General features: G+C 43.1%; 58 protein-coding genes and 3 long non-coding RNA genes across 158 annotated transcripts; 29 read left to right on the top strand and 32 right to left on the bottom strand.

The window, feature by feature from the left end:
- Positions 1-2,114: 2,114 nt before the first annotated feature.
- LOC124306851 (NADH dehydrogenase [ubiquinone] 1 beta subcomplex subunit 9) lies at positions 2,115-3,059 on the bottom strand. The gene is made up of 2 exons (XM_046767944.1): positions 2,830-3,059; positions 2,115-2,556 (listed from the first exon to the last, which is right to left on the bottom strand). Exons 1-2 carry the CDS (start codon positions 2,940-2,942, stop codon positions 2,229-2,231), a joined length of 441 nt encoding a protein of 146 aa, XP_046623900.1. The 5' UTR covers positions 2,943-3,059; the 3' UTR covers positions 2,115-2,228.
- A 1,853-nt stretch (positions 3,060-4,912) lies between these two features.
- On the top strand, positions 4,913-6,660 carry LOC124306839 (uncharacterized). 2 transcript variants are annotated; one of them, XM_046767930.1, is made up of 4 exons: positions 4,913-5,065; positions 5,331-5,548; positions 5,618-5,753; positions 5,849-6,660. In XM_046767930.1, exons 2-4 carry the CDS (start codon positions 5,374-5,376, stop codon positions 6,645-6,647), a joined length of 1,110 nt encoding a protein of 369 aa, XP_046623886.1. In that variant the 5' UTR covers positions 4,913-5,065; positions 5,331-5,373; the 3' UTR covers positions 6,648-6,660. The 2 variants fall into 2 exon arrangements, with proteins under 2 accessions (XP_046623886.1, XP_046623887.1); XM_046767931.1 differs by lacking the exon at positions 4,913-5,065 and adding an exon at positions 5,079-5,266.
- Positions 6,661-8,449: 1,789 nt separating this feature from the next.
- LOC124306836 (protein saal1) lies at positions 8,450-11,396 on the bottom strand. Of its 6 annotated transcripts, none has more exons than XM_046767923.1 (7): positions 10,762-11,396; positions 10,138-10,343; positions 9,867-10,022; positions 9,505-9,778; positions 9,121-9,425; positions 8,967-9,033; positions 8,450-8,886 (listed from the first exon to the last, which is right to left on the bottom strand). In XM_046767923.1, exons 1-7 carry the CDS (start codon positions 10,862-10,864, stop codon positions 8,639-8,641), a joined length of 1,359 nt encoding a protein of 452 aa, XP_046623879.1. In that variant the 5' UTR covers positions 10,865-11,396; the 3' UTR covers positions 8,450-8,638. The 6 variants fall into 6 exon arrangements, with proteins under 6 accessions (XP_046623879.1, XP_046623882.1, XP_046623877.1 ...); XM_046767926.1 differs by adding an exon at positions 10,415-10,653 and having other exon boundaries at positions 8,967-9,425; positions 10,762-10,793; XM_046767921.1 differs by having other exon boundaries at positions 8,967-9,425; positions 10,762-11,385.
- Positions 11,397-11,873: 477 nt separating this feature from the next.
- On the bottom strand, positions 11,874-18,421 carry LOC124306827 (putative helicase MOV-10). Of its 6 annotated transcripts, XM_046767885.1 has the most exons (13): positions 17,767-17,853; positions 17,320-17,591; positions 16,966-17,139; positions 16,423-16,869; positions 16,143-16,304; positions 15,850-16,006; positions 15,490-15,626; positions 15,278-15,400; positions 14,756-14,967; positions 14,358-14,643; positions 13,960-14,254; positions 13,457-13,817; positions 11,874-13,354 (listed from the first exon to the last, which is right to left on the bottom strand). In XM_046767885.1, exons 3-13 carry the CDS (start codon positions 16,989-16,991, stop codon positions 13,059-13,061), a joined length of 2,502 nt encoding a protein of 833 aa, XP_046623841.1. In that variant the 5' UTR covers positions 16,992-17,139; positions 17,320-17,591; positions 17,767-17,853; the 3' UTR covers positions 11,874-13,058. The 6 variants fall into 6 exon arrangements, with proteins under 6 accessions (XP_046623841.1, XP_046623846.1, XP_046623845.1 ...); XM_046767890.1 differs by lacking the exons at positions 17,320-17,591; positions 17,767-17,853 and adding an exon at positions 17,874-18,421; XM_046767889.1 differs by lacking the exon at positions 17,320-17,591 and having other exon boundaries at positions 17,793-17,870.
- A 34-nt stretch (positions 18,422-18,455) lies between these two features.
- Positions 18,456-19,771, top strand: LOC124306846 (growth arrest and DNA damage-inducible proteins-interacting protein 1). The gene is made up of 2 exons (XM_046767940.1): positions 18,456-19,219; positions 19,320-19,771. Exons 1-2 carry the CDS (start codon positions 18,744-18,746, stop codon positions 19,660-19,662), a joined length of 819 nt encoding a protein of 272 aa, XP_046623896.1. The 5' UTR covers positions 18,456-18,743; the 3' UTR covers positions 19,663-19,771.
- A 14-nt stretch (positions 19,772-19,785) lies between these two features.
- Positions 19,786-25,326, bottom strand: LOC124306833 (uncharacterized). Its single transcript, XM_046767912.1, has 5 exons — positions 24,320-25,326; positions 23,417-23,753; positions 20,969-21,220; positions 20,580-20,842; positions 19,786-20,450 (listed from the first exon to the last, which is right to left on the bottom strand). The coding sequence occupies exons 1-5, from the start codon at positions 24,981-24,983 to the stop codon at positions 20,245-20,247; spliced, it is 1,722 nt and encodes a 573-aa protein (XP_046623868.1). The 5' UTR covers positions 24,984-25,326; the 3' UTR covers positions 19,786-20,244.
- Positions 25,327-25,819: 493 nt separating this feature from the next.
- Positions 25,820-27,783, top strand: LOC124306847 (protein ILRUN). The gene is made up of 3 exons (XM_046767941.1): positions 25,820-26,408; positions 26,661-27,010; positions 27,126-27,783. Exons 1-3 carry the CDS (start codon positions 26,251-26,253, stop codon positions 27,230-27,232), a joined length of 615 nt encoding a protein of 204 aa, XP_046623897.1. The 5' UTR covers positions 25,820-26,250; the 3' UTR covers positions 27,233-27,783.
- LOC124306843 (thymidylate synthase) lies at positions 27,733-29,759 on the bottom strand. The gene is made up of 4 exons (XM_046767937.1): positions 29,240-29,759; positions 28,904-29,167; positions 28,368-28,630; positions 27,733-28,285 (listed from the first exon to the last, which is right to left on the bottom strand). Exons 1-4 carry the CDS (start codon positions 29,505-29,507, stop codon positions 28,076-28,078), a joined length of 1,005 nt encoding a protein of 334 aa, XP_046623893.1. The 5' UTR covers positions 29,508-29,759; the 3' UTR covers positions 27,733-28,075.
- Positions 29,760-29,987: 228 nt separating this feature from the next.
- Positions 29,988-32,492, bottom strand: LOC124306838 (transmembrane protein 184C). The gene is made up of 6 exons (XM_046767929.1): positions 31,977-32,492; positions 31,807-31,843; positions 31,430-31,707; positions 30,965-31,171; positions 30,663-30,878; positions 29,988-30,578 (listed from the first exon to the last, which is right to left on the bottom strand). Exons 1-6 carry the CDS (start codon positions 32,222-32,224, stop codon positions 30,269-30,271), a joined length of 1,296 nt encoding a protein of 431 aa, XP_046623885.1. The 5' UTR covers positions 32,225-32,492; the 3' UTR covers positions 29,988-30,268.
- LOC124306832 (zinc finger and SCAN domain-containing protein 2-like) lies at positions 31,472-37,786 on the top strand. 5 transcript variants are annotated; one of them, XR_006908693.1, is made up of 9 exons: positions 33,188-33,348; positions 33,701-33,965; positions 34,078-34,596; positions 34,669-34,825; positions 34,919-35,134; positions 35,261-35,409; positions 35,738-36,422; positions 36,622-36,827; positions 37,231-37,786. XR_006908693.1 is itself a non-coding variant. In XM_046767909.1 (8 exons), exons 2-7 carry the CDS (start codon positions 33,714-33,716, stop codon positions 36,407-36,409), a joined length of 1,965 nt encoding a protein of 654 aa, XP_046623865.1. In that variant the 5' UTR covers positions 31,472-31,602; positions 33,701-33,713; the 3' UTR covers positions 36,410-36,422; positions 36,622-37,786. The 5 variants fall into 5 exon arrangements, 4 of the variants coding, with proteins under 4 accessions (XP_046623865.1, XP_046623866.1, XP_046623867.1 ...); XM_046767909.1 differs by lacking the exon at positions 33,188-33,348 and adding an exon at positions 31,472-31,602 and having other exon boundaries at positions 36,622-37,786; XM_046767910.1 differs by lacking the exon at positions 33,188-33,348 and adding an exon at positions 32,839-32,969 and having other exon boundaries at positions 36,622-37,786.
- On the bottom strand, positions 37,290-41,547 carry LOC124306829 (Bardet-Biedl syndrome 7 protein homolog). 4 transcript variants are annotated; one of them, XM_046767894.1, is made up of 14 exons: positions 41,392-41,495; positions 41,102-41,270; positions 40,820-41,018; positions 40,576-40,744; positions 40,415-40,491; positions 40,058-40,313; positions 39,709-39,974; positions 39,430-39,619; positions 39,146-39,226; positions 38,912-39,055; positions 38,706-38,827; positions 38,515-38,624; positions 38,146-38,422; positions 37,290-37,965 (listed from the first exon to the last, which is right to left on the bottom strand). In XM_046767894.1, exons 2-14 carry the CDS (start codon positions 41,244-41,246, stop codon positions 37,833-37,835), a joined length of 2,169 nt encoding a protein of 722 aa, XP_046623850.1. In that variant the 5' UTR covers positions 41,247-41,270; positions 41,392-41,495; the 3' UTR covers positions 37,290-37,832. The 4 variants fall into 4 exon arrangements, with proteins under 4 accessions (XP_046623850.1, XP_046623848.1, XP_046623851.1 ...); XM_046767892.1 differs by having other exon boundaries at positions 41,102-41,547; XM_046767895.1 differs by lacking the exon at positions 38,912-39,055 and having other exon boundaries at positions 41,102-41,547.
- A 3-nt stretch (positions 41,548-41,550) lies between these two features.
- On the top strand, positions 41,551-42,665 carry LOC124306848 (anaphase-promoting complex subunit 10). The gene is made up of 3 exons (XM_046767942.1): positions 41,551-41,792; positions 41,900-42,152; positions 42,237-42,665. Exons 1-3 carry the CDS (start codon positions 41,768-41,770, stop codon positions 42,526-42,528), a joined length of 570 nt encoding a protein of 189 aa, XP_046623898.1. The 5' UTR covers positions 41,551-41,767; the 3' UTR covers positions 42,529-42,665.
- A 228-nt stretch (positions 42,666-42,893) lies between these two features.
- On the top strand, positions 42,894-55,002 carry LOC124306826 (uncharacterized). Of its 4 annotated transcripts, XR_006908692.1 has the most exons (18): positions 42,894-43,038; positions 43,174-43,308; positions 44,934-45,085; positions 45,177-46,127; positions 46,202-46,613; positions 46,728-47,176; positions 47,257-47,414; positions 47,495-47,748; positions 47,838-48,086; positions 48,160-48,333; positions 48,394-48,554; positions 48,652-48,904; positions 48,999-49,245; positions 49,356-49,729; positions 49,831-50,142; positions 50,292-50,561; positions 54,391-54,518; positions 54,768-55,002. XR_006908692.1 is itself a non-coding variant. In XM_046767884.1 (17 exons), exons 1-17 carry the CDS (start codon positions 42,906-42,908, stop codon positions 54,399-54,401), a joined length of 4,695 nt encoding a protein of 1,564 aa, XP_046623840.1. In that variant the 5' UTR covers positions 42,894-42,905; the 3' UTR covers positions 54,402-54,557. The 4 variants fall into 4 exon arrangements, 3 of the variants coding, with proteins under 3 accessions (XP_046623840.1, XP_046623839.1, XP_046623838.1); XM_046767884.1 differs by lacking the exon at positions 54,768-55,002 and having other exon boundaries at positions 54,391-54,557; XM_046767883.1 differs by lacking the exons at positions 54,391-54,518; positions 54,768-55,002 and having other exon boundaries at positions 45,177-46,133; positions 46,214-46,613; positions 50,292-50,855.
- Positions 43,391-44,839, bottom strand: LOC124306845 (RWD domain-containing protein 2B). Its single transcript, XM_046767939.1, has 4 exons — positions 44,641-44,839; positions 44,316-44,522; positions 43,773-44,210; positions 43,391-43,680 (listed from the first exon to the last, which is right to left on the bottom strand). The coding sequence occupies exons 1-4, from the start codon at positions 44,713-44,715 to the stop codon at positions 43,453-43,455; spliced, it is 948 nt and encodes a 315-aa protein (XP_046623895.1). The 5' UTR covers positions 44,716-44,839; the 3' UTR covers positions 43,391-43,452.
- A 142-nt stretch (positions 55,003-55,144) lies between the features above and the next one.
- LOC124306830 (liprin-beta-1) lies at positions 55,145-64,070 on the bottom strand. Of its 10 annotated transcripts, none has more exons than XM_046767901.1 (13): positions 63,948-64,070; positions 62,607-62,747; positions 61,984-62,138; positions 59,234-59,352; positions 58,744-59,104; positions 58,270-58,431; positions 57,949-58,077; positions 57,695-57,869; positions 56,982-57,277; positions 56,716-56,892; positions 56,263-56,634; positions 55,786-55,996; positions 55,145-55,539 (listed from the first exon to the last, which is right to left on the bottom strand). In XM_046767901.1, exons 2-12 carry the CDS (start codon positions 62,731-62,733, stop codon positions 55,838-55,840), a joined length of 2,232 nt encoding a protein of 743 aa, XP_046623857.1. In that variant the 5' UTR covers positions 62,734-62,747; positions 63,948-64,070; the 3' UTR covers positions 55,145-55,539; positions 55,786-55,837. The 10 variants fall into 10 exon arrangements, with proteins under 10 accessions (XP_046623857.1, XP_046623855.1, XP_046623858.1 ...); XM_046767899.1 differs by having other exon boundaries at positions 63,852-64,029; XM_046767902.1 differs by lacking the exon at positions 63,948-64,070 and adding an exon at positions 63,340-63,482.
- A 247-nt stretch (positions 64,071-64,317) lies between these two features.
- Positions 64,318-69,763, top strand: LOC124306834 (zinc finger protein ehn-3). 8 transcript variants are annotated; one of them, XM_046767918.1, is made up of 6 exons: positions 64,318-64,610; positions 65,109-65,325; positions 65,463-65,694; positions 65,810-66,078; positions 66,163-66,498; positions 66,612-69,763. In XM_046767918.1, the coding sequence occupies exons 2-6, from the start codon at positions 65,150-65,152 to the stop codon at positions 67,048-67,050; spliced, it is 1,452 nt and encodes a 483-aa protein (XP_046623874.1). In that variant the 5' UTR covers positions 64,318-64,610; positions 65,109-65,149; the 3' UTR covers positions 67,051-69,763. The 8 variants fall into 8 exon arrangements, with proteins under 8 accessions (XP_046623874.1, XP_046623871.1, XP_046623869.1 ...); XM_046767915.1 differs by having other exon boundaries at positions 65,003-65,325; XM_046767913.1 differs by having other exon boundaries at positions 64,318-64,614; positions 65,003-65,325.
- A 759-nt stretch (positions 69,764-70,522) lies between these two features.
- LOC124306841 (tumor necrosis factor receptor superfamily member wengen) lies at positions 70,523-78,004 on the bottom strand. Of its 3 annotated transcripts, none has more exons than XM_046767932.1 (6): positions 77,263-78,003; positions 76,166-76,290; positions 74,638-75,123; positions 74,201-74,390; positions 71,948-72,076; positions 70,523-71,373 (listed from the first exon to the last, which is right to left on the bottom strand). In XM_046767932.1, exons 2-6 carry the CDS (start codon positions 76,205-76,207, stop codon positions 71,159-71,161), a joined length of 1,062 nt encoding a protein of 353 aa, XP_046623888.1. In that variant the 5' UTR covers positions 76,208-76,290; positions 77,263-78,003; the 3' UTR covers positions 70,523-71,158. The 3 variants fall into 3 exon arrangements, with proteins under 3 accessions (XP_046623888.1, XP_046623889.1, XP_046623890.1); XM_046767934.1 differs by having other exon boundaries at positions 71,362-71,498; positions 77,263-78,004; XM_046767933.1 differs by lacking the exon at positions 76,166-76,290 and having other exon boundaries at positions 77,263-78,002.
- Positions 78,005-80,499: 2,495 nt separating this feature from the next.
- LOC124306844 (transmembrane protein 41B) lies at positions 80,500-83,445 on the top strand. The gene is made up of 5 exons (XM_046767938.1): positions 80,500-81,011; positions 81,392-81,518; positions 81,586-81,714; positions 81,905-82,103; positions 82,225-83,445. The coding sequence occupies exons 1-5, from the start codon at positions 80,828-80,830 to the stop codon at positions 82,531-82,533; spliced, it is 948 nt and encodes a 315-aa protein (XP_046623894.1). The 5' UTR covers positions 80,500-80,827; the 3' UTR covers positions 82,534-83,445.
- LOC124306842 (uncharacterized) lies at positions 83,430-85,536 on the bottom strand. Of its 2 annotated transcripts, none has more exons than XR_006908694.1 (5): positions 84,673-85,536; positions 84,320-84,581; positions 84,023-84,250; positions 83,813-83,942; positions 83,430-83,708 (listed from the first exon to the last, which is right to left on the bottom strand). XR_006908694.1 is itself a non-coding variant. In XM_046767936.1 (5 exons), exons 1-5 carry the CDS (start codon positions 85,007-85,009, stop codon positions 83,617-83,619), a joined length of 1,029 nt encoding a protein of 342 aa, XP_046623892.1. In that variant the 5' UTR covers positions 85,010-85,533; the 3' UTR covers positions 83,430-83,616. The 2 variants fall into 2 exon arrangements, 1 of the variants encoding a protein (XP_046623892.1); XM_046767936.1 differs by having other exon boundaries at positions 84,043-84,250; positions 84,673-85,533.
- A 13,455-nt stretch (positions 85,537-98,991) lies between these two features.
- LOC124306973 (polyprenol reductase) lies at positions 98,992-101,514 on the top strand. 5 transcript variants are annotated; one of them, XM_046768206.1, is made up of 6 exons: positions 99,008-99,359; positions 99,782-100,085; positions 100,230-100,378; positions 100,512-100,700; positions 100,782-101,077; positions 101,160-101,514. In XM_046768206.1, the coding sequence occupies exons 2-6, from the start codon at positions 99,904-99,906 to the stop codon at positions 101,250-101,252; spliced, it is 909 nt and encodes a 302-aa protein (XP_046624162.1). In that variant the 5' UTR covers positions 99,008-99,359; positions 99,782-99,903; the 3' UTR covers positions 101,253-101,514. The 5 variants fall into 5 exon arrangements, with proteins under 5 accessions (XP_046624158.1, XP_046624159.1, XP_046624161.1 ...); XM_046768205.1 differs by having other exon boundaries at positions 98,999-99,359; positions 100,782-101,514; XM_046768204.1 differs by having other exon boundaries at positions 99,000-99,359; positions 100,512-101,077.
- LOC124306974 (tumor suppressor candidate 3) lies at positions 100,459-103,779 on the bottom strand. The gene is made up of 8 exons (XM_046768207.1): positions 103,615-103,779; positions 103,074-103,252; positions 102,868-102,985; positions 102,668-102,808; positions 102,432-102,572; positions 102,187-102,337; positions 101,931-102,096; positions 100,459-101,849 (listed from the first exon to the last, which is right to left on the bottom strand). Exons 1-8 carry the CDS (start codon positions 103,696-103,698, stop codon positions 101,834-101,836), a joined length of 996 nt encoding a protein of 331 aa, XP_046624163.1. The 5' UTR covers positions 103,699-103,779; the 3' UTR covers positions 100,459-101,833.
- A 555-nt stretch (positions 103,780-104,334) lies between these two features.
- Positions 104,335-109,383, top strand: LOC124307146 (hyaluronan mediated motility receptor-like). Its single transcript, XM_046768572.1, has 13 exons — positions 104,335-104,585; positions 104,978-105,156; positions 105,246-105,518; positions 105,593-106,069; positions 106,192-106,374; positions 106,470-106,685; positions 106,783-106,916; positions 107,008-107,380; positions 107,526-107,735; positions 107,830-107,895; positions 107,983-108,077; positions 108,200-108,374; positions 108,581-109,383. The coding sequence occupies exons 1-13, from the start codon at positions 104,540-104,542 to the stop codon at positions 108,746-108,748; spliced, it is 2,595 nt and encodes an 864-aa protein (XP_046624528.1). The 5' UTR covers positions 104,335-104,539; the 3' UTR covers positions 108,749-109,383.
- Positions 109,384-115,970: 6,587 nt separating this feature from the next.
- On the bottom strand, positions 115,971-125,548 carry LOC124306782 (uncharacterized). The gene is made up of 3 exons (XR_006908683.1): positions 125,508-125,548; positions 116,076-118,625; positions 115,971-115,985 (listed from the first exon to the last, which is right to left on the bottom strand). It is a non-coding gene; the product is annotated as an uncharacterized LOC124306782 (long non-coding RNA).
- Positions 116,693-141,365, bottom strand: LOC124306781 (protein sprouty homolog 2). 2 transcript variants are annotated; one of them, XM_046767778.1, is made up of 2 exons: positions 137,926-141,365; positions 116,693-123,104 (listed from the first exon to the last, which is right to left on the bottom strand). In XM_046767778.1, exon 2 carries the CDS (start codon positions 122,680-122,682, stop codon positions 121,258-121,260), a length of 1,425 nt encoding a protein of 474 aa, XP_046623734.1. In that variant the 5' UTR covers positions 122,683-123,104; positions 137,926-141,365; the 3' UTR covers positions 116,693-121,257. The 2 variants fall into 2 exon arrangements, with proteins under 2 accessions (XP_046623734.1, XP_046623735.1); XM_046767779.1 differs by lacking the exon at positions 137,926-141,365 and adding an exon at positions 124,976-125,193.
- An 8,055-nt stretch (positions 141,366-149,420) lies between these two features.
- On the bottom strand, positions 149,421-204,572 carry LOC124307539 (eukaryotic translation initiation factor 5B). The gene is made up of 18 exons (XM_046769313.1): positions 204,357-204,572; positions 203,667-203,929; positions 203,404-203,586; positions 203,029-203,312; positions 202,753-202,951; positions 202,290-202,628; positions 202,002-202,208; positions 201,470-201,906; positions 201,141-201,358; positions 200,808-201,010; positions 200,410-200,675; positions 200,239-200,320; positions 199,970-200,151; positions 180,432-180,508; positions 180,090-180,297; positions 179,862-179,957; positions 162,409-162,570; positions 149,421-153,340 (listed from the first exon to the last, which is right to left on the bottom strand). The coding sequence occupies exons 1-18, from the start codon at positions 204,401-204,403 to the stop codon at positions 153,233-153,235; spliced, it is 3,561 nt and encodes a 1,186-aa protein (XP_046625269.1). The 5' UTR covers positions 204,404-204,572; the 3' UTR covers positions 149,421-153,232.
- Positions 196,401-200,721, top strand: LOC124307551 (uncharacterized). The gene is made up of 2 exons (XR_006908835.1): positions 196,401-197,280; positions 200,431-200,721. It is a non-coding gene; the product is annotated as an uncharacterized LOC124307551 (long non-coding RNA).
- Positions 204,573-204,728: 156 nt separating the features above from the next.
- LOC124307545 (uncharacterized) lies at positions 204,729-208,212 on the bottom strand. The gene is made up of 12 exons (XM_046769332.1): positions 208,104-208,212; positions 207,602-207,904; positions 207,398-207,486; positions 207,149-207,308; positions 206,945-207,069; positions 206,578-206,788; positions 206,346-206,505; positions 206,142-206,287; positions 205,897-206,059; positions 205,600-205,811; positions 205,328-205,443; positions 204,729-205,190 (listed from the first exon to the last, which is right to left on the bottom strand). The coding sequence occupies exons 1-12, from the start codon at positions 208,210-208,212 to the stop codon at positions 205,071-205,073; spliced, it is 1,914 nt and encodes a 637-aa protein (XP_046625288.1). The 3' UTR covers positions 204,729-205,070.
- Positions 208,001-213,061, bottom strand: LOC124307544 (uncharacterized). Its single transcript, XM_046769330.1, has 12 exons — positions 212,104-213,061; positions 211,579-211,884; positions 211,190-211,378; positions 210,986-211,096; positions 210,774-210,886; positions 210,466-210,610; positions 210,283-210,374; positions 209,957-210,191; positions 209,391-209,717; positions 209,083-209,242; positions 208,599-208,738; positions 208,001-208,501 (listed from the first exon to the last, which is right to left on the bottom strand). The coding sequence occupies exons 1-12, from the start codon at positions 212,144-212,146 to the stop codon at positions 208,437-208,439; spliced, it is 1,926 nt and encodes a 641-aa protein (XP_046625286.1). The 5' UTR covers positions 212,147-213,061; the 3' UTR covers positions 208,001-208,436.
- A 124-nt stretch (positions 213,062-213,185) lies between these two features.
- Positions 213,186-215,050, bottom strand: LOC124307549 (TIP41-like protein). Its single transcript, XM_046769341.1, has 6 exons — positions 214,901-215,050; positions 214,457-214,637; positions 214,100-214,279; positions 213,800-214,022; positions 213,561-213,719; positions 213,186-213,472 (listed from the first exon to the last, which is right to left on the bottom strand). Exons 2-6 carry the CDS (start codon positions 214,633-214,635, stop codon positions 213,272-213,274), a joined length of 942 nt encoding a protein of 313 aa, XP_046625297.1. The 5' UTR covers positions 214,636-214,637; positions 214,901-215,050; the 3' UTR covers positions 213,186-213,271.
- Positions 215,051-215,487: 437 nt separating this feature from the next.
- LOC124307548 (TWiK family of potassium channels protein 7) lies at positions 215,488-221,578 on the top strand. Its single transcript, XM_046769339.1, has 6 exons — positions 215,488-216,371; positions 219,041-219,172; positions 219,275-219,479; positions 219,948-220,160; positions 220,233-220,382; positions 221,047-221,578. Exons 1-6 carry the CDS (start codon positions 216,105-216,107, stop codon positions 221,460-221,462), a joined length of 1,383 nt encoding a protein of 460 aa, XP_046625295.1. The 5' UTR covers positions 215,488-216,104; the 3' UTR covers positions 221,463-221,578.
- Positions 218,366-233,505, bottom strand: LOC124307547 (uncharacterized). Of its 4 annotated transcripts, none has more exons than XM_046769337.1 (10): positions 233,247-233,505; positions 232,714-232,937; positions 232,429-232,620; positions 232,102-232,332; positions 231,868-232,043; positions 231,664-231,789; positions 231,486-231,597; positions 231,209-231,364; positions 230,886-231,101; positions 218,366-218,384 (listed from the first exon to the last, which is right to left on the bottom strand). In XM_046769337.1, the coding sequence occupies exons 1-9, from the start codon at positions 233,489-233,491 to the stop codon at positions 230,923-230,925; spliced, it is 1,641 nt and encodes a 546-aa protein (XP_046625293.1). In that variant the 5' UTR covers positions 233,492-233,505; the 3' UTR covers positions 218,366-218,384; positions 230,886-230,922. The 4 variants fall into 4 exon arrangements, with proteins under 4 accessions (XP_046625293.1, XP_046625292.1, XP_046625290.1 ...); XM_046769336.1 differs by lacking the exon at positions 218,366-218,384 and adding an exon at positions 223,595-223,672; XM_046769334.1 differs by lacking the exon at positions 218,366-218,384 and adding an exon at positions 223,875-224,012.
- Positions 224,783-230,376, top strand: LOC124307541 (uncharacterized). Of its 4 annotated transcripts, none has more exons than XM_046769317.1 (6): positions 224,783-225,477; positions 226,083-226,331; positions 226,510-226,662; positions 226,740-227,864; positions 228,018-229,222; positions 229,862-230,376. In XM_046769317.1, the coding sequence occupies exons 1-6, from the start codon at positions 225,346-225,348 to the stop codon at positions 229,881-229,883; spliced, it is 2,886 nt and encodes a 961-aa protein (XP_046625273.1). In that variant the 5' UTR covers positions 224,783-225,345; the 3' UTR covers positions 229,884-230,376. The 4 variants fall into 4 exon arrangements, with proteins under 4 accessions (XP_046625273.1, XP_046625271.1, XP_046625272.1 ...); XM_046769318.1 differs by having other exon boundaries at positions 224,785-225,477; positions 226,740-227,645; XM_046769315.1 differs by having other exon boundaries at positions 226,740-229,222.
- A 95-nt stretch (positions 233,506-233,600) lies between the features above and the next one.
- On the bottom strand, positions 233,601-236,357 carry LOC124307546 (cytochrome P450 4g15). The gene is made up of 8 exons (XM_046769333.1): positions 236,217-236,357; positions 235,889-236,136; positions 235,588-235,785; positions 235,111-235,363; positions 234,817-235,030; positions 234,562-234,753; positions 234,250-234,487; positions 233,601-234,156 (listed from the first exon to the last, which is right to left on the bottom strand). The coding sequence occupies exons 2-8, from the start codon at positions 236,115-236,117 to the stop codon at positions 233,795-233,797; spliced, it is 1,686 nt and encodes a 561-aa protein (XP_046625289.1). The 5' UTR covers positions 236,118-236,136; positions 236,217-236,357; the 3' UTR covers positions 233,601-233,794.
- Positions 236,358-239,953: 3,596 nt separating this feature from the next.
- Positions 239,954-255,168, top strand: LOC124307543 (glutamine-dependent NAD(+) synthetase). Of its 5 annotated transcripts, none has more exons than XM_046769328.1 (14): positions 239,954-240,171; positions 240,346-240,425; positions 248,343-248,531; positions 248,606-248,861; positions 248,947-249,139; positions 249,202-249,442; positions 249,540-249,776; positions 249,847-249,962; positions 250,059-250,363; positions 250,472-250,680; positions 250,790-251,015; positions 251,104-251,280; positions 251,665-251,703; positions 253,429-253,531. In XM_046769328.1, the coding sequence occupies exons 2-13, from the start codon at positions 240,346-240,348 to the stop codon at positions 251,695-251,697; spliced, it is 2,262 nt and encodes a 753-aa protein (XP_046625284.1). In that variant the 5' UTR covers positions 239,954-240,171; the 3' UTR covers positions 251,698-251,703; positions 253,429-253,531. The 5 variants fall into 5 exon arrangements, with proteins under 5 accessions (XP_046625284.1, XP_046625281.1, XP_046625282.1 ...); XM_046769325.1 differs by lacking the exon at positions 251,665-251,703 and adding an exon at positions 253,728-255,168 and having other exon boundaries at positions 239,960-240,171; XM_046769327.1 differs by lacking the exons at positions 239,954-240,171; positions 240,346-240,425; positions 251,665-251,703 and adding exons at positions 244,028-244,300; positions 244,406-244,462; positions 253,728-255,168.
- On the bottom strand, positions 240,764-246,683 carry LOC124307540 (cytosolic carboxypeptidase 2). Its single transcript, XM_046769314.1, has 16 exons — positions 246,455-246,683; positions 245,230-245,420; positions 245,013-245,165; positions 244,630-244,913; positions 244,388-244,534; positions 244,216-244,324; positions 243,820-244,065; positions 243,570-243,739; positions 243,290-243,452; positions 242,984-243,211; positions 242,648-242,739; positions 242,344-242,557; positions 242,143-242,263; positions 241,886-242,078; positions 241,589-241,795; positions 240,764-241,516 (listed from the first exon to the last, which is right to left on the bottom strand). The coding sequence occupies exons 1-16, from the start codon at positions 246,522-246,524 to the stop codon at positions 240,982-240,984; spliced, it is 3,123 nt and encodes a 1,040-aa protein (XP_046625270.1). The 5' UTR covers positions 246,525-246,683; the 3' UTR covers positions 240,764-240,981.
- Positions 255,169-255,457: 289 nt separating the features above from the next.
- Positions 255,458-320,464, bottom strand: LOC124307542 (transcriptional regulator ovo-like). 5 transcript variants are annotated; one of them, XM_046769319.1, is made up of 9 exons: positions 320,342-320,464; positions 319,559-319,693; positions 259,191-260,126; positions 258,526-259,072; positions 258,164-258,447; positions 257,823-258,070; positions 256,965-257,102; positions 256,575-256,874; positions 255,458-256,375 (listed from the first exon to the last, which is right to left on the bottom strand). In XM_046769319.1, the coding sequence occupies exons 1-9, from the start codon at positions 320,397-320,399 to the stop codon at positions 256,205-256,207; spliced, it is 2,817 nt and encodes a 938-aa protein (XP_046625275.1). In that variant the 5' UTR covers positions 320,400-320,464; the 3' UTR covers positions 255,458-256,204. The 5 variants fall into 5 exon arrangements, with proteins under 5 accessions (XP_046625275.1, XP_046625280.1, XP_046625276.1 ...); XM_046769324.1 differs by having other exon boundaries at positions 257,916-258,070; XM_046769320.1 differs by having other exon boundaries at positions 258,164-258,426.
- A 122-nt stretch (positions 320,465-320,586) lies between these two features.
- Positions 320,587-322,346, top strand: LOC124307550 (uncharacterized). 2 transcript variants are annotated; one of them, XM_046769343.1, is made up of 3 exons: positions 320,587-320,717; positions 321,218-321,368; positions 321,467-322,346. In XM_046769343.1, the coding sequence occupies exons 1-3, from the start codon at positions 320,700-320,702 to the stop codon at positions 322,096-322,098; spliced, it is 801 nt and encodes a 266-aa protein (XP_046625299.1). In that variant the 5' UTR covers positions 320,587-320,699; the 3' UTR covers positions 322,099-322,346. The 2 variants fall into 2 exon arrangements, with proteins under 2 accessions (XP_046625299.1, XP_046625298.1); XM_046769342.1 differs by having other exon boundaries at positions 320,593-320,717; positions 321,490-322,346.
- Positions 322,347-327,834: 5,488 nt separating this feature from the next.
- Positions 327,835-350,973, top strand: LOC124308256 (tyrosine-protein phosphatase 10D). 7 transcript variants are annotated; one of them, XM_046770818.1, is made up of 20 exons: positions 327,835-328,465; positions 338,573-338,819; positions 339,017-339,292; positions 339,641-339,847; positions 339,930-340,280; positions 340,353-340,522; positions 340,646-341,009; positions 341,103-341,372; positions 341,464-341,784; positions 342,219-342,497; positions 342,775-343,196; positions 343,359-343,736; positions 344,383-344,575; positions 344,663-344,677; positions 344,777-344,945; positions 345,014-345,266; positions 345,348-345,605; positions 345,680-346,064; positions 346,518-346,610; positions 346,951-350,973. In XM_046770818.1, the coding sequence occupies exons 1-19, from the start codon at positions 328,406-328,408 to the stop codon at positions 346,577-346,579; spliced, it is 4,680 nt and encodes a 1,559-aa protein (XP_046626774.1). In that variant the 5' UTR covers positions 327,835-328,405; the 3' UTR covers positions 346,580-346,610; positions 346,951-350,973. The 7 variants fall into 7 exon arrangements, with proteins under 7 accessions (XP_046626774.1, XP_046626773.1, XP_046626776.1 ...); XM_046770817.1 differs by having other exon boundaries at positions 340,353-340,528; XM_046770820.1 differs by lacking the exon at positions 344,663-344,677.
- Positions 350,974-361,093: 10,120 nt separating this feature from the next.
- Positions 361,094-403,414, top strand: LOC124308257 (cholecystokinin receptor type A-like). 2 transcript variants are annotated; one of them, XM_046770826.1, is made up of 11 exons: positions 361,094-361,454; positions 371,930-372,612; positions 390,886-391,000; positions 396,365-396,562; positions 397,431-397,607; positions 398,598-398,851; positions 399,142-399,372; positions 399,492-399,730; positions 400,023-400,165; positions 401,741-402,280; positions 402,969-403,414. In XM_046770826.1, the coding sequence occupies exons 2-10, from the start codon at positions 372,289-372,291 to the stop codon at positions 401,770-401,772; spliced, it is 1,713 nt and encodes a 570-aa protein (XP_046626782.1). In that variant the 5' UTR covers positions 361,094-361,454; positions 371,930-372,288; the 3' UTR covers positions 401,773-402,280; positions 402,969-403,414. The 2 variants fall into 2 exon arrangements, with proteins under 2 accessions (XP_046626782.1, XP_046626781.1); XM_046770825.1 differs by having other exon boundaries at positions 401,738-402,280.
- A 127-nt stretch (positions 403,415-403,541) lies between these two features.
- On the bottom strand, positions 403,542-426,711 carry LOC124308259 (cholecystokinin receptor-like). Of its 4 annotated transcripts, none has more exons than XM_046770829.1 (5): positions 426,663-426,711; positions 423,895-424,592; positions 409,426-409,623; positions 405,896-406,069; positions 403,542-404,646 (listed from the first exon to the last, which is right to left on the bottom strand). In XM_046770829.1, exons 2-5 carry the CDS (start codon positions 424,193-424,195, stop codon positions 404,126-404,128), a joined length of 1,194 nt encoding a protein of 397 aa, XP_046626785.1. In that variant the 5' UTR covers positions 424,196-424,592; positions 426,663-426,711; the 3' UTR covers positions 403,542-404,125. The 4 variants fall into 4 exon arrangements, with proteins under 4 accessions (XP_046626785.1, XP_046626787.1, XP_046626784.1 ...); XM_046770831.1 differs by having other exon boundaries at positions 423,895-424,412; positions 426,663-426,708; XM_046770828.1 differs by having other exon boundaries at positions 426,652-426,702.
- Positions 426,712-427,016: 305 nt separating this feature from the next.
- Positions 427,017-557,784, top strand: LOC124308260 (achaete-scute complex protein T8-like). 3 transcript variants are annotated; one of them, XM_046770833.1, is made up of 6 exons: positions 427,017-427,083; positions 427,178-427,285; positions 435,287-435,432; positions 549,719-550,257; positions 550,591-551,017; positions 556,647-557,784. In XM_046770833.1, exons 4-5 carry the CDS (start codon positions 549,746-549,748, stop codon positions 550,979-550,981), a joined length of 903 nt encoding a protein of 300 aa, XP_046626789.1. In that variant the 5' UTR covers positions 427,017-427,083; positions 427,178-427,285; positions 435,287-435,432; positions 549,719-549,745; the 3' UTR covers positions 550,982-551,017; positions 556,647-557,784. The 3 variants fall into 3 exon arrangements, 2 of the variants coding, with proteins under 2 accessions (XP_046626789.1, XP_046626788.1); XR_006908951.1 differs by lacking the exons at positions 427,017-427,083; positions 427,178-427,285; positions 435,287-435,432 and adding an exon at positions 556,189-556,341 and having other exon boundaries at positions 548,821-550,257; XM_046770832.1 differs by lacking the exons at positions 427,017-427,083; positions 427,178-427,285; positions 435,287-435,432 and having other exon boundaries at positions 548,821-550,257.
- Positions 441,569-449,918, bottom strand: LOC124308258 (protein yellow-like). Its single transcript, XM_046770827.1, has 6 exons — positions 449,759-449,918; positions 447,603-447,870; positions 443,681-443,810; positions 443,389-443,551; positions 442,448-442,996; positions 441,569-442,375 (listed from the first exon to the last, which is right to left on the bottom strand). The coding sequence occupies exons 2-6, from the start codon at positions 447,868-447,870 to the stop codon at positions 442,193-442,195; spliced, it is 1,293 nt and encodes a 430-aa protein (XP_046626783.1). The 5' UTR covers positions 449,759-449,918; the 3' UTR covers positions 441,569-442,192.
- On the top strand, positions 515,492-519,631 carry LOC124308262 (achaete-scute complex protein T3-like). The gene is made up of 4 exons (XM_046770834.1): positions 515,492-515,549; positions 517,045-517,604; positions 517,704-518,002; positions 519,531-519,631. Exons 2-3 carry the CDS (start codon positions 517,114-517,116, stop codon positions 517,954-517,956), a joined length of 744 nt encoding a protein of 247 aa, XP_046626790.1. The 5' UTR covers positions 515,492-515,549; positions 517,045-517,113; the 3' UTR covers positions 517,957-518,002; positions 519,531-519,631.
- A 1,527-nt stretch (positions 557,785-559,311) lies between the features above and the next one.
- Positions 559,312-562,038, top strand: LOC124308116 (cytochrome P450 4g15-like). The gene is made up of 9 exons (XM_046770493.1): positions 559,312-559,585; positions 559,705-559,915; positions 559,988-560,284; positions 560,372-560,679; positions 560,769-560,878; positions 560,947-561,015; positions 561,148-561,316; positions 561,400-561,574; positions 561,647-562,038. Exons 1-9 carry the CDS (start codon positions 559,483-559,485, stop codon positions 561,849-561,851), a joined length of 1,647 nt encoding a protein of 548 aa, XP_046626449.1. The 5' UTR covers positions 559,312-559,482; the 3' UTR covers positions 561,852-562,038.
- A 713-nt stretch (positions 562,039-562,751) lies between these two features.
- On the bottom strand, positions 562,752-563,445 carry LOC124308120 (cytochrome c-1-like). Its single transcript, XM_046770500.1, has 2 exons — positions 563,156-563,445; positions 562,752-562,962 (listed from the first exon to the last, which is right to left on the bottom strand). The coding sequence occupies exons 1-2, from the start codon at positions 563,280-563,282 to the stop codon at positions 562,778-562,780; spliced, it is 312 nt and encodes a 103-aa protein (XP_046626456.1). The 5' UTR covers positions 563,283-563,445; the 3' UTR covers positions 562,752-562,777.
- A 146-nt stretch (positions 563,446-563,591) lies between these two features.
- LOC124308115 (monocarboxylate transporter 9) lies at positions 563,592-567,288 on the bottom strand. The gene is made up of 9 exons (XM_046770492.1): positions 566,774-567,288; positions 566,351-566,477; positions 565,454-565,668; positions 565,277-565,367; positions 564,881-565,182; positions 564,561-564,787; positions 564,199-564,491; positions 563,945-564,136; positions 563,592-563,862 (listed from the first exon to the last, which is right to left on the bottom strand). Exons 1-9 carry the CDS (start codon positions 566,930-566,932, stop codon positions 563,711-563,713), a joined length of 1,758 nt encoding a protein of 585 aa, XP_046626448.1. The 5' UTR covers positions 566,933-567,288; the 3' UTR covers positions 563,592-563,710.
- On the top strand, positions 566,882-573,495 carry LOC124308118 (monocarboxylate transporter 1-like). 3 transcript variants are annotated; one of them, XM_046770495.1, is made up of 11 exons: positions 566,882-566,952; positions 569,043-569,209; positions 570,374-570,500; positions 570,580-570,723; positions 570,821-570,948; positions 571,201-571,338; positions 571,488-571,650; positions 571,715-571,930; positions 572,018-572,173; positions 572,246-572,437; positions 572,525-573,494. In XM_046770495.1, exons 3-11 carry the CDS (start codon positions 570,422-570,424, stop codon positions 572,692-572,694), a joined length of 1,386 nt encoding a protein of 461 aa, XP_046626451.1. In that variant the 5' UTR covers positions 566,882-566,952; positions 569,043-569,209; positions 570,374-570,421; the 3' UTR covers positions 572,695-573,494. The 3 variants fall into 3 exon arrangements, with proteins under 3 accessions (XP_046626451.1, XP_046626450.1, XP_046626452.1); XM_046770494.1 differs by lacking the exons at positions 566,882-566,952; positions 569,043-569,209 and adding an exon at positions 569,899-570,088; XM_046770496.1 differs by lacking the exons at positions 566,882-566,952; positions 569,043-569,209 and adding an exon at positions 570,217-570,300 and having other exon boundaries at positions 572,525-573,495.
- Positions 573,496-574,573: 1,078 nt separating this feature from the next.
- Positions 574,574-588,592, top strand: LOC124307258 (uncharacterized). The gene is made up of 19 exons (XM_046768775.1): positions 574,574-574,716; positions 574,879-574,970; positions 575,111-575,381; positions 576,104-576,351; positions 576,419-576,746; positions 576,837-577,064; positions 577,281-577,475; positions 578,123-578,285; positions 578,667-578,715; positions 582,633-582,755; positions 582,830-582,956; positions 584,728-584,871; positions 585,030-585,157; positions 586,276-586,419; positions 586,500-586,711; positions 586,817-586,957; positions 587,030-587,300; positions 587,385-587,712; positions 587,794-588,592. The coding sequence occupies exons 1-19, from the start codon at positions 574,656-574,658 to the stop codon at positions 588,150-588,152; spliced, it is 3,612 nt and encodes a 1,203-aa protein (XP_046624731.1). The 5' UTR covers positions 574,574-574,655; the 3' UTR covers positions 588,153-588,592.
- A 1,775-nt stretch (positions 588,593-590,367) lies between these two features.
- Positions 590,368-596,362, top strand: LOC124308114 (uncharacterized). 4 transcript variants are annotated; one of them, XR_006908924.1, is made up of 13 exons: positions 590,368-591,132; positions 591,251-591,477; positions 591,557-591,720; positions 591,861-592,005; positions 592,349-592,522; positions 592,602-592,706; positions 592,794-592,959; positions 593,020-593,366; positions 593,462-593,653; positions 593,799-594,034; positions 594,146-594,567; positions 596,006-596,128; positions 596,213-596,362. XR_006908924.1 is itself a non-coding variant. In XM_046770491.1 (10 exons), the coding sequence occupies exons 1-10, from the start codon at positions 591,019-591,021 to the stop codon at positions 593,960-593,962; spliced, it is 1,842 nt and encodes a 613-aa protein (XP_046626447.1). In that variant the 5' UTR covers positions 590,368-591,018; the 3' UTR covers positions 593,963-594,138. The 4 variants fall into 4 exon arrangements, 1 of the variants encoding a protein (XP_046626447.1); XR_006908923.1 differs by having other exon boundaries at positions 591,207-591,477; positions 592,605-592,706; XR_006908922.1 differs by having other exon boundaries at positions 591,207-591,477.
- LOC124308113 (uncharacterized) lies at positions 595,005-603,531 on the bottom strand. 2 transcript variants are annotated; one of them, XM_046770490.1, is made up of 7 exons: positions 602,221-603,531; positions 597,096-598,781; positions 596,769-596,987; positions 596,357-596,656; positions 596,058-596,279; positions 595,375-595,797; positions 595,005-595,268 (listed from the first exon to the last, which is right to left on the bottom strand). In XM_046770490.1, the coding sequence occupies exons 1-7, from the start codon at positions 602,233-602,235 to the stop codon at positions 595,248-595,250; spliced, it is 2,886 nt and encodes a 961-aa protein (XP_046626446.1). In that variant the 5' UTR covers positions 602,236-603,531; the 3' UTR covers positions 595,005-595,247. The 2 variants fall into 2 exon arrangements, with proteins under 2 accessions (XP_046626446.1, XP_046626445.1); XM_046770489.1 differs by having other exon boundaries at positions 596,769-598,781; positions 602,221-602,270; positions 602,482-603,531.
- Positions 603,532-604,173: 642 nt separating this feature from the next.
- LOC124308119 (uncharacterized protein PB18E9.04c-like) lies at positions 604,174-605,758 on the top strand. Of its 2 annotated transcripts, XM_046770499.1 has the most exons (3): positions 604,174-604,625; positions 604,713-605,282; positions 605,319-605,758. In XM_046770499.1, exons 1-3 carry the CDS (start codon positions 604,599-604,601, stop codon positions 605,541-605,543), a joined length of 822 nt encoding a protein of 273 aa, XP_046626455.1. In that variant the 5' UTR covers positions 604,174-604,598; the 3' UTR covers positions 605,544-605,758. The 2 variants fall into 2 exon arrangements, with proteins under 2 accessions (XP_046626455.1, XP_046626453.1); XM_046770497.1 differs by having other exon boundaries at positions 604,179-604,625; positions 604,713-605,758.
- Positions 605,759-605,782: 24 nt separating this feature from the next.
- LOC124307256 (platelet binding protein GspB-like) lies at positions 605,783-614,671 on the bottom strand. Its single transcript, XM_046768774.1, has 5 exons — positions 614,077-614,671; positions 612,563-612,628; positions 611,807-611,960; positions 608,247-611,680; positions 605,783-608,036 (listed from the first exon to the last, which is right to left on the bottom strand). The coding sequence occupies exons 1-5, from the start codon at positions 614,125-614,127 to the stop codon at positions 605,883-605,885; spliced, it is 5,859 nt and encodes a 1,952-aa protein (XP_046624730.1). The 5' UTR covers positions 614,128-614,671; the 3' UTR covers positions 605,783-605,882.
- Positions 614,672-617,210: 2,539 nt separating this feature from the next.
- Positions 617,211-623,341, top strand: LOC124308112 (uncharacterized). Of its 4 annotated transcripts, none has more exons than XR_006908921.1 (8): positions 617,211-618,380; positions 618,617-618,746; positions 619,595-619,789; positions 620,015-620,243; positions 620,340-620,932; positions 621,038-621,214; positions 621,332-622,540; positions 623,214-623,341. XR_006908921.1 is itself a non-coding variant. In XM_046770487.1 (7 exons), the coding sequence occupies exons 1-7, from the start codon at positions 618,333-618,335 to the stop codon at positions 621,436-621,438; spliced, it is 1,485 nt and encodes a 494-aa protein (XP_046626443.1). In that variant the 5' UTR covers positions 617,213-618,332; the 3' UTR covers positions 621,439-622,672. The 4 variants fall into 4 exon arrangements, 1 of the variants encoding a protein (XP_046626443.1); XR_006908919.1 differs by having other exon boundaries at positions 617,213-618,380; positions 620,009-620,243; XR_006908920.1 differs by lacking the exon at positions 623,214-623,341 and adding an exon at positions 622,739-622,753 and having other exon boundaries at positions 617,213-618,380; positions 620,009-620,243.
- Positions 623,342-633,020: 9,679 nt separating this feature from the next.
- Positions 633,021-634,871, bottom strand: LOC124307139 (elongator complex protein 4). Of its 2 annotated transcripts, none has more exons than XM_046768564.1 (5): positions 634,497-634,871; positions 634,387-634,448; positions 633,708-634,321; positions 633,375-633,587; positions 633,021-633,294 (listed from the first exon to the last, which is right to left on the bottom strand). In XM_046768564.1, the coding sequence occupies exons 1-5, from the start codon at positions 634,538-634,540 to the stop codon at positions 633,181-633,183; spliced, it is 1,047 nt and encodes a 348-aa protein (XP_046624520.1). In that variant the 5' UTR covers positions 634,541-634,871; the 3' UTR covers positions 633,021-633,180. The 2 variants fall into 2 exon arrangements, with proteins under 2 accessions (XP_046624520.1, XP_046624519.1); XM_046768563.1 differs by having other exon boundaries at positions 634,387-634,422; positions 634,490-634,870.
- Positions 634,872-635,279: 408 nt separating this feature from the next.
- Positions 635,280-640,812, top strand: LOC124306705 (uncharacterized). Of its 2 annotated transcripts, XM_046767611.1 has the most exons (5): positions 635,280-635,498; positions 635,618-635,764; positions 635,942-636,019; positions 636,429-636,786; positions 636,994-640,812. In XM_046767611.1, the coding sequence occupies exons 1-5, from the start codon at positions 635,361-635,363 to the stop codon at positions 639,372-639,374; spliced, it is 3,102 nt and encodes a 1,033-aa protein (XP_046623567.1). In that variant the 5' UTR covers positions 635,280-635,360; the 3' UTR covers positions 639,375-640,812. The 2 variants fall into 2 exon arrangements, with proteins under 2 accessions (XP_046623567.1, XP_046623566.1); XM_046767610.1 differs by having other exon boundaries at positions 636,429-640,812.
- Positions 640,813-643,598: 2,786 nt separating this feature from the next.
- LOC124306706 (protein kinase C and casein kinase substrate in neurons protein 1) lies at positions 643,599-696,132 on the bottom strand. Of its 7 annotated transcripts, XM_046767614.1 has the most exons (12): positions 665,231-665,434; positions 664,922-665,059; positions 648,847-649,238; positions 648,384-648,572; positions 647,795-647,815; positions 647,073-647,084; positions 646,273-646,499; positions 646,042-646,162; positions 645,444-645,554; positions 644,618-644,787; positions 644,118-644,278; positions 643,599-644,032 (listed from the first exon to the last, which is right to left on the bottom strand). In XM_046767614.1, exons 3-12 carry the CDS (start codon positions 649,207-649,209, stop codon positions 643,920-643,922), a joined length of 1,488 nt encoding a protein of 495 aa, XP_046623570.1. In that variant the 5' UTR covers positions 649,210-649,238; positions 664,922-665,059; positions 665,231-665,434; the 3' UTR covers positions 643,599-643,919. The 7 variants fall into 7 exon arrangements, with proteins under 7 accessions (XP_046623570.1, XP_046623569.1, XP_046623568.1 ...); XM_046767613.1 differs by lacking the exons at positions 664,922-665,059; positions 665,231-665,434 and adding an exon at positions 695,809-696,132; XM_046767612.1 differs by having other exon boundaries at positions 664,922-665,434.
- A 408-nt stretch (positions 696,133-696,540) lies between these two features.
- Positions 696,541-698,470, bottom strand: LOC124306898 (uncharacterized). The gene is made up of 3 exons (XR_006908709.1): positions 698,398-698,470; positions 697,726-697,852; positions 696,541-697,446 (listed from the first exon to the last, which is right to left on the bottom strand). It is a non-coding gene; the product is annotated as an uncharacterized LOC124306898 (long non-coding RNA).
- Positions 698,471-698,646: 176 nt separating this feature from the next.
- On the top strand, positions 698,647-703,065 carry LOC124307280 (uncharacterized). The gene is made up of 9 exons (XM_046768801.1): positions 698,647-698,739; positions 698,846-699,098; positions 699,383-699,511; positions 699,671-700,299; positions 701,079-701,317; positions 701,436-701,577; positions 701,801-701,963; positions 702,057-702,533; positions 702,678-703,065. The coding sequence occupies exons 2-9, from the start codon at positions 699,088-699,090 to the stop codon at positions 702,871-702,873; spliced, it is 1,986 nt and encodes a 661-aa protein (XP_046624757.1). The 5' UTR covers positions 698,647-698,739; positions 698,846-699,087; the 3' UTR covers positions 702,874-703,065.
- A 954-nt stretch (positions 703,066-704,019) lies between these two features.
- On the top strand, positions 704,020-709,972 carry LOC124306765 (RING finger protein 121). 2 transcript variants are annotated; one of them, XM_046767743.1, is made up of 7 exons: positions 704,020-704,181; positions 704,480-704,514; positions 704,821-704,962; positions 705,064-705,218; positions 705,559-705,787; positions 705,970-706,205; positions 706,306-709,972. In XM_046767743.1, exons 1-7 carry the CDS (start codon positions 704,152-704,154, stop codon positions 706,424-706,426), a joined length of 948 nt encoding a protein of 315 aa, XP_046623699.1. In that variant the 5' UTR covers positions 704,020-704,151; the 3' UTR covers positions 706,427-709,972. The 2 variants fall into 2 exon arrangements, with proteins under 2 accessions (XP_046623699.1, XP_046623700.1); XM_046767744.1 differs by lacking the exon at positions 704,020-704,181 and adding an exon at positions 704,191-704,307.
- Positions 709,973-711,784: 1,812 nt separating this feature from the next.
- On the bottom strand, positions 711,785-1,054,587 carry LOC124306763 (teneurin-m). Of its 7 annotated transcripts, none has more exons than XM_046767737.1 (16): positions 1,053,634-1,054,587; positions 938,217-938,298; positions 877,516-877,815; positions 730,376-730,558; positions 727,837-727,921; positions 726,664-726,827; positions 726,435-726,572; positions 722,783-723,072; positions 722,027-722,651; positions 721,617-721,952; positions 721,289-721,496; positions 720,712-720,738; positions 719,464-719,680; positions 718,537-719,372; positions 716,139-718,447; positions 711,785-716,010 (listed from the first exon to the last, which is right to left on the bottom strand). In XM_046767737.1, exons 2-16 carry the CDS (start codon positions 938,230-938,232, stop codon positions 713,789-713,791), a joined length of 7,956 nt encoding a protein of 2,651 aa, XP_046623693.1. In that variant the 5' UTR covers positions 938,233-938,298; positions 1,053,634-1,054,587; the 3' UTR covers positions 711,785-713,788. The 7 variants fall into 7 exon arrangements, with proteins under 7 accessions (XP_046623693.1, XP_046623695.1, XP_046623696.1 ...); XM_046767739.1 differs by lacking the exon at positions 1,053,634-1,054,587 and adding an exon at positions 1,002,762-1,002,807; XM_046767740.1 differs by lacking the exon at positions 1,053,634-1,054,587 and adding an exon at positions 994,624-995,810.
- Positions 963,716-965,534, top strand: LOC124307255 (sialin-like). The gene is made up of 6 exons (XM_046768773.1): positions 963,716-963,719; positions 963,791-964,076; positions 964,132-964,723; positions 964,787-964,919; positions 965,024-965,265; positions 965,355-965,534. The coding sequence occupies exons 1-6, from the start codon at positions 963,716-963,718 to the stop codon at positions 965,532-965,534; spliced, it is 1,437 nt and encodes a 478-aa protein (XP_046624729.1).
- Positions 1,054,588-1,065,075: the final 10,488 nt, after the last annotated feature.

The raw sequence follows: 1,065,075 nt of genomic DNA, 5'->3' as shown, positions 1-1,065,075 counted from the left end.
GATTATGACCACGTTGATGGCAGCTCTGTTATAATCATCCTAACATACATACCTAATATTATTTACAATTCAAATTAAATGTAAAGTCTAGAAATACGATTGAAACTTTCGCATTGCTGTGCAAATAATCACATTTCATCCTCGTTGAGCAATGGTTTCTATTACATTTACGAATAGATATAAATGATGTGTACTTCTTGTTTAACTCGCCTTCCTTAGGGCTGAACATTACCACCGAGTAAGTGAAAGAAATAATTTCATAGATCTTGCAAGAATTGACTCGATTATTAAATTTATGCGTATAATTTTTTTTCTAGTACTTGCTTCCGATCTATTATTAGATCATAGAATTCAATTGACCCAATGTATGTGAATGTAAGCGATACCACTTGTTATTGGTTCTCATTTGAAGATAATTTTTTTTTCAACGAGGAGCTAAATGATGCGCAAGAAACAGGATATTTTATGCATACATGTACAAAAAAAAAGAACTGAGTAACGAATTTGAATATTATTTACCTTCTGCCGCGATTTACAGCAAACAAAGTTTGTATCATACTTCTTGAAATACTTAACTGCGTCACCAACTTCTTTGGTTTTATCTAACGAATCTATGTAATCAGCTATTCTATGTCCAGGCTACAAAATTTTATATACATGAAATTCTTATTCCCTGTAGCTTGTATTGCATTTAAATAATTTATTTAGTAATGGCAAGCTCTCGTTGACGGAAAAATCTAACTCGCGGTTATGAGATTAAAATGAAAAATATAAACGTATACATACTTGTAAATAATATCTGTATTTCACTAACGACGTTACACAACAACCACTGTGTACATTTTTGGAAGTTGTAGATTCCAACGTCTAAGAAAACTGAAGTAAGGTTTCTGTATTATAGTATATATGACAAGACGTAGAAGTTGCAAGGAAAAAATTTTGTAATTATTTAAATGGAACGAAGTTAAAAAGGCTGGGTCAGTATTACAAAACAGCCGATTAAGAATACCTAAGTACATAAAAGTATAATAGTGGACCCTGTGCAAGCCTCGATCTTGTATTTTATAAATATATACGAATCAAGTTTATTAGCTGAACGTTTAGGAGGGTGAAAATCTTGCAAGAGGCTTTTTATTTTTATTATTTGTAATTACTTAGTTTAAATGTTTCAACGTTTGGTACGATCATGAGAAGATAAATAAAGAACTGTGTAAAGGAATTAAACCGGCGATGTAATAAATGAATTGAATAATTAATTAAATACTGACGCGATCAAGTAATCAGTAGACAAAGAACAAACATACGCATTGCATCATCATTCCAGCAGTGTATGTTCCTTTGTATCAATCACAAGTGGTTATAACTTCCGCTATTCAAACTCAGTTCGATAAATCCTCTTTGAATATTTTAATGAAGCTGAAACCATAGTTAATAACCAAACTTGCTGTTATTATTAAAATAACGGAATCAATTCTCGTAATCAAAATTTGATTAAACCTTACTGAATATGTTAGTTATAACAACAAGTTGAGTGTTTTATAGCTGCTAGTATTACCTTCATAGTATCTCGGAATATTGAAGGTTCCTACTGTGCATACATTGCTATTTGAAAGTACCTTTACGAATGAAATCGAACTCACTGAGAACGATTCACTTTCTGTAACGTGTATTCAAGATTTAATGAAAATCAATTTCTATATTTACAAAATCTACTAATACTAGTAAAACCCAACTGAAAGCACCGTACAGTGCTCACATTATCACTGAAGGATAAATGGTAAATGTAGCATTTCACATACTGTCAATATAATGTTTGCAATTAATGTTAAATGTAACAATTCTTCATCAAAAAGCTACAAACTCAGGTTTGCCTGTCATTCTTGACATTGAAAAAATATTTGATATATCTGATCGAGATACAGAATCAAATTATTCTGTAAGTTTCAGTACTCAACGGCATGCCAAAAGCTTAGAGAATTGATGAAGCTATAAATGAGCCATAAAACGTCAAGTTCCTCTGTTTATCTCTGATAAAATTAAACTTCAACGTATACTCAAGACGATTTTAAACATCGTCAAATACATCAAAGGAAAAATGACAACAAGGAAAAGCGTGAGTAATAAGAATTGTATTCATTTAACCATATTCGATACATGATATTTTCATATTTTACAATCAACTATCTTCAATCTATGATTCATGCTGACAAGTAATTGTCATGAAATTTTTAGTGGCCTGAAGATGAATTCTCTTTCACATCTGGATATTGCTTGTTGTACCATTCGATGTATTCTTTCTTACGCTGTTCTCTGCGAGCAAAGTAGTGAGGGTACCTGGCTTTCTCAGATGGGTGCCAGTAATCAACAATCCAATCAGGTAACACAACTTCTCTTTCATATGCTACACCTCCTGGAGAGTTAGCAAATTTCCTCGGAAGGTAATGTTGATTAAGAAATAATTCTTTCTCGCCATCGATAACCAGTTGTTTTGCAATTCTTAGATCCTTTATGTCTTTGTTCTTCTCAAAACGTTGCCTCAGCAAAATTGCGTTATATCTGACAGAAGAACAATGAATAAGGAGTTATTTTGAAGGCTGTTGTTCAGTTGTGACTTGGAAACGGGGCAAAATTATCAATGCATTAGCAACCGCTTCCAATTTAAAGGAACTAGAGCAAATTAAAACAATGTTCAGGATTGCAAAGGCTCCCACTTGGTCGAACCTTGGTTCGTTAATAATTAATCATACAACTATGCGGTGCAATTTTATTAGTACAACAATCAAGCTCTGTCGGTGAATGTCAGAAATTTGATCGAAGGATGAATTTTACCGATAAACATGTCTTATCCAAATCCAACTTTCCAGAGTGCGAAGGGCGTTTTTATACAGACTGGCGACACGGCGAGGGTGGGAAACCAAGTTGAGTGGTACCTTCACCGACATGGTCGAGTGTGTTGAGCCAAAAACTTTAATAAATAAAGTTATGTACGTAAATTACGGTTATGTAAAGGCTCGTGGTTCGTCTGCTGCGAGGACGAACAACACGACACGAACCCAAAAACAACAACACGAGAAACCGAACTTACGCTAGTTGTATCGAACACCGCTGCGGCGCTCGAGTCGTAAACGTAAGCGACGCCTTCAATTATTTGCAGTTATCTTCAGACTGTTGACAAGTTAGAACGTGATTCTTCCGAATTCCGACGCGCTCGGCAATTGTGTAGTGTTGCGTCGTTACGTGTGTTGTGATTAATTCGATATATCTATAAATATTTCTATGATCAGCAAACTAAACCGTTATAAATAAAAATAATTATCACTCAAGCACGAGAAGTCAGGTATTATTGATAAGTTCAGTACGTTACGCTAAATATTCAATTAATTACTTTCGTAATCCAATCGTCGCTAATCATTTGTTTCGTTCATGTTTGAAGTGATTTAGCGATTGTTTTAGTGTATTTCGGTTTTCTCGGCATTGATACTATTGTGAAGATTACGTTTGAAAATATCGTACTATTTGTGACCTAATCTTTCGTGTTTGCGATTTAAAATAACAGTCGTAAAATGATTACTCATTTCATAATGTTTAAAATTACAATAAATCATATGTGGATATCGAATCTCTCTATCGAAATAATGTACAAACTTTACCGTCTGTTTAGTTTGTGCATCAACGTTTATTAGTTTCACGCGGACAAACAAAGGACATCATTTTTCTTCAAGTGATTTTACTTAATGGATGCCCTTGGTCAATTTCGACGTTGCGTATATATCTCCAAATATTGAAGCCCACATAACTCAAACGTGAAAAATAACTTAACAGCCCCATTCTATATGCAATTCTGAACAACAACACTCGATTACATTTTTCTTCATTTCTGCGTCAAATAAAAACGTGTTGGCGTAATTTTGTTCAGAATTGCGTATAGAATGGGGCTGTGAAACCCCTTTTCACAGTTGAGACACGTGGCATTCGATATTTGGAGATATATACTCCAACGTCGAAGTTGACAAGAGGCCCCGCCTGTGTTAAAGCCTGTGTTAAGTGTTGAGTTACACGTGAATCGTGCCATGGAGATAAGCTGACATAGCTGCTTGCATCCCAAGGAAAAGCGGACTCACATCATGCAGAATTCAAGCGACTGGTGAGTTTATTGTAAGCAATTTATTGTGCGACCTTCTACCGATTGACGAAATTTATTTGCACTGGTGGGTGTTGTAGATACAACTACTCAGTGCAGTTTTCTCCGAAAGAAATTCTGTAAATCTCTAATGGCTAATATTCAAAACACTAATTGGTAATATATCTGACGGTCATCATGATACGTGTTACGCTTTTTCTTCGAAAATCATATGCCCTTTGTATATCTATTTCACTTTCTGCATATCAATCGTGCAACAATTAGAGATCTAATTTATCATGCCCGATGTTCTGAACATCAAAAATGCGATTTAAGCGAAGGATACTTTATTTTTTACTGCAGTATGCATAAATAATTCTAAAGTTGCGAAATAGTTGTTAATTTTCAACGTTCAATTACGTTAACATTTTGACCTTTAACGTCATCTACTTTGACCGCGTGGACTTGATACTTCACATTTTCCGAAACATCTGGTCTCGCTCTCGAACTTGCACCTTCGTGACAATCATTCTGGACAAAAGTGTATTTTTCAGCAGCACGCCACTAGCACGACGCTGATCCGTCAACTTTTCATGTTGGTTTTCTGACGTATACGTTGGACATTATGTTCAGTGCTTGAACAGAAAACTTTTTCGGTACTCCCCAAGCATATTTTGAATTCAAAATTATGTTTTTCAATATGAAATGGCTAAATTATGATTAAAAAATTAGGCTCCCTTGATATTTATTAAACAGCGCGATCTCTCGCAGCTTTTAGTGTCTATATATATATGGTCGCTGCTTCCGGTAAGCGACAGAAAGAAGCACACGCAATGGCGACTGTAGTTTGAGACCACGATTGTCGTCGTTGTCGTTATCATTCGTTACCAGTCGTTGGGTTGACGAGCCCTCATTTCTAGCGACTTGCGATTTTCGCAGATTCAGGTGACTATTTCAAATTTTACTTCCAAACGTTATTTTGCTCCAATGTATTTTTCTTTGAAACGTCAAACGACATATCAACATTTTATATTATGATTCGTTCAGTTATCACATTTCACAGTACTTTAAATGACACAAAGTAACATAACATATTAAAACAGTTTCTACTGAGTTTAAATTAAACAAAATGATTTGTTTTTCAAAGTGGGTGTTTAGCAATAACCTGTAGTTACATCCAGTTGATATTTATATTTTTATTATTTCCCAGACGAATTGAAAAAAATTAAAAGGAGAATTAACACAACGTACAAATGTTGACCATGCCCTCAATGCCCCCAGATGCTCACAAAATATCCCTCAAAATAATTGAGGCAATACAACAACATCCAGTTCTATATATTTCTGAAGTCAAAGGTGGCGCAATTAAGTTACAAGAATTTAGACAGAAAGTTTGGAAACGAATAGCGCTGGAGCTAGGCCTGGATCGTAAGATTGATTTAATCATCGAGACATGCTCTTTATTACATTTATTTCACATCCTGGTTGAAATTTTAGCTGGTTGGGTTCGACTTCGTTGGAAAAATTTGAGGGATACCTATTGCCGCATATTAAAGTACAAAAACAAGACTGAAAAAGGAATCAGACGGAAGAAATGGGTATTTGAGGATCATTTAAGTTTCCTCAAGTTTCCGTAAGATAATATAACTTATTTTTTTCATTCGCAGTTTTATTATTATTCAAATTTCATTTAAAATTTGGTCAATGAATTTTTTCCTATTCTGGTAGTTATGAATCAGATTATCAGCCACAATGTGTTGAACTTTCTGAGGAGTACATACAGGATATAAATGCTGGGGATAATAATACAGAAGGACTTTTGGAGCAATTAGAAGATAGAACTGATGACGATTTCACGGAATATTTAGAAGTCCTAGAAGAAACGACTGCAGATCCTATATTAGATGAGAGCGAGGATCAAAAGATTGAAGTGCTTGAAGATAGTAATTCGTTCGAACAAATTGCAAATAATAACGAAATGCAGCAAGTTATTGTGACCACCCCCATTCACCAGATAGAGTCGAAGTTTAGGAAAATAAGGCCGAAGAGAGCTAAGTACGAACACCAACCTACGATGGATATATCTAATACCTATAGTATTCTAAAGAATTCTAACCAAAATACTGGAAATTTAATCATACCATCGACGAGTGCTAATGGTACGACTACTGGACCTATTTTTTTGAGGAGCTCAACAGTGCTACCATCTCCTGTTAGTCCGACCAAAAATGCTAATGACGTGAAATTGACAGAGCCTAATATTGATCAGGTTTATTTAGCCCCAGAGGGTAAGAGTAGCATTGAACTTTTCTTTGATAGTATGGCAGAGACTGTGAAAAAATTACCTGCCAAAGCTCAAGCTGATATAAAAATGGAAATTTGTAAGCTTGTTACCGAAGCTGAAGTAAAGTACTCGGGACAAACTTCGACACAAAATACCCAACAATTCATAGCTCCACCCGGTATGATTCCAAAATTGGTGCTTATACCTTGTAGTATGATTGATAATGCAAATAATAAAGGTTAATATACAAATATAATTGACAAATTTCAAGTTTTCCTCATGAGAAGATCTGGCAACATGGTGACCACTAGTCAGTGAAAACTGGGAAGTCAGAAAATTTACAAAACAGCTAGGGAATTGAGGGAATTTTGCGGCAGTCTGAAACGTAAAAGAATAAATCTTCCCCCATGGAGAAACAAAAGTCAAAAATTTGTTTTCTGCAATTGTTTGTTTCCATGATGACTAAATAATCACAAATGTGTTTCTGAATACTGATTCATTCGAAAATTTATTCTATAACTACTATAATCGGCAATATTGATTTGAATTTTAGTCAGAGAAAACTTGCAATTTTGTCAGGGAAAGTTGCAGCAATTTTTTCGACTATTTTTAGTGGCCACTATGGATGATCTGAAGAGGGTATTTTGCGCAAATGATATTTCAAATGACATAGAGTAAACGTTGATCTCTTCAAATGAAAACTGTTCCTGAAAGAATGGAGTGCTAAAATGTGCATAACATAACTTTCATGAAATTATATGTGCGACTGTACTTTCGATTATTTATTTTACTTATTTATTTTTTATTTACTTGACGGGACAAGCCTGACATACAAAGAAAACAATCTCGAAATAACCATGAAGCTGCAACGGTACGTTATTCGTGTCTGAGTATACACTTGGAAGACACTTTTACAATTGCGATTTTGTAGAAATTATGTTACAATGTCAAAATCCACTAGGGCGCCCCCTTAAGCAAAATTCCAGATACGCCATAATGTCTCAATTTCGTAATTAACAGATTTATATTAACCAGACCAAAAGCCTTTGCCAAGTCAGTATGCATAGAATCTATAATTCTATTTGCGATATTATTAACAAAAGAATCAACATGAACAACCAGATTCGTCAAAGTTGATCAACGGCCTGTGAAACCATGTTGTTCTGAAATAATACATTTCCTCAAATGGGTGTATACTATCAGGCTTGGTTAGTGAAATATTAGCAATACAATCATTATAATCAAAATTTAATACAGTTTCACTCAGATCATCGTCATTATACACACTGCCAAACTTTAATGCGAACAGTTTAGCTATACTTTGTCCATTTTCGGGGATTTCACAATCATGATGCATTATTACCGGAATCGAACCTTTTCCGTTTATCAAACTAACATATTTATACAATTTCTTACAGTCGGCAGTCGATGCTGCTTCGGTTTCACTAACAAGGCTAGATTCATCTCTCTGGGAGAGAATTTTATACAAAGCTTTCAACTTCCTGAATAAGCCATGATAATAATCAGATTTATAAAACTTATAAAATTTACACATTTTCTGTTTCTCCTTTATATTACGAATCACCTCTTTGGAGAACTATTTTGGGAAAGTACTATTCCCAACCATAATCTTAGGAACATGTTTACTAATAACATCAGTGATAATACTGTTGGTGTTCTTAACTAGATCATCAATACTATTTGTTTCAACAGAGAAATTTGGCAAATTTTCTTTCGACAACTCCAATGATATAACATTATAATCAGCCCACTTAGTCATAATACAATTCCCTGAATCTCTGACCTTCCTCGTGCTTTCTGGAAACCTTGATTTCAAGGATCAAGTGGAAGTAATCTCAGTCGAATATAGCATGATTTTATACCTGACATTCAGCATTTACGATATTTGTAAATATTATATCTCAAGATATTTCTTGAAACATTTATACTCTCTTAATTATGAATTGATTATGAAATTTATATTTTTGTACTTTGTATTTGCACATAATACTATTTTCGCAAGGCGTAATTAGATATTCAGCATCTTCGGACACGAATCTTTTATTAAAGACAAGTAATATTCTATTGATAATAGGATTTCGATCTTCTATGGTTCATCATTTCATAAATTAATATTCTATGCAATTGTTTAAAATACAATGCACACGGTATCGATAAACAAAAATTTTTGCTATATTATTTTGTACACATTAATATAACTGATCATTTTTCAACTAATTTAGAGATTCACTCGCTATTATTAGTTTCTCCATTGTATCAGTACTCGTTCGTGGGTGCGATATGGTTGTATCCATAATGTATTTAACGATACTATCTTCACACATTTGTAGAACGTCTTGCAGGTGTTCCACTTCGGACATAGCTAATATTTTAAACCAATATTTCTCCAAATACACGGAAAGTTCTCTCTCATTGTTTTCACTTTTGTCGCTGTCTGTTTCTGAATCAGGTGATTGGTTTCCTGCAAAAAAAAAAAATTATAAACAAACAACATAATCAAAGATAATTCTCTAAACCCATGAAAATTATTTTATAACTCACCTGATTTCAGGTAAAACAGGATTGTCACTATGATAAATATGAATTCGGGCCCCACGGGTAATTTGTGCTGTTGGAAACTTAGAATCAATTTCACACAGTCGCGTATACACACGGCTGATAATTCATCCAAAGGTAATAAATTGTGAGACTTTACATAAGGCTGTAGTATCCTGAGTAGTATATCGAGGACACCAACAAAATGATTACTGTATTGCTCTTCACCCAAAATAAGGTAATTGTCTTCTAATAAATTGTCCAGAATGGTGAGCCAATTTTCAATAACTTTGAGCTCTGATCTCGTGTGATTTCCATCTTGCTTGGGTATCAATTGCTTGAATGATTCTATCAGAGCTGGAAGTAGTTCGTCGACACCCATAAGAGATTCTAATAAGTCTTCATCTGACAAGTCCGTGGTTGAAATTGCTTGTATCAGATCTATAGCAGCTGTTAGTAAATCATCTGTAAAATATAGCACAGTTGATATTACAATTATGAAGGAATTGATTGACTGTAGAAAGCCATTGGCCATTAAATTTACCATTGGTTGAACTGTTCAGGATAAAAACTAAAGATGATCCAAGTACTTCGTAATTCTTGAAGTATTCCAACCATGGTGAAATCACATCCCTCCTTTCCTGTAGTTGAATATCCCATACAGCAACTCGCAACAGTCTTAAGAGTTGAATTAGCGTTTCCGGATCATCAGTTGATAATAAATTAAAAAGCAAAGAAACTAATTCCTGTCTTTCTGCTACAGTTTGTATCAGGTTCGACTGGCAACACATATTTCCAAGAATCCCCATAAGAATTTCCTGTAAATAGAAAGAAAGTAAATCATTGTCATCAGGTGATATATAAAAAGAATAGCTAGCACTAGATGATATTAAAATATAAACAAACCGTCAATCTGGGCTCACTGCTAACATTGAATGATACTTCAACAATTTTTAAGAAATCACATTTTTCTAGAAATATCGTCACATCTTTTTCCGTGGTCATGTCCCATAAGAGGCAAAGCTCGGATTCCAATGTATCTGTCCATCCTGTTTCGCATACCTGGAGAAACAATTACAGTAGCAGTCGAGAGAATACTTACAATTTGACTTGTTTGTTAGGAATTGACTTTGACAAATTATAAGGTAAGAGATGTTGGATTGAGTAAAGTTTTTACATTTGAAAGTGATATCAAGACATTTATTGTCCATTTGGCACTATACGTGGTGTCACCAATTGTATCTCCTCTCAGTGTTTCCATCTCAGATTCACTTATATCACTTGCATCCATCAGAACTGCCCTTCGACACACTGGACAATCCTCTTCACTATAACTACTACTACTACAAATACCATCATCCACATCATCCATAGCGCTCTTGTCTGTAAATTAATCAATGGTAAAGAAATAGCTTATGCAGAAAGTCAAATCAAAATAAGATACACAGACTCACTAGTGGTTGTCAACTTCTCAATTTATCAGATTATATTTCGTGCGAAAAGTAAGGCTATAAAATACTGAATTTTATTATATTCTAACCTATTATAAAGGGGTTGCAGACACGTTTGTAGTTTTCGTTGTTTTATTTAGTTATCAATTGGAAAATAAATTACTTTACAATTGGTATTAGTCTTTAATAGAATCTGCAGTTTGTCACTCTACTAATAGTTCCATGTTATAAATGAGCCGTCACTGCAAAGCGGATTATAAAAGAGGATTATGACTGATTCGCAGTAATCTCTATCTAATCCCACTGATCTCTGTAGTCAGTATCTAGTGCTCTTTGAGTTAAATACATACTGGAATAATAATACTGGACATGACTGGAACGCTCACTGCACGGCTCGGGCTTCGTGCATAAAAAACAATACAGAATCAAGCATGTGTGGTCGTATATGTACATAGAGTAACGTTTTAGTATATATGATTTCCTGGGCCCAAAGTTCTTATTATCGCCATAGGTAGCGCTATTAGGGGTTTAAGCTTTCCTGTTACGTCTACTGGCGGCGCTGCGAGCGTGTATGTACGTATAGAGATTTGCATAGCACTGATAAGTGTGTGTTAAGTTTGCACGAAGCGAGTACGGCTGGATTTCCGGAGAGAGAGAAGTATCCTTGGAGGTCTCGGAGGTGAAGTGCTGTCTCTCTTGCACCGGTACAGTCTTTCAAAAAACTTGTACACCGGCGTTCATTACCCCTTTCGCACGTGTTTTCTTTTGCAAATCAGTGATATTATTTTTTGCTCTCGACTGACCCACGCACGCGGAATAGCTAGTGGAAAGAGACAGTACTTCACCTCCAAGCTATCCCCGCCCCTCGCCAGAATCTCCACTACCCAGTTGCCGCTGCACTATTGTGTTATATTCCAATGGTGTACACCGTGTATACCGCCGCCGTGCGAAACCATACTTATACGTGCGAAACTAGCATTGATGGGATGGCAACTTTGAATTTAATCGAGAAAATCGACTTTTCGTTGAAAATCATGTAAAAATAATCGATTATTCAGAATTGATCTACTCGCTTCAAGTCGATCGGGATCGACTTTTAAGTGATGTTTTTTCGACTTTTTTATTTTCATCTGATGATAGGTAGCAAAGAAATTCTTTCTCTTGGCACCTATACTAAAATACCAATCAAAACGCTGTCTTTCAAAATATTATTCCGTTGTACTGGTTATACTGTTAGTCAATAGTTGATAACCATGGTGTATGATTTATATCGCCTGTATAAAATATATTAAATCGATAATTCAGTCTATGCGATAATTATTAAAATTTTTCCACAAGTTGACTTTCATCAAAAGGTCGACTTTCAGAGATGATTAATCGATTTCGAATGTTGAAACATTCAAAATCAATCGAAAAGTGTTTGTTTTCTATCCAACAAAATCACTCGTAATTATTTTTTTGTAACATTCTCTTATTTAACCAGTACAAAAGATGTCGTTATAAGTTTAACGACATAAAAAAGTAATGCCATGAACTGGGCAATAATTTTTACATTACAAAGTCATACATCATATAAAAAATAACTTGTATACACAAAGCAGTTGCGAAATGTTGCTCAACTCTTTGACGTGAATGTTGGAGGGTTTCCTTGAACGTGATTAAAATCGTCTTATCATTAGGTACGAATATTCGCGATTTTAACATAACACACAAATTTTGCGTAAAATTTTTTTCAAACCATAATATGCCAAATAGGCTATATAAGACTAAGGTACCACAGAATGCTAGCCTAAATTTTAAAAAATCTGTATCTCTATCGCTATCTCTTTTCCTCAATAACGAATACTTCAAATAATGTGTATAGGAGCTTATCATCGTACATGATGAATGTTACACAGCAGATTGTAGGAAACAATAATAATGGCGAGTATAAAGTCAATAATAATATTAAGTGTAATTAGTTGGGTAATATTCACATGTATTTCCCTAGCCACTTTGATGAAACATGCGGAGAAGTTCTAAATTTACGAAAATCATAAAATTTCGTGATTTTCCAAGATTTAGTTTTTATGATCCTTGACTGCGTCATGATATACTGTTTAGCAGTAAGCATCTAGAAATTGAATATTGTGTATGTTTACGGATAATACACACGGTGAAATCTATTATTGAATCAAAGAGATCACATTCTTTTAAATAGAATCAATCGTACAATCATTCGTATCTTTCTTAAACTTTCTTACAATTAGTAATTATATATTATAAACGTAATTTCATTTACGTAAAAAATTTGTGCTTTTGGACCAGGTTCGTTTACCACTACAACCTATTCGCCAAACATAGGAAAATGCGTTCGTTTTAACATCACTGTTGTATACTTCGCACCATAAATAATATACGCAAACCTCCAAGATTTTCGCTCACGGGTAAAACGTATTATTCAAAATGATTAGAAAATCTACAGTGAAATAACTAATTTTTGTAATTTCTTGGTGAAGATTTAACAGATTTAAAAAATGTTATCATACGACGTCACCGTACATGAATACTCAACCAAAGAAACACCAAACGTGACTTCATGAGAACCATCGTGGTTAAGACAGTATAATGTATCACATTTCAAATCCTAATCGTTTACAATTATACATCAAACGTCCGATAACCGTATCTTCTCTAATCCCAGTGACACATCATTAAGATCATATTCATTGCTAGAAGTTGTAGATTCACTCGAATCATCGAGATCAAAACTAGTATCGAGAATATCTTTTATAGATCTAATATGTAATACTTCGTCCGCTGGTGATGGATCAGAAATTGAAGATAAGCTGCCACTTTTGCTTGGCGGTATATGTCCATCGGTACTTGAAAAATTGCTGGCTGTGTCCTGTAATTCTGAATCCGTTGTTGAACTACTGTTTGACGTGCTGGTTACACCAGAATCTGAAGAGAGAAAAATTAAAAATGATTAAAAAAATTCCATTCATCGCTATGTTTTAAAAAGATTCAGATGTAATTCTTTGACGACTCATAAATGATATTTACCAGACGTGAACTGAGGAGAAGAGGCAAGGTCTTTGTTGACTCTTGGCATTCTTGCCCTCCTTCTTGGGATAAGATTCTCTGAGAATTGGCAGTTTTCAAATTTATGGATGACTGAAGTGTCTATGTCTGGGAATTGGAAATCTTGATCACTAACTGGCTGTGGAACATATTTTTTGGCAATGAGTTTCTTTTTCTCTCCGTTCGTAAGTTTTTGTTTAGGATAAAAACGTGCACCAGTGTATGCATTATTATCTCTGCAATATTTTATTAACTTATCCCAGTAGGGGTCGACCTGTAAGATACGTTGATTTCCTACTGTAATCAGTAGAGATTTTGCTCTTGTAATAGCTACGTTGAATCTCTGTGAAAAAAGACACGTCATTAAGGCACACTTATTTTAAAAGTTTAAAATTAGGTAAGTGTTAAAGGTTAATTATGAATCGTGATCGGATTCTAAAAAAAAATGAGGGTGTTAATGCAAGTTTTTATTACACATAGCATACCTTGGGATTTGATAGAAAGCCTAGATGTTCCCTTCCGTTGTGTTTAACCATGAGCGATCTCACTGTAGACATAATAATGACGTCCCTTTCTTGGCCTTGAAAGATTTCTACAGTTCCTACAGATATTTCGTCCCAATTTCTTTTTTCTAACTCTTGATGTATTTTATTTCTTTGAAGTTTATATGGCGTAATAATGCCAATATCTTTTTGTTCTAATTTGCGATTTCCAAGTTTAGTGCCAATCAAATTCTCGAGGTACACCATTATTACATTGACCTCTGCCATGTTGTATATGCTGTAAATTTAATTGTTCCTTGGTTAAATACTGTTAGACAATTTGAAAAACACACACATGAGTAGATTCAAAATTCTTGCTTAAGTAATTAATTTCAACTCACCTTGGTGAGTTGGAATTTCTACATTCCTGCCCATTTACAGCATGAAAAATAAGGGGAAAAGATTTGTTTATCAATTTTTTGAAACCCAGTGCTCTATTTATATCTGCACTTATTCCACACTGCTGAAGCTCGTCATCATAGAACAGGATGTTGGGTACGTGCAGTATAAATTTATTGCTTCTGAAGTTTCGCACAAGTTTTGTGATGTATTTTGGGTTATACTTTCCAGACTGATCTTTTTTGTATGGTGAGCATTGCTTCATTAGCCGTTCCAACATTGATTTTGCTTAAAGAGAAAATAAATGTTTTAATATGAAATTGAAAGATGTTGGAACCACTGCGAATCATTATGAATATGCCGTTATTACGAGTAGACTGGATTTAATTAGTTGATTTACCTAATGTTTCTGGTGTTCTCATAGCAATGCTTGGTCCCAGCTGCATTGGATCACCAGCAATAACTAGTTGACCTTGAAGGCGTCCTTTATGGGAAGAATCGGCACTGCTCATGAGACCTAATGGAATTAACGTTTCAGGTTCGGTTGCCTGACCCCCCTCGTCTATAAACACGTAAGCGAAATGGTTTTCCCACAATTTCAACGCGAGTAATCTGCAAATTCAATTAAATAAATACATTTTAAAACGGGCCATAATTACCAAACTCATCAACTATAAATTAACTATAAATCTCTGGAAACATCTATCACTCCAAAATCATAATGAGGTTAAAGTTAGTACCGTTAATGTAATGAAATACTGAACAGAAAAACAAAAATATCAGGCAACTTTAGAACGATCTGAGGATGTTGAATCTAAAAAATATGGGTACGTTTGCCATTGTTACAATTTACCATTTATTGTTATATTAACATTGTGAACTTCATCCTCATAAACTACAATGAGAGTAAATTAACACATACCTAGCGCATGACATGAGAGTAACCACTACAATACGCCTCAACATGAGGAGTTCCTTTGGCAAAAATATCTTTTCCCCATCGACAAAGTTAGAGCACGGTTGGATTTCTTCGTCCACGTCATCCCTGTTAATTATCCATAATATAAAATACCTTCGTTTGTAGTGACTTGCTGTAGAGGTAAATTAGTTGCCTACTTGAGAGAAAGGACCTACCAGTTTCGTGACGACCCATACATGCGATAAACGTCTTGTTCAGGAATGTTTTTCAATAACCTTTTTAAAATTTCATCTGCAGCTGCGTTCGATGGTGTGCAAATCAGAATATGATTCGAAGGGTTGAGTTTCCATATCTGTTCAATTTGACATCAAATATAGGTATATTAAGTAATGATTGCCTTTTTTTGTCGTACATTAAACCTCAAATAGCTAAAGTAGCTGAATTTTGTTTCCTCGTGTAATGTTACATTAAAAATACAAATTTTAATCTCATGACTCATAATGGAAACAAATAATATCAGAAGCTTGTTCGTTTCAAAATATTACTTTCAATTTATTCTTAAACGAAATATTTACTTGAGAAATAGCTTCAACAAGGGTCGCTGTTTTTCCAGTTCCAGGAGGGCCGAATAAAATGTAAGGGGCTGGATGGGCCGTTCTAGCGATAATGTTACGAATCGCTTGTTTCTGTTCGACATTAGTGGCAATATTTTTATCAAACCAAGTAAGTTCTCTGAAAATTTCAAATATGAGCACAAATACTGAATTATACAAAGCTCAGTCTTAAATCTGAAGTATTATATTCTGTTAAATACTGATCAACCCTTTGATGAATTTTTATTTTCCTATTACTGTCCATAGAAACTTACTTGGATAAGTTGTTATAGCAGGTTCTGATTTCTGGAAACAAAGCAGGCACTAGCTGATTTATTTCAACTAATTCAATGGCATAGTGACTACACTGTAAAGTTCTCCTTGGTAACAAGAATTTGATATCATACAGGTTTTCTTCATTAAATTTCTTGGAAAATCTATAATGCAATTAGACAATCAGTTTCAATATCTCATAAATCATTATATCGGATAATGGAGTATATAACTCAGCATGCTGATCAATTGCTCACAAGTGGAAATAGAGGCCTTACTTACTTGGCCGGCGCTACGATTTTCACGTATTTCTCACCGATGAAAGATATAGACGAAATCCAACAATTACTGTCGTCTGTTTTACGCAATAGAACTTCGTCATATAACTGCAATGACGGTCGGTCTTCGCCTAGTCCTGGCACGTAAATTTGAAATTCTTCTCCACTGAGGCATTTTTTTATTTTTTGATCTTTCAAATCATACATTTTCATTTCAAGCTCTCTATTATATTCTTCCATGTACAACAGCAGTTTCAGGTGATTGATGTAAGAATAGGATTGAATATCCCTCTCGCTGATCACTTTTTTTATCATTTCCAAATAAACTTCCTGTTTATCATTAATTTCAGTAAAGTGTTTCATCCCGTTCTCAAAAACTTTTCGCAAATCCTTCGGTATCCTATAAGGTTTCAGCTTCAATTCTGGAGCCATACCAACTACCGTCAGGCCGCTGAAATAATATATTTGATAATATTAATTTCATAATTTTCACCCTGTTGTACGAAATACAAAATAAATTCAGAGAAAGAGTTATGGTTCTACATACGATTTTTTTGGTCCTCGTGGTGACATTCTTATTTCTTACGAATTCTTGCTGTTGCAAAATTAATCAGAATTGATCCGTCGTTTTGGTCCAAGCCTTTGGTGGATAAAAATTTTTAACTGTCACAGTCGGTCAGCAATATTCCTCCAAGCTTAAAATAATGTGGCTTGGGTTTACCTGACATTAATAAAATAGTATTACTAAGAAAGTTATAAGAAAGAGCTTGAGGAAAAAAATGTTTACAGGTTAAATTTAGCATAAATTAATTATTTAATTATAATATAAATATGCCTATACTGAAAAGATTTAGATTCAAAGTTTATCTATAAAATGTTAATTTTATTCGCAGTTAAATACCTTTATGAAAAAGAGTTACAAGAACTTGACAACATACGACGCTTGAAGTGAAATCTTATTTGTAACAGTTGAAACTGTCAATTGGCTATCTCTTTTGAGATGAAGAGGAAGGCCTAAGGATGGATTTCATTGGCCAAATATGACATGACAATCGAGTCGATGCAAATAAATGAATAAAAATTCATGTAGTAAAATGACGGTAAAAACGGAGGATTCCCAACCTGATGCAACCTTATGCAGGCGAACACCTCAAGTTTCTAGTCAGACTGCAACTGTCGGAAATTCATGGAAAATTATAGGAATTGTCCCGACTAGTACTTCGTGTGGACACATAGAACAAACTTAATTCGGAAATTGGGTCATTCAAAATAACTTGAAAATTTTCGAATGTTTCCTTCCAACTAAACACACTTTAACGTTGTGAAAAAAATTCTAATTTCTCATCACCTGGCAAATTTCGCTTACGTAGCTACCTTTTTTATCCTCCTTCATATATATATATATAGAATTATATATATATATATATGGCCCGGTACGCGCCGAATGTGAATTACCTATTTTCTTGGCATTTCTATTGGCAAACAACTAGATACAAAGATACTGTGGCAGCATTTTTGCAAGGTCCCTAGATTAGACAGGTCAAGACACGCGTGGGCAAAAAAATTATTGAGAATGCGTCAAAAGTTTCGTATGACAATGGATGCTTTCTATTGAGAGCACAATATCACACGGTGTAAACATTTCTGGTCTATTCGTTTGCCCGGATTTGCCGATTACAATAGAAATTTGTACACCGTGTCACGCTGTGCTCTAAATGGAAAGCACCCGGTGTAGTTCTGATTCCTGACCTGTCACAATGATTAACCTCAAAATATATACGTGCTTCTATTTATTTGGTGAACGTTAGGACACTAAGGGCGCAACTCGTTAATGTTTAACCTCAAAAAATTGGTTGATGCGGTAATGTAAGTTTGATATTTTTTGGGCGAACGCGCATAGAAAGTTTTGCCCACGTTGTAGTGAGAAAAACTGGAACGCGCGTGTCTTGACCTGGATAATCTAGGGCACCTTGCATTTTTGCTGCTCGTGAAAATGCAAACTTCGCAGGCCTCGTGGGGACATCTATGTCTCAGTCAGTAGCAGAACAGCATTTTCTCGTCGGCCATCGTCTACGGAATCATAGAAGATTAAAACTTGTTGTTTTCGATAATAAATCAATAGTTATTATCAAACTAGACAGCATTATAAATATCTATAGAAAAATTAAATATCTCAATCTCCATGATATGGAAATAACGGTAAACTGATAATCAACACTTGCCATTGAAGATCTGTTTGTGTCATAACCTGCTTTTTTGAGGTTAAAACTTAGGTTAGAATTCGTTCAAAACTTACGAAGTCGCCGTGTCTTAAGGCTGTGAAAAATGAACGTGATGTTATCTCGTAACGGGTGCGTCGCTTCACTGCTACCAAGAATATTTTCAAGAAGATTCGCTGCAACAAATGCCGACGAAGTGTCTAACAAAGATGATCTCGATATTGAAACACTGAACGAGCAATTCGACTTACCCGAAGGCACCCAAGGTTTAACCGAGGAAGAAATTGAGCAAAAGAGAAACAAGTCCAGGCTTAATGCTCCTCACAGAAACATTTTGTTTGACAAATGTCCTCAATATGATCCAATACAGTCTTTTCATACCTCAGTTAAATATAAGCAAAGAATAGTTGGAAGGTACGGTATAGAGGCTAGCAACGTACCTATTGGAATTGCCTGGCCGACGAAGGAAGAAGTTGCAGATAGGAAGGAATATGAATCAGTCTTATACCCAGAAACAATTTATGAAATGTGGGATAAGATCGCCAAGAAGAATGTTGAGTTGGCAGAAAGTATCAGAGCCAGGTAATGCATTCAGATTATGAATCCAATCGATAAGGAAAATTTTGTGTCTGAAAACCACATGTTGTTATCAGGATTACCATTTTTTATTTTCTTAATATAGGGATGAAGCTGTAGCTCAAAATGTAATGAAACTAGATAAATGGACTGCAGACTTAAATGCCAAGATAGCTAAGAAAGAAGCGGAGATAGCGGCAGCCAGGGAGAGAAAAGAACGTCTGATAGAAGAAGTCAGACGTCATTTTGGCTACAAAATCCATCCCAATGATGAGAGATTTAAGGAGATGCTTGCTCAGAAAGACAAAGAGGATAGAAAACAGAAGAAGTTGGCTAAAAAACAAGCCAAAGAACAGCAGTTGATGGCCAAGCTTGCTAAAAAAAATAAAGAGGAGAAAACAAAAGGAGATAAAAGACAAGATAATGAAGTTAATGAAGATGCTGAGTGATTCCCGAAGTGTTGTACAGAAATAAATGAAAGGCAATACGTAGACTGACAAGAAATGCGGTAACAGGAGCTTGTATTTAATAAATTTGATGCATCTGTGAAATTGTAAATGTTATATTTTCTTTGCTAATACAAAAACATTACACACAGTTTTTTGTAGGGACTAGGAGAAACCATCATAGTAATATTTAATAATAAATTATGTTTCAAGACACCTCCAGGCACTGTACGTCGCATTGGTTTGGCTATGAATGAGAGTGGACATAAGCTGATTAACATACTTTACAAATCAGCCACGGTACTGAATATTTAAATAAATAATAGACTGGTGTATGCGCCAGAGGTGAAGTAAAGTGAATTGAGGGTACTTAGACGATCAGCTCTTGTTGTTTAAAATGCACGTCGTGTTTTGATTGTCCGCTATGTCTGTGCAGGCAGTTAAGTCCTTGAGTCCAGAATTTAGGATTACCGAGAGACCCCCTTGTTTCAAGGATAAACCAGTATCAAAATTATCCACCATTTGAACGTCCTGGATCCATGATTCCTCCAGAAGAATTACACGGATTTTTCCCTTCTCTGTATGTCAGGCTGATTGCAGCTGCGACGGGGATGTCAATTCATAAAACTGGAAGCTCAGTTCTTCACCAAAAAGATTCTCTGGCATAATGGTTTCCGATTCCACCATATTCAGCCCTAGAGTCGTCGGATTTAGGTCCGTTACCAGATAACCCTCACCAATTAGTCCACACTCTTCTGCCACTACTTCTTTGGATACTGGGTTTAGAAAGTCTGAGGAAAGGCAATATTTGAGATATAAAGAGGAAGGAATTTGTGCTTATTTTCTACAGGCCCATATTCTTGGAATATCTTTTGCCTAACTCTACTTGGTATGTTTAAGAGATTTTTTATTCCATTTACCAGTTTCTTTGAGGTGATAGTGTTGCTCCGATTGACTATTCTGCTGATTTTGTTGGATAGTATTGTGGTCGCCGTTATTCGGTATAACCATAGGCACAAGGTATTGCACCTCAACTTCTCTTTTTATCCCGCTAAGTATTTGCTCAGCGCAATGCTCCAGAGTGACAGTATTAATTATTTCGTTATTCTCTTCGGGTTGCTGAATGCTTGCTGTTGCAGCCGCGATTTCGTCCATTGTAACAACCTGATTGATCAGCTGAGACCTGCAATCGTATTTTAAACATATACAAGAAATAAAAATTCTCGCTTAAATGATAAAAAAAAATGTCGAAATCTTCCGGCCATTTTCTTTAGTTTATTTTTTACACGAAATTACGTTCAACACTTACCGTAAATTATTGCTGTTTTTTCGATAACTATTGTCTTGCCCGTTTTTCGCTACAAATTGCCGCGTCAAAGTACTGCCTCCCATCGGCGTAATTTGTCGAGGTCTTGTCTCTCCTCGATTAGCTATTGCCCAGAGGTGGCCGGCTCCGTGAGGTGCTTTCGACCCCTTACGAAAATGAGGATTTATCGATAAATTGTGCCGTACAGAGTTCTTCCAGCGATCATCGTTGCTTTTGTAGTAAGGGAAATGTTCTCTGGAACAAGCAAAAAAAAGATCAAGTAATTAGAAACGAAAATCAACACATGTAATACACAAAATCTGTTGCAGAAAATTATAATATTTCGAATAGGAATCGTATTGCAATGGAGAAAGAACAAGACATCGGATCCAGGATAAATCAGCTACCGAGTTCATCGAACCTTTCAAGGATTCTTTCACAAGTTCCTTTCTTCGGGATTTTTTAGGGGCGTCAAACCACGCAGCAAGGTCTCTGGAGGCGACAGGCACACGCTAGCACCCCCTTCGGTCGCCGGTCTCTGGTCCCCACTTTAATCGTTTGGAAAATCACCCTTGTACCGCGCGTAGCCGATTCTGAATGTAATTTCCTTTACCTGCCCTACACCTGCTTGCTCTCGTACCGGGACGTCACGGTCGGTTACGCGTTCGGCAATTACTAATATGGATATGTGCTGTGGGCCGTCTTCTTGTCGCGTGTCGATGCACGTGCGTTTCACGCGGGCGAATCTTATACATGACGCCAATGGTCACGTTTTTCTTTCAACCTTTGTGATGTGCGATGATCAAAATAAAGTTTTGAAAGAATTCCTCGACTCGATTGATTCTTGGTATACATATGGATGTTTTATACGTATGTATATTTTTTGTTCTTTAGTTGCACATACGCACTACCTCACTGATGTTGTTCAGGCATGTGTAACTATGTATATGTGTATAGATGTCACAGGCTCATCTACCGTTGGTTTGTAGTTTATCCTGTCGTGTATACTCATTGCGGCAATATATTTGAAAACGGTAATCAATTATCGAGGGCAGGTGATCCAAGCCATCTGTCGCATACAAGATAGAGAAATAATCGTTCGAAAGGCTGATAAACTCGATTTTTAAACGTTATCAGCTACCCCGAGCACCTCCTGTCATGTACCTACAACTTTCTGGCTTTCGTTATATTGCCAATCGAGATGACAATCTATCCCGTAACCTCGAGCCTTGTTACTTCTGCAGCATCCGCGATCGCCTGCTAACTCAAACAAATTCTGTAATCCGAAATCTTGACGATTTTCCATAAAAAGTAATCGAAACGGTTCATCGGTGTCCGTTTATTGGGTTCCCAATATTACACCTTGTATTAAGATTAAACATGTATGCACATTCGCGTCGTTTGAAAAAGCTATATTTATTTATTCGTGCTTATATCGTGTTTCGCAAATCTTTGACATAGTCAGTATGAAATTAAATTCCTAATCGAAATCTGGAATTAAGAAGCCAAAATTTTTAACAGGGTGGCTTCTTCAATTCCATCCACTGGCAAACGAAGCCGAGATCTTGCGCAGTGTAATTTGAGATTGTTACTTAAAAATTTGAATTCATCGTTGATCCTACACACTCCTCTTTATATGTGTGCGTTTAAAAATCCAACTCTGCAACACCGTGTAAGGCATCGCGCAGGAAAATGCGCAAATCATAACTTTCGAAAGCTCAAGACGGATCGAACAAATCCAAGCTCGAGGAAGGGGATGAGAAGGGGACCAGGGTGGGATTTACTTGTACCAGGTGGTACCAAGCCTTCGGGTTAAAGGGGTGCACATTGGTGGTAGTAGGATGTACCGGTACCAAGTAGTACCATCCTCGACTAACCGAGCTGATTCTTGCCCCTTGATCGCGTAACTGCACCGTGCCAGCGAACGAATCGTTTTTTTGTAGAAGATAGCTAGCTATGCGACATTTAGTGTAAAATGGAAACGACACGCGCAGTGATAAAATAAAAAATAAAAAATTCACGCGGTAATGCTTTGAGTGTAAAGCGGAGAAAATATTATCGCGTTATAATATAACACATGACGTATTATACAATATATAATTCGTCCAAGTCTTTGCATCTTCCAAATATATTAATTAAACAGCATGGATGCGAAATGAAAATTACAGTACTGATCTTGTTATTTCCTCTCACGCCAGGTTTTTTTTTTCACAGATGTCTCGTAATCTGTGATTTACAACAACAGCATTAAAGCGTGATTATAGATTTTTAAGATATGATAATATGTATCATCATTTGGAGGATATTACCAGTTTTTCGTTCTCGTTTTATCCGATACAATGCTGCGCACATTACATAGTAGCGCTCGAATCGAGTATCAACATAAAACACAAATTAGTAGATACTGGTAGTAGTAATAACAACAACAACAACAATATATGTTACACTTACGAAATCCATTGATAGATCGCAGAGACGGTTAGTTCTCCCCGTTCTTGTAATGCGTGCTCTATCAGCTCGGTGTAAGTAAAAGGCGGTTTCTTTGGACCACCATAACGACCAGCTCCCAAATTTCGAGCCTCATTTACCGCGTTGTAATTGTTGGGCAACGATGAGTTTGTTTCATTTTGTATATGTCCGTGCAAATTTCCGGGCCCGGAGGAAAGCCCGGCGTGAGTGTAGGGTCTCCTGATCTCGTGCACGAAGCTAGACACCGACCCGGACGACGAGGACGACGATCCGGTGCTCATCTTGTTCGTCATGAATCTATTGCTGACGTTCGACACACCTGCACGCGATTTTGCAAAGAGTATAGAATTTTTCACGTCAGTTTTTGATCGAAACTACTGCAACGTTAATGTTTATTATCGTTTGATACATTTCGTTCGTGGCTGATCGGTACATGTGCGTATTAAATATCTCTTAACGGTGATTATCAAAGCAGCGATATATGTTATGCACTTGTTCGCGCACGAATTAATTCTCAAATGAATAGACTGTAATAAGCTTTGAAGTTCTTCAGTTTTAATGCAAAATGCTTCGTCGTTTCCCTCGATCTTTTCTGATAAAGCGCTGGATCACACCGTGGTCTCGATTAACTATATGTCGCTGCGGTGTGTGTAACATTTAACTTTTGCAATATCTTAACAAACGAATTCAATGAAAAATATTTTCTTCGATGTGTTTCACTCATGAGAAGCCAAACATTCCACACTTTGAGTGACCGTAGATGGAGGACAAAGATTGTAAGCGAACGATTGTTTACAATAACGTATACAAATGTTAAGAAAAAAATAAAAATAAAATAAATGAAAACAGAAAATAGGTCGAGATATCACTTTGTTGAAAAATTACCATTTTGATTGTCTCGCGAGCCAAGAACCGAAAATTTTTCTTCCGGTGCCTCGATCAGTGAGTCGAGTTTAAAATCCAGCAACCAGGATAAATTTCCATTTTCCTGATCCTCTGCAGGCTGCGTGTTCTGGGGTATGAATACTTCGGGTGTCTGATTAACGTTGTTCGCATTTGATACGTTCGCCGTGTTCCAGTAATTAGGCATCGTCCCGTAATTATCCTGCAGTGATTGGATGTCGGAGAGAACGGTCGAATTTATAACGTTTGAATGGTGGCTGGACAAACTTGTCAAGTTTGTGCTCATACTCGACTCATCCCAGTTACCGTCGACCACCAAAACCTCGAGCCTCGCCATCGAACCGGAGCTAGAAATGTCTTCGGATGACATTGGTGAGATCCCTGCATTCGGCACGTATGTTACGGACGGGGATACCGATTTTTCGCTTGAAATTGTCGACGAAGAACCGCCGTAAATACCGTGGACGCCGTTCGAAGACAACTCGGTTAAATGATAACGTTTGTTATCGCTTTGGCAGCTGTCGTCGCAAAAATGATCCATGCCCAAATCGTCGAATACCTTTCTTTTCGCCCTCACACCCGATGATTCGGTTGTGTCTCGATTGGGCATCGCGCCGCTCGTTCCCGACGACGGCCCAATCATCATAAGGATTTTCCAACGCTTTCTTATTAACCTTGATCAATTATCCGTACAACCGAATTATAATTAGCTTATACTTTAAGGAATATTTATAGTTACGTATTTATATATATCTGTATATCGGACGCGGAGCACTGTATCAAGTTTTAACTTCAACTAGTGACAATAATTGTTACGAGGATGCCATTTCGTTTCTTCAATTATACCCGGATCTTATTTGTATCGATTTTTTTTTCCTGCTCACCGTTCATTAACGGTACTCGACAAAGATTTTACAGTCTACTAATTGAAAACACGTAAGCGTTTCTTCTTTTCTCGGCACCATCGACGCGCTTTAATATCATCCGCATGCACCCTGGACTTCTTACTCGACTGTCGATTGTTTCGTATTTCTTCTCTTGCGCGGCGCGTACTTGCGGATCATGCGCAAGGTGCGTAGACGAACCGAGCGCGCCTACGTCACATCGTCTGCAACTCGTTGTGCATTACGCATGCTATAGCAGAAATCTGCATCATCAACAGTCTGCCCTTCAATCGGTAAGGAAGTACCACAAGCGGGCATTTATTCCTCGAAATTGAAATTTAATAGAAATCTTTATTTTGATTGAGGTATAATTATTCTACATTAGTCGCCGCCGTTAATTTGACGGTGTCACATATATTCGAGTCAATTTTAATGGGGCATTGCATTGCAGGCAGAAGTCGTTCTTAAAAGGCACCACAGGCTCAATTGCCATCTGAAGATCACGTCTCAATGATTGGAAAAATATGTATAATATATTTCTGACTTTTTTCCTTGTGCTCACCTAAATGATTAGTTCGGTACGCTTCTCTCATGCGCGATAACAACTTGACCTTTGACTGTCTAATGAGCGACCCTGGTCTCTGATAAAAAAAAAAGAAAAAAAGAAGCTACATGCTCACGTTCGAAAACTATTGGAAGCAGATATTTGCCGCGGAGCAAAAAATTTTTTCTAATAATTTTTTTCGTTTTGAAAGCTCGTTTGTAAACGTTGCGAGGGGTCGTCTGACCAACCTTCGGCTCGACCGCGAAGTAGGTAAAGCAAACAGGCATAGAGGACAGGACAGGACAGCAGGACAGGACTAGTTAGGATAAGACGGTAAACGAAACGAACGTCACAGTCACGTCGCGCGAAGGATGACATTAAAAATTTATACCCTCGGTATTGTCAAACTAAAATAACACGAGTGCATCATTTTGAATTGCGTAACACTGTTGATGGATCAATCGAGTAAATAAAAGGAGAGAAATATGGATGTGGACAACGAATTCGATCAAAATTTGCTACAACAGTTCAGCTGTTTGGGTACGACGGACAAAGATGACCTGGTGAAACAGCTTCAAAGGTTATTGGCTGGTAGCCACCTCAACGAGGCAACGGCAGCTTTTTTCTTGGATATGAATAATTGGTAAAAATCTTCCTCAGAACCTCTACCGTCGTATGGAAAAATATATGAGAGGAGTAATCGCAGAAACTTGGCGAAACCACGACGCTAGAGAAACCTAACCTCATTATTTCGATGGCCGTATTTTGTAATGCTCCATTAGTCTTTAACTTATCACTTATGAGATAAAGATTCCTCCCATCTTATACAGCTTGTAAACATTGTTTTAGTTATGGGGTAAAATTACTTTTTTAACTGTATTTCATTCTGCAACAGGAATCTTCAGGCAGCAATATGTAGCTACTTTGATTTTGAATCCCCATTCAAACTACCTTCAATGGGTTTGATATGTGATTCTACCATTGGCGAGGGTGAATCGGTCCCCCCTAATACAAAGTTTCGCAAATCTTGGCAAGTGCAAAATACAGGAACTGAAGCTTGGCCTGAAGGAGTTTATCTACAGCATACAGGCGGAGTAAAAATGGGAGATTCCAGCCCTATAGCTGTTCCTTGCGTAGCACCAAAGACTATTCTCGAGCTGAGCGTGGAATTAGTGAGTCCGGCAGAACCTGGGGTTTACCAAAGTAAATGGAGAATGGCAACATCAACGGGCTCTTACTTTGGTGGTAGGATTCAATGTTGAATGAAAAATTTGATATCTTGTCAACAGCATAAGAACACTTCACATTGTTTTGGGACAAATGATCTCCTTTGGTGAATTTCCTTGAACGTTTGTTTCAGACGTAATCTGGGTCATAATAACTGTGTGTGAAGGAGGCACATTGGCAGTCACTCAACAGTTACACCAATTAAGTACTTCGCAGGCCAATGACGTCCAAATGTGCTAGCCTTTGTTCTCTTGTCTGCAATGCCTGAATTGTTGATAAGAAACGAAAATGTCCAGAAATATTGTCTGTTGAATTTGCTACTATGGCTATGGAATTTTTATTATGGTTTATCACACATTCGTTGTCAAGTTTTGACCTCATTTAAACTGCGATCAGTTAGTCTCCAAACTTGTAATTCCATCTCAAGGTATCAATTTTATTTTGACACAGGGGATTGTCGCATGCTAATTTTCACAGGCGTGATCAACCTGTGTTGCTAAATTCCTGTCTAATAATGTAAGCGCTAATCAAACTCACACTCTTGATTCCTGTTTAATGAAACCTGTAATTTTTAAAACTTGAGATTCTTTATACTTACAGTATGTTTGCATGTGCTTCGGTTTTTTAAAGGTATATCTCTTCTTCACGATAATTCAAAGTAATTGTATAATATAATTATGAAATGAGATTTGTATACTTGAGTGATTTTCACTAAGTCTTAATACATATTAAGAAATGAGTTTATGAAATATATAATTTTTATTAGGAAATAAAGTATACATGAAAAAATATATTGTAGCACGTGATTCTATGGGTACTTCGGTAATACTTTTTGAACAATTTGAAAAGGAATAATGACGGAAATAAAATATTGACGATCAACTAGCAGCCCAATTACTGTATTAAACAATACACATCATTTCATACAAGATATGTCATTGATACATTATGCAATAGAAAGAACGTATAGAAAAATACTGATTCTCCTCTGAATAACATTAACGATTTTAGGTCCATTAGGTATTCATTTGGTTATTACCGAACTTTTTAGACCCTAGGAACGAAATTAGTATACCAGTTCTTTTACAAAGCCATATCCATGGCTATTTTTGGGTGAGGATCGTACCCGATTAGTTCAAAATCCTCTGCCTTGAACGCATCAATATCATCAACCTTTCGGATAATATTCAGCTTGGGAAACGGTCTTGGTGTCCGTTGAATCTGTCGTTCTAGGGCATTAATATGATTCAGGTAAACGTGGCAGTCACCAATTGTATGTACAAACTCACCAGGCTGTGAAAGTGAAGATTACATGAAAATTTTGCATTACCACCATAATACAGTTGTAACGCAAAGAAATCAAACCGCGACAGACCTTCAATCCTGTGACATGGGCCAACATATAAGTGAGTAGAGAATAACTGGCAATGTTAAAGGGAATACCCAGACCCATATCCCCGCTCCGCTGGTACAATAAACACGATAATTCGCCATTAGACACGTACAACTGAACCAGACAATGGCAAGGTGGTAAAGCCATTATTGGGATATCCACTGGATTCCAGGCACACATTATGATTCGCCTGTCATCTGGTGAATGTTTCAATTTTTCCACAACATCTTTCAGTTGATCAATTCCTAAAACAGTTGAAATATTATTTTCAATTAAAGAATTGACAAACTACTTGAATGTTTCAATAGATAAATTTCAATTTCTAAATTTCTGATCAATTCTGCCGACAGTTTGGAAAAATAATTTAGCTGAAGTAGACTTTTGAAGATGATGCGGTTTTCTAAACTACAGCCTTTAACCTAGTGAAGTCCACCATCATTAATTTTCCTACAAATTATATAAAATTATAGATTGCGGGTTCTACCGTAAGAAAAATATATAATGTCACGAGTTCATACCTTTTCCTGTATAATCTGTATGCATATCTTTGTATTTAGCACCAAAATGTCTCCACTGAAAGCCGTAGACTGGCCCAAGATCGCCTTCTTCTCTATCAGTAAAACCGCAGGTGTCTAAGAATGATCGAGAACTGTTGGCGTCCCAAATTTTGACACCTCTACTCGAGAGATCTCTGGCATCCGTTGATCCTCTAATGAACCATAGAAGTTCTTCGACAACGCCACGCCAGAAGACACATTTTGTAGTCAAGAGTGGAAAAACACCTGCAATACATCAATTAGGAATGATCTTTGTGCAATAATAATACAGTAATATTTGTGATGCGCAGCTCTTACCATCTCTAAGACTAAACCGCATTTGGGGTCCGAAAATAGACAAAGTTCCAACCCCAGTGCGATCACCCCTTTTCGTGTCACTTCGGAGAATTCGTCGCACCAAATCAAGGTATTCATATTCTTCGTGCCTTTCTGAAGTTTCAGTTGGTGAGCAAGATTTTGAGGTTTCTTCTGCAGCAACATGTTTTTCAACACTGCCGTTGGTTTCGCGTGTCGGCAAACGAAAAGGGTTACCGTTTGGCCTCAATATTTCAGAGGTTTTATACATTGTTTCACCGTTCGTTCAAGCGAATTTCCAGAGATTCATTAGCATCAATTACGGATTATACATTCTACTACCAACCGTATTGTCGAATAACTCTACTGTGGCCATTTGGCGCCAATAAATAGCAAAATACACCTCAGAAACTCTGAAACGAACGGAAGTCGTAGAAAACCTCAGTCATTGTTACTATTTTGCGCATGAAATTATTCAAGTACAGTTTAACAAAGTGTAACTAAAGTCCGGATAATTAGTAAGATCAATTTTAAAGAAAAGTTCAATAGTATCAATGTACTATACTACTATTCCGTATTGCTTGGGATGTGCACGGGTTCCTTGAGGCGGGATTTATGAAATTTTGATGTGGGCAAAGTACAAAAATCAGTAGATTTCAAGCGGAGTAAATTGTGCCAGTATTTGTGAAATCATAATTTACTAAAAGCTGATACCTCAAAATTTTAACGGGAAACAATTTTTTAATATAAATATTTACATCATCATGTTTATTCATATTTACAAAATCATTTTGAATGAATTGTTATCCTGCTTGAAATATTTCTCTTACACTCTACTTTCTTCACCTGAGGTAACGAGAGTTCTGAGCCACATATATTGCTATTTTGATAGAGTCACTATATATAATATCTTATTAAAATATATATCATTGCGGATATCAAAATTCTGCTAATTCTTAACAGATTTTAAACAATTCCAACATTTTCAAGTTTTTAGATTCATATATCTGATCTTCGTTGTTACATTTTCATTTACGTATTGATAGCACGATTATTGTTCATTGGAACTTCAGGGCTTAAGTCAACGAAGCCGGGAATAAAATCCTGGGAGTTATCATTACTTGTACCAGCTTCGTTCGTGTTATATCCCACGAATGAAGATGCTGGTGCACTTTGAGCTGATGGGATTTGTACCTGGGGTAATAGAGATGTGCGCTCATTTGCACTGCCCCAGGTTTGTTGATAGGAACTGCGCCCGCGAATCCTACGGCTCAAAGATGATCCTACGACTCCCAAATGCTCCTTAATGTCATTATGAACATCTGAAACGTCCCACATTGCTCTGAAAATGTTAAATAGTTTGAATTAATACGATTCACCCCTATGTCTGATCTATTTAACGAGTTTCACAATTTTTATCATTTACCTAAACGCATCCCACCATACTTGGCTCTGTGCTAAATTAACAAACGGTTTGTAGCTGAAACTATAGTGATGAGCTACAGCAGCCAGAAACATTTCTATACAAATTAGAAAGTCCTGCAACTTTGACGAAATATTTCTTATATCGTCTGTGTTGTCTGTGTTGAAAATACTCGATATTACATCGAAATATACTAGGAAGGCTACAATCACACCTTGACTGAAACAAACGAAAAGTTATACACATATATGCATTACTTGAATAATACTGCATAATTGAAAATATCACTATTATAAAAAACTTACAAGAATGAGAAAAATACGACAGCTTTAATGCAGAGGAATTTCCCAATTGGTTTCATTGGCCTCAGTGCCTCTGAATTCGCTCGATAAAACAATACTAAACAGTACATTGCTATGAATTGTGATAAATTGTTGAATGCAATCATGTACGGAAAGGCAACATTTGCTCTGAATTCACCTTCGCCATAGACTCCGTTCAACTCGCAAATACTGCAATTCATAAAAAATTTCAAGCTCAATGAATGGCAATTATTTTTAAAATACCAACTTGTATATCATTAAGAAATTTTGATTTTAAACTAGGAATTGAGAGATGTTGTCCCTTGGCTCAAACCAGTGCTTAAACACATTTTATCTATTCCTTACGGGGTAAAAAATACTGCATTAATTTCATGCTAAAAATATTCTATTTCTGCTGATTTATTGCCCTTTTTGTAAATGAGAACAAAAAATGACTGTTGAACTAACAATGAAATCAATGTTGTTATAGGTCGAACAGCAGTGTACTGAAGAATGCCATGTTTGCACATGTGAACAAACTCTTTTCCCATTTGCCAATCTGGTAAACAACAGAGAGGAAACATGTGGTGAACCTGTGGCGCCAGCTCCAGTCTTTGCTCCAAGTGATGATCAGCGTTAAGGTAAGCAAGTAGATACATCATGAAGTTGTAAATCACATATGCTTCATAGCATTCTCGCAAACTGTCCATGTATATACTTTCATCAGGAAAAATAAGGCCAAGCCACTGTAAATGATAGAATAATATGTATTCTTTATTGATTATTTTACATCTATTCCTAGAACAAATAGTGAATTATACATTGATAGAACCGAAATAACTTACAGCATTAACCGCATATATTGGAACCATCCACAAGATTCTACAAAAACAATTAATAAGTAGAATATAAAATACCAGTTGCACATTGATAAAAGTAATAAAAGTTACTAAATTTAATAAGCTTTATGATTGAATCTCGTATCAGATAATTATATATTCTGAAATTATTATACCTGATAATATATTTTTGCAGCTTTGGTTGGGTATAGTGTATCATGTGCTGTATAATTTCGTAAAATGAAATTGGTAGGGCCAGCAGGACAAACGCACCCCCGGCCAAGGCGCCTTGATCTTGTTTTCTAAATCCATTGTTGATAGAGTTTGTCAATAATATTGGTATCAATATTATAATGACTAGTCCATAGAGACACGTCAATAATGGAAGAATCCACACCCGCCAACGTTGGCAAATTGACGCCATCGCTTATTGAAGCATTCCTGCTGATCTCCACATACTTATTTACTCAGGAATATTTAGTTTTTGTTGTGTCATTTACAATTGGTAATAAGTATAGGTATGTATTACGTATAATCGAAATAGATTCATTTCACTAAAATGTTGCATTAGGAAAATGGTAAGTATTATTAATAATTGATTTATTATGCCCGTTGCTCAGTGTCAAATTAAGCAAGGGCGTTTGTTATTAATTATTGAAAGATTATCTGCGTTTAATTGCTACATACTGATTATGCAGCTTACAATTAAACGATTGTTCATTAATAGCTTATTTGATTATGTATTTTTATCATTTGAGGAAATTTTATACGAGATTTCAGAGTTCACGCTGGAAGAATTATTAACGAAGTTATTCACATAACAGATGCAACAATAATAAAGGATTTTCCTCCCTCAAGTGTGACTGTGAGTCAGCTGATACTTGACAGGCGATCGTTGGTGATAGTCTCAATAATATGATGAGCTGCTGAGCTGGACGTGGTATTTGCGTCACTTAAATTTCCTGATAAATTCTATCATAGGCATGATTGTGAAAATAATTTAACATTGCAAATTGATCATTTATACCTAAACAATTTCCGATAAATATGATAAAGTGACAGACGGATGTATGATTCATTGACATTTCACGCGATATTTAGTTTCTGGGGAACAAGTTGGGGAACTTTGGTACTTACAGCGGTGCCAACATATCATTATTATTCTTTATGTACGTATCTTGTACATTACAATACATACCTAGAACAATGAACCGAAACTATAATATTGAGAACTCGCATAAGTTGTGAAAAATATTTAATCTGAATTCTATTCCACGTCACGTGCAAAGATCTCAATGCATTTTTTAATTAACGAGTCTGAATATACTGTAATAACTTATGTGGTTCAATTAACAGTGGTAAATTTTCTTTGTGAATCGCCTGCGCGTTAGTGACTTCCGGTGTAATGGCGTCAAGAAGTAAGCACTGTTGTCACATTTTGATCTACAGTGTTTCAATATTTCACCTTTGTTTATATCAGTCGAGTTAACGCATTAACAAGTTTATAACCAACAAAAGAATTATAAGATAAACCGAGGAAGGTGATAGGTGGGAATATTTAATCCATTTCTTTGTCTAATAACGAAAAGAAAATTTTTGCCAAGTTGTGGGTGCAGTGACCTTGAGCCTTCTGTCATCGCATGACGCCTAACTTGACGCGGGAAATTCAAATATATTTAATTAAAAATGATCAGAAGCTGGTGCATCGGAGTGTCTCGCGAGCTGGAAACTTGCAGGACTAACAATAAACTAGATTACATAGCGAAATTACTCGCCAGTGCATGAAAAGAAACAAAGAAATTCTCTCTTACTTAGGGCTATAAAAATATTGGGCCGCCTAGAAGTTGCAGAGAGATCTGAGTTCTTCTGAACAAATATGCAACACGAATATTATTTGCAGCATCATCACTACCATGGAGGTCGCGACTGATGAAGAGGCTCAAGCAGTGCTGTTAGAAGAAATGGAGGGTGCACAGTATATAACCATACAGCCAGCAGATGCGGAATCTCTCTCCAAAGGAGTTCCTTTAATTACTTTAAACGGAGAGTTAATTCCAGAAAGAATGGTTGTAGAGATGATGAACGTCGGTGTTGGCTCAGAATATTCTACCGCAACTCAGTACTATGAAACGGAAGATGATCTTTTATCACACGAACTGACAGAGGTAAAAGGTTTTTTAAATTGTGATTTGTAAAGTGTCCAGGATCCTGAGAAATCACGAATCCTTGAAACTTGATACAATTACAGCTTAAAGTTACGTAATATCCAATTTCCAGGAGGACCGTAGATTAGCTGCAGCATTAGTTGCTGTTCAGTTGCAGCAGCAACAAAAACAACAACAATTGCATAACCAGCAGCACGAAGATCCCACCTTACCCGATGTTGGTCATTTAGATTCACTTTCGCCTGTTAATGCTTATATGCAGACAATACCTGACCCAGATCCACCGCCAGTATATCCGACAATGCATTCAATGAAACGGATTTCTCAATCTCAAAATGTAAAACAGGAGTTTATCAACATAAAAAGCGAATATGAGATTGATGTTTCTGCAGAGAGCAGTGAGGACGCAGCGCCTACTTCTGGACCAAAAAGATCTTTGCCTCATAAAAAAAGAATCCCTAAAAAACTGAAGCAGCAATCTAAACGGACTTCCGTCAGAAGAGATAATGCTAAGTTAAACCAGGATATTGTTTCTCAACAACCAGCTAATGAACCTCTGATGCATGCGTTTAGATGTGAATTGTGCGGCTGTTCGATCGGAGGACAATTGAAATTCTTTGAACACTTGAAGGTTGGATTGTAAACAGATTTTTATTCCTTTGGCAAAGGGACCTTTCCATTCAATATCTATCTTTCATTGCAGGCACACTATGAACCGGTAAAAGTAGAATCTAGAATAGCACAAACCACAAATACGAGCATTACGATATCTGTGTCAGACTCCGTTCAAGGGATTGATACTACTGTAATAGAAGAGTTTAGTGAACCTGAAGATCTTATGGAAGGCATACGAGGCGTCGGTGAGTTGCATCTAGAAAGTTCATATCCAGTAAACATTCTTTTTGCACATTAATAAGTAAACATTGATACCAGTATCTTTGTTTTACTCACAGTTGAGGAAACAGGAGCTCATATTGATGAAGAAGCTGATGGTTCGCTAAACGATGTTAATGGGGGGCCAACTTTGTGGGCAATTTCGGATGTACCTGATCACGGGGCGCAGGAACAGGTGGAAACCACTACAATTAATGAAAACGATTTACTAGATAGAGAAGAGATCGAAGTGCCACAAACTAAAAAGAAGAAATCACAAAAACATAGAAGATCAAGTAGGTATCTTGCTTATAAGATATTAGTTACAAGCATCCATTATGTAAATCTTCAGATATAGAAAGAAATTTCTATACAGAAGCTTGAGTTATGCAATGACGTAATCTACTTTTATTACTATACTGGTACAGTTGACGAACTTGCCTGCCCACAATGCGGTCGATCATTCAACCACAAGAATAGTCTGGTTTACCATATGCGATCTCATAGTGGAGAAAGGCCACATCAGTGTGACGTTTGTGGAAAAAGTTTCTTTGCCGCCAGTGCATTAAAGGTATATCATTATATTGGATAAGATTGATCCGACATTCAAGACCAACAACTACTACACCACTACGAGTAGTGGCAATGCACATACCGAACGTTTATTTTGGACATACTTTCTTATGCAACTACCTGAACTTTATTGTAGATTAATATTGTTTTAGGAAATCGCCACCATATGTAGCGGTGTAGTGCACTTTGACACTTGGCGTATTGTACAGTGTCCATAATATAAAATTTTGTCTAACCTTTACACTTTACATTTTTTTAAAGTTTGTAAACAATTAATTGTTTTTGCTTTCTTTTAAAATGACTTACAACTTTTTTAAATTTTGTAGGTACACAAACGATTACATAGTGGCGATAAACCGTACAAGTGCGACGATTGTGGACGTCACTTTCGTCAATGGGGTGACTTGAAATATCATTCGACTAGTATACACTCTGAACAAAAACAATTCCAGTGTGAATATTGTGGGAAAGACTTTGCACGAAAATATTCTCTTATTGTCCACAGACGTATTCATACTGGTGAAAAAAACTATCGATGCGAATATTGTAATAAGACTTTTAGAGCAAGCAGTTACCTGCAAAATCATAGACGAATTCATACAGGCGAGAAACCCCACCCATGTACAGTTTGTGGAAAACCCTTCAGGGTAAGAAGCGATATGAAAAGGCATCTGAACACGCATTCACGCGGAAGATTTGATAGGCCTGTAAATCGTACAACCATGACTAAAAATTTGACGGATGATGAAAATAAAGCATCACAAGTCCGAACGATTCAGAATAGTTTGGTTGAGGACTTAAAGCTGGAAGTTGAAGGTAATGGAGTTGAACTTGTTTCACCAGAAGACAATCCTGAGAGTATTCTACCACATGAAGGTGGGCATAACATGGATTATTCTGCTGCACGTACAGCAGATGGTGGAACAGATAGAGATCCTTTGGAAGCAGATGTGCGATCTACAGATACATTGTACACATGGCCTTGTTATCATCTGTAGCCTATTATTTGCTGTGAGTTAGATTACGAATTTGAATCATCTGTTTTCAGATATCCTCCATTAAAGTAATTGAATCAAGCAGGTTCATTGATTTCAATATGAATAACGCGATGTGTACCTAACTGGTTGAATCAGTTAGTTATTGCTGAGATGATTGATACAAGTCTCTTGAATTAATAAAACCAATTTTATATTTAACCTTTGTGTTACAGATCGAATTATTTCATGTAACTGTGGCTGATTATTGATGTACAGTGTTACGTGCAATCATAAGTCAGTGTAAACACTGTTTCAAGGAGGACATTTTATCGACAGATCTCGTACATTAATTGACTTTTCTGATGAAAAAATCAAACAAATTTTTTGAATGATCTCATTCAAAGTGGCTACTTGATAGTATATAATATTGGTATCAATGGTATGTATGTGAATTATGTATTTACTTTACCAACATTTGATATTTCATACTACAGTGCTTAATCAATATCACTGAGCACTGTTGCCATTAGTACAATTAATTATTACGTAATTAGTCAAATGAAATACATATACACTTGCATCTATCACACAAGAATCACATTGCGAAATACAACTGCGTAAGCATACATCAACTATTTTGATATAATTTCAAACGAAGAACTGAATAACTAAAAGGAGACAGTAAAAGTTTAATATGTTCAGTATAAAGTATTTGTTATTTTGGAAGTTATGGAAGAGGATAAATTAGTTTAGATTTCGATACTTTTTATATGGTAGAATATTGCGATATTATGTATAAAAACAATTGGTTATTCATAAATATTTCTTTATTGCTACAATAGGTGAACTGGCATCAATTAAATTCCAAAAACTATTAATGAATTATTTTTTCTGCCAATTCAAATTACTCTTATTATATTTACTATTTAAGGCGATCGAGGCTGTTGATCATTCTTGCATGTTGCATGAATAAATAATTAAATAAATGAACGAATTGAGGCTGCTACCGTGATTCATTAGAGTTGTGGAAAGTATGAAACCTATTTTGTTTCGATAAATTAGAATTAGTGGTGACAGGTCAGGGCAACATTCTCCAAAAACACAAGACTACAATCATTGAAATTTATATATACAGTGAACTTAGTTTTTTTCTTAATATATTTTCAGACTAGTGGCATAATTTATAAACAAATACTAATGAACGCAGGTTAACACAAACGTTGAGATATAATTGGAAATTCTGTATTTGAAAAGCCTATACACACAAACATATACTGCGTCATAAGTCTAGTTATGTATAGAATTATAATCCTAAAATTCTATATCATGTTTTCAAACTTAAACTAATTAGTTGTTTATGTGGAAATTCAATGTTGAAAAATATATTTTTTACACAGACACATGTACACTAATCTTAATCTGTCTCTTCATTTTATTTGGAGTCTTAGTTTTGTTGCAATTGTGGAACAGGTGTTTCAGCAGCACTATTGTTTCCGTTAAAAATTTGTAACAGTAGTGTAAGATCCCTCGATTCTAATGCTGGTCTTAGTTTCTCTGTTGCTGTTTTGCTCGTAACTCTACAACATTATGTATGTGAAATATACCTGTATGTGTACAAAAAAATCTAAAAATAAGGTGTAGATGGACAATCAGCTTATGAAAAAATTACTGATAAAATTAAAAAATATTTCATCAGTTTACTAAACAAAAGCTAAAATTTTAATGTATATTACTCAGTGTAAGTAAAGTTTCTTTACATTTGACCACCTCTGGCTCGCTCCCAATCAACGTACAAATCGGTAATCGTTCCATACAACCTCTGCAGCATATCGGGATCTTTTACAAGCTCAGCTCTGAGATTTGATTCATTTTCGAGTAATTTTTGATACTTTGAACAAAGTTGCTCCGGATTAGTATTTAGTTCCCACTCTTGTAATGCATCGAGAATTTTAACTTTTTCCTTTATGGCTCGCGCTGCCTCAATTCGAGGTAGGACTAAATCCAAAACCCTGGAAATACTTCCATTGGCGATATCTATCGATGTTTACAGCCAATGTATACATCACAGAATGAATGATTAAGTTTTAAAATATTTGTTTTAAATATTTTTAATGGCTATAACTTACTACAGAAAACGTCCAACCGTATTTTTCTTTTGGTAGCTTCTCCAGTTAATATATCTCGCAGAATAATAATACTTGATATATTTTCGCTCAGAAATATTGCATTACCTTTTCTGAAAGTAAACTGTATTAATAAAAAATAGGAATAATGATAAATTTTGAAAAGCTTTCAAATACATTAATCAAGAACTTGCTTGTAATTGCATTTCAACATAGTTCCGACAAAGGTTGACGTAAATATTAAAGTGCCTTCGCCATCTTCCAAATGGGGTCTTTCAGGTACGTCAGGAAGGGCCAACGAAAGCCAGGCATGAATCTGTAATGTTAATCATAATATGTACACTTATCTAATAATACTGGTCCTTCTAACTGCAGTGTATTGCAAATATTGCTAATGTACCTCAGCAGCAGTGAAAGAACCACGCAAATTCAGTTCATTAAACGGACCACCCAATAATACGGTATTTTCATCTTTGTGAATTCTTGAATGGAAAGATAACGCATGGATTGGAATTTGGATTCGCCGACAGCATTTTGGTTGTACCTTTAGTAATCAAGCTATACATCAATATTTAAAAGCAGAATCATTGATTCAACCCTATATGAGGTCGATCAGAGAATAAAAACGAAATACCTGCGATGTTACATAGATCTGCAAGCATCCAGGCTGTCCTTCAATTGTCCTCAATCTCAAATCGAGACGATTGGTGTTGATCTAAACCATGATACAATTGTGCGTATGAATTTGCATCGTGTATTCTATCTGTAGTAATTGTAACAGTGTTATTTATTTTTAGAAATGTTTGATTTTTTGGTAAAACCCAAGCATTTAACGCCATTCTTTTATTTCAATTAATATGTATTAACTGTCAGAATTGATTACAGGGACTTTTACCGTGTATCAGTCCAAGGCTTTACCTGGCATCTATAGGTAGCGAGAACATAGTTTCCCGATTTATGATCACATGCTGATAAACTAGCAACGGCACTGTTACTCTCAACATCAAGTAAATCCACAGGAGTATCAGATTGAAGTAGTATGTTATCAATGGACGTTTCTAATTCAATGGATAAAGTGTAGGACGCATTTTCCTTATTGATAAGCATCCTGTGTGTATAAGAAGAAAATCGAGCACAGTTAGTTTCTTTGAACTCAATTAATAATTCTAAATAGCTTTGTAATCATTTTATTGTCACCTATGATTAACGTTCAGTATCGGTGGAGCTAAAGCATCGGTTCCCACATCAAAAGACTCCTTTTGTTGGTTTTTTTTTTGTTCTAATTGGTCGATTTCTATTTTCAGTTTTGTCATCAGTCCGATATCCTGGTCCACCTCTAACAAACCTGGTGGCTTTGTCGTCAGACCGAATATTCGCCCAGAATATGTGGTCGCTAAAACTTCTGGATAACCCACAGCTCCAACTATACCTCCTACTACCGTACTGACACTTTCGCCACAATTCTATAATATTATAAAGAACAAATTGCATTGTGTCGTTGTGTGTGTAATACTTCAATTGTTTTACAAGCCGTTTTACAACTTACATGCCGAAATCTTAATACAGGTGTGGTATCATCCTCTTCAGGAAATGCAAATACTTCTATAACTCCATTCTGTCTACCGACAAGAATGTCTACACCATCCTGCAATTCATAAGTGTCTAGAGATGTGATTTCTGCTCCATTATTGCTAAGCAGCCAGGTTACTCTCAGAGTTTTATCCCTTTGAAGTGTGAGTAAACCTACTCTACCATCTGTTGTACCTACTAAAATACGATCTTTTGATTCAACGTCAGCTTCTCTAAAATAAGATTGTATCCATGTCAGTCTTTCATTGATGACAGTTGATGGTTATGTATTTTATTGGTCATTAGAGGGAAAAAAGTGAAAAATAATTAATACCTGTAAGGCATCAAAATCGTTGGAATTGTGGTTAATCTAAGCAACGTTGGTGTCCTGCCGCTGTGGAGAACTCGTACCTAATCCAAAATACACATAACAAATTGAAATGTATATTAAAATTACAAAATTGTATTCGATTCAATGAAATGCATCAAATTTACAGCACAATCTCCGCAGGCAAGAACAGCAACAACAGCGGAACCTTCGCCTGGTAACAGTAGAACATCCATTACTCTCTCTCCAACCAAGTACGCGTCTGCATCCCTACAATCGTGATATCGGTGGTACAAATCCTTAGCACATGCTGATAGATCTGGTCCCAGAACGCACCTGGCAATAGAAAAAACTAGTCTAAACAATTATCCAGTGTCATTATTATAGAAAAACTTATCTTTGTGCACTTACATTGCAGAAATGGGTTCTAGCAAGTTTGTATCAAATTCTAAAAAGACTTTTCCTCTTCTCGTGTATCCCTTGACTGAATTGCCAACGGCAACAAATATTTTATCTTTCTGAGTCCCGAGTACGCCCCCCAACGAAATTCCATTAACTTTTGGCCCCGGTAGGGATTTAAATATAATTTGCAGCTCATCTTTTTTCACCCCTTTCATTGTATACAAGTGAATAGATATTTTAATACTAGTTGAGATAAGAATCAGTTACTAATGCTATTTTATCCAGTCTCACCACAGATGTGTAGAATGCCATCATGATCACCTACGACAAATCTCTGAGTTTGTTGTTTCGGATCTGGTGTAGGCAACAATCTTGTCGTTCCACGAGAAGTGGAACCCACCGCCATATAGTCAATCCTCGTCAAAGACAACGTCATTATTGTTAGTAAAAGTTTCTCTCCCTTGAAAATATATATTAAAGTCCTGATAAAGCTCTGTATGATATAGAGCGTTGCATTTGCTGTGTCCAGCACATGTGGAATAATCAATTTCACCATAGCAACAATTCAAATCATGACTCACAACACCGTTGACTGCAGATTTCAACAGTTATATCAGTGAGTTGAAAGCACAAACTTGAATTCGAAGTAATTAACTCGATCCAACACCCGCTGACGTCACGTCCGTACAAGAGAATTAATGCGACTTTGGTATGTCCGGTTCTTCAAAATTTTATTAGGCGGATTTATTTGAATATCTAACGACGTGGTGGTGTTGGCAAGTTTATTTTGAGTGCTGTACTAGTTTGTACATCATTTTATGAAAATGAGCAGAGGCCAATAAATCGGCCGACAAAAGATACAACGTATCATACAATATCGCCTTTTGATCCTACGATCGAGTAGACAAAATAATCAACTTTTAAAGTTATGCTTGATAACCTCAAATTTCTTTACTCATGAGCAACAAAACAAGCGGCGGAGGTTGGTTGGCGTTTTATTTACTAACGATGTAATACTAGTAGTAGAGTCCTTTAAACTCCCACATGAATAATATATATTCGACTTAGTTCCATAATAATGTATTTTAGGTGACTTGGATCCGGTCCAAGAAGAACTTGCTGGTCGGGTTCGTGAAGTCGGTAATCAGGCAATATGGAGTTTATCTTCTTGCAAACCAGGGTTTGGTGTGGATCAGCTACGAGACGATATAACAGAGACGTATTGGCAGTCAGATGGCCAATTACCTCATTTGGTCAATATTCAATTTAGGAGAAAAACAACCATCAGAGATATATGCATATACACGGATTATAAACTCGATGAGAGCTACACACCGAGCAGGTGAAAAAAAAAGTTGACTGCAAAAAATTATTCCATCAGCATATCAAATTTTGCAAAAACATTCCATGGAATAAACTTTTCCAGAATAAGCGTGAGAGCAGGAACCAACTTCAACGATCTTCAAGAAGTAGAAGTAATGGACCTCAACGAGCCCAGTGGCTGGGTGGTCATTCCAATTAAAGATATTAATGACAGACCTATAAGAACGTTTATGATTCAAATCGCAGTGATAACGAATCATCAAAATGGTCGAGATACACATATGAGACAAATCAAGGTGCACAGTCCAGCACAAGATATACTTGGACCTCCAGCTCCTCATATACCGGGTCAGTTTTCTACAAATGAGTTTCAGCGATACGCAACGATCAGATGAATTACTCATTTATTTATTAAGATCTGTTTATAAATAATCATGAAATATATGAATACTATTTTATATACCTATATGTCATATTTATTTATCTTGCTGAAGAAAGTGTTTCATACTGTAACAGGCTGACTGGAGATGCAGCCATGTAAACCTTTGTGTACATGGATTGTTTTCATTGATAGATTATGAATGTCCATACATATGTAGTATCATTCACTAGTTAATCCCATAGTTAATACCTTACAACAGTCAGAAGAAATATAAGCTTGGTAGAGACTCCTGACACGTAAACAATGTCTATTCTGAAGAACCATGAACAAATTCTTTGAGGATTTATATTTGGCTGGCAAATATCAGTACGTTGCCACAGATGATAGAAGATGCCTAAATATTGGATTCTATTCGCGATTGTTATATGCATTATAAAGTCATCAAGTGCATTTGAAATCAAAGGACTTCAGAATGACCTTCTGCTAGTGGAAAATTTCTTTCAAAAGCTAACTAATGACCATGGTGAGTGATAGATGTATGTGTAATATTAAAGTAAATTTTAATTAAACATTAGCCAGTTTTTAAAAGATTATTATACTTTCTACACAGCCTTCATTAATCCAAAAGTTCTCTAATTCATACTGAAATGATTTTTAGGATCAATACTACCTGGTCAAGATTTAACTAAGGCTTTCGATGCAAAAATAGCCAAGTTTCTTCAGATGACGCAGAGACCGTTAGGCTGGCGCCACAGGAGACATCTTGATGGCCATGTGGCACGTTTAAACAATGGTGAGAAAATAATCCCGTAATAAGAAAAGTATACAGCAATGAATCAAGAAAGCCCAATATCACAGTTTTTTAGAAAATAAATTGATGATATATTTTCATCCATTGTATAAAATGTACAATAATTAGGTAAACGTAACAAATGTACTATATAGGACGTTTTCCGTCAACTCCAAAATATTCTTTAAATGCATATTGGACATTATGCTCAGTAAGATATTTATAAAGTTCGCCCATGTCATTGTGTCGATCTGAGCTTGGAAATGATATTTCTTGAAAGGTTGAAAACTTCCTGTGAATATTTAAATTACTGTTTTCCACAGGATCGTCTTCCTTAAATTTAACTAAAATTTTTTGCCAGTTCATCGCCTTTATCTGTGAATAAGTTAAATGAAAATAATTAATCATACAAGAGGTTAATGACTTCAAATACGTAAATTGAGCTAAGAATACATTGATCAACTCACTCTTTGCCACCAATCTTCACACTCTTCCGAAGCTCCTTCTATACATACTATTCCAGGCTTCCCAGCCAAGCAAAAGCCCGAAAGATTATTTTCTTTCGCTATTTCAATAATTTCTCGACGTTTAAGTTTACTATAAATATGATGAGAGTATATCCAGTATCTAGAAAAACTCAAAACGATTTTCTTGCTCAGTTTAACAGGTGACTTTTGGCTCGTTTTACTGTTGGATGATTTTAAATATTTTTCTAAATTTTCCTGTACCCACGAGATCAACATATATATAGAGGGTAACCCCTCTTCTTGTGCATTGGAAAAGTTTATTAAAGAGGTATTAAAATTAAACTGTTGGATACGATCAAATAACTCGCTTCTAACGTAAACTTCTGGCTTTGTCATTGGGTAATCGTTGGGCAGTGTGACGTACAGTTGGCATTTACCCTGAAATAAGTCAACAAGTATTTAATTCTAAATATGTTTTGCAGTTGAATTTCAAACGTAATGAAAATACTGAAAATATTGTTTAACGAAAAGTGAAAGACTTACCTTAAGATGCAAAATAGTAACAATATATTCCAGGGGGTGTGGAACATCAGAATGTATATCCAGTATAAAATTGTTTATGTCAGCTAAAATTCCATGGTCAATAACTGTCAATTCGTCCGGATAAATAGCTTGCAAAGCTTCCAATTCTGCTATTTGTGCCTGATAATTTTCTACTCTCTTATCATTGACCGACATCCTCTCAAAATTCTAAAATGTGTTTCCAGTTTTATCTTATTTATTCAAAATTTTATCAATCAAAAGTATATTTTTTACACTTTATACAATGTAGCGGTTCAGATTTATGTTATTTTAAAGGTTATCTAACCTGATTTTTATCACTGTTGGTAAATAAATTGATTTTTTCATATACTACGCATACAGTGGCGTTGTTGGGCGACATGGAGTTTCTACTGATTCTATGACAGTTAAACAACCAGTTGCTCCTATGGTCATATTGCGGTTGTCACTCATAATATCAGTTCCAGTAATTACATATCTTTAAATCAACGTATTCATATTTGATTTGTATAGAGTCTTGCAGCCAATGAGATTTTTGCCTATTCTCTATTGGTTGCTGATCCTCCATGGCGGGACTCTTAAATAATTTGTTTCCAACAGGGATTGGAGTGTTGAAAGGATTTTCTGGTATCTTTGAAGACCCATTTCCAAATTCATTGGCCATATCAATCTTTGCTTATTATAACGGTAACGAACTACAATGGTTTACAGTTACTCTTGACGCTTCATTAATATCCCTATATCGGTACAATGTGAGTTATTATCTAAATTATAATTAATTGGTAATTAAGAGTGGTTATTACTTCTTGGATTGTAATATCATTCTATCATTTAATCATCTAGGGAAACCAATTTGAAAAAGCTTGTTACTATTTGCTTACCGGCGGATCTCATCTAATTGCGGACTGTTCGGAGTTTGGCTGCGTATTTGTAATAGGCAAGATTGATGGTAGTGTGACGATCTTACGTTTACAACGTGAAGTTCATAAATACATTCTACATCCTGTCCAAGATCTCGAAGGGCTGGGAGATGTTCGATTATCAATTTGGCATGGAATGAATCAAATGTTTCTTGGCATAGCTTCGAATGCCAATGTATCAATATACCAGTGGCTAGGCGAGCATTTTGATTCAATTCAAGTTTTAAATTATGGTACTGGAAAACTAACACCATTTAAGATTGGAGGATCAATGTATTTAACCATAACTGGAACTCAGACTACTACAGTATTGAAATTTATCTTACAATCAAACGTGTTTGTTTTGACACAACGACTACCACCGGCAAATGATGCTGAAAGTTTTTACATGGAAAAAGGGCATCAGAGAGAACACTACTTAGCTCTGTCAAATCAGGACTCTACCATCATGTATAAATTCGTTCACGACCACTTTGTGCCTTTTCAAAATATTGAAAATGCTGATTGGATATCATCTATCACAACCAAAGAAACAGTTGTATTATTAGCATTAAAGAGGGGCTTGCTGAAAATTTATCAGTATAATGGTTGGAAATTCGTTGAGCTTGGCATAACAATGGCAGAAATTGATCAAATTTATCCTACATATTTGGATGGTGAGGTCATATTAATTGTAAAACATAAAAATGCTATGTGGAGCTTCAAGAAATTAATTTGGGTTCAGCAAAGTACGTGGGAAATTCTCAGAGATAAAACGAAGCTATGGTGTCTTGAAATTATAGAGAAAGCAAAAACACAGCCACCAGTGCGACCAAAATTTAATGGAGCTGTTAAAATCCAACACGGACACATTGGAAAACTTCAGGCAAAAAAGGTAAAAATATTGTCGTTTTGCCAAATCTGTACTTAATTCCTATAATGTAGTAACCGTGCCATTCAAATTGACAGGTAAAGGGCAGGGGTATGGAACAGTTGATAAATTTGTCAAATCAGTTTACAGAACTACGATCTGGTTTGTTAGCTAAAAAACAGTTATTTTCTCAATTCGTGCTAAAAAAAAACCCCAAGATCAACACACTGTATGCCTCTAAAGTCCATGGACAATGCACATTAGGGTGTAGGATAAATCGTCTGAGTACTGCCGTAAAAAGTGAGCTACTGAAAAACTTAGCAAAACCAAATGTCATTGATCAAGTTTTGGTATTTGAGAACGTAAAAGCCCAGTTAACTGGTACCTTGCCATGTCCAAAGTCTGCAGTTCTTCTGAAAAGTGTTACGGTCAGTAACCGGATAAATGGAATAACATTTGCATCCCTCCAAAATGATTTATTGAAAGTATCTGGAGATCAAGAAGTTACAGGTGAGTTATTAGACCTGCAAAGAGGCAACACAATATGTATAATCCCAACTGTTCTGTAGGTACAGATTTCATAAAATGCATTAGTACTACATTTAATCATCTGGACTGTTTTAGGACATCACATTTATAACAGTCTTTCTGTGTCCAACGTATTGGTTCCTCTCGGTATAGCAACGCAATTGACTCACCAGGAAATAAATGCAATTTCAATAAAAGCTAACAATCTATATTTGGTGCAAGGTGGAATTTTATTGCCCCTTAATGGTCCTCCTGTCACGATAAATGACACAAAAACAGTGTCCAAAGTAAAAGTAACTGGCCCTGTTCACTTGAGAGGTAAATTAAATGGCGATGGAGTGAAAGATTTGAAACCAGTAACTTGGATAGAAAAACCTTTGATACTTCGGGGTAATTATTCCCTACGAAAGGTCACTGTAACAAATCAGGCAAAAGCTTCTGATCTGTTACTGGACAGGAAGAGATCTTTGACTCAGATCAGGAGTGAAGCTTTACGCCTTGATGAAAGTGTGCCAGTTCACTTGAAATTGTCAAAACTTAGAACGGTTAGTTTTGAGGAATATTTTTGTTTATCGTATAGTTGTTTAATTTCATTAATCCATATATTTTATATGTACTTTTGCAGACTTGGACAAAGATTACTGCGGATATAACTGCTGATTGGGTTACAGCTCTAAGTGACAAATCAATTACTAACCATGTAAAAAATATCACTGGCACTAAACGCAGTCCAAATGATGTTATTATTACAAGTTTATCTTACGATGCTTTGCCTCTTCCAAAGTATGTGCAAAGGTTGCTAATCAGTGATGTAATTACATGTAAATAAGTTTTATTTAAATATTTGAATTGCTCTTCTTTAGGTTTCAGAGCTCTTTTTGTGCCTTAGAGGCGACAATCGCAAACATTGAAACATGGTCTGTAGAAGTTGATGAGGCTTCAGCTAAGACTTTGAAAGCTGTACAAATGTTTGGTGCTTCCACATTAAGTTCAACTATAATGGATACAGCTACAATAACAACGGCCAACAAATTAAATCTAGCATCGAAAATTTTCTCAGGAACTGTTGAAGTTCACCAAGCATTGCTTGATGATATTGCTGGGATTGATTTTCAAAGTGAGTAAATTCATTACAATTATAAACTAGTATAAATGAGAATACGAAAAAATTAGTAGTACATTCAAAATCAACCTTTTATCTTTTAGGGCTGTGGGTTGCCATGAATGCTTGGCGTAATCCGGGTACTATTAATGGTGTCGTAAATGCATCAAATTTAGATATCAAACATCTGCTGGCTGCCAAAGGATTCGTACCACCTTCCATAACCAATGCGAAAAATTTCATTTCGAAAGGAAACATATATTTTGAAACCTTGAATCAGGAAAATATTTCTGCTTTGGCACAGAATATTGTTAAGTTGGATGAAACTGCGTCTCTAACTAACATTGCATTTGGTATGTAGCTTCCTATTCTTGTTCTTTTTATTGGAATAAATCTATCTTCTTCAAAAATGCAAAATTCTTTCAGCTGGTGGATTGGTAGCACGTACGTTCAAGACTTTGGTAGCTCCCATTGATCTTTCAGGAACTCGTAACATGGGCACAAAAATAATTGCAGGAAGCCTGAAATCTGCCAATTTAATATTACCCTATTCCTTCACTTATTCATCTAGCAACACACCTACCAATTTAATTGTAAAAGGTAAGTAAATATAGTAATTTCCAAGTTGCGGAACAGAGTACCAACAATTCTTGTTTGCAGGTTCAATCACGTTTGCAGTTGAACCAAAAATTCAAAGTATCAACGGTCTCACCTTGCAAAAGCTTTTCGATAATATTTGGTTCATCAATAAGCCCTGCATTCTCTCCAATGCACTATTTGATCTTAGGCATGCCGTATTCAAAGGACCTGTACAAATATTAGTTAGTACTTATATTTCTGTAAACTTGTAGTGTTTAGAAATTGCACTGATTTTTATGTACATATTGTACTCATCAGAATTACAATCTATTCTATTAGGGATGGCTGAATACACAAAATTATGGACCCTGGAATCAAATCTCGAAGTGGTTGCTTAGTCGAACCAGATCGCAGGAAATATATGAAAATGTTTATTTAAAAAAAGCAAAAATTCCGAATATTATATGTACAAAAGGTTTGTCACTCTTGGCATCCGCATCTTTTTTAGCTGAACTAGTCGAACACTCGTTAAAAAGAGACAGTAGTCAAACTGTCTCAAATGCTATGCACTTCCAAACATTAATAGTGTTAGGTAAGTGAATCTAAAACTTTTTTACTGAAATTTTCAGTTTGATTTCGCTAGCAAGCTCTTCTTGCTGTAATCTTATAACTGAAAATCATTTCAGATGATTTAAACACTCAAAGTAAAATTAATGGGAAAGATTTGTCTATTGACATTGTACGTTTCGACGTCAAAGAAAACATAATTACTGGGAAGAAAACTGTGTTGTCATTGCATGCTGAAAACTTTAATGGTGGTTTCAATTTTGGTAGCTGGCAGACAAATACCTTGAGTGTATTAAATAATGGAAAACCAATCATCGTTAGGGGATTGAAAACCTTTGCAAATATTACGCTACTGAAGCCTTTGCAGTATGTATTTTATTCTAATGGATACCATGGATCTTTTATTTGTAGACTTAGAAAGTACATTTAATATTCGTCGTGAAAATTAATTACCTCAATTTAACGTATCTCAACAGAGTGGATGGAATGGTGAATGGGTGCGCAATGAAGAAGTATCTTCTGAAGTCAATATCCCAGCAAGTAGGTGGGACAAAAAAAATTCATGGGACCATAATTACGTCAAAAATTGTCATTGATGGTCAAGTAAATGACATCGATCTGTCATCTCTGGTGAAGCATCAGTTGAAGAAGAATAAACAAGTTCAAATAATAAAGTCTCAGATCATAATGAGGGGTGATGTCACGATAATGGGAGATGCTGCAGTAAATAGACTGTTCCATGGGGTGGAACTTAAAAACTTGGATCGACTTACTTTGGATTTAGAATTAGTCAGTGCCAGAATGGTGGAACTTAGTTACGTCGCAAAACAAATTCATATATCATTGTCACGTAAGTTAGATTATTTTATTTTTTAGCAAACAAAACTTTTCACAACAAAGGTTTCAAAACTGATCTGTACTAATTTTTATTTTTTTTACATTTTAAAATAGGACGAGCTTGGTATTGTGATAAATTAGAACTGATTAAAGTAAACTCTACGGCTTTGACCTCAGGCTCATCCATATTTCATGCGGTACTTTTTGAAGGTCTAGGAAACTGTTTGTTCAAAATTGGCGTACTAACATGTGATGGAGAAACAGTTCAACTTCTTACCTTCCCTCCGAACTCCAGCAGAGTATTATTCAGCCAAGTTTTTCAATTGGAGGGAATTCCACTAGTTGTTGTTGCAACCTCAGATCCTAATGGCGGTGTATGGATCTATACTTACGAGCATGTGGAGAAGAAATTTCGTCAAGTTGCCGGTTTGTGTTTCACAGTTTGCATCCTTCAGAAAAATATCCGCTGAATTAACTAACTTTTCGGACAGCCTGAATATCTGCAAACTATCGAGCCTTACTAGAATTCGCTACTTAACTGTTAAAGAAATTAATTTAGCAAACGACATTTTCAGGTTTCAACCTACCTGGGGCTACGCAAGCATCTGCTATTGTGTCATCTGGCTCACTCTGGCTCGCTGTGCAGTTGACTTGGGATACGATAATACTACGATATGATACGTGGGGTCAATTCGAAGAATATACCCTACCTGGTTCAGAGTTTCTTCTAATGGAAGTGGCTCCAACAGGAGAGCCCTTAATATTCCAATCCGATGGTGTTTGGAAATTAGGAGGACTCTCAGGGCCACGTCAATTGATTGCCACTCAATTAAACGGAAAGATTGGTACGTATAGAGATGATAACGATTACTATGTGCAGGTGATTAGAAATAGCAATGCAAGGTTGCTGAAAACACGTTACGTTGGTAACTGAATTATTCCTCAACGAATCGTAAGTTGAATTTATTTATAATATATTGTTATTGTTTATTTATTGAAAGTGTGTAATTTAGTAATTATATAAAATGGTATAGCAGGTGAACATTGTAACTTCTTGCGAAATTAATTACCTTAATTAATAAGCTTCAATAATGCAAAAGCTTTGATCGAGTGATGATCAAAATTTAGTAGGCATTTTGTTAAATTCTTATTTGTTGATGAAAAAATAAACAGATTGTTACCCGTATCGTTTTCACTCGACAAATTCAAGAGTAAACTCTTATCTACTTACTAACTTTTCTGTGAAAATTAAATCAAAATGTGAAACACAGAGTGATACAATTTCGATCAACAGTCAGATTACCAATAACTGTAAAATAATCTTTACTCACGGACAATATTTACATTTCATTACGATTTTTTTGATGTTAATTGCATTCATTACTTCTTGGTCTCAAACTACAAATCAGAGTTAATTGCATGGTTCGATATTCACTTTATGAATGCTCAGGATTGCTCTTGCAACTAGAAAATGAAGGACCGTAAATTCGTAACTGCTAAAAATTGCAATAACGGATAGTTTTCTTACGTTCGTAAAATTACACCAGGTACCTAGACTCAATAAAATTCTGCAACTAATTCCCTTACGGTTCAATCACGGTTTGGGCGCGTCCGATAAACGTTCTCTGTGATCCTGTTAAGGACGACCAAATCGATTCGTTTAAAGATATGGTGTCAGTACTTGAAATTGGGTCATGTTTTAATATTCTCGAATAGTGCATTGCATTACCGTTAAAAAATAACACAATGCTAAGATAGAAAAATGCTCTACCAACGAAACAAATCAAACATATGAGAGCAAGTGATGAGATTTTACAATTAGGAAATGTACCTTAATCGCGTCTTTGATGACGGTCACATCTTCATTTCCGCGTCCATGGTCTTCATCGGCATCAGTCTTACTCCTGCTATCAGGTTTCGTAGACTTCTGGAAAAAACATGGGAAAAAATTGTTAATCAATGATTAAAATTATTCCGTTAAGTACAATCGTGGTCACTTGCCAAATTTCTATTTATTTTCTCCTCGTTCCTTTTCCTTTCCTCAATCGCAGAGTTGAGGGCGGTTTGCTCGGCAGGTGTAAGGACCATTAATCGAGGATCCATGAGTATCCAATCGCTATGCAATACCTGGTCCATTTTCCATCTCTTATTCAAGTCGGGTTCAAGCAGATTGGTAACGACCCTCTTAACGTTGTCGCTCAAAATTTCTACCACTTTACCCCGAAATTTCCACCTCCTGTTAGTCTGTTGTTCGTACAATCTCTTTATGTTAGTATCATCAAAAGGCATGGCTTTGTTGAGTAATATGTAAAGTATCACCCCCAGGGACCAAATATCCGCTATTTTTGGATTGTAAGGTGATCCTCTCAGGATTTCCGGCGCGGCGTAAGATAATGAGCCGCAGTAAGTATCGCTCAGGACGCGTTTGCCTCGGCCGTCGACTACATATCTTGCAAAACCAAAGTCCGCTAATTTTACGTTGTAATTAGACGTGATCAGCACGTTTTCACACTTCATATCACGATGTGCTATTTCCATTTCGTGTAGGTACTGGAGTCCTGAAATTCGGTAATGGTAGGCAAAGTGGACAATTTTGAATACGAGACCCGACCATACCACTCGATGATGTTCGAAATATTCATTATGAGTGTATTTAAATTTTTTTTTTTTTTATTTTATTTTTATTCTTTTACCAAGAGCGAGTTGTCTGAGCCAAACTCGCGCCTGACTTTCCGCGACCACTCCGTTTTTCAATATAAAATCAAGGAGGTCTCCATTCTCGGCAAATCGCATGAATATAAAGTATTTCGACCGCCTTTGAAATATGCTGTGCACGTGAACTACGTGAGGATGATTTAATTTCACTAAAATATCTAATTCTCGGGGCAAAAATTTTTTGACAAAGTCCTTGGGCGCTTTGGCGGTATCCACGATCTTACACGCCAGTGTATTCGCTCTGTCAGGGTCGTTATCTGGCTTGTACTCGGCGAGATACACCTGTGCAATTACAAATCGTGTTTACCGTTATACCTGGCATGTATACATAATGTATCGCAGAAGTTTGCCGAACTTTGATATCGGCGAGGAAATTAGTTTACCGATAAGTCGATACGCTGTCCGAAAACAGCTTATACGCAGTGAATGTATTATACCTTGGCATACGAGCCCTCCCCGAGTTTTTTTATCAATCTGTATCCCCTTGCGGCTAAAGTTGCCTCTTCGGACGCTGTCTGGTTCAGAGCTGGCTGCGACATGAGACCTGGCAAACCAGCGGGGGCATCCTAGCTGCTCTGCTACCATAATTCACAATGAATTTGTTTGTCATTCCTTTCTGCCTTTTGCAGGTCGAATGGAATCTGCATTTATTTATACCGCTAACTGCAAGAAATCATCTTATAATAATAAACCCATAGAATTTAATTTTTTTTTCTGTCTTCATCGGTAGTTTGTTTAATTTATATAATTAACTCCGGATTGATTATATTTTTCGATTTTCTTACGAACGGGAATACCGTTGCTCTTGTCTTTTTTGAATAACCTCCCGCGGATAATACACCGCGGTGTCAAATTAATTATCCGTTGAAGATTGCCGCACTTGCTTTAATTATCTCGTTTTCTTACTTTTTCCCACCTCCGAATTAGCGAAAATGATTTACTGGGAACACAAAAATCGCGCGACTACGTAACCATGTCTTTTCAAATTGCTAAATTCTATAGTTTTTCAAATGGTCGATGACAAGAAATTAGCCATGGCTATCTACGTTGTGTCTGTAGCGTTCCTTGAAAGCAAGACATTTTAATATTGGAATCGTATCAATAATGCCTACGCGAAATCAATTCTCCAATGGATTTGGAACTTGTTTTTAGAAATCATACTGTGAATATATTTTCCGGAAACGCCACAAGCTTTTTGAATGGCTAATATGTTTAATAACGATGGTAATTTGCCAGACATATTAATTCGCTATCGTGATGTTGCTAATGCGTTCAATCGAAATTTTACTTCACGTGTTTGCACGTTATCCTGGTTTCCGAAGGTTTAAACAACCTAATTTTATCGTTATCTCAACGTTCAGAATTGTCCGATCGATTGAGTAATGGTGAGAGTTCGAGGCGCGAAACACTATTATCTATCGTATAAAACGAACAACCAGACGGTTATTCGCCGCGATCCTCGTCAGCGCGGAGAATGGGTTCCACGCTGGTTAATAAAACGATTTCCTCGAGTAAACGAAATTTCAATTCTGAACCGAAGAGCTGTTTACCAAAATTGATCAACGCGGAAATCGATCGAAATTGCAAATCCGAGACCAATGTTTCTACGTCGCAAAATCGTCCTTTGGATTCTACAACGCTCCTATTTCCACTCTGCGAGGAAAATTTTTTACTGGAAACGGTTGGTATTCAAATATCTTGCAAATTCATATTCTTTCATAATGTCATTGCTTTCTTGTTCTTTATTCTCAGATTAACAAAATCATAAAAAAACGTTGGCGGATCATCGGCCATACAACGAGATATGGTTGGTTAGCTGCAGCTGGCTCTTACAAGCCCGCTCTTTCTCCCGAGGATGCGAAGATATTATTAGCGCTCAGCAATCAGGTTTAGAATTAGGCTCTGAGACTTTTATAATAACTAACGGAACATGCACTACAATATATTATTTTGTTTCAGATTGGGGTTGAGAATTGTACCGAAGCAATCGAGAGAATTAAAAATTTGTCGGAAAATCTTCATCCCAGAGATGTGCCGGCAGCTGCTATCGCTATCTTGACCGAAACTCACACCGCCATGATTTTAAGGTATGTCCTAAAGTAGAACTGGTCTATTGTACATGGGGTATATTGTGGTATTTTTTATCCTTTGATGGGTAAGTTAAAATAAATTATAGTTTGAGAATTTACAAATGACGAAGTGTTGCTTCATACCTGGGTACCGGCAACACGGAAAGCAGATGCTTGAGTGGCGTACACCGTCAAAACATAAAATCAATCATCAGGATCGAAAACGAGGAAGGTTTTACTCATAAATACATGCATGAATTATTACAGACAGCGAAGACGGTTAAAATCTTACGCCAAGCTAGTACAGGACCGATTCCCGACGATTTTTACTATTTCCGATGTGTGTACAATACAGCGGGTTGATTTGAATCAATCGATGTAGCGCTTCGTAAGTTTCAATCAAATCTTCGTTTAATTTTTACTTCTTATATTCATTTGCAATCTTTTTATTCTTATAAAATACAGATTACTGCCATGTTTTTGTATAATCGTACGTGTATAATATCTTAGTATTAAAAATACAGGCTTCATAATTAACAATACGTACTGCTGATTATTAAATGGGAAAACTTACTAAGGTACTTAATCAATAACTAGTCATTATTCTATTCTCTTTTTTTTTTACCTTTTACGATTGCGAGAAAATCATTTTCGATTGTCACACTCACTGATTCATTGTGAAATTTACAATCTGATTAATAGCTCAAAAGTTCCAGATGAAAATTCATAAAAAAAAGCATGTGTGTACGGCTAAGAATACTCATTTTATGGAATTTAATGTATGCATACAGTACAAGAAGAAGTACACTTGAAAGTAAAATTTCATTATCAATTGATTTCATTAGAAAGCAGTCAGTAAAATAGCTAGTTGTTGCTTGATTATTGGTAACATGTTAATAATCTGCTACAGTAAAAATATTTGTTTAATTTACAATTTTATTTGGCAGTATTTCAAATGATTAACATACAGACAGACTCATTCCCTCTCTCAATGTCTATATGCAACCAATTACTCGTTTGTGTTCCGTAATTTCTCTACCTGAAATATTCAAAGATAAATTAAATCACACACAATATTGAACTAGTTAATTTATCGCAAGCAAAACGACGATTCATATTAAAATGCCACGTATAAGATTATTATGAAATACATGTACGTTAAATATAGCATCAAGATAAAATGGGACGCACAATGGAATATTATTGTTCGCACAGTTCGTTAAATTTTGCGTATCATATGAACGGATGATTGGTTACGTGTATGCATTAGTAGAGTTAGACTTACGAGTGTTCTTTGATTTTTTTTTAGTTTCTTGCTCGAGTAAATCTGTGATTGGTTAGAGAATGGGTGAGCTCAGATTAGGACTGCCAGGGCTTGAAGAAGGCGAACACGGTGTACCTGGTGGTGAAGGTTCCAGAGGACAAACTAGGTTCCCATAATCCACTTCATTTTTACTTTTCTTTCGCTTCAACGTGAACTGGGATTTCTTTGGTACCTTAATCATTAATTAAGAAAGTAAGTTACGAATTGAAATAATCGCTTGCTTATAGTATTCGTGAATGTAGAGTCCCAATTTCTCGTTTTGCATAAAATATAATGAAGAGAAAGGGAAAAATATAAATAATGAAAAATTCAATGAATAATCAGATACAAAAACGTTTTACTAATTTGTTTAATCATTTTTCATTGTTTCCTTCAGAAATCAGTCCAATTGAGGTAAACAATTTATAAAATGATTATTAATATGGTTGAACTACTTACTTTTAATCTGGCAGTCAGAGTGAGGGGCACGAATCCTAAGGTACTCTCAATCTCCCGTTTGTGCTGGACGACCTCTCTTCCTAAAAGTTGGTTGAAGTGAGTTGTCAGATGCCGGCGGAGTAGCGTCTTTCCTGGAGGAATGCTGAGCAAAGTAGCTAGTAATTCAGAGGTAAAACGACCCTCGTGAACCATCAATCCGCCGTGAACGCCGGAGCCGCGCATGTTCGGCGCATATTCGGCAAGGTCTACGACTCTTAGCCATTCCATGACACGGTGATTCGTCCATAACGTGACGTTCCTACCGTCAGCCCCATTTCCGTTAATAGACCTTCTCTCCAAGCTGTCAAAATTGAAATTCAGCTCCCTAAGGACCTGAAAATCCAAAGATTGATCGGTCTCCTTCGTTCCGTTAAAAAGTAAAAATAAAATGAAAAAAAAAACGAATCCTGATACCTGAATTCCTCGGCGTAAGCTAGCAGCACATAACTGGGCGTTTACTCCTAAATTTAGCAAGTCTTCTGTGGTTAATCGATGCAAAACTCTACCATCTATTTTAGCGTTTTGAAAAGCTTCTTTGTACTGCGGTAATCCAATATCGTCTAACCATCGAAGAACTGCTGCACTGTCCATCTGTAAGTCATAAATTATTCGTGTTTATTGTTTTTTATTTTAGTATGTTGTGGCAAGGAAAGGGATTGTTAATTTTCGTATCTCTTTACCTGTTCAGCTCCGAAAAATCCAACGGAATTCGGTCGTTCAGATTCGATAGCATACAACAATTTTTTTCGATGCAGCGTGTTCTTTATGTCAAGCTCTTTCTCAATTTGATTCTGTTGCATTTCCAATAGCTTTGCTCCTGTAGCACCCCAGCGTCGCAATTCAGCTGCATAACATTCGAGGCCTAGGCGTGATAGCCAATCCCCAACTTCCTCCATCGTAAGATCGGCTAATGGTTTTGGTGGAATATATTCAGGTTGCGGTGCAGCCTCGCCGATTACTGTCTTCTCCTCCTCAGCTATGAAAAATCGTTTGAAAATTCAAATTACAAGCATTACATTTGATGGATATTTCTCACCGCCGTGCGTGTGTTAATTTTATGCTAATTTGTGATTTTTGTAAAAGACTAAGAAGAAAAAGCACTCTGAAAAATATTCAATCAGATATTAGGAGTTCAGAATTGAGGAGAGAGAGTTTAAAATTTCAATAATTATACGCAAGCACAAGAACGTCAATTATTTCGAAAAATAGCTTTAGCTGTTACTGAGCTAACACGTTTCAATCGCATTGTTATTTCCTTGATTAAATACGCACTTGATTTGCAATCTCCTCCAAAAATCGCGTGATTAGTCAAGTTTTTAAATTTAAGCTCTTATCATAATAGCAGCATGCAACACTGCAGGCATACTTATATTCTGATTGAATTGATTAAAACCTAGAATCGGGGCTGACAGACATCTAGCAGAGATTCCCTTAACAGTCAAGGGGACAGACTGTGCGCCATAGTTTGAATTTGCGACGACCTTACCAAATGCGACTCCCTTCTTTGATGACGTTGGCGGCCGAGGTAAGCTGCTGTACTGTCCTGCATGGCGACTGAATCTCTCACCCTAAAACATAACATAAAAGGATTGTATCATTTCTCACATTTATTGATTGGAAGTATCAACAATACAATGATTAACGTACGTTTGACATGGGATTACTGCGTAAACTTCGATTCTCATGTTCTAGACTGGCCTGTTTTAGCTTCAATTCGGACATAGAACTTAGCAGCTCCAGTTTCTGAGTTTCTAACGTGCTCCTCGAGATAACTTCCTTGAATAAAATAAAGTACCGTGCATTAGAAATTATTCAAGCTTGCAAAATTCGCGCGATTTTATTCATCTGCAGATTGTCAATCACGAGTACAGTGTAAGATATGATATTGCGAGGACAATAGATAAAATTTTACTGCCGGGTAATTTCGCTGCGCCGAACGCGATAAGCTGTAGCTTTGTTTATTGTTACCCGTTGAAGAGCCTCTTCCATCTGTCTCAGAGATTCTTTTTTCTCCTGCAATATGCTTTCCAGTTCGTGTATTTTGTTTGACTGAGCATCGACCTGTTCAGAGAGCACAGATACCTCCATGTGTAACGCGCCGCGTTCGTTCTCCAGTTTTCTCAAACGCTCCTAGAAATCATAGTCGGTCATGTAAATCTGGAATTTGTAGGCGAAAGATAATTTTATAGTGAAACAAAAATCGATCATCTGCATTAGGAAGGGTCGATGCAACGTGTAAATAAACATTTGTTATAAATTCTTGGTTTTCCAACGAATGGAACTAAAGTAACAACAGCAAACCTCCCTACACCCCTGTTAATAAGAACATCCAACGCGTGATTATTCGTTTTACGATTTTATTTAAATTTAAGAAACAATTTTTCATTGCATCTCAAATTAATCACAACAAAGACTGACGTCCAACTCTACAATTATTTGTACCTCAGTGTTATTGTTATAGCCGTTCATATACGGATTGCTCGCGTATTGAAATTGTTGATGAGAACAATAAAGTCTCTCCCTATCGCAGCATATCAGATCGTTATGCGACCTGGCTCTTTGGTCTCTTTCGTTTCTGTTCCTGAGCCGACGTCTTCTTCGGTCCAAGGACCCGGCGCACCGGCCCGAATTTACCGGCAATGAGGTCATGCTCGAGGATTTACCGTCGGAACGAATCCCAGATGAATCTTTGGCCATTGATGGACCCGGACTGGGAGGAAGACAGCAACGAGGGACCGGAGGAGCGATGTACCGCATCGGTGACGGTTCTTTCGATGATCGGTAAACGAACTCGTTTCCGGCGCTAATTGTACAAGTTTTTTTGTTGCACATTATTCGCACTCAGCCAATAATACATCAAAATTATTGTTCGTAAAAATTTATTCCCGTCAAATGCAAAGTCGAGTAAGAAAATTCAACAAAGATTAACCACCTTGGGCAAGATGTAGCGTAGAAAGGCGGTAGAGATGATAGATGCGCCGCGTTGACGGCACAGGAATTGCTCATGTTTCCTTGAAAAGCAATCGCTCTCGTGTATCCCATCAGGCAGTTCTGCGATAGTTTCATAAAAATAAAAAACAAATACGAGAAATCATGAAACTTTGGTAATTTCTTTATCTTCTGTCTTCTTTGTAAGAACACCGCAATGCGTTTTTTCTCCCAGACTGTCAGTTTTGCGGAAGGAATCGAAATATTCGTTAAGAAGCGACATGCTTTATTCTTTAAATTCAAATTAACGACGCGATTTTTTAAGTTATTTTTATACCTGGCAAAGGCAACTCTGTGACCTGCAATCGTTGCGTAAATCTAACGGTGGTCCAGGCAGTTCGATTGCAACGTTACGTGAATAAACTTCGGGATATTCGTCGCCGGGTTCCGACGTGGAAGATGTCGCCGAAGAGTCGTAAACGTCCGACGTCGTCTCCTTGGACGCGTTCCGTTTCATTGTCGATGTTGTGTCCGATGAATCGGATTGTGAATCTGCATTATAAATTAATCGTATCGTTCTTCTTAATCATCTTCAGTTCGCTGCAGACGCATAATGATGATCACTTACCATCCCTTCCCTTGCCCCGCACAAGCTTAACGACTCATGGGGACATATCCTATCGGGTGTGACGGGTATTGGTAGTGATTATTATTATTATTATTATTATTATCATTAATATTCTGTATCGTATTTCTACTTTCCGTACTATATAATCGATGTACTTCGCGAGAAAAAGGTAAAGCTCGGGGAAAAGAAAGTTACAGGAAAGAAATGCCCGAGTTATGTACCTAATGTAATTTGAATGAATCCGGAAAAATGAGAATACAGAACGATTATAAATCGTGTAGTTAATAATCATTGTGACCAATAGTGAGATGGTTCCCATTTGAAGAGACGGTCTTCAATATTATAGACGTAAATACGTACGTTAGTATACGTAGGTTAATATGCTACAGTTAGGTGTGTATATATACCTATACTAACGTATGTACATACATTCACATCTGTATACTCTTTAAATAGGTATTTATTTAGTCTCGTATTTATAGGAGTGATGCCCCTTGTCCTCTCAAATCGAGAAGGTCTAGGCTCTCGGCATCTATAAGTACATATGGTAGAAGCCTTGGGAAAACCACATCATCCCGTCATCATCACTATCTGGACGAGCCGCGTCAGTCTGTCCGTCCATTTTCCATTGTTGATGGAGTTTATTTCGGGTCGCGTTATGTGTTTTCCTTTTTTCTGTTCTGTTCTTTTCCTCGAACGCGGTGAGAGTTTAAAAAAGCAAAATTTTAATTGCACATCGGTCACTTTCAACTGTTGAGCTACTCGGAAGCTGAACTTTTTTTCTACCTCTATCCTCGCGATATACCGGATTAGAACACTAAATTATAATGAAAAAACTCCCGATTTCACGTTGATACCTTTCGGATAGCTTCTGTCTTCCTCCTCGGTGATCGGATCCAAATCTTGACGTTCTCCTCCTCCCATGAGCCCACCACCCCAAGAATCTTCCATAACGGAGGCGAAAAACTTACGGTCAATATACAATCTGTTTTTACCGTATTTACCACACAGATATCGTCGATCAGTTCATTAAATTTCCAATTCCGATGATATCGACCCCCGAATCAAAGTCGAATGAATTACTAAAACCCAATACGGTATCACATCGATCATATTCTTCAACATCTACCGCGTGTCAATGTTAAAGTTGGATGAAAATATGCGAGAAAATAATTTCGCACCACTTTTTTCAGTGTTTTCCTTCTCGTCTTGGGATTATTGAGTCTCTCTTTTATCTCCACCGTCGCTCGCGATGATTAAGTTTTAGCCTTCGATCGCGAAACCGGAAGTTTCCGGGTAGATCACGATCAGAATCGGGAGAAACGAAGGAAACAAGGTCAAAGCGCGCGCGGACAGCGAAATTAAGTTAGTTTAATAAATGAAACCGTATTCTCCAGTTATTTCTCGAGAAATTTTCGAAACCGACGAGACTCCCTTCGGACAGACTCCGTCTCGTAAACTAAAATTAACCCGTCCAAATCTTGAAGACGCCGTATTTATAAATAGAGACTGGTACTGTTCTTCCCTCGTCTACGGGGACGAGGCATGCTGCACGTCGCACGCGTGCGCGCAATGGACGCGTGCATCTTATACGAATATCGCCACTTCACTCGCAATTTTTCATTTCATTATTTTTTCAATATTTTCAATAGTTCAACGCGTGATATACTTACCTTTTTCATTAATTCTTGCGCGGCAAGCATCAGCCATGTTATTGTTGCTGTGACTATGAAATAGTAGCGATACTTAAATCGTTCGCATATCATTTTCGCACAATTGCAGCGCGCAAATATTCCGCCGGCGTTCAATTTTACGGGAATATTCTGTCCGGCTATGTGGATGCACGGATACGTGCCGTGATTTCAAATCGAATGGACGTGCTCCGCGATCGAACCGGCTTACGTGCCTTCCGGAAGTACGGCGAAACCGGAAATGAGCGATTCGATTCGTTGGAATTAGAAGTTTTCATTTATTGTTCTTCCTTGTCCTTATTCCATACGGAAAACAAACTTTTCTTTCTTTCTTTTCAACTTCCCTTCGTAATGCAGCGTATATTTTGAGTTTCAATTTACACAACTATTAAGGATCTATACTTGAATATTGTTTTATGCGAATCTTGTACTCACTGGTTGTAGCCAGTGCAATAACACTTCAACAGTCTCCAAATTGGGGGGTTGTGGGAGAGATGGAGCATTTTGGATTGCAGACACAAGGTTCTTTGTGGCTTCTTTCACCGAATCCTTCCATTCAGAGTTACTGTCAGATCCCTCTGCGCAAGCTCCTACATGAAACACAGAACGTAACGTCAATCGAATAGAAAATCCACTGACAATTTCATAGTTGATACAAGTGAATTTATTTTTGAAGACTTTCTTTTTACTAACGCATGATACTTATTTCTTGTTTAAACTTACAATAATTGGTTTATGAGATACTTTACAAAATGTCAATTCATTTCAAATTCCTCCACCCGAAGGACAGAAAGAGGCTTACTTATGATCTCGCACAGACAAGTCTTTCGATAGAAAAAACAATGAAATATAAAATTCGTGGACAGCATTTTATTTTGATTCTTTTTGTTAAACCAAAGTTGTTCAGGGTTCTACAAAGACTGATAGGTATCACTGAATTTTTCGTAGTGAAAGTAATGGCTGTTTTTTAGCATAATCCAAGCTACAAAAAAAGACAGATAATTTCTCAATTGACATAAAACATTCCAGATAATCATTAGAAGAGTTGAGATATCCACCTGATATGATACCGTCCATTTGTAACAGAGCTGCTTCAAGCATCTTACTAGCTTCAGTAGTTTTTACCAAAAATGAAGTCTCACTCGCCTCTGACCCAGCTGCACTGCTTTCCTCACCCTTTCCCATCACTCACCTATATTCTGCAAGCAAAAACGAATGAAGTGATGAAAAAAGAAACTGCGAAATTTATCAAATTATTATAATAACTATATCATTTACATTCGCTGTTTTTTCGTTTATTTCGTTTTGTATTTTTTCAATAACCTGAACAATTATTGCAGTGAAGTGGATAAATGAAAAGGTATGTATGTCACATAACACACATATACCTTAATTGAGTAAATAATAAATCGGGCATTTTTGCACTTCATTTGCGAATTAATGAGGACGCAGGGAAAGATGCATTTGGGTGCTTCTTACCGTCCCACTCCATCACACGTAAATCGGCAGATAAACGATTTACTCGGCTATATTAAATTGATTTTCAACCAATGACTTTGTTATGAAGTGCGGTAGCAGGTGTGTATGTATATCATCGATTCAAAGAGCGTAAAAATAAGTGAAATAATTGTTGTACAAGGAGAGAATCAACAGGTTCTACGCGGAACAACGCCCAACAGCGTGAACACATCCACCGACAGTTCCTCTATTTTTATCTATCACACGTATTCTCGTTCATCTCGCGTATCTCCCATGCTGCTTGCTTCTCCCTTCACCGCGATTCGAACTAACCTCTCTCATCAATGTCAAAATCGTCAAAATGTGGCGTAGGGGAGTATCGTATTTTCTCTCTCTTTAAATTCACCTTTTTTACGCAATGCCTAATTGAGCTTGTAGTCGTCGGTGAAGAGCAAATTTTTGATAGCATTAATTACGCAACTTTACGTATCAGACGTCCGAACCAAGTTTACGCGATAGAATATAGTAAGGTTAGCTAATTTAAAACACTTGAAAAGTGTGTATGATTTGAATCAAGATTCAGTCCTGTCGGCTACTTTGCAAATATAATTAATCGTTTTCAATCGTGCGAAAATGAATATTGAATACTTTCAATTTCGTTAAGTTATTTTTCTACTGCTATTACTCGTAAAGTAGTGTCACGCTTTCATAATTACGAGCGATTATCATATCTCGCCGCAATCGTATTTCACAGTACACATAGTATGTATCGGGGAACACGCGTCATTTTGAAGTACGCAATTTTCGATAGTAAAAATTGCTTTAAAAAATTATCTACACTTTACCTCAACCTTCAGTTTCATTTATGATTTTCGTTTACCACCATGCACTCGAAAATAACTGTATTGTATTCATTACATGCAGTAACAAAAGTGTCATACCGATTTCGCACGCGTGTTTATATAGGTTACTACCGCCTGTTTGAAATTTCTATCATTTAAATAAACTTTCTATGTTAATTTTGATTATTTCTAGGTTAGGAACGTTTTTCGCTTTTTTCCAGTCTCACTGTCGAATCAATTTCCTTGATTATAAAATGGTCTGCTATTTGTGAAAAAGAAATGCAACGGATAACGTGCGTCAAATGTTGTATATAAAATGTGACGTTTGACAGATCGTCAAGCTGCACTTGCTACCAACTTAGAAAAAAATAAATAAAATAGGTTAGGTTTCACATTTTTATCCGATTCGTTTAATCCGCTATCAAAAATTTATTCTGCTGGTACAATATTGAATAGGTAAATAAGTATCGTTGATGGTGGGAATATAATCTTGATCCATTCGTGGAATGACGTTTTCCCGTTATACAGAACTCAGTATCACGTTTTCGTGGACATGAATTAAAGTGTAAGAAGTAGGTAAACTTGCGAAGCGAAGGTGGTAGCATGAGAAAACGGATATCTGGCACTTCCGTTACATTTTATTTGTGTGTCGTCGTGAAAAGTAAAAAAGTAAAAATAAAGATATGCGAGCATTATTGCCTAAAATATAGAGCGGACGAGGGATATTTATTACTGGAAAAGTGAACTAGGCGGTCCTGGAATGTAAGTAAGTATTTTACGGCGTGTATTCTCAAATTCTGGTGGCTTTTTAATGTTAAAACCGCAAAATCCTACGTCACTACGTGACGGATTCGATCAAAACTGGGACAAAGTGCAGTGCACTCTGGCACTGCGTTAACCACCAGGTGTTTCTATGCCGTAATCGTCTCAGGATTGGGTAATACCTGCCACTACACCTTGCCGAGATATTTTTGCATTACCAGATCGATAAATAATTGAAATTTATATTTTCAACCATCATCTCGGTTTAAATAAAAAGGTCGAATGAAACGGCAGGTAAAGTTTGCGAAATAATTCCGGTTTAAAGTATATATCATTCAATGGGAATCCGTCAAACAGCTAATATTATTCGAAAGTCTCATTGCCTTCCTCAGGATACTTTAATTGGGACCATTGTGGAAGGCAGCAAATAAATATCAGTTCTCAAAATTGAATCGTCAACAGCAACCCAGTACGTTCTGTCTTATTCCATTGACTCAGGCTTACGCAAAGGCCTCAGGATAGTACCACCGGGAAGTACGATGTCAGATGGGATCGGGAGTGGTGGTGGGGAAAACGAGGTAGACTCTCGTTCCTCTTCGCGAATCGAGGTCGGAGAGTCGTCAAATCATAGGGAAGACGAAAGCTTAGATCCAGACAATGAAGGAGCCCTTAACACAAACTACGACAGTGGAGATGGAGCGGTTCCAATATTTCGGTGAGGTACATTAAATACAAAGTAAACACAGAATCATCTGACCAAACTTTTCTCCTTTTCCATTTTTGATACCAATTTGCAAGTGTATCTCGCCTCTACTTTGGATCATGAAAAGTTATTGTTAATTTTATTTTCAGGTGCGACCGCTGTGATAACTACGAAACAATAAATAAAACTGCATTTTGTGCGCATCAGGACCAGTGCATGTTAAGTGGTGAGGCAGGAGAAAGTGCGGAAGGTATCGAGGGAAATGAGAATGACGGGGATGGAGAAGAAGGACACTCAGGCCACAGAACGCATCGTAAGCTCTTTGAGTGCGATGTTTGCAACATGAAATTTTCCAATGGTGCTAACATGAGACGGCACAAGGTATTTTGAGGCTTGTTTTTTTTCAGTTCTTTGAGCGGATATTTTGATTAACACATAAAATCTTTTTTTTTTTGCAATAAGCATCAACTTAAACACTTTTTAATTGTTTTTCCAGATGAGACACACTGGGGTGAAACCTTACGAGTGTCGAGTGTGCCAAAAGAGATTCTTTCGGAAAGATCACCTTGCTGAACATTTCACAACGCATTCTAAAACACTGCCCTACCACTGTCCAATATGCAACAGAGGCTTTCAACGACAAATTGCGATGCGAGCCCACTTTCAAAACGAACATGTAGGCCAGCATGACATGGTGAAATCCTGTCCACTTTGCAGTTACCGAGCTGCTACGATGAAGTGTCTTAGGCTACATTTTTTCAATAGGTACAGACTGCAATCATACATACTTCTGCTCAAGCAGACATCACGAGAAAGAATAGTCGTGATAATTATTGTAATTGTTTTCAGACATGGAATCGACCTCGATAATCCTGGACCAAACAGCTCCACATCTCTAATGAATAGTTGTACACCCGGAGAGGCTATACCTTCTGCACCTTTATCCGACAGCGGAGATAGTACAGGAAATAGATCAGCAGACAACGCAACGCCACCAATGCATTTTCTTACTCCTCATGTGGAAATATCCATCCCTTATCAAGAACACACGTCGAATCAACGCAACCCAAGTCCTGCCCCATTGAATGGGGATAGTCCGAACAGTCCGCAGAGTGCGGACAGTAACAGTAATGCTCCAAGCAGTAGCCATCATCAGATTACAGTCAACAGCAGCGCTGTGCACAGGTTAAAACATCGTGATATTATTCCATATGAATGTTCATTTCAGTACAATATTTTTCAAATGATTAAAATATTGCGAGTATTTACAAAACAATGACACACTGTTTATTCCTCAGGAGTGTCGGTGGCTGCGAAGATTCTATTACTCCATCGATTTCTTTGATTCCTATCAAGCAAGAGCCAAACAGTAATGGAACAGAAGATTCAGGGGCGACTTCGAGTAATCTTCCTTTGCCATCTTTAATAAAAGTCTCTCCGTTAAAGTCATTGCTCAGGGATGATCTTCGTAGAAAATTATCATCCAATACAAGTGTGAGCAATTCAAGTGGTAACTTACATTCACGAGGTGAGCCACCTACATCAACAAGGCCAGATCCGCGAAGCAGTGGATTGCAATGTACGCATTGTAGAATAACATTTCCTGACCAAACGTTATATTTTCTCCACAAGGGTTGCCATAGCGATAGTAATCCATGGAAGTGTAACATATGTGGAGAACAATGTTGCAATTTGTACCAATTCAATTCGCATTTGCTGAGCAAAAGCCACCAGTAAAGTGAAAAAACAAACAAACGTTAGCAGCAGGAATGTGACGTTAATATTAAAGATTAATTCGCCCACAACGTTAGTGTATATGTTGTGGCCCATTTACCAAGTCAAGTACGTTGGTGAAATGGAAGCGTAATGATAGCGATCTATGTTTTTCATTTACCAAGTTGGAAGTCTTTTTGGTAAAGTAAACGAAAGAGTAAACGACGTTAATTAATCGCGATATCTACATCTAGAAATGCATATATACTCGAGTATAGTGGGAGGTAGGACGGTAGATATGTGAAAAAATACTTTGGACACAATCGAAACAGAAGTTTGTTGCAATAATTTATTACTATTGAACTTGTACGATAAAGTACATAAAAATATAGATATACTTATATAATATTGACGTGTGTGTGATATAAAGAGGCTTTGAAGGCATAGTACAAAATATTTGTATCGCTATCAGAAAGGCAATTCACTGGGACCATCTGTAACTTCTCTGTACTCGAGTGACGTTATTAGCTTGACTGTACATAAAAGAGATATATAAATTCTGTTTTTGGAGCATAATTAGGAGCTTAACTCATTTCGAATTAAGTCAGAATCACTGCGTTCATTTGATCATTGCTCTGATAGAAGTTACCTATTTAGGTTTTATCAGCGTTTTACAAACCAAATAGTTAAGTGGAACGTCCCGCATATATTCCGGCTCTTCTTCTCACTGTACTCTAAGACAAGTTCCCATATTTATGAAAAATATCATATCCGGACACGTTCGTGCCTTCGAAAGAATTAAAAAATTCAGTCCGTTGTGCTGTCACCAAGTGAACTATCCGTCCATAGGGCTTAAAAAAAATATAAATAAATATATATGTATATATATATCTATATATATATATTCCAAGCTCTATTCATAGATTTAACGTAGTTAGGTAATCACTTCAGTAGATTGGACTTAATTTTAAATACCTAATTTCTAATTCAAACAAAGTATTCGTCTGCAAGACAATTTCTCAACAATTACAGGTAACTCGTACATGATTATTTCGTAACTTGACAAGCTGAAAATTATTTAACATAAGTCCAACAAAACTTCATATCACTGTATCACAGCATTGAAGAACTTTCGATTGTTCTGAAAGATAATGTCTAATCTATTCGAAAAAAGGTAGCTAAAATACCATAAATAATTATATTTGACCTTAGTAAGTATTTAGAATGTAGTATTTCGCTCTTATCGCGCTGTTAAAGTGTTTAAAACGGACGATATATTCTACAAGTTCTATTACTTGGTAACTCCATTACTATTGGGCATCAATTGTACTAAACAACTATTACGAGTACTTTGCAATAACCCGGGTTGTTTAGAAAAAAAAATTTACAATGTATAACTAATTCAAATCGGGGTTTATCATTTACAAAAATCTTCTCGGGTTTTCTCTATTTCCTAAGTTCTTGTGTAATATTGTGTAATTTTTTTTTGGAGATTGTAGCTTTTACGTCCGTGGATTATATGATTTTTCGCTCTATACACTGTAGCAATTAGATGCTGGACGTTACGCGGAACACCACCAGGCCATTTCTAGGCCTACAGATTTTTATTTGTTGTTACATTTTTAAAAATATCCTACCAGAGTTCGTAATGATTTAGTTGATCGCAAGTCACTCCTCAGATTTAGGTCGGTGGAAAAATCCGAAACGAACAAATTAATAGTTAAAATGCGTAATGTCGTTGCTGCGTTTTTCTTAAATGGCTGAAATCCACGTACCAGTAAAACTGGCATTAAAAGTGATGTACAGGGCACAAGCCACAGAGCGCATACTACGCTATATTAGTGGCAAAATTCGTGACGTTTCATAAATTTCTTACAAAATCGTTGAACACATTTGAGAGATCGGGCAATATACAAAAATAATAACTAAAACTGCTAGTAATAAGTTCAAATTGAATTACAAATGATTTAACGTTGGCGGATTTTGCTACTGTTTGTATAAATATTTTTAATATAAATATTTGTACAGATGGAGAATAGAAAATTCTTGAAGAAAAAAATCGAAGGATAGAGAGTAAAGTTTAAATAGTATACATATATAATATGTATACATGTATTTAATTATACCACACTGCTGTAAATGGTTGTAGTTATGTAATAACTATTCTGTATATCGAGTTATATTTAATATGATTATTATTTATTAGTAAATAAGTAACTTATTGCCTTGCATTCCACAAACAGAACACGTATGCTAAACTAAAATTTAAGTGCGCACGTTAATGGTGCTGTTGTAAAATACGAGGTGGGTTAAATTTGTGAAACAAAATAACTTATTCTATTTCGAAACATTGAACAGTTCAACTTTATTTTGTCTCACTCAATGATAATCTATTACATTTACATTTGTTTTCTCTTATCTCTCTTAAGTCGCAATATTACGCCTTTTTACCAAAGCATCATTGACATAACAATAATAATGTCAGGCACTTATGCATTCGTTATAATTTTGTGAACGTTGAACAAAGGGTGCCTAAAATCTTAGTTTAAATGAATTACCGAATTATAATTGAATATTTGTCCACAGCAACTTAGTAATGAAAAGTGCCTATTGAAAAAAATGTTGTGTAGTGAATTATTAGAAGAAATGTTGACTTAAAAAAAATCCAATTACTCAATTTCTGCATACTAAAGTCTATCTTTGTACGCAAAAAAAAAAAATGATTTCGTTCATCAATTCGAACATTCGATTAAAATTTAAACGTACCTGATTCCAGCAGTCAAAGATAATACATTCGAACAATGGCGTGTGTTGTGATAGCAGTTTGAGATATTAAAATACAACGGAGTTAGATAAAAAATCTGTGACTGCAAAATGCCTTATTCTGTGATGGAGAAGTTTTAATGAACGGCGTGAGATGATAAAATTCTGTAATGAAGACTAGAGAAATTTTTTTTTACCGTGACTCGGCTTTTGGATCCCCTGGTCACCGTAATGATAATAGGTAATATGCGTATAATAGACACCACAAAAATATGATGGATGCATTTTCATGTAATTTAAAGATTATTATTGGCATATATTGCCACTTATTTATACATACATACGTTATAAAAAAAAAAAAATAAATAAATTATATTTGATGTAAGGATGAAGTAACAATCTGTTGATGTTACTACGGTGTAATGGGTACAAGATAAATACATAAGTGATTATGTATATAATATATATACATAGATGAATATTTAAGAAATATACACACATGTAGATATATCTAGATACGAATTTATTTTATTATTTGAAAAAAATGTTGACTTTCTGAAATTTCACGGATAAACCTATACAACGAGTAATCACATGTACCAGACGTAATATTTTTAACATGAATCCTTGGCATGTGATCAAAATATCTTGTTCCGTAAAAATAGATGGATACTATAATATGCTGTAAAAAAAACAAAAAAAGGAAATCCAGCCAAAAAATCAAATTCGTAAATTGTTTTGTAATTTTAGTTATACGATTTTATTTATCATTGATACAGAGCGTTTATATTACAATATTTATTAAAACTATCAAATAAATAGTGAGTTTCATGAGTATAGGTACTCTAATCAGCGAGAGACGCTTACTGCTCTAGATATTCCCATCTTAAAGCGCGTCGTCGACGACGCAACTCCGTGTATATAATATTAAATACATATTACTAATTATCGTTAGTACGACAATCGTCAAATATTTTCAAAGCGAATCTTTTTCGGATTTGCTTGTACGCGGTACTTGTACAACTAAGATGATATTTAAAAAAAAAAGGGGGATATAAAATTGTATCTGACGAAACGCAGCCCGCGGGTTCACATTCTTCCTGCACCATTGCAGCGTGCATTAATTATAAATATCGCAATTCATTTCCTCGAGACTGTTTATAAACATTGAAGGGGACCCGCAGTGTCTGTAAATTGTGAATTGAATATGTAACTTGGAAACACTTATACATGTGCTCATGTAAACGATTAAAGCTATCTCCCATATCGCCGTACATAAACTAAGCCGTGTATTTATGTATCTGCAATCATGTGTGATCCTTATATCTTATATACCAATATCTTGAAGACGTCACGCTTATAATAGGTATTAGGAGCGATTCGCCTTATGGCTTAGAATACTTTCGATGTTGCGGTGTATCTGAGCAATTTGCGCTCTTCTGGTCCTCGGTGTTGACGCAGGCCTTCTCGGTTCTCGCCCCCCGGGTCCTCCGGGTGCTTCCTCGATGTAGAGGTTTCCTCGACCTCCCCCGTCCTCCACGTGTTCGTGCCATCCAGCGACGACTGGCGTTTCCCGCTTCCGGTCTGAAACCCCGCGTATAATACCGCAATCAATGCCGACGGTTTTTATTATACCTCCCGTGATTGCCGGCCCCTCTTTGTCACCCCATCGCGCACGTAACGTACGCCCGATTGAAAATATTATACACCTGAATGACAAACAATCGGCACGAACCTTAAGCCGCTTGTTAGGTGTTGAGTGAGTGTAGCTGTTTATTGGTGTATACAGCATTGGCATATTCATTGATTACATTCATTCATAATAATTTCTTATTAAATATATGTTATTATATGTAACTTAGTAAGCGGTTGACCATGACATTTTTTAATTTCATCAAAGATTTTATCTATGTAAGTACGACACCTGAAAATCTTCCAAAAAATTTACAAATTACTTCAATTACTCGTCTTTGCCCTATGAGTTTTTAAACCCATCTGGAAAATACCCAAATCAACTTTTGCGAACCAAGAAAAATAGAAACACTCCGTTTTCGATCATGGTCAACCGTTTACCGACTTTGCGCGGAAAGACCCGTACATATACTGCATATGTGCGATATATGTACACAAATACGTGCTGCTGGCAACAGATTCTCACCAAGTAATTTTTCCAGGTATTGACACCTCGTCTCAGGATCGCCGGGATTCATCGGTGCTCCTGCGGTTAATTCGGCCAGCTCGGCTTTTACCATCAGGTTCAATCTCGCTGAGATTTCCTCCAGACCGGCTGCGAAGGTAATAAATTAACAATAAATTGTATCAATTTTTTCGCCCATCGTATGTATACCTATAAATTGGGTTTTCAAATGTTGCGCTGATAAACTTGCGGGTTTATATCTGCCGCACCGTAATACGAGAAATACAACCGAGTTAGCTACAGTTACAAGACTTTCAGCATGAAAAGTAGGAAAAATCGAGATGACCAAATATCAAAATCTGAAATAATCGCAATCAGAGTGGACGGGTCTAATTCCTGAGGCGTTTTACAGTGTCTCAAGTTTCCAAACCGTTATACGCCCCAGCATTGGATTATATATGATGCAGTATAACGAAGCCTAGCGGGCAGAGTCGGTCGAATAGAGAGTCAGGTCGCGTATCCTTCAGGTAAATGGACTAAACTCTCTACAGCCAACGACCACCAGGCGTCGATTGGTCCCACCGCGTTTGTCGAGAGCCTAATAAACGTCGGGACGATCGTGTTCCAAAACGCGGGTGGCCGGTCGTAAGTTAAAATCGCTTTATTTTATCGTCTTTTTATTTTTCCGTTTGCCGCGGGTACGCTGAAACGAGGTACACGCAAAGATTTACAACGCTGTTTCATCCTCGAATAGGTTATACGTAATAACTTTGTACGAACCGGGTTAGTCTTTTCCTCGAATGCTTTTTTCAATCCTCTTATTGGAATCGCTCGGGGGCTTCGGAACAATCAGATAAGAACGAAATATATTACAGCGCGCCGCTCGCGATCCTCGCCATGCACCTTTTCTTCTTTTCCCTTCAATCGAACCAGCTGCATGGAGATATTTGCTAAAGATACCTCTGCAGCTTGATCCTGTGGGACCTCGAGGCCCCGTACCTAAAATCCCGAGAAGACCAATTCTTCGTATCATACAATCCGCATTACCGTAATTTGTGTATGCTGTGATGCGCGATCGCTTCATAGCGGTTGTACATTTTAACTACGCATGCGTACCGCGTTCGGCACGTGACAAGTGAATTAACAAGCGATTCTTACGCCCGTTACGATGTTATACATATTTTCTTTCAATTTTCTTTCAAATATTTCTATAACATACGTATAACATGCAAGCACCTACGGACGGTAAGACACGCCACATCTATGTTATTAACGATTCGATGTGGAATCTAGACTGACTTATTGTTAAAGACGAAACGATTGTCCATGGCCACATTTATCGCAGTGCAGACACACGGCGTTCGAAAACGATTCAATTCTATGTAGGTATCCCCACCTCCTCTAGAGGAGCATTTAAGCCCCACGGTTAACGCATCGGTTATAAATATTTAACGTGCCGGTTTCTCCGTTTGTTTCACACCTCGAATATACGTATAGGTATGTATGCGGTTATGTAGGTGCTCCGTAAATTGCACATACTGTATAGCGTCTCAATAAACTTCCGGTCTTTCGGCATTAACGGGTGTATAACTATTATGATTTGTAATTCTTTTTTATTTTATTGTTTTCCTGGTAGCATTATCGCTGTACGAAAGTGTTTCTCGTGAAGGAGAATGAAACTGAGTTAAGTCTCTTGTCATGATTTTTCTAATCTTTGTTGATTTTTCGGCTCTGCTGTACAGCGCGGCCGACGTTACAGAGAAATATACCGCTGTTTTAAATTCATTATTCATCTACGGTGTGGGCTACGTGAACGTAGCACGAGCCGTAGAGACCCGTGGTGTGTAAAAAGGGTTGCATGTATGCACGCATACGCGTACGGGAGATATAAATTTTTATACGACATTACGCCGTGCGGCGTAGTGTTTTATACCTAAAACCTGTAACTATACTGCAGTACCCCGCGTTATTATAGTATTGATAGTAGTGTAAGATAGGCTACGTCACATCCGGGCGCGGTAGGTCGAGCCAAGGTGAGGCGAATCCGTGAGCAGCTCTCTAATGAAAAACCCTTCTTGCATTTTAACTAAGCGGCGTTCAAATCGTCCACTACCCGTTGAAGATTTCATCGGCGAGATTAAATAATGCTCTACCATAACACCCACGGGAATTTAACCTGCGCGCGAAAAAGGCTTCAATTCCATACTGCAAACTCAAAACTGATGGAATTTTCTTTTCAGACCCCATGATTATTCGATCCAGACCTTGACTTACTTGGCTCGAAGTTTCTCTTCATGCGTCGCCACTGCCTCGCGTATACGAGGGCCGAGCAACCGGCGACCAAGAAGAAAATCACGCAGGCACAAACGGCGAGGACCAAAGCGCCCGTCTGCCAGTCCCATGGGATATCGGCCTGGTCTCTCACCGTTCTCCTCTCTTGGGGGGAATAAATCCTACGCTCGGGCTTCATGGCAGAAAAAGGACGATTCGTTAATCACCGAATCACATGATATTTTTTAAGCAGTTTGCAGGTGGGTTTAAAATTATTATGTTAACTTTTACGACTACGTATCCAGCGTCGGATCTCAACTTGTCATTCCACCAGATTATATCTTTCTAAACTGTTGTGATAAGATCATCCCCCTCCACCTTTTAGCTATAGCAGACGCTTGTATTGACATGAACGGAATGGTTTCAGAAATTTTTCTCACCTCTTCGTCCCGGGGATCGAAGCCTTCGTTCTCCTTGTCATCTCCGAGCCTCGCGTCTCCGTCGACGTTTACCTCGTCGTCGACGTTACCGCGAGGCGAGCGAAAGGGCGTCGGCGACCTGCGTCCGGAGTCGTCTTGTCCCGCAGCGACGTCGGGGAAGGTCCATATCATCTTTGATGTCGCTGCGGCAACGGTCCTCGGCTGGCTGGTCTCCTGGCCCTTTCTCGTTGCCAGCCAGGACCAGTCTAGCTGCAGTGCCGAGAGGGGGCCGCAGACAGTGTCCTGATGGACGGCGCATGGCCTGAGAGTAAATTCCGTGGCGCACTTGGTGCAAGGTAAACAACGCCCGCTCTTCGGCTCCCAGAAGCCCAACCCCGGCTGGCAAATCGGCTCCCCGGATATCTCCGTTTTCAGGGCTCCAGGAAACGAGCCAAAAAGCGCCAGGGTCACTGCAAGCAACCCGCTCGCACCACCCCCCAGCATCACCTGCTCAGTCCCGAAAATCAAGAAGAACAGGGTTACGATCGGAAAGGAAAGGCCGCCGCTCTGCGCACTTCCCCATGGCTAAGGCTGTACCGATATATAAGTAGGTATGTGTGAAATCATACACAATAGTCACCCACCCAGATAATGGAATTTTCCTGGTTTGTCGTTGGTGGTCGATCGCGCGATTGACCGGTTTATCTAGTCCTGTATCTGATCAATCACTTAGTTACATTTGGAACGATGTGCAGGTTTCGGTTTATGAATAATACCCGTATTATACCTGCATTTGTATTATCGCATTCCGAATGAAAAGGTATTCATACGTTTTGTTTAGCTCGAGTAGTTTTTTACCACGACAAAAATGAATTATTCAATCGATTCATAGAAATTTACCTTACAATATAACGGGCGGGCCTTTGTTCGTCGAAAAGAATTCTTTTTCTTTTTTTATCAGTGCGGCCTGTGGGTGTATATGTATAAACAATTGAAACAGGTAACTCCAAATCTCTGATTGCCAGCTTTGATCGGTGATCAAAAAGAATTTTCCTGATAAGATCGATAGTCAGGAATACGCGCAGTAGCGATGCGTTCTTTTCTTTTGTTTCTCTCGTGAACAAAAAATCTTTGGCATCCGGACAATTATATTACAAACTTGTACATTGTACTATGGTTATACCCGGCTCAGCTAATCGTAAGCTTCGCTTCTCCGCTCCGTCCTTCGAGGACCGATTTCATCGCGGATGTAGCCGTAATTACGCCGTATCCGAACCGGAAACGGAGCCAGTCGGAGCTCTTATTCGTTCGAGTAGGCACGAAGGATGCCTCGGTATATTATAGGGTACTCGTGATCTTTACCGCTGGGTCTAATTTACCTTTTATCAGAGTCGAGCATTAAAAAATTTGAATTATTATACATCACGCGATACGGCCTGTGATTATTACGGTACAATTCCGTGTAGGCATACGCTTGCATCGGTTATTTCGAAATCATCGTATCGCGATTCTTGTGGTAAATTGATTACAGCTGAATTATATTGTGTACCTGCGGTTTGTAATGATGTAGCGCGATGTCAGCTCGAGCCATATATGGCTGGTCAGTTTCTCTTCAGTTACTTAAAATTGCGCTGGCACATCGTGTCATACTTCGGAGGGCGCGGGCACCCATACCTAATCGAAAAGCGATTTGTTTCATTTATTATTCACAATCAGAATGCAACGTTATAATTTATTCTCCTTACGGTCGATTCGCTCTTTACCTGCGCCCATGAACGTGAAAAACCGCCCTCGTATCTACCGGCTTACGATATTTATACGTGCATAAATACATGTGGGTGTATATCGGCCTACGGACGTTCAACGTGTATTTGAAAATTTCAACATCGTTTCGGGAATACAGCTCGATTCTTAACACAACGCGTAAAATTATAATAATAATTGAGAGTAAATCAGCTGAGGCGTCGTTCTTCCCGGCTGCGGCATTATAACGATTCCACCACCGGCGACTCGACGCTCGCGTTTTTATTATTTTTGATTACCTCAATTACGGCTTGGGTCATCATCCACGCACCGCGCGACATGGGCATATACACGCCTTAGATGTATTTATACGTCTCTTCACAAGCGCCACGAAAAACGTAAAAAAAGCTATATTAAAGAAGGGACTTGGAAAAAAAAAATTCTTTCCCCCTCCCCCTCCGGTGAGAATTTCAATTGTTTATTTCCAACGTTTTATTATCTCACGATATATAACGAGCATCCTACGCGAGATGTTCGTCCCTACCACATTTTAACAGGCTTATATTGGTGTATACATTATAAATATTACCTATACAGTACCTATATACCTATCTATAACCCGGGAATGTGCGGCGGTCTGATTTTTTCTTAACGGTTAACAGACGCGTATCAATACATCTATACACATTGCACCTCGATTATATACATATACATATATAGACCTGCTATATAACATATTTTTATAGCATATAATCTATATCGTCCGCTGTATGAACATTATAGGTATATTACATGTATTACAAGGAAATGTAGGTGTGCAGTATCGGTCCGTCGAAATTATAGATCACATGCATAGGCGTGTATGCCTATGTGTGTGGATAGATATATACATGCCATACGTACGCTGTTTTCGGTGGTGCGCGGTCTGTCATGATGTAACTTGGCTTGCCGAATATTCCAAAGCGGTCCTTGAATCGCAGTTTCGCGTCTCCACCCGCACTCCGTGTTGCAATTGTATAGCGTTACAAGTACGATCGGATTGTATTTAACAGGTTTAACGACAGTCTATCGCCTGGCGTTTAAGTTGCAACAAGTTGAATTGAAAAGCTTTTCTAAATACGCAAGCACGCACGCACGCACTCGCGGCTTACGGAGCACTGCAGAAACGGCCGCGCACCTTAGTTACAATGATACATTTTAATATAACGCAGGATGCGGATACGTCGCAATGATTTATTAGAGGTAAGTATTTGCCCGCGCATCAGTCCCGCGATCAATCACGTTTAAATTATTTTATATTTTCAGAGCGTACAGCATTATACCCTGCGAAATTATTCGCCATGTATCCCGGGCGAATACAGAAGAGATTCGAAGAGGCTGCAGAGGCCGACTGGAAAGAAACAAGGAGAAATAGTCCGCGATGAACTGGAGAGAGGTGAGAGGGTGATGGAGAGGGAAAGGGAGCACGGGCAGTCGTTCAAACAAGAGCCTCCCTCTCGCACTGCGATATAACTCTGGAGTCAAGTCGACTGGCTCGGGACTGACTTGACTCTCACGACTCACGGCGATCCTCTGGCACCGCGGCTGCAGCAACGCGACTAGTTTGACGGGTTCAACCAATTTCCGTTCACGACTAAATGCGCCAGCTCAGGCTGCGACGAAAGAACCTTCGCCTCGAGAGCCGAGAGAGACGGGAAGAGCATCGAGAGAGAGAGAGAGAGAGACAGAGAGAGAAATGAATAGAAAGAGTGCCAGGGGGAAAAACGGCGAGAGGCAGGAGGGCGCGGATAGATCTTCCTCAGCTTGAAAATTCGGAAACGTTTTGGAAACATTTATCTTACAAGAAGACCAAGAGCTTGGCCCGGAAAACTTATTGCCGTTTAATTATTCCTGCCGATAGATCATGCGAGTGCATAGAAATTGTCGCAATCGTCGCAATCTTGACACCGCGCGTTATGCTCATCGCCTCTCTTCGACTCTGTCAATCTTTTGACTCGTAGTATACTATTTCTTATCTTTCCTGCATTGATTACAACTGTTTGTACAGCACACGATGCTCTTCTACGGGAGATAGATACGAGCGAGGATACGCGAGACTACCTCGAGAAGGTCCAAGGACAACCCTTGCTTTATAGAATCGTAAATTTTCTCAGTCTCAGGTACGAACGAAAACGAATCGATCGATTTCGAACTGTCAGGAATTCATTTTGAACAGAGATCATTCTCCTTTTTATCATGTGAATTTCTTCAATTTGCTACTCCGCATTCCTTACAGCTAATACAACTTCTCGAATTGAAATCACGAATATTTTTACCGGCAGTAATGAAATGTTCATTTGTTTTTTATTTTTATTTCGTATTATATCTAAGAATATGCATATAAATTAAGTGAAACTACGCAAGTATACAGTTCCATTTGTAAATCTTTAGAGATCGCAGTATCCTTAACAACTCAGCGATATCTCTGATGATGTGTCCGTTGTAATATCCTTGTAAGATGTAATTTCACTCCATAAACGGTATATTCAAGTAGTCGTATAAGAACAACATTTTCGATCCGAAACGTCGCATTCGGGGTTTTCTCTTTCTTGCCGCCCCCGCCTAGTGCGTTCTCATGACCCCTTCGTCATCCAAGACCGTCTTCCAGGCGGCAGGATATCCCTATAACTATTCTGAGACTTGGGTCCGCACACGCCGCGCACGTAAACCGCAGCATCTGGATTTCCTCCGTCATTGAGTCTCTCAGATGTTTTCAACTGCTGTACGGTAACTATTCGTTCCGGTCAGGTTTTCCTTCGACGATCTTTGCGCCTTCCTGGAGCGAGAGGGACTTTCTTTCCCCTAATTTGCAAGGGCGGAGGATGCGAAGAGACGAATAAAATAGCGGTCCATACCCCATCCCCTATGGTTCAGTCTGCACGAGTTTGTAAATCTTCGGTCCTTGACTGCTGCTTTTGGGATATGCTTCCCACGCGGTGAGGGATAGACTGCCGAGATTTTCGGCATTGGAACGCGGTGCTGGGCTGGATGGGAAGCAGGAGCGGCAAGTGAGCCAGCAGCGAAGGCGCGCCACGCGGGCCGACGCGCGCGATGCTGGAAGAAAAGGAAGTACCGAAATAGACCAAATATTCTTCATAATTCCGATAAAAAAAACCCACCGAACGCCCGAAATATATCGCGGGCGGAAGCTGCTCCACTCCACTCCGCCGCTCCACTTCACTTCACTTCGCTTCGCTTCGCTACACTCCGACAACGAATTTGTACCCATACTGTAAACATGCAAGGCTTTTCCGCTTTCACGTACAACTCACGTTTGTGTATCCGTATCAACTTTGGATAATTTCCAATTTTTTTTTTTTTTATCTAGATAGTAAAAACTCTCCTTACTGTTCGCTACAGCAATCGAAACATGCAATCAATGATTTTTCCACTTTTCTCCAGTCCAAATTTACTATATTAAACTTTTTATCCACTCGTTTGCAGGAATAACGAAGCGAGATTGTAAAAGGTTTTTATATATTCAGAATCAAGTATGCTGCGAGTAAACTTGCGAAGGTATCGATGAAGACTTGATCTTTCGCAAGGATTTTGAATTTCAACAATTTGCTTTCAATGGGAAATGGATCGTTGTTTTGTGAGATTCGTTGCGAAATCTTTAAAAATATTCATATAAATAGAATGTGTTAATCCGTTTCCCTTGATTAAATACATTATGTATAGTACTTCCAATTTTCCAACAGTGAAATATACAGATACACATACCTACAACACGATGATCTACAACGTTGATTGTAGTTGTTAAAAATCATAGAGTTACATTGTACATATCTATAAGATATAATAATCTATAAACAGGGGACAAAGTTGAACTGCCCCTTTAATTACAAGAGATGTCAATTTAATTACTCCTCGTTGCACAGCTGCGAGAAAACAATTGGACGTTACAGATAAAGAAGTTGAACTAAAGTAGTAGCGAGTTGAAAACGAGTGTTTCGAACGGCTTTCACCATATCCCTTCGTTAAGGTCTGAACGCATGTGTATACTGATTAGAATTAATCCAGACAATTAGCCAAGTAATTGGTCAAGCCCTTATACGTCAATTCGCTGTAACCTTTAATCTGAAATTGTTATTCAGACACGGCGAATTGAACCGTATCATTCAAATAGGAAAGTCTTTCGTAATCAGTATGTATAAGCGCGTGTGCTTTTTTTGACCCAATATTATACATCTTATATCTACGATAACGATGTAATCTGAGGTCATGTGGGTATGTAAATAATTAAGCTGTGAATCAAATTCTCTCTTCCGAAAAAACCATTCGGTATCCGTTTATTTGACGCGACTTGCGTAATATCAGTTGATCAAAAGTTAACACTGATCTGTTATTTGCGGATTGCATTGTATCGCGGAGCTGTGAAAGTCAGATTGATTTTATAAAATTCGTAGACCTCACGTGCGGTTATTCAATGTCAACAATGGTTAGCCCGCGAAATGACGGTGGCTCCGTTGTCACGGTGCGGACGACGGGACTAACAACTTACATAGTCATCGAGATAGCAGAGGAATTCCTCGCAAGGAAGTTTGATTTTGAAAACTTCGTCTCGACGGACTTAAAACACACAATGAGTGCGAAAGTCAAAGCAAAGACAGGTGAGTTGCATAAATTAATTGTCCCAGTATCCAGATTTTTAGGTTTTTCATTAACCGTTTCAAAAATTATGATAATATTGATCTAACCTAAAAGTACTTTTCACGCAACAGCTTAATGTAACTGTACAGAGTCTCGACGAGATCTCCAAATTATTTTTAAATTTGGAAAAATTTTGTAACGACCGGTTATACACTGCATATTTTACTTCTTTTCAAATACTTGTGACTCGAACGTGACTCTGGATAAACATAACCTAGATTCCATTCCGAAGCGTATTTGATAACGAAGGTATCTTTATGCCTTGGTGACTGCACAAAGGGGCTGCACGTATCAGGATGACTTTCTATAGTTGAACTTTTTCGGTTGTACTTTGTTTCAGTACCACCAAACGAATTATTAAACAGTGAGACATCGACACAACAGGCAATATTCACTGTTGGGTTAATCTTCTGTGCTTCATTGATAGCACTCTTCTACGTGTACGCCAGCTTTCCAGAGTTGGCAGAGTAAGTATAAATCAAGTCATTCGTAATTCTGTTTTGTCAAGACTTATGATAATTTTGATTATCTTAGGGATGAAAAAAAGGATATGAAACTTCCGTTTGACATCGAGGATGCCAAGAGCCTTGGTAAACTGTTGGACAGATACAAGGATCGATACTATTTCCAGGTTTTGGCGGGTCTTTTCATCACCTACATATTGTATCCTTATAATATATTTCCTATATTGAAATTGTTTCATACTTTCATTTTAACTTCTTCAAAAGATTATTCAAAGCTTGGGCTCATGTTGGTTACTATCAGTAGAATATCACCTACAATGCAGCTTTTCACCTCCACACAAATATCAATGTTTTCCTTACATTCTTTTTTTTTTCACTTTTGCTGACAGCCTACAGACATTTGCTATTCCTGGATCAATATTTCTTTCAATTTTATCTGGATTCTTGTTTCCATTTCCATTGGCGCTGGTACTTGTATGCACCTGCAGTGCAATCGGTGCAACGTTGTGCTACCTTCTTTCATCTATACTAGGAAGGAAATTATTGTACAAATACTTTCCTGATAAGGCAAATGAATGGGCTGTAACAGTGAGTATCAGCAATTATGATACCATTTTCATAGAGTTTGAGTTATTTTTTACTAATATATATATAGGCGTTAGACCAACAACTTGGACTTAGTTTGAAACGAAATAACTCTCGATTCCAGGTCACCAAACACAAACACAATCTACTAAGCTACATGTTATTCCTTCGAATGACACCACTGCTACCAAATTGGTTTATAAACTTGGCAAGTCCAGTTATTGGAGTTCCAATGATACCATTTACGATAGGAACTTTTTTTGGCGTTGCTCCGCCATCGTTTGTTGCAATACAAGCAGGTCAGACTTTGCACAAGCTAACTTCATCAAGGGATGCCTTTTCCTGGACTAGTATCATAGTACTTTGTTTATTTGCTGTCTTGTCTTTGGTGCCAGTTGTACTGAAGCAAAGATTTAGACAAAAGTTTGACTGATTTAAATAATATAGTTATATGTGTTTTCAAGTACATTCCTTTCAATATACTGTACTGCGGTTTTTCTCAAGAAAATTTTTTCACCGCTGTTTGGATAAAGGTATAATTGTTGATCACCATCAGTAGTTTTTTTTATAGACAATTTATAATTTACTGCCAAATTTTCAGTGCAAACCCTACTTGAACGTATGGATTAATGTTGTATTTGCTACTCTGAATCGTAAATTCTGTATATTGGATTAGTTTGTCTCCTATCAACTACATTTTTAAGCAAATGCCTGTTTGTTACCCATTTAAAGAATCTAGTTACCGTGTTGAACTGTACATCGTATTCGGTTATTATTTATCGAATATGCAGGTTCAATTTAGAAGAAATTATAAATTATTTATTATTTATATATATTTTTAAGTTAAAAGAATAGGTACAATAATTACTGACTGAGTCAGCAATACAACCTTCAATGGTGTGTCCTGTATGACGGAAATGACCGGAATCTTGGTAGTAAATTTTTACCAAATGTATGATAAAATTCGCAAATAATTACGTAGTATAATTAAATCGACGTCCTTATTTATTTTTACCAGATTCCATAGTCATTACCAATTTTGTTTAGAATGAATATCCCTTCATTATCGCCACGTGAATTCTTCTTTTTATTGTTAGTACATAGTTTGTGTTTGTCTTTTCCAAGAGATTGATCTTATCTTCAAGGTCATTTTTATCGTGGTAGAAGTTTCACAAGAGAAATTAGGTAACAGTAGTTGATTAACCGCTACGTTTTACCCTTCATTTATCTTGTTCTTGTTGTAAATACATACATCATGAGTATGATGAACGAGCGTGTATGTGGTGATAGGATAATGTATTGTTCGTATTTGTTAATAAAAATCACATGAAAATTGTAAACCATATATTGACCAAATTTGCAATATACAACCATTCTTGCATAAAAATCCATTCTTAGTATCTGAATAAATTTCACATCATTTTTCATCAGTACGTAACGAGTTTTCCTCATCTTGTGAAAATTATTTTCAGCGTGAATATGAATTTTCATAATAAAAAAAAAAGAAAGGTAAAATTCAGCAAAATGACGTGAGATAGCTTATGGAAATCGAAGTAGAGTTTACTGCAGGGAGACTGACTGGGCGCCAGTACCACCAATTGTACCATACTGCAACAAAAATAATATAAATCAATGCTTTGTGATATATTTCCGCTAACTGGTAAACATTTCATTCATGTTCTAGTTCAGTATTGAATGAAAAATCATTTTACATGTTTGTCTAGCTGTTAATAATACTGTCGATGATCTGCATTCTTGCTGACATTCAGGACTTGGTACTAGCTTTATCAATCGTTCACCGCTCCCACATCTTAGTACCACGTTGCTGCACTCTGAATTAGGCTATAATAAAAGGTTAAACATGCTGTGATTGGGTTTTTATGGCAAGCAAATATCGGTAACCGATAGGTTAATTGAAATACCGTAAACTCAATGTAATTACTAAAATATAAGCCGGAGATTTTGGCTCGTCAATCATAACAAATTTCTCTGTACTCTGGCCCCACCAATCTGGCGTTATAGCTGGTTTGGGAAAGAGTTTTCTCAAAAGTCGTCCAGGCTTCATGCGGTTTATCCTCCAGGTAATGTGAGTAGTTTTGAACGGTGTGGGATACAAATCCAGTCGGTTTGTTGCAACATCGTTAATGACTCTGAGAATGAAAGGCAATCAAGATAGTCAATAATTTTTTCATGCTGATTAAATATCTTTGTTCTTCTACCTGTAAGAATTGTTGTTAGAAGTAATTCTCCCTGAATCTTCGTCGAAAACTTTTTTGTACGCAGTATACATATCCACTAGGTCTATGAAAGTTACTTGTCTCATAGATTTGGATCTTGTGAATGGTAGCGCAACATTCAATGACCAAGAAATATTCCGACCACTCAAGTCTGGAATCGAATGAACTGAATTGCAAGGCTGACAATCCATATCAGCGACCTGAAAATATGGATTTTCCAGCAGGCACCATTCATCATACCATTCTAAAATAGCAGAAAAAGGAAACATTAGACAGTTGAAAGAGTGAGGAAAGAGACATAATAGAGAATATTAACTATAGTGTTTTACATTTACCAGTTATTGAGGGGTATATATCTAATATTGGGACAGCCAATTGGCGGAAAAACTTCATTCCCGGGTAAATAAAATTCTGTGAATTTCTCATCAGCAGGTTCATCGTAGGGGGATGATTGTAGGATATGATGCCACATAATACGGAGAGAAGCGTAATAAGTAATGTATATTTGAAAACAGCACTTGACGAGGTGGAGCGTTTTTCATTACCACTTATCTTTAATAGTTGAAAACATTCTTCAAAAACTTTGTTTACTTCCGATTCGGGAATATTTTTTTCGAATGCGTAACGCTTTATTTCGCAAACGTGACGCTCGTAATCATTTAGATTCACCATGGCTACTTATATTTGAAACAATTTGACAGCAGGCGAGTTACAAACATTATATGAAATTCTTTCGTTCCGAGAGGAGATTCACTGCACTAACTTCGCAAACTAAACGGCATGAATGACTACGCTACTATCGTATAATACGGAAAGTTAACCAAATTTACCAAGTGATGACTCTGATGACTACTGATCCTAACCTAATCAATAATGAGGCCACAAAACAATGATGGAAACTGTTTGACTACCGGAGTATGGAAGTTTCGACCGTATGCCGACTGTACAACTGCTTTTGTACCCAGCAATGATACTCTTAGTAAGAACACTGGTCAATACGGATTTTGGCCGTCATTTAATTGAATTATAGATTTTTTGTATCTTACATTCATATTGTAATATATCATTATACGACACAGTATATATTTGATACTATTATTGACGGTTATCACGTGAAAGTAGTATAACTACTACATATCACTAAAAAACTAACAATTGCTATGTGATGCGATCTATGTACCCTTACATTTGTATAAATTTTACACAAGTAATTTTGATCGAGATGAAATGGATGCTCCGTATATGAGAGAGTATTTAACGAAGTGTAGTGATTTAAAGACCTAATAAGGTGATAGGGAGAGAAAGAACGGAGCTTCTTGAAACTTTAAGTGTATATTAACACACATTTGAAAGGTACGAGCAAAATTTTTGATAATCCAACTGTCGCAGAACGGCAGCGTTATTACTTGACCCTTTAACTGAAGAATATATCTTTATTCAACGGCTGACTATCGAAGGGGCTAGCCGCTTGAGTCTGGAATCGGCAGGAAGGATAAAGTGCGTATATCTTGTACGAAATGTGAAAAGTAAAATCATTACACATCATATCATATCATCAGACATCATACATCATACATCACATCATACATCATCATACATAGTATTAAAGTTCGAAACCAAAGTTTGGATGTTCGGATGTTCAGAAAGTGACGTCACTAAAAATTTTTTTTCTCTTGACGTCATCAATCTATATAGACGAAAATCAGCTAGCCGAATTCCTCAGTCTGGAAACAACCGCGCAGTAGAGCGGACGGATGAGAGTCGCGCTCCGCAAATTTCGAGTACCGGGTTCTCAACCTCTTGGAGCCTGCGCTCCGGGTCTGCTTCTTGGTGCAACTCGATTTCAGGGACAAGCGCTCCGTAGTTTCTGCGCTCCGGGTTCACTACCTGGTGAAACTTAAATTCCAGGACAAGCGCTTCGTGGTTCCTGCGCTCCAGGTCCGCTACCTGGTGAAACTAGACTTCCAGGACAAGTACTCCGTTGTTTCTGCACTCCAGGTCCACTACCAGCGGGAACTCGACTTTAGGGACAAGCGCTTCACAGTATCTGCTCTCTAGATTCACTACCTGGTGAAGCTTGACTTCCAGGACAAGCGCTCCGTGGTTCCTGTTTCATGTTTACAGTTAATTATTTCAATTCATTTTTCGCGCAAGCACAAATTCAGTAACTATAAATGCGCTAATGAAATTTAGTATACATATTATCAATTAATTAATTAATCAATTATATTGATCCTCACATAATATTTTTGATGTGTTCTGATACTTAAAATATTTATTACTATTCCAGGTATAATCCGAGGTGGTTAGCGGTGGTTGTTCGAGGTGGTTGGCGGTGGTTGGAAGTGGTCGGAGGTGCACGAGGAGGAGGACGAGGAAGACGAGGAGAACACGGTGGACGCGAAGGACAAGGATTTGTGCTCGGTCAGTAAAACATTTTTATAATATTTGATAGCAATTGTAACTATATTTCACCTGAAATATTACAAACTTGTCACGTTTACAATAAATTATTTCAATTCATTTTTCGCGCAAGCACATGTTCAGTGGCTTCAAATGCGCTAATAAAATTGATTATATTATTAATTAATTAATTAATTATATGAATCCTTACGTAATGTTTTTGATGTGTTCTTATACTGAAAATATTTATTGCTATTCCAGGTACAACCCGAGGTGGTTATCGGTGGTTGTTCGAGGTGGTTGGCGGTGGTTGGAAGTGGTCGGAGGTGCACGAGGAGGAGGACGAGGAAGACGAGGAGAACACGGTGGACGCGAAGGACAAGGATTTGTGCTCGGTCAGTAAAACATTTTTATAATATTTGATAGCAATTGTAACTATATTTCACCTGAAATATTACAAACTTGTCACGTTTACAATAAATTATTTCAATTCATTTTTCGCGCAAGCACATGTTCAGTGGCTTCAAATGCGCTAATAAAATTGATTATATTATTAATTAATTAATTAATTATATGAATCCTTACGTAATGTTTTTGATGTGTTCTTATACTGAAAATATTTATTGCTATTCCAGGTACAACCCGAGGTGGTTATCGGTGGTTGTTCGAGGTGGTTGGCGGTGGTTGGAAGTGGTCGGAGGTGCACGAGGAGGAGGACGAGGAAGACGAGGAGAACACGGTGGACGCGAAGGACAAGGATTTGTGCTCGGTCAGTAAAACATTTTTATAATATTTGATAGCAATTGTAACTATATTTCACCTGAAATATTACAAACTTGTCACGTTTACAATAAATTATTTCAATTCATTTTTCGCGCAAGCACATGTTCAGTGGCTTCAAATGCGCTAATAAAATTGATTATATTATTAATTAATTAATTAATTATATGAATCCTTACGTAATGTTTTTGATGTGTTCTTATACTGAAAATATTTATTGCTATTCCAGGTACAACCCGAGGTGGTTATCGGTGGTTGTTCGAGGTGGTTGGTGATTGTTGGAGGTGGTCGGAGGTGGACGAGGAGGAGGACGAACTGAACTGAGTCTCAAAGCCCTGTTGACATAAAAGCAGCCATTCGATAGAAATTATAGTTTACAGTTTACACAGCCCATTGCATGATATTTCATTATAAATACATATGTTTCAATGTATTTAGGAATAATTTATCAAATATACAAAGGTCATGTGCAAATAATAAATGAATTGATTCGACCGCAGTTTGATGTATTCATTGGAGCTTTAACAATATTTTTAAGCTTTGTTACTTCTTTTATTTTATTATGGATAATCAAAAACATTTCCGACTATTCGTGCTGTGGAAGCACGGGGATTAAGCCAAATGTAGCAAAAGATTAGAAACAGTGTATGTAGAGTACGGGTATTTTTCTAATAATGCAAATAGAATAGAATACCACGCCTTGCGAATTAGCTTTCCAGACAGAGATGAATGATGAATTTTAAGGACTGCATTATCGTTGTCGAATACTCTATGCCTCATGGGAAAAGAAAATCTGTAACGATAAAATTATGCACCGGATCATCGTCGACTTTAACTTTTGAAATGTCCTACCATTTTCGAACACCTCCTACCTCCCCCTGCCACCTCCCTCCATCAATGGCCACTTTCGACCATCCCCTATCACCTTCTGCCAGCGCCGACCACCTCCTACCATTACCGAACACCTCCAACCATCCTATTTACCTATATTACTAGATTAGCTATGATATGAAAAGAGAAGAATTATTCATTTCGAAATCGGATTTTATTCGACGCGCGCTCGATGTATTCCATAACATTAGTATTCATAATTATTCCAACAACTTTTTATTTGCTCTCTCGATCTTGAATTTTCATAGGCATAGAATCGAAACGTTGTTTTAGCTGGTCGCAAGTAAAGTATCTGCGTTGGGTAGAGGAGCAGAATTGTTTTTCGAAAAGTATTCGGATGGAAAAAAATTCAGAGTAACTGTAATACATCACGGATGCGCTAATTTTGAACGAGATGAAATGGATGCTTCGTATATGAGACGGTATTTAACGCTGCGTAGTGGTTTAAAGACCTAGAAAGGTGTTAGGGAGAGAAAGAACGACGCTTTTTAACACTTCGAGTGTATTTCAACACACATTTGAAAGATACGAGCGAAATTTTTCATCATCCAACTGTCGCAGAACGGCAGCGTTATTAGCCGACCCGTTCACTGAAGAATATATCTTCAGTCAACAGCTGACCATCGAAGGGCTTGGCCGCTTGAGTCTGGAATCGGCAGGAGAGATAAAGTGTGTATTTCTTGTATGAAATGTGAAAGCTAAAATCATTATACATCATATCATATCATCATACCTCATACATCATACATCATACATCATACATCATACATCGTACATCATACATCGTACATCATACATCATCATACATAGTATCAAAGTTCGAAACCATAGTTCGGATGTCGGACGTTCAGAAAGTGACGTCACCAATTCAAAATCAGCTAGCCGAATTCCTCAGTCTGGTAACAACCGCGCAGTAGAGCGGACGGATTAGAGTCGCGCTCCGCAAATTTCGAGTCTCGGGTTCTCAACCTCCCGGATCCCGCGCTTCGGGTCCGCTACGTATTTCGAGTACCGGGTTCTCAACCTCCCGGATCCCGCGCTTCGGGTCCGCTACGCGGTGAAACTCGACTTCCAGGATAAGCGCTCCGTGGTTCCTGGTTCACGTTTACAATAAATTACTTCAATTCGTTTTTCGCGCAACCCCAAATTCGGTAGCTGTCAGTCCGCTAATAAAATTTCTCGACTTCCAGGATAAGCGCTCCGTGGTTCCTGGTTCACGTTTACAATAAATTATTTCAATTCGTTTTTCGCGCAACCCCAAATTCGGTACCTGTCAGTCCGCTAATAAAATTTCTCGACTTCCAGGATAAGCGCTCCGTGGTTCCTGGTTCACGTTTACAATAAATTATTTCAATTCGTTTTTCGCGCAAGCCTAAATTCGGTAGCTGTCAGTCCGCTAATAAAATTTCTCGACTTCCAGGATAAGCGCTCCGTGGTTCCTGGTTCACGTTTACAATAAATTATTTCAATTCGTTTTTCGCGCAAGCCTAAATTCGGTAGCTGTCAGTCCGCTAATAAAATTTCTCGACTTCCAGGATAAGCGCTCCGTGGTTCCTGGTTCACGTTTACAATAAATTATTTCAATTCGTTTTTCGCGCAACCCCAAATTCGGTAGCTGTCAGTCCGCTAATAAAATTTCTCGACTTCCAGGATAAGCGCTCCGTGGTTCCTGGTTCACGTTTACAATAAATTATTTCAATTCGTTTTTCGCGCAACCCCAAATTCGGTACCTGTCAGTCCGCTAATAAAATTTCTCGACTTCCAGGATAAGCGCTCCGTGGTTCCTGGTTCACGTTTACAATAAATTATTTCAATTCGTTTTTCGCGCAAGCCTAAATTCGGTAGCTGTCAGTCCGCTAATAAAATTTCTCGACTTCCAGGATAAGCGCTCCGTGGTTCCTGGTTCACGTTTACAATAAATCATTTCAATTCGTTTTTCGCGCAAGCCTAAATTCAGTAGCTGTCAGTCCGCTAATAAAATTTCTCGACTTCCAGGATAAGCGCTCCGTGGTTCCTGGTTCACGTTTACAATAAATTATTTCAATTCGTTTTTCGCGCAACCCCAAATTCGGTAGCTGTCAGTCCGCTAATAAAATTTCTCGACTTCCAGGATAAGCGCTCCGTGGTTCCTGGTTCACGTTTACAATAAATTATTTCGATTCGTTTTTCGCGCAACCCCAAATTCGGTACCTGTCAGTCCGCTAATAAAATTTCTCGACTTCCAGGATAAGCGCTCCGTGGTTCCTGGTTCACGTTTACAATAAATTATTTCAATTCGTTTTTCGCGCAAGCCTAAATTCGGTAGCTGTCAGTCCGCTAATAAAATTTCTCGACTTCCAGGATAAGCGCTCCGTGGTTCCTGGTTCACGTTTACAATAAATTATTTCAATTCGTTTTTCGCGCAACCCCAAATTCGGTACCTGTCAGTCCGCTAATAAAATTTCTCGACTTCCAGGATAAGCGCTCCGTGGTTCCTGGTTCACGTTTACAATAAATTATTTCAATTCGTTTTTCGCGCAACCCCAAATTCGGTACCTGTCAGTCCGCTAATAAAATTTCTCGACTTCCAGGATAAGCGCTCCGTGGTTCCTGGTTCACGTTTACAATAAATTATTTCAATTCGTTTTTCGCGCAAGCCTAAATTCGGTAGCTGTCAGTCCGCTAATAAAATTTCTCGACTTCCAGGATAAGCGCTCCTTGGTTCCTGGTTCACGTTTACAATAAATTATTTCAATTCGTTTTTCGCGCAACCCCAAATTCGGTACCTGTCAGTCCGCTAATAAAATTTCTATAACTTTATAATCTTCTCATAATCTTTCTGGTAGATTATATCGATGAAAAAATTATATCAAACCTTACACATTATTTTTGATTTGTTCTTATACTGAAAATATTTATTACTATTCAAGGTATAACCTGAGGTGGTTGAAGGTGGTCGGAGGTGGACGAGGATTTGTGCTGGGTGAGTAAAACACTTTTATAATATTTGATGGCAATTGTAATTATATTTCATCTGAAATATTACAAACTTGTCACGTTTACAATAAATTATTTCAATTCATTTTTCGTGCAAGCACATATTCAGTAGCTATGAATAATCTGATACAATTTATTATATTATTAATTAATTAATTATTATTCTTATAATATTTGATGGCAATTGTAATTATATTTCATCTGAAATATTACAAACTTGTCACGTTTACAATAAATTATTTCAATTCATTTTTCGTGCAAGCACATATTCAGTAGCTATAAATAATCTTATACAATTTATTACATTATTCATTAATTGATTAATTACATTAATCCTTACACAATATTTTTGATGTGTTCCTATACTAAAAATATTCATCACTATTTCAGGTATTACCCGAGGTGGTCGGAGGCGGACGAGGAGGAGGACGAGCTGGACAAGGAGGAGGACCAAGTGGACGAGGAGGAGGCGGGGTGGGTCGTGGGAGAGGACCTCTCCTCTCCTCAGAGGAGAGGAGGGGGAGGGGTGGGTCGTGGGAGAGGACCTCTCCTCTCCTCAGAGGAGAGGAGGGGGAGGGGTGGGTCGTGGGAGAGGACCTCTCCTCTCCTCAGAGAAGAGGAGGGGGAGGGGCAGGGAAGGGGGAGAGGTGGGCGGGGAGGGGGAAGGGGAGGGGAAGGGAAGGGGAAGGGGGAGGGGGAGGGAAGGGGGCGGGGGAGGGGGAGGGGCGGGCGGGCGGGAGGGCGGGAGGGCGGGAGGGAGGGAGGGAGGGAGGGAGGGCGGGCGGGAGGGAGGGAGGGAGGGCGGGCGGGCGGGCGTGTAGGGGGGCGGTACTGCTCTATTAACTCTGACGAACTCGCATCGACATCCGTCCTCCACTCTCTCCCTCCCTCCCGCCCTCCCGCCCTCCCTCCCTCCCGCCCTCCCTCCCTCCCTCCCTCCCGCCCTCCCGCCCCTCCCCCTCCCCCTCCCCCTTCCCTCCCCCTCCCCCTCCCCCTCCCCCTTCCCTCCCCCTCCCCTTCCCCCTCCCCGCCCACCTCTCCCCCTTCCCTGCCCCTCCCCCTCCTCTCCTCTGAGGAGAGGAGAAGTCCTCTCCCACAACCCACCCCTCCCCCTCCTCTCCTCTGAGGAGAGGAGAGGTCCTCTCCCACGACCCACCCCTCCCCCTCCTCTCCTCTGAGGAGAGGAGAGGTCCTCTCCCACGACCCACCCCGCCTCCTCCTCGTCCACTTGGTCCTCCTCCTTGTCCAGCTCGTCCTCCTCCTCGTCCGCCTCCGACCACCTCGGGTAATACCTGGAATAGTAATGAATATTTTTAGTATAGGAACACATCAAAAATATTGTGTAAGGATTAATGTAATTAATCAATTAATTAATAATGTAATAAATTGTATAAGATTATTCATAGCTACTGAATATGTGCTTGCACGAAAAATGAATTGAAATAATTTATTGTAAACGTGACAAGTTTGTAATATTTCAGATGAAATATAATTACAATTGCCATCAAATATTATAAGAATAATAATTAATTAATTAATAATATAATAAATTGTATCAGATTATTCATAGCTACTGAATATGTGCTTGCACGAAAAATGAATTGAAATAATTTATTGTAAACGTGACAAGTTTGTAATATTTCAGATGAAATATAATTACAATTGCCATCAAATATTATAAAAGTGTTTTACTCACCCAGCACAAATCCTCGTCTACCTCCGACCACCTTCAACCACCTCAGGTTATACCTTGAATAGTAATAAATATTTTCAGTATAAGAACAAATCAAAAATAATGTGTAAGGTTTGATATAATTTTTTCATCGATATAATCTACCAGAAAGATTATGAGAAGATTATAAAGTTATAGAAATTTTATTAGCGGACTGACAGCTACCGAATTTGGGGTTGCGCGAAAAACGAATTGAAATAATTTATTGTAAACATGAATCAGGAACCACGGAGCGCTTATCCTGGAAGTCGAGAAATTTTATTAGCGGACTGACAGCTACCGAATTTGGGCTTGCGCGAAAAACGAATTGAAATAATTTATTGTAAACGTGAATCAGGAACCACGGAGCGCTTATCCTGGAAGTCGAGAAATTTTAATAGCGGACTGACAGCTACCGAATTTGGGGTTGCGCGAAAAACGAATTGAAATAATTTATTGTAAACATGAACCAGGAACTACGGAGCGCTTATCCTGGAAGTCGAGAAATTTTATTAGCGGACTGACAGCTACTGAATTTAGGCTTGCGCGAAAAACGAATTGAAATAATTTATTGTAAACGTGAACCAGGAACCACGGAGCGCTTATCCTGGAAGTCGAGAAATTTTATTAGCGGACTGACAGGTACCGAATTTGGGGTTGCGCGAAAAACGAATTGAAATAATTTATTGTAAACGTGAACCAGGAACCACGGAGCGCTTATCCTGGAAGTCGAGAAATTTTATTAGCGGACTGACAGGTACCGAATTTGGGGTTGCGCGAAAAACGAATTGAAATAATTTATTGTAAACGTGAACCAGGAACCACGGAGCGCTTATCCCGGAAGTCGAGAAATTTTATTAGCGGACTGACAGGTACCGAATTTGGGGTTGCGCGAAAAACGAATTGAAATAATTTATTGTAAACGTGAACCAGGAACCACGGAGCGCTTATCCTGGAAGTCGAGAAATTTTATTAGCGGACTGACAGGTACCGAATTTGGGGTTGCGCGAAAAACGAATTGAAATAATTTATTGTAAACGTGAACCAGGAACCACGGAGCGCTTATCCTGGAAGTCGAGAAATTTTATTAGCGGACTGACAGCTACCGAATTTAGGCTTGCGCGAAAAACGAATTGAAATAATGTATTGTAAACGTGAACCAGGAACCATGGAGCGCTTATCCTGGAAGTCGAGAAATTTTATTAGCGGACTGACAGGTACCGAATTTGGGGTTGCGCGAAAAACGAATTGAAATAATTTATTGTAAACGTGAACCAGGAACCACGGAGCGCTTATCCTGGAAGTCGAGAAATTTTATTAGCGGACTGACAGGTACCGAATTTGGGGTTGCGCGAAAAACGAATTGAAATAATTTATTGTAAACGTGAACCAGGAACCACGGAGCGCTTATCCTGGAAGTCGAGAAATTTTATTAGCGGACTGACAGCTACCGAATTTGGGGTTGCGCGAAAAACGAATTGAAGTAATTTATTGTAAACGTGAACCAGGAACCACGGAGCGCTTATCCTGGAAGTCGAGAAATTTTATTAGCGGACTGACAGGTACCGAATTTGGGGTTGCGCGAAAAACGAATCGAAATAATTTATTGTAAACGTGAACCAGGAACCACGGAGCGCTTATCCTGGAAGTCGAGAAATTTTATTAGCGGACTGACAGGTACCGAATTTGGGGTTGCGCGAAAAACGAATTGAAATAATTTATTGTAAACGTGAACCAGGAACCACGGAGCGCTTATCCTGGAAGTCGAGAAATTTTATTAGCGGACTGACAGCTACTGAATTTAGGCTTGCGCGAAAAACGAATTGAAATAATTTATTGTAAACGTGAACCAGGAACCACGGAGCGCTTATCCTGGAAGTCGAGAAATTTTATTAGCGGACTGACAGCTACCGAATTTAGGCTTGCGCGAAAAACGAATTGAAATAATTTATTGTAAACGTGAACCAGGAACCACGGAGCGCTTATCCTGGAAGTCGAGAAATTTTATTAGCGGACTGACAGCTACCGAATTTGGGGTTGCGCGAAAAACGAATTGAAGTAATTTATTGTAAACGTGAACCAGGAACCACGGAGCGCTTATCCTGGAAGTCGAGTTTCACCGCGTAGCGGACCCGAAGCGCGGGATCCGGGAGGTTGAGAACCCGGTACTCGAAATACGTAGCGGACCCGAAGCGCGGGATCCGGGAGGTTGAGAACCCGAGACTCGAAATTTGCGGAGCGCGACTCTAATCCGTCCGCTCTACTGCGCGGTTGTTACCAGACTGAGGAATTCGGCTAGCTGATTTTGAATTGGTGACGTCACTTTCTGAACGTCCGACATCCGAACTATGGTTTCGAACTTTGATACTATGTATGATGATGTATGATGTACGATGTATGATGTACGATGTATGATGTATGATGTATGATGTATGATGTATGAGGTATGATGATATGATATGATGTATAATGATTTTAGCTTTCACATTTCATACAAGAAATACACACTTTATCTCTCCTGCCGATTCCAGACTCAAGCGGCCAAGCCCTTCGATGGTCAGCTGTTGACTGAAGATATATTCTTCAGTGAACGGGTCGGCTAATAACGCTGCCGTTCTGCGACAGTTGGATGATGAAAAATTTCGCTCGTATCTTTCAAATGTGTGTTGAAATACACTCGAAGTGTTAAAAAGCGTCGTTCTTTCTCTCCCTAACACCTTTCTAGGTCTTTAAACCACTACGCAGCGTTAAATACCGTCTCATATACGAAGCATCCATTTCATCTCGTTCAAAATTAGCGCATCCGTGATGTATTACAGTTACTCTGAATTTTTTTCCATCCGAATACTTTTCGAAAAACAATTCTGCTCCTCTACCCAACGCAGATACTTTACTTGCGACCAGCTAAAACAACGTTTCGATTCTATGCCTATGAAAATTCAAGATCGAGAGAGCAAATAAAAAGTTGTTGGAATAATTATGAATACTAATGTTATGGAATACATCGAGCGCGCGTCGAATAAAATCCGATTTCGAAATGAATAATTCTTCTCTTTTCATATCATAGCTAATCTAGTAATATAGGTAAATAGGATGGTTGGAGGTGTTCGGTAATGGTAGGAGGTGGTCGGCGCTGGCAGAAGGTGATAGGGGATGGTCGAAAGTGGCCATTGATGGAGGGAGGTGGCAGGGGGAGGTAGGAGGTGTTCGAAAATGGTAGGACATTTCAAAAGTTAAAGTCGACGATGATCCGGTGCATAATTTTATCGTTACAGATTTTCTTTTCCCATGAGGCATAGAGTATTCGACAACGATAATGCAGTCCTTAAAATTCATCATTCATCTCTGTCTGGAAAGCTAATTCGCAAGGCGTGGTATTCTATTCTATTTGCATTATTAGAAAAATACCCGTACTCTACATACACTGTTTCTAATCTTTTGCTACATTTGGCTTAATCCCCGTGCTTCCACAGCACGAATAGTCGGAAATGTTTTTGATTATCCATAATAAAATAAAAGAAGTAACAAAGCTTAAAAATATTGTTAAAGCTCCAATGAATACATCAAACTGCGGTCGAATCAATTCATTTATTATTTGCACATGACCTTTGTATATTTGATAAATTATTCCTAAATACATTGAAACATATGTATTTATAATGAAATATCATGCAATGGGCTGTGTAAACTGTAAACTATAATTTCTATCGAATGGCTGCTTTTATGTCAACAGGGCTTTGAGACTCAGTTCAGTTCGTCCTCCTCCTCGTCCACCTCCGACCACCTCCAACAATCACCAACCACCTCGAACAACCACCGATAACCACCTCGGGTTGTACCTGGAATAGCAATAAATATTTTCAGTATAAGAACACATCAAAAACATTACGTAAGGATTCATATAATTAATTAATTAATTAATAATATAATCAATTTTATTAGCGCATTTGAAGCCACTGAACATGTGCTTGCGCGAAAAATGAATTGAAATAATTTATTGTAAACGTGACAAGTTTGTAATATTTCAGGTGAAATATAGTTACAATTGCTATCAAATATTATAAAAATGTTTTACTGACCGAGCACAAATCCTTGTCCTTCGCGTCCACCGTGTTCTCCTCGTCTTCCTCGTCCTCCTCCTCGTGCACCTCCGACCACTTCCAACCACCGCCAACCACCTCGAACAACCACCGATAACCACCTCGGGTTGTACCTGGAATAGCAATAAATATTTTCAGTATAAGAACACATCAAAAACATTACGTAAGGATTCATATAATTAATTAATTAATTAATAATATAATCAATTTTATTAGCGCATTTGAAGCCACTGAACATGTGCTTGCGCGAAAAATGAATTGAAATAATTTATTGTAAACGTGACAAGTTTGTAATATTTCAGGTGAAATATAGTTACAATTGCTATCAAATATTATAAAAATGTTTTACTGACCGAGCACAAATCCTTGTCCTTCGCGTCCACCGTGTTCTCCTCGTCTTCCTCGTCCTCCTCCTCGTGCACCTCCGACCACTTCCAACCACCGCCAACCACCTCGAACAACCACCGATAACCACCTCGGGTTGTACCTGGAATAGCAATAAATATTTTCAGTATAAGAACACATCAAAAACATTACGTAAGGATTCATATAATTAATTAATTAATTAATAATATAATCAATTTTATTAGCGCATTTGAAGCCACTGAACATGTGCTTGCGCGAAAAATGAATTGAAATAATTTATTGTAAACGTGACAAGTTTGTAATATTTCAGGTGAAATATAGTTACAATTGCTATCAAATATTATAAAAATGTTTTACTGACCGAGCACAAATCCTTGTCCTTCGCGTCCACCGTGTTCTCCTCGTCTTCCTCGTCCTCCTCCTCGTGCACCTCCGACCACTTCCAACCACCGCCAACCACCTCGAACAACCACCGATAACCACCTCGGGTTGTACCTGGAATAGCAATAAATATTTTCAGTATAAGAACACATCAAAAACATTACGTAAGGATTCATATAATCACAGGTGTTGTTTTTTGGCTGTAACTTTCGATGCGTTGATCGCAGCGAATTGGAACTGCGCCCAATCGATTTCTCCCGCAAAATTACGTCGGAATAATGCCACAATTAATTTGTTTCAGCACTTTTCAAAATCGCGAAAATTTTCCTCAAAAATGCAAAGGGGTTAGCCTTACTTTTTCTTCATTTTTCGACCGAAAATTTCTGGTCTCAGATCAGATTCGTACGACCGTTTTCTGACTAACTGGACCCCCCGGAACTCAGAAAACGGAGCAAAAGGAGCGTGGGATCAACAGGAAAGAAGTTACGTACGAAAAAGCACCTGCTGAAATAATGTTGAAAACACAGGTTCCCGTTTTTTGGCTGTAACTTTTGACGCGTTGATCGCAGCGTATTGGAACTGCGCCCATTCGATTTCTCTCGCAAAATTACGTCGGAATACTGCCACAATTAATTTATTCCGGCACTTTTCAAAATCACGGAAATTCACGCCGAAAATGCAAACGGGTTAGCCTTACTTTTTTTGGGGTCTTTAATTGGGTTTTCTGGGCAAAGAAGGGAATCAGAACATTGACGTACCAACAGCCCAGAAATTACGATGAATAAGCGTAAAAATACCAAGTTCGCTTGCCGTAAGCTATAATTCGTATGTTGTAGCGACTGGAAACTGAGTGGAGTTATGTTCCAACACATCCGTCGAAGAATGCCTCAGCTCACATAGTTGTTATCGTATTATGTCAGAGGCATATTTATGGATAACATCTCTCAAATATATTTCAAACTTATCTATTCTACAGTTTTCAATATTTCTGCTAGACTTCAAAATATCTACATTCTTTGTGAAATAAAAATATTAAAAAGTGCAGATGAGATTATGGGACAATTTTGCACGACTCGTACACTATATAAATAACATATCATATTTTCCTACGACAGGAAAGCAATAGTTTTCTCAGACGCCTAGTAACATTTTCTACATAATGAAGCGTCGTAATTATCTACTGGGGCATGCAATACATTCCATTATCGTGTGTCAGCGTTTTGCTGACCATCCCCCTGACATTGTTGTTACCGACACGTAGACACAAATGATAAGTATAAGCTGATATGTATACATATATATTTCAAGTAGCACACGGGTCGAAACGCAGTCGACTATCAGTCAAACATTCCAGCCCAGTACAAAATCCCCTGAATTTGAAAAACTTAATCGGAACTGGAACGTCCTCAAAATGGTAAGTTTGTGTTTGCCTCTAGCTGTGTACAAATGTGTTGTATCCGACTGACATTGTGATGTCTATGCATGCAAGCTAAATATCGAAAGAGTACTGCAACGATACTGAAAGATTTCGCACACTCGTTGCTACAATCTCTCTGATCTGCCCTGAAATATACCTGCACTGAATGCAGGCAATTTATTTGACGGCAAAGTAAATACGCGTGTGTGCGCCCTACGATACCTAACCTCAAGCCGGGTATGAGGCCCCCTCAATTTGTTAATATTGTTCCAGTTTAACAATTAGTGGGTGATATACACATGTTTGCAGATACTTTAGCACGTTCAAAAACTATTATAATGCATCTAACACAGTGTGTACATCGATATTGTCTAATGCCGTAGTAATGCGAAACCTGCATCGAAAGTTATTTTCTCCAGCACAGAGTACCGTTAATTTGAACGATTTCATTCGGGTCAACGCTACGACTTTCTAAAACGCTAGAGAATTCAGGAAGACAGGTAGTATCGGCGAGACGATAAAGAGACGTGTACAGTGCACAATGGAGGTGAATCTAGTGCGAGCTATATTCATATTTAATTCAATAACAGTAACTATATTGGGACTGCTAGACGCATTTGCAGAGACTTACCTTCCTATAGCAATTACAAGCACATATCGGTATGGAAGGTATGCTGCAGAAGGAAAGGCAGCACTGATTCCACCAATAGAAGTTCCGAAAAGGTATGAGAAAAAAAGTTATAGTACTGTATACAAATTTTCCGGGTCCTAACTCGGAATTTGAGGAAACTATACTAAATCTATGAAGCTGCCATGTTTTTGAGATGACTAAAAACGATCGCTAATTATCCTGTATCAAATTTTCAGATGGTTCAAACATTTCTATGAATTTGCTGCACCTCTATCAACCTACACCTTGTTAATTACATTAAGATTTTATCTTGGAGTTGGAAATGTACCAGTAAACATACTTCAAATCCTCGATATTCTAATTGGGGTGAATCGGCAATCACTAGGTAAATTTTCTTCTATTTTGATACGTGACATGAATTCCGTGTTACTCTTGCGATGAGTAACATAGAAAAACACTATGATCAATTTTTGCAGTACCCTTTTCTTAGTGGTACCTAATCAAGCTCTTATTTTCAGTATCCCCGGAGCACACTACACTGGCTCTAGTGCTCGTAACAATTCACTGTTGGAAACGTTTCTACGAAACACATTATGTCAGTATTTTCAGTAATGTAAAAATAAATCTATCGCATTACATCGTGGGTTTTGTTCATTATGTGGGAACTATATCGTGTCTGATAGGAGAGTCAAATGGATTTTTTAAAGGTATTTTACTAATTCTCCAAAACCAGAAACTTGGGAATTATTTTGAATTACTCATTAATATGACACAAATTTTTTGTCCAGGATCCAGACCTATTGTGAATTGGAACGGGTTGACATATATAGATTATAGTTGCTCTATTATATTCTTGTGGGCAACTTATAAACAGCTTATTTGCAACAAAATTCTATCGAATTTACGCAAAAATAAAAAAGGCGAAACTGTCACTTTGCAACACAAAATTCCGAAAGGTGATCTTTTCGAATACATCTCGTCTCCGCTACAATTGTCTGAAATTCTTGTGTACTTGATGCTGACAATTATACTAAGAAACAGCCAAACATTCTATTACATATTCTTGTGGGTGCTTTTGAACCAGGTAAGAATTCATCGAACTCTTCAGAACCAAGTGTTTGTTTTCTCTTTCAAGCTTACGTTACAAACAAAATTGTTATTTTTAGGTAGCAACTGGTCTACTTGGTCATTGGTGGTACGTCGAGTCATTTAAGGAATATCCAAAACAGAGAAGAGCTTTGATACCGTGGATATTGTAATTGTACAACATTCACTATTGATTAACACTACGGTATTTTTTTGAAAATTATAAATTGTATTTTGATATTAAAATTTTTAAATATTACTAAAAGTACCTGTTGGTTTGAACGGTGTGATGTTATCTTGAGCTGTGATATAAGTGTATGATGCAAATATAGCAGCAGAGCACTCAATCCATAAAAGCAAAGAAGTCTTAAAATATTTCAACTACGTTCAACTTTCTGGAAACAGTGAATAATCTAACTATGTTATTGTAAACGCTGTTTCTAAAAAAAACTGAAAACGATTTCCATTATTTTCACCTTATGCAAAGAATTAGAACTTTCACTCCTATCACACAAATGGTAATTATGTGGACAAATTAGACCTGGAATGCTGTTTTGGACATAGTGAATATAATATGTTAGTGTAAATGGACATTTAACTTAGATCTTTCCATCTCTACAATAAATTTCAAACCGTCGCATTTGCAGAGAATTGTATTGTAAATAATTTATTCCATCGATTGACGATAATAAATTATCGCTAAATGTTGGTCTTGAAGGAGTTATGTATTTCTTCTGTGTTACATCTGAGTTTCTTATTTGAAGAGAAGACTGTAAAATGCAACAAACAAATGTTATTATTTTGTAATGAAATGCCAAATAGTTTAAAATTATATTAAAAAATTTATATACCTATACGGATATCCTTGAGCCTTATTTCTAAATATAGAGAGAATTAAGCTGAAGAAAACTGCTACGAGCCCTAATCCAATAACAGCGAAAATTCTTCGTTTTCTGACATCTCCTTTCCGAGCCGCAGCTTCGGTCATCATAATCATTCCCAGTACCACAGCACCATCTAAATTACTATGCTAAGAAAACTATACATTTGGAAACCATTCAACATAAATGTACAAAAATCACATTTGCATTTACACTAGAAGGATACTCAGGACCATGACTATGTAAGTTTCAAGAATAAATTGACCCTGGGACGACCCGTGGATATAAGCAACAGCACCGTTTTGCGATTTGTGGATGAATGGGGGTCCTCTGATATGGTTCCACATCTGTCCAGAGACCATTGCAAACGTGAAGAACTGAAATCGTCCAAATAATAATACAAGATGAGACGATTTCCAGATAAGCGATGTGAAGTTGAGTTCAATATTTCATTGAATTTGAGGACCGCACCAAAGCATTGAGGCCCCAAATCGTCTTGTTGTATATGAAATCCAAGTTATTTCGTCTGAGGTACAAGAAACCACCGATCAATACTAGTAGCATCACCACAGCCACCGTACCAGAATAATTTGGCGGTCTGAATACCCTGATCTGTAGAAAACATGATAGTAAGTAAAATTAAGGTAGTACCTAAGGAGATATTAAAGCCATGTATTTAATTTAACTTAAAATATATTTAAAATTACCTGAATATCAGTGCGCTCAGAAATCCATTTGGCAATAGCTTCAGCGGCAAATCCGACTCTTTGAATGTCCATAGTGTCAGTAGATTTTGGTTTCCCTTTAGGTGGGAAGTGTATGTATACAGGTGCTGTATTCAACCTTAACTGTAACAAATAAGGCAAGCATTTACATATCTGCAGAATGTCTGATAAGATCTGTTTACCATTTGGAAAACATCAGCACCCTCATCAAAGTCTACAACTGCAAAGAACAACTTGTTTGAATACGACTGGGAATATCGGAACGAGTTTGCCACTATGGTGAATTCATCACTTGCGTGTCTGAAATTAAAATAATAATATTGTTACTGCAATAGATGGTAGTTGGTGCACATATGCTCAGATATATATAACTGTTTGAATAACTTGCCTGCAAATTTGACATTGCCTCTGTGGTGCCATGGCTGTAAACATAACAATAACTGAATAATTCCTTGGTGTAGTCTTGACAAATTCTTTGAATTTTCCCCCATTGAATCGGAGCACTGGTCTCTTCATAGCCATTTCACTCAGCTGTTGAACCCGTTCTCCGAGAGAAGGACCCTGGTTCTAGAAATAATCAAACTCTGTATTAACAGTGATCAATGGATCGAAAAGTACAAAGATTAAATTTAGTCGTTAAACTATAGTAATTGAATAATTACAAACACACATATAAATTTCTTGCTTTCCGGTCGGATAATACAGTCGTAGAATTGAGGTTATGTTGTTGCAATTATAGTGAACATTATTAAAAAAAAATGTATTTGTAAGTATAGAAAGTCGATAATGGAATAGAAGATGACTGAAAAAAGTTACAAATATTTTGTACTTTAATGTAACAACCGTAGAAGGCGAACTGCGCTGATACGTCCGCCGGAAAATATACTCAAGAATAATATTTGTAGTACGCCTGCTAGAATAATACTTACGCCTTTAGTCCTGTACTGACCACTGACATGATTTAAATATAAAATGGTGACACTCAAAAGGGTTAAATAAAATCCACACCGCATAGTGAAACGTTTTTAACGAAAATACCCAACAGCTTCAACCTTTCATGACACGTCTACGGTCGACACTCAACAATCAGCTATAAGCAGACGAAACGAACGAACCTGACACATGATTGGCCCAATGACGAAAAACGTGTCAACCCCCAATGGGAGATCCATAAAGGTCCAGGATTAAGTATTTGTTAATAGATAATGGCAAAGAAATGAATTGAAAAAAAAAATGGGGAGTAAAAAAATGGTGTCAATTACATCCAACTGGTAAGAAATAAGTCATATCGCCATGGAACATTGTATATTCCGATGTTCGAAATACAAGTGGACAAAATTCAGAAATCTGGACAAGACTAGCCTGCACCTCGCGCTCCAATCAAACGGTCAATTGAATAAAACAAAATGGTATTTCAGGGTGTACGAATGGTTCGTTAAAAAATATAAAATGACGTAGCATTTGTTTTCTACCATAATAAAGCGGAGGGTTTATAATTATTCTTTGAAAAGACAGAATTCAATTGAACGAAATTTGCACTACGTACGCCCCTGCCCTCCGTTAAACACCTTTTTCGTGATTGGACGATCCAGCGCCGCTGCAGCAAAAGCCATCCTACAATTGGTCATCTATTGTATTGCGTAACCGTTCCTTTCAAGCATTTGAATAGTTTCCATCCTCCACCGTTGCACCACGCAACGTAGCCAGAAAATCTGTACAAACGACGTTAGGAATTTTCCCTCGCAAAAGTTCGTTGTATTCAATACGCAACGGTTGCGTTACGGCAATCTTGGGGGTACAAAATCTGCCACAACATCGCATTTTTAAGATTTTGTTAATCGTAGAAGCTTAGGCATGTCCTTCCCAAGAGCAAGAATACAACGTTTCAACGAATTTTCTAGTGAGTAGTGTTTTACACCGAAATACAAAATTCTTTTCCCTCATACCGAGACTGTGAGACATTTCATGAATTCACAATAGATTATGTCGCGCACGAGTACCGTTTACGTATAAATATTCATTCAGCAGTTGCAGATTTCAGTAGATAAACATCGCAGGTTTTGATTAGCAATTTTCGATGGTCGTATCTACCAATCAGCTACATTGTTTCGTTGGGTTGTGATGTGCATAGTACGCAATCGCAGTTACAGTTTCTAAACTGGCATTTCGACGAGCGTCTTTTTGATTTTTTCTAGTTCTTACATGCTAACCTGTCAAAGATTTCTGTTGTCTTTATTCCATTTAGTCAACTGTAAGCTAATGGCCGAATTGATCTCTTCTAATTTATAACAGATGACGTACCACCTCCAGGTTCTTACGACCCAAAGATTAAAAACAAAATTAAGGGATTAGTAATTGAGAAAACAGATAGATTCCTTGACAGCAAAAGTATATCGAGTAGCTGTGCCGATTGCAACACATCGACATCAAGCAAGTCTGCTAGTCTCACAAGCTCCTCTGCATTCAAAGTAGTAAGTTCATTGTGATAGATAATGATTGAATTGTCATGAATATGGTGGTGTTCTAATTGTAACAAATTATTTTTCAACGAATTTCTTAGCCCCAATTACCAAAGAAGAAAACCACGACAAAGTCTGTACTCACTTCACCATCTGTAAAAACTAATAAAAAATGCGACTCCAAATACGACCCAACCAAGGAATTGGCCGACTTGAAGGTCGAATGCATCAACAAAGACAGAACTATACAGGAGTACGAGAAACAGATGGAAGAAATGAAGGACGACATTCAAAGGCTCGAAAAGCAATTGATGGAACTCAAAGATAAACAAATAGAAATCGAGGCTCGGCATAAAAAGGATCTAGATGAAATGGTATAAATCAATTATGACTTTGCCAGTTGATCGGTGGTAGTACAACACTTAGTTCACTGATAATTTCTTTTCAGACACAAGACCGTCATCTGGCAGACATAGAGATGAAGACTAAAATGCAAAAAGTTCATGAAGATTTTCAGATGGAGATAAGCAAGATGAAAGATGAAGAGTGCAAGCTTAAAACCGAATTGATAAATCTAGCAGAGATTCGAAATGATCTTGAATCCAAACTGCAGCAACGTCAACATTTGGTTATTCAGTTACAATCACAATTATCAATGCTTGAATGTGAACTAGATGAATGTAAAGCTGAAAATGAAAATCTAGCTGCAGAGTCTGTTAAATGGGACACAACCCTTACCGCTAACCATGAGACTGAAATAAAAATTTTGAGAGAAGACTTTCAACGAGAGAAGGATGACTTACTGAATCAGTATCAGAGTGAAAGACGTGAAATAGTACAATTGCAGGATAACCTGCATTTTGAAACTACTTCTAAGAAATGTTCAGAAGAGAAATTGGCAAAACTACAGTGTTTGTATTCAGATGTGAGTATTGTGAAGTCCATCGGACTGTTTCCATATTCACGATTGATGTCCACCACGAATGTTGAAGTATTAGTATAGTGATTCACTTCATTTATTATTCCATTAAAAATAATAATCCACAGGTTAAAAGTCGCTTAGAAGAGGCCGAAGGCGAACTTCAAGAGATCAAAGATCATCACTCACAGGTTCTAAAGAATCATTCACAGGAAATTGAAACCTTGATGCATCGTCATGCAGAAGAAATTGCTCGGCTTATACAGAGATCGGAGGAATTTAAGGAGGAATGTGCAACGGAACGTGAACAGGTATTTGCACATATCTATTAGCTCGACACATGAATAACAATACCAAACATAACCCAAATTATTAATACCTGTGATTCTTGATTTTCTTCTTTAAGGGTAGAGTAATTGAGGAAAAGGCAATGAGCAAAATACAGGAAGCAAAAAACTCAGTTGATGAAGAGGTGCGGAAAGCTGTTGAAAAGTATGCTGGATCTTTGTTATTGATGGAATCCAAACTGCAAACTGCACAAGAAAATTTGGCGCAAAAGGAAACTGAAGCTATGGAGCTATCGATTCAAGTTGAGGAACTCAAAAATTCTTCTGCCACAAAGGTGAAATTTTAGTTGCTAATTTCCCTTTGGTAAATCTGAGTTTCTTCTGCTTCATATCAGGAAAATAATATTACGCTATCTGATTCCTATTGTTCAGGAGAGTTCCAATCAAAGTTTACAGTCCGAACTTGACCGGACAGAAGCTGAATTAGCTGAAAAGAGAGAAGAAGTAAAAGTTTTGAAAGACCAACTTCGTAATGAAGCAGCTGAGATGGTTACACGACGAAGACGGTTAAGATTTTATCAGATGAGAAAAAAAACCGTGTACCAAATATGAGTGGTAAAAATGTTCTAATATTATAATAACTTTTACACTTTCCAGGCTGGACCTCGTCATGGCAGAAAATCAATTGACTGTTTCTGCTATCAGCGAAAGATTGGCCAAGAGTGATACTGAGGTCGAGCGTCTGCAGAGTGAATTAGAATGGGAGAGAATCCGACTGCGGGAACATAAAGATTTACTAAATACTATGCGCACCAATTCTACCCATGCATACGATCAATTGTTAAACTTACTCCAACAGTTGGATGGAAAGAAAGAGGACATAGATCAGTTGGTTGTCAACAACGTAATAAAGTTTGACACAATGAAATCCTTATTTGACGCTAAGATAAAAGAATTGAACGACGTTGCGGCTGCTGAAATTACAAGACTCGAAGCTGAGTGTGATAAGGCGAATGGCTATAACAGAGAGGTATGTCTAAACAAATGTTTACTTGAAAGGAAATCAGATAAACCTCACATTGAAAATGGCTGAAATAACTAATTCAAAATAACTTAAATTGGTATTTGGTATTGAAAAATGTTTGATTTGAATGCATCATCTCGCATTTCTGCAGCTGAAGCAGCAACTGACAGAAATGACTGGAAAACTGGGTGAAGCTCGAGACATGTTACTTAGAGTTGAAGAGCAGTATGATCGCCAAAGCATTGAGTTAGCGCAGCTGGAACTGACCTGTCATAAGCTGGATAAATTGTACAAGGAGACGAATAAAAAGTATGAAGAAAGTACAGCACAGTTGATGGAGCAGCAAGTTGTCATCGACAAGGTAAGAGCCTGATTTAATCATCAGTAGGCAAATTTAGTCTACTTTTTACGTTACCTATCGTCTATATTTTACAAATGGATTACCAATGTTTCAGGCAAAGAGCTACATCGCCGAATTTACCGACAAACTCGACATGATGCAAGAAAGGAGAAGTTGCAAGGTACATAATCCTCATTTCAGTAAAATTTATCACTCTGTTATTGAAGGTATTTTGTGAAATTATCAATTGTTATACTTCGTGTTCTAGGAACACTCCGTAAAAATAGAAAAGGATAAAGACAAGGTAGATAAGGTCGAAGCTGAACCAAAATCGGAGCTTGGAACGGAGTTCAAATCGGCGGCGTAAGTTGACAGTACTATATCTGGAATACTTAAATACATCTATTAATAATGTTACAAATTGGAAATTTTGAATTCCGTTCACCGCAAAATTTGTACCCGTTGACGTATCGATTGTTTTACAGCGACCTTTCAAAGTTCCTCAAAGATCGGGAGCTGCTCGAATCTAACTTGCGAAAAATCGAGGCAGAGTACAAGGACCTTGCAGACAAATATGCCGCAGTTATTGGTCACAATAATCATAAGCAAAAAATTCAACATATGATACAAATGAAGAAAGAAAAACTGCAATTAAAGGAGGTTAGTATATTATTCGCAGTGTTACTTTTCGTTGTATCGTACGTTTTATTCCGTCATCTGGATCTATCGTAATCAATAATGACCATTGTTACTCGGTCTTGTTTGGCACGTTTAATCGTTCAAGGAAAGGTGAAGAAGACTTGATATGGCACGACCTCGGCCTTGTTATTCAGGCTAAACTAATTTGTCGCTAAATTTTGTCTTAGGACGTAGAAGCAGCGAAGAGAATAATAGCGCAGCAACAGCGTACAATCGAGAAGCTGCGCTCCGAGGAGCGTAACCGGCAGCTTTTAAAAGAGAAAGAAAATCTGCCATCCTCCGTCGTGGCATCCCCACACAAGCCGACGACACCATTAAAGGACAGAAATATTTGAATTCTAATTTTCTGCATCTTAAAACGGTGGATCTCCCTTAATTTGTTGTGTTCAATATTAATTCTAGTATAATCCCACCATTCCGATCAGTATCGTTATCGTTATTACCATTATATTATTTATTCATGCACAAAATTCGTTATGAGTCGCTTGCTTCAACAAAGCAAAGGAACGAACGAAAATTCCCCCTTTGCCTTACTTTTTATTTGCGGTGCTCGGCAGGTAACTGTGCGTTAAAAATAAGAGGACCGTTTTCTTTCTGTACGATCTTGAATCCAGTGGCTTAAAAAATCGTACGAATAGCAACGAAAAGAAAAATGATAGTTTTAATTGCAATTTTTTCTTTTTGGAACTCCTGACGTTCGTTTCTTTGTTTGATTTCATCGTCAACCTTAGTTTTAAATACAGATGATATTTTTTTGGTTTCGCACGACTGAAGTGTACGCAGTACTCACTTTTAACTGTGTTTTTATAAATCCTACATGTATCTTTTTTATTTATGTTTTTAATGCCAAACCGACATATTATGCTTCTGTATGGCCTGTTGTAAGCGCATGTTCGTAACTCCCCTTGCGTACACAGATATTGTTTTTCCCATCAACCGATGTAATTTAATAAAGTGTAAGCGTATTTTATTAAAATTTTTCAAAATTCTGATTTAAAACCTCCCTAGTCCCTGAAAGTCCGTCAACGCCCAAGAATAAATCCAACCATTGGGTATATCGCGATTTTGATGTCCGTTTTTTGAAAAAGAAGTGTCTCTGTGATATTAATTTCAGGAAGGGTGAAGACCTAATTAGCATCCCCCGCGTTTCGCGTCAGAGTTTGTATACCTTCGGCGTTCGACAGCCGCATGGACCGGAAGTAATTTTAGCCGGGCGGAAGCCACCCCGAAATGGTAACATCCGGCGTGTATCAAAACAGCTTATATCTATACTCTCGCTGTAACGTTGATTCGGAATTAGCGGACGGTCCATCTATTTTCGGTACCTACGGCGAGTACAGAACCCGGTTTCTCGTCCAAACATCAATACATCACCGTTAGATTATAATCGATCGTTGATAAACTGCGCTAAACTTCAACATCCCAATTTGGACTCTGAGGAATATTCTTCGACGCGAATTGGCGATTGCGTCGGTGCATAAACGCTGTACGCAAGCACTTGCTCCCCGCCGATATACAACACGTTGCGTGTACAGGGGGAATTGCTTTCACCCGCGCGCATTGATCGTTGCAACGTCGTCGAGACATAAGGGGGAACGCTCGCAGCAGCAGCAGCAGCAGCAGCAGCTTCATAAACTCCTCCAATCTCCGTTCTCGTTCGTGCAACGGCGTGTTATACGCGTGTATACACGCGCGCTGCACGCATACATCATCGTCGATACTATAGGCGGGTAGATTGGTAGCTGGCGAGAGGCGCGTCAATGGCGCGCTTTGTGTAACGTTACGCCGTGCGGGAGGGGGAGGGCGGAGGGAGACGACCTCCTCGGCGGCCTCCCGTACGCCTATGCATGTACGCGACATACACACGTCGGGTACCTCCGTATGCACGTGCATATGCTCGTTCGCACATAGGCAGACAGACGTAGCCGAGATCAAGGTGCGCCCACGCGGCTAGGTCACCAGCCGCCCGTTCGAGACGCGAGAGTCGAATGCCCCGCGGGAATTCGCAAGAATCGGAACCGTTCGTTTCACGAGTAACGTACATATCGTACATCGCTATGCCTGCATGTAGATTATACCTAGCCCAAGGTCATGCCCGGGTCACAAGCTCGCGCATCACGAATCGCGTGGTTAATTAGTTCTGAGTAGATTCATAGCTCGGAGTCCCGGAGCGCGGACGATGTGAACGGTCCTTAAAGGCGGTGGACGTGCGTATGAAAGAGTTACGGCGAGGAGTCGGCGAAGTCTTCTTTCATTCGTACTCGTCTATTCTTGTGTGCGTCTTTCTCAGAGAGAGAGAGAGAGAGAGAGAGAGGGGGGGGGGGGGGGAGTACTTCCGGCCTGGGCTATCGCGCTAGGGTCGTCAAAATACATTACGCATCTCGCATGCGACGTGTGTAGTATGTATGCATCACCGAGAGGCAAGAGCAGGACGTAATGCTCTATATCGCAATGCGTCTACTGTGCGTAAAGATTTTTACTCAACAGCGTCGAGTTGTGAAAAATTTTACGGTAGAAAAATAATGATCGTCTATACGGTTGTACAAAATATGCGGTATCTGTAATATAATGTGGCACGTATATTTTGTTCAGTTTCTGCTGGTATTACACGATTTGCGAATAAGTTGCAGGTTCACTTTTATCTGTTACATACCTCAATACGCACGATATTTATATTAAATTTCTTCGACATTTCAAATTCGAAACGATCGATCAAGAATTGCAATTTATAAGAGATTGATTACAGCCACCGTTTATCGCGATATACGCTACATCTTCGATACTGAATTACATCCCGCATCGATCGTCACGTGCACCGCACGTTAGTGTTTATAAAAGCAACACAGCAATATATTATACGCGAGTTACGCAGGGACATACGAAAGCGCAGCTGGCAGGGCGAAGCTTGTGTCGCTTGTATCCATAATATAAATTACATTGCGTACGCCGATTACGTTGGACGTATATCGTACACGTACAGCGAAGGTGTGTTTTAAATGCAGAGAGAAAGACCCGTCAGTCCTCTCGATGCTGCACAAGCGGCACGGCCCAGCGAGGTGAGGGAGAGAAAGAGATAAAGATACATATACTTATACGTACGTATAGAGATAAAGAGAGAGAGAGAAAGAGAGATCCCTTCCTGCCCTCGACGCAACGCCGCGTGCACCTATAACCAACCTACCAACCACCAACCTCTGCGGAGTTTGTTGCACCTGAGCATTGTTCTCCACAGCGCGTGTCCTTGGCAAGGTCACGCGTCGTACACGCACCGCGTTGCCGTGACGCGAGTCGCGGGTCGCGCGTTCCGCGGTGGCGTTCGTCGTTCCTTCTTTCCTTCACACGCTCGTCGAATACCTCTCTCCCTCCTCCGGTAATCCTCCGTCACTGGTGCATAGTCTCGCCCACGCGTTCCTCGGCTTTACGTTATACCTACAAAAAAGAGAGAGAGAGGGAGAGAGAGAGGCGCGGTCGAAGATCCAACGACCTCAATATAACGCCTGCAATTGAGAGTTTCTATTCTCTAGTTTCCCCCCGCGTAGCGTTTCTACGGTACATTGTACACGCAGTTGCACTCTTCTCTGCACGCAGGTACTCCGCGTCGCGTCTCATTTCACTTACGACTCCTATTATTCGTTTATACTTCGTTCCTTCGTTAGTTTATTTCCGTACGAGGCGGCAAGCAGTGAGTGAGAAGATTGCGTTAAACCGACCAGGTGTGCACGTGGGGAGATCCGCGCGCCCACGCGATCCGTCCCACACAAACGGTGCCCAGCGTCCAACGCCCAGCCACGCGTCGCGACGTCCGTCCCCCTCGGTCCGGTGCAGCCGTCCGATCTTTGCCCGGTTCGCGTATTTCACGAAGGTGATATATATAAGGTGCGGGCTGCCTACCTACCCACCCACCCACCTTCCTACCTGCGGACGTGTCTCCTCGTCTGTGCGAGAAGGTGCATTTCTCGACCACTGCATCCACGCGACGCACAGCGTACTTTGAGTGGGTGTACACAAACGTGTCGCAGTCGCAGAGGTGCACCGTACGCACCGTAGTCGTGTAATAATAATATACGGAGTCTATACGAAAGAACCGACGACTGCGGAGTAGGAGGATGAGGAGGCGGAGAGGGAGAAGGAGAGCAGAGGGGAAGGAAGTCGAAGGAAGGAAGGGAAGGACGCTCGCCCTCGGGGACTCGCGGCATACTACGTACGTAGGTGCAATGCCCTCCCGCGTCCGCTCCCATCGTCCTCTTCACAAACCCGACGGCGTACCGTATAACACACCGTGCACAGCCCACAGCCCTCCGATACCTGGAAGCTAACGAAACTCTTCTCGCGATCGCGGTGCACACTCCTGGAATAAACCGACTATCGACGACGCCTCATCCTCCCCCGTGTAACTATCGTCTCGTTACCGATAGCCCTGACAGTCAACTTCGGACCCACGCAAGACGCACGGGTGCGTAAAAACTGCCGCGACTCCGGCCGGTCGTAGAAGATACTTCCCTCGCCCCCCCAACCCCCCGCCGCCCACGCCATTAACGAGCGCGAAAAGGAAAACTTTAATCGTATCGTTATTACACTCGTAATTTTGTTCAACGGCAATAAACGTACATGTATGTGTATACCTGCACACTGAAACGCGACAATATGCTTTTTGCATCGTATAAGCTTTGTGCACAAAAGTTTGGCTAACGAAGAGTTTATCCCCGACGTTTAAAGAGTTTCAGATAGTTGTATCGTAAAAAAAAAAAAAAAAAAACAAGTAGACAACTCGCTTCGATGTGACAACTTTGTGGGTATCTCGTTCGCTCGGTTTCGTGTCCGTACATGTATACGATTTACGCGAAGCTGGGATTGGTCAAGATCGCAATCTTACGTTCGAAAGAAAATGAATATGCTTGTCTCTGGTTCGTTTCTACATCATTTCCGACATTCCATCGAATCGAACTACACAGCTATTCGAAAATCTTCGACTCGTACGTCTTGCAACTGTTTCCATAAGCCAAACCGGTCCCGATTTGCCTAATTCAGAAGAGAGCCCGAATCAGATTCAAGGTCTGGTCGTTCGTCATCTCGTGTTCTCCCTTCTTCCTATTATCGTACAAGTAAAATGCGTTTTCTCGGTTCCGCGCTGATGTTTTCGTGCCGTTGACAACGAGTAACTGCTTCCGGTTCGTTCGACCGGCAAAGACCGGAAACGCCCCCGCCTTGCATCGCCAAGTCCTTGTCCGATGGCTGCGCCGTACGTGCTGCGCGGTCCTCGTAGTTCGTATCTGCCGGTCTCGTCGGTTTCGAAACGTGCCAAGAGTCTCGAGGAGGCCCGAGCCCGAGTCGTAGGCAGGGAGAAAAGACAGCGGCGCGATACACCGATTATCGGCGAAGACCTTTTTACAGCGGGCACGCAATAATCGCGAAAGCCAAGAATGTTTTTCAACGCGTCAAGTAACCCGGAACGATCATCGGCGAGCGGCAAAGCTCGGAGAGAAGATAGCGAATCCCAATGACCGGCACGCAATCAGTCTTGATCGGCTTCTTCGTACATTTCGCAGACTCGTATTTCCCAGAATCGGTGCGATACAGCTCGTACCGCATGGTCCAATAATCAATCACGTATGAAGAAACAGGTGTATGGATTTCATCGAATTTCGTTACCATTTATTGATACACCCACCTTTTTACTCTCTGAAAAACCTGAGAGGTACTTTTACTTTGCCTCTTCGCCCGAATCTCAACGCGAGATGCAGGACCGTCATCGGGAAGTGGAAGACGCGGGAATTCGTTGGCTCTTGGCTCTTAGGTAGGTACGTCAGCCCGGGTCGTAGGTCCCGCGGGCGTAGGGAAGCAGGTAGGACTAAACGAGGGCCGCGACTCGGCGTGTGACATCGCACCGACATCTTCGAATAGCCCTCTCCGGCGCGTTGGCGCGGTTAAACGCCAGTTTTATAGTGGTTTTGATACAAGTCTCGATAACGGTACGATACCCGGCACCGGCAAGGCCATCCGTCCTCCGTCCCGCGGTGGAGGAGAGTCGCGTCGAGCGGATAGGAGGATCACAGGGTAGGGGATAAGAGGGGGAGCGCCGCCCGGGGGAGACTACTTCCGGTCACGTGACGCCGCACGGCCGCGCTTATTTTTCTTTCTTCTTATTCTTAGCCCGTCCGTAGCATCCGCTACTTAATAACCCGGCTGTTCCTGGCCTCCCGGAACGGATGAGAGAGGGGTAGGAGGGGGGGGGGGGGGGGGGGATACAGATACAGAGAGAGAGAGAGAGAGAGAGAGAAGGAAAAAGAGGGAAAGAGGAGAGATACTGGCAGGGAGGGAGGTGGAGGAACCTGCGACGTATGTACGTTACTTACGAACGTAATTCAACGGGGTCTGGCGAGCATGAAAGAACGTGGATGGTCTTTGAGAGAAAATGTAAGATACCAGCTTCCAGACACAGAGGCATCTCAAAGTTGTGACAATATATACATACATATATACATATTTTCGTCAGAGTTTGCAACAAGTCCGCGGGAACTGTGGCAGGTATACGACATGTTAGGATAACCAGATTGCAATATTCGTTGATCCGCAGAAGCCTGCGTCGAGTAGTGGTTGCAGTTCGTTTTCATCAGGTATGTCATGAAACCCAGCTACCCACCTCGTGCCAGTGGGAAGTCGTTTACCCACACTCGCATCCGCGCACACATCGGACACACACAACGCTCAGCCTCTGCAAGATCATGGATATGCCGTGTATGCCTGTGCGCGTTGCGTGCGTGAATTATAGTGCCTACTGCTTGGCTCTATAGGTTTGCAGCTCGTTCTATAAAAGGGAAGCTGTGGCCTTACAGCCGGATGCGGCCCGCTTGCTCGCCTAACTGGCGTTTCCGGTGGTCCTGTACCATACACTCCTCCTCCTCCTCCTCCTCCTCTTCATCCTCCTCCTCCTCCTCCTCATCATCCTCCTCCCCCCTTCTTCTCCGGCTCCAGCCCTCTCATGCATAGCGCTATCTCGGCCCTAAGCCCTCCGTCCGTGTCGTTTTCCACGTCACATCCGCTCTCATGCGGCGAGCGACGATATACACGGGGAGGAGGAGGGTCCAGGTCGTGCGGCGTGTTCCCTTCTTCTGCATCCATCGCCTCTTCCTGCAAACCGTCGCGCACGTTATACGCCGGGACTCGTTGCAGGGCTTTTTCGTTCGGCTGATATTATTATACGTGGAGGCATACGTGATATACATATATATATATATATATATATATATACATACATAGCGGTAATAATATATAACTTAAAACTGTGCATAATATGCAAACCAGTTTATAACTTGGTATAATATTACATAATTGTCAGTTGCTGGTCGCTAAGCTAGTCCTATTTATTTTTCAATTTATTTTTTATGTTTACTTGGAATATATTACACCTTATACACCAGTAGAGTATATTATTTAGTTTCTTATAACTTACCGTTACATAGATGATAATTCCACCGATATCTTGCAACTGCAGCGATAGAATACTCGACGAAATTGCTGCATGATCCATATAGGTATATGCATATCTCACTGGCCAATCCCACGCAGCAATGCCTTGCAGAAAATCTCCGTTATTATAATCGTATCGTGAATAATAATAATTCACGTATTGCGTATATCATTTATATACCTATATGTACTCACTCGCTGAATTTTCCGATTATTATTTTGGATAGCTCTGCACAGACAACTCAGGAGCGCTTTTCTTTAGCATTGCAGGTGCGTGTGTAGGTTGCGACTCCTTCGGCAGAACAGGATGTATGTAGAATAAAGGATGATGGAATATTTTGAAAAAGAAGTATCAAAAACAGTTTAATGTTTTATGGTTTATGTTGGTCTCATGTTATTCATATTAGTAGTAATAATAATAATAATAATAATAATAATAATAATAATAATAATAATTAATAGTAATAATTAATAATAGTTACAATTATAATTATAATAATAACGATTACAGTAATAATAATTATATCAATGACAATAGCGATAATAACTATATTAATAATAATAATAATAATAATAGCAGTAATGGTAGTAGGAGTAGTAGAGTGGTAATAGTAGTAGTGGTAGTAGCAGTACAGCGATAATAATAGATATCAATAATAATAATTACAATTTTCAATTTTTCAAATACCGTAATGCCTACCTAGGTGTATTTACAAGAGACATTTACAGAGCGTGTACAGGTAAGTCTTTACGTGAAGTATGAAGGTGTTCTTTTTTTCTTTTTATTTTATTTTTTCCTTTTTTTTTTTTGAGTTTCTGCCTATTCAAAAATAGTAAATACACGACGCTTTTTCGCAAGGCGATACACGAGGAAGATATACATATACATATACATACACATATGTGCAGTAATAATGTCTCACTGGCGTGCGCGTGAGACGTATCGACAAAAAAAAAAAAAAAATCGATTCTTTTTACAAGTCAACGAGGTACAGAGAAACAACGCATATAATGTTCAATGATCGAGATTTTATAGTTTAATAATAATAATAATAAGAATAATAATAAGAATAACAACAACAATAAGCGAAGTGAAAGAGAGAAGAGCAAATCGCATGCACGCTATTCGGCACAGGCGAGTCCCTCTTCTAGTTTCGTTAATTCTCCACTGCGATTACGTATGTCATATCATATTATGCATGTGTTATTTACTGTCCATTTATTGACCAGCATTCGAAAACGATGTCTTGTTGTTATCTGTGCAAGGAGCCAAGGCGAGGGAGAGACTAAGACGGTTAGGGAATAGAATTTTATGACTAAAGGGGGAAATAAAAATGTCCGATTAATCTTCAAAAAATCGTAAAGGTAGACGGAAGATTTGTTTGAAAATTTAATGAGAGTCAGGCAAAGGTGCAGTAACGATGTATTCTCGGGATAAGAAAAATAAAAAAGAAACGACCTAGAAATATCGAACCTTTATAAATTTGTTTCATTCATTGGATACTATCTACCAATATATATATATATATATATATATATATATATATGACGACCTATGTATTTCCAGTATTATTTACTTCTAGGAGTATACATCAATCGACTTGACCTGCGCGTGGAGTATGATTTCACTTTCGGTTCATTGTAAGAACACCGTTGTTTCTTCAGCATTGTTATCATTATTACCATTGCTGTACAAGTTTTTTCAAATTATCCATTCGTTTTACAATTAATAATGTCGAATTTGAGTATGTGTAGTACTTCGATTAAATTTCAAACAGGTATCGTGAAAAGAGTGCCTCGTGACTTTGCGTGATTACAATTGCACGTGAAAGTGAAATTTTACAAAAAATTCACATGTATGTACGTATACTTTCGTTTCTTGCACACAACACACATTGTAGATCTAAACTATAAGATGAAAATAATCTAAATCCTTTCCAATTCTCTACAATATCGATACGATATCTGTATACGTGATCAACGACAAGTATACATGGCGAAAGTATATTTTGCTTTCGTTTTTTTCTTTTCTTTTTACCGTTGGCAAAATTTTCTCAAATTTAAATTAGGAACCACTCTTCGTCTTCCATCTCTCCCGATGCGTAGACAGTACCGTAATACACGTCAGATAATTGAAATGGATTTTCGACACTTGCACCTACGTCTACTACTACTATAATATATATTTATGTATATTCGCGAAACGTTTTAGCGTGTGAAATGTTCGTTGCATATACAATTATACATGTAAATATGATAAAAGGAAAAAAGAACACCAACTGTATTCGTTCCTTTCGCGTTCCCGAAACTTTCGCGAGACTAGATAATACTGGAAAAAAATTATTAAAATAAAAAACGCCATCTCTCTCTCTCTCTCTTTCTCTCTCTCCGTCTCTATTTTTTTTTTTTCTTTCGTTCTATCTTTGTTTTTTCTTTCTTTACGAACAGTTTTTCCCATTCTTTCATTGGATTGGGTCCTTCTGCACTTGCAATCCTCCAAAAACAATGCAAAATTCATTTGACAACGATAGGATGAAAAAAAAAAAGAAACATACTTTTACAAACGCACTGCAATATCGAATATTTAAATCAGAACAATACCCGTGTATCTCGTTCCTTGTATTATTCTCAAGACTAGGATACATTACGTGTATATTTTATAACAACCGTAAATGTGATATCGTCGTCCTTTTCGTGCGGTCGTATCACCATTATTATAACTATCATCATCATCATCATCATCATCTTTATCGATCAACAATGAGTTCGAACAAAAATGCACCTTAATCCAGCATTTGAAATCTGATCATAGACATGAATTCGGGAAGAGGGGGGGCTGCACGGCGTACGGATCCGAGGACAACGCCGTCGACGAAGAAGTTAGATAATCGGTTAAACTTTCCAGTTCCATATTTACCGGCGTCGCAGATACGTCATTGCAACGAGAATACATTAGGAAACGCCGAAAAAAGATAACGAGAAAAACAAAAACATAAAGCAAAAAGATACCACAATCATAATAATCAGATTTGAATAATTGATGGCTGATTTTTCAAACTTCTCTCGAGACGTAATTTAAAATTTTATCTACACCTGTAGGGTATTTTTTTCAAATTTTAAAATCGCAGAAATGAAACGAGGAAAGCTTGATCACGTCGCAGCTCTCCAGCCATTTTTTATCGGTTTCGTCGCTGCGAGTGTATACGTATACAGAATGGAATATACTTTTTCTTCTTCATCTTTCCAATTCAATTCATCGATTTGTTTGTCACTTAATTTCAAAGTGTTGTTTCCTTTTCACGCTACTCTCAGTTTCTTCTATTTACTCGTTTGGTTATTTATATTTGCTTCCATCGCTCCGCTATATATATATTATATATATATATTTTTTTTTAATTTTTATCTTCACACGTTTTTTTTATGCCAACGTTTTCGGGTTTTCATTTAGTTTCCTTTCTAATCTCTCTCTTGCGCTCTCCCTACCTCTCAAACTTCCTATTATACATACTACATACTATACTTTTACGCTTGCTCTATATATATACGCCCACAAATAAATTAAACGTAAAAAAAGGTTTTTTTTTTTGTTGCTTTATACACATGTAATATACAATATATTTTAGTTTTCTTTTACTATATAATAATAGTGATAATAATAATAATAATAATAATAATAATAGTAATAACAGTAATAATAGTAGTAGTAGTAGTTAATGACAATAGTAATAATAATAGTAATGACAGTAATAGTAATAATAATATTTATACATATATTTGTGACACGTACACCTACGCATAACCGTGCGCCGAAATTGTAATTACAACGTTAGCTCAACGTTTTATACTACGTACGATGTGAGAAATACGTAAACAGGAAGGATTTGTACGCGCGAGAATTAAGGTGAGAGTCAAAATGGTAAAAAATTTCGATTTTTGGCGCAAAAAATAAAAATCTTTAAAAAAAAAGAAAAAGAAGAATTTAAAAGTTCAAATTCAATCGTATAATGATAGATAGCTTATTGAACTTTGGACAGAAAATCGTTACAGATTACTTATCGCACATAATTACAGGTATAACTAAATACCTATAGTATATACGTATAGCTAAGGAAATTGAATTTTTTACACGGTGTAAATTATTCACACCTATAATATATCTATAGGTATAATGCGGACGATGTACCTTAGTTCGGCGCCCGGCTTATGTGCATGTATTCTGTAATCGTATTATAACATATAGACACACGTGTGCGTGTAGGTTAAAATCTGTATGTATTTTGTGTACACCGTCATGAATTTTATATACGTACAAGTATATGCACATGCATGCGTACATACATACACACACACACACATATATATATACCATGCAGTCATATATACATATATATATTATATGTCTGCATGGTATATTAAAAGAGAATAATAAATAAACACGAAGCTATCCGAAATTACAAGTTTATACATAGGATCGACTCGTTCCGTGCCCTGGATGCAGGACACTCTCGTCTTTTATTATTATTATTATTATTATTATTACTATTATTATATTTGTTGTTGTTATTATTATTATTTCTTCGTTCTTAACTTTAGATTTCTTAACTTTTTTATCAAATTTTCACCTTAAATGCAACTGTTGTACTAAACGCAACCAATACACTTGTTTACTACACTTCTACTGATTTGAATCAGTTCTCATTCTTTGTTGTTTTTTTTTTTCATTCTTCTCTATCATTTACTTCTCTTTGCTTTTATCCAGTTTCGATTTTTCATATCGTTATGCCACCACGAATCTCTCTCTCTCTCTCTCTCTCTTTCTCTCTCCCTACACACATATACCGAAAACCACCTCGCACACAGCTTATTTCTTTATTTTATAATAATTGTATATATCATATTAGTCTCTCTCTCTCACGCCCTTCATTGAACATAGAGAATGTTTAACATTTCATTTCTCCAAACCACCCATCCAAACGAGTCTCATCCTCTCCCTCTCTGCGCGTTGGATAACGTGCCGTATGACTGTGTGTACGAAGGATGGGAGTGTGTATTTGTATACACAAAATGAGGAAAAAACCGGCGCGTGTCCGTCCGTGCAGTAAGTTATATGCAACGGTGAGTTTTGTGTAACACACAACGATTTACAATTAATACAGTAATATATATATATATATATATATATATTGACCTGTGATACATAATATATAATATAACATAATATAGTATAATATAATATGTACATGACGAATCGTTCGTGAAACGGAGGGGAATGGGCGCACAGCTCCGAGCGTCCAAGTCGGTTCGATCGGCATCGGCGTATACCTGCGATATCGTGTCTCTGCAACAACGCGTAAAAACACACTCGCCGCCGTGTCTCTCATAGCTCGGGTGTGACAGGATCGAGTAATCTTTTTTCGGGATCCCTCGAGTCCCTTAAATTCGAAGGTGCCAAATGCCTGGCGGCGGCCGCGGCGTTCGCGGCGGCGTTCGCGGCAGCGACGGCTGCGGCCGACGGATCGCATCTGCATCCGTGAGACGCGTGACGCGCGTAACAAGCCTCGCAAACGGCCACGCAGCCCTTCAACGGCCAGTAGCACAACAGACAAGGTAAAGCGAGGGCCAAGGCACCGAGGCAAGTCCATCGCGCCAATCGGCTAGATCCGTTGCACGAGCAAGGTTCGTCGGCGCAGCTTCCGGCGCCCTCGCCCTCGTTTTCAACGCCGCTACCGGCGTCGCCGCAGTGATAAAACAAACCCTTAACGCAACAGAGACACGAGGCGTAGTCCAGTGCCGTTTCGGCGGAGCAAAAACAAGCGTTGTCGCACAGCCAACGGCTCGGCAACGGCGGTGGTTCCCTGCAGGATTCGCAACGACACCTGCCGCAGTATTCGCACATTATCGACAGTCCCTCGTCCAGAGGTATCATCGCGCCTCCGTTTCCACCCCCGCTTCCGCCGCCTCCTAGGCCTCCACCTCCAGCCCCGAAGCCTATGCCCCCCGGAAACAAGGAGGACCTCTGTTGCTGTAGTATTTGCTGCTGCTGCTGAAGCTGTATCTGCTGAGACAAAGCGCCCGGCGGGTTCGTCGGTTCCTTGGTGAACGATACCGGCTGCTTCGTTACGGCCGTCGAAGAATTCTTCTTCCCGGGCGACGATGACGCCGGCGTTACCGGTATCGTCGCCGCGTTCCGACCGTGCTGATGATGATGATGGTGCAGGTGATGATGATGATGCAGGTGATGGTGAAGGTGACGCTTCGTCCTCCTCTCCGATTTCAGGCATGACTTTTGGCTGCTCACGACGTTGCCCGTCGGCCTGAACGGCGTCTCTACGTACTCGTTCACCGCCCTTTCCCCGTCGGGCCTCGGCACCGTCAGCGTAACCTCGCTCGCAACCTGCACGGGACTCCTCGATGTCGGCGTCGGCGTCGGCGTCGCGTTCCTGTTCTGCAGGTTAAGCGAATCCTGATCGGAGACTGGCGGTATCCTGACAGCGTCGTGAATCGGCGCAGGCGGAGGCGCGGGTGCCCGTGAGCTCGTCCTTAAAGTCCCTATCGCGGTGAGCGACGAGGGCGGCGACGAGGAAGACAGCGGAGTGAGCGGCGCGGTTAGGGGCGCCTGATGGAGGGACTGATGACCCGCGGGGCCCGTCGCCGTTTCGGGCAATCTGGGGGGAGGGAGGGGCCGGTTGTGATCGTGGCCGTGGACCCTGGCCAGGGCGGAAGCGGATATCGCCGGGGAGGGTGCGGGGGCGACGGAGGAGGAGAATGACGACGACGAGGATGAGGAGGGCGGCCGTGACATCGGGACGACGCCGCCTCTCAGTTCGAGGCGATCTGACCACCTGCAGATATCCGGTTGTACGACGATATCCGACGTCGGCGGGTGGTGCCTGTAACTGTTTCGCGTCGCTGTTGGTGCCGGCGATGAAGATGCGGATTGCCGTCCGATCGCTCTTGGACTCCTTCCCGGTGATCCAGACGCCCCGCCGTTTCTACTCCATTGCAAATCGCTCGACGTGCCGCGATTTTCAAACACCGATGCCGGGGCTGATCCGGGATTGTAACGCAGTACCGGGTTTCCGGCGATGCTCGTCGTCTCGTCGCCGCTGCAGCTCGTTCGCACTGCTCGTCCTGCCCCAGAACCGACTCGTTGCTGCGGCCCCCCCCTCGGCGAGGCTCCGAAGCGGCCGCTTCCCGTCCTCGCGACGCGCCCTTCATCCCCACCTGAAACATCACAATAGACTTCCTGTCAGACTCGGGACTTTCTGGGGTTCTGTGTCGTCGGCGTCGGTTTATTTCCAGCCGATGACGCGCGGTTACGTACACGGGGATTGTTACAAATTACAAATCTAATAACGATCATTCGGTCCCCAACTTCGTTCGCTTGGATTTTTAGAGAAGAACAAACGGTTCGATAGCAATTTACAAAATTTTCATCAGTGTCGCAGAACTCGAGGTAAAATACGTTTTGATTTTTTTCTTTCTTTTTTTTTTTTACTTTTAAATAAATATCAACACCGTCTTTCAAGTTTCCTAGAATATCAATCCAATTCCCCCGGTTTCTCTAACAAGCCAGCTGAAAATCCAGTTTCGATAGAGAAATATTTATACGCGAAACGATAGGTATAATACAAGTCCGTTAGTCATACGATTGGCAAACACCTCGAACGTTATGTTACGTATATAATGCTCCTATATACAATCTTTTTTTCGCTCGAGTATTATACACACATAGGCGTGTGTGTGCGCGTGCGGCAAGACGTTTGGCTCTAGACCAACGGTATGAAAGGATATATAGTATGCAAGTATCCCAGTGGGGCGGAATAGAGGTCGAAGGAATGTTGGGTATATCAACGGGTGATTGCCACAGGTCAAAGCTTCCAACCGCGACACAACTGTCCTCTGCAAAGACGAAAAAAAAAAAAACACCATCTATTTTTCATTCTTCTTCGTCTTGAAAGAGATGAAAATTAAACATTCAACGAATTGGACAAATTATTTTTCCCATTTTTTTGCATATGTTAGACGTGCCAACCAATTGACATTATGCTGCTGCTGCTGCTTCTGCTACTACTACAATAAAAAAAAAAAAGATGAAAACAAAAAACCTTGTGGAAAATATAGAGCGATGGGAAAAACAAATTGTTAAGATTGTGAAAGAAAGGTTTGACATATTTTAGAGGAAATAAAAGTCTTTCATATTATAAACCGTAGTGTGTGATTCGTTATCGTATGGGTCTAATAGTCAGTTCTTGCGTAAAAACTATTATTCGGTTGTAGAATATTCCATAGGAATTTTATTGCCAGCTGAATATTAGCGCATCATAGGTCGACGATGCACACACCGTAACTTTTCTACACGTGTCTATACATCGTCAGATACCACGGAATCGTTGCCAGGGTGATAATCGAGAAAATAACTCTCTCGACTAACTCGGGGAGCGGGAATTACGGTCAAAGCCTTAAAGCGTAAAACGTGCGTTTGACACGTCGTAGAGTATATTTACATACGTATATATTTTTCTACAGTAGTTACGATAAATAATTGTCTTGGCTATCGCTTCATTGAATTCACGATTTTTCATTCGCTCACTCACTCACTTCCTTTCCTTTCCTTTCCTTTTCTCTCCTCTCCCCTCGACTCGTTTAATTGTAAGATCGGCTATAAAATTCTCGAATCATTCAACCTTGACGATCGCGTACTTCCGGTGACTAACTAAGAATGACTATAAAAGAATTGGAAAAAAAGAAGAAGAATAAGAAGCAGAAGACCGAAACGAACCGAAACGAAACGAAACGAACTTGAAGGAATTCGCCGTCGGTTTCCACTATTTAAATTGGATGAAAGTACGGTACATCGAATATCCTCAGAGAAACTCGATGCAACATTAACAGTATAACAACAACGGCGTTTAAATATTTTTACAAACGTCGATAAACAAACTGACACGAAATCAGAGCACATTGTCCGATTTTCCACCTGAAACGGTGAAATTCTTACGAGCTCGATTGTGCAACCGAACGTACGAAAAAACATAATTACCTTAATTTTAATTAATTAACAAAGTAAATCATGCATGTATACGATAAATTACCTCGTGACGAGGGGATGCCGACAGTGTAGTACAGATATAAGTGTGTCCTCGCGTCTACGGGGTTAAATATAATGAAACGAAGGGGTGTAAGGGCCGGTTTCTCGTTTTATCGCAGCGCGTAGACGACGACGATACGCGAATCAGCCACGTATATGAATAGGATCAAGGCCCTCCGGGTTTCGCGTTGCGACAGCGATCCGTGCGATACGCGCGAACCGAGCGCCGGCCGCTGACTGAACGGCCGAGCAGCGGCGGGGATCGGCGGGGCGGAGGGGCGGGGCTGCAACCTCCCACCATCTGACGGTCGTCGTCGGTACTATGACTGCGCCTCGAAGCTTTTTATGAATGGATGGAAGCTATCATTGAAGTTTCGAGTTGAATGAAAACATTACCACTGTCCCACCGCTGCTGCTGCTGCTGTTTCTCCTGCTGCCGATGATGGTGCTGCCGCTACCGTCACTACCATCATCATTTTAATCATCATCATAGTCGTCATTACGGTCATCATCATCATCATCACCATCATCATCACCATCATCATCATCATCATCATCATCATCATAATCATCATCATCATAATCATCATCATCATAATCATCGTGACGATGACGACCGCGAACCGCGGCTTATATTCTTTCGAGAGAAAGTTTCTCCCCTTCGAGTCGCACGATATCTCACGTACCTATGCGTACGTACAAGTACGTATACCGTATTACACTGACATGTGTTGTCTGGTCGTCGTATTTAAGCGAGAGGATCAAATCGCGTTACATCCAGCGCGAGTGGAGAGTTTGAATCGTCATCGAGTGCAAAGAATGCAGAGATCGCGGCGGTGTGGTGGACGAATTTAGTAAAACTTTGAAGAATTAATACACGATACACGATCTGTAAATTTGATATTGTAAGTATTCGACGATGAATCCTCGAATAATCATTAATTCGCAAAACTTGTTATTGCCCGAAAACGTTAGATACCTACTTTTCTGTACTTTTCTGACAATTGATAATTAAACTTCAAATGAAATATCGAAATTCTAAATATCCCTAATACAGCCAACGTCGAATCGACGAGCCTTGCGTACGACGTGTATCACAGGTATGTACGCATGTATATACCTGGCAACAGGTACCCGTCCTAAAGGAATAAAGTATATTCCTGCTGGATCCGGTTACCGCGTGCGGTACAACGAGCAACGACAATACGGCTATAATACCGACAGCAAAGTCCTGGAGGGACGGGGCCGAAGAGGGCAGGAGGTAATGTCCTCCCCGTAAGCCATGGGTCACTTTAGAAATATTTTCTCCTCTGTATCTCGAGGCATGCCTGCAGCGGCTTTGCCGAGAAAACTATATCACTGAAAGAATTTTACGATTTTCTCTCCAATGCAACCCGAAGAAGCGAATGCCGAATATTTTTCAAGAATATAACTATAGGCAAAAAAAATTCTTTCACCATTACTTGCCGTAAATAAATAATAAATTAAATTCTGCATGCGGAAAATTACTAAAAATATATAGACAAATTGTTGGAGGATTATTATCGATCTTTACAAAACGTATAATACGACGGAAAAAAACGGGTTATCCGTACATGCCATACATGTGTGTGTAAATATTATAAACGAGTTTCCACACAGGTATTACGTATATTAATATAAGCGTAAATTCGAGATCATCGACGATTTACCATCAGGGAGATTCGAGATGATATACGAAAAATACTGACACGTGCGGTTTACTGCAGTGTGCACGGGCCTCTGCATCAGATTACAGAGAAGAACCTGCCTGACCACGCGTCCGATATACCGGGTGTCTGCAAAGTCTGAATCATACAACACGATTATCGATATTATTTTGTTTCATTTTTTACTACCGCCTTAAACTCTCGTTGTAGACAAAACAAGAGAGACGAAAAAAAAAACAACAAAAAAACAGAAATACTTCAATTTCAAAGCCGATCGCGGTATAAAACTGCGCACTCTGCTACAGCAAACATCGTCATCGTCAACAGCAGCAGCAGCAGCATACCTTTACCTGTGTATAGAACCATCTTCACGAACGACGAGGAGAAAGAGAAAGAGAAGCAGCAGAGAGAGCATTTGTATTCCAAGAAGTGCTTCTCGCACGGCACCGAATAAATGTGACTCGTCACGTTGCCCCATTGTGATGAGGTCTTTATATACGTTCCTTCGAGGGTGAAGACCTCTTCTTCGCGGGCCTCCGGGGGTTGTGCCGTCGAGGAGGAGTAGTAAGGTTCGATAACTGTGTGGGACCATGCGCACGTAAAGTATATCTTTCGACTTTTCGTTGGGGCCCGATGCCCAAGCGTGCGTCGTCTGCCGGCGACGACGAGCCCTCGGCGCGCCTGGGTCAATGTTTTCAGGTCCGCACCGTGTAGCAAGGCCCCAAGGAAGGTCACCCAGCGGGCCTCCCGACGACCCCCCCCCCCCCCCCAGCCCGCCACCACTCCCGTCATCCTCACCGCCATTCCGAGGACCAGCTTGCGTTGTACGCGCCGTAGGTATACTTCTTGGTAAAGGTTAGCATGTTTTTACGGTATATTGCAGATATTTTATTTTTATTTTATTTTTTTTTTATTTATTTTTCCTTCACATTATATATATATACATATACATATATACGAATACATTATACGTACGCGAAGCGAATAATCGGGAAATTTTTTCAATCACCGATAATGTTTATACGTATATATATATATATATATATTTTTTGTTTGTAATAAACGATGCGTAGTATGTGAATAATACAGTGTCACAAACGTTTACCCTATATTGCATTATTTACACACACATCATGGGTTGATAAATGAAGTGAGTGAAAATTTTCTGCATAAATACGGTGTATCCGCAGCTCCGTGCAATTGTAATTACGAATAGCGAATCACTCGAGCCGAACTGATTATTCAGCCGCGTTACAAGGCTGTCGGTGTACGTTATATACATCTACATACGTAGTACATGTACGCATACCTTATTTTTTCCTACATACACCGGTTTCAGTTTAGCGCGCACCACGCCAAGTTTCATTCATTACGAACGGAGGAAGTTTACACGTCACATAGTTTACTACATATACCTGCTACAATACATCCAAAGAAAGTCAAGGAAAACTGTAAAATACTGTACACCAGATTTTTATTCCGCATACTTAATTCTTTCTTGTTTCCTATACAGACTGCGAGATGTAGCATTCGTGCGCGTAGGAATATAAGATCGCTGTGGTTTTCCGCAATGCTGGATCGTTTCGGGATATCGAATGAGAGGCGAGGCGAAAAAAAATTTCAACGAAATTAGAAATAAAAAATCTCGTGGTTTCTCAAATACGATTGGAGGAGTGCAGGTTATAAAAGCTGAAGACGGATATCTGTATATGTATAGTAAAATATAAGTAAAAAAGAGTGACGGAAATCGAAACCCGAAACTTGAACGGAGATCGAGTCAACCTGTATCCTGTACTCGGCTTATATAGCCACTGGTTTGAGGACGCCCTACAGTGTTTGCTGGTAGATTTCGACACGCGATTGTACATAAAAAGCAACACCGGATATAGCCTAATATATACGTAGTAGTGCCGAATCAATATCCGAGAACCCTTATACATTACGTTATACAAAGAAATTGAGTACATAATACATGTAAAATGAGTTTCTTGAAACACGTATAAATTTAAAATGATACCAATTTCGTCAAACTTAAAACTGCTCTCCAGAATTATTCTACAATTTCGTTATAACGCATCTTACGTGCAAAAAATTGAAATTATTTCCGCAATGAAGATCCGAACGTTTTATTTGTTATCGATTCTTATTCGGAATCACGTATAATCGTATACGTCCTTCCACAATTAGATACCATTTCCTCCGTACAACAACAACAACAGAGATCCTTTAAGAACGATGAAATCGACAAATGTTATTGAGAATTAAAAACGAACAGAAAAAAAAAACAACACAGCTGAAACCGAACGTGGGCACAAAAAGCATTTTCTTTTGCGATGAAAAGTATTCGTGAAACATCGCGAAATAACAAAACTTCTCTTGCCGGCGTAACGTTATACGAGCGATTTCCGTCGTCTCTCCGTCAACTTCGTCTCCCTTCCCTCCTTTATGTTCCGTCATTCGTTCTTTCGTTCTTTTGTCTATTCCATATTCATTCTAAAGCTATTTATTCATACGTACGTACGAATACACACACGCAAAAGTATAGTAGGCGCAGGCAAGCAGGCAAGCAGACAGGAGTCACAGCCGGCTGTGACTCCGCATATATCCTCGCTCTTTATCTCTCCATGTGCCCATCTCCCCCTCCCCCCCCCCCCCCCTCGACGTCTCTCTTTCTTTCCCAGGCGTACATCGTTCATTCACCATTATCTATCCCCCCCCTCCCCCTCTCGCGCTCCCACTCGCTCTCTCTCTCTCTCTCTCTCTCTCTGTTCGCTCACGTCACTGCGCTCGCGCTCTACCGTATACGCACGTTCATTCATCCCATCTCTTTCGCACACGGCGTTGTTCCTTCTGGTTCTGCTGCTGTTGCCGTAAGTAGGCTGGCTTCGTATGGACACCGTCGATCGAACCGAAAACCGAACAAACTCACGCACGCATGTGCGTGCGTGTACGTTATACGTTTATACACACACACACACATTATACGTTGGTTCGGTAAGGCCACGATGTGCATCCGGCAGCCGTGCAGCACCCAGTGTTTAATCGCCGGCTGTTCGGCTCGTGCACTCGCACACCTCGCGATCAGTCTCGATTTTCACGTTACACGCCGTGTATTAACCGCATCCTGGAGATTATTCATGAAAAACGAAACGAGGAAAAAAACCAAACTTGCTACATACTTCCGAAATTACCGTGCACAGGTAGATACTCGGTAAAGCAGGTACTTACAGGTACATCAATTTATCAAGGGATTAGAAAACTTGTGACAATTATAAAATTATACGTGTAAAAACTCGTTTGAAACAAACATGTCGTTGGACCAAAAATAAAAAAAAATAAAAAAAAAACAGAAATATAAAGCGCACGTTCGGCTAATAATGATATCCTGCATAGATTCTTCGATATCTTACGAAAATTTATACAGGGTCGAACGATTGTAATCAACTTCTTCTTCCCGACTATATTTGACAATAGAAAATTGAATACAACGATAAGCCTAATCGCAGAGAATACTTGCCAGGCAAAGTATTATGAATTTCAGTCAACGTCAGGTGATCGTAGACAGCTCAGTACGGGATAATCGCTTAGCAGATGATTTGGCCGCGGGCATAAAAACATCGATTTAGGATAACCCCTGGAAGAAATAGCGTATTCCTCAAAGTCACGATTGACAGTAAACAAAAAGTACCTGTCATTCTGTCGTAAAGTCGGTAGCGCCGTTCGGGGGCGAGAAAAGGAAGAAGAGGAAGAAGAAAAAGACGAAGTGGAAAACGGATAAGAAAAATTGCTCCAACGCCGGGCATCCTGCACCCATAATATCGTTGTACACACCCCGGGGATACGGTCCGTTGCGAAAACGTTAACCAGTCTTAATTCGTTACGATGTAAACAACTCGGCGATGCCTCGACGAAAATCGTGCCAAAGTGCGCCCCGTTCGACGAACGGGACCCGAAACGTCGTCGACGCGCTTCTATTTTCGGCCCTCGTCTGTATAAACGCGAACGAACGCTCGCCGCCTCCGACCGAGCTTGATATCATCTCCCAACTCCTGCGGATCGTCGTCGTATGCAAGTTTAATATAAGTACCCAGGAGATATAACCGTGGGGCGTATGACGTGACGAGAGGAAGCCGAGGGAGAAAAGAGGAGATTCGCGAATGCTTTACACCGGCGAATAATGTAACGTAATAACGCCGTTTATCAAACCCGACAATACGTTTCATCTATGTTTACCGCAAATTTCGTCTGTTTTCTTCTTCTTCTTCTTCGTCTTCTTTTTTCCCTATCAACGGTACTATTTATACAGAATTTCGAGAGCGAGAAATTTGCGGATACGTGATTCCTGCGGTATATTTTTAAACACGCGCTTCGTTGTTTGGGACGAGAAATTTAACTGAATATACTTGACACAAAACGATTATTTGAAAACAGTGAAGCAATGTACCGATAGACGGGTCACGACGTCGAATTTTCAGAGACAAAAATATATAGATTAGTTTAACAGAATTGAAAAAAAACAACAAACAAACTCGTAACTCAAAATCGTTAAAATATACATAAAAATTTATACATACTTATAGATATATTTTGTTCTTCTTACACTTCTACATTTCTTCTAATGTTGTGTATCGCGAATTTCTAAATTAAAAAATTCATTCCACTTCTTCATACTCGCTTCTATTTCCACAATATTTCATCTCCGCCATTTTTCACACCTCGCCGCCTGCTCTTGGTAAAATCTCGCGAGTTTCTCGATCGTTCAAAAATTCATATTGCATAGGATTATATCTAGGTATGAAATACATGCGTTTAGGATCTGTGACGTTACTACGGCAAGTTAGCCAGCTAGCGATGAGTTGGAGGAGGAGGAGGAGGAGGAGGATCGCGAGCATATTACACACATCGAAGTGCTATCTTTAAAACATCTGGTAGGGATTCGCTGCGTGGGGCGGCCTTCATTACGGGCGCAAAAACTTCGCAACTCTACCAAACTCTCCGTCCTTCTCTCCAGCCTCTAAAATAACATCCGCCCTATTCCCCTCTGCTCGTCACAGCAATCGCGCTTTCGTACTCTCACTCTCACTCTCTTGCTCTCTTCAGATCTTACATTCCCCTCGACGTTACATCCTCAGATGCGGATGCGCGTTCTTCACTCACCGCAATTGCGACGATCCTCTCTTTACGTCTTTCGCTCTTCTACCGATTCCTTCCAAGTACTAACGATACTTGTATAATTATCACCCCCACAATGGACGTTGCAATGTGAAGAAAACCGGTCCTATTTCAGGCCTTCAGAATCGATGCCACACGATTATTTTACAACATAGATACCTAACAATATACAAGAGGCGAACGCGTGTTAACATTGATTTTCCCGACATCAAATTAAATAAAAGGTTTTCATCGAGCGGTTGTATATATTATATGCGGCACATAATGAACAATTTGTATGAAACGCGTCATCTAAATCGTTATCAATTCAGTAAGGAAGTAAAATAATCAATGTATAAATAAATGTCGTAACATGACAAAATGTTTCGTTTGAGAGAGAGAGAGAGAGAGAGAGAGAGAGAGAGAGAGAGGAAGAAGGAAGTTTGACGTTTGGAGAGAAGAAAGCGAGTTCGTATATACATATAACAGGGATGCGGGGAGAAATTTTGAAGAGAGCTATGCGAACGGGACAAAAACCTGGAGGCACCGGATATCCTCCAGACGTTGCCCACGCTGCCCACATCATCGCCCACGCACGCGCATTTCAACCGTCCTTGGTCTTCCGATCCATGCCGCATTGTCAGAGAGATACATATACATATATTTACACACACCTACGAATGAATTGGAGGAATTTAGGTGTGAGAGCCTGACGCCTGCACGCGGTGTTCGATAATGCAAGATATAATCGAGGGGATGGATTATTGAGTTCAAAATCCGGATGTTAATAAGTCGGCTGAGAAATTTCATTTTTCGATAAATAACGTCGTGATCGAACAGTACTTGGGAAAAAAAAAAAAAAATAAGAAATGAAAAACAATATCATATTGAATAATAATCAAAAGCAATACCTACAAACGTAGGTACATACATAACGCGTTTCATCGATTGTGAAAATTATCAAAACCATTTGCTAAGCAAGTTTATCACTTTTGTATACATATAGGTATAATATTTCGTTAGTGTATATTTTTGCAGCAAACACTACTTCAAGTACTACGGAACATCGCTTCGCAATTTTCTGCTTGTATAATTATATGATGTTAAAATATGATATCCGGGATCTAACGTTGTTTACACGTACCTATACCTACGCCACACAATAAACCGTGTTGTCTGACGTCTGTATAAACGGAGTAAAAATGTAATTTCTTCGCAGATTTACGTACATTCGGAATTTTTTCAAATTATCCGTTAAAACAGACGCAAACGCGTATATCCGCAATAACCCGCAAACGCGGCACAAAAATGAGGCCTTATTATACAAGAATATAATGTATTATGCATACAGGTATGCATATACAAGGATAAAGTGATTTTATACGTTCCCGTTATTGAAATTACCGGGTTTCACGCAGCACGGCAGCGAAACGGCGCCATACATACAACATCTATATAGGTCCATACTACACAACAGCTCGGGACTCGCGCGTTTAGCCGGTTTATCAATGAACGCCACGTATGACATCACGTGCGTACGACGAACGCGACCGACCGAACGAACGAACGAACGAACGAACGAACCTACACCGGAAACTCTAAGCATGTACTACGTACGTAAATACATACACACATGCGTACAAACATACGTATATTAGGCCTATGTACGCATAGGAATAATATTTATTTACACAGGGTATGAACTAAACGCACACAAGCAGATCCAGCGAATTAATCTGCGTGCTTGCGTTGGATAAGTTGTTATTTATAGCGGATACGTGAAACCTAAAGAGACGTGTAATACATACGCGAGATTGAGGTTTGCGAAGTTAGTGTTGACGATGCAACTTCATGAAAAATTGTTATTTCACAACAAAGTGCAGAAATTATCCCAGTGCCTGTGCTCATATTTTGCAAACATGCAACAGCTTCCAAGTCATTCGAAAGTTGCAAAATAGGAGTGTTATTTCCTCGCAATGTGTTTTTTGTTTACTTATTTATTTTTTTAAATATTCTCCAGACGATTATATTAGACAGATAAACAAGTTAAGTTTCACGAGGGCAAAGAGATTGCGTTATACATAACAGATTGACAATTTATTAAATAATGATAAACAGAAAGGCTAACAATGTACGTGCACAGCGATAAGACATCTCGATAAACGATGAGAAACTTTTCACCGCCATGAATAATTCCGCCCCATATTGTCCCGTAAAAAAATGATGAAACAGTATATATAATACGAGCTCCGTGAGCAACAATTCGTACGACATAGCGATCGTGTACGTATAGCTGAAGCATCTCGACGTCGAACAGACATCCCGGATATGGGTTACATACGAACGTTCTTAATTGAACGAAATAAAAGAATAACAACAAATCAGAGAATACGTTATAAAGCGAACGTCTGAGGTTTCCTGATCGACACACAGCACCGGAAAACCGCTGTGTAATTATACGTGTGGTATTCAAACGTGATATTAGACGTTATACGTATACATGTAATAAATGACCAGCAGAGAAACGACATCCGTATAACAAATTAAACTACCATATACCTACATTTATGCTGTTTCATAAATCGTCCGAACTAGTGGACGGAAAACAAAAATTACTTCAATGAAGACCGGTAATCGAACGGATAAAACAGCGATAAGAAAGTAGCAGAAAAAAAAATATCCAAATTTTTTGTCGATTTTTTTTTAAAATTTTTTTCCTTTTGGGGCAAAACTTTATTTAAATTTACGTGTATATATATATATATATATATAATAATCAACATCGGTCTTAATTGTACATATATTCAAATCTTCTATTTCCTGATCGTATTATACAGCTCTACACGCCATGTTTGAACGCGATAATGCATGTGTATATACATACACGTGTATTATATATATAGGTGTAGAAAAATGACAACGCGTGATGTTACAAGACATTATAAGCTCGGGTCGCCGTCCTAGAGTCCTCATCGTATCCTCGTACATGCCGCATGCATGCTGCAGTCAATGTATATATGTTGGGTATCTATATATATATGTATATATATGTATATATATATATATGTATATGTATGTATATACACAGGCAAGTCGACAAGATCGTTGGCTGACGGGAGGAGATGGAATGTGGACACCATATGGCGCGAAGCCTTTGCCCACCCACATGATGCTGCAGTAGAGAGCCGTCGTCGTCGGTCGTCGGTCGTCGCACGAACACAACCTCGCCAAACGCAACGCGTCCACCACACGACCGACGTATCCCTACACACGTTATATACCACTGTACCAAGAAAGTATGCAGCAATCCATGCATCGGCATTCGCTGCAAGATCGAAGCGCAGCATCCGGCGCACCCGATTCCTTGCGGTGTATTATAGTAGCAGGAATTTAACGATTCTGTATGCGTTTAATTATTTACTCCCCCTCGTATGTAAACGGTAGTGCGAGGCCAATTTTCGCAAGTCTGACGGATAATTACTGCAGATCGATACATTGGATATTACGTACGATTTCGTCGATGATTAAATTCACATTCCGCACACGTATAACGTGCAAGAGCACGATGCATGATTTTCGAGGATAGCGCGAGTGCGAGAAAAAAGACGCAAGCCCGTACGCGGCGGCTCGACTCTGCTGCTGGCTCGATCGAAAGAGCACGAAACGCGTACTTCACAAACACAGACGCACACTAACGGAGTAGTATCTTCTTTTCGTGAGATAAACTAGACGACGAGGACGTAGGCTAGCTATTGCTGACCGGATGTGACGTGCACGCGTGTAACGCGGCGCCCGGCGGCGGAGGCTCTCTCTGATATACACGGCGGGCGTTCGGACGAGGAGGAGAGGAGCTGACGATGATCTGGCTGTACGCACACCGAGGCCAACCAGCCAGCCAAGGCATCGAGCGAGCAGCAAAATACGAAGAGAGAATTAAAGAAGTCAAGATAAACCGCGAGAGTTGCGAGAGCGGTCGATGTTGCGTACAAGACTGTCGATTCTGCAGCAACAGCAACAGCAGCAAGGGAAATAGGAGGGCTTCGTTGGGTAGTTCCAGAATTCGCGTTCGTACAAGATCATAATCATTCACGGTCTCAGTAAAGAGGTTCTCTTTCGCATTACGCGGACGCTTAAAATGCGTATAAAACAAAGAAGTTTGCTGCGGTGTACGAGAAATAAATTTGTCACTTACGAAAGTGGAAGGAAGTAAATAAAAGTACAAAAACTATCGTCGATTACGAAAATAACACAAATTACAAACAGTCACGAGTTTATAATTATTACGTACAACGATAACACGACACAGCTGTGTCAAATAAAATTTCAAACATGTAAATTCGTCGTAGTAGTACAAATCCTGCGTTGCGTATCACGTTATAACATAATATAATTATATCTTACGTCTGATCGTGTGACGTTTGTAGTCAACGAGCACGCACCGCGGTACAAATATAATTACCAACAATTTCTTCTTTTATCAACACAATAAAAGTCAGTCAGTCATTCGTCCATTCGTTCACAGCGATCCGGTAAGTCGTGTAAATCGGTGTTAAAATCGCGGACATCTATCTTTGCGTATGGCGTGCAATGCTCAGAAAATCGAGGCAAGGCAGCTCATACAGGCTACCGTTCCCTCCGAGGTGTAGAGCATTCGTACCACCAACCCGTAACATTCAAGCAAGCAGCAGGGACACGTGTGTACCTGGCATATCCGCGCATGTGCCGTCGGCAAACTTGCGAGTTTGTTTCATGAATGGCTCCCCTGCACCTCGATTACTTTTGCTGCGGAGAACTCGCGCGTTACGCGACGAGATGCGACGATGTCGCCTGCCTGCCTACCTTCTTCCTACCTTCCTTCCTTCCTTCCACCTGTCTACACATTATATTATAACACCCGTGCCACATATCACCCGTTGTACAATCGTACAACATGCGTGCAATCAGCAGCCACGCTGTGTATCAATTGAAAAGAGACAGTGTGCTTGCCGCCGACGAGGTTTTGCATACATATATATATATATATATATATATATATATATATATATATATATATGTATGTATGTGCATACACGCGCACGCACACACGTTGCACGCATCTGCGCGCTTATAAATGTTCGATGAAACGATTACATTCATTCCAGACCCCGTTCCCGCATACTCACTGAGGCATGTCGCGTATAATACCGGCGTGTAATATTATCATTATCGTTATACGCTTGTTGTGTGGAAGAAGACTTTCTCGCAAAACTTTCTAGCCGCGACGGTTCGTTCATTCACCGTTCCTTCATTCCGGGGGTTTCTTCTCGGACAACGATTTACGATTAGTTATTCACCTCGAGAGCGGCGCAAGGTGGGGGGGTGGGGGGCTCTTTACCTTCACCGTAAAGGCTATAATACGCGTTTATACGTATGGAGAGACAAACGAACGGGCACCGTAACCTCGAACGTACATAGATAGAGCCAGGTTGTAGAGAATCGCCTGTACCGCATACCACTGGCGTTGCGGTAACGGGGTCGGTATCAACCTTCGTCGAGAGCCTAGTAACGTAAACGTAGAGACCTAGACTCTCACGTCGTGTGCCGCGCGATATTATCGTAGCGTACGGATAGGCGTAGAACAAGAGTTTAGCCCGCGTGTGTAAGGTAACGATAAAATGGAAAAACAGAAGCAGCGTTACGTTACGTACAAGGAACATAGCCAGCCGGAATGAATGAAAACGCGAATGCGAATAACGGTCACGCTGCCAAGCAACAGTTGTCGCAGGAATTTTCCTGTACAAATTCAAAAGACGTTATTTTTGTTACGCGACGGTGTTTATCGGGTCAGTTTTAACCATCCATTTTTCCAATTAATAAAAGTTCCTAGGAGCATACGATTAATCGATAATATTAAAAGGGCGATTAGATTTTTGCCGCAACGTACAACCATTCGCGCTACACGAGTCGAACGATCCAGTCGCAGTGTACAAGGATACGCAGACTTAGAATCACATATATTGCGTAATCGATGTTAGGAAGACGTTGAGGTGTTTGCCAACAACGAAACGAGCAATGATTTCTGCTCTTGTTCGTGACATGAAAAACAACAAATAAAAAAAGAAACATGATTACTAACCGTTTCGACTGGGGGGTCGCGGCGGCGCTGGATACTTGGGCGGTGTCAGCTGGTGCAGAAATTGGTTATTGGGGGCCGACGAGGTCTTCCTGTGTTGTTGAATGAGCAAGGGTTGCTCGCTCGAGGAATGACTCGAACTGCAGGAACCGGAACTGGACGTCGAACTGGAGCTGGAAGAGCGCGCGTTACCGGTTGCTAGACTATTTCCCGCCAAACTGAGGCTCCTTAGGGTCGCGGCACTTAGGTTGTTGGGGGGCCAGGGGGGGCGCCGCGGGGGCAGCGCCGGGGGCGGGGGGCAGTCCAAGGTATCCACACTTCTACACTTTTAATCCACCGACCGCACCGAATTACCTTCCCTCTTCTCTTCCACTTTTTACCGCGCACTTTGTCGCCTTTTTTTCCTCCCTCTTTAGCTCCTCTTTTTTTTTTCTTCTTCTTCTCAACTCTCCCTTGTACGACGCGTGCAACACACAGGCTACAGTACGAGCCCCTTGTATCATATACAGAAACAAAACACACTCTTGTTTTACACGCGTCAGTCGCTGCTGTTATGATTCAGCTGCGGATTTGTTCCGTAACGTCGTTGGAAGTAAAAGAATTGTAAAAAAAAGAAGGAAAAAAAAAAAACCAATAAAAATCGATTATACAACTTCTGCTCGAAGCACTTGGTCGCTTCTCATACCGCACCTTCCGGTAATTCCGTATTCCGTAACGAAAACGATCTTCGATACAACCGTCTCCGTCACTCGCGTAATAAGATCAATTTTTTCAATCCCACAATAAGGATCGTCGGATCAAGAGAAATAACACTTGAATCAACTTCACTTGTACCGCCTCACCGCGTCACGTGTAGAAAAAAAAAAAATTATAATAATCGAATACATCTGCAACAATAAAATCACGCGTTTTTTCGCGAAAAATAACTCGGATGGGTCTCGTCGTAGTTCAAGATTGTCGATATTCGCGTATAGAAAAGTCACACAGAGCGTACACGTAGACACGGCCGATTGTCCGAAGTAGGTATCGACGAGAGTCGCCTCGAGGTCTCCTCGACTCTCCGTAACGACGATGAAACGCGACGTTAAACTTCCTCCGAACTATCCGTCGAGGGTGTTTCCGCGTCCGGTTTCGCGCCCTCGTCCCCCGTAGTAGTTTCGTCGTCGCTCGATTCGTCGCGTAAGCCGCGCCGCCGGCAGTCAACAGGCCGCTTCATTCACCGCTTATTTTAACACGACGCCGTCCCCACAAGTAACAGAAATAACCGGGCGTACATACGCGTCGTCGGTCCTCGTCGCTTCTCTTTCCCACACCACCGTATATATTCGTGTCACGCGCGCACATTTACACACGCCAAAAACTTCTCTCGGCAGCTCGGCTCGACTCGACTCGACTCTGGGCTCGTTCCCCCAAGTGCGTAGAGAGAGAACCGAACCGACCGACCGGCACCACCACCAGCGCACTGCCAACTGCCACCGCCACCGTCACCACTACCACACGTACACTGCCACTACCTTTGCGATATCGAGGGATGGGGGGGGGGAAGGGCGACCAGTCGGACGAAGGAGGAGCGGAGAAGAGGGGAGTCACAGGGGTCGACGAAGGTTCCGCGAACCTTTTTGTTATTATTCTTCGGTACTCGACGCGTTTTTTTTATTTTTTTATTTTTTGTTTTTCCCTTCTCGATATTTATACCATATTTTCAGTTATTAGTTATTTTATTCTTTTGCTTATTTTTCTTTTTGTTTTTTTTTTTTTTTTGTTTCACTTCCAAAGATGGGAACAGCTATACTCGCTCTCCGGCTCTTAAACTTTTCACGCACCGTTGGCTGAGGAGACGTCTCGATGGCAGTGACCTTTTTCTTTCCCGTAGCGAATGCGAGAATAAATTCTTCTCGTACATTTACTACTACTACTACTACTATCTTCTACTGCTGCTGCTGCTGCTTCTTCTTCCCCTATTGCCTGTTTTATCACTCCTCCCTGTCTCTCTCTCTTTCTTTCTCGATTGACCCGTGTTGTTATTATACACCGTGTATGACGTTTTATAACTGGGTATACGATTTAACCACCTTATTTCAACTCTCTTGCATTGTTCGAATGTACAGGAGAGCGAGAGAGACGTTAGACGACGTAGTTTTTCACGTCTACATGTGTCCGAACGAACGTGTTATATTAATGTTGCAATAGTTTAAATAATCAACCGAGCAATATTAAGCACACACGGTTACCGCACACGGGATCCTCACGACGAATCCAACACTCGCGCATTTGTACGAGATAGAGAGATTCGTTACAATAAACTCGACGACGATCCCTTTCGTTCGGCGTCGTATCGTTACAACACATGCGTTTATCTCTTGTATTAACAAACGTATCCGTTGTCCGCTGTTTCTTCTCTTCGACACGGATCCGTAAGTAAGGTGGTCGGTCGACAGACGATAGAAAATATCGTTGCGAGATGGAAAGAAAATAAAATATAAACGCAGGATTGTCAGAGGTGAACAGTTTCCTACGACGAGTTTTCTACAAAGGGCACGTGTCCCGTTCACGTCCGTGAATCAGTTGCGTACGTATCTGGAAATAAGCTACCAACAATAAGTTTGCCCGAGAAAAGAAGCATAACAACGAGGAGAGGAGGAGGACGTTGCGGCGAGCCAACGAACGGGAACGACGACGGTACGTATCGCTTGATAATTTCAGCTGGCCTCGGCGGCCATGTCGGTGTAACCGAGGCGTGGATCTCGTGGCGGCTGCTCGGTGCTGCTGCTGCTGCTTCGGGACACTCACTTCACTGCTAGTTGGTAGTGCACACTCTGCTCTGCTTTGCCCCGGCTCTTTCTCTCCTATCTCCGTCTCTCTCCGTATCCACAGCGCGTCCAACACGCTCTCTTTCTCTCTTCTTTCCTTCCTCTTCTCTCCCTCTCTCTCAATTCTTCTTACGCCGCATACGCGCAACAGCTTATTCCCCGTTTATTCAGCAAACGTTCTCGGTGATCGGCGATCGGGAAGAGGGAGGGGAGGTGGAGGGGCCCACTGGTTTCCGGACACGTGATTGACGCACTATTGTTATTATCGGATAACCACGGAGCAGTAGTAGCGAGAGGGAGCGAAGAAAAATACAAGACAACTCCGCCACTCTACTCCGGACGACTGAACGAACACACTCTTTATGTTAGATATATTACAATATCTTTCCCCGAAACCCGATACACCGCGATTCACAATGACCGTTCACACCGGGCTTGCATAGGCGGTATATTATTATCGCTCTAAAAACTGCAGCAGGACTTCCGTTTTTTTTTTCTCTTCCCCTCTTTTCTCCTAACATCACACTAGGCGGCGCGCCAACGTCACACACTCGCGACGGTTCCCTGTTCGTTTCTGAAGCCGGGTTCTTCGAGTCGCCGCGACCCCGTCGCTCGCTCGCTTGTTTCTCTGTCTCGGCGGCGAGAGGGGAAGCGGAGAGTGGGGCAAGAAGTTGCGCCAACGGCGGAGGGCGGGCGGGGGGGCGGCACGCAGCGCGCATGCGCTTCGACGCCCCGCGCCTCGAACGGGGAACGCGGCGACGACGAGGCGCGTTTGTGCTGGTTGGGTACCGTGATACTTCATTCATGCTCGTGTTGCGCCTTTACGGGGCGTCTCGCGGCTTCGGAGGCGTTCGGTAACCTCCGTAAAAGTTCGTGGGTGTCCCCTTTTCCCCTCTCCGCCGCGCCGCTTCGACCGGCCGCGAAAGACTCGGCTTTCTCTCTCTCTCTCCGTCTCTCTCTTTCCTCCTTTTACACGCTCGTCGGAAATGGGCATCGGCGTACTCGCCCGTCCTTTTCCCTCGCATGGCTCTCCCATCGTCTGCGCGTAGACTTCTAGCCTCGTGTTGTTGGCTCATTCGTATCCTACCGCCTCGGTCACGTTTGTGCAACTATACCTGTGCGCTACAGGCGTGTAGGTATAGGTCCTTCTACTTCACCATCTACACGCAAGATACTTACGCGGAGTCGCCTCATCGTCAGCGCCTCTCTATATCTCTTCTTCTGTCCCACTCGCTCACTCGCTGCTCCAAGAGATGGAGAGAGAGAGAGAGAGAGAATATACGAAAGGAAGCACAGCGAGGCGAGGCGAGTAGAGTTGAGTCAAGAAGAGGCGAACCGTCCTCACTGCGCTCTGAGACTGCCAAACAACCGGAGGTCTATTCGATAATGATGGTACTGGGCATGATATTAACAATAAAGAGACAATCCACAATACGCAAATAATGCTATCTTTCATTATTTCGCACGCCTCCCTTCCCCTTCCACCTTGTTCTGAAATTCATTGAGAGCTGTATTCCGCTCTTGCAACATTACGAGGCCGGAGACTTCCCAGGTCAATGTTTTATTACAGTCGCAATGCCAAGAACCTGTGAAGCCAATGATTAGATGTTGTTACGTACGTACTTGCAGCGACGTTCAAGTACAACAGCACTGCACAGCGTGAGAAATTAGTGTCATAAAAATAAAAAGAAAAAGAAGGAAAAAAAGAACCCAACAGGGAATTAAGGAAGGAGAAGATAAACCAGAGAGTTATTTTCGTCATTGTTTCTTTGACGAAGCTTCGTGCATGATTACAGCGCGCGTTGATTCTAGTTTAAATATGTGGCGCGCTTGCGCGTAACGGGATATATGTTATAATGCATCTATTTAAAGAATGAACTAATAAGGTTGACTGAGGCGACACTTAGGACTATACTTAGCATAAAACGACAGCTTCCGCGTGGGAAGTAGTTCAAGGCTCGAGTCTCTCTCATTTCCCTTCCCTTTTTCGTTAACAATTCAACTTCCTTCGCATGTGTGCGGTAAAAATTCGCGGATTTATGTTACACGCGAGATGTAAATATTTCGGGGAACGATCATGATTCCGCTGATGTTATACTCTGATTCCTTGTTCCTCGTGAATTCAATACGTGAACGCACGGTTTCCGTTTACGAATCAAAAATCGAACAGAATTATACCATAAAACGTGAATTATACATACACCAAGATCGCGCGGTCCGATTCGTCGCATCGCATATCCAAGAAACGGACAACAGCGTGCAAGTAATAAACTCCCAGCATCATTCGGGCGCGATGGCGTGTTATGTATTATACGTACATACATATATACATACATGTGTTCCTGTAAATGTAAGTTAATTAATCAATTAACCCTGTAATGACTATAAGAGGGAAGAAGTGCGCCGAGAACTCCGACGATCTAGGTCCAAGGAAGCCGCATGGCTATCAACGGCATTCCACACACTACATGCCTGTACAGTAAAACGAAATATACATGTATAAACCGTGTACGTAAAGCCAAGAGTACACCGTTTCAGCTTCGGTATTATACATCCACTCAATACACACGTCATGCACGCCGGCACGTACAAGAAAACATTTGTATATCCTGCAGGTAAAAGTGCCTATTTATTAATCACAACCTCGGTAACGACCCTGGATCACGCACGCGAGTTCGAACGGCCGATGACCAGCAGCTTGCAGCAGCGGCATCGTTGCGGGCTATTCGATGTATCTGACCATAAATTATCCCGGATTTTCGTCAACCTTCTCAAGGTCATCCGGTAGCTCCTTCCCAGATCTCAAAGTCGACGCTACGCCGAAAGGTACGGCGTGCGTATGGGTGTAGGTATGTATAAGGAAGTCGGTAAGCGTCGGAGTTCCGCCGAATCTTGGAACAGAATCGGAGTCCCTAATTTCAGAACGGAAGTGCCGAAAACGCCTGGTCGGCATTGTCAGCTGACACGAGTTGGGTTTGCTCTGTCAAAGGAGGTTCGGAGGGTTGGTTGTCTCGACGAGCTGCCGCCCGACGGGAAGTATTTCCGTTCCGGATATCCTCCCCAGACCCGATTATTGGTTCGCACGTGTGCGGTACAAACTAAATATGCGACTAGGCGTAAAAATCTCAGCTCACCCTGGGGAAGGGGAAGTTTGTCGGTTATACGTACAGGTACACTGAGAGAAATTTTGAGTTCCGGTTACCGCTCAGTCCTTGACTATTTTCATTTTTTACCACAATCGAAAAATATTGTTCTAGGTAGAAAATGAAAATTAGTTTTATAGCTGTTACCGATCTGTCTCATTGCGATCACTGTTGCTATATTTTCTCGTAACTGTTGCGAAAATTTAATGCTCGTGCAACGATAAATTGACGTTAAAGCCTTGACTAAAAAAGTAGAGTAAACCTCACAAACTGATTTTGCGTCGCAATTACCAAAAAATGGTTAGGCGTACGTCGTTTTTCGTAATTCCAACAATATTCAAACAGTTCTTTCAACGATACCTGTTTTACTGAATTTTTCTAGTTACTATGCCAAATAAAAATTTTCTCAGTGTATAAAGCACGTACCTCCGTAGGCATACACACTGCAGGATAAACTTACAGGTAGGAAATACTGACCGGTTTCACCGTGGTGGTCTTCCTCCCGTACACATACTCCTGAACACGATTGTAACATATCCTTAATATAGTTACGAATGTGTAATTTTACTCGCGGTCCTTTACCATCGACGGATCGCATAGTTTTTAACTCACAATCAGCCTTGAGACATCGAGCGCTAGACGAAACTCGATTACCTACATCTACTTTTTCCTCTCATTCTTAAGGCCCAGATTCATTCATGATGTTAAAACTGTTATACGGTAAGCTGTTGCTGTACGACTGACGGCGATCGTTCTTCGTTACGTTAGATGTATCTCAAATCGGAATATTATTTTATTAAAATCTCGGTCACGCGCGCGCGACGATTCAAGGCTGAGTAACAATTTTATCGCGAGCAACGATTTCAAATTGAAATATTACGTCGAAATGGATTGTATCGAGAAGGCGCTGCTGCGACTTGTGTACGTAATACAATATCTGCGGTAGGTACATATTTGCGCAACGATAGCACAACTTCCGTCGTTCACTCGAACATACAGGGTATACTTATTACAACTTATATACGTATATATATGGGATATTCCGCGTCAAATTTGCAACCCATTTACCTCACGCCCTTCGATTTTTATAATTTTTTAGTACGATGCGGCAGCCGAACCCACAAGGGTCCTCGCAATTATTTTCAGATTTTTTCAGACAACAGTGAAATTTAAAAAAAATTTCAACAACCAATTCCCAAACGCCATTTTTTGAAATCTGAAATAATTCACACTGGTTTTATTATTTAAAATATCATTTTTAAGCGTGACAGGTTAGTGGAATCTCGATACTTACCAATACTATTTTTCGTCTCGGAATTGTTTTTGCTTTGTTATTTCTTACATGCTTCGATCTAAATAGATTGCAGTATCATATTATTTTCATGATTTCGCGATCTATGTAAATCGGGGATAGAAAGAAAAAAGAATACCAAACTCCGACACGGAAAAACTAGAAACTTCAAAAAAAAAAAAAAAAAAACAAAAAAAAAAACAGTAAATATTGAGATCCTATTATCGTGTAGTGCTTAAAAATCAGATTTCAAATCATAGAACGCGTGTCAATTTTTTGATATTTAAAAAAATGACGTTATCGGAATTAATTTTTACGTTTTTTTTCAGTTTCAGCGGTTAAAAAAAATCTAAAAAAAATTCCGATACTCTCACGGGCCAGTTACAACATCATACTAAAAAATGATGAAAATCGAAGGGGGGTACATGGGTTGCAAATTTCACGTGGCATGCCCCCTATACATCCATTGCAGTGTATCCGAACTGTATTTGGTTACTCGACATACTCCGAAATCTATGGCGGGATTCAGACGTTCCAGAAGAGTATAAACGAACGACACATCACAGTCCGGATATCCGTGGATATTTCTCGGTATAAATTATCTACGCTAAGCAAACACGTATATCCATACGTATACCTAGGTGTGTACCTATAGTATCGCATTGTCGTTGGACTTTGCGCAAACGAGTGAGGTCCAGGGGACGATGTACCCAATACTACGCACGTATAAAACGTACGTATTCACGTAACGTGGTATCAAGTATATTCCAAAAGAGACTGCGGTAGGCGCACATGATACACGTATACGCGTGACGATACGTTTTGTACACCTATGCCAGTGAAAACCCGACTCGAACGACATGCGACAATGCTGTAGAGACTAATTAGGCACCTGGCACCGAGGCATGCGTATTATATCTGTACACATCCGTACCATTCACAATTCCAGTATATTACGGGACTACGTAAGTGGCAACACACGACACCGTGCGTGTACCTGGCGACGCGACAGGGTAGGAGGAAAATTCTACGTTATTCGAACCATGCCGTCATACTTGGTACACCTATAATTATACCTTAAACTAATCGTCAGTTTCGAGAATCGATTTTCACACCATAACCTGTCGGCGTTTTACGAATAATAGTCCGCAGGTATTTTCTCATCCGGAATACCAATCGTCTAATGAATTCGTAAAATTGTATTTGTACACCCACTATACCCAGCGAATTCCTAGCGATACACGAGTATACACGTATGCTCGTTCGTATTCTAAATGTCACCCTCGACTACAGCGATACGGTCCGCGGTATATAATATCAACCTTTGTACATATATGTAAGCCGATATCACTTCACCGGAAGTAAGTCACGGAGTGGGTATCATACGTATAAAGCGTTGTCCGCGTTACACACGCACGCTCTGCACTGGTCAGCAAATATGTATGTAGGTACGTTACAGGAATAGGTAAATGTGCATATATATCGGTCAAAAGATCTCGTTGAATCGAGATCTTAGTCTCGGGCAGTGGAATTGTCGAACACTCATGCATGCATCGTGCGTATATGCGCGCGTGTGTGTGTGTGTGTGTATGTATATGTATACGGGCGTGTACGTTCTCAGAGAGGGAAATGGATGGATGGAAGGCAGGAGAGCGAATTAATAGCGACACATGGCAAGAGGGAAACGGAGAAGGAGGAGGTGGAGGTGTCTCTGAATTAAAGAGAAGCACGAATGTGTATAAAGAGAGGCGGTAGAGGTAATCAGCGTATCTCTTGCGGTACGTAACGCCGTTACATTCGCGCAGCTGCCGCAAAGGTGGGCTGCAGGGTACGAGGTATAAGGTATAAGGTATACGCGATATAAGTGAGCGTCCGGTTTCTAACCAGGCCCGAAGCACGGCAGACACCGGACGACGAAGAATATATCTAAGAATCGCGACGGGCGTCTACATCTACCCAGATGTAGTAAGTAAGACCGATGATGAGTGAAGAGAGAAACTCGCGAATCGCACGTGAATGAATATGCGGATCGTAGACGCGTTCCGGTACTCGGAAGATCACCCTGACAGGAAAGTCTTCGACCAGGCTCGTGCTGGAAATATTTTGAATTGCGAACGGAAGGAGCTGTCAAAGTTCCCGGTTTCAGGACTCTTCGGTACGCGCGTTAGTTTTTTCAAATCTGTCTTGAATTGTGGATCGACGAACGATTTAACTCGCGTAAATCTCATCCGGATATTCGGGCGTCTTGATCGTGTTCGAGGTTCGTTCTAATCTCTCGCTAGAAAGCGAGGCCTTCTCGTTCGTTATTACCGTTATACAAGGACAAGTTCGTTATGTGCGAGTGGTATTGGTAAACAGATTACGCGCGGTTGGTTATTACGTAAGTGTCGAGCTGCTGTTGGAATCGGTCAAGACACGCGGCGGCAAGCGGCGTTTTATTGTCCATTGAACAGAGAACCATAAGGAGATCCGTGCCTTGCAAATTTCATTCATGCCAAACTATCGTAATATACATCGCGGAACCTATCTGTGTACGAATGCATGCATGTATGTAAGAAAGAACCGTGCCCCCTTCAAGAACGTCGCGTCTTCCACGATCCCATATACAATACTCCTACATATGTATCGTAAACGTACACACGCGTGCGCAAACACAGACGTACGCTCGTTTGCCAAAGTCACGCGATACGCGTTTAGATGTTCAACTCGCGCAATATGATAATCTCTCTGGGCATATGTGTGAATATAACTACAAGTAAGCCCGGGGTTTGAGCAGGGATTATTGTACAGAGGCGGGTAAATATCCCCCCCCCCCTGCCGACAATAAAGAGTCCGATATTATATCCGATATACATATGTATGAACGTATACATGTACATTAGAGTGGTTAACAAAAAAAGAAAAAAATGTAATGTATTTTTTTTTCAATACGGATTTCCTTATAAAACTGTGGTTTATAACGAAATAAAAATCACCTGTGAATTTGAGCTCGATCGGATTTAGTGATTTAGAGGTCCGACTTTCGAGTTTTTATTTTTATTTTTTATTTTTTTGTGAACCACTCTAATGTACATACTGTGTATACGGTGAGATTCGGGAAGGTATAAGAGGTTCGATGCTTCCATCGGTAAAACTGAGAGAGAAAAAAAAAAAAAATGCTATAATCCCATTTACGTTCACCGATTCAGTCCTGCGGATATATTCCAAATTTTCATGTCCAGGTGATTGAACCGTGCCCACACCGTCGATTATATTATACAAGTAAGTTTGTTGTATACCGCACAGCGTACATCCGACGGAGGGATCGAGACTCCGGATATCACTGAAATCGACGGTATATTATGTATGTACGTACAAGTGACGCGACGAAAATAAATAAGTAGGTATAAGTAAAATTTTCACATTTGTCGAATTGGTTTTGCTGTCGAAATGCTGTGATTTTTTTCCCTTTTTCTTTTCAATTTTTTAACGTAAAATCGTAAGTCAATAGCTTGGACTTTGGAAACTTTTCCTCCTGAGAGTCGCCCTATTATTATTATAGACAGGTGCGGTCAAAGTAAAAGCGGTCGTCGTAACGTAAAGACCACGCATGGATACTAGAATAATAATAAATGTTCAAAAATTACAGGCAAATGAATTTTCGAATTAAGGATGTATTTTATAATATCGAGTAAGACCGCGACAGTTATTAATTCTTCGTTTGTATAACTTAACGCTAAAGAGAAAAAAAAACTAATGGAAGTGTAACAAAAAATGTATAAATTTTCACAAATATCGAGAAAAAATTAATCACACTTCTCGCTCGATGCGTGCGCGAAAATTTTCGAAAATTCTTAACTAAACAGCGTACGTTAATATTGACTGTCGTTACTTTTTTTTTTTTTTCATATTTCCTCAGATTTATTTTATGCCTACATATATATTACGTAAAAGATTAAAAATATTTAAGGTTCGATTATTATCTTGGCAAATTTTTTTTTTTTTTTCCTAAATTCTTATCCTTTTTTTATTTCGTTTCTAAGTTTTCGTTTCCTCGTAGTCCTCCCCCCCAGTCATTTTCCTCTTTCTAACTTTTGATTTTACCATTCCGTATACGCAATTTTATACATGTATAAAGAGCTTATATATTTATATAAAACATACACTCGCGTACGCGTACGCACATGTACGTGTATATAATATGTACAGATGCGAAAGTGACATAATTTTCTACGTCACGCACGTGCATACACATACACAAACGTAAACGCATAGTAAATATAATATAGGATATATTCGCTCGGCACGAGTCGCGGAGCAGATGTGAGAGGGGCTGACGCACAACCCTCTACCTTTAGCTAGATTTACATAACGTAATAATCTTACGTAGTTATTGTAGGTATGGATATATACATGCGTGTCGAGTTGCATAATATGTATGTACCTACGTATATTATAATACGATTATTATAATAGTTATACAATTCTACAGTGATTTTTGCGATTCTTAATTTTGTGAATTCATAATTACTCAGCAAACTCGAGGCGACGATTATAATTATACCTGACCCGCATCTCGAGCTGTACAATATAATTTTGTTTCATATATTCATTATTATTCGCTTGTTATCGTCATTTATCCTATTACCATTATCATTATCATCATTGTTATTACTATCATTATTTATTCCTAAGAAACGTCTACGTTCAACATAGCCAGCTTTCTCTCCGACCTGACAATCCACTTCCTTATACTTCCAGTACACCTATAATCCGTCGAACCTCACATATGCTTATCATATATGTATATGTATACATATAATAAGAGTTCGTTCGAAGGACCCGCGGCTTTGTCGTGCATAAATTTTATTTGCGGTATTCGTAATATTTTGTTTATTCGCAATAGAAAAAGAAAAAAGAAAAGAAAAAACCTCGTCACGTATTTCGTATTCGACAGAGAAAAACAAATTTTCTTTTCATCCCGCATCCCGTGGCTGTGAGATGCGGTATGTACTCAATTTATAAACACAATATACGCGACCGAGGTAAACTAGTTACGCAATACTTACGTTACATTTTACAGAAGACGAGAACGAAAAGCCAATGAAACGTTTCGGGGATAAACCAGTGCTTGAATTCTCGATTGATCAAAAGATTTCTTCGCTTGTTTTAACGATAAATAGAAAGAATGAAGCAAGAGAAAAACAAAAAAAAATTCAAAATTAAATACTACACAGATAAATTATAGGCGAGAAAATATCATTGTATGTGTATGATGTATGTATACCATTTCCTGTTTGGCATCGGCAGTTTAGATAAAATTTAGCTGACGATGTGTGTACGTGTGAAGTTTTAATTTGCGTGCAGAGATTGTTGGCGAAGAAGAGGAGAGAAAAAAAAAAGAAAAGAAAATTAATAATAATAATAGTGATAAAAAAATTTAAAAAGAAAACAAATTAATTTCGCAATGTGTTCGTTTATGCTTCGTTTACATGCACACGCGCACGTCATTCTTTCTTTTATTTTTTCTCTCTATTTTTTGTTTTATTCTTTGTGTACACAATAAATGTTGTACTGTATTATTTTATACTTAATGTAATCGTATTTTGAACATCCGGCCGCGTGTACCGCAACACACGAATTATCCAATTATAACCACCGCGGATTTAAAGCTGATGAATTAATCAGATAAAAATAAGTGGCTAGAGAGTAATAAAATTTGAAAGATTTAAATAAAATTAAATAAAGTCGCAAAACAATTGACGGAAAAAAAACATGTAAAATTAAAAAAAAAAAAAAAAAACAGTTACAATCTGAGTTACATGTATCAACAAGCAAATAAGAATACGTTTTTTCATCTTGGTCTATACACGTAGCGAACGAGTTACTTAAAACCGTTTCCCAATGTAATTGTGCGTGAGTTTCTTCGTTTTCATTATTTCATGCGTATTCTGTATTCGTATATTACACGATGTGTCACAAGTATCATACGGCCTAAATTTGGGATTTTAAATATCATACCCGTGACGGTGTAACCCCACAAACAATTAGCTTGTACAACTATTACCGATTAAAAAATATTAAAATCTAGACTAATTATAATATAATCGATCGATTTAATTGATTTACAATATACATATACATTATAAATATGTGTATAGACTGATATAATATACGATTTTGCGTATGCAAAAGTGATGCGGATATTTTATTTTATCGTATTTTTTTCTCTCTTTTTCTAAGATCTGACACATGTAGTAAAACCGACATCGGAACACGGTAGAACTTCCGTTTATCCGAAGTAACATGGAGAGAGGATTTCCCGGATAATGCGGAACCTCGGTTAATCGAAGGCTTGGCTAAGCGAGGTTATATTGTATAAAAATTTTAATCCGGTAATCAGAAAGAAACTATATCCCGCATTTGTTACACCATCGAGTGTGTGTATGGGCGTGAATAAAATACATGCAGGGTTTAAAGCGTTTAAAGCGATACGGAGCAATAGCGCTAAAACTATTGTTGATGTTTAAAATAGTTTGAGAGAAAAGTTGCATTGTTCGAGAAGGTCGTCGTACGGGACTATCGTAATTTTTTTCGGCCAAGGCGCCAAAGCTACGTCACGAGGTCAACGTTCCACTTTTTTAAATCAAACCGTGCATTTTATTTATTTCAAATAATTGTTTTGTTTTTTGTCCGTGACAAAATTATTGACGTAGAGACGAGTTCATTGATCTATAATACAAGGTCATTTTGTTCACGAAAAGTACGAAGGGTACGGAAATAGTCGAAAAATCAAGACAAGTCACGAGTGATGTTTTTGGCGAAAAGTTGACAGGACGAGCCGGCCCTGCGGCTTGTCCACCTCGTTCGCCAGATTTGACATCACTGGATTTCTTTTTACGGGACTTTGTGAAGAAATATTTCGATTGACCCAACGAAAACGTATGTAAATCGTTTAAAAGTGACTATTTTCAGACTTTGCCCGATTAGAAATAACCTTGTATCATAGACCAATGAACTCGTCGTTACGTCGGTAACGATGTCATTAGAACAAAGAATAAACGGCTAGATTTGAAAAAGTGGAGCTGAACTTGAAGTGGTTTTGTCTCCTAGATCGAAAAAATAACGATTATCCTGCACGACGTTCCTCTCGAACAATACAACTTACTTTCAAAACTTTTTTCTTTTTCTTTCTTTCCGATATCACCAATAGTTGGGAGTGCCATTGCTCTGTAAAACTTTAAATGTCCCACCCTCTACGTACCTACGTGAGTATACATGACATATACCTGGATGTTAGTGTAGCTACGTGTACACAGTATACGGGCGATGACGACGATGATGACGACGATGTCGGTTCTGCTAAAGCTGGTGGTGGTGGTGGTGGTGCTGCAGGCTTCCCGGAAGTGAAAAATTAGTCGACAACTGTATCCGGTTGATTTACGACTCCATCATCGTATACACAAGTTTCGTGTATACCTATATATACGTGGATAAACGTGTATGCAGGGATCATGTTATACGTAGGTATAATAGGTGTACATTATCGTAGGTAGCACAGCGCACGAATACACATACCTATACGCATAGGACATAGACGTAACGATCACGCCAAGTTTTACACACGTGTCATATTTTTTTGTCAACATTTTCCATGTCCGCGTTATTCTCAGTTCGTAAAACACACAAAATGTCGCCGATATAATTGTAAATATAAGAATTTCACCTGCCGCGGGTCGGTATAAATACTGAACGATTATTCGCAAATCTAACGTCTCTCCCTCTCTCTATTTCTTAACACACATGTGTTTTCCCCTACTTTTATAGGTAGACGTACACGTGTATGTAACACCTCGGGGTTATATGTCGGGTGCAGATACCGCGTATTGGGTATATTTGTCACGCGTAACGTTATTATCGTTGTTGTTGCTGTTACTTTTATCGTTATTATTATTATTATTATTATTATTATTATTATTATTATTATTATTATTTACTAGCTTCTCCTTCTCTCGTTGCCATCCGCGCATTGTCATACCGTCATCTTTGCCGGCTCGTGGTAAGTGTGTATAAAACTCGTTTATCGACTAGAGAATTTGGAAGAGTTTCTTTAATTCTACCATCAACTGCCAATCCGTTTTGTGCAAATCGTCCCTGAAGTAATCCTTGCACGCGTCGATACTCTGTCTGCTTATCTGTAACAGAAATGTGAGGAGAAAATTAAATTCAATATTTTTCCCGTATAAGAATGCTTGATCCTTGTAAGTAAAAGAGAAGGGAGTAATAATCATGTAGAACTGTAATTCAACGACGGGAGAAAAATATACTCCTTCATTTTCCGGCGGCCCTCGTGTACACTGTATACATACATTAGCCGCTGCAGCTCTGCACAGGGCGGAAGTTGAGTCGACTGGATTTATAAAGAGAAGAATCGTACAGCCCGAGAGGCGAATAAAATTGACTGCCATGGAGCGATGAGAGGGGCAGAGGGGAAGAGAAAGACAAAGAGAGCGTGAGAGGCTGGGGACAAAAGCAAGAAAAAATGGTGGGAGAAATTCTGATACATGTATAGAAATGAAGGATAAACCGTTCGTGGATTAGATACAATATATAGCATGAGGATAAATTTGAGAAAAATGAGTCTTGAATGACGATTACTTGTGAAGATAAAGCATATTAAACGTTACGACAATATATATATATATATATATATATATATATATATATATATATATATATATATATATATATATATTTACATACATATTTTTTCCTTGTTCTCTGAGGGAAATTTTTGCAAGCAGTATAGATTTCTACATCGATTTTTTCATTCGTAAATCAAACGACTGTTTATCATCGTTCTATCAGATACGTAACGCGGTTAATAAATGCCAATTTGCGATAAGAGTTTGAATCGCGTTTGCCATAGCAATTATTATACGTATAATATTCATGTGTAAATTTAGAAATACATATACAATATACATATATGTACATAAAGAAAAGATAAGACAAAATGTGAAGTGCAGTTTTTCCTCAACGTTTATTTAAATTGGCTGTACATTAGGAGGCGTAAACCGATTCAATGTATGCGTGGTTAAACTCAAGCTCACGAAGCGGGAGGCGACAAAATGACGTACGTGATAAAGGAAAACTGAATATAGAATAGAAATGTGTGCAAGGTGAGAATAAGATATTTATTGGTGAAAGGATCGGCTTTGTCGGGCCGCCTCGAGTCGCGTAGGTATTACGATACCTCCTATTATAATAATAATAAAGGGGGGAGGGGGGGCTGATTTCGATAAGTGAAAGATAAGAAAAAGAAGGGAGGGAGAAAAAAGGAAGCCCGACCAGCCTCATGAATGAATGCATCGAGGTAGATCCGAAAGAGCTGCATGGCGGTAGGAACGCGTGTCCCGTAAGCCGTGAAGGAAGAATTTCCGTGAATACCGGAAGTGCCCATGGATGCGCCGGAAGACAGAGTCTCTAGGCAAAAAAGGAAGAAGGAGATAGATAGGGTGGACGGTGGAGACCGCAGGTGGTCACCGGACGTCGAATCTTCTTCCTTCCTCCGCTCGGCGAGTCCTTGCATACCAAATGCGTTTAACGCACAAAACGCAGCCCTGCCTCAAACACCCAACTGCAGGGACAAAGACCGTTCATGGATGAAGAATCCCTGAAGTTTGAAATCGAATTTCGTTCTATAGATATCCTCGTTCGTTCTCGTGTAAAAAAAAATATTCGACCGTTGACGGGTTTGATCCGGGCGACGAGGAACCTCGAAGAAGCAGGAAATGGTAAGAAGTAGAAAAAAACTGGGTTACACGTGTCACGTGACGTCCTCGGCTCGTCGCTATGGGAACCAGTGACGTCATCTCTGCCCCAATGACCCAATTCTTTCGAGGGTTGATTCCGAGTCCCGAGTTGTAGGAGTTGAATTTTGAAATCTCACAAGGAGATTGTCGGACCCGAAACTCCGTCAAACTCCTAGGATCGTTTCCTTGGTATAAAATATGTAACCTGTGATATCCACACAGTTCCATGTTTTCACGGAGGATAAAATTGATAATATCGTGAATTTGATGGGTGGAATTGCCGTGAAAAATTAAACCTGTTTTGTATTTTTCCCTTGAATATCAATTTTCGAGATCTCAGTTGAAGTTTCAATGACTAGAATCTTATAGATTCAATTGTAAAAAAGAGGACGTATCATTACCTCGGATCTGTGGTAAAAGGGATAGAACTACGGTAGATAGAACAATAGATCAGAAGTCGGCGTTGTATTTTGAAACCAAGAAACATCTTTAAACGTTAAGCAAAATCCACGAACCGGAGAGGTCCGATACTCTCGTCGTCGGGTGAAACACGTATACCGGAAGTGACTCTGTACCTGCACCGTCGGTAAAACGGCGCATTAAAGTCAAGAAATCATAAGATCTAGTTGGCTGATCGATGATAAATGTAGCGTATCAGAGGATACGCGATACGACGCAAGTTCGGCAACCGGATTTCGGAGAGTAAAGAGAAAAAAGCCCGAGATCAAACCGAGGCGTGTTTCCTGTCCGCAGATGGTGCCGGTTTACGCTATGCAGCTATTACACGCTCGCCTCATTCACCGTCGTATATACACACATACATATACACGTATGTATGAAATATATGCCTACAGCCGGACCGGCGTCAAGCGAGGTGGACGATTATTACGTGACATATCGTACGCAACGTTTCTCTCTTTTCATTCGCTCCAAATTGTACGTACCTACATACGCGCGCAAGCGGGAACAAACGAACGGACGAATGAATGAATGAATGAGCGAATGAATGAATGAATAAACGAATGAATTGCCCTCGCAATAATGTATTTTTCCACGCCGATGTACGTTATTCGGGTTGCACACAGACGCACAACAGTCCCGCTTTTATAGATCCGGACTACGACAGGCATGAGCAAAGGTACAGATTACACGCACACCGATAACGGGAGCTTGCTGTAGCGAAGTTTGGTTCGGCTCGAGTATTTTCATTGAGGGCAACGCTGACCTGATTCTGTCGGTTCCGGGGCGTTGCCAGGGGGATGAATGACGTCAGACGTGTCCCCGTTTCTCGACTGTATGGGTGTGTCTGTTTACGGGTGCCTGCAACATCCCCCTAGAACCTCCGGACCAGGAGCATCGAACTCCGGGAATCCCGGAGGCTTGCCGTACGAACGGGGATATTATAAGATGACACGTTTTTCCCCCATCAAATTGGGCCAAGAAAATATTAGATCGTAGATGTTGCGCTTTTCAGGTCGGGAAATCAGATAAAGGGGCGAAAATATCTAGGTTGGAAGTTTTCTGTACTTGATGAGAAAAAGGACGAATCATTACCTGCGTATCTGTGTACTGAACAAATTTGGTAAAATCGTTTTTGTTCCCTCAGCGTACTTTAAAATGCAAGAACCACCAAATTGTGAAATATATATATATATACGTATAAATAAAAGAAATCGTTTAAGTACTAGAATTCCACAAAATTTACATTAGGTAGGTATCTAAAGCCCCTTATTTTCGCATATTTCGAACTATCCAAAAAACGTAATAAAAATTAAAACTATATCCTCAAGTATCGCTGAAACAAAAAATAACAGATGTTGAACTAATAGCCGTTAATTTCGAAAAACTTCCCTGACCTCTACGTACAGAAAAATATTTCCGCAACTTTCGAAACTTTACGAGTTTACGATAATTTCGAGTAGGTTCTACCGAATTTCTGAATATTTTTCACTAAAGCCCACCCGTTAGATATTCGTTCGTGTCGTCATCCCCCATCTTGACCCAGTTAGTTGGGAGAAAAGCTCGTGAATGAAACGGAGCTTTCGTTTATAACGCACGTACGTATAGGTATAGAAGAGTAAAATCATCGTCGTCGTCGTCGATATCAACATCACCATCATAATAATCATAATAATCATAATAATCATCATCATCAGCAGCAGCAACCGCCTCGCGAAACTGGGTTACGAGCTGACGGTGCTCGTATCCATCCCCGGGTATCGAGGCAGCTTCCGAATTAATACCTACACGTCACAGGGCCAAAGTTTGCCGCTCGCGAACGATCCGACCGCAGACTTTTTGGAGGCCGTCGCGGGGTCGTCGGGGGGGGGGAGGTTTCGGGGTTTCACTCCGGCGTTCGATCTCTCGTCAATGAGGAGAGGAAAACCCGGGGAGGGCGAGGCGCCCGACTGACTGTTCGTCTGTCCGATGAATGAACGACCGAACGAGTAAACGAAATCGGAGACTGCTGGTCCGTTTCGCGGTGCCTGAGAGCGGCATATATATATATTTTTTTTTTCGTTCTTCAACAAGATTGCAGAACTTTTATACACACACGTAACGTTTCTAGGAAAAATCATCACCCCGTGTGACGCAACGTTTATTTTTATACCCATCTCGAGACCGTCGTCATGAACATGAATTCCGTCACTGCCGGTCGGTTATTGCGGTTCGGAATGACGGTTAGATCATCGCGATTTTGCTTACGGGGTAGGTGGTACGTACGCGGATCGAACGAATCATAAATAAAGCGTATAACAATCACGCTGGATGATTAATTCGTCGCGTTGAGAGGGATGGCTGGATCTTGTACGAGCACGGCTAATCGCTATCGCGACTAATTAGCAATTGTAGTTTGATTGCGATAAACGCGACATGCCGTGGAAAGAAACCGATCGAAAAAGGAAGGAAGCTGACGCTGCGTGGGCGCGACATTGTTTATTATGCAAACAAGCCCCGTGGTCGCGTGTTTTACTTGAATATACTTACCGCCGCTGAAACCCGGGGCTTCTAAGCACGAGACGCGTTCGAGGCCCGTGTTCAGGGCGCGGTGTCCGCACCCTGGGTGCCTAGATTACCAGGGGCGGGTCCCATTACGCGAATTGACCGACCTCGCCCCGTTCTAGCGGGGAAACGCCTTGAAACGGAAAACGCGATAACGTCCCGTGTGAGTTTTTTCGTTTCATGCCCGTTACTCGCTTGTCAATTTGCAAATTGACCCGCCAAGATAAAATTATAGAGAAGACCGTGAAACATCGCTGTACAATTAAAGATATGCGAGAGTGACGGGAATGGGTGAAAACTTATGCCCGTAACGATGCCGTGCAACAAATGCTGATGCGGCATTACTGTTGTTATTTGGGTAAATTTCATTCAAAAAATTTTCAAACACTTCGTGGAGTTTCTTAGTCGTGGAAATGGGGCCTCTTGGTGCCATTCTTCGTGCGAAATAAAGACCATTTTTTCATATTTTACAATATGAGAAAGAGCTTTTTCTGCGATCCCTAAACAGTACCCTGATATTTTTTTAAAGATCGTTGGACCTCATTTTGCAAGCAAAATATCACTTCTAGGGTGAATTTCACCTTGTACGACTGTTACATGCGATTCTGCCGGAGCGTTATACCGACTAGAATTAAGCAACGTTTAAACAACTATAACGCGAATATTATTATGTTATTATATTATTGTAGAGAATTCGAATTGGGCTGAATTGGCTCAGGCACCTTTAGCCGAGACTGTCGTAGGTGAACGGTAGCATCTGATTATACATACACCGTTCGAACCGATCGTTATAAATATCATTGCGATATGCGGTAGACGCGTGAATGCGTATACGCGCATGTAACAAGTGTGCGTGATGCATACACGTGCATATAAGTTATCGATTGCAGAACTATCGGATCGGAGAGACGAGGTCGTCCGGCGGTTTCGATAACCGAGTAAAACGCGAGTATATTACATCTATGATAACATTTCCTAGGCACCTCTCACCGTATCTATGCAACAACAATAATACACGCCTTTTTACCCTCGTCAAATCTGCGCGAACACCCACACGAAAATACTTACGTGTATATATATATATATATATGTATATGTGTGTATATATATAAAAACACAAGCTGCATCTATATATGTATACGTCTAGTTTTCTGCTTCATACTATAAATACTTATAATGTTACATGTGAGTGTTGCAGCGATATTAACCCTTTGAGTCATAGTAGTAAGTATTCATAACAACTATTTTATATCCATTTTTTATATGTTTAGAGAACTTTGAAAACATATTTCTTTGCGGTGTATTGATATTTGTGATGATATACTGATAGGTTTTCAATGCTCTAGAGTAATGGTTGCGACGTAATGTAAATTATTACTGTTAGAAAACTTACCTCTCTACACATGCACACGTTTTAAATAAATTACAAGTTTTTGAGGTCGCTGATCTCAATCTCAAAACCGGTTTTCAAAATTCAAGACGCTGGATTCGATATTACAAATGAAAATTTCGAATTCGATCTAATTCGGAGACAAAAAAAACTCTGTCCTGGAGTTTTTGGGACCGGTGATTGCGAATCTGAAGTCAGATTTTGAAAATTCAGTACGGCGACTCTAATCAGCGAGCCTGAAAATCCCTGCATAGAGTTGTTTGACCGTATTCGACGAAATTTGAAGTCTACGTTCACCGTATTACATCCAGCATCTTGAATTTTCGAAATCTGATATAATATTCGTAACGAGCGACCTTAAAAACCATAAAATACTATCCTGTTATAAAAGTTGGACTCGACACACGAAAGAGTGAACGAAGGGCGCTTTCACCAAAGGATAAAATGGAGGAAGAATTTCGGATTGATTCGCAAAGATAAGGCCCCGCTGCACCTGCACCTTACACCTATACCCATCCATCCAATCGCCCGCATAACCACGTGCTCATAGACACGAAGACCCGCATCCCGTCTAGCCGTCCCCGGAAACCGCAGTCTCCTGCAGCTTCCGTAGCGATCGTTATCTCGTCTAGGGACGAATCGAGGGTCGAGAAAGAAAGAAAGCAAAAGAAAAAAAAAAAAAAATAAGCAGGGAGAAGAATGTAAAAAAAAAATGATGCGTGTAGTTGAAAATTTCAACGTAGACAATCCGTCGCTGTAGTTAGTTAGCCGCACGTTCTCTCGGGACATAACCAAGACGAAGAATAAAAAGACGTTGTTGTGACAATTGCAGCAAGGGTTATACAGGCAGGTACGTGCGGCTGTTTCACAATCGTATAAGAGGAGTGAAAATGATCCGAACGTGTCGGTTGCACCGGTATCGAAACTCGAGACTTGCACTCAGGTATAACACGCGTCTCGTCGGTAGTATAAAGAGAGAAAATTGGAGAGACACGGCGCTGCGGCGTGGGCCCCGTGAACCGTTTTCATTAATAAAATACGCTCTCGCCTACCCAGCGACAGCGGCCTTTATACGTTGCGTTTGCCCACCATTTAACCACCCACAGGGATCCCCTACCTACGCTGAAAATGCCAAGGTAGAAAAGACGACGATGCTGCGGAGGCAAAAGACGTTGTCCGTATTACACGCTGTTGCGTACACACACGCGCGCGTATACACGCACACCTATGCATACTCTCTGCGTCGCATACGTCGTTTGTGCGTCGACGTTGCAGCAAAGCGAAAGGATCGAGATAACGAGTCGCACAGTTTCCTATCCGACAACGAGCCGAGTTCTTTCTTTCATCGGTATAGATCGGTTGTGATATTGATGCCTAGATACAGGCGATACATCGCGTATACGTACGATTGGAATAGGTGAAATTTACGCTAAGCTATTCGACGAAGACGACGACGCGTAAAATGTTACAAGAGAAAAGGTCGCGCGCCAAGGTTCCGTACACCATCACTAATTCTCCTCGCGTTCCCGGTTTCCCACGTCTTTCAAATGTCCAAATACCTGTCCGCCTCCGTGCGTTAAAGTAAGAAAAAGAAAAAAAGAAAAAGCATATATATAAAAAAATATGTCAAGTACCTATCGCGCTTTTTAGGCAATTTCGAATCACGCAAACGGATAAATAAAAAAAGGAAATTGATAATTTGTTTTTTTTTTTAATTTTCGCTCCCTAGTTTTTGGTGAAATTCATTTCTCTTTCCTTAACGGACTGATATTACACAGTAAACTCGACTTATAACGTACGAATTTGCGGAATTCGTTGCACAAAGACATGTTCTCTCTCTCTCTCTCTCTCTCTCTCCCTCTCTTAATACGTGGTTACATATATTCCGCACCAGCAATTACGGTTGAAAAATAATCCGTCGTGAATTTACGTCTATACGTATAACGTTCCGCGTTATGTATATATATACCGTGCACGGTGAAACGACCGGAACCGGCAGTCCCGATGTGGAGCATTAAGAGACGAACATAAATTAGTCGCACACACGGAGTCGTGCGTGTGCGTGTATGCAGCAGTTACACAGCCATAACGGTGCGAACACGAAGGGAACGCGTTTCAGGAGTGGTTCAGAGCTGCCGCCGCCGCCGCCGCCGCCGCCGCCATTGACTCCGTTCATTGACGAATTTCAATGAATGAGCCCCGAGCGCATGGGCCGCTCCCCCCTTCTTCCTCCCTTAACCTCTTTTCCCCCGACACCCACGCTCGGCTGAACTCGGTTACGCTCGGCTAGTTCCGTGGAGGGGTTCCCGCGCCTCGGGGAGGAGGATCGGTTGCCCAGCTCCCACGGCGACGTGCCTGCCTCCGACTTCGTTGATGTGGACGTCGATTCGAGGCGACGATGCGCGCAAAATGCAGGTAAAAATCGTGAGGGAGGGTTCGAGGGTGGAGGGACTCGGTCGACGAGTCGAGAGTCGTTATAAATTTCGTATTCGACGAATGAGTGGGGCAACAGGGTGCTCCTTGTTTAGTCTGTGGTGACGATTTTTTACGAGCCACCCCCGAAGTCAACTTTAAATAATTCAAAAGCGATTCCTTTATTTTTTCAGACTTTTGTTTCAACTCTAACCTGTGCCTGATTTCCCCGTTTGAAATACGAGTGTTTCGGACACGTTCTCGGCATATATTTTATTGTAAGAGCAATAATATATACATGATTTTTTTTTTTTATCCATTTATAAAAAGTTCAATTTGCCTATATATTGCCTGGTACAATGATGTGAATTTTTTTTCTCGGACAGTAGCACTGATGTCCACTAAAATCTCGCAATGATAAATTTTTCTCGACCATTATTACTCTTGTACAGTAAAATATATACTGAGAATGTGTCCGAAACACGGGAATTTTAAATGTAGAAATCCTCACTATCACAGGCACGGGTTAGGGTTAAGATAAAAGTCTGAAAACATTTAGAAGTACTTTTTTTTTTTTCTTTTTTTCTTTCAAACAATTTAAAGGGCACGCAGGCTTGTTTTTGATTATTCTATGTTCTATTACCTTACTGACGAGGAAATCCTTCTCGTCGAAGTGTCGGCCAAACATCTTCGGCGCTTCGCCGGGAACCGGTTCAATTTTCACACAAACTTCTTGCCCCTTTCTCGCCGTTTCAACGGACTTGTGATTGTACTCGATACTGGTGACAATCCCGAGCTCGACGAACTGGAACAAACCAGAAAACGTTGTCACGCTTTTTAAACAATTGCAGAGATTTACGACCATGTCGTTAGGTGTTACATGTTTAATAAGGTTATGTATGCGATAGAAGTGAATTCGCTAAATTTCTATATTTCTTAAACAGACACACACGCACATATACTCGTACGCATACTCCCGCAGAGAGAAAATGCCGAAAGTAAATTGTCGCCACGTGTAGCCGCCGGTATCCTTCAAAGGACGCAGGACACCCAAGGGCGGAAAAAATTGTCCCAAACGGTGTTGGGCACGTGGCTCCGATATCCTTACAGTGCGTACCGAAAAGCACCGCAATTAGCCACGAGGGCGTAATGGCGCAATTGCCTGGCGCATAATTGATACTACACGTTATGCCAATGGTACAGGCACTCGATACCACATGCACGCGCGTATGTGTGCATCTATGTATAGAAGAGCCGAGTGTCTCGACCGGATCTTGCGCGCATGTATGCATGTACATATACATATATGTATACTATATATACACACAACGAGAGAATATCCTCGCTTATACAGGCTTTTCTTTACGCGATGAAAAATATTTCCCACGACGTTGGTACGCGGACACGGACGCTGATGCCAGATGTCGTCAACGTGATCGACGCTGCGTACAACGAGGAACCTGCAGCTGGTCGAAGACCGATCCAATTCCATCCCAAGTACCACTCACATCGCGCGGTACGACAATTTGGCAAGTGTAAAGAAATTGGAGATAAACCGAGAGAAATTTGTTAGTTTCGGTTACCGCTCAGTCCTTGACTATTCTCATTTTAAAATGAAAATTAGTTTTATAGATCTTGCCGGAAAGTCTAGTATCCGTAGAGTTAAGAGGCAAATTGGCACGCGACCGAGGGTGTGCGGCTAGACGCATATCAGACGCTCGCGCACCTTCGGTGCACGTAGCTACGTGTAACGCGTATGATCCGTGCGACGTTAAAGACTCGATCGAGTGCCGGTGCAGGTTCGCGGGGGCAAAGCCTACGTACCGGCGAGCCGATCCCACGTGGCCCACGCCCCTCGTTTCACCTGGTCGTACGTTGCGATACCTACGCGTTTCCCGAGTAACACGACATCGCCTTACCACCCACCGTATAAGCTGCATCTTATCCGCGGTAAGCGCTTTCCTTTCCTTTCCTTCCCCGAAAAGTTCTCCGCATTATATCCAAACTGCGACGTTGCAACGATATAATAATATAGCCGCGGAGAGTCGGGGCTACGCATCGCGTAACGCACCGTTCGTTGGATGTTCGCGCTATTTCATCCAACGTCAAGCTACTCTCGAAGGGCGGGGAACGACGACGAGAGAAGAAGAGAAGGAGAGACACGGACCGAGAATCGGATACGTAGTCTCTACGACAACCGTTCGTCCAAGTCCTTCTCGTCACGGGGGGTCCGAGAGCCGGGGGCGTGGGTTGTAAATTTGTTTTGTCACACCGGGGGTAGGTGTAAGGTGGAGTGTGTACACAGCCGCGTGATAAAGGTGCCAAGCTACCCGAGTAGTTGGTTATACGAGGCAATGTCTGGACGGACTGGGGTTATTGGTACGTTCCGAGGCCCTCCCGAGTCAAGTGTATTTATTATCCACCTACCCAGAGGTGTAACTAACAATAAGCTAGAGGATCGATCGATCGATAGCCTCTCGTTTCGTCGATAACTCCTCACCGCAGCGTCGCTGGTAGAGAATATACGCGATTACAGATACTACGATATACGATAACGAATAAATAAAAAATAAATTTGATAAATTGCAACGTTTTTTTTTGTTTTTTTCTTTATTTTTTGCTTTTTTTTCTCAAACAACAAACACACAAAGGCACTGCGGTCCCCTGCCTACGCGTCCGGACCCACGGTAGGAGGGATATGACCATTTTGGGCCGAGGGCGGCCCAGGCAGCCCGGGCACCCGTTAACTTTGGTTAAATTCGTCGTGTATCCGCGGCTGCACCTGTATATGGCGATACGTGGAGCGACCGCCCGGCCCCCGAGTGAGAACGGCGGGGGAGTAAGAGAGGACCCGGGGGACTCTCTTCTCTCTGGACCGCCGGGAGACGACCCTCTTCAGACGGACGACCGTCGGCGCATCGCGTGGGTTTAGGAGTCGGGCAGAACACGGACAACATCCGGTCGGCCATTGTCCATTCGGACGATAATCGAGGCTTAGTTATAGTCACTGCCCACGGAGATCGGTCCCCGAGTGAAGGAACGAGCCGAACGGGTGTAACGTGATTTTAAATTAGCTGCTCCTTCTTCTTCTTCTTCTTCTTCTACTACGGCTTCTTATTTTTCTCATTTTGCCTCAGCCTCCGGTCCGCCGGTGCAGTTGAATCGAATGCGCATCCCGTCAATCGAAGAAAGGATTATATACCCACCCGGAGGTGTATACGTGTGTATGTGGATACAAAAATACGTACGTACATAGGTATATAAACACATAACGTGTGTGTATACCTTGCACCTATGGATTACGGACCGGCTATACCTGTCCTTCTCTTGCATCTGTAGTTATAGGTGGGTATACAGGTACCTACTCGAGTAGATGGTACCGTACATTCGGACGAAGAATAAATACCTACCTGTCTCTACCTACACGTTCCCGCGATTGCGAAGCAGGAAATTGAATATTATTGTTTATATAGTTGAAAAAAGGAAGAAAAAACAAAAAAAAAAAAATTAAAAATTATTATTTACATATTAAAGATCAGGCGTGCGGAGACGAAAAAATGTTCGCGGCAATTTCTTCTTTTCTTTTTTCCACTTAAGAAATTTCGTGAAAGTATAAACGTTGTCGGGTACGAATAGTTTCCGTTTTGCGGTTTCACGATTTTCTGGGAATAAACTATTGCCAAGTCATATTGTAACTCGAATTGATATTGAAAATATCGTAACTGTAATATTACACACACACACATATATATATATATATATATATATATATATATATATATCGTCAGTTTTCAATCAATGTACATACCCGAATAATCGTATAATACGTTTAAAACTGTTGATTAATGTGTTACTGTAGTTATAAAATGAAACTTTTTCAGTATAGTTCTGATTTTCACATAGTATATGTAATGTATTCACCTTGTACGAATGTAAAACAAATAAAATAAAAAAATATCGCATTAAGACATTTAATTACCAAATAAATTCGTCGGCATACAAGCAATATATATATATACGTATAGATATGTATGAATACATACACATCTACCTGCATATAAATCGTCTCAAACTCATAAACGTTATTTTTGTCCGCGTATAATATATGCGTGGGATTTTAATGAAACCGGTTTTTTTTCCTAACTCTTTTCTTTGAAATTGTTTTAAATTCACAGCCGCAGACATATGTTACAAAATCCGCAGATACCGGCGATATACCCGCAGCTATTAATTATCGCAGTGTTAATCAACGAATCGTTAAATTTCCATATCGTACATAACTGCACGAGTATGTGATAATAAAATAATGAATCAAACCTATAACCACTGCGCTTAACGATTCGGGTAATAAAAATTGGAAGAAAAAAAGAGAGAGAGAAAAAAAAAACAACCTAAAACCAAAAAGAAATAAAGAGGAACGTGACGATTTTCGCCCTCGAGTCGCGGATTTAACGTCGTTCGGAGCTTTCGTCGAAGTCGAAATCGAGTCCGAGGATGCCGGGAATAGAAAAAATGCGGACAATCTTAAATCTTGCAGGTACGCGTCACACGACGTAAGTAGGTATCAGGATCGCAAACCCTTCCGTCAAAGGGCCGAAAACGTCAAGCAATCGACGGTTTTTCACTTTGAAAAACGGCCAAGTGACCGAGGAACTCACGTTCACGTGGTATCTGCGACTTGTTAATTCCCCCCCAAGATCACTTATTATATTTCGGGATAGACTCGCTCGGCGTGGATTACGGGGATAAATGCTCGAGGAGTAACGTCGACGTCGACGTCGACGAGCCTTTTCGAGAACCCACGTGCACGCAGCAACGTCGGGCCTTTAGGAAGAAATAAATTGAGGCGGACAGGCCGGATCGCCGTGCGACCCACGCGTCTTTTTCCAAGATATCTACAAGCGTACAAGAACACGCCTTCCACCTTCCTTATACCTTATACCTTATACCTTATACCCTATACCTCGTTCCTCCACCTTGCCCTTACCAAAGAACAAAAAATCGAACTTGGAAGCGCGGCACGTCGCGATCGTACATCTTTGCCTGGGCACAACTGCAGGTAGAAGTTATCTATTATATATACCGCTCGCGCGTTTATATGCAGGCATACAGATGTAATGGATGGTATTATGCAGGGTATGAAGAGCTCACCCTTCGATCTGTGAGACCGAGGCTTGAATTTCTCTGCCTCATCTCTCTGGTAATAAAATTCTATTCTATTCTATTCTATTCGCTCTCCCTCTCTCCCTCTCTCTCTCTCTCAAGCTGTAATTTTCTTTTAGATCCTCGCGACAACCTGCCATTGACGATAACGAGGTTCTACTGGATGCCGGAATGCTTTGTTCAATTACTTTTCATCCCATCATTGTCGCACGAATAACAGTGTCGAATTGATCCCCTCGCATAGATTTTGTCAAATTAAACACCGTATTCACGTTAAGAATTGAGCTACTGATCCGATTCGTAGCGCACGAAAAATTATTGGCATATCGATTCTTTGAACGACAACGACATGTAGGTACCGAAAAATTCTTCGAGATGTAAATTCGGGAAAATGTAATTTTTAGAACGTACAAGAAAAAGTAAAGAAAATGAAAAAAAAAAAAAAATTTCAAAGGTGATATAGATTATTTTTATACATGGTAAGGTAGATTACTTTGAAATAAAAAATTGTTATTCATAAACGGTGATCAATTTATTAATCCTAGCCCCAAAAAAAAAAGAAATCCAAACAAACCGTGCCTACCGAGTATCATGCTCCAATTTAAACTCTTAAGGAATAACAATCATGGAGATGGAGAAAAAATGTTGAATGAGAAAAATGATGTGTTTATAAAAACAGAGACAGACATAGAAAACGTTAATAATTGTTAAGACTATCATTATCTATAAAATCCCAGCATTCGAATATCAGACGTACCGCGTGTGATCCACGAACAAGTGACTCGAACGACAGGCTAAGCGTGAAATAAAATAGGAAAACGGAATGGACGCAGAGAAAGAATGTATGTAAAATGTATATATATATATACTGTACACGTGTTACAGAGAAACAGAAAGAGAGCGAGAAAATGATAGAAGGGAATTGTAATCTCTGCCCGCGAGTCGGCCACGGACAAGAAATCCGGTCAACCGTGTTCCGGAATCCTAAGGAATTTCAAACGAATACACTATGAATAATATACATATATATATATATATACATACATACATAATCCAAGGAAAAAGTATAGGTATTCCGGGGTAATGGTGGTCGACACGAATGCACGTATAGGATGATAAATATGAGAAAGGAAGTGTGATTATTGTGTGCGTGTCTACAGTAACAAATAAGATCGTGCATTGCAGGTAATTTTGAAATTAATAAATAATACCTTGTCGAATTTTCAACACGGTAATTCCGCGTGAAGCCTCTCGCGTTAAGAGATGGGAAATCCATCCCGAATAACATTATTATTTACCCGTAGAACCGTATTTAACGGTTAGGTAGGATACGGATGTCGTACCTTCGCTGGTATATCTCACTCTCCCCATCCGCCACGATGATTACGCTCACACACACACGCATGGATGTCTGTATTGTGTATGCAGCATATACGACCAATATAAAAATAATATGTCTATATCAATATATGTAGAAATTGTATCCTGCGTGTGTCTGTTACAGCTATATAACCGTGTCGTCAGAGGTGTGAAATATTATACTTTATACGACCGAGCATCGTATAATATTTCTGTATGATCCTGCTACTGACTTACATATGTGTATATACACATTTACATATATATATATATATATATATATATATATATATATATATATATATATATATTCGATGAGACGGGATGAGAGAAAAGAAAAGGAATACATTACCGAGAAATTGCAAACCCATCCATCCGATTGCTCAAACGTTTGCAAATTCCCGCGATATTTGTTGTTTTTTAATCAATATTATGCCAGGCGGGAACGCTGGTATTTCAAGAATTACTTGAACGTTAAACAACGTAGTAACGATTTTTTCGAAAAAAACAAAAAAAAAAAAAAAAAAAGGAAAGAAAGAAAATAACATGCTCACTGTTTATTCATCGATATCAAAAAAATTCCACGTTAAAGTACGTATACCCTAATCTCTTTTCGATTGTTTGCTCGGAAAAACGAAACCGTTTACCGGATCCGTGTATAAATATAAAACAAAATACATATATGAAAAAATATTTTGACCCAAGGAATGGAATTCGATAGAAGAAACGAAAATCGAAAAACGAAACCAATATAACAGGTTCAAAGAAATTCTAAACGAAAATAAACTCGGTGAATGCAGATTCTCTTAACGCCGTAACGGATCGAAAGATCCAAGAACGAAACCACAACGTCGTACAGACCATATGCGTAATATGTTTGTATAGATATATGTATGTATGTATATATATACACATCCACCCAAGTAATATTTACCTGCAGTATCTCGAGTAATAATACAAGAGATATAGAGCCGCGTATTAGGATTAGGAGTAGCCAACCGCGTTTATAACCCGCAAGTTGATAAATTATCTGTACTCTGCTTGGACGTTGGTTGATTTAAAGGTTGGTCCGTCCGTTCCTTCGGTCAAGTGATACGTAAAATAATCTTCGATCGTTAGTTAGGTACGAAGCGTCGCGCGTCTCTCGCGTGGAATCTCTTCTACGAAATCGCATCATCTTGTCGACCGAATACCAATATATATATATATATATATATATATATATACATATATATTATAAACTAACCTTCGATCACTCGCTCACCGTCCAACATCAGCTGGTCGGCATATCAGCTGCACCGCGATACTCGTACAAGGTATACAAATATAAAAAAAGTTAAAGATGTACGGACGAGACTGTCTTCCGTCATCCACGGGGGATAGAAACGAGACGAGTTTGTGTGGGTGGTTCGAGTTCCCGGTTAGGTACAAGGATTGTACCTGTAATACACGATCGTACGCAGACTGCCGGTTGCAGGAGAATTCGGTCACGTATGCATAAATGCGATATACACGCGTGATTGGTAGGGTTAAAATAAAACGTACGCGCCAAGTAACATCTCCGAATCGCGTCTCGTGCGATAACTTTATAGAAAAATATTTTTATCACGAATGATCATCTGTGAGGATAACGAATTGTCAGCGAGGTGAAGAAAGAAGAGAACCGGACAGGGCTTCGTTGCAGGGTTATAAAATGTTGACCAAAAAGTGGATAAGTAAGGAAAAAGGAACGCAAGTAAAAGAAAGAAAGAAAGAAAGGATACATATCGGAGTATATACGCACGTGCGCGCGCACACACACACACACACACACATTGATGCAGGTATACGCGATAAGCAATTATAATCGCATTAGAGACGTCTGGGTTGTTTCCACCGGACAATAATTATTTCGATGCATGCTTTTCAAATTCCTATTCGAAAGTTTGGGCCATTTTGAATACCGCGGGATCCGTAGTCGTCTTCTCCGCACGTTATTCACCTTTGTGTTTCTAACTAAACTCGTGTACCTACGTATCGATCAAATCGGTCAAACACAACCCGCGAATTAGGCATTACTTCGATACGATCGGATTGATACTTATCGTCTGTATATTTCCCGAAAATGTAGACCGGCGAAGATCCATCGGTCTATTCGATTGGAATAACGCGTGATCGATGAGAGAGGGACAGAGAGAGATAGAGAGAGAGAGAGAAAGAGAACAAAGATACGATAATACGAGAATATAAAAATCTTTCGATACACCGTCGTGAACGGTAAATTCCAAAGGAATACACGGTATTCGCGTGCGTGTACACCTATCCACCATATAACCCAAGGCATAAACGTATATCCGTATCGCACCCGAGAAGCTATAAACTATAAAGGATTCTAATTCGGTTCGCCGAACGAAAATAGACTTCCGGTTTCCGTCTTGCACGGCGGCTCGGCGGTCTGCTCCTTGGCGATGGGGGCAGCGTAGCATACAAGTAAGAACGAGGCATGCAGGCTACGGCTATGAAACGTTGCGCGCACGCGAGTGTGAGTGCGTAACGTAAGGCGAGTTACACCGAACGAGAATCGAGTAGAATAATGTTTCCCCCTTCCCTCGACTCTAGAAATAACATAATTATACGGTAAAAGTAAATATTCAAAAAAGAGTAGTAAAAGAAAAAAAAAAAAAAAAAAAAAAGAAGAAGCGACTGCGTTCGTTTATAATTTGTAACTAAACTGCGTGTAAATAATTTCACATCACGAATATCGAACAGCCGATTCGTGATGAGGAAAAATTGAAAATTCACGAATTGAATTGTCGATCGGAAAAATTGGTGATAAATATATCGTCGCTGAAATTCTCCTACCCAGAACATCCCTGCGTAACGGCATATAACAGGTGTGTGTGTGTACATACGTCGAGGAAGGGTATCGATCGCGTTACTATATAACACATGGACACACCGTGCGTATATAAATATACATATACCACACACGCACGCACGTATGTATATATCAAGGAGTCCTATATATAGGGTGGACGGAGAGGCAGGGAGCGCTTCCTTCCGGTCCGTCGTAGCGGTGCGTCAGCCGAGAAGGCGATGTTGGAGGAAGGCGGAAAACGAGGGGCGAGGAAGGGGGATACGTCTTCCGGCGGAAGTTGGCCCACGCGCCCGTCATCGGACGCCGGGTGGGTCGTCGATTCTCCTCGACGCGATAGATATTGCGTACGTAGACTCGACGAGGAAGGTACGAAATGGGATTATATCCAGCTCCGCCTCTCTCGGAGAGTCAAAAAGCTGCAATTTTTTGTCCACATCATGCCTTGTACATCTTTCGGAACCGTCGCCAGTTTGAAAATCAATTCGAAACACGCGGTTTGGATTGTAAACAAATAATTGGGAAACGGCGGGGAGGGGGAAGGAATGTTTAAAAAAAAAAAAAAAAGGATCTTATTATTTCCGGCAATGGAAATAGAAAATGACTTTGGTAACTCGGTGTTATTTCAATTTCCTCAGATTCATTTCCACGTTATATATTCATTATACAAAGAGCACAGCGATGACGTTTTGCATTACCGTTCGCCACAAACACACGCGCACAAATACGTATCGTATCATTGGTTGCAAATCATCCCGTAGATTAAATTTTTTTCTCTCTCTCTCCATTCTTCTTTTCACTTCTCTTCTCACCCCTCTCCGTTCCTTATCTACTCACGAAATCATCGTAGACTTGCGAATACGATTCACCCTTGTCAATCAAGTAAATCAATGAGACATACTTTTCAGCCATGAACACGAAACCATAATGTCGTCGAGATTTCTCCACTTTCTTGTCCGCATACGCGCGTAACGTATCAATGTCCCCCCCCCCCCCCCCCCCCCCCCCTCCCAAATGAGATGAAAAATTTCCTATCCATCACCCGCGCGTATCGACTGGAATCATCCATATATTATAATACTACTGAATTACTATCGCATCGAATAGGTGACTTTTCGATGCCACGTGGTTCATCTCTCGTTGCGGGACACGGACGCGGCGTTCATGCGTGCACGCATATTTTTCCACACACACACGCGCACGCACACTCACACATAACATCATTATCTGTTCGCGTAGTCGTACGCCTACACCTGAGCCGTAGGAGCGACGGATCCCTTATCTCGTTGGGGTGACAAAAACGGTAGCTGCAATGGCGGCAGGACGCGTTGTACGCGCGTATAATATATGGCTGCATCGGCGTCGGTGGAATTCCGGTGGAAAATTTTTCGTTTTATAACCAGAACGTGTCGTGTTTGATCGATGGAAATCCGACGGTGTCTCGGCGCGTATACGTGTGTATGTATAATTGGGGTGGTTGAATTTGTCAACATTTATTTTTTTTCTTCTTTTTTAAACAGATGCTTGAAAAATGTGTGACAAATATTGAAAAAACAGAGGAAAAAAAAAAATAAATAAATTGTCGTAAAACCTGTCGTCACTAACAATAATCGAAATACAATAAATAAATAATTGAAAATCAGTATCATTCATTCAGTATCATATATCAGTATATATATATATATATATATATATATAAGTCTGTGAGATGTACGCATAAAAGTGAACAAAAAATATTTCAATAATTCGTAACGATCTCTAAATATTTTTCTACCTCCTCCAGGTTTTACGGCAGTGTTTTTTTTTTCTCTTTCAATATTTGTCACAAATATTTCTAGCACGACCTTAGAAAGAAAGAAAGAAAGAAGGAAAAAAAAAGGTTCGAGAATGAATCATCCTAATGTACATACACGCGTAGAATAATGATATACGTTTCTAGCAGAAAAGAGAATCTGTCTCGATGTTCGTCTCGTTTCCTCTCTGTGCAGGTTTTCTCTCCTCTCCTCTCCTCTCCTCTCCTCTCTTCGCTTTCCCCCAACATCCTGTTTCCCGACCAATGTTATCCGGTTTTATCGCTCGTCCGCTTACTCACGCCTCCGTCCGTAATATTCTCGTCCAACATGCGCGCGTTTTATCGCACCGCACTGCGCTTGCGTTTTTCTTAAAGTGCGGAGAAACAGGAAAAGAGAGAAAAAGAGAGGAAGAGGCATGACGGCAAATTTATAAATCTCGCGATTATGTACGCAAGGAATCGATGATGAAAATATGAAAGAAAACAACTGACCATATATTTTTCCTATACATATTATATAACGTACAAATTGATCTTGTAGATTTAAATGAATTCCTAAACTGATATTTTAAAAAGAAATATTATTTTTCCTTTGGCCAGAGGCATCCGAGACGCGAGGAAAGCGCTCTTGGACTCGTTCGCTTTCCCATTTCCTCGAAACCCACCGCAAGACTGACTAATTCGCTCAATTCCGGAAAACGGAAATTCAACCATACGGTTTCCCGCAACCGATTATAAGGAGAACACGTCACATCCTACACGAGTAGGTACAACACGACTGCGTAATACAAAAGATATGGACTCAGATTGCGAATTGCTTTGGATTGGCCATGCGCGCGGATGTGTGCGTGCGTGTCGCTACCGACGAGTCGAGAATCGAATGTCCGTTTCCGGTGTCAACCGCGACGCGTGAGTCACGAGTCGAAGACTGCAGCGATGCGGAAACATGGAAGAATATGTTCGCAATAAGAAAAATGAGAAGAGAGTGAAAAACAAAAAAAAAACAGATAAACAGAAATTGCCGAATCATCGTGCTCGCGGAATTTACTCGCGTGCATATACTGGCGGATAATTTCGCTTCGCCTTACTCAGCGCGTTATGCCATGTGCATCATACCTGCAGAGAGAGAAAGAGAGAGAGAGAGAGAGATAAACTCTTTGGAAACTCGAGATAGTATTAGGTGCTGCAATGGCGAACCGACTTCTCGAATCGCGGGTCGAAGCGCGTGAAGACAATGAGAAGCTATCGCACCGCGCCTCTGCCGATAACCACATTATACGTACATCCGGTCTTCGATGTTTCATTATCATTTTTCAATTCCTCGTACAGATATAGAGGCGGGTCGTACTTAGGTACTGTATGTATGTAAAGTACGTACGTCCGTACTTACAAACTCACGGTGATAATGTGATTGTCGCTGTTTTTTTTTTTTAGTTTTTCCCCCATTCAGTTATAGACGCACAGCCAAAGTGTACCTGAACAGGGACTTACCGTTCTATGCAACGTGGTGTTACACTACGATTGAACAAATATAACAATAACAGACAATCCCTGAGGAATTGTAAATTCATCGACACATGCAGTTATGGCCCAGAAAGACAAAGCGGAAAAGAATATTTCAACCCGAAGTGTAGTTTGAATATTGACGATAATTTTTTAGGTACATTAGATCGACGCGCATTAGACACGTGTTCGAAACCTTGTTTCGTTGTAGTTGAAAACAAAAATAAAGAAAGAAAAAAAAAAATTGTTTCACCCATCTAATAAATATAAATATCCGCCAGGGTTTACGCAAGTTCAAGTGGGGCGTGAAATATTATATTTAAAATAAAACAAGTCCTATAGATAATTTATTCGCTTCGTGAATGCTATTGCAGTCTATATGTACGTATAAGGTACCTCTCGATATATGGGATATCGAATACAGCGACATTCAACCCAAGATGCCAAAGTGTACCGTCTTCTCATTTATAGCGTATAATATAATATCGTTGCACGGATTAACGATGCAGTAACACGGAGTCGAGAGTAAGGAGGCAAGAAGAAGAATACGAAAAAGAAGAAGAAGAAGAAGAAGATTAAGAAGAAGAGGGGATAAAAGAAAAAAAAAAAAAAAAGAAAGAAATAACCTCAGGGATAAAGCACATCGCGAAACTATCCTATGATACGCATGCACGTGCCTTTATCAGGATCGCTCAAGTGTGCATATAATACAAGACACGTTACAGGCGTGTGTATAATACATATGCATATACACACGTATGAATATACATATATAAACGGACGACACGCATCGGCAGCAGACAGGCTTTAAATCATTTTTTACCGTCCAAGAGTAACGCGAAGGGATCCCACTTCCTCCCCCTCCCTCCCTCCCTCAATTATTTATCTCTATCAAGAAGAGTGTAGATGGTTACCGAGAAATCGGTTCGCCCGAACGGAGGGTGGAGGGCAAAACTGATAGGACAGGATGGACGGGCGCGTATAACGTACCGTACTGTATTCCGAGTGATTGGTAGACTCGTATACAGCGACAGTCTCTCGCTGTGATTTGTATCGAGTGTAGAGAAAGAGAGAGAGAGAGAGAGAGAGAGAGAGAGAGAGACAGAGAGAGAGAGAGAGAGAGAGAGCACGACCGCACAACTAACTCCACTCGGTTGATACCCATATCCGTAGCCCATACCATCCCACCGCGATATATGTAAAACGAACTACGGAGCCACACATCTGGCAGCATGGTGGTTATATCTTTCTCGAAGTCAGTCAGCTCCGTGCTTTCGGAGGCCAGGTCTCTTCGCTCTACGCTCAACTCTTATGTACTCTTATCTTTTTCGTTTCACCTCACTCTCCCGATTAAAAAAAAAAAAAAAAAAAACTTTTATACATATATATCTTTCTCGAGGATACATTGCAAGGAATTTGATCAGTGCGAGTATAATCTGCAGGGGGAATTTTTTTTGTTTCGCCCACCCTCCCCCCCCCCCCCCTCTTTTTTTTCTTTCGTCACGGGATATACAGGTAACACCTCGCTAGGAATTTGAAATTGTACCTACTGTCCGGTATTTGCTTTTTTTAATTATTAAAAAGGTGTATAAACAAATAAATAAATACATACATACATAGATGTATATGTAATAATATATTGTATTGTATATGTAATATATATTTATATATATATAAAACTCTCGGTAAGTGAAAACGTTCGGTCTCGTGGAGCGTCGAGTAACGTGGTAAACAGATAACGTGTTGTTGAACTTGTCTTCGATAAGGTTTGAACGTTTCTAGAAAAAAAAAAAAAAAAGAAGAAGAAAAAATAACAAGAAAAACCTGGGGGAGAGAAAATAGAATTGTACGTTAAAGAAGGAGAAAAAAAAAGATAGAAAAATAGAGAAGAAAATCCACACACCTCCCTTTTCTTACACGTACACGTGCTTTTCAACTCGCGTCTCGGACACTGCGTCCATTACAATGCGGTACAGTTTCGTTGCCGTGGCCTATATTCACAGATTTCAATGAATCACCGGTGTAAAATTCTTGACATTTTATTGTTCGTAATTTAATGTCAATAGACAAAAAAAAACAAATAAATCCTTAATCTTTGAACGGAAGATGGATATATTTCATGATACGATGAAAATGTCGAATTTGTGAACTTAACCGTCACCCGTTCACGTTTCCAGAAAATATTTCCAATTTCTTTCTTTTTTTTTCTTTTTTTTTTTCCTCCATTGCATCATGATATTTTATTATTTAGGATTTTAGCTCTCTTCAAACAGTCAATTCGACAGGAAGGAATGTTGAAGTGTCAGCAGGAGAAACGTCACCGCGGTAAAGAAAGATAATAATAATAAAAAAAGTAAATAAATAAATAAATAAAAAAAAAAAAAAAAATAAAGAACGCATATAGAATTCGCGCTTTCTTCCGTACAAAAACCTACGTGAGAAATTGTATTGTTACATGTGGGAAAATGATGTGGCCGAGAATCACGTGGCAAAGTACGTATCGAGTTTCGCTAGATTTGCACGAACTTTTATAACGCGTCAAGTTGATGGTATAAGGTGCAGGTAATTCGAGCAATACGAACGGCGAACACGACGAGACGACGAGGGCGAGAGGGGTGGATCGGTGTCGACGGAAGCATTCTTCAGTAAAACTCAAAGAGCGAGCCAACCGCCTCCGGCATGCAACGGGGCGGAAGTGACGCAGGGTTAAAATTCGTACGATTAAGGCAAGATCACGTATAGCCGTCAGAGACGCTCCGGCAAGATTTCCAAGAGAGTCGACCAGGGTCGAGACGGACGAGAATTCCCCCGAAGGATAAATAAAACGACGGACGTGCCGTCGTAGTTTCGTTCCTTATTTTTTTTCTTTTTTCTTATTTGCATTCTCATTCTTCGTTTTTCTCTCTTCTCTTTCATTTGCACTCGTTCGGGAAGAGTAGAAGAAAAAGAAAAAGAAATAGAAGAATAAGAACCACCACCAGGGACATCGAGTAAGAAAAGGGATTCGCGGTTGGACCACCGTCCGTTTCAAACCCCCCCTCCTTTAACCCCCCGGAATTAACTCCTTCGTTCCCTTCGGCCTTATTCCCGACCTGAGGCAACACTTCGTGACCGGTAACATCCGGTCCGGATGATCCCCTGACGGGGTTCCGTTCACGTTTATGTTTTCTTCCCTCTTCCGAAACCCGTGTCACATGTACACTTCTCTTTCCTCTTTTCGTTTTCTACCCCTCCTCGGCCCCGTTTTTTTTTTCTTTCTTCTTTTTCTACTACTTCTTCTTCTTCTTCTTCCTTTCGCCCAACATCTTCTCTTCGCGCGGTTGTAATACCGTTCTACGTTTCCGATCTCCATTCAGCCGATTCGTTGCGACAAGGACAACGAGACCGGTATTTAAAAATCATGCTGCTCAAATCTCTTCCAAATTATACCTCAAGTACGTACGATTTATAGGCCTCGCCCTAGTTGGACCCGGTTCGTTCCAGTTGCAGTCGAGTTCTTCTCAATTTAGATCTCGGTACGTTCCAGTTTACGTAATTCATCGCGTACTCCGGTCTCATGCCTCTGTATTAACCGCGTACTACTCACGTATGGATATCTCTGACAATTGTAATTCGCTGCGTCAGCGTTCGCATTAAAATTCAACGCGATTCAAGATTTTCTCGTACGGTTTGGGGAGGGGAAAAAAGGCCGCTGCACCGCGACAGCATATTTCTTTCCCAATTCAAGTGTATGAAAAAATGCGTGAGTTGCCTGCACACTTGACACAAGTGTTCGACCGAATAAGAAGGAGGCGGAAGAGGAGGAGGTGGCGGGGAATTTTATGATACAGCAAGGATGGTGCCGCCGTTGCAGTAAGCAAACTCCGATGGAAACACGATATCGTCACGTAAAAGGTAGGCACTAATAACGTACACTGCCAACTCAAGTGGCCCGGATATGCCACCAGCCTATTATACGAAACCCACCTCGTACCTGATCCGAACCTCGCATCAAAGTTCAAAGGAACGTGAGTGAAGGTGTGTATAGAGTGGATTGGAACCGTGTACGAGATCATCCGCCATCACACGCGTGCACAAACGCAGCTAAAGAAGGAAAGAGAGAGAAAGAGAGAGATACTTGTGAGATACGCGAAGAGAAAGGTATGTACCTACGGCTCGTTCGAACGGTCAGAGTCAGGGAGAGAGTGGAAGGAGGAGGAAATTACGAATAGACGCTCTCCGCCATTCATAAATTAATCGCGAACTGGTTATTGACGCCCGTGACTATGTACAGGTACTAAGGAGTTTCCCGTGTTAAGCAGACTCCGAAGATGAGGGGAAAAAGAATTGATAGTAACAATAACGATGACGATGATGAAAAGAAACAACAAGAATGACGAGAGTCAAGCTGTAACGAAGAAACTCTCTCATTACAGTATCCGTTGTAGAAACATTTTTCACTTCGACCTCGTCGTTCGATTCTCTTGTTTAAAAAGCAATGTAACATAAACAGATACAGACTGTACGCGTAATGTGCGCTATTCAACCCACCCACGCGTTAAACGCCTTAGTTTAAATCCAATTCCGTTATCTTAATCCTCCTCTCCCACGTTCGTCGTTGACAGTTTATCATCGGGTACAGGAGTTTTCTACCCTCTCCCACCTTCGTTCCTCGTTTCAAACTATTTATATCTAGAACCTCGTTATCACCTTCTGGCATATGTGAGATTTACGTAAGAACCTACACCTTACAGGCGGGATGCTTTAGGGATTAATTCAACATCAAGCCAAATAATTTACCTCGCAGATCCGAGAGTCGTCTCGAGTCCAAAGCGTTTTGTTATCCGTTACGTCTCTGGTACGGCGTATATTTACAATTAACCTACGCATCCTGTATAATATCATTATACCTGTACAGGTAGTAGGTATAATGGCAAGAGTCGTAACGTATCGAGAGCGCCTCGAGTGTAATCTTCAAGTTTCCTGCTCGTCCGAAGGTATACAAAGCGTGGGACGAAGGTGGAGGAGGTTGCAGAGGCTCGCCTGCATGCCGTACCTACTACAACGCCTATGTACGATCCACCTATGCCGTCTCTAGAGAGGCTGGTAGGTAGTTGGGTAGGTAGATTTCAGTGCAGGTAGGCAGAGACACGTTGCACGTGGGGTTATATCGCGCATGGATACCTACGCCATCCGCTCTAAATGGCACGCGGCTTTTCGCCTAATAGTTTCTCGTTCATCCCGCGGTCATTTTCACCGCCGGCTTCATAAGGTAGCGGTTAGAAAATAACGACGACGACGATAACAACAATAATTAGATCACCGGATACTCTCCTTAACTTCCTCCGCAGTCCTCGAGAGTCGCTTTTTTCTTCCACGCGTATAACAATGCGGGGAGCGTAGAATTTTGATGAAAAAAAATTAACACCAATCGTTGACGACTCACCTCTTTGCTGGGCACGCAGATCGGCGTTCCTTCCTTGACGATACCGGCCTCCACCATAACGCCAACGACGATAGGATCTCTCGAGTTGAAAATAAACTGTGAACAACGACGTATTCGATTGAGATTTTTCATTCGTCTCAACCCGTAACTTTGACGGTTTTATCACTTTTTTTCATTTTTTGTCAAAGTCACGATCGGTAAATCGAGGATACAATGGAGGATGCGAACCTGCGGAAGAACACGCAGTTTACAGGGAAATACGGCGATGTGCTTGTTCTCGTCTCGTTTCCGTTGTTTCAGTTCCTCCCTATAGGCGGTGAACTTGTCGAAGAGATGATAGATTATGTCAGCCTGGAATATCTTGACCCCGACCGAATCGGCCAATTCCTGCGCGTCCTTTTCTATCTTCACGTCGAATGCCAGAATTGTTGCGTATCTGTAAACGTGTAACGTGCATGATCACGTGGTAGAAATAGTTTGTATGATAATCGAATGAAGATGTGTAAAAGGAAAGAAAAAAAGGAGAGATAAATGAATAAAATGGTAAAATGGTAAAATATAATCACTCACTGGCTATCGTGCTCCAGCATAATCGATGCCTTCATGATGTCCTTTTTGACCACTGGACCTATCCTTATCCCGGCGTACTGTAAAATTAGAAAATATCGTTCGATCGGTTATTTCGATCCTTGATTACACGCAAGTTTGTCAAAAAAATAACAGTGGACATAAACGCAGTTAAAATCGGTTTTCCGGTTCAAAAACTACAAACACGATTCACAGGGCGTCAAGTGTTTGCGATTTGGATCAGACTTGAGAAGCGTAGTAAAAAAATAAGAATAAAGGAGGAAAAGAAGCCTATAAATTCCTAAAGATTGTATAACAACTGCGGAATACTCCGAACTGTTTAAGTCAGTCGTTGAAAGATTGATGAAAACGATGACGTGATCGGCAGTGGTAGGTAAATGTGTGTAACACGTACGCATGAAATATGCGAAGAATTTGTTTCCCAAGAATTTCGGAGGGTGTCTGATTATAATACATAACCATATTAGTGACGTCTTGAGATGATTATATTAAACGGTATGACCTGCGTGGAGAAAATTTCGGCGAATTGAATGAACGCGTGTATGAATCGCGATAAATTCTTCTTCGAACGAAGTTGAGTGAAAAATAAAAAAAAAAAATAAAATAAGAATAAAAATAGTCTTAGAAATACCGGAATGCAAAAAAAGCTAGATATAAATATAGATAAGTGTATATACGAGGATAAATATCTGGTTTGTATCATTTCATTTTCCCCTCCATTGCAGCCCGGTTAGATATCACACCGCAGACTGTCGAATGATAAAATTAATTTAGGCCGTTAGGTACGTGAATACGTATAGAAACAGTAAAACAGGTATAACGTAAAACGATAAATAACATATTGTGAAAGGGGGGAAGAAGAGGTTGCCGGTTAGTGTGCGTAAAACTTGGGCTAGTCTCTTCTACTCGCGACGAGATCCCCGAGTCGACGCGAAGAAGGCGTCTCGTAACTCGTAAACCGGCCACAAGGTTCGGGGGAAAGAAGTTGAAGAAGAAGAAGAAGACGAAGAAGAAGAAGGAGGAGAAGAAGAAGAAGAATAAGACGAAGAAGAAGAAGAAGAAGAAGAAGAAGATCGAAAGAATGTGGGCTGTCCTGCTCTTGCTCCGGTGCTCCGCAGCAGGAGATGATGGTCGTCGTCATGGTCGCGGGTCATCACCGGATCATAACCAGGATTTTACCTCTTGCGCATTGTTACTCTACACGTATGTACGTATGCAACGAAATGTCGAGCATCCTTCTCCCCGCCCCTCTCTCTCTAGGGTTAAACTTGCTACGTATCTACTTTGCCCGAAAGTGTTTTAGGGCATAAAATATACGATCTATCTATCTGTCTATCTTTCTAAATGGGTAATTTTAGGCTGGATAAGTGTCTCGTTAGGTTTAGTTTACTTTTTAGCTTTGACTTACTGTAAGTAGTTACTTGAGTTTATATACTCTCGCCCGCATATATGTACTATTGTAGATTTTTTTTTTTTTTTTATACGGTGCTTTTAGAAGACCCAGAGCACGAAATAAACGCTTCTCTATCAATCTATCTCGTTTTATTCTAATCAGTTCAATTTAATCTCACTCCGATTTGCTTTAATTTTAAGTAAAAATAACCTAAGCAACCGTAGTCTATCGATTTGAATTAAATTGACATGTAATTCTATGTACTTACGTAATTTCTAAGTATTTCCTAGACTCTTAGTGTTCTTTTTAAATTCTACGTACCCATCTTTATACCCAATGTTCGCATACCATGCCTCTTACTCGATACATAATGTATGTATCTTCATTTGACCCACAGTATTCCTAGGATATAAATAAAGTTTAACCAATCAATCTCTCTCTCTCTCTCTCTCTCTGCGTCTGCATCTTTATCTTCTTTTATTTCGGCCACTTCCCTTTTCACCTGATTATCTAGAAATTTGCACTAACGATTACATTACTTAGTTCTTTACTTAGTTCTCTTTATTATTGCTCGTAGTTTTGTCTATTTTACGTCTTATTCTGTAAGCACTATTGCAATCTATTACATTTTCCCTTGATCACCACAGCGCGTTAAGCTTGTATCCTATTGCAGTGATCACTTTGTTACTTTCACGTACTGTATGTCCTATGTTATCATTCTCGAGATGTATTTGTATTACATTGTATTATTTTGCCTATTCTCTTCTGACCCCCAAGCATAGCTAGGACGTAATAAACTTATCTATCTATCTATCTCTCGATCCCGATTTTCAATTTAATATCGTACTGCGTTTGGCAGAGATGAAAAGAAGGAGGGTTGGTGAGCCATTGAACAACGAAACGATGCGCCATGGATATAATGTGTATACGCACATGAATATAATCTGAGTATCAAGGAGCCGGGTTAAATATGCAGGTACCAACATAAAAAGACGTCAATGTATGTGCAACGAATCTATGGGCGTAGGTTGATATTACACCGTGTACATACTGTATAGCTGTGCAAGTGCTGACCAAACATTTGACGCTGCATTGCAAGCATCGTCATCCTCATCGTCGTCGTCATCGTCATCGTAATCGTAAAAATTCAGAGTAAGAGTGGAATATATCAGGTGTAAGGATCATTGTAGGTGTAACTAGAATCGTACCAAGTCGGACAAAGATACGAAGTAGGTATTGAGCCTTTTTTTTTTCTTCTTGTTTTTGGAAATATACAGAGTGCAAGCACAATAAAGGGAAAGGGACGGATAGTCGAGGTGTCGGTGTGCGGGATGAAACGTATAACTTGACTCCTGCCTATTCATTTTTCCTCCGTATATGTTACGACATGTGTGTGCATATACGTATAACTGTAACGAAAATGAAAAAGCAAAGCATGAAACATTCTTCGGCGATGGCTTATAATGTTTCACGACGCGTTATATACGCGACCGCTATATCCAGCCTGCTGCTTACGTCACGCGCCTCGGTATGTGGGTGAAATTCCAGGGCCGTATAGGTGTGTCGGGGATCATTTCGAATACGCTATTGTCGTTTGTAACAACTCGTCTCTGTAACACAATGTGTCGAATGTCTCGCAAAGAAGAATTATAAATAACTAGCGAGCCGGCTGATCAGCGAGGAACGTTTGATTCGCGATACCGTCCATCATTTTCGCAAATTCCATTTACTTGTTACTGCATTATATAAACTTGACGAGCAACCAACATGCAGTGTACAATGAAAATGTCGAACGGATCCCCGTAACGGCGAATAGATTGTACCTGAATGTGGTAAGGTTTGCCTAATTGCGAACAAGCGAGAAGAATTTGAAAGAACGAGAAGGCGAAGACTAGCCGAGCAAGGAAATCGTTGAAACGGTGTGCAGCGTGTGGTATAAATAAGAAAAGGCAGAAAGAAGAGAGACTGCGGGGAGGAAAAGAGGGAAAAGGAAAGGAAAGGAAACGGAACGGAACGGAAAATTCAAAGGCGTGGCATGACCGAGAAGGCACATGGCAAACAGGAGACGGAAGTGGGACCGGAAATGGTTCGAGCCCCGCTGCGAAGCGTACGAGTACTACGCGCGCATAATAAGAACAGTTTGTAAGGATCTCGAAAAACAAGACGAAGTGGAGAATCGCAAGAAGGGTAAGGAAAACAATAAGAATTGAAAAAATACGCAGGCAATAAGTAAAATTGCAATCTGTTTGACAATTGAAACACGCATCGCAAACAGGCGACAAAAAGATCCTGTTGAGGAAAAGTTAATTTCCGTCCATAATTACCAATAAATTGCAGAAAAAAAGCAAGTTTTGTTTTACACATCAATGATGCCAGTAAACTTATCCCTGTAATTCGATAAGCACTTATCGTCGAAAAAATTTCTCGGCCATGAAATTTTCCGGACGTCATTGCTAAGAATTGCGTGTATAATTACGTTGACTGTGGAATTTTGGTAATGCCTGGAATGGTGGTAAAAAAGAGTGAAATTTTACTCGGTGGGTAAAGAGTGACCGTACAGCATCGCCTTAAATCAGAAATTATTCTCATTTCGCGTTAAAGAATATCGAACAGAGTAAGAATTATCCTGCATACCGATAATTTTGTCATGCCAAGATTGAGACGACGGGTGATTTATATGGAAGACACGGCGTCGGCCGGAAGGCGGGTCCCGGCTGCTGTTGGCAATTCTTCGTGTCAAAGAACGTCCGAAGAATAATATTGAAAGAAATCGTCTTGGCCCATTTCGCGGTTTTTCACCCGGATCTAAACGAGATTTGTTGCACCCTGCAGTTCGGGCTGCAGCACAAAAGCCTGATTCCGTAGTTTACCCCGAACACCGGAAGTCGTGCCGAAGCCCAACAGGCACTGTATTCGCATCCCTCCATTCATCCCTCCGGGGGTTTGCAACCGACAGAAGTGAGTCCCGACCGGATCTTATTTCCGGTCCGTTGTACGTGCAGCTTATACATACATACATACATACATACATACATACATACATACATACATGCTTACCCTGGAATTATACGCAGGTATATGAATGTAGTTTTAGAAGATTAGCCTCCCTAAATTGGAGACTCAGCTGTATAACACACCTTGGGGGGGAGGGGAGGGATGGCAATCTGTACGTATAAAAGCCTCCCCTAATTCCGGCGTTGAAATTGAAAATTTTCAAGCAAATTTATATCCCTCATGAAATTAGGCAGCCGCCTATCTTCCCACGCAGTTAATGGACGCCCTATTAAGGTCTCTTTATACAGTTTTGTTTCCATTTTCGGTATTTCCTGCGTTTCTTTTCTTTTCTTTTCCTACGTTTTTTCGTTCATCTCGTTATATTATTCACGTAGATAAATATGCCGGGTATCCAATGTTTGTACGGTGTCTTCACAAGACTTTACATTATACGTATACCATACCTGTACGTGTATACGTGCGTACGAGCCGTTGCCGAGTTGTATTAAAATGTTAAAAAGCTATTAATTGTCGTGGGCACGACTACTATTGGCATTACCTATTACGCGTAACGACGCTGCATCAGAGGTGTGCCTGATCACATATTTGTTTCCACGAATGTAGAATGAAATAGTCTGCGAGAAGTTGCGGAGGTTGGATAAACTCGGCGTTTCTGACTTTGGTTAAATTGTGTAACAACCTTAATCGCCCGACGGATAAAATTATTAAGTAAACTCGTTACGCGTAATAAGGAGGGAAATCAAAGGCAAGTATAAAAGTTACAAAATCGTGGAAAATTGACATTTTGCAAAGGAATCGAAGGTTGCGACAACTCGAGGCGTACAAAGCGTATACCGTTCATTACCATCGCAACCTGTACAAACGCACGTATACGACGACGGGGATGACACGTTGTACATATTTATAAGCTCTATAGTACGTCGTACAGCCTTATAGATGGATACCTGCAGCAGGTATCGACGATGAAAATTCGTATTCAGGTCGTGTCGGTATATAATAAACGGCGACGTGTCCGTTTTCTAATCGATTTAAATTCGCGGCGTGTTTGTATAGCTTATAGCTCCATTCGTCAATAAGAATGAATTTAAACGGCGGACGGAAGTCGGGCGCATACCGTTCCGCAATTACAACACCTTATCAATTGTAATTAGAATTATTGTAAGTTCGTTTGCAGGTCTTGCCTCATCTGTCGTCAATTGCCTCGCCTCGCAGGATTATCGTCTAGAATTTTTAGTACCCGTGATACATGCGACGCTACGTATATACGTGTACGTAGAAACGTAACGCGTACGGCATTCGAATTACAACGTACGAAAGCACCAAAAACACTCGGGGAACCTTTACGAATCGTGCGTCATCGAAATGTGGGTGGTTTAAATTGTAAATACCTGCGAGTGGACGAAAAAATAAAAAAAAAATAACTATAGAATATGGAAAGAAATAAGAATGAAATGAACAAATCAACAACAACATTCCGGTATCGTCGATGCGTAGCTGCAATTTAACCGCGGGTATACGCCGCACGAATAATAATACTTGATACCGTGCAGTACCGGAAGAGAGAAGGACGTGGAGCGTCGCTTAGCGCAGCGTTTCTCTCCTATTCTCTTCTTTTCTCTTCCCCTGGCACTCCGCACGATCTTGCCTGGCGGATGTTGGCAAGTAGCTAAGCTGCAAACGCAGGAGAAATATACCTACGCGCGTTTCAGGGCATCACGCGGAGCGGCAAAGAGCAGGATCTTTCCTATTAGGACGGTTCCTTTTTCCAATCTGTGTAACCGTACCGTGGCGGTGCGGTAATTGCGCGGTCTTTCTCGGTAAGGAAGTGGCTAGCCGACCGCAGAACCAGCCGAAGCCGAAGCTGCTCTGCGTCGCCTGCGACTCTGCTGTATACGTGCGTGCATGCAAAATGCTACAAAACTTGCAGAAAGGCATTTAATCGATCCACGGCACGGCTGCGCACTGGATATGGCGAAATAAATGGGAATCGTCAACGCGCACGATCATACCGGTAGAATTAACCCCCTTCAACGGCCAAGTCTCTTTCCCGTTGAAAACAAAATATCGTTTTGTCTTAATTTAAGAAAATTTACCATTTTTAGCAACAGAATTTTTCAAATCAAATTATTCGGTGGTAAATACTTTCTTCGGAGTGCGTTGCTATTTGTCGAATCTATTTCAAAATTTTTAAATTGTAATCGAGGAAGATATTTTCAAAAATAGCCGTTTAGTCGTTGTAGCAAATACGCTACAACACGGCGGTCAAAGGGTTGAGAGGAGTGTAAGAGGGCGAAGGAATTTGGAAAGAGAAGATGAAAGGATGCAGCGATTCACTCGGCATCGCCGCATACTTTTACCACGACTCATCGTCCGTACCTCCGTTCTAGTAAAATACTGTAATAGTCACGGTCCATTGATGGCGGAGAAACGGAGACGAGCCTCGTCCGTGTAATAAATACAGTCAGAAAACACAACCGGATGCAGATTCGAGATGCTGGTTTCCTTTCCTCCCACCGCGGATCACTGCGCATGTGTCTGTTATGCTATGTGAATTTTTACTTTACCACGATTCGGAGAATTCTTTATTTTTTCTTTTTCAAAAGAACAACCGTTCTTCCGTTTCCTCTTTACGTACGTTGTAATGGACTAAAATTCTTTCGCCGCATGCGGGAAGGAACTTAATAACAGAGTGGATCCCGATCACCTCGTCACATCTTCGGAAGAAGATAAAACAAAGACAAAAGAAAAGAAAAGAAAAAAAAAAAAAATAAGTATAATAAGAACAACGAAATGAAAAACGCTTGTTTCGAAGAGTCAAAGAGATTCAGAGTCAGAGATTTTCACATCGCAGGGTTATATCACTGCGTAGAGATCAGTTTGTGAATACGAGACACTACGTGGTATAATATACAGGGTGGGCCAAACAAAAACGGAACTTGATTTGAAACGTGAATAAAATCCGAACGCGTTGGCCGATTTTCGAAAACTTAATTTTGCTTGAAACAAGAAGATTGAATCTTTCGTGTCGCGTTTGAAAATTTGAAAAATCTTTATTCACCGCTGAGATACACGCTCTTGGAAAAATGTGTTTTGAAAAAGTCACTGGGAGACTAAAATAAAAAATCAATATTAAAGTACGTTCAACGTAATTTCGATCCTTAGAATCATGATTCGAGGACTAAGTTATCTTAGTTCAATTCGTTCGCCAGAAAGAAGGTTTAAGTTAATAACTATTTTAAAAATTTTACAATGATATTGAAGGAACTAAGATTTCGAAATATAAGATTAGTTTCTTTTTTTTTGGCCCACACCGTACAAGTCGAATGTTCCTCAAGACAGACTTTCCACATACTTGGTCGAAGTGCAGGAAGAATTACGCACTACAAGCAATATGACAACGTATCAGACAAACACAATGACGCCCAAAGAGTGGAACGAATACCTGCATCCACATATCCACAGCAACAACGAAAGTGGGCAAAAAGAGGAAGATACGCGTATAAGGAACTTACACAACGTCACTTAGCGTGTACATGATATCTCATCTTCCGTCTGCACGAATGAGGAAGACTAACTGTGGAAACGAACTCCTTCCTTGCCTTCCTTGTCTGTGCCTTTATACGTTGTCTTGTACACCGTGTATGTATTGTACCTAAGTTCGTATCCCGTGCAAGAATACCAGCAATGAGAACGATGCCCAGTTTCGACACGTTATGCATGGGAAAGGAAGTGCGAGCTACTCGGCGCGCGTCTCTTCTTCTTATCCCGCATCCGGATCGTGATAAATAAAAAAAGAAGATAGAAAAAACACCGTCACGAATAAAAATTCGTTTCAAAACACACACACTTGAATATTGTTTCACCGTAAAAAAAATTGACGCAATGATTGCGTATTTCGTGATTAGTTACTATTATGGAGAGATTACGTGACAGATAAATTTTACTTTGATTATGTGATTTTTTTGGTGATTTCTCGAGGTTACACAGAGATTCCTGTAATCCCAAATGATTTCTCACAACTATCAAAGATCACCTTGATGATTATTAATGCAGAATTTTATTCTAATATCACGAATTTCAGTGTGATTTCGGAGATTATGAAATCATTTCGAAGGATATTCACAACTAAAGCGCACCGGTGAAACACCCCCTCGCGATGATGCAAAATAAATCGATAATTCTGTAGAAAAAGTCAATTTAATCGGTATTTTGATCTTCTTAAAAAGGGGACTTCGAATCCGACGCGTCATTCAATGATTCCAATTCGTTGATCATTGACTTCGATTGATTTCCGAGGGTTCCGTGCGATTTTCATTGATATCCGTATGGGATAGAATAACAATAGATCTCAAAAAAATCCCCGAATAACTTGATGTCAAAAAATTTCGCGATTGCAGCGAAACTTTTAAAGATTCCAATAATTTCCAGCCATATTACCACACGATCAGTTCACCGCAATCGTGCGGTGATTCAAGTTTTTTCAAGCGATTAGCAATAATTTCATTAATCCCTATAGATGCCTCGTTGTATTTAAAAAAAAAAACTTCGTTCAGTCAAGTTACCTTGATTTACAATTCGTACCGTACAATTTCATTTCCGAGCGTTAAATTTACACGACTTCTTTCAGTGACTTATCCCCGCGGGTAGAGCTGACTCAAAAACGAGATACGATTGCGTGTGCTTCAAATTTTCTCGTTCAACAATGAGTCAAAAGTGAAGTCGATCTAGATGTCAAGAAAAAAAAAAGAAAGAAAGAAAGAGAAAAGCGGCTTACAATAATTCCTGTAGCCGGTCTGCCAGGTTGGCACGTGCATCTGCCGTCTTTTCACAGACACACATGTGTACGTAAATATGTGGATTTACCTGCGGGCACGAGATACATATTCACGCACACACACACACACACGATATTCTTACATAGGTACGCAAGTTTATCCATGTGCATGTATATATACACAGAGAGACACCTACGTACCTATATCACGGTATATATCCTGGGCGCAGAGTGAACGGGCAGACATTCTTCGTCGGAATCATCACCTGGCCCTCCGGGTAGTAAATGGGTTCAGCGTCGCAGAGATAATTTGCCTTGGCAGAGGGAGGAGAGGAGGCAGCTGCCAGGTCGATCGGGTGCCGAATGAATGAACCTAACCGAGGAGAGAAGGACGCGAAAGAGCGAGCGAGTCGGATGCCGTGAATCAATGAACAGACAGAAGCGAACGCTGCTGCGGTTATATTCCGATTTTGCCAATCCTTTGTTTCCTGATTTTTCGACAATTTTTACTCGTCAAGAGATAATGTTACTATGTACGTACGTGAAGTAATTACGCGCACATTTTTTTTTTGGCACCATTCAAATATTTATACGTATGAGAATTATTGCAGATTTTTATATCACGACGCGTAAGACATGTTGATTTTCAGAAATCATAAGTAATGCAAATTTATAAATATTGTAGTATATTAAAAAAATTGAGACTCTAAAATTGCATACATCATATTATTCTGCCGGACTTGATTTGCTGAAAAATGGCAATTCTTCCGTTTCTGTGAACTCGCATAAATTTTTGAAAGTCTCGCCTTACGCACATGCTGCAGTAAGTTTTTCTTCAAAATTTCCTCATACATATCGTTTGAATGCCTTTATTTCCTTCTCGTTCTCCCGATTGCGACTCGAGAAAGAGAGAGAGGGAAATCCTTGCGGCTTGGGATACGAAGATACAAGTCATGTCTCATACATGCATGCACGAATGAATGAAAATCGCTGATTGGCATACAGCTATTTCGGTACACCTGCTGCATTCTGGAGTTTATACAACAAGTTCGAAAGGAATCCTGCCCCGCGGAGTTGTGAAAGCGAATGGACGAGAAGCGAGGTGAATAATATGAAGAAAACACCGAAAATTAATAAAGCCTACCGGCTATAATCTACCGGATATCCGCAAACGATTTCCAAATCTTTCGAAATAAATGACATTTAACGAAGTTTTCGAGAATTGTTTTAGTAGTTATAAATATCTCACGCTGAGAAAAGACTTTGTTCACTGTTAACGAATATTTCGATATAACGAAATAAATTTTTCGTTATTATCATCAAATTCTAGTTGAGCCAAATAATGATCGATAGAAATTTGTTTGTAGTTGGAAGGAAATAAAATAATAAAAAAAAAAAAACACAACAAACAAATCAAATTTCACTGAACTAAAATTTTGATAATAATAACGAAACCATTACTTCGCTATATCCAAATGTACTTTTATTAACGGTGAATAAAACGCTTCTCTCGGTGTATCCTACGGTGAAAATTCCATAGCGGAAACTAATCGGCTCTCACGCTATTCGCCTCCCAAGATTCCAGAATTTAGGAACGAAAGAATCGGAGGCGTTGTGAATGGAAGGAGCCGCGCACAATGCAGGGAAGTTCGTGCGTACCGGTGACTTCCGGTAGCCGAAACGATCAATCGATAATCCTGAAGCCGCCGCAGGGTTCAATAATACCTGTGTCCTGGTATAATCTCGAATTTTATCTTTCCTTTCCTTTTTTCTCTTCTCATCGCAGTACAACTAGATTGCAATCGTTGCAAAATCTTTGTGAATCATACGTGCGAGTAAGATATAATTATTATCATCATACGGTCTTTAATACCGCTAGTACAGTATATAATCATCGAAAAATAATTGTTACGAAAATTTCACCACGCATTGCCATATGTATATATATATATATCACACATCACGTTCTAAAAGCTTGTACCTGCAATTTAACGCGATCAATTAATTGCGAGAAAAAGAAGGAAAGAAAAAAAAACACCCGCAGCGTATATTACAACTATAATAACGATAACAACAACAATAATAATAGTAACGCGGCGTTTCGAATCCGCAGTATAATGTATATTAATTGCATGGCTGTGCAGTTACGCTGCGGAGATCGAGAAGATGATAATTATTGTAGGTATTATACATGTACCGCGTTGTAATCTGCCGTTCAATTGTTCGAGCGGTTAATTATTAATTAGTAATTAGTGCCTGTTCACGTTACGTTTTCAATTAGAAACCGCATATATATGTACATCGCACGACGATAGCCGTTGTAAGTAAATTTTACAACGCACGCGTGATTTTATCGTGGAAAGATTTCGATCGTACATATTCACACGTATGTAGGTAGATTTTATGTCAGGGTGGATTTCGGGATGATTTCGTACGTAGCTGCGTAGCGAGCGGAGGAGTCGTGCATATGTGTAGCTTTGTTCGCCGGTCCTTGTCGGACGTTAAAAGTATCACGGAGTGTTTTAAGCCCGTCTACCGCATGCGGCATGCATATTACGGGCTTACGCCATACTCGTGAATGCGTAAGTCCGAAGCCGCGGTCGCCGGGAGAATGTCACCTTGTCACGAATCGTGATACAGAAGAAGAATATTACACGAAGAGGACAACGAGTACGAGGCTTTTTATTACAGAGGTACGTTAATATAATATGATAAAAAGTTAAAAATACTCGAACGTCGAGTAGGTAACTGCGTTGATATTATGTACCATTGTAAAGTCTGAAGAGAGACGAAAAATTCAAGCCTAGATATTTTGCCCGGAGTAAATTTCCCTTTCGATGATATTATTTTCTTCTCTGCGCTGGAAATGTGAATTGAGCAATCTTTTCTATCGCACCGTGCGTACAACGAATATTTTAATACAAATATAAAGCGATACGATATCGGTGGGAATGTTAATCGCATGAGGCTGTTGCGACATCCGACTGTAAAATGTGCTTTTCGGTGCACAAGATATTCAAGATATACGCGTACACATGTATAAAATTGACCGACGTACGGTTTATAATCATTTGAGTCATAATTCTAAGTATTCTTACCGCCCATTTTACACGCATTCTTCTGTGTATTTAAAGAATTTTGAAAACATATTCCTTAGCGGTCCTTTTCTATTTCTGACAGCATAATAGTAATTATTGCGATATAATGTAAATTATTATTGTTATAGGAACAAATTGATTGAAAAAAATCGCGAAAATTGAAGGAATAATTAATAGCCAATAAAATTAACCCTCTACACATATACACACGTTTTACATAAATTACAAGTTTTTGGGGTCGCTGATTACGAATACCATCTTGTTATAAAAGTCGACTCGGCACAATAATGTGCGACTAAAAGGGTTAAGTGTGTACGTATACGGGGTAAGAAACAAGAGAGGATAAGATGCGGAAATGAGGGAAAGAGAAAAGAAGGAAGAATGACACTCGAGACGGACTCAGTCCAACCGTCTGGTTTCCGGATCGTGATATCCGAGCACTAGTTTTTTTGCCCCGCTTTCGTACGGCCGCATTTCTGTTTCCGTTATAACATACTGCAAATATATCTATATATTGTATACATAAATGTATATGGCCTTTAAGCCGCCGCTTACACACGTTGTAAAAGTTGATAACAAAAGTACGCGGGTAACAAATATTAACAAAGTTAGCACAGGTGTATTTAATCTAATTGTAATAATTTTCGCAAGCGATGCGTATTGAAGACGATAAAAAATTAACGTATTTAAAAGTGTACGTATTAAAAAAGAAAGAATTTCACTTTGAAAGTTGCAGTAACGTCATATCCATAATTACGTTTATACGTGTGTTATACAGACTAAATACAGGTACCTGTACAGGTAAATAGCATTCCTTTGCACAAATCGGCTGCTAATTTATACCCAAAGAATTGAGATGGGGGAAAATCATAGATCGCGATAAAACTTGAATTGAGCAAAAGGTTAATTAATAAAAAAAAAAAAAAAAAGTTACAACCGCGCAACTCAGATATACCGACTGTATATACGATCGTATACGTATGCCTAAACACGAGCGTAATATACAGGTTTTAAAATTCTTGCGAAAGTAGTTCCGAACTCTTCGATGCACACTGTTTTACCATACATACGAGAATATATGCGAGGTAAAGCCGCGATGCAGATGCGTGGTGTGCGTATAAATTTCACGTGTATATTGAAAATTTATATAAACACTCGTGTTCGTATGTACCGTAGGATAAGAATAACAACAATAATTCGCGATTGTGTCAAGGCGAGCGGCCTCCGCGTTCCATACACGCACGTATCGACACGCATATATAATTTGTATACACACGTAAGTACGCACGTGTATATACGCATCGCACACATACCTACACGTGAAATTATTGTATAACACCGCGTATTGATAGGAAATATTATCTACGTATGCACGTACATGTGTATACCTGCGTACATATTTGCATACAATTTGCGCAAAGGCATTCCAATGATATCGCGATCCCTCCCCAAGGCCTCCTTATAACGCTATCCACGCCGTATCACCTCGACGCGAATCCACACACTCACACATCTTTACGTTGAGGTAAGTCGATTTAGGAACGACGACGACGCCGGCGCTCCACCCCCCCTTCCCCGCCCCTCACCACCTTCGGAATACCTCGGTAGCTATTCTTTTTACACATTGCGCGCACACACATTCCTAATGTAAATTCCGAATTCGCCATTGTGTGTATCTGGGCGTTATGAATTATACAACGACTTGACATTTTTTTTTCTCGTATAATCAAACCTGATCAATCGTTGAACGGTTCGTGTGTTTTTTTTTTTTTCAATTCTTTTTTCGCGCATTTGCGTTTTCTTATTACATTTGTATTACAGCCAAGCCTCTCCCCTCGTCTTCTCGCTAGCAATATCATTCCCTCCCTTTCCCGATCTCGGCTAGCGCCATCCTCTTTTTCACCACGTTTGAAAGGCGTTTAACCCCCCCCCCCCCCCCACACCTGTATACGATATACACCTACGAATGTATACGACACATGTACCGCATATACAGCCGTTTTTGCCTCCTACTCACCGTTCACCGCTATGATATTACACTTGCATATACCACGTGCGCATGTATTTACGTTTGCCAACCCGCCTATGTACGTGCATACATACATATATCAGGCACACCGCATACGTGTAAGATTATATGTATATGGGCGTATATGTTCGCAGGTATATAGACCGTATCCGAGGATCGACTAACACGTGCGGTAGTCGCCATTCAGGAATATCTTCCTCGTTTATAATACGGGTGCACGCGGTGTACGAGAGAGAGAGAGAGAGAGAGAGAGGTTGGTGGGGGACGACTTTCGTTCGTTCATTCGTTTATATTCATTCATGTGTTAAAACAACTCAACAACTCGGTCCCGTGATCGGAGCAAACTGGAGGACGAAACAAGGGAGGGGGTAGACGGATGAGAGGGAGGGGGAATCATGAGAATGGAATTGAAATTGCTTCGAGATATAATTTCGACCCCGTATTATACGTAATATAGGTATTATATACGTGCGTATGTGCACGTATACTGGCGGCGGATCTAACATTAAATATTATCGCTTCGAGTGTTATCACCTTATCAATATAGTCCGTGTCTATATATAGTTACGCATTACACACGCATGCGTATACTGTGCATATAAATATTGTATAGGGAGGGAGGGAGGAGCGCGTGCGTTACCCGTTTTCACACGTGTCCCAAATATCACACGAGGGGCCAACCTTTGCATCTCTTTCGATTCGTTTGCGCAACATATACGCATATACAGGTATACAGGTGTACGTATGTATGTATAACACGCGTTATATGCTGCACAGGGCAAATTGAAATCACCGTTTTTGCCCACGTTTCATTTGACAACGTCGAATTTGATCATCGATTTTTCTCTCTCTCTCTCTCTTTGTTTCCTTTTGAATCTTCCCACCCGCGAATGTTTCGAAACAAGCAGAGACGGTTAATCGTAACAGGTATCCATACGAGTATGAATTGAGAAACGTAGTCGTTAAATTGGATGTTTGAAAGTTTCCAATACTCGCGAATGCTGATTGTTTAAAACATATTTCAACTTAAATACGAGTTATCATTATCGCGAGTTTTCGCATATACGCTGTACACATAATTATAGATATGTTACGGGTGAATAATCGTCGCAAGTTAATTATACGCATGCGATATCTCTTATGTACAACTAATAATATCAAGAGGAAGCAATTGGCGTCGTACAAGCGCGTGTCCGCCGGTGTAAGCAGTTTATACTACGTGACGAATGGCACGCGGTAAGTAATACTTGTATTATTTCATCCAACCGGCATCAACCTCGGAGTCTGATTGTAAGTTGCATTCAGCCAGCGAACGAAGTCGATAATTCGCATAGTAATAAAGATGAACGCGACGACAAAACCTGTACGCGTGCTTGTTATTATTATCATCACATGCACATGCGCACGCATGCATATACTTAGTTTATCCACCTACGACAAACACATGTTCGTTAATATAATTAAGCGTATGCACATGCACGTAGGTACATTTTTCTCTGAGGCACGATTCATCGTCAGCTGGCTAGCGCGTATTAATGTTGAACGCGACATGGGAAGCAATGCCATGATGGTGGGGACTGGAGACGAAGAAGGAAAAAAGTAAAAGAGAAAAAAATTCAAGATCAATCAAACGTATGCTGCCGATCGTGTTCATTGCCATTATATCTTACATTATACGTACAATATATGTACATGTATTTACGCATCGTTTAGGAATTGTGTGTTTATTGACGAGTTGCGATAGATAATAACTTGAAAACCGGAAACGATAATTGCGCTCGCTGAGGAGCGACGGAAGAGCGTGTGAGAAGAGAAGAGAAGAAAAAAAAATAAATAAATTAAAAAATACAAAGCTAACGCGAAAAAGAAAAAGATTAAAAAAAAAAAAAAACACTGAGCAGTCATAATACACGTATCGGTATTATATGTATACGTGTGATATGGTATACGCATGTGCATACATACATATAAATAGATACACGCAAGCACGCTCGCGTAGCGCGCAAGCACGGCGTATGCAAGGTCTATGGTCCAACGACAGTTTGTATGCCGCAACAAACAAGACGAGAAACATACAATTTTATATAAACAAAATAAACACATATAGTTGCGTATCGCCGAGCAAAAGTCGGCAAGTAAAATTCAAACGTATGCGTGTACGTGCGTATGTGTACCTATTAAAAATTTCGGTATATAAAAATGTCTCCCGTCTTATTTTTCGAAAAATGTCGTGTATCGTCACAAAGCGTGTACGAATATTGATGCGAAAATTTGTTTAGTGTCAGGAAATAATGAGAGATAAATTACTACACAACGTTGGCGAAGTGGAACGACATAATATGTCGTTGAATCGCGTGACGTCCTAGTGCTGACGAACGTCACGTTGTTTCACGTTGACACGTCCGAAACCGGATGCGGAAGCGGAACCGGAACCGGAAGTGCGTATAGGTATATCGTACGTTTACGCGCGTATGACATATACGGTCGAAGCCCGAACAAAAATACCGAGCGACTAGCAGCTGGTAGGTTTTTTGTTTCTTAATACACGGATGATACGTAGAAAATAAAAAAGAAAAAATACAGTAAAAAAGGGCAGAAGTTGTTGTAAATTTTAATTTCGACGTAAAACGAATCCATTGCGAAAAGTGATACTCTCGAGCGATATATTATCCCGGTTTTAGTCTGTCCTCTGTTTTAACAATTCACCAGTTGTACGCGTACATTATACACACGTGTTATGGAAATTCGATAATGAAATATAACTAGAATAACAATAACTTCGATGCAACTCTACATTTGAAGATCAAGACAGACAATCATTTCATTATATTTATTCACCTACACATTGTTGCGACATCCGCCGATCATCATCATAATCATCATCATCTTTCAACGAACAATAACAATTATTTCAAGCTCAAGGTTGCGAAGCGGTGGCGGTATAAACTTTTCATGCAAAACACCGCGTCTCGTCGTATAAATTTATTATTCTTATTCTCATCATCATTATTATCATTACATCCGGATAAACGTGGCATACATTAAACATCTTCGCCCAAGTACCGAGGCAACGGGGTAGGGAGGGAAAGATTTCAGAGGTACGTCTATACGTCTATAACATCGTGCGTTTTGCGTTTCGGTAAAGAGAGGATGGCCTCGTTCCGCCTACCGGCACAAACAATCCACCATGCATATGTGTGTGTGTGTCTGTGTTGTGTCTCGTGCCGTATGACGTCACGAACCACGAGAACAGAATGACCATCATAGTGGGACGAGGGGGGGGGGGGGGGGGGGGGGCGAGACGAGCCGGCGGGAAGGAAGGAAGGGAGAGAAGGGAGGGAAGGGAGGGAGGGAACCCATTCATAACCTGAGCAAGGACGACTCCCCCGACCGTTCGTTCGTTCGAACACGCAACCAACTACGACAGTCGAGAGCCGACGCTGTATCACATACTGACTTTGCGAAGTCGTGTGTGTGTGTGTGTGTGTGTGTGTGAGAGAGGAGAGAGTGTCGGGCGAACGCGATACGAACGTCACACAAGCGAACCCGTGGATCTGTAGGAGCGATCCTTACAGAGGTTGACGATTTCCTTGTTGTTCTTCGTAATGTTTTAACAATCGTAGATGCGCAGTCGCGTAATTGCTGCGTCGGTTAGACCGCGGTCCAACGATTTGCAATTGCAGATTAGCTCGTGTTGTATGGAAAATTATGAGAAAACAGAATGACAAGAGAGGAAAAACAGATGCGTTTAACGATATCTAGGCAGCAGTGGGTATTTGTCACGGAATATTACGCCCATCCATCGATCCATCCATCCATCCATTCAACCATTCGACTATCCATGCATGCTTGCAATGTGGATATGTATGTACAACTACGGCGCACAACAAAACTCAACGTAACACGTGGCGTCGCGACGCACGCCTCACGATCTAGGATATTATAATTAGACAGACTAAGGATGTATGTATGTATGTGCATACGTATGCCAGCTACATCGAAACGCGTATCATAGCTCAGGAAAATCGGGGCATCTGGCTTACAAGCCGTTTAAAGCTCCGCAGTGGGAGAAGAAAAATAATACCCAACGAGGCCGCTGTACATGTAAATGATATACCATGTCGAGGAAAAAATGTACGATATACGAGTGAATTTTCGTTCTTTTTCACCGATATTCGTTCAAAGAAGTTTCTCGAGCATTTGTAAAGCCGGCGAGAAATGATATTCCTAGGCGTCATGTAACAATGACCGATTACCGTGACGCTCCTAACGCGTGTACAATAAAATTTTAAGATTTGTTTCCGACAAGGTACACACGGAGAGCTATAAACATTCTTTTTACAAGCGGCATTGGTCGCTGCCGACGTGGCAGATCACAGCCGCAACTACTGTGCGCAAGCAACGAGCCGTATCCTGCTAAACTGTTAAGAAGGAAGTGGCTGATTGGTGGTTGCCCCGCGTTCTAGCGTTGCCATTGCTGGCTCGGCTACCCTGTCCGTTGGGCGACTGACTGACTGACTGACTGACTGACTGACTTACTGACTGACCGACTGGCTCAATCTCAACGCTTTTATGCACCTATTTTATGCGCATCTACGCACCTATATACGAATATCTACGTGATTCAGATCCGTAACACGACCTGTAGATCTGGAATCAGGAAAAAGTTTTACAGAAATTCGTACCTCTCAAATTAAACGCTCGATCTTTCACTATATTTTAATAGAATTATTACTATTACTTCACTTTTAAAAATACTAGATTTGTTTCGGTGCACCTTTGGAGACATCGAATTTTAAATACCTTATACCTGCAACTCCGTTAATAATTGTCGCGGAAACGTACAGATTTACGTATCTCGCTGACGATGGTTCGTCCATGTTCAAAAATACAGCATTGGTATTTTTTTAGTCTACCAGTGAAGCGCAGATTTTAATAGGAATTTATTATATTCTTAGTGAATGAGGGTAGCTGACCTAGCGTTCAGGGAATGTTATTTATAATAAGCTGGCGGTATAGATTGCACTGTTTCGCAATTTCGTGTCATTCTCGGTTGATATAAACGTCGGATTCTCGTCCGACGAGAGAAATTATTCGAAGTATATCAACAAAAATTTCACGGAAGTGATGTATGTAGGACAATGAATGTGAGGCATTTACGATAAAGTCCACATTTTAAGAGAAAACAATTAAAAACATATTTCAACTCACCGGAATTTTACTGCTTCTTAGAAAATCTAAAAGAGCTTCCAGAGCTCCCAAGGTCGAAGCCTGGACGTAGACGCCTCGTTCGGCGAGTTTTATGTGTCCTAAAGCACTGGTGAGTTCCCTGGCGGTTTCTTCTCGCAATAATTCAACTTCATCTGGTTTTTGCGCAACTTGGAGATTCAGACCTGAGCAGAAATTCGCGAGAAAATTATTTTTCGGAATGCATAAATTATTTTGTAAATTTAATCACACAGATTTATAAACAATTTTACCTGCTATTGCTTTTTCTAGATCCTTAGCAGCTATTTTTACTCCTTGAGCTGCTTTTATTTCCCTGTACTCGATGTAGGCATTCTAAAATAATGAAAAAAAAAACAAACAATAGAGACAAGTAGACTACTAAATATGAATTTCGAAATTTCCCGACTTTTGCAACTTCTTACCTTCACTCTGAGTTCTTTCAGGGGTTGTGGCATGAGTAGAGACCTGATTTGCGTCACGATTGGTCCGTCTGTACCGGCGACTATCATAGTATCTCCCTCCCGCAACGTGCCGTTTACAAGAATGCAATCGATCGTTGTCCCGAGACCAGGGAGAGCCTTAACCTCAAGAACGGTTGCCTGCAGCTCTTCGCTGAACATCAGTCGCTTGGCCAGAGGTCCTTGACAGGCGTCGACCACTAGCCCGAGAAGATTACCCATCCCTTCGCCTGTGGATATTGTAAAATTGTGAACGTTAATAAAAAATATTTGAAACTCGGTTCCAATTATTGAAATATATATTTCACTATACGTAAACTTAATTAAACGACTCAAAACTTAAGTTCGGTATTACATATTACCCGTTACGGCACTGGTTGGCACTAAAGAGATGTAACTCCGAGGATCTGGATTCTCATAGAATAATGCTGCGTTTAAAGCCTGCTCTGCGAACTGAACGACCACTTCCTTCGCCCTTGTTTCAAATTCTCGTTGTGTATTGGGCGCCTGATTTTTTATAACGTCTTGCACATCCTTTCGACTCATTGTTTGCCAATCGTATAATCTGATGATGAAAAAGTCACGTAATGTTAGGCAGAGATTTCATAGCGGTTTGGAAAGTTTGATCGAATTGAATAGGAAGAATCAAGGCAATTTCTATGATTCAAATAACTTCTGATCTATGCATTGTTTACCTGTCTATTTTGTTGAGAGCAACAACGAACGGGCACTTCTTTGCTTTGAGCAAATTAATACTTTCAATTGTTTGCGGTTCCAGTCCGTGCATTATATCAACGACCAAGATGGCGATATCACAGAGTGATGATCCTCTGTTCCTCAAATTACTAAACGATTCATGCCCAGGTGTGTCTATAATCAGAAGACCGGGAATCTTGAATTTTTTGTCTGCAAACTAAAATACAGAAATTTCGTTAATACATTTCATAAGAATACCTTTCCGTAAGATAAAAATCAAAACTCTCATTGACAATCCGTTAAAATTCATGGTACTGAAAAAACTTACGCCTTTGACATATTTCGTAGATTCTTGAATGGCTTCTATCGGTACGTTGGTTGCACCAATTTGTTGAGTAATACCACCTGCCTCCCCGTCTTGAACATTTGTTCTCCTAAGTTTATCGAGAATTTTCGTTTTCCCAGTATCTACATGCCCCAGTACGCATACCACAGCTGCTCGAAGGTTGTCTAGGGTTTTTTTCTTTTCTGCTTCAATTCTGCGAGTTTGTATCCTGTTTCTGGCACGTTCTTTTTTACGTTCGGCATCAGTCTTTTTGTCATCAGGTTCACTGTCATCGTCAGATTCAGATTGTGTTTCAGATTCGCTACCGCTAACAGTCTCAGATTCACTTGCAGACGATTCCTTCTTGCCCGGTGACTGCTGGGACTTGGCTATTTGTTGCGCTGTTGGTTTTTCCGGTTTCGACGTTTCCTCAAATTGATCTTCAATAACAAAAAATGAAATTAAAGAAACTGTGAAATAACGTGTCTGTGAAGTTTAGAATATGGAAAAATGAACTAAAACAAGCGTAAGATACCTTCTTCCTGCTCCTCTTCTGTAGATTCAGCATCCCAAGAGTCCTTAACCTCAGCTTCTTTTTTAGGCTCTTCTGGCAACTGCTGATCTACTATTTCCACTTGCACTTGATCTGGATTTTCGACGCTCTCTGATTTTTTTTCTTCATCTTTCTCTTTTTCTTCGGTACTCAGCTGTTGCTTCACCTTGCTGGGTCTCACTCGGGTACCTAGATATTGAATATTGTTTAAATTAAGTACTCTACATTCAGGGGGTTCGAATATTCAAAAGCATTAGAATATTTGCTCACCTGGCCGTGCTTTCTTTTCACCAACATCTGGCAGATCTACACCTTTTGCTTTCAGAGCATCAATCATCGCCTGCGCTCTTGCCCTGTCTAATTTCTGCTTGCTTGTTAGAAGTTTTCCTTCTGCCTTCAACCGTTCTTTTCTTTGTTTCTCCTTTAGTTTCTTCTTCTCCTTCCTCTCTTGTTCCAACTGTAATTGTTCTAATCTCGCTTTTTCCCGCATTTCTTCTTCCCTAATTCTCTCTTCTTCTTCACGTCTCAATTTTTCTTCATCCTCTTTGAGTTTTTTCAAAGCTTCTTGCATTGCAGCAATAGTTTTCTTGCCAGGACCTTTCCCTTTGTCTGTAAACAAATATAATGTAAGCAGAAGTTACAATAACAAGATAAACCAGTAAATGCATACAAGAAGAAATATGAGACACAAGCTTTGTAACTATTACAGAAACTATATTGTAGTCAGTAATACCTTTGTCTTTTGGATCTTCTTTGGCACCTTTTTTCTTTTTCTTCTTATTATCTTCTTCACCACCATCATCGTCACCTTCAACTAAATCCGTTTCTTTTTCTGTACGATCAACCTTTTCTTCAGTCGGTTTGGGTATCACTTCAACCGTCGTTTTGTTTTCTTGTGACAAAGTGACACCTTCGGATTTTTTAACCGCTTCCTGTAATGTAAAGTAATTGATAGATTAAACCGTTTCGAAAAATCAAGTACTCTTAAATGCAATTTGGGATTACTCACAGCTTTTTTCTGGGCTAACTTCTTTTGCCTTTCTCGTTCTTTCTTTTCCTTTTTTTTCTGAGCAGCCGTTTTCACAGTTCCACCTTCTCCTTCATTCTCATTAAGCTCATCTTCCTTATTTTCATATTTTTCTTCGATATCTTTCTTCGATATATTCGTTGTTTGAAGTTTTTCCGTTACAGTTTCTACAATTGCCGACTCTTTCTTTTGTCCAGAATATTCAAGCTCTAATTCAGCCAGCACTTTCTCAATGTCTTCTTCGCTGTCGTTACGTTTCTTTTTACCTATCGAATATCGGAAAAATTCTGGATTGCTGATAAAAATCGTAAAACTAAGGCTTTATTAAGATACCTTATTGAACAATTGAGTAAATACCTTTTTTTCCTTTTTTTCCTTGAGGCTCTTGTTTCTTTTGTTGTTGTTGCAGCTTAGTATTCTTCACGCTAACAGCTTCCTCAGAATCATCGTCGCTCAGGTGTATATCCTCCTCATCGTCATCATTATCATCATCATCATCGCCTTCCATTTGCAGAAGAGCAAAGCCAGCTTTAGCTGGAACTAGAGTCAAAAATAAAGTTGCAATCAGCGTTTGGGTACAAAGCAAGTCCAGAATTGTTTGAACTAATTGAATGCCTTGCCTTTTGCCTTTGCTTTAGCCACAACTTTTGGCTTTTCCATTTCAAAATCATCATCTGAATCTTGTGATTTTTTTCCTTTTTTAGGTTTTCCCTTCGCCCTAGGTTTTTCATCTTCGGACTCATCAGTAGACTCATCCCTCTTTTTTTCATTAAACTTCTCAGAACTTGCATCAGTTCCCTGTTTCTTTTTCTTATCTTTTCCTTTGACCTTTGCTTTCACAGGCTCTTCGATGGTTTGATCTTCTACGTCGACATCACTGTCCCTGCAAATTCAGAGAACAAATAATACCACTGCATCTTAGGACATGATGAACTGTATCGTAGGATGAATGTTTACAGAGTAAATAGTGAGAAATAAATAGATTGAATTGTAAAATTGAATTTTATTCAATTCCACAGGAAGTATCGACTGCTCGAGAAGGTTTGCAAAGGAAATAGAAATCCAGTATTCATTGCAGACATAAATAGGTTTGTGTTGCTGTTAGCATCTAACATAACCTATGCAACGAAGTTAACATATGTTTCTTGATTGGTTAGAGAAAGTTTGACCATTGGTTATGGGAATAATTTTTGACACAAGTCATTTCTTACGATAAGTGGCATTAGAAATTAAATAATAAAAGAGAAAGATCTAAGTGGTCGACCTTCAAGGCACAAGAAATGCTGCAATCTGTCTGAAAATAAACTCACATCTCCTCCTCCTTGCCAGCTCGTTTTCCTTTCTTTGCTTTACCCATCTTGATCTCGTTCGCACTGTTTGACAATCTTTTTACGCTTGCTGATATATTTGTCTGAATTCACGGGTTTTTGCAACATGAAAATAAAATTTTCCTTCCGTAAAAAACGGCACAGGCACCGGTTTTTTCTTCGAAGACGAACGTGACCGTAACAGAGAGAAACCTCACGGGTACGAAGGTAACCGATTTTCGACCACATGGGCAGCGCTTTGATCGTGCTATCGCACCTATCGGATACAGTCGCATACACACAATCGTTGAAGCCAACTTCAGATGGACTATCGATCGGTGCGCATGGCGCCATTTTTGAACTTAAAATGATTAGAAGAGCATCGCATGACGCGATATCAAAGCGTTTCAAAAGTTAGCTTGATACTTTTATAAGCTATATTCGAAAATTATTCCGGGCTGTGTCAATGCGACTGATTAAAGAATGGCAGAGAAAAAAAATGATTTTACGCCGCTGTAAAACGAAACTAAGTCATTCATTCGTTTACTTGTCGTTCTGAAGAAACTTTCATCAATCCGTGCATTGCACGATAATTTGATTTATTCACTTTAGTTTAACGATAAAACAAAAAAAAAAAAAAATTTCGGGGATTTCAGTTGTTAGCCGTTCTCAATTTTTAACAAAAGCATTCGTATTTTTATACTACAATCCGATAACTTATGCCCGTCCATTGCGAGGTGCCATGTCTGCTAAACTAATGCCAGAATTCGTTGAACTAGAACTTCTTCTGGATTCGTCTGTGGATACAGAAATTACTTCTAGTCTGCTGGTATTGTCCTGAAACGTAATAAAGGCAATCATATAAAGTTTGCATGTGAAATCTGCTTATGTAGAAATATAATTCTCATAAAAATTCCGATTATATAGCTCGTAAATTTTATAATTTTTACACATTGTCAAGACATTCAAATTACCTGCGATTGTCTGGCCTTAATCCATTTCACCGTGTACACAGATCCTGCTGCGAGAAGTCCTGCCAAGATTAGTACTCCAGATACTATACCAGCAGTTGCACTGGCAGTTAGATTTTCTATAGTTACAAAAAAAATTATTATAGATTAACGCATTCTTTTAAAACAGCGTATGTCATAGTTACTAATGATTAAAAAAATAAAATCATCTTCGGCTGAAAAGATGACTTTTCCTAAAACTGATATTTATAAACATTACTAAATAAGACCTGCACCTTCTCCAGCAGCGTTTTGTGATGATGATTCTGTAGTTGATACGACGATCGTGTCAAATACTTCGCTATTGTTTATCGAAACTTCTAGACGAGCAGCACAAGTCCAAGTGCCTAAGTGCTTAGGCAATATCCTATCGACTTTCAATCCACAGCCACCTAATCGCAAGCCATCGCCATAAAATGAATAATGTGCGTTTCCAAGTAACAATGGACTGTAAATAATGCACAGATATAATTACATCACTCGTGCTTGTTACAAATAGTCTGACGCCCGTTTGATCACGTATTATTTCTTACTTATTTTCAGATATTTCATCACTTATATGAATTCCGGTACCATCAGGCATGAGGAATCTACAATAACTGATAGAAATTTTTTCGGGAACAGTCCTGCATTCTAAGGTCAAAGTTCGTTGATTTATAGTACTGATGTGACGATTCTTTGCTGCCAGAGGTGTCTCTGAAATTTAAACTTCAAAATTATGCATGTTTTGATTGCTTTGTCGAAAGCATAATATTCAGATTTTTCAAGTTAATCTTACCTGAAACCGCAACATCAATAGTGGATATTAGTTCAAACCCAGGTGTACTAGGACCCATGTGACATGTCCACTGTCCCTCGTGTTTAACTTCTGCAGTCTTTATCTCCATACCACATTGCCCTTTCCCGAATCCGTTACCAATATACCTGTGAAAAAGTTAAATTTTAGTTAAAGTTAAAATATCGCAGTGGTATAGATTAATACTTGTATGGTAGGTCTTCTTGCTGCAGTGATTGGGTCGGTGTGAAAATTTCGCCATCTGGTCCGAGGAACCAACAGTAACTTATTGGGACATTAGCTTCACATCTGAGCTGTAATTTGCCATGTACGTAAGTAGCTGTTGCTTCTGTTGGTAAAGCTTCGCCTAAAAACAATTTTGTTTCACTGATATCTTTATTTACATAATTGTGTCGTCAGTTCCCATTCTCCAATTTACCTCTAATAACTGCAGCACGATTAGTACCACTTGATATCTGAACGTAGGTACCAAATGGGACTTCATCCTTAACACCAACAGAGCACTGCCATTGCCCATAATCCTCCTGCGTGGGCGTTTCAATTGTTATACCGCACTCGCCATTCTTGAGTCCTGCTCCATAGTACCCGTACCTTCCGCTGTGTAAGCCCTCACTCAATTGATAGCCTGTCTGAAAGTCACGTTTATAAACTTTCACAAATCAGTATTCAACAACCAAAATATCAAATATTTCCAAAATTAATAGCAGCCCAACGAAGCAAGTCGTATCGTGTCCATTCGTTCTTTTGGTGAAATTCTATGTATTGTCGCAAGCGGTAATAAATACCTGTGTGCTGTCAGGTCGTACAAATCGACAAAACTCCAATTCCTTTTCACTATCCCTAAGGTTGCAGTAAGCATTTATGGTATTGGAATCATGATGTATTACATATCCAACTGCAAGCTGGTCTTCTACAGGGTATAACATAGTGTTAGAAAATTTTTCAGTAACAAGACGCTACTTGACAAATGTGTATGTTCCGAGACTTACGGTAAACATTTAGTTCCACCTTAGCAGGTATTTCCTGCAATTGACCAACTACTCCTGTTGTTGCCTTCCAGTTGCCCCGAATGGCAGCGGTAGGTTGCTGTAGTTCAACTTTACACTCCCCACCTACGAGGAGAGTCACTTCAGAATGAGGTTGGTCAACCTGTACCCACAATCAGATTCATGTAATTAAGTCCGGTTAAAATTAAAAATAAAAATTTTTCTCGGTCATAAAGAAATAATATAACTTACCGAGCAATACTTGGTGTTTTCTTTAAGCATCAGAGTGTATTCTAAGCCACTTTCGATATCATAACTTTTCTCTGACTCGCTCACTTTATCTAAAATTAATGACACAACAACGCTCAGTTATTTTTATTCTGGTTATTACGATCGATTACTTTCCATAATCACTTGGTTCAGCTAATTCAAAGTTTCTGCATATAAGTTACTTACCTAAGACCTCGACGAACGTTGCATCTACAAGCGTATGACTAGCATTTTTAGCAGTAAGTCTCCACCTTCCTGTATCATCTTTCGATACACTTCGTGCTCTAACGCCACATTCCCCATTCTCTGTCCAGTAGTTTATTCTGTTCGAACTGTCAGATTCTCCGCTCTCGAGGTTAAAGCTTGTTAATAACGGTGTCTTTACATAGCACGACACCGTGTTAGGTAATGCACTTGTCAGCCGAAGCTGAAGATCTTCTCCTTCTCGAATTTTCAAATCCAGCGGTAAGATACGCCTTAGATCTGATGCTAGTATAATTACGCTTAAAGTTAGTGATTGCAACATATAATATATTTGATTTATGATTGAAAATTATTTTTATCGCAAAAAAAAAAAATGTATAATCCGTATTTGTGTGGCAATATATATTTAATCTGTCATGTAAGTGTGATACGTAACGCAAAATTCATATTTTACAATTGCTGATACCTTAATATACGTAATTACCTATCACAGAAGTAAAAACGGCAAAGCCAAGACTTAGCGTTAGGTAGTTTTTAGAAACCATTGATGCTGGTCGTGCCATTTCCAACGCAATGCTGAGTAGAAAATGCATCAATTATGTACTCGTTTACCGTACCCAACTTTTAATCTACACAATGTCCTATATTTATCAGTTACACAAGAACAATGTATCAAAAGAACAGACATGCCAACCTCATCCTAGCTTTCAAACGTGTAGTAATCTTTAGACATACCGGGTAAATCACTTTTATTTCATCGAGAATGAAGTGAAAATTACACAGATTTCAAAACTAATCAAAACGTAAGCAAACGGACTCAGGAAAAGAAAGTTTTGAGTGTAGTAGTTCCTAGCAGAAGTAAGCTGAATCCAATTTTCGATGCTAAAAGAAAGAAAATATCATTAGTTTCAAACATATGCTCAAGGAACTTGGATACATGTCGATACATTAGTTTTTTATCGCGTAGAAGAACGTTTACCTGAACTCAGGCTGAATGTATCGGAAATTTCAGAACTGTAAGATTCTAGTCTTCCAGCACAAACCCATGTCCCTATATCAACATCTTCAACTTCAGAGATTGCAAGGCCACATGTTCCTCGGGCAGGAGTTCCGGTCAGGCTGGAATAATGAACCAATGTAATCGAATGTATTCTACTACAAAACCAGTGTGTGCTGTTTGAAAACAGTTTATATTTCATAGTATAAATTAGGTATACGATTAACACCTAGTATCTTTTTAAAACGTGAGAATCGATAGATCAATATTAAAAGATTTACTCTACAACGCTCAATACAAGTACAAGTAGATAAGAACATGTGAGATCAATCTGCAGACATCGCATTACTGTGATGATACTGTTGATGTAAATGTGTCACTTACATTCAAACTAAGCCAGATAAGATTAAAATTCATTTTCTGAAGATAATTCGTATAATCAATTTTTTATTAATTGGAGACTCACCTATATCTAGAGTCGCTATCAGCATACAGAGCATTGATGCCAACACCGTCAGGCCTAATAAAACGACAGTAGGACAATGCTTTTGTGGTATTCAAAACAGTACACACAACAACTGCATTACCATCACTTTCTTCAATAGATGTAGCTGCCAAAGCGCTTGCTGCAAGGTTTTAAAAGTAGCAAATTATTATTTAAATTAAAACAGAAGGTGAAGATCTGCAAATAATATTATGCACTGATTAGCAAAGTAACATTTCTAATAGAAGTTTCATCACACTAGATAACTAGTGTATGATTCAAATACTTACATGTTATCTTAACGGTGATATCGACACTGAGATCTGTCGGTTGCCCAGTAATACCCATGTTACATGTCCAAGTCCCAGTATCATTATATGTTGAATATGTAAAAGTGATTGCACACGAACCAAGGGACAAGCCATTTCCAGAATAAACCCATAACCCATTATCAGATGCATCAGGGACAGCTGCGTAATAAGAACCATTCGGATGCTTGAACCAGCAATAGTTCAGACTTGTTAAAGCACTACAGGTCAATGTTAAAGACTCGTTGTAAACACTGTATGCCGTGTACGACTCCGAAACCGAGATCGACGTAGTCGAAGAGCTCGAGGCTAGAAATAAATGGGAAAATTCTTGTTACAGCATACAATGATTTGCTTACACACTCTATAAAATGTTGTGTACTTATTGTTTCATAAATGAACAATAATTATTCACAAAGATCTGAATATCAAAGGAGGTAATGTATACAATTTCGAAAGATTGAATTGATTCTAAAAATTAGTTCACCAATTATCTATGTATTGAGGATGTTGTGGAAAAGATTATCAGTATCAATATGTGGTCGTACATCGGGTGGTATCGTTTTCAGTTTCATCCGCTGTAACTGAAATATATCCTATTCTCAAGTCACTTGCGGTGCCGGTATAACACGTCCAAGTTCCATAATCATTGCTGGATAACTCCAAGATAGTCAAACCACACGTGTACAACCCGTCAGGATCGTAATAAGGTGCATACTTTTCATTACCTACACCAATTACCATAGAGACACCGGTACCGTCTGGGGATACAAACCGACAGACCTGAAATAGGACATTTCAAATATGACAAGGTCCTTTTCACGTGCTAAAAACAGGAAATACTTTGCACAGATGAAGATTGATTTCTTTTTACCTCGCTTTCCACTCCATCAACTCTGCAATACAGATCAATTGCTCCACTGATAACTTCATTCTCAGAAGATGCAGCATAGATGTATGAGATTGCTACATAAGAATTCATTAGTCAATAAATTTTCATCCAGAGTGTTGTGCTTCAAGCTATACAAGATTTTCTACAGTGTTTTAAAGGCATTACCCGCAACATCCAAGTCAATCTCTTCCGTTATCTCAGTAGCAAACCCCTTTAATCCTGTAGAAGCTATCCAAGTTCCATTATGTTGAGTGGTAACCATCGATAAATTGAAGCTGCAACGACCAGCCACTACTTGTTCGATTTCTCCCTAAATTACATTAGGAATGTTGTTTAGTTTCTGTTTGAAACTATAATTAAAGGTCAATGCATGAAACGTCGATATAGCAGTAACAATTTTTATAGAGTGGTCAATTAACTTATGTAAGTTATTTCACATATATTATGTATGTGCGCAAGTTATAGTTTCTTACTTGCGGATTTGTCAATTGGCAATAACTGGCATTCTGGTGACCAATATAATTGGTCAAACTTTGACCTACAGCCGAAGTAACAACCGTTGAAGTACTAGTCAGAATTGAAGAATCTAAGAAACATTTATAAATAGTTGGTTACAACGATTCTTTCCTCAATCTGAAAATTTCTAGTCATCTAACTTTAGTTTTCAAAAAACTTGTCTAATTACCTTGCGGCTTTAACAAAGTCCTGTTGTAATAATGATGGGTGGAATTTACAGCTGCTGTCAACTTCCAGTATCCCGCGCTGCTGACATCCATAATCTCTACACCACACCATGCTGTAGAAATTCATTACAATTAAAGATCAGTGCAATGCTGATTGTGAGTTTAAATTAAAGAAAATGTTCTTTTTTCATATACGATATACTTACAGTTTGAACTGGGACTCCATTGTGTAATAGTGCTGCTAACTGTGGCACCGTATTTCACTTCTACTTCCTCACTCCCAGGGGGAGTTACATAACAATTTTGAACAGTTTCTTCAATGTTTGGAAGAAATATATACACTGATCCAGTGGCGATAAGATCAATTGTACTTGATGGCCAAATGAAAGTCCTCTCTGTAACGAGATTTGAAAAATGATGACATTTCATGTTTCGATTTTATCCCCTTATTATTCAAGTATTCTAAAGTGGCATCTTTTTATTTACTATCACGCACAATACAGTGATTAGGATTATTGAGATAAGTCATTTTTTAGATCACAAAGTAAGGTACAACTAGTCTAAGATATATTTAAGCGATAGTAACAATACGAACCTTGAACTCGCAAGACGTAGTTGGCTTGGTAAGAAACACCATCTGTATCTGTTATGTTCAACAAATATGATCCGCTATCTGAGAAAGTAGTGGCATCGATGGAAAGACCACACGTTACAGTTTGATCAGAGCTGGAGACTGTGTACCTCTCATCGACCAGCGATATAAGAGTGTCATTAGGTAGCAGTTCGTATGTATCTCCACTCGGCAGTGTGACACGACAATCTTCAATTTCTGTGTTACTGATACTGTATTGGAAAGCCCTTGACTCAGAAACATCGATTTCGACGATCGTCTGGCATTGGCCTGTTTAAAAAGGACATGGAATAGTGAATACAGTAAAATTGGTCTGAGTCACTGATTTTAAGGCTTGGAATGAACAGAAATTTGAACCGAAGGTGAAGAAAATATAATAACATGTGAAACGGTGCTAACAAATAGTTTCTAAAGTTTCTAAACAATATGTTCAATTGGCTCAACGATTTTACTTTCTTAATTAATATTTTAGATTGAATTCCTACATACCAGCGACCAGGGAAACTATGAGTAATGACACTGGTAGCCACATTGTGACAATAATGGTACAATGTACCCTGAATGGTGTAGGTAACTGAATGATAACTGATCAGAGTGCAAAGTATCTTTCACAAATTTATGATTGGCACTTCATATATCTATCATTCGGTTGTCCCCACTCAGTGTTAAAATCTTAAACCTACTTCATGGACTGATATTTATCACGCACGCAACATGCCTAGTACTGTTGCCAGGTGTTAGATCATGAAGTTTTAACTATCATGTAGCATGATTCTTGATATAACTCTGTACGGCAATAAATTTTATTGTCTCGTTTACTGGTTTATTGTTGCATTCACCATCAATAGAGTGTTAGAGACTTTCCAAGTCTTTTTGCTATTGATTATGAACATGGTACTATCAGTACAGTTCACTACAATTTCAGAAAATCAAGTGATAATATGTATATAATATCATGTGTAATAGTCGTGTTAATAAAACCTGCGATAAAATACTTATTGATAGGACGGTAATCTGAAAATCACAGACAAATTATACGTGTACATTTGCTTATAAACTTATGCCAAACCTGATATAACTGTAATTTAACTATTGTCTGATTATCGTATTATCATCAATATCTAACGTGAACTTGATTATTATATTTTTGCCTTGAAATCAATTGCCTTCATCAAGATTATCGGCATATACTTTAAGATAGGCACTTCTTCCCACTAATGAGGATATCTACACTTTGAATAAAATATAATGGGTTACTTTATCAAAGCAAAAATATGGGATGTGTATTGTTATACTGAAATATTGATAATGAGAAATTATGTAACAATTTTTTATTTTTTATTTCATTTTGTGTATTTGCATACCCATTAGTTACGTCAAATGATAATGATTTCTATATTTACGATTTTAATAGTAAAAACTGAGTTCTGTGCATCAATACTTTGATCCAAAAAAAAGTATCGTGGCAACAGTTCATAGATAAGAAGCAGCAATAGACAAATCATTAGATGTTAGGAAATAGAATAAGTTATATTATGCCTTTTTGAATGTTATTGATTCGAAGATGAACATCTGGTATTAAGATTTGCCTATATTTTTCCTGTATGTCAGTTCACATAGCAAACAACACAGTTCACACCATTACAATATATTTTTTTTACATAGAAACACTATTCGTTGTTGACGTAGTTGTGGTACTGGATACAGTGCCCAATGTTGATGTCGATTCAATCTGCGTAGCAAGATTTTCCGGTTTAACGTTTGATTTTTCAGAAATAGTTAGCTTGTGACATTTACTTTTGGTTATCGGTAAATACTGAGCTATTTCATTTGGTTCTGTGAATATTACAGGTGATACCTAAGGAAAAATTATTAACAATAAACCAGTATTTACAGAAATTTTAATAATGATAATAATAGTAATAATAATAATAAGCATGACTCACTCGCAAATTTGCGACCTTGTCTTCCCTGGATGTGAATTCCCGTAAAAGGTAATCCTGGCCAAACTCATAAAAAAGTCGCGTATCGTTAATTTTCAGCATAACATTGTCCACCCGTAGGAAGTAACGTAACAATACAAAAAAACTGCTGGGCATCACACGCTGTACAACACATGAAAGAAATCATTCATATTGATGATAATTGTATGTTAGAACAATAATTATATTCAAAAGAAACTTACAATCTTCACGGAGCATACAGCGATTCCATTATCGTGAAGCTCATCTTCAAATAACGTCAGATCATGATAGAACAGTATTTTTTCTTTCTGTTTCAGCTTATTAACATCAATTTTTTCACTAGTCTCAACGACATCGAAACCTTTCATGGTACCCATGTAATCCGTTGTGAATGTCCAATCAAATGGTTTTACTTTTTCTTCCAGATATTCGCTACTTTCTGATCTATTTGTCATGGTAAATAATTATTGAATGTACTCTGTAACCAGTTGAATTTTTAAAAATGACATCAAATATAATACCTCGACTCTTTCCAAGCCTCGGCACAGGCCAGCTGAAGATTAATTTTTCCATTAGAAACTCGTTTGAGAGCATCTAAGGCATTGAATTCTATAATAGCTTTGTCCTCATACTTCAGGGTTAATATGTTGTTTGGAAATACCATGTCAGGCATATGTGGAAGGTCCAATGTTCTGTTAAACCTGCAACGTTCTCTACTCAGCACATATTTCGTTTCGCAAAATTGCTCGTATTTTGATGAATAAACAGGTAAATAAGAAAAGAACGGAATAACATATTCCATACAGCCATCTCAGTTTCAACACGAATAATCATGTTCAATCATACGGAATCTTGAGACTATGATAACTATGACGTACACACAAAACTGGCAGGAATCGGCGTCATTGTCTCCGCAGGCATTTTCGCTTCGCGAACATTTTGAATGAAGTATGTGAGATTGGGTGTACTTTAAATGCCAAGGTGGAAATAAATGTTCCTCTTCATTGACAGGGAGTCGCAGGATGTCAATGCCTCCGTGAATTTTCACCGTCGTCATATCTGTAATAAGAAGGTGAAATCCTACTTGCGGATAATGTTCCCAAAAAAATCATGATAAAATCTTTGTCGACGGGTTTCTATCATCGAGGGCGTAATCCAATCAACATTAGAAATAAGGTGTTATTTAAACAGCGTATTCGCCTTTGGCAACAACATAACCTCTCCTTTAGACTAACAGACCAATAATCGACACCGGACGACCGGTGTAAATAAAGGTCGGGTGTAAAATCTTGGTAAATAGAACACGGCATCGATCCCTTTACCTGCGACGAATTATGGAAAAATTAAAACATCCGGAAAATTAGTAAACCTCACTAAAGTTTCAGTAAACCACCGGCTTTTTCACTAACTCTCGACAGTTGACACAGTGATTTTAGTTCTTCCGTATCCCGCCATTTTCAGACAAGTTTGGCGCTGCAGACCGGCTACGCATGTGTCGCATGTGTTACATTCATGCGAATTATCACCATATATTGTTTAGAGCGATACCATCTTGACTGCACAGGGATGAATCCGTGCCGAATGTCTATGATAATTCGCGTACTATCGCTCACTGGATGTCAAATATCATGTGATCAGGTTGCTCCATTTGCCTCCAACGCAGAACGAGACTGCAGGTGGGTGCAATTAGCGAGGTTTTTCTGGAAAATAATACTACAATAACTTTGATACCAGTTCGAGTAGTTACGAAAAAATAGTATTGCATCAATTAGATTACGACTGCGTGTTCGTAACACAGACTATGCGAATATATATCCATTTATAAGCATGTATATATTTGAATTTTTGGAATTCGCACAAGATGCGCTTACCGCCAGATCCTCGCGAGATCTGAACGCGCGGCTGCGTGTTTCGACAAGCTGGAGCAGCCCTCGGACTGCTAGCGATACAGTTAAGTCGAATGGACAGAGAGATAGTTTAGCGCGACAGTTATCTGCGGAGTATAGATTTGGTTCAGTCGCTTTAAAGCGGTTCCCCAAACAGCATCTTTTCCAAATGACAATTCCAGTGCAAGATTATAATTAATCGCAGCTAACGCAGACCAGCTTCCCATACGTAACCGAGCCTTTGCAAGTGATTTTATTTCTCGCAATAGCTATTTTTCGCCCTTGAGACTGATTTCTCTGTTTTTACTATTACGATTTATTATTCATACTCTCACGAAGCTGTAAAACGATCCCAGCGAAAACGCGCCCAGCGTATGAATAAGACGTGGTTGAAGATGTTATGGAACTTTTATGTATTCGAAACGTCTCTACAATGCGTTATACTCTCATTCGAGTAAACAAGAGAACCATGCAAGCTGTATCGCGATCGACAGTGGATAGTCTCGATTTGGCGGAATAAGATTCGAAGATAAAAATAGTCATACAATTTATAGAATTAGTTCTAAAATACATATTTGATCCGCGTGTGGCTGCAAATAAATTACCGCGAACAACGAACTGCGGTTAAATTAACTCCGCGATGACTGTCTCCGAAAAGACGGAACTGACTCGAGGATGCAACGGAGCATCGGGTGAACCGGAGGACCCTGAAGAACCCGAGGATTCAGAGGTCGAAAGAAAGCAATCCAGGGGTGAAAAAACGGAGAGAGGGAAACGGAAAGCGAGTGTCGTGAATTCGGTAAAAAGACAGTTCTTGAAGGCGGAAACTATTCGGAAATTCAAGTCCGTCGCAAGTCACGTTGGGCTGCTATTCACCCTGATGCTTTACACTGCCGTTGGCGGGGTGGTGAGTTGTTAAGTCTGAAATTGTTGTAATTGTTAAAATTTTTAAATGATGAGCGTGATTCGAGAATTCAAGATTGAAAAACCTCAGTTACTCGCTCTTAGAGTGATTAGTTATTTTTCTTTCTTCTTCACCCCTCAGTTATAATTTAGGCTTCTTCGACGTTGTTTTAGTCTCTTCTGAATGATACCACCTTGCTAACAGTTGGCAGTCGGTTTGTTTGACCCATTTATCTTCCTTCGTCTTTCATACAATGTTCACATTCGAAGAGTTATTTTTATGTTACCACTCACTTGATACGCGAGACCAATAGGTAAACTTTGTACAAGCCTCTTCAGCGGACTGATCGTATGCGGTTTGCTTTCGACCCGACGGATGATTGAAATACACTTGATTAGTTAGATTCCCGTTTTCTCGTTAGTCCAATTAGGGCATGGTTGAAAAAGTTCTTCCTTGTTGTTTCAATGAATTATCGAAACTGCCGTAGTAACGCAGCTGAACTCGAGAACTATCCTAGCAACTGAATAGATATTCGGTTCTCCATACCCTTAGCGTCGCGGTATGCATATACAAACACAAATTCAACCGCTTCTAGAATTATCGTCAGACTTGTGGAAACGATGCTTTTTCGAGGAATCATAAAAACCTCTCAATATTTCAAAGGTAAGTACCACTAGGCAGATAGAATGTGGCACGCCCACGCCAAGTCGTTTGTATACGTAGGCATATGTTACATATCTTTGAAATTCGCAGCTAGGCAATTTCGGTGCATTTAAAACTCGAAAGGATAAACTACCGGAGATCAGCATAATCTTTTAATGATCCTCAAACCAACGTAAATATATACGATTATACCACGATGTCTGCACGGGGTAAATTGGGCTTTTTTCCGTCACTTTGAGCACTTTCTATGGAGTCATACAGCCTATAATCGAACCCAGTCCAAGTATATTTCTTCTTCTTACAACCTCCCCTCGATTCACTAAGAGCGCCATATATTTCGGAAATAAATTGTGATTTGTAGGTATCGTGTTGGCCATAATCGATATGTATGTGCGACATCCTTAGCGAGAGCGGAGTGAAATATTATGTATCAGCATCGCGATATAAAAAGAGCACCGATGAAAAGAAAACTGAATAATTCTCATGGTACTCTGAGAAGGGTGAAAGCGTGTTTGAATTGAGGACATCGATATTACTCTCAATTGTAAGAAGGTGGGAGTAGAAATATTCGAGCCAAAATTTTTTAGCGAGGATTGAAGTGCATTTAACTTCTGGAAAATACTCGCTTGGTTAAGTTAAAACGCAAAATTTTAGGGAAATCAAAATTAATATGTAACAATGTTTCAAATCGTCGAAAGTATAAGTGCATGGCTCGTTCGGATTAAATTTTAGTAACGAATGCCTAATAGATACATATATTCGAATTTTCGATTCTTATTCACAGTACATATGTATGTTCGTCATTGGCAGTGGCATGACTTTAGTTTCAAACATAGATTAATGCTTGAGTTACCAGGACATATTCTCGATCTAAATACGGACGTAATGCCCATTGGTTAGGCAAATTGATTTTAAAAACATTCGGTATAAATATCTACTATGGCTGAAACGAGCTAGCTTACTACAGGCGTCAAAGTTTCGAAGTTGTTTAAGTTTGATTATAGACCGAAGCATTAGGAGAAACGATTGTTTACATTTCATCAGAAATCGTATCACTGTTTCGTTTCAAATAATCAATGAGCTTTCGAATCAATGCTCCGATGTAAATTCAACCATTGTATATACAATACACGAAAAATAAAAGACAAGTCTGATGTATGTGTTGAGTGAATTGAATTCTACTCTGATTCCCTGATGGCTCGTTTCACTGTCGTACTTGCAAGAACAATCAACACTTTACATACGTCAACATTTTCCGCCGGCACTAGCTTCGATTCCTAATTTTCCAAACCATTATGCAGCTACAGGATAACATCTCGATATACTTCAACGATCTGGCGAATGGTTCTGCACCTATTAATAATTAACGGACTGTTGAAAACAAACGTACATTACATAAAATCTTTTGACGGTAAAAAAAAAGAGAGAAAAATTGTTTTACCCATTAAATAGCAGGGCAATCTACAATCCAATGCTAACGTTCTCAGCAGCAGTATTTTTTACGTTTGTCGTTTCATCATCGTGAAATTTGACCGCTAATTGCCAACAGCAATTCTAGATTGACTCAACGAGGGGTTGTTTTTCCGGTTCCATTTATACCTCCACCAAGCAACGCGCTTTGTATTACAAACGACGATGCGCTCGGGTTGAAGTCGTTAATCAACTACGGTGGTAGACGGATTACCTTTCGCTTAATGCAGCCCTCGTCTACTTCGATGGATAATTAATACTGCTATTCACACGATATAGATACGCGTTTCTTTATTAAACTATGATATACGAATATGGGAAATATTGACAGCAGTTTGTAACCATCAAGGAAGGTTGCATTGCAACTGAATTCGAAAAGTACAATTGAATAATGGGTCGACGGGTAAGTTCTTCAAAACCTTGAAGCTATTCTACAGTTGTCCATGTTAACATCATTTGCGTAATAATCAAATTGGGAATTTACTGAACAGTTTTATCGATGACAACGTAAAATATTTTACACTTCTACGCCTGGACAGGTATTTCGAGAACTTGAACTTCCGGCAGAGCTGTCCCGGCTTACCAAGCTCCGTTCCATAGTTCAGACACAACGGCGTCACTTGGTCGGCACCATCACGAACAACACGGACGTTTCGAATTTGGCCACCTTGGTAAGTAGTAATAGTAACAGTAGTAGAATCTGCACGGAACTTTGGTTCTTTTGGTATTCGCGATGCAGCACACTGTGTGACGCGACATGGTTGCGAGGACAGGTCAGCCTAGAATTGGAAGCGTACGAGGTCGTCGTCCAGGAAGCAGCTCAAGCAGGCCTCCTCGTGAGTTTTGCAGCAAAGGATTCTCTAAAAGGACATCCCGTAAATCAAAATGCCGACGAGACGTCGAGCCTGCCGCTAATCAGCGACAGATGGAGCGTTCTCCAGGCGGTATTTTTCGCTAGCACCGTCCTGACGACGATTGGTAAGTAATTAGTATAGTTGATTTCTCGACCGGGTTTTCAACGACTGTCGACAAAATATGTGACCGCGTTACGCCGGCGAACCCTTGAAATCAGGCCGCTGCAGGAATCTGGCTTATAATAACGCCGGAACAATGAATGGAAATATTTTAATCAACGTCTCCGACACGGCACCCCGCCCTGGGGTACGTTCTCTTTGTGGTTCCGTCCTCGCTGGCACGGGTATAGGTATATATATATATGCCTTTGCTCCATCGCCAGCGGCTTAGACCAGCGAATCCACGTCTCCAAAAGTTGGGTATTATACCCCCTTTTCGTCAGGGTCTTGATTGTTCGTTAGGACATCCATTAACCAAAAGCCGAGATTATACTGTGATACTTTTCTTTAGTGATTCGGGTTCGAAGACTCAGATGCGACAGCACGCTTAATGAACCTCTGTGACGCTAATTATTCTCGTACTATTCTCTAGGATACGGAAACATGGTCCCGACAACGTTCGGAGGACGGGTGTTCTGCATCTTCTTTGCCCTGGTCGGCATCCCGTTAACCTTAACAGTGATCGCTGACTGGGGGAAAATCTTTGCTGGGGCCCTGAGTAACGTCGGACGGAGGATCAAACCCCGAATTCCAGCGTCTTGGTCCACGTGCATGCCCACCCACATGGCCGGCAGGCGGTCCTTGGGTGAGGACTTGATCTGAGTTTGAAGTGAGCTTGAAACGATCCAAGGTGTACTTATGCGATTCCGTGTTCCAGGAGCGTTCGTTGCGGTGGTTTTCCTCTTTCTCTATCTCTCCTGCGGAGCTGGGATGTTCATGCTTTGGGAGGAGGACTGGGGATTCTTTGAGGGATTTTACTTCTGCTTCGTCACCATGACCACCATCGGCTTCGGCGACCTGGTTCCCAGTGAGTCCGACGTTATTAACTCCAAAGTTCGGGACATTAAAAGATCCAACAGTATATAATGAGAAGATATTCGAAAGATAATATATGGGAGGCGTGGGCCCGCCGTCCATCAAGAAGATCACTTTTTGCTTTTTATTACCAGTTCCGTGAACTTGCGATACAAAGTTGCGTGACGATCGCGTGACGACACGTCGGAGGCAATCAAACTGAACGATGTATGATGGATGTTTCGTGTTAACGTAGATTGTAAGAAACCCAAAGCCCGGCGTATAGCTCAACCACTCCATATTGTACCAAGTTCCGACTATCAGAGATTACATTCGATTATGACTGGTATTAAGTTATATTGTATACACGTGCACGAAGTATAGCTATAAATAAAAATAGTGGGGCTCATATACATTACATTTGCCTTTTTTTCGATAAATTATGAGTCGACGAAGGCGTGAAATCCAATTTTGAACACGTGTCAGTTCCCTAATAAAATTCAAACGGAAATTATCATTACAATAACTTCTCTGTATACGAGACACGCCTTTCTATACCGGGACAATCTGGGTATATGCTGGGTATAAGAAACCGTTTCGCGGCAGCGCTGAATTTACAAAATTCTTAATCTGTTACTACACAGATTCGATTAAACTCTTCTATATATTATTTCCAGAAAAGCCGAAATACATGCTCCTCTGCACGCTGTACATTTTGGTCGGTTTGGCGCTGACCAGTACGATAATAGAGCTGGTTCGACGACAGTATGCTCAGTCCTGGCGGCAACTTCAGGCCCTAGGAGGACCCCTGGCAGAGGCTTTGAAGAGGTTGGGGGAACATGCGGGGGGCGACATGTCAGCGTTCCAGAATGATTTGCGCAAGGTTTTGACCGTGGTGTCGATGCCGCGGATGAAACGTGGCGGAGGAATGGCAGGTGCTGGAGGTGGATCGGGGACCGACGGCGACAGAAGGCAACGAGAGTGGGAAGAAGCCGTCGAGGCTGTAATCCGCGACATTACGGCCGCCGTTCCGTCCTCGCCGCAGCCCGACAAGCCGATTGTTCAAATCGTCATCTACGAGTCCAGTGTTTAGTTAAATTACGCATATAATATAACAATAATTATGTAGATATGTACATAATAAACATATTGTGAAATACTTGTGCACCTTTTTTTTGTACTCATAACATTACGATATAATCGTTAATGATCTGTTGAAAACAGTTTCAAATGGCAGTGTGAGCATGTATATAAATAAACATTCTGTAAACTGATGGGTAATAATAGAACTGCACTTCGGTTACCACCATTACTTAATTCCAAAGGTTTAGTCGAAAGTCGTAAAATGTTTTTGGACGCAGATCCATTATCTCGCAGGCAATTATTTTTATCTCTGATGACTCCTCATCCTCCGCCTTTCCATAGATATTTATTTTAAAATTCAAAATATCGAATGATTCACGTGCTTACGATTCAAAATCACGCATACCGACCACCCTGATCCCCGGTACGTGACTGGCGAGATATTTTTCAGGCACGTTTGTGTAAATAATAAAATAACAAAGGTATATAGAGTCTCTCGCTGTTGCTTAACCCGACAAGGTCACATCGTGGGATTCCGATAATCCTGATTAAATTGAAGATAAAGGTGTATTTTGAGACTGTGTCATGTTGTACGTTATTTATGAAGTATAATACTGGATGAGAGGGCCGTTTGCAGTCCTGTCTGTTCATCCCTCTAATTAGCGCGCAGTATTGATGGCTGTAGTAATGAATGCTGAATACTAATTTGTTGTTTTGCGATAGACTGCATAATTGGCGAACACTTGTTGAATAGGAGATTTGATGAGAAACAAGACGACGAACTCGACCGACACTCGTAATTATCTCGCTTATTCATCGTCGTCATCTTTTTAAACTACTTTAACAGCAAACGTCAGGTGTATATAAATTAGCGGTTTCATCGAATGGTATGTCGCACGGGAAATACATTTGATTTATTGTGTGTATATTCTATACTTTTTTTCTATTATGTTCATCTACGTCGTATAACGAGTCATCGCTAAGGATCGGCCAAAAATTTCACAATCGAAACAGGTCAGTGCATCTGTATGTATAAATATGAACTGTATTGAACGATTCAACTATACGTATGTACGCATACATGCCTAGGTTATTGCACGACGTGCATTTATGTGTCTATTAAGTCTGCAAGAACGAATGATATACTGGGATTGATCTGGGCTGCAGTTTGGCTAGTGATGGGTACAACTATATTGATTCATGATATATCCAACACCGGAAATACCGCGTCAATGTTCCAACGGGGCCGGACAGTTTGCTTGCCAATTACATTATGTAGGTCTAATTTTGATTTTCGCTGGCAACTCAGCGCTGTACGACTATGCTAATTGTAAGCAGAAGCTGTGCTAAATATAGAGTTTTCGTTTTAACAATGAGATATTCTCTCGCGTGAAACATACGGAGATCGTGACCTTAACGGTATCAGGCTTAAAATTTTTATTACAAGGATTTAAACCGCTGCTCTCGCACGCGAATCTTCTTTCTGATCGAGCTCCGAAACGTTTTTAAGATGACGAAGAAGAGCGACACAGCGGAGAAGGAACTAAATTCAATCCAGAAGCCTGCACCGTTCAGCATCGTCGACACTGCTTACAGCGTGGGTACATGAACTCTAATTTTTTTTTTATCTTCTCTGTGAGAACTGTAGAGTATCTCGCGACTTAAGTTGGTCTTCTTTTGACACTAAATGTGTTTGATTAATTGGTTTGAAAAAATTTTAGATTTTTGTCCGTCTAGTTCGTATTCAAGTCGCAGCTCCTGGTTGTGATGTTTTTTCAGGTTGCGAGTATCATGTCCAGGGGCCATTCCAGATCTTGCAGCACGGATGGTTCAGTTGATGGTGAAGGTAGAAGATCGAATAAAGAATACGAATGCATGGGGCGTATTGCCAAGATCCCAATCGTCGAGGTTACAGTTTTGGCGATGTCGGATTTTTACTCGAGCGTAAAACAGTCGCATTGCATGGTCCAGACGATGTTCGAGAACATCGAGGAGGGCTGGAGTAAGGGCGTAGAAATTGTCAGTCCTGTGACCGCTAAAATTGAAGAAACCCTGGAGCGTCCCTTGAGGACGATTGATAACGCTGCCTGCGTGGGTCTGGATTTCGTCGAGGAGAAGATTCCATCCGTAAAGCTGCCGCCGGATGAGTTGTACGAAAAGTCGAAGGACTACATGAATCGTAATGTCCTGGAGCCAGCCGTACATTTCACTTGCAGGATGCTGGAAAACGTTCGAGATCAAGTGTCACAGTTTGCGAAAACTGGCGACGGGGAAGATAAGGCAAACACGGAAAATGTCAGCAAAACCAACGAGGCTTCGAAAAATCAAAAATGATCGCTACGGGAAAACGGGAGTAACAAGATTTTCGACGCATACTTTTCATTTACTTGAGATTTTTTCCTTCACAAAGATCTTCGTCGTACATGCGTGTTATGTGCGACGATACGTGCCGCAGATATCCTCATGGCATAATTGTTACGCTATCGCGTGTTTCGTAAAAACAAGGTATAATATATTTATATTTTCAACATCGTTATCTTTCTTCCTGCGACACTTCGACCTGAAAATTACTATTTATTAATTAACCAAATGATCAAACGACGACACAAATTCTATATAGCCGACGTAGCACACTTGCGATTAAATTTCGGCTACAAAATCGTATCCAATTCTGAGTAGTCATTTTGAGATATTTCTATCTAAATACAGGACGAATAGTCCCGTGATAATTTGACTTCTGAACAAAGCTCCACAATTGCATATTCCGTTTGAGGAATTGGCCGCAGTATTTTTGCCGCCGAGTTTTTGACCAATAGAAAGGCCAACAAAGTAGGAAAGTGCTACCTGGGGGTGCGTTCCAAAACTCAATTCTAGTCAACTTTGGCCAACTCTATGCGTTCCAAGGCCGTAACCCTAAATATTGGTCGTGAATTTTGACCGTTCCGAGACTTGCGACTTGACAATTTCAGTCAACGCCTACCTGGAGTAGAGTTGAAAAATAATCGAGTCGGTGGATTAATCCAGTTTGTAAAATGATCGATTATCTTTGGTCATTCTTAATACCAGTATGGCCAACTCGAGAATCAGCTGATTACTCGACTCAGCTCTCGGCTTAGGTTTTGGAACGCACTTTGTTACTCACTGACGATGATTATAAATTTTGCAAATCACCGATATTGTATTGCCATTCCTATTGGTCAAGAACTAGGCAGCAAAAGACTGTCACGTGTGACTTCAAGAACGTATACTCACCGACTGTAGGAGCAATCTCTTTAATTCTGACATTCTATGCAACGAGTAGAACTGCTGCCATCTGTAAAATATTGGCGCGAAACATCGGACACGACATTGATGCCATGCCGGTGAAAACGGGTTTTCGGAGTACTGGACGCGTCCATTTTGGTTCTAGTGTGTAATTTTATAGGATTAACAGATAGCGTAACCTGCATAACTTATGGATTCCAGTTTATTTGTTGGCTTTCTGAAACGTTGACGAGTTTTTATCGTCAAACGAAATAACTTCAGTGATAACGTGCTTACCACAGTCTCGTTGTGCGTTGGTAAAATATCGTGAATAACAAATATTTTGGTGTGACCTAATCGTCCGCGTTCATTCATTGCGAAAACGTTAATCGTTGTAAGGTGAATTTTGCCGCGTTCTTTGCCGACCGTAAACAGTATTGATAATAAAAAAGTACTGAATAAAATCGAAATACAGATTAAGGTAAGGGCTCATGTATAAATACAATGTGGGATCGTGACGAATAAAAAAATGATCGTTGAATTTTTTCAATCAATCGACTTGAAGTAACAGCGTCCGAGAACGCTAATACTTTTCAAAAATTGTGCCATAATCGCGAACGATCGCGGACACCTTTCATTTACATCGCAACATGACAGACTCCAATTACTGTTGTCTGTGCGCAAGCGACGAGGGAATATTCCTGGACATATTTAAGGCCACCCATCGACAGCTAGGGAACAGATCCCTCCTCAAGGAACTTGAAACGTGCTTGTCCGTCAAGGTATAAATCATCACACCCCGTTTTTACCCGAAACGCTCGAAAACCGTCGATACGGAGTTGGGCTCCTGGGAAACATTCCATCCGGAACGCCACAGGCCCTACAAGAATCAGGAATCAACTGATTCAAGTTCGCTTAAAGTATAAAACAGAGTATAAGGCACCGAAATTCCGCCGTAACCGACCGGCGTCTGAACGCATTTTCAATTCACGATCCTAGACGGTATTTCGTATTCCGTACTCCTCTCTTTTTCCTATCGTTTAATCGGTAATCAGTAAACCCGAGCGGTATGGAACCAAGATATCCTGAAAACACGTTTCGCGAATTTCGAAACTTCACTTGCCTTTTTGGCTGGTAATCGTCAGAGACTGTTTTGACATAACCTCTTTTCTATTTACGCTTTGGTTGGTATACGCAACACGACACTGCATTGATTTGTTTCACTGACCTTTACTTTCACGTATTATTAGTTAATTTTTTTTCTTCGGCAAATTATACTGTTTTATTTTTTTTAATTTATTGATCATCGTATGTTTAAAAAGTATTTTCAACGATCATACTAATCCTATTATTTAATTTTATATCATATTGAAAATATTACTTTCAGGTTGACAGAAAGGGGACGCTATCGTCGAAAATTTGTCACAAGTGTGCAATTGAATTGGGCGAATGTCACCAGTTTGTTGAAACTTATAACGAAGCATCTAAAGCTGCTAAGGTTAAGAAGACTGTGGCAAAGAAATCCTGCTGCCTGTGTTTCACTGGTGTCAAAAACAAGTATTTGTTCCAACTTGCCAAAGATTTCCAGTCCAAAATCGACCCTATTCAGAAGATATATGAATGCTTTCATAAATCGGTAAGCTGCTAATTCGACCTTGACTTGCCACGCTTCCTCTATTTTCAACAAGTGAAATGTACTCTGTAACCTAAAACTGGCGTTGTTCTTGGATTTCAGTTATAAGTATATAGTTATGATGAATTTCCACTCTTGTTCTTAACCCTTGAATTCAAATACGTTTTATAATTCTTAACAGATAACTCGGGAAGAGTCTGAAGGTCTATTGATATGCCTCTTCTGCCGCTACAACTTGGACATCTTATACGACTTGAAGAAATTGGCTCGAGAAGTGAGGTCTAAATTAGAGAAAATAACTGAGTGTAAAGCTGTTGTAGCTAATTTACCAAAGGTGTGCATATGAGTATTTTAATAAATTGTTGCACAGCTTACAAAGATCTAGGCCTAATGGTCCTAACTTTATTTCAGACAGAGACGTTTGTGGTGAGTCGTAAGACAACCATCCATTCTGCAGCTAAACTTCACTATACTTCTGACTCGGATAGTGAGTACAACAAAATGGCTCCCAAACAGTTGCGCGCAAAAAGGCTTAAGAACTCCAAGCACCCTCAGCAATTAAAGTTCCGTACCTGCGGTCAATGTCAAATCTTAATAGAAGATGGTATCGATATGTACAGATTACACAGAACGGGCCTCACAGTGTGTAAAGCGTGCTGGATAACAATGGATCCAATAAGTACGACGACAGGTAATAAACGTAAGCCAAACACTCAGACTGAATCTAAAAACACTAGACTTTGTGCAGTGTTTGTCAAGGATGTGCTGAGTGCAGCCTCGTCGAAAGATAATGGATCATATAATGTTGAAAAAGATGAAAAAGGAGGCGCAATTTATGTTATATCTGATGATAGTGGCAACGAGATACCAGATACTAAAGCTGCCAGAAAAACCCGGCAAAAACGAGGTATTGATGATATTAAGTCGGAAGCAGAACCGTTAACAACTTCGTGGTCACGAACGAAGCGAAACGCTAAGCAGGAGGAAGCTGACAGCGACAGTAGATCAAATAAGAGATTAAAATCCGTACAAAATACAATGGTGACCATTCCGTTGGAGAAGGAGAAGTTAAGGAGAAGTACCCGTCTCCAAAGTTCTGATTCTGAGGGTATCACTCTACAGGACAACTGCAACGATATCTTTGAAGCAAAAAAAATTAAAACCGAAGAAAAATTGAATAATCTTCATGTTAAGAATAAGTCCAGTAAGGTTAAATCGCCTGGCAATAGTAAGAAACTGAAGACTCGTCATGCGGAGTCTAAAAGTGAGGACCCACCTTCTGAGGCTGAAACAGAAGCTGGGAAAGAACTGAGAAAGGTACGCAACAAAGTTCCGTTGATTTCAGAGTCCGCATTACCAGCCAGTCCAAAAATCAGAAACCTTCCCATACGCGCCAAACAAAGATCAGCTAGCCCTGGATCGAGACAAGATGTAAAAAACATTGAATGCAGTAAATCGAGTGACGAATCAATCGCCAATCGACGTTTGCCTTTGAAAGTCAAAGCTTCTCCTAAACAACCTAAAAAATTGATGATGGTTAGCTTTCCCTTCAAACTCAAAAATCCATATGTATGCAAAGTTTGCAAAACAGAATATAAAAATAAAGTGATTGGAATGAAGCACGAATTGACACATTTCAAGCAGGTAGAAATTAAAGTAGAGAAGCTGAATATCGATAATCATTTTCAGACGCTCAATGAAAATTCGGAGATGAAAGAAATCGCCCAAGAGTCCTCTGACGTTACCTGTTTGCTAGATCTGCCTGAGGTGAATGAAAAACTTCTCGATCCGGAAATACCTACTTCAGCTGGTGATGCGGAACAGACTAAAGAAGCTGAGTGTAACACAGATAATACAGAAATTGTTCGTCGTGATTTACCGTCACAGTTGTTACTAGGCAACAACAAATCTGAGGAATTTGAGAGCACTAGAGAGATTGATAGTGTTAACACGTTGAATAGGCCACTCTCAGAAGAGTCGACTTCAGTTATTATTAATTCACTAAATGTTACCACAGAGGTTATTGCGCAAGATTCAGATCTGGGTAGTGACAATCGGTCCGAAAATAATCAAATGCCAGAAACCAAGGCAGATGAAATTCATTCCGGACCAAATTTGCTCACGGAATCAAATTGTGACGATGATAACGATTCTACGGAAGAAATATCAAATAAAAAATTGGATGAAAGTTTGTCTGCAGAATTACCGAAGGAACTTGAGCAAACTATCACAAATACCGAAGAAACAAACGTTGTAGAGCATACGAATGATGAGGATGTCATAGTGACTGCTGCACCATCGAATGAGAGCTGTGAAGTCGTAGAAAAAGTTCCAGGGTTAGGTAACAATGAAGAAACCGATGTGCATAGTCTTATCGCAGACACGGAAAACTTGTTGGAAGACTTCAATGAGCACACAGAGAAGCTAGAAGATGAAACCAAGAACAAAAACGATGTTTTGGCCATAAATGATGCGAATCATGTTGATGGGGAGCTAATAGAAACGAACGACAGTAAAGAAATTATTCATGACGAACTAGATGTAGTGACCACCACAAAAATTGGTACTGTAGATAAGGACCTTGACACGAAAAACGAATCAATAAACCCGAGCTTGAAAGGTAATGAACAAAGCATGACAGACAACGTCCCTCAAGAATCGATGAGCGAGTCTCCTCAAGATATTGAAGAACCCAACAATGGAAGCAATAACCATGCTTTATCTACAGTTACTGAAATCCTGCAGGAAGTTATCGATCTTGCAACTGCAGAGGTACAAAAGCGAGGTGAAAAAGACCTAATATCGGAACCTGAAACATTGGAAAGCATTTCGAAAGAGATAGAGAAGAGCACAGATGAAATATCAACAAGCTGTTTGGTCGAGGCACAAGAAAAGTTAGTCTCTGAGTGACTTGGAAATGATATACTTCCATTGGATATATATATTTAACTGTGAATCCAATAACGAATTATATCTGCTGTCACTACGAGTGTTTGAACTATCGCAGTTTAAGTTCTTAGTGTACAGGTATATTTCTATTAAAATTCAACGACATTATTCGAAATTACTCGACCACGATAATGCGTCATCTCTCTTAATAGATTTCAGTCATCGCTGCAGTTACGGGTAAAATTGTGAAATAAATTGAGTAAATAGTAATTGTACGATAAATGATTGAGTAGGATTGGAAGAATTTTGCGGTAGAAGAATATGCAAGATCTACAATGAAGATTTATTTTTATCAACGTCGAATGAGAATTAGTGATTTTCAAATTGAATATCGGTAGTAGCAATCGTAATGCTGACATAAAACTGTGTTGTCTAAATGGGCAGTGTTGCATAAACATTGGTAATTCACGTGGTCCAGAAACCTTTATGAAGTACCGTCAAGTATTGACTACTGTACTTTGTTGAAAAAAAATTAGAAATACACAAGATTAAAAAATTGATGTGTGATGAATAAAAGGAAACATGTAAACAATTCCTGATTTCCTTGCGAAATTATACAGTTCTTTGTATTACGTATGTTTCAGATTGTTTCCCACCACGCGGTAGCACGGATAATAATATCGCTATTGCGAAGGAAAACGATATTTTCAAGTTTTAAACAACGTCATATCCCGCCATGGCTGTAATAGGAAAATCAACCAATGCAAACATGTATTACTTTTATTCACGTCAATATTTATTCAGTACGGTGAAATTTCACGATTTTAAATTAATTTTCCGTCGTGGTAGGTGGAAAACGAAATTTTACGCCCGCACACGGATCATAAAATCCCGTTTTACGCCTACGTAAGATGAAAAATGTTCGCATCACGGGCGTAACACTTTACACCCTTGATACGAAAATAGCAGTTATATACCGATATACATGACATAGCCAAGGCTGCAGCTAATTGTAAGCGATATTCCGCCGTTCAGAAGCGTTTCTTACTTCAATTAAGTTACCGATAAAGCGGTAGATAGTCGTTGACTTGTTTTTGCATATACGTTTGTATTTTATATTTGCTTCAGTTTTTTCCCTGGTCCAATTTCAAATGATACTCATCTATGTTAAAAATTACAACTATTCGTCTAGTTACATTTTAAAGGTGTGCACATGTTTTGTACATATATTATATGTATATTGTGCGTACACAAAATGCGTATGCATATGAATACACAGATTATATCTACGTATATCATAAGGATTAATGTATCAACAGCTCTATCTCATGGTTATATAGAGAAGTAAAAAAAAAAAAAATAAAGTCATGATTTTCAAATATGCTATACTTAATATGTTTTATCCGCGATTGATCTACCACGAAATTAATAGATTTGTATTAACGAGATGCTAGCGTCATCAATCGTATGAAAGCTCCGGAATTTCTGCGTGTTCTATATAAGATAATCGATCACTCCAAGTGAAAAAAATTGAAATGTATTTATACTGCGCATTTTCATACGAAAATATAGCTCGCTTATTCCTAAACGATAAAAGTCATATTTTTTTAGAGTCGCAAAAATTACGAAAATTAACGGTTCGGTGATAAGATAAAAAAATGCACTCACATCAAACAAATGCTTAGTTATGCATCCTTGTGTTATGCTAATCGTTCTCATCAGAGGCTTCATGTGGTACGGAATCTACGGAGAGGACACTAACCGCCGATTGTAGGCTTTCAACTTTTACAACTTCAGAGTGTGATGAATTCTCGTAATCAGACGCAGACCAGTAAATCTGATTCTCGGATCTTTGCAGAGGCTGGTGAAATTCCTGATATTCTCCTAAAATTCACGTTTTCTCATGTAGTCAAGCGAATCATCTGTTTTATTTGGGTTATTTATTCGAATAATTTATTCCTTAGTTTACCGCGTCTTGTATGTCTCTTTACCATCATCGCTTTCACCGTAGGTTTCGCAGGTGTATTTTTTTCCCCTCCAAAATGGTACTCTATTATTTTTCCAGTCACATAGCCTTACGGTAGCCGCTTGATCGTACTCTCCGGACTGGAGTATCAATTCTATATATTGGTCGATGAATTCTTGCCCTGTAATAACGAAACTGGTAATTTACGAAGAACCAGAACCGAACCAGTCGACTAAGGCAATGGCGTTGACGAAAAGTGACATCCAATCAGCAATGTTCATCCTGATGGCATTAAAAATCACCTTTCGATACTGCCGCTATACAGCGAGCATGATTAGCTTCCAGCGTCTGGCCCAATCCGTTATAGAGGGTGAAAGCAAATTCCAGATGCGAGGTGGCCGTGGGAAGTACACCCTATTTTGGAAGAAGGATAATTTTCATACATACCATAATACGATTAATTTGGTATTTGGATCTTACGTGAGTCAGAAGATGCTCTCCGATGTAGTAATGGGCTTGCGCGAGTTTGTAGGGCAGTTCGAACTTGGAGGCTGTCTCTCGGAGACGTTCCAGGTGTTCCATGGTGTTCATCGGATCGCCCAGTTCCTGGACTCAGAAAGAAACATAGATCAGTGACATGTCTAGAATCCTTTCCGACAGAGATGTAGTAGATTCTGCAGTTACTTTGTAGGTGAAGGCCAGCTCCATGTGGGCGTCGCATATTCCGTTGTGGTCGAATATCTGCCTGGAGAGGTTCAGGTACTTGATGAAATTCTGCAGGGCCAGTTGCGGCTGATCTGAAGCCAGGTAGCTTCTTCCCAGTACGCACAACACATCGGTTATGTACTCCTCGTGGTCCGCTGAAAACGTAATTTATTTTTATGCCCATAATGAATTGGACAAGCTGCATTGTCTTACAGTCTGTAGCATGCTTCAGGGCCTTCTGGCAAGCTGCAATCGCGATATCGGTCTCGTGGTTTCTTTGCGCCCTTATAGCCATTTCCAGCATGGCGCGATAGAGAAGGGTGCAGCACTCCCTGAAGACGCTGTCCTGCTTAATACCAAGTATCTTCGATGCGTTCCACGATTTATCCTCCGACGCCTGCCTGGCTTCGTCCAAAAATTTTAAGGACACTTTAGTCTCCTTCACTGTTGCGTATCAAGACAAAATATTTCATATACGATAACGGTAAACGGTATCTGCGGATGCCGGCATCTAGTGATGAATATTCAGTCGGGTTATACTTTCTTTGAAGAGGAAACGTCCGTAGAGATATTTTATCGTCGTTAAGGTTTGGTGGTCATCATTTTCAACAGCTTCACTAGCGGCCATGGCGCTTCTGAAGAGTTTTTCTGCAACCCACCACCATTCCCAACTGGTTCCTTGAAAGTGTAACGCTGTGTCTAGAAGAGCAGCTGCTTGCGCGATCGGCTGCTCTGTGGAACACGTAAATATTTTTATTTAGACAACATACAAGGATTTTATTATCGTCCAAGAATCAATTGAATGAAACTATGTGACGAATCAACCATTCAGCATCGCTTTGTTCGCTTCAGCCAAGCCGATCTTCAGACGATCAATTGAAGCACCGTCATCTTTGACCCGTGGATTAGTCCAAATTATCGTCCCGGGTCCAGCTTTGACTCTCATCTCCTCGTCCAGGTCAAATAGCATCCTCAGATATTGAGCAGCGTTCTCGTAGCCAGCCTCTTCGAGTTCCAGACAAACTATCTCGTGATGCGCAAAGTGGTACCTGCGACACCGTTATTGATCAACAAATAAGTGATCATGTGAGCTCGATGTGGCGGGATCATGAGACTTGTGAGGCTTAATCTATTTTAATTTAATTTAATTTATTACATCCTTCTAGTAATACACAAGCTTTATAGTTCTGAAAGGACCACGGTCATAAATTTCCTTATTCTCGAGATGATCTTATTGTACCGGCAATTAGCATTTACCTTTCACCCGCGATTGCGAGTGATGAACAAAATAGCGCGTTGCTGTAATATTCGATGATCTGCAGCGCTCATGTACGTATATATAGCGATATAGGGCTCACCTCCTGACGTCTTCGGTCGACAGATCAGGTAGAAAAGATTTCCAGGTCGCTTTGACTTTTGGAAGTTCTTTCCTGAGCGCCTTAGCTATAGTCTTCACTCTTGGAGGAGGAGGGGGAGGAGGTGGAGGAGTATCCACTTGGTTTTCGGGGGTTTCGGAAGTTTCGCCATAATTTTCTGCTGCTTGTGGAACTTGATTTTTGAAGGCTTTGCAGAAATCCCAATACGGTCGATACGCTTGTGACATAATTTATTTTTTTTCTTGTGCGATTTTCGGCTGCAGATTGACAACGACTTGACACCTTGCAACCGAAACAACCGACCGCCGCCGAGCGAAGATAGGCTCGTACGTTTAATTATTTTCCAGGAAACACTGCTGTGTGATTTATTCCTCGTTAAATATCAACAAAATATGGTGTACATAAGGTACAACGTTATAATTTTACAATTAAACAGATCAATATAAAACATATACACGGAATATGTTATCCTATGCGTATAGCTCACTCGAGCCTTTGACCAGATGATTGTAAGTATACGGTTGTTTAGTTTAGGCCTTGACGCCAGGCTTCCTGGGTTCCAACCGGATCTTGAATCCCTCGGCACGTTTCAGGATAATGTCAGCTTGCAGCCGGAAGTCCTCTTCTTTCAGGTCGGACTTGATTCTGAAGTTCCTCAATATTGTCGAGAGGATTATCTTCAGTTTAAGCATGGCGTATTTACGGCCCACACAGGAACGGGGCCCGGCTGAGAAGGGCACGAACGCGTAATAGTGACGGTTCGCTGTCTTCTCGGGAAGGAAATTATCGGGGTTAAAGACATCCGGGTTCGGGTAGATGTTGGCCTGACGGTGCATCTTGAAGGTACCGATTACCACGGTGGCACCAGCGGGTAAGGTGTAATCCCCGGACGCTGTCAAGGTAGATTAAGATTTTAGGATAGCTTACGCGTGCGTAAGAACTAGAAGGGATCGATGCAATTACGATTATAGTAGCAGCCAGGTACCTAGCTTAAGATCCGTTTTGATTTCGCGGGCAATTATGGGCACGGGTGGGTACATTCGGAGAGTTTCCATGAGGCATCGTTCGAGGTACTTCATCTCCAAAGTGTCTTGGAATGTGACTGGCCTATCACTGTCTCCGAAGATTTCATCCAGCTCTTCGATTACCTTCTCCTGGATATCTTGGTGTATGCCCATCAACGATAGGAAGAAGCTTGATCCGGCAGCGGTTGTGTCGTGTCCCTAAAATCAATAGATTCGTTGAGCTGTACGGTGAAAGGACGCGGACTCAGCGGGAATTGGATTTTACGACAGACCTCGAACATGATCGTGTCCACTTGTTCCTTGATCTCGGTATCGGTCAGGACGACTCCGTTTTGTCCAGACTCGATGAGCAGGTCGAGGAAGGCGAGCCTCTTCTTCTCACCAACGTCGTTGTCATCGACGTCCAAGTCATCCTTGAGTCCGGCGGATTGTCCGAAGGACAGACCCTCGACGACAGTTGTATTCTGCAAGCGGTATATTATTGTAAAATGAGAACATTACGCGTGGACAGTCACACCGAATCGTACCTTGGCCTTTCCGTCAGCCTGATTTCCGGCAGCGTCGATCACGTTGCGCTTTCCACCCTTGTAGTCCTCCTTCTTGCGCTTGATGACCTTCTTGGTGAGCCCGTGGATGATGTCGAGGAGTTGGACCTGGTCCTTGCCGTATTTAGTAAGGTTGAATAACCAGTCTGGCCTGAGCCATACGCGGGTATGACGGAGGTGAAGAATGTCGCACATCCTGACAAACCGGGCATATTAGTTGAGACAGAGTCAGAGTCCAGAGTGGCTGGAAGCAGTTGATTTTTTGGGGATACTCACTTCATCACGGCAATAGCGTATTCGAATCCGCTGCGATCTTGGGTACTCTTGGAAACTCCCATAGCAGTCTCCAGAAGAATCTCAACGGTACACTCGGACATGTAATCGTGACAGTCGAATTCCTTGCCTTGTTCCTGACGCATCTTCTCGACAACGGCGCGGGAGTTTGCGTTGAATAGGTCAATAAAGCTCTTCAACACGTTCAAGTGGAAAGTGGGTGCAATCAGCTTGCGGTGAGCCCGCCACTTCTGCCCTGTAAGGATGAATGCAAAAATTACAGAGACATTATAAATTCCCCCGTGAAACTCTCACCGCTGCTGTTACGCACAGGTAGCCTATCGCATGTCTGCGTCTTGACTTCGCAGAAGCCGGAAATTTCCTTGTGCAGGAAGTAAGCAAAAGGCAAAAGGCAAAAGCACAAGCTGATAGAGAAAGCAGAGTGTCAGCTTCACGATCGGATAATGTTTTGTAACGCACCAGTGGAGATGAGAAGACCGTTTCCCAACCAAGGTTTGAAGAATCGGTACTCGCTGGACTTGTCGATGTAAACGTGACTCGACAGGATGACTTCCACATCACGGGGATCGACCAAGAAGATGAGAAGTTTGGGCCCGATCCATAGCTTGATGACCTGGTCAAACTCGAAAGACTTCTGGTAGACGTTCCGGAAGATGGCTTAAAAAATGATAAAAATAATTTATATGTAAGTGAATACACGTTTTCTGACTTTCGTCAAGAGACTCGGTACAAGAGCTTCGCCTTTAGTATCATCACGTACTGTCTGAGCTTCCCAGAAACTCGAGAGCATTTCCGAGGAATGGTATTCCGTCAGGGCCAGGAAGTTTATCGGCAAGCTCGATCATGTGTCGTCGAGAAATTCGGAAGTAAATATAGTACAAAACTATTGCCGGGACGAGGAGTGAGAAGAAGATAGTGGTCGCCGATAGTCCGCTGGCGGCGGCTGTAGCCACCGTCCCGGCTACCACATCGGGTCCAGCTGCAGACATCTTTGTCTCGAGTGTGATACTGGTAGGAAATAATGGAGACGAGCGTTAATCCAAGTATGTAGAGGTAAAACCGATCGATTCGGTATTGGTCACACTTACCTCTTTTTTTTTTTTCCTATGTGGGGTTGCAGTTGATCGAGTTTTAACAGTTGATGAAACACCACCGAACTGACTCTCGGTCGGAGGTGGGTAAGCTTTTATATCCTTCCTCGATGACCGCCTCCCCCCACCTTTGCATTAGCTTACTAGCTGACGCCAATTATTATCAGATATACGTATAATGCTTTGATTAGAATCGCTAATTAATCGCATGCAAACTGTTTGTTCGGATCATTCTTGCGTAGTTGTTCCTTGTACCCCCCTCCCCCTCCTCTTGTATTTGGAATAAACGTGCAATATGTTATGTAGGCTTGAATTTGGATCGTCCCACGGTATTTTCCACCGACGTTTCTCATCGTGTCGAACGCTCTGCTGCGAGAGATAATTAACTTTTAGCCGGTTTTCGTAATTGCTGGTCGGCTTTTACTTGCGTTGTATTTAGCGAGGATTTCCTTGTCTTGTATATAGCGTCTGTAACAAACATGTACACGTATATATTTTAGAAATACATAAGGCCACAAAGCGCGGTCATATGTTTACGACATTCAACTGACTTGAGTGTGAAAAATTTTTAATGATAAGGATGGATACGATTCACGATAAAACAAAATAAAAGTTAAAGAATGGACAAGGACAAATTTGAAAAATCATTTTCATTTCAGATATCGTGAAACCGAATTCGCGATTCCGCAAGTCACGATCACGTGTGATCGATGTGACACCACACGCTTCCTTTTGATATTATTAACAAACAATGCGTCCTCGGTTGGTGCGTACAACTCACGTTCTACTCTATTCATACGCAGATATTTTTATTTTCCCGGTGTAGTAAATATTATTTCCAACAAGGTACTTCTTTCTTGACTATATCTCGAGAACGAGTAACCACATTTTTATGATTTTGGTCTCAATCAATTTGACTTTGATCAGTTTCATGCTTTTCGTATTATTTAAATAACAAAATTTTGACAAATAAAACTAAAATGATGATATCTTGAAAATGGATCAACGGAATTTGATCAAAATTGGTACTGCAAGGTTCTTGTGGTCGTTAATCATGAATCCCAGGTCAGTTGAAAAAAAACTGTACCTTATAACTACAGGTCAAATATAGTAGTCCAAAGCCCAGAACGCATCTGATTTTCGTGTACTATGGTACCTGAATGTTTTTTAGTGCTGATATTGAATTTGACGTTGTGCTTTCAAGGTTTGAACAAAAAAATCACGTATTATTATTATTATTACTATTATTCCTGCTTTGAACAAGTTTTGAATCGGAAAGTTTAAAGACTGGTGGATGGTCAGGCAGAATCCACTTCTTAATGTGCGAACCAAGGTGTTATTCTGATGCACTGCCATTCAAGTATGTCCACTGTTGTGTTTGTTTTAAAAATACGTTATGTGTATTGGTGAGGTGTTTTGCCAAACGTGTATTTTGGATACCTGGAGGTTTTTGACTCGACTTGATACACCTGCAGATCATTTACGCCTCGATAGTCCATCGTTTATTAACATTTAGCCTACGGATGTATAATGGAGAGGTCATATTATTTCGGGCAAAAAATGGTCATCGCTATTACGACGCGATACGTGTAAAGCATGATGTTACTTGTTCCTATATATTTGCACATCATGTAAGGCGATATATGTATAGTCGCAACTGTATCGCAATGCCCAAAGTCCGCGGTATGAAAAAAAAAGTATGCAACTTAAACTGCGATGCGTGCTGAAAGAGTTCTGGCTGCATTTTACGCCAGTATAATCATCCTCGGTTTATACAGGTGCTTGCCACTGATGCAAAAGTTTGTGATCAGGTTTGAGTGGAATAAATTTTCTTTTATTTAAAAAAATGGATCATTCGTTTGCATAAGGTTTAGTTTGATCGTGCGTTTCGTTTCTCACGCAGTTTACTTGCGGCTGTTCATGCGGCTTGCGGTATTTCATGAGATCCGGATCTTTCTTGCGTAGAAAAAACTATAAATTGTAACGAGAATATGACACGCACTTCTACCGCGATCGACTCCACCAGAAATGGCTTTCTGACTTTGAAGTAGGGAAATTGTTTATAGCATTTTAAATCAATCTGTATAAATAGAGAACTGCACGAAGGTTGCACGGATCCCATGGTCGTGGACTGCGTTTCCTGGGTTCAAAAAACTCTGTAATTTATGAAAATGACATAAACCGATCACGGCGATGGTACAGATTATTATACTATCTGTAAATATAGTATAAGAATGATTTAAATACACGTAAGCAGCCTTGTACCGACTGTCCTCGTGATTGTATTGCCGTTTCAGTTAATTTTATAGTCGATAATTATTTATATTAGGTAGCGTTACGTGTGAATATTTAAATTATTTTCACAATCGGCGGATATCCAGGTCATTGCGTTGACCCATCGAACCATTTCCATGGCGGTCAAAAGGATGGGTAAAACGATGCTGTTCAATTTGTGACGTTCAAGCATCGAATAATGAATATTCAAAAATTCACCTATTTAAAAGGAAAGAATAAAGTAGCATTAGTTGAAATACGATTTCTTGCAATATTTCTTCACTTCGGGAATAACGTTCCGTGAAATGATCAACCATCGCAGTATCATTATATGTATTATACATAAACAGATACTATCCCGTCCTCGATCACGTCAAGAATCAAGATCACGCAGCTTCTGACTAAGAGCGAGTCTGCTTTATGCACACAAGTAAAAAAATATTAAGCTATTCTTTTCAACTAGTCAAATGTTTCGATAGCCTGACAAATCGGGCCAATTTTTCATGTTTTGTTTATAACACAGACCGATACCTGCTAATAGAAACAGCTTATCTCTTCGATTGCGTTGGAAGCATCTTATCTTAGCAGTTATGTTGGAATTATCTATTATTGGTGTTTCTAGTAGTTTTGCATAACGTCCAAAATAATGCTTAATTAATGACGTTAAATCAGGTGTGTATTCCACATGGATCAGATAGTGTCAAAGCATCTTTTATGTGTATATAATGACCTTGCTTGCGTGCAATCCACAAGTGCAAAACTTTCTTGTTTGTAGAGTTATGAGGCGTACATATGATGGCACTAGGGTCGAAGATTTGCGAGGCTATCGCGTGTCGATTTTTACATTACTTTCAAAATTAATCAAGCAAATTTCATACACATTTTAGGAATGTTTATTCATATTCATAATTTGCGTATGTATTACACTTCTTGGGACAAATTTGTTTTTCAATAAATTGTAAATTTGCCCCACGAATTGTTAATTTCTGAGGTAAAGTAAAGTTTGGTGAAATAATTTTTTTTGTAAGAACATTTGGAGATGTACATCAATTAAATTTCCTGCTTTTTCATCATCATTCTCACCATTTTCCATTCCTACAAATAGTACCGTCGATGGTGCTTTATTATTATTCTACTCGACCGACTTTTAATGCAGATTCTGGAGTCAGAGTATTTGCCTGGTTTGAAATTAATTCAAGGCGGCAAAGCACGGAGAGGGTGCCAAAACTGTAGGCCTGTAGAGGCAGCTTGAGCAAGCGGTTCGCGAAAGGTGAAATTAAGAAATTCCTCATGCACTGTAATTGTAATTAAGTTGGCCGAGAGATAGTACGTTACGAAGACAACCCGCAGATTTTTCCCGTGAGGTTCCTTGCGATTGTTTTTTAGCCCGTGGAATCCTAGGGAATGGAGCGAGAGATGCTTGCGGTATTCGAACGGAAAATAGTCCATGCGTGAATCCCACGAATTCTTTTGCATTAGGCTCCAGTTTTTTATCTCCGCGTGTCGTTGACGTTTGTACGGTTGCACACTATTATCACGTTATTACTCGTGTTATTACCGAACAGTGAAAGGTACTTAGGTAATTTTCTATTAATGCTTTGTTTCTGTCCTGTGATTGAATTCAGTATATGCATGTACTGTAATCCCGTTGATTAACGACTGCTGCGAGCTACCGCGGGTGAGTTTATTTTACTTGCGAACGGTGAAGAAAAACTCATTGTCTTCCACGTTACAAACAATGCGATAATAGTTTACATATCGTGATAGGATAGCCTTTTGTTTTGCATTTTTTTGCTTGTTTAGTAATTTTCTTTACCAGTAACATAATTTTTTTTTCTCACTATTTATGTAGATGCATAACAGGAAACGCAAACACCGCAGTGGAAATCCTTCCAGACGGAGAGAAGAGCGCGAGCCGCAGAGAACTGAAAGGTTAAATTACACCTGTTTAAAAATTCTCACCGTTGACTTATATTCGTCGTAAAAACGAAAATTATTTTACGAATCTAATTCAACAATCCTCCTAAATTCAATAGCTCACTCTTATTCTTATATTGCAACTTTTCTTCCGGATCAGGTTAGGTTTGCCCCAGGCTCGGCCAGGGCTAAACTAGGTTAGGTGAGGGTAAGCTAAGTTGAACTATTTAAAAATTCCCATTATTTGAATAGAGATTTACGAAATTTGTCCTCACCGATTTTCGCACATTTTTTCCATTTTATTACTGCGTCTTTTAATCCATATTCCTGAGTCTTAAGCAAATTCTCTGAACTAATCGGGATGTAAATTTTTATTAAATTCGTTACACGTATACTACATTTTTGGGACTGTGGTATAAAATGGGTAGACGAGAATATGTGTTCAATTATCTTTCACGCTAAATCGATTTTTCAAGTACAGGGGAAATGGGGATACGTTCCCTGGACCGTGTGATAGGCTTTGCTTTTATTGTAAATGTGGAACTATCATGGTTCCTTATTCTTAAATTTACTATTTTACTGCCATAGCCCCGAGCATAACACTGGCGCTAAGTACTCGTTTCTTCTTTACCAGTGATTTCTTTTTTTTCTTCGCAGTTCTTGGCCGCACGCTAAGCTGAACTTCATCTGAACTAGAACTGTCGGTTGTGGGGTCAATCATTAACTTTTGTTTTGTTTTGGGCATGCTGGTAGCGGCGGTAACAACTAGACCTCCTTTACGGAATTTTCGTTTAGATTCAGATTTGTGCTTGGCTTCCGGTTTCGGTAGCTTTGCAATCCCGAACAATCTTAGGGAATCTATTTTATCTGCCCTTGTCGATATCGCGTTACTCTCTGCTCCAATCGTGTTCATATTCACAGTCTTTTGGCGTCTTAGCCGTGTCCTTTTCTTTTTAATTGGCTTTGGGACTTCTTCCTCATCTACATGGATTGGTAGAATGTTGATTACCTTTGCCTGCTTTTTCAGCAATTTTTTCTTTACTTTTCTTGACTCTCCGTTCGTTTTCTGAGTATAGTCTAATGCCTCTAATTTTTTTGAGCAAGATCTGAAATTTATTGGATTTTAGCCTTAAAAAGGTCCATTGTTATTTCATGCTTACAACAACCTGTTTTCTTACTTTAACAGAGTTTCGCTATCGGTTTGATAGGCCAAGGCTAGGCTCGATGCTCCCCAGCCATTAGAACTTTGAATGAATGGATTTCCTCTATCTTCTTTGTATTGGCTCCTCATTGGAACGCCCGTCCAAAGTTGCTGACGCAAAGAGGCCATTTTTATTTGAACATCCTGATGCTTTGAGAATATAGGAGACAGGTGTCTCGATGTTCTGAAACAATAGAGAAACAAGATGTTACCTAATGAATTTATAACCGATTGACCTTTCTTTGACTTTTGGTAATTTGAAATGAAAACTTGCTTTGGTTGAGGCAGATAACGTGGCTGCTGTCTCGATTTGTGAGTTGTCTTTGCCGGAGGTAATTCCTCTCCTAAAGACAGACTGTGAGGCCTTATTATCGATGGTAATGGTAAATAGTCTTTGCGAGAATCTTTCCTATAATCTTCATCTTTTTCTGATACATCAGACCTTTCCATTAAATTAGAGCGACTCTCTACAATTCAAAAGACAACTGAATTATCATACTGGAATTCATCATATTTCAGGTTTTTGTATACCTTGCGGAAGCCTGGAGGTTGCTATAGATGATTCCAAATAATACTCATCTCCTGACTCACTGACATCGTATAAATCACTTCCTGGATCGGTAATCGGTACGTCCATAACAGCTCTTTGAGTCTGTAACACAAGTATGGCACGGGAAGCGAGTGTGAGCAAATATTCATCTACGTTTTAGTTTTTTCAGTCAAATTTTGTACCAATATTTTCTTTTTGACTTGCGAGTTCTGTTCCAAAAATTTTTTCCTTGCTCCATTTCTTATTTTTCCATTGCCTTTGGCCCTTGGTAGTATTGGCGACGGCGGCGGAACAGATAGGTATGGGTAACTGTCATCCGTATCTCGTTTTGATTTTTCATCAGCTCTTTCTCGTCTATCGTCTTGCGATGAACTATCGGATGTATCGCCCTCATCGCTTTTATTTTCACAAGTAGAGAAATTCCAAGAAATATTAGTGAAATGTGTAATCAGCATTAAAAAAAGAAATTTATTCTAATCAACGTACCTAGAGTAATCGGTTAGATTGATATTTGTTGGTTCATCAGCGCTTGATCCTTCCTTCATAAGTCTTGCAAGAATTTTATTTCGTAGTCGTTCCTACATTGACATTCAATTTCATCCTGCAAGTTGAAGCATGCCCGAAATTATTCTAGATATTTTCGATTTTGTAAGAAGATGTTACAACAAATGTATTTCTGCACAGTTTCATTATTTTGAGTACTGCAAGTTCAGCTTACCCAAAAATTTCCACGCAGCATCAAACATAATCAGAATTACAATTCTAATAAATATAGTTATGACTACAATGAAATACAAGAACTGAGATTGCTTGAAACCTCACCTTTGTAGGATCTTCGTCGGAGAAATCCAGTAGGGTTTCACAAAAAGCTTTACCAATTTGTTCGTAATCTTGCGTCGAAAAGTGCGTATCAGCTCTGGAGCCAATTTTAGAACCACTCAAGGAAGCCTCCATGGTATAACTGTTTTGAACACCCATTAGCCAGACAACTACTCTCCCTGTGCCTTCTTTTCCCTTTTCAATATGGAATTTGCAATTCTCAAATGAAAACTGAAACAAGTTGAATTCTCAAATGAAAACCAACACCTCAGTGTTTCATTCACTTGTATGATCCGGTAGACTACTCACTTTATCAGCAGCATTCTTGTGTAACATTAAAGGAAAAACTTGTTCTGACAGTTTTCCACCAGATCCACCCCTTTTACTTTCACAACCATAAATGAATATGTTGTGTCTCCTTGAGTGCGCGTGTAAATCGCAGTATATTGCAATACCGCATTCCTCCATCAATCTGTCGTTGCATGCATAATTATTAGGTATATGACGAAAACTCAAAGCTATATTATCAATGTTGAATTGGCTACATTTTTTGTGCTTATTTTTCCTCGTCTCTTTCCTTGTGCCTTACCTGCGAATCATGAGTTTGGTATGCCATACCGAAGGATAACTCTCTCGCATTACAGTTCTGTATTGTCGATTCAAGTCCTTCCCAGACAAAGAGCACCTGTTATTCCCAACTATAACTCCATCCGGATTTAGCATTGGTACCAACTTGAAGATAAATCGTTCCCGCAATTCCTGTAAAATTGTATCAATAATCAGTACATTACTTTTCTACGATGAGATTTCTGAAGAAATTTCATAGGAAAGTATTTAACTTTAGCCTGATTAGAATCCCCGGTCAGAAAGTCAATAATTCCTTTCATCATCCAACTCGATGGTGTTTCCCCAGGATGTACACGTGCAGTTATAACAACACCTTTTTTCTTTCTTCCGTCATCATTGAACATTGGCGCGGTTATAGTTAGATAGTAGACATTGTTTCCTGCCAAACTTCGACACAACAATCTGAGTTTGGTGTACTTGGTTTTGGCAGGGTCATTGATAATTGAACCCAGATATTCCTGAAAGAAATTAGACTCACGTTAGTTCAATGTTAGTTTTTCTTGTTCGATTAAACTTCTAAAAAATGAACGTTACATAAGTTGATAAATTGCGCAATACTGATATTCCATTGGTCACAAACATTTGAATATTGCCGATTCACTCATTACCTGAAGATCTGTGTATGTATATGGGTAACAATGAGCTAAGTACACAGTGTCCTGGTCGTGCGGGAAAGACAGATTAAATGTCAACGTATGTTTCTCTTTCTCTTCGTCGCTAAAACAAATCCAAATGAATAAAAATGTTCAATTTGAAAAAAATTATAATTTAATTACTTACGAGGAATCGTTCTTGTAGTAGGTGATGTTGTCGCCGCACCTTCTCCATCCGACAGCGTGCAACGATGCATCTTTGGTAGAGTATAGCAGAGGCTTTAGTCCTTCATTATACAAACTATCTTCTTTACAAAAATTTACAATGGACAACCTGTTGTTAACAATAGATTGAAAGTATCGAATTCATCTGTTTATAAATGTTTTTTGTACACACCTATTCTTGTCTGTAATCAGATTACAACTGACCTGTATATTGTCCTACTTTTGGTGTTTGATATTCTAAAATAATACCATTGCATGTGTCTTTGAGTATAAAGATCCTTCCTCAAGTGAAGTTGATAGTAAGTGTCTGTTATTTTAATGACCTTGCCCAAGTTTCCAGATTCAAATCTTGATTCAAATTTTAGGTCCGAATTACAGGTAGCGAAACTATTTGCTACAGAGTTATCTAGGCAATTCAAATTTGTGTTTGATGCACTTGTTATTGGCTCCTGTATAAAAATGGTCCCGCCGATACATGATCTGCTGAACTGTAACATGCAATTCAGCTTTGTCTAATATTACCAATGGTTTTGAATTTTATCTTCTTCGATAAAAAAGAATCATTAGCAGAATTAGTTGATACGTACATAATTTGTGGCACTCATAGGGCAGTATCGAAAAATGACTGTTCCGGATTCCTCTCCAATTGGTTTTGGCTTTGGTTCTTTTCCACTCGGCACATAATATGGTTCTGGTGTAGCCGGAAAATATTCTATATGGCGTATCCTCTCCTGTATTACCTAATATCAGTCTAACTTCAGTAAGTTTCAAATAATGAAAATTAAGAAAGCTAGAAGATCTTACTTGACACTCTGTCGGCCATCTCGCTTCTTGTGTTATACCATCGATGCCAGAATGGGCATCTGGTATAGTTGGAAAGGCTTCTTTGGAGTCTCGGTATCTCGCAACACTTGCAGACAAATTCAAAGCAGTTTCTATATCTCTTCTCGTAATGCCGAGACGACCTTGTAGGCATTGGCTTGTGATGTAACTGTCTGCGAATAAGACCGTATTGATTAACAAAATTTGATAAATTTAAATGAATAAACCTTATTGCTAGAACTAGTGTCTAACGCAATTTGTCTGTATGTTTATTCTAACTTTATCAGTGCTATTATTATTGTATTGCTATAGATTATTGTATTCCCACTTGAAGGATCACTGTATTATTTTGCTCATTCATTTAGGCTTGTATAGGAAATGCTTCATTGATCATAGATAAAGGTTTAAACACACACATCAGATTGTAAGTGGATCACAGTCACGCTCACAAAAAGTTGAGGCGCACTGTCTAATTGTTGTAATTAAGTTTGATATATATTAGCATTCTCTGGTTCATAATAGTTAGAACTGTACAAATAGTAAATAAAATATTTACATGTTAATCCCATTATTTCGATTGCTTATTTTTTTCTAATAAAATAATACTTTTACGTGCCAGTTTTGAATTGTCAAACTAATCGTAAGGTTCTGTTTCATAATGAAAAGCATGAATTTGACTAATATAATGATACGTTTTTTGTGCTTTATGTGTGGCTAACGTTGAGGTTGCAGGCAACATGTTTGTGACAAATGAATCTAAGCAAGATAGAATTGCAATACAGAGATTTTGATTAATTTAACAGCTACTAATGGCAAATAATGAATATAAAAGATAACAGATGAGGTCATTCGTTGAAACATGTTTCTCCAGTTTTGTTTTTCTAACATATGAATGTGGAACTACAAACAAATTTATTTGGCTTCTAAAAACTATTTCTAGTTGAAAATAAGTTTGTGTTCTCATTGCCATTCCGTAGAATATTCACCAATTCTTTCTGTACGTTCGGATACCAATTCGCAATAGTCCGGCATTGTGTTTTTAACTTCGAATGATGCGGTGTTATGTAACGATGCTGAAAAATGGACATACTCTCTCTACCTTTTCTGTTCTATAATACTTGGATAAAAAATAGCCATTTATAAGTTGGTGATACTGACTTGACTTTATCTTGATAAACAAGCTTTCGCATTACGCAATTAAACTCACTTGGAATTGGGTGAATCGGAAATAGAGCTGCTTGAAGTTCTTTCACTCTGCTGTTTACAGCGAAATCCATTTCTCAGCGCTTCGACGCCAAACAATTTGAACAACTTGACTAACATTATAATTTCTTCATTTATCATTATTGGTCCTTGGCCTTTTCAATTTAATGTGCCATTCACTATACATACATTTCCAACTATCAATGCACCAGTCTAAATTTTAAATCTAGGGCCTGTAGTTTTGGTGAAATGTCCTTTTTTTTCAGTAAGCGTTACACATTATATCATTTTGTAACTAGTATAAAATATTACAGCCTATGTAGCGTACTGCTTTGTTTATTTTGGTAATAATAGACAGTCATTCTTGAAAAAATTTTTACTGGGGTCTACAGGACAGCAGAATTGATCTGTTTCTTAAATCATTTCTGATGATTGTTAAGTACATGTTATAAGGATTTTATTATTTAGTATTTAAATATGATTGCGTTATCAGTAGTTTTTAGCTTTTAACATTATCACACGCAGCTTCTTGTACGAATTATTTTACAAAAATAAAAAAAGATTCCTTTATAAATAATCGCAGTTTTTGTTCCACATAGCCGTTGCTCTTTCACTTTGCACCTGGGCTTCCAAGCTGCAAGTTAACTCTTGGCTAGTAGATTGACCTGTGTATAACTATTCCCTAACAACCATCAAAGCAGGGGGTGGAGCCAATGGTTGCTTGGAGGGTTGCTTGCATTGGTATCTGTTATATGTACAAGGCGATGCAGAGAAATATTGATATTTGAACGGTCTACTTTGATTAGGTTTTGATCTATTTAGGTCTCGCATTACCTTAGGTGAGTATGATTGCGTGAGGTAACGTGCCTTTGCTTGTGTGAGGTGAAGAAATGAATTTTTTCTAACTTGTATACAACTTTATCTAAATCAAACGACCTTCAGATGCATTTTGCTGATGGTGTTAAATTACTTGCAAATTCTACAAGCGTTATTTTCTATCTGTTACACTCGCATACCAATATTATTCTAGTACCAGTCACCGTCAGGTTCTTCTTTTTCGCCTATCAAACCTCCCCACTTTCGAGCTTTTTCTTCACAGTACTAGTCTGTTCTGATATCTTTCTGAATCAGAAATGGTTCAATTTACATGTATATGGCATAAAATTATAACAGGTGTTCCGCGCACACACACACAGTTTGTTGACTATCTCCTACGTCAGCACGCTGGAATATGAGGCGATATAGATTTCAAATTTCAAAGGAATTTTAAATATTCCATTAATGGATCATGATTGATGGCTGCTACTAATAACATTGCTGCGTCAGATAATCTGCTCCACTGACGTCAGTTTCAAGCAAGTTAACAATTTTACCAAAAAATGAATCACAACAGACTAACATTGATTTCTTCCTATTCTTCCTTTTCTGTCTGAGTCATGTTAATTTGCACGTTTTAAGTCAGGCAATTGTAATCATCAGTTGATATTTTTTGAAATGGTCTATCGCATTATATTGAAAACTACAAAACTAAAGTGAAATGGTGATATTTGAGAAAGGTGAAAATATTAATGAAATCTGTTTTCTATCTAGCATTCCTGTGTAAGTTCTAAAGTATTGATCAATCAAATTCATTATAGCACGAGCTAATGTGCAGGCAGATTCTCCTGGCATTGTAGATTTATGAAAAGAGTCGGAATTATAATTACAGTCGAACTGCTTATTAGATATAGCTAGCATTTACTTGAGGAGATTTGTTTACATTTCTTAACGATATTTCAGTTTTTTTATATATACGTAGAAGCCTATCCCGGATTTATTGATTGATTTAATTCATCGTTATTCTCTACATTATGTGGTATCTAGGTTTTGAAAACTCCAATTTCACATTGCAGTGCTGAACGTATAAAATTTATCAAAGGGACTAATACTTGGAATATGGGGCGAACTGTGACAGTAGCAGCTTGCACGCTGAACCAATGGGCAATGGACTTTGATGGGAACCTAAGAAGGATATTTCAAAGTATACAGCAAGCCAAGGAGATGGGAGCAACTTATAGAAGCGGTCCAGAGCTTGAAATATGGTAAACTAATGAATATTTGTCAAAGAAATGAAAATAAAAAAGCAATTTGCGGTACCTCAAACCTTTTCTCACAGTGGTTATAGTTGCGAGGATCACTTTTATGAATCAGACACGCTGTTGCATAGCTGGGAAGTATTAGCCGAGCTTCTAAAATCACCAATATGCGAGGATATATTGATCGATGTTGGGATGCCTGTTATGCACAAGAATGTGAATTATAATTGCAGAGTAGCTTTCATAAATAAAAAGATCTTACTGATTAGACCAAAAATGAGAATGTGCGAAGATGGGAATTACAGAGAATCAAGATGGTTTTCTGCTTGGACTAAGGTAAGTAAAATTATGGCAATGGTCAAAAGATGCGACTAATCGGAGAAAAAAATGAAAAGAAAAAATTTCCTGTAATAATTTGCAGGAGCGTATGGTTGAGGATTATTTTTTACCTAGAATGATATCAGCTATAACTGACCAATCGATAGTACCTTTTGGTGACGCTATCATTTCGACCAAGGATACATGCATAGGTTTTGAGATATGCGAAGAATTGTGGAATCCGAGCAGCAATCATATACCGATGAGTCTGGATGGCGTTGAAATAATTGCTAATGGTAACAAATTGTAGAGGTCTGTGTCCATTTTCAATCTGTTAAAAAAAATGTCATTATTGCAGGAAGTGGGTCACATTTTGAACTACGGAAGGCTTACGTTACCGTCGATCTAGTGAAAGCAGCTACCTTCAAGGCTGGCGGGTGCTACATATTCAGTAACTTGCGCGGATGTGACGGTGCTCGGATTTATTTCAACGGTGGTTCGAGTATTACTTTGAATGGTAAAATATTGAATCGTGGAAAAGAGTTTGCCCTCCAGGATGTTGAAGTAACGGTAGCGACGCTTGATTTGGAAGATATAAGGCAAGCTGGAGTGAGCTTTTGATGTAGAATGTATAGAAGATATGAAAAGGTCATCTTTAAAAAAAACAATAGTCTTAAAATGGTTTTTTCGTCGCAGGTCTTATCGAAACAATATCAGGTCTCGAACACACTTAGCTGCGAGAGCTCAACCTTACCCTCGGGTTAAGGTTGACTATGCATTAACATCTGACGGTGTAATTTCAAACCGTCCAACTATTCCAATTAGTTGTGATTATTATTCAATGGAGGAAAATGAGTCGTCGAGGTGGAGGTATCACACCCCAGAAGAAGAAATCTCTCTGGCTCCGGCTTGCTGGTTGTGGGATTATTTGAGGTTTGATATATAAATCGTAACATCATTAAGGGTCACAAAATGATTTAATGCATACCTTGTTATCTTACAGGCGATCTTGTCAGGGAGGTTTTTTCTTACCTCTCAGTGGCGGTGTAGATTCAACCGCTGTTGCGTGTTTGGTTTATTCGATGTGCGACATGATCGTCAGCTCTGTCAGCAAAGGCGGCAAGTTATTTGTCTGATACAGTATCTGGGAAAATTTGGAGACTCGCGAAACTTTCGCAATCCCAGGTGTATCCTAATTTGTACAATTAATTATAGATTCCCAAGTTCTTTCGGATATAAGAAAAATCGTGGGTGATGGTGAATACGTTCCCACTGATCCGAAGCAGTTATGTAACGTTATTCTGTTCACTTGCTACATGGCTACAGAAAATTCTTCAATTGAAACAAAGACGCGAGCCGCTGAACTGGCCAGTCAAATCGGCGCGTATCATCACGGTATTGTTATCGATACAGCAGTCTCTGCAGTTCTTGGTATATTTCAACAAGTTACCAAATTGACGCCAAGATTTAAAGTGCACGGCGGCTCGCCAAGGGAAAGCTTGGCACTCCAAAATATTCAGGCAATGTTTAATTAAACACTTACAGTCAATATCTTAATAAACAATTAGTACGAAAACAATTTGACCCATTGGCAGTGAGCATTAACTCGAAATGAATGAATTGTGCAGGCTCGCTTACGAATGGTTATTGCCTATCTGTTTGCGCAACTGATGTTATGGGTTAGAGGGAGACCCGGTGGGCTTTTGGTATTGGGAAGTGGTAATGTAGACGAGGCTTTGAGGGGCTACTTTACTAAATATGACTGCAGTAGTGCGGACGTCAATCCAATTGGAGGGGTAACAAAGACTGATCTGAAGAAGTTTCTCATCTACTTTAGGTAAGAGAATTAACGGATTCGCGAATGACCCAGAAATATTGGAAAAACTTTATTCTAATGTAAAAAAAAATATTGAATTTCGTGTCTACAAGTTGTAGGAATATTTCAGAAAGAAACATAACATGCACACCCTGGACGCAATATTGGATGCTCCACCTACGGCCGAATTGGAGCCTTTACAACACGGTCAGTTGGCTCAATTGGACGAAATCGATATGGGAATGACGTACAAAGAGCTCGGGGCTTTCGGAAAATTGAGAAAGCAAAATTGTGCAGGTCCATTTTCTATGTTCTGCAAATTGTTACATATGTGGGAGGATTGTACTCCTAAAGAGGTGATTAATTGATTGAGTTTTTTCGAACAAAGATTTAAAATCGTTGCAACATTTCTATGTTTCTACGATTACATTCTCTTAATCGTAGATTGCCGATAAAGTGAAACATTTTTATCGCTGTTACGCGATAAATCGGCACAAGATGACCGTCCTTACGCCATCATGCCACGCCGAAACGTATAGTCCCGACGATAATCGGTTTGACCATCGGCCTTTCCTTTACAATCACACTTGGAAGTGGCAGTTTAAGGCGATCGATGACCAGGTGAGTTTATTACAAGATGGAAAAACGCTTCGAAGTTCTTCAGCCGTCGAAGGAGTTGCTAAGAGGCAACGGGGAACGGTTGGCATGGAAAATCAGATGCAATCTCATTGTTCGCGTGTCAATAGTAAGAGATATACTTTCGTGGTAAATGATATTCGTGTTCGAGTAGCATACAAATTGGCTTTTAGATTTGAGTAGATATTATTAAGAAACGCTCTCACAACGTTTTTGAAGTGCACTTTTGAGTTTTTCGCAAAGTTTAACCGAAATCTGATTGTAACAACTACTCAGAGAAAACTTTTTGGCTGAACACGTAAATGAGACTAATTCTTCTACTTCATTCATTCTCATTTTCTTGTGAATAACATGAGGATATTAATCTAGGTACTACGAGTGAATGGGTCCGAACCAACTTAAGTGAAAGTACGTACGTACTTTACAGTAATTGAGTACAAGCATTTGCTTTTTTTTCATACACTTTGCACATCGTCATCACTATCAAACGATATTTTGCTCGTTTTTTATTTGTTTGGCTTCGCTAATTACCCGTGTGAGTTGTGAGATAATAGAACTGAAATGTTGTATTACTTCTAATGTTTCTATTATAATTAATCTACCGGAAACTATGATAATGATGAATAAGAATTCTCGACCTCGTATATAATCTATTATAGAATCTTGGTGATCGGTCAATTAAGTAAACGTATTTTTAGTTAACGTTTCGACCCGGATATGGGCCCTCCTCAGAACGATTTATTTATTTAACTGTCAAGAACAACAAAAATTTTTTTTTAAAATAATAATACTAGAAGTACAATCGGACATTAAATATTGTAGATGTAATACTCTTAGGGCTATTATATATTATTGGTTAGTGAGAACAATTTGATTAATTGAAAAAAGAAAGGCTTAAAGTGTTATTTACATTTTTTTTAAAGTAAGTGGACAAAGATGTAGTCGAATTCACAATTTACAATTAGTGGAGACAATGTTCTTTGAGTGACGGTAGTCAATGTCAATCTTCTAGTTATTTTACATGTAGGAGTTAATAGTTGGAAGTCATTAATTAAAAAGATTAAAGAACTATGTTTCTTCACAGTCAATATGTCATTGTGTTAAAAGGTTTTAAAGAAGGTCTTTTTAGCAGTAAAATTAATTTGCAAAGTGTCCAAGAAGTGGAGCTAGGCTCTTTATGACTATGTCTATGTATATAAATAGATCACACTCTTAATATTTTAAACCGATATCATCCACGATTACAATTTACTATCGAAATAGAAGAAAATGACGCCATCAATTTCTTAGATGTATTGCTGATACACAACAACAATAATATCAAAACAGATTGGTTCCACAAAAAAACCTGGTCTCAAAGATACTTGAATTTTAATTCTCACCATCCAGTGTCCTACAAAATAGGTCACACCAATTCCGTTAATCTTCGACAAGATGTTGAACATTTAAGTAATATTTACAAACCTCTAATCTCCGCCCACACAACAAATATTGTTTAACCTTAACTAGATACACAAAATTTTTGTCCCCATAACACAGTTCTTCTACATATTTTTTTTTCACAAAATATTTTTGTTTTTCTGTATAATTGTTTATATTAGGTTCACCTTCACTCTGGATCATATTTGTTTCTCCCATCAGTCGTTATTCACCTGTTGACCCAATCGGTTCAACCGATAATAATTTTTGTTAGACATGAGGAACATAGTCATAAAGAGCCTAGCTCCACTTCTTGGACACTTTGCAAATTAACATTGAACTCAAAGAACATTGTCTCCACTAATTGTAAATTGTGAATTCGACTACATCTTTGTCCACTTACTTTTAAAAAAAGGTAAATAACACTTTAAGCCTTTCTTTTTTCAATTAATCAAATTGTTCTCACTAACCAATAATATATAATAGCCCTAAGAGTATTACATCTACAATATTTAATGTCCGATTGTACTTCTAGTATTATTATTTAAAAAAAAATTTTTTGTTGTTCTTGACAATTAAATAAATAAATCGTTCTGAGGAGGGCCCATATCCGGGTCGAAACGTGCACTAAAAATACGTTTACTTAATTGACCGATCACCAAGATTCTATAATAGATAACCTATGATAATACATGTTTTCCATCTCGATTACAGCTCAGACGAATAGGCTCTGATGATAAGACGCACCGGGCACAAAATAACGAACCCAGTGTTTCAGCAAAGTCTACTCTTCCTCCTATTCGACTTAATACAACGAGTAAGTAAAACTCAAAATTCGCCTTATCAAACATTTTCCATTGTTTTTCTGAATTAGATAGTTGAAAATTTCGTTTGTTGCATAAATGCTCGATTCACTTTCAACTCAACGAATGGACGATTGTTAAATAAACATGAATTACTTTGACAGACGATTGAAAATTACTAATTAAAGATTGACGAATATTTTTTTTCAGACAAAACCCATCACGGTGTTGTGGTTTAATAATAATCTTATGTCTATCATACACGATATCTTCTGATATATAAATACGTATATCGGTAAGCGTACCCTTACAAAATGTAGGAACTGATTGGAATGATATGAGTTTCCGTCCCATGTGAATTCTTAAGGATACTCATACAGACAGTTGGTTTTAGAGGCAAAAATAAAAAAAATAAAATAAGTTTACCATGATTATTTTCATACCGAAATGTATTGAAAGTACAGATTTTATAAATAAATTATGTATGTTTCCTTAATTTTAAATACCAACACTGTGTGGACCAAAGGTTTCTAATATGCTTAAATTAAGATTTTTTTTATTATCTCTTTAACTTCTACATACAGAATGCATAACCACGTTCGAGACAGACCTTTCAACGTGCGTAGATTAATAATCACGACGTTCTGCAATATATGCATACACATTTCTATAATGTGCTTACGAATAGCTCTATCTTCGTTCGAATCTTTTGCAGAAATGATTCTATTAAAAGTTAACGACGATAAATATAATATTATTATCATATATGAAACAATACTGGATGTAAATTAAATAATAGATTATATTTCAGTAAATACGATTATAACTTGAGTATTTCTAAGACTTAAAAATGGATTACGAATTTTCATCCTATTGTACAAAAAATATCTGTCACAAGGTACAATTTGTCTATATTAATATTCAGACGAAAAAAAAATGGTTTACAAGGCGAGAGTTATTCTTTCCAAACGTTTAACTTAGATTATGTATATACATTTTTCGAACGCGGCTCGCCTTAACAAAACGGACTAACACGGACGAGAGACAAGAGTGAGGTTTTCACCAATCTCTGAATACCGAAATCTGTGGAACAGTTTTATTAATTATGTACATTATAAATATGTACAGTAACGTTGTTCCATCGATTCTTTCTATCATTAATGTTTTTCATTTTCTCTTTCATGAAATTTTTCGTCTCTGTACCCTAAAACCTTGTTTTGATCGTTCTTTGATCGGCTATAGTTACTCCTAATATTTATCAAATATATAGGTAATATAATGGATGGACTTTAGCACCTTCTTCGAGAGTAACATTACTTATTCTTCGTCCGCTGTTGCATATTGAGTTTCTTTTTGCTTTTTCATATTTTCAACTACTATCCATATTGCTGTATATAATCAATTGGTAAAGTACCTTAAAACATTTGCACCTTGTTCGCCTGTGTATAGTGTTTAGGTACTTTAACTCTATACGGTTTACCTATTGATACTGTAATTTGTGCGCGGTGTGCGTTATGTTCACTGTTTATACGTCTTCTCAGTGTGATGTGTGTATTTAACTCTAAATCTACCACCAAATTGCACAAATCCCCGTTTCGACTATGTGATCGCGATTATTCTATGCATGTGATGAATTAAGAAACAAAAGTATTGTATAAACGAAAACATTAAAAAACAAATTGTGATAATTATGTCATAAATGAAGATGCGAGGAATGATCAAGTTTGATACTCATTTTATTTTTTTTTTATCGTCAAATCAATGTCAAATTACACGAACATACTAGTAGTGTTAAATAATTTCAAATGAGAGTTTTGGATGAGGACGAATGAAACTGTTATTATAGATAGGCTTATTATTATAGACAATGATTTAAATTAAAAAAATTGTTTACAGCTGTAATTCATGCCTGAACTCTACAATAAAGTCTTCTAAGATGCAATAGCCACGGCGAATTATTACATATGCGGTGTTGCAAAAGATCTGCGACGTCGTTACTTTACGCAACGAGAAAATCATCATGATAGTCTCTCGTTTACATCAATTCCTGGAGACGAAAGTCGAGATCTTTTGCCCCCCGCCCGTCAAGTCGGAAAGCAACGTAACTCTCCAAAATCACATCGAGTCTCGTTGAAAAGTCTCTTTATCAGTTCATTTGCACATTGATAGAATAATATAAAAAAATTAAAATAAATGTGAAATAAGCATTCCTGAAACGTTGAATCCGAGTTTACAGGCACTTCAGCTATGCCGTTGTCGTATTTTCATATATGATTAACTTACTATAGTCCTGAATAATCATTAATTACAATTAAAGTTAAATACTGCCGCTAAAAGTTACCTTAAAATTAAATAAAAGGCCTACTGCCTGCCCATTTCACGCCCCGCATCAAGAGATGGAAAATAAGAAACACGATTTTTGCATACGACTCACTCCCTTTCCCTCAAAACGCGGCCGTGAAATATGCCGGCGTTAGACTCAGGTCATCATATGTGTCCCAACGATGGCCTTGCGCTTTTTGAAAACCCAGAAACGACCGTCATTTGCAGAACTAGTCGATTTTCAGATTTTAAAAATTCTGCCAGCCATCGGGCCGCACCTCCACCTAACTCCCCTAATTTTTCTTCATTTGTTCCCCCTTCTCCGCTTTCTCTATACGCACCTCTCTGATTTCTCAGACTTGGACTTACGTGCGAACTTGCAGCAGCATGTTAGCGAAGTTGCTATTTGTGAACTTGAAGTGACGTTTGTCGTAGAACTTTAGGAGAGCTGGACTATACGGGTGCTTGTCTTTAAGGTGTAGGTAGTGGACTTCCGGTTCTTGCGTCGTGTGGCCGCATTCCTCGCAGACGTACACCTGTTAGATTTTTTTGATTCAACATCGGAACTGATACATATTTGTTTTTATTTTTATGCCAGATATTATTAAAATAAAAGACAGCTCAATAAATTCTTTCGTTTTCATTGTGAAGTCATACTGCAGGTTGAAGTCTCAGCCTTCCTTGCAACGAAATTATTGACCGTAACCCCTTAATCCTCGAGGACACCCAACTCACCTTAGTGCGGCGTTCTTTGTAGGCGTACTGATGCTGAACACCGTGGACCTTGAGACAGTGACTCTCTAGAGAACAACGCTGGGTAAAGCTCTTCTCGCAAAGATTGCACTTGTAAGGTCGGACGCCCGTGTGCGTTCTGGTGTGCCTTTTAAGGTCGAAGGTGTCGTTGAATCCCTTTCCGCAAAATGTGCAGAGGTAGCGTTTCACATCGCTGTGACATTTCATGTGGCGGTTAAGGAGTCTCTGAAGACTGAAGTTTTTGCTGCATACGCGGCAGGTGAATCTGTTTGGATCGTCGTCCTGAAGTAGATTGAGTAAATGATTATCAGTAACCGATGTTTTGGGGATCCGTTCGCGGGATTACAGCGAAATCCTCGACTATTGACTTACTTTGCCAGGTGCTGGGCGCGCGGTTTTTTCTTCTTCACGAGTCGCCGCCGCTTGCCGCTGACCTTCGACCGCTAATGGATTTTTAATACCGTGTCCACCGTTTACAAATTCAAGCTGTACATCGCCCGGAAGTCCCAACTGTAATCAAAAAATGCAGAGACATTTTTCTTAGCGGAATTTCAAAACCGAAATACGTGGCCCAGCGCGGTCGGTAAAGCACTCAAGATGATTGGCATTGCATATAGGTGATCCATCGTAAACAGGGTTCGAAGCGTGTATGAGATACTTTTTCACGAAATCAATATCAACCAACGTTTCCTACATTATCAAATTAGGAAACAGTTCATCGACTCGTGGCCGTACTAATTTCGATAACGGATACGAGCTGTAAAATCGTCATTACGCTAGCGTTAAAATGATCCTCATTATGAGGGTGTCCAATGTTTTTTGAAAAATCTCATCACGGTGTTATCGTATACCGACGAAATAAATCGGTAGAACATTACTACAGCACTTACGTTAGCATTCATCGATGTCGTTTGACCGTTCACGTCTTTAGCTACCAGGTGTTTGTACATGATATACCTACATAGTTCATATTGTTTAATTCTTTACGACAGATCATGGACACTACGTCTTAGCGAATCTGCCGTGCCCTATTATCAAAGATTAATAATACCTATACAGCTGGTACCCCAGAGTGTTCGCTGAGATAACTTCCGTATTTGGAAAACGGTCTTCAATTTTCTCCTGCCAAAAATTCAAACCGTACCAGGATACCTGGTGAGTTAACGTATCTTTTCGCGAATAGGGAATTTACTACGTATGCGTTTGCCTCTATCGATCCAGGGTGCTTACCCGCTGCTGAAGGACGTTGACGCGCTGTGGTAGCGGGGGATCTCCGACCGGGGAGGTATGTTTGGAATTGGAGATTGCGGAAGTTGCACTCACGCTGGCGGTGACACTGGCCGGGCTGGGTACCTGGCCATGGTCCATCATGGTGCTGGGCGATGACACGCTGGCCGAGGCGGTGTCGAGGGAGCAGCTAGCGGCTCCGGGGCTGGGCAGACTGCCACCGGCACTACTGGCCGAGTCGAGGTCAAGACCTGAAAGCATGACAAGTTCGTGCGACAAAACCGTACATGAGAACGAATACCGAAGGGCAAAGAATTTTTTTCATCGCGGGATCGGGCATTTACCACTTCCGGTGAAACTGAGACCAGGACTGAGAAGACTCTGATGATGGTGTTGATGGGGCGAGGACGAGGCACCCTGCTGTTGAAGTTGGACCTGAATCTGTAGCTGCTGAAGTTGGGGCTCGTTCGACTGTTGCTGGTTTATGTGGAGAGCCAGTTCTGGGCGTTCTTTGGGAAGAGGTTGATAGCTGGATTCGCCGGGAGGATAGTTGAGGGTGGATGGTATCTTCGAGGTGCCGTTGAAGTGCTGAGTCGTGGTGTAGTTCCTGCAATAAAACAGAGAATCGCTAAGTTTCTTGTCGTACGTTCGAATCTTGGCGTTACCGAATCCAGGTGTCGTCGGTTTCTCGGTGTTTTCCTCTTACCTGGAGGCGTCGAATCCTCTGGCGAGGGCGATACTGTGCTCCGGGAATGGATCAACGCTGGGCTCGACTGGGGTCGATATCTGCCCGTCCTGACCTATCGTGCTCCCGGAGGAGGGTGGCGAGTGAAGCGAGTCGTCCAGAAGGTCGTTGCCGCCCTCGTTGGCTGGCAACCTCGGCAAAAATAGGTCAGCCGCATCGCCCAGGCTCTCGAGGAGGGCCGTGTGATCCGACGGCGAAGGGAAGTTGCTCAGGGTCGCCGTGAAATGTAGGGGATCCACCACCGCTCCGGTCACTATGTCCACTACCATCCCCGTCTCGTTAACGTCGTAGGGGCCGTACTGCCCGGACAAAAGGTCACCGGGCTGAATCTTGTACGCCGAGAAGTCCTCCTCCTCTTTCAAGGTCAGTCCGTACGAGGCGCAGACGTTCTGGAGCAACGAGTACTGTTTTCCCTCTTGCGCACCGTACTGGTTTTGTCCACCGAGGTCCTGCTGACCGGTGTCGCACTCCATTCCCACCGCTGGCGATGGTGTGAGGTAGTTGTTTCCTGAAATCGTCACGAAATGAATCATGAAGCATACAACGGGCTACGCGAGTCTCGAGAAGTGGGATGATCGGCACATGTCTCATCGCATTCGCGCGGACCACAAGTCTTTTATACGTACCTTGTGTATTTCCGGCACTGCCATTGTACTGGTTGGCAAAATTGGCGAGGTTGTTGCCGCCCTTGAGGGATTCGTAAAACGGCGGCAAGGATCCGGTCGGCGGTGAGCTGGGTCCGTAATTACCGCGACCCCCGTTTCCTCCTGGATTCATTCCGCCGCCCCCGGCTCCGCCGCCGACTCCTCCGCCAACGCCACCACCACCCCCCAAGGAGGATCCGCCGCCTCCGCCGCCCCCGCCACCGCCGCCCGAGAAGCTTACGCTGCCACCCGATGATCCGCCCCCGGAGGAGCCGGAGTTTTGGCCACTCGAGCCGCCGCTTCCGGTACCGGAAGAATTCCTCCCGTGACCGGCGGCCACGTGAACAACCTGCACGACCTGACTGGTGTTCGACAAACGCATCGCCAAAAGCGGCCGTGCGATCGAGTTCCCGATCCAGCTGGCTTTCGCTCCGTCTCTGCCGCGCTCTTCCTCGACCTCGCCCTTCCTCTTCGGCACCGCGTAGTCTATCGGCTGTTCTTGTTCCGGTTCCCGTGTCCTCGGCACCTCGAGATTTGTCTCTTCACGTCGCGGTGTTTGCGCCTGGGGCGGGACCCTCCGAATCACAGAGACTCTAGTCGGCGGCTCGACGCGCGGTGTTTTCGGGGGTGTCTGAGCCGGTGGAAGTGTGATTTTTTCGGCAGTTGGTAGCTGCTCGGTGGGAGCAATCGGAGGGCTGCTGTACTCCTTGCGTTCGGCTCGTGTGAGCACGTGGCCCCGGCTTCCGTATGGCACATCGCCGCCGAGTATGCTGGAGATGAACCGTCGCGGAAGGGTGTTCGTCGGCGTCGACGGTCTTCCCGACGCAGGCGGCGGCGGTGGAGGAGGAGACCCAACCGGACTCGTGCTGCGCAGCGATTCTGGAGTAGTTGCTCGGTCCTCCTCCGACCTGTCGCGATCTGAAACATAGATAAGAGACCCGGTTCAGCATACACCTTCGTTTCAATATTACATCGCTCCCTCCCTCTCCCCACCACTCTCTCCATCACTATCTCTCTTCATGTCAGAGCGTCGGTTTGAGCGGGGACGTCGACGTCGCTGCCGCGCGCGACGGTTTCTCGTGGGTAAAACTCCGTTTCTCCGTGCAGATAGGCTGACGGATGAATTCAATTTCAATTTCAATTCTAATTACAATTTCAGAACACTTTGCCAACTTTCCATCACGGTTTAAGCATGAGTGCAGATGTATACCTGTATCATGCAGAATGACGTGCAAACTGAAACCCGCGAAACAGAAATACCGGAATATAGTAGATACAGGCGTGATACGCAAATCGCTGTATGTGTGCGCTGCGCACTTATTCATGAATTCGTTTCCTCCTCGAACCCGACACTTGATTTATTTATTTATTTATTTATTTATACCTTTCTTTTTTCTATTTTTCTCTTATCTCGCCTCTGTCTCTCGGCTATGACCAGCTCGTAACTGACCCCCGGATCAACTCGAGAAGGTCGCTATCCAACGCCCATCTGACCGTGCCTTATACCTGTATTGTTTTTTGGCGCGTCGGAAACGGGTTCAGCGTATTTCTCCTCTTCCTTTTTTTCATCTCACTCTCCCTCTCTTACCTAACGTTTCATCTGCAGTATGCTAAACCGTTGCATCGTGACGCGATTCCGGGTATAATTTAGCCAAGATTAAGTCGTCGTCCCGGAGAACATGCTAATTTACATCATATAATTCGGTTTGATGCCGAGTATTTTTGATTTTTATTTATTTTTTCTTACTTCCATACACACACCTATACGTATATGCAATAACGACGCGTTGCCGAGATTCTTGAACTCTCGGAACGCTGGACTGTACGTACATATATTTCGAAGCTGTATTAATCGGTTGACCTTTACGACGGCTCAGCCGCACAGTTGACTGTTGTATTACACATATATAATATTTGATGCGTCCGATAAAGTGATTAATTTTCAACGAAACAGCTTAAATTTTCCCACAATTCAAAGAATAAAGAAATTGAAATTTAAAAAATCGATTACTTATTCTTGCCTGCAAATTACCACCTGTTCTCCAAACGCACTGCATATGCAACCGTACGCCGCAGCATCGCCCAAAAGGAGTCGCGAACGAGACTGTGCAGCGGGTACCGGTCAGACCGGTAGGAGAAAAAAAAAATAAAAATACTCACATATAGGTATAAGGTGTATGTATGTGGGGGAAAAAACTGGGAACGAGTCGCGTCTCGCCGGCTTAATTCTCTTGACTTTGACAGCGAAATATAAGTATATCGATTTTATCGAATGCGGGACGAGGACGTCAGCGTTCGAGCGTAAATCGGGCGACCGTGAACCATGCGCACGACTCCGCGTCTGCAGACCGGTACATAAGTTACTTTATATATTCCTTTTCATTTCGCAATTCGTGTATATATAATTGTTGGACATTTTTGTCCGCAACCTCGTTCGCCCCAGTAACGAAAATCGAATCTGTAGAGCGGAAGAGCTGGACAGGGAATTGTTACGGATGTAGGTAGATACATAGTAGCAGGTAAGTGCGAGAACGATGAATTGAAAAAATTTGAGGACGTAAAATTGTACAGTTTTATTTAGTGGTCCGTTCGCATTGCGTAACAGGGCCTTGCGTCACGTGCATTCTAACGCCGAGCGTTACAAGAGGATCGAAAATGGCTGTCCGGCCGGGACTAAGCGTAAACTGGAAATCATTGAGCAACCTTCGAAAGCATTATAGGTACACACATAACGCGTGGACGTGGTTATGGAGAAGAAACGGTGAGGATACGCCGAGGACGAGGCATCGTCGCCGTGTGGCACCACCAAAATCCTTAGGCACACACGGTGCAAAGCAAAGCGCCGTCGTCCGTGCTATAAACGTAATGTATTGAACGTAAACGCCGTGACTCGTGATCGGGATGCTAATGTCTGCGCCGTGGGCAGAAGGATATACGTGCGAGAGGTGAGAAGAGAGGGGAAAAACGTTAGGCGAAGAGAACACGCTCGGAGATAGAGGCATGGAATGGACGTGAAAAAACGCGCTAACATCGCTCACCGTTCGCCCGCCATTGCCTGCCGAGTCAAGTGTTGTATCTACGTACGTTGTGCATGGGTGTAAGTAAACGTACGTGAAATATATACGCATTTAAGATCTGGTATAATTTTGTAGCTGGGCTTGCGTTGCGAGCAAGTGTGCGTGACATAATCCTGTACGTGCAGGTACACGCTGTAAAAGATTGTCGAGGAGGAAACCATTCGGTCCAAAGTGTTAGATCTTATAACGGCCAAGTGTGAGATCACTCGCGAGCAAGAGGGATACGAAATCGGATAAATCGGATAAAACGGATAAAGACCCGGAGGCTACGCGTGTGAGCAAAACTCGGCAATATCCGAGACTTGAATGCCCGGATAGAGAATCGTGTCTCGTTAACGGTTTGCCATTAGCGTATCCGTTTTAATTTTAGCCACATACCCCCCTACTCGGGTTCTAATCTTAACAGGCATAAAACTCGAACGCGAATCACTTCAGGTTACGCATCATCGTATGCATTATCCACCAATCGCCGTTCTCGTCGGGCGCTATGGGCATGCACAATATGTATGTATACGTACCTATGTACCTACATATATCGTGTGTACGGTTAAAACACAGGGAAAATTCAGGTCAATGCCAGCACCGCTTTACCATTTCGCCTGCGCGCTCCGTTGTGTTATATTATAACGGGTAGAACGAGTCAATTCGGTAACTGCTATCCGTCGCATTTGTTCGCTACGTTAATATAGATGTGTTAAAAAATGTTCAGGTATCCGATTGCGACGCTGTTTAAATTCCTCCGCTCTACGCATTATACAATAAAAGTAATCACACACAAATACTCGACTTGTAGGTATACGAGTGTCGAGCACATGGGAAAGGTTTGATGTCTTCGGAGCAAGTTTATAATAACATACGCCTCTATAATAATACAGCTATTATAACATCGGGCCGATAAAATGTATACGGCATAACAGCGCATGGGTATAATATGTAGATCGTCGCTAAGAGGGTATAATCGTTTTAAAATTCTCCTATCCGCGATCACGGATCCGTGTATTCGATGTATTCCGCACGCGTCTGTGTAGGCATGTGCGGATTGCAGGCCGCAACCATGCGTATGTGTAATACGTATACCCATGAAGGCATGGTTATACCCGCGTAAACTCGGCGCGGTGACAGTCGTTGCGCCATTCCGCGTTAGGAACAGGCTCAATGTCAGGTAAAACGCGTTCGCCTAACGGCGACCTCTCCTCTCCTCTCCACTTGTGGTTCTACGGCCATCATCCTCCTCCTCCTCCTCCTCCTCCTCTCGTCCCTTGGGCCACCTGTCTTCGGCGCTTCAGGTATGTACGCTTATGTATGATCGACGGCGCCCGGGTCGCACACTCAAATTATAACACAGGCAGACCTATACGTGCGAGGATATTTGGTCCTAGGTATGCGTGTACGCGTGTATGTGTACACAGAGACGATTCACGTGCAGTTTTCAGAGCGCCGCGTTGTTCGTCGACCGACCGAAAGTGAAATCTGGATGTGCGCCGGTAATCGACCACACGATCAATTACGTCAGGTCACCTAGGGACTGTCTGTCTGACTGACTGAATTACTGAATGACTCTCTCCGCATGTATGCTGTACTTTACCCTACCCAGGGTTATTTGTACATGCCTGCATACATTTATTCGTTTTGTTGTGTATTTGAATTGATAAAGTCGATAGAGGAAACCGAGATATTTCAATACTGCACGTCTGTCGATATGCAATTGTAAGTTTCTTTTTCTTTATTTATTTATTTTTTTTTTTCATTTCCGTTCCAATTCTCGTTGTACCAATGATCGAGGTTTAGGTATACAGGGAAAAGAGACAAACGTATGTCTAGGAGTTTGAAAAATAAAGAAGAAGAAAAGAAACAGCTGGACCACGATGTGCAGCGTGTTTCCATTACATCTCATTGTAAACCGAAAATATCACGTATTGGGTCCAAAACTGGGCGTCATCAGAGAATTGCGTCCGATTCGGTACCGCAGTTCACTATATCCATAACCGGCTGTAATATGCGAATCAGTTTCTCCATAAGAATATAAGAGGCATAAAAAAAAAAAAAAGAAATAAAAAAATTCAACATTCGATTATATACGATATCGATACCTGCCCCTGTATTTATAATCAAGGTAAGCGATTTTTTAATTGCAACGACTCGACTATGTTTAAGTAACTATATAAACAAATCCACAACGTATAAGCAATTACGCGGGTTTACTGTGCGCGTAGCATTAGCAATACAGCTAAGTGCAGGTGTATTGTACACAAGTATATTATTTTGCAAGCCAAATATTACACAGAGACACGCCTATATATGTATGTACCACGATATTCGCGTCCTCGCGACCTTGTACGGCCATATATATATATATATATATATATACATACGCATATGCATACGTGTACATTAACATCGGTACCTGTACATACACACATACACACATGGTACAGGAGAGCGCGTAAGAACAGTAGAGCGAGACCCACTTTTATAGCGGTATCGTGAGTGAGGTTTTTCTCTCTCGTTGTGCTGCAGGTGTAGTATGCGCGGGTACGTATCCGTACATACATGCATCCTTGCAGTTACCTACGTAACGTACGTATTATTGAAAAAATGACGAAAGGAGAAACAATAAGCTACGAAAGGAAAGGAGGAAAGAAAAAAATCAAAAAAAAAAAAAGAAGAATTAATACTAAAAATACAGATAACGCGAAAGGAATGTAAAACAACATAGGTGGTATATACCTATGCATGTATGTATGCATGTACCAACGGCTGTTGATCGCGGTTCTTATTACGCGCTCCCTGGTTCAACGGCTCTGATCGTCAATCGGCCCCTCGTCTCGTGCGGAGCACAATAAACAGGCATATAATGTACCTGCCCGATTGCACCGCACACACAAGGCTTGCGGTGATATTAACCTGCTGTGCATGACCCTCTGTTATATACCGTATATACACGGTGCAGCATGCCGCTGTATTTTACCGTCAGTGATTTAGAGATCTTTCAGTCTTACGGGAATATGCATATCGCACGTACGTTCGTACCACGCTGAGGCTACAAGTGCGGAAAGTTAAACCTCGACTTTATTCAACAATCATCAAGTTATTTGTATTGAATATATTTAATTCTGGATGTGCAACAGATTCCTGCCTATTTCGGGTACTTACTATATACTTCTAAGGCTCTCGAATCGATATCTGTTATGTGCTTATAATATGTCCATATAAACCTTCCCTGTATGTACATATATATATGTATACCAAACTTTTAACACGCGCATATTTCTTACGTTATTTACGATCAAGTGATTAATATTTGCTATATAAATCGTTGAAACGAGCAGCTATTATATATGTATACGAGTGGGTTTCGTAATCCGTACGTATGTAAAGTACCTGGGAAATGGGCTTGACGGGATTATGTGTTTTTAAAAATTGCTTTCATAAATTTGCATCAACTTCTTTGCCTCAACCTTTTTCGTCATTATTTATCACTTTTCTCGACTTTGTACCAAGCGGTGGTACGAGGCGTATACATGCATGCATAGGTATACATCTAAATACTCGTAACGGACGATAACTCGCGCGTACATGATGATATGTAATTTTTAATATAACGGCATATGCGTTGCAGTGACGATTGATCATCGGCTGCCCGGCAAGCGTCGTTCGAAAGCTTTTTTTAATGATTTGGTACAATTCACGACGATCGCGAGAATAACAATTTCATAATATATTGGAACGATATCGACGAGAGTTTAACAGCTGCATACATTAGTAAACTAGTATCTACATTCGGAACGATTCGAAATATAGTTTTGCGATCTGAATAAAAAAATTCTGTTTAATTATTTTAGCTGTGAAAAATATACAGATATCTATAAATTATGAATAATGTATAATTTTCGCTATGTATATAACTTGTGTGCACAGAGAATTTTGTACGCTGGTTTTTCATATCACAAATAGTTACCGGAACGGAAAACTCTTGGATAAAAACCAAATCGAAACGATTTACTTTTTACAATTACTATACGAATAGTAATACGGCATAGTCTAGATATTAAAATTACATATGTAACAATGAAAATTAAATATTACGAAAATTTAATGTGCATACATACACATATATATATATATATATATATATATATATTCAATATTCATCTACTACAAACATGCAATACGATTGCAAAAATAAAACCCCGAGTTGACCTGTCGCAATAATTTCTACGCATACATATGTATAACGGAAGAATAATTGAAAGAGAAATTCATCCGACCTGCCGATGAATCGCGAAACGGGTAATTGCACAATCGTGAAATTTTTCATATTTCTACGTACGACACGATCGACGGTGCGACCGGCATCTTAGACTTCGCAATCGTCCAGATTCCGCATAGAATTATCGCGGCCCTGGCCCCGGTAGATGACCGCGATGACGACCTCGCGGAGAATCCGCACGGTCGGGCCTCAAGGTATACGCGGGTATTTTATCAGTCCGCCCGACGACGACACGGCGTAGAATAAAACCGTTCGTCGCGTTCCAGCCCGGCGCTCGCGTAATTTCGCTACTGTAAGCCGTTGCACAGGTGCCTCGACGCGATACCTACCCTGTTATAAACACGCATCCGCATCGTTCTCGCGCAGTGCTTTTGTGGGTGTCTAATCCGTCCGGTAGCCGTCCCTTCCACCGCACGCAGGCCTCGGCGTTTATACACATATACGCGCAGTGCTGTACGGGGCCCGTTCAGTCGTGGGCCCTGAGACCGGGCCCGTAAGAACTGGTCCCGAGCCCCCCACCCACCCCCGGCCACCGGTCCGCTCACCACTCTATAATATTATACCTGACCGTGAGGAGGACGGAGAGGCAATTACACGAGGTGAAGAAGTATTGTCTCCGAGCCGCGATACGCGGAGCGGCTGTGCGGCGACTTTACAGCGCGAAAAGATCGCAGACTTTTCGTCGATTCGATTTCGTTGCTACCAGCAATCAACGCGACGACGTGATTCTCGATATTTACTCGAAATCAAGACAGCCGGATAATGTACGACTCGTTGACGCGTTACGGATTCGATTCCGATTCGCATTGCTGGTACGGCAGGTACCTGCGACGAATGGTAAACGGAAACTGGCGTTTCGGACAAATTTTCACGGTTCGATTGCACGTTTCGCGGATTCTTCGGCCGGGGAACTCGGCGAGTCACCGAGTCGAGTCGGCCGAATATGGTCAATATATGTGCCGGCTGGCTGGTTCGTGACTCGACGGTTGTCGTTTCCCAGGCATCGAGGTCTCCGCGGTTGGATCGCATACCTCGGCGACGTGTTGCCGTTGCAGGAGAGCCTGCCCTCTTCTCGATACCGAGGAACCGCCGGCGTTTGCGGCCGAGCACGACGAGTCGCGAGATTCGTTACAAATACTCGACGGGTTTGCGAGGATTTTGAACGCCGTTACTTCTCATCTTACAGGAATATGCTGCCGTGCGAATAGACGCAACTATCTCTTACACCCCGATAATAATCAGCTTGAAAAATAAAACAGCTTGACTGCACCTTTCGATCGCTACGCGTTAACGAGTGGAGAAAAGAAAGAGCGACGATCTGCTCGGCGGTAAGGGGAAGAAAATTTTCGTATTTCGAGGCGAAGATCGAGGCGCGGCAGAGCTTCAGGACGATCTTCCCCCGTTTCGAGAAACCAGTTTTAGGATTATAATGCGTCCCGAGAGTATACCAGCGGCTTCTCCGGTAGGTGTCCATCGGCTGCCGCCTACTCACAATACCGTTGCATCAGCAGCAGCAGCAGCAGCAACGCCGGCTATCCCACCGTTATTTTTCGGTCTACTTTTTTTCGACTTTCGCGAATCGGATCCCGGATTCCGGAAAGCAGTTAAAGGCGTCCGCGAATCCTGGACGATTCAGGCGTCGTTAAGCTCGCAGGATTCCGGGTCCTTGTGGCCTTTGGCACTTGACCTTGACTCCTGATACACCTGCGGATCTCAGGTGGTTGCACCTGCAAACCGGGCGCGCAATTTCTCGAAACTGGTTCGCGACGCGGTTCGATTAAACGTACACCTAGACGTCGTTGAATTTTCGCTCCTGAGCTTTCACCGTTGCGCGTATAATGCACAAGCCAAGCTTTGTCGACTTATTTAGGCATAGGTGTAGCAATACGCATACTCACATTGGTGCTTGTTGACGATCAAACTGAGAGGTTCCGATCCCCCCAAAGGACTCTCCTTACCGGAGGATGGTGGTGGACTCTTGCTGAGATGTTGAGTCTCGAGTAGTCTGAGCTGCTGCTGGTGCAGCCGATTTTTTATCAAAAATATCTTCGGCATTTTGTACCGAATTCACGCTCTACCACGTCACTGTTTACAGCAACGATGAACGAGTTTTAGATGCGTTTCAAATTCCCGACACTTCACTGTGCGTTGATGACACCATTTGAACCGAGCTCACTGTCGGTCAGGTGTTTTTGAGTGTGTGTGTTTCGTAAAAAGTATCGTCGAGAGTATCGCGCTTGATTTGCGGTTGCACCCGAGATAAAGATAAAAGAGAAAGTACACCGAGTACTTGCACTTCGCGGGGTATAAATTTTAATATCGGCCGACCGTGTGTGGGAATGTTTTAAGTTCAAGGACGAGAACGTTGATACGGTTGAGCGTATCTTCGGCTAATTATATACCGCTTAACAACCGGTTATCTAACGATTTTTAACAGCTACTACCTTCAACGTTCTTTCACTTCGGTCCCGCGCACTGCTTGTTATTATACGATTATGTATCGCATTGATTATGTTACACTTTCGACCCGCTACCAATGATCGCGTATTCGATCAAGAGGGGTTCCATTCATCCCAGTTGCCAGTTTCCTGTCTCAACGATTCTTACATTTATCTACAATTGTTTTTTCATCCTCTTCATACACGGCACATCTTTAATTTTAACGCGTCGTCGATTAACATACACGGCTTTAAGACAATCCAAAAAAAATCAAATCACCGATAAAGTTTATTTACAGTTCAGCATTGATTGGCTATTTTTTTTACCGTCGAAAAACACAAGCGATACACGTACGGAGAACGAAGGTGAGAAAAAAATAAAAAAATAAAAAAAAAATAAATAAATAAATAAATAAACGAAGAAAAAAAATTTTCCTAAAAACAAAAGTCTACATACGTACGTGTACGGGAATAGAAAAATCGAATACACATGCAACAGGTGGAGTATAATAAATTTTGTCACACTTCGCACGTTTATGCACGTAGAAATATTATGTCCAGAACGATGAACGAGAAAAAAAAGTAATTAAAAAAAAGCAACGCAAAGCAAAGGGTATTATCGGCGCAGCTTTTATTTGTTTTCTTCTTCTCGTTGTTATTATTATTGTTATTATTATTATTACGTATGACGTTTATTTTTATTTTCCTCGGTTAACCGTTAACAGTACCAACAAAACTCGGACCGACGCTCTCTGCGACTGAAATCTCGCGAGCGACTGAGACGTCCAAGAGTTCTTGGACGGGACCCCCTGAGAGTCCGCCGGCCGTGAATTCCCCCACCATCGTTAACTGCGGCCGACGCCGACGGCGCTGCATTTGGGTCCTTCTTTTGCCGTTCGGAATGGCCGCTCGACGGTGGGGGGAGAGAGAGAGAGAGAGAGAGATAGAGAGGGAGGAGAGGGAGAAAGAGGAAGAGGGAAACGCACGGAGGGAAGACGACGCATGCGCGTAACGGGCAAGGTTGCGTGCGGCGAACCTCCGCCTCCTCCTCGAACCTCACGGCATTACACTCGGATACCGCACACACGACTTGTGCGGATGGATGGATGGATGGATGGATGGATGGATGGATGTGTGTGCGTTAACCGGTCGTCGTGACGAGTCTCTCCTTCACCTATAATGCACACGTTACCCACATACGCGTGCATCGATTTAACCATTATTTTTCAATCGTTCTCATCCAACGCGGAACGTATCGGTTGATTGACTTTCGAATGGTGAAGAAGTTGGAACTTTGCTTGTATAACACCGCGGTCAACCCCGGAGTAACAAACTTCTCTGTAACCTTCTACGTAACGTTATTGGGTTACGGTAATTTTGTTACCAAACATATCTCGCGCGTTCAATTTACTAATAGGCATCGAACACATTGCCGCGGTGAAATTTCCGAAGCTATGCATCTTCCGCGCGTTCAAGTCTCCGGCGAGGTATCGTTTTAATTTCGCATCGCGTGCAACGAGGTTCTCATTTATCCCTGTACCGTAAATCAATTTTTCACATTTTCACCACACTCCTGTTACATATCACGTGTACCTAGGATTTACCCACACCGTCACGTTTATGCTTTCACTTCGTTCATCCGTTCTGTCTGTAGGTACTGTCAAGGTTATCTTTTTACTCGTTTGAACGCAACGCTCGATCAAATTTCTTTACACATCGACGTTCGTCGCACCTTATCGAACAGATCGGACCAAAACCTTGACCGAACGATCTTCCCGCACCCGATGCAACTTCGGAAATTTTTTTCCCTCTCGTTTTTCGCGTAACACATTGTGTTATATCCTATTCTTAGACGGTTGTCTCGACTTATCTCGGCCGTGGATACCTGCTAAGTCCGCAGTGTGCAGCGCACATCGAAATTCAAGACGCGAGGGCGTTTGCTTCATAAAGCAACAAGTATTATCGATGCCTCGAAGTCTCGCGGGAGTGCGAAAAAAAAAACAAGAAAAAGAAAATGAAAATATAAAAAAAACGAGGAAGGGAAACTATACGGACGCCGAGCTGCGAGGGCGACCTGCATACGTAGCCCAGAATTCTTTGGCTGATCCTTGGAGGACCCTCTTCTCCTCCGAGTCGTAAACCGTGACAGGTTCTCTGCGACACGACGAAGTATATCTATCCGGTTTATATTCCCGTGATTTGGCTCCTAGATGCGTCTGGTATACATTTTGGAATATAGCGTTGCTCCCGGGTTCACCAAGCCTCGGAGCTTGGCTATATAACGAACCGGAGATCGGCACACGGATATAATTCGTGGAGAGCGCGGGGCCCTAAAATCAGGTCTTTCGGGGCGAGGCGATTTCCATTCGTAACGAAAACGTTGAAATCAGATCTCGTTGAACTCTGGTCTTTTTGGAATGTTATGCTTTGGAAGAGAGGTTGTCACTAGCCACCGTTCGATCTCATCGATGCACGGAACGCAAATACCGTCGTCGGTAATTCTTTTCCAAATTTCATACCTATTTGCCTCTGTGAAGGAAGCTTGCGGAACCCTTGGAACGAAAATCAGGTCAAAGAATCAAGTTCGAGACAATTTAAAGGATCGTACCGTCGATCGGTATTTTCCTTAATTTCTTCGTGTAAGTAACGGCAGCTGCAGCTGCCGATCGAGAACCCGGAGTATAATTAGTAATGTGAGAAAAATTGTCAACGATCGTTTGTAACCGCGACGTCTAACATGGCTGCAGGCGGGCGGTCACCTCTTCGATCGTATCGTAAATCTGATGATATATCCGCCTTGGTAAAATCGTCCGGTATAATATTCCGTATTGCGGGACGAATCGTAATAAGTATAATCGTCATCCCGACGTGTTAAATTATTCGCATAACACGCGCGTTATATACCGTTCTGGCAATTAACTTTAATATTTCTCACGAGCATTACGTCACAAGTTGATATTCGCGCACACAGAGGCGAAGTCGAAAGACAGGATCCACGTCCATTCCGGCATCGCGATGTTCTCGAACCAAAACGAGTTTCCGCTTGTACCGATCCTGCCCACCGCCCGTAAGCGAGTATGAAATAATAGTACTCGACATGTGTTAAAACGCAACCTATTAGCGGCGTTAGCCGGGCTTGAGATGAAAAGATATAGGCTGGCCAGCTCCCGTCTTTGAACACTATACGCGCTTACACGGCATCCGTACATGAGCAAGCACGTAACATGACTGGAATGGTAACGATCATCAACCGTACAGATCGCACAAGATGCACTTAACTCGTGCGTTCATAGACTGTGTAATAACAAGCCGAGGGATAAAAATGAGACTTGACTCGTCACGGCATGTGGCGAGCGTGTGGAGGAAGCCTTCTTCCTCTCTCTCTCTCTCTCTCAGCTATCATCTCCCTTTTTTCCTACCTTCGAAAGGACTTCCGCGTTCGCCAACTCGGATCGCGTACACCCATCGTCTCAAACTTCCCTCTTCCGTTCGCGATCCGTCACACCGAACGATTCAACCTTCGTTGAGTAAAAAGCAAAATCTTATAACGGGTCACGAAGAAGAGAGTAGTATTATAATAGATACACCGCACGCCCGGCTCGTCGCGACTCGGTGGCTCAAGTCCAAGGTGAGAGAGATCAGAGGACCGTGCAACAGACCCGGTACATACTTTCTCCGGGTGTCCTCTGCGTGGTCCCTCCTCCGCCAAGAGTGGAGAAGAAGAAAAACAAGGAGGAGGAGGAGGATGTTCGGTTAGACGTTGAACCGACCGCGTAACGATGACCGTGTATAAAACGGGGTCGCTTTATCTCGTCCTTAACACCTTGGCTCCGGGCTCGCGAGTCGATGAAAACATGGCTGCGGTTTTCCCGGCGATCTGCACACCTCTGCACTCCCGGAGATATACGGTGACCGATTCACCGATACATATCGCGTTGCAGAGGTAGTTTCGCGTTGCAGATAGGTAGGTGCACACACTAGGCTAGAGCAGAGCTAGTATCGTACAATTATACCGCGGCGTAACTCGAGTCTCGAGTCAAAGTCAAGGGTAAGGCGAGGAGTTGCGCAACTCTTAGCCCAGCCAGCCCGGCTTCGAGCTCGATCGTAATCTCGCAATCACGAGTGTGTTTGTCGGTGTCGGAGTTGGGCTTGTAATATCTAGGCACACGTCGTCGGGACTAGCGGAGAATCGTGTGTGCACGGAGTTGTTCTTATACCTGTGCGTATGAGACGAAGTGACGCAATTGACGGATATGGTATACCACCGCAGCTTGGATACGAGACGAGCTGTCGGTTTACGGCGTATAGCGGTTAAAACGCTCGTTAATATTTATTTACCTTGTTCCTTTTCAAAGCTCGCGCGTCTTTTTCTTCTCGTTTATTCCTCGTCGAAGATCGACCGTAGAGCTTTATTTTCATCGGTGACGTTCAGCTTTACGTCATCCTAGCTGTATATCTGTAATTACGGTTCCTCTAAAAAGCTCTCTGTACAAGGTAAATTATCTATCGACCTCTTCACGTATGGATATATGTTTTTTGCGACGGGTTTAGGAGTATCGCACTCACACATTCGCTTACAACGCTTACCTACGCGTTTGCGTCTGTTTGCAAAATTTACCGCTGCGAATACACAATTATTGTACAGCTGTATATTATACATACGTGTATTTATGAGCAAAATATTACAATGCGGCGAAGACTGGCACATCTCGTGCGTTCGCCTGATCTTATGCGCGCCTTTCGCGTCACAACAGCTTACCTATAGTGCTGCTGAGGTTGTTCTAGCCGTAAAGCGAGTCAGCAGGCATAGTTAGCTGTACGGCTAGGCTCGCAAATTATCGCTATTTGCAGATACCCATTTATCGGAGAATACCTATCTTACGTAACGGACAGGCAGGCAGACAGATGGACGGATAGACACGCGGATAAGTTTTAAAAAGGACAGAGATACCGGTGCGGATGTTGTATTAATAGCCTGGCTTTTATTTCCATTGCATGCCTTACGATTCGCGTCTTTGCTTACGGATTTGCTACCGATGCACCGATTCGCGTGTAGTTCGGTTCATCGCTCGCGTTTCGGAAACATCGACCTTGTACATCATCTTTCAGCCGAGTTTCAAGCTACTTCAAAGTGCAGGGTCGTAAACGGAAACAGAATTTTTAACACCCGAGATACGTTGAAATAATCGACAGTCGAATCGAAATTCCAGAAAACCGTTCGGAACGGATTAAACGAACGGTTAGAATCGATGACTGGCTCAAAGATATATCGGGTGAGAGTTATTCGTAACTTCCCGGTATTCGAAAGCGAGCGTATATTTATTACAAAAAAGTTTTGCGAAATGAATCGTTACAGCTAATTAAATGCCCCTAACAATACGGATTATCCCCGTATCCTGGAAGTGTCCTGCCAAATTTTCCCCGCGTGAAAACCCATAGAATACGGTACGTGGTAGGTTATTGGCAAAGTCAGGATGTCAAGCAGTTGTGTACACAACAGTCGCCGCTGTAAGAGGATTTTCCCAAATTGTTTGTGGCACTTCTTCTGTCGGTCGCCGTTTGACTGCGTCCCCGAGAGATTGGAAAATTAGCATAAAACTTGACCCTGCGAACAACGCCGGTGCGGAGCGAGGGGTTGGAGATTAGGAACAAAAGGGTAATATAGTAATTTCAGGTAAACCGTCGGCACTTAGCCGGGGACCACAGGGCCCAACGACTCTGTTCGACGCCTCGACACACTTCGGAAGGACCCCCGGCGGATCCCCCATAAACCATCGCCGAGCGTTTTCCACAAATTGAGGATGGACGTACCTGCACGAGCCGCACGATTCCTTTGGGTTGAAACTAAGAGCCGACTGCGTGACGGTCAAGGCGTGGTCACGTGTAGACCTATCTTATTGTTATACCGTTAGACATTGAAATGCGGTAATTATCAATGACCACCCTGCGTTAGTGGCGTGTCTGTAATAACGCACGAATGAGAAGAGAATGCAATAGCGGATGAAATCGATCGCAGCCTTCGCTCGGAGGTTGAATGGGTGTTGCGAGTCCCATTTTTCGAGGCTTTTATCGATGTCTGAAATTCAGATCGACGACGGTGAAAATTTCCCAAATACCCGACCCGAGTTATCTCTCCGTCGAGTCGTTGGGATTTCGACACCCGTATCGACGTTGGGAGATATTTCTCCTTCGTCGTGTAATAAACGTTAGGCGATGTTAAAAATTCGCGGATTTACAAGTGCGAGACTGGCTCGCCTGTATCGCGATCAAGTGCGAATTGCGGCTGTAAATCAATACAGTACGTGCAGTTCGCAGCGGATCGTTCGACGTCGGGTGTAATATGTTCAAGGTCACTCAATGACACAGATCACTCGTACGATCGGGCACGTATTACAAGCGGAGAGTGCATAAATGGTTGCTTAACGGTTACCGGTTATGGTCAAGAGACGCGGGCCCGTTGAGGACCACTCATCGATTTCGTTATACCGATCGGTCTCGACGTAAAATTCCACGGATTCGAAAGCAGCCGGGGCGATTAGCCCGATCCAAAATAATTCGTTGGATCTTCCCCTTGGCTCTCTCGGCACTGCGAACCCCTCGGGAAAAATGGTACGCCTGTGTGACGAGCGTGATCGATATTGGAAAAAATGAGAAAAGAAAAACAAACAAATAAATAAATAAATAAATAAATAAAAAGAAAACCAAGATGAACAAAGTAACGGCGTCACGGTTGGCACAGGTAAGTGCCGTGACGCGTAACGTCGTCGTTTCTGTCTTCGTTCGAGCGAGTCACTCCGTGTAGGATGGAGGATGATAGGCAGCGACCGAAAACTGCGCAGCTAACCGCCACGGTGCCACTGAACTTGAGAGCCGTTCGAGAATATCAGGTATTTTTACATACGTACCTTCGGAGATCGACTTGGCTGATCTTTGCGGATAATTCGCGTAGTTCGTAACGTAGCCGCGGACCGAATTTCCGGTGCACGATGATCGGGTGATTTATTTCGTTTTATTTCTTTCTCCCCCCCTCCCCCCCCCCCTTTTTTTTTTTTTTTTTTTTGAGGGGGAGATTTCTTTCCAGCGTGGAACTGATACAGATAACGATGTAACGATAAAGAAAGACAAAAAAAAAAAAAAATGTTTGGAAGCATGCGTAGGTATAATAGCTGGACAAAAAATGATTGCGATCGACGAACTTACAGTGCATGTGCTTGTTTTTCTTCAATACAATTTACTGTTACGCGTGCGATAAGCTGTTCATGTTTTGTCTCGAATGATTTTGTGCGAGTTATTGCCGAAGATGAAGCAAAACGTGAGAAAATAAAAATTCGTAATAAAGTAATTGAAATTGAAATATATTTTTGTCGACGCTCGACGAACGTTTAACTTATAAATATGTTGATTTTGTTGAAAGTAAATAAATGATGTATCAAAATATCGAATTTGAATTTTTCTTTTATCACTGAATTTCCAAGGATAACTTGAAGATTCGAAGAACGAGGCTGAATGAATAATCGTTTCGCGAAATCGTGCCGAGGGATAACGATGGTCCGAAGAATTCGCGGCTATCCGCCGCAGCGTTGCAGCGACTCTCTTCTCGTCGGAAAGTGCGAGTTTCGCCTTCGACCCAGAATGCATCCCGCTCGCGGTATTTAATCCGCGAAACATGCGGCAGGCAGGACGCGGGTGAATAACAGTAATTTTTGTGCCATCGACTCGGAGATGAATTACCTTACTCGTGGTGGCTGTAACATTATCCCGCCATTTTGACGACGGATCTACATCGTTCAGGTAGATGAACGATCGTAATTGTTTAAGCGCCTAAACCTACACCTGTCTATTTTTTAAATCAACAGACAGATCTTTCTTCGTGATGAAAAAATCGCGCGGAATAAGCGAATAGTTGTTGCACCGGCGGGCATCTTGGATCCTGGATCATGGATCAGGCTCTGAAATCGGAAGAGTTGCCGCCCTGCGAGAAGAAACTTACGGGATTCCGGACGTGATGCCGAGGCGAAACCGATTGCTTACATGCCGTACAATCCCGCTCCTAAGCATGGAGAAGAAATCACGGACTGCGGACATTCCGTGATCGTTAATTCGAAAACCGAGACTCGGACCTCCGAGATGAGGCGAGGAAATACCCGGCTTGATTCCACGTTGAGAACAACGTAGGAGTTTTCATGTTACGGCAATTCGTACAATTTACGCGGAAACTTGTTTTCAGAGCAATGATACTGACGCACTACGGGTATAATACGTTGATAACCTGACTGCTCGCTGGTTTCTACTTCTGTTTCTGAATTCGGTATAATCACAAAGTGAAAAAATTATGAATACCGATTTCACACCGCGGTGTTGTAATTGTTTCTTCTCTGTTTGCAATAAAAGTTACAACAATAGCGTTAATTTTACAACCGCAGTGTTAATCGCCGAACGTATAACTGCACGTTAAACTCTATAACGACTTGACGATGCTAATTACTAAATTCAACGTACGATCGATGTACATACAAACTTGTACTGCAGAAATATTCAAGCGAAGTACATTGCACGGTTGAATCATCGGATGTAAATTTATGACTACATTTTTTACATTTTTTACTACAAATACACATACACGTGTATATATATATATATACACGTGTATCTGTAATAACATGTGTAATTAGTTTTTTCCCGAGCTGCGGGACGTGATTTGTACTTCGGAACCTGCGCGATGCAGTTCTCCGTTCCATTTGCATAACGAATCATGTGCCTACGTATGTCCGTCGCAAAAAGGACTCTCTAAGCAGCGACCCGAGCCTTTGACACAAGGAGTTTCGACGAGTGTCTCCGTGTGACTTGCGTGGTAAAATGTGAAATACTTATAATGCAGCGGTTCCGTCAGATCCATCTCAAGCTCTCAGTGATGACGTCGAATTGAAAAGACGTCGAGATTCTTTCGAGGCGTGAAAGCTTTAGTGCTTACAGCTAATTACGCGAAGAGCGCAACGACTGTTTTTTAAGACTGCCCTCGAACTTTGACCCGCGACTTTGTCTCGGCGATCACCTTAACCGCGTGTCAAATGAAAGGATTATTCGAGCGCAATTATCTCTTTAACCGCGGTCTCGAGACGTACGAATAACAAAAACACTTGGGCTGTTCGTTGAACGCCTTTACCGCAAGCATTCATACCATCGGCAAACAGTTGAGGAAAATTCACCAGAACCAGCGTAGCGATGCCTCGTAAATTAAACTGTCCCTTGACTCTGAAACGCATTCTATTTCTATAGAAATTTTCTTGGAAAGACAGAATTTCCAGTTGAGAATTGGGCCGGCGGTCATGAGATTAGCAGAACTAGCCAATCCCTTTTGAACGGTATTACAGATCCGTACCGTAATCGGTACTCACTCCGTTCATCCCTTTCCGAAAGTTTCGTACCGGAGCTTTAATCGCAAATGCCTGGAAAATTTCGGCACAAGAGTACCTGTGTTGCGGAAAATTGTACACCGCAATTCTGACTCGCACGCGCAGGTCAACAGGTGTCAAGTATAAATTTTCTTTTTCCCATTGGAAAAAGCAATTACGACACGAGGCGCACCTAACGATGTAAAATAGACTGCACGAGCGCTGAACGCGAATGAAAACAAGGATAAATAACGCGTAATGTGACTCGGGGAGCGAAGCGGTAGCCGCACAGGTAAGGCTGTAAACTCCCCGGCCAACTTTTTCATCTTTGACACGACGTCCTGTCCTCGAGGTAGGCACTCGGGGCCATTACCTGGCACTCACCTTCCGCTCGACGCGTTACCCTCAGCGGCAACCTTACCGTTGTTGCTACACTTTTGAGTCGCGAGCTTCCCATGACTTCTCTCGAGTATAAACCCGCGGAGGTCCCACGAATCGGTGAGAAAAATACTCTAGCCATTCTCTTTCCGAGCACATACGTTACATACGCGTATGCGCGTGTCGGGTGTAAACGCAGCGAATCGCGTCTACGATTATACAGGCTATTTTAATCGATACGCCCCTTAAATTGGATCGAACGTAAAACGAAATTTTGAAAAAGCAGAGTTGAGATCGATTCCTCCCGACCGTCGAAACGCTTGCGTCGCTACCCGATCTCAGGAATTACACCTTATTTATTTACAATTAGTCAGGCGTATACGGTAATCGTGTCGGAGCGAGCAATGTAGGCGCAATTCGAGATACGTTAGCCGTGGCGCCCCGTCAATTGGCGGGATACGGTATCAAAATGAGTTTCAGAAGCGGGTACCTGCATCGATGATAGGTACCAGTGTGGTTCTTTGTTTTACGCATCGTTGCACGGGCAACTATCGCAGAGGTACGCCGTTATCGCGACAGCCAGAGACACGCGAGGCACGGGTTCGGATATCACTTCTGTTCAATTTTCACTTTTACTGCTGTACATTTTTCTTTCGCAAGCCCGCTTGTATCGATCGTTACGTCATTGGACGCGAGGTGTCCCTTCTTCCCGATCTATCGTTTCCACTGTTACGGCGGAATGTGTTACGGGTTTCGGCGCAACGTGTGCGAAGAGAAAAGAGAAAAGAGAGAAGTGAGAAGAGAGAAGAGGCGGTAATTTCACTCTCTGCGCCGTCGTTGCGGCCACAACTGAAATCCGCTAGCGGCTGGCAAAACGGTACACAGCTGCTCTCCGTCGAATCTATTACAGCATCGAAAACATAACAGTAGATCGGGGGCCCCCGTTTATTATACCATGTGTATGTGTGTATGTATGGATGTGGCTCGCCGTTTAAACAGCGGACTCTCGCGGCCCGTCGAGGGACCGAGTTAATCCCTAACCTGACGTAAGTTGACCCACACATGTCGCGCTTCCGGTTGAAACGTATAGAAATTCAGCGATTACCTTGACGACGTTGCGTCACGGTCATGCGATGATCGCGATCAATCGCTTGGCGTTCGATCGGTCATCGGGATTCTTTGGAATCGGATGTCCAACGACGAGGACATTAAAATCCATGCTTTCGCAGTTTCGCGCATCATCGTATGGCGGAGAAAAACGTGAATCAGAATTTGAAGCCGAATAAATTCAAGAGTCAAACAACGACTTGGAACTCTCGCGGATGAAATTTTTTTCCTCAAGAATTCGTTACTCCGTCGTTTTTATTTGCTCGCAAATTTACTCCCGCAGACTTGAAGCTTCGAGCTTCATTGGTGTCACCGACTTTTGTCCTCGGGCTCGAATCTCAACGCGATTCCTTCAACGATCCATTCTCGGAGGAGCTACCCGAATTAATGAAAATGCATGACACCGCGAAGGCATAATTTTTACAGTCACCTGTTGCACCTGCCGAGACGACGGAGACGACGTAGTCGTGTACATCCAAACACGACGGTAACGGCAGTTAATTGAAAGTCCCGACTTCCCCTTGACGAATAAAAATAACGTCGACGACCTCGGATTCGCGAAGTGTGACCGCGGACTCGGGCGTATCGTCATTGTTCTTTCTTCCTTCTTCGCCGTTCGGTTAAAAGCGTTACCGATTTTTTCCGCTGCCTGTTTCTACTTGTTACTCTTCACTCTCCTCACTCTCCCATAGAACACGTTTAAAAATTAATCCTCCTGGCGCGCAACGTGATTTTGAAATTTTCGCTGTGCGGCAGGAAATCGATCTGATGATGAATTGGAACAGAGCTAGATACGAGTGAGAACTTGAAACGCAAAAGAGCCGATGGTAGAATCGCGGGTTCGATGTCTGAATAATTTGGGAAAACGAAACGATGTGTCCTTTAGTCCGTTCTCCAGCATCCAGCATTTTTATCTCCAGTGTATTTCCCGTCGTCGATGAATTTTACAGAGCCTGCATCATTGGCTGACTGCGGATTCAGAGTCGACGATGTTAAGCGACCTGGTTCTGCATTACGTGGCGATAGAATTTGTTCGCCGAGTGAACGTGACCAGCGTGAAGAGCCGATGACACGCGCGTGACATACGTACGAACGTGTATGATTTTCGGCCAGAGTATCGATACGATCGATCCAGATGTCGCTGCTTCCGGTTCTCCGAAAGAAACGATCCGATGGTCCGAAGAAGTACGGATATAACCGGACCGGAACCGCGTTCCGTCAACGCGTAACGATTTTCTCGATCCTTTGAGGCGAGTCACGTGTAAGGATGCAAGAGAATCGGCTAAGCGCGAAGTAGGCCAAAGCGTGATGACGCTCTTCGACTTCCTCGTTGGAATTGCGGAGGACGCGTCGCAGCGCCTCTTCACGGCTGGACAGTCACCGGATAGAAAAGAACTAAAAGCTCTTAGGTACAGGGATAAACCTGGCACGTACGTACCTGTAAGGTAAACCTATCAGTTATCGACAAGTTTAGACCCAATTATTGAGCCGTTTATTTTCCAAAATTATAAACTGACGGTACGAATCGTGAAATTCTCGATAAATGAAACCAATCGCTCGAGGGTTAGAAACCGTGAATCAATTTTTTAGTAACTTTAGAACTAAGTGTCAAACAGTTACGTTAACCAAAAAAAAAAAACGAAAAGAGGGAGCGTTAGTTTGCCGGGGATTTTGGGCGCACGGTTAAATTCCCGAAAGAATTTCGCGCGAGAGTTCAAGGACAAGGACGGTCCCCTTCTCCCCGCGATATTATTGTACGGAAGCGGGGTGGCGGCGGGGAAAGAGAAAGAGAAAGAGAAAGAAAAGGAGCCGAGAGCCGTGCGAGAGAGTATAATCAAGAGGAAAAAACCACTCCCCCTTCGTCCTCCACCCTCCTTTCGCCGGGGCGAGCAGCGAACGCAGGTTTTGCCAAGAAGCGCCGCGGGTAACGGTAAATCCGCGCGGCCGACGCCGTCCAATGAACCCGCGCACCGGCGGAGCCGCGGCGGCGCACATCGACTTCCTCGCCGCCAACCTTCTTACGACACGAATAGAATTTTAGCGTTACGTCATGCGTCCGTGTGCGCATACAATGTATCAATGTACGAATGTATACGTACACGATCCTAGGACGCACACCCTCGACACGCCGCAAGAGTGGCTGTAAAGAAGTGGGTCGACGACGCCGATCATTGGCGTCGCGACGCTCTCGGCAAGTTAATGAAGACGAACATGAAATACAAATGTTATTGCGACGATTGACGTTTTCGAAAAAAAAAAAGATAAAAAATTTATGACGATGCGGTAGATTATTTTTAGGGAAAAAAAATGATTCATATTTTTAAAACTCGAATACCTACCACGATATCGATAAAATTTTGAAACACACGTTTTTTTCCACCCCCTCCCCTCAGGTTTTGTTACGTTTGTCGTGGCTAAATTCAGCCTCCTGCAAGCTCGCGGTCAGTCCTGTGGATATATCGTCTCGATTATCGTTCGGTTAGAACACGTTCGTAGTCGAATTGAGCCTCGGAAAAGATACGATGAACGAAGAAGGAGAAAAGATAAGAAAGAAGGCGGTAAAGTTTGAGGAATACGGAGGTGTTCCCGATCGCCGCGTTACGACGGGGAACGAATGATTTTGCGAAATTGAAATCGAGCGCCCTTGACCCGCGGGGTCGAAAAGCACCGTTATATCGCATACCACCTTTGATCACGACCAACTGACCCGTAACGATGGCTTTACAAGCTGTATGTTGTTATATTATGCGTGCGTGGTGAACAGCGACGCCCACGATTTGTTATACGGTGTGAAATTTATACCACCATCCGCACGGTGTTTTACGCTGTAGAAATGATAATTTGACCATGAACGAGACAGACGTAGCGTACGATTTTATCCTGTGAAGTTCGGTTTTCAACTTTTTTTTCCTTTTTTTTTCTTTTTCTTTTCTCGTGGCCGTGACAGGTAATAATTATTGGTCGGATATGTTCAACCCTAATTCGTTACCGAAGCTGCATAACTGCACGGGGCGAAAAAATGGAGGTGGAAAAAAAAAGGAATCGACTTAAACTGAAAATTTGATCGATCCGAGGACTGAAAATTCATCGGGAAATGCCAAGAACTGTGGGTAATAAGGCCGCCTGCGGGTGTGAAAGTATTTTTCAACTAGGAATTAGGGGCTCACTGCACAGGGTAGACTTGAAGAGAGTAAAAAATTCTCTAGTAACGAAAGAGGGAGAGACTCACTCGAAACGATGTCCTCCGGGTAGAATATAATATGTACGCGTAAATGTTGTATCTGTCGTGCGATATCGCGTACCTTATCGTTATAACTGGATATGTATAATACGAACCGAGAGGAGAAATGATGATAAGAAAATACATTTCTCCAAGATTGAAGCGTGAATGGTGTGATGGTATAAAAGGTAATAGAATAGGTACGAAAGCAGGCGCTGCATGTTTGCAAACGAGGCAAATGATCGTTTGATAACTTACGAATTAATCGACCTTCTTGATTTATATGATAATAATTATTGGTCAATTTTAGGAGACTTTTCAAGGAGTTAGCTTTTCGGAATCAGCGTACATTTTGTTTACAATGGTTTACTAAATTTCGTAAAGTCACAACGGTGCGAGTTAGCGATTTCTCTTAAACACGCATCGCTGGAGCATCTTTACCAACTTCATCCTCGCGAGTTTGTCCCCTTCTCGGAGCTTGTTTTCCTAATATATGGACGTATCGTAATTCAGGCGTATTATGGACACACAGACGGATGCGCGCACACGCATCGGTGAGTGTTGAACCAGCCCACCAATATTTTCCATCGATGGCGCAACTCCGTCGTTCCGCCGCGCTTCTCCCGTATCTCGGCTGGCTACCTGCAGAAGAGATAACTGTATATTCTACCTCGATTCCGGCACCGCGAACCCGGCGCTCCTTCCTCCGACGGACCCCCGGTCGAGTCGAGTCGCGGTGCAAACAAGCGGTCGGAGAACCCGGAGAACCCGAAGTGGCCCTTGCGGCATTCCCCCCCGCGGGGAAATTCACGCGCAGCTTTCGAGGCGAGGAGAAAAATCAGGAGGAGAGAAAAAGCGAGGGATTGAAGGAAGGAAGGAGGGAAGGAGCCGAAGGAATTTAAAAGAAAAGGAGGCGCGGGTTGGAATCGGTTTGCAGGTTTGCTCCTGATCGAAAATGAGTCAGAATTACGTGTGTGCTGAATAATCTGTGCATGATTACCGTGTCGTCGCTAAATACCCAACGAATGACGTCGTGGACTCGGAGTCACCGTGAGCCGAATGGAAGTCAAGGTTTCTCTTCATCTTCGAATGAGTTTTCGAATTTTGCGATTCACCAATTTGCCGAATTTCTAATTAGTCAGACCAGTCTCGAATGGATTCAACATTTATCCTGTAAGATTCGGGACTGCGATGATCCACAAATTGGAAATAATGAAAAGATAAATAATATCCAGTACTGCGTCAGTTCTCATTCACCGTTCCCAAGTCCCGAAAATGGAAAGTTCTGGCAAGTCTTTGGAATCGACGAACGTCGCGCGATTGATTCCAAAAAATGGAAACAATTAAAGTAAAAAATTTTTGGGAACGAGCGTGTTTTTTTATTTTAAATGTTTCATGATACGTCATTTTCAATAATGTTAAAAGTAAACACGCTGCTGCTTCCTACCTCAAAGAGTGTCCATATATGAACAGACTCGAAGTCAGGAGGAAATGTGAGCCGAATTTTCCTCGTGCCCATCAGCAACTCGTCCCACGTTCGTTTTTGGCGTACGTGCCGCAGTCTTTGGCCGCCGCGTAAGTGCATGAGGGCTGACCAAAGAGCGAAAAGGAGTGAGGAACGAGGCGGGAGGGAAGACGGGTTATACTGTCCCAAATCCAACCACTCGTCATTCCAGTCCCGAAGCAAAGCGAGTTATTGAAATGAAAAAACTCTTACGCAACTCGTCGCTGCAGCGTGCCGAAGAGAAGATAGGCGCCAAGGTGTGCATACGCTGCAAGTCGATCCGCATCCATCCGGATTGTTTCGAAGCATTCGTCGAGTGAAACGATGAACGTTGATAGAAAATGGTATCGAGTTGCCGTAGGTGGATATAATAATTATAATTGGATCAGCCGCTGGTGCGGGGAGACAAAGAAAAAAACATGGCGTTGCCGGTTGGCGAGGAACTTTTCGGAAACGGTTGTGATACTGCAAAGAACGTACGATGCTCGCTTGGAATCCGTTGCAGACGTCGGGACGCTTCGGAACGGTAACGCAGCAGTTAACGAACGAAAGGGGAATCGGTTTGAAAATTGCGTCATTCAAGTATCGCGTTATGGAGTCCACGACTCAATGCCCTGCGAGTCGTAGGAACGTCGACTTCTTGACTTACCTACTGACTCCTCAAAGATTTACCGTTACCGGCAAAAGTGAACTATAATGTGAGTCGTGTCTCTGGAGCTTGCGGTATCGAACACGTGAGACGTACGTCAGACCCGCCAACCTCCTCGACGGCCGCACCTCACCCGCGGCTTCCGGCGGCGCCCGCGATCGCGTTTCTGATCTTCTTCGCCTCTTTCCTCCTTCCTTCTTCCTTCTTCGGCATCCTTGTTTCGCGATATGAATATTTCCGACTTTGGAGAGTCCTCTTCCATCGAGTTCGACGATGATCGAAGAGGTTCTCATCAATGATAGAAACCACACGTTGAGGTTCGATCGTTAGTCACGTTGCGTTCTTCGAAATGGCGACGAATTTCCAGCGAGTCGAGTTGAGAACATTCCTGCAAAGCGTTGTTACGCGAGAAACCGTCTTCTTCGTCGATTGCATCATCGCCGCCGCTGCCGCCTTTCTTTTATTCCTCTTGGATGTATAATCGCGGTCTTCTTAGTCGCGTTTTTCGCTCCGTTACGGTCGCCGGTTGGCCCAGGTATGAAACGATCCTCGGACATTCTCGCTGGATTTTCAAGACGGTGAGAAAAAGCTCCAACGAAACGTTAACGACGTTTTTTTTCGTGTCCTAAATAGTATCTAATCTAATCGTACAAGACACCACCCAAGGTGCGCGTCTGAATAGCGCATAAGGCTTGGCTTTAAGATCAAAGTGAATTAGAAGGGAAGAAATAAGAATAAAAAGAGGTGAAACTTGCAGATCACGTTTCTTCTGATATATCTAGCTTCACCTGACTTTCGGGTACCGATCATGCCAACGTCCACAAGCACCGTATGGTCTTTTTCGACTCCGTTTGGTTTGTTAGATACGATTTATAAATAAGTCTGATCGGCGATATTCAACGGTCGAACAGGGTTCAGAAGCACCCGAGGCGAAGAAGGGAGCCGTGGCTAACTTCCACGAGGCACATGTCACTCGCTGATGGATAATGATCGTACGAGGAGGAGAAACGGATCGGTTAAAGGGGAATGAAAAGGTCCCGTAGCGACCGGAAATATAACAATTATCGCTGCTTTCATTGCCATCCAGCTCCGCTCTTATTCTCCGTCTGTAGACAAGGGTGCGGTATGTATACCTAACACTGCTCTCCTCTCGAGTGATGCGGTTAGCTTTTAAACGAGGCGGAGGGTGCAGGTAAGAGGGAATAGAAGAAGATGAAGAGGAGAAGAGGAGGTGGAAGAAGAAGAAGAAGAAGAAGAAGACGACCCGTCAGTTCATAATTGCTTCTTGCAACCATTCGAGGGTGGGCGAAGGGCGTTTCGTGAGGCGGGTGGATACTCTGCGGGTATAAGAAGACGGGTTATTTCTCTCCTGGCAAACCCCTGAAATGAGTTAAATGCCTCCTCGAAACCACCCTCGTTCCCCATATGGCGTCGATCCTCCGCAACCCTTTTGTATACGCAAACGAAAATGAAAGTAATGAAAGAAAAATGGAAGGGGTGGCGGTGAGGGGAGGGTTGAAAAAAAATTTCTTCTCCGAAGTAGAAAAACGTCCACCTTTGGATCGAAGAAGTGTGGAGCTGAAGGCTCGCCACACCGAAGCGGGACTTCTTCTTTCGCTTACGCCTTCCGTGTGTCTCGAAATTATTTTCAGACAGCAGGGGTGGGTCAAAACAATAAAGAGAGAAAGAGGGTAAAACGGATTTGGCAGATTTTTTCTTTCGCTCGTTTTTCACCCACTCGCGCAGCTGCTTCCGTAATATTTAACACCTCGCGCGTTTGGTGCGCTGTTATTAGACGTGTTTAGGAATTTACGCGTTGGAATTATCGAACCAGGAGTTTGGCAGGTGATCAGACGTCCGAGGTTCCCGATGTCCGACGAATTAGCCTAGCAACAAAATCACCATTTGAACAATGATACGCGATCGGTGAGCTGCAGAAGCTGCCGTTAAGTCTTTCTCGGTGTAACGATGGCCTTGATGGTGGCTCATGCGGATTGAGAATGCCAATGAACTGGCCAGAAACGGTGAAGGACATGCCCGGCTGTCCGTCTGTCAAACTTCCGGGTGTTCTCTAACAGAATTTGAATCCGACACGTGCGAAATCGCCGGATGAATTACTGCGCCCTGTGTATAAGAGAAGAAAAAATTGACTTTTAAATCCGCTTTTGGTTTTGGCTACTAAAGAAGTAGAGCAAAAAAGTGGGGAAAAAGCTTGACTCTCGTGAGTAGCTTTTGGTGGAAGTGATAATGGGACTTCGAGATGGAAAAACAGCTCGTCTACAGGGGAAAGGATTATCTTCCAGGTTTGAATGTTGAGTATGCTGTTTTATACGACAGTGCAAAGGAGCTAAGCTCGAAGGGTTGAGGAAATAAATATTTATTGAAAGGTCCTGCGCAACGAGAAGGTAGCTGACTCTATTTTACGATCTTTGAAAAGGGTTGCCGCGGCTTAAATGCCGGAATTAACTCCTGGCTCGCAGTTCAACAAGCCTGTTGGGTAAACACGATAAGATTTCGGCACTTTGAATAATTGCAGGTAAATTTTTTGTCCACCCGGGTGGATGGCAGTAGCGTAAAGGATTATACGGGTCCGTGTATAGCTGTTAAAAAGACTTATAAAACGCTGCTGTACGCAGCCAAAGCGGCTCCGAATATAAACCAGAAATGCAACGATGTTAAATAAATGCTCGACGTGAACAGCCAACTATATCCGCTTGCCGTGCGTGCAAGCGCTCAGCTTTGTAGTCGAACAAACGCCACAGCTCGTGAAAACAATGCGACTATTTTTTCGGCGGACAAATAACAGTCCGTTTTTGTTGTACGTAACATACATAGGTAGAACGATACTTCAACGTCTATATAACTGGTATTGAAAAGACTGAATAACCTGTTTCTTTTTTTCCTTTTTTCGTTTCTTTCGCTACTCATTTCCCGAAAAGTACTCTGTGATTAGCGACGAACTAAAATATGTCATAGAGAAGGCAATCCATTGATCGTGACCGGTATTTAGGACCATCGTTTTTTTTTTTTTTTTTTTTTTAAAGCGTAACCAGCAGAACTTGCTTACTGGCGTAAATCGTGAAACGTGCGTAACAAGTTCGTCGAGTTAAGGATTACGGATGAGTCCGTGAGGGAAAAAATGAAAGTGTCGACGTTCGTACGATACCGCGGTAATTGTAATCGGAATATGGGATAGCGATCGATTGTTGGATAGTTTGCAAATACTAATTTCAAAGGGATCGAGACCGACTGAGACAAGGCAACAAGTAGCGATACTCTTATCGCGATAATTCGCGACTCCGTTCCTGTATCTTTACGCATGATATGGACGCCTCCGTCCGAAAACCACGCAACAGTACCCGAAGTTTACCTCTGTATATTATGTCGTACGACCAAGTCGTGGAGCCGCGAGTTGTCCTTAACCTCGAGCCTACGAATAGAAGATTATTAAACCGACAAGCCAACTCTCTCTCGAAATGTCAATGGCTGGATGCCGCAGTCACTCCGGGGTCTACGTCCTCGGATGACAACCATACGAATTGTAAAATCGTGTGTGTGTGTACAATGAATAGATAAAAGACTCGTGTGCGCTTCTGCCGGATCCGAATGTTTTTCGATCTGCTCAAATATCAGCCATCTAGGTATTTACTCAGCGTCTCAATTCATTAGCGGTTTGAGTCCAAAGCAGACGAAGCAATTTTTACACTCCCATGATTCGAATAACCCGCTAGCCGAGGGTTCAAAATTGATAATGAATAATGAAGAGCTGAAATTATAGCCACGGGGTGTTACCGCATGAGGTTGCAACAGCTGCCCGGATGCGAAAATCACTCAAGTTCTGGCGGACAATTTTTCAAAGAAGATTGAAGCGGAATCTGGCTTGGGTGTGGAAAAAGAGAGCAGATATCTCGCCCGGGACGAACCGCGGGATGAACCCTTGAACATCAAGGATGTGGGCAGGACCATTTCATTCGGGAAATTTTTCTTTAACGTAAAAATTTCTTTTTTTACGCGCATTTCTTTCACCAACGAAAAGGACCCGGGGTTTATAGATTTTTTCAGATATTTCCGCCGCAAACGCGGTTGAACAGGAACAAGAAATTTGAGAACATTAAATTTGAGTTAAACATCGACGTTCCAGGGTTCGAAAAAATTTTGCTTTTCACTTATTCATTTGCTTTTCAGAACGCAGAAGGGTTACGAGGCTGGTCCTAAAGGGGGACGGCCGTAAAAATTGTCCGTGCAGCGGGTGACAACAGACTTTTTCACTATTTTACGAAAAGACCGTTTGTTAAAATGGTTCTCATTGAAAGGGGTAGTAGGCAGTCTCTGGCAGTCAGACACGGTAGGAAATGCCTCAATCACTTTTTATGCGACGGCAATTTCTCTTCCGCGCTCAGCTCACGGAGGATGTTTAAAAATCATACAAAACAGTAATAAAAAAAGGGTTCGCCATTGTGCGAAAAGCCTCACGTTTACTGAAAATTTTGGTTAGAAAAAAAACCGCCGATTCCGTTACGGATAGTAGGCAAGGCTTAAGCCGGTTTCCGAAAATTTTTTAAACTCTTTATTGCCGCGGCTACTCGCAGACCGTCTGTTTTGGGAAAAGTTTTATTTACTGCCCCCCTTGCGCACCGTCCCCGGTATATTTGTACACCAACAACGCCGGCAGGCCGAAAGGATAATCCTTGCTTCAAGCCTCGACCGTTCTTAATTTAAATTATAAATTTCGATCGCCCTTTATTACCTGTAAAGGCTTAAGACCTGCAATTCGGCCGCTAAGTCAATAATTCCTGTACCTAAAATCAGTAAACACGAGCACTAAAAAGTGAATTTTTCGAATCGGTTTACAACGCCGAGGTATACGAAGGGAATGGACTGCGGATAAACACGGACAATGCCAAGGCTCTGATCCCGGCTTTTCCACGTTTCCGGTTCTGAAAATTAACGGAACGATCCAATGTCGCATGGAGTTTATAAACGGAAGACAGAGTATTTCACGGACTCCAATTCCTCTCGAACGGCGCGACGTTTACGCCACTGAATGGACTCGGTGTAAGTGCTTTTCCTCAGACTGTTCTGGATCATTCATCCCTCGCAGCATCCATCCCTCGACGAGGGAGCGTGGGAGAGCCGGACAGGTGGGGACCAACCTGGTTTGGGCCAGCCCGATCCACCTACGGATGCCTCCTGTGTAACACCTTGCTAGGAGAGCAATCCCGCCTTTCAAACACTCTCGGCAACCGCGCACCTTGTGGGAAACTCGAGGAGCATCCCCTAGGGCCGGGATACGCGCGCGCGAAATTCACCCTCTCAACCGATTCGTATTATACCGAGTTTAAAATGTATCGAACCGATCGGATCTGGTCATGTGTACAGGGTCGAGATTTCTCCCGAGGATGCTTCAGGTAGGATGCCTGTAGGACTCGACGGGGATCCATGAGAATTGTAATTTATCGCTGCCGGAAATCCTCCTATCCCTGGCAGGCATATTCTTCTTTCCCCTTTCTCTGTCGTTTTTTTTTTCTTCTCATCCCGGAAGACAAGTGCAGTGAAAAATCAGGTTGGGGACAGGGTTCTTCGATCAATTTTCAACCTTTCACGACGGGATCAGTCCAGCGTAACGAGTCAGTATTGAAGGATCTTCGGTGGGTACCTACGTCTAAATAAATCGGGTATGTTAACTTAAATTCTGATTGAAAATTTCGGGTTGAAAATATGCAGACCCTCGCGATGGAAGACGAGTCAGAAATGAGAATAAAACGGGAAAGAAATAGGAAGAAATTCGGCGTTCGATCAACGGCCACGGAGTTACGCGTCGCGTATGAAAGTTGCATCACGACGTGGTATAATAACGCGAAGTAAAAGATGATCGTGAAATGAATAATAAGAATATAAGAATTTAAATTCGACTTATCGTTAAGTAACGGTATTGAGCATGGTGGGAGACGGAGGAAGGAGAGAAGGAGAAAGAGGGACTCGGCCGAGTCACCCGAAATTCCAATCGCGCGAATCGAAAAGCGAGTCACACCGGTCGTTGCGCGACCGAAATGGAAGGGAACAGCCGGCCTTTGGCTGGCTGGTGGTGGTCCATATGTTCGACGGCCACGAACTGGAAGCGATTCGAAGAACGCTGAATTCCCGTCACTGGACTCACTGACTAACTCTGGCTTTGTCACGCGTGGCGGTTGAAATTACCGGATATTGCGAAAGGCTTTCGCGCAGACGTTGTGACGTGAATCTTCGACGTCACGATGTTCACTCATGCGGAAAAATTTTCCAAATCCATTGTATCGGAAGATGGGCGAGCTTACGATGCGGATGATAATCCGTGCGTCGTGTACTGAAATTTTCAAGTGCGGCGAGTTCGGCACGGTAATCCTTTTCAATCGACGATGTAAATTACGCTCCTTCAGCTTTCGAATTATCGTGTAAATTCTTGTTTGCAGACCTGACAACCGTGCGAAAATCGCCGCAAAGCTTGTGGGTCGTGGGTAGCTTGCTTACCACAAATCTTACGGACAGTTGTTACAACCTTCTGTCTACTGTCGACGCTTCGCCTCCAATTCTTGCCAACCCTTTTGTTCCCTCGAGACCTCGAGGCTACCTAACCCTTTTAATCCGAGCTAATCCTATCCGAGTCATAATTCAGTCAACTCCGACGACAGATATTCCGTTATTCTTATCGTTAAATCCCTCAAGAAATTGTCACCGAGGTAAACCGAAAACCGAAAACCTGGAATAATGGGGTGATTTTGTCTTAAACGAAATTCGGGAATGACGAGTCGTCAGATTTCCGAATACCCTGCGTCCAGAAATCTGTTTGGATAGATTTAGCGTTTTCTTGCGCCACTGAAAGGTTCGATTTGCCGGTGGCTACGGTCATTCATGTTCGAAACGCGTCAAAAACCCTTTCAATATTCGCACGACACACAGACCCAGAGACTCAGAGATGAGCGGTTGTGGGATATGTAAAGGCGAAAACGATCCCTTCGACGGATCGTTCGAACGACAAAATCGTTTTCGATTTCGAGAATTGGCCCACATGCGACAGCCGCCCCCGCGCTTCCCGGTGGTTCCCATGACCCAGATCACGCGGTTCGACCCCTTCACCCACCCCGAAAGGATCCCGGAGGATATTCAAATAGCGCGTCGTGGGAATGAAAATATTGGAAATTGGAGAAAGGGCCCTGGCCCGGTTGTTTGAGCGGAAAGACCGTAGGCGCCGCCGTCGGCTTCGGGACGCAAGGACGTCGCGACGGTTCCCGAGGGTTCCCGTTCCTCGGCAACGGGCAGCGAGGGAATCGCGAACGGACGGGATTATTCTACGTGAGAATGCTGGGTCATTGACTGGCGGTGGCCGCCGATCCGCGAGCGTTCAAGGACACCCGCTCGCCGATCCAACCGAAACGCGTAACCGCGCCGCGAGGAAGCTGCCGTCGCTGCTCCGCTGCTCCACACTTTGCCTCCTTTACCTTCGCTTATTACAGGTATATAAGGTACCTTGTAGCGAGGCAACGACGAAGAACGAGGGGAACGAGAACCGAGGATAATATTCCACGCTCGTGAATTCCTTTCCCCTCGCTGGTGGTCGTTGGGAGGAAAGTAAGGAAAAATCTCGGTCCGATGTTGCCTAATTATTATCGTCTCACGGTAGGGTCATCCAAGACGATCGCTTATCGATTTTCGAAGACCTGTTAATCACCGTAACGTTCGAGTAAATCGTTCACAGACATTTTCAAAGCGACGGTAATTGTCGATTTTCAATCAAACGTTGTACACCTGCACCGTCGATCGACGATGATCGAAAAATCTTCGTCGTTTAACGATGTATTTTTATGATATCGACATACCAGCGTCAATACCGTACGTATTTTACCCCTGAGCAACGTGCCGACTTCAGTTGGAAGTTTCATGGCCGAGGCTGAACCGATCGTAAAACGGTTTTCCTTGAACGGACTCGGGTCGCGCCGTTCGTGCGTTGCGGCTTGTAAACTGCCTTTGGATATGCACAGGGGCTGGTAGGTATTGACGCAAAACGAGTTCGAATACTCTCTTATAATCTCGTTACTCGAAAAGCGCGTGGCGCATAAGTTCGGGCACGCAATAAGGCCCACGGACAAAACGCCTGTTTTGCATTGTGCTACGTGCAGTTTACACAACACAGCTCTATATACCTGAGCATGGAGATAGTTCGACCGAATGCTCGAGACTCGATGCCGACGAAACTTTTTATTGGCGCAATAAGGAATGCGCCCAACATGAAAATTTCGGTATTTGAAACTGGGTCAATTGGTCAGGGTTAACCGTAATAAAGGGATTCAAATTTTCCAAGAACGATCTTTCAAGCCCTTAAGTTTCACCCTACGGTCGAAAATTCGCTCGCAGTTGATACAACGACTCTACGACCGACGTAAGACCGTTCAGAAAATATTGTTATCCTCGTCCAATTCGACTTTCAAAAATCATTGTACCGCTCCGGTCAGTTATTTCATCATCGAATTTTACGACACAGCCAACGATCAGGATATAATATTGCTATAGGTGGGAATAGCTGTGTCGGTATACACGCAGAGAGAGAGAGAGAGAGAGAGAGAGAGAGAGAGAGAGAGAGAGAGAGAGAGAGAGAGAGAGAGAGAGAGAGAGAGAGAGAGAGAGAGAGAGAGAGAGAGAGAGAGAGAGAGAGAGAGAGAGAGAGAGAGAGAGAGAGAGAGAGAGAGAGAGAGAGAGAGAGAGAGAGAGAGAGAGAGAGAGAGAGAGAGAGAGAGACGACACCCTGTCCGAGTCGCGGCAGGACGGGTTTTACGGTTAGAGCCAGATGCTCCGCTGGCGAATGATTCCGTATTATGATAAATTCGCGTTTGCGAAAATTCCCGAGAACTTTCTTCACCAGATTTTTCATAACTCCGTGAGGATAACGCCGAAGTGGTGAAACCAGTTAACTCTGTATAAGTGTACACGGGTACCAAAGAAAGAGGAAAAAAATATGCGGGGTAAATTACTTGGCAGATTTTTTACAAGAAGCATGTACGGAACGCGTTAGCGTTACCCGCGACTCTCATTTACGTTAATTTTGTTCTCACGTACCCCGGCGCATTGTAGGTTGGTACGTAGTTCCATTTTTATACAGATACCGACTAAGTACGCAGATGAAGAACGCGGCTGAAACAGAGACGAAATAACGCTCGTTTCTCCCCGCCGCCGCCGATGTGAAACGTGTTCTCCGCGTTCTCCGTGTCCTCAGGTTCTCCGCGGTGAGCCGCGCGATGGCCTTGACCGCTCTCATTGCGCGTGCGTGCGGGCGACTCGCCGTTCGATGTTTCTCGTTTTCACGACCGACTTGAGAGGCCGCGTTCGGCTATCTCTGCGAACGATTGCCCGCCGCTTTTGCTCGGGCTCTTTGGACGGTCTTTGTCGAAAATCGGAAGTCGTTTAGCGTCGATTACGCTGTCAAATTCCCTGGCATTTGCAGGTTTTTCAAACGGAACTAGGCGTTTCGCACGACTCGTTTCGATCTAACTTTACTGACAAACTCACTTTTTTCATGCAAATTAGTCAAACATTAGACACAAGATGTCTCCATCGTAAGTTGAAATAGTCCAATTTTTCTACTTACTAAAGATATCCGTAAACACTGCGAGTTCAAGAAACTAACGGAGGATTAGGATCGGCCATTCTCTCGAAACGTGAAGGTAGAAACGTCAGTCTGAGAGTATTAACTGTTTTTAGCGCTTGGTTTTTTTTTTTTTTATAAATTTTGCTTTGATTAATTATTAATCAAGTCTTAAAATTATTCCAAAAATCATGTTTTTCGTCAATTAATATACCCTTTTCACATTAATCTCTCCAATTGTATCACGGAGAGTAATTTTCTACATTCCAAAGAATCGTACACTAGTGAGGAAAAAAATACAAAAATTGCCGCACGGTTCCCATGTTTTCGAGACGCGTGAAAATTCTCTGCAAATTCTCGGTTTACAATATTTCACTGACAGCTAAACGGCGCGTTGGAAGATGCAGACACTTTCAAAACCACACATACCGAAATCGAATAACCTTTGACAAAAATACGACAGACGTTTGTTTACCGAAGAGTCAAAGACCGGCGATCAACTTGTAATAATCTGTTTATTTTCATGCCACTTTGATCGATAATTGCCAGTTATCGATGAGCTCGAAAGATTTCCACAAGAGTTCCCGACCTTCGTCGTAATAGCTGGTGATTTTCTTTCCACGGTACGTGTAAGAACCGAGTCATTTTTCTATTTTTTTTTTTTTTAACGCAGGAAATTACAACACGTGCGACCGAACGCAGGAGCGAAGCGAGATATCGTCAACAATAGAGAAACGGAGAACTTGATCTCAAGATCAAGGTCTTCCAACACATTGCAATTAAAAACTTGCATCGCGTTGTAGTAGTACCCGGTACTGTGGAATGGAAACGGCTTGTTGTCCGATGAAATAGCCGATGTGTGTTATTACGTGTAATAATGTAGGCTCGGACACGTGGATTAGCATATTCACTAGCACACCTATCCACTGGAAGCAAATCGAGTCGGTCGTCGAAGGAGACCATGAACGTGAGTCAGAGTTACGCAGGATCGTATCCGCGGTCTAAAAGCTCCGAGGCAGCGCGCGGTGGTACAAAACGGGATTGGTTGTTTCAAAAATGGCTGGAGGACGGCCATTTGCGCCGTTTTTTTCTCTAATTTAATAAAAGAGTAGGAAAATTTGCAACAGATTGTCAAAGGGCGTTTCTTAGAAAAAAAAATTTCATTTTTGTTAACCTCGATCCCATTTTCGAAAAAATGGCAATTCGATTTAACCCTTGGAGTCATACATTTCTCTACTCCTGGGTTTTTTTCGGTTGCTGATCACGAATCTGAAGTCAAAATTTGACAATTTCTGAATCAATTTTAACTTCAAGCTTAATGGAATGTGTCATTTTTTCGAAAATTGGTTCGATGTAAGGAAAAATGAAATTTTTCTTTTACGAAATGGCCTCCGACATCCTGTTGTAAACTTTCCAACCTTTCTATTGAAAAAAAAAACAAGCAAACAAAAAAATAAAATTCCGATTCGGCACAGATTTCTGCCGTTCTCTAGTCATTTTTGAAACAACTTGCCCCGTTTTGGACCACTGGTGAGCACTCGGGGGTCTCGAGTTTTGCTTTCGGTGTTGATCGGCACGCTGCGGCAGTAGGTGGGTGCCTATATGTATACAAGGAGACGACTTCAGTCCACGCAGTGCAAATTGCATGTGTTTTCCTCGTGCCCATGCAAATTAATGGATCCACTTGCGTGTGACTGTGAGACTTGTACAACGTACACATCTCGGAGTGCGGATCGGTTTACAGCCACACCTCGGATCGCGCGTGGCATTCCTTTCTGCAACTGGTCGCGTCACGAGGTCAGGATCGCATCGCGGTGGAATCCGCGAACCGCACTCTCGTCAGTCATGCATGCGCGAAAATTTATGCTCGCACTCCGATGGACACTGATTAAAAATGCCGAGCAGATCAGAGCACCGGAAAATATTGATTCCATTGTAGCAGGTGCCCGTAATTTTCTTACGCGCAATATTTTCCATGCGATCAGAGGATCGAGGGATCGAGAATCCAGTCGGTGAGGACCTCGTCTCTAATGCAAATGTTTTCCAGGCTTTGACGAGAGGCGTTGCGATGAAATCGGTTCACCGGAAAATCGAGTGAGAAAGGCACGAGGCGTCCGAACCCAGATGAGTTGTTGCTGGGACGACGTTCGCACCATCGAGAGCCTATCTTTGGAACGGTCGTGAAAAATGAGAAAGAAAAATGTTGTAATGGGTTTCTGGATATCCGGCGCTGCTTGCTCATCGATGCGACGCGATGTTGGCACGTACGTGGGGTCTCTGTACGCGGCTAAGTACACGGTAGGATAGCGTGTAACGAATAGACGTGGTATACCTGCACACTTGGAGGAACGAAAGAGAGAGACGGGACGGAGAAAGGAAGAGAAGATGATACAGGAAGGTAGAGGGAGAGACGAGCGCAGCGACCGGCTGGACTCACCAAGTCTTGTTTACCAGTTGGATTTGGCCCCGATTTCGGTCATACACCTTCGCTATCCACGAGGCTTACTTCCGCCTCTTGACCCGTCGCTCGTCGTTCGTTTCTTCGTTCCTCATCGCTCGTACCTCTCGAGGATCGCGTCATCCTCGGCTTACCGCAGCTACTTACGACACCGTCACCGGATCATCCCGAGTCAGGCACTTTCTTCCACGGATCCATGGATCTCGAAAATTGACCGAGAGTCGCGTCGAGTGCCGTTTCTAAACTTGTAACTCACCGGCCCTGCAGGTACCAAGCTTGCGGTCTTGCTCGTCTCAACGCAGCACTGACCATCCAATCATCGTCGCAGAACCCAGTTTCTTTTTCCAACAGACCCCGAGCTTAAGAAAGGACGGAAAAAAGGTCGAACCAAACGATTTCATCACTCTCCGTGACAGCGAAACCGTCCTTTGACCTCCGAGCTGGACTTTCCTTAAGGTCGATGATAGACAAACTAGCTATTCCGCAAGTCAATTTTCACCATCGGCAATTCAATATACCGTGCAAGAGGTTACGTAATCAACGTTCGATCACGAGATGTAGAAAGTTAACAGCCCAGACTTGCAAATGACTCCAAGTGAATTGCACGATTACGGACCGTGAGAAATACCGGGCTGACATTGTAGTCCAATGTCAGGGGCAGTGGGTCCCTCTCTTGCGGAAAACGGTGTCCGGGGGTTAGTTTACCGCAGAGAAATCATAAGAGTACGTAGCATGCCAAGGGGCTGCAGGTCAGTCAGTCGTTGGTCGAACTCGATCCCGAGTGTCTTCGCGTTATGTCCTTGACTCTGGCGAGTCGTACAGACGTGCAACATATTACGGACGCAAGAGTCACCGCTAGTCGCTCTTCTCCTCCTCTTCCACGTCCTCCTCTCAGCTCGTTCGTATCCACCATGCCGTACCCGGTGATCCGCACTCCGTAATCCTTGGGCTATGGGACCGCTAACCGGAGACAAGTCTGTCTTGTTTATTGGCAAACAAAACCCGACAGTTCGCTTAGTGACGAGCGAACGAGCTACGCTTTTGCAGATACGAGCTTGTGTGACTCGCTGCTGCATGGATGAGTCCTCGCACATGAACACACGCGTACCAGCGCAGTCCGGAGATCACACGAGCGTGTCTCTGGAAGAAACGAGTAGGCATACCGGCTTACCGAGTCTTTAACAATCTGCGCAGTTCGGTAACGCCGCAACACTACAGTGTACACGTACGTTATACATATTCATGCACACACATGTATGTATACATGAAATAACAGTCGTGGGTTTTTAAAAGGCAAAATAATAAATAAAACCTCGCGAAATGAATCACTTTGTGCGTTACATACATACCTACTCCGTATGGTCTATTCGTCCTACTGTCTCTCTTGCAAATCGTATGTGTCAATTCGTGACGTGCATAAATCGCGACCCAGTATTATTAATTCGATTCAACTTGTATACTCGTTGGCTTCCTTATGTACCAACGTACAAATTGCGAACGAGCTTTTATACCTGCGCCGATAATTAATTTGAGAAACTTTTTTTTTTTGTTTTTACCACGTTATTCATTTCGATATTGATGTTACGTAATGCTGAGTGATTGATTTTATTTGTTCAACAGATCAGATGAATACGTCGAAGAAAATCAATTTCGCTTCTGATCGGAGTCGTTGCGATTTTTGTTTTTTTTATCACGTTCTTTTTTTTTTTTTTTGTACAAGATTTATGCAGAGGTTGCAGCTGATGCATGCAGAATAAAAGTCTCAGGCAAGTGTAGGAGTCTGGCAACTATACATATATTGTCGCCATCACCTTGCAGACTCGATTTGCAAAAGTGTCAGTAACGTTCAACCGGTCGGTTTTCTTTTTTTCTTATTTCTTTTTGCAAGTTGCAGAGACACTTGACTCGACTTGAGCGCGAATATTGTGGTCTTACGATTTTCTGCAGGTATGCAACATTACAATGTTCGCGAACGATTTTGAAAAACGATAAGCCGAAGTGAAATCGATCCTCAAAATTGGCCACATAGTTAGAATTCGGCCAATTAAAAAGATCGTGAGTATGCTGATTATCGCGATTTTCTTGGAATACAATTAACAGCAAACCCGAGTCCTCCCCGGTCTATGTATAGACTACTATCCGTAATCTATAAGGCACCGAAATGCAAACAGCATCGCGACGCAGCGTCGTCTGTACTACATATAATGTAAGTCTATATCTGTAGTAGGCCGTCTGACTGAATTACTTGTTAACCTGTTGGCCCATTAGTGCAAAAATGTGTGGATCTCTATCTGAACTCGACTCGTAATGACATTCCCTATTAGATACGTACGTACAAAATACATGCATGTATATATAGTACATAAGCCGAGCTAAGGTATTATACAGACATACATGTGTTATCGATCGGGTTCATGTACTCGCGTTTCAGTAAAACTTTTGAAAAATATTCATTAAAAACCATTCACCACTCATTTATTATAGGCTCATCCGCCAACTTATACGTACAGCTGACAGGATTGAATCGTCGAGGAGAATCGGTGTACTTTATACCCGCGTATATAATATCCGGAGGACGCGATGTCCGGTCGAAAATCGATCGGCGATCGTACGCCATGCGCTAGGAATACGAATGGCTTATATCGAGTCCTTCCGTTTGCCAATTAGATTTTTCGGTCCGCGCATCGTTATCGAGTCGCTCTTGAGTTCACACAATATATATATATATATATATATATATATAAGTATATATATATGTATATACACGTGACTATATTACAATTTTATTACACTCCAGCCGCGTTTGACTCGCGGCGTTAAAATATATACATATATATGTATATATATATATGACGGATAATTTCCGTTACAAATAGCTTTTCGGTTAACAATCAAACCCCGATATCTATATTATAATGTTCTTCTGTTATAGGCACGTAAATTATCGACATACGATTAGCGACATATATATAACACGAGTAATACAGCTGTTGTAATCATCACCCGATATATTATTCGCACGTCGCGTATCAGGCAGAGAAATACACACGTACACGTATAGGCATAACGAGCGGTGCTATCGGCATGCATCCCGTGTGCGTGTATGTAAATAAATGTATATATACATAACACATACCCACACAACTAGTTACCCGGAGGCCAGACAATTCATGCCTTTAGAAATGTAGAAGCGGCCGGCTCGGTTCCGCAATTTTAAACATCTTGAAAACGATTTTGAACCGTTCATTTGACTCGTATAATACAGCTGTAGAGGGTAAGCTGCATGCGGCGTGGCAGTGAGCGTGATTCAACGATACAATGCGCTTCGGTAAGAATAATGAAACCAATATGGCGACTCGCCGACTGCCTTGTGGCATGGAATCCGATATTACCTCACCGCCGCGGAGCCGTGGCAGTGACAGTGGTACCGAACAACGGGCACGGCCGTGATATAGCGATGATTGAGAACCGCTCGCGAAATCGCGAGGAATTGGCCAAGTCTCTCATCGAAGATCCGCGAATCCGTGGCGGAATAAGCTTCCGAACCTTTATCGTGAGATTTCTCTCCGCTTGCGGACGACAGGGAGCGTTGGCAAGCGGCATCCGGCTGGGTTCTCCACAGCAGCGAGCTTTCGAACAAAGTCGTTTGGTTTTGGTTTGTTCCAAGACTTCACTGATCGCGTACAACCTATATGTATATACGGCGTATACCTTGCTCGCGAGTATATCTATCTGCATTTAAAGAGAGACAAATGTAAGAGGAGGAGTCGGAGAGGGAGAAGAAGAGCGAGAAAGAGCGGCGAAGGATGGGGGGGAGGCAAAGAGGACAAGACTCGCGGGACGTTCACCTTTCCTGTTGCTTGCACGAGCTGCGCGGAGAGCCCGGGTTCGCTGGGTCGCGTTTCGACGCCATCTTGGTACCAGACTTACCGGAGAACAGATTCTGAAAGGCGTTGCAACGCAGGCTTATATATATATATGTACGCCTTTCAGAATCTGTTCTCCGGTAAGTCTGGTACCAAGATGGATATATGTATAAGTATGTATATATACAGAAATATACATATACACGTGTTATCCGTAAGACAGAGCGCGTTTACCGCCATTCTGGAAGTACGCGATTTTTACCCCTCAATGATATTTTCGGTCTATTCGATTTCTGACTCACCGATATCCCGAAAATGGGATCCGAAAATTTGGTGCAACCGGTATAAATGTCATCGCGTATTTTCGGACGCGTTAAGACCTTGGCCGGCTCTTGTACCAGAGTTTTAAAGCTTCTTCGTCGAATAAACAATGAGAAAACGAGAGAGAAAAAATTGCGTCCATTATAAGCAACTTGGCTGATTTCCTGAAGTCGAGCGTTCTCTATATTTATTATAACTGTGCACAGGCTTAAGCTGCAGCTATATTTTTATTTTGCGTTTTCTTTTTCTACTCGTTCTTTCTTTTTTTTTCTTCTTCTTCACCTTCCTGCCCGTGGAAGCGGCTAGTTCACGAGCCCAGAATTTCCAGCGCGAGGCCATAAACCCGTGAAAGATTGCTGCATGGTCTGCGGTGCGGTCCTGGCACGGTCATGGCTAGTTTCGAAACGAAGATTACACATAATACATATCTCGATCGTAACCTCGGACAGCGTTGTGCGGCACGTTATACGGTAGTATGGAAATTCGAGGAGTTTGACGAGCAAGTTTTCGCTCCATCAGTTGCGGGTTATGCGCGCTCGGGCAGCCGAATCACCGGTGCAAAACTGGAATGCCTTGGATTCCCTCGGTTTCCCATATATCGTACATATAAAAACGCTGACAAACCTCGAACTTCGACGATAAATATTTATTTATACGTGCGAAAGGTGAGAGAAGATTAAAAAATTTTAGCAATGGTTACAAAGGTGTGGAATAAAAAGTAGCCGCGATGAAGCGCCCTCCGTTATTCCCGGCATAGCTGATGCACTCGCAACTGCAAGCAACACCTCGGACACCCTTCGATGCAGTCGGTACCCTAGAGCTGCGGGTCTGCATTCAAAGTAGGATAATAAAGCCTCTGCACCACAGCAACCGGTCGATGGGTAGACGGTACACATACACCAAACTCTGTCTATCCGTGACGGGGATACCGGCACGTTGTTATAATATCAGGGGATAATAACGCCCGGGAGTTGGAATTAGCGTCGAGTGCAGGTACGTGAAACTTCTGCATCATTGGAGGAGATGCACGTTCGACGAGGATAAGAAGCGGGAGGAGGAAGAAGAAGGGTCAATACTTTAATGAAGTCACAGCGATGATGAGAGTCGGCTGCAACACAAGATCTTAGATTACTTCCTTGTGAATATAAATTGTTCATTAATTCAGCAGGAATAATTACTCTTGTGTACTGTACACTCCTCCCTCTCCTACCACCGCACATCTACGACTTTTAATTCCTAGCGATGTAGCCTGACGTTAGAAACGTTGCGGGACGTGTGAAGCGGCGAATTATTGCGCGGCAGAAAATTAATCGGTTTACACGTATCCCCGTATTGATTACCGGTCATCGATCATTCTTCCGCCACCATTCACACAAGGATCAAATATTCCTGGGAGGCGACCCGTTACCGCGTGATTTTCCAAGTCCTGCAGTCCGGGCAGCCGAAGCAAAATGGTGCGATAACTCGAGCTGAGAGTCGTTCAACTCTGCATTACTCGATGTCACAGCTCGCTGCGGACATCTTTGACGATCTTGGACCAAATCCACCGGACGCGCTTGAACGGTTCGAGGCGATTCTACCGATCCCGGGATCCGCTCCCAGGGATAAAAGTCAGCGGCTCTTAAATTTCTCGATCTCTCGAGCAAGACTCGGCGTTGTGGAAAGTTGTACAAGTACGACATCGAAGATCAAACAACTCGCCGTTGGAGTTGTTTGATTTTTGTATATTTCGAGAGGCGCCCTCTTCGATGCGTCGCATTATGCTTTAAAAACCGATACGATTACATGCCTACGTATATCCGCAGGTCGCTGCATGCATGAAGAACGTCGAACCATCGAGAATACTAAGTCACGGAGTAATGGCCTCTAAAGTGGAAGACCCATCTTGACCGGTGTCACGCGTTCGTGCACCATGAATGTGAAATATATCTACATGGTGCATGTAGGTACCAAAATACGCGGATCCGAGGTTCCAGATTCGACTCGGGTGACGAGGAAAATTATCGTCTCTATCGAAAACGATAAAGTCCATATAAAAATACATCGTATACTGCAGAAACGGACGCTTTTGAATTTCTTTGTGTTCTACATAGATGTATACATAGTAGGAAAATCGGGACATATTTATTATACCTGTCCGTCGGTTGCTCGTTATTTATTTATTTATTTATTTATTTCCTCCTTGCCGTATATTCTTCTTCGAATTTTATATTTACCTTGGTTATACCCTACAAAATTAGACTATCAAAAATCGACACACTTAAAAAATTTTGTTCACAAATGCTTTATCACGCGCTCGATCGAATTCGCAGTTTGAAGGTCGATACGTGTGCCGCCCAACAAAACATCTAGCCAATTCTTCTTCTCCCACGATTTTCTCAATGAATTTATTTACATTTTTTCACATTTTATACGTAGTTTTTTTTTTCTTCTCTTTTCCATGAAAGTAGATCATGCATCTGACGCAATCAACACGAACTTTCAAAAATTCAGGTATTCCAATAGCTTATAGCCCTGCTTCCGGTACCAAAACAATATATATATATATATATATATAGACGGTAAAAAACTTTCTAAAGAGGCAAGAAAAATATCCCCTTAGAGTAAAAACTCTGTACTTTCTAATTCAATTAATACGCGTCCAAAAATTTTACCGACCAAAGTAAACGAAAATTCAATTTTAACTAGCTGAAAAAAGTCAAGAAAATTTCTAATAAATTCCCAATAAATTCACCAGATATTTCTCAATCAATGGCAAATAGCAGACATGCGTGTAATAACATTTAATACTTCAAGTTTCCTTTTCTGAACTGCGGCGTTGCACGTATAATATACAGAGGCCGATTCCATTTCTCTCAAAAATTGTTTTCAACTGTGTCGCGAAGCGTTCACAGCACGCGTAAAACAACAACCGCGGAAACGGGTTCTCGCCACCTCCCTTCTCTTTCCGTCGTTACTGATGCCGGTGTTGCTGCTGTTGCTGTTGCTGCTGCTGCTGCTGCTGGTAACTGATAGTCACCGAGTGTGTAACGATTACGCCATGTTACGCGAGGCTGCCGCCGCTGCCGTTGCATTGCAGATGAGAATATCGTACTAGGTAGACGCGCCTGATACTGTCCGTACCGAAACGTATAAATTATTTGCAAAAAAAGAAAGAAAGAAAAAAAAAAAAACAAATAAATAAATGAGTATAAAGTTCTGACTAAAGAGAAAATAAAAGATGGGGTCTAGCTGATTCGTCTCTTTGTTCTCATTCACACATAACGCAAGTTTTTAACTCTTTTTTGATAAACAGTATTTATTTTCAATTTTTTTGTACCGTTATACCGTACGATAATGAGCTCGCTGAATTCAGGATGAATGTAAAAATGCATAGGCGATAAGCAATTAGGTTCTCACGGTGGAAAAATCGTCCGAAAGACGATGCGGCGGAAACGGTTCTCGTTGTTTTCAACGGATGACGAGTTTCCGAGGCGTCTCGCTCGAGGAGGAGGCTTGTCTTGGACTCTGGACGGGGTCCCCACGTGTCCGCGCCGATAACGGGATGGCAACTCTTGCGCGCTCGACCTACTTAGACGGGCCCCACGGGGACCGCACGTGACAAGCTAGGATCGCGCCTAGGGCGGCGGCCCCCGTCGACGGAGACGTCGACGTCGACGACGACGCGTCGCGAAGAGGGCGAAGAGGGCGAAGAGGGCGAGGTGGCGTGGCGAGACGCCAACGCGGAAGCGCGACGCCTTGAATACGTAATCGTCGTTGAAACCGAGAGACGAGAAGAAGGATTCAAACATTTTCCCCGTAAAATCTGCATCTCATCGACGAATTTACCGGTCTTGATCGCGACGCGGGTACAGTTTGCGAACACGATCGGCGAAGTGTAATTGTCTTGTACGATCACAAAGACGTGGCCACCCGATGGAAACCGGTTTGTTCTTTCCTCTTAAACTTTCGCAAGATATCATTGCTGTGACATTAATTGATAAATACCTGTACGTTACATCGTAAGTTATCTTTCGATGTAAGTATCGCGTGATGTACCGGCAGATTTTACACGGACATGTTTGCACCAATCGAAATTGTAAACGCCTTGTCAACGTAAACGCTCGATTAGTTTAGTCTGCAAAATATTGATACACATTCTTCTCAGAGGGTTTACCGAATTTCAGACTTATCAGCCTCGCGGAAAGACTTGGAAAATCACATCGTCATTATTATTACACAATCCGTTGGCGTTGCGTCGCGGCGTGAGGCTGCAGTGCGGAAGAAAGAAGATGACACGTAGATGCCTGCGTGATGCGGTGAGATGGTAAAGTAACAGTGGGTCGTATATATTGGATAAGAAGAAAGCGGCCTTGCACTACTTTCTTCCGTTAGATAATCTCCGGTAATGGATATGCTCGGGCCCGGGTAACGCATTACCGCCTCGACTCGCCGCGATATGTATAATATGTGTATATACACTCGCTCATATATGAATATATACGTGTATACATACGTATGTTGCGCGAACGTATAGATGCAATACGAAACGATTAACGGTTTTCGCAAACTTTCGCGCCGACTTTACTTTTCTGATCGTTGCAAAAATAACAAGCTTTTCGTTTAAAAAGTTCGTTTCTCATCGAATCTAAAATACTAGTAAAAATAGGTAGTCAGCGAGTCTCGATTCTGGAATGACTGAAAAATTGTACGTTGTATGCACTGCGGCTATAAATTCATGTATTTATGTATAATAACGAGATACTGCAGGTGTGTATAATTTGAATATTTCGAAATGAAGTTGTACTTCTATAATGCTCGAGCTGCTGGTTTAAACCGTTCTGCGGGGTATGTCGCAAACGTTTGTTTTTGTTCTCCGCGTGGTTTGTAAGAAACCGATGTATACATATATGTAAATGTATATGTATTATAAAATGGGACGAAGAAAGGAGTAACTCGATCGTCGCGAGTTCAGTGGGTCAAGGCTGGATGTGGAGAGAGTTTCATTAGAGTAATCTTTAACAGCTTATAACGTAACGTAACGTAACGTAACGTGTAACACATAAAACGGTATGTAAATACCGAGGAAAGCCACCAGATACGGGGAGAAATTTTGAGCGTGGTTCGTGAGACGTGATTATTAAACGTCACCGGTCTTCCTCGAGGACGGGGAAAGCTGGACAAGGTTCTATAAAAATGCGTCGAAAAAGAAGACACAAAAACTTGCAATCAAAATTAAGGACAGTATGGTATACGAATTTTAAACATCTTCATCGACACCCATAGTTATAGAAACCAATTTAGAAACTTGGAAGTATATATGGGGTACCATATTTTTGGTGTATTAAGGGTAAAAAAAAAAGTTCAAATTTGAAGTCACATTTTTACTTTTTCTAGCATTACACAGTAGTTGAACAAAATTGAAAAAAAAACAAAAAAACAAAAACGAAACCACAGGAATCTTCCACTTTTTTTTTACAAGTCGAGTCGGAGATGTACCGAATAAATGATAGGATGAAGATTTCAAATAAATCTCAAACTCTTTAACCTTGAGCACTCGGATGCATTTGAAAATGTCTTCGAAGCCTCCATCGGTAAAGTGCAACCTCTCAATAGAGCCGGTCACGGGCTGTGAGGAGAATAAATTTCTCCGAATCTCTCTTCCCTCACTCCGACAACAAACGTCGTCTTCTTCAGTTATCAAGCGAATTGATAAAAAAGGCAAACAGGGCCGGCAGCAGTCAAGTCGTCTCAAAAAAGTGAGAACCCAAAAGTGAGAACATTGAACTCAAAGAGCCCGGATTAAGGGTGTGTGTCCGTGTGTGTAAAAACTAGGATCTGCGACGGCACACACGCGTAAACTTCCGATACGCCTGCTCGCGCAGCGTTCCGTTTTTTCGTTGCGCAATACCTGTATATATTACAGCAGGTAGGTGGGCTCGCATGGGTTGCGTCAAAGCGAATGTATGTTATAATCTCGGCCACGGAATCTTTCGGATATTTTGCTTGTGGTGTATCACAGATACGCAAACGGACATCGAGTCCGACGGACTTGCGGCACCGTTAGATCAATGTTTGTAGGACATATTTGCATACCGGGTCTTGGCTGGCAGCTCGATCCTCTCTTAATGGACGCGCGATTTTTACGAACTTTGCATCCTTGCTGCACAAAAATAAAAAGAAAAAAAAAAAAAAAAATGGAGGTGTTAAAATTTACCAATAGTCGCCGGTGTGAAACGCTATGCGCAACAATTTTTGTCGTCAATTCGGAACTTGTACGTCGAATAGTGGCAGATTGACACCAAAAAATATTCTACACGAGTCTACACCGCATTTTTATTTTGTTTTTCTCTTCTCACAAGTGACGATGTTTCACTTATCGATTTCGCGAAGGCCTTCATCGGCTCATCTTTGTAATACCGCGTTCAACTCGGACCAGGAAATTTAAATTTACCCACGACGTTCTTGACAGATTTTCAATCAACTATCGAGCAAACGGATTTGGCGTTGTTAAGTATGCGTCAACGCAGTTTTATAATTGTCTGAAATTCATGGTAAAGCGTGATTAGATTCAACTTATGTACTCTGGAAACTGGACTCGTTCTTTGTCATTTCGAAGTCGAGGAATAGTGATATTTTTTTTTTTTTTTTGTTTAACAACGTATCTCGTTATCGACTATTTCAACCTCGGCTTATAGGTCACGTCGCAAAAAAAAAAAAAAAATATGACAGTCGTACCTTTGAGGTATTTTAAACACATACCGGTGTACGTTTACCCAATCAGATTTCTCTTGATATGAGATTCATAGTCAAATCCGATAGTTGGGTCAGCCGAATACCGCATGTTAGTCATTTATTTTCGCCAACGATTATTCCAAATTCGTCGCAGACGCGTCGGCTTGACGTCAATTGCGAGTGTCTGATTTCAGGATTCGCCTATCCATCACTCGGAAGAAACAGACTCGAGTTAGCAATTTCTTTTCCGCACGATCAATCGACTCAGCTCTCCGCTAAGCTCTTCCGCGTCACACGCGCGGTGTCAACATCTGTCATGAACTTTCAACCTCGTACGGTACAACACGGACTAAAAGTGTCCCCTAAAATCCTCGAGTTCACTATCCAAACATGAATCAGTGATGAGTTTTATACCGTGCGGTGAATAACCGACCACTAAAATGTCACCGCGCTGTAAGATCGAAGCACTGAAAACCACTGAATCATGGTTTAAAAAAAAGCTAATACCCATTTCGAAGATATGGATGTAGGACCATTTCCAAGTAGTTTATAACGCGAAGTATCACCACTAATAGCTGATCTTGTACCGATGAAAATTTTCCGACAGCTGAGCAAATTTGACTAGATTTAAAAGTGACAGTGAAGTAAAATAAATTTGAAACAATTAAGTCGATGATAAATTTCAGACTGCTCCGATTCCGCGTCGGTATCCACGAAGATACGGACAAATTATCGCGAGGAGTTTAAGCGAGCAAACGATGCTCGAGACTCGAGCGCGGTTATACAAGAGTGCTGCGGATGAATGACGAAAACGGTACGGAAAGTGAGAATCAAGTTGTAAGGAGCCTCGGACTTTCTTCGGGCGCTAATTCACCGTCTCAGCGCAAATCAAACCGCAATACGATATTACGTATATCAAATTACAGCTACACGCCCGAGATTCGAGCAAAGGAAAGTCTTTCTCCGATATCGCGGTAAGGTAATCGGCATATCATCCGAGGTCGATCCCCGGGGATGAGAGTCGGGGAATTATAGCCCTGTGCCGAGAGGGCGCCTCGCGGATCGAGTCAAGGTCACGTTAAGGAGGTGGAGGTCGGCGTGGAGGCGAGAAGAGGTTGCACGGCACCGGAGGCCGGTGGCATCCTTTGCGGAAGAGAGAAAACCGTCGGCGACACGCACACTTTCTTCGCTCCACGTCCGTGTGCTTGCACGTATACTCGGCTGGTGGTCGTCTGCACACATGGAGGCGTATGCGCGGTGTCGGAATGAATAAGAGCGAATATCGCCCGTTAGCGGGAACGGGAACGGTACAGTGGTGAACTGTTATCCTCCCGACGGGACCCGGCCGGGCTACGTCAGTCCATTCCTACCGCCTCTGATTCCTCTCAGTTTACATTTAACGTCGACGATCGGGTCTTTGCCGAGGTGCTTAAAGAACCTCCCAAGTACCGAGGCGATACTCTCCCGAAGGACTCCCGAGGATCCCGGGGAACACCGCTCGAATTGTTCGCGAAATGTGCGGAGTTTCGTTAATCGTTATACGTGGGAAAAGAACGCGTTTCGATTCTTCGATCGTGTACCGAGACGTCTTGTGCTTCGTAAGTGATTGTAACGCGTTTTGGATTTTGTTCTTTTTTTTTTTTCGTTGGATCATTTCGATGATACGACCGCGGATTGTCGCGAGGATCAGAATCGTGGAAGGCCAAAGGACACCGTTGACGGGATTTTTCGAAGTGGTGACAAGCTGAGCGAACAAGAGGTTGGTGCCAGTTTCAGTTTCTGTTTGCTGTCGCTTCGCCGAAACTGACCGTAGTGTGAAATTACTCCACCAACCTTCGAAGCCACGAGCAGAGTGCCCGCACTCGATGTTTTTCTCTATTTTCCATCGATTGCGAGAGAGGATTTATCCATTTCTTTCTTACGCCTGCAAAGTGCGTTGGAGCTTGCGCGCTTTTGTTCGTGAAATAAAAAGTCACGGTATGATCTTCGAGGAGATTTATCGTCCTTTTTAAGCTTGCGTACGTAAATCGGTAAACTCTTGAAACAATGACAGGACACTTGAGAGAGAGAAAGAGAGAAAGAGAGAGAGAGAGAGAGAGAGAGAGAAATCACTTGGATTATATTCTCGTATTCTCTGATTTCAACTTACGTATGTATATTTTTGTCTGTAATTTTTACACAAGCCGAAATTTTTGTCAGTTTCAGTGAAACGGATGAACATGGCATTCCTGTGCAGTTGAGGTGGGTTCGGTTTTATTGCAGGGACGTGTACATATACTTATATACTCGTTGCAGAAAAGTAGGTACTGCACGTTATCCTTTGTGAACAGGAGGATTGTAGGTCGGTATATTATATTTATATACGTTATTGCCCCAATTTAAAACTCGAAATATTTATTGCTCCAAATTTTACCTTCTGCTCTAATTTGTACGCGTAGCATTTTATTGACTGTTCCTACGTCTGCTGTGCAACAAAGTGATTTGGAATTTACACTTAGGGTAGCATTATTACACCTAATATACCGTGATGGTAGGAAGAAATTTTTACCGAATCACGTGCTGAATATTAAATCGAATTAAATGAGAAACAATAAACTGCTTTTAAAGTTGTAATGAAAATTAATCAAGCGTCAAACTGAATCAAACATATATCTGCTGTATTCGATGTGCTGTAAAATGATGAACCCATTTTTTTTCTAACGGCAAATAAAATTTATTCATTCTAAATAAATTGTTTAACTGGTATGTGCAATTTACATAATTAATAACCCTGCAAGTTTGTGGCTAATGAAAATCTAGCGATCGTTGGATCACGTCTTGTGGTCTCGGATCTCTGATTCGACAGATTCGAACGGATCTTTACAGCTGAAAAGATGGGAGAGGTTTGAACGCGATGATCGAACCGTAAGATGGTGGGATTTTTGCAGATTTACTCGATTCCACTTATTTTTATTAATTTTTGGAACCGAAACGCTGAATCTTGGAGGACAAACGGAGGAGGGGGTGTATAAACATCTCTAGTCGGCCATTGCAGACGAAGCGAGTGTGTAGAATGTAAAAGAGCATGCCGCTGAACGAAGAAGTCAAGTAAGTGAGACGGTTGAGTGCAGGGAATGCGCAAGCGGAAGGGGACTGGAAGCGGGAGGAAGGTGAGAGGAGCCTCGTTTCGTGGGAAGAGAACGGGTCATGGCTAATTAACGCGTTGCGCAAGCAAATATAGGTGTCCGAGCGAGCACGGTTTTCTCGAAAGAGCAAAATCACGGTCTAATGAGACAATTATCGACTAAAAGACTCGGGGAAATAACGAGTGGAGCAAAATTCAAGGTGACACTTCGGTCAAACGTCGTATCGTGTGAAAGAGTTTGAACCTACACATGCCTTCGAATCTTGTCATATACGAAGGAACGGAAATTCTCAAACAAGTTTTTGTTTTTTTTTTTTTTTTTTCTTTCTTATTTGACAGAACTCAAGTCCCAGCAACTCAGTGAGATCAGATTAAAAGTCTGAATGTTTTTTCGTTCAATTGATATTCTAATGATTGTTTGATAACTGATAAACGAGAAAGAAAAAAAAACACACACACACACGAAATTATACCTGTTGTTTCTAAGCGAAAGCAATCGAAGAAACAGCTTGAACGTGAATGATTATTGCGATATCCGAACCTCGGTACAGGATACGATAAGATGTAATACAGGTTCAATGAATGCGCGTGTATTATACGGTACATCGTCTGGGAAAATTATAAGAAGTTACTAGGCGATGCTCGGATGGTAAAACAGTAATTGTCGTGACGTTTCGTGGAACTTGTTTGCGGGTGTGCAAATCGCGACATGTACGTACGTACATACGTACATACGCACATGCATGACGACAAACGTGCAGAGCGGAGTGTGAAATCCTGGCGAGGATTACTGTAATACCGACGGAGGTGGGATCGCGGCAACATTTCCCGCAGCATCGCAAAGATCAGCGGCCTTATACGTGCAGTGGTTAAAGGCCAAGGCGACGGCCAAAGTCAAGGGACTTCTCAGCGGCTCGGGCCCCGGGAATAAGACCCCTAAACTTGTCCCAGGCACGGCGGGCGGATTAAGGCCTATGTAAGAGCTTACAGTTGGCGGCATATTCGCAACGACGACGAGGAGGAGGAGGAAGAGGAGGACGAAGGTTCGACGGATGGACAGACGGAGGCGACGGCGATGCCCGGGCAACGCTCCCGCAGAGCCGGGGCCAACTAACGGTCCTCGCCATCTCCACTCTCCTCTCTGTCTCTCTCTTTTTTTCTATCTTCCTTTCTCTCTCCGCTTCCTTTTCGTCGCCATTCGAACACGTATAGATGACGACGACTAGACGTGCCGATCGCCGCGGCGCGGAAAAGAAAAAGGAAAATACAAACCAAGTGAAAATATGAAAACGAGGAAGAAATGAGGTAGCTGGAAAAATGTTCTAGCTGTTATAATAAAAAAAGAAAATTGTTTACCCGCTGATTCATCTGGGGCGAAATAAATGAACTCGGGCGTGGTCGAGCCGAAATTTTTATACGGTCACCCTGCGAATTTCATACTTCACAGAATCTTTGACAAACAGTTTTTCAAAGACAAGATAATTGGCGGATATTCTTTTTGCGAAACACTCGTTTAGTGTGAATGAAATTGGATACACGTTGTTCAGACGGTTCCGCTGCTGAGTGACTTTGCAAAATATTGATCATCGCACCGGGTTTGATTAATTTTTTTTTCATTATTCGTCAACAAATTCGACAGGTATCCGCATAATGCGTCGTGACGTGTAATCAATAATTAACGTTAAATAACACAGCGTGGATCGTGGAATCCGTAAGAAAAGTTTCTCTCGGTGCAGGGATTTCGGCGAAAATTTTGTACACAGCTGGCCTGATCAATGGAGATCATCTTGCTCCTGCGGAATAATAAGAGAATCTACCTGACGCGGCGGTGGAGAGAATGGATGGTTTCGAGTTACGAAGGAGCGAGGGAATCGAACGATTTTAATGACAGGTAGCTATCCCGATGCATAAAGAGCCGCAGCGAAGGGCGCAAAAAACATGAAGGAGGTTGCACAAATTGGTGAGGCGCAGGACAATGCGGGGCAACGTGCAGCAGGGGCGAATGAAAAAGTGTTCCGGGTTCGAGGAACGTCATGTGCTCCCCGTGTTGATTTTCAAATTTTTATACCACAGATTTTTACAGAGCGTCGACTGGGTGTCTGCGCGATAGCAAAAACCACGCTTCCTGTCGCTTTTTCCGGAGCTTGCGCGTCGACGAGGGGCCAGTTGGTCGAATTATCTCTCAGTGGAACGGAAGAGGATCATCGCTCATCGGCGGCGAGACCGATCGGTCCTCGATTCTCCCGGGATCTGCAAGGATGAGCCCCGGTAACGAGGGAGAGTCAAATGACGTTCAGAGAAAGCTTTCGCAATAATCGTTTGCGTAATTTACAAGTTCATTTTCGGAGACGGTAGACGCCGAAAGGACATCGGAACAGGTACACAGCCGGCAACGCAGCCTGGCTCGTAAATCTCCAGCGGTCGCGGTGATAGGCCGAAAAACCTTGGCTTCTTTGTCATCGTCCTCGTAAAAATCTTCGTCTTTCAAATTCCGCCACCCAGCAGGCGGCGACTCGGACCCGGAAGAGAGAATCGGGGACAAAAATTGGATTATCACGGGTCACGGGCGGAAATTTATAACGTCCCGGTCCCGTCCCTCAAAAGCTCTGATTCTCCTCCGGACGCATCTTCCCTGAGAAAATGATCGATTCCCGAACATTAATTTTTTTCTTTTCGCGCGAGATATATATTTTTTCGGCACGCATATGTCCGGCGATTTTTTACTCGCTCTTACTTTTCACCTGTGACGTTATACAAGTATATATATGTATATAATTCGTATGAACATAGTGGGAGAGGGACGAGGATCGAAAAAGCGTTGAAGATTGTTAACAACGGACAGCGAGGTTATACCTGGATAATTCTCCCCCTCCTCCCGCTTGTTCTCTCCACTCTCAAGATGACCCTCGCGTAAAAAACCATTCGAAATAGCCCGTATCAAGTATCCCTTCCAGCGGTGTAAAAGAAAAGCGTTATAAAAAGGAAAATGATGAAAAAAAAACAGCAGAAAACACCCCGACTCACAATGGGTTTTTCAATATCCGTACGCAGTGCATCCTATGCATCCGCTGGTCCATCCTCCTCGTTCTTCCTTCCTCATGGGTGCGCCCTGCTCCTCGTCCTGCACCCCGCATCTTGCATCCTGCGCAACTCCTACAATGCGCCCTGCGGAGTGCGGAGAATAAGGCGAGTCGTAGTTAGTCCGAGACCTTCCCTCCAAGTAAGGGATACCATTTATACAAGCGTTGCGCCGCACGCTGTGAGGAGCGTCGTGGATATCGTAAGTCGCGTTTGCTGCTTCCAAAATAGTTTCACCATTGTTCTCTATGGTAATGCCTCCAACAATGCACACCGCAGTTTTTCCTCCGACGGGGAAGAATTTTTACCATCCCGACTCGGTTTCAAAACGCCCATTCAAGATTACGCCCTGCGCGTAATCGTTGCGTCTTGGGGACGTTATCGGATGTAAAGGTGTGTTCGTTGAAATAACGACCTGTCTGAAAAGTTTCCCCGCATTCCTAAATTACGCATTCATTGCGTACCCATATTCGTATAATCCGCGAAAATGACGACCTAAATATAACGGAGAATGTATTTTTGCATTTGGGGTAAGTTAGAAAGTAGCCAGAGCTTATCGTTTCGGGATAGACTTTATGCGCGCGTAATGACCGTAGACTTTATTTCAGTTAACGAGGTATGATTTAATCAGCTCTCGAAGGTACGACCCGAGCAATCGTGTTAATTGGAGGTTAAACGAGTTGGAAACGGGGTAGGCAAGTTCGCCTTCTTTCTTCGAATGACTCGCAAAGAGTTGAAGTTGACGGCGATCGGTAATGCAAGGCAAACGATTCGGACACGCGGTACCGTCTCGATCTAATCGCACAAGATTATCACCGACTCGGTCATTAGCCGACGAGTATATTCACGTATACGTGCACACAGGTAGAAAACTACTCCGTATTAAAATTGTCCATACGGTGTTGCATACCTTCCTTAATTACGCGACAGAATTAGCATACTCAGATCATTTGGTTTGTAAATTTGACTAAATAGTTGCACGTCGGCGGCTCCGGAAGTTCGCGTACCCCTTGCGCTATTACTGCATGTTCATACTGTATCGCACTACGTACCTACTCACTATGGATTTCCGTTTCTGAACATCCACGTTCCCCGCATGTCCCCATGGACGAGTGTACGTCGTATCCCCGTCACACAAAGCCGTCACCCACACATCAACGTCGTTCAGATTTGTATCACGCGTCGCTGTTTCCTGTAGGAATACCGAAGCTGCAACAACAGAGCCAACGTTCTCATCGCTCTTTGCACTAAAGCGCGAATCATGTCGCCTGGTATCGTGTCATTAGCGTCGTTGATTGCGGCTATTTGTTTTTTTTTTTTTTTTTTTACAGACGCCGTTTCTGCCCTCCTCCCCCTTCTATCGTCATTCGCCGAGCTAATGAACGCGGTTTACGAACCCTGCACACACCGATCGTTGTAAACAATAAGTAATTAAATTAGGCGATCCGTTCGTTATACGGCTGTAGATTATCGTTATAAAAGAGCGACATGTGAAAGGTGTGTAGATTCGTGTAACCGGGTATATAAATCACTGAGCGGCATTTGAGTATGAACCTAGCTATATAAGTATATGTGTATTATACGTTGGAGAAAGACGAGCGGTTGGGAATATTTTCGTTAATTGGTCCTAACTCCTAATTACACATTCTTCAGCCCGCTAGCAGGAAGTGGATTGTAAAATAGCATAAGCAGGCAGGTTGAGAAGATGAGGGAATCCTTGTACCGTGGCTGTGCATCATCGGTTGGTAATTTTGAAATTGTTAGTCAACGAACGAACTGGGTTAAAAGCAACCGATTACAAGTTCTCGGTGTTAATCGACTGATTGTAAACTTGTTCACCGAGAATGCGGCGGCGATCGTTTAACTCGTACGCAATTTTAAGCGCAATAAGGTTACGGTTGTTCAGATTAGATTATGAACGATAATTGCAACGACGATCTCGATCCTCGGTGGTGCGCTCGGGTTAACGGGAAACGGGCGTTCGTTGCATCGCACTAACAATAAGGGGGGGAATTGTTGTCGGATGGCACTACTTCCTATACGGCATATACTTGCATCATTACGGGTATGCCATGCGGTGTTAATGTACGTTAATTGACCTACGCCTCTCTCTCTCTCTCTCTCTCTCTCTCTGTGCCATCATATCTGCAAAACCACTCATCCCCCGCAGTGTTGTATGCGGTGTGTAAGGCGATGTTTCTGCCTAATGATAATTCCTTTTCCTCAAAGGGTTCACCTTGCTCTCGTTACCTTTCACCGCCGTCGCGACTAATTGGACGGCATTACTCACGCCCTTCGTGCCTCCGATGCGACAGGTCGATTAACCCTTCAGGACATGGGTTATGAGATTTTCTCTCATGCTCAACGTAGATCTCAAATATCTTTTAAAATTCAAATGGAAAGACTACTTGAAAATTTTTGTATCTTCCTATAATTTAGTTTTCTAGATACACATTCACTAAAAACTGTTTTTTTTTAAATCAAAATTGCGAAAAAAAATAATTTTTTGGAGAACATGAGATTTTTTCTCATGGCCAGAGTATTAAAGGGTGAGAGATTTTAGCTTTCGTTTCTTTTCGGCCTAGTTCGGGTCGTTCCGTAGTATGCTTCCGCCATACTTGTTTACATGATACATGTACCTAAAGAATAATTGTGCAATGTTGTGCTGTGTTATCTGCTTTTAAAAATGTAAAATTTATTATTTAATTGTTGATATTCATTAAATGAATATTATTAAGAGGACTGTTAATCTTGAAAAATAAAATAACTACTACTTTTAATTTCAAGTAACACAACAAAATGATAATTATTAATAATATTTGTTTCTATTATTTTTTTTTTTAATTGATATTACTTTAATAATAAATTTGAGCAATTATTTTACCTTAAAAAACATTGAAAATTATAAATAAATGATATTTTCTTAAGAAAGCTGTATTTAAAATATACTGAGCGCATGCGCAGAAGCCATGAGATTTTTTCTCATGGCCAGAGTAAATAATGGCAGTCAAAACACCCATGTCCTGAAGGGTTAAGCGTAATACCTTTCGGCGACGATGCAGGTTACAATATATGGAATGTCTTTGCGTTTTTCTTTGTAACGAGGAATACGTGCCAAACAGGAATTTGCTTCAAGCGAAATCACGTATGGTGTTAGGTATGAAAATCCGTAACAACGTTCAACAACGTTTTCAGGTTTTTTAAGACACTTAGAAAATATCAAAATACACGAATGCAGAGGGCAAAGGGCACTGTACATACATAATCGGCGTGATGTACGAGATATCCGTTATATGTACTACAACCTGTTGGTAGGGAAAAACGAAAAACGAGATTCGAGGTGGGAATCCATTTTTTTTAAATAGTAACTTGGTGTAAAAAAAAATAAATATATCATTCGCAGCCAAACCTCAAAAATCGAATATTTCCGGGATACAAGAAAAATTCAAGTATATTCCCAGAACTTTTTAAAGAAAAGCAAAATTCAAGAGCTTTTCCAGGACCTCAAGGACTTCCAGGAGCAGTGGACACCGTGTCACAAAGTAGCAGCATCAATGATATGTTAAAGATAACAGAACAAACTTATTATATACTAACCAATAAGAGTTAGGCGGACACGTATATTAAACTGTTGCTGTGGAGATCGTCTTGAGACGGTTTTAATTTATTTATAATACATTGTAAACATGGTTAACGTCCTTCGTGTCTACAACATTGTTAAACAAAAACGTGCAACAAGTTCATAATCTAATTTTTTGTAGAAGAAACACGAAGAGATTTATTTAACTGACCTTTCTTTTATTTAAATGACATCTATATATACAAATGGTCTTATTTACATAGTTCCGGATTACGAATAAACTCCTATTTTTGTTTTTTCATTATTATTTTTTTGATCGTTTTTTTTTTTATTTTGATTGCTTTGGATGACTGGTCGACATAAGACCAGTTGTATATATAGATGTCATTTAAATAAAAAAAAAGTCTACGTTCAAACTAAGTTCAGTTAAGTAAATCTCTTCGTGTTTATTCTACAATAGGATTATAAACTTGTTGCACGTTTTTATTTAACAATGTTATGGACACGAAGAACGTTAACCATGTTTACAATGTATTGTAAATAAATTAAAACCGTCTGAAGACGATCTCCACAGCAATAGTGTAATATTTATGTGCGCCCAACTATTATTGGTTAGTATATAATAAGTTTGTTCTGTTATCTAAGTTCTATACGATTGTACAAATTGTTAATCATACAATTATTTTTTTTGTCCTACTGTCTGCATAGAATAAAATTGTTTCCCCGAGGAGGGCCCACAGAACGGGCCGAAAGGTGGAAAAAAATTGGAGTCTGTATTTCGACGTTCCCTGACCTACATTTCCAAGAAATTCTCCGCGCAATTAGATTATTGAGGTCAAGATTTTTCTCAACACAGGTTTATATCGGATCGGGTTTTTTGGCGAACCCAGAATCTTTGAAAGACCCGAAAGGTGGGTAACCTGACTTACTTAATATTTGTAATATCGGACTAATACCAAATACTAATGTAGAAAGAATTCTTGGATGTGTAGGATAGAATGGAACGCATCGTTAATTGTGAGCGTTCCGTCCCTGGATGTAGTCCCAGGACACAATTTATCAATCTAATTAAACAAAAGAACTTTACAATAAATAACAACAGAAAGGGGGGGCTTGTTCGTATTCCAAACCAAACCACACCGGCGGAAAACTAGAACCAAGAAAATTTGTGCGGTTTAGTTCGGAGTATGAACAAGCTCTCCCTTCCTGTTGTTATTTATTGTCAAATTCTTTTGTTTAATTAGATTAATAAATTGTGTTCTGAGGAGGGCTCACACCCACGGCTGAAACTTTGGCAGTTAGCAACGTGTGCATTCTGCATAATACACTCTGAGGTCAAGATTTCTCTTTCCACGAAACATTAATAAAAACTAGTACATTTTATGACAGCAATATTTTTAGTAAAAAGTATATCAACTTTCATCGTATTGATATCACTGTGCAATATTTGTATATCATAAAGATCGATACTGAAATTTACAAACAAAATGTGGATCAAAATTGTTCAATAAGTATTAGGTATGTAATTGGCTAATTTTTAGGTTACAAGCTTATTACTTACGAGTAATTATTCCCGTCGATCGTTTGTTGTTACTGCCGGTACAGCGCCGGGCGTACGATAATAAAGCATACGGCACTGCTGTGAGTAGAGCCCTCCATTTCTTCCAGAGATTCCCGAAATTGTCGGCAACCCGGCCTGAAATAGATTTTTATTGGTTAGTCCTGACAATATGTCACGGAAGTTTGCGGAAAAGAGTTTGTAACTGATAACCTGATTACCAATAATTCGCCCGCGAACGATACCTGTTGATTTCTTATCATTATATCGTTACGCTACATTTGGTTTTTAGCGGATAATAAAGCTCCGCCGGTAGGAAAACGGCGCAGGAAATAGCTCACGCATGAAACGTATGTTTGAATAGTCGTACATGCCTAATATAATCCAGAGAAACGCTTTCTCTGTGCGAGGTTTATCTGTACATCTATGGAACTATAGATATAGCGTGGATTCGCACACCGATTCAACTCGTTACAGGTACGCGTTGCTTGGAAATATGTTGGGAAGTGCAGATTTATATCCAGGCCAGTGAATTCCCCCTCGCAGCTTTTTCCCATGATTACAATTGTCACAGGCGTGACGCGAGCAAATGAAAACGAATCGCCGGTACAAACATCGCTGTCGCCGATTCGTTTTTGTTTCAAATCTTTCGACGCGGACAACTAGCACCGAATATTTAGGTAGCAATGAAAATTCAGCGTTTCGCCTGAAACACCTGAGAGCTAGATGACTGAAAATTGCGTGGCGTAAACGCCGGAAGGTGTGTAAATTCACGTTGTTACATACCTAATACCTGGAGAGCATGGGAATGCATCACGATGCCACAGATTTCTGTGCAGACCATTTCACTTGCATCCCGCGAACTCTGGCGCCGATGTATCGAAGCAGAATGAACGCGACGCGACGCGAAGTTCGGACCGGAAGCCGAATGTTCGATACGTCGATCCCGGACTATTAGCGTGTATCGCAGGATCTTGTAAATCTAACCTCACCGAGTTCACACACACCCGAAATTTTCACTTGTTTACTGCGCGCACTTCATTGTCAACCACAGCGACTTGCTGCAATTGATTTTTCTTAGCCACGGTGTACGAAGCACGAACATTTTCACTGCGATGTGCGGAGGGACCTGCGTTACTTTTGGATGCGACTCTTGCGCCAAGTAAGTTCGATGTCGTTACAACGTATGAGGCGGATAAAAACAAAAGCCGTGCGTCTATGTATCGAAGTTCGAATCACGGTCAAGGCTTCGCCGTTTGTTGTTTTTTTTTTCCTGAACCGGGATCAAGCTGTAATAACTGTATAGGTATATACAATGTCGGTTATTAGTATTGTTTGCAATCCTTTGTAATTGCGTCGGTATATTTCTGAAAATTATATATTACGTGGGGGTTGTTCGTTGTCTACTTTTTCCTTGAAGAATTTTAATTTCTTGTGTAGAGGAGGAAAAACATTTATCGAAGATCAAATGAATTCCGATCTTGTATCTTGTATCGTATCTTACTATGTATCTTGGGTATCTTGTTTCACATAGCCTGAAAATTGAAGAATTATTTGACGAGTACAGCTTATACCGATTACTATATAGAAGATTGAATTTGATTCCCACGAGAAAATTTGCTTATTGAAACACTGGGGCGGGGAATAATAATTCTGTTCCAGGTCCGTAGTAGCTGCGAAGCATGGATGGATCGAGTGCATGTCGACCACTTTTCCGGGCAAAGTTTACTACTTTCACACGAGTACGCGATGCTCAACGTGGCAACGACCCGTTCCGCGCAACGTCACGCTTCCGCGTTACAAAAAATTTCGGGTAAGTTTTTTTTAAGCATGGCTATAAATATACGTTAATTCACGATTTCGCTCGCGGTACGAGACCTTAATTCGAACTGTCTTTTAACGGCGATAAAGGATGCGATAATTTTTGCATCCAGGAATCGAACCCGGCCGATTCGCTGACCAATGACGAGGTCCTTCCTTCAGGATTGGCGGTGTCGAGCACCAAGCATTCGATTTTCTCCGGTGATCCGCCTTCGGCGTTCGAAATGCACGCTCGCAGGATGCAGATATACCTTGAGAAAAATACCGACCATTGCAGTAGCGAGGCGCTTCGAGACAAACTGATCGAAAGCTACAAGAACGCAAAAGCCGAGCTTGCGAAAAAATTAGACGAAAAGCGGAGGATGAAGCAGCCGCGAAGCGTCGCTGAAAAACCGAAGATGAAACCGAGAACGCTTCAGGCCTCCGTAAGAACGATCCGCGAATGTAATGGGATAAAGACTATCAGCTACGATCACGTGCCCCGGGAATTACCCGCTGGTGTAAAATGTTGCGATCTGAGCGAGAGCACATCGGATTCGAACTTCTTTCCCGCTCCGCGCTGTGAACGGTCATCGGTAACCGACAAAAGTCTAATCCCACCCGGTCAAGGTCGAGACGAAGATGGTATATCTGGTCACAATCGCCGCTTCGCCGATTTAACTTTCAAGGATTTGAATTTAAGCGATACGGAGAACACCGAGAGCGGATTCGGATCTGCGTAGTAGGCTGCTCGGTTTGCGATCTGTTCGCTTGCAAATTCGATCGGAATATTTCTATCCCTGCGTACGTGCAACATTTTCCTGGTAGAAAGAAAAAAAAAACGTACCAGACTCACGTGATACTAGGATGTAAGAATTACCATATTAGAACGATGTAGGTATCAGATTGAAAAAACCTTTTGCACTAGGTTCCATACCCTAGAGATAACTACTATACATACATGTCAATTGTTCTAGATATTTCCATTAAAGTTAAAGTTTCTAATTTATACGTTCAGCGATTCTTATTTTTCTTCAAGTATCAAATGCCCCTGATTTCGAGCGATTGTCGGACAACGCATCTAGATCTAGATGGTAATGCCTGACACAAAACGTGCAGTAAACAGTTACGGAGCCATAGGATTGCGCAAAATTGTTTGAATATATATTATAGATATCAACAAATCACACGTTGCCATATCTCCGGTCAGATAAATACGCAAGATTGAATTTGAATAATTCATTCTACTCGTTCCGTTTTGTTTATACATATGAAGTTTCGTTTCACTCCGATCCGCATGTTTTGTCCCAAATTTTCACGTTGTCAGCTGCAGTCGAGCGTCTACACATTATGCGGTTTTGAAACGAGTACCCGATTGGCTTTACGACATATGCAGCTCCCTTTTCTGAATTCCAAAACAACCGTTTTGCTCCGAATCCATCCACAATCCGTCCTATAATTATCATCTCTTTATCAGTTCGAAACTTTTTTCGGTCAAAGGAGGTCCCCGTTTTCTTTCTTATTTGTTTTTCTCGGTGTGGCAACAAGTTTCGACCCACATACCAAGCACGGAGATTCCGTGTAGGTACTCGAAGCGTAGATAAAAATCAAACATCCGGAGTCTCGAGGCGGGATGGAAAAAGTCCGAGGTTTGTTTCAACGATAATTCCTAACACTAAAATCTTTGGGGCCACTTCCAGCTCGCAACATCCGTTGCTGCAGCAGCTGGCCGAGACCTAATGTTGACTTTTCAACAACCGTAATACGTTACATAACTAATTTTAGACTCGCAATTACGTCTATAGCATGTAGATAATCGCCGCTAAGGCCAGCCTTTCGCTGCTAATTCAGCCTGACGAGACGCGTTTTCGCAATAATAAGCACTTTTTCACTCCCGTAAACGGGACCGGGTCCACCCCCCAGCCATCTATCCTCGTCCTTTCCTATCCCACCACCTTCTCGCCTATTTCAAGGCTCGCCGACTTACGGCCTAGGCCTCAAACGCTGTCATCTGTTTTTGTATACATATACATACCGTAAAATGTGTAATACCTATAGTTTATTCGAGAGCAAATTGAACCGTTCAAACGTCCGTGACCCACCTCTGCTCATTCAGCAATAAAAATTATAGATACCGTAGGTAGCGGGAGACGTTATTATACGTCCTCGGATCTCGCAGGACATCGATAGATTTTTTTAATCTGTTTTCGTTTTTGTTCCAAAAATTAGCACACGATTCCCGACTCTATGACCAGTTCTCGTGTTTCCTCCAAGACCACAATTCGTATCGCGTGAACGCATACAACGTAAGTGTCTGAGAGAATCTGAGCTCGCACAAACGTGGGTACGAAAGGGACCGCGTTCAGGGAGCACACACCACGGTGCAGAAGACCGGGGTAAGGCGGAACGGTGTTGTCGGCATGAGCGGGCATGAGATCAGTAAGGTAGGAGTGCCACGGTGAAGAGATACAGGTGCGCGCAACGGTGCGAGGATTCCCGGGACCACTACGTTCCCCGGTACCTCGTCCACCACCTCCCCCCCTTCATCCCGGCTCTTTCGCTGTTCCCTCCCGCTTCGTCCTTCCCGTAGCTTCGTTCGCGCTAACTTCTCTCCCTCGCCTCGCCTCCTCTCCCTTTGCTTCGCTCGCTCACCGCGAGCCTCGCGAGAATTTTAAAACGAGTTCGTGTCAGCGCACCGCGCTGCAGACGTCTGTTACAGTACAGGTAGGTAGGTAGGTAGGTAGGTTGGTAGGTATACGTGCGCAACCCACGTACAATGCACCTCCAGTCCTCCACCCTTACCCCCCTGCCCCTTCTCTTCGAGGCTTCACGTACACGTGCGAACGTGGTACCAGTCTCACTGTTCGTTACCCTGCATCGTACACCGACGGGACCTGTGCAGAAGCCTTTTTCCGCGGTGGCGGTGAAGCGAAGGGCGGCTTGTCGGTGTGCGCGAGACTACGGCGAGGCCCTTGAAGCACGTACCGGCGGGACCGGAGTGATTTCGAGATCGTGCATCGCAGGTTCATGGGAATTAACTTGCCGCCTGACCACCACTCCTGCTGCAGGGCCCCCAGGTCCCGTCTATACGATATAAATCGCCTTTGCGCAAGCCATCTTTCGATGTGTGCAGCGGATTCCTTCCTGCATCGAACCTTTCTCCTTGGCAGCATGGGCCTCGCCTGCTTTCAGCAGCCTTCGCCGACTGTACGTACATATAGGTATAATGAATCGCGTACGTGATTACGCAGCGCGGTAATTCCTCCGGGGTATCCTACTCCAGCGCCATTGTCGTTTCCTCGAGAACGCCTTTCTTGCGCACCCCGGTTTTTCCTCCTCCGTTGTATACATGTACCTGTTGTACGTGTGTACCTTGCAGGAATTCAACGGCAAAACCATCTCGTAGCTATTTCTCATCTCGATTTCCTGTCGCATGCTCTCGCGAGCATGCCTGCGGAAGACACAAGGCTCGGACAGCTTCTCCTCCAGCTGGCTTTCACGACGGTAGGTATACGAGAGGGAATCAAGCGGCTTCGCCAAGTGAGGAATTACCGCTCGTAAAAAGGACGGCAAATACGCGAAATAGCTTCCCGGGGATTCCCCGACGCGACTCGCTCGTCTCGAGCTCCTCCGACGCGGCTTCTGTACCCTCAACCCTGCGGAACTTATCTCGAGGTAGCGCCTGCCATATGCTACGAGCGCCTCTGATTCTGCAATTTCTCGAGATGGACGTCTCTATACCCGACAGTCAGCCGCGATCGGCGACGGCTATTAGCTGGTTGCACTGCAGGCGAATGACGATTTCTTCAGCGAAGACCGTTCGTGATAAAACTCACCTCGCTCTTCCGGCCATTTTATTCTTCCCCGCAAATACGAGACCTGGAGAACCGGATGGCGCGGCCGCCATTTTGGAGGGCATTTGGAGACTTACAGTAATGTTGAAAAAAAAGAGAGAGAGAGAGAGAAACCGAGACCGTTTCATTGTGTTTTTGCCACGGGAACGTCCGCGTTTCTTTCTAACTTGTATACGCTCGTTGGTAAGGTATATGAATTCTATCGCAGTTGAAGCGAAGGAAGCGTGATGCCGGGGCATAATGCCCCTCCGTGAAAGAGAATATATACCGTGGAGGACGCGGTGAAACAGTCTCTCCCAAGCCGCAAAGTTCACGGCCGTCAGAGTCGCGGCGAGTCTCGATCTTGATTTGATCTTATCCGCGAGCCTTGCGTCGGAAGCGAGAATTGCCTTTGTCTCCGGTTTGTGTTAAGCCGCCACGAGTCCGTACGGCCGCCATACGTGTGCATGTACCTGCTCCGTGCTTGGCGCGAAATTACCTCCGCGTATAATTTAATGCCACGGTTTATCCTGACGACGCGGAGACGTAACAACAATCCTCCTAGTTGTATACCGCATTCCGCTTCGTCTCCGCCTCGAACCTGGAACCGCATTCAAGTCTAGCGACTTGTTTTCCGCGGTGAACATCCGCGAGCCGGGAAGACAAAGTCTTTCTGCTGTGCGGCAGACCGTGGACGTTTCCGCCAGAAAGATAAACAGCTTGCTGCTACTCTCCACGGCTATACGGCAAAGAAAATAGTGATGTGGCTCACTTCGATCGGGGGAAAATTCTCGAATGCTTATTTGGAGTATTAGCGAGAGTTCCGGGGAAGCTTCGTCCCTCCAACGGCTTACCTCGGTCAATTCGTTCCTTCATAGGGCATTCGCTTTGTTCCTCGTTTTCTAAGTGCCACCTAAGTCGTTCGTTCTAGTCGCTCCTCGAGAGAATTCTTGCGTGTCCTTTACCGCCGTGGTTTCAAGTTCGTTGCCCTTGCCCGTTGCTCCGCTGGATGCCAACTTGCGCGGAACAATGTTTCGCCATCTAGCGGAGGCTTTATCAATCTCTTTCACCGGTGCAGTTCGTACGATAAAACCCGAAAGCAAAGAATGTACACAGGTATGTAGATCGAAACAGTCCAAGTACTTATTTTCTGGATTTCATCTCGAACGCTGACTTTCGCAATTAGTAACCGCGAGATTGTTTCGCCAGAACACGAATGACACGGTAATTATTATTGCAATGCCGGGATTATTAGTTTCGAAATATGCATGGTTGAAGTAACCCACCTTTTGGCACTCACATGCTTTGAAAATCTACTCTCATCAGTGCTCTAAACCGCTCTTGATACTTAATCCTGAATTCCAATTAGCACGACCTATCGTGCATCGATGCTCGATAAATTCACCTGTTTATATTATTTCGCGCTGTAGTTTGCGGCAAAAATAGTTTATACGATCCTCAGCAGGGCTGCGGTGCTGTTCAAATTATTTGTCTGCGCCATCTTGCGGAATGTTTTGTAACCAAGAAAGCACGGAGTCGTAATATCGGCAAGTCAAAGTCACTTGGTCTCGTTGGAACGAAGTGTGTGATTTGCGGGTTGCATATAGCGAGGCGGATCGTTGCACCGATTTTCGAATGCTATCTGTAATTACTCTGCTATTTCCAAGTTCTACGTGCAGACACATGGTAGACAGTTTAACGACTAGTTTTTGAGAACGAAAAAGGTAGGTTATTCGGTAGGCCCGTGCTTTTCAAGCTCTCCCGCATCGCGGACTCTTTTTACCAACGTAACGCCCGAGTACAATTCTGGCGCCGAAATGTATAATAAACCGCATGTGGAGTCCCGGTGTCTATCTAGCGGTGACGCGTGCGGCCTAGTTTATTAATAAACATTGGATCGTGGGTGAAAAATAGGAGGAAATATTTTATCGGTCACGTTACGGATTGCTCGCAACGGGCTTATAATAGGCGCCAAAAATTTTGTCAACCAGCGCGAAGGGATAAAATTCCGCAGTAGTTAAACACGTCGTTTTCAAAAGCTATCGATCACGGCCCAGGGTTTGCCACCGCACCATCTGTTATCATCCGTACCCTCATCGCGTCTCTAAATAGTATCCCTATCTGATTACGTCTGGTTTTGCCCGCGGTGCGTGATCAAGAAGCGTGACGGGTTCGATTGCCAGATGAATTACGTAAAATCATGAGCTCCGAATTTCCACAGAAACGAAGAGAATGCGTCTTTGACGATCCGTATCTCATCTCACACGCTCACTGTTCCAATCTGCGGATGATTTTCATTGAAATATCTCTGCCGCTGTTGTCCCTTGTCAAACATCCCCTGAAATTGCGCTGACGTTTCGACCGCCGGAAGAGCTTCGCTGGTTCGACCATCGATTGCCGGGCTCTCGGGGAAGCTCAAAGTACCAACGTACCGCGCTTCGCCTCGTGTAGCGTTGGCTTTGCATCTGGTTTTGGTTCGGCGCATGCGCCGAGGCGCGCTATTCGTGGGCGGATGAGGGACAGCATAGGTCTACTAAAGCGGGAGTGAGAGGAAACCAGGTGGCGGCGGCGACGGCGGCGTTGTTGGAGAAGGATGAGGAGGCGGAGGAGGAGGAGGAGGAGGAGGAGGCGAATGGAAAGGCAGGCTGGCTGGTCGACGACTGGCGGCGAGTCGAGCCTCGTTGGCACAGAAAACATGAAAGTGTACGCGAGTCGGACGAAATGAAAGCGCGCTAGACGGTCGAAGGTATAAGCCAGAGATTTGACTGTACAATAACAATCGAATTTGAAAACGCGAGGGAGCGACTGGAGTGCCAGAAATCGAGGAGGGACCGCGACCCTGGGTGAAGGGTGCGACGTAGAGAGCCGGGAACCCGGACACGAGGAAGGGCGAGGACGGTCGGGAGCTCACTCTTTCTCGAATTCGAATCAATTGGAAATCTGTCGAAAAGCCTCCTGGACTCACGGCCCTGCCGCCCCGGAGATGCCGTCGGAATTAGTGCCCCGGGTTCACAGGTGTTTTGTGTCAACCGTGCAGGTGCCAAGTGCGGTTATCAATTGGTGAGAATCACCTGTCGCCGCTTCCTATCGCGACGCTTTATTCCAGGCGGCCGCGTTTCAGTCGGGATAGTGTGAACCAGTGCCTGCAGTGATAACCGTCCTCTTCCAGCTACCGATCACCCCGTTTCTTCGTCGCCGAGTATAACAAACGGTGACAATGAAACGACCGATCGTTATCTCGCGGTGGTCAGGGATCTTTCTCGTTCTGTTAGCGGAGGTAAGTTACACGTTACAGACATCGTCGATTGGTCAATTTTTTGCGCTCCTATACGCTCCCCGATTCACCTACAACCTTGTTTTGCTTTTCGAAATACTTTCTACCATGGCTCTTGAATATCGATCGTGGCTCCCCGTCGAATCGATCAATTCTCCAGAATCGATTAACATCGAGTCAGATCGTCACCCTGCGCCTTTCGAATTAAACCATCGTTTCGCGCTTGGAATAACTGTCCCGGCCAAGAATTGTGGGTAATAAATTCCGAACCTTCACAGAGTCCGAAATATTCCCGAGGCCGCATTTGCACAGAATTTGCCTAACTGTATGGGAAATTTGGCAAACCCTGACCTGACCGAAGGAACGATTTACAGCTCAACGTTAAACTTTATAACCCGCTTCGGCTACCTGCGGAGCGTCTGACCGTAGTGTAGGGAGTTAGTATACCTCCGCTCACTCACACCACTTGGCAAAGCACGACACACTTCGTCTTTAACCGCATACGTACACTGCCTCAGGGTCTTAGCCACGGCAGGTAAAAGCAGACACACGGAACAGGCAGATGGAGGCATATTATCGATACCTAGGACTGCCTGTTTGGCTCCTATGCAAACTGACGTAGGTGACTATAGGTGTGCACGGACTTGGTTGACTGAGCATTGCATAACGTGAACGACTTAAATGCACGATATTTGAAAAATTATGTTTAGCTCCGCTTGGAGACTATAACGGAACGCCCAGCGTCCCGAGGAATCATTACAGCGGATGTTGTGGGTGCCAATTTTCTCCCGCAACGTAAATCGATGGCTCACGATATTCATCGGTGATTATAATTCTGTAGGTAGAAGGTACCAGATTCGGTGCAAGCCTGTGCGTAGACGGAGAACGGCCTGCTCTAACAATCGCGTACGAAGGTTACTTTTACAACGGCTGGTCTACGTCGAGTTCGGAATATGATCCAGAGATCAGGCCCGCAGCTTCTCAATCGTTTCAATCCGCTGCGGGAAGTCGAATCTGAGTACATCGCGTTGGGTTAACGGCGTTAGATCAATTGGAGACCAGATGGAACCGTTCCGATTTGTTCGAGCGATCGATGGCGGCGATTTTCAGTTTTGCGTCACGTCAAATCGAACTTTCCATCAGCTCTGTCCAACCGTGGGAACATTCTAATGCAGCTTTCAATTAAATTTGACAGTCGGTACGCCGTGCTGGGGAATTGTACACTCCGTAGCCTGATTGCTAGAAGTGTGAAATCCGCGGAAGGCTGTTGTACGTTAAGGCGTAGAGAACGTTATCGGTTTTTTATTGTTGGAAAAAGGATCGGTGGATAGGCGAGGTGTCCAGGTTACTCTGGACAAATACGCTGGTCTTTCGACAGGTGAAAGAACTCCGCACTCTCTCATTGAGTACAGTTCACGCGCGTTCAGCTGGGACAGCGATAAAGGCCTTTCGTAGTAACCCAACTCTCCTGGTACGAAAGAGTTGGACGTAAGTGCGTCGTTCGATAGCTCACGCATATCAAATGAGGTGTAAAGTCCCATGATCGATCAGCCAGCCAGCCAGCGGGTTCGATTCGATTTCCATTTCGGCACTGTCGAATTTCAGTTCTTTACGTCTTCATCGTTCGATTAAATCCTTGGGATCTCTCAAATTCCGCTTTTATTCATTCCTCTCGTTTTTCTCTGCTTACCGCGACCTTCGCGCATATATTACTGGAATCGAGTATAGGCAGCCTACTGATTTACAGTCCACGCACAGGTAATTGACGAAAACGAGATTCGCGAAGTCGTACAAATTTATATAAAAACATAGTGATTTATCCATCGTCAGCGATTGTCGATGAATGCTTGGAGTAAGCCATGTCGAATTCGGCGTTGGTCGGATTTTAATCTCTTCAGGATCGTTATAAATTTTCAGATTTTTCAATCGAGCCAAAGATAACGTCGTTTTACCGAAGTCTGGTAGCTGGTCCATTTTACTCAAGTTTTTTCAGAAAACGATGACGCTACGCTTAAATTTGTACTTTCCCTGTTAGTCAAAGTTACATATTGTTTCTTTTTCCTCGACACGACGACGTGTGTTTAACAGGCCTTTGTCCGACTGTTCAAACGTAATCTATCGTTTGTTATTTGAATTCCGAATTGAAAGAGGTTCCATCCGACAACGAAGACAAGAGGTTCAACAATGTATCAATGAGAAGCGATCACCAACAGCCGGTGGTTTCATTCATTCTTATTAACTCCAATCCACTTGTCGTTGCATTGAAATGCGGTAAGTGGATCCGATATGAAAATCGGCGAGACAATCGCAGCGTCGAAAGTTTCATGTAACGCCACAATCGTGGTAAAAAAAATATTTTTTTGAACATACCGCCGGGTATTTGGCCATGTACGCGACTCGTTGTCGCGTTGAAAACAGGTTATTCTCTCGCGCGGCAAATCCGGTTTCTGGAATATCCTTTCGTTGTTCGAAAACAGCGTCCTCCGTACTGACTTTGAAGCGTATTTTGCACCTGCTGCACTTCAACGCGTCGTCACGCATATTATTAACGCGTTACAACAGCGTGTTCCTGACCAAAGGCCTCCCGAGCAATTCCGCGGTATAATCGAGATCTTGGCATGTTTACCGCGGTTTCGAGGAAGCCTCTCGTCTCGAAACTGACCTCGAGAAAGATGCCGAGCTAGGATAGGTGTAGTCTTGCTGCTTCTCCGTTAAATTATACCTCCAAAAATTCCCCGATCGCCAACATCTTCCCGTTTAATTGCGAATAACGACCCTAGTGCGGTTTTACCGCGGACCTCGAACGCGGTCGCATGACTTAAGAGAATGCGCGTAAGAAGTCGATCGGCGGAGTAAGAAAATGCGGCAACGCGATAGACGCATCGTAGATATTTGGCGAAGACAGCTGAGCGAGAGAGAGACACCGAGAGAAAGAAAAGCTCCGGCTTCTTTGGCCCAGAATGCGGGGCGGATGACCGTAGCGTGCTAAAATAAACTCCTTCGACGGCAGTCGGAATCGTTGGATAACGAGTGAAGTGTCTCTTTCTGGGACCCGTGTTCCCGGGTCATGGGGTCAGCGGGTCAGAAGCAGCGTTTCGGGTCCCGGGTCCCCCGAGGTGGGAAAAGCGCACGTTTGTTCATTCAGGCATTATTCGTGCGTCTGCTCGTTTTCTCATCTCCGATTTCTGCCGTCACCGCTTAACAGGGAAATGTGACGAAATCGCTGCGGAAACAAGGCTGGCGGTCAGACGGAAATCCCGAGCTGATAACGAGGCCGAGTCATCGCTGCATTTCTTTCTGCACCTTGCGGCGAACAGATGTCGAGTGTGAAGATGATATCCGGCCCTTGGACTGGGAAGGGATGCGCGTTTGATCTCGTTCGAGTCGGCACGGACCTTTCGAATAAGCTGTTATTAATAAAAAAATATATATAAATTGTACATTATCAATCAAACCCTCGGGCATGTTTGGATATTCCCATGACCACTGTTTAATTTTAGGAATGTGAGATATGTTCACTTCACTCACGCCCGTGCCAAGACTTGACCTTTCAAACATAGATTCCACGTATTTTTAATTTTTATGTGGCTAAAAACTAGTTTCCATTAATCGCATTCGAATTATTTCTAATATTGTGGTGTCAAAAAAAAAAGATATTCCATAAATTTTGATCTAAAGACAATTGATTTATTCATGGAATACGAAATCGTGCGTTTTTTTTTTGTATTACGTCATGTTCCTAATTTGTACGACGTGTGAGAAATAAAACGAAACTATGGAAAAAAAAAACACCGTATAGTTACTCGAGCTAGACGTTAAGTCCTGTCGTAGATCGTTCCGTAGATACGATACTCTAATCAAGAAAACGAGCAAACGTGTGTCCTTATTTAGAAAAAAGAAAGAACCGAGCTGCTTTGATGGTTAACCGGAAGGCCAAGGAAGTTTTGAACTTCCGTTATAATTACATCACGCGAGATACCAGGCCCACTTTATCTTTGAACTGTATACACATAGTAAACAGTCACCGGTTGATTTGTTTATTTAATTCTAACTTTCGAATCAACCGTCTCGAAGATAACATACGCGAATAAAAGAATTTAAATTAGTATTCGCCGTCAATATTCGTACAGTATTCGTCAATAATGCAGCAGACTGAAACATAACACAGAAGTTGGATACGGAAATCGCCGCGGCCTTCGCATTGCAAGTAAAAGCGTGAAGGTTGTCAATTTTTTTTTTTTTTTTTCTTTACCCTGAACACCAAAGCTCAGATTTTCGTAGTTCTGTGACACATATTATTTTATACTAGGTATATAAACTAGGCAAAGGTGGTTTTATATTCGCACGTAGTTGCAAAATCGCTAGTTTTTAATCCTCCGGTTTGTGTACACTGTTAAAATTTTCCAAACGTAGCTTCCTACACTGTATTGGAAGTTTTATTCCGATACGGAAGAGTGAATTCACCCAACACTTACTATATATTCATTTTACAGCCACAATCAATTTACTACGCAATCAAGTGAATTCGAATGATTTTTTTCGTGTTTTTTCTTATAAATTTTACAATTAGTAACATCAGAAACTTTGTTGTAAATTTGTCACAAGTATATAGTAATAATTTACGTCGCTACACCGAATTTGTAAATTTGCAAGCTGATTTTGTATATATTTACAACACTTTTGTACAGTGTGGTAAATTAACAATAATTTTTAGTGACACAAGTCTGCCGCGTGGACCAAATAATCTGAGCAGTTAGTTAAATGCGTGAATCGTGCGCGGTTAATTATATTATATCCAGCATGCGCAACGGAGCGTCTATACGCAACGCGGTCAGCTTTTGAATTCATTCGAATTGCTTAACAGGGAAAGCGAGCCACGCCAGTCTCGTGCAATACGCGCAAAACTGAGCTGCTAAAATTTGCAAGGTTGCACGTTGGTCAAGCCGACCGCGTTGAATTTCAGCTTGTACATGCGAATCAAAGTTGGTGTGTGCTTCGAGCGCTGATGCGTTATGTAACGGTAAACTGCAGCGAGTAATTGCAGGGCTAACGATTTTATGTAACTCGACTCGCCTGCTCCACCTACGTATAGGTAAAGTACGCCTCGATTGCGATCGAGTGATAAATTTTCCAAACACTGAGTAAATCTCGGCTGCGCTTCGAGCCCGGGAAAAATTAGAAAATCTAAATTCTCACGCGCGTTCATTTCGTTCGCAAAGGGGTTCGACCGCGACTCAATCTGCACTCGAATACGGAAGCGGGGAAAGTGGCGAAAGCCGCTTGTTGACTGACGCATGCGACGATGTCGAATGTGCCGCGTTAATAGCGATTGTACAATGATCGTTTAGCTATGATCGTACGCGAAGCCGAGCAGGAAACGACGCCCGCAAGTTCAGTGCTACACGGAGAGAATAAAAGAGCAGGTTTTACTCAAAACTGTAAGAAAAGAGGGACGCGTCGAGGTTTTATTGTAAAATATACACCGTGAAATGCAGAATTTAGTATAAAAATGGTGAAAACTACCGTGCGCAAAGTGAAATATTTCACGTCAATGGTAAAAATTACAGCTGCCATGGGTATTATTTGCCAAAAACCTTGAAGTCTTTCTCTTTTCCGGCAGTTTTGAGAGTAAAATCTGCACTTTTCATTCTCTCGTTGCAACTACCGTGCCCGCGACTGGTCTTTTCTTACGCATAAATTCATCACTGGGAGCTTGCGGAATCGGCTGATTTTGAGCTTGCGGTTCGAGCGGTTTATATCTATAAATTGAACGAGCTCGTTGCTTTTACGCATTGAAGAAAGATTTTACGTTTCCTTGCGGTTTACATTTCCCAGCGAATCAACCGACAAGGATTTTCGCAGAAGGTCGGATCAACGGAGCTTTAATGATTTCGCTTTATTAAGCAAGGAAAACGCCTCTGCCACTGCCTTGCAATAATCGCGTACGTATATCGGGGCGATACACTATATGCTTAATTACCGCACATTATACCGAAGAACAATGAGTAATTTGTATACCATCTAAGTACGCGTGAGAAATATCTAATTACAACGAATCTGCTCCTTACCAACGTCTACATTTGTATAATAGAGACTGCAGTTCCGTTACGCAAACCGCAAACATCCTATCTCGTAGCTTTGTTTTGCACTTTCAGCTCAGCGAATAAGCACTACCGGAGTAAGCGATAGATCAGCGGCTACCGGAAATGGTAACGACACACGTTCAGAGAGTAAACTTGTCGTCACTGCAGATTTCGGACAAACGTTAGACAGATAAGCGGCCAAATATTAGCACAAGCTGTGTTCGTCTTGCTTTTATCTGAGAATATTTTTTACCGACAATAATCGCATCGTATAATAATCGCACGTGAAATTGCCGTGGCGTAATTTTGTGGTTCTTAGACGACAAATTGGAGAGGTAAAAACGAGTCGAAGAACACGGGTTTAGGTGGAACTACGGAGTTAACGAAGTTCACAGACTAGTCTTTTGTCCGTCGTCCGAACAAGGTGTAGAAATCTTATTTTCATGTACGAGTACAAACGCGTAGGCAAATATAACTACTACTTGAGAAACCTCGTGAGACACGCCCGCAGGTTAATTACGAGAACTCCGCGTCGTTCTCGCAGTGACGGGACCTGCAAATATACACCCAACTTATGCCCATCTTAATAAACATTAAACACGCACCTGCGTTAACATTTTGCTCGACGATAAATTGTAAACGCGATTCACCATTCTACGGTTTACTCGCGTACGCGATCGGCCGTCTAATTAAATTAATCACGATTATCATAGATACAGAACCGTAATACAAGGCGTGGTGTAAGCCAGGCAGTCGCTCCATAAGCTTATACCAACACGCAACGAATCGTTGCGTAACTATACTCAATAGCGAGAGAACGTATCGTTCGTTCGTTTACGATCTACCATGTGCCTAAGTCACTGTAGTTCTTTGTATTCCGTGCCGTCGCAAAAACAATTAGCAGTTAATGAAAATCCTGATACCGGTTTACGAGACGCATTTGTTTTGATTGTTGAGATAAAAAAAAAAAGATGACGGAGCAAATTAGTCAAAAACTGTGTTGAAACTCAAACTTCAATTACATACCGAATGAACAAGGTTCAATCGTCACATTTCTAGATCTACGAGCGTCGCAGGTTTTTAATCGCAAGAGTATCCGTCTCCTTCCTCGTCCTCCTCCTCATCCGCTTTGAGATAAAAATGAAAAATCCCCGTAAGACAAATTGCGGGGAGTTCACCGAAGGGCGAAGCGAGGTGCTTCGTCTCCGAGCCTGACTAGCGGAACGAAAATCTGAGTCGTCTGTTGCTGGCTACACCTCAGATCCTCTCACGTAGCTCTCGACCCCCGGTTGACGGAGGGTGGACTCGGCGTCCCTCGTTCCTGGATCTTGTTCTCCCTCCCGCGCATCAGGGCTCGGTATTCCTGCAGTCTAGCTCATATCGATCCCTCCTGCCCTCCCTGCCTCCCTTCCTTCCGCCGCCCACCCCTCGGTGCTAGAGAGGTCCCAGGCTTAATTGCGAGAAGAATCAGAGGCGGACGAGGCAGGCCGTCTGCCGTTGCATGTGTGAAAATATCCCGGGGGAAGAGAGAGAGAGAAAAGGAAAAGAATGAGTGACAGAGAGGCAGGAGAGAGAAACCGCAGGAGATGAAAAACGAAATGCTCAGCCTGGATTTTGAGCCGAGAATATAGCGGAATTCATCTAGGCACATGTGCATCGTCTGCGGGATACGTATCCGCAGCATCCGACGTACAGCCGCGTCTGCATCGGTCCGTCAGTCAGTCGGTTGTACGGGCAATGTTATGCCGGAAGTCGCCGACCGGAAGTTGAAAGGCCGTAGTAAAGAAGCGTCAGTTTTGCGTAACGCCACTGTCGAACAGGTGTATATATATCCTCTTTATGGTCGTATGCATTCAGCCGTCCGGGTTTCGATGATCCTTATAAGAGCAGAACATCGGCTGGTCGAATGATCGGGATCTACGATCTAGGTATAATTATTTCTTCACCGCGCGAGGTATTGCGAAACGATCGTGAATAATCGCGAGTGGATTATAATTGCTTCATTATTTACAGCGCGAATGAATAACACAAATGCTTTGCAAGAAAAACCGTAACGATTCGTCGAAAATCCTCCGGAAATCGGTTATATCGCGTTAAATGCGGAGCGCTGATTCAGCGCTCGGTTTTCATAGGGATTATTTCCAAAGCCCCGTGGAATCGATCCTCATAATTATTAAACAGCGAAATCCTGCGGCTTGCTTACCGCTTTTACTCTATCGCAATTATTCGTCCGAAGTAATGACTCGCTTCTGGTTATTCAGCTACGGCCGGCCGGCCGCGGAGCATTAAACAGCCGTCTCATCACTGCGGTCGATTCTTGCTGTCGGGTTCGTTATCCAATTGAAACCGGGCACATCCTGCAGTTGCTCAACAGGCTCGGTTAGGCCACCATATCCGTACATTCGCATTCCTACATTATACATACATATTGTTACAAAGGGTGAAATCACCCGTTAATGATCCAGTAGTCATCATAGATAAAAGACGTTTATAAACCTCTTATGTCTTTAAAGAGAATAAGGTTGCTGCGTCAACCAACATTATTGCAAAAACAGTCTTGTTTCAGACTTAAAACGTGAAACACGTATCTTGCAATTAAAGCTTTTTCCCAACATTTTATCACGCCTTTGATTTTGGCTCATTAATTAAGCTCACGAATCCATATTTATTTTCCGTAATGTCCAAGCACGTTACAACATGCATGTACATATAACACAGCGTTGTCATGGAATAATTAATTCCGGTAATTCCCGACTGTCCCTATCCCGGAATCACTTCAATTACTTATCTCAGCATTATCCTCAAACGCTGCACGCATATAATATGTATCAGCCGTGTGCAGGGGAGAGATACGGAAGAAAATTCATGAGCTGCACCCACCTGAGCGCGAAGTATGCACGCGGATTAAGCCGTGTATTTATTTCTGGGTGCGTGCAAAGCATGCATACCTGTATGCATATGTATATGCATATATAGGTGCACAGAATGTTTTACATATAGGTGGTTATACGTGCAACAAACACGACGTTGCAGGTTCATCGCCTCCCGTCGAGCTTCACCCACACCCAACACTCGGTGCTGTGATGTTGTTTAACGTCTCGTAACGGGGATTTCTTTCTTTTTATCCCTCATTTTTCTTTTTCATACACACCGATTTTTTTCCCTCTTTTTATTTTATATTTTTTATTTTTGTTTTTTATGTTCACTTGTAATTTTATATTTATTACGCGGAAAGGTTACAGGTGTACGGCAACGCCGAGCCGCGTACGTTATAAACGAGCTAATTTTAAGACCCGTTAGAAAGCCCACCGGCACCTCCATTACAACGTATGCCTAGTGTACGTACACACGCACGGACAGTTGTTAAATACCTATTCTTGCATCGTCGATAAACAGTAACGCTACGGAGTGTAATATTACAAGCAATGGAGAAGAGTCCAAACTCTACCTGGTGCACGCGCATGTGAGAACTCACATTCGCTCGTTATATTATCTCGAATGTGTTATACGCGCACCGTGTACACCGCAGACGTCATATAATATTTTTTTCGTTTTCCACATACGCGTGCGTGTAATGATACACACCATCGACAACCGGCTGACGATCTTCGTGACGTCACACCTACTTAACGCTTTATTGTAATGCTTAATGCGTTCGTCGCCTGCAGCCGTCCGTTCTTATACCGCATGCCGTCGTACAATGGTGCTGGAATTTAGCCCACATAGTACGAACGTCCTGACTTAATTGTTTATACGAGCTGAAACAATATCGCGTGTCGCGTCGTTCTAGGTATGTAATCCAAGTACGGACTTTCAGCGTGCTCGTACGTTCACGATCCGGGTCAAGAATCAAAAGGCTCTTGATGGACCGGATTGTGATTATGGTTGTTGCGGTACACTTTTGCTATCATTTCCCTTGGTCTTTTACTTTCGTTTTCAACGGCGATCGAAAGCTCGAAAGATCTTTTCCCCCAGTAATTGGCGGTGAGAGGATCCTCTACATGTGGCTTCTTATCCTTCTTTTCAGGTGACGTACTCGACCGATTTGGCGATCGAGATACCGGGAAATCTGAGTCAAGGGGACTCGTGGTACAGGCTCGATTACAGTCCGGCGATCGGTTATCCGCCGCCGAACACGAGGATATCGTCGGATGAAATTGGCGACGAGATCAAATTCACGAACGTTCTTCCTGGTACAAAGTACGAGTTCTGGCTCTACTACAGCAACTCGACGCTCAACGACTGGCTCACGTGGACCGCCTCCATAACTACAGGTAATTAATTGACGTCCGTTCTGCAGTGTATAATGGCGTTATGATAAGTGTTAAGCGAAACGTGCCTCGGAGCTAGAAGCGAACGTGGAAAAGTACTTTGGTCATCGGCCCTTGCCGGTGACGAACGTTTCCACATTTGATTCCCGGCTACTTACCGTTAGCACTAGCTCAAACCTGATCGATGTAATAATTTTCAGCACCCGATCCACCCTCGAATCTCACGGTGACCGTTCGCAATGGAAAATCGGCTACCGTTTCTTGGGCTCCACCCGCGCAGGGAAATTATTCCGGATTCCGACTGCGGGTTCAGAGTTTCAGTGACACGAGTAGTCCCAAGACAAGCCTTGTTCCGGCCGATGTGGCCACCTATACATTTCAGGATCTCATACCCGGAGCTACATATTCTTTGCAGCTGTTCACCGTGCTCGATGCGAACGAGAGCGTGGCCTACACGAGCAGGAACTTCACGACCAGTAAGTCATTGACGCTCAATTTTCACGTCTTCTATGACGGCGATAAAAACATGCACGGCCATCTTGTAGGATATATTTTTCAACAAGTTGGATGACTAATCGTCATCATGTCCCTTGTTCTTCTTACACTAACAGTGTTGTTTATCGTTCGGATCGAAGCCTCGCGATGTTTGTTCGCGCGATCAGCAACTGTCGCAATATTTACGGATTTATCTGACCGTCCGTTTATTTAATCAAGTGTTCTTGCTTTCTTGCACCATATTCGCTTCTCGATAAAGTGTTTGAGAAGCCTTGACGTCTCGAATTTCGGCAGATGACCCCTAACGGCTTAATGCTCTCAATCCCCAGAGCCAAATACACCGGGAAAGTTCATCGTTTGGTTCCGAAACGAGACAACGCTTCTGGTGTTGTGGCAGCCGCCGTATCCAGCCGGTATATACACCCACTACAAGGTGAGCATCGATCCACCGGATGCGATCGAGTCCGTTTTGTACGTCGAGAAGGAGGGCGAACCCCCGGGACCAGCGCAGGCTGCATTCAAAGGCCTCGTTCCAGGTGAGTTTCCACTTCCAAGGAGCAGCAATCGGCGTTAAACGCCGGACGCAGCTTTGAATCTTCCGTTTATTTATTCCTTCAGGAAGAGCCTACAACATATCGGTACAAACCGTGTCGGAGGACGAGACTTCGGCCCCAACGACCGCCCAATATCGAACAGTTCCGCTTCGCCCGTTGAACGTCACTTTCGATAGAAGGTACCTGACTCCGACGTCTTTCCGAGTCCTCTGGGACTCCCAGAACGGGACGTCCGAGTTCGACAAGTACCAAGTGTCTCTGGCGACGAGGCGGCAGACTCCGGTCACCAGAAGCCGGGACGATGAGAGATGGCTCGATTTCAAGGATTTGGAGCCCGGAAAGACCTATCAGGTGATTGTAAAGACGGTGTCTGGCAAAGTCACCAGCTGGCCAGCGACCGGGGATATAACGTTGGGTGAGTATCGTCGCAGGAAGGGAATCCTCGTGTTTTCATTGCGATTGTCATGACTGATTGCACTTTCTTCAGAACCGTTACCTGTCAGAGATCTCCGAGCTGTGACGGATGAGCAGACCGGAATGGTCGAGGTCTCCTGGACTCCAAACAACGCCAGCACTCAGGACAGCTACAAGCTTTCGTACGACGAAGTGGAAAGACTTACCGGCGATACGACGTCTCTGACAGTCGATAAAACGAAGGTAAAGGTATCGACACGCTTCGCAGAGTCGAAATTTCTGGCACAAAGCCAATTCATGTCATGCATTTACGGAATCTTCACGATGAAACGATAGCGTAATAGGTGACGGTTGTGAAAATTTAAGGTGACGTTGGACGCGCTTCTTCCGGGTCGGAACTACTCGATAAGTGTCCAGGCTATGAGCAACAAGGCTGAATCAGTTGAGTCGGTGATATACCAAGTGACCCGACCGGCCAGTCCGATCATCGAGGATCTTAAATCGATCGAAAAGGGGCTGAACATATCTTGGAAGAGCGACGTAAACTCGCGTCAGGAGAAGTTCGAGGTTACTCACAACAGAAATGACACCGGGGAGAGTACGACGACCTCGACTATCGAGTCTCACATCGATCTAAAGGACTTGTTTCCGGGTGCAGGGTACGAGATTCGGGTCGTCGCGATCAGCCATGGCCTCAGAAGTGAGCCCCACGTCCACTTTCAGGCTGTCCGTAAGTAATATCAAAACTTTCAATGACTTCCAAATGTAACATCTCTCCAATGATCGGGTGTTAAATTCACCTGTATACCTGTGACTTCTTCAGTCCCTCATCCGCCGAAGAATTTGAGCATTGAGAAAGTGCGGAGGAACGGGGTCGTCGTACGGTGGGAGGCACCGACAGATTCCATGTTCACGGAATTCGCTATTCGTTATCAAACCGAGGATGATACCACCTGGCATGATGTGGCGAGCTTGAGCAATACCGAAGCTGAAATAGACGACATGACACCCGGCGAACGGTACATCATCAGGGTAAACACGGTCAGCTTCGGGATCGAGAGCTTGGATTCGCTGCAAGTAAATCAGACAATTCGTGAGTACGAGATGATTGTTGACACGCGGAAGCAGGGAAAGAAAAATCTCAAAACCTTCAGCAGATTCTATGTAACGTGAATCTTTTTCAGAACCAAATCCAGTACTAAACATCACGCTGACTTCGGACTCTACCAATGTTACCTTGGAATGGCCGAGGCCAGAGGGCAGGATAGAGACGTATGTGATAAGATGGTGGTTGGTGAACGATAGCGATTCTATTCGCACTAAGAACGTCACAGAGAGTACGGTTTCTGCTGCTGCTGCTGCTGCTGCTTCTGGTCCGAAGGAAGGTGTGCAATTGAGGAAGGAACTGATTGGCGAGTTGACACCAGGCATGGAGTACTCGTTCTCGGTTTACACCGTGTCCTACAACCTGGTCAGCGACGTGACCAATCTCACTACGAGAACAAGTGAGTAGGATGTCTACCTTGAGACGCTAAGTCATTCCGTATTTGAGATTCGCATGCAGACGTGCCTGTTTTTTTTACTGAGTTTTCAAATGATTGTTTGGTATGACGTGAAGTGTGGAATTGCAAATGAGTCGAATTCGTTTTGTTGCAATTAACCTGTTTTTCTCGCTTCGTGCAGTTTTCGATCATTCGGTGTTACCTTAACAAAGCGCCGTGTTTTGCGCACGACTAATCGAACCATTGTTACGATATCAATAGTGGCAGCTGCAGCGAAGAAGAAATGAAACGAAATAGCGGAAAGATAATACAGCGGGAAGAACAGAATAAAGAAATGCAAATTCAATACCATTTACGTGTCTTTAAAAATTCAGCTATCGATTCTAAACTTCGTCTTGTTTGTTCGTAACTTTACGTCGATTACCTTGTTCACACAGTGCCGTTAATCCAGTCCGAAGTCGTGGTTGTCATCGACCAAGATTACCCCGACTCATTGACCCTCCTTTACACACCGACGCCAGTACAGTCGTCCCGTTTCGATCTTTATCGGTTCAGTATCAGCGACTCGAACAACACCATTAAAGAAAAAATGGTTAACGATACCGAGAACAAGGTGACGTTCAGCGGTTTGACACCGGGAAAATTGTACAACGTAACTGCCTGGACGGTTAGCGACAACGTCGAGAGTCAACCGCTACTCAGGCAGGACAGATTATGTGAGTAGAAAACTATTCAGTTGATAAATGATAACTTCGGTAAATACTGTAATTATCCAAATCGCAATTTGGATTGGCTCGCTGCAAATATCGTACAGGTGAGTCTGTGTCAGTGATTTTATGTGCTTGGTGTTTAACTGCTCGAAAAATCAGCAGTCACGCTTTTCCTGTTGAAGTATCAGTTTCTTGAAGTGAATACGTATCAAGAGTTCAATACAGAATCAGATCCGTTTTGGTCCGACCACTTACTAACTCAACTTTCGTCGTCTTCTCATAGTCCCTGAACGAGTGACGAGGATACACGCGGTGAACATAAACGATACGAGGATAACGTTGGAATGGGATGTGCCTCGAGGCGAATACGACGCGTTCGAAGTGCAGTACATAAGCACGGACGAAAGTCTGGAGGAGAGCCTGATCCAAAACGTGACAAATCGCAACTCGATTACCATAAACAATCTGAGGCCTCATCGCAATTACACATTCACGCTGGTCGTGATATCCGGAACCGAGTCGACCTTCTTGAGAAAATCAAGTCCGGTAAGCGCCAGCTTTACAACGAGCGAATCTTATCCGGGAAAAGTCGAGGTGTTCCAACCTTCGAACGTCTCGCCAAGCGACATCACCTTCGAGTGGTCCCTGCCGAGCCAGGATCAGAATGGAGTCATTCGGAAGTTCAGCATCACGTACGGACTGGAGGTGAGAGAATGAATGAATGAATATTTTATTGTATCCTAGAATTAAGAGAGAGAGACCGATATGCAGAGACGCGGTACATACCATTTTCTGAATTTCAATTCTGCGGTCGTTCAAAGAACGAGGAAAAAATTGAACTCACAGTATTTTCCATCCCAATTTCAGGGCTCGACTCACACGCAAGTCAAGGACTTCAAACCGACCGAGTTGCAGGGCGTGATCAAATCGCTGATACCAGGAAAGACGTACATATTTCGAATCCAGGCGGAAACGAGGATCGGCTTCGGGCCGGAGGTCGTTTGGAAACAAAAAATGCCAATTCTGGCGCCTCCGAAGCCTCCGACTCAGGTCGTACCCTCGGAGGTATGCAGAAGCAGCACCACCATCCAGATACGTTTCAGGAAAAACTACTTCAGCGAACAGAACGGAGCTGTCACTTCCTACACCATCATCGTCGCCGAGGACGACAGCAAAAATGCCTCCGGTCTGGAAATGCCCAGCTGGAAAGACGTCCAAGGTTACAGCATCTGGCCTCCGTATCAGGTAATATTCGACAACAGCATTCAGCCTTGAGGAACAGGGTATTTGACCTGAGGTAAAAAACTGATTGTAATTGGCGAATCAAATCCCGATTGCAAATCGCCGACAACTGAAGGTCACACGTTTTTGGATGAGGAAAATTAACAATGTGCCCACCAGTTGAGCTGTGGGTAGTTACGATGAAACGTGCATATAGACAAAGATTTCATTAGTATTCAATGGCTCGTTGTTTGCATTGAATTCAGCGAACGGCCGTCGAGCCTGCTCATGAATTCGCAATCCCTCGGGGGGGACTCGTGTGCTGATGCACGTTGCCAGAGCGTATTATACACGCCAGTAAACAGTGCTGGTGAAGAAGACACTGCTGATAATTTCATGTGATCCACACTCGCTAGTGTTGCCTCTGGTGCTGAGGTGATCGGAATTGATTAATCGCGGCAGGTGCATCATGGAAACACTGATTTATCTCGTTTCTCGTACGAGGCAACTGATCGTTCAGGTAGCCTTCGAATCTTCACAAAGCAGTATTATGCACGACGCGTTTCAGATCGAGTGTCTTCCGCCTCTCATCCGCTATTTCTTACTTCGACTATAACATTGCTCACTGGAATGAAACCAATTTTATATTATCCGCGCATTACCTTTGCAGGTAATGGAACCTTATTACCCGTTCAAAAATGGCTCCGTCGAGGACTTTACGATCGGTGGAGAAAATTGCGACGGTAAAACCGGCTACTGTAACGGCCCGTTGAAATCTGGCTCGACGTACAAAGTAAAGGTCCGGGCATTCACGGCTCCTGACAAGTTCACCGATACCAGTTACAGTTTTCCCATTCAGACAGGTAAGCTTGATTCCCGGCTCAATTTGTCACGACGATATTTTAAATGAAAATAATTTACGTAAAATTTCCACTCATGTCTTTCCACAGGATTACTAGTCGCAGGTGAGATTATCGTCTTGCCAAACAGCATAAATTATATATATTCGTTCTAGATGATACGTAGACGCACAATATAATGGTTTCCAAAAATTTTCTCAACAGACAAGGACAATACGGCTATCATTGTCGGCGTTACGGTTCCAATCGTTTTACTGCTGACATTCTTAGGGCTCGGTCTGATAATAAGACGAAGGAGAAGTCAAGGTAGAAAAACGACGGAAACACGAGTTACCGACGATCTATCGTTGCCTGGAAGTGTAATTGAGATAAGGTGAGTTAATCTGATTTACCTTTGTGGAAATACGGCTTTCCTCAAACTAATACCACGAATTTCCGCAGCCGTCCAATACGGGTGGAAAACTTCGCGGATCACTATCGAATGATGTCCGCGGATTCGGATTTCCGTTTCTCCGAGGAGTTTGAGGAGCTGAAACACGTCGGCAGAGATCAGCCCTGCACGGCGGCCGATCTACCTTGCAATCGGCCGAAGAACCGCTTCACCAACATCCTGCCTTACGATCATAGCAGGTTTAAACTGCAGCCAGTCGACGACGAGGAAGGTTCGGACTACATAAACGCGAACTACGTGCCGGTAAGTAGATCCGGGTATAAAAAACCCGTGTTCCGCCTCGAGGCGCAGGAAATTTAAACTCGCGATTTCCGACACATGCAGGGTCACAACTCGCCGAGGGAGTTCATCGTCACGCAAGGACCGCTGCATTCGACGCGCGGCGACTTCTGGCGAATGGTTTGGGAGAGCAATAGTCAGGCAATAGTGATGCTGACGCGTTGCATAGAGAAGGGAAGAGAGAAATGCGATCGTTACTTTCCCGAGGACACGCTTCCGGCATACTACGACGAGATTTGCGTCACTATGCTGAACGAGTGGCAATATCCCGACTGGCGCATAAGGAACTTCATGTTGTGCAAGGTGAGCGGTGCACCATTTGAAATCCAACGTTTTCTGGGCATAGATTTTTACTCCGAATACCCACGGTTGAACAGGGCAAAGTCGAGCGGGAAATCCAGCACTTCCACTTCATGACCTGGCCCGACTTCGGGGTTCCAAGCCCGCCGCAAACCTTGGCGAGATTTGTGCGAGCTTTCAGGGAACGCGTTGGGCCCGATCAGAGACCCATCGTGGTTCACTGCAGCGCCGGGGTCGGCAGAAGCGGCACTTTCATCACCTTGGACAGGATACTGCAACAGATTTTGGTATCAGATTACGTCGATATATTCGGCATTGTCTGCGCCATGAGGAAGGAGAGGGTCTGGATGGTGCAGACCGAGCAGCAGTACATTTGCATACATCAGTGTTTGCTTGCTGTCTTGGAAGGGCAGGACAACATCGGACCGATTAGGGAAATTCACGACAATCAAGGATTCGAAGGTAAGTGAGGAGACGTCTTCCAAGCGGCGCGGATACTTGTTGAAAGTGAAAATCATTTAACCGCTCACACTTATATATAATATTACGATACGATCTATCTTGGTGGCGGGATAACGTTCGACTGTCTTTCAAACCGCCAAGGAATATTGCTTCGTGGTAGCGGGTCGATTTTTTTACCCTCGATTCTTTTTCGAGCAATGGTCCAATTCGATAGTTTTCAAGTGACGATTAATTGTCCGTAATATAGCGAAGTCGGTCTACATATATTCGTATACTTGGCTCCTAATCTTACGTGGTGATGGCGCTTGGTTAATTACATACGTTACGGAACTGTGCGACCGACGTTGAAACACGAACGAAATTCACAAACCGGAGGGTATAGCTGCCGTATTAACGAATCGCTAAGTGGGGCGGATCCGCTGTCTTCTGTATCTTTATTAATTTTGAATTTAGGGAAGAACCGAAGCTCTGTTGAAAATTCAAAGAATCCAGCCGAGGCTGAGAAGGAAAGGTGACCTTCAGACTCTGGTCATTCCTCCGACGAGGGTAAATTTCATTTGCTGTTTTTCATGCACGCTTTTTGTACACTAGATGTGTGTGATGCATGCGCCTAACGAGAAATGTGAAGTGAAAGGAAAACAGAAATGAGTGGATAAACGAGTAACGCGATGCTTTCGCCATATTGGTTCTCACTAACAACCGTAACTCTGGTCCTTTGCTGTATTGATTCTCGACTACTTGACGTTCATTTGCGATTAGATTAGAAACGAATACATGCAGAGAGTATAATTTTGTCGTTATTGCATTGGGCATGGTTGTGGAAGGTGTGTAGGATAATCGTCGCGCGGAATTAATGAGAGAAACGAAAGATCCGAATGATTTTCAGATGACGAGGGCATAGCTGAGTCGGGAATGTAACGAGTTCGCCGAGCGGATTGTTATTTTTCCGTCAAAGAAATCTCTCTTTTACGGTATACCGCGGTTGGATCAGCGAAATGAAGAACGTCGAAGCGCGTCTCTTAGGGCACCCAAAGCCTGCTGTAATAGGCCAGGGTCACGGTAGAAAATAGTAATTTATTATTATAAAGAAAACTGCGTAGATGTTTCATCGGGCGATGAGTTGAAACGAAGGAAAATGACTGGTGAAAGAGGAAGCGTAATAAAAGTGGAAGAATTCGCAAACGTTGATTATGCTTTAGATATCGTCCGATATAGAGGTATATGTGAATTCAGAATTGAACATATCTGTGCTATATGTTGGCTGGTCCAAATCATTATTCGTGTACATAAATTATTAATATTTTTGTTGTTTTTATTTCTCTATTAATATCAATAATTATAGAATGAGTATATATGTAATCGATTTTAGTTATGTATATTGATAAGTTTTATAATGTGTGACTTTGGACGAGTGCTGGATATTTAAAAGATAAAATGGAAAGGAGGAAAAAAAAATTTAATATTCATACTCGTAGATGCAGCTTATTCGGTTGTTACTTGTTTATTGGCAGCTGAATTTTTATCTTTCGGCAACAGTTTTTGTTTCTTATACTCATTTCTCTCTCTCTCTCTCTTTCAATTACACGGAAATACGAACGTCGAGAATCGCCATTGACTAGGTATCGCATAATACGGGGTAGAATAATTGTCTTAGCTGAGTTCAGAATTCACGTAATTTAATATGGTTCTATTATTATAATGATACACAATTACGAGTGATAATTATCAGTAATATTTTCACAGCCTTTGCTTAATGTCATTGATGGCTCGGATAAAAATTCGATCTGTGAAATTTTAATGCCGTGATAGTGAAAACCGGTGTGTAACGTATTTTTTTTTTTCGCGAATATAGATAGTGCAAAAAGTCGGCATCGAACTGTTGCGGAAAAATTTTAATCCACACGATATACCGAATATGCAACGTTCAAAAAATGAATTAAGATCCGTCCAAGAGCCATATTAGACAACCTATGTAGAACGTAAGTATTTAAAAAGTGTCGAGAAAGGTGATTAAAGGAGAAGAGGGGTGAAAAAAAAATAACAATAATAATAATCAACAAAAAGTTTTAGTAGAAATTACATTGTTTGATTGATACTCGCTCGAGATAGATAAGTCGGTGGGAACAAGAAACTCGCATCTTCGTAGAAGCCATATCATTTTTATCACAAGAAGAAAAAAAGTCAAGCGTAATAAATATCACTGTCTGTTACTGTAATGTATAAAAAAAAATCGTAGATATATCTGTATATTACAGGCATACATAAATCGCGGCAATGGAATTTAAAAGTCGATGAAATATGATGTTGTAATATCTACCGATAGTGCAGTGTTTGCATACATCTACGGACGTACGTACTTAATTTTTTACTCGAATCACACGTCTCATTTTTGAAGTATAAAATAGTCGAACACGTTGAATCATAGACTACCCGTCACCAAGCGGTGTACGTGTTTTTTTTTTTGTTTTTTTGTTGTTTTTGCAGGCAGAACGGTTCGGGATGTACTTACGTATTTGATTATTATGATATCGAGTTACCTTTTTACTACTGCGCAGGATCTCATTGTATAGTAATGAAATAAGGATAACAAGGACATGCCTAGATGCAATTTATTCGGCGTTTCAGACTGACGACGTTTAGAGAGATTTTTGTACGCAAATCACAACGGTATCGTCACTGAATTTTCTCCGCGCTTTCTCAGTCCCCGTTTTTACAATTTGTTATTTTCTGGTTAAATGGACCACTGTATATACATATATACGTTATACATGTACGATATAATATAATACAATATACATATTATTTGTATGATATCGATTGAAGGTAGTAAAAATTGTGTAATTTACCGAGAAATTATTATTACCATTTCGACCTGCCATTTCGAGTGGTACACAGCGATTATATAACGCTGATTATTACCACAGCTACGTTATAGGTGCATTTAATAGTTTTACTAAACGCAAAACTCCGGCTCGCGATAAATTGCTGACCGTCACACAAACACGCGCGCACATATATGCGTAAAATGAACGTACTTGTACTTAAAAATACTACACGTGGCGGGAATTGATTTCTCACGGTAATATTAATTTTGCAAACACCGGGGTCCAAGTTTCGAATGCAACGACTAAAAACCACATCGACCTCGTTCGCAAAATTCAATAGCAAAGATAATCTTGTTAACCAGTATTAAATCGTGGGTTAGGAGGTTATTCCAATGTTTAGCGCTAGGCCGATATACATAATTTCATTGCACATGTACATTCAGCTTAGTACGTATGTAATTTGTAAGGATTTATTCGGATTGAAAGAATATTATGCGAAAAGAAGAAGTAGAAAAAAAAAATTAGATTAATATCAGTGGTAAAATCTTGCTGCTATTCACAAAAAATAGATGGAACAATGCGAGAATAAAAAAAAAAAAAAAAAAAAAAAAAAAAAAAACTTTTTTATACATCGGACAAAACTGAGGAACGATTTAAAAGGTCGATAAATAGTCTACTCGATTCAACTCAATTGCAAATCACGCTCACGGCGCTTCTGTCACGAGTCTCACGAATCAGGATGAGGATTTGCGAAAGGCAAGATCTGAAACTGGAAACTTTGAGTTTTGGCGAATTGATCATTAATCATCTCGTGCTGTCAAAGTCTTTGAAACGCCTTCCGAGCATTGGATTATGACAGAGAAAATTCAATTGCAAAAATTCATTCGCTATTTAAGCCCATGCGAAATACGAACTGCATGTGACTCTTGTATTTGCGAAGCGCCCAAAGTGTAACGCATCCATGATATTAAACACGCTGATATTCGTATTGTAATTTATAATAATATTATTAGATTATTTAGAATTAAAAATATATTTGTTATTAATTGATTTATGATTTATTATAATAACTAGGGTATTTTATGTTATTCTGTGATAAAGTTTAGCTCTCGATCAACATAAACATGTGAGATTATATGCAACGTATAAATGTGTGTTAATTCGTTATAATACTTTCGGTTTATAGGAATGTGTACGTGTAAAATTTGTGCAGCTCATCATACAATTGCATAATTATGTCCTGAAAATAGAACTCCTGTCACCTACAACGAGTGAGATTCTCTGTGGGGAAAATCGCTTGTCTGGACATGCAAGTTTTTTGTTAAATTTTTTTATCTGTATCATTTGAGTTCGATTGTTTCTCTATATGTTGATCTTCTAGAGATGTAATAATAATAATAATAACAATACCAATAATACCAATAATAATAATATTAACAATAATATAGTATTAATAATAAGCAACTAGCACGCCAGCTCAAATCATCTCAAAATGTGCATTTGGCAAAATTGTATGTCCATTTTAAATAATTGTACTTAAAAGAAAAAAGGGTAAAGGAGAGTAGAGAAGCGACGAGAAGAAAAAAATAGCAAAATTTCATTCTGGAAAGACTTTTGGAATGTGAAAACAGTGCTCGGTTTGTTAAAATATTGATTATCTTGTCAATGTGAATAGAGCACTTGTAATTTTTGTAGAAATTTTGTTTTATATCTGGTACATTACCTCCTGCACGATCACTCTTGGCTACATATCCGGATACGTGTAGATGTAATAACGATGTTCGACAGCGCATCGCGTGTATTATGGGTATGAGTAACGTCATATATCTATATATATATATATATATGCATAGGTACATAGGTACACGTATACGTAAGATGTAACTGTTGCTAAATTTTATAAATCTTAAATATCATTGTAAGTTTGTAACCGTTATTATAGCCTTATAAAGCTATAGGGAATGCAAATGGCGTTTAGTATGGTCGATACATATATTTGATAAGGATTTTAAATGTACTCGAATAAATTAGGCCTTTAAGTGGCACATACTCCGAAGGCTGAAATAAGCTAGGCTACACCACCCGCAAAAGAACGAGACTCGAAGCGCCGAAGCAGTTTACTGATTTTACAGTGTCATTCCTCATCAAATTGCTTCAAGATATTTTACCGGCAGGCGGGTGAGTAACAAGTAGACTTCAGCCTTGTCAATTATAAATAATAAAATCCCAATAATTATTGTGAATCCTTTCCGTGATTAGTGATAATTATATGATGAAGGAAGCTCCGAATAAATCATCATCGATATTATTATTATTAATATTATTATTATTATTATTATTATTATTATTATTATTATAATATACGATGATTAAGAATAATTTAATTCTTTGAGTATTTTCTTACCGTTTCGCAGCTCATATAGCGCTTGCATTTTTCCTCCCTTCAGTTTTCCAGCGAATTGCCCATTTAAAACCCAGGGCGATATTCATTTACACCCAGAATTACTTGCATCAAAGGCAAAGAGTATTTAACAACAGGCTAGATTATTATCCGGGACTACGAATACAAGTCAAATCTTTATTCTGAAATTTGAAAAAATTTCGACAGCACAACATCGTTTCCAGACTTCGTCTTTCGGTAGAGAAATCTCACGCTTTTCTCCGTGCGCCTTTTTTCCGCCCGTTCCACCCTCCCCTCTGTCATGCGGTGTTCTAAACAGAGACCTGTTCCACCGACACCTCGGGTCCGGATACGCCTGCCGATGCGACAGCCGGAGGATGACCTCTGGCCGACAAGCTCATCATCAGCCGGGTTCCCAGGGACGGTTTCACCGAATTCCCACTCGCCTGAAGGTTCGGCTCCGCGTTTGCACTGCTGGGATTTCGACCTGTCGACTCATCCGAGGGAGAGGGGAGAGAAACGGGTTTATAATAAGTCCTGGGACACTATGTTCCCCTAAGGACTATGCAACAAGTACACACGGGGAAGATAAATAAAATAATAAAGAACAAATGTAAAAAAAAATGAGGATACATCGATAAAAGTAAATAAAATCAGGAGTAAAATGAGGGTGAAGAGGGTGTTGCGCGTGGAAAACCGACTTACTCACTGCTGGGAAAAGTGGACGAGTGCGGGTAATCGACTCACTTTTTAACTGGCTTATCATCCTTGCGAAAATGTTACGCGATTCGTCCTTGCCGACGGTCGGATTCGCCTTCCTCAGTCTGGTAAGCGAGCCGGTTCTCGAATGGGCGAACAGCTTTCTCGGTGCGCCATCCTTGTCGACCAGTCGCAGCATCCTCCCGAGGGAATGGGTCTTATCCTTGCGCGTTGGATCCCGACCGTATTGTTCTTCACCGGCGGTCACAAGCTCCTGGTGAATATATTCAATTTTCGAATCAGAATCGCACCGGTGTAAGATCAAAGGGATTTGTTCCGCTGCCAGCCAGTTAGCCGGTGAATAAATTAACCGATTAATTGATTAATGGAAGGGTTCGACGTCATAGAAGCAGCCCTTCGATTCCGTCGTATCTTCGCATTGTTTGACGCGACGCGATCCTTCCAAACAGCGTAATTTTTTTATTTTCAGTATTTTCCCTACTTCGGGTTGGATTCACTCACGTGACTTTCACGCTCGGAATCGTTGCTTTCCGATATTTCCCGACCTGCCGGAGTCGGTGGTCGAATTTTAAACATTTTTCCCATACGACCGAGCGTTGCGCTCCTCAGATTCTTCGCGTCGATTTTTTTCCCGTCTAGTCTGGACAATCTTGAGACCGATTCGGACGGTCGGTTCAATTCGTTCAGCTCCTTCGACGCGCCGATCGCTTCATAGGCCTCAGCTGCAATTTCGATCACCGGGTTGACGTTCGAGGACGACGATCCTGCGGGAACACAGAGATTCAGGTTACTCGCCTAAATTGCGATAATTCCAAATCCCGCGAGGAAAATCAGGACCAAATAACTTGGAGATCGAAACACTTGGAAAAATCGGTTGGAAATATTTCAATCTTTCGAATGATTATACCTGTGAAGTTCGAGGAGTACAAAACATCGCGAATAAAAGCTCGCGGTGATGGAAAAATACCCCGAGAAATATATTTGATAAGCAAAAAAAAAAAAAATGTGAACGGAATGATAACTACGTCGAATATTAAGCGAAGGTTGGATGAAAAAAAGGAAAAAGAAAAATACTTACGAAGAATTGCCTCTACAAATATGGTCGTCGCGTAACGACTATATACTTGTGACGGAGCTGGCTCAGCAGGCAAAAGGATATTATAATTAAATATGCGGTGTGCGACGAAGCGAGCAAGCGATACGCCGGCTCCGGTATGCGTATCATAAGAGCAGGAAAAAAAGTAATCAGAAAAAAAAGGAGTAAAAGGAGAGAAATTTAGTTAGCAGTCAAGCTTTCGTCAGCCAATATCAAACTCTTGTTTGACCCGTACGGGAGTTATTTGTTGCTGGAGGGCCGGGACGCGGCGGCTGTTCAAATTTGATTAAAATTTTAGTGAAATCCAGGCTTTGACGGGGGACGCTGATATCCCGGACATGTACAGCAGCTGCTCAATCAAATTTCCAACCCAGCGACTCGCTCCTGAGTCCTATCGATGCGAATGAATGAAAATAGCGTAAAAAAAAAATTAAAAAAAAAAAAAAAAAAAAGGAGAAATTCGGGTACCTGGAACCGAGACGCCTCTAGGGGAGGATGCGGTGGTCCGGTCGAGGTGGAGGTTGGGGTCGTCCTGGATCGTCGGATCCGCAGCATCCTGAGGATAAAAATGAAGAAGGTCGGAATCGTCGAGAGAGGTTCTCCGGAGGAACGAACCTTTTGTGGCGAGGAGTAATTTTCGAGACGGACGTCGTCGCGGCCCTGCAAAATCCAGGACGTCGAGTCCTCCGACGGTTCGTTGGATCTCCTCGGGGAGCTTTCGTCGCCTTGGAGGCATTCCTCCTCCGAGACGGCGGCACGGCTGCTGTCGTTACGCTTGAAATGAAAATCGTCCGCCATTTCTGTGCGTCTTCAGCGTAACGACGGTGATTACGTTCGTTAATTCATCCGCCGTTGCGGGACGGAGAATTGCGGAGATTGTCGCTCTCTTTGAGGAATTGCCTGCTGGGCGATGCCGGCTCGCCGGGAGGCTTGTTAAATTTCAACTTTTGACGCGATATCCACCCTCGCAACGAGAATCGCTCGACTTTGTTCTCCGGCCGCGGGCTGCGATAACGAAGTGTCGATTTTCGGCCAACCTTTTGTTTTCGAGATTGAGCCGAATCGACGCCGCTTCGTTCCACATTCGATACTCGGTGCTGACTTCGAGCAGCGTCATTAATCCTGCTGTACTTCGGCCTTACGGACGATACGCACTCGAAGACGCTGTACGGCACGACGTACTTGTGTACGAATCAAGCAAGAAGCCCTGAGAAGTTGGAGCAGCTTGTCGGTTGAAGGGAAAAGTTTATTTCTCTGTATTACCGCAAAAAGCACTTTGAAGCCTCGTTGCGAGGACGTGTTAATTGTTGTTGTTTTACGGATACCTACCGTTGTTGTCACGACCGCGATGCAGTTAACCGAACGACGACGAGTTCTCTCCGTCCAGGTGAACAATCAGGCTTCTTGAAACGAGCTCGCGCATCCCGTCCTAATCCATTCCGTTCAACTTTACTTCATTTCACTTAATACCAGTTCCTCCTCCTTTTATGTCCTTTCTAATTTACGAACGTCGACCGTGCGGTGAGCCGAGATTGGTTACCATTATGCGAATCCCTTTTCCTCCGTGCAGGGTCGTCGGCAAATGGCCCTGCGGGGATGTCGGCAGTTGGTGCAGGGAGGGAAGGAGGTATATGCCAGGCTGATAATTACTTTTCACGAGAGAAGTACGAAACATTCAACGCCGCAGGCTGCATGTTCGATTTCGGACAGCTCGTCGGTACCGCGAAGATCTCAGTTCAGTTCCCGTCGAATGTTATGTCTGACAAAGAATCAGGGATGAAAACGGGCGGATACGGCAGGAATTTGATAATCGACTCGAGGCGTAATCCGCCCACGACAACGATTGATCTTTTCCACGCGTGGCGTGTGCCGGGATCCAAAAATTCCATGAAAAACCGTAGACGGGAGTCCCGCTGAAGACCGCGCGTCCCGAATTCCCGAATTTCGGAGAAATCTTGGCTAATCTCGAAGCAACCGCTAAACCGCAAAACCGCGCCGTTATATTCGGCCCGGATTACGTCGCCGGTATTGAAAACAGCTCCGAGGTCGCGGTCTTTGATCATTTATACCCACGCGGTGTGGCAGTCGCCGTTGCACGTTCCGCGATTTTTCGCCTTTGGAATTATATTGAACATTGATCGTTGATTTCCCACCATTTTTACCACCCGTAGACGCCTATTTGAAACGGCCGGTACGTCTGGAATTTTTGGGGAAACAATTTTTCTGCAGATTTATATCTTCGATGAGGCCGAAACGGCGTCTGTACGTGTCTATCGCGGCATGTGCTACCCGCGACTTCGATCAATAACCCCTTCGCGGGGATCTCAGAAGGGTGAAAAAAACCTCGGGAGGTGAGAAAAAAAAAAAAAGAAAAAAAAAAAAAATGGAAGGAAGGAAGGGAAAAAATCGAAAAATGTATCAATCATTGCTACTATCATTAGACCGGCCACCCCGGAGTCGAGCCTTGACGTATAGCCGGGGAGGTTTAGATTTGATGTTCTCCGTTTCTACTGGTGTGAGAATCGTCGTATCGGCAGTTTTTTTCACACAAATTACACGTACATTTTTCATTTATTGTACGCGACGGATGGAATTAAGGCGTTTCGCGCGTCTCCATTCTCTTGTATTTGTATATACACGCAAAAAAAAAAAAAAAAAAAAAAAAAACGAGACGAGGCTGCGTCGTCGATCTTTCAGGTCCTTTAATTATACGTATACGAGTCTGTTTGAATTATCAAACTTTCGACGACTCGGAACTAATTGAAACGGAGGGTTTTTCTTCTCTCTTCTTTCTGTCTTACAGGGAAGACCCGTCGTTGATCATGTACACATTCGTAATATACGTGTATAAAGAAAATAACGACAACAAGAAACAATAAAACTTAGTTACGATTCGTATCTCTCATTGACGAACGAGATCGAGTTTTAAAGTTTGACGGTTGATCGAGACAAAGCTCAAATCGTCTTATAGGTATGTGCCTATAAATTGCGATTCGAGGGGCGGGAAATTAAATACAATCGAGCGAATAACGCGAGTTTAAGAATCGAAGTAATGCAAGAATTAAGCGCGAAACAAACCAGACGATAATAACAATAATAACAATAATAATGAAATCGGGTGAAAAAAATACTCGAGCGTAATAAAAATTGAGCGTACCTACTTGGGCGTACAGGCTTTCATGCAATACCGTTAGCCCACACGTGTGCTTTTTTCCCCGGGTTGTCTAACTATCAAAAAGCGTGAACCCGAGCCGAGGTTTTCAGTTTCCTCGCTCCCCGGAGAGATTAGGATCTCATTGAATATTCAGTCGAGATTTCAAATTACTTCGCATGTGCTCGAAGGGGCGCGAGACGCGAGTCTTAAATCTGACAGAGTCTGACCTATATTTTCGTCCCCGCGGGGTGGGTCACACGTACGGTATATACGTGTATTGTATAGGCGACCGATACCGAATGAATGAGTGGATAACGATTTCGGAGGTCCCATCGCGGCCGGTACTCTCGGGATTCGGAAACGATATTGAACACGTCATGTTCGCGCGAGGGGTGCGAGAAAGAATCGCGGGGAGTGGCAGACAAAGAAATAAGTTAACATTTCGCGGGGGCCGTCGACGGGTTTGAGGGGTGAAAAACACGTGAAGGAACAGCCCGGAATTTCCACCAATATCGGTACATAAAGATATCGGATCCATTCGCGCCGAGGCACGACCTAATTCGACGGACCTTCTCTCCCTTCCGGAGGCAAGAAACGAGAGGAATAAGGAGAAGAGGGATGGGGAAAAAAGGAAAAGAAAGAAGAAAAAACGTGAAAGAGTAAAGAAATAAAGAAGCGCGTCGGTGGCGGAAATAAGCCGGATTCCTGGCACTGCGAATCCCTACGCGAAGGACAGTTCGCCCTTTGGGAAGCGGCGGCGATCCTCCTTTCTTCCACCTCCTTCTCGTACACACGGACGGCGAAAGTCGGTTGTGTGGGTGCTCGGTTGATCCTTTGGCGTCAAAGTACCAGGATCGACTCGGTATCGCGCCGCGCTGGATATTTTCAACCATCGAACTTTTCACCAAGGTTCATCGATACGGAGGTATCCGTATCGCGGCTGATTTATAAATCGACACGTATCCCTCTCATAGAGGTTTTGGTGATTCCCTTCGCGGAGTAATCCGATGGATCCGGGTCTCGGCCGAGTTATATTTTTTCTTTTTTTCGTTCTAAAAGCAACCCATTTTTCCGCCCTTAAACACCGAGCGAGTAAGATCGCGGCGCGGGACGAATCACGAGGTGCTCGTGCGAGAAGTGGGAAATTTTCCGAACATACTTTTCCAATTTCCGCGCTAACGGCGGAGAGTACACGGAAGCTACCACTTCCGGGGGGTGAAGACCGACGCGAAGTGATTTTTCAATTGATTTCCGCACAGACCCGCGCCGCTCACCGCGGTCTTGATTAATAATACAGAGAAATCTACGACGCGGGGTATAAAATCCCCGCGGCAATCGGCGGACGGGATTCTCCCCCGAACCCCGGTCGGTCGTTTTACGACCGTTTTGCCGTCTCGCTGTGTACGCAGCGGCGGAAAGCCGGGCTGCGAGACGGGACCTCCTTCTCCCAATCAGTGTCGGGGGTTAAACTGGCGGGCTTTTAGGGATTAACAGAATACATTTAAACTCGATACGATGCGCAGGGCCGTTAGGAGCCGCTCCCGCTAACCGCATCCGTATCGCCCGAAACCCCCGTTCTCGAATCGTACACGTGCGCTAATGATAAGGTAACGAGTACAAACTGGGGGTTAAGGCAGAGCGGGTGGATATCGTAGCGACTAGCAAGGCCCGGGCCGCGGGGCCTAAGGGTAACGTATTGGGTCGTGCGACGTCTGCGTGACCGTTCCCTTTTTCCCCTTCCCCTTACCCCCCTTGGTTTTCGCCCACGATCCGGTCCCGAGTGGCTTAGGGTGGCTTAGGGCCGCTTCGCGATCAACGCCGATGCCGTCTCGATTCTCTCGTTTTTTCCTCCCCTCGATTTTATTTCTCACCTTCTTCGCAGGCCAAGATCCACCGCCTTGATGCAGGTGCAGCTTGTTTACTGTTTCGAATATAGAACAGAGAATTATTCTTACCCGAACACCGAGGGTCGGATCAAAGTTTTCACCGGCCAAGGGATTCGGGAGTTCGATTCTCGAGATATAAAATTTTCACGCCGTGTGTAAGCTTCGCTGAAGTTGATTCAGCCTCGTTTTCTAGATTTTTTTAAACCAGTTAAGCTGATTGCCCTCCGCCAGTTTTCACCGTTCGATTACTTTCCTTGATGAAATCTACTCGCCACTTCAATGAGTATTTTACGTACGCGGTTTGCGATAGTAGATAGTCCGAGCAAATCGTGGATCGCTGGTGTGTCGAATTTTTATTTAGGGTAGAAAATGCGTCACAGGAATAATAAACGAAACAAGTTGCATCGGTGTTGCAAAGACCGCACGATTACAGCGTTCACCGAATTGCACAACCCTCCTCGGAATTCAACAATTTTCCAAATTGGTTCGGCTAACAATGTTACTCTTCATTCGCTGCCGGATTATTTCGATCCTCGAATTACGCCGCGAATGCACGTCAAACGCGAGTCAATCTACAGACAGACGCGTCAGCAATCGGGTAAATAATTCTCTTAGTAATTTCACTGCTAAAATTCTGTCGTGAGGCTTACACCGCTTGTCATGTTCAATCTAAGTTAATTGAATTTAATTGAACAGGCACCGGTACTATCACATGTTCGTTGCTCAGCTGTAAATCAACACAGCGCACTCGAAGAAGAAAGTTTGTAAAATTTTTCAGTTCCACGAAAAATATCCAAGCCGAGAGTCTTAAAAAATTGACTGTATCGAAAGCCATTTTCGAAGCTGAAGATACAACGCCTCGATTACCGATATTATTTAATAGAATTCTTTACTCATCCGAAGCGAAACTCTATGGGCACGAGTTTTCTATACCTTGGAATACGAGTTATCGGTAAACGGGACAGTCGGGATGAACTTTTCTGAACTCGTTGATGACGGGGTTAATTTTTCTCCCTCTTCCTCGCCCCTCGTCTCGAGGACGCGACGCGAGGCGTCGCGGACCTGTTGCGAGTCGACTGTCCCGTCGCAGGCTTCGATGAAACGGAGTTTGCAGAAAATTAGCTAGATGTCACGAGGGAGGTTCGCGGTTTGGCGAAAAGGAGTTTTGATGTAATAAGCAAAATACTGGGAATATTTAAAGCGGAATATCTTTGATCTCCTGGGAGGAAAGCGGACGTCTCGGATGCCGGGCAGAAGTGAATTTCACCCATAATGCTCCGCTGCACCCTGCCGTTACCCACCCTAGAAAAGCTCGCATGCCGGCTTCGCGATCAAGCCCAAATAATAAAATGATTACTGAAGCTGCCTGGGTAAAAAGTCTTATTGGTTTATTTTTAGTTACGCGAGTCCTGCAATTTCAACGCTCTTATCTTTATCAGGTCGCGTTATCTGGGGTCAGGGGGTTGAAAAATTGGCCCCAAGGCAACGCAGCTTAGCAATCCTTTTTCGATTTATTTTCGGATTGGTACAGCTTGAAAATAGTTGATGGAATTTATCACGTGACTCGATCAAGTTAACGCGACGCCAGGCTGCGGACGCCGAGACTTGTAGGTACATAAGTTTTGCCGGAGGGCGTAATACCGGCTATTCCTATCCATTTTGCGAGTCGATTCCCTTCACTTTCAATAGTTCGAGATCTAATAACTCGGCGGGTAAGATCGCGGAGACTTTGAGCAAAAAGTGTACACTTCAAGAATCTGCGGACGTTTTTACCCTTCGGAGTGGTGATTCCGAATGATTTCTTCGTCTCGTGCGAACATCGAGTAGAAATGTTTGATTTACACAGAGGTACGAAGTAGAATTTGAGCTTCAATCCCGATCTTCGTCATGCTTCTTCTTTATCTTCGCAGTTAACTGTAAGAGAAGCGATGTGAAATCGCACGGACATTCCTTTTCCTCGTTATTTCAAGCCGGACGAAAAGTTTTACTCCTACAATTTACAATGTCGAATATATTCTTCAGTTGCAAATTCTTACTCCGCGAGGAATGGAAGAAACAAAAAAAAAAAAATTCCTCCTAACGATCATTGAAACAATCTCATTCGTTAATCGAATTAACTAATCGCGCACGTCGCGATGGAAATTTGCGTATCGAAAAATAACGACTACCGAAGCATGTAACGCCGAGTAAAAAACCAGGGTGAACGAGTCGAGCCGTTCCCAGTTAACGACCTGAATTTTTACATATTCGAGGGTTTTTTGTGTTTTTTTATGTTTTTTTCCTCTTTTTCCGGGGTCGAAGTTGACGAGACGATCGCGGACGCGGTTAACGGCGCGAAGACTCGTCGTTTTCGATACTACGACACATCCCGTCAACCCGGGCAACCCTTGCAGGACGTGGGCTCTTATTTCCCTTATCTTATCGGGGCGTCGCGGCGCCGGCGACGCCGGGGAGGCTGGGATTCGGAAGAAGGGGTGAACGGGGCGCGGGACGGCGGAGCAGCTCTCGGCACGCGGGGATGAATGAGCCGGCTTACGAAAGCGTGCTCAGCGGGTCGACGCGAAGCGTCGCGACGCCAGCTCAGTCGCCGCTTCAGAATCGCCGGGCGCGCGTCGCCGAACCTCGGGATCACCTCCCGAGATATATAAATAAATGGATTTCATACGGGTTTGAGTTTGTTTTCGAAGATCCGAGAGCATCGAGCGCATCTTTCCTCTCCGTTTTTGTCTCTGTCTCTCTTTTCCTCTGTCTTTTCTCTTTCTCACTCTCATCCTGTTTCGAGATGCGCAATTTTCGCGGTTCGTCTGCAGAACCCCTTCAAGCCACTCGCCTCGTTCTCCACGGTAAAATTTATCCCCGCGAAAAATTTTTTCTTTCCTCACTATACTTCTCTAGCGAGAAAAGTTTAACCCATGTAAAGTTTGCTCGCGCCGCGCTTTATCGGCTAGGAAATATTCTCAAAGTTTAATACTGGTTCGCGTTCACACAGTTTTCAAACTTTCGAAATCGTGCGGATTCTATAATCGCGTGCGGCTCAGTTTTATTGGCTATGACAATTAATACACGAGCGGTTATCTAATCGGCGTGAAGTTTATTCCCGCAAATTCAAACTTTTGCCTTTCAATCATTGAAAATTATCATATTATAATACCGCCGAATATATTTCATCCACAGAACCGATCCAAGAATCAATCGAAAGTTTTACGGACGACGGTAAATTACTCATCACGTAATCCTGGCTCGATTTTTACTATTCCAAACATTTCCCCGGCAATACCAGTGACTATGCGAATCTCGGCAAAATTTTGGTGAGTTTTTAGACAATTATCTTGACTTTTTTCTTCACTCCCTCTCTCTGATCTCATCAAGCAAAATTCGTTTGCGCTGCAGTTTCACGCCGCGACTTATCGTAAGCACAATCGATGAACGCAGAGCTAATTAGACCGCGAAGTTAAGGGTGGTACAAAAACGAGGAGCTTTAGCCACGGAGCTAATCTCCTTTCACGGCTCCTCGTAAGAGAAGGAAGGACTATCGGAGACGAGGGGCTACTCGACAGCTTATAATCTGTACAATATGAAAGAGGAATGCAGAATACGAAATGCTGAGCGATCACCCAGAATCGGAATAACTTTTTTTAAACATTGTACACAGTTATACATACAATGTACGTACTTACTTATTCTCATGCGCAAATATAGATATCAATTCCCTAGCAGCGGAAAGTTTATATAATTAACGTGGCATTGAGCCCTCCGTTCAAAAATATATCCCCGATTTACTTCCGTCGCTTAGACTCGTATCGTTCCTCTTCAAGTCGAACTTTTAACTTCCATATCCGGCTTTCAGGCCGACCTTTTCACGATTTTCCCGTAGGTAAGGGGAAAAAACCGTGGAAAATCTGTACAAGTATTACCTTAAAATTGTTGCATTTCACGTACCTAGAGGGTGCATCAAATTCATTTTCAGTCATTTGGTTATTTACTTGTACATCGGTTTATGATCGTCACTGACAACGAAGTAGGCGTATTATATGTACGTAACTACGACTTCGTCGCATCTCAACGCATCGAGGTATGAATAATTTGCGTTGTATAACATTATTTCTTCCCATTCAGCGACACGAATTTAGGGAGAATATCGGGGGGTGGCAGAGTTCGGTGGAGACGTTATTTTTTTATCCAGCTTTTTCGTCGCATTTGTCATTGTGTCGGAAATTTGTGGATGAGCGAGCCGAATAATGAGATGCCCGTTGGTTCGAGGTTGTGTTTCGGTGTATCGTCGCGTTTTTAAGGTGACTTCGGGGCAGTAGTAAGAGTGACGATGAGGTCAGCCGATGCGATTTGAGTAATTGGAGCCCCGCCGGCATAGGAACATCACTCGTAACTGATTGTGAGCGATATCGCGTCTGGGGGTTGGGGAGGAGGGATGTTTCGATCCGGTCTTGTCACGCGATTCGCGAGTTCCCGGGGGATAATTGGAAGCGAAGCGAAGCGACGAACCCGGCGAAAATCCCTTATTAACAATCGCGGCAGCGCTTTACGACTGCGGCTCGCGGCGCGTCAATATTTTCGCAAACTTTCGGACGTCGTCGTTCCCGTCGCGGAGAAATAATAACCGAGAAAACGGAGCCCTGCATCGTCTTATATGTATTTTCTTCAACGCTCTCGAAACTTCCCGCTTTCTCGTCCTTCGTTCCCATTGGCCGCAACTGTTTCGCCGGTGCGATATTTCGAAGGCGCGGCAAAAAGTTGGGCGCGCCCAGCCGAACGCCGATCTATTAATCACCCGGGCCAGATTTCGCAGCCTAGACGCAGCGCGTATGCCGTCACGAATTTATCCGATTGACCCGCGAACCGCGATACATTCAACGTCGATTTTACCGGAGGTTCGAAAGCTGGGTGGTAAAAAATTGTCGGGGGAAAAAAACCGGAAGCCAATGACGCTTCGGAAATTCGCACGAGGTGAAAAATATCGGGGATATAATTCAAGTTGTACAATGTATTACACGAGGCGACGTCTTTTGGCGGCCGATTGCGGGGGGAATAATTGACGTTTAATGCGATTTCCGCTGTCAGCTACGGGATTCGCGAAATCTCGAACCGGAGTAAATTTTCTCAACGGTTTTGCGAGTCGCTTCATGCTCCGGCGAGGAGAGTTGAGTCTCTGAGAGAAATAATCCAATTAAAGAGAATTATGGCCGAGGGTTCCACTCGCTCTTTCTCCCCTTCTCTACGCTTATTTCTCGTTTGAAAAAAATTGTGGAAAAATGAAAGAAAAACTAATCGAAATAGAAGCGGGGTATATAAATAATGAAATAAAATGAAATTCTCACCGAGAGTTTACACGTGTACACGTAACATGTATACATATACATGTATAATAGGAGCACCGTAGCATTCGCCCGGTGCGAGAGAACACGTAACTCCGGATTTACGATTTACTCTAAATTTATTGACGCATTTTTAGAATTTATGTCTACCTTTAACCCTCCAATTATTATCTTCGCTTATTGCTGAAATAAATTTACGGAATTGTAAGGTCTTATCGTGTGTATTCGTTCGTAACTCGAAACATAACAATAGTAGTGTTGATAAAAGAACAACACGCCGACCTTCGAGTCTTTTAAAATATCTCAAACTTTAGATCGTGCCATTTTACGGAAAGTAGCTCGCACTGTTGTTCCAATCTATGATATTATCTGTACATTATTACGTCGACACACTGGACCGAGGACATGAAATAAAAGCTGTGATTATATATTCCACCGTTTCTCTTGTCTCGTTTCATATTCATTATCGTAATTAACGAAAATATACATAATCGTTCGCTTATCCACTCGATGCGTAAAAATTTCCGCCCTTGAAAATTTAAACAGGAGTGAATAATTACGCGGCCAGAATAACAATCGTCATGTATTATTCAATCACTGTGTGGCAGCTTTGATAAACGAGCAAGCGAATTACCTTAACCGCACGTATCTTTGCAATTACGGATTAGCAGCGAGAAATTTATATCAACGATACGAAATTATCATTTGTAGTCACGTTACGTTTTTAATTCATCACGCATTTTACCTTCGGTGAGAAAAAGCACGGAATCAATTTTCCAATCGCATGATTTGCACACAAATTATTGAGAAGCACGATGTTCAATTTCAAACTTCCTCCAAAATTCAAACTGCAATAAGGGACGAAGGGGAAGGAGAAAAAAAAATAGGACAAGCTCGTTGGCAGTATTATAACATACCCATGGTGCAAAAACGGTGCGCTCTGCGCGTGGATATTGCCTTAACGATAATTTGATTAACGAGGCATTGAACGGGGCGATAATGTACATTACGTACAATGAACACTTTGCGGTAAATTAATAGAATATAAACGACCCACATTAATCAAACCCCCGACTCGGTTGTATATAATATATATTCAATAATCCTCGCGGATTTGTCGACGAAAATTATAAAATAATTGGCCAAAGTCTCCGGCGAAAGCTTAGCTCCAAAGAACCTTCACCAAGACTCGCGAAATCCAGATGAATCGAAACAACATCTCAATTTGTGGAAATTAAGCGGGTCACTCTTTTGGCGGAGGTGTTCAGAGGTTTGCAAAAAAACAATTTTTCGTTGTATTTAAAAAAAAATACCACCGACAAATTGAAATCGTTGAATTAATCATGGAGAACGAATACTTTTCGTGATCTAACTTGAAATATTCCCGGTTGTGAATATCTCGCGAAGAAACTTTGTCCACGCTGATCTAGCGGAAGTAACGCAAGAATCGTTATACCGTATCTGTGAGTAAGTAAAGCGGAAAGACGAGAGAAAATACAATCGGAATAAACAATTCGCGAATCAGAATAAACTGAGGAGATTGAGAATTCGATTGCGGGAAAGTTTTTGTTTTTTTTTATGGAAAATAGCCGATATTCGTTGTTTTTCATACTCGATTCTCCATTCACCGTATTGTTTATCCATTAGCTACGTGAATATTGTTTGAGTATACGTATAATAAGGTCACCGATTTGAGTACCTATACAACATTGTACCGAGAAGAATATTAATTCCCTGGTTGTGATTCTGCGAAATAATTTGAATTTGATACAATTTGATTATAAAAAAGATTCTATTGGACGCGAAGAAATGTTTCATTACTTCCACAATTCAAGAAATTGATAATTTCTACCAGACGACCCGAGTTCTATTTCTTTGGTGAAATTATATTACACAATTGCGTCTGTATAATGTTACATATTTATTTCGCACCGTTGCGCGAAATAATTTCATAGAATCGGTAAAACTCTCTTAAATTTTCCAAGATTACTCGCCATTTTGCGGAGGTAACGAGAAATTAATACTTTGAGTGAAGTGACGCGTATCTGCCGAGTGTTTTCAAGTCCAATGAGATTAAATTATTTCGTGTGGAATTCAACAAATAGAATTAAAAAGTTAAATAAATTCAGGAAATTTGCGACGTACCGTCGGGCAAATTTTATACCGCGGCATTAATATGCGGAGTGGAATAACAATTAATTAGAGCCAAAACGTGAAGCGAATATCGTTTGATTTGCTTCTATCAAACTATCAACGCATACAGGTATGTAACTGGAATCATCCAAGAATCGTTTAATTCGGTATTGTTCACCGTTATCCGATCCAGCGAGCAATCGATCATGCGTGAATTCGATGTTGGGTCGGGAGGGTGAGCTTTCGATCGGTAAAAATTGGCCGGGTAAAAAAGATGAGGGCTGTGCGTGAGGGTGTGTGTGTGTGTGTGCTTTTTTTTTTCTCCCCTTCGACTCTCTTTTTCAACGTATATCGCGTCACAGGACAACGACGTAATTACAGCCATTCACTCGGGTAATTGGACTCGAGATCGTTATGACGGAGATATGCCATTGCGGAGTTTTTCCCTTCCGTTTTTTCTCCCGTCTCTTCTCATACTTCTGCGAACCGAAGCTGCCTCGCTATTAGCGAAGGTCGGGCGAAGAAAATCATCGCGATAGTGAGTATAATGGCGTAAAAAGCCGCCGTCATGAGCCGAGCAGCGCGCAGCGTTAAGATTCGATGAGTGTATTACGTCCATAGGTCGACGATACTAATCGAGTCTCGAATCCTTTTTGCCCGAGTCCCGATCGCGGTTTCGTTCCTTCTCGCGCACTCGACGTGAAAATTTTGCGAGTAAGGTATAAGGTGGCGGTGTTGAAGTTCTGAATTTGAAAAGTTTCGATAGCGCCTAATTCCCAATTATTTTTTAGCGAAACTTGAAGCAATGACATCAAACTTTGACGGAACAACAAAGTTTCGAGTGGTCGGAAATCCGACGGCTCAATGTTCCGAAATGTAAGATTTCGAAAATTCAAGTTACGATAGAGTAAAATTTCGAAACTTAAAATATCCTCACACAGCGGTAGTTCACTCAACGAGTGGGTGTACAAAACCGGAAAACTGAAAATCTTCGATCATTCAGAATTTCGATATTTCAGATTTTTCTATTTTCTCATTTCCGCTCTTTCGAAACTTTGACTTATCGGAGTTACGCCCTCTCGGCATTTTGTCCTTCCGGAATTTTACACTTTCGGAACTTTGAGCGTTGGGTTTCGGACCATTCGAAACTTTGATGTTTTGTCAAAGTTTGATTTGTTTACTTCAAGTTTCGTCACGAAAAAATTTCGGCTTTGTCGTTTTCGGAACTTTTCAAAATTCGGAATTTCAACCCTGCCCCGGTACAAGGCAAGCCGTCAAATCGCAGGAATTTAAGAGGCCATTGCCGTGTCGGTTCGACGCACCGCGTCGCGACGCTCGTCCCTCGAAAAGAAAGTAACGAGCTCCTCGATCCGTCGTTTCACCGATTCCCAATATATTTAGATACACATCGCTCCGCTTCGCTGAAAATAATCCCGGGGTCCTTGCAGCTGCTATTTCACGCTTTTTGCACAGGCATTATACTGGAAAGTGGGAAAATATATGCCGGGATCTAATTTTTCTCTTACCCACTTTATTTAATTTTTCTTTTCATTATTCTTTCTTGTTGTTTTTTTGTTTTTTTTCTCCTTTATTCCAAATAAATTTTTAAATCTCGGGCGCAGCTTCTTTATTTACGTCCTCCTTCAGGGCACTTACGCATACATACATACATGCATATACATGCCCATTTGTACGTGTATACAGTAAAAATTCTCAAGTACTTGTATTATATATAATTCCGCAGGATTCTGAAGAGCGGATATATCGTAAAGCAAAAATCTTCACGGTCACGTCAGACCTTGGCATTACGTGAAAAGGGAAAAAGTAAAAGATAAATAAATAAAACAATCAAAAAAAAAAAAAAAAAAGAAAAAGAAACGATGAAAAACAAAGTCTGCAATGTAACTGAAAGGCTCGTATCACGCCTTTCTCGTTAATGAATTTAATTGCGGAGTTTCCGCACGCTAGAAAATATACGATCCCGGAATGAATTCCACGTAATGCAACAATGGTAGACAAGACGGGTTAATTTAATTATGAAAAAAATCTTTTCAAATACGTTCGACATGTTTTTTAGAAAATCATTTGCGGCGGTGAGACTTCTCACCTCGGCTCGAAGTCAAACGGCTCCCGTTCGATCGAAATTGCGGACATGTGTGCTGCACAGCACCTGAAGGGGGGGGGGGGGAGGAATGACGCGGTGACATAAGCGGTTTCTTTTTACATACCTTCCGGCCATTATACCGATATCAAATTGCCGGATATATACGCGCGCATCTATCATCCGCATGTGAAGGCTGTTTTTGCATCCCCAACAGGATGCTGAAAAGCTCTCCCTCTCGCGTATACCCGCCATCCGTTTCGCTATGGATCGCTAACACTTTTTGTAAAACACATTATATATGTATTATTATCCCCCCGGTGTCAGCCACCCGGCGGTAAAGCGATAAACAGGATGGGGAGAATAAATCTCTCTCTCTCTCTCTCTCTCACCCTCCCCCATCTTATGCAGTAATGGAAAGGCACTCGATAAATCAGTTCTTTCCCTAAAAATTCCGAAACAAGAAATCATACTTGGAAGCAGTTATGCTTGTAATAATGAGTTTTAAGAGTTGCTGAATCTTTCCAACATTTCCCACACCTGTCAGAGACTGTTGGAAAAGTTTTCATTAAATCGACAGAGATGTTTCATCGGCTGACGAAAACTGATATCTTACTTGCGGTAACTCAATATTTGTTCCCGCAAGGAAACAAAAGATAAATAAAGCAAACTTTTTCTTTTACAAGGAAAAACATTATTGAAATAAACCTTTCCCTCCGTGTACAATTTATTTCATTTCTGTACCAGTAATTGCAAAGCGTGACTCCACCTTCAACTCGGGGTGCAAAAATTTCCAAATCAGTCCGGGTCGAAATCGGGGATTAGATTGCAGCAGAGCCGGTATTAAATATTCGTCAAAAATTTATCCGAGCGAAGAACGATGAGAGTGAAATTATTCCAGCGGTTAGGGGGTTCCCTCGAAAACGGCGTAATTTATTTGCGTAACGTTTGCGCCCGAGGAATTAATCTCGCTTGGAGTGCATGCTTTTGATGTATAATTGAATCGGTTTTCCTCTCGTCGGGGATTTCGCACTATATACTTTAAGGCTAGATTGCGGCCTGAAATAAAATTGAAAATTCAGGATTGTATCTCCCGTAGAAACGACGGCGTATTTATATTGGTCAATTCTGATCGAACAAAACCGTCGGAGAAACTGCCCTGCAGATAAAATTATATCGCAACGAAGTTTGCCCACCTGTAGCTCGGTCAACGAGAAACTTCGAAGGAACGTGTGTTTGTTTTTCCCTCCATTCGCCCCCCCCTCCCCCCCTCCGTTTCCCAGGATAAAAAGAAATTGGCAACATTCGGTATAACGAACAGGATAATTTCGTTCCCCTCGGTGCGGGATCGTCTCATTAAATTAGAACGTTTTCACCCCTTTCTCCCGTAACCGCAATTTTTTTCTCAACCATCCCTCCAGCCTCGATTTTCACACGTACGCAAACGATTCTTGGCACGTGGCTGGTCTTGTACGTATGCGCGTTTTACGCATGTGTATGCACAGGTGTAGCCCCGCAAATTAGCCGCTTGGTAGATAGGCGCTGCAGCGAGATTCGTCGCGGGTTAACGAAGTGAGCCGTGCTACCAAGGGCGGGCAACGAATCGTGATTCCGGGTCAAGGGTTGGGGATGAAGGTAGCACGGGATCCGCCCGGAGGGCGATTCGAGTCGACCCCCGATTGACCGGGGATCCGAACGGAGTGCAAACTGTAGGGAAATGGCGAGACGAGCCGGGAAACTGATTTCCGGATTTTCATTTAATTCGGGAATGTCGGAATTCCACCCCCGTGGCGACGGTTTTATGGTGGGTAGATTCGTAACTAAGAGGGTGAAAAATGCGAGGGCTATTTTTCACCGCCGGTGAACTGCATCCGGTCCGATCGAATTCGCGCCCGGAAATCGACCCTTCCTTATCATTTTTTGATTGATGTTCCCGCGAGCAGTCGACCTTGATCCTTGGCTGAGACGGCGACGCTTCGCGTATTTGAATTACGGTAATTAGTCTTCGTCAAAGTGTCGCGAGGGCGACGTTAACTCGCCCTGTGTGCAGACACGCGGCCCTTGACACTCGAGCCTCCCTCGAATTACACTCGGGAAGTTTCGAGCCACGCGTTCGACCCTCGATAATTTTTCACCGATCGCCGTCTCCGGCGGACCGACTCTCGATAACTTTCCGCTTTGCTGTATACGGTGAAGAGCGCCGAAGAAACGGCGATAAATTCAAGCTGCAGGCTTGCAATTAGAGGCACGTAAAGCTCTGCGGGATGTTCCGGGGTAATTGGATATAACGCAATTCTCTCGAGTAATTCAACACCTTACATCGACGGGAACCTACTTTCCGATGTCTCTATCAGTTTAGGAAGCTCGACGGTTTTTGTTTATCCTTGTTTTTAGTGTATATCAGGCATTCAACCCCGAACCGACCTGCGTACGACCCTCGTCACATTCAAGTATGGTGTAATATACAAAAGGAACATCTTTCACCGAGTTTCAGATTTTTAAGACGATCGGTTTAATTTCCATTTCTCCCCGAAACAGGAAAACCCCATTTTCGAATCAATAGCGCCAATTGATTGGCTTCCAACTTTTATCACGTTTTTTTATTTTTTGTCAAACACGAAAAAAGAGGCTACAAAAGTAATTAAGAAGTGAGAGAATTCAAATCAAATATAAATTTGGAGTTTTGAAATTCGTATTTAATTGTTTTCCCTGTAGTTTCTAAACCAAAAGCTCACCCATTTCAACCTTGGTCTCGAAACTTTTGTTTTTTAACAAAGAAATCATGAGAAAATCTCAGAGTTAATCGGTTAGAGCTGTTCATTCTAAGATTGGTTATTCGTGTTTTAAGAAACCGTAAAAATCAATCTCGCGGTCCAAATAATCTGAAACTCGGTGCAAGACGATATTTTTCTACGCTCCCCACCCTACTTAAAAATAAATAGAATTACGGACGGTGTAATGCCCGATACATGTCCAGTGCTTTCCCACATTTCGTATCCTCGATGCGGATTCTATTTTCGTTTCATTGTATCCCTGTTCCGCATTTCTTCGTTTGTCGCTTTCATTTCCCCCGTACTTTTCAGAAATCAGTCAACGTCTCGGGGCGATAGGAAGCCAAAACGCTCGAGACGAAGAGTAACGTTTGCGAGGCTGCACGCTAATCCTGAGCGATCCCGAAAGGCAAAGAGTCGGTCTCGTTAGCTTCGCGAAAAGCTCCCTCGCCCCCTTTTCTCTCGTCTCCGTTCCCAGCCGGCGGGGCTTTTCCGTCGTTTCTTTTCACCCGCGACGCGATTCGGTGTTCGCTACTTGTTGACTGTTGTCGTACCGCGCCCTTCGTTACGGTATACTTACAATTAGCGGCGGGCTGTAAGGGCTGTCGGCGAAAAATTAAGAGCCGAGAAACGCGCCCCGGGCTTGACTTTGCGGAGTCAAAAAGACGTCTGGGGGCGTCTTCCCCTTATCGATTAGAAAAACAAGCCTCGCCACCGACGCGACCGTGGAATCTCTCATCTCGGCGTTGTGTATTTTACCCCGGCGATGACAAATGTTTTAAATAAAAACGTTGCTCGTGGAACGCGTGGCGCGCCGAGCTGATATTGTGTATCGTCTTGTATAATAATATATTATGCAGTACCCTGTATTTTTCAAACAAAATGAATTATGGATATTCTTGTACTCGGAAAGAAAAATATACGCCAGCCCAATCCGTTATCAACATATGGAACGTATAACTCGCGAGATGTCAAATCATGGAAGCGGTCGGGACTGTCAGGCCAACTATTCGTCCACTTCAACTACGCTAATCATCATTTTTTTTTCTTACCCTAAAATCGTTTCACGACGCTCGTTTAATCGGTCGTGAAAACGCGAATCGAATGGAATAAATTTCAGCAAATTAACAAGCACTCATTTCCAATATCCCGCTCAGACATCACATTTATTTCCATCTTTTAATCAATTTCGAAAGATATAGCGTAACCTCGCAGTTTTTTTCCGTCAGCCGAGAGGGATGGAAGACAAATTTCGCGAACAATGTATTCTTGAAAGAAAAAAATAAAAAAAAAAAAAAGAAAAGAAAGAGAATAAAGAAACACCACAGAGCAGGCGTAAAATCGACAGGTTTTTCCCACCCCGGCCGTTGTGAGACGATTAAAAAAGAACGAGAATAAACATAAATAAAACGGCAGAATAATATAACATTATATGTTGTTTTTCTCAGGTTCTTGAAGAGGATTTCGGAGCGAAGCGCCGAAGAAAACGGAGCCGAAGATCGGCCCAAAAAGACCCTGGACGTCGTATAAAATAACCTTTAAATTCCTATCCGCGGAGTGGTAAAAGTTCGCTTCTTTAATACCTTTTCTTTTTTCACATTTTACTTTTCGTTTTTTTTTTTGTTTCCCCCGGTATTTCGCTCCTTCAGCAGCAGCACCGCGCGAGTCTCGACTGTGGATTTAATCGGCGCTTCGCGCGCGACGAATACGGTCGGGAAAAATCGTTTTTTTTTTTTTTTTTCTAATCACCTCGCGATTCTCTTCCCGCGGTGATTCCCCCGGGTGAAAATCGATTAAACGGAGCGCGATGTCGTCGCCAAGGTTCTCCAGCTCCGATCTCGGCCCGTCCATCGTTCGCGGAATACCGCTGGGTCAACAATTAAGCCTCGGCCAGCCTTCGTCGACGGCTATCACCCGGTTTTCAACCGTCACCTCGACGTACAACGAAACCGTTTCGCCGACGGTATCGAGTACCGGTGCTGCCGGCGGCGGTGACTTCCTCGAAGGATTGATAGTTCCTCTCTATGCCACGATATTCGTCCTGGCTGTCATCGGGAACTTGTTGGTCGTCATTACTCTCGCAAAAAACAAGAGGATGCGCACCGTGACCAACGTTTATCTGCTCAATTTGGTGAGTAAACTAAGCGCCTCGTGAGAAATTCGCCGTTATTTAAATTTGGGAAAAAATTTTCGACAAATTTTTCCAGATCCAGACCTCTTTTTGTTCTTATACATGTAAGCGTGTGTAAAGCTCGCTTCTCTCCGCATGTTCGAAACTAATGGGGAATATTTTGAAAGTACATGTCTTAAGCTTTGGTGAAAAGAATATTTCGCTCAAACAAGGAGCTTCTTTGATTGGCTGGTTTTCGAAGAAAAAGTGGAGGATGGTTCGCATTTACATCGTCCATGGTGTATTCAAAAATTCACTAATTAAGTACAAAGAGAGAGCCTAGTTCTGTGAGTTGGTAAATTGATTGTGCATTGTAAAATGAATTCGGTCTTCTTATTCTCAAATATGATTTTACGAACTGAGACGCTTGATTAAAAAAAAAAATTCCTTCGTCGGGTTCCGGAACGAAATTACGTAAGGGTAAACCGTATCGGCCACAGTTACATAATTTCAAAAAATCTGTGGAAAAAGTGTCGAAGATAAATAAATAAACGAAACAAAAGAATATCGAATAAATAAATAGTTTCTCCTCGGTGGCAGGAAACTGAAATTCATGTAAAAAGATGAATCTCGGTAAAACTTTCAATTAGTCACGATCGATCTTAAACAATAGGGATCGAAAGCTGCCTGCGTTTCTTTAATTTTCACGCAATTAATATCACCGGGGGCTGATTAAGTCCGCACCGTCCATTCGATATGACGGGAGCTTTTGAAACAAAGCGGGAAACGAGTATGCACTTATTCACGACCACCTGCCGCGATCAGGCCAACTCGTCCGAGTTCATTATTATCATTCCAGAGAGTAAAATTCACGGTATTTTCCACGAGGCGGGAATTAAGCTCACTCTCTCACAGCGGATCATTTGTCCCCCGTGAAACGGGGAGGGGGCGGAAACATGCAGGGGCGCAACGAGAGCTGTCGGGAACAGGCGTCAAGCGAACCGGGAGCGAGAGGCGTCTCTTTCTGACGGGTGGATTCGGCCCGACTATAGTCTCACTCTCGCTTTCTCGCCTCGACGCGGAAGGATTATCAAGAGACGAATGGCGGTTTCCGCACGCTTCGCGTAAGATGAATCGGTTGTCGGGTGCTGTGAATTCACCGTTGTGCATATAAATTCCGCAGCTGCGTGTAAACGAGCATACAACAAAACCGCCCTTAATCAATTTCGAGACAATATTTTACTCCTTTTTTTTCTACTCTACCCTGAAATGGTCACTGAATTTTTAACCAACGTGACCCACCACCCCCCTCCCTTCTTCAAAAAAAAAAAAAAAGAAAGAAAGAAAAAATCGCCAGGATATTCGGGTAGAAAGCAGCGGAAATTCGATCGCTCGGCGCTCCGGTTTCAAGTTCGGCATCGAGTTCTTCGCCTCGCCAGCAACTGCGGTCATTAATTTTCCCCAGGAATCCAATTACCGTTACCAACGCGATTGCTGGTTTCCAATTTGCCTTTTTGTTCCGGTTACCGGTTTTCGTCGATCACTTCCACGTATCTTTTTTTGTCGTACGCGTACAGCGATATTAGCTGTGCGACGACGTGTATTTTACAGTTTATAACTCAAGCTTGGATCGCTGCAAGTTTTTAGAAATTTCATTAATCTTGCAATTTTTTAACTATTTTTTCACACCGACAGCGATAAAGAAAACCGCGAGTTTTCACCCGAGATAATAAATTTTCACCGCGCTACGCGTACAAGTTGTATCGTTTCATTGCGAATGCATAACAAGGAATGAATAAAATATTTTCCATTCATACGTAAGGCGACGTGCGATCCAAGAAATTTGAGACGTATGCCGGGTGTTTTCGTTGCCAATTGGTCAATTGAACCGGCTATTCTGCGATATCGCGTAAATTATTGCGGTCTTCAAAAGTTTCCGCTCACCGAGTATCCCGATACTAACCGGCCGAACTGCGAAGTTTCCGTCTGATTCCGAAACGGGATGTGGCGAAACTAGTTGCCAACTGATTTATAACGTCTAAACTCCCCAAAGCGTGGGTACGGTATTATCCGAGCGGTTGAACTTTCGCCGATTGTGTTAAACTTTGATGGAAATGTGGGTGGAAAATTTGAAGCAATTTATAGATTGCCCGGAAAATTGAAACCTAAAAGCTGGGGAAGATAAATTATGAGAGAGAGGAGAAAAAGAAAGACAAAATTGACAAGTAAATTCACCCGCGTTTAAGAACGAGAAAGAAACAGGTAAAAAGAAAGAGAGAAGTGGGAAGAAAAAAAATTGGATTACATAATATACACCGGGGCGGAGGGTGGCGGGGTATTTTTTCACCCAAGAGTTAAAAAATTGCTCCCAGACTTTCTGTCTTAAGTTTCTCAGTTTTCTCGAGCTCTCCCTGTTATACTTTGGAATATTTATTTTAGCACCGAGAGTTATTTACTCGCCCCTGGAAGACTGTATAATAATTCGCAACATAGTTCTTTTGTAACTTTTTAACTTATATATTCTTCTCGCGGTTTATTCGTTTTGCAAATATACTTCGCGAATAAGTGTGATACGTTTGCGAGGCGAGGGAAAAATTAATTTGAATATTTTCCATACGCGTCTTGTGTATGAGAATATTATTTCCCATCCTTTTTCTTTTTTTTTTTCTTTCGTTCTTTCACTTTTGTTTCGTCACTTTTTCTAATCTTCGAAATAATACCGAAAACATCGCCGGCATTGCCGTTTCGGGCATTCAAATCTCACGTGAGACTTTTTCCCGATATATAATCTCGGGTGAATAAAACGACCCTACGATATACGGTCTATAGTGTATAAGAAATAAAAAACGTACAAAGATTATACTTTGCTCGAAGAAAAATATACCCAAGGAGAATCGAATGAATAGCAAAGAGAAGAATGAGGAAGAGGAGGGAAAAAGACGAACCGGAAATAAAATTGCTTCCACGTGTATTCAAATGCTAGGTTAAATAGCTTCGCTTAGCGATTTCTTCTCGCCTTTTGAAAATTAAATATCCATTACAACCGACTCACGGGGCGTGAAAAGAAGCGACCGCAGCAGAATAAAAAAAAAACGAAAAATAATAACGAATCACGGATTACAGGTATATTCATGGGTGAGAAATAAGTGATAAAAATCTTTCACACCAGGGGCGTTGCAACGAGGAAGGGATTGCGAAGTAACGATCAGCCAGAGCGCTTTATACATATATCTTAAGGGTAGTTTAATGTGTGCGATGGAAAATAAACACCCGCGTACGAAATCTTCGCGCGCTTTCAATCCAATTGAAAGATTTTCTAATAATCGGAAAAACGCGCCCCGCGAAAACCCAAAAACGCCATTTCATTTGTACATGTCCTAAAGCTTCATTCTCGCGCAAGGTTTTCAAAAAAACAAAAAAAAAAAAACAAAAACCAAAAAAAGAAGCAAACTTTAACACTGGTATAAAAACATCCCCCGCCGTCGCGCGCTTAGCGTATTTAGCTTCGCTTGGGTTGACTGATATGTCTAGGTACTGTGCGAAATGACGAGAGGAGAGGAGGAGGGGGCGAAAAAAAACGTTGGAAATCGAAAAATAAACGACGAAGAATTTTTGCGAATTTTGTTTTTCTCCAGTTGACGTACATGTGTACCTGCTACATACGTGCGCAGTGCAGTCTGCGGTGATGAAAATTTTTAATCTGGGAATCGCAACGATTTGTTGCTGTTGTTTTTTATTTTTTAACACCATTTACCCGGAAATAAAAGAGTATTGAATTAAAAAATTGAGGAACGAGTTCCGTTCCCTTGAAACACGAAATATCACGTCCCAAATTTTTGCAAGTTCATACAAATTCAAATTTTAAGTTTATTCGTACCGAAATTGGCGTCACATTCTTCTCTCGTTAAAATATCTCCAGAAGAATAATCCAAGATTCTTTCTACCGTAGACGTATAATGTGTATATTACACAGGTAATTGCCTGTAATTCAAAAGAAATTTATACCGAGAGAATTGATACTGTTATAAAAATATTTCAGGCAGGAAATTAACTTGTACAAGAACATGCACAACAACCTGACAAAGACGACGGAACTCGGCTGTGAAACAATATACATAAAATGCATAAAATCCTCTCGATCCGAGGACAATGCACGAGAGTCCGTTTCAAAAATGGTCGTCAGACGTCGTCGGTTTCCGCTCGGATGGTTTCCTTGACGTTGACGACCTTTCCGTTTATTCTCGGCTCGTTTGTCCCGAAACGTAAGTTGGAGGACCCAGGACAGGACATTGAGCCAGAGTAACGCCCGGTTGCAGACCCAAACGCATCTCGTCGGGGTGAAAATGCGAAAGAAACGTCCTGCCATGCCGCATATATTTCACATATCTCACGCGCGATTTATCGCCACAGAGATACGGCAGCGCGAGACGGCCGCTATTTACGACCGTTTTCCGACGCGCGGTGGCAAATTTTTTATTTTATTGTTCGTTGTTTTTTTTTCGGCAAAATGATAATATGAAAAAAAAAAAAAAAACAGAGAAGAAGACGAAGAAATTGCCGCGAACATCACTCGATCGGTTCTTTCAATTTGAAAACGGCTATTTCACTCTACTACGGGACAATTTGTCCACCGCGGGAAAATTATAGGAAACTGCCTTGTATCGCCGTTGCAACGCAGTCTCCGGGTTGTAACTCCTCCGAAGTACACGCCGATAAATTGCGAACGACGCAGCGAAGCTTTCCGTACAACGGAGTTCCGTCAGAGTCTAGACTCGAGATACCCAACGAAGCAACAAGTTCCAGGCTCTGCGGTTTTGCACGCCGCGACTGCAGGGGTGGTTCTGGCAAACAGGAAAATCGCGGAAACTCCTCCGAGTCCGAGATAAGAGCTTCGGATAGAGGAAAATCTCACGAGCGAGCTTTGAATTTTGTTCGTATATTGCGTGGGGATGCAGCAGCAGTAATTGTGTACACGGACGTTGTTATTATATATTTTTTTTCACACGACACTCGAAGCTCCGATTCACAATGTAGGAGAAATTTTTCCACACGTGCCGTCGAAAATGTCGAACAAATACTTTTGTGTTTTATTTGAATTATTGTTCTGTTTTTTGTTTCTTCGTTTCCGTTCGAGGATTGATAACAACGGCGCAAGAGAAACGAGCAAACGAGAATCAAACAAACAAACAGACCTGCGGGGAGCAAATAATTGAACACTCAAATTGTGAGATTCGCCTATAAGTAATTGGAGCGGCGGCAGGCACACCCAAGTGGGTACCTTACCTTATATACCTGAACGCACGAACAACTCCGGAAGAAAGTTCGCCCGGTGGATTTCCCTTGATAAATAATAAAATTTTCCTCAACTGCCCGTAGCCCGGATTCCCTTATTCTCTCCCCCGCCGTTTTTCCCCTCGATGAAAGGGGCGGGGATTTCAAGACGGGGATTTTATCAGAGTGAGAAATGATCGAGTCGCCGGGATAAGAACTTGCGCAGAGAGAGAATAAAGCTCCGAAAGGAAGAAAATTCATCCCGCACTTCATTTGGAGGGAAATTTTTTTTCCGTTTCATTTTTTTTTTTTTTTACCGTTTTTCCTCCGTCTTCTTCTACTTTTTGTTTTTTCTTCGATCCGTTCATTGAAAGGGACGTGGTAACAAAAACCCAGAAGGACACTGGGATTCGGTACGCGCGTAATCGTTAATTTCACACCTATCGTCGCGATTTCTCCAACAATCGCTGCGGGACAACGCGACGCGATCATCCCGATTTTTCTTCTCTTTTTTTAATGTTTTTTTCTTTTTGTTTTTTTTTTTTTTGACAAGATCCCCCAGTTTCTCGAATCGGACGTTTGTTCCCCGGCTTCCCGCGGGAGCATCGAACGAGGGTCTTGCGCACCCCTCAATCCAGCTGCTAATAAAGTCCGAGCGGAAATAGCCCGAGGTGTCCTACTGCGGTTGCAGGATCTCTGAGAGTTGGAACGAGGAACGATCATTCGGAAGTCCCGTTGGGATGGAGTAAAGTCAGGCTGCTCGCCTCGGATGGATCTTCATCCCGTGAAACTTTCACGGAAGTTGCAAGAACCGCGGATACCGAGGACGTGCCGAGCTTTGTTTTCAAACTACTCTATCGGCGAAACGATTCCCGGAAATCATGAGATCAAATTCGGGGCAAACGGAACGGTAATTCCAAGTACGGAGAAAATGATCGGACGTTTATTCGCGCAACTAGATCTACTCGTGATCGCTGCGATTTATGGAAGTAACGCAATATTTATCCATCTTTATGCCCTGATCTAGCATCCGTGCCTCAAAAAAATCGCGTTTCGTCCAATATGGAAAAATTTTCAATTCGATTTCCTCAATATTCTTCGCCTTTTCAACGACAGTTCCGACGTATTTCCGTCTGATCGAAAGTCTCTTTGAGTTCCGGGCGCTCTCCGGACGGTATAAAATCTTACGTGTGGAAAATTTAAGTGTGGAGACAGGTAATCGGAATTGTACTGTAAGACGAGACAGATGAGAAAGGAGTGTCGGGTCAAACTTCGCTCCGTTTCGCTTTGATCTTACCGCTGTCTGAAGTTACCCGCTCCGTAATCTCGAGACGTAACCCTGTCTGTAACAAATATCCCTGAACCCTGTCGGATAGACTGCAAGAGGGTTTGTTCGGCAGCGCTTCAGTACTGGGCAAGGAAATTAGAAAAGGGTAACAGTTGGGAACAAGGGTAGGAAGAACTCGTTGAGGGAATCGACGCGTCGCCCGAAGGAACGTGTGACAGCGATATTTCAAACCCTCCAAACACCCTCCGCCCCTGAGGGAATATTTTTTTCATGCCTGACTGCAGAGTCAAAGTCGAGAGGCGTAGATAAGCGCTTGACACATCGGCGATACGATGATAAAAGTTGGGGAAGTGGGAAGGGGGTGAAAAATAACAGAATATAAATTAAAAAAAAAACAAGGAAAATCGCGATAATCGAATAATCTCGGCGCGCGGTGACGTATGATTATTATTATTATTATTATTATAACCAAGTATGTATATATATATATGTATATATGCATATGAACGCGTGTGTATAAATTTGAGGAACGACAAGGCGGAAGATCAAGTCAGTCGGTGTACAAGCGTCCCCAATTTTATTTTTCCTCACTTACGCTGCACCTTGTGCAGGGTGAGAATTTTCCCTCTGGGAAATATACTCACTACCTGTACATAAATACGCTTACCTTGCGTACAGTATACGTACACGTATACATATACGTATACATATACATATACATATACATATATATGTATATGATACATGCATACACGAATTCGGCGATAAAGAGAGCTTGGTAAAAAACGGCGAGAGGGGAATGGCGGAGTGGCCGGGTAGGCATATCGTTTGCATAATATCCACCGGTGCATATTTCCTTCCAACATTTTGTCATTTCTGATGAAATTTTTGCCCCGGCCATAATGTGGGAGGATGTCGCCAGTGGGCGGGGAGGCGGTGAGGCGGAGGGTAAATCTTACGCTTAAAATTTAATAAAACGGGGAGAGACACGGTTCTCGTGATTGCGGGTATACAGTCGCTCTTTCGCTCTCCCCCCCCCCCCCCCCCCCCGCCCTCCCGCCCCTTCCTGCCCTTATTCACCCCCTAATGTCCCCCCATTCCGGGTCTAGGATAACGTCGAGCCCCCCCGGCCGCTTAACGATTTCTCCAATTCTGCGTTAAACTGTCGGGGAATTGGCGTTGTATCGCGATGGACGCGTCTCGTGGCTGTGCACACGGATACAAAGGGCACTCCGCCACCGGCCCGTTTCCCTCCAGGGTCATTTGTTTCCTCAGACATTCCGACCCGAGTATCTTGCACCCTGTATACCCCGTCCGGAGTCTATAGCACGGCGCAAACGTCACACAGAACAAATTATCCCAGGGGATTATCTCCGCCTAGTTTACACCCTCGTCTTCATCCCCTTCAACTTTGGATATTACATTTACCTGATTTTTTTCAACTGCCCTTTGGTCGATTTTTACCTGGTATACAATCGGAGAGGAATAATAATTTTATTTTATTACCGCGTCTATCGAATTTCGAGGTTTTTTTTTTTTAAGTAGTGGAGAAAAAAATTATCACATTTTAAACGATGATAGCTTAGGTATATCGATTCTATATCGTTTTAAAATTGTTAAAGAATATAGTTTGTTCCTTTCGGTCTCACTACAGATTTAATTACTCAATGCGTTGTACTGAAAATGTATTACATTTTTTTTTGAAATTTCTACCGATGTCAATTCTCATCAACGAATAGCACCTTTGAAATGAAACTATTGAGGAGAAACTCAACGAAGTAAGCCACCCTCGAATAAAATAGAACGAATCTGCTAGATTTTTGGAATAAGAAAATAACATTCAATTTTGGATTCTTTATCCATTTAAAATTTAACCGAAAGTATTGACTTTCAACTCGTCGATCTTCTTAAACAAATTTGCATCTGATTTCAAGTGAACTCAAAGTTCAACGTTTGACAATTTCGTTGAACACTTGACGTTATGGAATGTTTGACAACATATTCTTCGCGTGACAAGATGAATTTCGAATGCGCGAAAGCTGTTCGATAATTTACCAGATGCACCGAAGCTAGACGAAATATGCTTGAAATTAATATTCCACTTACTTACGGTATGCGAGGTAATATACCTAGAACAAGCCCACCAGAGGAGAAAATCGATGGCTGCTCTTTCCTCAGGAAATTATGCATTTAAATTGTAAGCTATTCTATTGATCGAAAAGAGTAGCTACTTTAATAAAATTTCAGGAGTATAATCCACCTATCCTCTCAGCAATTCACATTTGAATTTCATCGTGGGATAAATTTTATTTTAAAGCTAGTCCATTTCGTTTTGTTTCTGGGATAAAAATTGCGAATTAAATTTATCGAACCCTTGCGGTGTCTAAATTTTATCTACTTATTATTTCCCGGCTTCGTTTGCATTTCGCGAGAGATTTACAGACGAAACTGGACCGTGGTTTAGAATTCCGATGCTCGGGGGTTGGACAGACTGGCAGCAGGAAAAGAGGACGTACAACCGGCGAGAGGAAGAGGCGGATTTAGGAATGCTGGAAGCTGTTTTAGCGCAAATTCACAAAGTCTCACGTAGTCGGTATACTCCCAGGTATCTCTAGAATCTCACGTGCAAGCTATAAATTACGAAGTGGATATCCGATAGGAAATCCAGAGCTCGGACGAAAGGCGAAGGGGCTGAACGCAGATCGAGAAACGGCGGCGAGTTTTCTGCTGCAGAAGGTCCGATGCTTACGGAAAAATTTCTCGTAAGACGATTGGATTTATGAAAATCAAATTCGTCGTAACCCGAGAGAATCACTTTCGAGGGTACTTTTTTTATTTTCTTCTTTATTTAATTCTACCCAACGTGAAATTTTTCGGTTACTCTTTCGACAGCGCTTGCACCATTTTCCGGCAGTTCAATTTTCGTTTTTTCATAATTTCGTCCAAAACGATATATTTTTTTTTATTCACGGTTAAGCTTTACGAGGGAAAGAAAAAAAATGAAATAATCAATTAAGTAAGATGAGAGAGAGAGGGAGAGAGAGAAGAAACGGCCGACTCGAGGTGCGTAGAGAATTTTTTTTCACCTCAGCTTCTTATACTTTCCTTTTTTTTCCACTTTTATTCCTTGTTCGCAATTGCTTCTCCTTCGTCTGAGAGGGAACGGCGGAGGGTTGGGAAAATAAACCGAGGCCTGGTGGATCGACAGAAAGGACAAACGACGAGCGGCGGATTACAAAGCCGGTGTTAATTAGCGGCGAGTTTTTCAATTAGGGTTTTTTTCAGCCAACTTTTTCGCCCCCTCGCGTTGTTAACACCTCTTTTCGCACGTAGTTAGAGAATCCGTTTTTTCTTCTCTTCTCGTTCAGGAAAACGAGATAAGAGGGGAAAAATAATTAGTTATAGAGACGAAAAGTAAGGAAGAACGAGACGGAACGTTGCCTACGTTAAAATGGGGAAACAAAAGCCGCATGTGCGGGAGTCACGAATAGCGGACGGTTAGGGGTAATAAATTTCAACCCTGAGACATAAGAAAGGTAGTTAATAATTCTCCCGTTGCACGCTCTAAGAATTGCCTCGTAAATAACGACGAAAGTTGCATCGCGTCGCAATTACGTCCCATATGCTAAGCGATTCTGCAGAGCGGGCATGACGGACTTTTTCCTCCGACTATACGTATATCCCATAAAAATTTTCCCCAGCGAGCTCCGGGATAGATGCATGGATTAATCCTTCTTCCCTTTTCGCCGGACAATTTCCGGTCGGATTCCTCCGCGACGCATCAATCTCTCGATTACAATGCCGGGAAGAAATATACTCGATTTCCGTCGATTTTCACCGCGCCGCGCCGCACGATTTAATGGAAAGATATAATTTACTCGGTAATTTATTTATAAATTATCCGCTCAGACTTATTATATTATACCGTGAGATAAGCAGCCGTGCTCCGATGTTGCGCTTTCGACGATAAAAGCTCTTGCAGACGCGTGCTTGCAGAGTCGAGGGAATATACATACAGAGGGGCATTCGGTCCGCATTTCGCTCTCAGCGCGACTTATCTCGCAGCAAATCCCAGTGCAGTTCTCGGGAAAGTTTGAAAAGGCAACTGTATAATACACGATACAATTTCCATTGACGATGAGCAAGGGATGAAGACCCGGGACCGACTGCATCCGTGTGTAAAATAATAATAACAACAACAACAACAATAATAATAATAATAATTATAATAACAACGCTAGCGTGGAAGTAGAGACGCTAGGTGAATAGGAAATTTTTTCCCTACAGCGAAACGAGGTGCAAGACTTTGATATTTAGTGCGAACGGTGCACGCGTGAAAAAAAACCGGAAATTAAATTTAAGGGAAAATCGAGTCGACGGACGATTTTTTTTTGATTCAACCACCGAAAACTTCTTAGATACGTGTATGCTTGTGCAAATGCCGACGAAATTTTCGCCGGTGTTGTAATACGAGTAGGGGCAAGAAACGTTGAAGACAAATCCGGGGCGAAAGAAGATTAAACAAGCGGGTGGAAAAGAAAAGCTGCAGAGATTGGGAAAAGACAAGTGGTATAAATTCGTTCACACGGCTCATTAGGCCGGGCCGTGTCGTGTCACAAGCACGAAACACGCGGGCACGCAGACACGAAAACACCGATACACCCAAGGCACCATCAGGATCAGCTTATACCGAGGATTCTGCGGAGGCCGGGAGAAAAAGAATAAAGAAAAATAGACGAATATACGTGCCGCTGCGCTGCGGGAGATCGCACCAACTTGTGTAACAGATTGCCACCGCAAATACGCGAAAAAGCTCCGGCTGATTCATGTCTTTGGCTTCCTCCAAACGAGGTCAGCTCCGAAACGATCCTGTTGCTGACAATAAGCCTCGACCGGGATCTTGTCTCATCGTCGGATGCAGACAATCGCGACTGTTGTTGTTATCGTCATCGTCATCGCTATTATCGTTATTATTTTTACCATCGCAACTGTCATTATTCGCATTAGTATTACTACCTCAACCCTCCGTCTTATATACGGAGTTGGGGCTGAAAACTCAAAGTCGTCTTACCGCACACGCCAGGCTCAAGAGGCGGGCGTTGTTTTTTGTCCCCATGTTTTTGCTACAGCGAGGTGAAACTGTGCTAGACAAATTTTCATCAAAGAAATTTCCCCGGGTTAACTGTAATTTTTTTGCTTCAGCATTCCGCGTTACGTTCCTCGTGTAGTATTCAAAATCTTCGAGTTATTTAAAAGAAAATCGCGATGTCGAAAAGCTTGTATTACTCACGTATTTCAACAGCGCGAATATGCTGAAATTTTCGTACGAAATCGAAGAAATAAAGTAAATCATACTTACAATACTGTTTGTTTTTTTCTTTTCGCATATTACAGGTATACGCGAACTTCGATCACTTTCGCACGTGTGGCTAACAACATTTATGACGTCGATCCTTTCGTTCGGTCTATAACGGTAATAAAAATAATAATAATAATAATAATAATAATACGAACGCGATACCGAAAGGATATAGGAATGATATCAATGCATTTTCAGAAGCCGGATCGAACCGTGGTCATTGAGGGGATTTTCCCGGGTGGCCGTATAAAGCGCGAGAGGAAAGTAGTCGCTGGAATGGGACATAAAAGGGGTTGCCGACCGGGGGGCGGGGGGGGGGGGGGGGGGGGCTGAAAAGGTGATAAATTTCAGGGATTTTCGGTAAGGAACAGGAGGATGGGGTGGGGGTTGCGGGACCCGGTTATTTCGGCAGGTTGTATGTGACTCTCAGAAGCTCCGAAATGTTCCGAAGAACCGTGTCGGAGGATAAGAGGGTGGTGGTGGGACGGCAGCTTTGTTGCCCCATTCGCGATAAGGCAAAACAGCCGAGTTTTGCGTATCATTATTGCAGTTATAATTAATCGCGAGATGGGTACAAATAGAAGCCGGCACACACCAGGCAGAAACGCAAAGGAGATGAGATACTCCGGGTCCTGCGCGATAAGACTTAATTATACATGTACGCGTGTGTGTATATGCACACACATATACATATATATATATATATATATATACATATATATGTATCCGAATATACATGTATATATCCGAATATATATATATATATATATATATTCCGCAACGGGGCAGAGACTCGCATTCACCGGTTTGTCTGGGACTCCGGGCCTCTTTATAGGCTTCGCCGAAAGTGTCGTTTAGTTGAACCGCGGGGCGCCGGCCGAGGCGAAGCTTAGATAGCGAGCGAGGGTCGACCTGAGAGCAGCCAACTGCTTTTCTGACACGTCTCGATGGCGCGTATACGGCTCAAGATACACCCGACGGATTCGACTCACCTTATATAATACCTACTTGGGGCGGAAAAAATATTCCTAGCGTTACCCGCGTTCGCACTCCCCACCCTTGCACAGTTGTTTTTTTTCTTTCTTTTCTCCCATCGTTCCAGCCTACTCTGCGCGATTCGATCACGAACGGATGAAAGTCATTTATCGGATACACCGCCGTTCCCTTATCATAGCCAGGCTAGGTATTACGAAAGCCCCGGGCTGATTACATTACGTTTCTCTTCATGTTGTAGGTAGGTATTAGGTATTTACATGTTCGCCAGAATTATGGAGAAAGAATTTCATACCGGCTTATACGTGGATAGGGAATGGATGTTTAAAGATCAGACGTCTTGGTCCATTTGTATCGTCTGAGAAACGTTTTTTTTTTAAATTTTTTAATTTTATTTTATGTTTTTTTTTTCCGCAACGCCGATTCCGCGACTCAAGGATTACGATTATAAGCTTTCACACCGTGTCAATATATTTCACGCTAAGTATACTTATCGATGAATACTTCACCTTTCAAAGGTGGTTAACACCCCGTTTTTCTGCCTCTCGATATTTTCAGCTGCTCTTATTTCTTTACAAACTTTTTAAGGCGGAGGCAAAGTTAGAAGAAATACGGTGCACGTCCCGAAATTAGAAAACGGTGTACTTGATACACGAAGGAAATCGATGATTCGAGACGAAGATTGCAAGTGGCTTCGTATCACTTTTTATTCAAGAAGCTTGCCCGCTCCATCAATCATTCATTTTTTGTTTGATATCTCTTTCAGCGTTTCTACGATAGGATTACGAAGTATTCTTACAACGGGATTGTGTCGCGAAGCAAATAGTACAAATTGAACAAACTAAGAGAGAGAGAGAGAGAGACAGAATTATATTACCGACTAGACGAAACTCGATTAGCGAGTCGGACTTATCAATCCGTCATGAATTTCTGCTATTCAAAGATCGTATATACCTACCGTATGATGAATTAATCATTTTTTTGCACAAGCTTAGAGTTGTACGGGAGCTTGCAACGATAAACAGAATTGGAAGTTAATTCCCGAGAACCCGTAGGGATTTTTTCGCCTTCCCTTCCCTCGGCTCAAATCCGTCCGGCATGCTGTCACGTCCGAGAAATAACCCACGGTAACTGTATATTGGCTCGAAAGTCAACTTCGGGAGTGAGAGAATGAATTTTCACCCGGTGCTGGGGAGCCATATCTTCTCATATACTTAACAGGGGTTGCCCCGGGGCCAAAAGTGGATATCGAAAGCACCATTGTCGGAACGGAGGGCGGAGGGAGTGAAGAGAATGGAAGGAAAAAATGAAAATCCCACCGACGTGGAGAGTCTGCAAGGAATTATGGGTAGGCGCCTTCGGTTTCTCCGTAATTTATGAAAGCTTGTTTATAAGGCTTGGAAGGTATTCTACATACTTATACACATAAAATAAGCATACCGAAACAAATACCCGTATTTTTTCTGCGGATATAAAAACATCGCAAAGGAGTTTCGTCGCTCATCATCATATACATGTACAATTATACATAATATGTATATATATATATATATATATATATATATATATATATATATATATATATATATTGCGTAATATGCCCAACAAAAAAATTAAACCAGCCATCCTGTGATCTTCTTGTACTACATCGGGTTGAATTTATATATTCAAATATTGCGCCAAGACAAAAGAATTTCTTACTTCATTGAAAATCCTCACACCGGGAATATCGCGGATTCCGACAGAAACGTGCGTTGTTTCTCTTTTTTTTTGTTATTTGTTTTTTCTTTTCGCAATCAACAGTCCATTTTATACTTATTACGATCGTACGCGTGCCGGTGAAACAAAGACACGGACGTGGATCACATCGATTATGGAATGAAAATGTGCAAAAGGGTTGGTGAGAGTGAATTTATGCTTTACGAACCGCATAACTTGCGTTTACATGCGTATGACTCAATTGTATGAATTTTCATATTTATCATTTCAAACAATTCGATTGAGTAGCGTATTTAAATTTCGAATTTGCCTCCGTTGAAAATTTCGCGTTTTCCAGCCTTCGCTTTGTCATTATCATCCCGTTATAAGTCCCGCATGAAATCCTAACGAAATTCGCGGATTATCCGTCGATCTCGATGATAAATTAACCGAAGATTAGTTTCTTTCAGTCTCTTTTTATTTTCATTCATTTTTTACCCGAGAACAACGGAATCGCTAATCATACACGAGAGTGATTCAGGTTTTGCAACTCCTCCGCGAGGTTAATAAATCTCTCGGAAGATAAGGAATGCGTTAGTAGGAACAGAATCGCGGGGTTTTACATTGCGGATTATTGATAGCGAAAAAGAAGCTATATCAGCGGTTAAGAAACAGAGAACAATGGATCTCCGACGGCGTCGCAGTCATCGGCGTCACTTTTGTTCACAAGTTGAACAATCATCATACCGTCTATCTCTTTCGTTCCATCTTACCGCACGAATATCCAGTAATTTCTGCGTCTTGCCATTTCTTTCGCGCGTCAAGAATGGGCTGTTTTCTTGTCGTTAACTTTCTCCCTTCGCTCTGCCCGCAATCGATGCAAGCCTGTAAGCATCGTCCCTCCGGCGAGGTTAAATCGCAGGTTTTAAGGTCTTGCTATGAAATCCTGATAGATTAGAGGATTCCGTTTTTGGGGAATCCGGTTAAGCGTTACGGTCAATCCTTAGAGCCCAGTTTATAGGCTGCCCGCTCCCGTTATATCGTCATAAAACAACCGCCTCTGTGCCCTTCCGGCAAACCGGTGTGGATATTTTTCAATTTCCGCGCAACGAATGTAACCCGTGCAGCGGAAAGACGTTAATACATCTCAAAGCGAGGAGAAAAGGCAAACTCCTCGAATAATATCCGGGTATTCGTCAACTGTACCGAAATCCATCCCTTCTCACGCCATCTCGGATCAAAGGGATTTATACAGGAATCGATGATAAGGAGCCGGAAACCGGATGTCAGCCGCAGCTTTCAGAAACTCGAAGGCAGAATAGAATACTGAATAAATGTAAAGAACAGCGATTGTTCCCGTCAAAGCGAATAAACAAGAATGAATAAAACATGTAACATATTTTCCCGTAACTACCCTGAAGATTGTTTGCACAGTGGAAAAACTCCCGGTTCGTACGACTCGTGAAAACTTAAAAATCAGTGAACAAAGTAAATACGTGATCAGACCTGGAAACGGTTGATCTGCAATTCACTGAAATTATCTTCGCCCTTAAATACGAAAAGTTCGATAATTGTTGCGTCCGTCCGTCAAGATTCCGTTTGATTGACTCGATTTTCGCAGACTTCGAACCGTCGTTTTCAAAATTCGCAATTCTGTCTGAGGTTTTCCTCGCGTTGACTGCGCTACTGTTACTCGATCCTGCCATTCGTCTCTCTCGGTGAAATTCTCACAGAGCTCTCGAGTCGAGGGTGCTTAATCGGTCGGGGTTAGATACGCGGATTGGAGACCCGGGACTCGAGAATCCTTTCGCCCCTCGCCCTTTCCAGAGATTTGAAACCTCGAATCAACGTCTGGCTCAACTGTTCAATTAACTCGTACTCGGGATATTACCCGCATGCGCTGTTCACGCGTACAATCATGAAGCCAAACGAGGATCGGAGGGTGGCGAATATCAAATTTGCAGAACTAATGAGGGTTTTGGTCTCAAAGGTTTCGCGCTTGCATATTCAATTCCTCCGACACATCGTGCGTCTCCTTTATTTTCTCTCCACTCAAAGTATCAAACGGACGTTTCGTTTCGTGATTGAAAATTGACCGGAGACGGAACGTTTGATTTACTTCTCTCAAATTTACGTCAAAAATTTTCCACTTGCATTGACTGATATCGCGAAACCCTTTTTACGCGTAACACTTTACTCAAGCACTGTACATTTTTATGCGGTAGTCAAATCGCCCCGTAGATTACGTCGAGCAATCTTGTTTATCCGGGTTACACGAGGTTTAATGAAATTTCAACAATTCCCGCAGAGTTGTCTACAATATACACAGCTTTTGCTGGTCATTTACGACGATCGCTAGCCGAGCGCATTGCGCTAAGCGATAAAACGGTAGACTGACTGAGACCTTGGCTATATTTTACAAGTGTCAGGCAGTAAAACTGCAGACTGTCGTTACAATAATGCACTAGCAGTCGTTATTCCCTGCTCGTAAGATTGCAGCGAGACTGTCGTCGCTTTTTCGTAATCTTTCCTACAGGGTACAGTCTTGTTAACATCAGTTCCAATTAACGGTTATAATTGCGACATTTTACCAATTTCCCATCGGTGCTTTAATTAGATTCCGCCCGAGTCTGATGCCTGCGGGTAAAATCACCTAGTTGTTGAATTAAATCAACATCTTTCGAGCTGAAATCGTTTACGGCCAAAATTTTACTAGAATTTACCGCAGACGGCGGGGGAAAAAAAACCCTATAAAATAAACCAAACAGAAAGAAAAATGTATAGAGAAAAGAAGCGTCGCGATCTGTCGGGAGACGGAAGACGATTTCCTCGAGCGAATTTCCACCCAGGTGGAAACTTAACGACGTTAGGAAATTCGCGTTCAAGGCTCCGATTCATTGGGAGCAAAGGGCCGTGACTTGGAGCAAGTTATTACCTCGTAATTAGATTAGTTCGAGTCCTAACTTCCGGCAATCATTACGCCATTGCTGTTTCAGACCGGGAACCAAGTCGACTAACAATAATCCCTAGTCGATCCGCATGAAGTGCGGTAAGGTCGTAGGCCCGCTAAACTATTAAGGAGGATATAATTATATCCTGATAATTTGAGGCCCTTCAAAAGTCTTCCTCCCCGCTCGCGGATACGGAGAAACAGTTAAGCCGGGTTTGTTTATAACGTGCTTAGAGATGACGAGGGTCGTCGGTAATTTCCAGCCCGATCAAGTTAAAGCGTCGAGCTTTATCCGTCTGCAAAGCGACATGATCGACGTACAGCGATCGGTGTGAAAGTGGGAATTGTTCGACGGGGCGAGGGGAGGTGGTAGGGGGTGGGGGGGAGGGGGGTTGGGTTTATTTATTTTTAATCTCATCCCTCGTAAAAGCAAACGATAGCTGGGTTAGACGCCAGACGCGTACCGGCGAAGAATTTTAAAGGGCACGTTCGGTAATTCTCCTTGTCAGGGGGTTGTAAAACGAGCCGTGCGATCGGCGCGGCTCATTTCGCATTCCGTTAAACTTAGAAATGCGTCTTCTCCATATCCCAGGGGTTCCAAAGCTCGATGGTGAGGAACGAGAGCCGCGGGACGTCGCGACGTCTCCTTTGCGTACGCATACGCGTACAACGTACGGCAGTAAGTGAAAAATTGGACATTTTCAATCACGTGAAAAGTTCATGTTCTGTTCGCAGGCTCTATCAGACCTGCTGCTCGGTGTCTTTTGTATTCCGTTCACTCTCCTGGGACAAATGCTCAAGAATTTCGTATTTGGTACGACGATGTGCAGGCTGATACCATACTTCCAAGGTAAGATGACACGTATTGTAAGCACGCAAACACGCCCACACACCCAGGCAAACCTAGATGCCATCTGTTTACACGCACTCTGGGCTCTATTCAACTTTATTCATTTCACGTTCGTTTCGCCATGCGGCCGCGCACCTTCGCCACCCCGCCACTCATGCTCTCGTGGCCATAGATTAAATTAGACAACTTTCTTAATTGCCACGGCGACGTCCCGGCTTACGTTCCCTTCACCCCCCTCTTCCTACGCATACCGCGATCCCTTTTCTCTTCGGTAATTGTGACCCGTCTGTTTGTCAGCGTAGAATCCTTTTGTTCAACGGAGACGAGAGATTTGGCTTAACAACTTTTCGCTACCTTATACGTCCTTCAGGGATATATCATCATTTTACAGCTTTGCAACACCCCGGCTCCTCCCCTGATCCGTCTACAGGTTGCGTGGATTACGGCGAAAACAAATTGTCTGAAATAACGCGCTGCATCCGACGAGAAATTTTTAGACAAATTTCGTGGATTGAGAATATAGCTTGTAATAGTTGTTCGGTTAAAAAAAAAAACAAGAAAAAGAAAAAGAGAAGAATTTTGTTACTCATGGATACGAAGTAATTTATTCGTACTTTTTTCTTCATTTTTATTTTTTCAAGTCTTGAAATTCATGGTGCGATTGATTGAGTGAAATGATTCTCAGAAAGTTACCGAATCCAAATTTTTGCGACGGAATATGTTTCTTCTCTCTTTCTTTCCTGTGTCGTATCTAGAATAACGTCGAGGCGTTAATATCGATTGATCGTTGTTGCTCCGAAAGATGAGTGCAGAAGTACGGACGGTTGGGGCTTAAGAAATATTCACCGTGGTAGTAAATTTTCACAGCGGAGTAGTTCGAGCTGTAGCAGGGTGCTAAAAATTGAAGGTAAAATTGAAGACGGACGATTTATGAGACAGCGTAGACCGAGGACGGGGGACGAAAGGGGTGACGGAGGCCATAGCGTCGTCTGCGTTTTATTTGCAAGAGGATCAAGTAGCACTCAGAAAAGTAGTGGAACCCTCGATCACTCCTCCGGCTTACGTATACGTGTATATATATATACACACACACACACACGCGTACACTAATACTCGAGGAGTAATATAACTATCGCCGAGCTGCGGATGCCGGGGAGAAAAATGCGATGTAGGTATGACGAAGAGGTGGAAACCGGAATGCTCGAATAAGCTGCGACGTAACGCGTTTCATTGAGACGCCTAGACGGACAAATTGGAGAGAGAGCTTGCAGAGTCGGGGGTCGAAGAGCGGAGACAATTCGAAAGATTTAGGGGCGTCTTTTCCCAGCGGCGTCTTATCGCGGCCAAGTAAGGGGGTGTAAAACAAAAAAAAAAATAAAAAAAAAAAAAAAACAAAAAAAAAAAAAGAAGAAGAAGGATCCTGCGGATCGCTCGGCGGCTGTGCATAGCCACGCGGTCGTTAATGTAACCGTGATTAATCCCGACTCTGAGCTTCGCGTCAAGCGCTAGGCGGTGAGCGTTATTCCCCGGTTGGTAATTTGCATGAATTCGGTTGGATTCGTTCGCCGTAACGTCGTCGAGATTCGTGGAGAATTTGTATGAAAATCGCGGGAATCGAGGACCGGAAGTCGACCAAGGCTCGACGGATGAATCGCGGGGGATCCATATGGATCGATCTTCTTTTATCGGAAGGACGAACGAAGCGACTCGCTGTCCGCGTTATACATGCGCGTTCAAATTCCGCAAATTAATTTTCTTCGACGGCACGCGTCCCTCTTGTTATTAAGTTTGCGAAAGGGATGAAGAAATCCCCGCTGACCCAGTTTCGTCCTCAGCTGTTCGCCGTTCCTCCGGATCGCGTCTTTTACAACCCTCGCACTTCGCACACTTTGCCGCTCGATTCTGCCCGACAATGAGACGATTACTCGACAATTCCGACTGATTGCCGAACTCTGGGAATCCCTTTGAAAGTCCGGTTTTATCGCGAAGCGAACCTACGCTGAAAGTCGGCCATATCCCCCATCGATCTCCGACCGTTCACCCCTTGTATACCATTATCTGTATCCACCTCTTGGATTTTCCAACTTTTACGAGTTTGCACAAAAGTGACGTAATTCGCAATCCTCGGTATCTGGTGCTGGTAGGCCGTAAACCCGGAGCGTCTCGTCGTGACGTTTCACCAAAAGAAAAGAAGAAAGAAAGAGGGGAAAAAAGAATTTTTTTTTGCTTTTTAATTCGAACTCGAGAAACGTCTCTCGACGTTCAAATTTCGAATCATATCCGAGGGCTTGAAGATGAAGGGTGGAAATAAAACAAAAGAAAACGAAAAAAGTCATTCTCACCGTGAGATAATTTTTGAAGAGAGTCGAGACACCCCCCCGCCCCCTCTTTTATTCACGATTTCCCTGCGGAGAGTCGAGTTTCGCTTCAATTATGAAACGATGTTATTCCACGCAGGACGTACGGGGAAAATTGAGACATGATTCTACCCGAGTATACCTATATATATATATACACATGTATCCTTCGATTCGTATAGGTACGTTTTCGCGAAAGAGAGCTGACTTCTTCGTCTTTCCGTCGCGAAAGTTGAAGAAGTTGCGAGAGTCGGAAGGGCGAAGGGTAGGGGCTGCCTGGACGAAGAGGTCTCTAATAAAGCCTTGAAAGTTAAGAGACCGAACCCGTCGAAAGAAACTTTTTATTATCTTACAAGTAGGTAGTTTATAGGGCACGTGCAGCCTTTCAAAAAATTATGACTTCTAAATCATCGCCGCAACAGCTTTCCGCCGTCGTTTCGTAAATTCCAAAGTTTCCGCGTGGTATGTATACCTATAGCTAGTAGGATGTGCGTAGGTATGTCAAGGCAGAAGTGCGTTATGCGTATATATATATATATATATATATATATATACATGTATAAGGTAATTAATTAGACGCGCATAAAGAAAGTTTAATTCTCAAGAACGAGAACGGGAAAAACTTCCTCTCGCCGGCTGTGCAAATCTCCGGATTAGGCGATGAAATCTCACCGTGTCGTGCCGCCTAAAAGATTTCGTCAAGACGGGTAATTCGGAGGACGATCAACCCTCGCCCCTACGGCAGGAAATGCACCGAACGGATTGCGATTTTCCGCGTACTTGCCCGTCGCGAGGATGACTTCCGAGATTGTCCCGAGGGGAGGTAACGACGTCTCGGCATCGGGGTGGACGACGACTGCTCGGTTCCGAAGGACCCGGTGAAACTGGATGCGAGAGACGCGGGTCGGCGCTATCTTAACGATACCCCAGCCAACAGTTCGGCCGAGGGAGGCGGCGGATGAATTCCGCAGACTCCGCAGAGAGAGACTTGAATATCTCTTGAAAACTCGGGCCGTTTTGCCCCTGAGAAAAAGGAAATTTAGAACGGGAAGGTAGAGAGAGAGAGAGAGCGAGAGAGAGAGAGAGAGAGAGGAACTGCACGGAGACGGAGGATCCACGCGGCTGGGGGTGGTTTTTGCGGAAAGCCGCGCAGTTAGTTTTTGCCTCCGACTACAACGTCGAGCCGTGAAACGGGATGAAAACGGTGCGGGAAAGTGACAGCGACAAGGTGAAGGGGCTCCGAGAATTACGAGGCGGCGGGCATGACAACGGGGAAAAAACGAAGCAACAGGGATCGGGGAGGGAAAAGTGGGCGGAAAAAAATGCTCGCAAAAAATGTTGTGCGCTCGTTCCACCCTCCGGTTCTCCGCGATTTACCCTCCGATGATACCCCCTGACCACCCACAGGCAGAAATTCCCCGGTACAACGCGGCATTAATTATGTAATCGTTCTGTTCGACGTCGATTTTCCAGAACCATCGTCGATCCTACCGTCGGGTGCCTACCAATCAAAGATCAGCTGACACTGGAGTTGCGCTTGACATCGAATATATTACGCATCCTGTACGTTGGGATGGGAATTATTCGCGTATAAGCTAGCTGGTCTTGTACCTATGAAGGTACATTAATTTTCCCTGCCCGGTGGCTCGTGCAAAGCGTGCAAGGCTCTCGAGTCTGCCAAGTTATCCGTGCAGTGTTACCGCGGCTCGCGGTAATTTCCTCTGGCGTGTTAAATGTCCCGCGGATATGCCACCGCGTTATTTCGCTGCCTTGAAAACCAAGCGCCTCGCAAATCGGTTGACAAATTTTCGAGGGAAACAACCCCACGCGCTGCTGGGATCACTAGGCGAGTGAATTCCCTGCGTTTCAAGATAACGTAGGTACGACAACGTCGTTTGTTTTCTTGTTTTTTTTTTTTTTTTAATATTCTTCCTCTCTCGCATCAACTTCTCGCTATTACTTGTATTCGGAGAAAAGAATAATTGTTTCATTATAGTCACGTTGAGAAAATTAGGATCATCTGAATTTTCGCTACGTTTTGATAGCTTTGAAAAAGTTACTTTGTCTTCACAGGGCCGGCATTTTTCTCTTCAAATTCGATGTTTTTTAGAGGAATGATTTATTTGTATCAATAGTCAACACGTCCAGTGGCATTCCGGAGTTACCCGCTGGATCCAAACGGAACCAGACCAGCCATCAAAGGTTAAATCAGCCGAGTCCTTTCCGAGCTCGTATTTGCGAGAATGATATTCTCGGTAGTTTCATATTTGTGCAAATAACAGGAAAAGCGGAAAATTCAACGACTGATCCTTGCAGCGAAATCGATGTTCCCTGTTTATTATTCCTTCCGTTATACCTGCCGTGGTTTTCTCGTATTCCACTTTTTATCCCGCGTCAAAGTTTTTCGCGAATCATGTAAAACGGAGAATATATTTTCATTTGTCGTGATATCGTATCCTTCACTGCAGCTTTGCACTGGGATTAAACTTTTTCCGCGTATCCGTTATTCACCGGCCGCAGGTCGCGATAAAAAGGTCACCGAGAAATCTCCGAGATTTCTCGTGTCCGACCAAACACGGATCTCGACTACTTCGAAACATAGGATCGCATTCTACTTAATTTTTAAACTTTGTCGATCAATTATTTTACATCTGTAGTTTATTGTAAACTAATATTATTCAATGAAAGTGATTTAAATACAACACTGAAGTTTGTTTAGTTGTTATTTACAACAAACGTTTGAGAAAATACGTAGTTTTTCTCAAAATTCAAAGTATCGTCCTGGTTTCTACAAAAGCAAACTATATCGATTAAAATAATACAAAATAAAATTAATTAAAAAAATGAATATAAATGAAAGTTCGACATTTAGAACCCAGACTCGAAACTCTTACAGACCGGTGTAATCATTATAATGGCGGAGCGTGTAACTTGAGAGAAATGCTCTTATCCTTGTGTTCCTCGTTAAACTTGGTGACCCTAATCTCTGGTTTTGGTCTCGTTGCAGCTGTTTCAGTTTCGGTGAGCGTATGGACTCTGGTCGCGATATCCCTGGAGAGATATTTCGCAATTTGCAGACCGCTCAAGTCGCGCCGTTGGCAAACGCGGTGTCACGCCTGTAAGATGATCGCGGTTGTCTGGGCGGCAAGTCTCGTCTGGAACGCTCCTATCCTGGTAGTTTCGAGCCTGAAGGATATCAGCGGCGGTAAGGATCAGCCCAACTTCTCTTCGTCCCCTTCTCGCCGTTTCATTCAATTTTCCCAACGACTTTATACACGTGTTTCGCGAATTTTCCGCAGCGCCGGTTCGCTTCTCGCACAATACGAGCGTTTGCAAAAAGCTGCCGTAGGTATAACCGTGTTTATGACAGTGTAATCCTGGGAAGCCTGGCGTCCATTCGAACGGCGATAAATTTTCCCTTTTTTCACTTCCCCCTTTCCCTGTTTTTTCTCTCCATCTCTCACTCCCTGTATCTTCTGTCGCGTTTTCGTTGCGGCATGACCACCGGCGCAGTGACATTTCGCGATAATTTTTGTGGAATTATTAAATGGGTATTCCGTTCCTCGCTCCCCGAGGAATCGCGCTGTTTCTCTATCTCTCTTCGAGCGAGTCCCGTAGGTGAGGTAGATTTAGGAACCGCCCCGAGGGAGGCCTCGGGTGCCAGTGAAAATGGAAGAGAAAATAAGAAGGGATAGAGATGAGAATACGAAGAAAGGGAAACGGACGTGAGAGCATAATACGATATAACATTCATCCCCTTCTCATTCCTTGCTCGCAATTTTATATCTCTTCGCGAATACGTAATTGTTGTTGAAAATTTAAGGGGACGGGAAATTTAAAAGGTCGCAAAACATTTTTTTTTCACACCCGCTTTATATCCCCGCAAAACGTCGCGAATAACGTTGTGTTATGCGTTTATTTTTTATACGGTTTACACTCGTTTCTCGGTTTTGATAAAATAATGAAAAAATATTTCTAACGCGGGTCGGATAACCGTTATACTCTGAAAATTAATGATGTTGGTACTCGCAAAAGTTTCTACCATAATTATACAAACGGACTTCATATTTCAGGTCGACAAAAATGCAGAGAAGACTGGCCGAGCATCGCCGCGGAAAGAGCGTTCAATATATTTCTGGACGTGATACTCTTGATCATACCTCTGATAATGATGACGCTCGCGTATTCGCTGATTGTAACGAAGTTGCGACGACGCGAAATTCAGCACAGCTCAAGCTGCCAGAGACAAGGTGAGTATACGAGCTTTGCGATGCGTGCGTTTTTGCCAAAACTTTTTCACTCCGTTCACTTTATCGCCCGATCTATACTCCCTCTTACGAGTAACATTCAGAGAAGTACAAACTAGCTCATTCTCGAACTCCGGAACTTCCGCTATTCGAGACGTCAAACTCTCGCTGAACTTGCGTTCTTCCGCGGTGAAACTTTTCATAAAACCGCCATATAAAATCCGACTTTTCACTCGCAAATCCGTAACACGTATATGCATATCGTTTCCAGTTCTTTCCGCATATCCGGTTATTCTTTACGCGAGAAGAAAATAACTTTTCTCACGATATATACTTTCCAGCAGCGCGATTCGCTCGCGCTGATATGCACGTCGAGGTATCTTACTCTCGTTCTTATTGCGAGAAAAGTGTGTCTGATTATTCCATTGATACTTCACTGACGTGGACAACGTTTTACGAAAATTTTTCCGTCAATCCAAATCACGACAATTTTCTAATAATTTGAAATTTAATATCCGAACGAATAATGCGCCATTCGCGAGGACGGAGCCGATATTCGGCGATAAGAATCCCTTTCTCGGATCAAATTTTTCTCTAATCGCGACCATTTTCCGCCCCCTCATTTTCGTCACGGGGTCCGTCCGCTTTTTTCTTAACCTTACGGGCGTTCATTGGGATTAACGAGCGACCTCTCGGGCCGGGAAAAGGTTGAACCCAGACGCGCCTTGATCTTGAGACTTTACGACAGGGGCTCGCGGCGACCTTCGAGACCTCGATAATTACCGCAACCCGATCGTCCCGATCAGCGTTTATAAACCGACCGGCGAACGATGATGAGATTGACGAAATTTATCGGCCCATCGAAGCAGCCGGGCTTGGAAGTTGAATAAGTAGGGGATATTAAATCAGGGGTAACGATCGAGGCGAAAGTGGAGTTTATTTACGAGACTTATCGAGTTCCTGATTAAAAACCGTTCCGGCGATCTTCTCCAGTCCAGCGGACGAGCTCATCGGCCACGGTGAACGGAACCTGCCGGCCCAATTTCTGCAACGAGACCAACAGCGCCAAGGTGATCGTCACATCCCTCAGACAGCACAGATCTCTCTCGTCCTCCGAGTACCTGCAAGGAGTCCGAAGGACGACGTCGCAAGGAGCCCTGGCCCAGGACGGGGCGTCGAGGAAGCCTCGACAAGTGACGTCACGGCGAAGAGCCGAGGCGGTGAAGCTCTGGCTAATGAGAGGCATGGTTCGTGTCCTTTTTCTTTCTCCATCCGGCACCTTTGACGACGGTACTCAAGGGCGCTTAAGATTCAAAGGAGCCGGGACTCCCCGAGGACTCGAATGAAATTTTTATCTCGGACAAAAGTTCCTCGTTGTGAAAATCCTCGCAAAGTGCCAATTTCTGTATCAATAACTCGAGGGTCGATCGTCTCTGACCTTTGACTGCGGTATAACAAATACGACGCCTGACGCTGTTAATTCGCGAGTTGCGAATACGCGAGGAAAAAGCGTCGATCTTCACTCACGCATTTTCAGGTGCAGATACCAAGCTCTGGAACTCCGAGGGTCGTCGCCTGCAGAAGCAGGAGCGGAACGGCGCTGTCCTCCTCGACCCACCATCGCGACAAGGGGATCCAGATCGAGTCCGAGAACGCCGAGGAGTCGGAGAATTCCGTCGGCGAGGAGCATCACGACACCACCTACACCTTTAGCAGACACGCGATACGCAGCAACTACATGGACAAGAGCATCGAGGCCAAGAAGAAGGTGAGTGCGGTGGACCGTCTGTAACCGGAAGTCTAAAACTGAGTGCATCAACAGTCGGACGAGGTTCGTTTAACGCCCTCCGCACGACCGAATCAAGTCCTTTTTTCCTACCGCCGCAGGTGATCGTGATGCTCTGCGTGGTGATGCTGACGTTCTTCCTCTGCTGGACGCCGCTCTACGTGGTTCACACGTGGTACCTCTTCGCCCCGAACATGGTCTACAAGATCGTCGGACGGACTGGAATCAGCCTGATCCAACTACTGGCCTACTGGTCGAGCTGCTGCAACCCGTTCATATACTGCTACATGAACCGTAACTTCAGACAGGCGGTGAAGAGCGTGTCCTACGAATGTTGGAGGTAGGAGGACGGAAATAGGAGACCAATTACCCCGGGAATCAAACGTATAAACTCTTGTTATAAGACGCCCCTTCGGTGCACCCTTTATCGCCCCGACCAGAGGTGATCTTGGGGGTAAAGGGAGCTTGTCGAATCGAGATTAGGAGCCTGGCCGGGTTTTAATTAGCTGCTCGACCCTCCCGCGTTCCGATCCGTTTATCCCTCTCCCCCCCCCCCCCTCCCCCTACCACTTTCCACCCCCGATTAAACCACGAGCCACGAATCACGGGGAATGGTAATTTTGTTCGTTTAGCGCTTACTGCGGATGCGGAAACGAAACTATCGGGGGTTCTGGAAGCGCCGTGCGCAACGGACCGCATCACGGGGCCAACAGCGAGGTGAGCGGTAACGACTCTACAATTTACCTGGGGCGGGCATCCATCATGGCGAGAACCGGTACGTGCCCCTCTTTTCATCTTATGAATATCCGTCTCATTAATTTCGGATACGATTTCGAGCCCTCTGGTTGACGCAGACCTCCTGGAAGTTAATACGCACCGTCGAAACACCGCGAATTCTTGACGAGAATCTATTCCTAGGATGTTTCCCAGCGTCTCGCTCTCCGCAGTGCGACACGGTGTAATTACGATAAACAGGAATTCGGTTACACGAGCACGGAAGTCGCACTAGGAGTGCTAATTAACGCGAGTTCACCTTCGCTTCGCGAGGGTGACGAGGGTTGTACACGTTATTACATATCTTTACTCCGATATTCCGACGAAACTTTTCCGGCGTATAGGTATAGCTCTGGGTTCGCTTTCCAACTAGTGAAATTCCGCGCGCAGTTCAAACGACACGCGTTACAAACAGTAATATCAGTAACAACGCGTCCGGATTTCTGTCAAGTTGACGTAAAATACGAAATTCTCGTTTTGCAGGGGAAAATTGTAGACTCGTACAACACGAGGGTGGGGTTTGTTAGATCGCCGTGAAAGGCTGCAACAGAAGTGGGTGTTCAACTATTTTTCTCACTTTAAGAGGAACAATTTTTTTTTTTTTTTCTTTTTTTTTTGTATTTCTCTTTAGAATATTCACCGATTTATTTTATCATCAATCTATGAACGAAACTTATAGAAGATACTCGAATTATATACCAAAGATCAGATGTCGTTTAGTTGATTCTTTCGACGTTACTCTACGACGGTTCGTTCTATTCTCAAGCCTGTATTTCAGAAATTGACCGAAACGCTTCAATTATTTGCCATATCGGCTTCGTTAACCATACGACTTTACAACATTGCCCCGACATTGGTTATGATCAAAAATGGTAACGTCGGATATCATAATGAAAAAAAGAGAACACTGAAAATAGTTGTTTTCTGAATGGAATGAATCATCTTAGAGTGAAATCGAGCGAGTTTACTAGATTTTTAACAATCTTGAAGCGACGTTTGAAACAAAGTATCGGTAATAGAATTATTAATATTGCATTAGTAGTTCTTTCGAAATTGATTTCCAAAAATTAACCTGTTTCAACTCTCGTCACAGTAGATAATAACGGCCTTTGAATAAACACTTTGAAAGCACGTAAAAAAATTTCACGTCGATAAGAAATAAGAAAAATACGGATCAGTTCAATATAAAAACAAATCGATGAATACCTACTTCGATATCATCCTCTTACGGTGTTCCAACCCATCGATTCGGGTTGGGGTGAAAAACTAGAATGGCGGATTGATAAGAGGACCAAAGTATAGAATTTTCAAAGACTTGGAAATGTAATCCAAGTATAGAAAAATGAAAGTACAGGAAGGTTGAAACATGAATTCCGTATTCCGATCCTGTGATTGTTTTACTTCTCCACGCTTCAGCTTGCCACGTGTTAAAATTCTATAAATTAAGCTCACCGCTTTTGTAAAAAACTCCACATCGAGGCCGTTCTATTTTTTGATTTTTCTATATTCTCACCCCCACCCGTCGATTTCGGGCGCCTCGTGCTCGCCGGTATGCCTGTTATACCTGTTCCAGAAGTAGTCCTCCTCGAAGCGGAGGATCGTGTTTAGCAGCGGCTGCGGGTCGAACGGATTCCAAGAATCAACGGGAAGCGGGGGCGCCTCGATAGTCCTCCTCGGCGGCAGCGGAAACCCGAGTTCATCGCCCGGAACGGCAGCCAATCAGAAAGTCGGAACCGCCGGAAGTCTTGGCTCGCCATTGGTCTGCGCCGACGGCGAAGCGGACGGTTTTCTGGTCCGGATTTCCTGGCGACCGCCGCCTGGGCCTGGTCCAGGATCGACCCCGTCGACCATCTCAGGCCAGGGTCAGAATAACCTGAACATGCAGTATCAGTACCTACCGAACCAGCAGACCTCGATCTCGGGCCAAAGAAGTCCGAGCTATTATTTTTCCGCTCTGCATCTCTGCTCGTCGGGCGGTTCCTGTTCCGGGGATGATTCGAGGGTCCTTTACGATTGATTGTGAGGGAGGCGCGGAAACGAGGGATGAAAACGCATCGGGGGACTGGACACGTCGCACTTTGATGCGCTGCCAGGACTGTGGATGCGCAGAGTTCAGGTGAATTTTACAGAATTCGATCAGCATATATACCAGGGTGGTCCTTAATGGGTTTGTTTTTTAATTTTCACTCTCCCAAGGACTTGAACGATTTCAGATTGATGAAAAATAAATTACCCGAAAATTTCACCTCTCTGTGTCAATTTCAAGATAGTCCGGTTTGTGATCGAAGTATCTTGTAGAAATAACGTGGGAAAAACTTTTTTTGCTTTTTGAAATTTTCATAAGTTGTTGACGAATAATACCGACAATAATTGAAAATACATATTTTTGTAGAGAGTTGAACGTTTTACGTTTAAAAAGCTCTTCCACATAAAATTCCTAAATGAAAGCGCCCATGTGTTAATTAAGATTCAAAGTTTAATTTACATAAAATTGTTAGTGTCATAAAATATAATACATAGTATTTTCCATCACTGTCGGTGTATTCGTCCAACAACTTACACAATTTCAAAGAGCAAAAAAAGTATTTTCCATGTTATTTCCTACTTTGATCACAAAGCGGATTATCTTAGAGTTGACACGGAGAAATTAAATAAGGAGGGAATTTTTTTCGATCAATTTGAAAGCGTTCAAGCCCTTGGGAGCACGAAGATTCGAAAACAAGCCTATTAAGGACCACCCTAATGTACACGTACAATAAATTATAATCGAACGATAATTATGCATATCGTAATAATAACTTCAGGTGACTCGGAGCGGATTCCTGAATGACGAATTTTTCATCGCCAAGCGTCAAACGGACTTGTCGAATCGATGATCGTTTGATAATGTAACTCCAATATCAGACAATTATTGTAGAATACAGATTGAAAAATCTTTCTCATCTACGAAGGCAGCTGATCAATACACAAAATTGATGATAACATTGTATAAAATTGCAAATAATTATCTGTAGTTGACGATCGATGTATTATATAATTCAGATATCCAGTACTATGTATATGGCTGTATTGTTATACAATTAATTATGTACATATCGCATAGGTTTTACCAAATTGTACGCCATTATCAATAATATTTCTATACGCACAATTGTTACACGTGCTTATTATCGACGTATCTGCGTATATTTACGTATATACATATATACAGCATATGTATATGATATTAATAACAATAACTTTTTACCGACGAGGCGATATCAATTGTTATTTTTATTACATTATAATTTGAAGAAGAAGCCTGTGACGGTTTGTAACATTCGGTATCATACGCACACCGCATTCCGTAAAGAGTATGAAAAAAAAAAAACATATCGTTTCGTTACACGTTAATTTATTGTAGCACTAAACAAGTGACGATTGATTATTTAATGCGGCGAGTGGACGATCGATTCGGTCTAATTGTATTCACACGTTAAACAAATACGTACAGACGTGTTAAGATAACTTTTAAGTGAAACGAAGGAAGCGTAACGATCGATCTTCGACTTGCGGCATCGCTTAATTTACAGCTTGCGACGTAATATATTATGAAATAAATAATCGATGTTAAACGCGAAGCCGTTTGTAATTTTCACGAGCCAAGCGGACTGTATTGAAATTACATTGTACAAAAGATAATTCGTATATAGTCGAATTGTTATTCATTCGTCCCGCGTATCAGACGCGTATCCCTCGATCGGTTAGCCGGCCGATTTTTAACAATCGGCGACTGACTCAAATTCCGCCTCTCGCGTGCCTCTCGGCGTTGTGAAACAACGAGTGATTTTCCACCGTCCCATTCGGGCATTTTCGAGCGATTAATCATGCATCGTCTTGCGTTTAGCGCGATACGCGGGACAAATTGATCGCCGATTCCCGGTCATCCAGGTAGAATAAAATCGACAAAATCCTCCGCGATCTACGGAGGCTCTCTGTACCGGCCTTCGGCTCGTTTTCGACAGCCGCAAGCCCGGCTGCAGCAGCCGGTGAAAAGTCCGGAAAAACTCTTGCGGAATCCGCTGCTCATGAAGCAGTAGGTTATCGGGTTGCAGCATGAGCTGCAGAACGCCAAGAGGTGGAAGTAGCTTATCCAGGTCGGGTTCAGGCCGTCGTAAAGGGCGTCGGGGCTGAAGAGAGCGACGGTGTTTATCACGTAGAGTGGCGTCCAGAACAGGAAGAACTCGAGGACCACGACGCAGAGCATCTCGACTATCCGTCGCTTCCGTTTCCGCTTCAACATCGCCGAACGGCCCCGAGTCGAACGCTGCGACGCCTCGCCCTGATCGTCCCACGGCTTCATTCCGCCCACCGACGACTTCGCGACGAGACGCAAACTCCGTCGGGACGACGGCGTCCTGTCCAAGGTCCTCAAGGAACAACGCGTCAACGTATCGCCCCGCGATCCCAGGTAAACCTCCGAAACCACCGAGCCGTTTGCCGCTGAAATCACCGTTTCGAAGGAAATCGCCGGTTAGTTACTTGAATCGAAAAAAGCGTTTTCTTGAAGCCATTGCAACGAATTGATCTCGGTGCAACGACAAATCGATCACGAGGTTCTGATAAACTGATTAAATTCTCGTAGATCAAACGGACCGACGGCGATGTTGCAATAAAATGCCAGAAAATTTATTCTACACAACTGCGATGACACCGAATAGTTATTCAAGCACCACGTTTTCTTGTGAGTCGAACAGTGTTCAAACCGTTGTTCCAACGATACTCGTTTAACGATAATTTTCCGCAGCAATTGTAACAAATGAAAATTTGTTCATCGTGTTGATCGGTTGTGATTATAATACCGAAAAATAAATTAGGGCAACATTTGACAATTCTTCACTAATTTTCACTCACGCTTGAATCGTCAAGTATTTATTTAGTAAATGTAAAGAAAAAAAGATTAAAAATGAAACAACAGTTAAGGACTGTGTTATGTATACTTGAAATTAACGTATCTTTTTTCATTGCGAAGACATGAACAGGGTGGAGTGATATAACATAGCGAGAATCTAAAAGTCAGACGAGATAAAAATAGTTTCAATAAAACTACCATAAGCTTCATCTCGCATATTCAAATTTATAACTAAGATCAATTCCGCCAGCGAATATCTCGGGAGTAAAAACCGCTCGCCTTAGGCGGCAAACTTGTTTTACTAATCCGTTGACGTAAGAATAATAAGCGTGCAGACATTTTTGACCCTCGTCTGTCGGCGAAAAGATTTTCGCGTAAAACCGTGCCGCAAATTATGCACAAAGATACGATTAAAATTTGGCCAGATAATTAAGCCACAAAGAGTAAATTAATTAATCACGAAACGACGAACGAAGCTCTCGACAATTCCGCATACGTAATAATATTTTCGTAATACATTACCAGGTTGAACTCGACCGCTAATTTTCCGGCTTACAAAATTATTCCCAAAGTGAATTACGAATTTCCGAGTTCAAGATCGCGGAACGAATATATATATCTAAGAACGTCGTCGCAGTATCGCGACAGATGATATACGAGTTGTAATATACCGCGGGCATTAAAATTCACCCAAAACTCGAATGAATTATTGGGGATAAATTTATGGGGGAAGAGTGGAAAAAATAAAAAATAATAATCCGCCCTGATTTTCATTTTTACACGCTGCTCCGCGGAGGAAAAGGAAGCGAGGTAATATATTGTCAGTATCTGTTCGCAAACCTGAATGCCTGACCACCGTCGGGTCAACGCTGCTCTGAAGAGTGATGGTGATGAGGGTGTAAGTCGTGACCAGGATGATGAGCGGAAAAATTAGCAAGACGGCATCGAGGATCAGGTTGTAGGCCTTTTCGTATTCCCCGTGACCGGGCCAGTTCTCCCTGCATTTTTGGTGCCCTGGGAACAAGAAACGGGAGAAAGAAGCGGTGATCAGTGCCTGCGGAAAACCGATTCAAGAACGGGTATATTCGTTGCGTTTATTTTCACAAGAAATTCTCAATTTTTCTCCCGCCGTAGTAAAAAATGATCAACGAATCATAACGGGGCGGGTTTCAAATTAGCCGGGGGATGAAATCTCGTCGTTCAATCTCGACAGTTTGACGAACGCGACTTTAAAAGAAGCCCGGAGAAAAGTACGGGCTGCTGTCTGATTTATACCTAGCAGCGTTTAACGCAAGTTTCTAGCAACTTTTTTTTAGTGGACAATTTTTTTCACCCCGCGAAGAATTATAGTCGGTGTTACGAGGCAGACGAGATAACCCCGATTTGGGTGATCCTTTCTTTCTTTGGTATAATACGAGCCAGCAGGTCGGACCTGAAATGGCAAAATGCCACCAGCAGAAGGCGCTGATTGTCGCAGAAAGCCAGCGGGGTGCTGGCGATAACGGGATACACGCGGTCATTCCTTTCTGTTCACCGCAACCCCTCGTCCATTCTGTTCGAGCTCTTAAATCGTGACGGAGGTCGAGTGACAGAGTCGCGTCATAGCAATTCCGAGCATCTTTTCCGACCGCGTCGAGAAGCGGGACAGAAGAGAGAGAGACAGCAAAGAAAAGATAAAAAAATCAGAAGTGCAAGGAGGAAAAAAAAAGAGGAAGAAAGAAGAAATACAATGAGAAAAGGAAACAGCTCGGGGGTGAAGATTGCGAGGTGGAATATAAGAGAGGGATCAAATCTGGGCCGATATTCATCCGACGCTTCTTTCCCCCTTCCTACTTCCCCCCGTCGCTATTACAGGTAGCTACTCTTCTTCCCGCAGAGATGAAACGACGTTCCAGACTTATAACCTTGATGGGAATGGAAAAAATCATCGCTAACCGCGTGATACGCGAGAGGGTGATCGAACCGACGAAACCACGGGGGAATGAAAATCCCGGGAATTTTTTGAAGGGTTGCCGGACACCCGATCCGATCACCGTTAATATTTCAGTCAATTTTTGAGGCTGAGGTGGAACGACGTGACATGACACACGCCGCAAGATACGTCGGTGATTTATACACGCGGATTTCCAGCCTAGATAAAAAAAACGCCGTTCGCTCGAAAACCAAGAGTTACAAACGAGACTTTTATTTTTTTTTTCTTTCTTTTTTTTTTCATTATCTCCGTAGAGTAGCAGGAGAAAAAAAATTAAACCTTTTCCGCGCCGTTATTACACCGAGACTGAAAATTGATGTTTCTTAATTATCTGATAAGATTTCTCGATAAGTTCTGAAACAAGAGAAACTCGTCTCGGCGTTCGCTTAATTTCACCGAAAAATTGATCACTCCGAGTAATTCTACAGAGCAAAGTTTCGACGCTATAATATAAACACTATCTGAAAATACCGACCAGCCTGCCTGGAAAAAATTTGAGTGCTCGATCGATTACAGCTGCATGTTTTTTTTTATCGACGAATTACCTTGAATTCTGTATCAGCATCCGCGCTTCGACGCTAAGAGCAAGATTGCGTGTACGTATATAATATATATATATATATAAAAAATAAATAAAATAGAAGCACAGTGAAAATCTGATGAGAAAACAATTTCCCAACGTCAAAAGGATAGAAGGCACTCCGTCAAGCCGTCAAAGGTTTTTCGAGGCGAGCTTTTATCGCCATTTTGTCAGGACTCGGGCAGCGGCCGGATGGGTTCGGTGTGCAAAAGACAATGGTACGCCAAAGTCCTTTGTCCGTCACGCGAACGATCGGCGAGCTAAATCAACCGAAGTGAAAGCATAATTTCCTCCTCAACGATGCGCAAAAGCAGCTTGCACGGTGATGGAACATCGCTGACTTTTCGTGTGTATAAATTTCGTCGTAAAACGTGTCGCAAAAACAAGGTGAAGGAGGGAAACGGAGGTGAAGAAATACAGAAGGTATACGTTTCAAGAGAAAGTGGTCCCCGGCCGGATACGCCGCCGAGCTTCCGGCAAGTCTGACACCTTCTAACTCTGACGTATGATACTCTCAACCCGGCACAGTTCCTGCCGGAGCTTTTTCCCACTCTACCGAAACCCTCCGCAAACCCCTGCTATTTTTCGCATCTTCAAACGTACGCGAAACGCGTGTTCGCATTAGCAGCGTGTAACGGGTAACATCCGTTAATTCATTTGCGAAATTAGCTAGCGCGGATCACGTGTCGGACGTGTTCCTCGCCGGTCTCCGCACGCATTTGAGACCACTGTACGTATCCCACTTTCCAAGTCGTTTAATTAGGCCTTAATTACGCCCCTCGACGCCTGTTATAATCAGTCGTTTAATTAATTTGATACCTAGATCATTACTCGGCGTCCCTTTAACCTTTTGACCGTTAAGTCGAGCGAGCTCTTTTGTCTCGTGCTTCGTCGCATAGAATCTGATATTCGCGTGCTGTGATAGTTAATTGTATAAGGTGTTTTTGTATTGATTGTAACAATCGCAAGGCATACATCGATCGATTATTCGCCGGGGGGTTTAGATTGTCTCGAAGAATTAGCTCGTTCGCGATTTTATTTACCCTATACTCGGTTAATTGAACAGAAAAAGATTAGCTAGTGGAAGAAAGTCGGTGCAAGAAAGCCGAAGAAGAATGAGACGGTTAATCAAGAAGGAAACGAGCCAAGTGATGATCATTTATTGCGCTCGCGCAGAGCCGCGCAGCTTTCGTTGGATGGATAGAAGGGACGCTGAAGGCTCGCGGATAATTGGCAGAGTTGAAAATAGGAGTCTCTAATGGATTAGAGGCAAGGGGCCGCTCGAACGAGTCTTGCGATGGGAATGAAACGCCGCCGGAGTCGGCTGCGACAGTTTCATGAATTATAGACCCGGGGTGCGGGTGTAAGGGTGGGTGCGCGACGGGTGAAAAACAATAACTTTTGATTCTCGCTTACGAAAGTACCGCGGAGTTGCCGCGCTGTCATCGTATTAAGATTTCGAGTTTCTGGTGCAGGCCTCGCTCACGGGACTTATTCCGCACCCTTATCCCGGAAAAGTTTTCCCCTTCAACCGAGAGAAATCCTGCAGCACTCACTCAACCGGCTTACGCCATTCACTTTCTCCCTTTCTCCATCTACGATTCCCGCCATATGTCGCGCCCTACTTTCCAAGGTAACTTCCCCGGGAATTCGAGATAACATCGAACCGAACCGAACCGCGCGATATGATTTCACTCGACCGCAATGCACGGATACAGCCCTAAACCCCGGGAGAAACCCCGAGGAATGTGACTCGAATAAACAATCCGGCCGTGATCAATCGGCCGGGCGAGGGTGAAACGAAAAACAGCTACTCACCGTTGCTGGTAGGTTTGAGCTCGCTGAGTACGGCTATCGGCGACATGAGAATAAGGCTTCCGGTCCAGATGACGGCGATGAGACGATAGGAGTGGGACAAGGTCTGCCACCGACGTGATCTCAGTGGATGACATATGGCGTAGTAACGCTCGACGGAAATGGCGACGAGGGTCCAGGCGGAGACGGACACCGTGCAGGCTGAAACACATCGCGGATATATGAGACGTGAGAGGATATGCTGATTTCGTAGGGGACGAGAGGAGGGGAGAAAGGAAGAAGAATAATATCGCGGAGAGTGGCCGCGGCCGAGGGATGACGGGTGCATTGCATACTTATACCTGTGCGGGGCGGTAAAAGCTCGCCGGAGGAATAAAATTTGCTGGAGCTTGCGCTGCAGCCCCTTCGAAAACCGCATATAGAGGTGTGTATTAGTCGCGGGGAGGTTTCACTCGACTGCATATGGCGTCGGAAGTGCCGCGGAAATCCGGGGCTAACCGAGTAACGAAGTATACGAGGTAACTCCCTTGTCAAAGGTCAGGCACGTGTTCCAACTCGCGATTAGGAAACTTTGCTTTCTCCGACGGAGTATTTTCCCACCTCTCTGTTTCTCTCTCTCTCCCTCCCTGACGAGACTCGGAATCCGATAATCCAAACCCGCGGAAAGGAAAGTGCAGATAATTTTCACTGCACCGAGTCTCGGGGGGTTTAATGGACGAAAAAGGAGACGCACTCTTCGGGCTTTTATCCCTGTAGTTTGTATCGACCGGTTTATTCCCCTACGTTTCTCCATTTCTATCGTATCGCTCTTTAGGAGTTATAAACTCTACGAAAATTTATTCAAAAACTTGTCGCGTATTAGTCTCGTGATGCGTATAGTAATACCTGCCCACGTACCTGTAATACAGATGGCAAAGAAAAGTTTGGGACTCTTTCGTTTCTTCGTATAAAAAAATTAATAGTCTACTATTTTTTCTTGTCATTAGGTTTGCCTCTGTCGACGGCTGATGAGAAATTTTTTTTTTTTTTCGTCCCGCTCGTTTTTTGCACGATTATTTATACGTATACGCGAAGGTGTATGTATTATCTTCACGGGACCACAATGGGCTCTTGATAAGAGCTGCCAGAACTTTTCTCGATATTTACACGCGAATGCTTAAGCCATAAAATGCGAGGCAGAAAAACCGACGACTGAAAAATAACTAAGGAATACACAGGTAAATGAATTACGTCCTGATGGATTCCATTTTTTTTTTCTACATCTGTTTGTCCTTATTTTTCTTTCTCTCTCACTTGGCTTCATCAAAAAAAGTCTTGCTCGGGTTAGCTTCGTCTATGGTCTAATTGTTTCCCGAAATTGAGACGCTCTATCAGAAACGTTGATTGCTTATATCGAAATTCTTGACACGTTTTTATCCACCGAAGAATGGGACAATATGCCAAGGAATGAGATGGGACGAAAACGAGAAAACTTTCAAAGTAAAGGCGAGACAGAGGTTATTACGATTTTTATACGTCGTTCGATCAACGTGCAATTTGACGAGTATCTGGTACTTTAGAAAAATTTTCTCTGACCTTTCGTAATTGGGGTCACGTTTCACGCGCTTGATCATCCGTGGCTTTTTTACTCTTTTGATAACGAGAATGCGTCATATGTCAGTCGAGACAAAAACCGCCTTCGTACGATTATGCCCAACGCATGCAGCTAGAGTTGTTTGCATAAAAAAAGAGAAAAGAAAAAAAAAACAGCAAGAAAAAAATAAAATAAAATAAAAAATGGCACAAAGAAACATTCGGAAAATTCATTATTTAACACCGAAGGACAGATTTTCTGTCATATGGAGAAAAATACGACGGGGGTTTTTTCAGAATTTCTCCATTACACGTAAGCTCGTCGTCACGCGTTTTTTTCCCCGAGATGAATAATTGCAGGCTGCAATCGTATAGAGCGAAAAAAAAAAAAGTACAAGGTCTTCGAAGGGCAGCCGTGCATCGCAATCACAAAATTCGCACAAGAAATTTTCATAGCTCGGCAGTGTATGCAGGTATGTAAATGTGTTACAATATTCGAAAGATCGATAAAACGATTAAGAATAGCAAATCGGTTGAAATTTCTATTATGAAAAATTCCTCCCGGTGCGGTAAGAATATATTATCACGTGATCAATCGAGTGTCTTGAAACGAGCAGAAAAAGGAGATTGAAAAAAAAACACACACAAAGAATATGATAAAATTGTTTTCATTTCCATTCCCTGGTCGTTTCTTCTTTCAATTTAATTTGGTGTCACACCGATCCTTAGACGGGGGGAAGAAACAAAATTCCTCCGTTTCTTAACCGCGATAGATCAATGTCCGTATATTTACGGCCTTGGTATTTTTCGCGGCTGGTTTCTTCGGTTATTCGGGGTCCGGGTTTGTTCGCGATGTGTCGATGCATTATGCTCGGTTCGGATGGTAGTTTTGCCCCATTCGATCCACGTGCCCGAACGTATTTCGCACCGGGTCACGTTTACGCGATCGGCAAATCATTCTCCCTGAAAAGTCTCACGAGATCCTGGTATGAGAAGCTGCCGAATCGCTGCCAAAGCTTGCAAAATTTACGATATGAAACCTTGCGCCACGTGTGTCTGAGCCATACATGCCTGTAACATTGCCACATAATCGTATGCATGAACACCGCGTATTATTATACGTAGAGTAGGAGACGTTGCATGTATTTTTATGGAAAATTCTCTGGCGTTGGAGCGTATTCTGCCTTGATTTTTTTTTTTTTCACAGACGCGTCGGCGTTGGATTGAAAATTTGAATGAAAACGAGAAACCAATTAATTATGTGAATATAGTTTCTTTCTTGGTTCTTTCTTTCTCGCTTTTCCTCTAATTGATCTTGTTTAAGTTAAACAGCTAGGACGAGTCTTCAAAAGGGTTCAACATTCACTTTGAATTTTCACCAAGAAAAGGCAGCAGGTGCCTTTTCCCGCGACGCGACGTGAGAATTCAACGCTGCGAAGTTGGAAGCTCCTGGTAACGCGATAGGAAAATTATTCAAATATATGAATTGGATGGAATCTTAAGAAAATTAGGAGGGGCAGAGAGAAAAAGACACTGTGCGTGTGTGTTATCGTGTGTCACCTTGAGACGTGAGAGGAAAATGGGGCGAGGATATATACATATTCTTGCACTTTGAAAAAAGAGAGAGAGAGAGCTTCTCTCAGAGAAGAAATATCACGCCATAAGTAGCTACGCATAGATAAGGGAGACGCGATTGGATTTGATCAGACGTAAAGCGCGGAGGTTTCGAATTTATAGGAGAAGATCGGACAAAAAAAAAATATTGAAAAGTAACATTGCCTTGGTCGATGTTACGTACAATCCGTGTATATACATACGTATACGAAGCCAGCCCATTTTTTGGAGATCAGATCTCACAATCGGCAGACTCGAATTATGAAAATTACGGGTGAGAATTAGAGAGCAGACGCGATCGGCGAAATTAAATTTTTATACCCTGACACCGAACGGTGTGAAATTCGAGAGATCAATTGCTGTTTGATCGCGAATTTACGATCGCATCAGACTTTATACAGGTACGTATAAAATCTTTTCTCACTTGGCGTGCACGAACTGATTATTATTTCAAAAGCCCTTCTCGCGTTATACGCATTCTCGCAAATATGCACGGAGGGAAAAATGGTTTGGAGAAAAAACGGGGGAAAAAAAAAAATAAACAAACAAATACCTAAGCAAATATTGATATTGCTTGTACACGTTTATGTATAATATGTATATGCATAATAAAGCTGCAGGCATATAAAAAATATGTAGTGCAAATATACAAGGGGTGGCAATCTGGTTGGCAGCCTGTGTAATGTTGTCGTTTTATTATTCAAATTCTACAGTGACATTTGAAAGCTCGGCTTTCCAATAGCGTAGAAGCTCGATCAAACGATTTGTATTTTATCACCTCCGCGATTGCTGACCAAAGGAAAACAGATCGAACGAAGTTTATTCGGTGAATTTTCATTTCACTCGGAGGTTTTAAGAAAATTCTTCCAACGTACAACGATAAATAAAACCGGAAGCAACTTCGCTCCCGTTGCCTTTCTAATTACCCCGCATTCGTCTTATTGCGTAACATTGCAGTTCCAAAATTTGGTAGATTTAATTCCTCCCATCAAGATCCTACGGACACGGGTCACGTTGCTCGGTTAAATTCATTACCGGCACGGTTCTCACGACGGTAATTTGAGGGTAGAAAAACGGGGCGCGTCGCGTCGACTTCTGCAGTTCCAGCCGTATCGAAACGCGAGCTTGCAATCCGCCTCGCCAAGCCGTTTGAAATTCCCTCAAGGAAGGGAGATGAAACGACGGTAGAATTTGCCTGGGGTTGGAATTTAATAAAATAATATATTAATTTAGTTTCGCAAACTTTGAGTCGGGCAACACTCAGCTCAAATTGCGAGGCGAAAACTGAGGTAAGGATCAGCCGTTGCACGGGTTAGTCTGAAAACGGTAACTCATCGTCTGGCTTTGCATCCAGCAGCGACGGTTATTTAATGGGGTGAAAATCGGCGAATACCTCACGCTTGGGTATAATCGAGAATCAGCCGCCCCTGCAGTCGGTGGAATCGTAAAGCGGAAAGACGGGCCCCCGACGTGTGAATAAGGCTTAAAGAATCGGTGCCTCGTGAATTTTTTATCGTCGTCAATGGGGTTGACATATTTCTCCCCCCCCCCCCCCCCCCCCAGCCCCTGAAATCTTCCAGAATTTTGGCTCGATATTACACGGTGTCCTATGTATGGGTGCGAGATTGGCGGCAGGTGGCGAAGAGCCGTTGCAGAGTCTCGAGACGCGAGACGCTTTCGAGGGAAGTTTATACGCCCCGTTCGAAACTTGGAGTTGTATTATATTGAAGTTGCATTAGCGTTGGCATTAGCTTGAGCGATGCGGGAGGACAAAGTTGCCGGGGTGTATAAAAAAAAAAAAGAAAAGAAAAACAAAAAATTACCTAATTAGGAAGTTCGCAACACTGTATTTATACGTGTACGTTAACTGGCGAGTTGTACTTGCAATTTTTACCTTCCTAGAGCTTTAATATTAATGCGAGGGGACGTCGATTCCTTAATTCCCTCTCGCGGTGGAAGAGAAGCGGGAGGGAAGAAAAAAAAAAAAAAGAAACAACCAAGAGAGCTCTGAAAAATAACACGACCGAAGAATTATCCCCGCAGGTCAGGGACGTATAAATATATAATGTATACTGCGTAGCTTTGGGCTCGTTCCGCGAGTACCAAGGAAATGACGTTCCCTTGTCACCGGAAGTCGACAAGCCTTGGAAATGCCGATGGTAAGTGGTTACGGAATAACGAACAAAAATGAGGATAAAACACGTCTTGCTACTTTTTCCGAGAGTTAAATCGGTCGCTGTGGTGAAAATAATGTAAAGAACACGAGAAAATTGAATAGAAAATAGACTTCCGGCTGCTTCCGGCGCTGATCCCGCATTTTTAAACAGTCAGCACGATTCTGCCTGAAGCGTATCGGGATAAATCCATTTATGTAATACATTGTGCAAGAAAAATATCCTCTCATAGATTATTTACATTTGCAAGATACTGATGTGAGGATATAAATGGGAAATAAATTATCTCGATCGGAATATCGACTGCAGATTGGCAAACTAAAATGGGCTGGTTTTCTTTTCGGATAATATTCAGCGGAAAGTTTCGCGTCGTAAAATGGAAGATTGATTTGACTTCGCGAGCAGTGTCAATGTTTTTTTTCCATCCCCTATTTTAATGTTCTTTTTATATAGACTTTGAACCGAATGGTTGCCGTTAAAATCATTTATTCTTTCACTTTAACGCTGCAGTAAAAAGTCGTTTAACTACAGCCTCTGTATAATAAGGGTTCAGTTATTTTCTACGCTTTCGGCGCGATTGAAGAGGTGGGTTTTTTTTTTTTTTTTTTTTTTTTAGAATAATAGGGTACTTTGACGTTCAACAGTCCGTATCTTTAACGCGTTAGAATTTACTTTGATATTTCCTTCCTTTATCTCGTTTTCTTTTCGTCTTAACAGAATCCTCAGTACACGGATATTAAACTTTATTTTCCGAGATTCGTATCCGAGGTAATTGAAAGACGAAACAAGCAACGCTCCAATTTCCCGATAAGACGAAGAGAAAAATTTCGATACCAGGCTCAAACGAAATTTATTGCAATCCTTTTCTCATTTTCTTCCCCTCCCGTTCTCATTTCGGAAGGAAAAGAAATCTCATTGTCCCACGGAAAAGGGTCGCAACGAGTGTCGACGAGTGGTATAACTAATTGCTTGTTTCCTGGCGGAAGGATTTCACCTGAAAGCTTCGATAAATTCCCGATCCTTGATCGATTTTCCCAAAAGCAAAGGCTCGGAGGCGGGGCTCGATGAATATTCACCCAAAGTCACCAACTCTGCGCAAAGTTCGCGTACGTGCCGACGTCCGCAGGTTTCTTCGACATGGCAGGCAAGTTTTCGGTGCAGAAAACTACAATACGGCGAAGCCTCTAACGGAGGCCCGCCGTGGACGAAAGTGAATAGAAACGAGCGAGCAACTTCTCAATTACGGGTGCAATTAGTCAGGCCGAAGAAAGTCGGTATATACGCGAGCTCTAGCGTGCAAATGGCAGCACGATTTCCACGGCACAAAGCTGAGCAGGGAGAGAGGGAGATAGATAGATAGGAGCTTTTGGATTACGCAGAGAACTTCGCCGAAAGCTTCAAAACTTGGTCGGAATAATTACGAGGCATTCTTACCACGTCAGACGCGGCTTATAGAGCGCGAGAGATTAACTTCCTACCGAGCGTATAGCGCCGACTTCAGGGGTTGGTATGTACCCACATACCTTGTACCACTCTGTTATCTCCGCGTTAGGTAAGCGCCTAGACATACCGAGCACTAAACGCGGCCCTTAATTGCAACGCGGATCAATCTCCCGGGGAAAATAGATTCGCGGGGTTGACGTCGCGTACGAGTTTTCTACCCACCCTGAGCACAATCGGACGTTTCTCATTTTCAATCATTCATTTATTTATTCATTTATTTATTTATTTATATTATTTTTTTTCCCCTCTCCATTTTCATGCAATATTTATCATCGAGTCGTTCGAAAATACCGAGCTCGAAAACGCGCGTCCTTCAACTTATACCCGCCGAAGGAAAGAACGACGAGTCTGGGAATTTTTCCACAGCCCGAAGTCCTAACGATCGCTAAATTAGTTCGTTCTTGCGTGAGAGAGCTGGTATACGTGTGTGTCTTGCGATATATAACTCGAGACGTACTGCTCGAGGCTGGGAATAAGTGTCGATAGGACGCAAAAGTCGGTCTGAGGAAGTCGAGGACGAGAACTAAGGCATAACAGGTGGTCACGGGGGCATCCTGGATGTGTGTGTGTGTGTGTGGAAGAATGCGAGGGATGATATCTCACGGGAAATCAGGCCACTTGAACGCTGCACACGTTGCGATAAGACCACCTCGACACCGCGAAGTCAAAGTTTAGGCCCTTATATAAACGGCGCGGCGGTTATCTCGCCATTTCCAGCTAATGAGTAACCGACCCTGTCGAATCATAGAGGCAGAAAAATGGGGTTCGATTATTAGAGGTTTGCCAAGATGACAGAGTGCTATTATATATGTATATCGTATATATATATATATATATATATACTTATACTTGACACACATATCGTGCATATACGTATAACTCCCTGATCCGATCCGAAATACGGGTCATCATGTGGTTAAGCCGGATTTGCGACGGGGCAAACCTAGAGTCGTGCTTCGTCAGACGAATCCGGTACTCAAAGGGCGTCTGCTGTTTGCTTGCAGCCTGATCCCCCCAGGGCTAATTTGAACAGCGCAGTTTGCCTCCGGGCAACAAACTGCCGGGTAGAGAAATCCCCGGTGATAAGGTCGAGTGGAAATTGACCCCGATGAAGTCGAGAAGCTCCACGACCTCCCCTACCCCCGATTTGAGCTCTCATACTCGCGGTCCTTATATATATATAAGACCCTGGGAATTGCGGTAGGTCGCTTTCAGCCCCTCGGGTCTGAGTTAATAAACGAGAAGATTAGGCCTGAGGTCCACTGATAACTAATTGGCTGCGTCCGTAATATCGGCGAGGCCGTGTGCGAATGATAATTAGGTCTGACCATCTCGAAGTGAATACTTCGAAAATAAAGGGTCATAAGTATGTCATAGTGGAAGCAACGAATCGCGAGAAACGAAGTGCGTGATCGGCCGACTTAATCGGCTCGAGGTTGGATGAAATTTATTCAAGTAATTTTCATATCCCCCCCCCGAGAATAATTGTTGTTCGAGCCGGTTTACCAAAATGTCTCTCTTTGTATTATACAACGTACACACGTTTGTGAATTAGCACGTATAAAACAACAAAAGGGGGCTCCCCTTTAAACCGGGGTTATATATTAGCCCTTTCCTCGAGGCGAGCGTGAGTCTAATGGACTCAAACGGATTAATTTTGTTGAAATATATATTATCTTGTAGCTAAGTTTTCGGGCAAGAGTTTACGGGCTCGGTGGCTCTGGAAACAACCTTTGGGAACATTTTCAAACTTGTTTAAACAACCCTCTGTATTATACCAGTGGGACGAACAAGCAGATTTATAAAGCGTGGGCTGAGAGAGAGAGAGAGAGAGAGAGAAGAAAAAAAGATCCGGTGGATACGTGTAAACGGATTTTACATTTTTTATCATCATTACGAGGATTCTCCGCTCGCTCTTCAAATATAACCGCGTGCTTGAATATCGCAATAATTGCAAAATCCGAGGTATCTTTGCCGGGACACACCGCGTCCGGAATGGAGTACATGATATTCGGAATTTTTGCGGAATTAGAAATTCTCGTACCGCAAACACGCCGAGGAATAAAAAAATAAACAAGAAACGAAGGTAAACCTGTTCGTGGAATTGAATTTTTTGAATCCACGCTAAATAAAACTTTGAAAAAACGAAAATAAATAAACAAATAAGTTGTGAGTTTGCGGTTTGCGATTTGAAAGAACATTTTCTTTTCCCCCTCCACCGCTTTCTTCCTCTTCTTCAAGAAAATCAACAATCATTTGTAATTTTGTTTATCATACGCGGTCTATGGATATGATAAAAAAAAGAGGAAGGTGCCGGGGAGATGGAAAATATTTGAATAGGAATTAGCCGAACCAATTCTTTGAGCAAACATTTTACTCTCCCAGGGGTATAAATGGCTGGTTGCTGTGTTGAGCAACGCCGGCCTCTTGTGTCTGAACTCCGTGGAGGTTTTGCAAATTCCGTCAAGCACGGCGGGGCGTTTTTTCAATATCAATAAAACGGAATAAAAGGAAAGTGAAAAATAAATAAAAAATAAAAAAGAAAAAAAAAAAAAAAAACCAACACGCTCAGACTTCCGAAACCGCAAGTAGTTACGGTGCCGTCGAGGCGTCCCGAAGCTCGAATCTTCTGTTTGCAGAGTCACGCCAAGGAATGATTCTAGCGCGTTTGTTTTATTCAATAGCTCGGGGGCCCCTTAGTTACGCCGTGGCATCGGCTTTATCCCCCGTGTCCCGTTGGATACCAAACCGAACTATGTGCGCCCTGAATTATCCCCTCATACCTAAGCTAGTTGGCTTCGAGCCTGCGGTGAACGCTTTCAAGGTTAAATAAAAAGCCGGTATTTTGAAAATCAAACGCGGTGATGGACGATAAATAACAGATAATAACAGACGAAAATTGATACGACGGTGACGTATTTAATTCGATGGAATAATGAGTCGCGGACGAATTTCGACTCTCGAGCTGCATGGCTTTCGCTAATTCACGAAGCTTTTTTCGACGACGGCAATATTGCAATGATTTTCAGGGTTTCCTTCGTACTTTCGGGAATTGATCTCGAGACGATTTCGGGACAAGGACACCGATCGATTAATTCACTCTCCGCACCGTCGATTAATTATTTCATCCCTCTCCGATTTCTCACCGTCTACGTTTTACTTGCTTTCTTTCGCCGATGGCTTTCACCTTCGCAACTGTCAAACGTGTTGCTTGTGCACTTGTATAAGTTCGATGAGCCCTTAATCTGCGGTGTTATAAAGGGATGTGTAATCAAGGAGAGAGAGAGAGAAAGAGAGAGAGAAAAGAGTGTACGCTGAGGGCAGACGGTGTTTCGACAAGCTGTCTATGGCGCAGAATCGATGGTCGCGTTCTTTTTTTCGGCTTTAGATCGGCTCGAGCCTGAGATTTAGCTGTCTTCTCTCGTTAAGCGGACTCACGCGAGGCCTTAACCCCGGTTATGTGGAGGTCAGACGGGGCGTGGCGCCGGAGGTTCGAGTGGCTTAGAAGGCCTGAAATCCAAGGTGTCGCTTTTATTATCACACGTAGCTGTTGGGCATTATTTCGAAAACCAGATTCAATTCCGTCGTCTTTTACCCCGGGTGTCGAAAGCTCGCGTGAAAGCTCGACAACATCCCTACCGCCGACGCGATAATCCCATCGTCCCTGTGACGCTTTGGAAAAAAATTCATAAAAAAAATTTAATTCACTTCCAATTTTCGGACAAAAATTTATCGCTCGGCTCTTCGAGAGGGACGGATAGAGAAAAAAAAAGAAAAAAAAAAGCCTACCGAATTACAGATAACTGGCAAAATCTAAGGCAGTCTGAAAGCTCACCCTGATAAGACCGCCCAACAACTTACTATGCATCGAAAATGGTCTGGGCCAAACAAGAACCGAAGACGGATGGGTCGGCATTGGGAAATTTTTATCTTCTTATGCTGGGGTCAGTTTTTGCGAAAAAAAAGACTACCTCCCAAGATCTGATGATAAAATCAGGGTTCAGCCTATCGCGTCAAAACGGACATTTTTTCTGACGTACTTTCTCCCTAAGTATTCGTACCCTAAAATTTGAATTTATTTGGAAACAGCGGATACCATTTTTTTTTTTTTTTGACTCCTAAAACTGTCTACGATTTTTAATTGTGAAAGATTTACGCGTACGATGGATTTCGCTGTACAAAAACTGTTGAAAACTTGCTTGAAAATACGTATGATGCTAATAGTTATTATACGTGCGTAAGATTTACACTCTAGAATAAACAGTCAATCAAATGTTCTCAACAGAATGTCGAACAAACTGCAAGGAACTTACACAACATTTACGTAATTCAAAGCTTTATTCGTAAAAGTTGGTTCGCATCTTTTTTCTTCTCAACTTCGTTCCGTTGAATCGTGATCTAAGAATTCGATGTTTGCCGGAATAAAGAGATTGATTACAAAATTACGGAATCGATATTCATCTCGGCAATTTTCGCAGTACCTAACGAGGTGGCCGTTCCACGATGAAAACTACGTCAAAGCATTGCCGCCATCGCGATTAGTGATATAATTATGCTGACGTTACGATGGTCTATCTGTAATTTCGGTACCTCGGTATCTCTGCGGACGATGAGGTTGAGGAGGTTGAGGAGGTTGAGGAGGAGGCGGGCTCATTGTCAGACATAGTTATGAGGTCGTCTGAGGATGCCCAGGTATTTCGGTTACTAGACGAAGCCTCGAAACCTCAGCGTAAGCCTTGGAAGATCGAGAGTGGAATATTCAGACCGCGCATGCACGCCGGGGTCGTAAAGTCCATTCTGCTCTTTGAATATCAACCCTTGTACAGCGAAGGAGTGGAAGCTGCTTACGACGAAGAAGGAGAAGCCACTCGACTCTCGCGAAATATGTGCACGCACATACACAATACACGTAATGTATGGTTTTGTTTTGCGCTTACGAGCTTTTGCGCCGGCCAGCTTGTTCCTCCTATTTCGAAACTCCCCTCCCTCTTGCCCATGATGTCTTCATTTTTTCCTCTCCTTCCCCTCATCCGCCAGGATCTCGAGTAGGATATTCATTCGCTTGTTTACACACGCCTACTTCTCCTTGCGATTTTCCTACCACGTGAATACGTACAAGGTAGAGAACGGACATTTCTTCCTCAGTCTGCACATAACTACGCGCGCTATTTTAAGTGCAACTCTTACTCTCTTCTCTCCGTGAATGTAATAAAAGATATCACGAAACGTTGCTTGTCTCTCCATTACTTTCCCGTGAATACGAACATAGGTACCTACGCACACACACATGTCCTGCCCTATATGGTATACCTATAAAACGCCCTTTCAGCAGAGATTGCTAAATCGCTGGAAGAACGATCAACAGTTATGCGCGTCGTCACGAAACGCCTGCAGGTCCACATCTACCGAACAGCTCTACGAATTGTTATTCTCATTACTGTTATTATTTATACGATTATTGTTATTATCATTATTATTATTATTATTATTATTATATTCTCTTTCGTCATTGTTTCATACGCTACAGTTCTCCTTCGAGTTTTTATTCGAGCGGCGGTAACAATTTGCCAGAGGGTGACTTCTTTCGTCCGGTGTGTTTTCATTCTCGTTTTCATTTTCGTTTCATATTTTTTTTTTTATTTATTTTTTGCCCCTCTCTTCTTTTCCTGACACTCGTTTCATTTACCTTTTTCATGTTACTATTATTAACCCAACTTAACCCTTTTTTTGCTCACTCTATTAATCCCTTTCTTTTTGGCACGACGTTTAATCAGCACCGTGCTGCTACATACGTGTTGGTCTAGAAACTTGAGAAGCACTCAGCCCAAAGTGGACCCTGTTCTGGCCGTAACTTCCCCCTCCGCTTATTTTCCGCCCGACCGTCTCATCAACGTGACTCTCTTCTTGTCCGCCCCTCTTTAAAAAAAATTTCGAACTCTTTTTTCACTCTCTAGAAATTGTCTAGAAATCCTCCTTCTGATTCTCTTTGGAGACTCCGGCGCGATGTACTATTTTTTTTTTTCGAGTATGAGAATCGATCGGCTTTTATCGAAAATATGTGATTCATTCAATATCGTTGAACTGCACCTACATTATCGTCTAGTTAGGAAGGATTCGGACCAATTGCTCAGGGGAATGGAAAGACCCAATTTGTGAAAATTACGCGTAATGTTAGCGAATCTGTATATTTTCTTATTCCTCCAAATCGTCGGGCAAAATGTTCTTCGGTCTGATAAGAGAGCGGAATTCGTGATCAATCGGTATAATAATCCCGAGAGTGAAAAAAGCTCGGGCAGCTTGATTTATCCCTCCCCGATTCGTGATCATCTCCAATCTAGTTTGCTTATACACACGCAAGCGCAACGCTGAGATATCGCGTTTCGATACCGGACGCACCGAATTCCAGATCATGTAGAGTACCTGGCTGAAGTAAAAGAAGTATGCGAATAAATCGTGAGCGATATCGAACAGGTAGCGTAAGGCTGAAACAGGGCAAGGCTGAAAATAACATCGTCGATATGAGAAAATCCCCGGTAAAGTCGTTGCGAGAAAAATATACTATAGAATGAGAAAGGAGAAGTCGAGAAATTGAAAAAAAAAAAACGGGAAAATAGAGCGCTCGTTTTCTAGTCGGGTCGGCAAAAAGTACAGCTCCTGTCAGTCTCATGCCTAGATAGACACAATCCAAAGGGTGGAAGAAAGGTCGCGGCCGTCGCGTCCTTTCGAAACTTTTCAATATCATTTCCATCCCGTTCTCTCTCGTGGGAATATACATACGTATACATACCCAAACGTATCCTCGTCTACATACAGGCCTTTTGCCCAGCCCTTTTTTGATCCTTATTCTTTCAGCTGTAGCCGCGCTTCAAACTCGAAAGAATTTCAATTCGCGAGATTAATTCAAAGAGCGCGTTTCTTACGTACATGCTGATTGATGCGGTAAGAGTTGAGAAAAATTTCTCGCGACACTTCAGTTTTAACGATACCCGTTCGTAAGTCATCCTCGTATCGTTTAATGATATATCGTATTTCGTATCAATAATATTTTTATATGCATAACATATAAAAATATTAGGGAATATTAATATTTCGCGTTGAGACGATGTTTACCGCCACGCGATTATACGTCGCATATTATTTTCGTCGAGACTGCGACTAAATCCCAAGAGTAAGAGATAACATAAATCCCCCCTCCCCCCGAAATGCCAGGAGAGCGAATAAATTTGACGAAGGTACGGATATAAAAATGAGTAAAAAAGAACGTGATGACAAAATCCACCCTCTGTGTAATACAATATCTCGAATTTGAGGGGTGGATTTACCGCCGGAAAGGCGATATAAGGAGTCGCGGTTGTTTGACGGATGGATCTCGCCTCGTTCTTTACGACCGTTTAGTCAGAAACAGAGAGATTTTCGCCCGGTTGAATAACGCCGTTATCACACGAGGCCGCGTGACGTTACGCGTACAACGTATGCAAATAGAAGGGCGTGTATCGTTGCGATACATCAGTTACACGTACGAGCGAACACGAACGACGCTTGCGAGCTTAATGCGCATGCAACTTACGGAAGAGGGATAAAACGAATATTAAAAACGTGTCCGACTCACCCTGGAGGTAGGGTACCAGCTTGCACATCACCTCGCCGAAGACAAAGTCCCTCAGGATGGCGCCGACGAGGGTGAACGGCATGCAGAGAACACCGAGCATTATGTCCGAGGCAGCGAGGTTCAGGAGAAAGACGTTCGTCACCGTCCGCATTCGCTGGTGCTGTACGAGGGTCAGGATCACAAGGATGTTCCCGATTACTCCGGCGAGGAATATCAGGGAGTAAAGCGGTATCTGGACGTAGACCATGTCCCACCGGGCGTTGGCGATTCTCGTCGAAAAGCTCGAATCCGATTTCTCCATTCTCGTGCATGTGTTCTTCTTTATTCCCGACTATATTGTCACCACTTTGCACAACCGAAACAGTCGTTGCTTCATCACTTCGTCGTTTTATCAGGTTCGAGTTTACTTTTGTACGCACCTCGTTTCACTTTTTTCGAGAAAAATATCGGCCGGCGTTACAGTATCGAATCTTTGATTTAGCGAGAAAAACCTTGGTTCAATCGATGTTCATTTTTCACTGTGAGGTATTAGTAGTGAAATATCGTCAATCGTCATTTCATGATTATTTATTCAATGAAAAGCGTGAAATCTGTGTTTTAGCTTCACCGAGTCTCGGTCGAAATCATTCTCGGCTCAGTTACGTTGAATTACAGAAATTTATTCAAACGAGATGAATATTTTGTGGGTCAGAGGAAGACTGGACAAAAACAAAACAAATTTAAACAAATCGTCAAATAATATGACTGATGATTTGTTTATGAATCTTCAGATTCATACGATGATTAACGGGGGTGACACGTTATTTGATTACAGGCATGACGTCAAGACTGTTAAATGATGATTAAATTGGGGCCGGCGAATCGATGGACCTTTGAAATTTATGTTGATCCTGGAGATTGATGAAAGGATATAAAGGAGGAGCTAGTCCCTACACTCAAGATGCTTCAAGGACCTTCAATAATTCTCGTAATTAGTATCTGCGCAATGGAGGTGCGTTGGTTCATTCATTCGTTCGTTCATTCATTCGACAAGTAATAGGGATAATCCAAATTCGGATCAAATTTTCACCTCGAGTTTCATAAAAGCTCCAAGGAGAGAGATTAAATTCTCTTCCTTGCGAGGGTGCTGTACGAGTGATAAAAAATCTTAAGTGAGAATAAAAACGAAGGAGGAAGAGGAGAAAAAAAAACAAAAAAAAAAAAAAAAAAACACACGGAGATAAAGAAAAAACACGTAATTGAATTTTCGCGCCTTCTGCTCCCCTTTATAAATTTTTATACCCAGCAGCCCTTTCCCCAGTCAAAAGAACGGTCTCGTCACCTCATCACGTGGCAGACAGCGTAAGTGCGAAATTACGTCTTCGCGGATATCGCGATATAAATTTAAGTATACGCGACAAAAATTTCAGCCTCTGTTGCAGGCGATTTTAAATTGCGCGACAGGATCGTCGGATCGTTTATTTTATTGTCGTCACCCTTAATCCCTTTTGTCACAAGGATAGAGAATCCTCAATTATTAATCAGCTTATCTGACTTTGATAAAGCTGTGCCAGTATTTGGACAAACAAACTCGTGTAATAACCGTCATTTCGATGAATGGATAATGACTCGACGCGAATCGTGGATTATATTGTACACAGGTACGCGGGACGTTTGATGCCAGTCGAGTTAGCAGAACTCGTGCGATAATTATACACCCGACTTTAGATGAGAATGCGTGTGTTTGTATGAATGGAGTGCGTTGCAGTGTGTATGTATACACGCTCAAATATAAACACTTGTACAATTATTCTTGGAGAACAAACCAGACGGCGGGAGTTAAGAGCAAAGTTGCCAAAAAGAAAATGAACATTGTCAGCGGAATCAGAACAGCAATATGAAATTTTCAAGTTTTCATTAGGACGCGGTGCTGATAAATTAATTGGCTGGATTGTATGAAAAAATGGGAAATTGTTTAACGTATCTGCAGATTCTGAAACCTTGGTATTTTTATTTTATTGCAATCTAATATCGAAATATGATCCTCCGATATTTGAACAAGAAGACAAGCTTCCCGGTGAAATTATTCACAAAATTTTATTAAATCATAGTGTGTTTCTACCAGCTGTTACAAGGATTAGGTACCGCTGACGCTTACAGAATTCTTGCTCCAGTGTGTATTACTATCAATATTTTAGACGGCTTGGTTCGTTGGGTTAATTAAAATGAATCGGACAATCAGCCGGTGCCTCCATTATACTCGCATTACCAACAACACAATCTACGATAATGTCGGTAAATAATCACAACCAGGACGTGTTCGTGAAATCGTAAAGCAATTAAGATGCGCGCGTATCGCGAATCGAGTTTAAAATACACGCTTTCGAAAGCTTTAAACTCGTTTACTCGCCAGGCGAAGGGATATAAAAAGAAAAAGGCGAAAAAAAACAAATCAACAAATTTCCTCAAATCATCGTCATTATTCTTTCGTTTAAATTCACCGTGTCAAAAATTCGCTAGTGTGAAACAAAAGAACAAAAAAAAAAAAAAAAAAAATCCCCGCGCCCCTGATCGCCGTGGGGTAAAAAAACAATCAATACGACCGCGCGTTAAGCCTTGGAATATAATTATCCGATCCGATTTGAATATCGAGAGAGAAGAAAAAAAAAAAAAACAAAAATCCTACCAAGTGGAAAAAGCACCGCGTGCGTCGATGAATGCCGAGACGTACGTTTTATCACATCGTGCGTGTATTTACAGTAGGAAGTGGGTAATTACGACTTGATTACGTGTATCAAGATGAAGCCACAGCCACGTGCGTCCCGGAGAGCCGGTGGCTGACGACTGGGATCGAGTCAGGGATGATTGTGTGGGTCTGTCGGTTGCGTGAGCCGCGTGCGTCTCGGGGTTGATCCGTGGCTCCGCTCGCGTCGCACCACGAACTAGGCTTTTCCACTTGCGTATAGCGGTTACGAGTCCTACACACCTACACATACGAAAAAAACCTACACATACACAGAGGCACGACGGGTCATAACGTCCGGGGCTCGGATACCTCAAATCCGTGTAAACATCGGCGTTAATCCCGCCAGGTAAACATCGGACCACCCCCCTCATCTTCATTCGGCAGTCTTGATCCGATCGCGTCGCGCACGAAATGCTTACCTGTTCAAAGGAAGCTCTCGGAATTTTCCCTGATTGATAATTCGAGTGAGTTGCATCTGACAATTGTTAATTATTACTCGCTATGCGCTATTCGTAACGGACACGTCTCTCTGCTGGTGGTGTGTAAATTAAATTGCAGTTCAGCGGTGAAACCGTCGGTGAATTCGTGCAAGTGACGCCGTGAGTTAGTTGGGCGAGAGACTGAAGAGGTCATCAAAACATTCGTGACATTCGCACGATGCTCGAGGTGAGTGAAACTGTTTTCGACTGTAATTTATCTCATTATTGACGGAGTATAAATTAGCTGGCTGTAATGCCCTTTGTTTTTTCTTTTTTTATGTACTTATTTTTCTGCGTTATTTATAAACACACGCGGCGCGATTAACGTTTTCGAAATATACTTCGCAGTCTCTTTTACGAGTGGCTGGTAACTATTTTATGCCAACTTTACCAGCTCGCGAACAAATTGTATTATAAGTGATTGGTTGGGTTGGAAAATGTTATTCTTTCGCTGCTCCTTTTTCTTCGTTTTCTTATTCTTTGAGATTGAATGAAAATAATGGAATATTCCGTTAGTTTACCGACAGCATAATTTTTTTTTTTTTTTTTCGTCTCGTCTTTCGAATCGTGCAGGTTTGATAAACTGTGTACGCGAATCCAGCTTAGGAATTTTTTACAACGGTATATATGCATCATCGTTTTGTCGTTTCCTCGACATAAACTTTTTTCAATCTTCGGAGGGGATTTTGAATCTGAGAGACCGATCTTTCCCCGCTTTAGGCCGACAAAAATTTCGTTGACCCCTCCAACCTCTGGAACGTTGACCAAAGTTCACCGGGTCGCCTGGACGCGGGTTAAGGGTTGCGATATATACAGATATGTGTAGATACATGTATAATGTATACGCTTACGATTCCGGGGTAGGTTTTTTCACGATAGGCTCAGACGCGCCTTTTACAACGCTGATAAATATTTTACGCGTATATGCATACCTACTTTTTTTACCGAATGGTCGAACGGAGAGAGCTCTGCGCAGATGCGATCGATTTTCGGGCAACCGTTAAACGTTGATTCGACATTTTCGCGTACAACCCTTTGGCTGGCAAATAGATTAGCGGGGAATTTATTTCTCTCCTTTATTTTTTGTGGTGAAAAAGAAGGAGTGAATTAGCCGGTAATCCATTATTCGCGGCAATACTCGATCGTATATTCGTTGTTATTGAAAATTTCTGGCTTCTTCTTACGCTCCCTCGTTCATCACTCTTCGCTGTCATTTGAGGGCGCGGATCGACTCGGGTGGGCTTTGAAATTGACAAATATCGAATAATCATATAAATATACCCGATCCAATTTTATTGAGAGGAAAAGTGTCGGCGGAAGGCTTACGGAGATCGAGTCATGTGCCGGAGCAAATCGATGCCGTAAGTTTCAAGCGCCGATCTTCCATCCTGGCACAGTTTTGACGAATGTACCACGATTTGTAAATTTTCGGATCACTTGCTCAGCCTCGTTCGTTCCTTTGTCCAAAAATGGTATTCGGCTTTTCTTAGACGGCATTTTCTTTTCCTTCTTTGTTTTTTTTTTTTTTTTTTTTTCTCCTACACCCCCATCTTTTTTATTTCACTTCGTTCGCGTCAATCGGTGGGAAAATAACCCGTCGTTGCGAAATTCATTTGTTATCCCTCTTTCTCATTCTATTTCTCTTTCTCTTCGCTAACCGTACGGCGTCAGAACTACTGGTATTAAGATCGTTGCGGGAATCGCGGTGTGATTTTGTAAATTTTTCATTCCCGTATCCCACCGTCAAGTGTAATATTCGGGTGTTTTTTTTTTTTTTTTTTTTTTTTCACCCCTGATTCCCGGGAAAAATCCGTTCCCTGTATTACGTACGTGTACATGTATACAAATTCTCAACACGATCAGAGTCTACCCCTAATCCTCTTCCCGAAAATCAACAACCCCGATCAGTTTGTGCCGGAACATTAATTGTGGGGAGAACAAATAATTAACTGTTTACGAAACGAGTGGTGTCACCGTGATCGTAATTACGAACAAAGCTTTCAGGAATATATTTTGGTCAAATATTTCCTCGGATTAATCGTGACGAATCTGTAATAGATTCTTAATTAAAAAGGGTCGTACGACGTGAATCGTTGCGAAATCGGTGTAAAATTGCAAAATTGTTTCTGAAAATGTATACATATATATGTATATATGTAATTCAGAGGACTGATGAAATTGTGTTAAAATCTTGACGAGACGCAGAATTCTGCCCGGCATAATTTTTGAACGCGCAATTTTCCACCCCGTGGCGAAACGGCCAAGTTGCGCACGGCGACACGACGGCTCCGACGTCTTGGCAATTAGGGACTGGAAATCGAGGACCTCGTTGAATAATTAAACGGACGGGGTAGGCGCAGACTATAGACCGAATAATACGCGGGCATGAAGCGGAATTTCCCCCAAACATCGGCTTGATATTCAGCTGAAATTGGCCACCGTCGTCTCGACGTCGCAGCGTTCAGTCGGTTTGGTTTCCTCGGTTTCTCGTCCGCATCCACGACTCTGCGATAGAGACGAGAGAGGAGAGAGAGAGAGAATAGAATAGAGTAGAATAGAAATTTATTATGCCCGTGATAATGCTGGACAGATACAAGAATGTTACAGAGAAAAGGGAGAGAGGGAGAGATAGAGAGAGAGAGAGAGAGAGAGAGACTCGGCTGCGTCTATTTAACGACAAATAAGCATAGTTTAGATTATATACGGAGACAGTTGACCCGGGTTTAGAATTACTCGATGAAAATATGGCCAAGGTTCGAAGTAATTATATTAGGGAACAAACGCGTGCCTCGTTAATTACCGAAAATTGACGCGAGTTATTTGTGACTAACTTCCCCAGCCAATAATCTGTAATATGTATACAGGCTGAGGTATTTAACTTGGCAAACGCAAATAACTTCAAAATTGAGTATTTTCGAGAAAAATGTTTCAGACAAAAGATTCATCATCTTCAAAGCGAAATCCAGAGGCTACAATTTTGTTTCGGATTGGTCGAGGAGTTTACGATTATACGAAGGCCAGCTTCGTTTTTTTAAACGAACAACCCTGTTTTCTTTTCTTACAGATTCGTCATTTATGTGAGAATATACTAGATTTTTGTTTAAACCGATTATTCGTTCTGGTATTCTAAATATTTACGAATACTTCACAAATAAATATCTTTCGCACAAACTACTTGATAAACGTAATAAACGGAAGGATTCCACATCATTTTGTTCAAGCAACAATTAGCTTAACACATGTTCGAAATGATAAGCTTCCACTTTACACTGGTTATCGCTTGAACAAAGTGAATCGTTCTGTTTATTATGTTTTTGAAGCAGTTTGTCCAAAAGATAATTACTTCTGACGCATTCGTAAATTTTTAGAATGCTCAATCAGTCGCAAACAATTGGACCAAATAAAAAAATTGCGTATTTTCTCACATAAAATACGAACCTTCAAAGGAATGGGGATGTTCCTTTAAAAAAAAAAAACCAAGTTTACCTTCACGTGTCCGTGAACTTCTCCACTGACCTGAAAAAAATTATAGCCATTAGATCCCGCTTCGGAGATGATGAAACTTTGCTTTGAAACACGTTTCTCGAAAATGCTTCATTTTCAAGTTATTCGCGTTTGCCAACTTAAACGCTTCACCCTATATATATATATTTACAGCGCAATATTGAACCACGTTCTTATTATTGTTCTGTATTTATGCGTAATTGCGAAGAGGGACCCAGTCCCCACTTTGTACACCCGAATTATTCTCAACGGCGTTATTATTGCTATTATTACTATTATTATTATACAGGCTCGCGGAAATAATCTATGATATTGTTAAATTTTTCGTGCTGAAATTTACCCTCGTCTAATTCCCATTTCACGTCTATTACGCACCGTTAAACGCGCCGCTGGATTTAACAGGAATTCGCAAATTTTAACTCGACGAAATTTGCGCGTGATGGTTTAGAGGAACCTTTACCAAATTGCTAAATTATCTTTTCGTTGCGTTATATTCCGCTATTATTTTGCATACGACGTAAAAATATGGGTCACTTTCGGTCTATGTGTAATTATTGTACCATCAATCCTCTATTTCGTTAATTTCAATTCACAGATGCGATTTCGTTTATTTTGCCCGTGATTCCTATCGCATATTTCCGTCGGTCAGTCTGTGAAATGTTGAAATCTTGACCAAACATTCTGGGAAACACGGAGGAAAAGGAAAGCAAAAAACAGTTGTACGAGTCAACGCGTCGGCAGCAAAGATATTTTTTCTCTCCTGTTTTGAAAATTGAATTTGGAGGAAAAAAAGCCGCCGCGCCGGGCAAGAGAAACGTGTAACATAAAAGTCGGTGAAAGGTGTGAGTGAAATTCGGATTCACTGTAACCTGATTAGCCCTAATCTCGCCGATTGCTTTGATCAAGTTTTTCGCGGATACTCGATTACCGTTTGCGAGGTTTCGCTCGCCCGGCATGTATACTTTCCCCTTGAGGAGAATATCCAAAGGTCAATGCTAAGCGATGGCTTATACCCCCGGGTATTACCGGGTAGATACCGATCGATCAATTCTTTCGAGAGGGACGTGAATATTGCAGGCAGGGTTCGAGTCGATTAGGGTTACGCGAAAACGTCGCCGCCGAATTTTTCCGAGATAGGGCACGCTTACTATGGCAACTGCGCCTCGCCCTTCTAAATCGCGAAGTTGAAATGCCGTTTTTCCATTCCTCGAGTACGCTCTAAGTGATAACGGAGTCGAAAGAGGCGAGCTTTTTTGCCGCTTTTTGTCAGCCTATATAGGAAGCTCGGATACGCGGTACATCAATTATAGACTAATTATTTCGAGAAATTATGCGAGATTCTTTCACGTCTCTCTCTTTCATCCTTGTACGTTCGACGAGCTCAGTTTTCTGTGCCTAAAAAACGGAAGAAAAATAAAAATTCAAGAAGGGCAATGAGCTTGAAAATTAACTGAAGCTATAAATTTCGGTTCGATCGACCCTTTACCAACGACCTTAATTACTGTAGTAAATTTTTAATCATCCGTCTATTCCTCTCTTCTCAATTTTCTTCTTTTTTTTTCACTACCCCCTCCCCCTTATTCTGTAACAGTGGTAATTTAACTGAATAGACGATGTAATTCATTTACGTGTGAACCGGAACACAGTAAATTGAACATTAGAGAAGAGAAGGAAAAAAAAGTTTCAGGCCGTTAGTGGCGAATTTATTGACGAGCAAGATAGTATTAATAATTCATAGTAATTAATAAGTGGACTATTTTTTGGCGTTATGGTAAAAAAACAATTATGCAAGATGCGAGATTATGGAAGATGCCGTTTCACTTCTTAATTCTAGTCATTTTCGAAATTTCTTCATCCGTTCTGTACACACGCCCGATGCACGAGTTTATTTCGTGGAAGTTTTATTCGAGTCTTAATATCAGAATCCAACTTCCCAATATCAGAGAGTATTTCGAAGGTTGATTGGTGAAGATTTCGCATGCGAAACGCGCCTCCCTCGACACGGTAATAAACCAACGTTATAGGTCTGAGTTGACAATAAATCGAGATGTAGCAGACGACACAATCCATATACATATATTTATTTATGTAAGTATACCAGGCTGACTGTACGCTGTCAAGTATATTAACATAGTGTTTTGCCAAAGTGTAAAAAGACGTGCAGACGGATATAAATCGCTTTCGACCCCTCGGAGCTTCGTTGAAAATCCTCCCGAAGCAGCCCAAGAAACGGTACTTAATATAACTGCACGCACACCTTGCAGATGCCTGTCAATTACCCAGAAACCATTTACTACTCGACTAGCGGTAATTGATCAATTACGTTTCACTCCTCCAAACTATTTCGCAATCCTCGTTCTCGCTACTTCAGCTAATCGTTTCCAGCTGCTCGGGGTTTTTCATTATCGTTTTTGATATTGAATATTTTTGTTCCATTTTATTTTTTACAAAACAATTGCTACTTATTCGACTCGAGTTTCGGTTTCGTCGCTAATTCCACTCCGCGGCTACCGATTTTCCTTGATCCCCGCATCAGAAATAATCCCCGGCACGATTGCGGCTTGAACTTGGACGAAAGTCGTATAAGAAATGGGACGAGTATAAGGTATTAGAAGCGTGGATTATATATTTTTAGAAAAACAGTCAAAATCCCGATAAGCTTGGGGGATATGTTTTTTTTTTTTTTTTTTTGCACCCCGCGCGATATTCAACTTCTACTTATAAGGTCGCGCGTAGGTTTTAGTTCGGAATTAGAGTGTCGTCGGTTGGGCTGCAAGCGCGCGGGTTGCTTTGTAATTCTCTACGGGGCGAAGCTGCGACGACGGTCGGATGGAAGACAGAAATTACGGTGGCGAGTTTCGGACGGGTAGTTGCCGCCGAGATTGTAGGGCCCCAGGACTCGTTACGTACCCTCGGAGATCCAGGTACCGAAACTTTCTCAGTTTATACTTGACCTGACCGCCGTTCCCGTGGCCGTCCTAGATACGCTCTTCAATCTCATACATACTTGAAGTTTTCAGGGTGAGCTTTGCGCCAAGGAATTCGGTAAACGGACTTTCCGTTATTTCCAGAAATCCCGGGGACAGTCGAATTATCGAGAAAAACCCCCGCGACCCTTCGGAATCCGTTCGGCGTATCGTGGCGTTGATTTCGACAGCTCGTTCCGCGAACCCGAATAAGAAAAACTTGGCAATTACTTATTTCAAACTTTCTCAGAGCTACTTGTAAGTCCGCGTTCATTTTCTTTGACAAAACTCAATCACTTTCAATCCTCTTTTCTCCGGCAGGTTCGCCTAACGGACAATGAAGACGATTCGAGTACGAGACTGATCGTGACCCTGTCTTGTGATATATTACAACATGCGTCTATATCTACGAGCATTTCTCTCGTGAAATAAATTTCGGAGACTGATCGATACCGGGTTAATATCAGGCGATACTGGGATAGATTGTAATATATACATATATATATATTGACACGTTAAATATTCGATTTGATGTCGGAAAGGAGGAGCAAATAAGAAAAAAAGAAAAAAAGAGAGATAACGGGGTAGGGATAATAGCGAGATATTGAGACCGGAACGACGAAGGTTCGCGTGCGTTGATTCAAATTGGAGTTGGAATCAGGACGGAAAGAATTTATAGTGACGGTGGAAATTATCGTTTATCCATTAAGCGTTTGCCATCCCTCGATGTTCGTCAAGACGGTGGAAGAGAGCAGAAGCGGATTTTCCACACGCTTGTACTTTTTATACGTGCCTATCTGCCGCAGACGCGAGGGAGTCTGGCAAAAAGGTAGGAAAAAAAAAAGAAAAAAAAAAAAAAAAAAAAACTTAGGAAACAAAACAAAAAAAGGAAACGTGCAATTACCAGTGTTGGCAAGTTCTTGGGTGTGCAGAAAGCGTTAACCGCTCTGCTTCAAGTTCCATACAATATGTATTACATACACACCCAGGCAATTTTATCTGGAAGATTAAATAAAACCGCGGAAAAAAAGGTGAAAAAAAAGAAAGTAAAACAAGTAAAGCAACGGCTCAACATGGCACTCCCAGATTTATGAAAACAATTACTCAAAAAGGAAGAGCTGAATACACGAACCAAAGAGGGAAACAGTCAAAAATTAAAAATATACGGTGAATTGAACCAGCTTATGAATTTTTGCGAAACGATTTGACGTTTCAGGATTTCAGGCTTAATATATATAGGTATATATTACATATGTATAGATATAGCTCCCTCAATCTCGCGAGTAACCAATCGATACGGATAATAAAAGCGGAAACATTTTCTTCGGGATAAATGTATAAATAAATCCACGGTAAGGGATTTCCAAAGCTATTTTCCACCTTAGCCGGACGTCTCCGAAGATTTATCGTCTTCAATATCATCTCATTATCCGCGACGTGGTAATATTCCGCTCACCTATAATATGTGGGCAATACTTTATCGAATTGATGGGATATACCTACAAAGCTTGAAGCTGACTTACTTATAAATACACATCGAGAACTTAATCAGGGAAATTTTTCCCAACGGTCAAATCTTCGTTCAATTCAATCGGTTATTTTCATTCATCACCCCGGCAGTTTTCCTACTTGTCGATTCTTTGATTGTAAACTGCTATACACGTAATTCCGAATATTTCAAGCATCCAAATAAATTTTTGTTTCTCTTCTTTTCACAGTAATGAAGAGACATATTTTACGGAGACGGAGCCACGATCGTAGCCCTGCAATTTGGTGATTTTTCAAACAGCAGAATCTACGGTCTGAATGCAAAGCTGTGACGCGTCGATTTCAACGCAGGGGATTTTCACCATGGCGGAGATCGGTATGATTGATTTTCTTTCTCTTTTTATCGAAATATGATATTTCGCGTGTTTCTTGGTCGTTCGGATCACTGCAGCTTTATAATTGGCACTGAATCAAAACTTTGGCAAATACTGCTTATTGTTAGTCTGTAAGTTTTTTGTCGATTGATTGAAACAATCTGTCACGACATCTCGAACCTTTGGTCTTTGATTTTTTAGCCTGTTTTTAAACGCTATTTTCAGAAGGCCTAAAATTATGCGATTTTCAGGAGTTTTTTTTTCACAAGGAAGGAGTTACTCTACATTTTTGATATTTCCACATGGTTATATTTCATCTTTTTACTAGTGAAGAGAATTTTTTTTCTGTTTATTGTTCTCGTTGACCTCGAAACGTCTTGAAGTACGTTGTCTCACATCGTGCAGTCTAACGTTCGTCCTAATCATCTGAAATAAAAACCCTATTTTTATTTCAAAAGTTGATAGAATAACGCTGGAATTACACCTAACTCGGTTTAAAAATATCAAAAATTGACGGAATGACACGCTTATGAAAATCGTGTGCGAATTTTTTACGAAAAATTTCTATTTGAAATTAAGAAAGCACTTTGTAATTAACATTTTACAGATTATCGAGGGATAATCCCTAGGGAAAAATGTTGAGAAAATGTGTAACAAATTACATTAAGATTGGTCAATTAATTTCTGTGCTACCTTGCGCGCCAATCATGAAAACGTAGCTATGGGAAAAACGCGTTCAAGGTTTTGATAAGGCAAAATTCTATGATTATTGATTTCAATGACTTATCGGCTGATCAGCAATTCGTGCACCGTACATTAATCCCTCCTTTTTTACGAGATGTATTTTTTCACCCAGTTGAACCTCTCTTTGACCCCTTCGAAATTCTTTTGATGCAAACGTCGTCGGATTTCAATATAAAATTTTCACAGTATATTTTTAAGATGTTACACTAACGTTTTATAAGGGCAAGAAATTGATTCTCTGAAGTTTCTACACGTGTAAAAATAATCCAATCCAAAAATAACGCATTGAAAAAAAAAAAAGAAAAACATTGTCAACAAAGTTGTGAAAAAATCAAATCACATTAACTTAAATTTAATGAAATTAAGTAAAATTAAATTTCATACGTGTTATTTTTGGATTATTATTATTTCTGGGCGGTTTGATCGTAGTAACCTCTATGGCTGATTCGTTATCTGGCCGCCTGCAGCAGCACCTGCAGATAAATACAACTCACAGAAGCGAGGGTAACTCGATTCCGTTACTCAACAACCGGCAAAAATGTTGGTTGGTATTTCTGTGGTCGGTGTGGTAGCCGCCTGTCACATCAGCCCGGCGACGTTGTGCAGGGAGGACAAGACCGAGGTTGTAGGAACACTGCCGTGCCCATGACTGATATTTACTTTAAATGTTTGAATAATTTTTCACGCGTATTTTAGACGTAGAGAACCTACGCCACCTTGTCTTCGTAACTTGAACGAGACTTTATGTTCGCCTACGGTTCAAATTTGAAGTTTTTGATTTCGTTTCCTCTTTCCAATTTTACTCATTTCATTCCAAAAAAATTTGAGGTACGATAACAGTATCTGCTTGGAATGAAATTGTAATTTTTCAGATTCAATCTCGATTCACAGAGTTCAATTATATGCAGGTGACATAAAGAGTCAAAAAATAGTTTGTACAATGCCGATCATTGATCGGAACGGCAGCCGATCGAATGGAAAAGAATTGTGATTTGCTCAGTTCAGTGGGATCCTGATAAATTTGTAAATTAAGAATTACACGGGTGAAAATCATCTGGTACTGAAAGCCTCGGAACGAATAACACCGATGACCACGAATCACGATCCGATCGGCCCAATCTGCGGTATTCAGGAATTATGGTAAGTTTACTTCCCTTTGGTGCTGTCGTCGTTGACTGGATGGACGAGGAGAGGATGGGAGAGGAACCGCTCTGCGTCTGGATCAGCATCAGGATCTCGATCTTCCACGAGGAAAAGGGTTCAACAAAGAGGATTCGTTACCGATAGGCTCACAATCGCTGATATCATCGGTACAAAATGCGACTCATGATTTTCGAGGTGATCTTGGGCTCATCCGTTGGTGAAAACTACCCTGCGGTGGCTTCCTGAGACGCGGTGAATTCTATGCCTGGATGACGGAGACGGTGTCTGCGCATCGAGAAGGATCAGAGGACGAAATTGGACTTGTGCAGTGAAGATTCGTGATCACTCGAAAAAGAACTTGAGTCGCTTTTGTAACGCTGATATCAACGCATCGTGATTAGCCATCGGTATCAAGCACTGATGATTTTCATCTGAAATTTTTATTGTACCAATTGACTTATGATCAGTAAATTATTTCTCGTATTATACAATGAATTGATATGAACTCTTGCTGAACTGATGAGCAAATTACCATTTGGATTTATTCAGTTGCCATTTTAAACAAAACTACAATGTTTTTTTATTACTGATTTGCCGATATCGTTTCGCGATCTTTTTATGCGGGTTGTCTTGATCCAACCAGTTTCAATCGACCAATGAATACAAGCTGCACAGTTTCTCAGTAGATCTGCAATCTCGTCCTGAAGAGTAGCGCGAATTTAGGCATGATCTTCATCTGAAACCTGCCGTTGTTCAGCATTGGGAATTTTGATTCGGTTGGACTGTACGATAAATCAATTTGTATTATTTCTTATTTTGATTTTCAAATCAAAAATCGTAACTCGAGAGTAAATAAATTCGATCGTGAATTTTTTATATCCAACTTAGAAAACAGTATAGTTCGTCACCCCGAATTTTCATTCATGTTTTAAGTGCACGAACTGCTGATATTCGCAGTTCACCGAAAAAGTTGAAGATAGCATAAAAATGTGTCATGTTAATGAATATTTTGGAAATTGTTATCAGACATTTTTTATCTGCGGTATGCAACACTTACGCAAGTTGCAAAATAGAATTCACGGTAGTTGGCAGCTATCCTACGACCTTGGAGTTTGGCGAGTCCTTTAGCCACGCAAGGTCCTGTATCCTCTCTCAGAATACGTATAATATAATACGTTGCCCCGGCTTATGACTGGGTAACTCATTTTAATTGGTACAATAGACGGTTTTGCGCCCTCGTGCCGAAGCAGGCTCGACGTGTAGAACTTTATCGTTGAAAATTTACGGCAACCCTTTGGTACCTGGCTTTTTTTCTATGGCTGCCAACTTGAAACTTTCTATCTATACGTAAAAAAAAAACGTGGTGGTGGTTAATTTCTGTAAAAATTTCATTAATCCTCTCGCGGCTGAAATTTCATGGAAGATGTTCATATTTTATATTTTACATCGTAATCCTGGCCTGGAATTAGCGAGATCCTTGGAAAAAATTCATGATTTGGGTCTCCGGTGATTACAACGTGAAGGAATAATGTGGTATTATATTTTTATAATCTCTGATAAAATTTTTTACGCTCTTTAATCTATATTTATAACGAATATCTGAAAGCTTTAGATCGCAGGTGGAAGAATTTCGTATCCTTCGGTCGAATCGCACTTTGAACCTGATTGTGGCAGCTGAATTTGCGCATGTCTTTTGAATGCAGAAGCCACGAAGGCTGGTTAAGCTCGTACCTACGGCTGGCTGGTCGTAAAATCGGGGTAAAGTAACATCACGGTTAGAAACGATTATCCCACGGAGAGCTAGAATCGCGAGTCATAACATCGATCGTAAAATTTTAAGCGTGGCTTCGCCCAGAGGTTAATTACGGTATGAAATAAAAAAAAAAAATGAAACTAAAACGAAAAGGGAAAGGAAGGAGGGAAAGAAAAATTGGCCAATAGTCTGGAGCGCACTTGGATTTGGGAGCGATGATTATACGCTACGAATTGCCGCTTCAACCGGCCAACGCGGGTTTCCTTTCCTCTAATTTAAGATCCCTTTCCCTTCCGATACGAACGGTTGCGAGTGAATCTACACGTAGTCGTATGTTTGTATTACGTAGAAGGAGAAGGCTATTCTAATTCATTTCGAAAATACACCTGTTGGCAATCCACGCTCGCAACAGCTATAATAAATCTCTAACTTACACGTATCATCGTTCCACTTGCTCTCTAATCGCTAACCCACGTCTTCTCGTTATACTTATAAACACGCGTTTTTCGCTGGGCTACTTACGGTACAAATTCTGCTACACGTGCGATTCGCCTCGAGCAAATTTCGGCTGCTGTGATTTTTGTCTGCTCATCGTAACCATTAGGCAAGTGAAACTTGACGCATCTCCGTCGTTATATTGTTACAGTGTGTTGGCAGGCGTATTAATTTTAGTTTCCCTTTTGCCCGCGATCGAAATTCATTTGTAGGATTGTATTTACAGCGATCAGTCATCACCTTGACGAGAAATTTTAAAATATCCAACGCAACTTGCACTCCTCTGGCGATCATGTGAAAAGTTTTTTTCTTTCATCGTTTTCGTTATCCGTCCAAGTTTCTCGGGCCAGATTTTCACCGAATACAACGGACGTCGCAAGCTTGTACTCGACTATTACGTGACGTTGAATTATTCGCCTCGAGGTGCCGCGTTTTCCAACTAACTTTGAAATTATCGAAACAAGGCTTGAAATTATTGAGCACGCGATCGGCGTGATTCCTCAACCTATAAATTCACGCCAAAACGGCTCTAACGTTGTGAAAGCGGGCCAAAAATTAGGGACGAATTTACCTTCTAATGTCAGACCCCGAGTGAGGAGGATTTATATTGAGACGCGTGGCCCGGTGGTCAGTTTACTCCCCCGAAAAGACGGAGGCGGGGGATGGACGAGGGAGTTCGCGGCAGCTCCGATCGCCTCTGGAACCCGCGATAAAATCGGCCGAGAAGCCTTAAGTAGGTACCGGTCCGATTTCTGGGTCGATTTTCGGCGCCGATCACCGGGAGCTATGCGTCTAGATGGTAAAAAGGCGGGGGAGGAATCGACGATGATCGGCCTGACCATCGCCAACCGGACTCGGCGTGTCCTAGCCAGCCTCCAAAGGGGAATACAGGGTGTTATTACGGGTGTTTCTCGGCCGTGGTGAAAAAAAAACCAACCTACGCCGCTCGTTCATGCATTATTTATTAGATTTTGTCAGGATATTTTGGGTGAGGTATTGCCCGATAAAGCTGCTGCCTCGTTATCGTTACGGCTAAATATACACCTAGATCCGTATTCACGTGCGTCGGTACATATCGAGACGATCGTCGGGAGCTGCAGACGCTTTTCGGCCCACCTAACCTGGCATTAAATCGAGATCGGTCTTTGATCGATACTCAGATCCGCTCGCGCCGCTCTCGCTCTGATCCATCATTCTTCGGGGTGGCGAACACCGCCTACGCAATTCACCCTCTAACCTACCTTTTTCTTTTCCAATACTACCGCTTTCGTGACACCTGCAAGTTGGTAACGTCGGTGTTAAGGGCCCGTAGCAAAAAAAGTTGCAGACTTATCGGGTAATTTTTGGATCAAAGTTAGATACCTTTGTTTAAAATTATTCTTTAGAGAAGATCGAGTGAAAGGGCGCGTTGAGATTTTTCTTTTTTTTTTTTCTTATCTTCTTTAACAAAATTAACACGCATTTCTTCGTAGATGAAATCTCGCGGTCGAACAGAATTACGTCCGCGACACATAAACGCGGAGAATCCGCAGAAGAGCTACGATAAATCTTTTCGATCTTATTCCTAATGTTTTTTTTTTTCCTTCACTTTCCACATATTTAACATTTTTTCTGATTACAAAATTACGTTCACTTACCTAACTGAGTTCCTATTCGTAAATGAATGTTCGTTACTTTTTTTGGTCCGTTCTCCTTGGAATCGACGCGATAGACTCGGATTCGCGGGACGGATTTCACTTTCCATTCGAGACAAAGAGACCTCGGCGTATGTATAATTATCTACACACGTGTTACGTTAGGATTCGACTCTGTGTAACGGTTATGAATGGCTTGGCCATAATAACCGGCCTTGGCGAAGAGTTACAGATTCTATGGTAGAGAGTACGATGGCTATAATTTACACCTTGATATTATAATTGGTCAAGATTTGGTGAAAAAATTGGTACCAAGTCGAACATAGACGATATAGATTTCTCGTATACGAAGTGAAAATCATCTGTACATGGAAATGAAAACACGCTTCGTTTAATCTGAAGGTGAAGCATTATATACAGGAAGGTAACGAGGTCGATTATACACTCGCATATACATGCACTTATATATCTAATCAACATAAATATCGTATCGTTAGCGATGTATAAGTGAAACTAGTGGGTAAGTTATCCTCGTTATCATAAGTACCAAAGTCGAACGATCCTACATTCGGAGCCAGGCTCAACTTAAAGCCTGCCGATGACCATTGCGTAACGATAAGTGGTTATAACACGCGGGTCTTAAGTGCGTGGGTTCGATATAGACATGATATACGGGTCCACGATGCAAACTGGCCGTTACTCAACCGGATTTGAACCGGCAATAGTGAAACAGTGAAACGAATGGCTTACGATAATTTCGGTAAATTTTTATCGACGACGGAGAAACTTTCGTTTCCGTTTTTCACCTAATGAGAGCGTAAATGAACATAGATGAGAGGTATGATGAGATTATAATTGCGCCGGGAATGGATTTAGATTTTTTTTTTTCTCTCTGTCTTAAAACTGCGTCCGGTCCGTTTGTTATTCGTCAGTAATGAGCTAGCTTCTTGATCAGGTCTCGTTTCGAGATACTCGGCAGACTTTAAAAAACACTCAGCGTCTCCACCATATCTGGTTCCCCGAGAACTTGAGTGACGGATCTTCGCACACCGTTCCCGCGATCGCTTCCTCCACTCCTACCGTAAAGATCCGGAAGTTTACGTCTCGGTAGTTTAGCTTGGAGATAAGGAAGTTCGGCATACGGTCAGAGATGAACCACAAGAGGCCTTCGTGAACCTGCGGAATAGACAAAGTCGAGGTCAAAGTCCGCGCGGATTATCGGGGAAAATGAGGGGCCATCGTTCGCACCTTGACGTCAGCCGGGAAAATTATCGCCTCGTCGTGCTTGGCGACTATCGCCTGATTCGCCGGGGTGTAAGGTAGACGAGAGTTCCAACAACCGACGGCGTTGCGGTCGATCAGGTTGTAGAACTGGAGTCCAGTGTCGTCCATCACCGACGCCGTGCAGTGTCCGAGCGGTCCTCGCTCCGGCAGGACATCGAACTCGTGGTAACTGTCCTCGGCCAGCTTTTCGTCCCTCAGGATCCGCGTCGAGACAGCGAATTCCCGGTTGCTGCTAAGCGGGTGGAAGAACAAGGTGCGATATCCGTCGACTCCCAGGGGTGAGAGACTCATCCCGAATATGCCCTCTTCTCCCCACTGGAAGTTCAGACCTCCGATGTTGAAGTCCCCGGTCAACGGGTCCGGCATGAAGTAGCTGTGGGTCAGTCGCCAGGACTTGTGATCGCTCCATGAGTACACTATCAAACCGTAGCCCAGCTCGTCCGACATGTACGCGTAGGCGTCGTTGCATCCACCCTTTCCAAGGTCCACAGCGATGTTTGCGATGAACGTGTTCTGCGGGGAAAATTTTAAACACCGTCTATTAACGCGAAGGAAAATTCTGCAGGGTTGGTTCCTCAATTTTACATAAAAAAAATAAAAAAAAAAAATCCCTTTGGTCCCGAGAAACAAGACCAATCGAGAACTAAACTTCGTTTGAATTGGTCTGTCGGTTTTTTAAATTGTAGATGTCGATAACTCGGGAATGGTTTGTGATTGTCAAAAAATTATATAGGTACGTAAGCACCACGTTCGTTGAGACCAAGATCATCGAAAACCGTACATTCTTTTAGAAGATCTTTTGAAACGTTGATCGGAAAATGGTTGTACTCTAGACTTGAAAACTAGAGAACACGATAACTGTTTCTATCAAAAGAACCATTGCTAAACAAATGGCGGCTAATCACCTGGTTGGTATCCTCTGGTCGAAGCTTGTACTCTCTAATCAGTTTGTCGGTCGTCAGATCGAAGACGTTCAGAGTGTAGGGACACGCCTGGACCGTCGTGTTTCCGATCCCGATGGTTCCCGTGTCCAGGACCCAAAGTCTGTCGCATTTGTCAGCGTGGATTCTGGAGCATATCGGTAATGCCATGAGCAGGATAAATTCTTAGGTATTAACGAGTCGATGATCGGAGCGTTCCGAATTATTTTCAACCCTTCGATACTTCGTGAAAATGTAATGCTGCATTCGTGTTTACCTGTAAACTGTCGTCAGACCTTGTCCGCAATTGCCGGCTTCATTTTGTGCCCAGTTCGGGTACGGCGTTAATTTTGGAGATCCACCCAAGTTCGCATCGAGAGATACGTAGTTCAGTGTCGCGGGGATTCCTGTAAGCATGGTTTCCGTCTTGAGTTATACGATTTCTAACGCGAGTCTTGCGCGTCGATGCGATTCAGGTATAATTATCATCCGCACAATTAGTAAATAACTAACTCAGGTACTTTCCTGTAATTACGGCTAATCCCAGTACCCGAATAATTATATGACTATGGTAGGTATCAGTTTCGTTCGCGGTTATAATATGTCAAGGTTTCTACGTAAGATTAGGTCATTATGAAACGGCAACCTTTTATGATCTATCATTCAATTTTTCTCACGACTCGATGTAGAAAGACGAAGGTATAATTGACGTGGAAAAAGGAGTAGTTGAGATTGAGATGGAGAATCGAGAAATTTACAGCTCGCGCTGCACGTTTTCTCCTTTCTTGTCAAGCTTGCAATTATAATTGATCACTAATCCTGAAAGCGAACCGGAAAATTATTACAAGGTTCGTTAATATCCATCGTATTTATAGCAAAGGTGACTGATTATAATGAACCGTGTACGCAGCTTCTTTCTTACAACCGACACCAATGTATCGATTTAATTATAAAAATACCGAGCGGCTCGTTAAGACAATCTCGTTAATTATTCTGGGAACCTGTGGGGAATTCATCTATCTCATAACCGGGGCTTGACATTTTGCGATCAGAAAGCGCATAACTTACGACCGACCCGTAGCGAGTAAATCAATCGTTTCGCCGACCTGTACCGTAGAAATTTTTTTTCTTTCAGTAAGCCACCCGCCGACTCATTTTGTATCTACGTAACGTAGCGCGTATGCGATCGTATTAAAAATTCACGGTTACGTATCGGTATGAAAAAATTCGTTGAACACAGTCGGGGCACTAAATTGACGAGGACTGATTACCGATCAACCGGTCGAAATGTGGAAGACAAACAATCTCGCTTGCATCGAGTATCTCAACTTGCCCGGACAACAAGATCATATAAATTGCATGCTTGTTAAATTTGGGGACCATAAAACTTACGGCCCATTAGCCGACGACCGTATATAGTTTCCGATCGGCATATTTCCCGTTAAAGAATGAAAGTGACGCAAATTTCTCCATTCGCTGACACGGGCAAAGCTTCGCGTGAATCTGAACTGCATTCTGTTAGAGACCGCGACATGCAATCGCGGACATGGAATGGACATAATGGACGTGCAAGCAGCTCGGTGTCTCGTTGAACGAAAGCAAGAAAAGCATTACAAACTACGGGTCAGGTAATTACGGCGGGGCGACTTTAAGAACCTTGATTAGTCCCATTCCGTTTTACAAGATATCGCACGGTGCATGTCATTCCGTCTAGTTCACTGTATATGTCAAAGTTACCGCCGCGGTTATTCCGGCGGGAGTATCGTGTTTATGCAAGGAGAAAACTCGGCTGATCTCATATATACGCGATTCGCGGTGAATTGAAACGCTGAGAATTTATGCCTGACGCTTATAAGGAAATGTAAGAATGAGGCGATTTATTCAGGTTTGAAATCAGCTTGAGAAATCCCGTAAGTTGAACTATAATTCTGACCGTGTATAACGTGCGATGCGGACATATTCACGTACGGCTAGATCTTTCTCTCATCCCTTTTATACACGTCGCGTGTACGATAAACAATCTTCTCTACTTCGCAGATGTTCGCCAAGGTGTTATTAAAAAAGAAAGGTTTGGCCCCCCGATAATCGACACCATCGTAAACTTATCAGAAGTATATATTTATGCACAACACGTGTGAATCGTTCATCGAATTCGAAAACGTCCATAACACGATCAATAAAATACAATATGGAAATTTCTCAGCGGATCAGATAGAACGGTTAGAATTTTACGACTTTCCTTATGGGTGCCACGATTCTTCGATAAAAACTTTGCACCGGTGAAATTTTTTTCTTCTAACGTAGTAGCGGGAGAAGAAAATACGATTTCGACATTGAAGTAGCCTGTGGTACGATATGGATATACAGGTATATATGCATACATATGCATAACGCACAACGATCAGGGCTCTCAAAAATAATCGGCACTTGTCTCCTCGCCGGAATTATTTCCCTTTAATTGTTTCGCGGGTACTAAGGAAACGGAAGATTGAGAAGGCGGAGGCAGAGGGAGAAGAATCGCGGTTCAACGAACGATTTTTCGTTGCTCTGTAGAAACTGTGGGGAGGCTGAGTCTGGTTTAACCTGACGTTAAACGCGGATGAATGACATCCCGGGGTTCGGGGCATTGCATAATAATAATGGTAATAATAAAAAACACACTCTCCTCTTTCCCTTTCTATTTCTCTCTCTCTCTCTCTCTCAACGTTCCGAACGAGTGAAAAGACAAAAGCCCCCTGAGAAACCGGCCGAAATCTTGTTCTAGATGGTACAAGAAGTACCCCTCGACATATAGGCGTGCCGCCTCGCATTGTCAGCGTACTTTTAAATAATGCGGACTGGCGCGCGCCAAACGATGGCTGAGAAAATAATAAATAAACAAGAAATATAAGAAGAGAAAAGGGGTAGCGAGTAAGAATCGCGAATATGAAAAGAGGAGAGAGAAACAAGATGGAAAAAAAATGCCAAAAAACCATTGCGAATATCGGCGAAGCGGACGAATATTGTTCCTTGGGGCAGGAAATTTTCGGCGCTTTCGGTTCTTCCTGGTATTTTTTATTTTATTTGTTTTTTTTCGGTCAGAAATAAAAGAGAAAGAGAGAGAGAGAGAGAAGGAACCGGAAGCTGCCCAGACGGGAACCAAGATCGGGCTTCCTGTGCCTTTTAAGATGGACAACGAGGGCTTTATATTTGCCTAGACTGGTCCAACGCAGGTGATCGCCCGCTTGGAGAACCTAATTTCAGTTTCCACCGAGATGGAAAGTCTTGTGCAATATCATACGCGTGAAAGTCCAGAGAGAATTCGAGTCGTCATTCGTCGTGTGATTTTTATCACGTGCTTAGCGGAATCTTGTTATTATAAACGAAATTTCTTCATTCCTATCGACGCTTATCTTAACGCCTGGATCTTATATTCGTGTGTCTTTCCGCTTATAATGAAAAGGTCTGTAGATTGATATTTTAAGTACCGAATCGCAGTCTAATTTATGGAAATCTATTCTGCACTCTGATGATCATCACGATTTTTCAACTAAATTTGCGTAAAACCGCGATCTTTCATCTCGTTTAACACTTTGGTTACCTGCCATGCACACCTGTGTAGAAATTACCGAGATATTTGATTACGATTTCGGAAGTAAAATTTTATGAAGTTTTTCAAGACATACATCGCTTGAATCTAATTTTAGAATTCAAATTTCTACACAATTTGGACTGTTTGCAGATGATTGTAATTTCTTGCGCGATCTCGGAAGCTGCAGGTATTTAGAATTTCAAATGATTTTCTCGATATGTCGATACGATGGTGAATTTTTAGTTCTATTCAGACGACGAAGTTACTTCGATAAATTGTTCTTAATTTTTTTTTTTTTGCAAAACCAAGCAGCTCCAAATTACTGGTTATATTCACATCCAGCTATCGGTCTTATCTCATTGCTGCAGAAAAATGTTACTACAAAACGAAACTTGCTGGTGGACAGAACTCGAGTCGTCCCGTTCCGTATTTGGCATAGTAAACGTAGTAAAACACGCAGCAGCAACTTTGTTATACACGCGCCTACAATACAACTCAATGATAGGAACCTGATTTCTCTTCGTGACTGGCGATGAATGAACTCGCGGAACGTACGCGAGACCAGTTTTTTCCATAGATCAATTTTTTTACGATGGAAGAGAAGTCCTTATGCAGGTGAAGCACTCACCGTCTTTCCACCTTGGCACCGTGACGAACAGCTTGTTCCTCCATATCTCGATACCTACGGGAAGGGCGTTTTCGGGAACGTATTCACCCCTCGCTATTGCGAGCTGTCTGCTGAGCTCGTCAGGATATGCAAAGTCCAGGATGTTCCATGAGAATCGTTCGAGGAGGGCAGCGTGGCCGAGGTTCGAACCCCAGCCGTTTGCCACACCGAGGAAAATCATCGTCATTCCCAGGACGAGGGAAACTCGCAACGACGAGTTCATCTTCATCTGACAAATTAAATTCCGCAGGAAATTAATGAAATTGAATGAATAGTTATGCATATTTGCTAATGAGATTCTGCGGTCTGCCGTAGTTGTTTGCATAAAAAACGAAAGGTCAAGCTTACGGCATTGAAAGTGAAGACGATCGTTCAAACAAAACCGAAACCACGGTTTACCGTACACATCGAGCTACGTTTTATTATGCGCCCGTTTTGCATTCCATCTACACGGTGACTCGTTCGTAATCGTTTAATTTCGAATCGCGTATTTTTTTTTTTTTATCATTCTAATTAGAATCAAAGAATCTTGGGTGTGGGAAATTATCTAGAAACTAAGTGGGAAAATATTCAGGATCTTGACAAAAAATGAGTGAAATGTGATTTCTTGTTACGGAGCTTGATACTCCGTAAATACTGATCTGGTAAAAAAATTGATGCAGTATTTTTACGGAAAATTGATTGTAATTTTTCTGACAAGTTTTTGTTCATATTTGGGATGGTTTTTCCTGGTGTAAAGTAATCGTATCAATTTTCGTACCCTGGACGGCATCGCAAAATTATGGAAAAAACTAGATAGATTTCTACCAAGGGAAAGCTTCACCATTAATTTTTTTCTTGTTTTTGAGCATAATCGACTATCTATCACAATTTTTTCCTATACGTAACGTATTGCGCGCATAAATGGCATAAGAGAATTAAAGTAGAAGAGTGACGAATGCAATTACATAATTATGAAATCATGGTTGTGAATTGATAAGAAAATTTTATTGTCGTCTCGAAGGAATCGTTTTCTTTTATCAGATACGATATGATTTGTGATTGTTTACAGATATTTTTTTAACATTAGTGCGTGGACAGATATCTACGATTTCCGGTTTCGTATGACAAATGAATACCAATTCCCAACACCTGCATTATAATTAAATTTTTCGAGTGAAACGTATTTTTAAATCAACATCCTGATTGTTTTGCATATAAGAAAAAAAAAAAAAAAAATTATATAAAATGTTAATTAGGTCGAAGTAATCGAACCGGTGGTGATTTCGATCGTAAATTGATATTTATAAAGTTTCAATTATTCCGGTCTGTTGAAATATGCAAATTGACGCAGGTTGCGCGCTTGTGTCGTGCAGATTTGAATGCGTAGAAACTTGACGAGCCAGTTATTTCTGTTATACGATCATGCATGCGGTACGTTAATGTACGTCTGTCTTAATCGGCACTCATTGGTGATATCTCGATAAAAAACCAATTCTTCCTGACAGGCTATAAACTCGCAGAGAGAAACTCCGGTGAGTCGTTGCTGCAGTTGATTTCGCAAATACCGGAAATCCTGCGGAATTTTCGCACTGCATCCGAGCTCGTCGCAGCCTTATTCGGGGACTCTACTCTCACTCAATCTTCATATGATTGCAACTGGTAGCGCGATTTCTTCCATATGCAAACTTCGTAGCGTTTCGAGTGCGAGATTACACGGAATAATGTTCTTTTGTTACGGTTACTAATAATTTATAATAAAAAATAAAAAAACAGATGGATATCGATGTACAATAACGGTTTGGATATTGTTGGAATTACAAGAAAATATTGCGCGAGTAAATATTTAGTTTGATCATGTCCGTCAATACCACATTTTCTCATTATGCGAACGATAAATCTATTCTTTCGTTCCACTTGTATTTTTTTTTTTTAGTCAGATAAGGTTTCAAATAAAATTCATTTTTGCATCAACATTGAATTATCGCAATAGTTACAAGACAATTATACACCGTGAATGACCGTGATCTGAAGGAACAATGACACATGCAACATTGTTTGATCACAGTTATGACACTTCGAAATACTCGAAGATAGAGAAAGGAATAAGAATAAAATTTCGCTTATCGACGACTTACGTTTCAATGGTAAAAGAAAAAAAAAAATGGGAATTCCCTCTGGATATGAAATTCCAATTTACGCTCTCCCAGCAAACGACTAATGCCTAATCGGGTTAATCCAATCTTCCCGTCTCACTAATGCCGCACTAGATGATGGCACCAACTGTCTAGGTGACCAGATATTATTCCCCGTATATATAGCTTCGAGGTATGTCCGAGTCGCCCTCCCATTGGATCTTGCGGAAGCCCCTTCTGCAATCCGGGGCCACATATACCATCGAATCGGCGTGAATACGTGCAAGCATGCATGGGAAAACATTTAAGACCTGGACTTCACGCTGGGATTCGATACCGATTCCAAAACACTGCCTTTCACCGCGACTGTCGCCCTCGTCCTGGGATATCGGGGGGGTGGGGGGCTAAAACCCTGTCACGTTTTTTTGTTTTATTTTTTTTTTTTTTTTTTTGTTGTCGATTTATTTTACCCGCAGTCTTAGGCGGTGGTTTTGATATTTATCGCAACATTATCTGGCCATTTCGATCAGAGAATTAATCGAGAGTCGGAGCTTTTGTGATTTATTAAAACCATTTCATTATAGCCTGTCCGTAATGCAAATTTTCGATTCCTCCTTATTTTCGATCGAGATAATCATCGTTGATCAACATCTGGCTCGTCAGTTAAATTCATCTGAATACCAGTCACGCGATATTTATTTTTCGAAAGTTAAACTCGGATCAGTACGCCTCCTCCGCAGACTGATTTTCAAATCGATTTAAGGTTACATGAATTCGTTGGACCGTCCGTATCAAAAGTTTGGATAGATTAAAACAAAAAAAAAAAAACACCTTTTGAGGAAAGTCTGGTAATTGCATAATTTGCGTACTGTTCGATAGAAGTGAAAAATCCGCAGAGAAAATTCGAATCCACGCAATTGCTAATTTCTTAGCCGAGTCTAATGTTTGGGGCTCATTTTGTTCTCTAACCAGATTCCCACAAATTTCAAACATTCAAGAAACTTTACATCACAGTATAGTCATAATACGCATATGCAAATGTTGACGAGCATTTGTTGACCTGTATTTACAAAAATACGTTTTTATTCGTATTTATAAAATTTTACCAAGACGATCTCGGGAGATTTTTGTCGCGAACAAAGAAGCCTCGAAAAATTAAAACAGAACAGAAAACACGTGAATTTGAATGTCTTGAAAGTTCTAATTATAAAACCTCTTCTAAAATTATTGATATCTTAGTGATTTGTCATTCAAATTTGCTAGCAGATGTGTTGCGTAATTGGTGTTCACCGTCAGTGGCATGCGAACGAAATTGGTGAATGGCTTTTTTTATCTTCATCTAACTTTCATCCTTAATAGTTAGCGATCTTACTTCTGCCGTCAAACGCATCCTTGGTGATCAATTATCGCGGAACCGTGTCGACTAGACATAAATAAATGCTATTAATATGTATTCACGCTTCGTGACCGCGGCAATTTACGATCGGATATCACGGGCAAACCTGCTTGGCACACGCGTTTGAGAGCGTTAAGCTAATTCAGAATAAAATAAATGATCTACCAAACGTCGCATTTGATCTGAAGTTTTATCCACCGAAACCTTATAAATCTATCGCATAGGCTCCCAAACTGGATTCCGGCATATAGCTTCCTGCTGGCTAATTACCGGTATCGGTATTACGAGTAATTAATCAAGCTCTCGAGCGTGTAATTTTCTCCGCTTAATCACAAGCGCTTGCGTAAAGTGTCCGTGTAATTAATTCGAACCGAATTCCGCCCGTGCTTCGCGATCCGTCTACAATGTATGATAACATCAAAGCGCAATCTTCATGGTCCAAATTTCAGGTGTAAACGTGAACTTTTTTCGGTCGGTTTGAAACGAATTTCATCGTCTCAAACTGGATTGAAAAGGATTGAATTTATAAAATAGAAAAAACGTTGCAGGTCACTTTTTCAATCAGCTTGTACGTGGATTAGATTTTGAAGAAGAGGAATAAAAATTGTCAGAAAAATTCGATTTACCCAACCGGTATGTATCGTCTGACTGCATAAAATTCTCACTCGTATGATGCACCGTAGGTGATACTTTACCAAAGTCGATTCACACCCCGAGGCGCTTGCGCGGGATGAATTCCTTCGAGAATCAATCTTGAATATTCGTCACGCTTCCTGATGCGGCCGGTTTGTAACGCTCCCGAAAATTGGTGTTTGAAAAATCGTCTTTAACGCGCACATAATCGAGCGTATCGGATATCAGCTAACCACAGACTAGCCGATGCGTATGCCGCGTGCAGTTCAATTGATGTAATAGCTGCAGCGTAATGCATGCCGGACAAGCTGAATCTGAGGATATCCTCTCACGAATCTCAGGGACGTTCCAACCTCGAGAAACGTGAGAATCATTGCCCTCTGCGTTTCAGGCTTTGAAAAATTCTTCTCGTTACAAACAATAAGAATACCGTTCTAGGATATTGGCGTTATTTTTTCAAAAGTGTCGGAGACATGTTATTTAGATGGGTAAAACTCTGTGATATTTTTCCAAGGGTCCTGATCCCTCTTAGCACGGCCCTGCCTAATTCTGCACTTCGGGAACACGGCTTCAGGGCTTGCCGCTAATTATTGAGGGCCTCGACTTTGTAAGGACAAAATACAGGATACGCGTCGAGGAAAATGCTGGATGATTATTTTACACGGGTGGTTTATTCGTTAAATCGACGCGAGTCACGATCAGGAAACGATTAAGAAAGCCCCAAATTTCATCTCCAATTTGCAACATTTGCGGTTTTAATGTTTTACTGCCTTCAAATTTCATACCGGCATCGGGAGATAATCGTGCTTACCGTTGAGTGTTCTTACAATAGTAAAGTCGTTTATTGAGAGATTAGTTTTGAGATCAGCGACGTTCTAGGTACTCAAAACGACGACGCAGCCTTTTCCAAGCATTTATTTCACCCCTCGTCAGTTCTGGTACAACATGATAATCCGCGTCTCGACGGTTTGCCTGATTAACTATTTTCTCGTAGAATAATTCCGCCCTCTGCGCACGCTTTGAAACACGCATTAGCTCAATCGTTCCAAGCATTACGGAATTGCACAAACACGCGAGTTCTTCACCGACTTCGCTCAGCGGGCACTTAGCGCAGATATCAATCAGAGTCGAAAGGTCCGCACGTATTATGACTGCTTGCGAGCGAGCTCACCACCTCCACCTTCGTTACATACGGTAGTGACCAGGAAATTTCACTTTCCTGCGATGATATTATTACACCGGTGTTTTCCTCCGTGTAACTGCAGAGCGCGACGTATCCTCTCGCTCCTTTCTCTTCTGCCTTATGCATACATCGTAATTATCCTTCGAGGTGTGTCCTAAAACTTTACGAGTTAATTTTCATCGCGTGTTTATTTGAGCCAACGTGCCATGCGTGACAATTCTGCAACTCGTGCATTCGCCTCCGTGGACCGGAATTTATTATCCTTGAGATATCGATCTTCCATATCCTATACGACAGATGTGATTCCATTGTGTTGTTTGCGTTTTTACTCATGGACCGGACACGATGTGGGCTTGACGTACCGCGCTGTGTCCCTTAACGCTTATCGAAACTGTCTACTTGACTGCATAACCAGTTTTTCCGGGCACCCGTGTGCTTATAATAAACCTCGCGAATAAAGTCACGGGTGAGAAGTTACCTGAATGAAGGGAAACATGTCTACTTGTAAGATTTTGCCTACGCCATATTCCGCCGCACGTGTTGCTTTGACGTACCAAGGGTGTTTTCATTTGAATAATTGTCAGGTGAGAACGGATTTTATTCCTTTTATTTTGTTTATTTTTGTAATCGAAATGTTGGTTTTCACGATAACATTCGCGCTGAAAAAACAACCCGTACTTTGAATATTTATCTTGAGCCACTCGACATGCAACGAGGCGGGCGGAATAAAATTAATATATCTGTCATAACGCTCCGACTACGTAATATATTTCAGGCAGTACGTGGAACGGTGTCGATTACAAATCCGGCGCGTTCTTGTACGTGATCGTGGAATATTTTGTGAAATCAAAGTATGTTGTACGTATATTTTATAAAGCTTGAGACAAGAATGCATTTAAATGCGAACGAAAGAATGGAATGAAATAAAAAATAAAAAGAAAACTCGTGTGAAATCACTGCGGCAGAATTCCGTGAGGTTCTGTGCATTTAAGGCGAATGTCCATTTACGATTTACGGAGTTATTATAACGCGGTATAATCATCATTACGCACAAACACGTACGATCTAGGCAATGAAAATAAAAGAAAGAGAAAACGTTGGTAGTTTTATCCGACGTGTGTAAGTCATCTACATTTATACTGTATATTATTCGTAGGATGCAAATTATGATGGGAAGTCGAGGCTAGAGGGAGAAACTAATTATTGACACGGGGAATAGAGTCTTGCGTGTTTCTTTGATTCCTTTCAGCTAGCCTGTGTAACATGTTAATAACGATTACGAATCTTCCAATTCCTAACTTTCATCGTTATATATTAAAACTGCTTGGCTACACGAAGATATAGCTAAGATATGGAACAGAAAATTTTACACTCTGTACCACACGGTATAACATTCCTGCAGGAATTTGTACTTGTGGAGCGATTTATCAAACAAAGCTGGTCGGTATAGAATACATAGTGGCGGTCAAAGAGAAGGAGACAGCAAGAGAGAGAGAGAGAAGAAAAGAACCGGAGTAAAGGTGAACAGGATTTGGAAAATATTCAGGCTTCAACGCTGAAGGATTTTTGTGAGTTATTGTGGGTATCGAAAAGGTACAATGGCCTCGGCCTCCGAATCTCTGGAGCATTGGCTTCCGGGCAAATTACAAAATACGCTCCGTGGGACGGTCAGAGTGACGTAATTGCGTGTATCGGCTCAAAACGGGAGTAACGCGAGTAGTTGCGGAATGATGGAATGGTGGGATCGCCCAGAACTAGAAAGTTTTTGGAAACCTCAAGGTGTCCAAATTTTTGTGAATACCGTAACGCTAGAAATACCCTGATTATTATTCACGAGATCTAATGTTATCATAACTGAATATTTTCGCAGGATTTGTGAAAGATCGTGAATAGTAGATTGGATTGAAACCGTTGAACCATTGCGTTGGTTGGACATTTTATTGTAAGATTTACATTTCCTTCTTGTAATACGCTCTGAATCTGCGGTTTTCGATTCTTCAAACTTGCGCAATTGGCACAAGTCACGTGGTCTGGTGAAGAATATTTTTTTCTCTATCACACGAATACCTATTTAATAATCAAATTCATTTATATTCATTAATTTTTCACACCACACATGCCGTAATGGATGATCTCTATTCATGGTATATGTAAACGAACAGCGAGCGATGATTATGAAAGGGAAAATACGCGAAACGGAGAGAAAGATACAGATGCGTTTGTTCTTGTACAGCGTTAATTATCCGTTGGAGAAAAAGGTCAAACTGGTTTAGGCACACGAGCTTGCCACCTGTCACGAGTAAGGTTATTACACAGCTGCACGGTATAGAAATTTAACGTAAAAATTTGCACGCGAATACTGCAAAGCAGGTCAGTGCGTTGAACTATATACATATGCAATAAACATTTCGACGTCCATTCGCGATGTGATTGCCAATTAGAATAATGTGTTAGGCGAATGGTTGGGTAGGTTTATGTTATATATATGTTTAATTGTTACGAAACACGGTGTGCGACCCACATCGGAAACTCTACCAATTTCATTAGCCGAATGAAATACCAGGCGTTAATTCGCGGCATTTCCGCCAGGCTTGAGTCTCTCTCGCGGAAGATGCGCTCGGCCGAAGTAAGATGATCTCTGTGAAAAACGGCGCGGCAGATGTGAAGTTTAAACAAGTCTTACTCCAAAGAAAGACAGAATTTTGATTTCATGTTACGAGGATCTGCTTGCGCAACTCTGCAACGATCGGCGACCTTAGCCACGCGCATGTCGATTTGATTGATCTCATTTATTAGGAGTCGAACGTGTCTGCATCGTTCCGTAACCCAATACCCCCATTTGATGTGTAACAAGTGTTCCGCACGGTAGATCAACAACGGGTGGTGGAAAAATCCTTGGAGGTTGGAACGTGTGAAGCGTGAATAGGTGGGGTAAAACTCGGCTCGAATATTGAGACTTCGCGAAGTCATAAACCCGTCCAGACTCGGCCTACTTAGGGCAAAATTGTGTAGCACACGAGGTGCGGCTCGGGTATCACGATTTAATAGCGTAACGCGCGTTTAATCACTTGGTGGAAATAATTATAGCCAATGTTGTTATAATATACTTACTCCCATCGATTACTACACTTTGTGATACTGTCGATTCCGATTCCTCGCTGTTTCTCATACTTGTACGAATTGACGGTTGAAGCTATGGATGCGGTTTCAAGTTTGAGGAGAAAAAAAAAAAAAAAAAATTATTAGACAGCCGAGGAAATAATTTGTGAGAATTAATTCTTGGGGTGATTAGATTCAGATTTATAGTTTCGTTGGAACAAGGTACGTGGTAGGAAATTCATTGCTACAAAGTTAATTGCCAAACTGTGGTGATTGGCAGATCTATATTATACACTATATTATCGCATAGGTTGGGCAACTTTTTCACTTCTCTATTGGCCTAATCCGGACGTAAGCGATTGCTGAATGAGGGGAATAATTCGGGTCTAATCAGGCATTGCACGCAGAAGCACTTCAATATCGACATTCTTAAAACCTTGGCGGGTGTGATGGATTGAATATTTCGGTCTAATAATCAATGGCCATTAACCGGCACCAATTTGAAATTCTATGAATACATTACCGTGTATTTAAAACAGGTTAATAACCAGTTCCAAATCCAGTCAACTATGACGATCAGTAACTCGCTTATGCCAATACCATACCATGCACACGAATTATTACTTTCTCACAATTTTTACCTCTCACTCTCTTTTACTGTATTAGTTCGAATATGTATATCCAAGTCGGGAAGTGAGACTAAGACAGGCATGGAAGTCGTCAGGTAGCTGCAACGCCGTTGGAATTCCAGAGGCATGCGTGATTCAAATGATCGACCATCTCGAATGACATGAAAACCGATTTCCGGTCACGCTTTGCAAGACGGGTTCTAAACGGAAACGATCTTCCCTTCGCTATTCCTGAATTTACACTAAGAGTCGAGTGATTGAATAAGCCGCAGTTGTATGAGAGAGAAAGCCGGTATATGCAAAGCTAGATATTACAGTAAATCTACATTCGTATCGTTCACATTCGATCTCTGCATATTTGCATACTGTGCGCGGAAATAAAGATCTTTATGCGCGCACCTGACTCTGTCCACGATCCACGACAGTTCTATGACGTTAATACCGTATAAAACTGTTGGTGGAAATTATGAAATCGTTAACGATACTTGAGGGAAAGTTATTCAAATATAATGTCAGCAGTGTGCCGGGTGTTAATTTTGGTAAAATATCCAGTACCGTCAAAAGTGTGACTTTTGACTCGTATGTAAGTGTGAAAAATATCTATTGGTCTAGGGCTAGGTTTCTATATAATGGTGCTAGAAATCTGTTATATTAAAATGACCAGCGGTATGGCAAACATTGATCATATAAATGCGTCACGAACATTATTTCAAACCTTTTCCCGCGGCCTGTTAAAATAGATGAAAAACAGCTTGACAGCCTTTCGATATTTGTTCCAATGCACCGATTTGACATTGTTCGTTATTTCTGACAATATTCTTTTACTCTTTCCATTTATCATTTTACTTCAATATTTTTAATAATTTAAATTAACTCTCTGATCTTTGTACACTCAACATCCTTACTTTCTCGGTTATCACAATGGTAACAAAATACGGTTTAACTTGACAATTAGCGCAGAATAAAAATTGTGTCACAGTAAAGACAGAGAAAAATGTTAGCGCACTCAACTTAAAACCCCCGAATCGTGCAGGACTTTTGAGAAATAGTTAACGAGCAGAAAAGAAAAGACTATAGATCATGAGATATGAATTAGAAATTTCCAACGTCGATCGAATCGGGCTTATTAACGGCCAACCAATGCTTCTAAACGCTTAATTGAAGCGATCAGACCGATTCGTTATGGACCTGCACCAACTCCGATCACCTTCGGGCTATATCTTTGACCAGAAATCGAGCCGCTGTAATCCCGACGCCTTTAAGCTGTTCAATCCACCGACAGAAGCGTCAGTCTGGTTGCCTACCCCTGGGGGTATATTTTTATTAAAAATTCATGGCTTTAATGTTTCCTCAAGGGTTTTATTTTCAATCGTATTGATCTTTCCAACATCACCAAGCTATTGTACAACTTGTGATATACTTCTTGTTTCTGTTTAATTGTTTTCATACCATTTTCACCTGTACGTTTTACCTAATTTATAGTTGATTATATCATTCATAAACTTCTTGGCTGGTTTTTGATTTTTTCGCTCACCTAGTTTTTCTTTCACTTTCAGTCGCAATTAGCTGTCGTTTTTCAATGCTGTTCTCACTTTCTGTTGACAATCGTTCGGAAATTCCCAATTTTTTATGTGTTTTGATGGGAACTGGAATTCGTTTGGAGATTATAATAAAATTTTGGATGAAATTTCGTATATCAAAGAAAAAGAGATTAAAAAGAAAAAACCGTAGCCATTACAAAAAACAACCCGTCTCAAACTTGTCCAGAAAAGAAGATAAAACCTTTGTAAAATAATTCCGATTTTCAAATTTTACATTCATATTAGAAAATATGCGTGAATTTTTAAAAGAAATTAATTTAAATTAGAAAAAGTAATAGAATGATTCGACTTGTTTCTCCACGTTTTTCTGCATCGCCGGAATGAAGAGGATGCAAGATGCAGGATTGAGTGCAAGAGTCGACGTAACGAAGGGACAATTAGCGCCTGTTACGTAAGAGCCGGTTGATTTTGCGAGAGTAATTTTCGTTCCTTATTTCGTGCGGGCTTTAAAGCGAATCGCCAATCCTTTTATAAACGATAATACCACGTCAACCGTTCGATACCTGTCATTCGTCTTTCGTCGATGCCTCCTTATACTTCGTCATTCAACGTTAAGTGCGTACCTGCGGTTCTTCACCGACTCAAAGCGGTCCAGCCGTACATTATACAATCACCGAGTGAAAAGTGTTTTATTTATCCGCTTCTTTTCGATGCCGGCGCGAAACTCCTCGAGGCGATTTGTATTTACTCTCGCGTTCGCTGCATACATCATGAGTGTGGACGCGTGCAGGCTTGCATTCGTTAAATACCTCGGAATCACTTCGTTTTTCTTACGATACGTTTAAAGACCTCCTTTAATGGAAAATATTACGTGTGAAAATTAATTCTCTCCATATGCTTGGGACATATTTTCACTGGCTGTACAAGATCGGTATGTGGTCGCAACGGGTTGCATCAAATTTGAGAATATCCAATGGTGACATTCACAGACAATTGGTTAAGATTTCGGGACAGTCTCAAATTCGTTCCATTTTCTTATACATTGCATTGTTTCGGGACTAAAAGCTACTCGTGTCAATTGTTGCAGTATTGTTATTTGTTTTTGTTTTATTTTATATTTTTAACCTAGATTTATTACAGATTTATCATAGAGGAAGAATATTTTGAAGAATATCTTCATTTTTTATTGATAACTGAAGTATCAAACCATTTTAAAAAGTTGTATCACATTGTTTCTTTCATTCAATCGCGCAAATGATTTTAGAAAATTTCTCTCATTGAGCTTTTTTGAGCTTCGTGACGAAAGTATTCTACTATTTTTCAAATATGAATAAATCGTTGGTGAACAATCTGTCTGGAAATATTTATTTTCAAGTCGAAAGCAGGATGTTTCTAATAGAAATTCGATTCCGAAATAAAGAGAGTACATTTTTTAATACAACTATTTCGATAGAACAAAAAATTCATTATTCAATTCTGCCACTTCCTTCACGGAAAAAACCCCACCTTGGGTGTAAATTCGTACCCCCAACTTTTTTCTTATGGGCAATTAGCATTATCCATGAGTTGGGGATACAAATTTACACCCAAATTGGGTTTTTTTTTTCTTGACGGTTCAAATACAATGCAATCAATTAGTATACAACACTCATCAGGCTAGAGTTTATTGGCATATTAAAATTTTTGATCTTTGAAAGTTTGATAATATTCGCAACGACGAGACACCGACAGAAAATATCTGTCACACTAATTTCTTGCAGCGCGATTTTCTTCATCTGGCCAGAGAATGGAAGTACCAAGTATGCAAAGTCTTGCACCAAATGCGTAAAAAATAAATCCGTAAAATGCGTAACACTACGAAGTTTAGGTCGATAGTAGATGCAACGTCGTGCCGCAATGGTCAGTTTGGTGTTGGTGAAGTGCGCGTGGCGCATCGGCTTGCACGTAGACGGTGCATAATGACGCTCTTCAGGCGTGTACGGAGCAGGAGGTACGGGTTTATATATCCGTAGGAATGGCACGCGTATGGGAAACGGGGTGGGAGAAGAGACGCGCGCGCCGGCGCGCGCCTCGCTTCGCACGCTGCGCAACACACGCGCGTGCGTCTTGAGCGCAGCGCACGCGTGTCGGTGCGTTGCCTTGCGTTGCGTTGCGCTGCGTTACGTTACGTCCGAGGAGGCGACGCCGGGTTCTTTTCGATGTGTATTTTGGGACAGCGGAGAGGAGAGAAAGAGGAGAGAGGAGAGAGCGGAGAAAAGAGGAAGGGAGATTGAGAGAGTCCGGCAGCAGGTGCATTGCACGTCCAACGCGAACGTAGCAGTTTCGTTTCCTTCCTTTCGTTTCGTTCTACCGCAGCTCCTTGGCTGCCTTCGCCGCGTCTCGTTCGCTGCTCCTGATGCACCCGAAACGATATTTATTACACTTTCAAAATACGAACGGTCCAGTTTTACGAGTTTCGCGTTTCAATGATCGGTTCATTATCTTATACAGAATTGCCACTTTTTTCCACACACAGACACACACACACACACACTTTTGGAAATAATGTTCAATTATTTATTTCGACGCGAAAAAATTCACCTTGCGTAGTTATTTACACATACGCATCCACACGGACGCGCATACACTACAGTTATCGTCGCATTGGCGGACCTCGTCAATGTATACAAAGTACTCACGAAGAGCGAACAGAATGAAAAGAAATTGCCTGTCTGGTACCCCTGAATGAAATTCCAAGATTTCTCCGATCAGGACTAATGAATGATCGATTCCAACTGCTGCTCACTTGCATTTTTGGCGTCGATGCGATTTCACGATTTCAGAGCAGTTCAAATGATAATTGTCTGGTTGTTTTAGAAAAAATCGTTACTTCAATTGATCGCGCTGAATGAACTTTGATGCCGCGGCAAGAGAAAAAAAAGAGCTTTGATTAGAGTTGAAAAAAATTGGGCCGTACTCATTTCATTTTCACAAGCAGACAAAATTTCCCGACATTTTCTTGACTCTTGTCGCAATCATCGAAAGCTTCTGATTACCTCCTAGGTTTTTAAAATTTCTGAGATTTTCTTCCGAACACCGTCAACGCGACTACCCTACGTTTGGAAAAATATATATAAAAAAATTTGAATAAAAAACTGTACTCCTTGATTAACACTTCTCGACAGCAGGTGTGTCGAAATATCTTCATCTTGTTTTTTTTTTATGTTTTTTTCTACACCGATTCGCGTCGGCCGGTGTATAAGCGAGTGGAAAATTCGTGGATTGTGAGGACAAACGAGATGTATAAGCCGTTGTCGAGGGAAGGGTGCTGGCGGCGCTCTATTTCTAGGATAGAGGCACGATGATGCCGGCAAGGGTCGAGGGTGGGATGAAAAATCGGAAAGTAATACGTGGCAATTAAACCGGGAAGACGAGGGGGATGGAGATTCCGGACAAGGTGGTAGTGAAAAGGGCCGGGGGGAGGAGACAAAGATGGAGAGGAACCGAGCCGAAATGAAAAATTTCAGTCGGTCGGAGAAGCGGGCAACTTTAACTCTGGCCGCACGGTGAACTGCAGTACAGGTGCATCGGCTAACGAGCGCGGCACCCGATGACGGCGACGAGGAAAGGGGGGAAAGAGGGTGGATGGAGGGTAAGGGGAGGTGGCGTTGGGGGGGGGGGGAGGAGGAATTATTATCAAAGTTCGAATATTACACCGGGGGCCCCGGAGATGAAAAAGAGGATGCCTGAAAGAGGATAAAAAGAGCTAGTTGCCGGGGAGAAAAAAAAGGAGAGGCTTGGACAAGGGCACGAGCGAAAACGAGCCGCGCGGTCCGCAAGCTGATCGTGTAAGCTGCGGAAGCGAGACGCGTAGTGGTCGAAGGGTGGGAAATAAAGGGTGAAGGAAAAAATAAAAGTAAAATGAGAAAGAAGAGAAAAGTGGAAAATCACAGAACATAAAGGGAGAATGCATCTTCTTTCGCCGCTAGATTTCTTGATATGCTACAGTGCTAAATGGATATCTGATGCGGCGTCGCTCCGTCGCGTGACGAGATTTTTTTTTTTTTGGGGGGGAGGTCCTTTGTGAGCGCAACCCTTCTCTTCCTTTCCTGATTTCTCCATTTTTATACTCCATCATTCTTGTCCTCGCGGTTAGTTTTTTCGTTGATAAACATCAACTCGCCCCTCTTACAATCAGCTTTCAGGTGTACGACTTCTCTCGCGCCTGGACACTCATCCTGCGTCCTGGGTTTGGTGTTTTTTTTTTTTTATAATCGTGCAAAAAAAGAAAACGGGGAGAAGAGAAAGGATATCTAAACGATCATCTTACAGGTAAACGTCTCTATCTGCGGTTTCATCCCGAAATTTTTCTAGAAGAGGATCTAATGTTCTCGCCATAAATCTCCTCATGTTTGTGGCTAGATTTGAAAAAATTTTTATACCATAATCCCGTAACGACTTCCGTTCAAGCTCAGACTCGATTCGGGGAAGAATCGTGACTCGGTGTTTTCACATTCACGTTCATCTCACACGCCACCTCGGTTCTCTTAGGTTAAGGTAGGTACCTATTCCCAAATGATATAATTTTCTCTTTCATGTCCAACATCGTCGAGAGTCGTTCGAGCGTTTTTAAGGGGCGCATTATTGCTCGGTTATATTACACCGCGCATCAGCCGCTTTTGTAGTTGTTTGGTCAAGGGGTGGCCAGGTTTGAAAAAAACGAGGCGTTCCAACGCGGAGATATATATTACAAAATTGAGAGGAGGAAAAAGAAACAAGTAAATAACTATTCCGTATCTACACGAGCCCCCCGTGCGTCGAGTAAAAGAATTATGTCACGGGGGGTCGACCTCACGTGCATACGTGAATGGAATATTAAAAACAAAAAAAAAAAAAAGACATTACGGGCGTGGGCCAAATTTGATTAGATTTGATTTTTTTCCTTTTACAATTCCCCTGCGGCAGTGGGAAAAATTGTTTTACATTCTCAATGTAGGAACGTAGTTGATCGCTTTTTCCAGACGGTTGATAATCTCGTCGTTCTGCTATCGCATCTTTCGCTCGACGTGTGAAGTATAATTCTTCCACCGATTTCTATCACCCTCTTTTTAATACTCCTTCGCATTCTTACCCCCCTGAGGCATGACACCGAAGTACGGATAATCGACGACGTCGGCGTCGGCGTCGACCGCACGCTCCGTGAAATACGATTTATCCAATTAACTCCGAGGCGATAGAATCTCGTTTTCGTTGGGTGGCGTATTTTCAAATGACTTCATTAAGCGATCCCTCAAATTTATTATACACAGTTTCTCTTAGAACGGCTTTGCCCCCCGAACGCTGATGTTCCCTCCCTCTAATATTCCTCTCATTTTTCTCATCCACCTTCTGCCTTACATGGATTATCTTATACCAACGCAAAAGAAGAAAACAGGAAGCCAGAAAAAAAGTTTAGAAGAACAAGAATATATAGCATACTTTTCTTAATATCTTTACAGAATTTAAAGTTATACTACCGCTAGTTTGAATCTTTGATTTTATAAAATTGGTAGAAATCTTTAATGTCATTCAATGTTGAAGAAAAAAAAAAAAAATTCGAACCGTCAAACCTGCCAATCTTTATACGCTCATACACGTTTCAATCTTCGTATAACGAATACATCGGCTCTGCGTAGATTTTTGCCAGACTCGTTCCAATTAGCGTCACGAATACGAAGCTGAAAGGCAGCTCTCGTTTACGCTTCGAAAAGCGAACGTCATATTTAAAATGCTTATAGCGGAAACGCAGGGTTCCCGCTGTTGGAAGAGCAGAAGCAGCTGCTAAAAAGCCGGCAGAAATATACGAACGAATCAATTTCGGTGCGGTTGGTTGTAAGTAGCCGCAATATTTTTTGCTCGTATCTTCCCTATTTTTTGCCCGATATACACAACTTTGTGTGTATATACACCGTAAAAATTGGCGAAAGATCGTTTCATAAATTCCTAATTCGCATCGCGGTTTCGCGGCACGCTGCCGTTCTCCGACGAAACTGCAGCTGCGTGTGTAACAGTGCTAAGTATTCTGTCGGCACGAAAAATCAACGGCTAAGTAGAGCGAAATAGTGGTGGAAGAAAAAAAAAGAAAAATTCTTTGTCTGCTTCCGAAATTTTTTCTATAACCCTCTGTCAATTTATACCGAAAATTTTGTTGTTTTCCTTCTCACTCTCTCTTTCCTCAATATACTTTTCTCTCTCAGTTAAGAGAGAAATATTAGAAGCAATTTTCAGAAAAGAACACTGCACGAAACAAGTATAATACGAATCTGCAAGAGAAGGAACAAACGCGGTAAAAATGAATGACAGTAAAAATAAAAATATTGTATTCCTTGAGGGGATCAATCTTGCGGTAGAAAATTTCTCTGGAAATCTATAATATGTATTAATTTTTAAATTACTCTGCTCCGATATTGACCAAATTATCTCAAGACGTCTCTCCTAGCCCAGCATATACCATTCGAACGGGAAACAAATCGGCGTATACTTTGCGGTACGGTTTTGAAATGATAGCACCAAATTCTATGTCATTTTATTTCAGCGAGCCCTTTTTTTCCGGATTCCCCGGGGGCGATTGGCCCTCGGATCGTGAATTCTGAGTTTCGGATCGGGACTCTTGAGTGCCTATTACAACGCTCTATGTATATGTTACACTTTACACACACCTAATATCAATTTAATTTGTTGTAATTTAGCAATACCGAGGAGCATTAGTAGCATTAATGTGACGCTGAATTACTGGCCGGCTGAACTGACCGATTTTCAGGGACGAATCAAACTCGCAGGGGCCTCAGGATTGACAAATTTTTCAAATGATCTAATCACTGGAGTCTCAAAATGAGTAAAATTGTGGGAAAATCATTTATAAACTATGTAGAAATGTTCATGTTATTAACTGGGGATAAAATGTGCGTTTAGCGAAAAGAAATTGCATTTACGTATTACCTACGAAAAAATGCAACTTATCATGTCCGTCAGGATTTTAGATATGTCATAGAAAAATTATTTGTACTCAGTCTTCAACACCTACTTGTTTGTTTGTAATTTTATTTTTTATTTTGCTACTTGCACGTTCAACCATCAATAAACAAAATGTTAAAAATTTCTGATAAACGGGCCCCTAATTCTGATTCGTCCCTGAAACTCGGCTAGTTTGGGTAGCCAGCTTTGGTATATTATATAGCAGAGCAGGTATACCGTTAGGTATCCGTGATTTTAGGGTTTCGTTTCGAAAATATATTTCAAACAAATTATGGGGGAGGAATTTGTGAGTGAATATATATAATATGCGATCTGGCGAGAGGTTGTAACTTCAAATTCAGACCTCTTTCACAGTGACTTTTTTTTTTATTTTACTTTCGATGGTCCAGGTAACGGGACGTGGGTCATTCTTCACCTGCATTTAGAGAATTGTCAGAAGTGTGAGTAAAATGTTGAAAATATTGCGTCTGACAAAGACGTAACAACTTTGTGGCGAAAAACGCAGCTGCGGAGAAATTGAAATGGCTACCTCTGATCCTCGTATGCAAAGTTACTGGAATATAAAGCAGAATATGAAGTACCAGATAAAAAGTGTTGCCGCGTTCTTTTTGCGTAATAAAAATACATGTCAAAATGATAGCTAGAATAAACAGACGAAGGAATATCTTGTGCCGATCGTTATAACGTATAACGAATTTCTCGAACGTTGCGCAATATGAAGATCCTTTTTTTTTGACTAATTTTTTTACAGCGCAACAGCGTATAAGGCAAATTTTATTCTAACAAAGTGAAGAAACTGCGGCGAGACGGGGTTATGAGGTAATTAAATCGTATTACGTTGCAACATTCACCCCTTATCGCAAATCTTCCTCTCAATGATCACCTTTGCGGTTAATTTTTTGCCGAACCAATCCCTTTCACTTTTTTACCGCGAACTCTTGTTTTCGTTGAAAGATCTCTATCGATCTATTTTGAATTTTTCTACGTTTTGTGAGGATGGATATTTAGAGAAAGGCAAACTCTTATCTCGCCAGCGCTGGTCGTATTCCAGTATTAATATACGTTTCTCTACAACTTTCTTGTCTTCTTTTTCTTATTCCGTCTCTCTTTCTCTCTCTCCCTCTCTCTCTCTCGCTTCTCCTTTTCTTCCCATCTCTCAATTCGATCGTTCTGAGATGAATACAAATTTGATCGCCTCTCGTACAGTCGGCCTCGATAAGCAGCGGCTATTAAGACAGTTTTAACATATGCAAACGACCCGGTAGAAATCCGTCGTTTGTGTCTGTGTGTGTGTGTGTGTGTGTGTGATCCTTGCCCTGTTATTTTCCTAGATCATTCCCCGCGTCGATCCACACGCACGTGACCTGGGCAAGAGCCTCGTTTCATTCACCCACACGCGTTGGAAATAATCGAGACACTTGGACGAGTTCTCGGTGGGAAACGAGTCGGGATGGAAAATAAACGCGCCGCCAAAGTGACTGGCTCAAACCTCTGTGCAGGTCGGCTCTTTTTACCTGCAGCCCTGATTATCGACGCACTTAGCGTCGGGATTATTGGTCGGGTAATAATCAGCTCGCCTTGGCAATCTACATCTCTTATTTCTCTTCCGTATGTGCTGTACTTGTAAACGAAACTCAAGATCTTATTTTATCACTCAAGGTTTTTAAATATTTATACCAACACGTGTATTTTTGAATATCTACCCATTTCTTTTTACGAGATTTAATTTTCAATCGAGCTGTAGGTTGGAGAGAAAAATATTCTCGGTCGAGGGGTAAAAACGTGGCAGGATCAGGAAATGATGAAGTGAGAATATCAGATTTTCGATGTTAAAAATACGTAGAAAATCGAAAGATAGAAAGTCAAGCTCAGAATTCTGACGATTCTACATTTTGAATTTTTTCCACCATAAGCTTTACAATTTTTTTTTTTAACCTTACCGTATACTTCTACTTTCAACATTTCAAAATTGTACCTACAAAGTAGATTCTGTCCTCGTTTTTTCAAAAATTCCATATCCCGACCTTTCCGTTTTTCAATCTCTCTCTCCACAATCTCACATCCCCGAATCCTAAAAAGCTCGAGTGACATCCAACGGTTGAAATTCCCGTAGCAAGGATCGTGCAGGGTTGATATCGCGTCGCGTGCAGGAAGGACACGCGTGCTTCGGCCCGCAGCGCACAGTGCGTTCTCCGAGTTTTGTTCGTTTGAAATTTGATATCGTCCCCCGTTTTAAACAAAAGAGAGCTCCTGCCCCTCACGTCCGAGGAACCCCGAATCACGACGTCCGCCCGACCACCGATCAAGTTTTCTCCAACGAATCTTTATTATCCTTTGGCCGACGGTGCCGTCGCCGAGAAAAGAAGAGACCGAAGCCGGCCGAAGGGCGGAAGGCGGAAGGCGAGAGGGTGAGAGGGTGGAGCGCGCGACGGGCACGCGTCTCGGAGGCGGAGGGCCGAGTTGGAGAGGGGCGGAGGGTGGGCATCGGACGGATGGAAAAATAGAGGACTTTGCCCGCGGGGAGGGACGAGGTGGAGGAGACGAAAAAATCAAATACGAATCTTCAGGGCACCGCGCTCTCGGGTTTCGGAGTACAGGTGCGCCGGAATGAACCTGAAGCTAGTAGCCAGAGGTAGCGGCCGAACGTTTTTAAATTTTTCGAAAATTGAATAACGCAGTTTATTTTTATCCTCGTAATTCAAGGTATTTCAACAAATTTGCATTTATGGACTTCACCAACTTATTCGAATGAACATTGGAACGTTTGGTTGCTAATTCTTGTTCAGATCCTGATCGGTCGACTAGCCTGGCACCTGGAACTTAAGGATCGTAACAGACGGAATATAGCTAATGGAATTTTAGACGAAAGCTTAGATTCGAAGATGTTCGCAAATGTATCAAATGTTTCGATCGATTTCACTCTACGTTGGCTATTTTTATTCAAAGACTACTTTCTACTAATTCGACGAAATACTCTTTTTATTTTCGTTATTATTTCGGTATCGAAAAATATTCAATTTCACGATATTGCAAAGACGTAGATTATTATCGACAAATGGCAATATTAAACAGGCTAAAATCAAATGCAAATTTTATATAAGAAGCAGAAAGCGCAGGAATAGAATGTAATCAGGTCGTATAATGTTTCTTTCTTTCTGTCCAAGTAACACAGCTGCTGGTGCTACAAGCCATTTAATCGCATTGATTGCGTAGTTATCTATAAATATTGTTGACGATTTAACATACTGCATTTGCTTCAATGATCGTTTGATCAACCATACAAAAGGAAAAAAGAAAAAGAAACATCACTAAGTTATTTCTGATTCTTCTGCTTCATACGTATGTAGAATATGTTCATACTACTAAGACCCGATTGGGCTCGATAGGGGAAAATTTTTTCGACACACAGAACTGAACGTTCTGTGAAATCTTCTTCGCCTGCAGCGTTGCGTATCTACGAAATATGAGGAATGAAACCGAAAGAAAAGGATCATCGCGTACGGTAGCGTTAGTAAAACGATCAGCCACTATAATCCGTGAGCAAGTGCACGCGGTGCGGTGCAAGGACCCTGACCATCCACGCTACAGTCATGTAACAAGTTAATGCGCATAGATGTGCGCAGGACGATGATAATCCAGATGCGTGGCGCCGAATGCGCAGTGCGCGGTTCGCCCGCGCGCATCGTACTCGCGGAGGAACATGCGCACCTACCTTACACAGAGCCGGCGCGTCGAGGAAGGGATTATTAATTATTTAGCCAACCCACTTCCCTCGAACATATCCCGAGCGCATGTCCGAAGCACGGGTGAGATAGCGTCTCACAGAGACTGGTTCGAGAGGGCAGGAGATATCCTCTCTCGCTTCGCGCGCGCATATGTGTATATACACGCCCACGATTCGCCCGATCCCGCGCTGCGAATTATACGTAGGCGGTTTGGCTCTGGGGCCTGAGTGCAGTTCGAGCCGGGAATGCGTAGGTCTGTACGAATTGAATAAGAGAATACGATACGCGGGCGTACCAAGGGAGTGTGAGGGGCGCTGGGAAGGGGGGTGGAAAAGTAAGGGGATTCAGGAGGGGGGAAATGTCGAGTGAAAAATAAAGGCAAGCGCAAGCGTTGCGGTCAAGTTGGTAATCCTGCGGTCCGAGGACTGCCGGGCAGGACCGGGAATCGGGCCCCGCGGCAGCTTGGCAGGGACTAAATGATTTACCAAACAATAAATCCTCCCTGAGATACGATCGCGCGAGCTTACGGCCGCGAGAGAGCCTGGGAACCGGGGAAGCGAAACACAACCAACCAACCTACGTTTCGTATTATACATGTATCCCTATCCTATCGCGTCGTATCGTATCGTCAAGACGTGGGTATACCTTGTACATCGTTCACTTGTGCAACTCCTGCGGTACCTGCGAGCACATCCTTCGGACCCCGAGTGCTCCACTCGTCGACCACTTCCTTGTACCTGTCCGTAACCTGCCCCTTGGGATCTTCTCAACGTCACCCCGTCTCATCACGTCGATTATCAATTATTCGATGGTTTGAATCGAATTCATTCTCACCCTCGATGTTTCGAATCTACGATGTTTTCGATCTTATCTGCGCGATTTTTATCACGTGATCAATGAATTCGCACGGTGATCAAGTTCCGGTTTTCCAGATTTTGTTGTGTGAATTTTGAAGCTTGATTTAAACTTTATCACAACACATTCATCTCGATTTATAGCAGAAGTATGTAATATAAAGTACAGATCGATGGGTATTTGACGTCGTACTGGAGACTTTCACAAATATTTCCACAGTTGTGTTCTCTGAATCGAATTATAACTTGAATTTCCAAAGATTTTACAAACTTTCTATAGCGGTTTCGTAGACGTTGAGTACGGAGGAGTATTTCGAATGTAAAAAATATAAGCGGTAATAAACTGTAATTACGGAGAACATTAATAACCTTAGTCGTGACGAAAGTGGAAATTAAGAATATCGAAACACTTGTACATAAGCATTATGAAATCATGTATATTATTTTTCATCCCTGAAATCCATAAAAACCGCGATATAATATATTTAAACCAAATTTGGCGGCGTCGATCGTCGAAAAATGCGAAAAAACCGTTTTCTCGCGATTTTCGCACAGGCAAGCGTAACAGGATAAGGATTCAGGACACAGTTTGTTATACGGCCGTCGCTGATCGGAGCCGCTATATTACAGAGATGCAGAGTTGTAGCTCTGCCGAGGAGGAAAGCGAAGCGGCGAGTACAAAGCGAGCAAGGAAGGGATGGAAATGAAGTGACAGAGGCCAAGAGAAGAAGGCAAGCGTGCAACGTAGCGGCGGCAGGAGCAGCAGCAGCAGCAGCAGCGCTCGGGATCAATGGCTCGAGATGCATTATGGGTCCTTTTCGCCTGTCCACGCGCTCCCTCCCCCTCCCCCTCCTCCTCCTCCTCCTCCTCCTCTTCCTCCTCCCTTCACCGCCTCTCCACGCCGCTTCGTCCCGATCCTGTTTGTCCTGCTGGTCCTCGCATGTACGCGTGCACGCGTGTACCGCCGCAGGTACGCGGACGTGAACGAAACGATACGAAACGAAACGAAACGAAACGAAACGAAACTTGATTTAGTGCCGCAGGACTCGGAGGAGCATGAGGCGCAGGGGTTCCTTCCTCCTTTGTGCGTAGGACGAGAAGAGGGCGAGAGGAAGGGAGGGAGATGCTCGCAGTCGAACGAAACTTCGTCCCGGAGGATCTCGCCGCATCAGTTCGGATATCCCTTGACTCGGACTTGAGGGATGCGGAGGATCAGACGCGAGGGAATAAGAATGAGAATTCCGACAGGAACCCGAGGGCATTCCGTAATTCCTGAGATGTTAATTCGCCCTTCGCCGCGTCGCCGCTCTCCTTCGCATCCCTTCGATTTTATCCTTACTCCTTACTATTCCTCGTCGATCCTAAACTTCAAAGACGCGCGTCGATGATTCTCGCGGCTGAAATACACCGGATATAGAACATTCGGGAAGAGACACGGTGTGTCGCAGCGGAATTTACTTGGTCGGTTTTTCTACTGCGCTCTTCCTTGATACCGATGAATCCAGGATGTTTGCGGCAATTGCGTGTCGATGTATTTGAAAACTGAATTCTCATGGCTAGAATAGGGACAATGCCGCGGGTGTAGAAATAACGAGTTCGATTTGAAAGTTTTGGTTGATCTGTACACAAGCAAGAAACGAGAGATTCTCGGAGTAACGGAGCGAGAGCGAAGGAGAAGATCAAAATTGGCGCGCAACAAATGCGGGGTATTTGTTAGGTATAATAAGTACACAACGAATGTAAGGAAAAATCCATGGATCGGCAGGCGGCATCCATGGGTACAACGATGACCGAAGCCTGCACCATTATTGGGGAAACTGCAGTCTTTTGGTGGTTGAAAATTAATGTTTCCGCTCTTTGGAAATACCCCGTAGTTTTTCTTAGTGCCGAGCTATCCCAAATTCCTTGGACGTTGTCGCGCGTCCCAGATTAGCCGTCCAACTTACTCCTCAGGAATAATATATCCGAGGTGTCCAGTATCCCCGTTTCGTCGCCAGGTTACAAGCCAGCTCTTGCCGACTATTAAAACTAGATTAGTGGGCTATAGGTTTCAAAGGGTAGTTGTAATCTCGACTTAGGTCGGTACGTACCTACTTATACCTATTACGAGAAATTAACAACTCGAAACAGCGCCCCTTTTCAGCCTTTTCGTATACCACCGTTTGCTGATCCGAGTTAATTTAATCCTCTTCCGTAAGAATTATCACCGCGATTTACGACCAACAATAGCAGAAGCTACACGAAATGATCACTGGAAAAACTTCAGGCGGGGGTGGCGCCCTTTCCAGCTCAATGCGCAGACTTACCGTAAACTTGGCGAAAATCGAAGCCCTGTTGCTGAATGTTTGCCTGGAAAACTGCGAAAAGGCTGTTCTCGATTGTTCGCGTTTGTACTCGGCAGAACGCTTTCGACCAAAATCTTCTATGTTGGTATTTTTGTCCGGTTTGAGTGGGTGGATTTCTCCCTTAGCTTCCTTACTCGCCTCGAGTTTTTGGCGTTGGAAAAAATGATGTTGGAAAATTTTTTTTCAAATTTCTGACAATGTGCATACAGTACGAAAAATCGATTATCTTCACTTTCCGGCCGGCTAATTATCCCAGCTTGAGATTAACACCCCCGTCTACGCGTGTTACGAAACGCCTCCGACGTCCGCGGCGGAAGGAATCGGTGAATTTTTTTTTTCCCCTCCGTTCCTGTCATGGGAGTGGCGGGAGATCGTTAGGATGCTGCCAGTTTGACGCGCGGAAGCGTGCAGTGAAAAGAGAGAAAACTGTAAAATACGAACACACTTTGCTATACCCAATAAGATATAGACGCGTGCGGCGTATTCTGAAAACGGTTGAAAATCGAGATCTTTGAATGTATCGGTGTTATTAAACACGTTATTACCGCCGGCCAGAGAGCATGATGGGAGTGGTCAGAAGGGGGGAAAAAATCCCACCCCCTTGAAAGTGATGAATGGCCATCCCTCGCGCAGAGATCGGTTCATAATGGAGCCTCACGTGGTCCTGAAAGAAAGTTTGAATGCGACGAGGAAGGTAGAAAAGGAAGTGAAAATAAGAAGAAAAGGAAGAAGAAGAAGAGGGTATGCGATAAAGGAAAACGTCGAGAACCCGATTAAAAATCGTTAACCACCCCCGAAGAGAATCGACAAAGGTGGGGAAAAATATCCCTCGGTCTTTCCGATCAATCCGAGGACCGGTATATACACAACATACACCGATTTTCGGGTCCGTGAAAAATCGCCCCTTGAATGGATTCCGCCGAGTATTCGGGCACCCGGAGGAAGAGGTTCGGTCATCTCGAAATTGGGTGCACCAGGAGCGTCCTACGGGGCTGGATCACTTTTTCGATCGGTACTCTCCCTCTCCTGACATTCCGTTGCTCGCTTTAAACGCAGTCTCATAGTTTGTTTAGTTAACCATCCGAGATTCGTCCCGGTTCCTTATAGCGCCCCCCTTTTAGCTCCGCGATCATTGGCGCGACCCAATTTTTGAACGAGGGTGTACCAAAAAGTTATCCGAAAACAATGGCCCCGGTTTCTCCTTGATCCATACTCTACGGCACTCGCTTCTGCCAGCGGCAAAGACGCCGCGACGCGACGCCGTTTTCGAATTTTCGATTCTTCCACGGCCCGTAACTATGAAGCGGGTATTTATAAGGAGGTTGTAATCTATTCGATTCGTCCTGCTAGACGCTGGATCGATTGTTATTCCACGATTTTTTCCGACTATTGCGAGACCGATTTATCGTCTCAGGTTTGATTGAAAATAAAATTCCCAGAACACTTAGGTACGTTGATACATACCTAATGCTTCGAGTAGTCCTGCTTAAAACGAGAAAACGGAGTGATTAGCCTCGATCCTCTCGAAAGTCCGCGGCTCAGCGGCGCTGACATGTTCTCGAGATATTCAAGGGACGATATGCATAAACGTTCGCGCGGAAACTAAGGTATACGTACTCTAAGAACTCGCCGGGTGCTGATTATCGCCGAGTTGAAAGGACGGACGCCGCGACGCTACGCGTAACTCGAGCCGACTTTCAGCCTGATTCGTTACTTTAAGGATCGGGCAGCGGAGAGGCCGAAGGACGAGGATGTTCTCGAGACGATGAAAAGAAGGTGGCGAAGATTGAAATTGCTGAACTGGCGAGAGACGCAGAAAGACAGAGAGAGGGAAAAACGGAGAAGAAAAATGAATAAATTATGAAAATACCGAGGCAAGCGAATGAGGGACCAGAAATAAAAATCAAACGAATAACCGAGGGGAGAAGAAAACGTTCAACCATACGTGCGATACGCCTCCGTGAGTCCCGAGAAGAAGAAATCCTGTAAGAACGCTCATTTTTCAGATCACGAGATATAATTAAGCGATCACCTAGGCCGTGTATTCTATGCTATATATATACACGTACTTATTCGATCCGAGATTGATGCCCATCATTCCCAATTAACTTGGAAAAAAGTTCGGGGCTGAAACAGAGATTATCGCTACTTTGAAACGACGTCATTTCTCGCTCGATTATCTCTCGCCCTCGCGCTCCTCGCGTCTGCATAGATCTAGGGTTTCGAAAAAAAATGTAATCACTCCACGGGCACGATCTTCTCTGTGAAAATCGAACGGTCTTATTAACTCATTTCTTTCAGACTCATTACCTCGAATCTCCAATTAACGGAGTTGGAAATTTTTCAGAATTTTTCGTATTTTCTCTTTTATTACTATTCGTTTCACCCACACGTAACTTGGACTCGGGTTTCTCGAGGGAAGAAGAAAGGGAGAATATCGATCGTTGTCGCTGCGCGGAGACTCCGGATTAAGTTCCACTAATTAAGACGCTCGGTAGGAGGCGAGTCGATTGTCTTTTAAACCGAATATCTCTCGATTGTCTCTGATTAAATCTTCCCTGCCCTATTCGTGATCGAGTCTGGCCAACCGATCGACGTTTCACTCAATGGAAATCGAGTTCCGAGTACTCCCGTGTGGGCGAACTCCGCCGATGTCACGTGGCTGAAACTATGTAGTATACACGATGGCTTGTGTATACGGACTTGACAGATTTATACTCCGTGTCTAATTATGCGAACGACTGTAAATTTATACGCATTCTCTGAGCTTTAAGTCGGAGCTAATTACCTTTCGATAGAAATTATACGCAAATTCTTTTTCTCTTTCACAATTGCATCGACGTAAGGAGAACGAATAACGATCAGTGAATACGACGTTTCATAAAGCTTGCGATACGATTATATCAATTTTTTTAAGACTTGGTTAGATTTATAATTTCGTTACTGAGATTATATACAAGAAAGCTGTATAAACGATGATTGAAGTTGGCTTGGAATTGAACTTCTGCATAATCAAATCAATTCCTTGCAATCCTGGTAGAAATTATTGGTTGCGATTTCCAAAGTATGAAAATAAAGATGAGAAAGAAATCGCAAAAAAAAAAGCGTCAAATCTAGATCGAAAATTTGGTATCGATTCAACGTTTCGTCTCGTGTGTGTCTCGGCGTAAATCCGCGGTACCTAAACACGCACACATGCATATAACGCATCAAGCCACACACCGAAGCACCGAAGTGCACCGGACGGCAGCTTTGTATTGTAAATGAAACTCCCCCTTGATTCGTATCCTGCAGACGTTGATAAATACCGGGAGAATATGAGCAGAGATCCGCGTCGTTTGAAACTCTTTTTGTCTCTCTATTTTTCTGGCTCTTCTCGCCCAACAGGAAGCTGGTAAAAAATAAATAAATCGGTAGCACAAAGAGCGAGTGTGGCGCGTCTATTCTCGTATAAAATACCGCGGTCCAGGGTGAACCGTGCGGTTTTATTGCCGGTGAATTGAAATTCTTTCGATTTTGAGAAACAAGTAGATCGGGAGTCCACCCCGCATTCTGTGGGAAACTTCGACCCGTCATTTCGACTATTCTCGATTCCGGGTTGACTTTGTATACCCGGGCACAAATCACCCTCGGACACGCAACCGACGAGTCCTGAGATCAAAGCTTGCTGCGGTTCTCGAAACGATGGTTAGAAAAATTCGAAAAATTTTTCGAAAATTTCCTTCGAGGGGCGATAAAAGGGGGCGACTCCTGCGACTCGTTCTCTCAGGATCCCTGCGAGATATCCCCGCAGGATATCAGCGCGCATCGGGTCTCGGACCCCTTGCAAAAGGGTTTCCTGGTCCCGCGTATCGCTGCAACTGATGCAACTAGCCTCCGCTAATCTTCCTCCAAGCCGCGACCCTCGTCCTCAGTCCTAGATCCTAGCACTCCGAGAGTCACACTTTGCCAGCTAACGAGGAAGATCGCCCGCCGATAAGGATCCAGCGATTGAAAAACCCGGACGGGATAAACTGGATAACGTGTGTTCAGCTGGCCGTTTGCCACGCGTCCTATGAATGTGATCGCAGGCAGGTTTTCGGTGAAACGAACGGCCTTCTTTCTCGTTGGCCGAGGGACGAATTGTCGAAGGATTCCGTTTTTATGTTTAAAAAAATCTCGCCGAGGGAATATTTTCAATTCTTTATACTTTTCATGTGTTATCCTAGGAATATCGGCTACTCGGTAGAGTTTCTTTTAAACCAAACATGAACACTTGTTTGGATGCTGATTCTGTTCATCAGTTTAGGCCAGATATTATTCGATGTCTCGCAAAAGAAGAACGCGGTCTACGTTTGCGATACGAATGGAAATGTCGAGTCCGCCGTTTTTCAAAGATCGCATAAATACACGTTACTGAAACGAGGCGAATCCGATCGATCGTCGAGGAATGTTGCTCCTTTATACGGCAAAAAATGTTAGCCATACGAGTCAGGCCTATACAACGATATTAAATAACAGAAAAATTGAATGATCGGAGGAAAAAGCGACGCGGCGAGGGATCGAGCACGAGTCGATCTGAAAATCCCGTCGCACACGTGAGGGCATCATATATAGACCAACACATAGGGATGTTAATATATTCGGATTAAATTGGGTCCGCGAGACTAGCGCAGCTGCCGTTCGAGCCGATGTTGTCTATGGCCCGGTTTCGGCTATAACGCGTGCTTATGTATGGTGCGTAAAAGTCGGCCTGAGAAACAAACAAAAATTGAGTTTTAAAAAGGGACGAGCAGGAGATAAAAGTGGCGAGCGAATCTCGCGGCTTTGCCGAGGGGCTCCGGGTCATCACCGTATAATATTTTGCCGACGAGCTGCGGAACGGGCTTGCGGGTGTCGGTTTGCGCCTCTAAGCTTCGAGAACAGATGTTCTATGATCTCCGGTCAGCGGCCGGACACCCCATAATTGGCACTTCCTACAGCCTCTATAATGCTCTACCGTTCGTTCGTTCGATGGGCGTTTTAACCGGCGTTTTCTGACCCCGACACTTTAAGACCCTAAAAGTGTGTCCGGCACGCGCGATCCTGCCGAGCTTTAAGGATCCGAAAATCGGTCCGCCGTAAACTACGACTGGAAAATATTGGAGCAACGCAGTTTCGATGAAGTGAAATCGGGATGAGGGATCAAAAACGCGAAGAAAACGGTACTCGAATGAATATTCGGTGACAGCTGTAAATAGGTTTAATTCGATTGAAAACAGCTTTTTGCTATGGAACGATCAAAACTGAAGTCAATTTTGATCCAAAGAGAAATATTGGGGAGAATAAAACATGTACGCATATTAAGAAAATTTACTTTGTAGATATAATAATGGGTACGTATAAGTTTTATTGAAATTTCGTCCTCAGCGTTGTAAGGGCGCGGAGTAATTCAAATTTTGATGCATTGTTTCCCCGATTACTCGACCGTTTCTTCGGTCAATCGATCGATCGGCGCTTTATCAACTTCTTACCACCTATTTTATATCCATTTTTTGTATATTTAGAGAACTTTTCAACATGTTTCTTTACGGTGTTTTTCTATTTCTGATAGTATACTGATAGGTTCTCAATATTCGAGAGTTACTGTTGCTCTATAATGTAAATCATTATTGTTAGAAACAGATCGATTGACAAGAATCGTGAAAATTGAAGGAACAAGTCATTCCCGAGAAACTTACCCTTCTACACGTATACATGTTTGACATCAATTGTATGCTTCAGGGGATGCTGATTACGAATATAAAATCGAATTTTAAAAATTCAAGATGGCGTATCCACTAAGGTGGACGAAAATTTCAAATTAGATCGAATCTGGAGGAAAAATTGCGTGCAGAGGTTTTTGGAGTCACTGATTACGAACCTGAAATTAGATTCTGAAAATTCAGTATGGCGAATCGAATCAGCGACCCCGAAAACTCCTGCACAGAGTTTTTTGACCGTATTCGATGAAATTTGAAATTTCGGACCACCATGTTGGGTCCACCATCTTAAATTTTGAAAATCTGTTCTCAAATTCGTAATCAGCGACCCCAAAAACCATGGAACACTACCTGGTACTAAAAGTTGACTCGGTACAATAACGTGCTACCGGAAAGGTTTAACCAAGCTCTTCATTTCGTATACCTCGGCAATTACCAAAATCGATGAAGAAAACTGAGATAATTGAACGTGTATATGTATAATACGGACGGGATTCGAGGCACGCGTTCGAGGGGTAATAATGACGAAGTTGATGGACGGATTTCGTGCGGAGTAAGAAGTGAGAAAAGAGAGAGGAGAGGACGGGGATTATTTGAGAGGCCGCCTCGCCTCGGCGTCTCGCGTCTCGCATCCTGAAGCATTAAAGACGCTGCAGCTCGACTCTGCTGGTCCGGTAGAAACCGTAGGAGCAGGTGTATGTGAAAAAAATACAGGTGCCTCGGATCGACGCTGGTTACACACCGCGGGCGCACGCGCTCTTGCTCTCCAACTCAAATCCGGCATCCGAAAGACGAAGGAGCGAGCTGGACTGGCGGGCACGAGACGCGAAAAAATATATTTACCAAGATAAATAAATACAAGTCTTGTCTTTCAGCCGCTCTACCCTCTAATTCCAACGCCGTACCGAGTAAGCGAAAATTTTTTCACTCATCCCCAAATCTTTATCCGACACCATTTCTTCCAGTCCTCCGCCTTGTGAAAAACAAATAGAGTAACTCGAGTATAAAATGCGCGGACAGTAATTACGACGCGTTTTAACAAGGAGCGAAAAAAGAGAAAAGAAATTTATCGATAACGAGGGTTTTTGCTGCTCTCGCGGTTTTTGATCAGCTATCCTTCGCAATCTCGGTTTTTGTTACTTTTTCTTTTTTTACACGAACAATTTTTATTTTTCTTTTTTTCTTTTTTCCAAGCACTATTCTCTAGCTTTATATTTCATTCGTTTTTTTTTTTTTTCTTTTTTTTTCTTTTCACTCTGGTGATTGTTTTCACCGTGGCGCACGATCAGGCCTCGCCGCTCGGGAGCAGATATGATCGACTAATTGTTAGGTGACAAGGCAGTTCTCGAGCTGCAGGGGTAGAAGAAGAGCGGCGCGTTGTCTCGAACGAGTCCTTCGAATGTGACTAAAAAGCGAGTAATTAAACAATTATTGAGAGGCAGCGGCGTTTTTACGACGGGTTTTTAAAAGTCCCTGAAATTCATAATTGAAGGGTGCAATAAGCGCGGTGGGTACGGAAGACGTTCGGCGTAGAAATTCGGCCACCTAACCAACTTCTCGTCTTCTCATCGGCGCGAAGAAAGTGCGAGAGAGATGGCCGAGTGAGAAAGGTGTACCTACATGAAAAATAAACTTCGTAACCAGCTTAAGTGCAATTAGAGCGGCGAATTAAGAAATTCTTCTACCCTGTAGGTTCGTGGCTACGCACACTTCTCTACAAAGCGATTAAGCTCAAGTGCTTGCAGCAGGTGCCACGACCGATATTTTCGTTACGACTAATAATCACCGGACTAAATTCAAAATAAATTTCATCCGGTCTTTGACCCGACGATGCGTGGTAGCCCAAATTTAATCGACACATGTATACTCGTTCGATCATCTAATCGCAGTTGTTGATACGGTCTTTTCGCAGGAAAAACATTGCATGTTTATTATAGTTTATACTCCGAATTTTCCTTTTCTTCCGTCGTCATCGCGGCTTTCTTTGTCCAGCATCCTTATTTCGGCTGGACGAGATTTTATTCCGCGTTGGCTGCGCAACAACGGGTTCAGAAAATCTTGGGGGAGTAAAAAGGGTTGAGTTCCGGGAAAATTTCGAGAGGATATACGAGGAGACTATTGACCCTGAGTGTTCGGGTTTCTCGAGGCAGCGTGCAAGGATCAATGGGGAGGGATACCTAACGATACAGAAAAAGGGTTGGGTCTCGGGTTACCGCAAAAGTGAGTATTTTTCTACATTCATTCGGCGTGAATTTTATTTTACTTTATTTTTTTTTTTTTCTTTTTCTTCTTTTTTTCCGCACGTCGATTTTCGTCGGAAATATCCGATGTGAAAACGGTTAAAGAGGCTACACGGCGTCTCGTTTCGTCGACAAAGCGGATACGGGGAATTTTTAAGGTATCCTTTTCCTTCTTGGTCGCAGGGTACACGGGATTGTTTTGTTTGGAAAAGGAAAATTGTGTAAGAGAACTTTGTTGAACTTCGAAACGAATCGCAGAGGCGAGACGGAGAGAACACATCTACGGAACATTTTATCTCGGGATTCATCTACCGCGATAAGATCCCCGTCGCCTGGGAGTATTTTCTACGTCTGTAAAAAGACGCGGGGGTTCACCATTCGGCGTTGAAGCTCGATTTTACGATCGTGTCGCTTTATTCCAAGTCCGATTCGAGTCTCGCATAGAAGAAGTGGCAATTTGTATACCTTTGTCGAGGGAACTCAACGGCGGAAAGTCCGAGTTAATGCCGCATCGTCGAAGCATTGTAGGATTCCTCTTTGCCCCGCGGACTCGGAACTACCCCTATTTTCGTTTCACTTCTTGCTCGATGATTAATTTTCGTCGGGCTTTGTCGTCACACGCGAGAGTAACAAGCCGCAGATTCTTGGACCGAAAACGGTGGTCACGAAATCTTATTAAAACCGGAAGTCTTAGGTCTTGCGTCTCACGAGGGGTTCGAGAGGGTTTTTAAGACGGTCGGATTAGGAGCGAGCCGAGACCGCCGGGGCCATCGATCGCAAATCCGATCGGCAGAAATCGATTTCACGGGTGCTCGAGTTTCCTGAACGCAACGCTGCTCCACGGACGACGCATAACGGCGACGCAACGCCACGTAACTCGGGATGGACGACGGAATAGTACCTTGCGCTAATTCCCTCTTAGCTTATAATTTGACCGCGGCGTTTTGCGAGAATGGAATCTGGACTCTGGCCCCTGCTGACCGACGACAAAAGTGAATTACAATGGAAAAGAAGGAAAGCCAGCAAGACGTGCCTTTTGTGTACCTACCCTTGTGCGTACAAAGTCGTCAAGTGCGCTCCACCCACCGCGGTATAACTTTGTTGCAGCTTTCCAACTTCCCGAGAGACGGTCAATCGAGATTCTTGTGCAATTGTTGCGGTCTTCGTAGATCTTGAAGATCGTTATTCAAGTTCGTTTTCGAATCCGTAATAACGGGATGGCATGATGTTATTCTCACAGCGCATTAATACTGATTTTCGTAAATTCCTCGACATACCGTGTCGAAAAATAGAACGTGGAATGTAGAAACGTCGGTAGGAACGAATGTTATGATTTCGGCAAGGTATGACGAATTTTCCCTACTCCTGAGCGCGTTCATTGTTAGGTATATATAATGTTGACGCAACCCTTTTTCGGAGAGGTACTTCATCTCTCAGGGCGGGGATTTCGAGTGTGTCCTTCTTCAGAGGTGTCAGCGCTCTTAGAGGAGCAAAAGGGATCTTCGCACCTTTGAAAATGTCCGCGGACAGGCCGAAGTATAAGATTTTCCTTTGAAAGGGACAAAAAGGTGCCTGACCAGCCCTGACGAGGGGGAATTTCTTTTATCGGGGATTGAAATTTTCAATTAACAAAACTCCCGGCATTGTCTATCGGTCGCCACGGAGTCGGGGGTGGACCTCACCTTCGAACAAGCTCTCGCTCCGGGCCCTCGGATCTCGATTCAATGACCTCCCCCCCTACCCTTCTTTGGGGAGGAGGCAGATGCGCCCCCGCAAGGGAGCAGCTGTACCCGATTGTCTGTTCGTGCGCCCGACGTTTCGCTTTGGGCCCAGAGGGTGTCCTGCACGATTCTCTCGTGCCGAGGGGCCCTGGATGCGCGCGACGCGCGAGAAGGACGCCCCGAGTCGCTTCGGCGTCTGCGCAAACGAGACGGAGCGCTTTGATCTGACAAACTCCGCCAAAGAGTGAATCACGATTCACGAACCGCGTGGTGGTGCGGTTCCAAGTTGCCTGTACGCGATAGAAGAGTAATCAGGATTGATTGTAACCCTCGACGTCGCCGCCGATCATTCTCACACCTCGTTATAACCTTTTACTATACCGAGTTATACAGGGTGATTCACGTTACTCGCCTGCAAGGGTGAGTCAGCGCGATGGATGATATTCCCGTTCGAAAGTCGATGGAATTATTAAAGCTGCAATCGAACTGACCGGTTAACGTTTCAGAACTCTCAAGGCTAGTCGGAATTTATGTCCTTTTCTTCCTTATAGATGGATCGTTATTTGGGGACTTGTTGCGTTTCCCGGAGAGTCCCAATTAATTATTGATATGTATACTTTGTTGTTGTTGTTGTTATTATTATTATTATTTTCTTCTTTAGAGAATAGGTGCAAATCGATGTCTCACGAATATGAAAAATTACTTGACCATAGCGGTTATACATGAAAGCTCTGTGACGCGTTAAGAGAACGTATAATATTCACTCGTCATCGAACACTCGACGTGAAACATCTGCCGCTGATCGAGGCCACGATCGTTTCTGGTTCAATGTTGAGAAACTTGTACCTCGTTACCGAACCTAACCCAACCCAATAGTTGTACGAACTTGTTTGCCTGTGTCGATACGTGGTCACTTGACTTGACGAATATCTTGATGAAACTTAGTGTTCAGAACGAGCCGCACGTGCTTCGAGAGCGTGACGTATAGACGGAAAGATTCATTTTTCGTCCCTTTTTAAAATTCCCTCTCGCCTTCTTTTCATTCTTCGTCTTTTTTTTTTTTTTTTTTTCATCGCCAACTAAAACAACATTTGCCTAAGGCTCTTGAGAAATGTTTTTCTTTCAGGCTCGACACTCGACACTCGGCACTCGAACTCGTTCAGCTTGCTTCGGTGAGGAGTCAGCCAGTTATGTAACCTCGATGATATTTTGGTAGCTGAACAATTGAGGAAAAGTATCAAGTAACCTGCTGCGTGTCTATAAAGCCCCCACCCCCCATTCATCCTACACCTATCTACCCCTCTCAATTAACCAACGTTCGTTCTTCTCGAATGTTTTTGGTAGACGCTCAGCGATGTTCTACCGCTCGTGTTTCTACGACGAAAGGAAAATTAGATTTATTTAGATAAATTTGCGAAAGATCAACGTTGAGAGAAGACGAGAATGAACTCCACTCACGTAACTCGAATCGTTAACGAAAGCCTTCGTGGATGGGTGGAATCGGTATAAAATTACGCCATGCGCAACAACTTTACGATAATTTATTTGACTCGTACCTACGTCGTGCTGTACAAGAGACAACAGCGACGTATACATGCATACATATACATATATATGTGTATACATATTCCTGTGCGATAAATCTTGATTAATAAAAATTCCAGAAGCGAGCCGAAAAACCCCGCGCTGCTTCGAAATGAGTTATGTACTACCTGGTCCCTTTTAGGGACAAAAAATAATAATTGGTAACCCTACACGAAATATATGACCGTCGGAACCCGTACGCGATAAAGGTTACACAAACGTGTGTTATACCTGATGCCAGCGATCGTCTAGAGTCTACGCTTTTAATAAACCCATTCCACGTTCCTCGCCCTGCGTCATGCCCCGCAATGCGTTTTTTATAACTACCTGCAGGAACGGGGCCTGCAGAGGGACTCGGGAAATTCGCGCTGGGAGAAATTCTCCTCGTACGTGTATGAAAAGGGGGAAGCTTGAGACCAATTTCCACGTGCAATCCGTCAGCGTCCAAGACAGGTAGCTGCTCATCGGTGAGAGTGAACAGGAACCAAAGAAGAAATGCGGGAGTGACCGGACTCCGAGGTAGGCAGGGAGTGAAAAGAGAGAGATGGAAAACTCGGTCCAGCAGACTACCCAGCCCTTTGAAGATACTAATTATAAGTTAATTATATTAATAAAGCCGCCCGGGCGGCTACCATAAAGGCTCTCTCGGAACCTCTCGACCCGATCATCGCCCGGCCGAACTATGAAGATACAGATAACTTTTCTAATGGGCACTACGCGCAACGTCACTAATAGTCAAGTTGAAAAAAGAAGAAGGATAAACGAAAGTAAGATATTATAATTCCATCTTGAATCAATCGACAATTATCGTCGACCTAATTAATACCGTGGAGCTTTTGCCGAAAGCCAAGGAAGACCTTTTTCATTTATCAAGGAATTGTAGGTACGAGGCATCCCGATATCGGACCAGGTCCCAGGACCCGCGGTTTGTAAAGTGAATTTGGGTAAATTTTACTCTTGACAATGTGACCGTATGTATGTATGTATGTGTTAATATATCAGGTAGCGCAACCATCGATGCGTAGCCTCTCGGCTACTTACCGAAACGCCGCATAAGCTACCGCGGGGTATTGTCCTAAATAAATTTTTCGCTGCAGGTAACGAAGAAGGTCCCTTCATTTTATTTTCACATGATAAATATTGTCACATCAATTAAGCCGCTCGATGCGGTCCGACCATTCGACGCTGCGACGAGAACCTCCCCTAAAGACAAAAGAAAAAAAAAAAAACCAAAAAAAAAAAAAAAAAACCACCAGCCGAATCGGGAGTCGGACGAATCTGTACCCTGTTGACCACGAAAATTCCCCCTTCCTCCGCCCCCCCCCCCCCCCCGCCCCTTACAATTTTCCTGTATTCTGGTTTCTGACCTTGGTTTGCCAACGGGACATCAGGATCGACTTTCCGCCACTTCCGACCTCCGTTAATGGATATTTTTCGAAAACCTTTTCCCTGTCTGGTGCGTGGTAAAGCGGTTTGGGGTTAGAAATGTGTTGAGGGATCGGAAAATGAAAGAGCCAGATTGTTTAATTTTCAAAGACGGGAAAATTTATTTCGTTACTTGTTAAAACGTAGATAGTTGAAGTATGGAAAAGTCCAAGTGTGGAGGGGTGAAATATTGAAAGCCAAAATATAAACTCGTTAGGATTTCTTTCGATTCTACATTTTTAAGCGTCTTGGTATACTTTTGTTAAGCCTGACGATTACCTGACATATACGTATTGAGCTTTCTATAATTTGTATTTTGTATAATTTGCCTCTGTGTTTTGAAATTATATGAACTCGATATTTGACTATTTAAAATTTCGATATTCTGACGTTTCGCTCTCTAGTGTGATCATTCTAATTTTTTACCTTTATTCACTCCCATTTTCTACGTGTTGAAATTCTATTCGATGAATTTTCTTCTATTTTCCGATCACTCTATATTTGTGCACTGATGGTCGCTTCCAGTCGCGTAATGTTTTTTAAACGATTCCCCGCTTTCTTGCACGTTTCAGAAACACTGTGCACTCCAATTTTGAAATCCAGCGTTGTTGTTGCTGCTGCCCCCGGTAACCTAAATTTATATTGTTATTATACGGGGCGCCCGGCATTGTCCCGGTTAAACTATAACGGTTCTACCTGCGTCGATTTCAAAGTCTCTCGCATGGATCTTACCCGCGGGTACCAGTTTTCCTAGCCTCGGATCCCGGGCTCCCTTCAATCAACGATATTTGGGGCAGGATCTTTTTTATCCCATCCTTTCAGCCTCTCTCTCTCTCTCTCTCTCTCTCTCTCTGTCTCGACTAGGCCCAGTATCATTCAACGTATTTCTACCTGCTCGCTCTTCGAGGGGGATGAGACCGGGAACTGGATCAGAGAAGTCTAACGGGTGTCGAAAAAAAAAAAAAAAATCTCGTTCCAAAACACTGAAATCGGTTCACGCTGAGAACGAACTTTCCAAACCCTCTCTAACCCTTCGATATTCAAGCTGAAAATGATTCAAATTTCCACACTGTCGTACCGCAACGGTGTAAAAAAAAATCACGAATTGCAGGAGAGATTCGAATTCCTCCCACGCAACGAACGCGAAAATTACAATGGAACCGTTACGCGCTCACCGCGTTCGTGAGCGAAGACGGATTAAGGGCTGGGACCCTCGGTCCCAAATCTTCGCCCTTCGCTCCCAGCTAAAATCATTTCAAAGTTAGAATCGGAATATGGCAACCAAGCCAAGCACCCTGGGACTCGGTCAACGTGCGAACAAAGCGTCGGCACAATGCGCCCGACCTGGATCCACGTCGATTTATACATCGCACATATACGCGCCGTTTTTATAATACTTGTTGCCCTCGCAGGTACGTCGCGAACAATTGGCACCCCCTATTTTTATGGGGCGGGGGGGCTCGAGGACCGCGCATCGCTCAAACTCGTACGCATACGATCAGAGATTACTTTTTGCCCTTTAATTTTATGCCGGGTTTCGAAAGAAGGCCCTGTTCTTATTCGATGCATGGGATCCACCATTTCCATAATCGCTCGACGATGCTGACGGACCCCGCAATTTGACGGATCGGATCTGATTCGCTGGTTAATTTGTACGTCGTTTGTTATTTCTCCTACCTATACTCGACGAGCCGGAATTTTCATCCTTGATAATTATATATGCACCCTGCAAAGGTTTTCCACATTTTTTTTCGCATCATGTTACACGGTGAAATGGTGCTGGAACCCTAGGTGACAAGTGAAAAATTCTTCTTTCTTCTCTCCGGCCGAGGATTATGCTGACGGGATAATTTTTTTTTTTCTTTTTCTACTCATTCGTCAAAATGAATATATCTACCGGCACATCGAATCGGGATTTCGCAGTTTCTAACTGTGTGATAAACACGCAGTCGCGTGGAATGAAGAGAACATGGGTAGGGGGAAAAAAAAAAAATTTAACGGAACAAGTCGACTCTGCGATCGTAAGGTAAAAAAATCGGTTCGGATTTATTTCGAGGTGCGAGAATCGTTTTTTCCGTGTCCCCGACAACGGGATAAAATATCGGGCAAAAAATAAACACCGTTTACCAAATCTTGGATCTGCCTGTATTCGAGATTCAGGTAAAAATCTTGAAAGCCCGTTTCACCAGCCTTCCTGCCCGTATTTGCACTGAAATGCGACGATTTTTTTCTCTCTTCGAAATGGAAGCGCAGTGAAAAAAAAAAAACCATGCACAGGTATTTATAGTGTTGTGAAAAAAAATAAATAAAAAAAAAGACAAAGAAAAAGATGGCTGCGTTCCGTAATTCCGTTAGAAACGGATTTTTAGCCTCACCATTTGCCCGTCGAGGAAAAGAGAAATAAAAAAAACAAGAATCCGCAAGCGTGTCCAGAGGCAGCTGTATTATACGTGTAATAATAAACGCTGTGCACGATTATTAATATCGCAGAATAAATCCCAAGGCTTGAAAATATAATTGCCAATTTGCCAGTAACGTGGTTGATAATTCTTGTTATTTTTTTAAACATTTTTTTTATTTTGTTCGACCAGGAGACTTGTAAGCGAGGCACGCGCCACGCAAACTCTGTGCGTGAAACGCTCACAATCAGCGTACCTGCGTATAATTTGTATGTGTTAATACAGCGTTCGCTTTCTCTGGTCTTTGGTATTTCTGCATCACACTCGAGCCGTACGGACTTCGTGTATCAATTCTGTACCAAGGTGCGTATAAGGGGAGTAAAAGTCGATCGGACCGGTCGAAAATATTCGCGGCTAATTGTCTTGGTGAAAGCTGAAACGCTTGAATCGGTGCAATTTAAAATAATTAATCAATGTGCGTATCTGTATAATTAAAAATGAGTGGAGAAAAAAAAAAGAAAATCAGCGGCTTCGATCTATTTTATTTGTTGTTTAATCACTTTCGCGCTAAAAACGAGACGCCGTGTGTGTTCGTTTGAGGGAAATATAAGCGGCATTGTAGAGTCAGACATTATGATTTGTTGTACCCGTATAATTCCACGGTTTATCTTGTCTCGGTCGAGTCGAAGCGACTCGTATCGTCAAGGACATCTCGACGAACACGCGCACCTTGATAGTAAATTTTCACAACAAAAGTATAATGAGAAAAAATGAAATTCAGATACGTGAACGTCATTCCCGTCTGTAAAAATTTCAACGATTTCAAAATGCGACGTAGGCTGGGTTATATTTTTTCCACTTCTTTCTGAAGTTGTCGAGTTCTACCTGCCTTAATTAACCCGCGGATTCGAGCTTCGAATAATTACACGCACGGCTTATTAGCGATGCTGTTAAGAAACGATTTCAACTTCTGTGTCGGAGGACTGCAGGTGTTGTCATTTTATTGCTCGGCGTTAAGGAGCTGCTGGAATATATTTATAACTTTATAATATTTCAGATCCTGTGTAATAAATTCTCATGAGCATCTGGGAAATTTTCAGTATAATTTCATCGGGGTATTTGATGTATTTTATGCGACCAATTTTTCGTGAGAAGATATATTGCGGGACTTGTTCGGTTAATCAATATGGAAATCAGGTGCGCTTGAAAAATTTGACAAGCACGACGGTTGTAACGCGAATGACATTTTATGATTCGAAATCGATGAACTAGGTTCCCAAATTTTGCGGAGTAAATACTGAGCCACTGTGAAATTCTCTTATAAATTTTTCGAACGCGAGTGAGATTTGTCAGGAGAAAATTTTCTGTAGTAAAATCCGTGACTCGGTCTTCACTCCACGTAATTTAGAGAGACGATTAGCGAGAGTTTCGCTTTCAGTTTCCGAGGAAAACGTCGAAACAAAGTTTCAAAATGTAAGAGGATTTACTATGAATCTCTTAATTCAGCACGCGAAGAAACGAATAGAAACGAGTGCGGTTGAAGGATAATCGGTTTTCCGTGTTACGCACCTGAAGCCTGTTCTCGGGTGTAAAGGAAGACAAGAAAAGCGCAAAGCAACGAAGGTGAGCGAGGGGCTCGTAATCGTATAGCCGAGGGTCACGGTGTATCGTTTCCTGACAAAGGAAGTAAATCCGGTGTTTGGGTTTGTAAATTTCATTCATGAGCAAACGCAGCGTTGTCTTAGATCAGGATCGGTCAGAAACGCGGCTGTAAGAAAGAAACAAGCTCGGGGAAAGATTATCCGTGGAAATCGAAACCGGGACCCCGTGGCGAGTGGCTTTTTTCTCTGTCCGAAGCCGCCAAGGCGCAAGCAATGCGCGTAATACTTTCCATCTCGTTAATCTCTCCCCTCAAACCGCATCTGCAGAACTAATTCCTGTAACGTGACACCGAGCGGCGGAATAATGCCGCAAATAGGCACAGATTTTCTTATTCTATTTATCATCTCCTCCGCGAGGGGCAACGAAACGGCTTCGGAAAAATCTTTTACAGGATCGAACGAACGATCCGAACTGACCGGCCGGCAGCTGCCTTTCGCGTCGGGGATGATCGGGCGTAGTTACCTACGTGTAATATTCAAACCTGGCCTGGTTATTACGGGTACATGGTATATGGACCAGGATGATTCTCGGTCGAAAGCTGATCGTGCCCCGCGCGTCACCGGCCCGGGTGATTAGGTAATTACTACCTATCGCGGGTTAAAACCGGGCTTGATTAATGTCCCGAAATTTAATCAACCGACTGGCGAGTAGCGTAACAGCTTGACACGAACGCGTTTATACCGTAGCTGTAACGCATTATAATGTACGTTCAGCGGTGATTGGAGGGTCGGAATGTATTCGAAACGTGCCTGGAATGGAGGACGACGGTGGTTAATTAGCGCCGAGCGATGGCTCTGCGGGGTTAAATTGACAATTTTATTTAATAATCGATCGGGACGATCGCAGGGCGAGACTTGCGGCCCGACTTACGATTAACGAGGGAACCGAATCCGGGGACAGAAGCCTGCGTCCTTTCACGTTTGTAAGTCCGGGTCCTCTTTAAACTCGGAAGTGTTTTTCCAATGTCGCAGGCGTGTACCTAAAGTTTGCATTTCCCATCCCCTGTGCGGAACGCCGCGTTACGGACGGACGGGAAGAAGTCAAGAAGTCACTTAACGCGGGGACAAACATCGGGGTTTTTTTGAGTGCCGTCGCGGTCCTTTTACCCGGTTGTAACAAGTCCCGGATGTCGTCTGGTATTCGGGCGCAGGTTCGGCTAGCCGGCTTCTGAAAATTTGCAACCTGATTCCGGGAGCTCCGGAGCGTCTTGGGGGTTGAAAAAGTGCCGAACGACCGAAGAGCGCTTTTAGACGATGGTCAGTGGGAGGTCAGCCGTACGTAAAAATGGTGTTATAAAATCCCGAGCCCAGGCGCCCAGGGTGTACCAGGGCTAATTATTTTTTGATATATCGGTTCGCTCTGGGAAATAGATTATACAACCGCTCAGGCCCACCTTGTCTAGCACGTAGATGGAGTTTCGGGAAATCTTTTTACGAGAAGAAGCTAAGCTTTAACGCTTGCGCCGAGGGCGAGAGACCCTCGTATTCATCCACGCCTTCCTGGATTGTTTATGCTCCGACCCAGCGAAGAACGGGGATCATTGCGTTTCAATTAAAAATCCCGGGGGGCGGTGATACGGCTAATGTAATGATTGTGGGAATAATGCAGGTCGCGCGGTGGCTGCTGATCCGAGATTTTGGCCTTTGATTACTCATCGCGTATGGATCGATGGAAGTTTTTGGATATTTGTCAAGCTGCGTTTTATGCTGAATTCACAAACGAAGAATTCCCTCGGTTTCGGTGATTCTTAAACTCGCGCCCACAGCGTCAATCACTTTGACAAACGACAATGACCAAATTATGAAACTTTTGTCAAGCGGGGCGAATAAATTCGCCACATTCACCCGGGTGGCCCACGACTACGTATGCGGCCATTCACGATCTTATATTCATATTTCTTTGCTCTGTTCGACTCCTTTTCTACCATAATCTTGATATTTTTCAAAGAACGCGGAACCGATTTCCGGCACACAAGGCCTGCCTCAAAGGGTTGCGGTTTGCCCAGGTGCGCACACCACCTCGAATGACAAATATAAATCTTGAGTGGATTAGGAATCGAGTTTCGGTGAAGAAAAGGAGATCGTATTTTCGCAGGTTGATACTACCGCGTGGAATTTCGCGTCGAGAAAAAAATAATTCTGCAGAATGAAAAAATTGTGCGAAAAAATGTAAATCAAAAAAATCACCTTTCTCTTTCTGAATAATCAATCGTCCAATATTCCATTTTATCAATGGTTCACGAATTTTGAAACTCGATAAACGAGAATCGTTAAAATATTTGGTTCTAACGACGAAACTGTCGTGGGAACGAGGATCGACGACACGATTCCGAATGACTGTGGTTTTCTTTTCCTCTACCTTGACGCGGTGAATTTTTCCACATTTTCTCACGGGAAATCATACCGCTCTGCGTATCCTGGTATGGGTTATGAACTTCACTGTCCCCAAAACGTTCATCGTCTTCCGTGTGGTATAAGAAAAGAAAATGACCGCAGGTATAAACGAGACCTACGAGATATACGTTCAACCCTTTAGAAAAGCGGCATAATAATATCCCGCGGTTCGGGGGATGAAGATCTCGGTGACACGCAGTGGGGTTCTCATCCCTCGATAGATTCTCGTCGAGAATAAACGTCGCGACGCTAATCGCCGAGCGACGCGTCGACGGTGGCGATTAAAAAATGAAGCGTAATTCATCTTACCTAGGATACATACCTTACGCGTTTACGTATTTGTGCGTTACACATTTCACCGCGATAATTGAACGCGCGGTGGGCGCCAGCTGTTGTAATAGACGAGTAAACACAGGCTGCAGCTCCATAAATCAGAGTCTCTCTCTCTCTCTCTCTCTCTCTCTCTCTCTCTCTCTCTCTTTTTCTCTCTTGGCTCAAAGTAGGGAAGAGGAGGAGAAAGAGGAAGAGGAAGAGAAGAAGGAGAAGGAGAAGGAGAAGGAGGCGGCGGCACCGCCACCAGCAGCTGAGAAGACGGCGTGCGTCGCGGCGCGTGCGGCTGGATCCGCTGCATATGCATCGCGTCGTCGTATAAAGAAAATCCCAAGAAATCTCAACGAGTAATAACGGTTGGCATGCGTACGCCGCGTCTCAATGCCACATGCTAAACAGAATCACGCTCGGAATTCGAAATTGTATCTATCATGTGTACGTGTGCATGTGATATATACCGTATGTCTGGTTTTTTTTTTTTTCTCATAATTTTTCTTCGTTTTTCTTTCTGTTATTTTTGTCTCGCGGGTGCTTTTTTCTACCTCCCGAAGCGAAAACTGGGCTCCTCTGAATTCCATATGCATGCGTTCGTTCGTTCCAGAAATTAGTAAATTCTACACGGACCCCGCGATAGCTTCACCCGTCTCTTCGCGTCCTTCCTGGTGGACGCCAACGGAATAAAACCGGCATATCTTACCGGGACGTGACCATGCTTCTGTCCATACATTTCTGAAAACCGTGCGGATTGAGACTCGCGTCGATCAATCGCGAAAATGGTGTTATACAGAGTTTCATTGGAACGCATCGATCACTTTGTACGAAAATTGTTTTCCATTGTAAAAAAAAAGATAAAAATAATCATTTTAAACGTATAAGAGAAATGGGAAAGGAATTTATTGATCGTTGATATTTCTCTCAAATCGAACGAGTTGATTTCGGTTAAATTTTTAATTCACTTTCGTGTAGTAATTCAACTCTCCGAAGCTGCTTGCAGTCGAAATCGCCGCGGTATAATAGAAAAACGAGTAACTTTGGCGAACCGAACAAGTTGGAAATGATTTATAATATTACTCGAGTATCAGCCCGACTTTGCGACAGCGAAACATGTAATTTTCGAATCCATTGACAGAAAATGACGACGAAATCTCTATTGCGTAATTGACACGGCCGAGCGATTGCTCCGACCTCGGACGATATTTGGAGGATCGATCGAAGATCGAGGAACGATTTATCCGCACAGCTTCATCCGCGGCGTGTACCTACTGCACTTCCAATTCGATTCAATAAGGAGAGAAATTTCTTCGGTCAACTTGTTCGACTGAAAATGCGTTTCACGCCGCGGACCACCTACGGCTTAAATTCTCCCTCGATTTCTAACAGCTCTTATTCACCTCCGTTGCGCGTTATTGCCTGTTCGCACGCACCTCGAAACGGCGCCATCCCCGTCGCCGTGGGAGCGCCATAAACACCATAGGAACCGGGTGAGGGTGGGACGCCACGGGATTAGGAAGAAAAAATGATACTCCGTCCCGCGCATGCATATATTCATGCGTACGTTACTCTTCGGGGTACCGAGTGGATCCCAGATCGCGATCAAAGACGGCCTCGTCGTTCCCGGTTCCTTACCTTTCGTTCTTAATTTTTTAAATTGAAATTCAAATTTTTTTCATAACCCCTGCGATTTAGGGTTACGGGAATTGCACCACCCGCAGACTAGGCGGTAATGAATAAATTCTCTATCTCTCTCTCTCGAGCGAGTCGTTCCCGCTCGAATTCGGCAAAATCAGTCCGATTCTATACCGATCACGATACGTATAATGCAGAGAAAAAGATCACGAATCGGATGAACAAATAAATTGATATCGCACTCGCAAAACCGGCTTGACTCCGATCGTCAGTGTGTTCTTAGACCATCTACAGGATCGTACTTGTATAAAGTAATACACTTGCAGAGTGGGAAAAACCAGGGGTAAACGGTTGAGCGGCCGGTCGGCACCGTCTTTGTGTGGTATATTATTCCCTTTTTATTTTTTCCTTTCACTTTTATTTACGGAGTCGAGTCGATCTTCTTCTTCTTCTTCTTCATCTTCGTTTTATTCCATTTTATTTCCTCATCTTCCTCTTTGTTTAAAATTTTTTGTACGCCAACCCCGACGCGATTGATCCCGATAATCGAACCACCACCGCCAACATCGGCAACGTACGTGGGGTAATTCCGGACCCCCGCGGACGGTGGTTTCACGCTCGGCTGGCTCTGGAGGCTAAATAAAGGAGGAGAGTAAAAAAGGTGGATTCTCTTACCGCGCGCTTTATAACCACCTTTTTGTGTTGGGTATACACCGCGAAGCTAGTCACCTCGAGCGCCGGTCGACCGTTTGTGCCCCGTTAAAAACGCGCGTGTTTCGAAGCATCTGTTTGCGTTTCTGCGTTGCACGCGTGCAGCTCGGCCTCTCAACATTTATGCGCAAACGCACGGGACTCCCGTTAACCTTTTAAATAAATTCAGAAGTATTCGTCGAGAAGGTGAAGGAGGGCGAAAAACTCATTGTACCTACGCATACGTTGATTTATGTTGGAAACCTGCAACTTTATCAAGACCCTCCAAACTCCGTTCACGCATGCCTGTTGGGACGATTTCGTTGTACACTTATCGACTACCTACTCGATTCGAGCGAATTAACCAGACACACACGCACAAAGCTCGATGGATCAACGATCCAGACTCCATCCTAGTATAACACCTGCCTCTGCACGCAAGAGTGAATTATAAATCACTCTATCGTAAAGGTACGTGCCTACCGTCAGGCTTCTACTTACTTCGGACAATGCCGAAGTCTTTGAATTTTGGTAGACCTTTTCAGCTCGGAGAGCTTGACTAGCGATATCTGGGTACCTGCTTCAATTTCGCAAAAAGATACTTGAAACACCGACAGTCAGTTTACTGCAGTTTCCATTTCATCAGAGCGCAAACACCTTTCGATATCTATTCGAAAATTACAAAAAAATGTTCGAACTCTGTTAATATGGTTCCCATATTGAGTTGGAGGGGTTTTCACCTTCTCGGAACACCGGCACCGTTCTATGATAAAGAAAAGAAATTTCTACCCGACTTTGAAAATTACAAAACGAATTGACACGCTGCTGGGGGGTATAATTTTGGTAAAACTAAGTCGACGCCGGTGGGGTAATTTCGGGTTTTGTTCGCGGTGTAGATCGAAGGATCGTTGAAACGGGGATGATGAGGTTCCGGATGATTTCTCCGGGGGTAGAATCGGCCGCTTTCTGGCCGACCGTTTCGCTCCGTCGATGATCTCTCGATCTTCGCGGTGTTCCTTGCGCGGTCCAGTGATCGCCGCGGTCCTTGATCGCGGCTCAATCGGATCAATCGATGCGACGGTCAAATCTTTGATGAATATTTTTTGTCTCAAAAACCGGAGTCCACGCGCTGCTGATCCGCGGGGAGAAGGAGAAAAGCTCGCGGAGACTCGTAACTCACAGGCCGAAGCACAAAAGAGTGTCGGGTTAATTTTTATGGTCAGAATTTCTCCGGTTTGTACCGGCCTTGACACCGTTTCATTTGTACGCCGTCTACTTACTCCAAACATCATTTCTGATTCTCCTTTTCTCCTCAGCTCTGCAGCCTCTTTACTCACGCAATTTCATACCCAACCCGCGCCTGTATGCAACTTACGTTCAAATTTCATTTTATTCTTTTCGTCTTGGCGCCGAAGCACGCGTGCCGCACGTGCCTCGAAGACGCTGCAATGCAACTCCTTCGTGCAGCATGAGTTTTAAGTACAAATTCACACGCGAAACACGCTTGGCAGCACGGTAACCAAGTTGTTTTTTTTTTCACACCCAGGGCAAATCCGAAATGTGTCGACTTTATATGGGCCGACATGCAATATCGAAATGATTGACAAGGATATCCGATGATTCAGAGTGAGTTGATAAAGAAAGAACCGTGAAATGACAAGAGACAAATGTTCAAAAAATATTTCAAAAGGTACATTATACTGTCAACAACGGAGATACTTTGATCTAACTTTTTTTAATCACCATTGATCTAGAATTTCTTGGATCCCAACCGGTCCGAAGACTATTCTTTAACCGACGATCCTCTGAGCGTAAAAATTTGTATTATTTTCTGTTGAAAGTAACAATAACGACGCCAGACTCTCGATCGATTTCTCAGGCCTTCCTTTCTCTAGAGCATCAATAAATTATTCATCATTCGGTCGAGTTAGCCGACTCTCAAAATCACGATCCAGGATTTAGAAAATGAAAATCAGTTTTCTAGCTTTTACCGGAAAGTCTAGTATCCGTTACTATTCTTTCACATTACGATCGCTGTTGCTATATTTTCTTGCAACTGTTGCGAAAATTTAATGCTTGTGCAACGATAAATTGACGTTAAAGCCTTGCTTAGCTAAAAAAGTAGAGTAAACCTCACAAACTGATATTGCGTTGCAATCACCAAAAAAGGATTGACAATGACGCAAAATGGTTACGCGTACCTCGTTTTTCGTAATCCCAACAATATTCAAACAGTTTTATCTAACGATACCTGTTTTATTCAATTTTTCTAGTTACTTTAACAAACGAAATTATTCTCAGTGCAGGCAAATTCGATCCGCTCCATGGATCGCCGGGATCCGACAGGCTTATTTTTGGCCAGACGACGACATACGGGGCCCGAAAATCTCCGAGACTCTTGCGGGGTATCCAGTGTCCGTTTTCGTGCTCGCCGTATGCTCGGCGAACGCAGGCCGTTTGGCACCCGGATGCCCTGGACCGTGGATCATGCCGACCATATGGCCGCGGAGATGCGATTCTGTTCCGTTAATTCCCGAGCCTGGATTTGCACCCGACGTAAAACCGCTGCGCGAGCTGAACGGCTACGCGGTGTTCGTTACAATTTTTGCGGATGATAACACAAGCGACGAAATCAATGCGTTCCTGCGATTCCGCCGATATTGTTTAACCGCGATTCCGCGCCCTCACGCGATTTTAAAAAAAGCCGTTACTCACGGGCACAGGTTGCTTCCGAAAACAGTCATTCAGCGCCATATGGCGCCCACTTTTTTCTCCCCGTCAACCAGAAACGAATAATTAACCGGCCCCGGCTCACGATTCAGGCCTTCGCTTTTATTACACGTATACCCCACGCAAGGCAGACTCCCGTTGATACGTATGACCAGGACTGTGTCACGCACCCTTTACGGCCGTGGGAAAGTCGATGATATCGGTACGCCGATTCGCGCCCTCTTTCCCATTTTGCGCCCCATTTCAATTGCCTGGATTCGAGCGCGGTTTTTTCAACTCGAGTTTTATTTTACGGTGTGCTGTGCAGGTATGCGGTTGAATTTCGTGCGGTTTTAAATTTTTCAGCCATCAGTTATCTGACAGTTTTTTTCAGTTTCAGGTTATACGATTGTACTCACGTGATGCCCACTGAAAATCTGTAAATTCCTCAGATTTCTAACTCCTGTATACTTGTCAAGTTTTTTTCATCGCTTCAATCAAGTACTCGTACAAATATACCACAGACAAACAATACCCGTCAACCCTATAAGAAAACCAACCCAACAAACTGCGAGTATCTCAAACATAGAAACTACCCTCCAACTGCACACATCGTCTGGTTCAAGTAAACCGATGACAATTTTCACGAAACAATGATCGACGAAGTTCTTCAAGTATATAAATACCTGAATTATACATGTTACAACACGTTACCACAACACTATAGTTATTCCCTCTGCGGTATGATATATCATCGGTGACCAAAGGCCCCCGTCTATCCTTCAGCATACAGATAGATCAGTCCTAAGGTTATATATACTATGTAAGTATGTTATACGTACACGGTCACGTAGGTGGGGGTGCTTGCGCTGCTTCCTTTCCTCCTCCTCCCCCCTCCCCCCCCCCCCCGCCGCCGCTTAAAATTTTTCTCCTCTTTCTTATTTTCATTTTTTTCGCCCCCTCTCCCTCCCGCCGATCGTGAGCACCTGGCGGCCACCCCCGCGTCCGCACGCGCTGCTGCACCTCGGAGGTGTGCAGCCCGGTACCGAGCCGCGTCGCAACACCCGCACCGAACCTTGTGTTTACAATTCCTTGACGCTGCCGGTATAGGGTAGAGAGAGCATCGATACGAACGCGGCAATCGAGCCGGGGACCGGCAGATGCCCGGTGCTCTTGTAGAATGGTCCGGCATCGATGGGTGACAGGGAGAATCGAAAGTGCATAATGGGGGAAATTCGGGGAGCGGCGCAACCCTTCCGCCATCGGCAGGACAAACAACCCCTTCCCGATATATATGCACGTATAATATGCAGTGCGAATTTTTATCCTTTTGAATGAGACGTCGAGGCTCCGGGACAGCTGCGCTCATGCGACTGTGTTTACCCGAATCTCCGTATATACCTACCTCCTACCTATCTTCGCTCTGTGATTTCTTCATTCTATTTTCCTTTTTTTTTTTTTTATTTTTTTTTATTTTTCTCCTTCTTCTTCACCTCTCTCTTTTCGAGGACCCTACGCAGCACCCTTAAAATCGGTGCGTCGCATCGCGAGGGCGGGCCAGGTGATGCGGGCACGCGCCATTCCCTGCATCCCTTCGGGAGAGAGAAACCCTTTTGCTGAAATATCGAAATCTTGATTCTCGGGGTCGAGGGGCCAACTGCAGATGCGTTTATATCCGGGTTCGCTAAGCAGGTATCCTCCCCCTCATCGGACGGTCGAGCGTTCTGCTGGTTCGGACGACCCTTTTTGCATGAAAAATTCAACCCTCGATTGATACAGCGTTTGTCGGAAGGAATAAATTTATTTGGAAAAGGGTTATCTATAAACGTGGTAATAGTCAAGGGAAAACACCAAGTTTCCTAAAATAATTATCACGCTCGGCTCAACTGACCCTCGGTATAGGGTATAATCGTCCCAAATATCGCGTTCTTCCTTATTTTCCCTACACTTGTGACGGGTTTTCAGCTCAAGGGGGTTATAAAAAATCAATACATCCGGTTTACGGACTATCGAGGGGGTCGCTTACATCGTACTTGTATCCTCGTTCGAAATAGTCATGCACAAACAGATGCTCCTGTGAACCGATCAGGCGTTCCACGGCCGGTTATAGGTACCCATGTTTGAAATTATCTCACGCCGTTCACCCCCGGTGATCAAACGCGAGTGTCACCAACCACCGGCCGTAATCGCTCTCGGCGATATTACACTCGTGTTTCGATATAGATGATGGTCAGTGGTTTTGTGTTCGTGTGTGTGTGCGTGTCAGTGCCACCCTATCAATCGACCGCTGTACAGAGTGGAGCGCGTGCTTGCGACGGATGGAAGGGGGGGGAATAAGAGGGGGATAAAACATGTAGAAGCAACTATTTCAATGTATGCACTTCCACCACCTGCGAGGGGCAGGTGATGCTCGGTGTAATCAGGGCAGGGCGCCAACCTTCCACGAGCTGCATGAGTGTATCGAAACACATGGCTGTACTACTCCCGCGTTTTGTCAAACCTGTGTTATATACACAATATACGCATACATGTACGGTATAAGCGCTTACATACCGTGTAACAAAGCTATGCGCGGTGCTGTCTATGGGTATCTGATACCCGACGCTCGTTGACCACGGTTTTGAATAATGTAGATATTTCAACTTTGCCAAACTTCGTGTCGGTTGAGACATGTGAGTGGGTAACAAACACGGGAACCACCCTTTATACTCGTTGTTATTATAAAAATGATGATAATCTAGCATCCGGCAGTTGTAACGTGACGGTATTTAAGTCAAATTTTCACAACTTTCATATCCAAGTGCTGTACGAACGGGTTAAAATAAATTTTTTCATCGAATTTGTCGATTGTATTTCACTCATCCGTTTGTCTATTGTTATTTATTTTCAACTTGTAAACCCGTATGAAGATTTGAAATACGATTTATAAATTCCATTCGGATCGCGTTCTCGAAATCAAGAAATACCCGGAAAACCTCGGGAGTCCCGAAAATTCCGGGTTTCCCAATCCCTCCGGGATCCGAGCTTTTCTTCCCAAGATTTTGGGACCCAGCACCGTCCTATTATTTTCTAATATTTGTTAGTTGAACACGAATGTATACGTACGAATGAATAACTACCGGTGACTTTGAAAAGTTGCCCAACTGGTTAGATAATTTCTTTAACAATTTTTCAATCTGTCGAAAAATCGGTAGAATAAAATTATCAAGCTATTACACAAAAATCGTGACACGTACAGTCCAACGTTTAATTCTCACATTTAGCTGACTGGTCGGCGTATCTCGCAGGCTCGTACAACAATGGAGATAGCAATAAAAAGTGGGAAAAACGGGAGAGAGAGAGAGAGAGAGAGACAGAGAAAAGAGAGTACGGGAAAATATTAAAACATTCGTTTTCCTTTCTCTTTTGAGTTAATTTTATTTTATTTACTTGTTTGTCTATTCAATTCTTTTTGTTTTTTATCATTTTTTGAACTTGGTGAAATAATAAAAGTGAAGAAAGTGAAGATGACGGTGTCTGATGCACGGTGTACCGTTACAAGCCCGCGAGCGAGGGAGCAGCTATTGTCTGGATTACGGCGAGGTGTCTAACTCCAGTATAACACAAGTGAAGCGTGATATCTTAATCTCGGCTGGGAAACATCTCCCTTTCATTCATTCCCGCGGGATTCTAAAATCTCCGAGATGTACCACAGGGGAGAGTGAAAAGGCCCGGGGCAAAAACACAAAACGCTCACACCCGTGCAGCCCCCAAATACCGACGCATGCATAACCATTGTGGAACGCTCTGTTCTCGACGCGAGTTCTCCAGAGTCTGCATTACGCATCAAAGCGCAGTGTTCGACGAAAATTACAGACGCGATCATCGTTTATCCGGTTCCTTGGTCTCCCAGCATCGGCCCGATAATTATATACTTTTTCGCCGATTAATGAACATTCCATACAGTACAGCGACGAATTGTAAAAAGAATCGGGCTCGAGATACGCCAACGTTTCGATTCGGTACAAATCATCCACCGGATTGTGTGATCCATCCGATGCTACAATATGTGGACGTCAGTTGATGAGGGTGTACCGGAAGTGAGATGAAGATGGCTCGTCTCAAGACCGTGTGAAATAGTTGTCGCGATAAAAATGGACGGGACGACTCTTTTCGTCTTCGTCGAACAATGAGGTCCTTGAAAGGAGAAAACTGCGACGTCACCGTAACCAACGAACAACGACACCGTCTTCGGTGTCTCCTTCGGCTACGGAGGTCTCGGGCACCAAGGAGATAGCGCGTGCAGCAGGTTTTTTCAGGTGCCGTCGTAAATTTTCGTACACATATACCGAGGTCGGTGTGACTTGTGTGTAAAAAAGAAGAAGAAGAAGAGAAAAAAAGAAGGCAAGAAAAAACGACCTCCAAACACGGAGGACCAGGGATAAGAATGGAGAACAGAGCTCAATCTATAACCTGCCCTTGATTACCGTGCGTGGAATCTGGCCAAACACCAAATCCCGGTTGAATGCCGTTATCCGAGTCGCCTTGATCTATCACACTCGTGCGCAGCACACCAATATTATTCCGCTCCGCAACCGAGATACCAGTGGGACGGACGAAACGACTTCCTGCCGCAAGCTGCGCCGGCGCACCTCTTCCATCGAGGCTAGGTATCGTTGGCCTAGGTCCGGGAGCCTCGAGCCCTACGGCCAGCCCGAAAGCTCCCTCAGCTCGACGTCGCAATGCGGATCGCTGGTGCGATCCTCCGAGCGTTGGGTGTATCGGGGAAAATCACTATCTTAATTTTCGCTTGGAATGAAAAATCATGAAGCAAGAGAGTGAGAACTGCGCAACTTCAAATCGAATGAAGTTCCAAGCGTTTGGAGTGGAAAAGTTCACTTTTGCGGAGTGAGCATTCAATCCGTTGTGCGATTTCCGCAGTTTTCGCTACAAGGTAATTTACAATTAGAGAGCACGATCCGTTTTAGAATTTCCGACTTGCAGTACATCCGCGTCAAGAGTCTGTCTCTAATCGACAAAATTCCTCAAATTGGATGCTTAAGGTGACGCGTACCGTCAACGAGAGTCTGGATACTCGGAGACGCGAAGTGCCGGCAGTTAAACTCGAGACAGTCGAGCTTTCGAGCTTCGCAACGGCGCATCGAGGCGGAGAGAGAGAGTTCTTCTCGTCGCACGTGTGACGAGTCGAGGTAAGGTAAGGTACCCGCATGAGACGATCATGTACCTAAAGACGGGCGGTACCGCCTGCGGGTGAAATTCGTTTATTTTTAACCCTCCTAAAACAAGCGCGGCACGGCGGGATCGCATCGCTCGAAGCGTAGGTATTGAGATGCTGCTGGCCTCGCGTTTCCCGCGGCGCTAACCCAGTCCTGCAGCGGTACCACTTTCCTCTTATCCTCTCTTCTCCTCTCTTCTCTTCTCACCGTCTCAGTGTTTCAGTTGGTCAGGAGCGCGCGTACGCTGTTAAGCTCGGCTCGAGGTGCGCTTTTTGCCTTGGGACCGGTCCACCGATGTCTAGGTCTAGTCTGCGGTCCGGGGCCAGCTGGCTCGGCACTAGCCTCGCGGCGGATTCCGGAGGCGAGTTTTTCCCCCGGCGCAACGTCCTCCTGACCACGGTAATTGAGTAAATTGGAACGGGAATGAAGTCATGAATTGCGAATTGAAGCCTAACGATCACCCTGCGATAATTGGCCATTCCTCGCCTCCTTTTATCCATCTTCTTTTACCGGAGGAGGAGGAGGAGGAGGACTCGTTGACACAATAAATCCTCGGTTACGCGGACAATCAATCGTTGTCCTTGCTCCCGGTACAATGTTTTCCATTATCTCCCTTCTTCTTCTTCTTCTTCTTCTTCTTCTTCTTCTTCTCATTCCTCGCGTCTGCTCAGCTCGGACAGCAAACATCGGGTTTAATTATTATCTACGGTCGTAGTGACGGCTACGCGACTTATCTCGGCTTTTTTCACCCGCGGTGATGTGGGCATAGGGGCACGCCACGGGCACGCCACGGGCACGCCACGGGCACCTCGAGCGTACGTCGCGTCCCCCTGCAGGGCAGGTGCATCGGCCATCTCTATCCTCCTGCAAGACCCTCTTGGTCCCTCCGATGGCGTTTTGATGTCCTCTTGTCAGAGGCGCGTATCCGTCGCCTCTCCCCTCCTTTTCTCTCTCCACGACTTTCCCTCATCACCCTGTCCTCATCTCTCCATCCCCTCCAACAGCCCTGCAGTAGCCACGCGCCGACGGTGAGCCTCGGTTACGTTCATACCTATCTACGCATGTCGCGTACGTACGCGTATCCTTGCAGCTTACATCTGTAAACCTTGGACGTGACGCTGGATAAATCATACCGTGTAATTAGAGGATGATATGGCGGATAATGTTACACAAAGTAAGCACCGTCTCTTCCGAGTACTGCATTACTCGACAAATTGGCTGTATGCAATTTATATACAATTCGTACACTGCTGTTATATTCAACTTGTACAATCGGTGTAGAAAAGGAAATTGACCTTACTCGTTCCGATTTTGCGATATTCGCAACCGCCAAGGTTGTCTCTTTTAAAGATCGTTATTTAGTCGCTGGATGCAACGAACGTCAGTAAGGTTCTCAATGTCATCGTTTTCGTTGGATAAATCTATGCAATCACATTAACCAAATGAAAAACGATAATTTCCCGAGATCAATATCGAATTCGAATTTTCAGACTGAGCTCCATGCGTAAGATTTAACAGACTGAAGAATAGCGAATGAGTAGAATGAAGCAAACGTTGGCTCACAACTAAAATGACAATTCGATAGCCGTTGATTTAAACGTGTCCGAATGAATCCACTGAAAGTTTAAAAATCATTGAAATCCGTGGCAGTATTACGGTTTTTATAGTACTTACGGCCTGTGGTTAGCGCCGCCAGTCTCTTATGCTTGCAACTATTTAACATTTATGCCGGTGCAAGATGCAGCTGAAAAAGCAGCACTTCGTCGATGACTGCCGAGTTTTTTCATGGTTTTTCTCTTTCTATAAATAGAACAGGATTTCAACGGTTCACTAACTGAATACATCGCGGACTGCTGAGACAACTAATTGGCAAAAAACCGACTTGAGGAAATTCTTCGACGTGGTAAAAAAGAAACGAAAAAATATCATTTCATTCTGTAGGCAGTGCAGGATACACGGACGACCGTGCGTATCGTGTGTCCTGTGAACGCGCGGCATGGACAGGAAAGCACATCGTGTGGCCTTGTCAATGTCGAGACTGAAACCACAGGATCCGAAGACTCACCGTTCAATGTACCTACAACCCGGACACGGAGGAACTTTTTCCCATTTCCTTGGGTTCCTCCGGGTATCGTCCTCGCTGTTTCGTATTTCCACCTCGTTCCAAACGCGCAAAATTTTTTAACCTGAGGCGAGAAAGATATTTTCGCGATGAAGAGGTACTTGGACATGAAATGTTGGGAGTAAAATATTCCGAAGAATCGGTGACGCGCGACGTTTTTCGGATGCAATTGCAAGATGAATCGTTATTCAGGCGATGGTCAACTGGTGAAGAAAATTACAACTGCTTTTACAACCAATAGATAGAAAACGAAACGACACGACCTCTTGTCGCGATGATCAAAAATTAAGCGTTTACCTGATCGCGTGGTACCGTCGGCAAAAAAATAGCGTATGACGGCCGATAATTCGATTACGTCGAGATTTGCATCGTTTGTACAAATTAGGGATATTGGAGCATGTCGAACAACGTTTCTTCTTCAAGTTCAATGCTTCGATGTAATTAACGTGAGTGTGCGGTCGACCACACTTGTGTGAGAAAAAGCGGACCGCTTCACTCCGGCTTCACATCGCCGACGAACCGTCGCTTCGTTAACGTCGGACCAAACGTGTGTATTGTTATGCACACAAAAGCCGAGACACGGCTACCGGCCGCGGTCCAGCTCTGCGGTCGGTGATCAGCCGACCGCAAACTTGGGCCGCATATAGCTGTCCGTTTACCGCACGCGTGCTGAGAGCAGTTTTTGAGGAAGCGGATGACGGGGACGAGGAGGTGGAAGAGGAACAGTGGGAGGGGAGAGCGAAGGCAATGGACCGTCAAAAACGAGACGGCGATGACGAACCGGGTACGAAGTTGGAAGACGATCCGCCGGGAGATAGAAACTGGGGAAAGACGGGCCCACTTTTCAAAATTACCGCCGCTCTCGATTCTCGTCCGCACGTTGATATTTGCCCGAAAATAAGGAGCCGCTACGCGGACGGGCCCCTCTGCATACTCGACTCGGGGAACGGGGCCTGACGCGTATAGTATAGCTGATCTCTGCAGTTGAGGGACAGCTGCGACTGGGTTGAGGCTCTCAGCGCCACGCGACGACCCCGCTCGCCTTCGTACCTATCCACCATTTTTACAAACCCGAAGTAGGTACCTACCTACCTACCTACAGCGGCTACGTCCCTCCACCTTCTCCTCCGAATCCGACGGAACGTCGCGTCGCTCCCCACACGGCCATGGGGACTCACGTTCGGGGGGACCACCGGACTTGTCACACCTGCAGCGCCTCTCAACGGGCCCCCGGGCCCATGGTCCCCGAGTCGCTGCAACGCGGTGCGCGCCCTGTCGGCACCTTGCGCTCGTCTTCCCGATCACCTACGACCTGCGGCAAAAGTTTTTTTGCAAAAAATTGCGATTTAGAGGTTGAGGGTACCGTTGATTATGGAAGCTGAACATTTTTTTTCTCATACGTAAAGATTGAGTGATGCTAATTGTCGATGTTTCTGCGGTAGATTTTATCAAGTTTCTGTTTTCTTATTTTTCAACTCAATATTCTTGTAGTTTGAATACTCGTCTTTTCTGATTTTTCTTCCTATTCGAAACTGCAAAATCGAAGCAAGTTTGAAGAGTTGAAAAAATACACATCGTGACATCAGCTGGACAATGTGTAACTAAATGACATGTAACTTTTGCAATTATCTTTTGTATCGGATATGAAAAAATACGATGCAATTACATCAAAATATTCTAATTTTATGCGATATTTCCCTCTGACTAAACACTGAACAATAATCACACTTACACCGCAAGAGCAAAGCTTGGAAGATCCATGCGCAAGGTGTTCCAAGAACTGCCTGTTATTGCAGTTATTTATTCAACTGCTATATTTATGATCTCTTACTGTTGATTTTTCATCTCACACTTTACCCCGAGTTATTACAGATCCTCGTAAATGTAATACGGCGCATCGCTCACGAGGTAACGATCGACCGGTTACTTTTGATTCTTTCATTTCGCAGGTATCTCTTGTTATTGGCTTTTTATGCAAGGCAACTTGCGTCCTTGATTGCAATAAGCGAGCGAAGACGTTTGTCTCGAACTCCCTTTCGATTTTCATCTCGAAGCTAAAATCACCATCATTATTTGTCGATCCTTGTTGCGGTTTGCGGTGAATACGGTGAAGTTGATGGGCATATTTTAATCGAGAAATTAGACTTGCGTTGCCTGGAATGGTAGCCGGATGGTAATGAATTGTCTTTTTGCAATTTCGAACCTCGAACCGATAAAAATATTGGTTCGATTCAACGCAATCGATTTCTTCAAAATGTACTTCATAATCGTTTCTACTGTTATTGACTTAATAACTTTTCATACGATGAAGATCTATGGAAATCTCGAATATTCCGGAATTGTTTGAATTCCGTGAGCCGGAAATTCGACGACAGGTGATCGCGTTCTGCTGGGCGGAGATTTGCCGATCGTTCGATAGCAACATCCAAGGAGTTCGTCTCCGACTTGGGAGCTCCTGAGGATCGGTGTAATTACAGTTGGCAACGAGCTGGGAACGATTTTGCACGATGGTAATTATCGGGTGGTCTGCCGCATCTCGGTATCGCTAAAAAAATACCGTTCCCGAGTCGCCGTTTCACCTGCCGGAATCGTGGTCCAAATTTCGAGTGTGTAGAAACTAACGGACAAAATCGGCTGACTTGCGATTTTATAAATACAATGCATCGTATCGCGCAAAGTGCATCGTTCGTAGCTAAAGTTTACGAAGGGAACGGTTCCAGTTGTATTCGGTGAGGTACGGGAAGGTAATGGAAGAAATCTCGTCGGACAAATTGGATAGGGAAACACGGAAAGTTAATTTGATGACGATAAAAAAGTACAACCGACTCGTTCTGTGTGGTCCAGTCGTCCTCCTCACAATCAATCCTCCGCATAACTCTCCCTCGGAATTATAACTGTCGCGTTACAAAGTGCGCTTGCCTCTCATCCCTTTCGGCGCATGAGTTGTGAGTATATAACCAGCCGAGATGCCTGAATTAATATACGCGTTCAGGCGACACACATGCCGGCCGGTGAAACTACGTAATAAGTCCAGAATGCACGCGCGACTTTCGATTTGTTCGTCTAATTACGAAGAAAAAGAAAATGAGTAAATAAAAAAACGGAATCAAGTCCCGTACTCGGGGTTCTCGGACCGCCCTGCACGCTACCAAGCTGGACATTTCGAGAATCCGACGGGGGGAAAGGGAGAGAAAAATAGAGGAGTTGTCCGAGGGGAGTGGACTAAGAGAAACTAGAGGGCGTCGATGGGGGAACAAAAAACGGGTTTTTGTAGCGTGGAGAATTATTATTGAATTTGAAAATTAATAGAAATTATGGGTCGGAGGGAAAAAAAAAAGGAAAGAAAGGTAACAAAAATTAAAAAAAACAGTCAGATCTAGGGCTCTGCCCTACGCGTTCCTGATATTCTTCTCTAGTATTTGCTCTGCTACCTTTTTGTACCGATTTTTTCATCTCTGTTTCCTTTGCGCTCTTCTATTCTTTTTTCAACCCTCGTGGGAATGCGCTTCTTGTATTTATACCATGGCTGGGATTTCTCAATTGTTTTTTTTTAGAGTGGTTCACTACCGGTCATTAGATCTACATCCGTACATAAGGAAAGCCCTAGCATGTTTTCATTTCGTATTGTTCGCGGATTGTTCGAATTCGAGAAAATTTAATTATACGTATGATCGATCGAGTGCGAATGGAGACTAATTGAAAAAGAAAAAAGGAAGAGCGTTTCACACGCTATTCGACTTTGACTTAGATTTTTTAATGAAAATACAAGGAATTGTTTATCAACCCTGAGAAACTCACCTATTACGTATTTTTTTGATTTTTTGTTGAATGAAAAATTAGTCTTACTTTACGGTTCAATCAAATTCTAGAAACTTGTCGTACTCCCCGTGCGGTAGGGATTCCGTTTTTTTTTTTTTTCCTTTCAATTAAATCGGAGTATTTCCACGGTGTGACCGCAGCGGAAAATTCGTATCTGCGTGCACCGAGCTGATTAAACGCGGTCGTGCAGCGTGAGAGGTCGGATGAATGGCTGACGGAGGCGAAGTCAGCGTGAAATTAGTAAATTGAATAAAAAGTATGTCACACCCCCGTAAAATTGGGAAGCTGGCGGGTACAAAGCGGCCGCCAAGCGGGGCGTTTCTGTCGGTGAATGTTTCTTTTTTATTCTTCGTTTTTGTTTTCTGTAAAAGGAGGGTTTGAAAATTTTCGAAGGCACTTCCGATTCGAGAGCGAATTACTCCGCAGTCTTCGATATTCCAGAAGGAACGGGTTGGTCCCAAATTACGCGAGTCCGCTCGATGATTCGCAGGAATTCGGAAAATGTTGTAAATCCGTGTGCAGAGCACGCGGTTCTCCGTATCACGGATACGCCGGGGGCATTTAAAACGATCCCCAAAGCGGGATCTCGTTCTCGAGGCAAATCGTTCCCGGGGAGTTTGAGCAAAGGTAAACAGGACCACCCACAGAGGGTAGAAAAAGCACCGGTATATTTTTGACCCGTGTTGAAGAATTTTTTTGGGATCTGAACTCGGGTATGTTCGAAACGTGGCAAGCGATCATCGCCGTGTAGAGAAACACATCGGACGTTAACAACAACGAAAGGCTAGAGGTTTTGAGAACGCGGAGCAAAGCAAACCGCTTCGGACAAACGATCGGTATATTAATTAGTCAGAATTTTTATTCTAATTAGTCGGAAGATAGGCCACAGCATCGTCAAACGAAACGAGGGACAATAAAGTCGAACAATTACGAGAACACGTTGATAATTAACCCTGATAATTAACGCCCCTGTCCCGCGGTGGTCCGGCTATAATTTTCTACGCTGATGCGAGCCTCGCTCGATTTTCTTATACCTTCAAGCCCGATGTTCTCACAGAATCTCGAATCGCCGGCGTCGGGCGTCGCGTGGCACTTTTATTTTATTATTCGAATGACGACGATCGCGTCCCGAGGGACACCGGAAAACTCTGGCACCACGTAAAAGCGCCACGCGGAAGCGCGTGAGGGAGATACGAAGATTTCTCGGAATCCCTGCAAAGCAAATTTTCGCATCCATGATTGTTGAATCAACATTATGAACCGCGTTGACGGTAAAATTTCTAAAAATTTTTATCGGCCTACAGGTGGACAAACACAGATTAATATCCTGCTTTTCCTATCCCTTTTCTCATTTTTCCATACCTCGTATCTTCGTATTTTGAAATTCTATACGAATAAGATTTTAAGTTTTTTTGAAAATTCGTCATTTCGAATATTTTATTCCCCCATCTGAAAATGATACATGAATTTTACATGAATATCACCTTATCGATTATTAGTTTACTTGGCGTAGGCAAGAAAGTCTAATCTGATTCGTTTGAAAATGTATTTTAACCGCACAAAATGTACGAATCGATATTTTTTTTTTTTTTTCTATCGGTATACTCGAAGATTTGAAAATGAGCTCGTATACTGTTTGTCTTTTTTTTTCTCTCGTTTCGTCTTACTTTCCTTAATCGTCGTTAATCATGCCCTTCGGCACGAATATTCGGTGTAACGCAAAAACTGTTGTACCCAAGAACGCTTTTCTGACCAGACTGGAGTCGACTGACAATCGAGGGGGCGATTTAATTTCTCTCTTCTCTCAGCGTGCGAGGTGTTTTTGTTGCATTAGATGCGTCGAGTCCGCGAGCAAACAACCGAGAGACAAGCAAGTGGTCCTTTTCAACCCCGGCATCAGACTCGATTACGCATTCAATCCACGTTCATCCTTCATTGAGGCGAACCCGAGGGACGATCGGGACTCCATTCACAGAGTCCGCGGACGTTCGTGGAACCTCTGGCAAAAACCGGGAATCGGTATCTCATTGTTTCCCGATCTTGGCCGTATCGAGGGGCGTAAAATAATGAAGGAATATTCTCGTTCGCGGTATGAGTCAGAGACGGAGTCCGATTACGGAGATCGGCTCAAAGGGTTTCTCTGTTGTCCGGAGAACCGGACATGCGACTTGCGTAGGCCGATCAACGGCGGCTCTGTTCACTCGGAGATAAATCGGAGCCCCGGTTTATCTTTCTCGAGCAAATACTCGTCGCTCAGATACCTCATTGATCGATGTCTATTCAGGACGTGACGTAGCCGCGAAGACCGCCGTCAGATCTACGCCTCTGAACTTTGACGCGACGATTCCTGCCTCGAAACGGAAACGGAATTGGGAATTTGATCGTTGTAACTAAACTAGGATCGCGAAATTTCTCACTGAAACATTGCGACGACGACGGTCCGTTTGTTCAGGGGAGTTGAGAGGAATAAAAGGAATAGAAAATATTTGTTTAGACACGTTTATTGCCATCCCCCCCCCCCCCCTCCCCCTCCCGTAATCCGGCGGTACAAAAGGTGCTGGATTTTTCTTCCTTCCTTGGAAAGCGTTTCCTCCTCTTCTTCGTCCTCCATCGGTTTTTGAATTTTCGTTATCTTTGCCAGTATATCTAGCCGGTTGATCTCGTCGTTTTAACGTGCAACTATCTAAATCGTCGTTTCTCGTAGGTCGGTAAACGTTTCTCTTTGGCGGCGACCGCCCGGAAGAACGGATCCTTCCAGCTCCGTATTTCACAGAAGAGGCGAAGGGAAAAAGAAAAAATCTCGGATATTTGAGATAACTTTAATTGACCGAAGATTAACCTCCCCAACGATCGCACGAAAATTGATCTGATCGCCCAAAATGCCTCCCACGTCCCACTGATTTCCTGTATAATTTCGATTTTCATCTCTGTTCACTGCAAACGGAGAGTGGCGATCTCTTCTCCTCTTTTACTCTCTCCCCCTCTCTTTATCTCTCCTTCGTTCTCTCTGTCTTTCTTCTTACCGTTGCGGAAATACCGAGTTATAAGGTGCTGGACTTAAAGAGGATAAAATCTCCAGAGCAGGTTCCTAATTAATAAAGATAAAAGTCCGAGAATACCGCGGCGGCCGGATCAACAACTCATTGCGAAGAGCGGACGGCATTTTTCAGGCTAAACTCCGACTCGCCATCGAGACTCCGCAGCTTCAACTCTCCGTGAAGCATAGCCGAGGCCGCAGATTATATTCGCACCTCGGAATCTCTGATACATATCTGGACACTTTGTCAAATCCCCGCGCCATCCGAGCCATTGCTCATCGGTTAAACGGTGTGGCAGTGGAAATATCTTTTCTTCCTTGGTTCTGGCTTAACAGTGCGTGATACTGCTGAAAGAAGACGAGGATAGAAGTATTCGAGCTTAGGAACGCAGGATAAGATTTAATTGTGTTCGTGATGAAAATCCATCATTTTTCAATAGATGCGGTGAAGGAAAAGAGGTGGATGCGAGGCTTTTGATTACAGACGGGTTGCGTATAAGAATGATCACTAATTTTTCTCTTCGTCGGTTGCATCCTGCAGAGTGCAGTATTATACTTACACGTAACGATAGAGGAAAGGCTAATAGGCAAGTTTTCATCGAATTATACGGAGGTTTATGCGCGGCTGTGCGCCGATGTTGAAGGGAGCTACCAGGTATCGGTCGGGCCAATTTCGACGCCCATAGAAAATATGGTGGCGGCAGGGAGGGAGGAGGGTTGATCGGTCGGATTATTAATTTATAATTTCATCGAGCGAAGAAGCTGGCTCCTCTTCTCGAGGCGGTCAGCAAGCGCTCGGTTCCTCGGACGGCCGCACGCATCCCGAAAGTTCGGGACCGACGGACCCTGGGCTCCGCATCATCATCCATCTTCGCCTCGGTGGATCAATCTTTGCGGGGCCCTTTCTTGAAGAAGAAAAGAGAAAAGAAGAATGAAAAAAAAAGAAGAAAGAAAATAAATAAATGAAACCAAAAACAAAAAAAAAAAAAGAAAATAAAAAATAAAAACCAAAATAAACAACCAACCCGCAGGGATGAAGAAGAAATTTTCTCCCTCTCGTAAGCGATAGTGTCGCGAGCTGTGGACGCGATCAAGGGGAAGGAAACCCGGGATCGGTGATACGCCGACGTTGTGACGAGATCCGGATCATTAATCATGTCACGAACACGCGGCCTGCAACGGACCCTCGAAATCTATGAGGATCGCTAAACAGGGATAACCATTTGCTCGGTCACAGCTATTACACGAAATTTTCTAACAGTGATTTACAGTTCCATTCGTTATCGCGATACACACGCGCCCAGATCCTTGTAATTATCTCTTCAATAAATATAAATGACACAGCTATATTCCAAGTCAGCTCGTTTCGAGATCGATCATCCGTCGATACGTGGAGAGAATCGGAGTCAGTTTTTATTTAAATAGATATTCATCCCACTCTGTCATACACCCTCCAAATTTCCAGTCAATCGTGGAAGAGCTCGGTGTGAAAAGGAAAGCAGGGAGTGTTCTGGTTATAGAATACAGTGGAACAATATCAGTCTTATAAAGAAGTGACGATGATAATAATAATGTCAGTGCTTAGAAATTTCAACTCAATTTTATTGAATTAAATTTGAACAAAAGAAACTCTTTCAACGTACCTAAGCAAAATTCATCCTAAATCAAAATTGGACAGAGTGATAGGATTGTTATATTAATTACAGCAGTTTTCGAACAATAAGTAAATTTTATGTTTTTAAATCAGTGACTTATTTTTATTCTTTATTATTATTGCGAAGAGGTTATTTCAACCAGATTCTGCTCAGTCTACTATTATTCACCTTGGTTGCCTAATTTCTCCAACAAAGTATCCTGGGCCAAAAATACGCGTCGAAAAACGAAAGTAAAAAAAAGAAAAAAGGAAAGAAACCACGCGTGACCTGCAGCGGCAGGTAAATCGTGCTTTCGCATGTGCATTGTAACGATGTGACCCCAGGTTTGAGGCTAACTGCAGGCAGCCCCGCCTTCACCCCAGCAAACAGAAGGTGCTGAGAATGTTTAGAAATTCAGTAACCTGCAACGAACGTGACATATGTGGCATACGTTGGCCCGCCGGCCGCACCGGGTGATATTCGCGTACAGTACGTACCTACGTATTGTACCTACATTCATATACCCGGTGTCACGGTATGCGCTCGTTGTATACATACCTACCTGACTATGTGCCACGAAGAAGGGAGGAATGCGACGTACCTATGCATATAATACGGCTCCACCATGTCGGTGCTGCGCGTACCTGTCGTCGACGAGCTGTGCACCATGTGTCGCCTACCCCTGCGACCCCACCAGCCGCCCCATTGCACCGTCTATGGTATTCACGTGTTTTCCTCCCATATATGCCTGACTGATCGAGTGGTGAAGTGTTTTTTTTTTTTTTTTTATATATTCATCCAGTAATTAGACCTCGGATATTTATCGTTCGCTTGACCCGATTTCAGGGGTGGAATTTGCGCGAACAGATTCAGTTTTTCTTTTTTTTTTTTTTTTTTGTAAGCCGGTTTCATCAAGCGAAAAACCATTGCATTTCTCGATATCTTATCAGGGTCCGTTCACGTTGTTAAACAGAATTAAACTCATCACCGTTCAAAACTGAGTTAAAATAATGTAAGCCGTGACAAAATGGTCTGCCGATATGAGCAAAGACTTGCAGCGAGCAATTGATCGGAATTAAAAACGCGAGATATCGATTTCTAAGGACAATAATATCCGATAACGATGTATAAGAAAATTTATTTATCTCTGATGCCTCGCGTAGTTTGACGCGAAGATAACTTTCGGCCGTGAGAGAAGATACACCGTTATTATTTTTTATAATTTCATTGTAGTTGAGGGGTGCAGGTCTGACCCCGGTAATCATCCCGGAATTAATTACCGGCTACACAGAGTGGTAGGAAGATCGATGTCCGGACGGTATTAACGAAAACCTCACGTTGGTGAGTCGAAGGTGAATACTTATTGTTAATTATAACATATATCTATATATATATAGTACAAAAATCATAGACATAAACTGAGACGACTTTCTTGAATATGCAAGAAATAAGGCTGTTGTAACTAATAGAGCAAGAGCTAAAATGTAGAATTTTCATTTGAAATCACATTGGAAAGGCAAAAATCCCGTTGATTTGTCCAATTTTACTCAACCATCCCTATCATTTTTTTGAAACTACCATTTATCACAAATTCATTTGTTTTTCATTGGTCGATTCAGCAACGCTATATTTGGTGGTCAGAATCGATATCGTTGACAATCTTGAAACATTAGATACTCAACGATACCAAGATAATAAAAAAAGTGTCTTAGTTGAATCACAGAGAATAATCAGGTTTCGAATAAAGGGGATAGTGGCAGGATGAAATCGAACGAATCTAACAGTATTTTGACGATTTTAAAACAAGCAATCGATATCCATGTTATTAATAATTTCGGTACGACTTTTTTCATTTCCTTTTTCTGTTTTATCGTCGCAATTTTCAGAAAATCATTCCAACTCACGAATATCCAAATTCAACGAATACTCAACCTCGCGTTAAAGTTGCCGAAAACTTATCGATTCCAGCCTCACGAACCTCGTTGAAAGGATCAGGTTATGCAATGCTGCACGGCAAGAGGATAGGGTGGACACAATATCGCAGGACATAACGCGGTCGATCCTGGATAAGGAGGAGACGACTCATCGTCCCCGGATAGGAGTTCATGTGACTACGGAGATTAGGATTTTAATTGTTACATGGATCATCCTTTGAGCTCCCCCCCCCCTCCCCCCCTCTCCGCCACCTCTTTCCACGCCACCGAAGTTCCACACCGACACGGAATCCCCGCGGCACACGTGTGCGACCGCATTGTGACGACGTAACACACGCGCATTGGGGTAGGGCCGAGCCGGACTGACCTGATCTGGAGGACGAGAGGAGCCGAGGACCTCGGACGGGCAGGGAACGACCCGGTTTATCCGTTTCAGAGGCGAACGTAACCGCCTGCAAGCGGCGTACGCCTCGACGGGATTCGGAGTTGACCGTTGAGCCGGCGCCCTATCTTATCTCGCTCCCCCGGAATTTACGTTGGCTTATGCGCCGCGCTTTATCGAGTCACGATTGTTTCCTCAAAGGGTGGATCCGGCCGGTAATGCCCGCGTTCCGATGCCCAGACCACGTAATCCGTGAGGGGCAACGAATCCGGTCGAGAGGTATCGTCGTGCAATGCGCGCCGAAAGATTACGGAGCCATGGGAAAAAGGGACAGTTTCTTCTTTTTCGTTGCATCGTACGTAGGTACGCGTTGATCTTGGGAAATTAGTCTTGGTCAAATTGGATTACGGCTTAACGGTAACCGAGGTCGTTTACCAGGCACCGATCGGTGTACACCGCAGGGTTCCTTACCCTCAACCCGAATTAGTCGGTCTCGCAGGTTGTATGCAAACGGACAAATTAGCTCCGCAGTCCTCGGGAAGCCTGTGCTAAATATCGGGACGAGTAACTCTTCGGGAACAAGAGTCAGCTATACCGCTATAAACTTTACCGTACACGGCTTTTATAGATGTTTCCTACACATTGGATATCGTTTTTGGGGGACTCGATGCGTTGTAAAGTTGGTAATGGTTTGGAAGGAAGAAGAACCGAGTATTTACCAGTGCAATTGTTAAGTCAACATACCGGATTACGGTGAGCGGTTATTTTGTCTTTGGTGAGATATCCCTAAGGGTGGTAAGGTACACTGAAAATTAGTCGGACTCTTAGCTCGCTGACAAAAAAACAGTTCCAAATTGCCAAAATTGCGTCAGCGATATTTGCGACCCTGACAGATTTATAAAACTGATTTCCCAAGTATCGCACATCCCAAGATTCTCCGACGCTGAGCCTTACCCCGATGAAATTGCAATTTGTGCAGTGAGGTCGCATTGCGCAAAATGTGGGGGTCAGCAAAGTGTGGGTTAAAAAAGTCGTTTGGTTTTCAACGTCTCGACACCCCTTCGCGTGACATCAGAGTGTATGACAGAGAGCACCGGGGTTGTGGAGCTGAAAGAGGAACTAGGAACAGGGTATACCTGTTCCTCATCGAGCGCGGTGTGCAGTCTGGATTGGGATTCTGCTTTGGTGTGCGTGCGTGTGTTCAAATGAGTATAGGCACTCACGCACACGTGCTGAATCCCCTCTTTTTCTCTCTCTCTCTCTCTCTCTCTCTCTCTCCTCGGAATCAGGCGCGCGCGTATGCCGCCGCCGTCGGTCGGGTGCCTCTGGAGGATGAGAGAAAAAACGAAGAAGAAGACGAACCGAGAGAGAGAGAGAGAGAGAGAGAGAGAGAGAGAGAGAGAAGGAGAGATCGTCGGAGGGGCCATGGCGCGCGCCAGGTCCAGTGGAAGGGAGAGACGCTCGCCGCGTACAGCTTCCCCTCGAAACGGCGACTCGGCGTCTCTCTCGTCAACGTCGATCCTCCTCTTCCTGCGAGACCCCCGTTCCCAGGGGTACGATTTTTTTTTTTCCCCGCATCTATGCAACTGTAACCGAAATCCTTCTCGCAGGCGAGGTAGACGGCGGGCCGAAAAAATTTGAGGATGACGATGAAACGATTTTAGGGTGGTTTAACGACTAGTGCCGATGATCTCTTTGCCGCAGGATAAGTTGTCCCGGTACGCGGGTAAAACAGCGGCTGATTTACGTTTGGAAAATTTTTAAACGTTCGACTCGGTATCGCAAAGCCAAACACGTTTTTTACCCGTCAACCTAGTACCAGCGATAAGTCGTCGAGCGGGGAACGGTTTTTGGTCAGATGAGAATCACGGGGCTTAGGGCCTAAGGGGCGCTCGACTGAGGTGCGCGAGACAGGGGCGGGGCGGCAGGGGAAGGGGGCCTTTAGGGCCCGATCCGATCGAGTGCGGGGACCGACTGGTGGGGATAGGCGCGTGCCCGCCCGGCTATATAAGGCCCCGAACCCTCCACGGGCAAGCATTTCGGGAGCCACAACCACTCAGTAAGCATTGGGGGTGCGTACTCCCAGTTACAAACGTTGAAACCGTTCGCAAGTTACGTTTTTTTTCGTTTCGTATTATCCAACGAAACGTCAATCGGCCGACAACCGACTAACACGTTTCTCCTCGTGCTCGTTGCCCGTTTTTGAAACGACGTTTTACTTTCACAAAACCGCGTGATTGGCGCGCAGAACTTGAAATCCGGGTGTGAGTCCCAGCGTGAGCGCAAGTGGGATAGAAACAGCGAAGTACACTGTGACATGACCTTAGTGGGACTTAAGGAAGAGAAACTTAACGAGTTGCCAGTTATGTTGACCGTCCAGCAGCATCACGCCGGCATGTTGGGCTCGGGTGTTGGGTCCCAGGTTCATCGGAGCAACGTGATCGTGTCGACGAGCAGCGGCGGGATCACCGGGAGCATGGAGTCGAAGAGCTTGCAGCACGGGTGCAAGCGGGCGAAGCTCTACGCCCAGGCGACACCCTACAGCGCCGTTCCGCACCAACCGGCCTCCGTAGCGCGGCGAAACGCCCGCGAGCGGAATCGCGTGAAACAGGTTAACAACGGGTTCGCGACCCTGCGCCAGCATATCCCGCAGAGCGTGGCTCAGGCTCTCGGCGGAAACACGGCCGGGACCGGAGGCGCGTCTCGGGCCGGAAGCAAGAAGCTCTCGAAGGTCGAAACGCTGCGGATGGCCGTAGAGTACATCCGCAGTCTTCAGCGCCTGCTCGAGGAGAACGACGGCTCCTCGGAGTCCTCCGGTTCAACCGCTTTCGGCACCTCTTCGAGTGCCGATTCCGGCCACCAATCGGCAGGCGAGCTCCGGCTTTCCGCCGAGCTCCGGTCCCACAGTTCCGAGATCCATCACCACCTCAGACAGAGTGCGGAATCCTCGTTCAACCCGCCACCCTCGTCAGAGGCTTCCAGTTCTCCGACGCCCAGCTTCGTTTCCGAGGCGTCTTCGGGGGGTGGAAGTCAGGGCTACGGAACCGCCACCGGCACCCTCTACGCCCAGCACTCCGACAGCTACGACAACTACGAACCGATGAGTCCCGAGGACGAGGAACTCCTCGACGTCATCACGTGGTGGCAGCAGAGTCAATGAGGCCGGTTCACGCGCCACCTAGGCTTTCCCACCGTGGCATCGTCAGGTTGGTACACGCTCTCTAACTTGTTGTTTTGCACCCCGTTACGACTGACGGTGCGATTACGGTTTACATTAGTCGTCGCGATCGCGATCACTCACGTTTTTTACCGTTCGTCGTAGGGAGTCTTCGGAGTTCCTTGCAAGCCGTCGACCCGCAAGCTTTGATCTTTCGGTTTTTCTTAATTTTATTATTTATTTTTTTTTTTTATTCTCTTCCACCGATATATTTGTTGCCAACCGACCGTGCATAATACCCGGCACGTATTATATTATACGTATCGACGTATATGTGTGTATGAATGTGACGTTCAAAGAAGAGTTTCCTCCGGCTAGATTTGTGACCTTGCCATTTACAATGGGGCGAGCGAACCCTCGCCGAAATCTCGACCATTCAATGCACAGACTCCATTCAAAGAACGCGCCGGCAAGAACGGTGGACCAGTACACATCCGAGAGGTAGAGAAGAAGAAGCTTTTGTTCGACACTTCTTCTTTCACGTTCTTCCGAGCTTCTCTTCCTTCGAAACCGTACGTACTCCTCCTCCTGGTCCTCCTCCTCCACCTCTCTTTGCTGCGGTCTTTCGAATTCATTTTTTTTTTTTTTTTCACCCCCTTTACCCTCCCACTCTATCACTTTGTTTCTCTCTTTTTTCTCTCATACTCGCCCCCTGATATCGTTTTTGCGACAGCGCGTATAAAAACCGACATCAATTCTCTCTCCGTTTTCATAATTGCTGATTCCGGCGACAAGATGTGCGGCAAAAATTTTTTCATCCAATTCTTATCAACGTTTTTGTTTTTTTTTTTTGATATTGAAAATAATTGTCGCTGATATTTTTCCGTAGGATTTCCCGCGCCTGTACGCACACGCAAAGGATCCTTCCTTCGTCCTCGTCAGCTCCATTCTCTCCGGGCCCTCCGAGATTTCGTCTCGCGCGCTGCATTTAACTCGAATGAATGCATCTTTCAGGATATACCAGTCTCTCCTTGGTTCCATAGCCCCACCCCTCGCCTTTTGTCGGTTTTTCAACCGGTCGCTATTCTCTTCCCGTGTGTGTTCGTTCTTTCCCGTCGCGCTGCTTTCCGTGTGTTCAGGCAGCGTTGCTCGTCGCTACGACGATCGTCAAGAGTGTAAGGACGACGGTGGTCCCTAAGATTCTCTCTTCGGTCCCCTCGACGTCATCGCTTGGAAAACGCTCCCTTACCTGAAATCATTCCCTATAACCGACTACCTGAGTTGTTGAGCCGAATATTCGGATCCAGCCTTTCTGGCGTCGAGCCTTCCGAGGAGATACTGCGAAACCACGTGTTCCTGGGAAAAGACAGACTCCGTCTTCTGCCTAGGATTTTTACTCGGAAATTACATATTTTTGCGTATAAATTTTACCGCATTGATTGGTTAGAAAAAGATTCTTCGTACATCTTGATTCGCGTTATAGTTCAAGTATCGATATATTCCGATATAACTGTCAATGTGAAAACAGATCTATGATATCGATTGTAACTAACGATGACCTCCTTACTTTGTTACAGCATAACGGCCAGTAAAACCGAGGTTACGCGGAAAAAGGAAGTAGACAAAGATGAAAGAGGGAGAGAGAGAGAGAGAGAGAGAGAGACGAGAAATACGCTGATGAAAATATATAGAGAGAAACACGGTGGCTGTTTTATATGTGATCTAGTCATACTCTGTAAAAATTATATGTATACATGTATGTATGTGCATATCTTTCTATACATATATATATATAAAACTTCATATATACATATATATATATATATATATATATATATATATATATATATATATATATATATATATATGTATAGAGAGATATGCAGATATATACATGTATACATACAATTTCTCCATTTTTAAAATTATATATATATATATTTGTACATACATATACGTGTATCAATTAGCGTTATATTGTACAGCGTAAAACTTGTACAATGTACATATACTGTAGGTACGATAACTGTAGTACACGTAGAAAAACGAAAATCCTACTATTAGATTTTTAATATTTTTTTTTTTTTATTTTTTATATAGATATATTTAGTATTGAGAAAATAGGGAGGAGATCGAGAATAGGAAATATTAAAAACTTCAAATTAAGAGAAATATGAAGATAATAATGATAGCTACAAAATTGATTTCCAAGACATTTGATACGTAGTTTATTTCAGCAGCTTTTGATCATAAATTGAACGCGTGTTCTTTATTTCGATAAGCAGATACTGTTTTAGATGTTGAGCCGCGGGATCCTTGTAAAACAAAAAATTGATCTAGCAATACGTGAGCTCGCGTTGAATGGGCGCGACTTAAAGATGAGCATTCCAAGGTGCCTTATGAGATATTATAAGTTTTACATAAATCGTATAACTTATTATTATTATTATTATTTTTATTTTTAGTATTATGATTATAATTATTATTATTATTATTATATACAGAATACGTACATCAATTCTCTGAAGTAGAATGCCCGAGTAATAGTATTTTATACGCATATCATATATGTTACACGTATAGTGTAAACTGCCATTGCATAGAATTGTCATAATTTGTCTATTACGTGTATAAGAATCGCGCGGCATTGTACGTCATGCGCAAAATTTTACAATATGGTTTTTTTTTTTTGGACTCGCAACGAATTTTCAGCATTGACAGGAAAAATATTGACTGCAGTATGTACTATAAGCTCGTTGTAATATTTATTTTTCGATAAACGGGTACAACCCAATTTATATATATATATAATTATGCATATGTTTATATACATGCATCTGCATCTGCATCCGGCTATACTAGTAAAAAGAAAAGAATCGTATTCGCTTAAAAAGCATTCACTGAGGAATCGGTATACTCATTTTTCTACTCGATTCCCGAATATTTGTCGTACGGTCAGTGGTTTCGTAAACTTTATATTTTGTATATTTATTATCGTGCGCACACTCGTGCTGCAGGGCCAGTTATGTATTACGTACAATAATGAACCACGTATAATATTCTCGGTTGAATCGTACAAGGAACGCTGTAATGAAAACAAAAAAGAAAAGAAAAAAAATACTGGCTTTATAAATTTTTACATGCGAATGATTCATGCCAGTGCCTTATATATAGAATTTGTAAATACATAGATGACGGAGAAACTGAAAATAAATTGTTAAATATATAATAAAATGTTAAATATGCCTATAAAAAATTATCGTTATTTATTTCCGATTAAACCAACACGTGTTCATAATTAATGTTGCACATTTTACCCTCGGTAAAATTTTTTTGCCGACAAAAAATGAAAAACGTAGACAAAACAAATCAGCTGTCGATTGACGATATTCGCAACGTCGATCTAAATCCGGGGCGAAACGAAGTATAATTCAAAGTCGAATGTATTCAACTGTGGCGTTTCGTAAACGAGAATGAAAAATCGGGGAAATAATGAAATTCGCGAAGTTTATTGCCGGAAAAGCGATAAGCGTCGGAGCAGGTAGAAATAAGTACACCCCGAAGGATAATAAACCGATGGTCTTAACCTGAAATCTATTCACGAAAGCACCTGACTCTACGGGCTTAAACACTCGTACCTAATTTCAACGAAAAATTTAAAACTTCGAGACATTAATACCGGTACGGTGACAATAATATTCCCAGAATCTCATTGTGCCAGTCTCGGTGGAAATATTTCTTCAATGAATCGACGAACCGTCGACAAAATTGAGCCGGTTTACCAGGTACAGGAGACCAGGAAAGGGATATCGCAGGATGGAGGATGGACAAGATCCATTACTTCCTTCCTCCTTTGACAAATTACGAAAGGATTTTGACAGAGAAGGATGTCACCATCAGGAATTTATTTTCTTTAATTAAAAATTTTTAAATTTTTCTCATCACAAATGAAACATCGAGTATTGTGTGAAAAAATAATACATCTCTGGGTTAAAGTTGAGCTACCTCAGCGTGCGGCGCGCTCAATAATCATCCTGAAGGAACTTGAGGAGAATAGCTTTAGGCTGTTCGGTTCTCAGGAGAAGATTACGGAGGTCTTGCGGGATGCTCGGATTCATTTTAAGACTCTTTTTCACGGGATGGTACGACGGGAGAAGAGAGGAGGAAAGCAGAATGATAAAAATTAATTGAGCACAGGGGAAAACTAAACTTTAAAGTAAATAGAAACGTGGTTCAAAGTCTTGAAAATTAACGACCGTTCTTCGTCGAGAATGTAACGGCTCTCGGATGAAAATTTTCGATACGTTCGTTGCGTGCACGAATTTCGTATTTACAAGGCGGTGATTTATTCTCGCGTACGATTTTGAAATCCTTTTGAAATCCACCAGTCGAAATTGCAGAGAATTATACTCTTCGCCCCCTAAACATGGCAATGATCGATTCTAATGACGAACGATTCACAAATCGATCACGAAGTTATAGCAGCGCGAAGCTTGATCGACGCGATCGATCGATCGGTACTGTACATCTATCACGTTGTAGCGTATACAATTTTACTTTATTCCAATCCTTCTGTTATTTTTACTTTTATTCTTTCATTTTTCATACTCTCCCGCACTGATGACGTTCACGGTAGCTATTTCCTGCGTCAAACCGCAAGAAGATTGCCCGGATACAATTGCCCGCGAGTCCAATTATATATTGCGATCCCGAGGTTAGATATGAGAAAGACGAGAAGAAGAAGAAAAATAAAAAAATACAAATAAGAAAACACGATTCTGCAAGATTGGTTTTACCAAATTGGAACTTCGGTAGAAAAATCCAAACAAGAGGTAAAAAAAAGAAAAAAAAACGCTGCAATATTTCTCAAGGCTTGCCATTTGCATCCGGGAAAACTATACCGAAAATTAGAATATTATTCCTTGAAATCGGCTTAGCGACGTCTCTTCGAAGCTGCGAATCTTAACCGTGTAATCTCGGCTCTTCGGACTCGCGCATTGCGTCCGGATAATACTGGCTTACGGACTCTCAGCAGCAGCAGCAGCAGCAGCGGCAGCTTCTACCTTGGCCTTCTCTTTTAATTTAATTCCTTCTTTGTTCTTCATGAAACGGCCCGCGCATCCGAGGCTTTCACGACCGCAGCGGAGCCAAACGTCGAGAGACAGTTGCGTACGCCGTCAGATATGCGCAAGTCGGTCGGATATTAATTTTAGTTTTTGGAATTTAACGGATATGTGTGAAAAAAAAAAAAAATTCCCAGAAATAGTTTCCAAGAATATCAATGACCGATCAATGTCCGAGGTGTTCGATAGGAGGTAATTACAAGTGATTACATAGGATGAGTTTCACGATATTTGAAATTGAATTACAGCGTAGCGTACGCAGGAATTTTTTGAAGAGGAAGTGGGCATGAGTCAGCTTACTGAGTTTAGCATAAGACGATCAACGTAAAAATAAAAAATCAATATACCCTATTAAGTTTCCCCATTGCACGCATGAAAGATTCCGACTTCAGGCTCAACCTGGTTTCAGTCTATTTTAGTATCGCCCGAAACGGTGACGAGTAGTAGCTGTGCTGAAGTAATTTATTGGAAAAGTGTTCATTAGATTTTAGTCAAAAATTTGGAATCGAATGGGTTTCATTAGGGTTCACGAAAACTTCTTTAGAATTTTTTATGCATCGAGACGTTCGGTTCTGGATGATTATATTACAAACGGGACGTGGCAAAAACCTGTTGAATTTATCAGTTTCAAAAAGGTTTTTGCCGATCTAAGTCCTAGAGATTCTCAAAGAATCACCTAACACTTAAAATAGGAGTCTTATTAGGAACAGAAATCTGTTTGAAATACGGTTTTCTCACTCCTATAGCTCCAGCGGTATATAATGACTGATTATAAATTCGACTTTTTAATGTAGCTTGATTAACCCCTTACGATCAGGTAAACCCTAAAACTGATTTCGAATATCGTTGAAAGGTGGTGTTACAAAAAACGACAATACCAAGCGTTATTTACAACGTTTGATAATATTTTTTTTTAAAAGCGTATCACGTACGTAATAACAGCCATAAGGGGTGCGATACAGGGGCATACAGCTGGATCGGCAGCAACAAGTCGGATCGTTACGTGTTCAGGAAGGGTGAAGAAAAAGTTCGGGGACGATTTCGGGTAAATATATATCTACAAGATGATGTTCGGTATAATAAGAGCGATGAAGTGACCGAACAAGACGAGATCACGGCTCCCTTAACAAAACCTCAACGGCTTCGGGTCGAGGGTTGATCTCCCTGCACATTGATGCATCGAACGAGACGCGGCAATGCAATAACGGCGAATGACCGCGAATAAAGTTTCAATGAAATCAACATCATTCTCCTCTGGACTCAACTACTCGACAGGATCGGCGCGACATTAACGTTCATTTCAATTATTACGATACACGCTAAGGGTGGCTACGTCCTCTCCTCCCCTGCGCCCCGGGGATGCCGCTCGGCCGATCTCTTCCCCCTTTCCATTCCTCTTCTCAAGCCTCTTGTATTCCCATCGTCGATCCAAGGAGCCTCGCCCTCCCTCCCTTTCTCTCCCTCTCTCTCTCTCTCTCTCTCTATCTCTCTCTCTTTCGAAGAGACTCGTATGCGCTGTATACCTGGGCGAACCGCTGCAGTTAAAAGTTGGGATAGGACCCTGAGTCCTGATCCCCACCGTTGGGGTGCTTCGACCTTTATTTTATATACAGAGCTAGATAAGACTTGACGCATCAACGCATCTGAGAAACTCACGCGCGTCGATTTCATCCGCTGGAAATAATTTAATGCCGAATGTCAGATATATTCATAGCTCGGGTGTCTTGGAATACAAATAGTTTTGATTGAAATGAAATCTTAAATTATCTTATAAAAATCGCTGATTTTATCACACTTAAATTGGTGACACCTGAAAAAAAATTTGTAAAACGAAGATTCGTAATTGTATTTTTTTTTTAGTATATCCAAGTATTTATCACAGCGCATTCGTGATATCTAATCTTTTCTGAAATCTCAGACGAGATGGCGGGTCGTTAAGGGTGTTACACGTGCAAACGTACCAGCGAAAAGATATTCGTACATGCGATTAAAGCGACGTACGATGCTCACTCGTTGCACGCGTGAAAATATTCAAAGCAGATTGCGGCGACCTTTCATTGTCATTGGGCGTCATTGACACGAAATAACTTGAATCCTTGTTTTTCACATCAGTCGTGATCGAGCTTGACCCGGTAACGAAACGCGGGTAATAACATACACTGATCAATTACGCATGCGGTGAAACGTCGATTGCACCTCCGGCTTTAGCGCATGGCGAACAATCGCCTCACTTCGCACCATCTCGAATTTCCATATATGCGATTCACGCGCAAACTTCCGACCTGTACGAAAATACGCTTCCTTCAATTATCACTTGCCTATTTTTTGACGTGTGCTGCTGTTTTGCCTCGTCAAATTTACGCCAGCGGGGGGCCGTTTCCGTTGGCTGGTTTGTGGCGCCCTGACGTGACCCGCAGCTGTGACGTCCGATGAATCGCACAGTAAATATCACTCGCCCACTGAGGTCTTTCAGGATTGAAAAGTAATTCCGATCGGTGACCACCCACGCGCCTTTTACCTCCCGTCGCCACAAAATATACCCGAAACGAAAAGCACGAAGGAAAAACTGTTTCGGAGTTGTCTCGATCCAGATCCGAAAGCTCGACGCGATCGGGATGCGTCGTTTATCAGAACCGGGAACCAATCAAGATTTTACCCGAACGGTCGATTCGTAATTAAGATTATAAAGCTGCCATAAATTATTTGGAATTTTTTTTTTTTTCAAATCGCTTGCAACGTAACTATAATCGTGGTTAGGCCAGTAAAAAGCTCGTTTCGGATCGGTGGCACCGTGCCGGCGTTCAAGATCGCGAACCTTTGACCTTTGGACGAGGTTTGCCCAGCTGCGCGGCAGACGATCGGTCATCCATCCGTCCAGTAGGTAGAGGCATTACGAGATCGCGATGCTCTAAAAATCCCACTTCTGTTTTCCAGATGACGTTGAGATTATTTTTTGTGGTTCTCCAAGGGCGGTCCGGGTCTTCCCACGTTTTTAAACTGGAGCTCGATGGTATTAATCTGGCGATGTGAATCTCCCACGAAAAACTACTTAGATATTCGCCGAGATTGGGGCCGACTAGACTACGTGTGGTCCACCGGTTCGTTCCGATGCTCGGCCCTGCAATCCGTTCGAGGACTGCGGGGAAAGCCCTGAGCATCCCGAGTTGAAAGACGGGAAATTGCGATCGTCTATTTTGGGAGAAGCGATTGAGCGCGCGATGATAAGGTGAGTCGGGAAAAATGCTCAGAACGCGGCAGATCGTCGCGAAGATATCATCGAATTGTTCGCCGAGATGCAGGCCCGCGATATAAGGAACGAGCCGATGCAGTGCCAATTACACGAAATGACGTCTTTGTCGTATCTCCGCGATACGGAAAACCGGTGAGGAACCTCCGCGTTCACCGACGATTTTAATCTACGTTTTTTTAGTTCGTTCAGCGGCTTCGAGTCAAAGTCGAGATGTCACCGCGAGACCAGGAATTCGGTCAAACGAATTTTGATCGTTGATCTCGGCTACGAGTTCCAATATCTCTTTCTCCTTCTTGCCCACGGCTAAGCCAACGAACAAAGGGACGCTTCTCTGACGTCTTTATAGTCGTTTACATTCTCGGACCTAACGAACTGCTTCGCTTCGACGACGAGTAACACACTGTTGCTTACATACCTAATTTGAAATTTAAAATTTTCTTGCGCCATGTCTTATCACCTTCGACTTGAATTAAGTCATACTCGACCGGACATTTCCCAAGAATACCTTATCGAGTCTGGGAATCAAATGTCCGAAATCAATTTCCGAGCTAACGAGAGACTTTTGCGTTCAGGTGATGCTCGCGAAAGAACGCAAAGCTGGTCCATCGCCCTTCAAATACACTGTACAATACATTTCCGGTCATTTGCCAATTCCCAGTAGGTACGCACGAAAAGCTCCGAATTCCCCTCTCGGTATCTGTTTGAAAGCGTGCGACGAGATTTGGTGCGCATAACGCATATAACATATACGATCGTCGGATGAGCTGGCGCTGCGGCGTGGCTGGGGTCGAGATAATGAAGGCATCCAAGCCTCGTACGTATACACAAGTTGTGGATACGAGTATTATACGGACGTATAAAACTCGTCCATTCGAAGGGAGCGGAGCTTTTGGCTGGACGTCGGTGTCGGGGGGACGGGGGACGGGGAGGGTCGTTGAACGAAGGAACGAAGGAACGAACGCCTACTTGTTGAATATACATCACCACTTACGCGAGCGGGTCGCGGGATGGCCCGTGCAACCCTAACGAACCAAATGCGCCCGGTAAAAGGATCGGGAAATATATTGCCCGTTGGTTGTAATGGTAATCCACCTGTGGCACGCCGTTAGGTTCGCCCGGGTTCCGTCTTCTTCGTGCGGGTCCGAGCTTCCACACACCCCGAAGCTTCACGTTTCGTCCTTATCTCTTCGGGTGTGTGCAGCGCGTTTACCCGCGCCTCGTCCCTTTTCCACTTCGTGTCTGCCTCTTCCTCGGGACGAGCCGACCAACCGGGGATAAGCGATCGGGCTCTGGAAGCCGATTCACCGTACGCCGCAGGGCCGCGTGGATCGAGTGTGACATTCGGTTCCTAATTTGGTATTTTGTTGCTTCTAAAACGTTTTATTTTTTCAGCCCATTATATCCCTTAAACCTCGGACCGTGAGTCGCCGAGGGATTTAGGGCCCCGCTTGTATACACTGCAGTTAGATATCCCGGGAAAAGAGTCGACGATATATGATCGTGATTATTGAGATGTCTCCGCGAGAAATCCTCTGTATTTCATCCGCGCGGTGAATCGGAGAATAGAAAAAAAAGGGAAGAAAAAAAAATGCATTCCTCTCTTTAGCCCCGGATTCATCTCGGAGAAAAATTCACGCCGAGGCCACGTGGTGCAAAGTTCGTACGGGATCTATCGGTCAATCTGATTCTTTGGAAATATATTCGACGACGTTAATAATGAACTGACTGTATACGACGTCGGCCGTTTCGTTACCGGGATTTGTGCCCGAGGCGTCTATAGATCGGGATCGAGCGTCGAGCCAGGGACGACTTTTCATACTCATAGGGTATTGTCCTCGAGGAGGCGGGATGGCGATTTTCATGCGCCCCGAAGTGTCTGCGAATAATGGAGAAAAACCTCTCGAAAATGATGCCGATTTGGGGGGGCATTCATGCTGACCACACAAACGGTCGTTTCTTGCACGGCGATTCGACAGAGCCGCAGTAGCGTACGTTCGGCGCTCGCGCGTTTCAGCTCCTCTTCTTCCCCGATTCTCTTTCACTTTTATTTCTCTCTCCTCTTTCGGGGCGACAAAGAGCACTGCCTCCGTCGAAAGAATAACCTGCCCACCGGGAAGCCCGCAGGGATGAATGGCGAGGCGTGAGATTCTGTCACGCGCGTATTCGCTCCGTTCTCTTTGCCCCGTACGGCGGTTTTTCGAATGGAGTGAAAACCCTCGGTGAATGGACCGGAATAATGGCTTTGAAGAGGAGAGGTCCTAAATGAGACCGCGGAACGCATCGAGTCGTCTGGTCGAACAGAATTCGGGAAAACAATTAGAATCTCGGTCGCTGGGTGCGTTCGAACGCAACCAAAGAATATCAATATTTTTCTAGGATCGCTGCTGCAGCCTCCGCCTCCTCGATCCTGCAGCTTTTCGATCCTCTCATGCTCGACATATACGAGTATTCTTCTTCGGTAAATTTCTATTTACCCTGTATGCCCCCAGCCAGAGTCGTGGAGTGCGTTACCCTGCGGGGTATTGCGGTACGGAGTTTGGGCCCGTGATACGACCGTCTGAGTGGTTGTATGGTGAAACAAAAAAAAAAAAAAGAAAAAACTCGGGTCTGCAGGATAAGCCGACGCTAATAACCAGCGAGGTTCGTCAAGCCAGTCTAATGCCAGCCTAAATATACACGAGGCTTCGAACGGCGGCTCCGACGCGCCTTCCACGTCCCACGGGAGGCCTTAAAAAATACTTTTGGAATCGGTACGTACAGGAGGGGGAGGGGGAGGGGATGAGGAGCTGATAGAGACGGAGATTTATTGTTCGTAAACATATAGGTATAATACAAGTTTGACTTGTCCGTGTTCAGTCGGACCTTTCCGGTGCCTGCGTGGCTTCTGGCAGGCCACGATATACATACATAGTTTGCAGGCAATTTTCGGACTAATTGGTTTCTTGTTTTATTATATTTAATTCCCTCTTCTCGTTGGATATACATGAGATCGTCTGCCGGCCGGGTTCCATCGATGAGGTTTGACCCTTGGGGGTCTCGGGAAACCCGCTAATGATCCTCTAAACGCTCGATATCCTCTTACAAACTTTTTCAAAATGATCAAGCGATCCTTGCCTGCGGACGAGCAGGAAGGATGTGACTTTGCCAAACGGCCCGGGGCTCTCGGAGGCGCTGATATTAAGTAGATTAATTATCCCTGAGAGGCTCAGGGAGCGGGATCAACCCTTCTGACCACCTGGTATGTGCCGACACAAAAAATAATAAATTGATACGACCCACAAAAAGATTCCGGTAAGAATAAATTGAAAATTAAAAAGAGCAGGGGGAGGGGAAGGAAGGAACCAACGACTTGCCGAGCTAGACGAGATAAAGGTGTATTAGCACTGGGACAGGAACGGACGATGAAAAACTACGGGTTAGTTAAACAGAAAATTTTTTGCCCCGCCTTTTGTCTTAATTGAATCAATGGTTGGACTTTTTTCGGATGCAGAGATCAAGACCGAAGATCGGGAGCGGAAGGAAGACCAATTTCGAGAAAGTGTAGCCCGTGAGAAATATTCCGTAAGTTCCGCTGCGAACATGTTTTTTTTTTTTTTTTCTTCCTTCTTCTCCTTGCTGCAAATTTGAGGGAGAACCGCGCGCGACTATTTCCAGAACCGAAGCCTCGAGTCACTAGGAGAGCCCTTTCACCCGAAACCTGCGATGGGATTCTAACGACCTCAGAAGCGCTCCTCCGGGTTTCGGGTTTGTTCCTCAACCATGGGTGATCCGAGAGAATAAGCCCGGAGCACAAGGCGAAGACGGTAATTGGAGTTAAACTAGCACTGGGCCATTCACGCCGAGGGAATCCGCGTAATTGTCGTTATGTTTAGTACACTTCAGGTCCATTCAACTTCCCAGACCGAGTGTAAGGTACTAACCTGACAAAGGTCCGTGTCTCTACCGACAATACAGACGACTAGGTACAGCCGATTTGCGCAATGCCTTAGAGACCGCTCGGCGCTACGGGAACAAACTTCCTCCGAATTCTTCTCCTCGACAATGCCTCCATTCAACGCCGTCCCTAGGGAGCGAGTAGCTCTGTGTTGTGGAAGCGAAGATTCATCCCGTTTTCGTAAAACTCAATTCAAACCGAGAGTTGGCTTATTGGAACAGTGTTCTTCCTACGGGGCAAGGAAAGTCACAGCATCTGGGAATCGTTAACGACCTGTACCGACGGTTTCCTGGTCCCTGGAATTGGACGAATAAATAGGGGAATGAATGAACGGAACCAGACGCGGCGGCCGGTCCTTGAGTGGCTGGATCCCGAGAGCCGGGAGCATCTCTTATTAATAATTGCACCTCGAAAACCTGTCCTCGACGACCGAGTCTACCGCACTGCACTCGGTGCTCGGGAGTCCCGGGATCGGCAACCCGCCGAAATACAGCGATAACCTGGCTCACCCGAAGCGGCGGCGCGGCTCGGCTCCTTCGGCTTGGCCTCGCTGGCTCCTCGCGTACCGGTAAGGGGAGGCTGTAATTATTGCTGGTCCTCGCGTGCCTCGCTCCTCCGCACGTGCTCGGGGCCAGAAATTCCCCCATCTCCCTATCCCTTTCTCTCTCTTTCTCTCTCTCTCTCTCTCTCGCCGTTACAATCCCACTCCTGAAGCGCGCAGCATCTCGCCGGGGCTTCGAATGTCCAACAGGAATTTCAACAAACCACAACGAGGAGGCTTCGATCGAAGGATAACGATCTTGAATTAGGATCAGCGGTTACTTGTCGTCGGGTGTAACGTTCTTGGATCATGGACATCTTGAAGCTGAAGAAATCGGGCTGATGGCGGAAAAGCTTTTTCTGTTATCCAATTCCTGGTTATACTGTACTTCGTGATGGCGCTGTGATCTGAGAGTGAAAAAGGAGACGGATAATCGGGGCGAAAGAGGTTCGAAATGATTTACATCGTGCCGTATGTTCGAGCGACTGTCTGGTAGGTGCGAGACAAGTTTGATCTACACGGCGATAGGAGGTGACCATGGTCATCGCTCAGGAGGAACGAGCCGCGTTTCGGAGGTCGGAACCGATGCCATTGTGTTTCGAAATGATACATCTTTCCTCGCTCTGGTCTTTGTCTATTCCCGCACTGCCGAGATCTGGATCTCACTGGCAGGACTAATGAGAGAGAAATGGATCTCGGGGTGAGGCTCTCGTTGTTACACATATCGGACGCGGTTGTGTACATATGTACAACCTTGTACGTCCCATACACCGGACCCTCATGCTCCTCGGACCGATCGTTAGATGACCGTCGATTGCCCGGCGAGCCTCCAAGACGCTTCCAGCTCCTCCGATCCATTAACTTTCGTGCGGCAAGGGGCCCATTACATACGGCTAATCTGATACCATTCATCTATGATTAGTGTACGCTTTCGTCCCGTTCTTTGGTCTATGTAATTCGGTAATGAATCGAAGTGCAACCGTAAAGAACGAGCCCCGGTCTCTCAACCTGCTCCGCTACCATCGACTCGACGGGAATTTCGCGACCCGGAATCGAACCAATCCCACTGGCCGAGTGGCCCACGGACCTACTGACGTCGTTCGGCGCGGTTTCGATTGCACGGTTCTGCAGTGGCGGCGATTTCTTTTTCACTTTGCTCTGGTACCAGCCGTAAACAATATACGAGCGCCGGTGTAACAAGATCCGAGAAAAAACGCGAGAGAGAGAAGCCAACGAAGGGCGGGGCAAGGCACACTCTCGGAATCGTATGTTCACCAAGAGTCCAAATTGGAAGCTTCGTACTACCGAACTCACGCTGGCTTCGTGCTCCATTTTTCTCCTTGCCTCACCCACGTATTATTGTGGAGCCGCTGAAAACCGTAATTTTATCCTAACTTTTTCTTCTTTCTACATTATTTGTTCTTCGCGGGATGTAAATTCGCCGAACGAGTTCTAGCAACGAAGAAGTGGAATCAAGAACGGCTTTCCAAGACCGTACGCAAACCTTATACCGTAATACGAGGAAGAGAAATGCGAGATGGAAATCGGTGCAGCGGATACCTTGCAACGTGGAATCGTTCGGCGAACGCCTGATCTCGACGTGGCCTGTAATCATTAAGAAAAACTGAAGTCAGATGAGAGTAACAAGACAGATACAATTTACACAACTTTTTGCTAAATTGTCATTATATCGCGTGTACGTTGGTGTCGAGGTATTTCGATTGGTTAAGTACGGTTGGTGCCAGTGTCACTGATATCGATAGGCGTGCAATTAGCGATCGGTTAGTTTTTCTGTGATAAAAGCTGAGAAACTAATGCAAGTTATAAAAAAGGAAAAAGAAAACGAGAAACTTTATTACACGCCCCTAATTAACTCCGTCGGCGTTTTGTCTCGTTACCGGAACGAGACCTGAAGAAGAAACCAGTCTGCCTCTTTCTCTTTCTCCGCAGTCCAAACTCGTCGAGCTATTGTCTACCATCCCGTGGGAACAGCCCCTTTAAATCTGAGAGATCGTAAAGGGAATCGGTGCCGTAGGTGACGCGGGCTTGCAGGTATAAGGTGCTCGCCTCTTCTCGTATGGCCGCAGTGCAATCTGCTCGAATTCGAAACTGGTACCTGGTCAACGCGCCTCGGTGAGGTAAAGCGGACCCGAGAAGTGCGGGGAGCAACACGTACGATTGGTTTTTCCTCCACGGACTCGCACCAGGAACGGGGTTCGGGCCTCCAGCCTGTTTCAAAACCCGGACTCCTTACACGGCAGTTACCCACCTACCTACTTGCGGTACAAACGCACGGTACGCGTTGGGACTGAAATAAGTTGGCCGGCTTCGACCCAACGGTACCGAGAGTACTACCATCCAGTTTATCGCAGGGCTCAAGTTTGTCCTTTTCCACCGTGCGTTACTTTGCCCCCCCCACGATCCCTGCCCATCGCCTCTTTCCGTATCAACCTGCTGGTTACGCGGCTATGTGTGCCTTCCAACTCACCGCGTACCGCGTATCCATGAGTACAATAAGACAAGTTGATCGTGCGGAGTATAAGGGGATATATAAATGTATGCCCATATGGAATGTGCCTATACTCCTGCAGTCGTCATTATCTACCGTCGTTTCTGTGCGTACTGTTCTTCGGTCTTCTCAGATACTTGGGCAGAATTCCTGAAACGAAAAGACTTTGTACCCAAAAATGATTCACTTCGATCTACGACTCGGTAATGAAGAAGCTTCGTAAAATTTCCCAAGCCGCGCGATAAGTGATTATTGGTACCAAAAGCGAGCGATCGTTCTATTAAATCCTCTTGTTTTCCGCCTCTGCTTCACTATATAATGTATATTAAAAAAATGTCTGTGGAACAATCCAGTACCTTAACATTTCGTGTCTATATCCAACCAGTGAACGTTCGAGGATTGATACCAATTTAAAATGTGTGTTGGAAGTTGTTATCCAGTAGCTGTACCACGACCTCTAACCTTGAAAGCACATTGCCGGTCTAGCGGTTGAACGAAGAGAAGCTGCTGATATGGAAGCCTAATACTGGACGCTTCTCGTCTCCGAATGTATACCTTGTAAATGTGTAGGTACCTGGACGAATGTGGAGGAAAGGTATGCGCGCATGCGCCCCTCCGACGTCGCCACGCGACCGACGTGCGCGGCTTCTCTGCCTCCTGGTATCTCGCCGCGTCTTCGCCGGTCTCGCGCTCTCGACTCTCCCTCTCTCTCCATCCCCCACCGCCCCCCTCTCTTTCTCTCTCCCGGCATCTTCCCGTCTCCCTCTAGTCCTGCGGCATTTCAAGACGCGCGCCAACCCCTCCACCACCCTCCTCCGCCCCCCGATGGTCTTCTGTTACTTCTGTTGCTCGGAGCACCGGCACCGGCAACTTCTCGAGTTCCCACAGAGCCTCGGCCCTCTGCCCCCTCCAACCCTCGGACCCGTAGTTTATCCTTCCTCATCTTACTCCCCCTCCTCGCATCTCCCCCTCGGGCAGGGAATTCATTCGGCGAGATCGTAGCCGCGTCGCTTTCCCGCACACGGGGCCCACCATCTATCTTACCTTTTCGATCCTACGAGGCTCGTGCGGCCTTTACGAAGCTCGCCGCCGCCACTCCGCGGTTCGGACGTACAGCCTACGAAACTCGGAGTACTTACGCTGGTCCACGAACTGGACCCTTAAACACTGGCGATGAAAGTTCCGAAAATATTGTTACGAATTTTTTGCAAACCGAGCTCGAAACCACAAGTCATAAGCCAAAGAGAGAATGAAGTAAATGTTGAGAGTAATTCTGCTTATAGAAATCCATGCACAGGGATAAATCCATCCTGTAGAATGGAACAATTTGCGCGCGGTGTGAGGCAGACTCGGACGTTCGCCGCAGGGCTCGCGGTAAGAAAAAGGAGAATCCGAGGGAGCAATAAGAAAGGAAAAAATTGACGCGGAGCACCGACACTAGCGCGTGGAAAGGCGAGTTGGGCGTGTATGTGTCGGGCCCCCGGTTCGGGACCCAGTCCAGTCCCGGCCCCAGAGCCCAGGGAGTTGAGGATCAGATGAGAATGACCGGAGGCTGCGCACGCGAGTTCATAATGATACACCGTCGCTCCTGATGCGAGACCTGGGCCAGGACGAAGCGGGGCAACGGGAACGGGTGCAGGACACTTTGGATCGCCGACCAAAGACGGCGACGCCGACGCGTGCGGGGCTCCAGAAACTCGCTCATCTCTCGTCTCTTACGCACCACTTTCTTCGAGCCTGATTAATCCCGCCGCTGGCTAAGATGCAGCGACGCGACGCATTTCCACATTTCTCAACTTTCATCAACTGATTCGTCATTCACTTTGAAGGGGAGAAAAAAAACATTAATGAAAAGAAGCTTGTGCACTTCAAAAAATACCATAAGGCTTTTCGCGTTGATTTAATCCCCTTTTTCGATTAATTGTCTGAGTCTCGTAATTTTTTCGTCGAATCAAGTCTCTGAACTTCGAAGCTCAAAACCGAAATTTAGGAATTTCTTTGTTTATTATTGTTCAATTCAGTTTTGAAATTAGAAATTATTTTGCCAACGGAATTTATGTACGATTCTTTTTTTTTTTGTAATTTTCTAGGGATTTTTGGAGCCCTAAATTCATGTACGGAATTGAATCACCAACCATGTACTAGTGTGATAATTTTGTGTGTTGCCTGTGAGGTAGTTGAGAATACGCGTAGTGAGAGCCATAAACCCGTTCGTGGAATGAAAAAGATTTTATTCCGAACGCGTTTAGGCCGGGTTATTATCGTAACCATCCTTCGACACGAGCTTCGTTAGAAAAATCTCCTTTAGGGATTCCCCATAAATAGCGGTAACAACCGGTAACTGACTTCCGATAACGATCTTGCGTTACCGGACGAGCTCGATCGTCTAGAAAATCTACGACCTCCAAAACTAAATTATTTTTGTTTAGCCGAACCGACCGGGGAGAAGTCGAGGATCGAAAAGGTGCCTGGTTTTTCCTTCGGAAACAACTTTCCAAATTAACCGAATTTATCGCAACCAGAAATCTCTAATCAACAAAACGTTGCAACTCTCTTAAATGCGATCTGGAAGATCCTCTTCTACACCACTTTTTCCCGTTAAAGAAAAACAACAACCGAGACAAAGGGTGCTCGAGATTGGAATTTAACAAATAGGAAACACAAAGGGAAATAACAGAGTCTATTATTTTCTATCCAAACACGTCTACCAATCAGTGGATCCGACTCCTCGGCCCATTATTCGCGCGCACAGATTGGATCTGGAGCTTTTATGCGTGTGTCGAACACGCGCGTGCTTTCCAGGACTATCTCATTAGGCGATCGAAGCCTCGCTCTCGTCCGTCTTTGTTTCGTTTAATAATTTCGCGATTGAATTCCGTTCTCCTAATTCTTAGTTCCAAAATCCTGCAAGTGAAAACAGAGAAAACAATAACGAAAAACGAAGAAAAATAAACATCAGAAAAATAGTGCGGTAGGCAGGAGGAGCAGAAAGAGACGAATCCGTTGTCAAATTGTCTGACAGCGGGGTGTTATTATCAAGATGGTGTAGCATGGAGGCGAGGTATTGTTAGATGCGCTCTAGGCGTCTGGCTTATCGTTAGGAATCATCTTATACGGGAGGAAGGATCCTTTTTTCAAACTCCGTATCTCGCGAGACGCACTGCAGGTATAGTTACCGTACCTATATCCGACACATAAAAGAACACTTTTGTTTTATGCGTCGCCATTGTTATGGTAATCTTTGAGAACAAATATCACATCTCAGCCCTCCTACGCGAGCGAAAAGAAGACCTCGACGGAATTGGTGTGGTAATAAAAAACAAAAAAATACGGTTGTCAAAATTGGAACGTCAATTTACGCATCGATTGCGCAAAAAAAAAAAAAAAAAACTTTTTTTGGTCGACTGTGAAAAACTTCCGACATCTTCTCGGTGTTTCTGTTTTTAGTTCAATTTCATGTCTCGGAAAGAACGATGAAAAGCAAACGACACCGTGGAGTTCGAGCTTGAGCCGAGACAGAAGGAGATCCCGGGGGATTTTCGGGTACCTCCGAAGCATGGGAATTTTAATGAAATTATAAAGCTGTAAAGTTTAGCTACTTTACGATAGCGCGCTCGGAGGTGTGTAATTCCCAACCCCCGGGGGCCGGCTATCCGGCTGTCCGTGGACGGTCGCGAGGCGAAACGCGTCTGCGAGATGGGTATGGGAATGGGAATGAAAATGAAAATGATCCTCTGGAAATTTCCTTTATTGCCGTAGCCCGCGGTGCGCCATGCGGGATATCCGACGATAACGACCCCTCGCCTCCAGAGTCCAGATGCGTTTATGCCCTGCAGGAACTTTAATTCGATGCTCTGCAGCGATCGTCTGGAGTCAAAAAAAAAAAAGTATCCTACGCACAGAGTCTTCGTAACCGGGCTTCGGGCCAGAGAATCACGATCGTTTCTAACAGCGCGGTTCAATACCGGTATCAACTTTTCACCTATTCAATTACCACACACAATCCGAACGCGCTCAAATGATCTTCGACTTTTCTTGCGCTCTCCGCCCTTCCAACAACAAGTCAGCGTCGGGTTCCTCGGCTGAAGACGTCAGCCCCGTCCGTGCGGTCGCACATAAAAATTATTATGAATTTGGAGACCCGCCCCCCGACGGGGTGGCCATCAGCTCGAATCTCTGTCGCAGTCGACAGACTTCGAGAATTCAACGTTTCTATCCGAGGGCTGAATCAGCCGCACGAAACCGGCAGGGACTCGGAATTTACCAATTATTTTTTCACCGTGTCAAATTGAATCCCAACGCTTGTGTAAGTCCGTGTATAATCGTATTCGTACTCAACTCTCGGGGTTTGGAACATCACGTGAAAATATTTGTAGTAAATATGTATCAAGAGTTCTCGATTTCCAGTCTTTCTTAATATAGTAATTTCGACACTTTTACTCATGCGAATGGCGGTCGTTTGCAAGGAATCTCGACTGGTGAGTTTCTTCGGACATATTCTCAGATACTCTACGGCCTCTCTGCCAAGCGTCTCGCCTAATGAAAAGTCGAAGATGAAGCCAATAAAAGGTGCAAGTTTCACCCAGATAGGCTCGACACCGTTAAGTGCCAGCTATTTTTTATGACGTCGAGACAAGAACAGAGGGTTGATAAATTGGTTTTACGGCGGTGGAACACTAAAGTCACACTTCTGGCCTAAGTTTATCTCCGTTTCGAAGCACGCTACAATATAAATTTTCAACGCGTCTAAACAATAACAGTTGTCGTAGAGCACATATTTATGTCTGTAAGAAACAACTGCGACCATTCAATTTTTCGACTCTTGCACAAATTCAGCGAAATGTCCAAATTCGAAAAGCTCTCGCCCTCGGTGCTTAATCCGACATCGCCCACGAGCTACAACCCGAGCGGTAAAACGGCACGTCAAACACGAGCAAACCTGAATTCAGATGTCCGGTTGGTTCCCGTATAAATCTTCTCGGCCACCGTTGTATCGCTAGAGCGGGTAATTTCATTTGAGATCGAAGCGAGGTGGACGTGCAGGTGTTGCGCCGAGGCGAGACCCGTGCCGTTCGGTATGATCGCGGGCTTCGGGGGATTTCTTTCACCGACGAAATGTGTGTTAACGAGACGACCATTCAGCTTGCGTCGGACCATATTCCGCGCCTGTTGCCCGCGTAATATTTTCACCCGAGTCACTCCGTGTACAGGTTGCGAGAACCGCGCGGGCGGAACCAATGGCGAAAAGCACGTCGCGGAATAAAGAGGAGAGGAAGAAAAATTGATTCGGTAAAAGAGAGAAAATAAAAATTTACCAATTACCCGACTTTGTGCAACGAAATTAGTCGCACGCGTCGATACCGGAACACTCGTGCCCTCGTTCTCCTCGCTCCCCTTTTTTCCCCTTTCTTCCCTTCTCGAGTCCTCGGGGAACTCTCGACATTCAGCGTAGCCTGACCGACCTCACCACGCATCGCGCACGCCACCGCCGACTGCCTACCCCCCAGGCTTTGGGCCCCCGGAAATTTCGAATTCTTCTTTTGGGGGATGTGAATTTCGGCGCAAAATTCAAACATTGACTTTGGTTATCCAGAGCTGGTAGCGATTTCCGATAAATAATCGCGAGCGACGGAGAGCGACAGTGACACCGAGTCTCCGAACCGTTGGGAACGTCCGTTAGATGCAAAAAAAGTAAAAATTCATGCAAGCGGTCAGGGAAATGCATGGAAATTACAGACATCGCTCACGCCAAGTAGACTGGTTTCAATCGAACGAATTTTAAAATAGGAACAACAACAACAATAAGGAAAGAAACTGTGCCACTGGCGATTAGTGAAAGACAATTTAATCGCGCGAATCGGGGTGGCAGTTGGGGGGGGGGGGAACGGTACATCAGTTGCGGCCACCTTTCCGTACATAAGGGTGAGTATAAGAAGGCGCGACGTCGAGCCGATAAAAATTCGTATAATCTGCTCTCCGAATCGACCGGGTTGTAAATTTCTCGTGTTTATGGAAAACAGTCCGGGTGTCGGGGCGTAATCCTCGAAACGAACCGCGGAGGGAAGGCCGTCGCGTCGGTCAGCCGGCCGAGCGAAGAGAGGCCCATAGCTCATTAGGCCCGCTATCGGATATGATCGGCATTCGTTCAGTGGGTACCCACCACTTCTTATTACGACGTACGAAGGGGCGCGTGTGTTGGTCGCGGCGAACGTGCTGCAGGACATTGCGGACACCTTGCTGCCCGTCGTCGGCCGGTCGGCATCCTCCGGGTGGTGGACAGGTGCATCTTATCGAGCTCAGACTTTTTTTTATCCTCGCCTCTTTCGTGCCACTCGATACCGCCCCGTCCTCCTTACTCCGGTAACGAGATTAAACCGGGGAGTAAATTTACCAAGACTGTACGACGACGATTACGGCACGTGGCACAGAAGCGACGATACGAAAATTACGCTGTCCGTCGCCTCGATTCGATCGGAATGAAATGCGCGCGGCGTTGTTGCCGCCTAATAGTTCTAAAAAGTATTTCACTAACGGGGACGATCGATTTCGTGAGTACGTATGGAAATTCGTTTGTCGATTTTTCCTTCATTAGTCGCTTTCTCGTTATTGTTACAATTAGAGGAAGGGGGGAAGGTTGAGTTGACGGAGAAACGAGGGTGACTCGATCGTGCAGGCAAGTTTGTCGTGAGACGGAGATGAGGGCTCGGAGCACCTGCCGTTCGCACGCCACTCTCGACGATATTTCTACCTCCTACCTCAATGTCACTTCGACATATGAAGAGATCGAGGCGCGTGCCGTGCCGACTTTTCACTACTTTATTTTTCATCCTTTTATGATCTTGATCTTACCGCGGTTTTATTTTTATTTATAGTTCGTGCTTCGTCCGATCGACGATCTGCACGGTTCACTCTTTGTGTTTCTCGATATGTATCGCATCTTTTCAGTTACCTCAGTATCCGGTGAACGCGATGCTCTCGCTTTATTTCATCGTGACACAATTGTAACCCGTGAACTAGCAATTTTTCCTTGCCGATAGGATATATTCCGTCGTTATAAATAAGTATGAATTTTTCAGTGGCCGTTACTACAGACAACGGGTTGTATTATACTTAATTCATTACTGCGACAAATGAATTCGTCTATTGTGACATATTTAACCTGTTTAATAGAAACTGTTCAAAGCTTAATGAACATTTACCTTGCAAATAGCCGATGACTGGCAAAGTTTGGCTTACAATGTAACCTTGTACGCATAATGTTTGTTGATTGGCACTAGGCGGAAATCAGAGAATCTGCTTTGCGCGCACTCGCGAGGATTCTTCGCATCGGTAAAACATATACGCAATTTATATTTATGAAATTTGTGTCGAGAGGTTAGGAAAGAGATTTAAAGACAGGGCTTTCTGCGGCAGATTGCGCTACCGTATTTTAAGCTCAAGGATGTTCTCGGAATATGGGAATCCTGACGACCCTGAAGGTTGATTTATCGACGAGACGATCGAGGCAGCAGCCGAACGGTATGCAGATCACTAACCATTAATAACGTAAATACCCTCAAGGCAATCCATCCACGTACACGTATCGCAACTGGCTTTACAACACAGGCTTGAATTTATCATGGGTACATAGTCTTTAGCTCTCTTTATGCGCCCGCGTGGCTCGTTATATCATTTCGCGTCGAGTGTCTCAATTATTTCACTTCATTATTTCCTTTTCGTTCTTACTTTCACGTTTCACTCTAACGTTATACCTATTTCTCTTTCGCGACGCGCGTGCACGATTTGCGTTTTTACTTCTTCGTTATACACCGGCGTGATTTTCATTTATTTTCTCCTCTTCTTTTTCTCTGATTCATATTCTCCTTTTTGTTCTACAGGTTTTTACCTCACGTTTTTTAACCTCCATTTTTTTTTCTGCCTCCTTCTCTGCCTTCTGAAATATAATTGGCGCCGCGACGCACCTGCCTGCCCCCCCCCCCCCCCTCCCCCCCACTCCGATAACTCGGGGACGCGTGCCACCACTCACATATCAAACTGGTGCCCTGTAGCCGTGCATCGGAACCAGCGACGGACGTTCAAACCGCCTCGACTGTCGCTTGTGTCTGTAAATATGCGTGTGCCTGTTTGCATTTACGTATGTATGTTTGGTATAACCGAAGGAGCAAAAGCGTGCAGTAGAAGCATAAATTATAATATGGACCGTAATTGAGAAACTCTTCCAATTTCGCATTTACATATAAGCCGAACGATCACACGTGATCGATAATTCGATCCCATCCGAGGGTTGCGATTTCGATCTCTTTTGCTCTTTGAAAAAGCAAATTTCACGTCAGACGGAACTAATTGTAAGATCGCGGATATCCGGACCCAAATTCTAGCTTACTCGATCGCTGTAACTATGCAACCCAAATGCAGACGCGGATCGAAACTGATCGAACGGGATCTCTGGATCTTCTTTATACTCGCCGCAGCAGTATATGTTCCCCCGTGCAAACAGTTTCCATTTTCGCTTCCACTACACCCGAATCTAACGGGCGTTCTAAAAGATCGAGATCATCGTTTCAACATCCGACTCAACCGTTCCGCCAAACGACCCAGCTTTTTTCGAAAAAAACGTTCAATTTTTTTTCGGTCTCGTCCCAAATCAATAATTCAATTTTCGTGTGTATAATATAACTGCTGCTGCACAATTTTGATATCGATCCTGCGGACTTCGTCGTTTATTTTTGAAAATTGAGGCATCTTTTGATCCCTTTGCAGAATTTACAAATTTCTGTCATTAAAGAGTAACTGTACCGTTGTAAAAAAAATTCGACGAAATTCTTACATTGGAAAGCTTCACTGGTCGGTGAGATCTTTGAATCGAGAAAGTGAACTCTGTTTCGTGCTTCACTGTGAGTGATCGAACGGGTTTCGGCCGAGCTTTCGAGTCCTGATAATCGGGGGTCTCAGGAGCTTCGACGAGCCCGACGGATGGACTCGAATAAGTTCCGAATCCATGAACGCTGTCAACACTCATTCCACCGAGTTTGTCTAGACAAGTTATAAAAAAAAGCCCCGTGCACAGGAGAAGAAGAAGAATGGTAAGGAGGAGGAGGAGGTGGAGGAGGAGGAGGACACCCGGTGTACCAGCTCCGACGTACGTTTAACGGTTCCTTTTCAAAGGACGATCCTGCACCGTTCCGCCGTTTCATCCTACACACACTTAGATACGAAATTCGAAGCGTCTTCAAACCGGCTATAAGAAATCACCGTTTCTTTTCGCTGCCTCAACCGCACCCTAAAAACTGTCGCTGCACCCTCGATCGTCGGTTTAAATGTTGAAGTTACTAAAAACCTAAGCAATTATTTGACGAAACGATGATTAAATTGGCGCGCCTAGATTCTCTTTTCCAATGCAACCAATTCTATCTTGCATCATGGTATAAATGAATTTTTCTTCAGGAATGGTGCGGTAGTTTGGCCTTGATTTGCAGCCCTTGGAACCTGACTCTACCCGGCTTACCCCGCCCTGGTTGCGCTGCTCCTGTTCAGGTGGCTCACATGCGTACATCGGCGTATTCGTATTCATACACACGTGAGTAGGTACACCCATACCTACGTTATAATCGACGTAAGAATAACCGCGGTGCTTATAGAAGCGCGCATGGCGCGTGCCAGAGGTTCTCATTGATCAGCCTCTCCTCACCCCTAACAATTTCACCCGAAAAAGTGAACTCTTCTTTCTGAGAGAAGAATGTTTCAAAAGAAGCGAACGACGAAAGAAGGAATTTTTAAATAATATTGCATACTATACAAGTTTATTTCTAATTCGAAAATAGGAAAACTCGAAAGACGCCAAAACAAATTGCAATTATAACATTCAGGTGTAGAACATCATCCTGGATTATTTCTCCACACGTCGAATGCTTCGTTATTGAGGATTTCGATGATCGCAACGTGTGTAAGATTGAATTTCTCATCGTCGATCTATAAAATTTGATATTTTTCGTAAAGTAATTACAACAAGCCTGCAGTCGCACGGTGGCTATTTTCCTTATTCGTAAAAGTTAACTTACCACGTACGGCGTTCCCCTCGAGCGAGATATTAAACCGGGGCCTGCAGGTAAGCTCGCGCTAAGCAATAGGCACCCCAAAGTGCGTACATACAGGATTCCGTGCGTGGACGCGGGGAAAGGAAAGGTGAGCATGCGTAGCGGGGCAAGAAGGATCGGAGGTTCGGCGGGGCGGGGAACGAGGCACCCTTCCTGAGGGGGGGAGGGCTAGACTGCGCGCCGTCGTCGTGCTACGGAATGAAATAGCGCTTTGTGCGGTGTCGGGTGCGTGTGTGAGTGCATCGGGGGCCCCGGGTTGGGTACGGAATTGAACAAAAGAATCGCGTTGCACAGGGCACGGGTCCCCGATTTCCACCCCGAAATAAATTCACTCGCCTTTATACGTCGCGCCGCGTCGCCTGTGTGAATGCGTCCGTGTGCGTGATGCCCCAACATGCCCCTAAGGTGCAAGGTAGCTGCGCTACCTCGAACCTCTCGCTAATCCCCTGCCTCGGTGCGTGTAGACACGCATAAGCGTGCTTCGCGTAACCACGCATACGCACCGCGGCTCATGCAGGTATAACGAAAAATAGAAAGAAAAAAAAAACTCCTGATGCACCGTAAGGCGAAAGGTCCCTGGATCAATCCGCGGAGAACCACGGTGCGCCTTTCTCTACCGGAAGTTTTACACGAAACGGCAAAAAAAGAAACAAAAAAAAAACAAAAACCAAGAGAAACAGTTAAGCGTCAAGGGTGCTGGACTGGGAACTCATTTTTTGTTCTCTTAGGTTCGAAATCGCAAGCCTGGATCCTTACGGAACGTCGGGAAGAGGTGATACTTTAAAATTCAGTTGGAAACGCGTTGCGCGCGCACAGCGGCGACCGTTCACTCATTTGCCCATTGGCTAAAGTCGTGTGACGTCACCGAGATATGATTTCAGCGGGAAACGAATAAATTCAAACTCCTCTACGCACGCGCATCTGACCTCTGCCAGCCATAATTCGTTCACTGATCATTCTTTGTATTCCACTGTGCAGATTGAAAGGCAAATAATATACATATATATATATATAGGATTCGGTGTAAAATTTCTTCGCAACTGCCGTCGGTCGCAGCCACGTGACCGTTGTTTACGTTTCATGTTTTTCTAATTATATGCCAAAGCTGCATTTATTTTCAGATCCCTTGGGGAGTGGACGGCAGTGACGGACGGGGCGGAGACGGTGGCACGGTGGCTATTTCCTACTTCCTCCTCATCGGACAGTGTCCTACCAGTCGTTCCTCGCGAGTCCTCGTACGAGTTCCTGCGCTCGCCTACACGCATATGTGTGCAATGGTAGTTTCGGTCTCGGACGAGCGCCAAGTTCCCTTACGGTATACCGTGCAACGGTGTCCCCCGGCGTGGGGGGATAACATATGCGGACAGATGGCTTGGTTCCCCCTCGATCCAAAAAAGCCCCCTAGGCACCCTCTACTCGGAGTGCAGAGGGAGCCGAGACACCCCAACCACCCCAACCACCACCGGAGGGTCGCAGTGGCTCTCTCCTTGGACATTTCAGAACCACTTGTTGAGCGCTCTCTTCCCGTGATGTTGGGGCAGAATTCCAGTTCTCGAGACGAGGACTTGGCCGGAAGATGGCATGCACGTCTTCGGAATTGAGAATATAAGTAGACGTAATTAAAAATGATAGGGAGGAAACGATGAAGAGGGCATAATCAACCGGCGCTTGTTGTACATACTCGGTGAAAAATACATTTTAGGTAGTGTGCGTCACGTCTTGTATACCGTAACGCGTGCAAGGTGACGAGTTAAAGAGTTATTCCCTTTTCTGGAGTATTGCTTACCTCACGTTACGGTCCTTCCAGCCCGAGCCGCCGTACGTGAAATAAAGCCCGAAGGGCAGCTGGTCCCACGTCAAATACCTACTTCGGGCACGCGTTTCTCCTCGTCTCTCCCTCGGGCGCGCGCGCGCTCCTCCCATTGCGAGTGCCGGATCCTCGAGAGCCTCGGAGGACCAGAGAGAGCCACGCTTCGGCCACACGTCGCACGTAAGGCTCTCTTCACACCGAATACATTTCGTCTTATTGATAACCGATCCGTCGATTTATCACAACGCTTTCATCATCGCCTTTCGCATACTACAGGTTTATTAATTAGCTCAACTTTTGGTTCCTGAACGGGCGCAGGCTTGTACACCAAATTGACATATGTGTCTTTCGAGTGTACTAACGACTTTAACGGTCCTTTAATGACCGAGACGATTAACGTAGAGGCTCACGAACGAGTCGATTCGTGAATCACACGTACTCGCAGGTTGCACAAATGCGACTTGCGGCCGAAGCACTGGTACTCCCGTTAATCCGTTGCTCGATAATCCGTCGTTCTTTTTCTGTTAATTTCTTTCCTCTTCCTCGTAACCTGATTAAGTCAGACGAAGGATGAACCACATGCAAACCACACTGTCGTAATTCACGCGGAGTAGAACTGTGAAACCGGACCGAAACCGGAGTCGAAAAACTTGTCGACACTGCTGAAAATGGAAATGATATAGGAAAAATTAGTTGCACGTGTGTTTGGGTATCCCTTACGAGTATAGTTACCCGACGGTCCTGGATTACGGACGGAGACAAAGAGGTAACAAAAAAGGAAAAGGGAGGATGGAATTATCGAGTGATTCTGTACGGTCCAAAAATCAGCGAAGCGTGTGCCAGTGCAGTTGCCATTCGGAATGCATAATTGGGAGACCGCTCTAGGTGCGAATACCCATGGTGCAGTTGCATAACGAGAGGTTGCGTGCGTGTTATTACACCCAAAGATGTGAGCTCACACGAATGCGCGCAATTGCCGTGTACGAAGTAGTGAGAGCGGTGAGAGAGAGAGAGAAAACGAGAGGGAAAGGGGAGTGGAGTGGAATGGCGGTGGCCATTGGCATTGCCATTACCATTTCCACCGCTATTGGTCGCGAACACGTGCGCAGGCACGCGTCCCAACAAAGGGCCCGCACTAGCCCACCCCCTAGATTTTCATCTTTCTCTTTCTCTCCCTATCTCCTCTGCCTTCCGTCGTTCTCTCTCCGGTCGCCCGCCGTCCCCTCGGCACAATGAGAGAGCACACACGTGTTCAAACTCCCACTGTGCACGGAACTATAACAATTTTCGAAACCTGCGTGAAGCCTTTGATTTATATAAACGAGAGTGCGTGGGGAGAGGGAGGAAGCGAGAGATTCCAATGCACGCGTTGTATTGGAACATATGGCGAAAATTCTTCGCATGGCATAGGGAATAAATTATGTACGTTGAAATTTTTTGACGGTGAGTTAATTGGCACGATCATGCAAGTTCGTTTGTAGCAACTTTCCAAGTTCACGAAACTGACTATAAAAGTTTAAGTACGCGAAACTGAAAGCTTTTTCCACCACGAAGAAAAGAAATCACGTTGTGCGGCTTGCCGGAAGGCTTTCATGCGTTATCTCGAATTTTTTTTTTTCACCTTCTAAGTTTTTTGCCCAACTTTTTGTAAACTCTTTTGGCGATGAATCTCAAGCACAGATTTAACGCGGTTGGGAGACAACTGAAAGCACATGGAGGAAAGTTTGGACACGGTTAGCACGTGGCGCTGATGCTAAAGAAGCAGTAAGGAGGGATGAAGAGAGTCTGTGAAACCGAAAGAAGGAACGGAATCCCGGGATCTCGGATCCCAGAAATCCGACACTTCCGTGAGACTTGGGATATGCGCTGGGTAGTTCATATCCTATTATATTTTTTTCCTCTATTTTCTGTGGAAGAATCGAGGGAAGAGTCTATTGCCGGTGAAACTCGATATACATTGCCCGGAAAGCTCTCATTTGTACGGGATTCTTTCTCGCAGGATCAAACCGAGAATCTAGAGTATCAAGGATGAATAGATCGATCCTGCCTGCTTGTTATTCCATTTAATTTTCCTCCTTCTCGAAATCTGAATTGAAGATAAATTAATTGAGGTGAAATGATAAAGGCGTTCAGAACGTTGCCTCGCCGGCTTCTACAAGCGTTGAGAATCAATCAGGAAACCATAATCTATGGAAATGGGTATTTCGGAAAGGCTAAGAGAAATTCATCCACCCCCTCTTCCATAAATCACAACTTTAACCCGTCATTAATATTCTAACCCCCGTTAACAACCCGCACGTGTGTTGCCACCCTGACTCACCGAGAGTCATGGATAAGCGTTGATACCTATAAGCGCCCTTTTCACTGGGCCCGAAAAGGCCCTGAGGTGACGCAGCCAGTCAACAGCCGCTCGTTCGGCTCACGCTGCTCTTGGACGAAGAAACATTTCCTCTAGTTTTCCAACCCGGAATCGAATTCAGTTGGAAAATGTTGAAAAACAGAAACGTTGAAGGGCTGCCCCATCTGCGCCGGTCCCGAAACGAGTAGCGGACTGGTTAGTGGCGCGGATTAAAGTTCATAAAGGTTCACACAGACCCCGAACCCACTTTATATTTTGTGTTGTAAATTGTGCCGCGCCCCGGCCGCGAGGTGCAGGGTTCGTTCCCCGATCAAGAATTGGCCTGAAATCTAGTGCTCGAACATGCACAGAGCACGGCTGTAAGCATGTGTTGGTACTAGGTACCCACCTAGGTTCGTTTCATTCTGGTTCATCCTGTGCCTCGCATACCCCGCGCGAGGGAATTGAGCCTAGACGAGAGTCGCGGCATTTTACGATTGCAGACCTTTCCATTCTTTTATTATACAGGGCGCATTGTGCAGGAGTAGGTAAGGCGGTCCCTAGACTGACTGGCCTAGATTATATTCAAAATTAAATCAGCCTCGTGAAAAGTTCCGAGCCTGAAACGCCGGGTCTTACCTGTGGTGAAAAATCCGGTTTAGCCGGACGCGATTCGGTCCGATTTTTTCATCCGCGACGCGACTTCGTCGGGGAAAATCGAGAGTCCGGGGCAGGAAGACGCGGGGCGGAAAATGGTTGCGGAAAAATGCAAATCACGAAATCCATTTGTTAGCTCCTATCGCCCCGAGATCTCGCTTTCCTCGATCCACGATCCGTTCGCCAGACCCCATTATAGATCGTAATGCAATATTCGGTCGATGGGCGAATGCTCGGCCATACATACAAATGTGCGTGCATACGTGCGGCGGAGATAACTCGCGTAAGTGGGCCTGTGTAAACTCTACGCACACTGTGATACGCGACACGTATGGTTCCGACGGGCATTATACCGGCAGCCTCCCTCGGGCATATGGTCGCTCCCCTTTATTTCCAGTTCCGGGGGCTGCAGGGGAGACGGGAAAACACGGGGTACCCTGAGGGAGACAGCCCGGTGGCGCGTGCTCGAAATCCCCACCACCGAGCTACGGGCCCCTCGACGTATCCCCTAATGCCAGCCTGCTCTGTACCCCGCAAAATGCTAAGGCTATAACCCATCTAGTCGATGTCGACTCATTCTCAATTCAGACGCCATGCAGTGCGAACCAAGTTGTGATACCATCGGTTGTCGGATCGACCCACCAACAGTCGCGACTCACCGTCTGCACGGGGTTCGCACCTTCGTTCACTGATCGTGAAATTTTTAATCATCCTGTGCAACTAACCGCGATTTGATAACCGGTGAAAAGTTTCACCCGCTCTTCGCAACGGTCGAACACCCTTCGTGGATAAAACTCGCAGTGAATTCGTGACCAAAGTTCATCGCAGCTTGATCCGATAATCGGACTACCGACCAAGCCTGTGTTGTATGTGGCGTTAACAGTTCTTTCGTTGTTCGTCGGATACAATAGACATTCAGTTCCTGATATCGGAGGAGGAAAAACACAGTGCACGAAGCGTCGGGTACTTAGTCAAGGTTTCCTCGAACGTTCGGTTACAACGGGCCTCGAGTGTGTGGACAAATTCCAAGTTGACAACCGTCGGAATAGATGGTGACCTCATGCTTTACTTAACCAACGACACAACGAGACAATTAGAGTGTAGTTTAGGCCACCGAGAGAATAAGATGTGTTTGAATCGTTTGTAAACGTAAACTCGTAGCGTGGTGGCAACGAACTCGTCTCTCGGTCTCCGCATGTGATCACGAATCACGATACCGATTTTTCTCTTTTTTTTCCCCGTCCTAATTTACAGTCAATTCTGATTTAACATCGTTCCACTGCCCTCTCCTTCCTCATCCTCAGTTCTCCACAAGTCTGACTCTTTTCACGAATCGTCCGTAATCGGCGTAATGAAAACCGCGAAAACATATTCCGTCCAATAAAAAAACCTCGCATAGAATTTCCAACTTTTTCACCATCATCCGTTTGCTTTTTTCACACTCGGTGAGAAAAACAAACTGGCACGATGACGACGATGGGTGTCACGGTCTTCTGCAACCGGTTGCAGATAAACGGGGGCGATCAGGAACAGCTGATGCTCTTGCGGACGCTGCAGGACAACGAGACCAACATTTTGAGTAACCAGCCGCACCTGATAGTACCAAAGACAACCAGCGCGTCGAGTGCCAGCGTTTTGCCGCCTTACGATCCGTCGCGGTTGAAAAAGCACGGAAAGAACGGACAACCGCCGCCGGTTGCGGTTGCGCGGAGAAACGCGCGGGAAAGAAACCGCGTCAAGCAAGTCAACAACGGGTTCGCCACCCTCAGGCAGCACATTCCTGGACACATTGCCGCCGGCTACGGGGACCGGGGGAAAAAACTGTCCAAGGTTGAGACCCTTCGTATGGCCGTCGAGTACATCAGGGGGCTGCAGCGGCTTCTCGCCGAGGCTGACGGGCTGGAGTACGACCCCAACACTGGAATGGGACAAAACGTACCTTCACCGACCAGCAGCATCATCTCCTCGAGCCATAACGGGTCCGGGGAACGACTCGTCCTCGACGACGAGGCCGACGACGAGGACGTCAAGCCCCCGCCCTGCTTGAGGTAAGACATGTCTATAATGATTCATTCTAGCAGACATTCAGGTTCCTCAAGGAACTTCCGTCACTCAATTCGGTCGAGAAATATTTACAGTTACTTCGAACTTTGACGCTATTTTTTTGGTCATCAATTTCACTTGATCACAATTAATTGGGGGTAGTGTAGAACTGATGTTTTGAGATGTGAGAATATAGAGTTGGCTCTTTTTAGGTGATATATAGATCTCAAAACCCGACAAAATTCATCGGAGTGACCTGTTTTCGATGAAGCCAAACCTGTACCCTCGATGTTGCGGCGGTTCTTTGTTCCTAGATGATAGTGAATTTCTGAATATAGGTTGTCGCCGATGGTTGAATCGCCAGGGCCAGAATTCTACCCAGCGTCGGTCGGAGACGAGGAGAACCTCGAGCCCTTGGACGCGACGAGGGTGCTGACCCATGGTAACCAGGTGTTTTCTCGTCTCTCGCCGACTCCCGCGCCTTCGCCATGCGAGTACTACACCCAGAACGAGGAGAACCTCGAACCTCGAGCCCCACTCTCACCGTATAGCGGGGGTGACAGCGAGGAGGGTGGTACCGTATACGCAGCCAGTCCCGAGGTCTTCTCCGGGGCTCTTTATTACAAACAAGAACTTCCTGGCACCAGCGATGTGATGGACGTTGTTAGCTGGTGGGAACAGGAACAGGGGCGACTCAATCAACACGCGCAGCATCTGACGCATGCGTGAATTATTTAATCGAGATGTCGCGTCGCCGATCTTACGGTGAGTAAAGATTCACTGCTTTATTGCTCAACCTTGGGTCCTGAGACGTAACCAAGTTGTTACAGACCGCGCCTTATGATTGGCGACACATTTTTTCATCAACCGATTTTGAATGGTCAATCCTCGTCAATAGGTACTACGAAATTATACACATTGGTACGACGAATTGATTGTATGGAAGAAATCTAGATTCAGTCGCGTTGTTATTTACTCACGAGGGCCAATTTTTTGACTGTAATGAAGAGAATTTAGTGACACGAGAGATCGAGTTTCGGGATTTTCGATTCGCGTGATTGGTTATTGATAGCGACAGTATCGAACAAACTGACTTTCTTGTCCTTCATTCAATTTGAATTTGTGTCAGAAGACCGAAAGGCTTTAAGAAAGTGCGAACACCGTTTCGTATGATTGAAATTTTTTTCGTCATCGTGAAAAATGAGCGTTGTTGCATAAAATAATTACAACGCGGAGACCGGACCTGTAATTTCTGTTCGTCGATCGACTTCGGCAGCGTTGACGCGATGTCAAGATGAATTTGAGGGCGAGAATGGCCTGGATGAGACGTTGCCCGGATCAGGTTCGAGTGGGCCGCGTTACTTCTTCTCATTTGTAATTCGAACGATATAGTTAGTTAGTTATATGTTGTACCTTCCAAGCGGACATACTCGGGCGGATCGTGAAGGTAGGCAGGTATAACGCGCGTGCCACTTAACGCATGAGGGGCAGGAGATCGCGAGCTCCCGATACGAAGTTGTACATTTAAGTCGTATATTTAAGCGATGCGTTGATCGTAAACAGCTCTTCGTAATTTCGACTTTTAATTTTATGCTGGCAAAAAATTGCCTCGTAACTGACAGCAGTCGCTCCTTCTCTCTATATCTCTCTCTCTTTCTTTCTTTCTCTCCTTATTTTCATCTCGATCGACGCGAACAACTTTCGTCGAGGAGCTGGAAGCCGGGGGTCGGCGAGAGTCAATTAGCATCGCCTTACCAAACCGCGAACCGCCCCAACCGCCACTATTAAACCCAGTCGATCCGACTTCTTCGTCTCCTTCTTCCACCTCCTCCTCCTCTTCCTCTTCCTCCTTCTCTTCCTCCTACTCCTCCTCGAAGTGCGCTGCGTTTTACTTTATTGCAAATAATTACCCTCTGCGGGACCACCGTCGTGGCGAGTAGCGTCGACACCTGCGGCTGCAACTTCCCGGAACGTTCATATTCGGTGCCACGTGGCCGATTTTACTTCGCGAAGTTACGCTGAGTGAGAAATCGTGTATTACCACGGGTCGGCACGTGCTACTTGCAAGAGCATGGCTTCGTCGAGGCGACTCGCAGGAGAAGAGAGAAAGGTGAAAGGGCCCGCATACGTTGGCCGGTAAAAATGTCCACACCAACTTCCAAAACCTGCCGCAACTCGAGTCGTCTAATTCGAAATCGTGGTGCGAAGGTGGGAACGATTTTTCGAAATTCGTTTGTGGTCCGAGGGCAGCCCGCAAACCGGAAGTGGTCCGTGACAGCCATGTGCCGGAAAGACCGAAATAGCGGCGTGACCCGGTCCATCCAAGCTAGTCATATCCCTCTCACTCCCTTTCCGAAAATTTTTAAAAGTCGAGTGTGTCAGCTAGTCGCGGTTCCATGTAAGCGGTATGTGGAAGCGGATTACAAACGCGCGGGGTTGAGAACGCCATATGCAGCCGCAAACCGCAAACTATAAATACATTCGGAGTAGACATTCGAGGCTGGACGTGGAGCTGCGACGTTGCGCGAGTTACCGAAACGAGTACCATATGGGCTAGGAACACAACTACGGCACGGTAAGAGGTCAGCCAAGAGTGCCATATGCTTGCCGCCAGATCGGCAATCCAACGGCACCGATCCTTGGCGATTTCGTCCTCGTCGAGGAGGTAAGCCCGTCTGCGGTATAATTCGAAATGGAAACGAAATGAGTTTACGATTCCGTCCAATTTCCTCCAATTTCGTTCAACTCCGACGGGTCATCTACGGAAACTTGTGGTCCACAACGGAAATACGGCGCCTCTCACATCCCCGGAGGATTCCGACTATGATCCGTGGTACGTAATCCGTAATTTAACTTTTCAACAACGTAGCCGTGCACGCTGCTTCGTTTCGTAGATACGAAGCCCGCTTTAACATGCCGGTAATGTATATTGATAAGAGAAGACGTGTCGTCCGAGTGTCGCGCCTACAACCATGCGGGCTCTTCACCAGCATAATTCTACAAACGACTTAGCTCTTTTGTTTCGTATACCATTCCTCTGTAAACCCGTGTAAAACCCGTTGCCGGCTAACACGCGTTGGCTCGGAGCTGCTGGTCCGAAGGCTCAACGTTCGAGGACAAACCGGCACTCACAATTATCCTTGAACTCCAATGACGTGACGGTGAAAAATTTTCAACTCCGAATTTCGCGAGCTCATCGTACTTGCGTGAGTTGCTCGAGTCTAAGAATCACGCGATTTCGGGAATAAAATTTTTAAAGATTGTGGGAAGTTGCTTCGAAATCACTTTCGACGCTTTTCATCGGAAGACGCTTCACCTTGAATCGTCATTCGTTTGGTTATTCCATGCGGTTCCTTCGACGTCGATCCCTCAGCAGTCCAAGTTCTCGACTCGTTTATCGGACGATGGGGTACTTGGGTAGCGTCAACCCGTGAACAGACTCCAGCAGTCGGGCCATTCGCGTTGGTCCCACTTTAGATAGCGCTTCAAGCTCTTCTGATCCGCTCTGGTTTATCCGGTTCACACACAGCTTCTGTCCTGGGCCGGTAAAATTTTTCTTTTCAGTTCAAAGGCGGCGGCAAAATTCAGCAGAAGCTTCCCCGTTCAGTCTTTGGAGATTTCGACCGCCTTAGACACGTCACACATCGCTGCTTACCCACGATTCTATCTCTACTCGAGCGACATTCTTACACGGATACTCCAGCACTCGGCCCTATGCACAAACGCATCGTGATCACCCCGACCTCTTGGGGGCATTCGTTAATTTGTACAATTATAAAGTGAGGTCATCTCGCCGTTTACGAGCACGGTCTTGCCGCGGCAAATTAATTTATCAAATTCTTTTCTCAATTTTCATTTCCACCGCAGACGGTTGTGTCTATTCGTTACAGTAAGTATTTACGATATACACTTGACGATTTTTTCATACGATTTTATTTCTCTTCGTTGAATTGAAATTTTATGGGTTATAATATATTTGAATTTCGAATTTTTTTATAAGGTGTAGCAATTTGAAATAATGTAATAAATCGACTACTTCGGAGACAAACATTATTGTTGGTATGGTAATTACGTATAAAATTTCATCAAAGATGAGTTTTTCCATCATCGCTAGAAGGAAACTCGATATTTAACTATTTCAGTAGATCCATTAGGAGTGTCGCGTCAAAACACTAATATTTCAAAAACCCGGAGTGTCGCATCCCCGGCATTTCCGTTTCTACCGGAAAATCGTCGTTCCCCTGGGTTTGGAACAGCACGTGGAATGGGGTGGGGGGGTTTCTTCTCTCTTCTCTTCCACTCAGTGCCACATGTTGCAGCCCCGCATGAGAATCACTTGGATTCTCGATCCGAACTCCGGCGATGAACTCTTCGCGGTCCTTTTGCTCGATGACGCGTGCCCGGCTCGTCGGATCTTCTGATCTTGCTCCCCGACTCTCCGAAGATTGTACGACGCCGTTTTCTCCAGAATTTCGAGGAGCGTGAACAGTGCCCGAAGCCTCGTCACCCGTGATCCGAGCCTGTTTCAGATCCCTTATCGAGATCCCGAGGGAAGAGTGTACCTGTCCGTGTATTATACAGGGTGGAATAAAAATAAAGAAAAAGGAAAAAAAATTCAGGCCGACTGTTCTTGCGTCGAAACTGAAGGCTCACGTGGCTATGCTCTCCTCACCACTCTCTCTCGTTCTCTCTCTCTGTCTCTGTCTCTCGATTCTCTTTTTCCCCACCCAGTTTTCCTAGCGTCAAAGAAGATGCTGCGCGTTTGTGTGCATTTGTGTCACCAAATAGAATTTATCTTTCCCACGACCTCAAGGGCCGTAAAGGAAGAACTTGGGTGTCGATGCGTATTTCAATAAAAATTTTGTAAATTCGACCACGGTCTCTCGTTCTGGCGGATTAATTTTCTCTCTCTCTCTCTCTCTCTCTCTCTCTCTCTCTCTTCTCCCTTCTCCCTTCTTTTCCTACCGTTTCAGGTAAAATTTCAATTTCCCCACGTGTATCCTCGATCTGACACGACACCGTCCCCGTCTCGCATGACAATGAAATACTTTTGCTCACATTGTGTCTTCCGCGGGACAGAATGCAGCGTATATCGGGCTGCACAATGGCTCGAGGAAACGGCGAACGGTTGGGAGATGAAGTAGCTTGTAGTTGCGCGAGTGAGATTTAGGGAAAAGAGAGAAGGAGGGAGAGAATATTATCGGATGGATCTCGTTCTCTGTATCCACGCATTGTTATGGAAATTCCTTAGAATCGAAATTTCGGAAGTAGATTTTTCTTCGGAATCACTCGGGGAAAACTTTTTCAGCAATCAAAAAAAAATTAATTTGTTACCGTCTGTGTCGAGTAGTCGGTCACGCAGAAATACGACCAAAAAATTGCAGCGTTAATCGCTGGAAAAAAATACGAAAAGATAACATCGTTTTTCAACCAATATTTCGGAACAGTCACGCAATAATGGAAAAATGAGTTTGCAAACATTACAAAATGAATCTACTGTGTGGATTTGCGATTTCGCATTTTCAACTGAACCTCTCAAATTTTTTTAACAAACGTTTTCTCCGAAAGGACTAAAATAGTTTTGTTTCGACGGGATAGAATAATAGAATTAATTTTTTTGGTTTCATTAAAAAAACGTGATTTGGATTGTGCAGTGATCCTATAATTTATATACAATAACACACTTTTGCCAGTGACAATTAAACATTTTTCTAAGTGTGGAGAAAAGCAAAACTCGAGTACTATTTCTATTCCCTCGCTTCCTCTTCGTTACTTAGTTTCCTGTTTTCCTTGTTTCTCGAAATTTACGACATTTCTTTTTATTTTCTTTTCCGTTCGATCGATTCTCCGGAACTCCACCTGCTGAAAAACTACGACAGACGTAATTAATCTTCCCTCTTCTTTTCATCCGTTTCTCTCTTTCTCCGTTTCTCAAGCCTGGCAGCCAGTTGGGACCCTGCAGGGCACCGTGCAGAAGACAGTTGCGTCATCTGGTGCCATCCTCCCCGCGCAGCCCTTGCCAAGAGCGACAGAAGCTAGATAGCGGATCTTGAGGCTGTTTATTCTCCTTACGCCGCGTCACTCCTTAAGTACAGGGTCCTTCCGACAACCCAGATCCATTTTCTTTACTTTTTATGCACGCATTACACTTTACGGTTCACTTTCCCAACAAAAGGAGAACGATAAACAAAATTTGCGTCAGCTTCAAAACTAATAAATAAATTTGATGGATGATAGAAGAAAAAGATATGAACGAAAAAAATTCGCTGGTTAAATCGACAGAGTCTATAAATTAATATATCCAACAAACAGGCTTAGTGCGTTAAGAGAATTGATTCATACATTTACCTGAATATTTTTTCGACTAATAACGCCTCCTGTTTTTTGATTACAGTTCAACATCTGGGGTCGGACATTTTTTCATGATCGAAATGCGAGAAGGTGCCGGAGAGAATCCACGATCTCAAAAAACTTTTTTTCAACAAAAAGCTCTAAAGTTATAATTCTAATTTTCTTTGAAACCATAGGACGTATTTTCTAACCACACACGTGACACAAAAGGGTGTTGAGAGAATTACGGCATGTAATCACTATCTCAAAACACGCGCAGATGGTTATAAAGTGAAACGAAGCAGACAAAGAAAAAAAAATCCCTTTATCTATCATTTATATATTTTATTTTCATATAAGTTCAGTATTATATCCAAAGGCAACAATAGACGTAAATATTCCGTGATACTTGGAGCTAGTACTTATCCGTTACTTAGCATCGTCCATAATAACCACCCCAAACAAATATAACTAACTGAAAAGTGTAGACTCGTCTGATTCGTTGAAGAGAAAAAAAAGTTCGTCAACTGCAAATATTTTTATACTTATACACGCGTTGAGCCACATATTTTAGTAACGTTTATCGTAGTTATAACACATGTTCCAGTTGATTTGTAAATATTCTTATAAACTCCCAAGTGCCTATAGTTTACTAGTCTTATAAGATGTCAGTGAAATTGCAAAATGATATTAAACTTAAGTTATAATTATGTAAGTTATACACGCATGTATGTAACATAGCAGGCCATTGTAGGCACTACGAGTACTAGTAGATTCTACGAAAGAACGATTATTCTTTGACAATATGCAACGTACGTCTACATAATATATCGGTATAAGTAATTCGCTTTGCATTCCAAAGGATGACAGAGGTGTTAAATATTTTTCTTCCCGTGCTTTTACTCTCGGAAATACTTTCCGGTCACGAATGGAACCGCAAATGTTACGCCAATGATATTTTTTTAATCGGATAATCAACGCAACGATCACTTCCGGCGAAATACGATAAATCCAAGACCGCATCATATCATTCAGAATTGTGTATTTTGAAATACGGTGAAATTAATTTAATCAAAAGGGTGTAAATACAAGTGCCTTAATTAAAACGATTATACCTAAGCTAAGTTTATACATTTTACAAGACTATTTTGTACTTGATATTTTTTTACATTATCGAATATTTAAAATACATCCTAATATTTATTCAGGGGTGAAAATAATCATTCAAATTACAATTTGTGATTGAGTTACACGCACCTATCGTTTTAATTCGCTATGCCTCGCGCTGTTGATCCGTAATGAAATTGTTTGTTGCGTATAGCTCATTTTTATGCACGTTAAAAATGACTCACGGCATTGAACAGGCCTTGCCGACAGGTAATGAGTTGTTCTTTTTCGCTGGCGACAGGGGAGCCGGAAATAAGCGCGGGCCGGAAATGACGTGGGTAACCCCTGCGTAGAACGTGCCCGGAAGCCGACCCTCGAGACGGATAGGAAAAAACACAACAAAACTGAATTAAAAAGAAAAAAAAAAAAACCCCGAGCACTCGGGCGAAACCAATTCAACAAAATTACCAAATTATCAAATTACGCAACTATAACCGCGGAACGCCGGCTCGCTTTTAATCGTGGATTTACGGGTTTTTCTTCATCGGTTCTCGATAAGGGATGTTTTTTCTTTCGCAATCCCACTCTCGTGATTATCACAAATATTCGTTGGATTCAGGTTCACAAGTATTAGTGAAGGATTTTTCCGTATTACAAATATCACGCTAACAATAAGCCGTGCGGCGGGTGTACACGGGAATCCTTTTCCATCAATATACGGCGCACTCTCTCAATAGCGCCGCGCAGAAAATGCAATGGTGCTGTTATTTCTATTACCGCATAAATAAAAACTTATTCCCATTTAAACTATTGACAAACAAGTATTTTTTCAAGCTAAAGTAAAATGAAATGGGACCGTAACCAATGTGTCTGCACCTGCGTGAGAGGCTGACCCTAATGAGAGAGCTTGCGACTTTTTTGGGTAGCGACCCTCGTGCGAAGTTAACTGGTGGGGGGCATCCGATTCCTGAAAAAATCACATCCCTTCTTGTACTATCACGGCCCTATTAAGAGAGTGCCCTTTATTTCCAAATTTCCTCACCGATGGCACCACAACCTGGACCAAAGAAATAATGCAACTCGCAACGAAAAGCTCAAAACTTGTAATGAAATTTGAAAATTTTATGCTTGTTTTTTGTAATATAATCTTCATCCGAATTCGAAAAGCTCGAATACTGTCCAGTTTTCTGGGAATTCAAGCTCAAGTTAGACTGTGTAAAAATAAGTCATGTGTACGTTGGGTTGCCTAAGGTAAGGCGGTGGAGTTGAGCAGCTTTGAATGCAAAGCCTATCTGGTTAGATGGGTCAATGAAGAATATATCCGCAACGTAGTAATCCGCAATTCGATTATAAAAATAAATTGCGGCCTTGTTTTGAAATTTAATTAATTGGGCGTGCAAAGTTATTTGTCTGTTTGCATTTCGATTACGGTATTTCGATTGGGGAAATTAAACACGTCACTTAGTATTGGCATTCTTAAAGCAATGAAACGAACCTTATTTCCTTCGTGTCGGGGTTAAGTCATTCTGCTGCTGTGGTTTATGGCATTACCGAGTGGAAATATACTTGACGCATTTACGGGCAAGCTTTATATAAGATTCCGACATTCGGGACTCGCACTTCAATCGCGCTTCTGCCTTTCACCGTAACGGTTTGGTCGCAACTTTCCGCTGCCATTGCAGCATTATTCAATTTACTCGACGCGTAATTACCAACGCAGACAATCACATTAAGCGCTACATTTTACACCAGTTCAGTGCTTGATCTCCGTCTTTTAGTCACATAATCTAGCCATGGCTGTATTTTATCTCCTTTTGATCCTGAGTGCAATTTTCGGAGCAATTTACTATTACTTGGAAAATTCGAGAATCGTTAAAATGGGTCACCTGATACCAGGTATGCATCGGAAATAAACTTTGACATTCCCAGAGGTATTATAGTCACTCACGAAGTGGATTTGCGACCAGGCAATGAATGTTTTTCAAATTTGGTTCATAAGGTTGATGTGCTTTCAGGACCACCGACTGTACCGTTCCTAGGTAATGCACTTATAGTGTTGAACGTGGAACCCACACAAATAATCGACACGCTGTCGCAATTTACTTCGTACGGTAAAGTGATCAGAGCATTCATGGGTCCATTATTGTACGTCTTCATCATAGACCCGAAGGATATCGAGATCATTTTAAGCAGTCACGTGCACATCGACAAGTCCTTTGAATACCGGTACTTTTCAGACTACCCAAAACTTAGCCAGTCCCCGTAAGATGAAGCATAATTCTTGGTTGTCTGCCGTAGGTTTTTCAAACCCTGGCTCGGCGAAGGCTTGCTCATCAGCACCGGTGAAAAGTGGAGGTCGCATCGGAAAATCATCGCACCAACCTTTCATTTGAGTATCCTCAGAACATTCGTGCCGTTATTCTACGAGAACAGTAAAGTCTTAGTATCGAAGATGCGGGAGGTAGTAGGCAAGGAATTTGATTGTCATGATTACCTGTCTGCTACTACCGTCGACATTTTGTTGGAAACAGCCATGGGCGTCAAAGACACTAAGATGGACGGAGCAGGCTTCGAATACGCGATGGCAGTTATGAAGTGAGTCTTCTTCTCAAGGGTTTGAGATGCATTTCGTAATATTGTGATATCAGCGATTCGTAAAAAAGTTATATCTTTGTTCAACAGAATGTGCGATATAGTTCATCGGCGGTCATACAAGTTGTGGACACGTTTTGACTTCTTTTTTAATTTAACCAAGTCTGCCAAAACGCAAGAAAAATTATTAGGTACTATTCACGGCTTGACTAACAATGTGATAAAAGAAAAGAGGAGTAAATACGACGCGACGGCGACACAAGATAAAATACGAATCAAATCAGTCGACAGTTGTAAGAATATTGAACCCGAAGTTTTCGAAAAAAATTCAACCGAGGAGAAAGTGGGGTATGATTATGTTAGAGACGACCTGGACGATATTGATGAGAATGATGTCGGTGAGTTCGTAACACATTTCTCTGTTCTACGCCCAGTAATGATGGTTTTAAATTTACGGCGATAAAGTTTGAAAATTCTTATAACCCAGGGGAAAAGAAACGGTTGGCATTTTTGGACTTGATGATGGAACTCGCCCGGAATGGGGCAAATTTAACCGACGTAGAAATAAAGGAAGAAGTCGATACGATTATGTTTGAAGTGAGTTTGATGAAGGATATACCGATATCATTAATTCCGGTTGTTTATGAAGTCTGATGTAATTTCAGGGACACGACACAACGGCTGCTGGATCGAGTTTTGTTCTGTGCTTGCTTGGATATTACCAGGACATTCAGGTTGGTGCTAATAATTGGTCATGTGTTTGAAAAAATTGTGTTGAACGTGCGACGTGAGAAGATAATAGGTGAAACACGGATTAAAGTCGTAGATGGATCTGATCGTTTTCTTTAACTTTTTTTTTTCTTCAGGAAAAAGTCTGTCAAGAATTGGACGAAATTTTTGAAGGTTCGGACAGGGAGACGACGTTCAACGACACTTTGGAAATGAAGTACCTCGAGAGAGTGATTTTGGAAACGCTCAGGCTGTTTCCTCCAGTTCCATTGATCGCGCGAAAGCTCAATGAAGACGTCAAGCTCGGTATTCAATGGATTATGTCGAACGATTTGATCTTTCGTAAAAGAAAGCTACCGGAAAGAAAGATTAACTGTCAATCATTTCAGTAACCGGAGGCTACGTTATACCCGAAGGAGCCACCGTTTTGATACCGACGTATCAGGTTCACCGGCAAGAGGAGATTTATCCGAATCCGGAACAGTTCAATCCGGACAATTTTTTACCCGAGAATATGCAGCAGAGACACTATTACGGCTTTATACCTTTCAGTGCCGGACCTAGGTGAGCTTAAGTTTCCTTCCGTGATTACGAAAATCTCGGGATTCACCATGGAAATAAATATTTTGGAAACAGATCCTGCGTCGGGAGGAAATACGCGATGTTGAAGCTCAAGGTTCTGCTGTCAACTGTCCTCCGGCACTATAAAATCCTGTCAGACGTACCGGTAAAGGAGTTCCACCTTGTGCCTGATATCATACTGAAGCGAGCGGATGGATTTCGGATCAGGATCGAACCGCGTAATGCTCGTGTGAGGTCTGAATCGCATTCTGCCCATTAAATTGATAACGGTTTTTGGCAAGTGAGGTGGGAAACATGGTTGTCAGTTTTCATTCCGGTCACTGTTATTCTCGGCTAACCTGCAGCTTTATTTTGTGTCCCATATTCTGTAGTAGGTATAAGGAAACGATGTATCTCCCGTTGTGAATTTCTTTTCACACCGTGAATAAATGTTCTATTTCTCATAACAACAGCGTCGGTAAAACTCGGTCATCGAATGATAAAATAGTCCTGTGCATGATTTGCAACTTTTTTTTTCACCCGTGTATTAATTTACCATCACGATTACTTGAATGTATCAGCAGATCACTTGATTGATCAAAAGTGTTCGTATACATTTCTAATAGGCTTAGAAAGTATAAGTAGCAAAGTTCGATTTGCATACGTAATTAAAAGGTTAAACGGAAGCGGCAACCACTAGCAGGTCAAGATATACGATGTATACTAAGTGTGTGCATGGTTGAGTATTTTTGATGAACGTAACAAGTTAAAGAACTGTAGAAATGCCTGTAACGTGATGCGTTTATTTTTCTAACCATGAGCAAAAACCGCATTCAATATCGGACCTGAACGAATGAAGAAGTTTGAAAACAGGCGTGTAGTACATACGTAACATCGACGAGATCACGGAGTTTTGACTTTAGGTTGACTGTGCGTAGGTAAATAAATCGCGGGAAAGAAGAGGCTCAATTTACATCAACAGAGAATAACATTGTTAATTAGCCAAGACTCATTTGTGCTACATCACACAGATTTCGGACTAAGATTACCGAGAACAATTTGTGTTTGTTTGAAACGAATCCGGGGTCTTGAGTTCATGATTATGAATAAAATTACTTCTTTGCCAGAAATCACGTACGATTATCAGTTTGACAAAACGTAGTTCCAAATTTACAATTTAACGAGGATGCTGTTTCAGCGTCCTGATTACTTCTGACTGTTCAGAAAGGCGATAACGTCTCGTCGATCCTCGGCCTTTTTAATTCCGGGAAATACCATTTTGGTACCAGGTACGAATTTCTTTGGCGCTTTTAGATACTCGTCCATATTGTTGTCGTTCCAAGTAACCCTTTTCGACTTCATCGCTTCGCTGTACGCGAAGCCAACTGCACCTATGTATTGGCACTCGTTAAAAAACGGCTAAAGCAGGCACTAATCTGGCATAAAGGTCACAGCCGGTTCTACCGACTTTAATATTCTCCCCTACATCAATCAAAACCTAAATCACGCTGACCGCATATTACCGGAACTTTTAAATCACGTTGAATATAAGGAAGCGAAATGACCTCGCCTGGTAAGACTCACTGCCACTTGACCGGCCTAAGATGCCGTTAAGGTTAGGTCCAATCTTGTGCTTTCCACCTTTATCCATCGTGTGACAAGTGGCGCAGAGTTTCGTGAATAATTTCTTTCCGTTGGCTGCGTCCCCCATGAATTGCTTGGGTGTAGAGTGCCCCGTTCCGCGACACTTGTAAATTGAGCCAAAGCTCCGTTCCAAGTTTCTCCCAAGACTATAGTCAAAGCCCAAGATCCACCAGTTTACAAGAATGTAAGTCACCTCCGGTCTGTCACATTTTGAAAATTCACCATCCTGAAGTGACATTCACGCGAAAAAAACGAAGGAGTCAAGACGTCAAGATTGGCGAAGTCGATCAAGAGTTAGCTTTCGGTAGCGAGATCTTTATGGTTAATTTTTGCGAAAACCGGAAATGGGCATTGAGAGAGAAATTACAACCGCACCTCAAACAAGAAATAATACTAATTATTACTCATAAATACATAAAAATAACTTAACATAAGTAAAACAGTATTTTCGCCAAGTTCGCATGGACATGGTAGTTAAGCTAAAAGTAACAAGGGTTAATTCCCGGTCGCTATTCCAGCTTTTTGTTGTTTGAGAACATATTTGTGAGCCAAAAGTTCGATAGTCCAAGGTATGATGCCGAGTAACATTACCCCTATAAGCATGTACTGTGCAATAACATAGCTGCCGGTCCAATCCTTCACGAATCCTGTGTACAAAAAAGTTCGACACATTGTGTTTCGTAGCTCGACATATGCCATTCGATGATGCTTCGGATGCGTGACACTCACCTGTCGCTGGGGAAATAAAAATTGTAAGACATCCATTGATGACTGAGAAGAGCCCGTAGGCTGCGGAGAATTTCTCGATGCAGAAATGTTCGGCGAGAACCAGTGGCTGAGGTACTAGAAACCAGGAACGCGCTAGTCCAGAGAATGACATCACGACGACGATGTCAATCAGAGAGGTGCAGTATAAAAACGCTGTGAACGGTGGACCGATGTGAAGGGTGAGCCGAAAATGTAAATGGTAATTGAAAGCTCACCTAATCTACCACAGAGCAGAGCATAGGTCGCCCCAAGGACTAAATTCCTGGCTTTCACCTTGAAGAACATGGCGAAGACGACGAGAGCAACTCTGGATACCAACTCAGCAATGGCGGCTGCAGTAAGGGCCAGAGCAGTCTCCTGCTTGTTGTATCCACCGTTGGCCATTATTATTGGAACAAATGAACCGAACGTCAGGTCACTCACAAAAATGAAGCTCATTCCCGTACATATATTAACAAAGGAATGGTCGTGCAGCAGCGACACTTCGAAGAAGTTTCCCAAGATTGACCTGAATAATGAAAGGTTGACAATTTACGAATCGTTCCGATTTTAGCTGAAGAATTACCAAATATCTTACAGTATCGTCTTTTTCTCCGTAGATTCGTTCTTCTTTGTCATATCGGCGATCGAATGACCCACATCACCAAACGCCCCGATACCCGGCATGCTGGACACACTTGTAGCCGTTATCATGGGAATTTGATTCGACAGCATGTCCAGAGTTGACCCCTTGCTTTTTCTAAAATGACATCCATTCTCAATATCATAATCGGAATCGACGTGATCCTCAGACCGATGAGGTGCCTGAAAAAATAAACGAGTTGTGCATGGCAGGATAAGCTCGTTACAAAAAAAGCTATGCTGACTGAAATTAGAGTATAAAACTTTCAAGTGCACCTTCAAGCGATCGATCAATAGCGGCTTTTCGTTCTCCAATTCGACTTTGAGGCTCGGAACGCTTTTATTTTTCTCCCAGCCTTGTTCATCGTCCAAATATTTTCTTTCGATTGGAATAATTTTTTTCCCCTCCATTAAAATGTCATTATTACCACTGGATTTAAAGTTCGTTACATGTCCAACATTTCCGCCGGGTTTATGCCTAATTATTTTTGGTTTTTTGAAGTGGTTCTCCACTGGACTTATCGTGAACATTCCAAGGATTGCGTGGAAGCTCAACCCAGCAAGCAAAGTCAAACAGCCTGAGGCCGGAAAAAATGTCATGAAGGATGGCCTGATGGCGTGCGGAAAATTAGGAAAAAACTATTTGGTGCAAGTTTAAGAGTAGTTTCTCACCCCGAAAACCATAAGTTCTTAGGAAATACTCGATTAGGGACGGATAGAATATTGCGCCAAAACCAACAACCACTTGTTGCGCAGTCATCACCTGGAATCCAAGTTTATTGTCAGTGAAAGAGGAGGTTTATTTTAAAAAATCTCGATCGACGAGAGAGGTTGATTATTATTGGTTACCAATGCCCTGCGCTTGACAAAGTATGCGTTCATACTGGTGTTGATGATGCTGAGAACCATGCCAACTCCCATCCCTTGGATAAAAAAGCAGGCCGCCAGGTAGGGTACGTTCGGGATAAAAATCGTGGCCAAATTTGCAATTGAAAAAATCATGGCTCCGCACACAGCCACATGCCTAATGTTGTGCCTCTTGAGAAGCTCGTTGCAGAAAAGACCTTGAAGTAAACGACATTGATTTGCACATGGATCAAGGTACAAATTTTATCGGGTGCATTTCTTTCTCTCAGACTCTGACCGTTTGTATAAAATACATGCGTATTTATTTACGAGTATTATTTTTTCCAACTACGTCATTGTCCTGAGAACACGCAAGATATGAACGGAATTGGTCGCGTCAACTTTCAATCCTACTATGAAAATATCTGCTCCGCATGTTAGCCTCTGTTGATGAAGCAGTCTGAAGAGGATGAAGTGATTTGAAAATTTTTCAACATTATACAAAGCTGACGGTGATTCTTAGCAACGTAGTTTTCTGGGCTACGCTCATAAATAATGTCCCGTGTAACGAGAATTTTTCTTACGTTCTCAAAATGTCCCAATTTACGTAGTTATCATTCTTTCTTTCGCAACTGACGTGTTTGACTTGAGCTTAAATGATGCGTGTCACGTTTAATTAACCTTGTGCGAGATAAAAAGAAACACTACTAATTGAATCGAAGAAGTGATCCATGTCTGAAATGAGTCTATTTTATTTACACGTATCTTTTGCGATTGCGACAATGTAGCGGTTAGATCGCTAATCCTTTTGCTTTTTCTTTCTACTTCACCTTTTTATTATTATTCGAGAAAACAAGAAATGTCCGTATTAATCGTTGATCGACGATTTAAGTAACTTACCGGCAAATGAAAAACTGAACATGAACATGGCGTTCATCAAAGTTAGGGCTGATCCATCACTCCCGGTCGTTTCTAAAAAGTCGCCGTATACTAATCCAAGCGATGATGTCGGGCAGAGACAAACTATCTGAGGAAACGGTTACACACGTACATGAGCCTCCGTAAAATACGAAAGCCTAAATCTCAAAGAAAATTATTTTCATTGCGGCATAAAAAATTCAAGGTCAATACATCGCGTTCAATTATAAATGTTACAATCCTGATTACTGCCCGTTATCCTCAGAAAAAGAGGTTATTACTAGTAGAAGAAAAAGAAAACGTTGCGGGTTTGAAGAGGAACGTTTTATAGACTAGATTTCGGAATTTAACGGTGCAATCAATAAGATGCAAAAAAAAATATATAGACACATATTGAGTGCCTACGTATGATATGGCAGTCCCTGCGGCAACCATCCATCCCCAGCCCCCATCGGGTGCCAATTCTTCCGCAGTCGGTTGCAAGACGCGCTGTGGAAGAGGCGAAGCGATTTCCTTTTTCGATTCATCCTGACGATGTCCGTCAACGTTTTGTGTCATCGTCATCGTGAAACTCACCAATTTTGGTTAATAAGCACCTTGTTATCTCGTTTCAATATTTATTTACGTACAACGTCCTTTTTATTTATTTTTTTACACGCATTGCTTTTGTGAACCAGTCTTCTTTTCTCTTATTATGGCAACCCTCGTGACACCAGCATAATAATCCAGTTCAATTAACAGCAGGTAAAATTTTTAAGTCAAAGTTTAACGTGTCTCCTACGACGTCTATTGGAAAAGTGAGAATTAAACTTTTGTCGGACAACGCCGTCCAATTTCAACCGCACAGAGAACGGACTAGAGTCCAATAAAAGGAGCCGAACGTCTACCACTCTTACCCGGCTTGTTTATGGAAAAGACTTTATCTGTAGTCAGACTAACTGTACATATGGGTGTCTCATGAGTTCATCACCGCTCTTATCCGCCACACGTACAAACGTCGGGGGTTAGTTGCATTGAGATATCGTTCTATTGGAATGAGAAAAATTCAACAATCATCCTTGCTCCACCGACCCATTTACCTCATCTTGTTGAAATTTTCGTTCATAACGACAAAGATTTAGTTGAATACGTTGTTTTATATTCACCGTGACGAAACGTGGGCTTGTGATTAGTACTCTTTTCCTACAACAAATACTGGATATTAATCAAACAATTAAAAGCGCAAATCACGTTCTTCGCAATTCTGATAAACCTGTTCATTGAACCCTCTACTGCATGAAATCTTGTTCTTTTTCAGCCTTGGTCGTGTCATAATCACCTTATTTTTAGTAGTAATCGCAAGGCGAGTGAAAAATAAAATCGTTGCAATTTCTCGAGACTCTCAATCACCATTTGGAGTAAAACGTCGGTGACAATTTTCAGACCAGATTATTTTCAATTACAGGCGATATCTACCCGTTTGACCCAAACAAAAATCAGCAGGGATAATTTGTTCGAAAGACACATGCATATTGTATCATAACGTTCCGTTTTTCAGATTCAAGTAGTGTTAGTAATTTTTAAAATAGGCAACACGAATGTCCCTAGTCTGATTCATTCTCAATGTTTGTGCAGATGACTTTGTGCAATTGGTGGAAAATCTCCCACTCAAAGTGGAGTGCATGTTTGCATTGAATCCAGCGTTTTCCACAGAGATCAGCCGAGCGGTTCGATTGCATCTAAATCGTGTAATAAACCTCACGTGGTAAATCACTGTGACTTGCGAGTTTTACCTACTCTCGCCCGTATTCCGGATAAAATAAATTTGTAAATACTTGCGTAGTCACGCGGCAAATAACAACGATTGTGTACACAAGTTCTCACAGCGTTATCTCCTCAATAGTCATGAGGTCTCAGCTTCTAGAAAAAAATCGTGTATCCATGTTCACCAACATAACACGAACCTTATTTTCCCTCTTTTTAATCTCGGTGTCCATTTTTTTTTCTATTGCGCGACATCCTTGAACCAGAAAATCTATGTAACAGAATCGATTGTGAATTAAAATGTGCGTCGTGTTTGCACTGCAAGATTATGCGCTCCATATCGATAACTTCATCTGCAGCCAAACTAAATTCGTCCCTAACGATTCTTCACTTCGACGAATAGACGAGTATCAGAATAATAATTTCTTGTCGATAGTTTAAGTAAACCAAAATATGTAAACCTGCATGCTTGTACAGGTTTTGTGTTTGGATGCTCTACTTTTGCGTATATCTTTGAAAATTCTGGTCATTTTGCAGCAATACGCCGATAAACGATAACGCCACCCATACAATCTTATAATCTGATATTATAACTACAGACAAGTTGCCCATTTGTTGTGACGTATAATTTACTGAAGAACGAAAAAACGATGCTGCATTCTCTTAAGACAATTTGAATACGGAAAGAACCGTATTTGCTGTCTCGTAATATGACGTTTTGGTCAGGCTGATTTTGGTTTAAAATATCTTAGATCATCCAGGGGTCACAGGCAAGCTCTCTGATTTCAGCCGTTACATCGAATACGGATGACATTCTTGGAAGCTACGCTTCACACCTGAAGCAAGGCCACTCGTTTATCATCGCAGCGCTTCGCGGAATACTATCTTTAATAATTTGTCGATGCATAATATTTTTCTTTTCTTTTCGCAGAATACCTATTTGGATCGACAGTAATGAACCGGGAACGCGTATCTAATCACTTGACCAAAATGGTGAAACTCCAAGGGTGCAAGAATGTCGCCCAGCTGGACCGATTGATTCAAAAACAAGGAGTCTGAAGGTCCCGACTGTTGACCGTGATCACATGGTGGGAAAACGTGAGTCACATATTTGTAATCATTATAGATACAGGTTCAAATTATGCGTGGAGGGTTCACAGTTCAGAGATAATGTTGGACGTACTATAAAAAAGTAGAAATTATCGTGGCGTTCGATTACTTCTCTTATACTTTAGCGAAAATCAACGACGTTAATTACTGTTTCGAACGAATAGATATAGAAGTGTAACATTTTTTTTTTTTCATTTCGGAATCGCAACTTTTACACTGAAACGTAATTTGTTTCGCAAAAGTAGCTTCAGTTATATACCGTTACATTGACGGAAACAAGTATTCATGTCCTTTCGGTTGGTTGCGTTGAAGATTTTCAACTTTATACTGTTTGAGAATTGATGGATAAACGGGACAGTTTTCTGTGCTTATGGAACTGAGCATTCAGAGGATGAAACATAGGTGGTGGTACGGCTGTTCTGTAAAATCTACCAACAATGAGATATGTTAAAGTTCGCTTAATTGTAAATGACACGCATGATCACATGAAGGTGGATTGGACATATCGCCAAACTGTCACGCAGTTGTGCGTAATCCGATTACCGTTTACGTTGATATAGATGATACGCAATCGCACCATCTCGTTTCGAACTGACAATCCATCGATCGAAGTAGTGATAAAATGGTCTCATTGTCAATTGATATTGCCTAATGCCGATATCGCCCGTGGAATTTGCCTGACGAATTCTTTGAGTCTCGATTCACCTGACGGAACGTTGTATTTCGCATCGTCAGAAACGGGAAGCTCGTCCTGGTGAGACCGGAAAAGTTTAAGAGGATCTCATCATGAAGGGACAGACCAAGAAGCTCGTGCCACCGGATGGTGGGTGGGGATGGATGGCTTGTCTGGGAAACAGTCTGATAAACGTAATCAGAAAAAAATTTTCCGAACATTATAACATTACTTGTGAACAGTCTTCCAATGCCGAGATAAAACGGTTTTCTCGGCGTGATAATTAAATCTACGCAATACCCACCAGTTCTGAAATTTTATTTGCCACGTTTCTTATCCAAGCACGTTCGTTGACGTCAATTTCAAGAATCATAAAGATGTCTCAACACTATTTCTCTTGCGCAAAGTAATGGAAAAGATGAAATAACAGCAATAAACTTATATTGTAGGGTGAGTAATTACGTGCAAATATTTTTCAGATCTCGCTTCGTTCTTTGGACCCATCATTTGGCCTACTTTTTGGAGATATGCTGAAGGAACTGAACGTAACAACGGTTGGAGGCACCTTGATAATAGGGATCCTCGAATCAGTGGTGAATTTCTCAGGTAAATATATCTTCATCTTATCTTCCATTGTATCCGAAAAGTTTGTAAAAATGAAAAGTAATCAGACCTGTTGACGTAGGTATGTTCGTGGGTCCGGCGATAAAGAAATTCGGCTGTCGTAAAATAGGAATAATCGGCGCCTGCTTAAGCTGCACAGGTTTAATCCTAACGTCGCAGGCAAACAGTGTAGCTTACATAATCTGTACCTACAGCGTCCTCGGTGGTTAGTATGATAATTGATGAAACTAAAATAATTCACGAGAAAGTGAGTCTGTAACTATTACGTACAGTACTGTATGGTTATTGATGATTTCCCCCAGGAATTGGGATAGGATTTGCAATGTCAGCAGGTTTCGTTTCACTGCATAGCTACTTTATTCAGAAACGAACCCAAGCTGTTGGACTTTCAATGGCCGGTACTACTCTGGGAATGATGTGCATGCCGCAGGTAGGGCTCCCAGATAGAACACACGTGTAGGTAAAGTCTAAATGACCGTCTAAAATGCGTATAATATCCGTAAAATGCATTAATTGTGGATAATATACATATTATAGACGGTCGCATAGACTTGATCTATAATACGTGGGTTTTATCTCGGAGCTGATTTATTATTTGCCATCCACCGCCATGTTCCTCTTTGCCAAATGATGCACACGACGATGAATGGTGGATGAAATGGTGAATACGCTGGTTTTGTAGATCGTGCACTTACTTCTGATTCACTACAATTTTCGCGGTGCCGTTCTCATCATCGGTGGCTTGGCTTTGCATTCAGTCCTTGGTTCTTGCCTCCTTCAACCTGTATCCTGGCACTTGGTACCAGATCCCGACGACAAGGTAGGACAATGTCTAAAACCGTACGAGAATTAAAGCGCGCAAAACTGTCCAGTCTGATCACACTGATACTTTAAATTCTTTAATTTGGTGAGGAGATATTTGTAAACCAAAAGAAAAGAAATGGTGTTAAGACATGAAAAATGTTCTAGCTGAAGTCGGAAACTTTAAAGTCAAACGGGAGGGTGTCGGAAGGAGAGAAGCTATTGAAGAAAGATGACAATGGGACGTCGAATGGATATCGGCGAAAAAGCACTTCCTCTGACATGTCTAGCGTGGATCTATCGACGAATAGCGTATCGAACGGGAACAATAGTGAGTTGCGGTGTAACGTGGTGAACCACGAGGTGCAAAGATGATTGAGTCCAACGGTTTTTAGATAAAAAATTACAAGATCACGAGGAAGACTCTGAGAAAAATGAACCGAGTGACGAGCAAACGGCATGGCAGTCGGCTAAAGCAAAAATTATCGCCTTTTTCGACTTGGATTTACTCACAAATATCACGTACCTTAACACCGTTATCGGCGTTGGCTTGTTCTCGTTGGCGGAATCGAACTTCAAAATGATAACACCGTTTTTCTTAGCAAGCATCGGTGAGCTCAAAACAAACGCTTCTAGTCTCCATTCTTGATTGAACGGGGTTTTCGCAACAGTAAAAGTGATATGAAACGTATTTTCAGGGATGGTGCCAGGTGAGATAGCCTTTTGCCTTTCTCTCACCGCCTTTGCGGATGTCGTGACCAGACTAACGATGCCAATGATATTCGGAAAGTTGAAACTCGCGAACAGGAAGGTCTTTTGGGTCAGTTCATTTCTGGTTGGCATCAGCCGTTCGAGTAAGTGTTAGGTGCTCGTAGTTTCATGACACCGAATAAACAGCGAGGTTACGTGTGGAAATTGGTTTTCAGCGATGGCACAACAAGTGGCGGGCAAAATTCTGATGGCCAATCTGATTTTCAATGGATTCTTACGAGGCATTACGTTGACGAATCTCAATCTTAGCGTTACCGAAAGTTGCCCACCCTCCAAAGTCCCCTCGGCCCTGGGAATGTTGATGGTTTTCAAGGGTCTGTTCGTTGCTGGCTTAGGGCCTGTATTAGGTACGTTGAACATATTCTCAACGATCTTTTGGAGATAAGAAAATGTGTCATTCAAATTTAAGCTGATTCACCGCCTGTAATTTTCAGGGCACATCAGGGACTGGACTGGAAGCTATCAAATATGCATACACTCGATGACGGTATCGATTATGCTGTGTACAACATCATGGGGGATAGAATTTGCAGTGAAAGAGATTCGCAAGCGAATGGATAGCAGTTCCCAACGCGAGGTTGGTGTCAGGAGTAAAATGGTTTAAACTACCAGGGAATTGGCGCAATGATCATCACCGTAATGAATTACTGTCTGCACTGCTGATCCGTAGACCTCATTGATCGATGATCGCAAGTGAAAATAAGATTGAAGAAAAAGAGGACAGTAATGCTGTTCTCATTTTCTTTTCCTTCTTTATTTTTTGCCAAAACTGTCGAACAATTCATTCGTCAGGTTTAATTTATACGGAGGCAAGATTAAGAGAGTGATCGATAATTATTTCAATGCATGAGCAGCGTTGTCTAGATACATGCGTAGCTCGTGTCTGTGATAAAAGCGCATATCAACTGTGAAACATTTGCGTGGATAAGCATCTGAAGCGATTAATGGCGTTTCAGTTATCTTTATCCACTGGGATCAACTTCGCTGGTTCTTAAATAATTTATTCATTGACCGCTATATCCGTCTAAATCCGCAATATGTAAGCGAGAGTACAAAATAAGTTGGTAGATATTCATGTACAAAACACCGCGATATAAAATGCTTAGCGATGGAACTTTAGATATTCAAGCTGTAAAATAAATACGTTATTTATTCTATTTCATTCTATACTTCATGTCGGTCCATTGGGTCTCGTTGGCTGCTTCGCCCGAGGTGAAATTATCAAGATAACAGAGTCTATCGCTCTATCAAATTTCGCCATGAATCAAATTGTTATTCAGGTTTTGACGGGTAATTTGAACCAAAATTCGAAACCAACTTGCTTGCCGACCTGCAAAAAGTTTTACAACACGTGGTGCGATCTGTAGTCGGTTTTCAACTCCAACTCTTACGGATCCAGTTTGTAGCATGCGGGAATGACCGGTTATCTTTCTCCGTCGTTCAAGCGTGCTCTCTTCTTGCCTCTCTATTTCTCTCTTACCGTTAGCACGCGGGGCAAGAGTGAAGCTGGCCATTCGCCCCGCATTGTGTTCTGCTGCGACGGACTTGATTCGTAGTCGGCCCTGTCGCCCTGCATACGACTTCGAACCGTTGTGACGCTGCGACATTACGTTCGTATTGTTTGTAATCGACGGATGTAAGTGTGAATAGTGTTTTTCCGCTCTCGGTGTTTGATGTGTGACGAACGCTTCATCAGAATGCTGATTATTGAAGTCGTGAACGAGGGTCTTTTGAGAAAAGACGTAAATATCGAGCAGACATTAAACCAAACACACCGATTTCCCGCATCTACATAAGTCTGTAGAGTAATTCTTGTGCAACATTGACTTGGAAAAATGGGGGGGGATTTTACGAAAAAGGTGAGACTTGGCTCCAAATTTTAATTGACAATTCGACTTTTAAGCTATTTGAAATCGTGAAAATTGTGGATTATCAAACGATTTGAACCTATACGGCAAATCATCCTCGAGATATACCCGGAATTTTATATCCAAAGAAATTCAATGAGTTGTCTGTGCGAGAAAGATAAGAACCGATAAAGAAAGTTACCGATGGATCATCGTTGGAACAAGGTCCGTATGCTCCTCGTTTTCTTTCTTTGTCAACAGTTAAATTGAAAAGCCAATAATCGTGTGTGCGTACGTTCAGACCCAAAACGACACTGTTCTGCTCTTTGAACACATGAACCACAATGCAGAATGAGTTGGTAATTTTCAGAGTAGATAGTAGAATCCAATGTTTAAATCATCGCATCCGTACCGTGAGATTAAACGAAGAAAATCGGAGGCAATTACAGCGGCTGATAATTGCCTCTTTCTCTCCGTCTAACGAAGTCGGTCTTCGTGTGTATCTATCCTACTTTTTCAATTATCTTATCAACTGGGTCTAACAGCTATTATCTATATCTACTGTTATATCTGCGCTATAAGTGATGCGCAAAGAGGCGACATTTCGTGTCGGCACATCACGAGATAACATGACTAAATTGCAATTGTGAGTTTTCACTCCAAGAGGCCAGGCCCTTACGACTGCTTGAAAAGCGAGACTCAGTCACGGGGGACGCTGATGATCTTTACGAAATCCTCTCCTATTATCTCAAGCGTCATAAAGTGCAGGATTTTGAGAGGTGACATTTTCACGGCTTACTTTATCAAAGCTGGTGGTAAATCACGAGTTACGTTTAGCTGTAACCGGTGACACGACTTAACGTAATCTGGCCAAATCGAACACTCGTACCGATATATCGGGTTCCGACAATTCACTGTTATCATTGTTTTTCTTCTTTCAGAAATCCGTAAACAAATTTTGATCCCGAAGATGTCCAGTGCCCCTGACGGAGGCTGGGGATGGGTCGTCGTGGCCGCCGTCACCATCAGTAACGTAAGCTGACGTGAAATTCGTTCTTTTCTGACTAATAAACTAGAAGAACTGTAGTAATAATCGTAAACTCTACAGTTTAGAGATGAAAGATTGATAATTTCTTATTCTTAGTCTTCGTAATAATTTGTAACATGTTCCAGCTGGCGCTCTTACCGCTTCAGCAAAGCTTCGGTCTCGTGTTCAAGAGCCGGTTTACAGAGCTAGGAATGACGGCAACGGAGATGTCATTCATTTTCTCTCTCACCGCGGCGATTATGGGCAGTCTTGGGCTGATAAACGGACCTCTAATGAAGAAATTCTCGTTCCGAACCGTTGCCCACTTGGGAACAACTGTCATCTTCTTCGGAATCTGTCTTACCGCCTTTGCCGAGTCTTTGGGGACCATAGTCGCCGCCTACTGTATTTTCATAGGTATGATATTAACGATGCGATAGCCACACCTTGGATTTTCGTGAAGTCGAGTCGAACGGTTGTCTCGTGATAACGTCGCTGAGTTTCGTCAAAGTTTGCTTTCGACACGTCGTTTAAACACCATAAAATTCAAAGTACGAAAACAGCATTCAAAAGGTATACAAAATTCGGAGGTCGTTGACTATTAAGAAAAAAGTATTGTATTTAACAAAGTAACTACAAACTTTTGTTGCGCGCTGCCGTAATTGATAAGAAGTAAATCTGTAGATGACTGCTTATCTAATCTCCTCACTAAAAGTCACTTCGTAATTGAATCGTGCTATCGAAATTGAAGCAAAACGATTCAATGTTCTTGCCGAATGTTCATGTCAAACTGTCTCCTATTCCTGTTATTATTGCGGAGATGGATGAAAAAAGACATAATTAAGTGTAGAACACGGTTTTCATGACTTTGCGCCTACTTCACCCGAGCATTTTAGGACAATCTCCAAGTCAAACAATATGTATTAATTACTACCGGGTCGTGAAAACAAGAGAGCAGGGGAAGTTGTTCCTTTTTCCATACGACATCCGGCGTTTCATACCTTAATGTTTCAATGACATAATAACGTCCCGAAGAGAATTTTTCGTCAGCCTCTGATACGAAGGGGCGATAGTAAAGTATTCATATTATCGCTTCGACCACTGAGTTGTATTAATCACACACTTTGCTTTTCCTGCAGCCATCGGACAAAGCATGATGTACTCCGCAATCAGCTTGGCTCTGAACACATACTTCTGTAAGAAACGGAGCGTCGCAATGGGCCTGACGATTACACTCTCTGGCTTGGGTCCAATAGTGATGCCCCAGCTGATAGTCAGGCTTCTGAATAACTACGGAACGACGGGAACGATACTGATTCTGGCGGCAATTGCGCTGCACTCTTTTATCGGGGCGAGTTTACTGCGTCCTCTGGATACAAACGGCAAGGTAACACTGCGCTAGGGAGCTGTGAAATACTAGGAGTACAGAATGTGTCATTTTTCAATTCCCAGAGATTTCGGACGTGGAACAAGTCCCAGTGGCTTCTGGAGACCCGGAAGCCCGGAGTCGCGACATTGAAACCAAAAACAAAATCGAGACGGCCGATGATTCCAGCAAAAGTTCCGCCCCCGCTGCTCTGGAGGAAGTCAAGCTAATCGTCAACATTCGCGGGGATGAAAGCAAGGATAAAAAATGCGATACCATCGTAGTCGAGGATAACTTACTGCCCTTTTCCGCGCTGGAAGAATCGAAAACGAAAAGCGAGAGCATACTGTCGAAAATTTCAGCCAGCCTCGACCTCGATCTTCTCCGTAACAACCACTTCGTGGTCATCGTCCTGGGTGATTAATTACTCTTTATTGACGCATTGATCTTCCATCTGGCTTACCGATCGTCAATCCTCTTCATCTGTCTGTTTCCACTTGTTTCAGGAATGGGGATAACACTCGTATCCGAGTACAATTTCAACTCGATGATACCCTTGATACTCTCAGAACTGGCGAACCTCACACCCTCCGAAGTCGCGACGGTAATGTCTGTCCAGGCCTCGGCGGATATAAGCGGAAGGCTCTGCGTTCCCCTGATCACGCAGAAGTTCGGCTGGTCTTCTATGAACCTCTACGCCGTTTCCCTCTTGGGCTCCATCCTAGGACGATCGGGTGAGAGTTGAAACAATGCACGTCGTTATTTCGAGATCCATGTTATGCCTCTTTTCAATGATTAGCAACTTGTGTTCTGTTCCTTCTTGGAATAGGAATGATACTTTCATGTGAGCAAACGATAAGGATGATTAGAAATAATAACGTCAGAAAAGGAATACTTGTATTGGAACGTGATTGAACACGCTCTAAACCAGTTAAAAAAATATCCCCCAGTTCTCGCATCGTGGAGCAGCTCGTACATGGTAATAATTGCGGCCTCTCTGCTCATTGGCATCGCCAAAGGTACCAAAGCCGTATTCCAAGCCCTGGTTGTTCCAGACAATGTTCCCCTGGCAAAGTTACCAGCCGCTTCCGGTCTCCTGATGATTTGCAATGGTGTCCTCTCGATAACCCTGGGTCCATTGATAGGTGAGATTGTTATCCATGGTCGATAATATCCGGATGAGGGTCAAAAAGTAAAGTGGCTACAAGTAAAAGTCTCAGAATACCGAATTTTCGAAGATGCGAAAACCTGTTTTGTGGAGTTTTGAAACGTGGGAAGTTGTGGTATAAAAAATTTAAAACGTTGGAAGGTAAAATATGAAATCCAAAATATAGAATCTTTGGAACAAATAAGACGGGTGGGGTACAAAAATGCGAAAGATAAAAAATTCGACGAGACGAAATACCGAAAGTCAAACTACCGACAGTTAATAACGTAGAAAGATCGTCAATATGAAAAGATGTATACATGAATTTATGTCGTCATTTTTTTTTTAAGAATGGCCAGGAATCGAAGGATAAAATGTTGAATCGTGAAAATACCGAAAAGTCAGATAGTTGCCTTTTCAAATGTCAGATTCGCGCCCTTTTGGTCTTTCGGGATTTTGACCACCACCCTTTACCTATGTGTATTAATTCTATGAATCCATTTCTATCTGCGAAAATTTGGTATTGTGACTCCTGTATCGCCTCGCCATTCTACTCTTAAGCTCCGGCTATCTTAATGCCAGAAATATGCCTAAAGTAAATTTTAACGATGGGCAAAAATGATTGGATAATCGTGAATTTCGTAGGCTTGGTTCATGACAAGACCCACAGCTATGTGACGTCTCTTCATTTCACGTCAGCCCTGAGCCTCTCCTGCATCCTTCTATGGATCGGCGAACGCGTATACAATTCGAGCAGGAAAACTTCAAAAGAACCGAGCCAAGATGGGAAAAACTGTGAAGAAAATTAGTCATCTTGCTCGTAGCGTACAGCTGTTTTGCATGCATGCACAAGGACTCTCATAGAATTGTACAATTGAATTGGAAATAATGAATTGCAACGACAAAAGCATATCTCAATCAGCGTACGGTCACTTGCGCGTAACGACTGAAGGATGTACAGGAGTGTAGGACGAAGTCGTGACAGGTCAATGAAAATTATGCAAATTGTTCTCACTTTCATTTTTGTGATTTTACATTAATTCTCATGGAAAACTGTCAGGCTCTATGTTGAATCACGAAAAATTAAAAATAATATAAATCCGATATGGTTCAGACAGTTGATTTTCAAATTTTACACAGGTGTTTAAAACGAAAGTGAGAACAATTTGTATAATCTTCATTAATCCAGCACGGTTTTGACCAGTACATCTTCAAAATCGAATGCAGAACAAACCGGGGTGAGGCAAACTTGACTCTAATCGTAAGTAGCAAGTCGAGTGGCTAAAATTCATCAGCTGTTTGGAACGTCGAGCAAAAATGATGGAGAATTTATTATGAAAATTCGGAAGCTTTATATCAATTATTGAAATCAAAGCAATTAATAAATAATCCATGCCTCTACAGATCTGGGTAAGTTTAATCTGTAACATGCACATACGCATGTATGTATTGTACATAACCACGTTCCAATATCGATGTCGAGTTCAAAGTAATATTGGACCATAACGTTTAATTTGTAAACCCGAAGCGCGTGATCCGCGCACTTTCGTTCAATAAATTAACTAGTCGTTTTTACATGTGGCAATACTTAATGATCCGCAACAGTCCGAGTACGTCCTCGTTTAATTTGATATACTTTGCACGTGGTAATGCGTACTACGAATACGATTTAAATATCATCACAGATTTATTATTACATTAGGTTGGGGTCATTGAATTAGAATCGTCATCTGCAATCCTCTCGCGGCGAAACGAAATGAGTATCATTCGCCTGCCACGAGGCTGAGGAAAACAGCGGATAAGAAATACGACGAAGTATAAAAGGCAAGGTCGGAAAGACGAATTGGCACGTATCCCGGAATTTGGCCGAAGGTGATTCCCTTTCCGTTTGACGGTCGTGATCGTCCGAACTTCTCGTAGTTTCGACCTTAGGAAAATTTGTCGACTTTATTCATCGTCGTTTACGCAAGTCTGATGCCTACGCAGCTTCTGCGCACGTGCAGCGCTTCTGGTGTATGCTTCGAGAATCTCGTATCCACCTCGCGTTTCATGGAGTCGTTTCTCCGCCGCGTGACCAGTTCTCGGTTATCCGCCACCGCGTGTTCATGGCTTCCCGTTATTCCCGTTACGATGCTTGACGAAAACTTACTTTTCAAAACAAATTTCCCTCTCCTTTAGCTAGTCTTTATATTTTATAAAAAAATCATCGACGGTTGCTGTATTTTTTTAACAAATTTTTCTTACCCTCCCTCCCTTGTAACCTATTGCTCGGACGTTATTATCGGAAGCTCCGTGACGCACGTGATCGGTGTTGCCTGTTTGTGTGGTTACTGAAGTGTGTGTAGTTTATAAGTAAGGTGAAATTTGTTGTACTACGAGTTTTTAGCAGATTCTAATTATGTCATCCATTGAATTAGGGTTCAATCAGCTGTTGTGCTCCATTCGCGCCCTCGTGACCGTGCATGCGTATTTCAAATTCTTCTATTGAAATACATTCAAATTTTCCCTGACACAGTTTAGAGAATTCTAGAACCGTTCCATCTACCCGGTTAGGTGAAACTATAATTAAGATATTCTGCTGTCCATATAGAAGTACTGTGTTGATAATTATGACGATTGAATACGTTTTTCAATTATATTATTTTCACGTGGTACGTTGTACAACCAAGGCCATAATCACAATGACGCGAAGTTCCATACGTCCTTGAGACTGTCCAATGATCTTAAGGAATAGGAGAACCGTATTTGAAATTAAGTAGTTTAATTTGTTGAAATAAAATCAGTTCAGGGTACAGTTTGGTTAAAATTTAAGCTACGAATTATGTTCGTGTATATTATATTGGGATCAAAATCACCTAAACATTACATAATAATGACTACGAATACTGTAGCACTATGAAATTCGAAACTAAATATATAACTAGCGACTGATAAGTAGAATAAAAATTTGCTTGCACTTGATTTTTTATTCTTCTTGTTTGCGAGATAAGGATAAACAACTGTTCCCAGACCGTGTAAACAAGCATACCTATAATCGTGTACATGAGTTTTATTATACCTATAAGCGAGCTATTCACTCCGTGCAAGCGATAAAGATAAATCTTTAGAACGGATCTTGCAGGAATACCCGTATTTGATTAATTGTATAAATGAAAAGACGGGAAAGATGATTTTTTATTTACATTCATTTGTACGAAATACAGAGATATAGGATTATCGGATGGGTCATCTGTGTCTACTCGTGTATGTTTTCTTTACAGCTTTCTGCCGGTTTATAGCGTTACATGGCTTATTAAATTCTTCTGTTATTGTTGTTGTCACCGTTGTTGTCGTTATTCGTCATTGTCTGGAATTTCGCACACTTGTTACGAAAAATAGTATATGGAACTCGTGCGCGAAACAGGTGATTTCTGCACTCGTTGTATAATGTACCATTGAACCGGGCAGTCGTTAATTTTACGTCCAAAGTTGATAATACCAAGCTAGAAGCAATAAATTAGACATCTATTGAATATTTTTAGGGCCTGTGAGATGATTGACTATCCATATCTGTACGATAATCACCGCGGCCTTTTTTGCACGCTATTATCGATGAAATGCTGTAGGCTTACGAACTACTGGAGGTAAAGATCGCACGAGAAGAGGGAAAATATAAGAAATTACGACATTACCGCGTATCGCCACAAACATGCGATAGCTAGACCAGAATAGCTAATTCTGGAATTAATAAATCGTGATGAGCGACTTTAACCTAGGGGCGGATATTTATCCGTCGGTTTCGTGGTATATATTGAGTCGTCAAGTTGTGCAGGAAAATATCCGAGAAATTCTTTCGTTCCCATGTAGGAACCGATACTTGAAGAAAGTCGTGCGAATCGTGAGTGAACAAGCTCTCAAGGCATTCCGTTAATTACAAGTGGTTTGGTTTTCTCCACACTCGGAGATGCGAATGTGTTTCGTTTGAACGGCCGAGGTTCCCGACATTTATCAAAGCTCGTCTCGTTCTCTGATGACCCTCAAGTTCAAACGCGTGTGGTACGCACTTGGGCACTTGGCGCTGAACGACTGACGTCGTCACTCGAATTAAATCGAATTCAAAACGTACGATACGTGTAAAACGTAATGTTATGCATTTACAGCTGATTTTCTCAGATGCTCACCCGATACAGGTGTATAGTTTAAATCAGTTTGTATTACTCCGATGCAGACGGTAAAGTTACAGATAAGATATGTACCGAGTATTTTGCTTGTTAAAAGGATTTCACAAATATCCGCGATGCAGCGTGTAGATATGAAGAGACCACGAGACAAAGTAATCGTGATTTGATCTTATGTGCGTTCTCATATCGTGGGTCCAAAGTGACAGTTTTGAAATGAATGGGACTGCGGTTAGAAGGCGGTTTAAGGCAAGAGCACGCGGTTGCGTACAAGTTGTTGTAAGAGAGAGGATGGTGCGCGCAGCCATGCGTGCGTGATTCAAACAGTAACAATAATACGAGTCAGCTGGAAACTGAGAAAGATCGACTGCAGTGATTGCGTGAACACTACTCAAGGCCTGTGCCCTGCGTATAATAATGAAACGTTGGCACCGATACGACGATCTCATTTCTTTCTTGTCGTGGTAGAGTAAGGTTCACCAACTACGGACACAAGATCGTACCATCTACGAAAATCTGCAGGTTCCACGAAATCTCCTGCAGTCGAAAAACGAACCAGTTTAACCCAAACTAATCGGTCACCTGATCAGCCGAATAGCGGTTTACTGTTATATTATAGTATTTGCGTATAATTGGTTTTTTTTACTTACACAGAATACAGTTACTTGAATATTGAGGGGCGTGAATGGGCCTGATCAGTGAGTGTGGGTGCAGATCAGGTTGTAAACGATTTCGATTCTCTTCATTTAAATATCTCTGATCTTTTATTTTCTATCGTAGATCGAATAATCCCAGAATTCAATCAATGTGAGAGGTGAAAACAAGTCAAGAATCAAATACCTCGCTAAGTGTGGGAAAAATGTGCCAGTTGCGGTTACAGTAAATTCACTGTAGTAGTCGTTGAACTTGAAATACTGTTCCGATGTGGTCAATGTCTCAAGTGACGTTGTCTGACTGTCGAAATTAGCAAATAAAGTTACGGTGAAGTGATTGGCTAGAATAAGGAAGAAATGAAACAACAAGAGAAGCACGATCACGATGATAAGAAGCAGCAAGAGCCGTTTATCGCTCCGGATGGGGGTTGGGGTTGGATTGTGGTCCTTGGAGCAGGCTTCGCCAATGTGAGTTGACATTCTTCCTTCGATAGTCAATTACGTCTTCTGAAAAGCAAGTCATGACCCTATTCCCATTACAGTTCTGCATATTCCCGGTCCTCCAGTCCTTCGGTATCATATTCCGAGACAAGTTTGAAGATCTGGGAATCACCTCCGCGCAGACGACCACCATTATCAATACGAACAGTGCGGTGACCGCGTGCATAGGTGAGTGTCCGGATTCCAATCGAAAATTTCTACACGACCAAATCTGTGTTTGACTATTTTCAAAACGTGTTGCATAATTTTGTACCGTGCATGTCGCTAAAATCCTCTGGAGTAAGTACGTCAATGAGACACATTCACATGTCCGTGCTTAAACCAACGCCGCACGTTCGAAAAACGATGCCTGAAATAAACCTGACGACGATAATTATAGAGGATCGAGGAATTGCGTCTACGTCGGCGTCACAGAGTATCGATTACTGACGCTCTACAGCCGTCTTCCGTTGCTGGAGAGAACGCACAAAATGAATGGAAAATTTATTCACTTTAGTGTACGTGGAACGTTTGAAACCTTGGCAAAATTTACTGCTTTGATGACATTTGAAACGCTTTGCTGTATCCTCATACACATAGAGTAAATAAAAATAGGTGTTTTCCCCCACCAGGAAACCACCCACCTAGAACGTAAGAGAGCAGTGTACTGTAGACTGCCCGTGGGTCAACTCATCGTGAATAAACGAGCCTTGCTTCAATCGACTGTCCGGTTTAATACCACCAACTTCTAACCGTCTTCCCTCATAGTCATAACGACGAAGATGGGATCGAAGACTAGTAAGCAGAAATCGAACGAATCGAGCCAAGAATACGTCCAGATACTCAGAAGCCTCGCAGAAAAATGTAAATTCCCAGCAGCTGAGATAAAGAACCACATCATAGACCAATTAATTTCTGGAGTTAATCATCAGCTGATGCGCTACGAATTATTGAACGCATCCAATAAACCCCTGGACGATTTCGTGGATTCAGCAAAATGGTCTAAATGGCAGATAAGCAAGCAGCGGATCTGAAAACACGAAAAACTTCAAACAATCTAAAAAAGTCAGTAGGGTCATCCGGTGCATCACACACTACAAGTGCGATCACGTGGCATCACACGAAAGAAAGACAACAACAAGAAAGACGAATACAAAAACACCAACAAGCTAGCAAAAAGCCCCGAAGTGTTTCTGTGTGGAAGACACCTGTACTTACTTACTCTATGTACACAAGGAAACAGCATGCTTTACGTTTACTACATAATTTGCATGGCTGGGACATGTGAAGAAATGATAGTTTAAATTGCTGTCCACAATTTCACTGCTAGCCCATAAATGAAATCAAGTTCGACGAATATCGTGAAAGTCGAACAATTTCACAAGTGAAAGTATCTGTGAGACTTGCATAATTAACACCGCAAGCACTTGCTTACAATTATCCTCAAGCATGAAAAAGTTAAATTCAGTAAAATCTTATGACACCCATTAAAAAAGGTTACTTTTAACTGAGATCCTAAAATTTAAACGTGCCAAATTTCGTGCTGTTATAATATATCTCAAATACATAATTATCACAATTGTTAAGTGCTATCAGAGTAAGGCGCAGCAAGAAGATCCTGCAGAATAATCTGGATGATCTCACTAGTCTTTTTTTTTTCTTCATTTGTAAGTCTGCAAGCCGCAAATATCTCGGCAAATATTGTATACGTACTAGATTAAAACCTTGAATTAATGCCAGTTCTGATAAGACGATTGGGCAATCAAATTTTTATTAGCCTGGAAACAAACAAATTCATACTGATCGTCAAGTGTAATTACTACGACCGAAGCGGGTGTCTCACTTGAAAACAAGTCTTGATCCGATTGATAATCGGCAAGACACAAATATTGCTGCTACTTCTTTATCTGCCGTTGATATTGATCGATTTTTTTTCTGATCTGCACATTTTATGCCACAGGTTTGGCCAATGGACCCCTCTTCAGAAGATTCACATACAGACAAGTATCACTCTCCGGAGCTCTGATCTGTGCAATATGCGTGACTACTTTGTCCACCATGAAGACCTTCACCGGGATTTTAATATTTTTCTCCATTCTTTTCGGTGCGGTATACGAACCACATTTTTAATTAGAATTAATTAATTCCCAGTTGAGTTTACCCGAATGAAATAGAAGTACATATTCAGATGTTCAGCATGGATACAACTCTCCGAGCAGTTTACATTGACTAGAATTTTTAACTAACGACTTTTGCATCTAGGCGCGGGTACCGGAATTTCGTCATCAGCAAACTCGTTGGCTTTGAATACCTACTTCAAGAAAAAAAGAAGAATTGCAACGGGCTTGAGCTGGACGTGTACTGGTCTAGGGCCAATTATCATGCCTCAGGTAATCCGGGATTGGTAGAAAAAATACTCAACTTATCGCCAGATGTTTGGAATCTTTCAAAACCTCGAATATCGATAATCGCAATATATTTACTCAATGCTTGCCGCTTTATGCTTGCAAGGTTCTTAATCGTTGTCTTAATTGTGATCAATTGTTTCCATATATATTCGATCACCATCAAATCATTGTACATTGATTAAATCAAGTAATTATCAGATCAGAACTACGTACACCGCATCGTCTCAATAATAGATATGACTTCTACTGCTCGGAGTCGTTTCACTGGAATCAATAAGCCGCCACATGTCTACAGCTGACGCGCCTGCGTGAGCTGAAAGCAAAAAAAATAATCTCTGGTACGAAGGAAAAAATCGTGTATTCGAATTTGATTTACGTTCAGATAATTCTGCACATCACTGTCGCAACGAAGAAACAAACAAAAATGAATTGCATGACAAACGTTATTATTCATTAAGCGTAATAAAACGTTGTAGACATTACATGGAAATAATAATGAGGCAAATATCTACACGGTTTTATCTTGGAGTGTAATAAAGCTCGTTCAAGTCACGATTCGAACAAAAACAAGGTTCGAAGTACATTGATTTCGCAAAACTGGTCGACCCCTAAATAAAGATCGTAAATTTTTATTATTGGCATTAATTATACCCGATCTGTGTTGAGCTGTGTTCGGTCATTGACATGCAGCGCCGGACAACTGCAGACATCGAGAACGTGAATAGAATTCAGGGAAAGTAATTTCCGGCTCGATAAACCGGTTATAATAGAAGTGCAAACCTGTTCAAAGGAAAGTATTCAATTGGAGAGATGAATCGTTTTTATTCCTTTCTTTTCGTTTTTTTTTTTTTTTTTTTTATCCCGCTGTTCAATGGGATTTCGTGTGGCTCGTAACTTATCACTGTTAATTAATTACTTGCAGAGTTGTATTGATAATTATCACCTGTGTGTTATTTTGCGGTCTGAGTGCCGAATACACACTGTAGCGATTTTGAATTGCCGTAATCATTACGCACTTATCAGCCTGTCCTTGCACACTTCCATAAAAGAAGGTCGAGTGATGCCGATAGCTGATCAACCTGCATTGGTTTTTTCCACAGATCATCACTCCGCTGTTGCCGATTTTTGGAGTCGCAGGAACTGTGCTAATTTTCGGCGGATTTGCGTTCAACGCTGTTCCCTGCGCCCTTCTACTGCAGCCAGTTTCATGGCACATAAAGAAAAAGAAAGCCATCGATCGAGCGGTAAGATCCTGTAGATTTACTCCCGTTGGTCAACGAAGCTTGGACGAATCACAAGACATGACCGTACTTTGCTTTAACAGGAAATTGACGAAAGCGGGAAAAGTCTTTTGAACGAATCGCAGAGTAAATCTTTGGAGAATGTTAATGAAAATACGAAATTGGCCAGGGAGAATCGGTTCAGCGAAAGGTTCAGCAGTCAGTATCTTTACTACGATGATGAGGAGCACGGCGCTTCTGGAATCGACGTCTTCAACCCCGGAACACCGATGATGTCAAGAGCGAACGATGGATGGTCTGTTAACAACAGTCAAAGACTGTCTTCAGTATAATTCTGCGCTAGAATTAATAACGCCAAAGAATGACGAAACCTCTTGTCAAAAATATCCCTTTTTTTCAGGTATTCCCGACAGTCAATCGCGGCTTCGAACAACTCCCTGGCTTCGAATAAAATATCAAATAGGGAGAATTCTCAGAAAAATTTGAGCAGGTACCCGTCAGTGAGTTTGAGCAGACATTCAAGCTGTAAAGCTCTGAGCAGGTAATAACATGCACGCGGTGAAAATTGCTCGTCTTGAATAAATGATTGAACTATAAAATTTCTTTTCGACAGGCAAAACAGCGAGAGCGAATCGCGAAGCAACCTTTCTGAAAAGCTCCCGAAACGAAAACTCTCGAATCTACCATCGGCGATCAATTCCCCGTTGGTTATGGTGAGCGAGTCCTGTGAACACCTGGACGAAGGTTGTAACAAGGAAAAATGCAACAACGAGGAGTGCGTTAAGAGGAGATTGGCTCAAATCTTCGAAACTAGGGTGAACACCCCGGAAACTGCGCCGGACAATCAAGTCGCTGAAACCGAGAACGAATACAAACCGGTTCAAGTAATACCTTGATTACCAATGAATAGCGTTAAGCAACGATTCGAGTCGATGTATCCATTGGCGCATGATAAAATCACCTTTCAGTACGATCCCGGGGCACCGTGGTACAAGCGGTTCTTCAAAATGGTAGTTATCTTCTTCGATCTTGACCTACTGAAGGACCTGAGTTACGTGAACTTGATGATGGGCGTGACGTTTGCGAACTTTGCAGAGATCAATTTCTCCCTGTTAACACCTTTCATCCTGGCTGAGTACGGTCTTGACCCCACGGAAAGGGCAATGGCCATGTCAATTCTGGCTGGCGTTGACGTTGCGACCAGGCTGTTGATACCGTTCGTGGCCGGGTACATCGGATGGCAAAACAAGTTCTTCTTCGTCTTCGGTGTCTGCCTAATGGCAGTTGGTCGTGCCGGTAATGCCCTGGACCCAAGATTCCGCAAATAGTAATCTTTGCAAGCTGACGCGAGCCTCCATCCTTTCCTCTTTATTTCAGTTCTCGCCCACATGCACAGCTACTGGATGATGATGTTCCTGTCTGTATGGATCGGGGTAGGAAAAGGATTCAAGACCATATTCATGGCTCTGGTTATTCCGACGCATGTGACCCTAGATCGGCTGCCAGGAGCTACTGGCCTGCAACTCATCTTCAGTGGCATCATGTTCCTCATCCTGGGTCCAGTTGTTGGCTGGGTTCGTGATACGACCGGTGATTATACCCTGATGCTCCATTTTCTAAACGTCTTCACGTTCATGACGTCCATATCTTGGATTACCGAAAAATGGATAACCAAATGGCGGCAGAGGAAGAGGATCGCTGAAGAAGAGTGCACCGGAGACGTTGAGAAGTCTTGATGATATTTTAACAGTCGTCTGATGCGGCGGTGAAATAGATCGTGAATTCGGAACCTGATGTATATAATATGAATATGAGTACATTAACCAAAACGGATCTCGGAAGAAATCTATAGCAGTATTAATCGGTTGGCATACGAAGAAGGAACGCTGTTCCTCTTCACCTATAAATATTAACAGTTGTATTGTAGGTAGCATATTATATATACGTGTATTTGTAACGACCATGGGTCACCAACACGTACGACCTTGAATACTGGACTCTTGCTCTTTGGGATCATGAGAACAAAAAATAGTCGAGTAACCGGAAGATAAAACTGAACACCAATGACGTGCCTCAAGTAACTAATAATATCTTACTAGAATTAATTTATAATACCAGACAGAGATATGTACAAAAAATAATCAATTGCTGAGTACAATAAATTTTATTTTTTGTACTTGGTAACAAATCAATAATTAACGCCGCCACCGGTAGGTCAGTTGGAGATAAACCAAATCTTCACCAAGAGTTTGCTCTGGGCGTGCTTGATCTTCGTCTTATCGCTTCGTATATCATTAGAGCGTAATACCTACTTATTTTCTACTATGCAAAGTAGAATCTTTTGTTGAGCTAGTAGTTACTATTAGGCATAAAATTCTCAATTTTCTGTGGGACGGCGGAAAAAAGACATTAAAATTAATCAAAAATCTGACATTTTTTTTTTCATAGATCATTTTTCAAGATCAGCGAATTATCTATTATAGAATCTTGGTGATCGGTGAAATAAGTAAACGTAATTTTAGTTAACGTTTCGACCCGGATATGGGCCCTCCTCAGAACGAATTATTTATTTAACTGTAAAAAATAGGCACCATCATTATCCTAGTTGACCGAGCCATCAAACTTCCTAGTACAGAGTTCCAGGAAAAAAACCTGTCGCTCATATACAATATACTAAGATGGAATGATTACCCTCATGGCCTATTACACCAACATATTAATAAGAGACGCACCTACATCAACAACTTACCTGACAATAATATTGACTCTGCTCCCGCAGACGATAACAATAGACCTGCTACTACATATATCCCCATCCCATATGTATCTGGTCTCTTTGAGTCTCTGAACCGCCTATTCGCCAAACATAATGTCAAGTTTGTTGGAAAAAATTCAAAAGATTTACAACTAGTTTTTGATACGGGAAAAGATAAGATCCCCATTGGCAAACGATCCAATATTGTGTATAAAATACCTTGCAATGATTGCAACCAAGTTTATATAGGTCAAACTAGCCGCCACCTTAACACCAGAATCAGGGAACACCAACGCAATGTATATGAGATTGAAGAACGTCACACGGCTCTAACAAAACATAGTATCGATAAACAACATACTTTTAGTTACGACAATACAAACATCCTTTGTGAAGAACACAATTATTATAAAAGACTATTACTAGAAATGTGCAACATTGTGGGCCACACCAATTCCGTTAATCTTAGACAAGATGTTGAACATTTAAGTAATATTTACAAACCTCTAATCTCCGCACACACAACAAATATTGTTTAACCTTAACTAGATACAAAAAAATTTTTTTTGTCCCCATAACACAGTTCTTTCTACATCATTTTTTTCACAAAATATTTATTGTTTTTCTGTATAATTGTTTATATTAGGTTCACCTTCACTCTGGATCATATTTGTTTCTCCCATCGGTCGTTATTCACCTGTTGACCCAATCGGTTCAACCAACAATAATTTTTGGTTAGACATGTGGAACATAGTCATAAAGAGCCTACCTCCACTTCTTGGACACTTGCAAATTAATTTTACTGCCAAAAAGACCTTCTTTAAAAACCTTTTAACACAATGACATATTGACTGTGAAGAAACATAGTTCTTTAATCTTTGTAATTAATGACTTCCAACTATTAACTCCTACATGTAAAATAACTAGAAGATTGACATTGACTACCGTCACTCAAAGAACATTGTCTCCACTAATTGTAAATTGTGAATTCGACTACATCTTAGTTCACTTACTTATAAAAAAAGGTAAATAACACTTAAAGCCATTCTTTTTTCAATTAATCAAAATGTTCTTACTAACCAACAATATATAATAGCCCTAAGAGTATTACATCTACAATATTTAATGTCTGATTACTTCTAGTATTATTATTTATAAAAAAATTTTTTGTTGTTCTTGACAGTTAAATAAATAATTCGTTCTGAGGAGGGCCCATATCCGGATCGAAACGTTAACTAAAATTACGTTTACTTAATTGACCGATCACCAAGATTCTATAATAGATTATATACGAGGTCGAGAATTCTTATTCATCAGCGAATTATGAATTGATACGCCAAGTTTTGGTGTCGAATAATGCCAAAGATTTTTATCTTCAAAGTAGTTACAGATTATGACGCGACTGTGAAGGTCAGAATAAGCGAGCCGATTAGATTAGACGAAAGCTTATCTCTTGTATCGGCCCAGTACCTGGACACGGTAAATTTATTCAGATATCGGTCGAAAGGTGAATAATACCAGTCATTGTATCATTTATCACCAGTAACAGGTGTAAATGCGAAAATACTTTAATTCAAACGGTCTACGAGTCGTGACGAAGCATACGTACCTTCGAGATTCGTTAACACGCCCTAGTCTTGCAATAGATAGACCCGGTATCTTATGACATAACAATAAACCATTAACCATAAAAAGGAGTATAGTTATTCATGGTCGGATTCTTGAAATGTTATCATTGCAAAATTGACAAGATCATTTTGACAGCTATTTTATTAACCGTGATATCCGAATGATCTGTACTGGCAAACTAAATGGTCAGAACTGTAATTTAAAAATAAATAGAGGAAATGAAGAAACGTGAGTGCAAAAATCAAAGAAGTGAAGTCACCATGTCGAAAAGGCTTGTTCCACCGGATGGAGGTTGGGGGTGGCTGATCGTTGTAGCTTACGCTATAAACGGGGTAAGTTTTATTTCATTGAAATTATACGTGGTTTTCAGTCAGAAATCGTTTTAGCCAAATTCTTGTTCCTTCAGATGTGTACAATTCCTGTAATGCAAGGATTCGGGCTGCTTTTCAGAGGCACCTGCGCGGACCTTGGCATGTCTGGAACGGACATTTCTATTATTTTAAATGTTAACTCCGCTTGTGGGATGGCCTTGGGCCTCGCTAATGGTCCACTTCTTCGCTACTTTGGATGCAGAAAAGTCGCGGTATGTGCAGCCATATTCTACGCATTAGGACTAATACTCTGCGCCTGGGCAAACTCGTTTATTTACTTCATCATCACCTACGGCGTTATATGCTGTGAGTTCAAAGTAGAGCATAATTGCTGTGACGAGTATGGAAAGTGAAAAAATTAACTCACTCTCAATCAACATTCCAGCTATCAGCACCTCCGTAATGAATTCGGCATTTTCTCTATCTCTGAACTCCTACTTCATGAAAAAAAGAGGTCGAGCTGTGGGCTTGGCGATGACTCTAAATGGACTAGGCCCAATTGTTGTACCCCAGTTAATATCGATTCTGCTGTTGAAATACGATGTTACGGTACGTATCGCAGTATCTTCAACAACGAAGAACTGATTTGCATAAAGAATTCTTTCATTGTGTATCAGTTTGTTGATACAAAGGCGAGGAAACAATTAACATTTTTTCTCTGTGTCATTTCCTTTTCTTATGGAGGACAGGGAACAACTTTAATCTTGGGCGGCTTGTGTTTTCACGTGGTGGTAGCAGCTCTTCTTTTGCAGCCAATAGAATGGCATCTGATAGAGGACACTCAGGAATCAGACCCGGAAGCTATGCCAAAGCTCGTCGAAACTGAGCAGAAAGGTTGGTACGCAGATGTCTGACGAACCATTTTGAGCAAATCAGCTTTCTTGCAATTACAAGATACGTCATATTGAACACAATTCAAGCGTGTGTTAGATGTAATCTCAGAACCGTGTTTCTGATAGTCATTTCATTACATTTTTTACGGTTCATTACCAGCGAAGTGCCTGATATGACGTCTTAAGCATGACGTGTTCCTGAAGTATTATATTTGTTTCTACGTTCAAATCCATTAAATTTTTTTCATCTTCATGATGAATAATAGTTAAAGATAAAATGATGAAATGAAAATTTCCTTGAATCTAAATTAACTAACGCCTAGGAATGAAATTAATTTTTGAAGGTAGAAAGAACAGCCGGCACAGCATCAGCAGATCTAACGAGGACATAGTAGCAACTGAACGAAAACGCATACTTACCATGTCTAGCGTTGATCACGAAGTTGATTCCGGTAGCCTCTACGGCTTTGAAACCCTCGTGCCAAGAAAGCAGTCAATAACTTACACGGTGAATACAGGTAATGCGCTATGAAATGCAATAAACTGCCTAATGTCTCTTACAAGAGCCGACAATGATATGATAACCACGGTTTTAAGCAGCCAAAAAATCATATAGAAGGAGTGTCAGCCAGGTAGACGGTTCGTCAACAACCACTACGCCTGTGGAACGTTCCGATCCTACATACAAATGGTGGAGCTCTGGTGAGTTTTCGATAAGCTGTAGATGAGTTTGAATATTTTGTGGCACCCACACCAGCAAGATCTTACGCAAATTTTCAATTATTGCAGGGAAAAGCTTGGACACAATCAATCTGGGTAGCAGCATAAAGATATTCGAAGGTGGAAAAGACGATGAGCGAAGGGCTAGTGAGTCCCAAGTCCTGATGCAAAAGAAGAAGGTGGAAACTGTTCACGAGGAGGAGGATGATTTTGAGAATGATGATGATAAGCAGACGTAAGTCCCAACCCGCCCTTCTTAACTAGTTATCGATAGTACGTAGCTACGCATTTTCAGAAACCGCGAACAGAAAGAGATCAAAAACAAGAAGTCGAGAATAAGTCGCATGCTGCATTCGGTGGTCGTCTTCTTCGATTTAGACCTACTTCGTGATCCTGTCTACGTAAGCATAATGCTCGGCATGTCGATAGCGGTATTTGCCGAGTTGAACTTTTCAATTCTGACACCTTTCATCCTAAGCGACATGAGCTTGAACACGGAGCAGATTGCTACGGTGATGAGCTGTCTGGCAATTACAGATCTGATCTTCAGAGCGCTCGCCCCATTCATTGGGGAGTTTCTCAAACAACCGCCTAGGGTCATGTACCTTCTCAGTCTAATCATACTGATTGCCACGAGACTGAGTAAGTAATGGTCTAAAAAGAGCAAAGTTTTATAGATCCAAGGACTACATGTGACCCGGTGTCTTTACAGATGAGGTATCGTTTTTTCTCTGTAGGTCTTTTCTTAGCTGGAAATTTCCGAAGTGTTGTGATCATTGGATTTGGTCTTGGCGTTGCGAAGGGGGTTCGATCCGTTTACATGTCATTGACACTCGCCAGTTATATACCAATAGAAAAACTCGCGTCAGCTACTGGGATCCAAATGGTGACCAACGGAATCATACTTTTAATCCTTGGTCCTTTGCTCGGTAAGTTTTCAAAATATACCCTTGGGACTTCACTAATTATCAACAGAATTTATAGACAAGATTTCATTGGAGTGCTATTATAGCTGTTAATAGAATACTGGAAATCCGCTATGGGAGAAAATGTGATTTTTGTGTTTCATCGTAGGTCTTCTGAGGGACAAGACGGGAAACTACGACTTGTGCTTACTGTTCATAAACGGGATAACCAGTATCACCGTGATGATGTGGACGTTGGAAATAATCGTACGTAAGATAATGAGTATACGGTCAAAGAATGCTGAAAATAATGATGAAGCCATCACATCGTAGAAGACGGAAGCAGAATTATCAACTCAGGCTCTTTTCACTATTTAACTGGGCCACGGTTCGCCATACCTGCATGTAATACACATTATATATACATTCAGATACATATTTACTATTTTGTTTGCATAACCGCATGGATACAGAACATCAGTGAAAAGAAAAATTTAATTATTTTGGTTGTTTCAGCGGTAATCATCAGCGTAGCGAATAAAATCTTCTCTAAGGTACCCACGGACTCTCTCATTTACTCACCTTAACCTCATAAGCGACAGAAAAATAAAAAAAAAAGACGCAGCAAAACTTAATCTTAGGTTTTACTGGTGCTCCAGACATTTTTTAACCACTTTTTTCGGATTTCTACGTTTCCCTGTGGTTTTTATCTCACGTTTCGTAGGCCGTCAAATTACACGCAGAGAATCTCAATGGTGGTCGAGAGGAAGGAAAGACAATGTCAGTTTTTCTCATCGACTTCCGGCTTGGAGTTCCCATGATATTAAGTGCTCAACACGTCTGAATAACATTCCTCGATCTCACTTCCTCTCGTCACTAACGCGGCTCAGGATGAAACAAAAAACTCAAAAGCCATCTCAGCTTCCTTGTCCATTTGGGTAAGAAATCTTGTCACGTTAAAGCAGTATAAGAGATTTTTCTTATCTAGATGAAAAAAAGACGAACTGCAAGGAATGAAAATTAAACTGTGAACCGATTTTATGGCGAACAGAGAAAGCGCTCCGCAGATAGCGACTAGCAGTTACGTTAGTGCTGTAAATCTTTACGTCGTCGAGCTGTCAAATGATCAAGTTGATGACTAATAGAAGCAACGATAGAAGAGGATTACGACAGTCTACGTTTGAAAGGCACGTGTTATTTTGAAGCTTGAAAATTCGCCGTTTACTTATCTCGACTTTACAGTGTATGTGTGCAGAGTGCACACGTGTACAATACATTATATAACTGGCAATTAGGTCCTTTTCAGCAAGAAAAAGGAAAACTTGCTGCACAAGGAATATACACAGGATATGACTATTGCGCATTTACATTTTAAGCATAGGATTAATATAATCTAACTAAAAACTACGTTATCAATTACATTAATGTCAAAACACAGTCTTATTGTAGGCAACCCAAGTTGTCCATCTACACCATGCACAAATCATTCGCACAGAAATCACAATATGATATTTTATCTACGTATAAATACTATATAAGCTTCACGTTCACTCGAAAATTGTTTCAATCGTAAATTACTTCGACAGTTTGAGCAGTCGTGGATCATCTTTCAAGACGGTCAATGTTTTGCGTTGGAAACCTGAAAAAATGAGATATGAGTTATCCAAGTAAGAGGTATTCTAGTTTTTCGCGTTTTCGTGTTAAAATCGCGAAACTTGGTTCTGGGTCGGATAATCAATGCTTGCCTTAGAATGTCCGGAATAGAGAATCGGAACGGTAGCGTTCGGGTTTCTTTCGTCGTTTCTCGCGTATTTTTCGTGTTCCATAATTCCCCAAAGGGGGGAATCTTCGGGAGCGCTCACAGACGCGGATGCCAGATTATTAACCGCCTGGGGTAGCACCTGGTAGGCTCTCTCGATTGCCTCATATTTTTCTGATTTGGACGTTCTCACCGGCTGTGGCGTGACAACGTAAACTCGTTCGTTGTTGTGCGGTGAAATAGACACCGGAAGCTCAGCCCATGACTGTTGAGTCGTCGTCGTCGTTGGTGACGTCGATGTGAAAGATGAAGGTGAAGATGCGGAGGTCGTACTCTCTGTTGTTGTGGACGTGGTTATCGGGCTTTTATCGGTCTCAGTTGACTTAGACACGCTCTCGACACGAAATACCTAGTCAAAAAACAAGTGTTGAGTTCTAGAGTTAGTATATTAAGAAGATTAAATTAGTCGGTGAAGGTCAGAAGGAGAAAAAAACTGCCTTGTTTTGCATTTACGTTGTGTGTGATGTTTTTGCACATCATTAGTCCTTCTTCCTCTGACCTTCACCGACTGATTCCATCTGCTAAATAAATCTCGAGTCACGAATTTCAACTTATAGGAATCAATATACGGATGGTAATTGTGGTGGATTAAATGCTCAGAAGAGTAACCTGAATATGAGGAACATCGACACGGCCACTTGCAGCACCTTCGTGTTCGAGATCATTGTAGTTAAGGCCGGGTAAGTCGGACTGATTCGTGTCAATCCTTTCCTGGGGAGCCGAGGACTGAGTGCTGGTCAAATATTCATTTGGTATTTTTTTAGACGGCAGAAGGTAGGGATGCGAAGAACTGGGTAGAGCGGTGCTCGAAGTCATTCCACGCGAGTATTCCTAAAGTAAATGAATCACAATTAAGAATGTGGGAAATGCAAAAGCCGTAAGGAACAACATTCGAAACCTTCGCTCACCTGAATAGTCCAATTGTCGATGTTCTTCTGAAGCCTCGTGACGTCGATGGAATTGTTCTCCTGCTTGACAAATGGTTTCTTGGAAATTTCTTTAGATAACAGGTTTTCCAAGGGCCTCAATGGCCTCTTAATCTCAACATTCTGAGACTCTTGCCCAACATAGTTGTGATCTGCTTCATCAATCACAGGAACTTTCCTTCCTTGAGTTTGTTCAAGGGAACCGCGGCCACTCCAATCATCCGGGACAGGCTGAAATGGGCTCGGCGTGTACTGTGAGGTGTAAGGAATTATGATCTGTACCTGGAAGAAAAAATGGTGTAAAGCATATGACATGAGGTATGACATCTCCGATCCCATACGGTTATCGATACTTATGATAATGATAAAATATACAACAACACTTCTCAATCACCTGCTTGTTTTTTTTGACTCCCGACTGTTGCCGCTGGTTCTGGGAGTTGATCGTATTCCCACCGGGGAAAACGCTGGGATTTATGCTCCCCGGCACTGCGAAACTCGGCTGCGGTTGCGAGACCCAAGTCGTGCCTCTGAGTGAAGGCGAATTCCATGATCCCTGATTCTGCTGGCTCTCTGTCCTCAATCTTTCCTGATAGTCCTTCACAGCCATCTCCTGTTTGAAATTGTCGTACGATTTGAGCAGAGCATCTAAGAACGGCTCCTCGGTGGTTGGACCTATGGTTACGGGCGGCTGGGAGTTTCCAGTGGATTTAACGCCTACCTGTTGGGTGTTAGTTCCAGAATACGGGGGATAAGGTACGTAGAGCGAATCGGGGCGATACGAGACAAGAGGTTCTGGATTTTGGATGACGGCTGACTGACCGCTGGACGGTTGTTTTATGTTCTGTTGATAACTGTCGACGATCTTCCCATGATTCTGCGGAGTCTGCTGTTGTAGAGTAGAGCCATTCAGTGGCTGTTTGCTCGGTTCTTGAAAATTCTGCTCTGAATTTTGGACAGATATTAAAAGTTTCTCCGTCGAGGGTGGAAAGCTCTCGTAAGCGTTTGATTTGGCGGTTTCATGACTGACGGGGAGTTCGTCGACACCTAGAATGTTGTAAGACGGCGTGGGTGAAAAACTGGTTCCGTTTGTAGAAGATGAAGCAGCCAGTGAGTCCGCGAGTAGATTATTGTTCACGGGAATACCGTAGGAGTTTTTACGACTTTCATCCTTCGCTGCGACCGTTGTGAGTGAATCTCCGCTATTGCTATTGTAGGAATAGACGGCTTCATTCGGCGGTGGATTTAATCCGGGCGTATAATCACTGTCGCCATTTTGCTGCACCGCACCCTGGGGTTCCCTCTGATCATCTTTGCTCAGATCAATAATCGGTGACTCCTCATAGTGTACAGGGTGATCTACTGACGCCGAAAATTCAGCTGCAGGAACGCTATGAATTACCTCAACGGTCACTGGGGGCTGAACATTGTAGCCGGCCGTAACTGTCTTTGACTGGTCAACGTTCAGTGTGGTGCTTCCGTACCCGATTTCGTGATACCCTTCACTTTCGAAAGACGATCCCCCGTATCCAGGGGGTGGCGTGTCACGAATTTCGGTACCATGACCTGAAATATCGACCTCTGCGCCTGGGGGCAGAACGTCCACGTGTCCATCGTCAAGATGCTGTTGCTCGGGGCCGGAAAAGTTCGGTATTGACTCGGGAGTAAATTCTGGCAGACCTGATGTCAGTTGGATGGAAGGCGTAGGCTTGAAGAAATCCGGCGAAGAGTGGAACGGCTTGGCCTTGAAGAGGGGCGGCATTGGGCCTGGATATAAATAAGGAAACGGAATCGGTGGTGATGTGCTCAAGTCCGCCGGTGGCGGTTGCAAACCTTCGGTTTGCGGGCTGGTGGGACGTCCATAGCTGAAGTCAGGGATACGGATGCCTTCCGAGTAGCTCAATGTGAATGAACCACCGTTGTTGTTCCCCTCCTGACCATCGCTAGGTTGGATCTCTACGTTCGTCGTGCCTGACCCGTATGCATCGTGCTGACCGTTATTTGCCATCGGGTTCCAGGGTATCTTGTTGCACGGACTGCATTTGTTTTCTTTCGCCTTGCCCTCTGGAGGTAGGTAGCCGGATGGCGCGACTGTTGTAGTTCCTCCCCATGGATTAATCCAGCTCATGAACCTGGAAAAGTAGCCCGGTGCTTCGGTCGACGGAGTTGGAGGAGGGTCCAAGTATCTGCCAGGTCGATAGGGTATCAGCGGAGACGGCCGGCGCGACGGAATTCCGTAGCTCGTGTCGAAAGCGTTTTGTGACGGCGGGGCGAGGTAGTCGCGAACTTCCCGTCGATTGTGACCTCTGTAAGCGATTCTGCCCGATCCGCGACTCCTGTGACCAGCGGAACTCGTCGCGATGACGAGAACGAGAACGGCAAGTACCAGAGCCACCCAGGTGGAATTCTGAAACGAAATCAATTACAAATTCTTATTTCCAGAAAAATTTTCATCCCTGTTTCTATTATTGGTCACGTAGTCGAGGCTTAGCCAACCACCGGTGAACGAAATCGATTCGCTAAAGTGTGCCGGCTGCATAGACGATTACATTGCGCCAACACTGTACGTGCTATCGGTGCCCCTGGTTATTACCCGGGTATCGGTTGCTCGTAAAGTAGGCGTGCTTATGGACGCGGTCAGATGCATTATTGGCGGTAAAATTGGACTCGATGCAACTACAGGTAACTGCGAGAAAAGCAGTGTAGCTGCTGATTGTGAAAGATGATTCTGGTGCTTGATCCGCGTCTGGATGATAGAAGACGGTGTTAAAGCTAGTGAAGCGATCATATAGCGTGCGGATGCGTCGAGTGTAGAACAAGGAAACCACGTTTAAGTGGGCCACGCCGTGAGAACCTGCCTGCATGACCGTGCTCTGCTAAGTACTGCACGTCTCGTGGGCTTTACTAGAATAATGTTTTCACGTGGAATTGTTTATGCAGCTGCAGGATGGTCCAGACCAACCTTCGAGTGGTGGTTAAGGCGGAAATCAAGCTAATTAGGCAAGTCGAAATCATTCGCTTTCGCCTCAAACCCTTTTAAGTCGACTAACGCCGAGGTGTTAAACCACAGACTGACATTTAATTAGTAGAAACTCTAAGTTGACGGGTAATTTTTGGTAGATGGAGGAAAATTCGTGGTAAGTACGTCTAATCCATCGTGGCCACAGCCGCGGTTCCCAGAGATTAGAAGTCTGGGGTCAATGAAAGTGGAAGAGTTCTCAGGCCCTGTGGCTCTGTACCTTAGCTTCGTTATCTCTGCAGTTATCTCCAACGCCCCAAGTAGCCAATGCAAGAGTTGCTGGTAAATTAGCGCTACAACTCGCATCGGCATTACTTTCGTTTCAACGCGTCGGAGTGCGGCTACCGTAAGAAAATACAAACGCGGGTACTCTCGATATTACAACAATTAATATCTCATGATAAAATGTCACGGCAAGTTAAAACTTCCTTCAAACAAAGTAATTGAATTGTTACGGAATTTCGGCTATTGAGTAGTAACATGAAAATCGAAGCATCGTTCGCAGTGTGTTCCCAGCCATCGTACCAGGCTGTTACCTGCACACTGACATTTTCATTCTGTAGTTACTGTTTAATTAGAAATTCACGCACGGTCTCATAGAGAGTAAATAGACTCGTACACATCGAGATTGCAGCTGGAGATCGATTTCTATACTAACATGACCGTGTACCAGTTTCCCCTTCAGTCCTACTACCGATAAGTACTACTAATGGTGACAAAGAAATTACTGCGTCTTTCCAGTCGTATCTCGGGGAAACGGTTGGTTTCTTCATGTTTATTTTCCTTGTTCCACGTTATATTTAATGATGGTAATTTACTTGCGTGAAAACTAATGTCACATGTGCAATACGACTAGTCTGATTGGAGCTATATAGTAACGTGCAGTTTCTAAACTCATGACAAGAAACTTCGTATGATTTTGCAAGTCGCAATTTATCGGCATAGGTGAATGGCACTATGAAAAAACTTTGCTGTTAGATGCCAACGTGAATTATGTTTCGAGTCTCGTTCTTCGAGATTACAATGGTAGTAGTTGACTTTTGTGATCATTATTGATATGTCTCTATTATACGGTTATACAGAGTGTCGAATTATTCCGTAGTATGCAAAGTCTAGGACTTGCTAAACTATTATAGTCACAACATATATTCGAATATTCGGATAGCTTTACAATTAATATTCACGTCAATAGCACGAAGTTCACTTTCCTACGACTGTTTCCGGTTTATCGTCGAATGATACGGCCTCTTGCTCTCCTTATGCACTTACCTGCCTATGTAGATATAGTTTCATTCAAGAAGGCCCTGAAGCACGCGGAAGCGGAGAAAATACTGAGATAACAAGAGAGAGAAGAAAAGAGGGAGAGCTGGTGCGTGAGAGTTTCGCACGCTGCTCAAGCACCAGGTAATCTTATCTCTCTATTTTTCTATTCTCTTTGCCCTCGTAATACACATTCTTCTATCTCATCTGTGCCATTTTTTTTTTCTCACCAATAGATTTCAAATGTATGTTCAGAACCAGTGTCAGAGTCAATGTCAGAGCCAGACTTATACATGTGTGTTACTATAACTGGGGTTTGGTTTATTATTTTACAGCTTAATGGAGACCAATTAAAAGTTTCTGGTCGATAATGAATCATCACCTTATTCAACTCGATGGTAAAAAAAAAATCGCATATTTTAAGTTTTTGTGCATAGTATCAAGAATAAATTGCATAAGATGTTATAAATATCATGAATTCTCTGATTCGCCATGGCCCTGAGAACTGGATCTCAGACCTGAATTGGACCTGCATCCGAATGATCCTTGTATGGAAAACTCGAATGAGATCGGGTCATGGTCGAAGAAGAGATATATAGAGATGAAAGTTTCAAAGCGCGTGACATAAGATCGACAACAGTCAACACGCGAACGATAACGAGCCGCAATGCAGGTAACGACAATCCGTAAGTACCACTGGCTGTAGCGTGAGTGACTATACGGACACGTGAAGTGTGTGTATAATATATCCGTAAGTACAGCACGGGATGACGCTGTGTAATGTAGGTAAGTGGGTTGGCGGTTCATGCGAGAGCTGTACGGAAGCTCAGAAGCTGTAGAAGAGGAAGAGACACTGCGGGCACGCATCAGCAGCACGTGAGGACCCCGAGTTAGAGTACTCCCGATAATTGTTAGAACCATGTCGAATTTCGTCAATGTCGGCTTTTGACTGTACGGGCGAAATATTGTGTTCATTGAAAAACGAAAACTGTGTCGAATTCGAAGACCACGACCATTCGAAATTCTCATCACCGATGCAACTCGAGAATTGAGGAGAGAAAAGTGTGAACGACTATGTTGCATTTACTATTAAGGTCACGTATCGCGAAGTTTCCTTTTGGACTCAAACCAAACCCAGATACATACGTCTGCAGAAACGCGGCTGCAGTGCGAAGCGTCGAACTGCATTCAATCGCACGTATATCGGTTGACGGATTCAACGATTGCTGATTCGCTGAGAGTCCTTGCCCAGAGAATAACAAACAGACAAACAGATATTGAGACACTTTCTTCTGTCCCATATACGTATTCCATCGATTGATCAGCTGAAACGCGATTATGGTAATTCTATAATAAAAGTGACAAAATGAGATTTATTTCCTCCTTTGACTCGGTGTTACAGTCAAAATGTCTTATATAGAATCATTTTTAAGGATATCACCTGACGGGGACAACATTGCATAGAAAATCATGCCACAGGCACCGTCTTTAATAATGATCAGGTTTATTAACATGCAGAGAACAAGACTGAGGAACGTCTGTGATCAGAATTTGTATAATTACTCACAAGCTTGATATCCATTTTAACTCTCCTTATGTTGTAGCATCACACATTAACTGCGAAACACCGAATTTAATCACAAACGTTGAACACACAATTGGAAACAGGTAAAATGCATAAATCAAATCATCCGGGATGAGGATCATAGATATGAAATATTTTTCCACGTCTTAGCTAAATGTAAAATGAGTTTAAACATGTACAAACTAAGAGTAAGATGATTCTAAAATTTTGGTAATCAACGTAACACAACGCTCCGATAGATACCGATGGTGCAGCGCGCGTTGTTCCAAAACGAAAGGATGTCGAAGAATGAAATTATGTGTAAGCACTAGGTAGACGAGCTCTTGGTGAGGGTCAAAGAGAGAGTCGGTCGTCCCCGTACCCCGGGTTGCTTATATCCACGACGAAAACCCTGGTACGCATGATTCTCTCCTTCGACGAGGCATGCGAAGGCTACTTCTAGTGGTCCTCGGCTCCATTTCTTTCGGAGGGGGGCTGCCGCCGGTCCCAGGTCTAAGGATACCTGAACAAACACCCACCCGCATACCTGCCCACCGTGAACACTTTAAACAGGTGATATTTTACCTGCTAGCTGCTCGGGTCTCAGGGAATGGCCAGCAACGATCGACGCCATCATTTTTTACCCTGACTTATCCCTCCGAAAAAGGGGCTGCGCGGCATTCGACAAACGAATTCCAGACAGGTGATTATTTCTTTTCGCAGGAATCTGACCGAACCATTAAGACGAAGAAGAAAGTATGATTCACCGAAATGATCTTATCTCAAATTCCGATCCTCAATAGTGCAGTGTCGAGGAACGAAAAATACTCTATGCTTATCTCGAAGTCGTCCAATAGCATCGTCACAGCGTTCATACCATAGGCAACGATACCTAACCACTGCGCAGCAGGTTAGAATTCGTAATATAATAATGTGTAATAAATATTTCAGGGACGTACTGATCCTCGAAAAAGCCGCACCTAACACTGGCGTTGACAGACTGCGAGCAAACGATCGGATCGCGTAGTAGAATGAGGAAATCTTCGGATAGCACTCGCTCCTGCGGAATACAAAATCGCCAGAAAGTGACGTGAAAGTAGTCATGAGTTTGATGGCCTCCTCTGGTATTATGTACCTTTTTGTCAGTCGTGTTCGTTATCATTGTCACCGTGAGTGTCAGATGAGACGTTAATGTAGCTAAAAACCGTTTGGGATGGCAAAATGATTGATGATATGTGTCGGTAGCTAACGGAGAAGCCAAAAGATTGTATCAAGACAGGTATAAAATGAAAGAAACAGTAACTAACTGCAAACGTGACGCCGCGTTGAAGCAAACGTGTTGAAAATTCAAACGAAAGGTAAACGAAACGAAAGTCGTTGACAACCGGAGCATCGCGAGCAAGCCATTTACTGACAAATATACTTTCCTGCGATTTATGAAGGTTTTGTAACTTTTTAGGTTTTCAGACCTGGGTTTACAAAGAATAAGACGGAAACATGGTGACGAAAAATCCTTGGTCGAATCGAGAGTAAATAAATTTTTTTATTATTACGACTGCCAAGATATCTTATCTGCGAAATCCACCGCTGCGTTAGCAGGGCGCGTTATTTTCAGTACTCCATAAATCGAGCGTATGTGTGCTTGATAATATTTTATTGTCAATGCACTGACTTTTTTCCTGAGTTTGTGTAGGCGGTATAGGCATGTCGCAGCTGAGTAAATTAATGCGAGTGCAATTGGAAGAGGGACCGGTTCAACGTGATTGAAATAGCAACGAGTGTCAATCGTCGAGAAAAGCCTGGGTCAACTCACGAGGTGACTTTTACTTTCGCGTGTACGCAAAGACGATAGCGCAAGTTGCGAGTTAAGCCGACCAACGAACCAAGTCGGCGAACATCTGCTCGACGGAATCTGAATTAGGTCTTAAGACGACTAACGAATTCATAACGAATCTCCTGCTTTCACCTATTCGCAATCTATACGAATAAAATTATCGCTCGCAAAATGGAAACCGAAATTCAATGAGATGGCTGCCCTCGTGAATATGGAATTGGAAGAATTTCGCGACAGTATTGATATCCGGCAACCTTTGTGGCAGGACTCTCTTGAATACATTCGAGCTGCAAGACGTGATGTGTATCTAATTATAAAATTTCAAAAACTCTGAAAGAGAGATAACATAACGTTATCAATTTAATTATTGGCAAATACGACCCTGACAATTCTGGATGTAATAATTAAATGACACACGTGACTTACTTACTGGTTCAATAAACATACAATCTATGAATTACTCAGCTTATTAACCGATATAAAGCAGACTATTCACCCGATCGTTCGATCATTCTTCAGGAGTATATCAACGTCGCTTGAAGTGATCATGGAGAAGCAGGTCTTTGCTGTAATTGTACGTATCTCATATCTAATAATCGAACTCGTTTTTGATTGCTAAAAAATCTTGAATTTCTGTAAAGTCGAATTTCATTTCTAACAGATCGCTGTGAGCATCGCAGCATTGATTCCAACCTCCGAGGCCGCAGCATATAACTGTACGACGTACGGCAGATATGCTATAACTACTGACACAACTTGTCAGTCCTATTACTTGTGCTTTCCTGAAGACGACGGGACATACACCGTTTACAATGAAACTTGCCCAACGACGACGCTTTTCGATCCAACGACAGCGAATTGCGTTAACTCGAGTTCCTATACTTGTACAAATGGAGAAGATTCAACGACCACTGAGGCAACAGAAACCACCACAACAGCAGCATATGACTGCACTACGTATGGCAGATATGCTATAACTACGGACACAACTTGTCAGTCCTATTACTTGTGCTTTCCTGAAGATGACGGGACCTACACCCGGTACAATGAAACTTGCCCAACGACGACGGTGTTTGATCCAACAGTTGCGAAGTGCGTTAACTCAAGTGCCTATACCTGCACCAACGATGCAACTACCACTGATGCTGCAACTACCACAGATTCTGCAACTACCACAGATTCTACGACTACCACCGATGCTACAACCACTACCGTAGCTGCAACCACTACCGAAGCTGCAACCACTACCGAAGCTGCAACCACTACTGAAGCTGCAACCACTACCGAAGCTGCAACTACTACAATATTTGCCTGCACTGCATATGGTAGATATGCGATAACTACGGACACAACGTGTAAAACGTATTATTTCTGCACCCTGAACAGTGACGGAAGTTTTACCATGGAAGAATTCACTTGTCCAACAACAACGATCTTTAATCCGACAAAGTCAAAGTGCGTCGCACCGTCTGCGTATACCTGTACAAATTAGACTGAGAACATGCATGGGAATCACTTAAAAATATTTTATTGTGAATAAAATTGATTTATTGCTATGACGTGTTGGCAGCTATAGTTACGCGAAATCGCACATTTATCCGGTCTAATTCCAAATTTTTATTTCACACATAGCTTCGTGATTAATCGAATTAGTCAGATTTTTGTTGAGTAAAATAATTGAGCAAATAAAGTATCGTTTCAAATGTGGATCAACCTAAATACATCATTTTTACCACGTGGTACAAGACTCGTGTGTAACTACATAACTCTTTATTTGCACGATCGTTTAGAATACAATTATCGTTGGTCTATCCTATATTTAGCACTGTGCTTATGGACCCCTGTAAATAGTAAACTCAGTGAGAGTCCGAACGTAACCGCTGTTCAATCCCCTTCTTACTCCCTCGGTGGACCAGTGACCAACTTCCTGAAGGTCTTTCGGCATATCTTTTTCATTAATTGCTACATCATGGATACCTATGTTTCTTTTAATTCTAGCGTGGATGCGATTATCCTGCGGATTCGATATGAGTTCCAGTATGTGAGATTGTGGGATCTCGTTTTCTATCATTCTTCCGCTCCATTTAACCACTGCGTGTTCTGACGGTATTTGACTCATAACGTGATCCAATCCGGCATGAATATCAGCGACTATTTCTGGCAGACTCATTTTCAAATTTGAATCCACGTCTCGTTTGGACAGTGAACTCACGTCCCTTTTCTTGCGCCAGTGTGAGTTCCTGGAATTGTTAACGCCTATATTTTTGGCTCCACCGTGCAACGCGAGATATTCAGCTGAAATATTACCCAGATCTCCAGTGAGCTTTTCTACAGTCGAACAATTGAATAATGCTTGGACGGTCTGAATGTCAATATTGTTGTTCAACGCCCCGATTTGATTAATCAGTGTCTGGTCCGTTTGTTCATCCGCCTGCTCACGAAACAGTAAATGCTTATTGACCTCAACTAGCTTCTGCTTCTCTTTATTGTCATCTACATGCTCAAGCAGTATCTTGATCCTCAGTCCCAACTTGTGTCTCTGCTTTAAATTAATTGTTGGTACATCATTCATGGTCGTTGAAGTGTTACTGACTTCAATGGGGGTTGAGCTTGTCATTGATGGTAATTCAGGGAAATCTCGAGCGTGCTGTGGTGAAGCACAACTGCCAGTTGAATCACTGTCACAGATTTTTAAGTTGTCTGGAGAGCAGCCACCAGACTCTTTGTCGCAAGATGAGTTGGTGCTTTCCCTAGTATAACTGCAATTTTCTGAGTTAGAATCGCAAGAAGGTAACTGAGTCGCTCGATTACTTTCGAAATCTAGCAAACCAACAATCGTCACGCGTGGCGAAAACTCGTCTCCATTATAAGTTTCGCCGGTCTTAGTGGTGGACGCCACATTTTTGTCAGCAAGGTATTCCACACTATCATAACTGCCGAATTTCGTAATCTGAATGTAGCCGGTGTCGGTCGTCAAAGTCACGGGAAGTTGTTCAATATTAGTCTTTTTGCCGTCTCTACGGGTTTCGGTCTCAATGCTGGTTTCGTCTTCCCAAGAGTTTGTTGTTCGCTCAAAGAGTATCGAATGAACGCAGGACCCCCCACTTTCACAGGACACTGATGTTTCGTCAGAAGCGTTCGATTTGCTTGTTTCATCTGAATCGCTAGGGCTGAAATACGAATCATCATTAGCTGGCGAGAAATCCACCGTCTGATCACCGGTCTCTACATCGTGTACTATATCGTGATTCATCGTCACGCCCAAGATCGAGATGTCGTCTGTGAATTCAGGTGACTTGACGTTTGATAGCGCTGAGGTCGTGATTTCGTGAAAGGACGTTGTGGTGAGTTTGTCAAAGCCGGCGTTCGGAATGTCATACAATGATGCAAGTGACGCGGTGGTCGCTTCAGAAGGATCGATAGGCTGATCAGTCATTGGTGTGGGTCTTTCGAAGACAGGAGGTGGAAGATAGTTAACGATTTTGTGTTCGTTATTCGCAATTGAGAACATCGCCGTTGAGGCTTCGGTGAAGGCAGTAACTGAAGTTTCCGATTCCAAACTATTCAAAGATGTTATATAAGCCGCGGTAGTTGGTTCGTGCCTAAGATCATCAGTCACGTCTATCTCAGAAATCGAAGGATAGCCACAGTTTTCGTCGGCGCAGTCGCTGTAGCTCTCGCAGGTCGACCCTGGGCTGCAGTATTGGTTATACGAGTTTGAAGACATTGCAGTTGAGACTTCGGTGGTCGTAGTCACTAAAATTTCCGATTCCGAACTATCCGAGAGTGTTATGGATGCCGTGGTAGCTTGTTCCTGCCGAAGATCGTCAGTCACGTCTATCTCAGAAATCGAAGAATAGCCACAGTTTTCGTGGGCGCAGTCGCTGTAGCTCTCGCAGGTCGATCCTGGGCCACAGTCTTGATTATACGAGATTGACGACATTGCAGTTGAGACTTCGGTGGTCGTAGTCACTGACGTTTCCGATTCCGAACTATCCGAAAGTGTTATGGAAGCCGTGGTAGCTTGTTCCTGCCGAAAATCATCAGTCACGTCTGTCTCAGAAATCGAAGAATAGCCACAGTTTTCGTCGGCGCAGTCGCTGTAGCTCTCGCAGGTCGACCCTGGGCTGCAGTCTTGGTTATACGAGTTTGAAGACATTGCAGTTGAGACTTCGGTGGTCGTAGTCACTAAAATTTCCGATTCCGAACTATCCGAGAGTGTTATGGATGCCGTGGTAGCTTGTTCCTGCCGAAGATCATCAGTCACGTCTATCTCAGAAATCGAAGAATAGCCACAGTTTTCGTCGGCGCAGTCGCTGTAGCTCTCGCAGGTCGATTCTGGGCCACAGTCTTGGTTATACGAGATTGACGACATCGCAGTTGAGACTTCGGTGGTCGTAGTCACTGACGTTTCCGATTCCGAACTATCCGAGAGTGTTATGGATGCCGTGGTAGCTTGTTCCTGCCGAAAATCATCAGTCACGTCTGTCTCAGAAATCGAAGAATAGCCACAGTTTTCGTCGGCGCAGTCGCTGTAGCTCTCGCAGGTCGATCCTGGGCCACAGTCTTGGTTATACGAGATTGACGACATCGCAGTTGAGACTTCGGTGGTCGTAGTCACTGACGTTTCCGATTCCGAACTATCCGAGAGTGTTATGGAAGCCGTGGTAGCTTGTTCCTGCCGAAAATCATCAGTCACGTCTGTCTCAGAAATCGAAGAATAGCCACAGTTTTCGTCGGCGCAGTCGCTGTAGCTCTCGCAGGTCGATCCTGGGCCACAGTCTTGGTTATACGAGTTTGAAGACATTGCAGTTGAGACTTCGGTGGTCGTAGTCACTAAAATTTCCGATTCCGAACTATCCGAGAGTGTTATGGATGCCGTGGTAGCTTGTTCCTGCCGAAGATCATCAGTCACGTCTGTCTCAGAAATCGAAGAATAGCCACAGTTTTCGTCGGCGCAGTCGCTGTAGCTCTCGCAGGTCGATTCTGGGCCACAGTCTTGGTTATACGAGATTGACGACATCGCAGTTGAGACTTCGGTGGTCGTAGTCACTGACGTTTCCGATTCCGAACTATCCGAGAGTGTTATGGAAGCCGTGGTAGCTTGTTCCTGCCGAAGATCATCAGTCACGTCTATCTCAGAAATCGAAGAATAGCCACAGTTTTCGTCGGCGCAGTCGCTGTAGCTCTCGCAGGTCGATCCTGGGCTACAGTCTTGGTTATACGAGATTGACGACATTGCAGTTGAGACTTCGGTGGTCGTAGTCACTGACGTTTCCGATTCCGAACTATCCGAGAGTGTTATGGAAGCCGTGGTAGCTTGTTCCTGCCGAAGATCATCAGTCACGTCTGTCTCAAAAATCGAAGAATAGCCACAATTTTCGTCGGCGCAGTCGCTGTAGCTCTCGCAGGTCGACCCTGGGCTGCAGTCTTGGTTATACGAGTTTGAAGACATTGCAGTTGAGACTTCGGTGGTCGTAGTCACTGACGTTTCCGATTCCGAACTATCCAAGAGTGTTATGGAAGCCGTGGTAGCTTGTTCCTGCCGAAGATCATCAGTCACGTCTGTCTCAAAAATCGAAGAATAGCCACAGTTTTCGTCGGCGCAGTCGCTGTAGCTCTCGCAGGTCGATCCTGGGTCACAGTCTTGGTTATACGAGATTGACGACATCGCAGTTGAGACTTCGGTGGTCGTAGTCACTGACGTTTCTGATTCCGAACTATCCGAGAGTGTTATGGAAGCCGTGGTAGCTTGTTCCTGCCGAAGATCATCAGTCACGTCTGTCTCAAAAATCGAAGAATAGCCACAGTTTTCGTCGGCGCAGTCGCTGTAGCTCTCGCAGGTCGATCCTGGGCCACAGTCTTGGTTATACGAGATTGACGACATCGCAGTTGAGACTTCGGTGGTCGTAGTCACTGACGTTTCTGATTCCGAACTATCCGAGAGTGTTATGGAAGCCGTGGTAGCTTGTTCCTGCCGAAGATCATCAGTCACGTCTGTCTCAAAAATCGAAGAATAGCCACAATTTTCGTCGGCGCAGTCGCTGTAGCTCTCGCAGGTCGATCCTGGGTCACAGTCTTGGTTATACGAGATTGACGACATCGCAGTTGAGACTTCGGTGGTCGTAGTCACTGACGTTTCTGATTCCGAACTATCCGAGAGTGTTATGGAAGCCGTGGTAGCTTGTTCCTGCCGAAGATCATCAGTCACGTCTGTCTCAAAAATCGAAGAATAGCCACAGTTTTCGTCGGCGCAGTCGCTGTAGCTCTCGCAGGTCGATCCTGGGCCACAGTCTTGGTTATACGAGATTGACGACATCGCAGTTGAGACTTCGGTGGTCGTAGTCACTGACGTTTCTGATTCCGAACTATCCGAGAGTGTTATGGAAGCCGTGGTAGCTTGTTCCTGCCGAAGATCATCAGTCACGTCTGTCTCAAAAATCGAAGAATAGCCACAGTTTTCGTCGGCGCAGTCGCTGTAGCTCTCGCAGGTCGATCCTGGGCCACAGTCTTGGTTATACGAGATTGACGACATCGCAGTTGAGACTTCGGTGGTCGTAGTCACTGACGTTTCTGATTCCGAACTATCCGAGAGTGTTATGGAAGCCGTGGTAGCTTGTTCCTGCCGAAGATCATCAGTCACGTCTGTCTCAAAAATCGAAGAATAGCCACAGTTTTTGTCGGCGCAGTCGCTGTAGCTCTCGCAGGTCGATCCTGGGCTGCAGTCTTGGTTATACGAGATTGACGACATTGCTGTTGAGACTTCGGTGGTCGTAGTCACTGAAGTTTCCGATTCCGAACTATTCGAGAGTGTTGTGGATGCTGTGGTAGCTTGTTCCTGCCAAAGATCGTTAGACACGTCTACCTCAGAAGTCGAAGAATAGCCACAGTTTTCTTCGGCGCAGTCGCTGTAGCTCTCGCAGGTTGATCCTAGGCCACAGTCCACGATGAAGGAAGAAGTGGTGGTTGACGTGACTTGCCAGTCTATGAGGTCCGTTGTGCAGGGTTCGGTCTCGGTGGGAACAGCGGTGAGTCGGTGGATCTTGGGACTGACCTTGATCTCGATTCTCCTCTTCGGATGTTCCGCTCGTTCCGCGGCCCACTCAATGATGTTTTTGGTGACAACTGGGCCTACTCCGCACTGGACTCGCTTGTGCTGCCATACGGTTAAGTCGTCGGTGTGACTCACCGTAGTAAAGTTGACTACACGACTATGCCGAGTGTTTTCATCCACCACTTCGAACAAGGTCGATTTTGGAAAGCTGCTGTCCGTTGAATCGACCTCGCCCTCCAGCTGAATACATTCAAGATACCGTTCTGGTATGGTTGCAGCATTCTCGAAGGATATAGTGTACTCTCTGAGCACTTGTCTCTGCACTGGATGCATGTGGTGGTCCTCCTTGATGGTCGTAGTCTCTATCCAACACAGCGTGATATCCTCGCCAACGTGTACGCTGCTGGTTCTTTTCGTCTCGGCTTCACCTGCTATTTCAAAATCGTTACCAGCGTAGATAGATTTAACTGTCGAATTCACGTTGAAGCTGCTCGAATATCTGTCATCCGAGTTATGGGGTTCGGTGCAGTTTTTCGCCTGTACTTTCAACGGTTCCATCACCGTCCACGGAAACTCTGGAACTCGATCCTCCGATTGAGTCAAATGTTCCAGAAACCCGATCTTTCGATTGAGTTCAACATTCTTGAGCAAGTAGGGTGCAATATTTTTGTTTCCGTTCACGTTAATGTTTCTCATTTCACCTCCTGAACTCAGCGTTCGTTTCAAGGACCTCCATTTCTCACGGCCACCAGGTAGTACCGACTTCTGGTCTCGTCTTAGGTCCAAATGTCCAAGTGCATCGTAAGACAGGCTCGCTGTATTTGCAGCTGACCTGTGGTTGACCTGATGACTTACCTGTTCAACGTTAAATAAAAATCAAATCACGATTATTCGAGGTCTGACATGTTACGGTTAAAATTTAAAACAAAGGTTGAAAGAGAGTCGCGGGAAATTAAAAAAAATACTGTACTGTTATTACTAGCTAACCACATGGAATCATATTGCCCTTCAAAATCTTGGCCAGTCAAAAAAAAAAAAAATTCGGTATAAATTTATTTATACATTTTTGCGTTATCAATTTATATTTTTCTACAAGTTATCTCTTTCGTATTTATGGTCTTCCTACGTTTTCAACTGGCGGTAGTTTGACTTTCAGGATTTCGTGCCATCAACGTTTTAATCTTTTGTATTTTTGTACCCCACCCGTTTGTTCTGATCGTAAATGCAAAAATGAACTATAAAATAAGACGAAATGTGTTTTGAAATCCAATTTCAAGCTGATACCCGCTGCCCAATCGTGTGTTTTATATGCATATGTGTTATATGCTACTTCTGAACAGGAAGGTAAGTGTGAGCTATAAAAATGGAAAAACTTGATTAGAAATGAAGGATCAAAAATTTCTCGTGAAATGAGATGTGATATGCCGATAATAATTCGGTACCACGCGAAAATATACCTGCTTTTTTGTACGTGAACGTATTTGGTGCGGGATCGCGTCATTCGGATTCATCCAGCAGCAAGCCTGTTCAAAGATATATATAATTGGTTTTATACGATAATAATTTTTCATTTATTTCAGCGTTCTCAGTTTAGGATTTCACTGAAATCTATACTCATAATGTGAGTAAATTATACCGAATAAGACCGTATGAAAATTAAATCGTTATCAATGGATGTGTCAAAACTGGAAAATCGTTACACTCATAAATGTGATAGTTTTAGCAAATTAGGGTTATTGTGAGATATTTTTCTAGCGATTGCTATTGAAAGAGTGTGAACTAAGGCACAAACATGAAATCAATTTCTAATAATGGATATTCCGCATACTCACTTATTGGTACACTAGGAATATAATTGTAAGGCAATGATTTATCGCCAAACCAGTGCTTTCGTATATGGTCGAGATTGAAAAGTGATTTAGCGAGCGTTTGCGTATAAGCGTACCGCAACCAACATCCCGAAAATTAATTAGAAATTTTACAAATTAATCAAACCAAGCTGACCTATACTTCGTTCCTATCCCCATTCATGTGAAAGCTCAAGTTGATTCTCCGGGATTGGGTTGTTAAAAAGAAGACATGGTTTAATCTGGTATTTTATTATTTTTTCGTCAAGTACATGATAAGTAGAAAATAATTGTTTGCGTGATTTCGGGCCAAACCGCAAATTGTCCGACGCAGTTATTATTATTAATACATACGTAACAGTTAATAAGGCACATTTCGATTCAAATCTAAATAGAGAAAGACTAGTTAGATATTTACAATTGTAATATATTTTGGCGTACCCTTTGCAACTTGCTTTCTATTTTTTAACGTGAAATTCCTTTGAACAATAGGCTAATAATGAAATACGGAACTGACGCTGTCGCTATTATCACGAAATTCAATCGTCGATGGTGAAACCCTATAAATGAAACATTCCGGAAGAACTGACGATACGCATTTCTTGTTTGATATGATTTAATTTTCCATCGCTATCTATTCACGTATTACTTGTAGCGTAGTTCGCAACAAGAATATTCTGCAACTGCAACTTTGTTGCAGGCTCAAAATGGGCTTGCAATTTCGCTCTACACTGCGATACCAAAGCTGATGACAAAACTGGAGATTTGAAACATAAAAGCAAGATTTCAAATTGATCAGAAAGTTCGCTTCAGCGTATAATAAAAATCTCGATAAACTTATAATGGATTGCAACTTGGAGTAAAAAAGTCGACAGAAATTCTCAACTTGATCAAATTTTGAAAAGAACAAAAGAGATGTAAACCATTTCATAAGTCGACACAGAGAAACTTTCCGAATCAGTTTGAAGCCTTGTTGTTTTATTTTCCACCACTAGATTTGCTGCGAGTGTTAACGAAGGATTTCTATAACGGTTCATTGAGCTGTTTATCGAATGGTCGAAGAAAAAATCGAGCAAAGATGACGAAAAGAAAGATAATGGCGAAGTGCCAAGAAGCAGGCTTACCAGAAACAGTGCTACTACTATAAAATATCCACGGGTGATTCGTCCCTGCATGCCTTCAGCTCGATATTCCTTCTGGCACCTTATGCGTAAATCGCGTATCTCAGCTTTCCACTATGAATATGACAATGGCCTTGTGACTAATTCACCGCAGACCGATTTCAGGTAGATTGGCGGTTTCTTACCGCCAACCTCTCGAAAATACGAGAGGTGAGAAGATCAAAAAAGGAGGAAAACCGTTTTTACGGTAGATCAAAGCCGCGACTCTATGGGTTCGAAGATGGCGAACAGGCACTACAATTTCCAACGAGTGTTACAGCTGTGCCCTATCACTACAGGGTCCAAACATACCCATGTACTGATGAGTACGGGTCTTGGCTTTTCCCCCCTTTATTCCTGCTCTTTTTTTCTTTCTTTTTCAAACTTCTCGCGCCTTCACTCTTTCTCTCTTTCGCTGTTCATTTATCGACGCGTAGGTGTTTGTTGATCGGTAGAACAGGAGCATGGTGTGGGTGTAGCAACGACGTCTTAACACGGTCATAATAATTCGTTCTTCATTACTCTGCATCCGTGAACAGAAATGGTTCCTACCACTGTACTGATGCTATTAAGATCGTGTAATCACACCTTTGTTTTTGCGATGACGTCTGTGGGACCACGAAGAGCTTGATAGTTGCCAACCTCAGAGTCAATAAGACGGAACTACTTACGTAAAATTCTATTCATAATTCACAATTTCTATTCATAATAACCATGGATCGAATACTTCCGGCTGTACGAACCAGAGAGAATAATTCTCACCTCCGTTATACACACAATTGTCCACCTGCTACTATTTGGTTCAACTTTGTTAAGTTATTAAATCTGGATTGCGCGTAGGGGTGAAAACTCCAGTTCGAATAATCTTCCTTTGAAAACCCAATGATTTCATTTTTACCGTACGCTAGTTGGTACAAATTATTTCCATTCGATGCAATATGCACAGGAGAACTATTGCCAGTCGTTCGTCGCGAATCTAGAGCTTCGGCAATTCTTAATTGTATCGATACTGCGTACAAATAGTTACTCTTTAATTAGTTTTGATTTTGATAAGAAAGACGCTATGGCGCGATATCTACAGCTCCAGGCGAAATTTCATCTTCCTACATTTCAGAATGAAACAGAATAAGTCGCACAGTTATCGCAGATAAAGCCAGAGCCAGATGGAATCAAGGATTTGTTGCTGCTAAATGAACTCATCAGCCGTTCTGGAATGCCGTAATATCTTACTAATAGTGTTGCAAATAAAAATCTTGTTCTAAAATATTAAAGTTGAATTTCTTTTTTTAAAGTACTATAGCGCATTGTGAAATTTACGAGAAAAAAAAAACATATCAGCTCAAGAGTTTTGCGATCATTTACAATTCTTTGGATCAGTGTAACTGACGAAGTTTAAACTTACATTATTTGTTTTTACAGAATTCACTGCCCATCTTTTCTGTCCAATTTTACTGCAGTAGTTTTACTTTCAATCTGCATATCGACGATCTATGCATCAGTTTCACTCGATTTCTCTCAGAACAAGTCAGCAAGTGATAAGAAAGTGATCTAATTAGAAGCATACCTAGCTATTACAGAGCGTAAACACGACTCCGGACTGTGCTCTGCAGTACAGTAGAGACTACTCCGGATCAGGGAAAGGAAGGATTCAGGAATCGAGAAACGGGTTATTCAATGCAAAATTCTAACGCTTTTCCGTCATAGCTGGAGTCCGATCGAGGCAGATATTACCATAAATTTTTATAAGAATCAACCCTTGACAGGTCATGGTACAATGTCTACGTTATGAACAACTAATTCTAGAGAGAAAAAAAACCTTTGATATAAAATGGCGAAGAAATAGTTCTCGAAGAGATTTTCAGTTGAACTGGGCTATTGATTGACGTGGTAGAATCAATCTCGACGTTTCTCACGTCACAGGTTGATAGAGATTTTTCGATCGACTGGAATCGAGTGATTGATTGAATCAATGATCGATCGCTTATCTATTACAGATAGGAAATTCAGCATACCAGCTGTAATGCGTGTTGTAAGTTTATTGTGTGTATTTATAATGTGAAATAATTATGGCACATGATTTTTGTGGGTAAAATTTCCGTATATATAAACAGTGTCAGAGCATACGGGGCATGTCACTGCTCGATGATTCGATAAAGGAGTAACTATACGTGGCTAAAGTATAACAACGATCATAAAAATAATCCAAATAATAATGTCGATAACAACAATAGTGATACCAATATTAATGATACGGAATTGCGTACCGAGCCGCCTCTAAAATTCTAATCTAATCAGAGCAATTGACTTTGTCGTTACGAAATCCCAGCAGCGCGTTTGTCACGGGAACAGCCTTATATCTTTTAAATTCGGTATACACGCGGGGACGTGGACGAGAACGAATGTGCGAATAACTACATCACGATAGCCTCGATATTAATCGATATTAGTCGCAATATTATTCGATTGGTCACCGTTATACCGTAAAGACCGATTACGTTTCATTATTATATGAATCCGCACCGTTCGCCGGATTCAACGCCTGTATTTAGTTTATTTTTGATTAACAATTTTCACCTTAATCACGCCACACTCTTATCCTAACCATCGCAAAATCTGACACATTCAGTGTGCGCTTGATTTACATTTTTCACAATGTTATGCGACGCTATTAAAAGTTTTGACTATTTTCTAAATTTAATAACAGTGTCTCTGGCGCTGAGTTAATCATTAATACATCGATCGACGACTATGAAACTTAACAAATCGCCAACGCAGCATTATATTTTTTTCTTGGCGTGTGATACGTGTAACGATCAGCAAGGCACGTGGAGCCGGAAAAGTGGGGAGGGTATAAGTGAGTTTGCGTTTTTTCAAAATGCCAACGCGCGAAACAACTGCGCAAATATCTGCAAACGTCATTAAATTGCTATCTTAATTGTAATCCAGGCTGTTCGTACGTTTATACTGTCTCCGTTCGTATATCAATAAAACAATTTTTATGTCTCGATGCTTTTTATTATTTCAGGCAATAACCCTTGTCCAAACGTACAGACTCCGCTTGATCTCACGGCTCGTTAATTTAACGAAACTATGTTATGAAACTATGTTCATCATGGCCAAGTGGTTCCAGTACATCAATTATGACGTATGTACCTATCCTGGAACTCGACATAAAATCATCGTCAGCGACTATCCACTCCTACCGAAAATGAGACGTGAATATCCTGGAGTGAAGACATGGATCACACAATAATAGATAATACTTCATCACCCGTTAATGATCCATTCGATTAACCAAATCCAGTGAAGCTTATCACTGATTCGAAGGACTTTCGAGATGATCCAGCGATGCGAAGGAATCGACTCGAGGAGTGGTAACATGTAGAGATCGATATTAATCCTGCGGCCATATTACAACACATTCCGATCAAACAACGCTAACTTGGCACGTTCTTATTATTCTCAATAAATAAAGTCTGTTGAGCAAGTACATAAGCGTGTTGTATGTACGTATAGATGAGTAAGAAAAAAATTGTCCTTAAGCCGCCGCAGTGGCAGCTGTCGATGGCAACAGTCGCGGATAAGACTCGAGTCCGTGCGCAAGTATACATAGACCTAATATTGTATTAAATGTACTCTTATATACACTCAGAGTGCATAATATGTACGTGTTAATCATATTCGTGAGCAATGACACGATCGAGGTGACGGACCTCCGCATCCATCGTTCATCGTCACCCATGTTGGTTGCACGTTGTACATACGGCGGACCGTAGTTCGCGATAAGATAATGCTTGTAGCTGGATATCGATAAGATCAGCAATATACGGGAGTATTACCCACATGTATACCGTTCGTTCCCGAAGATTTTTTCTGCCGCTTCTACAGACCTGCATTCAATACTTGACCACTGTCCATCGCGTGTACAGCCACCGTAAATAATCTCCAATATTACATCGTATTTCCTGTATTTATATTTGTTCATTTTCCCAGAATTTTTCTCCCCCCTCTCGCTGCCCCCTTCCTATGTCCTGAAAATCGGAAGATAATCTTTCGCTGAAATCTTCGCGGTCTGGCGCAAGTCGTAGTGTCGAACTCATCGCCGAAGAAGGATCGAAGAACTGAAGGGATGGCAATAGAGTGAGGAAAATAGAGAAGGGGAGTGCAGAAGAAATTAGAAAAATCGGATAGCAAAGCTTATTGCCGGAAAAGCACGTGAGATGTCGTTCGAGACTTGGAAGATCGTTACATCGGTGTCGGCGGTCCAGGTATAAGACATGAACGAGTACATAATATGAAATTCTGGGTCCTGTGTTTCTCTGTCTCTCTTTCTATCTTTTCAAGCATCTAATAAGTGTCGATGTCGAGTGTTGATATAGCTGGCAATAAGCAATGGTCACGATTGAGTGCACACAGTATATGCATGTAAATTAGGCACTCATACAGAAAACAGGGAATGTGCCGCAAGTATTAAAATTCGCGTATATAACGAACGCGTGAACAGGTGCTGAGTGAGTGCGTGTTCTTCGCCCAAGGAATCTTTGCCAGCGAAGAAAAAAGTCACGAGGAAACGGAACTGGACTGGATTCGAATATGCGTGCCCCTCTTCTACGCCGTCACACGTCACATATCTGGTAATTTTGCATGTTATTCTTTAATTTTTTTATGTTTTTTTTCTTGTGTTCCATCATTCTCACCTCTTACTTTTACTAGATATTTTCCGATCTTAAGCGATGCTAAACCCTATTCCAATGCACAACCGACTATCGATGTTATCGGTGACATGCAGCCCTTCCAGACATTAATCCATGATCGGGTTGACGGTGTAGCGCAAATAGACTGCCGTATAACTCACATTATAAGCCTCTGCCGCTACGGTCGATAGAAGTACGTGTTTTTGTAGCAATAAAATTGGATTATAGTGGATCACATGGATTGAGCATTTGACGATGTAACAGTTTATTGGATTGAGAATGTTATTCAGTGATTCTCTACGGAATAGAAACTGTGGCGCATGTATTTTCACGCGCGTACCATGCACGATACTTTGCACGATACGTGTGTGTTTTTCGCATTGTCAGACATGCGAGAGCTGAATGTATATGAGTCATGTTTTATCGGATTACCTATTTCAGTTCGTTTTTTTCTACTCATATATTCCAAGATTTTTATCAGAGCAATCTTGTCGCAAACACTACATGACTAAATTGGTGCCGTAAATAAATTCTTGAAACATCGGTAAAGCGGTGAATAATCAGCGTTGTTATTTTCTCGAATATTTATTCTTCGAACACCCCGTAGATTGTTGCAGTTGCAGTTACGTTCGATCGAAGAATCCGGGATTAACGATTGGCAGATTGCACCTCGATATGCGCTCACGTTTGATTAATTGTTAGTATCAAGTGTGTTCGTGTGACTCGGTAATTAATTTTTTGCGAAACAGTAACAGTCCAAATTCACTGTAAATTTCATTGACGATCAGAGGCATGCTGGAGATGGATCATCGGGGGTTACGGGGGTCGGGTAACGACGATCCTTGGAATCACAACGGTTGCCGTTTCCGTCATCGCTGCATCGTGCCAGGAGATCCTCGCCGGAAACGTGGCCTATGTTGTTCTGGGGGGAATAGGCATGGGCCTCGTTCGTCTCCAGATCAAGCTAATGAAGTTGCATTCGGGTAACTAGTGAATTACAGCAAGCAAGTTTTACCAGAGTGGCAAAATTCTGCTGGTTTGACTTCAGCAAAACCTTCATTTCTTCCAATTAATACACATACAATATACATATATTGCTATTCATGTATACTGTAGGTATACAGATTGCAAGTAAAGTGACCACAAGCACTAATGTCACTCTGATCATTTCATTCTCTGATACGGTTTCCTTCGTTCACAAGGTACAGCAGAATGGAAGCTTATGGGCACCGGTGTTTCGGGAATCGGTCTTTCGCTGTGGCCGCTAATAGCGTGCCTCTTCATCCGCAAGCTTGGACCCAAGTACGCGCTATTGGTTCTGAGCGGAATAACCCTGCATGCGGTGCCACTGGCTCTGCTGGTAAAACCAAAGGCAATAATTGCTTGCGAGGAGGACGAACCGCAGAATCCAGACGAGGGTATCGCGACAGTGTCCATGTACGAGACATAATTACGTCTTTACTCGACCTTGATGAGTGGCGGTGGCCTGCATTGCTGGGGTTGAAGTATTTTCACACTTTCCTTATCCTGCAGCACACCCGCGGTTCCTGAAACGCTTCCAAGTCTGGAGCAGTACAGGATGGCTTATCAGCTAATCGAGTACGATTCGTACGTAGTCCGGCCTCCCTATTACGTTGAGGTGCTTCCGGGTATTCCCGAGGAATCGGAATACGAGAGTGATCATGACCAGGACGAAGAGAACCAGACAGCGGTGGTTCTGAATGCTGAAGAATCGGGCGTCCGGGTGAACGGGGGCGTCCGTCAGGAGGAAAGACACCGACGGGAATCGCACCTCCAAGAGAAAACGCGAGATATTAACTTGAAGGGAATCGACGTCCTGCCGAAAGGCGTCGAGTTAACACCTTTCACATACTCGCTTTTTGTCGCCAACGTTCTACTCCGACTGGGAGACCAGTTCGGCGTTGCGGTTGTCGTTTCCATACTGCCAGTCTTCGCGAGCCAGCTTCTGCCCGGCCTCAGGGTCGAAGAGACAGCCTTTCTCGTGAGCCTCTGTGGCTTCTCCAGGACTTTAACTGAGCTACCGCTCGTCGCTCTGTACCAGAAGTCCGGAAAATCGCAATTCGTCTTTCTTGGCGGGCCCTTCTTTGCCTCCGTTGGTCTTTATTGTGGGTTAATATATAAGTTACTACAATTATACTTTTCGGATATTGTGGTTCGCTTACCTTCAGCCTCTGAGTGTCTCTTGGGAATTTGAATTTTTTATGTTTCAGTAACATGGATTGCGAGGACTTTGGATGCCATGACACTGGCAAGTTTTGGCCTTGGTATTGGAAGCGGAGCAGCCTCTGCAGCTCTTCAGGTCCTGACGCCAAGAGAATGTCCAAGAATATCTGATGCTGCTGATATCGTTGTCGGTGTCGCTCTCCTAGCCACAATACCCTTGACACGTAAGTAAATGCCAGATGTAATGTCGACGGTTATAAGTGTCATTGAGAAGTCCCGATGATTAGTAACGCTTAATTTTTATAATCCAGCATGATTCACAAATATTCTTTTCTGTCAAGGCATTTTTATCCTTGGAAACGCTATTCAAGCCTGCTTCTTAATGGCTGCGTGGATATACGCCGCTGCAGCTATTACCTCAGGGTTCAATTTTCGAAGGAGAACTTGAAGAATAAATCAATTCATCCTGGGAACTTGTGGAATCCAGTTTTCAACGCCTCTTTGTCGGTATCGAGTCGCGAGTGAACGTGAAACGGATAAAAGAGGAGCGACGAATACAAAGGAACGATGATTTCCACCATTCTGAGTATAATCCAGCATTACGTCGATGGTCATCGAATGTCAATGATTTGAAACTTCTTCGTTAAGGATGACATGAAGAAAGGCTCCATGGTATAGCATTCGTAGGAAGAGCTGCTTTCCTACTTAAAGTGAAGGATTGTCAGAAATAAAAAAACTAATATACGATGCATAATGTGATTGAATGACAAACACTGGGAAAATTTAAATCAAATACAGTTTAAATTGGTTCAGCCTCAGTTAGTTCTAGACGTCCGAATAAGTTAAAAAATAAGGATAAGAATGATATAACTTTGATTCTACGATCAAAAGTGACTATGAAAAGTTTAGGTTACATTATTTCTACCCAGCCTCCTCCACAAAGTCCTGAATACTGCGTCATAGGATTTTTTGAAGCAATTTGAACCGCCGCCTACCAGTTCCGAACACCTCCAACCATCTCCGACCACCTTCGTCCTCTTCGTCCCACTGCTCCGCCATGTATTTACATTACATACTGTTCATAATTATTCCAACAACTTTTCATTTGCTCTCTCGATCTTGAATTTTCGTTGGCATAGAATCGAAACGCTGTTTTAGCTAGTCGCGAAGTATCTACATTGGGTAGAGACAATGAATTGATTTGCGAAAATTGTTCGGATGGAAAGAAATTCAGAGTAACTGTAATACATCACGGATGCGCTAATTTTGATCGAGATGAAATGGATGCTCCGTATATGAGAGAGTATTTAACGAAGTGTAGTGATTTAAAGACCTAATAAGGTGATAGGGAGAGAAAGAACGGAGCTTCTTGAAACTTTAAGTGTATATTAACACACATTTGAAAGGTACGAGCAAAATTTTTGATAATCCAACTGTCGCAGAACGGCAGCGTTATTACTTGACCCTTTAACTGAAGAATATATCTTTATTCAACGGCTGACTATCGAAGGGGCTAGCCGCTTGAGTCTGGAATCGGCAGGAAGGATAAAGTGCGTATATCTTGTACGAAATGTGAAAAGTAAAATCATTACACATCATATCATATCATCAGACATCATACATCATACATCACATCATACATCATCATACATAGTATTAAAGTTCGAAACCAAAGTTTGGATGTTCGGATGTTCAGAAAGTGACGTCACTAAAAATTTTTTTTCTCTTGACGTCATCAATCTATATAGACGAAAATCAGCTAGCCGAATTCCTCAGTCTGGAAACAACCGCGCAGTAGAGCGGACGGATGAGAGTCGCGCTCCGCAAATTTCGAGTACCGGGTTCTCAACCTCTTGGAGCCTGCGCTCCGGGTCTGCTTCTTGGTGCAACTCGATTTCAGGGACAAGCGCTCCGTAGTTTCTGCGCTCCGGGTCCACTACCTGGTGAAACTTAAATTCCAGGACAAGCGCTTCGTGGTTCCTGCGCTCCAGGTCCGCTACCTGGTGAAGCTTAACTTCCAGGACAAGTGCTCCGTGGTTCCTGTTTCATGTTTACAGTTAATTATTTCAATTCATTTTTCGCGAAAGCACAAATTCAGTAACTATAAATGCGCTAATGAAATTTAGTATATCATCAATTAATTAATTAATTAATCAATTATATTAATCCGTACATAATATTTTTGATGTGTTCTGATACTTAAAATATTTATTACTATTCCAGGTATAATCCGAGGTGGTAAGCGGTAGTTGTTGGAGGTAGTTGGCGGTGGTTGGAACTGGTCGGAGGTACACGAGGAGGAGGACGAGGAAGACGAGGAGAACACGGTGGACGAGGAGGACGAGGATTTGTGCTCGGTGAGTAAAACATTTTTATAATATTTGCTGGCAATTGTAATTATATTTCATCTGAAATATTACAAACTTGTCACGTTTACAATAAATTATTTCCATTCATTTTTCGCGCAAGCACATGTTCGGTAGCTTCAAATGCGCTAATAATTTGATTATATTATTAATTAATTGATTAATTATATTAATCCTTGAACAATATTTTTGATGTGTTCTTATACTGAAAATATTCATTACTATTCCAGGTACAACCCGAGGTGGTTATCGGTGGTTGTTCGAGGTGGTTGGCGATTGTTGGAGGTGGTCGGAGGTGGACGAGGAGGAGGACGAACTGAACTGAGTCTCAAAGCCCTGTTGACATAAAAGCAGCTATTCGATAGAAATTATAGTTTATAGTTTACACAGCCCATTGCATGATATTTCATTATAAATACATATGTTTCAATGTATTTAGGAATAATTTATCAAATATACAGAGGTCATGTGCAAATAATAAATGAATTGATTCGACCGCAGTTTGATGTATTCATTAGAGCTTTAACAATAAACTTAAGCTTTGTTACTTCTTTTATTTTATTATGGATAATCAAAAACATTTCCGACTATTCGTGCTGTGGAAGCATGGGGATTAAACCAAATGTAGCAAAAGATTAGAAACAGTGTATGTAGAGTACGGGTATTTTTCTAACAATGCAAACACGTGCCGCTAGCTCAGTTTTGACATATCTAGAATACCACGCCTTGCGAATTAGCTTTCCAGACAGAGATGAATGATGAATTTTAAGGACTGCATTATCGTTATTGAATACTCTATGCCTCATGGGAAAAGAAAATCTGTAACGATAAAATTGATGCACCGGATCATCGTCAACTTTAACTTTTGAAATGTCCTACCATTTTCGAACACCTCCTACCTCCCCCTGCCACCTCCGACCATCAATGGCCACTATCGACCACCCCCTATCACCTTCTGCCAGCGCCGACCACCTCCTACCATTTCCGAACACCTCCAACCATCCTATTTACCTATATTACTAGATTAGCTATGATATGAAAAGAGAAGAATTATTCATTTCGAAATGGGATTCTATTCGACGCGCGCTCGATGTATTCCATAACATTAGTATTCATAATTATTCCAACAACTTTTCATTTGCTCTCTCGATTTTGAATTTTCATAGGTATAGAATCAAAACGCTGTTTTAGCTGGTTGCAAGTGAAGTATCCGCGTTGGGTGGAGGAGCAGAATTGTTTTTCGAAAAGTATTCGGATGGAAAAAAATTCAGAGTAACTGTAATACATCACGGATGCGCTAATTTTGAACGCGATGAAATGGATGCTTCGTATATGAGACGGTATTTAACGCTGCGTAGTGATTTAAAGACCTAGAAAGGTGATAGGGAGAGAAAGAACGACGCTTTTTGACACTTCGAGTGTATTTCAACACACATTTGGAAGATACGAGCGAAATTTTTCATCATCCAACTGTCGCAGAACGGCAGCGTTATTAGCCGACCCGTTCACTGAAGGATATATCTTCAGTCAACGGCTGACCATCGAAGGGCCTGGCCGCTTGAGTCTGGAATCGGCAGGAGAGATAAGGTGTGTATTTCTTGTATGAAATGTGAAAGCTAAAATCATTATACATCATATCATATCATCATACATCATACATCATACATCATACATCGTACATCATACATCATCATACATAGTATCAAAGTTCGAAACCATAGTTCGGATGTCGGACGTTCAGAAAGTGACGTCACCAATTCAAAATCAGCTAGCCGAATTCCTCAGTCTGGTAACAACCGCGCAGTAGAGCGGACGGATGAGAGTCGCGCTCCGCAAATTTCGAGTCTCGGGTTCTCAACCTCCCGGATCCCGCGCTTCGGGTCCGCTACGTATTTCGAGTACCGGGTTCTCAACCTCCCGGATCCCGCGCTTCGGGTCCGCTACGCGGTGAAACTCGACTTCCAGGATAAGCGCTCCGTGGTTCCTGGTTCATGTTTACAATGAATTATTTCAATTCGTTTTTCGCGCAACCCCAAATTCGGTACCTGTCAATCCGCTAATAAAATTTCTCGACTTCCAGGATAAGCGCTCCGTGGTTCCTGGTTCATGTTTACAATAAATTATTTCAATTCGTTTTTCGCGCAACCCCAAATTCGGTACCTGTCAGTCCGCTAATAAAATTTCTCGACTTCCAGGATAAGCGCTCCGTGGTTCCTGGTTCATGTTTACAATAAATTATTTCAATTCGTTTTTCGCGCAACCCCAAATTCGGTAGCTGTCAGTCCGCTAATAAAATTTCTCGACTTCCAGGATAAGCGCTCCGTGGTTCCTGGTTCATGTTTACAATAAATTATTTCAATTCGTTTTTCGCGCAACCCCAAATTCGGTAGCTGTCAGTCCGCTAATAAAATTTCTCGACTTCCAGGATAAGCGCTCCGTGGTTCCTGGTTCATGTTTACAATAAATTATTTCAATTCGTTTTTCGCGCAACCCCAAATTCGGTACCTGTCAGTCCGCTAATAAAATTTCTCGACTTCCTGGATAAGCGCTCCGTGGTTCCTGGTTCATGTTTACAATAAATTATTTCAATTCGTTTTTCGCGCAACCCCAAATTCGGTACCTGTCAGTCCGCTAATAAAATTTCTCGACTTCCAGGATAAGCGCTCCGTGGTTCCTGGTTCATGTTTACAATAAATTATTTCAATTCGTTTTTCGCGCAACCCCAAATTCGGTACCTGTCAGTCCGCTAATAAAATTTCTCGACTTCCTGGATAAGCGCTCCGTGGTTCCTGGTTCATGTTTACAATAAATTATTTCAATTCGTTTTTCGCGCAACCCCAAATTCGGTACCTGTCAGTCCGCTAATAAAATTTCTCGACTTCCAGGATAAGCGCTCCGTGGTTCCTGGTTCATGTTTACAATAAATTATTTCAATTCGTTTTTCGCGCAACCCCAAATTCGGTACCTGTCAGTCCGCTAATAAAATTTCTCGACTTCCTGGATAAGCGCTCCGTGGTTCCTGGTTCATGTTTACAATAAATTATTTCAATTCGTTTTTCGCGCAACCCCAAATTCGGTACCTGTCAGTCCGCTAATAAAATTTCTCGACTTCCAGGATAAGCGCTCCGTGGTTCCTGGTTCATGTTTACAATAAATTATTTCAATTCGTTTTTCGCGCAACCCCAAATTCGGTACCTGTCAGTCCGCTAATAAAATTTCTCGACTTCCTGGATAAGCGCTCCGTGGTTCCTGGTTCATGTTTACAATAAATTATTTCAATTCGTTTTTCGCGCAACCCCAAATTCGGTACCTGTCAGTCCGCTAATAAAATTTCTCGACTTCCAGGATAAGCGCTCCGTGGTTCCTGGTTCATGTTTACAATAAATTATTTCAATTCGTTTTTCGCGCAACCCCAAATTCGGTACCTGTCAGTCCGCTAATAAAATTTCTCGACTTCCAGGATAAGCGCTCCGTGGTTCCTGGTTCATGTTTACAATAAATTATTTCAATTCGTTTTTCGCGCAACCCCAAATTCGGTACCTGTCAGTCCGCTAATAAAATTTCTCGACTTCCAGGATAAGCGCTCCGTGGTTCCTGGTTCATGTTTACAATAAATTATTTCAATTCGTTTTTCGCGCAACCCCAAATTCGGTACCTGTCAGTCCGCTAATAAAATTTCTCGACTTCCTGGATAAGCGCTCCGTGGTTCCTGGTTCATGTTTACAATAAATTATTTCAATTCGCTTTTCGCGCAACCCCAAATTCGGTAGCTGTCAGTCCGCTAATAAAATTTCTCGACTTCCAGGATAAGCGCTCCGTGGTTCCTGGTTCATGTTTACAATAAATTATTTCAATTCGTTTTTCGCGCAACCCCAAATTCGGTAGCTGTCAGTCCGCTAATAAAATTTCTCGACTTCCAGGATAAGCGCTCCGTGGTTCCTGGTTCATGTTTACAATAAATTATTTCAATTCGTTTTTCGCGCAACCCCAAATTCGGTACCTGTCAGTCCGCTAATAAAATTTCTCGACTTCCAGGATAAGCGCTCCGTGGTTCCTGGTTCATGTTTACAATAAATTATTTCAATTCGTTTTTCGCGCAACCCCAAATTCGGTAGCTGTCAGTCCGCTAATAAAATTTCTCGACTTCCAGGATAAGCGCTCCGTGGTTCCTGGTTCATGTTTACAATAAATTATTTCAATTCGTTTTTCGCGCAACCCCAAATTCGGTAGCTGTCAGTCCGCTAATAAAATTTCTCGACTTCCAGGATAAGCGCTCCGTGGTTCCTGGTTCATGTTTACAATAAATTATTTCAATTCGTTTTTCGCGCAACCCCAAATTCGGTACCTGTCAGTCCGCTAATAAAATTTCTCGACTTCCTGGATAAGCGCTCCGTGGTTCCTGGTTCATGTTTACAATAAATTATTTCAATTCGTTTTTCGCGCAACCCCAAATTCGGTAGCTGTCAGTAAGCTAATAAAATTTCTATAACTTCATAATCTTCTCATAATCTTTCTGGTAGATTATATCGATAAAAAAATTTTATCAAACCTTACACATTATTTTTGATTTGTTCTTATACTGAAAATATTTATTACTATTCAAGGTATAACCTGAGGTGGTTAAAGGTGGTCGGAGGTGGACGAGGAGGAGGACGAGGAGGACGAGGATTTGTGCTGGGTGAGTAAAACACTTTTATAATATTTGATGGCAATTGTAATTATATTTCATCTGAAATATTACAAACTTGTCATGTTTACAATAAATTATTTCAATTCATTTTTCGTGCAAGCACATATTCAATAGCTATGAATAATCTCATACAATTTATTATATTAATAATTAATTAATTAATATTCTTATAATATTTGATGGCAATTGTAATTATATTTCATCTGAAATATTACAAACTTGTCACGTTTACAATAAATTATTTCAATTCATTTTTCGTGCAAGCACATATTCAGTAGCTATGAATAATCTTATACAATTTATTACATTCTTAATTAATTGATTAATTACATTAATCCTTACACAATATTTTTGATGTGTTCCTATACTAAAAATATTCATTACTATTCCAGGTATTACCCGAGGTGGTCAGAGGTGGACGAGGAGGAGGACGAGCTGGGCAAGGAGGAGGACCAGGTGGACGAGGAGGAGGCGGGGTGGGTCGTGGGAGAGGACCTCTCCTCTCCTCAGAGGAGAGGAGGGGGAGGGGTGGGTCGCGGGAGAGGACCTCTCCTCTCCTCAGAGGAGCGGAGGGGGGGAGAGGGGCAGGGAAGGGGGAGAGGTGGGCGGGGAGGGGGAAGGGGAGGGGAAGGGAAGGGGGAGGGAAGGGGGAGGGGGAGGGAAGGGGGAGGGAAGGGGGGAGGGGGAGGGAAGGGGGCGGGGGGGGGGCGGGCGGGCGGGAGGGAGGGAGGGAGGGAGGGCGGGCGGGAGGGAGGGAGGGAGGGAGGGAGGGAGGGAGGGCGGGCGGGCGTGTACTGCTCTATTAACTCTGACGGGCTCGCATCGACATCCGTCCTCCACTCTCTCCCTCCCTCCCTCCCGCCCTCCCTCCCTCCCTCCCTCCCTCCCTCCCTCCCGCCCTCCCGCCCTCCCGCCCGCCCGCCCCTCCCCCTTCCCCCCTCCCCCTCCCCTCCCCCTTCCCTTCCCCCTCCCCGCCCACCTCTCCCCCTTCCCTACCCCTCCCCCTCCCCCTTCTCTCCTCTGAGGAGAGGAGAGGTCCTCTCCCACGACCCACCCCACCCCCTCCTCTCCTCTGAGGAGAGGAGAGGTCCTCTCCCACGACCCACCCCGCCTCCTCCTCGACCACTTGGTCCTCCTCCTTGTCCAGCTCGTCCTCCTCCTCGTCCGCCTCCGACCACCTCGGGTAATACCTGGAATAGTAATGAATATTTTTAGTATAGGAACACATCAAAAATATTGTGTAAGGATTAATGTAATTAATCAATTAATTAATAATGTAATAAATTGTATAAGATTATTCATAGCTACTGAATATGTGCTTGCACGAAAAATGAATTGAAATAATTTATTGTAAACGTGACAAGTTTGTAATATTTCAGATGAAATATAATTACAATTGCCATCAAATATTATAAGAATAATAATTAATTAATTAATAATATAATAAATTGTATAAGATTATTCATAGCTACTGAATATGTGCTTGCACGAAAAATGAATTGAAATAATTTATTGTAAACGTGACAAGTTTGTAATATTTCAGATGAAATATAATTACAATTGCCATCAAATATTATCAAAGTGTTTTACTCACCCAGCACAAATCCTCGTCCACCTCCGACCACCTTCAACCACCTCAGGTTATACCTTGAATAGTAATAAATATTTTCAGTATAAGAACAAATCAAAAATAATGTGTAAGGTTTGATATAATTTTTTCATCGATATAATCTACCAGAAAGATTATGAGAAGATTATAAAGTTATAGAAATTTTATTAGCGGACTGACAGCTACCGAATTTGGGGTTGCGCGAAAAACGAATTGAAATAATTTATTGTAAACGTGAACCAGGAACCACGGAGCGCTTATCCAGGAAGTCGAGAAATTTTATTAGCGGACTGACAGGTACCGAATTTGGGGTTGCGCGAAAAACGAATTGAAATAATTTATTGTAAACATGAACCAGGAACCACGGAGCGCTTATCCTGGAAGTCGAGAAATTTTATTAGCGGACTGACAGCTACCGAATTTGGGGTTGCGCGAAAAACGAATTGAAATAATTTATTGTAAACATGAACCAGGAACCACGGAGCGCTTATCCAGGAAGTCGAGAAATTTTATTAGCGGACTGACAGGTACCGAATTTGGGGTTGCGCGAAAAACGAATTGAAATAATTTATTGTAAACATGAACCAGGAACCACGGAGCGCTTATCCTGGAAGTCGAGAAATTTTATTAGCGGACTGACAGGTACCGAATTTGGGGTTGCGCGAAAAACGAATTGAAATAATTTATTGTAAACATGAACCAGGAACCACGGAGCGCTTATCCTGGAAGTCGAGTTTCACCGCGTAGCGGACCCGAAGCGCGGGATCCGGGAGGTTGAGAACCCGAGACTCGAAATTTGCGGAGCGCGACTCTCATCCGTCCGCTCTACTGCGCGGTTGTTACCAGACTGAGGAATTCGGCTAGCTGATTTTGAATTGGTGACGTCACTTTCTGAACGTCCGACATCCGAACTATGGTTTCGAACTTTGATACTATGTATGATGATGTATGATGTACGATGTATGATGCATGATGTATGATGTACGATGTATGATGTATGATGTATGATGTATGATGATATGATATGATGTATAATGATTTTAGCTTTCACATTTCATACAAGAAATACACACCTTATCTCTCCTGCCGATTCCAGACTCAAGCGGCCAGGCCCTTCGATGGTCAGCCGTTGACTGAAGATATATCCTTCAGTGAACGGGTCGGCTAATAACGCTGCCGTTCTGCGACAGTTGGATGATGAAAAATTTCGCTCGTATCTTCCAAATGTGTGTTGAAATACACTCGAAGTGTCAAAAAGCGTCGTTCTTTCTCTCCCTATCACCTTTCTAGGTCTTTAAATCACTACGCAGCGTTAAATACCGTCTCATATACGAAGCATCCATTTCATCGCGTTCAAAATTAGCGCATCCGTGATGTATTACAGTTACTCTGAATTTTTTTCCATCCGAATACTTTTCGAAAAACAATTCTGCTCCTCCACCCAACGCGGATACTTTACTTGCGACCAGCTAAAACAGCGTTTTGATTCTATACCTATGAAAATTCAAAATCGAGAGAGCAAATGAAAAGTTGTTGGAATAATTATGAATACTAATGTTATGGAATACATCGAGCGCGCGTCGAATAGAATCCCATTTCGAAATGAATAATTCTTCTCTTTTCATATCATAGCTAATCTAGTAATATAGGTAAATAGGATGGTTGGAGGTGTTCGGAAATGGTAGGAGGTGGTCGGCGCTGGCAGAAGGTGATAGGGGGTGGTCGATAGTGGCCATTGATGGTCGGAGGTGGCAGGGGGAGGTAGGAGGTGTTCGAAAATGGTAGGACATTTCAAAAGTTAAAGTTGACGATGATCCGGTGCATCAATTTTATCGTTACAGATTTTCTTTTCCCATGAGGCATAGAGTATTCAATAACGATAATGCAGTCCTTAAAATTCATCATTCATCTCTGTCTGGAAAGCTAATTCGCAAGGCGTGGTATTCTAGATATGTCAAAACTGAGCTAGCGGCACGTGTTTGCATTGTTAGAAAAATACCCGTACTCTACATACACTGTTTCTAATCTTTTGCTACATTTGGTTTAATCCCCATGCTTCCACAGCACGAATAGTCGGAAATGTTTTTGATTATCCATAATAAAATAAAAGAAGTAACAAAGCTTAAGTTTATTGTTAAAGCTCTAATGAATACATCAAACTGCGGTCGAATCAATTCATTTATTATTTGCACATGACCTCTGTATATTTGATAAATTATTCCTAAATACATTGAAACATATGTATTTATAATGAAATATCATGCAATGGGCTGTGTAAACTATAAACTATAATTTCTATCGAATAGCTGCTTTTATGTCAACAGGGCTTTGAGACTCAGTTCAGTTCGTCCTCCTCCTCGTCCACCTCCGACCACCTCCAACAATCGCCAACCACCTCGAACAACCACCGATAACCACCTCGGGTTGTACCTGGAATAGCAATAAATATTTTCAGTATAAGAACACATCAAAAACATTACGTAAGGATTTATATAATCACAGGTTTTGTTTTTTGGCTGTAACTTTCGATGCATTGATCGCAGCGTATTGGAACTGCGCCCAATCGATTTCACTCGCAGAATTGCGTCGGAATAGTGCCACAATTAATTTATTCCAGCACTTTCCAAAATCGCGAAAATTTTCGCCAAAAATCCAAAGGGGTTAGCCTTACTTTCTCTTCATTTTTCGACTGAAAATTTTTGGTCTCAGATTCGATTCGTACGACCATTTTCTGACTAACTGGGCCCCCAGGAACTCAGAAAACGCAGCGAAAAGAGCGTAGGACCAACAGCAGAGAAATGACGCACAAAGGTCTTCGTTTTTCGACTGTAACTCTAGATCCGTTGTTTGCAGTAAGTCGAGAAATTTTGACTCCGTAGAATATTCGTGAATCTATTACAGCGTATGTCCAATCGATTTTCATGACTCAGCGCTCACAATCATTCATAAGTAAGCAAAAACTGCCGGTTTTACTGATGACAGCGTTCACGATCCTAAATTTTGCGATTGTAGAATGTTGTTAAATTTCAAGTGGACAAACTAACCGAAATACATTTTTGTCGTGTTTATGGTAGATGAACTCATCGCCTCAAACAATTATTTTTCTAAACTCTACTAACTTTAGTCTTGTAATTTATTCGACACGTCGCTATATTATTTATCAAGTGAAAAATGAAAATATACGGCTGGAAAGAACATTTGTTTTGAATTTGTTTCTCTTTAGGTTGGTGGCTTGATCATAATTATTCCGAAGGAGAGTCATTCTGAACAAGTTCATGCACTCCATATATAGACCATTACTTTTGCTGAGTAAAAAATATCTTACATCACAGCCCTTTATTGTGAAATGACCACGCAATCTGAGCTTAGTTTATTAATCATAGTTTATTATTCATCTTGTTTTTAGCTCGAGAGCGTCTCCGAAGAAATTACAAAATTATTTTGATAAATTATCAGTATATACAAAAAGTGAAAATTTTTTCTCAATGTTAGAAACTTTCAACTTTCGCCACCCAAGGTAACACCTCAAAAGTCCAATCGACTTTTTCTTGCCCCACTGCTACAGTCCCTAGCTAATGGCACAATTTCGTCTTGTTCCCTTTGAGCAGTACCTGGCAATTCCGGAGGTAGATGTAGCACCTGAAACAAACAGTTCCCTATTCTAAAATCGATTCATTCACTTGAATTCCGGAGAAATTTCCAAATTCATGTGTATGCACCTCAACAACGAATTTTTTCCGACGAAGCTTAAAAGCAAGATCCACGGATTCTGGGTAATGGGGTGCCAAGGAATTCAGCGCTCCCAACTTCCGGATGTGTAATAGGCCGTGATAATCGCTGAATATAGGATTCGCCTCTTTAGCTGATCCAGCAAAAGACTCCAGCCTCAATGCTATGTCTGACAAGTGTTCTGTCCGCTCTACCACTGCATCCTATGAAAGAATAGTTCATCATGTAAATATTATCAAGACTCCAAACAGCTGTAGAATAATGTTATGAGCATAACCAAATGAAGCCATGATCTATAATTAGCTCCATAAATGTCAACGTACGGAGTTGTCAAAGTGATGAGCTGGAATTGTGACCATAGCAACCGCATATGCGTTCCTAAGAAGAGATTTTAGGCAATAGAAGAATTTCAAAAGGTCACCGGTCATAGTTTCTTCTCTCTCATTTAACCAGAGTCTTGAACCCAAGGAATGAATTGCTATCCTAAGAATATTTCTTTTTTCTGGTTCGCTTGAAATTGAGAATTGGCCATCTTTTATGCTTTCCTGAACAGTTTTTAGCAGATCAACATAAGCATTGTTTCCAAAGGATTCTGCCGTGTATCTCACATCACTTCCATCCCAGTGTTTGATGCTGGCTGCTTCTACAATATTCTTGTTGATAGTTTTAGTGAGGTCATAATAGTGTCCAAAGGGCTGTCCTCCTGTTGGTGAGGTATCGATTTTCCTCATATTTTGGTATCTCCAAGCTATTTGCATCTTTTCATCCTGTGGCGGTGGACAGGTGATTGAGTCGACCGCAACTGCTGGCAATTCAGCCACAAGCTGTGTTGGTTTCAGATCCTGGGATGCAACAAGAAGCTGGTGAGAGGAAACAACACCCTCCGCCATGAAATATTTGAGAATAATTCTACCATAGCTGCCATAGGTATCCTCCTCTGTAAAATGTAATTCTCATAATTAATCTTGACTCTGAAATGTCCTTTAAAAGGGCAGAACTCACCTATGAGGATGATCGTTCCCACGGGCAGACCACCACCTGTAATTATAGTACAGTTTCGAAAACTGTTTACAGAGGTTTGAGTTAACCTTAAAAATATACAAACCGATTACATGGTCCAATGAAGGAACGCCCGTCGAAACGAGAAGCTGGGCATTCTGGATTGAAGGCTTTGTTCCTGGCACAAAAGGGATTTTACTTTTAGCAAGCTGAATACTACTTGTCATGATTTGCTTTAGAAATATTCGAATCTTATACGCGTGCTAGTACAGGTTATGAACGATGAAATCAGCCTTGTATGAAGTACAGATACATCATGAAAATTCTGAGGAGGTTACTTCGAAGGTAAAAACGCAACCACAAACGCGGGAAAAGCGAGGTTTCTATTGGTTAGTGCCACATGTTACTCCATTTCAAGTTAATCTTCATTCCAAACGGCCTTTTCACGACACGATGAAATCACAGGTGAATCGGGTAAATCGCATTGGATTCTCGGTATGAAGCTGCGCAAATGTTAAAGTTGGATTCTGCGCAACTCGATTATTCATCGTTGAGATCCTGAACGAATCAAAATTCAAATCCAGCCGCATCTGAACGTACATTCTATTGCATATTATCAGGCGTTTCCAACTGTGTCAACAATGAAATGAATGCTGAAGTTGTTACTAGTCTGTTTTTACTTATTCCGATACATGAATAGTCTTCAATATATTAATTTTATAGATTTCAGTATTATATAAGATGAAAATATGTGTGTTATACGTCATTCAATTTTTAGACATTAATATGTTTAATCAACTATGCATGTATGGTATTGTAACTTTGAAATTTGAAACTGGCGCGTCTCTAAGGCGCGTCGATTGTAGAGACGATGCAACGCCCCGCCATCGCACCGCAAGTGCGTCACTTCAGTCTAATTCTTGGGTTTTGATACGCGGTAGTTTGGGGTTATAATTCCTGATCAAAATCAATGCAAAATGTCAAATAAACGAAAGATATTTGACGTGGACACCAAGTGTCGTCTCTGCCTCGGAGACGAAGGTTACATGAGTTACCTTTTCGAAGATACACTGCTTCCAAAAGTTCAGAACATAACCAAGTGCACCTCGATCATTGTATGTTGTATATATCCACTCACTAAATTGTAATTCTATAAAATAGCAAAAACTCTGGATGTGGCTTTACTCGCTGAATGCATATTGAAAAATTTAAACGAATCTTCAATTTTCCACAGATACGGGAAGATGATGACCTACCTAACAAAGTCTGTCACCTCTGTTTATATAAGTTGGATATGTGGAACGAATTCAAGGAACAATTCATCAAGTCGAATGAAGTGCTGCTCGCCCATTTGGATGCTAGTGAGATCAATGATTCCACCGTAAGTATCTATTCACCCATATCATGGAAATAATAAACATACCTCTCCTATTTTGACAAAGACAATCAAAATAAACTTAACGCTTGACTCAAACATCGTTGTATGTTATTCGCGTACAACTCCTGCGTAACAAAATAATTTTTTTATAAACTGAAAGTAGCTATTCGTCTCTTACAGCTGGAATCTAACAATTCTAAGAGAAGATATGGTTTACAAGCAAGTGAAACGGAAACTTTGTCTGAAAATCCTGGCACGGTGAGTGGTATTGTGCTGGAGATTTACGTTCAAGTTGGCAGCCGCATGGTTACTTGCTGCTGAGTAACGCTCATGTATTTAGGCTGATCGCAAGTCAGCTGCGGCTGTTAACTTCTGCATCTCCAAGGGACCTTAACGTTTTCGTTTACGTATTTCAGGTTTCCCAATACTCCTTATTTGTCACTTCCTTTCTTATAAAAGCAGTAAAAACTAATAAATAGAATTACACTTGAAGTCTAATCATAAAGTTTATACTGCTACAATTCATATCAGATATTTCAAAATCTGACTTTAACACAGTTACTTTCAGTCACGTTATTTTTGGATCACGTGATTGTGAAAATTACTAGGCTCTAGTTTACTATATCAAAATCTTGTCTGCTGAATAAGAGATATTTTTTGTCGACAGAAAAAAGTTAAGAAGATCAATATTCCAGTGGCACCTCTAGAGTTCACAAGAGTGGAATATGTTACTGATCAATCTGAATTAAGGGATATGTTTATACCAGAGGATGATCCAATAACTTCTAGCTTCAAAGAAGATACAACGATGCTAGATCAAAAATCATCAACGCCCGAACATGATAAAAGCGAGAAAAATAATCAGGTAGAATCCAAATCTCAGGAATTGGAACTCCATCCAAAGCCTACATTGGTTCCTATGAGAATTAAACATTTTGGAGGGAGACGTGGTAGGACTACTGCAAAGCGAAGAGCATCAACCAAACGATGGGTGGCGAGGAAAAAAGCTCTTCTGGCTGCTACGGGTAAATATGCTTCGGATACTGATTCTATTATATCAGATAATGACTCGAAATTATCACCAGTTCAAAAAGCTCGCGCAAAGACAAACGCGGATAAAGAAGTTGTGAAACAAAGGAGATTAGCTAAAGCTTTGAAAAATTTAGAAACAGATATGAAAGGTGAATACGGCATTAAATACGATAGCGATGCAATTTTAATTCCTCAAACAGATTCCGGAGTGAACAAACACAAAACAAGGTATCAAAAGAAAATAACGCTTGAGAAAGGTTCAACGAGTGACGCAAGGAATGTACAAAACTCTGCAAGAAACGAAAATAGTACTGAAACAAATAATGAGAAAGAAGAAGCTGCGAATGAAAAAGAGAACAGCTGTACTTTAAACGAATCAAAATTGAAGGAACACGTTCTGCACTCACAATCTAAAACAATGGAAGGAAGCAATGATAGTCTAACCAACATGTTATCTATCTTTAACCCACAACCAATTAAATCCGAGATTGAAGTTGGAAATGCTACTTACATTGTAACGTCAACACTGGTCCTCTCGGAACATCATTATATAAAATCTGATTCGAAAAACTCTTCTCTGGATGGTAACGGCACAAACATGGATGAAAACAGTCAGGAGCGTAACACAGATATCATCGATGCTGTACAACTCCGAAGAATAAACCCAAAATCAATAATTGATAATGACGACAAAAGAAATGTTGAAAGGTGTTTGAATATTGAAGTTGAGGGTACAGAATTAGAAGCCTTGCAAAAGGTTCAGGCTGAGTTAGCTGCTTTTGTTGAAAAAGATATGAAGGACAGGCTATCGCACAAGGATGTACTACCGTGCACTGACGAAGTGAATAGCAAGCCAAAAGACTCTTTCCAAACATTGGATCAGCAGCTGAAAGCAATTGTAGAAAAAGCAATTAGAAAGAATATCGAGACATCTTTAAAATTGAAAAAAACTCCCTTAAGCAAGGTAACAACACTTCATAATCAAAAATCATCAACCTTTTCACCAGCATTTATCAAAGCAGCAACACGTTCAAAAATATTCCAACCTAAAGTCTTGCTTATGAGATTGGATATAAACAAAGTAGGGAAGAGGTATAAAATAAATAATTTCCCATCCATGGAAAGTCAAAAATCTAACAACTCGTATATTGAAGATGGAAATGCAACTTACAACGACAGACAGAATGACTCTCCACTACAATATCGAACGTTCAAGCTAATGCCTGTTGAATCTGATGATACTGTGAATTCAGACGATCGAACTGTAACTTCCACTCCAAAAGAAATTCAAAATAATTTGAATTCGATCTCTGAGTCTCCAAAAACAAGCGAGTCCCAAAGAAGAAAATTATGTGGTCCTAGAGGTCGTAAGAATTTCGCCATATCTGATGAAGTTCTAAACGCATTGCGCAAGAGACATTTTGATGACTTGTCTAATGTTAAACAAGTTAAGAAGGCAATTTGTGAAACTGTCGAATGTGATACAACAACCAAAAGTTTACCATTGCAGCCTGTAACTGATAAATTGGGAACAAAGAGAGTGAAGTTTTCCACAGATTTTGAAAATCAATGCAATATCGAGGAGGAACTGAATCAATCTAAATATTCATGCGATACCTGTAAACAAAGTTTTGCTACCTTACACGAAAAAGAAGAACATACCACATCTCATAAGACAGTTTCATGTATTGACGCTGTTCCAAAACCTAAGAAACGACGTATGATGCGCTGTAAGCGATGTCACGAGGTAGTTGACGCAAGATTAGTTAGAATCCACACTTGCCGAACAGCGAAATTTCACAAATGCTACGTTTGTAACTCAACTTTCAGAACAGAAAAGTTGTTGGTCACCCACCTGGAGACTCACGACGAATCAGAATTTAATATTGACAACATTGAGTCTGGCGAAAGTAGTAAAAACGTAGTCAATGTTACTAGTACCCAAGGAACGGTAGCTCAACGTGCAGCTGATTCGAATACCATAAGTATAGAGCAATGTGAAAAAGAAAAGCCTGCAACAGTCAAAGAGATATACACATGTTTTGTTTGCGATAAAAAGTTCACAGACCAAGAAATACTAAAAGACCATCTGCAGCAGCATTGTAATGATGAAAGCGAAGAAGATAATGGTTCTGGGAAAGAAGAATATCAATGTGCAATCTGTGGCGATTCGCTGGATAATGAAGATGCCCTGGAAACTCATGTGGAAAAACATCTCTGCGATGACCAAGACGACAATCCGAATCTAATAAATATAACCAGCGAAAGTGATAACAAAAAGTTGGAGGTAATGTTTAAGTGCGAGCAATGTACAAACGGATTTACATCCGAAGTATTGTTAGCCCTCCATATGCAGTCTCACGAAGAAGAGCTCGCTATAGCGAAGTGGGAAAAAGAATCGGCAGGACGGTCGATAATACGCGAAGAATTTCTCTGCGCTATATGTGATGAGATATTTAAAACTGAAGCAGAACTTTCGGAACATGTTGATATGCATAATGGTAACGCTCACGTTTGCTTCTTGTGTGAGAAACCGTTCCTCACTCTTGAAGACCTTCAGGCACACGTTGAAAGTCATTGAATAGAATGTACATAAGCATATGGATGATAAATTTTTTCACTAATAACGTGATTAAATTATACCAAATACAAGGGTGTCTTTCAAAAAGACCATGTTTCCTGTTGTATAATAGGCAATATGTATAATTATCAGTGCATGTATCACCTTTCTAAGGATTTCAACATTGCTTTTTCACTGGGTTGTAGTACAATCTATCACGTGATAATTTTTTTTTTTTATTCTTTTTCTTCTTTTTAATTTGCTTGCCATTCAACATTTCATGTCAATAGCAAATTTGTGGAATTGCTCACGTATTGCGCGTGAATTTATAATTTTTTGGTATATTGGTATAATGTATTTTTACTTTTTACAACTGCAATAGAAAATGTCATCTCGATACAAAAATGGCCGATTCATGATGTTTGTTCATCAAGAAAATCTTTCATCGCTTTGAATAGATATTAACAGCAATAAATATTTTTTTTAAAAGCTGCTAAAAAATTTATCCATTAAAAATTCGTTGATTTATAAATTATTGAATACAGAACAACTTATTCTTATTCAAGTAATTGAAAAACTAGAATTCAGGAGTGAATATCATATACAAAACTTTCGAAATTCTTGGAAACAAGTAAAATAAATTACTATATACATTTCTATGTTCTTATATTTTTATTGTTTGATATTTGTTAATATTTCAAGCTTGTAATTCGTTAATTGTTTATACAACTCATAATATTAATTTTTTAGATTGAAATGGTGTAACTTTTGATTAGAGATTGTTTCTCTCACCGGCACATCTAATCGTATCCGTACACAAGTTTAAAAATAGTTTGTCAGTTTGTTATTCAGTGAATAAAACCACTTGTGTCGAATTTAGTAAGGTTTTTGAACGTCAGTTCTCAATTTCGTTCTCGTTAAAAATAATCTAACGCGAAAACGAGCGAACCAACTTATGATTTGCTGTGAAATACAATTTTGAAATTGAACATCAGTGAGTAGATGAGAATGAAAATTTGATAAAATGTAATTACATCGAAACACCATCGGACGCATTTTTAACGGAAATGAAGAGGAATAGACGCAATGGAATCTTACCTAAATTTATGACAGCTGCATAAATTCTCTCAACACAAGTTCAGTGTTCATTTTTCATTAATTTCGTACGAATCCACTCCATTCCTAGAAACAATTAACATTTTTTGAAGATATTTCATCTGACGTTAAAATTTCATGCATAAAATTTGATCTCGATTTTCCCGGAATATTCTTCTCTAATTCATGTGCACGGCTTGTTTATGCAGCGTTATTTACTTTTTGCCCCGAGTATATAATATTTTCAGTCATTTTATGATGCGAGAATAATAATACATATTACGAACTTTAATCATGAAGGACACCCCCATGGGATTGAAATATGCGCTCCAGCGGATCAAACAAAAATGCAAAAAGTAATTGACAAAAAAAAAAAAAAAATGCCGTTAGTTTAAAAGACAAAAGAAAAAAAGAATTATGTATATGTCCACTTAATTGCGGAAAACAAAATACGAGTATATTATTTGTGAATAATAAACTATGCAATGTCGAGTTGGATAACAATGAAAATAACTTTCTTGAGTATAAAATACTGTTGGATAATAATTAAAATGACTTTCCCAAGTATAAAATACTGTACTCTAAAGTTTAAGGATTCTTCATCACTATTATTTAACTGATATAGAAATAAATGATGCGTGTTGATTTGAGTGACGGTTACCAACTACAGGGTGTATCCGTTCTTTGTCAAAAAATATTTTATTAAGCTACATACTATTTTTAAATATCATATGTAATATTGCCAGCGAATAGTAAAATGAAGATGATTAAAAATGAAAAGCTAGTTGAAATAAATATGTATAAAGTATATATCGTTTGTTCAGATAATTTTACTTACATTGGAATAAATAAAAGTTATCAAAAATACTCACCCTAATTTCATTTTACTGCGTTCATACACGAAAAGATAAGCATACGTTAAAACTCTGACGAGTCAAAGATTCATTACATGTCAGGCATTCCACCGCAAACCGACCTATTTTATTTTAAGTATTGTGTAATGTACGAAAAGACCATTGTTTACCGAGGTTTAGATTTTTCGGATACTGGGTTTCATTTTTACTGCTTCGAGAAATACGAAAACCCAATTTTCGGAGAAATATCCTCAGTCAATTGGCTTCAGATTTTTCTCATGAATTCTTTGTTGAGAAACAAAAATTTTGAAACTAAGGTGGAAGTGGGCAAATTTTTGGTTTAGAAGCTATAGGCTTGAACGACAATCTAGTCGTTAAAACGTGATAAACCTCAGATTAAAAATAACATTTATAAGCAAAAGAAAAAAAACGCCGATGGTGAGGGTCGGACATAGATCGGTTTGGGGTGAAATGGCTTGTATACATAATTCAGATGCGATTCAAGCCCCGACATTCATCCAACACCATTATTTCACTTCATGATAAAGTTTAATGTATTTATATCATCTTATTTAAGACAGTAGTTATTTTGAAAATATATTTGTATATATCTATATATATATTTTTTTATATAGGTCATTTATTAGATATACATTATAATAAATTTTATACACAAACTAAAGCCTACATAACAACTTCATGGAATTATATAATTTTTTTTTTTTTTTTTTTACTGACAATATATAATTTTGGTAAACTACCGAAATGAACGTGTTATATTAAATCGGTCGCGAGCTACATCTGAAATCCTATTGCTTTCTAGTTTATTTACATAAATATATATATATATATACCTTTTATCGTATAAGGTGTACTTTGTTCACGTAGAACAATCAAAGATTTTTCTCTTAATTTTTTTTCATTCTGTTTCCTGTTTCTGTACTTCTAATATTTGGCAACTATATGCGTCGTACATACGGAACGATAGCGACTACAGCAAAAAGAATAAAATTAACTAAACATTTCTCAAGTTCGGTGATATAAGATTTTGGTCATTTTGTTTTCTTATATAAACATGAAATATGCAGAATTATCTCTGTTTTCAGAATCAGCTTGTGATTGATACAGATAATCGCATGGGGATTTGAATTTCTAAAGTAAATTGAATCCCCGTTTTCCCGTACCAGCTCGTATTTTTTTTCTTTCTGATGCCGGATTCAACAATTTTACCTTTGATCATCGATCTTTTTGTTTACGTACCTAGACGGGAAAATAAATTTATGAACGTGATTGATTAAATGATAAGAATCGCACAACACGTATAGTTTACGAGAATATTATGAAAAAATTACATAGATACACATAGATGCACCAGTATAAGGTGGAATATCGAGTTCTGGCCGAAAAAAAATATTGTGTATGCATTTTACAAGGTATTATTCATATCAGCAAGAATATGCACTGGCCAAAGAACACGACAGAAAATTTTAAACACCCCTCTGTACCTCCGTATTGGAGAGAAAAAAACTATAACTATTATACGCAAATTATATTTCGATATCTCAAACGTAACCGAATAATATGATACCTTTAACTATCCAAATGAGCAATACGTTCCGGGTTTACTTGTACTGGAAATCATTTTTGTTTTCCTTGTGTTCCGTTCATTATCTCGTGTAATTTAATTCACTTCACTTATACATTCCTGTTATACATAATAGTTATAAATCATTATAACTGATGCACTGCCGTGCATTTCTTTTTTTTTTTTGTTTTTAAGTATTATATGTACAATGACACCACTTAGATAGACGTTAGATTTTTAATATAACAATAAATTAAATATAATTCTCATTACTGCTGCCAAAACGTCCTTAATTAATAAAACAATAATAATAATAATAATGATAATAGGTAATAATAAGTCACGAAAGATATGACCATAAATTCAATTATTTAATTATTTTTTAAACTCTCTTCAAGAACCTAGAAATGGCATTACACGCATCACTGCCCAAAATTTTTTCCACATCTAGTAGTGGATTTTTTTTTTTCACTACCCTGCTACCTCGAAATAGTTCAGGAAAAAAAAAAAAATTAAAACAAAATATAAAACACAAAAAAATATCATTTGAAAGTAGATCCCTTCTTCGACGAGAGTCTATCTGCAAATATGTAAAATACCTATCAAGACGAAACAAGATAAATTTTTTGATTTCTCAAAAATTATCAATTTTACAAGTTACAGCACATCCAACCCTCACACGTCGGCATTCAGAAAGTAAAAACGAACTTGTAAAATCAACAAAGTATATTGTTTCCTTTCATATAAAATATAAACAACCTTTCGGCATCGAGGAATCTTAAGAGACATATCGATTTGACAACTTGACACGAATTTCGTGAATAAAAACATTATGTACTTGATACGTTCTCCTTCTCTCGGCTCCTCACTAACTTCACACCAGAAAATGCATTGAAAAAAATGCCAGTACTCCCCTGAACATCGGTTGCTATATTTATTACCAATTAATTCGGCATTAATCAGCAACGATTCTAGGCCGTTGGTACGGCTTTAAATTTTATCAACGAATCAATTTGGTGTTTAACTCGTAGATTACTGAGATACAAGGTCTACGTAGTTGGCAGGATACAGTCCCACCCTACCGTCCTTCCTCCCCTTGCACCAACCCTGCTCGTCCTCGTCTTCCAGTTTCTCAAAAACGTCACCTTTGAACACGATGAATATCCGGTAATAAAACATCTCGACGAGTGAATCTCCCATTTTCGTTCAATCTCAACGTATTCATCGTACCTTGTTTGAAGCTCAATTCGTCCGCTTCGGCACCTTCGTAATCGTATAACGCTCTGACAGGGACACCAGGTTCCCCATTGTCGACTAGAGGCTCACCACCATCTTCATCCCATTCTTCCTCTTCGAATGGATTAGATTCTTGTTTTACACTGGTTCCATTTCTACAAGTTGTAAAAAAACAAACAAACAAACAGACATAAAATAAAAAATAGTTACATAGCATTTTATACGTAAATTAATAATTCCCGTGAATGTTTATCCAGTTTGAGAAGATTATTTTTAGTCTCGATCTAATAGACTACAGACTGTAAATAGATCCTAACGATGTGCGAACAAGTTTAGATTCTATACAATTTGAAGAAATTCTTCGGTATAAATACTTGTCTTGTTAGTCTCTAATTGTAGGAAAAAAAAACACTGAATGAGATGCATAAGCAAGTGTTTCTTTACTTATTTTTTTTTTTTAATTATTATTATTATTATTATTATTATTCACTGACGTGATAGTCGCAGTCCTGTTCACTGTGCTCGTTTCATGGTTGTTCTTTTCCGAGGTTTGTTTGCTCGACGAGTTTATGGTGTCGATTTTGGTATCTGGAAGCGGTGCGTCTGTTGGTATTACTCGTCCAGCAGGTTTGGCTCTGGCTTTATGGTTGACAGGCGGGAACTCCTGGTTGAGAGGAAAAGAAGGAAAAAAAAAAGAAAAAAAAAAAACGCAAGAAAAATAACAGTTTGTTACAATTCATAACAAGCATACATTTTCTTAGTTACAGAATTTTTTTAGAATTATATATCGAACCACCGGATTTCCGGTGTTTTCGAGCTGACAATGAACTACGGCAGAAATAGAATTCTGATAGTATATATCTTTGAAATATTATCGACTTAAAGCCTTGATAATTTATACGTGAGAAAACATGTTATCGGCATTTATGTTACAAAAATTAGACTTATCAAGGGATCGTGCGCACGATGCAGTTGTCCGCGTGAATAAAAACCGAGTCGAATAAAAACAATTGATAAGTTGCGAAAAAGTTGGACAAATCTGGGACAAGCTTGCGGTTACTTCAGTGACCTTATTTTTTAATGTTTCAGTCCTTTACATTATCGTACACGATGCAATATCAATTAACTGGAAAGTGTCGTTAATACAGTCATGCTGTACCTGAACTAAAAAATAAAAATGATACCATGTGATGACGTGTTTTTGGTAAGGCGTAAGAAGAAAAAAAAAATGGATCAGGGAAATCACATATATATGTATCGTGCGAATAGAATAAACGAATGAATAAATAAATAAATAAATAAATAAATAAACAAATTTACATGCAGATCTTCACCAACAGGGCGCTGATTGATGAGAGTGATGGATCCAGCAGGTAATGCCTCCTTCGATTTAGACCCTTTGGTGATGTCACGGAACTCCTCCGTATAATCCTGCATAATAGCAACACCCACACAATCACATGCATGCATTCCAAATTTTCAGTCACTCTAGACTATCGTAATAAGTAGCTCGATGCAACTATACGGTCTGTTAGAAATAATTAAGAAAATAACTTGACACGGAATAAATAAATTACATACAACTTTGGTGCAACGTATTGACAAATAAATTAAAATAAAAAAAAATAAAATAAAATAAAAACCGGAATGATTAAATTGTGACAAATTTTACACACCGTTAAATTGTACAGGCACTTTATATATATATATATGTATTCAATTTCATAAGTCAACGAGAAAAATCGAATTCGATTAAAAAAAAAAAAAAAATACATAACATGGATATTAACTAAGGTATATAGTGGGAAAACTCAAATGTTTCAGCAAAACACGTGTGAGCAGATATTACATAAACATGCGAGCGAAAAAGATAATTTTGCGAATGGCGTTATCGCTGTGGTGTAAAAAAACGACGTACCTCAAATTGTGGCCAATTCATAGCCATGTTGACCCCGTGATTATTCGACCACCATTTCAAGTCTTTTTCGTGCGCAGCATTGTTGATTGTGTGATAGAATTCTTCGTATATTTGAGGGAGCCTGAAATTTGAAATTTGGCTCATGAACGAGCAGTAAACTGAAACCTCGAGACGTTGGAAAAGCTGTATTCATTTGAATAACCGGAGATTAGAAAATTAAATTATCATTACACCGGATCCTGTGATATGTTAAGGCATTTGTGTATTCCAAAAAGAACATCCTTGAAGAACTGCAGTCGCTGGGCCTCCATTTCTTGACACTTTTCAAAAACTTGCGTCATGTCTTCCATGTATTTAGGATTGTACTGATTTATTTCAAGAAGAGACGCCTCGTATTTTTCTTTCGATTTCTGTACCTCCTCCTTCGTTTTTTGTACACGATCTTGCATTTTTTTCACCTAGCACAGACAGAAGGCGAATTATATATCGGCGAAAACACGGTGGAGGAATTTTTTTTTTTTTCATTTACCCAGTACATTATAACGTTACATTTTCACTTGTTAAATGAAACGAAAATTTCAAATCAGTGGCAAGTCAGTAGATTTGTTTTTTCTACATATCCACACGCTCGTAACGTTATATATTGTTTAACATCAGTGAAATTGCATCGTTTATTTACACGTATACAACAGTTGCAAATTATTTTTTATACCAATGGTGCATGGGCAGTAACTAATGTTCTACCTTCTTTTTTCTTCCTCTTTCTAATTTCACAATAAGAACACAACAAGTATAAGAATAAATTCAAAATTTTCTACCAAACAAATACAATTCGACGGATGCACAGGATATATTTTTGCATATTGTAATAATAAGGTGCTCCTTGACCAATAAATGTAAATAAGTAATGTAAAATAAGCGGAAAGCAAATATAAATAAAATCCATCCATCACTATAGGAAACGTGTGTAATATACTGTAATAATTCCGAATAAGGAACATAATTGTATATATATATATATTGCTGCTTACCAACAGAGCTCTCTGCGAGGCGAAAAAAAAAAAGGATAAAATATATATATATTAAAACGCATGCAGCATGCGACAATACCTATGCATACATACAAACGCAACGTCGCCTATCTTAGAATTCCTAAGGCACTTTCGCATTCTGAGGCCCCATGCACCACATCCGCATTGTGCCATCTAAAAAGTTTCGTCGTTATAGACTTCGGAGTGTATAACGCGCGCAGTTTTCAACTAAATCTGACGCTAAAAATGTTCGATCATAAATAAACAAGTGGAGTTTAGTCTAATTTCAAAAAATTCTGAACCCATTTCCTCGAATCGGTAAATTATCTTTTAAAGTATAAAAAAAAAAAAAGATAAAAATAACGCATCTGACGGTAGATAAATTATCTTTGGTTAAATTTATCGAAAAGTTTTTTCAACATATCGCTACGATGAAACAGGCAACGTGTAAAACTGTTTACACTACTAAATCAACGTAAATAATTATTACGGATTTATTCTACAGCGACAAGGCCTATGTATTTGTATATATATGTATATTTATATACATATTTATATGATAGAATTGAAAAATAGAGCACACGTGACGTGGGGTATGAGGGAATCAATTATCGCACGTCAAGTGCACAATAGGAGAAGAAAAATTGAGAACAACACTTGACATGCATTCTTATTCGTAAATTAAACACGTTGTATGATACACAACAACACGATTCACGTACGTTTTCCGAGCCTCGGGCAATCTGAAAATAATTAACACTAAAACAACTGCTAGTCGACGCACCTTATTTTATGTACATTGGATAATATTAGTTTTTCGTTGAAGGCTTGGCGTTAAATAAGACGGAAAATAGCGCAACCCGATCGATGAACGATGGGAATGAATTTTTCAAACTGTTATTAACAAATCTGTATGTATATAAAACTGTGAAGTATAGATGTGTCAGGAATTAGTGAGACGTCGGTGTAATTCCTAATCTTATCATCGGCATATCCAAGCTCGTCGATCATTACGATTCGATAGTCATGTATACGTATGTGTGTACACATACGAGTTATCTCAATATTTCATCGTCACGATTTTGAGCTCTTGAGAAAAATTCCTTTCGTACAGCAATTCACACAAATTGACGAATGGACTTGTCACGAGGAATTTTCCTCAAGTTCAATCGAGGAATCAATCTGACCGGATTAACGTTGTTTCAATCAAAGATGGAATGCATGATGACTTAGTCATCGGTAGATCAGAATGATTATATCATCATACGCGCCTTTTAAATTATGCTACGTATAAAAATCATTTCTTCATACCTGATCAGGTGAGAGCGAACTGTCTGCGGAAGCGTTTCGTTCCATGTTGGCCGCCGTTCTTTCCGTTTTACAACTGTTGTGATACTCGGCCTTGGCTTTTTCGACTTTTTGTAGTAACTTTGCCCACGGTTTTTGAGCCTTTTTAAACGAATCTTCCATCTCTTTTCGTTCCCTCAACGTAATCATTGACTGAAAGATGTTTTTAATTTTTTTTATTCACTATTCTTTTTCAAGAAGAAATTTAAAACGATTTTTTAAAAAACGGTTCCGTTCGTTCTACGCGATCTCTGCTGTTGTTTACTATCGTTATTGGCATGCGATAAAATCAATCAATCTTCGCTTTTGCATGAAAATATGAATTTATCAAACTTTGATAAAACGGCGCGCTGCCACAGCTGCATGTATAATAATTCCGATAAATTAAAATTCACCCATCTCTGCCGTAAGTGACGAATTTTCTCACCTTGTGATAGGTGTCTTTCTGCCACGTTTTCACCTGCTGTATAATGTCGTTGCACAAGTTGTCTTTGACCCGTAAATGCAAATCGCACAATCTGTCCGACTCGACGAGAACGCCTTTCCACGCTGCTTCCGTCGTTCCATATTCGGGACCCTTTTCAATTTTGTCATTCCAATTTTTTGACCAGCTCTTGAGCGCCTTCGCGTAATTCTTCTCAATCTCGGCCCGCTCTTGTACCAAAGCTATCAAACTGTCGCACAACTTATGACCATCCTCTATACGCTTTGTCGTACGCTTATAGTTCCCCGGTTCCCAAAACGAGTCCGACGTTGCTATCAGCATGTTGTCGTCGCTGTGATGTGACATCCTAGCCTAGAGTAAATAGCCCCTTTCTCCTGGAACAGATAAAAAATTATTTCCCCTTCGAATCGTAATCGCATATAAGTATATATAAACCGTTATTATTTATAAAAGTTTGATTGACGCAGCGTATATTTAAAATCAAGGTAACATAAATGTTTCAAGTGTAACATGGAGATTAATTTTTACCCTGTTAGCTGCGAAATTTGTCAATTTTGATAAACTTAATCTCGAAGTAAACGAAATTAATTTTATACAACGCAATGTCGAGAAAAGCACATTTTCTCGTATATTGATTCGCCCCAATTTGCGAAGCCGTTTCAAGTCGTGATATAATATTCTGCAAGAGGGATATAAAAGACAAGGACGAGTGTCAGAATTATTTCTATCTTGAGGTCAGTTTTTATTTCTCGATGAACGAATCAGGTACAAAGCATCTTCTACGAATACAATTAAAATGATACATCACTTGCAATTATTTATTCGTTTTCTGAAAATCCCTCCCCGCCCCTCCTCCCCCCACCCCCCGTGCATTTCTATACAACAATCATTCAACAATTTACAAAGTATAATATCAAGCTGTATCCTGTCGATATATTCGACTACTCGCTGCTGAATGCAATTCGAACACGAATCTCGGTTGCGATTTAAACGTCGCCTATAACTGCCGATACGGTTTAGATATTTATGATAATTATATTCAATATGATAATAATGATAATGATAATAACAATAATAATAATAATAATAATAATAATAATACAAAGCGGTCCGTGCATACAGAAATGGGGGCAAAGAATGCCAATCGTGCTAACGATCGAGCAATTGTGCCTAATTGTGATCACTTTCGGTGCATTAGTTGGAGCCTATAAATGCGTAGATCTACATGTAGTATGAGGTATACTAATACTTATACAGGCAAGTCGTGCGCTCGAAATCAGTGCATTTAAGATTTGTCACCGAACAATGACAGACAGGGAAGATTCATTCAGCAAATCTTTTATGCTTGACTGGTTGATGAAACTTGAAAAGTATGGACATTATACGTATCACTTGAATGTCATTTCCGTGCATGTTTTCTGTTATATCTTCAGATAAAAAGGGATCATTACAGGTATGAAAGGCACCGCAGTGACTTCTAATTCTTCTTCTTCTTCTTCTTTTTCTTGTTCTTTATATGCACAGTGAAGAAATTGAAAGTGAACTCGACCTCAACCTCGGCCAACGGTACGACACGGCATAAATCAGTGCGTGTGCATCGCCTGGCATAAAGTTACGCGTGCCTGAACTTATTCCCCAGATCCATATATCGCAGAATTATTCGTGCAGTTCGAAACGAGGCTGCAGGCTGATTGCGCACAAGGTGAAAGAACCGACGATAAAAATACGCGTGCAGGTGAAAAGGGATAATTTCTCACAGTGGATTCAATCGGAAAGTTATAAATAATAATACACCCGTGTATGTACGTGAATGTGCGTGTAAGTATATTCATATAGGGAAACGACGATTCCATCCTTTTCTCTTCCTCTTTTATAAACATATCTCACTCTCTATAACCGACTGTAATAATAATCGTGCAGATCTTTCTCTCGCTCTGTAGTGCCAGCTACGTGTATAACTCCGGAGTTTCTTGGCCTAGCTTCACGGGTACTTTCATAACGGCATTCCGTCGAGGAGCTCGAGATTCCGGTGCCAAGAAACGTCCTTGTCTCCAGACGCATATAACCATATAAAGCAAAAGTCGGTTTTGCCGAGTCGCTGCCGCAGCGTTATGCGAATGATAACGTATACTTTTATATCAGGCACTGGTGGAAATATGAACATGAGCCGAGATCAAACAAACAATTTTTGAATTCGAAAACAATTTTCAATTGTGCATTCCTCGTATTTAGATGAAATCTATTAGAATTGTTATAATTTACCCACGAGATAAGGGAGGTATCGGATATTGATTGAAAAAAGCATCAGTCGTACCCCCCTCTTGATAAAAAATAAATAAAAATAACATCCTACTACACAACAATGTTCAAGCAAAGCAGTCGGGATAAAAGATTGCAAATAGCGGGACGCGAAGATGATTAATCGGTGTGTAACCATCCACGCCGTGCAGACGACAATATTTTCACGATCAATCGTATCGAGTGATGGGCGTTACATAGAGATTATGTATACATATAAATATACACAATCCGAACGTTAGTGAAAAAAAAAGTGACAAAACATTTGTGGAACGACGAGTAATAATTGACGCAATTATATTTCAAAGTAAAACAAGTAATTTATTTTCGGTAGACATTCGACACAATGACGAATGAGTGTATACTTAACATTGGTATCGCGTTCATGTTTTAGATCATGCGACATGGAATAAGATGTGTAAGAAAAATATGTACGTAGATATGTATTATATACGCTTTTCAATTACTGCAGCACTTTCAAAGGTTCAAAGGGACTCGCGACGCTTACCTCAGTTATTAGACGATTCTAGAATATGTCGGTGGTAAATATTATCCGTGCATCTCAAACAGCGAAACGATGGAATTTCGAATGAACATCAAGTCAAGTGCAGACTTTCCACCGCTGGATTAGTTCTCCATCCTTTCACGTGCACATGATATTTTACACAAGGCATATGTGCGCGCGAATTTCATTTACTCACAGAAAATGACGTTGTTAGATAGAAAATCGCACCGCGTACATGATGCGGTGTATTGCAAATAGATAACGATAAAAAAAAAAAAAAAGAAAAAGAAAAATACATATACTCAGGTACATTGTTGAATAATATTTCATACAGGCACGAATTGCAAACAAAAACTGTGATATTTTATGCGATATAAAACAAATTTGTAACACACAAGCAATAAAAATATTTAACCTCACATTTTCAAAGAGAATTAATAATTTGCCGCAGGCAATCCTCTCGTTATTATATGTGTGGTATCTTAGACGATTAAATACTGATAATCAACGGTTATATAATTTTTCTCGCTCACTTGGTGATGTCATTTTGAAGAATCGATAAGCTTTGACAAGTTTCACTGTCAATGTTATTATACTCGTAGTACGATCAATTAAATGTAAGACATTTATATTTCGACATCAGTTCAGCCAATAAATTGTTGCCATCAAGTTCGTTAAATATCTTAATTTGAAATTTTCTAAAACCCGTTATTTAAAGACGAATATTTCGAATATACGAATGCCGAAATATTTTCACAGCAAATCATAAAAAAAAAAAAAAAAAAAAAAAAAAAAAACAGTTTATAAGGAGATCGAGATGTTTTTCAAAAAAAATAATACACGAATTGATAGAGCACAAGAAAATTCACTCGCATCGTTTCAACGTCTTATAAATTTTCACAATACGGTGTCGAGAGCCTTCCAATAATGGCCGAACAAGGTGTGAGAGGCTTGACCAAGGCAAGGCAAGGCAAGGTCGTCCAGCATACCTTTGCGTACAAGTCTGCCCACGCGTAGCAAAAAATTGCGTAAGCAAAAAGAATCCTAAAGATGCACCCACACGTTACGAACTCGCATTGCAACGGGCTTCGAACTATGGGTACATATTTTATATACGTGTGTTTTATACTCGGACGTATTGGTTATTGCGTTACAACTGAGCCAAGAGAGTAAATAAATGCGTGGGTGCGGGCAAATAGCATCTGTAATATTTCTACCGGCATTTTATTGGAGATGCAGCAGCTGCCTCAGACAGATTTTATAAATCCGTATTGTACGTATAACCTACATTGGCGCCGGACGAATATACACATTAATGAATGAAGAGATGATCCGGTGTCAAAAAAACGTCGTGATTGATTTGTAAAAAAAGTATGTTCTTCGCCTTATTAATAAATAATTTCATTTGGTGCGAATTTGCGTGTGAATTTTAATCCTGTCAGCACAAAATAATGTGCGATCAGCTGACTGCTCGTATCGGCGCCATATTGGCTCGAGTCACGTGTGTACAAGTTTCGTGATTATTCGAATTACGGTACAACGTGAATTATTATACATACCTAAAACCAACATCTCTCTGTTTCTAGATTGAAATCTGCACCGCCTGCGTTGTATGTTACGTGATGCATATTTCTTACGAGGGAAAAATTTAAGCGTCCAGTTTAGTCAAGCAAACAAAAAAGATAAACAGTTTAACACATTCAACGGGGTGCGTCATTTTTGAAGCGACAGTGACTCGTGACTAGAATCGTGATACCTACGCACGCGGCATTACCCTCGACGATTTAACCGTGTGCGCGAATAAATATGAGGCTCAATTTATTAACGTTAACGTAACGAGACATCAGGGAACAATGGTGATTGCACAATTTTATAACGACATTCGAGGTGTTGGCTTTGCAAAATGTTACTACCTACATTTTGTTTATCATACTTTTTACTAAATTTCACACATTTCTAAAGATGCGAAGTAACGATTTTTCCTAAACATGCATCGTTTCGGTAACTTTACTAACTTCTTTATCGTGAATAAATTATATACGCTATTAACTGCCGCATGTCTATACACATAAATAATAAAATCAGTGCCGCCAGATTGACTGCAGCATAAATCCAGACGAATAATACAATAATTCGTTGCTCGTTAGTTGATCTTTTTTATTACCGTGATCTTCGTTTTTGTTGTTAATGAAAACCGGTAAGAAATACTTGTACGTTAAAATATTCTGTAAGTGATAAGATAGAGCGATTTTGATTTTGTTAATTGTTCGAACCTTCGTGTTTGTTGAATTGAAAAAACGAGGACGGTTCTTTGGGTTTAAAAATTTTTTTTTTAACAATTGTGATCGGTGACAAATGCCGTGTAATGTGTTTGCCTGAATATGGACAGTTAATTTCTCAGGTTCCGATGCATCGGATGTGCAAAATTTATACACTTCCTCTTGAGAAGATTTTTCATTGAAAAAAGAGTAACTTTGTTGAAAAGATGGCTCAACCTGCCGCTAATTTATCCTACACTATTTTTAATTCATCGTGTTTTATCGCGCATTATCTTCATAGCTCGTTACAATTGTTATTGGCGTCTTAATAACCGATTAATAAACCAATTACGCGGTGCGGCAATTAATTAATAGCCTCAAGACTGATCTATGTAGAACGCTGCGTCATAGATAGTTGATTTCAAAATTGTCTCACCTACAGGGTGTCAGTAATACATACATCAATGTTATACATAGAAATTAGACGCAGGCAATGAACGAAAAACGGTTATCCTTGGAAGTTCTACTGGAAAAATCAAATGTGGCTGCAAAAATCGTTGGTTTGAAAATTTCTAAGGATGAAATTAAACAGCGACAAATCCAGTTTGTTCAATTAGCGTGACTCTGACAAGGCAAAGTGCTGCACGTGTAATCGTTATAAGGTGACGCACGTACATTATACGTAAATGGAAATTAGCGAAAGGCTTGATAATAGGAACCAACAACGGCACAGCGTGTAATACCAAGTGTATTTTCGATTTCTAATCAGGATCTGTTGTTGAGAAGGCTTAGATAGATAACGACGACGATGATCTCCTCCGTTAATCACACTGGCCCAATTTGCCGGAGGAGTAATCTAGGCCGCCAGCTGTTTTGCGTTACATCTATTGTACCTGCAGCCTGCAAAACCGAACTTGAAATGAGGAAAAGCGAGAAACAGAAACAATGGCCCCGGGCCGATACTCTACACCCTTTTACACCAGCCCAACAATGGATCTGCAGGCGGAGAAAGAGAGAGAGAGAGAGAGAGAGAGAGAGAGAGAGAGAGAGACGCGCAACGACATCGAAAAAAAAGGACAATGAGAATTCATGGAACGCGTTAGACTTCCTAGCGTGAAGAAAAATAACGATCCCGTTATGTAACGTGTGTGAAACGTCAAATTTGTTATTCCCTTGCCTATAATTCGTTTGTTATCGTATGAAAATTTTACTCAAATGAGAATTGAGATACGGAGGTAGGATTGTTAATAATACGATAGGTTAATTTTTTAATTAGGTTGTACAGTTAAGGCGCAAAACGCAATTTTTTTTTTTTTTTTTTTTCCTTTGGCTTTTTACAATTGAAACAAAAATTATCTTTATTGAAATAAATTTTTCATTTACTTTTTTTTTTTATACATGTTACCGATACTATTTTTTCCGTGAAAAAATTGCAAAGAATCTACCAAGTGAAGTCAACATGGTATGAATATATTACATCGCGATTACAAACTGAATCATGATCTAAATTTAGAACGATCAATGTACAATAATATTGTATGTAACACGGACTGCGTGTATTGCAACGCGATGTTAAAGTGCAGTTGGAATGATATAAATAATTCCGGAGAAGATTATTCAAAAGAAAATTAATTTATATATCGTTCTATACGTATAGGTATTAAAAAAAAACGTACAATCAGCCGAAAAATTGAGTGTAATCGATAAGGACTTCTTTAAAGCTTAACTAATTACGCATCTCGCTCAGCTCAGGATTATCAATCGACGTCGAAAATAATTTCCGTACAAATACTGTGCTAATAATAAAATTAATAACAATAGTGATAATGATCGATGTATATAATCACCGAGACACGCATCGCTGATCCGCGAGGGTTTAACATCTTTATCAATTAACGAATTAGTCCTCAAAACCGTATCAAATGCCTGCGTAAATTTATCTGATTGTCAAGTGCTGCAGCATTTTGCCATTTACATATAATCACTCTTTGATAGCTGCAATATTATGTACAGAATGCAAAAAAACCGAACGCGATGCTTTCTAAAACGAATTCGCATCGATAATATTTGAAATCTGAAACGAAGCGACTAAAACATGAAAGATTGAAAAAAAAATACAATTATTAATTAAAAAAAATAAGACAAACACTCTTCAACGTTACAGAGAATAAATTTGTCCCTCGAAATTCGATGATTGGTTCCTGCTGCATTCTCCCTTCATTTTCGTAACAATTATTCCACGTCCCAAGTCTTATATGTATATATTATTGACATATCTCGCAAAAAAACGAAGTATTTTAATCGACGAATAATTATTTGCGTACACAAAGGACGAAAATTCATGGGTTTTTTCACGTCCAAACGTTTCTTTCATCTTATACGTGTGTATACACACACACACACATATATATATATATATATATATATATATAGCTCGCCTCTTTTCTCAGCTATACTTTCGACAGGGGAAGAATTCGTTTTTTCTCAAACCCCTTAGCGGCTGCTGGCTTTTTCCTTACTAAGCGCGAAGAAAAGGGTCGACCGAACAAAGTCCGACTTGAATCTATCTGGTGGTGGTATACGTACGTAAACAGATATAAGGCCCTTTAGTTATACGCTTGCGGAATGTCAGCTACAAGCTGAAGAAGCTTTCCTGCGTCGACGACCTCTTCAGGCTTCGCACATATTCACGCATGATGGCTCTGCGGAAATTTCTGGAGTAAAGTAGGCCAACGATGAGGGTGCATCTTATATCAAGTATGACATAAATGAAAATATATGTATATATGTACATGTATACGTTTTCAACCCTCGCGCGTAACCATTCAAACATTATATAAATAATAGTATGAATAATGTTAAACAAAGCGAAAAAAAAGAAGAAATTTGGAGAGAAAAATCTTGAAAATCATAGATATGAATATTATACGGTAGTTGTACGTGAAAAACAGAAGCATTGTTTCGAATAAAAGAAATCGAGGAAAAGTGATTCGATCATTTTTATCACAGGGTTATATTATTTAAGTACCCTGTACAATACATAGTACGAATGATCTTTGTTTTACTAAGTTTAGTACATGGTTGTAAAAGCTGCACATTTTGCTGGCCGAAAACCGTAGAGGGAGAAAATTTTACGCGGACAGTTTCATCTATACATGTATGTGTAGATATAACCAAGTCTGAAGACGTCAAAGCGGGGTACTAAAATACACTTGAGAATATTGCCGTGTGTCGAGAAGCAGATAAAAAAGAAAAAAGAAAAGTTCCCTGCTGGGACTTAAATTTCATTTTACCGCAGTAATAACATTCAAATAATGATTTAAACTTTTGGCTGAAGTTTATCCAGCCGTTAACTTTAACGTGTACCCATACAGCAAAATTCGCATATATTTTAATATTTATAAGGTATAAATTTTAACTCGGTAGATACGAACATATAATATATATGCATACAAATTCCCAACCGCGTGCAGTCACGTAAAGTTGGCGAGAAACGCCTCGAGTGGTGGGTTTCAACTTTGACAGTAAAAACAATAAGAATATCCCGAAGTAAAGGGTCGCTATGTGAAAAAACATAAAACTTGAAAACCCAGCGAATTATCGATTAATCTAATCTCAGGATCGATTTTCTTCTACTCTTTCATTTCCTTGGTCTTGCTCCTACGATTTACGATCGGATAAGAACGGAGTGAAAACTAAGAAACAAGAGCAAGTGCCTGCAAGACCCATCTACAGGTAACGTGGGGGGAATAACTTCCGGTCAATTTGCGCCGAGGCTGTTATACGTACCGCGAGATTGAAATTGAATGTGTTGCAGATAAAATCTCGGCGCGGTGTATGTGTAATGAGACCACGCCTTACGCGCAAGTGAATGCAGGCTATATAATGTGAAACCAGAGTGTGACGAAACTTTTTTTTTTTTTTTTTGTTTTTTCATACTTAAGGAATATCAAATTGTACCAAAGAACGCGATATCGTATTTAAATTGTGATTAAATTTAGGTTAGTGTATACTTTTCTAAACAAAAAAAAAAAAATTAAAAAAAAATACATTTCAAAAGAACAATTTAATGATCAGAGTAATCCTGTTTCGTAGTTATTAATACTTGTATCAATTGTTCTCGGATTCTTCAATTTTATTGCAAATGAGACGTGTATAGGTATATATACATATTAGGGTGTTACGGGAAAAAAAAATTTGCGATTTTCTATCGTAACATCTCCTAAAAAGTTTTTTTTAGGTTAAATCAAAGATTCTGTGAAAAAGATGAGCGTTCCAAGTTATATGGAAAATCGCGATCAGTTGATTTTTCACTTTTAAGCATTTTTGAAACAATTTATGGACTATGGTAAATACAGTTTTTCTTTTTATTGCTCACGTCAATCATAATATCAATTTACACCACAAATAAAACCCACACTTGTTGTGTCAAGTCTCCACTCGACTTTTGAGAAGTGTATCTAACAACTTTTTCATTATTAATTCAATCTCATAAAACAGTTATAAGATTCGCTGACGATATATTGTTGTGTTATATATCGTGATATTTGGATTGAATATAAATGTCAGGAAAGAAGTAATAATTGAAGTGGTACAAACTGGTTCTTCACAAATTCAAAGAGATGTTTAAAAAAAAATGAAAAATGAATTGAGCGCGATCTTTCGCATAACGTAGAAAACGCTAATCTTTTCACAGAATCTTTCTTTCAACCTAACCAAACATTTTAGGATCTTCCACGGTGAAATATCGTAAATTATTTTTTCTGAAACTCCCTAATATATAACGCGCGTGTGTTTATCGTTAAAATTTTATCCAAAGCTTTTCAATCCTATATTGAAAATGAAACTTTTCACCACACTAACATAAGCTGCATTCTGTTAAAGGGAAGAGAACAAAAATAAATTCTTCACGTTTCCTCCCTCGATTTCAGCGGCTGTCGCTCCCTTGACGCACCAAGTGTAATAAAACTCAGTGTCGCTATTCTTGAACATGCACGAGTACAGAGTTATATTTTGACTACTACGCAAATCTCCAGAGTATTTTTACCTCAAGTTCAAATTTTCCGTATACAGTACTTAATTAAATTATTGAATCTTAATAGATTTGCAATTTGAGGGAGGGGGAATAATATTTAAAATAAAAAATTATCTCTCACACTACCGTCGATTGATCGTACTGTCTTGATTTTCGTCAGACTAAAGCAAGATTGCTAAATCCTGCAACTCGACGTCTGCGAAATATCTTAGAAGCGGTGTGAGTCGACTCTCATTTTTCAAATTTAAATAACTGGGCTACCCCAGTCAGCCTGCAGGCTATACGTAGGCTTAATTTACGTAAATTATATGTATCGCCGTAAATCTTCTGCACTATATGTATATAGCCGTCAAATTGAATAATTCGCAGGGGAATAAGTATAACGTGTATGTCGTAGCAACGTCTCGCCGTTTTGCGAATAGCGACAAAATAATAACTTTAACGTATATATATATATATGTGAAGAAGAATTATTTAATTGTATAAATTTGTACATTTTCGTATATTTTGTATATTTATACATATTTATTTTGTTTCATCCTCTACATTACGAGTATCCAAGCGAAATTTATTCCTTGCCCTTATGAAAATATTCTATTGATATAATATTTAATAATTATACTTGAGAGAAAAATCTGTCGGGATTATAAATATGTATGAGGGTATTATTATATTTCCGCGTTTAGTCCGCGCCCACGCGCTGCAGGCACGTGATTATTAACTTTTTGTCGGACCCACTTGAACGAGTAACGACCTGCTCTGAATTAAATTGATTTAATTAATTTCTAACAACCGTTTCACGTTCCACTACATCTCAGTCAATTTTTTCAATTAATTAAAATATATCAAACCCCCTCAAAAACCCATGAAACTGAACCTAGCAGCCAGAGTGAGCAAAGAAGAAACGTTTTGAAATTTTTTTTTGGAAATGTATTTCATAAAATTCAAAGTATTTCATAAAATTTTCATTTTCAGATTTCATCATCTTATTCTAACGAACATTAAAACGTTTGGCTGCTAATTCTTGCTGCTAGCTTCCGCCTTGTCGAAAATCGCGAAATTGTCGTACACACATTTCGTTATAAATATTAGAAACAGTAAAGAAAGTTTCATTTCGCTGATAATATTATATGAAAGGTGTTGGATTGTGTCGAATTTACAACGAACAGAAAGATGCTAGGAATGAATGACGGAGAGACGATATAAGTATTTATAACATAACTACATGTATACAGGCGTGAATAACTAAAAAAAAGGAAATCGAAAAGACTTTCTTTAGAAATTATTTGCAAAAATACAGTATACATATCACACGTATAATGTATGTATAATAATGTTATACATGTAACCTTCGGATCGAATTCTATTTCACAATGGAAGAAAGAGAAATGGGAATCTTCGAGAAAAACAAACCAATAAATTCTTCCACTACTTTTAGTTTGCAGAAAATTTAATATATCCGCTGGCCGCACGAGTAATTCAATATAGTGGGCAACTATACAATAATTCTGGCTACAAATTTGCGAATACAGTAAAAAAGTAATAAAGAAAACGTTTTTTGATAAACACACTGTTTTTATTTTCTCATATTATTACATCCCTCTTTTTTTTTGTAAGTAATTTAATATTGGCATCGAAGTAAAGAGTTGGGAGAAAAGAGAATGCCATTCTGAGAGAAAAATGGTTGAATAAAGATTGTCATATTCTCGAGAGGTTTTCTCGTTGCACACAAATGCGTATTATATGAGATATATGAGAAATTCCACATCAAACCGACCTATTGAAAAAATACAAGTTCATACCTTATACGTTTTTCTCTCACTTTTCTATTACTTTTTTCGCCAGTAAGTTTTAAACCAAAAGTTTGCCTACATCCATCTTGGTATAAAATTTTCGTTCTTCAACGAGGAATTCATGAGAAAAATTTAAAACCAATCGATTAAGGCTATTCATTCGAAAATTGGGTTATTGTGTTTTTGGGAGCAGTAAAAAATCAAGCCTGTGGTCCAAAAAATGTACAACTCGGTGAAAGATGATTTATTTTGTACACTCTACGACATATTTGAAAATAAATAAAATCGCCAATGGTGATGGTGAGACGTGGATAGCTTTGAAGTGGAATGCCTCGTATACACAATACGTAAAATATAGGTACGTATAAACCTGCACTACCGTATTATCACCCGGCATATATAACTGTGACATTTTCGAGAATATACATGCAGAATAATATTTAAAGAGCGAAAAAAGAGAAGCGGAAGGCTTCCCCTTCTATCATTATTATAATACAAACATTCGCCGAGCAGAAAGTCAGGCAAACGAGTTATACAATTTCGTCTTTTTATATTTATTAAGTCACTTCTGAATGCGCGATGTCTGTGCATTCGGAATATAATCCACAGTGCGGTGCACAACGAAGAAGAGAAAAATAATTACCTGTCACGTCTCGCTTTATTGCTCTTATAAAAATATATATATATATACGTCCGCCTGGTCGACTAATAATATCTATAAAATGCCAATCGAGAATCAGGAGAAAGCTGATTAATTATTGGGATTATATTTCAGAAATAGAAAGATTGAAACTGGTAGTTCAAACAATTAATCATGATCTGGGATAATTGCAGGTATGAAGGAAAGTTAGAAGGAGTAAAAAAAAAGTGAGTAAATTTCAAGAATACCAGACATAAATGGCTCGATACTGTTTAGCTTTGCGCAGCAGTTTCACAGGGAACACAGTAGTGACCAAAACGCGTTTCAAGAGCAACGCGTGAATAATTCAGCGGTCTGCTCGGTACATTCAGGCTTGAAAAAGACGGAACAACGATGACAATGGGGCTCAACAATGTTCTCGTTGCATTTCAGGTCACGTAGTAATTTGGCTGCACAGTATTATACCTCGGGCGAACTTGAATGGCGATGTGGAAAATAAAAAGTGCGAGAAACGCGATAAAAATTGTTTAAATACGTAAATCAGATCGGAAAATATTTCTTGTATAATTCAAAATACAGTGATAAAAAAAAAAAAAAAAAGAATTTTTTTAATCCAGAATAAAGCCGGTCTGTCGGTAGTGAATTCCGAACTTTCCGTGCATCGATCTCTCAACGTTTCAACGACTTTTGCATCGTTTCATCTATGATTCTGCACTGCAGTTAATACACTTTACATAGTAGTACATAAATCGTATTTATTCAAGGTTTTTATCGCATGCTTGAGAGATCCGAGAGCAGTATGGAAAGTCTTGTAGACTGGTCAAAGAAGTGGTGAAAAAAGAATCATGTACAGTAAGCATCGGAGGATTATTCGGTACTTGTGGAATAAAATTTTTTAGTTCTTTTGCAATGCGTGACTTTCGAATAATTGCACAACACGCTGAGTAGTTTCATAAATTCTTTAATTTTTTTTTAATCATTTTATTGTCTAATAGCGTACATTATGTATTATACGATTCGAGATATTTTTTATTTATTTATTTTTTTACCTTTCTCAACGCAACAATTATAATTCGAGACTGGAATTTTCGAATTACCATTCATCGGACGATTCGCCTTAATTGGTTGTATTTTCATAGCGATTCCGCACGAATTCATTAATACGAAAGCTGTGATTTCACTTTGAAAAAGCGCTCCCGTGGTATAAAAATAAAACAAAATATTTTAATATTAAGTTACATTCAGTTACATTAAAGTAATTGTACACGGGAATATAAGTCTTACAGTTCTTCAGCGGCAAATCGGATTTGCGTAAAGTTTATACATATTTTTTGAGACTTGGATGAATTCGGTATCGTCGAAGAAATTTAAAAAAAAAAATTAAACGAACACTCGTTGCACCGAGACGTCGCAAAATAAGTACCCCTCTTACAGTTTAAGAGTATTACTTTATAGCCCTGCAACGAACGAGCTGATAGATGATGAATATTGATTAAGTTAGCGTTGAGTTATTCAAGGCTTATGAGGGGCCGACTAGCACCGTGATGTTAATAATCTCAATTAGCCCCTCATCGAGTGTTTCGTCCACTGTCGCAGTTTATATCCACAACTTACTCAGCTCGAGGGTTCTTACATCTTTTATAAATCGCGAACTCCTCTAATTTCAACGCTTCGTGAAAAATGAATGTTAATCAGTTGTCTAAAACGTATGTGAAAGAGAAAAATGTCTAAAAAAAAAAAAAAAAAAAAAAACGCCATAACATTAACGTGAATATAATATACATCAGGGTCGTTTCGTGGTTTGTAACACATATGTAAAGTTTTCCAACCCGATTTAGGTTGAGCAAACAGGCTTGGTGCATATTACTGAGCAAACATTCTCTAGTCTGGGGCTGTACAAAAATCAATTCCTCAACGCAGGTACAACCCAGGTATAAGGTGTTATTACATACCGAGTAGAAGTTGTCTAAACCCAGCGTTAACAGCGTCTCAGGGTCACGAAGAAAAAACATAAATTCTTTTCATATTTGTACAGAAGTAGTACGATATTATACACTTATAACCGACTCGGTGAACGCACGCATGCATGGGTGTAATTTATTCAAGGTAAGTAAAGACTTACCTACTTATAATTACGATGATAATTATAATTACGTCAGACGTATTTTTTTCAAATTAATAATGCATAATATAACCGGAACAGAAATTCAACGTGTACCTATAAATTGCGCGACACGTGCCACGTATATAATTATATTTATGTACAACATATATATGTATGGGGATAAGAGCGTTGTGGGAGGAATGGAGGTAAAAAAAAAAAAAATAAGAATCGTTTCTCTCTCTCCCGGAACGGATAAAAACAAATAAAATAAAAAATTAGGAGGAAGAGGATAAACATTTTCGTATATCTGTATAATCTGTGCAATGGGTCTCGCCACACTTCAACGTCGCAAATTAGGGACAAAATTTCCGCGTTTTTCTTCGCTGCGACGAGCACTGTCGCCAAGAATTGTCATTATACACTTGGAGTATTATCGGAGCAAAGTATTTATAGGTACGTACATGTATAAGGTACATACAAGTATGTACCTAGGACTTGGCCGTAGAAGCTACACAAAATCCATCCGAGAGCATCGAGGCGTGTAAATGCGGTATTCGTCCGTTTGCGTGCGTGTGTGTGTGTAATTTACTCGCGCACAAGACGGCGTCGTAGCTCGACTGGTCGTATTATAAGAAAGCTGCATATATCCTAACCCCGATGCAGCCTGCACAGGATGCGTTCAAAAGCAGACGGATGTACGCCTAGCCGTAAGAATTGGTGCGGTTATAGAGCTTTCGACGTCACTGCCGAGTGTGCGAGTTGCGTTACTGGATGTGAGAAAAATAAAAAAAGAAACTAACGATAAGATTGTTCGATTGAATTTTAACAACGTTGATAATTTTTTTTCAAACATTTCTCTCTTTTTTTTTGTTTTTTACTCACGATCCAGTGTTTTTTAAGTAATTGTTGCGTTATACGGAATTTAAAAACGGGAATAAATTAATTCGTTAAATTATTATTCTTGTTATCATCATCGTGCCGTGTACGTAAACCGGTATAACGGAATTACTCCGCGCTCATCGCAGTGGTTTAACTGCAACCGTTTCTACAAATAATTTCAACGAAAAATTACAGAGAAAGGAAATTAGAAATACTAGTTGAAGAAATTTTGGGAAGTATGTTGTAGAAGGTGAAGATTAAAAAAGAAGGTAAGGAATCGTGGATCGGAAATCAGGCTTTTTTTTAGGATAAACTGATCCATCCGACTATTCAGTTTCAAATTGTCTACGCATATTATACGCTCCGCGTGTCTTTTCAAAGAATCGCTGAAAATGAACTTTCCACAAATTTTCGGTCTGTGTCTTAAATTCGAATCGTGACAAACTAATTAAACGACAATTATTTACGTTTATAATATGTTTCAAACGTGTATTACAATTTTCCACAGTCGCAGCTTATAAACAATTGTTAGAAAATCCAATTACCTTGGAAGTACATAACTGTGCTGAATATATCCGGTCACAGATGCGTGGCAAGAGTTTTACCGCTAAATTGTGCAACCAGTGTTTAGAGGTGCACCATATACACTTCCGATTCACTTCCTGTTCCAATTTTCCACCCACCTGAGCTCGGTTAGCGCACAAAAATGAAAAGAAAAAAATTAAAAAACCGTACAAGCGTGCATCACTTTTGATTCGATTATCACCACTAAATTAGCGAGACTTAAATATTCGCACACTGTAATATGAGGTCAAATTTTCATCATCGCGTATCCGTAGAAAAAACAAACTGACCTCTCATCCAAGGTGATGTTGTTACGTGGTTATTCGTGCGACTTGAGGCTAATTTTTACGTCACACACACACACACGCACACGATCGTTGTGCCTCGAATACGTACAAACACAGGTATAAAACGTACGAATACGCGCAGGTGTATAAACGAACGGAAACGCGAGGAGAGCGACGAACGATCGAACGCTCAGAGCGAACGGAGAAACCAGACTGACTGATTCCTTAGCCACGAACTGGGTAAAGCTGGCAGGCATCGTGACGTAGTAAATATATAAGTGCGCGTTACAGCTTTGTGCATACACTGTGTGCGGAAAGAAAGTGACTCGAACTTCGTGAAGCGTCCGGAAAGTTCAAATTGGGCTTGGAATGTCGATTTTTTCTTTTTCTTTCATACAATCCAAATTGGGATAATATTTTATTCGTTAGAATTTTCAAATTTAGAAAGTTGAAATGTAATTGATAATCCGAATCATCTGAATAAATGTAGAGATACGGAAAAATCTCTAAATTCGGACTAAACTGTAGAAGGCGGTAATATAAAATCGTTGAAATGAATGTAGAAACTTGCAATTAGAGAACTGTACAGAAAATTTGATGTATAAATATGGATTGAGAACTGGTTTAAATAATTGTGGGAATAAATGTACATATAAATGAATACGAAAAAAACATGTAGATATTCCGATTATTCCGTGTTTTGGATTTCTCCATTCTACGTTTACAAATTCGGTGTAAGTATTATCATCACAGTTTTAAAAATTCCACACTGTGACCGATCTATACTTTGTGTCCATTTTACTTTTTGACTCCTTGATTCGATATCGACTTCTTTCGCATAACATATTGAAGTGTGAAAAAATTATCTCGTTCTTTTTCCATTTCGACATCACGTTTTACACTAGCCAGATTTTCATATCTCGATGTAGATACATGTATATACGCACGTATTCGTGTACCGATCACAGTTTCATCTCTTCTCATCTCCTCTCTTCTCTTCTAGGCTCACGGCCTCGGATTCCTATTTGAGAAACTGGTTCTACCGGATTTTTCTAGGGAAATTATTGGATCGTCGTTGTGATTTTCGGTTTTCTACCTGTACCTGTATACCTGCCTACCTTCCTTTTCCCTTTCTCTATCCCTTGTCCCTTGGTCGCTTGAATATATTTCCTGACCGGTTCGTCGGCAGGGAGTGAAATTTTTTTTTAACAGGAAAATCTAACTTTTGTGTAGGTATTCTCAAAAGTAGTATGCAAACGTTGTCACCAGTATGAAAGAGTAACAATAATTTGTTTCGTTAGAATATTCGAAACACATGAATGTCATTATTGAGAGTTCAGATAAGTGTAACGTGATCAGTCGCACAATTATTATACGACGCGACGGTGAAAAAATTCATCTTATTTTCACGTACGTAATATATATTCAACAAACTTTTATCGAATTATTAATTTGAAACACAGCATGAATCGAAAAATTATAACGTAAGGAATAGTAAGAATTCCATCCTCCGATTGGTACAAACTAGATTACGCGCGAATATATCATATTTCAAATGGAACGTTACAGCACGTATTCCGAAGGGCAACATCAGTCCACAAATCACTCTTCAAACATAGAGAGATAACGGTTTTATTTTTATCGCGTACGAAAAACATGAAACGAGCGAATCTTTCGACATAAAACACCAGCCCGCGTATAATTATCACGCGTAAAGAAATAATGGAAGCTGTATTTATACTAGGAATCGAGACAAATTTCATTAACCAGGCGTTTCATTAATTAATTTCATATATGTATAAATATATATATATACATAAAGTTATCCATACAATATAACTGATAAAAATCAACCGTAATGTACTAGACAAGTATAAAATAAAATCAGAATTGATAATCGACAGTGTAGAGAGGCAAAAATATTTTGCCTTCCTTGCCACGCCTAAGGCAGGTTTTGAAATTATCTATTCGGTTGCAAACAGTTGGACCATCGTTTTATTGTATTAACGGTACGTTTATAACACGTGCGTCTTGAGCCTGGTAACGAATGAAAAGATTCGCGACGATTTCTCAACCCTGATCAAATATATCGATATAATTAGTTCGCACAATTTTTCCTGGTCGAAAAATGATAATTTCTCGCAATGAATTATGTTAGATAAAAATCTTACGATCAATATAAAAATTTGTCTACAACATAGGGCAGGAGAAGATAATTACTCAATTTACTGTAACAATAATGTTATACGTAAAACGGTTTCTCTTTTAATTAATGGTAAGAAAAAATAGAAAAATTAAAATTTCTACCCACATTAATCGAGGCTTATTCCTGACCCTGGCTATGAGGCATGTGACTCAACTGTAATGTTTATATACACTACGAAGGTGTAACAGAATCGTTACGCCACGTGGACGAAGAAGGCTAGTCATGAATCTACTTGGTTCGTTGTTAGCGTCGGTCGTAATTAAAACATAGAAAGGGTTAACGCACTCGAACGATTAATGGAAGCAAGAGGCGTGCATCGTGCCAAGATAGCGGAGTTTGCTAATAATATTATTTAATTATGTAACACATTTATATATACATAGATATGTAACACCCACGCACGTAAAGAAATTATTTCATTCGTTAATTTAACATACCCGATATAAAATCTTGTCATTTTTTTATCCACAATTTCCATCGAGTTTCGTGAGAGAGAGAAAAAAAAAGAGAACCGAAAAGATTTAACAACGTGATAAAATTTGCACAATTGCTCGCGTCGAAATTTCGCGATTAATTATAAAATAAAACTGATCGCGAGCGCCTTCTTTCATCAGAGCATGTATATAAATATATTATAAAAAGTATAAAAATGAATCAGACGTCGTCGATTAAACGGATTAATTGCGTGGTATGTGGAATCGGTGAAAAATCGGACATTCGTGTGCTGCGTTGCATGTCGGATATTCGAATTGGTACGATTTGCGACTTTGTATGATAAATCGACACCTGCGGCCAATTGGCTACGTCACCGATATCCAACTTCCAAATGAACGATCCCAGACCACTAAGCTACTTTCTAACGGCGTGTCTCTAGCCGTTGTTGCTGCTGACTCGAAACACCGCGGTCGGTGCAAATCGAGATGTGCACAATTTCGAATGAAACTGTTCCAATGTATATGTATACGTATTACATGCAGGCACAATTATTCGCCGCTTTTTTGTGGGAAAAAAAAACGGAAATTCATTTCCGATCAGCGATTTTCAAATTCCAGATTGTTTATATTATTTTTCTAGAATCGAGTACTGCGGATCGTTGTTAAATTTATATAATTATAGCAATTCGAAGTTCGTAAATCGCTGATCGAAAATGAATTTCCGTACTTTTATGTGACAAATGTGTGTATATATTATACACGAAAAGTATATTAAGAGAATTGAACAAGGGGATTAGTAAATCTACATGTATAATATCAATGTACTCTAGTCGTTTGATGCGCCCTGATTTTTATATACAATTCCTCCATACGTATGTAGGTAATATATTCCACTGCGGAAAACGAGAGATAAAAAAAATGAATAAATAAATGAATAAATGTAGGCTGCTGCGCAGCTCAACGTCGAACGGCGGAATTAAGCTGCATTTATAAGACTTTTCCTCGGTATAGTTATACGGCTATACGTACGTAATAATACGTATAATAGTGAAGAGCGAAGAGTAGTGGTCATAATTCGATTAACAATAAGAGGAAGGAGAGGAGAGGAGAGGAGAAGATATACGAGGGAGGAAGAAAAGGGACGGAAATACGGCTACTCGAATGACTCGATTACAATTACACGTGCAGTTTATACGTAGGTACGTACCACGGAAAATTAATTACTAAAACCTACAGAACCGTGATGCTTGGAAATACTGAGAGAGAGATAGAGAGAGAGAGAGAAAAGAGCAGCCGTTGTTTCTAAAACCGACAGACATATATCGGCGGCGAAATACCAATCAAAATGTCAACGCCAGCTGCAGACGCGAGGAAACCAACCACAATTACGACCACCTCGAGTAAAACGAGTCAAGGATTCGGTAAACCTGTAAAACTGGGTCGTCAGTCGGTCCTTGTGATTCCAGATTATTTACTCACTTCGTATTATATACCGGAGATGCGCAGGAAAATTGAAGAAAAAAGGAAAGGAGAAATGATATTTTTAGAAAGCCGGTTTCGGCAGAGTGTCTTTGCAAATTTTTTGCTACCTGCGCGCAACGATCGGGTCAAAGTTAGATCTCGACTTCGCGATATTCTGTGAAACGAGAAAGAAATTAAAAAATCACGGTACTGCAGCTGGCATTACATTTATTGCATGTATTATACTGGGGTGATTTTTCTCATGGACATTTTCGAATTTTGACTTAGCTGCTCCTCAGATTGGTTTCAAATTAATAAATAAAAATCTCCCTCAGAGCAGAGATCTCTGTCTCTTTCTCTCAACCTTAAACCCTCGCGCAAGAGTTGCGAAGTTTTCCATTAAAAATACCCAAGTTTTTACTAGAGTTTTAGTATACATTTCGTCTCACGACCAATTGGTTGGTTGTAAAAAAATCTGTCACTGTGGGAAATCAGTGAGCATCGTCTCCGACAAACAATAAAAATATCGGCATCGTCTACGGATCATTTTATGTCAGCCGAACCCGATTAGAATTCGACTTTTTCGTGAGTTTGATATCACCGGACAATTGACATAAAATCCTCCGTTGACGATGCTGAAACTTTTATGAAAAAGTAGCATAAACGCTGATCGATTACTTAGATTTACAGATCTTTTGAAAACAGTTGATCCCACGATCAAATACATGTACAATAAAAGTTGAGTGAAAATGTGTACCCTTTAAACGTCAAAATGGTCAAACCTAACGAGAGGATTTAAGGTTGAGATAACTTACGAAAAATTACAGAACAAGATCAAACCTAATGTATACGAGACATGTAACGAGGTATAATGTAAATCATCGACCATATCGCACGCGATGATGTCTGGATTTCGTTTTGGAAAAACCATGGACAGTGCAGTACAGAAATTCAAAGTGATATATAAATCCAATTAGGCGAGTTTCCACCAGTTATGTTACAAAGTTGTTCACCGTTTAAAAAACGGTCATCACTTGACCGTGCAGCGATAAAACGCACCCCTGCAATATAGCGGCAGAGAATAACGGTTGCGATTCGTGTACACCATCGCTTATCGTTCATCTAAACGACGAAAATTTGCGAGCATGCGTGTGATCGACACGCGCGAATATGTACTATACTATATATGTATACGCAACCGCAGATACTTGATATTGCAGATTGGTTTCCCCGCATGTTGAATTCCCGCGGGATCATTTCCTCTCCCCACATTTCATGGGAATCGATATATTGCTGCACGTATACATCAGACTTCGTACGATTTTTGGAATCTCAAATTCCCCGACTCTTCCAGATCTTTTAGACTGAGAATAGAATTTTTCCAGTAGTTTTTCAAGAAATATGTCACCGATTAATGACAATTTTTATTTTCTTACACATCAATACCGATACCTCCAATATTACCTGTAGTAACTAACTCACTACCTGACTATTAATTTACAAAGAACACCCTGCGATTTTTTGTAAGAAAAAACGAAAGCAGGTTTGGTATTAAATAATACACATAGAATGACTTTCAAGTCCAACTTTTTTTCTTCCATGATCCGTGATACTTTGTACGAGAACGAGTTTATTTCTTCGACAGACTCAAAATTCCAGTCTTGTTTTTCAAATTCCCTGACCCTTCCCTGCTCTTAGGAATTCCCTTTTCCCGGTTTTCCAGGTTTTCCGCTTGCCTTCTACGAACCCTGGTATAATATATATGCGATTGTAGGATTGAAATTCTGCGCGCACTTTTCCCTGATCGCTTGCACGCGTCTCCTTTAAACCCCAGAACGAATCGCAAATCGCTTGTCGGGCAAATCGGAGGTGTATTAAATCCTTGTATAGAATTTATACATAAGTAGGAAAAATTGGAGTTATTATACTTTGATTGTCAGTTATATGCATTACAGGTGCAATTGTGTGCGTGTGTCGGAATAATCGCACGCGTCGAAACGACTCTCAAAAAGAGAAAGGAAGAGAGTTTGTACCACCTCAACTTTCCTTCAATTTGTGCAGTTTCGTCAGGTACAAAGTCGCTATATCCGAATATGTATAATTCCGTTCTAACCGGTTCTCGTTTCCGATTCTCACGCACGTCTTATTGTCTACATAAAAGTCAAACAAAGAGAAAAAAAAAAAAAAACCAGAAAAATGAATGAAATTGAAAAGCCAAACGTTTGTTTCTTTTAACCGGTAAAGATGTTATGATAAAAAAAAAAAAAAAAGATATATATAATATACATGTATATTAGACGTATAATATTTCATCGTAAATTCGAACAGGCACGAGAGTGTTTGAAAATTATATACCTCGTATACCTTACAGATGTTACGCTGCATGCATTGGTATACATACACGTGGATATATGCGTGGATATGACACGATAAATAGTTCAACTACTCGACAAGCTACGTAGACCTCTTCAGGAAAGCTTATCCGAAACCTAACAACTTCGTTACCATCATAAGCAGGTCCTCAGCAGCAGCATTGGCAGAGTAAAGAAAACGAATGAAAAGAAAAAAAAAAAAAAGAAATAATTTGGATAAATTTAAAAATGTTACGAAACATTCGTTGAACAAATAATAAAAACTTTAAGTACCTACTTTTCACTGTATAATGTACGCAAAGGATTTTTATTTTTTAATTTAACAATACAAGTGAAATATTCGAACTTTGTCGAATCGATGAGAAATTTCGTCTGATTGTATAATTTATGTCTCGACGAATCGCGGTCTTGAAGCAAAATTATTATTTTACTAATATTTTTGACTGTTTATTTCATTTTCCTTTTTACTTTTTTAGATTTCAACTGCATCCGGTACAAGTCTGGGAAAAATATGAATGCAGATTGAAACTGGAACAATGCAATTCGTCTAAGATCATTATTACGTTATATGATAATATACGAGGTAGATAAATATATTATACCTAGGTAATTGAGAAAAGAAGGAACGTTGCGATTCTTGATTCGTGATTCGTACTTCCTTGTGCAGTCAGCTGCAGTCGTATTATGCAATAAAACATTATGATATAATCAGGTTGAATTACAGCGCAAATATTGCTTTTACGTTCTCCACGTACACCTTGTGTACAAGTTATATGCTATGAACCGAATGATGACCGGGTAATGCATATATATGTATATTATATATACAGTACAGATACCGTAGGTGTAAGGGAAAATCAATACGCCCCGCGATTCGACAGCCTGATTTTATGTTTATCAGGCAAGGTATTATATATCATCTCTGTTGTATAAGCATGTTTGTAAACTTCGCCGCAGTTTATAATTCGCAAAGAATTCACGAAAGGATTGTACATATATATATATATACATATATATATATATATACAAGTTAGATTTACGCGAGATTTTACGTGGCGCCATAAATATATATTATATTATACACTGTATCATACATATACGCGAAGGTATTTTTTTTTCCGCGTGCTTAATTCGCTGGTGCGTATAAAACGCCCGTTGACAATCCAATTAAGAAAATCCCAATTACAATAATACCGTATAACGCGCCGCAACGAGTGACAAACAAGATAGGCGGTATTTATTTCACAAAATCCGCGGTCGCCGCGTGGCTGTGGTATTCGCTGTTGGCTAATTGTAAGAAGAGAAAAAAAAAAAGAAGAAAAACAAATTAGATACCCGATTTAATAGGTACTCTACTGTTAGATTCGGACACGCGCGTTTTTAATCGCTCGTTTTCGCACCAATTATTATGGTTTTAATACAGCCGCCTGGAATACTGTTTGATATGCGAAATTTAAAGCCGAAAGCCGATTATAGTTCGAATCAGGAAGTTTGGGATGTTGAAAGAAAATTTTGCAAATTTTTAATCACGCGATTAGGGATTCAAAAATTGCGAAAAATTTATTTATATTTACGCGGACCCGTTATATTTAGCTCATTAGCTGTTATATTTACGTTGGTATATAAACGATATTAGTAAAGTTAGAAACTCCGACGAGACACTTTACAGACACCAAGAAATAAAAAAAAAAAAAAGATCCACTCGCTCGATTAGATTATTAATTAATAACTCGCAGCTGATTAAATTCGAAACTTTGAGCTAATTAGTTTTTATATACCGAATAAAATTCATAAGTGCGTATCTTCTAAAGAAATCGAATAGATGTTTAATTTATATCATGTAACATATCTATAAGCATTTATATTTAACTCGATATTAAGACAATATATATATATATATATATAACGATTTGCACGTTGCCGATAGAATGAAATTTTGTTCTACTCTGCAGAGTTTAAGGTGAAATGTGTGTATATATATATATATATATATATATATATATATATATATATATATTATACAGCGAATTTACACAGAGACTTTATCGCGGTTATTAATCGAGTTCCCCCTCCTCTTCTTCTTCTACTTGATATTAATTTTCTTCTTGGTAAAGTCTACTTTTGTCACGAAGTCACGTATCCCTACAATTTATTATTGCCAGGTTTGTAAGATCGATGTAAATTATATATAGGTTTACATTATTACACCAATTTACATTTTTATCCTCGAGTCAAGCTGTGCTTGATACCGAAGGCATAATTTTTTCCTAACAATTTTTCGCAAAATTATTTCTTCCTTTTATTTTAGAGAGAAATACGTTGACTCTCTGACTCCGCATAGCATGCGAAGATAGAATCGCGGTACGAAAAAAGTAAACGAGGATGACGAGATGAGACCGAGACCCGAGTTGAGATATCCGCAAAGTGTCCGCTTCGGGCTTTGCAGAGATTTACGTAACGGGAAATCCAGCCTTTTTGTTTTACCGAAATATATTTACTACATGCACAAAATAGTTCTGACACAAGTTTTATTCGCATAAATTATTAAATATGATAGTAAAATTTTCTATAATAAACTGTAATAATAAGAATAAAATTTACGGTTTACCGTTTCAATTGTCTTTCTATTTTGATAATTTTTTTAATTTATCAATTTTTTTTCTCAATCTTCTTTGAACCAAGATCAAGAGAAAGCTGAAGCGTTAACTTACCGCAGGGTGCGTCAAAAGATTCAAATTCAAAATAGAAGATCGTTGACGATTGGGAAGACGGATTTTACTCACCTGAAAGAAAAATAGACAAGGCAAAGTTATTACACGAGGCATCGAAATCGGTACACGTTGTTGAATTAAATTTAAAAATCACGGTGATATTCGTACACAGGACGTTATTCGCATTTATTGTGTGTACAAATGACGTATTGTAGAATTGAAAGTATTGTGGCACATTTGATTCGTCAGGATGAGCTTCAGAAATAGAAATGAGGAAAAAATTATCACCACGCAGTCCTATATCGTAAAGTAATTAACGCATTAATTTGTAACAAGTCACGGTTATAGCACTGTATATGTTTGAATGAAATATAATTGAGCACATGTCAACGATTATATTATACCTATATGTATGGCGTATACACGTATATCTAATCTTCAGTCCATGCGGTAGAATCTTTTTATTCTATCTTGTCGCAGCGTCTTCAATAAAAGTCCAAAGTCAGGATTTAATCAAGGAGAGAAATATAGATAAATTTGTCGGATTATTCACGCTCTTATAATCCAATTTTATCCTACGGGTTATAAATAATACAAATTAACTTACATAAATCACGTACCGACTTAATTTAACCAAAATGAAACATAAATAATAAAAAAAAAGTGGTTTCAAATTTTCACAAGCGATTAGATTGTATTACTATAAAAATCGAAGCTATTCTTCAACGATGAAAGAAGTTCCTTATCAAGTGTACTTTTATGGGAATTTGACTAGACTTTTGGGAAAAATTGTATTATTTCGCGACTTCAGAATTGTCGGAAATTCGGTGAAACCGGAAACTCGATCCTAGTTACAAACACAGTAATGTATTTTTTTCATGTAAAAATTAATACTCTTCAACAACTTTCGCGTAGCAAGAAATAACAAGGCTGATTAATGTCGTAAATGAAAATCAGATGACATCAACTATGCGGCATAATGAGATCAGCGATATTTATTATATACATCCAAACCATGAGTTTATAAGCATATAATTTTTCAAACAATAAATTTACTTTTAAGAACACCTATAAACAATATGACGAATCGTTTTGCAATTCAGATAAATTTTCTAATCGTAATTCCGTAAAAACAAAATATTCACGCAAATTTGTGCGAGAGCAAAAAAAGAATGAAACGAACAACTGATTGTAAATGTTAATTCTGATCTTCGCCACCATATTGTCGCGGTATTGAATGATCTCATCGAGTCCTGATTCGTAGTAATTTCAGTGCGTAATCGTCTGCGCATGTTAAATAATAACCGTTTCAAAACGTCGTGCATAAGTTTCTACTTCGCTAATACGAAGAGCTGAGTTACAAATCGCGTCATTCAAATTACGTCACACATGAACAGTACATAAAACCGCAGTGTATTATAAATGAATATATATTATATATACATGCGTATTATTCTCTCTACGATTATTAATAATTCACTAGCTTTAAAACCCTCGCTCGCTAAAGCTTGCTAGAAGTCGAGTTTCACCAGGTAGCGGACCTGGAGCATAGAAACTACGGTGCGTTTGTCCTGGAAGTCGAGTTACACCAGGAAGAGGACCGGAAGCGCAGGATCCAGGAGGTAGAGAATCCGGTACTCGAAATCTGCGGAGCGCGATTCTCATACGTCCGCTCTACTGCGCGGTTGTTTCCAGACTGAGGAATTCGGCTAGCTGATATTCGTCTATTATAGATCGATGACGTCGGAAGAAAAAAAATGTTGGGTGACGACACTTTCCGAACAATCCGAACAATCCGAACATCCAAGCTTTGGTTTCGAACTCTAATACTATGTACGATGATTGTCAATTTTTTTTCTCCAGTTTGGACTGAACGCGATTGTACAATAATACGAGGTTAGACTTTGTAACAATTATCCTAACGAAAGATTGAAAATAAAATTCATTATATTCTCATGTTTACAATAACTTCAAAGTATCTAAAATTTCAAAATATGCAAATACACAGTCTTGTTTTATTACGACTTTCTAAATTTCAAACAAATCCAAAACCGCGAAGTAGAGATTTTTCTCCCATCGCAAATAATTACAACAACGTCACTAACTTCAACATGATAAAATAATCGATCCGAAATCCGATTCGAGGGTTAAATGATAAATCATCACGGGGATGATAAAAAGATAGAAAAAAAAAACGTACATCAAAATTGCACTGCATTCTCACGGTATATATTATACACATATACACATATAGTACCGATAAAGTCACTGCATGGCCGCGTATATTTCGCAATATCGCGAACGAGTTCCCACGAAGGTCGGGGTCTCTCGCGGTGAAATAAAATATAATCGCGTTATGCATGTACATATGTGTGTATATATATATATATATATATATATGTTGCGCATATATACACATATGTGTACTAAACGCAGATGCGCGACGAAAGCTGCCGCGGCCTTCCTTCCCTATAATCGGACATCCAGGCAGGTTGTTGTATAGCCGTTCTCCCGCGGGGAAACGGGAATCCAAAGGACCGGTTCTTGGCGCCCCAGGCTAGCCGAAGAGGAGGATGAGGATGAGGAGGAGGAAAAGGAGGAGGAGGAGGAGGAGGACCACATCCTCGAGGACCGGCGAATGGAATGGACAGAGTTCGTAGACCTATCTAATCGCTCTCTATGTCGCATATGCGTGCGGTGTACTCGTATAATACATGTATTAACACACCTACGTAGTAGGATTGTACACACGTGTTACGAAGGTATGCTGATCGTCGTGTACTCTGTGCGATTTCGAAAACGGCATGTGTATTGATAATAAAACGACATATGAATACGAATGTACGTAAGTTGAATTATATTATATTATACGCAACGCGACGATTTGTGACATGTGAATATAAAAAGGATAAGAAGAAGAAGAAGTGGAAGAAGGAGGAGAAATGGCGTTGAAGAGAATTCCGAGCAACGGTCAATTACGTGTTCTTATATTTTATCGTTATTTTCATCGGATACTTCTCTGCGTCAATTTGTACCGTTTTTTTCTCTTATTTCATTCTCTTTCACTTAATGCTTTTTTCGAACCTCGAGAAAATTGGTTGACTTTATTATACGATGTATAAAAGATGGCAGAAAATTAAGACACCAGGTTTAAATATAACCACCAATCGATCAACAATCACGTTGTGATACATTTTTAGTTTTATGGAAGCAAAAAATCGAACTTGTTTATTCGATAATTTATCAATTTGATAAATCTTGTGTCTAATCAATATTGCAAAATTATTACGACACCTACCAGGAAACTAAAATGCATCAAGATTTATTATCATACCAGTCGGTCTTATTCAAATTATACTCGTATGGGGAAAAAATTTTCTAATTATCGAAAAAGACTAAAAATTTCATCATTTCCCATGTATACATAATATAAGTTATAGCTTATAGCTCGGTATATAATATAACAAAAAATACACACTGTCACGGGTACTTGGATATGGCGAAATAGATATTTCGTTATCATTATCAAATCTTAATCGATCCAAATAATGATCGATAAAAATTAGTTAATAATCAACAAGTCATATTTTACTAAACTAAAATTTGATAATAATAATAACGAAACATTTATTTCCCCAAATCCGAATATATGTTTGTTGGCAGTAAATAAACGCTTCTCTAATATAATTATTATTGCTCTCTTATATATATACCTAATATGTATACCTACGCTACACGGAGGCGAGGAAGAGAGGGATTTTTACGAATAGGCAGCCATGTCTGCTAAGTGAGAATAAACGAGGGAATGAATGAATAAACGGGGCGAATTAAAGACGCCGTATAATAGCGTATAATACATAGGTATGTATGTGACGTATAAACCGTCCAATTGCAGGATTTAAAACGTCGGGAAGTGAGGGGTGTGTGTACGCGTCTTATTAAAATATATACCCTACGTGCACGCACGACGCTGCCTCTTCTTCTTCCTCTTTGTACTCTGCAGCAGTAATTCAACGATCGCGTCTAGCGTCTTGATAATTAAATAATTATATTAATATATGCTTAGGGATATACATTATCCATGGTGTCTATGGGGGCATAAGTGGGGGCCTTTATCAACAATCCGTAAATTAGACAAGCTAGTAATAAAAATGAGTTATAATTAATTATCAGACCTAACAAGTAGCTGGAATCGAAAACTTCTCATGAATTGTCTTGCCAAATGCCAAAAACGGGTAATCCCAATTACACCGACTCATTAGCTTAGCGTTTTATCGAAAATAAATTTATGTCACAGCTAAACTTTTATAATATTATGTACAACAGGTGCTTTGTAACATTTGCACTGTGAAAATCTTTGAAAAAATAAAAAATTATTCCATTTCCATGGACGAACGGAGTTGAAATTTTCAGGTTATCACATCACATCTCTGTATTCACCGGCAGCGTATCTTACATTCATTGTTTTACTATACTCCGCATAAAAATGACTGGATCACGGCTCTTTCTACGAAACTTTTGTTTTCTCAGTTGGCAGACTGCGGCTCGGTGTTATCACAGTAGGTTTTTACGATACCTAATCACATGAACATGTAATATACATACGTGTCACGTATTATTGCTCTAAATATCTTTCTACTTTCATTTTTATTTATTTTTTCTCTCTTTCTGTTTTGTTTTTTCAATGTTAGGTATAAGGTCAGTCCTCGATGTATGTCTATATATATATATATATATATATATGTATATATATAGACGTATACATTTATTATACATAGATATATTCATATGTGTACATATTTATATACGCGTACATCAGGTAGACGTATTATTACGCCGGTTTTACTGCACCGCATATTCTTTACTGCCCCTTACTTTACGGATCGATGCGATCCATCCTCGTATACGTATACGTACAGGGTTTTTCTTCGGAGTAAAAGAGGGTTTTTATATGTAAAACATAAATCTCGTTGAAATAAAAAGAATAATTGAAAACTAAATTATGCCAAGCATTTAAACTGCTATGATATTGCGTATCTTTATACCTATGTATACATATACGTACAATATAATGATAATATTTCCGCGGTGCAATGACACATTTTGTTTTTTTATAATTTGTTTGCATATTGCAGGATGAAGATGAGTAACGATATTATTACGTATACCAAGAGGATGAAAAAATGTAAGATAAAAAAACACGGAATAAAAGATGTGCGGGTTTTGCATTTTGTTTTGTTTTTTTTTTTGTATAAAAAAAAAAAAAAAAATGACGGTCCCACGCAGCAAGTTTTTAAGATAGACTCGTGGTTGCCATATCTTTAAGAGAATCGCGGGCACACGGGTTTGGTGTCATGGGAGTATCGACTGGAAATGAATATTGATTCCACCACAACCGTATATGGTTATGGAAAAAAAGTCGTTTTATGGCGAATGACTTTTGAAAGGTATTTTCTGTATTATTTATTACTTTTCTTTTTACTTTAAATTCTTTATCCAATTTCTAAATACTCTCTTATTTTACATAATTCTAGATAATACATGAGTATATCTGAATAAACAAGAAAAACGATGCGAAAAGAGATGCAGTCCCTTCAAAATCATCGTAAATTTCAGACCAGTACGTCTGAAATACATCGTTAATTACTTTCTTTCTCATTTTCGATACGACACGTTTTTTTCGTCCGCAGGCTTCGTGAAAAAACAATCTTACATGTATGTGTAATATAATATATATTTACAGTGCATATGTAACGTTGTAGAAAATTTGAATCGAGCCTTCTATGTGTTGAAGAGTCGGGTTTTTTTTATTCGAGATTCCGAGGTGGTTCCCACAGATTTCTTTGACATATATATATATGTGTGTGTGTGTGTGAACCTGTGATACGTATGCACACATAAATAGATGAACAAGAAAAGTGTCGCTTTTGTTAAGCCTATGTCACGACCGTTGTATCTATATACATATTCCATACATGTGTATACATGTAAGTAATTATCGTACGGCAGAAACAAGTTTTTTTAACGAAGGACTGAAGTGCGTCGTAATCTGAATATGTGTATGAATTCCGCCGCAAAGAGTTAAAATTCGTCTCTTACCCCGTTGGCATATTATCATTTCTATCGTGAGTTTCTTCGGTAATTTCTGTTGTGGAAATTGAATAAAGATATTTCAATTGCTTAAGTGTTGCATATTTGTGGGAAAAATAATTGTATTAAGAAAAAAAATGTCGCTCAATTTTGTATACAACACATAAACCGAAAACGGTGGCGGATTTAAATTTTAATAAAATTAGGAAGAGAAACAAATAATTATCTGACGATGCCTGTTGGGATGCGTGTGCCCTGTAATATTTTGTATATTGTTGTAAGGATTGAAATATGTACCTAATCGCAAATAAAGAACTCCTACTGAGGAGACGCAAAACTTCACAGAAAAAAAAAAAAATAATATAAAAGTACAATAAATTAGAGAATATAATTAATTACATGTGAACGGAGATTCTGAACTTTGGACGTGTGTATTCGAATACATATAAAATGTGTTTTTATGATAATTAAAAATTACTCACTGCGGAAATTATGATATGGGTGGGGAAAAGAGAAGTACTTTTGCGATATTGAACTGTCACGGGCAATTGTCTCTCATAAGTGCATAATTAGCACATTGGAAATTTTACAGCACCGCGGTGCGTCTGATATTTGAACTCTGTTAAAATTTACAAATCATGAAAAATAATATTTCACGCTATTCAGATTTGCTTCCGCGTTGCTCAGAAATTTTTGTAACAATATACACACATGTTAGCGTTACCAACACGACAATTGTGACAACACATCGCGGCTACAGATTCTATAGGATCAGAGGTATGTGGGGCATCGATTGTTAATACAAGATTGTCTTGGCTTGTAATTGGGGTCAACGGTGCTCAAAATCGATGACGGAGAGAGGGTGGGAGGGGGAGAGAGGGAGGGGGGATGAGGAGGAGGGGCTTGTGGCCCATAGGATGAGATTTCAACGTCTGGTGCACCGCATAAATCTCATAACCTAATGCAATGCTATCGGCGAATGCACGCGTATGCAATAATGCACATGCATGTCGAGTATTACAGTATATATTTTATGGAGGTATGTATATTTGGAAATGATGCCGAGTACGGTGAGTAAACGACCGTGTAATTCTAACATTCTATGGCTGAAGAAGATAATCGCACATGTGTGACTTACACCTTTTTTTTATACACATTAGGGTGGTCCATATTTTGATATTTTTTGAAATTTATCTCAACCTTAAACCCTCTCGCAAGGTTTGTCAAGTTTGACGTTTAAAGGGTACACATTTTCACTCAACTTTTGGTGTACATGTATTTGATCGTGGGATCAACTGTTTGCAAAATATCTATAAATCTAAGTAATCGATCAGCGTTTATGCTACTTTTTCATAAAAGTTTCAGCATCGTCAACGGAGGATTTTATGTCAATTGTCCGGTGATATCAAACTCACGAAAAAGTCAAATTCTAATCGGGTTCGGCTGACATAAAATGATCAGTAGACGATGCCGATATTTTTACTGTTTGTCGGAGACGATGCTCACTGATTTCCCACACTGACAGATTTTTTTGCAACCAACCAATTGGTCGTGAGACGAAATGTATACTAAAACTCTAGTAAAAACTTGGGTATTTTTAATGGAAAACTTCGCAACTCTTGCGCGAGGGTTTAAGGTTAGGAGAAAGAGACAGAGATCTCTGCTCTGAGGGAGATTTTTATTTATTCATTTGAAACCAATCTGAGGAGCAGCTAAGTCAAAATTCGAAAATGTCCGAGAGAAAAATCATCCTAATACACTGTATAGGAGCACAAAGAAGCTTCTATGTATCGTGCCGTGTCAATACATTATATACGTGACGAAGAAGGATATACATATATATTAAATATATATATATACCCTTGAGGCTTACATCCCATATGTATCCAGATGCCAGACCCGCATCCTTATTCACGTAACTCACTGTCAGCAGATGCGTGCGTGTCAGGATTCAATAGCGTGATAATAATCTTCGATGCCACCCACGAATCACACACACCAACCAAATTATGTACACGCTTATCGTCAGACGCGTGCAGCACGCGGCGCAAGGATTTCAGTTACATTGTAAACTGCGATTTCCTTCAACTTTCTCAATGTTTCATCAACGCAACTTTCGATATTTCCCATCGATTCGGCGTGCAGTTGTAAAATGAAACCGTCAAAAAAGCCACAATTCAAACTCCCTGCAATTGACGAATAGATGTATGTATTCAAGTAGAATTGCCATTTCCGTGCGATTATAAACCTAAAGCCGCACTTTACCGTCGCCTCGATCACTCCGCACTTACATCGCACGTTACGTATATACGGTCATTTCTGTAATTGCCGCTGTAAATCTGTCTGCATAGATCTGTTTGCCCGAATTACGGCTGTACACGACTTAAAGTGTGTATACACACACACACACACACATCATATACATATATACACATCATATATGCAAACTAAACATGCTATTTACTGCACCGTGTACGTACAATGTACATGCACCGTATTTACAACCCTATATTATAGTTACGTGCTGGAATCTTCGCTTAAATCGGACTGCGGTAAGATTGGTAAAATTGGTTCTTGTTAACCGAGTGAGGATGATGCGGGACAATTAGCGTGACCGAAAACAATTTCCGATAGGATGCAATGCAATAATCGTGCAGCAACGTAGACGGGAAAATTTTCACGGTGAAAATTGCAGGCGGCTCGTCGCGTGAATTTGCAGCTTGCATTACAACAATAATAATAATGTTAATTACTAAGAATAATAATTTTGCAGTGTTGGCGGATGATCGTGGTAGGTATGATTTCTTTTTTATTGTTATTATTGTTGGGACTGAAGTTCAAAAATGATTAGATTACAGGCACCGCATCTCACGAGTACTCTACACGTACCTACTTACAGGTATTCATGGCAATGGCGTTATAAATCACTTTCGACACGCGATATCGGGGATCGCGGATTGATTTCATTCCCGTATTAAGTGTAAAAGGGGAGTAAGAGGTAATTTTTCACACGATGCCATTAGGATTATGATGATGAGTCAGGGGGTGAAATAAGAATAAATGGATCGCATAAGGTATACCAATATCACTCTCGCCGGGTCGTTAATTCTCATTCGATAGCAGAAAGAAGATATCGAGATATCAGGGCAGCACATATTGTTTACCGTATGAGCTGCTTTGCTCGCCAAAATATACGGAACAGACGTATCAGGTTGCGTTATACATTATTTCTTAAAGATCTAAATCAATGTTAAGATTTATTTCACGATTTATTATACATTGTTATTCACTACTGTTATTATCGTTTCTAATTTAACTAGGTATATATATTTTATTACTATTGTGTGATCTTTGGGGTGGTATTGAAATTCCGAATTTGAAAGTTCCGAAAACTCCAGATGCCGAATTTTTTGATAGCGAAACTTAACGGAAAGAAATGAAACTTTGACGAAACGTCAAAGTTTCGAATGGTCCGAAACCCGACTGTCAAAGTTATTTCGTAAAAGTTTCATTTCCTTACATCAAGTTTCGTCAGTAAATAATTCGGAATTAGGCGCTTTCGGAACTTTTCAAATCCGGAAAATCAACCACACTCCTGGTTTTTAAACTCTACAAAAGTGCAGTCTCGCGGTGTAAAAACTTTCCATAAAAAATCACGACCGCAATGGTGAAAATTTATAATAACGACGATAACTTTTCGCTGTAGACAAAGTATTCGATCAGTTCTGCAGTGATTTCTCAAGTAGGTACGACGTACGTCCATACATATAGTATTCTATGTACACAATATTCCGCATGCAGCAGCGGCGGGCAGAGGTAAATAATTTATCAGCATCAGCCGCCGTCGTAAAGCAGTTCTAATCAAGATGCAACAAGCTTTTGCGGCTTTCAGCGCTGATCGCGAAAACTTTCCACTTCATCTGCGTAAATTTCGAATAAATGAATGGAAACGTAAGCAGTCTGCAAGTCTACACGCTTTGGTTTCCGCGTTTTGCTCTTCTTATCTACGTAATACGCTGATGAATATGTAGCATACGAAAGGCAAGTGGAAAGTTGTCGCGCTTAGTTTTACAAGTACACGTATCAAATAAATAAATAAATAAATGACGCCGTGATTCGAATACAAAAATTAGAGTTTGCAAACGCAGCGGTTACCCTTAAAAAAAAATTAAGAGTGATCGAGCATGATCGATCGAAACTTAATTGAGACCCGTGCAGCAGCTTCCGGGCAGTTTAACATTCGTCGATGATTAATTATTCCTCTGCGGTCATTTACTTTTTGTTCTCTAGCTTCTTAATTGACTTTCTTTTCGTTCATTTTTTCAAAAGAAATTTTATAGTAAGGTTACGTTCGGTGAGGTTTTTTTTATTTCTCTTTTGCTAAACCGTGATTTTTCTTCTTGATTAGATTTTCTTCAAAATATTTGGCGATAATACGCAGAGTGGCTGATTTCGAGCTGACGGATAATCCAATGAAGGAAGAAAAGCAATTCTACACGGCGACGTACGATGCATTTTATTGTCGGTACCTTTGCTGCGAGCTGTATTAATACGTCGTATACGTCGAATACGTCGCACGAAACTTTGAAGAGAAATTCAGTCCCGCGATACGAACTGATATCGATTCTAACCCCAAGGTGAACCAAGGCTAAATATACCTACCTATACCAGGAGGACCAAGACGACGACGAACAAAGCCAGATTTGTCATGACCTACCCTTCTTAAGGCTTGAAAGTAAGACACTCGGGGATGACTCGGTGTGTGTTATAAAAGTGAGGAAACACGGAGCGGAAAGAAGAGGAACGCGATTAGATAAGATACGAGCAACTTGAGATATGTAATAGAAAGGCAAGAAATCGTTATTTCTCATCTATTCTTATTATTATTATTATATTATGTATTATTGTTACATGAGCTTAACGTAAAAATTGACGTTTTACAATTACGGAGTGATTTTGAGGGAATTGAGTTTTGAAAATATTAATATGTTTAGCTTTGTAATGCAAAATTGCAAATAAAGGTATTTCTTATCGCTGCGATAACTTTACCGTTTTTAAACTAAAAAAATTTCATACAATGTAAGAAAAAAAATTTGCAGATTTCAAACATTTCAGCGTACTGCAAGTTATATTACTATAATAATAAGATCGAAGGAACGCGATTGCATGCAGTAATCCGATAAATCAAAGCTTGTATTTAAACGATGATCAGCAAGTTCGATCGAAACTTTGAAAAGCAGAAAATCTCTGACTTTTCCTTCCCTTCTCTTCTTCGATTATTATTTAATTTATAAAAATTAATGAAAGCCGAATGAAACTGTAATAGTGAAAACAGTGACAATATCCCGTTACAACAACACCTGTAAACTGAAATTCTACAATACGTATCAGATACTGTAAACGTATTCGGACGCGGAATGAGATACAAATTGAAAAATCCCCGCCCAAGGCAAACATCGTTCGACATTATAAATATATCGTTACGTCGTTGCTGATGAAGTTTTGTCGTCGTTATTACGCAAGTTACAAACAGCAGACCCGAACGATTCGCGTTACGTAATTCTTGCAATATAAATAGTGCAACCCGTTAATTCGTCGTCAGCTCGAATTGTCGCACCTGCATAAAATTCAAAACGCATATCGCTGTCGATCAATTCGCAGGATCGTTCAACTTTCAGCACACGTTTGGCTCTCTCTTTTCGCAAGGCCCGCGCGGGCCCAAAAATTAATTTCGGGAAAATTGAATTAACTCTCGGCACGTGCGAAATTCCGAACACCGCAGCTGAGGAATGTAAGTTGTGTATTGCCTTCGGGGAAGGCCGACACTTTCGCCATGCATGATGCGGGTGTCGGCTCGAAATTCCCGTCCGAAATTCCAGGACTTTCATCCGTGAGGACACCAAGCAGCGCGATTAAAACCAACTCGCTATTTCTCATTTTGTTTAAAATTTTTCCTATCAATTTCCCCAACTCAGAAACAGTATCCTCAATTTTTACAGATTTTTTATTCGACTGCTTAATTATTTATAAATATTTAAAGTAATTTTGAAAGGGTGCCTTCTCAATATTGTCAAAAAAATCTTAGAAACTTAATTTTTTTATTCCAAAACATTTCAAGATCAGGCGCGTGGTGGCACGATTTTTTTCCATTTTTTTCCCAGCACTCTCGATTTATTGGTTAGCTAAAACATTGTTTGACCGGTCTGGGAAATTCGTGAAAAATTTTCGAAACTACTGCTTTTCACTCAGAATATTTCTAAGTCTGATTTTTGACTGTTTTCTTTGCACATTCAACTTTTTGTTTATCAACTTCATAATGAAACCGGTCTAGAAATGTTTTAAGTAAAAAATAGAAGTTCTGCGAATTTTTAGAGATTTTTCCGACCGTTTAAACAACGTTTTAGTTTGTCAAAGAAATTTAAGGTGATAAAAAAAAAAAAAAAAAAAAAAAAAAAAAACATGGGATCAACGATATTTTTCTATCAGTCTGTGATGTTTCTATGGGGCCGCTTTCAGACTCACCAGACACCATTCGACCACCAAAATTTCTAGCTAAGACATCCTCTAACTTCCGGTATTCAATTGAACAAAGAGTTGTAACGGACAGAAATGCAGCGGCTGCACAGACGTTAAATATTTCTCCGCGAGTTACATCCCGAAGCTATATGCCCGAGATGAATTCCTAACGGTTTTCGCAGTAACCCTTGACCTTTGATTTTACTTCACATTTTTATCCTACAACTTGCCTCAACCCAGATTTCTCCTAATTTATTTTTATTAATTAAATAAAGCTTCGACAGTTATAAAAAAAAAAAAAAAAGAAAGAAAGAAAGAAAAGAAAAGAAAAGAAAGCTTCTGCAGGTAGATGAGTAAATTCATGCAACACGTAATTTCACACATGCAGGTGAATTATACACGGGATTAAAACATTTGCATGAGGGGGAGCTGCACGCTGCTGGTGATCCTCGTCGGGTGAAAGGAACAATTGAAACGAACTTCGCCTCGAACAAACTTCACGGCTTTGCTATTCGAACAGGAATCGTAACTTCCGGTGGAGTTTTATAGACGGCGTACATACACGACGTCTTGGATGCAGCGAATACGTTTCCGTACATATATATATATATATATATATATATGTACATATTTGTTGTTCTTTTTGTTTTCTTAACGAAATAATACGACTCGGGATGAGAAATGAATTCATTTATGGTGAGAAAATATGACTGACTAATATATGCATGTACAAATTGTAGATGAAACGGAATTTTTTGCGACTCATTATAGAATGAACAAGTTATTAATGCAGATATTCGATTATCGCCTCGTACAATCGGCGGATAATATTGCACGTCCGTCGAATATTTATTTAGACATCGTCAGCGATGAGTCAGTGGTAATTACCTCATCGCGGCTGATAAGCAATTCGTCCATGTGTATATTTACAACTAGGTTACCGATAAATATTTATTCAAAAATTACAAGATACGTTCACGTAATATAGAATTGAACAACTAAAATATGGAAAAAACCACGGAGAAAGTAGAAACTGCATTTCTTGGCTACAAACTCGGCCTATATATTATCTCTATGTAGTGAATAATAAAAATAGAATGAGAAAAATTTGCGGTGAATTTATACCGTTTGCGCAATTTCTTTTATTCAATTTACTTAATAATAAGAATTTTATAAAAAATATGTTGTCAATTAGTGGCGTATGTTTTCATTTTTCTATTTTTTCTTACGAAATTTATAGAACAGGATAAAATAATAAAGTAAATAACGTTTTTAAAATAGCGGTTACAATGTCGTCGAATTATCGTCGTGTCGACCTTTCACCCAAAATTTATTGAATTTTGCAAAGGGAATCTGGCTATTTGTTCGCCGGTCGACGTACAGGTTCGCAAGGGTAAAAATCAATTCGATTTCTCGCGGTGAGTATACAGCGTAGGTAAACATCGTGCGACGTTGGCTGGAGGAAGAGAAATAGTGAAAATGACACTGGGAAAACTAGGACAAAAAAGTTAATCGAAACAGTATTGGATGAGCTCGAAATTCAAGGCTGCGTGAATGAATTCAAAACGTCGGGAAAAAAAAGTGTGTTTTTCATTAGTACGAGTCACGTAATATATATAATATATGTATATAATATATTACGAATATATGCTCAACGAGTATTCAATTGAGAAATTACACCGGCACCTTCAGATCGATTCATTACATGAATTTCTGTACTTGACAAAATACATGAAATGGGGCGGAGTTGAAATTCCGATTTTGAAAATTGTTTCATAAAAATTTGATTCCTTTACTTCAAGTTTCGCCACAAAATGATTCGCAATTAGGCACTTTCGGAACTTTTCAAATTCCGAACATCAACCGTACCCCCCATAAAATACATTGAAGAAAGTTAATGCGCAATAAGAGTTTTGTTTCATCGAACGAGACTGTTTTTCCCAATCACTAAGGTGTAAGGTAGACAAATAACATATATATATATATATATATATATGTGTGTATATATATATATATATGTGTGTATATATATAAAATTCCTGACACCGCGTGGGAGTATAATTAAAATGTCCAGCCATTTATCATTCTCGGAATTGCCTTGATCACTTCCGCTCTGCAGCGCGAGAGCTTGCTTGCTGTTCGTGAGTTAAGTCTGCCCCGAAATGCGGTAAGGGTGAAGGAGATGTTTAAGAAGATAGTGGTAGGGTGACGTGACGTGACGTAGAAGAGGATGCAGACGACGACGCGAGGGACGATGTTGGGGGGAAGGCTCGAGGGAAAGATGTGCCACCACCAACATCGATTAATAATATCGAGACGAAGAGCCGCGGAGGGAAACGAGGAAGAGCTGAAGAGAAGCGCAGCGGATGCAGTATACGCATATATATGTCGCATTCCACGTGGATTCTACTACGGTCTGATCCTCACTTTCTTGGATCGGTGCGTGATTTTTTATATGGTTATTTCAGCTTTAAAAATCGTTACAATTGTTTTTTTCCCATCCTTTTCGTACCTCTACGGCGCCCCCAGAGCTCCTTAAATGATAATATTTTGACAATGATTGCTCGGATTGGACCATCGTTAAAAAATTATTTAAAAAATTATGCAAACTTTCTGGCCAAAACCAAAAATATTCCTATCAAAATAGAAGTAGGCAGGCAAAACGGTACTTTTCTTTCAATCAATTTTCTCAGTGATTTCGATTCTTCTTTAAATTTTCAAGATTCTATGTAACTTCCCAGACACAACAACGATTGCCTGTGCATTCCGATTGTGGTTGGAATATTTGTGATTTTGTACACAAAACTTATCTAATTTGTTTTTCCATTATTTTCAAAAATGTCGCAATCACTGTCAAAATATCATCGGTCAAGTAGCTCTGAAGGCACTTCGGGGGTGCGTAGGGGAGGGGGGGTGGGGGGGGGGGGGGGGGGGGGGGTCGGTAAAGAATGAAAAAGGCTGGAACGATTTTGAGAGTTTGAACAACAATATAAAAAATCGTGGACCAAGCCCAAGAGGGTGAGTGTCAAATTGACGTGGAATGCCCCAAATATACAATATATACGCTTGTAGTATAGGAGGGCCGATGGCGGGGACAACCTCGTTAAATTTTCACCCTCTGTCGAAAGCCACAGCTTGCACCCTCGAGGGAATATTCATCTCCCGCTTCCAGCAACACTTGGCTAAGTGAATATAGAGTATGTATGGGAAGTCTGGACCGGCGGCGTGCATTTTCGAACCTCGCGTCGTTATCGTACATATATAAAGAAGATAAAACACCTGTTAGTGCGTAAAGAAGAGAAAGGCGAAAGGAGAAATGAAAAGGGAGCGATGAAAAAGTGTTGAAAAAGGACTCCTCGAAAATAGGAAATGATGCGCCTCGCGCTCAATTCAACTTATACATGTAATACACATGCAATACAATAATGTGTATAAATATATGTGTACGTATATGTGACGTCTAGACAGACAAGTCATTATTATGTTGCGTTATGTATGTATTTATCTGCTGCAGCGACGAAGCACGATTTATAATAATCAGACTGCAAATCGTAAGATAATTTTAAAACGACATCTGCATTAATATAAGGTACAAATATTTGAGTATACCTGGATATTTATGGTTATTTTTTAAGATTTTTACAGTTTAATTAAATACACGTATAGAGATGATAATCGTAAATTTTTCACCGGTGCAGTTTACAGAATATTTACAATTATTATTCTAATTAAACTTTTTTCTTAACCTCCGTATAACGCGTGCATATGTTAATGTGAAAAGTGAAACGTGGATTACATGCATGATTTATAATAACACTGGACATTATTCGTGAATCATTATAATTACACGTGTAATTACCGTGTATGTACTCGTATATCTGAGAGAGTGATAATCAATAGTTAGGCTGACACGATTATCGATTTATCATCATCTCGCTGTTGAAATTAACAATTTTCACCGTAAAGAGAAAATCTCTCTGTACAAAACATAAGGTTTATCATCGATTATAACAAAAATTAATCGGAAGCAAGGACAGTAATGATTGGAGAAAATTGAAGAAAAAAAAAAAAAAAAAAAAAAACCGCAACAGCTTTCAACATTACGTACAGGTTTTTTTTTTTTCCAAATACAGATATATTTCTTCCATTCCACTTCGGCTAAAAACGATCTTCTTTCTCTTACTTTAAAACAAATCTCACGAATTTTCTCACGCGATAAATCCCGGCAGAATATCGCGAGATCGCTGAGAGCGAGTAAAAATTGAATCGACTTATTCGATTAGGCTGATGAATAATGGAGTTTTATGCTAACGAAGAAACGCGTTTTGTACATAGCCTCGTCGAATATAAATTACGCTCTCGGATGTAAGAGGCGGGAGGGACACCCTTGTTCTCGGGTCTCTTCCCTCATTCGTCACGAGGATCAAAATTCGAACGGTTTGTCTCTCCCGCGAACATTTCACCCCTTTAATGAAAATCAAACCCCGTCCCATCTCTTTTGTCGAAGAGGCCCGCGCGTAATCGCGTACAATAATAAGGGATGAAATTAATTGGCGGTTAAAACGGACGCGAGGCGTCTCATCGCGACGTCGTATTTATAATCTCGCAATACAGTCCATTCACGATTATCTTCATCGTCCTTCTCATAATGCAATTAACTCGCTGCATGTAAGTGGTGTGATAATGCATTGCGAATAAGATGCATCTCGGAACAAGGTAAACGCGTCTTGACTACCTGCATCTTCTTGTTCTCCTTTCACGCAAACACAAACACGTGCGTACGTTATAGGTATAGTATAACGCCGAGGAGAGTGAAAAAATAATACGCGTTCATGCATAACGCATTCATCGATCGATGACGATGATGCTGAATGATATACACGACTGGTGCGATAAGGCTACGATAAAATTATTCCAAGTATGTATGTTTTTTTTTTTTTTACAACTTTTTCTTTCCTCAATTGTCTATAAGTGAAACACGGCATATAAATTGTATTAATAAGCTTAAAAATATTTAATTCGGGTATCGGAAGCTCGTTGATTCGTTTGCTTCTTAAATCATACTGTGTCGGTTGAAAATTCACGATGGATGAACAGGGTGCCTAAGCCTCGCAAAGATGATTTGAGATAACCGATTGAATCGACGTTACAAAGCAAATGTTTATCATAAATCGATCGCGAATATAGTACAATGGTATCGAATGAAACGTGGAATTGAAATTAGAACCTGACCTAATATCTCGGGTTCAAGTTTTCGAAACTAAGTTGGCAAAATTGATTGTATAATTTGCGAGAAAAAAGGGAGCTCTTGTAACAAAAGCAATTATAATTTTACGCGTTTTAGTAAGCGTGTAACAAATTTCCTTATTACAGATCTCAAGGCGTCGTCGTTGCAGGAAAGATGATGACGATGAGATCATCTCTCTATAAACTATATGATCGTTCAATACTGTTACAGGTATATAATGTATATAGATACATATAATAACTCATGATCGAGACGAGAATTCCTACACGTTACAGCTGTATAAAGGTTACGGGACAATACGTGTAATGTAACATTCTCTGTGCCGCGTGGCTGAGAAATCGAATTAAAGAATCTGCAGGAGGTGGTATAAATTTGTAGGATATATGCAGATACTCGGCAGGGAAAAATATCTTCTTCGCAAGAGATTTGAAAGATTCTGGAGGTAGCGTAAATTGCACATAGCAAGCGTTTAAGTTTACTGATCGACTATCTGCAGAACGATAAGACAGAATGACGGTAAATTAGACTACGCTGCGAGAACAGAATCATCCTTTCAATTTTTCACGTTACAAATTGTATCCTCTCCGCATGAAATCCGTATTGAAAACTCAATCGCGATCGTCGCTTTAGCTCAATGCACAGAAAAAGTAGGTAGATAGAGGCTTCGGATTTGACGCAACTAATACGATACAATTTCAATTAACCTAGTTCCGAAAGAAGTACGTACCGGGACATTTTTTTAACAACCGATTCTAGTTCGACTCTGTTCGGTCTTCTATTGCAATACATATCGGGAGAATGAAAAACGATTCTGTACCTGCGCCCCCCATTATGCATATATATTATCAATTTATACAGAAAACTTTGCCTCGCAAAGTGGGGAAAAGGGGGGGCACCGAGAATAGTTTCGTATTCCATCGGCACGTTAGACTTTAAAAAAAAAACTCATACTTATACAGGAAAAAAGAGATAACAGCATGCAGAAGCAACAGTCATCAGACTTGAAAGCAACGCTGATGGTTTTCTCTCACGCGCGTACAGACTTCGCATTCAACGATTCAATGATTCACCTATTTCTCTCATTTTTATTCATGTTATTGTTCTTGTTCGCCGCGCCTCGTCTTAATTCTCAACCAAAGAATTTAAGTAGCTCGTTGGCTGTCACCGGCCGCAGGCTAATCGTGCAGAAAAGTTTCATCAAGGAGAGCCATTACTCAAATTTGTTCTATATCCGCATTTCTTAATGCCTCGAATAAAATTTTTATTACTGTACAGACATTAGAATTACATTTAGTGATACATTATTAATGTGTAACCGGAACCTGCCTAATTCCGATAGAATTTTTCAGATTTCATTGCTACATGTATTATATGATACATACGAAATGTATCTCATCGTTATAATTTGTTCCATGTTTTCAAAAAAAAAAAATATCTGTATACCGTGTAATATATTTTCTACGGTGTATCCTTTTTTCTCCATACGGTACATCGATGTAAGTGAATCCGTAAATAGATTCGACCGTTGGACACACCACGGTGAGAAATAATCATTCGTTAGTAACTTTATACACTCCTTATCTCTACCTAATCTAAATTATCGTATCATACTACGAGATAAAATCGTTGCGCAGTTTCAGACGATAAGTTTAAAATACACAATTTAATATTGCGAGCAGCGTTCGAGGTGCGGTTGAAAATTTTATAGTCGTTGAATTTTGACACGAGATAAAAGGTCGGTTCTTCAAATATGGAAGAGGCGATGAGTCTGAAGTTAGTAACGTTAAAGTAACGAATCATTGGAAGAGGCGGGGGGGGGGGGGGGGTTATTATTTTGGAAGTTTACAGTGAACTTTGAAGTAGCTATGTTTTTAAAATAAAAAATACACGTTGCCTTGTTATGATTTACTGAATTTCAGACGTTCCTAAAACGGTGAAATAACGATTTTTCCGAAATATTAATCATTGCAATAACGTTGCTAACTTCAGCCTAATAGGAGACGAGAGTTCGGTGGATTCTCTTCTATTGTCAAAGAAGAAATAGGTTGGTGGGTATACAGAAAATGCCCTGGAGAAATGCCAGCAAACAATTACGTGTCCGATAGCGAATGCCATGCCCATACAGCAGCAACATGCTTCGGAAACCGGCGTCTCGCTTTTGCTCGAGGGTTTGGCCCAACAAGTTCACTGACTCGTACGTATAACAAATATCTTAATAATACGAGATACCGTCGGTGATTGCCTGTTCTGAAACGCTGTACGTATAATGTAACGTAGTTCTACTCTACTATCTGAAATCTCATTCAGAGAGCCGGTCGAGCGTTTCTCCATCTTTTTATTAGGTATATAATGTATTTCATTTTGTCTCTCTCGCGTCTTACTCGCAGTGAATGAACACGCAGGCATAATAAGACGGTATATATACAAATACATTCGTGGCAATCGTTGCCAGAAGGAGACGCGACGATCGAATTCATCGTGATAACATTGTTCATCCTGTAACGATCAATGTTTACTCACGGTTACGGTTTTAGCTGATGGTATGATATAATTATAAACAAACATCGCTGCCCGTTCTTTTAGATAAAAACCAACAACGAGTCGATATTTTTCAAGGGTATAATAACGCGAGCCGGATGTTTGGAAGCCAGGGATTAACTTCCGTATCGTCGTTCTTTCACTTCTCGCATTTTTCCACTCTCACAACGGGAATTCTCGTTCGTTCCTCCCTCCCCGCTTTGTACGGAAAATCACGTTTCCGCATTCCCGAAGCCGATCAGGCTCGTCGAATCTGAACGGATTAATCGAGAAGGACGAAACTTTTCCCGTGGTGTCGAGAAACTACCTGTTACCTGGTCCACAGACTCGTCTACAGGGCGTAAAAATCACCGACCAAAATAGGCAGCCGTTGATCTCGGGGTCGGGACAATCGAGGAGTCTCGATGCGATCGAATAACGCAGGTGAAAATCGCGATTGAAAGTCCGATTCAACGGACGAATTCCGCAGCATCGTCGGAAACGATTCGCGGGACGATCATCCGGTCTACGTTGTTAATCTAGATCTAAATAAGTAGGAGCGTGGAGGAGAAATGATTGGAACAGAGGGCGAAACTTTACTTTGGCAAATACGCGGGTACGCAGCCAAGAACTATTAGGATGATCGGGTGCGAAGTGTTTTTCACTTTCACACGACGAGGATGGAAAATTTCAATCGGTGGCAACGAGCGTTTTGAGGGGGGGAGATTATTCACAAGGTTGAAATTAGTAACGTTGAAGTATGGGAACGTTGAAACAGAAAATGACTATTTCGCACCTATGGAATAACCGAAGAAGTTGAATTTATAAAATCTGAGTTTGTTGATGGCGTATTTAACGGTTTGCTAGATATCACGTAATCCTGAAGGTTGTAAAATAAGGAGAAATTGTTTTTTTTTTAAAGACGCATCGTTGCGACAACGTAACAAACGTCAGCCTGATGATTATTCTATGAATAAAAAGTAGGAGGTGAACGAGTTGAGTTTCTTGTCAGGTTAGCTCACTTACCAAAAGAAGAGCGACTCCTCGAGGAGAATCGAGAGAAGCGGAATTCCTATCCTTTCGAAACACGCACACACAAATTCACACAGATAAGAAAACAACCACTGTAACTAAGTACTAACCAAAAATAATCCACGTGTACCGTCGGTGACGTCGATCGTATTAATCACGAAACACTCTCACTCGACTACCGTACGCATCTAATTGCACCGCGGGTCGCCACTCGGCCGATGTACTTATGCGAGCGCGATATTTTGTCGCGTTTACGAATCCCGTCTATCTCGCTCACGAAACGATACGAGCGCTCATATTGCTGGCTCCACGGCAAATTACCAGCTTCTTCCCTCTCTGCTACGGCGGTCATCGATGGGCGTGGTTTATCCTACGGAATATCGCGAGACACGACGAATCGCGGCTGCGTTCACGCCGTGGTCACCCGTCGCGGCGTCGCTTACTCGGAAATCGCAGCTCGCTTCTGATTGGCTGGTTCCGATGGAGCCTTGACTCCGATTAACCGGCTGCCTGACGCACCGAACTTCGGACAGCTGACGAGCGCAGCCACCCGGTTAATGAATGAAAATTATCAAGGATTGACGGGATGTGAAGGCCTCGGATGGTTCGCGATATCTGTCTGACGACAATTAACCGTAGCTCGAGCGATGCGTCGAATATGGTTAAGAGGGATGCGCTTTTACCATCCTACACGATTCGTTTCGATATATTATTACATTTTCTGTGTCGTTTCGGATTTTGTTTTTACTGCATTATTCCACACAGCATGGGGTTTTTGTTTTCATATTTTACCACGTTTCAAAATATCATTTCACCGATAACTCCTCGCAGCAGCACCTGTTCAGAGATACGTTTTTGTAAATTATAACGCTGAAATTCAAATGAATTCCTCAAAATCAGTCATTTCTCGACCAGTGTTTATCGATTTAGTTTTATAATATTATAATCTATATCTCTGCGTGAGAAGCGGAGTTTCTGGCTACCCTTGTAACATGTTTTGCCATGATGTTTGCAAACATCCATATACTTTTATTACATTATGTTAATTCAAAATCATCCAAATTCCTTCTTTGCATTTTATACTGCTTTCAATGGCTTCACGAGCTATCATTTAGTCGGTCCGAAGAATGATTTAATAAAAATAGATGTCAATGTTGACACAATCATGTACTGTTTTCGAATTGACCTAATGATCGTTAAACAGAGAAAAACTGACTCCGGTTAATTTTGATTAACTTATTAAAATTATAATTATTAAATACTTTTGGAACTCCGTTTTCATTGTTTTCACAATTTTTTGCGCACCTCCGACTCGATCATTTCAACGTGCTTTCTAAATTAAAAACAGACTATATAATGTGATGTAGAACTAGTAATGATGCCAAGCCTTCATTAACGGATGTTATGATAGCGACTGACCGCATATTTTATACGGATTTTAAACGGCCTTCCAGATCCTCAAGACCTTCTATGTTCACGGTTTGCAGATTCGTTACGTCACCTGAGCGGAGAACCCAATGAATTTTTTCACTTCCTCTTGAGATGCAGAGGCGCGGAATATCCTGTCGGTGTAGAATACCAGTTATAGTGAGCTGGAGCTTTGAATCACCGAAGAAATTCATCCAGAACTCTCTGATAATAAACAGCAAAACACGAAAAATTAATATTGCGCCTTGTGGAACAAATTGTGAAATTGCAATATGATGAGAAAATTATAATATAATTCAATAAAACAAGACACGAGCTTTAGCAAAATTTTTTTTCTTACCGTCCCAAGGATCGAATCAACCTTGTAAACTATCGATATAAGTCTTACAAGTTCGACCCATTTTTTACATGGATAATATAAATTCTCGTGTGTCCATGGAACAAAGAGATGATAACTGTTTTTTATTGAAGCACATTACATACCCTTCCTCATGTTCCGCATCAATTAGTGGTCTGATTTTACATAGTATTCTGATTTTTCCACGTTCGTTTTTCCTTTTGAAACGATTGAACGTCAAGCGTTCTTATTTGGTCCTCCAAGTTTTGACGTCTTTGTTTTAAGAAAAACAGAAAAAGAAATGAAGAAAGCAAACCAAAAAATGAATGACTATGTCATAAAAGTGAGGGATGATTTATGAATGATAAATGATTAAATGATTAAACGGAATATTGAAAGATGTATGTTTTCAACCGAAGCGTTCCAAAAATGGCTAAAATGAGAGTACAAATAAAGAGCCAATCTTGCAAAGCACAAAATTTTCTATAAAAAATGTCTGTCGCATAACTCATCTACCTTGAACGGCTTTGCCGTAGAAGCGAGCTGAATAAAGGTGTAAGAATATCAGTTTTGATTGTTAAAATCATTTTGCTTGGCGACTCGTCTTTTTTTCAGCATTAAAATTTAGTAATTGGTAATTTCTACCGACACATGAGTCATAAAAGGCTTAGAATATAAAATAAAAATTGATAAGTTATGAAATATGTTTAAAATATTCTAGCTATGAAAAATAAAACACTTTGATGAACAGTTATACGGAGAAAAAAAATTCAAGCTATGTGTAATGGATCACAGTTTACTTATTCTGCCGGAATTACCTTGGGCTGGGGCATATTTTCACTTTACAATTCGTATTGGCGAACGATTAAATACACTAGAAATTCAACAAGAAAGCGTCACATACGTATTTACGCGTATAATGTAACGAGTAAGCGTGACCGAGCAGGGACGAAAGGGGAAATAGCAATACATTTATCTGAAAGTACGTGTAAGTACAGAGGAAAAAATCTGTTTATCGTTAAGAGATACAGAGTAATCCGCACAGCAACCAAAGCGTGTCGAGTAACCCATGCTCGTAAACATTTTGTACACCTTTAAGTTTCTCCTTTACGCCAGTTTGCTTTTCTGCCTGGGTAAACCATCCCTTTGAATTAGCGAAAGTGAGACTTCGGTGCCCGGTGCATTTCGTTATTTTATTTTTTTCATTTATCTTTTCGAAACGATCCGCACAGTGTCCTCGGCCTTACTCACGATTAGCTTTTCCAGAACCGTTCAACCAATAACGCTCACAGTCAGAGACTCTAGAGTGTATTCCGAAAAAAAAAGAAAAAAACCGTGGTCAATTCAAAACATGATCACGTGATACGAATTTTGCTGAAGGTTGGAAGAAGATCAGGGTACACAGTCTTTGATTAACGGTCGTGCAATATTTTGCTGCCAGTGCGACATATTTCTCTTATCGTAACGTGGTGGCCGTTCTTTTTCTCTGTTAGAAAGAATTTGAAGAAATGAGTGCCAGGTATTTAATTAGTCCATATACTTTACATATTGAAAATGAATTCCAGTGCAGGTCTGCAACATTACCGTGGCTACATGTAAATGTAAAGCCTGATACACGGAAGAACTTTTCATACCGAGGATTCTCAAACTGACTGATAATTCGTTGAACACCTCGTCTAGAATAACGATATTTAAGATTAGGAAAAGTTAACATTGTTTTAGTTAATAATATTATAAAGATATTAGTCTTTCCTATTTTCACCAAGAAGCGTTGCGTGATAAGTGAATTTTCATGTATCACAGCATAACCGATATTCCGGACGAAATTCTGATGAAAATTATTCTCTATGCCGAATTGCGAGAACGTGTGGCATTTGGTAGCAGTTGTAGGAGGTTTGACTATTTAGTGTTTGGTGAACCTACGGCAGAGAGGTGAGTCAACTACTTTATTATGTCTGCATAGAAATTAGTTATCTACACTTACACCCTCTTTGCGCATAACAAAAAGGTATTTTCAACTAAATTCAGTATCTGTTACTGCACTAGAGCAAGTTAGCATTAAAATATTTCGACATATTTCTGTCTTTGAAGGGAATTGGATTTTTCAAGAGAAGGATGGCTAACAGAAGTCAGACATGTCGAAAGTTATTTTTGCAATGAAAACAACTGTGCGAATGTACGTAAAATAAACATGGCCAACGTGATTTGCGTGACACCTGGAACCATGTTGAACTCCACGATTGGCAAGGCAGTGAACCTTGTCGATCTTAATATACATAAGACTAAGTTCAAAACCCTTTTTGAGTTGAGCTCTTTTCTGGATTTGGTAATCCACGTTACTAGGTTATCCATTGATTGGCCAACCGATGATAAAGGAGATTTTCACACTTGCTTAAATCTTTTGAAAAGACCGTTCAGCAAGCTTGTATATTTGTCAGTAAGCGTGCTTGCTTACAACCCCTGTGTTCTTCCTATGGTGTCACAATGTGACGTGCTCGAGGAGCTCCGTCTAAAGTCCTTGGATCCTCCTGGTAAAATCGTGATAAGATCGTGGTGGCGTAGGCAAGAATGTAAGCCAGAGAACATTAAAATTATTCAAGTTCGTGGATGGGATGCCCTTGGAGTTATGAAGGATCATCTTGTTTCTATTCTTGATAATTATCCAAGTTGGATAGATTTCGAACAGATTTGTATGGAAGGCCCAAACGGCTTCTATTTAGGTAAGTTTCACGATAGTTGTCATACAATGGATACCAATCACCAGCTGTAATCTGACCGTAGATATTGTGCATTTCTGTAGATGTCTATTAGAGATCCATCATGGATATGGATCTTTTATGGGGCTGTGGATCCTGCATGGATCTCTAATAGATGGAGTGTTCCGTGTGGGTATACGTGTGACAGGGTGGTCCTTATTTAGGGTGTTGACGAAATTTTTCCTGGTTCGTGCGCCAAATCGACTCCAAATGATTCAGAAGCAATTTCCTATTCTTTCAGATTTTTATTTCAACTCGGATAGTAGCCCACTAAAATATCGCAGTTATAGATTTTTGTAAACATTATTACGCTCGCAATAATATATAAATTGAGATTGTGGCCGAAGTTTGAGTTTTTTAAATTAATAAATCCACCCTCTTGCAAGCGGGAGTTGGAGTTAATGTCAATGAGATGAAAACGTGTAAAAACTGCGGATTTTTTTTTGTATTATTTCGCGTTGATTCGGGGAGTGGCAAGGAAAAAATTCGCCAACAACCTGAATAAGTCAACCTAATATATTTAATCAACTGAAATTAACATCTTGAAATTTCACAAATTACTTTGCTGGAATTTCCTCTCAATTTTTTTCTAACAAATTCGGCGATACAGTTTATAAATATCGACTCTGGTAATGGATGATTGCTCTTAATTGTAAAAAAAAAAATATAACATTGTACTTCTGTTACTTATTCTTGAAATACTACTATTGACTCGTGAATTTGAGGGTAGATTGCTATTTCAGAAAAAAATGTCCCAATTCACGACAGGCTACGTGCAATAAAACTGACAGAAAGGTATCGAGATCCCTGGTACCAAAATTTCTATGTAATTGGTTGGACTTTTTTGCCGGAAGTTTTTTTACCAGAAGTAATCAAGCTCACCCATGTAAACCCACCACAAAGTTATTGTTGTTTGCACCAATTTCATGTAGGTATGAACTTACCGCAGGCTTCGTGTCATCTGAAGGTTGAAGAGGCAAAGGTAGAATCGTATACGTATATAATATAATGTTAATACTTGTTTTTATAGTTTAAACATAAGTGAAGAAGTAAGTTGCTAATTCAATCGAATTACAATATTTTCTAAATTTTTTTTACAGCGGCTGTTAGCGGATCCTAATTATCAGATAACTTTCTTACTACTGAAGCATGTCATAGAAGTGGATTGTGATGCGCATTTATTGATATCGGCATTCCCAAACCTGACACAACTTGTTTTATATCACATATCAAAACTACCAAGTATAATGCGATTCTATACTTTTTATACGTAAAAAAAAATCTTACCGTTCGTACGATGTTGGCAGAATCTATAAAATAATCGTAAATTTTATTTTTAAAAATTCTTGCATGTTCATGCTTATTTAACATATTAATTGAACTCGGGTGAACCACGAAAGAATTTTCATTGTAGAAAAGAAATTCTCTCAAATTTCTAAAATTCATCATGTTTGGGTGTACACAGTGAATGGTGAGAAAAAGGATACCTGGTTGAGACGTCTTAATAAGCGAGGTCAGGAGGAATTTCACGAATACGAAGTATTGATGGACCTAGAGGATTCTTCATTCAAACTTCTGGTAGAAAACTCACCGAATGTTACAGATGTAACGTTTCACTCCAAGCTTTCGTAAGGAATAATCCATCCTTAATACTTTTTGTATATCTGTTGAAAATAGTAGAGCTAACTGCCAACGTATGAAAAATATTTATTTCATATCAGGGATACTTCGCGAATTGCGATGTGGGACTTGGGTGCTTTGTACTATATTTCAAACTGGAAAAAGCTCACCACCTTGCGTTTGGCCTACATACCTATTCAAGATGGACAAGCTTTGATCCATATCGCATTAAACTGTCCACACTTGCATACACTAATAATCAATTGTCTGGGATGGATGGCATCCTGCAACTATACCGAACATGTTGCGAGAATGGTAGCTTACTGTCGTACTTTGAAGGTATTTTCATGGGAACAGAACAGGGTAACCGAATTATACAACGTATTCGATTCCCTTGTCGTAAACGAAGAGCTCGAAAACGTCCGTGTCACAAACGAAAGGGGGAAAACAGACGTCCGGCGTCTGGCCACATCGGTTGTAGACCTAATTCGGAATTGCCGTAAATTACGTACATTTAAATGCGTTAATTACGATATGATCACAGCTGAGACTGATCACATGATCTCTAAGTTACGGAGGTAAAAATAATACAGTCGTTATTACCTTCATATATTGCAGAGTCTCTTGCTAATTTCTATCGTTCATATTCTCCGTTACTTCATGAATTTTGCATTCTCTCGCAATTTCTCAGAGCATAATTATATATTTTTTGATTCTTACAGCTTAAAGACCGAACTAGATCGTCCATTTCAATTTCAAGTACTTGATCCTCAGTATCATATAAATTATAGTTCAGAGAATATAGATCTCGTTCATTATGATTGCCCAGAATCGGACTTTTCGGATGAGATGGACTGGATGAACTTCACACCTAGCAACCCTTTTACACAAGGAGTCCTCCAATATGACGGTCCCTAATGTTCATCGCTTTTCATCATTGCATGGAATCGGTTATCTTTGCATGTGCCTGTTACATAGTTTTACGTAATGTTTATGCACAAGTATTGTTTTCTTTGAATACAAGAAACTGTAACTATTGTCATAAAAGCAAAAAACAATATATGAAACGTTCAATTATTCTTCTTAAATAAACCTCATTGATTTTTGATTTCTAATAACAGGAAATTGTTTTGTTTTTTTCGTGTGTTTTATAAACAATTATATATTTTGCGACTTCAACATCCAATATTCGTACGGGAATTTTTCCATGAAAATGGACAAGTTGTCAGAATTTTTCTTGTCTCAATTTTCTAAAAATTTTATCATGTCTGTCGAAAGGAGCATTCGCAATTTTTTTTCGAAATTCTTGTTCCAGTTTGTTTTTCAGTTGAGAGGTATTCAAGAAATTATCTATTCCAAGGTTTCATTTCGATGTAGCTCGAAGACGAAAAGAGATATTGAGAAGTCAATACATGCACGTATAAAACACGAGAAAATAACGCGAAGGAACGTAATTAAAAACTATCGTCACCGAAATTGTGATCATATACATTCGATACATAATTACGATATCCCGTTGGTACATGTTTATTTCCAGAGTTTGATATATTTATAATTTTCCTGTCGTATCAATCGAAAGATTCCAAAGCGATCTTTATCAAAAAAAAACTTTATTTTTTATTTCCCATACATATCACACGTGATACAGCTATTTCGTGTAGTATATACGTAATTTCCCGTCAAGTTAAACACCTACTATTATTTTTTATCTCAATGCCCGCTTTCGTTTCCCCAGAAAAACCGCCCCAACTACTTCGCAGCTCGCGGTTGTCCGTTATAAGATTCCCCCTATAGCTATCGGATTCGAATCAATTTTGAATATCGAGAATCGTGTTCGAAATGTGGTTTGAAAAATCGTAGCGCCTAATTCTCGACCAATGAGAATGCGAGTGAAACGGGAGATTCGCACTGGGCGCACACCAGGTAGTGTTTTCCTACCTTATCGGCATTCCTATTGGCCAAGAAACAGAGGGCAGAAAAATACTGCGGCAGCATTTCGCTGCATGTAAAAATCGAGCCAATTAACGGTTGCCGTTGTCGGGTTCCATGGTTCCATGTTCCATCGTTCCGTGCAACCGTATATGTCACGTATGTTGCCTTGCTTCTGCTGCGTCGGCTGTGTAATTAAATTCGTATTATGACATCTTGCTACGAGCTATTAACTTTCTAGTTAATAATACAAGTGAATAATCAATAATGGATAACATACACGTGATGCCGAACAAGGTACGAAATTGTCTCGGCAGCAAATTGTCACTTTTAAAATGACATTCATTGAGGTTTATCTTGTCAGATGAAATATAACCTAAAATCGGTAAACCCGTTAATGTTTCACCAAGTAACGTAATCTATGTACGTACATTCATAAACTGTGAATCGGCATTAGTTCCTATCTTAAACTGTTATCTTGTAATGTTTTTTTCTTTTCGTTGCTTCGTTGCTATTATTTTAGACAATTTTATCACGTGACATTTTTGTTAATCTTCTTGTTGATTTATTTTATTTATTTTCTTTTACATTTCAGAGCGAAGCTGAACTCACTCCGGAAGAGAAATGGAGGTAAATTTTAAGGCGAAAATGTCTAATTTTATTACAGTAATTTTCATTTGTTCCAGCAACATCCGTCCTTGATAAAACTCATTACAGAAAAACGTTACCTTGCAAACACCCAGTTATTATATTAAAATCAATATATTGTATCAACGCTATATTACCGTATTCCACCATGTCTCATGCAGGCTTATAATTTATTCATTTAATATTAGAAACAATGTGACTAAGTAGAGAGGCTTTTCAAATATTCAGTGTATAAACTTGCGTTATACGTACTTGGATTTTATCTATTATATTTTTCTCCTAACGCAGGGTGGAACACATAAAGATGCACGAAAAGCATCGAGGGCACGAATCTATGCACACGGAGATGCTTCTCATCCTGTTAGTGACCCTGATAGTCGTACAGGTGTTCCTTGTTGAATGGAAAAAACGGCATTATAAATCTTATCAGGTAGGAAAGGATTCGATATCGAGATAGAGAAAGAGAGAGAAAGAAAATTGTGAGTTGTCTCTCACATCTGAAATCTGTATTTTACCCAATTATACTTACAGATGATCACGTTGCTTGCCATGTGGGTGATACCGCTTGTATTATGCATAAGAAATCAGTGGTGGAGATTTATATTTTTATGGCACGTATTCTCGTGCATAACTTGGCTCATAGTTAGAAAAGCGTTGCAACGACCAATTCAGGGCACTACACCTAGGTCTGTAACTTGCTTTATATCAGCTATGCACATACGTGTGTTTAACCCCACAACACATGTATCTTTTTTATACCGTTTAACTCACGAGTGGGGTCGATACCGATCCTCGATTTACAAATTTCAAACGTGATTATCAAGAGTAAAGTAAGAGAAAAAGTATATAAATTTATTTTGGGATATGAAAGTGATAAAAATACGGAGTACGGAAATACAAAAAAAGTCGTTAAAATGTAACAAAAAAGTTTTTGTAATGAGGTTCGTGTGTTCTAGGGTTAAGAAAGCATCCAAAGAAAACTTCTCAATACCGCCATAATTAGTGCTAAAATATTTTCGTTTTCAGATTAGTTTACAAATGGTTCTATTTCATTTACAAATTAAGTTATACCTTGGGTATTATTGGATACGTTATAATGCTGGCCACATTCTTTGGCTTGAATTTGATATTTGACGTCAGTCCCCACGTGTGGATGGACTATGGCCTACTCTTTGTTTTCTATGGTCTTTACTTCGGTGTACTGGGCAGAGACATCTCAGAAATTTGTGCCGACAAAATGGCCTCACATATCGGGGTCAGTAAAAATGTTCTACAGAATCTCACACTGTCACTCAGCCCCGATAATCTGGAGAAATAAAGATATTTTACAATTATTCCATCTAGTTTGAAATATTGAATCGCCAAGGATTTTTTACCGCGTTGCTGCTCAACTTTAGGAAAAATTTTATATTTTCATTACTAGTATCTTATTTGCAGTATTACGCTCCAGGCAGTATGCCAACAAGAACATTGGAGCCAGGAGTATGCGCAGTGTGTGGCAACAGATTGTTGGTTTCTGAAAATGAGGAAGGAGTTATTGAGAATACATACAAATTGAGTTGTGATCACGTATTTCACGAGTTCTGTATCAGAGGCTGGTGTATCGTAGGTAAAAAGCAAACCTGTCCGTACTGTAAGGAGAAAGTAGACCTTAAGAAGATGTTTTGCAGTCCGTATCCTTTGATGACAAGTAAAACTCTGCCCGAAAGTTTTAATGATTGGGGTTTTCAAGTTCGCAATTTACTTACGTTACCTTAACTGTATTCTTCCAAGATGGGAGCGGCCGCACGTTTTGTATGGACAATTATTAGATTGGATCAGGTGGTTAGTGGCATGGCAACCTTTAATCCTGTTCCTAGTTCAAGGAATAAACTGGGCGTTAGGCCTCGAGTAAGTAAAAAATTGTCTCTGCGGCGTGTATCCTACACGAATTCCAGCCAAAGATAATAAATTTCTAAGTGTATAATTCCATTTTACACATTATAAATGACGTGAGTTTATTTATACACTTACCTAAAAAAATAACACTGTATTTCATACGTTTGTATATATATATAATATACATATTTTAATGTTAGTCGTATATATTTTACATTCGCAACTGCGTCGCGATATTTTATAACCAAATTAGTATTTTCACTTTAGCCTTCACAAAACAATCATGTATTTTCAATATCGTTATCGTAATACGAAATCGGTTACATTTTCCACTATATTCATCAACATTTCTGATAACTTCTCGCTCGGTCCCACAATTACTAATGTGATTGGGTCAAAAGTGGCATAATATTTTCACCAAATAGCGTTATTATTTCTATGGTTGTGAAGAGTGTAATTGTTGACACGTTGTTCTGTACATGACTTGAATGTTGCAATTAATTAAATTATCAAGTGATTGAGAGTGAATTTATTCGTTAGTTGTTGCCCGTTTGATTCATTCGCTGTGTAGCCCAACAGTGCTACAGGGTTATCATTCTAAGGTCTGATCACCTGTTCATCATTCATCCAAATGAGTAGAGTAATTATATTTCCCGATAAGTAGCAAGGTTTAGGATCGTCTGTAATTTATTTTTCAATAATAACAAATGAAAACAAATCAGTAATTGATATAAAAAATTACAACTGTATGGCCGCGTAAAGTAATTTTATATTTTTTAATTATTTTATATAATCAAACGTTAATAATGACCTTGAATTGCGGCCCGTTAAGAAATGTTAACTAACGTCTGAAACTCTTTTCACACTGTAAAATTCAAATAACCAGTTGAATGTAGCTAGTCCAGATGAAATCATAACTGTACTTTTGTACTTCACGTCAAATAAAATCTTAGTTACTAAATAAATGAACTACGGAGAAACTCGTTATTGAAGAAAGTTCCAACCCTACGGTCTTTTTTCAAAAAGACAAACCTTTTCCCAGAGATGGAAATGTGGAATCGTTTAAAAGTGAGTTTCACGTCGGTTGATCAATCGTTTTTGGTACTGAACAGTAGAAATCATATGTAACATTTTGCATACCTTTCATACGTCGTTCGTTATTGTCTACTGCTCTCGGGTACTTTGATATTTCTCTCCTCAGCTACTTTGAACATGGTAATACTGAGTTTGTACTACATGTGTCACAGTGTATGTATCAGTGACTAACTAATTGGCCTGCTGTGCTAGACGGATTAGACACACACCTGAAACTATATAGGCACATAACTTGATAATATAAACAGAAACACTGTCTTGTATAATCTATAGAACGAAATATTGTAAATAGAATTCCACCTACGTCCTGATAAGCGTTTCGTTATTTGTAATATATAATGATAATATGTATTGTCTATGAGAAAATAATCACACGTTTTCTAATCATTGTAAAAATAAACTTCAATTCAGTACTCATTCTCATCAGCGTAATTTTTTCATCATGTTGCCACATTAGTTTTCAATTCCCAGTTCAAGTTTTCTCCATTTTAATGAAAATCTTTAATTCAGCTTTCCTAAGTTACAATTGGATGTGTGTTAAAATAACAAAATTTGTTTTAACTTTGATTACGTTATCACTAATGGATTCAGAGTAGCGAGTTTTTCGCTGAATTATCGATTGATTTTACACAGAGTAAGAAAGTCGCGAGAACGAATATGAAAATACAAAAGATGCTTGTTTATTAATTTCGGTTAGTAATCTTCACACAGGGGTAATATTTCATTTCGAGATTTCACACACTCCATTTAATAACTTGTAATAGGTTTACTGGAAAGCAATTTTATCGTTTCGTATTTGTATAATGAATGAAAAATATTTTTCATAGCCGTTTAAAGCATTCAACTTTAATCTACTTATCGTTAGCGTCTAATTTTTGTTGGATTTACATTGTAATATGTTCCTTATCGTTTTCTTTCGATTTATAAGCGTTACAACTACTTTTTCTTCTCCTTGCGAGGGGTGAATCAATGTATTAAATGTTTGTAATAATCATTGAAGATTAAGTCAAATTTACAGACCATTACAAAATAAGGTCGCACTCCTAGATACAGTACAACATATGTAATATACGTGTATTAAAGTTTTTCGTTAAATATAAAACTATTCGCGGGATTTAATTTCATCATATCGATTCCTTTCCTTTCGCAAAAGAATTTTCGTCATTTGGTACAAGCATGATATATTTCGAATTGCACTTAATCACAGAATAGTAATTACATATTACTTACGTGATTTAATGTGTAGATCATCGTTTACCGTTTCTTTCATTTCAGCATAGACTCTTGCTGATTAGATAATAAATTTTAGTCCCACAATTCACCAACGAAACTTGATTTTGCCACTGAAAATGCGTTTAATCAGATATTAAGTATTATGTAACGTTGAGAATTCTGTTGAACCAATTTTGAAATGATAACACACAGGATAAATTTTGCGAAAAAGATCTGTTTAAAATGTAAATGGTATATATCTCACTGTATAATATATGTATATACAATTAATATTTATACAAGGTCAGTTTGTCGGTCTTATTTTGCTTTAAACGAATTTTCAATTATTCATATTATATGTATATCATACATAAGTGGGCTGAATCAGACGCTACAATATGATGGGAACATCAGGATAGGGTATAAGGTAGACATTCACAGACACTGGGGAATTTTATAGATATATTTATTGAGTATCTTATAGTGTAAGAGTATAGAATATGTTTCTTATATTAAATATTACATGATAATGTGTATATGTATATATATATATATATATTTATATATATTGTAGTGTAAAATAAACTCGTGTATATAAGAATATTTACATAATAATAATAATTATAAATATTTACATTTAAATTATGAAAAAATTGTTTATATAATACGCGTGTACAATCTCTGCAATGGTAAACCTTGCAATCGTAGGTATGTTGACTATTGCAGACATTGAAATCGTGAGATTCTTATTAGGAAATTTCGGGGGGGGGGGATTAGGATTTGGAAAGATTGAAATAATGATTTTTTCTGTAAATCAAAGTATAATGGGTACGAAGAAGGAGGAGGAGGAGGAGAGAGAGAGAGAGAGAGTGAGAGAGAGCTATAATCAGATATAGCTAGTATCGTGGATAGTGTAGTTGTCTAGCCAAGATTAAATATCGCTTCCGAACTGTATCATGCAGATATTTTCCTCTACGAACATTTATCGCATTTTTTTCAATTACTTCTTTTTTCTTCTTATTTTTATTTTTATTTGTATTTTTTTATTTGTTTATTTTTTTTTTTTTGAATCGTTTAAAATCCACAACATTAACAGAGCAAAATATAATTAATTATATATGTATGGTATTATATTATATATATGTACAAAAATTCGACGCAACTCGCTTACACATCACATGTATAATAGATTTTTGCCTGATTGTTCTGAAGAAAATTTTGAGAAGAAGATCAGAATGGCAGAAAAAAAAGGAAAGAAAAAAAAAATACGAATAAAAAACTAAAATGGCAGGTGCGTCACGTTCCTTCTTTTCTCTTCTTTACCTTACATACTTTACTTTTTACTTTTTATTTTTTCCTCTAAAACACATGACCTTTCACAATAATTATCGATACACAATTAAATATATTAATTTATATTATTTTGTTTCTCTTTTTTTTTCCTCTTTAAGACGTACACGAAAGTTACAAAGTATTGCTTTTCTTTGTCACGTTTAGCAACAGTATTTTAAATATCACCTCTCCCAATATGAGTATAAATTTTAACACTTGCGACGGCTTAGGTTCTCATTGTCGATATTTAGAAAAAAAGAGTATATTTGTCTTTATTCTTTAATTATCATACTCGTTCAAATGATAATAAGCGTAAGTAATATAGGTATTTTTATAGTATAACTATCGTTTTTACGTATTCTTCTTCTTTTTTATTTTTATTTTTTTTCGTCATTTCATTTCTGGCTTTCTGCGTAAATCATTATATTCTGATTATGCGTTCGAAATGCACTTAATATCTCGCAACTGAACAACCAGTTTCCTACTACAACGTATTCTAGAAAATCTCTATATATAGCACAATAGCATCGAGTTTTACGGATATAGAGAGAACAGAGAATATTTACATCAACATCATATTATTCGATGAACTGACGTTGAGAGATTATTTTTCTGTTTACGTATTACGTATTAACGTTTGAATAAAATTTGTTTCACAGAATGGTATTAGATAATACAAAAAAAAAAAAAAACAAGAAACAAAAGAAAAAAATTAAACGAACAAGTTTCACACATTGCAGTCTATCGAGATTATATTTTACAGACACGTTTCAAAAGTTGTGAAAAAAAAAAAGAAGAGAAAACCGCCGATATATTCAATTATGAACGTACAATCTAAATCTAATTCATGATTTTACTTCGTGTTCAATAAAAGTAAAATAACGGAATATCAAAAGGTATAAAATCTCATTCATCGTTTTCACCGATCCAAATGTTCAACGAATCGTGTACGTACACCTAATAGTAATATTGAAAATCAGTCCAAATTCAAATGTGTAGGTATAATTCAAGAATGCAGATCGTATCAACGGAATGAAGAAGAAAGTAAAAACATGTACTGAAGAAGAAGAAGAAGAAGAAGAAGAAGAAGACTATTGAGTTTAGCTATACACAATAGATATGTACAGCATATAGCGTTTAAAATTTACTTGCACATTTTACTGTCAACTTATATGTCAACTAGGTATGTTGCATTATGATTATGTATTTAGTTACACCTATGAGAACACAACGGTGGAGCGACGGCTCGCACGTTGGCTCGCTGCATCCCTATTTATTACTTTCTATCGATTACTTCGATACAAACGTTTCAGGTTTGATCTATTTTAATTTATTAATATTTCATTAATTTTCTTTTTGTTTTCTTTTTCTTTTTTTTTTCCAATATGAAACACCGACATTTTTTTTCTTCTCCTTATTATCTTTTTTTTTTCGTCTTGTCTTTTGTATTATAACGTTACACAAAGATTATTCTTTGTTATTATTTAGACATGTTAAGGATTTTTGACGACACAATTCAAAAAATAATTTTTTTTTTTTTCTCATTTTCAGTAGAAAGATAGGCGGGGGGATATTTATATATCATTCATCTTGGACATTATTATTATCGTTATTACTATTACCACCACTGCTACTACTACCACTACTACTACTGTTATTGTTATTGTTATTATTGTTATTATTATTATTATTGTTGTTGTTGTTGTTGCTATTATTTTCTTTACGTTTTTCAATCTCGTTTAGAAGGTAGGTATCTTTTACATTTACCGATATTTATCGCTACGACTTACGAACTAGGTACAATTTTTTTTTTTTATACCGTCATCTATGCATACATAATATATTATATTGTGTATCTATTTACAGTTGTGTCTCTGAATTATTTCGAGAAATTTCATACGTTACCTAATTTGTATCGTGTATCCTAATGTATATGTAATACGTACACATATAATTAGGGTTGCATACGCAATTTCTAATTTCCGATCGCGAATGAATTACGTCGAACGTTGCCGCCGACTTTCCGAGTAGGCCATATTATAGCATGTTACGCATGTATCATTGTGTCATGTGTGTAACTCAATATATGCATTCGACTAGTATATGTATCTATCATTTCCCTGCTGTGGTAGGCATGTTGTGCGAGAATTCCTCGATTCGATTATCTATAATGTATATTTTCGTCTCACGATATTAAGTGTATCACGCATAATGTATATTATGTATGTTTTACGTATGCATATAATATAGTCAGATGATGTCGTGTGTGTGTGTGTGTCTGTGTGTATATAAAAAAGCATACCCAAAAATTTTTTCCCCCAAATTGAACTTGCCATCGTTATACTATATATATTATATAAGTATAATTACGTTACGTTATATCTACATTTTACATATTGATTCATTTATATTGTATAATATTTACACCGTCTTTATCCTTCATCGTCATACTCTGTTAAAAATATTTGTTGGGTATTCTTGTTCTCGACGTTAATAATTATCATAATAATTATTAATACAATAGCATTGAAATATCTCCGCTGATTTTTCTCTTTCACCATTGATGACAGGTAAGGATAATAATTTCTGCACTATTATCTACATTCATTCAACAATTATAAAGTTTCTGCAGTTTATACGCTGTTGTATGAATATATTTATATGTATAAAGTGGAGCAAACTTATACCACGTTTGAAATATATTAGTTTTTGTATGTGTCATAGACCCTGTTATAAACCCATCAATGTTGCGTGTTTTTTTGTTATTTTTTACGTCATTATTATTATTTATTTATTCTCAACCATTTTTTTTTTCTTCACCCTTTTAAAATTCTCTTCAAAAATTCATGGCTGGCACGCAACACGTACCTACATGCACTCACACGCGGACAGATATCGATCATTTTAATACCATTTGTCTGTCGATAACATTATCATAAAATCCATATTTTATATTATGCGTACCGAACAATGAACATCATCACTATATATTATATTCACATTTATCGCAGAGAGTGTCCAGATTATTATTATTACTTTTTATCAAACTACACCTGCGCAGCATCTCATAAATTGAGTATAACAAGCTTATCAACAGCGCACAAGCACGCATATAATTGTTTGTCTCTTGTTTATAAAATAATCACCCCGATAAGGATAAGCTTTATACTCATCGTTTCATTACTTGCGACTAGTTTAATTTTGACACTTTATGGATTATTCCTTACAAAAAAAAAACAAGAAATAAAAAAAAATCACGAAAGTAATAGTAATAATAATAAAAACAACATCAATAATAGTAATAATAATAATAATGATGGTGATGATAATAATAATATATGGCACCAACAAGTTCGATACAAATAAAATAATAGTAATATATATTACACACGAGTCTCAGTCGTCTCATTAATTAAGTCGAGGATTTTCCCCACATGTAGCAAAGAGATTGAATTTTCATTCAAATTTGCATTACCGTTCGATTAATTAATTATTTTTTTTTCAATCTCTCCAATTTTTTCCCCGTTTCACTCAAGCTATTCTTCTTCTTTTATTTGTTCAGTTTAAAAAGTCTTCTTTTTGATTGTTTTAATTCTAAACGTTACCATGGACATATCACAACGTGTTATTCATACGCATGAATTTGTTATACGTTTTCATAACGTGTATAGAATTTCACACATTGCGGTTTTATCTTACTATAATAGGTGAAATGTTCGGTTAATTAAAATTTATCAAATCACGAATCGTGCCTGTGAATTCTGTTCCGTCTATTGCCACTCCGTCTCCTCTTACGTTTAGTGTCTCTGGTGAACGCGACGTTCCCCGGATCGTCGGCGAGCTGCGGATACCTATGTACACTGTGAATATCCACGCCCTCGTAACCGTCAACATCACCGTGGTTTATCAGCTCTTCCTTCTCTTCTTCGGTCCAGTCGCCCCGTCCCTGAAAACCATTGGCGACCAACTGTTTCTCTATTTCCCAAGCTCTCTCTACTGCCCTTTTATGGGCGTGCTTCAATATCCTGTGTCTCTCCTGCTCGGGGTCTGCACCGTATTTAATGACAACTGCAGCGTCCGGATTGTGGAGCCTGAGCTCCTTCCACGTCCCGGCGCCGTGCTCGGTTGTTTCGTGGGTAGAAACGTTGAACATTCCACCGAGACGACGAAGCTCCTCCATGTCGTCCCTTATCTTCAACGCGTTGTCCTTAACGAAGTAGAACACGTCCTGATCGTGGACACTGAAGTGCAACGGGAGGAAGAACGAACTGTTAAATACCGAGGTCACCACGTCCTGAACGACGCTGTTTACGCCGTCCACAACGCTGACCAGGGCTCGACCTCCGACCCTGGACACCAGAACACCTTCGCCGAAGACAGCTCTTCTGTGCGCCACTCTCGGGAGAAGGTTTCTCGTCTTTGGTTCGAGCTTCAGAAGTGGCTTTGGCACGAAACCGAGGTCAGAGAATTTCTGGTGAACCCTATTGACGATGCACTGCAGTCCCGACATGACCCCGAACTCTGGCGTGAGCTGGGGAGAAGTGATGGTGGCACTGGGCTGGTAGACCATACCCTTGGTGTACTCCGAACCGAGCATGGCGGAGATGTCGTAGCCGTACAGCATCAGCCAGCTCGCCAAGTCAGTCATGTATTCCACGTTCTGTTTGCTGTTTATCGGATCGTTGTTACGAAATCTGTAGATGAATATGTCGGTCGGAGTCGTCAGTTCATTGGCCATTTGCTCCCAGGCCGGGGTCATCCACTGACCCACCGCTGGATCGTAGAGACGTTTGTTCAGATACACCAGTCGCGTGTTGGGGTCCAACAAACCACCGTGGAAGTCGATCGGAAGATAGAAATCGGGGTTAGTGTCCTTGATAATTTTGCCGAATGGAGTTCGTCCCATTTCTTTGATGAGGTTCCCGTTCGTGTCGAATAGCGCCAGTGGCGAGCCGTTCTGGTCGGAAGCTACGTAGAACCTTTGTTCCGAGGTTTCAACCGTTATCAAAAAGTCTCGAGCGTCGTATAAGAATCTAAAAGTCTTGGATGACTTCGGGAAATGCACGTGAGTTATGAGGTCTGGTGTTCTTGGATTAGCGTAGAAGTACTGGGTGATGTTTCCTCTGTCGTCGTTCCACGCCACCAGCCTTCCGCGGTCGTCGTAGAAGTACCATATCTGGAATTTGTCGTGTTCGAATGCATGGATCAGCTGTCCTCTCGAGTTGTACCTGTACTTGTGCTCCCCCCGTCTCACAACGAAACCTCGACCGTCGTAGGAGTTGAACTCGACGTCTCCGTACTGAACAACACGATCCCCGCTGTCGTATCCAAGCGTGATCTTCTCGTTTTGCTCGGTAACTCCAATAATGTTTCCATTCTCGTCGTAGCTGTACTGCCAGTTGTTGTCTGTGTCAGCGACTTCCAGAACGTGTCCGTCGGCGTTGTACGTTATCTTGTCCATCATCGACTCTCTACCGATGCTGAACTTTCTCGACTTTATACGATTCCGATTGTCGTATTCCAGTTCCATTCTGAAGACATCCAACGCTCTTATGTTCATCAGCACTGTCTTTATCCGGCCATGATCGTCGTAGTCGGTTATCGTGAAGAACTGTTTGCTCGTGTCCTGCATCACTGATCTGTTGAACGTGTTCCTGTGAATTCTGAGGTCACTCACTCCCTCCAGTAGACCAAGATTTTGATTGTATTTTATTCGCAGCTGCGGCAACTCCTTTCCATTTATGTCCACCTCGAGACCCGAAATTCGGGCGTTACCATCATACTGGAAGCGGTAGTGTGCGTTGTCCATTCCGCTTTTGCTGCCGAATTTAATTTTCTCATCCTTCACTATTCCCGCGTGATACTTGTACTCTAGACGCATTTCGAAGTTCGGTTCGTTTACATCGATGCTTCGCACGAGGCTCGTGGCTTCTTGGTAGGTGTAATGGATAGAAGACAATCCTGATGGAAAAAAACATTGTTAGTGACAGTCTGCGAATCGGTTCATTCATTTCGGAGTTTAGACATGAACGCTAAAAAAGTTTAATAACAAAAATTTATTGTAAGAATGAATTGAGATATCAACCAACCTGCCAACGTGGTTTCCAGTTTGCCCGTGTGATCGTAAACGTAAGCAACCTTCCCACTCTGATGAGGATAAACTTTCGCCAATATTTGGCCATCGTCGTTGTAGAGAATCTCGTACGGATGTCTGTTCATCGGTGAATAGTATTGGTACTTGTAGAAGCCGAGCGAAGTCTGGAGAGAGAAGGCATGAATGTGTCCTCTGGGTGTGGTTAGCGACTGAAGGGCTCCGGCCTCGTCATATTGGAGAAGATAATCGCTGCCTCGTGGAGTTGTGACTTTGAGGGGCAGGCTGCTGAACATGTCTTTGAAAGCGTAGATCATCGCGGTACCGTCACTGTATTTTATTTCGTACAATCTTCCGGCTCTGTCAAAGCCGTAAGTTTCGCTGATGTCACCCCACGTCCAACTGGTCAATCTGCTGAACCTGTCGTACTCCAAGTCTACACCGGCGAAAATTCCATTTCTCGGTCCCCATTTCACGGGCCTCGCCGTTCTGTCGTAGGTGACGTTAAGGAGCTCGACACGATCGTCCATGAAGACAGCAACGGTGTTCGACTCTCTGTCGTATTCCAGAGAGAGGAGATTCTCTCCGTTTATTCGAAGCTTTCGCCCAACTTGAGCTACCGCTTTCGTGTTTCCACGGTTTTTGTTGCCCTGCACTCTTCTCAAGAAGTATCTCCACTCGAATCTGTTCGCCAAGTCACCGGCTATCTCTGTTCTTTGTTTAGCTGGCACTGGATAGCTTTCGCCGAGCAATGGTTCAATTTCGGCCAATATTGAGTAGGGAACGGTGTCGGTGCTCACTGTATGTAACCAAGGGGTTACTTGACCCACGCCACCGTCTCCGAGAACAATGGTCCGCTGTTCAGCCTCTCCAACTTTCGTAACTACCGACGAGCCCTTGATGAGCATGGAAACAGGCTTTCTATTATTCTGGCCAACCTTGACAGTCGCACCCTTGACACTCAGGTCAAATGCCAGACTGATAACTTTTCCAGTTGGCGTTACGGCGCTCGTTAATCTTCCGAATTCGTCGTAATTATAGACGTAGCTTCTCCCGGTACTGTCAAGCTTAGTTTTCAGCAAGCCGGTCGGTCCGTGATAGTCGAAAGTGACGTTGTAATTATCAGGAGTGCTGAGCTCGTGGAGCATCTTCATTCTTGACATTCTCAGCCTACATTTTTGGCCCTTAGTGTTCTCGATCGAATTAACCTGACTTGAATAATCGCGCAGGAGGAACACTTTGTTTCCGGCAGCATCCGTGACGGTGCTCAATTTTCCGTTGCTCGTATTCACGTTGTAGGAAAACAGATAGTTCGTTTCTCCGGTAAGAATATTCTTGGTGGCAATGTGCTGACCGAATCTGTTGAATACATAGATCTCTTGCGTGTCAGGTGAGTATATTTCGTACTCCCTGGCTCCACTGGCATCCGGTATGCTCGCCATGACAGATCGAATTCTATAATTTGCTTGATCGCCGATGTGCACGATACCATCGGGAGAAACGGCAACAGCAGAGATAGTGTTGAACTTTGAACTGGATGCCAGGTAGTGATCAGCTTCGAAACAGTCGCAGCCGCGTTCGAGGCAGTTGCACTTCGATTCTGCCCCGGCGTAGGGTGAAATCTTGCCGTCAGTTCCGATAACTCGAACCCGATTTATCCGCTGAGAGTCACTTTCGGCGATGTACAAGTCGCCGGAAGGAGCAAACGCTATACTCTGCGGCATCACCAGCGTCGCATGGGTGGCCAATTCCGTATCGAAAGTGGTGGACGGCGATGCACAATGAAGTGGACGGCCGGCCACAACCTTCACGCGACCGTCGGGTGCGAGCTGGAGAACCATGTGATCGTCGATCATGTGTAGAGAATTGTCAAGAGGATTTATCGCCAGTTCAGTGGGCCACCTAAGGTGCACCTCTTCGACATTCAGCGTTCCTTCACAAGGTATTGGCTTCCAGTGGGACTTGTGCATGTGATTTCCAATGACCGTTGTTATGATGCCGTCCCTGTCCACCATTCGTATGTTCGTACCATCGGCAAAGTACAGAACGTTGTCAGCTGACACTGCTACGCCTTTTGGATACGCCAGCTTTGCGTCTCTAGCCAGTGCTCCATCTCCACAGTGTGCCTCGTCTCCGGGAAGACAGCGTTCTCCGGAGCCAACGACCGTTTCCCAGTTGTGCTCTGGGTCTGAATAGTCATTTGTGTCACGGACGCGAATTATCTGGTGAGATTCTGGATCGGAAATATAGAGAACTCCGTCCAATGGGCTCAGGGCTACGTGGTAACGGTACGAGACCCTCGTTGCGCTGTAACAAAAAATGGATAATGCGTGTGAGCACGTCGTCTACCAGTAAGGAGACCTGAAACAATTACGTGAAGATGAAAAGGAGCTTACTTAAGTCGGACAACGGTCTTGACAGTGCCGTCGACAAGAATTTTTCTGACAAGATTGAAGTCACCGACGAAAATCGAGCCATCCGGAGCTGTCGCAAGAGCGACTGGAGCTAGCAATCGTTGTTTCGATGCTTGTCCGTCGCAGTCAAAGCAGTCCAATGGTCGTTGATGCCCGTCGCCCATCGAGGTTAAAATAACCCTAGGTTTGTGTTTCAGATAAATGTTCGCGCCGTCACCTTTCTGTAGTATTCCTTCGTGGAAGTTGTATCTGTGATGAATGTCCAAGTTCCATCCTCCGACTTCCGATATTGACATGTCGTGACCACTCAGTTTAGTCGTCTGCACATCCCAGATCACGTCCTTGCAGTCTATATATTCGTATCCGACTTTGACCATGGCCGTTGTGACTCCGTAAACTCGCTGGCGATAGACGTTCAAACGGTTCCAAGCGTATGTGAATTTTATCACCGGATCAGCCTCGAATGTTTTTTCAAACAAAATACCCTCAATGGTGATTCTCAAGTGAATTAGATTGAGGGATGGTGGAATTGTTTCAGGGGTAAGCTGCAGCTGGATTGTTGACAGATATCCGGCAGCCCTTGAACTGTGGTAGACAAGATTCAAACCGGTACCGGGTATTTGGAGACTTTCTTGAATGACCTGGGACTCGGCAAGAATCGCACTACGGTCTGGACAGGCACCTTGGAAACCATGTTTCCACGTTGCAAGAACGACCGGCTTCATCAGGTCGTAATCATGTGCGGCGCAGGCGTGAGGAATGTGCGAAATATGCTTTTCATCGGTTGTAGTCATCACAATTTTATCAATGATGATCACCTGTAACAAGAACAGAAAATTTCACGTTCGGATTATCGAAAATGCACTACGTGCTGATCGCCTTGATGTTATTTTTAGAACTCTGTCCTACCTCGTTCCACGGAACGAACACGATATGGCTTTGCGCTTTGAAAGGTGACCTTCCAAACTGTAGAGTAACAGCTCCACCGCCGTTGACGAGCAAATCGAACCATCCATCGTCTCGTGTCAGGGTGAAGCCTTCGAGTGGAGTGCTGGTGCTCACCCTGACACCCATGAGGCCGGTACCAAGGGCAGTAACGACGTGACCGCGAACCACAGCAGAACGGCTGTTGGAAAAATCAAATCAATTACAATCGCGGTTCGTAGATTCTGTCGAATAAACAAAAATTACGTCTACAATATTCGTCTTTTTTGTGCTAGAATGGAAAGTATGAAATAAGCGAGACTATGTTCTAAACTAATATCTATCTACTTCTATTTGTTTTTATACAATGCTTCATAGTTCCTAACACAGTCCACTCTCTGCATTTGGTAGAAGATCTTGGAGAGGTGCAGATTGAAATATTTACATTGCTCAATATTGACAACTAGGCTGCGAGTCTCAAGATTGAACGCATATTTTTGACAGTGAGAAATGGAGTTTAATACGTTCGACGGTCTTCCGATATAAAACGGTGGTCTAAGCTATGTAAGAATACAGTTTGGAGAAATGGAACGTCCCCACTGTTGTCTGTGGTCAGTCTTGTAACATTTACGTATAGCCTTCACTCAAACTCCAGTTAGCCCCCTTTATTGAGATATTTAGATACGGCAGGTCTTCGAGCGTGTTACACGTAGATTGCTAAATTATTTTGATGTTGAAACTTGTGCTATATGTATAGAATGACAGATAATTTGTACGATAACAGAATTTTTTTTTTTTTCTTGAGAAGTCTTAAACCTAGGACAACACACGTACAAGTAACACAAATTTGGAAGCGTAACCAAAAAGGCACGAAACACAATGTAGGAATAATAAGGGAACTCAACCATGCAACAAATAGTGTGATGGCAAATGAGCTAGTGATTTGAAAATCTGAGCATATACATATGTCTATAACACATATATAGGCGTTGGTGTAGTCGGCTTACGATGTATAATAATTATAATTGGGCCGCCGCTGCCGTCGTGAATATTGTAAAGTTTACATATAACAGTATTTTGCAAACACACACATACATATACATGACGCATCTATTTAGTATATTATATAAATACAGGATATTATGTAGATGCATTATAAAATATTTTGCAGCAGCTACCGTTTAAAACGCTACAAACTTATCTTTTCGATGCGTCGGCTGTACGCCCTCTTACCTTGTGTTGAAGTGATTCCAGAACACACTGACCCAGCAGCACCGATAAAACAGAGCCCAGTTAAAATTTGTGATTACACCAAGAAAATTGACGTCGATTTGGGTGTTCAGTAACGACTATCTATCATCTCATCATTGTCATAATCGCTTTCTCTTTGATCAGTCTATCTTAAGGTTCAACTATTCCTCTATAGAGCATGGGCGTAAGCTTAATATGGTTAACATGGACTCACACATTCTCGCAAGCGTCACTCGGACGGACAAAAGAGGTGCAAGGCACACGCTCGTTCACACGTTCATACAAACATATGTACAAAACTGTTTGGGATGTGATTTCACACGGGTCACAACAACGCACAGATTATCATAATGTATAATAGGAAGGATGACAAGATATATAGTATGGTATACGTAATATACGAGTATATATGAAACTGATAGAAGAAGAGTGTCACTCCACGCAACACTGATTCAGGACGGACAGTGGTCACACAGTGTTCGCGTACGATATTTGCGGAACGATTGCGGTTAACGCAGAAGAGCGGAAAGAGAGAAAGAAAAACGAATTCGCAACGTACCTTTCGTTGAAGGTCTCCTGACGCGCGTAGTTTTGCAGACTGCCCTCGTCGATCAGGAATTTCATCCTCTCAAAGAACGAGGCAGTTATCGCTGGAGGCTGCTTTCGAAGGAGGATGTCGATCGGTTTTGGTGCAGAGACGCACAGCTGGCTATCGCGGCAATGATGGTTGGCGCAACATTCCGGGTCTTCACAATCCACAAGGCCATCTAACGCAATGAGGGTCAAGAAATTATGCACTTATGAAAACCACCACAAGCTACAGGCGAATCGTTCAACCATCTCGATCGGGAACTCACAATATTGTTTTAAAATATCATCCAAGGTACCTTTGTCATTATCGCGGCTGTCGCTACAGTTCTGTTCCAACAGAACGCTGCAGTCCGTTCCATCCCAACCGTCGTAGCATCGGCATTCCCACTGAGCCTCACCGTTCACCCTGCACTGTCCATGTCCGGAACACGAGCTTGGACACCCTTCCATTGTGCAATGCCTTCCATTCCATCCGGTTACACATAGGCAAGTACCATTTTTGCATTGGCCGTGTTCGTTGCAACGAGGATCACATTGTTTCATGTTGCAAAGCTCGCCAGACCAGCCGGGCACACAGTCGCACGCGTTGTCCACGCAATGACCGTGAGGTCCGCAGTCCAGGTCGCAAAGTTCTGTAATATAGGAGGCAGGAAAATTAGCATCACGATTTGGTGAACCTCAACTCGACACTACGACCGGTAATTACCTTTCGAACAATCGTCGCCGGACCACATTGGTTCGCACAAACATGTTTGCGTCTCCAGATCAAAGTTCCCGTGACCAGTGCAATCCGGCAGACATTGGAGGGCCTCCTTGTCCATTTGACTGCAGTCGGCGCCCTTCCATCCCTTCTTACAAATGCAAGTTCCTTCGGCGCAGAATCCGTGACCCGAACACGTTGGATGTGGGCAGTCGACCTCCTCGCAGAACTTTCCTTTATAACCACGAACGCAGTTGCACTTTCCGTTGGTACAGTGACCGTGGCCGTTGCAATCCGGAACTTCGCATTCGTCATGCCGCAGAGAACACTCCTTGCCCTTCCATCCGGGGTTGCATTGACACTCTCCGTTGATGTACTCTCCCCGTTGACTGCACAGTACCGGACAAACGCTGTCGCTGCAATCCTCGCCGCCGAAGCCTGGGTTGCACTGGCAATGCCCGAGCAGACATTCACCCTTTCCGCTGCATCCGTTCGGACAGTTGTGCGTCATGTCTTCGGCAACGATGGCTATGAAGGCGACTTCTTGCGGGTCACCGTCGTCGTTGTAGAGCGACAAAAACCAGTGACCCGGTTCCATGTAGTGCGTAGCTTCTTTCTTGATCGACGGTTGCTGGAAATCGAATCGAAATGTTACGATCGGTCGTGGTGTCACGACACATTTGTATTTGACATGGGTTGATCTGATATTAAGACAAGAACTGAGAATTTGACAATGCAATAAGAAAATACACGGTGACATACAATGACACTAACATGTGACGCCCGAGATGTGCGAGCCTTGAAACCACTCAGGACTTCCAACAGATCGTATTGCGTGTGAGTCGGAAGAGCGTTTCGCCTCGCGTAAACTCCGATGCTCGCTCCTCGGGGTATGTTGTAGTCGAAACGGACGTAGGCCGCCTCCGATTGGTAAAACTGCATGTTCCAGTAACTGTACGGTGGTATTTCTTTACTCAGACGTTGTCCGAGCGCAACTTGAGCAAAGGTGGTGCCGTCAGGTGGAAAGGATCGAGCTGGAAACGTTCTTGCACCTAAAATGATGAGTGGGTTTTAAAATCGATTTCGAAATTTCACGCCAATTTTTTCCCGGGATAAAACGCAGTCGTCTGATTCGTAATGACCAGGAATTTCCAAGAGAACAAGACAAAATTTTCAAGAGAAAAAAAATTTAGAATCAAGGGGGAGCAATTTCCTCGTATATTTTCAAATTTATGCTCGTTACTGATATCATATTTACCCAGGGAATTTTGGCGGTAGAGAAAAAAATTAAGTGATAAAAGAAAATGCTCTGGCATTCCCAGCTTAGCTGCAATGATGTGCGAATTGACAGTACTATATTATCAATCAACTTTGTATTATTTTAATTAGTTTATTTGTCGTTACATTTATATTAAATCGCTATATTCTGCGGATGGATGTATTGTTGTTAAAATGTGACGAGAATTGCGAATGCTTCGAAATTCCATGTGATTGTTTAAATTTAATTTACTACCAAAGATTACATTATATTATACGCAATATGAAATACAACATATTCTGTGATCTTACAAAAAGAGGATGAAATTATTTTTTACGAACCCTTACCACGAACTACTGGTTTTCTATTTACAAACAACCACTAATATACAATTCTACTATCAATACACTCATTACGTTAACCAACATTGAGTCACTACTTACAAGTGCAACGCAAAGAACCGGAAGATAAATAATGCTGCCTGTGTAACGGTGTGATAGGACAAGCAAAGAAGCACTGTTAGCTAAAGCGATAGTGTAAAGGTAGAGTAGGAAAAAAAGAAAATAAAAAAAGTAGAGAAGTTAGAAAACAAGACCTCACCTTCGAGAATCAGTATAGTGGGCTCTGGGGGAAGTGGAGTTGTCCCAGTGCACCAAAAACCTTGAGTAGTCATCTCCTCCGAGGAGTATGTAGTCGACTCGCTGAAGTTCAAATCCGAAGTACTACTTAACCAAGATTCTGTCGTTGACTGAGTGAGGTTCAAATCCGAAATACTACTTAATGAAGACTCTGTCGTCGACTCCTCAACGTCTGACAGACCTTTCGAACCATTTATATGAAATGAATTATTAATATTCTGGGAGTAATCTTCGGAGCTGGTAAATGAGTCAGTGTCCTCGTAGAAAGAACCGAAGTTGTCATTCTCAGAGTCGTTAAATAAAGCATTTTCGAAAGAGGTAATTCCGTCTGAAAATTTGTCCTTCTCATCAGATTCCATGCAAGGACACGAGCATTCGCATTCCCCACCCCAACTCGGAGGTGGTGATGTCGGGGGTTGGGGCGGAGGTGGAATTAGGGTGGTAGTTTCATCGGCACGCGAGTTTTCCACAACGCTCGACATTGCCTGTTGCCCCGACAATTGCATTGGGCTGATGTTAATTCCGGGAAAATTGTTAGTTTGGCCATCGGTTGGTACGGATACGGACAACATGTACAACGGGCGCGAAGCTTTATTCGAATCAGCGGTTCCCTCAAAATCGTCCGTCGAAATTGTCACGTTTACAAGTACTCGTCGCGATTGTCGCTGCGATTCAGCGCTTCTGGGCACCTCTACGACGTGTACTTGATGCGTTAATGGATGTTCAGGAATGCTGTTTGAGTTAGATGCGACAGAGTTTGCGTTAGATGATTTCGTAGTTTCATGCTTTTCATGCAACGAGCTATCGCAGTTATTGTTAACTGTGTCCGACCTCTGAGTAAGCTTCGTCGGCTTGTATTGAACGCTGTTCTCACTATCGTCCTCATCGCCATTCAAATTACCCGTATTATCTCCAAACTGCTCACTTACAGCATTCACAACCTGCAGACTCTCCTTGCGTTTAATTTCTGGAACCTCGGGATTATTCTCCTTCTCCTCCTGAATTCTTACTTCGTTAGTTGCCAAGTTTGAGGCGGATTTTATTTCCTGGTCTGGTACGCGGGCTATCTTGGATTTCACAGTCACCCCGACCTTCTCCTGGTCTAGTTTTATTATCTTTACTTCGTCCTGGCCATAACTAAATACTGGATAATCCCGCTGTAGCTCCTCTGATTTCTCCGGCACGGTTGTAATGCCGGGTGAAATTCCACTGGTAACAAACTCCGACGAGGAATCTTCGCGGGACAATTCTCTCGTTTCTTTTATAACCCCGGAAGACTTCGCTTTTTCCAAACCGGCTGATGTTTCGTTTGACCCTTTGAAAATCGCCTCGTCATTTTGACTAATTGTCGCATTTATCCGTTCATCAGTTTTTCGATTAACTTTTTTACTCGGCGGTTGTATCGCTTCAATTTCAGCGGAAGGCCCTTGTTGTGCGCCTGCTTCTTCTTCTTCTTCTTCTTCTTCTTCTTCTTCTTCTTCTTCTTCTTCTTCTTCTTCTTCTTCTGAGCTATGAGCATCGCTATCTATCCGAGTTACTACTAAAGGTAATGCCAGTGGTAAAACTTCATCGTTTGCTTTAGCGTCAGTGTGGAATAACGAAATATTGACAGACCCGACGTTATCATTATCGGAGAATAAACTACCATTACTTGAATCTATATGCTGACTGTCCAAACTAGATTTATCTACTTCATCTTCTACATTTTCGCTACTGTTTTGTTCTGGCGGCTTATCAAAATCCAACCTCGACTCGTCGTTCCCGTTAAGGTTAATAGATGCCGGATAATCAATACCGGGCGTATAGATCGTCTCCACATCACCGCTGCTGCTAGCGTTGCCTTTATCAACTTCCACGTCCGAGAATGAACCATTTGTTGTCGGATTCCCATCGAGTTTCGGTATCATTTCGGGTATCCCAGGAATTTTCATTTCGTCAGAGTTATCGGGTATTGACCAATCTGTATAAATCTCTGTGCTGACCTCAATTTTTTCATCAACAAACGTTTCAACGCTTGCATACCTACTCACAGCGTCGTCATGAGCAGTTTGAGATCCGTCGGATTCAGGCGCGATTTCTACCGGAGCAATTGTGCTCGGATCGGGGTCCTCCGAAGAAGTTTGAGAAAGAGGATTGACAGTGGTCGTGAGGTTCGCAGAATCGAGAAAAGAGTTAGTAGAGCTAGAGACATTCACATAAAGCACTGGCCCGATGGTCGACGATCCTGACTTTGGAGGTTCCGTTTTTGGCGCCGACGAAACCGGCCCACTAACCTGCACATTTTCATGCCCACTTAGCTCAGCATGCACACTCCTACTTATATCTTCATGCAAAGAGATCGTTGTCGATGATTCGGGCTGTGCTGGTTCCACGCCAACCTGACCGGTACCAGTGCTTGGGTAAGGTTTTGGCATTTCTGCAGACGTGTCTGAGGCTTGGGAAGTTTGGTGCAACACTGGGGCATGCTGGTTAGGTGTGTCTCTACGCTTGCGGGTGTAAACAGGGTCTAAATTATTACCTCCTGATGACGATTGCTGTCTCGGCCTGCTCGACGACGTCTTGTTCGGCTCTGTGCTCGCCGGCTTCGACTCTGTATTCTCGCCAACGAGAACGGTGCACGCTTTCGTGCCTTGGTTCCAGTTCACCATGTTCGACGCTGCAAGCAAATGCATTCGACAAATTAGTATCCCGCACTGCACTCGGGTCGCTCTGCCTGGCGTGTCGTCAGGTGTAAAACATCTCGTTACCTGCAACGTAGGTGAGGGCTGCCGTTAAACAGAGGGAGAGCATGATCACCACGATGGCAATCAGTTTCCAACTGCACCAGTCGATACCCTTGCGGAGCTGACATCTGAAGCTCTGCCGCCTCATTGGAATCATCGACGGACCGTGGCCGTAGGGTAGCGTCACTCTGGAATTGTGAATAACGTGAAATTGTTTGGAGGCAATTAGCGTGGCGATGGTAATGCGAGCGAGGGACGTTGAGTGGTGGTGCGAGTAAGATAAACAAGGGAAAAATTGGGCCAGCTTGTTTTTCCTGAATGGAGTTAGCGCGACTCTCGAGGCTTTATCGTAAATTATTCTTCGGGGAAGTGGAAACCTGAAGGAAAACTTACGAAAGTCCAAGAAAAATATTTAAACGAGATATAGTCAGATTCCGAGCGAAAGAAGGCAGGTCCGTTTGTCTTAGTTTTCAGAGCCACGACGCGACGCAATAAAGATGATCAAAGCCAGACCACTTCACTGCCGGCCTTCAAGTAGTACAAACAGTTTTCGCGCCGGCAACACTTCCCTGGCTTTTCGGGATTGTGTAAAACTCGAAAGAGAAACTGGGACTGGGATATATGTATACCCATACGTTCTGTATTGTATACTTTGTTACAAAGTCCTCGATACACGGACCCGAGGATGTTCCCGAACTCTTTCGAACTTGCGGACTGACCGCGTTCTGAAGTGTCTCTCCGAGGAAAAGCGGGAAGGAGACACTTGTGAAAGGTGAGTATACCGCCGCCGGAGGAATCCAAGCACCGAACGACGCTTATAGCGAGGAACGGTACGTTATTCGAATTCAAAAGTGACAATTGCCATTCACCGACGTTGACTCATTCAGCCCGTATAACAGCCACAACTCCAAAAGCCCGATGATTCATGACGTTGTCAAGTCGAGCAAGGACTTGGCAACCTATTATTTGTTGTTTCGTAGGACCAGCCCAACAATGGGTCAAGCTTGGTTGAGTTTTTCAACGTGTTTCTTGTTACCAAACAGATACATCATTTATGCCTCGTACGAGCGTCGTGAAAGTTGGTTGGTAACTCGAGACGATTTGTCACAAAATTAGAATAGTAAAATATTCGTAGCACGTTAAAAAATTTTTATAATTTAAAATCCAGCGACTAACTTGTCGGAGTTTAATGCTTACCTGTCCATATTGTTTTGGAGTTCGACTTTTATAGGGCTGTTTCCTGTCGATTGATTCTTGTTATTGTACTCATTCTTCGGTATCTCTGCAAACGAACAAGAGGAGACAAAAGGTTACCATTAGTCATCTGTTTTCTACTATCAGCAAAGGCATGTTACGCGTTCTTAGAAAGAGAAAACCGTGATGGGTAAAATATCTATACCCTGCATTCCTGAAAACTGACTACTCGGAGTAGTGTTCGGTTTCTTCTTCGCTCGGAAATATAAAACGGCAAGTGCAGAATATTATCAAGACGATACCCGGAAAGACCAGATTATTATATTACATTATATCAATTCCGAGAAATATCACGATACTATTACGATCCATTGAAAAGAAACAAAATGTTACGGTCTACGATTGCACTCCTGTACATATTTGGAAGATGAACATTTACAGGTGTTTAAGGCACTCTAGCGACATCGCCGCAGTTTCGTTGGACATGATTGTAAACGGGGTTGGTCAGCAGGATGGTTTCTTATTACCTGAAGGAAATTCATCGATCCTAAAAATGGAAAGGAATTAATTACAGGGTTCGGTGGGGTGGGTGAGTTTCGGGTTGGGCGCTTTCTTGCGTGTCGAACTAATATCCCTGGCATGCGAGAGAGAGACACGCTAGCTATTGCAGGAGGGGGAGGCTTGGAGTTAGCTGCTAACGTCGTGGCCGATGTTTCTTGCGAGGAACTGCCATCACCAAGGGCATATTCGGGCGCATAGCCACCGCCTAAACCTGATACGCCGCAGAGACGCCCCGTGTTGAATCGATAAGTACATGATTCACCACGCGCGGGTTGAATTTCAAGAAACCTGCATCCTTCCCTAGTCGCGTTTCACGCACCGTGTTGCGGAACCCATGTTTCCTAGGCGGAGGCAGGAGCACCCCTCGGCAAGATTACAGGACCTGCAGGTCCCGCTTCGTCTCTGGGTCAGAGTGTCGAGAGCGGTTATTTGCCTCCCCTTGTAATTATTACCCCCGAGAGAGGGTGCATTAAGATACCGCGGCAAGGGACGTCGAAGGAACGGTCAATATTCGAGGCTTTGTCTTAGGAGGAGCTTTCGCTCACCCTTTCACCTCGGGCCGTTACCTGCCGTCTGTAACCTGTTACCTGCTTAAACTTCCACTCGAAATATCGAGGGCGTGGGAAGTTCCTCGAGCCACTCGAAGCCCTTAATTGCAAACGGGGTTCTCGTATCTGGTTCTACGGTGATTATAGCGTTTAGTCTAAACGCGTATTCATATTACCTCTCCAGGTTTTCGGATCCGTTAAAGTGCGTCGGCACTCGAGGAGGAGAGATACCGCGCTTCGAAATACGATTTATGCCAGCGGTGCAGCCGTGCACGGTTATAACGGCTCGTGGGAGTGCAACGTTGAGGAGCCATTATCCTAATAACGCATAACTCCGTTAGACGTTTCACGGTTGATTAGATACCAGTTCGGCTCTCCGCTTACACACCGGGGGTGCAGTGACTTCCGAGCCTTCGATTCATTCGGCAAGGGAAATCGGCGAGTAGAAAGGAAATCTCGAGTATGAAAAATTCAGAACCGCGAAAAAAGCCCCGATACCGAGTGACCCGCGACTGGCGTCGATCAACCGTCGATCAATCACCGATCGTATTAGCGTAACAAGCCCTCAGGACCTCGCGATACTTTACGAGCCGTATACCATCGGCGAGTGCCGATGTCCGTACCACCGTAACGAACGATTGTCATAAATCATCGAACCTCGGTCAGGGTCGCAGCGGAGCGCGAGTCAGTCCCACGCTTTCAGAGTTTTTCTTTTCAGAAACGAGTCGTCGTCGTCGGGGGGAGCTTGAGTGCCGAGTGAAAACTGAACCCCGTATCTGCGGAGGGTCTGTTAAATTTCGAGGGTTTCAAGGAGCGGTGGTCAATGCCGTCGCGGCGCCCACTTTTAACGGTCTCTCGTAAAGTCCTTAACTCCGTACCCGGGATCCCGTCCTAATACCCTCTCCTTCGCCGCCGAGGCGAATCCTGCAACGACTCGAAACCCGGGCGGGCTGCTGCTGGAAGGCAAGTAATTGATACTTCGCCCTAAAAGTATCCGCGGTTTTATTCCCGCCCGAATGTAGATGCGTCGAAGGTGCGAACCTGCGCCGTGTATCCCAGTCGGCGGAGCTTGACTGTAAATTTTTAAGAAGGTGGAAAACGTTCGAGCTTCCCGTTTCAACGGTGCCAGGGAACACCTACCCGAGGCACGTGGCGTGTGACACGTGACTAATACCGGGGAAAAACTGTTTATCCAGATCCCCTCGGGAACCACCCCTTGGTAAAATAATCCTGCAGGGAAAGAGGCTTGATAAATACCAGAAGAACGAATGTTTCAACTTTCTTTTCCCCCCTTGCAATCATCAGGATCGCGAACGTGAACTGATAAGATAAGCGTGCGAACGTTTTCTCTCCACCCTCGGTAAATATCTCGACGAAGAAGAGAAAGAAGAATCGCCGAAAGTATCTCTCAAAGCGTGACACCGCCGACTCACTTGGTATGTTGTAAAAATTTCCAGACGGTGTCCTGACCAGGCAGGATGGCTCCAGGTCCGGATCGCGTTCGTGATCGCTTGTTGCGTGGCTCCCGGGCAATCTTCCGTTCAGTCGGCTCATTGTAGGATTACGGGGGGGCACATCGGGCGGGCCCCTCGGTGCGACGTTGTCCAATAGACACCCTGAAATAAAAATTTCGATATGAGCGCCAGTACTTTGGGAGTAATAATTATCGTCGCTGAAAAAGTTTCTTCAAATTGCAAAGAGTCCGAGGAAGATGAGGGAAATAAAAACGCAATAAAATGGATATATTATGTGGGAAAAGGGAGGAGGAGAGAGAGATAGAGAGGGAAAGAAAATACTGTGAAAGAAGTAGAAGTTTGGTTCTGCGGCAGTGTGTTGACAAAGACTTTCTCAATCTCGCTTAATCGCGTGCTCATCTCCTGGCATTATATTTCTTTATCGTCGTCGTTTTATCCCCCTCCTTCGTTCCTCTCCTCGCGGCAATCCCCACGCCGAAAGTCTCCGCGATATTCGCCCGCCATTCGTCTTCCAGTTTGTTTGCACGCGCGCGGCCTTTTTTCGGCAGGCCAAAAGTGCACTTAACCGTTTTTTTTTCTTCTTCTTTTTCTTCCTTACGATCAAACTTCTTGATAACTTCCCAGATTACGATGTACCCCCACCGTCCTATATATACGTATACTTCCAACTCTCATCTTCCCCTATCCGAAAAGAGCATCCTGCGCATCAAGCTTGTTCAAGAAGCGTAATCAAAACTCGTCCGAGGCTTCAGAGTATATGTATGTAACATATACATCCAGACCTTTAAAATCACCCCAAGAAAATTTTCGGGGGTAGTTTTGGCTCGCATGCTGCAGCTACATATAATCCAAAGTGCTCGACGGTAGAAAGGAATAAAGGATCCGACGTCTGGTTATTGTTGTTAATAGTAGGGCCAGAACGGTATTGTATTTCATTCTATGCAACGTGCAACGTAATACCGTCTTTTTTATCCCCTAGGCATCAGGTATGGGGTACAAAACGTACCTACGGGCTTCGAGCAGGACAGAGCGTGCGCTCGAAGGACAGTCGATCCTGGCTGTTCGAAGAAAATCCGCTCTCCCTTCCCGACAAAAGACGATGGGTACGGAGCACCGGAGACGAATCCGTGAATCGAATTATGCACAGGTCGTTGAGCCACGCGGGCCGGCGAAGTCCTGAATGAGATTTGGAACGGCGGCCGAGGGAAGTACGAGGCATAATGCGGTGTAGCCCGTGCAGAGGTCTACGGGGCTGCGGAGAAATTCCTTACGCGGACGCGGTTTTCAATGGGGGCGCCTCCGAGCCCCATAGAAACGGAACGGCGAACGCGTAACACAATATCACCCAACGATCTTGCGGGCCAAGAGGCCGTGGCTAATGGAATTTATTAGCGAAGGCTCGGCTTGGCTTTGCGAGGCGAATAGTAGGTACTGTCTGCCTCTTTTTTCGACAGAACCAAGATCCAGGTAAACCTCGGCTCGTCTAGGGCCACTCCACCTGGAATCAAGAGGTCTCTCCTTCGCCCAAGAGACACTCGTTCACCTCGTCGTGACGCGAACGATCAAACAACCAGCCCGAGGTTCGTCCCTCTTCGCGATCGGAAGGGAAGGCTTTCCGATTGTTCTTTGCCTCTCGTCGCAGAACCGCGTTGAAAATCTCGTTGGTGAAAAATTTTTGTCGACGAGTGGCGGAGGGAACATGCTCAAGAGCTTGGGAGGGAAATCTTGAAAAATGAGGGAACTCGGAGCTGGGCGTAGAGGGCGAAACGGTTTTAATTGGAAGCGGAGTGGCCGGGGTTGGAGGTAATTTCTTTACTGCTAAGCTTAGTGATCTTACCTACGTAGGTGTGGTCGGGGCGGAGATGGATGGGTACATACCCCTATATGTTCACCCGGATCTATGTATGTAACCAACTCGAGGCGCCTAGTGCACGAGCGATTTCCAAGCGCGGAATTGAGCGTTATTCGCGAGTTTCTTCGGGGTGCGGAAAGGGTTTCGAACAAGGTGATCGTCGCGTCACCACCAACCGTCTGAAACCCACCTGAGCATTACTCAGACTCGACTGACTCCCGATGCAGCTGCTCTTCCCAGTTGATCGCTAATAACCGAATAAGGTATTGCCGCATTTGCGATCGAAGTAGAAGCCTCTCGGTAGTCAGTGGGTCATAGACCTTCTTTTTTTTTTTTTTTTAATTGCGTATTGAATTCTTGTGCAACAGATGTTTTCGTGATCCGGAAGTCTTTCGAGACCCTCGGGGCGAACGTTTAACGCAACGCGAGACCGCCTGCGATCTGAACGTGCAGTGTAACGAGTTAAGAACTGCAGCGAACTTTTGCCTCAGGCAAAAGTTGTCACCTGGAAAGAGTGAAAGGTAGAGTCGTCTTGCGCCGGACGCGAAGACGATGCCCACGCGCCGAGGTGCGGACCGGTTTCGTAATCAGCCTCTGGAGTTCCACGATAGTTAACTATAAATAAGGCCCGTCATATGCCGCGACACCCACGTGACTGGCCCGATTAACGCGCGGTCACAAAGTGCCGTGAAATTTTTGTTTTTGGATCGAGTTGATGTAGGATAGATGAACCGTTTGTGGTTACCTTTACAGGAATCTCTATTTCTTAATTTAACTTTTGGTCTTTTCAATTACGTAACTCACGACTGAGCCTCGTTGATTTTAATTAGTGTTGGACGAAAGTTTTAATACCCGGCAGACTTCGTTGATCAAAGCATTTTGGCATAAACCGCTATAGTGGTCATAATATCCGATTACACTTACTTATAATGAATGTGGTCACAAGTGTTACGAATTACGTCCACAATTACTGGTACAATGGTGGTCAAACTCGATGGATGTAAGATAATTGTACCAGTTGTTCACCCTGTCCCAATTATTGACCTCTTTTGGTTAATGCATCTGTTCGATCCTTAGTTCTGACATTACCAAAAATAAATTCGCAGCGTGTAACCCTCCAGCAATTGGTTTTGGTCATTGAGAAATTTAATCTTGCGAAACAAAAGGGTCAATATTCGAGTCCAAACTTGTCAATAACTGTTACACTTCCGGGTCTAAAATTTTCGCGGAATCAATTTCTCTTCAGCGTCGAACGTCGTCGGAGCGAGGGATCAGGCTACGCGTTTGGCAGTTTACGGACGTTGGTAAAGGCCGGACAAAGTCGAGTCCGTTTTGACGCGGACAAGGGTTAGGTCCGGAGGTTCGTCCCAGGATACGGAACAACTCGGGACGACGGAAGTGCACCTGCAATTAGACCGGAGTCGCAACGGCATCGGCATAATCGGACCTCACGCCAGACCCGCGCCATTGCGGACCAGTGTACAATCAATATGAGCGGCCCCGGAACGCTCGGAGCACGTGCCGTTAATGAGAATTAGAGCAAGGTTCAAGTCAAGTAAGAGTTGGTGCGCCCGCGGCGAGCCTCCCTTACCCGAAGCTCTAAACCCCCGCCACCTAGGCAGAGTTCCTCTCTGTTATTACGAGACGTTAATTTCACCCGAATATATGTGTCGCTGCGTAACTCAAGGAGCCCGGGGCTTTCGGAAGGTCCCATCCATCCGCGCCTCGTTTTCATCCTCGTTATAACAACTCGTCGAGCAAACGATGTTTGTGGAATTAAGGAACGATTATCGGACGGGAATGAAATTTACTCAGTGGTCCAGGAGTAAGGCGCTGCAACGCTCACGGTCAATGTCAAGTTTCGACCTTGGTTACGATTGGATGCAGTTTTGAAACTTCCAGTCGTCGCACTTGCGCGTTCATGGAGGATTTTGGTTCGGTAGAAGAAGGGGAGTCTTAGCACGGTGCACGGACTACGTTGGCATTATCGCGGGGTATTTATCACCTCGACATTTTCAAATGCCGGTCCTTTATCAAGCCTCGAAGCACGAAACGCCGCGTTGCGATCGCGCCTTCTGAACCATGTCGCGAAACCTCAAACGTGCTGCACCCTGTCTGCACAAACGGTGGTTGCAAGCCACGCCAAGCGTCATGCACCCTTGGTCACCGAATACGACGGATTATACTGCCTCGTACTCGTGACGTCAGATGCACGCACACGCGCACAGCGTCAAATTTGCATAATAAAACATCGCGTGCTGTTCGAGCTACTCGTATAGGTATAGGGTAATATTAAAAGTAGACGAGATTCCGCTCTGGCTTGCCCGTTGACCGTACCGCGTTATATACCTTGTCTCTGCGGAAGGCAATCTGCCACCCACGATCCTCTCCCACCCTATTTATACCTGACACACGACATCGTTCGGATCGAGAATTTAGAAACGGTATTTCAAATGTCAGTCTTTCTCATTCGAACAGTGCTCTTTTTCAATTAAAGTATTGCTAACAATAAAATTATGATTCGAGGCTTGAGTTGATCGATAAACAGCTGTCTGGAATTCAGCTATTCTCGATAGAGAAAATTTTGTTTTATGGTATAGAAAAGAAATGCGAAATTTGTTGATCTTACTCGAAAATACCTACTTCCAATTATTTCCAGATCGAATAATTGCCGCTAAGCTTCACCATTACAAGACTTTAACAAGTTCATCGACTCTTTTCGACGCTCCGATAAATTGTCGTTCATCCGTGAACCCTACCTAACGCGCATTTCCTCCTCGAGCAAAGATCCCGCGGACAATAATGTGACATAAGACATACGTAATTGGAAGGTTAAAAAAACTGTTGGCATACATACTGATTAAAATAAAACTTCTGACAACGAGAGCGAGAGGAATTAGTTACACGAGGGTCGAATGGATAAAAATAAAAAAAAGCTGCGCGTCAGGTTTTTCACCCCCGGGCATTTATCGGTCGCGTGTTCATCGGGGGCAGCGTTAAGTCCGGAGGCTCAGAATTACGAACGACGGGGAAAATAGCGAAGCCGAATGACACGGACGACAAGGCTGGCTGTAACCGAAAATCTGGAAGAGACTAACCTCGACCACCAGGAACACCACCGGGGCCGTAACAGTACGCGTACTCGTTGTAATCCATGCTGGGTCTCCCGAGTAATCCTTTCCGAGGGACGAGATCCAGGAGCGCCGTGGGATCGCACATCTAGAGAGATGTTGAGTTCGCGGGCCTCGAACGACGTCGCCTTCGCCTTCACCGTCGCTTTCCGTCCTCCTCAAATCGTTAAATTTATCACCGAACCATCCTCGCTTCTCTTCCTCCAGTCTGGGCCACCCTCTCTCTTATATACGCCAAACTTTGATCGGGAAGATTATTTCTTCTTCTTTTTCTTCTTCTTCTTCTTCTCCCTGCGGGGAGTTTTTCAAAAGCTTTCTTCTTTTATGTCCGACGATATACTTCCGGCAAGATCCAACTCCGATTTCCTTAGCGGATCGTCACGATCTTTGTCGCAGCATGTTTTTTTTACCCCGACAATCTCTTTTTCCTTCCTTTTTACCCCACAACTTATAATATTGTTTCAAATCTAAACGACCCTATAGAAATTCTCACTTCATTTAACAATTATCGAGCCGAACAGTTTTCCACACAGGGCAAAAAACTCTCACAAAATACACACACAAACATACACACCTTATATCAGCCACGTTTCACGATTTATTCCTCAGGTATGATTTTAGAGACGGATGACGGATTCAAAAGAATATTTCGATAAACGAAATTCACAAACCTTTCACTGATCGGATGATTTCAATACACAACATATAGGATCTCCCAAATCGCTCCAGTTTGCACACGAAACCTTGACACCAGAGATAAAACTTCACTCGTCTATAAATTCCATCGATCACAAAATAAATCGCGAATTTTTCTATAAAAAACGAAAAAACCAACAAAAATCACAGAAAATCGAAGAAAGGTCCTTGGATGAAAAAAAAAAAATGAATTTAAAAAAAAAAGATTATCCAAAACCTCGGTACTTGTAGAAAAGATATCCGATATCTTCTCGGCTCGGCGCCGGAGCAACGACTGGCAATTTCACCCCCGCGAATAGTCGAGGGTTGAAATTCGGTCGGTTCTGCCCGATCGGCTTACGCGGGACGCTGTAAGATGCCTAACGCTTGCGCGGTCGGTGAGAGACTGAGGATTGCCGGCTAGGCGCGATGACTCCGAAGCGACTGACTGAGGGCTCAGGGCTCGTGGGGCAGGGGGGGGCGGAGGCGGGGGTGGGGGCGGGAAGCGAAGTTCCCCCGATGGAGGGGGGGGGGGGAGACAACAGCCGGTCGCCGGAGTCTCGGAGCCACCGTCGAGAGTACTTGTGCATCCTGCGTGTGCGGAGAGTACAAAGTGCAGCGTAAGTGTGTATGTGAGAAGATGCGCCGGTATATCCGACCCGCGGAGATTCGACTCCAGCGGCCCTTAGCCTCTGCCGGATTGGTACCAAAGGGTTTCCCCGCCGTTCCTCCCCCGCTCGTACCTGACTGGGCCCCAAGGCCCCCGGGCCCTCTTCGAACGAGAAAGACTCCCACGATCGGACCAAGTGTGAGACTCCGTCGACTTGTTTAGCCGAAGATCGCTAAATAAGTTCAAAACTCACGGGGCGGTGGTCCGTCGGCACCGGTGTTCGGTTACGGGTATCGAGGAGTTATTTTCAAACTCGTTTTCGATGATCGTTGTTTCGAACCCCTCTTTCACACGTTCGAAACAACGCCACAGTCAGATAGCTTGGGGTGATCGATAAAAGAGGGGAATTTTCACCAGGGGAAATCAAGATCATTTCTGACTCTTTCATGTCCCGGGTAATTCGGTCGCCAATATATTTTTAGAAATTCGTGTAACAAGCTCGTTACACGTTACACGGAATTGTAATTAATTGAACTGGTTCCTATTAGCTAATTTTTGTAAAGGCAAATTGCTCCTTCTTTTTAGGACGATTCTCACAATTGAAGAGGAGAATTAAAACAGGCTGTCGGTGTTATTTCTATTTTTGAACAGACAAATTCAAGCGCCGAACAAATATGTAGCGAGAAAAAAATAGTTTTCGTGCCTTTTTTTTTAAGTTGTGATTGCAGGCACTTACAGCCTCCTTTAATTCTCCCCTTCAATCAGTCTCAAATTTCGCTCCACTACTAATTCGGATCCTTTAGTCCTCGTCAATTTTTACCACATTCTGTAGACTTGTATTACTTTCGAAAAATTAAAAAATATTCACCTACCACTTTTTATAAACAAATGTGAAAAGTATTCCTTATCGGGCAGGTGTGTCGGTGGCGATGAATCGTGTTATTTAGAGTCTTGCTCGTTTAGCTCCACGCTCCCCGTGCCTCTTATTTAAGCCCCTTAACTTCGTTGGCTGGAAGCTTCAGAGTTCGAGTGTGAGAACGCGAGAGTGTACATTTTCATTTATTTATTTATTTTTTTTTTTTCGTTCTTTGTAATATTTAAAAATGGTCGTACATTCGGTAGTTTACGTCTCAATATCGGTGCCACCGCGAAGAGGAGGCACTGTAATCCCTTAATCCACTATCGGTTGTAAAATACTGAGTTAAGCCAATAAAACTAGCTGGCGAGGGTCTCGATGCGGGGGTTCAAGTTCTATGCTCGTGCAGGGCGGACGAGTGAGTGAGTGAGTGAGCGAAGAGACGAGCCCAAAGGGGCCCATCGCATCTGCATACACATGGATGATAGCGTCGTAAATTGCACTACGCTCTTGGCGATGACTGCACCGAACGTCTGTCCGTTTGTCCGTGTCGAGTATGGCTTATATTATAGGTACGCAGAGGTTTTGTTTTTCGTTTTTTATTCATTTTTTTTACGCCTAATTTATACCTCGTATCGAACACAGTTGGAAACGAGACTCCAAACTCGCATCTTTTTTCCCCCCGTATTATCACCGGGAGGGTAAGATCGGTTCCGAAATGTCTCATTCTCGGGTTACAAATTATTCTGTTTCAATTTCTTGGCCGCTCTCTCAGCGCGGTTTCAGCCGAAGGCTCAGCGAAACAACCATTCAAGACTCTGACGGGTTCGAATGTTTTTCCAGTTGTCTCTTCGGGCTCTGGATTTGTAACGACGGTACCATTAACTTTTATTTCAGGAACCCCCTCCCGCCCCTTATTATATAGAGCAAAATGGTGAAGAAGAAAAAGAGGTTGAGGAAAAAATCCTTCTGCAGCCAGCCGGGTATAACTCGGGGAATTATAATAAGTTGAGGGCCATATGACGGACGTAAAACCTTGCCTGTATACATACGTATGGTGTATATAACGTGTATGGAAGGGTATAAAAAATGTTACGTATACAAAAAAATCTCCGGCGAGCTGCGCCCTAATGATAGGTCGACTCGTTCCTACAGCGCACTGCTCATTTCTTTCTCTTCCCCTCAGTTTTCCTTTCTTTTTCCTTTTTTTTTTTTTTTATATATACCACTCCTTTACCAAATTCGTTGTTCGATTATCGCAAGGCAAAGCCAAAGAATCATTTTGCTCCGATCTTTGCCACTACGGATGATTCTAGTTTCTCACGGAGAATTTCTAAAGTCAGTATATCCAAACAAAGATCAATTACAGGATGAAACGAGGGTTAAACAGCTGCTGCGTATCAGGCTAAATTTCCCAACTATTTTGGAAGCTGCAATGAGAATTCCTTCCGAGAATCTCTAATGAAAAACAACTCGAAGTCTCCTGCTCTCTGATTGTGAACTCCAAGGCTGAGCAGTTTGCAGAGCACAAGGTCTATTACGTGCTCCGATTTCCGGATATAATACCTGTCCAAAGGAACCAGGGAACGGAGCGAAATTGGGACATACAACACCTTCGACTTCCCTCGTCTCGAAGGATGCACGGCACCGTCTGTCAGGAGACGGCAGCATCAAGGACCAGGCACATCGTACCTTCGCCTGCCATCTGGCCGATACGGAATTCGACTTAACCTTTTTCGTAATCCCAGACGTTTTCCAATCTCGGATGAAAAACTTTTTTCCTTCTTCTCCTCCTCGGGTACGCCCTGCAGTCCTGCAGGTTCACCCTCCACCCGTTCGCCAGGTTCCATTCAACAAGTATATCACCCCCGAAAATCGAGCTGCTCGTCCCAAAAGTTTTTCATTCTCTTTATTCGCGTTTTCTCTCTCTCTCTCTCTCTGTATCTCTCTCTCTCATTCTTTCATCTCCGTTTCCTTTTGGTTCATCGCTCCTCTTCGTCGCCGTTTAAGTTTTTGCAGACGTTCGACGAAGGAGACCAAGAAAAAAACGGAAAGGGAGAAGGGATCGCTCGCTCTTTTCAATCACGAAATAGCTACTCCGTAGCGTATAACTTCTCTCTCACTGATCCCGCACGTTTGCGGACCATTTGGATACGCAGGGTGTGTCAGTGTCAACTAGGACCTCGTACGCTATGCAGGCACAAAGATACCATCGACCCGAGAAAGCTTCTAGTTCTTGGCTCTATTGTCGGAGTCGAGTAAGGTTGGCGTCTCGGCGATAAGCGTCGCGCGCTTTCAACCCTAAACCTAAAACTGGCTCGTTTTCCCCGCGTAGGTAGCGCGGGAGGGTCGGATTTCCGTAAACATTCTACGTTCGCATCGAGACTCTCGGGTGATGATTAAACATGAGATGATGGAAACACGTTGAAAGGTCTCCAACATTCGTTGAAATTGAAAATGGTCAACAACAGGAACACATAACACAGTGGAAAGTCATAAATTAAAGTTGGGGACACCGCGCCTGGCTACGGCTACCTTGACTTTCACGAGCGAGAAGAGTGACTCACGGTGTCGTTAACGTCCGCACTTTTCGGTGAGTCAGTAATTTTTCACATACGTGGATGAATCGACCCCTCCCCGTTAGGTACACACGTAAGTTTCGGCCTTCCTCGACGTCTGGGGACAAATTATTCAGAGTCCCGTTTGTGCGGTCTCGTCGTACCAACGTATATGATACACCTTTGCCGACGACGCGAAAACATATTCGCTCGCAGGTTGGTTGAATGCCACGGTGAAGGACTCCGTCATTGTCAGCCGGAGCCTTTGATGCCTGGTGAAGTGCCGCCAAGAAGAGAAACCGAGGCTTAAATACTGCATCGACGTCATTTCCGCGGTGCAATTTCGCCCCCCTTTTCTCATCAGCCAATTCGCCGCGTGCGGGACTGGAGGCAGTCTCCATCCTACCAAGCAGAACCAGATCCTATCGCATTCCTGAATCAGAGCCCGGCTCTCATCCCCAGGACTCGGACAAGGACCTCCGGCAATGCACCGAGTCCCGGTGGTTTGTTTTCGCTTATCTCCCGCACAGCCTCGAGGCCAGACTTCCGGCCATCCTTCTGGCCAGCCGGGAATCCTGCAAGGCTTTAGCTTTGCTCCCTGTCTTCGTCGTCCACCTCCGCCCACCGACACCTTTCCGCACTTCCGTCGTCCTCTACGGCGAGGATCAACCGCATGCATATTCAAACGAGTCGTTCGCCGCTCCTACAGTTCGGGGTCCCGCCGAAACCCCTTTGCAATATGGCCTGCAGGGTGGTTAACTCGACGGAAACGCTTGAGCCTGAGAAATTGAAAAATATCCTTGTCGTGAATTTTGATTTCGGTGAAGTTGTTTTACGTTCACCGGGTGAATGTACGAGGACAGAAATGATAATCGGTGTGCGGGGAAATGTTTTACGGTATAGAAGGTACGTGACGTATAATATTTGTCTGTATATCGGGACCAGTCACGTGATACGGGCTCCTGCCGAGACCAGGAATCAAAAACTATTTGGACTTTGCTTTATCGATCGGGTCGGCATCCCCGTACCTATACCCACTGCCCTGCAATAAATTAAAGGGGATACCGCGTTCCGGTTGGATAAAGAGAGCTGCTGTGTATACGGAGGGTCGGCGAGGGTCGCCCCGGCGGAGCTTGCATCACCGATCCACCACGTCTAAAATCTACATGGACTTTAGTTACACTCCTGTTTACGCGCCCGTATTACGCACACGAGTGTCCTAACGCCGGTTACGAAGAGACTACATCGGTGTCGGTTGTATACACGTGGCTACGTTACCCGGCCTACGCATATTTGTCGGCGTTAGTTTGTACGCATCCACGTTCCACATATATTATATACATATGTATAAGCGCGAAAGCTCCGAGGCTTAAAGGACCGCGGTATCTCGAAGGCGAGAAAGATGCGTCCCAGGAGATAAGGACACGGCCAATTACCGGTAATTAAAAACTAGTAACACAGCTACGCTCCTAGTTAATTACGTGAAAGCTCGTTGAGCGGAAAACCGTTGCTCGAGTAAAATACGACCAGAGTTCCGCCGCATCGATGCGTCGATTAGTATTTTGAAGATCGGATGATTATTTTTTATAAAATGCAACGATACGGATACAGATACGACGAACAATCCGACTCGATGGATTTTTCAATCCCATTATCGAGACGCGGCTGATTTTTAGAATACAAATCGAAAAAAATCGGCGAAACCTGGACGACGGGAGAATTATGCTTATCATCTAACGGACGTTCCTCGAGGTCCGTGCCCGAGTATAGAATGAAATATGCAGAGAGCTATTTCTTTCCTGCTTACCTCCTTATCCGTAATTCAAGGATCCGAACGGCGAACTGTTCGTCCTCTCAAGGACGCACCTTTCCGGCCGGTCTAGTCCCTCAGTCTGTGGCATGAAAGATTCGTCGAGCGCCATCTGACTCGGAGCCTAAGGGGTCGAAGAGGTCCGCTAGCGATCCGAAACGTGAACGCGGATCCGTAGTGATTATGGTAATAAGTCCCGGCAAGTCCCGGGTCCATGTGGCGAGCGTGCTTCGGCCAGATTTTTCGCCGTCGCGTACAATTTGCGCAAACCTTTTCGAGCATTGATGCTTGATGCGAGAGCACGTTCCACGCTCCTCGGAAAGTATAGAAATTCACGGGCCACTCCGAAGGGACGAGTAGAAAAGCATCGTTTTTCATTTGTAATCCAGGAAAATACGGTCCCCTTGCATAGTTATAGGTGAGCGAGCGCGATTCTCCGTTTTTTCGTCTCTCCTTCGAGTCGAGACCGAAACACGTGGCGAGAAATTTTACGACCCTTTCCACACGACGGCGAGGGCAAAGTAACGGAGGTCTCACGAGGTGCCGGTAACGTGGCGTTGATTAACCGGCAGTGACTAAACCGAGCCACGCGTTAAAATTCGGGCCATTTTATTCGGACGTTTTTACCGATTCGACGACACCGACGCGTCCTTTGATGCGCGTCGACGGGTTTATGGACGAGCCAGCGTGCCGGTAGCTCATCGTCGTCAGTTTTGATACCCGGTGGGGTTTATATTTGTGGGATAATCAGGTATGCGCGCAGGACAAATAAGTATACGAATTAAACATTTAACGGGTGGTACATGCACCGCCAACGTTTGCGTTTCGTATGTCACCGTACCTTTGCCCTGCGATCGAGAGTTTGGACCCTCTCTCGATTGATGTCGGCGGTAGAGGGGCCTTTCAAGTTGTCCCCGTGCCCCGGTCCCCGATGATTACCTAATACGCTTAGGGGGCTCCTCCTCTACTCTCTGGCCCATGCAATGCGCTTGCAGCACGGCCGCTAACCGAAACCATAATATAATACAACTCGGCGTTTGTTCGCTTCTGCTACATATATTCTAACTGCGAACGTAGCAACATACCTCCCCCCCCCCCCCTCCCCCTATTTCGACATACGGCACACGGGGTACACGCGTGATTGAAAGGCAGGCGAAAAACAACCCTTCCTTTCTTCCTGCAGCTCCCCGTAGCGAAACCCCTGCCGAACGCGAGCGTACAGCGTTATTACATTTATGAAAAAAAAAGAAAAAATTGAAGGAAATTAGGGGTGGGAAAAACGAAGGGCAGGAGGAGTCAGGTTCACTAGCTTTTTCTATAAGTCTCTGTCTTTCTCTCTCTTTCTCGTTCCATCTCGCGTCTCTTTCACTCTTCCGTTGGTCCCGCGTTCTAGACTGCCACATCAGCCAGGGGCGGATGGAAGGGGGGCGGCCAAGAATTACCCAGGCTGCCACTCAAATTGCCCAGACAAGGAACAATCGGCCCTATTACGGGGGCATTTGTCGGTGCCGTGTACCGGCGCGGTTTTCACGCGTGTGTGACATTGTCCGTGGCGTGTACGTGCGTGTGCGGGACACGGTCGTCCACCGTGGGTTGTTCGTAGTTTGAGTGGAGCGTTTTAGCACGGTTATACGGGCACTTTTCTCGTCTTCTCATCGTTTCGCCGGAAGCTCGAAGTTCGGCCTCGGTGTTGTTTCGGAAGTGTTTGCCTTTACCCGTGAACAAATGCAGCAACCCTCCCGCCTCCGTAACCCGGCTCGGATGCTAATGGATTCAAGGAAAAACTGTAAACATTCAACCGCGATGCCAATGTTATTCATCTCCTGATTTTTCCTATAAAAACGTTAGCCTTTGGCGGGGTAAACTTTCGCCCTTCTTCGCTCTTTTGTTTCTGCGAAATTCAAGACGCGGGATTCAAGATTCTCCAGTGAAAAGAGAGACAGAGAGGAGACTCAGAAATCGACTCTCCGCTAAGCGCTCGACGAGCTATCCTCAAATGTCACAATTAATATTTGATGCAAGGTTTGCGAAAAATATTGTTGCAATTGACAAAGCCATTTCTACAAGTTTGCACGGAAAGGGATTCTATAGTCGGTGTATTATTATCAGGCAGTCTCGATTTGTAAGTGCAGCGCAAGCCGCCACCTCGGCACTCTGGTTCTCCATCATTCGTGTGTAAATACTTTAGCGAGCACTTTGATCGATCTTGCGGTTCGCCATTCGAATCGTCGTGAAAAGAGAACACCTGTGCTACCTGCTCGCTGTTCACCAGGTGACCCCAAACCATCTACGAGCAATCAAGTAATTTCGGAAGACAGTTTTCTCTATCTAGGTTCCAGACAAGTTGCGCAACACCTGAGTCCAGATTGAGCTGTTCCGTTCGACGTCTTAAATATGCAGTTCAATTTTTCTAGTCAGCTGATATGTAAATTCGATAAATTAATGAACTTGCTATCCGGTGAGAATTTCAAAGTTGAAATTGAACGCACTGAAGTTTGAGAAGGAAACGATTCGGCAATCGCTTCGTAACTTTAAATTATAAAATATCTAATGTACATTATTATACGTCTTTAAAGTTTACACTAAGCAGAACAAATATTCAGACAAGTTTATTATCGCACTCCATCCAATCAAGGATTTCCTTTTGTGCCTTCTATTTCCCGTGGACGTTGTTCCGTGCAAGTTGGTGCATGCACCTCGGCGTTGGCGTGCGAGTTTAATATATGAGAACGCTTTGATACGTCTTCGGCGAGAAATATGACCGGTTGTGGTTCGTTGGGACAGTTTTAAGAGCCTCTTAAGAAAGCTTCAACCGTAGGTTTATGATCTTTTATGCTCAGTCCTCGTGCAGCTCGTGTCTCATCTCGGGGGTTTCAGCGACAAGGTGGTCGCTTCGTTGGTGCCCCGGTCGTAACTGGTCTCCGAGCGCTCTTATTGTCAGTCCGAAAGCACTGCATCGTAAGCGATCCCGTCACATTTTCAGACCGCGAAGCTAAACGTAACGCCGCAAGGAGATTTGCGGGGCAAAAAACGCGAGACTACAAAACGAAACCCTCTGTCCGATATCTCGCGATATATTTTGATACCGGTACACGCCTAGCTTGAAGGAATTTTCTAATCGCCAAAATTTTTTTTTTTTTTTTTTACTCATCCATCCAGACGCGCTTCTGTCTCGAATTCAAGGCTCGGGGGCACTCAGACGAACGAATAACAAAGATTTGGTCGAAAAATGGATTCCTTTGTTTGACTTGGCACGAGCCTCAGCCTCGGCTCTCCGCTATATTGACTTCCAGGGACACTCCAGACTCGCCCTCTCCAAAATACACGGTATCAGCACGCACGACTCCTTCCAGTATTGACCGCACTCTGACCGCAGAAGCCAACCAATCCTGCCCAGCTTCTACTCGTAACCCACTCCGCGTAGACAAACAGCTTTTCGATAGGTGAGCGACTCTTTCGCTATTTTGCCGGTCCCGGTATCGTTGCGATGTACCCGATGGCCGATTAGGAGCGAAATGATAGGAGAACTTGACGCGGAATTGCAATTTGGATTTGGCGGATTCCCCCTGCAGCGTCGATCCCCGCCGCTTGAACAGACCCAATCCGCGTCTGCACCACTCGAGGATTTTATTCATCTTGTTTCCCTTTCTGCATTCGTGAAAAGAAAATCAACAATCCGGGTCATTGAATGTGTTTGCCACCGTAGGAACGGAGGGGGTGAGAGACAGTATTACGGTGCTCTTCAGTTTGCTTAAGGGATGTTTGAAGTCTTCGGGGAATAATCAGATGTTTTGTCAATGTGGAGTGTGCGGCTACCCCTGCAGCCATCCAGACCCTCCGATCCTCCCAGGGTTACGTCTGTCCCTTTTAGGTCTGCCTACTGGTTCAGGCTTTTGCCGAAACACTGCGCCGCGCCTTTGATTACGCAAATACAACTCTTCTAATGATTCCTCTGTTTTATAATTCCCTGAAACTCGTTTTTTTTTTGCACCACGATAAGAAGAAACTCTTCAACTTTATATACACCGTATAAAAACTTCAAGCGATAATAATAATATGAAAAAAACGAGATTCGCGTCTTCAGCGTTGTTTTTTCCTCCACCGACTCAGAGGAACTTGTATTTGTCGAACATCGATTCTTTGGTTCGTCTCATTCTTCGATTTCATTTTCGTAAAGACGGAGGGATTCGGTGTAATCAATACAGCGTCAATCGATCGGATCAAAGACTGAATCCAATACTTTCACGATGATTTATCATCGAGCTGATCGCAATAATTATCTTTTTCGAGTAAACTGAAACTAAGACGCGAGCTATTTTGCGGGCGATTTTGATTCCTCGTTCTCAATTACGGCATCAACATTCGGCGAACTTGCCGGGCCCATAGCTTGGCACCGTCATACGACTCGCATGAGCGTTTATTAAATTGATTAGAGTTCATTTAGGTGGTTACGAACAGCGGCAGGAGCTCCGGAAGATCCGTGCTGTTGTGACCGTCAATTGGTCCCGAGCCACGCAGATGACAATAACTTCGAGGCTTCCACGAATAGAATAACTCGATTTGAATTCGTCGGATAGAATAGTCAAGAAAGGGGTTTATCAGCGCGACGTTGAAACCCTCGAAGAAAATTCAATGGCACTCGTGCGTCTGCCCCAGAATATAATGGTATAATATATTTGGCTGACGTAATTCGCATGGAAATAATCATTGTCTAAAGTTGGTGCGATCGAGTTTACGAGGTGAAAATTGAGGCCTCGTATCCGGGAGGTCTACTTAAATCACATATTTCATCGCTGCCGATGTGAATAATATTCTACGTGTGCGTTCGGTTTCACACGCGTGCTCGAATACGCACCGGGCGTTTCGAGAGCTACGAGAGTTTCGGTGGAGGGGCTTAGCGAGGAGGCTGCAAGCACCCTCGGCGACGCCGGGCGTCTTCTTCTCGGCGTCGGGGCGTCGTCGCAAGGGGTTCGCAGGAGCAGCATTTGTATTCCGGGCTTCGCGCCTCCGACAAGCTCTCGGATTAATCGAAATTCATTGGTAATTTGTTCCCCGAGATGGAGGCTGTAGATTTAGCCAACTGCAGTTGCGAGTATGTGCCCAACGTCTCCCTTCGCAACTACACAACCTTGAGTTTTCAAACAGCAATATTAATGCCGTTTGGCGCCTCATCCGTCGAGATGGCACAGGTAATTGAAGAGGCTGAGCTTGTGAAAAAAGCACCTGACAGTGGTGCTAAATCCGTTCGTGACAAGATTCGTGGAAACCGCCTTTTTATCGCGAGACTCGAGTGCCTAATTAGCTCCTATTCACTAATTGAAAGGCGCCGGTTTCTTTCGCCAGCCAAAAGCCTCGAGAGCGTTTGAATTTTTCTCGTTCAATGATATAACCGAGAAAGCTACCCCGAATTTTCTACGTCGACGTTTGGTTAGCCTGAAACGAATCACGATATTTGTTCTACGTTATAGAGCCATCGTGAAATAGAGAATCTCTTTGGATTGTTGGGTTCTGATGCGGAGCACTGACCGAAATAGATTTGATCTCGGGTAGATTTGAATAATCTAATAGTAAATCACGCCTGCGCCGGCTGGACGATGCTGTCTGGTTGACTTCATTACCCGACTGTAAGTTTGATTCAGTAATTAAATCGTAACGGGAATGGCAGTCATTTATCGTTGGTATCATACAGATAATTTCACTGTTTAATCACGGCTCTAAATAGTCATAATTGCATCGCGCGCAAAAAAAAAAAAGAAAGAGTCCTTTTGGAACGTGCAGTGGAATTGTTTATTGAGCAATCTCTTTGTTATTTTTCTTCGCTGAAAATTGCAGAAAATTATTAGTGCGAATGTGTCAAGCGCAGCTTTCCCGGTGCATACATTTTTTCTGAATTCCTTACACGACTAACATTAGGTACTCAGAATTTAATATCCGCACGTTCGATCTTCTAATATACCTTCTAAATGCTGACTGAGTCGATATCGGTTCCATCGTTTTGCCATCTTTTTAGCTGGGGCGATTCGACGAGAGAGAAAAAAGAAAATTACGCCAATGCAGCTGGTATTGGGGGGGGGGGGGGGGGGGGGGGGGAATCTGGGTCGTAAACCTGGGAAAAATTTGATTCCACACCACGTTTTTCGTACCAAAAGCGAAAAAACTGTCCCGCAACAGTCGCGTATTATCAACCTATAACAGCCGCGATGAAGAGAGCTTCGTTATTCAAGGCGAAGGCGTAGGCTATGCGCATTTTCCTTAATCAGTGTATTACACGGCAAACGAAAACGCGATATGTATCACTGTCTAACAATCGTGCCCAATTACCACCCTACACCCTACACTCCTGGCAATCCAAGTTCCCCGTTTACGGAGCCGCCACTTTTCCTGTCATTTTTGTCAATTCGAGGCAATAACGCGGCTTGATTTTCGCCCGGCAGGGTAAATCGAGTTCGAAATAACAGAATGGCGAGTGGCGTTTTCTTGCGGCGGAATTTCGCGCGAGGGTTTCGCCCCGTTGACGAGGGTCGTTCGGGGAAGCCCCGCTATTCGGGACGTGCATGGGGGGCGGGCGAGAAGCTGCACCGGGACACGACGGAAGGCGAGTCGACTTTTCGCGCGGTTCTTCCTCACCCGAGATTCCTCATGCAGCCGGAGTGTATAAGGGTGATCGATGGCAGGTCTGATTGGTATCTCGGGAGGGGGTTGGACCCCGAAGACGTACACTGCGAAAGTCCCTCGGGAGAAAGAGCGACGCGGTGTATACGTAATTATTTCCGTGGAACAAGGAGAGGAGAGAGGAAAAGGGGAGGGTAAAAAATCCGGGCACCTGTCGTCGCGCAAACGGATTTCTACTCTCGATGCTAGGGCTCACCAGACGCAAGGGATCTTCTCGCCAATTGGCCCTTGGCCAATGACCCTCTTGCCGCGCATAGAAATTGCTTGTACAAGTATATTTCATCGGGCCAGAGTTCACTAGCCCGTAATTGCCGTCCCGGCAGCCGCCAGCCTCGAACTTTTTCCAAACCGGAAAGAGAATCTGGCGAGTCTTCCGCCTTCCGCGATAAACTATGTTTATTGTATATAGGTTCCTGTACCTTTTGGAATTCTCTTTCGCAATCTCTAATTTTTGCTTGGTCAGATTCAACGTCTTCTTCAGAAATCACTGTAATTGATCCAACTGAATTTTGATGTAACACTGTTAGATTAACTTCCAATTCAAAATCGCTAAGAAATCGACGAAATCAGTTCATATTTTAACTTACCCGTATACGTATGCACTCGAGTCTAACATCGATTTCAATGTTGATTAATTGAGCAAGTGTGATTGATCAACCTATTGAAACGTCGCGTCAGCGTTGAATTAATTATCAGTTTTCGGGCGAATCCACTAAAATAAAACTAAAAAAATAGACCGTCAAAATAACTGTCACGTTACCACCACTAAAAACTTGTGATCGGAAAACGCTTGCGTATAACTAACACGGAATACGTGATTTGGCAGGTTTCTGGTAGCGTCAAAGTGTGCCTGGCTTGATATTGCGCTGTACAGATCCGCAGATGTTTAACACGCGTGATATACATACGTCGAGTTTATTTACTCGTAGTTTGTTTGAGCGTAAAGTTGGCTCGCCTAGTTCGCCATCCTCTTCCTTCGCCCGGCAGCGACATAAAAGCTACCAAGTCTCGGTGGAGAAACCTGCACATGGTGAATCTCTCTCACCGATCCGTCGCGCTGCAAGATTATTCCTTAAACCAGGGTTGACACGTGGGGCACACGCCTCGTCGAATCTCCGGACGCCGACGCCGACGTTGCCGCAAAAGCCGGTTATCTTTCTATCGCGAACCGCGCTCCGAGCCACCCACGACGGGGGAGGGAGGTACCGCCATTGTCCAAAGTTGGGAATTTGCATTTGGAAGTCGAAGCCGCCGTCACCAGAGCGGTTCTCTCCAATCTGGACAATGGTCATCTCCTTAGGCGGTCGGAGCTCCCCGTGGCGTCTGTTTTTTTCGCCCCAACATTTTTTTCCCCATCTTTCTTTCATTCGTTCGGTAATTTTTCCTTTCTCCGTATTCTTGGCTCTTCCTAATTCCCCCCCTACCCACCCTCCTCGGGAAGAGATTAGCCGAATGCAGTAGGAATTTTCCGGGCCTTTTACACCGATGCAGCCGGGGATGTTTACTCAGGCGGTGGGGGCGAAATCGGTGAAAATAAACAAGGGATCGATAGCCGTGAAAGAGGGCGCAATATACCTGCTAATGGCACATGCATACCTGGAACGGTATAATATATATGTATATACGTATATATAAGGGTAGGGAATTTCACGGCTAAATAAACACGACGATTTTCCGCCATTATATGGAAGATTGTGACGTGCGTCAAAGCACCGTGCCATTTTCACGTTTAGCGCTGCTATCGCAGCTGTTCGCCGAGGGACCCGTCTTGTATTTTTTTACGGGCCCCGATGTACTTAGAGTCTCGGAACGCCGCGGAGAACGTCGGCATCGAATAAGAAGCGGAATTTACTATTCCTCGCAAATACCCTCGGACTATGCGCGCAAGACCATTAAGTGTAATCTCGCAATTTTGCATTCTTACTCGACGTGTAACGAGGTAATGGCGAACCTTATCGAGCGATTCAGCCGTGCGAGTTTATCGTGAGAAATATATATATATATAGAGAGAGAGAGAGAGCTTGCGGCCCCGCTCTTTGCCTGCGGTCTCTTGTTTAATGTTTTTCATTAATTTTTTTTATATTCACCGTTGAGTTCTCGAGGTTAGCCGTTGTTCTTCCGGATGTGGGGCCCACAATGCTCAGGAGAAAACGGTGCAGGTACGACAATTGCCCGCGTTTTAACCCGGAAAAATCTCCGTTTTTATCGCTCCAGATTGTAAACAAAAACAGGTTCCACATAGCACGTGAGCCGAGCGGGGCCCTTCGTGTCGGGATTAATACGTAACAGCTGTCGGGCCCCGCGCGGCAGGTTGCAGCCTCGTTTCTTGTGCCTCAGACTCGTCTGCCGTATGTTACCGTACCGCTGACTTAGATATGAATTTTACAGCCCGGTATTTATTTTGATTGCATGGATATATCGTGTAGTAAATACACAGACGAAACTTGCGCCTGCGGAACCCAGCTTCTTTCACGGTATAAAAAGATAATTTTCACTCGAAGAGTTTTTTTTTTTATCCTTTATCCTTGGTTATATAACCTCAGGAAGTTCAATGTGTAATTGACTCTAATCTCTCTCCACCGATCGCGATTCGTCTCGCGCTTTATGGCGGCTGGAAATTCGTTAATCGAGACTAATTGGTAATTTTAGTAACCCTTTACTTCGATCCCTTTCTAATACTGCCGGTATGTTTGTGTCTTCAAATTTTTTTTCTCATTCCCCTTTTTCTTTCCCTCGCGCCCAACTAATTTAGGTACTTGCCTCCACGCTCGAATTCGTTTGTATTATGGGTCTGAAGCTCTAAAGGGTTGGTCTGGATCAACGTACCTGCAACAGAAGAAGATAAGACCGAATTATTAAAAATTCAAGCGGAAAATAATCACTTATTCTGTCGGATGATTCATTATCAGCATGTAAGCTGTACACAGTGCGTTCCGAACATTTTTTCCCTGCGTCAAAAACTGGTAGCTCAAATACTATAATATTGTATCGACGAGGTAATTACAGAGCTTTGGATTATATTTACCGGAGGTTTACGATCTGAATTATTTCTTACGAACGTTAATATACTATGTTTGGGTTTTATTTTCACTGATATTCGATTGAAACACGGTTCTCATTTGTTCCAAGCATCAACGTGGCTAAAATTAAACGACATACAACAGCAACTGCAATTTTATGAATTTCACTTGTGTATTTGCAAGAATTCGTAGCTGAGGGAAATTTTCGAAACATCATTTCGAACTTACCCCGTACTTGCACGGCTGTGCGGCCGTTACACAAGTTGGCGATACATAAGACTGGAAAAAAAAACTCGGTCGTATACGTAATCGAAGCGAACATTATGAGAGGGTAAGGCCTAATGGCTGAAGCGTGGATAACCAAAGCGACTCGTAAACTTAAACTTTCCTCCTCTCGCTATAACCCAATGACTTGCAAGTCCCCTTGTCGACTGTCACCATCAATCTTTGGGGGGTTAGCGAACGGTGTATCGAAACACTCCCTGCCTCCTTCAATATAGCGCCGGTGTACTGTATACAACCCTCGAATAGTTATCCAAAGTAGGCAACCCCCTATGGCTTCGAGATTAAAACACTCCCGCCCAATATTCGGTGCGATGTAATTTTTCTCCTCCCTCTAATTCCTCAGTTTCATCATCAGACCCGAAACTCGTCTTGGTCAGGAAGAGAAGAGAAATACAAAAAAAAAAAATCAAACATAAAAACAGACAGAAAGAAAGAAAAACGAACGTCCACCCTTAATTTCGTAGATGCGTCCGAGATGACTCGGCAACGTTGATGTAAAAATTACTTATGCACCGATGAATTCTTTCGGTCTGATGATCGGCGGTGCGGGGAAGAAAGTTGCGCTGCCGCATTTCTACCAGGAAGATGTAGAACATCCACATCTCGGTATGTAATAACGGTTACGGAGATGAGTCACGATCAGGCCGCGTGTTTAATTCTTACGATTTACGTCCGCAGGCTTCAGCTGGTTTGTACACACGTGCTGTGGGTAGGTTCTGGATAATGTCTCAGGCTATTCATAAGGATAAGGGAATATGGACGAACGTTGAGCAATGGGTTAGGGGTGCAATGCAGGCCTCATCATTTAGCCTTGGTATTGGCTGATTTATTGGAGTTTTAATATCGTCGCGACCGAGTTCGAGCTGCGACAGGGACAGCGTACGAGCGCGTCGCGATCGTTCCTCACTCCCGAGATTAATGACACCCTGTCACGAGTAAACGGGGTGGCCAGGGTGCAGTTCCTCCTCTGGGATGCATTGGCGCCCCTTGATAGTCTCGAGGAGGTACACAACACGCTCGGAGACAAATTTCCGCAATTATAGTTGGCTGTTGGAGGGGGTATATTCGTCATCCGCACCCCGTATCCACACGGACGACGGTTAGCGAGGTCTCCGGATTTTCCACCGCGTGCAACACTTCTACCCGGCGATCATCGGGGGCTGATGAATATTACCGACAGCCTTAGATATCGACCCCCTTGATCTCGGACAGCGGGATCCACTGCCTGTGTGGCCGACGTCGTCTTCTCCTGATCCCGACTGGCATCATCGCGGGTTAACGTAGTTCACTGGAGCGATTCTCGGCCCTTCAAGCCCTTTGATACCACCCGGCTACCAACCGCCGCCAACGGAGCCCTCGGAGTCTTCGCCCGGGCGATTCGAGCGATCATCTATCCAGCCTCATTCGCTTACTCATTCCATTAGGCTCCGCACAGCTTCAGGGATGCTCGGGCTTCCAGGTCCCTGCACTCATGGCTGCCTTCTGATGCCTGCTCCCGCCGCCGGATTAGGCGCCGTCTCATTGACATTGAGATGGAAATGTCGGCGGGGGCCGCGCTGTGAACGCCCGGTATTTACTAACCGGTAATTTAACGAAGATGCCGTTTCACTGCGGCGAACCAGAAGGGAGGGGGGGGGGGGGATGGTGGGGGTGGCGGGATGATATTTATGGTTGATCTGAAAGGAGTTTTAATTGAACGCCGATGCAGCGATGCTTTCGCGAGTTACGGCGGTCAGCCCGCCGGATTTTCCCTGACCATTAAGGATGGATCCCCCTTCTCCCCTTCTCTCTACGACCATTGACGCGGGCTTCTTTGGACTCGACGGGTAATTTCGGGCTGCGTATAAAGACGGAGGAGGAAATTTCGCACGCGTCACTTCCTTTCACCGTCGGGTAAAGAATCGACCTCAGAAAGCTTCGGGGGGGGGGGGGGGGATCACCAAGTTTTGATAGTTACGCACCCTGCAGTTAACCCTCCCCGTTGCGCCATGGCGTTGACGAAGGTAAACCGTTTTACTCCTTTCCCATGAAGGTACCTCAAAGCCAACTTTAAATGAGTCGACCATTCCGTTCTATTCCCAAAATTTCATATTCACCTGGAGAAATTTTCACCACCCAGCTTACACCCGTTTGAACAATCGCCTGTAATTGTTTCAATTATTCATCGTCTCTCATCGCTTAGTGCGTTTCGTCATGTTTCCGCACAACCGGTATGATCGGTGGACTAGATCGAGACGTGTCACTATATTTTTTCAGTCCATCAACAGAAAAAAAAAAAAAACAATCGGGCCACACGCAAACAGAGCCAAATGGGATTGACCGTTGTAACCAGATCAACGGTGATTATTCCAACGGCTCACGACGACGGCTCGAGTGCGCCTCGACACTTGTTCACGAGTGGAACGGAGGCATAGGAAATGGGTAGAGAGAACGGTTCCCGTTGTCGCTAGCAGGCATCAAACGTCAAACTGATTGTGAGTGACGGGACAAAGCCTCGTTGTCCGTCCATCCTCCTCTTCCTGCTGCAGTGTGTTTGTCGGTTGGTGGATCGAAATTCTGGGCTATCCTACCTCAACCTGCCAACTGGCCTCACCTCGCCTTCTGGATCCCACTCTCGACCATCGTCATTTCGGTTACCTAATTTTTCCCCCATTCTCCAGCTCCAAGAATTTTTAAAACACCGTTCTTCATCCAGCGGCTCGCTGTTCCAGTTACTCGAAGCGTCGCGACGCTCGCGTCGTCCGGTGTAATAATCGCAAAGCTGGAGGCTGTAGGATTTTCTCCTAACCGCTCACGGCGAGCGTGTCCGTAATTGAAGGCTCTTTCATGAAGATGGTGGCACACTTTGAGGATCTTTAGGTACGGCATTGAAGAATGCTTCCTGTGTGGCCCGCCTGTTTTTTGGGGCACCTTTCCGAGTGCCTTGCAATGGGTGCTTAGCAACCGTGACTGAACGAGCTTGAAGTAATTCTTTTTTTCTTTCAACCCTCCTCCTCTGACCCTTTTACCTTCCTTTTCTCAATTTAATTCCACTTATTTTTCTCATTTCTTCCTCCACCTTGAATCCGGCAGCTCTTTATACGCGAAAACAGTTATCCTGGTCACGAGGTGATCCTGGTACACTGTGTAAGAAATACTGGCTCATCGCTCGCGCGGCGGTAATACAAAGCTGAGTATAAAGTAAAATAGAAAAAAAAAAAAAAGGTGGATAATAAAACCAGAAACAACCGCCAGCCCCACGAAACCGATACTTTTTACGTGCGCGTGTCACAATACATTCCTTGGACTGAAAAATTTATACCTGCACGTTTCGATATTCATCTCCGCGATGAATCTCTGAAAATTTCACATCCAGCGCAGCGTAGCGGTTGTTTCTAGAGACGGGTTTGAAAGCGTGACGTCCGATTTCGGAAATCGTAGAGGCTGATCTCTTTGATGTCTCGTCGCGGGCTCGAAATGCAGGGGCGCGCACCTGGCATTTGTAATAATTCACATTATGCAAACGACCCTTTCAGAGCATGGCGGCAGAGCTGGCTATACGGGCGCATGCCTCTGTGTCGTTGATTCGCTACTATCGCTCTCTCTTTCTCCCTCCCTCCAGAGATCCACCTATCTCGGATGCTATCTCGTTGAGGGATTCGCACGATCCGTAACTTATACCGAGGAACATCTGCTGGCATTCGTTGTATGCATGTTGTGTTCCATCGCAAAGAATTGGTACCATCGCTTCTTAACTCCTAGCCTACACGGCAGAAATTTCGGAAAAGGAAACTCAAACTCTCCCTCTCTCTCTTCCTACGCAGCGCCGGATCGATTGATCGGTACAAACGGGTTTTAAACAAGGGATGATAATTATTCGGGTTCACGGCAGCCGCTCGCTTTCGGAACAAATTTGTTACGCGTAACACGGAGTGGTGGGTGGTGGTGGCGTGGCAACGCGGGTCGCGCATTCAGCTTGGGCTTACACCGTGGTGGGTTTAGGGCTCGGCGCTATGCCGTGTGCGGTGAAATACGACACCGCTAGAATGTTACCCCGGCTGTGCTCCACCATTAGCTATTTACAGAAACAAGCTGTAAATAGGGCGCGGTGCAGTTGTCATTCAACACGACGTAACGCTGTTCACCGTCCGTTGTTCGCGGTCTCGTTGAAGGGCTGCGTGTGCAGCTAGGCTGAATGCGGTAACGATAATGCCTATCTTTTATTTTAGAACTGTACGTAATCCTACTTAATGCGAGATTCAGAATATGAGGAACTTCTCGTTTCTCAGACTTCTCCAGACATTGATACTACTTGATCATTACTGTTTCATACCTTAAAACCTGTGGTAACATCAGGGTGGGGATTACAAGTGATATCAAAATTGAATCTAATCTTCTATATCAGACACGAAAACCATCCAGGATATTATTAACGATCCACGTTAGTCGGGACAATTAAGTCCAGGCATCGGAGGACCAAAAATTAGGGATCCTCTTAAATGTTTTTATTATACTCACCTGCGCCTCGTCGAGGCCAAACAAAGTACCGGTTTTCAAACAAGGGTTAAGCGAAGGGCTGATTAGTCGCGTACACATAGTCGTAAGTAGAAGAGTAAACCCCGAAGATGATCGGGTTATTTATTCGAGGATGGGGTGAAACCGAAAATGAAACCGTTGAAGGGACCACGTGCTTCACCGCATGATATCGTCGTCGTATTATAACTATACCGTGTAAAGCGTGTGTCGTATTAGTATGTCGCGGATGGCATTTAAGTAGGAAGGAGAAGCCGCACCGCAAGAGGACATCCGGTGCTGAATATTGCATTACGCGCGTGCCGTGCGGAGTAGGGGCGTCGGTGGCGTAACGTTATCAATGACTTTTTAATGAAATAATGGTACAAGATGGGGGGGGGGGGGGGGGGGGGTTAAGGGCACACCGCATCTCGTCGCAGGTCGAAGTTGGCATTTTTCCGTAGAAGCAAATAATTACGAGTAAAAGCTTTGCATGTTTATGAAAGTTGCACGAAGTAAACCGTTCGTGGTGTTCAACTGTAGAAATGTCACTTTTCAAGCTTATATATTCGAACTTCGAAAATGCAAATATAATTTTTGTGCGATTAAATTCTCGGAGAGATTGAGGGAGGCAGGGAGAGACAGCCGTTCGCCGGTTTGCCGCTTTTATTCCGTTCTCATCTTTTCCTTCTTCATTTCTCCCTTTTCTCCGGGCATCTTCGACGGCTCCGGTAGGAAACGGGGACGGGATTCGTGACTCCAGGCGGGCCGGAACGGTCTGGAAGATTTATAAGCTCCGTGCTTACAGAGCGGACGGGATCAGCGCTTTGAGATTTTTAAATAGCGCGTACTGTTTGGTTTCCTAATTGGCCCATTCATTATGCTAATGAAAGAGTCCGCCGCGCGGCAGTCGGCCTGAGTCGCCGTGCAATTCGTTCCGTTTCATAAGATGAATAATTATTCTTATTTGCATAAATACATGAGATGTTTTCTGGTGACGCGGGGCGGGAATCGAGCCCTGCCACTGAACTGCGTCGCGAGCAACTTTCCCCGACTAAATTTTCACCGAAAGTTATGCAACGCCGAGTGTATTTTCATCCCCGCATTCTGCGCGTTCGTAACGCGGTGATACCTTACCGTATCACCTTTCGAAATGAACTATGCGAAAAGAAATATGAAATCAGGAAATTAGAGACACCTCGAATCGCTGTACGAAGGGATATTTCGACGGCTTATATGCAATAAAGATTAGAGAGCCACATGCGGATAATCCGCGTACCGGGAGAGGAGGAGGACGTTGCCGGCGTAAATTCCTCATAAAAAGAAAATCTAATCAACAGCTAATCCGCGGCAGGCGGGCCGATCCGGGGTGGAAATTGGAAGGGAATGAGGGCATCCCTAACTCCTGAGACTACGCCGTCGAAAAGTTCGGGAACAAATAAGGGCCGCGAGCCGTGATGCGATAAATGAATGGGTTTCGGGAAGCAGCCCTGCGTGTCATAAGCCCGCCTTTACCCCCTTCGCTCTCCTTATCCATCCTCCCCGTCGGTGGCGCTCGCCTGCATCGATCGAGTTTCCGCCCCTCGACCTCCGCTTCCGGCTCCTCCGACCCCGCAGGAACGGAGGAGGAGGGTTTGGTCTGCCTTGCGAATTCTTCAACGTCGAGGGGAAAGAATCCAAGGATTTGACACTGCCGCGGCGCCAACGACTGAGACGGAAAATGTGCCCGGCAAAAACTCCCTGCAGCAGTCGTTACATCTTCCTGTATAGCGGCTAGCATTGCGGTTGAGTGGGGTGGAGGTCGTCTCGACGCTGCAAGCCTCGGCTCTATCAAGGGTAATCCGCGGAATTAATTCCACGATAAGTTAACGGGGGGGGGGGGGAGATTTTTTCCGTAGGAGCAACGACGAGACGATCGATCTCGGTTTTTGAACGGCAGAAAAGTTGATTCGTCCGTTTGACGGACCCGGGAAACGAGGCGCAGCGTCAGCTATACGACCAAAGCGAAAAGCCCGACGTGGCGGAACATTTCATTACGTATTCCGTTATTCGGACCCTGCACGATCCGTAAAAGGCTCAAGTGGGATCTTTGGAGGATTTCTCGCGGAGAGTCGACTCTGAATTCACTGGCGAACGATTTCGGTCCAACTCCGGTAGGACGAAGGAGGAAGAATGAAATTCAAACGTCGGGGAAAACGGAGTAAGAAGAGAGACGGACGATCCACGGGGAGGCGGCAGGTGGAAGTTCCTCGAGATCGACGGGGATCGAACAAGCGGGTCAGCCGACGAACGTTCGACGGAAACGGGGAACAGCGTGTGGTTGTCAAAAGGCGAGAGAGCTTATCGTTCGACCGGGCGAAAAGTAATCTACGTGACAAAGTTATACCTGGTTCGATTCGAGATCCCCGCAGGCGTTTGTTCGACGTGTCTTCGTATCGTTTTCGGCATCCCGGGTCAATCTCGAAACCCTTTTCAATCCCGAAAAAAGATCCGAGCTTGTACCAACGTTGTTCGCATACGTTTTATGACGAGGTTTTGTTTCGGTTATAAAATATTCGATAGTATCTTTTGCGGAAAGATTGTTCCCTTATACTTAATTGGTATTTGACGATGGATAGAAAATAACTATTTTGCCATTACGTTTCGGCGTGTAAAAAAGAGCGACCTCTACGAGCCGGAAGTACGTTACAACGAAACGGCTGCTTCTAATTGATACCGGATTCCAATAAGCTTGATGATCAAAAAAAATTAGGTAGACTGAAAATTTGTGAATGCTTTCGTTAACGATTAGTCTAATTCGGACTCAGTTAATTCGGCAATGAAAATAATTGAAAAATTTGAGAATATCTTTCTGCTTCTTCTTCCTGTCACTTTAGGATCTCAAATCTGACGTGAGCGACTTGCGAATTCTCCGGGGTGATTTCCGTAGGAAAATAGGGAGCGTGGAGTCGATATGGAGCCTTCGATCTATCAGGGGACTTTTCGAAGACGATGAAAGAGGTGACTGGTAATATCTAGGAGCGGATAGACGCGAGCCGGCAGAAACGCCATGATCATCGTGTAGCGCATGTAACGTCGTCAACTCGCTCTCTCTCCGTCTCGTTTTTTCATCCCTTGCATCAACGACGCAGATTTCAGTAAAGTCAGTTGCTGACAATGGCTGGAACAATGCGCGGACCGGGCGAGGGGGGCACAAAGCCCGACAATAGATCGCCAAAAAGGAAAGCGAGTAAATACCCCTCCGCCTCTCATCTCGTACATGGGAATTACATTAATGAAACTAACTAATGCTAGAACAATGGGGTGCTTCGCCGGAAGCCACTCTCGACCCAGCTCTTCACCCCTCGCCTCGTGAAAAATAAGGGTAGAATGGAATCGCCGAAAAAGCGAACAGGTGACGACTCCTCACGAAGACTCGCCATTCGGGGTTTCGAATACCTTCTTGTCGGGTGACCGGGGATTTTTTCTTTGTGATTAAAAACTTTCCCCCTGGCTCGCATGATGGCCGACTATCAGCCAGACACGATATCTTTCTATCAAACCTGTATCTAGTTCCATGGCCGAATATTCTGGCTTTTAATATTCAACAGCGGGTAAAAATCGGACAATTCACTTCGCTCCGAAGTCTGCGAGTAGCCCTTGACTAATGAATATTCATATTCGCTTCACGAATTTTAACCAATCACATCCATCGATCAATTCTATTCGCGTGATCCATCGATCAGCCTAATTTTATAAGAGTCGGGTGAAGAAGGATTGTCCAGGTGGGATGGAAACGGTGTTTTTATAACGTATAAAAGAACGTCCTATGCTGAGGATAAGTTAAAGAGGCACTTAAATCGAGCACTTTAAACACGCCTCAGAATTTCACTACGTACACGTATCGTACAGACACGTTAAGGAATCTGCTCGGAATGAAGCTTTTTACCTATTCAGGTGACAGAATCTTTTCTCAAGAGCACTTTTCCTAGCCGAGCCGCATGGCTTGTACAGCGTTATAAGCACGAGTGGAAAGATCCGTGGGAATGGAGGAGCCTGAAATTAGTTACTCCGGGTCGTCTAGTTTTAGAATTCCAAACCCACCGCCGAGGAGAGTTGATGAGTTTAGAGTCGGGGGTGACGTGTTAAAGGTTAAAATACAACACCGGGTTGAGTTTAGAACGTGACTGAGAGCCGCGAGCCGCGTTGGGTATCGAAGCGGCCGCCGATCTCACGTTGAAAACGCATTCCGTTTAGAGAGCTTATCGGAAGTGGTTGGAACGAGGCTTGCTAGCTCGGCGAGTGCATGAGGCCTTCGTTAAATACTCGATTCCCGATCTAAGAATATCCTCAACCCGCAGGTAGGCCTGAGAAAGCTCCGATTTGATCGGCAATACGTTTCACGTTCGCCGGCAGAATTTTGAATTGGCAATCCGAAGCTGGGAATTTCGTATTCAACACCGTTGAAGCGTTTCGCCGTGAAACGATATCTTATTCCAATGCAACTGCGGGGTAAGATGAGCGGTGGTACGATTGAAAAATTGCGCGAAGACCTTCTGCGGCCTTATTTTCCATTATTGCCTGCATTATTTTTCACCGGCTAACAACTTTCGCGATTCAATTCGGAGACGAATCCCGGCGACGAGGGGTGGGATTTTGAGAAAACGCTCTCCGTTATTTATGGGAAGTTTTTGCGGCGCGCATCCATCGTCGAAGCCGCCTCGACGCGTCAAGGAAATTTATATTGAACTATGGAATGGGTGTATCCGAAGGCTGATAACCACGGACTTTCATACCTGTCCGCTCGCAGCAGCCGGGCAGATTACTCGGAAACAACTACAAGGATGAATCAACCGTATCAAGTGACAAACTCAGCCGTGTGCAGACAATTCCAGCCTACGGTGGTCAAGTATTGATTTGACGCAGGGCGACTGCGAAATATATTCGAAAATCGGCCTATCACGCATCGCTCAAGCCGCAGTGGCACAGATTCCGTTTTCCTGCAGTTGCAGTTTCACCTCGTTCGAATCATCGATTAATCCCGTTGCAGAGCATCGCCTTGTCGTGTGAAATAATTATGTCACGTTGACTCAGTGAACACATCGAAATTGTCTATCTTTTTTCAATTTCAAACGCCGTTCCAGCGAGTAAGGTGAGCGAAAAGCTGCAGCCATTGACGCTGCGAAATTGGCAGTGAAAAAAAAATTGACTCCGCACGGTGTAAAAAGAACCGGAATCCATATTCAGGTATAATTGGCCGTATGAATGAACCGCGGGGCTCCGGAGCATAAATCCGACCCCCGCGCCAGTTTCGAATTCGATTTCCAGCGTGTCTGGTCATTAGCGTGCCTGCGTTAAACCCGTTCCGAAGGGAGGTAACGGACGGATGTGCGCATCTGTACGCCACTCCGCGTTCCGCAACGCAGTTTTTAGGGTGGATTCCAGGTGGCGACACGGCTTTCAGCGTAAACTTCCGGGGGAGCTTCGGCGATGTGCCCGGAATTACGAAGCCAGACTCGAATATGTACTCGATATATTATATGCCAGGTGTTTGTAGATCCCGTAGTCGGGGGGTTTTCGCCAAAGAGTTAAAGCGGCGGCATGGCAACGAAAGCGTCGAGCTTAATTCGCAAAGTTGCAAATTGCGGGTGACGTGTGATTGAAAAACAGTCGTTGCAAGAGGGGCTTAACTCGAGTCTCACCTCAGGCCTTATCCACGACTCGTGCTCCAACTTTCGCAGGTTGAAAACGCGAGCTTTATACGTAGGCACTAAAGAGAGTTCGGATTTAGGCTTTTAGCATCCGTCTACGTGCCGTACGTGTGTAGAACGCAGAGGCATGGTTCAAGTTTGAAAAGGAGTCAAACGCAGCGTTAAGCTAAGCGCGAAATACAGGCGAGTGGATGGCTCCCGTAGCCCATATTCACCCATCACCGGGTTTTGCAAGGTACATTATACTCTTGGGCAGCGTACAGCCTGGCGGACTTTTCTCCGAGTTTCCTTCGCCGCTTCGTGCGGAGGCCTATAAAACTTTCTCCTGGACAAACTTATTCGCCGTATGTTTTATCAGCAACGTTTCTCAGGACCTCGGCGTATCTCGGTCCACATCTCACCCGCACCTCCCCTCCGAAGCACAACTTCGTTATGTGTGCCAAAGCACAATAACGTAGCTTGTACAGCGTTGAAACATCGCCGTATAATTTGTACGCGTTTGCGTAAGCGGACGCACAACCACGCACACCGTGTAATTCACCGGATGCTCGGGGTTCGGACTCGGACCCTGCAGTGTCAATTTTAATCAGCCTCTCTCCGACGTCTTAAAGCGACCCCTCGAATTTACAATTTTATTCCCTCTCTTACTTAATTTCTGAGAAAGTATACATTACGCAAAGAATACTGGAAAAATTATCAAGAAAAATCCAAGGAGGAAGTCTCGTTAAATATCCGAAACCATACTTCACTGACACGCCGATTTTGGCACTTTGAAAAAAGTTTGGATCTTTCGAAAGTTTGAATATTTTCGTTCGTAGGTACGTCTCAAAGTCTTGACCCGAGGCCCTTTCGAGCCGTTATAAAAGGCGTGACCTTTTTTGCCTGGGAAATGTCGTCGACGCGGCATTTTCCCGAATACGATGTACTAGTCGAATATCCGGAAGTGGAAGAAGGCGCGCGTTGTTCGCGTATGGAAATCCCTCTCGGGTTTCTCTTTTTTTTTTCCTCGATTCTCGTCCTTTATCGGAGCGAATAGACGACGGGCGTGTCTCAGACGTCTGAATCGAAAGTGTCGACGACGGTAGGATTAGCGAGCATTGTGCGATGCAAGCAAGCCTTCGCCCCGCGTTGCGGAATAGGCGTAAGCCTCTTCCTTCCCGAGCGACAGACTCCCGCGCTCTCACACTTAAGTGGAATATTGAGCCGTTTTTATTATACTTTTTTCCTCTTTTATTTCTGCTCGCTATCCTCGCAGGAATGAGCGCGACATTACAAGGCACAACAGTGCCATGCTTGTGCGTTATGCTGTCGGCGATAGACGCGGAGTTGCGGATGTTGGCGACAGGTGACTGCGAAAACGACGACGACGATGACGACGACTCGACGAAAAGTGAAGAATTGCTGCCACTCTGTTTCATAGCCTCCGTATAGTATATCCGTGCGAATATACGTTGCGAAATAGGTACGTGACGCGAAGTTCGCAGCTGTTACTTGGCGAGAAAAATTCGTACGTAGTGAATTTTAGGTCATGACTTTCCCGGTGTGGAAAGAACGGAAAATAAAGCTGTTGATATTTTCCTAATGATATAGTAAAGCTGCGGTTATCGTAACCGTTTGCCTCAAATGACGATCAATTTGCAATCGTGCAAACGTTGAGAACAGATCTGTTTATTTGTTTTTATTTCCCCAAGATTCTCGATAATTTATAACAGACTTCAAACGTTGTTGCACTTTCGACTTCGTATTTTTACCGTTTATCTCACTTTTCCTTGACGCTTCGCGCACGTATGCCGCATCCAGTGCACGGTGCGCAATGTGCAATATCTTACATTAACTCGAGACGAGTGAGTCACCGTTATTAAATACGGCCAGGCCTCATACATGTACTTGCGCAATTTGCTGCAGTATCTCGCATAGTTGCTGAAGTTTACTTGCTTAGATGCACCTACGATATATTCGCGATTACCCAACGCCGTTTGATGCCTCGGTGGAACTATGGTGATCGAATATTCGTGTCAAACCACGTCCGCATGGAACTGTTCCGACTAGTTCAACTTGGGCTCGATCGTATACGGTATTGATTTCAGCGATGCTGATGCTCTTCAAAGAAAAATATCCACTTCGCGAATGCTCGTGCAAAATAAGGAACATTGAATACCCTCGAATATCACAACGATATCCACTTTCGTTTAATTAACAATAAATTGCCGACAAAAGGTTATTTCACATTGGCTGTACAAGCTCGCAATGCTCGATGAATTTCGTTGAGTGAAAAAAAATTTCACTCGATATTATACGCGGAATGTTCTTCAATTTTGGCAATTTTTAATCTCTACGCGCAGTAACAGTTCCATCCGACATTGTTTGACCGAATGCCGGTCAAAGCAGGACTCGCGCTTCTAATTATAAGTGAGAGAAAGTTTGTATATAGTGATGTGATTTGCCGCGTGGAATTGGAATTGTTAAAGGGGTTGGACGGCGGCTTATACCTATAGTACTATCCGTTGCGGCGCGGTATCGGAAGCCATCAATGTCTGGAGGGGGTGAAAAATGATCCTGGAAGTTTATCGAACGCGCGTAGCCGAGGCTGCATGGCGATGACGTATGGACACGAGACGTCCATCAGCCATCCAATATCTGCCCTGGTATGGAATGGCGTGCGTCGTTCACCGTCGGAGGCAATCGGTGTATTTTTTTACTATCCTGCCCGCTGCATCTCCGGATTCGTCGACGGGGGGGTTGGGGGTTGTTCTATCAGCACTTTTAGTGCCCACCAGGGACTTTACGAGTTCGCCAATCACGCCGAAACAGAATGTCTTCTTTGTTACAAGATTATATCCGTTGTTTCGAAGCTGGGTGCATCGACGGCGAGTGACGCGAAGCGAAATCTTTACCCTCGACAATAATCGCTGTGAATTAAGGCTTTGAGAATTGAGGAACCGAGGCGGGAAAATGTCCGGTCATTTTATATCGGTCTCGCGAATGTTGAAAGCGCTGCTGCACCCTCGAAGATAAGAACGTAAGCGTGTTATATTCCCAGAAGTACAACTCTCCTACGGCAGCGAAGTTAATCGTCGATTAACTTTTATGATCTTTGTGCGCGATATTTTTACGATGACACATCTCATCCGTCGAATATCCTTGTCTGTACGACATTTTTCCTTACATTTTTTTTTTCTTTTCTTTTTCACCGTACAAGCGTGTCGTACACACCCGGCGTTCACCGACAATTTTTATATTATATCGATACGAAGAAAAGCATTTTCCCTCTGTTCTACAAAACGTCGAGAGAATTCGTACAGTAAAACGTGAGAGTTCGATTTGTTGCTCGCTTTTTTTCAACCTGAACTTCGGCTTCGCTCACTCCAGTGGTGCAGAGTACGAAACACAGTTTCCAGCGCGAGGCTTTCAGCGAAATACACCCTTTCCTTTTTCCAACCCCCATTCTTCCATATCTTACTTTTCGCCCTCGTTCCTCCGTCTCGATTTCGATCGGTCACAAGTTATTATTTCGACCTCGTTCATGCTTGCAGGGTTTATTGCACGCGGATACTGTTGAATGGGACAGAATATTTAGCGCCGCCTGGTGGTGCGGAATCTCCGCATATGCATAGAGGCGGTAACGATCAGTTAAACGAACGCGTAATCCCGGCTTATCGCCATGCTAGTGATCGTCGCGGGAGATTTTAGTAGTTCGCATCTCGTAAGGTGTTAATATTTACCCATATCACTTGTCACTTACATACATAGTATAAATATAACGTGCATGCACATGCGTTTCTCTTTACCCATGCAACTGTGCTTCCTCGGAGCTTAACGATTGTTCTCTGAGAACAATTTCAGCCGATTGTATGTGGTAACAAGAGGTACATACCTGGAACAGAAAAAAAGAGAAAAATGTCAGATCGTCGTACGGGTTGTGGTTCCTCGAAATTTTCATATATTTTTTCGAAGGAAATCGCGATTTACATTTTTATGCTGCTTAAATATGCACCGTTAGATTTGGAAATAGATTCACCACCTCTTGTGAACAAGAAAAAGTTCCAAGTAAGTTACGAATCTAACGGAGGCTCGCACGCGTTCCCTTAAATTTTAAAACCCCCGGAGACCGCAGGGGTTGACTAAGGTGATGCGAGTGGGAGAACCGAGAGAGAGGGGGAGAGAAAAAAAAAGAAAAGATAGATGGAAAAGAGAAAAAAAGGGGAAAGAAAGGAAATTTGAATCCCTGCGGCGGATTTCGAAATGTTTCCCTTTGTTGGCTAAAGAGAACACACGTTACCATCGAATTTCTACGTGCAGCCAGTTGCGTGCAACTCTACGCGTATAGGGTGTTGTTGTTGTTTTCTTTTTTTTTTTATTTTTTCTTACTCATTCTCTTTTCACCTTTTTCTTTCCCTCTCTTCCATTACCAACATTCACTTACGTGCGGTGAAGAGTTTTTACTCTCTCTCTCTCTCATCAGCCGCACGACAATGTGGATAATCTCCACCCTCCCCCCCTGACAAAAACCACAGTGAAACTTTTTCTATTCACCCATTTCGTAATTGTGTGAGAAAATTTGTCAAATTTCGACAACCTTAAGAGGAACGCGAGGATCACGAGAGTCTTGTACGGGCAACGTTTCTTCTCCACTTTTCCTTTCTCTCCGTCTATTTTTCCCCGAGGTCTTCGCTGATCGTTAAGGTCGAGTCATTCGATATTCAATTCACGATTGCGCATTAAAGGCATACTAATTGCGATTCAGGTTCGCGCAGACCTTCCATGCAACTCGGTCACGCCACGACCCCCGTTCGTTCCGTGCGTGATAAAAAGGAATTGGTAAGGGTTGAAGGAGGGTGGGCGATGAAAAAAAAGTTTGGCAAACCATTTCAGACCACGCGAAAACTCGGAAATCGACAATATTCCAGAGAAAAGTATTCTTTCTCCGACGTATATGTATAACTACGCACCTGTCTACCCTAATTCAGGTTAATCAGACTTTCGAAATCGAAATTATTTTTAGCCAAACAATTTTGCTCGCTCGATACATATTACACATGGGATAATTCATCTAATCTTGATGGAGCAAAAAAAAAAAAAATCATGTAATCATTACTTTCTTACCAGCACGAGTCCCGGCGAAGAGGGAAGAATAAAAAAAATGAAAAATAAGAAAATCCCTCACGTCATAACCGAAACACAATGGCGCGTCCATCGCTCTCTTGCGGGCGTTTGTTATCATCGGACTCTTTATTCCCGTCAATTTCATATTGTACGTGTGATATTTCATTACGAGAAAGGGGAGCCGTGAAAATCGGCAACATGACACGACGACGGTGATGCATGCATGCGACGCAGCTTGCCTCCAAATTCGCTATTCCTCCAACTCCTGTTGTCTCAGTTCCCCAGGCGCTGATCAGTGGCTCTTCCGTCGGGATAAAAGAGGGTCCCTCGGCCTCCCGGGATTCGGATGAGGTGACTCACTTACGGCTCCTGCGTTGGCATCCGGCGCCATCATCGCGGCTATTGTGGATATCCGAACTTATGAATACGATCAAGTCACGGATGCGTGGGCGACGTTGCAGGTGTCGGTGCTGGTTTATAGGATTTTCGGATATTGCTCTCACGGCCGGTCAATTGTGCGCGGGAAAACTTCTCTCCTGTAATATATAAGACTTTTGTTCGGTTTAAAATCGCTGCCCGGCCACCCTGCGTGCGGATTTACTTGCGGATTTATTCCCGCGGTTGTTTGTCCGCAAAAAGAAGAAAGAGAAAAGAGAAAAAAATAAAAAAATGATTAAACACCGCGGTGATCTGACCGAGTTTCCAAATAACCAACCGCTGCTGTTGCTGCTGGGCAACGGCCCGCACGGTCCGACTAAATGTGCCGGGAGAAAATTTGCATTTCGTTTCGAACCGAGCGATTCGATGCGTATCCACTGTGCGGAGCTCGTCTGTACCTGTGTACCTACCCACCAACCTACCAATTGGATAGATAAATTGGAGATGATTGATAGGAACTTTTTCCAATTACACTTCGTCGAAACTGCATGACGAGTATGAATAACGAACGCGTATCGATACCCGCGCTCAACTTTGGTGGAACAGATTTCACGCGGGATTTGTGCATTTTTGAAAAATAAATCCTCAATCATGCACGTTCAAAGTTACGAACAAAGAAAGAAATTAAAAATGTTCGATGTTTGCGATTTTGGACATAAGTCGTCCGGTATGCAAGTGCGAAAATCGTTTTTATCGGAATGGAGAGAATCCGGATTAGATTTTGTCGCTGCAGCATGCAAGCAATTCCCCCGCACGCCGAAAGAATCAGGGACCGAGTTTCTACCCTATCGTATCGAACGTTGGGCGTCCACGATTCCCACCCTCGTTGTAATCTGCACGTCCCTCATTGAACAGATAATTCCCGTCTGTTGCAACGTCGTTAACTTCTTCTCGTCGCAAGTTCACGTGACGCATCGTACGCGTCACACGTACCGACGTCAAATTCCACGTTCACGCACAGTCAAAAGTCCAAGGGCTATCAATCACACCTATACATGGTGTATACGCGGTTCCCTAGCGAGGGCGCTCGTTATTACGACGAGAAGTAATCAAAACCGGTTAAAAATGTCTGAATTTTCGCGACGAATACGAGATATGAGAAATGAAAAACACGCAGGAGCCGTTAATTCGAGACTGCTGCGTACCTGTAATTACAAGCAGTCAAAACTGCTTCAACTTTAACCACTCAGAATTAAAGGGTGAATTATTCAACCCTGATTGCGGGATTAAGGAAGGGAAAATGCGGTTTTAGGGTGATTAAAATTTTCCGTTAAACAGTGACCGCGTCTTGTGAAATCGGCCCGTCTTCGCGTGGAGAAAATTTGAATAAATTATCAATCGTTATGCAATCTGAGTCGATCATGTGTGGTACGGGGAAATTTGTGACTCGAGAGTTTTTTCATCGCTCACGTGTTTTCCTCAAGTATCCACCGCGAGTCGTCGAATATCCGAAAGTTTTCAGCAACGGCGATAAAAACTTATACACGTAATAAAGTAAAGCACAGCGTGAAGCGGAGAGAGAAGAAAACGAGCCATATCGCGGTTGCGAGTACCGAAGGGGGAATTCACGGCTCGTAGAGCATGGCCGATATCCGCGAGCATGTGGGCTTCGCAGGGACACGTAGAGAAGTCGAAACCTGTGGTAAAGTGTACTCGGCAACTGTTTTTCCAAAATTTATTACACCACACCCCGCATCGCGGTACAAAGTCGAAGCGGAAATCGACGTCTGTTCGACTCGGTGAACAAAAATATCTAGTTTGAAATAACTGAAATAACCGAAGAGCCGGCGAATCGCAGGGTATCACATACTGGTTGCGTGTACGGTTCGCGGACAACGAATGCGAACGAGGGGTGTATGTAATAAATAAAGAGCAGAAGACCGATGTAGCTGAATGAATTATTCAGCCATCCTGCAGAAGCAAACCTTCCTGCGAGTTTTTGTTTAAAATATTATTTGCGGTTTCACTTTGCTTCGCAAACTCCTCCGCGACTCGGCTCGTCGTGTGCCTGTAATATCTTTGCTTTTATTCCGGTTGGATACAGAAGCGTTTGATAAAACTCTACGTACCCGCCCTCGTTTTCTACATTTCTGTTATTTTCACCCGTGTGCAGTACAGGGGGAGAAAATCTATTCCTCCACACGTCCGGCATAGGTTATACAACGTTATAGACATACCTATAACGCTCTGTAATATTCCCTCGTATTGTTAGAGCTACGATGCCGGTTAACGCAGCGCATACGTTATATCCAACCACCCACTTCAATACTAAATATCGTAATACCATGCCTCGAACTTGAGTTGATACCCGTTTAGCCGATGTATCTGTGGCCGAAGGCTGAAGTGCGTAATTACAGACGAGTAGGCGGACGCTTTCTCTGTTATTATTTATAGTACCCCGTGTATATTTCAGAAGCGTTTTCATTCCGGTGACAAGTAATACTCGTCCTTGGGTATATATCTCGCACTCTGCCTCCTTTCTCTCCTTCGTCTATCGTAACGGTAATGGAAATACGGTCCGAGTGTAAGTTGAATTCCTTTTCGAACAACGGAACTGTCAAACGAGTCGCGTCACCGAAGTTGTTCCAATTTCTAGTCAGCCCGCGACACGTCATGCAGGTAACGTGGTTGAAAAGTAGCATCTTACCGAGCCTAATAACGTGATAACCGGACCGTAATGGTGCGCTATAATTACCGTTTTGTAATCCATTTACCCTTAACGAGAATGCTTTTAAGTAGAACCCGGCGTTCCCTGAGTCGAGTGGCGCTGACGATGAGATAAGAATAAGAAATTCCCAACCTGCTTCACTACTACCGTCAGCTACTCGTTTACTCAAACCGAGTTACCCCCTATCGACTGACTAGACAACGCGACGAGTCACAGCTCACCCTTATCTCTCCGGGTGGCCTGACTATTACCGACAAAGTGCTTTCCTCGTTTCGCCTCGGCCTCGTTCAGCGTTCCCGTTATCCACGCGGAAGAAACTCTTCCTTCGCTCCCTCGTTTCCTCGCATGTGCGAGAAAGCCACTCAATAATTGGGCTGGCTGCAGGTAGCAGCGATAAAAACGAAAAGAAGCGAGAGACCCTTTCTCGTTTTACTTAGCGTTCGAAACGCCGGGATCGGTATTCTCCCCGTCAGCACCGACAAAAATCAACAATAAAAACAACAACAGCAACAAGAAAAACAACAGCTTTTTCAGTTTTATTGCAATTAGTTTGCGGAGAGGCTCGGTACACAGACTCTCGATGCGTTATTGCGTATTGCGACCAACTCGAGCGCCATTCGTGAGAGAAGAGCAAATAGTACGCAATAAACACGGTTGTACATCACGCGTGCGGCAACCCTTTACCTATGTATGTCCTCTGTGCTACGTCGGTGCGGAAAAGGGATGACTCAGTGTCTCTGGAGTCCACTACACTCCTCTGTTTTTATACACCATTGATACAGTGAACGCAAGTGATCCTGCCTTGCACTCCGCTATGGATACTCCAGCTCCGGATGTGATCTCCTCGTGTGCTGCGGCACCGCAGCTGCGTGTGGATAGGTGTGCGGGTTTAGATGAACGTGAACCCCTCGACCAGGCGTTGAATCAACTGTCCGAGCAGTAAATTAAAAACTTTATTGTAGCACTTGGTTTTTTTTAATATCTTCCTTTTTTCCCGACGGCCGCACCTGCTCCTGGATCAAATGTGCAATCTCGTCGTACATGCTTCTTCGTAAACCGGCACCGGGTATTTATAATCCGTCTATCAAACCTGCACGAGCTTTCGAAAATCCTCGCGTGACGTTCACGCGTCTCTCTCGGACGGTTTCGGTGACTCACGTCAGCTGGAATGGCTAATTGCTTGGGTAGGTGTGCTAATTAACCTCTCCCCAATTGTCGGTCGGTAGGTGGTTTGGCTGTTACAATATTCACGGTGTGATAGTCGTTGTGTTGCATTAGTCGCGCTGTTGGAACATATCGGTGCATTCCTGTGTTCGGAAAAATGGAGTCCCTAAATCACAGGGTTCGAGTTCCGAGATGTTTTTCAATTCAACGGTGTGGAATGGTTGAAATATTGAGCTCGCCGGGTCAGCCGGTCAAAAATCATTCATTACGCGAGTAAATATTTGACAAGGACCCGCACCCCGAAGCTGCCCGCTCACTCTTTCCGTCCGTTCCCTCTCTTCCTCCGCACGTCCGACACGCGTGTTCGTAAGCGCACGCACGTATTATACGTTTATACGTCAACCGACGCACCGTCTCCTGTCAAATCCAGACAGAGCGCGTGTCACGGGAATATAAACGGGCCCGTTAGCACCAGTGCGTCAATCAGAAAATCACTAGTTATCGCTCGTTATCGTTTACTCTGGTCGGGTGAGCTTTACCCGTGACATTGTGAGTGCGCCGTTCCGGCACAATCGCGCGTTTCGCTTTTTCTAACCTCGCCTACAATCTAACCCTCGACGAGATCAAAGTTGGCCCCGTAATCCGTTTCACAAACCGTCCGATTTTCTCTCAGCGTTTCTGTTCCGCCCTTTACCCACTACTGGATATTTCACAAAAATCGCAGAGGGTGTATTTCACGTAATATCCAGCTCAAAACCCGCAATATCCGTTTTAGAATTCTGAAAAACTAAACCTTGCAAAGTTTATAAAAAAAAAAAAGAAAAAAAAAAAGAAATTTACCCTTCAAAATGACAAGCTTTCACCACCACGCATTGCATCTTTTCCCAAGCGACCGAGGAATGCGAATTGAGGAATATCATGGGAATCGACACGCGGATCGAGATCTGCGGTGTTGATTGTCATGCGAAAGCTTGGCACTCGAACCTACGTTACCTAACGTACCCAGGTTACGTGACGTTGCTCAATCCATCATAAGATCTCCAAGACACACGCAGCTGTGCGATGGATGATTTTGTTCCACCGCTTCTCTGCACCTGCTCTCACGTCTGTCCGCACAAATATGTTCCTATACGCGTAGACGGGTTCTTTTTATCATCAAGGTCCACGAAGGGACGGATGTACAATGATACATGGTGTTCAAAATCCAGGGGTTTTCAGACTTGATCTCCTGCAGTGGTAGACTCGAGTTGATCGTTCAATGTTCCTGTCTTTTTACAGCGTATACATTTACTATTCATCTGAACACCGAATTCTCTATTTTCATCCACTACGAGACAGCCGATTGTAGCCATCTCACGATATCGAGGATAGTTAGGAAAGTTCTGAACTTCAATATCGTCGCAGGATTAACGCCGTTGTGGATACGGTAATCGATTTCGCTAAGTGACCAAAATTGCACCTAGTAGTTGCGCACCATTTTTTTCCTTTTAGCATAGCGGTTGTACTTTGGTAGTGTCGTCAATATTTGATGGTTTGGATTCTCGGGCAGTTTCATGGTCTCTGACTTTTCGGTCGCAATGACCACCGCTTAACGCGGCACTTTGTCCTTCTGTCACTTGACCACATAGTTTTGTTAACTGGCCGTGGCGTTGACGGCTGACATTCCGATTCCTTATTTCTCTCTCCGTTTTCCTGCCCGCCAAACGAAATCACGACCTCGCTGATTGACGTTAAGCAGCTCGAGCAGTTTCGGTTTGAGTCCAGTCCTCATCTGCCGGGGAATTAATTTCATGTGGTAACGACAGGCGTCGACAGGAGTTGTTCCAGATCTCGATTTCTCAGGAGAAATCATGAAGAAACGAGCAAGCCTGATCGTTCGTCGTTTCGTCGTTTGAAACGCTTAGCCGCGAAGAAGAGTTTCTCTGTTCTTGTTCGAAAAGAGCAGTCGCCTTTTTGAATCTTTCTTTGTTCGTCGGCTTTAAAAAAAGAACTGTGTAAATAAATAACGACGGCGGTAATAAAATCCGGACCCCATGAGACTCTGCAAACTCTTGCGACCACCATGCTTGGTGGACGTTGAAGTATCGGAACCATCTCGATTTATACTTATCGGATTATCCCTTTGTAGAGTACCAACTACGACTGTTCCACTCTACCGACGTCATCGCTCTTGACGAGCAGAGAGATTTCACTCTCTGATTGTGGTAAGCGCGTGTTCAAAGTCAGGTTAATTATCGATATTTAATTACCGTTCAAGGTGCATGCCGGAAGTGAAAAATGCGTTTTACGACGACGTTTGATTTTTCGAAGACCTGCTAAAGGTCGCTGTAAATTTCCTCAGTATTTATTTATCGTAATTTGTTTCGGTTATTAGTCAAGTGTCGAAACGCTAATATGCATCGTACCAGGCTAGGAAGAAGAATATCTTCGTCGAAGCGCGATTGCGAATCGGTGTCACGATTGCACATCTCTCGTTTCATTACTGAGAACGGATTATGCGGAATCTTGATGACATTTTGCTGACTCGTCGTTTGTCTCGCTCCAATCGCCGCGGCGCGTATCGCAGTAATACAGATCAATCTTCGACCCACTAAGTCACGGTTGCTGCAATTAATCGAATTGTCTGTATAACTCTCATCATTGCGAAAAATTTACCCTCCCGAAATTACCGCGGTGTATTTTATTTTTGGAAAAATCGTTGGTCGTTAGTCCCAGTGTCACGGTGACTGAGTAGTTGAAAATGAGAGGGAAAAATATTGGTTAGGAAAATTGAAAAATTGCTGTGACTCGCGTTTCTTGCCTCAACTGTGAGAAATCAATGGGATTATACAGGCATGTAATACTCGGATGAAGAGGGGAGAATCGCGAACGGTATATAATAAGAATACCTAAGGGGAAAAATACACTTTAAGACGAAGTCTGCAGCCAGAGAAAGAAGATGAAAACGTACCGTGGATCAAACGGCTGATCTGGTTGATATTGTGCGTATAATATATGTATACCTTGGAGTTGGATTGGTGAGAGCTTTGAGGGAGAAGTTATTGGTTGAGAATGAATTAGCATATACCTGTATTTTCTTACATCTATCAACGATGGAAATATTTTGTTCGATATCTGGCAAAACTACTGATAAGGCAGCCAATATCTGATATACCTTCTGCGTATAATATCTGCGGATGATTGACGATATTCTGGTTTATACTTCGAACTGTAAACACGTCTATTACATCGGGTTTCATTTGTGAAGAATTTGCTCTGCGCCAGAGCTGCGCATTCTCAGGTTCCCAGGTTTCAATAGCCTGCAGGCTTCGAGGATCCGAGAATTGTTGAAAAATAAGAAGCGTAGAGAAGCTGCAGGAATATATAGGGATATATTCAGAGGGGCAATAAACTTCCGGGATGAATAGCAATGAAGAGATGAATAACGAAGGGGAATTAATCAGGAATTATCCGGAAAACAATAGAATATGAATGAATAGGAATTTGAATAAAAATGTTAATAATAGCTCTCGCCAGGCGCCAACCCCTCGCCAGTTTCGACCTCCATCTTCATCGCGGTGTTAATTCTCGGCAAACAAACGAATTCACCGTAAAGTATTAACGCAGAATTGTTAATGAAAAAAAAAAAATTTGTCAACCCCTCCACAAATTTCCCTGTACCGAAAAATTTGCCCGATTCGATTAGCCGTAGGTCAAAGTTCTGTTATCCTCACGGGGGTAATAAAGAACGTAAAAAATGACAAGCAAAGAAAGGTCAAATTAGATTCGAATTATAAATAATGCTATGCAGTGCAATCGAATGGTGTGCGAAACAGGCGGCTCGAGGCAGAGCGCAAGTACAGGTAATGCGAAAATTAATTACGCGCGGAGAGGATCAGCCAGCGACATTTAATATCCCGCAAGCAACATATTAATTAAACTATTAATTAATTACTCAAAAGCGCCGAGATCCAGCCCCTTGGTGCTCGGTGGAGAGAGGGAGAAGGAGAAGGAGAAGGAGAGAAGGGAACTTCGCCGAACCTCGTAGTTGAGTAAGGCGAAAGGCGAAAGGCGAAAGGTGGAGGGTGGAAGGCGAAGGTACAGGGTGGATGGCCGTGCCAGAGCGAATATTGAAATATAATTATAGCAGCGGTTTAATAAGCCAACGGCTCACGGCTAGACTGGGCTGTGATATCCGCGAGTACACGCCGCGACGTACTTGCGCAATTTCCCTCATTTGCCTCCCCCCCCCCTCTGCCCTCCTCCTGTGCCCCACCCCTTACCCTGCAAAATCCACTCGTGCGTTAACAGATACGCGCGGAGAAGCCGCTTGACACAAACGAATAACGGATACTGCAGCGTGGCGCGAACTTGTACCTAATTTAGGATGCAGGGAGATAAACGAAAAAAAAAATGTTAAAAATGAGGTCGAATTGCATCCGTATATAAATTTATAACAAATCGAAGTCAAAACTACGATGTCATTTTCAGCGTTTTTATGGAAGATTTGAAAACTTTTGTTATTTCAACGAAATCATTCCCCGGGTTTGTATTGTAACGATCTCGGGTTAAGGGATGAAATAACGGGTTTCTTTAGCGTAAAGAAATGATCCAACAGGCACAAATAAATTGAGCGGTGAAAATGCTTTTAGTGGCGATACGCGTTTTTTGTTAGAAGTCAGAAACGAGATTGTTTTTACAATAACGTTGGTTGACGAAGCATCCTAAATCTTTCTTTAACACATGCGTTTCTTTGTCTACAATGGCTGGTGGATAAGAAAGAGGGGTAAGAAACGGGTGATTTCACCCTTTGCAACAGTGTTATTACAAGTTCGTTAGAGTACTTTTGTTTCCGGGTCTGGGAGTATGCGCGTTGTACGAGACACGTACACAACGCGTCACTTTGAATTATTAATAACCAAGCTATTAGCGCGGTTAATTATGCAATGGTGCGTGAACATTCATGGTGTGCAGGCCACGGCGTCACGGGAAAATGCAAGATTAATATTACCTCGACGATATGCATGGGAACGAATCTCGGTTCTCCCGGTAACGTAATAACTCAGCTGTTTCATTGATGCGCAATTAAGTATCCTCCGATATTTATGTCTTCATCACTTCGGTTTTCTCACAGAAAATTATCGTATTCTAATATTCTATACATTTTCTAAGCGCAAGCGTATTTTAAATTCATCACGACATAGCTAATTTAACGACGAAATAAATCATTCCGATGCAATTCGATCGAGAGACTGTTCTCTCCATTTTTTCCTTCGCTCAAATTTCGTCTTATTTCCCGATGCCACAGGGGCTGAATTTTATGATAAACGAGAAAGGTGTGTGGGATTTTCTACAGCGTGTTATCAACGGTCTGTACGATGTGTAAAAAATGAACGGTTAACTCAATCGCGACGGGTGATATGGAAAGGTATATTATTTATCATCGGTTGATTAAGCGTGTGTCAAATCTGAACGGATGCGGGCAGTCGAAACAAGAATATCAGAAGCGAGACTGAAAGGATGAGCTGTAAAAAATAGTCCTAGTCTTTGGTTGTCAATTATGAATTAAGACGAGGTTGAAGCAATTAACGCTAACTTTACGAAATCTCTGAAAGACATTCATTATTTTGCTACTTTAGAATATCTTTCATGGAGTTAGCTTGTGAAAAATATGGATATATTTAGTTCAGTATGTGCGAAGTAACGATTTCTTCCGACCATGCATCGTTACAGTAACGATAATAACTCCAACCACATGAATTAAGGTACACGGTGGTCGTCCAGTACGTCGCCTGTTTTTTCTCCAATTTTATGCAATGAATGCAAAAAGTGGAGACCCTTGAGCCTCGATATTCGATCACCCGTAAGAATGATACACATGGATAAATCACGTGTTTGGACCGCTAAACACGTCAACGTTAATTATATTCAATACTGTTTGTTTCAACGCGATAGACGTGCGGTCTTTAATCGACCTTCGTGCAGAACTCGCAACCACACGAATGCCGGAGTGTTTGTTCGGTGAAAAATGACGTACGTTTTTCTAGTTTTGCCCCCACAACATATGCAATGTGTAATTAAGTGTACTATCTAACAAACCGAAGTAGCGATAAATAAGAACTGAGGTTGTTCCGAGAAGTTTTCTTGATATGATCGTTATTATACAGCTGGCAAAAGTGAATCGAGAAATTATCACAGCATATAGTCGTATCGCGGAATGACAAAGGATCTTTTGTGTCCGACTGTAGAATTTTAATCGACTTACACGCGCTGGTTCGATTCGCGAATGAAAAAGCTCTCAGCACGCGGCGGTCTGCAGCTGCAGAGAAAGCGGCTTCTTATGTGAAAATCTTCCCGATGCATTCGTCGTCAAGATTTATTTACTCATAGTTATATTTATGGATCCAATTAGCATTGGCATTGTGAACAGTCTTATCGGCGCCGCCATTCATTCACGCTGCGATGGCGCGTCGCAGGAAATGATAACGGAAAATTTTATTCGGAGCGATAGCGTTCATTTTCTAATACCGCCTCTTCCTCTTTGCGGTGAAAACAGTATTTAGAAATTCCACTCAACGTTCTGATAGTCGTGGCTATGATAACGTCGGGCACGCTGAAAAAATGTCGTAAACACTTTGTCTTTTCAACAGGAAAAACTACAAGGGATGTAAAAATAGCCGTTTCATTAATTATCACAACGGTGATAACAGTCGGCGCTAATGAAAACATTTCAATCGTCCGTATTACAGCCGTCCGCTATTATTTGCGACAATGGAAATTGCATCGTAGGTATATAAGAGAAAATGATTACGAGGCTATATTTGGGTATCTACTGGTACCAGGCTAAAGCGATGCCTCGGGTAATTTGTAGAGCATTGACGCAACGAATGACGATGGTTTATTCACGGTATCCGGAGTTCATTGGCAGCGCGAAAAAGAAATTCGCAAAACCGTGAATTGTGAAAGACACCAGATTCGATCGTGGAACTATTTTCCAAAGCTTTTCCATTTAGTCAACCTTTTACGCAATCATAGGTGAGTATCGATTCACCGAGAGCACTGCTGCAGGTAGGATACTCGAGAAGCTAGGCACAAGTCGTATTAAGAATAGCGTCGCGACGTTCGTCGATACAGGCGTGCGATGCCAGAGATAAGTCACGTCTTTACACAGTATTTCATAATGAATACCGTTCAAATAGGATGAACCCATAATTTATGCACTCGGCGATTTTCCATACATACGTCTTGCGGTATCCACACTCGTCTAGATATGACAGTTTGCATCGTCGACATAGATTCATGAATATCTCTTCGACTCTAACAATAGATTGAACAATTTCCAGGCGTGCAAGAAAATTGCTTCGCAGCCTTCGTTGCTTGAGAACGTTTAATTTCCCCCCGACACTTGTTCTTATTTTCCTCAGGGTGACGAGAGTAGATTCGCGGAAGGATACTGGCGGGCACGTAATATCCTGAGTCTCTCGTGATCATCCACGGTACGTAATCTACGCATGGCACGTCGTCGCCTGGTTCGCGTAGGTGCATCATACGCTGTTCAAAGCCCTTTGGTCCACTTGCATATCAGTTAATTATTTCCCACTTTGATAGCAACTAATTACGGAACGGAAGTTGGGTGGCATCCGTCGAGAGGAGATTGACCGGATGCTGGAAGCTTGCGTCCACTATCCAGAGTCACGCGTACGAGGTGCAGCTGTTCTTCCGAGATCCTGCCGGAGCACAGGACACGTCGCAATTTGTAGCGTCGCCTGAACCTGACCGGCGGTAATTGAAGCAAGAGGAGCGAGGGATTGAAGAAGGTTGAAAAAAATTTTTACAACCTTTTCCGCCACCCACCAACAGCTCGGTAGCCTACGGGCCGGTCGTCATTAGTTCGGTCAGAAACGTCCGATGGGCGTTTTTGCCAGTCACTAAAAATAACAATACGCTCGCATCGGCGACGGTCCACTGCTCTCTGCACGGTTGGCTAGCCTCTGAAGTCACTCCGGCATTTCTTGCGTCGTTCGACCTCCTCGAGGCCTCCGGGAACGAAGTGATAAAGTCGATAGAGAGAATCGACTGGAAACCATCGCAGCCGTTGAATCATCTCCAGATAATCGAAGCGCAGTTAGTAACTCTTCGACTGTGTAAACCGAGTTATTCCAGGTTGATTTCCTGGTGTGTAGAGGCGAGACTGAGCCAAGGATGTTACGTGGAATGGGATTGGATGCTATGGCCGCACGTATCCGTGCTGTGATATTCAGCCTTTACAGGAACTGGAGACGAGGAGTGCCGCATTCGAAGACGCGAGGATGAGGATGAGGAGAGGATTCGCGATGCGACGGTTGGCGAGTTGCGGATACCGAAAGTGCAACTGCAGTCCCGGAATCCCGCCTCTCATCCCACGTGCGGTTTCCTCCAGTGTTCAAATCCATATTCCTCTGCATTAGAATGACACAACGTACGGGATGGGGGATGATCTGTGACCTTGCCTTGAGACGGAAGACAAAATCCCGAAATATTCTTGCATCGTTTTCGATTCTTCTTCGAGATGAAGGATGGGGATGATCCTGCACGATTGGGATTCTACCGGGACGATTATACGTATACCTATGCTTGCAAAAAGCTCTCGAGTATATGGATTCGAGGGATAAAAGGGAATTGCTCAGCTCAGGTTGGCTGTCGGGGCAACCCGAAGTCGCGGGGTGAACGGGGATGAGAGGAAGAAAGAGAGAGAGAGAGACAGAGATGCGAGGAGCGATTCAAGCTCCTATAATTGAAATAGTATAAGTACTCTTTTTATATTGCCGCGAAATGATAGAGAGGATTACGAGAATCCCTGGGGAGACCGAGAAGGAACTTGGTTAGCTGGCCGTAGAAGCGACGGGCTGAGCCGCCGAGCAGAGTCAGCAAGACGTCCGACCGACCACTTCCTCCATCTCCCCTTCCATCCGCGTTACCATCTCTCGTAACCCTCCTAACTTCCTGCCACTGCCACCCCCTAGTTATACCCAGCTATCACCATTCCTCTCCCTCATTCTCCCGCAGGGGTTCCCAACGAGAGATTTCGCTCTCCGCGCAAAATAAGACGGCGTCATTGTGCTCGCAGAATCCGTGGTTCCAAGATCCGCGCGCGCAGGATCGATTCAGGGAGCGGTTCTTGGACCGATGGATCCTCTGTTAGGAGTACATCTGACGTTTGATTTGTCTCGTTGAAAGGAAAAAGGTACAGGAGGGAGGAAAGAAGAACCGATCGGTGTTTGAGTGCGCGTTTGTCTCAAACCACGGGGTGAACGGGATCGTAACTTCTGGAGCGAGTCGAGGCGAACAGGGTATAACGAGGTATTAGCGTATGGCGTTCCGTCTGAGTATCGGTATTGTCTGTGTGTGCGTGTATAACATAGTGGAAACGTCGTCGACGGGCTTGAGGAGGACTTGTAGACGTTGGTAGCTGACGGCGTTCACGCCGGAAATTAAAACCGCTTTTAGCCCGTGATGTTACACACCGCGGTGCGCAGCGAGCGGCTGCTTCGTCTGCTGCATGCTGCACAATGCGACCTTTTAGCTTTTTATTACAGAGTCTGAGCGAAGAAGAAGAAGAAGAGGAAGAGGAAGAGGAAGAGGAAGAAGAAGAGCGAGTAAAATCTCTGGATGGTAAATTAGAGAGCGACACAAACGGGATATAAGAGAGCCCGTGGGATTTGAGTGAGTTGAAAAAGAAATGGAAAGATAAGAAGAAGAAAAAAAAGCCACATAGGAAAAAGGAAAAGCGAAATCATTTTACGAGGTTGTATTTACGCGCGTTTGTCACGCGTGCGTGTGTGCGTGTGTGTCTTTTATACGAGTTATTCTTAATCGTGAAAAATCCTCTTTATCTGGCTCTTTGGCATTTTTTTTTCTCCTCTTCGCCTTATTCTTCTTCTTCGTCTTTCACCCACCTCTCACTGCCGCGTAAATTGAAAACGGTCCGCGTGCAGGGGGAAAAGAGCCAAGCGATGTGCCGCCCCGGCGTTTTAGATATGTAGTAAAGAGCGACGCAGTTATTCTACCCTAATCAAATTGTAAATTCGCTAGAATGTAAATTCGCGGAATTGTATTCCTATCTAAACCGCGCAGGCCTCTCTTCCTTCCACTGTCTTCTCCCGCCACCCCTTCACCCTCCTCCTTCTCCTCCAACAACGCTTTTCCGTTCCAAAAGGAATCGTGCCGCGGGTATCCTTGTTGTACGAATAACGTCGGCGCACGCACACCCTTATACATTTATTGCAGGGTAAGACACACGTGCAGGATCTATTGTGGGCGAGTGTGCACAAGAGTGAATGGAGAAAGCAGTATAATATAATACAAGATTCTCCAAAACATCAGCCAGGCGCCTATATTCGCAATTTTCGTACACGCGCGAACAGCCAGCATCACCCCCGCTTTCGCACGGAGTAAGGTTTCATCACTTACACACCCCCACCTTACCTCCCTCTCGTCCTTTCTCTCTTGCTCGATACATTCCCTGCCTTTCTGTTTTTATGCTTTTATTTTCATCCTTATACGACCCGATTCTTCAATAACACAGCCAGCTGTAGGTAGGCATAAATGCACACGTATACAGATATATGTATATATATATATATTATAATATTTTATACGTATATAGACTCCCGGGGGGTAGAATTTTCCACCACTTTGACGAAGTGCCAGCATTAAAAGGTTGTCAAGGACAAACATCCGTGCCACCCGGACCCGCTGCTTCAGCCAATTTAAATCCCTCGAATAAATTCATCGTTTCAATTTATCCCGTGAATAAAAAAGAAGAAAAAGGAAGAAGAAAAAAGAAAAAACAAAAAGAAAACTTTCACCTCGTTCGCTTACCTATCTACCTCTCGCGTTTCCTTTCGTTTATTTATTTATTTATTTTTTTCTTCAACACCGCTCCTTTTTCTCCTGAAATACGAGAATGTGAAACAACGTCTAAAATGAATCAAAAACAACGCGAGCCTGATGCACAAGGGTTTTATTGTACAATCATCGTACGAATATGGAACCGACATCTTATCGACAATTTTTCTCGCACACAACATCAGCGAATACGGGGGATAAATAACCACGCGTAAATACTCGAGGCGCAGAGTATCTACGACGGTAGTTCGGTTTTGCGGAAATCGTGGAACACGCACCCGATAAATTGAAACCCTTAATCACGCGGGAGTGGGTGGCAAAGCGGTCAAGCTAGGCAGTGTTAGTTCCGAAGAACAGGGGGATGAGGGGGAGGGGGAGAGGAAGGGGCAGTCAGCCCTTTTATATTTATTAGAGCCGTGGACTGTTAATCTAGCGCAACCCCTTGCAGGCCCGTCGCACCGTGAATATCGATGTCTGAAATAAATTAACCCCGTTTTGCCAATATACGCGGGGTGGTACAGGTCAGCATGCACGGGGCAAGCCGACACTCCGTTTGTCCATCCGCGGCGTACCGAAACCGATCCCCGGGAATTCGGGATGAAAATTTATGGACTTTCGTTCGCACCCGATTGACTCACCCTATTCAGAATCGGGTTCATTTTACCACACGTCCACCCCCAGTGCGCGTCTTCGACACTTCGTTCACGCGTTTTCAGTATCCGCGATGGTCCTTCCGTTAATCGTTGAATAAACAATTCGAAAAAAATTACCGTGATCGGTAAGTTAATGCTTTCTTCTTCGCTAAATGCCACATTGCGTGAATTTCGTGTTCGAATAACGCGAAGACCGGCAATGATTCGAGGTGTCACGACACTGTATGTAACGGTGATATAAACGCGGTATAGAAATTTATACACCAGGTACGAGTTAGCAGCCGGTTCGAACTTTGAACCGACCCCTAAACCTACCGGCAAGGTGTGTACGTTATTGTTGTACCTGCGTATAGACTCGCGTCACGGAAACGGTCGGTTTTCGTCCTGCGGCGAAGGGATTCAGTCGGTGGTGGGTGGAGCTGATTTCTCGATACGTCAAGGTGTTTTGTCAACCGGGGACCGAGAGGAAGAACCCCCGGATCCAAGGCGAAGGAACGAGAGTCGGATCGCGTGTTTCTCGATGGCGTGCCGAAGATGGCGTGCAAACTACGTCGGATCCCCGTGATTCTTGGCCGGCGAACCCTTCGGGCCTCTTCGAAGCAACGCCGGAAACGAAGCTAACTCTGTCCGTTACGCGTCAGTCCGGGCCTCTCGCTCCGGTTAACTTTCGCCTCCCGAACGCCCCCGCGCTTCCGAATTTATCAAACGAACAACCGACCGTTCGACCTCTGATTGCTTTCCGTTCCCGAAAGAATCGTGCCAGACATTCGCATGCTGAATTTTGGCATGAACGCCGGCTACCGGAACAGCGCTGAAAATTCCTCTAATTAAACACGTCCAAGTTCCTCGGGGAGAAACCCGAACTGTTTCCGTACGATGACGGACGAATCTAGTTCATCGCGAGTAAATTTCGCACGCTGTCAGAGACGAAGTTTTTTTGAATACCAACAAGGATTGTAACCCGGGTTTGATCATCGTTAACAATCGATAAGAAAATGGCGAAGGCATCGAGGTAAGTACGAGATCCGTTTGCTCCGAGTAGTTGCATGAAAATTATCCGGATAATAAAACTAGTTAACGATGTAGCCGATTAGCCTGCGGCAGGAAAGACGCTTCCTTTTCCGTGAAGAAGTTTCGGTGTCAGGCGACAATCCGGATGCCAATTAATCTAAAACTGAATAAGAAGTATGGCCGGGAGGCGAGCGTCGAGCTGGACGAGGTTCCAATTGAAATTACCTTCGGCGAGCGTACCTAATTTATATTTCTTTCTTATTCCCTCTCCCAGTAGATGCAAATGACCCAACAAACTTTTTTCTCCCAGTCCGGGAATCGAGTCTCGCACCAGAGCGCATCAGTATTCCTCTCATTTGTCCCGCACTGATTGTCCGCGTCTCGTAATGGTGCAATCCTTCAGCCGCACCGGCGCGCAAGAACTTCTATGGTTCAGGAATACCGCTAAGCCTTGGCCAAGTCACGTACCCTGACGCCCAAGTAAACTATATTGATCTTGCCTAATGATCATCGACGGACCTTGCTTACGTAAACGCTCCTTTCCCCCACACTCCGGACCTACTAAAACGGATCTGCTGACCTGCACGTTCATCCGAACAACAGTCTAAGTAAGCAAGCACTTGCCCCAGACTCGACGTACGTCGCTCTTGGACGGTCATGATCTTCTCACTGCTTAAACATGCACGTTCAAATAAGATGTATAAACATTTTTCGACACCTTATGGTTATTAATATTTTCTCCGATGTACGCTTTCGTTGTTTATTGAATAATACAATACGTCTACAGTGACGGTATTCGAGTAAAACACTCGACAAGTGTGGTTAAAGACGATGTACCAGTGATCGCAAACGGTGCTTCCATGGAAAAAAATGTCACGTAGATTTTGCATCATTTTTGGTGAATATACAATATGGACAGCGACTATTTTAACTATTATTATCGGCTTCGTAACTCTAATTATCGGATTTTTAAATCTTACCACAAGCGCAGTATATTTAACTCCAAGAAAGTGCTGTCCGTAAATTCGCCACTGGGTATTTAAAACTTACATTATGTTTCTTTCCATGTCTACTCCGACCGCGGTATCTCCGTTATACCGAGAAGCATGTCCGTTTCCTTGTGTGTTCGAAACGTGCCCATCCTTTGTCCAAAGTCAATCAAGGAGCGCGGTTGAACCCCGGAAGCGGGTATTGGGTTAGTCACGAGACTCGGGTAACGCGGAGCTTTCCAGGGGACGGACGTCGACGTGCCGTTCCCTCACCTCTTGGCGACGAGACGTCCGTGCACCCTCGGCGCCTGGATCGCACGGACGAGTGACTCGCTTGGAGGGTCAGGCTTGGCCGCGTTCGAGTTGCACCGATGGTCCGAAGTAACTGGAGGGTCGATATCTCGCTACGGAATCGTGTGGAGGGGCAAGGGAGCGAAAGAATAACACCCCGACCAAATTCATGAGGAATTTTTGCCGAGTGTATACATCTAGTATAAATGGACTCGAAGAGGAGGGCTCGGTTCGATTTTGGAGAGCCCGGGTGCAACGTCGAATGAAAACCACTGATACTTCGACGGCCTGCTGACGTTATAGGAAATTAAACGGAGCTATATCGGGGCCAAATAAGCGCAGATATTGATCGGGAACCAAAACGGCTGTCCCCCCGTTTGCAGCATGGTATATGAATGCAGTCTTACCGCACGTTATGGGGACGAACCCGATCTCAGTTACCGGTCATATACCGCTCGGGACGTGATCCGAGATGTTCGATGCTTCGGACCCGTGGTCAGTCATCCCCCGATCAACGCTTAGATATTGCAGATCACGCACGCATCGTTTCCTTCGTGTTATTACATATACAAGATTCATTTTACCCGTGGGAAGAATCGGGAGCGATTCATATTGTTTTTTCTCCCCCTTTTTTCCGTCATCGAAGCACGAGGAAAAAAGAAGATGAAAAAAAAAGAAAACGAAGGAAATGTCGTTCCAGGAAAATTTATGATCGCTTCGGCGTTCTTGATTTTTTTTTCGCCTTCTCAGTCCTTCACTTTCAAATTATTATTCAGACCACATATTTTGGTAAAACAATTGTTTTCAAGGATTCATTGGTGATTGTGTTTTGAAAAATTCTGTAACCAACCGTCGGACGTATCCTGATTTTCATAAGCTTGTAACAGTCTTGTTCAACAAAAATGTCACATTGTACGAGTACCAAAATTCAAAAGGGAATTGTGAAATTCTCGAGATATTATGCGTGCGAGATTCGCGGTCTTGGTTGCACATCGAGAGGGGTTAGGAGGTACATATTAGGTATCCGGAAACGCGCGTGGTTTCCGAGTGCGAGATCGGAAATACGCAGCGATCCCTTTGTGCAATCAGCGCCCGAAACTTTCCCCATGACATGACGGTTTCCTCTCTCGAGTTACGGAGGTCCTCCGAGTTCCATGAGCCACAAAGCGGTCCACCTAGACCTACAGACAATTCCATCGAATTGGCGGAATCTCATTTGAGAGTTGAACCCGATGTCCTTTGACCTCTCGCGACTCGAGGCCAACCGTGAAGATTAACCCCCGTCTCCCCTTGGAATCGCCGAGCTTTTCGAGTTATTGCATTCCTTCGACGACGCTGCAGGCGGCCTCACTCGCAGTAACCGCTTCGAACTCGCGATCAGACGCATCACCTGCTCACCTGTAAACCTCGGTTATTCATAACCTCCTCGTCACTTCGGCTGATTAATTTCTAGCCAGCGTGTTCGACGTTCGCACAGCCCGCGCGCCTACTCAATCACAGATGTTTCCTCCGCGAGGGATGCACGATGAACCAAACCGTTGCCACGATTTGATTCAATGCCGTTGCAGCCTGATGATCAAATGATTTAGAATGAGAATTGATCGCTGAGGATGTTCCCGGTGGCGTGTGGCGTGATCTACTGCCCCGCGGTTTCACGCATCGGCATCGCGAGGCTCGAAGTTATCGTTCACTTGGCACAATGTCGCTGCATAGGCACCTGCTTGGTATCAATTTTGCAGCCTAGTCCACTAGAAATTTTAAACATTGGGTAAATTGGCATTGCATTTCGATTAGTTGATTAGTTTTTACTTGAAGCACGAATTAATGAGACAATGAATAGCTGTCCTCGTTTCGTAACTCACGAGCGCGGTAATAGCCATCGACATATTTTGTCAATCTGATTCTTGGTATATTCCTGAAATAGTCAACGGAATGAAAAGGATTTGTCAAGATAATTTGACACAAATGAAAATGTACGCCAGATGCATTTAAAAATTCTTCACTAATCTGACGGCCAGACATTATCCACGTAATCGGCGAAATGATAAGCACCGGGCTGTACGGAGAGCGTGAAAGAAAAAAAAAGAAAAAATAAATATGACATATCGACAGACATCCGTAATTCCCAACGGACTTCAAGAAGGCAGGGAAAATCAATAGACCGTGATGAATTCAGAATACATACAAAAGGTAAAACTTCATCCCGATATAGATATGTAGTTGCAGTTTCGGTAATTGAATTTAATAACACCAGTTAACTCATGAAACTTCAGCCAAGCGCAAAAAATTAATAACTCAAATAACGACGAAGGAATATTTCTGTTCACCCAAGGTAATATTCGATGAATACTTTTATTTCTAACTGTCAAATGTCACGAATATCTTCCATCTGACACTAAATAGGTATCAAAGGGTGAGCAACAGCAATGCAGATAGTTTGTAATCGTCTGCGTCGATCGGCACTGTACCTCTGATTGTAACGATGGCTTTGTGCGCGTGTAGAAGGGTGTCGGAATTGCAAAGGGCAATGAAATTCCCGGCATGTAATGTACAGCAACACCGGTTTATTATCAGACGGAGTGTACAGTAGGAGCGAAGCTGCAATAACCGAGAAGCGAATCTCCTGCTCGATGCGGGAAAATCATTACCATTAGTTTCCTGGTCTGATAGCTCGTTGCATATCCGGGCTGAAATTAGTATTAGGGCTTGGCGCTAACCGCGATGATGCAATCTGCGGCCGTGGATCTCAACGGGGGAATCAATTTCCCCCATATTTGATCGCACCTCGTACGCTCATTCACGCGTCTTCCGCATCGAGAGACTGGAAAGCTTACCCGAAAGCTTTCCGATTGCCCGGAGTTTGCATACTTTTTACATCCGCGATTCAGGATTCGAATTCGCCGGGAATCTTTGGAAGTAGGGCAACAAGGCGCTGGGGAGAAGTTGGAAAGGAGTCACATTCGTCGGATCCAGGAACAGGAACGTGGCTGGGATTTCAAGCCCTGTATCAGTCTCGCGGGTCCTCAGCACAAATCGGGCTCAGTGCCCCCCCTTAACTCTCGCCACTTTTCCCAGTCTTCGTCTTCGCTAAGCCCGGACAACGCCGTCGTCTAGACACTAGACGCGAAAAAAATTGAGTATACTGTCGCACGCGAAGTCATCGCACAAAGATATATTTCCGAGTACATTTGAGGGTGAAATGTACAACGCAGATCCTTCGTTAATAGGAATTTTCGTCGATGCGAGGTCATAATAGGACCCAAGTGATGATCCTTCAACTCGTATCGTAATCCGAAATCGCAAAATGAGCATAAAATTATGAAGAAATCGTTAACCAGCAATTAACATGTGTATTCGAGCAAAATGACCACTCAGGTTAATTGAATAAGGTAAAGCGGCGATTAAATTTCAACGTGTTATATAAAATGGAAGGGAAGAATCGTTGTGTAGTTAATCGATTTTTACGTCTCGTTAATTTTTTCAAGTTTAACGAATGCCACGCAAAGCTCTCTGCAAAGTTCCAGCGCTGATGTCGGAATCGTGAATCGTGAATCGAGTCCCGGCATTCCGGGACGGGAAAAATGAGCAAAAGAGGGAAGCGGAAAAGAAATTCAGCATTTTTAAGGTAGTCCCACAAATTATTCAGCTAGCATAACTACGCTTTTCACGCGAATAATGGATATGCGTTTTGGGGGAAGGGGGAGAAAATTTAAGTCTCAACAAGTAGCGTTGGCTAATAGGTGTAATTAATTAGACCGGCCAGTTGTACCGCCTCGCCACCGAATTGTTTTAATTATCCCAATTCTGGAGGGACTAATTAAGAATGTTGCGCAACTTTTGTAACCTATATATGTATATGTATATATTATACATATACAATAATTCGTGTGTTGTTTGCTGCGGTATTTGTTGTTGGTTTCTTGACGCGGACTTGATTAAAACTGCGAAGCCTTTACTGTACCCGTTTTTCTCCTCCTTTCCGCCCTTGCGCACCCTTTCACCCCTTTCCGCAACCCCGGCCACAGTCGCGCCAATCGACTCGAGGCACCCTCGGAAGAGCAGATAGAAAGAGAGAGAGAGAGAGAGAGAGAGAGAGAGAGAGAGAGAGAGAGAGAGTTAGGGGGAGCCGGATAAACTTTCTCTGCCCATTTTCTCAGCGGAAGTTTGTCTTCCAGAATTCTAGAGCCAAAACCCGCGGTGTTTTTCGCTCGATAGAACTAGACTAGCTTTTGTTACTCTTTCAACTTCTCTTAGAAAATAAATTTTCCACCTTCAACGATATCCAGACAGTTTTTGCTTCGAATCAAAATACTGAAATATACGTATGTATTTTTTTTTTACCCTCTGTGGTCTCCCTCGAAACAAACCTAAATTTCTGCTGCAGAAGACAATCAGGTGTGAACATCGGGCAGGGTTGAATCAGAATTTGGATAAACGGTATATCCCGAGATAAATAACCGTATCACGCGTACGAGATTTCATAAAATAAGCATACATCGAAGTTGGCTGGTACGATAGATGTTTCACGTATAGAATCCCACCATCATCTTTGCTAATTTCTCGCTACTGCGCTCTTGTTACATATATTTGTAATTATTATACATACATATTTTAATTACTATATATATATTTATATTTTTCTATATAAGTATATTTCATTAAATCCCAGTTATTGTTCCACGTTTAAAAATTTCATCTGTATTATAATCGAGTATAATTCCAGATCGCAGGAATGTACGATTCCCAATCGTAAAAATGGGGAAATTTAGGGAGTAAGACGCGCTGTAAACACAGATATGAAATCCAAGGAAGCAAAGTAGCTTATGTGTCTAATTAGAGAATCAAAAATAACCGTTCTCGAAACAACTACGAAGCGATACGAATCTCTCTAGTCCCAAGTTTGAGATTCTCTTCGGAGAAAGAGAATAAACGGACAGAAAACAAAAAGGGTGGGTACGGAATATACCTACGTTTCGAGAAAGTACGAGGCAACTCAAACGAGCCGACGAGAAGCGGTTGATTAAGGTCTTCCGTAAAACATAATCAACTGGGTAAAAAAAAATATTTTTTTTCTTGTTTTCACTGTTCATTGCGAGTTGTCTGCTTCTCCCGGCTTTTCATTTCACCATTTTTTTCTTCTTCCTCTTCTTCTTCTTCTTCTTCTTCTTCTCGTCAGCTTCTTTTCTCTTTTCTCTCCGCTCTTCGCTCTCCCTCCGTTCTCTCGTTTCATCTCTCACGTTCCTCCTCTCGCCTTCTCGGCACATTGACCTAGTTCCACTCCAATTCTCTTCTCGTTCACGCGAAAACGTTTCCTCCCTCAGTGCTATACAGATAGGTATAGGTACACCCGCCGTGAACCACGGCTTGATATACCACAGGGGAAAAGTCGGTTAATCTACGTTTTTAGAAGCTCACTCGCTGTATATCATATGTTATAATTTATATGTACTACACGTACCGTATTCAGATTATATCGGTGGATTTTATTTATCGAGGTTCGGTGGTCATTTTTTGATAATGTCGTGACTATTAGAATAATATATACTATATACTATAGACTATTATATAAATATATACGCGGTTAATCTATACTCTTAGCCAAACTTGTAATCTCCAATGAAATATGAAGAAATTGGTTAAATTTACGATCAAGTTCATCCAGCTGGGAAGCATTCACTGCAACGTTATACATGTATATATTTTTCCGATTGCAGACGACAAAGCCCTCTCTGTGTGTCATAATCACAAGCAGGTTAGCTGACTGAAAATCGGCATTTCCAGTCGTGGTATTGAGTATCTATAAAATTATAAAATAGAATAATAGAAAATACTGTAATTATTTAAAAACGATGTTTTATTTCAAATCGTTTCAAATTGTTTTTTCTTTTGTTACTGGTCGTTTCAATATTGCGATTCATTCGTCGTAATCAGAAGGATCGGTACAATGTCGTAAAATGAAACATTCGCTTAGCTGACGGTCATATAATTTCATAGCTACTCAATGCACGATTATTTTGTGATAAAATGAATGAGAAGTATCGATTTTTGGGCAAAAGATATCCTTAATTCTTCTCATGCAGTCCGGTAAGCAGTCTTTGAGCTCCCGCACAGATTTCTCTCTTCGAAATTATCCATTATCGGTGGAAAAAATTGGAAAAAAAAAAAAAATAGAAAAATTGCCGGTCAATTTTCTCACCCCAAAAACGGGGGCTGCGTGACGCGTTACACTTCGGCCTCTTGACCGAGAGGGTGGATAACGACCAGTTAACTGGAAAATAAACAGGTGGCGGAGTTTGCGTAGTACGGCCTCCGGGTGTTGGTAGGCTCTCCTCTGCAGACTGCTAAATTATCTTCCCTGATCCAAAGACCCCATTCGGTCGGGTCACGCGATCTTTGGGGATGTAAAAAACGCAACCCTGATACAGTCTCGATCAAAGATCCTTATACTCGCAAGGAGAGTACCAGACCTCTGGATAACGGATTCTGCTGAACCTTCCAGCGGTGTTTCCATGCTCCAAAAATATGAAGCTTCTGATAAGTGGTTTCATTAGATTACTGTAGCAGTTTTATAAAGGTAATGCCTTAATAATCGAAACCCGTTGTACATATATTTTCGATTTGTAGGTATATTATCTAACATTGTCCTGGGTTGAAGTTTCGCTGTCAAGTTCTCAACGGATATATTATTTTGTAAATAGAACGAAGAAAGATTCAATGGATGGAACTACGCATCGGAAGCTTTGTATCTTGGGCTAAAGAAACACCCCTAGAAATTTCAGCATAATCTGTCGTCCGGAGGTTTCATAGACTCCTTACAGTGCTTTCCTTCGTACCGACCCCGGGTTTTATTCTCGACTATAAAACTGCACGCTGCACCGCGAATAATCGCCGTTCAAGATTACCTGCTCGTGTTTTATGGAAAAAAAACACGCGGGTCTGAAGTGCGAGAGAAAAGAAAGAGGGAAAAAACACAGCGAAGAGGAAGAGGGGAAAGGTTCAGCTAATGAGAGGTCACACTCGGTCGTACCTGTGATAAGCGGTGTAATTAATCTTCCACCCGTCGCTTTGTTAAGAGGGATTGTCAGCTAATTTCCATATTAATAAACACTCTCTAGCGTCAGCCGCGTCGTCGAGGAGTTTTTCAAGATTTTTCGGATTAACTCCGCCGTGCACACTTGGGTCACGATTATCGTCGCCGAGAAAAAAAATGTTTCAAAAACTTGTGTATAAATAAACAATATATTGTAAGATCGCTTTTTATTCTGTAACGGATATACGGGAGAAAAAAAAACTAAAGTTCTAAATCTCCATCGTCGAAAATTTCCGTACACAGTTGGCTAATAAACTCGTTCTGGATCGGTTCCAATTTTGATTTGGATTTCCAGGATAGTTTGGCAGTCAGGAGATAAGGATCGGGGGTTAAAACAAGGAGGCAACGAAAGCCTGACGTGTAGGCGTTGAAACCGGGTTAGAATAGAACCCCCTACAGGCCTTGCGGGAAGAAATACGAGCTTTTTGTGATAATACAACGAAATCCTGCCATGCCAGGGTCTGCAGCTGAAGGTTTCTATCCGCGTTGCGGAAATTTTTCTCCGCGATGATTTCGACCAGCAGCTTAAAGCTTGGCGTAGAAGTGTGTAAAAATTTGCGATTACGATAATCGCGGATAGATACACCGGAATAACAAAGACACTGGGTAAGATCGGTTGCCGGGATCCAGGACATTCGGAATTTCAGCTCAATTATCTGATTGATTACTTCGAACGATATTTGCGGATGACTGACTGCCCTCCGACAGAAACCGGAGAGTTAGAGATTTCATAGCTCCCTCAAATAATACATCGATCTACGTCATCTACGAGGAGTCGATACCTCGAATCGGAGTTCTGCCCCGCGTTATAATCAGCGATGGAATTCGGTCAGGGTGGAGCTTTTCGAGTTACCGAAATGACGTGACTACGCTGATGCATCTCAAGATTCCGAATCTCGCCGCATTCCAGACGCCCTTTTTCTTATTTCCCGGACGCGGTATCGCAAACGACGTGCTAGTGAAATGTCAGACCGATTATAACGGTCGCCTTCTTTCCTCGAAATGTCGAAACGGTTTTTGACAACCTTTCGACTCCTCCTATAATATAGTGCATTATGGCTGCAGAGCGTGAAGAGCGGGCAAAGGGTGCAACGTGCAAAGTTCCCGAGCTGCTGCAACGTCGTCGTCTTTTCTCCCGCGAGTTGGAGATAAAGGTTACCGAAACACAGGGGTTGGGTGGTCGGCGAGGGAATAAAACTAACTGCCATTAATCAACCCCTCCGAGGAATAAGGCGAAAACTCTCTCTTTCTCTCTCTGTTACGGAGGGAAATAAAGATCTCTTTTTAGTCGCTTTAAATCGTGAGTTTATTACGACTGAAATAAGGGGTGAGAAGCGATGCGGCCGACACGGCCGAGTCGTTTTAAGAAGAATACTCGGTAAGAAGAGTAAATATAACAAGAAATATCTGCCCACTAGAGTTACGGCCATATTGAATATCGAGCTATACATTAACGGAATTACCCGCCCTTTAGTCTTTCCGAAGCGCCGATCAAATTCCGAACACCTGACGTTACGGCTAAAAGCTCAAGGGTTGCCTTGAGCTTTCCGAGCCGAGAAATATCACGTTCTTTGCAGCTTGCGCACTGTTTACGAGGCAATAATTACCCCTCTTCTAAAATAATGCCTAATTTCCACCCCCCTCCCCGATTCTGTGACCCCGCATTTTTCAGCCAAATTACCAAATTCCATCCTGTAACCCCTTGCAGTGTCTCTATACTAAAGGGGCGAGAAAGCACTGTTGTGTCTTATACTCCTGCGGAGAATTGCTTGTACCTACATCGAAGCAGCCTAATGACAAGGCGCATAACTCGGAGCCGGGGCGTGCCGGTTGTTCCTACTTCGGCAAAGACATTCGCGTTATTACAACGAGAGTTTCGCGAACTCGGTGAGAAAGTTTGTGTGCGCTTGGCCAGGTGCTACACCCCTGAATCGGGGGAGGGAAATATATATATATAGTAGGTATACGGGGAGGCTGCGAGAAGGCGTCGAGCTAGGAACGAACAGCCAAACCCCGAAACTCACGATTGTCCCAAATTTTAGTTTAACCGAGTTGCCTCGTGACGATACCGGGGGTGCAATTAGTCACAATCTAACGGGGCGTAGAGTTACGCCAAGTTACCACCGGCGACTCGGTATTAGCTATCTAAACTCCCCTGTCCTGCACGTCTTTTAAATATACACTTGGATGAAACGGCTTGCGTTGCGAGGTGTTACCAGTAAGTTCTTTGCATTTTCGTTTCTAAATTCACGCGACGAACAGACATTCGCCAATTCACACTCAGTTCCCGCACTGTCAGAAGAATCTTAGAGACTGGAAATGTCTGTGTTGAACTCCCGTCATTTCGATTGAGCAAGTTGAAATATACCCAAGTTAACTTTACTGACAATTAGGGATTAGTTCTTACCGTGAGGTACTAAATTAGTGTCAACTTTGACACGTGGTACATTTTACGCCTTTCTTGAATTAACGATAATTTGGCAGTACAGAGCTACCGAGCGCTGTGTAATGCACGTCATCTTTGACAGTGTTGAATTAATCAAAGTAAGTTTGAATAACGTCACGTGTGTTTCTTTACCCTGTCTCGGGTTACGTTCTCAGTTTAACAAGTTTAAAAGAGAGAGAAGGATCGAACTCTTGGTATGAATGAGAATTAGTTGAAGCGGCTGTGCGTACTGAGTGAGTCAGTGACGTGGAACGAGGCTGTGATTGAAAAGTCGCGTTTTCTCCTGGGACCAACATATTCGACGCCCAGTGTCAAGTTCTTCTACATTTTACTTTATCTTTTTTCTCCCTTCTTTTTATCTGCTCCGGTATCCACAGCAAGAATAGGTGTCTATATATAAGCGAACAACTAAGTAAGTAAGTAAGTGAGCAAGCAAAAGAAACGAACCTAAACCCGAGTGATTGCGAGTAACACACTCGGCTCCGATAGCATGTATGAGCTGCCAGACTGAACTCTCAACCGCCTAGCAATGTACTGTCGCATTAGAGGTAATTGTCGGCAAGAGTCACGTCACAGGGCCATTCGCTTAGACGATCGTTTCCTCCCCCTCTCTCTCCGTTTCTGTTTATCCATTCTTACGGTTAGATGATAATATGCGTTCGTGATTGCTTGGGTGACGTAGTAGCTAAACGATGCCCGAGAAAGAATGTCGCGCAAAAGAATCTCAATGTCAGTTTTATCTCAGCTTGCGGTATTTTAGAAAAAGGGAAAAAAGCGTTCAACGATCGAAATTCGAAGGTGTGAAAATTTAAGGGTGACGATAAACAAAGCGTTTCAACGATAGGAAGAAAAGGAATAATAAAATCCACCCTTATGTACATATCGACGTATTAGAAAACGAGTGAAATTTCCAAATCAACGGCACATTGTACGGTATTTATAGCGCAAACACAGTTGGATTTGCACACTCCGCGGGATGTGTGTTTGGGATTTTACGATATTAATTAGCATTTATTCATTTGTTTTTATTCCCATGAAAAACTGGGCCAACATAATGGAAGAGTGAATATTTTATTTTCAACATTAAATTTTTTATTACCTTTATACGTGTATATTTTTACCCTCGCCAATCGCCTGTCGTTTTTCCACTCATTTCCGGCGCACCGACGATATCGGAATGATGCGTGGATACAGTGATAAAAAATAGGCACGCGGAGAATAAGAAACGCGTGTTCGGATTTCAGGGAAACTCGTATCGCCGTCCGAAGAAAAACACAGCGTTGAAAATAAATTCGAACGAACAGGCCGAATTCATGTTTACCGCACAGCTCGAGAGCCGGTGATATTGCTGAAAACTTTATAGCCTGGTGCACGGTGTGGAATACGATAAATCAGAATGTCATGACTACCAAAATTCTCTAAGACACATAAGGTACTTTATTTTCGTATCTCCTTGAGCGAACCTCGATACATTCCCATCTCAAAACTCACAAATGGTTAGATACGCAAGTTTAGCAATATTACCGAGCGATTACGTATATTCCTAAAAATCTGTTTTCATTCCACTTGATTTTCAGAAATTTCCCGTTCAGATAATTCTCAGGTTCTAAACAAACAGAATTCTAATTTTAAAAATTCATTAACAGATTTTGTACAATGTTCGAAGCATTCGTTCAAGTCTATGTAACAACGTCAAGATAGCCAGAATGAACGAAACGAATATATATCTGTGAATCCTGACTACAAAACACAGTCCAAGCATCGTTATAAAATTACATGCAGGTCGAGTTGACACGAAAAATCACCTATTTTCCGATCGATGACGTCGGTTCGCGCTTAGGGTGAAATACCGTGATTACGAGAATTCGCGACGGCGTCGTGGTGGTAAAACAAGCCGCTAGGAAGGGAGAGGAAGCAGGTAGTACAGAATGGGGGTCGCGAAACTTGGCAAACTAATAATCCCCCTGCAGTTCTGAATTAGGTCGAACCTGTAGAAATTTCTCAGCAATACGTGTCGAACGTCGAGGGTCCAAGTTCTGGTGATTGACCAGCGGTTTATTCCCCGACTTAGATATTTCCACCCCTTGCAAACTAAAAGAAATAGAAAGGAAAAAAAAAGAATCACCCTGATCCACTTCCAGCGGGGTTAAATAATAATCCGTAATAATATTCATACTGCAGTCTGGACAAGGGTTGCATACGAAATTGAAAGATTGAAGTACAAATTGTAATGATAGAATTTCGAATGTAAAATAGATAAAAAATAAATAAAAAATCACTTTCAACTTGCGTCCAAGAAGACGTCGCCGTTTCTTGCGTTTTAGCCACGGCTCTCATCCTACCGTACACGGTAGGAACTCGACAAAGGAAGGCAGGAATGACCGAAGGAAGGCCGGGAGGGCGAGTATTGAACGAGAAGAGCGAGTTGAGTGGGGTTGCAGATGGCGCTGATGTTGGTACGCGAGAGCGGAAGGCTTCCACACTACACAGCCTGCCTGCAACCCCCGGCGCTATGCCAGGCGGGTAATCTACTCGAAGCTCCAGCCTCGACGTACTCTACTCCCCGCAGTGACGCAGAATCATACGCCACGGTTGCACTTTAGTAAAAAAAAAAAAAAAATACAAAAAAACAAACAAAAAAATTAAAACAAAATGAAAATAATTTTTTTTTTTTTTCAAAACATACGTATAATACATTATACACATACCGTATGCGTATAAAATTTCAAGTACACGCGACGACGTATTAGATGCGGGAATTTTTATTTCGGTTTTCAGTTTCCAATTAAAACGCGCGTACCTACAAACGAACATTATTTTCACTCTGTCTTGTTGTTGTTATAATATATTCCGTTTCAGGTGTCTGTCTCTGTAGTAATATAGATATATAATTCATGTATGGTATATTATACGCGTATACAAATCCTGGGGATAAATGTGCAAGCAGTATAATGAATCCCGGGGGTTAAAGCATGCGATCGTCACGGAGCAGCCGACGAACGTCGTTTTTAATTAGAATCTACTGTATTGCAAATGCGCGAGCCTCGTTGCCTAGCAGGTTCATCGTCAGATGATGGATAAGCTCGATTCGCGACGTACGGTGCAGCTCGTTAGCCCTGCAGCAGCGTCATCGCGTACCTGCTGCGTAAGCTCAGAGTTTCTTTTTTAATTAGTTAAAAACACGCGCGTCTCCCGTCCCTTTGTCAATGAAATAATACGTCGGATCTGCAGGACGAGGCTCAATTATCACGTCTCCAATTATTCCGCGGGCAACCACCTCTCCCTCCCGTCCCTTCGTCCCTCGGAAAGGGCTTCTTTGAACGCCCTTGGACGTCCTTGGAGGTAGCGGCACCCGGGGGACGAGAAAGGGGCCGCTTAAATCTCGATCGACTCGATTTTGATTGGATCCCGGGAATAAGCCGCCCCGGGCCACGTTTCGCGATTCGGAATCGAAGCCAAAGTCGTACTCTCCGGTTCCCAAGGCGCGGGTGGTGGAGGTGGTGGAGAGGCGGCGGTGCTAAGAGGGGCGGAAGCGCGATGCCATCCGATTCTCTCGCTCTTTCTTCCCCTCCCCACACCTACCCTATGCTATACCGTACAATACGTACACCTGCCTACCTTATACAACCGATTTCCTCGATCAGACTGAAAGACTTTATCCACATACTCTGCACGTATCTGTACTACCGTCGGTCTAGTCTGCAGGGAGAGCCCGCGATACGGAAAGGACGTGGAGCGACGTTCGCCTTGATCGAGAGACCGTTTTAAGCGCGATTCCAAAGGAAATTGAAAAGTACGGGTAGAGCCGTATTTCTCGAGAGGGAGGATTATGATGAGGCTAGGTGAACGGCTCTTGCCGGGGGTGGAGGGGGGGGGGGGACGAAAGGGGATGGAGTTGTGTCAAGCACTTTCTCCTGATAAAACTACATGAACCTTGTAGGTACTACCTACTGCAGCGCGGCAGAAATTGATGTATAATATTTTCCACGTTCGACGTATACACGCAGCAAGATGGTTTCCTGCATACATGTATAATATCGAACTGCAGGGGCTGCTCGTTCACGAACAACCCTGTCAAATTCCACCCTCTACACAGACATTTTCCAACCTAGCCCGCATATCGGCTGCAGCAGCGCGCCTGTCCGATCGAATTTACTTTGGCTACGGGAAAAAGTTTCTCTCGAGCCGGCTATCGAACTTCTTTCTTTCTCTCTCTCTCTCTCTCTCTCTCTCTCGTTTTTCCTCTCCCTATATTTTTTTTCCACGGGGTTTCCGCCCTTCGATGTATACGGATAGGTAGGTATTTGCCGAAAAAGAGAGGAAACAAGCTACAGCGAGCGAGAGAGAAACAGAGGCCAACTAAGAAAAGCGAGGAAAGGAAAGGAATAACAGTATAAAAAAAAAAGGGAAAAGGGAAAAGGGAAAACAGGGAAGGGTGCTGGGCGAGAGAGGACCTCGGGGCATTAGAATGCCAACCCTCCGCGGGAGGATCAGGGGGGAAGGGGGGGGGGGGGGGGAGAACCGAAGAAGAGAGTGAAAGAAGGGCGAGGGCGCGGTCCGGATTTTTCGCCCTTCTTAAGCAAAGCCTCGTACGTGTGTGTGTGAGTGTGCGCATACGTGTTACGTACAATATGAGTATGTGTGGCGGGATGCGCGCGGAAATAACGAAACACTTCGGGGTGTTCCCCACGATCTCGGCGCTTGTGTATCTGGGATACAGAGTCGTAGTTGGAGGGAGCGGGGGGGAAGACGGGAATCCCTGAAGGAGTTCGAATGGAGGCGGCGGTCGTCGCTCAACCTGAAATTAAATAACGATCCAATTCCTGTTTCAGTTCCGGTTTCCGGAAGAAAAGAACCGCGCGCTTTTTCCGGCCTTAACGGTCACCCTACCGTAGGTGTTATTGGTACTCGTTGCACTCTTCCGGATTCTGTTATTTCTCTCTTTACCCTCTCGCTAACTCGTCACTTTTACTTCCGCGGTAAAAAATAGAGTGAAGAAATTATCACGTAATCCGGCTCGGAAGAACGCAGGCTCACCGCGTGATTACACATTGCGTATGAATCTGTAAGTATCGCGCTACAGTTCGTTATGTCGTTTTAAGAAGCTTTCTCTCACCTTGTATACACTTATACGCGATACAAGTGATTTGGCATTTTTTTACTCATTTATGCGAATGCTACGTTTTGACGGAACAGAATTTAATTATTATCAGCGTGATTAAAGTAAATGTAGAAAACGAAGAGATTGAAAATTTTTCATTTACACTGGAATTCAACTATGGCTGATTAACTTTTACATAATTTAACGATATTCAATAACAAGATTTGTATTTTAAGTTCTTACAACAGCGATTAAATTAACCGATATTATCGCGGTAAAAAATTATGATTCTTCTATTTTAGTTTACATTGTCTGGTTTCTTTTTGCTGAAACAAATTCGGTCACTTTTTTTCCCCCGAAAACTTCATACCGCACGTCGTACAAAGTAATGAATTTTCGCAAGCGTTTTTCCAACGAAAGCTTGAATCAGACGAAACATCGGAGATGATTAGAACTAACCGACCTGCAGCCAAGTGAACCTTGAATATGAATACTTGATTTAAACCAACAAAGATGTTTTATACATATATATAAAAAAAAAAAAAAGAGCAGTAGGAGGGAAATATAAGAGAGAAACGAAAAGTACTCGAGCGTCTACCCGCTGTCTTGATTGCAAAATTTATGCCCCCAAGCTACAAATAAATAACGCTTTTCTTTGAAATGTAATTTAGATAGCGCCTTTCTAGCGGTTGCTTCGGTCGGCTGCAGACAGGTAGTCCTGGGGGTTGGTCGGTCGGCGAGGGGGTGAAGGGGCGAGGGGGTGGTAGTTGGGCGGCTCGGCGAAGGTTGTACGCGCCATCGACGGACCCGATGCCTTTTTCAAGGTGGTGGAAAAAAGGGGCTCGAGGGTGTGGGGCGGTATTGCGAGACGAGGGTGGCTGGGGGTGGGGACGGGACATTTATTCCGCTTAACACTATTTGCGAAAACTCATTTCTGAAACTGCTCCCCATCCTCTTGCCCCGGTCGTTCTGCCCGCACCCTTGACTCCCGATCCCTTCTCCGGGGGTAGTTTTATTTTTCTCCATTCAGGTACACGTACCTAGTAAAAGTGCGTACTTTCTCCCTCGTAATTTTTCCTCTTCATCTCCAACTTTCTCCTCCTCGCTCTCTAATTATCTACCGGTTCAATCACCGCTTCTTACGCCCTTACCTTGTGACCATAACTAGAATACCTCTCAGTTTTTCTCTTCTCTACACCTGCTTGCCGATTTTCCATTACCGCTGTATAAAAACGTTGCCGGCTGGATGCGGTTCAATACGGAATCACATCGGATGCCCTTCGCAACCAGTCAAGGTAACGACTACAGGTACTCGGCTACGGGGTGAAGATCTCCCGAGGGACGCGGGCTTCGATGTACCGAGACTCGGGAGAGGAGAGGCAGTCTCAAGTGCCTCGCTGGCTGATTGTGAGTAAGTCCAGTGCCCTTTCCGCCTCTCATCCCGCAGGAGACTCGCCGCATCCCGTACGAGGGAGTCCCGTGCAGGAAGAAGGACTCCATTGATTGCGATCGAACCCGTTTGAAGCGAAGCTTGTTCAGGATTCGACTTGGAAATTGTCTCGAGTTTTGTGGCCGCTTGTTTGTTTTCTTCTTTTCTTCGTTTTTTTTCTTTTTGTCGCTTATGAGAATTGTTTGCTTGCTCTTAGATCTGTAACTAGCTGGGCTGAATACATAGGTACGTATACAGCCGTACAACAGTAGGCCGAAGGAAGGAAACGCTTTCCGTTAAACAGCGGAAGTTCGAGTTTATTTTCCCGCCGGTGTATACACACGCGTATATGTACAGTATGTATACGTATAGCTACCTACGGGGTTCGGAACGTTATTTCCGAAGATAAATACTCACGGAGTTGACGAACTCGCGGGGCTGGTGTATACGCTTTCAGAGTTTTGGCAAAATGGCGTGTAAACGGGTGGGAGAAGGAACTCACCTGAAATCAGAAAATCACAAAGCGAGATGAGCACGATGGCTGAGGAGAAATCTCCGACTGTTATACATATACATGTGTATATATATATATATATATACGACTTCCAAACGATGATAATTGCGTTCGTTATGTATATACCTCTCGAAAATCAAGAGAGTGTTTAGACTTTGAGAAGTCGAAGTGGGTAGAAGGAAAAGCTCCGAAGGAAGTTGGTCGCTACGGGATTTAACGGTGATAAATTTTCAATTGCGGAATGGTTTATGGAGATTTATTGTAATTGCGTAAACAAAACAGTGTTTCACGGGATGCCGCGGGAATTTTAGTAATTATACAAATGTATGGTAATCGTGTGAAACGAGCTTAAATTATAACACTTTGAAACGACGCAGCGTTAAAGCTTAAAATACGTATTGTTATTTCCCCATCGCTATAACCAGCGGCAAGCACTATTCTAATATGTTATAATGGTGAATCGGAATCGGGAGAATAAATTTTCCCGGCAGGTTAATGCAAATAATTAATAAACTCATCAGACGCAATCCGAATCTGAACAAGGCAAAAAGCTCTTTGGTTATTCAAACAAATCACTACCACTTGCTGCTTTGCAAAGCTGCTTGTTAGCCAGTCTCACGAGAGGGATAAGCGTAATATAAATGCAGATATTTTATATTTGCACTCCGTAGACTTCCGGAAGCGACGTCGGCTGCATAAAACAGAATTTATACAAAGGGGACAATTATCTCGTCGTGATGAAATCATCCGGTAACAAGCGAAAGGTAAAAACTTTTGTCGCAACGTCAAATATAACTATCATAACGTTGTTGAACAAAATTATAAGAGTTTCAACATTGGGCAAATTTTTCGCAACGGTATATGATTCACTAGAGGCAGAAGGGGATTGCAGTATTCTTTACTAAATGAAGGAATCATGCGATGGGGAATGTTTTTGATCGTCAAACAAGAAATGAACGTCGGGTTAAAAAAGTGAAAAAATTGTCCCCTGGTTGTTTGTAAACGTGTCTAACAATCGTTCGTCGTTATATCCGAGTGGATAAAAAATCCGCACGTAACGCGTCACCGAAGTAACTATTGTTCCAGGCAAATTCACCATCCCGAACAACAATTGAATCGAATCAGAAGTGGGACGTGAAAATCTAGCGATTGGTCGATAAAGATTAATTGCATCAAAGTTTTGCAGATCGCAGGTGAGCAAGCGAGTGCTGCAATTCTACTTAAAAGCTGTAATTTTAATTAGCTACGCAAAAGGCAGGTGTCGCGGTTGCAATAAATTAAAGCGAATCGCTTACCGCACGATAGCGGAAAACTTGATTGCATATCCACGCCGCGTAAGTAATACAAAAATTTATAAATAATTTATAGCGTGGAATCACGAACCGCATACGCGACGTTGCTAATAGTTAAACACGAGTTTCCACTCGAGTGTCGAGCTAATTCTGCGTGACAGGTGAGAGCCACAATCTTTGTTAAATTCAGCTTTCCCGACAGTCGATGTACTCGGTGCGAAGCAACGATCAATTTGTGTGTAACCGACTATTTATTTTCTATTACACGCGTATACCCGGTATGTGTTTACACAAGCTACAGCAGGCGACGGAAAATCTATCTCGTTAATTATCGCACAGGGTCGAAGATGGCCGAACGGAGAGGATTACAAAACGATCATATAGTGTATCCTTTTTTCAAGCGACTAATTCACATGTGCTTCGAGCATCAGTTCACGAGGCACGCACAAATAAACCTGGTTGTAATACACGGTCGTTGGTGGAGGTGCGGTTTTTTATCTCTCTTCGTCTAGCTTCCGGGGTCGATAAGCGAAGATCGTCCGTAAAAAGTCTCGGTGCAGCACTCGAGCCGCTGAAGAAGAAGGATCGTAACTCACTTCCGGTTATTCAGATATACTTTTATAGAAACAGAGATATATGCGCGCGTGCAACTTAGACGCGTCTAATGCGGCTAATTCACGTCCAGTTTGTCAAGTGCCGTCGGCCACGAGGCCCGATATCTTCGGACTCATTAATCAAGCTTAACGACGAGCCCGGCAAGAAGGAACGATCCAAAATTCCTGGGGGACCTTCTTCGTTCCCGAGCGGAGAGAGTCCTGGGAAATTTCGTTTCCCTAATCAGGTTTTGTCCGAGTAACTCCCCCGCGGTATTTCTCTTACATCGAAATTTCAAATTCCACGTCGTGCGATCCTCCCATATAGTCGTTGGGACAAAATGCAAAGAAAAAAAACCAGAAACGTGGATTACCCACGGTGTTGGATTTGTCGTTTCACGATGCAGCCAGGCCGGTTAATCTTCCCGTCTAAAAACCTGTTTGGACTCCGGAGCTCTCGCGATGTCCGCGGCGGTTTTTCACAGTTGTAAAAATTCCCGGGTTCCCGCGAGGGATGGTAATTGAAAAATTAACATTAATAACGCCGGCTAGGAATGCGTCGCGACGCGTTGATGAACCGACGCCATTTCCACCCCGCGCAGAGAGAGCGAGAGAGAAAGAGAGAGATTTACAATAAACCGCGGAGGTACGTGACATCATGTCTGCAGGACGACGACACACAACCCGCATGCAGAATTCTCTCGTTGATATCGTTTTTAATTCTTTTTCCCTTCCCTCCGTTGTTTTCCTCGTTTTATTTTTCATCGCATCCCAGCGTTCGTTGACAAAATTATATTTTCCCCAGCTCCTCGACCATAAATAATTAGGGATTGTATTCACCTCAACCCTTTCCAATAAAGAAACTCTTCATTCTCTTTGAAGGTGTCAAGTACCTACCGGGGGACTTTGCCGAGGCAAAGCGTGCAGATTAACTTTGACGAGGGGTAAAACGAATTGGTGCTCGGTCGCGTTGTAATTATCGTTTTATGAAAAACTCAATTTCGAATCTATTTTAATTGTTCAACCGTCAGAAATAGCGCGACGATGTAATTACCCAAATTATCGTTTTCTGACCGGCAATCGTTGCATCGTCTGTAACTGAAATCAGACCGAATCTTATCGTCGAAAAAAAACGTGATTTGTAAATTCGGCGTAAAACCTCAATAAAAGCACGAAAATTTTATCTTTCCCGTAGCGATGGTTGATAAATAATTGCTGCTTTAGTCACTTAAATTGATATTGAACTGCGTCGTTCGTGGAAATAAAAAACAAAAACCGATTGTGCGAAAAATAATCGATTTAATCTAATTTTAATTACTTTTAGTCATTCTTACTTTCCTGTGTGTGACCACCCCAGCCTGACAGATATTATCTCATATCATCGATCCCATCAAACTTGATTTTACGACTGAAGTAGCCGGTTAAAAAAATCACTCGACCGCCAGGCCACCCTCTCGGATGATAGCATTATGCACAGACTGTACCCTGGTGTGGTATAAACCCGGCAAAGTTATGTGTATACGGACACCCACAGGCAAGGCACAGAGTTGAATTTAGCGGAGGGTAGGTTTACTGTACAGCCTCGTATCGATCTGTTAGTAACAAGGTTAACTACGTTCACCCGGCTGTCTGTAGGGTCACGCCTAGATGCCTGAGATTGGACAGAGATTGGACCTGCAGGAGTTCCAATCCCTCTCCTCTCCTTTCCATTTCCACTTCGTCCCCCGTCAGATCCGCGGCTCGCTCTTCCTCGGTACTTTGCTCAGTTTTCGCTCGTCTTCGCACCTCAGGGAAACATAACTGTACGTAGATAGAAGTGCGTACGTAGACCTGGGTCTAGAACTCTGGCTGATGAAAGCCCGGTTAATAGTCGACGATTAATCGTAACGCCGCAGGGTCGCAACCCCGAATTGCACACAGGTAGTATAATTGTTACACGAAATACGCCGCAGAGCGAGAAATTAAATCGGGAGAAATAATTGACGGCTGTCCATGCGTTATACATGTACGCACACGTACCCAACATGCGACCGAGCGATAATATCAACATACATTATACACCTGATGTGGTGATAATTACCGGGTAGGAGGAAAACCGCCCGAGAGATAATTAGCGCAGGTGACAATGATTGTTGCCTAACGATTCACATACGCCTCCGTGAATATTATACGTACAACTACCCAGATTCCTATCTACCGCAATAATTTTACAAGCATGATAATCAGTTCACAAGTCGAGGAGTCAATTGTATCGCATAATTATTTTTTAATTACGGAGCTTTTTTCTTCAACCTGTCAAGATCACGGAAAAATTACCGTTGTCTTGAATTTTCTTGCAGCGATAGGTTGGTTTGTTTGTACCGAGTGAATCTGAATTGCAGTGCGGAAATTTTTAATCACGCCAGATATTCTTAAACTCTGCATGTCACGCTGAAATACTTGTTTCGGTATTCCGTATAAAATCGAGAACTTGCCTCGCAATGCGTAAAAAAGATCCGCTCTTGCATCCCGAGCAACACCGACTGACAGATTTTCGAAAATCTATTCGTACCTTTTTCCGCCAGGGAATAAGATGGGTACAGAATTTATTCATCCCGCAGGGTATCAGTGATCGGTATACGGCTTATATAATACCTGAGCCTGTATTGTCGATGAAAATGAATCCGCTGTAGGTTTTGCTCTTCACTGGACAGGGTTGGTCGCAGTAAATTATAGAGAAGGATATCGGCGAGAGCGGGTCGCGGGGCCGTCCGAGCGGATAATGCGTCAAATGAATAGCCATCGTCCAACAATGAGGGTGAATCTTTTATGCCACCCCCTCCCCTCCGCCGATGGATTAACCCCACCAGCAGCGAAAATCTCCCCTATCGTAATCACTCCCGAATGGTATAATGATCGGGGCGCGGCTAGCGGCGGATCCGAAGCTGTCCGTTCCGTCCGCAGCAGGAAAAACGTCGAGTTATACGTATAGAGAAATCGGAATTATTTCCCAAGTAACTCAGCAATGGCGAGTTCGGCTAATCTGGGATCTCGAGGAAAGGGTAGCGTGACTGGCCCGTGTTCGCCGGGGTAGACAACGAATAAATTAGGGCTAATTGGAGTCGCGCATATCGCTGTTGCGGGGCAACGACTTCCGCCGCCTCGTCGAGACGCGGAGGGAGAAACTGCACGGGCGAAGGTTGACGGGATCATCGGGGTCGGTCGGTCCTTGCACTCTATCCTGCCGGCTTAATCCCACGTCAAACTCGACCCGGCGCAAAAAACAGTTCCCATGTCCGAGCGTACAATAAGGGTTTTAGACCGACCCCATTCTCGGCGCGTATGCACGAGTCGACTGGCAGACCCGAGTAATTCCTGCGACTTATCCGCACCATCGGGTGAGAATCCAGGCGCGGTGACGAGCGCGAAAAGTCGGGTGGGGATGAGAATGTGAAATTATTGAAAAACAGACAGGTCGTAACGTCGAACCTTCGAAAAAGACAAATTCTGCTCCAGGTACAGAAAGGACAAAGTACATTTCAAATTGATATTGCGACCCTTTCATTTTCTGACCATTCTTTGCTCCCACCGAAAAGCCCAGCTTTGACCCAAATCCTCTATCTATCGATACACCGCTGTTTATTCAATTTTTTTTTTCCCCTTCTCTATCGGTAATTGATATTCGGACTTGCTCCTTTTCTACCCATAATTCCGACCCCCGTCCGTCAATCCAAGAAAACTGTGCTCTCGAATTAATATCGAAAGAGGAGGAAAGGGACGGCTTCGGCCTCTCCGTAGGCTTGATTGAACCCCGGGTCCCATTCACTCCGGTTATCACCGGAGATCTCAAAGTCTCCGAGCTTATCGCCGCATTCGGCTACTCCCTCCACCCTCGTCGACCCCCCCCCTCCCCGCCCCTCATCTCTATCATTCGGGGACGAAATATCCTCTCGAGGTTTATGGTCGCCGTGGGAATAGTCAGGATCATATAACGCGACTGAGTCGCCGACGCCACTCGAATATTCCCACTTTTCCGCATTGCAGCTCCTCTGAATCGAAGCTTCAATTTTCGATTTTTTTCTCCATTTCATCGGCACCCGCTAAACTTTCAATATCACTTATCACAATCTAAAATTATGATCAGGACTTTCCAAAGATAAAATACGGTATGTTTAATATCACCCCCTTATGTCATTTGATCTTGAAACTGGTTCATTCGACGGCACGGCGATGCGGATTAAGTATTTGAACACGAATAAACGGTTTTTCGAGTTTTTTCGACTTGTTTTAACCTGCCGATAAAACGACCCGGGAATCCGGTATCGTCGAAACGTCGAGTCTCCCTGATCGGTTATGGTAAATTTTTTTATTCATATTCAGAAGGAAGAATAAAAAAAAAAAAATTTTATGCGTAGCTTCGATTTTGCATACCGACTTTCGGCGGATATCTCTGCGGCCGGCATATACGCGAGTTCCTCGCCAGGGAAAAGCACCCAGCGAGCGATCGAACATGACCGCTTGGCTCCGAGTCCCTAGCAGCAATTTCTCTCGCCTTCGAACAAACAAGGGAATTTATTCCGGTCATATTTTCCCTCTCTTCTGATACTCTCGCCCTGGAGGATCCGCCAGTTCGCGAATATGGACGCGTCGATGTGGGCGTTCACTCACACCGAGAAGCTCACTCGGGGAAGCCCCGAACATGCGGGTCACGTTTCAGCCCTATTTATTGCACCTTTTCGGGAGGCCCCTCCCATCTGAATCATTCCATCCCTTTATTGAATGGGAATCCTGCAGATGCATAGTTTACAACCGCGTGCCATCCGCATCAGCGACGATAAACTTTCCAATATCCTAGACGGACTTCACGCGGTGGGATCCTAAAAATCACTCCACACATACGCCCTACGGACAGAGGAATAGAAATTCTGAAACGCCATCTACGTGACGGCGCGGAAATGGGGCGAAGAGGCGAAAGACGAGATTTTTTTGTACCATTCAAGAAAGGAGGTACGAATCGAATTGAATGGCATGAAATTAGCTTTCGTTATCCGAGATGCCCAGAAAGAATTACGAATCTGGCATTCGAAAATCCACGGACAGATGATGCGGAACCAGTGTGATCTCGAACAAAAATTATTCATGACTATGAATTTCTCGTATTTCACTTGACGGTATAAGGATCCGTTCGAGCACTGGATTAAAGTCGGACGAAACATATGTTAGGGAAAAAATAGTAACCTAGGCCAGAAAATTTCAGACGATTTAACACACTCGCAGCAAGATTTTAACTGTCGAAGCGATAAATTTTAATACAACAGTAAACGTTCCGTAAGCATAGTGCTTGTTAGTAACTTGTTAACTAAACTTGCAAAATTGTACCAGTGGCAAACAAATTTTTTCACCATTACTATATTAAGACTAAAATTTGCTGATCCAGTGAATTCTTATTTTCATTATAGGTATAAAATCGACGGTGGGGGAATCAGCCGCAAAAACATGAAACATGAAACCTGACGAAGCTGCAGCACACGGACGTAGAATTAGGTACAAGCCAGGCGAACATAGCCGCACCCCTTGTTCCGGGAAAACTCGTAACAAGGTATATTTATACATTCATTGCTTCCTTCGGAAGGCTCATGTGTTTTTCACATTTTTATTTACGGGGAACACCTAGGTCGACGACTATAGACGCCGAGAATGAACCGTTATACCCGTTAGATCGAATTGTGCGTTGTAAGTTTGTATATTTAATTATTTTTTTTTTTTTATCACTTTCATTTTATTGCGCCAAATGAGGCTATGATAAATTCACAAACGGGATCTCAAAGCCACCTCTGTCAGGCTATTAATCGCTAAGACGGAAAGGGAGAGGTAAGTAAGCAACTCCCCGGTAACACGACACGCAACATTTTTTCAGTGCCTACTTATCACCACCGGGATATATAAGGGAGCTTGATCTTGCTCGGAGATCAACTCGCGCGAGAAAATTGGAAAGGTCAAAAAGCACGCAAGAATATATTCAAACAACGTGACGTATCTATGAAAACGTGAGATTCATGTGCGTACGATTAGGGTTAACGGTGAAATGTAGCTTCCAGCGATTGGGGGAAAAAAAAATAAAATAAATCAGGCAATAAATATTTTCTCTCAAACTTTATACGAGGAAAATTTTATTAAAGAAAAATGTTTGCAAAAAAAATTTCTACTTGGGTTTCTAGAGTACATTGTATTCGCATTGCAGCCAGATTATTTATGCCGGGGACAGAAAAGTGGAGGCAGTAATTTCGGTTGATGGCTGGATACATCGAGTTTATTATTGCTCTAGGGTCCGAGTAAATGCGTTGGTTTTGCGCTGCGGACATTTGTCCGAAAGTTTTTAAGAGGTATCCGCCCGGTTAGTTTCGCGGGTGAAATTGTGTCGAAGGTAGTCGGCGTTAAATATTGATGAAGAAAACTTGGGGAACACTTTGCTAAGCTGTTGTTAAAAACGAGGCCTGTATTCGGCGAGCGTCTTTCAGAGTGCCTATTTCGAAGGGAACACACGTATAACTAGTCAGTGTTAAATTGCGCTCGAATTTCCAAAGCCAGTAATTTAAGCTCGACTGTCATTATCGCTGGTCCGTATGATGCGGGAAACACCTGCGCAGGAAGGGGTATCCTATTAGGTAAAATGAAATACGTACACAGCTGTAAAGAAGCCTAGGAGAAAAATATTCCAGTTCTCTTACATCTTCCTGAAATATGTATGCACACTACTGCCTCTGCAGATCAATAGCTTCCTATATACGGCTTCTGTAATATCAAACGTGCTCGTATATATTCCTCTCCTCTCCTGATATCATTCCCCCGTCCCGCTGGCATACGATTCTTTGGTTTAATAATTTCACTCTCGTACTTTACTCAAGAGTACTTTATATGCGCAGGAAATAGTTATCGTAGATCGATTCCGTGCCAACGTAAAGTAGTTTCGCTTCGCGCCAATGCAGGTTGAAGAATTATTTCAAACAACAATTTCGAAATAAGGTCAATCTGATTTTACAAGTAACTGGAACAAAGCATCGCCGTACTTGGAGCTGTAAAAAAACTATTTTCCGATCGATATTTCGAAAGTTGTACATTTTTTTAAATCTGTGTATAATCTTCACGAGAAGAAGTTGAGACTGAATTAACACTTTTCACGACACAATGAGACGTCGTGGGTAAAGTAGCAACGGAAACTGGGGCGCGGAGTATTCGGCTGGTCAAGAATGAATCGGCGTTGTCAAAACAGGACAAACGAGTCGACCCCGTGATATCACGATCATTCGGAGTGATTTGGAGCGTTTTCGAGCATTTGACACGGCTTGGAAACTACTATGCGAGAGTACAGTTTGAAAGTTAGCACGGAACTTAGCGCAACGCCTAAATATCAGGCTAATAGAATAATTGGTCTCAATTACAGTCACTCTTGGGACGCGAGGGCGGCATAGCCTTGCACGACGATAGTGAAGAAGCATAAGAATAAGAATAAGAAGAAGGAGAATCTTGATACCGTAAAAAGATGACGGTCTTAAAATAGAACCTGGAGTACTTACTGGCTTGGTAAAGAAATGGCCACGTTTCTCTCACCATCGTCCGGACTTTGAAATTGACGCGTGCCGGTCGAGGCCTGACCTCATTGCCAGCCTTTTTGGAGGAGCCAGAATCGCCCCGAATCCTGACGGCGAAGAGACCAGGTGCGTGTTCCGGCACCCCGTGCTTCTCACAATAAAAGGGAACCGGTATAATAAATTCGATTCGGGGTGGGCGGCTGGTAGCCGAGATCGAGGCGAGGAATAAAATTAAACTGTGCGGTGGACGTCGAACATCCCGGTAGCTGGGCGACGGAAATTAAGAGTTCATATTATGCGCGACGGTGTTGAGATGGAGGAGAAATTTCTCCGTGAACGCGAGATCAGACGGACTGGTAGAAATTACACGCGCGGTTAATTAACGCATTTTTTGGTAATTAGCCGGGCCCAGTCACAGCTAGATTTGATAATGTAGCGTATTCCTCATTCCCGTTTCCTTTTTTCCGACTCATTTTTCTTCTTTCTCTTTTTCGACACTCCGCCTCGTTACGTAGCTGGGTTACCAGATCTCGACTCCGCTCTCGCATCCGTCAACCAAGTTCACAAGGCGTAGGTTTCTTCGCTGTGCCGGGCAGGGTGTATAAGTGGCTTTAAAAACAATGACACGACAGTGAGACGGATAGCTTACACGAATCTTACCACGCGTGCTGTCTTAGGAAACCCTGCGTCGTGTCGCTTTCGAAGTTTAAAACTCAAGTGGTGCAGATTAATCAAAAAGACGGACCGTCGCAAGCTCCGTCCGACTTCCCGAAAGCTGCGAGAACGAATTCGCGTTCGAAACTCCATCGATGCCGGATGAAAAAATTCGACGTCAAGAGCGAATGCAGCCGGCACACGGTGCGTGCTTTTTCCCAAAGTCTATGGCACGTGCGGCCGTAGGCTTTCCTTATCGCGGTGGATCGGACTCTGCGGGGATTTCATTTCGCAGCGTGCGTCAACCACTGATTCGGACGGATAGTCGCATGCAGGCCCCGAAACACAAAGCTCGGATGGACTCTGCAGCATCTGTTGCAGTGCACCGTGCTCTCGTTTTTGTTACCTCGCTCCATGGGAGTAACTCGTTCGATGTGTCTGTCTGCCACGCACATGAACGGATCTTCAATGGCCGCCGAAACGGTCCTGCGGAGATTTGTGTGGGTTTTTAGAGACATTGGCGGATGACTTATTCCAATCAGATTGTCGCTGCACGCTGTTTCTCTTTGACGTTCGGTTTGAAAGCTTTTTCTTTTCACACTAACAGAGACACCGTGCAGTCTTGATAACAATTTACGGAACGAGTGATCAGCCGAAACTCCAAAGTGTTTCAATAGAAACGACAATAAACGGAAACTAAACTTTTTCTCGTCCACCGCTATTCGTGGCTAATAATGAAATACCTTAATCCGCGAAACCAAGGGTGAAAAAATGTCGTTGCAGTTGTCGAATACACTCCGTTTCGTATATTGTATTAGGGATTGGACGCATTAGTTGCAGCCCGGGGTTTGTATTTACATAAGTAACGCGTTCTCAAATGTTGATTTAATGAAAAGCAATGGATAGCTGGGTAGCAGCGGCTCGGCATTTAGATGGATGGGTGTACCGTCGATTATTGGGCAAGGCGTGCGCTTGTGTGGACCTTGCACGCCTGACACGCGTGACAGGCGGTGCGCCGGGTCGTCCGGTCGTGACTAAATTTATAATCAAGTTGCGCGAAACATTGAAAATATGGACTGTAGGAAATGAATAAGCTTTATCAGATCCGGCGTATTTTAGCTGTTTTCGTGCCACCTACACCCGGAGTCTGGGAAATACATGACGTACGAGGATCCGTAATTACCGGATGGTCACGGGGCGACGTAACGTGAGGGGAGGAGGTACAGAGTCGAGATAACGTTAAACGTGCAGCGATAAACAAGGTACGTTTTTCATGCGGCAAAGTCAGGGTCCGTTTTCCACGCTCACAAGACCTGCTCGTTTTTCTACCGTAGCTGCAGTCGCTTTCCTCTCTTTACTATTTTCCTTGCGTCAGAGGGAAGATGAATTACTCGTTAGTTAAAACCCGGTGAAAATGTTTTTTTCTCGCAGAGAAAATTGCGCGTTCAACCAATAGAGTTTATTTTTCCATAGATAAACTGGTGAACCGGAGTGACAATTTAATACTTTGCAGATCGTTAAAACAAATTTCTCTGTTCATTTTTTAATCGCCAACTTTTAATTCACGTGGCTTCGATCAACAGCTGTCGCAATATCGCGGCGACGATGAGCTTGGAAAACTACGAAGTGAACGAGGAAATGACCGAATGTATTCGGTAATTAAAAGAACGTTACTGCCGCACGAAGTTCGTGATTTATGCTAATTTATAACGCATACATTGAATCAAATTTCAACCGGCAACCATATTCGGTTTTATGATACAAACGAGTGGTTCCTGTATCGTGTATCGCCTTTTCGAGCGGCGGTCTTCTGTCTCAGGATTGTGTTGTACGGCTAGGCGGGTTGCGGAGGTGTACTGGCAGCAATTTAAAGCCGGTCTAAGAATAGACGGGGAATCTTTACGACGCGGTGCCTAATGCAGATAAAGAGGAAAGCATAAAACAGTGCGTGGCCGCCGACGTAACGCGCGGTGCTGCTCGATTTCACCGATAAAACGCATCCCTCATATGCATAAATTTTCTCCTTCATCGGTTATAATAATTCACCCCGAACTCTTCCCCCGCCATTCTCGCGTCCCAAAAGCTTCCTTCGTCCTCCGTTTCCTCGGTAGCTGTTATATCCCTTAGGCTGGATCGATCATCACCTGTCTCGTATCACCTATAGAACCCGATGCTGGTCAACCGATCCCTGCATCAAGAACCCCTACGACTCACCCTGTCGCAGATGCTCGAAATTGCTAGGAAATAAATTACCTTAATATCGAGCCCTGATCGGAATCGTCGCGGGGAATAAAAAATGATGCCAATATTTTTGCCCCTCCTAAATATAATGTGATATTGCAACAACCGCGACAGATATATACACATCTAGTGTTTCACTCCTACAACTCAAATCGAACACCTTGAAATTAAACTTCCGCAGTGATTTTCCTCTGGGATAGAAATAACACAACCTTTCAGACATGATTATTTTCCAATATTTTTCTATCCGATGGGGTCCCAATGTAGATTTGTAGCTTTGTGCGATGCAGCATTCAATCAGCCGTCCAGGTGCACGCTCCTGGTTTAGTATAAAGCGGAGTTGTGCCGGTCTGCGGAGAGCTGCGTATTATTCGTCATATTTCTTAAATGGTATATTGTTGCTTGTTCAGCGACGACAGTAAGCCGCAAAGGTCTGGAACTGGCAGCTTAGCGGTTCGCTTTGACAGCGAAGGAATGACAAGGAAGGAGAGCTGATACCAGTCCATTAGACCCCGAGACTATACGACAAACGTTTCCATCCCGATGGTCGGATGAGATTGATTCGTTCCGAGAACCGGCTAGCCGAGGATAGGCACAATGGAATACCCTTGGATGGATAAACAACCCGAGACAATTGTGTAATCATGGACGACGTAATCAATGCTCGCGTAAAATGCGGAGTCTCTAACGTAGGATCGCTTTTTGGAAACGGATGGAGGGTACCTGGTTTTCGGGTTTTCGGGTTTTCGAACAGACAAAATCTCTTCTTCAAATTCAACAATGTGTCGCACGGCTTGTGGGTGGCCGTACGGACGACGAACGAGCGAGAGAGAAAGAGGCAGCTTAGGGGGGAGAGTAAAAGGTCGGGGTGAGGCGAAACGATAAGAACCTTTCCGAGGGAACACTTAAATCCCATTAAAACGGACGAGGCCTACGGCGAGCAAAAAACTGACCCTGATACTGGAATCCCGCGACACTGAAAATATGCTCCACGTCGACGCGGTCGCTCTGTCGCTGGAAAAGTTTGAATAAAAAATGAGAAAACGTAGAAGTACAATTTTTCCTCCAAGTGGTAACGAAAATTCAACGAGCACTTGAAAATGCGTCAGGTTGGATCGCGCTGTTCGATCGTATTCGATCTCTCATCCGAGCTTTGGAACTCGACGATCGTTTTTTCCTCCTCCTCGTTCCCATGATCCGAACGAAGAGGAAAACCCTCCCACAGTATAATGTATGTATAACGATATTTTTCCACGGTGGATATTTTTCGTAGGTAACGGAAATCCAGGCAGTTGAAACAACATCTCAAATGACTGTCTGCTGCACTAAAACGAACTACACGAGGTATAATGTAGGGGGTCGTCCCCGTCGGTATAAGATGACGATTATGGCCCGAGCTCCAGGCACGTCGTTTCAGGATTTGTTATCTTTGGTCCGGGGTGCCCAGACTGCTGCTGCGGTGAAGGGAGTCTATCCTTCGGAGCGTCTCAGCGCCACGTGGTTAGCCCGCGGTACTTTTGAAGGCTGGTCTCCCCGATCGACACGGAGTGAAAACCCGGGAGCCAAGGAACGGAGAAAAGGAATTACGGGGCACGAGGAACGTTGACCGTGCAAGCATTTCCCGATAATCACGGGGGACCGGCTCCAGAGGTCCCTCCGTTTCATTCCCGCCGCGTTTCTATGGCAACCGGTGACCCTCACCGACGCTTTCGCCTCTCCTGGCACAGTGGTCTTCGAGACTAGGTCAAAGGGTTAACGATTGGCTCAAGGACGCCGAGGAAATACTTATTCGCGGTAACTCTCCAGAGTTTCTAACAGCAGCGGAACGTCCGGTGGCTTTACGAGCAATACGATTCGTTTCGAGAGTCCGAGATGTCGAAGAACGCCACGTTTGATTAGAATTTAAACTCCTTTTTACGATTGCTTTCCAAAGAGGCGATTTTTGATTTCAAAACACGCCAAGTTTGTTCTCCGCCTTCTATCGACCCGTGGGTATATTATTATGCACCAGAGTTGCACGTCTGCTTTTCTTCCCCCGGCTCTTACAGCCACCCTTGTTGCGTCTGGGAGCGTAGCCACCCTTACAGCCAACGAATGCCATTCATATTTTACTACTTCCAGTAATTAAATTCAAAGCAACAGCGCAGCCCGGGTCGCATCGGTGCGCTTAGGCGACCAGGTGTGGGTTCAGAGTAGGTTCGTATGCGGACATACGTACGAATCGTAGGTGCGGCAAATCCACGTGTGGATTCACGGCAAAGCTTCACCGGGGCAGCGTCGTTTGTTCAAGAGGATTTCGAGCCTCAGCGGTGTTAAATTCGCCTCTCTAGAATTACGTATACCCAGTGGTTGATCTTTTTTCAGTCGCGGTTAAGTAAGCCAATCTTGAGCCAACTCGAATTCTAACTACAGGTAATAGGAAACACCAGAGGTGATCCTCTTTCGCGGTCAACTTTTACTTCCGGTAATGTTTTTTCTTTTCATCTAAAATGTATACGATTACGCCATCAGCGCCTCGCGAATCCGTCGATTGATGTTGCTAGGATGACTAATAATGAACCGTATTTTCACCGCTCGTTAGCTAAATTCGACGTCGATCGTTCGTGAAATTCATAAAACATATAACGGTCATTCATACACCGGTTTTAAAAATATTTCAACGGAAATATCGCGTATCAAACGCATCAAATATCCAAACATTCGAACTAAAATGTACACATGTCGCATTAAAAACTGAACATGCAATGCACTGAGTACTGTGTCACATGAATATTGAGTGTAGATGCGGGTCGATTTGTTCGTCGGTGCAGAGAAGCGAAATGTGCTTTGAATGTTTCTCGGAAAAATACATAAAGTATCAAGCTTCCCCTCTGTGCGAGGTGAAATCTAGATCTGCATATAGTATTACAGTGTTTTCCAGTTTCACATTCAGCGACATAAAAATTTTATTTCGTCAAAATAATTCGGTATGACAAAAAAATTATCGAGCCATCATAACCCGGCATACATGCCGTGAGTTTCTATTTTCGTCTCCATAAAACGAGAGACGATGACGTCCAGGACGACTTGCATTATTTTTGAATCAACCTTATCCACGACGATACGAACCTTCATCAGTGCCGAGTCGGTGAAATATTACAAATGCGACAATATTGGATTAGCCAGAGAACTCCCGGAAGGCAGCCCTGAATTCGGCAAGATTTTCACTTCGGAAAGCCTCTTGGGGCCCGTGCAAGACTAAGTCTCGATTCGAGTCCTGGAAAGGGTCCTTCGAGTCAATCCTCGCGGGCGGCGGTTATCGATCACGGCGTGCACATGCAGCTCTTTGCGATAACCGTTGAGGGTGTTCGGTTTTCTCGTCGAAAGACCGATATGGTTATTTATGCATCGGTCCGCGGGGAGGCCTTCTGCCTGTATACCCAGGTATGTACCTACTTCGACATGCCGCCGAGGGAGAGGAGGAGTTCCGTGGCTGGCCAACAACTCCCGGGAAAGTTGCCCTCAGGAGTTCCGGGATTTTCCTTCCGAGGTTTCGCTTGAGCTGTAGAAAATCCACGAGTTTGAGGCAAAATCGGATACACGCACCCCCCCCGCGCCGGCGAAATCAACCCCCACGCGGTTTATTTCTTCGGATTGTATTTACTCCGCGGCTCGTTTTTTTTTTTTTTTTTTTTACAGCATACCGGAAGTGCTCGTGAACCGGCGGATCAGGCGCACGTTCTTCACATCCGGACCGCGCAACGCTTCGGTCTGTATCCCTACCCTGGCGTGGTCTGGGAAAATGGTGTAAGGGCCGAGTTTAGTTGCCGGTCCGTGGGGAGAGAGAAGCCTGCGTTCGCTCGTTCGAGGGGTTCGGAATGGTTTAGGCGTATTCGGGGTGGTTCAGGGTGGTTTACGAAGGTTTACGGGGGGGTCCGAACCACCCGAGTCTAATTTACAACGTTTCTGGCTGTGAGCGCTCTCCTGCGGCATCCCTGCGGGGGTGGGATTCGGCAGAGCCGTACGTGCGCTGATTCCCGGCTTCGACGCACCCCCACCCCCGCTAGGCATTGCGAAAATTTCCAACTTTCTTCATTTGTCCGAAACGGAAAAACTTCTCTAACATTTTCCCACCAAACCTTTGCCCCGACTCTTCTTCCACTGTCACACTCGATTTCCGCACCCCCGGAATTCGAAGGTTCTACCGGCACGGTCATTGCAGCCAGTTTGAACACCACGGGGTTAAGAAAAAAATAAAAATATTTAAAAAAAACAAGAAGAGGAAAAACGGTTCCAGCGGTGCGTGCGGAGAGCCTGCGATATATCGGCGATCCCGCGGAGGAAGTCCTGGTCCTACAGGTCAGCCGGCCCCGGGGACGACGCGACACCGAATAATGACCGACGCCGCAACCCTGGATTAGCAAATCCCATTCAGGATTAGGTTTACAGCGCGGGTCGCTCTCTTCCGCTGGAGGGCAAAGCTCTAGGCTTGGGCTTAGGTTCAGGACTCGTGGCAGCGTCGATGTTCCGTGACCGTGGCTAAGCTCACCCCGGCAAACCTGGACTTTGGCGCACTTCGCCCGGGTTACGCTCCGAAACACGTATACGAATATCCCAACCACCCGCGGGCCCCGGTCTCCTCGAATATCCATTAAACCAGTTGAGCCGCAAACCAAAACATTGACTCGGTGTTACGTAAACGAGAAAGTGGACTCTGGTCGTTTCCGAATTTAGAATTCTAGGCTGACCTCGCGGCGCGCGATTCTAGTTGGCAGTCAGTCGGGTCACTCAACGTCTGCATTTCGACTCTAATCCCGATGTCGGTGCTCACATTTCGCAGCATTGAACTACGCGCGCTCTTTCGACGTAAACTCAAACAGATATCGTAATACCGAGTTTCCGTTTCACCGACCACTAATCTTTCCTCATATCGTGCTCCTTCCCCGTTTTCGTTCCCGCACGCTTCGAGGAGCAGTGATTAGGGACGATTTCATTTTTCCAATCCCGCACCGCGTATTTCCAGCGCAATAGCCACCCGCCTACCCCTCATTATTATAAAGTCACTAACGAACATCGGGGGCTCTCCCTGAAACCCAACGATCCTACGACCCTCCAATCTCGCCCCTGGCCAACGGACCAAATCAATTCCCTCCGCACCCCGACAATCGCAAACAAGAGATTGAGCCACTTAATACTTGTAAGTAGCGACGACAATGAACCGCTGCTCGGTCGGATCAAACGTCCGTCAAGAATCTACCGTATCTACCCTCTCATCGTTCGGTACGAATGGTTCGACGAATCAGACTTCATCCGCGATTCGAAACACAACGATAAGTACTCGCAGCAACGGTTGTTATTTTTCTTTTCTTTTAGGTTTCCGCACAAATCTTTGATTAGTTCCTTGAACAGCGTTCAAAGTCCACTTTTACCTTGCAGTTTTGCGAAGCGTAGGTACTACCTCGGTTTTTGTAGTATTTTCTCTTTAGACGGGAGAATTCGCACGGATAATATCAACTCCGTCAATGAACCGAAACGTCACGTTGTGGCAGGTTTAATTGATAGAAATGAGAGTAATTGCAAACAGCAGAGTTAGCGGGAGAAAATCTCGCTTGCACCACATCAGACGAACCTCGAAACAACGAACCGGGGTAAAAACTGTCGATCCTTCTTTTACGCTCGGCCATCATCTCCTCTGACGCGTACGAAGCAAACGGGTGGCAATTTTCAATTTTATTCTCACCCTTTTTCTTCCGTTCATCCGTTGGAAAAATTAATCCATCCACAAAAGCCGTGCACGCATGTGGCCGTAAATGTGTATCATTTTTATACATACGTGTGCTTCCGCAGATAGGCAAATCCGTTTCCCAAACTAAAAGCGAACGCAGCAGCGGGAAATTGTGCTTGTTTTCGTTCTTTTACTACCTGGATTACAACTTTTTCCCTGTTATGCATACGTATATCTACAGAATAATCAGCGTCGCGATAAAAAAAATTTCGTAATTAGATACCGCGTATAAGGTGGTGATCATTTTTAGTATTTCAATTCGTACATCTTTATTGCCTTTCGCGGTATTTTATCACATTTCCAAAAGACTCAATTTACTTATTGGAAGATCATCGTATCAAATCTGTACTTTCTGAGTTAAAACCAGCGATTAAACGCGGGAATGATGACGGAAAAATTGATCGTCATGATCGAACGGGTCCTGCAGATATCTGCTCTTTAAATCTGGATCATCTCGCGGGATTTCAAACGATTTTGGTTCAGTTTCATGACCGCCGAGTGCAGGAACATTCGCGCGAGTATGTGTCGGCTCTTTACTCAACAACTTGCAGCCTGCATGCATTATTCATCATCTCGTCACTCTTCATGGGATAATAGTTTCACCCTTCTCAACTTCCCGTAGTCCGCTATCGATTCGCACACCTGCCATCCCCATGAATCAGTCATAAGTCGGCAATTAATGTCCGGCCGAACTTTATGAAGTTCCGAGTCGTTTTTAAATTCCGAATAAATACTTGTCTTAATCAAATGTCGAGTTTCTTGTTCAAGAGCATCCAACGCCACATGCGGGTCGTGTCTTCGCCGAGAATTCGTGCCGTAGGAATATGCAGATGGGGTTGCCAAATTTCAATTAGGGCGGGTGTATACGTCGCTTTTCGCAAAACACGACATGTAGGCGCAGATATATATATACATATATATATAGTATAAATATACGGGCATTTCGTATCCTAATTAACCGGCTCTTTATTGAAGCCAGATTAGCAATTTTGTGGTTTCTCTTCTCCTTTGTCTGCACCGTATAAACTTCCCTCGCGTGGTTATCGCGCCGTCCAACCCCTTTTCCCCTCTCCCCTCTTCGCCGAGAGTCTACTATTTCCGGTTTAGGGATTTACGATTCAACGAGGAGGGATTAATCTCGTCCTAATCACGCCAGGCTTTGAATATCGCATTGCGCTTACAACAAAACTACCCCGAACAATAATCGCACCCCTTGCACTGCTCAATTATAGAATCGAGATCATCGGGTGATCTGGGTGCATCTCTTCGATCTTTTTCACGGTTCTTTTTTCTTCGGTATTTCCCTTTTTCTCACTCTGCAATGCAATATAAAAGCAGAGAATTTTCGTATTAAGTCGGTCGATGTTCCGAAACAACATGTTCAGGGTATAAAATATGCATTCCATTCCGCCACTGTCCAAAAAGGAATGTCTCACTCAGCTGTATGTTATTGACGGTATTTGCATAGACGCGTATCGCAAATTCTTCCGTCAAGCTACCGTGCAATAAATCCCTCTGCAACACGAACTCTTCAAAGAATAGCTGTGAATCGTTGCGCTAATTGCGATAGCCTATTTTTTATTCAATTCGGGATCGAGTGCGTAAATTAGAGCGTACAGATGATAACGCGAAGTCAAGGTCTTGATCTCGGTAAGCGGACCAAAAGCGACGCTGCATCAGCGGTTGCGTTAATCAATAATAAGGGCGATCCCAGATTTCCGTTCAGAATCCAGTACATACCGCGCTTATCGGCATCTCCGTTGTAGACGGCTTTAGTAGCGACCGATTGAATGAGCCGCATAAAGCACGGAGAAACGAGTTCATGAATTAACGGACGCGAGTCATCGAGGATCGCAGTAAAATAGGGTGGATATACCGACTCGGAGTGCCTTGGGTGATAAAAATCAGGGCAGTCTGGGTACCGTCGTAATTAATCGACGATTCGTTAAATCCGGTCCGATAGTTCGATAACGTTTGCCAGGTACGGGTTTCGGGATTAACTCTGACTGACGGATCGAAACGGCTGCTGCGGTATATGAGGAGCTCGAACGATCCGGGAGGAAACAGAACAGAACGGGAGGAGAGAAGACGTCGCAAGACCCGGTGAAAGGAAGCTTATATACTCGGATCGCCGCGACGCTCGTATTACGTTACAATCTCCGTTCGCTCCGCGTCCCCCATGCATGCCGTGGTCACTTCACCACTCTGCGCAGACAGAGAGAGGGGCTGCCTTTCCTCTCTTTTCCACTCCCGCGGGACGCAGAGGGCTGCGCAAGGCCGAGATGCAGCTTGCAGCGAGCACAGCGTTGCAAGCTCAAGCTGCGCGGTGCGCCCTGGCATGTCAAGCTCTGGTCTTCGCCGCCACTACAGGTCAGCCTCTGAGCCACGTGACATCCGACCTCCACGGCCTCGATAATGCCTATCAGCTCTATCACGGAACGACACGGAGTAAGGGCGCGGTTAGAACCGCGCTGAACCGAACAGTACGGGGTTTCCCCTGCTACGGGATGGTCGTCTGAACTCGGAGTGAGATTTAGGCAAAGCTTTGTGCAACCCAGATCGCTCGCCTTCGGATCTAAGAACTAAATCGAAATTGGGCTGACGGAGTAGTTAAATGAGAAGATGCGCGTTTTCCGGTCGGGTGATGCGAAGGGATTATACAGCGACCGAAAGTTGCTGGTTTATGGAGTTACGAGGAGAATCCTTTAACGGCACTGGAAGCTTCAGCAGCAATGGTTACTTTTTGTTTAAAGAATCTTGCGTGGAGCATTGTTCGACGACATTTGCAGCATAACTACTTGCGGGAATTCATTTCAAAACAGAGAAGACGATTCGTTGGAAAATTGAACAGAACAAGCACGGAGTGATGATGTAACTTATTTCGGACCCGGTATCAGCTGCTGGATCATTTGCGGAGTGTAAACGAAAAATTTTCCGCGACTTTACCAGCTGGCGCTACGAGCTTCTCTCTCGGTGTCGCGGCGTTAGGTTCTCTTGGCTCCTATTCCGAGCTTTTAACAAATTAGAAAGCGTAGAAACAAAGAGAGCTGCTTCCTCCGAAGGGGGAGAATCTGCAGGGATCCGCAGCTCCGAGATACCGGGTGTCTTTTCTGCCACTTCACCGTTTCACTTTACGTCAGACGAGGGCTTCATTGTGTTACGATGATTACATATCGATCCGAGCAGCTATAACATCGATCAAGACAAGCAGGTTCGGTTTTTAAGGAAAAGGATCGAGTTACGTTCTCGGCGGAAATCGGCAATACGGTATTTTTTCGAGCTCATAGATCATCTTTTGATCCGCGTCCGTTGTTACGGTAAATCAATGCTCGGAATCACCTAACGAACGATGTTTTGTTGTTATATATTATCACGCCAGGCGAGCAAAGCCTTATACAATATTTTCCGAAGAATGAAAAGTTGGCGAAATTTGGGGCACGCGAGCGAGTTTGTCAAAGGAAAATTAATCAAAAACTTTTTTCTCTTTTTCGTTACATTATATCGTCACCGTTATACATTTGCCGAGTTTCTGATTAGTTTCAGAAGAATCGGTCAACTTTCAGGGAAAAGAATCGAGCGGTGAAGCAATAGCTAGTTATATAAGCTTCTCCCAAAACCACAACAAGTACCTAATTCAGCCGATCGGCATAATCAATAATCCCTTCGTCGCCCCAATTTTAGCTTCACAATTCAGTCAGTTTTGCATTCAAAGTTATACACGTCGTGCGCTTTATCGACTCTCAGATGTGAATTCGTACATTTCTATTACTTTGCGCAGTGTGGACAAATTAACTTCGCTGCTTGATATCAGTTCACGTCCAAACCAAGACCTGTATTTACATTTACGAGCACGTAGCGCTATGCGCGGAAGTTAAAACGATACGAAGAGAGAAATAAAGGGTTACTGTTCTTACATTTGCAGATACATGGTCATATTATTTTTTGCAACTACTATTTTTATCACGGATTTGTAACTTCAGCATGGAGGGAAAAGAAATTAACACTCTGAGTACCCGCGGGTGGACCCGTCCAAAAAAAAAAAAAAAAAAAAAAAAAAACTAACACTCGTATCGTGGGGAAAAAGACGAGAGTAACAAAAATTGAAATAATGAAAAGAAGTGTCTCGAAGCTCTCAGCTCGGTTATTAACTTCTAGCCAAAACTTGGAACTTGGCCAGTGCGCTGATTTAAAACGGCACAATGCAGTGCGGCACTCCTAAGTTGCACTGCAAATAAGTGTAGCGAGGCATCCACGTCGCTGCAGCGTTTTCCGACGAGGAGAACGACAACTTATTCGCAAAACGTAACGTTCAAGTGCAGCTGGATGAATTATAATCCTCTAATACGTCGCAAGAAAATCGTGGGGAAATTGCCTGAGCTTCGGCACAAAATTGGCAAGATATATGTGGAGATTAGTTATTTTTAATCACGATTCTTTTTCCGTATACAGGGTGTGATTTCTACCGAATAATACATGCCGTACAGTGACGTTCATTAAGACCTTCGGCTTTTGGCTAATTTGTTTTCGGTCCGAAATAAAATGCGAGTTCGACTCGACACGAATTACGTGATAATGAGTCCAAATCTCTCACGTCGGCTGTATCGCCAGTCATTGTCACATAATTTGTACAGAATCGTGCTCACATTTTTTTTCGTATAGAAAACAAGTTAGCCGAAAGCGCAAAGAATTAATGAACATTTCTGTAGACAGTTCGCAGAGCAAAAAAAAAGAAACAAAAGTAGCGAGCTTGCACAGTCTGCAAATTGCATTGTTAAGTTTTTGTCTGTTCGAAAGCAGTCGAGTCGGCTAGATTTGCATTGTTGAATGAGAAGGTAGTCGGGGGTGAAGCGGGCGAGATTATTTACATAGAGTCGCGATTCGTGTCTGATCGTGTCATTGAACCCGGTTAACAAAGCACATTGAGTTAAGTATTTTTAATAGGTGACCCAACCAAATTCAATCTTGTTACCGGTTGATCGTACTTACGAACCAACGTTTAACTGTCAGCTGTACGTAATTGATTGCTTTACGAAGTCAACCCCCCGACTTCGCTTCGTATACCCCGTCGTAAATTATAAGTATCTACCCATATTCCCTGCACGCAATATCGATTCTAATAACCTATGCGACTCCAATATTTACCCTTTCAATATATCAATCACAATTTTTCCACCCATGTAATAACGCAACCGTTGAAAAAACGGACCACGTTTACAGTTCATTCGGGATTTGATCGATACCGGATATGAAAATGAGTAAAAAATCGTCTCTAAATTAGAACGAAGGAGACAAATGCAAGAAATCAACCGTTTTTAGCACATCGATCCAGAAACTCAACGACGTTGAAAAATTCTTTCTCTCTTTGCCGCTCCTTATTTTTCTCTGAGCCGTTTCGTCCACGTGTCATTATTTTCGCGTTACTATTTCGGTATCGCAACCCTTTGGAGTTAGTCGGAGGGGGAGCTGAAAGCACAGTGGGTGTTTCATTGTGTCGGGGAAAGATACAAGCTGCATTTGTTTTCATTAAAATTCTTCAACAGCACGTATACGTACGTATAGGTATAATAACGTTTCGGGTACACCGATCGTTTATTTTTTTACGTATCCCTCTCTATTTCTGATCTTTCTTTTCTGTGTACCCACACCCGGCTGCTACATTAAGCCCGCAACTGCAGCAACTGCCGCTTCAATAGCGCGTTACTTGCTTTATTAGCGTAGAGTACGCGTGTATTTTTGGAGTCGGTCTGCACCGGACGTCCACCTAAGGCATAGGTCACGTGTATCCAAGCACTGAGGAACGAGTGCACGTGCATTATATATGGGAGCCGGAGCAGCACTCATTGAATGCTAATTTATATCGAAGAGCAAAAAGAAGGTCGAAGGGAAAGTGTTCGAGTTCCAGTGCAGGTAAAAGTCCGTCAAGTGGTTGTGACTGGGTAGTCGAATGGAAGGTATTCGCTGCATCCCTTCCATCCGGTCCACCGATTCGAAAAATACATTTCGAGCAGGCAATTATTATTATATGCACTCGAGCCACGAGAAAATTACCAGCAGGTCGTAAGTTTCTTCGATACGTAAGTTGAACTTCTGAGCAAGGAAACTCGAGAGGGTGAAAATGAAAGGAAGGGTGAAAAGAAAATATGAAGAAAAATAAAAGACAGGCAATAAATACCGCCCTTAGAACTCGCGTAAGACAAGAAGGTATTAATTCGGGGATTACCGAGTCTCGGGGAGGCGGCGGGTGGTCCCTAATAACAGAGACGAATGAAGGGAGAAGTCTTGTTCGGATGGTGGGTGAAGCTAGCAGGTAGAAAGACAAGGGTTAAGCGAGAAATGAGAGAGAAATAGGGCGTAGCAAGGGCGCGGCGCAGGAGAAAATACGCACCTGGTTGGTACATTGGTCCACTGCTAAGGTTGGGGTGTCTCGACGAGTTTTCATTGCACAAAACCACTTAACGACACTTAGATCAGCACCATCATGATTGCCCGCTTCAGAGCCACTGTTGATAACGACGAACGACGACGAGTGTGAAAGAAAAGCACAACAAAAAAAAAAACCGTTGAACAGGAAGTATATTTATGTATCAGCAACAATAGGGGTGGCAAACAACCATCATCCCAGGGGCACTATTTCCGTGGCACAGAATCCAGCCGAGCACTGTTGCGGTTCACTGTTTCCGAACTTGGGTTCTCGGATTTAAAGGTATCGGGACCCGAAAAAGCGTCGAAAGGAGAAAAAAGTAAAAACTTCCCCCGTTGCGCGAGACGCGGAAATTTGTCCGAGTTTCGATTCCGTTTAGCGGCACAATTAGCGACGGCGATAATTCTTCGTTGTTCCAGAAGTACGACAACGGCGGTTGGTTTATCGGAGAAAAACCAAATAAAAAGCAAAAAAAAAAAATAACAAACAACAAACTAGAGGAACAAGGCGACGAACGAGTCTTTCTTCCGCGTATTTACGGAAATTCGAAGCACTGCGCGCCGATGATTGTAAAGCTTGCGTTAAGGGTGGTGCTTTTTTTCTTCCCTCTTTTTTATATTGTTTCCTTGTTTCTTCTTCTCTCTCTCTCTCTCAACGAGCTTGCGACACGACGGACGTTGCCCTCGGGCAGCAGGCGGTGTACTGAGGTCTGCCTTCGCATTCGACCCGACTCACAGCTGAACACCACAGTGGCGCATGCGCCACTTAACATGGCCGCCGTGCGCCGTCGCTGCTGCCGCTGTTGCGGCCACCGTCGACGTCGTCGTCACCCCCGCCCCCCCCCCCCTTTCAACCCCTAAATCGTCGTTCTACACCCCCAAGGCCTCCGCCCGCTCTGGTGGCTCACCCCTGAGAGACGAACCTCCGGGCTAAGACTTCCTGTCAAAGATTCGAATTCCCACTAACGGGCATGCACTGCGTTCCAAATAAATTCCTAAACTTTTATATTCGATTTATACCCCACCGCACGTACTCCTCCAGACGTTCATCTCTGACATGAACTAGGCCTGGTCGATTCCCAGTTTCCTTTGATATGGTAACAACAATTTCTGACAATTTTTTACTTCACCTTCCTCTTAGCGGAGGGGTGAAATTCTCAGAGACGGAGATAACGTAGCTCGTTTCAAGTTACGTTTCGATATTGGTTAGAGCGGAAGAATCCTTCGGTTAAATTCCCACTTCTTTTACTACTCGTATCATGTATGTAGCCAGGTAAACGTCATCAATAGATTCCGCGTGCCAGTTTGAAAGTATCGAACGGTAACTTAAACGAAACCGATGAAGAGTTCATCGCTCAACATCAGAATAGTCCACCATGTTTAGCTCAATGATTTTGAAACGATCTAATAAACAAAGTAGAAAATAATTTGCTCTAGATACCTACATATGTTGGGGGGGGGGGGGGGGGGGGGGGGCAAAGTTCAAGTAACCATACAATAGAAATACCTTTCACTGGTGAGACGCCCTGAGAAATGCTGACGTTTAAAAGGAATCATTAAAAATCACTTGGCAACCGATACGAACAGATAACGTCTTTACTTTCCTGGTCTTATTCTCCGAACAGAATGAACAGACTTTTTCCCTGTATCAGGAGGCGTCGCGTCACCTCGTGTCCCCGGACTGATCCCTAATTGGTTCACGTGATTCATTCGGCGTCGCACGTTCGCTGCGGTTAACTACGATCTCGGAATCTCGTGGAACCCGGGTCTATATCGATAGATTCGATACCCGAGGGCGATCCTCCGTCACCTTCGGTCGATCATCCACCCCAAAGGTTCACGTTGGGTGACGAGGGCCGGAGAACGGGGCCTGAATCTATCGTTCGGATCGCTTATTATGACGACGAGGACCGGTAGCAGCTCACCGCGTCAAGTGTAGGTCGTTACAGAAGCGATCAGATAAACAAACGGGTGAATATTAGAGTCGGACGTAATCAGGCTCTCAGGTGCCTGCGGCTCTGTGTTACAAATGTGACAGGTGAGATGAGGCCCCCGATTGGATTCCTCGCTCAGTCGACGTCGTCCGCAGGGACTCGTGACTCCTGATCGTCGAGATCACCCGTGATTATCAGAAGTATAGCGAGGATGCAGGTCCTCCGCCAGTGCCAGGATCCTAGTAACGACCCTGAAAAAGGGCGCGGCTCACGCCAACGACGTTAGAGACCTTCGGCTCGGAAAGCTCCTTTCCTCCATGCCCACCTCGAACCGGACCCTGAACTCCACCCTGTGGAATCAATTTGGAAAGAAACAAAGGACATTGTTCGTCCCGGGCTAGACGGTGGAAAAAATTACGCGTATCTCTGTGACGTGGAACAATTTCTACGCGGGTTTTACCGTTCGTTGAAAAACTTGAGCGCGCAGCATCTTCGCCGTCGGCTCGGAACGACGATGGGTTGAAAATTCGGAGCCGCTCGGTGAGTAAGTGCGGATAGGTTGAGGATAGAACTGCTTTTAGAGGGTTCTCGGAAGGCTGCGGGTTCCGTAGGTGCGGGAGGGTGCGTGGAAGGGTGAATAATAACGCCTGAAATTCGAGACGCGGAATAAAACGATCTATCGGACGTTGAGGGGCGGAGGGTAGAAGTCGGTCTTGACGTACCTTATATTACACAGGTATCCGCCTCGCTGCAAAGGGTCTTTGCACGCGGAACGCGCGCTACTCTTTCGTACGTTTCTAACCAGCCAGAAATAATACGAGGGAGCGGAGCGCCCGCGCCCCCGTTTTCTTCCCCGTTCGATAAAACGGAATATCCACTGAGGAACAAATGCAGACGACAACCGAAGAACCCGGGAAGGGAAACAGGCTTGCCGAGAGGGACGGAAATTGAGAGGATGAATGAGCGATGAGAGAGACAGCTGGAACGTACTGGAATTCCTCGAACTGAGGTAACCGCCGCAGGAGAGATGAATTTATGATTCAACCAACATTCACCTTCTTTATCGAACCGAAAAAGCGTATCTCTGTCGACCGTACTTCCGGTCGTCAACTTTATCAAAAATTATCACACAGCCATCCGCTTACTCATGTCCATGAGTCCGTGAAACGTTCTCATTCATCGGTTGTTCGCCGAATCGTTCAGAGTATCCGTAACTTCGCTTATCAATTTTACAAATAACGAGTAGCTCGAAGTCTCGACAGTTTCATCTTTACAAGTTTTGTGAAAAACCGGGCCCATTTCACATATATATATGCGAACGAATCAACTAAAAGCGATCCCGTTCACTATCGCTCTTCAATTGAACCGAATGCGTAATTTCAGAGCTTTCAGGTCCTGCAAGCTGAACGCCACAGCGTTTCGTTTGATGAGGTACCTACTCGATATAGAATTGGTCAGGCCATCTCGCTCTGTCTGCGTCTATCCTTCTCCCTTACTCCATCTCTATCTCTCTCGCTCGTCCGTCGGTTTCTGGCCGGTTCCCCTTATCACGGTCAGACGTTAGTCTTACGAGTCGGTGCACCGTACTAACTCGGTGTTTAATGACTATGGGAAAGCTGCGTGCCTGCGAAGCTTGGTGTATACATATACGTATGGTATAACTACAGTTGGTTGGCAGAGCCACTTAGCGAGCCCGCGTTTACTTACCATACCCAACATGCAGTCATCAAATAATACCGTCGGCTCTTCCGTTAAATAAAAGCCGTATCGTTCCTCTCCTCTCTTCACTTCGCTTCTCTTCTCGTTATACCCACGCATATAATGTAGGTGCAAATTATTCCCTGAACTTCAAACGTCGCACAAGGTGATTCGCTACTACTGGTTCCAGATAAAACGAGAAATAAGAATTACTTGAGAACGGAAAATCGGTAACAGAATTGGCTGGACATTTTTCTTCCCCGGGTCCGGTATTTCTCCAGTTTCAGAGTAGCACAGGCCTTTTTTCCCAGGTAATCCGTTCTACGCGCATCTCAAGGTACGGTTGAAAAAAGCGCGAGGTAAAAGGAGGCCCGGGCTTACTTCGCTCGGCGTCTCCTTATTCCAACGAGGAAAACCTCTCCAGGGTACAGATTACCCTTCCATTCCGCAAGAACTGGTAAAAAACTATAAGAAAGTTTAACGCAAGGTTCGAGGGAAAGGGAGGGTTAATATCGGACTCGCCGATAGTGTCGGAATTTGGTATTTTCAACGGGAACCGAGTCCGCCTCTCCGGAATAACGTACCTATACCTGGGCCTAGACCCATTTCGCGTTCTCGTTTACCGAAGTGCGGGGAGCAGCGCTTTAAGCCGAAAGTACTTGGAAAGTTCGGATACCCTGATCGCGGCGAGGCGAGTCGGCTGGCTGGTGGAAAGATGTGCAGTAGGTATAGAGAGGTAAGGGTGGTAGGTTGAGGGTGCCGGATCCTCGAAGAGACTCTGGAAGTTGAGCAAACTTGAATGTTTATCGCAGCTTGGTTTAGAGCGAGCGAGCTAGGCTCCGTCTCTCTTTCTCCGGCTTCGCCACCCAGTTACTTGCTAAGTGGGTTTGAAATTACGTAAATACATGCTAATTAAAAACTACTAACTAGGTAAGCACACACAGCGGGAGAGCTGCGGATGCAATAACTAGTGCCTCGTTCGCTCGCCTCTCCTCTAGCTGCAACTACCATCCAACCTCCCTGAGAACCCACCGCGCCAAAGGCCCTAAGATACACTTTGAAAACGTGCTTGGATACTGCCGTTGCGCGTGTTTAGTCGCATCCGGAAGTCGTCGTGATTCGAGAACCGTATTCTTGCCTTCTCCATTTTTTCCCCAACTCCGAAAAGTCTCTTAGAACTACTGCAACCCGATGAAAAACTTCCATCTCAACATCGTCGCTTCATCCCTTTCCTCGCCGCGATATTTGTTGATCGATTCAGGGCAAACTAGATACGAAACGGAACACTGCAGGGGTTGCCTGCCTGTTTACCGAGCAGATTGCAGACATGATACCTACGTGCGAAAGAAGTTTGACTCGAGGTTACCAACGGACCGAAACGATACATCCAGGGAAGAGATTTCTACTCGAAGAGAAACGCGCGGGTAGTCAGCTATACGTAAGTTACTCTCGCAATTTGTTGAGGTGATTTTTTTGTTTACCCCCCCATCTTTTTTTTTTTTTGTTGTTGCTGGTTGTTTTTCTATTTCTCCTTCTCCTCCTCCTCCTCCTCCTCGTCCTACTCCTCTTCTTCTTTCTTTTTCTATCTTTCCGTACACCGCAGAGAACTTTTGGAAATTGCGAGTCTAGGTTTCGTTTTAAGTTATCGCAAATATTTGTTTGGTGAAGGGTGAAATAAACTCAGTTAGTCGAGGGACTGGCGCGGGTGGCGTCGGATAGTTGGCCTGTGCCAGGGCATCCTCGAAGTTTCTCTGGAATACCAAGTAACCCAGTCGCCGACCCGTCTCGAACGACTCGGCTCCCTTTTCTCCGGTCTCTCGAAAGAGTGGATAAAAAAAAAAAAAAAAATCTCAGTCTATTTTAAAGGGCAGTCAATATCGGGTAAGACTCCAATGATTCATCGCAAAGCTGTAGGCAAAAGTCTAAACGGAATTTGCCAAGATACGCTGTAAGTACATATATAGGTGTAAATATGTACGTGCATTTGAGTCGTAAAAAAAGAAAACGAATGAAAAAAGGGATAAAAGCAACCGGAGAAAAAGGATTAATCATTCAAGTTATAACGTAGTTGTGGAGAGAAAGATGGAGGAGGAAGAGAAGGGGAAAAACGGCTTTCCGCTTGCCTTCCGCTATATCGAACGAATACATTGTATACTACATTCGTACACGCGGTGTATGGGTACTTTTTTCTTTTTCATTTATTTTTATTTTTTTGCCCGGGAAAAAGCGAGCCATTATTTGGAGATTACTCGAGGATTTTCATCAGTTCCGCGCATCGCGTATCCATTTGAGAGTATTTCTGCGTTCCTTATAGACTTGGGGCGGCATTTTACGAGGATGGTTGTTGCAGGGGATCGATTCGAGCGGCGATTTAACCACCCAGTTCCACATCACCTCGGCTCGTCGGTCAGTCGACCTCGTCTGTGTGCAGTTACATACATACAGACACATGTATATATATGTTTAAAGTTCTCTTCGCGAAATCCACTTAACTAACGACGTCTTAGAAGGGGGCGGGGGTGGGGGGGGGGAGGGGGGGGGCTGCAGCGGGACCGCGAGACTGAACGGGGGTTGAAAAATCAGGGCCTCTCGACGAAGGAGGATGGAATCCGAAGAGAATTGGAGGGAGGGAAGGATGCACAGGCGGTTTGGACTGAGGAGCTCTTTAACAAATAGATCTGATTGTCGAGTACAAATTGGTGTAGTGGGTAAATCTCGCGGGAGAGGCGACGTAGGTACGACAACGACCGCAGGGAAGACGGCGACACCGCGAGGCGATGAGGGAGGGGATTAGGGGGGGAAAGGGGGGACTCTGCGTGGGGCAGGGAGGCTGGCTGGATACTATGCTGAATAATGCATGCCTCGGCCTTTCCCATCCGCTATGCTCATTGTCTGTGTGTACGCACGTAATACTTATATGCAGGTAAACGCTTCACCCACACGCACACGTTCCAAGAAGCGTTATTTCCCTACCTCGCCACTTTTTCCAATCGTTTTCATTTTTTACGACCATTGAAGGACCCTTGCATTGACCACCCTTCGCTTCCCCTCCTCCTTCATTTCCCGGCAGATCATTTTTTTTGTACGCGCAGTCGCAACAAAGTACTTCAGCTTTTGTTCGATGATCGAAAGATCGATGAATGTTTTTTGCCATCTTTTATTAAATTATTTTACCGCATTATCGGGTGTGATTGGACGATAAAACTAAGACTCGAGTTATCGTAGAAGAAATATTGCTGTCAGAATCGTTGTAGTATTTGAAATTTAAGAATCCTTGCTATAGCTACACGAAATTCAATAAAATTAAATTGCATCTTTCACAAATTTCATTTACATTGCTGATTCGTCGATCCTGTGTATATTAATTTGGCAATCGATTCCGATACTCATTGATGCTCAACTCGCCTTCTTGTAGCTTTGCATGAATATTTGTTTTCATTATTTTCATAACTTCTGATGAATTAAAATTAATATTTAAATTCTGCGTGGCGTTGTATGTATAACTAAGTGAACCAACATATTCTTGGTGGAAATGTAAATGGTTATTGAATTTTAATCACCGAGTATTAACGAATAACAAGTAATTCTTCGTGAAATCCTGAAACTCTCTCTCCTGCAGAATTTTCATATCACAAATTACCATAATTTACTGCATTATTTCTGATCCTATGATACCGATCCCCCGATAGGCGGATATCACGCGATTAGGGGTTGTTTTCGTAGCACTTATAAAGTCCGACGTGCGTCTTAAGGGATTTATAAATTGATCCGAGAGATTCGTCGCAGTTATTCTCTGATTTTTCCGTCAAGGTGCATCTTTTATTTTCTATCAGATCCATCCGCCCGTCACCGATTCGGTCAATAGATCGAAAATAAGGTTGATCCGCTTACCACCACGTCACATCGTACATCTTTCCATATTTTTCCTAGTGACAAATCCTAGGCAAATACGCAGGATGTAGACACTTACCTGAAACAGAAAAAAACATTGCTTCGTTAGACGGTTTCATTGACCACGGGGCAGTTAATTAGTGGGCTTCGATTCTCATTGTCCGTGTATTTTGGTGGAAAGAAAAGCAGGAAGAAAAATTTCATATTGTAGTTGCGTATTTCCGACTTAATGATCAGCGGTGAAACCCAAGTCGGAGAAGAGTCGTGTTCATTGCTGCTTCGGGGGAACCTTTCACCTAAACCTTCCGACTTGTCAAAAATTTCGGTACAAGGCAAGGAAGCGAGCGTTGCTTGTAGCTGCGTTTGTCTTTGAGATAAATAAAATTAGTCACTGGCTGCAGGCGGGAGCAGCCTTCCTTTTAAACCGTGTAGCTTCTTATTTACGAACCGGTAACGAGGCAAGATTAACAATATTCATCTACGAATCTCCCTTCTTAACTACCGGTAAATGCAAATCGCGATACGGATAAGGAATAGTAATTAGCCATCGATGATCACGATTCCGAGTAGCTTGAATACGTTTGGAAAACGCTTTAAAAAACGCTTCGTCCCACACCCAAATCACCCACGGCTATTCTTTCACGCTTTCTCGGATCACGGAGAAAACCGGGAGAAGAAAATTAGACAAAAATAACAACCGGTATCTGCATTTAGGTGTTTTTTCAAAAAGACCGACGCAACGATCCTAGAGAACATTTCTAGAATGCAGCTCTACGACTTTTAGGACTCTCAGCTGCATAGGCCTATTAATTCACCAGTCCAACGCTAAATTAGTATCTCTGGGGAGCCATGGGAGGAATTAGTGATGGCAATCTTCTGATTTTTCTCAGCGCACGCTGTTAGTCGATGAGAATTCAACAAAATTCGTCAGCTCATTTCTCCAATAACGATACTTATTTCAACACAACTTTGTACCAACAATCACCTACGTATTTCCCTATAATTCTCTCCTCGATCCTTTCTCACCATTTAACATATTTTTATACCGTACTGCTGCCGCGATTAGTAGTTAAAAATATTAAGAGGTATTTTTATTTCTGCCGATGTTCATGTATGTGTCAAAATCGAAGCATCGAAAGAATTGCGACAACATTTCATCATTCTTTCGCTGTAATGCTTGAACTATCAATAACGGTGACATGGAACTGGTCCCAATTGCATTCTCACTTTGATTGAAGAAGAAAGAAAATCCAGTCGCTGTAGCGTATATTATGCGAGACTGGTATCCGTCACGGGTGCGCATATCCTGCTTTGGCCGTCGGTCTGACAGACGGCTGGTACCCTCCGTGTATATTTTAGCGTCTGTGAATAATCAGCAATCAGCACCGACTGCGGCGAGGCTCGGCGTCACCGCAGTGCCGTTAACAAACTAAACGTGCACAGAGAGAGAGAGAGAGCGAGAGAGAGAGAGAGAGAGGGAGAGAGAATCCAGGGAAAGCTCGGAAGCTCGCGCAACGCGCAACGAATCGACGGGTTGTCAAGGCTGCGGAGTTTTTGGCACGATCATATTCAAAGATTTATACTCAACATTGGCTAGTTCCTCGGATTCGTTGGAATGGATGATGACCAGAAATCCAGCAATAAATAGACCCCTGAATTACCCATTATAGGCGTAGACGATCCCCGCGGGTTTATATTCAACAATAAATGGGATATACATAAAGCAAACGCGAGTACGATATGCTAATCCGCAAGCACACTCTGCGTTTCGATAAATCGACGAAGCGTATTTTCCGAGCCACATTTTCACCCGGGTTAGGGATAGAGCCAGCCACCCCGCTGCCACCCTCCGACCCGACGGTAACAAGAAATGTAAATGTTTGGCGGTTGCGGCCGGCTCCTGCGGCCCGGCGTCAACGTGGGGTTGGCGACGCGGAGGCGGAAAGGGCGCCGAGGACACCGCGAAGCCGTGTGTGCAGACGGAATTATACACACTCTGACGAGTCGACGAGGACGGTCCGTCCTAACCCGCGTTCGCTGACTCTCGGTTCTCAAGGTGATTAGCGGGACGACTTTTCTAACAGGGTGCGATTTTCAAGGGCGGCGGCTACGCGGTTCGACCCCTTGGATCCTTTCCCGCCGTCAGGACGACGACGACGACGACGACGTCGGACGCACCGGACTCTCGGAGATCCGTGCAGGATCATTTCTCATGCTCTCGTAGCGGCCGGAGTCAGGTAATTGACAGGCCTCGCCTCGGCTTTGCCAGGACGAAAACCCCATCGCCGTACGAATAATTGGTGATCTTATCTCGGCTTTGTACACGCGAGGTGAACATCGCGCTAGGCGGAATAGGGCGACTCGTCGGCGCTGATCGAGTCCAGGTTTTTCGGGAGAGGTGACCCACCACCCTGATCCGATCGCGGTCGCACCGCCGACGGACACTCGAAGATCGCCGCGGGTGTACGAACAAAGCCCCGAGTGCCGGAGGTCCTGTTTTGAATTCAAGCTCGTAGTTCGAGATAAAGCGCCCCGATTTCACGATAATTTACATTCATGATCTACAGGTGACTCGGCTTAACCCTCTCGCCTCGATCTCCCGCGCCCACGACGCGCACCGCGTGGCGGGGTTGTGTTCAAGAATTCAGTTTCACGTCCGGGGAACATAGACGCGTCTCAATAGGGTCGACCCTATCCCTTTGAATTAAGGAAGAGCTCGGCGTCTCGTTTACACGGGTAAACCCGTTCCTGCGGCCCTTGGATTTACCGGAAATCGTTCTTTTAACCGTCCGTTTGTTCGCACCCAGACGACTCGCCGCGACAAATGATCCAGCTGCACGTCTGGATCGATCCTGAAAGAGTTTAACAGGATCGAACATCGAACCGCGGGTCGTTAATTAGCGACGACGCGTCTTTGATTCCTCCCACCTGCACCTTGGACGGGAAGAATGACGTTTAAATTCATTTTTCTGCATTGTACGATGCCGAGCAAAAGATGTTTTTGCGGGCTGCTTAACAGCTCGCCTTTTTATCTTCCTCGTGCAATATGTCACGGGCTTGAATTAGGGGAGAAGGCAGATTGTTAATGCGACATTGTTATTAGTCGGATTTTTTCCCTGGAAATTTCTCATTATTTTCCCAGTTCACTCGTATATGAGAATAAGATGATAATGTGTATATATTAATTTTCCACACCCGATGCATCGATCAATATAGTTATAACAATGTTCCCATTTTCCTTTTTCGCTTTTCGTGTTTTTTTTTAATTTTTTTTTTTTTCATTCTTTTTAGCCGGAAGAAAAACTTGTTTGCTACAAAATTCACTCGCGAGATTTACAGCACCTCCACCAATAACTCGAGTGAAAATTGACTATCTGTACGGTGCATTCCTCTTTCCAGTTTTATATACAGGTATAGAGTATCCCCTACGCGTTCCTATCTCTGTCTCTCGAGGGATGTAAGTTCCATTTCGCTCGTAAAGCAAACTTTCGCCGTTCTATATCCTCCTAACCAGTTTCCTCACCGCGCCACTGTTTCCCTGCACAAGCGCTAGCAGCCAGCTGGTTGTTCACTCTGTGGTGGATTTTGTTTGTTATTATACAACGCTGTTTATGTATTCCACGCTGTACTGATGTACTGGATGTATGTACATTGTATATACATATATACATGTACATATCGCTCTACGCATGGATTAAACATAAAAATATAATTACCCAACGTGGCTCGCAGCGCGGATGATAATAATTCGCAAGACTCGAAATTCACGCGTCATTATTATTATCATCAAGTATACACTCCGCTTGTTTGTTGATTATCATATGCAAAAATTTCCCTAGTCCAATATACCTGACAAATCACACACTCGGTGGTCGCCGCGAATCGAGTGAAAAAACCAGATAAAATTTCAAGAAAATAACAAAGAAATGGAGATGCGATTTGTCGAAATAATTTGTACGTGGATTATAAATACAGACGCGGTGGCCGTAATCTACCAGGCGGCGAGATGGATACGGAGCTTTCCACCTCCTTCCCTCCACTCTCAACCCCGCCCCCGACACCCCCTTCTTGCAGAGGATCATCCGCTTTCGTCATTGTCGATTTTGTGTCCCCTCTTGTTGCTCTTTCCGCACCAGACGTGCCCCCCCCCCCTGCCCTTTAGCCGTCGTGACCTCTTTGCCCTCCTCTCGTTGATCGCCCTCAAACTCCTGAGAATGCTACCAGCTGCGCCAGGCCTCGGATATGCAGCACCTTACCTTACCTTCCCCTCCCTCCCCCTTCTTTCCTCACTTTCCCCGTTCGGCTTCTGAAGCGCCAAGCCTCTCCACCTCGTACCGTCTAGCGGGTAGCTTTTCTTCCGACACCGGAACGACGACAACATCGTTTCAGCTCCCCAACTTTCCGCCAGAAAACCAGTAGAATACACGGCTACAGGGCTAATTTGGCTCATTCTTATCGTGTCTGCGTCCTTCCTGCCGCAGCGTTGCGAGGAGAAAATAAACGGCGGGGCGGAAATTGTGCCTGAATTAATCCGAGACGACGGATAATTGTCTAATTTTGAAAATATTCTTCATTTTCTCATTGTATCGAAGATGTTACATATCGTGTAAGGTAGCGAGGCGTTTCCATCTCGCCGACGTCTCAGCTTCTCGCGAGGAGTTTGAATTTCCCTTTATTTATATGTTTTCGTCTGGGGCACCGGTCTATGAATTTCTTTATTTCCATCCGACTGCCTCCCCGCGCGTCTCGCTTTTACCGGTTTTAAGGCACCGTCGCGTTGACGCGGTTCGCTTTGAATTCGTCGCGGTTCCAAAAGGACGAAAGGACGACGTTGAACAGCGAGCGTCCAGGCGTGGTTGGTACTCATTAAAATAAAATTCCGCGCTTGAGTTCCGCGCGGTACCTGCAGCAGCGTAAACCCCCGCCATGCTTGTTTCAATTCGACCTAACGAGTTCCAAGGTGAGCCGCGCTTCTACCTACACGGATTCTTTTCTTCTCGTGCATCGTTCCGACCCCCCAAAGGCTGGAAATACCTCGACGTGCCCAGCAGTAGCCGCTGAGGCGAGTCCCCGTTAAAACCTTCCGCCATGCGCAAGATCCTCCCCCTTCCCTTCCTCCCCTCTACCGCGAAAGGGTGGCAAAACAGAATTGCAACATATAACGCACCTATGGGTACGTACGCAATCCGAGATATCGGTCCCCTCGAGTGCCAGTGTACGTATAATTCTTATTCGAGCGAAGGTTGTAGGTACATGTATACCTGCGTATAACGCCTCTTTCATACTAATCATTTCGCGGAAGTTGTACGACACGATTGAGTGTCCTCGACGAGTTTACGCGACTTTTGTCGACCCCGGGACGGATCAGCTCGCACGTTTTCCAGGGTAATCCACCATCGGCTGGGCAATAAGAATTTTCCAAAATACCGGTGTACACGGCGTGGTGTATGGAACGGTCGGGTCTGCAACAGTCGGGTTGGAACAAGAAAGGAAAAAAGGAGAGGAGAGAGGAGAGAGGGCAGAGAGAGGTCACCGCGCGCGTAACAGCCGAGCACAAATATGAAAGCCTCGGCTTGGCGTTGGCAGGGTTAGTCCCCTGTTGTGTTTACTCTTGAACGTTCGTTATCGCTCGCTAATTGAGCCCTTGACGCGGGCGCATTCGTACGAGCGGAGCGAAGCAAAGCGGCGGGGCGATAAGGGGGTTGAGGGTTGGGGGTTGGGCGAGGGTACACACGCAGGAAACACGGCAGCACAGCGCCGCGCCGTCAGGTCGCGGGAGCCAGTCTGCAGACTGCTCATTTGCTTCTCCACTCTCTCTCTCTCTCCCGCCCCCTCCCCCATGGCATGCCGCGAAATTTAATTACACGATTTGGCTGAAAAAATACAAGTACAAAGGCACCTCGGTGGTATCTCGATCCCCTGATCGGCGACCCCGAAGGGATGAATTTCGTCACGCGACGCCGTTTCTGCATCAAGAGATAAATACGAGGATCTATTTCGAAGTCGGGTTCCTATCACCGCGGGTACCAGACGCGACGACTTGAATACTACGCACACCGATCGAGCCGTATCAGAAAATGACGATGCAGGCAGCGGTGATGCTGCTTCTGCTGCTTCTGCTGCTGCGATGAAAAATAGCGCCTGTAGAGAGTCCTGGGAGTGAAGCGAACGGGAATGAAATGCATGGATTGGTTTAGCCTCGAGGCATGCTGTTTCGAACCTGGTATAGACAGCCGCGTGATGGATTACTGGCGTCAGCGAGGTGCAGGGTCGTCCCTCTTTCTCTCTCTCCTTTACGAGGATATATCACACGACCCATGATCGAGAGAAGATGGTGCTGCTGATGCTGCGACTCCGCGCTTCGGGTGTGGAGAACGAAAAAAAAATCCCAAAATTCATCCTCTCCGAGTGCGTTTCAACGCGGCGCAATTCTCACCGCGAAACGAGGCTCCCGCCAAAGGCGCTTGCTCGTTACCTCTGTCGTGTTGGATCTAATTTATCCTCAAATCAACGCCCGACCGGTGAATTCAGACAGACTACGCGTCGGATTCTCGGCTCAGTGAGGCGCGAATAAGTACAGGTTCCACACGCGAGGGCTGAGAACAGAGAAACGTAGTTACGCATCTACGGGAATCGAGAGACCAGAAGGGGAAAATCACACCCTGTTACCATTAGACGCCTCGCTGAGAATTGTTGTTTCGCGAAATATGTTTACGGTATGCGAAGGGCGACGTATAATTTCCCCGAGGATAATTCGCAGCCGAAGAGCGATCCGACGGTTTTCAGGCATCGAAAATCACCAGCCGCTACCTCAGGGAGAGGAAATTTTTCAAGATTCTCATCGCCGATAAGAATCTCTCCTTTTTCCAAGATTTCAGATCGGGGGCGGCTCTCGAGGCGATCAGCCTGTGAAATCAGCCGGTCGAAGGTAACAATGGACGAGGAGGTGGAGGAGGAGAGGAGAAAGCTGCCATAAAGCGAAACGATAAGAGCGAAAGGTTTTCGAGGTTTTCGCGAACGGGGGATGAAATTTCGGTCACAGCACAGGGGAGTCGCTCTCGGCGTATATATCCATGGCCTCGCATATCGCGGGGGGAAGGGCTTGTCTAACCGCGGAGAAGGATGGGCAGAACGCGAAACGCGAAATGCGAATTATGAGGTAAAGAAGCGCGGATTCGGGATCAGGAGGGAGGGAGAGGAGGAAACGAGATACCAAGAACTCCGCGGAACCGGGAGTAAGGAATGTCAACGACTCTGCGCCCGGCGTCACGTTCGCCTGCCGAGATGAATGAGCATGGAACATAACGATATGCTGGAAGAGTTCTTCAAATTTATAGGCTCGTCGTGCGGCATGAAAGCGGCGGGTTTGTACCGAATAAAAGCGAATTGAGGTCGTGGGCCGAAGCGTTCGTCGTTAAGGATTCACCCTGGCTCGGTTCGAAGCCGATTTCGTGAACCGCGGTGGTCGCGGGGTTCCTTCTTCCATCTCGACGCCCCTCATCCACGTTTCCAATTATCCCATTACAGCTCGACTCTTGTCACGCGTCAAGTGACAGACAGACCTAAGAATATACTCACACACTGATTGCGCGGATGACAAAGTGGAGGAAAAATATGAGAGCGCGTTGCGCTGTCTGTAACCTGCGCTGTTACACCCAACGCCTACAGTCTCGTTTCTTCGAACGTAAAGACGACCAACAAATCGCCCCAGAGACGGTTATAAGAAGTTGTTTCGAGGCTAGAACCGCTCTCCGGCACTCCGGATGTATCCATCCCGTCGCGCTTATCTCGCGAAGAAGACGCTTTGAAGACTCGATGGTGTAAATAGGCGTCTAGCCGGTGCCCGGAATAGATGATGATATTGGCGCGAGAGGGTGGCCGACACCCTTTCTCCTTGCGGATGGATACCGCTTCGTACCACCCTTTGTGGAAGAGCTTGCCGCTCACGGAGTGCTGCACTCGCGGATATGCTTCAAGATCGTACCTCGAGGTAAAAGTGTTGCTTATCTCCGTCCGACCATTAAAACGAGCCGTGCAGCGTACCGTCGCCGACGGTCTTTGCGCCTCGACGCCTGATGGCCTATCGGGGAGTGAAGGGTCGTCTTTCCATCGTCGGGGCATCGCTTAGCCGGGTTAAGTGTCGGGCTCCCGTTTTCAATCGGCTACCCATACGCCTCTCGTTTCCCGTTTGATAAGACAACGGAGGCTGCAGCTAGCCGCGGTGCTCAGGCTGCACGGATTCCTCCCTGCACGCAACTCGGGTATGAGAATTTTACCGAGATATCGGCATCGCATGGGTGAAAGACGCTCGCTGCGCGGTAGGTTTATCGATCTAGGAATAGCCACGAGCACAGCTTGTCGTCGGTCGTGGTAGAGAAAATATAATACGCGTTAGGTATAATATCGTGTGGTCGAGCGGCGGTGGGAAGGCGAGATATAATGTGGAACGCATAAGCCCTTCGTGGTTGAAAAGCAAACGTGAAAACCGCACGGGAATAACAATAACACGTAAGCCTTGCTTGCAAGCGGTCGGTGTTTTGAGCTTTGTCAGCCGAATCGCGACCTTCTCGTTGCCACGTGCAGCGAGTTTTATACCTGTCGGAAAAATGTCCGTCGTTTCTTTCCCATAGATTCTCTTTAGCTCGGAGTTTCCGTGCGACTTCCGCGAGTGTCGTTACGCGGAAGGAGAAAAAGTACCGCGAATTATTGGAGGAGATGTGGAAATAAAGGGAACACCGGACGCTTCCTCCAGGGTCAAGGGCGCCCTGGCAGCCCTGAAGCATCGTTGGGGGTGACAGTAACCAATATAAAAGTTGCCGGGACAAAGTTCGTCGTTCTCCCGCGGTTTTACGGAGTTCTCGCTCTAATAACGAGAAAAGTTAACTTGTCAATTAATAATCGACGAGTTACCCCCCGTGGGTTTCTCTCTTCCTAGTTGCGGCGGACGGTAACTTCGTTGATTCCTATCTGCGTTTAATTTCACTCAACGCAACAGCCAGACGTACGTGGCTCGTCTCCGGTTCGCGATCCACTTTATCAATTACTCGGTCGCATTGTCTCCTATCTCATTTCTCCGGGCTTGAATATGAGTTGTTTTCCATTCAGGTAGACCAATACGACAAGAATTAATCGAGACCTTTCACCGCTGCAACATTTGTCGCAGGGAAATGGGTGACGCATTTAACAAAGCGGCAAATAGATCACCTGCAATTGGAACAACGTGATTACCGATATGCCAAATTATTAATCCATCCGGTAACGGATGGCAGCTAAATATAAACCTACAAGCTTCTCGCGAGTTCAAAGTCCTTCGCATGTATCGCGTTTAGCTATTGCGGTAGAAAAATGATTAACGTATACCATGACGAATATAGCATAGCCGTTCATTGATTGAAATTGACCTCGTTTTCAGTGTGACGGTATTCGAGACGAATTCATCTACTCGTCGCTTGTGACACACGATACGTGATGCGAAACACCGTAGTAACAGCGCCGCTTTGGTATCTCACGGTGATTCGACTCGTCATTTTAGGCTCCATTTATAGCAAAGAAACCGTGTCCAATTCAGCCATTCACTCGATCTCGGAATGGAGATGAATCTTTGAGTCGTTCCAAGTACGGACTGGATCCGTTCACCTCTGGCGTCACTTTGTAAAACTGTATCAATTTCCTCGAGCATCAGGTTCCTCCAGTTACACCTGATCGAGTCACCTGTGCCACCTGCCATCCAGCGACCTTGCGGAACCTGTATCCCACGATTGAAACGCAAAGTCCGCCGGTTCACCTGGATGCAACAGCATCGCACTCGCAAGGCCGCGTCGAGCGGTACGTTCCTTGGATCGGTTTCCTTAAAAGGCTAGCTGTGCCTAGATCGGTGACTTGCTGGGTTTTTTGCACGTACAAGTGAACGTAGACCGTAATAGGAATTTGAACGAACGAACCGAGTAGACTCGACTAATTTTGGATTACCTGTTTGTACTTTTGCTATCAGGTTGTTAGTAACGGAGGACGGTAAAAGTGGGACAAGACAACCGTGCTTGTTTTGTCCCGTAGAATATCGACAGGCTTTTGTGCAAGAGTGAATCGCCCCACTGACCCATGCAACTTCGGCTTCGCTTCGTTCGCTTGAATCTCGTGTACGGCAATAAATATTCACCGTCTACCGATTTCCAGTAGCGGAAAATAAAGCGCAGTCGCTGATGTACGCTCCGGTACAAAGCGAAATAGAGTTCGGAACTTGATGTCTTCGTAGACTCGTTTCTCAAAGTGAACCGTAACACTGATTCCGAAGGCGTGTTTCACCTGCGCCGTTTGCGAGAACCTTGCATCGTACAAGAGCCACGTTGTCATTATCAAGGTATACGATAAATTTAGGTGACACGTAAGGCGACTGTCCATAAACTCGCTTAATTATCTGACCCATGCTAGGCGGACGATAAACATTCCGGCGATCCTCTCAGTTAACGTCACTCACTGCAAGATATGGCTTATGGGCTCACCTCGGTCCGACAGACGAGCAGACAGACGGACACATTATTCCATTAGGAAGTGTCCGGATGGGCCCGGATATACTCGCCGAGGCTGATCCCGGTGTGACACAAGCTTGTAATACGGATTTTACGTCGCCCGTTGATGTCGCACAATTACAAATGTACCCTAATTCGTTTATATTTGTGCGTTACACACGCCAACCTGCAGGCCGAGCACGAGTTTCACCTTTCGCCTCTATCCGCTCTCCTGTAATCTCCCCTGGTTTACCGCCTCGTTGACATCGTCGACGCCCTCCAGGAGCGGCAAAGAATCGCCAACTTTCTCCTCGCCGCCTGGATGGTAAATTGATGAAAAAGTTTGACAAATTGACCGAGTATCGAGGTGTTTACGTGTACAGTCGATAAAAAGTTCCCCTCCCTTGCAATTTCGCGGGGAATCGTTTCGTCTTTGAGACCTGATTGGATTTTATCAAGATCGGTCAGCGCTGTGTCACGTTTAATGACAGCCGTTCAGGGCCGTCTTATAAGTCGCTTTGATTAATCGACGTCGTTGTTCTGCCCAGCTAATCACGTGATGATCGGTTGGTTTTACATTTTTCATTTTTTTTCTTCACTTTTCGCACATTGTGATTAGAATATTCGCCAGCGCGCGACGTCTATGGTTTATGAATCGAAATTAGGAAACACTTGGACCGCTTCCAACTATCATACAATTCTCTTATGTGCAAAATTCAACTTTATTTTCAGCTCGAGCTTCTTCCAGACTCGCGGAACGGATTTAAGGGTACAGGAAATATTTCGAACAGCGATATCGAGGCTCCAAGGCTGTTGTGCGCAGTCTGAAAAAACTTTACGGATGCAAAGGGGTCGCGTGTTTAGACTTTCAGATGCGCTTCTTCTGACCAGCGAATTGAATTTCGAGGATTTGGGGTTAGATACCTCGAGCAAGCAAATACATGTACACCCATACATGCAGCACGACTGCCGCAGAAGACGAATTGAAATTTGTTTAAGAGAGGATTAATTGCGACGATAATAACACCGCTGAGATAAATCGTTGGCGAACCACCGTAATAACGGCAGCACACATATTTTGGGGGGGCATTTATTTGGCCGTTGATGTCCCCGGAATCACGTATACGCAAAAGTTTGCAATTTCCCCGTCAGCGCAATAATTTTCGCCCAGGCGGTGCGAGGCATTCGAATGATTTTCATCCCGAGTAAATACTGCCTATACAGCCTAGCTGTGGGAAAATGGGGGCCGGTCGGTAAACGCGATATAACTTACTTGATATTTCATCCGCAAAAGCGTTGATGAACGTCGGCCATGGCTGGCGTGGCATAGTCGTTAATTTACACAACAAGCCCCGCTCGTTAACAAATGCTTTACGCCCTGCCGCTCGGTCCCCTCCAAAACTGGAAAGGTGAGCCCAAGTCCGTTTCGCTTGAAAACCGGGGTTTAGGGTCGAGCTTGCGGGGGGTTGAGGACGCTTGCGAAAATCGCTTCGCAATTTCGCGTACGTATGCAAGTGTACGCGCTTTCTCTAATTACTCGCGGATCCGTAGTCTGCTTTTGTAGATACGTGTAACGCGCGAATTCCACCGCCTGACACTGACCTCGAACGTTAACCCCTCTAAAAGTAACTCTCGCAAACACCTGATGCTCGCCGCCGCCTCCCCAGCAGCTCATCCTTTAATAAATTTCAACTCTGTCATTGCTCTTATTTGTGCGAACGCCGTGGCGCAACATGTAAATGAATAGGTACCCACTAATGGCCTGCACATGCTTCGTCACGGGCAGCAACTGTGTACCTACCGCTACCCTGGAAATTTGATATTTGTGAAAATTTTTTTCACCCGCTAAAAATTTAAAAGAGATAGCGACTTTCCTACGAAGGATTTAGTTGTAGCTTTGCTTGTAACTGATTTTAATACCGAAAGAGAGAGAGAGAGAGAGAGAGAGAGAGATTCCACTTATACTTTCCAAGAAAACAGACGGTGCTCTAAATTATCATAAGCCATTGTGTCTAATTTGCTGATATTACGAGTTGTCTGTATTCGGGTGCGTGCTCTGAACAGCGAAGTTTGTACAATATCCGAAGGCCAAATACGCTGGTTGGAGTATAAAATGAAACAAGCAAACAAACTTTCAATAGCAGCAGGTAGCAGTACAAGAAAGGCAGCAATAACAATAATCGTAAGAGGAATAACAGATGTATCAAGTAGAGTCGAATTAAAATTCAAATAAAAAGCGTGCCAGAGATAAGAAAAATACAACAACGGAAAGGCAATCTCGCTTCTCGTTACCGGGGGTCTGAAATTTTCAAGACGGTCGCTTCGGTGAATAGGCGATGGGTGCGGAGCTTCAGGGTAGCAGGGCGGTCAGGTAGCTGAAAGAAAAACATCTCGCATGCATAGTATAAGAGAGACGAGCGAGTTGGCCGAGTTGTTAGTTCAGTTCAAAACCCGAGCTACGATGGTATACGTAGATATACGTACACCTACAGACACGTTGCCTCAGGGAAGATTCCAGGCCTTGTGTCTAGACGTTCTCCGCGGGGATGACGCAGGGACGCCGACGGCACCCACTCGCCGGAATTGCCGCGGTCAAGTTTCAAATTCGAAGAAACCAAAACCAATTTGGGCTACCGATTCACGCCGCGTGGCTTTCACCCAGCTGGCGGAAGCCAAGGTGTACCAGAAGCGTTGCTTCGAAGTGCTTTTTCACCCCCCGGCGAGATTCTACGATCCTCCACCTTCCGCTTCAGCCACCGTCAAAGAAGACGTCGAATCGTTTGACGCACCGAGATGGCTCCGCTGCATCCTTGCCGCATCCCCCGAATTCCGACCATTTCTTGTCCGTCCGTCAACTTGTGTGGGAATGTCGGGTAAACGTGTGTCGTATTTACTCTTGCCACGCTGTATCTAGAGCGTGTGTACTTATTATATCTTCCTTGAGAAAGTTCTTGCACAGCCGGAAGCGGTAGCGGTAATACCGGAGCAACGACGGCTCCTTGAATGACTGGTAAACGTTCTCATGCTTGGCTTTGCTAAAATAACGAGCTTAGCAACACTCGAGTTGAACAGATCTGCGGTATAAGTATTTTGAAATTTAACGTTTTGCTGATTATACGCGGTAAAAAAATCCAGACGTCGAGTCGAGGTTCTCGGCTACTCTTTGAAAAGTGGCGTTTTGGTTCATTTGGAGCACTGAAAGCGTGGTTAAATTTCGTAATATAATTTTTGAATCGATGCATATTCCATGACGTGTTATTTTCACTGACGGAACGATGAAAACAGACCGAACAATCCTTCAAAAATCAAGGGGTAACGATTTATTAGTTCAGCTGCCCTATGGAGAGCATACAATTTGCCGTGAAAATTGGTGGAGTAGGCATTTCTGGAAAATGGTTTTTCGATCGAAAGCCCTGCATTGATTGCAGCTCAGCTACGTCAGCCGATAATTACAAATTTGGCGAAATTCAGCGCGGCATTTTTGCCTTCGCCCGCATCACGCTCACGCGATATCCTCTACATCGATCCGTATAACTAATCACCGCGAATTTTGGATTTCCGGCCTCTATATGGACATTACTGCTGTGGACAGCGTTTAAACGCGTCCCTCATGTTGTCCATTTATCAGAATTGTTACGCTGAAGATGAATTGGACAAGCCTAGCTGGAAATTCCGATAATCTTTCGCCAAAATTTCAACGAGATGAGCTGATGACGTGATTGCTAAAGTTTTTTTTTTTTCCACTGAGAAAATTAATGATTACGAAATAAGGAAAAAAGAGAGCAGAATGACTGGCGCGAGTGACCGAAACGCGATAATCGAGGTGTACTTTACCGTGCGTTAATTGGGCGTCAATATGTTTATAAATAAATATTTGGCTGCTGCAACAAGGTGGAAACCAGGTACCTTACTGTTCCCTCGTACCGTCAGGTATAAAAGTATTTAATTTTGGTGGCGGTTGAATAAGCTAGCTGTGCAAGCGTTCAACAAACAACGGAAGTAAAATTAATAACGACTGTTTACCTATGTGTTAATATCGAAGGAAAATACTGCTTTGTAAATAGACCTTGAAATTTCATTCTCCCTTCATCTCATCTCATCTCGTCTCGTCTCATCTCTTCTATTCTCTTTCCTTCCATTACGTTCCCTCCTCTTCTGATCTCTTCTCTTCTCCTCTCTTCTCACGGGGTGGGCACAGCGCATATCGTCGAGTACCGAGCGCAAGACAACCAAGAAGAACAAGAGACCCGCCTGCAGCCGCTTATACGAATATAAAGGTAAAGTTCCGAGGAAGAAAATGAAGAAGAAGAAGCCGACTCGCTAGTTCAGCCCGCACCCGTCACCGTTCTCCTCTTACCAGCTTTTACAAGCTTTGTTTACCTTGTTCTAACTGGGGGCCAACGTTTTAGAACTCCACGGGGTGAAAAGTGGCCGCAATAATTCCTAGCACAAAGATCGTACAGTAACCACACCGCGCCATACTTCTCCAGCTTAGTTCACCCTCGAATTGACATTAATTTTCACCCGATTTTTAGTTTCAGGGTATCTGCACTGCAGGTGAAAATTTTCCTCAACTTTGCTTTAAAAACTAAACAATATACCTGTGAATTAATCACTCTCTTGGTCATGAAAATATCCAAAATAATGAAATTTCAGGTATTCAAATCGTATCAAATTCTCTTTACCGAATTTTTTACATCATCTATTATTAATTCACTTTTGAAAACTTATTCACGGTCGGTTTCAGATTTGTTTAAATTCAATTTCTTTATATTCCGAAGGTTTCGAGCCAGTTTACCAGTCGAACGGAAGACCTTTATTGCAGGATTGAATAAGGGAAAGGGAACGAGAAAAGGGTAGAGTAAAAAGGGAGGGTCGAATAGCCTGGCGCCCCGATCATTAAAAGCGTAAGGAATGTCGCGTGCAGGAGGGAAAGAATCGATTGTACAGTAGCGTAGTAAAGATAAGAAGAAGAAGAAGAAGAAGAAGCGAAAAAGAAAAATTATACCTACGTAGAGATTAAACGATGTAGGTATAATAAATACTTGGAAACAATTACCCGCTGCTTTGATTTCGTGCTGCGGCGGCAAATTCCCCGGTCTTTATCAGCCTCCGTTTTTCATACTCGCAGGAATAAATAAAAGGGATCGGTACTCGCCGCATACCTGCAGGACGCTTTACGCCCCGACATCGCAACGTTATTTATGCATGCGTATGATTCCATTATCTTCCACCGTCCGCGTCGGAGTTGATTTTCATCCTTGTTGGCGGACGGGGGTGGTCCGTTGGGCCCTCTCGGCGGGGGGGCCGGACCTCACACCAAGCTCAAAAGGGCCCGCGCCGTGTCCCGACCCGAAAAGCGGCCCTGCGCAGCGACAGGTAGGCGTATCTTTCCACGGCGAACGAGCCAAAGGCGCATAATTTGACCGCCGAGTATATAAACCGACTGACAACAATTGCTAACAACCCTATAAATCCACTCTACAATTCGACCGCGGTCAAACTTTACAGGCGTCGATTATTCGTCCCCGTTAAACGTCGGCTCGAGTCACTCTTCGGCGTTGGTACTCAATATACCCCAGGCGTCATCGAGATCGATAAAATATTACCCAGACTACAGGTTTCGTCGAGCAGAAGCGTCACCCAGAGAAATGCGCTCCTCGACAATCCCACTTTTCAAATGTTACAGTGAAAACACGTCTGACCATTCGTACACAGTCGAGTCGACTATTTTTCACTTACGGTTGATCCACTCGCGTTAAACGGCTATCGCGAAATTCTACTAGATTTTTATGAATGGAACGTAGCAGTGACTTTCACCAGATAATTCTCTCAGCGATGAAGAGTGATCTCCGACATGAAACAGGACTCCGGCTCCGGCTGATTAGTCGGGGCGATCCCTCGCGGGGATGACGCGTCTGGATGTATGGCGACTGCGGGCAACACGGGGTGCATCAAATCAATGGTTTCGTTGGAAATTAATTAATGTGATGCCGCACACGCGTCCCCGCTTTTCCGTCTACCAACTGCCGCTGCGTAGCGTCGGGCTGACTGTGCATCGCTGTTTGCTAACCGCAACTAACGCGCTTTCGTCCGTGCGGAGTTGGCTCGATTCGTCAGGTGCGTCGCTATAGTTACTTTTGAAAAGCGGGATTTCGCCGGAGGCGGGTGAAATTTTCTCGTCGAAGCGGATAATTTAATAACCGGGAAAGCGTCTCGAGGCTGCGAAGAATGAGAGAAAGGAATTGCGAAAATGGACCGACGAAAGTGACCGCGCAGCTCGCTTTTCCGTCTCTACGGTTATTAAACGCCCACGCTTTCAGACTGCAGCCGCTGGCGCGGCTCCATCAATGTGGTTGATGTAACAGGGCGACGTCAGCAGATCCCTGCATCACGGTAATTGTGTTTACGCGCAGCGCTGCAGGGTTTGCGCTCCCGTAAATATCGGCAACCCGAGCCTTGAGGTTCGCCAAAAGTAGAACCGCGTTTTCCGCTCCCGTCTGGCTCGGATAATTTGTCAGCGATCCGGGAAAGTGGAAGTGCGTCATTCGCGGCTCCGTAATTTGCTTCCCTGCTAACGAATGATCGCATAACGCGGTACGGAGATTCCGAGAGTAGTCGAGAAACTGAGTACCTGCAAAAACGATCATCTGTCAAAAAAAAGGAGTATTTTCTACGCGTTTTCATTCGTTACGGTAACTAGAAAAATTCAGTAAAACTGTTTGAATATTTTTGGAATAACGAAAAACGAAGTACACGTAACCATTTTGCGCTATTTTCCACCCTTTTTTGGTAATTGAAATGCAAAATCAGTTTCTTGGTTTTACTCTACTTTTTTGGTTAAATAAGGCTTTAACGTCAATTTACTGTTGCTGAAGCATTAAATTTTCGCAACAGTTACGACAAAATATAGTAACAGTGATCGTAATGAGAATAGTAACGGATACTAGACTTTCCGGTAACAGCTACAAAATTAATTTTCATTTTCTACCTAGAACTATATTTTTCGATTTTGTAAAAAATGAAAATAGTTAAGGACCGAGCGGTAACCGGAACTAGAAATTTCTCGCTGTGTACGAGGCTTGGACTCGGATTTCTGAAAATTGTCAATTCGATTTATTCCTCCTTTCCATTTTAATGGCAGTTTTAACCACTGACAATGTCGTTCCTTGCCTTGTCACAATTTGTCACACTGAATGTTGTACAGCTATGTATTGGTGGTGTTCCCGTGAACTCGATAGTGGGAAAAGATAAGAGGACGGCTAGCCGACCGGCGTATGAAATATTCATACGGGTTATTTGTTGTCCTGACACAACGGATCGTAAGAACCAATTAGGGTGAAATCACAGCCGATGTTTTGCGTGTCCTGCACCCGGCTGCCGAGTCTCGAGGTCTGGGTGGATGCCTCTGTACGGACTCTGAGTTCCAGACGCGATTCTTGGCCGAGCCAACCGGCCATTGAATAATCACGGCATGTTTCACTGTCACATCATATATTCATTACTCCCTCGTTCGGGATCTTCTCTCTCTTTCTCTATCCCTCCCTCTCTCTCTCTCTCTCTCTCTCGCATTCTCGACAGCAAAATCCATGGCTACGATCTCTTCTATTTGTCGGAACCTTCCAGTAACTCGTGCGAGCTTATATAGCACCAAGTCCATCGAGCTGGAAACTTCGTTGTTCAACCTCAGTGTTAATCAATGTTCTCGCGGAATTATCCGAGATAATTTCACATTGAACAGCCAATCACCGAACCGATCGATTAACCCCTCCGTAATCGATCCCGGCCGAACTTTACCGCATCGGTGATTTGATAATGGTGTTCTTTGCTTTGAACCGGCTTCTCCTCTTTTTTCAACCGTCAAATTTGATACCCTTACCCTATCAAGAGAACCACTGATGGACCTGAACGAGGTACAAAAAGGCGGTGGTCGCACCTTCGGAAATGATGCGATTAAACCGGTCGAGCAGCGGAACGAGTGGCCGTGAACGTGGTCACCGGGTTTGGGTTGAGCAAGGTCAAGGCGCGTTCGTCAGGGAGTATAAGAACGTATTCGATTTAGGTCAGGCTTTGCCGAGGGTTAAGGGCCAGCTGGGTCAATTAGAGGCTATGACTTCGGGCACCCGAGGTATACATACGGAGTTTAAAGGAAGAGACGCGCATCCTTTGGCTTCGGACACGCGTCGCTTATATATAAACACCACTAAACGCAGTGGCTGTAACGTCGTGTTGCGGGTGACAAGCGCGTCGATATTTCGGAGCGTCGTCGCTGCCCGGACGAAACTCGATGACGCGGGCACAATCCAACCCAGTCTCCTCGGCTATTGACGAATGTCACTACCAGGTGGACTGTGCCATCTCACCCTTATTCCGTCAGCCCCTTTTCCCCCTTCGACAGCTGCTTGGACGACTTGATTCCGAGGACTGGACTCGGTTCTTCTCTTATCGGCATTTTACTCGATAGAAAGTTGTTGCTTCTCGACGGTGTGAGGCATGACGATAAAACCGCAAGTCTCGGAGTTGAGCTTTATTCAGAGATCAAGAACTGTGTACGAGAGTTAAATATTATTCGGAATAAAGCCCCGTCCCGAATTCGAACAGTCACGTTGTAATAATCTTCTGAAGGACCTAATTACGCCGAAGTAATAAAATTATGACTGTTTTTTTCATTTCGGGAGGGAAGAAAACTGTCTCTACGTTTTACACGAGTGAAGAGAACATTTTTGAACCTTTGACATTTACTTGCTCTCAAAACGGAGCGCAATTCCTCGTGGATAGCTTGAGTGGCATTGAAATGTGTTCACAAAAAATTAACCGGTTCTTCAGACAATAATGTCGTCGCGACAGTGGGATTAAATTGGATATACATAAACAATACCGATATTGCAAATTGACACGAAAGGAATACAATTCTCTTTGCCGAGTGTTCACTGTTTCCCATTTTTTTTCCATACTCGCCGATTACGATTCTGCAGTTAAAATTAAAAAATTCAGAATGGCGAATCCAATATCGTGTCAAAAGGCTTTGGGAAAGTTCAGTTTCAGGTTTCGAAGGTGAGTCGTTGTTGGCCTGTGTTATCGGACATATAACTGATTTTTTTCAAGGAAAATACACGTACAATAAAAAAAAAAAATCAAGAATACTTCGATGACTCTCATGTAGAGTGAGATACAAAAAATGTTAATGCTAAATTTTCAAATTTTCAGCCCATCGTCCACCATATTGGATCCGCCATTTTGAATTTAAATATTCTCATGCCTGACTTATAATCAGCGACCTCAAAAACCTCGGGTTATAAAATTTAGCATTAATCCAACGAAAACTATCTTCGAAACCGATTTTTTTCTAAAAAAAAAAAAAACAAATAATGTTTTTTGCACATTGATCGTTTATTACCAAATTATTGTAGAGTCTGAGAAAGTTAATTGCGTGCTCATTAGTGATAAAACTTGCTCGTAGTACAAGGAAAAATTGAAAACAATCTCGAAATAATCGCCTCTGAGAAAGGGTTGATTCTGGCAAAACTCCGAAGCGACAGAATTCGCAAGCAATTAAGTGAAAGCCCGACATACTTTTATCCGCGTGCACGTAGAGCTTATCTGGCATCAGCGACGCGGGGATTCGAGAGCCCCGAGTGTTTTTGCTGGGTCGCAGGGTCGAGGATCCTCCGTTTGCGGGAGACATTAAGTAACGGAGAGTGCATGAGCTAACCCCAGAGGGGTGCAAAAAGTTTTTGGAAATACGCGAGGGAGGTTTGCACGCGACGGCGGTTTTAAACAGCGGTCGGTCGGCGGCGCTGAGTCACGGGTGACCATCTGATAACCCTGGTCTAGGTGTAGGCGCCGGGAGCGGTGTGATACTGGCTGACGGGGAAGGGGATGACGTAACTGATGACAGAAACATCCGGTTCCGGTCTTACATGCAGTTCAAAGGAGTTCGACGTTAATTATGATCGTTAGAGCTTTTCCGCCAGCTCGTGCACGCTGCGCGCTGCCTGGCATTCGATGCATAAAATTACAGAGCATACTTCTTTGGCTTAAGTTAAACAACCCGAGAAATAAGAACTTGAGCCGATTACGCGAATGAAATTAGGGGATAAAAACTGGGGCATTCTTGTCTCCGTGGAAACAAATACCCGTCTTGAGACATTTCCTCGATTCTCTATATTATACGCATTATACGTTATACAATGCACGAATTACGAATAATCCGGACTGATATTATAATGAAATTATTTCCAACACCGGGGGTTGTTTTTAATAACAAAGGGCGGCGAAGACTGCTCTGCATTATCGGCTTACCTGCATTTCTCGAATTCCAAACACACGAGGAGCTGCTCGTCGCGATACGGTCATCCGTTATCCTCAGCCAGCAGCGATGTTTACATCTTCCATTCCAAGTTGAGCCCAAGTTCAGACGTGCGAACGACTTCGCAGTAGCAGACTGCGGAACACGCGACGCGACACCTCGACTCGCGATACTGCAGCCTCGCAAAATGTACGCTAATTGTGAATTAGGTACGTAGGTCTGATTTCGGTTCGCATTTCGCGTAGGTACGTAAAGCTACAGTGACGACGCTTCGACTCCACGCTCCGCAGTATTCAAACTAATTGTGACAGTGGTGCGACGCGAGTGATGGTGCGAAGTGTGTTTACGTGTAAAGAGAATCTCGATAATACGGATAGCACAGCTGAGCACAGTTCCCACGTCGTTGATTACGCCGAGGGTGTGATAACGTCAGTGAGCCGTCCGACTCGACAAACTCACCGATTCCAGCGGTAAGTACAAGTACCTGATCTGTTTACATTCTTCGTTGCGAAAAAGAGATACCCGTATCGCGTTGATTATTGAAAACCCTCCAATTAGACTGCTGCGGAAATATTTTGCTCAAGTGATTTCCCGGCTGTATGTATATTCGGCACGGTCTCGTTAAGGCGAGGTGGAGCAAGTGCGGTTTGATTAAAGCCGCCCTGCGAGGAGGGATGACTCAGTCGGCGTTTTTCATCAGCCTTGACATTGTCATCCGGGAATAAATAGAACCTATATGCCTGCGGAGTCAGCGACGAGCTGAGAAAGGCGGCGAATGTATAACCGTACGTATAGGCACCGCTAACGAAGCCTCAGAAGTCATTGAAGAGCGCTGAGTTTTCGGGTGAACCGAGAACACGTGACGAACGAGGGGTAATTTGTTTCATTTGTTCCGTTTCTTTCACTCGTTCCATCTGTTCGGTCGCCGTAGAAATGGAAATGTAAATTCCCCGGCCCAATTTATCTCGTACGGTATAAGAAAAATGCCTGCATAACATATATATGTATATATACATATATATACATATATATACTCAACCACCAGCTAGTCTATCGCTTTGCCTTTGTACCTAATTGTATACCAGTCGCAGCACGCGGTAATTGTCCTACGCTTATTTACACAGATGGATTGGAATCCTGTTTTATTCCAACAGCGTGCAGGTTATATTTTGTTCTACTCGTTGTCAGCGTCCCTTTTTTCGTTGTTATTACCTCCCCCTCTCTCGCTCTCTGCACCGACCCGCCATTTTCTACAAAAGAATAATTTAATATAAGTAATTTATAAATTATCCCTCACGCCCCGCGCTCTTCACCTCGGCAAACGACACTCCGCTCTTCCATCTGTATCCGCGTGTCACCGTGATAAGCTGTTTCCCAACTGACAAACCGAGCTTTTCCCCCAGCCCTTGTGTCTCGCGTAGAGTCGCACCTTGCATTTGACGAGGGTGCGCGCAGCCAGGACATCATATAAGTCGACATAATTTGACGCGTCTCGTCTCGTGCCCACTGCAGGATGATGGGCGGAGGGAGGGGAGAGGTGAAGAGACTCCGGTCCATTCCACCTACGCCCGAGTTTGGTAAGGGGGAGGGGGAGGAGCTGACGAGGCACGCACGTGCGTGGAATGCACTCGGCATTCACCGTCTATTCGGGACCGCCACCGAGGCACTCGTGCCGAAAAGGCGGTTCCTCTCTGTTTACCAACTACCTTCCTCGTTATGGGTATGTGAACAAATTACACCTGCTCGTTGAATATCCCTTAGCTTGGACTTGCGTGTATTGTTTTCTCGTTCGCGGGGAAACGGCGTTAATTGATTTTTCGTCAATTAGTTTTGCCGGACGGTACACACCTTGTATTTACCCAGGCTGAAAGGACCCTGAATACATGTATTTATTTTCTCTACGGTGCACGGTTGATGGATAATTTTTTGTATACATGACAACGACGATTATGTTTCAATTTTATTTACGGGGCATTCATTGGCAAGACATAATCGTCGTCTTTGTCGATGCAATCATTTTACGGTCTTTCGCAGTTTAAAACTAAAGACGGGTTGGCCAGCCTGCGAGAAACAAACGAAGAGCTCGAGTGGGTGCCGAGTCGGCGGTGACCGAATTATCGAATAAGATGAAAAGAAAAGATTCAATTTCTAGGCATTCAGGTTACTTTAAATCGTTTAACACAACTCGCAACCACCTCACCGTTTGAATAGAATACAAATTTGTGCGTACGCGACGAAAGTTTACGATCCATTGATGCGGATCATAACATTGACCCGAGTCTCGAAGGACGCAGCGATGTAAACACGCTCGAAATGTTGACCGACAATCGGTGCTCTACTATCAGTGTTCGACTGAAGCTGGCTTCGAGCACATGTAGGTACCGAAAATTATTCTCGTACTATAGTCGAGGAAATAAAGCACTAAAAACGGCCCAACTGTGGATTTTTTGAGCAGTAAGACGGATTTTAATGCGGTTTTTTGCATTCGATTCGTAAGAGCGCCTACAAACTTTGTGAACTAAATTGATTAATTAATTTTCTGAAAATGCATTATGGCATTAATAATATGCATTTTGCAAGTGCACTTCCAAGAGACTCGGTAAATATTAATGGAAATGAGTCCAGTTTTGCTACACGGGGGTTTTTGGGGTCGCTGAACACGAATATCGCCACGGCAACCGTCTCCGAGGTACCTGGTGCCCAGGGTGGACAGTATCAACGTCTTCTCCTAGAGTTTTGGCGAAAATTGTGATCGAATTTGTCGAAACTCGTTGCTTGGGGGTTTTTGGGGTCACTGAATACGAATATCGATACGGCAACCGTCTCCGAGGTACGTGGTGCCCAGGGTGAACGTTTCAACGTCTTTTTCTGGAATTATCTTGAGTATTATCATTTTTACCACAATTAAAGTATATTGTTCTTAATTCAATCACAAATTCGATCAAAATTTTCGCCAAAACTCTAGGAGAAGACGTTGATACTGTCCACCCTGGGCACCAAGTACCTCGGAGACGGTTGCCGTATCGATATTCGTATTCAGTGACCCCAAAAACCCCCAAGCAACGAGTTTCGACAAATTCGATCACAATTTTCGCCAAAACTCTAGGAGAAGACGTTGATACTGTCCACCCTGGGCACCAGGTACCTCGGAGACGGTTGCCGCGGCGATATTCGTGTTCAGCGACCCCAAAAACCCCCGAGTAACGAGTTTCGACTCATTCGGTCACAATTTTCCACAAAACTCTAGGAGAAGACGTTGATACTGTCTACCCTGGGCACCAGGTACCTCGGAGACGGTTGCCGTGGCGATATTCGTGTTCAGCGACCCCAAAAACCCCCGAGTAACGAGTTTCGACTCATTCGGTCACAATTTTCCACAAAACTCTAGGAGAAGACGTTGATACTGTCCACCCTGGGCACCAGGTACCTCGGAGACGGTTGCCGTGGCGATATTCGTGTTCAGCGACCCCAAAAACCTCCGAGTAGCAAAACTGGACTCATTTCCATTAATATTTACCGAGTCTCTTGGAAGTGCACTTGCAAAATGCATATTATTAATGCCATAATGCATTTTCAAAAAATTAATTAATCAATTTAGTTCACAAAGTTTGTAGGCGCTCTTACGAAGCGAATGCAAAAAACCGCAATCAAATCCGTCTTACTGCTCAAAAAATCCACAGTCCATTGCTTTATTTCCTCGACTACTACGTGACTGTACAAAAACGGGCCAAGTATATAAGCTCAACGATTTCTGTTACCTTGTATTACGTAATTGAAGGTGAATTTCGTGTCCCGAGTTTTCATTGTTTTGTGCAACTGTAAGCCTGAGATGCTTCGAGAACTACTGCATGTAAAAGTGTGAAGCAGCCCAGATTCCAGGTAACGATACTCACTTCAATTATTGATTGATAATTCGATGTCGTACATTTGAAGCCGAACTTTTGTTACAGCGTGCAATCCGTGAATATTAAACTAGACAACGGTAACAATTAATTTGAGAAATGCAAAGCCGATTTGCTAAATTAATCCGGCCTCCTTTTTCGTTCTACCGTGCAACTTCAGGTCTTTGCGAATTCGATTCTCGACTCTCCGCGTCGCGTGTCGTTTGTTTGTTATTTGTTTGTGCGGCGGACCTTCGGTGAGTGCGTAGATGCATCGTTGACAATTTCAACTCACAATCAGTCTTTTAGGCAAGCAGCTACGACGCAAAAAGTGGAATCGAGTTTAATTATCACGCTACAGATTTTTAGATTTTAGCTTTCCGAAGCTTGCCGAACAGGCTAACAACATATTGAAATTCCTCTCCGGCAGACTTTTGACTCGTCAGAAGCGTTTTGTGACACGAAAATACTTCGATAATATTCCGTTGCGGTTTTCTTTCTGATATTCTGAAGAAACGGGCTTTGCAGAAGGCGAGCTTCGTTTGACAGTGAGTTCGTAATACAATTGTAACGTGTTTAGCAGTGAGTGGTTCAATTAGGCGACATATATTCACGCGTGTAGCTGTGTCGTTACATGTTCGTCACTTCGGAGGTTTGTCTTTCGGTTAAACTTTATCGGTGTTCGGTCTTTGATTATGTTTTGTAAAAATGGTCGCTAATTTTCAATAGAGCGTGAATTTATTTGGAACATGGAATACTAACAAAATGTTATCTCTTATCTGACTACAGGGACGGACTACATTTCAGTGTGATTGACCAAATTTAGCGACGATCTCAAAGAGTCGGCTCGATCGATTGATCTCTGGAGATGAGGTGAAAACTAGACCATCCCCTACAGTAGATAAAACCGGAAGGTACGTAATAATTATGATTCTTGATTACATTGTCGCTTTTGGTCGTAAATAGTGGTAGCTGTACACAGGCCTTAGTCATATATATATTCGATACTTGTGTCTATTTAATTAGCTTTCTATTATTCATTTATGGAGTTCATTTATTAACACATCGGAAACCACTGAAATGTTGTGAAAAAAAAAGAATAATTATTATTTTGACACACGCAGTTTGTAGGGACATGAAATCTGATCCAAGTATGTACAATGAGTAATATTCTGTTATATTCTTGTCACAGTGTAAAAAGTGCGACGCTTCACCATTCGACCTGATTGTGAGATGCTACGCGAGCTACTACATTTCAAGCGTGGAGCAACCTAAAGGAGGTAAGAATACTCATTTTAATAACCGTTTGATTGTTCAAGGTGGTACATTTGAAGCATAATTTTAACCCTTGCGTAATCTGTAAACAACGGTGATAATTAATTCGAGAACTGACAATGCAGCTTTTATACATAAAAATTAATTTGGGCCTCCTTTTCTGCTTTTCCAGATTTAAGCAGAGACATCCGAGCAACTTCTCCATTACTCGGCAACGTCGGTGAGTTTGCACGTATTTAGGTTACGGGTATTTCCCTGGTATTCCCCTGTCACGTGGCGTGGCGGTAACAATTGTTACACAAATCTTGGATTTCTTAGCTGTATGGATAGGCTCATTCGCGATCGCAACGTGCTTGACTTTTGGTCGAATAATTTTCGTTTCGCAGTTTAATTAACCGTAGCTTACTTGAAGTTAGAAATTTTACACGTTGCTAAAAGTGGAATGAGCATCGCGACAGGTAACCATCGCTTACTTGGCACTCGCGAGATCGAATTATGTTTCGCAACTGATGTAATAATCTACGTTTGAATTTACCGACGATGTCTTTTAAGCGGTTGGTTCACCTGAGGTTTCAACGTATTCAAATATTGATTGTTATTTCGATAAAATTCCAAAGTCTGGCATAACGTAACGTAATCAAATTGCATATTATATTATACGTTATTTTCAATATTTTAACATTCAACAAGTATAGATCAAATGCTTTTTTTTCTTAGCTCGCTTAGAAAAATGCTGATTGGTATACAGGATGTTTTTAATCACTTTTACAAAAGGTTGATGTACCGATAGTCTGCCAACATTTGCTAAAATGATGCATACGATATTAGGGTTGGCGGGAAACAACCGCGATACTGTATTCCGAGTAGGCAGACTACGATACAAAAACATTTTGCTCCCGACAGGTAACCAACGAAAATGTAAGTCAGTGACCACGGCGCGAATGACGAAGAATGACGTGTGTTGGAAAGAATGGAGAATCGTTTAGATCGAATATAGGTAACCGGGTAGGTAGGCGAACGTTTTGGGATCCGTCGCGGGGTTTGTGCGTGTGTGTGTGTGCGTCTCTCTTTTCCGTTGGGTGGTTTCGTTGGGAAACAGGCAAGGGTAGAAAGGTCGCGACGTACCGCGATGTACCGCGATGTTGCTAACTTTTCTAATCCACAGCGTCGAACGATCGCAGAGATTTTTTCTCCAAGAGACTCCGTATTCGAGTCTCTCGACCGTTTGTAAGCGTTTGAATATTAACGAGATAGAATTTTCCATTTCTTGTCACTCTGCAACCATTTTTCCATTGTTGTTCAATTCAATTATTCAGTCATCACCGATCATTATTCCATTCGATGATTTCTGCGATCGTCCGAATGGGCAAAACGCATCTCTGGACCATCCATCGCGTTCCGTGGTACGTTGGATGGCGAGATGCTGAGCTCGAAGACTTCGCGTCGAAGAGGAACGCCGACCGTCACGCCACACAATATAGGTAATGCATGCCCTCCAACTTCCCTCCCGGACTTGACCCGCATCTCGGAAGAACAATCCGCATCGCGACGTGTCGGATTCGAAAAGACACGGATGCGGATTGGGTTTCTGCAGAATTTTGCGACAAGTTCTAGATGTTTAAGGTATTTTGACAGGTAAATCGGTCGCGCCCTCTTGCGCGTGTGAATTAATCACGGGAATCGGACGCGCCTTTTGCGCGATTATTAATAATCAGGGTGGCGACAAACCGGGAAAACCGGAAGTAGTCGGAGAATTTTGTCTATCGGGAAAAGTCAAGGATTCATGACGAACCATTGGAAAGAACGCACTTTTCTATAAATTGTTTTCAAACTTCAGCCGTGCTTTGTAAATTCAGCCAAGCTAACTGCCGGAAATAGAATTGTACAATTTCTAATTATTCGTGTGAGACGAAGCAATATTATTTGCGTTTTTTAGATCCAAATTAATATATTAAAGATGTACATTGTACAACTTCCCGGGCTGTAAGATCGTAAAAGCTGCTCAACAATATTAAAGTTTCGTGGGAAAACGTCAGGGAGTTCTGAATTTTTTTACGGGAAAAGTCAGGGAATTTTATTTGAGCACAATCGGTTCCATCCTGCAAATGATCCAACGATCCAGTGGTCGAGGGATCGGTGGGATCCGGTAATCGACTCCATCCAGTGGTTAAGGTGTCCAAGGTGATCCCAGTGATCGAGTGATCGAGTGATTAGTCCGGGAGGTAACGACAGATTTCGTTGCACAATTTTCACGAGCTTCATTTTTTTTGTCCGAGTTATCCGTGTTACATACAATAGAGTAGCACGAACGTCTTCCAACGCGCCCCCACGACGGGGGGTTACACGAGGGTTAGCCTTACAGCAAAAAATGAAGAAAAAAATGTGTGGCGGAATACGCGAAACTTATGTTTCAATTAATGCGTAAGATAAGTTTCGCGTATTCGGCAATACGTTTATTTCTTTAAATTTATTTTGCTGTAATTGTAACCCTGCCGCAACCCCCCGCCGTGAGGGTGATTTGACAGACGTCCGAATTAATATTATGTGTTACACATTTAACTTAAAAAAGATGAAGCTTGCGGAAATGACCTGGAATTTTTAACGCTGCCTCCGGGACTAATCGAGTGATCGAGTGATCCAGTGGCCCAAAAATGGATGATCCGGTGACCCGAGTGATCTGAGTTTCGATTCGAGTGAGCCAGTTGCATCGAGTGATCCAGTGATCTAGTGATCGAGCAGCGTGGTGAGAGACTTTTAAAACCGGGAAAAATCAGGGAGATATGATCGATCAAATGGAGAAACGTACTTTTTTTTCAAAAAAATCGTTATCAATCTTGAGCTACGCTTCATAAATTCAGTTAAACCGACCATCGGAAATGGAATCGTTCAATTTCCAATTATTCGTCTCAAACGAAGCAATGCTACGTGTTTTTTAGATCCAAATTAATATATTCAAGGTGCACAACCTCTGGAGCTGTGAGGTCGTGAAAGCTGCTCAATAATACTCAAGTTTCGTGGGAAAATGTTGAGAAATTCGGAATTTTTTTACGGGAAAAGTGAGGGAAAAGTCGAGGAATTATACTTTAGTAAAATTGTCGCCACCCTGATAATGCGAATCGAACGATCGCGCTTTTTGCCTAGCGATTTCGTAAACGGTATATGAAAAAGTAAAGAACTTTCGATGTGTTAAGTCTGTAGCTCTTCGATCAATTTTTTTTTTACCAACAACTGAGTTTTCAAACTTCAATTGACCGCGCCTGTTGCGCGTCGGCTTGATAGTTTTTGGTTCTGAGAGAAAGCGCGGCGTTTCCAATTCGGCGGCCAATTCACGGGGATAAAAATCGCGGAGTGTGTAGTGACAGTGAAGAATCTTGGCGTAAGTATTTCTGAAATATATCTGAAATATACAGAAACACTCGTTTAACCGATCGTATTATTTTCTGTTTCAGGGCAACAAAAGCAATGGGAACTATAGAATGTTCAGTCGAAAAAGATATTAACTGTAATAATTTAAAGCACAAAGAGATGTATATTCAAAAAATTTATAATGTTTTTCATTCAACAATACAGTCAATAATCGAAGCCACGAATATTAAAGCGCATATCATGTTGGACTCGATCCATTTTTTGTCGGTGTATGGACTTACGTGACTGTGCTAACCATACCATCGGTTGTTTCAGGTAATAAAACTGTTGCTCGTTTCATCTAATCAAATTTTTTGCCTCTTTCAGCTAATCAAATTATCTGTGTGTTTCAACTAATTAATATGTCTCTTTTTGTTAATTATATATTTTTTACCTATCCAAGCGAGGTATATTTTTGTCTTTATCGACATATGTCTCTAATTATATTTTCCTCTGATCGAGGTGACTGAGTTTTATTGACTATGCTGAAAAATTAACGTTTCATTTCTTGGGTTAAAAAAAAAAGTTTGTGTGTCAGCTCCGACGCACGACTGGAGTTTACTCCTTACGAACGATAATTATGATATATACCGAATAGAAAAAGAGGATAAAGGAACGCATCTTCCAAAATGATAAGAGAAACAAACATATATCGGAAAAACGTTATCACCAAATTTTATCAATTTCTGTAAATTTTGATTTCGGTCACCACCCTCCTTAAGGAGCGTGTATATAGGTCCCTTGCGTAACATACATGCTTAGTGAAATGAGATTGTGTGGCGTGCACGTGCATGGAAAAATGACATGAATGTAACGCCTTGAAACTCCGCTAAGCAGCGCTGACAAGGTGCATGTTGTTATGCAAGGGGCCTGTAACGGATCCATGACGAAAACGAACGAGGTTACAATCTTTATTTTTCATCCATATAAAACGAATTGCCCAATTTTATAGTTCGCGTTTTTCTTATCGTTGTCGCCGCAGACTTCTACCAAGAATCGTGACGACTGTTTCTCCTTCTCTGTACAGGATATACGAAGACATTTTGAGACACCCACCGTCACAGAAAATTTTACCGTGTTAGCGCTATGCTTCGCGCAGAGAAAAATAATCATGCTATAGCACGGTAAAATTTTCTCCGTGCATGACTATTTTTCTCTGGTCAATGCAAACAATATTTATCTTGTATGTCGAAGAATAATTTTGAAAGCTTCTTATAATTTTTCTAACGCTGGCAGTTCTCATCAAGTTTATTGGAAAGCACGGTAATATTTTCCAGAAATTGCTGTAAAAATTCCAAGTTTTTTCTCTCCGTGTACTTTATGACGTTTGCAGATTCATTGAAATATGAATACACAATGGGTGAAAATGTAGGTGAGGGTCAAAACTTGGAAGGATCAATATTTGGAATGGCCGATATATGTATATCGGAATTTCAAACATGAGAAAATGAAGTAACGATTGATGAATTGTTCGAAATTTTGATTTGCGAAAGTATCACTGATTATAATGACTACTAATCAGTGACACTTTCGAAGTTAAAGATTTGGAACAATTCATCACTCGTTATTTTATTTTAGCACGGTTGAAATTTCGATATATCGGTATTTCAAATATTGATCCTTCCAAGTTTCGACCTCCACCCGAAAACGTAACATATTTTCGATTATTTGTCAAGTACAACGTAGCGATGCATCGAGATTCACTGTAAATCAAGAAGCAACGAGCTACGAAGCAAATTTCTAACTTTGGATCAAAGATTAATCTTGCCTAATTAACGCTTCAGAATTTTACGTCGCGTATATATACCACGAAAATTTCACCAAATTGGGGACATAAATAACGAAAACCCTTGCCTAACTCGATTTACACATAAATTATATCGGGGTTGTTTTATCAATTAACGTCCTCGGTGATAAACTGACTATTCCAAGGGCTTAAGGCTCGGCTCAGCTCAGCTCAGCTCGGCTAGTTTAGGGAAGGTTAGGATGCGCCGGGTGAAGTTGGATCGGAGGGTTACAGAGTTGTAGATTCAAAATCTCCCTTGAGTAACACACATACATGGTATGTACGTACATATATCGAGATGTACATAGGAAATTCGCGCGGTGAACTTATAGATGTATAGCAAATTTCAATATCGAACCGAACGTTCCTCACGTATTCCCGTACGCTATATTCAACGGTTTGGATTTTCTCAACTTAATGAAATTTCACCGTATTCATGGGTAATGCGATCGATATTATATGTGCCGGCCCAATATGAACATGTTCACGTATAATACAACCGTGCCGGTAGATACACATCGAATCGGAGGGTACCGCCCGACCTTTTCATACGTTATTCAACAGTCACGCAACCAACTTACTACGCGAGTTTTTCAAGTATCTTACAGCCGTAAGGTATAGATATTCCAAAACTTGCCTCGTTTCTACCTCACGGAAATTATCCCGGATTGACCGATTCGCCCTGTTGTGTGAAATCGGAGCGGCATAAATAACGCGAAACGGCACTTGACGCGGTTGAAAATCGATGCCGAGAATCGAACTGCTTCCATTGACCTGCATAGCGGTGCCGTTCGAGAAGAGCAGCACGTACCATCGGCTAATTGTCGTAGCAGGTACTTTGACGGGACTTTGGCGGTTGCGTAAAGCTCTACAAATTACCCCTCGTCTCGTTTATAGTTTTGCGGCCCTCTTTCGTCCCCTCCCTCTCCGATTCTTCCGTCCTTACCAACCCTCCGGGTGTGCAAGGAAGGGCTGGAAGTTGCATGCCAAAGAGGCAGGACGAGGCTCGGGGGAGTGGTCATAAATTTTCATTATTTCATAGTCAATGCTTCGCCTCGCCTGCAGCTCCCCGTCCATCTCCATACCTGGTTTCTTCGAGGCGTGTATCCGACCCACATGCATATAGTAGCATGCATTAACCCCGCCTCACGGGCCTTACACGCTAAGGTAACTCGGCTATTTGACAAGTTGGATCTTTAAGACGCGGGCTAGGATCGCGCAGTGCCAGGAATCCTGAAATATCTCTTGTAAACTTTGAGGTTCAGCCTTTGCTCCGCGACACCTGCAAGTGCTACCGGAAAACTGATTTATCCGCAAAGTTGCAGCTCTAACAAGTTGCCGAGAAAGTCTCACCGAGTCAATTGATACCGGTTGTTGTTGCTGCCGCTGCCGTAAGAACGGGACATGGATAAAATAATGCAACCGGGGTCGCGAGACCCTCGAGTTGCAAGAGATTCTCATTAATCGATGATTTTTAATTACTACTCTCCTCGAGAGAGACAGAGAGAGAGAGAGCCGTTCGAAGCACCGCTCAGCTACACGATGACTCGTTCTATCTCAACAGGCAAGCATTTGATATTTAATTAGTCGCCCCCGGAGATCAATGTACACGATTTTCATGAGCAGTGACCGCTATCAGCCGCGTAGTCAGTCCTAATTATTTTTCCAAATTCACGTTGCGAGATTTACAGCGATTATCACGCTACAGCCGTCACACAGGACTCGAAAATACGTCATATTAATCAAGCACGCACACGTAACTTGCAGGGTGTCCGAGAAATCCTCATCATTGCACTGACCAAAGGTCGTTGTAACAGGTCTGTCGAACGTCAAAGTGTGCAAGTGCTTTTCGTGTTTCGTCCTTCTTCGAAACGGTACGAAGAAGCAACAAGAGCGTAAGAATTTAAATTTCAAACAACCGTCGTAACTCGTGACGATAAAATTCACCTACGAGCAGCGGAGCGATTATTGGTGAAATCGAACTCGTTGTTCTCGGCGCTGCGTCCCGGGGCCACCCAAGGATCGGGTATACATAGGTATAATTTATGGCTAGTTAATGTGGGAGCGGAGACTGAAGAGTCATCCTCGCCCCATCCGTGCAGCCAAGCGCGTGGTTTGTGCGCACGCCCCGCAGGGGCTGGGCAACCGATTGTGGCATGGGCGAGGTTGCGTTCAGGGGGGGTAAAATGAAATTTATTTCACCTGCCGAGAGGCCCGGCACTTTGGCCGAGCCTTTGTGTGCACGGCTGTTAATAAGGCGGCCGATGCGAGCGGGTATGGTATAAGTATAGCGTAAGGTGATCGGTGTAATACTCGTCCGTGAGAAATCGATCGTGCATTATTGTTTCGTCGCGGATGTTTCTTTTTTCATCAATTTTTACACGTCACTCGCAATTTCGTTGCACCCTTTCCGCACGATTGTTCGAACTGAAAATATGTACATGTATGTATGTGTGTACACATACCCCGGAATATACAATACCGTCCAGGGTGTGTAGGTATAATGTAGGTATAGGAGGGTGAAAAAGGGCTTCGGGGTGGTGATAAAAATAAAAGTAAGCCAAGATCGTTATCGAAATTGAAAAGAAACTCGACCTGGAGAGCGAATGGAGGACGAGAGAATCGAGGTGCGTGGCAGCGGCGCTGTTCCCCGTCTGTGTCCTCCAGCAATTTCCTCCGGCGCCCGGCTATCGCTCCGCTCAAGGTCTGACACAATAAAAAATATGGCAATGCGTGGGCGTGCGGAGCAGCTACGCGATCGGGGTGTAGGAGGGGGGAGGGCGCCCCATCATCCAGCGGGCATCACCGGGTACTAATAACCCGGTTGGGCCCCGCCATGCCTCAAAATGAAATATCGCTATCAAAGGCCCGGAATTAAAGTAACAATGTACGGGGCCCAGCGGGAGGCGAGTCGTAAGAAAGTCCTGGCTCAGGCTTTGGGCCGTTTCGAGTCCTTGTTCGATGTTCCACGCTTACCGTTTTATCCCTTTATGTGCCGCTCCCTGCAGTCTGTACAGGTTCAACGCGTCCGCGCGTATTGTGTGTGTATAATACTTGATCCGGGAACTCCGTACTCCGGATAATAAACATCGAGGGATACAGCCGTGATCCCAATTTCGGTTGGACACGACGCCCACCGTTTTTTTTTTTTTATCTCAAAACCATCAGCTTCCTTCGCACGAATTTTTTCCCACCGAAATAAAGCCACTGCCAATGATCATCGGTATCGAATATTTTGGCAAAAAATTCCACCTACGATCCGTCTCCTCCCCCTCCCCAAATTCTTTTATTGCGTAGTGTCAGGCTAAACCGCAGCACTCGACCTATTCGCGAGTCACGGTGTTTAATGTCAAGCAAAGTGGAGAACCTGTGGGGGAAAACACGGGGTTTACGGTACTCCGGCAGAGAAGTGAACGGAAGGGTGAAGCGTCGAGTGGGGCTGAGAAAAAGGGGCACGAAGAGGCCGTTGAGGGCACGCGTCCTGCGGCAGGTCGGCACCATCCCGTGTCCGTTGAGCTTTTAAATTACTCCGCACGCGGGAAACAATAAACTCCTGAACTTTATAGTCTAGCCAGCTAACGCGGATCTCAGGGGTGGAACGGCCGGCTGTAGAGGGTGGGAAAGGTGGGGGGGGGGGGGGGGGGGGAGGAGCCGCGTTTAATTTCACCGACTGTTCGCAGCCTGGGGAACCTCGTTAGTTGTGTTACGTGTGCTGAGTGCCGGAGATGACGATAAGCGGGAGAAAATATCCAGAGAGTCTCTTCTCCCAACCTTATTCACCTCCGTATATTCGATGTTCGTTTCTTGAGACTTGAATTCTTAGAAAAATAATCGTTGACAGTGATATCGTATTGAAATAATTTAATATTCTATCCAGGCATATAATTTGTTTTACGATTGACAATGTTTTCAGCACTGCGTATTGTTGTGGGACAATAGGCGTTGAAAATATCGTGTAATTTGTACCCCCTCGTACACGTACTTCCGCCTTCAACATGTGAATTCAAGTTTCCGGTTGATCCGTATAATGGAAACGCGTGTTAGCTCTGGGAATTCCAGCGACCGAGGCTGTCGTGCGGAAGTATTCCAATCAGTGGCATTGATATCTATTCCACCCCCCTTTTGCCGTACTCCGCAAGCTTCGGAGCGGTTCGCTTGGCATCTCGGAATATCGCTTGACTGGGAATTTTCAGCTCTGTCATCTCACAATCAAATTGGTGTCCCGGATACGTAGACTAATGTGTAACGCAGAGTGAGAAGTGCAGGCTATTCGCTCAAGCATGTAAAGATATCGCGGAAGTGCGCAATATTATTATCACATTTTTTTGCATATCGTAAACTGCAGCTTCGCTAGGTTTTTTTTCTGTGCAACGCTGACGTGGCGGTTACGTTGAGATAAAATGAAAAGGAGAAGCGGTAAGCGCGTGTGGTTAAGAAAGAAGGCAGTTTGAAGCCGAGGACTGTGGATTGAAAGATCAGTTTTGAGCCCGCATGATGGCGGTTGTGTGTACGGATATATAAAAGTAGACATCGACTTACACACGCGTGATCTGTACGCGTGTATGAAAAGAGAGGGCATGGTTGACGTGAGGCGGAGGCAAAGTCAAAGGAAAAAGGAGACCGAAGAAGATCCGTACCCCCATTTCACCCCCGTCGGCAGCTCGGTTCACCCCGCGTTGCCAATTTAAGACGTAAACTAAATTTAAAAAGTTTGTTTCTTTCTGTTCGGTAGTTTCCCCCAGTCCCTTCCCACTTAATCTACTTTAGGACAGGGATGGAAAGTCGAGTAGGTTGCGCACGAAAGCCCCGCAAAGATCGACAAAAGCTACGGACGAATGTTCCGATAAACCGGAAGCTGCGTGTAAGACGATCGGAACAGCACTCGACGTTTCATTAACAACCGCGTTGCGAATATTGGAAGAAAATATTGGTCAAGTGGACTGTTCAGCAATTGACTCTCGACACGTGATCTGTTCGATAAATATTTGCGCTGGCACGTCGTTGACCCGGGGCTAGTTTCCCATCCTGAGGCACGAGGTATTTGCTCGCGTAGGTTCCCTTGAAACAAAACGAGATTGAAACGTTGGTTGTGTCGTCGGCGGCGTGAGCTCGGGTTTCCCGACTTGCCAAAGCGCATTCTGCAAGCTCCCCGTGCAGCATCAGCCTCTTTCTCTTCTTCTCCCGGTCTCCGGGAAGGAAGAAGGAAATATCTTACGGCTGGAGAACCGCGAACCGCGGGTCCTGCAACTCTCAAACGAATCCCGAGACTTTTGAGATAAAGGTTGAATTACTGCCATGGTGCCAGAAGTGGAATGCGTTCGAGGTCGGATTAGAAAACTTCAAAGTCGCGATTCAACGAACGTCTATGTTTCGCTGTACATACATACATACATACATACATACATACATGTATATATATATATATATATATGTATACATGGACGCGGCAAACGAAATTGTTTCTTGAACGCGTGGGAGAGATAGTGGATTGTACGAGGTATAGAAAAGTCTTACGTCTTTGCTTCCGTCGCTCCGGCAGTGTCCCGTGTCCCTTGTCTCTCGTCGTTCGCGTCTCCATTGTCTCTACGGCAACAAATTACATTCCACCGCGTCTTTTTCGTCCACTGAATTCTTTCATTCGAAACTTTAACCATTGTTTGCGGACCCTGCAGCTCCTCACTGTCTCGATTGAACGGAGAGTCGCCAGACCCGCAAAGCACAGCTTCTCATCACCGCTGGCCGAACTCTGCTCACTACTCTGCCTCTGTCCTCGGTTCTTTCCGGTCTACGGAAAAAAGGAATCTCGCCCCAGTATCAATATTTGGAGTGCGGAGAAAAGGGAAAGCCGCTGACCAGATTGCGTTCCGAACTAGGTACGAAGATATGGGAATTTCGGAATCGCGATAGAAACTTGATACCAATCACCTCGATTTCATTGCGGAAAGCAGTTTTCTGTAAGCTTCTCAATGCTTGATTTAATCTAGGAGTTGAACAAGGCGGGCGTGTTTAAGCAGTTGATGCCAGTGGTCACAGTCCTCACAGGGTAAGACGCGACAGCGGAAAAATATGCAACTAACCTGCAAGGGGTAATTCGCTTCATTTATATGTTTATTTGTTACTTATTTTTTGTGTTCTCGGATCTTCCCTTTTTTTTATCCATCTTCTTTATCTTTTTTTTTTTCTTTATTCTTTATTTTTTATTTCTCCGCTGGTTTATTTCTTCGGTAAAGCGGCAAAGTTTGTTCTTTCGAAAACATGGAAATTAAATTCCGTCCGCAGGGAATGACAAAAGGATGGAAATGAGAGGGTAATTCGTAAACAAGTGGAGGGTGAAGCCGAAGAAGCGGACGGAGGGCGAGGAGCCGGGATGGCGGGAACAGCGCTCGCACCATTCGGGGGTCGAGGTGAAAAGACAAAGTTTGAGGGACCCAAATCAGACGTAAGGTGTCTTCTTTCCCTCGGGAATCAAAGTTCTCAGGCGCGGACGGTGGCTACTCGACCGCGGACTTTTCCCTCCCCAAGTTCCAGACATCAGAGACAAACTGCCGCGTCTTCTTTTGCAATCAGGTCGACATACATAAACATGCGGGCATGGTCGCCAGGGATCAAAACTCCTCTTCACGAATGACTTCAAGATGGAGACCTGATCCCCGAACAGCTGCTTGTTCTTACATCACGCAATTTCTTCGTCGAAAGAGCGATCGGATAGTGCATTTGACCGTAGACACCCGCACTGACCGCATCGAGCCTTTTCACGCGAAATTAATAAATAACCAATCAGCCCGCGGGCATTTTTTGGCGCTGTAGAAGATGGAAAAATAGTATATAGCACACGATGTAGGATAAAAGCGTCCCGTTTTCCCAGTCGTTGTTCCGACGCGCAAAGCTGCACTCGGTGAACACCTGATACATCTTAGGTAAATGGAAACGATATTGCCGATGGCTGCAGTGGGGTTTGGAAGGTGAAGCAAGTCAGGTTGAAGCAAGTGGCTGAGCGGATCCAGACTCTGAAATCCGCCATTTCTGTTCCACTTCCTCTCTCGGCCTTCCATTTGGCCCACAATCTACGGCCAACCTCTCTCTCCATCCCTGCAACTCACGTCGAGGCACCGACCGAGATCACTTCCATCCGAGAGCCGAGCTAATACCCCCGTTATAGGCCGTTATAGGCCGTTACCCGAGCTTGACCGACCACAAATTCCTGAGCTTAGCCAGGCTCGGGGCGAACCTCGGTTTAAAATGGTTCCTCCCTCTTGGACCGACGTTACCGAATGTCCGGTGCCTCTGCTTTATTACCAATGGAACTGCGCGGAGGTAAAACATCGCGTTGGGTTGAACGCGACGTGGGATTTGCCAATGGATCATGAACCGCCCTGGTACTCCATACGCGAAATGGCTTGTAATTCAGTCGTGGTTGAGTGATATCGAAGCTTCACAACGGCCGATCGATCTTTATAGTCGGTAACAAACCTGTCTTCACTCATCACTAATCGTACAGTTTACCCGCTTCGTTCACAAGTGGGTGATGGGGTCGTTTTCTTCGCGCAATATCGGCGATCTGCAGTTGCGTAGGTACGAACATTTCTCAAGTCGCGATCACAATGTCAGTAGGTAAAAGATTCTATGTTTAACTACAATGTGAACGAAGTTGTAACAAGGATTTGCCGAAATCTGGCAGGGATGTCTTGACGGCAGGTCTTTTCTTATTCCCCGTCATGATTAAGACCGAGATGTCTCGTTGACAAAGCGAGCTTGCAGTGAGCCCCCGTGCAACTTTGAGATTGCCGACAAACTAAGGACGAACTTCCATAATCTCCTCTTGATACCGAAGTTTAGCAATCAATGAGCGGTAATAGTTTCATTAAATACAGCAAACCCTTGCTGATTCTGTTATCTGAAGACAAACTGATCCCCGCAATAATCGCTCGGTCGGATCCTCGAGTTTGAAAAGCTTTCGCCTCCATTCCCCTTAGCGTTGTGTCACACTGACGCTTTTGAACCATGTCGAACTTCACATCTTGCCGTGGTATTATTCCGTTTATTATCCCCAAGCGCTGGTCCAGTTCGGAATCTTACGTCCACCCATTGGAGTTTGAGGGATATCAAAGTTTTTTATCTTACGGACCGAAAAGAGCTTTCCGATGCTAATGCCACGTCGCGTTTGATGTCCGGTCGATCGATAAGTTGACAAGAATATACCCGTTCCCGAATGGGTCGTATAAAAGTTAAAGGTACGTACCACCGTGGGCGAGTCGGGTGAAAACCTCCGGCCACTCGTCGCAAAAGGGTTCTTCTTCCTCTTCTCCGATGGCGGGGATGTTCGCCGATCGAGGCCGAGGACAGCGAGTCGGAAAGAGGTGGAGTGAAGAGGGTCGGGGTAGAGGGGGGCGGGGGAGGGAAGAGAGAGTTTCATTTAAGTTAGAAATTGCTTCTTCCGTAGCGATGATGGGCCGCAAATTGGGCGCAAAACAGAATGCGGAGGCGGTGGAAGAGGATGAGGGCGAGGAAGCCGAGCGCGGGGTGAAAGAGGCGACCGGAGGCACTGAGGCGAAGGAGAGGCCGGGGACCCAAAGCTCGCGAAAATATGTATCGATTTTTTTTTCACCGTTATTTATACGCCCGAGCGCGGTATTCGAAGCCGGAGATAAACGAGCTAGAGTAAATTTCGTCCTCACTCCGCGTTCCGCTTTAAGAATCGGGAATCGTGCGTGAAATTATTTCGGATATCCTCTATTCGAATTAGCAATATCTTCTTCCAACGTTCGAAACCTGCCTTTACGGGACAAAAAATTAGAGACGATTCTTCAGCCTGCATACGTAATTGGGTATTGGGTATGACAGACGCCAATCGAGTATGATCGGATCAGGGCAGTAAGACTGTAATTCCGGTGGGTTTTCAACGCTGATTATATGGAATTCGGCTAATTACTGAAGCCCGTCGGTACCGTACGAATATGTATCTATAGGGCATTCCATCTGTCAAATGTTGGCAAACATACTTCAATTAATTGAACTTCGAATCTGCCGGAAATTCTGGCGTTACAGTTACGGAATCTTGATGCTTCACAACATAACGAAGCGGCAAACACTAGGTGCTCTGTACACAACGCTCGTGGATTAATATGTCTATTTCCTGATGTGATGTGGAACTAGAACTCTCGGTAGATGGGTGCCGGTGTGGTATAATCTACTTATTTATTTTTCAACAGTTGTTTCTAACTTCCGAGCAATTAGTAACACAGGTTTAAACTATCTAGCGTGTATAAATTATTCGCGAAAGGTGTACCCGTATTCTCACGATACACGAGTAATTACTGACATGAATAATTTCGTCCCATGGTTATAAATTACAGGGTGCAATTAACCGCGTGCTCGTAAATAATTACACAGTCAGCGAGAATTTTCTCGCTTTCTTTGTTGCCGCCGCCGGGTCGTGAAAGTTCGATCACCGATCCGTGGAACGAGGGCCGAAAATTGGTCGTCTACAAGTATCGTTATATTTTGGTGTCGAGGAGACGAGGAACCGGGGTCTGTTCTCGGCGCGAGTGATTCGACGTGTGGATTGTACGGCCAACTTGAAAGGGTCTCCATTGTCGAGACCGGACGACAGCGTTCATCCACGATAACAAAGGTCGTTATAGTTCGCGGTATAACGAAAAGAGGAGGACGGGGAAGGGTGGAGTGGCTCTGCGAAACTGGGAGGAGAAAGTCGGAGGTAGGAAACCGACGGAGTGACCGAACGTCCAGACGTTTCACGCCTCTAATTAACCGCAGCGGTTCTCCCTCGGTCCTCGCTTTAACCTAACCCAACTACGAGATGTCAAAAAAGGATCCGTTCTTCTGAACTTGATCAATTATCTCGACGTTCTCTGTTTACGTTTTATCGAAGCTCGGTTTGCAGACTCGACGTTTCCCTCCACGCATCGCATCCCGTATCATCGACCCGCTCCCACGCTCTTCGTCCACCTTCACCACCTTCGCCACCTTCGCTACCCTGGTTGGTTGACCACTGCGCGTTCCTCGAGTGCCCTCGAGGCACCTCTTTCCCCCGTCACCTTCATAACTTGTCTCTCGTATTATTCCCCGTGCAGATATTGCGCGTAGAGCTGACTTCGATCGTTTATATGCCTTCTCGATTTCAGAGTATTTCGATCTCTCTGTTCCTCGCTCTTGGTTTCACTTGAAAAAGCGCTGCAGTGACCTCAATAGCGCCAGTACCTCGTAATGCCCGATATGAAGATAGAGAGAGAAGGGTAATACCTCTGAAAATAATGCCCTATCAGGAAACGCGAGTAGCGGTGCAGCACCACCGGCAGAAGCTTTATAGTCCCGTCCTTCCTTTCGAGGGTATAATCGGAGGCTTGAGATACTTGGGAAATCGGTTTTTTTGGTCGCACGTTGTTGACCTCCTCGGGAAAAAAATTTCTACGACCGAATACCCCGTATAAAACCAAGGTCGGTTAGTATGTATAACGTACATGGGAAGCGGGATCAATGAATGAAAATTGGCCGCGCATACCGGCAATCGTCCATACGAAATCCGTGACCAATAGCGGAGTGAATCCGGCGTAGAGGAGGGCGGTGTATTACTTCCGTCTCATCACGCAAGACCGGGGCTCAAGATAGGCGTAGGACTACGTTGTGTATCATAGTTGTTGATCCTTAAGCGCGGGTCGCGTTGCGTCGGTGAATTCGTCACGCGAAGCCGTAGCTAATACAAAAATCCCTCGATGACGATATTAATGCTAATGGCGTAATCCCCAACGGAGTTTCCCGCCGCTATATTCCCCGCCATTGCACAGTAACAAACCCTCCCTCTCTCCCCCCTCTTCCGCCCTTCCCCGCGGAAGATGATTGAAGACGCGCTTATTAAATGCCATCCGGTGGACCGCGCGCAGCATTGCGGGATCGGCTGCGGAGAACCCGCGGTAATGCTCGGGAACCGCCGACGCAGTCGACGAATCATGCGATTTCCTCTGTCATGCAGATTTCTTGGGTAATTACTCGTTCGTCCTGTTGCGGGGGGGGGGGGGGGGGAACAACGACGACCGAGGGTGAACGACAGAATGACCCAATCATTGTTCAGGATGTGTTTCACCACCGGGGATATTTGCTCAAATAAGAATGGACCCGTATGATGGATGATGCTCGCCGGGAGGCACAATGGAATCGCTCGCCTCCGTTTAGACGCGGTTGCCGATAGAAAACGACGCCAAAATACGCGAACCGTAGTGAATCCATGAATTTTTCAACAACACACACGCACCCGTGCTTCTGCTTCCATGCCGTGCACTTGTAACGCTTGAACGCCCAGCGCTCTCGAAGAATCGAGAATCGCTAGGTTGTTTTTTTTTTTTTCTTCCTTTTTTATCCCTCCCCCTTTTTGCTTCATTCTCTTTTCCAAGGAGCGATTTATATAAGGAGGTTTTTTTTTTTTTACTTTTCGTTCGTCAGGACCCAGAACGATAGCTGTCACGGGTTGATCGTAATCTATTGTGCGCACCGCGAACTCTTCGCGCTAACTTTCGCACTCTTACGACCCCGCTTTCCCGCCAAAGCTCTCAAGCTCTTGAACAAAAGTTAAAGTAAAGTAGCACAAAAGGTGCGCGCGAGAGGAAGCGAAAAAGAGCGAAAGAGGGAGAGATAGAGAGAGAGAGAGAGAGAGAGAGAGAGAGAGAGAGAGAGAGAGAGAGAGAGAGAGAGAGAGAGAGAGAGAGAGAGAGAGAGAGAGAGAGAGAGAGAGAGAGAGAGAGAGAGAGAGAGAGAGAGAGAGAGAGAGAGAGAGAGAGAGAGAGAGAGAGAGAGAGAGAGAGAGAGAGAGAGAGAGAGAGAGAGAGAGAGAGAGAGAGAGAGAGAGAGAGAGAGAGAGAAAGAGAGAGAGAGAGCGAGTGAGAGTGTGAACGAGGGAGAGAGGCAGGGAGGTGAAGGAAAAAATGAACAGCCCCCGGAACAAGCGTCAGCAAATCTTGGATATCGGGGTAGGAAAGAATTTTTGGTTATATACGCTTCTATCACGTGGGCGACGTGCGGATAACTCCTGACCCTGATGAGGGGCGATAAGATAGGCACTGAGTATATTTGAGGATCTGGAACAAACTGGAACCCAACCGAGCGAAACCCGACCTGCGCTATCCAGCTTGGAGGTGATACGTCATCTTGACGCTTTGCCGTGCTTTTGCTATAACCCAACGTCTGTGCGACAGAATGCCCGAGACTCCCGCCCGTCATCCATCACCTTTGAGTAATGCGGAGACACGATTTTCCCTTATTGCGATTTACCGATTCTGACAACCTCCCTCACTCATTTCCGGAGACCTCTTGACGAATAATCGCAAGATTTTATCGTCGATCTCGCTTCTTTCCTCCTTTCTCATACGCGTGCGTGTAGATGATCGGAAAAGGCTACATTTTTTATCGTGTGGCAAGTTTCACTGAAAACACTTTTCGAGACTGTGAAATCGTTACTCACCGTTATGGACGAGCAGCGTCGAGTCCCTGGCGAGGTTTGTAAGCTCGCTGTCCGTCAGAGTCTCGTCGGAGGCGTTGCCCGAGGTCGGGGTGTCGCTGAGTCCGGCTCCGCTTCCCGGCACGTGGAACAGAGGATGCTGGTAGGCTCGCTGCTTGTGCTGACTCGAGTTATAGTGATTGTGCTGGACCTGGTTGTTCTGATGATTGCTCGGGGCGTAAACACGCCCTCCGCGAATGCTCGGAGAGTTGTCTTCGCCTTCACTGCCGCTGAGGCTGTAGGCTGGGTAGAACCGTCCCTTCCCTGAAAGAGAACGAAACGGGAGGTCAGGAACGACCGCGTTTGAATTTACGCATTTTTAAAACCGACTTTCGCGAACGCTGCTCGATCCTTGTCACCGTAATTTTGTCAGGCATAATCGACGTGTACGGTGCAGGAATTGTGCGCGCGCGAGGAAAGGAAGAGAGAAGTGTCGCTACATTGACTCCGGAAATAATTTGTAAGGCGTCACGTTGTTACGGGTCTTTCTGAAGACGAGCTTTAGCCAGCTTCGCTACGGGGCGCAGGGAACTAGGGCACAAAGCAAAACAGCCCCGAAACGGGGGCCCCGTGGGGGGGGATGCACGTCAGAACCACGGACGCAGGCACGCTGACACGAAACGCAACACACTTGGACAAACAGAAGAAAATCGAGACTTCCGGGGTGTGCAAGGGGCGAGGTGATGGGGGATTTGTTTCCGGTGCGAGAAGCCGAGGGTCGCTGTCGGGCGGTTCGGTTCACCCGCGATTGACAGATCCACGCGCGATTTTACCCTGCGATAGTTTTACATCCCTCGTGGCCTTCGTTCCTTTATGTATACCTTATAGCTTATACCATGTACACGGTGTACCGTGAGGACGTAGAAAGAAATATGAAGCCGAAGATCTCGCCTCCCGTTGAGAGTGTGACGGCTGCTAATTACTCCCCTGGGAGGTCTCATGGAGTGGCTATACAGAGCGACTTTATGGGCAACAACTATTTTGCCAGATGCTGCAAGGCATCCAGTTTCACTCTGAATCCGATACTCTGCAACAGTGCAGTCGTGAAACCTATCGGGGAACTAGAGAATTCTTAGCTCCGTTAAGTTCGCGATTATAGATTAACGGTTCGAAAGAGCACGGAATTTATATCGTTACGTGTAATTTTGTCAATTCGCAAACCGGTTGCGATTAACCGGCCGTTATAAGTGTACATATTTTGTACTCTTTTATCGTACGATAATAATATTACTACCTTTATTATAAGCGTGCACTGGTATTTTACTCTTGCAATTATTAAGGGGTTTTGATTCTACTGCCCAATAAAACTTTATCCTATTCCGTATCGTCCAACTGTGACTGCGAAATTGAAATTATTTAGCAAATTGATCCAGCGTTGTAAACGTAGAAGCGCTGAAAAGCAGCCTTATTATAAAAGTATATTTTGCTGCGGAACGGAGTGACTCTGCGGCTCTGCCAAGAATACATGGACGGTATACGTATACCCGTGTATGTATATTGTATTTATATATATATATTGGTATCGGTATTATATCTTTTATTGATATTCCGTATAAAACCCGATTGCGACGTCGTAGTGAACAAAGACTCCAGCCTTCCGCCATACTTCATGTCGGCATTTTCTTGCCGACAGTCGATCGAACCCATTCGATTCGCTTCGAGTCGGGCTACCTGCCTGGTTGGCTGCCTGCCTGCTCCGATAATAATCGAACCGGGGGCCGTAATCCCGCGAATCGAGGTCGCCACCCCCGCGCCTTGTCCCTCGAATTGTCGAGGCGGGGGTGAAGCGAAAGAAGGGGATGAAGACGGGGGAGAGATACATTATAATTAGGTTTGATCGCGCATACCGTTAATGGACGCGATGTATCAACCCTGGCGTACGCGGAACTGAACTCATGGATAACCGAATTATTTCCCCGCAGCTCTCGCTTTCGCTCTCGCTCTTCCCTCCCGGCGCCGCTCTCGCTGTTTACGCTCTCTCCCCCTCTAAACGCCCCAAGCTAAATAAACTTACCGGGTTTTAACGCTTAACCGGCTTAGCGATTTTATATAATTACGTTAGCCGAGTTACCGCGCGGAGGGAATTTATAAAAATGCCAAAAATCACAAGCTCACAAAAGCACCGAGACGTGGAGAAAATTACCACATTCTCGATAATTTGGTCAGCCTTGGTAAGATTTTAGTAAAAGCCTGACCGTTGCCGTTTCTCGAGATCGGCACTCAGATTCAGAATCGGCCAATTTCCACCGTTCCCGCCCGAAATTCTGCCACCTTACCGGCAGGCTTATCCTTATCTCGATCCGATTCGATGGCTTCTTCGCGAGGAAAGCCGTAGCGGTAAACGAAGGCGAGTAGCCGAGTAGAGTTCGAGTATTTCACGCATCTCCATATCGCGTGTCGAAGCCAAAACTTACCCTAAAGCGTCGAGACTCGAAATAACTTTTTACCCAGAGAAAAACCGACTTTCCGGACGGCAATTAACCCCTCGCGATCGGGATAAGCCTTGGCCTGAATCGTTGCATCGAGTTGTCGGTCGACCCCTTTTCAAATGATTTAAAAACTTTTCCCGCACCCATACTCACTCCTCGACACGAGCTAGTATTTTCGAGACATCGGAAACGAACGCATCGAGCGACGGACGTCAATCCATTTAACTTCCCGTCTTCTGTCTCTTGTCTCCTTCAGTCCTTCCTCGTTTTCGGCTTTTCATGCCCTTATAGCCGGAGTCCAATCTTCTGATGGACCATCGCCGCTGTGCCTGACCGACAATCTCTTTAAAGGTAACGAAACTCCGTAGCCGGAATCTTTTTCACCCGGTGACCTCGTTCCTTACCGTATCACTACGGGAATCCCGTAGGCTCCTGCTTCCTTCCACCAGGTCGATACCATCACCTGTTCCGTCTGCTCCCACGGCGCTGCTTATGCGACCCACCTTTCCGGCACTCCTTTCGCTCTCGCATTCAGCTCCTCTTGAACCCTCCTGAATTTACCACGAAGCAATCAGCCGGGTCGCTCTTGGTATGAGCGCCACTGGTTTGTACGGTAACTTGAAAAAGGGCTGCGGAAACGTCACACTTTTCCCACCTACCGTCGGGCAACGAATCTGCCGCTACTGCTGCTGCACTGCAGCAACCCCAGTATGCGACAATTAATTACGTTTGATGTAGCTACTTCCCGTTGTAATTGCTCGCAATTAGAAAAGTCAATCAAGTGCCTCACTCTCTCTCGCTCTCTCTCTCTCTCTCTCCGACTCTATTTCCTTCTGTGTCTTCTACTTCCTCTCCCTTTCTCTCTCTGATTTACCCATGCAACTGTGCGACTGCACTTGCTCCCGAAGACTCGCAGGCGGATAGGCAAATCGATAACCGAGCAGTCGGAGACCTCCAACAACCTCGTCCACACTTTTCTGTTGTTCGAACCGTTTACCTGATCTTTCGCTTGTTTGCAGCGACTGTTGGGTACAAAAACTGGCAGGTTTGTCACGGTTCCGCATAGTGTTATAGCCACTTGGTATGAACTGCCGTAACATTCCCGTTGAACGGTGAAATACTCCGGGGCTAATCCCAGGGTATAACTTTTCTATGTGAACGCGAATAGGAGCAAATGGGGGTGTGAGGTAAAATCATGGAGGTCTTAGAGAAAAACCAAACAAACGAACACGCGAATTCAGAGCAGATGGCTGAATCGATTTTTCTTTCTTTTATTTTTTATTTTTTTTCTTTTCAATTAAGGTGAGTGAAATACAGTGAGTCCATTTTGCACTCTTGAGATTACTGTTAACAAAATCAATTTTTCACCAATGTTTTACATCTCTGCGTTATATTATTTATTCATCCTCTTTTAAAAAATAAATTTCGGTTGGAAATAATCGTAATTTTAATCAGCCGCCAGCGAGCGAGCGAACGAGTACGAGAGTTTGTTTACGATCTAGCTGGAATGATTACAGGGCGACGACGCGTTAACCATATTGCTCTTGGCAGGGCATTACAGCAGGGGCTAAGATAGCGTTGATACGTACAGTCGAAAATATCTGGGAGCCGGATAAAATTTATTATATATAAAAAAGAAAAGTGTATCTCCGAGTCATCCGACCGCGTGAGCAGCGACCGGAGTCACGTATAACGTTTCGGTTAAACTTTTACCCCGACGTCCGTCGGGATTGATGCGCGCGTTTGAGCGCTATAGCGCGTTAGCATATTCTATTAGTCCGTAAAGTATGGTATATGGGACGGCTGATAACGCGTTGATGTTAAAACGCGTTAGGGCTGGGTTACAAGGATATGTTAAAAAAAAAAAAAGAAAGAAAAAAAAAAAAGAAACGAGATAAAGAGATAGATTGATAGCAACGGGAGAAGGTGGAGGAACATGCGGATAACTCTATCGACTGCCCGGTGAGACAGAGAAAGAGAGAGATGAAGAGGAAGAGACAGAGAGCCGGGTTATCTCGTCTCTCCGATACCCCTTGAAAACCATTCTCTGGGTGCCCATGAGCGTCGAGAACACACGTTTCCACCCTGATGCAGGCTGCAGCCGACGACCCACCGAGGAAGGACACGTCGGCCTGACACGCGTTAACTCTATTTACGCAGGTCCTTTAGATACACAGGACGCGACAAGGACACGTGCGCCGTCTAATCTACAGATTACTGCCTTCGCTCGGGAATAACGTTGACTTTATAGATTTATGTTAATCCGTCTGAAATAGCCGGCCCGATAACGTCGCGCCGCACAAGCCGGTGCCTACCTCGGCCTCACGTCCTGCGCCACCAACGCACGCCGCAATATGTCTCGGAATTATGTGTGTCCTGAGGCACCCCATTACCCGCAAGGACGCCTCTCCTGCCGGTATCGCGCTGTTATCATACATACGTACGTACGTGTCATGCACGCTTCGAAATTTCAGGTATCGAATTGAAATTTTGCCCGTTCGAAATCTTATCTGGATACGGTGAATTTAATGTAATTTCTGGTATTGCAGATTCTCTTTTTATTTCATTATCTCTGCCATGTGATTTATTCTTAGTTCCATCTCTCTTTTTCTTTTTGTTTTTTTTTTATATCCTAGTCTCGGTTCGGTGAACCCATTTTCGTTGAAGCGTGTTTTTACACCGCGTCGTCTGCTGGTATGGATAAATTATTCGATATGGGAATAGGTACGTAGACGCATATCCTTGCCTCGTAAACGCCAGCAAATTATGACTCGATCCTATGATACCGACGCGTCTAACGACCCGAACCCTCCTCCGAGTGAGTACACAAGGTCTTTGAGACCAAGTGGCGGTTGCCCTGTTTTGAACCTGCGGCCCCTGAAAGGCAGTAACGGCTGAGACAACATTTTGGTGAACGTTTGTACGCCGAGCGAGAGAAAGCGAGCTTTTTCGAAGGATCATCGACGTAAAAAGCGAGTCGTGATAACTCTATTACCGTGAAATAATAACGGAGGGTGACTCGGGGTTGGGGGTGTTTAGGCAACTACGTTTACCTTCGTTCCCCGGCTAAACCACGGAAGGGAGGCATGAAGTGAAAGGGGAGGAGAAAAAAAGGTGTGAAAAATAGGAGGGGGTAAAACCCTCCAAGGATAATGTTTCCCTGGCATGAACCTGCACCGGCGCATTCACCCCATCCACTCGACTCGCCACCCCAGCGTTTAGACTCTGCTTGGGCCTCTTGCCCCGCGTTCATTTTCCCCCCTCCCGCCTCTTCGACGATCCGATCATGTTATGCTCTGTTCTTGTCTATCATTTCTTCAAACAGATATACATTGATCGTAAATGGTCTGGCGGTGTGTACACAACCACCGCCCCACCTTACTTCGATTCGTCGTACGAGTTTAACACTCTTTATCAGATCGAGCCCCGTTTTATTGCTCAATCTTTACGAGCCTATTCGCCGTAGGGGCGTCCATCTGAAACCTAAAATACCGAGCAGGGCCCGCCTTAACTTCTCCGCTAATCGTCCGGACCGCTTTGGGATTCCATTTTCTCGTACTCAACTGATCGTGATTTCAAGTAGCGAAATGTACTTGCGATAGCGAAAAAAATATCCGCTCAACGTAACGGTGCGTGCGCGGATCGTTGTGCGATGGAAGAGTAATCGAGGCTCGAGTTATTGGATGCAAACGGGATGTTAATTCGAGACATTAAATACCCTGGTAAGGTTAACCCGAGTTTAATCGATGGTTGGATTACCTTGCCGGAGTTCACGAGCCGTTTAACATTGAATGATAGCCCGGCTAACTGCGAATATATATCGGCGGTCTAACGTACAGCCGCGGTACGGTAACAAGCGAGATCTCCAACCTCTTGGTGGTTGCGCAGGGTGAAGATGGAAGTGGCGGTTGGAGGTCTTGGGTTGTCTAGTCTAAGGGCGGCAGCTTCCTTCCTCGCTTCCTTCCGCCTACTCCTGAAGCAGCAGGAGCAGGACGCTCCGCGCCCGCTTCTCCGCCGGAGTTTCTCATCCTCTCTGGAGAAACTTGTAAACTGCAACTTGAGCATCGATGGATAGTTTCTTGCCCCTCCCGTCTCCTCTACCACTATATCTACCACAGCGTGTATTCACCCCGCCCCCTCCCTACCTCTCAGGAATTGGTTAATTAATTAGTAAGAGAACTGATTACAGTCCTCTTTGGTATCTTATTCCTGTGCAGAGGCGAACCGCTTCGTCCTCCTTCTACGATGTATAAGCTGCCGCATGAAACTTGGCCCGTTGTTCGCTAAGAAGCCAGCGCAAATTGCACCGCAACGATGGTGTTTCCATAGGAAGCCCGTGATGAAATTGTGATACTATTTTGAGCGCCATTCGTCGTTCACCTCCGTCTACTTTCCGGAGATAATTGTTTCGTCTCTGTGCTATGTCCGCGACGATCTCCCGCTACTTTAGTTTGCTTCCCCGGAACTCGATTGCTCGTTTTTTTAATAATCTGTTTGTTCTATGCAGCGTGAACCTAAGAGCTTGCAGGTTTTTAGATCGGGATTAATTTCGCTGAAAGGCAACACGCAACCGGGGTTGTATCGTTAATGAGTGTTTCACCGCGGAACCGTTTAAACACACCCACTGGTATTGTTCTAACTTATTCCCTCAACGTACGTACCTCCAGGGGGTTGCTTTGGGTCGGTCGAATTGCGCAAGCAAAATCCCTAGTCGTTACTGCGGTTATGGCTACGAGCACCTGGGATTAGTGCCGCGCGAGGTACCGTTGAGCTTTAATCCGAGGTGAACTCCTTAAAAATGCAGACTATATAAGCCCCAAGAAATCCCACCCAGGACTAGAAACCCTCCAGCCATGAATTATACCACTCGAAATCTACGCCGTTCGTACAATAATTTCATAATGCCTACCTGTTCGAAAACAAAAAACGTCGATGTAAAAGTACAGCTCGCTCATGTTACACATTATGCGATTTTCGCTTAGTTCATTCAATATATCGCCAGCGAAAAATACACACCGAACCCAATGCGAAGGGTGCGAGTTCATATACGAACGAGGCGTATATATGAGCTCCGTAATACGAGAAGTTGAGCAAATAACGTGCGCTCCATTAGTCGAACAGAGTCCGTACCACCGGTACAGTGAGATGTTAAAAAAGAAACAGATCGTTGGGGATGAGTTTGCAGGAGTGACTATCGCTCGTTCCTCTGCGTGTGATTCATATTCTTTACGATCGCTAAGCCTCGGTGGCTAAGATTGATACTCTCCGTTCGAGATAGACAAGCTTTTGCCACTCCTCGAACTTTCACAAACTCAGTTTCAGCTTGCAGGTGATATTCTCACAGTTCATTTCCCACCGATGGTCTGAGGTAGGTGTTGGGTAGTCAGGCGATTCACCAGCCACTATCTATATAGGGACCGTTAGTTATCGACTGGGCAACTACATAAATTTCTCTATCGGGCAATTGGTAATTGTCCTATACTCTCCTCCATACATACACCGAGTAACCGTACGTCCATAACGTCACGTACCTCAGCAGTGCTCGTTTATTATTTTATGCGACGTTCATCGATACACATCGCTTATTCGTTCGTCATTTATGTACAAGTCAAATTTGCGTCATTCGTTGTTAGACACTCAGCTGGTAAAGGAACTCCGGGATTTTTAACTCGAATTGAATCGTCAACCTGGTTTGATTCGGTGACCGGTCGCGTTGGATGTCACACCTGCTAAATGGATTCAGCGGTTCGTTTTATTGTAGAAATTGGAACATGGCGACTGAACGGCATCTGTGCATCACACGTATCCTTCAATTGTAATATCCGAATGCAAGAGAAAAGTAAACTGATAAATGGCACTGGAGTTTCGCCCTCTAATCAGATTTAAGGGACTCGGCGTGCCGTATGAAGGAGGCACTGGATTAGGAAGGGCACCGTCAAATAATTCCCCACCACAAAGGACATTAACACCAATGCGTGGAATATGGTAATGTCGAAACTTTGTGTAACATCGCGAAAATACCCCTACTTTGAAGGAGGGTAGGAAGAAAGGGCGGAAAGGAGGCGTGGGGTGGAGAGGGCTTCGACGCCACCGAAAATCCTTGTTAACAAAGCATAAACGCGATGTGATATTTGGCAGAGAAAGTACCGGGGTTAAAGGATAAAGATAGGCTAGACTACCTGCGGGGTGCGAGACGTCGAGGATTTCATACCGCTCTGGAAAATGTCATCGAGTCTTGCTAGACGAATGACGATGGTGCGAAAAATGGAAAAAAAATGCGAGAATTTTCTCACTTTCTCTTCCGTAAAGACAAAGATATGGGCAAAACAGCGTCTCTCGTGTAAATAGAAAAGTGAAGCGAAATCTTTATTGCTCTACACAGGCCCCCAAAACGTGTGAAAATTCACTTACACAGACAGAATACGAAAGCAACGTCGGCGGTAAAACGCGAGCCAAAAGCGAGGCGGGGTATGCGAAGGGCGGATGAAGGCCTCCTTTGAAGTTCATAAAAGAAAACGCGATGCTCAACATTAATCGAATCCTTTAATCAAATTCACTCAACTCTCAATGGATTCCGATGGAGCGGACGGCGAGGGCTTAGCAGTCGCTTATCGATTCAAACGGCAGATCCGGAGGTACGGAAAACAGAGCCGTTCGCGGTGGGATGGCAACCAGGAAACTCGGTACACGTGAGGGATGAACGACCGGCGGGTTTCCACCATTGGCATTGCGACTCCTGCAGGAACACTGTAAGAGGAAATTCACTGGTGAATTTGCGATGGTATCGAATGGATGTAGCGTCCTGATTCCGAATACCAGATAGAGACATTATGGCTACTATAAACTCCTCAGTATTGCTATTCGCGAGCGGTTAGTGCAATTCGAGCTTACGCGTGTAGGCCTTAAGCTTCGCGACCTGATTTGACTCGTTTCAAAAGATCGAGGGTCGACTAACACCCAACAAGATTTGGCGACGAAACCAATATACGAGTCTAATATTTTTCAACTGCACTGAAGTTATCCTTCCGTCGTTCTCAGAGCCAGGCTTACTTGTACAAAGGGTGTTTGCAGCGGTATTAAGAAGCTGGTTGAATTTCACTGCAGGTATCGTCACCCCGTCATCCAGTCGAGCTTAATGACGCGCGGTGACCAAATTCCGTCATCTCGTTATCCCGCCGCGGATTCGGGCGCCGAATTGTAATAGGTAGGGACAAGTTGGTGAAGTATAGTTAAGTAAGTGGGCTGCAGGTGGTGAGAATGTAGTGCCAAGTTATTGGGATCGTAGTCGCACATCCCGGGGCGCCGAAGCGGGAGTATCGCGAGGAGTGAAAACTGGGGTAGAGGAGATTGACGCGTGAAAAGCGGCACCCAATCCCCGAACTGCGGGCTGCGATTTCTAGGGTGAAAGGAGATAGCCTGCAGGAAATTCCGCGGAGCGGAGTGAAAGAGAAACGGAAAATGAGACGGAGGTGAGAGGTCGAAGGTGATTCTTGGGAGAGGGCAACTATGGCTTACAGTTCCGAGGAACACGGTGTGGCGAATGACACACGCCGCTTCGGTCCAGAGTTTTAACGATAAGGGGCGCGGTTCGATGGGACACATAAATAAAGGCCCAGGAACAATTTGACCCTGGGGAAATATGGGACAGAAAAATTAAGACACAGTAAAGCAAGGAGTCGCTGTAAATAAAGATGATTGATAGCGAAATGAAAAGAGCATTTCGCACGACTTGATTGCCTTTCGCATGATACAGTGTTACGTATTTTGCAGAATTATCGTTTTCTCACTCTCCGAAAAATATCGATAATTTTTCACCATGGAATTCATGCACTTTCGCATTTCAGCCCGAAAATGTCCTCCCGGAAGATTTGGGCTGCTTTAGCTTTTTATTTTTTTGGGGATATTTCCAGATTCACAGTTCGACGGGTGAAAATTTTACGTCCTGCCTGTTCGCTGTGACGTAGATGGATGTAAGGAAAAGGAGGGTGGTGGTAATTACTCTTCTTATTTCGTGCGGGTCACTGAACTGTGCCCCTTAAAACTGCGCGTCATTCGACCATCTCCCTTCACGGATGCCAGATTGTGTTTCGAAAAGAGCCACCAGCCTTCCTGCAGTCAGCTACACAACACCTCGATTTTTTTTCTTATCGCGATCGAGGTAGCAGGTACACGATCACGCTGCCGCGCAGGTTGATCGACGCCACGTATAACCAAAACTATGGGAATAACAGGTCGGGTGCCTCATTCTGGAGTGAAAAAAATCGAGTGAGAATATATATCCGAAACCCCAGCTGTGGACGCTCCGCGGAAATAGGCCGGGCTTGTTTTCTGGGCCGAAGCTGATAATGGACGAGGGGGAAAAGCGAGTAAGAAAAAGAGCAGGAGAGAGTGGTAGAGAGAGAGAGAGTGCTGTGGGTGGCCGGTGTGTTGAGAGAGTTATTGAAGAGTCTGTGAAATCTGACGAGTCATGGAATACGCCGGTTCCGAGATAAGGTGGACCTCGAGGAGAGAACGGACGACAAGGGCGTGTAGCCGAGGCATGCCTTAATTGAATTCTTGGAAGATACTTTCGGTGTACGGTCTTTTCACTCCTCTTTCGCCCCTTCCGCGTCGCCTAAGATTCTCCTGGATCTCACTTAGGTGAAACTTGGTGTTTATTTTACGTCCTTATTTCATTATTATTCTCTCTTACGATACTTGTCGTTGGCTCTCTCGTTCCTCTACAGATCCGCACGGAATTCTGATCATCCGTGGGTCAGTCGACTGTCTCAATTCCGTCGGGATTATCGCGCCCCAACGGATCGACGTGACGTGCGACCTGCGCCCCACGTCCTGCCGAGAGACGATGCATGTACCCTCGACGAATCCGCACCCCGAAATCTGCAGCCACAGGACTAGACGTGTACACATGTATGTACACACAAACGCGACGCGCTAGGGCGAAAAGTCAATCAATCGCGTGGCATTGTTTGCACGCGGCTCAACACTAATTCCTATTTGTAGTTCTGATTGCGCCGCTCCGTTCCGTTCCGTCGACATCGGGATTTTCTTTTCGCAATACCGCACGCCTGGTATCCCGGTAATTCCGCTAATGCCGTTGAGTTCCCGAACCGCAGTCCTTCCTCCCTTATTCTCGGCTGCCTACGGAGCTGAGAATTCAGGGTGTCGATTCGGTCGGTCCATGGCGATGGTCAAATTCCGGATTTATTTTTCCGCCGCGGTATTAAACGCGTTGACGAGTTATGAGCGGTGATTGGAAAGCGGAGCCGAGATCGCTCGCACCGCGTTAGAAGACGGATGAGCAAGCCTGACGCTCGTTCGTTTAACAATAGAGCGATTAGCTCCACGTGGTCAGGTTCGTTGTTTATCGCACGCCGGCTCGTTACATGGTCAGTGCTCGTTCGCCAAAATTATTCACCGTTGTACCTCTGAACCTGCGCGGACTTCATATCGTTCTAATTGCTCGCTAAAATTCCATCGCGTAGAGGGACATGTTCTACCCGACTGCCCGTCCCCCGGGTTATCCGGCCATCGCGTACATACGCAATCCGGTTACGGCCATGGCTATGGCTATCTTTCATCTCGACACGTACCTTGTCGATGTAATTAACCCGGCAAAAGTTTCGAGTCTGACACGTGTTGCGAGCTTTCGTGAAACGCGTTGACACCCACCAATTGATTCTTAATTAATGTCCGGTTTAATGTGGCCTGAAACTTTACTTGACAGCCTCCAAAGGCGCCGGGATCCTTCCACGCGAGTGTTTCCGAAACGATTCGTGTACCGTAATGGATTATATATCGGCGGGAGCATAGACGGAGTATTTTGAAAAATCCAGAGCCGACATGTTGTTCGAATGGAACACCCGGTATGCAGCGCTGCTTTCAGAAAACTTGTATAGTCGGTTGCACAGCGTATAGGTGTAATAAGTGGAGAGAAACGCAAGCAGCAATAATGTTATCCTCTGGTGCGTTATAATTAAATTCAACCCGAATGTAATTACTAATTAGCCCACATTCAGTTGCTGCGCCAAGCGGAAACCTTAATATTTTGCTCGGTCACCTTCCGGAATTCCCTTTGATCCTTCAAGCGAGCATCGCAGTGACCCGGTTATAATACACGGTTCGTCGTTGCAGCGGAGAATTTTCACGGTGAGGACCGACGTATTTTTTAATAATTACTTTGCAGCGAAGGACGAAGCGTATCACATGTGACGAAATTTTTTGGAATGCGTTTTACCGAGAGGTCCTCCATCCTCGTTGGGAAGGAAATGTTATTGTTCTTCTCGCCAGATTGTTAATCGAGTTTACGACTTATTCTTTCTGGATTTATTACAGCTAGAAGGTAATTTTATCGGTTGTCCCTTCACCAGGCCCGTAATAAGGATGCCCTTTCAACGTAATAGGTATCAATGTTTGTTCAGCCCACTTTGCTGGGGAAGTTTATCATCCTTAGGAAAATAGGATTGGACCTTGATTCCTTATTTCGATCCTTGAACGAGTTCACCGAGTTTAGAATTGGATACGCGAAATGTTTCTGCGCGAAATACAGCTGGCGTAGTAAATGTGCCGGAGAAACAGATCGGGTTCGTATATACCAGATAGAAAACGACGAGGGAGATAGGATAGTTCGTTTGACTTTGACAGTCGACTTCCAACTTTCTCGGTGTGTGGACGAGCGTGGGTTGAGATTCCGGTCTACTTCCGGTCCGGGGTGTTGATTCCTCTCACGCGCTACTAGATATTTGTTATCTCTGGGTAGGCACGAATGCTCTTTGGCAGCAACGGAGTCTGTCCAAATCGAGCGACTTAAACTCTTCGCGAAAAATTTAAACCGTAATTACCAATCGCTCTGCAGTCTAAGAACAAAATAGTTCTCCGTTAAATCTGCATTCGCAAAAGCCTCGATCCAAGTCTCGCCGAGTATTCGTTCAATTATACACGCCAACCTTTGCTACTATCCTCTGAAACGTTGAATTTGCATGGGACGGATTCATTCTTGATTCGCTCCGCGTTCCCAGCCGAGCCATATTGTATCGCTCGTCGTAAAACTTGTGGAATGGAATACTTCCAGTAAGTACATGATGCGACGGAAAAGCTCGCGGTGCAAGTTGTATCGCCTAGTATAGAATCTAGGAAATTTCCAGTAGCGTGATTTCATTCCTTTCTTCCACACGTTTGCTCTCCTCAATTCACCCTCCAGCCGGGCCCAAAGAAATTTCTATATAGATCTTACTGAGCTGATCGTATCTTTGCAAGGCACTAAAAAACTCCGAGCTACAGACTTGACAGATCAGACGCAGAACGAACCGTCTCGTTTCGACCTTTTTCCAAACCCCCGAATGCAGGCCGGTGTATCTTTCGCCGCATCATTTTCCTCGCCTTTTGATACCGGGATATTATCCTGTCTCGATCGAAATTCCCGAATGAATCGATACGGTCGGTGCATCCGTTTCTTCTTTTTCCCGGTCCTTGAACGGAAGGAAGCAAGAACGGACGAAACAATGACGGATCGCATTTACGAGAAAAGAAATCTGCGCATTCAAGTCCCTCCAGTGTCACCGAAAGCACTAGATACCCAAGAGTGATTTAACATTCACCTTATTCAGGTGGAAACAAAGTTGCGTTCGTGTCGTTGCTGTTGTGACAGCTAGGAGCGGCCGAGCTTCCGTCTCTCCTTCACAATTTACATTCAGCGTCGTCAGGCGTAACGAAGCGTAATAATACATGTTCTATCAATTGCGGGCGACAAAGAGAAACTGATAAATCCTTGCTTAATCATTTTCGAATTACAGAAAGAATCTAGTTGCTTTGAGAGTACCTCGAAACTGTGTTGAAGAAATTACTCTTTCAGAGGATGAACAGACTTGTAGCAACTATCGAGTTCTATCAGTTTCGCGCCTGGGCTCCAATCAAGGCTTGTAAAGCTAGCAGCTCGGCTCTCGGATTTTCCTCTTTGCGACTTAAGGCTGGATCAACGCTCGGTGAAATCTATTTATTTATTTATTTTCATATACTTTTCTTTTTCTCTTTTTTTCACCCTTCACAGTCTCCGCTCCGCGATAGGTTGTCGACTCTCTCAACTCTAACCCTCGTCAGAGATTTCCCAGGAAGTGAGCATAATCGACTGGAATCAGAAGGCAGTTTTTGATCACAGTTTTTTTGCCATTTATTGCACACACATGAACGTGAATCGAGTTTAAAATTTTTCACGCTGAATTTCACCCCTTGAATATTGAATAAAAAATTTTAATAAGAATTGAAATTAATCGGCAACGGTTCGACGCTTCGGGCATCTCGTTACGTGTTGGAGTTGCGTCGAGGCTTTCCTGACGAAATCGCCAACGATGCAAGCGTCAATCGTTGGTAGATTGAGAAGAGCGGATATCCGGCGTGTGGCAGTCGGTCTTTATCGCAGTCCGCATCGCCCCCGCGTCCGCCCAAGATGTATCTCTGGGTACGGTTCTCTCCTCTTTCTTTTCCCATCCCGCTTTCTCTCTCGGCTCGTATCCGACGCACTCTCACTCTCTGACTGGCATTCGCGTTCCGGGTCCTCGAGAAGCTCACTCGTCCTCGAGCGAAACCATTTCTTTTATCTGCTTATCTTCATCCGTGACTGCTTAAGGCCCCTCCCCGTCAAATCCTCCTCCCTCTTCGTCTCTTTGCCTGTGGTCTCTCCCTTCTTGCGGCTTTTCATTCTCATTAGCCAAGCTTCATACACAATGCACCGCGCGGTCCTTCCGCGAGCCCTCGTTTCTCCTCCCTTGCCGTCCGTTTTCCACCTTCTATTTCCTACCGAGTTCAGGCCGACTCCGTTATCCCCTTTGCACCGGGTAAAGCTCACCGGCTCCTCATCTCAAACCGTTCCTATAATACGTCGGTTGGTTGGTGGGTATGCGTCCGATTTCATATAACTCGACGCCGCTTTTCTGCACCGTCGTCATTTTTCCAGACCTTGTTTCTCGCCCTCTTTTTATTCTCCGCTTACACCGGACCACCTGATTTTCACTTACAGCATCACGAGGCTAAGCCTCAACTCGTTTGCCTCGCTTGTCTCTCCGAGTCCCTCACCCCTATCGCTCTGCCTCTCATTTTGCGTTTCTTTTGTCTCTCGGTTAGGTAATCAGTTGTTAGGTATTTAGGTTTTTTTCCACGCTCCTTTATCTCCTGCTGCCTTGATTCAGCTGTCGGTATCTAACGCCCAGCGTTGTTATTTTCCGCAGGAAGTCGTATGACTTTTATAGCACAGTGCTTATTATTTTTTCTAACCAATTCCGGGCGATACTATAGATGAAAATTTGCATTTCTCAAAAAGGTTTGGCCGAGCCTATTGTATTCTACGAAACGAGCTGCGTTGAATTTGAGAAAGTGAAAACAACCCGGAAAAGCTCGCTTGAGGTATAGAAAAAAAAATCTAAGCCGTTAACTTTTTAAATCTGGATAATGAGACGTGGCTCGACACAGAAATTCTTCTTTTTCCCCTTTTCTTCTAATGCTCCAGAGTCTTTTGTATTTCATCCCTTTACACGGTACTCCGATGGGGATCAAGACGCACCTGAATTTGCATTAGGATTTGTGGATTATGTATTCACCTTGAATTCTCAAACCTGTTATACCGTATATTTTCACGATGTACGTATGTATATACATATAAATTTCCCCAAAATTTCAACGGTGAGGAAGCGTCACGCGAAACGTCTCCGCACGATGAAGGGAAAGAAAGAGTCTAACGAACGAAGCCAATTTACTGGCCCTACGTCCATTCGCTGACTCGGGCTCTTGAGTTTCTATAGCTTTTTCCTTTTTTTTCCTTCTTCTTCTTCTTCTTCTCTTTTATTTCGTTGAAAGACTCGTTTTCGATCGCGGAATCAAGAGTGTGAGAGAAAGTGAAGGAGCAAGAAAGGGAGAGAGTAGAAACGAAGAGCGAAAAAAGAAGGAAAAAAAAAAAAAAATTAGAAAAGAAATCCCCGGCCTGTTGGATTTACGTTTCACAGTATCTTTCATCCGCGTTCGCAGAAAGTCGTATCTTTTGTCAGCGGACCATTCGCGAGGCCATTAGAGATTGGAGTTTTGAAGAGAGGCTCGCGAGCGAAATGCGTCGCTCTGGCGACTGTAAAATATTACTCGCAACGTCCAACCGTCTCCTTTTCACGGTGAGTACACCCGCAGGAGAGATCCTCGAAGGAATGAAACTGATCTTTGGGGGAAGAAAGGGGGCGGGATCCGGGTTCCCCGCGTTAATATGGTCCTGCAAAGTGTCAGCCACAGTCGAGCCGGGGGTGGTGGGCGATTTCGGTCGAGGCCGAGCCCTGGAGGAGCACCGGGAATATCTGCAGGAGTAGGGAACACCGGGACTCGTCGCACGGAGATCTATCTCACCCGCGGGATAATCCTCGAAACCCAATTATATTTTACTGCGACTCAACTACGACTTTCATCTGAGGTCCGCGCCGTCGTCGTCGTCGTCGTTGTCGTCGTTTTCAGGGACGGGGCGGCAACGAAGACGGACGAGGGGCGTCGTTTACGCGATGAAACTGAGATTAGTCAAGGGTAACCGGAAGCTTCTGTCATCTCTGATAAAATTCTCACCTTATACCTTTCGTTTCTGACGTACGACAGCGGTGCTTATTTTTTTCCCCTGGCTAAAGAAATTGTTTCTCACCTGGGCATCGGGATTCTCGTTACCGTTATCCGTCTTTCTTTATAGATACTCTCGGGAGGCGAAGCAACAACGACCATCGGCCACTCGCTGTGCAGCCATGCAATTACTCCCCTGTCATTTCGTTATCAAAATGGGACAAGTTGCCCGAAGCGTCCGCTCCGAATGACCGTTGTCTCCTCGATATGCCGCGGCTGTATCTTCGTTAAGTGGTTCGCCGGGACTTTATCGCATTCTGTACATACGCACCCTAATTATCAGTCGTCTTTATATCTCTGGCAAACTATCAGGTGCTAGTCATTTTACATCCTCCATGCACGGTCCGTGCCTTCGAGAAATTCCTTCAGGACTCGTTTCACACCGAAGATGCTGCACAGAGCCGGAACCGTAATCTGCGGCATTGCGAGCTTGATCCATCTCTGCAACGATCCGATTTACTTTCCGAATGTAAACTCTTCGCTCATGAAAACGGTTCACCTGTCTTTTTCAATATCGGCAATTGCCAAAACTCAGCCCGTCATGATTAGAGACAGAAACGAACTCGCTTTGATAACAGAAAAATCTTATCCATTGCATGTTTTTTCCGAAGAAGCACCTGTCCAATTATTCGTTCCAATTAATACCGTCAAATTTGAACCTCTGGCTAAGCGGGGGGATGATTGGTTATCGGAGTACGATGGCTTACGAGTCGGACGTCAATGCGATCCTATAAAAAGAAGCTTCGCGGGTTGATGCAAGGAAGAGAGAGAGAGAGAGAAAGAGAGAGTCGAAACTCGGTGAGCAGCTTCGTCAACGAACTCACGTCGGTGGTCGGCGCCCCGCATCGTGGGGTTGGTATTGATCCCGGTGTACGTCGCGCGCATCCCCCCGATATCCTCGGACATCTCCGTTCGTCTCCGGAAATCTTCGGCAGCGAAACTCTCACCCTCTTTTCATGATGTCTGTATTACACCCCAACTTTCTAACACCCACCCGAGGCCTTTCTCTCGGCGCGTGGTTCGGGAATCCACGTTGCACACGGCCTCCGACGGGTTTCTTATCGCTCTAAGACCCCCGCTTGAATATCCTTGCACTGGAAACTTCTCTCAAAAATAGAAACCAAAAAGAGGATCGCGGATATTCAGAACTGACAATAATTCGCGTTGAATCTTTCCGGACCTTATCAGCTGGCATCGATCACCTTGTCCGTCTCTGGGCTAAACGTCACACGTTCAACTCAATTGTCAACGTTTCTATTCTGCAGACTTCACCAAGTTCCGTAGGACGCGTGTTTCGTTTTCTCATTTAATTTTTGATCAATCAGGAGACAAGAATGTGGATGGAAGGTTGTGGGACGAATCTATTACAAGGAGATCGCTCACCACGTCCCTTCGACCGAGTTACTTTGAGATACAGTAGACGTTCCCTTTGCCCGAATATCCTTCAAACATGGACCGGCATCATCGTTGGCCTCGGCCGCGTGGACAGAGAACAACGATTCCCTCCTCAGTGTCGGCGAAATTTAATATCGGTTAACAAGGATCGCTAAGACGATATCCTTACGCAGTGGGGTATGAAGTGTAGGGGCGGTCTGCAAAGTCTTGTCTGGCAATAAACCCGGTCCGTGGTATAGTAGGCATAGTTTAGGGAAAGTTCGATCAAACAAGAAATTAGGATTCACGTGCTGCCTGGACTATAGCAGGGTGGCTTCCACTCTCGGCCACCGAGGGAAATAGGCGAGATCGCCCCTCTTCTTGCCTTCTCGCAAGCTGCAAAAGCCAGGCAAAAGCTCGGTATAGCCAAAGCGAAGGGCCTTCGGACGAGGATCAGGACGAAGATGAGGTCGAGGATGAGGATGAGGATGAGCATGAGGCGGTCCGAGGCTTCCAGGCTAGGTCCGCTCCTCGCGGAACTGGATATACTACCCCGTTACTAGTAAGGGTGGCTTTGGCAATAATGATGTGCTCGGAATGCGAGCGGCGCCCGCTAACACGATCCTGATATATTGTAAATTACGCCTTCACCAGAGAACGATGAAGCACCACGTATTCTGTGTATGAGCAGGTTTCACACACACACGCACGCACACACACACCGATACACGGGAGGCGATGGGTTTGGATGATGTAACACACTCGGCGAGGCGAATGTTGTACACGGTGTATCAGCCCCTCCCTCGCCGATTCATGGCTACCTCACTTAATGGGCTTCGAGGTAATCTCCGAAAATATCACATCGCGTTCGAAGGGGGAAAGAAGCTTACACACAATGCGCGGGAAGGTTGAATCGAACCTTATGACCTTCTCCACGTTACGCATTGTCGTATACCTGGGTACGTTTTCACTGTAATTGCGGGGACGGTTACTGAGGGTCTTATAGCCGTTATATCCGTAGATCTGTAGTTCGGTTCACCTGAGAACACGCAATTTCAAAGTCGGTCCGGGAGAAACTCGGGGGAATGAAAGTCGTCGGTACTGATTTTGGAGACAATTAAACGCGTACGTGCGAGACCCGGCCCAGGAGGAAGGACGAAGGGTGTAAGGGAGGAGGGATGGTGCCGGCATGTTCGAAGGGTGGGTGATGTGCCGCGGGGGGTGAGCGCGGTATTACAAAGCTGGTATATTCAGTCGCGAAAGTGAGTTCACGCCCGAGTGAAGACGTCCTTGCTAATAATATCTCGTACCCCTTTCTCCCGCTTCCTTCCGCCCCCGCAACCACCCCTCTCGGGAACGGGGCTTGGGATAAAGTCTCACCGAAGAAGTCCCCTTCATCCTCGTCGTCTAACCACCCCGCGTGGAGTCAAGAAAGACGAGGTAGCTTCTCGCTCGACAAACGTTATTACTTTCCTTTAAGCGATCCGCCTTCAACCTCCGGCTTCGTTTCCACCTCGGCTCACCAACCTCGACGCCACCGATGTGTTACTTTCAATAAAACACCAGCGACTTAATGGGTCCTTTATGTAAATCCACATCCCATAGTTCGCAGGTCCGTCAGCCCGTCACGCGTTGACTCGGACATCCAATCCCCAGGTAAGCTTCGCCGATCAGAATCTACTTAGACAGATCGTGGGATTGGCGATTCAGCTTCCGTGTCTCGGATCGTTCGCTGAACCCTTGAAAATCTTACGCAAGTAACACGGGAGGAGAATCGAAGGTTATAAGGTGAGAAGCCGGGCGTTTTTGTCGCTCCTTTTCGAACGATCATGTTTAGAATTTGAGATAACATGTTTGTTTTTCTCAATTCCGAGCTTCCGGAACTCGGAGCTCGGACGATGACTGCTCGTAGAAGCCGGGATAAGTCCTTGTGCCAGTTACGAGGGTAACAGGGATTTAATCAGTCAGGACATCGGGGTTCGGATGCTCGATAGAAGTACATCGTCGACGGTTAGCAACAGTCGAGCGCTCCGCGAAGCTAATTGAATTATTAAACTGGTTTATGGCTCGTTGATCCACCTTTGAATTGTTTAATTTTGAAGTAACGACAGCTCTGGGTTTAATATAATATCATTACAAGATCGTATATAACCAAACCAAGGGTGCGGACGAGGCTTGGCCGGCTGCTGGTCGAGTTCACGCGGTGAATTCTCTGTCCAAATCCTCGACGAACCAGGATAAAAGAGATTTGACTCCCGATGAAAGGCTGCCGAGGGTTCGAACTGCGGCTAAACGAGAGTAAGATTCGCCGTCTTCGTTTCGACTGACTCTCAATTTCCCGTCAGAAAATTTGACGGCATAAATTGGTCGGGCGGTAACGAAAATGCGGCAGCTCCTCGCAGCCGAGTAAAAGTCGTTTACTTGGGTAGCTGGTAACCGGGCACTATTCGGCGGCACGCTTTAATGCCCCCCCGTTGTCGGAGCCCGGTAAAATTATTTTATTCTCTCTCGTAATAAAAGTTGGCTCGCGCACTCTAGGCACCGGCAATTTACGTAAATTAAAAGCGGTATTCGCCCGGCCACTTGCGCACCTTCTAAAATAACGGACGTTTCGTCGGGCGCCGGCCGATGTGCACGGAGCCAGCGCTTTCGGAGTCGTAAAAACGGAAATTAGTCAGCGCTAAAGTTGTTGCGTATATTTAATGCCGGAAAGCTATTCGGCCCCGTCGCGATTCGCCCTCGATTCCAATTAGCCAATGAGAAGTTCGACCGCACTTTATTATTCAATGTTACAAGCGATACCGCGTCTGAGCACCGATCGAACAGGATCGGTGACAGGCTGATTAGCTCGACGAAAATCTCCGAGCAACATTCCCACCCTTCTTATTGGTCTTAATTGATAATTCGCAATTAACAATGCCGGATGGTGCCTTCATTATCCGCGGAGTGTCGTTATTTCAGCCAGAATATGCGTACCGAGGGTTAAAAAAGAGGGGACTACAAATTTTGCATAATATTATAAACGCGACAAATTAATACCTCGCCGTCTTGTAGCGACTCGATCGATTTTTGCGGCGCGAAGAAAAAAGGAAAATCGTAACGAGGATAAGAAAGGTTCTCTTTTCACTCGTTGCCGGTGCTGCGGAGCTTTATTCCTGACAATAATTTCCCCTCCACGCCTCTCCTTTAAACCCCGTTCTTCTCTACCTCGCCGGTGTTTTCGTATTTCTTAGCTCGCTCCGGCGCGTTCGCCCCGGCACGGCTCGTTCATTGTTTCGCCCTTTTCCTTTTCCTTTTCCGATCTCGAGCTAGCAATTAACAGTCAACCGAGCGTTAATTAACTTTCGTATACAGCGCGGGGTTGTGTAGAGGCTTACATCTCGGTGTATGCGGGGCGTTCATTATTCGGTAAAACCGAGATACAAATCTGAGTCGCTTGGGCCTCGTCAGATTTTCCAAACCAAACATTCATGATTGATGTAATAACGGCGGTGCCTCGTATTATTGATTACCTTCCATCCAACGTCGTCACGGCGTTGCAGACCTTCAGGATCATACTCTTCTCGTACCGGCGTGTGCCAAGAAGGTGGAAGGCGAGGAATCAGCCGAGAGGAAGAGGGAAAAGAGGAAAATTGTTTGTTTCTACCTAATGAATAATAACATTGTTGTTTCTGCCGGCGCCGCCCGTCGAGACTTATTCCGGATCTTCGTCCCGCTACCTTCACCCTCTGTTTGTCTGCTACTCTATTCACAGTTCGTTGTTTTACGCGCTTATAAGATTGACAAGAATCTCGTCTTTCGCTTTTACAGTCAAACCGTATCAACGTATCGCGCAATACGCGTTACACATAAAATTGCGAAAATAAAAACAACCTCTCGTTTGGAAATTTCCGGAAGGAGGGGTGCGGTTCGGGGCTGAACTTGTACATGTTCCGAAACGGTGTAATCTATGCACGGAACACAAACCGGCGTCTGGCCGAATGTGCCGCACGTGATGTTGCGCCGCATTGTCCCATCAATCGAGCTCGTCGTCCCGACGCCGCGCCGCTTCGCGGGGCGCAGTTATCAAGGCCCGAGTTTCCGGTTCCGCCAATCCTTATCTACGCCCTGGTATTCACGCCTCGCAGCCGTCCCCGCCTCGTCTCCATCATCGCGGACGGGGTTCTTTGGGCACTGTCTTATCTCGTCTCGACTGCTTCTTCGCTTCTGATCCATGCAAATCTCGCACCGAGGATCAGTTGGGGTCCGGGTTTCCGATCGTCGATACCGTTGCACCCTAGCCGCTGTCTCGGAATAATAATAATTTTGCTAAAATTTTAACGAATAAAAACGAGAACGCGTCTGCATGATTCAAACGACGAGGCCGGATTAAGGGACAAAAGTGTTTGCCCCTGGAGCGTGTAAGAGAGCTCAATTAACGCCGGTATACTCTCGATGGGGTTTGATGAATATTTTTCAAATTACCGCACCCTCGACGTGGTATTTCGGAATTTGTTTACTTCCTTAGTATATATGCGGATGGTCTGGGTTTTTGCAGTCGTCGCTCTCTCAACCCTCGCATCCCCGTCGTATATATTTCTCCGCAGACTTTGCGGGATTCTTTTCGCGAGATACCGCGATTCGCGGTACGGAGCCCGATAACGCTTCGCTTCTATACGTATATGTATACTAGTATACACACTGGGTATACGAAAACGGTAGAGACGTTTACATATAGACGCGATCAACGCCTCCCGGTAGATAGGAGATGAAAGAATAGCTACGGTGAATACATTTACATTTTTAGCCCATTTTCGTTCGCCGACAATTTCGAAGAGTTCGGCGAACGAATTTCACGGCTCTTTTTATACAGAATTCGTCGATTCGTATTGTGATTCAGGTCGATCACAATTTTGAATGCAATTCTTTTGGAAAAACTCATCTTTTCATCTTTCGTCTAGTGAATTAGAATCGTTGATGAAACTGTGAGTCATCTTTGAGACTTCTAATTGGTAAATAGTTTGGTGGGTTTCTTTTTTTTTTTTGTTTATAGTGCAGGTTTTATTCAGACTTCTACGACGCGGGATGTCATCCTCGTCCTTATAATTCATGACACATGATTTTTATGGTTCAGAATGCACAGTCAGATTGCATCTTGACAATTTCACTCCTTAGATCATCTCTCGGACACAATTTAAATTCCTACAATCGTCGTACACGCACTTGCAAGATCAGAATTTTATTCATCGTTAGATTTATCCTCAGAGATAAAATGTTAGCGCGAAAATGATAATAGTACAAGATAACAATATCTTGATTCAATTTTATTTCGATTCCCGGTTCAATTAACAACGAAATCCGGATATTTTATCTAAATTCACGATAGCATATTGCACATTTTCACCTTGATATCCAGGTTCTATTTCTACTCTCTTCCATCATTCCGAAGATTAAATAGAAAGAGGTAAAGGACTCTAGAGACCCGAAGAGGAATAAATGAAGGAGAATATAAAGAAGAGGTGAGAAGTTGCATCACGCATGCTGACCTGCTTCCAGGTCAGGCTTCGTTAGGCTCGCTCACCGGTAGGTACGCCTTTGGCAATTTACCGAAGAGAAAATGGTGGTGAAAAAACGAAGAGAGCGAAAATACTCTTTGATAGTGCGATGAGGATGAAGAAGAAGAAGAAGAAAAAAAAGGAAACGAAAAAGCGAACCAAAATAAAGGACGCGTGCTGGCCCTTGGGCGTGACACGAGATGATTCGCTGATTTCACTTTACGGAATTTTTCGCACGTGCGCTTCTCCTCTGCGCTCCGAGGAGCGCTAGGATTGGATATGCATTGAAATTCGGCACGATCGTGAAACCGATCCAGACGAAGCGAAGCGAGAATCGGTGGTGGAAAAGTTGGGGAGAAAAAAAGGCAAAGTTGAATTTTGAAACAACCGTCTCTACACCGAGTAATAAATTTCTACCCCCAATTGGCGGGATGCGCCTCATACCCGATGATAATGGCAGGTATAGTTCGGCGTCTGAAGTATACGGGCAACGATGCTTCATCGAAAATTCTTCAGACAGTATGATTACAATGGCCGGCTTGCGCGGTTCCTTTTAGTATTCATTCGATCTGAATAATGTAGCTTTAAATTATTGGTTCTGATCTGCGCAGGCGTCAAACATCCTCGTCGTTTCTCGCTGCGCCGAGCTATTCCATTAAGCCTCCTCCTTACGTGATATTAAAAGAAGACTACGGAGGATGATCGGCGGGACCACACCGCGCCAAAGTCACCGTGATCACGATCAGTCAATTTTCACCGTTCAGTATTCATGATACGAGAAGTGCTATTAGCTTCGTCACTTCTATACCGCATAAATCTTCACGTAATGAAAATCTGGTTAACGCGTAGGTTCGGGTTGCTATAGTGGGTTTGGTTCAGGGTCTGGAGATCGGTCGGGCGATTAGAGCTGTCGCTTCGCAAAATCGGTTTTATTTTTCTTTCAAATCCACTTTCACCGTACATTTCGGTTCCCCAGGGAGAGAAAAATAGAGATGTAGAAACGTGATTTCCCTCCGATTTTTTCATCTGCGTTTTTAGTTTTATCGCAGGGTATACACAAACGTCACGTACGCAGGAACGCACTACGCGGATGGGTATCAGATTTTACGAGAAAACAAATGAGTCGCTCCAGTAATTATGAAATTATCCTTACGGTTGAGCTCGGTTTAGTTTAAAACGTTTTTACGTTTGATTCCCCTGATGCCGAGCCTTCGGGATCGCAGAGAAATGTCGGGACTCCAGAAAGCTGGGGGCAGAAAGGGTATGGACGGTGAACGAACCGCGGCTGCAGAGGGACGTAATAATGTATAATACACCTAAGCGTGTGTATACAATAAATGGCAAGGGTTGTAAAAGTGTGAGTGCGACGGCGGTTCCTGATCAATTGAATCGGTGCGTATCTCAGCTGGAGCAAAAGTAGTAACCGTAATGATGCGAACTTGATATCGTACATAAAAATCCTCCGTTGGTCGGTCCCCGTTACTTCCAACGAAAATCAGCTTTTTACGACCACGATTTTACGCGAGTCGGGTTAGGCAGAAATTTATTACGGCATATGTAGCAACGGTCAAAGTCAGTTCGCCGAAAAGAGCGGTAACTCGCTTGATACTTCGAACTGAGAGAGAATTAACCGATGCTTAGAAGAGATCGGAGACTGATCTCCGTCTTGTAATAAATGCGAGGCAAAATCGTAACGTGGGTTAAAATTGACCCCAATCTTATTTATACGGACGGATTATCTCGCACAGAAATGCAGAGAGGAACGCTGACGAATCGATTGCTGTTACGGTGATAAAAAGCATCTGCTGGATGCGTACAGATATGAACGAGACGAACTTGGTCTCGATTTTAAACAGATGTCAAACTTCTTTCACTCTGTTTACTCTTCAATTAACTGCGGGGGCCGAAACGCCTCGTTGAGAAACAGGTAAAAGAAATTCTCGACTCTGATTTCACCACGGAATATACCAGTCCAGCTGACGTGCCTCGTTACGACGGAAAATCACAGCAATCGACAGTGGACGTTACATACTTACTCGGAACGGAATTTGACAGCCAATGATAGTTTATCGATGAAAAATTATTACACAGCTCGCGTTAACATTCAAAATGTACGATCAGAAGTGAATCCAATTGCGATTTCAATTCGCGGTATAACTTGTCATAATTGAAACCGAAGGTAACGGACCGTCGTCACCAGTTGCAGATATGCCCATTAATTACTCGCTTTTTATCGATATGACCGAATAATCGCTGCCCTTCTACCCGCGGTCCCGACAATTTCGCCATCGCGATTTCGCGGCTATAAACTTACGAAGACAAAATTTACTCGCGACATTGTTATCGGAATCAAAGTCGCCCAGCATTCATCCAGGGCTGATTGTCCGTTGCGAATACATCCGAAAAGTCGAGGGAAGCGAAGGAAAGGGCCCCTCGTCATCATGCTAGCGTAAGTGCGGACTACGCTGGGGGTCTGCAGCCCAGTTAATGTAATTACATGCACAAAGCCACCATCTCTCCGTGTGTGTTCACCTATTTACATAAGGCGGTACGACTGTGGTGGGGCTTAGCTCGTACGCTCATGAATGCGTAGACGCGTCCGTTTCCCTCACCGCAGCAGCCTGCCGCCGCCGGAAAAGCTGCGAGGCCGCAAGCCTCCAGAGACAGATGGACACGAACATCAGGGGCCCTATAGAGTGACCATTGGCTGACCGACAGCCTCGAGTCGCAGCCCGTTTTCCGCTCGAAATCATGTCACCCCGGTTCATCGTTTCCGGAATCGTTGTTCAGTTGACGTCTTTATTACGTTCCCCTCGCGGATGAATTATACTTGACGTGTAATCACGCGGGAAGCGAGTGCTCTCTTAATTTTATTTATTTTATTTTACTCTTATTTTCATTTCGTCCCAACTGTTTCACTCGTGAATAACGAAATGGTGGATTTTAGAGAGCAGCTTTTGCTACGCGGATTTCGACCGAAAACTTCGCGTAATTGTCACCGTCCGAACTTAATGAATTCACACTCGCGGACCTCGCATCGACGGTCAGGTACCTACTCCAAGTCCGACATTTTAATTTTTTTTTTTTTTTTACCTTTTTTTTTACGCCTCTTTTCCCGTGCGGCTGAATAATTGAATTACACGCTGTCTGGAAAATTGTAGGTACTTAACAGCGTGACCTGAATTTATTTGCATGCTGAAAAGCGAATTCGTATACGTATACGCCGTTTTTTCGTTCGCTATGTTTATACATTAACAATTTGTTTTTCTATCGTAATACGATTCGCGACAGGAATTGTTTGTAGGGAGTAAATAAGCCGCGTCAATATCGGATTTCTTACCAAGTAATGACTCGCGTTAACCCTACTCAAGCTCTCGCAATCACCTTCTTCCTATCCCACAACGAACTCGCTAGACCGAATCGCGAAACAAAGAATCCCAGACTTTGGGATAGCCGATGAAACGATCATTGCCCCGCCGGAAGTTAAAGCCCGCAGTATGAAAGAGCTTGGTTGAAAGCCCTGCACTTTGAACGCAATGTGGAAATTGGTGAATTCGACGTCTGGATTCCGCCCCTTCGTCGTAATTTATCACCCTACGAAATTGAAGATAAAGTTGACCGAATCTGCATGTAATTGGTATCCACGGATTTTCATTTCTCCTCACGGACGAGGAGTCCAGGGAACCGGAAGTGACGCGAAACGGGGACGTCGACACTCGTGTAAGCTGCTCGATCCTTCGGTCGTCGATCATAGGGCGCGAAACGTCGTCCAGGGAATCGTCGGACGAAGCGACGGGTGCAGCTGACTCTAACGGGCGACTTGTCACCATGGCGACTCCGGGACGCGCGCTGGCGTGGCATCTCGGTCCTCTTACGCGCCCGGCTGACTCGGCCGATCCGGGTGGGCGGACAGGAGCCTCAGGGAGGAGGAAAACCGGAGAAACGGGACGCCGAGCGTTACACATCGCGTTAACGCTCGCTGACTGCAGGCGTCACCCTCGCGGAATATGGTAATGCCGAAGCAATCGAAGAACAACGAAAGTGCAAAGAAGAAGAGGAGGAGGAGGAGAAGGAGGAGGAAGAACAACAGTGACGACTCGACTCGGACGACTCGCCGAGCTTTGTTTCAAGCCCGCGAAGCAAAGTTTCGCCAATTATTTTCCTCCGAGGGAATATATTATACTATTCGAAAGAGCTTTGTGGGAATGGAAAAAATATCGAAACCTTGAAGGTGTTCCGACTGTGTGTATAGACGTATATTTACCTCGTACCGACGGAAACACTTACCGGTTCGTCGATCCGTCTACAAACCCCGCTCACGTGCCAAAGCTAAGCAAACGCTGAGAGAAGCGAAAGCCACGGAGAAGCTGTGCGCGAGGGGGTGGCACTCCCGCTCCGTCATCCCCCGCGGAAGCGGTAACAAAGAATCCGTTTTCACTTTCCACCCTGAATTTCAATGTCACCCCGCCTCGCGACGCGAGGCGAGGCGAGACGACGTATGTACGACGGATTCTGGGCATGAGGCAGGTACGAAACCCGTCGACGCAGTCCGCTGGCTGCGGCAGCTGCGACGTGGCATGCAAATGCGAGGAGCTTCTACCCGCTGCTCTTGGTTCCAAGGAAAGCGCCGTGATCCGAGGAGAAGAGAGGCTTTCCACGGGGGATGAGAGGAGGAAAGGGTGGTTTTGCACCGAGTGGCTCGATATCGCTGCAACACCACCACCACCATCACCATCACCACTACCGACACCAGCAGCTACGGCGGCAATCGAATCACCGCGATGCTAACGGCAAACACACGTAATTTCATTGATGCAGCTCTCGTCTCGAGGTTATAGACGAGCGCATATTCAGTACCCGGACATTGCACCACGATTATTGAACAAATCTTTACCGAGTGTATGTACCTATGCGCGTCAAGAGCTTGATACAGGGTGGAAAATGGACGGATGGATGGAACCACGATCCAGTCGTGCGGACTGTTCTGACTGTAGTCAGTCTCTATTTACGCGAAATGCACCATCCGGATGTTCGTGTTGAGAGCTGGGTTACTCAGGGACGATTTTTTCACCCTCGAATTATTCTCGGAATACGAGGTGCACGGTTGGGGAACTGACGAACGTGCAGGGATACATGGCTCATTGTGCAGGCTTAAGAAAAACCTGCGGTTATTTGGGCGGAGAATTTCCCGTTTCCAGGAAAACGGGAACGGGTGGGATTCCGTTCCCTACGGACGAGCGAACCAATTAACTTCCGCGATCAAAGCCGGGAGGAGGTCAAGTGGAGGCGATAAGAGAGGCGCCATCAATTCCGGGATAAAGAAGGAGCGGGCGGAAGGGACCGAAAAAACGGAAGGAAGCGGTAGAGGAATGAAACGATGTCGTTAATGAGCCAAAGATCAGCCTGTGTACCGTGCAGGGCAGATTAATCGTTGTTGCGAAGTTCCCCGCACCTCGCGGTGGCTCGCTTCTCCGATTCAGAATCATGAGGCGACCAGCGGAGCGCCGAAGGCCCAATAAATTCCCATTTAATACGTGCCATCGAATTACGCTTGGACGCCCGACCAGATGACCGTCCTGCAGTCAGGGTCGCGAGCAATCAAGAACAGGGAACCGGGAATACGGCGCGATTCGAGGCGCGTCCGGAACATAATCTCAAAGTGTCGTTACCGACTCGTACGAGTAGAGTGAACGCCAGGATCCTCCGGGCTCGTAATTTGGCCATGTCGCAGCGTGTGTACACATACATATTATACACCCGTGGGCACCAGGGATTCAATTAGGACCCACCTTCCCTGTCTATCCCGCATTTGTGAACGCGCCATGAACCTCGTACTGATTAGTCGTGTGCACGTTATATGGTGATTGTCTTAGTTAAGAAGGATAAATTGCCCGAGGGGCCTCACGGTCAGCGGCGCCTCCTTACTTCTCCTCGTCCGTCCGGCAGAACACGAGCAGAATTTTACGAGCCAGTTTACGTCCAGCTGCGCTCGTCATCGTCCTCCTCGCACCCGGAGCACCTTCACCAATTCTTACAGTCTAGACGTGTACGACGATCTCCAGTCACCCTGGGTGAACTCACCGAAGACACGGTACGCCTTTCACGAATAACGACAACGCGGCGTGATTGACGACGTGAAATGCTTCAAGGAAGGACTCCTCGTGCACTCGGTTCGAGAACGGAACCGGAAGTGCCGGCAACGTCGCAAGTGTCCTTTGCATAAGCACGATTAACGCGCTGTTTACGATCCTTGGGATGTGCCGTTTGGTTTTGCTTGAGAGAAAAGTGTGGGTGTAATTGCTCGAGCAGCATGTGGAAGTAGGACTTTTGAACCGTTCGCGTGCGTTCCGAATTAGCCAGGATTACGTAGTGAGTTTCGTGCATCTAATGCGGGAATCTATACAGGCAGGTGCCTGGAATCGTGCTGCTGCTGCTTCTGTTGCTGCTGCTACCGCTGCTGCAAGTCCGAGTGAAACGGTCGTAGTTTGTGCTCGGTATGTGGTATTTATATGCTTCCGTGCTCGTGGGCAAAGGGAAGTCGCATAGTTCGCCCGATTGTAGATTGCAGGTTGTTGGTCGCGGGTAGTTAGCCTACCTACCTCCTTTGATAATTTAATTTATACCCCAACCGCTCCTTACAAACGATGACGTCTGCGGCTAATTGCATGACGTATCGCCACCGCACGCTCGCAATACACGGTCGTGCATTACTCCGCTTTCCAGTTAAGCTGACTCGCAACTTTGTACGACGACTGAGTTGACGCCCGAAATTCCGTCAGACGTCGTGACATTTGCTAATGTAATTAATTGTGCCCTAAAAATCAATTGGCAAGTGAAAAAAAAATTGAGACTAGCGAGTGAGTCAAATCCCCCAACGATTTACTCGCGGCTTCGATCGATCGAGCTTCAGGAAAATACAAACTTATCACCTACTCCAGCTTCCGTGGTCGAATATGCGCCAGAAAAATATTTGACCTCAAGTTTACCATTTCATGATTAGGGATATAAATTACCAAGGTTCGTAATTTACTCTGCAAGACCTTATTAACCGAGTTTTCGATCGAAGTTTCAGGTACATACATTCAACGAACGGAGTCTGACTCGCGTTCTGATTTTACGCCTCGACTTCCTACAACGGGTGCAGCTCTGTTCTATTTCTTGAAATTTTTATCCGTCCTCCGGAGTGCGCGAACTTTCAAAAGTACTCGTAGAACGAAACACTTGGCACACTTTCGTCGCGGTTGAAAGCTCGATGAGGTTAAATGTGATATTCCTCTTCCTGGCTCGCATGGCTGAGCTCGGTACATCCCAGAGCTGTATAACCATCTCTCCGCCGCTCTCTGCTGCACCGACAAACGTTATGTAGCTATTCCAGAGATCTAACCGTATTAAATCTTCGCTCCCAGAGATCGCTTAAACGAACCGAAATACGTACTTGAAGATCTCTGCGGGCTGATGTCGACGTTTATAACATTTGGGTAAATCATCGCGTTCGCTAACGGAACGAACTCGTTCCAGCGCTTTATGAAACTTCTCTACGTTTTTCATTGCTCGTTATTTCGGAGGCTGAAATTTTTGCGTGGAAATGGAAATCTACGGGCGCGGTTCAATCACGTTTGAGCTGCCTGAATCGAGCGCCGAGTCAATCCGAGCGTTGAGGCAGTGTTAATGACGCTGGTTTCATCCACGCGCGCTCTTCGTTCCTTAACGAAGCCAAGTGTATCAGCGAGCGGGAACCCGCGGCCAAAAACCGGATTCCTACATTCAGTATCCGGGGGACCCACAGCGGCCATCAGCCATCGACCGAGCGGCAGCGACGCGTCAAATTACGGGGATAAAGCGACGCGTGCAATTACACACTTTACACACCATTTAAATACAACGAGGTTCATTATTTCGGCTGTAAAATAAGTACCCGCCTGGGCACCAACGTACCGTGACAATGTAACTTTATAGCGGCATTAGGCGTTTCGTTCTGTATCACCGCGATTAGCTCTCCATGCCCACCGGCCATATACGATTATACCGATTATACGAACGCGTGCTGAATCAGGCTCGTATTACCCAACTTGCAGGGATAATTTCGAAGCCGCGTTCCGGCCGCACGCTCGTTTTCAGGCTGGGCGCGGAGCTGAAGACGCTTCGGAGTCCAATGAGCGGTCTTATAACGAGAGTCGACCGTAACTGAGTTCCAATCAAGCCGGTTGCGGAGGTAGGAGGCCAATACGGAGGAGGCTCGTGTTAAATAATTCACCGTAACAACGCTTCTTATACATGTTTAACGACCAGCGTACGACCATTCACCGCGTACGTTTCATCAGTCCTGCAGGATTGCGTCGAGGACGTAACCCACACCACGTAGTCATACCCACCCGACCGAGCAAAGACAAAGAGGCTTTGGATTTCTGGAGGGGTGACAATGTCTCACCCGACGCCTTGTCTGCTCCCGCAATCCTTCGCCCCAGCTCGCTTTCATCCTCGTGGCCAGACGCTCACGAGACATTCGAGGGGCGCGGAAACCCTCCTTTCTTTCTATAACTCTCCTTCCTTCTCACGCGTTTAACTCGAGATTGTATCGCTGATTACACGTCCGAGTCGTTCTTTCTACCCGAGTACAAACAGATCGGTCCAAGTCACGAGATGAAAAACCGTACAATAAGTGTCAAATGGTCGGAGTTCTACTCGCCCAACCGCACTACCGCATCCAGTGTGGGTTTGACTTTGGCCTGACGCGCGACTTTCTCGTCTTACAGAGAAAAGATGAACGGATACTGTTTGTTTGGTAATCGTATATGTATGATACAATTGAAAGCAATAACGTACAATATTTCACCGTTTCTGGGTGGGCTCGTACCGCACTGACCAGACACACGGACAGGCGCAGATTTTTCCCACTAAAACAGGAGAACGATAAGCAAACATTGATAAGTGATCCGATAAGTGCCTCGCCGTCTTCAGCCGTCAGAACCGTGTCCAGAAATACCGACTAACGATGAGTGTGAGTTGACTGTTTCCGTCCACGCGGGCTCTAATGTGCTGAATTGTGTTATACCTAGCTACAACAGCACGAGCAAAGCGGTTTAACGAATCGGTGCTAATTATAGAAATTCACTCGGTATTCCCTACGGTTCGCAAGGAATTTTGGTAGTTTCTTTCTTCCACGGTTCTGTGGGATTGGGAACCAGTTGTTTAAACATGCCTGTAGTCGGATACTCCGCTTGTTTATCATCGGGGACGACTGACATCCGTTTCACTGCTCGTTACGCTTTCCAGTCTACCAATAGACGGGGTCATAGAAAATTAATCGAAACCCACTCAGCATCAAGTTCTCTGATCAAGACGCTGCGCTACGTTGGATAAGGAAGCGCTCGATGATTTGTTTGGTAGTCTTTTTTCACCTCGGGGATTGACGACGACGTGTTAATATAACAGGGTTAATTAACGCATCTGTGCACCAGATCACGGCGAGACAAGTCACAGACACGAGGTCGGTGAATTTTTGTAATTATTTAACGTGTCAAAGAAAGAGAGAGAGAGAGAGAGAGGAAAAAACGTAAGTACGGGGGGAAAAGTGAAAAGGATCCCTCCACGAGACGGCTTCAAAATTAATTATCAACTCGCAGTGACGTTCGCGTAATCTTGCACCGTCCTATACACAGCTACTTAGCGCACAGCGCAGATTATTTCCGGTGCTCGAAGAGCCTTCTCGAGACTGCCGTTTCACCCTTTCCACTTCTTTATACCCTTTCGTCGTCGATCTAATACGTTTCGTGATACTTGTGTAGCTCGTAAAAGTACCCCCGGGGTGGATGGGAAAGGCTCGTTTCAGCCTGCGGGGCATTACATAAACGCTTTAATACGTGGCTTAACAGTTGATACTTATAAGTCACGTGTAAATATTATCCTAGTAAACAGCGGTGGCGGGCAGGACGCTGCAACTCGAGTTGTGTCGGGACGGACGGTTTGTCGGCTGCTGCTGCCGAGGGGACGGAGGGTTAGTTTGACAACACGTGGCTGTATTTGCTCAGAAGTTGGATTTTCGACTGCCGTGCAGGCGCGCTTTATGCTTTATCCCTCCACCATCGAGTGTTCATACTCGTTACCGGAGTCACCCTTTTAATGCAAACCTGCAGACTACGCGAAACTGGCTATTTCACCGAATTATGTGTTTGGAGAGAAAGTTCTGCGCGTGGTCGATTACCACCGTAGACAAGGTTCTCCATGAACACTCTGAGTCAGAGTTGCCACTTAATTTATGCACTGGGTCCTTCTTCGCTCCTTAGGATTAGAAAAATTACAGATTCGGAAAACTCCGAGCCATTATCGCCTCGGTCGGAAAGACTTGATTTCATTGTCAGCCTCGTAAATCCTCCGCAGTGAATAACCTGAATCCGGTTAGCAAATATGCCAAGCTAGTTAGTGCTCGCCGTTGCAAAAACACGGTTGGTATCTCCGTTATCTTTGTACGCACGACGACGACCCCGGTTCAGAGACAGATGCTTCGCGCTTTTGTTTCGACCGCTTCTCGATGAAAAGTTGATGCCGCGCCTTTGGAAGAGACCCGCCAAAGGAGCCGAGGGCACGTTTGCAGAAGAGAGAGAGAATTTCTATGGGTTAGTTAAGGGGGACGGTGACTAGGTCAGAAGTTTGGTGTTGAACGATGTGAGACACCGTCGAGGTTGAATCTCCGGTGTATTGGTAGAGTAAATTTGAAATTTCCTCGGTACGTGCAGGGTACCGGCGGAACGTACCGGTGGCGGAAATGGGGTAGTGAAACTTTCCGTTGAATGAGATGCACACGTGAGGCGCATTTGGTTCTAGGTGAGGAATTTCCAGGCTCTATCGAGGAAAGTGGACCTGGCGTGAGCGTGGGTGAAATTTGAAGATTCGAGATCGATCGGGTGTTGCGGAATGCACGAGGCCGACGTTGAACGAGGTCCGGAATTACGTACGCGCAGACTAAACAAAAATAAACTAGCGTCCATTTAAGAAGCGCGTAAATATAGGCTTGAAGGTTCTAAAAGTTGAGGTGAATTTGTTGGAATAATAAGTACGAGAAGTGGAAGAAGAAGAAGAAGAAGAAGAAGAATGGGGAATACTAGAGGAACACACGCTGCAGGCTGCGGCAGAAAAGGGTTGCCCGTAAAATAACAGCGTAAAAACCTCGGCTGAACTGCTCCTATGTTTACAAGGAAAGTCAGAAATGAAAGGAACCGGCATCTTTTCGATTGTTTATTGGTACGCTTTACGACGGGGACGATACCGTCAGCTCATCCATCCGGGGAATGTAGATACTTCCGTTACGACTTCTGCGCGATCTCCTCTCCTGCATACCGTCTCTACTCTTCCAGGGTCACAACGATATTATACGTACATACATAAAATATACACTGTCAATCTTCTCGGGCGGTGTTTCAAACGCACTCTACTTGTTGTGGAGACTTACTCACCTCGGTAGAAAATCCCTTTTCAAAAACCGAGTGACTAGGTTTACTTTCTTCAGCAAGAGAAACATCAACCCTGACTGGCTCCCTAGTGTAAAACGATTTACTCGATGAATGGATAAAAAATCAGATGGAGATTCGATACGAATTAAATTAGAAGAACAATCAGCGACGCAAAGATCGTTGTAATGTTCTATGTAAAACTTTTGTCGAGACTGGTTTTTCGCTCTTTCAACACTCGATTGATCATGGTTTCGCGACTGGTATACGATTGCGCGATTTTCTCGGTGTCACACACACGTTACTTGCAAATACCACGTATTCGTCGGAGCGATACTTGGACGGAAATCGCCTCTGTGATTTCACCGCAGACTCACTCGCTCTCCAAGCTTCCAGCGTCGGGCTCCGAAGAGCTCGAAGCGGACGCCTCGACGCCTCGGGGCAAAACTCCATTGACAATAACCAACGCGCTCGGCTAGCTGCTGGCTTATGGCCCAGGCGCTTTTCCAAGGACCCGACCATCGTAATATCACGGACAATTTCCTCAAGGAATTTGATCGGTTCCTATATCGCAAGGAATATTTTCTCCCGTCGTAGGTACACGTACACGTACGTACACAGACACACACCGTCTTTCCCGGAGCAGGAATACGAGCATCTCTTTTTCTTCGCATCCCCCCTGTCTCCGGCCCTCAAAGACAATCGAATTTCGAGCTGGTCTCGTAGCAAATAGCAACATAGGAGCTTCTTACGAGTTTTGGTGTTAGTAAAATCAAAACTATCGTGTTTCGTACTCCGGATAAACCCTTCTCCCCCTTCACTTTCACCCTGCATCTCGATGCTTGGCGCCTGCAAGCGACGACCGAGGATTGACCAGTGAAATTGGTGAGTCGTGAGAGTTGGTCTGACGTCACATCCGGAGCATAAATCTCCGCGACGCATCGTGGAGGAGAGGCTGCGGGCTGCCGACGAGTCAAGGCACTGCGTCGTGGTGGCGATGGCCACCCTGACGGGACACCCGTGCGCGCGTTAATGGTCATTAGCGAGGCGCGCCAGTTTTAAATCTTCGGCGATGAGCCGCCCCGAGTGATTTAGGGGAGTCGCTTGTTCCGCAGCCGCGTGCCAGCGGCTCGGGTACCACCTTCATTTTCACCCTGATCTCCGAGTTGCAGCGGGCGCCACTTTGTTGCTCCAAACCGTTCACCAATCAAGAGTGCGGTTTATCGCGCCGAATTTTTTTGATCAATTTTTCAAGTCCGGTGTCAGATTTCTGTCAATTTTTATTCAACCTTATTCTACCACTCACTCGGTCGTCGTTTTGCACTTAACCGCTGCTGCGCAACAACTCGCGTAATTGACTTACGAATGATGTGTGCATAGCATAAAGCGGTGGTGGCTGAGTGGCGGGAGAGGAACTGAGAGTGCATAAATGATATGAGAAAAAGTGAATAGGAAAAAAAAGAAGGAAGGAAGAGAATAAGAAGAATGTGAAAAACTTGAACGCGACACAACTTGGCCAAACACTTGGCAGATGCACCTCGACTCACGATCTTGGGCATGTGTCGGCGAATCTGGCTGCAGCAAAAAGAGAAAGAAAAATTCGCTTGGCTTCTGGCGAATGCTTGGAGGAGACGAGAGGAGGAGGTTGGATGGCGGCTGCATCGTCAACGGCCTCTCTGTCCACTTCCTCCGTGTTCCTCGCGGTTGTGTACACAAGTGTTTTGCGTCAAGCTCAAGTCTCCTATGCAAACATGAGACGATTCATCGAGGCCGAGATCTTACGCTTCGCTCAGTTGAAAAGGACGGATGTATTTTCCTTCCAGTTTTGCTCTCTATTTTTTTTCCCACTCCGCGAGCTGCTGCATCCTGTTTTTATCTATAAAACGAGGGTGAATTGCAATCGGGATTCGCGGTGTATGCAGAAAAGCAGACAGGCGGATGAAGGGCTGCTGTTGCTGGATCGGAGGTACGAGTCTGCTGTGCATTAGCTCGTACATAGAAGCTCGGCGTTGCTTTCGGTTTGTCGGCAATAACAGTAGATCTGCCTAACGAGCTCCTAAATAAGGGAAAGTAATTTCATGTATTTATGCGTGAGTTACGACGGGCGGTGGGAAAACCCCTGGCAATGAGGCGATAGGGGCGTGGAGGGGGTAGGAAAGGAGGAAGGAAGGGGGAGACGGTTCTCCTCGGGCTTCTGCCGGGGCAATTAACGCTGACTTCGTGAAACTGGTACGCAGCTAACAACGCGACCTAACCGCATTCGAGTCAGGAGACACCTACGTTATCAAGGAGTAATTAAACCAGGCTGGAGATGGAGGAACAATTCGCAATTTCCGAACCTTTCTCAACCACCGCTCGGCCGTCTCCGCCGCCCCCCGCCCTCTTCTTCCTTCCTACCTTCTCCACCCCGTCCTCCGGTTTTCCGCTCTTTATCCCTCTCTCGCTCTCTCTTCGTAAAGTTGAAATTCCTGCCGTATTCAACACGGTGGCAGTGGCGGGGCCGGTAAGTCTGGCATTTTCCTTTTGATGACGTAAATTGGCACGGATCGGGAGACAACGTTAATTATTACAGCTGAGAATGTGATTTTACAAACCCGATAGGGCCTGTGGCAGTTCATTCGAGTGAAAAGAGAAGAACGAACGGTTTCTTCTTTACACCGAGGGTAAATCTTCCTTAACGGTAAGCCGTGATTCAATAAATAAGAGCCGCTCTCGGTGCTCTTGACAAAAGCTTAATGTATTCAACGCCATCAAAATTCTCACCCCTCGAGTTGTTCTCACCCGAGTTCAATCGAAGTCGCTATGAAATATCCAGGTGATAACGGACCTGCTTTTGCGCGACGACTCTCTCGTCCCTTCCACGAGTACAGGTTGGACAGAAAGCTCCAGGTACAAACTGCATCGGATGCACCGCAGGCATGATGCGCACATTTCTGCATTACTACCAAGCTTAAGCCAGCTGTAGTTATTAGCGTCGCCAACTAGCTACATCCCGTGCATCGGGGCTCGACTCCTGCGGTGTAGACGCATTTGTACTTATCCTTGTTAATTAGGTAATTAACATTTGCGATGCCGCGATTTAGCGGCCTGGGATCGAGTCGGTGAGGGAGTGGATAGAACGAGAAGAAGTAGAAGCTAGAAACAGCGATTCATAATTACTGTACGCGGGATTTGCGAGAGGCAAAGAGCTGTTTGAAGAAGGTTTTGTTCGAGAATAAAATTAACCGGTCGACACGGCGGATAATCGAGCCGGCTGCAGATTTCTACCTCCGAACAAATAGTAATTCACTGGTAAGTTTGCACCGAGCTTTATAAGCGTATAGCTGTCTGTGCAGCTCGACGCGTCGCGGCGCGAAGTGTAAAAGTTGGTAAACCCGACGTTACGGGGTTGAATCGTTAGAACGAACGACGATTATACCGCGTTTGCAACACGATGTGCGGAGTAAATGGATTTCGTTCCTGCTCTGCAGAGTAATGAGTAAACATGTTCATCGATGCAACTGGCAGAGATGAGGTGGCTGATGGGATGCCAGAGTGGCGAATGCGAATGGCCGGGGGTCAGGTGCGGGCGGATCGCCGAGTGCAGAGCAAACGAGTCTCTCCCCCGGAAACAGATCGAGCGCTCTTTGACTTCCGGAGAAAAGCATCAATCACCGACGGTCAATATACAATTTCCATCGGTCCCCGGACTGTTTTATCGAATCTGTATGCTCCCTCTGTGCACGGCTTGCCCTCGTCGCACAATGAACGCTCTGTAATTCCGCGATCCTTTGAGATCGGGTCGCCTCGGAAAGCTGAATGCGTCGGAGAGCGGGAGCCAGGGGGGGGGGGGGGGGGGGGGTGAGGAACTCCTGATCAATTAAACCTGATTCGAGTTTTAATACGAGACAATCCCGAAATGTTTTGCGCTGTGGCAGAGACGAGGAGAGCTCCGCTGGTTCAACCGCTCGGCCAATATCCCTCTCTCTCTCTCTCTCTCTCTCTCTCTCTCTCTCTCTCTCTCTCTCGGTGTCTCCATCTTTCTCTGTTTTCCCCTTTCCGTCTCTCTTTCTCTCTCTCGCCATCCGCCCTGTTACCAAAGTGCCGCGAACACCATGCATCAAGAACATGGGTTTTCAATTACTATGCAATCTAAATCGCGTTGAATACGCAGATTTTACCCCACGACGGGCTATTTGCCGCGCGGATCCACCCTTCCTCCACTCCTCTCATCCCGTTGCCTTCTCTCTCGCTCTCCCGTTTTCCACCTTCGCGTCTCGCCCCGTCATAATTGCCTCCGCGTCATTTTTCATTGGTTCTGTTTCACCTCCGCTCGCAAGCTGCAGGAGAATGACGGACGGGAAGTGATTGATGACATTGTTTGCAGCTTTTTTCGTTTTTTTTTTTCTTGTTTATTCATTTCGTTCTTCTCTTCTTTTTCGGTTGTTCAACGGATTTTTCGTTGTCTTCCTTGTTTTGCTGCTCTTTGTTCTCGCCTTGATTCGATTTGCCGTTTTATAAATCGGATATATCTCCGCCCGGTTGTCAATGGATTATTGTAACAATGCACCTGCCACGCTGGCTGACGTGAGTCGAAGCCCCGCGCTGAAATCGAGGTGGAACAGAGACCAGATTCCCCACAACTTTAACCCCGATCTTTCTCTCTCTCTCTCTCACTCACTCTTTTTACTCTCTTCTCTTACCGATGCCAATACCCGCTTTCCGTTGTTTGCTTTCGCTCGAGAGGCGAACTGGGGTGGATTTTTCACAATGGGGATAATTTTTCCTTCATTTTCTCCCCCTACTTTTTATATTTTCGTCTCATCGTTTCTTCTCTCTCGCCACAGCGTGAAAGACGGGCGAATTATCGGGAGCATGAAAATTAATACACGTCGAAATTGATATCCGACAATCGGTCAGTCGACTACCAGATAAAAAATTACGAATAATATCGTCGATCTGTTTTATACCTATCAAATACTTTTTCACGAGCGTCGTAAACTCCACCGGGTGATGATCCGTCTACACACACTGAGAAAAATTTCATTTCTCATAGTAACTAGAAAAATTCAGTTAAACCGGTATCGTTAGAAAAACTGTTCAAATATTGTTGGATTACGAAAAACGAGGTACGCGTAACCATTTTGCTCTATCGTCGATCCTTTTTTGGTAATTGTAACGCAAAATCAGTTTTTTCGGTTTATTTTACTTTTTTACTTAAATGAGGCTGTAACGTCAATTTATCGTTGCACAAGCATTAAAATTTCGCAACAGTTACCAGAAAATATAGCAACAGTGATCGTAATGAGAAAGAATAGTAACGGATACTAGACTTTCCAGTGACAGCTAGAAAACTAATTTTCATTTTCTACCTAGAACTATATTTTTCGACTGTGGTAAAAAATGAAAATAGTTAAGGACTGAGCGGTAATTGGAAATAAAAATTTCTCTCAGTGCAATTACGTTTGTGAATAAAGAAACTCAATATCTTTCGCGATCGCGCAACGAAGAAACGCCCGATGAATCTGTAAACGAGCTGACGTCATGCTATGTTACACACACACACACACACACACACACACGGAACCTCCATATTTCTGTATTAAAATACACTCACTCACCCTACCTGGGTGGAAACCTCGACGGAGAGGTAACGCGATCCAAGGTCGGTTATCAGATAACGGGGGCAGGGTGAAAGATGGACAAGGGGATTTGCCGGCGTGATCAAATCCGGCAGGCGGAGAACCCGGCGCGCGGTTTTATACGGCGTGTAATATCAACGCTTTGGATTTAATATTCGGGGTGTACGGCTTGTCGAGGACAGCTCTCGGCTAGCGCGGCTACACAGGGATCGTTTTCCAACCCTTCCCTTCCCTTTCCTTCCTCTCCTGACTTCGCGCCACGTATTAACCCCTGCACTGCACGATCCCCAAGACCCAACCCCTCTCATCCTCACCGAATAATTTCCATACTCGGAGATGTAGGGGAGGTCGGGGTGGGCTGAAAATCAGCCTCAATCTTTCGAACTTGTTTTACACTTTTTTTTTTTCACCCAATTTATATACGATCAAAAAATTGATTATGTTATCAGAATTATTCAACACTTTGTCCCGCGATTTTCTACCCGTTACGCTGTGTACATTACCTACTCATAATATCGCACTTACTGTGCGACAGATTTGGCCACGATTCGGGGCTCGGTTTACTCGGCGATTAATAAACCTTGCCAAAGTCGGTCACGTGTTCCGTATCCCTTAGCGATGCCTAATTAACGACCCTAATAAGAGTTGCGACCTGCTGCCGGCCAGAAAATGAACTGGAAAAGTTTACGTCCCTCACGCAATTTCCGGGGAACAGTTGAGAGAAGAAGACGAAGGGTTCCCTTCGCTGTATTAAAGGTCTGCGATCGCTCTGCGGGCCGGCGGTACTTTTTTCTAGATCCTGAATAATGAAATATTGCATACGGTCGGGGTGCGGGAAAATCAGAACAGAGAAACAAGGTAAACATGATAAAGAATAAAGGGAGAAGGGATGCGGGGGGTAGAGTAGAGGAGGAAAATACGTGGAACAAAAGAATCCATCCGTACATATTTCGTTCATATCTTACCACAGTCGGAAAAGCGGAAAAAATGCGGTGCATTCGTAACGGACGAACGCGATACGTTCTACCAGAGATAGAATCGGATAGCGCGAGATGGGCATTCCTTACCCCTCGGCTGCCGGTCCTACGCCGCATCCCCTTTCTCGAATATAAATTACGCAATTTGTATAAAGAGTCGCGGCGGTCCGTTCTAAGCGCGGGTATCGGATGATACGTGTAGCAATATTTGCCGGGCGTACGAATCCCATCGTAGACACGCTGTACGGTCGGAAGAGTTGGGTTTCCGTCCATCTAGAAAATCGCTTTGTTTATCTAGTTCGATTTACGTCCGGACCGAGAGTTACGCGTCTTGCAATTATTTCGACTTTAGTTCAAGTCGGCACTGCATCAGATCTACGATTATTTTCACGGCGCGACGAAGGGTTTTCTGCGTGTTACTTGACGGTTAATAATTATAAAGGTGACTCAGAACTCCGGGCTAATAGTTTGACGACGTATACATATACCTAGTAGCTGCTTAAACTTTGAGTGAATTTTCTACAAATGTTAATTCACTTTCGCGACCTGAATCGTCGAAATTACTAAGTGTTTCGCCAAATTGACTGCCGCATTTTCAGTGATAAGATCGCGGCTGATTCGGGTTAAATGGCTTATCCTCGAGGAAACGAGTAAAGAGTTGGATAGCATAATTGATCCGAGCTAGTCGGATTCGGAAAATACAAACTCTTTCTAGGAGCATGATGCCAATATGCGAAGGTCTCCGTTTCACTGCGTTGGAAAAAAAACGACTCCGTCATAAGTCGAGCCAACTATTTACGCGTCTTTCGAAGATTGTGTAAACCTGCATACTGCAGCCGATAGCGAATTCGTGGAGTTATTTCTGGAGGAGTTTCTCGTAAAACGGGGCTGACGATATTTATACCTGAGATTCTGACTTTCACGATCGCTGTGCAGCCGTAGAGCGTACTGCAGTTGAGGCCCCCGATTTTACGCAGCTACAGCTTTAGTGTCCCCTGTGTATGTTACTTCCAGGATGATCGCATCGCGGAGAAGAAAGAAGAAACCAGAAACAACGTTCCAAACATTTTCCTGTATCTCGTCTGAAGTTCGTTCGGAATATCATGAGAGTGGGAGAGAAGAATCGGAGCGATCGGGATACGAGCTTAGACTTTTGTTCAAGTGCTTCGCCCCCCGCCGAACGCGCTTTTATGGTTTTTAGTCCAGTCGTAAAGTTGATTCTTGATATCGGATAGCTGAAACCGTTTCGCGGTCGCTCGACGACATTGTTTAACAGTAGGCATCGGCGCACGCTAGTTGGGAATCTCTCCTCGTTCTCGGACGCCGCAAGCTTCGAACCTGCCCGATGCAGTTTACGATCTCTACTTGCGATATCATCTCGATCGATCGGTCAAGATAGCGAAACTACCTCCATAAAGAGAGAAAAAATAAATAAATGAATAAAATAAATCCAATTTGCGATAATCGTTGGGGTCGAGAGTCGAGAATTGTCTTTGGTACGAGGTTCTCGAATATTTGCCAACGACAAAAACTTCTTCCTTCCAATTATCCAGTAGATTGCTTCGGGATTGGTGTATTAGACTGCGGACTGCCCGATTGTATTCAATCGAGTATATGTGAGCCAATCCTGATCGGTAAAATGAACGAAAGGGTCAGGGGGAAGGAAGTCAAACGGCGGATTGTTATCGCGATTCTACGCCCGTGAAACTCGCGCTGAAATCTTGGAAAACATCCAGGCGCGATACTTACACCGCGCCACCGGAAACACCGTGCAATAATCATTTTTTTATGGGCATGAATTGCCGCAAACTGCACGGGGTTTATACGATCGTACGCCCGTAAAAAATTCCACACTACGGTTCGGTCGGGGAGGAGCTTTTGACGAGGGATCTTTCCGCGCCTCGCGAGCCGCGTGGCTGGTATCCTTCGAATTTCATGCCAATAAACTCCGCCAATGAGAAGTTATTGTTCACACGGACCAAAGAGTTTCATTGCCAAGTTATCCGCTGCGCGGGTATGCGCAAAAAAGCTCCGGCATAACGAGCGGGCGAAACACGCACGTCTCTCTCTCGTCTTGGTCTTATTATACGAATTACTTAGAAAAAAGAGAAACCCGACTCCCGCTTTGTAAATAGGCTATTAGAATCTGCTGCCTAACTTGGAATTAAGTAATCACTGTTTGCATATTAATTGTTCATTACGAGCTCGCTCCGCTTGCTGTATAACCAGCCTCTAGGCGGTGCCGCGGTGCCGAGCCTACGAACTCCTAGGGCGACGATGAGAGATAGAGAGAGTGAGTGAGAGAGAGAGAGAGAGAGAGAGAGAGAGCATGGAGACGACTGTTTTCTCCCGCGTCCTCTGCCCCATAATCTTGGAATCTCCTCTACGTTCGGGGAGCGATGTATGCAGATTTTATTAATCATTCTTTCTTATAATTTCAGATCCTTCGAGGAGATCTGCGAAGATGGAACGTCTTCCGCGTTACTGTAATATGGAACATTCGTTCACTATCCGCTGGGAGCGCTTCTTCCACCGCGAAACACCCTCGTCGTAATTTGTCACGTTGAAGAATTTACGGACGAATATGTTCTGCTCATCCTTAGAACGTCGATCTCACCGTAAAAAAATACCGGATCGGTAAGTACGCACTGATCCACGGTTTCATTTGATATTTTCAAATTTCGTTTTGAAGGATAATCTTGTGCGAAGGAAAACCGCGCAAAACGCTTCTCTTGATTCAGCTGTATACTTGTATAATAGGCTTACTTTCCCTTTCAATTTCAACGTGTGCCTTTCGGTAATATACATATATAATAAACTCGGTTATACCGCCGCGATAGGGTTGCCACTCTATAATTTCGTTCAGACTCGGTGCACGAGGAATAAAATGAAAACAACTGTTTTCCCCGAATAATAAGCTCGATTACTGCCACCTGGCCTGAGGGTAGTTTTGCGAGTTTAAAGCTACTGGGTTGAGGGCTGGTAGACGGGATGCCCGAGTCGATTGGTCTTGACAAGAAGAAGGGGTGAAACTCTAATGACACTTCGTATTTGACTGCTTTTTTTCTTCAAAGGTTATGGTCGAAGTTACCGCAGTTCACGTTCTTATTCTACCATTTATTCATAACGTTACTGCTCTATCAATGCGTCCGAAAAGTCTTTGAGACGACGTTGAGATCCAATGATTTAATCGGAACTTCGAATTGCGGTTATTATCAATATTTATGAGTTAAAACTGAGGCACGAATCCCTGGTTAATAACATAGAAACAGCTTATCGTTAATTCTACGTGAGATGACTTTTTTCGCGGGGTGAATTTTCCGCACAGTATGCGCTTGACGCCTGCGCACTGAGTCAGCTTGTAGGCTCAAGTATTTTTCCTACAGCAGCTGCGGCTGGTGCCAATTTTAACGACGTTGTCTATATGCAAGTGGATGATAACGAGTTTTAAAAGCTACTCCGCGGACTTGTCGAAACAATTGGCCAATTTCACGGCTGATTCGCCTCCGCAGTTATTGCATATTTAATCAGTGCTATTCTTATTAAATAACTAATTACAGTATTGTTTAACTCGCGGGGGTGCCGGGATCCCGGGATGATATCAAGGCAGTTTTAACACGGGCCGGTAGGGGACGACAACGGGAGTGGAAAATCTCATGAATACACTAATAGGATGCGCTTCTATCCCTCTCTTCCGTCGTCTCTATTCTCCGCATAATATGTACAAGCCCAGGGTTATTTAATCAGGAGTATCGATAAGCTATGCATAAAACCTCAAAGATCCCGAGTCACCGTTCGTTATTTAACGTTATTTTCATACCCGACTTGTACGGTCTCTCTGCAATTATGCGTATGAATATTAATAAGTATCGCTGCGTTCCCCTACTTTGAAAATATTCAAGTGTAATAATGATAAACAGGGAGAATCTTTCTCGAGACAAAGCAAAGACGTATTCCTAGGTTACTCTTTTTCACTCTTACTGAAATCGTCGTACTAAAACGGTGAAAATTATTATACAGTCTGAAGAGAACACCGTTAACTTTGTTTTTATAATCAGGGAACGGTGGACTCAGTCGCGTTCTTTGCTTTTCATATTTCTGCGCGCTCGACTCTTTATACCGAATTAAATAAACGTACGCACCGGACGGCTGGACATACCTACGTATCAGTCGTGCGCAATCTGGTGAAATTGAAAACAACCCTTGCTTGGAAAAATACCTCGTGAGTTGGGGTCGTCGGAGGGTCCGGTATTATCCTCGAGCGGTGGGGGACTTTTGGATGTCCGTTTTATGTGAAATGGTAGAAAGCAAAGATTACTCCATTCAGCAGGTTTTAATGGGCAATCTAGATGCTCCAACGATATACTTGGCATTGTACAAACACCCCTTCCGAGTGAACTCGGACTCTCTGATATGTAACAGGGAGAAATATATCTATACATACGTGTACGGTACGCTCTACGTACTGTAGCTTTCACCCTCGGGAACGACACGGCGGTGCAGTAATTAAAATAATCCCGTACACTGATACTACCCTTGCATCATTCGCACACAACGATTCTACCCTCGGAATCTGGAATATCTTCGACTGGCGGGTATCAACTTGGGTAAAAAAAAAAAAAAAAAAAATGGCCACAATAATCTATCGGATTCAATCTCAGTCAATTGTAGAATCAAATCGCAGAATTCAAGTATGTTATAGATCGTGAAGAAACTGTTCCCATCGAAAACGGTTTTCAGGATCTGTGAATAACAGGTTTTGTAAATACGGTTGTTGCATTTTTTTTTTTTTTTTTTTTTGTTTAGTACAACGGCAAGTCAACGATTTTGAAACTTGAGTAAAATGAAACAGGCTTCACTTCTGACATCATGTTTGCTCAACTACTTCAAAGCAAATAATTTCTCGCCATACGTATGAATTTTTCTTCTACTGAAGAATCTAGGCAGAAATTACATGTTCTCTACAAATGAATAACCAGCACCAACAGCGTGTTCACAATTACACGACGAGAACATTTATACGAACCCCTGGGGGAAACACGTACACTTATCAATTCTGAATTCAAGTCAAATACCAGGAATTATTGTCCCGCCTTTGATGTAGGGGGAGGATGGTGACGACGACGATGAGAATAGATGCGGAACCACAGGAGAAGTGGAAGGGGAGGGGGGAGACAATCGACAACTGAGTCAGCGAGGCGTGAAATTGGGGGTGGCTGTGAGGGTTGCTGGATTATTCCCGGGACAAACGGCGGGGAGAGAGGAGAGTAGCGAGGAAAGACGGGATTTCTGCAAAGGGTAATTATTAACCGTACAAAATCCGTCCGTGATTTCAACCTATCGGTGGAGTCGAGAGTTGGAAAAGGCAAATATGAAAAGTCCTAACCCGAGATCTCGAGGAGCTATGACGAGAAAAAAACTTATTGGAGAAAATTCCGATCCTTGAATCTATGAGAAGACAAGAAATGCTCGTACCGTCAAGACGCCGAGACAAAGACTCGTCGAGGCTTGACAAATTCCGAAAGCCGTGCAGACTGACCCGTGTCTAGATCACACGGCCGCAATACTCATCTAATCTTACCGCCTTAACCAGTCGACTCAAACGCTCCTCTCTGCCAGAAGAGGATGAGGATAAGGAGGAGAAGCGGGAGGAGGAGGAATTCTAGGATGAGATTATTAAGTGACGGGTCGAAGGGCCTTTGAGAGGTGGCTTGAGAGGATGCAGGGAAACAGAAGGCGTTTGTACTCCTCCACCCTCCCCCACCCCCGACCACCCCTTTCGAGCTCCTCGTTCCGTCACCCATTTTCACTCGACAGACAGTGCGACTGACGTCCTACTAATCTGGATTCACTCCTACCGTTCGGATTCTCGCCTTACCACGCTTTCCATTTGCCCAGGATACCGAAAGATGGCTGGGCTCGAATTTTCGCAGCTAGGTCAGGATCGCGTGTTTTAGCCGGGGAAAAACTTTTATCGCCATGACGAGCGTTGTCGCGGTAAATGCGTCGTACATCCGGTACATTCGATAACGACGAGGGAATACGGTAAAAATATATTCCCGGTTGTCTTTATCACTCGAAACACACTCGCTCTTCTCTCCGATGGTATGTATAACATAATATCTACGCATTTAACGTTACTGCAACTCGTTCCGTCATTCTGGTACAACGGTTATCTTCCTGAAAGATATAAAGACAGAGAGAGAGAGAGAGAGAGAGAGAGGGAGAGAGAGAGAGAGACAGTAAGTACGAAGAAGGGAAAAAATGAGAAAAAAAAACAACTTCAGCTTTCACGCTTTCTGTCCCCCTTCCGTTATTATTAAGAGTTACGCGATGCAAAGGGTTGCTTTTCCACGCATTAAAGAAAAAGCTTTTCTCTGTTGGAAAAAGAAAACAAAAAAAAAAAAAGAAAGAAGAGCTACACAAGGGACGGAACACAAGTTGGTATATGCAGCGGAACGAAAAGAAACACCGGTGATTATGCGGAGGCTCCTAGAAGCCCGATGAGTAAGGTATACTTTATACACAATCTTTTAATCAGCCAGTTAAACGGCTTGAAGTAAACTGTAAGTGTGGAGGGGGTTGATTGTTTAATTACTGCGAACAATAAAGTATATATACATACAAACTCTACAGACTCGACGTTATACAGCAAAGTTCGCTGAGAATTACCCAAGATTTAACTACGCGTAGTACCTACGTATAATGGAAACTTGTAAGATGCAGCCAAGTTTCTGTAATGGAACCTAGAGTGAATGATGAAAATAACAAATGAAGAAAAAAAGAAGGAAAGAAATTATCAACCGAAAGACGAATAACAGCAGTGAACCTTGGAGTTTATTCTCTATATCGAGAAGGAGGGCCTAAGCCGGAAGGTTAAGAGTATATTTTTCACTCGCGGACAACTCCGAGCTTAATCAGAGGTCGGGGATGGTCCTCCTCGGCATTTTCAGGAGTGGGTGTAATAATGTAGACATGATTTTTCCTAATCTACAGTCTCCATTCGTCACGCCCCGAGCCGCGGAAATTCCATTCAGAGTCAATGAGCCGGCGAAAAGGCACAAGTGAAAAATCCATATCGGTAATAACGGTGGGGGCATTTCGATTCGTGCTCGCGAGCTCGCTGCGCAGCCGGCAGCCGACAGCCTCCGCTAAACCCGTCGCCTAGACCCATCTTGAACCCTCCTGGACCCTCTTTAGCGCCCCGAAGTAGCTGGGCTTCGTTCAGCCGCGCTAATTCAATAATATCGCTGAATCTATTAAGCGGATAGTATAGGATCAGGGGACTCTAATATCATCTCGTAATGCTTCTCAGCCAACCCAACCCAACCCAACCTCAACCAACTTTCGAGACATCCGACTAGCTAGCGAAGGCTACAGCGGTGCGTAATAGGTTTTCCCTACCCCGAAAATTTTCCCATATCTAGGAAGTCTTCGACCCCTTCAGATCCCGGCTCACTCGAGGCTCGAGCAAACCTTACCGCCGAACAACGACTCGTTACATTTGATTGCGCCCTCTCAGGGTCAGTTAATTAAACAATTAGCGAAGTGATTGCGAGGTGAAGTGTCGGACGCGAAGTCGTTAGGGCGTAATTCGACCGGCTTTCCTTTTTCACCTTGTATTGGGATAACGAAATTTCTGTTTAACCTCTGCGGGTGAGATGCTTTTTTCCTTCTTCTTTCTTCATCGAATTCGCGGAATTCTCGGGGTGCTTTATCAGTGTAGGAATAAGAACATAATAAAAGAAAACAATTTATTTCTGCTGAGAAAGGGAGAGAGAGAAATTTTTCCGATATGAGATTCCTGAAGCAGTCAAAGTTCTCCACGTTGAGCAGTCATTCGGAACCTCCTCGCTTACGGAGTTATTATACCACGTGACTTACAAGGTACCGATCCTCCTGAATCGAGAGGGCGTCTCTTTCTTTCTTACTTATCCTTCTACGAACTCTTCGATACGTGGATATTCTCGAACGAAACCGACGTGTTCCTGGACACGTGACATGTTGCAAAAGTCATGATCAAGAATGAGAAATTCGTGCTCTGCAATTGCGGGGAGGCGGTAGAAAAGCTTCAAGGTTTAGACATAATGCAGGAAGAAACTGTCAAACGACAGGTGCAATTTCTTGGATCGCACCGAGAAACGTTAACCCGAGTGAATCCGGCCCCGGGTTGTTACAAGATAACTCGCGAAAGTTAAGAATAGGCGGGACTCCGGGATCCGCTGCAGCTGGAGAGGAGAAACGAGATCTGACAAGCCAGAAAAAGAAGATATAGGTGAACGCCCTAGCTGCAACCGGCGCGGTTCCTCGCCGGTTGATTCCGAGGGAAAGCTTTCACAGTAGTATTGAGGCACTTTGAATTCCTGAAGGAGGGCTTCGCGATGCGGAAGGATGCTGCAGCGCGTCTTTTGACGGTTGAGTAAAATGTCAAGCGGAACCTTATCCGCCTCGCATACCTGACCCACACCACGTGCGCCTTGCCTTGTTCAGCCCCGCGTCGTCTTTCAAAAATTGCGCCTCGCCCACGCGGTGAAACCGCACCAAAGCTCAAGTATCACTCCTTTCTCCCCGAATTCGCGGTGAACTCTTTGGCAAGAATTTCTCATTCGCGAACGTCGCGTGTTCAGAGAAGAAGGAAGGAGGAAGAAAAAAAAAAAAAATGAAAAATCGCGAACCCGTCATGGTTGCGAAATCCGAAAGGTGAGTAAAAATTTTAGGCCCACGTCGCGGAGCTTTGAGACGGATAAGAAAAGCGGGAGACGTTCGAAACCGGAAAGGGACTCCGGTTACTCACATCCGTCTTCCCGACGACGTCGTCGGCATTCAGCCGTGAGAGCATTGCGGCAAACCCTTGACTTGACGCAGTATCAAAAGGTTCACGCTGACGGGTGACCAGGAGTGATCTGTCAACTTGCAACGCGGAGTTTAATTCGAACTTTAGGCTAATTGATCATCGAAATGACGCGATGTTGACCATCGACTTCAGTGGTCGACCGACGATGCTTCCGATGCTTTCGTTTTTTGCGGGGAAATGAAAATCTCGAAATAAATAAATACCGAGATTCACGTGGCTCGCGAATTCAACTTCATTATGATCCTCTGTAGTGGAAATATCCACGGTATCAAAGCCACGTACCATGCTCACCCAGATAACTCGGGTGACAGGATCGCGCGAGGAATAAACTCGGCATACCCGAAAGCCTGGCTTTGAAGACGGTGCTAAACGAACCTTAAAGAACCTTCGAGAGGTTCAGGATACCGAGGATTCCTCGAGCAAAGAATTTCCGCTAGCGGTGATTACGCATTTGCTTCTTCCTTCTTTCCTTCTTCGTTTGAAAACCTGTTATATATACTCCCCATCGATCGGCATTATCACTCGTTCAGAATTCACCCCCCCCCCCCCCCCCCCCCACGTTATTTCCGTAAAGGTTACACCGCGAGCATTGTAAATTTCACTCGCTCCGACAAGCCCGCATCGAGATCTACGATAGAGGGTGACATCGAACTCCGTGTTTTCTTTCTAACGTCTCGTCAAGGTGAAACTGGATACCTGCGACGCGTTCCGTATCACCGAGACTAATATGAGCTGGGCTTCTTTTTTCGCCAAGTATTTTCGCACACTGCCTATCGTTGTATGTCTACGTATCTTCACCCGCATCGTTCTATATGCCACCCGCAGAACAGGTTAACTTTGTTCCTGCATCCAATTGTCTCCCCTCATTGCTGTCTTATAGATTCCCGACTGTATCCCGTGTCGAATGAGAATTGGGGAGCATTCAACGCGCTTCTCCCGAGTGTGAACAATCGATTCCTCACTACCATGGTTCAATATCCGACTCTGTCGTCGGTAATTTCCATTATTTTCCGTAACGCAGTGGGAAAACGGTTATCCAGCAGGGTGAAATTATAAAATTTTATTGAACTGCCACAGCTTCGGAATCCCGTCGTATCACCGACCCGTTCATAAATGAAATATCCGCAGTTCAACTTTTCGAAAATGTCTGTGCTAACGAAACTAATGTAGGTTGACACGTGTGGGCGGCAGAAGGAAGCCATTTTCAGCACCGTGGGGATGAATACATATAATGTTTTTGCCTGAGGAGTTGGAAAGGTCCCGTAGGATGTTTTAGGTTCAACACGTGTTCGTATGTGTTTCAACTGCTTGTGTGGTCCTCCATAGTCATCATATACATAAATACATTATTTTTATTATTTATTACAGTTGGAAACTGTAGGAAAAGCGGTCAAGATTCTTACGTAGTGTAGCTGCGTTTTTTCCATTGTCTAAAATTTTCTTTCGACACATCTCGAAGTAACGATGCAATACATTCGTTCGATGAAAATGATCTGCTAATTGACCCGTTTTAATAATAATGCGGTTACGCTGAATACATATACATATACGTTGTATTTGCACCCTCGATTCGTGGTTAGTTATTTACGCGTATGGGATATCCCACAGTTAATTGATCCCCAGATTTTGGACGGTGAGCTTGCGCGACTCTATTTCCTGTACGAAAATTAGGTCAGAGGATGCTATAATATGGCAAAGGGATCATCAGTCGCCGATATTCCGAATCTCGCTGATCCGAAATTTCACACGGATCATTCCTAATTATGCTCCATGTATGAGCTGTAAATTCCCTGCGGAAATTAAAGGCGGATGTAAAATAATTTCGTTATAGTATAAATCGTTATTTGACTTCCCCGAATATATTCGATCGATTATTTAAAACGGCTGACGCTATGAATATTCAATCTTGTGTATACACGCTTCGCCTTAATCATTGCCAGTGGCGTTTGTTACCAAAATTTTGTTTGGAAGATTGAATTTGAGCCGGTATTTTTTCCTGTAAAAAGCAATATCAAGGTATCGAATTTAAGTGAATCAAATGAGATTGAAAATTCCGTAACGTTGTTCCAATATTTAGTATGCGGTACGCACATATATCGAGTCGAAATTTTATTCACGGTAAAAATTCGGGTAACAGTCCAATTTTACGTTGAAAAAATTGCCGCTACTACTTCGATACAAGCTGATCGCGGATTTGAAGGGATCCGAGTCTGTGAAATATTTAAACCACGAAATTGAATTAACATGGGATACCGGTTGTGGATTATTAATGCGGATTCGCCACAGTTCTCTCTTATTTATTTTGCGGTACGAAACTAGAGATTTTTTTGTGAACTCTACGTGACTTGTTTTTCATTTAACAATATCGGCTCCTCGTGCAGCTGTTTAAAGATTAAACCTGAAACGTTCTTGTCCTTTTCTCCTTTGGCGTGATAAAAATCAGGAAAAACAACTGGCATAATTTTCATCCGTGACAGGAATATGAACGAGTGCGCAATAAAGAAAGCTGTTATCTGTGTAGCTGCGAAACAAGATTCGCGAAAAGCTCGCTCTAAAAATAGCCGCACGTAGAGTGCTAATTAAAAATCACGTGCCAATTTATTTCCACCTTGGATATAATCTCCGCGCTAGTCGAGGAGGGGGGCGGAAGCTCGTGTAAATAATGGTCAAGTGGCGAGGAAGGTCGGGCAAGATTCCACCCTGGAGGCCTTTGCACGCCGCGAGACGAGGGGCGGGCTAGTTTATGATAGTGGAAATAACAGTGGCATTAAAATACCGTCGGCCATAAAGCATAGGCGAAAAGGAGGAAACGAAGGTGGGGGGCAGCGACGCACCAATTAGAAGATCAAAAGTGGTAAGGCGTCTCGACTCCCCGATTCCGGAAACATCTTTACATTCGGAGCAAAAAACTAAGGGCACATCTAACGATGAACGGAGAAGCGTGATTCGGTTCGAAATCCGGTTCTAAATTTTTCAGGGATCACCGGGCAGTGCTTGGGGCAAATTAGGGGACGAGCCGGTTTGCAGAGACAGAGTTCCGAATGGTCTCGATGCCGGGGACATAACAGTAACTTCTCGTCAGGGTGGCAAGGGGTTGTTCGAGATGGCAAAGGTAGGTACTTTCGCATCGGCGTGCGCTGCCTGTGCGTAGTCCGTAATGAACACCGAGGAAGAGTAACGATTCCGACCCCGGCGAAAGCCGGGGGAACAGCTACGTTTTTGTAACCGGGAATTCGGACCCACGAAAAGTGAGAAAATGAACTCGGTTACTTACCAGACGCCAACGGAGAGGAGGAGTCCCGAGTTTACAGGAACCAGGCCGGGCAACTTGGCGAAGTACGAACGTTGTTGGCAAACCTGCAGTAGCTAGTGAGCTGCGGTCCGCTCTCGAAGGCGCGTTCAACTTTGAAATTTGCATAAGCTAACCGTACATTTGTACCGCAAACACTCTCCGCACTAACTTCCGAGGACAATGAGAACTTCGAAAACGAACAGTGCGCATTCTATTCGGCAAAGAATCCTGTCGGGATGTCGCCAAAGTTGTCACCGTACGGCGCGACAAGACTGTAGCCAGATCGTGATCCGGCATAACGCACGAACAATTTTGCGGACGGAGTTGATTTCGTCGAGGCACTCGAACACGCCTAGCTAGACATCTTCTCGACTCCGCATCTGGAAGCTGCGGGGCATCGGGGATGCGCACCCGGTTTAGTTCATAAGGGATGCTGGCCAGGGTGGGCAACATCTGGCTGAAAGAAAGGACTCTTCCGGGTATTCGGTAAGGGTCGCATATCCTCGCTAGACTCTCTCCACGCAGCATCGACGTTATCGTTTCCAGTACTGCCTCCAAGTTAAACCACTCCAATCGAGTATATAGATAATTTTTTAGCAGGGGGATTCGGAGGCCTCTTCAGTCGAGGGGGCTGAAACCGGGAAGCCGATACTCGAGTCTCGAAGACAAACTGCGCTTACTCCTGGAGCTAATTTAATTACCTCTTCCGTCCTCGTCTGTTCCGTTGCAGCTTCCCGTTGATCACCGTTCCCTCCGAAGAAGAAAAGTTGCAAAGTTGCGGGAGGGAAGAAGGGCGAGACCTATCGGGAGGCGGCACCACTTCCTCCGTTATCTCTCCGAACAGACAATAAGCTCTGCTCGGCTCTCACCGTTCCGATACAACCGTGGCAAATAAAACAATGCGCGAGACCGTCGACGCGACGTAGTGCACAATGCAACTCGTTACCGTTGCGCGTGCCTCGTTGCAGCTTGCGCGCGACGCCATTTTAACTGGTAATTGCGCATTGTCCCGCTAATCGAATACAATTCACCCTCCTCCACTTCTCACCCCCTCATTTGCCCGCGTAGACACAGTCACTGTCTTTCACTCTTTGCCTCCCTGGCGCCTCGGTCTTATTCCCGACTCGCGATGACTATCGCGCTGCGTCATTATACTCGAAAATTCATGGGCTTTTTAGTCCCAGCCCGGTGCAGCTTTCCGGAATAACAATTCAACTCCGCTGCGCGTAACCGTCCAATTATTTCCGATATACCTGCCTATCCGCGTCCGCGATCTCGTCGCCGCGTCGCGTCCGATGTTTCTCGTTAAACCGGCCGGTTGGTACATCGTTTTCCATTGACGGACGGAGGCGCATTTCTTTGTTTGGAGCCGTGCCGTAGGAAGGATAAGGGGACCAGAGGTGTGGTCGGTATATCCTGCAGCGTACGCCGTGTCCTTCGCTCCTTCCGGCCACTCTCCATCGAATCAAACTAACGGGCATTGTTAACTCGGAAGCCTCGGGTGGAGACATTCCGTTGAAAGGCATTGTTGTCCGCGTGATATTCGTTGTTCGTCCCGGCCCGCCCGCATCTTCCTTCAGCCTGCACTTTTTCCCGCGAGTTTTCTCGCACGCGTATTATGTTCAGGATTTTATTCCGCCGCTCGTACGCTAGCTTTTCACTGAATTCGGCTCGATCGCAGCTTTTCTGTAACCGACTCCCATCGGCTTTCTAATTCTAACCAGTTAGGTGCAGCGTGTGATTGATCCAAAGGGTGATCGCGTAACGTAGGCAACGAATTTCCTCCCTCCCCATACCGCCACGGTGCACTGCAGTCCGTTGCCTTTGATGACGGCAGTCGACGGCAGACTTTTGACGTCTATTACGGCGTGCAGTTGCAGGTCTGCAGGGATGAAAAGCGGCCGAGCTTTGGCGAGAGAAGGGTGGCTGCCTGCCGATGCATCGGTCTAACGGAGTCGAGCTTTACGTGGACAATCGATGTTTCCATCAGTTGCAGTTCGCGACGAACGTTTATGCGCCCAGTGCTGCAATTGTTATTGACAAATCGCAATGCCTCGGTAATCAGTCAGGGCTCGTGGGTCACGGGGCAGCCAGCCAATTCGAGTATATAAGGGTAGGTACGTGCAGTCAGTCGCTTTTCGGTTACAACTCGACGTCCGAGTCCTGTTTGACTGTTTGCTCCAGGGCGCGCACTTGACTCAAGGATTAAACGCAAGTGATTCGGCACCGCGGTTAATCGATCGGCCGCATCGAGCTGCCCCACGCAATTAGCAGAATTCCGCCGCATGAAACCGCACGCGGAAACTCGAATCCTCGCACGTCTTTCACCCGAAACGACGTCTCCGGATAATTCACGTTAGCCCTTTCAGCATATAACGGGGAATATTTCTTCCATCGGAAACGCTCCGCGATTTATCGACCGCCTTCACAGTTCTGCGCGAAAACGTAGATCGTCATCTACGACGTGTCGAAGTGTTGCGCGGTTATCTTTGATGCACACGATCCACGCGACTTCGATCACCCGCTAACGTCACTGGCCGCGTGTCCGTCACGTGCGTAACTTCAACCCCTTACGGGCAACGCGTGCGGGCCGTTCTGGAAAACATCGATGCGCACCCCTGCAGCCGCGGAATAATGAATTTCAAGTGAAGAGCTGGGCTGCACGCTGCCGAGGGTATAATTAACGCGAGAATCGCGCGATGCAGATGCGACGCATCTCTCTGCTCCGCATCTCGCACACGCGACACACGTACAACCTTCTTCTCATCCCGATTCAAGGGCTTCCCAGATATTCTCACCGTCTCTGCAACAGCTCAAACTGTGCGTTTACGACGCTTTTACGATTCGCCGCCGCGGCGCAGCGACACACGCTTGCGGCTACTTTGCATTTATCCCTGGACGATATATACTCGTGGAGAATATCCGACTCTTGAACACACGCCAATTACATCGCTTCGTGAAAGTGTTTTCCGCAGCCGGAGAGGAAAGGACTAAAATTGGTCCGATTTTTCGAAGCAATGGAGAAGAAATGTCCGGTGCTTGAGTTTTAGCGGTTCGCAGGCCGCAGCAGTCCGAGTCGTTACGATCCCTCATGCGAGTGTAAGAGAGGCGAGTTTTTCAAACGGACAAATTTATTCATATCCTGGTAATCCTGACCTCCGGTTACCATTTACCGGATCGAGGCGAGTGGGGCGGGTAGACCGTAAGGAGACTCGCTCAAACTCACCGTGCGAATTGCCCGGAGCGGGAAGTAATGGGTTCGGGTGACTACAACGCTAAACACTTAATTGAACCCAAATCTCTGGGCGCGTTAGGAGCCGTCCCGAATCCGGAGGGGCTTCCCGGGTTCCTGGAGAAGGTTCTGCAGGCCCTTCGAAGGAAATGTTGCGCCCTGCTGGCATTGAACTCGTGACGTCGCCGATGACCTCGGCAAAGTGGGGTCGGCTGCACAAGATATCGCATTATTCACCCTGAATAGGGTAAATCAGAGCCCAGGTACTACCCTGGGAGGCTCGCTTCGCCTTGCCTCGCGCTCACAGGAGCCGTCCCGTCGGGCCCCGGCTCTCTTGGGAATTCAATTATACCCAAGGAACAATGGCTTCGTACAGCGTCGGTGACAGCCTTGGTTGAAACGTTCCGGTGCCCGGGGGTCATCGGATTACGCCTAATATTTACACGAATTCTCGAGTCGTATAAACGTCAAGCTAATCAGTGCGGAATCCTCAAATCTCGGTCGTTCACTGACTTTTTATGATCGATAATTTCCGTGTATTATCCTTTGAGGAAGTCTAAATAATCAAACCCAGTGTTTTCAAAGCTCTCTGACGGTAATTACTATGGGTCTGAAATAATGTGAACTTTTTTTTTCTCTCTGTGCCCGCATTTTTTGAGACCCGGGAATTTGAAGCGATGGAAGAAGTGCCCAGTATGTTTCAAAATTGTTCGACGAATCGTTAAATTGAAAGTTGTCCGTCACGGTTGATTAGAGTAATTCAAATTAGGGGGTCAGAGAAGAGAGAGAGAGAAAGAGAAAGCTCGGAGAGACGGGGGGATGATGGAAGATTATGATACCGGGTGTCCACTCGTCATTTATCCCACGAGCTTTTCATCGCGCATGGTACGCCGTCGATAATCTCCTTTTTTTCCCCCTCTTTCTACCTCTCTTTTTTTTCCTGATTGAAACGGATGAACTTGATTATTCGCTTTTATTTGATGTCAGCGTGCTGCAGCAGCAGCGGCAACGGCAGCGGCAGTGTAGCACCCGTTTGAGTAGATTTTCATTCCGTCAAAGGAATTCCCGGTGACAAAGGGGCTGCGATAACGAACCTTTGTCCGGTACTGACCTATAATAACTCGTAATTTCCCGCATTCGTCATGATATTTTTACAGGGCTTAACGGGGGGCGGTTGAAAAAATGAAAAAGGGAGAGAAACAAAATCAATGCGGTATTCAAGGCATATACGCGCACTTGAATCATTGCTCGTTGTACAACCCGGTGAAGAACCGTCATCCATTCCGTTACATCGACTTCTCAACCATGACACGTTACTAAGCCGGATACATATTCTGTTGCCTAATGACTCCGGCTATTACAGAATTACCATTTCAATGCTCTGCACTACTGCAGTTGCTTGCTTGCTTGCTTGCCTGCGTTCACGAATCGCAAATGAACCGCGCGCGCGATTCTTGAACGATGCGACTAGAACTCTGCTCAAGTACATATATTATACACCCTCGTGGATGGCTTGCACAGCACGGATATGTCTTGCGGGTGCTGAAACAGAGGTGTACGTGTATGCGAATAGAATAATTATTATCTGCAGAACTGCACCCGCGTTCGATTACTTTACGTGTCACAATCTCCGCGCGCACTCGTTGTTCATAACATTCACTTACGGTTACGTTGAACAGACACGTGTAGCGCGTAAAGGATAAAGGAGAACAACATATAAGGCTATTAAATTGTCCAACGTCCTGCAACGGTGGGATTGGGTATTATATAATCGCAGGTATTCAGTCGTGGCAAGTTGAACGCATGACGTCATGCTACTGACTGGATGGGAATTGTTGTGTAATACCCGAGCATTTGGGGTCATTTAGCGAATGTGCAGGACGGTGGGTAATAATTTCCCCAAACGACACTCCAAATTACTGGAATTAATCCGAAAGTATATTAGGCAGGTACCGCCCGGAAATACGTGTTCATTCGCTTCGTTCTGCTGCAGGGGTGAAAAACCCCTCCCACTTTGTGACGCCCTGCAACCCCCATTCTTCTATGCTAGGTGGCAAAGTAAGGATAAAAGTAATTAATAAGCATAGAAAAAAATGCAGATAAAATTTGTTGAAAACGAATCGAATTTTTAATGCATCGAATTAATTTCAAACACTCTGATCATCCACCGGTTTGTCGGGTTCATATTTTTTGACCTAATTCAATATTGCGTCACCGCGTAGCTGCAGCGTATCACGCTTTCGTAATCACACGTATAATGAGTTTGATTAAATTTGGGTAAAAATGTTTACTAACAAGCCGATGAAAAAAAGTTTTGAGTTGAAAAAATTGACAGGATATAGAATTCGGTGGTACATTTTTCGTACAAGGAGATGAAAAGAGCCGAGCCTTGTGAAGTTACGGAGATCAATGCCGTACGACAATCGACGTTTCAGTACTATTTCAACTGTCGCGATCAGTTTGCGACAGTGTATAAAACTCGCAAACTACCGACGACCAGTTATCTCACATCGTCGTGACGATGAAACATCAGCTGTGACCAACGGACGAGGAAAATACTACCCCGTTAAAAGTTGTCAACATTCAATTCGCCCCAACGTCGCGTTGAGATTAAATTACCATGATCCCTCCCCCTTCCGCAGGATAAAAAAATAAAATGAGCAAATAAATAAATAAAACGCGAGATAAAATTCAACGGTTCTATTTTCTGCGCTTATAATAATTGCGACTTTAGAACGCGTTCGGTTCTGTAATATCTGAAGTGGGAACCGCAACGTCGAAGTTGAAATGTAATCAAGGATTTTTACGGTAAACTAGCAAATGATGAAAGTTACACGAGACGACCGCGATCTCGCAAGCTGGGCGGTATAACCTATACATACAGTTTGCTCTTTAATTTGAGTTGCCGACGTTCCATTGTTTTCTTCGCTAATGAATTTCCTCCCTTAAGATCCAGCGCGATTCCCAAGTGAGAGTCGGGGGGATCAGGGATCGTTGGGAACGGTAGCGATAGTGATTTCCGGTTCCTCCCCGCGGCTCATTGTCAGCTTGACTGAAAGTTCACTTTTGCAAAGTTTCAGTCCGCTCACGTACACGGCTTGTCTAACTTGTCCAATAGTTTCGGCAGGGATTGGATATGGGTATTCGATTCGTCCCAACGATTTCTATAGCTATTTCTGGTCCGCTGAACGGCAGTCCGCGTTCTGATACTCTCAAATCCCCGAGGGCGGATACCATTTGATTATAAGTATGTATATCGCACAGCGTTAATTACCTTGCGTGTAGTTCATTTCCTCCGATCATGTACCTCGGGCTTAACTCCTGCTCGGAGTCGCGGGATAGCGGGAATATGTCACCTGAAACAAAATAACCACGTTTCATTATCAACCCGAAAAGAAGAAAAAAGATACTACAAGGACTATTAGGGGCAGCGATATCGAGGCCGGGTGCAGAATGCGGAACGAAGTATACGTTGGGTCGTTTTTGAACGGCGTGTAAATTAGTTCTACAAACTATTCGGAAGCCGCATTAACGTCGCTCGTATATAGCTCATCTCGACGTAACCCTCGTAACGCATTTCGAGCAGCGATGAAACCGGCGTCCCGACGCCGCGACGCCGCGACGCGACGCGTTCTAGGAACCGAACAGCTGCTTCTTAATGACGATTGGAATGTCGTCTAATTAAACCAAAATATTGATTTTGGCTGGGCCGCGTCGATACCGCCTCTCCACATGCTCCCCGCAATTCCATTTCATTCCATTCCATCCGCATTCGACTCGTGCTCGACTAACACGCCGATTTCGCCTCGATCCTTCCCTCCTCTCTCTCGCTCGGTGGTAATTTCTGACGTTCATTCCTCGCGATTTCTCCACCGAATGTCGTCGTCTCGACGCGCCAACGCCTCAACCCCCACGTAATATACGAGCAGAACTTATTGGCCAACTAAGCCAATACCGCAAACGGCTTGTCCATCTGGCGTGCTAATTAGCAACAACCCATAGACCAGCGCGCCGAGCTTCTAATAACACTGCGCGTAACAAGGCTAACTATAATCGCAAGCCCAGCTGTACCCTCCCGACATTGTCCAATTCCTCGCCATCCCGCACCAATCGACCGCTAAATCACTCCATATAATTGCGGTACTACAACTAATTAGGAATGCTCCACCTCAGGTCTTCCCGTGAGTTTAAATACCATCGAAAATTAGCGATGATATGAGAGCGAAAGTTGTCAAGGGGAAAATTTGCGAATGGTTCTGCTCACGGTGGTCGGAAATATGTGAGAAAGACTGCGGCAGGCGGTGGCTTGGAAGTGTATAACAAACTCTGAGAGGTCGATTGTGCGGAGGGAAAAGCAAACTGCCGATAGGGTGAGGAAAATAATCGGATGAGGTGGACCGAGAGCCGGATGCTGAAGGACGAGGGGGACAAAAAAGAGGGCGCAAGAAGGGAGGAAAGACACTCACGGACATAATTTGATACGCTTAAGATAAATTGATACAGATAGATTATGAACGACATATATATAATCTATGTGTCGCGGTCTATTGTTGTCTTTGCGTCTTTATACGTATACTTATTCATATATGCGTCCAATGGTGGGTGGAATATTTGGAAATAACGACCACGTATGTAATTACAGTGTTTCGAGATCAGGGATGATACACAATCGGTGCGTAGTGGTGAAATGTCATTTTTCTGTCTGAAATATTTTTTTTTTTCTTCATTCGAGTGAGCTTGAATTGATCCAAAAGCGAACAATGTCAGTGTGCTTAAATGTGTTCGTCCTGAGCCATCTAGCTGGTTTCAGGAATTAATATCACACCTTGGGTAATCGATATACGTATACGTCTAGAGCGGTGAACTATAAATTGCAGATGAGGTGTTAAATGAGCCATGCTAAGACGATGCTTGAGGGTGCAGGGTAAGATGAGGTGAAGAAGAAGCGGGAGGGCAAGCTACTTTGGCGGCTCGCACGCACGCGAGACCGGAACGGTAAGTCGGGAGAGAGAAAGAGGGAAAAGAGCAGAGATGAGAGTGGAGAGAGAGAGAGGAGCGTGGGCCACTTGAAGCGGGCAACGTATGAGGCTGCCACGGCTGGCGTACGTAGGGAGATATCGATCGTCCACTGAGAACTTAACGGCGTTCCAATATTAAAGCTCATATCAGAATATAGACGAGCTTCTTAGTCGCGATGCAGAATCACGATCGCTACTATCCGGTCGGTGGAACAAATCGGAACTAATTTGACACTCGGAAGTTAATAACAGCTCGGAAAATTGCGATTATAGGCATGTATGAGAACTCTGAAAAGTAATTATTCATGAAATCCTAATGAGAGCTTGCGGATAAATGCTGCACTTGGATTGCATCGTTTGGGAACAATGCGTTTTGTTGGTCAAGCACAGAGCCGGTAATTTTGATCGACGACCAATTAAAATCTTCACGGTATTTAAACTCGGTGTTTCATAACTGTTTTGGACATGATTCATATTGAATTCGAATGGAGCGGGTCTGCTGGATTACGAAATCGATGTAAAAACGGTAAGAAAACTTATCGACGTATGAAAAAACGGTGCAAAAAATTTTTCAAAGCATCGACGATTCTCGTTCCAAGCTTCTGGTAAATTATTATTCACATTTAGTTTCAGGCGCCGGTGTTGTTCTTACCCCGCGATTCGACTTTGCCATGCATCACTCATACGGTTTATGCAAAATTTGAGAAAAAGGGAAGGGAACAAAATACCGTGTGATTAAATTAGCTAGCGAATCGCGGTACGCGCTTGACGTCACGATTTCCAAGCATGAGGGTGGTCAATTAAAGCGATTCGAGTCTGCGGGCTCATATTATTATTTCAAATACTTCTGTATAATAACTGTTTTCATCGATTAGAATTGCGCCTGTACGCCTTACATTATTAAATGAAAATCATTCCACTTATTGATTTCTGCGTTCTCTTTCGCTTATCGATGACTCGAGCCGCTTCGCCATCGGGCTGCGAAACGGCAGACGGAATAATATTCGCCGGATCACAGTTAGGCATTGTAGGTATGACGCGCGACGTCGTCAATTTATTCACCCAGGTTTGAGGAAATGATTTAGGCTCGCCTCAAATACTATTTTATCTCGTCCTATTAGGATCCGAGGGACGGGGAACGCCTGATTAAGAATGCACCCTCCGTTCAGGCGACGGCCGAATCGAGCCTCCGGTTGGTGACATTAATAGCGGACCTCAGACGCGATACCCTGCAAGCTCCTGGGGCTTATATTTCATTCATCCTCCTCCGCGATACTCGGTTTGGTTTCTATATTAAATCTTGATGTACGAGGTTTGACGTCGTCCGAAGCCAACGGCGGCGTCTCAACAACCCTTCGCGGGGCCGTGTCTCCATAAAACGTCCGTCACCGAACCGGAAGAGTGCGCCGTAAAGGAAAAAAATGCTCGTCTTCATAGCCGTGAGGGATTCGTCCAAAGCCCGTAACCACAATCCAACGTGAGGAAGAAATTATTGCGTCAATTTGGCGAAAATTGTGGTGGTGATTATTTTACCGGTAACCTACCGTGTATACAGCTTAAATACGCTTTTATAGAAGAGAAATTTTTTCGTATATGTCTGAAGCGAATATGCGCTCTTGGCAATTTTCGTTGCTTAAATCGCGGCCCACTCGGCTCGAGGAAAGAGAGCGTGGAAGTGGCAGGCGTTAACGGGAATACTAATCCAAGATCACAATTTACAGGTTCTTTGTTTCGCAGCTTTATAAATCTAAGGTAATAGCCTCGAACTCGCACCTGCAGCTCCGAGCTTCGAGCCAACAAACGATTGCCTTGAACCCCCCCCCCCCCCCCCCCATTTCTCTCTTGGTTTCTCACCGCTCACGCATACTAAATAGTGTTTTAAAATATAAATTTAATCCCCACGCTTTTCCACGAGGCGTTCGATCGCCTCGTGTACCTTGTTTTTCAAGATTTAAAAATTTACTTTCTTTTTCCTGAGACACAATTCGGCAAAATCACCGAATCTAATATGAGACAGTGAAATATCTCAATTCCGAACTGCAGGGATCGTCAGGTTTCTCCTTGGAGAAATTACATTAAGCCCGAATTATTCGCCGGGATATTAGAATTGATGGTGTACGGATAACGGGCAAAGTCAGATTTCGCTGTCGGATGAATGACGAATTCCACTTAGGCCTTTTCTCTTACTCGTGCAGTAACTCCGCGCGATCTCTCTGTATATTTGCATTTATCTCAGTGCTACCGGCGGAGGGAATCCGGTTGAATAATTAGCCCCCAGGCGACTAGGAACCCTCGCGGTCCGACCCGGGAATAAAATTTGGGCGTAAAACGTCGGAAGGTTCGCTTGCAAATAAGCTCGCTCGCTCGAAATCTACGAGCATTGCGACGTTATCTCACGAGGTACGCGCGGTATCTTTCTCCAGACATTTTTCCGATCGCCCGTACCAATGCGGGGCTCGATTATATTCGTTTTATCAGTTTCATGCTCGCGTGCGGAAAAATTGTCGAGTTGTCGGGACGCTTAGCACGACGGTCACGGCCGAGGTAAAACCGGAATCGGAGAAGAAAGGGTTTTAGGATTGAATTCTATCTAGGTGAGCTTTTTTCAATCAACGTTATCGCGCACTTGGCAGCCAAGCTTCGCGACGGACCGTATAAAGCACGCGAGGCTACTACCGCGTTTTAAGAAGCAGGAGTAAGGGTGATATCCAGGGCGAAAGTTCGGGCTTCTTGCAGCCCACTGGAGACGCCGAAGACGTCGCGTAGTCCGGGCACGTCGTCGATGAATGGTCTGACGAGACTCTCCGAGACTTTGCGAGACAATCGCTTGGGAAATCTGAGGTCCGCCACCCTCGGCCCTCACCCCTCACCCATCACCCCTCTCCACCCATCCGTTCGGTTTTAACCATCGTAACTTTCCCCACGCGCCCCCTTTTTTCTTGCATTCGTCAGATCCACCAATGGCACTAAATCACGCACCTCGATCCCTGATTAAATTTTCGATCGGCAGGAATCAGAAACTAATCGAAAATCCCTCGATGCACAATTCTCGGTGCTTCTCAATTCTGGTCTGAAATATTGGCTACTCTGTCGTGTATCAGGCGCACCTTGATCGATTCCTGCAAGTTTTTTTTTACATATTTTGAAAAATCTATCAACGAGAAGGTTCGTCCCTGTAGCCAGTTCCTACTAATCAGTTTCAATCCACTGAGCGCCGGTACTTCTGCAGTTACTTCAACTATAAACCGTCTCATTCGGTTTTAGGACCGAGTTCTTACTCCTATTTCCAGCCGGCACGGATCCCTTTTCTTTTCACGATCGAGGATCCCATCCTAAGTCTGAGTGCGACTTCTACTCGAGGCATTCCTCTTTGCGGAATTATTGTAGGCAGGGTAACATATACCCTGCAGGTACGCTCGAGCGTTCGTTGTCCCGATGCGCGAAGAGCGAGGCACCGTGCAGGGTGCTCGTAGCATCACGAGAGGCTCCTCGACGAGATGCACTTTACAATTTCCATGCGTTAGCTTAGCGTCCGCCGGCCTCTCCCTCCTTATTTTCTTCGGAAGACTCAGTCAAGCAGGACGGTAAAACTATTCGCGGATTTCCATTGAAGCGCATTTCTCGGTACGTCGGGACGGAGGAATAAAGTCTCCGGTACTCGAGTAACACGGATAACACGCTTACGCGTACCTAATAACAATTCAAACCTAAATGCAACAACCTTCGGCAAAAATTTTTGTTGCGAGTGTGTCGTTTTGATAAATTTTAGGAAATAAGACTGAGGCTGGGAGAACGATGGAAGTGCAGGATGAAAACCTGACGATAAATACGACAGTCAACCTGGTGAGAAAGGGGGCAGTTTTCTCACATGGGAAACGCAGCCAGGCTCTTTATCGCCGTTTCATTCTTCTAGGAGAAAGAACACTAGCCTCTTCTCGGTTCCTCGCATCTTTGTCTTTCTTTCATCAAGCGATGTGGGTACCCATGTACCTGTCCCACCATCTTAGCTGCAGCAGCAGGCACGCTATCTCGTCAATTGGTGCACAACGCCGCGTCTTTACGAGTTTGTCAAGTTTAACACCAATGTCCCACACGTGCCGAGCTTGCGAATTCACCTTTTATCGTCTTCCACGTTCTCTCATCTGCCGTTGCTGTATTTATTTTCGCAGCTTAGCGGGCGAAAGCGGAAATGAACGACCTGCAGGGATTAGAGTTGCCGTTTAAAAAAATTGGAAGGTTTCATTAGCCCAACCATGCCTTCGTCAACTTTGGGGCAAATCGTCCCCGGTCATTCCAGTTCGACCTGGTTTGAGGAAGACGAGACAGACCACGGGGGTCAGAGTTTCCCTCCCTCAAGGTCTCGTGTTTCCTCTGCGGTCCTCCCTCTCTTCTCGTCGCGTATGAAAACCGCTCTCTTCGGTGCTCCGGTTTGTATCGATGAAGACGCCGGCAGTCTCTCGGCCCGACGGTCTTTTGACCCCGTCTCAGGTCAGCCGGCCCCCGGCGAGCTCGGGTGTCTTTTACGAGGTCGGTAAATTTCCAGATCCGAGGTAAGATAGCCAGCCCGAAGGCCACGGCGTTAATTAACCCCTCAAAAACCCAAGCGCCCTAATTCTTCCTTCCCGGATAAAGTGAGATAAAAGATTTCAAAGCGTCAAACCTCCTCGACGACGACCACCGTGCGTGTCTCTTTGATCAGCCGCGAATTGTTATATACCAACCGTCGAACTTTGTCGCTTGAGCTTTGTCCATCGTGGGATGAAGCGGTAAAGGGAAGCGTCTCCACAGATCTGATTCTCTCATCTTGGATTGTAAAACTTACTCTTGTGAAAGAAGAAAAATAAAGCGAAGAGCAGAAGGGGGGGAGGGGGGGGGGGGGGGGGAATAGACAATCTGGGAATGCCGCTTTACATGAGCGCACGGCGATGGTGTCACTGTCATCAACGCCCACGCCTCGATCTTGTCGACACGTACGGTGACTTTGGTGAGAAATTTGGTGATGTCCACATTACCGGTCCCGCAACGGCGTCTTCTAATCTTGAAAAGCGAGTTTTAACGTCGCCGATCAGGTTTTCCTTGATAACTAAATGTCAGCGGAGTCCGTTACACGATTAAAAGAATTGAAGATGCATACGGAATAACAAGTAGGAAGTTATCTTCGTTCGGGTAGCATATTTATAAGAATACAGAAGTAAGAAAGACCATTAGTCGGAAATTTTGTTAACTCATATTCCCATCTCCTATAAGAGTTGTTTATTATTCTGTTTTTGAACGAGCCTCTTCGGTTTTACGAAACATATCTCGTACCTCCGTTCCTCGGCATGTCTTAAAATTTGCCCCCAGTTCGGGGTCAAAAATTAACCATTCCACGCCCCTTCGGAGCCGATTGTGTTAGAAGCATGGAATTGATACGTTGCTTTCGGGGTCGAAGAAATGGGACGGAAGGGGAAGAGGCGGAGACGGAGTGGGCGTGTGGGAATAAATCTCTCCGAAGACGTTTATCAATTTCTTCTCAACGACTGGAAAAGGGCAGAGCGAGAGGTCAGCCCGGCATATCCGTCAATCGGGGTCAAGAGGCGAGGGTATATCGTCTAGAGAACAAAAACGGAGCCAGCTTTATCGCAGCTTTTCAACTACACGCGTCGCCTGAATCTCTTGCGATTCAAACTTGTCGCGGAGACGTAGCGGCAATTTCATGATCGTCCATCGTTAATTCCGTCAACGCGGTGAAACGTTCGAGCTAAGAAAAATAAGGCGAAATCAATTTCGTTCTTGGAAACGTTCCTTCGGGAACCTCTACGCCTTCCTTCGCTTCTGCACGCGTAATACGAGCCAGCCGAGAGACGGTGAACGTACGGTATCTCCGATTACGAGACAACTCTCACGCGGTCGAGTCTCCGTACCTGTAGGAGACGCGTGCAGGCTGGACCGCCGATGAAGCAAACGGTAGACAACGTAACACTACCCTCTTGCTGACGAAGGATATACATGCACACATTCTCGATAGGAACTTGACGCGTGCACGCCGGTAGCCGATTACCCGTTGTAAATATGCGCCCGGGTTACACATCGTCAAACAAGCTTCTGGTACCTGGAACCCTGGAACACCGTTTTATGAACTCCTCAGGTGTGCACCGGTTTATATCCAGTTCGGTGGAACGAAGTATTTTATCGCTAGGTTACATTTCTGCTGGTCGTAAAACTTTGGAATGATCTTTTGAACAGGCCATTTGTGTATAATTTGTACCATAATAGTAGAGAGCCTTCAGTTTCCTCGTTATATCAAACACCAAAACCAATGACAGGATGAATGAGTATCACTTTGATTATTTCGTGTATTCACGACGATTGTTTGATTGCTAATCGTAAGTTTTTCCTGGTCTCAAATTTTTTTTTTCTATCAAACGACAGCTTGTTCCAAAATTTCAAGTCAATAGGATGATGTTCAGTAAATCTTATCCTTACGTGATTCCGTATTATACAAGTAGTGAAAAAATCGTGGCAAACGAACCGAAATTCAGTCTACACAACGTTGGCTTCGAGTCGCATTGCACGCGGAGTTGCAGGGTAGGTGAAAAATATAAAAAATGTTTAAAAAAAACCGTTCATTTTACACGAAAAGTCTGATGTCTCCCTTTGGTACGGTGGAACTAGAACGCAGGAACTAAACGGCAAGCGATGGTGGAAAACAAATTTGCATCCTCGGCCACTTAACAGGTAGCCTTATGTGCGACCTGTTAGGTGTCTGTGAAGTGGCAGGTGGGCAGGGAGAGCTAATTTACTCTCGTTAGCGGTGCTGCGTAGATCGCCGCATAACGAGCACGGTCGTTTTAGTTACACTTACGTCATGTCCGCACACCGGTGAGACATAATATATTCAGGCGCAGAACGCGGAAACACGAAGCGACATCCAGTGCCGGTGGGCAAAGAGACTCTGTGATCCGAGTACGAATGCTTGAGAGATGAAATAATTGCGGCGGAACGGGACCGGCGCGAGACGCGTCCTATTCCGGTCCCCTGGAAAAAATCCTCCCACCCTTTTCCCTCTTCGCGTCGCTTCCTTTTCCCGGACAGGCGCAATTAGGCTCCATTCCCGTTATATTCCAATGAACGCGCGAACCTCGCGGACACGCACGATGATAAGTTGAAAGAAATTTTCATTCCTGTATTTGCGTGGTAGGAAAAACACCGAAGGGTGAAAAAAAGGGAAGAAGAAAACAACAAACAGAGCCGAGGGAGAGGAAGAGAAATGAACAATTTTCGTTGACCGCGATATTTGACGTTCGGACAACCGTCGCGCTCGCCTGTATCACACATGATCCAATTCAACGTTCCCTGTAGCGTACGTTGGCTGTCGCGTGTATAATATGCAGGGAGTTGGTGGTGCGGGCGAGGGGCCGGGCGGGGGGGCAACCCCTAATTCGCGCCACCCCGCAGAGATCCGGGTGTGTAGTTCGGATATGTGTGACGTTTTTTAGACTCGGAGCGAGCCTGCGGATAGGGAGAATCATTCATCAGGCGAACCGGAGGGGGTGAAACGGTATATCGTATAGCCCATCTCGCGCATATGCCACGCGGGTTTTTGCAACCCCCGCTCCGGCTTTTTGCGTTTCGGGTTTTTTCCTTCGCGGTAAACGCCGGGTTTTTACCAAAACGCAACGAACCGCACGCGGCGAGTATCAAAAGCTGCTCGCAGGCCGGAATCACCCTGCTTAGGTCGCGCTTCCTGGGGCTGCCTCGCTTACTCGGGGGCGAACCAGGGCGCGTGGATAGGTGTTGGCCGGCCACACGGCGCCGCATGGGGCGACCTCGGTACACCCGAGTGCCCACAGACTGCGGAGATACCGCTGCTGACAAATAAGCCCGATTACAATGGGCAAACTCGGGTGCCCAACTGACGTTGAGGAATTATACCTCGGATGTTACAAAACGCCCGTGGGCCTTCCAGCCTCGAGTATACGTACAGGGTACATCCTTTTCCACCTTGCTAAGGATAAGATTACACACCGGGTAGACAAACTGTAATCTCGGTATAACCACTACTGCTCCTTCATTTTCTCTACGCTAGCTACGCTCCCGCATCAGTTATACTGCCGAATAACGATACGGCGTCGAGTAGTTTCTCGTGTTCCTGTCTAGGGAACACCTTATCACCGCCTACTTTGAAAGGTCGGGTCACTCCGCGTGTCTCAACCTTCCAGCGATGCTAATTTGATCCGTTGATAGCCACCGCGGGTCCGTGAATTGAGTAATACATCTCGCTTCCCTGCATGTCTCGCTGATAGCATCTTGAATATCTCGGCAAAAGTTTGTAGCAAGAGAATGCGGATTGCTGAAACGGTGCCTTTCGATGTCGCGTTGTGAAACACTGTGGAGCATGCAAACTGCAATTTGAATGATCGAAAGAATGCATTCAACACGCATCAGAGTTATTGACGTTGAAATCCCGCTGCTCCGTTACACAGTCGGCGAACGATATCAGGTTTGTGACGAGTGAACGAATATCGTCGTGCTCATCCGCATTTGCAGGGATGTTTAACGAATCGTGGTATAATTGTTAATTGATATTATACCCGTCCTTTGAGAATCAATCAAACGAGGATCGCGCGGGGAGTCGGGGGTAATTGATTCATCAGTCATAGATGACTGACGTCGACGACGCGCATCGCGTGTCGCAGGTGGCGAATAAATTCCATCGAAGTGAGCTGCCTGAGAGCGTTGGCTTTTTGACGAGAAAGTTTGTTTTTCAAATCTGCACACGAGCCGACCTTCGAGCCTTTCATTCGTCGCCTTATCCGTACCAGGAAAATCGCGATGCCCGCGGAATCGAGTTCCGTTGACGGTTGAAAAATCGTTTCGAGTCAATTCCCAATCCTCTTATGAGCTTTCGAAAGTCCCTGCAGCCGCGGCACGGCGAGACGAGTTATGCAAGGAAGGGGTGGGCCTAGCTGTCAGACGCTTAAACTGGCAACGGAACTTCCGAAAACGGCATGAATTATGGGACAACGAAGGAACGTTATCGGGCAGCCCGATTGAGACCCGTATCACCGAGGCCCGCGTGTCTCCCGGCGCTTTTCCGCCGTCCCGGGGGACGCGGAAACCCGGAAAACGTCCCTCGGTGCAGCATTGAAATATTGAACAGCGGTGTGTGTGTGTTCCGCAGTTGGTAGGTACAGGCCACGTCACAATCGCTGACACAATGAATACAACGTCGAGCGGCTCTGTTCGCGTGGTAAATATTATAATTGCTCCGATCCATACTGCAGGCGTCGGCGTAATTCGTTTATATCATGGATCGAACGTAGAGCTGCTGCTGATCCAGGTGCCCGTTTAACCCCGTGTTTATATCAACGTACTCGCATCGAAATGCCCCGGCGACTCCCGCGGGTACTGGAAACTCGGCCAGGACACGCTTGTCGCATAAATGCAGACATGTCGATAAAATTTCAACGTGTACGACGCACGAATATCAGCCTCGTGTCCACTCGTATCCGAATATCGGCACGCCGCGTCCCACTGCGGCAGTCTGTCATAATTTATGCTACCTCAACCGCTATTTCCGGTTCTCCAGGGCTTCGGTCAGCCCAAAGTCCGAAACTCCATCCGCTGATTAACGGTTATAATTCTTTGCATCATCACCCATTCGTTACCGTCATCCAATCGATGGAGTAGGGCACTTGCGACTCGTAGGAGAAAAAAGCTCGCCGTTAGAGAAGCGCGACAGCGAGTCAGGGAAATGGGAAATCTTCAGCCGCCTCGAATCGGAGAGAATGGAAGCTCGGCGATCCGATCCCGTAAAACCCCGAAGGTCAACCCCCATTCACGGAACACAAGGCTCGATCCTTTTGGGCTCCGGAGGGCATAGAATGTCGTGTTTCGAATATGGAAGCCATGAATGGCGATTTCCTAGAGCCGTCCTGGCGCTTTCTGTCGAAAGTATCTCGTAAAGTGACGATATTTCGGCGATACAAAATACGCGAGGCTGGACCTCGCGTGATCCGGCACGACGTCGGGCGCTTTTCGAGGCAAAGGGACGAAAAGGCGGGCGGGGTTGGAAGGCTTGACCCGGCCCGAGGCGGCATGGATACCTTGTTATCGTTTCGCGGGGATCTTAACGCGGGCCTTCGGCAGTCGAGGCTGAATCGCCGACTGGTAAGTCGCGCGGGAAAACGATCCGCTCGCTAAATGGACACCGGCCAGCCAGCGGCAGTAAACCGGTCGCATAAAAACTCACAGATATGACGTAAAATGGCAGAATATACGCGAGCCTTCGACGTTGTCCTCCTCCTGCTTCAGGACGGGAGAGGGAAGCTGGTGCTGATACCGACCCGAGATGCAGCCTGTGGGAATGATCGGGTGAAAGTGAGAGTGATGGGGCGTCGATAGATAGCGATGATGTATGGACCGGCGTCCTTTCCCTCCCTTCGTTTCGTTTTTTGCTCTGTGTCTCCGGGCGCATGACTCTTGTCGAGAAAAGTTTGCGCCTGAATATAGACGGGACCGGGTAACACGCGGCTAATTCGACCGTCTATCCATACTTTGTTTGGATGCGTTTACGAGGCGGTGGAGGAAGTCGGAAATCGTCTGAACTTATCGTTAGTGAATTAAGCGAGAACGGCGAAACGGCGACAAAGCTGCGTAATGAAGATACCGAGTTGGCTGGAATTGCAGAGGGAGGAATAAGAGAGAGTTGAGTGAAATCTACGGGGAGAAACGAAGCATAGAAATACACGCGGCAGATGCTGCCTAGCTCCGGACCGATGGTAATGTTAAACTGTGACAAGTCCCGGGATAAAGCAGCTGGATAAAATACAACTGAATTTCTCCCGTGTCGGAATTTCAAGCGTAATACTATATAAGTATATACCGAACAAGGCGGGCGTCGAAATTGTTTCAGAAAATTCCGCGACGAGACAAACATCTCAATGTCTCGCTGTACGTACGGACGCTCGACGATCAGCGATCAATTTTTTCAAATTGAAAGCGACAGCTGAAACAATGATCACTCAATAATCTCCAACCGGAGTCGACGCGATCGTGAAACCGGATTCATTGGATTGTCACTGATATTAATATCTACTTTGGAGTGGATTTGAAATAGCGAGAAAGTTTGTTCGGTACTAAAGCAGGATGTGACGGGCGTCGGTGAAGTTCGTAACTTTACGCTTGACTTGTTTATATTGGACAGGGAACATTGCGGCGCCATTGTTTGTAATTTGGCACACCGTAGTCAAGCAGCCTGTGCAATCCAACTACATCCCTACGCCCAGGCTGCTCCGGGCTGGTCCACTATAGCCCGAGGGTCACTTTTGCCAAGGGTTTTCGACCGGCGCCAAGCGCTGACCGACCTCGTCGCTTCTGGCCGCCGAAGCAGCGGGAGAAAAGCTCGATTTCATCGCTACTCCCGTCTGCCCAGGTCTGCTGCTCCTTCCATCACGCCATTGCAGACACCTGCATCTCGGCTGTGCTCTGTTCCACCTGTTGACAGGTCGCGGGCCGTGGATGTCGGGGGATGAACGGATCTCCATCGTCTGGCACATCGGGATGAGCTATGGCATCGCAGTTCTTGAGTTGGCTGCTTAGCGTCACCGTTTGACAAATTAACCATCCACTTACGTTCACAACCTCGTTTCTCATTCGTCTCCTCCAGCTTCCGGAAGTTTGCCGTGCGCGTGACACGCGCTCGCTCTCGAGAACCGAGCACCTTGGGACAGTTCAATTTGCTATCACTCGAGAAACGGCAAAGCGGAATTGAACGCTTTTACTACGCGAGAAAATCTCGCTGGCCGAATCACGCGAGCTGGGGAGGCTCAGTCAACGATTCGTGATTAAGTTTCGATTCAGATTTAAATTTGTTTTTGGATGCTGGGAAAAAGATCGAGAGACAGACGGCCTGTCATGCAATCTGATCGGTTTGTTTATCGCTTGGTAAGAGACTTTTTCCAACTAGTATAATTCCACCGGTTACGGTGCGAGTCGTTTTCATAATTCATCCCTTATTATCTTAACGAAATAACTGCATTACTCTACGTGCTACGGTACTCGACCGTGAAACAGATAAGGAGGGCCAACTTTTGTTCCAACTTCTGACGACCCTTTTCCTCTGGCATTTAAAATCCGTAAATTTTCATAACGATGGAAAAACTTCGACGTTTCCTCCCCTAACGGTTAAAAGGGGGGGGGGGGGGGGGGGGGGATTCGCCTAACGTGGCTATGGATCTGCTGCCTCTGCATAGACTTTACTCTGCCAAGTTGCTCTTACTGGGGAAGACGCAGCGAAATCTGTGGCAAATGTTGATATTGGGAGATAGCGTTAATAGGAAATGAGAAAAAGCCATCGTTCGCTTTAACGACTTTCGGATGCTCGACGAAGGAAAACCGTGCTGCGATGCAAATATCAACACGATTGCAGCGGGTCGGAGGTTGGGGAAAGCTAGAAACCCATTGTGTACAGAAACAATAGTAATTAGCCTTATCTACAAGCAGCAAGATTGCAAGGCAGCCAAGTCGTCTTCCATTGCGTTCGAATTACCCAACCATACCACTCAGGCTTCGCTCCGGTTTCCCTGCCTAAGAACCGCCCTATATCGGCTAATATCCGGTCTCAACGTGAGATCTGCGATCGGATCTTCCGGCCCCTTTTCCCCCGGTCGAATTCTCCCCTCGATCAGATATCCCGCATATTACCCTCAGGGAACTTGGAACAGCTTTCGTTATGACGGATGCACTTTCACGTCTATAGTCGAGATGATTTGAAGCTCGGCATTCTTGCGATTTTCGAAGGCTGAAAACTTTTTGCCGTAGAATCGATTTTTGGAAGCTTTTTTCATCAGTTGAGTGAATACCGTACGATCTTATCATTTTTTAGCGGTGACTCTTGACTAGAGACTATATATGCACGATTTCCTTTACATATGAGAAACTCGGTGCCAGCGTTTTTCAAAACCGATCAAACTTTACCCTCGGGATGAACGAGGTTTTTTTTTGTTCCTTCACTGTTTTCCATCTATTTCTATTTTATCGTCGAGAAATTTTATTCACCGTAAGCAATTTTAGCCGTGGAATATTCGCCGCATGTAAATCGGAGCGTGACTCTCTTCGTTGTGGGGAAAAACTGGCAAACTGCTGTCGGGAATTGTAGCTTATGATCTAGACAATCGAGAAAAAGCTTGTCTGATCTTTTTCTCCTTTCCTCCGCCTCTTTCTGGCGCGAAAATCCAATGTGTGCATCTCCATCGCTGCAGTACGATGAAAGTTTTTCAGTAAAAAAAGAAAAATACGTTTTACCACTCCGAGGAACACCGCGTTCGTCTGTTTTATTTTCCTACGCTTTGTCTGCTATCTTGTTACCTTAACTGGACGCCAATTTTTGACTAAAATGCGCGTATGTATAACAAGCTATTGACAGTCGAGGATTCGTTTTGTTTTCTGAAATTATCATCATCATCATCAGCGTCGTCGTCATCATCGCGAGGACAGTTTGAATGCGCTCTGCAGCCGGGTATTTCCCTACAATTTCCAGTCAAAAGCATTTCCTCAATGAGTTAAACACGAGGCTTTTTTTCGTCTACTTCCAGGCCTCCCTCTTGTCACAGGAGCTCGTTACCCAACCGAGAGAAAATACTTTATTTTACTTGGGGTGTCACAATGTTCCTCGTTTCCTCGGTATTCCACCAAGTCCTGACTAGTAAATAAATTGTAAAGCAACTGCGCGTCCCAGTTATCTCATCGCATTTATTTATCCAACACCCTTCACCGCCATCCCTCGCTTATTTTTCTAAGCACCAGCTGGAAGTATCAGAGCTACCTTTCCAATCTCCTCCTCAGACAACAGAATTCTCTGCAACCGAGTTTTTGTACCTGCGTTACCAACTCGATGCACATCGCCGCTGTGGTGACCTAAAAAAACTGTTGCAAATTACTGAGAGGAGATTTTTTCTGAGATACGAATTTGGCGCATCCACCATTTACGTCTAATCATGTTTTTTCCCTTACTTGTACGCGCAAAATGAGGAAAATTTGCGATGGTTATGTTAAACACACATTGATTCAAGTCCGTGAGATGAAACTGTGTATGTATTGTTACGAAGAGTAATTAGAAGCAAAATCAATTGTAATGAAACGCGAACTACGCAACTCAGTTTGGTTCTGCGGTTTACCTAGTTACGGGGCTGCGGGTAAAACACAAGTTGTAATCCGACCGCCAACAGCCAAACATGCAGAAACACTTCACGCTCATATATCGCGACGTTATCCGACTCGGAATGTAGGTATAAATAATTTCAGAGCCCGCATAGATTACCGAGTCGAGTTTAATTGTAAGCACAATTTCACATCTCCCGCTTCGAGTGGTACCGGAAATGAACGCAACTCTTCAAACTTCCCGCACGTTTCGCAAAGCGAATTTTCTTTCCTTTGTTCCGTCAATCATTTACGAACATCAGCCTGTTTCACGAAAAATCTCAGGCTGGCGCCTACGATCAGCGGCGGAGAAAAACGAAAAGTAAAAGTTACGGTTGCGTCGAAGGTGGTATTTAAAATCGATTAAATCTATGCGTCGAGCGTTGATAGTCAGCGAGCAATAATAGAGGAGGGATCCCGAGTAATTGTGAGCTTCCATCCAAGTCGCTAACAAGCCATCTCGATCCGTAGACCGGGTTGTCTGGAGGCGTCTTAAAGCGTCGTTGAAAACGAGTATATAAGCTCAGGGGAACTCGTCGACGCGCCGAAACGTAATAACGTATTATTAGATTCTAATGTGTCGGATGGCTTCTCGGGGTTCCACCGTATACCGGCCTCTTACAAACCTGATACAAGGTAATTACTTGACGCGGGCCGACCTTATTATTTTCACCCGACGATATCAAGGCTGATGTAATTACACGTAAACACACTGACGGGCCTGGCTTACACTCGGGGACCCGCGTCTGCGCGGCCCGGCCGCAGCCGCAGAGCGACGCCGCGACGCCACGAATTAAAATGCGATTTCCCGATCGGTGGGTGCCTAAGTAAATTTCCACACGCGCTGAAACAACCCCCGGAAGAGAAGCGGGGACCTTTGCAAACAAAATATCGGCAAAGAAAGGGGTTGAATTTATATCCGGTGAACAGTCGCTGCCCCGTGCCCCAGGACACCTGAAAGGTTCACACCTCGTTTGAGATGCGGTTCGGTCCGTCGGCCACCTGCTCACCTGCCCACGATCGGCGCGAAGTGCACGCCTCGTCTCCGCCCCCTCGTTCCCGGACGTTTTTTTTCCTTCATCCAGCTCCTCAGGATCGGCTTCGCCCTCCAGGGACACAAACACGTACCCTCTACTCCGGGTTTCCCGTTCTCCGCGTACCCTCGGGCGCCGTTCTCGTTAACCGGAGATTTGTGGCCCTTCGGTCTCATTAAGACGTACCGCCGCGTGGCCGTCATTGTCCCTAGAACCTTCGCCCGCGGTTTCGTCCGGCGGAAACTTGACCGTCAAGACGCTGCTTGCGTGGGCGATCCGCGATCAGATCTCCTTCTCAAGTTACTGCAGCGAGTCGTGCAGGGCAGAGCATGACCAATGATCCTAAAAGCTCTGTAAGAATCCGTTGAAAGCTTCTGCAATGCATCCAGTCAGATGTATTCTCGATCATGTAAAGTCTATCCGAGTGATGGAGGAATCTTTTAAAGATTCTTGTAATCTCATGACAGGTTTTTACAGTAGTTCGGAATTTCGCTGACCATGAAAGTGACGATACGAGGCCGGAAATGGGGCCGGATTACACTTCACGTCTACGATGCTCCGCTGCTTTTAGAGAACACTCGTATACTCGGAGGCTTGTGAAAGCTGCTCGTGAGGGGCCGAGCGGCTGCAGGTTATACGATTGAACGCAAACAGTCATTGATTGATTTGCCCCGTGCAGGCATATTTATGAGCTGTCGTGTTCAGAGATTATATTTTCCTCCCGGTAAGAAACGCAATCCCCCGTCATCCGCTACCTCATCTTCCATCGTTCCCCCTCTCTCGCCCCTCGGCGTCTTTAGGCGGCGTGTAAGGCTCGGCTGGCGAAGGATAGGGGTGAATCCTGAATGGAAGGGGGTGGGTCGGGTGGCTGGTTTTGTTGGCCGACGGGTGATGTATGAAGCCCGCCGTATTGCTCGTGCTCTACATAAATTCAGCCCCTCTCGTTCGTGGAGTTACCCCGCGAGTCCTCGCCGACGCCACGATTCTACAACGCGTCGCGAATCCGTTATTCAAGCTCGACGGGCAGGCGGACATATTTAATATCGCGTGTAACCCGACGATGAGAGTTTGACGCGCGTCAACTTTCGCGCACAATTCTCACCCCGTCTCACACGCAGCGGCGATGATCGCAACGAAAGAGGATAAAAAGAGGATCAGGCCCCGGTCCGATCCGCCTTATATCTAGCCGACTCGGAAATCGTTACCTACCTACCGTCCTAACGCCGCTCGAACCGCGGTCCGGGAACCTGTCGTGACAGCTGCTCCGCAAACGGGTCCGCTGTTGGGCCCGTTGGTTACACGGGCATTAACGCGTAATGGACCCAATCTCTGCCTTGCAGGTATCTCTCGCCCACCGGGCCGCCGCTCGAATTCTTGGTCCCCGGTCACTCTGGTTAAAGTTCGAAAGTGGTCCTCGGGATTCGGATGAGGATTATTGAGAGGTATTTTGATCGGGACGCGGTCGGACCGCCATTAGAACCCGAATGTCAATCGGAGAAGATTCTCCGGATTAGTATCCCCGAAATTTCTCGCCGCAGCTGCGACGTTTCGGTTCGCAATCGCCGCAAAGTCAAACCAGCGAGTCGCACCTGCGGATCGCGGTGCCGCGTTTGACACCCTTACGAATTACTTTTTTTATTTCAACCATTTTCCCGGCGGTTCGGGCCGCACGGTGGGTGAATAACTTGAAGGATCATGCGCGCGTGGCAGGGATGAACTTGCGGAGATAAGTCGAGACGGGCTTCGGGGTGAGGTTGGCTCGCGGTCGGAGTCACACGAGACTCGGTGCAGATAACGAGGAGGTAGCCGGGAGGCAGAAGAAGAGGCTGTGCGGCGGCAAGGTGCGGTAACTGTTCGCGTTCAGCATCTGCCGCAACGGTATATGTATGGTATATTTTATACCCGCGAGCATCGGGCCGCCCCGAAACCGCTTATTGTGCTAGAGCCTGGCGCATATCTGATTGGTAAGATTTAATGAGGCTTTGATAAGATTCATGAGTCAGATTGGAAAGAAGTTTGGTGTGAATACCGAACGAGTCGCGCGGCTCTGCCGGCTCCGATAATCTCCCTCCTCTTGATCCCCAGCCCTCCGAGGACCGAAGATCTCAGATTATTAAACTTTCGTCAAGTAAATAACTCGGAAATTCGAAATGATACTGTATACAGAAATTAAGTACCCTCGATATTGTGGCTACACCGCTCTGTTCTCTCAAATCGACCAAGTTAAAGTTTCACCTGTTTTATCTCGTCGCTTTTTGTTATCTTACAGGAACGTGCTTACGCCACACGTTTTCACAAGAATTAACGATCAGGGATCGGAACTTCATTGTTGATTTGAATATATACTTTTTTTTCTCACTCGGCTGAAGCTCTTCGACTTAGATATATCGGAAATGAAACTGTATAATATATCCCAGACGTTTGGCTGTGGTTTATTCGTTTTCGAGATACACCGGTGATAAATCTGGGAGCTGACCAACTTACATATTCCAGGGAATAGATGCGTATCGTTTGCGTATCGGAACGTCAAGAAGACAGTGGTAACATAATACTAGAATATTTTCTAACGGATTTGTGTACGCGTCAGATCACATCTAATGATACCGGCATTAGATTATTGTCGGGATAATTACGTTATTAAGGAGTCGTTTCTCCTGACCCCGTAGATCGTAAACAAATTCCTCCGAAAAGAATCATTGCTATTTCAAAAATTCACTTGAGTTTATTCGCGGTAAGCGAAATGGGCGTATCATTAACTCGATACAATCATTGCGGGTAGTAAGAATATGGGATATCATGAGTTATGTATAAATCGGTAAGCCATCGGTTATTTAATAGTGTATTACCATACTTTATGGAATATATTATTAGATACCATCTGAGCGTTTGATAGCGATCAGCTATCGCGTGGGTAAAAGCTGGAATATAGATGGAAGTGGGAGGCGGGTCATGTGACTATATACAACCCACCGCAGGCTCATAAAGCGATATTGTTTTCTCTCTGGGTCAAAATGCTCTGAATATGTATGCACTCCCTGGTATCGCTGCCTAGCCGATGCACGTGAAACACGCTTTCAGGTGCAACCACAATAACGCGGGAGCAGGCAGGTATATAACCGTAGGAATTCGACGGCAGACTACCGCCCGATGGAAACAACCCGCGTTGCATCCCTGACTGTTCTCGAGAACCTTTGTAATTTCATTTTGCGACCGTATAATAAGCCGAGCCGCGAGAACGACGCCGCGGTAATTGGAGGCTGCAAGATCGAATTGAGGAGCCGAAGGACGCCTTGTTGAGTTGTGATAAATAGAGAGAGGAACACCTTTAATTATATCAGTGTCAGCGATTCCGGGCCAACTTTCAACCGCGTAATCACCCCCTTCTGGCCGGCTGACAACGCCTCGTTAGCAGCCGATCCTGTTTCCAGGTGTGTCGCCGGGTTACCGCTTCTCCTCAATTCACCTTTCCTATAATTTTTCGGCGGTGTTTGGTATTTTCTTCATTCTCAGCAGCCAAGCTGAAATTCCGCGTAGAAAACCCTCGCTGCCCTGCAAGTAGAGCTTTTGCGGAATATACGATACGCGATGCGAATCTAGACTAGCTGGGGGAGCTTTCAATTTACTTGGAACATCACACGCCTCGCTTGGCCCTTTGATGTGTGCGGATGATCGAGGCTAATGATCGGTAAGTTGCCCGTATTCTAGAGGGACGCAAAAATCTTACGAGCGTAAATCGCGTGACGAGATCAAGGTCTTCGACGTGTTTCGCATTTCGGGGTTGTACGCTGTAATTGCTTTCTCATATTTCACCCGTTTCAATTCTTCTCGTTGTTATTTCAAGATCCGTGTGAGAACTGAAAAGTCCGCGGGGTGTGCGTGCAGATGCGGTTCCAGCATCGCTCGGAATCTTCTAAGTGGCGGTTGCGGGTCGAGTATGGAATCTGCGTGCGGTTGCGACCCTGATATCTATAGTATTAAACTTCTTTTCGCCGTTGCATGATCCGGCGATAAGCCGTACAGCCGCGGAACTGATGGTTTGAAAATTGCCGGAAACCCCTTACGGTATATCATTACGGAGTGTCTCGTTCCTCTTTGGGGGGGAAATTCACCCTGCATGAGAACGGACGCTGCAGGCACGCGGCCTCGTCCCTTCAGCGTCTCGTGTGTGTAATGGCTCCGAAAGCTCTTGAGGTACGCGACGTGTCGGTCACCATTCTTCAGGATTATAGTTTTACGTTTGAATCGATCGTTTGCCGGAATGCCGCGCGTGTCTCGTCGACTCAGGCATACTCGACGGGTTAAAAGCCTCTCGATCCACACGCTCGTCACTCAGAAAACGCCCGGTCGGAGCTAGTCGAGACCATCCAACCTCCTTCGTCGTGCCCCCTACGTTACGTTGAGATGCCGTCGCTAACGAAGAGGACAATGGGAGAAAATCATGCTCCACAGGTGTCACCGCGCTTTCGTATACACTGAGTCGAGTGGGCGGTGTAATTAATTATACGTATGAATTTGACTGTTAATGCCTCTTTGTCAGCGCTTCTATATACAAGCGCATTTACCATTTCAATGAGAGACGAAAGATAGACAGAGGGAGAGAGAGAGAGCGAGAGGAGGCCCGTGTGCTTTCGGAAATCCAACTGACCTCGGCATGATTGTTATTAAAGTAGCCTTACAGATTGGACACAAGTTAGGCACAAGCTGCACGTTCTCATGTTTTATCTGCGTAAATCCTGCAGCTTCTCCAGTTTCAGTAGTCGATCCATGGATTTAAGCTTGTACTGCGCTTACGTGTAGTGGAATCGGATCGGGCAATCGGCTTTCAAACGAATGGTAATGAAAGGCGGATAGAAAAAAAGCAAATGTATTACGTTGGTTGCGAACGTGAGATTGTGAAAAATCGTTACGCAAAGTTTGGACGCAGCGAGTTTCAAGCTCGTACCACCGACGCCACGTGAAACACATTAACAACCGAAGGAGCAGCGCTGGCTTTTAAGCTTTTCTGAAAATTAACAAAAACGAGAGCACAGCCAGTGAACAACAAATTTGCGAAAACTTTCATATTCCGTCTAGACTCTTAGTCTCTCCTCATCACCGATCGTAGATCAACCCTTTTAAGAATAAGCGAGGGTGGTGAGTCGCGTTTGCGATTTATACACTCCGACGTACTCTCAGTTATTTTCCAACTGCAGTGTACCAGTTCGCTACTTGGCCTTGGAGACGGGTCATTAGTTATTGTCACAGCTTCTTTATTTTCCATCCCCGCAGAAATCCGACCGAATTTTATATCTCAGAGGGAATTTATTCTCCCTTTTTAGTTATCGGGTACATAATTTCACCCGAGTATCTATCTCGTATTCCTACGCTAGCGATGCTACTTTAGCAAGTTTTGAATCGCCCTGGGGACAAGCGGGAATATTTACTGGGGTATTTTGCACGTTTAGCTCGCGAATACGGCTGAAATACAACTGACTTAACGCGGGTACCGCGCGTCTCGAGGGTCGAAAATTTTTATCAAATTTTGTATGTATTTATCTGCGAAATCTGGTTGGGAAAAACGTGCCAGGTATAGCTAGGCAAAAAGAGATAAAGATAGAAAACGGTATAGAACGAGGGGCGTGATTGATGGCCGAGTGAAAGTCGCTTTGCCTGCTTTTTGCCCTGCACCCGGGGAGAAGGGTGTGTGTACGATATTATGAGAGAGCGAGAGAGAGAGAGAGAGAGAGAGAGAGAGAGAGAGAGAGAGAGAGAGAGAGAGAGAGAGAGAGAGAGAGAGGACGAGTGCTGCAAAGAGGCAAACAAGTCGTCGCGAAACGCGAGAAAGACGGCTTAGTCGCCAGCGGAGGTATAATAACAGCGTGTACAAGTGAGCGCGCATTTGCGATTTCAACTTGTCGACGTCACATCTTGTACGTGCCCTTCTGAAAAGCAGCGCAGCGTCGCCTCACCCTACGGGAAACGATGCTTGTCTTGTTAGCCGTTCCGTGACTCGCTCGTTACCAAGGATCAACCTGATGACATGACGAAGCATTAGACGCCACGGAGTTGGCTAAAGCAATCTTCCTGTTTACCTAATGCGACTTCTCTCCTATCCTCTCCTAGCTCTCCACCTACTGGACGAAGCTTAGAATATTTCTGCCTTGATTGAATCGCTCGAAAGAAAAGCTTCGTGGAATTATCTGCACTCCGCTCTTCTGATCGTTGATCCGAGCTTCGGTGTCACACCGTTTCCACGGTCGACTGACTTGAGGTATAACCTGGGGCATCAGGAGCACTCTATGGTCTAAAGCGATTATCCCTGCTCGGTCAAGAGGAACCGGTATGAGGGATCTGACAGGACGCCTATCGGCGGTATATTTGAGCGCCAAGATACGCAGCTGATCAAAATGTATAGACATGTTTAATGTACGCGGGTAATGCTTTTTACGTCAATTCACGTGACTCTTGCTCCTCGACCCGACGAAGCTGACAGTGTGGTGACAATTACGTTTGATATTTCAACGAAGTGAGATTGTTTGAGTTTTCGAGGTGCGACGTACCGCTGGGATGTTAGGCGGTGAAGACCAAAGCGTTCGGGACCAGTTCAACCGCGAGACGTCACCGTATTAATATCAACCGTGACATCAATATTCATGTAAGCCGTCACTCGGCAGGGCTTCTCTGTCGAGCTTAGTCCCGTATCATTCATTATACTCGTAAGTCTTAAGCTTTGGACACATTAAGCGGATCATATCCTTCGAGTCCGAAACCCGCGAGAGGGTTGCCAGACGCTGTCTCAACTCTTTTGATAATCCGGGCCACGTCGCTACGCTATTATCTCGGCTTCGTATATTCGGCGTGTATTCGAATATACCTAACGGTCATCCGTTCTGCCGGCATCGTAAGTTTGTCGTACCTATCTGCGGCACGCTCAAAAGGCAGAAGAGAAACGAAATTTCTATCCGTGTAATCGGTGAATAGAGAGAAGCCATGATCTTCCAACTTTTCGACACTCCCAATTGTATCCTTGTCCAGATATCGGAGTAACGAATAACCCAATTTCCAGTGAAAGACGTGGAAGGATGACGTATTCGTGTACATTTTATGAGTGCAGGCAAGCAACTCGGATCAACGAAATTTAAACCAAATCGCGTGGCAAATTGAAAAAGAAGGTACAGGGACGTAGCAATGATGGTGGTGATAATGGAATGAAAAGTGCAGAAAATTGGTGAGAAATCGTGATGCGCGTGGCGACACATCGATTTATAGTAAATATGGATCGGAGCTGAGGATGCCATCGTCGAGTAACGTGTACGTCACAGATCTCGCATATAGGTATATAAGTGATGCATGCGTACATTCAAGATTCGGAGCATCATTTCTGACCGCGTATTCTTTTCGCAGAGGTTGTTCCGTCGTATTTTGAAAAAGCAAGAAAGCCAGAAATGCGCTAGAATAATAGACCGGCGTCAGTTGCTACGCTGGTCTTTGTGTTATACCAGGTAATACGAATAAAAATTATCATAAAAAGCAAGCTGTGAATGAAGACAAAGGCTCTGATGGTAGGCCGACCGGGTCGAGTTGTTCCTAAGTGCGTGCTAACGACGTGACCCTTTCACGGCCTTTAAAAAGTGCTGCTTTTACTTCTGACTATACCCACTTGCCTATTTCGTCCGTTGTCTACAGCCTGGAAATAAAACGACTCAATCCTAGGGTCCATCTGGTCCCTAAAAACTTTTAGATAAGACCGGGGCGGAGTCGTTGCATGGCTGACTGCTGCGGGTTATTCAACGACCACAGGTTAGTGAAACGATGAAAAAACTTCGGTCAAAATTTTTTCTTAGTCAGCACTAATAATCTTCCGATTTTTCGGGAGCAACAGCGGGACGTTCGCTCTGTCTGGATGATCAGTCCTCCATTTGTCATCGAGGTGAATAGCCCAAGAACAATTTAGTCCTCGATACGATCAAAATATACTTTGAATCGTGTGAAATAGTAATCGGTTAACATTATCAACGACTGTATAACGCTCAGGTCGCTCGTCTAACATCAGTAGCAGTAATTCCTTGGGTAGAGATATAGTCGATCTATTGAGAAGCCAAAGTCCTCTCCTATACATATATACTTGGAAATAATTGATACCATAGTAATAATTCATAATCCAGCTGGAACTGGAGTTTGCCGTCGATTTATGTACAAAAACTTAGGTCTACGGGTTGAAGCCGAGCTATGTAGCTGGTGGCAAACATTTCTGAAGACGGCAACTTCGCCACGTGTAGACGTATAGTTGAACGTGTCCAGCCAGGTCCATTTGTCAGGCTTAGTCCGCGTCTGCCCTCTAATCACCCCGAAATGGATGACACGGTGCGCATTTCTTGAGAAGAGCGTTGTGTGCGCGTGCGTTTGTAGAAAACCACTAAGTACCATTGAAGGCTTTGGCACCGACCGCTAGATCGAGTGACTATTCAACGTACGAAGGATCTACTGATGGAAAAATAGACGATCGAGTGACGGGGCGTGTTAACAGCACTGACGTTTCATAGTTCTCTATTTCTCTGATAATGGGTGAGTCGAATACCTTACCGAAAATCGTAAATCCTTGTATTACTGACCTCTCGACTTTTCCCTCCGCGCAGTGGGTTACGTCCGAGCCGCGTACGCGATGATGCTCTGCGTCGCGAACATGATAATCTACGGACTAAAAGTTAACATTGCCACGGCTATAATTGGTATGACGAAACGCAAGCCCGTCAAAGAGGGTGAGACAGCACCACAGTGCCCACAGTTCACCAATGACCATACCGAGGTTTCCACGATCCAAGGACCGTTCGAATGGACACCGGTTGAGCAGGGACTCGTCGTTAGCATCTACTTCGCCGGATACCTGCTCGGCATGTTTCCCAGTGGATACTGTGCCGATAGGTGAGAGAACAGACCGAGCAATCGCCGTGTAATTGTGGCTCGGTACTTCCCGCAGGTTTAACTCAAAGTGGGTGTTGATCGTCACGGTGTTTTTCAACGCTGTTACAACGATTCTGTTGCCGCTGACGGCACGAGCGCATCTCCACGCGCTCTACGCTCTTCGCTTCTTCACCGGTTTAGTAAGCTCCTCGAACTTACCGGTAATGAACGTGCTGATGGGCAAGTGGGTTGTTTACGAGGAGAAGGGAATGTGGGCGGCGATCATATACGCGGGCATGCCGCTCGGTACGGTGATATCGATACTGACCACCGCTCAAATCATAAGCGCCGCAGGCTGGGAGGCCGTATTCTACGTTCACGGAACTCTGCCTTTGATCTGGTGTGTTATTTTCATCCTCTTTTTCGCCGATAATCCCGAGTCGCAAAAGTTTATCACTGAAGAAGAACGGGAATACATTTGCGGCACCTACGCTCACCGCAAACCCTTTTCTGAGAACAAGCCCAGAGTACCATGGAAGGCCATTTTTACTTCGGTACCGTTCTGGGCCCTGATACTAACCAATACTCTTGGCAATTTTTCCTGGTACTTTTTACTGACCACGGTGCCTCTCTATATGAATCATGTACTGAAGTTCAACATCAAAGCGGTGAGTCGACCTTGCCTTTCGCTTTTTTGGCCCTCGCATGTGAGAATTGCTTTAATGTTTCAGAACGCGGGGATAACCTGCTTTCCGTATCTGATCATCGCAATTCTCAATCCATGCCTCGGAAAGTTGTTGGACTGGGGAAGAACGCGTGGTATTTGGAAGATGACTGTAGCGAGAAAAATTGCCGTCACTATAAGTTAGTAACATTCGACGAAGTCTCGAGTGATTTTCAACTTGGTTGAACCTCTCACCCGTGTGTCTGAAGATGACGCTGAAGCGTTCCGTTTTCCTCCACGCTAGGTTGCGTCCCGACCGCTGTACTCATATTAATCATCGCTTACATCGGGTGTCACAGGTTGGCCACAACGATTCTTCTTTGCATAAATATCGTCGTAGCCGGTACAGTATTCATTGGCCACTTGTGCAACCAGAACGACTTGTCCCCGAACTTCGCAGGTATTTTGATGGGCATCACAAACACCCCTGGCACTATTCCGGCGTTCGTTATCCCAGCCCTGACAGGGCACTTTACCAAAAACGAGGTTTACTGCAAGTCATCACGATAAAAACAAAAAATATTCTTTATTCAATATCAACGACGAAAAGTTCCCACCAATCGACTTCTTTTCAGCACACCTTCGGTACCTGGAGAAATATTTTCTGGATAATCATCATATGTCAGATATCAGCGTGGCTGATATTCACGATATTTGGATCCGGTAACATTCAGCCTTGGAATGAAGTCGAACAGAATGCTGTCACTGAAGAGGTAGCGTCTGAAAGTAGAAATCGTGAAAATCGCCGTCAGTAATTAACAGTCCTTTATTCATCTTGAATTCATCAAGCGCAAACTGGAATGCACTTTGAGGATTAACCAAGATATGGGAAATGGAGAAGAACAACGAAAGTTCTTTGCTAAATGAAAATTCCCTTGACACAATTATTTCGACAAGACCGTGAACACGTGCTGCCGCCTGTAATCATATGCGTACGTTCGTATAAGCTGTGCACCTGCACTTGTCCACTGTTACGCTTTCGGTGAGCAATGTACCGAATACTGCGTTCCTTGTTGACGTATAGCGATCCGCAAACGTTGCGCTCGCGCCGGAAAAACGAAGAAAGTCTTCACGCATAATTAACGCCGGGCCACCCGCGTGGCTTCTTGGTGGACCAATTAGGTGCCACCTGGCGGAAGAATTCCTCGCGTCCCAATTATACCGTAGAGCTTCACGCAGTGTGGTGCTACTAGCTCCGCTAAAAAATCCTTTGGTATGTCGTTATTTATCTACGGTGACGCCATGATTGAAGTGAAGATATCGTTTTTTCGTTTTCTCTTTCGTCGTTGCTGTATTTATAGTCCGCGAAGCCATGAAATCTTGTCCCCTCGATCGCGAGATGTGTCTAATTTGAACCAGATTATCAGATGCCAAACGATCCACTTAGCTAGCATAGTCGATAGGCTGGTTTGAGATGTCTCGTATATTGTTTCGACAAAGACTGGTAGAATCTTGTATAGAAGATGCCTGAATCTCGACGCTATCGAACCTGTTGGTCAGTCTTTACTCCCAGGACTTTTTGTGTGCGGTACGGTGCTTCATCATGGGAAATGCACCTGCTGTTCTGATCATGGAAATCAGGGGTGAGCGGCCCCGAACGGAATTCGTAGGGAGCTGGAGAGGAAGAAAAAGAAGAAAAGAACACCGTCAGACATCGCAAGGGAATTGTTTTCAAGGCCTGATCACTTAGTGGCTCTCCGTCTACCTTGTGATCCTTCCTATCCTCAATTTTTCGGTTTAATACTTTTTTATAACACACATATGACAAACCTGCAGCTGGCCCGCGACCCGGTGTGTCTGGTATCGGAAAAAGCTTAGCGAAGAAATGTGTGTCAGCGACGTGGTACATAATGGAATAATGCATCACCACTAATCTCAGTTCCATTCAGAACGGGAATTTGAATTTGAATTTCTATTCGAGATTAAAACACACCCTTCGAAAGTGGCGCGCCCCCAAGGTGTCACCAAGGCTGCAGATGCAGGAGCGTCAGGTGATCGGTGGTTGAACCGTTCGCACGACTCGTCAAAACTGTCGACGAGCTTGTTGATCCGCTGTGCTTTTTCTCATACTATGACGCGCGGAGCTTAAGGTCGCGAGAATGCGATAACAATATAGAACAAGAAAAATCAATGAACTGTTCTCTTGCATAAATGAATCGGCGAAAGGTCGACTGCTTTCAATTTCCTTTCTCTCTCTCTCTCTCTCTCTCTTTCTCTCTCTCTTTTTCTCTCTCTGTCTCTGTTTTTTACCCTCGTTCTTCCTCCTCTCTGACGGTCTGGCATAGCGAAGCACGACGTGGTTGTACGGCTGGCACGCAGGCGTTCTTATTAAAGGTGGCGATTTATCGTCGGTAATAACGCCGAGGTCTGGCGCTACTCGTGCCGCCGGTGGTACTGCCACTGCTTGGTCGCGAATGTCTCGTACCGCTGGTTGGTACCGAGCTATAAGAAAGGGTGAGACCAGGGTGAGTGCGAGTCGGTTATACACGTGCAGACGAGCGTCGTGAGCTGGCTTGAAAGCGCAAGGGTTGCACGTTGCAGGGTGTCTCGCTCCCCCGTAAAATGTGCCCGCAGTCGTAGAGAAGGTAGGGTGAAGCGAAATTAACAATTCCAGGCATTTTCGCGGCGTTTGAAACGGACTGAAGCCATCCGGCGTCCACGCGTTGCAACCAGATCACAGGCCGAAGGGACGCACCGTTTGGAAGCCCCCACCGAAGTACTCGGGCATGGAAGCAACGGTCATTGCAAGTCGCAAACAAACGGAATCCTCCGGCTTACGACTAGATAACGATAATTGTGTCCAAAGCCGGGTTTCCCGGGTGAGTTGATATTTTTCACGGCAATTGACGCCGCCGCTCCGCATCCACTTCTCGGAACTGACGGTGGTCGACGTCCGGAAAATACGACAATGCAAACACGGATGGAAATCCCGCAGATTTACAGTTACCCAAGGGAATATGGGTCACTGGTTATGTGGGACGAATAGAGACTGCCGTAGGTGAACGACGCGACGCCAGCTGCCTCGAGTCACTTTATCTCCCTCGTGCACCCTTTCGCTGCCTCCTGGCGTGTATCGGGGGCGCGGGGTTTCATACCAGTTTTCTCCCCGTCCTTTATGCGCCTCCGCCACGCTGCACGGGTGTGCAAAATACCCCTGAGCGATCGAGCGAGTACCCCGCGTGCAGATGCGAAACACTTTACCACAGCGACGACGGTGCAGCTCTTGTTCGGCCATCCACGTGTTGGCCGGGCAGAAACAACCGGCTCGAACCAACGGACTCCCCACCATCCCTTGGTGAAAATATTGTGTACAAGTGCGCTTCGATTGACTGGCTCATTGCGGTAAGAAAGAGGCCGGCACGCACCCCCTTTGTGAACGTTGCAATATGCGGCGCGAACTCTTCCTGCAGCGATTAGTTATCATTGTGCGATATAATATTTTATAAATGCGCGCGGATCGTCATGCCGTAATACACTAGCGTGCACGCACATCCGCGCATTTGTGTCGTGGTGCGGAAGTAAGCCGGGTCTGGTAGCGCGAGTAATCCCCTTCGGAAATCAAGGGTCCGGTTCACCTCTCGGAGAGCCAGTAACTATTCCCTTCCCTAACTCCTCGTTCTGCGCGGCGTGAACTCATCGTTGGGTAATTGCGGGAGAGTCGAGAAATTCACCAAGGTGGAAAAAGGCTTCAAGTTAATAATATTTTCACGCCTCCTCATCTTTCACCCCGCGGGGACAGCGGGAGCGTTGCTCAGCTTCGCGACTCAGACGTCCCGCTGCTCTTTGTTGAGCTTTTCCTCCACCGCGTTTTCGTCAACGTGCAGTAACACTAACACCCACCTCCCACCCCCCGGATCCGGCTTGAGGGTGGCGTCAACGCTTCGGCAAAGAGCTCTGGGTTATTACGCACGTTCATTGTTGTTCGCTCACACTTTATTGTTGTTTCAATTACGCGCGCACGCGGGATAAACGCACCCCCTTCGCAGCCCCGGTTTGCCCTCCCCCTCGTCCCCGCTTATTCCAGTACCGCTTCCCCCCTTTCTCCTAACCCGCCCAACCACCCACCCCTATTTCCAACTCGACGTACTCGCCCGTCGTCGGCATATTGTGCATGCATAATTTAACGTGTTCAAACAAATAACAAAGTTTTCGCATGCTGATGAGAACCAGAAAGAGACCCTTACTCTCCTGCCCCTTCTCTCTTTCTCTCTTTCACTTGAATCTTGAATCTTGCCGAGTTTTTGGCGACGCCAAACTGTCGCGTTTTCGCTCTCGGATATTTCAGTTTTGTCTAGATTGGTAGGTGGGCGGATTTGCATTCGAATATTCTTTCAAAATTATTATATGCATACCGTCTAGACTTTAGCGTCGCGTCCCTGCAGCTGCATTTTTACGTTGAAAAAAAAAAAAAAAATCTTTACATTGCAAAATAACGGTAAAAGTGTTATTACTGGTTTCTCCACCACTGCGGTTTGCTCTTAGACCGAAATCACACTACGCGTCGTACGTTTCCACTCGACCGCTCTGCCACGAGCTTCTCTCTTTCCAATTCATCTTCATCTCCGTCTTTCTTCATCTCCTGTAAAAACAGGCGTGAGATTGGTACAGCGCGCTTCGTATGATGGCCATTCGATCAGCTCAAAGGTGCGGGGAGCTGCTGAGTCTATTTATAGAGAGCGGCCGGATCTCGGGTTGAATCGAAAACGCGTTTACAGTCATACCAGAGGGTACGTTCTTATGCATTTTTCAATTAACTCACACCAGCCGACGGCCCCGTGACAGTGCACCTAACACGGTTCAGTATCGATTCCTTCTTTGTACAGAGTGCACGAGATACTGAAGCCCGCGTTCCTCCGTCAGAGCAGAAACTTCTTTGACGATAGTGAACCGTTTGACGGGTCAAACTTCCGTCACTCGAAGCGAGGGAATAGAAGTCACTGCACCTTTCGAAATGCTGATGCATCCTCAGCTGATAACTGCGAAATTAAAGAGCGTCTGAATTAACGTACGTATTCGGCATCAAAAAAGTTTTAACAAGTACGGAGAATTTGGGTGAATGGGAGACAGGTTTGCCTATGCAAATTGACATGGGCTCCGTGATCTTGTACGTGAACGAATAACTTAGGTGATGAAAAGACGGCGCGGAGTAAGTGTTGATAAATGTTTGGATAAAGTGCTCGTGGAGGGAGGAGAGGGTTCTTCGGTAGTCTGAAGGTCGTCTGCGAGGTTTTTTATCAGCGTGCTCACTGTTATTACTATTACTATTGCTGTTATCGTCATTTTTTTCCCTCCACGAGTTCATGGAATCGCAATCTGTTCTGAGTTTATGGTGAAAACGAACTGATAGTTGAATTCTTTGACTAGGTATAAAAGTGGCGGAGAATTTAAATCGATATTAAAGGAAGACGGAACGGAATTTCATAAGAAATTGCTTGGTCATTTGATCACGATGCGTATATGCATACAGCGCTCTGCCGACCGATTCCTATGGGATAATCAAGGGATCTCATTTTACTCCGTATATTATTCTCAGGCGGGGTTTAAGACCTCGGTGAAAATACGACGCAGCTGGTACGAGGGAGAAGCCATGAAATCGGGGGAAGGCAGTGTGAAGTAGTGGTAGTTCTGTCGTCGGTTGAATTTATTTATTTTTTTCTTTATCGCACGATTTTTAATCAGAAAGAAGCTGCAAACAACGTACCCGGTGCATATATGCGAATGCGGATATTTCTACCCCAGAATTTAATTACCGGCCAAAACAGTTTTAATAATTAACCATCCCTTATAATCCGAGCTTTTGTCTCTCCGTAAGCGAGCCTGACTTCACCCCGAATCGTGTGAACGGAACTCTGCGGAGTTCTGCTTTTCCGCTCACGAAGGCGGGCAGAAAATGTCAAGGAAAGCCCGAGTCCTCGACTTAATTTCCATTTGTATGTGTTTCGCCGCCCCCGAGCCGCAGTGAAATTCGCCTGATGTCTCTGTCCAGTCGAGACAAAGCATGCGAGGGAACTTAAGCTAGCCCGAGATCCGCTCCAAGTGATTTGTGAAAAACATTCCTCGCCTGAATTTTCCACTATCGCTTTATACCGCCGCGCCGGGACTTTCTTCGGACGGAATGGGGTCCCAGTGACTGCGGGAATCCGAGTTGTATTGAGATGTTTGTATCCTTCTGGTTGAAAAATAAGTGCATGGATCATAATATTATGGTGCCGCCGAGTGGCGTGCAGCGCGCGCGTATCCGATACATTATTCTTCATTAAATTTAATTAAAACCTCTCCGTAATTACCACAGCGATATATTGCGCGAAGCTGGTTTCGGGCCCACCCAGCGGCGGGCCCACCAACAATTCTCGAGTCCGTCGGAATAGAAAAAAACTAGCAGGTGTTGGAGACGGCTGACCTTACAAAGTTGGTGTATATAGTTTTAATCGAACGTTAATCATCATCTTCGTTGTCGTTCTGCAGTGATAGCCACCGAGACACTTACGAAAATCCTAATATCCGAAACGCCCATCCAGACGAATCATTTGCGCGGTTTCCTTTGTGCATCTAAAGGGTTTAATGATGTTGGTATTTGGGGAGAATTTTAATTACCGCTTCGCTCCATTAGCCGAGAATTCGGTGAATTAAACAATCATCTCTAAACGTGCATGTCCTCAGGTGCACCTGCTCTTAACCCTCTATCCGTCAGAATCTGGCTATGGACCGGCAAACAGCAGGATGGAAGTGAGGTATGAGAGAGAGAGAGAACCAGAGAGGAAAAGAAAAATTTGGAGCAAGACTCGCTCGAGACATTTCGATCAGACGAGACGTTGACAATATTTTTAAAAAAGTGATTCTTTTGTTTCTAAGAAAAAAGCACTCTTTGAGCAATCAGTGATTTCCGCGAACTCGTGTTCCGTTGAAAGACCGCCGGGATGCTTCGAGGATGAAAATTTCCTGGCAAGGTGATCCTCGTTAGCGGCTTCAGACGCTTTAATTGCCCCCCACCGTTGCTGTTGACCCCTCGGGAGTTGGTGCAGCCAAGTTGCAACCACGGCGTGCTACTCGATAGTTCTGCAGTCAGCGAAGAACACTTTGTTCTTACGGTCTCTCGCGCTGGGAAGCTCGCCGCTTCACTTTGCGCCCTCATTACGTTGTTTCTCTTCTGAGTAATTTACCCCGGTTTTTCTCCTTTTTTTGTTACTCAGACCGGGGTGTGAATGAAGGGGGATGTTTCTTCTTCCTGTTTTCGTGAAGCTGCAGAATCGCGAGGGGCTTCGATCACCGGATCACAACAGCGCTCATCTCCGAGGATAGAATAAGAGAGGGTGAGTGAGTGAGTTTCAGGGAAGTTTTTAAGGGAGTAAATGCGGCACCGTGATCATTACACAAATATCTTGGTACTCTGCTCTCGCGCTTGGGGGATGCAGAGACAGAAGAAGGAGAAGAAGAAGTGAGGGAGAGTGTAAAGAATAGCTGGGTACTCGCTTACTCCGAGATACTTAACCTCGCCTCATTAATTATCTAATCCTTGTTCCTCGTAACAATATACTTCGCAAGCCCCGCGCTTTTCCTTGCAGTCGCCCCACCTCGGCAGGATCTCTGCCCTGGTCTTGCGTCCTCGCGATAGATAAAAGGAAAGACACTCGCACCCTTCACGCTCGGCCAAGTTCTTTCCACGCGGTGCGTCCGAGAAACCGGGGTTGGCGTGTTCAAGGGGCAGCTACTAGAAACACGCGCCCGCTACATACTTTCGACGCCGGTGCCTCCCCTCCGTGCCAACGGAGAGAAACTCCAGCGAGCTGAAGAAGGTAATTAATTAAGAGACGCTCCGAGGCTCGACCCAGTTCTCGAGAGGTTGAGCACCCTGACGAGATCCCCGATTATGTAAGGCTTGGCCCCGACTCTGCCCCTTGGACGAAATGAAAAGGGGAAAGGGTGAAAAGAGAGCTGTTCTAAAAATCTCTGTTTCCGAAGGAGCTTGCAGTCTTGCAATCAAGGACGACGGGACGAAAGGTCGATCCTTGAACGGCTGAAAGGGATCGATGCGCGAGGATTTTAATGGGTCCTCGGTCGGTCGCCTGCCTCGGGACACGGCTAACTACTCTTGGCACTAGCAGTTACCGAGCTGAAGAGACGGAGCGGGGTAAGGGATAAGGGATGAAGGTTAGCGGGGTCAGAGTTTAGGGCAAGAAAGTACGAAACTTCGAGGGTTGCTGGAGGCGGAAAGCGGGGGTGACGAAGACGGCGAGAAACTCGTCGAAGTAACGGTATTACACATTTTCTTAACTACCTATCTCATATTCTCGCGAGCGGGATACTAAATTATACACGCGTGGGACACTCCCTATAAATTCTCGACTCCGCACCGCCGCCACCGCCACCCGCTTCATCCCCCGCTCTCACCGGCAAATTCCGCACAACTCACCCGCAAGGGCAAGAAATAACCACCCAGGTCTGGCGAAATCCTTCTCGAGGCAGTCCTACCCGAGGACGTTTATTTACAACGATTAATCATGGTCTGAGAGAGTGAGGAGGCGCGGGACTCGGGGGTGGTTGGCGGCTGATGAAATCGAGTGAGACTAAGGACATGGATAACGAAAATGAGGGGGCGTTAAAATAAAGTGATAAGGCAAGACCGTAACACCATTGACAATGCGCCCGAGCGATGCCGGCTCGATTTCGCTGAGAAAATCGGTAAGAGGAAGTGAAATTTCCAGGGATAATTCCAGCTGTAGCATGAAATTACACTGCCTCTATTTCTCTCTCGGTCTCGTGCGACGAAGAGCGGTTCTTTGCAACGTCTCCCTCTCGTCGATCCCGTTCCGTGCACACATCGATGTCGCACAACAATTATTATTCATCTGTGCATCGGGCTGCGGGACCGAGGGTTTTTTCTTCGAAGAGTAAGAGAGCGGCGTTGCCCGTAACGCGTTCAGGAATGCCTGTGAACCCGGCTAATGAGCAATTAGTAGCGTTGCTCCTCCGGTTCTCCCGGTCGTCGGCTCACCGAGTCTCCGGTTCTCCGGGTATTGCGGCGGCGGAACGTGGCCACCACATGGCGATGCCTCTCACCCGCGCCGGTTGAGTGCCATAGAAAAATTTATCGTCCGTCTGGTTTATCGCGTGCGAACAATTAGTCACTCGTTCGTTCCTCGCACGGGAAGAAAGGTAGGAGAGTAGGGGAGAAGCGATCGACTCGTGCGACTATCGTCTAGGCGAAAAATCAAATCCGCGTTAACGATGATCGATGATCAATGATCGTGAAAACCGGATGCACCCTGACTACTACTTTCGATTCACTTGCTACTTCGTGTATTTTTCCCGGTAATCGGGTACTGGGTTACGGAGAAGCGGACGGAGACAATTACTGGTGTTGTCTTTCGGGCAAACAATGCTGCTCTACCGTGGCGTCGTATCGACGTGTACACCCAACGTGCGATAGACGTTGCACGGTGGCTGGTTATACTCTACCCCTAACAACGCTTCGTGCTAGCCTCTGCGTGGCACGAGTTTACCCTCCAGTTATACGCATCGTATGCATCTGCATTTTGTACAAAGAGCTTGGTAATTGTTCAACCCACAACCCTGAATAATTCACAACTTCAATTGGTACGTACATCGAGCCGTCAAATCTGCTACGTGAAGAGAGCGGAACAGCGTTGAGGTCGAGTATCATGGAATGAATTGTTCCATCAACATCTAGTTCTTGTTTTAGGAAGCGATGCACCGTGGAAGAGAATCTCTGTCGATCCAAAGCTTTTACAAGATTGACGTGATTTCGAAGTTGACACTACGTCTCGCGTTTACTACTGCTACTGCAGAATCCCAAACGTGAGTTATGTCAATATTGACGTACAGTCTCCAGCAGCGTGCACAGAATCCCAAGTCCCGATGTTTGAATATTACGATCAGTGATTAGTTGCGAGCTTCTTAATTCACCTCCAACCTTCTACAGCCAATTTCAAAATCCGACGGCACCCGGCTTTCTTTGTTCTCTCTTTCTGATCTCCCATTGATTCGACGGCAGCGATGTGACCTCGATCCGTCCGGCGAAGAATCCAATATTTCTATCGACTCTTCATTATCGGGTATAAGAAAGAGGGAAAGGAGGGAGCCGAATGGGGGTCGCTTGTAATTGATCGAAATCGGATTGTGAAAGAGATGAACCGAATTGAAGTCGCGGTTCGGTGACAAAACTCTCGGCGCGGCGGGATGGGGGGAAGAGATGTCCTGCTACCAAATGACAAATGGAGACCACAAGATTGCGCCTTCGACATCCAATTAGCCCGCCCTGCTTCCTTCGCCCTCTCGTTCCGTCAGCTAACCCCAAATCGTCTCCTTCTCTTATTCGAGTAACGCCAGGTGCAGAGGAACAGAATCTTCCTATAATAAACAAGCCGGAATCGGTTTCGTCGGAGACATTTAATTAACAAAATTCGAGCATTTCGAGACTCACAGCGGCGGGTTATCTCCGCATGGAACGAAGTCTTCGAGGTTTTAAACTCGGCGACTCGTTGTCTGGCTTATTGCTTTATTGCCGCCGCTTTGTACCAAAAGTTTGATGACACCACCTCGGGCGAAGGGAAAAATCAAATGGCACGATGACTCGGAAGTATTTGTTCCACATAACAAGGAAGAACGTGAACGGGTAATTGGAACGTACGTTGGCTAATCATAATGAGAACGATTTCAGGTGGCACATGAGCATCGTCGTCATAACGCGAGCCAAATAACGAACCAGACTTTAAATTTTATGAAAATTTTTGGTAGTAATTATACCGGTAATTGGAACAGCCCCGATCCAACCGGTTAATCTAAACAACGCTTATCGTGCAATAGATAATATCGGCAGAGCTTCTGGGCTGGCTTGAGGGATGTTTCTTTCCTCGTGGTATTTTTCACTGCGGGATATTTCGTCCGCGTTAGACGCGAGCGTGACTTGATTAATGACTTTGAAACTCACGTGGTACACGGTGTATACTTGCTGTATGGAACCCTGCTGACTTACCTGAAACAAAGAAAAGCCTTCGGTTATTAATGGATACGACGATGAGATGAATTAAAGTAGGCTTCGATATTAGCTAGCGTCATTATACATCTTCGTCACACTGGATTCGTATAATCGAACAAGTCGAGAAGAAGAAGTAGAAGAAGAAGAAGAAAAAGAAGACTTTGAACTTGTGTGATATTGTACGTCATAACCAAACGCACTTAGTAACTAGAGACCAGCAGGAGCTTCCACTGGTTTCATCTCGTCGTGTAACATCAGTGCATGATTCATCATCCGATCGAATCTGTTTGATGATCACGCGTCAATTTACCGTCTCTTATACCCGTACACAAGCATATTCCTTCCAGCTATGGGCTGATCATCAATTCCACCGCAGCCCAAAACTGCCAAGCACGAAGGCGGAAGAATAGCGAACAGCTGAAAACCCTGCTAGCCAAAATGGCGCGGTGCAAGGGTGGCCGGTTTTTGCATCGAGTGTACCGGCGTGTACGAGATGCGGTCACGGTAATGGAGATATATGCGTCGCGGTCAGCATTCAATAGATCATGGACAGGACGCCCAGTGGCGCGATCAACGATCAATACATTAGCGAACGCAGCCTGTCAGTGTTTCATGATGGTCCCTGACCGCTGGCTGGGGTGCTCGACGCCGCCCATCGTCCGACATCGAAAAATCCTCGATGAAAGAGGAAGAGAAAAAAAAAACAAGAAGAAAACATACAGAAATTCGTGATAACCGTATACACATAACAGGTTGAGCAAAGAGAAAGCACTCACCGCGAGCCCCTTTCTTTTTCCTCGTGATATTGAAAAATCGACGGACGGAAAGACGACGGGCGGTCAATCGAACCGACTACTACTCGTACGGATTTGTAAAGGCCTCCGACGGACTCCTCATTTTTCAATGAATCCGGCACGTCACGAAAGATAACGCACGCAAGGTCTAATTACCGAAATGCACGGCACGTAGCTCGATACTGCCGCACGTATGCCGGTGTTTCAGACTACATCGGAGGGCTAATCTTGCGACGGCTTTCCTTCACGCTTAATCAGTCTGATGGTCAGACGACAGTTGCCCACTTTTAACCGAAATTAATTTTCGACAAACCGCGTTTTGTTTTTTTTTTTTTGCTTCTTTTTCATTCCATTATCGTAGAATTCGAAAAAACGGAAATTTGTATTCGACTATACACGCGTAGTCACGAGAATTATCGATCATCCGTCTTGTAGGAGGAAAATACTCAGCTACCTCAATTTTCGAGGGGTGTCTCAAAGTGACGAATTGAAATCTCGCACGAGATACCATTGACAAGAGAACTGGTTAAAATATACGGTGAAAATCTGAAAACAGCCAAGTTTTCACCGGGGCTTCATTTAAGCGAAGTTCCCGCAGACTCTGTGGAGAGACGACAGACATCTCTGACGCACCTGTGCCGAGCTGTGCCTCATATTTCCATTTTCATCCCTGTGCCTACCAACCCTCGGATGCAGGCTTCGAATCATTCGAATTTCGTGCCTTGAATAGAAGCGCGCCAAGGTATACAAAGCGTAGAGTTTTTCATTATTTCAGAGGTAGAATAGGAAACAAAATCGCTATCACATGCCGGGAAATTTCATTTCTGAAATACCGATTCATTTTTCTTCAGCGTTACACATCTTCAGCAGCAGCAAATTCCTGTACATTATTTCATGAGCGAAATACGCCCGGAGAGAGGAGAGAAAAAAAACGGACATGCATCATCACAGAGAAATGTAAATCAACCTTTTGCCGTCCCACAATTTCGCGAACATAAAGTCAACGTTGAAACGAGTAATGCGGCCCTGATCTCTATCATTTCATTTTTCAAAGAAACCAACCCAACGGGCAACAGGGTCAGGGTCAACTTCCTCTGCCGCAGAGTCGTTAATCGATACTGTCTCCAGCTCGCTGTAGCATCGATTCCTCGCCGTTTTCCCCGCCGCCCGTAGCCGTTCTTTAGCCGAAGGATGAAAGGCTTGTCAAGGGATTCCGTAAGCCTGGATTTCGGACGCGGGGTTATACTTCCCACGAAAAAACGGGGGCGTTCGAACAACGATGACGCGGAATCATCGATCGGGACGAAACCGGTTGACGTTATTTCGAGCAGAGTTATAACGACGATAATGAAACGTATACCGAATCGGTATATCCCAGCCGCGCGTTAGCTTCTCCCCGATTTAAGTCGACGGAATCAGCTGGAGAAGAAGCGCCTCGTTGCCTCCGGGTTCCCGATAACGCCGCTGCGCCGCCGCCACACCCCCGACTTAAGCATAATGGAAGACTGATCGCGCTGTCCATTGCTGAAACCTTTGCTATCGCTCACCGATGCCTTTCGGCGGGGTGTCCCCTTCGCTTTCTCCTCAATTTCATCCTCCCAGGGTGGCTACAGGAACCCGGGAACCCGGGAACCAGGGTCACCGCCTTATTATTACGTAACGAGGGTTATACGCGCCTCGGCGATGATTTACTCGCAAACTTTTTCCCCGGAATTATTATACCGCCTGCCGTCGTCTTCGACGATCCGCGACGAATGAGATACACAATTATTTTTACATCCCGCGCTATTGAACCGCTTCGTTCGATGCATGTCGCGTCAAATTATGTCACATTGTTTAATACCCGGTCTCATGTCGTTTATTATAAGTCTGCCGTGCACCGATTTTACCAACCGATAAGCGGCGAACGCGTTCAATGATAATAATCCAGTTAAAATAAACATACGTAAACATTTTTATGCAGGCTTAGTTCGACCGATCCGTTATCTCCACGCGAAGCTTCGTCGCGGTGAGTATAATTGCCAAATTAACGTCGAATCGCGGAATTAATAAGCGAGAATTACTTTTCGTTCCAAGAAAAAAAAGTAAAAGGAAAAAAAATTACGACAGCTAAAACTCGAGCGGATCTTTCGAAGCAAGCGCGTCTCTCACTGGATCCGAGGTGCCGGTTTTATGGTTAACTAGTTTCGGCGCGTGTCAGTGCGTCTCTGACTCGAACAAGATAAAACAATCTGGGCCAGCCCCGAGGGGTGCAAAGATCCGAGTGAGTTCAAACTTGGACGGAGGTACGCTGCGGGCTGTCGGGACGCGATAGCGGGCCCCCGAAGAACGAGATGTATCTGGACCGGGCGGTAGCCGCAGATAAAAGTCGCTAAAAAGTAGCGATGGTTCTCCGGGGGGAGGTGAAAGTGACGCGGCCTGTGCAAAAAAGCGCTGGGATAATTGCAGGAGGAAGGAATATCCTGGTGGAAAGAAAAAAAGGTGCGGGTAGATAAATTATATTTAATTGTCATTACGCACCATGCGAAGCGGATGGAAATATTCGAATACCGAAATCTCCACTTCGGGGGTGAGGATTTTCTTTATCGCGAATATTATACGGGCCAATAACTCATTGAGATTCTTCGAATCACTCCTTGTCCCGCAGAGACAACGCTTCATCTGAATTCATTTCTCGAAACGAATTATTTACAGTGACGCCCGGAATGCCGCGCCGTAGCAGGTTGAAGAAAAGTTTCAACGTGGCCATTTGTTATGCGCGAGTGGTGGTTCAACCGAACTAAAACTGCGAACAGAGACGCAGTGCAGACGTATGGCAGAATACGCGGAGGGAGAAGGAAGACGAAGAAGAAGAAGGAGAAGAGGAACGAAGGATGAAAGAAAAGAGAGTTTCGGAATACTAGCTCGCTGAGGAAGACATAGCGCAAGGGAAAAGCACGAGGTAAGCTTGGAATAAAAAACTTTTATGTTATAAATAAAAAGTTCGAGATATCCGTGCACGACTCTCGGTTATAGCGTATAAGTTTTCAACGGATTCACGGTGCAACATCTGCGGCGTAAACTGCGCTGCGGATATCAGATGTACGTAAGTATTTAGCCGACAGCATTCGCATCACAATCAGTTGAATGTCGTTGTGTTAAAATATTATGTACTGGCTGTGCAGTTTTCAACGCCGAGAGATAGGAGAAATTCATGCTTTCAACTCTATCAACGAGCTTTCGCCGCAGGCACGTAAATAAGCTTGCGAAGCCGCGTGTCGCAGCTTCGTTGGTGGGAACGTCAATACGCGTTCAGTCGGTTAATATTTAGGTCGGCAATCAATTACGGGGCGAGTGAAGCGGCGACTTTGGTAACGGGGACGTCGATACTCGTTGAAGAACCGCAACTTCAATCGGGCTCGAATTAGTCAAGTTCTAACAAGTGCGTTCTGAGAATCGACGCGCGAATTCTTATGGAAAAATTTTCGAATCGCGAATAACTGCATTGCGGGCTGCCCCGCGCGGTTTTGATTGAAAGTTGAATGAGGTGGAATAAGGAGCGCGGATATGGATCGTCGAGATGACTTTTCCTCCTTATGGCGGCGGCCTAGCCTCCGCCCGAGGCGTTTGAATTTTTCAGAAAACCTGGAATTTATTTGAATCCCTCGACGGGGCTGAAGGCAGCCTCTCCTCCAGGGGTAACAACCCTCTGGCTGCCAAACGTCATTCCTACCAACCTTCGCGGAATATTTCTTGATGTGACGACAGGAATTTGCGGAATTTTATTTCATCCCGGAAGCGTTTATGCATATACACCAACACGTATCACCGCATATGCGCGTACATATCGCTGGCGATCGGTGGATAAACTCACCCTTTCATGGATACACCGCGAAACAAGGTGACGAGGGAAGCGCTCGCTTCGTTTTTCGTCACATTTTCATCGAATTATTCTCATATACTTCTCTGAAATAGAGCTTTCCGCACCGCTAATGTGGAACATGGGGTAAATAAACAAACGGCAATGGGGGTTTGATGCGCTCTGTCTCCCGTAACGACGCCTTGGGGAACGTCGACTGCCGGAATGCCCAGGTAGTGTCTGCCGTCAGAGTCATTAATTCAACCCTCACCCTCTGGTTCGGAGCTTTACTTTATGAAACGAGCCGAAGAAGGAGTAAAAAGTGGCCAGAGCGCGTAAACCACAATGATAAAAAAGGGTGGATGCAGGAGCGGCAAGTCCGAGCAGAGAGTGTACATGTATACACAGAGCCTGTGCAAAGTGAGATTAGCTCAAGGGTCGAACCCATCCTGGAAGGGTTAGGGGAGAAGTCGCGGACCGTTTCTGCGCGGCCCGCAAGCTCTCTGCTATTCCTGTGTAAAAGCGACGGCGTGCACGTGAAATTTTGAGGGCTCGAATCGACGTTTTACGAGGGTCGCGTGTGGCCGAGTTTCGGGGGTTGAGAGAACGTCGAGTGCGGTGGGTGTCGACGAAAAGAGTCGCGTCGTAGGTAAAGAAAGAGTAACGCGTTCCGCGCGGAGCGCGTATCTCAGACGAGGCCGCGGTTGGCGAAGGGTTGAAGGGGCGAAGGGACGGTTAGGCGTCCCGCAATCCGTAGGGTCACGCTTCTTGTTTATGCGGGGAACCACTCAAGCGTTGCTTCTTGAATTAACCCCTCCAACGTCTGCGGAGGACAGAGGAACTCCTTATAGCTGACGCAGCCTTTCCTCGAAGGTCGGCTCCCGGATCAATTACGACCCCCGTCCCACCCGCCCCTCTAAGAAAAATCCGATTTACTCACTATTTTACGATACGGGACGTGGGCGAAGGCTAATGCGCCGCTGACGTTCCCAAAATCACCCGTAGTACCTGGGTCAAGGGTAAAATTCTTTGTCGGTAAACCGGAAATTGAGAAACTCCTGTTACCCGTTCCTCCCCCCTCTCCCCTTTCGGTACACCTGTCACTATCCAAACCAGGGCAAAATTCAATATCACCGGATTACGCGTGGAACGAACGGTTCGTTGAACATTTTCGAATTGAATACACGTCGAGGCGTAGGCGTTAGGCCTTTAATCAACGATATGCTCTGCTCGAATTGTATGGGCGGTGACACACCTCGACTCATGCCTGTATAATATAATCTCGCATCGTTTGACGGGGGCACAGGCGTTCAAATTTGGGACCTCTTTATGCTTGTAAAATAACGATCCCGTCGGAGTTCAAAGCTATTCGAGACACTGTGTTTGCGTGGAAAGCTTATAAGTGTTGAATCAATCACAAATTCACTATGACATTTTCAGTGCTGTACGAAATATGATTGAGTGAATTTCTTATATTTTTATACAACGCAAACTGTGATAAAATGCCTCGGCTTTTCGCTCAAGATGATGACAGCAGTAGCGAGGAGGACAAGAGGAGGCCGGAGGCGTGTATCCAGCCGCTCGTATGATTTAGCGCAAGTGTTTTCTTACTTGAAGCCAGGGCGAGCGTCGGAGCGTAATCGTTTGTCAACGGATATATCGCGACGGCGTTTTCCCCGCAGAGGCGGTAGCTGGCGAAATAATAGCCAAGGGCGCGTCGCGAACGAGCCGCCTAGACTCGGGCTGAGAAATCCTTGCGATATTTCACCATTTTTCTCCGCTCGCATTATACGCCGGCCGACTTCTGAGGGCGAAAAACCCGACTCATGAAGTACTTACCGAGCCGAGCTTGAACCCTGACGGGATCGGGGCCCAACTTTGAAGGTCTTTTCGACAAGGTCGATCGCCGGATTCTTTTTTATCGAACCTGCAGCTCGCCACGTTCAAATATTAACCCCGGCTGGTGCATGTTTCGAAAATTTCGTTCAGCTCGCCCCGTCGCGGAGGCGTTCGCTCATCGGGGCCAAAAAAAGTGTGCTGGAAAAGAATTCACTTGAAAAGATACATATGTATTTCAAATGCCCCAGAGCGCTCATTCCGTTCGACGCACGCTGTCTGTGCCCCGATTCGCAAGTCTGATTCTCCTCCCTCTAGTGCGAATCCGTTGAAGACTCAGAACCGTTAGAAAAGAGAAGAATTTTTTTTCAGATCGGTACTCGAACTTTTTTACCACGCCAAAAAGCAAAAGGCTCCGTTTCGAAGGGCATAATAAATCTCCCCCACCCTTCGAACACTTTTTCACCGACTGCCACGCTAATACTGACTTATGTAGGTCAAGTTCTGATCGGCGTGGAATTCTTGGATTTCGCGAAATTCTATACCTGCCGGATTTCCCTCGCGATTCCTCGATCCCTCGAAAATTCTAAGCCGCGGGGTATGCGGTTCGCAAAGCTGAGTCAAAATTTGCACCGTTTCGTCTCGTCTTCGACTGCGAATTCAGTTCGAAATGCAGCGAAACGCTGTGCTTGTAATTATTTACAAACTTGGTTGCATTTCGGGTAACGGTATCGGTATAAACGTTTTCGGTGGCATGAACTTGAAGAACTGATACCACGTGATAATATACCGATGTTTATCCATTCGGTGTTGATTTTGACTTGCTAGACGTATTTTTGGAACAGATGAAACAGCGGATAGACATATAAATATGTGTGTATATATATATATATATATATATGTATATATTGTATATACTATTTTCCGAATCGCGAAGCCAATCTGCCACGTCGAGACGCGATGGGTGGGTGGGTCTTCTGGACGTTTCTGGTTTTGACAGTGGCCATTCGATGCGATATTTTTATGTCCCACTTGCACGGCCAGCATCGCCGCAGTAGGTACCAAGAAGTAGGGGTACCGTTGTCAATCCACTTACGCCAATAGCGAGGAAACTTTTGTAATTGTCAGCCTGTCGTTGCGGTGGCGGCAACGTCAGGGCTTTGTCTATCCCGGAAACGGACTCTGACCATTACCCTCCGTCAAAAAAACCGGGGTGACAGGCATTCGGGGAAACGTCAATGAGGCCCGCTCTTTTCTTCTCGCGGAGACGACGACAAAGCCACGGCAAATAGCCGGCGATTCGCCACCGCAAACAAACTGCCACACGTATTCGCGGGTAACCCTCTCCGTGAAAAAAAACCTTCCTGCAAGCCACTTCCATTGACTGCACGGGGAAAACTCGACGTGACATTGTTCTTTCATATCTGTCGTGTCCCGCTCGATGAGCCAAGACGGATATATACCGCAGGGCGAAATACGGAGGCTACCTGTAGCCACTGAAGAGCTCGGGACTCAGTTCGCGTGCACGCCGACTCTGCTTGCGTGACTTTAAAACGCGCTTTGAGGTGAACGAATGAGAATAAGGCCGCGAGACCACGACCTCTGCTATAATTATCGCGAGATCGCGTTAAAGCGACACAAACCAGGGGTGCATGCATCATGCGCGTATCGTCTCGTGGAAAAAACGGCAGAGCAGACCGAATAAGGGGATGCTGTTGCACCCGGAAACGCTTAAAGCGCGATCAATCAACGACGCCGGTCACACAGCGGCGCGATTCAACGCAACGTCGCAGCGCGTCACAAGAAGTCCGTTTCGGCGTAATCGGCGCTCTGTATTCCGTTCATGGGATAGGAGTTATCTGTCATACGTGCGAAGCGGCAAGGTCACCGAACGATTTGGTCTTCCGGTTGTAAAATGTATCCCGCACGAAACCGGCGAGTCTCGCCCCTGCTGCTGGTTAAAAATCTTAACACTATACGCCCCGCGACTCAGACTTGACGGTAATATCTTCGCGGTTGATATTCAGAGGGTGTCGCCCAATCTCGAGTGCCTGGTAGACTCTCTCTCTCGCTGCCGTGGCTGCCGGGGTCAGAAGCCAAGATTGTGTGGCGAGACATTAGCATGCCGTGTTCGGGCCCCGTGCGGTTATCAACACTGGATTGGCCACAGCGTGCCCCGACTCTCAACCCGGAGCCACCGGAGCAAGGGTCTTCATTTCTTCATCCGAGGGAGTCAGTTTTCCCCGAGGTTTTACAACACCCCGTTCATAATTCTCGGCTGTACGCGCCGGCAGCTGTAGCCTGCCGCAAGCCCGTGACCTACATTAAATTCATCTTCTCACCACCGCGCGCCCTCGTTTTTTTTTTCTCAACCCCTACTCCGCAGCTCTTGCCGACTTTGCTCTGTCTGTTCTTCATCCCTTCTCACTTTCTCTCCGGCTTCATTTTATTTCTTTGTATTTCCGCGGCGCCCAACCCTCTTTTAAAGCTTGACAGTCGTCGGAACTCCCAGTGGCTGGTTACACCTGTGTCGAAAGCGTGCTGCGGAAAATTCACTACCGGAATATAACAATTTGCTAATTTTAGACGCTTTGTCGGATCCTCGCCAGCAAAGGACGCTCCTGCTTTTCGACCGTTCGAGATATCGAATCACGAAGCGGCGACGTTGATGTATGCCCGCCTACTCGAATCCACGTCACGGTCTAGTTACCGGTCGGATAAAATGCTTCCGTCACGCGAATATGGCGGTTGATCTCGATGTATGTATCTATGTTTGTATACCTTTAGATGTATACTTTTCTCATCCCTCGCGCTCCACGCTCTCGCTGTAAACTTTCTAGTGATTACGATTGTCAGGCAGCTATCGCGGGTTCTTGACATGCTATTTTTGTCAGGCATCCGCGAAATATCTCCGGGGCATGTTTGCATACTCTAGAGAACGAGAGGGAGACGGGCGGGCTCGGCTGCTTTCAAAGAAAACAGCCTGGCGTCCCCTTCGAATGTAAAACAAAGATCATTTAGTGATAGCAAATATATGCTTCGCGCGGAATGAATCGTAAAAAGGTCGTAAAACCCCCGGCGAACTCCTTGCCCTCGCACTTCGACGACCCGACCGACGAAGGGTCGGCCTCCACCTCCACCCCCCGCCTCCTCATGCTCGTCCTCGTCGCCGCAAGAGGCGAGGTAATGCTTTATGTACGAACGACATTATGCGCTAATGACTGGAGTTAGGTGAAATCGATGCGTCGACGAGCTCGTCGAGCAGAAAATCTGTCCCCGCTTCTCACCGCGAAGCAACGATTCCACACTACGGAAGGGACAGAAGCTTCACCGCGTCGTCAGGTGTGTTCTGCGATTCCTGCTCTGGATCGCGTGTTGGGGATTGAACGCCTGGTGATCACCCGCCATTGTATCGTTACACGGGTTGTTAATTTCCATAAGGGTCTTCCAGTTGCGCGGATGCGAAGTCATAACCGAGTTGAGTTGATTAAAATACATCGAGTGCCACGCTCTATCAATTACTCTTCATTCCGCCGTTCAGAACTCGGAAAAGCGACGATCAAACTGCACTGCGGCAGCAGCAGCAGCAGCAGCAGCAGCAGTTTGTTCAATTTCTTTCTTCCTCAGGGTTCTTCATCCCCCTTTCCCCGCGAGTCAAACGGACACTTTATAGTCAGCCGGTGACGTTGATGGAGATATGGGTCCCCGTGAAAACCTTTTCAGAAGACAAATATCGTTTTGGAAAAGCCGTCGGAGAATTCGGCCGACAAAAATTCTCTCAGAGTCGACTATCAGCGAGTTCTTTAACTCCGCTTTGGTATTTCCAGGGGATCATCAGAGACCTTTCAATCTCGTTCGTTCAATGACATCGAGACTCCGACGTACGAATTAAATTCCTGACGGGTTGATTCATTCGTTGATATTCTTCACCTTCCTCGCCGCATCGCGTTGCGCCATCCATAATGAAATCACGGTTTTCGAGACATTGATAAATCTGGCGAATGACGAAAACCGCTCTCTTGAATGGATTTTATAAACTCGGATCACATGCGCGGGACACCGCACGCGATGAAGTCATATTCTAATGCCGAAATCAACGCGTAGCGCATTACGTTGCGGTCAGACCTACGTGATCGACGCGTTAAGTCGACGAGCGTGACATCCGTTCGCTTCCGAAAAAATGTTCAAACCGACTGACAACCCGTCTCGCCTCCATGTTCGTGCACATTTTTTCTCTCCTTACTTCTCCTCGTTCATAAATTATCCCTCGGTTAGAGACGGAGGAACGAGGAACAATCGATTCGAGTCATCTCGACTTTCGGGTGGTCCCCATTGTCTCGGATTGGACAAAGGTGGCGGGGAAGTCCCGAGTTGCGTTGCGTTGCGTTGCGTTTCGTTGCGTCGCGCGTCGCGTTGCGTTGCGTTGGTGTTGGGACCTCGCTGGATATCCGGATCCGTTGACAATGGTGCGTATTGTTCGTAGAAAGTAAACAAAGGACAGTAGTGGTAGTAGTTGTCGGTAGGATCTACACGACTTCATTAAGTGAGTAAACATGTTCTGACCGGCGATAAAGCCGGGGGACAAGCGCGTTAATGACTCCACAGAAATGTAAAATTCAAATTATTGTTCTCCCGCCGTTGAACGAGTTAAAAGTACCCCACCAGTTTCGGACTCTGATTTACGCGCGTAAATCCCACCCGCGCACCCTTGTCAACAGTTTCTCCTTGTCACCCTGCACTCTCCGCGTTACCTATACGCGGTAATTTTCGCTTTCAAGTGAGTGCAGACCCTCGACTACGTCGGCGCATAAATTTTCACCATTATAAACGCGCGCGCTCCGGATTCACAGACGAAATTTCATTGCTCCCGCAGGCTCGTTAAAAATATCGCGTTACACATTCACTCGAGTGGTAATAACGCAATGTTGGAGTCAGATTCAAGTACCCCGCGATTTTGTAAGTTACATCGATTTCATTATGTACACGTACCCTATCGGTTTATCCGCCTCGTTTAATAGTCGATGTCTTTTAACGCGCGCGTTAATCCGTCAGCAATTACTCTCCGATCAACGACCCTAGGCAGGCACAGTGTATCAGTCCGTATCGGCACTGTCGATGACACGTATCACGTGTCGATGTATATACGGCCGAATTAAATCGTGGCAACGTTACAACCTTGTACAAGTGTCGAGCGCCGGTTGATGAGAATCACGAAAACCCTCCACATACAAGCTGGAAGCGTAATGTAATTTAATCGTGACCACAAATCTGTCGTCATCGATGTCAAAATTTACATCCGAGTATACTTACGCCGGGATTTATTCAAATGCTAATCAGTACTCCGTATTGCTTGTGTCGTGACGCGTTCCTTCGACCGAGACTCTGCCGCACGGTTGAGAAAAGGTATTGAAGAGTCGACGACCGAGTTTATGGCGTTTCCAAAAACTCTGACTGAGGTAGAGTCATCGCTCGTGATTGATTTTCAAATCAGTTACACCGTGGTTGGATTTTCCCTCAGCGTGAAACGCGTCGCCGATTCCTACAAATGAAAAAAATCCTCTGCCCTCATTCCGACGATTCCACGATCAGTCTGACTGGGAAAAACGAAACGTACTCTACCGGCATAGGTTTCAAATTGTCGTGCTGTAGGAGTGGGTTGAAACATTTGACGCATTCCAGACTGTCCTCGCACGTCATATAAGGTGCGTAGAAATTGAATACCGCGTGTAATCTGCGACAGTAACACGTGTTACGTGCTTCTTTCAAAGCGGATGAAAGTAGTTCTGGGAATAATACCTCACGGTATACCCGGTTTTTAACCCCCGACTCGTTGCAACCCACTCGAGATAAGCGCGTACTTCTTACTGACTTTGGTATGCGTGAGAGAATGGTTACATTACATTAGTCCGAAAAATACCGCGACGGTGTCCTGGTTAGTGTTGCTCCTGCTGCTGCAGGATTAGGCCCAGGTACTTAAGTGCAGGGAGGGAAATTACTTTTGACGTAAAACAGAACGTACGGCTGGGGTTCGGATGGGTCTTTAAGAATCGGAGATACGGAACCGTATAAAGGGTACACGTTCTCCGTCTCATTTTATAAAGCTTTATTGCCAGCTCTTGTACAATACCAGAAAAAGCTGCGATATGATATTTTCTCTTGCATTGTCTCGAAACTCATCGATTTCTTTTTTACTATGACAGCGATCCGTTGGACAAACGTGACCGTTTCAATTTGCCCAGCATCGTATTCTTCCACAGAATACGAGTGGTCAAGTCGCGATAAGAAAAAAAAAAAAAAAAATTAAACATAGTTACGTGATATTTCTAAAGGATTCTCGATACTCCGTACTCTCGTTTGTCAGCGAAACGGGTGTGGGATGTTTTTACGAGAGAGACAGCAATCGTGGCACACATGTCGCAAAAAAAAAAAAAAAAAATATGGAGGCAAAAGAAGATGTAACAAACAAGTCAAAAAATGAGGACTCTGGACTGGAGTAAAACAACGAGATTGTCGCACGCTGCGCCCGGCTTCGGCAATAAAAACGTGGACTACTGGGTCAACCGGTCCGAGCTTTTATCTTCTCGCCGTTCTAGGCGTACCTAGTTGCTGCGGAGAGTAGGTTTCACCTCTCCGTGCTGCTTTTTAATTCATCCCTAGCGTATGGTTAGACCCGCTCGGAATTACAACCTTGCCAAAGCAAATAGCCCGCCCGGATTTTTATATGCATCACGCGATGCTGGCGCATGCAGTTCCCGCAATTTTCTTCAATTCATTGTCCAGGGATGAATAAACGCGCACGAATGGATTTAGGGATTTATAAATACTTCGAAAATTATATTCGAACGTAAATTTTAGGGTTATTCCGATGATGTCAATAGCAAAGACTCAATCAAATGCCATCACTCAAACGCTTACCGTACGTTTTCTACGAATTCACTAAACTTTGATTAATCTTTTGAGCACGTGGCGGTGAGACAGGTGTCTGATTTCATTTTCCGTCTCCGTTGCGCAATAACTACGTGCGCAAACGTCTCACATCAATGGTAAAGAACGTGACTTCCTGGAGGGACGCAACGAACAACGATATAATTACGCGACGCGATGCTATGCGAGAGGAAAAGCATCTACCCGCGGAGTAAAAACCAGTCTAGTTTGACAACAATCTCGTCGACGCTTGTCAACGCGTTCAATGGACGGTTTTCGTCGTCTCGTGACACGACCCGGTTTCCCAGGTATACCGATATAATCCAATAATTCCTCGGATACTTACCATATTTACGATCCGGCATATAAGTTTTTACGGCGGTTGGTCCTCGATACCAGCCTACTGCGGCAGACACGCGCCCAGTAAATCTATCGAGTAGTAAACACCGGATACACGCGTGATGCCGTGGGACGAGTGAAAGAAACTGGAGGCCACGGCCGCGGCCATCAATGGTGGATTAAATATATCTTCTCGATAAATCTCCGGGCCGGCAAGGAAACGGGTTCCAATTAATCACCGGGTGATTAGCCCGAGTGAATTCGTCGCGACGAGACGCGACGCGACGATCACGCGAACCGCCAACCCGCAACTCGAAACCGCGGGATTCGATAGCTTGGCTTACCTGTCCGCCGAGATTGAGTCGTGTGCGGATAAGCGACGTACGACGTGGAACGCAGAACGTATAACGTAACCTGGGGCGGAAGGCGGCATTCCCGCGACTTCCTGCGGCCGCACCCTGAACGGAGGGGGTGCGGGGCGGACAGGGCGGGGCTGGCGTGTGAGCTGCCTCGGTAAAACCGCTGTCAGTCATCGTTAGGCGTACCACGGGGCCCGATATTGCGGCCATTGTTGTCTCGTTAAATTAATTGTTTATTATATCAGCCAAGCTGAGTCCCCGCTCTCTGCATCCTCGGCTACAGCTACCGGGCGTATAATCCGAGACCCCGGCTTACCGGTTTCCGACCAAGACGACCCGACGCACGTTCGCGCGAGATCCGGGCCAGACTTGACGCGACGAGACGAGACGAGACGCTGCAGGATTGATGCCGGATTATCCGACGAAGGTCGGGGATTAGCCACGCGACAAACGCGCAAGTTTACCTCTTCCTGCAATTTTTACTTGCCCTTTTACTCGTGTCTACTCGATCGCGTTGGACTTTCAGCCTTTCCCATTCTTCGACCAGAGTTTTCGATGCGGGGAAAGCCGTGGTACGGAATTACGATCATGGAAACTATTCATCGTCGTCGTTTTCCCGATTCTTTGCCTTCGATCGACGAAGTTTTTATTATGAAAAATTTTCTCTACTCGTCTTTGGATACGATTGTTTTGTAGCCTGTAACGAAGACCGAAAGAGGTGTTCCATAGGAATCGAAATTTAGTGAATTTTGTAAAGATGTGCCTGATAAGTTTTAAAATTGTGCTTATATTTCTCGTGACAGAATTGCCGCTTACCCCAGACTTTGAAAAATTACCGTCGGACAGAAATAGAAGTTGACATCTTCACATCGATTTAATCACATACCAACGTTATTTCACCCCGAAGTCAAGTATATGTAAGGCTTCTGAAGTGTGATTATATCTAATAGATTGGAAGTGATTTTATGAATTAATACGGAGTGCTCGCAGGGCAGTTAGGGTTATCAGTGGGATGCCACTGCGACATGTCACGCCAAGCCCTTCATAAATACCGACCGTTAGAGTGTTGTACGTACATGCGGGTCGATCACCAGCGTGATGGTGAAGCATCCGTGTGACGCGAGCTGGCATCCGTGGAAAATGAAGAAAATTTACGGCATTGATAAGGTAATATTGTTATCATTGGCTGGGGGATGAGGGGGGGGGGGGGGGGAGGGGGGGAGAAAACGGTGAAATCCTGTTAGTGCGAGAGCTGGCTGCACGCGGCAGCGCCGGGCAAAGATAGCTCGTTAAATTAAAAGCACCGGAATCTTATATTCGATGATTCATGGAATCATAAAACGCCGCGACACCGATCCTCTTATCCATTTTAAATTTACATCGCGCAGCCGAGAGAGGGAGAATAAGATGAGAGAGAAATTCGGTGTACTTCGACTCTAGACACTCTGTTTTTAAATGTAATTTATAGCGCTTCCTGAGCGCGCAATCGCGTCGTCGTCGTTGCTCAAGATCTCGCTCCGATCATGACGTTCGATCGAATACGTATAGCCGGGGATTTATCAAGTTAACGGTTCGCCCCGCGATCAGTTACGTCACAAAAATTCCACTCTCTCCGGCGGCGTGGATCCCGCGGCGCTGCAAGGCGGAGTATTCGATAATATCCAGCATCGAGAGTGTGCTTTAAGAGGCCCTCGTCTACGTAAATCAATATCCCGTCTAACTTTTGAAGAAATTCTTCTACCGCACTATAATGAATCAACGGGAACCCGAGCCGCCTCCACGCGGAAGTCTGTCTAAGGATTTCTCAAATCGACTCCGCGATGATCAATTTTGACCTTTTACGAACCTTGATTTTATACCGTCTTTGAACGCCTCCTCGTGCCTTCGGGAAAGGAAGAATAATTTGGCACTTTTCGTTGCCGGGCGAGAACTAAGCCTGTAATTTTCACCGGCAACACGCTCGCACGCGCAAATTGATACCGAGAATCGTTTCAGCCCGCCGAGAGCGACACGCCTTGTAATATCCGCCGATAAGACTAATGGAAAATAGCGACTGATCTCTGACTCCCGAATATCACCGGCAAAGATTTACCGCGGGAAGAAAGAAACAGGGATGAAAGGAAAGAAGGCGGCAGTGAAACGGCGCGCTAGAATTAGGACGAGTCTGACTAAGGGAGGGCACATCCTATCGGCGGAAGCGGAAAAAACCTTCGCGATTTCAGCCGATTCGACGGGGGTGCGTGCATTTCATTGTTTACGAGAGGTTGTAATTTATTGTAATGATTCGGCCCTTAGGCCTCGCTAATAATCGCGAGGCTTGGCGATGATAAAATCGCAACTATAAGGCAATTTTTATAGCGGCATAACAAAACCCGCCGCTGAAGAATATCACGGGAAATTATCCGCACGTATATCACCCTTTGCTGGGTACAAGCTACCCAACGAATGTGTTTGACTGGCTGTATAAATTCTCGTTTTTACAGCAGCTCGCAACCCTTTGAATTTTTACTCCGGTTTCACTCCAATGCGTAAGTCCGACGTCCCGGGTGCAGCTCGGCAATGAGTGGGCATGACTGTTGTAGTAAAAGGTGACCGACCTAGGTGCGCCGGAGTCGCGCAGCAGGTATGACACAATGCCCATACCTACAATTATTTATAACATCTCTGGCCGAGGAGCGCATCGGGATTCTACGCAGGTAGCTTCACCGGTAGACAAGCATTGTTTCATGAACACGTAGCCGGTGTTCCAGTCGGGTACGTGGCATGTCGTCTGAGATCGTGCGGCGAAATCAACGTCTGTAACAGATACCGGCGTTTATCCACGGCCACTGGTGACCTACCCGGGTGCTGACAGGATATCAGTGTCGAAAATCCGGATCGATTATTCCTTGATCGAAAGCCGGGCTCCTCGTTGGATTTCAAACTGAAGGAAGAATTAACTGACCTCGATCGAAAGGATCGCAGGATTGCTTATGATACGGTTCGGAAGAGTCCTGAAGGTGAATTGGTTTTCTCTTTTTTTCTCACATTTAATTCTCTCTTGCAAGCACAGAAAAGTACAAATCTCGCACAATTAGTGATATTAAATGAGGTGAATTTTTTTGTAATACTCTGATTACACGGCAGAGCTTGACTCTTGTGAATGACGAAAAGTGAAGAGTCACTCGAGTTTGCTTCGGCAACAAAACCTTTTCCAAAGTTAACGTAATGATCCCGTCGCAAGTTGTGCTTGTTTGAGAATTTCATCAACGTCCCTTGTTGAGCGGTTGCGAATTTTCTCGAGAGTAAAACGAACGCGAAACTCGTCCTTCTAGGTAATGTTTTTCGATGTCTACCGTACTATAAATATACATGTATACACTAACATTCTTTCAAGTATGAACTTGTAACCAGTCGGACAGAGTTCCGTACCTTGAGAGGATAAAACGATGAACAAGGAGTCGTTTGGAACTGGGTAAAAAAAAAAAAAAAAATTCTGGTCTTATTCTCCATTTTGAGTCGGGATATCTTTTTTATCGTAACAGGTAAAGCTAAAGCCGAGGGTTCAAAGCGACCACCTTTGCTGAGCGTAGGACTGAGTTCAGCTTTTTCTGCCGAGAATCTCTAAGAGCTTCTGAACGCGGACAGATGCGGTAATCTTGCGAAATTACTTTCCATAACGTGCAGAACTGCAGTTCGAGTCCCGCTGTCGTCGGGAAGTGCGGATTTTATGCAGGCGGTTGTAGAGCTTCCGCAGCTGTAACGAATATTACCCTGGGCTGTGCTTCTCTAAACTCCGTGCAGGGTTGCACGGGTGCCGTGGTCCATTCCTTATTGCGTTTTGTGTCTCCGAAGACTCAACTTCTTTTTAACTTTCTCGCGTTCTTGCAGCAACGGAGTGAGCCGAGCTGTATGTGCAGGCGAGCTGAAACGGGATCTATGGAGAATTGTAATTTGCTACGCCGCTTTACTCCGACATTCTCTCCGCAGTATCTTCCGCCGTATTTAACACCAGACAGCGCGAAATGGGCACGCTGCAGTTTGCGTATACGTCCAGAGAAAGAATGCAAGGAATATTACGATTTTTACCAACCCCCTACTCGGCGGAACGTTTCACGGCGATTTAGGGAACGCAGAAATCAGGTCGCCACAGAAACGTAGGAAGAAAAAAGCACGGAGAGAAACGTAGCACAACGCAATAAAACTTCTCCGCTCACTGATCGAGCACCAAATCAAGATTTTAATTTTTCGGGCTGAATAGCCGTCGTAATCTTCCTACGCGTAGGCTATATACACTTCATTCGAGTGAAGAATTAGATTGTGCACCTGATAATCAGCTTCTGACGAAAGCTTATAAGTGCATAGCATCGTCGAGGCTTAAGCACGCCCACTGCACGTGACTAAGCAGCTAATTTTCTTCCACGATAAGAGTTGGGGAAATTGGTGATTTCTGATCGAGGAATGTCGTCGATCGTTCGTTAAATTACGTAACTCAGTAAGGCACGATTTTCATCTCTCATTGCCTGGGTCAATTTACGGTCGTCCATATAAATGTTTGGCACGTTAAACTCACCGTTAGCGAAAATCCGAAGTAATACTGCGTTGCTGTTAGTCGATTGAGGCACGGATTAGCAAACGTACGTTGAACAGCGAATCAAGTTTCAAATCACCTATCTTCGAGTACGCGGATAAGAGAAGGCAAAATAAAATTCACTTGGTCACGTATAGCCGGCGAATCAAAGCCGAAAGTCAAACGGAACCACCGGGAGGATCACTTACCGAAGATCTTCAAGGTCGAATCAAGAAACCTTTGCTAACGGGGCGCTAGCACTGATCCCAGAAGCAGGTATGTGTGTGTACAGGGTACGTACGCCGATTCCCCAACTTTTCCCAACCCGCGGAAAGTTTCTCACTTAAGAATTCCGAGATGATCCAAAAGTTTCAAGGTCGGTGGAAAATCACGCGTCACTCGACTGTCAGAGTTGGAAAACTTTTCGTAATACCATCCACGCGATGAAATTTTTTTTTTTTTTTCGGCTGCTTCACGCCGTATTGACAAATCTTCCGGCTGACTTTCCGCAGCGGAAAAAAAAATGCGCGACGCTTCACTCAAAGAGAAACATCTTCGAGGCACATGTCCGGAGGCTTGTCAAACTCGCGGTGACGAATCTTCATTCTTCACAGGGACACGTCGAGTACTTGTCACGAGAAATGAAAAAAGGAATTCGAATCAACCATCCGATGTATCGGAAATGTGGCAGGAAATTCTCACACCCGAAGACCGAAATAGTGTTGCATAAGGAGCTTGCTCTGGAGCCGGAAGAGCGGTGTGTTATCTTTGGTTTGTTTTTCCAGCTTTTTAGCCAGTCTGAGTGCTTGCCCAATGATTTTGTTACCGATGGCTTTCAGGACGGAGCAGTCGCATCGGGGGATGAGAATAGCTGACGAGGATGTGAGAAAGGGTGTCGTCAGTGGCTGGCAGCAAACGAGGGAGGGAAAACCGAGGGAACTCACGTGTCAGCTGTCAATATGGCGTCGACGCAAGACGAGCCGTATGTACTTAGCATCGGGGTTGGAATGCTGGCTAATAGGTTAGCTGTTTTCCTATAATGCTATTCTCTCCCTTTGTCTCTTGGCGCTCATCGACGTCGATGGCGGATCAGTTTCCGTCGTTCTTTTCCGTGACGAAAGGTCGAGGTGAAGATATCCGTAAGGCCGTGACGATGTCAAGTTGCACCAATTCGCACTATTTTAGCTCTTTGTAAAGTAAAAGAGGAAGTGGAAAAGAATCGATAGAAAAACCAAAAATTTATACAGTCACGTGTGACATCTGATTACGAGGATGAATTCCAAGGGGTTGATTCGACACTGCGATTGGTATCCAACGGCGGTTTGTAACGCGTGGCGAGTTCGCAGACGAGAGTTACTCGCGCAGTTTGCAGCGTGTTGCCGGAGGATCGGGATGTGCGAAACCCAGAGTCCTCTGGACGCGACTGACGGCGCGACCCTCCGGTCGGGGACCAAAGCCACCCCCACGAGCAGCAAGAAGCGACGCGCCGCCGCCTTGAGGCTATTGGGAGTGCGATGCCTCAAGATATACCCTGAGCAATTCGGGAAACTGAGGGTAAGAGAGATGAAGAAGAAGCTCGGAAGAAGGGGCGGAGGGATGAAAAGGGATAGAGACGCGCTCTGCCCTCCGTAAGTGGAAATTTGTGTAGACCTTAGTGTTGCAGTGTGAGCCTGGTGTCTGCCCTGTTGTTCCAACGCCTCTTCCTCGCCTTTAGAAAGAAACGTCCGCCAGTCAGTTGCAGTGGACTACGGATTCATACGCGGTACGAACCGGGGCATGGTACCCGCAGATACCAAGTCATACATTCTACAGGAAATTAGATCTACAAGATACAAGTTTCCCCGCGCATCCAATGCATACGATAACGCAGCGGCAGAACTCGGGGTGCAAAGCGCAGCGAGAGGGACGAAATTACGACCGAGATAGCCGGGGCAAAGTGTCTCAACTGCGGTATTAACCTCACAGGGATTATAAATTTGCACTCGGAATAAGTCGACTTTAAATTAAAAATTATTTCGCGTTGTTCTTATTTCCTGTCCGGTAAAACCAGCTGCACCGGTTGAATTCAAGCCATGTGAAATTCGTCAGAGTAACCGCGTATATTTTCAATGCCGTATAAAAATTGACGCTGATATTCGAACGCGTGTATAAATCTTGAAATCGGATTTTCTAAGGGATCGTTTTACGGTTATAGGCACGAAAAGTGCCACGGGAAGATGATTTTTCTCAATTAATGTTGGTAGCTTGATCTTTGACACTTGCCGGGATGCGGAGTTCTGGAGAGAGGCGCTTTTGATTTCACGGTCTTCAATCAACGTCGCATAACGAGATTGCGGCCGCTACGTGCCACGCACTTACGAATAATTAATAAATTACAGGGGAGGGGGTGGTGGTTGCCTGAGAGGCAGACGTCGACCGAGCCGCCTTGCGGTTTCGCAGAGTGAATCGATGCCACGTTTCTGAGCGATGACGAAGGAAGGAAGGAAGGAAGGAAGGAAGGAAGGAAGGAAGGAATGAAGCCAGGAAGCGGGGCGGGCTCACCGTCGCTTGTCTTCCCGGTCGTCCGTCGATATTAGGCCGAGATTTCCAGCGACCTGGATGCGCAGCTAATGCCGTAGGATATTTAGAGCTTGCAGCCGATAGGTTGGGGTAGGTCAACTGCCAGCTGGCTTCCACCCACGGAGACGTAATGAGGTGTAAAACTCTGACCCGTATTTTGCACCCCTGGGAAAATTTCACCTTCACATCGTATATGAACTTCCACACCTCGCGACTTCTATCGGCAAACTCTACTGCAGTGCTCTGCCGATATTTCAGACCCATAGTTAACCGTTTCGCTTCTAAAGTTACCGGAAGTTGGATGAGGTCGCGTTAAACTATTGCTATAAATTGCCGAGACCCGCTTATCATTTACGCCTTGGATCCTCGTGTTATCGTCAATATAATATTCTACGCGATATTAGAATTTTGCAATTGTAGGCTTCGGGAAAGCTCTCCGGAATTTTCGTCCTCTTCGTCCCATCGACTCCTGCCAATTTTCCGTCAAACGTGCGTTTATATTATTCCATTTCTCGCCCAGCCGTCGAACGTTAGGCGGCTGTCGTCTGCTTGACATTCGCGTTACAATTCGATTCGCGATTCGCGAAGGATTCGACGAGATGCTTCCAGCTAGCTTCAGCCATAGCGCCGGAATTCGTTTCGGTTCGATCCTATTCCTGAGGCGAGTTTCTCGGCACTGGGAAAAACTTTTTAACGGCTCTCTCTATCCTCAGTAAAGTCCCGCGACGGTGGCCCTTATGCTGTATACGCTCTCGTGAAACGGATCCGGGTGTTACGCTACTAGGGAGCTTACCTTTATTGGAACGTAAAATCTTTATATATGCGGTCCTATTATATCGCTCTCGGAACGTTAAGAACGAAATACGAAAGAAAAAACAAAAAAAAAAAAAAAAAATATGAAAAGAAGAGAGAAAGAGAGATAGAAGAAGAAAAAGCAGAAGGGGAGCAAAAAGGTAAACTTTACACGGAGTTCGACACCGGGGAGCAATTTGTGTCCCAAAAGCAAGCTATACCCTAGTTGAGAAATTTCACCGCGTAATGCTTCAGCTCCAACGTGAAGGGATGTAAGTGCTTCGCTCGTTAAGGTATCCAAACGCGTTGCGAAATGAGGGAGAAGATGGAAAAAATGAAACCGGAAATAAGGAACGGCGAATTAAGCGGAGGTGCAGCGCAGTAAAGATTAACCAGCTTGACGAAATACTTGTATCATTTTGTGCCCGAGTTTCATGCACCTAGCTGCAGCTGCACCGGAAGTAGGAAATAAGAAAGCCGTACAGCTGCGTCTGAGTGTTCCTTCGCGTATATTTCTTGCCGGGTTCGAAAAGCTTGAGAGTCGGCTGCTTATGACAGGTTGAAAATAAATATTTGTACTGATTTCAACGATTAGTCCATTACGGTGTACCTATAGGACGTGTACGAACGTGAATTTCGACGCTCGATCCGCTCCGCTTCTCTAGACTGGAAAACCCTGGTCGTCGTATAAACTGGACCGCGTAAAGTTTCTCAAACATATAACTCTCGATGAAATTCCAAAAACATCTCGATTGAACGTGAAATTTGCTATCGAATCGCCAAGATTTAAGTGTACCAGTTATTGACGCTTTCATTTTCCAAAATTATAAATTGACGTCACAAATTGTGTCTATGACTTAAACCAACTGCTAGAGGGTTAAAGACGCTAAAAATTCATGTTTTGGTAATTTTGGAAGAAAGGGTCAAGCAGATGCAACTAAAAAAGGTCAATAACTGGTGCAATTACCTTATCCCATTATTTTTCTGTTCACCGGAAATCTGGATTCGGAAAAAATCGTTGGTGGGAATGAGGCTGGGCTGATTGGCCGTCCATCTGACGGCTCGATTCGTAAGGTAGCTTTTTTGAAGAGCAAAAGACTTGCGGTTAGGGTGGAGGTTCGGCGACAAGCTTCGATATCCGACAGGTTGATCCGAGGGAAGAGAGGAGAGGAGAGGAGAGGAGAGGAGGTCTCTGCAGGGGCGACACCGGTTAAGCGGCGTAACGTACAGCTTTTAAGGGTGGTTTCAGGGCGGCGGGGGGTCGCGGGGTCCCGACGTGACACGCATCGGGACACGTAACTGGCGATTCACGCTGCATGCTAATGCCGCGTTGGAAATCACAACCGTCAACCAGACACGCTCTCCTCGCTCTCCTCGCTCTCCTCGCTCTTCTAGTTGCCATCGTTGTGTCTACCGGGATTTAGTACAGATTCAATTGAACACTTTGACGCCTGTCGCCCTGTCCCCCCGTTATCACCTTCCGCTGCAGCTACGCCTATCGACGAATCTACACACTCCGGGTCGCCTCGATCACGGTGAATAAAAAGACGCAATTCGCTGATTTGCAACGATCACATGCTCGTCCAGGAATATTCAAACCGAACCTCGGCGAACGATTCGATAAATAGGTGAATTTTTGATTCATACAATTTTACGAATTTCGCAATGAACCGACTTCCAATATTAAAAAAAATTCACTACCACAACTTTTTGTTCCTCAAACATTACACGCGTAATTGTATGGAGATAGATATTCACGGCAGAAAAAAAATAATGTTGGAGTTACGCTGCTTTGAGGACTGGTGCACTTTTGCCGTTGACGTTACTAAAATTTTTGTACGAACATTGAGAAAAAACTAAATTCGACAAAATTGCAGCAGTTCCTCATTTTGCCAGAGAGGTAGTAAATCGAACAGTAATTTTTTTTTTTTTTTTCACGTGTCCCAATGCATAAAGATCCGTCCACTTTACTGGCACTTCTTTGATGCGTTAATTGAATCTTCGATTGGGAGCGTAAAAGTGTTTCCGCAGAAAAGGGTGAAGGGAATGCTAGTATGCCAGTATGGGGAGAATGTAATGCTGGAATAATGGGGTGCGGAGGATGGTTGGAAAATTGGTTTGAAATTGACACGTATTACCTTGGGATAATCTGCAGCGCTCGGGTGCCGCGAGTCTCTATATGGAATAACGGTGTAAGTATAAAGTATAGGAAAATATAAAGAGGTGGTATAAAAATTGCGGGGTGAAATAGCTAGGGCGTCGTTGCAGAGCTAGCTGAGACGGAGAGCCGTTGGTGGCTAATGTGTTTCAACCAAAGACTAACGGCCTCACATTTTATACGAAGAGGCCCCATGAAAGATGGCGCATTACGAGATAAACATTATAAACTGCGCCGCCCGGCTCTTTCAGCGACGTCTTTCCGCCTCCGCAGGGCCAAAGTCCGTTCCTTGTTATAACGTCCTGAAAAGCTCGAAATAATTCCCGCGAAAATTGGCTCCAAAAGTTGGCGACGAGACGACAGAGTTTTTTGAAATTTTACACCTGGTTATTTTCTAATTTTTTATTTGTTTTTTTTTATCAACTCGTTTCCGTTATGTAAGTAACTATGCGTGCGAACGTTGGTGCAATATTTCAACGCTTTGCATCGCGAAAAGTGTAATTAAAGACGTCAGCCCGGGCTTTTGAGAGAAATGAGAAGCGAGGATTAAGAACTGATTTCATCTCGCACTCATTACTCATCAGGTGACGAGTCGGGGCGCGGCGCTCGTTTCGAGACCTGCTTTAGCTAAGCACAGCTTGCAGCTTTGCGCCGCGCAGCTGAGCTTTGCAGGGATCTTGAACGGCGTTCCTTTGATTTGACGTCTTTGACTAAAATCTATATGGTGTAAGATCGTCGCTCGGCCTCGCGGCTGCATCAAACTCTCAGCCGTTATGTACTTATTTCGAATTTTCACAATCTCAGTTCCCCGCTGAAAGCACGAGCTTGTCCTCAGCTCTCCGTCCACCTCTCACCAAGCTCTCTCTTTCTACCGCTCACGGCGTTTTGTCACAAAATACGATCAGCGAAATATAATGAAGATTAACGAGTTGGCGCAAAGAGTTTCCTAATTCTCTCCGACTAATTACAGTCGCGTCATTTTTCCCAAGTGAATCGTTCGACAAAGTTTTAGCAAAGTTAATTTCGGATGAGGCTAACTAACTTTGCTATGCATTTCACACTGCGGGCTTACATTCGCATACTGCCTCGATGTGGTGGAATAAAGCGAAATTCAATCGATTCTCTGTGCAGCTATACAACGCGCATATAATACAACTCGCAATTTATTTTTCATGTAAATCATGTGCAGGCGATGCTAAATTTTCAATGCTGTTCTATATTTGTAAAGTTATATCTTTTCTCATTCCTTCTTTATCGCCCTCGCACTCTGTCTATAAACTTTTCCACAATTATGGGCAGAGTTCATGCACTGGCTGAAAGTTTCGAACTCACGAGAGAAATAGAAAATGTGCATTCAACCGTACCAACTTCCTTTCAAAATTCATATATAGGTATATCTATGTATGTGTAAAAAAATTAAAACGTTTGACTCGGTTTTCACTTATTTACGCCAATTTTTCTTTATTTCATAAACTATCCATTCCACAATCCTGTCACGTATTCTCCACCATTAAATTCTACAATAAAGTTTTTCGCATCTATTCACGTTTTTAGCACCCGCCGCAACATCGACTATACACACATACAGGTATGTTTGGGTATCGGATACGTTTTGCGCCGGGATTCAATGTCCACCTTATACCCGTTGCATGTACAGGTTGTAATAATTCAGAGGGACTATTACGACCACGCTATGCAGTCATACGCTTCCGTCCGGTACGTGTAACGTAAGGAACTATCCCAGTGACAAATCAAAGCGAACCAAGTTCAGCCTCGGCTAAATTATACCTTGAGAACGAATCGAGAATACCGCTGGTGTAACGTCGCTGCATACACGTCAAATATTCACGTAGATACGCTTTCTTCTTGCAGTTACGGGCGATTATCGCCTCGCGAATTTGCACTCCACGACACGTTGAGCGATTGGCACTTTACGGTCGAGATTATGATAACTGTTTTCGCGAACGGCGGTTCGTCAATATTCAATTATTTATTGGTCGTAACGACACGGTGTCAAGATCCTGAAATTTTTCAATCTCGCATCGGTTGAGACGTTATTGAAAATATAGCAGAATTTAACCCTTTTCCGCATAAATAGCGGCGGGTCGTAGCTTGCTACTCCCCGTGCAGTTTGACGGAAAACTTTTTTGGAAGCTTGCGGAGGGCGAAGCGAGAAGTCGGCATCCGTTTTCCTGCAGGTTTCGCGGCATTCCATGGGTTATTCAGGCGTTGGTGAATATTTAAGCCGTTCAAAAACTCGGCGGCAACAGTCATTCAGAGACTCAAGTGGAAACGTGTTTTTCACTTATTCATCGCCGTCCCCGAGCGACCCACGGGCATGAACGGATTCCTACAATCGTTGGGATTCGCGGTCGCGAATATTATACCTTTCCCGCCTGAATCTGCGGCGAGAAATTGCAGAACTGACCCGCGAGCGATAAGTTTTCAAAACTGAGTTGAACGCGGAACGGAATTAACGACCAACCGTCGAGAAACGCGGTTGCGGATGCATCGCCCTTACGGTGTTCGAGGAATCGAGTTGCGGTTCCGCTGAATGGCGGCTTTTCCCGTTCAAGCCGTACTCCCGGGGTTCTCGTTGCGGCCGTGCGGCAGCCGCGGCGATAACGTAAAATTGACAAACTGACCCAACTCGACCGAACCGTGGCCACTAAAGCTCTCTGAGCTTCCGCAGAGCTTTGTGTACAGTGCCAATGTCTGATTCGGAAGTTCGCTATAAATTCCATTAGTCGAATTCAACCCGAACTCCGAGCGCTAACGGCTCTGTAAATATGTCTGCCAATGGTTCTCGTACCGTTTCCACCTGCGGGCGAAACTCACCTTCGCTTGCGTAACGGTGGTGAAAAAAGAATCGGTGGCGCTCACCTGAAACACACAAAAAATCAAAGCTTGATTAGATTCGAGTCATCCAAACGAGTCGAGAAAACTTTCCAGAATTGACTCCGGACTACAATACCAGTGCGAGAATGTTACTAGGTATTAGAATTTGAATCGGCCTCGACTTTAGGGACTCTGGAGGAATCATACGTATATGCAGGGATTGTATGTAGACAGAATGATAAGCGCGATTATCTTGGACTTTGCACGTGACAAGCCCTTCCTCGGTTAAACTAACGACGTCTTTGCTTCTTATCTGCCCGGTCACGTACGGCGATGCAAAATGTCGTGGATAAGGATCGTGGCATTCTCGGGTAATTTAGCTGGTAAGGAAGTGTCGTAAATAGAGAATGTCGCGTCGCGAGGCCGGGACTAAAACCGCCACCCTGCACCGAAACATCCACCCTTACTCTTTCCTGGACATCCAAGTCGTGAAACTCTCGATGTGTGCATGCACTCGCAGAACTCCACCGAATATTCGTAACCTCGTACATATCTGGTTAATACGGAGACCGGTAAAGTTTTGACAGTTGATGGAAGCGTAACGTGTCTATCAATTTTTCCCTCTGTAAATTACGCTGTATGTTCCGAGCTACCGATGCAATGCCGGAAGCACTCGCGGCATTCACGCTCTAACGATTTGTAAAAATGGTGTATCGCGAAAGAAAATTTAAACGAGTAGCGGTGTTGAATACATAGATTCATCGGACTGGATGCGAAAAAGTGAAGGACACCTTGTAAGAAGCATTTTCGCAACGAGTGCATTTCGCGCCTACTGTATCATATGCGAAAAACGATGCGGTAATATCATTAAGCTGCGAGACGGATAATTCGCGTTGCGGGAGTTTGCCTTTCACACTTGCAATGCAACGACGTGCAGTTATAACATTAGCCGTTTTCTCGGAAGCTCTATGCAACAACTGCGGCTCAGCGATACAATAAACCTGTTAACGAGACAAGTTTCCTCGCCATGGGAGACGAGACGCGGCTGAATCTCTCAGAACGAAGTAACGACACCCCCGAAGCTCATTGTCGTCACCTAGCCGGGTTAAACGTCGGCAAGGTTTTCACCCAGTTTCATTCGGATACGCGTCGGGACTTCTCTTAAACAATTTCGATCCGTGCATGGCGCGTCGCGTGGTAGAGCCGAATGTGTGTCAGTCGTTTTTACGACCCGTTTGAGGGTGTAGCGCAAATTACGGACTAAGTAGGATGTCGTTTCCTGGCTCTCGTTTTTTTTCTCCTCCCCCCATTTCTTTCCCCCTGTCTTCTTTTTCGCCTCCAGTCTCTGTCTCTCTCTATCTCTCTCTCTCCCATCCTCTCTCTTTTACTTTCTCCGTCTCTCCCCGTAAGCAGAGGACCATCCCAACGCCGCATCCATCATGCCCGCCACTTTGTCACCGCCACCGATCAACACCGCTTAAATTGTATTCGCGATTCGAGTGCCGCTATAAATTTTCATCCAGCTGACAGCTACCTTACTTTTTAATGTTCCCCATTTGCCAATCGGCTACGTCGATTCGACGGATGTTAAATAATTGCTAGGTAAGTCTCGGTCGTGATTCAATTCCGAGCTGCTGGAGTAAAGCTCGAAATTTACTCTCTTGGAAAGAGAACTTGTTTGGAATTTATCGCGCGAATTTTACATCGAGGCAATAATTTTATCGGCAGACCTTCTGAACGGGAGGCTGCTTAATTCTACTCCGAATCTCTGGTGCGAAGCTCGCTGATCCGGATCGGCGAGATCACCGCTAGTAGACAAGACAATCCGAGGCGAATGGAGCGGGCCTCTGCAGGAGAATCTAACCACCTACTCGAGTGAATTATATCCTGCAGTAATCCTTGGCAGTTGAATTATCGATTTTCAGTCATTCGCAGCGCTAAATCACTTCTGACACGGACTACATTATATACGTATACCTGTAGGCGGATCGCATCGTCTCCGCAAATGCATTAAAATCCACCCTGCAGAGGTTCGCAGTTTTTCACAGCACCTCGACTGCCCCATTTTCCGATAAAATCCTGCTCGACAATGAGGCGTTTTTTAAAGTACTTTCCGGTTTGAATACAGGGTGAAGGAGGGGGGGGGGGGGGAATGTACAATAAAAGGGGAGGGGAAAGCAACGGTGCGGAGCAGGGGTGGAAAATCTTGGGCAGTTGATGGCGCGACACGTGGAGTTTAGAATAACGAGAACTGCAGGCGGTAACCGCTAGCCGGCAATTACGCAATTACGCGAATGGCTTTCGTAAATTGAATCGTGCCCGCAAGGTGCAGTGATATCGAAAAAAGCTAAAAAGTTAACCCGCGGGCCATTATACGAATGGAGAGAGGCGGAACAACGGGCAGCTCGTGCGCTAGATGCAGTAATCCCAACTGTTTCCGGAAATTGGAGATTATTTTTATCCGGGTTCCTCGAGATTACGGGAAAATACGATTTGACGGATATCGTTCTTACATTGTAAAAATAAGTGTATCCAGTACCTACGAACGGCCCTTTCCCTCAACCTCGACGTTGCATCGCGACGATATTCCTCCGCTTCCTCTCTCGCTATTTTTTTATTTTCATTTCCGATTCAGCTTCCCTCGTCATTCCGAACGGCCTGCCGTCACCTGTACCGCTCTTATCCACCCTCCTCCTCTTCCCTGCTCCTCTCATTTGTTCCTCGATTTTGTTACCGCAATAAAAACCGACTCGCACACCTCGGAGGCGTCGGATCGTGGCAGTGCTTCACAATTTTCTGTTACTCTGGAACGTGCATCTAATTTCTCTCTCTCTCTCTCTCTCTCTCTCTCTCTTTGCTCAAACTCCAGCACGCAGTTACGAGAGCTAGACAAAGCCCATCGCGAAAAGCCGAGATAATCTAGCTCGTAAAATAACGCCTCCGAGCTGTTACGATCTCACTCAAGCTAGGCCATAAGGATAACACTATACATGTTCACTCGACGGGGTAACGATTAGTCGAATAAAAAGCGCGCGAAGGGCGAGAAAGGAATTCCCATCGAAGATGAGGATCAAGCGGGACGAGAGTCAGGGTGAAAAAAATCTCGTACAGAAGTTAATATTATCGAGTCACGGCTGCGGAATTTCGTTGAAAGGCCGGGATGATATCCAGCGATAAGCTCTTTCGTTCGGATTTTGCAAAGCTAGTTAACCGGAGAAGATTCAAATTCAAATTGAAAATGAAAATCGAAACCATTTGAGACACTTGGTACGCAGTTCCTGGCGCGGCGATAAAAAGTTAGTGTTCCATTTCTTGTGTCCCTTTGCAGCGAGCGACGCGCGGCTTGTGAGAAAGGGCCAAAAGATAAGCGAAAAGAGAAATAGGGAGAGAGCGGGATGGAAACAGAGGTCATAGTTGGGCGTCTACAGGTTTCGGCCCCCCGTTACGAGCGGGTGGAGGTACCATTTATTTAATTCGGCGAAAGTAAAGTCATTCCATACGAAGGGATTTACCAAGTTCCGAAAATGCTAAGCTCTTTTTATTATTAAACTTTTCAGTTTTATGTCGCGCCTCTTCCACGCTCCGCGGATTTTCCCGATCCCACTGTACTTCATAATACGCTTTCTTCTTCGTCCTTTTCTCTTTACCGTCCATAATATTATACATGTATACACGGACATGCGGGCTATTCTCATAATTATACACCTAATACATTATTAATAAACGCTTCAGCTTTGCATGAGCTTAGGTACCTGCAACGTCTCCCGATGTACCCAGCCAAACCGGCCATTTGATAACGAAAACTTACTCGAATTACCCAACTCTTAAACATTTCCATGCACCGAACTTTCCAAAGCTAACAGAGAACGTCACATCCGCGAGTCGCTTCGCTGCACCTTTTGCTGCTTCGTTACCTTTATTCTTCATTTGCAGCTTTTACTAAAAAAAAATATATGTATATATATATATACTGACCACAATAGCAGCTTGTCTCTGAACGGAGCTTCGAACATAAACGAAGCTTTTCTCATTTGCAACATTTCGATATGCCAATTGAGTCCGATAGTTCGGTACATTTGTGGGTCAAATCCAAACGTAGTTGAGGGATGACTTCTAAGACTACACCGTGTAGTGGAAAATTTTGCACCGTGGCAATAGATCTTCAACAAGCCATCGTGCAAGCAGCGACCAAGAGAGAAATGTAGGGGAGGGAGAGAACAAGCTGCAGGCGTGCGGTACAACTTTGGTAGTAAATTGGAGGTAATTTGCGAGAGAGGTGGAGGTTAGCTGCGGCCAGTTAGCGAACCCAGCGCTGACCTGCAGAATCGAGGCAACCAACAGCGACGCCGAGGCTTCTTCGGAGGCGATAGCTGGTAACCGAGTCACCGTGAGGAGCTTTCGCGTTCGTTAGGAATTAAAAGGGCGACGAAGGAGCGGTAAAAAGGATCGTCATCGTGGAAGGGTGGTGGTTGTAACGATAAGATATTCTTGCTTACTCGGTAGCTGCTGCGAAGCTCAAATAGTCGGTGGTGAATATGCGGAGACGCGCAGCGCAGGGTGCATACCCAACCGGTAAAATATATTCGCCGTGTTCCGCGATGCAGATTTCATACAATATCGTTATATTCCTACGGGGAAAACTTTTCCCTCGGTGAGAACAGTTAAATTTATGTATTATCGTTATTCGAATTACCTTCCGGCTAGACCGGCTTCTCTCTCCTTCTGCTTCTGCTTTTCCTTATTCGCCTTCTATTTTTACACGTTATTTGAGTTGGAAAGTTTTGAATCCTTCTGCTTCGTTCGTTAACGCGTCTATGTGTGTATACACATGCATTTTACTTTACATAATCACGTTACGTACGTCCGTGGGATATGCCTTGTATCTACGGACCTACGTATATGGATACCTACTTTTACTCGCTGATAGAATTTACGATTTTACTCTGGTTTCGCACACTTGAATAAACTCGGGGAGGTTCTGATATACTGTTCAAAGTGAGAACGAAACCCGGAAAAACTCTGACTGCAGTTGGATCCTATAACGCGGTATACCTACGTTCATCAACTTGTCATCAGTTATCGAGGATCGATAAACACCAAAACGAGGTCAATGGTTCCCAAGCCCTGTATCAATACCATTTATTATCTCCTAGAAAGCAGCTCGTAAACAAATCAATTGTATCAGATGAAGTGATTGTGACCTAACCAACCCTCCGTTCCCTCAATTTGCCAAAGTTAAATGCTTCGGTACCCCGAAGCGGATCAGTTCCCGGGGTTGGGTAAAAACATAAGTACACGCATCAATGAAAATACACATCGATGAAAGTAAATATAAGTTCTAGACCGCCGCGGCTCCGCGCGACTTGCGGTGCAGAAGCAGTTGACATCGAAGATATACGATCGTTCTTAACAGACCAATAGATTTCCTGACAAACCGTAAACGCAAATTTACGACGAGGTCCCTCGACCAATAACCGTTGACACGCCGCGTGGTCCTTTTAGAAAAAAAAACAATATTTTCAACCTAGTTAACGATTGTGTCCAAAACTGTTACATGCTCGCGGCAAAAGTAACCGTCATCTTTTCCCTCGACGTTACGGTCCAGTTCGCTATTCCCGAGGCGTAGAAGCGCCGCCGTCTTAAGCTCAAATCCGCCAAAAATCAAGCCTCGGGTTCTCGCTATACGCGCACGTGACCGAGTTTAGTTGAAAAGGCAAAATTGGTCTCTTGGGTGCCGAGAATCCTTGGATACACGCCCAGCTCGTTTACGCCTGCAGGAACCCTTCTGACTTACGAGCAGATTAAGAAACTTAGCGGGTTGAAACCGGGCCCGAACAGCCGCGGGTCACCGCCGCCCCGCGTTACGAGCCAAGTCCGGGCCCTTCGGGGCCCTTTGGGCCCCCTCGATCGTCCGACCTCGCCCAATATAATTCCCGCCTCCCGTTTAATGCTCCACGGAGACGAGGAACGACGCGACTTAAGGTACTTCTCAAATCCGTTTTGCTGTCGCCTTTTTCCTCCGGCGTAGTTCAACACCGGTTATGACTATAGGGCGATGCTCTTTGGGGCCCGAAGGGTGCACGCTACCCTCGAAACTAAGGCCTAGAGAAATTTACTTGTTCACAATAAACGAAAAAAAAAAAAAAAAAATGCAGGCTACTGATTTTTGTTCGTTCTATGAACCACCTAATTGTTTGGTCGAATAAAGTATCGATATTCGATGAAGTGAATGAGAGTTGATAAGAAGTAAACTTTTTTTTCGTAATAAGTGAAGGGGTTTTTTTTTCACATCGGAATTCTTCTCCGAGCAGGAAACAGGGTTTCTTACATGTAGTATGCGATGTTGTAGTTTATGCAGAACGAAGCCGGCTGCGAGGTCTTGCGGAATGGAAACAGAACAGAAATAACGGGGGAAATTGTATGATGAGATGGAATTCCGTTGCGCAAGCTCACGGTTAGTGATAATATTTGTGCGCATATTGCAGTAGAGGAGCCGAATTATGGATGGCAGACTCTTTAACTGCCGCCGTGATAAAATGCGAATCGTGGCCAACTAATTCCGAGTTCGAGTGCTGGGATAATATACGTTATGTGCACCGGGCGCTGCACTCAATTCCGCCCTGCTATTTCCTAATTGGTATTAACTCGGCCCGATGTTAATTAAACGCCGTGATCAATCCGCAAATTGAAACTCATACCGCTGGATTCAAATGCGGTTAAAACTACTCGGAGACCACCGGCTGTCGCTCCTACACTTGAGAGAAACGAAATGCAAGCATATTTTTCGACAATGCGTATCGCTTAGGCGAATCCCAAACTGCGGTTTGAACCCGCGCTACGTTATTTCCTCGCCAATTAACCCCACGCCCGAGTTTTCATCACCATATTATACCAAAGCTCCACTTAGAACAACCGTTCTCGGACACTCTACGCTTCTTGCGACATACGGCGAATAATTAATTAACGTTGTTCACGAGGAAAATCACCAATATGAGATTTTGGAAAAAGTTTAATCATTGCGCGTAATCTCAGATCTTCGGAGCTATACGATAGGATTGTCTGAATTTCCGCAAGCTGAAACTGCATCGTGCATTTGTTTTCGTCGCAAGTTCTTTATTTCTCGATTAGGACAAATGGAGTTGTTATATAGTGCATGCCGAGTCGTGCAACGGTCCTTGCCATTTTCGTGGGAAACATTTCCGCCCCGGTATCGTCGGGGGCCGATAAATCCTCCAGCCGAGTGACAGACGAGATTCGGAAACTGGATAAAAATGGCCGGGGAGAACTGTTCGGACGGTGTATAAGCGTAAACTGCAAGCGTACAAGATCCGGGAAGATTATGTCGCTGCAATTATATGATTTTGGGTTCGTTGTTCTGCGCGGTTTGGAATCCGAGGATACATCGTACTATGAGAACGCAGCCGCGCATATTCAGGATCGGGTTTTTATTGCAGGACGGGGGTGTAAAAAAGTATCTCACGCAATACGTTATCCTTGAAATATGATTTGACCCGAACCCGAATATACCCGAGAAGGTTCGATATAATTCACTGAATTTCCATACGATAATAAAATGAACGTGTCACTACGTATGTATCCCCATTCAAGATTTACACCGCATTGCCCGCCTTGTGTATACTTTCCTCCCTCACATGCCTGCCCAATATTTACTCTTCCCCGTTTCTTTATTTCGCTACTTTGTCTCCCCGATCTAATTTTCTTTTTCCTTTTTCCCCGCGCCCACCTCAAATAAATGATCGAATACTCGATTCTGCTTTCGTGCTTTGAACCCTCTTGTCATTTAGGTTTCACTTCTTCTCTCTCCTGCTCTCTCTCGTTCTTTCTCTCAGGCAGGCAATTTTAAAAAGATTAAATTGAATTTATCGCTTGAACCTGAAAGGGCCGCTGCAGCGTTAAAACATCAAATATTCATTGGCGAAAAATCAGGCGTCGAACCGAGGCTCAAGGATAACCCATCGCCGAGCTTCTGCCGCACCATCAATCGCAGAAATTCGTAGGTGAAACCAACTGTGGTCTGCAGGGTGTCATCAATATTTTACCAAACATATTAGCCAGCCACCTCGTATATCTTGTGAAATCCCGTTTTCATAGAAGGGAAAAAAAGAGGTAGTAATAGTGCATTTTACGATTAGATTTATAATTGCAGCAGGTGGTTGATATTCGGAGCAGCCACGTTGTCGATGAATCGGAAGGATTGCGTTGCACAAGCCGTAGATTTAATATCGTTACACGGGTCAGGCAGACTCAACTTTTTATCAAGTCGTTCGGACCGACGCGACGAGAATTTATCCCCCCGCCTCGACGTACGCAACCGTTTGTCAAAACAGTAAGGAAATACGTTAAACAAACACGCGTTGATTCGACGTTGCGAGAGGTCTTCGAGTCGTATCGGCGGTGAATGCAGCGCGCATATGCCGGCGAACGGCTGTGCGGCCCTTCTCTCGGTTTGTGTAAAAAATAGACGAGACGCCATCTGTCAGTCCTAGACAAGTTATGCGCGTCGTGAACTGAACATCCAGCCTGTCAGAATATCGCGCTCGTTTTCCCGTAAAATAGTTAACGAAATTTATATACGGCCGATTCAAGATTGTGTATATAATGGAGATAAATTTCATGTTCTATTTTACATTTTCACTTTAGTCGCTGAAGACTTTCGTGAATAGAAAATAGTGAAAAGATAATAGAAAGTAAACATCTTCAAGACTAGGGATTGCATAGTTTGGAAAATGGTTGACATTCGAACTTCTGTTTGTAAGATCGTGAAGTTTTTGCAACAAATATTTGCCAACGTCTGCAGGCGAGCTTCGGCATGCGATATACTCGTATACACGCAATATTTTATATATATATATATATATATGCATGTATAACCATGCTCAAGGAATGAAGTTATGACGCCAATAATAATTATCGCGAAAACGTTTTAATTATCCAGCCACTCATTGTCGAAAGTTCGCCGAACGAACAGCGAGCGCCGCGGCACCCGAACAAAATTATTCCGACTTTGGCGCAAAATTTCCTGATATTAATTAATATTCCAATGGCTCGCGAAAAAAGTTCGCATATTTACTCCGCGGATTGTTCGCCTACTTGACTAACTTTTACAAGTTCTCTGCTGGGCAAATTACACCCACCACCCCCCAAACCCGCGCCGACCCCGACTCGCCGAGTTTTATTTTATTTTGCCTCTTTTTTTTCCTTCCTTCTTTTTTCTCTTATTTTCATTTCCATTTGTTCAGCAGGTACGGTTCGATTCGCGCTATAGGCTTATTTTAAGTGAATTAACACGCCCAACACACGGATTGGTATATATTTGCTTGACTGCATTGCCCGAACAGACGAGTGTGCATCGCGGGAAACACCGATGCATGAAGGGATGGCTGGCTGTGGAAACTCTCTTTGCATTCGGAACGTATTGGAAATTGAAATTGAAATTAGAGAGTAGCGACGGGCTGAAATAACATTTTCGAACATTTTGGTTACCTTCCCGCGAATCAAGCGTCGTCCCATCAAAGAGACGGTGCAAAAAAAAAAAAAGAATGAAAAAAAAGAGACAGGAAAAAATGAAACGAACGGGGAGGGGAAAAAAATGAATTACGTTCTAAACGTAATAAAATTGGACCCTCATTCGTTTCCTCTTCTGGCACTCTTCCTCCCTCGCAACCCCTGCTCGGTTTAGTTCCCCGCCCTCGGTTTCAGTCACTGATCGCTCACCTCCGATTTCGAGCGAGAGATATCGTTGGAACGGAAAAAATTCCCCATTCCACGATTATAATTAACGTCATCCAGAGGGTAAGTTTTGTCCTCCACGGGCCTCCGACTTCGTCCTGTATTTGGTTTTATCGTCCAACGCGGGTGGTATTCTCAACGTTGACGAGGCCGCGTCGATTCTCTGACAAACTGGCTTCTGCAGTCGAGCTTTTTTGTTTTTTTTTTTCTTTTACTTGAGCTTTTTTCTCCTTTCGTCTTCCCTCTTTTTGAACCGTTAAGGCTATTAATACTTGGCATGTTTTCAGTAGAAAACTTGTGCAGCCGAGGAAGAGATCCTCGAATGCAAAGTGAGCGAAAGAAAGACGAAAAGAAAAGAAATAAAAATCGACGATTGACAGTAAGGAAAAAGAAAACGAGATGAAGAAATGAAGCGCGGATATTCTCAGGAGAATGCAATTAATTCAACGCGGTTATTTGTAAATACGACCGTGAGAGATGAGTCCCTTGCGGCCTTTCCGCATCTTCTCTCAGATATTACCGTAAATTCTTTGCTTTCGAGCGCGAGTCACGCCTTCATTTCACCGTAACGTCGTCAGTGTTTCCCGAAAATCGAAATGGAGCTTGTCGACCGAGTATCCGTACATAATATTGACAGGTAATTTATCCGCTTTCGAGAGCAATACCGTGCACATCCTTCATAGGGTGAAAACGACCACCGCTGATCAAGCCCGCATCGTTGCTAGCGAATGCCAATTCGCACATGTACATAAATATGTGATATGTGAGCTCAGTTTCTGCGAACGGTCGAATTTAGCGTATCTCTAATCAACCTCGAATAATCGATTACCTAGCATCGGCTTCAAGCCGGGATCGGGGATCGAAATAAAAAATGGTGAATTTCGGGGATAATTAGGCTCCGTGTCGTAACTTATGCTCGAGGTCGGTGGAAATGCGCGTTATATAGATATACATATATATATATATATATATATATATATATATATATATATATATATATATATATATACATGTACACAGAAACACGTGTAACACCAGTTGTAGGAATAAATCACCGGGTGTCACACGCATGCAGAGCGAGGCGTCAGACAAACGTGGGGCGGTCGTACCTTATATGCCTGGTTTGGTTTGCGGGCCTGCGCAAGGAAACATCTGCCCCCTAGCATCCCCCTTCCCCATTCAACGTACTGTTTCTGACTTACAGCTAACAATAAGATCAGGGGATCAAGGGTTAACCTGCATTCTCGAGTCGCTGTCGAGGTGCACAAAAAATTTTCTTGTTTTTCCTCGGGCGCTTCCAAGGCAAGCGAAATGAGCAACGGAGAGAGAACGAAGAAAGGAGAGTATTTTTTGTGGAAATGTTTTATTCTGAAATTGGGTAAGAATTTCTCTAAAGGTCACCTAAAAGGGAGAAGAGCGATAAATGGCTCGCAATACGAATATTGACTCGATTGACGAGACTCGCGAAATTGGGCGAACTTGAAAAACGATAGAATTAAATCTTCGACTGGATATGTTGACGCGATTTCACGAGAAGATACCATTGCGAATTGTTATCCCAATAAGTTGCCGTGTAATCAGTGGGACGATAGTTTAACAACTTCGGCTGAAAAATCTACAAATTTCATTATATTTTCTCAGTTGTTAGTCTAACGATATTTTTGCCACGCTTTTTGAACTCCTGGGCTTTCAATTGCTCGAAAACGGCATCCATGAATCGATTCTGTGATTAAAATTTATCGCGTTCCAAATATCGCAGAAAATAAATAAATAAATAAATAAATAAATAAATAAACTAAAGCTGAAACGAAAGTACCAACCGGATGAGACACGATCCCACTCTAATATCAATTAGCATTAATACTCATCGGGTATAATATTATATTAACATGTACCGGCGCTGATTAGCGAGGGAGTTTCACACGGTGAAATTCACCGAATGGCGAAACAGCGAACAGCTAGCCGACGGACGGCTGGGCGAGCGGACGGACTGGTTGCAGATAATCCGCAATCTACAGCTTATAGCAATTGAGCGTGATAATGGCGTTGTTATGCGTTTGATATAAAGCCTCGTTTGGTTGCTCGCCGTGTTACGTTGCGCCGCATTACTTCGCATTACGTCAAGCTACGTCGCATTATACCAAATTACGTTACACCGACAACCCGCAATACACTACGTTACGGTTATAACATGCACCGGCTGCCCTAACTTCGCCCACTATCGGCCCCGTAAGCCTCTAAATACGTACGACTATCAAAACGCCACGGATATATTTCCGCGCGTTTGAATATTTCACTTCAACTTGGGGATGAAATTCTTTCGGTTTGTTCACCGTAAATTATTCTCACAATGTTTTTTTTTTTTTTCTCAATACTGGTTAAATTCGGAACAGAAAAGACGCGTCTCTGCGGCCTTAAGCTTCAGACTTGTCACAATATTTTAGACGTCGAGGAAGCTCGATGGCTGTATAAATTTGAGTGTACGTTACATTCTTTTCGTGCAAAGTTCCGATTCCTAGCCGATGCGGTTCTCCCTGTCCGTCTCTGTAGTTTATCGATTAAACCGATTCCTTTGCCCAACGATATAAATAGAATACAGGACTTATTGACCCCGACCACCGGACGAGAGGTCAAAGTTGAAACGTCGGAGAGATGAGATACCGAGAAGATGGGGATGCTGCGAGGTTATTTCATCAAAATTAATTGACCGTCTTGAGGAGCATTAAGAATGAAAGAACTATACATGTACACAAGTACACAAGCACACGAGGGACCGAGCTTAGGCGTCTTCTCAGAAGCGAACTTCTCCCTGCTCCTCATTCCGTGTAACCTGCAACGAAAAAGTTACAGACGATGATAAATTTCTATGGAAACTAGTCGTGTACCAACCGAAGATCGTCCGTCCATGAGTTCGTTCGACGTTGTTACATATCTCGGAAGCACTTCACACCGTTCGTTACAGTTCATCGCAGCGGTGAAGAAGGCAAGGGCCAGCGGCTGTTGCATCGTTCGAATAATAGGAGAAGTAGTGGGGAGGATACAGTATCGAATACTTAGCATAGTGATAATAAAAATATTTACTTTGGAAAGGGAGGTTCAAAGGTGCGGGCGCCACGAGGGACTTTACCGAGATGGGAGAAAGAGAGAGAAAGAGAGAGAGAGAGAGAGAGAAAGAGAAGCACCGCGCATTCTGCAGTAGCGCCTCAGCATCGAGCCCCCGGCTTCGGATGCTAGCTATCCGGGAGCTTTTACCGGATATTTCGGTCACAGCCTAACTAAACAACCTTTCGGTTCACGTACCGTGTACGTCTAACGTGTACGAACGCCTCCGTGACCTGCGGTCGGACATCATTTCGAGTGTACACTGTCGACAAATATTCTTGTATAAAAATCCCCCTCCGCCGCCCTCGTCGTCCGGGAGTTTGAGACGTGAGCAAACACCTTGAGAAAGGGCAACAATTGCGGCACCCGCTTGACTGCAGCAGCTCGAGTCTCGAGCGTTGAAGGAGTTTGGCCAGTCCACCGACTTGGGTAGGTAATGACTGACTCACTGACTGACTGACTGACTGTCTGACACCCTCGTGTGTGTCTCTTAATTCTCCGTTCCGATTCTCACGTGACTCTGCGTGTATTTTTTTCTACATAACTCGACACACGTGCTCGTTCTTCTTCCTTTTACTTGAGATCAGCAGCAGTAACTTCTCGAAAAGAAATCGTTCGTTGATGGCAATAAGGGCTAAACGGTAGGAAACTTTGCAACCCGGCACCTGCGAAACTGATACGTACCTCCGTTTTTTTTTTTTTTCTCGTAACTTCACTCGGGCTTCCGTTGAATGAAGCGCAACCTTTCAGAGCTTTGTCGCTTCTAGCTGCAACGGAGTGAATCCTGAGAGCCGACCGGGGTGGTTTGAGCAACAAAAGCGGGGCCGCTGCAGCGCAGGGTGCAGTATTGAAAACGCTGAACCACCGACAGACATAGTACCCTGCTATGGAAAACTAGAAATTTCACAAAGCAAGGTGAACTGGAGCGAAGCTCAGGATCCGTTTACTTCGACCACTGACGCGGAATTCACGCCCAGCCTTTCGTTTTAATTACACTACTGCGCAAATTCTAGCCAGCCACCTTTCATTATCCAACAGGCGCTAACAACCGTTCGCAATGTTTTGCCGTTTTAATTACGCGGCGTCCCTCAGGTTCTGGGTCTCCAGGTCTCTCGGTCCTCCCCACCTGCATTCGCCGATAACCTTCTCCCCCCCCCCTACCCCCACCCTCTATTCGTTAATTGTCCTAATGACACAACTTACGTCATACTCCTTACGTAACCTCGTCCTTTCCTACGGATACGTCTCAAATACGAGTCTCATTATACCCAATGAGAATTTACCGATCCATGGGAGTCTCGGTCGTTTCGTGCAAGGTAGATTTTCGAAAGGTGGAGGATTTGTGACCAGTTAACGAAAGGGCTTTACGAACGAAGCGAAAGCTGCGTTGTCGCTCGTTTGAAACGCCTAGACGCGCGCATGTCGTATACATATATCCACGTATATCAGTGTCACGAGAATGTATTTTTCACCGAGTATTCTAAAAGGGGGATAAGAAGAGACCGGGGCCGCGAGTCTTCGTACGTACGGCTTGGAACTATTTCAAGTGTTTACAAAGGGACCATTTAAGCGTCGCTCGACAGCGTCAGTCGGGCGCCAAACGATTTATAAAACAATAAAGCAACAGGCCGGGGGCGGGAGGAAGACTGCTTCTGGTTACGAGGAGGCCCTCCTCTTCTCCTCGAGTCGGGAATCACACGGTTCGCGGTCCCCGTGTCTGGGTAAACGTTTTGGTAATGGGGGTTTTAATGCTCGACGCCAAAGTGCGCCCTTCTGGTTACTTTTGAAGCCTACGAGGTCTCGCTCGCCGTTTGTCCGCCGGTCCGACCGACCGTCCATTCATTCGTACCATTTATTTCCATCATTCACTCAAGGGACGTTTTATTTTTATGCCGTGCCCTTCCGGAGCTTGAGGACCTGGTATAAAGCACCCACCTACTCCCACTACCGAGGAAAATCCTTCCGCCATGCACCGAGTTGCCAGAGTTTACCACCTTTTTTATCACTCTCATTTTTCGTCGCTCCCACTTTTTTCCAACTCTCTCTCTCTCTCTTTCTCTCTCTCTTTCTTATTTTCTCCCCTTTTCTCACCACGAAATGTCCGACGACCTGGCGGCCCTCACGCAGTTTCGTCTATCGTCACCTTCACGTCTCACTATCCTCGATCCACTCGCAATGCAGTTGCATTTTAAAAGCTGAAAATATGGAACGGAAGCATTCCGGTATAACGCTGTTGTCTTTTCTCCTGAAGAATTTTCCTTGACGCTAAGATATTTTTAAACGACACAACCACGACGTCTGTGACGTGGTGACGCTTGCAGTCTTTACTCGGAGATCACGAGAAATGTTGTATCGAGATATTGACAGGTGATGCCCGTTATATAGCGAGTCGAGCGAGACATCCAAGCACGTTCGACAGACTTCGATTTTGAAATACTCCTAAATTTGTGAACCACCAATCTGAAACGAGTTCAATAAATTTTTAAGCTATAAAACTCGTTACTCCCCTCATTTCATTTGGGATTCCTTTTTCATGTTCGTCTTATCGCCAGGGCAAATCGCAAGGTTTCCAACGCAGAGACAGCCGTCGGTTAATTTATGACGCAACTGGATGAAAAGCAGGTTTGATCGGTAGTTCAAGGCGAAAATTGACGGAGTTGAGTGCGGTATGGAGAAACTCAGCGATAAGTAGAAGGGAATTACTTCCGTTCGTTGAACGTGTGTCTCCGTTCGAGTATCCCCGATATGGATGCCGTAAACAGCCTCGTTTACGTCCCAAATGAATCCTTCTTGCGCAGATAAGCGAGAATGTTACGAAGCTTTAACATACGTTGTACCTATTCACGTCCACCTTTCACTACCGCTACAGGTACCAGCTCATAACTCGCATACATCGAACCGCTTTTCGATTTACAAAATGTGAGCTCTCACGGGAGTGAACCTAAGCCTTTAATTAACCTAATACCACGCAGGCTCAAACAACTCAAAAGATCAAAGCTCATAATCTCCTGAAGCCTTTACGGTATTCCAAAAACCCTTACAAGCGTGACAGGACTTCATCAGCTTGTCCTTTCAGACTATATCAATTTCCATCGAAATTAATTCAACTTCAAGGAAGAACACAAACGGATATCGCAACGCGGCTCCGGCGCAGCCTCTTAAAATTCGTAGAAAAATATATTATATTTATATATTATAATTATATATTACCTCGTGCCTATAGTGGACATAAAATTTAACACTTTATTTATTTATCGATTTATCTATCTCTACCTGTTCTCCTGGAATACATTTTCACCCCCTTGTAATAAAACATGGGTACACATATACGTAATACAGGGAAGCCGGCGATATAATAGATCCGATACGATTTTTTTCCCACCGTGAAAAATCGCCCTCCGCAATCGGCGGTGGCCTGGACCGAATTATGAATCGGTCCAATATATATTATATACATACATACACATGAGATAGGCGAGAGACGGGGAGAACCTGCGAAGCCGAAAGAAATCTACGCGAAAATCTGTAGAAATCTGACAAATTGCGGCCATTCGTGGGACGGCGATGGAGGGGGGGGGGGGGGGGGGGGGGTGACGCTGACAGATCGTTTGATTAGCTCGCGTCGTCGTCGTGCAGAGCGCGTCGAAGACGCGAGTAGAATCGAGAGGGGAATGAGGAGGGGAGGGGAATCGAAGCGCGAAAGCAGAAGAGAAGAGGCAGAGCGGCGGCGAAGAAGTGGAAGGTGGTGGCGGTGGAGGTGGAGGCGGTGGGCGAACGGCGGCGGGGTAAGCAAGGGCAATGCTATTTTGTTATTTATGGTTGCATTACCGTGGAAGCTCCGACGTTGTCTACGGGAGGCAGCTACGCGACGGGAGGACACACAATAAGTGCGTGAGACTTGCCACGTGTGAAACTAAAGTATGTATAAAGAGGCGAAGGGACGGGACAGGGGTGGAGGCATAGTGCTTTTTGCGCCCTGGTACCCATGCTGGGCTTAATCCGTCCGGTTGATCGATCAGATCGATCGTCAACCCCCAGCTGCTGCCGCTACTGCCCCTTTCGGTGAACGAATGGCCGAAGCCGCGCGGCCTTCGTTCGTCTCTGTGTTACGGGGATGGTTTTTAACACCGGGATGATATTATTCAGCCATCAAGAATCCCGGGATATCATCGTAATCGCGACTTGTTGACCGCTTGAATGGTTCCTTTTTTTTTTTTTCTTTCTTTACCTCCTGTATATTTTAAAAAAAGCTCGATACATTTACAGGAAAAAATACACAGAATTAGATGTATAAAATATTTTCTTATAATCCACATACAATTGTTGCGGATTGGGTACCTATATAACATAATAATAGTCGAAATAATAATTGATGTTTAATTGGTAAAAAAAAAGAAAAAAAAAAAAATTCCAACGTTACCGATTCTTCCCCGTTATATAATACCGCCCCCCCCCCCGCCCCCCCGATCACTCTCTGCTCAGCATTACCTTGGTGCATTGCAGCTGCCAATCACCGTGTTTAATTAGTTGCTACTTTTTTTCATTTAAACTTTTTTATTGCCAGTTAGACTAATGTATGCACGGTGTCGTTAACATTCATTAACATCATTGGTATCCGCGAGGGCCGATGATTACCTCCTCCCTACCTCTCCCCTCCCTTCCTCCCTTCACCCACCCGTCGCTCCTCTTTGCCCCCTGCCACCACCCCGCGGTACCCCTCTTCAATTTGTTTTCACGAACGATATGCAAATGGCGACTCTTTTTCACCGGAGAAAGGAGGGAGTCAAAGGAATGAAAATAAAAAAAAAAAGAAAGAAAAAGAAAAACGAGACGGGGAAAAAAACCGAAGGGATGAAAAAGAAAACGAGAAGGGAATTGAGAAAATAGAAAGACGAAAAACCCTTGCTCTTGTCTCGCATGTTCAGGCTGCTTGTCGTGAACCTTTTTCTTGTTCACGGGCAATGATACAGCTGCGTAATCTTGAGCGGTGGCAACTTGAAAATGAATTATTATGAAATGTCCGTTAGACAACATAAAACTAGACGCCTTATAGCTGTGGCGGTACAACCCTCTGGAGTAATTTAACTATCGACATGAGGGAACAATGCCTCTATTCCTGTGCTTCCTACCCAGTTTAGTCGTAATTTTCAACCCAAACAACGAGAATACACGAAGCTTTAGCCCCCTCGAAATTTGACACGGGGTCAAATGACCGCGGCTAACGATACCCCTTGGAAAGTGGGTTAGAGTATAATAAAAATAAGAAAACCGAAGAGAATGGTGAACATGGGAGAGAAAAAAAAAAAAAAAAACAAGAGAGTAAAGGAGAAAATAAAATAGAAAGAAAGAAAAGGAATCATTCAAAAATAAAAGGACAAACGACTGTTTTTCTCGCCCTGGAGGGTATGGAAAAGAAACCCGCACCCCCCAAAAAACGGATACCGAGGTCTGTCGCGGGTTCTTGAAATAATAAACACAAGTGGCCGGCCTGCCATTTCACCACTGCACCACCAGCAGCAGCAACGACGGCTGTCGAGGATCAGGGTGACTCCGATCCTCGGCCTCCTGCCTAAGTATATATATATATTGTATATATATTATATCGCTATATCGTTGGTCTAGTATTTACACAACCGTTATCCCTCGCTAGCTCGATGCTCTGAAATTGACACCGTGAGACACGCGACTCTTTGTGCCGCAGGTTTCACAGTCCTAAGCCTCGATAATCCGTCTAACGAGAGCTCGGGGACTCAATTAATTTCCGAAAATTATACTTCGGTATATTGAGGAGAGACATAGCCAAGAACACGCGTCTAGTATTTCGACCAATTCCGAGACTTCGATATCGAGAAGGACGGATGGGAACTTTTGACACCATTGAGAACTATCGTCTCGAGAACGTAGGCATCGGATTTCTAGTCTAAGGGTCAAAGCGTGTACCAAGATCGACTTTCCACGAGGTTCAATGATTTCAATTTCAATTTATCGCAAAAAGTTACAAGCTTCTTACCCGCTATGCGTGAAATCATCGACCGACTAATATTCGGAGAGGTCAGGAAAAAAACTTTGACGAAGTCGTCGGTTCGACGAACGCTGTAACTTTACCTTCTTCGAATTGATAATCGATGCCGTTCGAGGGTTAGATAAGTTTTCTCTACCTGAAAACGAGTTGATATATCGTGTCTGTACGAGCCTCCTTTTTATCACCATGCATAACGAGGTGTCTAACTGGTGAGGACTTTTTCGCTCTGCCAAGTTCAAGGTCGCGGCAGGGCGAAGAGTGTCGCAATGTACAAACGACTGTACTTATCTCTGTCAATTCCTGAGCTCCACGACGACGCGAGGAAAACTGCAAACCGATACAGCGAACGATTGAAACGAGCAAATATCCAGCGGCAGCTTTTGTCAATACGGAGAACGAGCAGACGCCGTTTTCGTAGTTGCAGAGAAATCGGAGACGCTGCTCGATTGGAATTCGTCGAACCCTTAGACGATCCGAACTCTAACAAGCCTGATTCGAGCTGTAAAAGAGCGCCGGTTGGAAACGGGGAGTGCAAGAAATTCCGAATTACCGGGAATAATTTGCGAGACCAACTCCCCGATAAACGATATGCCATTGTGCAAAGTTAAGATCAATCGCGTGTGGCGATCGCGAAGGGTTACGTGCGCCCCTTTATGTATACGGACCTAGGTCGTAGGTTCTAGGCTCGGCTCGGTTTCCTGACAGTTTTGGCTCCGGCGTATAACATTACTGCTACTATTATTATCATTATTACCGCCGGGCCATTGCGTTTTATTGCAACGTTCGGATGGAATTTATTCGGAACGGTTCGCTGATTGGCGTTTTAAATTTCGCGGGTCATTTACCCGGTCCTCTCTACTCGTATAATACCGGCTTTCGGTTGACTTTGAGAAAATCAATAACTTATAACGCGGAAAAGCTCGGATCCTGGGTTATATTCGCATGTAGAGGGAGAAGAGAGAGAGAGGATATCTCTATTTCCGGATCGGGAAAAAAGTAAGGAGGGCTTAATTGAAATTCTGAGGATTCCTTGGCAACCCTTTTTTCGGCAATTTCGTCGTTTGCACCACCGAGGATTGGATCTTTTCGACTATAACGGCAGAGCTCAAGAATGCATTGGCGTGTACGTGCAGAGATAGAAATTGAGACGGCGCGGCAAGAGGAAGGGCGAACCTTGCGAAGGGAATATAGTCACGTTACTCGTGGTAACTCTGACGTTAACGGCCTCGTCAAAACCTTATTGACATTCTCCTTTCCCTTCCCTTGGACCCTGCGCGCCCTGCTCTTCCTTGGGCAGTAATTGCTGCCGAGTCCCTTCCTCGCCTAACGGGACATCAGAGGGCATTACCCAACCCTTTCTTGTATCACGAAGTCCTCGTTATGTCCCAAAAATTGACCCATTTTCCTGTAACACCCACTGCTCCTCTTACCCAACGGGCATTTCCAGAGGTACAGATTTCTGAGTTATTATCTATACTTGACGTACGAAGTGATAGAGAGACAGAGAGAGAGCGAGAGAGAGAGCTGGTCGATTGAAATATCAACGCGAACCGTTTCTGCGAGAATTTATTTTTAACCATTTCAGCTCTTTCTCAAAATCTCTCACAAGTCCGTTTCGAGCGAACAGTTTATTTTCACACCTGCAAACTGTAAATTTATATATCGTCGTGTTTAACATTTCAGAGAATTGCAAATGAGAATTTAGTTAGAGGTCTGCGGCGCTTGCAGGATCTCGGAGAGCGGATCCTGGAGTCCTCCCACCGGTTCTGGTACTCGGCTAATGGACTCGGTATCTTCGTGTATATCTTAGCATCGGTGCTGCAGCTGAGCGAACCATTTGGGGAACTGTTTTGCATGAAAATCATATCCTGTGACTCGAAGATACGTAACGTTGAGAAGCACTATGGATCGTCGACAAAGACGACATAGCGCCTTTTTGGCTCGATACAAGAGCACGATCTATCGGATGATCGATAAGTGTATTTACGATACCTGCCGGTTATCAGCGCATACATGTTTCCCGCCCGATACGATCACTCGACAAAAGCCGCGGGGTTGGATGTGAAACTCGAGGGAGAAATCGGCGGGATCAAAGAGCTGGAAAATCTCGTCAACGCACTTCCGGGCTCTGAGGAATCTAATCGACCGAAATTACCGAATGAAACTTTCCAGCAAGACGAGAGAAAAACCCAAAGCAAAGGAAGTTCCGTTGTATCGAGTCCCGAAGATGCTGCGGAGGAGGCGAAGCAGCGAGTCTGTTTGCGGGACAAGCAGCTCAGCGTCGCCTCGAAAGGCGTGGACGGAAACTGAGGGCTGAGAGACGCGGCGCCGTGTGTGGTCCGGGATCTCGGATCTGGGGTCCTGCAGGGTTCTCGGATTCTGCAGGGATCGGGATACGCGGGGTATATTTACGCGGTGCACACAGAGACGGCAAACACCGAGAGCGCTGATTTAAATAATGTATGGCCAAACACCGGCCATCGCGGTTAACGTCGTGACGCGTCGGTTCGAGGATGTTCGCCGAGAGGTTCGATGAGAAAGATCGTAGAATGAGGCCGAGGGCGCGCCGACGACCCTTTTGCAATTCCCCCTCTCCTCTTTATCCCTCTCTCTTATTCCTCCCGACTCGCTTATTACACACGGAGCGGCGGTAGGTGGCACAAATTGGCTACCGAGGAGTAAAACAACTGGGAACAATGCAGTTTCCTGCCTCGGAACGGAAGGAACGGACTGCGAAATAGCGACGGTACGAGAGGAGGAGACGAGGCGGGATTCGTGCAGCTCTGGGTTTATGTGGAAGCTGGATAAAGGGATGAAACTGCGGGCACGCGCATGAATTGCGACTCGAAAAAAAAAAGGAAATCCTGGGAGCTCGATTTTTGGCCAGATTTTTCAACCCCTCGGTGTATGACCTTCGAGTCAGTTTTATCTGAAGCTTCGAACCGTCGTCGCAAGGTTGAGAAAAAAAAGGATGTAAAACCTCGCAACTAACTCTCACTCCTTTTCTTTCTCTCTCTCTTCTAGTTGTCTGCTAAAAATCCGACCGGAGCAAGATCCGATCAAAGCTGCTGGCTCGGTCCTCGCGGATTTTCATTGTGGAAGGCAAGGCTAATGAGTTTTTGATTACACGACTCATCTCGGCGAGAGGAACCCCGTCGACGGCGACGCCGTGGGGCGGATCGGATTAACCTTGACTTTTTACGTCAACGCACGGGGATTTGTTAAGTCGCGAGCTTATTATCGGGGTTTCGGCAAATCGCCCCGATCAACGCTGATCGCTCGGTCCGCGTTCCCGTTATTTAGAATCCAAATTACAAGCATTTTTGAAAGAGGTTCTCAGAGCTTCGGTGCAATTCGGACAATCATCGATTGTATCAAGAACCGGGTTTCGGAGTCAGCGTCTTTCGTCGGTTCCGAGCTGATAAATAAGCTGCGACAATACTGGCCGACTGCAATATCGCTCGCATTCCACCCTCATCACCGAACCTATAAACTCGGAGCGCCCTTACGCCTCGCCTTTCACCGTTCCTTCGAACCCGTTCGATCCCCGAAGCGTCTTCAGTCAGGCGTTTCCGGTCCCCCTGATTCCGGCGTCCATAACCACCGGCACATTGGATTCCGCGCGAAATCTCGTCGCAGAATGAATAAACAATTACGTGGGCATATTTAACCGTGGGGAAACTTGGGGAGAGAATTAATGACTGTAAAGTAATCCCGAATATCGGTAACCGGGGCTGGGAATCCGAACGGAACGTGGCAAGAATCGACTGCCTCGTCGTTGTGTCGGGGCATCGAATTGCGGATTCATCGGACTACTTAACCACACACCAAACACGGTTCTGAGAGGGCTGGGTTGAACTCTTTCTCGTAACCAGCAAACCAACATTTTCCTCGAAATTATTCTCCCGCGAATTAATTCACGAACCCCTGAGTTGAATCGAGCGAAATTCTGCAATAATCGAAACGAGCTTTTTCACACGTCTGCGAATAATCGCACGTGTACGAATTGCCGAGAGTCTCGTATGTTTTTTCACGGGGAATTAACGGTACGGAGATGAAGTTTGAAAGATTCCGACAAAGATTTGACAAAGAGGATTGCCTATTATCGGGAACGCGTGATCACGTGCCGCGGAAATTGTACTTCTGGGAATAGAAAGCTACTTTTCGCGTCGTCGATTCGTGCCGATTGGTGAACAGCGGAACAAAATCACGGTAGCTGCAGTATCGCTGAACCCGGATACAAAGTTACGGGAAGTACGCGAACGATCGGCGCTGAAAACACCTGCATCATGTAACATTCACGGAATCACGCCGTCTGTGCATGGCTTCCTTGAACCCGGTGAGAATCGATGCTGGAAGCTGTCGTAAGTGCCCTGTGGATTTTTATCCCGATACGAGAACGTAAGAATATTTGAAAATATTCCTCGCGTCGTGATTCTAGTTTTAGGGAAATCGTCCTTTCGAGTCGAATCGTTGAATTTAACTCGCTTAAGCTCCCGGGTCAGTTCCGCACAACCTGCTGCTGCGTCGAAGTAATAAATTTAAAGTCGCACGTGCCGCCAGCCCGAGGTCGTATATTGATTACGATATTTTATGCTCTCAAATATTTTCTTCCATAGCACCCAATTTCGTTGGATACAGGCCGCGTAATCCAATAAAGTCAATTATTCAACGCAGGATATTGAGTTTCAACATTCTAGATAAATTAATGCCAGAAATTGAGCATTGTCGATCGAACTATAAATTTGGTTCCGTGCCGAATGACAACTGTCACTCATAATGAATAACGATTCATGTCGTACATCTATGGGGCATTCCGCGTTGAATTAACAGCCCGTATGCCTCACTCCCTTAGACATTCATCATTTTTTAGTAACATGATCTTACCAATATGCCAAAGGATTCACAGGAATTTTTTCATATTTTCTTCAACCACCGGTGAAATTTATAAAAAATCACGAAACCAATGCCAGAAATGCCATTTTTAAAAGTCTGAAAAAATTCACACTGACTCTATGATCTAAAATGTGAGTATTCTCAATATTTCCTATTTTTTTCGCAAGTTATTAGTTTGTCCATATCGGGATTGGAGTTTTCTTTTTGTTTTTTTTAGTGCATGTATATTGAGATCCCATCGTCTTGTGGTGCTTAAAAATCACATTTCAAATCGCAGAATCTGTGCAAATTTTTTCAGATTTATCGAATCAGCATTTCCGAAATTAGTCGATTGATTTTTTCAAATTTCAACGGCGGTTAAAAAAAAACTGTAAAAAATCCTAGGCCCTTTTGGATCGGTAAGAACATGACGATAAAAAATGATGAAATTCTAAGAGGGTGAAATACATGGAGTGCTAATTTGACGTGGAATACCCCATACACATATATAATCAAATTTACGTCTGATTTCGGATATAAAAGAATTCCAGCTCTTATCAATTACTCCTATAATTACCACCCCAGAATTTGTGGAGAATGGTCGCAAGGAATCGAATGAAACAAAACAGCCAAAAAGGCGAAAAAAATATATTCATTTCACGTCACATTTGCATTTGTACGAGTTGCACACGGTATACGCGTCCTGCCACGATTTAATTGAAACACACAACTCCGCGGCAGATCCCGGCAGTTATTGAAAGCATCCGGGAGCTGAAAGTGCGAATGACTGCCACGCTGATCCGATATAGCTGGTTATACGTGTGAATTTGAAAGCATCGAATAGTCGGCAGGATCCCTTGTTAAATCTCTCTGCAATCTCCCTGCACATCAGAAGGAGATTTCGCGGGACCGAATGGATTTTTGGAGGTCTTCAAAGCCCCGAGGTTTTCACTTCCCCGTCGCCTTTTTACCGGCGATATGCTAGCCGTTGCAGCAGCGGGAGGAGATTGAAAACCCGAGGCGAACTACAGCCGGACACTATTTTACAGGCTACTATCTGCGAGCTTAATCCTCGAGGGTGATAGTTTCTCGGGCTTTGTTGCCTTTCGGGGAATACACGTTACATACTTTAGAAGCTATCCTAGTCTCACTCGAATCGAAGTTACGAAGCTGATATCTATTTTAGAAGTGAAATTTTAATCGAAATATAAATGGACGAGTTGAACACACTGTTAAAAATTTCTATATGGAACTTCCTTCGCTGTATTGGAAGCTTTATTCTCACGCGGAACAGCGAATTCATCATACATTTACTGTTTGTTCAATTCACAGGTACAATAAATTTACTGCACAATTCAGTAAGATCAAATTACTTGGTTCCGTTCTATTTCTTATAAATTGTAGTATAATCAAAAATTTTCATTGTAAATTTGAGACAAATACATAATAATCTACGTCGCTGTACCGAATTTCTAAATTTGCACCTTGATTTCGTAAGTTGATCACTATTTTGTACAGCAAATGTGTAGTACACTGTAAGAAATTTAACAAAAGGGGCCGGTGTGGACTACTCTAGAACAATTCAAAACTTGAACGTCACACAATGTTTAATTGACAATAAATAGTATTAGATTGCAATCGAATAGTGTTGGATTCACACCGCACTTTCTTACAGCATAAATTCACCATCACTTTTAACAGTGCTTTTTACACGACTTTAACAGTGGTTATTAATTATGTTCATTATTTTTCCCGTTCCCCTGATTCACCAGCATCGTAACATTCGCGACAGAGATAAAAGTTACGGATCATGTCGAGAATAACAGCGTCGCGGATGAATTTTTAGAACGTAGTGATTCGAGATATAACCGCCGAGTTTGATTTCATTCGAAACAACTCCAAGGTGTCCGTTATACGACAGCCAGGGGCGGCAATTTCACCCTGTGAAACAGGGCGGGGTTGAGGGGGGGGTCAAACTGCGAGTCCCCAGTTTTGACCAGCTAGATTTTCTCGCGCCCGTCCCACTCTGGCCGCAACCTTTCCTTTCCGCTTTCGCTCGACTAACTATTTCACTTACCCTTTCTTATCCGCCGCACAGTTTTCACCCTCTGGCGCCGCGTCTTCCGCGTGACTTATATTTACACACCCTGCGCTACTCGTCCCGCAATATCTCGGAGAAAAAAGCTCAGGTTTCCTCATCGATCGCGTCAACCTTCCGCATTGTCACTTTATTGTTCCTCCAATACCGGTTAATCAGCGGTGAGAAGAGGCTCTTGACATTTCTCTATGAGGGCAAATAACCGCGAACGACGATTCGGGAGGCGAGTTTGACGCCTCTTCGCCATGCCGCGGCAATAACGTCGTCGTCATCCTCGAGGGCGGGCCGATAGTAGGATAGAAAATTAATTGCGTAAGTCTGAATACCAAAGAGGATTATGAAAATTTAAAGACTCCTTCCTTCGATCCTTTGGTCCTTTGGGAAGAAGCGAGGAGGAGAATGGAGGGGAGGGATCCCGGCGCCGGTGGACGTCCGGAAAAAGAACCTCGCGTATTTTACCCGGGGGCCGTATGCCAGGGGATGGGGAATAGGAGGTCGAGGGTGGACGCGCGGTCACTTTTCAATTCGCTTTTCAATTTCGACGGGCCGGGAGTTTTCCCATCCGCGGATAGTAGGCGCCGCGACTTATTCGTGGACCGGGAAATCCTCGAAGCCCTTGGCGGTGGGCCGGCTCGGCGAGGCCAATCTGACCACTTATTTTCCGTCACCTAACTCACTCAGTCCCTTCGATTTATTGTCTTTCACGGCCTCGCGACGTGCTTCGAGGACCTTCACTTTCGCCTTCTAACCGTCCCACTTGACCCCCGTGGCGATGAGGAGAAGAACTTCGTCGACCTTTCGGATAATTGCCGAGGTAAATAAGGCCCCCGAAATTATTCCGATTATTTTTCTCCCACCCTACGTCCGAGTTTATCACCTTCGTTTACAGAATAATCCACGTGCCCTCGTCGATGGTTATCCGACCGCACCGTCTTATTCTCGACCTTATTTATCACCGCAAGATGACCGTAACGGCTGGACGCAAACGATACGAGCAGCGATCAAAGTGTCCGAGTAAAGCGCAGCCCGTCCACTTGACGCGTTAATTAAGCTCCGCCGCATAGGCGTGCGCACGGCTTTCTATTTACCAGGTACCTTTGCCCTCCTCCACGAGCCCTCAAAGCCCTCGATTTTTATGCACTATCACGCGCAGCGAATGAGCGTAGGCTCGCGGCCGGGAAAACATTCTTTGGAAAAATGTCCGTCGATACTTTATACTTTGAGAAAAACGGTCATCGAACGGTCCGCGTATCGCGATATTTTCAAATTCGTCGCATGTAGGTAGCTAACACTGTATGCATGTACGTATTCTCTTGTTTACCAGAGAAGAATCTGCAATAGCATATCGCTGTATCGTTTCACGTTATCGCCAACTTATTCCCCGATGTTACCAATTCTCTCGTTCGCATAATAAACCCCGTTTCTATTGCCTTTTATTGGCCAAGGAAACCCGGCGCCGTGCCAGAAACATCCAACAGAAGTTTCTTCGGCAATCGACGAACCAATGACTTTCCAAGTAATTCTCCTTGTACAGTGATACTAAAGTATACTCTATGTTTTATACCACATATGATATTTTCTATCAGTTTTATAATGCCCGTGAACATATTCTCTGCAAATACTGCAATTCGGGACAATTTTTATAACCATGTTTTTCCCATACTTTTTATCCACTCTCTCCCGATCATCCAATCTTCACAATAAAATCTGTTATCGAAATTATTTGAGAATCCTGTCACTGATCAAGAGTGAATGATTACATTGACCATTTTTCGTTTCCAGAAGATATGCGGAAATTGCCGGAATTAATTCCCAGTTCAGTAACAAGTTCAAAACCGAATTGTGCAGCAAGTCGATCTTTCTAATTAAAAAAAAAAATAAAAAAATAAAAAATCCCGGCAACGCGAACTCGCAGCGGTATAAAACCGATGAATCGTACGATACGTAATTTTTTTGAAGAATTGGTCAAACCGTAGACCCCCTGAATCACGACGGTAATATAAAGCAAGTCTAAGTTCGGAGGTGAGGATGGGACATCCGTAGCGTCGCCGTAGCCGGAGGCACGTAAGCCGGAAGTGTGACGGGTGCTGGTGAGATTTGGGCCTTGGCTTTGTCTCTATTCTTGCCACGCTTCGCGACTCCTGTGTAATAAGCATTACGCGATTAGCGACGCCACCCAGTTAAGCACGTTTCGTTACAGCGTGGCTCTTTCTCTCTTGATCCGGAAAACGCGTCGTGGACCAGCGGAGAAAACGGTTATCATTAGTTTAGACGAAGCGAAATTATTCCCTGACTCACTTCGAGCGGCCTCAAGTTCCGTAGAGCTTTCATCGGTTCGCAGATTTCCGATGGAACAAACGGCAATGAAATCGTCAAGGGAGAGAGGATCGCTACTTTGCTTTGTGAAGCTTGGTTGTTGGAGAAAGATCTTCTCGTCTGTTTCGGGTAAAATCGCATTGACTGAAAGCAGAGAGGTAATTCGGTTTTGATCTAATTAACGTTCGAAGGAATGAGTGACCGGACAGCTCGCGACGAAGGTGAACGAGAATGCGTCTTTGTAGTTTGGAACCATTATCTTGGGTCCCGACATTTTCGTTCATTACGCAAGGAATTTCGTTGATTAAAGGGGACTCCTTACCTCGGATTACGTCTTACCTGTCTTATTTTTGTTCGCATAGCGGTACGAGGCGGTTGTTCATTTAGGTCAAGGGATTAAAACGCTTTAATAAACCATCTCGCATTTTGACGAAGCGGCTTATTACGCGCCCAGGTATTACCGTGACTATACCATGGCGCAATTCTCGGCGCGGAATCAGAACCGCCGAGGAATTGAAATATGAAAGATTCACCCGGTGACAAGGATTGCAGATAAATAGGTGCAGGACACCGATGGGGAAGGGACGACAGGAGCGTATTTTATGATCTCGTGCGTAGACAAATAAAGATTCGTTTCCGACACGGAGCTGGGACCCGCTATGCCGGCGGAAGAACTCGAGGAAAGTGCGGGGGAGGCGGGGGAGTGAATAAGCGACTTCGATATCAAACTGCCATCCCGTTACTCAACGGTAAGAAATGCTCCGAGTCGATGTGGAGGAGGAGAAGAAGAGGGAGAAGGAGGAAGCGCCGCCGGGCTGTGAGATCGTATAAACAATTCAGGAAACTTCGATTATGAAACTTCGAGATAGATAAAAAGTGGGGTGAAAGGATGGGGCATTCCTATCCGGTTATCCACTCGGCCCTGCCGCACGGGATGCGATCATCCCGGCTGGACTCCGAATGGAAAACACACGTCAGTCTCACCATCGAAACTTTTACGTAACACGAAACGTTGATTCAAATACAAACGTTCCGTATCACTTGCCCCCTTTCAAATTCACACTTGGAGTTTTTTCAGTTTCGCTTTTTAACGCCGTTCAAGCGAGTCGTGATCGATGATTTTTTTCATCACAAATGTTTTTTCACATTTAAAACCACACTGTTGAGAACAAATATCTTGGCAAACTGAAAAGAAATGCGACTCCAAATAGGATTTTCAAATTTCAAAGTCAGGATCATGTTCTTGATTCCAGCGTAAGAACCTTTTCCAAAATCGTCACGATCCGGATGCAGTCACGTTCCGAATGGTTGGTATGAAAGGCGTGAATAATTTCTAAACAGCGAACGGGAAGAGAACATGAATCGTGAAAGAGTAATGCGGAGAGTGAGATTTCGCGAAAAATCTAAAACCAGTTCGGTGTGTGAGAAAATGCATATTGCAGATGTCAGCCTTGCGGAGTTCTGCAGGACTCATAGTAAGGAGAGGGGGACGGAGATTGTCGGCGAAAACTTTTCCGGAATAGGGATAGGTATAATATTTCATAAAACGCGGTGACACCGTCAGCTGGTTTTGTACTTGAGACTTTGGAATTTAGACAGAACCTTGCAGCTTTCTCGAAGCCTGAGTTTCCCGCGAAGTGAAGAAAAGGGGGCGAAATAAGTTGGAGCAACAGCCAGTTTATTCAAATTCGGACGTGTAATGCTCCGCGCCGTGTCCGGAACTCTCGGATTCGCTGCCCTTATTTGCTCGGCCTCCGGTAAAATAAAGCGCGTTATATTCCGGAGCCGCGAACTTCGGCCGGACCGACGACCGTCGAAATTATCGCCCCGATATTCCCAGGATCCTCGACCGAATCCTGAGGCGTCCGGGAGCCATCGGAGCCTGTTATTCCCGGTCTCGGCTGATCCCGAAATCTCCGGTGTCGCGCGTCAGCCGATATAAATTATGATCAAAGCTGCGGTCTCTGATACCTATTCGATACAGCGGAACGCTGGATTATCCGGTGGCTGTTAACGGCGCTCGAGTATCGCCTGACAAAGTAGATACGTACCCGCGCGTCCCGAGCAGAGCTGACGCGGTTTTACACCGTAAAGCCATCCTCGAAGAAACTACTCGGCCGCTTCTAGATTCAGAGTTCGGTCGTCGTAGTTCCTTCATTTATTCGGGGCGAATTATACCCTCCCACCAGAATGGGTGAATGGGATTTCGTCGGGCGCATCGTGCTTTTGAGTGTAGCTGAAAGCTCTCCCCCGGCCTGTGGTTACCTCCTATATACCTATGTCCTATACGAATGGAATGAATCTTCCAACCTATTAGATACTTCATTTTATTATCGATAAGTTTTTTTATTCAAATAATATAAAGGCATTCCGAAACACCGAAAAAATTTATCAATTCCAATTCAGTAATTATTGTCATATCGCGAACCTCCCGGAAGTTTAATTTTACTCGGGAATTTGGTACACTTCACCCTTCTACTTCAATCGCACCTGCTCCCAATGCCTGAACCTTGATGCACGGTGTAGGTATGGATTTGTTATCCAAACACGACGTTTGTTTTATGGGACGATTCGTTGCCGGATATTCGGTGCAAGATGCACGCGTGAGGTCGTCAAGTCGTGCCTTGGAACCGTAACTGAAACCCGTTTTTTTTGCTTCTTCTTTTTTCTCCTCTTCTATCTCGTCTCTCCTTCTTTCCCTCTCATCTCTCTCTCTCTCTCTGTTATACACGTCGCCCGATGAACGAGGAAAAATTTATTACCAAGCGCCAGGCGTGGACGTGCCGAGCTTTTATCTTCCTCGTCGGAGTGAAATATTCCAATGATCAGTCGGGTTTCGGCGAAAGGGTGATGGCGAATTTCGCAATGTGTTTGCGTCAGCTGCGTCTTAAGGTGTCGACATCCGTAAGCAAGTAAGGAATACCGGAGAGGAATTGAGAGTAGAAAAATATTTGAGAGAAAATTTCCATAAGCTACGCCTGGGATTGTTCGCTATCGCTCTTGAATCCAACCGTCAATTCGACCATAAAAATCTGCCAGACACGGTCACACGAATTATTGATATCAGTAGGTATCTGCATTTTGACGCTAGAAGGTCGTTACGCGTAATTGTAAAAATAATGTATGTGTAAAGTATGTTTGTAATTTGTTGCGGCAAAGTAGCGATTTAACGGTCGAGTGATTTAACTCGCACTCGTTACAGTTTCATAATCAATCTATGTTTCGAGTCGTCCTCGTATACATGATGAACGCACACTAGCGTGCGGTGTTTACCTGCGCGTCTCTACCTCAAATCTTGCCGTGTGTTTCTTGTGTATTGTTTACTGTTTCAATGTCGTCTATGTGTATCATCTATGTATTCTCTGCCCTCTGTTAAACCTCAGTCGTCTTACCGATATCTTACGATACGGTTCGCGCCGTGCATCTCCTCAATGAAGTATATCGTTTATTGTTGTTTAATCATCACCCCGATTTCTCACTAGTCATTTATCACTAATTGGTTGATCCTACGTCAATGATCCAGATCTATCGCTATCGCTAAAGTACCTGTAGTACCTGTAGATTCTACAAACTTCGAGTAATCGTAACGTTTGCAAACTCGGGCGTACCTGCAAGAATGAAAGTTTCGTCGAAAGATTCACTATTCTTAGATAACTATAAACGCCGTGAACGTGTCATTCGTAAAAGTGCGTTGAAATTGTGCAGCCGAACATTAAACCTGTGAAGTGTGCAAATGTGTATCTGGACGACCGAATACCGGCAAACGAAACCTGCTGATGCCTTCGATGCTTCAGTCAGCTTGCACGATTGGTAAGTGACAGCTTTCCTCTCCAATTCTGTAGGTGATTGTGTACTTTTTGTGCGGAGAATGTGAATTTCTAATCTTCATCCCCCACGAAGGGGAAAAATTCCAATTGACGAGCCCGAACAATACACGTCTTTCTATTCTTGAGATAACAACAGCGGCGGTGATAACAAATGAGTTTTGTTTCTGTACTACGGGGTGACGAATTGGCCGTAGCCTCGAACAATTTTCACACATTGAAACGACGTGAAAAGTTCTTGGCGTAAAAAACAATACGTACTACGCACACAATTTCAAAACCACATTCTGTCGCGATAAATAAAAACACGCGAGCAGTGCAGAATTATCGGCGAACAGGCGGAGGTGGTTCTATCTTTTTTTCATCGTCGTCGGTTGAATAAAACTGAAAGGTCGCCACTGCGCGTAGGTTCGTACATGTTTTTTACAACACGCTCATTGTTATTTCTCACCTTGCGTGACCGAGTGGCAAGGCGATTTTCCACAGTTAGAAAAAAAAAGATGAAAGATAAAAATAGAACGGTCAGTGCAAATGAGAGAATTTTCCGCTAAATGTGATCGCGATTATTCACATTGACGATATTTTCAGAGTTTATTGGGATTCTTCTGTCTCCATTACGAATCCCGAACAACAATACTGATTTAAAGATAAAAGAAAACGTTAAAAGTTGTCGTAAATTAACTCACGTGCGTCCGTACGCTGGAATAACGATGCTGTAGAGTATTTTATATGCATCTTAACCGCATCACCGTTTTTGCATGTAAAATACGTTGGTGAATAAGATGCGTAATAGAAGCGTGAGCCGTAAAAACGAGCGTAAGAGAATCATGTGTACCTATGTATGTGGAGTAAAATGTTTCGCTGACGATGCGCTGTGATGTCTTACCTGTGAGAAATCGTGGCGTTATCGTTCTCATTTTCAAAAATGGATTTTCATCGTAAGACGTACGCTTCTGCAATCTCTTTGAGAAAAAAAAAAATCGAAACTTCACGATCGTGAGAATGAATGGAATGCATTTTCGAACGGTTTGTTAATTCTCTAACGAAAAGGAGAAGCACTTTTTTTAAAATAAAATTCTTCATTTTACCATTCCTCTCTAATTTTTCGTTGGAAATTCTCCACCAGCTTGCGAATCGCGGCGTTACACCCAGCATAACTATACGTATGCATATGTATCCGATATGCATATCGCTGGTGCGACAAACCAAGTGGATAATTGGACGCGTTGAAATCCGAGCTTTGTAACGGAGTTTTGGTGCGTAGATCCGAGAGCCTAGGGACGGGTAGAAGCGGAGACGAAACTTTCCTAGTTTTCGTATAAATTAATTTATTCTGACGAGGGCTGTTCTTCTTCTCGGTAATTTAATTAAGAGAAACCGGTGTTATAGCTGATGGCCGAGACTGCGCGACTCTTGAATGAGAAAAATTTTCACGTCAAGGCTTCCGAATGCTCACGCATTCATTAACTTTCCACTTTGCGTCTCCTTGTCTTCGCCTCTATTTATCGTTAGCTTCTTCTCTCGCCTCTCGAGTCGCTCTTAAGTCCCTCCAAGACTGTAGACAAATATATCCGCGTCTCTCCCTCATAACCAAAACGCGATTCTGGGGTGAAGAGCGATCCTCGCTCCCCGAGGAACCCGCATTTCGACAATTTTAACCGCGGCGAAAGATTCGAAAAAAGTCTTTCAAACGATCAGGCTTTCACACGCGATTACTAACATTCCGCAAAATCATTGATTTGGTTATTTCGCGAATTTTTCAATCAAGCTATCGTTCAAATCCGAAATCCGTTAACGAAACGGCTTCGCAGGGGATGCAAAGTTCCGGTTTGATGCAGTGATTCGCGTGCACTTTGACCGCGGTCGACGGACGGCAGAAACAAACTAAGCCAGCCAGTTTACAGGTTGCATCAGTGGACCGCAAGCTTGAAGCGTTGAAAGTTAATAATTTTTCCGGCAATTCGCGTGTATACGTGCAAGAACTTGACGGTTGTAAATCACTCGTCGATATCATCGGGATAAAGCGGTGCATTTTCCAATTTGCTCCCCCCTTTCAACCGTTGCCAGTCATTTTCACAGCCGACAAAATTTATTTACAGAACGCGTACATTACGCTCGTCTTCCTTACACGTGCGTCTGCTGTGCATAGAACATTGCGTCTAAGATCTCGACTCTCGTGCGACAGTTTCACACTTTGCCTAATTGCTTTAAACTCTTTGCCTCGACTCAAAACGCTCCGTACCCTCCACTCTTCCCTCCTCTCACTCCGAATAACTCGCTTCTGTACAGCATTAATTCCCCGCTGTATAGATATAAGCATTGCCAAACTCCATCCCTTCTCGCTTGGGGCGGTACTTTCATTTACCGGGTGCCAAGTATTTTTCCCCTTCTATTTTTTATTTTATTACTCTTCTCATTCTTTTTTTTCTCTCTCTTTTTCCTACCCCTCACTTATTTCCGCCTTTTCGTCGCCCTTTGAATTTCAGTTAGGCTCATTAGTCACCGTCGGTGAATTTTTCTTGTAGAAATTAAAAAGTTAAAATCGATATTTTTAATATATGCGTTTCGGTGTGTGCGTGGTATTTGGAAAAAAGAAATCCAGCGAACTCCTCGGTCGGCTATAATCGGAAATAAAGGGCACGAAATGTTCCGAAGAAAGAGGAAAGGCGAGATCTTTGATCTCTGTCAATCAATCCGCGGCTTTTATGCATACCTATACGTATACATATAATATACATTGGATTATTAATATATATATTCGGCCACGAGTATGCTTGTCATTCGTTCTAACAAATATATATATATATACATATATATATATATATATATATATATATATATATATATATTCGTACACATAGCCGTGCAATAAATCGATTACAGATTGGTTGAAGGCTGCCTTATTCCGATCGCCGAACCAGATATACGTATAAAGGAAGGATTGCGGGTAAAGAAAAAAGTTCAGTATTCATACGTCAACTTCTGACATGAATTTCTTCGATACGTATACAATATTCATAGCCCAAATCGTGCCCTGCGGAAAATCTGCCAGTCCGGCTGACGACTTTGATGCATCGCATTACGAGAAAACTATATGTGGTTTTAAAACGAGACTTGTTTTTTTCTATCCGGTCCAAATCACGAAAATAGATCAAAGAGCGAATGTTCTGACAACGAATTATAGGAAGAAACAGCCTGTTGCTCGTACTCCTACAGGGTCAGAAGAATTCGCTTCAAACACTTCAATCAGAACGACACTTCTGGTCTGACTGCGGGGAAATCACGCAATGGTCGTAAAATTTGGAATTTGAAAGTGAGGGAACTAAACATTTCCGAGGAGACATTTAACCACTTGCTGTTTTCTTTCTGTTCGATTTCCAAGCACGGTTTAATCGACCTGTATTATTCACGGACTACTATCATAACTTTGTTGTCTATTATGTATCTTGTATCGACCGAGCGAAACTTCATCGGTCTTTGTACGTATAAACCTGCCCCTCTTTTATAGTCAGCTGCACCTACTCCGCGGGACAAGCATTCAGGGGTTAGGGTGAACATTCTTTACAATCTAAGCCCTCGCTCACCTAGTATCTTAACCTTTAAGCCCCTTCCGTCCGCCTCTTATCTCCTCCACAATGGAGGGCAAACGCCCGTTGCACGAGCAAATCATTATCGACCTTAGGTTGGAACATTTTTTACACTCAGTGTCCATTTTATAAGAGAAATATATGTAGAAGGAAGCGAAGTGAAGCGTGGCCTCGCGGACGTGTGGAAAAAGACGAAGCGGAATTTCGGGCGAAAAAAGCGACGACGAAGTGAATATGTAACAAATATAGAGAAAAAGATCATAGAAGAAATCGGAGAAATGCTCCCGGCGAAAGAGAGTTTGTGCTAAAGGGAAATTTACTTCCGGCATTTCTCGAAGTCACCGACACCGTAGAACTTATCGAGACCCTGAGGGGAGTATTCGTGTACATCGAACAGCTCGGGGTGATTTTCTCCTTCTTTCACACTTGCGCCGATAAAACTTGGCGAGAAAATTGATTATAAGCCTTAGTGAGCGCGACGGGAAATAAAGAGATAAAATAGAATCTATAATAATGATGGTGAAAATTGGCGAAAAGAGTTCGGCGTCTGAGGCGGGCATTTCCTTATTTCGGTACTTTGGCGCTAAGTCTCCGGCTTTGCAACGCGGCTCGCTGCGTGGGCCTGCCTGAGTTTCTGCAGAACGACAAAACTCGGTCCGAAGCGACTTGAGCCCAACTCACGATCCTTGGACCGTTATACAGCCGGACCCCCACTAATGCCAACGTAAACTAGATTAGCTTGTTGAATTTATTGCCGATTTGTTGAAAACTAAATTCCGCCGCTCAGTGCGATCCGCGAAAGTTTACGCGTGAGTTCGACGGTAATTTCCACGGGAAGAGGGATAAAACGGCGATGAAATTTTTGCCGAACCTTCGCTGTGGATTCGATGGAAGGAGAATAAACTCCTTCCACTATTCGCCATTCGCTAGTGCCTGGGAAATCGCTGTCGCATAATTGGTCGATTAGAAAAACCGGGTTTCTTTGAATAAATTCACGCGCGAATGCAAATTAAGCTGCTGCAGGCTAGAGAATTGGCGGGAGGATCAGCTGCTGACTGAGCTGTGTAATCGCGAGTTCCGACGGGTAGTTAGTAACGTCTCTACCTTCCTGATTGCTTCGATTTTTCACCCCCGTAACGACCCGTGTTAATTATCCTCGACGTATCGACATTCGCGCGCTCAGGGACAGAGGGCTTTGCGGAAGGCAGGTAATCGGGTACTCTGAAAATTTCGAGTACCGGGACAAAAATCCGTAAAGAAATTCCGCCGCGAGGTAAATGCTCGCGTCTAATTTTTTTTCGAATTTTATTCCACCGCTCGCGATTCGTGCTCCCTGTAATTTCGATTTCGACTAGAGAAGTTGCGAGTATTTCGAAAGGCATCAGCCACCCGCGACCATCCGAGCCTCAATTAACCTACATCGTTTGAATTCTGCAAGTGCATGCTTTTCACAGACTCGGCAGCCGGCAGGTCGTTACCTTTTTTAAATGGAAAATTGAAACGAATAGTCAAAGTGTAAAACACTCGTCAAGCTCCCGGCACGAGTACCGACGTCGGGTGGATAAACACAAAGGAGAATTTATACAGTCGTGTTACGGTTTGAGCTTATTGTTAGAATCAGTTCAGCGGGCAACGCGTATTATATTATAGAAGCAATTATCACCGTAAAATACGTCAAGGCGAAAATTTAACCTTGTATCAGAGATAATTCAGCTCTCTCCGAACTACTACTCACATGCGTGGTAATGTCAAGGACCAAAATTTCACTTTCACGTATTATAGAGACATCGTTTAGTACAGGCATGAATTTCTGTGCTTGCGATAATTGATTATCTGTGAAGCTTGTACCGAAAAAGGAAAATAATGAGAAATAAATTGTGTGCAAGTCAGTTTCTCGGTCATTCGGTCGTTGATATAATTGAGTGGAATTTGCGGAGTAATTGTTATTGCATAAAAAGTGGGCATAAAAAGCTTGAGCTTGTTCAAGAATTTCTCAATAAACTCCATTATGAATTTTCTTGTACAGAATACGTACTGAAAATATAAAGAATTCAAATTGGGGCAATTGAAGTGAGGTATTGTTGAATCAATTGTACATGTGTGCAAGATATTACATTGAAAATCCATACCCCGTTAGCATATTTATTTCCATTACGTCAGCATGGTCAACATTGTGCATGCGTATAATAATACGCACATACGTATGCATAGGAAACTTTTCATACGCCCGATAAATTTTGAATCAATGAGTGGTATGAGTGAATTGAAATGCTCGTATTTTTCACTTTCATACACTCTCTGGTCACGAACAATATTAATAATAATCACTGAAATTACTCGCGGAATGCGGCGCAATATGCTATTCAAAAACGGTGAACGATAAATGCCGCGGCGTTCAGAATCACGAAGAAAATTTCAAAAAGAGTAAAAAGGCACGAGGGAAACTTTTGATTGAACAAATTGAGCGATATTGTTGAAATGGTCGTAAAACATGCCGGGAAAATGGTATATGAGTGAAATGAAACGCGGTACTTGAAATTTCGAAGAAACTTTTTGACCAAGAGGTCACGAGTCAAATACTAAATAATTTCGCGGAAATATCAAGCCTGTATAACAAATTAGTAGCACAGATAATTTATCTTACTGAATACGGTCGGTTCACCGATACTTTCCCTGCACGTTTTAACTTTTTTTTATTTAAGATTAGGGGAGCGAGGAATTCACTTTGATTCGTATAAACGTTGCGGCGTCATTGTGCCGGATGCACGAAACGCATCCATCGTATTCGGTAACAATGATCGTTGATTTCCCCCGCAGCATCTGCAACCTGTTTCAATCGTGGACCACGTACGCTGTGCACTGTGACGTCAATGACGCGGCTGATTTCATATACTGTGGTTTCTGACAGGTTTGGTGGCGTCGGTTCCTCGGGAACCAATCAAGACGCGATTCACAGCCTTAGGACGAATCTAGAATGACCACCAATTGCGGGCAGCCTCGATATGCTGCGGCATCCGTTAACTCGAATATAGTTATTCCAAACTATAAACCACTCAGCTTCCATAAATCACGCCGAGCGCATTTATTAATATTCAGTAAAATGATACCGTACATCCCATTATGCCAGATTACAAGGCAGAATCTGATTAGTTAAGGACACCGTACAGTTCCTACATTCCGGTCGCTCAAGGATTTTTCACGCGAATGATAAATTGTTATGTTATGTTTGTGAACAGGTTGAAAAACCATGCCGAGAAATTTTTTACTTCGTTCTCGTCTGCGATTTTTCATCAGCTTCAAGCCCATCTGAATGTCGGTGATGCAATTTGCGCCTCTGTTCATATAAACGATTTTCCCAATATCCGTCGAAATTTAATCATTCAAGGTAATTAAAATTAACTGCAACTCTGTCGACTCGATTTTTCAGCACGCACACTCTTGAACCGCAGATTATACGTACCGCGTTTTGAAATTAAAATTATTATAGGCGTGTAAAAAATGATTGCAAGCCTCGTTTCCACACCGGTGATTTATTTATGAATTTTCGCAAAATAATTGCGATGCTGTGTGAATTTTAAATATGTTAGCGATGCGTTATAAAATGTGTAATTCAGAATTGAAATCAATTTAATTTCATACGGTCTATGAATATTGTAACGTCTTCGATTTTCTAAAATCCAGCGATTCAATGAGTTCGAAATATCTATTTGCTATCGGTATTCCGTTTGGGTAAAAAACGCGATGAAAATCTGTGATGAAGAATGAGGGTCGGAAAATCTAGTGGCAAGCAATACATCGTAGGTGGTCACACATAGGTGTTGGCATTTGTGGCGAAAAGAGACAAAAAAAAATCAAAATCGAGTATGAAATATAGCGCGCCGATATCGGTCGTACGGGATTTTCAGTGCAAAAAAGTGAAATACATTGTCGGAAAAAGTATAAGAGTAATACGGATGAGATGATATTAGCAGCGATTTTTTTCAACTGCATCCGAGTGCTACAGAAAGAGGTTTACCTGGTATTGACCCTCCAAAGATGTTTATTTGGGTACATTTGGATTCGATCCCGTCGCTACTCTCAACTCAGAGAATGGAGAAAGAGACCGAATCGAAGCCAGGATGATGTATATTTGTATTTATAATAATTTGTTGTAAAAACAAAGAGTGTGAAGCTGTTCAGTTGAACAAATTGATTTTTGAAATATGGTGGAGAATTCGGCTTTGGTCTTATTGAGCCGTGAAGTAGAATTTGGTTGAATCGCAAAGTAGATGTGAGTCGGAGACAAATAGTATGAATTCAGGAAAAGCGCAATAATTCAGAATATCAATAACGGGGAATAAAAGTAGCCGAAATATGAGGACAGTAACGAGCCTAAATAGTTACCATAAAGAATATGAAAGAGTTAGTAAGTATACGTATAAGCAATAGGTAACGTGCGACCGGAAACGATGGGGACGACGTAGCGACGTAGCGTTCGCATAATCTTGCAGATGATCGCGGGCGAATGCGTAGTATCTACCTAGATGAAAATTGGGCTGCAGCATTCTTTTTATCAACGAACCTCCGTCGGCAACCGACGTACGGATTAACTGGAGAGAGAGAGAGAGAGAGAGAGAGAGAGGGAGAGATACAGAGTGGATACAGCGGGCTGGCCGCGGTTTGCGGAGAACGGGGAACGAGGGTGCCAATAAAACCGGGGGTCACTACATCACGCCGGCAGCGTCCAACAGCAACGGCATCGCCGGTGGAACCACCGCTGGCACCAACTACGTCCAGCGATATACCGTCCAATATATTACACAGATAGGCATGCTAATTCAGCTCTATCCCCTGGCTCCCGCACATTCGTAAACCGCATCTATACGTGCGCGATATACGTATGCATACGTATACGTCGATCTCCGCGGTTCGGTGTAAGGTATAAGGTACGTGAGTGTGTTATATACGCCTGTGGCGCGTAGGTTGTAGAGCTGGTAGTTTGGCACCGTCAACCATTTTCCTGAAAATATTTTAATCCTTGTTTAAAACAGTCCAGAGTAAGGTTTTACGTTTTTTCAGGGTACAAATATCGAGCCTGTCTTCCGGGATCGGTGTGTCGATACTTCTTCCTGCAAACCCTCTCAGCGTGACTTATCGTGTTCAGGGGTTTTCTGGTGGCACGTAACTACCGTTAATGGGTCGCGCGATGGTGTTCAATGTGCCACCGAATTCGGTACATAGATTTCTGTCACGGGTTTCAAAGCTTGTTTGGATTTTCGAGCTTCCGCATCCTCGCACTGTAACTATTCCGTATAACGGGCAACGGTTTCAGGGTGATCTGTGTTCAGGCTCAGGTGACAACCGCGCGTGCAGCTTCCAAATTCGATGTGCTTATCGTTGATTTCGGGATTTTGACCAGCCGTTACAGACCTGCGATTATTCGGCGATTCCGTTAAAGAGATGAAACGGGAAATAATTGATCGTGTAGTTACGGCCAGGGAGTATAAATTGAGTCAACTCGTCTGTACGTTCGGAAAGCACCGGGACTTCGGTCTTCGACGAATACGAGAGATTTTTATATTGGTCTTTCGAACTATCGAAACGTTCGTAATATGACATATCGTTGAAAAAAGTGGCAGCTACTTTATCAGGTGTTTCAGGTGAGCCAGATGGCCGAACGTGGAAATACGGAAAGGCACCAGCACCAGCGGCAAGTGCAGTGCATTACCTTCACAGCTGGCGCGACGCCGAGCTTTACGTTACAAATCACACTGGCTCAGTATATTAATTAATACATGGAAAAGTTTGGAACGACGCTGCTTAAAAGTTGACTCTCTCTCTCTCTCTCTCTCTCTCGCCATTCAGGGCGACGGTCTTCTGGTCGGCTTCGATGTCGGCATACCTATAATAATGTTCGTAAAGCGTTAAGGACAGCTGACGCTTTTGCAGCGCCAAACTCCGAGGATAACCATGTTACGACATGACCTATTCCTGGAGGAACTGGGCTAAGGGCGTCTAGAGGGTACTCTTTTAATCGGTCAACTCGAGCTTTGAGCAGACGGAGGGAAGACCGGGTGACGACTTTCCAAAATCTGTTGTAGATATACCTGTCGCGTATCGATTTCGCGTTAGTATCTTAAACCCTGGAGGATACGTTGATCCCCGGCGATATTTCATTCGCAATTATTGTATAACCTGCATAGGAAATGTGTCAAACCGTTGGCAACGAGCATTAGCAAGTTTGCAGTGCGGTAGGTACCCGCAACTTCGGGAACGCGTGTTGGGAAACTATTTCATAACCGAGGAAAATCCCGACGGGGATTATCAACTCGCATCCATTTATACAGGCATGCATTCGCGTCGTACGATACCCAAGGATTCACTCGACGGGTTGTACGGTTGGTTTGAAGTTCACGACAATCATCGTTTCGATTATTGTTACGCAGGGTGTGATTCGTGAAGATTGAGTGTGCTGTCAGTTTTACGGAGTCCCCTTTTTCGTCTCGTCGGTAATTTCATGTCGGATAGAACCGGGCTGCCAAAGGCTCGAAATGTACGAGCTCCTTCGCTTTTATTCATCTTTTGATACATTTCACTCGGAGTTTGCAGATTAGAGGTCGCGAGGCTCAGAAGTTCTCCGTGGCTGGTCGACCGCTTCGGGTAAGGATACGTATAAGGTACGTTATTTCATTACCGACCCGACCTTCCTTTCCGCTATACTCGCCGACCACACTCTCACTCTCTGCGCCATCGACGACCCTGCGCTATTTTCATTCTCCTCGTTCTCTTCCACCCCTCGGAGTATCGCTCTTATTCCACTAGCTCCACTTAACCGACTTTCGTGTTAATTAATTTGCTCGAGAGTTTTAACGACTTATCGCGCTACAATTAATTCTGATGAAATTGCATAATCTGCAGGTTGGTTCTACGCCATGCCGCTAATCGCTCGGCAGGACGAAAGAAATTTCAAATAAAAAAAAAAAAAAAATAAATAAAAATAGAAACAGTTCAATAATTGTAATTAACTTTCTAAGAAGAAAGAAGAACATGCTTTCTGCCCTCGTAATTAAATGCTCACGTCGAGAAGTTTGATTCACGTAATTAGATGAACGTGAAAATTTGTCTGTCAATTTTCAATTTTAGCGAGTAGTTTTTTTTGTTTTTTTCTTTCTTTCTTTTTTTTTCTGAACAGTTTCGTAATGTCAACGATCCTTTATACGACTGTTATTCCGACTGTTTTTACCGAATACAAGTTACAGCCAAAGTCAAAAGCGTCTGGATCCAAACAGATTACGACTTTGACGTGATTAGACATCAAAAGACGAGTCAACTCTTGCAATAAAACTTCTTTGACGAGGGAAAAGGAGCCCGCGAGGCGACCCCTTGTTCTTCAGAGAAGCACCCTCAAGTGTTAGGGAACTCATGGTTGGCTCTTTTTAAAAGTAATTTTCCGATTACCAAATCTGTCCTTCCGAAAAGAGCGTATACATTTATATTTTTGTCTAAACAAGTTGAACAAGTCGTATCCCTCGTTTCATAATAACAAAAAAAAAAATTAAAAAATTGACCTCTCAGCTGTGGAAACGGGGAATAGCTAAAGTGCAACAAAAAGATGTAACTATCTGCTAACGTATCTTGTTAAGTAGAGCGGAATATGAAGAGAATCGGAAACAGGAACAAATAATGGTAGAGCTAGATTTTTTTCGGGCATGAAGAAAGATTAATCGAGTCTCGGGAATTCCAGTTCAACCTGAAACCAGGCATTCAAGTTTACTCGCACACAGATTGGACGGTTAGAAAAATGGTCGGTTTTTACAGAAGAAATTGCGTTACCACATGTCGGTTTAACGCACATCAACCCATCAAACGCTGTACCGATGTAATTTAAAAAAATTAATCAAATAATGTTTCACACGAAACAAAAATATTCTTAATTTCTGTAATATATATAAATGGTTTTAATTTCAACGAAAAAAGACGAACAACTGGTATTAAAACCCGAAAGATTCTGTTGCAATTTTGCGAAATCGTATTTACTCAGAACTGCGAAGTAATTTTTTTAATTAGTTTGATTAAACGGTTGATCGGGAAACAACGACGACGAAACGTGTCGTCTCGAAGATAGTTATAAATAGACATGGTTCGAAAACCCGAGACCAGATGCATTACATGACCAAACGTCGGTGGGCATATCTGCAGAGTACAGAATCCTGCAGAGGAATACGAATCCTGCGAAGTGCGACGAAAATTACGGTCGGTCTCCCCGTAATTACAATTCAACCGAACTTATGCCCATCGCTGAGATGTGTCAAGTATTTAATCAAAGCCAGGCCGAGGTTCGGCGGCACAATGGATGACGGCGGGGGCCGCCCGCCTCCGGTATGACTGGGGGTGCAATTATGTCGACCTCATTCGCGGACAGCTTTACTCCTCTCTCTCATTGTGCGCCGCCTCCCCCCCGCGTTCCCTCCGGATTCCGCCTCTCTCGATTCCACTCTAACCACTAATTCGGCACTCGCTCTCAGCTCTCCGATATTATTTCTCCTCTGCTCTTCTTTTTCCTCCATCTTCATTCAGTTTCTCCTTTTGGTCCGGCCAGCAGCAGTCCGAGCTTCGCGTCCCTCTCGCACGCCAGGAGCTATTACGTTCGCGTTACTCCAGAAAACAATTAGCTCCACAAAGCAGCCAACCAACTCTTTCTATTCTCTTATTTTCCTCTTTCTCTTTCTCCTTCTACTTCTCTTTCTCCTGTGAATATTCTCTCCCTGCATCGCGGTCGACAGGCGGGAAAAAGAGGGGAAAAATGAGAGTAAAAATAGGAGAAAACAAGGCGGAAAAAAAGGGGTGGAAAAAATTTTGCTCGCTCCACGACCCGACGCCTCGGCGACGACGCCGCTGTCACCACGTTGCACGTATCTGAGGATAGGAGAGCTGCTGCCCACCTGCTGCTGCTACCGATTTGCTACATCTGCTGCCCGTCCAGCACGTTTATTATCGGTATTTTTTGGCCGCATTTACCTGCAGTATCAGTTTCGTGCCTCATTTTTGCACGGTCTTAGCGCCGCGACAATCATTCGTGGAATTCTCGACTCGATAGCGATTAGCAAAACGATTTTTTCAGCCATGATCATATTATATACGAGTGGAAGTTTACCACTGGGCTAATTTATTGACTGAAAAACCTCGAGGCCTGATCGTTTTTTCACAGACTTATGCAGCGTTTTATGTTATATTGTACGTATACTGTATACATATAGGACATTCCGTAAGCGAAAAAATGAGGGTATAAATATATACGTAGATTACCAAACAAATGAATATTTAATTTGATATGGGACATTTCACTTGTGAGATATAACTCAATTCGACAGACATTTAGTTCAGGTGTGTATTCCTATATTTTCTCGTTTCCTTGACATTCATTTGATTCTAACTTATAAAGTCTCAAAGTTGAGAATTAAAAAAAAAAAGAAAAAAAATGCTAGTCATTAACAAAATCGGAAAAAAAATATTTCTTTCCATTTCGCGTCTTTGCGTTGATTTTTTGTGCTGGTGATTTTTTCGTACGACTGACGGATGTTGGGATATAAAGTAGTGCGAAAATTAGAACACTTTTGTGAACCATTGGTAAAAAAAAACTAAATAATTCAGGGCTTGCTTTTCCGATCCCCGAAATAGCATGTTATATAAATTGGCGGCAGGTCGAGTTGGCTTGGAATGCCCCATGTACGAGCAAATTTTTTTCCGGCCAAGTTCGCGTGATATGTCATAGGCATACTTTCGCATAGTTGAGTCGTGCAATTATACCTGCAAACTTGACTAGGTTGAAAATCGTTTTCTCAGAGGGTTTTTCTGGGCGCTTGAAATTCCAGTGAATGGCGCAACACGCGAAGTGCTGGACGAAGTGAACCGGCTGAAGAGGGAAACGCGATTTACTCAAAAGCATAAAAACTTTTCAACACACTCGAGGGGCACGTGGGGTCGTGATCTTTCCACCTTGCGGGGTTGATATTTTATTTTACTTTACTTCCTTACTAGGTGCTGCCGTAGTTACGTGCGATGCAAAATTTTTACCGCCCATAACTTGGCGGGAATTTACTCCCACGCACTGTGCACGAACGTTTTATGCGCCCACTGGATCCATCGATTCGCGATTTTTCTATTGCGCCATTGTGGCAATTAGCCTCTCAATTATAGCAAGGAAATTCTCCTTTTGTGGAGGGAAAATAAGCGTGTGGCCTCTGATCGATCCGTGTGCAATTTCGGGTGAAACTTGGCTGCCTTGTGCGTTGAGGCACGGAGCGATTTCACGTACAAACACAGAGTCCGCATCCGTGGGGTCGAGTTATACTTACCTGCGACTTTCGACTTTTATTATACATGCAAAATCCACTCAGAATTGGAAAAATGTAATTGGTTGAGAAAAAAAGACGAAAAGAAATAACTTTGAGCCCATCTCTCGTGGGACAGCGGGAAAAAAATTCTATCGACTCGGTCACTTGTTCTTTATTAGTTTTTTACCGTAAATAAAATGAAATTCCCCTCCTCCTCTCGGTTTTCCACCCCCTGCCGTTTATACTGCTACGTCCAAAACTTTTTAACTTTCTTCTGCGGTGAAAAGCAAATAGATTTCTTTGCAAATATTCCACAGCCACGTCACGTCGACCGCGGTCCAGAGTCACTTTTCGTATATAACAAGAGAGAAAAAAAAGTACACAATATCCAATATCTTAGCCAACAGCCAATTTTGTCTTCGTCTCGAAAATTATTCTTGTTGAGGTACGCGCGACTGTGTAAACCGATCGATCATTGTACCCGTCAAAATTTGTCCCGCGATACGAGTTGACATTTTTTTTCTTCTATTTCCAATTATTTGAACAAATACGGCAGACAAATTTGCTTTTTTCAAACTTGTAGCTTATTCATTCGCATCAATAAACAATATCGACTCATAAATTACAGCAGAAACATGTTACATTTCATTCTTACTTTGTCTTCGTCAGATCCTTACGATCACTGGTCAAATTGTCCTGAGAAGTTCATCGCTCTCGAAGTACTCGTGAATCTGGATGTGAAAAATTGTACGTTTGGTATCGAGGAGGATTCGAAACTTGCGAGAAACTCTGCAGGCTGATCAAGCGGAATACGTAGACGGCGATATCCAGCAATATCTGATGCGATCCACGTACTGCATCAGCCAGCGTCTGGAGGGACACGGCAGAGGTACGTAGTCTGCGAGTACCGTAGCTGTCTCGTATTATGGGAACGATTAAGGTGGTGATAAGCCACCGCCGAGGGATACGGGGATGGTATGTGACGTCGTCGGACAATCTATAGTTATTAGGGGAGATTACAGGCCCGGCGGCAATCTAACGGAATGGCTAGGACCCCTCAACCATCCTCCCAACCCCCTTCATCCTCGGCCAATCGCCGTTACGTTCGACCTTAATGCCTCCCTTAAGTCGGACATTTTATAAAAACTCATTCTGGCTACGAAATCGAAATTTCGAGTGCGCGCCCTTATCACAGGAGCTCTCTACGCGGTGATGTGTATATTGTGTAAAGTACGAAAGGGAGAATTTTAATATTTTCGTAATTGCACGTAGTAACGAAAATTATTTACTCAATGCATCGGCCATCTCACCCCAAGATTACGGTCGGTGAAATGCCACACTTGAGAGAGATGGCTTCTGGTGGTAATTGGTTATCGATATAAAAATATTTCAACCAATTGAGTTGGAAAAATTTGAATAAGACGAAATTAGAATTCAAATAAATAATTGAAATGTTACGATTGTCAAGCGGATTTTACCAGCATTGGCTCAAGATTTACGAGAAAATAAAACAGAATTATTAGATTCAAAGAATCTTCAAATGAAACAGAATGTTCTGATGAATCTTTTTAATATCTCTAATATTTTTCGAGTATTCCAAGAAATAGAAATGATCGGTCGTGTCTCTCCCAGTGAGGCATCTTTTCTGGATTTACCTTATTAAATTAATGCGAATCCGCCTTTAATTTCGAGACAACCTAACAGAATCTCTGTTTTTCATTTGACTGCGAACACTGGTAGCTAGCGTTATTCTCGTGAATATGGTATTGAAGTGAAATTGGAAAAAGTTGTCGTATCGTTTTTGATCTGTGACTGATGCATCGTCGTATCGGCGCGGTAGTAATAATCGCGAGGGATGACGGGGCGCAGAATGCAAGCAGGGATCTCGTAACGCCGAACAAATTTCCGTAAACTCTGTTCCTATACGGATCGGAGGACTGACAAGCCAGACGCCGAATCCAAATCCTTCATGATTGACTGTCAATTATATTTGATCGGCGGCAATTTGTACAATTTACATTGAGCCTTGTCAAGATTGATTTCATGCACGATGCGGCCGCCAGCGGGTCTTTCAGTTTCATTTATTCCTTCTTCTCAATCGTGGTAAACAATTTCTCGTAGTTTCGCACAGATATAATACCGCGCGTCATACTTAACCCACCACTCGTCTCTATCTCTCTTCAAAAGCTCCGCCATTGCTATTTCTAAATAAAATCCTTACCACCGAGACGAACGATCCATTTTTTTCGCCCGCGCGGTAAAATTTGACGAGGAAATATTTCTTAGCACGAATTGACAGAATACCAGAATGGCAAATACCGCGACTGTTTTCGCGATAAGAGGTAACCGCAGGCTAACTTCGTCCGAACGATAGAGGGTGGAAAAAGTCGAGTCTTGCGTGTCGCCGGGGGTTCGAATGCGGTTGCATAATTCCACCGTAAACTTGGCGCTATTTTTGCAACCTCCATTAGCATAACCCGGCCGTTTTTAATTTCCACTTTGCTAAAACTCATCTTATCCGTATCAGAAGTATTCTGTATACGTACAAGTCTGCAGCGCGAAACTTTGGCTCGGATCAACGATCAAATCATAGCCGGGCGAGCGGCCTAAAAGGCAAAACTACCACCCGGCCAAGAAAACTCGATAATTATCGCACTCCATCGCGCACCTAACGTATAGTAGGTACGTTAGGTCTGATTGCGAACTAGGTCGGGCTTGACTGCTGCATAAACGTAGACGAGCGTGTGTATCGTAGGTCGGTGTAGCCTGCAGGGCGTAAGATCACGCGAGTGATTTCCGTTCATCGCATCGTCATTATCATCAACATCGCTTACACAGGTAACACGTATCCACGCACCCCCGTACTCGTAAGGCCAGGTCGAGTGGTTTCATCGCGATTAACCCGCGGTCGAATAAAACGCTCAAACAAGATATAATACAGCTACGAGTAATACGTAAACATCACGAGTATGGTTACGTCGCAGACATTCGCGGGTTCACCGTCGAGTCGTGTAGTGATTTACGACCGTCTGCGCTATCTCTTCTTCGATGTCTTGGCTTGATTCGGGAAAAACAACCCTTTGTGAAAAATTCAATTTACATTTCTACGAACCTTTTTTTTTTTCACGCGCTAAAGCCGCGCTGACAAACAGCTGCGTGCTTTGTTGGTAAGCTCAGCTTTTGCAAAATTCTAATGAGGGTAAAATTCGCCCGACAAAACTAACCCTGGCACATGCATTGTCGAAGGTGATGAAACCAACACTTTCCTCCCTGTTCTCTCCGTGCCTGCAGCAAAGGCTCTACGTGAGTCCCGTTTTATAAGGCGCGATGATGAATCGATGAGAAAATTCTTTAAACGAGCCACGTGAACCTCTTTCTACCCCAACACAGGTTTTCTATCGGGGAACGATTATAAATCGTTTGATCGAAAAAGCATTGTGTCGTATAAATCAGTGATCGATCGACGCTCTCTACCTCTCTCGCTCCCTCTTTCTCTCCCTCTCTCTCTCTCTTTCTATCGCTGCGATAGTCGCCGTTTCCGAGCTGTCATCCGTGCGTCATTTCATTTCACCGACGACACGCGCTGATCGCTAATAATTCCGCTCCCTTGCCAATTTGACGCTATTCTATAACGTCGCGGTCTGGTTCTGTATCGGGGTATAATAACATAGTACCAAATATAGTGATATTCGCAGTAAGTTGAATTCATTTGCTACACGGTGGATGGTACACTGACATTTTGGGTAGCCTAGCCATGCGGAGTAATTAGTAATCAGACTTCGTGAAACGGGGTCTAACGCAGCTGTGGGTGTTTTCTTTTTTTCTTTTTTTTTCATTCTTCCTTTCCTCTTGTCGCCAGCAATTAGGAGTCAGTCAGTCAGTCAGCCGGAGTCCGTCTGGCTAAATGCGTCACTGGCACTTATTATTCTTGTAGCCACTAGCCAGCGGGTAGATAATGCTCGCAAACAGTCCGGTTAAGTCTGTTCCGTATTCAAAGTAATTCTCGCGTGTGTGTGCGTTTGTGTGTGTCCGGGTGTTGGTTGAGATCGGAGACCGAGTAAGAGACCACCCAGAACATAGCGCAGTCCTTTATTTCACTCCTTCATTCTTACTTGCGTTCTTTCTTCTCCTTTCCTTTCCTTTCCTACATTCGTTTCTTACGCTTGTGTTTCTATGGGCCATCAACCCGTTGCGTCGTCGCCGTATGCCAACCAAAGTATGTACGTATCCTCTTTGTAAGTGGAGTGTAAGCCTCTGCCGCGCATCTTCGATCTATATTAGTCTCTATGTGTATTTCGGTGCGAACCCGCCGTTTCTTTTCTTGTGAAACGTGTACCTACTTCATATGGTAAGTGATCAAGGTAGAGGCTAAGAAGCTTCTAGTGGCTTCAAAATTCGATTATGTATTTATGTATTGATGGGCGGTAAACTAGTTCATTTGTAAAAGCGGCCTGTACCGAACAATCGACGCCTGTTACGGCTTACGTATTTTTCATCGCGTCACGCGAGTGAAAAAAAAAAAAAAAAAAAAAATGAACAAAATGAACGAACGGGGGTGTGAATTTAAACGCAATTAACAATTCCGCTTATCGCTGCAATTTCGTCGCTCTCAATTATGTCGTAAATATGTCATCAATTTCACTTGCTTTATGAAAGAAATATCTGCACAACATTGATATTTTTATTCCACTTTTTTTCCAGACTCACCCGATGACCTTTAAGGTGGTTGCGGTGTGGGGGGATTTTCGGGTGGACGAAAATGAAACGCGTAAAATTTGTTGGAGAAATTTTACGGCGGAGTGAGCCCTTTGGGCGGGAAGATCGGCCACTCGACTTTGAAAAACAAAAGGCTGATCGGCAGCGGGGGAACGAAACCGACCAGGAGTGATCCTTACGCGTGGCCGACTTCCGCAAGCTTTAAATATATCCCGAAAGAAAGATGAAAATTGACGGCCAAGGGTGTAAAAGTAGAGCTTTCGACTCACCAGCTAAAGCTCAGCTCTTTACTCCGCAGCTTCAGACGATGAAAGAGCAGTCCAACGTTGCTGTCGATCGTCGTTACTGATTTTTTTTCTTTCAATACTTAACAATCACTCTGTTTGTTGATTTCCTCTTTTTTTTTTGTTTTTTTTTCCTTCAGGGTGAACAGTTCTTCCGTCTAGTTTCTCCACAAACTGCACTGAACGTCACTCGTAGAATCCAGCCTTTCAACCATGTGGAACTTTCGCCTTTCTCAGCTGCGTCGCGTGAGGGTGAAAACAAGCCGCACACTCCTGATAACCCAAAGCTGCAATCTATGTCTCGATGCTTTTGACCGACGAATTTCAAGTGAGTTACGGACGCATCAACGCCATACGCAACTGCTATTCAGTTGAGCTTTCGAACAGGTGCAACAATGCTTTCCCTGCAGTCCTGCTCGTTTAGCGAACGTGCACTAACTTTAGACAATGCCTTGACACACAGTCGGCGATTTGCTCAAGCTTCGATTTGATTCCTCAACGACAAAATCGAGCGTCAATAAGGGTTGACTTCACGTGACTAAATTTCCGTGTCTAGGATATGTTTCAGACGGAAGGATTCCGATTGACCAAGCATGCCAGTTCGGTGACTGGAAAAACTTGGAGAATTCCTTGGCCGCTAAGCATTAAACGGACGCTGAGGAAACGGCTGGGATTTGTCTTGGAAGAGATGCCGGGATCTGAGCTCTGCAAGCTCGCATCAATGCCGGTCTACCTTCCGACCGAAGTCGCAATTCGGCTGTTTTACTGTCTCTGATCTGCCTTTCGAGTATTTGTTCTGCCGTAGGTGCTGAGGACTCTTTCCCACATTCAGCGCCAACTAAGGAACGGTTCAATCACGACTTGGATGCACCAGCCGAGGGCACATCCAGGCTCGAGCGTGGCTTTGACAGAGGGGCAAGGACTCGCGAGGGAAACGTCCGTTCACGAACAGTCCGCCGAGCGCACTGAGCTTAGACATCATCGTCCTCGACGGTTCTTCTGGATGAAGCGAGGTTCGGGGTTCGATTCCAGGCTGCGCTTGCGCCACGTCATGCGCCCGAAACCAACCCCCGGTAAGGACCGAGGACTACGAACGCCGCTCTAGTCGAGCTTCATAGTTTATCCTCACTTTTCTCTTACACAAACGTAAATGTATTCTCTTCCGATGTCTCGGTGCAGAAACTGATGCGGATACGAAAACCTGGCTGGATCCACCCGGAATGTACGAAAATTTTCGTCGTTAGTGTGACGCGATTACCCCGGTCTTCGACCTTTGACTTTGGTCCCAATCTTCTTCCGGGCCAACGACTCGGTCCCTAATGGCCTCAAGATTCATCTTCGATAGTCCGATGAGCCCATTGCTTCCAGGAAAATTCTTCGATCCTCAGAAGCTGGAACCTCCACCCTCACCAATATCGTAAAGCAGGTATATGTATGTGTGTACAAATGCGATATGTGTATGTGCGAAATGTTTAGGCATATCATTGGTTCGAATCGGTTTTCCTCTGGAAATCACCAAAATTTAGGCTACACGGCGACTTCCAGTAAAACCGTTTCATGTTACATTCTACAGCTAGGCAGCAGAGAGAAACTTGATCGTTCATTTCTCTGCGCGATGTCTGGACCCAAGTCTGTGTGTATACAGGGCATCGATTCGATACACACTCGCATGCCTGGGGGATCCCTCCTAACGGAATCTTCATAAAAAGGGGCATGAAATAAGGAATTTTATTTGATTTTCTCGGATATCTTGATTTCGATTAGGAGAAGAAGCCTCTACCGGTGACCCTCTTCGGATGATCCGAAAGGCACCGATATCCTCGAATGGGTATTTTTCCCTCGCATATTGACTCGGGCACTCCGAGTCTTATCCTCCCTTATACCGTTCCTCTAAAACTGACAAGGGTTGAGAGGCGTGTTGGCATCGCAGCGATCGTTAACGCGAAGCGTCTTTCGTGCCCGACAATTGCTCTATTTAAACTCGGATCGGTCCAATCACCTCTAGATCTACAATCAGACAAATGTGTCATGAAATCTTTCGTTAACGTTGTGACAGAAGCCACTGCATGACTCCGCGTGAGGCAGGGAAACGTGACGACCAATCGGATCGAGAGTAACGTCGGTATTTCGCGGGAGGGATTAATTGGGATAGCAATCACTTAATCTCCTCGTCGTGACGCACTCGTGATCATTGACCATGGCGTTCAGGGGTTCGTTGGTGGCAAAGTGCAGGCCGGCCAAGCGGCGCTGCAGGATCTCGAGTTAGTTTCTCGTTCCGCGGCTAGCCGTCGTAATCGTCCGAAATGGCATTGAATGGCCTTTGACGTTCTCCACCGTTGGCGCGGGGTTTTTCGATTCGGTAGTAAAAAGCTCTGCGGAGGCCTCGGGCTTTGTCCGATGGATTTTAGGCCCGGATTCGATCGGATTTGCATTAGTGATCACCTTTTCGGTGACAAAAAATACGCTACTTTCACTTTCGGGGCTGCTCCGAGTAAGAAAAATAAACTACACGTTCCGATATTCAGGACCGTATTTCGCCCAGTCCTTTGTTTAGCGAAAGTGAGTAAAGGAGCCGGGATGCTGGCACGGTTCTCTCGCCGAACTTGAGAGGAGAATTAAGTTAAATCCGTCGCGATTGACGAAGCGGAGGCGCCGCCTTGCCTCTCCTTGCCTCGTCTCGTCTCGTCTCAGTCGGTGGGTGGGAATGAGATTTAAAAGGAACGGTGCTGCCCGCGTGATTTAGCAAAAGTCTCATGCCAGATAGCGCTGCGGCAGCACAAATCAAAGGGTTCATCCTCTAGCGGCACCGAATCCCGTGATGGCGGTTCGCTCTCTTTCTCTCTCTCTCTCTCGCCTAGCTCAACTGAGGGCACGAGGCTGAGGGTGATGCGCTTTCAGAGACGAGAGGGAGAATCTAATCCGTAATGGCATTGCGAATATCGGGAGGAAAGGGTCTCCTGCAGGGCGAGGGACAGCGGAAGCCGAGAGGGCGAAGGTTGAACGGCGAAGGGTGAAGGGTGAAGGGTGAAAGCCGAAGGCCCGGGCCTCGGCTCTGTCACCGACATCCCCGTCATTCATCTTTATTCTAATCTCGGCATTAATTTCACGATTAATAATCGCAGGGGCATTATCATCAACGGTAGTCAACGGAATTTGGGACTTCGTGGACAGCGGACTCGCCGATGGTCTTGAAATAAGCTCGACGGGAGCTGTCTGCAGTTGGAATATGGAAACGATCGAAACGCTACGCAACAACGGCAAATGTAGATACCTATATAGGTATGCAGATGCAGATGCTGCTCGATGAACACAACCGCTTTCAAATTTGGCGCAAACTTCGTTAGTCCGATCCCTTTGTCTGGCGTTCCTTGCATTCTTTTCCGACTTCCAGACACTGTAAGAAGGAGCACCGCAGGACTCGAGCTCGCAGCTTCTTTGCAGCGCACTCAATCACCGCCGTCCGTGAAACCAGCTCCACGTACCCTCGCGTTATAAACATACTCTGCACATCTTACGGACACACGGACACCTCTGGAAGATGAATTATCGCTGCGGTGGTTCTTGCGGCCGACATATACATATAGGTATGTACACATATTCGTACCCATCATTCCAGCGACCACGATTTGAAATCATTTTTTTTTGCTTGTTTTTTATTCTTCTTCTTCTCCGTTTTTTCGTGCATGAAACTTTCGTCGTATCGATAAGTTTTTATTCATATTTTGACAAATTTACAACACACTTCTGCGGAAATGTATATACGTGCACATTTATAATATATATATATATATGTATATATGTAATAACTCGGAATTGAATGCGAGCTTCGGGGCGTCGGGAGTTTGGGGAATCGGGTAAAGTTTAGAAGTGGAATAATTACCAGGTACCCATCGAGGCTCCATTGGTGCATCGTGCTTCGGAAAAGCTTTGTCCAACTCGAACTGTACAAAACTCCCCCTCCTGACCTCCTGCCCCGCTCATTGAGTCTAGGGATCTCTCTCGCTCTCGGATCGTCGGCTAATATTTCTCTCTCTTTTCTTCGTCAGTTTCTCCGCGTTATTTCTCTCCAACTCTTAGCTCTCTCCTCGCCGTTTTTAACCACGGCAAAAGGACCAGTGATTAAAAAATAATAACTCGCGTCCTCTAATGGAAACCGATATCAATGCCAATTACACAACCGCGTGTAAACCGATCCTCATAACCGTCGGTTAACGCGCTCCGAGCACAAAACTTGCAAGCAACTCGAAGAGGAGTTAACGTTATAAATTTACCAGCTTGATCTGCGGACCTCCATCAATTAATAAAACGATATGCATATATCCTAGGTCCTCGTACCGACAACATTGTCGAGTTAAATTATCAAGACTGTGAAACCAGCACCTTGAGGAAAACGATATACACTGAGAGAAATTTTTAGTTCTGGTTACCGCTTGGTCCTTAACTAATTTTATATTTTACCAGAATCGAAAAATATAGTTCTAGGTACAAAATGAAAATTAGTTTTGCAGCTGTTACCGGAAATTCTAGTATCCGTTACTATTCTTTCTCATTGTGATCACTGTTACTATATATTCTTGTAATTTTTGCGAAAATTTAATGCTTGTGTAACAGTAAATTGACGTTAAAACCTTGTTTAACTAAAAAAGTAGAGTAAACCTCGCAAACTGATTTTGCGTTGCGATTACCAAAAAAGGGTCGACAATAGCGCAAAATGGTTAGGCGTACCTCGTTTTTCGTAATCCCAACAATATTCAAACAGTTTTTTTAACGATACTCGTTTTACTGAAATTTTCTAGTTACTGTAACAAATGAAATTTTTCTCAGTGTATATACATGTGTACATGTATGCACGTACATACCTACGACGTGTTTCTTTATAGTCATTGCTGGGTATCATTTAGACATCGGAGATCCTGATTGGGCTTTAATTAATGATAATGAACATATCACTGCCGGTTTTAGTGGACGTACGTACGTTAATTGAGATGCGTGGACGGATTAGACGCCCAGGTCAATAGAGACGTATGTGATTTAAACACGGAGCTACGACGGTGGGCAGAAATGTCGATTGTAATTTATTCGGTATTCCCAGGGAGATATATTTTTGTAAATTTAAAAGCAATTAAAACGCCCGAGTCTCACCACCAGCAACAGCAGTAGCAGCGTCTTAACTGATTAACTAACGACCCGCAATCACCGACACGCCAAGGTGAGCGAACCAACTGCGGCGATAGTGATCGTCGGAGAGGCAAATTGAATCCCTCAAAAATAACCACACAAAAAGTTTACCGAGCCATTAAAAGCGCGCTTTTCTTTATTTTCACGATTTTTGTATTATTTTTCTCAATTGCTTCGGTTCGTTATTAACGTTTCGTGTTCTATTTCACCCTCGTCCGCGTTCGTGACGCGTGTCCTCAGGCCTATTGCGTTTTCTCTTCAGAACTGTTGCTGCAATTATCACAACTTATACTTAATGCTACTCCTACGCAATTCCTGCAAAGGTCTTGACATTTTTTCCTTTATTTTTCCTTCTTTCATCATAGCCTCGTTGTCCGCCCATGCAACCGATGCACGTGAGTGGCTTCGAAAATTCATTTGGCATTTCGTTAAAAGATTTAAGTGAATCTACACCCAATTCTGGGGTGAGGTTAGCACAGTCGGCGTACATCGCACGAGCGTGTGGAAATAAAGATTGATGGCGTTGAGGACTATGTCTGGTCTGGTCTGGTCTCAGGTATAAATACTTGGTCGGGTCTCGCACGCAACCGTCTTGAGGAAAAGAGAGATGGAAAGGAAAAAAAAGAAAAAAAAATGGTGGAATAAAAAGAAACATGTGTATATACGTATGTGGATTTTAGTGCTCCCTATAAATACACGCGCCTACAAACGTATGTGCGTATAAGTTATATACGGTCTCGTAATTTCATTCAAGCTCTGACTCACTCCCTCTCTTCATTCTTACAAGCTCTTCGAATCCGAGACCTGATTGGACCAACTATTCTATACACGCGAATGACTTGGTAATTATGACTCTTTCAACGCATCAACTTTTTCCTCGCGGGTCGTTTGAATTCAAGCGTGGACAGCGACATCACAACGCAGCTTCTCATTATAGCTTCGTGTCTATTATGGTTTCAATTCTGTTTCTCTTTCGTTTTCACTTTTTAACCTCTTCAAGGATCTGCATCTTCACGTATCTTTGACAGTATGTATTGGAGGATTTTCTTCTTTTTTTGTTACGTTGAGATGGCAAAGAAACAATTCAACCATCGCGAAGCTTTAACTGCTGTAACGCCGATGAATCTGTCTGCATAAATAAAAATACAACTTCCATATAACGAACTCGTGGGCCTGCAAAGTGAGGGAATAACTTATGCGCAAGCGAAGACACGACTCTTCTCACGAAGTGCTGAGGAAGGTACTCAAACGCGCCAAAAAGCTCCGGATGACGATTTTACTACGGATTTTACTCCGCTACCGAGATATTATTGTATGATGAAAATGGTGTTTCAGGGTGAATGACGTCTCTCTTAAATCAGAAGCTTTAATCGGATATTGGATGCCATTCGTCTATTTTCTCGTAGCGGTAGATCGCATATACTGTTTATTTTACTTTCTCTCATCCTCCTCCGAAGCTGCTGTTTGTTTTAACACTCCGCATTTTATTTTTTCAACGCCAGCGTAAAACTTTGCGAAATATTGGAAAAATTGGAAAAAAACGTGATAATGGATCGGTGAGGTGGTGACGTACCGTTGACCTTTACGTGGTTGATGCTAACCGGCAAACGCGTTCATACGTGTATTTCGATTCCCTGCACTTAGCCAAAAAACCCCACGCAGAATTTACAGGTGATCGTGCAGGTATCGCGTATCCACGTAGCAACGCGTACAGGTGTGTATGAGGTACACTTTATTGACGGCTTTATTCCGGATTTACCGAATTACGTCCCGTGCAAAAAAAAGATAAATACGCCGACGCTTGGCCGCTAGGGAAAGAGAGGAAGAGAGATAGAGAGGGAGGGAAAGCTGATGACGAGGAAAGGCGGGCAAACAGGGGATTGGGATGGATGGAAGAGGACGAGGGGGAGAACAGGAAGAGGAAGATGAAGAGGAAGAGGACGCGAAGGGAGGAGCGACACGGTTCAAAAAGGGCGAGAGCCAGACGGAAATAACGAAATAGAGAGAGAGAGAGAGAGAGTTGGCCGAGGTTCTATGTTGCACAGTTTTCCTGCAGGATCGGTGTGATTTGATAAAGTAATCTGATATATTTACGGCATTATTTTTCGCCGACTCGGCAGGCGCAACCCGCCCGCATCCTTCCTTCCTTCCTTCCTTCCTTCCTTTCTTCCTCTCCTCCTGATTCATCCCCCTGCAAAGAAGGTGGAGCCACCTCGGAAGCGTTCCGCAGTAGGCGCGGGTGGCGGGTGGAATCTAATGAATTTAAGCCGTCAATAATACGCGAGAGCGATTCGGAGGGTGGGCAAAAGCTGATGGGAACCCGAAAGCTGCGCCTGCAAGCTCGACAGCCGCGAAATCGTCGCGGCACCACCGCAATCGAGGGGGAATACTGTACAGCGGGAAAATCTCTCCTGCTGGCCAACCGACCGACCGAACAGCCACCCGAATTCAGTCACTGTGAAATTAACGAATTTCGCACGATGAATGTATATTTACCGCCTTTTTTTCCCGCCGGATCAGCGAAAACGTCGAACTGTTTATGAAGAGTTCAACGTTCAGCGTCTAGGCCTGCAAAAGGGGCGAGTATCGGTCGGTGGGGGACGGGGGGAGGTCACGCCAATCAGTAGAATCTCCGCGGGGGGAAAAGTCACGGACTGGCTGGCCCTGCAATCCCCTCGCGGATGTTTAAAAATTGCCAACCATAACGAGAGCCGCCCCTCGTCGCGAAATAGGGGTTTCAAACAAATTATTGGTCGTGTCTCAGCTCGGCTGTAGAAAGGTATCTACATCCATTTATCGCATTCAATCATCAATTTCTAACAGTACTTGGGAACCTAGATGGAATTCCGCGGGAATGAGATATACATATTTATACTGTCTGCGGATGTGTGGTCGATACGATCGGTCGGCAAATCAATTTGATCATTGATATCGTTCACCCTCTTGTTGTGTTATAAATATTCAGACATTGGATAGAATTGTTTGAGGTTTTTTTTTCCCATCATCCGATAGTTGAAAGAAATCAATCATACTTTGAGTGGGATTTTTCCTTCTCATCCAACACGTGCGGAAGCTCGACGTACTCGCTCGAGTGCCGAGAGATCTGCATGAGATCCTTATTCCGGCAACTGGTCCTCGGAAAGCGTTGGTCCTCCTAATAGGATTCGCGAAATTAATTACCAACATTTGCATAAGCCCCCGTAAAACTTTTTTTTTCACCTTCTCTTTTCGTTTCTTTGTTTTTTTTTTTTTTGTTTTTTTTTCTCTTTTACTCTCTTTCCTCTTCCTACCCCTACCTTCCCTCCAGGAAGAGTGAATAATTTTCGGGGACTTTGTGAGAAATTAACGATTATGTTAACGATACCTGGCTCGAAGCTTTCGCTCGCTCGTTCTTTCGTTCTTTCGTTCGTTCGTTCGTTCCTTCGCTTCTGTCTCGCTGGAACGAACTCACCACCGTTTCGTTATCCCGTGCAACGTTTCGTGTAATATACATGTGTATGTATATATACATATATACACACATATATATGTATGCGTGTGTATCGTTTTGTTGCGAATTGCGTTGCGTTAGGTTGCGTCGCCCGGCGCTGAAACCAGCACGCCGACGTCGCCAACGAGCACACGGCTTGGGTAACGAGATTTGTCGTCCCGAATAATTAGATTATCCTTGCTGGATGGCGGCGGGCTACGTAAAGCCACGGCACCCGGTAAAGTGAAGGGGATGCTGCCGGTATGGCTACAATATGCACGCGAATGTGTGTTTGCTAATTAAAAAAGCCTCCCTTCACTCGTCCCCGCCCTCTTACACGTACCGTGCGCCAGCCTAGAGTTTCTTGCCCATTTCCTCTCCTCATGAATACCACTCGCTCCTATCTTCAGCCATTTTTCCAACATTTTTTCCACCGCTTCGCCCCCTCTGTCTGTATCATGAAATTCGCGAATCCTAAGTCTTCGAAGAGAAAAACAGAAAGGAAGAAGAATTTATTGAGACAGTGCGCTACTCTTTGTGATGAAAGCTTGGACTCAAAAAAAAAATTTATACTCTCCTTAGACTTTCCACCAAAATTATCATTGATCGATGCTTATTTATTTTTCGCCGATCAAACGTTAGGGCTCAAACAGACTTTTCACCAATCACGCAAGACAATTTTGACTCGTTTTTGTTTTCGAATTTCTTTGGCATGGTCAATTTTATTCTCTCTCTCTTTCAACTTTTCCCCGCATTATCTCAACCCGAGCTGTATCTAAATACACGTCACGATCCTCGAAACGTCCTTGTATGTGAGCATGCTTGGTGAAATAATGCTGAATCGTTAAGTTTTCAGACCTAGCAATATCTTCGTATTTCTGTACATTTTTTTTTTCTTTCCCCACCCTTTCTGATCCTCGTCCTTTCCCTTCCCACGATGAAAGAGCACGCGCCTCGTCGGATCCTCCGAACTTTCTGCCTTATCAACAATCGGTACATGTCCAATCAATTTTCAACATTGGCACACACACGCTTTGTCGTAATAATATCTATTATTCCGGGGGAACTGGCTGAATTCCTGCGGCACGTCACGCGTCACGCGTCATTTCATCGTGACAATGCTTCGGCATCTCCCGTAAAAGCTCAACGCCCGTTTCACCATCGAAGAATCGAAAAGCGGCTTCTGGGATGAAAAATTCCTCCGATTATTTCTTGCAATTTTTCAAACATATTTCTCCGTTCTTGTCATCTGGTAACTTTTAGTTCTCACAGCGGGAACTCAACACGAAATTGATTCAACCGCCAGTTGCGTTACGGTGAATTACGAAATAAAAGCTCAGAACGTATTCTTTAGGAATTATACCGTTCTACCTGCAACGTGCAATTAGAGCATAATTTGCTCGAAAAGCCGGGTTGATAAAATACGACTATGCCCCGAGGAGAGAAACGGATTGTAAAGAAGACGATGCTGGACGAGCGTTGAATCGTCGCGTCATGACGAATGCACGAGCTGTTGTCACGCTAATTGCCGGTTGGTAGTGAAATTATGAAGATGTCAGTGGGCAGCGCTTGTGAAACTTTCCGAGCTGGACCACACAGCTAAAATTACATACACTTGCGTCTCGGCTAATGGCAGAGTACCGTCTAATACCTTATTACCGAGTATCTTTTTATGCGTCGTAATGTATTCAAACAACCGGTCACAGTCGGCGTTTGTTCAAATTTTCGTTAATGACCCGTAATCAGAAACAAGATGGACAAACATTCACGTCAATTCAAAGCGACGACGCGCTCTATACGTACTTCGTTCTGTAATTTCTTGCCACGGTGATAAATCTAACAGCTTTGACAACGTGGCTTGGTAGAAAAAGCCCCCTAATCTCACGATCAGACGCACAAATCCTGCGCCCAGAACAATCGTAATACCTTCTCTGGAGTGACCAACAACGACTCGGAACTCGGTACAGGAATTGTCAATTCACAGCTTACCTACGGACGCGAACAGGATTAAAGTGAAACTGCACTGTTGGCAGGATGAATTCTCAGTCGGGAGAATTAGATGCCACCGTGCGCTTTGAATAGCCGATGGACTTCACGGTGGACGCAACGCCGGGTTAACTTCGTCGACGGAATTAAGGAATCGACGGTTTAAATTGCCCTGCGCGTTACATTTATTTCGTCCATACTCTTTGCACGCATTCCAACGAAGACAAACGGTCTGCAATGTCCAACGGCAAATCGAAGGGGACTAATGTCCATTCTCATTCTCGTTCCCGGTCCAGCTTCGACGTGACCGGTGCATCAGGATCACGAGATAAACGCTGGACCAGGAGCTAGGGAAACGTGATTTTTTGCATTCTGTGATGTTTGCCGACGCTGGCTGAGAACGCGTTTGTGAACTTGAATCTCTTCCAACAATGGATCAAATGGATCCCATCATATCTGTTCGAAGTGAAGATCCTTGATGCGATTTTGGGCGGACGGTTTCTCATTCTATTCAATGATTGGAAAAAAAAAGTTGTCCCGGTAAAAAGAAGGATCACAAATCGTAGTAGAAATAAAAACGAGAGCCCCCGAAGCGAGATATCATGCCTTGTACGATTCGTTCGTTGTTTAACTTTACCGATGAGAATGGAGATTTTTCATTTCTTAGTGCCGAAGGGCCTCACGTCAGGGTCATGAAGTATTAATCTCCGAGTAGCTCGTGCCTCGATGTGCCGGCACGAATGTGGATTCAAAAATTCAAATTGTTGAACGCTCACGACGTGGAATCGCTCGGC

Source organism: Neodiprion virginianus, chromosome 6, assembly GCF_021901495.1.
Source record: "Neodiprion virginianus isolate iyNeoVirg1 chromosome 6, iyNeoVirg1.1, whole genome shotgun sequence".
NCBI classification, from domain to species: Eukaryota; Metazoa; Arthropoda; class Insecta; order Hymenoptera; family Diprionidae; genus Neodiprion; species Neodiprion virginianus.
This window is presented reverse-complemented; position numbering and strand designations above follow the sequence as displayed.

Excerpts from the sequence above, each read along its gene's own strand:
- LOC124306851 (XM_046767944.1), bottom strand. The coding sequence starts at position 2,942 with ATGTCGGTGAAGGTACCACTCAACTTGGTTTCCCACCCTCGCCGTGTC. Across the intron at positions 2,557-2,829 it reads TGGATAAGACATGTTTATCG|ATATAACGCAATTTTGCTGA; the intron begins GTAAAATTCATC and ends TTCTTCTGTCAG.
- LOC124306839 (XM_046767930.1), top strand. The coding sequence starts at position 5,374 with ATGTTGACCATGCCCTCAATGCCCCCAGATGCTCACAAAATATCCCTC. Across the intron at positions 5,549-5,617 it reads GCTGGAGCTAGGCCTGGATC|CTGGTTGGGTTCGACTTCGT; the intron begins GTAAGATTGATT and ends TTGAAATTTTAG. Across the intron at positions 5,754-5,848 it reads TTAAGTTTCCTCAAGTTTCC|TTATGAATCAGATTATCAGC; the intron begins GTAAGATAATAT and ends CTATTCTGGTAG.
- LOC124306836 (XM_046767921.1), bottom strand. The coding sequence starts at position 10,864 with ATGTACATATACGACCACACATGCTTGATTCTGTATTGTTTTTTATGC. Across the intron at positions 9,426-9,504 it reads CCTGAACAGTTCAACCAATG|ATGATTTACTAACAGCTGCT; the intron begins GTAAATTTAATG and ends TATATTTTACAG. Across the intron at positions 8,887-8,966 it reads CCTGTTTTACCTGAAATCAG|GAAACCAATCACCTGATTCA; the intron begins GTGAGTTATAAA and ends TTTTTTTTGCAG.
- LOC124306827 (XM_046767890.1), bottom strand. The coding sequence starts at position 16,991 with ATGTCACCACGAGGACCAAAAAAATC. Across the intron at positions 13,818-13,959 it reads GCTTTCTATCAAATCCCAAG|AGATTCAACGTAGCTATTAC; the intron begins GTATGCTATGTG and ends CTTTTTTCACAG. Across the intron at positions 13,355-13,456 it reads TTCTCCTCAGTTCACGTCTG|ATTCTGGTGTAACCAGCACG; the intron begins GTAAATATCATT and ends TTCTCTCTTCAG.
- LOC124306846 (XM_046767940.1), top strand. The coding sequence starts at position 18,744 with ATGAACGTGATGTTATCTCGTAACGGGTGCGTCGCTTCACTGCTACCA. Across the intron at positions 19,220-19,319 it reads GCAGAAAGTATCAGAGCCAG|GGATGAAGCTGTAGCTCAAA; the intron begins GTAATGCATTCA and ends TTCTTAATATAG.
- LOC124306833 (XM_046767912.1), bottom strand. The coding sequence starts at position 24,983 with ATGATGATTGGGCCGTCGTCGGGAACGAGCGGCGCGATGCCCAATCGA. Across the intron at positions 23,754-24,319 it reads CTCGCGAGACAATCAAAATG|GTGTGTCGAACGTCAGCAAT; the intron begins GTAATTTTTCAA and ends AATCGCGTGCAG. Across the intron at positions 21,221-23,416 it reads GCGATCTATCAATGGATTTC|AGAACATTTCCCTTACTACA; the intron begins GTAAGTGTAACA and ends TGCTTGTTCCAG.
- LOC124306847 (XM_046767941.1), top strand. The coding sequence starts at position 26,251 with ATGGATGTGGACAACGAATTCGATCAAAATTTGCTACAACAGTTCAGC. Across the intron at positions 26,409-26,660 it reads TTCTTGGATATGAATAATTG|GAATCTTCAGGCAGCAATAT; the intron begins GTAAAAATCTTC and ends ATTCTGCAACAG. Across the intron at positions 27,011-27,125 it reads AACGGGCTCTTACTTTGGTG|ACGTAATCTGGGTCATAATA; the intron begins GTAGGATTCAAT and ends CGTTTGTTTCAG.
- LOC124306843 (XM_046767937.1), bottom strand. The coding sequence starts at position 29,507 with ATGTATAAAACCTCTGAAATATTGAGGCCAAACGGTAACCCTTTTCGT. Across the intron at positions 29,168-29,239 it reads GCGGTTTAGTCTTAGAGATG|GTGTTTTTCCACTCTTGACT; the intron begins GTAAGAGCTGCG and ends GATGTATTGCAG. Across the intron at positions 28,286-28,367 it reads CCCATGTCACAGGATTGAAG|CCTGGTGAGTTTGTACATAC; the intron begins GTCTGTCGCGGT and ends TCACTTTCACAG.
- LOC124306838 (XM_046767929.1), bottom strand. The coding sequence starts at position 32,224 with ATGGCGTCAATTTGCCAACGTTGGCGGGTGTGGATTCTTCCATTATTG. Across the intron at positions 31,844-31,976 it reads CTGCAAAAATATATTATCAG|AATCTTGTGGATGGTTCCAA; the intron begins GTATAATAATTT and ends TTGTTTTTGTAG. Across the intron at positions 31,708-31,806 it reads CAATATATGCGGTTAATGCT|TGGCTTGGCCTTATTTTTCC; the intron begins GTAAGTTATTTC and ends TATCATTTACAG.
- LOC124306832 (XM_046767909.1), top strand. The coding sequence starts at position 33,714 with ATGGAGGTCGCGACTGATGAAGAGGCTCAAGCAGTGCTGTTAGAAGAA. Across the intron at positions 34,826-34,918 it reads GGAAGGCATACGAGGCGTCG|TTGAGGAAACAGGAGCTCAT; the intron begins GTGAGTTGCATC and ends TTTTACTCACAG. Across the intron at positions 35,135-35,260 it reads ACAAAAACATAGAAGATCAA|GTACAGTTGACGAACTTGCC; the intron begins GTAGGTATCTTG and ends ATTACTATACTG.
- LOC124306829 (XM_046767892.1), bottom strand. The coding sequence starts at position 41,366 with ATGGTGAAATTGATTATTCCACATGTGCTGGACACAGCAAATGCAACG. Across the intron at positions 41,019-41,101 it reads TGGCATTCTACACATCTGTG|GGGTGAAAAAAGATGAGCTG; the intron begins GTGAGACTGGAT and ends ATACAATGAAAG. Across the intron at positions 37,966-38,145 it reads CGAGCCAGAGGTGGTCAAAT|AGTTACGAGCAAAACAGCAA; the intron begins GTAAAGAAACTT and ends ATAATGTTGTAG.
- LOC124306848 (XM_046767942.1), top strand. The coding sequence starts at position 41,768 with ATGAGCAACAAAACAAGCGGCGGAG. Across the intron at positions 41,793-41,899 it reads CAACAAAACAAGCGGCGGAG|GTGACTTGGATCCGGTCCAA; the intron begins GTTGGTTGGCGT and ends AATGTATTTTAG. Across the intron at positions 42,153-42,236 it reads GAGAGCTACACACCGAGCAG|AATAAGCGTGAGAGCAGGAA; the intron begins GTGAAAAAAAAA and ends AAACTTTTCCAG.
- LOC124306826 (XM_046767882.1), top strand. The coding sequence starts at position 42,906 with ATGCCTAAATATTGGATTCTATTCGCGATTGTTATATGCATTATAAAG. Across the intron at positions 43,309-44,933 it reads TGTGGCACGTTTAAACAATG|GGATTGGAGTGTTGAAAGGA; the intron begins GTGAGAAAATAA and ends TGTTTCCAACAG. Across the intron at positions 48,555-48,651 it reads AAGGACCTGTACAAATATTA|GGATGGCTGAATACACAAAA; the intron begins GTTAGTACTTAT and ends CTATTCTATTAG.
- LOC124306845 (XM_046767939.1), bottom strand. The coding sequence starts at position 44,715 with ATGTCGCCCAACAACGCCACTGTATGCGTAGTATATGAAAAAATCAAT. Across the intron at positions 44,211-44,315 it reads TTACTATTTTGCATCTTAAG|GGTAAATGCCAACTGTACGT; the intron begins GTAAGTCTTTCA and ends GACTTATTTCAG. Across the intron at positions 43,681-43,772 it reads GTGAAGATTGGTGGCAAAGA|ATAAAGGCGATGAACTGGCA; the intron begins GTGAGTTGATCA and ends ACTTATTCACAG.
- LOC124306830 (XM_046767897.1), bottom strand. The coding sequence starts at position 60,808 with ATGGAAGATTCTTGGGGTGGTGGGCTCATGGGAGGAGGAGAACGTCAA. Across the intron at positions 59,353-59,566 it reads CACAGAGTTGCCTTTGCCAG|AACTGCCTGATGGGATACAC; the intron begins GTATAAAAATAA and ends AAACTATCGCAG. Across the intron at positions 58,078-58,269 it reads TGGAAGAGGCTCTTCAACGG|GAAGTTATCTCGAGGAGCAC; the intron begins GTAACAATAAAC and ends ATTTTATTCAAG.
- LOC124306834 (XM_046767918.1), top strand. The coding sequence starts at position 65,150 with ATGTCAGATGGGATCGGGAGTGGTGGTGGGGAAAACGAGGTAGACTCT. Across the intron at positions 65,326-65,462 it reads GGAGCGGTTCCAATATTTCG|GTGCGACCGCTGTGATAACT; the intron begins GTGAGGTACATT and ends TTTTATTTTCAG. Across the intron at positions 66,079-66,162 it reads AGGCTACATTTTTTCAATAG|ACATGGAATCGACCTCGATA; the intron begins GTACAGACTGCA and ends AATTGTTTTCAG.
- LOC124306841 (XM_046767932.1), bottom strand. The coding sequence starts at position 76,207 with ATGGCTCGAGCTGACATCGCGCTACATCATTACAAACCGCAG. Across the intron at positions 75,124-76,165 it reads TACATCATTACAAACCGCAG|GTGATGCTGGGGGGTGGTGC; the intron begins GTACACAATATA and ends GGGACTGAGCAG. Across the intron at positions 72,077-74,200 it reads GAAGAGAAACTTCGAGCCAA|CCGGTCTGGAGGAAATCTCA; the intron begins GTAAGTCAAGGT and ends TTACCTTCGCAG.
- LOC124306844 (XM_046767938.1), top strand. The coding sequence starts at position 80,828 with ATGTCAACAATGGTTAGCCCGCGAAATGACGGTGGCTCCGTTGTCACG. Across the intron at positions 81,012-81,391 it reads GAAAGTCAAAGCAAAGACAG|TACCACCAAACGAATTATTA; the intron begins GTGAGTTGCATA and ends ACTTTGTTTCAG. Across the intron at positions 81,519-81,585 it reads AGCTTTCCAGAGTTGGCAGA|GGATGAAAAAAAGGATATGA; the intron begins GTAAGTATAAAT and ends TGATTATCTTAG.
- LOC124306842 (XM_046767936.1), bottom strand. The coding sequence starts at position 85,009 with ATGGTGAATCTAAATGATTACGAGCGTCACGTTTGCGAAATAAAGCGT. Across the intron at positions 84,582-84,672 it reads TATATACCCCTCAATAACTG|AATGGTATGATGAATGGTGC; the intron begins GTAAATGTAAAA and ends CTGCTATTTTAG. Across the intron at positions 84,251-84,319 it reads TCTAACAACAATTCTTACAG|AGTCATTAACGATGTTGCAA; the intron begins GTAGAAGAACAA and ends TTTCATTCTCAG.
- LOC124306973 (XM_046768202.1), top strand. The coding sequence starts at position 99,904 with ATGGAGGTGAATCTAGTGCGAGCTATATTCATATTTAATTCAATAACA. Across the intron at positions 100,086-100,229 it reads CCAATAGAAGTTCCGAAAAG|ATGGTTCAAACATTTCTATG; the intron begins GTATGAGAAAAA and ends TCAAATTTTCAG. Across the intron at positions 100,379-100,511 it reads GGTGAATCGGCAATCACTAG|TATCCCCGGAGCACACTACA; the intron begins GTAAATTTTCTT and ends TCTTATTTTCAG.
- LOC124306974 (XM_046768207.1), bottom strand. The coding sequence starts at position 103,698 with ATGCGGTGTGGATTTTATTTAACCCTTTTGAGTGTCACCATTTTATAT. Across the intron at positions 102,809-102,867 it reads GTGCTGATGTTTTCCAAATG|TTAAGGTTGAATACAGCACC; the intron begins GTAAACAGATCT and ends TATTTGTTACAG. Across the intron at positions 102,573-102,667 it reads CTGAGCGCACTGATATTCAG|ATCAGGGTATTCAGACCGCC; the intron begins GTAATTTTAAAT and ends TGTTTTCTACAG.
- LOC124307146 (XM_046768572.1), top strand. The coding sequence starts at position 104,540 with ATGTCCTTCCCAAGAGCAAGAATACAACGTTTCAACGAATTTTCTA. Across the intron at positions 104,586-104,977 it reads ACGTTTCAACGAATTTTCTA|ATGACGTACCACCTCCAGGT; the intron begins GTGAGTAGTGTT and ends AATTTATAACAG. Across the intron at positions 105,157-105,245 it reads GCTCCTCTGCATTCAAAGTA|CCCCAATTACCAAAGAAGAA; the intron begins GTAAGTTCATTG and ends CGAATTTCTTAG.
- LOC124306781 (XM_046767778.1), bottom strand. The coding sequence starts at position 122,682 with ATGTCACGGCCGCCCTCCTCATCCTCGTCGTCGTCATTCTCCTCCTCC.
- LOC124307539 (XM_046769313.1), bottom strand. The coding sequence starts at position 204,403 with ATGGGTAAAGCAAAGAAAGGAAAACGAGCTGGCAAGGAGGAGGAGAT. Across the intron at positions 202,209-202,289 it reads TGAAAAGAAAGCACGGCCAG|GTACCCGAGTGAGACCCAGC; the intron begins GTGAGCAAATAT and ends TTCAATATCTAG. Across the intron at positions 180,298-180,431 it reads ATGCTGGAGCACGATAGCCA|ATACGCAACAATTCTGGCAT; the intron begins GTGAGTGATTAT and ends ACACGTTTACAG.
- LOC124307545 (XM_046769332.1), bottom strand. The coding sequence starts at position 208,212 with ATGCATTTTCTACTCAGCATTGCGTTGGAAATGGCACGACCAGCATCA. Across the intron at positions 207,487-207,601 it reads AACGTTCGTCGAGGTCTTAG|ATAAAGTGAGCGAGTCAGAG; the intron begins GTAAGTAACTTA and ends CATTAATTTTAG. Across the intron at positions 205,191-205,327 it reads TTAAGGCCAGACAATCGCAG|GACAATACCAGCAGACTAGA; the intron begins GTAATTTGAATG and ends ATTACGTTTCAG.
- LOC124307544 (XM_046769330.1), bottom strand. The coding sequence starts at position 212,146 with ATGTGGCTACCAGTGTCATTACTCATAGTTTCCCTGGTCGCTG. Across the intron at positions 210,611-210,773 it reads GCCAATTGACAAATCCGCAA|GGAGAAATCGAACAAGTAGT; the intron begins GTAAGAAACTAT and ends AATGTAATTTAG. Across the intron at positions 209,243-209,390 it reads TATCACCGTTAAGATAACAT|CAAGCGCTTTGGCAGCTACA; the intron begins GTAAGTATTTGA and ends AAAACCTTGCAG.
- LOC124307549 (XM_046769341.1), bottom strand. The coding sequence starts at position 214,635 with ATGACGACGGTGAAAATTCACGGAGGCATTGACATCCTGCGACTCCCT. Across the intron at positions 214,280-214,456 it reads GATTCCTGCCAGTTTTGTGT|GTTTAACAGAACATTGGACC; the intron begins GTACGTCATAGT and ends AGAACGTTGCAG. Across the intron at positions 214,023-214,099 it reads GAGGCTTGGAAAGAGTCGAG|ATCAGAAAGTAGCGAATATC; the intron begins GTATTATATTTG and ends CATGACAAATAG.
- LOC124307548 (XM_046769339.1), top strand. The coding sequence starts at position 216,105 with ATGACTGTCTCCGAAAAGACGGAACTGACTCGAGGATGCAACGGAGCA. Across the intron at positions 219,173-219,274 it reads TTTCGAATTTGGCCACCTTG|GTCAGCCTAGAATTGGAAGC; the intron begins GTAAGTAGTAAT and ends TTGCGAGGACAG. Across the intron at positions 220,161-220,232 it reads GGCCGGCAGGCGGTCCTTGG|GAGCGTTCGTTGCGGTGGTT; the intron begins GTGAGGACTTGA and ends TCCGTGTTCCAG.
- LOC124307541 (XM_046769315.1), top strand. The coding sequence starts at position 225,346 with ATGACAGACTCCAATTACTGTTGTCTGTGCGCAAGCGACGAGGGAATA. Across the intron at positions 225,478-226,082 it reads AAACGTGCTTGTCCGTCAAG|GTTGACAGAAAGGGGACGCT; the intron begins GTATAAATCATC and ends TATTACTTTCAG. Across the intron at positions 229,223-229,861 it reads TTGGTCGAGGCACAAGAAAA|ATTGTTTCCCACCACGCGGT; the intron begins GTTAGTCTCTGA and ends CGTATGTTTCAG.
- LOC124307547 (XM_046769337.1), bottom strand. The coding sequence starts at position 233,491 with ATGTCACAAGCGTATCGACCGTATTGGGATTTCTGCAAAGCCTTCAAA. Across the intron at positions 232,938-233,246 it reads TCGACCGAAGACGTCAGGAG|GTACCACTTTGCGCATCACG; the intron begins GTGAGCCCTATA and ends ACGGTGTCGCAG. Across the intron at positions 231,598-231,663 it reads GAGAGCATCTTCTGACTCAC|GGTGTACTTCCCACGGCCAC; the intron begins GTAAGATCCAAA and ends CTTCCAAAATAG.
- LOC124307546 (XM_046769333.1), bottom strand. The coding sequence starts at position 236,117 with ATGTCTGCAGCTGGACCCGATGTGGTAGCCGGGACGGTGGCTACAGCC. Across the intron at positions 235,031-235,110 it reads TACGCTATTGCCGTGATGAA|GATGTGCGACATTCTTCACC; the intron begins GTGAGTATCCCC and ends CCGGTTTGTCAG. Across the intron at positions 234,488-234,561 it reads TGGACACGATCATGTTCGAG|GGACACGACACAACCGCTGC; the intron begins GTCTGTCGTAAA and ends TATTGATTTTAG.
- LOC124307543 (XM_046769325.1), top strand. The coding sequence starts at position 240,346 with ATGCATAACAGGAAACGCAAACACCGCAGTGGAAATCCTTCCAGACGG. Across the intron at positions 249,140-249,201 it reads CGTTGAAATAATTGCTAATG|GAAGTGGGTCACATTTTGAA; the intron begins GTAACAAATTGT and ends TCATTATTGCAG. Across the intron at positions 249,777-249,846 it reads TGGTTGTGGGATTATTTGAG|GCGATCTTGTCAGGGAGGTT; the intron begins GTTTGATATATA and ends GTTATCTTACAG.
- LOC124307540 (XM_046769314.1), bottom strand. The coding sequence starts at position 246,524 with ATGGATTTCGCTGTAAACAGCAGAGTGAAAGAACTTCAAGCAGCTCTA. Across the intron at positions 245,421-246,454 it reads TCCGATTCACCCAATTCCAA|ACAGTTACATCACAAGCCAA; the intron begins GTGAGTTTAATT and ends TCTTATTCGCAG. Across the intron at positions 243,740-243,819 it reads GGGATTCTAATCAGGCTAAA|GAATTGCGGGAACGATTTAT; the intron begins GTTAAATACTTT and ends ACAATTTTACAG.
- LOC124307542 (XM_046769319.1), bottom strand. The coding sequence starts at position 320,399 with ATGGTCTGCACAGAAATCTGTGGCATCGTGATGCATTCCCATGCTCTC. Across the intron at positions 319,694-320,341 it reads CCATGCTCTCCAGGTATTAG|GCCGGGTTGCCGACAATTTC; the intron begins GTATGTAACAAC and ends AATCTATTTCAG. Across the intron at positions 256,376-256,574 it reads ACAAAGAACGCCGCACTAAG|GTGTACGTCTGCGAGGAATG; the intron begins GTGAGTTGGGTG and ends AAAATCTAACAG.
- LOC124307550 (XM_046769342.1), top strand. The coding sequence starts at position 320,671 with ATGTGCGGAGGGACCTGCGTTACTTTTGGATGCGACTCTTGCGCCAA. Across the intron at positions 320,718-321,217 it reads GGATGCGACTCTTGCGCCAA|GTCCGTAGTAGCTGCGAAGC; the intron begins GTAAGTTCGATG and ends ATTCTGTTCCAG. Across the intron at positions 321,369-321,489 it reads CGCGTTACAAAAAATTTCGG|GAATCGAACCCGGCCGATTC; the intron begins GTAAGTTTTTTT and ends TTTTGCATCCAG.
- LOC124308256 (XM_046770817.1), top strand. The coding sequence starts at position 328,406 with ATGAAACGACCGATCGTTATCTCGCGGTGGTCAGGGATCTTTCTCGTT. Across the intron at positions 328,466-338,572 it reads TTCTCGTTCTGTTAGCGGAG|GTGACGTACTCGACCGATTT; the intron begins GTAAGTTACACG and ends CCTTCTTTTCAG. Across the intron at positions 341,373-341,463 it reads GCAAGTAAATCAGACAATTC|AACCAAATCCAGTACTAAAC; the intron begins GTGAGTACGAGA and ends AATCTTTTTCAG.
- LOC124308257 (XM_046770825.1), top strand. The coding sequence starts at position 372,289 with ATGTCGTCGCCAAGGTTCTCCAGCTCCGATCTCGGCCCGTCCATCGTT. Across the intron at positions 372,613-390,885 it reads ACGTTTATCTGCTCAATTTG|GCTCTATCAGACCTGCTGCT; the intron begins GTGAGTAAACTA and ends TTCTGTTCGCAG. Across the intron at positions 400,166-401,737 it reads ATCCATCATGGCGAGAACCG|AAGTAGTCCTCCTCGAAGCG; the intron begins GTACGTGCCCCT and ends TACCTGTTCCAG.
- LOC124308259 (XM_046770829.1), bottom strand. The coding sequence starts at position 424,195 with ATGGAGAAATCGGATTCGAGCTTTTCGACGAGAATCGCCAACGCCCGG. Across the intron at positions 409,624-423,894 it reads GCTGGTACCCTACCTCCAGG|CCTGCACGGTGTCCGTCTCC; the intron begins GTGAGTCGGACA and ends GATGTGTTTCAG. Across the intron at positions 404,647-405,895 it reads GACGGTGGTCAGGCATTCAG|CGGCAAACGGCTCGGTGGTT; the intron begins GTTTGCGAACAG and ends CGGTGATTTCAG.
- LOC124308258 (XM_046770827.1), bottom strand. The coding sequence starts at position 447,870 with ATGAAGATGAACTCGTCGTTGCGAGTTTCCCTCGTCCTGGGAATGACG. Across the intron at positions 443,811-447,602 it reads GGTGCCAAGGTGGAAAGACG|GAATCCCCGCGACACTGAAC; the intron begins GTGAGTGCTTCA and ends CCATGCTTACAG. Across the intron at positions 442,376-442,447 it reads TTTTCCCGGCTGACGTCAAG|GTTCACGAAGGCCTCTTGTG; the intron begins GTGCGAACGATG and ends TCTATTCCGCAG.
- LOC124308262 (XM_046770834.1), top strand. The coding sequence starts at position 517,114 with ATGACCTTAGTGGGACTTAAGGAAGAGAAACTTAACGAGTTGCCAGTT. Across the intron at positions 517,605-517,703 it reads GAGAACGACGGCTCCTCGGA|TTCCGAGATCCATCACCACC; the intron begins GTCCTCCGGTTC and ends CCGGTCCCACAG.
- LOC124308260 (XM_046770832.1), top strand. The coding sequence starts at position 549,677 with ATGACGACGATGGGTGTCACGGTCTTCTGCAACCGGTTGCAGATAAAC. Across the intron at positions 550,258-550,590 it reads AAGCCCCCGCCCTGCTTGAG|GTTGTCGCCGATGGTTGAAT; the intron begins GTAAGACATGTC and ends TTCTGAATATAG.
- LOC124308116 (XM_046770493.1), top strand. The coding sequence starts at position 559,483 with ATGGCTGTATTTTATCTCCTTTTGATCCTGAGTGCAATTTTCGGAGCA. Across the intron at positions 559,586-559,704 it reads AATGGGTCACCTGATACCAG|GACCACCGACTGTACCGTTC; the intron begins GTATGCATCGGA and ends ATGTGCTTTCAG. Across the intron at positions 559,916-559,987 it reads GACAAGTCCTTTGAATACCG|GTTTTTCAAACCCTGGCTCG; the intron begins GTACTTTTCAGA and ends TGTCTGCCGTAG.
- LOC124308120 (XM_046770500.1), bottom strand. The coding sequence starts at position 563,282 with ATGGGGGACGCAGCCAACGGAAAGAAATTATTCACGAAACTCTGCGCC. Across the intron at positions 562,963-563,155 it reads CTTAGGCCGGTCAAGTGGCA|GTGCAGTTGGCTTCGCGTAC; the intron begins GTGAGTCTTACC and ends GCCAATACATAG.
- LOC124308115 (XM_046770492.1), bottom strand. The coding sequence starts at position 566,932 with ATGACGATGACACAAAACGTTGACGGACATCGTCAGGATGAATCGAAA. Across the intron at positions 564,788-564,880 it reads TATTGATCGATCGCTTGAAG|GCACCTCATCGGTCTGAGGA; the intron begins GTGCACTTGAAA and ends TTATTTTTTCAG. Across the intron at positions 564,137-564,198 it reads TCTGCTCTGTGGTAGATTAG|CGTTTTTATACTGCACCTCT; the intron begins GTGAGCTTTCAA and ends CACCGTTCACAG.
- LOC124308118 (XM_046770494.1), top strand. The coding sequence starts at position 570,008 with ATGAAGGGACAGACCAAGAAGCTCGTGCCACCGGATGGTGGGTGGGGA. Across the intron at positions 570,949-571,200 it reads GAATGATGTGCATGCCGCAG|ATCGTGCACTTACTTCTGAT; the intron begins GTAGGGCTCCCA and ends CTGGTTTTGTAG. Across the intron at positions 571,339-571,487 it reads TACCAGATCCCGACGACAAG|CTGAAGTCGGAAACTTTAAA; the intron begins GTAGGACAATGT and ends AAAATGTTCTAG.
- LOC124307258 (XM_046768775.1), top strand. The coding sequence starts at position 574,656 with ATGATCTTTACGAAATCCTCTCCTATTATCTCAAGCGTCATAAAGTGC. Across the intron at positions 574,971-575,110 it reads CCGCCGTCACCATCAGTAAC|CTGGCGCTCTTACCGCTTCA; the intron begins GTAAGCTGACGT and ends AACATGTTCCAG. Across the intron at positions 578,286-578,666 it reads AAAAACTGTGAAGAAAATTA|CACGGTTTTGACCAGTACAT; the intron begins GTCATCTTGCTC and ends TCATTAATCCAG.
- LOC124308114 (XM_046770491.1), top strand. The coding sequence starts at position 591,019 with ATGAAGAAACGTGAGTGCAAAAATCAAAGAAGTGAAGTCACCATGTCG. Across the intron at positions 591,133-591,206 it reads TAGCTTACGCTATAAACGGG|ATGTGTACAATTCCTGTAAT; the intron begins GTAAGTTTTATT and ends TTGTTCCTTCAG. Across the intron at positions 591,478-591,556 it reads CACCTACGGCGTTATATGCT|CTATCAGCACCTCCGTAATG; the intron begins GTGAGTTCAAAG and ends TCAACATTCCAG.
- LOC124308113 (XM_046770489.1), bottom strand. Across the intron at positions 596,657-596,768 it reads GAGTCAAAAAAAACAAGCAG|GTACAGATCATAATTCCTTA; the intron begins GTGATTGAGAAG and ends TTTTTCTTCCAG. Across the intron at positions 596,280-596,356 it reads TCGACAATTGGACTATTCAG|GAATACTCGCGTGGAATGAC; the intron begins GTGAGCGAAGGT and ends CATTTACTTTAG.
- LOC124308119 (XM_046770497.1), top strand. The coding sequence starts at position 604,599 with ATGGAGAAGCAGGTCTTTGCTGTAATT. Across the intron at positions 604,626-604,712 it reads AGCAGGTCTTTGCTGTAATT|ATCGCTGTGAGCATCGCAGC; the intron begins GTACGTATCTCA and ends CATTTCTAACAG.
- LOC124307256 (XM_046768774.1), bottom strand. The coding sequence starts at position 614,127 with ATGCAGGGACGAATCACCCGTGGATATTTTATAGTAGTAGCACTGTTT. Across the intron at positions 611,681-611,806 it reads ACGAACGCTGAGTTCAGGAG|AGTTTCCGTGGACGGTGATG; the intron begins GTGAAATGAGAA and ends ATCGAGTTCCAG. Across the intron at positions 608,037-608,246 it reads CGGATAGTTCGGAATCGGAA|TCGGAAACGTCAGTGACTAC; the intron begins ATTTTAGTGACT and ends GATAGTTCGGAA.
- LOC124308112 (XM_046770487.1), top strand. The coding sequence starts at position 618,333 with ATGTCGTTCGAGACTTGGAAGATCGTTACATCGGTGTCGGCGGTCCAG. Across the intron at positions 618,747-619,594 it reads CGTCACACGTCACATATCTG|AGGCATGCTGGAGATGGATC; the intron begins GTAATTTTGCAT and ends ATTGACGATCAG. Across the intron at positions 621,215-621,331 it reads AGCCACAATACCCTTGACAC|GCATTTTTATCCTTGGAAAC; the intron begins GTAAGTAAATGC and ends TTTTCTGTCAAG.
- LOC124307139 (XM_046768563.1), bottom strand. The coding sequence starts at position 634,610 with ATGACAAGTAGTATTCAGCTTGCTAAAAGTAAAATCCCTTTTGTGCCA. Across the intron at positions 634,423-634,489 it reads TTCATTGGACCATGTAATCG|GTGGTGGTCTGCCCGTGGGA; the intron begins GTTTGTATATTT and ends CTATAATTACAG. Across the intron at positions 633,295-633,374 it reads GGAAAAAATTCGTTGTTGAG|GTGCTACATCTACCTCCGGA; the intron begins GTGCATACACAT and ends TGTTTGTTTCAG.
- LOC124306705 (XM_046767610.1), top strand. The coding sequence starts at position 635,361 with ATGTCAAATAAACGAAAGATATTTGACGTGGACACCAAGTGTCGTCTC. Across the intron at positions 635,499-635,617 it reads CCAAGTGCACCTCGATCATT|ATACGGGAAGATGATGACCT; the intron begins GTATGTTGTATA and ends AATTTTCCACAG. Across the intron at positions 635,765-635,941 it reads GTGAGATCAATGATTCCACC|CTGGAATCTAACAATTCTAA; the intron begins GTAAGTATCTAT and ends CGTCTCTTACAG.
- LOC124306706 (XM_046767613.1), bottom strand. The coding sequence starts at position 649,209 with ATGTCACATCACAGCGACGACAACATGCTGATAGCAACGTCGGACTCG. Across the intron at positions 646,163-646,272 it reads AACATATCACAGGATCCGGT|GCTCCCTCAAATATACGAAG; the intron begins GTAATGATAATT and ends TTCAAATTTCAG. Across the intron at positions 645,555-646,041 it reads TGAATTGGCCACAATTTGAG|GATTATACGGAGGAGTTCCG; the intron begins GTACGTCGTTTT and ends GCTATTATGCAG.
- LOC124307280 (XM_046768801.1), top strand. Across the intron at positions 700,300-701,078 it reads CCCAAACGGCTTCTATTTAG|AAAAAAATGTCCCAATTCAC; the intron begins GTAAGTTTCACG and ends TTGCTATTTCAG. Across the intron at positions 701,318-701,435 it reads TGAAGGTTGAAGAGGCAAAG|CGGCTGTTAGCGGATCCTAA; the intron begins GTAGAATCGTAT and ends TTTTTTTTACAG.
- LOC124306765 (XM_046767743.1), top strand. The coding sequence starts at position 704,152 with ATGGATAACATACACGTGATGCCGAACAAG. Across the intron at positions 704,182-704,479 it reads TACACGTGATGCCGAACAAG|AGCGAAGCTGAACTCACTCC; the intron begins GTACGAAATTGT and ends TTTACATTTCAG. Across the intron at positions 706,206-706,305 it reads AAGAAGATGTTTTGCAGTCC|ATGGGAGCGGCCGCACGTTT; the intron begins GTATCCTTTGAT and ends TATTCTTCCAAG.
- LOC124306763 (XM_046767735.1), bottom strand. The coding sequence starts at position 725,847 with ATGAAAATTCCTGGGATACCCGAAATGATACCGAAACTCGATGGGAAT. Across the intron at positions 721,497-721,616 it reads CAGCCGCGATAATGACAAAG|ATGGCCTTGTGGATTGTGAA; the intron begins GTACCTTGGATG and ends TCATTGCGTTAG. Across the intron at positions 720,739-721,288 it reads CAGGAGACCTTCAACGAAAG|TGTGTTCTGGAATCACTTCA; the intron begins GTACGTTGCGAA and ends CTGCTGGGTCAG.
- LOC124307255 (XM_046768773.1), top strand. Across the intron at positions 964,077-964,131 it reads AGTGGATACTGTGCCGATAG|GTTTAACTCAAAGTGGGTGT; the intron begins GTGAGAGAACAG and ends TACTTCCCGCAG. Across the intron at positions 965,266-965,354 it reads GGCACTTTACCAAAAACGAG|CACACCTTCGGTACCTGGAG; the intron begins GTTTACTGCAAG and ends ACTTCTTTTCAG.